We start from the raw sequence: 1,143,098 nt of genomic DNA, 5'->3' as shown, positions 1-1,143,098 counted from the left end.
CATCTCTGGGATTCCTCATGTACAGTGAGTCCTGGCACATCTAGGGATGAGACACCAGGCACCGTGGCCCCAGTAGCACACTGGGCAGAAGAAGGGGTACTTGGGGGAGGGTATGTCTCAGTGGTAGAGCACGTGCTTAGCATGTATGAGGCCCTGGGTTCAAGCCCCAGCACCTCCATTAAAAAATAAGTGAATAAATAAACCTAATTACCTGCCCCCTCCATTTTTTTTTTTTAAAGAAGAGGAGGCTTGTGGATGCTGGACTAGGCTGGTCAGCAGGGTCTACCTGGTGGGAAGGGCATACAGTCAAATATTTGATCTGGACTGTCATTAGTAGCAGAATGCCCCAGTGAAGGTTGCAGGGTTCTGGTCCAGTCAGGGAATCTGGGAATGAGGAATCTTCGGTGAGGCTGTCTGCTGGGGCCCCACCACCACACAGATGGTCCTGCTGGATGATGGCTGGGATTCAGAAGCAGAGCCCGGTGCCTGAGGAGAGACTCCTGTGCACTGGAATATGATGCTGACTTCTTCGTCCGTATAGCTTAGTTTCACATTACCAACTTCAGTGTGGCAGACTTGATTCTAGGCAGGTATTTTCAAACATTGAGTGTGAACAGGCATCACAGGGGGAGCTTATGGAAACGCACATATTCCAAGGGTTTGCTCTCACTGTGATCAGAGATTTTGGGGTGAGCCCTGGGAACATGCAGGGTAGAAAGTTTCCCAGATGATACAACGCATGGTTCCCCAGACCACTAGGCATGTGACTGCATGCTGACCATTTTATTACAAGACCAACGCAGGCTTCATCTTGCCTTTTGTGTGTTTCTCCCTCCAAGTGTTATGTAATTAAAGCCGAGCCCGTGGGTGAGCAATTCAGGAGGGGCTGGGGGACCAAGGCTGCAATTAGATTTTTCTGCAGCAGCGTGACAACGGATTATTTAAGACTGCCGAGAGGCAGGTGGGGACCAATTGTAACAACGTGCAAAATGGTCTGTGAGTCACCCTCCCGTCTTGCTGAATGTTTGCCCACATGGAAGATTTTTTCCATCACTCAGTAATGATGCTAAGAAATTGTGCTTCCTCCTTGGAACTGCCCACTGAGTAATTTATAGGACCTGGAGGATGAGGAGAGTAATTAGGTTTTGTGTTTTGTTATTGCTGGGTGATTCAAATGCCGCTGTTCCCTTGTCAGTCCTGATTTCTGAGAAGCCACATTCACATGTAGAAGCTGGAGGAGGTTGACGGTTTCCCTGCAAAACAATGTCTTCGGAGCTGGTTTCCTTTCTGCACACTGCCTGCTTAAAAATAGAAACCCTGGGTCCCAGAGGGAGGTGGGAGCAGAGTCTCTGGGTGCTGAACAGCTTTGGTAGCTTAGGGAAAACATTCCTTGTTTTCGGTACAGGAGACACTGCTTCCAACAGGTGGAAGCTGGGTGGGCGGGGTGGGGGGAAGCTGTTGTAATTATGTTTCTTACTGGTACAAATTACTCCTAGGACACTCTTTGACTGGATGAGGTGAACACCAAATTTGCACACGAAGAAGATGCTCTCAAGGAGATGCTAATGTGGTTTGTGTCGTGTTTTTCAACAAGGAGAGCTTCGAGATGGCCTAGAATGTGTTTTTCTTTCCCTTGGAGATAACAATACTCCTGTGAGCTACAGCCTCAAGAACAGAACAAAGCAGACCAGCCTGGTGTGGGACTGGAATTACGCATTTGGCTGCCTGAGCGCTGTGGCGAGGTGGCCTCATTCATTCCGTGTGCATTTACAAGGAGCTCCATGCCAGCTACTCTCTCAGCACCGGGCACGCACCGGGGACGGAACAGCCCACACTCTGCGGCTTACATTCGGATGAGGGGAGAGGATGACTCCCTGGCCCTTACCCTGCTGGTTTAGGCAGGACTTCGGACAAGCTGATGAAACTCTCTGACTGTGACTTTCCTAACTGTCAAGTGACTTCCCTGTGCTGACTGCACGTCCCCAGTCTTCCCGGGTATCCGAGTCACAGGAATGACTGACAAGCACGAGCCCCTCCCCGTGGACTCTGATTCAGCATTTCTGGGCCAGCCTTGGGCAGCAGAATGCGCCTGAGCCACTCGGGGAATTTCAAACGCTCTAGCAGCCACATTGAAAAAAAAGGCATAAAGAAAGAAGTCAGATTCTAATCTTTTATTTGATCCCGTATATTCAAAATTATGTCATTTCAAGATGTAATCAATGTAAAATAGTAATGAGGTGCTTTGCATTCTTTCTTGGTGCGAAGTCTGCAAAATCCGGTGTGTATTTCACTCTGACACCGCCTCTCAATTCGGAATCGCCACGTTTCCAAGTGCTCAGTAGCCACCTGTGGCTGGTGGCCACCGTCGGGGACAGCCGAGGCCCACCCCGAGCTTCGGAATCTGGACCTTTGATAAGCGGTTCCGATGGTTCTTACGGCGGAGCAAGTGTGGACAGACTAGAGCAGACGCCCTCCAAGGGCGCTCCCAAGCCTCGTATTCTGTTAGGATGTCAGCGGAGGGGAGGGGGTGACATCGGAGCATCTGCCACGCAACTGTCGCTGTTTCATGTTTTCAGAACATCAGTTTCGTAACTTATTTAGTCTCCTCTGCCTTCCCCTCCCCTCCTCTGTGTGGTTCAGCTGCGAGTCAGGGCCTCTTGGGAATGACACAAGGATGCCAGAGACGCTCCGAAGAGGAAAGCTTGAGATGATCAAGGGGATGAGGAGGCTGACTTGGGAGGACAAACTAAGAAGAACAAAACTCTTCAAGCTAGAAAAAGACAGCTGAAAAGTCAGGGAGATCAAAGTCTGTAAAGTCACGAAGTAAGAGCAAGACTGAATTGGTGCGTCCTGAAATCCCCGACCAGCAGAACAAAGGGGCCGACTGGGCAGCCTGAAATCGTGACCCTTAAGACAAATAATGAGGAAAAAGTACTTCTTTAGGCAGCAGATTATAGAATTGAGAGAACTCATGCCCTGTCTCCTTGGTAAGTAGTTAGGTTTGGTTTTAAGCTTTTTGCAGGGGAGGAGAGATGGGTAACTAAGTTTATTTATTTCTTTAATGGGGGTACTGGGGCTTGAACCCAGGACCTCATGCAGCTAAGCACACGCTCTACCACTGAGCTATTACCCGCCCTCACAGGTTTGGTTTTATTTAGAACACTTTCCTTCTGTCTATCCATCCACCCACGCATACATCTGTTCGTTACACTTTGTAAGGATCTATTCTGTGAAATGGGTTTTGTTAGAGGTTTTAATATGTAGAAGTTCATTGAACATACATAGCAATCCTGCAAGGAAGATACTGCTGTATCTGTTTCACAGATAGCATAGCAGGCTCAGAAAGGTTACGTGACTTGTCCAAATCCATTTGGCTGACAAGTCGTGTTAGTTCTTGGGTTAAAACTCCAAGCATTTTAGCAAAGTCCAGTGGTCTTTGCAAAGGACAGGAGGTGGGGCCAGATGTCTACGACTAACTCAGAGCGCTCTCATGAGCAGACTGGGAATGGCCTCCCCTCTCAGAGGGTCTGTCACCAAGGCTGAGTTCAGCACACCTGCCAGGACCTCACAAGACACAGCCAGCACCCCTGTGCCCCACCCTGCACAGGGTTGTGGACCCCCCTTCTGAGTTGCTATCACATGGTTGTAGATGTGTTCCATCAGTTTGGTTTGTTGAGCTTTCTTGGGGTAACACAGTATGACAAACTTTAGGAGATAGAAACTTTTAGCATCACAATAGTACATAGTATGGCAACCAGCAAAAACCATTAAGAGCTTCTTCTCCAACCTCCTGCTCACAGTACTGGCCCAGCTGCTGTGCGTTAGCGGCCTTGGCCAGGGCTGGGATTCGAACCGACATGCGTACTCCCCATCCAGAGCTCCTTCCGGGCTGGTGAGCTCTGTAAACCAGGCCCTTTCACTGCTCTCCAGCTTGCAGAGTGACTCGGAATTTGACACTGCTTTTCTTAACATTTGATGGAGATGCATGAAGTATGTCATATTGGAGTGAAAATCATTAGGACTAATACCATGGAAGAATGATTTACAGCTGGTAATTGAAGAGTTCGTGTCGGTGAAAGTTATTCCGGGGGCTTCAGAGCAGAGGCTGAAAGGTCTTCCCCGGGCCTTGCTGTCCCTGGTTACAGCGCCTTGCATGCACTGTTTTCTCCAACATCCGGAACGCCCTCCTCACTTGCCTCCCTGTTTGGGCCGCGTTCCGGACACCTGTTCACAGGACGCAGCAGGAAGGCAGGTGAGAATCTCGGGACTGGAGATGCACGGGCCGGCAGCCAGTGATCCACAGTCACGCGGTTTACTGGGGCCACTCAGAACACCACACGGGCTTGTCAAAGTCGGGCAGAGGCGGGTGACGATCACTGCAAGGAGATCCCTGGGCGGGAGGCGTCTCAGGCTCAGTAGCAGGTCTGCTGACCTGCGTGAGTGGGAAGTCGCCGTCTGCTCCCACACAGCCTCCGTCTGCCCGCGCCTCTCTGGAGCTGGCTCACCCAGCAAAGAGCCCTCAAGCCGCCCGGCTCCGTGGTCTCTGCTGAAGGCGGAACGTTACCCCAGGGGAGGGGTCTTGGCTCTGTCTGTAGGTCCTTTTGTTCTAGCAACGTACATGACCCACCACACGTCTTACCTAAAGTAGGTTTCTCAGTTTCCCTCTGCAGGACGCCTGCGGTCCTGCGTGGGCATTTGAAAACCCCTAGCGTGGAAGTTCCCACTGGCCACCTTGACTCCATTCTGAACTACTTAACACAGCGTAAAGTGTCACACAAGGTGAGGGGGCTCATAACACAAATAAGTCACACCCTAACAACACCCAGTGCACGTAAGTGTTGTCACAAATGGACCCCGAATCTCAAGCCTTTGATTTGCAGAGACCCTGCTCCTCAGTCAAGGTGCCGTCTGGTGTGGTTGCTGAGTGGCTCTCCTGAGTGGCCCTCCTGAATGGCTCTCCTGCAGGTGCCTCCTGCACAGGGAGCTCCCTCGCAAGGCTCCCCTGCATCGCTCTGCTTGTGTCTCTCTTACTGACGTGGGTCCTCTCATTGGCAGTGACTCTGGGATGGAAACCGTTCCCAGGTGGCAGCTACGCTACGAGTCCCTTCCTTCTAGGCACACAGAGAGACGGAGTGGGCGGAATCTTAAAATTACACCTCAGCAAGGTTGTAACCAGGAAAACAAACGCTTTTAGCTCCTAAGGACCTTTCTAGGATATCCTCCAGAGATCACACTCATTAGCTCTGGCAGCTGATTGATCTGGAGGAAGGACTGTGACTCAAAGGCAGGCGGCCTTGGGCTCATTACCAAAGCCAGGGAGGTGGTGGTGAGAAGGGTGACGCTGACCGTCAGCTGGGCCCCGGGGCAAGGAGGGGGCGTCTCTGTGAGTGGAGGAGTCACACTGGCCTCCTTCTCTCATTCAGGAAAGGCTTTCACTCTATCCTGAAGAGCATTCACCCCGAGACACTCACGGAGGGGACACCATGGGCCAGGATGCGTTCTGGGCTCCCCCACTGCTTCATGAGAAAGGCTTGCCCAGTGGTGTGAGGTCTGATGAGGGGGCTCCACAGTGTGGATCCCAGCAAACCACGAGGCTGGCGCGGATGGAGTAACTGGCCTCAAGGGCAGAAGAAGAGAATTCCATAAACACGGTCGCCATCATCGGGAAAAAAGCACAGGAAAACTCACAGAGAATGAGCCTCATGAACAGGATTCCAGCTGCTTAGATGTACTGGGGAAAGCCCAGCCTTGTCCCCTCAGGCCTTAGGGGACAGGGATGGCCGACAGATGAAGGAAAGTCTTAGTCTCCAGCAGGCGTGTCACAGAGGAGCTGGCAGAAGCGGGTGCTCTGCGGGGCCTGCGCTCCACGGATAGGACAGAGCGTCGGCGGAGAAGGTATCTGATCGGCACGGAGATGCTGCCCACCTGACTGAAGCCCCTAAGCTGCGGTCCAGGACACCTGTGTTTCCCCCTCCAAGGACAGGACTGGACCCAGAGCCTGAGGCTGGCGGTTCAACGCCTTCAGCTGCAAAGATGAATCAGCTGGTGGGGCAGGGAGCCAAGAGCTGCCACAGAGAAAGTTCGTGGTCATTAAGTGATGCCCCCGGGAACTGGTGGGAAGGAGGCACCGCCAGGAAGAGTATCATTGATGTGGGCGGGGCGGTTCCCGGGGCCCTCCTGGCCAAGACCTCCCTGCCTTTGGGATTACAAACCAGCTGCAAAATCCAGGAGGCAGCCTTGCCTCGCGGGCCCCCTCACGCCCCCTTTGCAGCCTAGTCAATGAGCCCATGGTCATAACTGGGACACGGGGGCCCAGGTGCAGCCTCCAGCTGGCCAGCACTCCGCCCCGTGACAGGTTTAGGGATGCCAGGGGACTCTCTTCTCCTCCGGTCTGCCGCTGCCTGCCCGCCTGCCCCGCTGCCTTCACGCCCCCACCAGAAAGACGGCTCAGGACCAAGGGTGACACCTAAGAGTAGTAGCTCGTTCACTCTTCACTACCACCCTCGACATTTCTTATCCCCAGATAAGACCATGCAACCAAGGGGTTCGTGACGGGCTGGGGGTCGACAGCCTGGGAAAGGCAGAGCCAGGATGCCAGCCTCAGTAGATTCCAGAATGCGTGCTGTCCAGCCTCACCTCGCTAGGGAAGGCAGACAGTGTGCTGGGGTTAACGATGGCGCACGCAAATACCTTACCTGGGACTCGTAATTCAACACCTCCCACCTGTAGTCAGGGATTTTACGCGGCCTAGCAAGAAAGCACGTGTGCACTGGCTTACATCTCTCAGTGTGGGGCATCCGCGCCCGCTCCACGCTGAGCATTGCACATATTGTATCGCTGTTTCATAGCTTTGCAACGTAGTTATTATGAAAGTGGGAACTGAAGCACTGAGGATTCACATAACCTGCCTGATTTGCACAGCTGGGGCGAGCCTGGATGGAGGTACGTATACCTCCCAGCTCCCGACATCTGTTTGACCTGGCTGTCCCTGTCACCTTACCAGCCCTCTGTGTCATATTCCCAGCCCTCCAGGAAGTCATCAATTTGCTAAAAATAGTTTCTGTGGCTGATGGGTTTTTAATGTAGCGGCTGCCTCTGGCCCCTCCCTAGAAGTCTAGGACGTCCAAGAGGGGCTGGGGGTGGCGCTAATCTTAGCAGCCTCCAGGGCTGAGGCTGTGTCTTATTTTTAACGAGGTCAAGGGCAGCCCCTGGGGAAAGGGAGGGGCTGTCTCTCCGGGCGGTGTCTGGGCGCCTGGAGCTCTCTGCTAATCACCCGTTTCCTTTGCTTCTCACACAGTCTGGGTCAGAGGCAGAGACATCACTCCCCCAGGTAATTCTTTGGGGTCACGTCTTTCTGACCTGGCTGCCCCCAAATGGGTGGAGGGAGAGAAGAACCTGTGTATCTCTCAGACACCACCTGCCCTTCGAAGCCCTTCCTTGCACGTCCAACAGGCAGCTTCCTCCCTGAGCTCCGGCTGCCGGGCTCCTCATGGGCAGAACCAGCAAACTCGACCCTGGGAAGACAGACACCAGCGGCCAGAGGCTGTTTCTGTATCTCAGGCTGCGTGAAAAGCTGGTTCCAGGGGCAGCCCGAGTTTGGACTGACCCCGAGAGAGGGGGTGGGCGGGGCCGCCCCCACGGAGCACGGGATGGTCTGGTGGAGCGGACACCAGCTTAGAGCCTGGTTCAGGCACGAACTCGCTCCTGCGAGAAGTGCTTCGCCTCTGAGGGCCTCGGTGTTCCCGTCTGTGGTGTGGGGCTATCCCCCGTCTCATCCCCGACGTGGGCAGAAAGTCAGCGCGTGGAACTTGGCTCGTGAAGACACAGTTCAGAGCACTCTTCTCCATCCTCCGCACGGTCGGTCTGCTCAGCCCGGCTCCCGGGCTCCCCCAGCCGCACCTGCACCCTTTCTTCAGCCGCCTCTGTCCGCACCGCGCGGGCTGCTGGCTCAGCTCTGCGCTTCCCGGTCCACACCGGCGGGCTCGCTGCCTCGGCCACAACTTCTGCAAACCCCCCCATAGGGCACTCGTGCCACCGCTCACCTCTGAAGACGGGGAAGGCGGAGGGCAAAGGTTTTGCACACTTCTGCTCCGTAATCCTTTGATTAATGTCAAATGTGTGACTTCGCTGTTAGTTGTCTACATGTTACTAATTTTTATGGATTCCTGCGTATTGACCCTTTTTATTATTACGAACTGTCCCTCTTTGGCTCTAGCAAAACTTCCCCTCTCTGAATCTAGTTTATATGATATTAATACTGTCACTCTAGGTCTTTCACAGTGGCTGGCTGCAGAGAGCAGCTTTTTTCAAACTTCCTTGCTCAAGCTGTGTGTGTCCTTGAATCTGAAGCGCTCCTCCCGTTGACAACACATACTTGCTTCTTGCTCTTTCACCACGCTCGAGAACCTGCGTCCTTCGATCAGCCTGTGGAGAACACTCACATCCAATGCAGGTGTCAGCGTGGCTGCTTTTGGTCTCATTCTGCTGTTTGTTTTCTGCAGGTCTTATTTATTCTTTGTTCCTCTGCTTTTTCTTTGTGTTCGATTTTTTAGTGTGTGATTTTTCTTCTTCTGTTCATTTTTAGGTATATCTTAAACAGTTTTATTGAAGTAAAATTGGTATCTAATAAACTGTGAATGTTAAGGTGTATAACTTGATGAGTTTTGACATGAACACATCCGCAAAAGCACCACTGTACCCCTGTGTCTCCCCACCCCTCCCCGCCCATCAACACAAAATCATTGGCCTTATTTCTGTCCACATGCATCAGTTTGTATAACTTGGAATTTTACATGAATGGAAACCTACAGTGTATTCATTTTATCTAAATTTACCTGGCACGATTCTTTTAAAAAAATGATAGGTAAATAAAAACAAGAAGAAACATGGTTGTTTGATGATTCATCCAGGTCGCAGTGTCTCGATAGTTTATTACATTAAATGACTAAGTACTAGCCCGTGATGGACAGAGAGATGCGGCTACAGATTTATAAATATACACTACATTTTGCTTATCTGTTCACCTGCTGATGGGCGTTTGGGTATTTCGTTTTAGGCTGTTGTAGATAATGCTGCTGCAAATATTCACGGCCACGGTTTTGTGTAGATGCTTATTTTTATTTCTTTTGGACATAAAGCTAGTAGGGAAACTGCTGGATTGCACGGTAAGTATATTTTTCTAAGATCTGGGATTTGACAATATTTTGCCCCAGTCTGAGGCTTGTTTTTTGTTTTCTTTATGATGCCTTTTGAAGAGCAAAAGTTTTCCATTTTGATGGAATCCAATTAAGCCAATCTTTCTCTTTTATTTATTCACTCATCTTTTAGTCATTGTGTGCTATATCTTTTTCCATTCCTTTATTTTAAATTCTTTGATGGTCTCAGCTTTAGTTCTCTGCGTTGTCACAGAGTCCTTTCATCAGTCTGTGGTTTCGCATTCTGTTTTGATCCACTGTGACAGTGTGCTGTCCTCCACCCTCACGCCTGGCAGTGGTCGGGGCCATCTGCGGAGACTTCGTGTTGAATTCCTCGCGGTGCCTCAGCCGCACCAAGCATGCGGAAAGGCCCGAGGCACAGCGGCTGCGTTAGTTGCTGTGTTGCTCATAGGTGCTGTCTGCGACAGGATTAAGCTTTAGGAGTCCCATTCTTCCTTCAGAAAGACAGGTGGTGACATCTGAAATATAGACCCTCTGCAGTATAACTCGAAGGCTCAGTGCCTTTGAGTCAGCCAGACTCAGCCTTGACGTCCGTCCATCCCTCCAAATTCAGAAGAACCCGCAGACGTGCGCTTGTCGAGAACTTACACACGCTTTTGCTCTATGACCCTTAGATTAGCGTTAGACGTGGCCGCAAACACACGCCCCTCCCCCCTGGAATAACAAGAGGTTACTCCTTGTGAGCAAATGCTCTGCTCGGGCCATCCTGCGTGGGGGAAAGGCCTTCTCGTGCCATCGCATGGGGACTGTGTTCTCACCCAGTCCAGGAGAATGTGCCTGGTCCCACCAAACCACCCAGGTGCCAAAGCAGCGGGTGAACAGCGGCGACCTTGAGACGGCCTTCCCCCACGGGTGTCCTGAGCAGCCCTGCCAGCCCACATCTGTGCTAACAGGTGTCGCAGGTCACATGTCTCACGTTTCCTCCTCGGAGCATCAAGGTGAAGGCCGCCTGAGCAAAGGGCTAAGGTACGTGCAAATGCCCCTGCCGGTGGGTGCACGGTGTGGGGTGCTCTGTTATTCTTGGCATGCTTGAAACAATCTGAGCTTTAAAAAATATAAAGCGTGCATTTCCAGTCACTCTGAAGGGGCAGGAAGAGGACAGTTTCTAGGAGCGTCTGCTGTGCGTGTCTTGGGAGCCACCTGTCAACCTTCTGTCCCTTTCCAACCACCTGTTTCTACTGCTCCTCTGCCTCACCTCTGCGTTCCCACCACTAATCTAAGCATCAGTCAGCGAGAAGCAGCTTCACCAACACCAGGAACAGGCGTAGAAACGCAGAAAGCCGCGGTGGGGCCCCCTCTGATGTATTTGGGGTTAGATGCGGCCCTTTCCCTGGGAGTGGTGCTGCAGGACGTGCTGGAAGGCAGAGGAAGGAAGAGGGCTCAGGGCAGAAGCCCCGGCGGCAAAAACCACCACGCTTTGTCCATCTGACACTCCGGTCCTTGGCTAATCATGACCCTGGGCTTTTAGACAATTTTTGATAATGAATATCAAAGGGGAGTAAAGATACTCACTTCTGAAAATCACCCCTGCCCTTGGTTTGCTAGAACTGAGAGGAAATTCACGTGTCTGGGGCCACACTGATCAGCTTTCGGGGCAGGTGATGGGCTGCTGACCTCGGTGGGCAGAGGAGCTGTTGAAAGGCGCCAGTGGGGCCGCCAGGCTTCCGCGACAACCCAGATGACACCCTCATAGGGACGTGAGGTGCTCACTTGCGTGATGTCCTCCCAGGAGCAACCATGCTCTGTTGTCTTGGTCCAGGTGTTGGGCCCCCTGGCAACCAATCGTTTGGATTCAGAGCTGTTTGCTGTGGGTCTCCTGTGCCTTCACAGGCGAGGAAAGGCAGCCATCACTGGGGCTGGTGGGTGTTTAGGCTGGCAAGACTGATCATGAGTGGGACCGATGGGGTCCCTCCTCCTGTGGACAAGCGAGTGACCCTGAAGATGGCTGTGTCTCGGGGATTAGGCTGAGGGCTGCAGCACTCTACAGGGGCCGAGAAAAGGAGCAACGAGTGATGGCTCCACCAGACACAACTCCTGAACGTTGCCCTGTAGCTGGACCCAGGAGGAGGCATCGAGCAGATCTTTTGTGTATTCAGCTTCTTCATTTGGGAAGAGGGCGTGGGTCAGCGAAGTGGGGGCAGGGGCTGGCATGCTAGGAATATGTTCTAACTTTACTGGGTTTTAAGTGAGTCAAAGGAGGCGGCATATGCTGTTTAAGAAGCCAGATGCTTCCAAAGCAAGTTCATCTAAGTCAATTGTCATTGCTTCTCCTCAGAAAGCAGAGACTTTCCTGGGAAATCATTATCAAGTTTAAACGTACCGATCTTACACTCTGCAAAAGGTAATCTTTGCGTGATATGAACCAAAAGAAAAAGATGCAAATGAACTTATGTACAAAACAGAAACAGACACACAGACATAGAAAACAAACTTATGGTGACCAGGAGGGTAGAGGGTGGGAAAGGATAAACTGGGAGATCGAGATTTGCAGAGACTAGCTACTACATATAAAATAGATACACAACAAGTTTCCGCTGTGTAGCACAGGGCACTACATTCAATATCTTGTAGTGACCTATAATGAAAAAGAGTATGAAAAGGAATGTATGTACATGGATGACTGAAACATCGTGCTGTACACCAGAAATTGACACAACATTGTAAACTGACTTTACTTCAGTTAAAAAAAAGGTAAAATTTGAAAAAAAAAAAAAGTGATCTCCAAATTGAACTCCATTATATGGTCTAAGGTTTTTTCTTATTAATTTTTCAATTGAATCATTGAGGTTTTAAAAAAATAAAAGCAAATTTGAGTATTATCTGTCAGGTATGCCTCCAAGTGTTTCAAGCTGTTACCATAAAAATGCTATTTAAGTCATGAAAATCGTATTTTTTTGCATCAGAAATGCATATTTACCATATCCCATGAAAGTTTAATCAGTTAAATATTGTGAGCTTTTCATTCAACTATTGTGCAAATGAATCACGTATAGGGAAGTAGCTGGTGCTTATTTCTGTATCTACATTAATGGGAAGATCTACATGCAGATGGCGTGGCTGGTGGAGCAGGAGGGCAGAGGCCAGCTGCACTCAACAGAAGGGACCACTGGAAGCCTGAGCTGGAATAACGGAAAAGTTTCAGAAATACGATGAGACTTGAGCACTCTGGTTCCTGACAAACGATACTGGACACTAATAACACGTCTAATTCCAGATAATCACATTGCTACAAAGCATTGCTTGTCTCAGTGCGGAACTCAGCTTAGAAACCAGTCTCTCCAGCCAGCCCGTGGTCGCCAGCATCTTGATGTCACAAATGAGACCAAGATGTACAGTCCCTGGCTTAGGGTCCCAGAGCCTCGTGCAGGTTCCCAGGTCCCTTGTCGCTGCGCCCTCTCACCTGGCATCAACGTGTGGTTAACTCCCCCCACAACCCGGTCCATCTGAAACCTGGCCTCTGGGATCCCTCCCGACCACAGCCTGGAGCAGAGTGTCACGGGATCCTGACCCCCGGCGTTTCCCAGCTGAACTTTGAGTCAGACCTCAAAGTCAGGCCAGGGTCTTCTCTCTGGGGTCCTAATGCTGGATTCTCACCTTGTGTCCGGCTGTGACCCCAGTTCCCAGATGTCAGCCTCAGACACCTGCTCCTCCAAGTCCCCCGGGAGCCCGTGGTTCGGGGGGATGGGGCTGGATCACCTGTTCTGCTCCTGCCAGATTCGAGGCTGCGCTGGCCTCTGCTCTGCCTGATGTGCCTCCCCCTGCCCCCCCCCTCCCCGTACGCTCTTTATTGCACTGACTCCCTGGTTTCAGTTCCTGGAAACCTAACTTCACATCCTTGATCCAAAGCCGATGGTCTGGTGTTACTTACTAATGGTCACCGTGCCTCCTGCTGACTAGCCAGCCGTGTTCACGGTTCTGAATCCCCCCGGGGTCTCCTGCCAGCAGGTTGATCCCGCCTCGCGAGCTGGACCCTGTTTGCAGGGAAGGCAGCTGCTGGCTTTCATTCTCACCTAAGCTTGGCTCCTCCGCAGCTCCATCGGGGTGTCCAGACTCTCCTCTACCCACAGCCTGCAGTGTTCCACTCTGCTCCCAACATGCAAGTCCGTCTATGGCTCTGACCACCACGCTCCCTTTGCTTTCTGTCCTTTTAGACACCGCGGCTCATCCACGGGGCTCACCTGCCGCAAGACCTAAGAGGGGAGTCACGCCGCAGCCGATGGGATAAAGAAAGGGGAGCCTTCCCTCTCCGCCCCGCCATCCTTAGCACCCTCCCCTCACAAGACAACAGTCTAACGGGGACCATCCAGAGAGCGCTCCCTGCTCTCACCTAACCCAGCCGGTCCAGGCACTCCCTGTTTGCTCATCCTTCCTGTCCTCCAGTTTGTAGGGCCCTGTGCTCTGAAACCCAGACCTGGGGCTTTTTTGTCAACTGGTCTCCGTCTTTTTTTTTTTTAATTGAAGTCTAGTCAGTTTACAATGTTGTGTCCATTTCTGGTGGACTGGCTAACTGGTCTCCGTCTTGATTCGGCCAGCGGGAGACTCGTGCGGGGCCCACCCCCGTTTCCCTGCTTCACGCAGTGTCTAGGGAAGTGCTGTTCTCCCAGCAGGTTTCCGTCCCTGCCAGACAGCGCCTCGGTCTGTAAACCCAGCTCCGGTCCTCGGCTCCCCCTGAGACGACACCTCCTGAGGAACCGCACAGCTGGGAAACGGGGTCGGGGGGCTCGCTACGACCACCTCCTCCCTTTGCGCCTCAGCCGAGGGCGGTGCTGGCTCCGCGGCGTCTGGTCTCTGGGCGGCCGCACGCTGCCCTCGCCGCCCGGGCTGACGTCGCGACTGCCCGCTGCACCATCGGGCGTGCAGCAGCCTTCGGGGTGAGTGACGGCACACTCCACTACGCACCTAAACTTTAAAATGGTGCAGCCTGTACTGCATACATCAACTTTAATTCGGCAGTTTCAGGAATATTAAAAATGCAAACAATGGTGTCTTTTAGAACAGCATCTCCAGTATGACGATGATTTCCTTTTGTGAAGATCGAATATGATCTGTCAATACTTGCGGGAACCCTCAGAACATTTCACGTGTTTAGTGCTATTCCTATTTTGCTTCTGAAAAATTTCCCACTCCTCAAACTTACCAGAGCATAGCTACCTTTTTTACACTGCGTCTATTAACAGCCAGTGGAAAGATGCTTCCTGTAGTGCACACTGAGAAATATTAAGTCAACGTACGAAAAACACGGTTCATAGCAGACCTCACATATCCCCCGTTTCTTTCCTTCTTTCTTTTCCTTCCTGCCAGACTGAGGCTGAGTTTTAAACCTTCAGTGGAGACCTGCTTCATCTCTGCTTTCAATGAATGAGAATTCCATTTTTATTTTTTCATGGAACTATGGACCACCAGGCCTGCGGGGAACAGCGGTAGGGAGAGGTCTGAGGCTGCCCCTGGGGTACACACGCCGTCTCCCACTGACCGAAGCTCTAATCTACGTGTTGTTTTGAAGGGACTTTGCAGATGTAATTAAGATCCCAGGTGGCCTGCAGGGACTGGAGCATCCCCCACTGACACCCAGCAAGGACATGGGACCTCAGTGCTGTGACCGCCAGGAACTGAGTCTGGTCACAACCGTCTGGGCTCCAGACGAGGGTGCAGACCCCTGAGCGGAGAACCTGACCGTGGTCGGCCTGGGCTGTGACCTGCAGGGCTGTGAGCTGATGCAGGATGTAAGGGATCCAGATGCTAAATGCCAGGTCCTTCATCCAGGGTGGCTGTTACCATTTAACCTGCGTTGTTTGGAGCTGCTAACTGTGTGGTGACTAGTTACGTCACAACAGGAAAGTAACGCAGGGACCACGTTTCCCTTTTTGTAGATGGGGAAGCTGAGGCCACGGGAAGCAACGTGGCGGCTCCTGGTTTCTCAGTTAACACCCGCGGCACAGGCCAGTCCCCAGACGTGGGGCCAGGTGCCCACACGGGGCTCTCTTATAAGGGACATTTTTTTCTAAAGAAGAGGAAACACCTGGTTTCCCAGCAGATGAGTGGGATAAACTTGCTCACCTCCAGTGCAAACCCCCTGAGGTGCGGAGTGGGGGCGCTCAGCGGAACCGGGAGCAGGGCCAGCCCTTCATGCTTCATTTATTTCATTCCCAACCTAAAAATCAGTGCAGCTGATGCGACTGCTTGCGCACTGTCCTTGGCCCCAGCCAGGATGTGGCCACCATTTGCCCACAATCCTGTTGCAAGGGCATCCAAGGCGTGGTGCTCCCGGCGGGGCGCCCCTTGTGGCTCTGGGACACATGGCTCTGCACCAGCGAGGACACTCCTTCCCGGCTGCTGCAGCTCCAGCTGCTCGTCCTTCCAAACTCCCCCTTCCTAATCCGGCTTCCGACAAAAGGGTGCAGAGAGGATTTGGGCTCTGGGGGTAAACACCTTCTTCTCCTATTTCACTGTTTCCTGGTACCCTGGCTCCAAGGTTGGCCTCAGTAACTGGGCAGAAGAAGTTAATAACATCATGTGTCAATTCACATGCACAGTCTGACTCTTTATGTGTAGGTCTGCCTACAGACAACTGGTCAACCTGGTATACATCCAGAAAATCACATTGTGAGGTTTAGAGTTTAAAACCACTAACTCTGACTTGGGCTAAGCCAAATATACAGTTCTTCCTATAGGAAATGTTGCACTCCCATCATTGGGACAATGAGCTTTTCTAAGCATCTATTACTATGCTATCTCGTCTTTGCTAGGTCCTTTAGAAGATGCCAGAGCAGAAAAATAAGGCATAAATCATCAGAGAAGTGCAAATCAAGCCACAACAGATATCCCCTTACACCTGTTACACTGGCTGTTATTTAAAAAACAAAACAAAACAAAAGATAAATGTTGGCAAGGATGTGGAGAGAAGTGAGACATTGTCGAGAAGTGGTCCGCTGTCCATGGGAATGCAAATTGGTAAGGCCATTCTGGAAAACAGTATGGAGAAGTCTCAAAAAATTAAAAGCAGAACTACCATACGATCCAGCAATCCCACTTCTAGGTATTTATCCAAAAGAAACAAAAACAGGATCTCAAAGACTCATCTGCATTCCTGTTTTACTGCAGCATTACTCACAACGGGTAAGACATGAGAACAACATAAATGTCCGTCAGTGGATGAATGGATAAAGAAGACGTGGTACACACACACAGGAGAACATTGTCTAGCCTTAACAAGAGGGAAATCCTACCATTTGCAATAAGATAGGTGGACCTGGAGGACATTATGCTACGTGAAATAAGCCAGACACAGAAAGACAAAGGCTGAATCGTCTCATTGTATGTGGAATCTAAAAGAGTCAAACTCAGAGAAGCAGTGAGTAGAATGGTGGTTGCCAGGGGCTGGGGGAGAGTTTTTTGAGGAGGTATTGATCAAGGGGTGTACAGTTTCAGTTGTGCAAGAAGAAATTCTGGAGATCTAACGTACAGCATGGGGACCCTCGGTAACAATACTGTACTGTATACTTGACATTTGCAAAGAGGGGAGCTCCTAAGTGTTCTCTGCACACACACACACACACACACAAACACACACACAAGTAACTATGCAGGGTGATGGATGTATGAATTAGCTTGATTGTGTTAAGTCTTTCATAATGTATACAGTTGCATACCTTAAATATATACAATTAAAAAAGAAAAATAAGATATAATTTCTATTTTTAAATATTCTATAAAGAATATGATCCAGTAATCCCACTCTTGGGCATATATCTGGAGGAAATGCTAATTCAAATAGATACATTCACCCCGATGTTCACAGCAGCACTATTTATACAAGCCAAGACATGGAAACAACCTTCTATAAACAGATGACCAGATAAAGAAGCTGTGGTATATTTATACAATGGAATACTACTCAGCCATTAAAAAGAGAATGAAATAATGCCATTTGCAGCAACATGGATGGATCTGAAGATTGTCATTCTAAGTGAAGTAAGCCAGAAAGAGAAAGAAAAATACCATATGATACCACTCATATGTGGAATCTAAAAAAAAAAAAGGGAAAAGAAGAAAGAAGACACTAATGAACTTATCTACAAAATAGAAACAGACTCACAGACATAGTAAACAAATCTATAGTTAACCAGTGGAAAGCGGTGGGAAGGAATAAATTGGGTGTTCAAGAACTGCAAATATTAACTACTATAAATAAAATAGATAAAAAACCAAATTTCTTCTGTATAACACAGGGAACTATATTCAGTATCTTGTAGTAATCTATAGTGGAAAAAATATGAAAATGAATATTTGTATATATATGGATGACTGAAACGTTATGCTGTACACCAGAAATTGACACATTATAACTGAATATACTTCAATAAAAAAGAATAAAATACAGACTAAAGTTAAGTAACATAATTTGAAACATAGATAAAATCTACTACACAATGTCCCAAGCCGGAAGAATCATTGTCCGTTAAATTTGGGTGTTTTTGTTTTGAAGAATTAATATTCAATTCCAAAAGCCTATCTTTATTTAAGGTAGACATGTAGATAAATATATCCATTGGAGAAAATTTGAAAAGAACAGAAAAGTTTTGAGAAGGGAAAATTTCCCCTAACCCTTCCAGCCTTAGACACCAAAATGTAGCAACCAGAACAAGCTTGCAAAACTTTTCTTTTTGCCCATCACCCTAGTTTATTTCTTGTATCTGGACTACAATTTATACTCCATCTGGTACTAAAACAGTTTTGAGACGTCTTAAAAATTAAGCCCAGCATGGAATACAAAACATGTTAAAATTATAATTCTCTTATTGTCCAGTAAAACTTTTTGGCTTGCTGTTAATTGATTTTATTATTCTTAGCTTTCTTGTTACAAAGGCAAAAGCGAAAAGCATTGATTTATATTTCTGCTACTTTCTGACGGCAAGCTTTCTGATTTATTTATCAGGCCTTTTCCTGTCACTGCATTCAGATAGGAGTGAGTTACAGAATACTGGGTAACAGGATAGACAATACATTTAAACACAGCTTTTGAAAACGCGCACACATCTTGTACAAATGCAAGACGGCACACCACGAAACTATCTTAGCTGCCTGCAAAATCGGTTTTACTAGGTTATGATACGGTCTGTGCTCATTGCAATCTAACGTTCTGGCTTCATCTAGCAAAAACACACAAAAAACCTATTAGGCTGTTAGCGAACGTGAGTATTAGATAACCTTTCTCAGATATCAGACGTCTCACGTGGGCCTTCGGCTGGCATGGACTTCCATCTACTCAGATCTGAATTTTTTAGCAGGAGCCTGCAGCACAGAAATTCACTGGGGGCTCATTAACATAAGGGAGTCTTCGGTTTCCCACACCAGCCACATATCTCAAAGGGCTGTCACTCTGATGTGTGGAATTAAAACCAGGTAGAGATCCAGTGGGCTGCAGGGGTACCTGCAGGACTGCAAAGTTACAGACTCTCCACTTTTTAGATGAAAACACTTTCTTACGCGATGGGCATCAGAAATCTGACCTTCACACATGTGGGGAGGATGTCTGCGGGAAAGCGCTAATCAGCTTCTCCTTGTTAACTTATTGACCGATTTTACTGATGCAGTTTGAACAAACTTGCTCCTTGGTAGGTCGCAAGAATGGGGAATTTACAAAACCCTTCACCCAGCAGTCTAATAAATTGGCCTGGGAGTGTGACTATTGATCATCGCCCACTTCAGTGTTACAGCACATACAGCTCTAACGGTTTAATTTTCATGTATTTGAGGCTGAGCAGCTCAGTTTACCTGAGTTGGCTTTGAATTTTAAGATATTAGGCATTGTTCCCAGTATATTGCTCTGAAGGGGAGAGCAGAGCTGTGGCTTCTATGAAAGCGGCCTTACCCCTCTCCTCACTCTGGAACGCAAGGAACAGAGACGGGCCTGGAGAGTCTCAGCTCTTGGGAGAAGCTGGGGCCCTTTTTGGAGCTAACTCCCCGGCAGTAATGCTGATGGGGGGTGCCCCTCCTCAGTAAGCTGCGCGGTGTTGCTCTGTGGGGCTGAACTTTACCTCGGAGAAAGCAGAAAGGCCTGTTAACAGAGCGACCCTGGAATGGAGAAAAGGGAGCCCTCCTACACTGCTGGTGGGAATGTAAATTGGTGAAGCCATTATGGAAAACAGCAGAGAGGTTTCTCAAAAACTAAAAATAGAGCTACCATAATACCCAACAATTCCACTCCTGGGCATATATCTGAAAAAAACAAAAACACTAATTGAAAAGATACATGCACCCCAATGTTCACAGCAGTATTATGTACAATAGCCAAGCTATGGAAGCAACCTGTGTCCATCGACATATGGATGGATCAAGAAGATCACACACACAATGGAATACTACTCAGCCATTAAAAAGAAGAACATTTTGCTCATTACAACAACATGGATGGACTTAGAGGACATTATGCAAAGTGAAATAATTTAGAGACAAATACTGTATGATATCACTTGCATGTAGAATGTAAAAGACCCCAACAAACTCATGAATATAACAAAAAAAGATGCAGACTCACAGATACAGAGAACAAAGTACTGGTTACCAGTGGGGAGAGAGAAGGGGCAAGGGGCAGCACAGGGGTGGGGCGTGGCACAAACTATTAGGTATAAAATAAGCTACAAGGATATGTTGTGCAAATGGGGAATATAGCCAACATTTTATACTAACTCTAAATAGAGTATACCCTTTAAAATTGTGAATCACTGTATTGTACAACTGTGACTTATATAATATTGTACAGCAACTATACTTTGATTTTAAAAAGTGTTTGAATAATTGACTTTACTGTATAGGTAGATACATAAATTAGCTAAATTCCAAAAGCATTTTCAAAAATAAAATAATTTTCAAAATTTAAAATGATATATTAATATCATTGAAGCTAAATAAAATTCTTTATATTATTTTAATAAATACTAAAAACTAACAATGGCAGAATTAGTTGGCTTGGAACACAGACATTTCTTCTTTAGGGGCTGCAGCCCCAGTGATCACAGAACAAACCCTGTGAAATGGAGGATATTCTCGGTTCTATTTCTTTTATTTTAAAATAAGCAAAAATATCAAACCAGATATTTTCACCGGTGCTTTTCATTGCCTCTACTTTTACTAAATTACTAAATTACTACCATTTTTGATTTTCTCAAAAAATAATTTTTACAAGAAAAACCATATATAATTATTTGGAATATTGTCAAATTTGGATGCTAAAAATCATTGCCCTCCATTTTGTTCTATTCATTTAGCTATTCATTTTGTTCTATTCATTTATCTATTCATTTATCAATCAAAAATGTTGAGATATTCCAAAATGCAATGACAAAGTTTCGATTAAATTTTTCACACTACTGGAGATTTTTTCACTTAATGTATCCGGCCCCTTGCTTTTGAAGGGGTACGTTTCAGTGCCTCCTTCCTGAATGCTTTGTTTTCAAGAATTACGATTCACTAAAAGGTGTAAAATCTAAAGTTATTCTTGTCTTATCTGGTGTTGAAAATTTTTGAATAAAAAGGAGTCCACCTGACTTTGAAAAACATGCAGTCAAAATTCAGAGGATTCCTTTAGTCCTAGAACATGAGTTTAATACCATTACTTAGCTTGATTATATTCAGGTACATCAAAGGCTCACACAATTCTGCAATAGGACTGATGGCAGCTTCAAAAAAAAAAAAAACACGCTGCTACGCTAAAGTATTTTAATTATATCCAATGTCAGATTTTTCTCAAAATTTTTTGTAGTTCAGTTCCCTGACCCCTGACACCCACACACCCAAATAAGTTGCAGTGTTTTACCAGTCAAAATAGAAGCTGTCCAAACTTTATTAATTTATTAAGTTAGCAAAATTACTTTTATGATGTCGCTCTGCTCCACCAAAATTTATACTACCACCGCAAAGCCAAATAATCTTATGTTTAGTGTTTACCTTCAAGTTGAATTTGGAATCGCATTCAAAACAGCACCAGCCATTTCCACTCGGACAGGATGAACGCCCCACAGTTTGTCTTTCATTCCCGAATTGGAGGAGAAAAGTTGACCTACGATTGCAAGTGATGAAGCTGTTTCCTTTTGGACGGGGCTAATGACATTAGGACACAACGATTGTCGCCCCACTATCTGAAGAGTTCTTGCGCTGCTTAATGGAGTCCCAACATTGATAGTCATGACCTGCGTTCTTACGCACACGGGAAACTTGGATGGGAAAATGGATGTGGCTCACTTAGAAGAACCGTCCTCTGATGAAGTGAAACTGCTTGGCAGAGTGAAAGGAAAATGCACCTTCTGTCCCCGTGAAGCCGCCACCTGGGGCCTCAGTCCTCTTAGGATACCTGCCAGGTGCGAGGTAGGTGCTGATTCCGCTTTGGGAGATTTGCCTGTTCTGGTTCCCCTGGCCAGGGATCTCATTCCGACCCCGAGACTGGGGCTGGACGTTGCCTCTGAACCCAAATCCAGTCCCAGATCTCTGGCACGGACCATTGGTTTGCCAGTTGGAATTCACCCAGATGACTGCTCTCCACTCCTGGCTGGAACGTCCCCTCTGTCTGGATTTCCCCCCACTTTTCGCCTTCCTAAACCACCCCACCTCCGGGGCTCTTCTCTGGGATCTCCCTGTAACTCCCTCCGGGCACCATCCGCTCACCACTCATGGGCTTGTGGATGCTCTGGCCTCCCTCCTTCCCTCAGCCATCGATCGCCACCTAGATTTTGCCTTTTCCCCCTGATCAGCCTCAGTCACTGCAGTAAACCTCTGATTCCTGCTCACTTAGTGTGTGAAGAGAAGCTAGTTCAATCTGAGGAAATGGTTGGTAGACAAATAGGTTAATAATTAATTTGAAGGGTTTGAGGTTTTTTTTTTTTTGGACAATGACAGGCCACTTTTAAAATCTGCTGTTCACAAATGCTGACTACTAAGTTCCAACAAAATCCTGCTTTCAGTGACCCTGAGATGTGCTGCAGGGGCCTGGCGATGGCTGTCCCAAATAAGATGGGGATCCAGTGAACAGAACTTGGGTTGAAGAGTATTTCAGTTTACAGAGCACGTTCATAAATGTGCAGAAGCACATTCATTAGAAGCAGTAAGTAGGTCAAACTGGGAGCCATGCTGGCCAGACCCTGGGCTCTTAGTCCAAGGCTGATGGATGATCGTCTTGCAGACTTGGGGCTGGTGGGAGAACGGCTTGTTGAGATTACCAGAAAGGAAGGCCACCCCTGAAGCAATCCACATCCCCTCGATCCTCCTCTACCAAGTGAAAAAGTGGAGAGGGCTCTCAGTGAGGCTGAACAAATGGAAAGTCTGGACTCGGAGCAGAGAAAGGGCCGAGCGAGGAGGACGGGGTGACCAAGACCAAGAAAACCCTGAACTGCCTGCAGGGCTTCAGCAAAGCATATTTAGAGTCCAGGTGAGGGGGGACAGGTCACAGGGTGCGTGATCAGCTCGTCAATCCTTTGATTGGCTGATGCTGAGGGAACAGGGCGGTCAGCACCATCAACCCCGAGGTGCCAGAAGGGCTGGGGGCCACATGTTCTCTGTCATCAAGTAGTTAATTTCTTCCCTTTGGTGGTGGTTTTAAGCATCTGAAAAATTCAGGAAATATGCTTGAGATGCGATGTATGATCTGGGTCAGAGAGGGGCTGCAGCAGAGGATACGGGGAAGGGAAGGTCCCACGGAGTCCTGCTCAGTTACAGTTCTAGCCTGGGATTTATTGTGGCGGACCAGCCAAAGCCAGGTCGCAGAAGGGAGAAGCTTTTCTCTTAAGGGCTGGAACCTCCCCACACCCAGACCCCAAGCCCCATACCTGTTATGTTTAGCAGGAAGACTCTGGAGACCCGAGGGGAGACATCTCTGCAGGAACCCGGGGGAGGAGCAAGGGGAGAGGGGAGGAAGGAGGAGGAAGATGTCCTCCAAGCAGTTATTTTGGAGAGTGAGGATGCTGTTTGGGTTCATCTTGGTGGGAGGGATGGGGCACTCCATGTGCGTAGAAGAGGATGCCGGATGTGAGTTCACAAAGAAATATCAGAATCCTTGGGTATCCTTCATACAATAGAAGACGCGCACCTCCTAAAGGAAGCGATTCAAGGGAAAACGGCATTCTAAGATTTTAAGTAATTCTCCAAACTGGAAGGTTCATATTGTACTCAGTAGGCCACAAGACTCAGGAGAAGGAACTGCAGATGGAAGACCTCAGAGAGACAGACGGAGCAACACTCAGACCCCGATTTAGACAGAAAAGAGGTTCCTGCGCCAGGCCCGTGCTAATCACTGCGGTGAGAAAGCCGGGCACCGGCGCTGCCCCGTTACAAACTAGGAAAGGCTGATGAGTGAGTACATTCACGAGCCGAGTAAACCTCCGTGCCAACGCCTTCAAGCAGGTAACGAGGTTCCCGTTTTCATCTCCTTCCCACCGTCTCCTGTCCCGTGCGGGTGTGACTAAGCTCCAACTAGTATTGGCCTTCTCAGGGAGTGAGCCCAGTGGCCTAGAGCTGGTGCTCAAGACGGAGACTGAGCGTTTTCAAATACCAGTTCCTCCACTTACCTCCTGGGTGACCTGACTACCTGGGTCTCCTCATCTATAAAATGGGTACAAGATCCCTCCAGATTGCTAGATGTAGTAGCGAAAAGTACAGGCTGCCCTGTTACATTTGTGTTTCGGATAAGCTGGGAATCCTTTTTCAGCACAGCTATGTCTCGAATACTGCCTGGGACATAATTAAATGAAGTATTTATTAGTTGCTAATCTGATATTTAACTGGGTGTCCTGCATTTCAGCTGGCAATCCTAACAAGGTCACATTTATTATCTATATAGTTCTCATAAAATACTAGCATATTGTGTGCACGGTGCAAGCATTAAAATATTAATTACCACAATTTTTATTCCATAAAGATTATCTAGTGCAACCCACTTACATAGCGTATTAGGAAGCTGAAGCTTGGCAAGTTTACGCCGTGTACCCAGGAACATATACACAATTTTTTATTTCCCTGGAGACAAAACTCATATCTCCAGATGCCCCACGGCTGAGTTTTCTCCATCTCACTGGTTACAGCAGCTCCAGGGAGACTGCCCCAGAGTGAGTGTAAAAATCCACTCATAGTTGCCCTTCATTCCTTCTCTGATCTGAATGTGGGTCTTTGCTCTGCAAAGTGTGGTCAGAGGATGGACAGCATCAGCATCCCCTGGGAGCCTGTTAGAAACACAGAGTCCAAGTCTCCTCCTTCATCAGAATCTGCATCTTCAACAAACTCCCCAAGCGCTCTGTTTGCACATTAACATCTCAGAGAGTCTTTCCCAGCTCAGTCCCCTGCAGGCCACGTTTAACCCCCAGAGCCCTGGTTCTCGTTGCTGGCAGGAACTGAGTCACTGGAACAGGTTTTAGGACCCACTGAACTCCGAGCCCTGCTCAGAGGTTTTGACTTCACCAGCCTGGGGCAGGACTTGGGAACTGGTGGTCCTCCTGCGCAGTCTTGGCTGAAAACGACTGATTTAAGCAGTGTTTTCTCACCCAAGGCAAAAGATGCTGGAGGAAATCAATGCCTCCAATGACAGCTCTTTTCCTTGAACACTGGGAGGTTGAATACACCCACGGGCAAGGCCAAGACCATCTATAAAATTAGAACTCCCACCTAGATCTCCAGCGGGCAGCCCAGGAGTCCAAGCCTGTTTTCCTAGGAAGCCAGCCTACTGCCCATGCGTCAGACTTGCAGGAGGGCAGAACCCTCTCTCTAGCGACCAGGAAGCCCAATGGTCACCCCTACGACGATTGGCCCCAAGTGGCCAGGACTTGATTAGTAACTGCCAGCTTCTCTAAACCAAACAGAGCCACACATACACCCCATTAATCACACAGGGGCCCCACCTCTAGCAGGCCCACCGCCAGCTCCCCACGCCCACTGCCTCCATGAGAGCACACCCGGCCCCCCCCCCCACCGTGAAGCTGTCCTGGTCCTCTGCCTGCCTTTGCATCTCTGCTGAGCACAAGTGATGGTGCCCGACGCCTGTGCTAAAGCAGCCTCTGAACAGAGAGCCCTTGCTGACGCACTTGGTTGGTCTTCGTTTATGTTCCCAGCGGCTGCTGGAGATGCGGTGGACATGGGATAAGCAGAAGGGACAGAGAGAACCGACTTTGAGCACACTGGGAAGGTGTGCCCCTCCCAAACCTGTCTCACCAACAGCAGGATCAGAATTAGACAGACTGGGTCATGCAATACCTTGAGTTCCAAAGTCCTGCCCCTCATTTCTCCTCTGATCTCTGACCCTCCCCCTTCTGGTCCCTGCTGCTGAGAGTCACTGAGATGCAGGACGGTGCCCGAGCTCCGCTACAGAGTAACTGTGTGATAATTAGTCGTTCTGTGCCTGGGCTCCTGGTCCCGTCTCCTGGGGCTGTGGGGAGAATTAACCAAGCCGACAGAGGCAGGGGACTCAGCTCGGGACCCGGGATGCGTGCAGCCCACGGTCACCAGTATTCTGCAGGAAGCTACTCTTTCCCTCACTTTGCCACTCAAGCAAAGACACAAACTCTGTCCCTCACTGAGTCAAGCCATTCATTGAATCCAGGGTTCCCATAAAATACCATGAACTGGATGGCTTAAGCAACAGAAATTGATTTTCTCACGGTTCTGGAAGCTAGAAGTCCAAGATCAAGGTTCTGGCTGGTTTAATTCCTGGCGAGACCCCTCTTTTGAGCTTGCAGGCAGCCTATCCTTGCTGTCCTCATGTGGCCTTTCCCTCAGTGTGTGCACAGGGGGTGGGGGAGAGCATGCTAGTGTCCCTTCTTATAAGGACACTGATCTCATCAGACCAGAGCCCCACCCCATGACGTCATTTAATCTTAATTACTTCCCTACTCCAAATACAGCCACACTTGGGAGAGCTGTAGCCCGTGACTGTGGTGGAGACACATACATTCAGTCTAGAGCAGAGGCGAGTTCCAAACAGAGAGCAGAACAACTTAAAAAAAGTTCACATCATGCAGAAAATAAACTTACGGTTTCCGGGGGAAAGAGGTGGGAAGGGATAAGTTGGGAGTTCGAGATTTGCAGGTACACACTACTATATATAGAAGAGATAAACAACAAGGTCCTGCTGTGTGTACAGCACAGGAACTACATTCAGTATCGTGTAGTAACTTATGGTGAAGAAGAATATGAAAAGGAATATATGTCTTTACATGTATGACTGAAACATGATGCTGTGCATCAGAAACTGACACAACATTGTAAACTGACTAACTCCAATTAAAATAAACTAGTTTATTAGTCAAGGTCCCACCAGGGAAACAGAAACCACCTATCATTCTTAACCAGAAGGAACATAATAGAGGAAACTGTCTACTTTAGTGAAGAAAAAGCTAAGAAACCAAATGCAGGGCAGTGAGGCACCGCGGAGATTAGCAACAGCCAGCTGCTCTGTCTAAATTTCCAGCTCTTAAAATTAAGTTCTTAAATTTAAGAACGTTTGTACTTCGAAGCACGTCATTGATAAAGTGAAAAGATAAGTGACACACTGTAAGAAAATGTTTGCAAACCAGTCCTCTAATAAAGGACTGGTGTGCAGCGTGGGTGAAAAATACTGCGACATCAGTAAACAAAGGACGCTGTGGCCATCATGTCATCAGCCACTACCGCCGCCCCGACAGCGAGTGGAGGGAACTCAGGATGGAGACCAGCAGGCAGCCCGGCCTCTGCAGCTGCCCCCAGTGGTGCCCCCTGGGGGACTCAGGATGTGGAAGAACAGGACGTTGGCCCTAGGCAGCTACGGTGCACACCAAAGGGATGACTTCAACGAGTGCAGACCTTTGCACCTTCCCAGGCATAGAAAAGCGCTGAATTCCTTAACTTGAGATGCTGGTTTTCTTTAATTAACAGCAATCTTTTGATGTTCCAACTACCCTGTCTTTGTTGCAAAAACTCCCACATGCCTCGGCTTCTCCCTTGCCTGGGCAGAGCAGTGTCAGAGCGATCTGAGGGGCTGCCTCCCGGGCTCGAGTCCTCAGAAAGTCCACCAGCCAGAACAGAATTCTCAGCTTCTGGTCTGTGCGTCTCATTGCAGCCCACAGTAGAACACACAACGAACACTCGGACGTCGGTGATAACCACAAAGAACCCACCTAACAAGTGGGCCAAAGACTTGAGCAGACATTTTTCCGGAGAAGAAACACGAATGGCTACAGAGCGCATGAAAACTGTTCGGGAAGTGAAACTAAAGCCACTTCCCAGCCACTGAAATTCCCATAAGACTCCTGGGAATTCACTTGAGAGAAATGAAAACGTACGTCTTCACAAAGACTTCTGGACGTGAATGTTCACAGCGTCCTTCTTCATCACAGCCCCAAGCTGGAAACAACCCAAATGTCCATCAACTGGGGACTTGAGCTTGGCCTAGTAACACAGTGGACTACTGCTCGGCAGTAAAGAGGAACGAACTGCTGGCACATAGCGCAGCGTGGATGGGCCTCAAAACACGCTCGCTGAAAGAAGCCAGGCGTGACTACTCCTTACTGGATGTACATTTATAGGGCCAGAGCGCAGGCTGGTCCTTACCGGGATGAGGGCATGGCTGACTGCCAACAGGCTCCTGGGAAGTTCTTAGGGACCACGGAAATGTTCTCCAACTGAATTGTGGTAACGATGGCTTGTCTCTGCAGATTTACTAAACATCATTGGGTTGCACGCTCGCAGTGGTTAAAGCAGAATTAAACCACACCCCAATAAAACTGTTAGAAACTGCGCATCAGTTCTGTTGCTGCAGTGACTTGGACGCCGCTCCTTCTGTCCGCGTGATCACATCCTCCTCCCCCCTTGTATCTGTTGCTCTGGAAGATTTCCTACCCATTTCTGGACAGCCTTGCTGTTCAATTTCTGGTTCAGTTTGTAAGTATCCAATGCTTCATTAGAACATTATGTTCCTCATTCTGAAACTGCTTTCCTTCAAGTAATTATTAACCACTCTCGTCCGAGCCCATCTCTCGTGCCAGCTGGCTACACGTCTGAGCGCCCTCGGGCCATTCATCACCAAGGCGACACATCTCTTGTTCCCGGGCTGGCTTCACTGCCTTATAAAGTAGGGGTGCCTCAGCGTCCTGTGCCTGCCTCCCAGTGTCTAGCCCTCAGCCCAGGGCTGCTTCCTCAACTCACAGTTGATATAACCCCGACCTTACTCCTCCTTCTGCAATTTGGAACAGCAGAGGGAAAATGGCAGGGTAGAAGCTTTTAATGGTTTTCAACTTTTCGACAGGATTCTGCACACAGGCTGCTGTAGACTGAATGTTCGTGTTCCCTCAACATGCATATGTTGAAAAGCTAATACCCACTGTGATGGTTATCTGAAGGTGGGTCCTTTGGGAAATGATTAGGTTGGGAGAGCAGAGCCTCACAGGGAATCAGGGCCCTTATTAAAGAGCCCAAGAAAGTCCTTTTGCCCCTTCCTCCACGTGAGGATCCCCCGAGAAGGCGCCGTCTGTGAACCAGGAGGTGGACTCTCCCCAGACGCCACATATGCCGGTGCCTTGGACCAGGTCCAGCCTCCAGAGCTGTGAGAAATAACTGTCTGTTGTTCAAAGGTGGGCAGTCTGCAGCATTTTGTTACAGCAGCCCGCAGGGACCAGGGTGCACGGCCCACATGTCATCCAGGAGGAAGGCCAGGGCCAGGGAAGAGTCAAAGGGAAACTGGGCAGATTCTACGTCCAGGCTGCTGCGTGGAAGCAGCTTGCCTTTTCCTTCCCTTTCTTTTCCAGGAGAGGAGGAAGCGGGCTGTCCTCCCCACACCTGAGTCTATCAGGGCGCGTCTGCTGTCTTTGGTTCTCCAGCATTTATTTTTAAATATTTACCCACCAACCCACCAACCAACAAACAAAAAGAAAAGACACTGATTGCTTTTGCCTCCCACCCACACCACCCCCAAGAAGGAAAGTGACCGCTGACCCCTCCCGGAAGTGTGGGGAAGACAGAAATTCCGGCTCTGAGCTGCTGCTCTGTGTCCTAAGACAAAATCCCAAAGATTTTTGAAGGAACCTATTCTCGTCCAGGAATCTTCCGAGGAAACGTGGTGTGTCTTCCTGGTCACACAGGATTGACATGGAACTCGATTGCAATAATAGACCTCATGGTATGACACAGAAAGAAAGGTAATTTTTCAATATTGTGATTAATGTCATAGCCTGCATTCCTTAACCCACTGAAAAGAAGCTGAGTGTTGGTGCTCAAAACGTGCGCAGAATGATTTGTTCGTTTTTATCATGAACTTAGTACCGTGACACTCAGGAGCCTGCGTGGGCTCAAGTCTGTAGGAGGACTTCACTGAGTAATTTATCACCCGGACCAGAATAAGGGGTGAAGGCAGACACCATCAGTCATTGCTCCGGGGCCCCAGGAGCAAGACACAACTGTCTTGGGAAAACAGGGTCCTTTCGTGACCTTAACCTTAAGGAGCATTTCCGAACGGCTTCCTGGCCCTCCCGGAAATCTCTTTGGTCACAGCGGCTTAGAGAATTTCAAGCAGAATTTGATTTGCTTCCCAAGCAAGCAGCCTGGATGTGGGCAGCGGAGGGAGGCGACGGCGTGAGAGCTGGGGCAGAGAAACGGGCACAGAGACCCCGGGGAGACCAGCAGGACCCCTGCCCGGCCCCCTCCCTCTCCGGCTGGAGCCGCCTGGGCCAGGGCCGCAGGGGGAGGCGGCTCCCAGCTCTGAGGCCGACGTCCCAGACCAGGGTCTCAGCAGAGCCTCGCTCCTTGGCTTGCGGACGGCTGCCTTCTAACTGTGTCCTCACCGGGTCGTCCCTCTGTGTGGTCCATGTTCTCATCTCCTCTTAGAAGGACATCAGTCACGTTGGATTAGGGTGCACCCAGAGAGCCTCCTTTCACCTAATTACTGCCTTAGAGGCCCTATTCCGAATGCAGTCACTTTCTGAGGCCCTGGGGCTCAGGGCTCCAGCATACGACTTTTGAAAGACAGGGTTCAGCCCGTTCCACTCCCTTTTCCACTCACCTGGGACTCATGACGTGGTCCCCTGCCATCAGAGATCCCTGATCCCCTCGACTTTGTCCTCCTGGGTTTGTTCCCATCCCAGCACGAGCACAGACTCAGCCACCAGAGGACAGTGGTGACAGCAGGAGGGGGGGGACAGGAGGTGGGCAACTGGCCAGGTTCCGGGTCTCAGTGCGAGACATCAGGAGGGCCCGTGCCTTTCAACTGAGCATCGCTCTCTCCACTGGAAGCCTGTTCCTTGTCCCCCTCCCTCCTGCCCAGGGGGACCCAGGGGATGAGGCCAGTGCAGGTGATGTTATTTCCAGCGACTGTGTTTATGTTCCTGCTCCAGTAGCTGATGGGGCATACGGCTGAGGAGGATTTTGCCTGTGAGGGAGACTGTTTATGCCGGTACCCAGGAAACAGGACAGCCTGCGTGCGACAGTGTCCCTGGGGAGCAAGTAAGGGGCCTGTCAGCTGTGTTTACGGGGCATCTGCTGGGGGGACAGTGGTCACGGAGCCCGATGGAGCCACGAGGGAGGAAGGGCAGGTCCGACCCGGCTCTTGGTGTGTCCGTAGCCCACTGGCAGTCGCACAGGAACATGAGAAGAAAAGGCATGCGAGTGACAGCAAAGCCAGGGAACGTGACGGTGAACAAGAGGACCAAGCCCCCTCGGGTCACTGGGGTCACAGGGAGGGCACCGGGGGGGCTCTTCTTTTGCAGATGGTCCCCCTGGTGCCTTCCCATGGGACCCGCCGCTAATCCGACGGAGCCCCCACTCTGAGGTCAGGTGATGAAACCGCATGAAGGCTGGCCTCGCAGACCTACAGGGACCTGCCATCTCGGGAAGACCACAGACCTCCCTTAGGGCTCCTGCTCCGGGGCGTCCCCCAACCTCAGCTTCTCAGGCAGTTTGCATTTTTGCCCCAGCTGTGCACTGGTGGTGGGGGCGGGTGCTGCCTGCGTGTCTGTCTCCCGGCCCCTCTGGGCAAATCAGCGAGGACACGAGGCCTCTGGTTGTGCGGGGTCCCAGGGCACCAGGCCCTGCGGCTTCAGGACGTGTCCTGGGTAGGACACGGCTTCTGTCCAACGAAGCAGCACAGAACATGATGGAACATGTTGTTTTGAGAATTTGCTGGTCCCTCCATGAGAGCTACAGCGGCACGGAGCCTGGGCAGAAGCACCGGCTTTAGGCTGCAACCGGCAAACTCCTTTTTCTTTGTATCAGTTGTCTCTGCCCACTGTTTGCCTCCTGGGTGCGGATTTCGGGGGGGAAGATGCGATGGGAAGCGGGAGGTACAGTGAGACCTGCCCACTGTGGACACACTTGGAATGTCCGAGTAATCCCTGCTGTTTCACCAGTGGGACACGGAAACCCTCAACCGTGACCGACCCCAGGTCCCGGAAACCCGTGCCTGCCCGTCAGGAGAGCTCACCCCATTCTCCAGAGTCGTTCTTCACCCGCCCGGAGGACTGGACACCATGCAGAGTTGCAGCCCCACTCCCGTGGGCACAGACTGTCAGCAGACGGCGGCAGTGGAGGTCCTGAGTGTGGGTGTCGGTCACACACCGGGTGAGATCCAGCCTTGCAATTACAGTGCTAACTCCGGGGAAGCAGGCAGGTCCTTTAACTGCTCTGATCTTTGGTTTCCTTGTTTGTTAAATCACCTCTAGGATAATGATGGGGATTCAATGAGATGATGTGGATGAACAGTCAGTTTCCATGGTCCCTATGGCAACGACCAGCAAGGAGATGCTACCGGCCATGGACCACTTGAGACTTAGCGCCTTCCCCCAGCATTTCCTATTTGACAGTAGAGGCGAGACAGCGGCTCTGACAGCAGACCCGCAGGCAGGAGCTAAACTGGGGAAGGGAGGGGCCACAGCTGGCATCACAGAAACTCCTAAGTCTTTTGGAGGGAGGTAGGGGACACTTTATGTAAAAGGTGACACCAGGTGTGCCTTGAACACACGTAGGCTTGGGGAAGGGAAGCAGGAAGGTTAAGGACTGCTGCAAGAGGAGCAAGTCCCAGAGATCCCAGAAGCGGATGGCAGGGGGTGGGGCGGGGAGGGTGCCTGCTGGGACAGTGAGACAAGAGTGTGGACGGACACTGTGGGGCCCGGTCGGAGGCTCTGGCTGGGTAAACCTGGCTCGCGGGTTGGAGGCCATCCACGTCCCCATGGCTGCTTTGTTCTGACTGCCCACGTCTCAGCTTGAGGCCTCCTTTTAAGCTTGTTTTGCAAAATGTTGTGCTGATTGCCACCTGTGAGTCCATCTGTGTGCTCACAAAGGCCGGCCGCCCAGACACCCAGTCCCCACGCTTCTCGCCACTCACAGGTGTGTGGCCGTGGCCGTGCCAAGGGCTGGAGCCTGGAGACCTCCACCTGTGAGCTGTGAGCCAGGCTGCTCTGGGGCCGGTTGTCCTGGTACCCCATCACCGTGATGTCCGCTTGCACCTCACCCTCCGGGCGTGCCCCATCAGGCACACACTGTGCATGCACCCTACGCAGGGTCATACATGCTGCACACGTGACACGCAACACACACTACACAGGGCCCTTCATCTTCCTTTGTCAGAATCCGTTGCCTCCGCTTCCAGACTCAGCACACACCGTTCAGACTTTAGCTGGTCGGTGGTTGAAGGTATTTGAGGAAATAAGTCCTTTAAAATTATTTATGTGCAAGTCCCATCCATTTGCATTTCTGTGGAGGCTTTTTTCAATGTTTCAGTCATCCACATACATACATATATTTCTTTTTGTATTTGTTTTCTTTATATGTTATTGCAAGGTATTGAATACAGTTCCCTGTGCTGTACAGTAGGTCCTTGTTGTTTATCTGTTTTATATCTAGTAATGTATACCTGCTAATCCCAAACTCCCAATTTATCCCTTTCCACCCTCTTCCCCTGCTGGTAACCATGTTCCTTTTCTATGTCTGCAAGTCTGTTTCTGTTTTGTAAATAAGTTCACTTCCGTCTTTTTTTTTTAAAGATTCCACATATAAGTGATATCATATGGTATCTTTCTTTCTCTGTCTGACTTACTTCACTTAGAAAGACAATCTCCGGGTCCATCCATGTTGCTGCAAATGGCATGATTTTATTCTTTTTTATGGCAGAGTAGTATTCCACCGTATACATACCACATCTTTATCCAGTCACCTGTCCGTGGACATTTAGGCACTTCCATGTCTTGGCTGTTGTACACAGCGCTGCCATGCACCCTGGGGTGGGGGCTTTCATGCTGTCTCAGTCTCCTGGTTTGTCCTCAGCCTGGCTCCTGGGACACAGACGTTAACCTTCTGGTGGCACAGTGTCACTTGTGACCCTAGTGTCTGTACCACTGGGGAGCTGAGAACAGATATGAAATGCAGCAGGCACAACGCGGGACTCACCAGTCACTCCTGCTGCCCCTGCCCCACCCAGCCTCCCTTCCCTCTGTGAAAACCAGTGTGGGCTTTTCACTCCTGTGGAGGTCATTTCCAGCCACTGTTTGAGGGGAAAATATTAATTCATGAGAGCTCGCCAGCTGCTTGGTAAAGTCATTTGAGTTTATGTTGAAGCATTTTAATTATAATGGAGATAATAATGACTGCTTCTCTGGGAACCCAGCCCTTCCTCAAGTCCTCTCATCTCCGCACACAGGTCCACAGACAGGTCCCCAGCCGAGCTCCCGGGGGTCTGCCTTCCTCCTGTCTTACCCTCAGCATGAGCATCCCACAGTCAGCTGGGTGAATTCTCCTGTGAGCGCTGCTCTGTCACGGAACGTGGAGTAGGTCCTCTTCTCGATGCTCAGACGTCTCACAGGGAGGCGGTGGGTGGGGAGCAGGCACCGGGGAACGGCAGGCCCGGCAGCTGACACCTCTAAGTAGGACAGGCAGCCGGGCGCTGGGCTGGACCGCAGCCCAGCAGTTCTGAACCCCAGGCTCTGCACAGGTGGTGGAGCCAGAGCCTTCTGGAGCCCCAGAAATGTGTTGTTTTCAGAAGATCATTGTGAAAGAATGAACAAAGAGGACAATTAATGCTCAAATGTCACCGTTTCTTTGTTTTCCTAATGAATTTTTAATACATAGAGTTTGAGGGTTTCTCCAGTTTGATACCAATTTTTGTGCAATTGCTGTGAACAAACCACACCTCATGCAGCCCTAGCACGGGGTAGGGATGCAAAGACTGGCTGAAGAATGAATGAAGAATGAATGAATGAATGAGTGGCTGGCTGGCTGGTGTTGAGGAACTTGAATGTCTACATTTGACGACAGCCCTCTTACCAGCTGCTTTAGGAGGGAAATAGCAAGAAACGGTCAGTGTCAGTTTGTTATTCCTTCTCTCAGAACTACAATCCAAACATATCAAAACGCCAAGGGACGCAATAGCTAACAAGGGAGAAATGCACATTGAGAGATGTCATTTAATGCAAGTAAAAACTACAGTGCGGTGCCACCTCACACCGGTCAGAATGGCCATCATTAAAAATTCCACAAATGACGAAAGCTGGAGAGGGTGTGCAGAAAGGGGAACCCTCCTACACTGCTGGTGGGAAGTAGTTTGGTGCAGCCACTGTGGAAAACAGTACGGAGATTCTTTAAAAAACTAAAAATAGACTTACCATATGATCCAACACTCCCACTCCTGGGCATATATCCAGAGAAAACTCAAATTCAAAAAGATACCTGCACCCCAATGTTCACAGCAGCACTATTTACAATAGCCAAGACATGGAAGCAACCTACATGTCCAGCAACAGGTGACTGGATAAAGACGTGGCATATTTATACAATGGAATACTATTCAGCCATAAAAACAACGAAATAATCCTATTTACATCAACGTAGACAGACCTGGAGATTATCATGCTAAGTGAAGTAAGCCAGAAAGAGAAGAAATAATACACATGATATCACTTATATAGGGAATCTAAAAAAAGAAAAAGATACAAATGAACTTATTTACAAAACAGAAACAGACTCACAGACATAGAAAACAGACTTATGGTTGCTAGGGGGGAAGTAGGGGAGGGGTAAATTAGGAGTTTGAGATTAACAGATACACACTACTACATAAAATAGATAAACAACAAGTTTCTACTGTATAGCACAGTGAACTATACTCAGTATCTCACAATAAACCATATCGGAAAAGAATACGAAAAGAATATGTGTATATATGTGTAACTGAATCATTTTGCTGTACATCAGAAACTAACACAATATTGTAAATCAACTATACTTCATTTTAAAAAATCTAGATTTTCAAATTTTACAATCAAGTTACAGACAAAGCCTAGAGGCCTTAATTACGCATCCTAAAGAGAAAGTAACTATGACCGGCCTTGATGATGAATACAAAGATACTGTAGTCAGAAACACACTGATTGTTTTGAGCGCGGGTTCAAAAGATGATGAAGGCTGACACACACACAAAAAAAATAGACTTAAAATGATCTGGAGTCATTGCCTTTTCTGACGCCTTCTGACCACAATACCTAAAGCCCCTTGCTCTGCCTGCGGGGAAGGGCTCTGGGGACAGCTGGGACCCCGTGTGGTGGCAGAACAGCTGAGTTAAGGAGCATTTGCTTGATGCTCCGACCCTCGACCCTCTTCCCCAGCGCTCACCGTCCTCCCTTGAGTCCTGACCCTGGCTCGCTTCTCTTCCATTAATTCTGTGCGCCACGCCTCTCTAACCACGCTCCCCCTGTTATTACCCACCTGTGACTGCTGAGAGGAGGACATTTATCAGGGTCCTCTTTCTGAGTAAATAACAAACTGAGAAATATATCACCCCCAGCTGGTTATGAAGACAGGAGTCATCCATCATCCCTGAACATGTGCAATTTAGGAATCTCCAAGAGACAGTGTTTCAAGAAAAAGAAAAAAAAAGTGGCTTCTTGGGTAGAAACGGTATCATCTATGCTTCCAAGAACAAGAGTGATGTGGTGGCATCCGTCCCGCACGGCGAGGGTAGGGAACCAGGGTCTCCGAGCATCCGTGAGCCTGCAGCCCCCCTGCACCATGTGGAAGTCAGTCGGACCTAGTCACGTGGCCATGTAAGCGCTTCATTCTCTGCAGACTGGGGGTCTCTGCCATGGACCCACAGATGGAGTGAGGGGGACACGAGCTGAGGGAAACCGGGGCGCCCGCTCGCCTCTCCAGAGCTGCCTGGTCCGGGGCGCACCTCCTGGACTCTCCCCGCAGCCTGGGCTCCTCAGCGACCCGGCGTCTATGCCGCGGCCGGGGAGGGGGTGTCTTCCTGGGAGCCTTTGTCTCTGCAGGTGCCCCTTCCTGTTTTGAATTGAGGAGCGAAAACCATCTCTGGGCTGTGCTTTTTCAAGTCTTACTTAGGGAAATCTGGATTCCGCTCAGCAGAACTTGGAGGGGTGTGGAGAGGGTGTGTTCCCCCACCTGCCAGGCTCTGGTGTTTCCAAAGGAGACGAAAGGCAGGAGTGTCTTTGAAGGCGCTCCCTCCACGCACCTTCTACAGGCCCTGCCTCTGTGGACGGGCACTGCCCTCTTTAGTGACCACAGCTCTGAACCAGGGCGTGGGGAGGCCATGGCCCGAGCCAGGAACTCATCCAGAGTCTCCAGGCCACCTCTGTGCTGCAGACCGGTGTCCTTCCAGTCACATGGCAGAGCTCAGACTCAGGTAGCAAGGGCTCACCTTCTGGCCTGCCACCTGCTCCAGGTGCCACCCTATCTAGGTGCCACCCGCTGTAGGTGCCACCTGCTGTAAGTGCCACCCTATCTAGGTGCCACCCGCTCTAAATGCGACCTGCTCTAGGTGCCACCCACTAAGAGACGCCCTCTCTCCACCTTGAATTCCGTACTTATTCCCCAGCTTCTAACGTGGTCCAGCAGAATGAGTTCTGAAGACCGGCTGGCACCAAGGCCTAACACTCACATGTTCTCTTTTCTGGGTGTGTTACCCGTATTGTCCAGACCTTAGGAGCACTTGACGACTAGATCTCAGTAGGCTGTCAAGCTACGCAAGTTTTGTCTTCAAGGTTTGTGCCATTCCAAACAGCGCAGGAAGGTAGCGATCCACGGCGTCTCTTGATACTATTCTGTTACTAAACTTAGTTACTGAGTCAGCAACCTAAAAAGAGCTCCATCTCTGGTTTAAATTGTTTTGTTTGTTTGGGAGGGGAGGTAATTAGGTTTGTTTACTCATTTATTTAATGGGGGGACTGGGGATTGAACCCAGGACCTTGTGCATGCTAGGCATGTGCCCTACCACTGAGCTCTACTCTCCCCCAACTGGCTTAAAGTTGAATGGAATATTTGTGGTGCCAATTTTAATGCCCTCCCTCTGTTTTTAAGCCAACTTCCATTAAAAATAATGCTTTCGTCCATTAATTTCTCTGCTTTGTCCTTAATTAGAAGTTGTGATTTTATGCTGATTCAAGCTGTGATTTTCAAGTGAAGAGCAACAGTGCAGAAAGAATTCTTTATTTCAGAAAAAAGGCAAGTTAACGGAATCCTTCCTGGTTCTGGCTTATGGTTAATAAACTCATCCCTTCACTGAGCATTTATTTACTGGGGGCCACTCTGCCCAAAGCACTAAGCCAGGGGTGAATGAGTAACAAAGATGAATGAAACAAGACCCCACTTCAAAGAGAAAATGTAATTCTTTTAAGGGTGCAGAAAAGGAAGACATCATTTCTAGACAAGGGGCTTGGGAGAGGAGGCGACTGCATTCAGACTCACTTAAATCCCCAGTTGATGTTACCCCAGCCTTAGGGACCCCAGAAGGGTTCGCCTCATTCTACAAGGGAGAAAGGCAGCAAAGAATAACCAGATATTGGAGGACATCCTGTAGCCTGAAAAAGAAAGACTGAGGGAGGTAGACTGACCAGCAGAAACAGAGACCATTTAAGGAAATAAAAGAAATATTTAACATCATCCATAAGAAACTGCAGAAAGACTTAAAAACTTCACAATACAAGACAAAAAACATGGTATGAAAAGGTTCAATGAGAATTAGCTCTTGAAAATTAAAACAGGACCGTATTATGGGAGGGGCGTTAATTATTCAATGTAAGAGTTCAAAGCAAAGTCTGAGAAAACCATCCAGAACTTAGAGAACAAAAATAGAGTGAGAAAATATGTGAAGAAAGATAAGAGGGCCAGCGTTTTAATCCAGACGTTCTAATATTTAATTAATAGGTTTTACAGAGAGACCAAAAGAAGTAGAAGGAGCTAATCATCAAATAAATAACACCAAAAGTTCTCCAGGGCTGAGTGAGGCTTGAATGTTCAGACTGAAAGAGGCCATCAGATACAAAGCAAAACGCATATGCAGAATTGATAAACAAGATTATACTGTATAGCACAGGGAAATATATACAAGATCTTGTGGTGCCTCACAGCGAAAAAAAAATGTGACAATGAATATACGTATGTTCATGTATAACTGAAAAATTGTGCTCTACACTGGAATTTGATACAACATTGTAAAATGACTATAACTCAAAAAAAGTTAAAAAATAAAATAAAATGAATTATCTAAAAAAAAAAAGATATGAAGCAAAAGGAATGAAAAAACAGCCGTATGCAGATGTGCCTTAGGGTGTCTTAGAACGGCAGGCTAAGGCCGAGATCAGAAAAGCTTTGAGAGAACAAATAAAACCGGGAACCTGAAAAGAACAGAGGCTCCAGCTGGCATGAATGTCTCATCACCAAGAACACGTGGTAGAAAGCAAAGGAGAAGGGCCCTCAGAACGTTTCAGGAAAATTGTTCTGAGCTTAGATTCTGTACCAGAAAAACTCTCAGTCGTGTCTAAGAGCAAAATAAAATCACTTTCAGCTAAGAGAGAGGGAAAAAATTACCTTCTGAAGTCTTCCTGAGTAAGTTTCGTGAATTCATATTCCAGCAAAACAAAAACAAATCTTAAAGTGAAGAAAAGGGAGGCGGGGTTGTCAGATACAGAGAAACCAACGCACAAGTTTCCTGAAGGCAAATCCCAGGACGACAGTTTTGTCCCAGGCCTGGCGAGCGAGGCGTTCCGACCAGACCAGGAGGCCTGGGTGGAGGACGGGTTCCACAGCGAGCGTCCGTAAGAGAAGTGGGCTCCAGGGCAAAGGACAAGAAGCAGAACATCGTGAAGACAGTATCAGTCCCCTCCTGGTCCCCCTGAATGAAGTCCGTTTGAAACTCCAGGGAAAAGCTGCGCGAGACCAGCACAGCACAGCACAGCCCAGATGCAGCCCGGGGGCCTCGGTCGTCCCCTGAAATGCAGAGACTGGAGACTCGTCTTTCATGTTGGTCCTGCAGATGTTGGTTTTATGCAACGAGAATCGTGCCATTGGAATTCCAGAAAAGGCAGTGAACACTATTTAGTGTTGATAAGAACATAAATACACTTTTAGTTTTTCAATCCCATTTAAAAGCACATCAAAAGTACCCAGGAACAAATGGAACCCAGGAGGTGAAAGATCTATATGCTGAAAACTATAAAACATTCATAAAGAAAATTGAAGATGATTCAAAGAAGTGGGAAGATATCCCATGCTCTTGGATTGGAAGAATTAATATTGTTAAAATGGCCACACTACCCAGAGCGATCTACAGATTTAATGCACTCTCTATCAAATTATCCATGACATTTTTCACAGAACTAGAACAGGTAATCCTAAAATTTATATGGAATCACAAAGGCAAAGCAATCCGGAGGAAAAAGAACAAAGCTGGAGGAATAACCCTCCCAGACTTCAGACAACACTACAGAGCTACAGTCATCAAAACAGCGTGGCATTGGCACAGAAACGGACAAATGGACCAATGGAACAGAATAGAGAGCCCAGAAATGAACCCACAAACTTTTGGTCAATTCATCTTCGACAAAGGAGACAAGAATACACAATGGAGGAAAGACAGTCTCTTCAGCAAGTGGTGTTGGGAAAACTGGACAGCCGCATGAAAATCCATGAAGTTGGAACACTCCCTCACGTCAGACACAAAAATAAACTCAAATGGTTCAAAGACCTAAATATAAAACTCAACACTTAGAGGGCCTTCAACACTTCTGTTATATGGCTTTTAATATTTGTGCAAGTATGACTTCGATTAAAAAAATCACTCATTGAAATCTGTTCCTCAAGTAAAGAAACTGGAGACGTCTTCACCACATAGGCAAAACCTGTCAGCAGGAAAGCCAACAATAACACGACTGTGTGATCAACATATACTACACGCGTGTGTGTGTGTGACTATACATAAAATATATAATCTACTCCCCCCGGCTCGGTGTCTTCACAGGAGCCCTGGCCTTGGCCTGAGTGACGGTCACTCCAATTCACACGTTATTTATTTAGGTTTAATTCATTTACTAGATTATTTTGTTGTCCTGCCAGGCTGAAGTTATCACGTCTCTTAAAGATTACGCAGCATACTTCTGAGCTGTTACGTTTGGATTTTAACATCCAGAGGGCTTTTCCCCTTATGTCCAAATTTCAACGGTCATTTCCGCTTTCTTCCCAAGGCAGGTCAAGGGATAGTCGGGCTGGGGCTTGGGAGTAGGTAATCGTCAGTGTGATACGGATTGTCCAGCAAGCATAAGTGTGGGTGCGCATGTCTGCATCCACCACGATTGCAGTCGGGGCGGGAGACAGACGTCAGGGGCAGAAATTCAGGGATAAACCGGCAGGAACTGTTTTCCTGGACATTGTGACTTGGAGTGTCTCCGTGCTGTTCCCTATCACCGCGTGCAGGGAATTCCACCACCACCGTCCTGCTTGGGCATGAAAGGCACATGACTAGCCTTGCTATGTGATTTTGAACAAATCACTATCCTGCCTATTAGCCTCAGCTTCCTAATCTGTAAACACGGGGTAACCATCCTCCTCTTGCAGGGCTATTGTGAGGACTGAATGAGAAAGTCAGTGAAAAGCTAATCAGACCCTGAGTCCCAAGTGCCACATCGTGGATGATAATACTGTGATTTCCTCAACTTTAATGTCCAGATGGGATCCATTAGGGTTTCTCTGGAAGCCTAAATAGTCCGCATAATCAAGAGAGCCAAAGGTCTCTTTCACTCAGTGGACGCCAATGCCATCTTCTCACAATGAGCAGCATACCCGACCCCAGCTATTCCCAAGACATACAGTGATTATGAAAAGCTCTCGGGGAGGGGATGCGGGAGGAGAGCGGGCAAGTGCCACCCTTATCTCAGGAGGTCGTATGTTTCAAAAAAGGGTAAGAACGTAACCCTCTGGAGATCTTTATGAAAATATGACTCTGGTCCATGGGTGGATAATTTATTTTCCATTAATGGATATTTATTTTCTATTATCTAACAGATAGATGACACGAATTAGCCACACTGCCTAAAGAAAATAGGTTTTCCACACTCATTCTCTATAGCTATGAAATTGGCTCCTCCGTTTTGACACGTTCACCAAACGGCAATTGTCCGCACTTTTAAAAATGTGATCTGCTTTTTGATGAGAACCTGACATCCTAAAATTCTAAGCTCATGCCATTATTATTGTAAAAATTATGGGTTATCCTTTAGCTATGTCTACCACATCTCAGCGTGTGTGCCCCTGTCCTGATTCCGCTTGCCTGTTACAGTCTAAGTTAGGCAGAGGAAAGGGGGCACTAAATTACTAATCTCCACAAGGAAACTATTTCAGTAGCTAAACAGCATGTTAACCGGGGGACTTCAGATGAATCAGTTAGTAATTAACATTAATTCATAAGTAAGTAGCAATGTGGCTTACACGTTGTGCAGAGTGGTTTTGTGCAAACTTGTATTTGTATATAGGAAAAGGAAGGATACAGAAAATTGGTGACAAGACTGTGGAGCAAGAACCCAGTTCAGGAAAACTCTGGGGACCTGTCCAGCTGCATGCGGGGTCAGCTGAGGGCTCCCCAACAACCACGCCTCAGCTCTGTCGCTCTGTCCCGCTTCACGCACAGGTGTGGTTCCCGCGAGCGCTCCCTACCGACCCCCCGCGCACACCTCCCTCTCCCAGAAAGCGGCAACTCCGGAACAGGCCACACTTGGCACTTGTAGGGCCTCTCATATGGCCATTCAAGGGCATGGGTGCACCTTCCATCAGTGGCTCTTTATCTTTAACATGTGACTTCTGCCCGCCTCCCAGGCTGGGTGGGCCAGGCCCCCAGACGACTCCCCGTTCCTCCCCCAGCAGCTGGCCGCCTGGACTCTCCATGCCGGCTGGATCTGCTCAGGTCCTTGGGCCCCTCCCCTGTGAAAGGATGGGCCCCACTGACAGGTGCCCGGGCTTGTCTGTCCACCCTGCCCCCACTTGCCATATTGTTGAAAAGATGGATTGCTGTCTTTTTTTTTTTTAACATGCTGCTTTTATCTCATCTACTTTTCCTCCTCCTGTCTGTCTCACAGAGGATGTCTCCTTTTTACCAGAGTTTTTATAGAAATAACTCTTGTGCATTGCGATAACCGTCCTGCATAGACTGAGTGGGAAAGATCAAGGGAAACTTCATCGTAGTACCTGTCTGCGGTTTTCCCCCATTGGCGTAAGATACAATAACAAAAGCAAAAGAAGACTTTGTCAAAAAAAAAAAGAAAAGAAGAAGAAGAAGAAGAAGAAGAAGAAGAAGACAAAAGCAAGAAGTCACTGTGGTTTGCTGATATTCCCAACTATATCCTTTAACTGCTATTTTATTCTTCTCTTTTTTGGGCTGTATTACGTCTTTCTACTTACCTTTAACAAAACTTCTTAAGATGATCAATAGCTCATTCACTTGTAATCTTTATTTTGTTTAAATATAAGTTTTAAAGCTGTATGTTTCCTTCCAAGTGCAGTTTGACCCGCACCCCATGCATTTTTAGCACGTGGTATATTGATCATCTGGCAGCACAAACATTACCTTTGATCTCTCACCCAGTAAGTTTACGTGGAGCAATATTTTTTGGAAGGATCAGAAAGATTCTGTTAACTCTCTGTGCTTGTGGATCTGGAATCATTTTTAAAAGTTACTTGCTTTTGAAAAGGTTAAAATAATCATTTTTTTGTTGCTGTGGTTTTCCTACAATTTTTTTTTATTGCAGAAAAAACGATGACTTCTGCTCATGACTGCTCCCTGATGATTCTTCATTTTGCCTTTTCCAAATTCAGACTTAAATTCAGAATTATAAAACTGTTGTGATTTTTTTATGTCTAAAGCTATCACTGTGTTTGCTACAATGTCCAAGAGATAACATAAAGATTTGTTTCTTTATCTTATAAAAATAAGGATAATAAAAAGAGTTGATTTGACACTCAAAGTTTACTTATGATTGAGCTATTGAGATAACTGTTTTTTTCCTTCACCAAATGAAAATGGGGAAAAAAAACTTGACAAATAAGAGAGGATTTTAGCCTCTTGTTTAGCTTTATAGAAATAGGTCAATATTGTATTTCAATATGGTTTTAAATCCCGGTACAATAATGGTCTATGAAGTGATTTTTAGTTGTAGATTTCAAAGCCCTTTCCAAGCGGATGCAGTCCAAGATGATCACAGTACTCTGTGTGTAGGTCTGTCAGTGTTCTCACTGCCCTTAATGTGTTCTTATTCCCATTGTCCACCTGCTCATGAACTAATCATGTGCTTTACCTCCAGAGCGGATTTCACTCTCCCATGCTGAAAACACTGATTAACACAACACATTCATTATCCAGAGCTATTCAGTCTTCGGCGAGGAAATTTCATTCAAATTCTAAGGCTCTTTCTGCCACCTGTCCAACCTGTCAAACTCATTGCCCTGGAAAAACTGTAAAAGTGGACAAAGACAACTAAACTCTCAAGTTACATTTAAATACCTTTTAGTGGATTACATTCTACTGCTTTCCGCCATGAATTCTGACAACATGTTGGCTACTGAATGCCCATTTCTGAGAGGGACAGGTCTTTCTTGGAGAAGCAGCCACTCTGGCAATAGCAAAATGTTTTTCTAGGTTTTGTATTCCTAGTCTGGGGTATTCCAGCTTGCCTCTCCAGTGGGGGGGAAATGTCATTTCTTAGGAACTCTTTTTAAGCAACTTACAATCTCTGCCTTTGACTCAAAAGCTCCTCTGTGCCTTCGCACCACAGTCCTCTGGGAAAACACAGGCTCCCAGTCCCTCAGGCTGTGACCTTATTGGGAAATAGTGTGACTGGAGATGAAATTAGTTAACATGAGATCGTTCTGGAGCAGGGGGGACCCTAAGCCAGGCGGCGTCCTTGTAAGTAGACACACAGACACACAGAGAGGGGCCACGTGACAGCAGACGCAGCGGCTGGGGCAAGGCAACTGCAAGCCAAGGAGCACCGAGGACACGGCCACCCCCAGGGGCTGGAAGAGGCAAGGTCGGATTCTACCCGGAGTCTCAGGGGGAGCCTGGCCCTGCTGACCCCTCGATTTCAGACTTCCAGCTTCCAGAGCTGTGAGGAAACACATTTCTGTTGTTTTAAGCCATCACTTTTGTGGCACTTTGTTATAGCAGCCCTGGGAGACGGATACCTCCTGCTCACTTGAAAATCAAATGGGAAAAAATGAAATAGTGAAGAAAACTGAAATGGCTAAAGTCCCACCATGGAGAAACCGTTGTTCATGTTTTGGTGAACATCCACCCAGGTATCTCTAGGCTTGTATGTGCTTTTGTTAATGTTTGTGCAGAGGCATAAAACTGGGTGAAGGAGATGGCACTAGAAAAGAGAAATCTTTTCATTATCTTAGACAGAACGTGATATGGGTAAGGATTTCACTGAGTCGTTACCAATGGTCATTTCTCTACTTAGACTAGATCACAAGGTAGTTCTGTTTTAATTTTTTTGTGGAACCTCCAAACTGTTTTCCACAGTGGCTCCACCAGTTTTTATTCCCACTTCTCCACATCCTCATCAGCACCTTGTTGTCTCTGTCTTGGTTTCTAGCCATCCTGTGACAGGTGCGAGGTGATACCTAGTGGTTTTGATTTGCATTTCCCTGATGATTAGTGACATTGAGCACCTTTTCTGTGTCTGTTGGCCATGAGTATGTCTTCTTCGCAATAACTGTCCAGAGTTCACTTTGATAGAAGGAGGAGGAGGAGGAGGAAGAGGAGGAGGAAGAGGAGGAGAAGGAGACAGCCTTTAAATCAAGAAAAGAACCAAACTGATAGACACAACTTTGCACCATGCAGGTCACAAAGAAGATACTCAGATGGCCAATAAACATGCCATTTCTGTTACTGAGTCCAAACTTGTCCTGCTCATTGCAAGACAGGACAATAAATGGGGAGACAACGTGTGGGGACAAGGAATAATGACTTTATCTGAAAAGCCGGTAGACCAAGAAGATGGGGGACTAATGTCCTAAAGAAGAACCCTCTTACCCAAGGAACGGATCTAATATGGAGTCAGATTTGTTCTCCTCTATTACATTTCTATGAAGTACAAAGGCAGGCAGAACTCATCTCACTGTCGGAAGTCAGCACCGTGTTACCCAGCGGGCAGCGCGACCGGGAGAGGTCACAAAGGCGGCTCTGTTGGTGATGTTGTTTCCTGATCTGGATGCTGTTTACAAGGATGTGTTAACACACTTACAGTTCATTTACACTTTCTCACATGTACATTATACTTTAATAAAAAGTTTAAAAGAACAGACAGCACTTTGCGCAGCGAAGAGGAGAGGAGACACATTAATTAGAAAGCAGTGGGCTTCCTGCTTATTCTTTATAAGCCCAAGGGCACAGCTTGTAAGTCAGGGACGAAGGTAAGGAGCCAACACCGTTTGTAAGATGTGAAATAGTTGAGCTGCTTTGGAAGATGGGCTCTCTGCACATGGTGAGGCACGGAAATATATTTCTTCTTTGCGGATCTCTGATAATTAACATTTGACCTTGCGGAGGTGTGAGAGTGTGTCTGTGTGTCTGTATGAACCACTGCATGACCACTCAAAACGTTATTAGCTATTGTATATTTTAGAAAGATTATGTTTACGTTCCCAAACAGTGAAGAGATGTGTTCACCCCTGTATCTTCGTCAATGTGGGATTTTGTCTTTTTGTTTTTAGACATTTGCAAATCAAATAGGCCAACTATTGCAATTTTCAGCCTTGCCACTAATAACATGATATGTTTATCCAGCATTTGTAATTCTAGGAAGCATTGCCCATCTGTGCTTTTTGCTCACTTTCTTTGAAAATTCATCTTTTATTTCTTAATTGATTTATATGAAACATAGTACAGTGGATGGGGGGTTAGGGAAGGTAAACTAGGTCGGCATTTGTGTTTAACCTTGCTTATTGTAGTTCCTTCTCGACAGAAAGTTAAAACTTTTTTATGCTCAAATGTATTCATCTTTTTTAGTAGTTTCTGACTTTTTGTTTTGAGAGGCAGCTGGATTATTCAATTCAGACTCAATTATACAATCAAGATTGTACCTATATCATCAGTTCTCACATTCTGGTTCTATTTATTTCGCTTTTTAATATTTGGCCCTCCCTTGCTTCATTTTTGTACAGAACAAGGTAGAAACAGAGATTTATATTTCTTTGTCAATGGCTAGCCAGTTTTTAAGCCTATTTATCAATAATCTGTCTTTTTTCACCCCACTACTCAGAAAACTATCTTTGCCACATGCTAAATACCCTCATAGACCAGGGTCAAGCAGACGTAAGTTCTAGTGGTTCTTAAGAGATGAGTTTTGAGAGGACTGATGTTTACAGTAATGTCCCACCTAGTTAGGCATTTGAGATGCCACCTCCAAATACCCTTAACTCCCAGCGACTTGTAGCAGGAGATGAGCAGCCCTGTCCTGCCGCACGTGGACGGTCCAGCGCCCCCTGTGGCGCTCACTAGGTGCCTGCCACGTGCTCAGCTCTGCCTTCGGACGGTTGGACATGTCAGCGTCTCCAGCAGGCACCATCCCCGGGTGTGCAGTGCTCACCTTCTCTTTAAGTTTCTTCTACATCAGAGTCTCCTCAGGTCCAACAGCATCCACAGATGACCTTGAGTCCTGGTTTAACAGTTCCTAGCTTTCTGGTTTATGTTGCTTTCCTGTTCATGTGGAAATGCTCCTGGGATGTTCCATCAGCTTCAGGGGTTAGATGGGAGAGTCAGCACCTCTTGACCACAGCACTGCCTGGGGGGAATGAAAAAGACGGAACGTCTTCTCACGGAAGAAGACTGAGTATTTCTCTCTTCGGGACACATTGCGGGGCTGGGATGGATTTCCGCCACTTGGATGCCTTAGTCACATTTTCTGAAAATTCTTTTGAGGTTTTTCTTTTTTTTTTAAATTTTCTTTTTATTTTTATTGAAGTACAGTCAGCTACAATGTGTCAATTTCTGGTGCACAGCAGTGTCCCAGTCATGCGTATACATACAGATATTCGTTTTCATTTTAGTTATTACAAGATATTGAATATAGTTCCCTGTGCTGTACAGAAGAAATTTTTTTTTGAGGTTTTTCTTAAAAAAAAAAAAGTCAGGGCTCTCCTCTGGGTGGTTTCTATCCTATCTTCACTGCGTGTCTGCTTGGAGATTTTGTTGAACTGCGAACTCCTGTGAAGCTTTTAGTAGTTTTACCTGCGAGGGCATTATGCAGATGGCGAGCGATAAATAATGGATTAAAAGTCCTCTCCATTAATATTTATTAACCGAGGCACGCTGAGTATATGTGTTCTTGCCAGACCTAAGCAAGTGGAACTGGACAGCCGTCCCAGGCCGCTGGCTGTCACCGGGCTCCTCATTACTAATAACGTAATTACTGGCCAAGTTTTCCCCAAAAGAAAACTTAGCTGCTGGGATGGTCCATGTGAGTAGAAAGTGAGCAACTTCTCGGTAAGAAAACAAGCTGACTTGTTCCATTTACTTGTCTCCACCTCCTCCGGGCTCACCACTACACCCAGCTTATCACACAATTATCTACTGCCTTGCTTGATCCATCGGCTGTGTGTCAACGCTCCTTCAGGGACAGTTCAGCCTTGCTTTTCGGGCTTTTCACCATTGCCAAAATGCCCCTGAACAACAAGTCCAGCTCTGGAGTGACAGAGGGCCTCAATAATTAGGTGGAAGTGTGTATCAGTATGTATTAGGGACATAAGTCAGCAGGCCAGCTCAGACTCAAGGGATGGGAAAGTGAATGTCCCTGCCTGATCAATGCATCAGAGGGTGTGGCCACAAAGTGGTTGCTTCCGTTTTGTAATCTACGACATGGTGCGGGTATATTTTTGTCAATGAATTAAGATCTATGAATTATATAGTCATCTAAAAGTCATCCCAGTGACCACCTTTGATATAAGAAATGTTGATAGCAGAAGCGGAGATGGGGGAGGGTCTAGGTCAGTGATAGGGTGCAGGCTTAGCATGCCATGAGGTCATGGGTTTGATCCCTAGTGCCTCTGTTCAATAAAAAATAATAACCATAAACAAATAAACCTAATTACTCCCCCTCCAAAAAAAACCAAAGTGGAGACAACATGGCTCTCCCAGGGGTGCATCTGATAAAAGCAGGCCCTTTCCTGCCTTTTTCTACATTTTTTTTAACATTTTTTATTGATTTATAATCATTTTACAATGTTGTGTCAAATTCCAGTGTTCAGCACATTTTTTCAGTCATTCATGGACATATACACACTCATTGTCACATTTTTTTCTCTGTGAGTTATCATAACATTTTGTGTGTATTTCCCTGCGCTATACAGTGTAATCTTGTTTATCTATTCTACAATTTTGAAATCCCAGTCTATCCCTTCCCACCCTCCACCCCCCTGGCAACCACAAGTCTGTATTCTCTGTCTGTGAGTCTATTTCTGTCCTGTATTTACACTTTGTTTTTGTTTGTTTGTTTTTGTTTTTGTTTTTTAGATTCCACATATGAGCGATCTCATATGGTATTTTTCTTTCTCTTTCTGGCTTACTTCACTTAGAATGACATTCTCCAGGAACATCCATGTTGCTGCAAATGGCATTATGTTGTCGGTTTTTATGGCTGAGTAGTATTCCATTGTATAAATATACCACATCTTCTTTATCCAGTCACCTGTTGATGGACATTTAGGCTGTTTCCATGTTTTGGCTATTGTAAATAGTGCTGCTATGAACACTGGGGTGCAGGTGTCATCCTGAAGTAGATTTCCTTCTGGATACAAGCCCAGGAGTGGGATTCCTGGGTCATATGGTAAGTCTATTCCTAGTCTTCTGAGGAATCTCCACACTGTTTTCCATAGTGGCTGCACCAAACTGCATTCCCACCAGCAGTGTGGGAGGGTTCCCCTTTCTCCACAGCCTCTCCAGCATTTGTCATTTGTGGATTTTTGAATGACGGCCATTCTGACTGGTGTGAGGTGATACCTCATTGTAGTTTTGATTTGCATTTCTCTGATAATTAGTGATATTGAGCATTTTTTCATGTGCTTTTTGATCATTTGTATGTCTTCCTTGGAGAATTGCTTGTTTAGGTCTTCTACATTTTCAAGTAAAGAACTCGTGGAAACAATGCCATCCTCTTAGAAGAATGATTTTTCCAGTCCTAGGAGGGCTTGGACCTGGGCAATTCTTACTTCAATCCTAGAGACTGAGCAGGGACGCCTGTGCAGCCAAGGATCTACAAAAGCGAGCACCAGTGACTCCCTGTAAGCAGATGGAAACTTGCCTGAGCTGTTTCCATGCCTTCAAACATCATAAAATGTATTTATTCTTAGAGGTTAGTGATATTGTAGGGGGAAAAAATTAAGGGTTTCAGAACCGGCAGAATGAGATTTGAACCCTTGAACAGTTGACCGATTCTGAGCTAGCTAATGAATTTCTCCCAGCCTCAGTTTTCTTATATGTAAAATGTGGGGATGACACTGGCGTTATTTTGAAGACGAAATATACAACATGAACTATACCACTGGCACATATGAGGCATCAGTAAATGCCTAGTAACAGCAAATGTTCAAAACAGAAACAGATTCACAGACGTAGTAAACAAACTTACGGTTACTGGAGAGAAAGAGGGTGGGGAGGGATAAATTGGGAGTTCGAGATTTGCAAATACTAACAACTATATATAAAATAGATAAAAAACAAATTTCTTCTGTATAGCCCAGGGAATTATATTCAATATCTTGCAGTAACCTATAATGAAAAAGAATATGAAAATGAATATATGTATGTATATGTATGACAGAAACATTATTCTGTGCACCAGAAATTGACACATTGTAACTGACTATACTTGAGTTAAAAAACACAGTAAATGTTCATTTTCAATCTTTTCTTTATTGACTTGAATTGTATTGTCTTTATCATGATTGTGAAGGTTTCACTTTTAATTTATCTTAGTGTTCAGGGGCAGGACTAGTGTTCCTTCATTCAACCTTTGAGGCAGGAGGGACCTCAAGGAGTCTCTGTAGCTCTGAACTAGTTCACTTTGGAGTCAGGTTGTCAATCATTCTGAAATACTCTACAGGTTGTCCTGAGCTGGTTTCTCCCCAAGCCTGGTATTTATCATTTGAGAACATCTCAACGTCATTTCTGGAACAGCTAGTTTTTACTAAGGATTTTTCATAGAAACCAGGCATAATCTCACTTTTTTTGTTGTAAAATAGAGAAATACTCCCAGATCTGGGTTATCTGGAGCTTTAATCAGTGGACACTGCAGGGCAGATGGTAATGTTGGTCTCTTTTGGGGTCAGGTATAAGCACAGGAGGAGGAAAAGTGACCTTCACAGTGACCTTCACATTATGATTTAAACATTTCCTGAAAAGCCTCATTTTGTCCCAATCCCTCCCTGACTGCCAGTTACTCAACTCAAAAGCACAAGTTGCAGCCTTTATACCTGATTTCTCATACCCAAGAGCGAATCCCCACGTCTGTAGTCTCTACCCCCCACCCTCATTCTCCAGGTACCAGTGTGTGCGCACCTGACACACACCCACTGTGGGGTCAGCTCTTCAAAAACCAGTCTCCCCACCTGCACTGCACCCCACGTCTCGAGAGGGCCGGCTTTGAGCTCCTTCTTGTTGGACTCTTAGCCCCTGACTCCTGCAGTCCAGTGCCTAGTTCAAAGCAGCTGCTCGAATTGTGTCCATAGAAGAAAATGATTGCTTGCAGGTCTTTTCATTAAAACACAAATACGTTCATTGATTGAGGAGGGAGTGTTCTAAATCCGTAGGTATTAACAAATCATTCCCATTCCACCTCCTTCAAGGTATTTCTTATTTCAACTATATGGAATTGAGATAACAGATAGAAAGTTTTCTCTGATACATGAATAATAATCGTGGCTACAAATGATCTTCACATGGTGCTTATAAATTAACAGATGTCCACAACATTTTTCACTTTCACTGCTTTTGTGCGTTAGGACAGCTTACCAGTCAGTTTCTAATATCCACTGGGGCAAGACAAGTTTGCCCACTGTGGGACCAGTTTTGGTCTTGGGGGTAGCTCCTGCCCAAATCTGCCAGGAGAGAAGGGACCCGAAGAAAGGTCAGCTTAATTCCACTTGTAGCTAAATGAGGGCTGAGGCATTTGGATTATAATTTGTATCTTCTCAATTATTTGCTTTCATGTCAGAAATTATTGAGGAACAGGTCGAACTTTTCGAAAGTTAAGTAAACTCTTACCAACACACACACACACACACACACACACACACAATAACTGTCTGCCCCACTATCTGTTTGCTTAGCACTCGTTTATACGATCCACAGGGGCACTAGAAACATGTGATATTAACGAGAAGGCTCCGAGCATAAAGTCAGCTTGTTTGGAGTCTGGTCCTGGCCCTGTGGTCCTTTAACTGTGTCATCTTTGGAAAGCCACGGGCTCTCGGCTTGCCCCTCTCTAACTTGCTGGAGCTGTGATGACCAAGGACTCTGGCTCTCCTTGTGTTTTACATTTCTGCATTCTTAGGAGATGATATTAGGGAATAGTTTCAGATGAGCCAGCACCAGGGTTAGAGGCATAAAAAGAGCTTCCTCATGGAGTGTGGAGAAAAGGGGCCCCTCCTACACTGTTGCTGGCAACGTAGTTTTGTGCAGCTACTATGGAGAAAGATATGGAGATTCCTTAAAAAACTAAGAACAGACTTACCATATGATCCAGCAAACTCACTCCTGGGCGTATATCCAGAGAAAACTCTAATACAAAAAGATACATGCACCCCAATGTTCACAGCAACACTATTTACAATAGCCAAGACATGGAAGCAACCTAAATGTCCACTAACAGATGACTGGATAAAGAAGTTGTGGCATATATACACAATGGAATACTACTCAGCCATAAGAAAGAACGAAATGTCATTTGCAGCAATGTGGATGGACCTAGAGATTATTATGCTAAATGAAGTAAGTCAGACAGAGAAAGACAAATACCATATGATATCATTTACATGTTAAATCTTTAAAAAAGGATACAAATGAACTTATTTACAACACAGAAACAGACTCACAGACATAGAAAATAAACTTCTGGTTACCAAAGAAGGAAGAGAGGAAGGGTTAAATTAGGAGTCTGGGATTAGCAGATACACACCACTATACACAAAATAGATGGACAACAAGGTCCTCCTGTAGAGCAATAGCTTATAATAACCTATAATGAAAAAGAATATATCTATATATAGTATAACTGAATCACTTTGTGGTACACTGGAAACTACCACAGCATTGTAAATCAACTATACTTCAATCAAAAAAAAACCCAACTTCCTCTTAAAGATGCTAGGCTTAATCGGGATTGTTCACATAATTGTGGAGAAATAAAGCTTCCCCAGGTTTCTCAGGGCTCCTGTAAAACCTTCATCTCTTGAAACTCTTGAGTCTCCCTGTGAGTCTAACTCCCCAGTGAGTGAGATTTGTAGCCATTTGTGTAGTTAATTACTCTGATCCTAAAGGTAACAGAACTTCCCTTTTCTCTCCAGGAGAACCAAATGGTTACAGCCCAAATAGGTCCTGGGGTTAAACCCCACATGCCAGGAGTCTGAGGTGTCTACCTCTTAGGTATTTAATCTCACAAGGCACAAAACCCAGACAACTGCAAGTTGGATATTTACACACCAAAGGGTTGGAATAAGGGCCACATTTCCAAGGAGGGGCCACACTGCAGGAGGGGAGACAGCTGCTTCTGCCCCTGCATCTGTGTAGAAAAATAACATTTGCTCGTGCTTCATCTATTGGGGTCTGACCATTCACGCAGGAAGGATTCCCAGCAGTTCTCACCGAGCAGCCCAGGGCAGGACAGGGCACAGTGGGGGCCGACACAGTTGTTACTTACTGCAAAGTGTTTCATAAGAAATCTGAGTTCAGAGCGCCTCGTTTGTGCATTCAGGATAAAATTAATATAAATGAAAGTTAAAAACCAAGCCAGAAGCAAAGGAACCAGCCTGCCAGCCAGAAGGCAGCCAGAGCCGTGCTGGCCGCACTTGGAGCCTTGTCAATATCACTTCCCTCCATCCCTTTCTGTTTCACCTGTCACAGCACTTGGCACACAGCGGCTATGCTCATGCTCTGGGCTTGTCCTTCAGGCCCAGGCCACCTAAGAGTGAGTATCTGAACGACCAGAGGGGCCACAGGCAGAGTCAACACCTCCAGCGGCACCGCTTCCCGCCTGTAAAATGTCATGTATGGTTCTGATTCATACAACTGCACATATTCTACATGCGGACAGGTATCCTGAGCATCACTGGTTGCATCATGGGGTTGGTTCCTAGGGATCCTGAAGATCACAGTGTAGCACACATTTATCATCTTCCAGATTATTTCCAGACGACCTCCTTTGCTGAGTGCACCCCTCCAAACACGTGCTTAGCCCATGGAAGTTGTGGTGGCACCACCTGCAGCAGCACATGAGACACCAAACTTTTCCTGGAACTCATGGAACCCATTCCCTTCTGAGCAGGGGGTCAGAGTGGACCTCTCACGGATGATGCCCACACAGGCATGGAGAAGTGTCTGTCCGCACCAGTCAGGAAGCTCCCGGAAGATGGGGGTGGCTCACTGCAATCTAAATCATACCGCAATTTAAACCATACTAATCGGCTCTAAACACAGGAATGAACAGGATTTCTATTCTTTTACCAGTGCCCCAGCCTCTGCTTCCAGGTAAAGATGCCTTCACATCACTTTCCTTAGGGAATTTCCCTCCTTAAAATCCTCTATAGGCTCTTTGCTTTTATGGTGTCAGGTATTCAGTCCTCTTCTTGACTTTGATGCTCCTCCAATTGCCTCCAGCATCCTCCCTGCTCCTCCTGCCCCAGGGAGGGCTCTCCCTGGTCCTTCTCCACTTCCTCGGCAAGTCTCACTTGTCCAGCATGACCCGGCTCAAGTACCACATCTGCCCTTCCCTCACCAGTCCTCTTCAAAACCTCTATGCCTTTCTAACCTGCACTGCAGAATTTAGTATTTAATTATATTGTGATTTAAATTATGTATTGTTGTTACATGCTATTAGTGGCAAGCCAAATCTGATACCACTGTGACCTCCTTATGCCCCCTCTTCCATGATGCTTTACCCGCACTAAGCATTTAATTAATGCATGTCGAGTGGATGGTCAATTGATTGATAGTAAACACTTAACAAATCCTTGACCTGATATTTCACAAGCCTTAATAGCGTGCATTTTATTTAGACCACTGTCAGTGCAGTGAGTGGGGCACTGGCTACATTGCCTTTGGAAAGATTGATAAAAACCATGCTTTTCTTGATACCATTTTTTTTCTCTCCTACATTTTATGGATGCCAACATCTATTTTGAAAATTTCAAAGGGATTTTTTATTATGTTTGTGAGCCTTCTATCAATTCAGGGCATTGCACCTAAAACTGGTACCTTCATAAAACGTCAAAGGAAGAATAATTTCAAACCACATGAGATCTTATAAGCTGGGTAAATTGCATATCATTATGACACTTGGAGATTTAGATCATTTATTTATAGTTTGTCTAATTTATCTTGAGAACAATTCCTTAGCATATAGTTTCAAATGTTTTTTTGTTGTTGTTATTCTTTTAACAGCCACTCTTCAATTCCATTTATTTCAAATCAGAAAATATTTCTAGGAGTTAGGCACAGAAATCGGAGTGGTCCCCAGACGTTCACAGTAACAGGGGAGAAACGTCCCTGAGCTTGCACAGCGCACGCTGCAGTGCTCTAACAGGGCAGGAGCAAGGTGCCGGGGCAGGGGGGACACCTGCTCTGGCAGACGAATCGGCGCTTAGCGGTGCCTTCTCTGTAGGACCCAGGCTTTGCGGCTGGTAGGGCTCTATCCCCAGTTAACTGGCTGTTAAACAGCATTTTTGGAAAAAGCACGACAGGTAGAGAGCAAGGTGCTTTCTTTTCAAGTGTGGGTTCCTGATTAAAATTTGACATTGGTAGTGAGACAGGAGGGAACGGGGCAGGGCATGACCTTTGAAAGAGTGACACAGCCATTAGCACCAAGATGGCGGAAGAGTCAACTCCCAGTGGACCTTGAACTTCATTATACGCTCATTGTAACACGGTATCTGCTAAATGGCGCTCCCACAGGGGCCAGGACAGTTTCAAGGTTGGCCATCAAAGGTCAGAGGGTGGGTGGTGGCCCAGTTCCTGGGAATCCCGGCCCCTTCCCCAAAGTAGCTGGAAAAATCCTCCCACTTGTTAGCACAGGAAGTTACCGGGCCCATAAAAACTAGCGACCTCGTGGCCTCTCCCCCTTCTGAGTCAGACAGCCCGCACTCTGTCTATGGAGAGTGTCTCTGAGTAAATCTACCTCCACTCTACTATGGCTCACTCTTGAACTCTTCCCTACGTGAAGACAAGGACCCTCACTTGATGGGGTGTGTCCCAGGGATTCGTCCGGGACCTGGGACACAGCCATCCTCTCCCTCCCCATTTTCCTGTATCAGGTGGGAAATGCCTTAAGTAAAAAACACAGGCTTGTCACTGCACCAGAAAAGGACTTAAAATCTCCTAGGGTCTGTCACACTGTGGGCACAATACCTGGGAGGCCATCACACTGGTGCAACACCCACGTAGGCCGGGAACTCTTCAGCTAGACGTGCGCCGGAGCTGTGCAGGGACGCGCAGCACAAGGGCACCGCGGGGAGGCCTCCTGCCCGTGCGCGCCCAGCACCCACCTGGTACCGCCCAGCTGTGTGCTTGGGCAGGTCGTAGGGTCACAGTTTGAAAACAGGGAGAGCTACACGGCATGGGAGCCTGTGAGGCCACAGGGGAGGGGCAGGCACAGCTGTGGCAACCATCCCTGGTCTCCATCACCTCCTCCAGTCTCTCCGAGTGGAACAGCCAAGCAAAGCAGCTCCCTCTGTGACTCTGTGCCCTGCCCTCCAGTCTACCTTGTCAGCAGGAAAGGATGTGATGGAATCGCTTTAAAGTGAGGCCTGCGGGATCCTCCCAAGGTCAACATGTAACAGGGAAGAACAAAGCTGACTCCATAGTGGATGTATTTCTTTTGTATTCTATTACTTTTGCTACAAGTTAAGAGTTTTGCCCAGAGCCTGAAATATACAGGAGAGCCTGTTCTCAAGCCTCTGACCTTTAAGTGTGTAACGCTTTTCCATTCATACAGAGGTAACAAGTTGCAGGACAGAGAATAACATTTATCTTGGAGGTTTATAGGAACACCATGACCTGACCTACTTGGACAGCTGCAAGAATAAAGGATTCCAACACCAAAATGTTTGCAACAACCAACAACACTCCCTCTCTTTTTAGTATAAAAGAAGCCTGAATTCTAACTCAGGGAAGATGGTTCTTTGGGACACTAGTCCACCATCTGCTCAGTCCGCTGGCTTCATGAATAAAGTCACTATTCCTCACTCCAACAACTCATCTCTCAATTTATTAGCCTGTTGCATGGCTGGCAGTATGAGCTTGCACTGGGTAACATAGTTCATTTATAAGAGTGAAATAATATTCGCAGGGCATGTGGCAGTCGAGAAATCATTTAACACCTCTTATGTTTTGTTCACCTTCCTCAACACTGAGAACTAGGAGTATCAGTGCAGACATGACCTTCTCCATTACACAGAGGGGGGCAGTGGGATGAGATTCTGAGTCACGGACTGCCAGTCACCCCGCTGGGAATGTTCTCACTGTATTGGCTCTGCTCCCATAGCCCATCGAGACCCTAATGTTGGCATCAGCCCGTGGCGGGAGGCACGAAGGAAAGGGACAGGGTCGCCTGAACTCAGGACCTTCAGTTCACACCTTGGAGGCAGACGGGCTGAGTGGTGGCTCCAAGAGGCCTGTTCTCTGACCTAACAGAGGCCAGTGTCCATCGCATTTCCTGTGTGTAGTTCATAATTTGACCATTTGCTGTGCTTCCAGACAAGCAAACAAAGTAACACAACAAAGGAGAACAAGGCAAGGACCAGCCTGCTCCGTGGCGCTGGGCCCCCTCCGAGAAGCCTCCTCCCCTCCCCGCCCAGGGACGCGCCCTCGTGCAGACAGGCGGCCTCTACTCGTCAGACACAGGAACCAGGAGATCAGTCCCCGGCTTCCTCCCCAGTGATCGTACCTGCGAGTGAACGATTTCGCACTGACCGAGATTCTCTCAGAAACGACATCTACTCGGCGTTCCTGAGAAGCACTTAGCTCTCGTTTTCTTGTTTCTCTTAAATTGCATCATGGATCATAATATTCCTACAAAACTTAGCAAGCAAAATGATCTCTTTAATAACCTTGGCCCGTTCTATTTAATAAGCAGTATTTCTTTTGTTGACGAGTTTGTGAAAGGAATAGTACCAGGCATTTCTTTCAGGGCTTTTACTTAAGGGGAAGTATTTGGACCAAGAGAAGAACATGACTCTGGGAAGCCCCAGTGTGGCTTCAGGCCCGTTTGACCCAGCACACGAGCTGAAGGCCCACTGGACGTAAGCGCCGATGGGGGCACAGGAGGAAGTGAGGGTAAAACGAGTCAGAGTAATCTGGGGTAAACACAAGCTGTTCGTGTGGGCTGGGAGCCAACCCCTCCTGCCACAGAGAAGGACCTGCATCCAGTGTCAGGCACTGCAGTGAACATTCCTCTCTTCACAGAAATTCTACCACCAAAGGTTCCTTGTTCATTTAAGACAGAAAATACATTCCTTTTAGGCTGAAACACACACACACACACACACACACCTTATTACTAGGAGCAAGACTCTCTTACATTCCAAGGGTCCTCCCCGTGAGACCCAGTTTCCTCCCACAGAACTCGCTTCCTAAGGTTGTGTCCTGCTGGGGGGCTAAGTCTACACCGGATGTGCAGATACCGCAGGGATGTGGGCCTCCTGGAGGCAAGGCTGCTAGGGGATCAGGGCTCAGTTTCCCAGGTTAGCTTACCTCTCCCCTGATCTTCTCGTGTGGATCAGCTCAAGGTCAGAAACGGTGAACAGAAACCAGTCACAAAGACATGTAGCCAATGCACAAGTATTCAGCTGACCGCATCATCAAGCCAGAGGCTTTGTCTCCCTAAAACTGAGTTCTGTTTTTGGAGTAGAAGCGCTTCATAAAGCGATGACTAGCAGGTGCTGAGATAAAGCCGGTAAACCAGCGTCCCTAGATGCCAGGCCACGTCCTGGGCTCAGCCTTCCTGCAGCACAGTCTCACCTTCCTCAGCCACCGCTGATTCTGGGCAAGAGGGGACTCATTTAGGGCAGAGTCCAGTGGTCTGAAGGTCCCTGGATTCAGGCTTTGATGTAGTGACACAGAACAGTGAATTCTGACTCTGTTGACAAAAACCTTTCTCCAAAGACTGAATCAACCCAAATGCTCACTTAACCAGAAGGTCCACCTACTCAAGCCCCCTGTTTTTACTCAGAGCTGATGCCTTCAGTTCTGAACAATAGGACCATAGCATCTCCAATAACGTCTTGCTGCTAACTGGAAATTATCGTGTCTTGCAGGATAAAGCAATAAAGGAAAAAATGGCATTTTATGTTGACATAATTATTGTGGTTTATTCTCAGAGACATAAATTGTAATGATTCAACTGACTAAATTTAACACCACTTAACATCACACGTAGTCACTTGAGACAGTAGTGTAAGCAAGAATTGTCAGAGAAAATGCAACTCTGTCGTGCTTTCAAACTTTTTTCGAATTTTTTCTTTTCTTTTTCCCTTTTTTTAAGTACTAGAAGCATTGCTCAAAATAAATCGTATGTGGAACTTCGCTATTGAAACGCAAAAGAAAGCTGTTTCCAGTGTGCTGCTTCCGAAAGCCTCAGCTGTCTGTGGCCGTGAACCCACTGCTGGCCCCTGTGCTCTCCGGGGGTCTGGGGGCACCGGCCCCACGGCACAGTTGAGCCCAGTGGTCTGGCTTTGGGAGGCAGCAGAAACCTTCACTGTGAGGCTGCCTTTGTTCATATCTGGTTCTACCACTTGGTTGTGGGACCTCATCCAAATTACCTCCTCTCTCTGTGCCCTCTTGATAGAAAACAAAATTAACTCATGGGGCTACGTGAGCAGTTCATGCAAAGGGCTAGGGCGGTCCCTGTCACGAGGTGGGTGCTCAGCACGTTCAGTTCTCACTGAAAGCAACTCTCCACTGATGCAAAAGCTCCCGACAGCATGGGTCACTGGGTCAAAACTCTACACGAGACAGAGTAAGAACACAATTCGCTAGAGAGTCAGTCCTCTCTGGCAACTGCTAAGTTTAAAAATCTCTAGGTTCGACATTATTTAAAATAGGAAATTATTACACATTAGTGATAGGTAATCTTTAAATTAATTTTCTTAAAAATTTCACGTGTACATTTTAAGGTGACAAAAGATCATCTAGCTGGATGGTTTTCACTCCTCATGAGGTCACTGAGCTAAAGGAAATAGACATGCCTAAGTGAGACGTACAACTAAGGTGACAATTCGGAAGCTTATTTCAAGGAGCCCTTCTGTTTCAGAAGCACTTAGCGAACTGAGTCTTCAGCCCTTCTGCATTGGGTGTGCTTTCTTTTTGAGTTGGTTTTTCTTTTTCCTTTTGCATTTTTTTTTTATTGAAGTATAGTCAGTTTACAATGTTGTGTCAATTTCTGATGAGTTTGTTTTTCCTTAAGTGCTTTTGTAGGAGAGCATAACCTAGTAGCCACTGACTCGGAGTGAAACCTCAGAGCAGCCCACTGATGTTCCAAAATGTTAATAAAAAGTAACACCAAGATTGAGATGCAAGAGCCCTTCCTTCCTTCCTTCCTTCCTTCCTTCCTTCCTTCCTTCCTTCCTTCCTTCCTTCCTTCCTTCCTTCCTTCCTTCCTTTTTCCAGTTGTATTTCTATTCTACAACAAAAACAAAAACAATGATGTGATAATGTTCACAGCTGTAAGGAGCTGATGGGGAGAAGACCAACCACAGGACTCCATTCCTCTTCCATCAGGAACCAGCTTGGTGAACTTGGACATTCTGTTGACCGATTAACCCAAGATTCATGTTTCAGCGGCGTCACATGCCTCTGGGGAAATTTCTCAAGCGCCTGTGAGTCTGGCTTTTCTTCCTGACACCTCCTTCCTGTACAGGAAGGCAGCCTCCCTCGTAAGCCTCCTGCCCAGAGCCCGGGACAGGTGGGCCTGTGTGTTGGTCTCGCGCTGGGCCTTCCCAGCGAAATTCTTTGAGTATCAGAAGTCACCCCAACCCCGCTGTATTTCCACCATTTGTACCGTTCTCTGTCCCCCTTTTCTGCTCTGTTTTTCTTGACAGCCACGTCACCATCTGCTATTACATTCTAACATTTGTACATACATTTGCAGTCTTCCCGGAATCGGGGGTTTGCTGTGTTTGAACGCCTAGGATGCCCGTAGGTAACACACACAGTGAGCGGTTCTCAGGTGTTCTTTCTGCTTTTCATTCAAAGCCTGATTATAAGCCATTCATATTCAAAGAGGTCTCCTTTTTTCATTTGTCTGTTTGTTTTTGCTGAAATTGTAGGAAGTGGCCTTGGATGAGCAAAGAGGGTAGGTAGCCTGAGGGCTTAGGGGTTAAACCAGCGATGAAAAGTGGTGTTTTCTCCCACTCATAGTTTCCTCGGTGGAGAGGAGTTTTTGATTCCCAGGGCCACTCGGATGGGAAGTGCCCCTCTGCCCCAGCGGCCTGGTGGATGGCTGCAGCTGGGGTCGGAGCAGAGATCGAAGCCTCGGCCAAATGCTTGCAAAACAAGAAATTAATTGTTGAATTCTAGGGACATTTTTTCCTTTGTGAGAACTGCAGCTGCTACACATTTTAATCTGCATTTGAATGCACTGTTTTTTAAAAAATCCATTATAAAATCCATTACCCTTTTTTATAGTATGTGTGTAAACAGCCATTTATCAAAACTCCCATTAAAGAGAATGGAATTCAAAATGAACATACTCACCAAACCCTAAACTGGCTATTCAAATGGGTAAATACGCCACGACTGTCAAATTCCGGGTTTGTTTACAGCCATATGGAAAGGTGTAGTGTCAATGCCTGGGAGTGTTATCCGGGGTCCCCCCGGGGCTCCTCTGAAGCCTTCCCGCCCATCCCCTCACTCCTCTCCGCCTCCCTTTCTGTAAGTCTGTCTCCCGGAATGTCTTCTGGCAGTTCCTGATGGTGACTGCTGCCTTGAGGGAAGGATTTCTTCCTCTCAAACAAGAGCCAGAGTCACCCATCACCTCACGTTGGTCAACCGTCTCTCACCTCTGACAGTGCAGACCCCCTCACTGCCGCAAGGCCTGAAGTCAAACCATATTTCCATGATATTGTTGTCATTGGAGACGTAAAATAGGGTCCTGAAGAGATGGAGGAACAAGGAGACAGACACCGATTGAGGAGGAAGGTCAAGTCCATGGGTCAGCGACATGGGTCCCCGTGTGTGTGATGGAGACGCAGAAATTCTTCACGATGGCGGGGTGAGATGAAGGCCTGCAGGAGGCCTGTGAACAGAGGAGATGGACCGCCCAACAAGTGGAAGGCCACCACGGACTTCGCTTCACTAGAAGCAATACGAAGGCTACTGGGATCTGAGTGTCTGGGGCTATTCGGCTATGCTCGAAGTAATGGAACAAAATTCTGCCTTCTGTTCGAGTTACCATAGAAATGGTGTGAATAAATCGTTGTTCTGGGTCTGTTGCTAATTAGCTTCACAGCACTGAGGAAGCTGCCGAGCCACTCAAGTACCCGGTTTGCTCGTCTGTCATAGAAGGGCATTTACATGCCACATTTTAATTTTATTTTATTATTTTATGGGAGTATAGTTGATTGACAATATTGTGTTAGTGTCAGGTGTACAGCAAGTGATTCAGTTACATATATATATGTTTAGATTAGTTTCCACTATAGTTTATTACAAAATATTGAACATTGTTCCTTTGCTAGACAGTAAATCCTTGTTACTTATCTATTCAGTTTAAATGTGTCATGTGTATCTGTTAATGCCTTAATCAGAATTTATACTATCTTTCTCCCTTTCCACTTTGGTAAACTGTAAGTTTGTGTTCTATGTCTGTGAGTCTGTTTCTGTTTTGTACATGGATTCATTCATAACATTTTTTAGATTCCACAGATAAGTGATGTCATATGATATTTGTCTTTCTCTGTCTGACTTACTTCACTTAGTATGATCATCTCTAGGTCCATAAACATTGCTGCAAATACTATTTCATTCTTTTTTATGGCTGAGTAGTATTCCGTTGTGTATATATACACCACATCTTCTTAAACTAGTCATCTGTTGACAGACACTTAGGTTGCTTCCAGGCCTTGACTATTACAAACAGTGCTGCTATGAATATTGGGGTGCACATATTTTTCTGAGTTAGAGTTTTCATCTTTCCTGGATATAAGCCCAGGAGTGGGATTGCTGGATCACATGATACCTCTAGTATTAGTTTTTTAAGGAACCTCCATACTGCTTTCCATAGTAGCTGCACCAGATTACATTCCCACCAACAATGTAGAGGAGTTCCCCTTTCTCCACATTCTCTCCAGCATTCGTTTTTTGTAGACTTTCTGATGACAGCCATTCTGACTGGTGTGAGCTGACACCTTGTGGTTTGGATTTGCGTTTCCCTGATGATTAGCGATGTTGAGCATCATTTCCTGTGCCTGTTGGCCATCTGTATGTCTTCTTTGCGGAAATGCCTATTTAGGTCTTTGTTCATTTTTGGATTGGGTTGTTTGTTGCTGTCTTTTTGATATGAGTTTTATGGCCTGTTTGTATATTTTGGAAATTAAGCCCTTGTTGGTTGCATTGTTTGCAAACATTTTCTCCCATTCTTAAACTAATCATCTGTTGATAGACACTTAAGTTGCTTCCAGGCCTTGGCTGTCTTTTTGTTTTGTTGATGGTTTCCTTTGCTGTGCAAAAGCTTTTAAGTTTAATTAGGTCCCATATGTTATTTTTGCTCCTTTTTCTTTTGCCTTGGGAAACTGATCTAAGAAAATATTGCTACAATTTATGCCCAAGAATGTCTTGCCTATGTTCTCTTCCAGGAGTTTTATGGTGTCATGTCTTAAATTTAAGTCTTAAGCCATTTTGAGTTCATTTTTGTGTATGGAGTGAAGGAGCGTTCTAACTTCATTTATCTACATACACCTGTCCAGCTTTCCCAACACCATTTGCTGAAGACACTATCTTTTCTCCATTGCATATTCTTGCCTTCTCTGTCAAAAATGAATTGAGCATAGGTGTGTGGGTTTATTTCTGGGCTCTCTATTCTGTTCCATAGATCCATACATCTGTGTCTGTGCCAATACCATGCTGTTTTGATGACTGTAGCTCTGTACTGTTGTCTGAACTCTGGGAGGGTAATGCCTCTAGCTTTGTTCTCTTTCCTCAGAAGTGCTTTGGTAATTCTGAGTCTTTTGTGGTTCCATATAAATTTAAGGATTATTTTTTTCTAGTTCTGTGAAAAATGTTCTGGGTAACTTGATACACCCATTTCAACAATATTAATTCTTCCAATCCAAGAGCATGGGATATCTTTCCACTTTTTTTGAATCATTTTCAATTTCCTTTATCAATGTTTTATAATTCTCAGCATATAGGTCTTTTACCTCCATGGTTCAGTTTATTCCTAGGTAGTTTATTTTTTTCATGCAATTTCAGCAGAATTGGGTTTTTTTTAAATTTTCTATTTCTGATATTTCATTGTTAGTGTAAATAAATTCATGATATTAATCTCGTCTTCTGCTACCTTGCTGAATTCATTTATTAGTTCTAATAGTTTTTGTGTGTAGTCTTTTGGGTTTTCTATCTAGAGTATACATGACACATTTTAGAGAAATCTCCAATTTTCAAACTTCACAGTAGATCGCATGACCTCAGTTCTTCCCTTCCTTGTCCAATGTCTTTGTAGCTCTTCCCACCAAGAAGGTGAGTTTATCACACCACTCTTGTAAAGGAGCTGACCTTGTGGCTTGCTTTGACCAGAAGAATGTGGAGAAAGTGACAATGTGCTAGGTCCAAACCTAGACCTCAAGAGAAATTGCATGCTTTTGTTTTTTCTCTTGGCAATCTATCCAGCGTTCATGTAGGTCAGCCTGCTGGAGTATGAAAGACACGACTACATCATATCATTTCAGCCACGGCCATTCTAAGGCAATCAGCTGATCCATTCAATTCACCAGCTAATCACAGATGCATGAGAAACCCTGGCTAGCTCAGAACACTCCTCCACCCCAGGTGGCCCCCTAGCCCTTGAGAAATAATGCACAATGTTCCTTAAGTCATTAAGTTTTAGAGCTGATTGTGTAAGAGTACCTAACTGATACAGATGGTGGCCTGAGATGCATTGGAATGTATTTTGGATACATTTTCATTCCACAGAGGGACTTTTTTAAGCTGTTGTTTTCACTGTATGTAATTGATATTGATCTTTTCCAGATTGGTATATGTCTCAACTCTATTTGTCAAAAGGAAAGCTCGATATATTTTTTATTCTTCTAATAAGCTATTAGGTAGTTTCTAACCTTAGTTTGAGCATTTTAAGAAATTGGAATAATGGATGTTTGACTTGTAAATCCCATATTCTAGACATTTAGCTCAGGTATTAGCCTAAATATCCCAGAAAGTTTCTGGGCATGCAGAGCAATTTTTGGAGAATTGCTTGCAATGCTGCCTATTATTATGAGTACTAGGTGAATTTCTTTAACTCTGAATGAATTTGGGTGAATTTACTTCTTGGATGGGAATTGAGCAAAGATTCACATACTCATGGTGACATCAAAGATTCTGGTGCCAACATTATTATTTGAATGATGACTTTATTGCATTTATAAAAATGATGCATGTTCACTATAAAACATTCAAGTAATTCAGATAAGTATAAAGAAGCAATAAATCATCTCGAATCCTCAAAAACACTAGAGTTGTCATTTTGTGAATATCATTTCAGATATTTCTCCACTCAGGTATATAAACAGAAGGATGAGGCAGAAGATACAGAGGTTTTTAAGTATAGTTTCAGACTGTACATATTATTTTAATTTTAAAGTTATTACATTTAATAATCCTTGATTTTATCTAGAAAAAATAGCTAATGAAGAGTTCAAATTCAGATAAATATTAATTCATTCCTTAGGAACTAGCTCCTCAAAGTTTATTCAAGACCTAAAAAAGATTAGAGAATCAGATGCCTTTCATGCACCACTCAGATCTTTCTGGCTTCACCTCCCTCCTGTTGCAACTCTGCATGGACAAGGATCAATTTTATAACAATTAATATGACAGCATCACTATTTATCATGCTGTGCATTTCAGCTCTGTCTGGGAGTTCCCTGTGAATGCCACCATAGGATCCTACTCAGCATATACGTGACCCCAAAGGGCAGTGGTGTTGACGCCCAGGGGAAGAAATTGTTCCTCTTTCTCCATGATCCCTATACAGGGGAGGGTCTTGAGATGCAGTTTATATACTTCTCGGGGCCACATTCCTATGAGTCAAGCAGTCATACACACTTAGCAAGCGCCCGCCTGATCACACACTGGTCTGTACCCTCCTCCTGTCTTGACTGCCTCACTTGTCATCTCCATTACCCTAGCTCTCTGGAACTGTACTTCTTCAAATAGTCATAGCAGGGTTTTTTTTTAGTGTTGAATTTACTCTAAGATGCGTTACCAGATGTGGTTCTAGGTCATTAGGAAAGCAGATCTTCAAGACAGTGTTTTGGTATTTTTGAGCACGTTGATAGCAATCAGGATCCCCATGCTGGTGGCGAGTGGAGTGGTACCCATAGCCCCAGGCTTGCAGGGAACTCACCTGTAGTCATGGGGATAAGGAACAGGTGGACGATGAGGCACTGGGCTGTGTGGGGACTGTACCACACAGTACTAGGGAAATCATTTTATAAGGATTGGGATGTGGTTCAGCTTCATTAATGACACAGGAAGCATCTTAAATAGTAATTAAAATAGGCTCAGGGTGTCAAAATGCTAACTTAAGACACTCCCTGAAAGCCAGAGGACTTTGTAGCATCAGACTGGGAAGCTGTCACCTGCTACAGTCCTATGAGGGTCTGTTCGAAAATGAGGTCCAGAAGCCCGTTATAAAGAAATCAAATGCACAGCCTTGACAAGTCAGGAAAAGACCCGAAATAGACCTGAAGCCTAGGATGGGGCCATTTGGATGGATGAGCCTGGGAACCTTTAAGCCCCCAATTTACTTAAATGTTCAGGATGCAAAAGCAGAATCTTCCCTATTGGCAGAGAAGGGCGGCTTCTCCTTGCCTGAGGAGTAAAGCATGGCTTCACCTGAAGCAAGGTGACACTTGTTTTCATGACATGCCGTTGCCCGTCTTCCTACATTCCAGAGACATATTTGTCCTTCTCGACTTGGGTCATGCTGAGGACTAAATGCAATTATTGGCCTGGAGGTAAACAGATTATATGCTAAAACGGATGACAGGAACCGGCTAGTTTTCCCAGCAGAGACTGAGAAATGTGTGTGGGGGTGGACCTTCAGGACGCTGGACCACGGGAGGCAGGATACAGTCTGACTGGAGAGGAAGTGATTGACATGGGGACACTTGCGACATCCATGAGCCATGGCTCATCTGTAGGTCATCTTGTATCTGCTGGGATGGATCCGTGAAGTTTGAATGTGATAATATCCTACAGTAAATGAGGTGGAGATGTTAGATTTTCCTTGACTTGATGTTGAAGAAAGAGTTAGAATGTAACAGGAAATAGGAACGCAGAATGGATTTGCATGTAGGATCTGAGAACCCACTGCCAAGGACGCTCCCTAAGCGTGTCTTCACTAAGGGAGAAAGGAATGCATTTCCAGGAGGGCACTCGGATCTTTTAGAAGCTCTTTCACATGGTTGCTGTCCTTAAGCCAAAGCTGACGCTGGGCAGTGCGGTCAGGCAGCTGGGCTCCGTGGAATGAATGAGGGTGACCCCAGAATCGCAGAGACCTAATGGAAGGACTTGCTGTCAGAGGCCCAGGGGATACAGGTGTCATAATAAGTAAGAAGAGTGTCTTGACCTTCCAAGATCTGTTAGGATGGTAATGGATTCAAATGCCAAGGCAGCATACTATTAGACTGAAATTTTAGATCTTAAATTTCATTAGGGGACCTAGAAGGAAGAGGGCTGGAAGTTAGGGGAAAGTTAAGTCTGGCGTATATGCATGGACCTGCGGAGCAGACCCAAAGCGTGTGGATCCCTGTGTCTCAAATTAACGCTCACCAGAGAGCACCCTCTGCAAAGAAGGTGCTCAACAAGGCCCCCACCCCTGCTCTGTGTGTGAGTGTCTGCCTTTCATTTCTTTTGGCCACAGTAACTCTAATGATAATGTTTGCTTTCATTTGTTTGCATACTTAATATGAGTCTTCTGTCCAAAACTTTTCTGGGCTCTGACATGGTGGGCACGGAAACCCCCTGACAATTTCTATCTTAAACTAAACCAGCTCCTCTCCCCCTCATAGATCAAAGGCTGACTATGGCTTTCCAGAAACTCTTCTGCAGCCTGAAGGCTCCAGTGCCGGGGCAGCAGCAGCCCTTGAAAGGGGAACTTAGTCGTTCTCTTTCTCAGTCTCTCTCTCCCTGAGACTGACGACGAATCTCTCTTGGAGCAAAGTTCAGACAGACTCCTCTGAGCCCTCTGTTTGGCTAGGACTCACCGTTGGGCCCTGTCTGCAGCCCGTGTGGCTCAGTGTAGCAAGAACCCTGCCGGATCAGCTCAGTGAGAGCCCCCAGTGCTGACACCTGATGACCCGTGGTACCCGACCGAGGTCGTCAGCCCCATCTGCGTGCGATGTCTAAGCCCTTGACCGGCCTTCAGCAAGAATCTTGTTAAGCCAGTTTAGCAAGAAACCCCCTACTTGTGGTGTCTCCTTTTAGTCATTTTCCGCCACCAGCTGCCATCCTGCCCCAGATTATAAATCTCCACTTGTCCTTGCTGAGCTCAGAACTGAGCCCCATCACCTTCCCTACTGCAATAGTCTTGACTAGCATCCTAACGATTTAGTGTCAGAGTAATTCTTTCTTTATTGAGATCCATGACACGGACACAGTATTCTGTCATTTATTAGTTTGTGCCTACGCCTCCCACTAGAACGTAAGACCCACGGAGGAAGGGGATTTACTGTATGCTTCTGGGACCCAGAATGGTACCTGAGGCCCAGCAGGCACTCACTTAACAGTCACCGGATTCACATACGAACGAGTGGACAGGAGGCCCCAGGTTCCTTTATCTGCCTGAGCCCGTGGTACACCTCACTCCTTCCGAACTGAGAAACAGTGGACGCTCCACGTGAGTAACTTGGAGTGGTGCTTACAGTCGGCCTTTAATAAAGGTTCAACATACAAATAATAGTGGTCAACAGCCTCGCTCTGCCAACTCAAGACAGGGCTCTGTGTGTAAAGTGACTTCCCGGAGGCCTCTCTCTTCCCTTGTAGCTGCCCCCATGGCAGCCAGACGCTTCCATTTCCCTCTGAGTTTTTAAAGGGCTGCTCCAAATTGTAAGCAACTGGGAGAATGTTTAGGATTTTATTGACTTTAACCTTTTCTCGTTTTCACGCTTGGAGGGAGGATGGGGCAAGACGTGGGGCTATACTGAGCCCCAACATAATCAGCCTGTTTCTTTTTCTTTTGCTGGCCCCTTCCTGAGGGAGCTTATTCATAGTTTACACATTGCACGTTGTGTTGGAGCTCTTTCCTTGTCTGCTTGTCGCTGTTGAATTTCCATCTGGGTCTTTATTTACCAGGGACGTTTGGGAGGGAGATGACGCGATCTGGCCTCATTCTGCCATCTTCCCCTTGTCTTGTGAGGATCCTCCTTACATGCAAGTTATTATTACTCAGTTGTCTCCCAGGGACTCACTGCTTTGCAGTAACTCCACGTTGTAGCCGACGGGGTATATACTGACCACTCATCCTGCCCCACACACGGGGCAGACAATAGACGTACGTAGGAGCGTGCGGTACCCTGAGTCAGTCTATCCTGAGAGTCACACAAGGTCAGTGAGCTGGACACTGGGCCCAGAGTCAACATCGGGGCAAAGTCTGCTAAAGGCAGCTGGGAGGGAACAGATGAGGCTGCTGTTTGTCCCTGACGCCAAGCTGCTAGACAGTAAGGCGAGGGCTTGGGTTCCTAGAAGAATCTGTGTGTTTAACCTCATGTTGTTACAATGGCTTGTCTGCTAAGATTGAACGCAATCGGCTTAGAGACAAGGACTCAGAAGAGTACAGTCTTAAGTCTTCCTCTCTGTGTGACACAGAGGAGTTCTTCGTCAAAACAGATAATAATTCCTCTTAAAAATCTCAACAACAGTGAGTTAGAAGCGTGATACTACCCAGCGCCGTCAGGACAGGGGAAAGGGACTTTGTGTTTATGCTGCTGGTAGGGATATAAATTATTCCAATGGTTTTGGAAAATAACTTGGCAGGACCTATTAAAGCAAAAATACACTTGCATTTTGACACAGAAAAGCACCTTTTGGGAATCCATCTTACTGAAAATACCATCAGCTTACAAGAATATGTGAACAAAGATATTTACTGAAGCATTATTTATATTGATGACAAAACGGAGAAGCCGGAATCTCAATTATCAGCGCATGAACACTTGATACATCTTGGTGCTTCCTTCTATAGGACGTTTTGCATCTGTTAAGGAAGACGTATGAGATACGTTAATTGAAAAAAGGCAATTGGCTGAGTGATATGAATTGAAGAGAAGTCTTTCTATTTTGAGTGAGGGTGTGTATGTATGTGTTCTTTGTGTTTCTGTTTGCTGTGTGGCCGTGTGCATTTGTGTGAGTATGGATGTAAAGTTTCCACTTTGATTATTTTGGGACAGGAACTAGGTAGGGGGAGGGGAGATGGGTAAATAGTTGACTTTGACTTCGTGATTCCCTGTGGTGAATCATTGATTTAATCTGTTGCAACAAGAAGCAGGCATTACTTTTGTAGTTTTAATAAAAAGACATTAATAAAAATTAAAAATCAAATAAAATGGTGATCGTCTGTGGCTTAGGGGACAAGGATGGAAGAATCAGGGCACAGGAATCTCTCTACCCGTCTACCTAACTTCCAGTCACAGATCCAGCCCTTGCTCATTCCAGGGTACCAATGGTGTGACGTGTCCAGGGTACCAATGGTGTGACAGCTACTGTGTCCCACGGGAAGAGAGATCTGTCGGCCAGAGTTCTTACACCATTCACCCAGTGGGGGAGACACATTGCTGTTATCTGCATGTGCATGTTACCTGAGAGTCATTCCGCCTCCTGTGAACCCATCATCCCTCTGTGTCAGCATAACTGTGTGCATCGGAGAAGCTGAGGACGGCGGGTGGGGCACCAGAGGTGGGGGGAAGATGAGCAGTTTCATCACAACAAGTCTTCATGACTGCCGTCACTCATTTGGCTTGAATGCAGGGCTGCACAAAACCCAGCAAACAATTTCCATTTCTAAAGCACGTGAGTGTGACTCTGTGTGATCCTGGACCACATCTGTCCAGAAGAAGGTGTGTTTGCCCAACAAGTACAAGGCATCAAGTAACGAGTGATATACAATGTTGTCAGTCAGCTGTACTTCAGTAAAAAAAAGACAGGTAATTCTCCTCCCTGTTTAAAAGGCTTGTACCAGCAAAAAAAAAAAAAAAAAAAAAAAAGAAAGAAAAGAAAAAAGGAAAAAGTAGATTCTTACAGCAACTCAATTCAACACAATCAATATGATCGATATGTATGGAGAACTTGCTATGGAAAAAAAAATCTAGTGCTGTACTAATCAATGTAGAGGAGAATTAAGAAATGAGGGCAAATTGCTTCATTCTCCTTTTTTATAGGACTTGCCCTTGACAAGTGCTGTGTCTAAGCTCATTGCCAAATGACTGAATAACCATAGCAAATTTTTTCACTAAAAAACCAAAAAGAATGCACGTCTAAATAATTTACTATAAACACTAAATAATTATATAAACACTCTTTGAAAATATAAACACCAGGCATAATTGGTGGCTGACTCCGAGGCTTCAAGCTAGACCTGGGAATACAGTGTTGGTGAAGGAAGTGGGAACCAGTATGAATTCTGGACTATTCTGTACACAAGTCTTGATGCTATTTCATTCTACAAGAACCTTTAAAGATCCCTGAGAAAAAATTCTAAGAATCTCCCACAAAACTCCAGGTTTATGGTTTCTGTTTCGCACCGGGAAGAATTACAAGGCAAGTGAAGTATCTCCTTCAGGGGTCTCTCAGTTTATGTCATGGTCCGCCCACCACTTTAAAAAAATATTTTTTTTGCTCATACGTAGTAGAAGGGAAGTAATACAGGTGATGACGTGCTTAAAAAAGGAGAAGCCCTGCCTCTCACCTCCTAATGTAATACACACTTTTGAACAAAGCATAATTTTTTTCTTAAATCTTGATTTATAAAATGACTGTAACAAAGGCATCACTTAAATTGGACATAAAAAAGCTAGGTCTATTTTTTTTAAGATAATTGATTTAAATGTCTTCAGGAAAAACTATGGTGAGCTTATTAAAGCCATAAAAAAGAATAAAATAATGCCATTTGCAGCAACATGGATGGAACTAGAGATCATCATACTAAGTGAACTAAGCCAGAAACAGAAAGAAAAATGCTATATGAGATCACTTACTTATGGAATCTAAAAAAAAAGACACAAATGAACTTATTTACAAAACAGAGATAGACTCACAGACATAGAAGACAAACTTATGGTTGCTGGGGGGAAGGGGGTAGGGAGGGTTAAATTGGCTAAACTCATAGACACTAATTATTATATATAAAATAGATAAACAACAAGGTCCTACTGTACAGCACAGGGAACTCTATTCAATACCTTGTAATGGCCTATAGTGCAAAAGAATATGAAAAAGAATGTATGTATGTGTGACTTAATCACCACGCTGCATGCCAGAAACTAGCACAACGGTGTAAATCACTAGACTTCAATTTTAAGAAAAAGACTTCTTGTTAAAAATGAGTAAGTAAGTAAGGAAATATGCCCAGAACGACCTAGTCCTTCCCAAGGACCACAGCTCAGGCCACCCCCTCCAGTTTGGACCTGTACAGGACTGACTCTTTGTCCCACACAATTAAGCATTTAATGAAATACTTTTTTCAAACTTTTCAGACAGTTTCCTGTGTGCGGGTTACGTGGGATGTCACTGGCCTGTGCTTTTGGAATCACGGTACCTCAAGGCTCTCAGGACGTGTTGCAGCGGGTACGCAGTTGCCAGGTCCTTGAAACGACACCTAAATAGCAAGACTGGGGCCCCAGTCAGGGTCACCTCAGGGTTCCAACCATCGAGCTGTCCCTCCCAGCAGCAAGGCCGGGAAAAGCCTCCAGGAGGGTCTCAGGCTCGATTAGTTCTTGAAATGTGTGTAGGGCTCAGAAGTGCGGAGTTCTTAGTGATCAGAGCAGCTTCAGCAAAGGGCCAGGAGCTGGCTGTCCCCCTGCAGACTGACTTCCTGTAACACTTTGGACTGCGAGAGAGAGAACAACTGGATCCGCCCAGTGAGAAAAGCAAAATGAAGGCACAACAGCCCGTCTGGGCGACGTGATATCTCAGGGACACGTCACCACCGTAATGGCCTGGAAGGGCTGATGCTGGCAATTCAGGCTTGCTGTTGGCAGTCCTGAATCTGGGGTCAGACTTTATGATCAGGGTTGTTGTCGGCGAAGGTGTAGGAAGAATGAAAAGTCCACGGTCTCATGACCTCTTCTGCTGTCTTGAATTTAAATCTCCTCATCTTGAGTCAGGAAGATTTGTTTCCGAAGCGGAATGAAAAAGACACTGGATTGCTGAGCCAAGAGCAAATTGTGTTCCTGGCTCTGACTGGCAAGGCAAACCCTCTCTGTCTGTCTCCTTTCCTCCCAAGTGGGGAGAAAGCCTCCCCTTGACACCGTACGGAGTGGATATGAGGACAGAATGAGATAATAGATGCAAAACAGCACCTTGAGGGAAATTACAAGGGCCCCAGGTATGAGGTTGTTACAATGCTCTCTTTGCTGTGGAAACTGGGCCTTTCCCAGAGTGAAAATTGTGGATGTTCAATCTCATGGGGGATTCAGACTTCACTGGAAAGCATACCATGACGTTACATTCTGGAAACTTCCCTGGAAAATCTGCCAAAGGATCAGTGACTATGCCCGGAGGCTATTGGGCAGGACCTGGGCTCCCTGGGGCGACGGTGACATTTCCCTGAGATACCGCATCACCCAGAGTGTCTGCACTTTGCTTTTCTCACTGGGCAGATGTAATTTTTCTCTCTGTTGCAGTCAAGGTGTTAAAGCAAATCAGGTGGACTCTGTAAGCCAGAAAAACTCAAATATAACATCAAGTCAAGTCCCAAAAGCCAACCGGTTTTCTTCAGTTCAAGATGGAGTTAAGCCAATGCAGAGTCTCAAGAAGGTGACAGATCTCAGGAGGAGTTAGCTGGGGGGCTCGGTGTCTCCCAGAAACCTCTCTGACACTGAATCACACTGTCCTTCCTGGCAGCCATAGGTGAGGGGGACATGAGACTGCCAAGCGAATAGCTAGTTAATAGATTTGCCCAATGGGTGTAATTATATTTGTCACAAAGTGTTGGCCTTTATCTGAAGCGACGTGTAAGAAGATGATTTTGTGCTTTTATGCGTATGGAGCTGAGAAAACAGCCCACGTTTTCTATCCCTCTGACTCAGCACTTACTTCACCCCGCAGGGCCGACCTCAGGGTCCCGGGCCGCCTTTGCGCACGTCAGTTTCCCTCTCTGTGTGGAGAAGGTCACCGGCCAGTCTGGGGCATTCTTCTGTGGAAAGGCTCTGTCAGTAACGCTCTCCTCCCTCCTTCTTCTGCAGTGAAAACAACTGCTTTTGTCTCCACATATCACACCCCCGGGAGAGTGGAATCATGCCTGAAGCTCCCCTTTGCTCTTTTGAACTCCAGCAAGGCCTCTGGGTCTCCCGGGCCTCAGAGCAAGAGGAAAGCCGCGGCAGGGCCACGGCATCCACAGGGATCCGCCGCCTGGTCTCCGGGCGGAACGTTCCCAGCCCCACCTTAACGTTTTTGTTCATCTACAAGAGTGTGCGCGTGTTGGTGGGAGGGGGGGTTAGCAGAGCTCTCAAGGACGCTGTGCGTTTTTCCCTTGGGTGACGTTTACTGCTAATATGGAAAAGCGAGCTCGATTTTAAAGGAGGAAGAAAGCTAGTGTTGAGTGCCCAGCCTCGTCCCCCGGGGCGCACTGTGCGCGGGGAGCTGGGCAGCCCGGAGCAGATGCACCCCTGCTGCGCTGTCCCCGCGGTCGCCGCCCTGACGCGCGTCCCCGCGCCACCCCGGACGGGGCCTTATTTCGTCTTCCCTCCGCATCATTCACCTGTTCCAGATCCTTGTGGAGCCCGGGGACCCTGCCCGCACCTCTCCGGGTGGGTGTAGACGCAGCCCCCTCGGCCCACCGCGCAGGGTTTCCAGGGATTCTTGGGGGCCGCGTGACCTCCGCGCACCGGCTTCATCGGGCGCCCGCGCCGGCGAGGCTCAGGGCACCAGCGGCTTCCCGTGGGCGGTACCACCCGCTGATAAGCTCAGACACAGCCTGGCCGCCAGCTTGTTATCTGCTGTCAGAGTGTCCCACGTCCCCTCCTCCTCCGTGGTCACAGCTCCCTGGGAGTGGTGGCCGCATCGTCCCCCTGCTTGACCTGGGGCTGCCGTCACCCGGCCTCTGACTTATGCCCGCGCCTGACCGAGGTCCCCCGGGGCCCTACTTGGCTCACTTTTCAGGCTGCCGTCCCTCGGACACCCGAGGCCTCCAAAGGTGGGAGGAAAAGAAGCAGAAGGAAGCCAGAAGCTGGAAAGGAGGCGGGTCTCACACTCTGCAAAGGCAGGGAAACGAATGGACTCTCCCTGGGAGGGCGCGGGGACCCCGGCCCTTCCTCAGTTTATCTTAGGTTTCACTGCAGGGGGAAGGGGGCTCAATGAATATTTGTGGAAAGAAGAAAGGCCAGCAAGCAGGCAGCGGGCCCATGTCCAAACAAGAAACACTATCGACACCTACTAAGAACCTAGCCAGGCGCCCAGAATCCTGCAGGCTACAAAGCCCTTCGGGGTTTACAGTTGTCCCCAGCCTGCAAACCCAGTGTCTTCAACACAACAGGAAACCCACCCGGAATATCATGGAAGCACAGGCTAAATTACGCCTCGCAGGAATTCACAAAAGAGCGCAGCCTGTGTGACAAGGAGCAGGGGAAACACTGTGAGAAAGGAGAGGTTTTGGGTGGAACACTGAGGGACCATCAAAGCTGGATTGATGGACAAACTCTGCTGGGAGCCAGAAGTAGGAGCAGAATGGGGGGGGGAAGAAGGAGGCGTCTTTCTCTCTCTCTCTCCTCTATCCTGTGTCAGCTCTGCGAGTTTCTGTTCACAGTGCAAGTTTGGAGCCCTGAGAAGTCCTCCCACTGATGAAGTTTAATTCTATCAGTTAGAGTCTTCTTATCACTGCCAAGTGGGAAGCTTTCAGCAACAAAAATTAAACCAAAATCTGATTTTCCTGCGAGCTCTCCCTTTGCCAGAATTCATGAAGAAGGGCAGGTAAAACTGAGGATTCGATGCAGGGTCAGCTGGGGTTTGTGAACACATCCCTGTGTGTGTTTCCCCATCCTCCAGGTCAGTCCGCCATAGAAAATAAGTCTAGCTGTCATTTTTAAGACACTTTGTTTCTTTCCGGATATTTTCAAAGACTTATTTCCTTTGTCCCTAACAACTCAGTTGTTAATCATAATAGCACATCTACTAAGCTGCGTGATATCCAACAGGTGTTTTACAAGTATGCGTTGACTAGACTGGCCCCACTACTGAGACAGGAAAGCCTCCACTGCAGGGCGTTTTCATGTGAATGTACAACATTTTGGATCTTTGGCCTCGTCACCTTAGTAATGGAACGTGCTTTGTCTTCTTTCACTTCGGCAATGATTGGAATTAAATGTCCTCTCCATCCTTCCTTTATCCCCCAAACCCTAAGTATTAAATGAGATTAATATATATTAATGTAATATATGGTAGACACTTAATGTGTATTTAATGTGAGTCATGAATAAAAAATACTTGGTCCAGGCCAGTGGCATCAGAACTGTAATTGTCTTCCTCCAGCGGAGACCCATCCTTCCTGTCTCCGGTGTGGGGGGTGGAAGGAATTTCTGAGACCGCGTGTGAAGTGGGTGGAGGGTAGGTGGGACCTGCTTCTGATGACAACAGGGTTGGGGGGCTCGCTTGGCTCTTCCTGTAAAGTCTACCACGGGTCACATTTGAAACGGAGGCGCTGCATCAGAGGTGCCCTGGACTGGCATCAGCAGTGGACCGTTGTCCGAAGCAGGAGGAGCCAAGTGTGTTCAGAGAGCTTCAGCGCAGACCTGAGGGAGTCAGAGGCTGCACTGCTGAGAACGGGGCTGCGTCCCTAGAAAAAAGGAGGGGGTTTATTTTCCCTTATGGGCCTAGAGATGAAGAAGGTTTAAATTGTGAATGGTTTGCCCGAAAGAGCCTTTTGGACACTTACGGCATGGGACAGCCCTCTCCGTGGGGTAACGGTCGGCCCACAGCTGATGACGTTGCTCCCGGTCTTTCTCCATCACTCTGGAACCTGAGGGAGAGTGGCGGGCGCTCCCCTGGCTCTGCTCCACGTGCCTGGGATCGCAGGAGGTAGTGGCGGCGGTACTGGAGGGGGATACACGTCCGGGAAGAAGACCCCTTCGCAGCAGGCATCTCGTCTCCCCCCGGCAGTCATCGCGCCCAGGAACTCGGCTGCAGATGGCTCAGAACGGGGGGCGTGCGGCAGGGCGAGCCCTACTTCCTGCTGGCCTAGCCCTACTTCCTGCTGGCCTGGGTTGTTTGTAAGCACCCTTTGCTTTTCTTATTCTCTGATCTTCCCAAGCCAATCTGCATTTGGGGGTGGACAGAATCAGGCATCCTAGACTCCTCCAGAGACCAGATTCTCAAAGCAGGAGGGTTATTCCAGGCCTTCTGGGGAGGCTTTGAAAAACTGAATTCTGACGAGCCTGCTGTGTATGTATTTTCAACCACACCCTACCCATGTTGGACAACTCTGAGCTGAGTTAAGGCAAAAAAAAAAAGTTTGAATACATTTTCAGGATTCAAATGAACAGCCCAGATAATTCACTCTTTCATCTGTCTTACAGAAGTGGAATCTGAATATCAAAACCAATTGCTTACTCCAGCTTTTGTACCAGAATTCAGAAAATTCTTTTGACTTTCTGTCCATGGTTCTGTCTACATCATCTTGGCTGAACCTGATATCAGCCTCCCTCCTGATAAGAGTGATGAATTACGGTGATGAGGACAGTCTTCCTGTCCCCTCAGCCTGACTAAACTCTCCTGGGCTCTTCCCAACTCCTGGCCCCTGCCCTCCCTTTCCTGAGGGCATTTTCTCTAGAAAACTTGTAAGTTCCTTTTGTCTCTTTGAGATGTCAATCCTTTTAGGGGCCTCCTGCCAGTTTCATAACCCAGGGTAGTCTTTCTCCAGCCCTCCCTTAAAGTGCAATTGTCAGGGGAGATTTCTGGTCCCTGGGGGCAGGAGCCTAACTTTGGTGGATATCTTGCTCCAAGCTTTAAAGCTACCTCCAGGTACAAAGACAGAAGAAAGCATGTATTTCCTCTGGGAAAAGCCAATCTGCAGACGCAGATGTCCTGTGTTCCCTTCCCCCAGACCAGCTCCTAAAAACTCTCCCACCCTTGGTCAGCAGAGCTGAGTTCATGCCGTTCTGGTCTCCCCATCCTGTGGCAGTAGCCTTGAATAAAGTCTTCCTTGCCTGATGAACTGTGGGCAGTTTTGCTTTGACAATGGTGTAATCAAAAGAAACTAATGTAACACTGTAGGTCAACTACACTTCAATTAAAAATGACAACAGCTGTAACACTGGAGGCTTGTCTCTGTGTTTTCTCCAGATCCCAGTGCCCCATATGTTCCGAGATGAATGAAGTGGCCTAGGATTCTGGAAGCTTTTGAGCACAGCACCCTATATTTTTTATGGGGCTTCTCATTGTAAACCACAGTGTTGTGGCAGTTTCTGAGTTGTCTTCAATATTTCAACAAATGCCAGACTTCATGGTGCTTGTATCTTGCAGCTGCCTAAGCCGAAGGGAAGTTTTAAGGCTAAGAAACTACATAATAAATACAACTGTAAGAAGGAATGAAAACAAGAATGACAGCTCTGGATTGCCTGCAGCTCCCAACACTTTCATGCCCCTTTTGGGGAAGCTGACCCTTGGACTGGGTGCAGATAAACGATCCCCAAGAACTGGATGAACGTTTCCTCTCCCCAACCCCTGCACAGGTTTCCTGAGACGCAGGTTTCCTTCAGCAACAGGATGGAGGAAGGACTTGGTGGGTAACACCCACCTCCCGCAGCTTCTCCTCCAGCTGGTGTCCTGCTGACATCACACAAGCTTGCTTGGCTGTTTCACTCCACCCTCTCATGCTTCCCTCGCTCCCTTTTCCCAAAAGGATGCCTTCAATAAATCACACGGAGAAGAACCCTTGTCTCCAGCCTTGCTCTAGGGAGCCCTTTAGAAAAATTCAACTTGGCCTCGATCCTAGAGAATGAACAGACTCACTAAGGGAAAAAACAAAACAAAAAATGATGGTCATATTCACTGCAGGAGGGAGGACTTGAGGTGGGGAGGTATGGGCTCAGTAGGTGGGAATCTCAATCAAAATTGTATTTATTCCTGTTATTTCCTCCCGCTAGAATGTTCACTTGCCCCTGTAAGCTTGTTTCCACATTAGAATCCAGGAGATGAAGGCATAGAGCTCAATGTGAAACCCCTTTAAAAAGGTATGAACTGTCACAATGAGCAAATGATAGATCTCTGGTTACTTGTGGATTAATTGGAAACAGCAATAAAAACATTTTTATTTTTATAAAAGTGTAATTTTTTATAAAAACTACGTTATCATATGGCAAGAACACCAGTGTATTATCTAGGTAACACCTTCTGGTCTGCTTTTGCTTTGAATGAGCCATTTTGTAAAAGCTGCTTAAAATTAAAGAAATTTAGCCAGGGGAGTCTACATTTTCAATCATAGTGACACTTGTCTTCAAGTTTTTTGCTATTTTCCCTCCTTAATGTAGTTCACCCAACCTCACGTTTCTGGATCTGTCAGAGTCCTGTCTCAGCCCTGACGCAAACTCTCCAGTGGGGTCTGGATAACGTACTGCCATTTAACCTCTGGAAAATGACTCGATCTCAGACACTAGGACATGGAGTTCAAGGGTGTGTATTTATCCTTTTGCTTCATCTGAAATGCCTGGTTCTGTTCCACAGGACAAATGCCATTCTTATTAAAACAAACAGAAGGAAGAAGAGTGCTTCATTTTAAGAGAGTTTTATAAGGGGACCTTCTTTAAAATATATGACTTTAAAACAGAAAGATTCAAGTCCTGAAATAGATCTAACGTGTCGGGTTTAATCCCCCACTGTTTTTGGGATCAAAAGCAGTGAACTATCATCATACAAACAAATGAGGCGGTGCACATTTGCTGCTTCTAAAAGGAACACATTCTTTTGGTGGAGAATTCTTCAAATACACAAAATATGTAAGAGAAAAGAAAAGGTAGGTATCACCTACAATTCTTTCCCCAGGAAATAACCACTCGGTATGTAGTTGATTTTCTTACAATCTTTGTTTCCCTACATAGCATCTGTACAGCATAGGGAGCCATATTAAATATCTTGTAATAACCTTTAATGAAAAAGAGTATGACAATGAATATATGCGTGTATATGCATGAGTGGGATGTGACATTGTATACCAGAAATCGACACATTGTAACTGACTGTACTTCAATAACAAACACGTTCTAACAGTGAAAAAAAAAAGAATTGCAATTAAAAAGTTTATATAAGGGGGAAGGATATAGCTCAGTGGTAGAGCACATGCTTAGCATACACAGGGTCCTGGGTTCAATCCCCAGTACCCCCTCTAAAAATAAATAAATAAGTAAATCTAATGACCTCCCCCCAAAAATTAAAAAATAAGTAAACAAAAAGTGTATATAGCTTTACATTAATTTTTAACATGTTATTGTTTAATCAACATTTTAAAAAAGTTTATTTCCTTTCATCCCATAGTGCCACCTTTAAGAGTCTTTCCTTCGAGTTTACTGAGATGCAATTGACCTGTATAACTTGAGGGTGGGCAGCATAATGACTTGACTTACATACATCAGAAATGATTCCCACGATACATTTAGTGATGTGAACGAAAAACACTGCAAACCATATCAATAAACAAATGTTGAAGCCATCAAGTCATCAGCGGCTGCCGCCACCCCCCAGTGAAGACAAGCCTGCCGCCCGGCCTCTGCAGCCACTCACAGCGGTGCCCTCTGAGGGGACTCAGAAACAGAAAGGACAGAACACTGGCCCTAGACAGCGAGGTGCTTGTCAAAGGAATGAATTCACTGAGCCCAAATATTTGCTTCCTCCCATACACAGAGAAGCACTAAATCCTTTAGCTAGAGATGCCTGGTTTTCTTTAGATAACAAGTAATCTTCTATTGTTCCAACGACCTGGCCTTTGTTGTAAAGCTCCTGTATGTCCTAGCTCCTCCCCTGCCTCTTCAGAGCCGTCCCTCTGAGCCATCTGAGAGGCTGTCAGCACGGCTCAAGTCCTCCTGGCAAATAAACCAGAACTCTCAACTTCTGGGCTAAGCATTTGTTTCAGTTGGCAGTGAACATTCATCATCTCATGTAGATAAAAAAGAAAAGAAAAACACTTTTTCTTGCGATGAGCACTCTCAGATTTACTCGGTTAACGCATTTCACACGAAACAAACAGCGGTGTTGGTGCTGCGTGTCATGCTGCACATTAAGTACCTGGTACTTACTTCCCTTCTAATGGGAGTTTGCACCTGTTGACCGTCTTCATCCAGTTCCTCCTCCCTGTACCCTGCCTCCGGTAACCACAAACCTGATCTCTTTTTCCATGAGTTTGCGTGTTTGTCTTTGAAGTCTAATGCACCTGCAACAGCATGTTAGTTCCTGGTGCACACATAGTGATTCGCTGTTTCTAAACAATTCAAAATGATCACTGTGATAAATCTAGTATCTGTCTCCACATAAACATATCACATTATCACTGAGTATGTTCCCCACACTGTACCTTTCATACCTGTGACCCATTTATTTGTACCTCTGCACCTCCCTCACCTATCTCTCTTACCCCGGCACCCATCCTCCACACCTGGCAACCACCACCTCTGTCTGTCCTGACCCTAGGGGATGCTGTGTTCTGGGAACCACGTCCACAGCCCTTTTGGTATCGGGGCCCTGACTGTTACTCTTGAGACAGGCTGGAAGGGGGCAGGGCACAGCCATGCAAGGAAGGCCACAGCAATCAACATCAAAATGGTGAAAGGTTCAACCCCCAGGAGGCCTTGAGGCTCAGGATGATGAGAGATTTAACTTCTAGTAGATCTTGAGCTTCATTATACGCTCATTGTAATATGTTAACATGGTGAGTAACACACCGCGGGCACCATGGCAGTCCCGAGGCTGGCCACAGAAGGTCAAAGGGTGGGAAATGGCCAACTTCCTGAGAATCCCAGCCCCTTCCCCAGGCTGCTTAGACTGGTCCTTCCACTTATTGGTTTATGAAGCCGCCAAGCCCATAAAAACCAGCAACAGCAGCCTCCCCCTCTCCCTTTTTGGAGACGGCCCGCACCCTGTCTGTGGAGTGTGTACCTGCTTTTAAGCTGAACACCCAACCACCACACCTTGTGGCCTTTCTCTTGCCTTCCATTGTGTCTCTCTGAATAAATCTACCTGTACTCAACTGTGGCTCGCTTTTGAATTCTTTCCTGTGCAAAGACAAGGACCCACACTTGGCGGGGCACGTCCCAGGGGCTCAGCCGAAGCCTGGGACACGGCCCTCCTCACGCCCACATCTGTTTTCCTGCATCACTCGGACCTTGCTACTCATTAGATCATTGTCCCACTTTGCTCCTGATGGCTAAGCACGGTCACCCTGTTCCTATTATTTAGGAATCCTATCATTAAAAATCCCACTAGTGGTGAGTCTAGTTCTATCAAAGCATCTCCCGCCAGCAGCTGTGGCTGTCAGGGGACGACCACTACGGGGCGTCTCGGCAGTGCTGGTGTCACCACTGCGCGCCTCACCACTTGGCCCTTCATGGCACATATCCGCTCTAAAACAGCAGCTCCTCTGAGTCTCTGATCCTTTCTCCCATCCTCTGCCGGGGAAGTCCTGGCACTGGTACTTCGTGTGGGCCACCACTTTATCAAGCTTCCAAGAGCTCTTATTAATACATTAGCACCCACTCTTTGAGGTGCTACCAGGATGCTAAACGGTGCATCATGGTAGAATCCTGCCTCGTAAATAAACCCCCACCGTCTAGGACTACGTTCTGGGCTTTGAGTCGGCACTCTCAGGATCCCGCTGGCACCTGCCAGCACCTGCTGACTGATCTCTACAGCTCATTCAGAATATAGTGCCTTTTTCCCTATGCAGATCCAGAACTTCTCACAGGAGGGTACAGCTCAGTGGTAAAGCACATGCGCAGCATGCAAGAGGTCCTGGGTTCAATCCCCGGTACCTCCATTAAAATAAACGTAAATAAATAGACCTAATTACCTTCCCCCACAAAACAAAAACAAAGAGTAAAATAAATAAAATTTAAAAAAAATCCAAAACTTCTCCATCCGGGTGATGTTTTGATCTATGCCTCGTTGTTGGTCTAGGGGCCAGGAGGTGAAGTGTGCGTCAACCCAGGAGTGGAGGCGGAGTGGTGGACGGGACACAGAGAGCTCATGCATTTTCACAAGGCAAATCCTTTAAGCAAATAAAGAACATTAGTCTTAACTGGGAGGATTTGACTCCATCTACAGACCCAGTGGGTGTAGAATTCAAGCTTCTCCATTGAACTCCCCCAGATTTCCCTATCCCAAGTCTCAGGGCCCCACACGTCTCAATCGTGGCCTTGACCTTGGCCATGCATTCCTGCTGGAGCTGAGAATTCACCTTCTCTGGAGCTCCACTTATAACTAAGTTCTGGGCCTGATACACAGATTCATTTTCTATCCTTTGGCTGCAGAAGATGAGAGCCTTTTACTACCAAAGAAGCCCTCTGGTTTTCACACTGAGCCTCCAATGGATGATTAATAACCCTCAGCTGTTTATTGCTTTTCTCCCACACGTCCATCATCTGATTTGATGGTCCCTGTAACCGCTCTCCTTCCCCATCCTCTCCCACAACCGAGAAGCTGCACACAGCACCAGCCAGTGCTCTTCCTTCCTCTGGTGTCTCACCCCGTTTCATCAGCCATCAAAGTCCTAGCCATCGCGTGGCTGCTGCAGAGCATGGCTCCCCGTCCTTCACCCAGCATCAGTGCGATGCTTCTGGCCAGCCCGCCAGCAGGTGAGCAGCTCCCAAGCTTCATTTTAGAGTCTGCTTCCTCAGACCACTCCTGGCATTAAATGTCACAGATCGGGTTATCCTGATCTATGAGACAGACTGTGAGACAGAGGTTGTTATGAAAGAAATTCATTGGGTTGTGCCCCTGAGATCAGCACTCATGGGGGAGTGGCAGATGTAGGAGTGGCAGAGGCCTCATTGTCCTTGGATGTGGCTTGTCCCCAGAAAGAGGTGTGACCTCAGGTGAGGAGAAAACCTTCATCTGAGAGACGTTTCCAGAGAGAGAGAGCTGGGTGAGAGCTGTCATCAGCCAATAGCTTCAGAGTCAGGGTAAGTTAATTCTTCAGTCCCAACGGGGAGAGGACCTGGGGATTACACCTCCGAATCCAGTGTGGAATTTTAGGGGAAAGGCTTTCAAAGAAGACCAGTGGGTTATAACCAGGTTCTTAACAAGTGGAAGAAGTAAAGGGGCAGAGATTCTAAGGGCTGATTGATTTCAAGTTGGGGAGCACGCTAGGCTCTGGTTTAAACATTGTGACTCTGACATGGGAGCACGTATGAGATTGGGTAGTGCTTCTGCCTCCTGCAGAATAAAAAGTGTTAAAGGAAGTTCTTCAGATGGAAGCAAACTGATGTCAGGTGGAGTAGCGGATCTATAAAGAAATGAAGAACACCAGATGCTGTAAATATGCTAGTAAATGACAAAATTTTTTAAACTCTTTTTCTTTTTAAAAGACTTTTTGAAAGATAACTGAGTATTTCAAGAAAAATAATAGTGTTTTGTGCAGTTTACACAGAAATAAAATGTATAAAAAAGTACAAAAGATGGGTGGGAGGAAATTAAAGAATTCTGTTATAAGGTATTTATACTACATGTGAAATGATATATTATTATTTTAAGGTGCACTACGATGAGTGAAAAATGCCTGTTCTAAACTCTAGGCCAACTACTAAAAAAAGAAGTACGGCGAGTGGCAATAAAACAGACTTTTAAAACACACGTAATCCAAGATTAGACAAGAAAAAGAGGAGCACTGGGAAAATGAACACACAGGTGGCAGCTTCAAATCTAACATCATTTGCATTGCATATGCTTGGCCTCAACACTCCATTTAAAAGGCAAAAGGCAGAGAAGTTAGGTTAATAAAGAAGCATGACCAATGGTAGGTCTTCTACAAGGTATGCTTTCAATACAAAGATACAGATAAGTTAGAAGTCAAAAAAGGTGGAAAATATACCGTGCAAACACTAATTATAAGGCAGACGGAGTGGTAATAATTATATCACAGAAAGAAGCCTTCAGAACGAGGGCTGTCACCACGGGTGAAGAGCATTTCATAGTGACATATGGGCAATCTTTAAGAAGACATAACAATCCCCAATACATACGAACATAACAGAGCTTCAAAATACACAAAGCGAGAACTGAGAGACGTGAAAACAGAAACAGACAAACCTACCCCCGTGGCTGGACATTCCATTACCTGCCTCTCAGTAAGTGACAGAACAAACACACAGAAGGTTCCAAAGAGTACAGAACACATGCACAACACGGTCACCAAGCTGATCGAACTGACGTTTGTGTTAGGTCGATACGCCCATCCAACAGAGGCAAAATGCAAGTCATTTCAACTGTACCGGAAATACTCGCCAGAAAAGACCCCACTCTAGGGCATAAAACACTTCTCGGTAACCTTTAAATAGATTAAATCAAACAAAAATATAACCTCTGAATCAAATGGTTTTAAAATAGACTAAGACTATATTTGGCAAATTCCTCCAAGTTCAGAAATTAAACAAGATACTTTAAAATGACACAAGAAAATGGTCGAGAATGCAACATAGGAAAACGTGGGAATGCAGGTAAAGCAGTATTCATGAAAAAATTTATAATGCATAAGTCGAAAGGTCTAAAAATAAATGGCTGAACATTTCAACTTATAAAAGGTTAAAAAAAAGAAAGAAAGGCAGAAGAGAAGTTTAAGCAAAGGCAAGTGCAACTAAGGAACCAGTAAATGATGCCTGGGCAGCTGAAGACAAGGACAACAGTCTAGGTCCTCAGTCTCCCCGTCCTCAGTGTTTCTCCAGGTCTAGTGGGCACATCGAGGGAGGGGAAAAGTATACAAATACCGCACTCCCAGCAGAACAGAAAATGCCCAGAGTTCAAAAAAGCTACGTGAGAAGCGGGAGGATGCTGTGATCTGGGTTCAGCCTCTCACGGCCCTTTCGCACACACTCTGCTGCAGGCTTTGGGAGGAGCAAACAGACCAGCGACACGGGCGGGGCGAGAAAAGAAGGCAGCGGGCCCTGGACCAAGACTGGCCCACCACCGCCGCCAGAGAGCCTTGCCCCCCGGACTGGGGACTCCTGAGAAGTGTCTGGGTGACCGGAAGGGACCAAGTGCACACACCAAAGGGGAAATCTTCAAAACGAATAACCCCTAGGGGAGGGAAGAAAATGCAAAAAAGAGGTGAGATGTGCATTGGCGATGTAGTGGTGGAGGGGAAATTCTAAGATCCTGCAAGACAAAACCTCCACAAAATCAGAAGAAACACAACCCTTCTTCCCTGCTACACACACTCACACCAAAAAATAAACTAAATCAAATTTAAAAATCCACTGGAGCGCCCGAACTTTGCTTTACCGACAGAAGAAGGCACTGTTACACTAGAACTTCGTAACCATTCCAATCCCACAAAAACAAACAATGAAAGTTCAACATACACACATTCATTATCGCCAAAAAACTCACTAAAATTAAAGTCAACATTTATCCCCCACCCTGGCAAATAATCACGAAGGAGAAAACTAAGACAGCTCTCCAAGTGGCGTCACATACACCCAAGCAAGCATTTGCACATGCAAAAAAGAACCTTGATGAGAAATCCCCAAACTGAATAGAAATGAACAAACAAACAAAAATCGCCAGCAAGGAACAAAAAGAGAGTTTACCGAGCTTAGGAAAGAAACAAAAGAAAAGACAAAATTATCTCAGATGTTAATAATAAATTCCATGATGTAGACTCAAATGAAAATTAAGTAAGAATCACTGAAGGAAGGCAAATAACCAAAATAAATTTAAAATGAGGTTAAAAAAAATAAAAGAATCAGAAAAAAGTAGTGGAAATGGAAGACAAGCGAAGTAGGAAAAGCATTTGTAGTTTTGGGGTCCCCAAGGAAGAAAACAGAACAGTAGAACTAAGTTTTAAAACGATAAACCCAAGAAAATCTTCCAGAAAAAAAGACTCCTTTAACCTGTACCTTGGTAGGACTTACGAGGTGTCTGGGAGCATGAACTCGGAATAATCAACTCCGAGGCACAACCTAGGAAAACTTGTAGATTTCAAAGATGAAAAAAGAATTTCTCAAAGCCTCAAGCCAAGATCAAATAATTTAGAAAGATAAAAGAAATTAGGCTGCCGACGGCTTCTTCAAAAGGGAGCATAAAGGAAGATAAAAATAAAGCAGCATTTTAAAAAAGCTTCAAGACCATTGGAAAACAGTTGTCAACATAGAAGAGGTAAGGGAATTCTGTACCTTTTCAAGGCCTTTTGAAGAATTTATTACAGAATGAGCTCCAATATCATAGCAACCAAATCTGAAAAAATTTGAGGATGAAAGTAAATAATGATAGTAAAGGGCAAAAAGCTACAGACTGAAACAGGTATCTGTGTTAATATAAATGCAGAGAAAGGGCCGGCTTTTTCTTATGCTGGAATTCTAATTAATACACGGAGAATGATGGGAAAGACAGTCACCAGCAGACAAACACCACAGCAGAAATTGTTACAGTCAAGAGGGGCGGGTAGATGTCAAAATGAGTACACGAAAGTGCGAGAAGAAACTGCAGAGATTTACAGTGGCTACCAGGGGGAAGGGGGTGGGAAGGGACATATCTGAGAGTTTGAGATTTGCAAATGGTAACCACTGTATATAAAAACAGATAAAACAAATGTCTTGTGTACAGCACAGGGAACCATATTCAGTATCTTGTGATAACCTTTAATGAAAAAGAACAGGAAAATGAATATACGTATGTGCACGCATGACGGGGATGTTGTGCTGTGCACCAGAAGTTGACACATTGTACCTGACTGCACTTCAATTAAAAAAAAAAGAAGTTGTATGCCTTAAATATGCATAACTTTTCATATGTCAGTTACACCTCCAGAAAGTGATATTTTTAAGGTCAAAAGATTTACACAAACACTTCACAAAAGAAGACATATACAGTATTAAATATCATCTGTTATGTATCATATTTTATATGCACGTGGCCAGTGAGCACATCCATAGAAGGGGACGCTGGACGTTACTAGACTTCAGAATAAGGAACATTAAAACCACTAGGATAATCAAAATGTAAAAGGCTGACAGCACCGAGTGGTGACAGAGATGTGGAGCATGTGAGAACAGAGACATGCGGCAACCGGAGGAGACGGGAATGGTAGATCCACCTTGGAAAACACTTCAGCAGTTTCCTTGACAGCTTCTCTACACTGAAGTATATGCTGCGTCACCCGGGAATTCCACCCCTGGGCACTTACCCACATAAATAAAAACGTATCTCCACTCGAAGACTTGAGCCATTGCTCTATTCACAGCAACTGAAAATGAGCCACCACCAAACGTCCACAACGTGGGAGACAGTGGACAGACCAGGTTACACCTGCTCAATGGAATATGGAATTCCTGCTCAGCAACAAAAAGAAACGAACTTCTAATGAGTGTATATGACAAAATGAAGGTCCTCAAATCAAAACTACGATGAAGTATCACCTCACACCAGTCAGAATGGCCATCATTCAGAAGTCCACAAACAGTAAATGCTGGAGAGGCTGTGGAGAAAAGGGACCCCTCCTACACTGCTGGTGGGAATGCAGTTTGGTGCAGCCACTGTGGAAAACAGAACGGAGATTCTTCAAAAGACTAAAAATAGACTTACCATATGATCCAGCAATCCCACTCCTGGACATATACCCAGAGGGAACCTTAATTCAAAAAGATACATGCACCCCAATGTTTACAGCAGCACTATTTACAATAGCCAAGACATGGAAACAATCTAAATGTCCACTGACAGATGACAGCATAAATAAGCAGTGGTATTTACACAATGGAATACTACTCAGCCATAAAACGAATGAAATAATGCCATTTGCAGCAACATGGATGGACCTGGAGATCGTCATTCTAAGTGAAGTAAGCCAGAAAGAGAAATACCATATAATATCACTCATATGTGGAATGTGAAAAAAAAAGGCAAACAAACTTATTTGCAAAACAGAAACAGACTCTCAGACACAGAGAACAAACTTGTGATTACTGGGGAGGGGATAAATTGTGAGTTAGAGATTTTCAGATACCAACTGATATATATATATATATATAGAATATGTAAACAACAAGTTTCTACTGTACAGCACAGGGAACTGTATTCAATACCCTGTAATAACCTCTAATGAAAAAGAATATGAAAAGGAATATATGTATGTTCATGTATGACTGAAGCATTATGCTGAACACCAGAAATTGACACATTGTAAACTGACTATACTTCAATAAAAAAATATATAATCAAAGAAAAAAAAAACCCATGATGCTGAGAAGAGGGGCTAACACAGAAAAGGACATTGTGCATGATTTAATTTCTTTGAACTTCTAGAAGAGGTGACACTAACCTGTCGTGACAGGAAGCTCATTGGCTTTTGCCCACTCTGAGACGTGTCGGGGAGTGACCGTGAAGGGGTCTCAGGGGAGCTGGGGATGATAAAAATGTCCCGGGTCTTGGCGGTGGTGATGGTGACAGGGGTGTATACCTTTGTCAAGACTCGTCGAGCCGTATACAGAAAAAGAGTGTATTTGTCAGTCCGTAAGTGTACCTCAATAAAATCGATTTTAAAAATCACTCCTGAGACGGGCTTGAAGCACAGCACGGACTCTCATCGATAGAATTTGGCTGCGTGAGAATAAGAACGTCTTGAAAACTTCCGCCGGTCCGGCTGACCTTTCTATTGTTACGTCACCTCAACACTCCAAAGGGCGATGGAACCGCTTTGAAGGTTTTCAGACGTGCTGGTGCTCGGCAGCCTTCCTAGAGCCCCAATGCAGCCAGTGGAGGTCGCCAGAGAGACCGCTTCCTCCGTGGCACAGAGGAGCCTCGGACGTGACACCAGGGCCAGGTGTCCGATGCTGAGAGAGGAGAGAATGATTCCGTCCCCAGGGTCACGGCTGAGAAAATCTGCCCCAGCAACAAAAGGCGCCCTCCGTGATGTACCCGGGGCACTGATCTGAGAGCTGGGCGCAGGATCTGAGCCGACCTGACTCCAGAGATGGCCAGCTTCCCCCTGCCTGAGCCCCCAGTGCTGCTGACGCCCCTTTACCAAGACCTCCGAGGCTGGGTGGGGCGGGCGCTGGCTCAGAGGCCACAGGAACCAGGCGGGGCTGCCGGCATTGCCGTAGGGACCCCAGTAATCAGCGCCTCCCCCGTGCCTCCCCACAGCAGCGGGCGAGGACGAGGGGATGGTTACAGGGCACTGTCCGCCCGCCAGCTCTGCTCACTCCCGGACAGCGGCCTCTCAGGTCACTGGTTTGTCACCTCCAACCCGCGTCTATGGCTTTTCTTGTGTCTTGCTGCCCCTTCCTTAAATCGTCACAAAATTGGGTTCTTAGATGATTTGCCAGGCACTTCTGAGTCCAAATTTTCATTTTCAGAAAGTTGCACATATGTATGTATGCAGGTGAGTTAATACATTCTTAACAGAGTTATAAAGTCCAGACAGGTGAAAAGGAGGAGATAGGAATTGCTTTTAACACGCCGCCCTGAAGTGATCACTGTTCACATTTTTACGAATTTCCTTCGAGGACGGACTGCATTGCTTTCTCGCTTCCTTCAGGGAGGATTCAAGGTGGGTCGCAACGGACATTCCTAGAAAACAAGGGGCTTGTCAGTCTTGACTTCCTTTGTATCCACTGTGCCTACTACAAACCCGGGCCTGGGGTTTTCTGAACGGGCAGGCGAATGACAGTCGTTACAAGACCGAGACTTCCCTTCCGACCTGCTGGTCTTTCTCCAGAACCACGCTGACGCTTTGGCTGCTGGGCTGCAGCCCAGAGGTGGGCTTTGCTCGGAAGATGGCGAGTGCGCTGAGTGGCGGATGTCCCGCTGGGCCGGGGGGTCCTGCGATGTGATGCTGCGGGAGAGCTTCATTGTCCACACTGTCCCTGACCTCACGGTCTAATAACCAAATTTACACTGTGCCAAACATGTACATTGACTTGTTTCTTAGAATCACTCCATGAAATGGGAGCAGTTACTGGCTCTCATTTATAAATGAGGAAGCTGAAGATCAGAGAGGTTAAGTAACCAGCAGAGCCAAATCTGAACCCAGGCAGTCTGGTTCCAGGATCTGAACTCTCATCCATGGCACCCGATGCATGGTCACCATAAGCTACACAGGACTAATGCACTAGACAGAGGTCATGACGGCACAGTCCGCAAGCCTACACTCTGAAGTGAAGGGTGTCTGGAGGTCCACTGGTCCCCTCTGCCTCACCAGACACAGATAAGATGGTGGGAGTGGCCAGCCTTGGCAGGAAAACGTGTAGGCAGGCTGGCCTTGTACCGCGAGCGGTTGAGTTTGTTGCCCTGTGGCTTACCTGAGACACACACTCTCCTAACTGACCACTGGTGGCCATTCAAGCTTCTTAAGATATGGTTCTCAGTGATTCCAGGTCACTTCATTTCAGAAAGGACACCCTGTTTTACTGAACCCTCCTTTGATTCTTAAATGTGTTGAAATGTGATGACCCTGGATTTCCCCTCATCGTGTACACGGTGAGGGTAAAAGAGGTCACCAAAATGTCTGGCTTCTCTTCTCCATTCAACTCCCGACAAAGTGCCCAGTCTAACCCTGAGACTGTGGGTGGGGGGCAGAGAACAGGTGAATGTAGATTTCATGGCCTCAGACGATACCCTCTAAACCAGGAGACGCATAGGGCATTCAAACAGACGCGAGGCAAACACTTCCATCCAGCTCAAGATCCATCCACTAAACACACCTCGGGAGAATCTCATAGACTAACTTAGGGCAAAGGTCCATCCATAAGGCCCATGACATGGCAGATCCTGACTCCCACATGCCAGTCCTGTACCATCCATAACCCAGTGGCAGGTACATATTTATTTTCATGTCCTGTAGGATTTGCAGAAGGCCCGGGGGTGCTGCTGGGATATTAAAGAATTTACATGAGTGACCATGACCATACATCACACGGCATCTACAAACTCTTTACTATGTGCTGGGTACCGCAGTTAGAGCTCAGGTGCACCCCCTCAGAGGGAAAGGGATTAAGTTCAAGGTTACTAAGCTATTAAGCTGCACAGGTGAAGCTGGTTCTAGCTGTGCCCTTAGCATAATCACAGTGGTGTTACAGGAGGGACGTGTGGAGCCTGGCCCTGGAGAGACCACAGTGGCCTGTCCCTCGTGGCTGTGCACTCTCTCTGCTCTTCTCGGAGCAGGGTGCTTATTATCAGGCCACCAGGTGATGTGTGTGTCATCTTGGTGGATGACAACTGGCATGGTGAACGCCCCTTCACACCACTCCTGTCTTGAGACCCGGCCCCTTATCCTATGTCCCAGGGGATCGCTCAGTTATTCTGAGAAACGTGAGTCAAAGACAAATGTCCCCAGTGCTCGCTGGTGAGGACTGAGTATGTCTACTGGCACTGAATCACTAAACCCTAGCAGCCTGTGCCCCCCAAACACAACTTAAAGCACAGAGAAGCATGTTCCTGCCTCGACCACACGCCGGATTCGAGATTGCCCTTACCAAACCACGCAACCAAGCAAAATAACGCGGATGAAAGGTGCTCGTGCAGAGCGCGAGGCCCACTGCGGGCGGAAGCTTGCGCCATGGTTTTGCTCACACGGTTCCGCAGCATTTCCTCTCGTATCCCTCTGTGTATTGCACAGGTGAGCCTGTGGTCGCTTTGGGTCTTACTAGGTGCGATGTTCTTCCTCCTTGGACACATTTAGGGCATTCCTTTTCATACAGAGCTCATACAGAGTGGTTATTTTTGTGCAGACGATGGTACAGAGCTTGCTCCAGCTCGTCATTTAGCGATCAAGACAATGTTGCCATTTTCCTTGCCACTGTTGTCGGCGCCAACATACCCCTACCATGACCAGCTCGTCACACACGTGCGGACGGCCTGAGAGAGCCACCGGTTACCTCTGACACACTGGTGAGTAATGACAATCATTAAGGAGCCATGCTTGTGCTCGGCGAGAGCTTTGATTGATTGGCTGAAACAAGGAGTTTCTTGCTGAAGAATAAAAATAAATACTACAAATGGCTTTACCATGTAAGATTCCACAAGAGCCCGAGACGTACACAGGAAGTTGATCAGTATCCAGAGCTCCTTGTTTCAGCCGTGATCGCGTGGAAGCGTCAGTGAACCACAGACCATCCACCCGGGAAGCTCTCACGGACAGCAGACTGGCTCCATTAAAATTTGCACTTTCTTCCCTCAGAAGTTTGCAAGAGCATTCTGTGTTCTCAACATTTTAGAACAGGATGGCTTTTCGATGACTTTATACCTTCTATACTGAATAGTTCTGCGTTTCTTAGCCACAGCCAACATCGCTAAGGTACCGTTTTGCTTCCGACGGCCCGAGGGCTGCACTGACCGATTGCCTAGGCAACATGTGAGCAGCAGAAAATTAACCGTCAAGAGTGAAACGAAAGATTAACTTCATTACTCACCAGAGGTGACACAGCATCAGCATTTTCTTGATTTAATGTATTTGTCTGGGTCTTCTGCCTACAAATTAAAAAAAATGAACATACAGTAACATATTACTTGGCATCATGAAATGAGTTGTTATTAGCAATAATACATTATTTTTTCCTAATTACGAAAATAACCTATAATCATTTTTTAAAAGTGGAAAATGCAAAAAAGAACAAATTTGAAAATAAAAATCATCCATAATACTGTACTATCTATAATTCTAGCTACTGAGGCGACAGTTTTTAACCACCCTAATATAAATTGTTTCAGTCTTTTGTTCCCACGCGGGCTACATATATGCACATCTGTGCATACAATTTACACAAGTGAAGAGTTACTCTGCATTCTGTTTTACAAGATACTCTGTCATTTAATAAAACCATAATAATTTTTCTATGTCATTCAATTTTTTCCCTACCTGAAACCTTTTAAGGAATGCATACAATTCTCATCTCTGGAGCTATCCTAACTTATTTAATCAATAACAAATTGTTAAATATTCAGGTTGTTTTCAATTTTAGATTATTTTTAATCATACAATTAAATCTACACGCTGAGCAGTATCCTGGCATATTTGTACACATGTATCTGATTATTTCTTTAGATAAATTTTTCAAGTAGAATTGCTGTGTTAAAGAGCAAGTGTATTTTAAGTGCTTTAATACTTCTGCAGAATTTCTTTCCAAAAGACTGTACTGATTGACACTCACACTAACAGTGTCATTTCCTCAAGCCCCCCCAGAGTGCGTTACCTGGCTTACCATGCCTTTCCTGACAAATCATAACATATCTTTGTGTCTTAATATTAGTTTAATTTCTATTTTTGTTACTAGTGATATTAATTCTGTCTATAATGCGTATTCCCTTTGCTTTTAGACCTTTTTGGAGGGAGCCTTCCTAAAAAGTATTGTCTATGTGTTTTTACGTATTTTTGCATAATAAATGACCACAAGCTCAATGGCTTAAAATGCCAGGCATTCTTAAACTCAGAGTTTCTGTGGGTCAGGGATTGTGTATGGCTTAGCCAGGTCCTCCACTTCAGAGTGTCTCAAGGATTGCAGTAAAGGTGTGAGCCAGGGCTGAGGTCTCATTTGGTGGCTCAGCTGGGAAAGGATCAGCTTCCAACCCATTCACATGGGTTTTGACAGGATCCAGTTCCTTTCAGGCTGCTGGACTAGAGGCCTCAGTTTCTAGCTGACTGTTACCCAGAGCCCACCCTCAGGTGGCTTTCTCCACATGACAGCTTGCTTTGCCGGAGTCAGTAAAGGGCAGAGTCTACTAGCAAGATGGATTCCACTGATCACAGGGCGATATCCCTGCAACGTGGACTTACCCTACTGGTTGGAAGAAAGTTATTCTGGGGGAAGAGGTTGCTTAAGGCCATGACTATCAGAGGCCATCTGGGACCATCATAGAAGTTACCTTCCACAACACACTCCTGTTTTTTTGGAGGTCTATATAAAAACATGTGACCTTTATTTGATGACTCATACCTCTATGTCTCAGCTTTCTAATAAGCAAAATAAGGATAAGATATTAATCAACTCGTGGAGTTGTTGTGAAGATTAAATGAAATATTTTTTAAATGCTTAGAATAATCTCTGGTACATAGCAAGTACCACATCAGTATCTGTAGTTATCTTCATCTTCTCCATCATCATCATTAAATTATCATCATCACATTATCATCATCACCAAAACCATCACATCATCTCATCATCATTAGAACCATCATCATCATCATCATCACCATCATCATCACATCATCTCATCATCATCATCATTACTGTCATCACCACATCATCTCATCATCATCATCACATCATCATCATCACCATCATTATCACATCATCTCATCATCATTAGAACCACCACCATCACCATCATCACATCATATATCATCATCATCATTACTGTCATCATCACATCACCTCATCATTATCATCACATCATCATCACCATCATTCTGTCATCTCCATTGTGTTATAATGCCCTCAAGAACAAAATCTTTTGTAGGGTTGTGAACTTCCTCAGAAATGTGTTGGATGTATGAAATAATGAGTGAAGTGGATAAAAACAAACGTCACTGTCATTTGGGATTATCTGGTCAGTCCAATGTTTGTATTTTCTAGTTGTTCAAGATCTTTTCTGCCTTCTGGTCATTTGTCCACCAATGGTAATCTCCTGGTAGTCAGTCTTCTTTCCCCTGCTAGTGATTTCCCTTTCCTCTCTGGGAGACCATCACCTGACTAACTGAGAGGCAAACTACCAAAACTTGGTTATGCAATAATTACAAGGAATTAATTACTTACTTAATTTGGAAGGTTTTCTGAACAAGCAATTAAATTTTGTCTCATTTCCTGCTGCTAGTCTCCTCAGAAAATAACCAAGAGTAACTGTTTTCCTTTCTCTTCCTTCTGCTCTCGAGGATACCTATGCCTCTATTCTCAAGGTCTAAACTGTCCTTGTCTCTTAGGAGAAGTTGATGTGTGTGTGTGTGTGTCTGTGTGTTAGTACTTTATAAAAGAAGTTGCCAAGAGTCTTCACAAACAATATTTAAGGGGCCTTTTAGTAGCAACTTCATAATACATATACAAGAGCAGCTTAAGGGATGAGTAAATCTTGTTGAAAAAGGGAATAAGAGTTTGTCTTACTTCCTGTCTGCAGCTGGCTTTATCTAGGAAGTGCATTATATAGACTGTATATTTACCTGCACTGGCCTTGTTGAGAAGGCTGATGGAAATTATGTGGAGGATAAAGGCTCCTGCAGTCTATGCCTTGGTATCTCCATTTTACAGGTACAAACTTGCAGTCAAAAGGATAAATGACATAACCAAGATCACACCACAGGGTTGTGGCCTTGAGGTTTGAAGCAGACCTTCTGCTGTTAAACTCAGGCTGCTTTCCAGGGAATAATATCTGAATGCCACTGGACTAGCTACTGGGAGAGCAGAAAGAGGAGATTCGTCATCTCTGAGTTTATGCTAACAATATCCAATAAGGATTTTTACATTCAAGAATTCTCAATTTTCCTGTCATAGAAAGGATTGCTATTTAAGAACCCTCAGGTTTAGTTTTGCCATTAATTGGTTCTGTGGGAAAAAAATTAATTCCTTGCCTAATATCAAATTTTTCTTCATTTTTATTAACAAAACTCTCCTGTTTAGTGACTCTTTCTGGGTTGTTTGTTTTGTTGTGTACGTGTGGGGAAGTATGTGCGTGCACACATGTGTGTGTTTACAGCACCAAATGCATTCAGCTAAAAGATGACATTTCTCAGCCCAGGTTGAACTATGAATGGTCATACGGCTGTTGTGACCAGTGAGATGTTCTCAGCTGGGAATTTGAGAAGGGCTCCTTTGAGACGGGACAGAATTGTCTGAATGCCCTTTTGCTTTTCCATCTTTCAGGTTTTTGCTGCCTGGCAGGTGGATGAGATGCTGCAGTCCCTGCCTGGGGCTCATGGGAGAACCCAGAAAACAGAAGCTGCAAAGAGCCTAGATTATTTTATTGACGTATAGTCGGCTTACAATGTTGTGTTAATTTCTGGTGTACAGCTTAGTTGTTTATTATATACACATATTCCTTTTCATATCCTTTTTATTATAGCCCATTACAAGGTATTGAGTAGAGTTCCCTGTGCTGTACAGTAGGACCTTGCTGTTTATCCAGTTTCACAATGATTTTCTGTGTAGTCCCACTTGTATGAGATCTTCTGCCAGAACTCAGTGGGTGCTCTGTGAGAAATACTCCACACGCTGACGTGTTTTTGTGTTTGTGGGAGAGGGTGAGCTCTGCATCCTTCTGTTACACCACCTTGAAGACCGAGCCTATATTTTTAAGGAGCATGGGACCATAGCACCAGCCCAGACCGCCCACCTTGAATTTATTTTATGTGGGAGAATATATGTCCTTACATGTCTAAGCCACTGTTAATTAGAGTTTCGCCTTACATGCAGCCAAATCTTAACTAATAAATTGTGTGATCTTGAGAGTAAATTCACATTTCTGTGTCTAAGTTTTCATATCTGCAGAATGGGCTCCTGTGAGAGGTGGGGAGTGGAACTTGGCTTTATGATTAGGTGGTTTTAAGGGTTCCTCTAGCCCATTATTGAATGGTTCTTTTTAGGTTTCAGGTATCCTACTATTCTATAGTCTCAGAATGTCGATTCCAAGCCTTTCATTAACTCCCTAAAATTCCAAGTTTTAGTATGAGTCACAACACTGAAAAAAAATGAGATGAGAGATGTTCTGCTCCTTCAAAGAATTATTTTGTTAGGTGTCTGTTCATGGATGTGTATGTCGGTGTTTGTGTATATGCGTATGTGTGTGTGTCCTTTTACAATTTATCTTTCTGAGCCAATTTAATTCTCAGCATAATAAAGGCTCATTCAATTAGATTCTACTGGTTAAATTGTGTGATAATTTGGTAGGAGGCTGGATCAAAGATTACTTCAATTTTTTTGTGAGAAAAAAAGACTCCCCAAATAAATGCACACTGTAAATAAGGCAATTTATCTCTGTTTAGGAGAACAAACTGTTTTCACTTACTACAGAAAAAAAATCTATTTACATAAAGATTAATTAATGTACTAAGTAGAAGTCATTCTTACCCAGCTAATTAAATTTTGCTCACTGGCAAAATTTTGCTAGAGCTTCTCCATTTACTGTTGGAACGGAGCTGAAAGCAGTTCGACTTCCTGACTTTGAAGTGTTGGGGGATTCAAACCTATTGCCCAATTTGTCTAAATCAATGATGTCTGCTGTTGGTTCATTTTTACCTCTCCCTGATACAGATGCAGAAAGATTAAATGCCATTCCTTTTTCCTAAATTATTACTATTTCAACGTCTTTATTTTCCACAGGTTAAGACACTCTAAGGGTCTCCTGCAAGATGGTTTGGGGATAAGAAACCAATAGTTATACTAAAAAGAGGCCTTGGCTTTTTAAGAGAAATGATTTTCTTTCCCAGTTTCCGTTGCAGCCAGGAGGATGTAAAAATTGATGGGAAACTGACATGCCAAAGGGCTCATGAGCAACACAAGTCTCTTCTCAGACATGGGAGTCCACCTGGGACAAGAAACACCCAAGATTTCTCTGTTGCTCACGACCAGTCCCTGGGGTATGCATGGCGCCGAGCATCTCCCCAAGAGTGGAAACAAGTTTCCAATTTACCTGAAAAGCACCACACAAATGTGGGTTATCTTTTGCAGTCAGCTCTATAAACTGAATACGTAACATTCAGTAGAAGCTGGTGGGGTGATGGTGGGGCAGTTCGGTGGATCCCTTGGTCCATCTGCGTGTTCTCTAGAGCACACACCCACTCTGGCCCTGGGCACCCCCACGGGTGCTGCTGCAGAAGTTCTGCCATGAGAGGTTCCCAGGGGCACGGAAACCAGAGCCAGGAATGCCCCCTCCCGCCTCAGCTGTGTTCTCGGTCTTTGGGGGAGTAAAGCTTAAAGCCATGTCTCAATTTCTCTCTGTTTCTATTCGCCCACGTACTCTAGCTCCCTGCCCCAGCCCATCCTTACCCTCCTAAGACTTTACGTGATTGGTGACTCCATCCTTGAAGGTCACATGTAGGTTAACCCTTCTCATCGCCTTTCCTCTCAACAACGCCTTCATCCCTTTGGTGATTGGTGCCTTTTCCCCCATCACAATTCCCAGTTAGGTCCATCTACCCATCTACGAGGTTGGCATCTTCCACCCCTTACCCAAATTGTCCAGTTCTGTGTCCCACCTATGGAGACAAATGTAACAAATTCTTACTATGATGTGAATGGCAGACAAGGCTCTATCTACTTTTCTCAGACAACCCATGAGTATTTTAACGAGACCCTCCAGTGCTGCAGGGGAATGACTGGTTAGGAAATTGTGGGCAGATGGGACAGATGTGTTTCCATGTGAGAGAGGATGGGGACGCCTCTTTGCTTCTCGGCCCTCAGCTGTCAGATGACTGTCTGCACTTTGTCTGATATTTCCCAGTGCTGATGATAGAGCAAAACTGCCAGCATGAGTTCAGGGCCAATGGGTGTTGGGGTGAACGGTGCCTTTGAGATCATTTCATCCCACGTTCTCATCCTTGAAGTGAGGCTTGGGGAGGGGTGGGGTGGAGAGGGCTACTGGTCACTGTGAGCGACGGCCCCGTGAGGACAGCAGCGCCCTGTTCCTTCAGCTCCCTACTCTTGCCCGTCTTGTGAAATTCCTGCCCCACAGAGAAGGCACTGGGGTCGCTCTGTTTTAATTTTTTTTTTTGCTGCACTGGAAAAAAAATCTATAAACCCAAGGTGGGCCTTGAATATTCAGAAATCTACATACAACCCGTTGTTTCAGGCCTAGTTTTCTGTCTCTCTGCCTCCTAAGCACACTCCCTAATTACTCCAGGCTTCAGTGAACTTCATCTCTCTGGAGCATCTTTGAAATGCATACCATCACCTCCACATACAAAACAACATAAGAATATAAAGTGCTCAACTAGCCGTTAGTCTGGTCTCGTCAGTCAGATGCTAACCCTCCTGAGGGCAGGCCCTCCCGGCTGCGGCTGTGCTGAGCTTGGGCTGCCAAGCGGGCCTCCAGGCGGCACCAGCTGCTGCTCTTCCAGGAGGGAGCCATGCTAAGTACTGCATTCTCAGAATACGGCTGTCCGGAGTTCTCATCCTTTGACTGGTTATTGGAGTTACTTAGCAGAGAAACAAGGATGCTTTAGGAGCTGCTACAGAAGTTGTGGTATTTTTATACAGTGGAATACTACCCAGTCATAAAAAAGAATAAAATAATGCCATTTGCAGCAACATGGATGGACCTGGAGACTGTCATTCTAAGTGAAGCCAGAAAGAGAAAGAAAAATACCGTATGATACCACTCGTATGTGGAATCCAAAAAAAAAAAAAAGGAAGAAAAGAAAAAAGAGGACACTAATGAACTCATCTACAAAACAGAAACAGACTCACAGACATAGTAAACAATCTTATGGCTACTGGGGGAAAGGGGGTGGGAAGGGATAAATTTGGGAGTTTGAGATTTACAGATGTTAACACTATATATAAAAATAGATAAAAAGTCAAAAATTTTTGAATAGCACAGGGAACTATATTCAGTATCTTGTAATAACCTTTAATGAAAAAGAATATGAAAATGAATATGTGTATATATATGCATGACTGGGACGTGCTGTACACCAGAAATTGACACACTGTAACTGACTGTACTTCAATTAAGAAAGAAACAAACATGTGGCAGAGGAAGGACCCAAGCGGCCTCTGGAGGTGGGGAAGGAGGAAGCCAATGAGCTCCTTCCTCAAGCTCAGCCTTGAGGGCGTGGAGAAGCATTGTGAGCTAGGGCAATTCCAGGGAGTGGGCTGAATAAGTGAAGTGAATCACTGACCATCTGAAACAATTTAAACCACTGGTTCTTAATCTCTATGGAACACTGGGCCCCTTTGAGAATTTGATGGAAGTGACAGACCCTATCTTGAAATAAACACATAGATGCACACACTTTTGCAAATAAATCCAGGACTTTCAATGGCCCACTGAGTGAACACCCACAGGCGCCAGGCATCAGAAAGTGGCTCATTTTCACCCTTGACAGCATTCCCAGCAGCAGATTTAGAATTAAGCCTCTCAAACCAATGGGCAGAGCTAATGCGTGAATAGACGCATTAACGCAAAGCCTCACGGGCATTTTCTCATGTGGGAATGTCCGTGGTCTTTAATGGAGAGGGCGGTCGGGGATGTAGCTGGAAATTTCCAGGCTCTGAAGGCCCACAGGGTGGTCTGAATAGGGCACTCCTTTCTCTCAAGGGCTCCAGTAAGTCAAATAAAATAAATTTAAGCCAATTTGGAGCCCATTTTTGTGTGTTCATGCCTGGACAGGCTTTACTCCCCGAGAGAATCCACAAAATCCCACATCACCCTCTCCCCTGCATATCTCTGGTTTCTAGCTAACAAAGGAATGAGAGTCTATTTTCTCACCATGGGGAATGAAAAGAGCCCAGAAAACAAGCTCAAGGACATCCCAGGCTTGAGGACTGGGAGAGAGACAGGGACATCCTTCGTGTGGAGTAAATGATCTTCCGACTCCATGGAAGCCTTTAGGGGGAAATGAGGGGGATTCCACTTCAGGACCTAGGACAGCGGATGCTACAGCAAGAACTGCCCTCCCACCAGGGCCAGGAAAACCCCTTCTCATCTCTAAAGGCTCTCCCCGAAGGTATTCGGTTGCCAGTGGACCTTGGATGGGAGCGGTTCTTTAACAAGTGCGTTGTGTAAACTCAGCAGTGCTGAAAGTTCCCTGTATGACAATGTACCTTGATCGGAAGCCCTAACTCTTAAAAAGATGTATTATTGCTGAAATTTAGGAGGCTGTGGATTACCACGGTGAAGGACTGACACTAAACTCTGTCACCAGAGTCCTAGAGATGTGCCTTGTGTCCCCGTGTGAAGCGCAGTTAAAGATGGCTCACGATTTGATGCTGGCTCTCGAAGGTGCTGGGTGTAGCCTCACTGCTCCTCATGCAGCGAGGGCTGGGGTGAATGAAGTTCACGGGGTGTGAACATTAGAGGGTGGATGTTACTAGCAGCAGAGGAAAAGGAAACGGAAAGGCAACTGGGTGCTGAGGTCACGTTCCGTGCGCTTCGTTACTGACAGGCTGCCTTTCAGCTCATCCATCCATTTATCCACTGAAAAATATCAGTCACCTGTTTTGTCCAAGTCACATTAATTTGTACCGGAATTGCCGTCTTGAACAAGAGCGATTTCCTGTTTTATAGACACCACATTCTAGCAGGGGAGAAAGATATTAAGCAATCAATTGCATAGTTACTCTTATCCCGCAGAGATTCTGAATTCTCTCCTCCATAAAAGCACTGAGGAAACTGGCACAAAGTGTCAGAATCAACTTGTAGAAACTAACCAGAGGCTTGCGGCAAGCCCGGGAGCATTTATTAAGAAAAACAGCCCAACCTCAGTAAAATCAGCAGGCTTTGTGGCATCTTAATACACTCTGTTCCAACTTCCCTGCCTGCAGTTCTGTGGGAGCCTGGGGCACTGCTGGCTGTCACCACGGAGGGAGCTGGCAGGGGGCACCTCGGCCGCACGGGGGGCAGGACGGCGCTGCAGTGCGCTCACAGCCTCACGCCCGGAGAACCTTCATTATTTGACGCACTGGCTGGTTTTTTGGAAGACACCACTAGGGTGGCTGCTTTTATTTTACCTCATTCAGCGCCTGCCCTGAGCTCAAAGCCTTTCCCAGGGGCGCTTGTCAAAAATATTTAGAGGCCATTGTCCAGCTCCGCGGCTGACTGATGCTGGACAGGCAAATAAATCATCAGTGGGTAGCAGTCGGGCAAACAGTAGGCTACCAAAAACTCCAAAGGGAAAGCTGGAGAAGGAGGTGTCCAGATTTTTATTCTTAACGTCTTTATTGTGGTACGGTTCCTACACAGTAAACTACACACATTTCAGATGTACAATTTGATGAATTTTGATAGGTGTAGACACCCATGAAACCAGCACCACAATCAAGGCAGCTAGCAGAAAGCTTCCTCAGATTCCCCAGGGATCGTGTTGCTGTTCATGGTTGCTTTCTTTTTATTAATTAATTTATTTTTAAACCTTGTTTTGTTGTTTTTTGGGGGGGTAGGTAATTAGGTTTATTTATTTAATGGAGGCACTGGGGACTGAACCCAGAACCTCCTGCATGCTAAGCGCACGCTACCACTGAGCTGTACCCTTCCCCCATAGTTGCTTTGTTGTTTGCTCAGCGACTTTTCCCCAAAGTCTGTGTTTTTTGTTTTTCTTTTCAAAATTTATTTATTTATTTATTATTTTTTAACGGAGGTGCTGAGGATTGAAGCCAGGACCTCATGCATGCTAAGCACACACCCTGCCACTGAGCTATCCCTCCCCCCACAGCTGTGTTCTTTTTCGTGGGCAGGCGCTGGAGTGTCTGCTCGGCCATCTAAGGACTGCACAGAGATTTCCTCAAGACTCCAGGCTCTGCGGAGGGTCTCCGTGCGGGTGCTGCGGCAGCCGACAACTCTGCCTTACTCTTCTCTTCCTGCTGAGAGAGGCCGGCACAAAGACCACGTGTCGCGTGCATCCCCTTACCTGCGCGGCCCACAGCAGGCAAGTCCCTAGAGACGGGAAGCAGGTCCGCGCGGGCGGCACTGTGGGGACGGCTGCTAGCAGGCACGGGGATTCTTTTCATGCTGATGAAAAGGTTCTGGAATTAATAATGGTAACAGGGAATATACTAAACATACCCGTGAATGTGCTGAAAACCCCTGAATTGTACTTCGTTAACGGTGAATTTGATGGCTTGTAAAGTTAAATGTCAGCTGTATAAAGGCTTCATGGGGTAACTGGACTTGGTCAATGAGACACCTGCGAGCGGCCAAGATGGTTGAACAGAGACTGGACTTACCCTCCCGACTGGGAGACTCACAAAAGCCCAGGAGACAGTGGCTCTGGGGCTTGGGCATCAGGCAGTGGGGGACAGAGACCCCTGAGGCGTGGGAAGGGGACAGGGGCCTGTCGCCCCCGGAGCCCCGCCTGAGGGAGTGGGCTGCGGCAAACGGCGACCTCCCGGGCTGGGCGGACGCAGCCGGGAGTTTGGGGGGACGACGGTGCTTACCGTTCGCAAGCAGATTACCAGAGACGGCGGAGCTGACAGAGGGAAACCCAGAGACCTGACGGGACCCCCCAGATACTCAGCAAAGACTTAATCAGCACGTGAGGGAGCCACCAGACCCGGGACGAGAAACCCCACGAAATGACGGGCAGTAACCACGCCCAGTGCTCACACGGGACCCGGCCTCGTGCCCGTTGCCACCAACCAGGCTGGAAGGCTTCAAAATGTACAGGGTATCGGGTACAGCTCTCAGACGGGTGTCCCCAGGAGTGTGGAGTAACTAGCCCTACATCGCGCCTCACAAATTCTCAGAACGAGACCTAAAAAAGATCAGACTGATTCCAAGAAACTTAGCTGTATTCCAGCAAGGAGGGAAGGAAGCTCAAAACATTTATAAGAGGGGTGGGGGTACAGCTCAATAGTGGAGTGCGTGCTTGGTGTGCACGAGGTCCTGGTTCAATCCCCAGCACCTCTGTTAAGGGGGGGATATATATATATATTTATAAGAATATATAAGAAAATATATATGTATATATATTTATAAGAATACAAAAATATTCACAGTCTGGCATCCAGTCAGAGATTACTAATCATAAAAAGAAGCAGAAAATCACAGCCCATAATAGGGATAACAATTGACACTAACAGAGAAAAAACATTAAAGTTAGAATTAGTAGAAATATTAAAATCATTTTTACAATTGTATTCCATGCATTCAAAAAGCTGAACACAGGCATGGAAGTTATATAAGAACACTGAAAACAAATTTCCAGAGTTGAAAACTACAATGTCTAAAATGAAAAATATATGTAATGGCAGATGAGGCACTGCAGAAAAGGATTCAAGAAAATGAGAACACAGCACCTCCACTCACCCAAAATGAACCTTAGAGAAAGAAAAAACTCGAAAGAGAGAAGTCAACAAGGCTTCAGTGAGCAGGGGGGCACTTTTATGTTGTGTAATATCATGAAATCAGAGTGCCTGGGAGAAGGTGAGGGACGATAGAAAAGTACATGAAGAAACCCAGACAGACAGTTTCATGGTGGTCAAGGAGTCAGTCGGCGTAGTCAGCCCGGGGCCGGGCAAGTCCGGGCGCTCGGGGTTTCCCCAGGAGGGGAGCTCAGACTCAACCAGCTTCTGTGCAGAGGCTCCCTTCCCGGGACAGCAGTGGTTCTCTCATCTCTCAGTTGCTGGCTCACAGGGGCTCTGCCCAGCTGCCCCCAGCACCCACCAGCCTCCTGCAGTTTAGCAGTAAAGCACTGAGAGTTTTCCACATTTGCTTTCTTTCTGGGGATGCTTGTCCTTGTGCTGAGTTCTCGGCTTCTGTTCCCTCAGCCTGGTCTGCCCTCGCAAAGGGGCCCCACTCCGCCGTGTTCCAGACCCGCTCCAGACGGCAGACACACCGTCTCCACAGCACTTACTTCCTCCCCCCTCTCCCTCCTCCTTCCGCCGGGCCCTGGGTTGACGGCCTAGTTTTAAGAGAGGTTGCACCTTCCACCCTCCAGCCGCCTTCTCTGCCTCCTCTGGGTCTTACAGCAGGTGCCAGCCAGGTTTCCCCCAGTACCATCCAGCTACACACTGCTCAGGGGATGGATCCTCCAGGGGCTTCCTCAGCCTGAGCCCCTCCCCAGTTCCCTCCCCACCACTCTTTATCCTCACGGATTTGTTCCTGCCAACTGGCTCTCCAGCCTTGGCTTCCATGGGGTGATAGTGAAACAGCACATGAAGCACTGATCACCGCTTTTGCTTCCTTAAAATAGGTTGCTGATTAATCAGACGTGGAGTTAGTTTACAGACACAGCACTGTGCACACGCAAGATGAGAACCCGCATGCCCAGGATGACCCAGAACTGAGAGTCTTCAGCCTACTGTACTCAAAAAATAAAATTGTTGCCACCAGAGCCCTCTATGTAGCGAGAAGTCCTTCAATAAGGAAAATCTGGCTTCCAGCAGCAAGAGGGGCATATATGGACTGTTTTGAGACTAGTCAATCAGCTTTGACATTTGAAATTCCCCTAACCTCTTACATTTCCACTGAACCCTGGGTCTGGGAGACAGATATGAGGCCTGCCTCCTGTCTCCTTGCTGGTTAACCTTGCAATAAATCTCTTTTCTCAAAACCTGGTTCCATGGAATTGGCTTCTGTGTGCATCAGTCAGTGGGCCCTTGCTTGGTAACAACTACAGGATAGGACTCACAACATGCCAGCTCCCACTTTGATTGCCATTCCCTCTGCTTGGGAACATGGCAGCTCCTCTCCTGAGCACTTGATTAATAGTAGGAATAGATTATCAATAAGTAATCACTCAAGCACAGTTCTGATCTGTGAGAAGGACAGGGTGCAGACAGAGCTTGTAACAGAGAGATCTGATCTCTCCTGAGGGATCACAAAGGTTTCCCTGGGGGTGATATTGATGATAAAACATTCAGGATTATTGGAATAAGGCAATGAAAGGGGGCATTAGGAAAGGGAAAATTTTAGACAGAGGGACTCAAAGAGTGAGACGCTTGGCTTTCCTGAGGGACTGAAGGAGGCTTGCGTGGCTGGAGGGGAAAGTTTAGGGGGGTGATAATGAGAGGTGCAGGCCCCCTACGGGGCAGACCAGAAGGCTTGGATTGTGTCCTAGATTGGTGAGCTGAACCTTTGAAAAGTTTTAATCAGGGGCACAAAATGGAAAAAAAAAAAAGAGGACAAATTTTGAAGCTAATTAGGGTGCCATCAACAAGGCAGCCCCACGCGTTCTTTCACCCTCGTGAGCGGGACTTTAATTCCACGGGCAAGGACGGAGGACGACCAATGAGATGGGGGAGGCGTGCGAGCACAAGGACCGGGGTTTTGAAGATGAAACCATTTCCAGATTTTCCGTCTGTTTGGAATCACTAACAAACAGACCACGAGTTCCAGAGCCTTCGCTGCTGGCTGTGAGGAGGCTTCCTGGAAGCCCTGAAGTTGGCCTTGAGGGAGGGACGCGTTTAGGTAATCCTAGGGAAGTAAGCCCACAGGATTCAGCATTTTATAGGACTACTGCCTTCATCCAGCCCCAGGAAATCAGTAGAGACAGACGAGTTTCTCATTAAAACAAACATAATGTCTTACGCATGAAGCGTGATTCGACTCTGGAGGTGGGTGAAACCGGAGCCTAATGAAGCTGCAAGTGTTCAAAATCTCAGAAAACAACCACTTCCTCTTTCCTCTTCTTGGGTTCGCTCACCAGGTGGACGCGTGATGACCAGGCTCCAGTCAGGGTCCAGAAGTCACAGTAAGTAGGTCTGCACCCCTCCTGCCCCCGGGGCTTTGGTGTGGGAATCCGGGAGTCCTTTCCAGAGGTATGATAGTTTTTCTCACTTAAGCATCAAACAATAACAATAATTACTTTTCCTTTCTTACCCCCGTGTAAAATCTATACATAGAGCTGGAGAATGGGAAATTAAATTCTCACTCTAAGGGGTCCACTCACCTAACTCTATTTTAGAATATATGGTCAGTACCCATAACCCCAAAACATCTGTGATGGTTAATTTCATGTCAACTTGACTGGGCCCTGGGGTGCCCCGACATTTGGTCAGATATTAATCTGAGTGTGTCTGAGAGGGTGTTTTTGCATGAGATTAACATTTGAGTTGGTGGACTGGGTACAGCTGATTGCTCTCCTAATGTGGGTGGGCCTTGCCCAATCAGTTGTGAGGCCTGAATAGAACAAAAAGGCTGACATCTTTTCATCCCCTCTGTGCTGTCAAGTAAGAGAGAATTCCTCCTGCCTGACTGCCTTTGAATGGGGACTCGAGCTTTTTCCTGCCTTTAGACAACAAACTGAAACATCTACTCTCCCTGCACCTTGAGTCTATCAGCCTCTGGATCGAAGCTGATAGCAGTCTTGGTCTCCAGCTTGCAGACTTGCCCTGAAGATCTTGAGACTTGTCAGCCTCCATAATCCTTTAAGCTAATTCCTTAAAATATCTATTTCTCTGTCTGTCTGTCTATCTATCTATCTATCTATCCATCCATCCATCCATCCATCCATCATTCATCTATCTATCCATCCATTATCTATCTACCTACCTATCTGTCCATCCGTCCGTCCATCCATCCATCCATCCTATTAGTTCTCTTTCTCTGGAAAACCCTAACTAATTCAGCATCCTATCTTTGTCTTCTAAGGATTGCACCGACTAGCTTTTGAAAAGCCAGAAATAGCATTTCCAGCTTTTCTCTCCATTCTATTGTTCTTAAGGGAAATGTCTTACTTGATAGTTGGACCCTCGGTAAACCCTCCACATCTGCCTTCTCTTCTTATCTTAGTACATGGCCCCCCTCCCACCTTCCAGACTCCCTACACTGCCTCTTGGTGACTTCAAACCCACCAAGAAAACCAAAGCCAACTTTATCTTCCCTCAGCTGACGTTCCCTAGTGATGACCCTGGAATGTATAAGGATGCATTTTCCTCTCCATCTGTTTGTATTACATGTTTTTATTTTTAGAATACTTTTAATTTGTCCTCAAATCACAAAGCCAAGGCAGCTTTCTTCTGGCCCCAGAGTGAGAATAGTCCTGCCTTTAATGAAATAGCCTGATGGAGGGCATAGTCAAGACCACATACCGTCTACAGCTCAGCACAAGAAACAGAACCCGGGTTGGGGTTCCTCTACTTTAATTGCTCTTTTGCATCTGTCCTTATTTCATTCCTCCCCTGGAGAGAGTTTTTGGAGCGGGTGTAGCCTGTGTCCTCTGAGAAACAAGGATTTTATTAAGGGAAGCATGTATAAAAGAAAATGGGGGACTCGTGCTCATGGCTGCCAGACAGCTACTGAAAAGTTACATTCATGAAGACGATTGGATGGACCCAGTACTGAGCTGAAATTGAAAGCATCCAGAGAAATTTGCACACCTGCCTGTTGCACCTCGCTCTTCCTTTCCTCATCCTTCCTTGAAGATGCTGTGCTCTTTCTCATGACCGCCTTCTTTCATGCTGAAGGTTCCACTGGGAATTCACTTCTTTCTCTGTTTGTTCCACGTTGACTACCTCCGCATCTTAGTTGGCCACATGTATGCTGGTCTCGTGTTCTGTTTCATTGACCTGTGTGCTTGCCTTTCTCCACCAGGTCTTGACAGCAGATCTCCCTAGTGAGCTGACACATCAGGCAGTGTTCCCCAACTTTCTTGTTTTTCTTCAAAATTATTTTAGCTATTCTGGGTCCTTTTATTTCAAAGTAAATTTTAGAAAGAGCTTGCCCATTTCTACAAATAAGCCTGCTGGGATTTGGAGTGGAATTGCATTGTAGCTATAGATCAGTCTGGGTAGAATCGACATCTTAACAATGTTGAGTCTTTCAATTCATGAATAGTCTATTTCTCTTCATTAATTCAGGTCTTCTTGAATATTTCTCAGCAGGGTTTTGTAATTCAGATGTACAGATTTTGCACTTCCTTTGTTACATTTATCTCCAGTTATTTCATGTTTTTAATGCTATTGTAAGTAGCATTTATGTCATCCAATTGTTTGTTATTATAAAAATACCATTGATTTTTGAATATTGACATTGTACTCTACAATCTTAAATAAATGCATCTGTTTGTAAATCCCTGAGCTGCAAAGAATGACAATTTTACTTCTTTGTATCCAGCCTGTATGACTTATTTCTTCAGCTGCCCTTAAAAAAAAATCATGTAAATGAAAGACTCGTCATTCAGAACTTAAACTTAGAAATATTAGTGGAACTGCTCGGAGTTAGGCTACTGGTTGACCTGGCCAGGCCCAATCTCAGATCACGTTTACTTTGGATGCTGCAGGTACCAGGAACAGGGCAGCAATGCAGCTGCATCCTGACCTCACTGCACACATGCCAGGTGGCTGAGATGCGTCTTCATAAATCAGCCCTTATTTTTGCTGCAGTGAGGACATTGTTAACTTTTATAAAGTGGGTAGGGGCAGCTTAGCAATGTGATTGGTCAGTAATATCATTCAGCCTGCCGTGTGAATCTCTATGCGCGCACAGGCAGAAAGTCAGTCGCTTTACGCTCCTTCATACCGCTTCCCATAAAACAGACAGAAAAGGCACTTGGGGAAAAGCTTGAACGCTATTCCTCGAACCTTTTTTCCTCTCCTTTAACTCAATATAAATATACCACAGGCGGTCAGATGCCTATTGGAAAAAGAGTTTTAACAGCAAGTGCAACTTCAGGAAAAATGAAGGGCTGTATTTTAGACTTTAATGTCACCATCTCTTTGAAGACAAAATTAGGAAAGGAATTGGTGTTAGACCAAGCTGAAACCTTTAGCTGCAAGAATGGTTCAGAAATAAACAAAAGTTTATTAAGAAGTTAATCTCTTTAAGCAAAAATATCTTTTATGTACATAAAGTGATATGGAATTAGCATTGCATTGACTGCCGGGGAGAGGGGTGAATAGAGTTACTGCTAAAAAACAGAAGAAGGAGCAGTCTTCCTTAGAAGCTCCCATTCTCTTCAAAGCTCTAATTCTCTCCTGGAAACATTACAGAAACAATGTAAGAGAATAAATGCACAGTTGGTTGTCAGCTGCGGTGTTGTATACCATATAGTAAACAAAACTGAGAGAATTGAGAGATGATTGAAAACCCATCTGAACAAAACTAACCTGGCAGAACTGAGTTTCAGATTAGAGTTTATTTATAAAACAGTAGAATTTAGATAGATACGGGGGGAAAGAAGCCTGGGATTTACGAGGCAGGTAAAGAGAAAAGTTAGAAACAAAACTCTGTCGCTCACGAGCTGAGTACCAAGGGGGAAATTACTTCAGCATTCTAAGTCTCAGTCTCCTCATCTGTAAAATAAATGGACGTAGGAATATGACGTAGTGATGGAGGGCATTACTTAGGATAGGCAAGAATGCTGCAGAGAAAACCTGAAATTCTCATTGGGTTAAAATGTAGCTTTATTCTTCATTCATGCTGTACCCCTGTTGTGGGTCAGGTGGGGAGACTGCTCATCGTAGTCACTCAGGGACCCGCGGGGACGGAGCAGCCACCATCTTGAACACTTTCGTCTCTGGACCACGAGGACAAGAGAGTCTTGGAGGAGAATTAGCAATTAAATGGTTCAGCCTGTACTCAAACGTTTCAGTACTGCACCCAGAAGTCACTGAGCGGGACATGTCACACCTGCAGCAATGGGGTCAGAATAGGATCCTACCATAGGGCTGGAATTTGGGAAAACAAAAACCATCTTAAGAACACTCGTGTTCACCGCAGAGAGGTTCTGCGAGGACTGAGGGAAACAATGCGCATCGCGGGCTGAGCAGGAGGCCTGAGCCACCCCAGGTCCTCGGTGAGTATCAGCTTTGTTTAGGAGCGAAGCCCAGGACTTTTTCTGGCAAATACTAGATTAGATGTCTTCTAACAGCTGTTCCACCGCGCTGCTCCTAATCCCTGTGGCTCTTAATTGTGTTATCACCATATTACAAGTGAGGACCCAGACTGATGGCTCAGGCAACTTTCTTCCTACCATGTGGCTGTTAACTGACTCAATGTGGACTGGTACCCGGGTAAGTCAGACTCCAAACGCTCCTTTCATGATGCAACACTGTGTTTATTAAAGAGCCTTCTCAGTACTATGGTTTGTATGAAATGCAAGTGTGAGAGTTTGGCAAACTCCCTTCGTGGAGAAATGCATACTCACTAAGTACCTGCTCTGCGCTGCGAGGCGTCCTGAGGGGTTCTGCGGATTCAGAGACAAGAGATCTCTGCCCGCACGTTACCCAGATATCAATGGAGAAGATAACAAAGTCAGGTGACAGTCACGGGACTATATGAAAGGTACTAGGCTCTATCGGGAGATGTTATCCGATGCAACAGAAGCACAGAGGAGGAACAATCAGCCTGGAACGAAGCTGTGTCGGGGAAAGCTTCCTAGGCTACACGGGCTGCGTCTGCAGAGTCTAGGAGAAGGTAGCTGTGCTGGAGGCTTATGTTTCAGGGTCAGGAAGCCATGTGTACCAAGGCACAGTGATTCAGAAATCATGGTACCAACCAGGACTGTGCACGGTTGCCTACGGCGGTAGTATAGAGGTGGGGGTTGGTGGGGGAAAGACATGATTTAAATCTACGTAGACAGACACTGGCTACATCTTGCAGGGCGTTCTATGCTGTGCTGAGAATTGTTGGATTCTATTCTTAAGGCAGAGGGGAACCATTAAATGATTCCAAACAGAAAGGTGACCTGATTAGACATGCATTTTAGAAAAGATCGTTTCAGCAAAAGAGATGAATCTGGATTAGAAGGGGCTGGACCTTGATACAACGAGATGAGCTAGAAGGCTTTTTAGATTAATCTCCGCGAGAGCTGACTGAGGGTTGAACTGAAGCAGCAGAAGCACAGATGGAAGAGAAGGTCTGTGTGTGTGTGTGTGTGTGTATGTGTGTGTGTATCTATATATATGACGGGTGAGCCGTAGAGATGAGATGCCTGTTAAGAGATGTCCCGGATAAAGGCAAGCTAGCCAGGTCTTGTACCCCTACTTGGACCAGTCACTGGGTGTGGGCTGCCCTCCTGCAGGTACAGTCCCCCAGGGGAGGCAGCTTCCTTCAGTCGAGGGCAGTTGCTGAGAGGTTCTAGTTCCTTCAGTTTGCAAGCAGTCCTCCTGGCAGCTGAAGGGATGGGGTGGAGGGACTAGGCTCTGAGGCGCACAACGCAGCCACCATCACAGCCACGGAATGATCTAGATCTTGCTTCATATGCATTACATGCAGTGATTCATTTAGTCCTTACAACAGTTCTACAACAGTACTGTGGTTATTCTTACAGATGAAGAAACTGAAGCATCGGGAGTTGGCATTACTCGCTCGAAGTTACGGAAGTAGGATGCATAAGAACCAGTACCCCAAGCAGGTAACTGGGCTCCAAAGCCTACATTCTTCCCTCTGTTCTGTCCTGAGACCAAGGATGCAACTCTGTCACGCAACAGTTCATGCAGTAAAGACATTATCCGTGTGACAATTTTGAAGCAAGTCTCCCAGATCTTACTATGAATTCTGCTCCTCTTGGGTATCATGCCCCACTTCTAGGTTTTGTATTTAATTCTTCATGGCAGTTCTTACGGCATTTTCAAAAGGTCTAGTTAATCATGAGTTTGTCGTTATAAAACCTTTTCTTCTGAAGAAAACAATTGGGTAATAAAATAACTTAAAATGAAACAATAAAAATTTGAAATTATGGGCACATGTGGAAATGTGGACTTTCTAGACACTGTATTAGTCTGGTAATTGATTCCAGGCACTTTAGAAGGTAAAGGACACACCCACCAGAGTGGCTAAAATAAAAAATCTGACAATACTAAGTGCTGATGAGACTATGGAGCACCTGGAATTCCTAACTACGGTTGGTGAGAACAAAAATGGTACAATCACTTTGAAAAAGTCTGACAGTTTCTCATATATTTAAACATATACCTATCCTAAACACAGAAATCCCTAGGCACTTCCTGAAAAGAGATGAACCTTTTATTTACTAAAAGACTTGTGAAACAATCTTCACAGCATCTTTATTCATATTATCCAGAGCCTGGAAACAGCCCAGCTGTCCATCAGTAGGAGAATAGACAGCAGCCTGAGTGGCAGTCGCATGACGGACCACTGCTGACAAATCAAGGGGGACAGACAGCTGAAACACCAGCCCGATGGAGGAACCCCAGGAACACTGTGCTGAGTGGAAAGAGCTACACACACATAAGAACACACCGTATGACCTCATGTATGTGAAGTCCTGTAACAGAGAAAACTAATACGTGGTGGGAAAAAACTCAGAACAGTGGTTGCCTCAGATGGAAGGGGCAGACATGACTGGGAGGGACACGAAGGAAATTTATGGGGTGACGGTAATCTGTCATAGTGTATGTGCTTTTGGAAACAGGGCACCGTTAATATGTGTACATGTTAGTGTATGTACACTTGTCTTAACGGCAATACGGAATCCTAGTTAGTAATACGCATGCTAAAGTATTCGGGGGAAGTTACTGATGTCTGCACTTTATTTTGAATGCATCAGTAAAATAAGATGAATTGATGGACAGATACAGGTGAGATTGGATAGATGTGTGGCAAGATGAGGAAAACAATACCTTAGTGGCAGAATCTAGGTTATGGGTAAGTGGGTGTTAATGCAGAATTCCTTGAACTTTATTCTAAGTTTAATATTTTAATAAGAAAACATTACCATTTGCACCAACATGGATGGACCTAGAGATGCTCATACTGAGTGAAGTAAGTCAGAGAAAGATAAATGTCATATGCTATCACTTATATGTGGAATCTAAAAAATGATATAAATGAACTCATTCACAAAACAGAAACAGACTCACAGACATAGAAAACACACTTATGGTTACCAAAGGGAAGGGAGGGATAAATTAGGAGTTTGGGATTAGCAGATACACACTACTATGTATATAACAGATGAACAGCAAGGACCTACTGTACAGCACAGGGAACTATATTCAATATCTTGTAATAATCTATAATGGGGAATAATCTGAAAAAGTATATATATATATATATATATACATATATATGTGTGTGTGTGTGTGTGTGTATACACACACATAAGTGAATCACTATGCTGCACACCCAAAACTAACACAATATTGTAAATCAACTATACTTCAATACAAAAATAAAAAGAAAATATTTCAGAACAGGCATGAAGACACCAATGGCTTAGGTACCTGACAGGCAATTTTATAACTTTTTCTGGGTAAAATGTTGTCCCGGGAAAGCCCCCAGCACTACTTGTTAATAATCTGGGTGTGAAAAGAACACAAGCATCCGCCGCATGCCTTCCAGGTGCTGGGTCTTCAGTCTTGAGTGCAGAACCGAAAATTATGGCCCAAATGGGGCAGGAGTGCCGGCCGTGAGGGGCTTCCTGGCAGGCAGGTCAATGGTGACAAGGAGGGGTCACCGTTTCTGGAAGGGAGACATGGACAGGGCGCTCCAGTGACAAAGAGGACAGCACTGTAACCAAACCCACACATTGTACTTTAGGGCTGAGGCTGGAAGAATAAAGGAAAATTAAACTGGAAGGGGGAGGAGGCAGGAGGTGATCAGGGAGGAAAAGGCACCCCAGAGGAACAGCAAGCGGGGAGGCACGAATGCAGTCAAAACTGGAAGATCTGGGACAAGTGCTGAGAGATGGGGGTTGGACGGGAGGGAATGGCCACACACAGACAGGCACGTTGTTTCATTTCAGGAGGCTGCAGCCTGATCAATGCCAGGAAAGGTCACGTACAAACGCCCTTTAGCTTGAAGGTTGGCACTTACTCGGTGGGGCAAGGTAGACGAGCTCTCTCTTCGATAAACAGCTCAGAAAATTCTTATATTTTGGAAGAGAAAAGTTTTTAAAAGTGAAAAAAAATGCCTCCCACACGTGAAATTTATTGTCAAGAATTTCAAAAGAGTGAGTTGCTTGCACCCCAGGCACAAGGCATCATTCTGAGGCGCGTGTGATGATTCACTGATAGAGCGTCATTGCTTCAAAGATGAAAAATAATAATGAATTGAGCTGTGTTTCTGAAGTCTCACAGATCCAAACCTCCCGTTTGAAAAACAAGAGGTATTTGTTGCATTACGTCCGGGTCAGATTTGCAGAACTGAGTGACTGGACGTTTTCTTTGAATAAACGTTCTGATACAGCACACATGACCAAGCTTGAATAAATCAGAGACAAAGAGAAAACACTTGATACTAAGATTATAGGCACATTCTTTCCTCGATGCATTCTACTTACGAACATCAAGGTCCGTAACGAGACAAGCGATGAACTCATGTTTTATTTTCCTTTTGTTTCTGTTGTGGTTGGTGCGACAGAGGCACTAAACGACCAGTAAACAGGCTTCCACTTGATAGAACGCCCCGTAAACTGGAGTTCATTGTATTCTGAAAATATGAATAAAAATCACTACCAATGAGTTTTATGCTGGAGAATTTAAATATCTTTTTAACGTTGCTGAGGGAGAGCGAGGTGATGTTAGACGCATCTGCCCTGCCAAGACGCTCTCACTTCTCTGATGCGGGGACAGAAAACATTCTGAAAAATATATGAGCCGATACGGTTTTCTGCATATTTAAGAGGAAACTGCTCAATCCACCACGGCCTTCTCCCCGGGAGAGTCTCCTGGCAGGCCCCGCCCGTGTCTCCTGCTCTTGCCTTTTGAGAAGCCAGCCTGGAACTGTAAATGGACGCTGACTTTGTGAGCCGTCTCTGCAGAAGGGAGCTTTGATCACTCCTCTTCGGGGACGTCCGGTGGCTTGACCTGCCGCCCTGTGCTCTTTCCTCCGCTCATCCGCTCATCTCGAAATGTAACCTCACCAGGGCAAAAAGGTTTGCTTGGTGTCCTTCCCCAATCACCCTTCCCTCCTCTTCCATGACGCTGTCACGTCGGCATCACTGCCGCTTCAGCAGTGAAACTCTACCGTGAAAGTGACCGCAAGGTGACCCCTGGTGACCTACCTCCCACCAGCCACCCCGTCCAGAGAGGCACCAACTTCCATTCTGAAGGGAAGCCTTGAAAGAAGATACCAGAAGGCTCAAGTGTGGCACATTTCCATACCTTTCATACCATTCTGTTTGTCACCATCTGAAAATCTCAAAAGAACGCCAAATTCCTCCTACCATGCGGAATTGAGAACCGGAACGCCAGTGTCCATGTGAGATATCAACGTTAAAATGTCTGCTAAAAGGTACAGGAGACGCCTGACTGCCTGTCAAGCCGGAAGGCAAGAGAGCGGAAAGACGCAAAAGGAGCGGTGCCTGCCTGAAGGACCCACAAAGGGCTCCTGAGGTCAAAGCGGAAACAATGTGAGAAACAAAATAAACACTGACAGCATTTGATTATCACGGAAAGTATAGAATGAACGTTGGTGAGTCCATGCTGACACCGGTAAGTGACCGACAAACACATGAAGGAGAATGAATGACCGAGTGAATAAACGAGGAAGGAAGGAGAGCTCTTCCCCACGGCAGAATTCCAACTGACCCGGCAGGAAGGAGGGACGCAGAAAACCGTCACTGGAGCAGCAGCATAATGATTACTGCAAGCAAGTCCCCCGACGGATGCTAAAATGAGTGAGCAGGGTGTCTGCACAGTTTTAAAGTAGCTTCCCCCCAAATAATTATTAATTATGAAGGGAAAAATACTGCCTCTCCAGTGGAGTAACATGGAGTCACACGTCACCACGTGCTCACCTTAGTCACTTACTTAGTAATAAGACTTAGCGACATCATGCAGCCCTAATGGGATGCACGCATTAAGCAGGTCACAATAATGACACTTCACCCTCGTGACATATCGCCCAAAACCTAGAGCCTCAATCTAATCACGAAGCAAATCTGACAAACCCCAATTCAGGGACGTTCCATAAATAACGGGCCGCTATTCTTTCGAAGCGTCAGGTGCAATGAAAGACAAGACAAGGCTGAGAACTACCGCAGATTGGAGGGGATTACGGAGACAGGACAACTAAAGGCAAAGTGAAATCCTGCATTAGAATAAAAACAGTGGAAAAGCTGATTAAACAGAACCAAGTCCCTAGTTTGGTCAATAATACACCAAAGTTAATTTCTTAGTTTTGACAGTTGTACCACGACCATGGCAGATGCTGAACAGAGGAGCTGGGTGAAGGGTACATGGGAACGCAGCACTGTCACTGAAACTTTTCTGTAAATTTAGAATTATTTCAAAATAAAAAGTTAAAAAAAATTTAAAGCTCTGCCTAAGATTAGGGTTCTGTTTTTAAGATCCATGTTACATGGGTGGGTCATACTGAGCTTAAAATTAGCCACATCCCCAGGTGCTTCTCAGATGAACTAAGACCCAGTTCTAGATGCATGCAATCGATTTTTTTTAACTTAAGGTGAAAAGCTTTTATTAATTCTTGATTTGCAAAAGATCGCTATTGGTTTAGCCCACTATTTCACGAAATGAGCTGTTTTAAAATTCTAACTCTCTCCTCTGATATATTTATTATTGCTACTAGGATATAAAACAATGGAGATTTCAAATTTCACAACTGAATTTTTATATTATAAACATCATAAATGAATGGATATTATTTGTAATAATATGTTATTTATATTATAAATATATTGTATTATAAGCGTCACATTCAGAACTTAAACTTGGTGCTTTGGGTTGCTTTTAGAACACAGCACGAAGGGTTACCTTGTAGCCACCAGGAAGAACCTTGCCATTTGCAGCGTTTTCACACGCCCTGTCATCTGGGATTCACAAGTGCAAGCACACTGCGGAGTCACACATCTCAACACAGAACTACGATGGTGCAAGAGAAGCAGGAAGAAATCCGGGCTGGGGGGTGATTCACATGATGACGCTGACCTGATGCTGTGACAGGGAAGCGTGCACCCCCCTCCACCTCCCTGCATGGCCCCACCTGGTCCAGACGTCCCTGCCTTTACACCCAGGAATGCCCAAGACGCCACGCAGCCACCAGGGAATGTCCTGCCTGTGATTTGTAGACACCAGACTACAAACTGGGGGTTGGGGAGGGGCATTAAAGTGGGATTCAAATTTCCAGTCAAGAAAAAATAAAAAGAATCCCTTGCACCGCGTTGCTGGTGGGCAGTCACTTCCATCAGAGCATCTCCCCTCAGGGACCGCGCTCTGCTCCAGGAGGGAGTCCGGCCATTGTCGACCTGTCCAGCCACTGACCCAAAATGTGCCTTCCTATCGATATTGCCCAGCAGGTTTAGTTCCCTGCTGGAGCATGCAGTGTGTTACGTTCCTCCTCTGTGTTCAGCCTTTAAAGAGATGAAGACAGCGAAAGACACAGGTTGCAAAGTGAAAGGCGTCCTGTGGAGTGGGAGGAAGTATGTGCAAACTGTCCACCTGATACGGGGTTAAAATTCAAAATACCCAAGGCTCTCCTGCAACCCAGTGGTCAATAAATGGGCAAAGGAGTTGGATGGCTGTTTCTCCAAAGAAGACATGCAAGTGGCTACCAGGCACACGAAAAGGTGTCAGCATCACGGATCACCAGGGAAATGCAGAGCAGAACCACAGTGGGAAACCGTTACCTCCTGTCTGTTACATTGGGCAATACAAAAATAAATAAATAAATAAATAAATAAATAAATAAATAAATAAATAAATAAATAAATAACAAGTATTGGTGAGGATGTGGAGAAATTGGAACACATACACCATTGGTGGGTGTGCAGAATGGTGCAGTCTATACTGTTTAGAGTTTCCTCAAAAAATTAAAAATGGAACTACCCTATGATCCAGCGATCTCCCGTCTGGGTACATATTCCAAAAGAATTGAAATCAGGATGTCAAAGAGATCTTTGCACTCCCTTGTTCACTGCAGCACTATTCACAACAGCCAAGACACGGAAACCACCTAAGTGTCCATCATCAGATGACTGGATAAAGAAGATGTATGCATACATACAATGGAATAGCATGCAGCCTTAAAAAAGAAAGAAATCCTGTCATTACAACAGCATGAATGAACCCAGAGGCGTTATGCTCAGTGAAATAAGCCAGTCACAGAGGACAAATACTGCGTGATTCCACTTCCAGGAGAAACCTCACATAATCAGAGCAGCAGACAGCAGAACGCTGCTTTCCAGGGGCTGGAGAGAGGCGGGAGTGGGGGGTGGTTTGCAACAGCTATGAAGAGTCCATTATGCAAGATAAATACATTCTAGAGATCTGCTGGGTGACACAGCTCCTCTGGTTAACAACACAGTGCTGAGCACTTTAAAATATGATGAGGCTAGATCTCATGTTAAGTGTCCTTACCTCCCTTGAAAAAGCAAAAAAGCAAGCAAGCAAGCAATCCACAAAGAACTCAAGGAAACGTTCGGAGGTGATGGGTACGTGCAGCGGTCATGGTAGTGTGTGCTCATATGTCTAGATTAATCAATATGCATGTGCTAAATGTGTGCATATTTTTGTATATCAATTATACTTTTAGCTCAAAAATACCCCCAAACACATTTGATTAAAGGGACATCATGTAAAAATTCACTCAAAAACCACTTTTGTTAAATGTTGCAAAAATACCAAGGCAGATGTGGACCAAGTACAAAGTGTAGAAACACGTTTCAGGTGAGTTTCATTCAGGCTGATCCTGATCTGTATTGACTCGAGATTCTCAATTTTCTATCAATGCTTTATTCACATTTATATCGTTAGGCGCTTTTCTCTATATCATAACGTATTTGAATTTTAACAATAGTTTGAGAGAACATGGGCTTAACTAAAAATCCCAGGTGTGCTATGTGAAATTTTATTTTATGTTGTCTTCAGCAATGACTTCACTGCATCTTGAGTGTGTCTGTCTGTATAATGGAGGCAGTGACAGTTATTCTACCTAAATATATGTCACCTAATTTTTTCATAAATCCTGTGAAGTAACTTGCACAGTTCCTGGCCCAGAACACACAAATGTCCTTCTCCACAGGCCGTTCCTTTGAGATAGCGGGTCTTCACGTTTCTGGGGTCTTGGATTCCTTTCAGAATTTCACTGAAGGTGCTGGACTTACTACCGAAAAATGCATGTATGCACATGCAAAATATTGCGTTATTTTAGAGAGCTCATGAGCCAAGGTAAATCTGTGCTAGGAAACCCAGTGTGTGTGTGTGTGTGTGTGTGTGTGTGTGTGTGTGTGTGTGTGTGTGTGTGTGTGTGTGTGTGTGTGTGTGTGTATTACAGTATAATGAGCAGGACCCTATGGGCCTTCCCAGGACAGACCACCTCCCCATACCCCCTGCTGCAGACCCTCTCTGAAGGACCCAGATCATAGTATCTCATGCCTATTTCCTGAGTTTTTTAGATGCTAAAACCACCACCAAAGGGAAGAAGTTAACTACTTGATAATCATGAGCACATGGCCCCGAGAACTTCCGGTGCCTAAGGATTGATCACCATCAACCAATCAGAATTGTGCACAGCTGGTCACAGACCCAGGCCTTTAAAAATGCTCAGCTGAAACCCGTTGGGGAGTTCTGGGGTTTTAGGGGTGATGCGGCAGGTTGTTTGTCTGACTCCAATGATTCAAACTTTTTTAAGAAAACCAGGCTCTTTCCCACTGGCACCTCATTTGTGTTTGATCTCTAACTGTTCACTCTACCATTTCAGCTGGAAACCTTAACACAGATGGAAAAGCCACCCGAGAACTGAGAAATTCTGTGTGGATGTCATTCGTCAACATCACAGGACGTCAGGCACATTTCTTTTCTTTGAATTCCAAGCGTTGCCAAGTTGCCCCCCGTGTTGCCCGCACTGTGTTCACACATCTCACTCGGCGCAGGTCCAGGGCTGGGGAGGGGTGGGTGGGGCCGAGGGGGCGCAGGGTGGGGTGAAGTGGGTAGAACAGTGAGCGCAGGATCGGGGTTGGCTGCCCCCTCACATTGCAGTTCTTGTGACCCTTTGATAGTCCTTGGGTTCCATCTTGTAGCTATGTGATCTCATTGGAAAAACACTCAAAAAAGGAGACTGTTAATACCAAAAAACCCTTACTATTTAGCTTTATACACAGAGTCAGTCTCCCAGAGCCAGTAGCCCATGATGACAAGCAATGCCTCATAGGCGGTGAGCCCCCCTTTTCCTGGCTTTCAGATCTGAATCCCCCCCACCGAGATAACTTGTCAGCATCCCAGAGTGTTCACATGCATTTATTCAGCTAGTGGGGCCCCCACTGCCCGCCTTACACTCCTGCCTTTCACCCCCATCCCGGTCTTCTCTGTCTCAGAAGCTTGAGTGACTCACCATGGACCCGCTGAGCTGCCCACTCTATTGAATAGAGCTCCTTGGGCTACACAGGAGGACCTTGTTGTTTACCTATTTTATATATAGTAGTGTGTGTCTGCAAATCTCAGATTCCTAATTTATTCCTCCAACCCCTCCTTTCCCTCCTGGTAACTATAAGTTTCTTTTCTATGTCTGTCTGTTTCTGTTTTGTAAATAAGTTCATTTTTGTCTTTTTTTAAGATTCTACATATAAGTGATATCTTAAGGTATTTGTCTTTCTCTTTCTGGTTGACTTCGCTTAGTGTGACAACCTCCAGGTCCACCCGTAAGCAAGCTATACGTTGAAAAGGCACTGATCGTGTAGGGGATTATTTCTAAGAATGTCCTGAAAACAGTTCTGAGATCGTATGAAGTTTTCACAGATGAAAACTATGAAACTGCAAATTTCGGCAGATGTAAACCAGCAGGTGGTTCCCTCTGAGACCTTGCGCCTTGCCCCATAGATGGTCTTCTCCCTGTGTCTTCACATGGTCGTCCTTCTGTGTGTGTCTGTGTCTGAACGTCCTCTTACAGGGACAACAGTCGGATTAGATTAGGGCCCACCCTAAAGAGGTCGTTTACCTTAATTTCCTCTCTAAACTCCCATCTCCAAAGAGTCACATTCTGAGGTCCTAGGGGTCAGGACTTCAGCCAATGAATTTGGTGGGGGGACATAATTCAGTCCATCACTTATGTAGTTGATTTGTTTGCCTTTGGGTTTTAGGAAACACCAAGGCAATGTATTTGTTTTGTTTTGTAAGTATATAGCAGAATTAATTTTTTAAAACTTTACAACATGTGTTATGGTGTCAGGATAAAATAGACCCAGTATTTCAGACATTCACGGCTTCATCTAAGGATTTTGTAATTCATCAGAACCTAGGAAACAATGAGGGCAGCATGTCATAGGGAAGAACAAATCTGACTCCACATGAGATCTGTTCCTTTAGCTCCAACCCTGTGCTCTGTGTCCTGTGCTGAGTCCTGCTGGTTCTGCGCCTTTTGTGAAAGACTGTTGCCCAGAGCCTGAAACAGCCAGGACAGCCCATTCTCCAGGCTCTGACCTTTACGGGTAGAACACTTTTCCATTCATATGGACGTAAGAAGTTACAGAAGAGGGAATAACATTTGTCTAGTTGGAGGTTTACAGGACAGCATGACCTGACCTACGTGGACGGCTGCAAGGACAAAGGACTCCGACACCAGGAAGCTTACAACAAACAACCACCCCCCCTTTTTAGTATAAGGGGAGCCTGAATTCTGACTTGGCGAAGACGGTTCCCTAGTCCCCCATCTTCTCGCCTGCCGGCATTCTGGATACAGTCGCTATTCCTAGCCCCAAGGCCTCATCTCCCGATTTAGTGGTCTGTTGTGCGGCGAGCAGAATGAGCTTGGACTCGGTAACAGTATTCTTGAGGTCAGTTTTCGTGAGCAGCAGTGACGCGAGCTGCCGACCCTCTCCAAAGTGGAGAGTCTGGTGCTAGATCTTGGATGAAGGAGCAGCTCCTTGAGAAAAGGCCACGTAAGGAGAGGGGAAGTGTTGGGACAGACCGCTTTCAGCACGCCCCCTGACGCTGGCAGACTTCTCCTGTACACGCTCTGGCAGTTTCTGGGCCATTTTCTTCAATGCTATAAGCAGTGCCCACCACCCTTGCTCCCACCCTCCCTGCCTACAAAATTTTTGAGGGCATTAGTTAAGTTATTAAATCCAAAAGCAAACTAAAAAATTACGTGTTTTCAACAACAGAAGCCAGTGTTTTCAAGAAATCGGGCACACATCAGAGCATTCCATCCATCTGTGGAGCTCAGTCCTCAGAGAATCATTCCACCCTAGACCACAGTAGCAGGTGGTGCTACAACCAAGGGAGGGAAGCCAGGCTGCGGTGGAGTTGAAGCCGACTTTCCAAGGACAACTAGGAAACTGGCCCAGGCATCTGAGAGGAAGCCAGCTGCCTGCCCTGGCGCCCAGCATCTGCTGACAGGAGTTGTTCCTCATCACGGGGGCTGGCGATTAGGAGGCATAAAAACAACACAGCTGCAAGGATTCCAAAGGCAACCGGTCATACGGTGTTTCACCCACCAGTGACTGCGATCCACCCACCAGTGACTGCGATCCACCCGCCAGTGACTACAATCTACCCACCAGTGCTATGACCCACCTGCCAATGACTGTGATTAAAGCTCAAAACTGTAGCCATTTTTTTCCTCAATGGCAAATCCAATTTTCAAAAGCAGCACTCCGATGGCTGTTTGAAGGGATTTCCACCATATGCTCACTCTGTACAAGTTCAAATGTCATTAGCTATTCATCCAGCCCTTGACTGGGCATAAGGCCGTGAACTCCATGGAAAATTCACATAATTTCTGAATCTGACACAACAAACGATGTTAAAAAGTTACGGTTCTATGTATCACAAACTGATGTTATTTCATATGTTTAAGATGTAAATTCAGCACTGAGGGAATTAATTTCCTCCCATATATATATTTAGCCATTCGGACGGGGTTGCAGACATATGATCACATATGTTATATATATATATATGTATGTATATGTATATGTATAATATTATAAATATATTTGTTACATATTTAAATGAAGGGATCAACATGTTTAATAAACACTAGTTAGATGGAGAGAGATTACGAATGACCACCAATCGAATAATCAGTAGCTGTGTATTTGGAATCTGCTATGTATTTGCCAGAACACTGTAGATATAATAAGAATGTATAAAATTCTTGATCAAGAAAATGTAAAAACCTCGTTCAGGTGGACACACACACACAAACACAGATGCACAGAGATACAGAAACACACACACGTAGACGTACACACAGACACACACACAGAGAGAGGCACATATTGAGGCAAACATACGCAGAAATAACACATACACACACAGACACACATGCAGACACACATGCACAGAGACACAAAGAGATACACAGAGACATAAGCAGTCACACACCAAACGGGACACACACAGACACACATCCATTTTTTCTATAATATCCATTTCTAAAGCATCAGCCAATTAATCAACGAGGTGAATTCTTTAGGGGTTTCAGAAGATATGGGCTATAGCCAGGTGACCCTAAAAGAGAAACTGTCTGGATGATGGGACGGGATTCTCTGGGATGCAATTTCAGCCAGAATGATTTTCTGTAGGGACGGTTTTAATGCGCAGCACTAAAGTGTGGAATTTCTCAAGGAGGAACTGGTTCCCGGCTCTGGGCGTGCTGGCTGGTCTTGACCTCTTCCTTTAACTCTGTCAGGACAGCCCATTGTTAGACGCAAGAAGTTATTACCTACTGATGGTTTTAAGGAGAAAGTCCTTCAGGAAAGAAATGGAAACCGTTTTCATTATGCTTTGGCCAGAGCCTGAATAGAGTAGTTGGTGTCTGTGGTTAAGAAAGAAAGTGGAGAGAGGATTACGCTGGGGAGGAGAGGAAGGAAGGGGGAAGAAGGGGAGGTGGTGGAAGAGGAGGAGGAGAAGAGGAGAAAGGGTGGAGGACTCTCCTTAAAAAGCCACAACGTGGCTCCAGTTTTCTAAACTCCAGTGACCACCTTGTACAGCTTCCAAAATTAGACCCCAGTGCAGCCTGCGGCTGGATTCCTTATTCTTCAGTCTACACAGGTCGTAACGGTTAAGCAGGTTTAGGTAAATTAATGAATATCATAGAAGACAATAAAGCGTCCCAGGGGCCCGCCCCTTGAGACCAGAACCCCAGAGTTTGTCTCCATCTCTGATCAGAGGACTAAGAACTAACGAAGACAGAGGCGACCATCATTCCTGTGTCTAGACGCATCGACACCACCTTTCTTCTCATTCATGCAGAGACCTCTCCAGGCCATGGTGTCAGGCTGTGGGAGACCCTTGATGCCGTCACGCCATTGCTACGGCTCCTGCTTCCCGGAGTACTCGTGTTCTGCCCTGAACATCCGGGAGCCTCCCTGCAGGATAGCACCCAAACCCATCTCTCTGGCCCGATCCATTTTTAGGTATCTGCTCCTCCCCCAGCCCCCTGCCACATTACATCTCTGAGAAGCCCCAAACACACCATTGTCTAGATGCCAAAATGAGGAACTGCATCAAATTAAGTCTTGGGGGACAGAAAGTAAAATTAATATAGTCATTAGAAATTAGAACATTGAATCACAACAGCAATAGCTGGCTTATTATAAAGTATTTACTAATCTCTTTTCATATATTCGATTATTTAACATTCAGGAAAGGCTGCTTGATGTAGGTGCCATTTTCATTTGCTTCAGACATGAGGCAACTGAGACATAATTAAGTACTGAAGTGAATATTCTCAATCATGTGCTTCAAACACATTTCCCCGGGGTCAGAGCTCCTCATTAAAGAGATCTGAAGTCAAGAGTTAAACGTAGAAATTGATGCATCTTCCTAGAAGGGAATCCTCCTCCTTGTCCCAGTCAGGAGTTCCCGGCTAGAAAACTGACCCAGCTGTGAAGGAAGTCACATGAAGACTGCAATGGATCATGTAAAGTTCAAGTGCAGTGGTTGTCTGTGAAAAGAATGTTGACATAGAGACCACAAGTTACTGTTTCAACATTGAACGACTGATGTGAATTTGAGGGCTTGGACAGACCTAATTTTTAGCAATTTCCATACACTTCTGAATCACACCCCAAACCTCTGCTCACACAGCAACAGCTCTGAAAGCCGGGGTCTGTGACGCCACAGAACTCAGAGGGGACGACAGGCACAACTGAATTTGCTTCCAAAGCCTGACACACGAACCCCGTTCCCTCTCTCACCCACCCATGGAGGGGAGCTTTCCAGACATTCCTGCTGGAATAATATTACTCTCCCCTTTCATTAGAATTGAGAAAGTAGAGCCCACATTGCAAAGAGATGCCAGCCATCTGCTGCAGAGGCGTAATTTAGGTTTCAAAATAACAATACAACTTTAAGGAGGTCTTGGAAGGAGGCTTTGGCGCTGGTGCGGGCAGTCTGATGACTGGTCAGCTCCCTCAAAGGATATCAATCTCATAATTTGCTTAACTGCAGCATAATTAAATTAAATGACAAAAAAAAAAAAAAAAACAAATGCCAGTGGGCTGCGGCAATAGCCAGGAAAGCTACGTAAGAGTTAGCAGGAATGCATGCTTGTGCACTTAGTGAGAAAACTGGATACACGTGTTCCTGTACGTGAAAGAGGTTACAACCGAGACGGAGCAGGACCGCCTGGGCTCGAGTCCTGCTTCTGCCCCGTACTCGTCATAGACCTGGGTAGTTCCTTAGCCCAGGTGAGCCTGAGTTGCATCATCTATAAAATGAGAGTGATAATAATAATGACGCTAATCATCGATGTGAGAATTAAATGAGTACGTAAGAGTAGTACATAGTATATAAATGACTTTGAGCAGTGGCTGGTGCAGAATAACTTCTACAGAATTTGAGCAATTATCACAACTTTATTCTATGTAATTATATAACACAGTTACAATTAAGAATGGGTTTGTAACAGTTATAATAATTGCTTTACATACAATGAATTTTAATATATTAATTAATATATCATATATCAATATTTTTACAATAATTGTTAAAATTCCATCCCACTTCTTCTATGCCAGGCACTGCACAGAATATATATAATACACTTAAATATATAATATATATTTAAATATGTGTTAAATATACTTTCTGCCCCCAAGACTTAAATAAATATTTTAAAATAATATATATATTTTTTATTTATACATATATTTAAATACACATGAAAGCAGAGATTTTTAAAGGATGGATTAAACCTAAATAGAAGTGTAACCTCTATGGTTTTTTTCCAGCACCCCAATGGGTCACTTGTGTGCTCTTTAGCAGGTGCCCACTCTAGTCTGGAAACCATGTCTGTCTCAGGGACCTGGAGGTGTTTTCCGGAAAGGGCAGGACGGTCACATCTAGGCTTTCCAGGCCACACGGTCTCTGGAGCAAATGCTCCCCCCGCCCTTGCAGCACAAGACCCGCCACATGCAGTTTGTAAATGAGCGGACTCAGATGTGTGCCAACAACACTTCATTTACAAAAACAGGTTCTGGGCCAAGTTTGGCCCTAGGGCCATGGTTAGCCCATCTCTATCCAGGGAAAAGCAGTAGGACGAATATACAAAAATTTCAGGGGCTCAGTTTTCAGCTCATCAAGAACAAGTCTGTCCCAGCGTCGTCAGCCCTCTTGTCAGGCACCTTCCCGGCACTGAAATTCCTTAAACAGAAGCTGGAGTCATACCTGCCACAGATGACTTTGGAGGGCCTCTAAGTTCTGTAGGTAAAGTTAGACACACAAACTTCTGCAGACCTTTCTAAATCTAGGATTAATCACACTTATTCCAAATAATGGTTGCCTTTTCATAAACCAATGGGACAGAACAGAGAGCCCAGAAATAAATCCAAGCATATACGGCAGAATTGTTTTCCACCAGGACACCAAGAATACACAAGGAGGGGAAAGATGGTGTCTTCTCAGCGGTGTTGAGAAGACTGGATATGCCGAGGCAAAGGAATCAAATTGGACCCTGACCTTTAATGCACCATAGAAAGTCAACACAGAATAGATCCAAGGATTTAAATGTGAGACCTGACACTGTAAAACTCTTAGAAGAACGCACATCGGGCAAGAGCTCCCGGCCGGGGGCCTTGGCAGTGATTTCTTTCGTTAAGGCTTCAAAAGCTCGGGCGACAGGAGCAGGCAGACGGGAGGGACCACGTCAAACGCGAAGGCTTCCGCGCAGCCGCGGGCGTGGGCAGCCGAGGCTCGTGCGCGTGCGCCTCGTCTCCGCGCTTTCCTCGGTGGGCATCTACTGAGGATGCACGTTCCCATCTGCCTCCCGATCTGTGCTTTTTCTAGGAGGAAAAAGCTGCCGCATTCCGTCGGGGCGTCAGACACAGCCCTTCCTCTCCCCGCGCCGCCGAGGCGGGCGCAGGCGCTCTGGCGCGGTGCCCACGTTTGCTCTCCGGCCTGTGCCTCTTCTCTCTCCTTTCCACTCTCGGGGCAGGAAGCGGTTCGGCCTCCAAGGATGTAGCCATGGCAATAAGACTGCGGGCTTGGCGGCTCGTACCTCGCGAAGCCCTCTCTAATCCCCTGTCTTGCGCTCTGGGGGCCGTTCAGCCTGGTCTGAGGACGTCTGGAGCCGAGTCCACGGCGGCTGGCGACGTCCCGCGTGATGGAGTGGGGTTTTTCGCCGCTGTCGGCGCCAGGTGCCTTTCAGGCTACTTCTGTCTCCTCTCCCCAAACCTCCATCTCAGATACAGCTATCGACAAAGACCGCGTTCATTTCCCTCGCAGCCTCTAACTGAATGCCTGTGCTGCGAACGTTCAGTTGGCAAACTGTTCCCCTTCTGACAGGGTAATTTTCGTATTATCGCGGCAAAGTAAACTGACAACACAGATGTCCTTTGGTACATATTCGCCACCAAAATTCCATTCTCCTCCCACTGAAAACATTATTTGCAATTTATTAACTGCCAAGTGTCTGCCAGACATTCACTGGTTTTTTTTTCTGCCCAATAATATATTTTTTCAAATGGAGGTACTGGGGTTCGGAACCAGGACCTCACACATGATAAGCATGTGCTCTACCACTGAGCTATTCCCACCCCTCTGATAGTATTTCAAAGAATGTTTGAATCCCTGATTTCCTGACGAGGAAACTGAGGTTTAGGAGATTAAGGTTCCATGGCTGGTAAAGGGAAGAGCTGCACTTTTTACCATCATGCCTAAAAGCTGTCTTAGTAAATTTTCAATTCAGAGGGAAGGAAGAAACACAAAATAGGAAGATGGAAAGCAGGTGGGCAAACGAAATCCATTATCTGTGATGTAGGGGTAAAGGCGTGGTGTTCGGTGTGAGAAATTCTTTTCCTCCTTTATGTCGAGGGCTGGGCGTGTGGCCTTAGACATGTGACATACAGCATCTACCCTCTGATTTAAATGACAATTATAGTCCCAATTGTACCGCTAAGAAAATGGGTTTTTAAAGAGATTAATCCAAATTCACAATACTTGTAAATCACAGAGCAGGATTAGAAACTGATGCTATACACCTAGGTGAGCTCAGTGGGTTTCAACTTGCTTCAATGGTAATAATTCTTCAAAAGACTATGAGTTTAGAGGCCCTGAGCCCTGAAAAGATCGTGACATGCCATCTCCCATCTGTATTAATTAAAAATAAAAATGCTGCTAAAATATAGAAAGACCAGTTAAGTTCTGATCTGACATTCATTTTCTTGAAACATCAGATATAAATTATTTTTGATCCTTTTTTCTCTGTTTTACTGATTCCTTCAGTTTTTGCATAACCAGTCTCTTCAGAAATTCACTGTATCCCTGAAGTCCTGAAGCAACAGAGCCCATCTCGCCCAGCCTCTCGCTCCTACAGCAGGATGGTCTCGTGGGTGTTTGTACCTGGCGTCCCTCTTTCTGCCTTTGGGAACCCTGGCACGCTTTTCAGTCCCTGTAGGTCCCATGTCTGCCTCTTCAAACAAACCTACCAGCCCCTCACACCCCTCTTCCCCATCCTCTCTTCGTGAGAAAAGAAAATCGAATATGTTAATACAGCAACTTGGATTTAGTTTCCAGAATAAACCTCTGGCCAGCTCCTTTGTTACCCCTTCCAGGAACTACAACGCCTGAATCCGTCTCACGGGCGAAACACCAGGCAGCGCGGCCGGGCTGTGAGGGTGTGCCCCTCGGCAGAGAAGCCCCCCAGTCACAGCGTCTAACTGGCTTCACCCTTGACGCTTCCTCACGAAGAGTCACCAACCGTGCGCACAGAACACACCGTCAGCATCTGGCAACGGCCACCATGCCACGTGCACAGACACCCCCAAACCCCTGCCGCGTGGGCAGCCTCCCTCTAACTGGAACCGGAAAGAGAAGAGCAGCGTGGCAACACAGAGCCCTCTGTTCTCCGCGTCCCTCCCTCCGCGATCACACCAGCACGTTAGGAAGCCCGGTTCGTAAATACATGGTCTACGAGACGTTAGGGCGGCCAGTGGCAGGACTCTGGCGAAAGACTAATTTGCTCTTTATTCAGACCGTTTTAGGGAAAACCGTGTCTTTGATGTGGAGAGAGGACAGAGGTGAGGGCGGTGGTGCCAGGCTATTTTCTTAGCCTTTACATTAAAATAGAGAGGTTTTGATACCAGTTACTAATCAGTCTTTGGAGAAAAGACAATGAATTCTGGAAGCCTCATTTCAACAATCTGTGATTTCGTGAAGAAAGGGTTGTGCTTCACCAGCTTGTTAAGAATTCTTTGAATTTGACTGTCACTTAATCAAAGCAGCAGCGATGAGGGTGCAGACCACATGCAGTGGGGCAGCCAGGCTCTTTGCAACGAAGTTTCTCTGTGTCCAATTAAACTTCAGTCAAAGGATGGAAGCAGGCTGAGTTTGCCAACTGGGGGAAATTTGAATAATGTTGCAAACAGCATGGAATCATAGAAACTAGAAGCAAATCTTCCCGAATTCGTAATTTGTGAAAGATCTTCAGGACAGCATCCCCAGGCCCCTAACTCGATAGTAAAAAAAAAAATCTAGAAAGTTTGCTTCGAATTCTTAGGACACACAGCCAGGACTAGACAAGGCGCCTAACCCCAAGGGCTCTCCCTACTGCCGAGGTGTGCTGTCCCTGTTCTAAATAAGAGCCGGTTTCCCCACGGGTCTGCTGGAAGCTTGGGACAGAAGGTCACCCCGATATTGTTTATGTTAATAAGGAGTATAAAACTGAAAGCAAGATGTAGGTTGGTAAATTACACTGAATAGTGTAAACTCAGCAAAGAACGAGAAGGGAAGGGACCCAGAAGCCGTCGCTTCAAGGCAGTAGAAGTCATGCAGCAAAGTGATGTTGGGGACAGTTTGCTACCGAACAAAGAAGAAAAATAAAATGCAAAACATGGAAGTGACTTGCAGGATACCCAGAAAAAACACCACCACTGAGAGCCAGCGCATTTCAGATTCGTTCTTTCTGCAGCACGGAGCTGCTCTGAAAATGGGCAATTCTGACAGCTCGTAGGATTTATATATTTATATACATTCAGCAAAGCAATGGACGGTATTTTCACCGAGAGTTCTCTGTTAGCATGAGACGTCATTTCAAATCCTTTCTGCCTCAAATGTTCAATCACATTTTCTTTCCATTGCAAATCATGGTAAGGACTATGTGATCAAAACCCCTTGTTTTACAGATGACACCTGGGGCCTTGCTGGCTGTGACTCACCCAAGGTCTCATGGATGTTACCAGGTGTGGCTGAGCAGGTCACACATTTAGATTTGACAGGGACATGAATAAACAGATACAGGACAGACATTTTTGAAAAAGCGCCAGCTTCTCAGGGGCTGGTTTTGATCACTAGGCCCATAAATCTGTCATCCCCCAGTTGACCAGTCTTTGTCCAGCCTCAAGTTTGGTGGGTTTTTTTTTTTTTGCATATCAGAAATGCATTTTTATTTGGAAACAACTTAAAATTTTAGACACATGATTTTAGTATATAAATTTGATTTTGTTTTTGTACAGAATATAAAGGTTTCCCTCAGTGGTCTTCCATGTGAAGGGAGACACTTTCCGCACACAAGTGTGTACCTTACACGTAGGTTCGGGAAGCCAGTGTGTGGTGCTCCCACACCTAAATCAGGCCCAGTGCACCGACTGCTTAAACAACACATGCCAACAGGGTTACTCCTGCTGTCAGGTCAGGCCAGCCCCCTCCAGAAAGAGGGGCAGGATATTATTTTTCTGAAACCCAGCCCGGTGGTCTCCCTACCAGGACAAGCTCTCTGAGACCCGGCACCTCCCAATGCCTGCACGGCTTCCCAGGGCTGCCATGACAACAAGCCACAAATGGGGCAGCTTAAACCAACATCAATGCCTTGTCTCTGAAATTGAGGTATCATCTGGCCCCCCCCACCCCGAAGCCCAGAAGGGAGGATGCGTCCTGCCTGCTCTAACTTTGGTGTTTGCCAGCCACCCCCTGGCTTTCCTGGATCTGAGATGCATCCCCTCATCCCTGCCTGCCTCCTCCCGTCTCACGAGTCTCCCCGTTTTAGAAGCACACGGACTGTAAGGGCTGAAGCCCCGCCCTGACCCAGTATGACCCCATCTTAGCCTAGCTGACGACACGTGCAAGACCCTGTTTCCAAATTAAGCCCCACACCGAGGCATCGGAGGTGAGCTCTTCAGCACGTCTCTGGCTGGCGGGACCCCGTTCAACCCATGACAACGCCACACCTCTCCGGGAAGCCCTTCACCCTTGGCTGGGTCTGTCCTCCCGGAACTACTCCACCCCCACGCGTCCCTGTCTCCTAAAGATATTCCGTTTTCCAGCTCCTCTAACAGCCTTTTTTGTTATTCCTTAGCAGCCCTTCGCCTTGAAAAATTGGTATATTCTGGAAGTATCACCTCAAGAGGGCAGCACAGAGGAGGGTCCAGGCAGTTTCCTAAACACAAACATGTGCAAATCTGCAACATATCAAACGGTTGCTCTTTGAAGAAATATGTGTATGACTGAAAGGATGCTCTGCAACAGAAACTGACACACTGTAAACTGACTATACTTCAATTTGAAAAATTTAAAAAAAAAGAAATATGATCAAGTCTGCTAAAGTCACATGAGAGAGGGGACAGAGCCATACTTCCTCTGCAGCTGTGGCTGGCCCTGCCCCTCAGTTTCTCCCCACAGTGCAGGGCACGTGCCCAGTGACCCCTTCACTTCAGCCAAGCATCACTCAGCTTACACTATGGGCCCTGGGACTGTGCCAGGGAGGGGACGTGGAAAGAGAGATTTGACTCAGGGGGTCAGTATCCAGCATCCTTAGGGAGGTCACGGTCTGGAAGAGCAGTTACAGAACCTTACGTGATGTGATATATTTACACATTACCTGTAGTACAGTGTTTATAAATGTGACCCAGACTGTCAAAAGACTAATTCTGCATTCAGGGATAAGGAAGAAAAATAGAGAAATGCCATTGCATCTGGATCCTAAAGGCAGGAGTCCACAGAGGAACGTCCAGTTCTGGCCATGATGGAGAAGCCAGGGTCTGACTGGACAAAATGTGTAAAAGAGCTCTTCTCAGGACCTGGTTAAAACCCGGTGAAGGGCTACAGCTCCTGGAAGTGTCGGCTGAAAAAAATGTACAACCTAACAGTTGAGAGTTGTTTTACTTGGTGGACTTTCTGAGGACTTAAGCCTGGGATGACAGCTCTCAGATGGCTCTGGGCGGCTGCTCTGAAGAGGTAGGGGAGGAGCCAGGATATATAGGAGGTTCTGAAACAAAGACCAGGTAGTCAGAACAGTAAAAGGTAACTGTTATTTAAAGATAACCAGATCTCCCAAGTTGAGGAGTTTAGTGCTTCACTACGTACAGGAAGATGCAGAGGTCTGGGCTCAGCGAAATCATTCCTTTGATCTGCGTCTTAGCTGTCTAGGGCCAGCACCCTGGGCTTTCCCAGCCTGAGTCCCCTCAGGGGGCACCGCCACCGAAGGCGGCTGCAGAGGCTGGGCTGCCCGCTCGTCTGCACCCTGAGTTCCCTCTGCTCACTGTCGGGGCGGTAGCGGCTGATGACTTGATGGCCACAGCGTCCTTTGTTTACTGATATGGCTGCAGTATTTTTCATGCACGAAAGGAAGCACATGAGTTGATTCCACATTCACTCCAGCTCCCTGGTGTCGGGGAGGAGGGCCTGAGATGGAAAGAACGGTTTCCTTGGGTGGAGGAGGCATCAGGGTTTGAGGCTGCAAAGAGGGCTGGACTAGGCGGAAAGGGCAGCGGCCAGGAGGGAATACTGCAGAGAGGGGACCCCAGGCAGCTGCAGACGCGTTCCCTGAGAGCCTTGGTGGTGCTTACGCACAGGGCGACCTACAGGAAGAACAGCAAGGAACGGCCACATGGAGCTTAAGTGCGGAGCAGAAGGTAGAGGCCACACAACGTGGGGAAGCTGGAACTTGGGCCTGTCCGGAGAGCACAGCCCTTGGTGAATCACACAACCGTGCCTCTACAAAGGCCACTCCGCAGTCAGAAGGGGGAAACTGAATTAAACACGCCTCAACTGAGCCTAAAACTCAACCCTAATGATGGAAAACTGAGCCACTTTTAAGTAATGTAACAGCCTGCCAGAGTCAACTTCAACACTCTTCAGAGGAAGATAACTTCATACAGACACTCTGCAATGCACTCCCGCAGATCTCCAGCTGACAGTAAAAAGTTGATGGAAATGATAATAAGCAAGGATAGCGACTGATTATCAAAATCTGAGTTACTAGCAACAGGCCAAGATTTGACAGCTTACACAATTTTTGTCAACATGCCTTTGATTTGCTGACTTTTCTTCTGCTATTAAACCCATCCAATAATTCGTCATTTCAGATATTTTGCAATTTAATTCTAGGTTTTTACATTTGGTGTAGCAACTCCCTTTTCTTTTTCTTTCTTCCTTTCCTTCTTCCTTTCTTTTTCCTTGTGGAAATATACCATCCTTTTGGCTAATTTGATCATTCTTTCACTGAGTTCTTTAACATTGTTAAATTAGGTATTATAAGTCCTTGTCTGCTAACTCCAGAATCTGGGTCATTTTTGACTCTGCTTCTATTGTGAAGTTTATTCTTTTGATTGTGTCACATTTTTCTGCTTCTTCATATCAAATAATTATTTTTCATTGTATGCTGGATATTGTGCAAAAAAGATCAGTAGAAAGTGACATGGAGAGTATTTTGCCCCAGTAAAGGCTCCCTGTTTGCTCCGTCAGGCAACTAGGGTGATAAGGCGCTGACGAGGGTTGGGGCTGGGCAGTCTCTAATGATTGCCGTTCACCTCCTGTGTCTTGAGAGTGAGGGCAGACATCAGGTGACTCCTTCCATCAGCACTTTTGCATTTGTTGTACATGACGTGGTCGTGAACTCTTTCTCTCTGTTCCAATCCAGCCCCCAGCTCCCTGCATCATGATTTGTTCAGTAAAAACCGCATGTTGTAGCATGATCAAGTCATCATGCTGCTTCCGTGTTGTGACGCCTTCTCATACAGGCCCACTAAGATACAGCCCTAGACGATATTATACTCAGTGAAATAAGTCAGACAGGGAAAGACAAATGCTGTATGATGTCACATGTGGAATCTAAAAGACAATGCCAATAAATATACATGCAAAACAGAAGCAGACTTGCAGGCATAGAAAATAAACTTGCGGTTACCAAAAGGGAGAGGGGCGGTGGGAGGGACAAATTAGGGGGATGGGATTAACAGGCAGAAACTACTTTATTGAAAACAGGCAAGCGGCAAGGATATACTGCATAGCACAGGGAATTATATCCACTGCTTGCAATGACCTATAATAGAATATAATCTGCAAAAATACTGAATCACTATGCTGTACACCTGAAACTAGCACAATGTTGTAAGTCAACTATACTTTTATTTAAAAATTCAGCTACTTTTTCTTTGACCTGCAATATTCCAGTGCCTCCTCAAAGCTCCTCTGTTACTGAGTCCAAGCTCTTACTCCTCACTGGATGATGGGCCAATAAATTGAGAGACAAGTTGCTGAGACAAAGAATAGTGACTTTATTCAGAAAGCCAGCAGACTGAGAAGATGGAGGACTAGTGTCCCAAGGTGTCCCATGTTGCCTGAGTTAGAATTCAGGCTTCTTGTATACTAAAAGGGGAGGGAGGAGAGTCAAACATTTCCCCTCTCTGGTCAACCTCTGGAAAGGATGTGTTAATTCCTTCCTGCAGCCACTCACAGGTGGGCCTGGTCACGATGCTTCCTGTGAGCTAAACAAAGGTGTTTAGCTTCATGCTCATAATCTGGGAGGCAGGGTTCCCAGAGATGAGCCATTATGTGTAATTTAAGCTTAAAGGCAGCATCCCTTTAGCGATTAACTTGTAGCAAGAGCAACAGAATAGGAAGGTTAATGTAAAAGGAACAGACCCACTACGGAGTCATGTTTGTTCTTTCCCATTGCACCTCTCGGCCTGTGGAAGGACAATGAGGTGGAGTAGCTACTTGTCTCTGCTCACTGAGCAAAGTAAGACTTTGGTCCTCCCTGGAAGTCAGTGTATTCTGTCTCTGTGCATCCAACACTCATTTATATAAAGTTTGACAGCTTAACCTATGTTTTCTCAATGTTACAACAAGACCTGTGATCTTTCATGGCTTCTTACACCTTCACTGGTTGCCATACTCATCTGGTCATGTCTTAACTCAAAAATATTCAAGATCATAAAATTTCCTGCAATTTTTAGCAGACACAATGTATCACCTATGGAAAATTAGCTAAAATTGTATTTTCTGAAATGCTCTCCCTTTGTCCTCATTATATGATTAGCAGATTCGGGATTGAATGACTGAAATATATCAGATTTTCTGTTTCTCCCACCCCTGGGACCCCTGCCGCTTGCTTTACCAGTTAACTTGGAGCCACTGTTGCATCACAGAACATGAGCAAATGAAAATCCTCTCCACCCACCGTCTTCTGGTGACTGCGCCCAGGGCGGGCTAGGTGACCAGGAAGACAGCTTTCTGCCATTGCCAGCAGCTCTTTACGGGCCCAGAGAGTTCTGCTCTGTGAGGCTGACCCACAGTATGCCCGAAGGTCCGGAACAGGGATATGGAATTCTTCAGTGCTGCTGAAATGGTGAGGTTAAGCCATAAGCTCCCATTTAGGAGACTTTCAGGCAACCACAGGGAGCAAGTAGTTATGCACATTCTCACATCTTCTTACGGACTCTTCCAAAGCCTGGTTTTCCATGCTCCTTTGACAGACGTGCCAGACTTCTGCGTGAGTCCATCCGCAAAATCACTGGCACGGCCCTGCCAGGAGCAGAGGTGAGCATGTCAGTGTCCCACCTACGCGGGTCTCCACCTTTTCTTCCTCACCTCCCCTCTCTTCGATTACTTCTTCAGAAGAAAACTTTTCCAGCTATTTTCCCCTGCAGCTCTGGTTTCTGAGAAGCTGGGTTAAAACAATCTGAATTACACATCTTAAAATCACGCAACAGGAGAGAAGGGAGTAAAAACCAATTGCATTGCTCCGGGTATTGGTGGCAAATGTCTCGTCAAATGAGTGAGGTACAGTTTACCTGCCAAGTGTTGTTTCAGCCCGTTCACAGATAGAGAGCGCCTCCCATCTCCAGGAGCATACGCAAACCTTCCATTGCCCGACGTCACATTGGCAAGCTTCAGAATCGTAACAGTGTGTGAACATCCAAACATTATACTCCGTCAGAGACTAGCACTGGTTTCTCTTACTTTGATTTTTTTTTTCTGATCCACTGACTTTCTGGATTTCTAGCTTCATCCATCTACAAATTAGCAAAAAGAACCAGAGCAACATCCTAACAGCTGGCTCCGGAAGAAACGCTCTGAAGCGTGAAATGGCCGTTGAGTAGCTGTCTTACTGCATGACTTGCATGACCTTCTGAGCCTCAATTTCCTCACCAGGTGAAATAAAGATCACATGAGATGAGCATGTGAACACCCCTCCTTGCCCAGTGCACCTCCTGCCAACAGCACAGGCAGTCAGCCACGGCGCCCTAATCAGAATCTCTGTGTTTATTTCAAACAAATTGCTTTGCTTTATGTTGCTTTTAGAAGTGTGTCCTCTTGCACCTCTGGACGCGAGCTGCCTTTTCAGATCCCAGGTCTCATTAAGAAGCTCTGTGCATCATCTCGAGCACCCGTGGTAATTGGGCGCTCAGTCATTGTTATATTCGCTATCCTGACAACGTTTATTAAAATGAAGCAATTAACTATTGTCTGAGATGGAGTTTAGAGGTAAGGCTCATTAGATGGAGGCTCATTACAATTAACGTAAGTGATAAATGCAGAATTATTTTACCCCCGCTCTGCCCTGAAGATTGGTTCAACTGTATCCCTGTAGAGCTGGCGTTCCTTCCTCACAGAGGAGCAAAACTGGTGAAACTCAATATTCATTAATATGGTACTGTTTTAAAAAATGTAAAGCCCTGAATTGGCTCACATGGGGTCCTGTCCTGTTAACATCTGAACCCTGCTGTACCTGACTTCCCTGGAGCCACATCATTGGACTCCAGCCTCCCTTAAGTGGAGGTACAGAAGCAGACAGACCAGCTGGCAGTGGCTCAGCCACGTCTCTGCATTCAGCTGCACAGCAGGTGAGTTTCCTTTACACATGGCAGTAAGAACGACAGTGCAGAAGAGAGATCCCTCCGCCCATGAGTTTGCTTCGGGGAACTCAGGGCTCTCAGTGCTAAGTGTTCTCTACTGGGTTAACCAGTCATTGTAGAAAATCGCACCTCCCCTGGCTCTCTTGCCAGACTCCAGACACTAGGCAGACTCTTGAGACAATTTCATTCTTTTTGAACAGTCTCGTGAAAAGGGAATAGAAAGAAAGAGGAATCCCATCAGGCTGCATCCAAACTGTCTTCCCCATCCCAAGGCAGCGGATGCATAATTTCTGGAAAGACATCGTTTCAAAGTGGCAACGCGTGGCCTTTACGGGCAGACAGGGCTGTTTTCACTCCTGGCTATACCGATGGTTCCCAGGGTGAGCTTCCACACATTCATAGTGTCACAGAATCTCACCTTGTGCTCTGAAAGCAGAAATGATGTTTAATGTTTCCAACTGTGGGGATAGGTGAGTTAATGAGCGGAAACCCTTGACACATACAAAGTATGTGTTAATCAGCTGTTTATGTTATTGGTAAGGCTTCCAGCCAATAGCAGGCTATTAGTAATCGCCCTACTGTTAATTAGTAAGTTTTAAGGGAATGAACAGTTGTATGTGGATTTTTGGCTGCATGGGGGCTTGGCGCCCCGACCCCCACACTGTTCGAGGGTCAGGTGCGTGTTGTCACATGGTGCTGTCCTCCATGTGCCTGCCTCCATCTCTAGCAGTGTTCGTTCTCCTTCTGGCTGTTCCTGATGTGGTTTCCTTTCACTTAATAATGGTCTATTGCTTTCTCTAATTTCTTCAGCACATAACACACACTGGATAAATGTTTCTTCTGGCCTTGGCTTCTATGGGCTGTGCCAACCACTTGTTATGGTCTGAAAGATACAATATAGAGGGTGAAACCCTGCTCTAGAGTGCCTGGCATACGTGAATAGTGTTTACAGGTTTCACACTTGCCTTTCTCATTTGGATGGCCATGTGCTCCAGCTTTAGATTCAAACAATAAGGCCTCCTCAGCGTGGTCTCTGAAACCTCTCTAATAATCAGATGGCAAAGTAAAGCATGTAATAGGACAGTCCTCTCAGTGGCCACGATCTGATTGTGACCTCAGGGAAAGAACCAAGACAAAAGGAGAAACAACGAAAGAAGTTTTGCTTTCTGACAACAAAGCTGAACACGAAGCGTGCTGGAGAGACATTTGGGAAGTGGGGGGAGAATGTGTCAAGTAACAGAAAACCAGCTAGAAAGTGGCTTGGGGGTAAAGGGAACATTCAGGGATATGTCAGGTACAAAGCCGTAGGCTTGAAGGACTGCGAGTGTGCTGTGACTCAACAGAGAAACAAAGAATTAAATGCCTAAAGCAAGTACCATTAGACCATGGATCTGAAACCTTCATCAACATTCAGCTGAGGGTTGCCATGAAAGAGAGCCACTAGCTGAAAGTGGAGGAACAACGTTCTCAGAAAGTGAGGCCGGAAGAAGGAAGTACATCCAGAAGCTGGAGGAAGGACCTCTGAAAATCCGTTCCTCCATAAAAGGAGCAAGAACACTGGCAAAAATTGTCAAACCCTGATGGTTGCCTTGCAACAATACAAGCGTTACTCAAGAAAAATGGTGGCATCTCAGTAAGAACAGTGGTGTTTTAACTTGCACTGTCCCATCTCCCCCCACCAGCCCACAATCACAGAAACTGGAAACTAGCAGCTCCTCAAGACGCCAGTTTCTCAAGAATTGTCATTACCTGACCTGACTGGCAGCTCCCTGAATATGCCTGAATAGTGGACTTGTCTTGATTTGACCTGATTCAGAGTTCGCTCAGTACAAAGAGTGTTTTCTCTGGGGACATTCGTTGAAAACAATTACCAGCAAATGTTTTAATATCACAGATGCCAAGGCAGTGATAAGAGTTAGAACACACAAGAGGCTGACCAAAAACGGAAAGAAAGCTTCGGACTGAGATGTCCCTGGCAGGCTTTGAAAAGCTCCAATATACCCTGGGGATCTAGAAGGCCACATGCATGCCCCAGAAAGGTCTGAGGGACTCTGACCTCTCGCTGTTGGCTGACTTTGAGTGTGTGTGCAAGCAGGAAGCAAAGGCAAAGGCAGAGCTACAAGGGCCTGAGTGCTGTGGGTGTTGAGGTAAAGGTGGACAGACATATGGGTTCAATATGGTCAAGGACATGTTGGTATTTAGGGAATCCTCTGCCAATCATTAGCTGACCACCACGTTAACAGCAGAGACATCAGTGACCACACAGGACAAAGGATGCAGATTCTATGGAATTAGTTCAAGAAAGTCACTAAACAAACAAATGGTGGCAGCAGCAGCAACAATGAACAAGGACCGTGCACCCCTGGATGAGGGAAATATGATTTCCAGAGTCACTATATTACAATGCTTAAATTGGTCAGCATTCAATGAGCAATTATGAGAAAGGGGGAAAAATACAAGAAAGTATGGTCCTTACCTGGGGAAAGAAGCAGACAATAGAAACTGTCCCCGAGGAAGCTCAGACATTGGGCTTCTGGGACAAAAACTTCAACGACCTATTTAAAATTTTCTCAAAGGACTAAAGGAAACCATATCTAAAGAACTAAAGAAAAATATGGCAACAATAACCCACCAGATAATGACATATAGAGATGTATTTCCAAATAGAAATTCTAGAGTAGAAAAGCACAATAACCATAATGAAAAAGCAACCACAGGGGCTTAGCAGTACACACTGCTGGTGACAATGGAAAACAGCGCAGTTGCTTTTGAAAACAGTCTGGTAGTTCCTCAAAATGTTGAGTTACCACATGACCCGGAAATTCCGCTACTAGGTCTACACTTGTTTTGGCCACTGTAACAAACCACCACACACCTAATGGCACAGAACAGTCCCAATGTGTTATCCCTCAGCACGTAAGTTAGAAGCTCAGTACAGGTCTCAGTGGGCTGCGATCCAGGAGGCATCGGGGCTCTGCTCTCTGGAGGGTCTGGTGGAGGGTCCACTTCTTCACCTTTTCCACCCGCATTCTTGGGCTCTTGGCACATTTCCTTCATCTTCAATGTCAGTCGCAGCCGGTCTGACCTCCTGTTTCCTCCCTCTTCCACTTTTAGAGATTCTTGTGATTTCATTGCACCTGCACGGTAATCCACAAGAATTCCACCATCTCATGATCAGCTGCTTGCCAACATTAAATCCCCTTTGCCGTGTATCAAAACATCTTCCTAGGTTCTGGAGATGTGAGTCTGGATGTTTTTGCTGGGGTGCGTTGTTCTGTCTGCCATAGCACTCAAGAGACTTGGACATATATATTCACACAAAAATCTGTACAAGAACATTCATAGCAGAATTAACCATAATAGCTGAAAATTGGAAACAACCCAAATGTCCATCAACTAAACAAAATGTGGAATATTAGTCAGATATAGAAAGGAATTCAGTACTTACCGGTACTACAGCATGATTCTATCTTGAAAACTAAGAAGCCAGTCACAAAAGGCCACATATTGTATAATTCAAATTATAAGAATTGCTCGGAAAAGACAAACCCTTTGAAAGAGGAAGTGTAGTCGTGGTCGTCAGGTATTGACGAGAAGGCAGCGCTGGGGAGTGACTGTTCATGAATACAGGGTTTCTTTCAGGCTGATGAAAATGTTCTGAAATGAGGCAGTGGTGACAGTTCACCACTCAGTGAATACACTAAAAGGTCCTGAATTGTACTTGTTAAAAGAGTCAGTTTCTACCATACATTAATTGTATCTCAATAAAGCTATTATTTAAAAATATGAAATCTTTGTGAGAACTCACAGACTAGATTAAATTCTGACTGAGTTCCCCAGACAGATTTTTGCAGATTAACTGAAAATCCTCATTAAGCATTTGCTTTGCACACGTCCACTGCAATTTGTCGTTTGTGGCTTGCTTCTTACACTCGAGGCCACACTGCATAGAGTTCAAGAGCATAATGTTTTTTTAAGTCAAACAAGCCTTGGTTGAAAACCTAGCTCAGCTATCACCGACTCTGTAACTCCAGCAAGTTATTTCACTTTCATATTTTTCCCTCATTGTGAAATCTAAATCACTGCAAAACCTCCTCCACAAAGCTGCTGTGTGGATTACGTAAAAGGGCGTGTTTAGAACATACGTTCTCCATGGAGGTGACATTGCCCCCAGGAGTGAAAACTGGTTCTTGGAAGGACAACAAGCATCTCGGATATTACAGTGGTTTTTGCTCCTCTGAGACTCAGCGCCCCCTGGCAAACTTTAACCCCTTAGTAATGTCAGGAGGTTGGAAAGGGCAATTCAGGGGGAAGATGTCTAAAAATGCCCCCTTGGTGGATGATTTTTTTAAAGGTTAAAAACAGCTTTAGGGCCTTTATCTCATTATCGGATTGGCTCAATAGAAACTCTCAAAATCCACAAGTATTTTCCCGCAGAGTGGAGTCTTCTCCTGCCGCATTCTTGGGTCGAAACAGATCCCTGTGTCCTAAGTTACAGTTTGCCGAGCCATCTGGAGAATAAAGAGGTTTCTGCCAGCAGGCCAAATCCTCTGCTTCCAAGGAAGCACCATTTGGCTTGAAATATAGAAAAAGAAACCAAGGAAGCAGATCTGTCCAATGTGTCTGACTCTCCCAGATTTCCCCCAGTCAGTGAGCCTGCAGTGGCCTCTGCTGAATGTGCTGCTTGTGAAACCTAGACCCACTGCCTGACCCGAGCAAGACTAGAGGAGTGGCTGCAGACGGAACACGGCTCCACTTCATCATAGCCGGAGGCTGGACGTGAGGTGGAGGTGAGCTGGTTGGTGCCCCGATTCCCCCTCCACGCCTTCAGGAGACCCCCTCCTGCTGCCTCGGGCCACTCTCGTCTCTGTCCAAGGTCCTGAGGTCCTGCCACTCTCTCACCATCCCACTCAGCTCCCACTCCCAACTCAGCAAAGTTTGTTCTAAAGGATGTGACCCCTAAAGATGGAAGTATGTACCAAACATAAAGTTAACTATTTTACATTGGATAAAGATACACACACACACACACACACACACACACACACACAATGGAGTATTACTCAGTCATAGAAAAGAATGAAATAATGCTGTTTGCAGCAGCATGGATGGACCTGGTGATGATCATACTAAGTGAAGTAAGTCAGATAGAGAATCTAAAAAAAAGATGCAAATGAGCTTATTTACAAAACAGGAAGAGGCTCACAGACATAGAAAATAAGCTTATGGTTACCAAAGGGGAAAGCGGGGGTTGCTGGTGGGGCGAGGTAAATTAGGAGTTTGGGATTAACAGATACAAACTACTATATACAAATAGATAAACACCAAGGGCCTACTGTAGAGCGTGGGGAATTATATTCAATAGTTTGTAATAACCTATAATGAAAAAGAATATATATATAATTGAATCACAATGTTGTACACCAGAAACTAACACAACATTGTAAATCAACTATACTTCAATTGAAACAAAGATAAAGTTAACTATTTTAACAGGAATTGGTTTGTGCCTCGTAGGCAGTCACATGTACAAAGCTCAATCTACGGATGTTTATAGAGTCAAAATCTTTACTATCCATTGATTATTTCACTTCTTTAACAACTTACCTCCAAGAATCCTAGAGATTTGTTTAAAAAAAATTGAGTGCAGTAAAAGATGCATGCTTTAATAATGTTGTGTTTTATTCAACAAACGTTTATCGAGCCCTAGCTGTGTCCTAGGCACTAGGGTTACAGAGATTACAGGCTTAATGGGACTTACATTCCAGCATGTGTGTGTGGAGGGGAAGGGAGGTCATACGGATGAATAAACAAGTATCACTGTATCACAGGGTCGTGACAGAGACTGTGAAGAAAAATAAAACAAGTTAAGGAGACAGAGAATTACCCTGGGCTCTGTTTATCTATAATATTCATAGAAGGTATCTCTGAAAAGGTAACATTTGAGCAGGGACCTAAAAGCAGCAAGGGGAATACTGAAGGAAGTGGTGTTCCAAGAAGAGAGAAGTAGGTGTAAAACGCCCCTGGGAGGGGCCATAATGTGCCTGGTGCGCCGGCAGAACTTCACGGAGGCCAGTGTGTGGCTACAGCTCAACATGTATGCAGATCACACACATACACACACACACACACACACACACACCCACCCACACCCACCCACATCACATAATTTCAGCTGATGTGAAATTAAGTGTTGTATTGCACTGAATGGAGTCTATCACTTGGAGTCTTTTAAACCTTTCCTTCCTTTTTGTGTCTCACATAGGGATTCTCCCAGACCACTGCAAGAACTCCTTATTCATACATTGGAGATGACATGCAAATTTAATGCCAGGTGATAATGCCAGGTACACATGGAATTTCCATCTATCCACTTAGAACATACATACCCACCCACTTTTTAAAATCCTGTATTTGTTTTGGAAAATCTCTTTCCCTTCTTTCAATTACTTAGTTACAGAATTTATGATTCTTTCCATTAACTTCCTGGTTCCCCATCTCATTAAAGGTAATCTGATGTGTGATCATAAATACTTATGTGTGAGTACACATATATACCTTAGTTATTCATGTCCCTTCTGGAAAGAGACAGAATATTTTCTGAGATGATAGCAACCCATTATTTTAAATCTGTTATTTTATTAATTAGGATAATAATTCAAATCCTAGGCATATAGTTTTATTATTTATTATTATTACTTTAATGTTTATATATTTTATTATTTACATTACAGTCACCAAAATATTAACTAACTCACCAAAGTTAAGGACCAAGTAGGTGGCAGAACAGACTGTGAATATCCTCATCTGTTTCCAGTGCACTCTCTGAACTTCCAAAGCATGACGCCTTCACGAGATATTAAGAAACGAAATGAGGGAAGACAAGCTTCAGATCCACCACCAGGCCCACAGCCTCCTCCCACGCCATCGACAGCGGGGGTCTACTTATCTCAGGCATTTTCTCAACAGCTGAGAAAGAGCAAGATTTTCCCAGAGAGATGAACGTAGAGGTTGTGCCTGCTGGACCCCAGAAAGGCCAGATGCTCCACGGTGCACACTGTCTGCTTGAACAGCTACGCAAACACATTTTCTTTGACGTTAATTGCGCCTGACAGGCAGGAAAAAATACACTTGCTTTTGCTTTCAACAATACTTCAGTGGTATGTGGAGCATGTCTGAACATGGTAGCTTGTTTTGTTTTGTTTTGTTAAATGACTCTTTGTCTCATTGCTCTGAAAAGGAAGCTGTTCTCTCTTCTCTCTCTATATATCTATCTATATATCTCCTCTCATCATCTCTAAGAGGAGTCGCTTTTTATTATTTTTATTGTGGTGCAATTGAAATACAACAGATACTAGTTAAGTTCAAGAGTTCCACGTGCTTTGCATGTGGCTGTGTAATCCCCGTCAAAACAAGATGTGAAACACTCCATCACCCCAGGGAGTTCCTTCATCACCCTTTACAGTCAATCTTCCTCTACTCCAGGAGCAACTGCTTTCTGATTTCTCTCATCATAAATGGTTTTACTGGTTCTTAGGACTCAGGATCAATAGAATCACAATATTTTGGGTCTGGCTTCCTTGGCTCAGTACAATGTTTCCGAGATTCACCTCTAGTCAACTTTGTTCCTTTTACTTGTTGTGATGTATTTTATTGTATAAAGATTTAACACTTTTTATCCATTTTCCTGTTAATGAGCATTTGACTTGTGTTTTTTTGTTTTGTTTTGAGCTCTTGTGACTAAAACTACTATGAGCATTTTTATACAAGTGACATATGAGGATGTATGTTCTTAACAGCTTTACTGAGAAATAATTGACATATAATGAAATGCAGTATTTAAGGTATATAATTAGATTGGTTTTGGACAAAGGAAACCATCACTGTTGCAATCAAAATAATGAACACACTCATCCCCTCAAAAATTCCCTGTTGTCCTTTTTAATTCCAGCTCCTTCTTTTGCTCCATTTACAGGCAACCATTGAATGATTTTCTGCCAATCCTTCTATAGATTAGTTTGAACTTTATAAAAATATAAAGAGAATATACAAGGGGAATTATAGACTGTTCTTTTATCAGCTTTCTTTGGGCAGAATTATGCTAAAATTGTATTTATAACCTTGTATTCCTTTTTATCATGAAGTACTATTCCATTTTGGGGATCTAATGAAAATTGTGCATGTTGATGCACATTTCAGTGTAACCCATTTTTGGCTATTAGAAGTAGAACTTCAATCAATGTTCATGTATAAGTCTCTGAATGGACATACACTTTAGTGGGGATTAGTTTTGCACTTTTTTTGGACATATACTTTTACTTCTTAGGGTAAATACCTAGGGGCCTGTGATTGGATCATATGATAGGTTGTTTAACATTATTTTCAAAAACTTATTTGTTTATTTTGTTTTTGGGGGGTGGGGGGGTAATTAAGTTTATTTATTAACATTATTTTTTAACAGAGGTACTGGGGATTGAACCCACGACTTGGTGTATGCTAAGCATGTGTTCTACTACTAAGCCATACCCTTTTCCCCTTGTTTAACATTTTTAAAAACTTCTGAATTGTTTTCTAAAGAAGTTGTACCATTTTCCATTTCCACCAGCATTGTATGAAAGCTTTCCAGTTGCCCCATATCCTTATCAACACTTGGTGTGTTGGTCAGTCTTTACTTTGGGGCATTAATAGGTGTGTAGTGGAGTTTTATTGCAGCTCCAGATCGAATCTCCCTAGTGGCCAATGACGTTGCACACTTCTCCTATGCTCAGCAGATACCTCCTTGCTCACAGTGTATCATCTGTGTACCTCTTTTGTTGAGATGCCTGTTCAAATCTTTTGACTTTTTAAAACAAGTCATTTATTTTCTTGTCATTGACCTTTGCGAGTACCTTATATATTGTGGAAACAAGTGCTTTATCAGATATGTCATTCCCAAATACTTTGCCCAGTCTCAGGCTTGCCTTTTTATTTTCTTAATACTATCTTTCAAAAAGAAGATTTAAAAAAAATTTTTAATGCGGTCCTATTTATTTGTTATTTTATGGGTTGTGCTTTTGGTGCTGTATTTAAGAAAACTTTGTCTAACCCACGATCACAAAGATGTCACCTATGTTTACTTCTAAGTGTTTTATAGATTTATGCTTCATTTAGAACTACAATACACTTTGAGTTACTTTTGCACGTGGTGAAGGTATGGATTGAAGTCCTTCTCTTTTTGTATTTGGGTATTTTGTATTTGGTCCTTTTCATTCCAACCATTGTTTCCCAACCATTTACTGAGAACATGGTATCTACCGAATTGCCTTTGTATCTTCATCAAAAATCAGTTGATTGTATGTTAGTCTAGTTTTTTTACTCTATTTTGTTCCCTTTTTTTCTATTTATCTTTACAATAGTTTCAAAATGTCTTGACTAGAGTAGCTTTATAATAAATCAAGAAACCAGCTAGTCTTAGTCCAAAAACTGCTCTTCTTCAAAGATGCTTTGGATATATTAGGCCATTTTTCATTTCATATTAATTTTGGAAACAGCTTGTTAATTTCTACAAGCAAAGTTGCACCAGAGTCTTAATTTAGATCACACAAAAAAAATCTGTAGAACAATTTAGGGGGGAATTGACATCTAAACAATACTAAATTTTTAATCCACAAACATGGTGTAACTAATTTAGGTCTTTAACTTCTCTCAGTAAAGATTTGTATTTGTCAATGCAGTATTTTGTAGCTTCCAGAGAACTTGAAGCAGTTCATTTTTTTTTCTGGCATTTTAAATGGTATTTTTAAAATAAAATTTTTATATCTTAGAATGGCTTTAAATTTACAAAAGATTGAGAAGTTAGTATATAGAGGGTTCCCATCCACTCCAGCTACCATTATTATTTGCATCTTACATCAGTATGGTGTATTAATGCGCCAGTGTGAAGATATTATTATTAAATAAAGTCCATATTTCACTTAGATTTTCTATTTTTACCTAATGTCCTTTTTCTTTCCAGGATTCCATCCAGGATAAGACATTACATTTAGTCTTCATGTCTCTTTGGGCTTCTCTTAGCTGTGACAGTTTCTCAGCCTTCCCTTGATTTTTGATAACTTTGACAGTATTAAGGAATACTGGTTAGGACCATTGTGGATGGTCCTTCAGCTGGGATCTGTCTGATATTTTTCTCAGTTTAGAGGAAGATAAAGTGTCATTCTCATCTCAGCACATCAAGGATACACGCTTATCCACATGATGTCTCATTGTTGATGGAAGCCTTGACCACCTGGCTTGAGACAGTGTTTGTCAGGTTTCCCCATGGCCATCCTTTCCCCCTCTTTCCACATCTGCAATCTTGGCAAGGAAGTCACTATGTGCAATTCACATAACAGGGGTAGGAGTCACGTGCCATCTCCTTGTGGATGGTGTGGCCACAAAACTTACTTAGAACTCTGGTGCATGGTAGATTTTTCTCTTCTTCTTTATTTATTTATTTATCCAATAATGCAGTCACATCCGTGTGGACTCATGGATACTTACTGTACTTGGGGTGATAATCCAATATTACTGTATGTTATTGTTCAAATTGTTCCAGCTCTGGCCATTGGGAGCTCTTTAAGTTTGTTCCTGTGTCCCTTTGACATGGTCCTGGCACTGTGGAATTACTGTGTTTTCCATTTCCTTACTTCCTGGCACTAAAAGATGCTTCAGTTTCATGTTTATTTCCTCCTCATCTCTCCAAGGGGCCTGCTTTCTCATATTGGAAAATGATATTAGAAACCCAAATCTGGCTGTTCGATGTACTTGCTTGTTGCTACTGGGGAGCAGGGGCTCAGCTAACAGAGCAAGGATTCATTTGTATATATATATGTGTGCGTATATACGCACACATCTATGAATACTGCTCTATGTTAAACTAAACGTGAAATCACACTGACGTTTCCAGCTCTAATCAACTGCCACGTGGATAATCCCAACTTGGGGAGAGGGCTTTTAAAATGGAACAGCCAGGTTAGCGCTCTCAGGGGCCCAGAGAAATTATTTTCTCATGGTTATAGGGCCTGATCAGTCTGCAACACAAATCTCTCAACAGCCAGCATGATATACTTTATCTAAGTTATACCAGTCTGTCTTGGTTGGGACAGGCTAGGTTTACTGTGTAAAAAAAAAAAAATCTAAAAATCTCAATGGCTTCATACATCAAACATTCATCACTCTTGCCACACGCCCAGTGAGGGCCGGGGGAGGGGTCTCTGCAGGGAGGAGACTGCATCTTGACATTTGTTTCCACAATCAGGGGAAAACATGGCTGTTAGAGCGCTGGGACCTAGGGTTTACACCTAGTGTATCACTAGTGGGTAAGCTGTCACTTCCACTGAGAGATCACTGGCCAAAGCAAAACAAGTCAATGGTCTTGACTAAGTTCAAGGAGAGTTGTGAAGTACAGTCCCTCCACGATGCCCAGAAACAGCAAAACCAGAATCTCTGTAAACTGCCTGAATAATTACCAATAAGGGTTAAGGCTCTATCTTTTTTAAAGCCCCACATCTGATTATTCCAAAGTAGTTACCTTCTCAACCAGCCTAAGAGACTGGACTTCTGTGAATGCCCTGCACATGGGTTAACTGAATCTAGACACGGAGATGTTCAACCTTCTGCTGCTGATTTGTCTCAGTAGTAAGAGAAGAGAACGAAGGTTTGCTCTTGCTCTCTTGGTACTTCCTGGCCAAACCTTAAAAATGCAAAATGAAATTGCTAGAGTCAGATTACTCCCCTACATATCACTTACCAAATGGATTTTAGAATGAATGAGACAACAGGAGGCATTCATCTGCTGGCAATTGTTTGAAAATGCTTCCTCTCTCCTCACTCCATCCTCTCCCTAGTCCATGGCATTTGTAGCTTGAGGGGAGCCTCCAACTTTCCCACTGCACAGCCTCACTGTGGTCACTCCACCGATGCTTCTCAGGGAGCACGCGGTGTCTTGACACAGCAGTTGGTGAGCAGGGCATGGAGAAGGGAGCGCAGTGCAGGAGGGAGTCATCCTGGAGATGCCCACCTCTGCCTCTATTAAGATTCCACTCTTCAGCTCCCTCCCCACGGGGCTCAAGGCTCCTCCAACTCACCTGTCAACCAGCCCCTGGTAATCAGTGGTTATCTACTAATGGTCTAGTTCCTACAAGTTTTTGCACATTGAAAGGGAGCATCAGGAGAACTGAAACAAAGCAGAATGCCTCTCTACTGACTTAGTTTCAGCCTTCACAAGGAGGGGCGTACACAGTGCAGGGGCAGTACCTGCCACAGCAGCAGAAACACAGAGAGGCGACCTCAGGGTCCCACAGGGCGGAGTATGGGAGTAAGATGAGAACGCAGTGGTAAGACTGTGGTCCTGGAGATTTTATGACCCCAAATTAAATTTGATAAAATACCCAGAGATCATGGAATTGCAGGTGACTGACCAACACTATGCAAATTCAAAGATGTAGAAAACTCAGAATAATACTTATGAGGTTATAACGTCTCCAGCAGGCTGGGAGTTCCAGTTTCACAGATCAGGGCGTTGTTCCTTATAGGCAAATCGACATGGAGGACCAACGCGTAACACACCCAGGAGGAACAAAGAGAAACGTGAGTGGCTGACGTCCTCACGGATATAATAGGGAGGAACCAGTCTGACTCCATGTTAGATCTGTGTCTTTGGCTCCAACCCTGTGCTCTGGTTCCTGTTCTGAGTCATGCTGGTTCTGCACCTTTTGTAAAAGAATGTTGCCTACAGCCTGAAACAGACAGTCAGGGCTCTGACCCTTAAGGGTACAACACCTTCCCATTCATACAGAGATAAAAAGTTGCAGAATACAAAGCAACACTTGGCTTGTTGGAGGTTTACAGGGATGCCATGCACTGACCCTCTGGACAGCTGCAAGAACAAAGGGTTCTGACACCAAGAAGCCTGCAGCGACAAACCACACCCTTTTTAGAATAAAGGGAGTCTAAATTCTGACTTGGGGAAGATAGTTCTCTAGGATATCAGCCCCCATCTTCTCAGTCTGCTGGCTTTCCAAACAAAGTTGTTAACCTTGCCCCGACACCTCATCTCCCGATTTACTAGCTCGTCATGCAGTGAGCAGGGGTGTTTGGACTCGGTAACACTGAAGGCTATGCACTATGGTCAGAACTGCTCTTCTGACCTGTGTGCATCAACTGGGGCACGGTCTGCCTTGGTCAGTGTCCAGCTAGACCCTTGAACGGCTGTCCTAGGACACTTTCGTATTTGTGTAGATGATTCCTACATGAGTATAGTTGTTTCTCAAGAAAAAATGTATTGGTTAAAATAATAATGGTAGGAAATAAGAGGCTGTATTTATAAAACATTTATGATATCAGATATTATTCTAAGTGCTTTACGTATATTGACTCATATAATTTTCATAATAACCTTTTGAGGAAACACCTGCACAGAGAACAGAGAACAGAGTGTGACACTCACTACATATCCATCAGACTGTAGTTTGAATCTGGGCCTCGAAGCCTTTGACGGTAACGTTGCACGAATCTGGGCCTCGAAGTCTTTGACGGTAACGTTGCACTTTTCTAATTGATTGTAAATTGATTTCCTGGCTCCCAGGAGTGATCCTCAGCTTCACGGGAGGTATTTATAGTTGCCATCATATATTCCCAGACCCTGAATGTGGTTTCCATACTAAAAGAGACTAATTCTAAATTGATTCTGACTTTATTATATAGCAGGTTTTTTAGCTTCTAGTCATTTTCTCTCTTTCCTTTTAGCTTTTAGTCTTGATTCTACTTAACCACTGAGGACTTAGCCACTCCTAAATTTCCTCTGCCTGGAAAGAGATCCCAGGAACATTTAACAAAGGGTCTGAGGCATAGCTGGAGTAATAAAACTGGCTTCCCATAGGACCGAGGAGCAGGGGCTTACTCGAGAGTCAAGTCCATAAAAATGTCTCCAAGAAGGATGACCAATTTCCAGGGAAATAAAAGTTCATGCTTCTTTGAGGATGGTTTATAAGGCCCTGTACCACTGCTTAAAGGAGTTTGGAAACTTCCCTTCTGAAAAACTGTGCAAGAGGCCATGCTTATCCTTGTAGGCTGGAAAGTAACTGGGAAAAGACTTGATTCATGCTGAACTTCCCAGGGTCCATGTGGCAGGGCCATCATGCAGTCGACAGCTGGAGGACAGTGTCTGTCCCAAGGAAAAGTGTCTGCCACGTTGGTCCTGCTGCTTTGTGTGCAGTGTTCGCATTGAGAGAGGTGTTTTTTTTTAAACCGTTTCAGGATGATGGATCCCCTGAGAATTTGGTGAAAGTTACAGCCTGTACCTTATAAAATGCTCATGTGCACAGACCTAAAGTCACACGTGCACATGGCTCTGCATACAAATCCAGGAGCTGGAACCCCAAGTCATGCTCCGTCTCTTCCTTTTTTTTTTTTAACCAAGTGCTATTACACATGGTCCTTTTATTCTCTGCAGCAAAAATGATTCCTCCCTCAGAACCAGGTGGGGATATTTTCCTTAGGTTAAGCTCTTACTGTTTCCAGAAACAGGCTTCTAAAACATAACCCCTGCAATGAGTAATACACAACAGAATTTATATGCACGCCTTTATCAGTGATCAGCAAACCAGGCATTGCTTGATTCTAATGGAGGGAGGGTCACTTTTGTGGGGGGAAAAGGCCTTCAAGAAAGAAGAAGAGATCACAGGAAAGGAGATGTCAGCCCCACGATGGTCTTTGGTGCGGGGAGAGATCGTGGCAGATGGTCTTGGGCCGTCAGAGAAGGAGCATCTAAACCACATCCTCTCACTTCACTGTCTACTGTCTTTCCTACTAACCTTTGAATTCACCGAAGGCAGAAGCTGTGTTTCTGCAGTTCCTAAAACCAGAGTTTGATTCTGTGCCCTAAACACTGATAATCCTTACAACATTTCTGGGAGATATCATTCCCCTTTTACAGGTCAATAAACTGAGGCCCAAAGTTTAAGCGGCTTGTCCAAAGTCACCTAACTAGTAAACTGGGAAGCTGCCATCCAGTCTTGGTCCTTCTTATAACCAACCTCAGGTGTGCTCTGCAGATCTTCAAGACTCAAGAACTGTTAACATTAGCAAAACCGCCATAACATAACTGAGTGTAACACACATGCTACGGAATATACAGACTTAAAGTGGTGACTTTCAGACTGTGATCTCTGACTTCCTGATATGCCTTGAAAAAACCTCAAAACTACGTAAATATTATCTTGAATTACCAGTAAAACATATGCAACTCCGGACACTTTCATTTTCACATAATGACTAAAAGCTTTTTGTGTATCACCTTATAAGTGAATTGTTAAGGGTTATTGAAATTAACATCCATAAATGAAAATGAGAAAGGGGCAGAGTTCCTGATATTCCTACCCAGTATTCCGTGAAGAACTCTGGTTGCCATGAAAGGTCTAGCAATGTTGGCAAAGCTTCTAGAAAACAGGTTCACCAACAGGTAGCGACTTTTTCTTTTCATTGAAGTTTAGTTGCTTTACAACATTGCGTTAGTTTCCGGTATGTAGCACAGTGATTCAGTTATACATGTATAAAAAGAATATATATGTTCTTTTTCAGATTCTTTTCCATTATAGATTATTACAAGATATTAAATATAGTTCCCTGTGCTGTACAGTAGGACCTTGCTGTTTATCTAATATATATATAGTAGTTTGTGTCTGTTAATCTCAAACTTCTAATTTATCCCTCCCTCTCTTTCCCTTTTGGTAACCATAAGTTTATTTTCTATGTCTGTGAGTCTCTTTCTGTTTTGTAAATAAGTTCACTTGTGTCATATTTTTAGATTCAACATATCTGTCTTTCTCTGTCTGACTTACTTCACTTAGTGTCATTATCTCCAGGTCCATTCATGTTGCTGCAAATGGCATTTCATTCTTTTTTATGGCTGAGTAGTATTCCATTGTATATGTATATCACATCTTCTTTTAGATAGTTACATTTTCTCTACTTCTAGGAAGGATTCTGTAACCATCATAACATCCATGTTGAGTTAATCATGGCATTCCACTGCCATTATTTTTACATTTGAATTACAAATTTCAACTAGTTTATATTTATGATCAGTTCAGTTGTTTAGGAGTGTTTGATTAACATAAAATGAGTCAAGATAAATATCTGCATTAGTAATATATGTGCTTAGGATTTTACCATAAATAGACCTTAAGTGTGTCCACATTATAACTCAAATATTATTCACCATCCCCATATTACCAAAAGTAAAGAATCCACTGAAAAATCAGGTTCAGTGGCTTGTCGTTAAGTTTATAATTTGCCTACTTGAAGTTGAGTCTGGACTGGTTAGTCAACTGTAAGTTCCTCTTTGCCCCCACTTTACTGCAATTGGACCATAAGTAAAATGTATTTGATAACTATTGCACTACAAAATATAAGACAATGTATGTACGTGTATTACATGTTAGACTAAATGTCTTTGTGGTGATGAGATCAACGTGGACCAGATTTGTCTGAGATAGTTTCACTGAGGCAGGAAAATTCAAATTTTACTCTAAATTTGTAAACGGGCTATTGGATTGACAGACTGATGATTGGTTAACTGGCTTGGACTGGACTTTGCTAGAGGGTTAGATATGACCCAAGTTCAGTGGAGACAAAGCCCCTTCCGCTGAGGCAGTGGCAGGTGCAACGGCTTTGGGTGGAAATGTGAACTGTCTACAGAACGGTGAGAAGATGAGCCCACAGGGGACAGAATGGGGAATGGAGAACGTGCAGGTAAGATCAGTTGAGCAGACGCCATGATGCAAAGTGTTTCGAAGGCTAGAAAGAGCAACCTGAAAGAGCGTGGTCACAACCAGACTCCACTTTAAACAGCACTTTGTGTCGTTCCTGGTTCCCTCTCTGGTCCATCAGAGCCCCTCCTGGGCCTGCGTTTATGGAAGGAGCTGCTATCAGCACACTCCGTGTCTCCAGGTACCACGGGTTTGCTCGGGAAGAAGATGATTCTGGATGAAGTGAGCAGGCACATCACAGCTAATCTAAGAACTCAGCAGAAGCTCAGCAGACTTCCCGGGTGAGAGCTGACGCTCCAGCCGTCAGTCTGCCATGGTTCTCTTTTCCGGTGTGGAACTCAGTCAGAAAAGAGCCACTCTCCTGGGGAAACTACAGAATTTTCCATTTTCACTGGAATCGGGTTTTGGAAATTACTTTCTCTGTGGATTCCAAATTCTAGTGTGGATTTAATTGTGTCATGTTTAATTAATTGGAATGAACAAATTGCTAATAAGGCTGAGAACCATTTATTTTTATGAGTTACTTTTGAACTTTTTTGGAGGGGAGGAGGTAACTAGGTTTATTTATTTTTTATGGAGGTGCTGGGGATCAAACCCAGAACCTCATGCATGCTAGGCATGCACTCTACCACTGAGCTCTACCCTCCCCCCATGAACTTTTATAATGTAAAGAATATAAGATATAAAAGGTAAAAAGCTCATGCATAAACTATTGAGCTGAAGAAATGGCCTGTTATTCACAAAACCATGGAACAACCATCTGAGCCTCTCCTCAACTGGCACTCTTTCTCCTTCAAAATTAAGCATTAATAATAATTATTATTATAAGTTTCATAGTTATTTTTTCCTTGTTTTTCTTTGTAGTTTTACTAAATATGTATGTCTCCCCAAAATGCATCAATTAGCTTTGTTTGTTTTGGAGCTTTCAAAATGACTTCATACTATATGATGAAATCATGTTACCTGCTTTTATTCTAAAAAGAATTAATATGCAGGAGAATCACACATGTTGGTACAGATCACTCAAGTGTATTTGTTGTCACTGTTTCACATCGCCCTTCCACATGACTATGACTATAATATGGCATAGTTATTCATTTTATTGTTGATGGACATCTGGGTTTTTCCAGTTTGGGGGTCTGTGTGTGCGTATGTGTTGAAGTTGCCATTACAGCCCCTGCTGCTTGTCTCCTGGGCAATGGGAGAGTCTTTCTAGGGTAATAACTAAGAATCTCCCTGCTCAGGAGAGACCCTGTCGATTTTGTCCTCTTCTGCCAAGAACAATCTCTTAGGTCTCAATGTGAATGAGGGAAACCATCTGTCTGACTTACTTCACTTAGTGTCATTATCTCCAGGTCCATTCATGTTGCTGCAAATGGCATTTCATTCTTGTGCAGTGCTCACCCCGCTCAGATGCGAGGGGATCCTCCCAGGAGGACAGGAGCCCCTCGCATCTGAGCGGGGTGAGCACTGCACAAGAGACGCCAGGCCAGCGGGAGGAGTTCTGTATCTCAGGAAGGGAGGGAGGGGACAGGAAACAGAAACACGGGGAAAAGGCTTCAGGGTGAAACGCACTGCAGCTAGACTTTAAATAATTAGTAGGAGTTCATCATACGAGATGATTATCATGGGCGGATAGAACCTCACCAGCCAAGACGCAGACACACACAAATATTTGAAGCTAGACTGCACGCTGTCAGGAGAGACGCCAATTTTTCAACAATTGCAATGCCTGTGAGTCTGGAACATGAGACTACGGGCCCCCCAACTTTTAGTGGGGATGGGAATCACACGTACAAGGAAGAGAAAGAATAGGTTTAGAGTGTTGAGGGACGGGGACTGAGAGGAGGGACAAGAAAGGCTGTGATTTACGTCACAACTGAGATGATATTTTTCACTGTGCAAATGGAAACAATGTCAGATTATTGTACATTCTATGGTAGGGTTTCCTGATTTCTGAATAAGAATTACAGATTTAAAAATCTGAATAAGAATTATAGATTTAAAAATTCCTGATTCCTACATGTTCTGAGTAACACCTATACGTTGAAGGAAAATGATTCTAAACTTAAGATCTCCAGTTTTCCATGGATGATTCCTTCTCAGCCTTGAGGTCCACCGTGAATGTCTCCTCCTCCTCAAGGTCTCCTCCTCCCACCGCCCAGCCACACTCACTCCCACTCATCCCATCACCCAGCAGACTTCCGCCACAGAACTGCAAACGGAATATAATTATCCTGTGAAGTTACTATGTCTCTGCACCTTGTCTCTTTCTGCCTTTGCCTGTTCTCCAGTTGTAAGAACTTTTACTCTGTTGCCGTCTGCTCCATCATGAACACCATCCCCACGTTATGTACTCGGTAAATATGTGTTGAATAAATGAATAAATTTTTAAATTCTGGCTGTAAGAAGACTCACAGATAAGAGACCTCTATTCCCAAATAATTATTATACTATGTCCTCGGGCAGGAGACCATATCTACTGTATCCCAACTGACCACTGTGGTTTACCCAAAACACGGAAATCAGATTGCTGAAAAGGGGCGGAAAGTGGGGTTGCTCTCGTTTTCCAGGAAACTGTGGATAGTGATATAACATGTTACTCTTGTGTTGTAATTGGTATTATTTTTAGCCTCAACTTTTATAACATGCAGATAAAGTTGACATTGTAGAAGTGAAGAGAATTTTGTTTTCTTCCAATTCCTCAGGAAGGATTTAGATACTAATGGGGACAAAAGCTGCAAGTAGGTGCCCAAGGTCCACTGCCAAGTGAGGCTCCTCCTAAGGCCATCGGCAGCGTCATTAAGGGAACTGCTGAAATATTGATGCGGTTTCTTATTCTTAACAGGCAAAAAGAATCCACAGTCACCAAGACCATTTCTCTTTTTCGATGTGGATAGATTTGTGGGCTTCTGTATCAGAGTAACATAGAATCACCCTTCTCTGATTGTCTTGTTCGTGTAAGGCTCATGTGTATCCATATTTGCCCAGCTTCTAGAAATGACTCTATCGTGTGTGTCTTCGGAACAGCTTGGTGTGTGGAGACTCTGCCTGGCTCTGACGGGGCCCAGGGACGGATTCTCCCTCGGGCCAGTCTTAGGCGTGAACCATGGGGTGACCGCCTCGTGGTCCTAAACAGCGATGTCCCAGATATCATCCCACCAGACAAGCCTCTTTCTTGAGATCTTTGTAGTTTCCACCCTGTGATGCAGGATGATAAAATAATTCCATATACCCATTACAGGTCAATGAATGTAATGTTTAAGGGATGAAAAGGAGATGGAACTAGAGAGGTGGGTTCGGGCAATATTTTGAAGAATTTTAGAAGCTGAACTCCAGAGTTCACATTTCCTCCCTGAGCCACAGTTTCATGGGGACAAAAATGGTCCTGCCACGTGAGAGAAGAGCCCAGAATTTAGCCCATCCGTGGAATCACCAAAATCAGGCTAACAGAGAATGAGAAGAATAAAAAAAAAATCAGCCTTTCACAACTAGTTGTCTTCCCCAAAGCACTGCTTTCAGTAGCGCAGTGGAAGTTTCTGACCTCCAGCTCTCCGAGAATAAATTTGGATAAATGATTTGTCTTTTAGCATCTTTCCTCTGTGTTTTCTTCAGAAGAGTTTGATGGGTGAGAATGTGTTGTGCTTCTTGTTTTTAACGTGTCAAAGCAAAATGAGTTATTTTTCATCTGATTCACTTGTCTTTGGCTCAAAATTATGCTCATTCAATGTCGAAAAAGAAACATTGAAATGAAGAGCAACTCGGTGATATTTGTATGCGCCATTCTGTGTTATTATTTCTCACTCTCACTAATTCTATATAAGGGATCCTCTGTTTGGCATCAAATCTCAAGCAGCCAAAAACTGACATTAATTTCTCTTTGTAACCTTTCTCCAGTTACTCCGTTTTCGGGAGAGAGTGAGGTTTTGTGAGATAACGTGCAAGAGCATTAGCAACTTCATGATGATGATGTTGTTCCATAAAAACTTGAGGCCGAGGTGCCACACCGGAAGGAGTGGGCTTTATTCAACGGCCAGCGAAAGCGCCTGGAGATAAAAGCTTGCGTTGCAGAGTCTGTCCACCGTCTGGTTGGCCAAGTATTCACTCAAAGTGGCGGAACGTCCTTTTGGGAGCCAGAGCAGGGAGGCGGGCTTCTGGCGGGAAGTGCTCTCACATGAGTTTTTAGCAGGCACCCCAGGAAGACCACAATGGTAAATATACACCAGAACGCTATCTTTCATACTCAGGTAGACACATCCTCACACAAGGAGCCAAATAACTATTAAATACTCTGCAAATTGTTGAGCAAATAAAGGAAGGAAAACACAAAGTCTTACCCCCAAATGTCCATAACAGCATTATTGATAACAGACAAAAAGTGGAAACAACCCAAATGTCCATCCGCTGATGAACGGATAAAAAAATGGACTATTCACACCACGGAATATTATCTAGTCATAAAAACGAATCAAGCCCTGATATACCACAGCATGAATGAGCACCGAAAATGCTACAGTAAGTCTCAAAAAGGCACATATGGTAAGACTCCATTTATATGCAATGTCCAGAACAGGCAAGTCCATAAAGTCAAAAATAAATTTGTGGTTGTCGAGGCCTAGGGGGAGGAGGGACTGGGAGACGACTGCTGATGGGTGCAGGATTTCCTCGTGCGCAGGTGGAAATGTTCCAGAGTTAGACAGTGGTGATGGCCGCACAACTCTGTGGATACACCAAATACCACTGAACTGCACACTTGACAAAGATGAATTTGTCCTATGCGCATTATATACTGGTGAAAGGGTTATCACCTGGCCCCACGTTAGGCACTTCGTTGCTTAGTGACTGGCTCCTGTGCTGAGGACCTGCGCCTGCTAATCCCAACCTGCAACCCCAGCGCCTGGCAAAGCGCCTGCCACACACACACACACACACACACACACACACAAGCCCTCGGTACGTGTTTGTCAAATGAAGATGAGATTGTTGAAGGTTTAACCTCCTCCAAGAATGCTGCGAGGGGAGCAGGGAGGAAGACCCAGGACTTGGGTCTGATACAGTAAACTAAGTTGGGTCCAATAAATTGAGCAACATCCTTAGGCAAACTATCCCTGCAGCTGAGCCAGGCTGTTCTATTTCTCCCACCTCCACTCCTCCTAAACTTACATCTGGAGGAGCTGGGGATGTGCTGGTTATTCCATGACTCCCCCACTCAAATCCATTCTCCACCCTTTCCTTTGGGCCTGGGCCCGGGGAGGGGCTGACTCCGCACACCCTGCGCCTGGGCTGCCCTGCGCTCTGGCTTCCGGTTGGGCTTGGCCGGTGGAGGTCACTGGCAGGGGACAGGGGGCCGGGAGAAGTGATAAGTCTGGGTATTTTGCTCCCATTTTCTCCTTGTTCCCCTGCGTGGATCTTCTGACAGCAGCTGTGTCTACCTCTTCACCTCTCTGGGGGCAGCCCCTCTCCTACGGGGCGCCCATGACACGGTGTCGTCCCCTTCCCCCTTCCGGCCTGGGCTTGGGAACCAGTTCCTGCTCTTGCTGCTCTGAGGGTGACTCAGTGTGTGTGGTCGAGCCCCTTCGTGCGGCTCCTCCCTCTGAAAGAGCCACAGCTGGAGATTCTCTTCAAGTTCCGAGCTTCCTGCACCTTGTTTCGTCCCGGGCCCCAGAGTGGGGCAAGGAGCCCCCGCGTCTTCACGGCACGAGGGAGTGTGTGTGCCTGGCCCACCTCGTCTCTGAGCATCAGTGTCGACAGAGCAGCCCCAGGATGCGCCACTGAACCTCTCCGTCCCCGGCTGTCAGCACGGGCCTCCTCCCTGCTGCTCAGCCTCACTTGGCACTGCCACCGAGTCATGGCTCCGTCTCCCATCCAACCCCACGCTGGATGCGGAGCCATCAACCTAGCCCCTCTTGAAGGTTCACAAAATCTCTGAGGACTCCCCATCTGCCACCATACAAAATCATATTTTCTTTAACATTTACTTTTTTATTTTTTAATCTTAATACTTTTTTTGGTTTGTGGGATTTGGGGGGGCGTAATTAAGTTTATCCATCTATCTATCTATTTATTTTAATGGAGGTACTGGGAATTGAACCCAGGACCTTGTGCATGCTAAGCACACACCTGACCACTGAGCTATACCCTCCCCACCCCAGATTTTGTTTTGCTCTGCCCTCTCCCCACCCCTGAATCCTGTGAGTCTGTCTCCTCTCGGGTTCTCAGATGGACAGCTGAGCAAAGGCTCTTCACAGCTGCAGATACTTTTCAATCCTCTGAGAACAGTGTACGTTTCCAAGTCTTCTGCTGGGTCAGCGAGATCTTGCTTGCTTTCCTGACTTCCTTGTCCTCTGGGGCAGAAAATAAAGGATGTATCCTTCCCGTGCCTACCTGGGCAGGATGGCTCTGGGCCTTACACCTTACTCTGCTTTCCTGAAGCTCCAATCCCACCAGCCTCCTTCCTTTAAGAAATCTTCTCACACAACTGTGTGAGTTGGCACATCCAGCATCTCTAGGGCAGGCTGGAAACTCAGGCCAAGCTTCTTTACTGAAGTCTTGAGAATTTCTTCCTCGGGAAAACTTAGTGTTTGCTTGGAAGGCCGTCTACTGATTGGATGAGGCCCACCCACCTCATGGAGGGTAACCTGCTTTACTCAAAGTCTGCTGACGTTAGTTCAGCTAAGCAGAGAAGCAGACACCAAGATGACACTGGGTTTGCAGGGGGCGGAGGGTGCAGGAGTCGGCGGAGAGCTGGTCTGACACCTGGTAAGGGGAGGGGGAGGAGGACGTCTGGACCCTACGAGCAAAGCTCCAAGGACTGCTTGGCTAGGCTGACGTTGTGTCCTCCAGCCAGAGGCCCCTAAGGAGAATCCCATTTTTTTGCCCAAACCGGCCTGCCTTTTAACCCCCACCGTGCTCAGTATCGGGTGGGAGTGGGTGCGGGAAGTGCGCCTTCAGAGCCGGGGTGGGGGGGGGGGCCAAGAGGGGCACCGCGCGCCTTCAGTCAGTTACGCTCCCCACCGCAGGGGGCGCTGCGCTCTAGGGCGGCCTCTCCTCGCGTTAACACCGCTCCCTCCGCGAGGCTGCAGTCACGGCCGCGCACCCTCCGCGATACACGCGTTGGAGGAATTCCCCACCCAGAGATCGGTCAAGCTTAAGTGGAACCAGAAAATGCCGACCACGAGGAGGCTCCACAAAGACTTTTTCAGTTAAGATTTTTTTCTCAGTTGAAAGTCAAAGAGAAAGTCACTTTCGAATCGATGCTTGTAGCTGTATGTCTGAGGACATCCCAGCTGTGAAGAAAGACCAAAAGGCAAAAGATTTCACACTGTTGGTGTTCTTTTTTATTGGTTAAATCTGTGTGTGAGATACAGAAAGGAGGTGAATATTTTCTTACTCATTTTTTGGAGACGGGTGTTACTTAAGTACACAGATGAAATGAGGAGGAGTTTATTGTCATGGAAGAGGGAGGTGTGTATTTAGATCTAACTCCTGGCCGTGATTTTTCCTCGTCATTGTCTGATCAGCGTAACAAAGTTGTGCAGCTGGGTAATGAGAAGAAATGGACTTGTCAGAAAGTATATTGGGTTTATGCAAATAACAAGTAAATACTCCCTTAGAACTCAAGAGATCTTAGTCTGGGAAGCAGTTATGTAATGGGTTCTAGGCTGCATACATTCATTTGTGTATACTTTCTGGAGCATTTATACAGGTCACAAAATGGTCTAGGATTTTACTGTGATCACTCTTCTGATGAGCATTAGAAACTAAAGCATACAACCTGGAGAGAACATTCAAAATGCCCATATCCTGCCAATATCACAGACATGTCTTCTGGGGTCAGTTGCACTTTGATTTCCTGACCGCCCTTGAGGGGGAAGATGGGTTTGATTGGGACGTATAAAAGCACTCAGCGACGATTGGAGGCCAAGACATCCGTCAAGCCCGATGTGCGTGTGAACTCATGTGTACGCATATGTGTGATGGCGGGGACAAGGGACAGATGGGAGGGGGAGGGCTGGGTATCAGCTCCCCACGGTCTTCGTCAATCAGCCCCTCATTCTTTCACGTAGACAGTTGACATGCTCTTGGCCTTATGTGAAGTCCCAACAGTACTGACACATCTAAACCCGGGATGTCTTAGGGTCACTTGAGAAGAGGTTTCTCAAACAGATAGACTAAGGTGCCCTTGAGATTGTGCTGATGTGATCACTAAACTCAATTTTCCAATCTTCAGGTCCCTGAACCCAGTTACTCGGCGGTACCCAAGATGTCTAGACAATGCTGACATGAGAACCTCGAAAATATATAATCACTGGGAAGTCCAAGCCACGTTTCAGTTGCAAACAACAACTGCAACAACAAAGGGGAAACATGTTCTACCCAGATCATGCGAGAAATGAATGACCTCAAGGAACGCACCCCACTTCTCATCAACTCGCTTTGCCATTTCCACTGGGAAAACTCCCCAGGTGGTTAAATGCCAGCCACCGATGAGAGAGCCTAGGGTCCCCTTGCTGTACTTAGATGCACTTTCCCTTTGTGTAGGTTAAAATGTGGATTTCACACAAAACAGAAAAACAGGGAGGATATTCAATTGTGTGTGCTCTGTAATTATGACCAAGATCACTGTGAAACTGCTCATGGTGCCTGCATGACCATTCTTGCGATGACTGTGGGACCTTTTGCTGAACAGATACACCACTCTCACTCAGTTTGGTTACTGGAGAAAATCTACACTGATTTTTAAGGACGTCAGCTGACATCGTAAATTTTCTATATTAAATACATAGTCATTAGCATCCATTTATGCTGCGTGTGAAGCCTGTCTGTCGTGGTGCCCCATCTCCCTACACGAGTACTAATAAGTTCTCATTAATACTAAAGTTAGAAGGAATTTAACAAACAGTAAGCGTAAAGAACTTGCTTTTCCATATCGTCTACACCAACTCACGTCTATATTTCTCTGTACTTCTGCAGTCATTACGGCTCTTCCGAGAAACACTGAAATAAGTCACATGACTTCAAGACGACTCTTTTTTTAACCTCTTAAATTCATTTTCACCCCCCAGCCCCCACACACGTGCTCTTCCGAGGCTCCCAGAATCCATTTGGCCCCATTTGTCCTCATTGATGAAAACTATGCTGTCTCTCCCAACAGCCTCCTGTGTTTCAAAAGAATCTAAGCAACAGATACTAAGCTTATTATTACTGTACTGAAAGACGGTTATTACTGGAAGAGACCACACTCACCCCGCAGACGCTGAGAAGAACAAACACAGAGGATGCGCGGTTTTCTCTCTCGGCCTGTTGGGCGGTTGACGGCACAGGATCCAACACGGGACCCCAAGGCCTCGGAGCCAGGGCGTCACAAGAGCGAGGAGGAGCGTCTCGCTCTCCCACGTTGAGTCACCCCAAGAAGGAACGTCTACACTGGAGTTTACGTGAACGGAAGACGCACGGTTACCACACTGAGCCACTGACACTTCAGATGGTCGGTCACAGCAGCCATCCTACCCTAATACGTACATTTAAGCCAGGAGGTGGGTTTTGCAGAAAGCAAGCAAGGGAGGAAAGGACAACATCAGAATCTAAAACAACAACTTCACAGTGGGCGCCTGGAGGAAAAGGACTGATGCAGGACACGCTACGCTGGGACGAACGTTTTATTAAAATCGTTGCACACAGTATCCTCGGAAGCCAGCCGCCACGGGGTCGTCGGTTGGGAAGGACGAGAGCCTGATGCGTGGGGTTATTACTGGGTACATTTATCAGGGTGTTACCAGGGAAGTTTAATTTAGATAATTCTCGGTACAGTTACCTGTTCAAAGAACTGAGTGGAGCAAACAGATCTGGAGTCTAAGTGTGATTGAACCGCAGTGTAAAAGAGACTGAACAGTGAAGGGTTTTGACAGTTAAGCCAGAAAACACACAGCTGCTTCCCCAACTTTGCCGGAGCAGAAAGCAGGGCGAGAAATTACTCAGCATCCTACAAGGTCGTAAGCACTCCTCCCCAGGACGTCAGGCGTGGCCAAGGTGGACAAGGGAGAGGAAAGACCTCTCCGGAGGATAGACAGGAAGCCTGGAGGACGCCGGACAAGGGCTGCTCGGGGAGAGCTGGACCAAGGTCTAATCCTGGGGGACTCCCGCCCTCGGGACAGGTAGCCCCCACAGCGCTGCCCTCAGTATCCCCGCATCCCTGGACCAGTGTCTGCCTCGTCCATCCACCCCCACTAAAGCCATAACAATGCCTGAAGACGGCGATATTAAACTCAAAATAAAGAATCATGAAATTTCAGACTCCCTGTGACCCGTGCAAAGGCATCACGTCCCACATGCTGCACTTACCGATGACCAAATGCTCGCGCCAGGCGGGTCTGCACAGCAGCTCTGCTGCATGCTCGTCTCCAAACAAGAGCATCGGATTTGGAAAACGTCTCATCAGAGTCCTGAGAAATTCCCCGAGGAAGGACACTGTGGGGCTGAGGACCTGGAAGAGTAAAGCACAAGTTGTTTGAACGATGAAGGAGAGTCAACACCAGGAGTGTCAAAAAGAAGGGGTAAGATAAAGGGTTTAGGCGTCGGTATTTTCAGAAGCAATTCTCAGTTCGGTCTGACTCCACCCCTGCCCAGGCCACGCCCGTCCCCCAGGGGAGAACGTGGCCCTCGGCGCAGCCTGTTTCTCTCCTGCTTGGGTGTAGATGACTGTGTGTCTGATGCTGTCCCTAGGCATTCGAGATAGGGTTTTAGATTTCTGTGTTGTAGTTTGGTTTAAAACATTTCAATATCGACGTATTTGTGGGTACACGTTAGTTCTGACTTACTCCTAGGAGAGCTTCCAGGGCACCTGAAGTCTCTTCATCGGGAACCACCTCTCTGCAGTGCTTTCTCCCGGGGCCTGCGGCTGCCTTTGGTCTGGAGTAACGGTGATGGTCACGTTGTCAGGCAGAGGCCCTTGGTATGAAAAAACAGAGCTTTGCAACTCTGAATTATTTGTTTCTCTCTCCACAAAAGCTGGCTTTGAAAACTGTTTTCTCACTATGAACAAAACAAGTCAGCCCAGAGACTCTAAAATCCCATTCTGAATGTCAAAAGCTGAACACTGTTTCTTTTTCTCTCTCTCTGCATCTGAAATTTCTTTGAGGCAAATGTATTCCCCTGGCCCAGCAGAGGAGGTTTACAAACCGGATGCAGAAGACAAAGTGCACAGATTTCTTCCAACACGCGCTCCCCCTGGTGCACAGCTGCCGGCCGAGCTTTCCTGTCCTCCGCTGCTTCCGGAGTTAAGCTTCTCGAGTTGGTTTTTCTAATTTCTTGACTTCCAGTTCTGTCTTCATCATGAAATGGCTACCACCAAATGCCACCAGAGGTGACACTGCTCATGGCTAAATCCAGCGTGCACTGTGTCAGCCAGAGTGTGCCCACTTCTGTACAGACAATCCTCAGATCCCAGTGGCTTAAGGCAACGGAAGACCTTTTCGTTTCCTTACAACACAGTCCAGTGGGGGGCAGGGGCTCTGCTCCACCTGCTCAGGGACCCAGGCCCCTTCCGTCTCATGAAGCCACCATCTTCCCTGCTTGCCCTCCAAGGTGTCAACTGAAAAAAAATGCTCAGCATTAAAGTTGAGAATAATGTTTTATTTGTAAGATTTTCTGAGGACTTCAAGCCCAGGAGGCAGGCTCTCAGACAGCTCTGAGGGACTGCCCCGAAGAGGTAAAGGACAAGCCAGGACATACAGGAGTCTTTGCAGCAAAGATGAGGTAGTCAGAACATCAAAAGATGACTGTTAATTTAAGAAAGCCAGACATCTCAGGTTAAGGAATTTTGCACTTTTCTGTGGGCTCATTGAAATCCTTCCTTTGATCTGCACCTAGCTGTCTAGGGCCATGTCCTGTGCTTTCCATCCTGAGTCCCCGCAGGGGGCACCGCTGGGGGTGGCGGCAGCGGCTGAGGGCTGGGCAGCAGGCAGCCTGCTGGTCTCCCTCCGGAGTGCCCTCTGCTCGCTGTCAGGAGGTGAGGGGCAGCTGGTGGCTGCTGGCCGCAGCTTCCCCTGTCTGCTGATACGGCTGCAGTAGTTTTCATTAACAAAGGTCGTCCCAGGTTGGGAAGCAGAGAGTGGAAGGTGACTCCTGGGAGAACGGTGCGGGGCCAGGGGTCTCAGAGGGGCGCGTCGCCCAGAGAGCCAGATGGCTCCTGTCTAATGCAGCGGGCTGACCCTGCAGCCACAGGGATGGGCCTGGAGGACCGTCCTGCCACATGAAGTGAGCCAGACAGAGAAAGACACACACCTCATGACATCACTTATATGAGGAATCTAAAAAAATAATGAGACAAATGAACTTATTTACAAAACAGAAATAGACTCACAGACACAGAAAACAAAATCGTGGTTACCCGGAGGGAAAGGTGGGGATGGAGGGACAAACGGGAGCTTGGTATTTGCAGATACTGACTACTGTGTATAAAATAGATGAACAACAAGGACCTTCCACTGTGCAGCACAGGGAGCTGTATTCACTGCCTTGTAATCACCTACAATGAAAAAGAGTATGAAAAAGAATGTATCTGTATCTATATAACTGAATCACTACGCTGTGCACCAGAAATTAGCACAACATTGTAAACTGACTAGACTTCAATTAAAAATGTTTTAAAAACAAGTGCAGCGGGCTGAGAACGCAGTCTGGCGAGCCCGGGAGGAAGAGCAGACGGAGCGCAGGTGCTGGGAGCAGCCGCCGCCAGCCCCTCGACCTCGCGCAGTCCCGTCCTCTCACTGGGCTGACCCGGCCGCCGCTCTCTTCTCTTGGATTCAAAGGCTCCGACACTCTTGGCTTCCCCGCCTCCCCTCCAGCCCGTTTCTGAGGTTCTTCCTCGTGGTCCAGTACCTGATTGATGCCAGTTCTCCTGTGTTCTCACTCGGTCTCCCTGGGCAACCAGGCCCACTCACAGGGCATCAGTGATCTACAAGGAGTCCTGAATACGATCCCATCTCGGCTCAGGCCCCTTTCAGCGCCCTGGTGGGCATTTCCTCTTCGAGATCCTAAGAGCACCTCCAAGCTGCCTCCCCCACACTTACACCCCTCACCGCCTTGTTGCTTTTTCTGCCTCGGGGACTGGCCTCGTGGTCTGTGCCACCCCCAGTCATCTTCGATTCCTTTTGCCTTCTCTGTTCTGCTTCTGATTGCTAAGTCCTGACGATTCCGCCATCTTTCTGTTTCTCTGATTCGTGTTTTTAAGCCCCATCCTCCAGCATCCTGACTCCTCTGCCTTGGTGTTTCAATTCCTCACAGGGGATCTTGGCTTCAGTCTCCTCCTCCAGTCACTCTTCCCCAACGCAGACAGGTCCCTCCTGTGCTTTGTATTTTAACACAAAAGCAGCCCTTCCCTCAACCCCCGCCTGTTGTTCTCAGGCTAAAATCCCGCACTCTAATCGGGTCTCTGGTATGACTCCGCTTCCGTCTCTGACCTCTGCAGGATTCTCCTGGTGATCTCCGTGCAGCTGAGTGGGACTACGCGCGGGCCAGGATATTCCTTCTTTGCCAGATCTTGGCTGTGCTTGAGGCCACAGTGCCCACTGGCCCTCATCCTTGCTCTCAAAGCCACTGCTTGATTCCTGTTCGTACTTCCTGGAGCGCTCCTGACCTTCCAGTGACACAGGAGGGAAGGGGGCAGGACACAGCCACTAAAAGAGTGACACAGCATTAGCACCAAGATGGCAGAAGAGTCAGCTCCCAGCGGACCTTGAGCTTCATTATACGCTCGTTGTAACACAGTGTCTGCTAAACGGCGCTCCCACAGGGGCCAGGAGAGTTTCAAGACTGACCATCAAAGGACAGAGGGTGGGTGGTGGCCCAGGTCCTGGGAATCCCAGCTCCTTCCCCAAAGTAGTTGGAATAATCCTCCCCATTGTTAGCACAGGAAGTTACTGAGCCCCAAAATCTAGCAACCTCGCACCTCGGGCTGCGCCCTCCTGAGTGAGATGCCCACACTCCGTCTCTGGAGTGTGTCTCTACTTTTCTTTAAACTCAGCACACAATCCCCACACCTCGTGGCCTTTCCCGGCCTGCTGAGACAGCCCGCACTCTGTCTTTGGAGTGTGTATCTCTCTGAATAAATCTGCCTTCACTCAGCTGCGGCTCACTCTTGAATTCTTTCTGGCGCAAAGCCAAGAACTCACACTTCAGCAGAGGCCTGGGACAGGGTCTCCCTTCCCCTGTATCACCAGACCTGGGCTCCTTGCCTCCTCTCCCTCCCTGAGGGGCTCACGGAGCTTTGTAATTCTCCTTGCACCTCTCAGAACACTGTCCTGAGGTTACAGGGTCCTCCAGTTACGGCGGGTCCACCGCAGTGCTCACTAACATTCACCTGAATGAACGAACAAATCAGAGCAAGCCAGGAAGGAAGGAAGGGATTCAGGTATTTAATAACCTGGGATGCATCCTGGGAGAGCAGAGCCTGCTGATTCTAAAACTCAGCACAGTGCTGAACTGCAAATCCTCCAGTGGGTAAACTTACACATAAATTACGTGTAATTAGCATTTAAGAGCCTTGTCAAATAGTCATGGGAATGTTCTTAAAGTGCATCTGAGCTCTAAATTCATTATTTCTGGATTATCTTTAAACAAAGAGACCCTCTAAAACCCGGTAACAAAGCCCCATAATAGTGGCCGCCCCAGACCGGAGCTGAGCTCTTCCACTGCAAGCTGCTTTCCTGACACACGATTATCTGCCCCATTAGCATTTCAACAGCTTCCTTATTTTGTTATCATCGTGGTGGCGCCAGTAAACAAATGTTAGTTTTTTAATCCTAAGAAATGATCTAGAATAAAAACAAATTTAAAGACTCATTTTCTTTTTTCCTTCAAATGAGCTCAGTGGTAACAGCCTGGCTCTGCTGTCGGAACTGACGCAGTTCGGTACGCCTGCGTCGCTAGAGAAAGGCCAGCAGCACGGGCTGCATGTCCGTCACCAAATGCGTCAGAATCGGCAATCATAGGTTTGAGACTGCTAGATTTTTCTTTCATGCGTGGTCAGTGGGCACCTGGGACTGTTTCTGGTGAGTGAGACAGTGTCACCTTTACCGTCATCATCGGATCTCACCTACGGTACAGGTAACGATGGGGCCGAACCCAAGGGGTGGCTGATACTCAGGGTGGGAAGAGCAGCGGTCACACAGGGAGCCGTTCAGGACGGGAGGGGGATGCCTGCTGCCCGGGACCCGAGGCACACACAGAGCCGGGAGAGGAGACGCCAAGAGACAGGGCAAGTGAGGTGAATACAGAGTCTGGAGTCATGGTATAAAGGAGTAACAGCATACAAGTGTATGTGTGCGCATGTGTGTGTGTGAGAGAGAGAGACAGAGACAGAGACAGAGACAGAGAGAAACAGGACGCCTGTGCTCCTCGTCCTGGAAATCACCCTGCCTGGCTCTGCGACGTGCCCTCTGAAGGCTCTGCCCAAGGTGTGCGTTTGTGTCATACATCACGGGTGCGAGGCTTAGCCTCTTGTAGAATTAACTTGATGCGTTAGCCCTGTGAGTTAGAGGAGTGATTGTTAGCCCATTTTACAGATGAGAAAATTAAGAACTAGGAACAATAAAAGTGAGTTATTTACTTGATGAGGCTCACAGTCAAGACTAGAGCCCAGAGATTTGGGCATTTTGCCTGGGGCCTTGCCCTGTTTCCCCTCTAGCACTCCCCTGTGTACAAAGGCGGGGGCTTCAGCACAGACAGACCCAAGGGTCGTCTCTGGGGTGCAGGGGGACGGAGTGGAGGAAAGACCCCATCACCCCCCCAGTAACACCTCCAGCAGCTGAGAACTGTCTTATCAAGTCAAACGAGGACTTCCGACAGTCACCCCTTTCCAGATTTGAGGATGAAGAGGACAGAAGCACAAGATGCTCCTTTATCTTCCTCCTCCTTCCCCAGATGAGTGGCATCATAACAGGGTAGCCCCTGTGCATGGATATATACGCCTGGATGCTACCATTAGATACATGACAATATGGATGGATGGACAGACGGATGGATGGACAGATAGACGGATAGGTAGCTGCTGGTGAGGATGTAGCTGGTGCTGCCGGTAGAGTGGGTCCTGGACCGCTGTGCGTAGCTAACCCGAAGGCCAAAGGCATAACTGACTAAGAAGTGGTTGGGCATCTGAGAGGCCAAGGGCCACGTGAGACACTAGCACTGGGAGCAGCGAAGAGAAGCTAAGTGGGTACTGAAACGATTTTATCATATTTACATAGAGCTACCCGTGTGCTCTTAAAGAGGCTGATCTATGTCCGGGGTTCTTTTTCTCCAGGTGTCTTCCTTCAAACAAGATTTCGGAGTGGCTGGGATGTCACTGTCATTCCGCGTGTCGGCAGGTGCCGATGAGTTCATCTGTGTTTTGCTGCAGTGGTATCTGTGAAGCTCTATTAGGCTGCAGCGAAAAGCCATCTTTCTTATTGTTTGTTCCTTCCCTTCATATAATTGACATATTGTATTTTGTTCTGTATTATCTTTCGGTGCTTTATGGCAAAGTGTCCACATTCCTCATTTAGCTCTCCCAAAGTATTTCTTGTGAGCCAAAGACAAAGATAATGAATGATCCTCTTATGAAAGGAGAAAAAGTTTCCCCAAGTCTTTCCAAATCTGCCTTCATTACATTATGCCTGGATCACTTGACAGAAGGGGACTTCAAAGTTGATTGTGATGATGATTTACAAAACTAAGCTGGGGGGACTGGGAACAAATCTTTTCTTACAAAGTTAATAATGGATCTTACCTGGTAGGGTTGCTGAAGTGCACTATTTTCACAGAGACTGAAATACCGTGTAACTCAGCAGATTGGGGTTGAAGAAAGAGCTATAGAATTAAATGATTTCAAAATCAATTTTAAAATTCGCCTTTTTGAAATTCAGATCTCTTGTCATAAAATCATTGAATTTCCAAGCTACAAGAATCCAAGAAATGTGATCTCATTCGTTTTGCTCTCTCCCTCAATACAGCAGTGAATCAGTCAGCCAGCACCTTTCCCTGTGGCTGATGTAAGGGAAGTGTTAAACACAAGTCCTGTCCTGAAACTTGAACCCACAACGGAAGCTTATGGAAGTAGGACGGGAGACCATAACAGAGTGTGTGCACATGTTGAGGGCTGTGAATGCTGGCTCAACTCAGCAAAGGGAGAGCTCTGTTTGAGCCGGAGGGCTACACGGAAAAAGGGGAATTTGGCTTTGGCTGTGAAAATTGCATAACATTTGAAAACATAGAAAGAATGTGGGTAAGGATTTAAGACCCTGGGGTCTTCCTGAGTGAGCCACGGAGGCAGGAGTAAGTGCAGCTGATGGTCAGAGGGGAATACACGGCAGCCACGCAAAGGTGGTCCTCACTCTTGACTTCAGATTATCTGGTACATGATCATAATAAACATTACTAAACAGCCAAGTATTGGCAAAAGGCTTGATTAAAGAAGGAATCTAAGGGAAGGAAAAATTGCCTCTAAGAATTACTCATAAAACATGAGGGACACTCGAGTGACCATGAGTGGCTCCCTGATTTCAAGGAGTTGGTCATACTTGGATTCCCTCTTCTTCCTTCTTTCTATCCTGATGGCTGGAACTCTGGGTGTGCTTCCCTCAGCAAGTTCACGCATACACGCAAATGTGTTGATGGCTGATAACTTCTTGATCCATAACCATTCCCAGTAGCAGCTGGCGTTTAATTTGGGAGAGCACCTTAGACATTCAGACAGGAGCACGGCGGTGCAGGTCAGGAAGTTTGGAGGCATGAAAGCTACCTCCCCGGCTCTACGGGACATTCACCTGAGATGGCCATGCTCTAAGGTGAAGCCCTAGGATGACAGGAAAGAGGCTTTCATTTCTGCACTTCAAACTCTTTATTCTTTTCTGAACAGGGGAGAACAGCTGCTCCCTTTTTCTCCCCTTATGCTTCCTTTCCTGAGAAGACTCTCTGCATTTGGTTTATACCCACGACCGACATGCAAGCACATGAGCTGGTGTCCTTGGTCCATTACCAGTTGCGAGCATAGCTTGGTTTTATGATGGATTTGTCATTAATTTCTATTGTTTTGAAATTTTATATCTGTATATATTTATTTTTATATATTTTGAAGTTATAGAATTAGGTAGATACACTTTTAAAACTGCTGAATCTTCTTCGTGAAGCAAACCATGAACATATAATTAATATCTTTATTTTTAAGATGTTTTCCACCCTCTTAGCGTATATATTTCTCTGATGTCAATGTACTTTTACCTGTTGTATATATTATTATTTTATTAGCTTTTTCTAAATAGAAGTAAATCAGTGTTTGGTACAACTTTTCCCCTCCTTTGGCTTCAAGTTTTCTGCATTCTTATGTTTACAGCTTTAACTAGACAGTTTGGGTCAATACTGAGATCACTGAAAGTTTGAATTCATTTTTTCCAAATTGTTTTTTTCTTTTTATTTGTCTTGCTTTTTTTCTGCATTTCTCAATTTTCTCCTGTTTTACTTAATTTGGAGTGATTGAGATCTGTTTTCTGTTGTCTGTATTTCTTCATTCAGTTTTCTCTTCTAGTAGTCTGGATGTTATTTTTTCTATATCTTTCTGTAGCGCTAAGACTTTTAACACGTGTACTTACCTTGAAAAGCCTTAAAGGGCAACCAACATAGTTAGACATCAAGCCAATTATAATGCTTTTGGTCTGATTGCCCATTTGTGACTATTGTCCTGTCAAGTTCCTAACTTCAAAGATCAGTTTCTTTTTGGAAATATACTTATTGTTCTTTTTAGATTTGGTTATTTGTCTGCCTTTTTTTCCTGATGATTACTTTTACTTGGTGAACTTTTTTAGATGTTTTTTCTTTTTTCCTGGAGTACATCCTTTGAACACCATCGTTCAACATGTGGTGCACGTGTCAGCACTGGCCTGGAAACAGTTAGTTCACAACCTGACAAGGAGCTTGATCCAGAATGCAAATCGGCTTCATCACCAAGAACCCCATGCAGGACAACCAGTGCGTTTACCCCAGCAAGATTCCCAGAGGAAGATGCAGTCTGTTGACTTACATCCTGGAGAAAACTCCTTATCTTATCCCAGACCCACCTGTATTTTAGGAACCCCGTTCGTAAGTTTCTCTTAGTGTAAGTTTTTTGTTGGTTAGTGAGTGTTTTTATTTTGTCCTCATTCTGGAAAAATAGTTCTGTTGTACAAAGAGTTATCAACTGAGAAATTCTCTCTATTTGCTGGTTAAGCTGTTGACAAGCCAGCTGTCAGCCTACTTACTTTTCTTTTGTAGAAAATCTATTTTCTCTCTGCAAGGTGGACTTCTGGTCCACATCGCTCCGCATGCTCGCTATGGCGTACCGAGTTGTACGTTCCTTCTGCTTATTTCTCCTGCTCAAGGTTTCTCAGGCTTCCTGTTCCTGGAGATTGGCCTTCAGTGGTTACAGAGAATTCCCCTCTCTTCCATGATCTCTCCAAATACTGTCTCTTTTCCATGTTCCTCATTGTCTCTTTCCAATGCTTCGATGGGGTGAATTTTAGGCCTCTCTGTACCTTACCCTGGCTGACATTTTGACGCAGCTCTCACAGAACCACGGGGCACTTTCTCTAGATCCAGCTTCAGGGTCAGTAATTCTCTGTTAACATGACTTAGCACCGTGCAGTTGTTAAATTCGCAGATGAACGGATGGGGGCAAGGGAAAGGGAGACTGATTGATTGATTAGTTGATTGGTTGATTCTGAGAGGAAGCAGGTCTCTGGTTGGGAGAACAGTGTTTGTTGTGCACAGAGCCCCTTAACTCAGTTCCCCGTGGTGTAATATGACGGGAGACAGATGGGAGGGGTGCCTTCCAGTTCACTGTAACTCCTTCAGGTACCATATGCGCTAGGAAGCCTTCTGTAAACTTCCTCTTTGCTGCTTTAGCCCTCTGTGCTTCTCTCTCTCAAAGAACTCAACACACAGTCTTCCAACATACAGATTACTGTTTGCCTAGCTCACTGCGCTCTGATCTCACTGGGGGCAGGAGATGACTTCTCCACCTTTGCATCTCTAATGCCTGTTGAAAGCCTGGCACATAGTAATTCCCAGGGTTTCTACTGCTCTCAGCGATCATTGCAATCCAACCTTCTATTTTCCATTATTATTCTGTAAGATTGTATTAGAATCCTATAATGTTAGATGTGAAGGCTACCCGTGCTGCGTTACATGAATGTGTCATACTCAGGGTTCATTTGGCTTTGGCTTTACGGACTGATATTGGTCAGGATACTCTCAGCCCCCCATCCTCTTCACATCAAGGACCAGCACAAGTTTAAGTGCCTACAATCTCATGTTTTGGGAGGAAGGAAAGGTATCTGCCAGGCAGAAAGAGAAGGGAGGAAAATGGTCACCGGGTAAGTGAAACACAGGGTTTGTAAATTTATTAGTAATTATGCTTTCCCAGAAATGGCTCAGTCTGGAGAAGGAAAATATTATAGACATTTCTTTCTATTTTAAATATTTTCCTTAATGTCCATTCCTGAGTTCCACGAGCTGTGTCTAAACTGAAAGAGCAGCAGCAGTCGCTCATCTTGTCAAGCGTCCTGCGATCTGCACAGCTGCGTAACCCGTTAGCATCTCCTCGCTGCTCATTCTGAGCTCGCGCTCTCCTGCTGATTTTTCACTGCAGAGGTGGGAAAGCACTAAATGGCAATTTGTTCCTTTAATTTGCCTGTGCAAACAAAGTCAGGGGACAAAGAAAGATGCATAGTGACTGCAAAAGATCATTATTATTTTATCAACAATAACAATACGATGCTCCATTAGAACAACTCCTTAGTAATAAGTGCACCTAAAAGCAAGAGACTGAGGCAATGCAGAAGACAAATGCCCATGATGCTACACGAATTATTTTGCAAAGGGGCGACTGTAGTCTGCCACTGCCTGACACAGTCACTGCAAATTTTACAATTCTGTATCTGTCTCACCAGCTTTCAGAATGTGTGCTAGCTATGGGCAAATTGACTAATGCAAATCCAGGCGACTTGCGGGCATAAAGGGACTCTCCAGCACACACTGCTAAGATTTCAGGGGCTGCCACAGAAATTTCTTTAAAAAGAACATAAAACCTCCCTTATGATTGAGAGATACAATTTAAATGGTACCTCTCTTTGGGTGATAAGCTGTGTGGGTTTAAACTCACCCTAAGCTTAAATCAGGTATACTTTCTAAGGGAAAGAGCAGCCCTGAGAATGCCCAGGAAGCTTCACTGGTGTGGAAAAGGGGGGCCTGTGAAATAATCTGGGGGTCAAATTGCATCTTTATTTCCTCCACCACTAACTGAAATTTAGCATCTCCTTCAGTTGTGAATGCAGACGACAGCCCTGCTGCAGAAGCAGCACTGTGACGTCACCACCCTTAGAAGTCCCCGATTGTTGACCGTCACTCTGTGGAACACTGACCCCAACGTCCTGGAATATTATTTACTCTTAGCATGACTTTGAACGTATTATCCGCAACTTCGTGATTTAAAAATCATGTTACTGTATCAACATTTCTTTTCTTGAAGTTTTGATAACTGCACCTTCGACACAGTAACTCCTTTCCTTTGGAACCTCGTGGTTTCCTTCTTCTTTTTGCATTTAAGGACGTCATTCTTAGGAGGGTCTAGAGGCTCTACCAGTGTGTCCAAGGGTCCCAATCTCAGCAAGGGGGTAAGAGCCCTGCCTTAAAGATCAAAGAAGAAAGGGGAAAAGCAGGGACTCTGTTGATAAAGTTCTCCAACTTCACAATTTTGCCTTTGGCCAAAAAAAGCAGATGCTCCCTGCTGAATAGACTAATGCACAATTTAAAAATCGATTTCGGGGTAATGATGGAGAGCGAAGTCCAAACAGCAAGTCCTCATCCAGATTCCAAATCTTAGCAGAGGTGGGGGGCCTGAACCCCGGTACAGGGAAATCCACCTTGTACAGAGCAATGAAAGAACCCCATTTTCTAAGTAGGGAGAATTCTTTTGATTGGCATTGAGACTTGAAAACGAGCACGAAAATGAAGTGGGCAACAGAAGGAGGCAGGGACCCCGCCCTCTTCCCCGTCTCTTCCCTTTCCTTCCAAGAAAAGCATGCAGGTGAAGACACCTAGGACTCTGCTTGCAACCCCAGCAAACGGCTCACCGTCCTTGTGCCTGAATGTTTTACTCTGCAAACTACCAGGGATCTGGTTCTCTGGTCTGGCCACACTCACTTCCAATCAAGCCAAATATAAAAAGCACCCCTGGGAGCACCAATTTTGTGCTAGGCACCCTGTTGCACACCCGAGTGACTGTTTACTGAGCGGATACTACCTGCCAGGTACTTTTGTGTGCCAAGGGCCAGCCAAGTTTTCTCTAAAGGGCGAGACAGGATATTTTAGGTTTTGCCAGTCCTGGGACGGTCTCTGTAGCAGCCGAATACAGCACAAAACGCCACGGACAACATGTGAGCAAACGGGTGGCCGCGCTCCAAAAAGCCGGACTCACAAAACCAGACATGGGGCCGTATGGAGCCTACGGGCTGTCGTGGGCTGACTTCTGTTCTCCGTATGAACAAGGGGCGCACAGTCCCCATGGCTTACATTCTAGCAGAGGGAGGCGCACATGAAGCCACTGTTAGGATCACCCAGGTTCGTCCATGTACTCTGAGCATCACCCGCTGAGACAGGATGAAACAGGTAAGAGATGCATTAGGGGAAATGCCCAGGAGAGAAAATGTGGAGGGAGTGAGAAGAGGGTGGGAGGCTCTCGGAGGGGACCCCCTCTCCCTGCCCCTCCTCCAGGGAAAGAGACAGGAGAAAGGAAGGTGAGAGTGTCTTAGGTTGCGGTGAAGTCCTAAGGAGAGTTTGGTGAGGCCAGTGGGGAGCCCTCCAGCCAAAGTCGTCCATCAGAGGGGTCCCACGTCTCCAGGAAGGGGCCCGTCTCAGTGTCCCTGCCGTGCTCGCAGGGGCAGCACTGGACGTCCCCCCAGCAGAGGGGGTCCTGGGGCACTGAAGGGTCCTCAGTCAGAGACCCCAGAGGAGTGCTCTCCTGGCTGCCTTACGCCTCCTCAGCCCCGCCCTCCCCAGGCATCCGGATGCCTCAGAGTTGCCCCGTATCTGAGCCATTGATTTTTTGTTGATTTATAGTTATTTTACAATGTTGTGTAAATTCCAGGGTAGAGGACAGTTTTTCAGTCATACATGAACATATATATATATATTCATTGTCACATTTTTTTCTCTGTGAGCTACCATAAGATCTTGTGTATATTTCCCTGTGCTATACCATATAATCTTGTTTATCTATTCTACAATTTTGAAATCCCATCTATCCCTTCCCATCCTCCGCTCCCTTGACAACCACAAGTTTGTATTCTATGTCTGTGAGTCTATTTCTGTTCTGTATTTATGCTTTGTTTTTTTGTTTTTGTTTTTGTTTTTCTTTTTAGATTCCACATATGAGTGATCTCATATGGTATTTTTCTTTCTCTTTCTGGCTTACTTCACTTAGAATGACATTCTCCAGGAGCACCCATGTTGCTGCAAATGGCGTTATGTTGTTTTTTATGGCTGAGCAGTATTCCATTGTATAAAGATACACATCTTTTCTATCCAGTCACCTGTTGATGGACATTTAGGCTGTCTCCACGTCTTGGCTGTTATAAATAGTGCTACTATGAACATTGGGGTGCAGGTGTCATTTTGGAGTAGGGTTCCTTCTGGATATATGCCCAGGAGCGGAATTTTTGGGTTACATGGTAAGTCTATTTTTAGTCTTTTGAAGAATCTCCATACTGTTTTCCACAGTGGCTGCACCAAACTGCATTCCCACCAGCAGTGTGGGAGGGATCTCCAGAATATATAAGCAGCTCATATGACTTAACAAGAAACAACCAAACAACTCAAACCAAAAATGAGCTGTTGCTCTTAACCGTGCTGATCGACTTCAGCTGCACCCGTGGACCTCGTTTATCCCCCCAAGGAGCAGCCCGGATGCTGTTCTTTGTGAATCTGGTTCTTTTCCTGGGCAGGGATCTTTGTTCCTTTGTCGGAGTGGGTGATGGGGATCTGTTTCATGCTCTGTCACTACTGATTCCACCGTTTCTATGTTTATCTGCCCTAGAATATTGGTAATTTCTTTTTTTTTAAATTTACTGAGGTATAACTTATATGCAAAAGTTGCATACATTTAATCTATACAATTTGGTGACTTTGGACATATGCATATCCCTGTGCTATTATCATTATTACTTACCACTGTGCTAAATATTTCTATCACCTCCCCCAATTTCCTTGTGTTCTTGACTCTGTGTGTGTGTGTGTTTGTGTGTGTGTATGTGTGTGTGTTTTGTGGTGAGAGCCCTAATATGAGAAGTATCCTCTTAACATCTTATTTCTGATGTCTGAACATATGCTCCCACTTCCAAAGGCACATATCTCCGCACATTTCCACCCACAGTGGGACCATGTGTGGCAAGATTATATCTTGATGTGGTTGAATTTTTTACGCACTACCTTTCTTTCTTTCTCTTATAGGAGCCTCCAGGGCAAATTCTTTTTTTTACCCCACTCCCACCTCCCCTCACTCCGAAACAGAAACAAGGATGCAGAAAACTAGGTCCAGTGAAACTCTGACTCTAGTGTCACAAGACGAGCAGCAGTGACCTCTTCCCCATAGTGAGAAGACTGGTCTAGGCGAGGATGGGAGATGCAGGGGAGGTTCCAGGGGACACCAGAGTGAGGCAGGGATGAAGGACTCCCGTCAGAAACCCGGAAAGGGACTCGGGGGAGGACCCGGTCGGGGAGAACGTCTGCGGGGATCAAGCACCGAGAGGCTCGGCCCCCAAGAAGGGGGACTGAACACAACCTGCTGTCTCTTCTCTGGAGCAGTAGAAACCACTGACCCTTCTGTTTCAAAGCATGTGATACCTTTTTGGGTGAGTTCCTACAGTAATTCATTTCCTGGTCAAATAAACTTCGTAAAAGCCCAAGATGTACACGTTTTAGAGAACTTGTAACAATTTTGATCAATAAGTAAACTTGAGGTTTACACACACACGCACAAATGCACACACACACACACACACACACACATGCCCTTAGTAAGACTGGAGGTTTTGGGGTCCTGGGTAAGTCACACTACAGAGTTGAGACTGCTCTTCTCCTGGGCTGGTCAGCAGTCGCCTCCGACATCCACGCCTGCAGGCGGCTTCCCTTGCTTGCCCTGAACCGCCCACCCATGCAGTCATCTCCTCACTGTCCACCTCTGGGGAGACAAGGGCCCCCACCCCGGGCTCCCTGCTCTGTCGGGGAGCAGGTGTGCGACCAAGGCTGACAGTCACCGTTCAGCTGACCAGGTGGGGGTACTGAGCCCAGGTGTTCACAGTGGCCCCCACAGAGGGTCCCTAAGTCTAGACTCAGAGAAGGAAGGTGGGAATTCTGCCGTGTTCAGGTCAAAGTCCGACTCAGCCTCGAGAAATGGCGTAGGTCAGGTGTGGCTGGGCGGCTGTCTGGTTAGTCACGGGCTGAGACCTTTCTGCTGCTTCACGCGCCCGGGGGAGGGGTGGGGAAGGCAAAAGCAGCCAATGCCCACACAACTCTGGGCAGGTCTCCAGCTGCCCTAGGAAACCTTCACCCAGCAAGGCGCATCCTCTCCCATTAAACACGCCATCTCCGGGCAGTTAGGGTGTGTTTCGGGGCTACGACCTCTACGGGACTTTTCCTTTTTTCTAGTTGTTCGAAATTTCCCTGAGAGACGAAGTGAAACCCAGGTGCACCACGTATTCTCTAATCATGAGATTTCGTTCAGAGAGTCCTGCGGGCAGCTCGGCTTAGACGTTCCCCTAGGCGTCACTGAAGTCAGTCAAGCCGCAGAGCCCCTTTCCAGCTCGATGCCCTGTTACAGAAAGGCAGGGAGGCTCCTGGAAGAAACCTACATCCTCTGGGAAACGGTCTCATCTCCAAGGACCACAAACATCGCAATGAGTTCCTTACAATGGACGGTGGAATTTATCATCACGTGGGACAGTTTCAATGTTGGACGAGACTAGAGATGCCACCCCAACCCACCCCCCCCCCGGTTCTGACAGTCATTCCCAAGGACGTTTCTCTCCTCATGACGGGGTGTCCCTGAGGAAGAGTGACTCCTCTCTCTCCCAGGCCCCACACCCCGCCTGTGTGCTCAAGTCTGGGGGAGGGGACGGCTGACTCTTCATCATGAACGTGCTGGCTCCCTGTAGCTTAGCTGGGATGTTCCTGGTGTGAACCGCAGAGCGGGGACACCAGTGGGGAATATTCAAGCGTGCACTGGCGTGAACTTCAAGCCTGCAAGCTCAGACTTCTGTGGTCCCTACTGACTCCAGATCTAGAGACAAAGATGCTGAGAGAGAAGCTCTGTGCCTGGTGGCGCGGCGGCAGCAAGTCAGGGAACGTCGGGCGGTAACTTCCACCCGGCAGGCGCCTGCTTCAGTACACCTGGAGAGGCCCAGGCAACTGCAGGGCGTGTTGTTTCAACTATGATTAATAGCCGATCCTGATGGACCATTTGCCTCTAAAAAGTATCAACATATAATTCAGAAAAACAGCACAGCCTTTACGTAAAACTTTATACTATTTATTACTGCCCCCAAGTTACTGATTTCCACTTTTGGAGATTTATGCTTGCTCTTTGGTACCTTCAAGTTACTTGGTACCAAGGACGAAATCGTGCCCTGACCCCCATTCATTTTTTTTTTAATTGAAGTGTAGTTGATTTACAGTGTTAGTGTCAGGTGTACAGCAAAGCGATTCAGTTATACATGTGCATACATGTATATCTTCTTTTCCGATTCTTTTCCATTATAGGTTATGACAAGAAACTGAATACAGTTCCCTGTGCTCTGCAGTAGGTCCTTGTTGTCTCTCTCTTTTATGCACAGCAGTGTGTATCTGTCTGACCCCCACGGCAATGGTATTTGCAGACAGGGCCCTTGAGAGGTAATTCAGGTTAGATGAACTAATGAGGAGAGAGCCCCAGGGACGGGATTAGTGCTCTTATAAGAAGAGACACCAGAGAGCTTCTTCCTCTTCCTCTCCCAGGTGAGGACACAGCGAGAAAGCGGGCACCTGAAAGACAGGAGGGCAGCTCCCACCAGGCAGCTGCATCGGTCGGCACCTAGATCTTGGACTTGCAGCCCCTGGAAATGCGAGAAGTCTGTTTTTCTGCTGTTTAAGCCACCCGGTCCGTGGCATTTCGTTACGGCAACAAACACACTTGGAATAAAAATGCCCTCTGAGAGTTAAACTATAAAATCCGTCTAGAAAGGACCCCAGATGCATTATGCAAAGTCCTGTGGGGAGAAAGGAGACCTCGGGTTACAGCAGGACTTGACTGCAATTGGATTCAAGGAATTGATGCAGTAAAAGAAGCCAGAGGCCCTGAGCTCTGCCTGGACCAGAGGAAAACAGCGGAATAAAGTACGAAAGATGCTTCAGCGGGAGGCCAGTCTCGCCTCTGAGTCTAAAAATCTCTGCCAACTTAGAAAGGAAACTTGAAATTTGATCTTAGAGCTCAAGGAAGTAGAAAACAGCTCGCTGCATTCCTGCAGAAGTGCAGGGTTTGCACATGTCAGACCAGCCAGAGGCGAGCAGCCCGCCCACCCTGCGCAGAGCCAGGGGCCGGGCGGTCGGTCCAACGCCGCCTCCACACCGCGTGGCCAGTTTGCACACCCGCTATCCCCCGGCTGCCGCCGGCACACGCGGGTCTGCTGGGGGACGTTCTGTAAGCAGCACTTGCCTCCACAACAGAAGGGCTCCCTGCCCCCCAGGATCCACAGAATTTAATTTTTTTAATAAGTTTGCTCTTCTATAAACATCACTGCAATCGAGACAGCTGCTCCATCCAGCTATTGCATGATGTGTCCTATTAATAAAAACGATAGACACACAGGCATTGTCTTACCTAAACACAACTCAGAACCCCTTCAGCTCCAGGGCTCACCTTGCTCCTAGGGCTTTATTTTAAAGATACTATTCAATGTCCAGAGCAGTTATAATAGAGAGGTATTTCCGCCGAACTATTACCTTTGGAGATTTCAGATACTGTTTTATGTAAAGCTCTTAAATCACAATAAAATGGATATGAAATGGCAATAACGTAGCAGACTTTTCCCATCAGCTTTAAATCGCATCGTATTACTCTAAAATATTTCTTATACTAGTGTAAGTCCACTCTCTCCTTACTTCCTTTCTGTAGGGTTTCCGGCACACCTGTTACGTGTTCTTCCTGAAATAAACTGCCTCCTTCTGCACCTGTCCAAACCCCGGCCGTCTTCAGCCTCCACATCCTCCAGGCATCCTCTTTGTTTGACCCTGTTGGTCCTCAAAGCAGGGACAGGCCAGTAAATTTCTGTAGCCCTTCCCAGCTCTATTTCTAATATGCTATTCCTTGGAGTTCTGTGTGCATTTGTGCTGTGTTAGAATGCAATTTTCGGAGCCAGGGTGATAAAGACTTCCCATACCCACATGCTCCAAAGGACTTAAGAAAATGTTGAGGCAAAGGAAGAGCTTGAGAAACATGTGTCGATTAAATAGCCCCTGGCAATCTGGGAGAAGAGTACAGCTCTTTTCTGGAAACACTCACACACGCACATACACACACGAAGGGAACCAGCTCCTCATGCCAATCTGAAATGCAGATTTTAAACCACTCTAAGAGGTACAGTTAATTCTTATTATTTGTAACAGTTATATTCCATAATGTCTCCATGAACTCTGAATTAGCGAATGCGGAACCATTTTTCCAATGGAAAATACAGGCTAGGTTCCTGTGGGCCTCTGGTCACATTTTTTGCCTGCTATCAATACGTGACCATATTTTATGCGTGTTTCTGTTTGAAGGAACCTAATTAATATATATTTTGGATGCATGACCACTGAACTCGTGGCCAACAGCACCATGAGCCAGCCTGAACGAAGCTCACCCAACACAGGCAGGTGTTTTCTCCGTAAGGCACGTCGCTGCCGCCTTGTGCCTAGCAGCAGAAGAAACCACCTCATCACTACAGTTAGGGCCCACTTTTAACAACAGAGCCACCAACAAAAAGCACAAAAGGCGGAAACCATGTCACTAAATAGACCGTGAGAAGGATGCCTGTTTACAGCGTGAGGGGCGGACACCAGAGGCAGAGGGTCTCCCTGCTCTATCTCAGTGAGGAACTACACCTCCAGCAACTCAGGTTTCTGGGGCTTTGTGTGTGTCTGCAAACGTCCGCAAAGGCGCTGGGAGCATTGATTTGGTTATAAGCAAATTCTAGCAAGCAGGTGATATCGCATGTATGGAATCAGCAAATAAGGGAGACTGACTCTGCGAACCTCCCTGTTGGAGGCGGCACGTGGGAGTCAAGGGGGCTCCCCCTGCTGCAACGCTTCCCTAAAAACCATCTACACCCTCCGAAGCACACGCAAGGGAAAGACGTGGACTTCAAGCCATGCGACTTCCCTTCCAGCCCAAGCTCCACCAGCGATGCCTCATCTCAGACGGACGGCAACAGGCACATGAAAAGATGCTCAATATCGCTGATTATCAGGGCAACGCACAGCACAGCTGCAGGGAGGTGTCCCCTCACGCCGGTCAGAATGGCCGTCCTTCAGAAGTCCACAAAGGATACATGCTGGAGAGGGTGTGGAGAGAAGGCAGCCCTCCTACACTGCTGGGGGGAACGTAGTTTGATGCGGCCATTGTGGAGAGTAGGGAGATTTCCCTCCTGCCTGCATCGCAGAAGCCAGGCTCTGTGCTCAGAAACCCGAAAGCCTCTGGGGCAGCTGCAGACCATGCCCTCTACACGGCCTTCCCTCGGTCCTTCCCAGGCCTGTCCCATGGCAGGTCATGATGGTGAGATGGGCCAGCTCAGCTGGCAGGTGCTCTCGCACAGATTTTCCCGTGAATACTTGACACCTGTATTTTTCAACTTGGGGAGCTGGTCTGAAATACCCAAGCAGTCATCTTTCATAAAAATCATGTGATAGACGAAGCTCTGGAATCATTTCTTTTCCTGGGAGTAACTTTCTATCTCCCTAGGAGCCCCATTTCCACCCACTGTTGGGAAACCAGCTACCCACATTTTTTCCTGGCCCTTAACGTGTTTATATATTTTCTATTTGAGTGAAACAGTCAGTGATGTCACGAGATGTGCACACATCGTGATAAGGTGATACCCTTCCTGGAGAATTTTCCTTTAGGCTTGGTCACCTTCCAGACTGCAAAGGAAACATCTCGAATGCAGACGCGTCAGGCAGGGGGGGATCCATCCAGGAGCAGGGAGCTCCAGGCCTTCACATTTGACCTTCAAGGAAAGTTCTAGCACTATCTGCTCGTAAGGCTCCCCGCTCACTTCACTTCGGCCACACAGAACTTCCTCCTTCCCACAGACCCCGGGGATGATGCCCACAGGACACGCCTCCACAGCAAAGCCCACTGCCCTGGTGTCCCTTGCCAGAGAGGAACCAATTCACACACCGACGGGTCCACCTAAGTGTCTACACTCTCCAAGGCAAGCGAAGTGGCAGAGTGGGGTTAGAGGAAAAATCTCCCATCGTTATAGGTTCCTCCCCCACCACCCAAAAAAAGACAATGGGAAAGAGTGAAAGTCCCAGAACCACTCGGGGACGTGGGGGTAGAGACGTGAAGAGGATGCTTCTCACTTAGACGGAGGAAAGCCAAACGAGGCTGAGAAGCCAGTTTTATGCGCTGGTATTTTAGTGACATCGAGCACACGGTAACTCACCTGTGGGAGAAAAGTGTTCCTCTGCGTCAGTGCTGAGAACACGATTCAGTTGGATTTAAGATAATCCTAAATCTAGCTGAACGTATATTTAAGAAAATACACATTATATTATGAATTTGTTCCTCAAACCTACTATTCCTTTTTTATTATAAAATTTTTCAGACACAAACCACAATGAATCTTTATGACTTTTCCAGGCTTTTAAACGTCTGACATAGCACGTAATCTCTGGTGATGTAGAGAAAATCAGCAACAATCAGATTTTTAAAGGGCTGAATATTGTAATGATTCAATGAAATGGGTAAATAGCATTATTATTAATTTAAAACATTCTTACTCTCCCTTTAAAAAATTCGATTCATCAAGAAAATTATTTCATGCCCTCATGAAATAGAAATAGAAATATAAAATTTTAAATAGAAAAATAAAAATAGAATAAAATAAATAGAAAAATAAAAAAGCAGTTAAATTTAGTTTTAAAAGCATCGTGAAGAGTAAGACAAAATTTGTTTAAAAATAACAACTTGGCCAAGCTGCCATGGAATAAAGAAATTAGGATAGAAATGTAAAATACATTCGTGTTTATGGTGATTAAATAATGAGAACTAAATTTGGGGGGAGAGTGAAGGACAGTAGCAGAACTTTGGGCTAGAAATTAGGATAATTTCTTTTTTTTTTTTTTAAGTTTTTTTTTATTGGTGTATAGTCCGTTTACAGCATTGTGTTAATTTCTGGTGTAGAGCAGAGCGTTCAGCTTTATATCTATATCGATGTATATTCCTTTTCATATTCTTTTTCATTATAGGCCATTGAAAGTAGTTTGCTGTCTATACAGGAGGACCTTGTTGTTTATCTGCTTCATATACAGTAGTCAGTATCCGCAAAGGATATTTCAGTTCTTGAACAACGACCAGGTCGCGGTGGACGAGTCCTGTAAATCACTGCCCAGCCAGGCACTGTTACTGAGCACCTACTCCATGCCAGGGGATGTGAGCAGACCTGGGGTGCAGCTGTGCTCACATTCCAGCTGCCCCTCCCCGGTTTACACTTCCCGGCTCCATGCGTGAGGCTGAGGCTCGCTCCCTAGGTCGTGTCCAGTCTCGCAGCTCCAAGCAGCACCCACGTGAGTGACTGTCTCCAGTATGTTATCTCCAAGTCTGTCACTCTCCCCTGAAGTGTGCACTTACACATCCCACTGCTTGTTTGTTTAATAGGCATCTCAAACCTGGCCAGACTTTAGATCTGCCAGCCCCAGCCTGCTCCTCCCACAAGAACCTGGGAGTCATCCTTGATTCCTCTGCCCAGCCCCAGCCTCAGGGTTTCTGGCAGAAAGTCCTTCAGTTCTGAGTTTAAAAGGCTGTGCCTTCAGAATCCACTGATTTCTCCCCACCCCCACCCCTGGGACCCCAAGGGCTTTGCCTGAGTTCTGCAACAGCCTCCTTATAGGTCATAAGGAGACTGAACTCAAACCCCTACACTTAAATCTCAGCACAGTAGCCAAACGAATTTTTTAAAATGTAAGTAAGATTGAATTACTCTCTGCCCAAAACCTCTGATAACACAGCATCTCATTCAGAGAAAAACCTACTAACTTTGCAGAGGCCTCCATGGCCATATCTAACCCACCCAGTCACCTCTCTACCCCACCACTCTCTGCACACCCTCTGTACCAGCTCCACCATCCCCCTCGCTCCTCTAGGACATGCAGTGCACAGTGCTGCCTCACGGCCTTTGCACGTGCTGCTGCCACCGCCATGTGCAGTGCTCTGCCCACAGATGGTCATGTGGCTCACTCTCCTCTCTCATCCTTCAGGTCTTTGCTCAACTAGCATTTTCTCGTGAGGCTTCCCCTACCCAACCCCCTTCACACTCCATACGCCTTCTCTGCAAATTTTTTTTTTTTTGTCTCAGCATTTATCATGATCTAATATACAATATATTAGACTTATTTTATTCTCTCTTTCTCTACTAACATAAAACTATATGAAAACAGAGACTTTTTGTCTGTTTTTTCACTGCTGTATCTCTAATGCCTGACACATCATAAACTCAGTAATTATTTATTGAATTAGCAGGTGACAATGAATGCCTGGAAAAACAATTGGTGTAATTACATATTATCTTCACGTACTGTGAGTCTCTGTGTACCAGACAGAGAGAAATAAAAAGAGAGAGAGGAGGGCTCCGACTTCTGTGCTTTCAAATCACTAAACAGCCAACGTGCATTACTGAAATACTTGCTTTGTGTAAGAAAATTTTAGATACTGTGATGATAGAAGCAGTTAATAACCAAACAGGAGAGAAAACTGAACAGATCTGTGGTACTGGGTCAGGTGTGGCCTTTCCTAGGAAGCTGGGATGAGTGTGGCCTAGTGTGTCTTCCACGGCTTCGTGGAGGTGAGAATTCACCTTTTTTGGAAGCAAGTATAAAGTTCAGAGACATGCATGAAGGCAGGCTAGGCAGGGGGACTAAAGGTGCACTGCTGTCTTTAGTCTTATCCTTTATTGGTGTGTGGTTGATTCACAATGTTGGTTTCAGGTGTACAGTGAAGCAGTTCAGTTATACACAAGCGTACACATTTTTCATATCCTTTTCCATTATGGCCCCTTGCAAGACATTGAACAGACTTCCCTGTGCTCTGCACGGGGTCCTTGTTGTTGATCTGTTTGACAGAGAGTAGTGTGTATCTGTTAACCCCAAACTCCTAATTTATGCCTCCCCCTTTCTCAGAGGTGCAGTGTTTTAACCACAGGTCCTCTCGACACGGAATCATCCACCTGTCAGGGAAGCAGAGTGACTTCGGGAAACAGGGGACAACTGGTCAGGTCATTTGGGCCACTCTGTGGAAGACTCTGAAAGCCAAACTAGGTTGTTTGAAAACTGCTGGGCAACTGGGTACCATCTGAATTCTCCAGTCAGGAAAACCTCTTGTTAAAACACGTTATGAGGCCTCCATCTGCAGAACAGCGACCCGACCGGCCGTGGCTCTGAGGCCTCATGGAAGCCAGGCTCTTCAGACCAGCTTTGCAAACTGCTGCTGCAGGGGACTGGCCTTTCTGTCCCTCCACGTGCAGGTGACACGTGTCTGCGGTCGTCTGGAAATCTGGTTAATGCCACGGAGCCGCAGCTGGCCCTGCCTGCACAGCTCTCCCGCGCTGGCAACCAGGAGATAACCTGTTGCCTGACCCTGGGCCTGGCGTGGCCACCGTAAGCGTTCTTCATCCCATCACCCATTCGACAAACACGCCTGGAGCTCCGTGCGCCAGGTGTCGTCGCAGGCAGTCTGCACAGCACAGCACCCAGAGAGGAGGTGACAGAGTTAGCTGCTGCCAAGGAGGCAACGGAGCAGCGTGCCGGAGCTTAACTGGGTTCCTGAGGTTGGCCAGAGGAGGCTCTCTGAGCACATAGCGCTTAATTGGAGATGCTAAGGTGAGGAAGGGCCGGTGAGTGGGAGACGATCCCAGATGGAGGCTACACAAAGTCCTCATGGAGTGTCACATACGTGCAAGGAACTGAGAGACGGGCCCTGCGCTTGACCAGGGGAGGACTTTGCTATTAAACGTGGCAAAGACTGCAAGATGCTGGCATGTCCCAGATGCTTCTGCTTTGCACGTCTGCTATATTCACACGCACACCTGCAGCTGCATCTACACACACACACACACACACACACACAGGCTACTTCCAGAGGTATGAGGCTGGAGCTATTTTTGCCAAATACAGTCTCATACTTCATGGTTTACAGACTCTGTTTCTGTGAATTCACCTGCTTGCTAAAATCCATTTGTAGCCCCCAAATCAATACTCACACCACCTCTGCAGTCCTTCACAAACGTGCGCACGAGGTAGTGACAATTCTGAGTTGCTGTCACGCACATTGCCAGCTGAGGTCAGACGGGCCAGGCTCTGCCTCCTTGCTTCAGACCGTAAACCAGAGTCCCTTTCACTGTTATTCAGTGCCACGTTTTCACATTTTGTGCTTTTTTCTTGGTGCTTTCACTGCTGAAAAAGGCCCCCGGGCAGAGTGCAGAAGGGCTGCCCAGGGTTCCTGAGCGCAGCAAGGCGGGGCTGGGCCTCGCGGACAGACCACGTGTGTTGGGTGAGCTTTGTTCAGGCGCGAGCTGCCCGGCTGCTGGCCACGAGTTCAATGTGGCTGAATCCACAATACGTATTCAATAAGGCGTCTTTACACAGAAACACACATCAAAGGCTTGTATCGGTCGGGTAACAAAAATGTGGTGACCAGAGGCTTGCAGAAACCAGCCCTGTATTTCCTCCCAGAGCAGTGGTTCCATGTTGGCCAATTCAGTGTTCACGAGACTTTACAGAACGTACCACCGTGAAGGACAAGAGCTGGGTTGGGGGAGAATCGGCCTTGCTGTGAAGAGTGGTGTGCAGCTGGTCAGAGAGAAACAGGCAAGCAGGAAGGGGAGGGGCCTATTCACGTCACTGATTTTCAGATTTCTGTGCCATTTTTCATACTTTCCCAAGATTCGGAAGTAGTCCCTAGATCTGTAGCTAAGGCAGAGCTAGGTTCAGTCTCCCTTCAGTGAGCTGACCAGTGACGGTGGTTCTCCACACACCTGTCCACCCTGCTGGTCCACCAGGAAGCTGGACTGTGACGATCGCTGCCATGAAGTTAATTAAAAGACCAGAAAATGAACTACGAACTGTCCTTAGACTTAAGAACAACTCTCTGTGGGACTGATTGGAAGCAATTTGAGTAATACCATTTTGAACAAACTATCCCTTAAGTTTAAATTTTTCTGTGCAGTTGCTTAAAAATACGATTTCTCATTAAAGACTACCTACTCCGCCGAAGCCATATTACCGCCTTGCTCGTTCAACTACATTTACATAAATCAAAACAGCTGATCTAGGGCTGTGTGATTTAATCATGGCTTTCTTTTATAACTCTACTTAATTGTAAATTATTTCAAACAAATGGAGGGGTTTGGATGACACTGGGCAGCCTACCCGATATTTATCCAGTGTTAACATTTTGTCATGTTTGCTTCAGTCCTTTTCAGAAGACACTGTTGTACAGACGAACCTGAACGCCACCTTCTCCGACTGCTCTGACCCGCCTGCCTCCTCGCCCAGGCTCCCAGGTGCACGTCCTCAGGGCGGTGTCCACCTCGCCCCTCTTGCTCTGTACCTTTACTACTTCCATACGGAATCATGAAGAACAGAAAAGTTCTGCAGGGAAAAAGGAGCTTTGAGGTCACCTAAATGATCATTATTTTACTCTTTCCTTTAGGACTAGCCGAGGTGGCGATAATAAAAATTGCTTGCTCTTTGAGGACTTAACGATGAGCCTATTAGGTTACTAACAATGTCAGTGTGAAAGAGCAAAAATTTATGGTGTCCTCATCCAAGCAACATGCTTTAATTTAACGTCTTCCCATTTCTAGGAGCTCTATTTTCATTCCCATCCTGAGTAAACACAGGATAACTCAACAATGATTCTTGGTATTCTGTTAACTTACTTGCGTTCACAAAGCATGCATTTTGTGTTGAAAGATGAAGCTCCTTCAAAAATATTGTATTCAGTGAATGCTCAATTTTATTCTATATATTTTCATGGGCAGCGTAAGTGGAGCTGATAGCCCACCGTTACAAATCAAAGTGGCGGCGGCAAATCTTCCACGCCACACAGAAAGAGCCTGGGCAGGTCGGGCGACAGGCGTCGCCAAGCCCTATCCTATTAATAATGTTTTATCTCCCTGCCGGGGCCTTCAGCTCCGCCACCATTCACAGACACTGTGCTGGGCTCTCCTCCTTAACAGAGCACCGCAGAATTCACTGGGCGCTGAGTCTTGGAAAACTCAAGACGGTAACACACAGCCGCTACCTCCTGAGTGACTGCTGAACATAAGAAATGGTGTTGAAGCCGAATCTGCAGATACAAGTGGAGAGTGAAATTGGTTCTGTTGAATCCCAGCAGCACACTCGTCCTTCCTGCTAGGAACGCGGGCCTAGCCAGCCACTTCCTGCCTGTTGGCCGTGAGACCAAGTCCAAGCGCAGGAGTCCAGCTTTCAAAGCTCCAACCTGCTTTTTCTCTACAGAACCATTTTGCTGGAATTAGACTGACCTGCCTGGTTTACCAAGACTGACTGTGGAAATTCCTCCTTCCCACCTTTACTTAAATGATGCCCACGGCTCGGGATGACCTGAACCCGTATCTTCTGAAATCCTCCTGCGTCCTCAAGGCGAAAGCCACGCGCTCTTCCTGCACGCAGCCTTCCCTGCGCCCTCCGCAGGGCCACTCCCGTTCACCTGCACGGACAGCTCCGAAGGGCCACACCACCTACAGTACAGTGAACGGACGCGCTGACATCTAACCCAAACGTGCCATCGTCCAGCAGGAGTCTGGACTAAAGACCCCTGCTGCGGGAGCTGTTGCTCACACGCATGGTCGCCTGCCGGCTTCCTGCCTGAGCACACAAAGAATGTGGTTCCCGACTCTCACGCGGGCAGTTAGCACCACGGGGCTGACTCCAGCCGGCGGTCTCGGAACAGAGATGAACGTTCCTCTACAAGGAAGCAAAGAGCCAGGGTGCAGCTGTGTTCCCGGCCGTGGGGCCTGCTCGCCGCACTCTGAGAGGACAGCGCAGCACGGTGACAACCGCTGAATGTGAGTCACCGCCCGGCCCGCGGGAGACTTCGAGGGGATCAACATAAAAACCTTGGTTGTGCCGCACCGCTCCTTTGGCAATAATCTGCAGCCGTCGCAAAGCTTCAGGATCTGATCCCGCCCCAGCCGGGAGCTGGGGGCAGCGTGGGCGGGTGACCTCTGCAGCCTCCGCCTGGGAACGAGTGTCTGACGACCCCGCAGAGGTCCGGCGTCGGTGTACCCACCGAGCAGCGTCTCCAGGGCACCCACACTCTTCCCCTGTTCGCTCTCCTAACAGAGGCCACCGAGCGGGCTCCCGGCCCCCGCCACCGCTAACAGCGCTGCAGTGAGCACGCGAGCAGGTTTCCAGGACGGTCTTTACAGCGGGAGTGGGGTTTCCACTTGGGGTGATGAAACAGTTCTGGAACTAGATGGTAGCAATGTTTGCACACCGTCGCGAGAGCACTTAATGCCAATGAATTGCATGTTTTAAAAGGGTTAAGACAGCAAATTTTATGTTTTGTGTATTTTCCCACAATAATAAAGGAAACTGATACGGTAAGTTGCTTGAAACATTTGTTTCTCCTAAGGAGCTTGGTTTCCTTTGCGCTATCGATTTGCCTAGTGAACCTCCTCATCACAGAGAACACAGGAGTAAATCAGCCCAGGCTGTTGCCAAATTAGCAAGGCTCCAACTAGTGAAGCTGTAGACGCAATTCAAAAATCATGAACTGGACGGGGAGCCCAGCCAGATCCACCAATATCAACAGAAAGGGCCTCGACGGCTATTTTTTTCAAAATGGAATAATTCATTTATTTCTCTAAAAAGTATGCATCACCTAGAGCAATTTTTTATGCCTCTGCTCTGAAATATTTCAGTTCTTCCAGTGGGTATCGTGACAACTGTTTGAAGAGATGCAAATTTAAGGTCATCTTTGAGCTGTACATGTATCTATGTGTCTCTGTGCATATCTATACACACACACACACATTAATATCATAATTTGATGTAAATTCCTGGGGAATTAATGTATTGGAGTCAATAGAACCGATGGTCCTAAGTGTGCAGGCCCCACTGAGGAACTGAGCATGTGTCCGAGTTTTATGGAAGAGGGGACAGAGAGTGAAACACCGCGACTCAGGAAAGCGAAGGTGTGTGGGGCGGTCAGGAAGAACACAGGAGTCGGCAGATCTAAGGGCCTGAGAAGGATGGTGGATGATGAAAAACCACTACAGAAAAACAAGGTGGCAACCCTCCATGTCCGTCTGCCAAATTCAACTGGCTTGATGACAGCATCTAATTAAAATAGTAAGACCTAGAGAATGGGCTTTGTCATACGAATATTTTACAGAAGTTCATAGGTAATAATTTGGTACACTGAACTCACTACCCCCAATCAATTCATAAGGCACCCATTTATTTTCAGTAGTGCCTCCGAATCAGCCAATACAAGTGAATTATGATTTGGGATTTATTCATCAGGGAAAGAGGCAGAAGGAGGCAGTTCGCTTAGTCACAACTGCATGGTGTATTTGGGGCAAGGAAGTGGAAGAGATCATTGTTCCACAAATTTTCCTAACAGTACGTCACCTCAGCAAATGTAAAAACTGTTCACATGACCTTACTGGCTAGCAGGTGAACCAGTGGCAGGTACTGACTGAGAAGTAACACTGACTCCTTCAACAACATTAGTCACACCAGCTTCCACAGACATTTAGAGGACCGTTGTGTACAGGTGAGTGAACAGCTTTCCCCACCCAGGCTCCAGGCTCTGACCTCACGTTGTAAGGAATCCACCAATCCTTGGCTCTCTGTGCCCTGGGGTTGCCAGTATTGGTACTGGTGTAGGAGAGCTGCCAATTCAACGTATTTTGTATCAGTCGTGTGGGATGATTCCTCCAGTAACACAGAACGCCTGTCTGTAACACTCAAGTTCACGATAATTATCTGCAGCATCTTCTTGCTATTCCTGCCTCTGCCTCGCTGGAGGGGAACGGGTTCCTCTCCTTCATGTGAAACACAGGTGTTCTGGGCTACATCCCTGCTGAAACCTCTTCTGGTTCTAACAATTACATGATTTTATAATAAAACTAAACTAAGGCTATGGTTGGGAGGTTGTACTTCCTAATGTGTCTTAGTTTGGGGCCCCCTAGAAATAGACTCTAAATCAAGGCTTATCATGCACAAGTAGTTAAATTGGAAGGTGATTCCAGAAACACCACTAGGAGAGTGGGGACTTGGGGTGTATTGGCCCCATTCATCAAGAAACAGACTCCACGTTGGTAGTAAACATGAAAAACCTTCATTAGGGAAAAGACCTAAGTGAAGGAAAGTGGAGAGGGTGCCCTGGGAGCGACCAGACCACAGCGTGAGTCTGACCCAGTGAGGAGTGAGGGAGAGAAGCCTGGGTGCTTTTTAGGGTCTAAGGATGTTATTGGGGAGCTTTTGAATGAAAGCTACCCATCAGCGAGGTCCCCCATCTTCCAAGAGATGTGACTACCCCGCCACACCCTGTCACTGGCTAGGAGAGGGGGGCTTGACATCACCAAATGCCCCGATGGGTTCCTCAGCTCCCGGGCGCTGGAGATCGGCCAGGGCTTTCTCGAGGCTCCCACCGCTGTAGGCAGGACGCCACAGGGCTTCGACATGGGCACTGGGAACTTCGGGAGATGGACTTATCTCATCCTAGCTTGAGGGCTGGGGCATTCACCTGCCACGCCCCACTGCTGAGTGAGTTACGATTGCCGGCAGGGGCACCGTCCAGCCCACCACACACCAAGCAGAGTGCCAAGAAAGCCCTTGGACAATCAATACAGGCACTGACAATTGGAAGTCGAGCTGTGAGGGACAGAAATGGCCAAGAGGCTACGGGCAGGATGCCCACCAAACCCGTGTCACTGCTGGGGGAGATCCAGCAGCCCCACCCTGGAGCCCTCCCTCCAGCATCTGGCCACTGCGGAGGACCTTCTAAAGATGGAACAGTCAGCACCTGCTATGTGTGGAAGTTTTAGCAAAGCAAAGATACCATGGACTTCACCTCCCCCTCGGCGCTGCTGACTTGTGCAACGAGATCCAGAAATCCTGGGACAGGTGACTTTATTTGCAGCCAAGGAGTGTCTTTAGTCCCATCACCACTCACCACGAGATTTTAATAGCTCTCCTTCTTTCTTTATGAAATACACTGAGAGGACTATTTAAAAGTTAAATAACCAGGCTGTCAGGTGGGAAGACCCAAGAGATCTGAAGCAAGGAAACAAGGTGCAGGACAGTTAAGTGTCGAACAAGAACAGAGCCAGCACTGCAATAAGCCCCAGCGAGCCAGCGGAGCCAGAGCCAGCGTGTGACCCACACTAGGGACGGGTAACAGGTATTATGATGTGAGCCTCTCCCTGAAGAACAGACCCTGGAGAAGAGGGCGTTTACCGTAGACTTCTAACCGGTGGTCACTGTTTGCAAAAAGCAAACTTGGACTAACCCCCAGTTGGCTGGGTTATACAATTGACTGGTTTTTAACAATGGCTGAAAATGGCAAAGCAATCAAGATGACAAGTTCTCCTGGATTGTTGCTTAAGGAGTCTGCGATGTATATGCAAACATGAACATCCTTCCCAGCTCCTAGGAGGAGAGAGCTTTCACGCTACATGCCTAGGGCTGCTGGAAATGTTCTCAGTGGATGACAGAAACTAGGAGCATTCCAGAAGCATCCCAGATGCCCAAGTGACAGCTATGTGCTTGGTGTGAGCGTGCTGCAGAGACAGCAGCTCCACAGAGCGCCCACTGAACGCTCGGTAGGTGTCCAGTAACCACTGATGAACATTGATGCTAAACTAATTGCGGGGGCAGTAGGTGTTCGCTATAGGAAAACTTCCTCTACCCTGAGTGTGTTGTTCTCAGCCTGCTCCTAGACTGGTGAGAAAGAATGACTCCCAGTAAATCAATTCTCTGTTCTCTCAGACCCAGCGCTGATGGTAAGACAGCCAGCATGGAGTCACCATGAGAACTGTCCCTGATCTTTGCCTCTGCTTGCCTCTGCTGGGAAGGCTGGATGCCAGTTCGCATCGCAGGTGGCTGACCTAAAACTACCCCACTTCTCTGAAAGAGATTATGATGGATAGAGATTTCAATCAATAAAAATGCAAAGCACCAAGTGCAGCTTCAGTTTTGGTTGCTGTTCTGCAGGCTGCTGGCTTAGCACGGCGTGGAGCGTGAACACAGGAAGACGGGTCGGTAAACTCCAGCAGTCTCACCGTCAGAAACATGGAGTGGCCACCAAAATTCGATTTAAAACCTCACAGGGTGGTGGGCTATCTGAGACATTACAGCTGCTCCCCAGGAGCAAGTCAGCAGAAAGCCACCTTCCAGGCTCTGGTTATCGCTCTCACCTCAGATACTGGACATCAGCGCTTGTCTGTTTTTACATGTCTAATTAGTTAAATTAAAAAGCAAAGCGCATCATCGTTAAGCAAGGGAACAGTGGCTGAAGGAGGCCAGCGACGCGAGGCTGTGTTTACCTTTGTAAAGTCTATGTCCTATCTTACTTATTCTATGTACTGACTCCTTAATTCCTGGTAGGAAGGCCTTCGGGAAACGGAGATGAATGGTCCGGATTTTACCTTTGAGAACGCCTCTATGGGTCGTTGGTGTTTGCTCCAACTCGAGGCCACGGAGAAGACGCCTGGGGGGTCTTGGGAGGCGGTAAGCACACAGCAGAGTAGCGGGTACCAGCTCCCGGGGTCCGGGAAGGAAGCAGCGGTGGGGGCGGGGCTGGGAAGTGGGTGGCGGCGGGGGAAAGGGAGGCAGTAGGAGACTTCTGCTCAGGCCCCTTCTGGGCTTTCTCAAGCCTGACACCGTGTAACTCCTCTGTGGGGCTGTGCTTATGCAGGACTGGACAAGGGGCCGCTAACGAGCACTACCAGCTCTGTAAGCTCTGCATCTCCCCCTCAGAAAAGGGGACTTACTAGTAAAGCTGGCCACATACAGCGACTCTTCCAGCCTTCATACGAATCATTAGGAAATAGTGATTGCGTTCTGGAAGGCTGCTGGGAGACAGCTCCCAGGGACCCCGCTGGAGGCACAGTGCCTGTCATGAAAGGGCAGGATGCCCGGCAGTAGAGCCGTCTGCACGCATGCTGGGAACAGAAGAGGGTTTCTGGTATTCCCTAATGAGCTTGGTTATTTAGCTAAAGGGATTTCTGACTGCTGTGAGAGTTACCACCGGGGTGTTTCTTGCTGCTCATAGTATCACAGAAGAGAAGACACATAAATTGAGGTGAGAATTATTAAGCAAAATGAAAACAGGAGACCCCAAAACTAAAAAGATATAGTCATTGCAGCCCCAACATACAGAGCTCAGAAGCCATCACTCTCACCCTTACAACAAGAAAAACCTGCAAAACTGAACACTGAGGATGTTTCTCGCACCCAGAGGAGAATGGAGGTGGCAGGGCACCGGGCTTCCCGGCCTCTGCAGAGATGAGTGAATCCAGGGAGTCAGGGCTGAGATCTGCTTCCCGGAGACACAAGGCCGGTGGACACTGCAGTGGGAATTTTGATGAATTGCTGGCAGCTGAGAGTGGAGCCGTGTGGGGTGAGAAAGTTCATGTGGACACACTCAGGGCGCCACCCACTTGTGGATTTTACCTCCAGAAAAGAGTGGACTTGAGCACCAGCGTAAGTTAGCGTGAAGGGCTCGCAGTCGCTCCAGGCAGTCGGTAACAACGACTCGCCACTCGAAGCACGTCTGCTGCTGTGTTAAGCACCTTCCACACCTCAGTATCTCTCACAGCCAGTTTCTTTGCCTGGAATACAGCACGATGACACCTGCTTCCAAGCCATAAACTAAATGAGAGGAATAATTTGCCCAAAGACGTACACTGGGAAGAGCAAAGCCAAGACTCTAACCGACACCCGCCTTTCCAGCCACACTGTCCACTGCGTGACTCCGGTGCCCAAAACGCGCCCCCCCACTTGCACAACAGACATGTCACGGGTCGCTTTTGAACTCTGTCAGTGGGCAAAAGCAGCCACATATGATTAACTTATTTGACAAGATGGAGACTCTTCCTGTTTGATTTTGGGACTGTTAACGCGATGACAACGGACAACAGCAGACACCTGAGAAGATCTTCTCACTCTTCACGGGGCACCGCACGCAACGTGCTCTGTCGGCAGCCCGGTGGGCAGCGCGGCTTGTCACAGGTGAAGCCAGTTCCTTCCTCCACTTTCTAGATGAAGAAACTGAGGATGTGGAGGGACTGGGAAATAGAAACCAAATTGTGTGGCTTGATTTTTCATTCAGAATATTCAGACTCAACCGTCACTACCTGGATAAATCTAGACCAACCTTAACAACTGGCTCAATAATATGGCTGTGTCCTAAGGGGGCTGCTGGTCCACTGCTCAGACTTGTGATTCTAAAATGTTGCAATGCAGTCTGCATGGAGCGGTTGCTCTGCCTTGATTTGTTTTTCTTAGTTCTCAATTTTTCACCTCTATCCGAATGCGGCCTAATTAGATCACGACTTCACAGGCACCAAAAGAAAAAAGGCAGAGAAGAAAAGGAAAAGAAAAAAAAGCCTTGGGGGCCTGCCAATACTTCCACTGCAAAAAGTAGAGGCACTCTGCTGCCCTCCCCCAAATACGCCCCGGTCACTCACGCAGACTGGACCCCGCAGGCCGCCCCCCGCCCCCGCAGCGCCGGCCCTGGGAGCAGGGTGCCTACATCCTCAGCTGTAGCCGGTGGGGGCGCTGCCAAGAGCCCGGGGACCGGCCCAGCTCCTCCTCCGCCCCCTCCACTTCCTCGCCTTCCCTGTGCAGCGGCGCCTGGCAGAGCCTCGCGTGCCACCTCCCGACCATCCCGGGAAGATTTGGCGACGGGAGCCCGGGCCGGAGCAGCAGGGAGAGCGGGCGCCCGCCCCCCCGAGTTGCCCTTCTCAGTTCACCCCCGCAGGGCGGGCGGGGCGCCTGGTCCGCCGGCGCTGGAGGGTGGGGAGAGGTCGGCGCACGAGCGGAACGCGAGCCCGCGCGCCCCGCAGCCGCGGCTCTGCCCGGGGGGCGGGAGGGCGCCGGTTCCCGAGCTGCCGCGGGTTTCCCCACCCCCTGCTCCGGGAAAAGCCTAGCCCTGCAGCCCCCGCCCTCGCCGCACGCGTACCTCCTCGCCCCTCCTCGGAGCTCCTTTTGGATCTGCTCGCGCTTCTGGTCTGGAGAGTCCTGGACTGTTTCCCAGGAAGGCAGCCCTGGGCAGAGCGCCCTCGGAGCCGCCGGCGCCGGCCCGGCTCCCTCTGGGGTCCCAGCAGCTGCTTCTCCTTCCTCGGCTGGGCTGCAGGGCTTAGCGTCCCTGGACGAGGAGCCGCACGGACACCTGCCGCTCGGAGACGTCGCCCGGACTTGGCCGGGGAGGGAGCACCCACCTCGCCTCCGGGAGACTCCCACTTCGCCACCCTCCACGCGCTAAGGAAGTTTTGAAGGTAGAAAACCGAGCCCCCCAACTTCCTCTGGACATGAATCAAACAGCAGGAGCCTCCAATAACGTCAGGTGTCCCCCAGGGAAAAGCCACAAGGTAAGGGACCCGCGACGGAGAGGCTGGTGCGGGACCTGGCGAGCAGGCGGAGGCGGCAGTTTGCGGGCAAGTGGACCTTGCTGGTTTGTGGATTCCGAGACGCCGGCCCCTCCACGGCGGGTGGAGGGGGTCCTTGAGTCCAGACGGCTAGTGGGGCGCTGGGGTTTGTGAGAATAGGTGGTGTTCAGTCGCCGGAGAGCCAGCGGCAGGCTCTGCAGTGCACTCGCTCTGGGCCACTCGGGGCTCGGCAGGCTCGCGGGCAGGTGCGGCTGTTCCCCGGATTGCTGAGCTTGCGGGGAGGGGGAGAGGTCCGCGGTGGGAGGCAGGGCCCCTTGGAATCAGAACGCGACCCCTGGGTCAAAGCGTGCAGAAGGGGCTTCCCGGGAAGCATTCTAGGCTGTGCCCGGGCGCACGCTCTTGTCAGTGTCGTGGACACGTGCTTAATTAACTTTAATGGGCCCCATGCGTGCCTGGGATGATTTCCAGGAAATTACTGTGGTGTTCGGAGAAAAGAGTGGGGACAGCGGCCTGAGGAGCCGGCCCAGAACCTCTCTAGTGGCCCAGAGTGAGAGGGGCGAGCCTAGGGGAGCGTCTTTTCCCGCGCGCTGAGCTGCGGACTCCACGGAGGTCTGGGTTCCCCGGCGGTCACCTGCGCGCACAGCCGTGCTTGGCCCTGGCCAGTCCCCTTCTGTGCCCGCGGGTCTGTGCTCGCCTTAGGCTGTGTTTTGTTTACAAGGAATTTCCTTACCTGGGTTACACAGGGAAGCTGTACAGCCATGTACGCATCAGTGTACTTTAAAAATATTTCAGAGTATTTTAATTTTTTTAACTGAAAGAAGGCAGGGATTTTTCGGTCTTAGCTTTGATGTGTATCCTGAATCTGTGCTCTAAGCTTTTGCGTTGTGCTTGCTAAACTTATTTTTGCCTCTACGTTTTTATTCGCAGAGGCATGTGTGTTGATGAGTATGTTATTAGAAGGCTGTTGCCTCTAATATCTATTTGCTGGGGGTTGGACACGTGTGGAGCTGGAGTTAATAATGATATTGAGTTCATTTGGTGGGTCAAGCAACTCCTGGTCTGTTGAGTTATGTAAGATCAGGATTTAGGATGGAATATTTTTATTTCGATTAAATGATATACAGCATTATCTGCTTCAGTCAGATCGGGTGAGATAGTTCAATCAGCAAATCATATCTTGGTCTCTGTTCTCATTAACTATGATTCGAGCAGTTACACTTTTCACATATACTTTATTTAATATCCATAGGAAATGTCTAGTATGTAGTACCTGAGTTATAAGACTTTAAATTAAAAATAAGAAAGTTTCTCTCACCAGTGAGTATATAGTGGAGGCAGACGTTCAGAAGACCATTCAGTAATTTCTTTTAAAAAATGCCTTCGGTTCCAATGGTAAAGTGGCTTCTTGGCAATACTGCAGCGTATTGATACCAATAAAACTTTCCGGGAAGACTTCAAACGCACAGCAACCACTTAGAAGGTCCTAGAAAACCTTTGGTCGTGAGTTAGGGATCACTCTGTGCAGGTAGCAGGTGTCCAACTCATGCTTAGTCCACTGAATCGTAATAATCCAATAAACCGTCATCACCAAGCATGCATATCAATCAGAGCAAACATTGTGAACTCCTAAGTTCCAAGAACCCAAATGCAAGTTTAGAGGTTGCCTTCACTCTCTGGAACACAGCTCTAGTCACACCTGCCCTTCATGCTTTAAAATCCTGGATAGTCCCCGTGGCCTAACATGAGATTATGATTAGCCATCTGCTGGAAGAAAAAATAAAAATCCAATCCGTTTCCTCAAGGAAGAACCCAGGCACATTGTAGTGCGTCCTTGGGGTCTGTAGACTGTCTTCAGTGGTTTGCCGTGGCGGTGGCTGCGGCGAGGTGGCAGTGCCGGCAGGGAGTCTCAGTGGATGTTATGGAGAGAACGAGGGGCAGGTCAGTCTGCCCTGGAAAGCTCTGGACAGACCACATGATACCTAGGTTTCCATAGTCTTAATGAAACATGAACTCAGTAACATCAGTTTATTTTACTAGAAGTTTGAAAAAGGTGTGTTTCTGTTTTGCATGATGTTCTAAGGGTTCATCTCGGGGGATTTCTGGAAAATGCTTCAGTTGGACCTACTATTGTGTTACCTCGTTCACTCCCTGGTTACTGTTAGAGATTTCTGTTGGCAGCTTACCGTGGTTTGTTCTCATGCAGACCTTCCTTGGGAAACACTGATTGTTTTTCTCATTTTGGGGGCTACTCAGTGGTTGAGTTCAGCCATCTTTAGATGTGTTCTTTACCCCTGCATCATTCTCAAACATGGAACCCCAGAATTAGGAAAGAAAGCTCCTTTTTGTAGCTCTCTTGCTCCTGACTGTGGAGGTAACTGACCATCTGCTAACAGCTACCAAGGACTACAGAGGGTACCAGCCCCACGGTCATCCCCGACACTGGGCAGGAGCCACTGTTCTGAGAGGATCACTCCAGGAGGGACAGTCCCCTGGGACTGGGAGGGTGAAATGTCCCCCTGGGACCATGCAGCCTTACCTGCCCCGTGTTGGTCTGGCGCTGGGCACAGTGAATGGGACTCGTCAGGTGCTGGTCAAGCACTAGTCGACAGCCAGGGCTGTTCTGCCATAGTTGTGGGAGGTCTGACTGGCAGTTGGGTGCAGCCTGCCTGGGGCAGCCCCACTGGGGTGGGCTCTGCGTCCACGGGGCTCGCCGACCTCTGCCAGCTCTGGGATGATACCCTCTAGAAACTCATTAAGCATCTTTTCTTTCTTTTTTAAAAAGATACAAAATGCTACACACTTTATGATACCAATTTCATAGAAATAGACATGTGAAGACAAAAGATAGTCAGAAAATACACCAAACTGTTACCTCTGCTGAGCTCAGAATCAGGAGACAGGTGTCTACATTTTCACTGTGTTTTCCACTTAAGTCTTCCATAGTTGTAATGGGTCGTGGGTTTTTTCGTTTTGAATGCTTAATGAATATATTTGGCAAGGATATTACTAAAAAATATAAACGTTTAAAATTTTGGTTTTGAAACTTACATACCATTGTACAAGGACTTTTTCAAAATCCAATATAACCTTTATGGAAAGATGAGCCAGCAGTTTTATTATTTACACAAAATGTGTGCATTTCTTTGTCATCCTCTAAAAGATACACAAGTCTTCCGGGGTGAAAGGTGTGGGTTACTGATGCATCTCAGTATTGCAAAAGAGATGACTTAAACTTCAATATGCAGTCATTCAAATGTATTTCAAAATTATTCTTTAATGTATTGTCTTTAAATTTTTTTTTTGCTTAAATTTTTTTCCATAGTTGTCAGTTTCTTACTTCACCAGCACTAATTCCTAATCCTTGTCTTCACTGCTTTTTTAAACCTGAGAGTCATTGTACATGGAAGTGACTGCCACTGATGTGGGACGAGCATCTTCAGGTCTGCGGGACAGGCTCACATTCTGTTTTTGACCTTCTGGCTGGAGAATTAAATTTCCAATGTCATGCATATTTAGAGCAAAATAACCTTTCTATCTAAAATATTTTATTTACCGAGAAACTAGATGCAATATGGTATTTCAAGCTCATTTTGATTGTTTTCTCAATCAGTTTCCACCTGATTGTTTGATCAACATTTCAAGTGGCTTCTGTGCTGTGTGCTGTGCTAAGTGGTTTGTCTATTTAATTTAGGCCTGAATTGGTGAATGGAGATAAAATCATTTCATAAGGAAGGCAGTTGGCTCAGACAAATTGGACCAGTGCTTTTCAAACTTCAGCGTGGACATGAATCTCCCATAGATGTTAAAATGCGGATCTGAATCTGTCGGTCTGAAGCGGAGCTTCAGATACGGCTTCAAATCAAACGCTGGGCATTTTTATCGTTGGTGGAGGTCATCAAGAGGACGTGACAGCTGGTTGACCTGTGAGCTGGACCCAGACAATCGGCAGCTCTTCCCCACCCCGAGTCCTTGGGAGGTACATCTGCCCACGATGGGAGCCATTCCAAGCGCAAAGCCTTGGGAGAGGAGGGTGCTGTTGAGACCCTCTGGACTGAATAGGCAACTGAACCCAGTTAGGTCTTCTCTATGAACTTAAAGATGCTCAGGCAGGTGCGAAGATGTAAGTTCCCCTGCCTGTTAAAACTGCTGCCTGCCGATCTGGGTGGATCTGCCTCTTTCTTTGGTCTCTCCTGTCCCTGCGTATATGGGGACAGGTCCTGAACCAACAGTAACCCACGTGTTATGAGTTCTTTCCAGATGAACTTAGCCTCTTACTTCCTGCTCATTTCTACTTTCTGTTTCTCCCGCTTATGTCACAAGAACAGAGATGGCAAAGACATGCCTGTGTGTTCAGTTAGGCGAGGTCTCTGTCGTTTTCCTTTTAAAGCATTGGGAAAAAAAAAAAAAAAGACTGTGTCAACTGAAACCATTTGAGTTAATTGGGAATGCATTTTGCAAAACAGTGTTGGCTAGACCCACCTGCATTTTCACTCTGCCTTTATTCTTAGAGGCATTTTTTCCTTTAATGGAATTCCCGGTTGACAAGATGGTTTCTCTTTCAGCATTCCACTGAATTCTGGTCTCCATTTTTCCCACTGAGACACGAAGAGTCTTTTGACTCATTGGTCCCTGTGTGCTAGGTGCCATTTCTCTCTGTCTGATCTCAAGCTTTCCTCTTTGTCTTTGGTTTTCAGTATCTGAGAGTTACCAGCCTGGGTGTGGACCCCTTCCTGTGTGTCTGCTGGGGCTTCGTAGAACATCTTCACTGCTTTGGGGAATTTTGCGGCCATTATCTCTTCCAGTTTTTTTTTTTTCCTGTCCCATTCTTAATTTGTTGAGATGACAGTTATTCATATGCTGGGCACTTTATACCCCTGCAGGTCTCTGACTGTTCACTTTTTCTCTCCCTCCTTCAGATGCCGTCCTTGCTGTCACTCAGTTTTTGCGTTCCATTCTCCCCTCCCTCGCTGTCCCCATGTTCCTGTCTGCACGTCAGCGGTTTACTTCCGATGCTGCTCCTTAGTTCTGGAATTCCCTCGTTGTCCTGTTTTCCCTGCTCAGGCCGTAGGCAGCTGTCCTTCCGTTCGCCGTGGGAGTCCCGTTTTCCTGTCATCGTTGTCACAGCCATGTGGACCCTCCCCTCCTGACGCCGGGGTCGTCTGGGACTGGCCCATGTTGCTCGTGCTCCTTTTCTGAGGATGGGTCGCATTTTCCTGTTGCGCTGTTTGCTGACTAATTTTGAATTTTATCCTTGGCCTTGTGAACGTTGAGTGAGGACCCTGGCTTCTGTTAAGGCTGTCACTAAAGTGGGCAAGTAAGTGGTGGGGCAGCTGACGTACAGCTGTGCTCTTCCACCCTTACCTAGACTGCCTCGATCCTCGTCCGTGTGTGCGCGGCTCAAGGAGCCCTCAGGGCCTTGGGAAGCCTTTATACACAGACTTTGAAGCCCCCCTACTGGTTTCCTTCTAGAATTCCCTTGCACTTTCTAGCTGTGGCAGTTGCCTCGAACTCTGTCCTCTGCAAAGTCCGCTAGCTTTGGGCTGCTTTCCAGCACCCTCACACTGTCTGTTCTGTGTTTTGCAGGGAGATGGCTGTGTGTGTGGAGCTGGCTTGTGGTGACCCTCACTCAGCCCTTGTTGGGACTGGGACGCTCCCTGTCTTTCTCACCAATAAATTCAATGCCCAGACTCGAGAATCAGGGGTTTGGGGGAACCTCCCCTACGGGGGCCCTCAAATCAGTGACGTCACGTTTCTATGGTAACTCAGTAGCTCCCTAGACTTACTCCAACTTTATTTTTCTAAATCTTCAGTACGAAACGTAACGTTCCTTTGCACTTTGGGGTCAAAGCATGGCTAGCCGATGTCATTCCTCCCAGCACGACTTTACTCTCCCGTCTTCTCCTCACCAAGACTGTTTAATTCTTTGGGAGCCTTTCTTCTTGTTGCTTCTCAACCTTTTCCATCTCCTCTCCTGTTAGTTTTTCCTCGCCTCTCTTATTTTCCCAATGTGTTTTGTTCTCCAAAATTCACATTTTGATAAATTACAGCTGCTGAATCGAAAGGCTCTCATGGGTTCCTTTTCTTCCCTTTCATAAGAGGCAAAGCGCGATGTCACGACCGCCCCCTGCAGGAGAGCTCCTCTTTCCCCACACTTTCCCGCCCTCTCCCGTTGAGGTCTGCGGAGCCTCCCCCTCCGTTCACCCGCTCTCCAAGCTGCCCCCCGTCTCCACTTCTTTGGGCTTGAGCAGCCTCTCCTCCTCTTCACGGGCAAAGGGTTGTCCCTCCTGGATCTGGGGACACAGCAGCACCGCCGGCTTCCTCTGTAGGCAGCCGTAACGAGGACCAGGGCGGCCGTGGCTCGCAGGCCGCCACGGGTGGAGCGGGGCCTGAGAGGCTTGTGAATTGGGTTTACCGCTGTCAGCACAAGCTCCACGTCCTGCCCGGCTCCTTCCGCACGTCTTCGCTTCACGGCCGGCCGGCATCGCTGCGGCGGGCGTGAGCACAGCGCGGGCCGGAGTGCAGCTGCGAGGGTGCCCGGCGTAGCTCCGGCTGCAGGCCTCTCTCCAGCTTGCCTTTGGCTTGAACTTCCGACCTTTCTGCCTGTCCTGATCCCCGTGCCTACCGGTCTTCAGCCTCTGCCTCTGCCAGAGCCCGGACCTCCCTGCTCCAGACCGCTGACCTCTGTCCTCTTTGTGGCTCGTGCCTGGGTCCTCCTCGCATAGAGAATCCTCTGCTCCGAATCTGGAGTGTTTTAAAAGCCAGTATTTTGTAATCACGTAAATGGAGTGTAACCTTTAAAAACTATATCAAAAAATTAAAGAAACAGGATCAAGTTTCACAGATAATTATGCTCAATCCCTTCACTTCATAAAAACTGAAGTGCAGCAAAATACAAGTAGTTAATGAGGGAGCCAGACCCAAGCTCTCACTGCCAGGTTCCCAGGACTCGGCACGTGCCACTGTTTCTCATATATTGTCCGTGTGAGCACAGAGTCGGGGGTCACGTGCTATGCACGTCTGCATCATGCAGGTTAGTGCATTCGCCTAAGGACGCTGCATCCCCAAGGGCATGTCCTGGTCAGGGCTTGTCCAGCCTCTCATAGCCTTCCATGCTAAACGAGAGGCTTCCTTCTGTGGCTGGTAATTTTAGAACAAAGTAGGAAAGGAAACCCATACAAATTAAAACAAAAGAAAAAAATTCTTTTTACTACCCAGAATCTAAATCATCCTGGAGAATTTTAGAAAGTTTAATGTAATGCATAAAACATAAATTGCTTTAATGACTTCCAGGAGATCAGTGAAAATCTATTTGTGTAATTTTGGTTTTACATTTTATTGATTTTTAAACTTTTAATTGTCATCGTCTTCTCAGTAAAATGCATAAACCAAACATAAGCTCATGCATAAGTTGAATTTCCAGGAATAGAAGGCGGTAAATGAGCAGTAATTGTTTTCCTGGTTTCACATGTTGGATTGTTGCATGTAAGTCGAAAGCTGTACCTCAAGTGCAGTATTTTATTTTTTTAAATTTTTAAATTTTTTCATTGAAGTACAGTTGATTAATATTGGGTTAGTTTTAGGTGTATAGCAAAGACTAGAGTTTTATAGACCCCAAACCTGACATTATTTTCCACAGAGGGCCTGGAAATCTGAGTTTAGTCACAGAGGTGGAGGCAAGTTATCTGATTCCTCCCTCATCCTCTCCCCATATTTTTAGGGCCTTAGAAAATTTGCCTTATTTTCATGCAGCAAGGTTACAATGCTCTTTGAGTCTCTGTCTTCCTTTTTTTAAATGAAATTTTCAAATGCAATATTCAGAGGTCAGGAGAAATTTAGACATGGTGAGATAATTAAAAAAATATATCTGGCAAAATGTGGACCCAACAGAACAGGTTCATAATTTTTTATTTTATTTTTCATAAAATAAGAGAGGAAGATACCCTGGGCCTTGTTAAAGTAATCTTACATGTGCGAGTTCAGGGATGGAAAAACTCATTCAGTGGAGGATTACTGACAGAGGAAAAGTGGACAAAAGGGGAAAGGAGGCAGGAGGCTAGGTCTCAGAGTGAACTGAGCTGTGCCTTCTGTTTGGACTGAGTCTCAGGGAGGTGGCTGCCATCCTCTGGAATTTTTTTTCTTTTCTTTTCATTATTTGAAAACCGAGGAAATCAGCTAGGCTTCAGAACGTCTTCAAGCTCTTGCTTGCTGATATTCCAACCCTAGAAAGAGCCATAGGGAGGTGATTACCATTATTAAGCCATCTCTGGGCACAGGTAACAAAGGCAAGTCTGTAGTAAAGTATACTCAATGGAAACTCTGAGCCAGCAGGAGTCCTTCACACTTTAGTATAAAAACAAACACAGACTTCGCATATCTGACATCAACTTGAGGCCTGAAGATGGGAAATTCCTGAATGAAATGAAGATATGAGGAGCAGTTTGAGATGCCTTTTTCCATCCTCCACTTTGCATAACTTTGTCTTGAATGTTCTCTTACTTCATCTGCATAATAGTCACTAAGGTAGATACTGAAGTTTTTATTTCTCCTTTTATTTTTTACCCGAGGAAACTGAGTGCCATGATTATATGCAAGTCAGCATGGTCACAGGGCTAGTAAAATCAGTTTTCAAGCTGAAAATGTAGAAAGAGGGGATAGTATTGAATTTTTTATTCCGTCATCTTCAACCCATGCTTCTTTCAACTGATAATGCTGCCAAGCCCAAGCTCAGACTGCTCGCCACATGACAGGCCAATAAATAAGAAGCTGTTGGGACGAGAAATAGCAACTTTACTCAGAAAGCCAGCAGACTGAGAAGGTGGAGGACTAGTGTCCCAAAGAACCACCTTCCCTGAGTTAGAATTCTGGCTTCTTGTATACTAAAAGGAGAGGGAGGAGAGTCAAACACTTCCTGGCTCCGGTCGGCCTCTGGAGGGCATGTGTTCATTCCTTCTGGTCGTTCACGGGGAGGGGGGGAGCTGGTCAGGATGCTTCCTGTGAGCTGAACAAAGGTGCTTTAGCTTAACACTCATTACCCGGGAGGCAGGGCTCCCAGAGAGACGGGCCGTTCTGTATGATTTAAGCTGATAGGCAGCATCCCTTTAGGGGTAACTTGTAGCAAAGCAGTAGAATAGAAACACTGAAGTAAGAGAAGCAGACCCAGAAGGGAGTCAGGTTCGCTCTTCCCGATGGCAGTAAGTCCGTCTGTTAAGCTCCTCGGTGCTGGCGAGGGTGATGAATCCCACAGGCATGGGGCTGCTTGCTTACTGTTCTTTCAAAAAAGAAAAAGAAGCTGCTACTTTCATTAGTGAGCCAGGATCGTTCCAGATGAGACAGGAAACGATAGAATGAAATACCCAGGTGTGTTAAGAAGGAACACAGCCCACGCGCAGGTTGCAGCTGGCCAGGGGAAAGGGTGGTCAGTCGAGTTTAGCTGGGGAAGGGCTCACCAAGCGTCCTGCGGTCGTAGGGAGAGCACGCAGACTGAAGGCTTGGTGTAACGAGCTTTTCCTGCTTCCCCACTTGGTGACGGCCATCTTTGGCAAGTGAGGGGCCCACAGAGTGTTAACAGGCAGTCATTATGTAGCTTGTCTTTTCTGTATTTGCTTCTGGCGCTTCTTATTTGTGCCCCCCAGGAATAGCTTCTCACCCCTTCCAGCGGAGGAACCCTGCAGGTTAGTTTCCTCTGTGTGACAGTCAGAAGCCTGAGAAGTCACGACGAGGGATGTGGCATGAAAAAAGACAAACAATAAAGCAATGTGTGCCACCTCCCCCACCGTATCGGCAGTGGGGCCACGTTTCTTTCTTAATTCACCCATCAGCTGCCAGCTGGGCATCTGGGTAACAGACTTGCTATTCATTGCCTGGTGGGCGCTTGTCTTCCGTTGAGAGTAGAAGCCTGCTCGGGGTTCTCAAGGATGCAAGACTCGGCCTCTTCCTGGATGCAGCTGGTTAGACCAGGGCTGGCCACATGCTCCCAGGGGCGTAAATCCACAGGGTGAGCTGAGCCGATCCAACACTGTTGGAAATTGGAGCTCAGAGATCCAGAGATGCCCATCGGAGGACAGAGGGCTCTATGCGTAAGATCCTGGAGACTCTGACAGCCGTGTACGGCCCTGGGAGGCTGAGAATGACTGCTGGGGGAAGGGGAAGCCGAGGTGACGGTGACAGAAATGTGGCCCCAGAGACTCAGAGGATGTGGCCTCCCTTTCAGAGCTTCTGGTTGTGGTTCACATGAAGCCTGCCTCTACTCCGCCATCTTTCCTTTCAGACTCCTTCTGGATTCTGAGATGTACCGCGATGTAAAATGGACAGGAACTAAAGAAAAAGCTCTGATGAGTAGCGAGGTTTCCTATGTGCACTCGCTCTCCCCACTGTTACCAAACAGAACTGTTTGTGTTGAACAAACCTTTGGGTAGGCTTCCTAGCGCACTGGCTGTGAGTCTCAAGAGGCACAAGGGAGGGCGAAGAAGAAGTCGCTGCCTGGCTTTCTAAGCAGGAGTGGGAGTGATGGCTACGCTCCAGGTTCTTACCGGACAGAGCTCGCCAGAGCTGAATTTATCAGAAAAATAGAGGGCATCCGTGAGGCTTTGTGGCAGGAGATAAAAGGGAAGAAGACAAAAAGTGATGGCGTTGCTGGCGGCCAGGAGATGTGCTCTGGGGAACAGAATAGAAACGTGTGTTGTATCTCGCTCTTCAGAGAAGTGTCAATAAAACCTTGGGGCTCGCTGATGTGCTATTTGGCGAGACGTGGGTTTTCTGCGGCAAATGGGGTTGGGTTGTTGGACATAACATGGAATCTAGGTTCAAGATGGGGGTGGGACAAAGTCCAGACTGTCCAAAGGGGCCCAGAAAGATCTGGATTACGTCCACAATACATTTGTTTGTTACTGGGTTTTTTTTTTTTTTGAGCTACTTTTTTTGGATTTCCTTTTTTTTTGCAATCAAATGGGCTCTAATAAAAGTATGTGTAAAGCACCCGGAGGCTTCGATAAGCATTAGTCACGACCTCCTTCTTCAGTGAGTTCCCAGTGTAGACTCATGGGGCCATCATGAAACAGCCTTATTTTTTTTTCCAGCTGTGCCTTTGAGATCTTTTGCTAGCTTGTACCCAGATTTGTGAAGCTCGTTTACTTTTTCTAGTCCTTTTTCCTGACAAATAGTGTGATTCCAGGAGTGAAAAATGCCCTGTCCAGTCCAATATGAGAAGATTAGCTCCAAAATTCATGCAAAATTCTGGCTTCTCTCTCCCAGCTGGGTCCTGCTGCAGGTCTGGAAGCCTGCATCAGTGGGGAAGGCAGGGGGCTTCTCCTGGCACATTTTTTTTTAATTGAAAAAAAATTTTTGGAGGGCGGAGGGAATTAGGTTATTTAATTACTTTTTTGATGGAGGTACTGGGGATTGAACCCAGGACCTGGTGCGTGCTAAGCACGCACTCTGCCACTGGGCTCTGCCTCCCCAGCCCCTGGCACATTTCTTACTCCACCTCTGCACCCGCCAGTCTCCATTTCTCAATTCTCCAATGCTGGGTTCAAGCAGAGAAGAAATGAGGGGAAAGGTGGAGAGAATAGGTCACTTTGGATGCGGCAAATGCATAAAATAGACCTTTTTCTCCTGGGGAGCTTTCAGGGAGTTTCTGTAGATGCCCTCGCATGGGGGGTTGACCGCTGACTGCAGCATCTTCCCAGCGGTGATGCCGTCCCTCGCCTTCAAGCTGCCTGGTGTCACCCTCTGCTCGGTACTCTGCCCTGCTGGGTGGGGCTCCTGGCTTCCTTCTCCCCCGTAGTCCGTTTCTGGTTTTCATGTCTTTTCCATTATAGGTTATTACAAGAATTGAATATTCTTTCCTGTGCTGTACAGTAGGTCCTTGTTGTTTACACAGAGTAATAGGTATCTGCTAATCCTCAACTCCCAATTTATCCCTCCCCTACTTTCCCCCTGGTAACCGTAAGTTTGTTTTCTATGTCTGTGAGTCTGTTTCCATTTTGTATGTGAGTTCATTTGTATCACTTTTTTTAGATTCCACATATAAGTGATATTAACAGTATTTTTCTTTGTCTTTCTGGCTTATTTCACTTAGAATGACAATCTCCAGGTCTATCCATGTTTTTGCAAATGGCATCATTTCTTTCTTTTTTATGGCTGAGTAGTGTTCCATTATATATATACAAACATACACACACACCCCACATCTTCTTTATCCAGTCATCTGTCAATGAACATTTAGATTGCTTCCATGTCTTGGCTATTATAAATAATGCTTTTATGAGCATTGGGGGGCACATTTCTTTTCAAATTGGAGTTTTCTCGGGATGGGATTGCTGGATCATATGATAAGTCTGTTTTTACTTTTTTAAGGAATCTCCATACTGTCCTCCATAGTGGCTGCACCAGATTACATTCCCACGAGCAGTGCAGGAGGGTTCCCTTTTCTCCACACCCTCTCCAGCATTTATTGTTTGTGGACTTTTTCATGATGCATTCTGAACAGTGTGAGGTGATACCTCATTGTAGTTTTGATTTGCATTTCTCTAATAATATCAGCTTCTCTATTTAAAATTTTCCCTGATGGGGTCTAGATGCCACCACATGTTTCCAGGGTCCCCATTTCAGGGAGCACTGTGACCTCCCCCACCTCGCTTGGTCCATGCTGAGGAGCCCCCTGCATCTTTCTCTTCCTCGTCTGGTTGTCCTTCCTCCTCCACTGGGAAGATGGAGCTTCCAGAGAATTCTACCACCTCTCTGTGTTGGAAGCGCCCTCGTAGGTGGGTGACCACTGTTGCGTGCCACTGATTTCAAACCCTTGTGTCAACTCCCTTTTCGCACTCTAGCAGACCCTGGGCTGTGGGGACGGCGGTGGCCGTCCTTACGGCCCGTAACTCCTGGTGCCTTGGTTTTCCCTCTAGGTGGTGACCGTACGCCTTTAAGAACAGTGGGCAGCTGGTGACTTGTGTGAATAGTGAGCACCATCTAGCTCGGTGTGTGTACTGGGAGAATGGGTCTTAGCTTACGTGGGTTGAAAAGGATTTATGGAAGTGCTGGGATTCTGCTGGCAGTAGAGGACACAGCACTTTCCTTGAGACGGTGCCTGACTGAAAGCACACAGGCAGCCCCGCCCAGGTGGGAAGTCTCCGTTGTCGGGCACATTATGTGTCACGTGTCCCAGGGAAAGTGGGAGCTCTTGGCTGACTCCCTCGGCCTCCACGCTGAAATCCCCTGTGTCTTCTCAACCTTGGCTGTGCACACCAGTCACCCAGGAGTTCTTGTTAGAACATGTTCTGATTGAGTAGTTCTGGGGTAGAGCCCAGAATTCTAGGGGCTCCTTTCTATTAATGGAGGTGCTGGAGGCTGAACCCAGGACCTCGTGCATGCTGAGCACGTGCTCTACCACTGAGCTGTGCCCGCCCCCAAGATTCTGCATTTCTTAAACATCTCCCTGTGTTGCTACTGCTGCTTGTCCTCGGAGCACACTTTGAGCAGCAAGGCCCATTGCTTTCCTGAGTAACAGAGAGCGGAGCACACGATGCATTTTGTTATATGATTGACAAATCACTGGACGCCTTTCATTTGTGGAAAATGGTCTTAGCTGTCGTTTGCACATAATGGTCCTCGTTCCTTTGATCTGTGATTAGACGTTTTGGTGCCACTCACTTGGAAAGGAGGAGTGAAATGGGAGAGAAGAGACTGGGCTTCCCGTTGTCAGCTGTGCCGTCCACCGGCTTTGTGGCCATTTCCAAGGGGTCCGCATCTCCGGAGTGTAGCCATATTTATTCGAGTTGATTGTGTTGGGTGTTCTCCAGGGGTCTAGCAAATCCTAATACTGTATTTCCATAGGTATTTCATGCTTATCTACTCAACTGCATTGTTTAAAAAAAACTTTGTAGCCAACTGTGTAATTTGACGTGTATTTTTGTTCCTGGAGCAGGAGCTGGAACCGTGCTCTTGGTTCATCCTCACTAGATATTTGTGAATGATGTTGATGTAGGTGCGGGAGAACTTGGGTGGTTTGAGAGTGGATCCAAGTCGTGAGGAATCCACCGGCATTTCCAAAGTGTCTTTAGCAAGTCTTGATTGCTGAGCAGTGTTGACTTCCTGAAGTGAAAATACTAAATTCAGTTGCGTCCATATGCAGAGCCTCTCATCTGACTTGGACCAGAGGCAACCATCCCAGAATCAGTAGGATCAGTAGAGCAAAAGAGTTATAACCTTCTTCGCTATAAAAACAATAAATCTTTTTGAAGAAACAGGCAGAGAAATGCAGGCAAAGAAGACGTGTGCTCCCTTGCTCCCGCATTTCAGCGGTCTACGTCCACGAAGCTTTCTGTTCATGGCTTTCTGTTACGGTTCACAGGGATGCTATCAAAGGTGCTGGATCTCTCCAGATAGTTCCTGCCGTTTAACTTCTGAAAGTGTCTGCTTAATTCTATCCACAGCGGATGCCACTTAATAAAACCTGCAGAGTCCTTGGACGGGCTCTGAGGGTCACTTCACGTGCCCTCCTCGGCTGTAGAGGCTTAAATTGAAGAGAGTCAGGAAGCAGGTGGATGGAAAAGGCAAACTGACCCAGTCGCTGTCTTTGAATGATGTGTCATTACAAACGGGGAAATGCCACTCTGACACTTCCCAGCCGGAAGAGAGGAAGGGGGCGGGGAGGAGGAGTTGTAAGCAGGCTTCTGACGTCCAGAAACCCCTCCTGGATCCACCGAGGGCTGCGGTGAGCGAGGCAAACGCTTCCGTTTAGAGGAGAGCAGGGAAATACCCAGTTGGCACCTGCCCGGTGAATTACGGCTTTTATCTTAAGGGGTAGGTTGAGTAAATGGCTGCACTGAGGGTAACTTAGAGGCTGAAACATTCCAATGTAAAAAGTTTGTCTCCCTCAGCTTTCAAAAAAGTGAGAAAAGCTCTACGTGAAGGTGTCAGGTACCACGGGGGGCTGCGAAGGCGTGTGCTGGGCGGCTCGGCCAGCCGCGACGGGGGCTCACGTTGCACCCCTCCGGCCGGAGTCCCGCTGCCGCGCTGCCGTGTGTGCGGCTCTCCGTGTGTCCACTTCTGTTGTGTTTTTTGTGAAATGGGTACTGGAAGCAGATGTGGCTCAGAGGGATGGAAAGGCAGCTCCTGGGGGGTCAAGAGTGTGGGGTGGGTAAAAATTGAGGCAGCATGAGTCCTTTTAACATCATCTAAATATTTTTTCAATATCTGAAGCAGAAGATTCAAAGTTAGAAAATTGGCGGAGAAGGTGTGTCTCAGTGGTGCAGCACGTGCTTAACATGTACGAGGTCCTGGGTTCAATCCCCAGTGCCGCCATTAAAAAAATTAAAATAAATGAACCTAATTACCTTCCCCTCCCAAAACTAAACAAAATACTAAAAAAAGAAAAGAAAAGAAAAAGAAAATTGGCAATGGAATTAGGGTTGCAGGAGAAAAACAATTATTTGGATCTGGGTATGTTCTTAGGGGAAATCAACTAGAAAGTTAATACAGGGTCAGCAAGGCAGGATCTAGACCGCAGTGAACATCAGTTTGAGATAAATGATGTCCACTTATTGTGGAACGGGAATTTTTAACTTCCTTCAGTAAAGCGCAGCTGTCTGGAAGAGGAGGAAGTGTTCCTTGTGATTAGGCAGTGACCAGGGCAGAGAAGGAAGATGGTTTCTCTGTGGATTAAAGGAGTAAAGGTCTGTGTGCCAGGAGCCTTTTCCTTGCACTTACCCCCATGGTGGTCCCCCGAGTTCCTCTTGTAAAGAGGACTCAGAGATGTTATGTAACTTGCCTGTGGTCCCATGTGCATTAATTAAGATGCAGCTCTGGGCTTCAGACCTAGACTTGGAATCTCACTGCTTAATTCTAAACCCCGTCCTGGACAGTCCATGGTGGAAAGGAGGTAAACTTACCAAAGTCGTCATTTAGCAATTTGGTCATTAGTCAAATTGGACGTCAAATACATAAGGTGCTTTTACATTAGAAGAACATCACCATTCAGCAGCAGCGCCCTGAGACTGTGGACACGATGGGCTCTACTTTATCTGCTGAATTTATCAGGTTATTTTCACAACCTGATCTTGTATCCATTAATCTCACAACTCTCTCATTAGTTCTGATGATGAGTTTTTGTTGATTCTGTATATTTGATCATACTTTCCGCAAATAATGGCATCTGTATCTCTTCCTTTCCATCCCTTATTGTCCCTATTTATTTACCTTTTCTAAGGTTCTTGGTCGGGACCTCTGTTCCTGTTAAACGGTATTGTTTCTATTGAGAATTGCTCAATATTCTAGCACAACTGGGGTGTGTAATGGTGTAATGTACAGAGATGGGGAAGAATGAGAGAGAAACAGTTTGGAGGCAAATAAAATTCTCCCTGTGGCATATCCAAGTCTCCATTCATGTCTCTTGCTTTGGAAAGAGGTGATTTTAGGAGAGTTAGAGTTGAGTATCATCAGCTCACAGGTATTAATTTAAACTGTGAGGTGACTTTCTGTCTTCCGCTCAGGGATGTTAAGAGCTGGAGAGAGCATGACGCCACCGTTACAACAAGACAACAGCCAGCCAGTGTGTAGGGTCATCCCTCAGAGAGATGAGAGTTCAGGACAGGCAACCAACCCAGCTCTAGGGAGGGATGGGGGCTGGGGACAAGGCAGGCTGTGAGCACTCGCTCACTTGATTTATACACCTCAACCAGTGGGAAGGACTCAGCTGGAAGAGCTGGTGCCTTGGTGGAGTTTAGGTGGGAGCAGGTGGGAGCAGGCGTGAGCAGGTGGGGGCAGGTGGGAGCAGGCGTGAGCAGGTGGGGGCAGGTGGGAGCAGGCGTGAGCAGGTGTAAGCAGGTGCGGGCAGGTGGGGGCAGGTACGGGCAGGTGGGAGCAGGTGGGGGCAGGTGTGAGCAGGCGCGGGCAGGCGTGAGCAGGCACAGGCAGGTGGGAGCAGGCGCGGGCAGGTGTGAGCAGATGCGGGCAGGTGCGGGCAGGTGGGAGCGATGAAGCTCCTGGGGGCTGCTTATTGGGGGAGGGGGTGGTTCACACTCCTGAACAGCAGGAAGTTATCTCATGAGTGGTAACTAACACAACTTGGGGTCCAACATTGGCTCCTGGAACGGAAGGAGGCCCTTCAGGGAAGAGCTGGGGAAATCCAGTGCTTTTTAGTTTCGTGAAGAGTCACTTCCCGACTTTGCTGTGTGGCCTGGTGTTGGACAGATGACCCTGGGGGATGCAGGTCTTCTATGCAGCTTTTTAAACAAGACTAAAACGATTTAAAAGTGAAGTTTTAAAGACAGGACAAGAAGGATTACAGGGAGGGGGTATGCAGAAAGGTGTGAAACTGGGCTGGTGGATCTTCCTGAAACTAACAGCATACAAGCGCACAATTATGAGTTTGAGAAAGGCTTCACTACACAACTCTCTTAATTAAAAAACAAATTCAGTGTTTCCCCAAATTCTGTAGCTGTTAGGATGTTTTTATTTGCCAATAGCCCTTTGATACCAACTTCATGAAGTCAGGAATGAGGTCCACTTGGGGCCAGTTATACAAACACAATTCACAGCACATAATGGCATTTATTCATTAAAGGAGTATTTATCACACACCCGCTAACATCCCTTAGATCTTGGGTTCTGAGGACTCCACTTGGGCAAAGCTCAAAAGGACACAAGAGTGACCAGAAGGTAATGGCCTTGGGGCAAGTGAGAGCGAGATTGTGGGGGCACAGAGATAGGGACAGCTCTCTCCCAACCTGCTGCTAGGAGGGCTGAGGTGAGAATCTGGCTTGGAGGCAAAGCCAGGATAGGATCTTCAGGCTGATTAATTCTGCCTGCTGGTCCTCGGGGTTTCCATTTGGATTTTGATGCAAAGAGGTGGACTTTGAACAGAGATGTTTCCCCAGGGGACGGATCATGCCCCGATGTCTCCTCATGCTCTGGGATTTGGAGGAAAGGAGATAAATACAGTTCCTAAGGCCAGAGGAGGATCGCACAGAGCAGAATGAGCAGCGATCACCAGGATAAACCTCCCTGTCGTTTTATCTCCGTTCTCTCTGGAGACACGTGGGAGGGAGTCACTGTGAGGCCTGGACTGTTTTCTGCACTTAGGTGCACTCTCTGCATTGTGTCAGGAGAGGGCGTTTTCAGTGCAGATGAATGCATTCCCTGTGCAGGTGAGGACAGTGACGCACTGTGACCATTCAGGCCCATTTCTCAGCTGTCTGTGCATACGCGTCTTCCCCAGGCTCTTGAGCGCCCGTTGCTGGAGAGTCCCGAGGCTTCAGTCCAGGACGAGAAAGAGCCCAGCAACCGGCCTGAGTCCCTTGTGAACCCCGGGTCCCAGGCCCCCAGGGCTGCGGGTGGGCTGCTCAGGCAAAGCAGAGGCACACACGGGCGGTAGGTGGTCTGATCGGGGCTCAGGGCTTGCCCGCTGCCAGCTGACCGCTGGGGATGGGAGGGAGGGCACGGTCCCTGCGCGCGGCTCCCAGCACTGCCCCTCCTTCTAGTCCGACCACTGGAGGAAGTCAGGCCCTGCAGCCTCTCCTGCCTCCCTGGGCATCTCAGGGAAGGAGGGAGAAGGCAGGTCCTGCCGGGCTTCATGGGAGAGTCGCCCTTGGGTCAGTGTGGGAGGGGATTTGAGGCCCCAGGTAAGGCCGTGCAGGTGTAGGTCCCTCCCCCTGAGATCTGCCTCTGCGAAGACAGAGATGACATTCGTTGAAGATACCTGAGCTAACTCGGTTGTCTTAGGGCTGTTTGAGTTTTAGCCTAACATACGAGACGTTATTGGTGTTTCTTTTTCATGTATCAAGGCACCTAACTGGGTGATAAGGCAGTAATCCTTAACTATCTTAGGGCCGCAAGCTACTCTAATAGTCTGAGGAAAGCGACCTACCCTCGCCCCGGAGACGCGCATGTGTACGTTTCACACACATCTCACATCAAGCGCCGGCTCTGCAGTCGAGGAGGAACCTTCAGGACCACTGTGGCCAACGCCAGTTTTCTCCCCAGTGTCTGTGCCACCCTTCCTTTTTCCTGGACACTGTGCTGTTTGGGGGGGTTCAGTCCATCCCCACTTAATGCGTGGACCAGGATCCATCTAAACCAGCAAGAATAACCCCCAGTCACCCCAGAGTGACCGGCTCCTGCGACTCGGGCACAGCCACCCAGCCCGTGACACTCCCCGCCCGAGGATGGTGGCCGTGGCCCAGCCGTCCCAGCTGGAAGGACTTCAGGGGAGTCTGACACAGCGCCGCGGTCTGCTGGGCAGGGCAGGCGGGGAGCCTGGAATAACTGAACCCACGTTGTTACCACAAAGGAAGGCGCCAGGCGCCAGGGGATAAGGCGCCAGCCCCAGGCAGGAGAAGAGCGTCGCAGGGAGACAGAACGGCAGCCTTGAGCAAAACGTGGAGAAGCTCACCACTCGGGGGATTCCAGCCGCTGGCTATGAGGGCGCACGCTCCCTTTAGTATTTACCCACCCCCCTTTTTTGGTATATATATTTTTATCGCAGTACAGTCAGTTTACAGTGCTGTGTCAGTTTCTGGTGTGCAGCATAGTGCTTCATTCACTCATAAACATACATACATTCACTTTTCAGTCACTACAAGATACTGAATGTAGTTCCCTGTGCCCTACAGTATGAACTTGTTGCTTATCTATTTTATATATATTAGTATCTGCAAATCTCAAACTCCCGATTTATCTGTTCCCACACCCTTCCCCCTGGTAACCGTAAGTTTGTTCTCTGTCTGGGAGTCTGTTTCTGCTTTTAGTTGTGTGTACTGTTATTGGCAAAATGAGTTCTAAATGATGCAGTCATCCAGTGCTGGTCTTCAAGTTCAAGAGTGCTAGAGAGGGAGGGTGGGTGGGGAAGCCAGGATGGCTCAGGAAGGAGAGGGTTCTTGTATCTTTCTAGCACAACACCCTCCTTGTGCGAAGGCGGAGCCGTTCACCTGTGCCGCTGGTGTGTGAGTGCAGGCAGAGTCCTCGCTGGCCATGTGCGTTTCTCTGCCCAGTCTGTCTCTAACCTTGGTCCATGGTCCTTGCCATCAGGTCAAGGTCCTAAGACACAGAAGAGAGAAATAACACCTGGAGGAGGGGACTGAGCCTGGCATCTTCAACACCATGTAGACGCCTGTGTAGACAGCCCCACCGAAACAAAAATATGCAGTTCTATATTTAGCATTAATTTAATTGTAGAAGACGGTGGTTCTGAATTTGAAATGACATGATCATAGAAATGATAAAGATTTTTTTTTTAATTCTGAGGATTGAGTCTACCTTGTTGATTGATATTTAGCTAGCATTCATCCTGTAATCTTCTATATCATTGAGAAAAACCAAATTGTTTGAAAGGTAGATATTTGATAATCCTGAATGTTTTAGTTCTTCTTGCTTTTGAAGAGAATGAATTTGAGGATGATATATTGTGATAAGAATGACTTAATTTCAGGTGAAGATATGCCTTATGACTTCCAGTTAAATCTTGAACACCCACAGAGTTAAACTGCAGTGAAGCTCATAAAAATCCCTGACAAAAATTGATGGGACCTTGGCGTGCTAATGATGTGCTTCGGGAATCTGAGAGGAACCGGCAGTCCATTATTAATTAGGGCCCCCCAAAACGTCTGTGCTTTTAGCCCTGAAATTCTGAATTTCACAGGGAATAGGCAGATGCAGAACAGCGGGAAGGTGTTACACATTTCACTTATATTTTTAGTAGATTTGAATAAAATAATTGAAAATTAACCCCTAAAATACCAGACCAAAATTGAAGGCTGAATAAGCATCCTTAATTACTGAAAGATAGTCTTTTGCAGCATTTGGCTAATTCTCAGTCACCCAGCGGACTGGGAGGAGAATGCAGTTATCACTGCCTCTAATTCAGATACTCCAGAGAGCTAAGTAATGAACCCCCACAGTAGTCAAAAGTAGAATTTAGGGCTTGCTCGTCACCTCCTGACACCACTGTTGCTCTTGTTTTTTGTTTTGTTTGCTTGTGTTTTTTGACCTGTGGGAAATGCGCAGCTGGGAATTGGAATGAGTTTAGATCCCCAGGAGGGGGGAGAGGGAGGCTTGGTGAAGAGGAAGGAGCTGGTTTTCATGGGTTATCGCAGCCCCGCTTCTCTCTGTCGGGGTCTGTCTGTACCTTCTCAGCTCCTTCACGTGTCTGATCTAACACCGTTAGCACACGGCGTGGTCGGCTGCTAGACTGTACGCTCCGTGAGGGCGGCGCTCTGATCACTGCTCCATCCTGATTGCCTAGAGCAGGGTCTGGCTTATGGGGATTCAGTGTATCCTTGTTGACTGAATTAATTTTACACAATTTTAGTACTTTGTAGGGACAGTTTCACCCCCTATTTCCCATCTTTTCTATTTATTAATCTTTCCCAATCATTCACCAGGTGTCTTTCCACTTTCTTCATTTTCCCCAAATTTACTATGCTATATTTAAAAAATGTTTTGAAAAAAAATTTTTTTTTCACGTTATGGTGGTTGTGCCCTGCCGATTGATCTGTAATTCCAATGCATTTCTGATTTTGAGTTTTCTCATTGAGAAATGGGTGCTGTATCTCTTCCATTTTCAAAGTGCTTTTTCAATCTTTAGTAGAATTTGGTTGTTCTCTTCATGGAGGAATAAAAAATAAATACGTAGGATTAAGTGTCTAATTATTTATTATTTATCATGTAAACTTGTATCCATTTCACGTTCTAACTGAATGTATCTGGTAAGACCACACTGACTTCTGTACATGTATTTTGTTATCCGCCATCTCCTGGACCTTGACTTGTAGGTTTCCAGTTGGTCCACTTGAATGTTCTGGCTGGACATTTATGATTTGTACTTCTTCTTTTGCAAAATTCATACTTCTGTCTTTTTATATTAACTCCTTCTTTAGTAGTATTCATGGCATGTGACTAGAAATACCAGTTGGAAGTATTCATCTAAGTGTATGAGCAATTACACATCAGTGCAAATGTGAACACAGTGAAAACATGTGAATAATGTTACCAGTTCACAAAATAACATTTCAGGTAACAAAAACACCTCAGAGACCTCCGCATCTCTGGTAAGTAAAATATATGTAAATTGAAATGAGACTGCTGTTTTGGCCTATGGGCTTGAGAAGATCATCCTTTTAAATCCACACCAGTGTTCTTTTCAGCCAAGGAATAGAGTCTCACCACTGCTTGGGGAAGTAAAAATGGGCATTAACACACTTGAAATGAATTTGGCACTATATGTTAAAAAAAATCGGGGGTGTGTGTGTTCCTTTTAGAAGTGTGTCTTGAAAGAATAATGAGAGAAAAACACAAAAATATTTGTAAAGAGATGTTCATTATAATAGGAAAAAACCCAAACAGTATAATATCCAAACCCGCTCAGCCCCCCTCCAGAGACGGCCCCCCTTTGTACAGGAAGCCTAGTCAGTTGAGAAAAGTGTTCATTTCTGTTTTCAAAACACTTTGCATTAATTTGTACAAATTTCATCAGGAAAAGGTCTGTTCACTGTGGTTGTATTTAGACACTGAGGTTGGGAGTGGTTTACACTTTTTGTTTTCCTACGTGCTTCTCAGTTTTGTCTCATTTCCTGTGAGGACGATGTGAGTTGTAAAGGTGTTCCTTCCGGGAACCTGCAGCCCACATCTCAGAGGCAGAGCAGGGAGAAAAGAAAAATACTGACAGTTGGTGGCTCAGGGCTGGTCCTCCGCACGCTAGCTGGACTCAAGTAGCAGCCAAGTCTCCCTTCATCAGATTGTCTTTCGTGGCAGGAAGAAGAAATGCTAAATTCTTTAAGGCTTAATTTCACTAAATCAACTTCACAGGCACTAAATCTGAAAACCACGGAGCTGTGTTACAATGTTAAAGCCCAAGAGTGTGGTTCGGCGGGGGTGTTTCCCTTCTGCAGTGTGGCTCCGTGAGCCTCTTGGCAGCGTTACGGGAGCTCTGTTCTGCAGCTGCTGACGAACGGCCTGTCCAGAACCAGGACTGGGTAGCCTTTTCGCCCAGCGTGGTGGTCTGCGGGCTTTCCTGCGCCAGTGACTTGTAAGGGCAACGGAGAGAGAGCTGAGTGAGGTGGACCCCCAGCTGGGCGATTCTGCAAGCTGCCTGCCCCCAGGCCCGCGTCCTGCCCTTGCCCGCCGCCTCCCAGCTCAACGTCCCTGCGGTCACGTGTCCCTTGCAGCCACGGCATCTCACAGCCAGCGTGGCCCGGGTGGTGAGTCGTCGCTGCCTGCACGCGTGTGCACCTGGCCAGGGGCGTTCAGGCTCCGTGCCTTTGTGTCCTGTGGGTTGTCGCAGCTACCTGCCTTGGGTTCGGTTCACATCAGAAGTTCCTTCCTGTCACTCCCTGAAAACCTTCGCCACAGGCGCTGAGAAGAAAGTCGAGCTCGCAGTATGGAGAACCCTTTCGCGCAACACCGCATCATTAATGCTCGGGGGCTGTGGGAGACGCCGGACTGTCTAAAACCGCCGGTGATGATGAGGCGTTGTGTCACCGTGCAGCCTGCACGGTGTTCCAGTTACTGTGCTAACAAGAAATGATGTAGCGTCTCACAGACACTGGTGTCTGAGTCAGTCCAACACGGAGCATATTTTGTGATGCCCCCCTTACAAGCCTGAAATAGAATTTATAGACATAAAGCTACCTACATACATAATTTTCAAAAATCAGTAGAATCACCCATCTCCAAGGTGACAGACCAATAAAAGAACATTAACAGGTATTCTCTAAGAGAACGATTTTGCACAGCCGTCCCCGAGTACGTGATGGAGGAGCTGGGTGTCTGTATCTACCTGGGATGGACAACTCTGGATCTGAGGGAAATGAGATAATCAGGAGCTATTCTTTGCAAGAAGCACTTGAAAATAAGATGCCCGGGTACAGATGAACACTGGAGTGAAAAGTGATGCCACAGCACACAGAACAAGTGAGAGTTATTTGTACTGAGGAGACAAAGAAGAGAATAACCTTAACTGAGGTGGGGACAATGCATCTTAGAAAATTACAAACCGCTGACGTGGGAATAACGAGGATGTGTTTTCACAGAAGAGCTGGGACTTACACGCGTAACGTCAGCATAATTGCCTTTGCTGTGACATGGAGGGGACAGTGACAACCATCACTGAAAATATATTTACTGGTAAGAAACTCCTCTAAAAGTCCAGGTGTGCATTCAGTGGTCTGGCACTTAACAAGGCTGGGAGACGATACACAGAATTCTTCAGAGGTCAACCGGGAAAAATTATGATACAGGCGCCTGCAGGGAATGTGTGTGCAAATCTCTGGGGATGTTATCTGAGGAGGGAGAAAATGACAGCTCATCCCAAAGCAAATACATATTTTCGCTGGGTGGTTTTCATAAAATAAGTTTATATCCTTGTGCTGTATAATCTTAAGATGTGTAAGTTGGCAATAAAATGAAATATTTTCAAAAATCACATTTGTTAATTCAGTGAGATTCCTGCCTTCCATGTGACTTCATCGATGTCATTGTATTTGATTTCAAGTCTCCCAGAAAGAGTGCCAGCTCTCCTCTATTCCATCATTACAACTGGATCCATATGCTTTTATATAGCATTTGAAATTACACTCTTCTCCTAAATATGACATTGAAGATTTTACAATACATAGAGTAGAGGTATGGATGAATAAGTTATCCCATTGCTCCAGACAGTATCTTTAATCCATTTAAGCATCACTCGCCACTAATATTCTCTCAAATGTTTGTACTTTTATGTAACTTCTTGTAAAACATCTCCATATTAACTGTGCACTCATTTCAGTGTATTCAGGCTGCTATAGCCAGAGTGCCACAGGCTGGGTGTATTTAAGCAACAGAAATTTATTTCTCACAGTCTGGAAGCCGGGAAGCACGAGATAAGACCACAGGAGGTTAGGCGTCTGGTGAGGACCGCTTCCTGGCTCATAGAAGCCTGCTTAGCACTGTGTCCTCGCATGGGGGGAAGGGAAGGGGACGCTCTCTGGAGTCTCCTTTGTAAGGGCACGAATCCCACCCATGAGGGCTCCACCCTCCTGATCTGACCACCTCTCAGAGGCTCTACTTCCAAATACCATCACCCTGGGGGTTGGGTTTCAACATGTGAATTTGGTGGGGACACAAACATTCGGTCCACAGTGGTACTAAGGTATTGGCAGGATACTACCCACCATAGATTTTATCAACTGGGGCATTTGCATTTGAAGTTCATAAGGGATGTGGGACAACTTTGTTTTGTAGGAATGACCTGTGTATGGAAGAATAGTTAGCATAATTCTCCCCTGTTTATTCAAAGCCAGTAGCATCCCTAATCAAAAACACTCACAGGTTTTCAGAACACTCCAGCTGAGGGGAGGTTATGGCTCCCTGCAGCCACTAACTCGGGGAGCACAGAGCAGGAGGTGGGAACCCAGGACTCTGCTCCCCAGTCCACATGTGCTACCACCTGGGGTACTGCTGGGTGTTACTTGAGCGTATTTCAATGGGGGAGGAGATGGTGACCCAGGTTGGACCTTTTGATTATTTAAGTAGTGAAGCTTAGTAGATTGGAAACCAAAACAAACCTTGAACCCAGGACCTCCCTCGCTATAAATTAGGACCTGCAGCTTTGTCAGAGACTCAAGTCGGTCCCAAATGGCGTGCTGCTCTTCCTGGGAAATCTGGATAAAATGTGAAGGGACACACCGCACAGCCTTCTCGCTGCACCTGGGGACTGTCCCTCGGGATCAGCAGGTGGAAGTGGCTTCTCATTATTTTGAAACTTCAGCATTTTAATCAGACCCGGACTGCACAGCCGAGTTTCTGTGATTTGTTTTGGATGGAAACACAGTCAAGTGCCTGCTAATCCCAACAGGCAGAATGGAGGACTGGTCCCAGGCATAGCCAATGTTTCCTTAGAACAAGGACTCATGGAAACACACACACACAATGGACACAATGCATGAGGGTCTCCTGTAACCTGCCCGAAAGAATGTGAGTCAAATACAAACAGGTGGGAAACAGACACAGAGGGAAGGTTCTAGAAGTCTCACTTTTAGCCTTATCAGAACTAACACAAAAATGATTCATTGCCAAAGTCAAACCAAGAGCACTGTGTTAAAGCTCTTTTTTAAAATGGAAATAAATTTGAAAAACTAACATTATTAGGAAAAACTTATAATACAAATATACATGGTTAAATTTATCTAATTTAGCTACTGTTAGATTTAGGCATGCTTCATTTGCTTTACAGAGAAAGCAAGCATTATTCAGTAAGTGATGTTGGAACAGTTAGCTTTCTGGAAGAAAATCAATTTAAAAGCTGTGTAGCAAACACATATAGTATTAACTTCCAGATATATTAGGAAAAAAAGTCATGCAAAATTATAATGAAAATAGTGGATGGGAAATGTATCCAAGGCTTGAGAGGAAAGAAAAATATCTCAAAGAACACTGAAAGCTTTGACTTTATGTATTTTTTTAATTCATGAGAATGGAAGATGAAGTGTGAAAACTACTTAGAGAAAATACAACGAATTTCACCAAACTAATAACTAAAGAAATGAAATTTTAATTGATACCAGTTTAACAAATATTTTTGAAATTATATCCGTCATTTGGCAGCACTGTGCGCACATATATAATATATATATTGAGTACACATATACACTGAGTATACATATATATGTGTGTGTGTCTCATATATACATATGGCAAAATCTTAAATGAGAGTATATTAAATGAACAAAAGACCGACATAGTGTATATTGTGATATATGTAGTGTATATATATTTCACATACATGTGACAAAATTGTGAATAATCTCCTCCACGTCCATTTTCATTCTTCTTAAGGCATCAGACGCACATGGTAACGTCGGCACCTCAGTCGGTGAGTGGCGGTCTCCTCCAGAGAATTCTAGCATGAGCAAGATAGGTGGGAATATTCTGCAAAGCCCTTGGGGATCACTGCGTTCTTCAGGATGCCTGTGAAGGCTTTCTCCTCTGCATGTACCTATTCATGGTGACGAGAACATGACAAGAGCTCAGAAATACTTGTAATTATCTATGTATTTCTCAACTTTACTTGATGTATTCGCAGTATTGGTGCTTAATCTAATCTTACTCGAGATCTTACTTTAGCTTGATACTTTGGACCCGGTTTTCACATTTTCTTTCCTTGTGCTTTCCTCAAAGCGAAGAGCAGCGGTGGCCATCTAGTTACAATGTGTCCATTTATCATGGCTTTTGGAAGACGACCTTCCTCATTGTCACACTGGGAAACCGTTCTGGGCTGGCAGCGGGGTGTTCTGCCACACTCTGTTGCGTTTCTCACTTCCTCCGAAGCTGAGACCTGTGATCTAAATCCGTGTTCTCACACTAGCGGGACAGTGAAATGTGGTGCTGTTAGGTTTTTTCTTCATAAACATCCTGGAGACCCTCAGGAAACCTCAGGGCAACCAACGTTTATGCTCACCGTTGGCTGTTTCTGTGGTGAGATATCGCAGCAGGGGACTTCCCTCAGGCTTTCCCAGAGCTTTCTACTCTTGGGGAGAAAAGACATCCATGAATCAGTGGGAGAAACATTCAACAGAATGTCCAGTCAGTGAGCAGGAGAGGATGGAAAACATGTTCTGTTGTGTAAATTTTTATAAAAGGCAGGTCCATGAACAGAAAAATGTGTAGTAAATTCAGAGAACCCTGGAGTCAGCTTCTGTCCTCGGGCTGGCCATGAAGGTTATCCAACTTTTTTTCCCAAGACTTTTTTTTTCTTACTTTCTAAGGTTTTCACATATCTAGCATGTTGCTTTATTTAAAAAAAAAATCTGGTAGGGAGGAAGGGCAGATATTGATCTCATCTCTAAAACAGAGGGAGAAATGCGTGGAAAATTTCAGCGACTTGCCTAAGGTCAAACAGATTTGAGGCAGCAACACCAAGATGTTGAGTTACTCACTGAGCTGGAGTTCCAGAAGCTTCCGTCTGCAGCAGGCGACTTGGTGGCCCCAGAGTCCAGGGTCGGAATTGGGGAGTCCTGAGTCCAAATGCACTTCTGCTCAAACCCAGCCCAGCAGCACCTCACCTGTGGCCAGTGGGGTGGTGGGGAGAACCCCCAGCACAGAGGCCCCAGCCAGCGTTCAGGGAGGTCAAAGTTACAACGGAAACTCCAGGCCCACGTTCAGGGTCCCCTGTGCCTCCTGCTGGACAATTAATTCTTCATGGAATGAGTCACCTTGGGCTTCATTTAGGGGTTCCATTGTCGAAATGCCAACATGGTACCGACGCTCTGATACAGTTAATGTTTCCACAGAAGAATTCTGTCAAATTTGACAGATGCTGAGAAAGAAAAGGCAGACAAACAAAAATATTGACTTCTGGCCGATCTGTGAAATCAGCTCCTACACTGGCCTAAAGCGTGACCCCTGGTTAGGCCTCTTTCAGCACAAGTGACCACCTTCCTTCACTCAATTATTGATGCTTTGAAACACACTACAATTTTCTCTCTGTGATGGTGCTGCCTGTAATTCCCTGCCTGCTCAGAAAATGCATAGGGAAAGGAAATTTTAATTCTTATTTCTGAAGATGAAATTAGATTCTTTTTTAAGTTTAGTCAGTTTACATGCTGTGTTAATTTCTGGTGTACAGCATAATGTTTCAGTTGTACATATATATTCCTTTCCATACTCTTTTTCATTACAGGCTATTTCTAGGTACTGAACACAATGGGACCTTGTTGTTTATCTGGTTTTGTGAAGATTTTCCTTGTTGCCCCAATTGTACAACATCTTCTGCTGAAGTTCAGTAGGTGTCCTGCGAGGATGTCCACGTGTATTCTTGATGTGGTTGTGGGAGAGGCTGAACTTTGCATCCTTCTGTTCTGCCATCTTGAAGCCCCTCCCCCTGAAATCAGGTTTCAAAGTTTGAAAACTGCCAATCATTGAGTAAGAAGCCCCACCATTTTTATTCTGTATAACTGGAAAGAAGTATTTCAGTGGGTTGGGAAATCCTACTGGCTGTACGTTCAAAATGCGTCCAGAATGGGACCCCTTCTCATCACCACAGCTGCCGTCGTCCAGCTCTGGGCCAGCACCGCTCACCCCATCACTGCAGCACCTTGTCACTGGCCTGCTTCTCTCTCTGTCCCTCCAACACACTCAGCACAGCAGGCAGAGCAGTCCTGGAAAGACGTAAGTTGGATCCTATCACTGCTTGGCTCCAAATCCTACAAGGACAAGGGACAGGGTCTCAGTAAAGCCAATCCCAACCACAGCGCCTGAGCCCTCCTGGCCACCTCGGCCTTCATCTCTCCTCACTGGCTTGTCCGTTCCAGATACATTGGCCTGTGATGCTCCTCCCCCGCCCAGGGCCTCGTCCTGGGGTATCTGTCCCCTGGTTCCTGCCACAGGCAAACTCTTCATTGAGAAGTCTGCATGCCTTCCTCCCCAGCAAGTTCAAGTCTTTGCTCAGATGTTAGCTTCCCGAGGAAGCCTCCCTTCTCCTCTCGACTGAAAACGCCCTCCGCTCCCTCCCTCCCTGGTCGCTTTTACCTGGCCCTGTGTGTTCTGGTTCCCAGGGTACCATAGTTCAGCACGTCTGGTGCGGGGATCACACCCCACGGTGTGATAGCTCCAAAGCTGGTGTGCGTCTTCACCATTTCCAGTGTCAGGCAAAGGCGGTGACGCTGTGGCCATTTCTTACCCACGTACAGCAAAACTTAGAGCACAGGTGTCACAGGCTTTTAAGAAAGTCCCGTCAAGGGCAGTGAGACACTAAAAATGGCCCAGAGGATGGTATGGTTCAGGGGAAAACGGTATCAACTTGATTTGCATTGAAAAGTGATTCAGAACAGTAAATCCTGAATGTGAAGACGTTTTAGAAATGTGTTAACCAATTTAGTTCATTTTGTTTTTACTGAAGTATATTTGATTTACAATGTTGTGCTAATTTCAGGTGTACAGCACAGTGATTCAGTTATAACATATGTATATTCTTTTTCTAATTCTTTTCCACTATAAGTTATTATAAGGTAATGAACGTAGTTCCCTGTCCTATACAGTAGGTCCTTGTTGTTTATCTATTTTATATGTAGTAGTGTGTGTCTGTTATACCCTACTCCTAATTTATCCCTCCCCCTCCCTTCCCCTTTGGTAACCATAAATTTGTTTTCTATGTCTCTGAGTCTATTTCTGTTTTGTAAATAAGTTCATTTGTATCATATTTTTTAGATTCCACATATACGGTATCATACGATATTTGGCTTTCTCTGTCTGACTTACTTAACTTAGTATGATCATCTCGAGGTCCATCCACGTTGCTGTAGATGGCAAGATTCCATTCTTTTTTATGGCTGAGTAGTATTCCATTGTATAAATATATCACATCTTCTTTATCCCATCATCTGTTGATGGACATTTAGGTTGCTTCTATGTCTTGGCTATTGTAAATAGTGCCGCTGTCCACATAAGGGTGCATGCATCTTTTCAAATTAGAGTTTTAATCTTTTCCAGATATATGCCTAGGAGAGGGACTTCTGGATCATATGGTAACTCTATTTTTAGTCTTTTAAAGGACCCTCCATACTGTTCTCCATAGTGGCTGCATTCCCACTAACAGTGCAGGAGGGTTCCCTTTTCTCTACACCATCTCCAACATGTATTATTTGTAGACTTTTTGATGATGGCCATTTTGACCAGTGTGAAGTGATACCTTATTCTTGTTTTGATTTACATTTCTCTAATAATTAGCAATGTTGAGCATCTTTCCATGTGCCTGTTGGCCATCTGTATGTCTTCTTTGGAAAAACGTCTGTTAGGTTATTTCATTCTTAATTATTGGCAAGAATGATATATGATAAATAATAATACCTAAATAAATCGACAGTATTTTAATGAAGACAAATGAAAATTAGTGTTTCAGATTTTACATCTCAAAATGGTGTTTCTCAGTGGTATATAAAGTAATGGTCTGTCTTATAATCGATGACATTTTTGACTTGATAAAGTATAGTATATTTTATTATATTATATTCTTGTTTATAATCTATCACCTTTATTCATTTTTAGGTTTTAGTTTGGGAGTCTCTTGTATCATTACGTATTTTTTCATTGAGAAGTAGACATATAACATTGTATTAGTTTTGGATGGGCAACATAATGATTCATTGTAGACATTGCAAAATGATCACCACAGTAAGTTTAGTCACTATCCATCACCGCACATAGTTACAAGTTTTTTTTTTTCATGAGATGAGAATGTTTAAGACCTCCTCTCTTAGTAACTTCCCAGTATACACTGCAGTATCATTAACTGTAGTTGCCATGGTGTGTGTCACATCCCCGGGGCTTATTTACCTCATAACTGGAAGTTTGCATCTTTTGACCCCGTCACTCACTTTGCTCCCCGCCCCACACCCCCGCCTGCCTCTGGCGGCAACAACCTATCTGTTCTATGTATATATGAACTTTTTTTCTTTTAAATCTTCTTTTCCTTATAAAATATGCTTTCTAGTTCTGGTCTTTTTTTGTACTGCTCTGGGTTTTACTCTTTTAGTAAATGGGTCCTTTAAGAATGACCATTTCTCTTTGTTATAGCAGTGTTCTGTGGGCAGGAACTGACCTAGTCTCAGGGTGAAGATGGGAGAAGCGAGGAAGAGAATAAACAGAAATGGGAGATGGTTTTCTTTGAATATAATAAATACTACAATGGAAGTTTCAAAATGTGCTAGAAATGAGACTTACGATTATTAAATATGATTTAACTGATGGCCCCTACACAGCCTTTTTATTTCCATCTTTTATACTAGAAATCTCTGTAAAATCACAGAATCCTTTTTCTCCTGTCTCAGTAAGCAAGAATTGATATGTCACAGGTTACATTTAGAAAATTCTTTTAGAAGTTAGAATGTACCAACATCTCTCACCTTAAGAGACAATGGAAGTAGAGTTTAAAGGTGTAGGAGATTAGATGTCCACTCTAGGAATATGCACTGATGGATGTAGGTACAGCAGAAAGACAGTGCCTGATTTAAGTCCTAAAACCAGCTTGCTTTCTGGAGATTTGCCACTTTTTCCTGAAAGTCTACCACCGAGGAAACGTTACTGATTTGCGGTTTTAGCTGTGTTTAGGTGGAAAGCATGTGATGAATTATTCCTTAAATGCTCTGAGCCTGAGCTGGCCTGCTAATCTGGATGCCACAGGCTCAGCAGCAGGAGGAAAGGGAAATTCACACGCCGACTGCTAGCTGAGCACCTCAGCGCCCGGCCGCTCCGCATTTCCAAATACCTGCATCGATTCCTTCCAGGACTCAGATCAGTCCTGCTGCTGGAAGGCTGCCTCTGCCTGGGAGCTGTGGGGGAAGGACAAAGCGTGAGAGAAAAATATGTTCCCTGGGACAGCAGGCAGGTGGCCTGAAACAGGAGAAACACACCCCCACGTTAGGACGCCAGTTCCAGCAGGCAGCTGCACAGGGAGCAAGTGTGTTCTGAGCAGCAGCCACTTGCCCCCTCTTCCCTTTGGCGGGACCTCTCTGCTTTCTAAGGGCTCCAAGGCTGGGTCCCCACCCCACCACGTGTGAGCGTTCACTTGGATCTCTGTCATGTCCATGTACCCCTGTCACCTTGTGGACAGCCCAGCATGGAGCAGAGGTTCAGAGAGTGGTGATGAACCGGTGGGTAGATGAGTGTGACCTGATGCTGGTACCTCCTCTGGTCCACAGTCCTGTGGCCTCTCGGTGGTCGCCCTCCCCTCCCCGCCCCTCTTCCATTGGCTCCTGCTTGGAGCGTCTGAGTTGAAAGGATCCTCCAGTCCCTCACTGGACGAGGGGACGGCAGGGAGCCTTCCTGCTCGGGGGATTGTAGTTCCTGGTGACGGCGTGATAACTAACCTATGATGAAATGAGCAGGGACAACCCCAGAGGACCTCCATGCTGGTCTCGGATCCATTACCTGCGGGGCATGCGTTCTTTGCCGAGTAGGGTCGCCTCTCTGAGCTGCATTGTCTCCTCTTCTGCGGGTGGCTGCTGGTCTCCCCTCTGTCCTCTCTCACTGTCCTTGTAGGAGTCAGTTGAGTTCGTTGATGCGAGAGCTTTCAGGTACAGCCCTCAGGCTCTGTCCACATGTTCGCAATTAGAATTACTCGGGTCTTCTCTCCCTGGGAACATGTTCTCATCCTAGTAGACCTGCAGGGCCTTCCAGGAGTCGCTGATAGAAGGAATCCCACTGACTGATGAGGGAAATGCCTGGGTGTCCCAGGGGGTCTCAGGTCACCTCTTCGGCCACCTCATGCTGAAGTTTTAGGCAAAGTTCACTGACTTGAGGCCCTAAAAGCAGTTCTGCATCATGTCAGCTAGACACGTGCCGCACTTGACACCTCACGGCTGCGAAGCCATGTCCGCACTGTATTTTTATTTCAGCGAACACTTGAAACCTCACTGTTGTTCGCAGCGGCCTGCTTCTGGTGTGACAGGCGACTCAGGATTTCAGAGCTGGAAGAGGAATCCGAGATGGAAAGACTATGGGGAGGGGAGTAGGACTAACCAGTTAGTAGGACTAACCACCAGTGGGCCGGGCAGTTTTAATAAAGCAGGTACAATTCTAGATGGAATAAATGCATTTTTGTATACTTATTTTGTTTCAGCAGTAACAATGATTCTGCTACACAGCAGAGAAAAAGGGCCATAATGATGCCATTGGAGCAAGAGGTGAGAAGAGCAAAGAGCAGGAAGTACACACAGTTACTCCCTGTGCTGTCGGAGGAGGGTAGAGCCATTTTTCTAACTAATGCTCATCCCAGAAACATTCAGTAGACATTTGAGTGGAATTATCTGCCTTTGTCTCAGAAACCTTTTTCTTCTACCTATTTTGCTCCACAATAATCCATATGTCTGCCCTTCCCTCTTTGCAAGCCTGGGGACACCTCTCCTACAGCACATTCTTGGTCTTCTGACTTAGATATTAAGTCCCAAGTCCCAGCAACTCTCATCTTTATTCCACTGAGAGTTTAAAAAACAATTAAGTGATAATGATAGCATGGGTGGGGAGGAGGAACTGGCCTGATGGTCCAGGACAGATTGCACAATGCAGACGGGCCGAGGGTGTTGGATGAGGTCCCCACCCCAATCCCAGCCTGCCTGGGGAGGCTTTCCCACACCGGCAGTGGCTTCTCGGATGCCAGCGGGTGTCTGAGAGTTCAGCTCAATTCTGACTCTGTCTACCCGGAGATGGACTCAGACTCCACAGGTGAAGGGCTCAGTCCCACGAGACCACCCTCTGCTTCAGAGGCCCAGGTCGTCACCTGTGCTTCTGACTAGCCGGTCCCATGACCACCTCCTCGAGTTTGATGAATTTGCTGAATGGTTCGCAGAACTCGGGAAAACCTGTTTGCACACGAGATCACCAATTGATTTTATAAGGATGTTAAAGAGTGCAAATCAATGGCCAGATGGAGAGATACTTAGGGCAGGGTGTGGCAGAGGGGTGCAGAACTTCCATGCTCTCTCTGAATTTCCTCCACCTGTTCACTGCCCCCGAAGCTCTCTGAGCCCTGTCCTTTTGGGAGTTCGTGGAGACTTCATCACACAGGCAAACTGGTCAACTCGTTGGCCGTTGGTAGTGGAGTCAACCCCCAGGCCCTCCCCCACCCCAGGTCAGAGGGCAGGATTGAAAGTTCCAACCCTCTAGTCCTGTGTTTGGGTCTCCTGGCCATCAGCCCCGACCCTTGAGTGGAATCCAAAAGTCACCTTCCCTGAAGCATTTTCAGGGTCTACACCAAGAGACCAAATATTATTCCATCACTCTTACTGCTCAGGAAATTCTAAGGTTTGAGGAGCTGTGAGCCAAAAACTGGAAGAGGACCAAATGTATGTTTTTCCTATAAATCACAATATTGCAAAAATCCGAGATGCTCTTCTTTTGATGACCTGTTCTGTTAGAACATGATTTAAACACACAGCCAATCTGCACCTTACCCAGCAGGGGACTGTAACATGCGGCTCCAAATATGAGTCTTATTTACCCTGGTAGCAGGGAGACAGGAATCCAGAGTAAAAAGGTCCCCAAGCACAAACAGCTGCTGCTGACGAGTCAGGATGCTGGGCAGTGAAACGTCTCGAACAGTGAACAGTTACCACGAGAACGAAGCAGGTTGCCGGTACCCGACCTGACCCACCTGAAAGGCTTGGGTTAAAAGATGCGCAACCATCTCCTCAGAAAGTGACATTTCACTCTGAACAGTGACATCTTACCAGGTTGAGCTTGGCCCTCTCAAATGCCCTGTTTAAAATACAAAAATATACGTGGGGTACCACATGTGAAGTGGCTTACGTGGGCAGAGGCTTCTTTCTCGAGTCGGAGAGCCCAGACGCCCCAGGAGTCAGGTGTCTGGGAGAACGCAGCGTGGGAGTGGGGAGCAGAGAGAGCGGGCAGGCACAGCCGGCGGCTGGGCACCTGCTTCATGCTTTTCCACGTGGGTTTCCGGGTCATTCCTTTCCGGCCCCCGCGCTGCCGGGAGGCAGCGTGTCCATCCTTTGGGGAAGGCTGTCTGCTGAGCGATGGAAGGAAATGGGACCACAGAGGCATGGATGTTTGAAGTCGGAGGAACCTTTGAGACAATTTGAGTCCCTCAGTTCACAGGTGCAGATGTGAGAGCTCTTCCTTTAAAACCACAAACCTGTTTTGTAAATTTCATCATGTCTATTGACAAATGTAAAAGGACATTTTGATGCCAGCGTAACTGCTGTGTGTTTGCTGGGCCGTCTTCCCAGTTCCAGCCTCAGACTGTTCACGTGCATGCTTGAATTTCCTGAGTGAGGACAGACTGCAGCATCCGTTGGGGCTGGGTTCTCTTTGGTTTGTGTCTGTCGTCGTCTTGGGTGAGTGTGCTCACTGCGGGGAGTACGTGACCTCCAGAAGCAGTCAAGGGCAGAGGGAGACTGAACGCACAGCCACGTGGATGCAACCCTGCCTTGGTGGGGTCTCTCCTGCCCCCGGATGCACAGCCGCACCCCAGTGCGTTGACGTCATTCGTCCCGCCTCATTGTCCCTGGACTCTCCACCGACACCATCTCCTCTCCCTGTACAGCTCCTCCTCCTACCGAGCAAAACGCTGGTAAAAGAGCAACGCCTGTATTGATTCTCTTTGTCTCCCGGAAGGAACTGTCTGGTTAGTCCCAATTCTCTTCGATTTTCCAGCCAGGTCGATTCGTCCCAGGGCTGGGTTCACCTTGTAGATCTGCAGGTTCAAACTACGTATATAAAACAGGTAAACAGCAAGGTCCTGCTGTGCAGCGCAGGGAACTCTATTCAGTGCCTTGTAGTGACCTGTAATGGAGAGAAGGTGAAACAAATGTACGTTATGTCCATGTATGACTGAAGCATTATGCTGTCCACCAGAAATTGACACAACATTGTAAACTGACTATATTTCAATTTAAAAAAAAGAAATTAGGCCAAGGAGGGAAGAGGATCCTAAAATACTCTACCCCGTCCCCCGTCTGAGGAAGTTAGACAGGTTTTTGTAGGTTTGGTTAGTGCTGCTTCCGTCCCAGCCGCTCAGCCAGCCAACTCACTAACCCTGGGCTCCAGCCGGGCGGTGGGCACATGTCTGGCACCTGCAGACGGTCCTCTGTGGACACTGGCCGTGGCTGAGCTGCTAACCCCAGAAGCAGTCTGGGACAGAGGAGTCCCCAGAGCGCTGATTTAGGGAACGCGTAAGCCCCAAGCTCTGAAACAAGCCAGGAAAACCCCTGGAAAAACTGTTTTTCAGAACGAACGAGCCGCAGCGCTGTTATTCTTTTCTGGAAACCAAACCAAGAAGCCCAACTCCACAGAGGAAGTGACGGGTCAAGACTGGGAGGACTGGTGTGGAATCGGGACGCGTGGCATCAGGTGGCCTCGCTTTCAGGGAGCTGACGCACTGCAGAAACCCCTTGGATTCTGTGACTCCTCCTGGACCAACAAAGCACCCTACGTCATCAGCCGGCAGCGAGCTCCAGGAAAGCCTTGTGCACATGGAAACACTTAGTGCACTGCAACAAAGACCAAGATTCAAAAAAAAAAAAAAAAAAAAAGAAAAAAGCAGGGAAGATATCTTCACTGGCATCACTGAATGTTAATGGTGATGAAGACGAGTCATCGGAGGTTATAGGATACAGAACCCTAAGTCAGAACGCCTAGTGAAGATGTGTTTTAAATCAAAATTACTGCTGTCACTTCCAAGGGTGGCTGTGCTACCATAAGAATCGCACAGCATCCTAGTGACATGGCACTTCGGCAGAAGAGGTTGCCAGAATTCCTGGTAAGTTAATCTTCAGTCAAAACAAGGGAAAGGTGAGGTTACGTGGCGAGCTTTCCTAGGGCAAAATAGGCCAGTCAGAACTCGTGTTTAAACTTGCAAATCTGTCATCTCTCTGGATTTCATGTGTAACTAGAGTTCATCTTCACAAACAGGCATTCTAAATTATTACTTGTTATTCTACATGTTTTATTAACAAATATTTATGGAAAGAAATTAATATTCATTAAGAGAACATCACAAATTTAGTGGAGTAAGGGATGGCCCATTTTTTCAAGAACCTAGCGAACTTCCTCAATGTCATTTATTATATAAAGCAGTATTCTCACCACATATCATCCCCCAGACTTAATTCCAGCTAGGTGTAAGTAGCTAAATATAAAAACAGAAAGAAGGATAATATTGCACCATAAAAACTAAGAAAAATGGGGATAATGACTTACTACCTCAATAAAGAACAGCGTTCTCAGAATAAAAGCAATAGAGTGATCACAAGGAGAAAATAATCTTAGATTTTAATTATCTAATAAACAAGTTATATGTACAAATATTATACATTTAAAGTATACAGCAGAAATAAGAGGAAACCCAACATCTGGTAAGATATTTACAGCAAGTTTCATATGTAATATATTTAATACAGTAAGAGCTCAAATACATTCATTAGAAAAATTGTGCAAAATACATGGTCAAGATGTTCCGGAAAATGGAAGAAAGTTCGAACTCATTAGTAATGATTGCTGTGTCGTTTATAATCCTGGAAAATTGGGAATAAGCATTTCTCCCATGAAGAAACAGTGGTGACAGCACCAAATTATGACACAGTCACATAATATTTAAGGTTCTGTTTCAAGAGGGTGGACTCAGCTTGTATAATTAAGTGCCCTCTCTTCCCTCAAAGCTTGATGTTAAGAGGAAAGAAATGCAAAAGGGACGATGGTGATAAGACACTGAAAAGGCCAGAGGGAAGCAGATTAGGATCTTGAGAGATTCCTGTGAGACAGAAGGAAGGTGGGACCCTGATACATCCTGGTAGGGGAAGTCATGGTCGGAGCACCTGCAGGGAAGCCCCTGAGACCCGATTATTAGGGATGCTCTAGTCCCTCGCATCCTGGTGGTGGAGCAGCTGCAGAGAGAAAGAGCAAATGGATGCAGTGACCGATTTGTGGAAGGGACACAAGGCAATTGTTATCAAGCCCGCTCTCCTGTCTCCCACCTGTAGAGCTGAGGATGTGGCCTCCGTCTGAGACAGTGGCCCTGCAGACCACGGGAGAGAAGGAACCAGTGTGGATACTGAGATCAAAAAATGGACAGAAGACCTAAACAGACATTTCTCCAGTGAAGACATACAGATGGCCACTAGGCATATGAAAAATGCTCAATATTGCTAATTTTCAGAGAAATGCAAATCAAAACTACAATGAGGTATCACCTCACACCAGTCAGAATGGCCATCATTCAAAAGTCCACAAATGACAAATGCTGGAGAGGCTGTGGAGAAAAGGGAACCCTCCCACACTGCTGGTGGGTGTGTAAATTGGTGCAGCCACTACGGAAAACAGTATGGAGATTCCTTAAAAAAACTGAAGGTAGACTTATCTTGTGATCCTGCAATCCCACTCCTGGGCATATGTGTCATGAAACAACCTAAATGTCCATTGACAGATGGATAAAGGAGATGTAGTATATTTATACAAGGGAATACTTCTCAGCCATAAAAAGAATTAAGTAACGCCATTTGCAGCAACATGGATGCACCTGGGGATCATCATTCTAAGTGAGGTAAGCCAGAAAGAGAAAGAGAAATACCACATTATAACTTATATCTGGAATCTAAAAAAAAAAAAAAAAAAGAAGACACCAATGAATTCATTTACAAAACAGAAAAAGACTCACAGACACAGAAGATGAACTTACGGTTACCAAAGGGGATGAGGGGTAAATTAGGAGCAGTGTGTAACAGAGACTAACTATTATATATAAAACAGGTAAGCACCAGGTTTCTGCTGCACAGCGCAGGGGACTACATGCAATATCTTGCAGTAACCTATAACGAAAAAGAACATAAAAATGAATACCTGTATGTACATGAATGACGGAAACATTATGCTGTGCACTAGAAACTGCACAACATTGTAAACTGACTATACATCAATTAAAAAGGAGATACATACACCCAAGGTCCTAGGTTTTTATCCCAGATGCATTGCTCACGAAGTACATGGCCCTGTGTCGGTCACCTTACCAGTGCCTCAGGTTCTCATTTGCCACATGATGCGTGTGTTTTCAGTGCCTACAACCTGAACATTCCCGTGCAGCCACACTTGTGCTGCCGGTGGATGTAAAGCATCCTGTCCACCTTTGGGGATGAGGTGCCTGCAGGATGAGGAAAGCCTTTCTGTAACTCAGCTAGACGCTGTTCCCTGTGACTTTCGCCAGTTGGCCTTGTTTACGTAGCTGGAGGGTCTGCAGAGCCGCCTCGACGGGGGAGCACCCTGCTCTCCTCTGACTAGTCCCAATTCACTGTCCCCGCGCCTTTCTGCTGCTTCCTCTTTCCAGGCTGGTTTATGACCCACCTTGTGCACTTACAATATTCCATGTCATTTGTCCTCAAACGCTCATCTTCTGCTCAGTTATTTGGCTAGGTAAACGTTTGTAGGGCGAAATGAGAGAAAAAGAATCTTGTTTCTTTCGTTGCAAAGAAACCTCAGGTGTGATACAGCACCCCTGCGAAGGGCCGGATGTTTATGTTTATTTGCTGGCATCCTGGCCTCCACACGATGACCTCAGGGCGTGAGCCTTTGGGGGTTAATTGGGTCTCAGAGGTACAGTCCTCATGATGGGAATCTTGCCCTTACAAAAGGGACACTTGGGAGCTCGCTCCCCCTTTCCCTGCCACTTGGGGACACAGTGGGAAGTCCGCAGTCTGCAGCCTCCCCAGAACCCAGCTGTGTGGTCACCCTGACTGCCGAGCCCCAGCCTCCCAGGACTGAGACATACGTCTGTGTCGTGGATAAGCCGCCCAGTCTGCGGTACTGGGTTTTCGAGCCCAGACCAAGACAGCTCCTTCCCACACCCCTGAACACACTTCAGTTCCCCATTTTTATGTCAAAGTGGGTGGCGCCTTGCCTATTTCTAAATATTTATCAGCTAATATGTAGAAAGCATTCTGGAAATAAAATCAGTATGTGAATACTCAGTGTCATGAGGACAATTAAACGATGCTCGTTTAATGGTTCCTTGTTTGGGTGCACTTAGCTGATCTGACAAAATATGTTTGGAAGATCCCAGCCAGAAATATTTCTAGTAATGAATATAAATCCTTTCTGGATTACCTCCTTTTCCCCCTTTCCTTAACATTCCAAAAAAAATTACCTGTTACGTATAACTTAAATAATAGCAGACTTTCTAAGAAGCTTACCACACTCTTAGCAGTGTGAGTGAGTGAGAATATATGCTTGACTTCAATTTTTTTCTGGTCTTTAGGAAAGCTTCACCCAAGTGCTTCTTCAAAGGCTTTTGAAAATGAAACATTCTGAGAGGGCCTCATGCATTGCTGCTGAATTTAGTAATTCTGAGCAATCGCACTGAAATCCATCCTCTTTGGAGTCCACCTCCTTTCCCGCACATCTATCTTGTAACGACCCTCTTCCTCAAAGCCTGCTCATCACCTTTGTGAAAATGGCAACTCGGATTTCAGTGAGGGTGCGTAGACTTAATTTGCAGACCCTGTGGTCTCTGCCGTGCTCCGTGGAGTTCTTGGTGGAGGTGAGAAACCAAGTTGGTAGCCTTCAGAAGTCCTGCCTGATGACTAAGGTGGTTTATGTCTCCCCCTGTAACTTGCCCAGGCTCCACCCCGCCCCCATCCCTCCACAGTGGCCTTAGAGTTGCACCAGCTTCCGGCTGAGTTAGGCCAGTGAAAGTCACTGACGGGAGCCAGAGGGAAGGAATGAGGGAGGTGGGGGTCCCCAGGTAGGGAATGTCGACGGTCCTGTGCCTGATGCGCCCATCAGGCCGGGCTGTCCTGCAGCTGCAGGGTAATTTACACACAGCAGAACCCCCGCCACGGTCCTGGCAACCACGGATTTATTTCTTCTTTAACAGTTTGTCTCTTCCAGAATGTCCTGCAGTGGGGTCACAGAGAACATACCCATCAGTGGGGTCGGAAGAGGGCTGGCTGCAGAGGAGCATGAGGGAAATTTGAGGAGTGACATCTTTTTTGTTTGTTTTTTTATTGAAGTATAGTTGACTTACAATGTGCTAGTTTCAGGTGTACAGCACAGAGATTCAGTTGTGTGTGTATATACATATATATATGTATATTAAAACTCTTTGAACTGTGCCCTTTGAAGGGTGAATCTTATTGAATGTAAATGATGCGTCAAAAAGCCAACTTTAAAAGGTGAGGAATGACGTAAGTCATAGTGATGTCTGTTGTCACCGCAAGAAATTCCCCTCCTACTACAGAGGGACTTGCAGAAGATGCTCCCATACCGCTACCATATCGTGCAGTTTTGTGACAGCTGTTCATATTCATAGGCCGAATAACTTAGCCCTTCTTTATTTTGACTAGTCAGGGAGATATGCGCACAAAATGTGCTCAGGGAGAAACACGCCCACGTTTTCCGTGACGTCGTCCAGTCTCGGCGGTTCTTCCTCCCCGAGGTTCCTCTTCGGTCACGTCTGAGGCAGGGGCTGGGGTTTGTCTCCTCCTTTGGTGCTGGAGAGCTTTCAGGACCACATTCCTGCTCATTCTTTGTTCTGAGGCTCAAGAAGTCAAAGGCTTGCAACTTCCTTGTCAACAGAATTCCTCAGAACTGCGGCAGACGTCTGCTCTGTGGGTTTGCTGTCAGACAGACCCAGGTCTGTCTCCATGTTCTCCAGCCCCCTTCATTTCATTCCTTGGTCACCCGCTTGTATTCTCCCCATCGATGGCAGTGGGGTTGAGGTGCTTTAGAACGAGAAGTGGGGAGACGGCCCCTCACATCGACCTTTGGCTTAAGTGCTGGTGTTCACTGAGCAGCCTCTGGGCCTTTGCAGTGTGAGGCCTTTAAAGACCCCGCCTCTTCCTGTTGGGCTCCGGACCTCAGGGCCCCCGGTTTCTTAATACTCTTTTCTTCTTTGCACGTTGCTTGCATGCTGTTCGGCTCTTTCCTGCACTTGTCTGTGTCTTGTGTTAATTTACACTGCTTTGTGTTGGAAAAATGAGCCCGCATTTTCGCATTAAGGGGACCCTTTTAAGGACACTATTCATGACTTATGTCAAAAGGCTCCACCTTAGACACAAAGGCTGCCGCCTCCTCCATCCGGCTCACGTCCTCTGCCGTGTCCCCTCTGGTCCCTCCCACGTGCTCAGGAAGCGCAGCGGGTGAGCTCATTAATGCAGAATCTGCACACAAATCACCGCGTTTGACAAAATCGGCTTTCCTCCCTCGATTCGGCCAGACAACACCCCTTGGGAATCCACATGTTTATCCTGTTCTATCCCCTTGTGTCTAATTTACTGTCAGGACCACAGCAGGCGCCCAGGCAATGTCCGTTGAATGATATTGTCTTCATTTTTTTAAAAAAAGACTTTGCCGACGTGTGTGAGTTGTTAGGCGTGCGCGCCTAGCGCTGTGAGCAAGCGCCGCGCGGCCTCGCCAGTCTTGCCGCGAAGCCGTGCGCCTGCGAAGGCAGCCCGTGGAAGACGGGGCACCTGCAGGGCTGCGGCGTGCGCGGCGGACCGCGCACCTGGAGGTGGGGAAGTGGAACCGCGAGGGCATCTTCAGCAAGGGGCAAAGCCTCAGGACGTGTACGGGACGTGAGGAGATGGGGATTTGGATGCACAGTGCTTCCCGCTGAAGTTAACACCAGAGAGAAGCCAGCTTTGGGAATGAGTCTGGCAGGCTGGGGTGACACGGCAAACTGCCCAGCCGGAGTGGACGTGCACTTGCCATGGGATTGAGTTACTGAATGGCTCTGGGGTTTTCTAGGACAGAAAACATGGCTCTCTCTTCTGCACGGCCCCCGATTCCAGCTGAAACTACGCCCGTGGACGCATGATCTCTCTCTCTGATCGTGGGCTTCTCCTGTTTGCTCAGTTTGGTCTCAGACTTCTTATGGCCTGCATCGAGGTTCTGGAAAACTGCACTGCTGTCAGTGATTTAGATATAAGAGATTTCCACTCATATACTTTACCTGCTATGAAATTAATTTGTTTTTGACATTTTTCTGGAAAGGGTCTAAGTATTATGACCTTCATTAAAAATTCATCTAAAATCTCCTGTGTGTCTATTCTGCATATAAAAGTATCAATTTGGCTTCTGTATGCCGCATAAAATGGGAGGGAAAAACAGATTAAGAAATCCAGTATGTTAATTATAGGCATGCAATTTATGATCTCTGTTGATCTGTGTTTAAAAATTACACTTAGCATATATAAGTATATAATATCTATATGCATACACATAGTAACAGAAAATGTGAACTTTGACATCTATGTATGTTAAAATGAGAATGTAATTCATCAGTTGTTCAAATATGTAAATCATAGGTATTTGAAGAAATAAATAGAATACTAAAAACAGAATTAAAATCACCAACTTTTACGATGTTTACCAGGAAATTTATGACCACCAAGTGCTGAAGACCAAGTCTGAACATAAAAAAAACAGGAGGAATAAATGGAAAAGTTAAAATCATTAACAGGTAAAATACTATGAGGAAATTTCCAAGATACAGTGACAGGATCTAAGCGTGGCAACTTTCTTATCTCTTAGGAAAAAAACTCAGAAGTTATGTCGATTTGTAACTTAACAGTTTTCAGAAGAACATTCAACTGTCTATGAAAATATCCAAGGTTCCAGAGAGAAACATACACACACAACGAAAAGAATTTAAAACTGTGTTTCGTACTTTGGACCTCTGCTCCGGGAAGGATGGAGTAGACGTATTTTTCTGTATTCCTCCACTAAGTCCAGCTAAAACCCTGGACGTTTATGTGAAATGAACGCAAGGAGACTGAAGTGAGGAGAGAAGGCAGCAGACCCGCCAGGGGCCTCGAGACCCGGGAACAACCCAGTGTGAGTTCCCTGGTTTTCTTTTTCCTCCCGTCTCCAAGACCAGGTCATGGAGAGGCTGGCCACCTGGAGACAAACCAAAATTGTCCCATGGAAAGCCTGCTCTCTCTAGCAGGGCAAAGAAAGGGGCGGCCTGGCCGGGCAGAACCCTTCTAGACGGGGACCACGCTCCTCCAACACCACTCCCGCTCCCAGCTCCACAAGTGAAGCCAGAGGAGCGAGTGAAGGAGAGCCATGCCAAGCTGTCCCACGCCCTCTGTGGCGCTGCCAGAGGAGCCCGTGGGGAGCCAGGCCCCTCCAGCTACCCGGGCAGTAAGGGGCTCCCCTGCCATGGTGCCCATGGAGACCACCTGGAGGTCTGGACGTCCACTTTCACCTGCTGTAGCGAGGTGTCCTCTCGCTCCCCACCGGAGGGCCAGGACTCTCGCCAGTGCCCAGCGAGAAGGTGGACACCACCCCAGAGTGTCAGGCCGCATGGGGAGCAGTAGGGAGCTGCCCCCCCCCCCCACCCAGGGTGTCGTGGTGGAGACGCGGTGGAGAGCCTGGATTCCCACATCTGCCCTGGTGTCCGCGGAGGCCCAGTGCAGAGCCTGGACTCCCACGCCCACCAGGCAGAGCCCTTGCGTCCTCTGCCCGCAGAACACAACATCAAATAAGACCCAGAGTCTTGGAACCTAATTCCCAGGGGTTAGGGATGGTCGGGGGGAGGGTCTGACTACACAGGTGCAGCAGGAGGCAGGCAGAGGTGTCTGTATCTTGATCACAGTGCTGGTTACAGAAATCCACCCATGGGCTAAAAGGGCGTAGAAGTGTGCACACACCTTGCCCAGGTGACAAGTTCCAGGTTTGGACAGTGTGCTGTAGTTATTTAAGAGCTGTTATTGGGAGGAACTGAGTGAAGGGCATGTGGGACTTCTCTGGGCTACATTATGATCTCCTGTAACTCTAGTTGTTTTAAAACAAAAATTTTTAAAAAATTTAAGGCATATGCCATATATAAATAAATAAATAGAAAATGCAACCAGAGATAGCATATTATCTTTACCTCTTTTATGTCACTTAATGTGACCAGGATAAAGATTTCCAGTTAGGAAAGGAATTCCTGTGTTTCCACTTTGAGAATATAGTCACGTGCAGGATGATTATAGGAGTACATGTTTGTGTATGTGTGGAGAATTCTGGAAGGATACGCAGAAACTCTGGGTGGTGGGGCTGACGGCTGGGGAAAAGGCTGGGAATTTGCTTTTCATCCCTGCCTTTCTGTTTGCAGATTTTACTGTGTGAACTTATCACTTTCATAACGGTATCACCTAAAGGCTATAAAGAAAGAAAGGATTCTGCAAACATAGAATATTTAAAAGACCTGGTTGGAAATCATATTAATAAAGTCAAATTGAATTAAGACCATAGAAATCTGCATTCGGGGGCAATTCTGATGCAAGTTCTCTGGAACACTTAAATACAGGTATTCCAAAATGTACAGTTTCTTGGGCTTCTTCCGTGTCGCCCCCAGTGTGCGGTGCAGTTGTGTGGACTTGTTGTGACTGTCCATTTGTCTTCTTGTTATCTCCATGACGACGTGATTAGTTCGGCAAAAATGCAGGACTGTGAGCAATAATATGAATAATGTTTTGCAACTCGGGAGCCAGGAGAACCTCAAGCAAAGTGTTGTAATGACTCAAAGCCACATTCCGAGACTTTGCTCAATGTAATAGCTTCTCCTCTTTGTTTATTGCCTTCTCTTCCCAATGTCCTCCTTCCTTCCTTTGAAATTTGATATGTCCACACTTCTGTCCCCGTTCATTCTACTACACATGCGTCCCACCAAGCATTTAAGGACTGTCCACCCGTGACAGGTAGTGTTCTGGGCATTGAGAACACCACTTTGGGGTAACCAGCGTCACCACTGGGGGGGTGCACTCACCTGTGCTGCAAACTGGGCTTTGTGGGTGCCCCTTCCCGTGTCACCAGACCTCGTTGTCATGGACTCAGCATGGTGTGGAAGAAGGGAGCAGGAATTGGGCAAATCAAACACGATGACTAATTGCTCAGGGCTGTCTTTACGTGCAGCCTTAAATATGGACAGTGGAAACCCCTTCTTACAGTTTCCAGGAGCACATGCTCCTTGTCCAGTGTGGACACCCGCTACTCAGCCATCCTGTGTGCTCTGCCATCAGGCGTCCACAGGCAGGGAAGCAAGTGCTTCATCTTGGAAGGGAATTTGGACCAGATTTGTATCTTGGAACCTGCACTCCATTTCATTATGTGTTTATAGGAAGCTGAAATAGAACAAGGGAAAGTAGATCTGGGCTCAGTGATAATCCACTTGTCTTCTGGTTACGGCTGTAATCGTCTATTAAATTGTAGACGTCCTTTCCAATTGTATTAATGTCACTCACCATCCATGGCAATGGGTTGATGTCAGAAACCAGCTGTCAGCCAGGAGCCCCCAGTGCAGTCAACAAGTTAGAAAGAAATATCTAACCCTTCTCTGAGGTGAGCTTGGAAGGATTTCAAAGCTTCAGTTGGATTTTTGCTTCTAACCAGAGCCACACCTGCTAAAAACAATCTCATGTTTTTCTCTCTCCTAAAATTAATCTGCGTGCACAACATTTAAAAAAAAAGAAAGAAAAAAACAGTGATTGGCTTGCACTGACACTGGACTGTGATCAATGTTCTTGAGAATTTCGCAAGTTTTCTTGAATTTCCAAGAGCAGTTAGACCCCTAAAAGCCGGCCTTTGGGAGACTGTTTGCCCTGGCAAATCTTCCATCAGAAGTCAGGAAGAAGGCAGCTGAGAGGAAGAATAAGCTCAGAAGTGCAGGACCAAGGGTGGGGGCAGCATCTCCTCTCTCCGAGTTGATTTCCAAGTTGGCCACCACCCGGTTGTGCTGTGCGTATCTTGGGGACAATGGTTTGGAGGATCTGGAATGTGTTGTATTAAACGTGTGCATCAGAGGTAGCTTTTCATCTCATTCTGAATTTAATATCCTTATGACTTAGGAAATAGTTCTGCATGAGGAAAGAACAATAGCTCAGGATACAGTTCACATATTTTGGCCAAAGAGAAAATACGTCATTTTATTAAATACGGACTGTTTTACCTCCATGAAATAAAGGGTTGATTCGTGTCTTTGAAGCAAGCTGTTCCGCATTTATTTGATTCACTTAGTGTCCATAAATACAACAGAATTAGATTTAACATTCTTCCTACATTTTTGCAGACCTCGTTAGAGAAAAAGGAAATTGTCATGGAATGAATTAACTTAAACTAAAAATCAGCTCAACATAGAAACATTACCATGGACAGGGCCCAGGGACACAGAAGGCAGTCGTGAATGAGTAACTGTGAGTGAAATATTAAATCTGACCGATGGGGATACCCAAGAAATGTCTGGCCAGGTGTTGCAGTGTCCCAGACTGAGCATGATTGACTGTTTTCTGTAAACACACTGTTTTTAGAATGGCAACATACACTTCTAAGCATAAATGACTTTATTTCAATTTACAGCCTTTTTGAATAACTTTTACTCTTCCATTTCCAAGAGACACGTTGTATTGGGAGAGGGGGACAGTTACAATCCCAAAGCTCGTCCAGCTCACGGCAGATGTGCGATGAAATTAGGGGAGAAATTTGCTCCCAATGTGGCACGGCCAGGGAGTGTTTAACTTTCCCTCGCCTTGTATGGAAAGCTGAGAGCTCTTCGTCAACGCTTGGACAGAGATTCGGGCTAGAGGGTTTCCCTGGCGAAAGCCTGGTGGCTCTCAAGGCCACATTGGAAGTGGGATTAACGATCTCCTAAAGCGCTCATCTCTCACAGACGCTCTAGTGGACGTGCATCCATGTTGCCGAAGGGATTCCCCAGAAATCAGCAGAGTGGCTGATGGAAATCGCCTCTTCACTGGAGCCCTGTCTCCAGTCCTTCGTCAGCCGACGTCAGTTACACACGGTCTAGACTTGAGCTTCCTTCTGTACAGGCTTGAGCGCAACTTACCCGTGCTCAAGATGTTGGCTGGAATGCATCTGATGGGGAGAGGGGGGTGAGACTCACTGGTCTGGCTTTGGAATCTCTCTGTGTCTCATGCTTGGGTTCACTCTGCCTTATACACAGTGGTCCTTCGTTATAAGAAGATGGAAATACTCCACTCCGAAAGTCCCACTCACTTTAGAACATGCCTGCGCCTTCCCGTCCCATGTCTTGCTCGAGTGTTTCCCGCCCATCGGACCACAGGACGTAGCCCTCTTTCCTCTCTGCCTCCGTGAGTCCCCGTGGACCCCTTCCGACCTCAGCGGTTTCTAAGCCACACCTTGTCTTAGGACACTAGTGCACTTGGTCTTGTATCTTAAACTCAGTTTGTTGCTTAAGAATGTGGGTATGTCCCATCTCCTGGGGCGGAGAGAAAGGGCATGGAGGAAGGGTCGGTCAGTTAACTCCTCTCCAAGGTGACAGCACTAACAGCGCCGCAGGTCTTCAGCCGCATGCTAATCCTTCCGGGCTGCCGTTCCGGAGCAAACAGTCCCCGAGTCACGGTTTCTTTGTATGTAATAACTTTACCTGGTTATTCTAAAGATTAAATCATAAAATAAAGAGCCTGCAGCCTGTCTTGCCTAAGGACGGACTGTGGTCGCCCATCTGCTTCCGGTTCACAGAGCATTTTACCAATGTTATCTCGTCAGAGTCTTGAGACGGTATTATGGGATGGCTGGAACAGGCATTTTTATCTCCACTTGTCAGCTGAGTAAACTGAAGTGGAGGGTGATTTTTAGACTGACCTGTTAGCAAGCTGGATCTGCTGACACTTTGGAATTTTCACCACGCTTTGGTTCCTTGGCCTATTGAATAATTGTTGAGTAAGTAAACAGCGGGAGGCGAGAGGGAGGAGTGTGTCTTTTCATGCAGAGGTGACGTGGTAAACAAGTGGACATCACTCCAGTTAGGTTCAGTAGCTACATTTTAATACGGAATTTCAGTTTTGGTTGTTTAGGTGAGTGAAGGCAGAACATTTGTATTTGCATCCTGCAGTGTCATTAGCACGTGCTCAACAAAATAGCTCAGCAACCCAGCACAGCGCTACGCCCGGCACGCGCCCCGCCGGCAAGGACGTTCGGATCGAGAGACGCTGATAGAGCAAGAACTTGCTCCTCTTGGCCAAAGGGACTTGAAGGTACCGCCCATTCTTATTCTATATGCGGAAAATAGACTGAATAGGTGTGATGTTAACGCATCCAGAGCGGAACTAATGGAAGAAAACTGAGTTTATTTCTGTCTAACGTATTGTTCCTTGTCAGTTTCCTTCCTTTGTAATATAATTTTTAGCGGAATGCCTGACAAGTAATTTAGTGACGGGTGTGATTGATGCTGCTGTGGCTTCTGAGGTGTGCGAGCAGTTACAGGAAGCACTGTTTTGGGCATGAGCTGTCTTCCTGGTGGAGTACGGAGACCTAGAAAACTGAAAGACTAAGCTTGCCCTCTGCTGGAATTCAGAATTACACCACTGGCAGTTCTGTGAGCACGGGGAAGGAACGAGCTCTTTATTTAGCTTCGCCCGTTTAAAATGCCAGCCTCCTTTTACCAAAATGGTTAATCCACGTTAGTGTCTGCTCTAAACATAGATCCAATTACATGAACCGAATGCTCTCAAGGTGGAACTTCCCAGTTCCCGTGGGAGACGGCTTCGGACAGCAAGCGACCAGGCGGTCTGCAAAGCGAACACAGCGGTGCTTCCTGTTCTCTTACTCATTTCGCAACATAGGAGCAACCAACTAACAGGCAGCGGGGAGGCCTGCTTGGTGTGCCGTGGTGTTGGGTACTCAACATAAGCCCAGGAATAAAGTCATGCCAGAGTCTAAAATGCCATCAATCAAGTGCAGACCTGGGAGCTGAGGGAAAGGTGGTGTGAGAGGCAGGGTGCCGGCCACTGGCCGTTGGGAGAAACTGTTCTCCCAGCTCACTGGCTCTGAGCATCACCAGGACGGTTGTCCAGGTCGTGATGTTATCGCAGCACCTGCTGCTGGACCGCTCCATGACGTGAGGGCTGCAGCCTGGGAGACCTGGGGTGGATGCAGGTGAAGGTAGAACATATGGCTCAGCTGGGAGGTAAGACGCTGACCGCTGACTTGAGGCACGGGAAAGTGCAGTCCTGATCTGTCCTCTCCTTCCAGCTAAACGTGGTTTCGTCCTCTTCCTGACGTGACCTCCAGCATCCGCCAGCTCCTGCCTGTCTTGTGCTGTAATGTGAACATTTATATCTGCACACTCAGTAGTGCGCAGACTTCAGAATCCGGAAAACAGGAAGTTTTCCAGGCCAAAAGCTAATGCAAATCAACAAATCAAATCGCTGCCTGGGTCTTCGGGCTCAAGTCTTTCTCAGCTTTTATTGCATTTGGCCAAAGGTTCAGCAAGAAAATAGTGTCATGTTATGTATCAGAGCTAGAAGAGTAAGCATCCGAGGGACGAACACAGAACAGCACCTCCCAGACCTGCACCTCACCTTGCTTTTTAGGCCTTAGTGTCTGAAATAGCAGTTTGCTCTGATTCCAGAGGAGCCAGGGTGAAGTGGGTCTGAAGGTTCCGTTCGCCACCATGGAGGACATTATGCAACGTGACTTTCCCGGTTTTAAGAGCAGAAACCGGCCCCTGTTCTCCAGACCACGGCGTTCTACTACAAAGACGGGATAATGGCACGTCCCCCGTTGACAGAAAATAGTCAGAGGATTACAGGTTGTAGATTTTTCCAGTCTTTCTCTCAATACTTTTCATAAAACTTCAGTGCCTCCCGGGACTCACCTGCGCCGGAAGGGAACCTGTTGGTCTGGATGAGGCATGATGCATGTTTAGATGGAGATATTTTTAAGTTTAATGCATCTTGGTGTTTCGTAGCCAGGTCGTGAAGTCCTGAGCCCTTCCGGGGGGACAAATCTCAGATTCACTCTGAATGCCAGTTAAAATTATTCTCAAGGTTCAGATAGATTGTGAAAATAAAAGATGTCTGGGTTGCGCTCTTTCTGGGTGCCCCTAAGACAGAGGCTTCAGGGTAGCCTCGGGTCCACCCAGAGGTCCAGCAGCTTCTGTTCTGGCCACGGCCACACCTGCACACCCGGCAGAGACACGGTGTGGCTGTTGCGTGGTAACTCCGGACCTCCAGGGGTCTGCTGATGATCAGTGAGGTCACTGGGCAAGAGTCCACAGGGCTTCTCTTGGAGCATCATCACTTCTCAGCACCGGGAGGTTACACGGGATTCTGGCTCAAGGAAAATGGGAATGTGTGAGTAATTTTCTTTTCCCGAATATGGAAGCTGTCGGTTCTAATAGAATGTTGTGCAATTTTAAATCTACCAAAAAGGAGGGTGGTTGTTCTTCATCTGGTGTTCACAGGAACAGCTGTGAGTTGCCGGCTGTCAGCCCCGTGCCCCTCGTGTTTCAGAGGGTGACTAAGTATTGCAGCAAACCTGCACAGCAGATACTACTACCTCGAGGGTTACTTTTAAAGACGATGGAGGCTCGGCCAACTTAAAGTGTGTCACCCAATTTGCCCGGCTGGAAAATAGCCGAGGCAGGGCTGGGACTCGGGTTTGTCTGGGACTGAAGCTCACGTTGTGCCCCGTCACCCCTCCAGGAAGCATGCTAATTAAAAAACCCTTTATCTTCGCAGAATAAATGCATTTCAGCACCAACACAGAACCAGTTTTCTACCGTCTGACTGAATATATAAAGAGCCAGTGATCGCCTTTCCAGAGACCGTGCACTTTTACAGCTCTTTGTCAGAGGCCACTACGTGCATCGCAGGGGAGTATGAAGGAAGGGAGCTTTGGGGGCAGCTACGTAGGAGGGGGAAGCAAGAGTAATCCTGGGTGAAATAAGTGGGACCAGCATGCACGTTCCCAAGCAGCAGGAGACGTGCGCCTTCACGTTACGCTGCAGTCCTCACACGGTCATCCTAGAGACAAAAGGGGGACTTCGGGCAGAACGGGACCAGGCATCTCACCGGGCACGGGGTTCTCCGGACACCGCGGTCCAGGCCCCAGACTGACTGCTGAGTCAGCGTCCCGGAGACGGGAGCCTGCACTCCCTCACCCGGCGCAGAACTCCGCCTGCGGGCGGGGCGGCCTTCTCTCAGCTCTGTGCCGGCCTCGGCTCTGCGTTTCAGTGACTCCGGGCCTCAGATGTTGGTGGAAGTTACCAAGCACTGACAAAGCTGGGGGTTAACTCTGCCCCGACTGAGTCAGGTAGAAAGACGTGAGGATTGTGTTATTAGATCACTGCTGCTGAAAGGAGAGAGAGAGAAAATAAAGAGAAACAGAGATGAAGGGGAGGACAGGATGGGGTGCTGAGCAATCAGGAACGCTGGGGAGTTGCTGAGAGGATGCGCTGACTGAAATGACGGAGACCAAGCTCAGGGCCAAAGAACTCACATCGAGTGCCACATGCCACCTGTCGCAGCTCCATTTCTTGGTGTAGGAAGTGGGAGACTTTCCTCACACTTGAACAAGAAAGCAGCCAGTGTGACCTCAAACACGGGAGTACCTTTTGCCTGAAGCTGATGTAGCTGGAAGATGGCGTTTGCTTTCGCTTAAACTAAAATAATGCAATAATATCTCTCTGATGGTTTGAGTTGTAAATGAAATTCTTCCCCATTAAAAACTGAGAAGTTAGGAGCACCGTAGCTTTCGGGTAACATTCAGTGCTCAAAACCAGTGGTCCTCAAACTTGCCACCGGAATCACCCGCAGGGCTTGTTCAACCAGGTTGTCGGCGCCTCCCCCAGAGTTTCTGACTCCAGGGATCGGTGCAAAGTCCAGGAATTCGTGTTTCTAACAAGTTCCCAGGTGGTGGTGGTGCTGCTGGTCCGAGGTCCACACTGGGGAACCCCGCTCCACGGCGATGCCTTGAAAGCCGTGATGAGCTTGCTTTGCAACATACTCTTCTGTTTTTAGTCCCTTTGGAGAAGATGATCTAAGAGGAAGAGCTATACTTCAATTAAAAAAAAAAAAGCTATGAATTCTTATACTGGTCCCACTGAATAGAAGAAAACAAAGGGTAATCTGCCAATCATATTTCATCTGGCAGGTTAAACCCAACATAAATACACAGGCAGCGGGACACGACTCACCTCTCTGGGCTTCTCAGGTGTACATGTTGTCTCTTTGCTGAGGCCTCGAGGGCGTGACTCCCGGGCAGAGATTTCGCAGTGGGACGACGAGGAGGAAGGACACGCAGGTGAGTCTGGGGGCCTGGAGACCTGCACCTTGGGAGGCGACTTTGCCCACGCTGAGCTCTGCGGCCCCTCCTGGGCAGGTTCGCCCCATCGCAGAAGATCACAGCAGAGGGACGCTTCCACCGGGACAGGCCTTTTCTCCTCTTTCAGGTCACGGCTGCGTATGCAGAGATCCCTCCTTCACTTACCCCCGGGGGGGAGACACATTTTCACAGTGGACACAAGTGAAATCTTCCCGGGTGACTGCATGCAGATGCCTGCTAGTGAGGGGAGGATGGAGCCGTGGTCCTCAAACCCGAAGCACCAAGATTACCTGGGGGCTGACTCATTAGCGAGCAGGTTGCTGGGACCCCGCCCCGAGCTTCTGACTCAAGTCAGGGCCTGGTGCTGGGGCTCTGAGATCTGAGCTTCTGATTTCTGAGTGAGGGGGTTGCCACTGGTCTGCACTTTGAGAACCAGGGTCTGGATCAAACACACGTGGAAAAATTCGACACTGACCAAGTGGAGGTGATTATTCAGAGCAGCACAGACACGTGCCTTGTATCATCCAGCAGTGACAGCTTCCATCACCGTCAGGTCCCCACGTCTGTGCGAGAAAGAAATAATTTTACCGTATGTTTCAGTTTGCTACTTTGACGTTGTACAAGGGCAAAATTTAAATAAGATGCTGGTTTTGACGAAGACCACCTCTCACATTTAGAATAGTACGCCATTCCAGCTTGATTCGTCCAATTTGTTGCAAACACAGGGGATTGTCGAAATTTTGGTTACTGCTCTGAGTTGCGAAGTGCGTAAGAATCTCAGAGAAAAAGGACACACTGCCCAGAAGTTCCCAGTTTAGGAAAGGGTGCGTGCATGTGAAGACTCTTCATGTGGCTTCCAGTGTTAGATCACAGACATTGCAGTACTGAGTTTAAATTTATTTAATCCTCTAGTAACAGTTCTTACCCTTTTCTTAAAGCGACTCATGCATTTTACCCTGTAATTTGATTGTATTACTTGCGTTAATTTGATATTATGTAGGAAATTTCCTGGGGACAGGATAAAAGTTAAAAAAAATTCTCCTGATATTTAGGTATTTAGCCAGAGCCTCACACATAATGGGTAGTTAACACTTAACTCATTAAATCAAAGTTTTAGCCCCAGTCTCTTAGAATGGGAAAGTGACTTGGAAATGAACAACCAGAGCTGGAAATGAGAGGCTCTGTGAGATGCAGTGCAAAGGAGACTGAGGGGAGAGGACATCGAGCAGGGTCTGCTGGAAAAGCATCTCACGTCCCAGACAGAAGGGATTCCGATGGAGACTGCATCTTTGTGCCCAAACAGTTCATGGGCAAAGACAGCAGATGTTTCTGCCTGGGATTCAGTAAGTGGCATCACGGGCCCTTGATGGGGGTGGTGTTTCCTCCAGCAGTAAAGCCCTTGCCCCCGCGTCCTCACTTCATGGACTGAGGCGTTCAAGAGAACTTTTCTTACTGAGCTGAGCCGATGAACCGAGAGGCAGAGGTGTGTCCGAGAAACAGAGAACTCTGAGGAGCCCTGATCCATCCCGGAAGTGACGCCCAGTGAGAAATCAGGTGGAAAACTCTTCCTCTCGTAAGAGAGACAAGTAAAGACTAGAAGGAGAGCAGCAGCCCGCCCACAGCACCTCCTCCGCAGGCCGCCATCTGCACCGCAAAGAGGACAGAAGACCCCTGCAATACAGTGAAATTAACACCAGCCGAACTCACAAGCAGATCACTGATAACCCAAATGTCTTCATCAATACTGCAGAATGATGGAGGCCACTTAAGCAGGGTGGGACATATTTTGGAGAAAATGAATTCCCAGTCTTGAAACACTTTTGATTTCATTGCTTATAGACAGAGATGCTCCTGTTACTCTGAAAGTCAGACTATCACTTATTTTATCACCTGCTTCCATGAGTAACCTCCAGCACATGTCACAGTGGAAGCCTCAGTTCATGTAGGACGAGTGGTGGGAAGACTGGAGCCACCTTGTCTTGTTTACTTCCCACTCCGCACTCCCCCTGCCCCATTTCAAGTGCAAGTTCAGCCTGCTCCAGCTCATTCTTCTTGTGCTGAATGAGGCATCGCGTTAAATTTTCTAAATACAAATTAAAGAGGATCTCTGTATTACCAGGAAGATTTGTGTCTTGTTAAACAATATAGTGGTTTGAGTCCAGTGAGTCTGCAAGAACTGCTCCAACCAAATTGGTTGTGCCTATATTTTAAAATCCTTTTGCATTTTGCTTGTACATTCTACACAAATGCATAAATCTTAAAGCAACTAGAGTCAGCTGAAAAAAGAAATGAGCTAAGCATTTAGCATGAATAAAAGATATCTGAGGAAACAGGCCGAGGAGCATTGGGAAGAGACTCAGATGAGTAGCAGTAACTGATGAGCTGATTTAACATTTCAAGAAAAGAGAAGTTTGGGATTAACAGATACACACTACTGTATATAAAATAGATGAACAACAAGGACCTACTGTACAGCACAGGGAACTATATTCAATACCTTGTAATAACATAATGGAAAGAGTCTGAAAAAAGTATGTATCTGTATAACTGAATTGCTTGGCTGTACACCTGAAACTAACGTCATAAATCAACTGTACTTCAATAAAAAACAAATTTTAAAAAGTAAAAGTACTGGAAAAAAGAAACGAGGAGTCTGGCAGCCACTGCACATCGTGTGTTTCCTTTCTGTGTAAAATATTTATCTTCCCAAAGAAACTTCCAAATGCAAAGGAACTGTCAGTGTGTGTTTTTAAGCGTTACATGCTCCTGTACGATTCACTAATTGAATGTGAGTCCATGTTCTTGGCTTCTCCTTGACGGCCAAGTGAAAATGAAGACCAAATGATTCTGAGGCGGAGGGAGTTACCGTGAAACATAAATAGATGAAAACAAGAGCTTTTGGTACAAACAGGTGTTTCCCGTAACTGAACGTCAAGTACGCATATGTAAGTCTTTCGATTAATACTGCGAACCTGCCCTCCAGAAAGGTCACACAAGTTTGCAGTCCGAGGAGCAGCAGACAGAGGTGCTACCAAACTTGCCCCACATGAAGCCAGTTTAGGGTTACATGGAGAAATAGCTCAGCATTGGCTTAACTTGCGTTATTTTCATTGTATGCTGTCAGTTGTGTTTCTTCTTTCTAATTTACTGTTCTCAGTCTTTGCCAATCATTTTGACTAAGATAGTTGATCAATAATTAATATATCAGCTCCTCTAAATCAATATTCTTGTGGTTAATATTTTTATTATTTGCCTTTTAGTTTTTCTCCCTTTTTTTGAAATATTTTATTTTTGTGTTTTGCATTCCACTTTCTCCTCTATGGTTTCTGCCTATTTATTCATGTTTAGAACTGCTTCTCTCTTCCAATATTGTATAAATTTTTATCTTAATTTTCTTGTAGTCCCTTTATGAAGGGGAGTTATTCTCTTATTTACAGGCACTGTAATTTGAATTGTGTGTAATTTTCACAAAAATATGAATTTCCACAAAAAAGAATATACTCTTCATCTTCTGTTTTTTTCCCCAACAATTCAAAGGCATAAACGACAATCTTATCTCACATGCTGTACTTGGAGCTCTGAAGCTTGCTCTGTAGCGCAGTCCTCTCTCAGGATGCCAGGCAGGGCAGTGAGCGCAGCCCCCAGGCAGCCCCGTGATCACGAGGGGAAACCACGATGCTCTGACCACCGTTCTGGACCCAGACAGACGTGCCACTTTCCACTGTCAGTACAGCCTCCAGTAAATTCCACGAGATGCTCAACTCTTACTATAGAATAGGCTTTGTGCTAGAGGGTTTTGCCCACCTGTAGGCTAATGGGAGAGTTCTGAGCACGGGTAAGGCGGGCTGGGCTAAGCTGTGATGTGCGGTGGGGGAGGTGTAGTAAATGCATTTTTCACTTAGGATATTTTCAGTTCAACAGTGGGCTTATGGGGAAGTAACTCCATTGTAAGTCAGGAGAGATCTGTGCTTCGATTGTTTAAATTATTATCATTCATTTATTTACTCTTTTCTTTCTCTTGAATAAGTACATATGAGTGGAATCCTTCCTCACAGGACGGGGGCATGTTTCACTCTATAACACCCCACCTAGAGCCTTTCCAAATTCATTGCCTGTAGTTTCTCCCCCCAGTCCAGTGACGGAGGAGCCTTTCAGGGGCTTCACATCCACCTCAGCACTTGGTCAGTTTTATTTCAGCCATTCTAATTCATTTTTAATTTTTTCCCCTGATAATGTAAAATATGAACAACTTCTTTTTTCCCTGTGCTTATAGGCTTCTTAAATTAATTCTCTTTTTGTTCAGATCCTTTTACACCTTGCTACTGGTGGTTTATCTTTCTGCTGTTGATTTGTAGGAACTCTATATATTCTGGATACAAGACCTTTGTCAGATGTATGCATGCAAGTGTATTCTCCTAGTCTGCCTTTCATTCTCCTAATGGTGTCTTTTGATGAGTAAAAGCTGTCAGTATTGATGAAGTCCAGTTTATCTGTGCATGTGAGTGTGTGTGTGTGTGTTAACTTCTTTATGTGTCTTTTCTGAGAAATGTATTTAGACCCGTTTTAGGGTCCAGCATGTGCGCTTCTTCAGTGGAAGTTCACGTGTCTCAACCATCTCTCCTCTCCTTCCGGAGCTCCAGTTATACATGTGTTTGATCACGTGATGTCTCGGACTTCAACCAGCCTCTGTTCTCTTTGTTTGATCTTTTCTTTTCTCCTCTCTGTTCTTCAGACTGGATAAAAACTGTTGATCTATCCTCAAGTCCACAGACTATTTCTCCAGCCATCTCCAATCAGGTGCTAAGAACGTCCAGTGATTTTTTTAAATTTCAGATATTTTTTCAGTTCTCCGATCCCCACTTATTTTTTATACTGCACATTTCTCTGCTAGGACCACCCATCTCTTCACTCCTAAGGATGATTTTTCCCTTTAAGCCCTTGAACTTATTTATAATAGCTGTGCTTGGTTTAGTGTCTGAGCATCCCAAGATGGTGATGCTCTCGGGGTCTGATCCTTGGACTCCGTCCTCTTGAGGATGCCCAGTGCTGGCTATCCCTGTGCACATCTAGCCTTCCAGCCGCTGCTTTCTCCGGGCTACTTGGTGTCTTCTGGATGCATCTGCGCATAACATCACAAGTCAGTTAACATTTGTGGGACTTTTATAGGCAGACCTTGGCCCTCTCCCACTGTGGCTCCTTCATTTCTGAGATTTCCCACCTCTGTGTCCAGCCGCCCTGGCTGCCTCAAGCTCTCTCCTCTCCACCTGCAGCCCATAAGCCTGGGGCTTCCTGCTTTCTTTCTAATTATGCTGCACCCACAACCTGGAGAGGCTCGTTAGGGGAAGGATGGATCTAACTTAGCGAAGTTCTCCCCTTTCAAGGGCTCAGCTTATCCCTGCTTTTAGGAAATCTCTAGAAGTTGTGTTACTGTAAAAATTTTCCCCCAGAGTTTACAAGGTTAGTCTGAGACACACTACTTAACCACGGCTGAAGTCACAACTGTTCACATCCGTGTTTTAGCCCATGAGCACCTTCTCTCGGGCTGTGTGTTAGGGTGCTGTTCACCTGTCCTTTAACAGTCTTTGTGTTTGTACTTTTATTTCTGTACGTTCTCTGAATATTTTTCTAATTCAGCCTGTTACTTTTGAGTCTCTTGTTCGGTTGTTGAGCTTCCGTGGCTTCTTTAAACACACTAAGCCTATGCATTTTATTTGCTGGCTTCTGTATCTTGGGGCCTGACATAGAGGGAGAGGCTTTTTCCTTTTCATTTTGATTTATGATGGCTTATTTTTTCACATTTATTTGAGCTGATTTTTCTTGTAAGCTTTTCCCCCTTTGGAACTTCCGCTGGAGGAGTTCTTTGAGCGTGGACATGAAAGTGCATTCCTGCAGAGGAGAATTTGTTGTCTTTTCTTCAATCAAAATGTGGAGGACATTTCCAAAATTGGATTGCCTGAAACTCGTGTTTTGGCTTGATGTTTTCTGGGCCGTATAACTCATGTGAATCTGGAAGTGGTCAGGAATAATTGTTTTTCTTTTTTTGAATGTTCCATGGAGTATTAAGGCTGCACCAGGTGATTTTCCCTCAGGACCCCTGCAGAGGTATGCTTTCTCTGTCACCACCAGTGTCACCCTGAGACACTGTAACTCAGGCTCCAGCCTTCCACCCCGTTCCCGGGCTGCTTGGGACCAGAACTTGTCTCCTTTCCTGATGCCCCATAAAAACCATAAATATTCTCCCACTTTGACTCCTATTAAACCACACATTTAAAAAAAAAAAAAACGAAAGAACAATTTAACATTTTAGTCATCATTTCTTTTGGAATGCCTTGAAAGCCGTCTTTTCCAAAGGTCTACTTAGCAATTTTGCTGGAAATGGAAGTTCTCCTATCAGCTTTTGCTTCACGTATTTCAAAGCTGCACCTTTAATACATAAAGGCTTCTGACTGGTTTTGATGTTGTTGGAGAATTTTCTCCAAGAACCGCCCCTCCTTGCACGACCCACTGACACTGCCTTTGTGTTCTGTTTTGTCTCATGCAGGCATCACCACACCTCTCTTTGTCAGCATTTGCTTGGTATTTTCTTTATAAATCTTTATTTTTTTCCTCGTTTTTCTTTAGTGCCTTATATTGAGTGAAAAAGCAAAATTAACTTGCAGTCTGTTTACAAGAACACCCCTGCTATTTAATAGGTAAGTGTGGTCTCACTGGTAATTACTGGGCGTGTGAATATTTTGGGTCATATTCCTGCTGGATTACTCGGCGCCTTCTTTTAATGCTCTCCAGCCTCTTCTCTTTCCCCTGTGTGTATTATTATCTATCACTGTATACAAGTGTCACCAAACTCAACAGCTTAAACAACACACATTTACTGCCTCAGTGCCCCTGGCTCAGGCGTTGGGACACAGCCTACTGGCTCCTCTGCTCACGTCTCACAAGCATGCAGCCCAGGGGTCCACTGTGGCCGCAGTCTCATCTGAGGCTTCCCAGGAGAAGGGCCCACTTCCGATCCACGTGGGCAGGGGCCGCATTCAGCTCCTGGGGGGTGGCTGGAGGGAGGGGCTGCGTTGCTTGCTGGCTGCCGGCAGGACGCCACCGTCCTCGCCATGCGGAACTCACAACAGGGCAGCCGGCGGCGTCTTCAAAGCCAGCAGGGGGCGGACCTGCCCGGAGGGCGAGCCCAAACGCGCCACCGCCTTGGCCGCGTCCCCCGTCAGCCGGCCTCCACGCCCAAGGGGGGCGGCCCCGAGGGGTCTGTTCACCGCGCCGCGCAGGCTCGTTCTGCGTTGGGGGCGTTTTCTTCGTTGCTTTTTTTAATGCTTTGGATTATTTATATTTTAACCTTCCTGCACAGCCACACGTCCTCAACTGCGTCTCGAGTTGATCAGAGTATATATTCTTCACCAAATTTTTAATTCATCATACTATGTATTAAAAATATTAGTGCAAATTGGACATGATCGCTAGGAGAGTGAACCCTAAGCATAATTACGATTTAGGAGGAATTCCTCACTCTGGACACCTGCGCGATGCTACGCTCGGGCCGTGTATGGTGCTTTTGCCACTCACCTCTGAGCCCAGGTGTAAACACGCCTGCCCTGGGTCTCATTTTCAAGGGACCTCTGTTTGCCAGCTTATTAGAATAATGACTGTAGCTTCAAGTGTTAATCGCTAATAATGTCCTTTTATGTAATCATCCAAATCTCATTTTCAAGATAACCAAGGCTTCTGTGCCTTAATCCAAGGGAGCGGGCAGCGTGGGGACCGTGGCCTCTGGGAGAGGATCAGTCACACGCGCGCGCTCTGGCAGGACGGTCAGCCCGGACAAGTCAAGGGCACGCGTGGGGTCAGAATGTCCTTCTGCGTCAGTGTGAACCTCTGGCATTTGAAAATGCCAGAACGCAACTCTATTTAAAACACCCAAATAGTGTTAGACTTCCTGTCACCTAATTCACTTACTCTCTTTACTTTGCAAGTAGAGGAAATATTGATGGAAATTAAAATACGTGCTCCAAGTTAATTCCTTTTCTGTTATGGAGAAGATTTTAAAAATAGAAGTAATGTGTTTCCTTACAAGACCACATTTTAGGTCACAAAGTAGATTAAAGCATTCATCTCAAATTTTTTTATCATTTCCCTTTTTTTTTTCACATATTAGGGGCAAAATCCTTAATAGCCATTTAGAAAAGATTGGACTTCGGTCCAATGTATGCTTATTAGTATGTGCGTCCTTAGGACTCAGAAATTCTGTGTGTGTGTGTATAAAATTACTGGCGTGAGTTGCTGTAGTCAGTATTTAAAGTGCTAAGCTCAACAAAAATCTAAAATTCTATCAGAAAGGAGCTATTTCTACTGCTTGAAAAATGTCCTCTCTCCCCAGCCCCTGCTCGCAGCTTTCTGGCTGTGACTTTGGAACAAAGCCATGATTCTGCCCCCGGAGAATGTTTGGGGATAGACTTTGAATATTAAGTCATTTGGGATGATGTTTTTTCATTTGATGCTAGCATCCACTGCTCATGCAGCGTTAAGACATCAGTTGAACTATAGAGAATGCAGAATTGATCTTGCGCTTAGACCGGTTACGATGCTTAGCATACACGCCCGCGTCCGGAGTGCCGTCTGACCCCGGCATGGCCGTGGGGGCTTTGGTGATGTTCGGTTTGCCTGGTAGGACTCAGATCACTTCTGCAGAATCCTAAAGCCTCACTGAGACAACGCCACGTGGTTGAAATCTGTGATAATTTGGATGTGGTCAAGGTCGGCTGTCCTTTGTATCAGTGAGGAACAAATTCACAAAGTAAATTAAATTGTATAAAAATATTATAAGCTGCGTTCTCGGTTGACTCCATGTTTCTCTCTGGCTCTAAACTGGGGGTGGTGTGACTGTCCTCAAGCCCCATCTACACACCGATGTGTGGCTCCCTCTCATTCTAATTAGTCATTAACATACGTCCACCCCTAAGGATGGTGTGGGGCGCTCCCTCCCTCAGCCTGGTTCGAGTTGTGGGTTCTTCAACTTTTCGTTGTTTCTTCTTCCCCTTCTGCTTCTTGCTTGAAATCAAGGTAATCTTCTACGCGATCAGTTGGAAGAGGGACTCACTGGAATCAGTGAACGGACACCCGGTAGATGCGTTGTTACAATAATTGTGAGAAGGACACGGTGGTGAATGTAGGCACCAGGAACAAGGTTCTTCTTCCGGGGTTTGGGACAGTCACCCCAGGATTGGTCCTGCTGCAGCGAGGTGATGGCAACAGTTCTCAGTGTCGAGGGAGGCAGGGGTGCTGGTAGGACCATAAGCACGGTTTTCTCCAGGGAAGGTCTGGCCTGGCCAGGGCCCGATGCTTGCTCTCTGTCCCCCTCCCTCCATATATTCCTCTATGACGCCGCCTCCCACCCCTGCCTCCCCCATCACAGAAAAGGCTCCAGGTAATTGCGTAATTCACGTGTCAGTATTTCTGAGAATCGTTTACTTCCTTTGAAAGCTTGTCAGCTGCCACGTGTCCAGCTTGCTGTGTGGAGTTAAACCCACTGCTCTGGTCCCCAGTCTCTCCCCACGCAGCTTCGGGGACATTCTTCGTTCCCTTCAGCTTTACACAGCAATGTTTCATGAAGATGAGCGTTTCATTTCCGTTTCCACGTGCAGGAGTTGCTGAATGGGAGGGGGAAGGCCCATGGCTGGGTTTGGCGGAGTTAAGGGAGACTGTAGGTGATTATTTTTATCTGGAACGACTGAGGCAGCACCAGGCTGCGCGGTGACAGTGTATTGTGGTGTGTGGTGTGTGATGACGCGACAAAGTGAGGTCTATACCCTCTCGCCACCTGCTCTGCCATTCAGACACTCCCGACTATCCCAGTGCGACCTGCGGGTTGAGCACGTGTCCTGTGCGTTTCCTTGGTGGGCTGGATCTTTAAACTGGGAACACAGCCCACAGATGAGAATAAATGCATAGAACTGATCACAAAATAACAAGCTGTGCTACTACAAGCAGTACCCCTGCGCCATGGGACCATTAGAGCCTCTCGGTACAGGGTCTGAGGCTGTTGTGGGAGGTGGGTCAGACACACTGAGGCCGGGCCAGGAAGAGATGAGATGACCGTCTCCAGGTCCATCCATGTTGCTGCAAGTGGCATGATTTCATTCTTTGTATGGCTGAGTAGTATTCCACTGTGTGTGTGTGTGTGTGTGTGTGTGTGTGTGTGTGTACACATCTTCTTTATCCAGTCACCTATGATGCACGTGTAGGTTGTTTCCAGGTCTCGGCTATTGTAAACAGTGCTGCTGTGAACATTGGGGTGCACGTATGTTTTCGAATTAGAGTTTCCTCTGGATATATGCCCTAGATCTTAAAAAGTGGACCACTATTTCAGCCTCAAGGAATGACTCACAGAGAATTAAGTTTCAAGTTCTCTGGCACCTGGGGGGATCTCCACCGTGTTAGGGGACGAGGCTCTACAAGGCACCTCCGACCCTCCAGGTGCCCCATCACCCTTCTCCACCTTCTCAGTGCCCCGGGGACCGCATCCTTGCTCCATGGCTTCTGATTGGGTTGGGCCAGAGGGAGGCACTGGCAGGAGGCTCAGTGCAGGCCAAAGGGAGCAAATTAGACATTTCTTCCCCAACTCTCTCCCCACTGATTCCCAGCCTCTGCACATACCTACTCTTCCTGGGGTCTAGCCCCCACCTCCTGCCTCTAGTCCCTTCAAGCCTAGGATTGGGGGTGGCTCCCAGTTCCTAGCTCCAGGTACCACACTACCTGGGGTTGGCTTCCCCCAATCTTGCCGACTGCTTAAAATAGCCCTTTGTCACACCGCCCTCGGTTCCCGGTGTGAGTGTGCCCTGTGCCTCCTGCCGTGGGCACGCCTGCTGCCCTTTAAACCACAGCCTTCCCATGTTTCCATGGCTTCTGAGCCATTTAGAGAACGTTCCCCCGCATTTCCTTTTATCATCACTTGAAACAGCTGACATTTTGACCTTTGGCCTAGAGATGCTCACAGGCCCGTCTGATGTGCCAGCAAAGCTGGGAAGAGGTAAATGAGCGCTCCTCGCCTGCATATTCCTGTTTTAATTATGGAGAATATGGTAATTCTTAAAAGCCTTACCGAGATGCTTAGCAAAGTAGCAGGTGTTACAGAATTGCATTTTTATTATCCTTCCCCGTATCAGATGTGGAAATCATGGTGTCTCCAGCTATTTTACCACTTGCTAAATGTTCCTAGTCAGTTATCACAGATAATGCTTCTTTTTACATCATATGTAGGCAATTAGAGGCTTTCAGGTTAATTAATTTTCTATATTGGAAGACAAGACTTTATAGAAATTTAAGACAGCAGGATTAATAACAATAATAGTGATCATAAACTGTGAATTTGTTACAATTTATGCGTATGAAAATGGAGTCCCTGCTGGAAAAATATTTAAAATTGTAGCTAAAATGTAGATTCTCAAAATGTAAACTCTCTGTGTAGCTGTGCTTTCTAAGTAGGACGTACCTGGCCAAGGACTTAACGTGAAGCAGTGGTCGTTGATTGTCCCACACGTACCATTTTCTCTAATGCATCTTTCTATCCAGAAGGTGCAAATCATCCCCAGAGTGGCACTGCCAAATGAGACGAGGAAGGCAGTTGGGGTGAAGGGTAAACCGGAGGTGGAAAACTAAGAAGCCAGGAGTTGGGTCTGAAGATAAAGCATGTGCCCTGGAACTTCTACCATGAGCTGTGCACCCACCCCAACGGAGAGAAAAGCCATGAGCTGTGTGCCACACACACTGTCCCCAGGACACACCACCCGGTCAGGTGGGGCTAATCGTGTTCTAGCATCACGAAGAAGAGAAGTTTACTCATTGAAAGGGACATTGTGGCAGCGGAAGGGCAGTTCTCATGTTGACATCACTGGACTGGTTTCACGGGACTACTTCTCAATGAATTCTTCGCTCTAGACAGATAACATAGCCCAAGGGACAACTTGGTGGTAGCAGTTCTTCAGGGTAAAAGCCCTAAAAGGAAATACCGTTTTCCTTCTCTGTGCACAGAGCATTTCTGATGCCACATGTGCGGGAGTTTTCCCACACCAGCCACTCCTCCAAGTCTCCAGACGCCAACCGCACGGCGCCTTCTCTCTGGGCTTAGCACACACCCCACGGGTTAAGGACTCAGTCCACAAGACTGCTGCCAATTCAGATGCCAATCACAGGTAGTGGGTCCCCAGATTACCCACCTTCTGTCCAACTTGATTACAAATTAGGGGTCCGTGAACCCCTTTTCGGATTCAATAATTTGATATAACGTCTCACCAAACTCAGAGAACCACACTGCTTACATTCACTTGTTTCCTATGATGGATGTGATGAAGGAGACGGACGGATCACCAGATGAAGAGGTTCTTAGGGCAAGGTCTGGGGAAGGGGCTCAGAGCTTCCATGCCTTCCCCGGGCTTGCCTTCTCCCCGGACCTCCCTGTGTTCATCAGCCCAGAAGCTCTCTGAACCCTTTTGCGTAGAGATTTTTGTGGAGACTTCACTATGCAGGCATGATTGATTTCGACCTTGTCCCCTCTACTCTCCCCAGAGGGTGGGCAGATGGAGCTGAAAGTTCTCATCCGATTTGGGCTTTCTGGTGACCAGCCCCCATCTCAAGCTACCCGGGAATCCACCCAGAGTCACCGTTAGAACAAAAGACACCGCTGTCGCCCAGGACATCCTCAGGGATTTAGAAGCCCTGAGTCAGGAACGGGGGTCAAAGAACAAATACTGGAGCAAAAGATGCTCCTAGTACCCCATTCACTTAGGAAACTACAAGGGTTTAGGAGCCCAGTGTCAAGAGCTGGGGGCAGAGGCCCAATATCTGCTTCTTATTACTCCAAAGACCCAGAATGGCGCATTGAGGAAGAACCATCTGATGATGGCTTCATCACAGCTGTCAGTTCATTCATCTTCGCAAAGTTCCTCTCTGGTATCAGAGATCTCCTAGGAGAGTCACAGGGACAAAAACAACAAGCAGCTGGCGGGCATTTACAAGTGAAACAGGTGAGGGGAGAAGTGCGGAGCTGCTTCCATGCGGGACTTGCTTCACCTCCATCCCCCCAGACCCTGTCACCAAGCTGGAGTGAGGCTTCAGCAACCAGCCACCCAGTCTGGACTCGAGAAAGACAGAGGAAGGGAAAGATGAGAAGAGGCAGAACAAGTGTAAAATACCAGGATGGAGTTATAGACGCAGTTGGGAGTGAAGAAGTTGAGATTTGAAAAAGAAAGAGAACGAAGGAGGGAAAGAAACGAAAAGCAGGTAGGCACCCGCACCGGCGGTGACTGAGGTACAGGGCACGGCCTGCAAGCTGAGAGCGGCGGCTTTACTGTGGGGGGCATTTCCGAGGACATAAGACTGACGCCTGGGGGGACCTGCTCAGGCAGCTCTGAGGGGCTGCGCTGAAGGGCAGGGGAGGGGCCAGGATACGGCACGTAGGAGTTTTCACAACCAAGACCAGGGAGTAGGAACCTTACCAGATGACTGTTAATTAAAGAAAACCAGGCATCTCAAGTTAAGGAATTTAGTGTTCTTCTATGCTGGGGAAGGGGCAAAGGTCTGGGCTCGCTGGAATCACCCCTCTGATAAACACCTTAGCTCTCTAGGGCCAGTGTCCTGCTCTTCCCCACCCTGAGCCCCCCCAGGGGGCACCGCTGGGGTGGCTGCAGAGGCCAGGCCGCCTGCTGGTCTGCACCCTGAGTTCCCCCAGTCACTGTGGGTGGGATGGGGACGGGGAGGAGGGTGGGCGGTTGCGGCTGATGACTTGATGGCCACAGCACCTTTACTTACTGCTATGGCTGCAGTGTTTTTCGTTTACGCCTGTAATGACTCCTGCTGAGGCCCCAGAGCTATGCCAACGCCAAGGGCGCGATCCTTTGCTCCCAGACCTTGGCCTCTCAGCGTCAGAGTCAGACCCGATCCGGGTCCCACTTCAGCATCTCACATCTACGTTTTGAATTAAGTGCCTTTCAGCTTTGACAGCACTACTGCCAAGTAAACTGGCCCCTTCAGTTGACTCTGAGTGGGCTGATCTCACAAAGCAGCCCCAACTAATTCCCAGCTTTAACTCCGGGGTTTTGTTCTGTTTTCAGAAGTGGTACCTAAAGAGTGTCTGAAACAGTTTCTCCTAGCAGACAGGTTTTGTTTTTTTTTTTCCCTAAGTGAAATTACAGCGGCCAAGGGGAAACGAGCTGGATTTCGGGGCATCAGTTCCATTTTTTTATATTTTAGGTTCCTCCAAACATCTTAACAATCTTAATGCATTCAAAACATTTGAAATGTATTTACAAAAATTATACACTTAAGGAGGTTTAGAGCTGAACAACAAATGGGTAGCATGTTACTTAAAATACATATCATGAAAGGTCAATTTTCTTAATGCAAAAAAAGTCATGCAGGTCAACTTGAGGAAAAATAAATAGCCCAACAGGGAAAAATAGGCAAATATAATTAAACAATTTATAGGGAAAAAAAAATATAAGGAGATGGGTTTATCTTAAATAGTATTTTAAATTGTATTATCTTAAATAATATTAAACAGTAAGTGAGGTTTTATCTGAAATGTTTTATTTCTTCTTAAAGAAATACACCTGTTAACCAATTTCTTGACATGCTTGGCATTTCACGTTTTCTTTATTAATTAACTATACCTGTGATGCATTGCCTTTTATTTCCAATTTTAGTTTCTTTAAAATTTAAAAATCTTCTAAGCGCAGAATCCTTCTAGGGTTTTCCTTTTTCCCTCTCACAGTCTTTTTAAAAAGCTTTATGGAGATAAAATTTTCATACAGAAAATTTCACCCATTCGGAGTGTACTTCAAGTAACTTTCAGTATGTTCACAGAGTTGCGCAGCCATCAACTTCATCTAATTTTAGACTAAAAAGAATCCTTATACCCATTTGCCATCTTTCCTGGTCTACACTCATCACAAACTCCGATCCTTCCATCCCAGCCCTCTCCCCTGTGTCCAGCTGTAGGCAACCACAGCCATCTGTCTCTGCAGACTTCCCTCTTCTGGACACTTCATGCAGATGGAACCAGACAATACGTAGTCTTCCGTGACCGGTTTCTTTCACGCAACATGAAATGTTTATGAGGTCCCTCTATGTTGCAACATAAACCAGCGCCTCCTTCCTTTTATGGCTGAATAATATTCCATTGTGAGTGTACATCCCACTTCATTTAGCCATTCGTCAGTTGTGGACATTTGGGTTATTTCCCCCTCTTGCCTATTACAAATCCGGCTGCTATAAACTTTGGTATACAGATTTTTGGTGGGCATATGTTTTCAGTCCTCTTGAGTATGTACCCAGGATTGTAACTGCTGGGTCAAATGGTAACTTTACACCAGACATTTTGAGGAACTGCCAGAGAGTTTTTTTTGTTAATTTTGTTTTTTTATAGATGTGTAGTTGATTTACAGTGTTAGTTTCAGGTGCACAGCAAAGTGATTCAGTTATACATATACATACACATATTTTTCAGATTCTTTTCCATTATATGTTATTACAAGACATTGAACATAGTTCCCTGTGCTCTACAGTAGGACCTTGTTGTTTATCTATTTTATAGACAGTAATGTGTATCTGTTATCCCCAAACTCCTAATTTATCCCTCCGCTGCGCTTTCCCCTTCGGTAACCACAGTTTGTTTTCTATGTCTGTGCGGCCAGACTGCTTTATAGCAGCTGCACCATTTTACACTCCCACCAGCAACATACAACGGTTCCAGTTTCTCGGCACCATCGCCAACAGGTGTTATCATCCGACTCCTTTGTTACAGCAGTTTTAGTGGCTGTGAAATGATGACCTGTTGTGCCTTTGAGTTTATATTACTTTTATAGAGAAAGAGAAGAGTCAAAGTTTTATTTTTAAAAATGTGTGCCCGTGACCTTTTGAGCGGGCAGGAAACAACGTGGCGTGTGTGTGAGCTTCAGCCATAGACCTGGGGTGGGCAGAAGCCCCAGGGCTGATTCTCCTTGATCGCTGAGACAGATGACAGTGTCCTGACAACTGTTCGGGTTTTCCTTCCTTTCTGGACGTTTAGAATCTCAGGCTCAGAGAAAAGAACTCTGGCAAAAGTCAAGAGATCTGCATGTTCCCTGCTCGCTGCCCAAACTGAATGCATAATCTTAGAAGCAAATTAAAATCCCTCTTTTTACCTCCAGACATTTTCTGTGTCCATCACGCTCAGTCTGTAAGTGTTGGGCTATTTCTCTTCTATAGAAGATTCCACGGGAACCCTCAAATGTGTATTCTGCTCTCCTGGCTCTGTTAAATAGATGTTATCTACAGGAATTTTACATCGCCTGATGAGAATAGGATTCTCCTACCTTCAACAGCTTAGATTTTCCAATAATTTGCTGATTTACAAAGCTTCTTTATACAGCAATCCTTAATGTATAAAGAGCTGTCAATAGGTAATGCTCCTTATGATTCATTAAGAAGGTGTTTAATACCAACAAAATTCTGCAGGGGTCAGGAGATCTTCGTTGGGGTAAGGAGGCAGAGTTAGCTGAGGGGTGGAAATAGCCGTGGATTTAGCCTGGAATGTTACAGAAGTGTGGTGTGGCCAGAGGTACGGGACCCAGGCTCCTCGCCCTTCTTTCGTCCACTTGTGACCTGGGTGATGGAGTGGAATACACTCATCATGGTTCAGAGACACATGTGAGGAGGGAAGAGACACCCTGACCCACAGGGTTAGGGTCCACAGAAGGCCGTTACCTGAAATGGAAGACCACCTCTGCCGACCTAATGTGGAGGACTGGGTCAGCATCACCTCGTTCCTGAGAACCTCATGATTTCAGTGGATCAAGAAAAATAAACCTGTTAAACTGAACGAGGCCAGAGGCAGAGATTAACTTAAACAGTTTCATTGACTCTCGGTCTGCTTTCACACAGGAAAACACGGCCCAAGATAAAGTTCTTCTGATTACATCTGGGAGGTCCTTTACGTATACCCTTGGGGTTTCCCTGACACATTTTCATCAGTCCAGCAATGTAGGTTTAAAAAGAGATTTATCAAAAAACTATGATGTCAATTCTTGCTTGAGCGGCACAAATGTCCCTTCACCCATTGTTTCTTCTGTTCGGGAAACTCATATTGAACACCAGCTGTTTATCAGTCACAGTTTGAGAGCTCGAGGACCCGAAGAGAAGCAGGATGGCACACGCCACCCGTCTGGTACAGAGGAGCCCACGTGTGAATAAATACGTGTGATCAGTTCTGACGAGGGCTCTTCCAACAGAAGAAAGATGAGTGCTTAAGTGACCAACACAGCACTTTTAATGTTACATTATCACCGAGGTGACGCTACGTTTAATCTCCACCTCTTGATACTGTGCGGATGCGTGGCTGTGAAGGAGCAGTTGAGAAATGTGTCAGCTGTGAGCAGAGGTGACATTGGTCTTACGTGTTTTACATCACTGATTCATAAATGACTCTCGTCCAACCTCCCTGCCACCATGTCTGTGTCGTGGGTGTTCCTGCTCAGAATTCGTGCAGGGGCTTCCCCATGGCCTGGCCTATCTGCCTTTGGAGAGCAGCTTAGGAGAAGGCATTCATTTTTAAAACACGAATCTGAGTGTGTCATTCTCTCCTTGGGGACCACGGGCCACCCTCACTCCATTTCCTATAAGAGACGGCTCACAGGGCTGTCACTGCGGACCTCAGTGTGTCCTTCTGCCCTCATCTCCATCACCCACCCCTGCGTCTGTATGTTAGCGGTCTGGACCAGTCATGAAATTCCTCTGCTGGCCCTCCCTTCCCCCAGCTCCATGATTCCCTAGTTGCTAAATTTATGTTGATCCTTTGAGATGTGTTTCAGCTGTCACCAGCTTTCTCTGATATTGGCCCGAACTCTTGACAAGCCTTATTTATTTTTCCACATCATGTTTGTTTTCTTAATATTGTTGTTGTCAGTACTGTCCATTTTGATGTCTCCCCCCAGACCCTGTGAAATCCTTGAAGATAAAGACTCTTTCCCAGAAAAAGATCCCTGTGTTGGGTGTATCAGTAGTGTTGCTACATACTTTAATTTGTTTAATTCCTAAAGGTTTTCTCTAAACCATTGTTATCATACCTGTGCCAATTTTAAAATAAATACTGACAGATTACATTTTTTTTCTCAGAAGATATCTTCCTGAAAATTTATGGGTAAATCAAATTACATAGGATGAATGATGTTGTCAGTGCAAGAAGAAAGCTCACATTTTAAAGAATGTCAATAATGAACTGATCTGTGAGTACAAGAATAGTTGGTGATGAGAAAAATCACTCTCTTTTCCCATGCACTGTGATGGTTAGTTTTATGAGTCAAGTTGAGTGGGCCACAGGATGCCCAGATACATGCTCACACACTTTTCTGGGTGCTTCTGTGAGGGTGTTTTTTTGGCTGAGATGAACATTTGAATCAGTAGACTGAGTAAAGCAGATGGTCCTCCTTAGTGTGGTGGGCCTCGTCTAATCAGTTGAAGGCATGCATAGCACAAAAAAAAAACTGAGTACGGGGGAACCCCTTCCTGACTGCTTTGAGCTGAGAAACATCAGTTTTTCCTGCCTTCAGACTGAAACTGAAATGTTTTAATTTTTCTTGGGTCTTGAGTCTGTTAACTTTTGGACTGAAACTTACAGACTGGCTCTCCCCTGGGTCTATATATATATATGTTTCCTTCTGTTTCCTGGAGAACCCTAATAAAGCCACTTTGACTTCCACTTTCATAAGTTAGGAATCTCACGTGTTGCATTTCCTTAGACAGTGGCGTTCACCTAGGTGAAGTTAAACTTTTCGTAATAAGTAACAAGAAAAGAATGCTGATGAAATGACATGATGAATCTATTCTTCTGTTGTAAACATTCCCTGAGGTCAAATGTGAAACTGAACATACTGCCAAAAGTCTTAACTTAAATCAAAGTCACTTGAGTCAAAGCAGTCGCTAATGCCGACGACACAGAAATTAAGGATGGAGCAGAAGGAGGGACAAAACCATGTCTCTGTTACAGCAGGTTTGGAGAGAGCCCATCGGAGTTGAAGAACGTCCATGAGGCCACACTGAGCAAAGGCAGGTGGGACAGAGGTGCCTCAAAGCACGGCAGGTCCTATCTGCTCAAACCTCACAGAAATGCGATGATGAAAACCATGGGATAAGCATGCTCTTCTTGTAGGGAAAAAAGAAAGCTGGACATACAAGTAGAGAGATGAGCCAACACTTATTGCTAAATATAGGACCACATTTGCATCCCATGTTCATAAATGCAGCACAGGCAAAAAAAAAAAAAGCATTTTGAGCATGGGAGTGAGGAGAGGGGATCTGATGTCTGTGCCGTCTTACAATATTTCCTAATCTAATTTTCTCATAAAATGTAATATTCAAAAATAATATGGCACGTGAGTCTTCATATTTTAAGCATTTCCTCCCAGACTCTGGGCATCTTTCTTTCCCGTGGACCCTTCTTTTTCTGTCCCCATTCTTTTTCTCCCCACAATGCCCCAAGTCAATGGCTGAACGCAGATAAGGTGCGAAGACTGAAAGGTCAGGACTGGATATTCAGGGTTACTTTGCTCTTTTTTTTTCCAAGCACTGTTCCCACTTTATGCCAGCTTTTAGCCTTATCTTTCCTGTAGGCCTTTTTGCCAGAGGCCAGGCAGGAATAGGTCCCAGGAGTGCCAGGCAGTTTTGGCTGATAGCTGTCCTGTAAGTGTTGGGAAAAACATTGTCTCCTGAGAATTATTTACTTATTAATGTAAAGTTTAATCCGTAGCATTCTGCTTTTCATTTCTAGAGATAATTAAAAGGAAACTATCAAAATGACAGGTTAAAAAAATTTTGTCCTATATCTAGGAATACATTTAACCCAGGAGGTGAAACACTTATACACTGAAAACTATAAGACATTAATAAAAGAAATTGAAGACACAAGTAGATGGAAAGATATTCCATGTCCAAGGGTTAGAAGAATTCATACTGTTAAAATGTCCATACGACCCAAAGCAAGCTACAGGTCTGGTGCAATCACTGTCAAAATTCCAATGACATTTTTTACTGAAATGGAGCCATCTTAAAATTTGTATGGAACCAAAAAAGGCCCTGAATAGCCGAAACAATCATGAGAAAGAAGAACAAAGCTGGAGGCTTCATAGCCTCTGATTTCAAACTATATTACCAAGTTATAGTAATTAAAACAGTATAGTATTGGATTCAAAACAGACACCTAGATCAATGGAACAGAATGGCCAGCACAGTCTCTTCAATAAATCATGTTGGGAAGACTGGACAGCCACACACAAAAGAATGAAAGTGGACCACTATCTTATACCATATGTAACAACTCAAAATGGATTAAAGACTTGAATGTAAAACCTGAAACCATAAAACTCCTACAAGAAAACACAGAGGGTCAGCTCTTTGGCATTGGTCTTGACAATGGTTTTTTGGATTTAACACCAAAAACAAAGGCAACAAAAATAAAAATAAACAAGTGGGATTACATCAGACTAAAAAGCTTCTGCACAGCAAGGGAAACAATCAACAAAATGAAAAGGCAGCCTACCTAATGGGGAGAAATATTTCCAAATCATATATCTGATAAAGGATTAATATCCAAAGTATGTAAAGAACTCATACAACTCAATAGCAAAAAAAAACCAAAAACAAAAACAAAAACACACACCAAAAAACAACAGTCTGATTTAATATGGGCAGAGAATCTAGATATTTTCCTGAAGAATACATACAGATGGCCAACAGGTACATGGAAGGATGCTCAACATTACTGATCATCAGGAAAATGCAAATCAAAACCACAATGTGGGAGGGGAGGGCAGGGTATAGTTCAGTGGTAGAACACATACTTAGCATGAATGAGGTCCTGGGTTCAATCCCCAGTACCTCCACTAAAAATAAACAAACCTAATTACCCCCCCCCTCAAAAGAACCTCACAATGAGCCATCACTTCACCTGTTAGAATGGCTATTGTGGAAAAGATAAGGAAAAACAAATATTGGTATGGATGTGGAGAAAAGGGAACCTTGTGCACTGTTGATGGGAATGGAAATTGGTGTGGCAACTATGGAAAACAGTATGGAGGTTTCTCAAAAAATTAACAATAGAACTACCATATGATCCAGCAATTTCACTTCTGGGTATTTGTTCAAAGAAAATGAAAATACTAACTTGAAAAGATATATGCACCCTCATGTTCATTGCAGCATTATTTACAATAGTCAAGATATGGAAACAACATAAGTGTTGGTTGATGGATCGATATACACAGAATGGAATATTATTCAACCATAAAAAGAATGAAATCTTGCTATTTTTGATGACATAGACGGACCTTGAGGGCATTATACTAACTGAAATAAGTCAGACAGAAAAACAAATACCATGTGCACTCACTTATAGGTGGAATTTAAACAAAACAAAAACCAAGCTCATAGACACAGAAAACAGATTGATTGCAGGGGCAGAGGTGCAGGGAGAAATGGGTTGAAGGTGGTCAAAAAGTACAAACTTCCAATTATAAGATAAATAAGTCATGGGAATGTAATATATAGTATGGTGACAGTGGTAAATAATACTGTATTGCATATTTGAAAGTTGCTAAGAGAGTAGACTTAAAAGTTCTCATCACAAGAAAAAAATTTTTAATTATATATGGTGACAGATGCTAACTAGACTTACTGTGATGGTGATCATTTCTCAATGTTTACAAATACGGAATCATGTTGTACACCTGAAACTAACATAATGTTATATGTCAACTACACCTCCATTAAAAATATTTTTGTCATGTTTTCTCAGTTTTTCCTCATTACTCCATCATGTGGGATGAGTGAAGCCAGGTTTGTGAGAGAGCAGTTCCAACTGGCCCATTTTGGTGGGAAAGAGGGAAGAGCCCCAATGAATTAATGCCACTTCAGATAAAGAAGAGAAAGAATTACCTTAATGCTGCTTAAAAACAGGATTTAGATTGGCAATCTTTTTTGGTCCACATCAAGCTGGGTTTAGTGTAGAGGCAACAGTACACGGATGATCTGTGCCTGTGCTCATGTCTAGAGAAAAGCTGTCATTAAAACTCCTCACATAGGAAAGTGCTTCTTAAACCTAAAGGAACAAACAGTGTTACACCTACCACTTTCTGGGCAAACCCTAATCCATATTCCTTGAAAGGCTGCTTTTCTTTTTTTTTAAATTGAAGTACAGTCAATTACAATGTGTTCGTTTCTGGTGTACAGCACAACGTCCCAGTCATGCGCTATATATACATGCATATATTCGTTTTCATATTAAAAACTGCTTTTCAATTCAGCTTTGGTTCACCTGTTTCTTCCACTTACCTCTTAAACCAAATCACTAGTTACAAGTATTTTTCACCTGTAACCCAAATGCTTGCATGAGCTTATATATACATATTATATATGCACGTGTAATGCTTATATACAGTGTTTAATATATGCGGGCATTGTGGGTAATTTACATAGAATTGTAATTGCTCAGAATTTTCTGCTTGAGTGTGGCTGGAATCTGGCCTCTTACTCATTCTTACAGGCGATTTTTTGTGAATGTAAAAAAACAAATCCCTCCCAGCCTCATTCCCGCCACTGCCCCACAGGCGAGAAGGTACACACACACACACACACACACACACACACACACACACACACACACACACACACACACACACACACACACACACCACACACACACACACACACACACACACACACGACAGTGAGTTCCACCCTGTGATGTCGATTTAGGTCGGTTGAAATAGCTCCAGTCCCGATTGTGCCGCGGCCTGGTCCTTGGTGGAGGAAAGCCGCGGCGTGGGGAGACAGCCTCCCGGCGCTCTTCCCAGCGGCTCGGGCTGGGCAGCATTTGAATTTGACCACCCTCTGCGTGCGCGCTCTCGGGTGCGCAAGTCCGTGTGTGGCCGGGGGAGCTACCTCGTGCGTGTGAAAGATTCATCCGCCCAAGAGCGCCCGGGCGTCGTGATGACCGAACCCAGTGCGCCGTCAATGGGCAGCCTGCCCCTGGGGGTGGCGGTTGGGTGGAGGAGCGGAGCTGGGGTTTGGGCCCCGGGGCCAGACAGACCCCTTGGCGCGGGGCTGGGCAGTAGGAAGCAGGAGGGATCAGGTCCAAAGAAACAAAGACGCCGGAGGGGCCATGGCTGGGGCGGAGGCTGGAGGGGGGAAGCGGCGCCTGGGGAGCCGGCGCCGAGAGCTGCCGCTGCCCAGCTAGGTGCCCCGCGCCGTGGACCGGCCGCGGCGGCAGATTCGGCTGCAGACCCGGAGTGCAACCATGGAGACGCAACGTGTGTCCCATGGTAACCCGAAACAACATTATTTATGAGCCCTCTGCTTCGCCACACTTGCAGCCGGCGTGCAAGGCGGCGCCCGCTCTGCCCGGCCTCTCCCTCCCCTCCCGGGGGCACAGCCAGGAGGTAGCCGCAGCCGAGCCAGGGTTAACGCCGGGCGGGAGGCGGCGGCTCCACCCGCGGAAATCGCGGTAGTGCCTGTTTGTAAAAACCACGCGTGCGTGCGCCGCACGCACACCCGGCCGGCGGGGAGGGAGGGGGCGTCTACCCCAGGAGGGGATGCTTGGAGGGGCTCCCAGTTCTACCCAGACAGTTCGGCTCGCTTAACCTTGGTGCAGCCCAAGACTCCCTGGTCCAGTGGGGTTCAGGGAGAGCAGCCGGTGTGTGTACGCGCGCGCGCGCGTACACACACAGATACACACATTCTCACACACACATACACACACAGGCCCGCCCGCTCCTGTCGTCGCCGCCACCCTGCCGGGGTCCCTGCCTTTGGGGACAAGTGGGGCGCCGGCGGCACCCCACACTGCCTGCCGAGCAGCCCCCGAGCCGGCCGCGCCGCCCGGTGTCCCCGCGTGCGCCCCGCGCGTCGGCGCCGCTGTCGCTGGCAGAGCGCTGCCCGCCCGCCCGCCGGACACGCACGCTGTCGGAGCTGGCCCCGCGGCTCGCAGCCTCTTCCCCGCGCCCCTGCTCCCTGCTCTCAGCTTTTGTTTAAAGCAGCGGCAACCCCACGCCGTCCTCTCCGGCTTATTTTTCTTTCTCCGCGGCGGCCAGAAAAGAGTTGATTGTCATTGTGACCCGCCGGAGACAGGAGAGTGACAGGGGTGGCAGAGGGAGAAACCGAAGAGCCGACAGAATTTTTTTTTTCTTCAAAAGCCAACTCCACCCAGTCTTAGGTCGGTCCAATCTCTACTTTCATCATCACAAGACAATGGATTAAGTTACTCTTCTCTGGGCCAGAAGTCGGGTTCAGACTTGGGCAACATGAAGGAAAAGGCGATGATTAAGACCGCTAAAATGCAAGGGAACGTGATGGTGAGTGCTGGCGGGCGAGGCGCGCACGGGGGCCGGGGAATCTGCAGTGAGGAGCGGCGATAGGGGCAGAGTCCCGACCCCCCCTCCCCGGGAATGACCGCGACCCCCGGGCCGAGCGCAGCGGCGCCTCCATCACTTGGCACTTGACACCCTACCCCCCACCCCCAGCCAACCAGCGGCTGCCGCCGGTGTGCGGCGGGTCAGAGGTGTATTTGCAAATTGCAACTTTGCGGCTCAGCGGCCCCTCTCCTTTGGGTGGGTGGCTTGGTGTCTTGGGCTAGGGGTGGGTTGCGCGAGGTGAGGAAGGGGCCGCGGACCAGCCCCCGCCGGCCGCGCCTCTGTACGAGTTTGCAGCGGCCCCCCGAGCGGCGGTACCGGGGGGCCCGCGCAGAGCGAGGTTGCCGAGGCCAAGGGAGGGCCGCTGGGCCCGATGCCCGCGCCGGCCTCGGGGCTGCGAGTCCCGGCGCTCGAGACCTGTTGGTGTCCGCCGAGCCTGCGGTTCACTTGGAGCGGACACCAGGCGCTCTGCTCCGGCTGCTGCCACCGCGGCCGCCAGCCAGGCGGGGCCCTGCTCTCGGGTGTGACCACGATGACTCCCCGGAAAGGGTGACTGTGCCAGCGAGCGTAATCATGGCACATGGTCCCCCGAGGAGGACCGTGCGCCGGGGACACCTCCGATCGGTGGGAGCTCCGGGGCTGCAGGCCAGGGGAGCAGCTTTCCCTCGATAACTTTGCTAACTCGAGGACCCCGGCGTCCGCCTCCCGCGCCGACCCTCGCCTGCTGCCGGGACCGCGCCGCCCTCTGCGCCGCTGCTGTCGGCTTACTGGAGCACGGGCAGGGGGCCGAGGGGTCAGGGCGCTGGCACCTCCCGGGGAGGACGAGGAGGTTGCCATCTTGTTCTCTGGAAACGGTGCGCCTATGAGTGTTTATTTGGCTGATGTTTTAACCCTTTAGGGGTTGGTGTGAGACGCTTGGGAAGAGGGGCTCTGCTCTCACACTACTCGCCCTCCCCCGTACTTGGTTATGGGGGAGGGACAGCGAGGTGGGGAATGCCCTGTTACTTTGAAGGGACAGATGGAAATGCAGGAATTCCTTCAGGTGCAAGGTCTAGAGTCGCTTACGAGGTGGGGGCGGGGTGGGGGAGCGGAGGTGTGTTTGAAAGAACCCAGTCAATGGTCCATTTTGAGGTCTTACTTTCAACAAAAAGAAACAAGAAATGAAAAAATGTATTAAAATTGGACAAATACCCAGCAGGCTTAACCACATCCACAGCAGGACACCTGTTGCCTGGTGGAGGAGGGAGCATCAGCTTCTTGGCACTTGACTCCTGGCCCGAGATGTGCATGGGCCCTTAAGAGCGCAGTGTCTGTATCCAAGGGGCTGTTTTGTAGAACCACCCCCCTCCACCCCCCACCCCCGCTGGCGACAGGCCCCTCATTCAGGGGCCTTCATAGTCTGGATTTTCTGGCTTGCTGACCTAATCGTTTGTGAAAATACATGTGTCCCTAATTTCCCCACACCCTTTTTAGCCATTGTGTTGTTCAGCATCATTTCTTGTATAAACAGGGCAGAAACGTGCGTGGTCTCATGTTTTCCCATTAAGTTCCCACCCACATCTATAATTCCTCTTTTATATTCTGCTCCAGTGCACTAGCAAAACCTGTCTAGTTAGGACTGAGGCAAAGAGAGGCTTCACTTTAGTTCTATGGATAATAATGATGATGCTTTATTGATTCCTCACCTAAATCTGTTGTCCAAGGAGTGTTTCTCCTCATCATGTGGATGGTAATAGTGACATAGCGACATCTTTCTATTACATCCTTGTTAAAAACTTCTAAGGTCTTCCCTCCCACTCCCTGCTCTCTGCAGTGACTTTGGACGATAAAGACTGCGAGGAATACTAATCTCATTGTCGCTCCAGCTCTGAGTCAGACAGTTCCAGGGGTGCACACTCAGGCCGCTCATAAGTACAGTCAGGGCAGGCTGAACTGCTCCTCGGAAAGTCCACAGCAGCAGCCATGTCTTTAGGACCATCCGTTTGTCCGCCTCAGAGAAAAATGAGACACAGGTCGCACTCAACTTTTAAAGGTTCTGTCAGTCCTTAAATTGATCATTCTGACTCTGCAGTCTGCTTTGTCCCTCTTTTGAAATGTCAAGTTCCAAACTAAATCCATGCAGCTTTAAGCGAGTGATCACGCCGCCCCCAAGTCATCGCTCTGAGACTTAGTGATCCCCAATTTTCCATCAGTTGTTTTGGAAGACTGGCTAATCACAGCCTCCCCCCTTCGATTAGATGACTGGCAGATTCTGCGCGCTCGCAGCTTGATTGGAACTGAGGTGGTATTTTGCATCCCCGATGAGGATGGGGTGATTTACTGCCATTGCTGACAGCCGCCTTGCTGCACATCTGAGCGCTGTGAAAGCGGCAGAGGCTGCCACATTGTGCAGTGCTGGTGCGTGGACATGCACCCGGAGGTGCAGGCACAGACTGCGTCTCCGCGCAGGGCACTCAGGGCTGACAGAGCTGTCTGGACCACGCCTGAGGTTTGGTAAGTTAAAGGGAAGCACTTGATGCCGCCAGAGCCATCAGAGAGGGCCATGTCCCCGCACAGCCGGCGATGGAAATGCTCCTGATCCCGGTGTCTTCTCATGCCCGTTCCCACATGCAGCCGTCCTGGACCCGTGGTCTGTGGTCCCCAAGAACTGCCATGCCATCGTCCTTAATAGAAAGTCTGTTTTTTATATAAAATCTTAGTGAACGTTTTATTCCTCACACGTTGGTGTAGAAGTTTAGCACAGGTGACAGACGATTAAGAGAAAGCAAACTTCCTAGCATAGTATCTCATCTCGCTTTGGGTGAATAAATGAGTAAAAGAAATAACATGGGCGGAACCACTCACAACTCCTATTTTAATTCCTGAGAGGAGTCTCTTTCACAAGACTTATTTCTAACGTTGCGAGAAGGGAGCCTGCCACGTGCCATCTGCAATTTAATACACCCAGAAAGGGACTGAGGTTTTTCCACTTTCTCCAAGCAAAAATTATTTTTTAAATTAACTGTGTTTTCATAAAATGCACATTTGAGAATTCATGGGGGGGAGGTGACTGGCGTCTTTTCTCGGCCCTCTTTCCTCGATGTCCTGCTCGCTGAGCTGCTGTTGCGTTGAGTGGCCATTCGTGACAGGCGCATCCTCTAGCAGGAGGCTCTAGGGTCAAGGGAAAACTTTATTATGCAGAGGATGTTACTTCATGCTGAATTCCCTTACTCTGCCTGTAACAGCTTTTCCCAGATGTCGAATTGCTTACTGGAGACTGAATAAAGGTTGGTTCGAACATGAAAGTCCCCAGGACTGCCCTCTGCCCTTTGGGGACAGTCTCCCCCTTCCTAGGTGTTTGTTGTTGACTCTGCAAGTAGATGGCGGGCGAGTGAGGTTGGGCAGGCCCGTGGTGACCAGAGGAGGTTCAGAAAAAGACGGTAAGGGTCAAAGGCCTGCAAGCCACAGGGCTGCCTGAGAGTGTCATGGGTGCTTGGTGCTGGTTTTCAGCGAAAGTTGCAGTTCGAGAATGAAGTTCTTGTGTCGGGAAAGCTGACGTTTGTCCGAGGGCCGCTGGAGCTGGTGGCGGGGCTCTGGTCCCTGAGCGGATGCGTCTGTGGTATCACGAGCCTGGGGTCTTCCCAGGTCCTGTCTTCCCATCCTCTGTTGGACAGAAGCCCCCAGCCCAACCGCCCTCTGTGAGAGCTGCTGCCTTCCAGGCCGTTTGGGTGCTGCACTGATTCAGTTCCATGAAACAGGATGACCTTCTGCGTTGATGCCCGGTGAGCAGAGGAATGGCTTTGAGGTTTATCGATGAGTTACGGGAAGACATAGACGCCCACTGTCAGCCCTACACGGGACCAGTGACACTTGTGGGATGGCTTCTAGGGGCGCCGCCCTCAGAGGTGCGGTAGTCCCCCGTCTGAGGCACCACTCCTGCTCCCCCGCGTAGGGGTGGGCACGCTGGCGACATAAAAGGCGTGGGGCTGGTTCTAACTGTGAGCTTGGTAGCTTGTATACTGGGCAGAATTTGCCTTCTTGAAATGGGTCCCCAAATTACTTCAGAGGTCCCCCACTTTTGAGAGTTTATCCCTAGGCATCCCAGTGGTACGATATCTACCTAGATATTCCTGGTTGTTCAGTGTCTGTTCATGGAATCGTCATCCTCATAACCGGACTCCTCCCAAAATATTGATTAATCCCACCTGTGCAGAAAAAAGGAAGCACGAAGCGGGTGTCATTTCACACGCCTCTCTGAGAGGGTTTGCAGGGCTGGGGAGACTTCCAACACTAACTTCCAACAACAGATGCACAGAGGTGCTGAGATCTCCGGGAAGAAGTTCCTGTTCTAGGGATGGTCAGTTCAGGGTGCTTGATAAACGTCTTGAGTAGAACCGTCATCCGTAGGTCGGGCTGTCCTGCTTTTACAGAGCCCCACGCAGGTCCTTCCTTCGTGGGTCGCTGAGCATTCACGTTGGGATGTAAAGTGCCCCTTCCCTCTGCCGCAGTTACTGCCCTCCTTTTTCTGATGTGTCCTGGCTGCTGATTGTATTACTCCAGACATGTTCATCACTTGGACTTTGAACTCCCTGTGTTGTTGCTAAGATGTGTGGTGTGTTTCCAGAACATCAGCATCTGTGTTCACCTGTGGTCAGGTGCCATGCAGGGGTTCCCCAAGTGGATGTGTGAAGGGACAGGTGTTGATTTCCACACTCAGCGTAAATGGCTTTGGTGGGAAAGGTTCATGGTTCCACTCATATTTTTCTTTCTTTTATTTAAAGAACTTCTTCAAATCCTAAAGCGTCAGATCACAGGAGAGATTAATCTGACACCTGGTGTATGTTCCACTTACAGCTACAATGAACTTGAAACTTATGCTCACTTTAGGGGTCACCATGTGTGTTTTTTTTCTAGCACCACCAGGCAATTCTTCAGCACCAGCTGGATGTCCTGTAATTCAGCTCCGTTCCAACCCGGTCCGTCTGGAGACAGCGCCAGATCCCACAGGTTAGGGGCTCAGTCGCCAAAGACTGTCCCCACTGTAGACGCCACGCTCAGTCCAGGTGCTTCTGACAGAAGGGCTGGAGGTCACAGGTCCTCGGGACCCCTCCTCAGCTTCCATTAACGCTAGAATGACTCACCGAACTCAGGAAGCCAGTTTACTTACTAGATTGCTGGTTTATGACGAAGGATATTAAAACACAAATGAGCAGCCATGTGAAGAGATTCAGAGGGTCTTGGAGGGTCGCAAACACAGGAGCTTCTGTCCCTGGGGAGTTTGGGGTGCCGTGTCACCTTTGATGGTTCTGACTCACCAACCTGGAAGCTCTCCAAACCCCATCGTTTTGGGGGTTTTTTGGAGGCTCCATTACACAGGCAGCATTGATCAAATCCCTGGCCACTGACCATTGATTCAACCTCTAGCTTCTGTCCGCTCCGTGGTGGTCAGAGGGCGGGACGGAGGGTGCCAGCGCTCTAATCATGGTTGGTTCTCCTGGAAGCCAGCCCCCATCCTTCGGGGATTCCCTGCGGTCACCTCATTAACCAAAACTCTGTTCTTGTTGAAAGGGGCTTATCGTGAATAACGAGACACTCATTTCACTTTAAGGCTCTGAAGCAGTTTCAGGGACTGAGACAAAAGACCAAACGTGATGACGGGAGACGTCCCCACGGCTTTTAATGCTCCGGAGAGTCAAAGGCTCTGGAAGCTGGGAATGTGGCTGCAGACCAAACTGTGCAACATCACAGCTCAATAACTGCTCCCTCAGGATACCCCTTTTTGTGGGGAGGGAAATCAGGCTACCCCAGACCACCGCTTTCTTTTCCCTTCATTAATTCAAAAATAGATTCAACGAGGAGTGTTCTGTGAGCTCTTTTGTTCCCGGGAGCCAGCTCTGTCTGGCTAGCGGGGCCACACTGCAGACATCAGGAAGGGGCGCGTCCCGGACCGTGGAGGACACACGCCCTGGCTGAGCCAAGAGTCGGGAGCTGGGCAGACCCGGGCAGAACTCCCCTTCGTCCTGTGCTTCCTGCGAGGTGGGAACAGGTTCCGTTCAAGACGTGGAGGGTCTGCAGGTCCATCCCGGGCAGTGAGGCTCAGCAGTGGCTGGATGCCACCGTCATCAGGGAGGTTTTGGAGAGTCCGGAGGCTTCCGGTGACCCTGTGAGCAGGCGGAGGTGAGAATGCTTGGTTGAGGACAGAGGTTCCCAGCCTTGCTGCCTGTTAAAATCACCAGAGGAACTTTCCTGAGGGTCACTTCAGGCTAGCCACACCACACCCCCAACACTCACACACACATGCACACACAACACACACAGCCAACATACACCCTGCAACACACACACACATACACGCATGCATGCACACACATGCACATCCCCAATAACCACACGTACATGCCCCTCAACACACATGCACATCCAACACACACTCCTCCACATGCACATACACATATATACACACATGCGTACACACACCCAACACACACATGCTGCACACGTGCACTCTCCCATACCCACACACACATGCACATCAACACACACACGCATCCACACACACCAAACATACACACACACAGTCACCATCACACGTGTACACAGCACCCCCCACACACATGCGCACACAGTCAACATACACACCTCTAACACACACATATACAGGCATACACACACCCAGCACACACATGCCACACGTACTCCACGATACCCACGCATACACGCCCCTCAACACACACATGCACATCCAACACACACTCAACATGCACACACACAGCCCCCATCACACACATGCACCCGCACACACACGCACACAGGAGCGCGCAGCGCTCTACCGTGGCTCCGCATTGCAGCCAGGGCGTTAGCATGCCTAGTAGTGCTTCTGTTGGTAGCCGAGATGGAGAACCCCTGGCTTAGAGGTGACTTCTTAAACAAACATCATCATCAGAGCCTCCAGAAATCACACTGTCGTTTATCAGAAGCCCCCTTGGTTGGTGGAAATCGCAGTCAAGACTGGTTTCCTGGGTGGCGGAGGAAGCAAATGTCCAGAAAGCTGGGAAGAGATCCCAGGAGAGAGAAGAGGAGTCCTGGGGAGAGCTGAGCGCTGTGCCTCTGGTGCAAGGCGCTCGTCTTGGTCCTGGGCTGGGGAGGGGACACCGGCATATGGGCAGTCCGCTACCCTCTTCTTCTTCTTCACGCCCAGAGGTGAGCGATCCTTCTGACTGCAGGACACTCTAGTACTTGTCTGTGACCCACTTGAAAATTTATTTCAAACCAGTGGGGCAAGCGGAACAGGGCGGGTCAAGCAGAGACTGTAACTTCTGGAGCAGCAGGAGAGATTCTGGAAGTTGCCGTCGGCTCTCGGAGTGGCCTCTGAAGGCAGCCGCCAGGACCGCTGCTTCCTCCTGGGTGCCATCAGGGAGTTCAAAAGCGGATTCCTCCCCAAGGTTCTTTCAGCTCTACCCCCCCACCCACCCCTGGCCACGGTAGCCTTGTCTCCTCGGTGCTGACCTCGGGACACGCTGGAGAAGCGACCTTTGTGCAGAACGAATATTCTGAGGGCATGATGATTCCCTGTGCGCTGACTTATGCTGGGCGCCGTCGCTTTGGTCGCTTGGCTTTCTTAGCTCTTAAGGGAAAGCAACCAGGCTGCACTAGCGGCGCTGCCGAGGGTGCTCCGGTGTCCAGTCTGGCGTTCCTCCCCTGAGACAACAGAAAGGAGCTGCTGGCCAGCCAGTCCGGCCGCCAGACCTGGCTGTCAGCGCACCAGCTGTGGGTGGGCGGGGGCTGGGGCTGGCCAGGGGAAGAAGCCGAGGGCTGGCCCCTTTTCTCCATGATAAAGGTGTTTGAAGAATGAGGTCTTCCTGTTTTTCCCAGCCTGCCAGACCAACGCCCCTCTTCGGCAACATTTAGCTTTGCTTCAAATAATTCTCCTTGTGTGATTTTGGTTATGTATACGCGAGTAGGAAATCCTTTCCTAGTAGGAGCCCAGCTATGAGCTTCAACTTCGCATGCCTTCTAATTCTCCAGTTTTTGCAAAATGAGACTTAACTATCTTCAAGCCAAAATTCTCTCTTTCTTACAAAAGGATTCCATCAGGGACTAGCCTCTCTATGCTCAGGCCAAAAACGAATTCACACATTTGATGGAAACTATAATTATTTGTAACAGAAAACCGAGGATTTCCTGGTTAAATACTAGTTTCCCAGAAATATCTGTTTATTAGACCAAACCAAACCCTGGTCAACTTCCCAAAATAGAAATCTGGGGGCTGCTCTTCGTCCTGTGACTCTGTAAGTCGTGCACGTACTTTTAAGATCCCCCACTCCTTCACTTCAAACCGAGTTACACTAGTAACTTCCTGTTCGCACAGCACCTGTAGAGATTATGAAGCAACGTTGCATCCACGCCCGTGTGATGTGAGAACAACCCGTTGTGGTGACGGGGCAAGAACCATTTCTTTTCTATGGTTGAAAGAGCTGAGACCTGGGCAGGCGTTGTTCAGCAGGAGGGTCGAGCTCAGCTGCCACACTCCGGGGCCAGGGTCTTTGCAGCCCACGAAATACTCTTTCAGAAATCCCCCTCTTTCCAGCCACGACTGGAATGAAGCAGAGTCCGAGCGTGGGAAGGGAGTCTCAGGTCACCTGGACCAAGGTCTCGCCTGATCCTCGCCCTCGTCGGACTTCTGGCCTTCCCTGCAGCCGGTGCCGGGGCTGGGAACTCCGCCGCTGGTGGCAAGTTCTCTCCCGTTCGCATGAACCCTGCCTGCAGTGAACTTCCCGCGGTCCCAGCTCCAAGCCTCTGAACCGCGGAAAGTTAGTCTCATCCCTGCTGTAAGTGGCAGTCTGACCTGTCGTGGACGGCTGTCACGTGTCGTCTTCGCGGTCTCTTTCCCAGGAGAGGCGTCTCTGTGTCCTGCAGTCGCTGTACATTTGATGGGAGTGACGGTGCGTTCAACCACGAGGGGCACCTCCCTCCCATCCAGCCGTTGCCCTTCAGCGTCTCCGCTTCCCCAAGTTTCTTCCATTTTATTGTTGTTATTGTTGGTTTTTCGCCTGTTTAAAACCAACTTCCAGAGCCAGGACTCAGTGCGGGTGGACACAGCGCAGGTCATATTTTAGGAAAGGGCCTCGTCTTTTAGGAAGCTCTCCGCAGAGGGTGAGGCTGAGACGTGGGGACGGAGAGTCACGACGTGCACAGCTGGCTGAGGTTTGCTTACAGAAGTGGTAGAAGTGGCCCCGCCAAACCTTCAGCCACGAGGCGTCTTCTGCAAAGCAGGGCAACTTCAGCCTGGCTGACCGAAGGTGACTCCGCCTCACGTCTATCTTGCTGTTTGGTGTGTGTGAAGCAGTTCAGCCTCACCTGCAAACGGGACACTCCAGTAATTTAAAATGAACCTTCCTGTCCCCTTGGAAGATACACAGCTCCTGCCGGGAGTTCTCTGCCCTCCTAGTGAGGTGGGGAGGGCCCCGGATGCATCAGCGCAACCTCAGGAGGGGGCAGGCACGGGCGCTGGACAATGCCGCCCGCAGACACACCCGGCTGCCCCAGGAACCTGCAGTTCAGCCCTCACCCGACACCGCCGGTGTCAGCTCTCCATCTGTGGGCGACGCTTCTCTTTAAGTGCCCCCAGCACCTCAACTGCATGAGTGTAACCAGGGCGAGGCTGTGAGAATCACAGCGAGAAGACACCCGGCGAAAAGTCGAATTTCCCCCCAAGATTTGTAACACTAGGTTTTGGCAAAGATGTGGAACCATGAGAACCCTAATCACAGGTCGAAGGCACAGCTGAAACTTTGCAAAGGGTTTCACATTACTGCTCACGTTGGTGATGTGCACGGCCCCGTGCCTCCCTGTCTCACTCCTGGGCTTGTACCCGAAAGAAGCTCCTACAGGTACAGGTGTGCACCAGGGGCAGGTACGAGAATGCTTATGGCAGAAGTGCTTGTAATAGCCTCAAACTGGAAGCCAGTCACATCCTTGTCTCCAGTGGGATGCATGACTCTGTTAGTGTGTGATGCAGTGGAGTCCCAGATGGCGCATCCGCAGAGCACCGGGGGGGCATCCACGGGGTACCAGGCGGGGCGTCAGTGGAGTACCAGGCGGGGCATTGACTGAGTACCAGCCAGGGTGTGAGTGAGGAGCGCGTGCTCAGAAACACGGGCTTTCTCACCCCCAAGTGCTGAGCAAAAGAAGTCGAGTCTGAAGGAATACGTGTTGTGTGGTTACGTTTATATAAAGGTCACAACAGGTGAAGCTAAATGCCCTGTTAAGCGACGCTGACGTGGAATCCCTGACAGATGTGATAACAGTTTTAGAAAAATCAGGGGAATTCTTTTTCTTTTTAAATTTTTTTATGATTACAGCTTTTTTATGTCTTATTTGCCTTTTTTTTAAACATTTTTGTATTGAGTTACAGTCCGTTCACAATGTTGTGCTAATTTCTGGTGCACAGCATCATGTTTCGGTCACACAGGTGCACATATATATTCGTCTTCGTATTTTTTAGCGTAGGTCACGACAAGTAATTGAATGGAGTCCCCTGCGCTACACAGTAGGACCTTGTTGTTTACCTGTTTTATGTAGAGTAGTTAGTATCTGCAGCCGTCCAACTCCCTAAAATCAGGGGAATCCTGACCGTGCAAATCACAGAACTGCTGCCTGTGGCGGGGGTGACGGTGGCTCGGAGGATCCAGGGGACTGTTACTGACGTGTTGGCGGGGTGCTGAGGCTTGAGCAGGGCTCACGCAGACTGCTGCGTACTAACTCCCGTCGGTGCAGTGACGTTGGGTGCACTTTTCTCTGCCTGTGCTGCGTTTCACGATGTGAAGAGACAGATCTTAAAATGTGTTTGGCATCCCCTGGGTGCCAAACTGCCCCTGGGCAGTCCCACGTGGGGGACATAGACCCCCTTTTCCTGCGGATGAAAACCGTAGTCCTTAGAGGTCGAAGCAGCTGTGGGGTTCAGCGTCCCTTCGTCTGGGAGGCATGGTGAGGCCCAGAGGCCGAGGGAGGTCTCAGTGCTGCTCTGTGGGGGGCCCCAGTTGGGGATAGAAGCCAGCCCCGTGGAGGGAGATGGGAATGGTCTCCAGACCCTGGGTGGACCAGGGACAATGGGAAGGAAGAAGCCAGGGTAACCCCTGGAGGGGAAGACATCAGGACCAGCAGATAGAAGGATCTATCAGGAGAGTTGAGATGGGCTGGAAGATACTGAGAGACCTCGGGGCTGCTTACCTCTGACCCTGGGAAGTGTCCCCGGTTGTGGGGATTGGAGGTTTTCCAACAAGAGCAGTGTGGATGGGCAGACGGGGGGAAACACAAATGGTGAACACCACCCATGTCCACTGGAACCCAGGGCCTTGCCTGCCGTCTGAGTCCGCGCGGCCCCTCGGACGCTGACCAGACCTCGGGCTGGCTGACTCGTGTGAGCACTGTACTCTGCTGTGCTCACTCCAGCTGCGTTCTGAGCAGTGGGCTCTGTGCAGTCTTGCTGATGATCCCCTCCTGGAGAAGAAAGGAGGCAGAAACAAGGCAGGGCTTCCATTTCACTTACAGCCGCGCGGGCGATCGGAGGCAAAGGGGCGGAAGCGCCCTCTCTCTCTGCCGCCGCTGCTTTCAGCACTTCCCTGGACCAAACTTACACCCTCCCCTGAGGTTGTGACGCACCATCTCGTTTCTCCCGTGGGACGTGCACGCCTAGCTCCTAGGCTGGGATGGTTCCCCCAGCCCCACCAGTCTGCCGTGATCTCAGCCTAAAAGAAAGAATTCCTTGACACTGAAGACAGTCAGGTTGGCTGACCAAGGAATGGGGAGAGTCTTTTCTCTCATCCCCTTTTGCTTCCGTGTTTGTTTGTTCTGTTTTCTCCTGAATTATGTTTCCCTCTGAAAGTACAAGTCTGGGTTAACAAGCCTGCTGAAGAAGGGGTGACCAGGGACTTACTGGTTTCTGGAAGGAAGAGGAGGCTGAGTTGGTCAGTTTGCCCAGACCAGGTGGCAAATGCTGTTTGTTTGTTTGTTTTTTAATGTAGACTCACTTGAAAAATTGATCCACTTTCGTCTTGGGTTTTGACTATCATTTAAGTTCTCCAGGAAACTACAAGTAGCTACTCTGCAAAACACGGCAGTTTAACATCATTTGATCTCTCAGCTGCTGCCCTGCTCCTGAGAAGGGTCTTAATGTCAGAGCGCACAAGCAGCCATGCAAACCCAGGGCACTGAAATAATCAGCACACACTGATTCTGCACACTGAGTTGTGTGCATGTAGGTGTGAGAGTGTGTGCACGGGCAGGTGCCTGTGTGCTCACACATATACAAACACAGGAAGCTGAACTTTGCATCCTTCTCATGATGATACTTTAAGACCGCCCATTATAACCTAACATGAATGAGGGAATTAACCCAATGTAGACGCCATGTTGGCTTCTGTAGGTGAACCAGTCGTCCCCACTCTTGACTTGAGGGAAAACACTCAACATGGGAGGTGTGAGTTTAAGTCTTATTCAGGAACTCACTGAGGACAGTGGTGGGGAGACAGCCTCTCAGTAGCTCTGAGGAAACTGTTCCAAAGTGAAACAGGAACCAGTTGATGGATGACTTTTGGCTAGGAACTACATGCAGTCAAGCACACATCTTATAAAAGATTCATCACAAAGAACAGACAGCTCAAGTGAACGATGTGAGTGCTTTTCTATGTGTGGGAAGGTGCAGGAATCTGGGGTTGTTGAAATTCTTCCTGAGTTTCGTCTCTCACTCTCCGAGGACCTGCGTGTCCGCAGCACGTGGTGCCTCGTCCGGTTCTCGCCTGAATTCCTCCCCGGTGCCTGTTGGTCAGCACGTAGTGGGTGAGCACTTAACCCTTTAGAGTTGGGTGCTAAGCACTACACTTTGTTCTTTGTTCACACTGTTTGGAAGTACGTTCTGGGGAGCGGTTCTTAAAGTGTGGGGCCTGGACCAGCATTACCTGGGAACTCTTGAAATGCAAATTCTCGTGCTCACCCAGATCAACCCAAAGGGAAGCTCAGAGGGTGGACACCTCATCAGTACTTTAACCAGTTATGCTGGTGCACACTAAAATTTAGTTCTGAAGTTACTAGTTCTCAAACATTCTGCAGTGAAGGGCCCTTGACTTTCTTTCTTTTTTTCTTTTTTAATTTCCATTCCATCATGGAGCAGTACTTTTATAAACACAGTAAAAATGAAAAAAAATTAAATAAATGATATGTAAAGTACAAACCCAAAGTTGGTTTTACTATATCTGAAGACGTAAACTTGCTGTCAAATCACTCTGAACTTTTCTGAAAGGCCGGCTATCAATTTCTGTACTTACTCCTTAGAGAACCACAGACAAGGGTTGCCCTCGGGCCCTGGCCTGCAGACCACACTCAGCGTGGCCATTGCCGGTGGGGCTTGCAAAGCCTTCCTCCCCGATTGGTAGCCTGGCCTGTTACATGTCCAGGCCCCTGGTGGGAAATGCGATTAAAAACAAAATCTCCTCCAACACAGAAAATGTCTCCACAAAGTCAGAAGAGAAAGAAGCCAGTCTCACTGTCACATAAGGATTGACCAGTGCTGCAAAGGCAGGCAGAAACCTCGCCTTCCTCGAGCCAAGGGGGTCTCAGCAGTTACGTCAGGCGGTTTTGCAACGTGGGGTCTGGAGACAAGTCCGGCCCATCGCTCCCCATGAACCTGGGGGGTGAGGCTTTCTCCGCTGTGGTGATTGCTTTGCACAGATGGCTCCTGGGTCCTTGAGAAAACAATTCTGAGTCATGAAACCGGCCAGAGGTTTAGTTAACTATTGAAAAGATTTCCATACAAACAAGATGTGAAAAGAACAGAGGAAGAGGTTATTGAAAAAAAGTGGGGAAGGGCCAGTGTGTCTTCCCTGATTTGCAACAGGGAGAATTAAGCCACTTATTAAATTTATATTTATATTTACCCTTATATCCCCAAATTCTGAGGGTGTCATATCTTTTTTTTTGTTCACTTTCAGCCTTATCAGTGGCACGTGCTTTGGTAGCAAGCAGGACTGTGAGTTATGAACCCCAAACTACCTTCTTAGTGTAACCATTTCATTTTGAGACTCATTTGTGGTGTGGGGTTGGCATGGGACAAGCAGGGTTGGAAAGATGGCTTTCATTTTTTAAGTTTTGTTCTCAAGGAGGAATTGGGTTTTTCCTACTTGTCTCTAGAGTTTATTTTTGGCTGTGATTATTTTAATTGATTCATTTTTTTAGACATCTAGGAAATGTTAATTACTGCGGGTAAGACTCTATTCTGAAGCGTACCATGAAGGCTTTTTTTCCTTCTTCTTCAATACATTGAATGGGGAGCCTTTGAAAATGCTCTTATGCAAATTTGAAAATTCCCTGTTACATTAACAATGCTAATGACAGCTAATGCGTTCCCGAAGCTTCTGTGTGGTCCACAGCACTCAGAGTGCTTAGAAATGCTCCGGGACACCCAGCAAGTGTTGGGGAACTGGAATTTTTCATGGAGATCATTTCCTTGAAAAATGGATTCAGTGCGAATTTCAAGGGCTGAGAAGAGTTGCAAGGCCAGTCTCCGCGGACCGTCTTTTCCCAGATCACGATGGCTGCTTGGCTGACGAATCTGGGAGGAAGGGTCACTGCAGGAGAGTGAGAAGGGAGGGTGCCCTTCATGCGGCAAAGCAGAGGAAGACAAGGAAAGGGCTGTCACGGGTGCGAGGAAAGGACGAAACCAAACGGAGATCAAGTGCTAACAAAGAACTCTCCTCTGGAGAACAACATCACATCCCGTTTCTGCTGGGAGCAAGTGGAGTGATGACAGCAAGGACGTTGTTCGTTTGGGTTGTGCCTTCAGCCCCAGTAAGGGAAGACAGGCCCCTGTCGTGTCTCTGCTGACCCGGGGAGTTCTCCCTGCAGTGGTGGAGAGAGGAGAGATTCAGACTCTTTGCCCATTGCTCTCCTTAGGTTGACTCTGGTTGCCGCAGGGTCGTGGCATAAATGAGTCTTATTCTAGAAGATTTTCTCACTGCCTCAACCCATTCGCCTTCCCTCCTTTCTTCGCAAGACTCCTTAGTATTAACCACAAGTGAGGAGAGGTGGTTAGAACTTGCACCACAGCGAAGTAGCAGGAGCCCCGTTCGGGTGCCTCCTGGAAGCTCCCAGGTGGAATCCTGCGAGGAGAGCCTTTTGGGGAAATATCATTGAAAACAAAGTCTCCCAACCTAGAAATCCTCTCCACCAGGTAGGAGAGAAAGAAAACACTCTTAGTCTTTAAGCAAGCGTTCAGCCAAACGCGATGCACAGCGCAAGCGATCCACCAAGGGAAAATGCAAACCAGAAGGGAGCTCACCCCTTAGATGGCCAAGCAGGTGAGGCCCCTTCCATACTTTTTCTTTTTATTGAAGTAGAGTCGATATACAATGTTGTGGTAATTTCTGGTGTACAGCAAGTGATTTAGTTTTATATGTGTGTGTGTGTGTAGAGATACATATATCTCTACACACACACACACATATATTCCTTTTCATATTCTTTTCATTATAGGCTATTACAAGGTATTGAATACAGTTCCCTGTGTTCTACAGTAGGTCCTTGTTGTTTGTCTATTTTATATGGAGTAGCATCTACAAATCCCAAAGTCCCAGTTTATCCCTCCCCTCCCCCTTTGCCCCCTGGTAACCATAAGTTTGTTTCCAATGTCTGTAAGTCTGGACCTGGAGATCATCATTCTAAGTGAAGTAAACCAGAAAGAGAAAGAGAAATACCATATGATGTCACTTATGTGTGGAATCTAAAGAAGGATACAAATGAATTTATTTACAAAACACGCACAGGCACCATACGTGTTTTTCTGCTAAGCAGTGACTAGTCCTCAGGTAAAAGGCCTTGCGGCACCACTGGTGGACGTAGCTCACCCCAGTGTCACCTGGGTATCGGGCGACCATCCGTGTCAGCTTAGTGGCTGCATCCGGAGGGCAAGCAAACTCGTGTCTTTATGACGGGAGGGAGCTTTGCATATCGGACGGAGCAAGGGGTCCACCAGTTAATGTTCAGGTCCCGCCCCTTCGGGAACTGGGAGGTGGGGGCGCCCCCCCCCCATGCTGGCATTTTACAGAGATGGCTCCCAGGTCCTGGGAAAGGCGTCCTGGGAAGAAGCTGACAAAAGGCCTCTCTAGTCTTCAAAAGGGTACATTTCAAAGAGAAGAGAAAGTGCTTACAGTGACGAGTTCTCTAAGATAAACGCTTTAAGAAAAAGGAGAGGAGGGACTTTTCCCCCCCTTATTTTTAACCAGGAGAATCAGCCTCTCATTTGTCACTTGTATTTGTCTTTGGAGTCAGAACATTCCAGTGAGAAACCTGGACAGCAGCCAGCAAAGCCCCAGACCCCACCGGCAGTGAGCGGACGGGGGCTGAGCGCCGGAGATGTCAGTGCAATTTTAGGCAAAAGTGGGGCTCCGGTGACTGCCAGGGAGCCCAGTGCCTGATGGAACCATCCCCTCTTCCAAGAATTTAGGAGCAAGAAACACACGCAGCCGCGGACCTGCAGCAGGGTCCTGCCTGCCGTGGGCTGGCAGCGGCAGGGTCTTGGTGCCGTGGGTGGGGGTGCAAGGCTGTCTGGGGTTCAGGCAAGGGAGGCTGCCGAGGTGCACCAGCCTTACTTCTGAAAGTGCTTGTTTTTTCAGTGCTTGGCACGTGGTCAGCAGTGAGGTAGGCACCTTGCAGGCGACATGCCACCAAACTCTCCAAACGGCCCTCCATTTATCAAATGAGCCTCCGAGATATTCACTCGGAAATTTGCCTGCGGTCCCCTGGGTAGAAGGGAGAAATCCAGGCTCATCCAACTGAGAGTGTGGGGCTCACTCTGGAGTCTTCAGAGAAGGGATCAAGCTTTCCCAGGCAAAGAGGAAACTCAGCAACACAAAATACTAATTAATTAATATAAAATGAATTTAAAAATTCACTCAGTGAGGCCACATGAAGGGCATTTGGAAGTTTATCCAGCAATTCAGTTTGTTGGCTCCAACAAGACCTTGACTCTTCACTTTATCTTCTTACTTTCATTACATCATCATTTGCTGATTTACTTGTTCAGTTTAGGTTCCACGATGAAGGGTGTGTGTGACTGTGAATTACGCCCGGTACGTGATGCTCTTCCTGGATCACGGGAGTTCGCCCGCTGTGCCCTGCCTGCTGCTTAGGCCGGGGAGAGCTTTGGTTAGCGGGGCTTCCTGCTGCTTTTAGAAGTTGTCCTTCACCGGATCCGTGACAAGCGAAGGGTTCCCGGTGTACAAAGGCAGGTGGGCAGAAATCTTGCTAAGCAGGGAACGAAAATGCTGTTGCTCCTGGACCTTGTTTCTCATCTACCTTCTTTCAGTTCCTTACCCCTGGGGTCGTCTGCCTATTCCCAGCATCCTCCTCAGTGTAGAGTAGGGCAGGGGAGGGGGTAAAATTGACCTCCTCTGATGCTAATGAGCTCATCAGCAGGCTGGCGGTGCAGCAGCGGGACGTGGTGGCGGCGGTGTGCCTGCGGATCTCACTGACCCTGATCACCTCTCACGTGCTTGGTGGGTGACGGGCACATGCTCACATCTAGCGAGTGTCTCCTAGGCAGGCGTCATGCGAGTTACCAAGGGGATCCTTCAGTGAAAAATACAGTCCTGCCTTTCCCTCTTAGGGCTTCCGTTCTAGTGGCCGAAGTAACATGTAACTGAGTACACAGCTAATGATCTAATTACAAGTCTGATGCATTCTGCCAAAAATGTAGATTGACGTTCCTTTCTTTCCCATATATGTAAAAAACTCAATCACTATGCTGTACACCAGAAACTAACACAACATTGTAAACCAGCTACACTTCAGTTAGAAAAAAAAAAGGAAAAAAAAAAGTAAATTGAGATTCTTAATGTTCCAGCATAGGCATTGCAGCCCAGGTTTGGATGATTTTACAAATAAGAAAGGGGTTTTGAAGCTGGTATCTGTGTGAGAGGCACGCTAGATGAGAAAGATGGTTCTCCCAAATTGCCAATCCAAGGCAAAATTAAAATGTTGTAATTACAAATATTTCCTAAAGGGGATTAAATGACTGTTTCATGGCAATTTGCTGTTACAGCAAGGAGCTTAGAAAGAGAAGAAGTTGGGCGCCTGTATTTGTGAGTGTAGTGAGCGAACTCTAAGATACGCAGCTGAGGAGAGGCGTGGAGACTCATTTGACGCAGCGCACAGATGGGCTTCTAAGCTGTCAGGAAACAGGGAAGTACCTGCAAGGAGTGACACGTGAGCAGAACCAGTTTGGAGAAGCGGAGATTGAATTGCAATGTGATCCTGGAACCAAATGCCAGAGCACTCAGAGCGGATAATAGTGAATCTGTGGAAAGAAAAGCTGTAGTGAGGCTTGGGTGGGGACCTCACCATTCACAAAGCTGAGACAAAAAATAAACGGAGAAGTTGAATAGAAGGGTTATACACGTATTTTTGTTTATAAATGGGATATGTCTTAAGAGCATTAAAGGACCCTCAAACCCAACTTTTATGAAGAAATATGCATCCAAGTAGAAGAAAAAGACTGCCTGCTTCTCTTAAATGAGTATCAAATCTCATGAGCTAATGTTTATGAGCTAAGCATTCTGATGCCTTCTGTGCTGATTGAATCACAGCTGGATTTTTCAGTTTGGAGTACTTAAATAAAGATGAACAAAGTGCACACATCCAGAAGAGACCCATCACGATCATGACAGGTGAGACGTCATGTTGGCAAAAGAAAGTTGAAGTGAATGGTGTTTAACCTGGACGTGATGATTAATTTTATGTGCCAACTTGACTGAGCCACTGTGCCCAGTATTTGGGCAGACATTATTCTGGATGTTTCTGTGAGGGTGATTTTGGATGAAATCAATATTTAAGTTAGTGGACTTTGAGGAGGGCAGACTGCCCTCCATAGTGCAGGTGAGCCTTACACAATCAGTTGAAGGCCTTGACAGAACAGAAGGCGCACCTGCCCTGAGCAGGAGGAATTTTGCAGCAGACGGCCATTAGACTTGAACCCCAACATGGGCCCCTTCCTGGGTCTCCCTCCTTCTGACCCACCCTGGAGATCTTTTTGGACCTGCCAGCCTCCATAATTGAGTGACCAATTAAAAAAATCTCTTTCTATATATGTGCACATCTGTCAGGTCTGTTTTTTTCCAGAATGCTGACTGATGCCTAGGAGAGCAGAGATGCGGGGTGGGGGGCATGACAGCTGCTCATACATTTCTGGGGGTCTTTCGGGGAAATAGGCTCAGATTTATTTTGTGTGATTTTTGAGATTCAGACCCTAGGGTTGAAATTAGAGGCTGGCAATGTTTCACTTAATAGAAGGAAGACAACAAAAATTGACACATTGATCTAAAATTTTGTTTGAATATGCATTGACATGTCAGATGGCATCATTCAGAACATTCCGCTGTTTATAAAGTTAGGGGATAACCAGCTGCACGAGGTATTGTAGAAAGGACTGAGTGTCCATTAGGAGTTGGAATTGTAAAGGATGCTGAAGTTGCCAGTCCAACAGTCTGCATTTCTGGTAACACACATTGGGAGGTGCTGAGAAACATTTGTTGGCTTCAGAAAGGATGACACGGCGGAGTAGGGTGGGGGAAGGGTATAGCTCAGTGGTAAAGGGCATGCTTAGCATGCATGAGATCCTGGGTTCAGTCCCCAGTACTTCCATTAAAAGATAAAATACATAAAATAAAAAACCTAATTACCTACCCCCTACTCCCCCAAAAAAAGGAAAAAAAAAAGAAAATAGGTCAAAGAAATTTTTTAAGGGATGAAACAATAGACACTAAAAAGCTGAAGTGTATAGTTATGGATTTTAAATGGAAAATTCAGACCACTATATTGTATGAAATTGTTAAGCACAGCTAGGGAAGAGCAAAATGCTGGAAATAGTGACAGATTCAGGTTCCAGTTATTTTAACACTACTGAGTATAGATATGGATAGAAAAATGCGGATAGCACAGTGTCAGTAAAGGTCTGTTTCCTTTACAGGGAGTGGGAATCAGACACGATTTTTGTGTGACTGCAGTCACACAGTGAGGGAGCGGAGCTTGCTACTGAGAGACTCCATTTGATACAGCTCTTTTTCTAAGAGCGTTGTGTGTATTTTTTAAAGCAATTCAGTACATTTCAAATGAACTGAAAAGCAGCCCATCTTCAAGGATTTCAGTGTAGGATTCCATCTGCCCACTGTCTTAAACTAAATGGTTAAGTTGTTCACTTTTTTTTTTTATTTTGCCCATGAAAATAGGAATGGTCACACATTGAATTTACTCTAAAAGGATTATATATGTGCTGGTGAAAAGCATAAAGAAATGCATTGTTTTCATTCACTGGGGACTGGCATTTGGTCGGAGTGTTGCTTTACTTTTCTTCCCGAGTGGTTTATGGACACATCTTAGATGGTCACAGGTCTTGAAAGGACCTGGTGAGGTTCTGCCTCTGGGTAGGAGAACAGGTGCTCAGTCACCTCTGAGAGCTCCTGCAGGAAGTCAGGTCCGTGGTCGTGCGGGGATAGCCTCTGTGCCAAGGAGGGGGTCCCTGTGGTCATGACGGGGTGCCGCTCCCCATCCACCCATCCTCTCTGCTGAATTGTTCCCATCAGGGGGACAAACGTGCTCTTGTATTTTTCTGTCTTAAAAGACCAAAACAGCTTGAAACCATGGACCCCTCCAGCGATCAGTCCTTCCCTGGCAGGACTTAGTAATGATGCCCAAAAGTGGCTATTTCCACTCCTCTCACTCCCTCTCAGAACCTTCTCTGGTCAGGCTTCGGTCCTTGTTGCTCCAGGGAAGTCTTGCCCGTCAGCATCACGAGTGACCTTCCTGCAGCCAGACCCAAATGTCAGGTCCCACTCAGGTTCGCCCTGGGCAGCTCCCTACCCCCCAGGATGGGGTCCTCCTTTTTTTTTTTTGACATATTATATGTATTCTTTTTCATTATGGGTTATTGCAAGATACTGAATGTAGTTCCCTGGGCTGTACAGTAGGACCTTGTTGTTTATCTATTTTACATATAGTAGTGTGTATCTGTTAATCCCAAACTCCTAATTTATGCCTCCCTCTCTCCCCCTTTCCCCTTTGGATGCAGCAAAAGCCATCCTAAGAGGAGAATTCATGGTGCCTCCTTTTTGACCCTTTTCTTATCTTGGCTTCTGGGTCGCGGCTCCCTCCATCTCAGACCTGCTCATGTTCATCTCCTGGCCTGACCATGCCCCCCTCCACCCCCGAGCTCAGGTGTCTGTCTTCTGCCCTTTCTAGGTGACCTCATCCAGGTCATGTGGATTTATGTTCTGAAGGTTCCCAGATTTACGTCTCAGCCTCCGAGCTCCGTTCTCTGTAGCGGACTCCTTCTCCCGTACCTAGTGGGCTTATGAAAACCAGCATAGCCAAAACAGAGCTCCTGACTCTCTCCTTCCAAACCTCCCTTTCCCTTAGGCTCCGTGAGCCTGACGGGATGATGGAAGCATCACTCACTCAGAGGTTCCAGCTCGAACACTCGGAATCACCCTTGGTTCCCCACTGCCTTCACGCGTCACAGCCAGTCACTCCATCAGCCCGCCGCTCGGGCTTCGGATGCCTCCTGAATCTGACAGCTTCTATTCTCAAGGACTCTCTCCTCAAGCACCGCCACCATCCTCTCTTCCCTGGACCAGAAGTAGCATCCTGCCTGGCCTCCGCTTTGGTTCAGGCACAGACCATTTTCTTCATAGCCTCCAGAGTGACCTTTTTAGACACAGGTCAGGTTGCTTCCCTTAATAGCTTCTCACTCAGCTGGGATAAACCCATCTTCTCACCCCGGCACTGCCTGTTCGCTTCCGATCCCTGCTGCCTGCCCCTCCTTGACACCGCTCTAACCAGCTGGCCTCACTGGGGCCCCTGCAGCACGTCAGCCTTCTTCAGCCTCAGTTCCCTTCACATGCTCTCCCTCTGCTTGGGGTCTCTGCCCGAGATGTTGGCTCCCTCTTTCTGGGATGTCTCTTCCTCTAGGCCTTCACTCTAAAATCATTCTCCACTCTCCATCCCCGGCCCGATGTGATGACTCCTGCGTAGTCCGGCACTAGCCAGGACCGGTGCTTTTCTTGAAACCATGTTGTCTAGGTACTGGCTGGATCGACTGCGGTGTTGTCACCACTGGGCTGGAGGCTCCTCGAGGAGGGTCTTGCCTTGTTCACGTTCTGCATCCCCAGAGCCTGGCATGTAGCTGAATGGGAGGCATTCATGTTTAGACCAAACATGATCATTTGAAAAAGCGTTTGGGTCTCTTTCTCTCTAGAGTTTGCAATTGAAAGGAGTTCAAGGCAAAAAAAAAAAAAAAAGGACAAACTGGTAATGAATTTGAACTGAGCGAGGGGAGAGCAGGCAGCAGGGTTGTTGGAAAGTCCTGTGGGGATTGTCATGGTGTAAACAAAATGATTCCTGTGTCAGTCCCTGCTCGCAGTGGCAACACTGTAACACGCAGAGGCATAAACTGAGGTCAAAAGAAGTTTCTTCTGCATGCGCGGGGCACAGAGAGAGACATGCACGTCCTGCCACACTCCCGTCACCAGTGCAGGGTCGATGCTGCCGTAGCTGGCGCTGAGCAGTCTTCCGGCCGTGGCTCCTCTTCGGCTCGAGCACCACCGAGCACACTCCGCGCGTCTGTTAGGCACTTACTGGGGCGACAGCGCCCGCTCAGGGCTGGGCAGCCGGTACTGGGGCGAGTCCACAACCACCGGTCTGAGAGCCTGGGGTTCAGTCAGGATTCAGAACTTCCCAGAGTTTAAGAAACCAACCCAGCGCTTTTATTTTATATTAGGTGACACCCTCAGTGGTATCTGGGGCACCACCCTGTAAATTAAACGATGACAATTTCTGCAAAAAAAAAAAAATATATATATATATATATATCTCCACACTAAGTGGGACAAATACAATGATCAATTACTTCATAGTGGTCTCGTAAATTTTGCCAGTGAATGGGTTCAAGTCAGATAAGATTTTGGGGCCATTTGGTTTTAGAGAGTTTGATGGATTTTGAAATTGTGGCCTGTGTGGGCAGAAATCATTGCAAAGTCGAGATACACACACACTCAAGTGACATGAATAGTGTCAGGGCGTCGGACGCAGGTGGGAGGTGGCTGGTGCCACTTGGAGGGGGGCCGTGAGGACCCAGAGAGCGAGGGCTTCAGGAGGGAGGTGTCCCTGCAGCTGCTCCCGGGCCCAGGGCTCCCACAAACAGCCGGGTCCTCCCGGCCGGGGCCCACACTCCCTTTCCGGTCTCATTTCGGCTGCCAAAGTAGCTCTTTGACTTTGGTGCTTAGAAGGATTTAGAGCTGCTAAAAATGGCAGCATTTCCTACAGAGCTATTTGTAAGAAGAAAGCAATGGAGGTAGAGAAGTGGGTTGTTGAAAAGATTAGGGTGAACTTGAAAAAAATGAGGATTAAAATGAGGGCGAGCTTCTTCATATTGAAATTTCTCAAACTCTGTATTCACCACGCTGTTTTTCTTTCATTTTTCTTAAGGGGTAGAAAATTAACTTAAAATTATATGTATATAAACACACATATATATAAATATACTTACATATAATATATAAATACATGTTAACTTATTTAATATAAATGCACTTATATAATATATAAATACATTTTATATACTATACAAAATACATTTATATAGAACGTATACAACTACATGTATATATAATTATATGTTATATGTATATTATATATATGTAAATTTTACAGGAAAGGGCAGTTGAGCTTTTGAACTGTTGGCATTGTGTCCTCCATGTCACCTCTGTGGCTTCTGCATTAAGACCCTAGTCAGGTCCTTTACACTTATTCTACCTTGAGAAAAACAGTAAACCTGCGGTGTAACCCGAAAAAAGGCGAGTGTAAACATCCCCAGCCTAGCTTTTGAACATCATGGTGTCTGTTGAAACCCAGCTGTTCGGTTCCCTGGGAACCAGGGACTGGGGTCTCCTTCCCAGCAGTAACTTGGTTCATAAACATTTTCTGTGCGGAACTCTGGGAGTCGTAGTCCAATTTCTCATCTGCAAATAGGGTTCCATTTAAACCCTAAGGTTCTTCCCAGTTCTTAACATATCGGTTCTTTGATTTGATCTGGAATATATCAAAGTAACTCTCAGATCAGAGCCATTGTTTCTTCACGTCTCTGTAAGCTGCCTTTCAGCGTCACAGCCTCAAAACTGAGATGCCTGCCAGGCAGAGGGTATCTGATGTTGCTTCCCCGGACTATGAAAATACTTCTGTTGACCTTAATTTCTTTCTTTCTTTCTTTTTTTGTTTATGGAGTTTGAGATTTGCAAATGTTGACCTCAGTTTCTACCTGCCTGTAACTTCCAAGTCACTGGGCGGAGAGCTGTGGTTTGGACCCGCACCGCGTGGTCTTAGCCGTGCTCATTCGGTGCATATTCAGTACCTGGGGATCCTATCGCGTCTCCCTTCTGCATCCTTTTTGCGAAGTACAGGCTGTGCAATGGGATCCTGGGGGCCACTGTTACGTTTTCTAGACCTTGGAAACACTTGAAACCTTTGCAGGGGAGCCCTTTATTATCGCCTGCCCGGGCATTAGTGCTCCAAACTGCAGAACACAGGGAGTGGTCCGGGTGGGGCCCTGTCTGAGGAACGAAGGGAAGGGCGTTCGGCCGGTTCTGGAGGCTCCTTGTTTGCAATGCGTGACCACAAAGTTCACATTTGAGAGGCATATACTAGAAGTATGGGGTTTGTCATGAATGCCAAGGATCTGACTGCATATCTTATTTTCTGGACTAGCCAGAGGGAAAGCCTGCTTTCAGCGGTCACTGACAACGGACCGACTTACTAGCTAAGCCAGCCCCTGAGCCCAGGTACCCCCATGCCCTTCCCCTCACCTGCCAGCTGGATGGGTGTTAGGGTTGTTCCAGCAGGACGGAGCCCTCTCAAGTTTCAGGAGTACCTTCGACCCCAGGAAAAATTTTTCTGAACAGCTCTGTTGAGTTATAATTTGCACAGCATATTTCATTGTCCAAGTCAGTGAATTTAGTCCATGTGCAGACTTACCCTGCCATCCTCAAATCGAATTTACAATGTTTTCTTGACTCTAAAGGAAGCCTCATCTCATTTCACAGGCTTGTTGTGTGGATCTCGGCAAAGCCACCCATTCCTGCTCAGTGCAGATGAAGACGTGGAGGCTCGGGAGCCACCTTTGTTCTGAGGGCACAGGCTCAGCAGGGGCGGCATTTGGGAAGGCTCTGCCGGTTCGCTGTCGGGCAGAAAGCAGCGTGCGACTGCGGAGTTATCATTTGGTTACTCTCTCCGTGCTTGGCCCTCTCGCTTCTCCCCCCGGCTCGTCAGTGATGGGGCCTGAACTCTTGCTTTTTCATTTATAAGTGAAAGTTTCACATTGTTTCTGATAGTGTCTAGGTAAAATTGCTAACACTCCTTTTTCGTTTTCTTTCCCCTAGAGTTTATGTGACTTTGACTATATACTCCTATGTTATCTCCTTTTTAAAAACTTATTTTTTAATTGAAGGACAGTGGGTTTACAGTGTGGTGTTAATTTCTAGGGTACAGCATAGTGATTCAGATAGATAGATACATATTCCTTTTCCTATTCTTTTTCATTACAGGCTGTTACAAGGTATTCAGTATGGTTCCCTGTGCTGTGCAGCAGGACCCTGTTGTTTATCTATTTTTATATAGTATTTAGTATCTTCAAATCCCAAACTCCCAATTTATGCCTCTCCCAGACTGGTGACCATAAGTTTGTTTTCTGTGCCTGTGAGTCTGTTTCCGTTTCATAAATAAGTTCATTTGTCTCATTTTTTTAGATTCTATCTATAAGTGAAATCATATGGTGTGTGCAGCAACATGGATGGACCTGGAGGTTGTCACACTAAATGCAGTAAGCCAGGCAGAGGAAGGAAAATAACTTTCAGTTTTAGTTAGTCAAGTGGTTGACCTGTCCAACAGCAGAGCCTCTTCTGTTTTACATACGTGCCCTCTTGGAGGGGTGGCATTTGTCCTTTAGCCTTACGGTAAATGTGTTGAGGGAAAGCACAAAAATCGGGCTCAAAGCTTAAGTCGAGACCCCAGAATTCCGGTTCCACAGAATGCAGGAACCCACCCTCCCAGGTGTAACAGGAACCTGCCACGCGTACTCCAAGTGTGTCCAGATAACTCCGTCGTGTAAGAGGTTGGAGAAAGTCAAGTTTGTGGCTGATTTTCTGGCATCCTTAGGGATGTCCAGGAACAGAGCCCCCCATGTGATGCCCCATCCCCCTTCCTGGCACTGAATGACTCTCCCACCTGTCTCACCTGTTGGACGTCAGCACGGCTGGACTCTCCTGGCAACTGTTCGATTACGTGGCATCCTACTCTTCTTTGATTGGCCAAGAGTTTTAGCAGGTTTTTTTTTTTTAAAGAAATCCACTTCTTTCTGACACCAAAGTTAGGTACATGGAAACTGTGGGAAGGGATAAATTGGAAGTTGAGGTTTGCAGATACTAATCACTATCTATAAGATAGATGAACAGCAAGGTCCTACTGTAGAGCATAGGGAGCTATGTTCAATGTCTTGTAGTGACCCGTAATGAGAAAGAACATGGAAAAGAACATGTGTCTGTATGTGTGTGACTGAAACATTGTTCTGTACACCAGAAATTGACACATAGTAACTGACTATACTTTCATAATAATAATAAAAGAAGAATCAATCTTGAAGGTAGAGACCCAGTCTGTCTGGAGCACTTGGAAGAGGGTCAGTCCACGAGGGTAAAACCTAGGCGTGGGCTGAACACAGCTGAGCAAGGTCCCTGGGCACCGGTGCCAGGGACACAGCTGCGGGGTGTAGAGAACTGCTTCCAGCCGCCCGGAGCTGCTGATTGCTGTGCTGCGTGGTGTGTGGGGTCCCTGTGCTGCTTTCTGTGTTTTTGGTAAGAAGACAGTAAATAACAGTGTTTACAATGACAAGACAATAATATCCTGAGACGTGTCTTTAAAGGATTAATGCATCAGAATTTGAAAAAGCAGAATTAGTAAACATGAGTCGGCCTCTTCCCTGGGCTGGGAGCTGTCGCTCTCAGACAAATGGTTCCTCTGTTTATGGCTCAAAATAAACATGTTCTTGGAGCAAGTGGGGCCCGAGCCGCCTGCCACGTTCTCTTGCCTTGCACCTCTTCTCCGGTATTTTCAGATACCCATCAGGGTTAGGAGGCAGCCTTCCGCTCACACTGGCTCTTGCTTTCAAGGCAGTACAAAGGAACCAATGCATCTGCCTTTCACTCCATCAACATTATCACCACGTGACACGCATGTGTGTGAGTGTGTATGTTCGTGTGTGAAAGGCAAATTTCTGGGGACGTTACACCCTTTGCGGTCTCCAGTGACGTGTTGTGCCATGACTCTTGTCTCTAAAGGAATGCACGGACGTGGCATCGCTGACTCTGCCCCAGCTGAGCCAGTGGTGCTGTTTTCAAACCGGAATATGCATCTGGATCATCTGAAGATCCCGCCAAAATGTGGATTCTGTTCAGTTGGCCTGGCGTGGGGCCTGGGTGTCTGCATTTCTCACAAACCCCAGAGCAAGGCTGTGGCGGCGTCTTTGAGCTGCGCTGGGAGTCGGGAGGTCTCCTAGGGTGGGGGCGGGGGCGGTGAGCCAGCAGGACCAGTGAAAGAATGCAAGTCTCCCCCGAACTTGTGCACCTCGGAGCCCGCAGATCAGGGCACCTGCCCGTCGGCGCTGGGTCAGGGGGAGTACACTCTGGGAGGAAGGAGCTGCTTGGATAAAAGATGCTCTCATCCCGTGGTTACCGATGTTTAGGTCTATTTAGTGTGTGATTGCACGTATGCTGAGGCGTCTCTGCAGGACGTGTAAAGCCCTGGGTGTCTTACAGATCGGGGGTTGCTGGGCAGTGCTTTTCCGCCCGCAGTTCCCGGGCACTGACAGTTGCTGGACTCCAGAGGCGTGGGCGCCGTCAGGAAGTGGCTGCCACGTCTCCCTCCCACATACCCGGGCTCCCTCCAGGTGCCTAAAGGCGCTGAGGAAGTAGGAATTAAGCACAGCCATTCAAAAAAAAAAAAAGCTTATGAAACCTTCTTGCAGACTCAGCACCCTCTTGTGGCTTATATATGGCTGTTCCGGGCCAGTGTGCTAAGAGCCGGCTGAGCCTCCCATTTAAAACCAGGACTTTTATTTTCACCTCTACTGTTTCCATCATTTCAAGTTGCATCAGGCTCAGGTCTCAGGGAGCACAGCCATTGCTTTAATTGTCTCCTGATGGGAAAATAAAATACACATTTCCAAGACCTTCCGTGATGACTCGTGCTCCTCGACTGCAGCGCCCTTCGTCCCACTACTCAGAAGACGGCACGTTTCTCTGTGAACAGCTTAGCTGATCGTGCGTGGTGTTTTCCGTCGTCCTGGGAGAGCTGCTGAAGGCTGCAGGGTGTGCGTCTGATGTACTGGTCGCTAGTTTTGAGCCACTGAGAACTCGCTGTCTCTGGCCCCCTGGACCTTGTAAACTGACCCGTTGCATCAGATACCGCGTTGTGTTTATTCCCCATGTGGCTGTGGCTGATACCGTTTCCTGGAAGTAGCGTGATCATGAATTATAGGGACTTGCTGGTCTCCACAGCCTGATCCCAGGGCACTCCGACTGCTGTGGAGACCGACACCTAGAGTGAAATGTAACTTTAAATTGCTTGTTTTAAGATTTCTTCATTATTCCTTGTGATAAAACTGGGAAGATAATCTATCAGCAAAGACCCCTTTCAGCTGCATTTTCTCTTGCTGCCTTAAAACTGATCACATTAGTGATCATATCACATTAGTGGGTCATTTCCACCAAGGCAGAAGGAAGAGGTGACTTTTTAAACACTGTGCAGTGATGTCATCTCTCTAACCAAGCCAAGCGCTACAGGTCATTATCTTCTCCAAGAAGTTTTGAGGGATGAAGTCAGGATGTGTGTGTGTCCCTGGGGACGGGCTCATGCTGTCCCCACCGTGGGACAGCTGCAGAATTCATGGACGGACAGTACGTTCTGGACCACGGGTGGGTTTCCTTGGCCTTAAGCCACGAGCTGTGTGTAATCGTGAGGAGCTGTGAGCCTGATGTCGGGGAAGTTGCCGCACCGTCCGTGGGCCGCGTGATCTGGTCTCGTGTCTCTCTTCCATCCGTGGAGGGTTGGGCCATGCGTTTCCCCAGCAGCTCCTCACGCGGTCTCTAGGGGAACCCTGGGCAACCGTTTGCAGGATGCCGGGCTGGGATGAAGAGACGAAAGAGCGTTCGCGCCGGCCGGCCCCAGGAGGAGCCCCAGACGCGTTCCTGGCCGCCACGCGGATTCTTAACTGCCCTTTTCTGTGCGTTCAGTTCCATGTAAACACTTGCCTCCTCTTAAGCTGTGCGGTCTCTCTTTTGATGAAAAAACATGTGTCTAATGTAAGGTTTTCTGATTTAGCAAGTTATGAGTGATAATTGTCAGAGGATTGGAACGGTGAAGTCTACTTTAATGAAGGAAATACAAACTCAGGTGGATGGGTTGTAAAAGCCACCAGCCCAACTCCTTTCACTTCCGGGAGGGAACTTCGGTTCCCGGTGCACGAGTCAGGGCTCTGCAGAGCAGCAGGACCGGGAGGGCGTATGGGGAGACGCGCGGCAGCAGCAGGGGATTCATGAGCCGCTGTTGCGCGTGTTTCAGGTCAGGGGAGTCACACGGGGCATCGACGCTGCAGCTGTCTTTACTTGTGGGTCACTTCTTTGTGCAGGTGACTATAAAGCTGGCCAGAAAAGGGACAGGCTTTCTAAGCTCTGGATACATCGGTGCAGAAGATAATCTGGCTGGCAGAGGAGACGGTCCCTCATAGTAACAGTATCTGGAGGGAACACGGTCTTATGCATGGTTGTTGACTGTTGTCTGAGGCAGAACTGCCCACAAAATGCCTCACGGAAGTAATGACTCAGATGGATCTCGCGGGGAGTCGGGTGAGGTCACACGAGGAAGAGAAATCTGCAGTCTTTGCTGCCGTGGGCGGAGCCCCGTTCCCCACCAGGTGTACAGCCAGTAAGCCGTTCTGTTATGGCCGATAATGAGCTTCTCCGAAGGAGGCTGAGGAGGATGAGGGACTGCAGACACATCACTGGGCTGACAGTTTCTGTTGTCATTGTTGCTGTTGCTTTTAAACCTCCTTTGAAACAAAGTTCTTTCACACGTGGGGCCTTCACACTGCTGGCTGAGGGAGCGGGGATGCAGTAATGCACTTGCTCTTCTGAGAGCTGAGGGAGGTCCAGTGCCGCTTGGGAATAATCCTGTCGTCGTCCAGTTCCTAGCAGAACTGATTTAAAAGGAAGAAAGGAGGGAAAGATGGAGGAAGAGCAAGAAGAAAAGGAGGAGAGAGAAGGGAAGAGATCAGGGAGGGAGGAGGAGGGAGGGGAGGGGGAGGGTGTGTTCTGGGCAGCGGGCTGTGCTTCCCAGGTCCTGACTCGCTGAGGGCAGGCTCTCCTCAGCCCGCATTCACGTCATCAGGCCTTCTTAGCCGTTACTAATAGAGCGACAAGTGGTATCACCAATTTCATGACTAAATGAAATGGACTAAGAAAAGTCTCATCATAGATTGAAAAATTGAGGTTTCAGAGGCTTAAATAAAGGTGCTTACTCCCGGGATCTTGAAGGAGCAGTGGTAGCTGCCTTTATCCTGTACACTGACTCGGTTCTTTGCTCTGTGGATTTGGCAACGCGGCTTATATCAGCCAAGGAAACATAGGAGAAGGCGGTGGCTTCACTTCCCATGAGGCGTGTTCAGAGCCTGCCCCGGTCCCTGTGTCTCTCTTCTCCCAGGAGACCAGCCTGTGCTTGGGGTGGGGGCTGTGCGGCCAGCCTGGGTCCCGGGATAGACATAACATGGAGCAGAGTCACTGCTGGCCTGTGGTGGGCATGTAGCAGGAGTGAGAAGCAGAGCTCGTCCCGTGAGCCTCTGGGGGCTGGAGCTGTTTGTTACTGCAGCATAACCCAGCTGATCCTGACTGATACCAGACACCTTATGCACTAACATTATGGGATCTTGACTTTATGTAAACATGTATGGTGTCCCATTGTTCCAAAAATTAAATGCAGCTTAAAAAACATACCCAACCCAATGGAATTAAAATGCATCAATCACTTAACACACACATTTATTTGGGTAAAAGAAATGAGGGCAGAGAAGTAAATTAAGGGCGAGCGTGACCCCATTTGACGGAACGTGAACGTTGAGGCGTCTACCCAAGGTGAACGGCGTGCGGCTTGCCTCCTTCTGGGAGTCACTGTGGAGAAGGAGCTTCAGGACACCAGTTGCTTTCGTCTCAGGTGAGCTGTGCACGCCATGAACCATGGCAGAGTGGGGATTAAGGTGTGTCACTTTGTTAATAGCTGAGCAGATGCAGCCGGTGACATCGAGTGCTGGCTTCCGGCACGTCACACAGGTCTGCGCGCTCGGGAGACCCTCCTGGCTCCCTCTGGTCCTTCCCGGCTCCCAACTCTCAGTCTTGATGCCAGCAGTGCCGGCATACCTGCCTGGGGCGAAGGACACGTGAGGATCAGGCTTGGCCACGCTTGCACGCCCAGCTGTGTCCCCAGGGAGTGGACATGAAAAAGCAAAGTCGTGTCAGGACCTGCCAAGGGCTCTGCTCACCCAGGAGGCTGGGAGGTGGTGCCGGTGGCTCTGCCTTCTGGTCCAGCCATGCGGGAACCATTAATCTGGGGCAATTAATATCCTGGTTTCTGGCAGGAATCCAGAGGTGGGAGCGCGAAGCATAAGGTCATTACTTATCCTGATGAGTAAGGCGCTTCCGACCCCCACGCAAACTGCAGACCCAGGTGGGCTGACGTCTCTTGGTTGAAAATAAAAGCAGCCGTCCCAGCCACCTGTCACTGATTTCACACCGTAGCTCTTCAAGTCTAAGATGCAAATTATTAACCTGTTTTTATATCTTTAATATCTTTTATATCTTTAATGGCGTGTCTCAGAATAATGATGTGTCCTATTTTAATTGGGAGTAATTTTTCTTTCTAAGTGATCCAAAAAATGACATCCACATGACAAAACACATTCAACCAGTGATCTCTGAGATTGGATGAAATGTGTCAAAAGGACATTTGTCATAGCAGAAATATCACGTCGCGTCAGAGAAGAAAGGATTCTGCAGGGTTTGAGCAGTGGGTGGGCTTCACATGGCCAGACGCTCCTGGTGCCAGGTGTCCTGCCTTTGGAGGACAGCCAGGAGCAGGAGGTCCACAGCCGGTGCCCTGCAAATGAGGCCCAGAATTCCACAGTCCTGACTTCAGTGATTCCAAAGGGTTTGGGACTAGAAGGCTGCCCCTCAGAATGGCCAAAGCCACTTACTTGTAGGAGCAGTTGCTACAAATGGTCCTTGAATGCTCCCCAGCAAGCAAGGAAGGAATGAAGGATGAATTCGGATGCTGCCAACCAGGCAGGGAAGTCAGGGCATCCCCAGTGGCAAGGGGCCATAAATGGACTTGAGATTACCAGGTGCAGGGTGCCCTAGGGGACCAGTGCTCAGAAGCCCGAGACTTCTCTCTCGTTTTTTTGTATTTCTTTTGTGTGTGTGTGTGTGTGTGTGTGTGTATGTTTTATTGAAGTACAATTTACAATGTTGTGTCAATTTCTGGTGTACAGCACAATACTTCAGTCATACGTGAACATACATATCTTTGTTTTCATATACTTTTGCACCATAAGTTCCTACAAGATATGGAATATAGTTCCCTGTGTTATACAGTATGAACTTGTTATTGATCTATTTTATATACATTAGTTAGTATCTGCAAATCTTGAACTCCCAATTTATCCTTTCCCACCTGCTTCCCCTCCAGGATCCCAAGATCTCTTGATGGTGAAAATCATTGCCTGTTAGAAAGACTTGCCTCCTAAGACAAAGGGCCAGGGGAAGTAACACCCTAAAACCTCAGAATGGCAAATGCCACTTCCGTTATGGGTGCCTGGGTGTATGTTTGATCTTGCATGCTGAGCATTTGAAATATAACTTGGAGACAACCGCATGAGGCTGAGGGTTAACGCTTTGCTAGGAAGTGCAGAAGCCTCAGGGTGGGCACGTGCACGAGCAGAAGTCTCCTTCACCTCCACCAGCGGGGAGGGAGCTGAGCAACTAACCAGTGTGTCTCCCTCTTCCGATGCCCATAGAATCATCTGCGACTCTAAGATCTCCAGAGCGGAAGGCGTGGGGTGCAGAAGGGTAGAGCTTGAACAGAAGCACTAAGCTGATCATCCATGGTTTAAAGATCACCAGACTCGTTAGGCCTGTGAATAGGGTTGTACGCAGTTATTTGCTAGCTGGACGACCTGGGCTAGTTAGTTAATTTCTCTGTGCTTTAGTTTCCTCATGTGTAACATGCAGTATTAATTGTATCACCATTTAGGTTTTTGAGGAGGTTTTAATGAATATTTTATGTGTAATATGTGTGTGTGTATTCACTGGTGCAGATTAAAGTTGTTCTAAGTCTAAAAGCATATTAAGCTATCTCTCTCCCTGTAGCCAACTTTTCCTCCTCCTTGGAGACCTTATTTAAACTCTCAGCTCTCTGGGCCCTTTTTTTAAAATTTTATTTTATTTTATTTTGGTTTATTTATTTATTTTACTTTTTACTTGAGGTATAGTCAGTTTACAATGTTGTATTAATTTCTGGTGTACAGCTTGGTGATTCATTTATGCATATATATGTATATTCCTTTCCATATTTTTTTTCATTATAGGCTATTACAAGCTATTGAATATAGCTCCCTGTGCTATACAGTAGGACCTTGTTGTTTATCTATTTTATATATAGTAGTGTGTGTCTGCTAATCCCAAACTCCCAGGTTATCCGTCCACCCACCTTTACCACCTGGTAACCATAAATTTGTTTTCTATATCTGTGAGTCTGACTCTGTTTTATAAATTAGCTCATTAGTGTCATCTTTTTCTTTTAGATTCCAGATATAAGTGATATCCTATGGTATTTTTCCTTCTCTTTCTGACTTACTTCACTTAGTACAACAATCTTCAGGTTCATCCATGTTGCTGTAAATGGCATGATTCCATTCTTTTTTATGGCTGAGTAGTATTCCATTGTATAAATATACCACAGCTTCTTTATCCATCCATCTGTTGATGGACATTTAGGTTGTTTCCATGTCTTGGCTGTTGTAAATACTGCTGCTGTGGACTTTGGGTGCATGTGTCTTGTCGAATTGGTCTCTGGGCCCTTTTTAGGGCTTTCCTCCTCTTTAGAGTTCAGTGCATCAGGCACGTGGTCCTGATTCTGAATTTGTGCTTGGAGAAGTGGGAGAACTACTGTTGCCATGACTACTTGGTCACTGAGACTGATGCGCAGGGCACCGCCCGCCTGGCTGTTGGTCTAAGCTGTCGAGGGCTGGATGCAGGGAGCCCAGGGCCCTGTGGCGGGTGTTCCAGGGAACTCTGTGCACCTACGAGCAGGCTGCACGCAAAGACAGAACTGCAGAGTGTGCCGAGTGTCCTCTGTCTGCTGAGGGAGCACCGAGGGATCCTTTGGGAGCTCAGGATCCTGGCGGGATGGTTTCCACAAGCTTGTGGCAAGGCAGTCAAGAAAGATTTAGGGCTTGAAGACATGACCGTAATTTTCACCTGCTTAGCTCCACTTGGTCTGATATTTGACGCTGCACTTCCAGGGCTGTGGGTCTTCCAGGGGTTGCACGGAGCCTGCTGGCCGGTCTGCAGGTGGATGGTGGAACCTGCAGGGCAGGTCTGGAGTGCGGAGTGGAGCCCGTCAGCTCAGAGAGAGCTTGGAGCCCCTGACCCAGCTGGCCCAAGACCCACTGGATTAAGGCCTAGGTTCTCATTAAGGGAGGCTGTCCAGCGTGGTGAAGACGTGTGACCTGGCAGTGTGACCTAAGGCAGGTTCCTTAACCCTTCTGAGCTCTGTTCCTCCAAACTCTAAAATGTCTCCTTGTGAGGATTAACTGAATAGTTACATCTGCTCCATGGTGTAAGTGTCTGGTATATTTCCCGGTACATCATAGATGTTCCCAGTGTGACGTGAGGGAGGGTGACAGTGATGGAATTCCTGAACAGCCCACTGCTGACCGCAGCAGGTACCTGAAATCACTGTGACGTCTCAGGGGTAAACGCCAGACACCCATGCCAACCATTCACTACTGAATCCACCTCCTTGTAGTCTCTCTGGTTGAACTCGGTAATTCGTTCACTCAACAAAAAAGTTATCCAGCCCCTGGGAGGCACCAGCCACACTTGCAAGGTGTTTGGCATCCACAGTCCTGATTCAGAGCTGCTCTGTCCCTGCGTGATCTGTCCCTGATCACGTTCACGTCTTTATCCGTGAGCCTCTTCTGCTCATGTGTACAAATAAATCACAGCGGAGCAAGAATCACCATTTTGTGAGATCCTATTACAAATTACTCGAAATCACATTTGTATCCAAATAGGAAAGGAAGAGAGAGAGAGAAAAACGCCTGGTGCTCGATTTCTATGTGGGAAAATTGGTGTATTAAGAGGGGAAGTGTGCTACGAATTCAGCAGGAGGAGAATGCGGGTCCTACCTGCCTTTATCCCCCGAGGGCTGGGTTTTTCTCCGTCATGTCAGTGGACAGTGTTTTTGGAAGATGGGTGTGTTTTATTTAGGTGGTTCAGATGTCTGAAGTGGGGAGGTTTGATGAAAGTTGACAAGTTATTGTTACTGGATCAAAGGCAAACAAAGTGTAAAAAGATAGCTCCACAGTTTCCTCCTCTGTCTGTTCCTTTCCTGTGATGCAGAGAACCCGAGAGTCTGTCTTTGTCACAGGAATTGGTGGTTCAGCTGGACAGGGATTGGAGAAATGATTTGCTGTTTAGAATTTCTCCTTATATAGCATTCAACCGAAATAAAAAGATAGTGTTCCCAGGCTACTGGAAAAATACAGACTAAAAATAAAATATTTGTTATAAAAATGTTTCCTGGCTATGCGTTTTTATTTTATAAGAAAAATGCGTGTTTTTTACCTACAGCTCTTATTGCAAACAATGAATACTTTCCTGTGCTCATTGTAGGAGATTCCAAAGTAAAAATTTACCCAGAATTCTGTCTTGCTGATGGACACCACATTTACTATTTCGGTGGCCAACTTCATCTCTGTTACACATACACGTAATTAGTGTGGAATTCTGCTTATCATGAATGAGATTGTGAATTCTTTAATTGTATCCTTTATAACATCTGCTGAGAATCTCGGGTGCCCAAAGGGCACAGTTGAGAGCCAGGCCAGCCTAGTGGGCGAGTCCACGCAGGGGGACCCTGTGCAGGAAGGCGCCTGTTGGATTGAAGGTCAGCGAGGGGAGAGGTGGGGATTCTGGAGATGCCGGGAGGGGAGGTCAGAGAAAGTCTGAAGGGCCGGATCACTAGGGCCCGGCACCCTGTAAAGACCGGCTTTTCCTCTCATGAGCTGGGGTGGTGGGAAGGCTTTCAGCAGAAAAGTGAGGTGATCTGACACCTTGTGCAGGATCACACTGTCTGCTGTTTTGGGAAGAGACTGCGGGGGTGAGAATGGAAACAGGGGACGTCTCAGGAGGCTGCTTCTGTAATTCAGAACTGAATGGTGGCAGAAATGATGGTGGCCCAGAGTAGGGGGATTCTTAGGTATGGAAAACAGGATTTGGGGTCACATGTGATAAGGGGCATGAGATACCAAGAGGGCCCAAGGATGACACTGAGATTGGGGCTGGAATGATTAACAGGAGCCAAGACATGGAAGCAACCCACGCCCATCGGCAGGCGAATGGATAAGAAGACGCAATATGTACACATGGTAGAATACTACTCAGCCACAAAAAGAATGAAGTCTTGCGATTTGTGACATGAATGGACCTTGAGGGTATCATGCTAAGTAAAGTAAGTCAGACACAGAAAGACCAATACAAAGATTTCATCCATATAAGAAACATAAAAAACAAAAGAAAAATAAATGAGCAAATCCAACAAAAGCAAACACATACACACCCCTCAGGAGCCATCAGCCCATGGACGATGATACAGCCTCGAGCTGGATGAGCCGATGGAAGGACTGGGTGCGAGTAAAGAAGAGAAAGGCCGTAGAGAAAAGAGGAAGACTTGTCAGGTTATTGGTGATGTTTGTAAGTGGTTTTCAGGAACCAAGGTGCTTGCCTGCCAGCAGCAGGTGGGGCTGATCACCTCACAACATCCTGGTCTGGTCTCTCTGTGACTGATTTTTCAATCCTGACCAATCTGAAAGACCCTTTTTTTTCTTGCTGAATTACTGCTTGTATTGTAATGTATTGGACGGTCAGATGGGGTGAATTTCCACAGATGTATGAGTCACTTCCATTGCTTATTCTGAAGTGAATTATCTGTTCATTTCCCATCATGCTACGTCAAGGAGACTGTGTCTTATTCTGTCACCGTGGAAACCACTGAACCTGGGTACGAGCACAGCAGGCTGAGGGCGGCTCTTTGGGAGCGTTCACAGGGCAGTGCCTGTCCCGGCACCTTCCCGGATACCTCACCGCTGAGTGATTCAGAGTCCAGAGCTTCAGCGTTTCTGAGAAGTTTGGAGAACCTGCTTTTGGAGAACTGCGCCGGCTGTGAGTGAGTCCGCTGACTGTCAGTGGGACGAAGCCCGACAGCTCTCGTGGGCCCCACAGTGGGCCAGCCGCTTGGGGTCACCTGTCGGCCCTGAAGTCCAGGCATGAGGGCGGGAGAGAGAGCCCCCGGCTCCCTGCGAGCCTGGTTCTGGGAGCCGGCCCCCCTCTCAGCCCCCTGCCGTCCCTCCGGCCGTGGCGCAGCAGGGAGAGCGGCTCCGTTCGCCTGCGGCCGGCGCAGCGGGCAGTCAGGGCAGCGCCCTGGGGCTCGTTGCTCTGCGGTCCCGGCGGACTTCAGAAGCCTGAAGCGGGGTGGGCCTCCCTGCCGCCTCTCGCTGAACCCGCTGATGCGATCGGCTCAGAAGCCGTGCGGCGGGCGGCCCGTGGCGGGGCGGGAGCTTCCGCTCGTGGGATCGTCTTTAGAGCCGGGGCTACGTTCTGGGGGTGCGTTCTGCTGAAGGTCTCGATTCTGCAGAAAACAAACAACCTGAGGCTCATTCAGGAGTGGCCGCTGGGGCGAGTCTGACTCGGGGAAAGGTTCACTACTCTTGGCTTCGAAGAAGCAGCAGGGGCTCCTGGCTTCCCAGGCGCAGCTGGCTTTAGAACGGCGTGACTAGCTTTCCGAAAGGAATTCCAAAACTACTGTGAACAGAGGCGGTGTTTCGAGGAGGAGCTGTGCTGCACCCCAAGGTGGCTCTTCCCCGGGAGATCATGCTCACTCACGTGCGCGGGCCTTGGTTGGCCTCCAAAACCAGCCTCGTGAGGTTGTAGGTCACACTTGGGGGCCTAGGGCATCCCTAGTGAGTTGGCAACACCGACAACTTACCCGGAACTGCGTTTGAAACCACCGTGGTAAGAGTGCCCGTGAACTCCAGGCTTGTGTTAACCACTTTCTAAGCGAAGGTGGAATTCAGCACTTAAGATCACAAGGGAGGTGGCTGGGAGATTTTCCATTTTAAGGGAGAAAGCCTCCCTTTCATCGAAGCACGCGGCAGGAAGAGGCAGTAGCATTAACCCAGCTCAGCACCTGCAGAAGTTCCCACAGTCTTTCTATGATGCTGAAGGAGGCATGTTTGGCCATCATTTCAGGCTGGTGGCAATAACTGTAGCTTTTCTTTCTTGGGGTAAATGTCCTAGGAAGAAAAATATTGTTCTTTGCTGAACAAACTAGTTAAAGGGTTTCATGGGGAAGACAAAAATAAAAAACAATTTGAATCTGTTACTCTGTCAGCTTTGGCTGAGGTCCTCTGAGGCCGTCAGTATCAACCTTTTCTCCTAGCCCTGATTTCTCTCACACCCTGAGTACACAAGTTCTTTTCACAAATGACTTTTCCTCAGACGACAGTTGAATTTTAATACATTAACCTTGAACTTGCTTTATGGCTCGTGGCCTTGGCATCGTATTTTAGCAACATTCCAGATGGACGTGGGAAATCAAGGGGCCACCTATCCCGTGATTTTTCAGCCTTTTGTGCCTCAATTTGCGTCACCCATCGGCTGGTCTTCTGCCGAAAGCAGCCTTCCTGTGCTGGGTGATTTATGGCGCACTGGAGTTGCTGATCTCCCCGGAGGTATAGGAGAGCCGTCCCTTCTCCTTTGTTTTCCGCACAGAACCGCAGAAGGAAGCCTGGGGGTCATTCACAGATGGCAAGGCTGGGGGCTGGAAGAGGCGAGAGGACGTCTTCTGTTCCTTCTGTTTTCCTTTCCTTTTGTGCCGTTTGCCTTTGATTGATCATTTTGTTCATAAAAATCATAGGCCACCAGCATCCACAAAGTGGACACATGTCCCGATAGAGACAGCTTTCTTCCCTTCCTCAAAAGACCACTCAGAGAGAAGGACCTCAGGCTGCGCGGTGTCCCCAACTCTCCTGCAGGATGAGGACAAGTGAGATGGAATCTGGCTGCAGGGAAAAGCATCGCTCATAGTCTTTCTCCAAAAGTGGGGAGAGGTGATCCACCCCATCATTCTGCGCAGGCACGAGATTGCTGTGGTTGGAGGAACGTTGGGCAGGACCCCAGGAGCCTGGTTTCCATCCGAGGTTGCCATCGCTGTCCTTGTCTTCTGACGATGGTCCACCTGTGGAAGCCCCTGTTTCCTCACCTGGAAATGAAAACACATGTTTCTGACCCGGTGACCTGCACAACCCCACCTAGATGTAGTGTTCCTCTTCAACTCCATGACTGTCGCTGCTTCTCAGTTTGCCTTGCAGTGTGTTCAGCATCTCGCCCTGATTCTGCCTGGAGCCAGGGGCGCCCCCTCCCCGGTGCTGCTGAGAAGGGGAGCCTGCCTGGCTCCCGCCCTGGCTGATTCAGATAAACCTTTGTCTGGGCTGAAAAGATAATTACCTTTCTCCTAGCGAGGAGAAAAGCAATGCACGGATCTGTGCTGTGTTTATCGACACCAGGGACACTTCTACCTTCTTACGTAAGTTAATTTCTTCCGATGCTTCACTGAGTCCCTGGCTTGGCACCAGCCGCACGGTGGCAGGTTAATAGGCAAAGAGGAAATGAGGATATGATTCCTCTGATTATGCAGACGAGTCTTTGTCTCCACCCTGTTCTTTCCCTTTTGTTGGGGTGTTTCTGTTACCCCACATTCTCTGTCTCGCTGTCTCTGTCTCTCTCATGTGTGCACGCACACACATACACACACACACTTAGTCTCACAGACCCTGGTTTGCTGCAAACCTCTCTCTTAATAAGGAAGCCAGCACATCCCAGGTGCTTTAGGGAGCCAGGGAGGCAGGGTGGACACTGGTTAGCAGGCCAGGTGGCCGGTGCTTGGTGACAGCTCCCGGGTACCTGGAGGAAGATGAGAACAGGCCCAGGAAGTTCTGCTGTCCTGGCCAAGGTGTGTGGCTGAGAGGAGGCAGCTGGGCCATCCCGGGAGCAGCGAGGACGGTGGGTGTACGGCCCTGCCGCCCCCGAGGCAGCCCTGCAGGTTGGAGCCCCTGCCTTAAAAAAGATCTTGTCTCAAATTCTAGAGCCACTGTTAGGACAGACGGAGGAGTCTAGAAGGTCCCCAGGCTCTTGGCTACCCCCCAGTGAGGGGATGGGGGATGAGGGCCTCTTGCCGACACAGCTGCCTGAACGATGACACTGACCACAGAGAAGCGGCCCAGCCCCGCCTGGTGGTCCCTGGGCCTGAGGGGTGGCGCCGCCCGCTTCTCCAGGGCGCCTCCTTTCTCCAGTGCGCTCTTTTGTGTCTTCTTCTTCCTTCAGTGTCCCCCTGGATGCTCGTTTTGGCTCGATCCATCCTGATGTAGGAGGAGCTGGGGGCGGGGGGCGTTCCTGGGGAAGAGGCCTGAGCTGCGCTTGGAGCAGCAACGCGCACCCTTTCCTTAAGACGCATGAGGCTGCACAAGCTGAGCCCATGCCACTTAGGAAAGCAGGCGTGCGTTCAAAAGGCTGTGCCAGGGCGGCAAGGGCCGTCCCGGTTCTCGTGTCTGGAATGAGAGCTTGCGCATTCCACCCGGGCTGCCCGCCTCTCTGAAGAGGGTGGTGGGGCGGCCTTTCCCCGATTCTCACCTCCCTGGCTGGGGGCGTGTGTGGACCCTGAGCGTCTGGCGCCTGCGAGCGCACCCTCCCCCGCCTTCTCTGATCTTCCTTCTGCTCGCATGTTGGCCTCAGACGGGCAGGGGAGCTTCCCAGATCCGGGGCCCAGGGACTGGCCATCTCGTGCTGCAGCCTGTGTCTGGGTCGGCGTGAGGAGGCAGGCAGACTGACCACCCGGGAGTCAGAGCAGGCGTTCAGACCCTTTTAGGAAAACTGAGGGTTCCTGGGGTAGAGAACCGAGCCTCTACGTCTCAAGAGGGCAAAGCAAGGAGAAGGACGTGCGATCTTTCAGAAAACCGTAAAGTGGCGCTGCTTGCGGGTGCCTGGGTGCTGGGAAGAGTCTGACGGATGAGCTGAGAGGAGACAGCCCGAGTCCGCATCGTCCACCGCAGGGCAGCACGCAGCTGTGGTCGTCCCACGCGCGCCGCGCACGCTCTGCTTTCTGAGGGTGCTGACGTTCAGCCCAGTGAGCCCAGCGCTGTCCCCGCGGAGGGCGACCCCCCACACCTCCCCCTCCTTCACTGCGACTTCACTCTTTTGTTTTCAATTCTTCAAGTCCTATCGCTCGGAGTAGGAAAGCAAAGAATGGCGGAGAAAAGTCTGTAAACCCCAAGACGACGGTTTTTAAGCACAGGGAGCTCTGCTGGGTCGTCTGACTTGTCACACTGCCGCGCGCACGGGGTGCCTCACTGAGCCCCATCCGTGTGATGCTGCTCGGTTAGAGATGCTCGGTTTGCCCAACCAGGTCCTTTAATTAAAACCTCGCAGGCTGTGGACCCCAAAGCACTTTTCAGCGCACATCAGTGCCAGCGCGGAACGATGCTTTAATCCATAGGTGTGCTCTTATAATAGAAAAGCTTCCCCGCCTTTTCCTAAGTAAAATGCTTTTTTTCCCTAGGCCAGGACTGTAATTCTCTCCCATCAGAATAAAAATACCCAGCAAGAGGTAGAATGATGTCATTTTTGATAATATTTTTATTTTTCAATACCCAGAAAAGGGTACAGGAGGACCATCAGCCACTGAATTAGAAGTGGTGCTCTTACTCACACACTTTATATATAGTACAAACGCATCACTGTGGGTTAATACTGACTCAGCGCTAGGCGTGCCAGGTTCCACTCAGAGCGTACGGGACAGCGTTATGTCGTAGCAGTGCGCGCTTCTCCTCTGACGGCCAAGACTTGGTCTCTTATTTATTCAACAAATATTTGTTAAGTGCCTGCTCAGTGCCACAGCTGAGAGCCAGACAGATACAGGACTTGGAGAGCGTGCAAGTTTGCAGTCCAGCGAGGAAGACAGATATTCCACAGTCATTACACTTACAACAGCCAAGACATGGAAACACCCTAAATGTCCATTGACAGATGACTGGATAAAGAAGCTGTGGTACGTTTATGCAATGGAATACCATTCAACCATAAAAAAGAGTAAAATAATGCCATTTGCAGCAACATGGATGGACCTGGAGATCATCATTCTAAGTGAAGTAAGCCAGAAAGAGAAAGAAAAAGACCATATGATAGCACGCATATGTGGAATCTAAAAAAAAAGACAAATGAACTTACTTACAAAACAAAAACAGACTCGCAGACATAGGAAACAAACTTGCGGTTACCGGCGGGGAGGGGTGGGGAGGGGTAAACTGGGAGTTTAAGATTTGCAGATGCACACTACTAATAAAAAATAGAGAAACAGGTTTATACTGTAGAGCACGGGGAACCATATTCAATATCATGTAGTGACCTTTAATAAAAAAGCATATGAAGATGAATATATGTGTGTATATGTATGACTGAAGCACTGTGCTGCACACCAGAAATTGACACGACATTGTAAACTGACTTGACTTCAATAAAAAAATGAACAAAGTCATCGAAGTCTTGATATAATAGTTGTGACGGGATCTCAAAGAGGAGTGTCGGTGCGGAAGAGACAGTGATGAGGGGCTGAGCTCAGGCTGTGGTTAGGAATCTAATCCAAGGACCGGTTTCTTTGAACGACTTCATTCTTTCCTTGGCATTTATGTGCCTGCGATAAGCCTTGTACTAGATTCAGGGAGAGAAAAAGATGAAAAAGGAGAAATTAACTCTTATTCTCAGGGAGCTCCACACCCCAGGAAGGAGGACAGACTTCTGTGTCGCCACTTGACCAGGCTGTTCCGAAAGGCGATTCCGGCGCTCCCCTCCGGGAAGCGGCACCGAGTGACAGCTGACAGAGGGTGAGGGAAAGCGGTGGGTCTCGGAGGGCGAGCGGGCGGTGCGGTGGGGCAGCATGAAGCCTTCGCTCACAAAGATACAGGAAGATTCCTGATCCTCCTGAAACGAGGGGCGTCAGCGAAGCAGCGGAAGGTGGAGAAGGCTGATCAGGGCCAGCCCCTGCTGGCGGCATGGAGAGGACGAGACATGGAATGTCTCCCCGCCAAGGAAACCATGCTTCCAGGGAGTAACGGCCCCCCGCTTCTTCCTGCTTCTGTTGACTCGGTTTCCGGGGAAGAGGTGTTACCAGCTCCCGCAGGGAGAAAGCAGAAAGCATGCAGAACAGGGAAAACCCATTCAGGGTCACCGCTGAAAAGCTGACACCAACCTGTCCCCCACACCGGAGTCAGACTATTGGCAGAGGACCGAGGACGTGAAATCCCTCATCAGACCCCTTTCTTGTGGCTTCGGTAGGACTGAAACAAACTTCATGGACAGGAACTCAAGCATCCAGGACTAGCAGCCGATGAATTGAGTCGTTTTGCACTAAAATCGCCTTTATGAGATTATACAAGAAGACCCAGTTTACAGCTGGGGACACTAGGGTCCCAGAGAGGCGAAGTGGCTTATTCCACATTTAATTTGTCAGAAGAGGGATGATGGCCCCGGTCCACTCACTCCCACTGCAGCATCTGCTGTACTGCACCCCCTTCCTCCGACACCCCCCAAAACGGCTCTGCTGATTAGTGTTGAGACATCTGTGAGTGCCCTGGGTGACCCCAACCCTCATGAGAGGAGACAGCCCGTGTGGCACGAGTGGGTCGCCACCCCATTGCCGCTGGGGACCGGCTGCATCTCTGTCCCAGCACCCCCAGTCCATGGACTATCTCAGGAAAAGCCAGGTCTCTTCTACACATGCTGCTTCAGGACAAGTCATCTCGCCTCTTCTTTCAGCCAGATCACTGCCCCTAAATCTGCCCCCACAGAGAAACCCTGGAACTTCCGTAGTCATTGCCGGGCAGGAGTTCTGCACGTGGGAGGGACGTCCGGAGGGCCCTGAGCAGTATCGTCTGTTTCCACGAGTGACCAAGATGCCTCGAGAGCCTTCCCGTGGCGGCCCAGGAGATTAACCGCGGGCGGAGTAGCTGTCCTGCGCGGATTCCATCCAGGGAGGCCTTGCGCAGGCTCAGAAGTGCGCCCCGTGCAACAGGTGTCTCATGAAGGAGAAATGAGCTAGTGCGTGTTAGGCGTGAAACAGTGGCGACCCGGAATAAGCCCGTGAGGCGTGAGAGCACGTGACCATCGTGGACCAGCTGCTCTCGGTGCCAGGTGGGGTCAGCTGCCGAAGTACCCGTGACCTGTGGGTGCAGGTGAACACATCCAGACGGCAGAGCTGTTTTCTTTAAAGCAGGTGCACCCGCCCATCAGCTCCTGGACCTTCCACATCTGGGTGGGGGGAAGGGATGGCAGGCCAGAGATTTCCAGGCTCCTCTGAGGCGGGGGGTTGAGTATCTCTCTCCATCACCGAGGTCACAGACGTGGAATGAGCCCCGGGCTAGACACAGCTGGACAGAGCCCCAACCAGCTCTGTCACTTGGGTGACTTTTTGCATAAAATAAAAGAAAGGAGGCAATTGTGAATCTGCCACCTTCATCTGCAGCGGTCTGAGTGTATCTCCCAGCGTCTGTTGTCCACGCTGGCAGTGCTGCGTCTTTTCCAGAAACGTGGATTCAAAGGATAAGGTTTACACATATCACTGGCCGTGGTGCTAAAGAAGCATCGAAGGCAAGACGAGAAACACAGTCCTGTTCAGAAAGGATGCACTTTTGTCCCTGAAGCTTCTGAATGAAACATCAGAGGAGTTTCCAGAATGCGCTAAATAAGAATCTGTCTCTGTCTCTTTTTCTGTTTCTCTCCTCACCTCCAACTCTTTTGGAGGAAAGTTCAATTTCCGCAAGAACTTGGAGCTGAGTATGTCACACTCGGCCGAGGAAGAAGGGGAGTGTGGGAAGCCCAGAACCTCTCAAGAAGGTCCTGGTGGGAAGACATCAGGCAGAGGGGACACTGTGTTAGTGGTTTCAGTGTCAAATGATGCCTGAGGGGCTGGCCATCCCCCAGCCTCCATCCAATTTGGTGCCACCAAGGTGCACGTTTCTGTTGAGAAGAGGACTGGACGGCTGCCCTCTGATCCATCCCCGGACACCCCTTTATTACTTGTCTTCGAGGAGCTGGGTCTGGCCCCATCTTCTGACCTCCTTAAACCTCAGTCCCTCCAGGTTGTATTTTGCATTTTCTGGCTCTAGAACTTTCAGAAATTCTCTCTGGACCCCAGGGCTGCTGATGCTTCACTGAGAGCTGCGTGATTTAGGAGTGAGCATAAAGGGACACAGCTGCCCAGGGCGAGAGGGGGATGCTGGGGCCCCCGGAGTCGGTGTGCCAATGCCACCTGTGTGACAGGAGGTGGGCCTGCTCTAAAGCCCTCAGGCGGGCAGCCTGCTGGACTCGGGGACCCCTCCTCATGGGGCACCCGCAGGAGGGGTCCCTGGGCGTCCCTGTACCTCGGGGGCCCAGCTCTGGTCACCAACCCCTGCACGTCCTCCCTCCCAGCACACAGAGCTGCACCTTCTGCCTGCTCGTTTAGGCTCCATGTCTGGTCATCACAGAGAACAGGGTGGACGAGCTCCGTGTGGCTGTCGAAAGGCCACCTCACTCAGAGCTGAGCTTTCTAAGCAGCCGGCAAGGACTCTGCTCAGAGGCAGGGCTGCTCTGATGCTGACTGTGAACCAGCCTGCGTGAGACTGTGGCCCTGCTTCACCCCTGCTTTCTCATATTTGCCGCCCTGGACCCTTACCGATGATTCTGATTTCTTAAGAGCCTTGTCCGTTGTTCGGTATCCCCAATAAAGTTTTATTCAAAAGGGCCCAAAGGTAATTGCTTTGTTAATTAGGGCACTCCTAAATACTGAAATCTAAAGATCCAAAGGAATGAATCTCTAATGGCCAACACCTGTCAACTCAGGACATAAGTTGAGGCAAAGAGACCATCCTTTGTCTCTCAAATTCTGTACATACACGTCTGCTGATTTTGTGAGTATGATCTGTTCAAAAGAATGACAAACCATGGGCATTTCAGACATTGGGTTTAGACCCATGTCAGGGACCTTGAGGGGCTATCAACCCAGCCCCCTCCATCCTGCCCAGCCCCCTCCTTTCTGCAGCCCTGGATGGAGCTGGGGGGCCGGACTGGAGCATCCTCGAGGTTCCTGGGGGCGCACGAGCTCTGGTTCCAGATCTTCATTTGCTTTCTAATGACTTGCTCTGTTTTCATTCCCTTCCTGGTGTCGATCTCAACGGCAAACACCCCCAGGAAGCCGCGCACTCGCTCCATTCAGCTCCCGCCGTGGTGTGAATGAACAAGGAGCCCAGGGGAGTTTTTCATAGATTGTCGCCAGCAAAAAAATGTCTGCCAGCTTCCGTGTTTATAGAACGCAAGTCTGCTTCCCCCAAAGCCAGCAGTGTTTATTAAACATGTAATAGAGAATTTATACTTAATACTGAGCACCTCTCTACCTCTCATCTGACTGAGGCTCTGCTGCATTTGCTGAGAACGAGAATTTGGGAGAATAATGGGCCCCAGCACCAGCCTGAAACAGCGGCCGGTCCAGCGGGGGCTGCAGCTCTCGCTCCTCCCCCTCCCTCCTCCCCTCCCCTCCCCCTTCTCCCTCCTCCCCTCCCTCCTCCCTCTGACATTGGCTCCCACTTAGGCAAATGAGCATCTGCTGTGTATGTAGAAGATGGTCCAAGGGAAATAAGGAGGGTGCTGCTCCTGGCATGTGAAATAATCCCTCGAATTATCAACTGAAATGATATCACATTAGAAGCCCTGGCTACTGCATTGATTCCCCAGCACCCAGGCTCTGATCTGTCTGGCCGTTCACCTGGCAGTGAGCCCTGCTCCTGCCCGCCGGTGAATGTGCGTGCGTGTGCGGGCGTGCGTGCTCGCGTGCCTGTGCTCTCTCACCACTGGAGTGAGACCTTTTCCAGCCACTGGTTTGAGCCTAGACACGCGTCTGGATCTGTCGGCAGAGGGATGTTGAAGTTGACACGGCCCCTGCCAAGCTCCTGCGATGTGGAGGCTGAGTGACAAGCAGAGAGGTGGAGGGGGGCTGTTCCGGGCAGAGAGGGAAGAGCATGTGTGGTTGGGGGAGGGGGTCGCTGTCCTCAGAAGGCCTGTGGGCATCTCGGAGGAGCAGAGGGGAGGCTGGTGCAGACGTGGGCAGAAGTCAGCAGCAGCGCAGAGCTGTGGGTCTTGAAAACCGTAACCACTTGCTCAGGAATGACTTTCAGTCTCTCGTTTCTGGAAGATGACATCCCGTGAGGCTGCAGACCCAGGTCCTGAACAAACCAAGGTGTTTCCCGCCTCAGGTCCCTTGTGCTGGCTCTGCCTGCCGCCCGGAGCAAGACCCTCACCCTGCTCTGCCCGGGACCGGTCCTGACTTCCAGGTGTCAGCCTCAGGGCTTCTCCCACAGTCGCCAAGGGGCATCCCACTACGTTCACAGGATGGCTCGTCCCCGCCCGTGACAGCGGAGCATCGCTCTCTGCCGGGCTCCTTTCAGAATCCCGCGAAGCTGCCGTCACTGCCTTCCTCCATCCGCTTGTACGTCGCGGGCCCGTCTCTTTCCCTATTCTGCCCCTTCTGCGCGAGGACAGGCGTCTTCCTAGTCGTCCCCTCCCTCCGTACCCGGCCTGGCACAGAACGTCCATCAATAGACGTAGGTATCTTTTGTAGTTCTTATTTTTTATTGAAGTGTAGTCGATTTACAATGTTAGTTTCAGGTGTACAGCAAAGCAATTCAGTTGGACATATACATACGTACATGTTTTATTGAGTTATAGTCTGTTTACAATGTGCCAATTTCTGGTGTACAGCACAGTTTTTCATTCATACGTGAATGCACATGTATTCGTTTTCATATTCTTTTTCACTGTGAGCTACTACAAGATCTTGAATGTACATATATATTTTTCAGTCTCTGTTCCATTATGGCTCATTACAAGAAACTAAATACAGTTCCCTGTGCTGTACAGTAGGTCCTTGTTGTTTATCTATTTTATGTATACTAATGTGTATCTGTTAATCCCAAACTCCTCATCTATCCCTCCCCCCCTTCTCTCTTGGTAACCATAAGTTTGTTTTCTATATTCGTGAATCTATTTCTGGTTTGTAAATAAGATACGTATCCTTTTTTCATAGATTCCACATATAAGCGACATCATATGGTGTTTGTCTTTCTCTGACTTACTTCACTTAGTATGATCATCTCTAGGCCCATCCCTATTGCTGCAGATACACTATTTCATTCTTTTTCGTGGCTGAGTAATACACACACACACACACACACACACACACACACACACACACACATCCTCTTCATCCAGTCATCTGTCGATGAACAGTTAGGTTGTAGGCATGCTGAATGAACGATGTGAGCCAGAGCTGGGAGTCTGACTGGAAGGCACTCGAGTGTCACAGGTGCATGGCAGTGGCTCAGGCTACAGCAGAGGTGGTGGAAGTGGGGTGAGAATGGACCTGTTCTGAGGGAAAAGAGGTGGTGCTGGCGATGCAGTGTTTGTGTCCCCAACATTCACCTGTTGAGGTCCACACCCCTCGTGTGACAGTGTTGGGAGAGGGGGCCTTTGGGAGATGCCCAGGTCATGAGGGTGGAGCCTCAGGGATGTAAAGAGACCCAGGAGAGCCCCCTCGCCCCTTCCGCCAAGTGAGGGCTGCAGGAAGGTGGGCCCACCCTCACCCGACCCGGACCACGTGGCACCTGATCACGGACGTCCAGCCTCTGCAACTGTAAGAAATAAAGGTCTGCAGTTTAAGCCGCCCAGGACTTTGTTACAGCAGCTCAAACGGACTCAAATGCCTTGTGAAATAGGGACTTAGAAACATAGAGTGATGGAGGAAGGGATCTTGAGATCTCCTTGTCTGATACAAGAGGTGCTGGGCTCGGGGCGCAGAAACCCGTGGGGGTGCCAGCCAGACTCCCTTTCTGCTTTTTTCTTGTTCGTTGTAACCCTCCTCTGAGGATGCGTTTGAGGGTATCAGTCCTGCTGCTGAAATCGCCAAACCAAAGTGGCTTCTGAGAGCGGCTTTAGCGTCCCTAAGCGGGAAGGAAACAGCCCGAGTACCCGGCGGGGAGGCTGGAGAGTCTGCCGCTGGGAAGGTAGTCTGTCCTGTGCTCCTCCCACCTGCGCATCCTGTGGGCCAAGCATTGCATTTTTCTCGAATCCTTGTTTTTATTGAAGTGTAAAAGTATTGATTTTTAATCAGCTCACCAAATTCCCCAGTGGAGCACAGGTGGGTGTACACGGTCGACTTCTGAGGGCTCATGAGAGAGATTTCCACGTTCAAGACCAGGTTTTTGCCTCCAGAGAGCCAGTGGCCTCATGCGAGGGGACACGGATGTGGGTGAGTAGCTCGGAGCTGCGGCCGGCGTGTGAGCAGAGTGCAGTGACTTATCGTAGGAGTGAGCACGCGTGGGAGGTGATTGATAAGGGAGCACCCGTGCGGGGAAGCTTCTGGAAGGAGCCAGTAACTCAGGGTGGTTAAGACTTGGCAACCCCAAGGAGTGAGGGGGAATTTTAGGCAGAGAAGTGAGCAATTTGGGTGGTCTGGAGGGGACCTCGGAGGAAAATGCCAGGTTCCAAACACAGGACCAGTGAAAAGCAAAGCCAGCCAGGCCGGTTCCGCCCTGAGCGTGTTTCGGGCCGTCCCTGCTGGAGGCGGGGTCTCTCTCCGCGCTGGGGTAGCTCACATGACACGCGGTGATTCTCTTTCCCAGAAGCTGCTTTAAAATCTAATCTCTCTCTAGCTTCCTTTTAGCCGAAGGAAGCCTCGGGAGTCCCTGACTGAGTCGACTCGACTCGACGTAGAAATGTGTCGTTGGTAGGTTGTGCCTTCCAGACCCAGATCCCTCACTGTGCTCATCTCTCACGAGGGCCCCCTCACAGCGCACCCCAGGCCGGGCGGCGTGAACAACGTAACGCCTCACAGGTCCAGAGGCCAGAAGTCTGGATGGAAGGCAGCGGCGGGGATCCCCAGGGCGGGAGGGAGGGACCCGGGCCAGCCTGTGTCCTGGGCCCGTGAGGGCTGCCTTCATGCTCACACGGCGTCCTCCGTCCACGCACGTCTCTGGGTCCAGATCTGCCTTCTGGATCAGGACACCAGTTACAGTGCAGACCGCAACACCTCTCTCAAGACCCTGCCTCCGCATTCTGAGGTTCTGGTGTTCAGAGCGCACCGTGTGAACTGGGGAGACACAGTTTAGCCCATAAAACTCACCGCGATTTTTTTTCAAATAAGCTACTATTTAACACGAGAACAGACCAGCCCCCACCCAGCGACTCTGCTGTTTCCTGTCCCCAGCAGGAGCGCCTCTGTAGTCTGCAGGTGACAAAGGAGGAGGATTAAGGGCAGGATGTGGTTTCTTCTTGTTTTATTTGGAAACTGAGGTAGTATGTTGGTGCCTGTTTGAGAGAGGGCAGGAAAGAGTGCGTGTGTGTGTGTGTGGAAGGGGACTAGAGTTTGGCAGTAAGCATGACAGGGCGTGATGATGCATGAATATTTTTGCCATGAATTTTGGACATATTACAAGAAAACCAGCAGACCTAGAGCAGTTGTTGCTTGTAAATCAGAAATCCCTTTGGGGGCTGAGCTTGGCCTGATCAATAACTCGCTTCATGGCTTTAAAAAGCCACTTTGAAACTCAGAGAACTAACTATATCCAATAGCTTGTAATAAACTATAATGAAAAAGAATATATATGTATATATAACTGAATCAGAATGCTGTACACTAGAAACCAACACAGCATTGTAAATCAGCTTTCCTTCAGTTATATAAATAAATAAATATGTGCCGCTTTTAATATATTCCAAAAAAGCCACTTTGAAATATGAAGATTAAAATTGTGGTGGATAAATGTGGCCTAGAGAGATTTTTCTATTCTGCCTTCCTTACTGGGCTTTTTAAGGGTAAAATAAGGTAAAATATGCAAACTTATTAAAGAATACATAAAGTGTAATGCGAGTTAAAAGACTGTCCCCTGTGGTGTGGGGCCACCCCCACCCCCGCCACAAGCCCTCCCCGAGAGCAGTGACTGGCCTCACCTGGGAGCGCGCGGCTTCTCACTCAAGCAGGAGTCCAGACTGTCCCATGTGAGACGTTAAACAGGGTTCAATAAAGACAGCTGAAGAAGTTAAATTTGATTCCCATCTAGGACATGTCCTTACGTCGGGAGAGGCTATGAAAGAGGAAGCACGTGTGGTCCCTGCTCTCAGAAAGCTCACTGTTAATTCTGCCGTGGTTTTAAAGACACATTGAAAATGCATAACATGGACTAACGTGTGACTGGGTGTGTTCCGGAAGCAGCAGCCGAGGCTCCGTGGCGCCCTGACGCGGTCCCGGGAGGCTGGTGCTCAGCTTCAGGGGTGCTGTTCTAATGCTCGGTCCCCAGGCGCCTGGCGCCGTCTGAGCCCCGCGTGCTTGCACGAGGAGCGCCCGGCAGGGACGGGCTCAGACGCCCTGCCTTCCTTGTGCACGTTGATGGGAAATGTAGCTGTGAAGTGTCCCTGCAGAGGTTTAATACATCCGACCCCACTTGTCCGGGGGAGATGCATTCCAAGACCCCCCATAGACGCCTGAAACCACAGATAGTTCCGAACACTATATTCTGTTTTTTCCTATGTATGTATGTACCTGTGATAAAGTTTAATGTATAAATTAGGCACAGTAAGGGATTAACGACAATAACTAAGTATAAAATAGAACAATTGTTACAATGTACTGTAATAAAAGGGACGTAAATGCGGTCTCTCTTCTCAGAATACCTCACTGGATGCATTTCATGCCTTTTGCATCTTAACTAAGCCCTTATCACCAGCTGTGGCTGTAAATGTTGCAGTTTGAGGAAGCAAAAATGGTCCAGGTTTCTTTTTTCTTCTTCGCAGTGTCACAGACAGAAGATCCGTTCTTACCTCAGACCTTAGCAGCCTCAGCTTGGTTTTTTTGCCTTTCCTTGTTAAGTCAGCAGCTTTGACCTTCTCACTTGAAGGAAGTACCTTTCCTTGGCAGATCTGAACTGCCAGCATCTCTTGTCTTGCACTGTGGGGCCACTATTAAGGAAAGTAAGGGTCACTTGCACCCAGGCTCTGCGGTCCCCGGTACCCCACAGTCGGTCTGATCATCCAGGGAGCTGCTGAGTGATGAAGGGGCACGGCATGGTGGCCAAAGGAGTGCGTCACATCCTGGAAGATGGAGCCTTATGGCGAGAGATTTCATCACGTTACTCAGAACAGCACAGATTTAAAAGTTATGAATTGTTTATTTCTGGAATTTTCCATTTAGCATTTTCAGACCGAGATTGACCGTGGGGAACTGACACCTTGGATAAGGGGCCGGGGGCGGGCTGCTGTGCAACAGCCCGGGACCCTGTACCCTGAGGGAGGGGCGGGGCAATGGTGCCTCCAGGCACGGATCCTGTACCCTGTTTCCCGGAGCTGCTGCTGCCACAGACCCGGGAACGCTGTTCTCACGGCTCCGCCAAGGGCTCGCGTGATGCCAGCTCTCCTTCCACACGGTCTCGAGAGAGGTGCTGCCGAGACCCCTGGGCTAGCGTCCCGTCCCTCGCGTGAGAGAACGCGCCTCAGTGAGGACGCCTGCAGGCTGTGAACGTGGGGGAGGGGGACTCTGCCGAGGGAGTCGTGAAACGGGCCCGTGTCTTTTCTACACAAAGGGCGAGTTGATCCCCACTCACCTGCTGGGGAGAGAGTTCTCCTTTTGTAAGTTAAGCTCTGGACTTTAACACCCCAAACTCTGTATGAGGCCTTACAAACCTTATTCTCTTCTAATCATTTGGGAGAAGAACTCAGCTCCTCCTGTGTAATCCTAGGAGGGAACAGACACACTTGTGTGGAGGGTGGCCCCCTCCTCCTGCACGAAGCTGACGCTGTCTGAACACAGGGGCCGCTGGGGAGAGGAAACTGAGCGTGACTTGACAGGCTCCCACGGGGTCTGGAGGACGAGTAGCAGGAACGCCAGCCCTGGGAGAGGCTAACCTGAGACCGTCCAGCGAGTAAGTCCTCTGTGTCCCCTCCCTTGGCCGGCGCTGGGGAACCTCTCGTTACCAGGAGTGAAAGGGGGCTTGGAGTCCTGAGGGGACACAGACAGGGAAGCGGTGATCAGTCTAAAATTCACCATAAAGAGTGATAATTAGGCTGAGGCTCAGGGTGGGACAGGTGCCTGCAGAAAGAGCATCTGACTTTACCTGGAGTAGGGCACGTGAGGTTTGATGGCTGAGAGAGAATTTAAGAGGTTGAAATTAAGAAATTGCGAGGGAGGGTATAGCTCAGTGGTAGAGTGTGTGCTCAGCATGCATGAGGTCCTGGGTCCAATTCCCAGTCTCTCCATTAAATAAATAAATAAATAAAACAAATTACCCCCCTCCCGCCAAAAAAAGCAAAAAAAAAAAAAAAAAGAAGAAGAAAAAGAAATTAAGCAAAAGATGAGGCTGAAAGCTGCTAGGAGCAGTTGGGGAGACATGCTGGGGACGAGTTTAAGGCAGAGGTGACAGCCTGCACGGAGACAGGAAGCCCACGGGGGCCACCTAGGCTTCACTGGCTGGACGTAAACGTGTCGGCCAGCGGGCAGCTCGAGGCTGACCTGGAGTCAGACACCTGGTGATGAAGACCCTCCGCATCACACAGAGGGACTGCATAGGTGGTGGGGAGCTGTGAATTGGCCCAAGGGAACAGGTACCACGATCGCACCTGCTTGTCGGGATGGTGCTGAGGATGGAGAGAAGGAAGCTGGGGAAAGAGGCTGCTGGAGGCCAGGAAAGCACGTCTGGGGTGGAAATGGATGAGGGGACAGAACAGCACTTTCGTGGTAGAATTAGACCTAATAGGACTTTATAATCCCTACAGACAGAGGGATCTTGGGGGATATGTCTTTTGGGTACTTTGACAGTGGCCTGGGCACTGGCCTCATTCACCGAGAACGGTGATGGAGAAGAGGCAGGGGACCTAGAAGGGAAATTCACAGATGAGACTGAAAGGAACACGTTCATGGTGTAGCATCCACAGAGTGCCCCGTTAGGTGGCAGGTCTGGAACCTGCACAGAGGCTGGACCTGCGGGTCAAGTTGGGGTTACTGACGTGTCTGTGATGACGAGGCTGCGGGCACACTGGTGACTTCGCCTGGACAGTGGGGAGGACTTTGTGAGGGGACCCAGGACACAGCCAGCCTTCGGGAGGTGAGCGGATGAACGGGCTCCACTCAAACCCCTGGCAGGAGGCAGCAGGGAAGGAAACGGGAAGATAGGAAAATTCAAGGAGGAGGGAAAGATCAAAAATGCCAAAGGTCGAGGAGAGAGCAAAGAAGACGCCCGTTGTCTGTCTGGAGCCGTTCTGAGGACCAGTGAGGATGGACAGACAGAGGACCTTGGGTTACGGAGTGAACAGGAGGCCAGAAAAGGCTGAGATCCTGAATGTAGATGACTTCACCTATAAAGACAGCTACTGATTTCAGCTCCAACACACTGTAAATATATAAAGTATATTTATATATTACATATATAAGTATATACATATATAACAATATATAAAGCAAGGTGGAGAATGGGAGTTGTTTTTTCTTCGTAATCAAGAGGGATCTGAAAATACTCCTATTTGAAGACACGATGCTAATGAACTAGAAGAGCTTTGAGAGGAATGCGGTGGGCGAGGCAGAGATGCGGGACACGGCGAGGTGGGGCCGTGGGTCTCAGGAGAACTGCTTCTCTCACCTACGCAACGTGGCTCGTCTCAAGGTTCCCTGATGGGCCGCCCCCCCCGCCCCTGCATCTCGACTGGCTGACCCAGGCTGCAGGCAATTGCTTTGCTCCGTCCAGATCCCTTCACTTGTCGACCATCACTCAAGATGTGATGTTGTTAAAAGAATGTACAGATAATTGCCACTGAGGCACTGACAGTCAGGTGGATGAGACTTACTTTACTTTATCTGGGGGAGACATTCTCCTCCCTCTTCGAGCACCAAACATAAGAAATGTGCACTTGTGTGTTTTCCCCTGGAAAACAATGCGATCAAAAAAACCTTCCCAAATTCCTCTCATGCCCAGGTGAGCCGTCCTGTGCTTGTTGGGGGGTCTGTGGATGGACTGTGGTGGCGTCGTGCATCCGAAATGCAAGCCCTGTCACTGCCTGTTCTTTGTATTGAGACGGATGCTCTGATGATTCACACAGTATGTTACGTGCCCCATTCACGGGAAATGAACTTTTCTACCATTGGCACTATTTCATTGTAGCTACCATTCATGAGTAACTGGCAACCACGTTGTGAAAGAGACCTTATCATCCGCACCTTTCTGGGGATTACACTGGGGCCCAGAAAGATTAAGCAACGGTTTCCATGTAATGTGGGCCGTTGGTGTATCATTGGGTGAATCTGGTTGAGATTCAAATCCAGATTCTAATCCTCTAAAGTCTATGGAATTCAAATAAGTTGTTTAATTCATTGTTTTTCCTTAAGAGGATTCCATCTAGAAGGGCAGTTTGGTTTTGCCAGGTACGGACTATGCCGTGCTCTGAGTTTATTACAGAGGTGCCACCCTCCGAAGGGCTGAGATGTGGGGAACCAGGGTTTGTGTCCATCTGAGGATGGGTGCATCTTGATTCTTCCTGGGGAAGAAAGCACGTCTTGAAAGGCATATTTATTTCTTTGCTATACTCCGTACTTATTTTATTAATAGTTTATGAGTCTCAGCTAAATCCCCAGGGCATGATAAATGACACTCTTCACCAGGAGAACTTGAGAGGAAAACAGGCACTCAGTTATAACAATTTATGGCAAATGCTTAAAATTAGTAGACCCCACCATCTTTCAAGGTCTTGTCAAGTGCAGAAGTCTGTTGGATACAATTTAAAAGGGCTTACCATAGAAAGCTCTAAATCTTTGCACTGTCTGTCCAGTGTATCTTAATACCGGAGAAAATTATTTTTGTAAATCTTTCTCTAGAAGAAATTTCACGTCCTCTTCTATAATCTCATGCGGTGGCGAGGTGAGGGAAAGACAGAAGCCTGTGTTTATCTCCAGCCTGCAGCAGGGAAATGAAATCGTCCAGAAAGTATTCCTTGAAAGAGCACTGAGAATAAATATGAATATGACCGTTATCTTTTCTTTTTTATTTGGTAGTCTCACCCACTTCTCCAAACATCTTTTGTCTTCCTTTAAATGTCCAGAGTGCCCTCAAGTCTGTATTTCATTTTCTCCTCAAACCCACAAAAATTAAATCCGGGTTTGTGTTATCACTGTCACTTTACAGATAAGGAGACTGGAGATGAGGAATTGGGGATAATCTCCGAAGGTCACACAGCTGGTTAGAGACAGAACCAGAGCCATGATCCAGATCGTCCCCCATTTTTCTTCTAAGTAAAAAAATGCCTATGTCTTCTATACTTACCCTCAAAATACTGTGTGTTTTCACTGAAGCTTTCAGGGGACACTGTGGTTCAGGAGACAGATGATGTCTGGGAGGCGAGTCACGAGCGACCTCACCCTCCACCTCCGCTCACTCACTGCATCTTTCGGGCAAGTCTTTGCCTTTCCAGTGTCCCGGTTTCCTCCTCTGTGAAATGACGGAGCTGGGAAAGGAGTGGCTGCCTGATCTCCTGGACTAGACTCTGGGATTTGAGGGGTTTTGTTATGTTGTTCTATCAACATGACCAACAGGATGCCTGTGTGTACACATCCAGAAAAGAAATTTAACTTTTGTTAGTTTTACAATTCGATTTTCAAGAAAGGAAATTCTTTCTTGAGAAGAAAGATTTATTTCAAGGAGCTGGCTCACACCGCTGTGGGACCAGGAGGTCTGAAATCTGTAGGTCAAGCTGGTAGGCTGGGCCCTCAGGAGTGACTTCAGTGTTACAGTCTTGAGACGGAATTTCTTCTTCCGCTGGAAACACGCGTTTTTGCCCTTGAGGCCTTCGGCTAACTGGATGAGGCGCGTTCACACCACAGAGAGTGATCTCCTTTACCTGAAAGTCAGTTGATTGTAGATGTTAATCTTGTCTCTGCCTTCTAAACCTGTAGGCTCTCTCGGATACAGCCATTAAATCTGAGGACAACGTAAAGAAGGAAGAAGTCGCAAAAATAAAAATTAAAAAATGTTTAAAAAAGAAGGACAGAGTCGTGATTGTGTGGATGACAGATTCCATCCTTCACTGCATCCTGCCTGGATTCCTGGCGCTTGTGGTCCTCAGGGTGGCCGTGAGGCCAGCAGGTGCCCCGTCCTCCCGGGAACTCAGGTCACAGTGGCAGACGTGCAGCGTGAGACGGATGCCGACCGAGAGCGTTGCTCCCAAGCCAGGGTCGACCCAGCGGGACCTGGGCCAGGAGCCCAGGGAGTGAAGGCGCGGCCTCCTTGTCCGGGAGCCAGGCGGCCTGGGCGGGGGCTCCCTCGTCTCCCTGCTGCTCAGACCCCCGCTGCGGGGGTCAGTACAGAATACAGGTCAGGGGCGGGGGGACCTGGACTGCTCAAGAGAAGGGCTTCAGGGAGGGTGGAGGGGAAGCCTTGTGAAAACAGCCATGTCAGTCTCCTTCCCTCCCGACCACATATCTGGGAGATGGAGAGCTGGGCGGACTTCCTCCTTCACAGGAGGCAGACCCCGGTTTGCAGGGGAAGAGGGAGGCCTGAGTCAGGGCGATGCCCTGGTCCCTCCCCTGCTGTGAAGGTCCCTCGTCAGCTCTAATCCGGTGGGTCTCCTCCGACTCCCTGTGTTTTCTGGTGTTTGGCAATAAAAAATTCTGACCCACCTTCTTCTGTGCCTGTTTCATCTGGCGAAGGGGGTTAATTTCCTTCCTCACCAAGGTCATGTGCTCCTGGGTGAATGACTGAGGACTGGCTCTAGGACGCTCTGTGGTTAAGGCAGGCAAACTGCAGTAGCAAAACAACAAAACAAAACAAACAAAACACACACACACAAAGCAAAACAAAAGCAGAAAACAAAAAACCCAAAAAAACCCAGAATAAATAAAGGCTTGAGCACAGGCAGCGTCTGTTTTGTGCCGTGTAATAAGCTAGTGGGGCGGGAGCAGGGCGCTGAGTGGGCTCAGCCCTCCCCACTGTTTCGTCCGAGGTGGGGGGCAGGGAGGGCCCCACGTGGAGGCACTGACGGTCCCCACGGGCACCCCATGCTGCTGGGCCGACGTCAGTGAGGTGACCAGGCCCAGCTGCAGGGCAGGCTGGGAAGTGCAGGCGAGGTGGGTGAGCAGAGAAGGAAGGGGCGGCCTGACTTGCCACAGACACACCTGCAGTCGGGCCGGGAGCCCAGGTTTCGCATCGTGCTGGGTCTTTCTTTTGAGTCTGACTATTTTAAACCACAGGATTGTCGGAGGGGACTTGCATCCTCGGCCTGGTCCGCTTTCTCTCTCCCGGGTGCACAGGGCTCCTCCCCTCCCCGGCCTCGGCCCCATCTCTGGGGTGGGAGTGGGCAGGGGGAGGAGCAGGCGCAGATAACAGCTGAAATCAGCTCTCGGGGCTCTGCCCCCGCAAAAGCCCGTGGCCAGTTCTGCCTGCACATCTGGCTCCCATCCTGCCGTGTGGAGGGAGAGGCCCTCTGTTCCTTCAGGGCCTCCGCCCAGCACCTGGAAACACAGACAAACTGCAAAAATAAAACCCCAAACCGCCTTCCAAGCTCTCGGGCGCCAAGCTGCTCCGTCCGCACCTGCCCCTCCCTCGGCCTGGGGTCCTGCTTCCCTGCCTGGCGGAGAAGACACTGAGGGTCGCAGGGGTCCGCCTCCTGCGATGAATTCAGGGATTCTCCAGTGAAAGGCATTTGGTGGCAGAAATTAGTGATGGCATATTTCAAAGGCAAGCCAAGAACCTGGCCTCCACTCCGCTCTGCTTGGGGGCAGTGCTGGTCACTCAGGGTAGAGAGGGGCATTCGCAATAAGCCGTGGCTTTTTTCCCTGGAGTATGAATAGCACGTGTCTGACCTCGGCTGCACGGTCCCCTGCGGCCAGGGCCACCCGGGACCCAGCTGTCCTGGTGCTCGGCACGTGTGGATGTGGAGTCAGATTCAGGGGGACTCAACTTTTTGTTTTCACTGCCACCTCCTGAGGGAAAGGGTGCAGTTCGTTGAGACGGTGAAAACACACACTTACCTGCAGGCACTTGAGGTGGAAAGCCAGATTGTTCACTTTTTTCCCTAATTACTTCCCACTCTGAAAGAATTACCTGGAGTTCATTTTCAGCTCTGTTTTGGTGTCAGGAGAGCCGATTGCAGTGAGATTTATGCCAACTCCTGTGACACGTCACACTTCTGGGCGTAATTACTATGCGCAGGGGCTTGTTCCTCTACTGTCTTCTTTCCCCTTGCCATCCTCTATTTTACTTCCCTCCCCCACCTCCTCTCCCGGAAGGTGTTTGTGGTCTCACATTCCTGTGTGGCTCAGTCACCCGCTGGCTCCGCTGGTGTTTGATGAGTCACAGGAGTGCCTGATGAGAAGGCTGTGGGGGCCCAGATCACACGGGAACAGACTGGACCCCCTTTGGGGTGGCTTGTGTCCCTGAGTCCTCTGTGCTGGACTCCGGGTGTGTCTGTGTGTGCAGGAGGCTGGATATGTGCACAGTGGACAGATGTAAGTTCTGTATACTTTAAATTTAAATTCAAAATGACAAATCATATTTCAAGTTTTAAAATATAATCGCTCCCTGATGTTTAGACTCACTGTATTTGGCCACGGTGTCTCAGCGCCTCCTGCAGGGATGGGCGTCAAACGTGCGACACACGGCCACTCTTGGTACAGTCTTATTTCTAGCTCCTCACAGGTGCCGTGACTTGAGTTTAAGTGTACAAGACACATACTCATGCATTGTCCTGATAACATGTTAGCAAATCACACGTAAATCTCACGTCCGTTCTCGTCATCCCCACAGCCTTTGCCCCGAGAATTCCCCGGAGGAGTTGCTGTCATTACTTTGATACGGAAACGTCTCATCTTTATGTACAATGATTATGTAATATTAATATAACATTGGAATACACATTAATGTTAAGTAATACCAATATATTTAAATAAGTTTTTATATACAAAGTATAAAATGTGTATCTGTATGTCCATAAATATTCATACACATACACACACATATATATGTAGGCACATTGGGATACTTGAATATATAAATATAATTTTTTTTTACATAAATAACATTACATTGAGGTTTTTTTCCCTCACCTTATGCATCAACATCCGTTTATCTACTTAGACATTTTTTTAATGGTTTTTTTAGGGGGCGTAGGTAATTAGGTTTATTTATTTATTTATTTTTAGAGGAGGTTCTGGGGGTTGAACCCACGACCTCGGGCATGCTAAGCATGTGCTCTACCGCTAAGCTACAGCCTCCCTCCCTTATCTGTTTAGATTTGAACATACTCACACGCACCTCATTCACACAAGCCTCTGTAGGGAAGGCTGTGCTGTGGGGACACCGCAGCCTCTAAAACTGTGCCCCTATTAAGCGTTACAAACTATTATGTACGAAATAAACCACAAGGATGTACTCTACAACACAGGGAATGCAACCAATATTTTATTATGACTAAGTGGAGCATAACCTTTAAAAATTGTGAATCACTACACTGCACACCTGTAACTTATATTTACAGCAACTATACTTCGGTTAAAAAAAACCTCTTCCCCTGCTGCAGGCGTGCAGTGCTTTCCGCGTTTTTGCGGAGCAGTGAGCGCACAGTGCCCGGCCCACTGTACTCCTGCGCAGACGCGTTGGCGCCCCTCCCGCGGACGTACTGAGAAACACAGCAGCTGGGGTGTAAGTTACATATATTTAAATTTGAGTTGAAAATGACGATCAGATTCCCAAGTGGCAGCACCAGCTTATAGTTCCGACATCAGTGTATGAAAATGCGTTATTTTCCCCTGCCTTTTCTGATAGAATAAAATTGCATAGGTTCTTTTTTTAGTTTAATTTTTTAATGGAGGTAGTGGGGATTGAACCCAGGACCTCAAGCTTGCTGAGCACACGCTGAGCACCACTGAACTCTATCCACCTCCCCCCAGCCCCCCCCCGACAGAATAACATTTTGAAGCACAAAATGTGTTCAGGTGGAATCCGGGAAGACGCGTCCGCATTTGTGCTTTTTCCGGTTTTCTCTGTTTTTGAGTCCATATACGCTCCTCTGTAACGTCACAGAGGTGAGACGACATAGTGATGACACGGACTTGCGTCTGTCAAGTTTACCGTAAATGGCGGTCCGCATGCGCACTGCTCCCTGGACGAGCGGCGCCGTGCGGTCACTGTGTGTGCACACTGGCACATCTTCTCTGGGGTTCTTTGACAAACTCTCTTGAATCTCTTCAGCAGCTGGGGGCTGGGGGCAGCAGCGGACCCCTGGAGGACAGTTGTTAGGTTTTGAACACAGGCAAAGCCATCTGGAGCCACGTCTGGCGAATGAGTTTTGTGATGCAGACCTAGTGGTTTGTGCAAAGCCAGGCTGGCTTCCCGGGCAGACATAGTCCTGTCACATGAATAATTTTAGTTTGTCAGAACCAATGGCCGCTTGCTTTATAGCCACATGCCATCTGGGTCAGGAAGAGTCCTTGTGGGGAGAAGCTGTGGCATGTGCTCTTTATGTTATTGTGAACGATCCGTGGTAGCTGACGTAAGGGGAAGTGGAAACGGACGCGTGTGAGCAAATACCGAATTTCATTTGGTCACAGGGAAAAAATGAGAGTTTTCTTCACTGATCTTGCTGATCATTTGCTGGTACTTGAAGCGAATGCCACACAGCCCAGCCTGCTCAGCACTTCGAGTTTCATCTCTAGGGAAGGGACGTGCCCTCTCTCCTGGTGCCAGGCTGCCAGGTGGGGGTCCCCAGGCCGATTACCTACCTCCAGTGTGTCACTGGGTGATCTGAGGGCGCATCCTTGCCTGAGGACCCTTCGGGGAAAAGGCCAGCCTTTGATGAGTACTTACTTTCCAGGAGCGATCTGTTCCAAAGCTTCCCGCCAGGTCGGTGTGTCGGGAGCCTTCCTTCGCCTCCCCCCCACCCCCAGCATGTTAATGAGGTCGCTGGAAAATCCTGCTGCGCTTTGAGTTTCCACAGATGTGATTATTTTGAACATTCCTTTAATGACGATCAGTCTTTGAAAATTGTTCCGAGCTATTTTTAAGGCAGCACAGAATAAAAAGCTTCTCCAGGAAAGTGAGAGAAGCAGGCGCCCCACGGCTGCTGAGAACGATGATCTCTGGTATTTATCCAGGCCCCTCTGTCCTCCGAGTTTGGGCATCCAGTCAGCGAACTGGGCTGAATCTGCATAATCTGCATCAGGAATCCGAAAGCTGAGTTTAAACCTCATCTCATTGGCTTAGCTTCTCAGGAGAGTCCGTAGATGGCGAACTCCCCTTCTCCTCGCCATTTGCCCTCCAGGGCACCAGGGCTGGTTTACCGAGAGCCCCACTGGCTGCCGCACAACCAGCGTGGCTCCAGGATGAAGGGGACTGTTCCTTCCGGAGGGGGTGATGCTCACGGTTGTCTGAGTCCATCCCCCACCTGCCCAGAGCACCCGGCGGCCGCCCTGCCGCCTACCTCGGGCTGGTCAGCGTTCCGCAGCAGCGCCAATTATACGGAAGAGATGCGCGCAGCTAGGGAGAGAAAAGTAGATGCCGTGCTCTGTCTCCGGGAAAGCCTTCTGTCCTGGCAGCTGGACTCCAAAGGCAGCTCAGCTGGGCCTTCAGTTAAGAGCCCGGGTGGATGACTGTTTCGGAAGGGGCAGTGGGTGCCCTGAGAACAAACATGTTTTCCGCATGATGGTGGTGGATGCAGTGGAGAGCCCTGTGCAAGTGTTGTTGTTTTTTTTTAATCCAATGGTTTACTTTAAATCCTTATCCTATCTGGTTTTTTCCTACAGAATTGGATACCAGTGACCTTGTGCGTCTCTGAAGTGTGGTTGTCCCTTTGTTCCCTTGATGACATGCCCTCTGGCCTTTTCTGAGAATGGTTACAGTTCTCTTTTTTGTGCCCCTCTGTGTTCCTGAACTTTAAACACTGGTGCTCCTGGCCTTCCTGTCCTCAGTCCTATTAACTGTATAATGCCATACAGTCCCCGGGACTCAATCTGCTCCTTAGGTCACAGGTGCCATGGTCATGCCGTGCATTCAGCCCCGGCCCCTTCTGTGAGCTCGGTTTTCACTTGGGAACTTCCTAACAAACATTTCTAAATGGAGCCCCACGGATCCCTCGTGCTCCACACGTCACAAGGGAAACTCATCATCTGCCCTTTGACACCTTCTCTCCTTCCTGTAATTTCCTATCTTGGTGAATGAACAATCTAGAAACCTAAGAATCATCTTCACACACCACCTTCTCAACCCACAAATACTCTGCATTTAAGCAACTTGAGACTACCCGCCGTGTCTTGAGTTTAACATGACGTTTCTCATCCCCATGCCTTTGTGCAGGTGCTTTCTTCTTGGGATGCTCTTCCTTCATTCCTGTATTTCACAGACTCCTACTCATCCTTCAAGACCCCATTCCAACATGCTTTCACTTTTGGAGACTTTAGGCCCTCCTACCCACAGTGAATGACACTTTTCTTTCATTCATGTTCTCTGAAGGGTTTGCACTATTTCTTGAAGGTTCCCAGGGGCTGTCATTATTTTAAGGAATACACCATACTGAAAAATGGAGAGTGAGAGGAAAAGGGGTGTGAGGCTAAGAAAGAAGTGAGAAGGGCTGGGTAAAAAGAAAGAACACAGTGAGTTTGTAGACGAGCGAGGAAGCACTGGCGTGGAGGGCGGGGAGCAGCCTGGTTCACGCGTGGGGCTCAGGGTCTGAGCTGGAGGATGCTCCAGAAGGCCACTTCCTGGGACACAGGCCCCCTTGCTCCTTCATCAGTGCTCTCTGAAAGCGCAGAAGGGGCACAGCCCTCGCTGAGCCCACGCAGCGCAGCCGCTGACGGGAGGTTACTACTTGTGAACCTGAGCTAATTGTCAGATTTCCCAACAGAAGATCCATGTGGTCTGGAGGTGCTGAAATGTGATGAAGTTGTTCTGCAAAGTGTCCGCTGCGCTCCTCCATTACTGGCATTTCTGAAACATGGCAGGAGGCACAGGAGAGAACCCGGCCCAGGGTCACCGAGCAGCCCGGCTCCCCACCCGGCACGCGAGGCTCTGGGAACTGCGTGCCCTGGACGCTGGTGATTCCACCGGGACCTGGGAGGCCGGGTCCCAGAACCCGAGCCTGGACCCGCTCCCTCCAGACTTTGGGGGCCCCCGTTCTCACGTATGGGGACCAGGTGGGCTTCCAGCTCCAACATTTGGTGGCTTCTTCCTCCTTCAAGGACGTCATTTCCGTGAGGTGCCTGGCCAGGCGGGCTGTGTGAGGGCTGCCTTTGCTCTGAAAACGCCTCCTCATTCTTCTTTTCTCTGTGTTTATTTTTTTCGGACGGAGTTAGCATTTGGGTTAATCGTGCCCAGCGTGTTAACAGCTCCTGTTCCGTTTGCTTCCTGGTACGACAGGGCTCTGCGTGTCGGCCAGGGCTGTCTTAGCCCGCAACCACGGGCCTGATCCAGTGCATCTCATAGTTTTCTTTTCTAAAATAATCTGGGGCATGCGCTCGGCGACGCTTTCGTCAGCTTGCACTTTAGGACTCGCTGCCAGTTTTTAATCTTGGCAATGGTATGGTGTCTCCGTGTCTACACCTCGCAGCTGTCTAACGTTTGGTTATTTCTCTGGTTCTCCCCCTTAGCTTTTGCTGACCCGGTTCAGTCCACACCACACAGCCGCTCAGACGGAAGCCCTGGTTCCTGTGGGAACGTCCTCTGTGGGCAAAGGTGGAAATAGCTTACTTTCATCGGTCTGTGCAAAACCAAGCCAGTGCCCCGCTTCTGTGTTACTGTTATAGAGCCTTCAGCTGCGGTTTCACCTGGGTACACGCTTGTTTTTGCACAAAGGGGTCGCCCGCTTTCCTATTGAGCTGGTGTTAATTTGATTTTTCCTGTGCTGCAGACTTGACGAGCGTTCAGTTTCCCATGGAGCAACATCAGACCAGGGAGATGTATGAATGTCCATCCCCTGGGGCTCGGATGGGCCTGTAAAGACGAGGTGGACGTGCGAGAGGCTTTGTGAAAGGAGCCTCCCGGCGTGGTGCCGGGCGAGGTGACAGGAACGAAAGCAGAATCAAAGGAGCATCACGAAAGCCTCCTCTCTGGGGCTGGCGGAAAGCTGCTCGGGTTTTGGAAAAAATCTGTGTTGTGAGGTGATGAGATGGAAAATACACACGTATGCAGGTCTCTGGCATAAACTGCATTCAGGTTTATGCACAGTCGGTTCCCGTATGTGTGTGAAGGGGTCTGGTGATTATGATGCGGTCAGTTTTCCTGCGAGATTCTGTAGAGAAAACGCCTCCAGCCGCCCTCCCCGGCCCCCGCGGCCTCCATCCTCCCCTCTCGCCTCGGCCCCGTCGCCCCGCCCGTGGCCCCTCATTCGTCTCCCCCTCTGGCCTCCGCATCTTAGCGCCCTCCTGTTCCGGGGAAGGACAGTCGTGAAGCGGATGGTTCGGAATGGACGTCTTAGGGATGTGGGGCTTCCGTGAAGTCCAGCTGCTCGTAGCAGAGGCACCAGACAGCACGAGGCAAACCTCCTTCATCTCAAAGCAGGCGACGCCTGGGTCAGGAGCGGACTTGAGGGAGGTCCCGTCCTCCCAGGTGAGGGGCGGAGTCAGCCACCCGCGTGTCCCGGCGCGTCCCGCGCTGGCTGAGGATGCTCCTGGCTTAGGGTTGAGCGTTCCAGACCCCACGCACTTCTCCTTCCCCGAGAAACACAGCACGTGATGTGCTTTAGCCCTCAGTGTCCCTTAGGGAGGTTTCCTGGCATTTTGAATCGGGACGTTACTAGGAACCCACAAGGGGCCTGAGCGCTGACGAGGAGCGTGTGATCTCGGCTGGACCGGCCCACAGCCACAGCGCAGTGGTCATCGCGAGCTCCTGGGGGCCTCCTGGAGTTCCTTGCAGCAGTGGGCCAGTGCGTGGGGGGGGGGGAGGACAGAGGGAGGAGGGCAGGGGCGGGGCAACCGGGGGTGAGGTGGGTGCCCCCTGCACACCTCCACAGCGGGAACGTTTCTGGGCGGGTTGAATGCAGCGCTGTCCTTCCGCGGAGCATCAGCCACATGCACCCTGGCCCCCACCTCCCTCCTGGATGGATTTCCCACCGCAAAGCCGGGGGCGCCTCCGTGGTACTTTTTGGGGTTGTCAGTGTGTGGAGAGAGTTTTAATTCTCTAACAAACTACCCATGGACACAACTCCAGGGTTGCTGAAGCTCGGGAAGGGGAATCAGAGGAGGAATAGTTAACTGAGTTACAGAAATAGAGGATGGAGGATAAATGGCCATGTTAGTGAGTCCACCCACGGTCGGGGGCCCCTGTCATTGAGGGGAGATTGGCCCCTTGAAGCCAAGTGCCTGGTCCTCAGAGAGAACAGCAGTGAGTTTTGTTCGGGCTCTGATGATTGATGATCGATGATCGATGATCTCCAGGAATCTTGTGGGGTCCCAGCCAGGGGGACTGGCCTGGTGGTACAGTCTGCCCCGGGTCCCACAGCTCCGGGCGCCCCGGCGCCTCCAAACGTGTGTTCACGGCCTGAACCTAAACCTGCCCGGGGGAGCTCACATGAAAGCAAGTCTTCATGTTATGTTTTTCATTTTAAACACCTAGTGCAGAACTCTGACTTCATTCTGATCAAGAATCAAGGTGTGGGCAAGGCCCCCTTCGCCCCCCCGTCCCAGTCTCCTTTTCCCCCAAAGCGTTCTTTCTGTTGTTTTTTGCTGTGTGTCCTTTTCCTTAAATAGGTTATTATAAGAATATATTCCATCGAACTTACGAGGATACTTATTTTAATGATGAGGTTTTTATTGATCTGTAATTCACAAACCATAAAATTGACACCTTTAAAGTGTCCTATTAAACTGGTTTTTAGTATATTCTGAGTTACGCAACCCACACCATGATCTAAGTTTAGAACATTTTCTCGTCTGGAGGAAGAAACCTGGTACCTGCTGGTTAGAAGTCATTCATCACCCCCCGCCGTGCCCAGCCCCTGGCCACCATGAGTCTTTCGGTTTCCAACAATTTGCTTATTCTGGACATTTCCTGTAAATGGAATCATACAGTGCATGGTCTTTTGTGACCAGCTCCTCTCATCGGGTGTCACGCTCCCTGGGTTCATCCGGGCTGCATTTTGGATCAGAGCCACGTGCTTTTTCATGAGTGAATAGCACCCCAGTGGGTGGACATGCCACATCTGAGTATCCATGCACTGGTCGTGGACTTTGGGGTTCTCTCCACTTCGTGGCTCTTACAAATAACTGTCTGTGTGCAGGCTTCGCATGGGTATGTGTCTTCCTTTCTCTGGAGTATGTAGCTAGGAGTAGGGTAGCTGGGCGATCTGGTACCTATGTAGACCCTGCCCGCCCGGAGGGCGTATGGTCACAGGACAAGTTACGATGACACAACACCCTCTGTCCTTACAGATTCAACCATTTTCCTTGAATGAACAGGAGTTGTTTAGTTTAATTGTTGGTTAATTTCCAGAGCTCTGACGAAGCGGGTTTTGACAATTTTTCCTGTTCCCCTTGATTTGGGGGAAGAGCAGCTCCTTTCCACCAGGCCCACCAGGTCAGGATGATGGGGATGAAGCTCAGTGAGTTAGGCACTGTGCCAGAGCTCTGCTCCTGGTCCTTATTTTTCCTTCATTTCTTTGCTTTTGAGCTCCACTAGTGTCACTTCTTGAATTTTGCATCCAACTGATGCATAACGTTCCAGAGATGAACTCGTTAAATTCCGTGGTGCTCCCCAGCTCTGACAGAAGGACGCCCTCGCCAGGGCACTGCAGTGAAGAGAGGTTCCCACTCAAGCGCTCTCCCTTTGCTGTGCAGTCAGCTCACACTCCACTCCTTTTTTGTTTTCTTTCATTCACTTTTTTTGGGCCGTCTTTATTGAGGCAAAATCTGCATTTGTTGAACTTTCCCAGTTTTAGAATATGATTTGGTGGCTTTTGAAAAATGTATCAAATCAGGTAAGCATCATCACAGTCACAAAAAGCAGCTCCCAGCGGTGGAGGGCATAGCTCAGGGGTAGAGCATGTGCTCAGCATGCACGAGGTCCTAGGTTCAATCCCCAGTGCCTCCGTCAAATAAATAAATAAATAAATACACATAAATAAACCTAGTTACCTCCCTCCAAGCCAACCAGCCAAAAAAGCCAAAGCAGCTCCCTTTTGCTCCTTCACAGCCATGGCGTTCCTTTCCCTACCCTGGACCTTGAAATCACCAGTCTGCTCTCTGTCACAACTGGTGGGTCTTTTCTAGAATTTCATGGGAACGGAGCCATGGTTATATGTCCTTTCGTGTCTGGGCGCTTTCTCTCAGGAAAAAGATTCTGAGATCCAGCAGTGCTGTTGAATGTGTCAGTAGTTCCTTCCTTTTTTTCCTTATGTGGAACTCTGCTGTGTGGGCAGAGCTCTGTTTATATTTCCTGCTCGGGGCTACTTTGAATACAGCTGTAGATACTTGCGTACAGGTAAATTTGTGAACATAAGTTTTCACTTCTTTGGGGAAAAGGCCTAGTAATAGAACTGCTGGTCGTTCCACAAGTGCATGTTTGACTTTATGAGAATCTGGCACGTGGTGATGAGTGATTTTGTGAATTTGTCTGCCATCTGTAACTTCCTTGGCAAAGGGACTGTGCAGATCCTTTGCTAATTTGTTATTAGGCTGTTTGCTTTCATGTTATTGAATTGTAAGATTTTTAAATATGTATTTTAAATAAACATTTCGCAGAATGTTTCTTCCAGCACGTGGCCTGGTTTAATTTCCTTAACAGCCTTAGTGCTGTCTTTTGAAGAGCAAAGTCTTTTAATTTTGGTGATGTCTAATTTGTCAACTTTTTAGAACTGAATTTGCTTGACATGCCCTATGTAGGAAACTTTTGTCTCCTTCAAGATCAGTAAGTTTATTTCTTATATATCTGTTTCTGGAAATTTTTAGTTTTCTTAAATGTCTTCCATCCTGTAATCCAGTTCATGTTGAATTTTATAAATGGTGTGAAGTTCTAGGATTTTTTTTTTTTTTGGTGTATGGATATCCAGTTGTTTTAACACAATATATTGAAGTGATGATCGTTTCCCCATCAAGTTGCCTTTACTTGCACGTTTGTTGAAAAGCAATAGGCTCTACGTATGCAGGTCTATATTTAGACTCTATTCTGTTCTGTTGATCTATTTGACAACCTTCACACCATTATTGCAATCTTAATTACTGTAGCTTTTGTAAAAAGTCTTGAAATCAGGTAGTTGAAGCCCTCGGAGGATTCTCCTCCAGTTCTTTCCTAGAATTGTTTCGGCTATTCTAGGTTCTTTGCATTTCAATGTGCATTTTAGAATGAGCTTTTCAATTTGTATAGAAAATCCATCTGGATATTGATTGAGATTTCACTGACTCTGCTGGTCAGTTTTGGGAGAATCGTCATGATAGTAATGGCGAGTCTATTAATGCACATGCACGTACATCTCTCCCCTAATTTTGGCCTTTTAAATTCCTCTCTACCGTGTTTTATAGCTTTCAGTTTAAAAGCATTACACATTTTTAAAGTTTATTCCTTTATTTATATTTTTAACAATATTGAATTTGTTTTAATTTTTAAAATTAAATTTCAATTCCAATTGTTCACCATTATTATATAGAAATATAATTTATTTTTGTACATTGACCTTTTATCAAACAACTTTGCTAAAGTGACTCACTAATTTTAGTAGCTTTTCCATATTTTTTTGTTTTGTTTTGTTTTTTTAGGATTTTTCTGCATAGATGGCCATGTCATCTACAGATAAAGCCTCTTTGACTCCGACTTTCCAGTTTGTATGGCTTTTGTTTCTTTTTCCTGCCTTATTACAGTGGCTAGCATTGCCAGTGAAATGGTGAATAAAAATGTGAGACATGAAATCCTTGCTTGGTTCTTGATCGTAGGGGGAACAGTGTTCAGTCTTTAACTATTAAGTGTAAGGTTACCTGTGGACTTTTCATAGTTGCTTTTTATCAGGTTATGGAAATTCCCAGATTATGGGAGATGCCATAAGTCTCCTCTTAGCACTCCTTTACCTGCGCTCCCTATATCTTGATATGTGATATGTGTTCAGTTCCTGCTCACACCTGGAAGCAGATAAACATTGAGCTACCAGCTCCGGGGGACACAGCTGCAGGCCTCCAGGGTCTCATCTCACTCCTCCCTCTGTAGCCTTCTGCTCCCAAAGTCTCAGTTCCACGCACCTCCTGGAGCTCCAGACTCTGTGTCCTCAGCTCATGAAACGGCCAGGTTTTACGTCAGCCTTCCTTCTTATGTGGAGGCCTGGGAGCTTTTCCCAGGCAGAGATCTGGGGCGTTTTAAGTTCATCTGTTTGTTCCCCGTCTTTCAGGGCTGGTCTCTTCTACTGCCTATTGTCTGAAGTCTAAAAACACATGATTTCTTGTGCTTCTCCAATTTTATAGCTGTAGGATGGACAGTGGGTCCAGCCCTTATTTCTCCATTATGGTCAGAAGCCGTCGTCTGTAAGCTTGCTCGTGACACCTCCGAAGTCTGGGTTTGATCCTGAGTCTGTGATTTCAAGCAGGAAGCCTGAATGAGACAGAAACGTGCAGAGGAAGACTTTCTCTAAAAGATGTAGAGATCAGAAATGGCAGGCCTGTTTGTGGTGTTCACTTTGTCGCTGTGGTCCTGGACCAAACCCGCAACGCCTCTGAGGTCTGCCTGTAAGGTGGGCAGCATGATATGGAAATGCGTGACCCTTAATATCTTCTGGTTGTTGCAATGACTCCCCAGAGCTGAGGGGCAGTAGGGACTGACCTCAGCCTGCAATGCAGATGCTCACTCTGGAGCATCCCTGAGTATGTGCTGGATGTGGTCAGGATCGTGGACCAGTGCCCCGCGATCTCACCCTGGATAATGAAGGCACTCAGCTGCTACTTTGTAAACGGCGACTGGCCTCTTGTATGAATTTGATCAGGACGTTTAACATCTCTGATCCTCAGTACTGTTGCAATATTTCCATGTATAAAATGATCTACTTTTGTTATCCATCAAGATTTAATGAAGCTCAGATAAAATAAATGCCCCAGATCTCTGCCTCAAGTGAAAGCATTTAGGAATTGAGTTTTTGCAAAAAGGGAGAAAACTACAAATCTATTTAATATGTTATATATTTTTAATAAAGGATTATAATTTATTGCAAAAGGGGAGAGATGTCATGGTGCCTTCAGAAATTAGGCCTTGCACAAATTTCAAAGACAATTTTACTGAAAAAGCTGTAAAGAAAAACAGTGGACAGTAAGATGGGTAGGCTTTTCTGCTTTACAGTTATATGCGTTTCATTCCTTCAGTCCTTTCTGTGGGGCTGAATCTCCTTGGCTTTTCCCCTTCAATCAGATAAATAGCAATATTAGTCACATGCAGACCGACGTTCTGCAGTGGGATTCTGTCGTGTGGCCGGAGATATTTATAGCTCACGGAGAGCTGAGAAAGATTAAGCCATTGCTCTGACCTGCATCAAGCAATCCTTTTTAGACATTCAATAAAATGTGGCCAAGGAGACGTCATCTGCCGTGAACTGCGTGAGTCCCATGGGCATGACTGGGAGGAAACGCGCACGCAGTCCCTGTCATTTTCAGTTTCTTGTTATATTACAGGGAAGTTACCGGCTGCGAGGAGCAATAGATCCTGACGGTCCATCCCTAGTCATGGACTGGGCCGCAGACCTGCAAGTCCCAGAGGAAGTAGAGCACTTGTCATACTGTCACCAAGATGGCTCCAGGGGGAGGGCGAGGCGGGCCTCAGGCCCTGACGGGTCACCCAGACAAGTCCCAGGGATGGCAGCTGTGCTGTGGTTGTGTGTGTGCGTGTTTGCATTGTACACGTGTGTCGATGTGTGTGCGCACGTGCACAGCGGCAGGATGGTCTGATCCCTCCTCTTAGTGTCCAGATGGAGTGACAGTGCTCATCCGCGTTCTCTGAGACTCTGTCCTGGTGGATCACGTCAGCACACAGGCTGTGAAGCATTTATTGTCTCCGTGAAAAATTGCGGCTTGAACTCGGGGCCATGTTCGTTTGTTACTCGTGAGCTTTACGGCTGGTCTTGCTCTGCATTTAGTTCTGGAGGACAGGGCTTGCCGGGCAGAAGCTGGTGTGTCTTCATTTCGGTAACTGTGACAGCTTCATCCTCTGGGCCCCTTCCCACCCAGGCAGCCCTGCCCGAGGCCCATCAGGTGAGGGTCCCAGGCACAAAGTCCTCGGAGGGCAGGCTTGCCTGTGCTGGTCCAACAGTCTGGAAAGGATGAGGCTCACCTCAGCTTGATCTGCCTGGGGAATCTTCCCACCACAGTCGGCCTGCCTTCCAGCAATGCCACGGGCTTTTCTCTTCAGGGCCAAGGGCCAGGCCCTGGCTGGACCGTCAGCCACAGCTTCACCTGGGTGTCCCAGGTGAGTCACCGCACCTTTCATAATAGGCGTCCTCGTGAGAGCGGTTAATTCAAGGTGGAAGCTGACAGCAGGAGTGTTCACATCGCACTGCGGCGGCTCCCCGGTTTGCTCATGCGCACGCAGGAGCGTAGGGCTGAGTGCTTTCAGTGATTCAGTTTCTAGCAGAGGAAGTAAATTAACCTGCCTGTTTCCTCCTTGGTGACCCCCCACACCCCAAAATAAAAGAGAAGGATCAGATGGCTTCTGAGACCCCCTCCAGCTTTCAGAGTTGACAAAACATTTCCTGGTTCAGAACCCTAAGTGCGTGGGAGTGTGGAAATGTGTAAGAGGAAGAGAGGCCCAGAACACACACACACACACACACACACACACACACACACATGCACGCACGCACACGATTATTCCACTGTGTGAAAGCAAGAAAGTACTCCTCCCTGCCTCCTCTCTCGTCTTTCTTCCTGTCTCCAGGGCTCACTAACCCAGGCCTCTGCCCTGAGGGTTGGTTGCAAAGAGCCTGAACATCCTGTTCTTTGTTTTACATCTGGTCTCATTTAGTGGCTGTTTGTTGACACTTGAAGGCAAGGCCCGGGTGGTCAGAGAGTCTGTGGTCTGAAGCGCAGGCTGTTCACCTGGGGCGCCTCCATGGCCCCCCGTTCAGCAGAGAGAGCGGCGTGCTCGGAGCCGCAGCGCGGCCCGGAGCCCTCGGCAGGGCTCGCCAGGCATCCCTCTCAGGGTCTGTATTGCTGAGGTGAGCTAACCCTTCCTGAGGCCCTGGCCCCATCAGCCACGTCCACTGTGGGCGCACACTTGGATTAATACATCTGAATCGTATTTCAGGGAATTTAATTCAATTAATTCAATGCTCCTTTTGATTTAGCAAATGCCTACTGTATGCCAGACACAGAGGAGGCACGGGGTGACCCGGGGCGCCGCCCCCAGGTCCTCAGCGAGAAGAGTAAACACGCCAGGACTGGGGAATTCGGTGCAAGTCCAAGTGAAGAACGCGGAGCAGAAGAAACAGCAAATGTGGAAAACCAAGGATTCTTAGATTTACATAAGAATTATTTCACTTATGAGAGGAGTCACCTGTGAGACCACCCTTAGGCACAAATTTGGAGGACAGATCATTGGAAATAGGACCCGAAAAAGCCCCACAAAGCGCCTGGGGACTTCAGCCGGTGGAGAAGTTGTAAACCCTCTGTTAGAGAAATTTCACCAATAGGTTGTCTTTCAGGAAAATCGGGCTCATTTTACCCAGAGGGCTCGCAAGTTTCAGAGCAAAGTCTCCTTGTTACAGGTCTGCAGGGAATTAAGGCAGCTTGAACTAAAGGAGGAAATATGGTACATTTGCTAAAAAATGCCATGATGACAGTTCTATTTCTTTACTTGGCAAAGTAAGTCATACTTAAAATTTCCCTCTGAGGCCTCGGTTACAATAAGAGTTTGTTTTTTTTTATAACTTTGTCTCAACATCAAAATGGTGAAAACAAGACACAGAAGCGAAGGTAATAGTATTCTTTAAATCTTCATCGTGTATCCTTTTAAGGTGATGTAAGCAGTACAGGCATAGAAATGAATAAGAATAGAAATGAAGTCAGAATTCCCAAAGTCAAGTAATGGCTCTGCCACTCACTTAGCTGTCTGATCTGGGGCAATTAACCCAGCCTCTCTTAGCCTCAGTTTTCTCATCTATAAAATGGGGACATAGTAGAATCTACTTCAATAAGATGTATGAGAATTAAGTGAGTTAATATTTGAAAAGCTCTGAGTGCCCAGTGCATAGAAGATTTTCAGTAAATCTCCATGACTGCTATTCTTGATTTTATTATTGTTACGATAACCTACAACATGCAGGTTGTTGGGAGGTGCTTGGACGTGGAGTGGAGCCCTGGGGGCAGGTGTGCTACAGACGTGAACAAACCAAGACCCAGAGTCAATCTTCACCAAGGACAGAGAAGTCCAGATCCTGAGGTTGAGGAGAAGCGTGTAGGAGAGGAAGGATGCTCAGGGCTGCAGGTTCTCAAGTCCTAGATATTAAGGTACTTGAACCAGCCATATTCATCTTCTAAAAGACAATAATGAGGAAATCTAATCTCACCAACAGCAACATCAAAAATTTCCTTCCACTTTGCTGACAGCCAACCATGGTTTAAACGAGGTCTCCTGTGTTGTTCAAGTCTCATCATCCCCTCTGGGATTCAGGAAGAATCATGAAGACCCTTCGGTAAAAGTGCACCAATACATTTCAACACTAATAGTGGGAAATATAATTCATTAGAAACAGCAAGAACTTCAAGTTCTTCAGGATATATCTTAGAAATCATTTCATAGTGAAAGTAGAAGATCTGATGTTTACCCAGGTTGGGAGGGCAAGAAACGATTTTCATAGAAAACAAAAAAACAGAAACAAAAACAAAAACATTGTTACCATTTTCAAAAGCTCAGTTGCCTGGAAAGAAAACATGATGATGCACGAGGAGCATCGTCCGCCGCATCGTGCGCCGGGGAGAAGTGTTCTACAGCCGGAGGGTGTCCGCGGCAGCTCTGCTGCTACCGCACCGAGAGGGGGAGTGTCAGGTGAGATGTGCTCGCAGCATCACAAGGAGATGGAAGGGGCCTCCAAGCCTTTTGCCTCCCCTGCATTCCTGCCCAGCCTGGGTGGCTTCTGGTTCTTTTTCATGTCACCAGTGTGCCTTCAGTACAGAAATCTTCCAGCTTCCTTTGTTTGTCCTCGCTGCCCCCTGTCCTGCTCAAGCCCGAAGCCTAAGTGGTAGCACCACATGCTCCCCAGGCAGCCCCCCCCCCCGCTGTCGGCCAGGCTGGGCCACGGGCACGCCTGCGTGCAGGGGCCGCTGGAAAACGTAGTCCTGTGCTGGGAAGGAGCAGACTCTGTAGGGACGAGGAGACTGTCACCTGAGGTTGACAGCCAGCCATCTCTGCCACGATGGGGCGTCCTGTCCTCTGACCTGTATTGTAACAGCTCCTGTGTGCGTCCATCTCTAGGTTATCAGCTCCTTGAGATACGTCTGTTGCTTGTTTATCTTTGCTCTTCCAGCATCGTTTCTTGCACATGTCTTTTACACACACACACACACACACACACACGGAGTTTACAGATGAAATTTTGGGCAAGACATTCAATCCCTCTGAGCATCATTTTGCACAGCAGGTTTATGGCTGTGCCGGGATTAAAACCTGGGTCTCCTCATTCTTGGGTCAGAGCCATTTCTTCTTCTGTCTGGGGTTACTATCTGATCTATACAGTCATTTAAGAGTTCAAGAAATTATATAGTGATTTAAGAATTCAAGAAATCTTTATAACAAACTGCTTCTTCTACATTTTCAAAGGAGAGCTTAGGGAAAAGTCTACAACCACATTCTAGGTAGCTGCAGCAGAAGTCAAACCGAAAAGGCAAGGCAGGAGGGAGGTGGCCCTGAGCTCCGTGGTGCTGCCCCTGCAAGCCCCGAGCCCCTGAGAAGCGGTCTGCACTCGGGGCGCCGGCGGCCTCTGGGCCGGGCAGCTGCGGGGGAACCGTCCTCCTCTTCTTTCTGCTGCAGCGAAGTGAACATTCTGGAAATACAGACTCCGGTTCCACTGACGTCCGCACTTGCATCCCGAATCAGGAAAGGCTCCGACGGGCAGGAGTGCAGCGTGCCGACGCGTCCACTCTATCTGTCTTGTTCTTTCTTCCACGAGTCTCCCCGTGAGGACTTCAAAAGACGTTCAGGCTTTCTTAACATAAACTTGTTAGCTGTGTCTGTGAGTTCTGACCTTATTTTTGGCTTCTGTGACACTCTACCCTGAAGAGCAAAGTTGTGATGGGTGGTGAGGGAGTCTGAGTGGTTACTGATACAAATGAACTTCTGTACAAAACAGAAAGAGACTCACAGACAGAGAAAACAAACCTACTGTTCTCACAGGGGAAACGGGGGAGGGGAGGGAAGGATAAATTAGGAGATTGGGATTAACAGATACACAGCACTATGTGTAAAATGATAAACAAGGACCTACTGTACAGCACAGGGAACTGTATTCAATATCTCGTGGTGAACTTTGATGGAAAAGAATCTGAAAAAGAATACATATATGTAGAACCAAATCACTGTGCTGTATACCAGAGACCTACACAACATCGTAAATCAACTAGACTTCAGTTTAAAAAGAAGTTTGAGCGGTACGTCTCCGAGACTCCTTTCTGCCATCGATTCTGGCAGCTGCGAGGAATGATCACTTGAACTGCGCACTCGGAGCGATGGGAAGATTTTCATCAGTTTAAAGTGATTTCTGGTCCATGTTCATTCTGAGGACCTTTACGGAACACCCACTTCCTGCCACTCACGTATCATGTGTGGGAGGACTCAGGGACCCCTCCACAGCCGTGGCTGGAGTGCTCTCGGCGCCCCTTCCCTCCAGGAGGGTGGAAGCCCCACATTCAGAGCCCAAGATACCTTCCCCGGGGGACCTCGCACTCGGGCTGGAGCCTTGAAGGGAACAACGTGGACCCAAGGAGGGAGCGGGACTGTGAGGGGCCGGCCCAGGTGTGAGTGTGGTGGCCTCCCCACCTCGGTCTCCGGCTCCCACTCCCGGGGAAGCAGGAGCCAGCAGCCTCAGCTTCTCCCTTTTCAGCTTTACACCTGGTGTGGCTAGTCTGTCCCACTGGGTGGAAAGGGACTAAAGCTACTGCTCCCCCCAGGGCCCAGGGTGTCCCTGAACTGAACACATGACTGATGGCTGTGGCAACATTTGTGTTCACAACTGTCCAGCCCCACTGCTCCAGCCACAGAGAGAGTGACATTGCTTTTATCCTGGGCTGGAGCTGGGCTGAGGACAAGAGTTGCTGGGGTCGCAGCACACTGGTTTTTTATTTACTTCTTACACTCAGGAAATGATTCTGGGTCCCAAAAGCCAGTGAGAGAACTGAATGTTCCAGATTCCAGTAGAGATGGAATAATTGAGCAGAACAGCAGAGAAGAAAAGAAAAGAGACAGTATAACTTTTCAGAGAATAAATTAAATTTCATCGAGGTGGCTTTTGACAATTTGGGGTGGATGGAAAAAGAAACTTTCCATATTGCTCTGATGTGGGTGAGACTGGGATTCTGGAACAATATATATCACTGCAAGTATTTGAGTATGAAAATTTTTTATTTCAAGTCAATAACTGTTTTTTGAGGAAAAATCTTTGGGGAAGGAAAGAAAAAAAAAGACCTTGGTGCAGCCATTATGGGCAACAGTATGGAGATTCCTCAGAAAACTAAAAGTAGACTTACCCTATTGTCCAGCAATCCCACTCCTGGGCATATATCCCAAGGGGACTCTAATTTGAAAATATACCTGCACCCCAATGTTCACAGCAGCACTATATACAATAGCCAAGACATGAAACAAGCTAAGTGTCCATTGACAGATGACTGGATAAAGAAGTGGTATATTTTACAATGGAATACTACTCAGCCATAAAAAAGAATAAAATAGTGCCATTTGCAACAACATGGATGGACCTGGAGATAATCATTCTAAGTGAAGCAAGCCAGAAAGAGAAAAAAAAATAACATATGCTATCACTCATATGTGGAATCTAAAAAAAGAGAGACAAATGAACTTGCAAAACAGAAACAGACTCACAGACATAGAAAACAGATTTATGGTTATTGCGGGGGAAACAGGGTGGGAAGGGATAAATGGAGGGTTTGAGATTTGCAGACACTGACTACTATATATAAAATAGATGAACAACAAGTTTATACTGTACAGCACAGGGAACTTTATTCAATATCTTGTAGTAGCCTGTAATGAAAAAGAACATGAAAATGAATATATGAATGTATATGCGTGACTGAAACTTCATGCTGCGCACCAGAAGTTGACACAGCATTGGAAACTGACTATACTCCAGTTGAAAAAAAAAAAAAAGGACTTTAACAACAACCTAATCTAACTTTCTCTTACTTCTAGGCATCTGATTAAGCACAAAGGTGAAACTAACTTCTCTTTCAAAACAAAGAGCACATTGTTTAGAAACTCTCCAGACAGAGAGAAGGAGGGAGAAAGATTCCCGGCCCCACTAGAGGCCCGTTCTGGTGTCTGACAGCGGCCTATCTGCTGAAACTCAAATCGAGCTCTTTTCTTTCTCAGTCGCTATTGGAAACGGGAAATGCATAGCCATTTGCCACTCTTTAAAGATGTCTTCATGCAGAAATACTGCTTTTAAACTGATTCCATGCAATCGTGTCTTCCTCGGGAATTCTCGGTGCCTTTGGTCTATTTGTCTAAGTAGAGAAATGAGTAATCTTACTGATTTCTTATGGCTTCCTCTGAACTTCCAAGATCTGTTCATCTTACTTCTGCCGGCCCCAAGCTGGACATGACATTTTTAATTAAGATGTGATCCAGCCAGGCATTTACTTAGATCTTGCAGATCTGAAAAAGTGCCCTTAAGAAAAGACTGGGCAGAAAGAAAGAATTTAACCCCGTGGTCTTGGTCCACACTTGAAAGGACTCATTAGATGGACAGCCAGAGCCAGGAGTGGAGAAACATAGAAATCACACCAGAATTGACTGTCATCTTTGTCCAGGTGAATTCAGCTTTCAGCAAGAATCACTGGTGAGCTGTCCTGTAAATCCTGCAAGTTCTTGATTTTTCAGGCATAGATAAATTTATACTAAAAACGTCATGGATGATTTAAATTTCGGCAAGAAACACCATTGATGTCTTACAAGGAAAACTGGTCGGGTGGTTTGTTAAGTTTTGGGGACACGTGGCATTCATGGCTCATTTTTCTCTTTAGGCTATAAAACACGTGGCACAGGGATGGGCTCCTAAAAGTGGGTGTTCAAAAAGTTTAAGCCGAATCATTTAATTTGGCTAAAACTTTAGAAAAAAGAAGGAAAGAAAAAAGACTTATACGTTTGTAGTAAAGTCACATTGTCCCCAGAGTAAGGTTGGTTTGGGTTGGTTTGGTTTGGTTAATATTTAGGCAGGCAAGTTTATTGAAAAATAAGCACATTTTTAGAGTTGCTTAGATGTCATTTATTGGTGAACACTGTGATGCACCAAGATGTGAGATTTCATACCTTGGAGTCTCTGGCATCTTCCCTGCCAATTCATTCGTGACCGAAAACTCTCAGAGACGAGCAGCCAATTGTAATAATCGTTGTTGTTTTCAAAAGCTTTCCATTAATGCATTGCTCAACCCAAGAAGACTCCTGGTCTAGACACTGTGGCTTAACGGCCTTTTCCTGATGTTGAATCGCTAGCTACTGGTCTCCCTTTGTGAACTGAGCAGATTTAAAAAAATCATCTCAAACTCGGTGTGTTAGAACAAACTCCTCTTGGAAGTGTACTCCACCTGGGGGAGGAGACGAGGAAGGAGTCCTGGTCCAGAATGCAGAGAAGTATCTTCTTGGTAATTGCCACGTATAATTAACGGACATGAGAAGGAATGAAGTCAGACCATCTTTTTTTTTTTTTTTTAACCCTTGGAAAACTAAACTAGATGTCTGTCACATTCCACCTCCGTTGGACCTCACAGCGTAACCTCTGACGCCAGGACAGTGCAGCTGGTCCAGCAGCACCGGCTCAGTGGAGTGGTGGCGGGTTCTGAGCACTGACCTTCCTTCCAGGGGTGAGTTGTCGTCCCAGCGCTGGCGCTGAGTCCTGAAGCTCTGTGCCTGGGGAGGGCAGGCAGGGCTTCCTTCATCTGCCTCCCCTCCGTACTATTGATTTTTTGTCTGGTTTAAATATAGAGTTCAATATGCAGGTGTGTAAGTGCAGCGTAAATAAAGCAGCATCCTGCTCCAGAGCCAAGGGGCTTCCGTCTGGGGAGCTGGTATGATTTATGAGGACAGAGGCAGCGGCGTGTACATGTGGGGAGCTTTGTCACTGGCCAGTAGGGAATTCTCAGAGGGATGAGCTTCGAAGGGAATAGAGGGAGGGAGGAGATCGGATGCCAGACAGAACTAACCTGGGGGCACGGGGATATGAACCCTGGAAGCCAATCTCAAAACACATGGAGAGACGCCCCACAACTTCTCCCTAACGACCCCTTGTCCCAGAAGAACCCCATACAGCGTGGGTGGGATTTTCTTAGTGAACGTCATCTTAGGTGGGTGTTTTTCTTCCCCCTTCTTGTCCCTTAATGGAGGCAGGAGGGAGGCATGGAAGGGTGATGTATCAAGCCAGGGGTGACAAGAAGCTGGCGGCTTTGCTCCACTCAGCGGCCAGGAGGCTGACAGTGCTGGATGCTGGATGGGGCTCATAGGGGCAGCTCCTGGGGTTGTGATGCTGGCAAGGTGAGCGGATGGGCATGGTCACCATGTCCCTTCTGATCGCAACCCATCAGAAAGTGGATACCACTGTGTCCTCCAGGCTCCCCGGCATGCCGGTAAGGGAAGGGGTGTGTCTGTGGCTGTGTGTGCATGAGTGTTTGTGTGTGAGGAGAAGAGATGGGCAGTTTTACCTTTGCTCAGTTGGAATGAGGATTGAGGTTTACACTTTTTGCTGTCTTCCAAATTCCGATCTCAGCCACCCTTTTTCCAAACTCAAATTTTGTCACCTAGACTGCTGAGAAAGCGGAGCGGGAGAGCAGTCAGGCACGGAGATCTTTCCCCCTGCCCTGCAAGGCGGGCGCAGGGATGCCCCCGGCCAGGAAGCCCGGGGTGGCCGGGGAGGCGGGGGAGCTGGGAGCGCGTGGCCTGATCACCTGCTGGTAGGGACACGCAGGCGCGGAGGCGTGAAGTGCCTCTCAACGCGGAAACGAGGAATTATGGAGATTCCAGCAGTAAGTCGGAGGAATAAAGGAATCCCGGAAATGCAGTTTCTGTGAACTCAAAATTACTATGGAGATTGCATTGCTTTCCCGAGACATAAACACGAGGAGTCAGCGGAAGGTGTGGAGAGTGTGCGGTGTGGAGGCAGAGCGGGTGGGCTGCGGGCGGCGTGGCGGGGATGGGTTACTCAATCCATTAAGCAGGGGTTTCTTTGCGCAGAAAACCGAAATCAGCGCTTTAAGCTGGTGAGGGAATTGATGTGTGTTCCCGAGGTGACCCCGCTTCCCTTGCGCAGACAGCGCCCCCTGCAGGGTTACCGCGGCCCAGGGGCGGGAAGCGGCGCCGAGCTGCGGGGCGAGCACGGGGTGCTCCGGGGCCCAGCGCTGTGTGAGCGGGGGCGGGGGGGGCGTGAGAGTGTGTTTGTAAGTGTGCGGGGGGGTGGTGAGAGCACACGCTAGAGAAGTGTGAGCAAGTGTGCATGTGGGAGAGTGAGAGTGTGAGTTTGTGTGAGAGTAAGTGTGAGAGCTCGTGTGGGTGTATGTGTGTGCGTGCAGGGCCGGGTGGGCATTTGAGGCGGTGGGACGCAGAACCCCCGGCCTCGCCCCTCTCCGCAGGAAGGAGCAGGGTCGGGTCAGCATGGTCTTCGCCTGGCCCAGGGTGCGGGAGGAGGGGCGGGGCGAGGACCAGCAGGCAAGGGGGCTCACAGCTAGGGCCCCTCCCATTGCCCCCACAGCCCCGCCCATAGAGGTCCCGCCCACCTGCACCTCCCTCCCTGTCATCCCTGCCCGCTGTCCCCTCCCTCCCTATCAGCCCCGCCCATCGCCCGGCCAGCCGCACCAGCCCACCTTGCCCCCGACTGCATGGGTGACCCCTCCACCCCCGAGGAGGTATCCTTCCCAAAGGAGTCACGAGAGCTAAGAGAAGAGGAACGATTTAAACTCTGAAAAGGACGTTTCCTTTTTCTTTTTCCTTTGCCCAGAGAATTGCAGTCACTTCCAATATGCAGTTGAAAAAGCGGGAGGCATTTGGTGTGGGGAAGTGTGTGGGAGCAGAGGGCTCAGACTGGCGTGGTATTCTTTTGTTTTTAGTACCACTTCTTACTGCTTAGGAAACGTGGGGTGACTTTCAGGAACAGGCCGCATTCTCCACCTGGCTTTGCGCGGCCTCTCCGGGAGCAGAGCCGCCCACCAGCTCAAAGACAGGAAAATTCCCGCTGTCTTAAATCACGGTGTCCTTGGCGCGGGGTCGCAGGTGGGGGCCTCTCCCTCCAGTGACTGGCTCTGGTGGGTGCCTTTGAGTCACAGCACTGGAGCCTCAGAGGGGAGTGGGCAACATTTAACACAGACGTTATTCTATTTATTTTCGAGGGGAAATCTTCTGTTTTCTTTTTTCCAGCTTTATTGAGATGCAGTTGACAACACTGCGTAAGTTTAAGGTGTACAGTGTGATGATTAGACATGCTTGTTTAGTGCCGAATGACTGCCACGGGAGGGTTGATTAAGACCCCCATCACAGCACATAATTACCATTTCTTGTTCCCCACATAATTTAAAGCTCACCGAGGCAAAGAGGAAGGAGTGGCTTCCAAGTGTATTAAGCTCTGGAAAGATAGCGTCTGGGTCCCACTTTAGGGCTTTCCATTGTTTGCTGAAAGTAAATTCAAACTTTATGTCCCCTCTAGGTTGTTAAATGTTGAGAATGTCTAGGGGCCAACATATCAGGCTGCAAAGCCCGCGGAGAATATGTGACAGTCCTTACCGGGACAGGAAAACGTGTTCCCTGGGACCCTGGAGAAGGAGGCAGGAAGGGAAGCTTAAAAGCAGGGCGACTGTGCTCAGCACCAGCGGGAGTGGACGGCGGGAGGGAAGAAAGTGCACACGTGGATTCCAGGGAAGGATGCAGCCCACCGCTTTTTGAGGAGGACATTGTGGTAGCTCGTATCTGTCTCTTCCATCGGGGAGTCAAATATTTTAAAATAGCTGTGTCGATTTGGGGATGGTCTTTTTGGTGTTGTTTTAGTCCTTAAAAGGGAATCTAGGGAGGGAACCTTCATGTTCCTACTTGTGTTCTCCTGAATTCGATAGCTTGCATTTTTAAAGGAAAATAAACATTCAGGGAAAGCTACCAAAAATTCCTCTGTAAGTTTTTAGTAGCCATTCTGATAAAAAAAAAATAATTTATTTGCAGTTAAAATGAATGTCAAATGCTTTTCTTTTCTTTTCTTTTTTTTTTTTTTTTTTTAAAGATTTGGTTTTCTGCAGCAGTGATATTTAGAGCCTTCTTTCCTGGTCGAAGCTAATGTACATTTAGAGCCTTTGAGCTCAGGCTGCACCTGCCTTTGCATCATTATTTCACCCAAGCCTGTAAGTGCTCATTCAGTGCCCAAGGGACCTGTTTTGAGGGCACAGCCCCACTGAGTCATCCATTGCCCATCAGATAGCAGTCTGTGCAGGACACGCTGACTCCACCATCTCCTGCTGCAGGTGCTACACCTCCCAGTCTGAGAGCGCCAGCATTCTGCCCTCAGACCATCTCCTTCCAGCTCACTCTCCCTCTTTCATTTCATGCATGTATATGTGGGAAGGGTTTCAAATGTGTTGATTCAATGGATGGATGAATCAATGTTCGCTGAAAGGAGGGATGTAGTGCCAGGGTTGCACCTGTCATCTTCCAGACACACCTTTAGGCTGTCTTTCTTTGACTTCTTCAAGGCTGACACCAATATTTATTTAAATTTTATGTCACCCGAATAGAAAATACTGTCTGGGTGTGATCTGCACAGAGCCCAGTGCACCTTAGAAAACTCTGTCTGGAAGATTCTTAGGCTTCTGTTCCTGATTAATGTATCTTTTGTGATGTAGCATCTTGGCGGCACATCACAGCCAAGCACAGCTGGTAACTGTGTAGCCCCACACTTGTAACTCCGAAGAGTGTGTGCACATGCTCCTCTTCTCCCTGCCCCCCATACCCTTCACTTAGTTCTAGTGCGTTTGGAGGTGGCAGGACAAGTGAGGCTGGAAAAAAATTGTGTGTGTGAGAGTTCAGGCCCGAGAGTCACATCACCTCAAAGATCGCATTCATCCGTTGCGTTCTTCTCCCCTTGCTTGAGTAGGACTGGTCTTTTTTTTTTTTTTTAAGTTTTAAGTTTTAAGTTTTTCCTCTTGTTGGGGGAGGTAATTAGGTTTACTTACTTTTTAATGGAGACACTGGGGATTGAACCCAGGGCCTTGCACATACTAAGCACATGCTCTACCACTGAGCTACTATTTCCCCATGGTTGACCTTTTTCTTTTTCTTTTTTAACTTCCCCAGGATCCCTTTGGGGCAGGTCCTAAACCACACTGAAAAATAGACAGCAGTCAGTACCCCAGCTTTCTCAGTCACCCAGGGCATCTCCTGCCTGGGCTCAGGGAAGCACCTCTAGGTCCCAGTTCCAGCCAGTCTTTGCTGAGGGACTAACTGCAGCCATCAGCAGCTAGTGGGTGGGTGCGACGCCCAGGTCCTTTTAGGGGATTCTTGAAGAAACTTCTGCCAGAGCTGGTGGCTCAGTGATCTAACATTCTAGATTTCCACTCTACCAGTTAGATCTGGAAAGAGATCTTTCTTCTTACAGGTGAAGGGAGACGCCCACTTTTGGTTGAGTGATATGAATTGTAATCCAGACAGTGTCACTCCCCCAGGTCAGCGTGCGTCACTACCCCGTGCCACCTCTTCCCTAAAAGACTCACAGGAGCAAAGTTATAAGGAGGGAATAAAAAGCATGGCGGCTGTTTTGGGGGAGCTAGTCCTTCTCTCAGATCAGACCATGTAATAGCGACTTCTCCGTCTAGCCATGGCGCCAGCCCCATCGATTTTCAGTAAAACTTCAGTGGTAATAGTCAGGGGAAATGGGTTGTGTGAGTGCACTGGGCGGCTACTTCAGGGCTCATTTTTAAGTCACTTTTGTTCCCACAGTAAATTTTCAGTTAGCTGTTCTGGGCGTCTATAAGATAGCTTCTGTACCCTGTTGACTGGCGTCTAGAGTGAACCATTCATCTGGTCAAGAATGTCCATAAATTTAGACTTGGAAACGCAGAGTTTGGGCGATGTGACTGCACCTTTAGTGATTCCCAAACATCTGGTGGAAGTCACCCATAAACGCATTTTTCTGGGCTTATGTTCCTTTTCATTTAAAGCTCTCTCTGAAAATTCCAATTTCATGTGAGGAAGTAGTTTTTTTTCCTAATTGAAATACAAGTCAAAAGAAGTACTAACTTCAGGTATGAATTAAATTTCACTTCCTGTCGTGCCCATGACAAAATACAGTTGTCTTGTTCGCAAAATGTGCCTGCAGAGAAGTTCCAGTTGACCGTTTTTAGAAGACGCTTAGAGGCGTTTAATTTGTCCTAAGCAGGTACCTGGTGTCCCTCAGGGAGGTGCAAGCCGGCATCAGATCTCTCTGTTTACTTGGAATCTGCCTTTTCTCTATGAGATTTTCAGAAGCTTCAAAAAGACAGCTTCCTTTAAATTAGCAAGTAAATAATGGCAAGAATGCACTGAAGGGAGCGTAGGACTCAGAAGCCAGCGGTCTGTTTCAGAGCAGTTGCCGGACGTGAGGCGCGGCTGGAACCTCGGCTTTCTCACCGCGTCCACAGGGAGGGAAGCAGGGAGGCTGCGTCCACAGAACTCCCCCATGGGAGCAAACCGGCCGCCCGCCAGGCATTTCCTGCTCGTGAAACCCAAGGGTGAGGTCTCTCCAGGCTTCTCTTCAGAAGGGATGAAGGCAGATGGTGTGTGGCACAGCGATTTAGTGGACGACGTGGTTGGTAACATCCCTCAAAAAGAAATTTCATACAGAGGTCCTAGAACATGCCGTCAGCATGTATTGGCTCACGGCAGTTCAGTGTAACTGAGAAAAGGCCGTTCTAAGAGGAAACTATAGAAGGTGTGGTCCTGCTCACCTTCAAGATCCAGGTAAAGCATCATTTCTTCCAAGAAGCCCTCCTTGAGGGACTCAGGCCGCCGCAACCGCTGTTCTTCCAAGCCTCCGTGGCGTTCGTTAGAGGTGCCCTTCCCTTGACAGCGAGAAGGAGCTTTGACCAGAGCCTCCAGGGCGGTGTGTCTGTGAGGCACTCTTCCCTAGGGCTGGGGGTCTGTCACATGCTGTTGTGAAGCCAACATCGGTGCGTGTCCGGGCACACAGTAGGCCCTCTGTTTTGCTGCCGTTGGTAACACACCCTCCAGGCCCAGGGCGGCTTTGGGGGCGAGTGTCAGGGCTCAGGAGACACCCTGGCTGTGACTACGTGGCATGAAGACAGGGGAAACTGAGGCCGATTGCAAAGTAGCAAGTGTCTGTTTTCATCCTGTTTAGTATTGGTTTGAAGAGATAAGTTATTTAAGATAAAAATAGTTTTCTGTGATTAAATATTTTTTAATTACTATTTTAAAATATTTTCGTTAGCTAAACAATTCCTCCTGTCTTAAAAAGAGAAGGAGAGAAAACGTGAAAGTTCATTCTTACCCTTCAAGGCTCCCCCTTACAGCCTTTTTTTCGAGAAAACCTCCGGCCGTCCCGGTGCAGACATGGCTCCCCCGGTCCCCCACATTTGGCCTCAGCCACTTAGGATTAAGTGAAATAAGCCATCATCTTGTGTATCAATGTTTACAGCTACAATGTACTGTGAACTGTTTGTGGGGCAATGAAACAGAACAGAAGACATACCAGAATGTGTCCTTTCCTTCAAACGCGTTACTTCGTGTAGCTGTCCTGGGAATTTTCCTTCCAAGCTTTTTGAATAACTTTTAGGTTTTCAATTTTCTGAAATCTTCCCCAATGGATAATTTTTGCAAACAATAAAAAATAAAAACCCAATCCGATGCCAAGAATAATAAATAAAACAGATACTCATAATGGATGACAGGTTTGGTTTCCCAAAAAAATAGTTGTCCTAAAATTATGGGAACTGATCGCATCTGTGTATGTTTCAGAAACGTCGAGTCCCTCTTGGAATTACCTACATCCTTCAGCCGTGGCGGAGTCACTGGAGTAAAAGAAAAGGCAATTTGGGGGGACACAATACTCCCTTTGAATTAAAGATACATATATGTGCCCGTCTCTCTCTCATGCCTGTAATCACACCAGGTTCTCCTTTCAGCTGCGCTGATGACCCCTTCAGGGTGCCCGGCTGGCACACTTCGGTATACGTTACATTGCAACCCGCAGGGCAGTGCAGTCCAGCAGCCCTTGTAGCGGACATCATGGCTTGGTCCTCCGCGGCTGAGCTGGAGGGAAGCCTTGCGCTGGGTGCAGCAGCTGCAGGGAGGGTGGGACCGCCCACTCTGGAGAGTCACCTTCCCCTTGGGGTGCTCCCTAAGCGCCCCTCTCCCACCTGGCTGGTTTGGGATTGCCGCCCCCTCTCTGACTTTCCTGCCCAGGTGTTAATCCCAGATGTGCTGACCTGAGCGCCTCAGGACTGAGACCAAGCTGGGAACCTTGCTGCTCTTCCGTATTTAAACACTCGTTTCTCACGCTCTCTCTTAATCTGGTGCGTGAGTGCGTAATATGTCATTTGTAAGTCAGTTTCCTTCAACATGCGTTTACTGCATGCACTATTGCTCTAAGCTGGGCATTCACAGGGCCGTCACTGAAGGCTTGTTTCCAGGCTCCCCGCGTGCTTACCTAAGGTGGAGGCCGTCTTCTGCACACACGCACGCCCGCACTCACACGCCCCAGTTTTATATTCAAATGAGCTGACCATGCTCATTTAAATACAACATTTCCCTCACTTTGATGCAATCAGAATTTAGCTAGCTGACAATCAGGTCAGGCAAATGCATTTACCAAACATTCAGCAGGTGCTCACGGGGCGTCCACAGCACACAGCGCTGTTCGGGCGTGGGGAGGTGCCCGTGTACCAAAGACACGACTGCATTGAGGCCACTGGCATTTTAATGAGAGAAAACAGAGGAAAGAAACACTTGTCAAGTAGTGGCGGGTGCTAAGCAGAAAAATAAAGGGACAGGGAGTGTTGGGGAAGGTCTGTTTCAGAAAGAGAGGTCATGGAAGGCGAGAGAGAACTGGGCTGGCGGAGGGTATCCCCGGGAACACAGCAGCCTCCCGTGTCCGGCTCCCGCAGGCTTCTCCCCTGCCCTGGGGTCACAGCAGGTGAGAGTTGGCGGGACCGTCAGTGTTGTCCACTCCAGCATCCTTCATCTTACAGTTTAGCAAAGTGAGACCAAGAAAAGGTTACAGTTCCAAGTTGAGCCTCACAAAGACATACTGCTCGTTAGGAGGGGGCAAAAGAGAGAAAGAAAATGTCAAACGTTGACAATGCAGAGACTCTGCCAAAACATGTAACACAAGGTGCAAGGAACCAGCCGAAGGTCAGCTCCTGAACGTTCGAGCAGACATTTTCGTTTGGGTTCTTCCCTGTTACGAGTTGTCTTCATTCATGAAACAAAGGTAGTAATACTTTACTCATAAGGCTGTTGTGAAAAGCAGACAGCAAATGAGTGTAATAAAATACCTGGTTCAATAAATAATAGTGAGATTCTCTGTACATATAATTTCAACAATAATTTTGTTTCATGACCTAATGAAATGTTTTACATGCAAAAAACCCCACAAATATTCTATATTTGATTTCGTACTATAAGAATGCAGTGGTATGGTAAATATTTGCTCTGAGTTCTCAGCAACCATAGTCATTATTTTATAAAGTTAGATAATGTGTTGGTCCATATCCTATCCTTAGGCTGTAAAAAAAAAAAAGTCACTGGAAATAGCATCCCAAACCCTTCAATGCAATTAGCACCCTGATACTAAGACTCAGAAATTGTTGGATGTCTGGTTCTACCACCTATTCTAGACCTTAGTGTCCTGGGAGGCTGTCAGAGGAGTTGTGGTCGTGGGTCTGAGAGAGCGTCACAGAAAACCAGCGAACTAGCTGCTTGCAGCAGGACAGGAGGTGACCACGTAAACCTCCTTAGGAGAACTTGTGGTATTGAAGACCCTCTCGAGCTCATTTCCCGACTGGTTAAATGTTCCCACTGACTTCCATCTTCCTGTCAAACCTTTCAGAACATTTGGTGTTTGTAGAATTGTCCGCCTGTCTCTGAGACTCTTAGCTCCGTGAAGACTGCAGTCAGGACAGAAACGTGACAGGCAGGACACTGCTGACTCCTCCAGGAAGCGTGTTTCTAGTCCCTTGTTCATTCGTTCTGCCTTCTCCCACCAAATCCACAAAGCCTGGCTTCACCTCACGGGCGCTCACTGACTCCCTGCTTCTCTGAATCCATTTAGCATTTACTGTTCAAACCTTGAAATTGATTCTTTTTTTTAAATTAAAATATAGTTGATTTACAATGTGTTAACTTCTGGTGTGCAGCACAGTGATTCAGTTACACATACATACATTTCTTTTCATATTCTTTTTCACTACAGGCTATTACAAGGCATTGAATACAGTTCCCTGTGCTGTACAGTAGGACCTTGTTGTTTATCTGTTTTATATGTGGTAGTTTGTATCTGCAAATCCTGAGCTCCCAATTTATCCCTCCCCACATGTCCTGTGTGTGTCCTGTGTTCCATGTAATGGAAATAGAGTCACCATCAAGGGCAGTCAGCTCCTTGAAATGGCCATTTTTAATAGTCAGTTTCTGTGCTACATAATATCATTCTGTAATTTCAGTTTGGCTGCAGAAACACAATTAAATTACATTCTTCAAGAGACTCCTCAAAGGTGAAAAATTTATATTCAAAGATTTGGGAAAGTAAGTCTAAGGAACTTTGCCGTGTAATGTTTACAGCGCATTGTGTGTTCAGCGTTGGTACCTCACAGTGATGGGACGTGAATGGGTTCCAGGCGTCATGCTGCTTCCGTTGGCTTCCCAGAGCCAATGGGGAGGATCACTAAAGCACCAAAACATTGTTTCACCGGAGCAAAATATTTTGACATTTTCACTTCAAATCAAGAGGCTGGAATACGACTCCCCTGAAGACCATGAAACGTGGTGCAGGCACCAGCAAGTAGATGGAATTCCGATTCCTCATTAGCTTCCTGCTGACTGTGGGCATCGAGAGAGGCCGTGCTTGCCTCTCTGCTGGTGGAAGGAGAAGTCAGTGGCCCTGCGCCCCAGACTTGGCTTTGCTCATGCAGAGATGTCTGGCTGACAGCCCCACCCGGGGCCCCCTGTGCTCCGAAGCAGGAAAAGGACGCCCTTCCTGTGTGCCCAGGGCCTGGGACCTGGCCTCTGGCTTTGCACCAGGAAGGCTTGGCGCCAAGGTTCTGGCCTTTCCATCAGAAGAGCTGAGTTTCCTGACCTTGGGAAGCTGTTTTGGCATCAATATTTTCATCTTTAAAAAGAAAGGTTTGGAATAAGAGAAAAAAAACAAACATCAACAGCAGTTAACATTGCCTGGGTACTTAGAGTCTTCTGCGTGTTTTAGTTCATTCAGTGCAAACAGCTCTGTGACCAGGTACATTACTGCCACCTCCCTTCCCTAGAGGGGAGCCCGGGTGACTCATCACAGGTCACACAGCTGGGGGCCCAGGTGCTGACCTCTCCAGCCCTACTGTGCTCATGCTGTCTGTGACCTCTGGCCCAGCCCTGTGGATGAGGAGACGCAGAGAAAGGAGAGGACAGGCAGGTTACAGGGAGGAGACAGCATTCCCGAAGACACCTCTGTTGGCCTGCCTCCTCCTTCATCTCTGCCTTCTTTTCCCTCACTCATCCCTCAGAGACCAGCCCCGCCCTGAGACACAGCCTAGCATTGGGTGTCCTGCCAACAAATCATCAGGGAAGCTCTGAAGCATTGCACACTGCATCTCAGAGGCCCCCGCCCGTCAAGACGGTGAGGAGGTGCCAAGCCCCTGCTTGGAGATGTTTCTCAATACAACATGGATCTCAGGGCCTCTGTTAATCAGAAAGCCATCAATTACAGTCATCACTGCCCCTTGCTGAGATTCTGTGGGGACGGTAGGACTCGATGATGTTCCACTGCTAAGCTCTTCCTTCCAACAGAGCCATTAAGGCCGCATGGCATAGAGAACGATCCTGGTGAGCCGGCGGTGGCTGGTGGAGGTACAGACGGATTCTGAAGCTACGTCCCCGCTCTGCCTCGCCAGCTCCAGGCACCTCTGTGGTGCCCAAGGGCTCCCTGGATGGCAGAACTTACAGAGTGTTTCACAGTCACTGGGCTACATGACCTCCAAGGCTTTGCCACCTCTGAACCCTGCTTTACTCTCTTCTTCCTGCTGATGAAGAGACAGTCAGACATTCCTGCAGGGGAGGCTTCACCATGAAATGTTATTATTATAGAGCATTAATATGCAAAATGCTGTGTTTAAAATTTCAAGATGAAAAGAGGGAAGGCAAAAAAATGAAAAATAGACTTACCATATGATCTAGCAATTCCACTCCTGGGCATATATACAGAGGGAACTGTAATTCAAATAGATACACACACCCCAATGTTTGTAGCAGCACTGTTTTCTATAGCCAAGACATAGCAACAACCTAAATGTCCATCAACAGATGACTGGATAAAGAAGCTGTGGTATATTTATACAATGGAATACTACTCAGCCATAAAAAGAATGGAATAATGCATTTGCTGCAATGTGGGTGGACCTGGAGATCGTCATTCTAAGTGGAGTAAGCCAGAAAGAGAAAGACAAGTACCATATATGACTTCTATGTAGAATCTTTTTAAAAAAGGACACAAATGAACTCATTTATGAAACAGAGACAGACTCACAGACATATAAAATAAGCTTAAGGTTACCAGGGGAGAAAGGGGCTGGGAAGAGATAAATTGGGAGTTTGAGGTTTGCAGATACTAACTAATATATATAAAACAGATAAACAACAAAGTCCTGTACAGCACAGGGAACTGTATTCAATAACTTGTAATGGCTTATAGTGAAAAAGAATATGAAAAGGAATATATACATATATAAATGAAGAAAATGTGCAGTGAGAGAAGGGAATCTGTCTGATTTCCTTTCACCCCTCCCGGGGAGTAAAGACACTGAGACACCGGGAGGCTGCACTTCCCAGGGAGTGGCAGGGACAGCTTGGTGTGCACGGCGGGGACAGCCCGGTGCCCGCCGGGCTTTGCAGGCGTTGCCACCGGAGCCCTGGGTTTTCCCGACTCCTGCAGGTTTTGTCGTCTGTGCTGCTCTTTGTGTTGTATTGTTTCCCAGGTGTATGATTTCAACATTGCAGCTTTACCAACTTCTTCATATATTTAAAAGTTAAAAAAAAAAACACTTTAACATACACCGTACTATACATAAAATAGATAAACAACAAGGTCCTACTGTGCAGCACAGGGAACTATGTTCAATATCTTGTAATAACCTCTAATGAAAAAGAATAGAAAAAGGAATATATATGTGTATGTGTAACTGAATCACTGTGCTGTACACCAGAAACTAACATAGCATTGTAAACTGACTAGACTTCAACAGAAAAAAACACTTTAAGCTAAAAAGGGCAGTTTAGATACAAAGTTTAGCTGTGCTACAGGGCAGAAGCAGGTAAATGGGTCCCACGGGACTTGGGTGACCAGCCAGCCCGCCCAGGTCGTGGCTGTTTGTATATTCTGGGAAGAATGAGTCTTGGCTGACTTTTCATACCTCTGACCACCTCACTCCCAGTAGTCGGTGCCTGCCATTGTAATAGGATTTGTGGACTAATAAAAGCAAGACTTGCCCCAAGTATTCCTTTTATAGACCCGCAACAGTGCCAGAAAGGTCTGCATGGCTCGGCCTGACGCCTCACGGCTAAAGGCTTCCTAAAACACAGGAAGACTTGGCTGTGTCTCATTCATCACTGTACGGCTAGTTCCACATTTCTGGGGGATATAGTATGTGTCCTGAAGCTACTGGATAACCTCTAATCGTTCAGTGTGCTCACACGGGAGTGGGGGTGTGGATGGATCTGGATGAATAGAGTTGGCTCGTGTAATGATGGGAACTGTGTTGAGAAGGATTCTGAGGATGCATCCATTGGCTCCAGAGGAAGGTCTGTCGTGGGTGAGTGAGGGAGGAACGGCGTCACGTGTGTCTCAAGCCCTCGTCTTGGCTTTAGAAATTACAACAGGCAGCAGAAGGCGGCCTGAGCCCAGAGCAGAGAACCAGAGGTGGGTCTGACTGAGAGATCTGGTGGCAACTGGGCCAGTGCTGCCTCAGTCCGCCCCTGTCTTTCTGTTCTACAAATGTCAGGATGGCTACTGTCATGGCATTTCAGAGCTGTGAGTTTGGAGTAAAACAGGACATTTCGAGGGGAAGGAATAAAGGAAATGGGGGGGAAAAAGAATAAAGAATGACTTAAGGAAAAGAGAAAACGGCTTTGGCTCATTTCTGAGGCGTCCAGAAGGTTCGGTCGTAACCACAGGGAGAAGGGCAGTTGCTGCTGATTTTACAGGATCTGTTAGGCTGTGTCGGACGCCGAGAGCAGACGTCTTCTGGGGTGTGGAGGAACTACAGAAGCCCTCACGAAGCCGTCCGATGGCTGTGGGGTAGCCCCCGAAATGCGCCACTCGGAGCTTACCATCCTGTGCTCGTGCGTCCCAGGGAACAAGATTGAAAGGAAAAAATTAAACCTTTGTGGTGCTTGGGGGATATGAGTGTTGAACAATGACAAGTGCTTTCAGAGACAAGTCAGCCCTCCACTGGCTCAGTCTTGCCCCAAATCCACAGCCACTCCGTAAGAGCTGAGTGTGCCGGATGCTGTCCTGACACAGGACTTTCTGGTTCTGGTGGGCAGGGGTGCCTTTATGGGGTGTATCAGCAAGCTGCTGCTGTTGAAGCACCCCAAACTCAGCGGGCTTAACACATCAGTCACTGAGTTGCTAGCATCAGGTGTCGGGCTTGGATGACCTTGGCTGACCTTGGCTGTGCTCTGTTGTCTGCTGCTTGGCCGGCTGTTTCATGCTGACGCTGCGTCCTCATCTCCAGCCCCAGCCTGTGGGGTGTCCTGGCCAGGCAGCCCTGCTGCAGGGGTCTCTCCTCCTCCTCCTCCTGCACGAGGGGGCATGGTCTCCGCATGGCCGCAGCAGAAATGCAAGAAAGCCAAGTGGACACAGGCAAGATCTCTGGAGGCAGAGGCTCAGAGCAGGTGCCCTGTCGTGGCCCTCTCATTCTATTGCTCCAGACAAGTCCACGGCCAAGGGACAGGGAAGCACATCCCACCCCTTTTGCAGAAGGCACTGCAGGGTACGTGGACTCGGCCCAGAAAGGGCGGAGGATGAGGCCGTTAGTGCAGCTGACCACCTGAGAGCCCGCTGATGCACTAACAACCACTCCATGCAGTTTGGGGCAGTCACTGTGGAAAACAGTGTGGAGATTCCTTTAAAAAACTAAAAACAGACTTGCCCTATGATCCAACAGTCCCACCCCTGGGCATATATGCAGAGAAAACTAATTCAAAAAGATACATGCACCCCAATGTTCACAGCAGCACTATTTACAATGGCCAAGACATGGAAACAACCTAAATGTCCATTGACGGATGACTGGATAAAGAAGCTGTGGTATATTTATACAACGGAATACTACTCAGCCATAAAAAGGATGAAATAATGCCATTTGCAGCAACATGGATGGACCTGGAGATTGTCATTCTAAGTGAAGTAAGCCAGAAAGAGAAAGAAAAATCGCATACATGATACCACTTCTATGTGAAATCTTTAGAAAGAAAAGACACAAATGAACTTATTTACAAAACAGAGTCAGACTCACAGACATAGAAGACAAACGTATGGTTACCAAAGGGGAAATAGTGGGGTGGAGGGATAAATGGGGAGCTCTGGATTTGCAGATACTAACTGCTAAATATAGAATAGGTAAACAACAAGGTCCTACTGTACAGCACAGGGAACTATATTCAATACCTTGTAATGGCCTATAGTGAAGAAGAATATGAAAAAGAATATATATGTGTGTTTATATGACTGAATCACTATGCTATACACCAGAAACTAACACAACGTTGGAAATCGACCATACTTCAATTTAAAAAATGACCGTTCCAGACCCTGAACGTGTCCAGGCAGCCCTGGGGAGTCCGTGGGAAGCACATGGGTGGGTGGTCATGACTGACACTCACCCTTGGGTTCCATATTGCTTTTTGTGGACATGCTGAGTTTTAGATCCCTGAACTGGTATAGAAGTTTGGTTCTCGGATTTCTTTTCCTTCATCAGCTCATGAATCAACCGCATTTACCAGGTAGCTGCTAGATGAGATGTCTCTGCTAAGTCCCGGTTCATGGAGCCAGAGGGGGAGAAGGGCTAACGTTTACTGGGTAACCACCTCACATCAGGAGCTGCGGTACAAACTGTGTCATCTCCAGATTAAGTGGGACACGCGTTTCGGTGGGGGGACGCTACGGGCTTTCCTCTGTTCAGGCATGTTTCCGAGGTCGAGCACTCTTGGAGACCTTGCTGCTGAGTTTCCAGGGTTTGAGCTCGAATGCAGAAAATAAAAATCTGTAAGGGAAGGTTTCCTGTGGCTTTGGAGATGGCTGTATTTGTGATACCTAGGAAACAGTGATAAACAGAAGCCCTCCCAACTCTGAACTGATGTTTAAAGGATATCTGTGGGCACAGTTTGAAGCCACAAAGATTCCCCTCAGAGCAGGAGCGAACATTTCCTCTGCGTCGCTAAAGATTTTCTGGAATTTTGCCAGCAGCTTCGCAGGGCTTATGCTGTTTATATGGAGAATTGTGTACAACTTTTGACTTGTTCGAGATATTATAGTTTTGCTTCTTATTGGATATGCATCTATAACTACTGCCTCAATACAGTGCCTTGCCCTTCCTGTGGGCTCTCTGCACATTTGCCTTCTGTTATGGTTGTCAGGTTTTAAAGACGGTCATTACGGTCGGTTAGGTCAGAAGATATCATTTCCTTCTGCTCTTTTCTGTGTTTTCATCTTTTTCAAAATAGGAGTCCAATCAGACCTGAAAAAATAACTTTATTTGATGATCTACCAAAAGCCCTGTTAGGCATGATACGAATTCTTATTCTCCAAGAGTCTGTGTTGGCAAACAATGCGAAGGAGTTGAGATTGTAAGAAAAGGACTGCTTTTCAGATTGCAGTTGGAGGTCTTTAATCCTAATTCTTTGTTTTAATTGAAGTCTAGTCGAATTACAATGTTGTGTTAGTTTCTAGTGTGCAGCATAGTGATTCAGTTATATATAAATATATAGTCTTTTTCAGATTCTTTTTCATCATAGGTTATTACAAACTATCGACTACAGTTCCCTGTGCCGTGCAGTGGGACCTTGTTGTTTATCTTTCCTGTGTATAGTAGTTTGTATCTGCTAATCCCAAACTCTTCATTCATGCCTCCTCCTCCTTCCCCCTTTGGTAACCATATGTTTGTTTTCTGTGTCTGAGTCTGACTCTGTTTTATAAATAAGTTCACTTGTGTCATTTTTTTAAGATTCCATGTATAAGTGATACTTATTTGACTTTCTCTGTCTGACTTCACTTAGTATGATCATCTCCAGGTCCATCCATGTTGCTGCAAATGGCTTGATTTCATTTCTTTTTACGGCTGAGTAGAGTTCCACTGTATGTATACGCCATGTCTCCTCTACCCAGTCATCTGCTGATGGACGTTTAGATCACTTCCAGGTCTTGGCTGTTGTAAATAGTGCTGCTGTGAACAGTGGGGTGCAGGTATGTTTTCCCAGTCGTTTTCTCATATGCCCAGGAGTGGGACTGCTGGATCATATAGTAACTGCATTTTTAGTTCTTAAGGACCCTCCATACTGTTTTTAATCACAGTTCTTACCCCTAGAAGACCCCCAGTCTGACTAGACTCTGGCAGAGCTCTGCTCTGCCCTGTGGGATCATCTGAAGCAGCCCCCGGGCCATCAGGGCAGCAGGCCTCTCTGCCCGGGGCCCCGGCCCCGCCTGGGTCTGCACGGGCGGGGATGGGGCTCGCTCTGGCTGGCTCTGCTTGTTCCCACGGGTGCACAGCAGCTGAGAGGCAGCAGGGTTGGTGGTTGGTCTCGTGGTCGGGGCCTGGGAGCCGACCTTCGATTCTTTTCATGCGAAGTTAATTTTCTGGGAAGGAAGTATATGACGCCATTAATATTACTAAGTAGAATCCGGCTTAGGGGCTGGGAGATGCTGGAAACAGGCCTGAAGACTGGGACTCAGGAGAGAAGCTCGGGGGGCCGCAGGGGGCGGGGTGGTGGGGGAGTCCCGCTGGGGCAGCTGTCACCCAGGAGGCCGGGCCTGCAGCGGGGCTCATTTCGGGCAAGGTGTGGCCTGCTGCTTCCCCGGAGGGGAGGACGAGAGGGGACAAGGGGGAAGATTTCCTTCCACTCCCACTTGACCTTCATGTTGAACAGCAGTGCGGTGTGTTTTCCAAGAGGGGCGGAGTGTGTGCCACCTTGACAATGTGGCTGGTGTGTGCATTTGTCCAGCATTGCATGGGTACCTGGCTCGAGGGAGACTGTATCTCAGCGAAGTGGGCAGGCCTCGAGGCTCCGGGGCCCGGGGCAGGGCTGGTCCTGGGGGGATGTGAGCAGCTGCAGGGCTGGGGGAAGCCAGACCTCAGCGACCCGTCCAAGGAGTTAGTGCCAAGGGGTCCAGCCAGTGGGTGAGGTTCAATGATGGGGACACGGCTCGCAGGAGGGCGGAGGGTCTGTACTGTCCTTGTTCTGTAATAACACACACATTGTTGAGGACAAACCATCAGCAGCAGTGGGCTTACACCTCAGGTGTTTCCCCTCTATGCCGGGTAGCCCCCGGGATGCTGGAGGCTCAAGGTTGCTCATTCTGTCTGGTCAGAGTCAGAATCTGTCCTGTCTGCAGCCCTCAGGATGGCCTTTGTTGTAGCAAGAGATGGCATTAGAGGGCCAGAGGCAGAAATAGGTTTTCTTCCAGGTTCTGTTATCTGCGCCTCTGGTTTCTTGCTGAATGTCCACAGGTGTGCGCAAGTGCTAAATTCAGCTGCCTTTGAAGTCACAAGAAAGGCGCCTCCAGTGGTGCCCGCTCCCGCCAGCCAAGCCGAGGATTGTGTAAGTCAGCCCTGCAGCCTCGAGGCCTGAGCGGGACGTCCAGTTCCACCACGACCCGCTGGCGGGACGTTGCCCGAGTTAATTGCCTCTCTGTGCTTCAGTCCCTCACCGGAATTAGTGACATCGAGCATCTTTTCATGTACCTACTGGCCGTCTGCATGTCTTCATTGGAGAAATGTCTGTTCAGGTCTTCTGCCCATTTTCTGATTGGGTTGTGTTGTTTGTTGTTGTGGTTATTGAGTTGTACGACTCATCCATTAAAAAAAAAATGAAATCATGCCATTTGCAGCAACATGATGGACCTGGAGATTATCACACTAAGTGAAGTAAGCCAGAAAAAGGAAGAAAAATACCATATGAGATCATTTGTCTGTGGAATCTAAAAAAAAAAAAAATGACACAAGTGAACTTATTTACCAAACAGAAACACTTACAGACATAGAAAACAAACATGGTTACCAGGAAGGAAAGGGGAGAGGGAAGGGATAAACTGGGAGTTTGGGATTTACTATATATAAAATAGATAAACAACAGGGTCCTGATGAAGTAGCACAGGGAACTGTGTTCAATATGTTGTAACAACCTATAATGAAAGAGAATATGAAAAGGAATATACATATGTGAATCACTGTGCTGTACGCCAAAAACTTACATAACATTGTAAACCGACTATACTTTGAAAAAGCCCCACAAATAACAAATACTGGCAAGGACGTGGAGAAACAGGCACCCTCCCACACTGTCGGTGGGAATGTAAATTGGTGCAGCCACTGTGGAAAATAGTATGGAAGTTTCTCAAAAAACTAAAAATAGAACTACCATATGATCAAGCAGTTCCACACCTGGTTATGTATCTGAAAAAAAAATGAAAGCAGTTCCTCAAAAATATACATATACCCAAATGTTCACAGCAGCGTTATTTACAACTGCCAAGACATAGAAGCAACGTAAGTGTCCATCAACAGATGATTGGATAAGGAAGATGTGGGCACATATACACATATGGAATATACACACATATACACACATATACACTTATGTGTATATAGATACACACATATACACAATGGAATACTACTCAGCCATAAAAAAGAATGCTATTGTGCCATTTGCAGCAACATGAATGGGCTTGGAGGGTATTAGGCTAAGTGAAATAAGTCAGAGAAAGACAAATACTGTATGATATCACTTATATATGGAATCTAAAAAAATACAACAAACTAGTGAATATAACAGAAAAGAAACAGACTCACAGATACAGGGAACAAACTAGTGGTGACGAGTGGGGAGAGGGAAGCAGGGGGGCAAGTAAAGTGGCAGAGGGTTAGGAGGTACAAACTACTACGTATAAAATAAATACACTGCAAGGATATTTGTACAGCACAGGGAAATTAGCCAATATTTTATAATAACTATAAATGGAATATAATCTCTAAAAACGGTGAATTTCGGCTTTGTACACCTGAAACTTACATCATATTGCACATCAGCTATACCTCCATTTAAAAGCTCCCCAGATGAGCAGTCAGGGGTAATAGCTTCTGACTGATTCTCTTGCTTTCACCCTCATGACAGCCCTGAGAGAACTGGACAGGGGTCATTGTGCCTGTTCTATAGATGAGGAAGGCAGCACCCGGAGGGTAAGATGTGTGTGAGGTCCCATGACGAGTCGGTGTGTTGCTCAGGATAATCACAGCTCAGTTCATTAGGGAGTGCTGCCTAGATCTCAGCGGCTTAGCCCAGGGAACAGGCATTACCTACAGCACTGGTAACCGCCAGTGGGTGGCTCCCTGGGTCGCCCTCTGATGAGGGTCTGGGGTCTTCCCCTCCTTCCATCCAAGCCCGTTTCCTCCCCTCTGCAGTCGCCCATCTCAGGGCCCTTCACTCCCAGGTGTGTGGGCGGAAGGTAGAGCTTGGTGATGCTCACGGCCAGCCTGGCGCTGACGACCAAGCCCTCAGCCCGTGTTGCACTGGCCGCAACGCAGACGTGCGGCCCCCCCGGATGCAGGGCGAGGTGGAGTCTCCCTGTGCGTTTAGGAGGAACAGTCCAGTCTGGGGCGCGTGGAGTAGTTTCCACCATGGCTAACGACCTGAAGGAGATGAAATCTAATAGCGGGGTCTTCTTTGAGTCTGTGTTCCCACCGACGTTTTCTTTCATCAGCACGACAATCCAAAGAGGTCGTTATCATCTCCCCCCGTCTGAAGGATGAGAAACAGATTCAAGAAACCTCAGCGACTTGGAGAAGGCCTCGCTCAAGGAAGCGGGGAGTCAGGCGGCTCGCGGTCACCACCGCCTCCAAGTCCAGGGCGGCTCTGACTGCGGGCTCGGGCTGACACAAGTCTGCACTGACTGGCGGGGAAACAAAGACAACGTAAGTAAACATTTCTGGAGTGTTTCCCTGTTTCCAAGAGGAAATGTGGAATTTTTCTACCTCCTTATACCTGTTCCTACCTCTCCTGGGGGCCTTCTCTCTGAAAGCCTCCCGGAAGATACCGTCTTCCCTGGGTCAGCAGCTGCAGGACGTGCAGTAATTAGGAGTGTTATTTGTAACGCCCAGAGGACTTCTGCACATTATAAACCATCATCAGCACGTCAGCTGCCTTCCAGCGGAAACACCCTCCACGGCTGGTTTCTGCTGCACAGACACCAGGTCTGTTTCCAAACAAGAAGTCTCTCGAAAGCCAGTGGCCTGAGAAGAGTTGGTCTACATTGCCTTTCTCCTCACTTTAGCTGCCTCTCCCCAGTGGCCATGTTTGCTGGGGTCCAGCTGAAGCCAGTTCCTCAGGGAGCCCAGAGCCCCCAGCCAGCTCAGGGAGCCGCCACCTGTCCGCAGCATATGGTCTGAGGGCGTCTCAGCGCCAGCCTGCCCAGCCGGCCCAGGGCTTCCGACTGTGAGCTCATCCTCTTTGGAAGACAGATCGGGCTTGGCCAGCGCCGGGCCCGGTGACCTTCGAGCACTAAGGCTCTGGGAGAACTCAGCAGGCTTCCAGGCCCCTGTGAGTCACCCCTGACCCTTGGCCCTGGCTCCATGGGAGGGACCCAGAGCCCCTCCTGGCTGGCTCCTGCTGAGACGGAGAGCAGGCGTCATGACCACCCCGCATCCATCACAAGGGTCTCCTCTCTCCTCCCAGCCTCAGTTCACGGTCAGGGGTTCCAGGCCAACACACTCATACACCTTCTGTGCTGTCCGATGGGCAGGGACCCTGCGGGTCTTTCCTGCTCTGCTGGCCCTGAGCCCTCGCGGCATCAAGTGCCCCTCCTGCCTCACCCCAGAGGTGGCTGCCACTGTCTCGCCCCAGAATTAACTCCTCAGCCATGAAAAGATTTAAGGATGCAGCTGGATTGCACAGTGCGAGCACGAAGACCCCTCAGCCATGTTCTCAGGCATTTGTAAAAAACCAGATCTTAGTCCTTAGGCCCTGCATCCAGCTCACCTGTCTGACAGCAGGAAAGTGACATCTCAAGTGCCGAAGGTCACGAGGTAATTAAAGACAGACGTCCTGGGACCAGAGGAATCTCCACTGCTGTCACTCCCAGCGAGGAGGGCGTCGTGGCAGAGGGACGAAGGTCATCTCCTTTCCTTCCAAGGTGGTTCAGCGTGTGGCTCTTCCTGTCCCGGGACTGCCGGCCGCTGACGTCAGTGCACCTTGGCTGCATCCAACCAGCGCTGGACTTTTGCCTTCAGCCACACGCCTCTCAGCAAAGAATATAAATCAGCTTCATGCCTTCTCCGTGTTGCTGCATCCACCATTCAGAAAAAGAGCACAGCAAATCCGCCTCAGCAAACTCGCACGCGCCACTGTCATCTGCGCCATTGGGAGGGCCATTTATAGACAGTTACAACGGGCGCTCAAAGGGCCTGGCGGGTGCAACCTCGGGGTCCCAGAGAACTCACATCAGACAGTCCACAGTGGAGACCACTCCTCAGGGGTCCCAGGATGATGGAAGTCAGAGCCGAGCTCATCAATTAAACCAGAGCCACTTATTTATCATAGTCTCTGCCGCCTGCTGCCGGATGATTTCTCAGGAATTAATGAGCCTCTGTACTTGCGTATCAATATCTTGTTTGATTTCAAACCAGAAAATGAAACGCAGGCCTGGGTTTTGTTCTCGGTGTCTATTTTTTTATGTTATCGATCCAGATGGAACCACAGAATGGATTCTCTCTTCAATTCATTTTTTTAAAAGGGCTTTGATTTTCATCTGTGATGAATGAAGGGGAGTTGGCCTTCCGGAGGTGCAGCTTGAAGTCGCTGAAGTGGTCCAGAGTTTGGAAATTCTATGAAACCTGACTGTGCAATTGGATTGACGTTGTGCTGAGACCGAGCCCTCGTGCCAGACTCGTGCCCAAGTCCATTTGGTCCCTGGCACGCAGCCCTGGAGGGATGGTGTTTGGTCTTGTTGCCTTGGCATTTCAAATGCTGCTGCATCTGGCTCCCATCCGGATCAGAGGGAGTCGGGACTGGACGTGGGCGGCACTTCAGCAAAGCGGAGTCGTAGGAGGGGCAGCGTGTAGAGCGTTCCCCGCTGTGCATCAGGGATGAGGCTGAGCGCCAGGTGACCCCGCCCGCAGCCCGTCTGTGTCCCCTCACATCGCCTGGTCGGCCGACACGATCCCCTTCCGCAGGGCCACAGATTGCCCCTCCAGCCCCCAGAGAGGAAAGGGTGGACCCTTCCTTGATTCAACACAAGTCCCCAGGGCTTGCAAACTGCATCACGGAACTTCCACGTGGGAGGCGGAGTCGTGGTGGGTATGACGCCCGCCCTACTTTCAAGCAATGGGAAATGGACGCACGGAGCCTCACGTCCTGATGGGAACGAGAACTCGCCTCTCCAGCTGGTGTTTCCGTCAGGAGACCCCACTGCTTGATTTGTGGTGTTTGGGACTCACACTCTGGGTTCTGTCTTTGGATCATTCCGCAGCTCAGCAGGCAGCTGAACTCTAAGCTAATCTCAATAGGGAGGCAAAAAAAAAAAAAAAAGAATTGTTTGTTTTTACATGGGCTGCGAGACTTACAAAGTAAGCTTAGTTCATGAAAAAGAAATGAGAAAGATTGTATTTGTCTTCTCTCTATGAAAATAATGTCCAAGGCAAGAGATACTGCTGCTCCGTGTTGTTATTTCTACCCAGAGCATTCTTTCTCCCCTAAGGCAACTGTTTCTTTGAAAGCACTAGTTGGTGCCGGTCGCCAAGCCCATCAAACAAAAAAGCAGTTTTTCTAACAAAATGTAATTCCCTGAGGGTGCTTTTAAAGAATTTGCCAAATGCGTCCTTGAGATCAGTAACAGGAAGTTTCGTGCTGGGAAGGACCTGAGTGATGACCTTGCTCACCTTCCGATGAGGAAACTGAGGTTCAGAGAGGCAAACACTATGTCACAAATCTAGGAAATTGGAAAGCTCGTCTTCAGACCCATGAACAGCGATTGTCACGTGAACGTCCTTGTGATGAAACTACAGCATGAGGGGAAGGGGGATAATGGTGGCCAGACCAGCTACAGACCAGGTAGGTGCCATCATCTCTGTTCTCCAGATGGTAAAACTCAAAGACGTTAAATGACCCACCTGGGGTCACAAAGAGAAGAATGTCAGACCTGGATTTAGCACCTGGGCTGGACTAACCAGAGAGCTAATTCCTTTGTTTATTTTCTTCCCATTATAGGAGAGTGATTTTTGGTTATCTTTTTTTTAGGCAGAAAAGTTCCTTCCAAAGAAACTAACTATCAAAGACGTATGTGTAAAAGAGCTAAAACTATTAAACTCTTAGAAGAAAATATAGGCACCATCTATTGTAAAATAAAACCAAATAGAAATTCTAGAACTGAAAACTACAGTGTCTGGAAAGGAAAAAAAAATCATTAAATGTGACCTTGGATTAAGCTATGGTTTCTAAGATGTGACACCAAAAGCATAAACAACAACAACAAAAATAAATGAATTGGAATTGATCAAATTAAACATTTTTGTGCATCCATGAAGACTGTCAAGGACGTGGGCAGACAGTTCACAGGAGAGGAGACGAGTTTTGCACATCCTGCATCTGACGAGAGGTTTGTATCTAGAGCATATAAAGACTATAGTTCAATAGTAAAAAGGCAAATGACCCAGTGACAAAGGCGCACACATCACGCTTCCCTTTTTCAGTCATCGAGCAGGTGACGACAGCGGCTGCAAAGGTCCTGCGCCGTCCTTCCGTCCCTCGGCCCTTAGTCCATTCCTACGGGGCTCTTTCCTCTGGTTACGGGCCAGCTTCCTGGTCCTCTGCGGGTCCGGTAACTTTTCACTGAGTGCAGTGCAAGGTGGGTTCTATGCAGTGGAGGGCCTGCATCTTTTGAAGTTTCTCTGAAGAGTTTGAGTTTTGCTCCTGGAGGCGGTTGGTTTCCGGGCTGGTCAGAGCAGGTCTAGTCAGAGGTCTGGCCACAGCCCCCACATGCCAGCTGCTTCAGCAGACTCGGTCCCCGTCCCTGCCTCCTCCCCCAGTGCGACCACTGCCCCCCAGGGTGCCCGCTTCTCTGTGCGGAAGGGTGGCCCTGACGCTCAGCGCCCGCCTGTGCTTGCCCCCTCGCGGGCGCCGCCCTGGCGCTGCCTGCTCGCCAGCGCCCAAAAGCGTTTGCTTTACATGTTGTGTCCAGTTTTGTAATTGCTTAGAGTGGGAGGGTGAGTCCGATCACTCATGCCTCTGTCACAACCTGGCCCACCGGTCCCTCCTACCTGATTGTTAATCATTCTGTTGTAGATACATTTAAGTGGTTTGCCATGTTGAAAGTCTCTTAGGTGGAGAAGTTCAAGATAAATAATGAAATCAACAGAACTTTCAGTGCACTGTGTATTCCTTAGAGAAATCTCAGGTTTCGTGAAACAGTCTTTACATTTTTTTAGATGTTAAAAATTAAGTAAAACCACATGCGTTCAATGAGGGATATCTATTCTGAGTTCACCTCACACCAGTCTACTAAATCAGATGGTAATGTTCAGAAAAATACTGTAAAAATACTGTAAACATTTGGAGGCAGCCCCCACGGGTGACAGGGTCGCACAGGGACACGGTTCAGAGCACATCGTACCGTCTTGATTTCTCACCACTGCACGCACTAGTCTGTATGGTGGTGTCAGTTTCCCGCCCTGATTGGCTTGTAATTTGCCTGCTTCCTCATACCTCCGTTCTTCTAGAAAATTTCCTGGGACCATAAGAGGGACAGGGTATAAGCTCTTTTCAAGTCCCTTGCAAGTAACTGCACCATCCTTTGGCTTTAAGCAAGGGAAGTCTTCGTCTGGTCCTAGTCAAACTGGGAGGGAAAAGGGATTTAGGGCCGCCTGCTCACATCCTTTTCTGAGCTCCCTTTGCCATCAATCTCTCACCATCATTATTCTCAGGTTCACTCTGGCCTGCGCATCGCCACTCAGGTTCTAGAACGAATCAGCTCACTCCAGGAAGGCGTTAATGACTGAAGTTAATCATCTCACTGCCTCGTTGTTCTTGTCAAAGAACTAGCTGTTCTGCTTCCATTGTCCAATTCCCCACATCCTCTTCCTGTCCACCCCTCAATAAACTAAAAATGAACCCTCCCTTCAGATGTCCCATGCGTCTCCGAAGGAAAATGAAGCAGGGAAAGTACCAGGATGCAGTGCCTGGGTGGGGTCACTAAGGATGCCATCGAAGGTCAAACCCCCCAGTTCATAATCTCATGACACCTGCATGATAACGATGGGTATTTATTACACTCATTCTGTAGGGGGCTCAGAATATGCTTTTGGAATGACCCAGTTTTTCATTTACTAAATGAAATTTTGGAGAAACGACTTCCCTGTTGCTTACTTGCCTCAGTGGAGTGAGAAATGGAGTGGTCATTCTTCTCAAACCCAGCACGTTCCAGGGTTCAGGTGATCCGCAGGCTTCTCTGCCCTCGGCATCTTTTCTGCCTTCGTTTCATTCTTCTTCCAGCAACGTCTGACCTCCGTCTTGAAACCCTCTCCTGCGATTCCCACTTTTACGGCGCTGGCCACTCCTTTCCGATTTCCTTGGCTGGTTTCTCTCCTCTGCTTAATGTAGACAGACCCTGGAGCCCACGTGTGGTCTGTCTTCTCTTTTCTGATGTGTCTTACTCCTGGATGAGCTCAGCCAAGTCTGTGGTCTTAGACACTGTACCATCGCTTCCCATCTCAGCGAGGGGGCCCAGCAACCACCCAGTTGCTCAGATCAAATCCCTTAGAGCTAAAGTTCATTCTTCTTCTTGCTCCTGACCATTCAACAACTCCTACCAACCCCAGCTTCAAAATATATCCCCAATCAATTCATTCTGCCATGGTCACCGTTCCATCCTAGGCACCATCAGCTCTGCCTGCATCACTGAGGCCACTTCCGGAAGGTCCTCCGCTCCCTCCTCTAACTCAGTCTCTGTAAGGAAGCCAGAGTGATCCTGTTAACATGAAAATCAGACCAGATCACTCTCCTGCACATGTTAACACGAATCTCCTCACCAGGTCCCAGGGGTGCACACTTCCTACTTGCCTGGCCCTGCAGGACCCCCGTCTCTGCATCTCCATGCTCCAGCCATGCTGGCCCACTTCCTCATCCTCAGACAGCCACGTTCTTTGTGCACTAGAGCCTTTGTCTCTGCTGTATGCTCCACCTGCAGTGTTCTGTCACAGACGGCCACGTGGCCGCCTCCTCGCCATTCAAGTCAACCCAATGCCACCTCAGAGAGGCTTTCACCTACCCCTCCACCTAAAACCTTTCCCCCACCCCTCAGTCACACTGTTTCCAAATTCTGTTTTCTTTTCTCCTAGGCATGTATCACTACTGAGACATTAAGCAGGGAAATAATTACAGATGATCCTTTTAGTTTCCCTGTTAAACTAGGGAAGGACCTTGTCTGTTCCCTTTTTTGCTCTATTTCCCATGTGCTCAATAGATATTTGTTTTTGTGTGTAAGTGTTTTTAATTTTTTTAACATTTTTAAAATTTAACGTTTAAATTTTATTTTTATTTTTTTATTTTGGGGGGAGGTAATTCGGTTTTTACTTATTTATTTTAATGGAGGTGCTGAGGGCTGACCCCAGGACCTCCTGCATGCTCAGCACGCGCCCTGCCACTGAGCTGTGCCCTCCCCACTACTCAATAAATATTTGTGAAGTCAACACGTATAAATTATAAATTTGAAACATTCGGCTTTAAAAGTGGGTTTGTTTTTCTCACTGATGCCACGGAACTGGTGTGCATAGTGATACAACATCTGAATTCAGAACCAGGGGCCTTGGAAGCCAGCCCAAGCGTTGACGTTCCCTGGGGTGACCCTGAGCTCGTCTGCTCGGTTCTCCAGGACCTGCCCCGTCTTCTCCAAAGGGAAGTGCGAAGACGGGATGAAACAGGGCATCGGCAAACACCAGCACGGAGAGAATCACAAAGCGCCACGGAAGTGTCAGGTGCTGGTCTGTGTCACGAAGCAGCTGCACGGTGCCCTCTGGCCTCCTGTGGAGCAGGGAGGGATTCGCACGAGCAGGCTGCGGTCGGGACACACCAGGCCCCTCGGCCTCACCCCCGCGGCCTCACCCCCGCGGGCCGGCGGGCGCCCGGCTGCAGGTGGCGGCCAGAGCGCGGTGATTCGCCGGCGCCGCTCCTGCGCCATCCAGACGCCACCCCGAGGCGCTCCCTCCCCTGTCGGCCCCGTCCCACCAGAGGCGGCGGCCTTGTGCGCTGCCCGTGGCGCCTGCTCAGGCTGCTCAGGCTGGGGGCTCAGCGGGGGCAGCTCCCCGAGGCAGGGGCGGTGGTGCTGGGGCAGGAAACGGCAGGGGGCGCCGACGGGACCGAGGGCCGCCACCCGAGGCCTTTCCGCCCAGTGGGCAGTGCTTCCTTCGCTCCGCGACTGGTCTCAAGGGTCCAGTTTGACTTCCCTGCAGGTGAGCGGAAGCCGGCGCTCCGCGGACCCGGGAACAGGCGCCTGTCCCTGTGCTGGGGGGGGGGGCGGCTCCCCGCGTTCCCAGCTCCCGGTGGGCTTGTCTGGGCTTTTCCGTGGGGCGGTCGCCGGGACGTTCCGTAGCTCGGGCGCTTCCCACGCCGAGGGCACAAGGTGACGGCGGAGTGGAATCAAGTCCCTGTTGCTCTGCGTCCGCAGAGGGCAGCAGGTGAAGCCACGCCCACTAAACGCAGGCGGAGCCCCTTTGCACCAGCAGAAGGCGAGTCACCTGCGGCTTCTCACCTGCAGGACAGGCAGAGCCCCTCCGCCGCCTGCTTGTTCCTCCTGAAAGCGGAACCTTTGAGGACCAAAAAAGGGGTCACCGTGGCATTTCTGCCACCATTTTGCAGCCTCTCCGGTGTCCTCAGGTGACGCACCTTCCCCGTCTCCCCAGAGCTTCACCCACAGCCTTCAAGCAACTTTGAAGGGAGGAGTTGGGCGAAATGCAAAGCAAATGCTGTCAACAGAGAAAACAATTTTAAAAGATTCCAACAGATGAATAATGCAAACCTCCATCATGTTTGTTATGGAAACAAGCATGCAATATTAATCATTTGCAAAGAAAGTGGCCGTCACCAGTGGGGAACAACTCTAGTGTCTTCTGGCTAGAAACCTAACCTGCCCCATCTTATTACGAGTTTCTTATCTTTCTTAAAAATTTAATTCTGTGAATAATGTAATGTTTATCAGAGGAAAACAAATATCCTGTCTCAAGCCAGACTTTCTTCATCCCCTCCCACCGCAGCAAATATCTATCTGCATCTGACATTTTCTCTTCTTTTTTTTTTTAACTTAATTTTCTACACGAGGCTACATATTTAATATACACAGTGTAACTCACTTCAGTAGCTGACCGTTCGCCCCCCAGAGATGTTTATTACAAGACAAGGAGCATGCAAAGCTGGGGCACTGTTTTGCAAATTCCCTCTTCAGTGAACATGGTCATGAAAGAATTGTATCAAGAAGAAACACTCGTATCATGTGGCTGTCGCCACGTTCTGCGGATGGTGTTCGTACTGACTTGGTAGCTGACAAATAATGACCCTTCAGAGCTTTGGGTTACCCCTTTTACCACTGCCAAGCATAGCAGGTGATGCTCTATTCCATTCAGCTTTCTTCTGGGTCCCAGGGGGCTTCCACAAGAGTCCAGGGATGCTTTGGTTCCTGCAGGAATCACTTTCATTGTGGACTTTGGGTCATCACGGGCCATCCCACCCCAGTCCGTCCATAGAATGCGTAAATTGTCTGTCTTTGTGTCTCTTGTTGACCTGGTCACACAGTGGAACTGACACCCCCAGGTTCCAAATAAGGCTTCGTGACCTTTTATACATGCACACACATGCAGACACACACACAAATCTGTGCACACACACACTGTACTCTCTCATGCACCAGCTCTGCTGCCTCAGATGTCAACGTGCAGGGTCTGCTTTCTTTATATTCTGAATTCTGTGTCCATGTATGTTTGTTTGGAGGAGAGGTAATTAGGTTATTTAATTACTTTTTTAATGGACCTATGGGGATTGAACCCAGGACCTCGTGCATGCTAAACACGCGCCCTACCACTGAGCTACACCCTCCCCGCCTTGTGTCCGTTTGTTTTGAATTGTTTCCTTCAGACAAAAATACAGCGAAGCTTCTCCGCAAACAGTGTGAGAACCCGCACTGCTGACCGTGGCTCAGGGCGAGGGGCCGGGCCGGGAGGAGGAACGTGCGGGGGAGGGCGCAGGAAGGCCGGAGCGGAGAAACAGGTGGGGACACTCACCGGGGGCGGAGGCAGCCCAGCGCATCACGAGGTCTGCGCCTCCCGTTTGGATCGGAGTCTCGGGATCATGAAGTAATACGCCTCGAGTTGTTCTGGTAGACGGTCAGAGTTGGGGCAGGTCTTGTCAGTTCTTATTTTTTTTACATATATGAAAATTTTTTTCAGATTCTTTTCCGTTACAGCTCATTACAAGAACTTGCTGTTTGGTTCAACAGAATTGGGACATTTGAAGCGCCGCCTTAGTGGTTCTTAAATAACAGGGTGTGGTACCACCCGAAACAGCTCCGCTTCTCCAGAAATACTTCAGAGGGCTTTGTTAAAGTATTCGGAAGCCGAGAAAATGATTATCAAAGATTCGTCTGCCCCTGTTAAAATTACATCCAAATGGTCATTAGAAGTGAGGGCTGTCAAAACATCCCACCTCTAGGAACTTGCAGTGGAGTTTCTGTTACTTTCCAGTGCTTCCCTGTGACCTTTGATGCTCTGATTGTTCTGGGACCCGTGGTGCTTGTATTCACTCAATCTGCCAAGAGAGGAAAGTTATACTACCAGGCTGCATAATTTCCTTCTCAGCTGTAAAATATTTCTTTTAAAAAAGTGTGGAGGAGAAGGAATTATGGGAGCAAATATAGTATTTATCATTGGAATTAAAAGATGAGACCAGGCAAATAGTCCAGCCATCCATCCTCAAATAGTGTCTGCTGTTAGGGGCCCAATTCAGAGAATCTGATTAGCTGATGTATTTATATGGGAGCATCACAGGCACCAACACCACTTTCACGTGTATTATTTTTCTTGTCATCCACAAATCATGTTGTGGAGAGATTGATGGTAATTGAATAAATTGCCGTGTGTAGTTAAAGACCGGGCTTGTTGGAGACGGAGCAGATTTATTCGATGATCAGTTTCACTTTTTCTCTGATGCCGGTGCTCATCGGAGCACGTCTCTCCAAGCATGGGGAACTAGCACAGACAGACGGAGCTCCTCACACTTACACTTACGTGGGCGTGAACTGGGGTCTCCAGGGTCAAATCGCCACCTAGGAGCTCTTTGTGGGGATTTTGAGGAACCTTTAAACCACATTGTCTAAAACTATCACCCACAGGCTACCAGATTCCAAAGGTGATGATCTGGGGGGAAAGGGGGCAGACATTAAAACAGCATTACTCCTAGGACACCTCCGTTAAATATTAACACCCCCAACTTTTTTTTAATTAAAAAGATATGAATACCCAAGAGCAGTAACTATTGACGTATGGTCTTTAAGTTTGTGCTAATTGGGTCTTCTGAGTATTTGCTCCTTGAGAACGGATATGAGAAGTGAAAATCTTGAGGCATGGACCGCATTTACACGGTTTAGCCACATCTCTCATCCTGCGGCGCCATTTCATTTATGCAGCAACCTTCCCGTCAGCTGTCACAGCTCACGGTCTCCAGTCCCACCTGGTGTGAACGTGGTTGCCTTTTCTTAAAATAACGGCTTTGGGCTCCTTAGCACGTCGGCGTTTTCAGCTCCCTTGCACATTTTTTTTTTCAAATGTAAGTTACAATACATTAGGAGGTCGTGAAATAATTTAGTGGGTCGTGATCAGCTTAGAAAGATAAATGCAATTAAAACAAACAATACCCAGTGCATCGTAGGTAGGAGAGTGAACTATTGTGGAATTTTCTGTTATGGATGGATTTAGTACATGTTTACTGTGTTGCAATACACAGATCTCATAATAGACGTTAGTCACAAAAGTTTGAAAAGCTCAGAACCCTTTTTTTTAAACAGCAGACATTTATTTCTGTTAGTTCCGGAAGCTGGGAAGTCCAAGATCGAGGTGCCTGGTGAGATTCTGTGTGTCCTTGTGGGGAAGGGGGAGAGAATGAGTGAGTGAGCAAGCTCTGGTCTTCCTTCCTCTTACAAGGACATTAATTCCATCACCGAGGTGCTCCCTCAGGTCTTCATCTAAATCTAATTACCTCGCAAAGGCCCCATCTTGGAGGTTAGGGGAACCCTTTTTTTTGGACCATGGAAAAGAAGAGGGATGCTGAGCAGAAGGGTTAACCTACGTCGACGTAAGTAAAACGCACGACCTGAAAGCTAAGAGTTATGTTGTATTTGGAAGACTCTCTGAGGACTCGGACCCGGGAGGTGGCTTCTCAGATCGCTCAAAGAGACTATTGCACCGAGGCCAAGGAGGGGCCAGGGTATATAGGGGATTTTGCAACAAAGACCGCATAGTTGAAACATCAAAAGAGGACTGTCAATTAAAGAAAGCAAGATCTCTCAGGTTAAGGGATTTAGTGCTTCCTCCGTCTGGAAAGGTGTAGAGGTCTGGGCTCGTTGAAATCATTCCTCTGATCGGCACCGTGGCTGTCTAGGGCCAGGGTCATGTGCTTCCACGTCCTGAGTCCCTCAGGGGGCATCACTGGGGGCGGCTGCAGAAGCCGGGCTGCCTGCCTGTCTCCATCCTGGGTCCCCTCTGCTCACTGTCTGGGGTGGTGGTAGCAGCTGAAGACTTAGTGGCCGCAGCATCCTCTGTTTACTGATATGGCCGCAGTATTTTTCATTCACACCTGGGACTGAGCAAACACTGCGCATTCCCTAGAAAGGCCTGTCTTCAGGCCCGGCCCTTGGCTGTTCCGGGGAAGGTAGTTCCCAGTCCCCACAACATTCTGCCCCCACCCGTGAGAGAGCAGCTGTAGGCCTGAGGCCTGGGCCACGTGGTGCCAGTTGGACCAGATAGTTTGTCCTGACAGTGTGATCATGGTGAAGCCTGACTCGGCCCTGAGGCAGGCTGAGTGGCTGAAGCCAGTTATGTGGGTGGTACTTAGTTGCCTACGTGACCAACCCTTAAAAAAGCCCTGGCACCAAGCCTGGGGCGCTTCCTTGGTTAGTAACACAGTTCTGGGGGAATTAAGTCTGTCCGTGGGATTCCACTCGCAAAGGGCATCGTGAACTTGCACTGGGCTCCTCCTGGATTCAGCCTCAGGTACCTTTTAAAAAATTTTTTTTATTGAAGTGTAGTTGATTTACAATGTTAGTTTCAGGTGTACAGCAAAGTGATTCAGTTTTACGTATACATACATATATAGTTTTTCTTTTCAGATTCTTTTCCATTATATATTGTTATAAGAAATTGAATACAGTTCCCTGTGCTGTACAGTAGGTCCTTGTTGTTTATCTATTTTATATACAGTAATGTGTGTCTGTTAATCCCCAGCCCCTAATTTATCCCTCCCCACCCTTTCCGCTTTGGTAACCATAGTTTGTTTTCTGTGTCTGTGAGTCTGTTTTTGGTTTGTAAATAGAATTTGTATCATTTTTTAAAGATTCCACATATAAGTGATATCATATGATATTTGTCTTTCTCTGTCTGATTTACTTCACTCAATATGATCATCTCTAGGTCTATCCATGTTGCTGCATTAGTTGGCATTAGTTCATTCTTTTTTGTGGCTGTGTAATATTCCATTATATATATACGTGTGTGTGTGTTGTGTGTCTGTATCTACCACATCAGGTACCTTTTCCTCTTTTTGATTTTAATCTGTGTCCTTTTGCTGTAATAAATTATAGCTGAATAGGCCAGTTATTCTGAGTCCTGTGAATCCTAGTGAATCATTGAGCTTTGGGCTGGTCTGGGAGCCCCTGACCCAGAGGCAGGCATCAGACTACTGAGACTTGGAGGAGTTGAGGAATCTGTCTGTAAACACCAAGTCTGAGCCTGGACTATGGCTAGACTGAGGGCTTTCAGACTCCAGCAGAGGGCCACAGTAAATGACTCCTTTTGTGGTGAGGTGGTGGGAAGGCCATTTGTGACAACAGTGGTTCCTGGACACTCCTTGTTCAAGTGTTGCTGGGTGGGTTTCCTTACTGAGAGCAATAGGGAATACAGACCAGGAACACTTTACCCCTGTCTCCGTGGAGGGCGTGACCTGGTACAGACACCGGGGCTCATCTCCAGCTTATTGCCAAAGGTAGCTCCAGCTTTTCTGAGATCTGCCCTCTGGATCTATTCTGCCGTTTAAGTAATGACCTCAATTATGTTTAATTACAGTATATTGCAAGCCAATGAGCTATCTCTGCCGAGTCCACATGAATTAAAATCAGTATAAAATTCGAACCCAAGGCTCCAAGAGGAAGTTAGCAACAGCAGCTCCGTTCTCCAATTCTCAGTCGGGCTTACTCTTGTGTTGCCCTTTTGTGTCAGAGAAAATAACACGAAGAGATTAGTAGTAAAATCTTTGAGATCTAATTATGATCAGGGAGTTCCAAAGGAAATTAAACATAGCATGATTACTTTTTTAAAATATAAATGTAATAGAGCATCTGAGCAAATAATCCTTCCCATACGGCTAGCTCATTTCCCATCAGGAGGTAGAAAAGAATTTTTGAGAACTCTTATTAATGAATAATAGTGTCTGAATTTTTATGACACTTTTTCTAAACATTTTCTTGCATCGTTAACTTGCTTGATGCTCCCAGGTTTCACTAGTCATGGCAGTCATTTTCAAACAGAGCATAATTTAAACCACTGTGCACCCTGATCTTCTGCATCCTGAGAGCCCTGGGTTTTTGGTGAAGGGTTCTGGCTGAGATGGCTCTGAGGGGAGGAAGACAGGAGAGACATCAGATGGTCAAGGCTGTGTTCCCCTCCCTCCTGCAATGACCCAGAGTAGCCAGGAGATCCCATAGCATGAATGCAGGAGATCATGGCTGGGGGAGAGGGAGGGCCCAGATGGACATTGCTGGGCCTCAGTTCTCCAAGGGACACTCTTGCTCCCAGAAAACCTCTCCTGCTCGCAGACGGCTTTGGCGTTTCTCCTTCTCACTGGACTTTTCACTGTTTTCCATGCCAATGGGATGTTCTTGTCTTCTGCACGCCATGCTAAATTCCTTGGCCTTTGATTGATTTGTTTTGGCTCTTACCACAGCACAATCAGAGAAGACAGCGCCTCCCTCTGGGTGTCCTCATGCTCTGGTCTTTCTTGGCTATAACTCTTGTTAACTCCGCTCGCCCACTTCCCTCCTCTAAACCGACATTCCACGCAGCTTACTTTCCGACTGGAATGAGTGCATCTCCATCCTGCATTCTTATGGGCTGAAATCTCAGTATTTGGTCTCCATAGGTCACTTTTTATCCATTCTCCACCCCTCATTAAATTTCTTCCCCAGCTCACCCTTCCTGTTGGAATGCTCTATGCCTTTTTTTACATTGAAGTATGGTTGATTTACAGTATTTCAGGCATACAGCACAGTGATTCAGTGATACATATATATGCTCTTTTCCATTATAGGTTCTGGCAAGATATTGAATATAGTTCCCTGTGCTATACAGCAGGACCTTGTTGTTTATCTCTTTTATACACAGCAGTGTGTATCTGCTCATCCCAAACTCCTAATACATCCCTCCCCTCCATTTCCCCTTTGGTAACCATAAGCTTCTTTCCCATGTCTGGGAGTCTGTTTCTGAAAGCTGTTTACTTTTAAATGATCGCGTCATCACTTGTTCAGGGTACAAAGGATTTTCTACATGCGATCTTTCACCCTCCCAACCAGATACCTTTCAATCTGAGGACAAAACGCTTGTGTATTTCACTTGTTCAACACAAATCCCTTCCGTGTTGACCCTACCTTCCTGTCCTAAGTGTCCTGACCTGCTGCTCAGCACGCTTCCTCTTTCCTGTCCGACTCTGCCTCCAGTTCGGAGATCACATCAGGTCTCTGGTCTCCCCAGAGTCCGTGGGTGATAGTATTTCGTAGCTCCCTGCCTTCTGTGCCGCTTACACCCGCGCTTCTGGTTCAGCCGGGCTCCGCTTTCTGGCGGCGTTGTTTAACCCTCTGAGGACTCCCACCTTCCCATTTTGTCTTCCTGTCCTCTCCTTTCCTGCTCAGAGGCCCTCGCTTCTCTCTGCTGCCCTCCCTCCTCCGCCTCGGGTTGCATCCGTCTACTGGTCTCTTACTTTCTCTCCCCTCTGGTTCTCCCGGGCCTGGGAGGTGGCTTCCCTCTGCTTTCTTTAAATCACAATTCTCAGTTCCACTCCATCCCCCTCCTCCGGAAGCTCCCGCTCTCAGCTTCCTGCTCCCTCTAGCTCTAGGACATCGGGCTGCATTTTTTGGACAGATGATGCTGCCCAAGCCTTCTTCCCACACCCTTGGACCCCAGAGCAGGGGGAGCCGCTGTCTCAGGTGTCCCGCTGTCATGACGATGCATGGCCTTCGATTCTGCCAAGTGGGGCAGACCGTGTGTGTTGTCATCGTGCCTCCTCGCCCACACCCAGGGCTCCCTGTGCTGTGCCATGTGCCCTTGCATCCACTCCTCCCCAGGTCAGCCAGGAGACTTGTTTGTTTGTAATACATTGAATGAGAAGCTCCCAATACATCACATTCACCTCCTTCCTTGCAGTAGAATTCAGCTGCGTCACAGTTCACCCCTAAACCTTGACATGTTTGCCTCCTTCACTGAAACTCTCAGTTTACTACTTTTGGTGTCTCGGCAAGGTCCCACTCCATTCCACTGGCCATTTGACTCCAGAGTGTATGGGACTGGCTCCTCCTGGCCCTCCTGGGGCTCCCAGCCCTCTTGCAAGTGATGCTCTTTCTCCAGAGTAACTCCAGTGTTTCTGCTCTGTGAGGTGCACATCCAGCCCCTCATTTCCTGGGCTGGGAATATGCAGCTGTACCCCCCCCCACACACACATATGGACGCTCGTCCATTACACCTTTCCCCTGCGCCCCCCTCCTGCAGTTCACCATCCGGGGTGCCACCACGTGTGCTCATCTGCAGCGGACCCTCAGGACAGACCTCCCCTCCTCTCACCCCTGCATTTCCTCTGACTCTCTCTTGAGGAAGGAGATGGGGAAGCAGGTACAGGTTCCCGAGTCTCTGCCCCTCCTGAGCGCATCTTCCACTCCGTCCCCCCAACCCCACACACATACATGCAGACAATCAGCACATGCACACACATGTGGGCACACACACTTACCACACATGCACACACACTGCCTCCATCCCCCAGTCCCACCCGGCCTGAAGCCCAGTGTGTGTCTGGGGGAGGGTCTGGCTCAGGGCGTGCACGGCGGTGCCCATGCTAACCTCAGAGCTTATCTCTAAAATACCCCAAGTATCGTTTTCCACCACATTTTCTAAGTAAAATTTAACTGAGAAGCATGACCATTTTTATTTGACTTCATGTCCGTCTCTTCCTTGGGGACAATGCACTGGTGAATTAGAAACTGTCTCCATCAAAAAAATAGCAATTTGGGCCCCCGGCTATTTCTCTGCTCCACAACCAGTTCCTCTGAAATGTTACTGACACCTTCCCAACCAAATCAACCAAAATGTCAGAAATCTCTCATTTTGTGTCCTTCATCACACAGAGCCCTGACGGACAGCGGGACCGGGCCTTTGTGGGGGGAGGGGCTGCGGGAGCGCCAGCGAGTCGGGGGCTGACCAGAGCCTGGTCCTGGCGGCCCCGTCACAATGCTGATGCCGAGGGGTCCCCCTGGAGGCAGTGCAGGCTGACACACTTGGGGACACGCCCCAGGAAGGCCTGGGCGGAGCCAAGATTTCGAAAGCTGTTTCCATCGTGCAGAGGTTCTGTCACCTGCCGCCTCTGGACTCAAGCGGGTTGGGGGTCTCGGTCCCTGCACTGCCCTGCACACCGTGTGCAGGTCTTTGCGGTGTTCAGGCTCCTTCTCAGGGTCCCTCTGGGTCTGGCTCTCCCTCCCCAGGACGCAGCCTCGCCTGAATGCCTGGGAGACTGTCTGCATCAGCGTTCCCCGCTGCTCCTCTCCCGGGAAGCTGACCTCCAGGGCCCCCCGTGACCGTCCACCCACCGCCTCCTCTGTTCACGTTTCTTCTCTGATGGCAGTTGTCACTGTTTCCAGCTTGCCCCCTTGGAGATGTTTCAGAGGGTCTCAGTGTCCCCAAGCTGTTTATACACAAGCAGCTGAACTCAAGCCCCCTCCCCGCTGGCCTCCCCAGGAGGCTCCGACTGTCCACTAGGAGCCCCCCTGGACTCAGCCCGCCGCCACCTCCCAGCCTTGGCGGCAATCTTGCTGAGAGCAAATCTTTTATTTTTCTAGGGCAACCACTAAAAAAATGTTTTTTTAATAAATACAACTGATATCCTAAGGGAGGAGAGAAAATGGAATCATGTAAAATGTTCAGTTAAAACCAAAAAGGGCAGAAAAAGTGGAACACAAAGAGTCAAAGAACAAAGGGAATGAATAGGGAAGAGTTACAAATATGGTAGAAATTAATCCAACTGTAAAAGTAACCTCTATAAATGTGAACAGTCTTGATACAAGCCTTTTGTTAAGTGTAAAATCATGTCAAGGCTCATCATTTTATATATATACATATATAAATCTTCCACATATATATGGGAGATTCTCTGTTCACCCCCAAGGCACCACCAGCTCAAGGACAATGTGTGCACTAGGTTTTACCAACTGAAATTTTAAAGAAAAATTTTTGGCAGAAAAATCGTAACTTGAGTCCCGGGCTTCTATGTTGCAGAGTTTCTGGGTCTCCCTCATCCCGGAAAAGCCTTCTCTCAAACCTTAGACCCAGACCTCTCCTCATCTCAGACTCTAAAACACGATTTCTTAGCCTTGGGTTTCAGGGGTGCATGAACTTGGATGAAAGAAGAAACGGTCATAATTACTTTTACCAACGTCTGCCTGAAACAAAGCTTCCCTTTAATCTGTCTGTTTTCAAAAAACCACAGTAGTTTTGACAGTATCTGTGATCAGTAGAAACCACAGCATTTTCATATCATGACAGTTGAAGGTATCTCAAAATATATAGTCTACTTTCGCCATTAGTTGAAAATCGGAGTTACTTCAGCCCTGCCCCCACGTCCTAGGCTCTGGGACCGCAGGCAGGTTCTCCGGGGGTAGCTCTGGGCAGGCGCGGAGACAGCTGGGGCAGCCGTCTTGCCGCTGCGGAACCTCCAGCCACCTGCTCTCACGACTGGCATTTAATTCAGGAGCCTTTGGAGAACCTAGTGCTTCTGGAGACCAGAATATCTTTTCCTTATAAAGCAAGTTATGAAAAGTTTCATTCTATTTATGATCGTATCTCTTGGCAAAAAAAAATATATAAGTTCCATTCCTGTGATGATCAAAACGAGTAAGAACAGCGTCTCCAACTTGATGGGGATGTTTCCTTGTCAAAGACGTCCCACGGTTAAGTGCTATTAATGTATCTCAGCCAAAACAGCTGTTACGCTAATTTAGTGGATCGTTAAAAACAAAAATTTACTTTAACTTGCCTGTTTTAGCTGTATTATACTGTGAATCGTCAATAAATCAGTGTAAATATATTTTACTTTTTTATATTTTTAAAACAGTATCTCAAAATAATGGGTTTTCTTTGTCATTTTATATATTCTGTTTTATGTATTTAAATACAAGATTCTGAGAAAAGAAACACAGGCTCCATGAGATTGCCCCAGGGGCTCAGTTTTTGGTCTCATTTATGTTTCAAGAGACAAAAAGATCTAGAATCTCTGTGCAGAAGAGGCAATTTCCTTATTTTCTCTCTTAACTAAATGTTAGGGCTTCAATCCCTTTTGTCTTCAAAATTTACGCCCACCCTCTTCCCTGAAGGTTACTTTGTTACGTAGGACAATTCACTCTTCTTTGCCTCGTGGGCTCCTGTGTCTCTGAGGCTGTCCCAGGTGAACCAGTAACACTGCTCATCACTGCTCACTTGGCAAGGGGCCTGTGTGGGAAGTGACTTGCCTTTACTACCTCATGAAGTCGTGAAATCATTTGCCCAAGACCCTGCAAGTGAGGGAGACAGAATCTGGATCTTGGGCTTCTGCCCTAGGACTCGGGGGAGTTTGAGTCTGACCACTGTATTATGTGCAGCGGACTCGTTAAAATACCTTTCAGAGTAGACACACCTAGCATACTTGTCTTCCTTCTGCTTTGTCCCTGGGGTATACACACACCTGCAGTTAAGAAAGAAGAAAGTGTTTGTTCTCTCTTTGTCTCTGTCTCTCTTTTCTCTTTCTTGTTTTTGTTATTTTTATTTTTATTTCTTTGGTCCCTTTGGTCCCTGTGCGATGAGATTTGACTCTGCAGAGGTCTCTCATTCAGAGGCCACTTCCTGGGCTCCAAACGAAGAAGGTCCAACTGAGTCCTCCCCAAAGCGTCTCCCAGCATCAACATTCCTATTTAAGTTCAGAGTGAGAGAGAACCCCGGAGAGTGGGGGCCTCACAGGCTGGCTGAGGACGCTCATTCTTTATATCGACCACAGGGCCAGGGTGTCCTGCAAGGCCCCCAGCCCCTCCCAGGAGGAGGTGACCTTGTGTCTGCGGTCCCTTCATTTCCATGTGGCTTTGGTGCAGTTGCATGTGTCACCTCGAGTGACTCCAGAAGCTGAACCAGCAGTTACCTGTATTTCTTGGTTGATTAATTTTCTAGGGGGAAAAAAAGAGCCCATTGAATATCATGCTTCATTTCGGAAAACAACAGGGTAGCGTGTATCCTGCACTGTGTTCCAAACGCCTCTTCTTACATGGCGCCCATTCCCGCACAAACAAGAGCAAGCAATATTTATCACAAATGGCTGCTTTTTCAATTTCCTCTAGTATGACATTGTTTCTAGACCCCTTTGCCATGTAGCTTATTAATCAGAGCTCATTGATAGGCATCAGACATCGCATGTTTATAGACACACAGTGGACTATTTCTGCCCCGGCGATGTTGGTAGAAAGGTCACTGAGATGATTACTGCGAAGGATGTGAACGCTGCAATTCTCGTGGTAGTGTTTACAGTTGTACCGAATTATGACTTAGGAAGTGTGGGGCCAACTAAGTCCACCACTTTTTTCCATAGAGTTGTTGGCAAGCTACATTTGCTCCTTCCCAGAAACAATGCAAACTATTTTGTGTAAAAACAGAGATGCACCTGGTCAGATCCTTTCAAAGTAAAAATAGATAAAACAGATGAACAACAAGGACCTACTGTATAACAGAGGGAACTATATTCAATGTCTGGTAATAAGCTGTAAAGAAAAAGAATGTATATGTATATCCGAATCACTTTGCTGTGCACCTGAAATATAGTAAATCAACTATACTTCAATTAAGAAAAGAAAGGAGTTTCTGTTGCTGGATAGTGTGGTCTGTAAAGCTTACAGCAGGAAAGAACCTCAGGCAGGCCCTTGTTCCAACCCTTTGAATTAATAGTCGAGGCAGCTGAGATTCAGGGAGACGGGAGACTTGTCTGAGGTCATGCTGAGGAGTGACATGCGTCACTCAGCTGTCCAGCGCTTCCCTTCCCGTTTTGTTAGGGCGGACTATCCATCCATTCTCCCACCGACCGTCAGGACACAGGGAGCTCTCTTCAGACGGTCGATGGCGTGAAAGCAGCCCAGGACGGATAAGTCGTCCTTGCAGGTGTCTGGGCGTCGCTCGCATCTCCCTTCACGCCTCTGAGCACGCGGGATTCATCTCAGTTCCACTCTCGTTTTTATTCTCCTTTTCCTTCTGTCATTGACTTACCTGAAGGCTGCTTTTGTCTCATAAAGACTCAACCAGTGGAAAACTGAGGTTACTCCATCAGTTTCTTTGATCAGTCCTAGTCACTGGCTGAATTCAGAGCCCCACGCCCATCCAATCCAAACTGAGAGAACCGACCTTTTCTGAAGCTAAGAGAGCCCAAAGCTTCATCTTGACCTGTTCCTATGTCTTGGTTTCTCGCTGGGGCATCCTTCCCACCCAATCCTGCATCCCCGGGACCAGCAAACTCTTTGTGCTATAAGATTCTCAGCCTTAAGGGTCCTTCCTGGGGTTTACATTTGGGGGCACAGTCTGTACCCTTTCTTTGTGGAAAACCGCTCAGTAGTTGGTTGTCAGGCTTCAATGGACAAAATACTTTCTACACCATCTCTGAATGACAAAATGAAAAGGCCCCAGGAGAGAAGATTTATGGTCAAGTAATGGACTTACTTTAAGATTTGAAAATAAGCAAGTAAAGTGAATAAGTTACACTCTAGGACTCATCGCCTTTCACACATAAGTGATGATACAATAATACAATAATCACGTGTTAAATTATGTGACTCATTTCATTTATTACAGGTAACGAACCAGAAACGCAAGTCTGACTGTCTCCCTTACACTACTAATTTATTTCCTTTCTGCCCCTCATCAGAGTACCAAAAAAAAAGCCACCCATTTTATTTTCCTTGCAGGAATGACTTGGGATGGTGGCAGTAGTACTCGGGCATTGAGACATCCAGCTTCTGATGTACAGATTCCGTCTGTACGTTCTGATATTGCAGCATTATGCTTCTATCCAGAGAGCCGTTTGTCAACTTAAACACACCTAGGAAGACTATATGGAAGATGTAAAAGCATCAAGAAGCTTAAAATTATAGCAGAGGCACAGACTGAGTGTTTTTTCATCTTGTCTCCTCCACAGATATCCGCAAAGATTATTCCCACAGATCATTTTGGCACCATTTGCCCTTTTTTATGTGTTTGGCACAATGTGTTTATTAACTATATTGATGAAAATGGGAGAGCAACTGTCCTTGCTGTTGGAGACCTTGACAAAAATAAAGTCTTTAAAAAGTGAACAGACTGTCTTATAAATGTGAACCCACTGGCTGAACCACCCAGTGAAAAGCTAGAATGGTGTAGAGCCAGGAAGACTTCATCATGAAAAGCCTACAGATGTGTTTGTGTGTGTGTGTGTGTGTGTGTGTGTGTGTGCTAAAATCAATGTTGTATAACAAATTTATTTAATCTGTTTAACAATCCTTCGAAAGAGCGTTAATCTCCACTTTCTCCAGGGAGACACCTGCAGGAACTGAGTTTCGTTATTCAAAACTATAATATGGTCTTGCTGCATCTTGCTTAGTCTCCCGGTTCAAGGCTGCTGCAGACCTTGATGCAGACATTTGGAAGTCCCTGGGCTCACTGGGAAATCATGTTAATTGCAGTGTCAGGGCATCCTGGGTACAAGCACTTTGAGCTCGGTAGGAAGACGGATTTCACAGACACCAGAGAAGAGAAGGGTAGCTGACTGTGATCAACTTTGACCCTGGCAGGTACCTCGGAGGAAGGATTTCAGTCTGTTTATATTCTGTGAATTCATTTTCCCTGCTAGTGTTCTGAGTGTTCACTAAGACAGAATCATTGTTTGAAACCAACAGTACAAGTCTCCCAGGGCCACACAGCAGGCTTGTGGCTCTGGCCTGGCGCCATATGTATTTTTCCAAGGTTCACAGGTAGCCCTTGTAGCAAATGTTTATAGAGGTGTTTTTTTTTTTTAAAGAATCACTGTTGCTATAATTAACAACACTGACTCAGTAGATGAATAAATATGTGAAAAACTAATTTAAGTATTTGACACAACTAGTATATGTAAGAAATCAATTTCATAACATGGAACTATTACATTGGCTTCTTCTCAATGGCATTAATTTCATTTTGGATAGATAAGTCACACTGGGGGGTTTAATATCTATTCTACATGGCATTGTGCAATAGTAGGTTCTCTGGGGTGCACTTTTATTAGCTTCTTGGAGATAAACGGCCATGTCACTAAAACAAAATAAAAATCTCAACTGAAAGCCCTTTCCGTTTTCACCCAGTTAAGCCTCCTCTGGATGGAAGACCTGCTCTTTCCTGAGGGCCACTGGGAGGTGAACTGGGGCTCAGAGGCCACCCAGCCCCTGGAGCACCGAGTGCATTTCCTCTGTGAATTGTGACAAAACCCGTCTTGATAACGCCTGTACCCAGAAGTTTTGCTTGCATACCATAAAACTGTTTGTCTTTCTATACTTGGCTTGGGAGTCTAGGATGTTAGAGGGCAATAAATCCTGCCCCCCCATGCATATTGGTAAACTCGGGGAAAGAGTTTCTAAACTTGCATCAGTGGGTCTCTGAGATGATACGCAACCAAGACGCACCTACCGTGATTTTCTTGTTGTTGTTGTTTCAGCCTCATTTATTCACTTGACAAATATTTCTTGCTCACGTCCAAGGTCCCAGGCACTGTGACAGACATGGGTATGAACAGTGGAAGAGATGGAAGCAGTCCCGCCTCTCAGGGAGCTTGCACTATAGGGGAGGAGACCCAAGGGAGGCGTACAGCGCTGGGAGGAGCCCCGTGTGCGTGTAGGAGGAATACACACACAGCGCAGCAGGGTCTTCAAATTCTTCTTTCAAATCATACACTAATTTCATCACTAACATGGTTGACCAATGGGTTATGGCCCTTAGTTTCTGAAAGACACTCTTGTGAACGACATGGCATCTTCACCATTAGAGCTCCTCCCGACAGACGCCAACATGGTAGCTTGGAGCAGTCCGCCTCTGCGAAGACTGTGTGTAGATAAGTGGGGCTTAAATGAACTTTCCTCTAACTCAAGCACCTTCTCTGTATACCCCAGAGTTCCTCGCATGAGCCTTAGTCAGACGTGTGTTTTCTTCTTAAGGAACATCTGATGGGGGAGCTAAGACAGGAACGGCCATATTAACGCCCAGTCATGAGCGTTGCATGAGTACACGTACGAACAGCACAGGACAGAGAATGGTGTGTTTTATGAGGCAGGTACTTAGGGACATTTTGAGGATTCAGCAAGACAATTACTGACTTCTAAAAAAGTCGTGGAAGACCTCTCAGATGGAGTGGCTTGTGAGCTGGGCTTTGAAGTAAGACTAGAATTGTGCCATCTGGAAATTCAGTTTCACGACTTCCTGAGATGTGCTCTAGTGCATGACTCATCAAAATGACACAAGTAAGTGGACAAAAGTCTAGCAGGATCTTCTTAGATAACGTGGCACTGGGACAGACCGGGGTTAAAATCCAGCTCTGTGATACCTACACCACAGGGCTTCTGACACTGCTAAATACGGCGATGTGTGTAACACATATCTGTGAAGCCCCCTTCAGTGGAATCTATTAGTGTTCATCAACAAAACCCTTCATGGGCTGAAAGTTGGCAAATAAATTCAAAGCTCATTGGCAGGTGTCAGCGGACTTACTGACACCCTAGCTTCAGAGATCCCTTGTGAGTTTGTATGAAAACATGCATGTTTTAAAATCTGACTGAAAATAGATTGTAAAGCTATGTTTTCCAAATTAACAAGTAACTTTTCACAGATCCTACAATTCACATTATCCCAGAAGACTTGTGCAGACATGACCCTTGTAAGTTCTCCAAGGTCCTCAATCTATTTCTTTCCTTTTTTGGTGGGGGGAAAGAGTGTCAGCTATCATTGCATAGACTCTTCTCTATGGATCTCTTTTTATCTGGAAGAAGGAAGGGGGAGGAGAAGGGGGGAGGAGAGAAGGAGCAGGAAGAGGAGGGGAGAGAAGAAAGTGGTAGGTGGAATGAGCCAGTCTAGTTCAAACAGCGCCTGGTTATAATTCAGCCCATCACCCCCTCTCAATAGCTCCCTGGCTGCCCTCCCACGCCATTAATACCAATTCTGTATCCCATACACTGAGGGCCCAGTGGATAAAAAAGACCAAAGATGATCCAGGATCCCTTGTGAACCATGAAATCCTTGGCACACAATCCCATCTAGGTCACATGCCTGTCCTCCATGATAGATGGGAATTTAGCTCATTATTGTGCACCCCTCACCCCCACTCCAGAATATCTGAATCTTCAACAAATGAGAAAACAGAGTTATGGGTCATTTTGACTTTAGTTTTCTGGGAGCGTCTTTCAAACATTGAAAGCACGAGCATAAGACAGCAGTCTTCCTTTTCATAGCAAACAAAAGTCTTCCAAAAGCCTGCCTCACTTCCCATGCGATCAGTCGAATGCAGAAATGGTGTGATCAGAATGAAGAGCTGCCCTTTGTCGCGGGGCTGAGCCAAGCTGGCACTTCCGCACTCCCACAGCACCCCCAAGTGGCCGCGCCGCGCTCCGAGCTGCTCTCCGCGTGCCCAAAACCAGCACGTTCACAGGACTGTTGGTTTTGTCTCGTGTTGTCTTTTCTATTGCTTGTTGTGTTGCCTTCGTTTGGCAGGTAATTGAATTCACCCAAGGGTTGTCCAAATAAAAAGCTGTACGCAAATAGGATCTGCCACATTGTTGTGGGATGGTGGGGTGCCAACACAAGGGCGCCGCTGGTGCAGAATGACGGGGACAGAGAAGCAGTAGGGAGAAGTGAGCATAAAGGAGCCCCGAGACCCTAAGGAATGCATGTCTCTGTTTTCCTCGTGTTCTTTCCTTCCCCTGAATCAAGACAAAGAACCAAAAGCACACGAGGACCGGACAAGCAAAGCAAGCTGCAAGACAAAGGGACGCACTATGAGCCTGTTCTTCTTGCTTGCTTCTCTCAACTCCAAGTTCTGTAAAAATAATAAAATAAAATAAAATAAGATAAGATAAGATAAAATAATCTGCCTTTGCCTTTGATAAACAGGAGGCTCGTAAACATGGAGCAAAATTCATATTCAACCAACGTTCAGGGAGCACCCCCCCCCACCGCCTGGATTCATAAGGCGCAGAGGGGACGCCCCTCCGGTTCCAAAGGGCAGCTCCGGAGCTCAGTGCTGCAGGGACACACACGTAAAGGCGTGCTGATAGCAAGGTTCTTCCCAGGTCTTCTTTTTTTTTTTTCACTTGTTAATGCACATTTGAGGTTTTGGTTTTTGTTTTTTCAGTTCTGTGCTATGACAAACAAAGCTGCTGGGAGCGTCTGTGTGCTGGAGAGGACGTGGCGGGCGTCCCCCTGGAGAACGCAGATGACGGGGGAGGTGGGCGCGTACTGGTCCTGCGCTCTTCCCAGGTGCTCTGAGCGCACAGTTCGATGAGTTCATCGGAGCTGGGATACACTGATGTCCACTTGCCATCCTTACTCTGATCCTGGTGCTCTGGACACGTGCCCAGCCCGCGGCTACACAGCCTGCCCTGCTCCGCCTGGGGGCTGGAGGATTTCAAGCCTGTCACCCCGCAGCTCAGAGCAGCCCTGGTTGAGTGGGTTCCAAACTGGCTCTTCCGACACCAAATCAAGGTGTATCTTCTTCGGAGCCTCCTTGAGGCAGTGAGATGGCGTATTTGACAACACTTTGTGTATAAAGTGCTGGGTGACGTAAGAGTTTCGGTATTATTATTTAACTTGGTGAAGCCCTGACTCCCCCTTCCCTCTACCCCTCCCTGTTTTGGACCCACACTGCTTCCCTGCGGCTTTATCAGCCCTGGAGAGAGACTAGCTCACAGAGCATATGTTCACGTCACATGTATAATGAGATGATGAGACTTTCCAGAGTTGACATACATTGTCCTCCAAATACTCCAGTTGGAAGAATGTGTCGAAATCAACAAGAAGTCCAAATGCAGAATCGGAGACAAGGACAAGGAAGAATCAGGTGGAAAACTTAGTGGTGCGTTTTGTAGCACATTAGCTGGAGGCAGCCCCAGTTCTCCCCAAGGTTAGGTCTATACACGAATTTTGGTTTCCCTGTAATAACGACACACTGGAAGCTCTCAGGAGCCCTGTGTTGTAGGTAAAGCTGATGGGAAAGGCCTCTCTTGACATCTTCGTGTTGTAGATGAGAAAACTGATGCTTCGTGACTTCTCCCCGTGCAAAGAGCTCACTGAGGAAGAGCCAGGGGTCATGCTGTGTCTGTTGGGAGCACTTTGGGCTACGTAACTATTCCTAACTGAAAGGGGCTAAAACAGAGGTTCCTACCTGAGAGGATGCTCTGAGTTTAGTTACTGGCTCCGAGCTGTCGGGGTTCTGGGGTTACATCAGTGCAAGTGTTTGCCCCTTCTTCTTGTGGTCACAGAAAGGCTGCAGTGGCTCCGTGCTCTCGTGTCCTCATGCAACTTTGCTCAGAGATAGAAGATCAGAGGGGAAACGCTGGGAAAGAGAGAAGAGGTCCCTCCTCTTACTACTGCCTTGTATCCGGGAGGAGAAACTCTTTCCAATGGCAGCCAGAAGTCTTTCTACATTTCTCTAGCCAAGCAGACATCTTTAACTTGAGGGCAGAAATTCTATATTGATGAGCAGAAATTAAGACGGAATAGGTGCATAATTTTTGGTAACCAAGGAGCAATCAGTCACATGGGTGATTTCTCGCCACTGAGGATAAAGAACGTGTGTGTTGGAAGATGCCTACAGAAAAATTTCACGTAATTTCCTCTGGAAAACAAACCAAAAAAACCTTTGGCTTTCTCCAAAGCACTAATTCAATGCCTAATACCCAGCTTTTCCCAGTGTGAAGTGTAGTACAAATCTAGGGTTTTTAAGTCAGTGAACAATAGTGAACAGTATCTTTGTAGAAGTCTTCCATCATGTCCTGAGCAGTTAAATCTGACCAACACCGTACAGGGAGATGAGAAGATGTGGTCCAGGAGCTAAAAGTCACAGAATCGGGGAATACGTGAGGGTTTCTCCAACCTCCTTCCCAAAGAGGATTTTTGAAAAACCCAGAATTGTTTTCATCTTGATGACAATGGTTTTCTTCTCAGAGATCACGGGCATCGAGGGGAGATGGAAGGGCCTGCGGATCACTTGCTTGCCGGGCACTTCCTGTAGCTTTGCGGGCTGGTCCAGGAAACCCCCCTTATCCCGCATGATCCAGAGTCGAGACCAAGGGCTGGGGGGCTTAACCGCTGAGATGGTCTGTGTCTGAGATGCCATCACTTCAAGGGGAAGTTTTCCATTGGGTGGATAAATCCAAGAGACAGCCGGCTTTGCCCAGGAACCAGTGGCAATCTTAGCTCAGGTCCTGAAGTTCAGGTTATTTGATTGGAAGACAGTGAAACACAGATGTTGCCAGTGGGTGTGACGTTAGACTAGTACCTATTCCAAGGTTTTCCGTGACAGTCCCCGTCGTGGTGCAGGGATTCCACTGAGGGTCTGGGGTCCGCAGCAGCTTCTGTGAAGTCGTATGCTCTACCTTAGCACAGTCATGAATTTTGTATTCTAATCCATGGTAGATTTGGGTTTAATCATTGTAAATTATTTTTCTTTGAGTAAATTAGGTACTCAGGAAAGATATTTATCTAACGACTTTGAATATCTCAATTTGGAAACTCAGCATTCATTTCAATCACAGCCAGCCATTTACATCTCATTTGCAGTTGAGCTGAGGTTGTGTGCAATCCGGGAGCTCAGAGAGAAAGAAAGGAAGGGACCCCCGAAACCCAGATGGAAACAGAGCCCTCTGCTGCTGCTGCTTTTATCATAGGTGCCTAGGAAATCCTTCCACGTCCTTTGAAAGTGTTAATTTATCCATTCTTCCTCATGAAGACTGGAAAGGTCCCGGGTACATGATGTAATCTGGGGGTTGTTGGGTTGGAAAGAAAATAACAGTGGTGATTACAGGCCGTCAGAGATGAGGTGAGGGGACCCGTCAGGGGCTCCGAGCACGATCTGAGGAGCGAATGGGCCCCACCTCATCCTATTATAGCAGCGAGCCAATTTTGTTTTTGCTGTGAGTGAGGAAAAACTCTGTTCAAATTGCAGGCTTATGTGACTAATGGATTTCTTTACCCAATGGGCAATTTCTGTTTACCTGTCAAGCAAAATATAAATATAAGCAATTGTTTGGAGAATTACTCTTTTGAGTTTCAGATTACAGCGATTGGAAATGCAGTTAGGAGGATACACAAACCTGTTTTTTCCCCTTTATGAGAAGGAAATGGTTCAGAGACGGGTCCAGGGGAGCTGATGGAGTTACAGTGCACAGTGAATTGAATTACCCGCGTGAAGCAAATGAGAAGCTTCGTTTCCGTTTTATTGCCCCTAATATAATCTGTTTTCATTAACGAGAACACTCTGCATCTCGTATCTGACATACCCATCCACGCGTGGACCAGGGTTTTGTATTGACGTCTGTTGTACTTGCTCAAGGCAGTGTGAAGGAACAGACTCAGGCTTGCAGTTCATTTTCTTTCTCAGGGCCATGTCTTGTACTTGACGGTCAGGATCTATTGTGTGTATGTATACACTGGTAGTTGTCCATAACTATTAACCCCGTGCATGTGGTTCAGAGAATGTGTTAAATTCAAGAAAACCACTGAGCCACTTAAAGTATCAGCGGCCCATTTTTAAATTCACAGGTCTTTTCCCATGGAGGTCTGGAGGAGATCTGAAGTGATTGTGCAAAAAAAAAAAAAAGGATTTTATCTGAAACATTTTAAGGTGACTTAAAGAAGTAGATTCAGGAAAATTAAGTCCATAAAAGTTGGTTTTCAGCTCGAATATGTTTATTAACTTCATTGATTTTTAATTCATGACAAGATTTTTTTATTGCATTAAAAAAGCAATGAGTCTAAACCAGAGGCACTGGGGGTTTTAAAGAAATCAATTTCTGAAAGTAAGATTTATTTTTCTTGCAGTTCTCCAGGGCTCATCTGCCAAGTTGCATCTGTTCTGGCAAGATGGGAGAGGCTCTCTGCTAAGGTGCAAAATCAAAGATTTTCTGAGATAAGCCCCAGCAGGAGTGGTCCCTTAGCTTTGACAGTATCTTTGATGTCTGCTTTGTTAATTCCTTGTGGCCACTACCCTCCTGCTGAGATGAGCCTTAAACATTTCAGTTTAAGGGTGAAACAGCATTCTGAAAGTGCCCCCCAAAAGACCACCTGGCCTCCATTCTATTTTGACTTTGAGTGAACTGCTAAGGTAACCCCCATTTAAATGAGGCAGACTGGCCTTTGCACATTCTGGAAAAATCCCTACACTCTGGACAGTCCTTGTTAACTATGCTAAACAGGTAAGCCGTTTCCCGGGAATGCGCTAACGTTCTGGGAGTCTTCCAGCTGCCTTGGTGCCATTCAGAAGTACGCTCTAGTGGTTATTCTGGTGCAGCATTTGCTCCTTAAACTTGAGTGTCCATCAGACTCACCGGATGCCGGGCCCGTCCCCGAGTTTCTGACTCAGTAGGTTTGGGTTGGGGCCCAGAATCTTCATTCTAACAAATTCCTAGGTGACCCTTACGCTCCTGGTCCAGAGACAACCCTTGGAGAGCCACTGTGCTTTCGGGTTGAAAAGGCTGTTTTGTGCTCCTGTAATAAACAACCAGGACGTTATTCTGAACGTGTTTGTGATCTAGTGGTTTCTAACGGTCCCTTTCTAATAGAACTAGCAGGGCTGGCTGGGATGTACCCAATGAGTAAGAAATTGAGAAAACCACATCTATTCCTAAAAGGAAGGCCTTATCAGTTTATAGCACCAGTCCTGAGCCACTGAGAGGAGGCTTGACTGCAGTCTGTATGGAAGCAAGGACTGTGCTCATTTCAGTTACCTGTCTCGTCCCTCGAACGCAGCTAGAACAGAACGATGACTGGCACAGTATTTACTGAATAAACAAGCGAAATGCTTCAGTTTGATTTCGTGTGTAGATTTCATGCATACAATTAGATTTATTGTCTAAAAATCTGTTTTCCTAGATTCTAGGCATATATTTGATTTTAGTTTTAGCGAGCTAGATCCTGATTCATAGTATGATGCAAGCGTGCTGTGTAACGAATCGTCCCAAGTGCAATGGCTTTAACTCAGGATTCACGTTGCTACTGGTCTAATGTGACACAGCTGGTCTGCATGGGCTCAGTTGGGTGCTTGTGCTTTGTGTCCCCTGATCTCTGGGTTAAATCAAAGTTATGGGTTGGGTTCAGGTGTCCCCGAGTGTGTTCTCATACGAGAGCCGTGTTCCGAGGCCATGCTCACACAGGATGTGTTGCCTGAGTGCAGGAGGCCTGCCAGGCTCTGCTGGTACCTGGAGGGCCTCTGCCTGCGTCACGTCCGTTCACACTCCGTTGGTCAGAGTGAGCCGTTTGGTCCTGCTGGAAGTTGAGCTAAAAGGCCAATGGGCGAGTGCAGATTGGCTGAACAACACTCCAGCCCATCACAGTTTTGAATATGGAAATAATGACTCACCTCAAAGGTGAACTAGAAGCCCCTGGTGTGGACTGCGTTGTGCTCTTGGAAGAGGAGGCAGGGACCCAGACTGCCCCTCCCCCAGGGAGGGTGGCTTGTCCCTGTGGTACTCGTGCCATTGAGGGTGGCTGTTTGCTTTTCTTCTCGCTCGGGCCTTGGCTGTTTGCTGTTTTTTACTGGCGCTATTTCAGACAGTGCCTTAACTCGAAGGAATGGTCTTGGTTCTGGCAACGGTTGACACTGGGTGAGATAGGGTGGGAAATGGCATTTTAAGAGACTTTTCCGAATTCCACCCAGGAGCAGTCCAGGAAGCAGGTGGCCCTTCTCCCTGCCTGGCCTGCCTCAGGGTGGCGTCTGGCCCTGCCTGTCTAAGGCATCTTGTCCTCAGCTGGATTCAGCAATGCACCCTGCACGGGCATCCCGGCACGGGACTCGCGGTGCCTGGCCCCGGGGGCCAGTTCGCTGGGCTTAGCTCATCTCCGTGTGCTATTTCTGGCTGCTGATGAAATCAGCCTCGCACCTGGCCTTCCCTGAATGTCAGTCCTGCCGGACATCACGCCCTCCGCCCTTCTGTACGACTGGACTGGTTTCTAGTGGAGCTGGGTTCTTCACTTTCTGTGGCGATTTCCCTTGGCCTGCAGTGGAGCAGAATTTACATGGAGGAGCCAATGAACCAGCGCTAGCTCTGTTTCCTACTGTCTAAAGAAGACCCTGCATTCGAGTGACCCCGATTCTGTCTGTCCTGTTCTGTTTCATTGCTCCTTTCCAGTGAACGCCTAGGAACCCCTCTGGGTGACGTGATTGAAAAAAAAACCCAGTCTGAGGCCTCCGCCGTGGAGCCTGCTTCCCGTTAAGTGTCACAGCCAGCCAGACTCGGCCCTTCAAATGCCCACCGTCCGTCACAGGAGAGAGAGGATAAGAGCTTTCTCTTCTTCCAGAACGCAGCCACCGCCTCTGCTGGTTAGAAAAGTGAAGCACGGAATTGCAGAGGCTCATTAATGTCACGGCAACATTAAAGGGAAGCAGATTCAACTTAATTCACTGGACTCGGGAAGCGCGTGGTTTGAAAGGCAAGGAGCTCTGGGGGCCTTTCGGAGCGGAAGTCGCTCCCCTTTTAATCTAATAATGCGTGATGTATGAATTAAGACATCTTGGGCGACAACTTGGTTGTGCTCAAACGATCACCAGGGACAGACAGAAACAACAGACTCTCTTCTGTATCTCACGCTCTAGAAATCTTAGGAGCCTTGGAAAGCACTGTGGAAGCTGTCACTGAATAATCGGAACACGTGAAAAGACAGAGGTCGATGCCTCCTCTAGGAGGTAAAATGACTATTTAGATAATTTCTGAGGCCATGATGGTAGTGAAAGGCGAGGCTTTGTAAGTATTCAGAGAGCAGCAAGACATTTTTAGAGGAAAAAATTAGGTAATTGACTGCTATTGCTCCAGAGCAAGGGGGGATGGAAGACAAGAAAGAGGAAGGAGAGGAAGGAGGGTGCCAAGTGGGAGCAGAGAGGAAGCAAGTCATGGTCCAGTGTCCACGGGCAGAGGTAACGTGTGTTCGGGGCCCCTCGGGGAAGGAAGGGTGGGTTACCGCCACCCACCGGGCTGAGAACAAGAGTATGTGCCCTGTGCTTGATTGAATCCATGGTTGCTTTACTCACTCGGCCATCAGCTTTACCACGTGCGTTGATAACCACGTCTGCGCGCACAGGTGCTGCTGGGACAGGCAGTTGTACGCATGTTTCAAACTGTGTGTGAGAGCCAGGCAGAGGCACGGTGTCGCGACTAACAGGCAGGGAAGTGCTGGGGAATAAACATCGAACTGTCTTAATTCTAGCAGAAGCCTTTTTGCTGGGTTAAAATCAATGTTCTTCTTTAAAACATGTTGATCTTTCAAGTATGAATTTGAAAAGCTCAAAGTTAACTTAGTTGCTACTTTCACCTTGTGTTAAAGCCAGGATTTAGCAATTCCTTTTTCTTGTGCTGGATGTTTCCTATTTGTAAAGGTTTTAAAGATGTCATACCAGCCAGACCCACATTGGTAGTCATCTTGCAAAAAAACATTCTAAAGAAAGAGAGGAGAGGAGTTGGTGCCTACTATTTATGTACTTACACTGTATTCTCTCAAGCTACTGAAATACCTGTTTATTTCTCCCCATTTATACGAGTACTGTGTAATGATTTTTTAAAACACTGATGCCCAGTTTTTTAGGGAAGTCTTCTGTCAAAGTATGCCCTTTCATTGCTCCAAATATCAGTGTTGGAAAAGAATAAAAGTCTTAAACAGGGATCTGCCCTCTTCCTTCTCCTCAAAGAGAAAGGGGAAGAGAACTACAGGATATAATTCTCTCCTAGAAATAAGAAAACCTCTTAAGGTAATAAAAAATCATGCTTAGGCTGCTGATCTCAGTATAGTTTCGGGATTTTTACAATGCTTAGCTTGTATGTAGACCAAAAAGTTCCCTTACTGTCATTAAAAAATGACTATCCACTATATTTTGCAACAGCCGCCTAATTCCAATGACTTATCATATTTATTTTGCAAATTGGTACCAGGAAGAATGAACACACACTCACTTTTATGTAATAAAGAAGGAAGAAATAATCACATGAAACTAGACAGAAAAATGGGTCTGTGAACAGGATTTTAAGCAATATTGAGGAATTAAAATCTTGACATGAAAAAATTCACCAAGTATTTTCAAAAGTGGTTTCCCAGGCTTAGCCGATAAGCAGGATTGGAAACCTACTTCAGCAGAGCGCATCTGAGGTGTTCGGGTATTCAGGGCTGAGTGGAGGCAGTGACTGACAAGCTTCCTGTGGAAACGCTCCACCTCAATTTTCATGCCCACTGGGAGGTTCTGCTATTCTTCATAATCTTTCTCCTTGTTTAGAGGATAGAGTTGGGAAAGGATTACTGAAGGCAATAAGTGAATTAATTATGCACCACAAAGTGCCACAGCTTCCTGGTCTCTGCGATTGCATCACTTCATTCGTCGTAAAATATTAGCAGTTTCCTCTTTGCATGTGGGACTTCCGAGTCCTGACAATATATCCTAAGAGACACTGCAATATATGTATCAGTGTTCAAGGCAAATTTGGATGCGTGAGTGCACATATGCTCACAAACATGCACGCACAGACTCAACGCTCCAAGTCTAGATCATTCTTTAAAATGAGTTGTGTTCCATGTGCAAGGGGAGAAAAGCAGCCAAATCCTTCTTAAGTTAGTTGATGAGCCCTGGGTCTAGGTGGCACCTGAGAAACTGCACCATGTGCAGGTCATGCGTTTACTAGTGTTCTGCCTCCTTCCGCCAACACTGGCCCCTGCGGGGCTCCTGACCACTCCCCCCACACATTTATATACTGTTTACTTTTCAGACATGCCTCTCTTAACAGTTTTGTGCCTCAGCTCTGCCCCCAATTGTTTATGAGCTTCATAGCTTTTTTCATTTTACAGATAATTTTAAATCAAACCTGCTTATCCTATTGTCTGAATCAGTTAGGATTTTTAACTTTGACCAAATTGTAATTTGAAGCCCTACCAGCTCACTTGGGGGTATGATTTTAAAAGTGAGGGACCTGTGTGCCTTCCTCATCTCCCTGTCAATCTCTTCTTGTTGACTGGCACCCGTCTATGAAGTATGGTGTATGGGATCTAAACTGTGTCCATGTAAGTACTGTATTTGGTATGTATTGTTTTAGGACAGGAAATATTTGTCATGCTTCTTGTTACGATTTCAAGTTTCATATATATGTGTGTATGTATATTACATAAGTAAGACCCTCACAGCGTCTGTATTTAGTGAAATGTCAGCTCCATATGCTGCAGGGAGCAGTGGGGAGCGTTCCTTTTAAGTCGGTTTGGAAAGGCAGCTTCAAGGATCTAAAGCACAGCTGGGCGGGGGAGGGGGATGAGAGCAAGGTTTCCTAGTTATCTAAATGTGATGACTTTTAAAGTTTAGCTTTATGGCTCTGGTAATTGTTGCCTCTGTCTTCAAAGTCAAGTGGGGCAGAAATACTCCGGCACCCCCAGATCTGTGGGCAGGACATCTGCCCCTGCAACATCCTTTTGGTGGTACAGGGAGCCTCCCAGCTACCTGGGATACTGGTTTTACTTGCTTTTGTAGTTTCTGTAAAGAGAATGTGTTTTCCAACTACCTTAAGATTGCACTTTTCTTTTTAGTGGAGGGAAACCACAGTGGATGCATGTGTTACAAATTTTAATTAAAATAAGACTACCTGCTAGGTTGAGAGCTTGAGAAGAAGGGAAGAAGGATGGGAAGGGGCCCTCTCCCAGGAGACTTATTCACCTGCATTCGGCTCCCCCACCCACCCACCCAAGTTAAAGACACAGAGGGAGGAGGCAATTTCAGGACCAGGAACCAGGGTCTGTCTTTCCCTCTGGGATTTCTGGACTTGAGCCGCGGTGCCAGGAGATGGCCTTGGACACAGATCCGACAAAGGCTGGCGAGCCTGCAGGAGGGCCTGCTGAGTGGCCGAGGCCTCACCTGTTTTTCTGAAAACCTAAGTGGAGATGTTCATGGAAACCATAGGGGAGCAGGCAGCACCGCCGGAAGGTGAAGGTGAAGCTGCCGCTGCCCTCTTGGACCTGGAATGGAAGGAGCAGCAAAGTGTCTGCGCAGGTGCGAGCTCTCCACCTGCCCCCTCCCTCCGGAGCCTGGGGTCCTGGTGCGCTCAGGGTGGGACAGATCATCCTAGCTGGAAGGGCCGCAAACAAGAGGAAGAGGGTTGCTCAAGGAGGGCTGTTCCAGGCCTGAAGGAAGAGCGTCTAGACCCTCCAGGAAGACGATGGAGCGGATTCCAGCAGGAGAGAGAGGATCCCGGAGGCCAGGAAGGAGGAATCCACCCCGGGAAAGGGAGGGGGAGAAACCAGACAGCCTGCGATCTGGAGTCGGAGCCCAGCACCGAAGCACAGTTTGTGTCTTTCCACACAGGGGCGCTGGAGCACGTTTTAATGCAGCAAGAGTTACTGCGCACCCTGACCCTGGCACCCTCTTTGGGGTCGTTTTTCCCCTCCCACTTCCTCTCAGTGGGGGGTTGGGGGGCGCCGCAAGCTTTGGAAAAGTTACCGGCATCACAGATGCTTCAGCCTCCGCTTGTGTTTATTGAAATCGAAAATGGAGTTCGCGAAACGCACAAATAAGTGGGGTGTGCGGGGAGGAACGTTTAACCGAGTTGCTCTGAAGGCTTCCAGCGGGCACCCCTCGCTTGCCTCCCGTGACCTTTTCCTTTCCTTTCTTTTCTGAAACCCGATGAAGGAAAAGGGATCTGGATTTGAAGAGCTTGGCTTGGTTAGGAAAGTGACTCGAGACAGCGTCTCCTCCCAGCCCCGCAGTTCGCTCTTCCACACACCCGCATTCGCACCCCCAGGCCCGGGGGTCTCTGCTGGTGTTGTTTCAAGTTAGGCAAGAAAAGCTGGGAGGAAAACACGAGGGGGAGCGCCTTGTTGGGCGCCGGGGCTGCAGCTGCGAGCGATGCGAGCGCGTGGACGCGGAGCGCAGCCCCGCGCCGAGCCGAGGACGGGCGTCTCGGGGTGCCGCCCCCTCCCTCCGTGCCCCCGACGCCCCCTCCCCAGCGCCCGCCTCTTCTCCCGCGCGCTCTCCCTGCGAACCTCCCGGGGGCGCGGAGCCCCAGAGCCCCCCGCGCGACCCCGCCTCTCGCCCCCGCACCCATGACCTACGCGCCCCCTGCCGCCTCCTGGCTGCCAGCCCCCGGCCACCCGGCGCCATCAACGGCGGGTGGAGGGCCGCGTGGGGAGGGCGAGGGGAGGAGGAGCCGCGCGGGGGGCCTGGGGCGGGGGAGCGCGGAGATTCGCTCTGGATGCTCGCCCGTCTCTAGGTGGTGCCAAATTCCGGGGCCTAGGCATTTTCCCTCCCTTTATGTGTTTTTTTTTTCTTCTTCTTCTTCAATGGCTTTGATTAGGCCGTACGTGGCCGTGGCAAGGAGTTAAAAAAAAACAGAAAAGAGAAAGAGAACACACCCCCAGACCCCCGCTTCGCCGAGCCGCCGGGGGAGGGAGCGGAGGAGGCTGAGCCAGGCGGTCGCCCAGCGGCGACTTGAGAGTGGAGCGCGGGAGGAGCGGCCGCGCTGCCGCCGTCCTTTCTTCTTCTCCTTCTTCTTCCCCTTTTCCCCCTGGAGGGGGTGGGGAGCGGGAGCCCGAGAGGGAGAAAGCCGAGATAAAAACACCCCGAAGACAGCCAGCCAGGGCGCGCAGAGACCGATGGCTTCGCTGTACCAGAGGTTCACGGGCAAGATCAACACCTCGCGGTCCTTCCCGGCGCCCCCGGAGGCGAGCCACCTCCTGGGCGGCCAGGGGCCGGAGGAAGACGGCACGGGGCCCAAGCCCCTCGGAGCCCAGGCGCCGGCGGCGGCGCCCCGGGAGCGCGGCGGCGGCGGCGCGGGCGGCCGGCCCCGGTTCCAGTACCAGGCGCGGAGCGACTGTGACGACGAGGACGTAAGAGCATTTTGGTGGGTGGGGGGCGGCGCGGGGCTCGGGCCGAGAGCAGGGGACACGCGTCCACGCCGCGTCTGCGATGGTCTTGGGGCGCCCTCATCCCTCCCCTCCCCCACCTCTCCCGGGAGCGCCCGCAAATACACTCCTTGCGCGGATCTCGGTCACCGTCGTCCTGGAGCCGGTCCCTGTCTGCAGCGGCGGCCAGGAGTTGGTGGCTTTGAGGGAACAGCGGTGGCCGAGCTGCGCTGCTGGGATGTGGAATCGGCTGGAAGTCTGTGTGGATATCTGTTGTTAATTGCATGGTGCTATGGATCTTAAGGAAAGAATTCGATCTGTCTGTGTTTACAAGTTGGTTTCTCTTTGCTTTTTCTTTTTCTTTCTGTTTCCTTTCGGTCTCCTTTAAGACTCGGGGAAGATACTGTTCCAGGCTCTTTTTCTCCCCCTCCTACCTGTCCCTGGAATCTACATTGTGGCCGCCTGAGGGGTCCCTTCGCTCACGTGCCTCCACTCCTCACTTCTCCAGCGCTCCCCACCAGCGCTGGGAGTGGTGGTGGTGGTGATTTACTTTTCAGAAAAATAAAATAAAATAAACGCACTAGCATCAAGGCCCAATCCCCTGTCCCAGGGCCCAGCACAGTTTTTGCTGATGGGGGTCAGGCCCTGTTTCCCCCACACCTAGCCTTGGACTGGCAACAACGTTAGACAGCGTTGGCTGAAAACTTCTCCTGGAGCATGTTTCCTACTCTTCTCAGGGCTGGAAGCCTGGGTTTCAAAGGTTGGCTTTGCATATCACCTTAGTAACCGATGACTCAAACAGGAGGGGGGCGGGCTTCGAGGATGGATGAGGTCAGCCACCTGTGTTGATCCCTTTCAGCTATTCAGAGGGCCAGGGAGGACCAGGAGGAGAGGAAACTGATGTGACTGAAACCTTCTCTTCCCAGAAAAAAAGAGAAAAATCCCAGACAGGCTTTCAGACAGGCAGGCAGGGCCTGCCCCTGGAGTTATGTTGGTTGTGTTGGGTTGTAGAGCTCACGGCATGTACCTTTGAGAGTCCCACCTGGGGACACCTGGGCACAGGTATTTACACAGCCTCTCAGATAGTCTACCTTGATGTACTTAAGGCTGTTCATGTCCCTGCACCGAACAGAAGGTCGTGGTTATTCAACATGTCCTGCATGTACTGCACCAAGCAGAAAGTCATGGTTATTCAGCATGTCCTGCCTTGGGGTTTGTTTTGTTGTGTTGATGGAGGGTGTGGAGACTGTGACAAAGATGACAAAAGTTTGTGAGAGATGTAGTTTGTGTGTGCGTGTGTGTGTGTGTGTGAGCGCACGCGCGTGCGCGCACACACACACACACACACACACCCTGTTAATCAGATCTTGTGTGAGATTTTCTTCTTTTGGATTATTTCCAGACTCCTCTGGTTACACGGAGAGATATCAGAGAGATGTCCCTCACTGCAGTGGGTCAGGTCCTGAGGGAAAGGCATGAATTCTCAGGCTCGAGAAATTAGAATCTTTGAGGAGGGGTTTCATTGGGACTGTTGAAAAATTCTGGAGAATTGAAACTACTGAGAATCTCAGGGAGGACAACTGAGCTGCAATGCAGACAGAAATGATGCACTTTTTGCCTTAAATCTGACTTAAAACCGTTGGATTGTGTTATGCTTGGAGAGAGAACAATGAGCAGTTTCTTCTTAACAGGCTCTAGGTGTCGCTAGGAGAAAGGAAAGGAAAGGCGAGAGTTCCTGAATTTTGTTTCAGATGATCTCCACCCATCTTTTCTGTTTTTATTTTTTTCATCTTAAGCTTAAAGCATATTTTCCTTCTTTTCAGTTTGACATACATCTAGAACTGTTTCTCAGATAAGCAAAAGGATTGTACTGAGAAACGAATTGTGAATTTAACATTTGCAAATGATTTCTGTTGAAATGACTCTGAACAGTTTATCTGTCTTAAATTCATAAACTCTTGACATCAATTTTTTTTCCCGGAAAATACAGAAAATGTGTGTGTGTAGGTATAAATATAGTGTATATGTCCATAGTACCCTTATGAAATATATATATATATATATATATATATATTTAAAATGTATGATTAAACCAATGAGACAGGGCTAAATACAGCATCAGTTTCTTGAAAACTTTTATTTGCTTCTCTCAGAAAAAATATTCAAAATGGAAAAAGTTATAACCAAAAATTTACTGAAAGATAGATGTATGTATTAAACAGATTACTTTTCCTCCCAGAGCAAGGGCTACAATTTGCTTAAGATAGGAGTTTAGTACTAGCTAAAGAAAGTAGATATGAAAACTGCTTTTCTGATACCAGTCCTTGTCAAGATTAAAGAATTCTGCTACCCAAATTTAAACCCGAAGATATACAACTAATTAGAACACACTGCATATTATTCTAATTGCATATTATTCTGTGTACCTTGGTGCATCCAGGTAAGCACTTACTTAAGCAGTTGGACGTCCCCGCGGCACAGCGGGAGCTGTCCGAGGTTCTGAAGTGTCTTCTGCAGTAGCGCACAGGAAATCTCCAGCACTTCTTTCTAGAGTTCCAGCACTAAGGTTGGTGGTGTTATGGCTCTTCTGTGGCTTGTCGGTCGGGGAAAGCTGCTCCATGGAACAGAAGCAGCTTTCCCACCTTAGTCACTGAGATGATGGTGAGGAGCATACCTTTCAAATCCAGTGAGCTTTGTGCCTCGTCCTTCCGCCTGGAAAGGGGGAAGTAAAATGTTGTTCTTGACCGCTGTGTGTGTGTACACACACATGCCTGAATGTGACTGAGAATGGGTAGTTCTTCACAAAGCAAAACTGAAAGTAGTCACCAGGTCTAGAAGAGATGAGTCAAATGCCGAGGTTGCGTGGCGGGTGACCGGGAATACATTGCCTGTCTGCACCAAAGACACGTGCAAGGACCTCTCTGCTGTGTAGTACCACAGAAAAGCCTGTTTTGGGGTGGGTCAATTTTAAGATGTGAAGTTTAACTTTGAAATAGAAACAAAGCCAGAGTGCTTTTTCTATTGAAATTTTCTCATCAATCTTAGATTTATTAAAATATAAAGTCGATGACTTGGAAAGCCCCTCTGAGGAATCAATAGCCATTCTGATTTAAAATTCACTGTGTAGGTTTAAAAATAAGTTGACTCTTAAAGAAAGCTTTGCTGGGAGTGACTTTTAATGGAATTTAGTAACTTCCAATAGGAATTAACTTCCACTAATTTTAAAACATTGAACTTCGTCATGCCCCTGCTAGAGCATTTCCTTTTGATTTCTTGAAGGACTTTGGAGGCCTTGGATAACTGTCAGGGCAGTCGTCTTGTTGGGGCCATGTCAGCATGTTCCTATATTCTTCACTTTTGGTGACACATGATTTCCTAACAATGCAAATGTGATGACAGCAGGATTTTGAAACAGCAAAATTAACCAAAACAGGGTTAGAGCCAAAAAAGCACTGCCTGTGATGTCTGTCAGCTTATGAAGTATCTCATCTTCCTGTAGGTCTGCAGCAACCAGCATTTCTACTTTCTCTCCACCTTGATATTTCACTGGTATGATGTCAGCATTCTGTTAATTCCTCCTGGAAATTTACCAACTTTAATCTTTTTTTAAGTAACTTGGCTCCGCAAAATTGTTCATATACCCTGTTACTTTCTTCTGCTCCAATTTTAAATGCTTTTTAAAGTATTTAATATCACTTTCTCTTCCTAATATAGGAGAAAATCTACAACTTTCAACTGTCATCTTGATGCCATTGCTCTCAGGACTAATTTGACGCTGGTCAGTGTAACTCACCTACAGAGAAGCTATGGGATGTCACGGGGTCGTTCAGAGCTTTCAGCTTCTCAATCAAGTCGTCTAAAACTGATTCCACTAACTTGTTACAACGAACCTCTTTTCCTTATTTAGCTTGGTGGCAAATGTGCATTCCTACTGTCTTCACTGCAGAAACTGCACACACAGTGTCATCAGTGTCCTCTTAATTACTCAGTATAAAGTGCCTGGTTCCTCTTTAGTCTTTGTTGTCTTAGCTTTCGCTCTTGATGGCTACTGCCCTGCCCGTCACACCTTGGTATCGTGTGTCTTTCATGCTGCCACGTGAATTCGCACCCTGTCTCTCTCTGACCTTGGCCTTTGAATCCTTTGGTAACATCACTTTTCCTTCCCCCTTTCAATGCAGGAGGCTGGGAGAACCTACACTCCCAAGGTTTGGTCTCTACTGTTCTCCTCTTTCCCTTTCATGGTCTCCTCCTAAGATAAATTAGAGATTGGATACATTAGAATGAAGATAAAGGAGGCTGGGTGTATTTTGCAGCGTCTGTATTTGAAGATGGCTAATGTAGCTTTATTACTCTGATATACATCTCCCAGCATTGCTTCTGAAGATCGTTTGCTTTTCTATTTTATAGAATTAGAAAGTTGTAGAACTGGAAGGACCCTGGCGATCACCTCCGTGATCTTTCTTCCCAGCTCTTGTTCCACATGCCAAGCAGCTAGGCACTAGATCATTGTTGGGGTGGTGACAAGATATTCACATGGAATATATCCGTAACTTTCCCCTTCTCTTCACATCTGCTTATTCTAGATAACTTTCTGCCAAATCTCCTTGTATCTACTTCTAGGATTGCTGTTTCTTCCATCTCCTAGCACTGCATACAGTATGTAAGCACGTACTGTTACATTTTCTCAGTATCGTGTAACGTTTCACTAGATAAGCTTTGAGGTATCCTTATGGGTGTACTGCCCTATAAGACTGTATCAGGGTTCCCTGCTGGGTACAATGTCTTCCTCCTGAAAGTTTATTTTCTGCACTTCAGAACATGTGTTAAACACATAAGAACTGTTTACCATCTAAAACGGTCACTCTGTCAGTGTTTTCGTAAAGTATTGTTAACAAAATGATACAAAATGTTGCTTACTGTCTCAGCACAGAGCATGGAGTCATCATTGGGAAGCTGTCTATATGTCACGAGGAAGTAAGGCTGGTGACATAAACAAAGATTCAGTGCTAGCTGACTGATGGGTGGAGCCAAGTACAGCACCAGAAAGATCTTGTCTGTGCTTTGCACCTGTATCTTTTTAAAGCACCGCTATATGTATCCCATGTCACCTTCTTGGTGACCTTGGCTAGGGAGGAAATCCATAACAAAGAGCTAATCTGTTGGCTTGAAAAATTAATAAGGGGAAGCCTAATTTTTTTCATTTGGATGGGTCAGCTGTCAACTGTGAATCATAGCAAACAAATGTCAATGTGTTAACAAGCCTCCATTCTCTAGAGTCAGCCCCAAAAGGACATGTTTGCTTAAAGCCAAATTTGTTTGTGGAAGGTGACTATTATGCCTGCTCAGTGGATTTGCATTCTGGGTGGCCGTAAGACAGTTTGAAGTGGGAATGACAGCCTACTTTATATGGCATGCTTTTTTTTATTCCTGCCAGTGTACACTTCTAAATAATTTACTTGTATATGTTACCTGTAGATTTAAGGAGGTCTGAAGCATGAGGATAACATAGTATCCATTTATATTTTTGACAATGGAATCAACTTGTTTTCCCACATGAGATTAATATTCTAGTATCACTAGGTCTACAGGAATTTCTCTAGATGTTGGCTTTGGACATTTTTTCTTCATAAAATAGAGCTTTTTATATCATACCCCAGGCTTTTTCTCCTTTAGAGTCAGAATGATTAATGAGTTTAATTTTTGCAAGCAACTGGCAGGAGTTGCTGAGTAAGATGTACATGCTGATTGTGTATAACCCTGATCCTTTTAATTACTCTGATGATAACAATGCATTTATCAAGTGCATATGGAATGCTTCTGTGCAATATACCGTATTGATCTCTTTCCTAGAGCATTGCCTATAAAGATAATGTGTACAGTAATCCTTTTCAAATTAAATTCTGTCTAATAAATTTAGTGTTAAGGGCATTGAGTGCCCATGTGCCATCTTATGATTTGCTTCCATTTTAAGCACATTGGTTTGATTTTATGTACATGTTAGGAAAAAAACACTCAGCCTTTCTGGTTAATGACTTTGGAACATTTATCTTCAGAATGATCTAGCACTGTGAAATGATCTGAAATAGAACATTTAAAAATTTGATAGCATCTAATTTTACAAATGAGAAGGCTACAAGTCATTACGTGAATAATATTCAGCAAATCACCGGTGTTCTCTGGACCTCAGAGAAACCCAGCCTTCTCTTCTGTCCTGTGTTCTTCTCAGTATTCACTGTGGTACAGTTATTAACTGGAGGAATTAATTATATCACAGAACTTTTAAAGTATGAACATTATGAAGTAAAACAGTCTAAATGATTTTGGGTTCTAAATGGCTTTGCTAATTGCCAAGGGGAAGGACAGACGATTCTGCCCTGCGTTGGTTTCCCTGATGGTTTTACTTCTTTTTCTTCTGTGTATGTATTTTTTTCTGTGTTTTCCACCGGCATTCAGATCCATGAGAAGCACAGGAAATGTTCAGTTTTGTCCCATGATTGAGGAACAGATATGGCTAATTTTGCAGAAAGCCTGGAAGCCAGTAAGGCCCACAAGGTCCAGATGGTAGAATTCCAGGTGGTGAACGCCCTGCTTCTTAGACCCTGCTTCGTACTCCATTCCTGCTCCCCTTCTTCTCGCCTGCTCACCCTGCTTCGGTTGACAGCAGTAGGCATGGGGGATGGGCGCTGTAGATGAGCCCCTGGTGGGGACTGGGATCTGGTAGCGATGCAGGGAAGAGGGAGACCTGTGGCTACAAAGAGAATGGTTCTCTTCTTTATCCAGTCATCTGTCAGTGGACATTCGGGTTGTTTCCATGTCTTGGCCGTTGTAAACAATGCTGCTGTGAACCTTGGGGTGCTTGTATCTTTTAATTAGAGTTCTCTCTGGGTATATGCCCAGGAGTGGGACTGCTGGATCACATGGTAACTCTTTTTTAGTTTTTTCAAGGAATCTCCATCCTGTTTTCCACAATGGCTGCACCAAACTGCATTCCCACCAGCAGTGTAGAAGGGTCCCCTTTGCTCCACACCCTCTCCACCATTTATTATGTGCAGACTTTTCGATGATGTGCAGTTCACGTGGGTGAGTCACTGTTCATTGTCTCGGGACCTCAATTGCATCATCATCTCTGGGCAAAGTCAGCACTTTCTAAACGACTGTGGAAGTTTCATTCTGGAGCCTCTTCTCTGGTTCTCAAAAAGGCTGACCCAGAAATTCCCCTGGGAGGGCAACAGATGTTGGAGCACGTGAGCCTTATCAGTTCCATCTCTCCTGTCTTTGGGGAGCATGTGTGTTGGGTGACTGGAAAGGTTAAGATGGGACCCACTTCCCGAAAGACAAGTGCGTGCTCATGGTGGGGGCGGGGGGAGGGAGGGGCTGGGCAGTAGGAGGAGTGGACAGATGGATAGTAAGGACGGAATGATGGAAGCCAGCGTGGCGGCCTTCAGAGCGTTAAGGGTCAGCCTTAGAGACGGGCTTTCTGGGCTTTTGACTGGAGGCCTTACAAGTCAGAAAAGTAGAGCGTCAGAGTGTCGCACGGGGGCAAAGCTCAGGTCCTGAGTCTGTGTCCTGAGTGTACACCCTGCCCTTGTTTCACGTGGATGCAGGACCCCCTTCCGCGTGGAATCTGCCTGCACCGGGGTGTGGGACTGAAGAGTCCGTGTCCCCGTCCAAATCACAGTGACGGTCGGGAGCACCCGCTGTGGCCCGGAACTCTCTCCCTCCGGCAGCGTCCGGCCCACAACCGGCTCATCTCCGCTGCGTATGCGGAAGGGTGTCTTGGGTCTTCTCTTCTTTTTTCCTGGATTTTTACTTGCTCTGCATGGATGGAAAATCCAGTCTGCGTGGCTGGTTGTCCGTTCCGGGAGGGGGCGCCACTGTTTCTGCAGGAACCGGAGCCGACCGTGCCGGGAGGGGCGTCTGGTCCCGGGTCAGGCGCCGCCTCGGGGCGCGCCTTCATCCGTCGCTTCCTCCTGCGGCTCCGCCGAGGTCCTGTCGTCGGAGGCTCTCCTCTCCGCAGGTGCAGGGGGCGGGCTGGGGCGGAAGCCTAGAGCCCTGCGTGGCCTCCGTGATCTGCAGACCTGCTGCCTCCGCGCCAGCGGGCCCTTCCTTTCATCGCAACGGCAGGGAACGCTCCGTCTCGCCTTCTCCGCTCTCGGGGTCGATCGCAGCGTCTCTGACGCAGAGGAGGACTTGGGTGGCCCTTTCTGGCCGCTGGCGCCTACCACGTCCTCGTACAGACACCTGAGACGCGTTCTCCTGCTCTGACAGGCACCCGGGAACAGTTGCCGCCCTTGTCCTCTTGCCCCGTCCAATCCGTCCTGCTGTAAGGCCAGTCCACGTCCTTGTGTTCTGACCTCACTACTGCCAGTGGCTCTCCAAGGTGTCCCTGCCCCAGGTCAGGGCCCCCTGGGCTACTCCTACGCAGGGAACCGAGCGAGGGCCCCTCTCTTCCCTTGGCAAACGCCGAGGTTCCTGTAATGACCTGAAGGCCCTGCATGAGCTGCATTTGCATTGGCTGTTCCCTCTGCCCAAACACCCTTCCCTCATGCCCTTCGGGTCTTTGCACTTTCTCAGTGGTCCACACTGCCCACCCTGTTCAGAGTTGCAGTTTGCCCCGCCCATCATCCCGATGTTCCCTGCCCTGCTCTGCTCTCTCTCTTACCACGACCTTCATCGCTTCCAGTATATTGTACAGTTTTCTGATTATGCTTGTTTTATATATGTCCCTCCCTTAGCATATCCCCTGACTCGTGTCAGGATCTTTGGGTGATTGCGCTGACATACGCAGGTGCCCAGTACAGTGCCTGAAGCAGCCAAGGTGCTTAATAAGGACTTGTTGAAGGAAAGGGCGAAAGATTGGTGTCCCCCCCCAAAAAGTCTCTGCTCACCTCTATCTGAACAATCACAGTGCCCTTAACTCAGCTCTCCGGACTTGCTTTTTTAGAATGGAAAGAGCTCTGAAATCAGAACTCTGAAACTTGCAAGTGTCTGTGTTAGATTCTCTTCTTTTCAGGATTTCATTTATTGTTTGATTCTGAGCAGGCCCTTCCTGATGGTCTAACGTGAGTCCACAGCTGAGAAGAAAAGCTAGTTGTTAGGGAAACAGCGGGATTTACTTTTGCAGGACCTGCTTCAAATGTGGACTATTTAGCATTTAAAATATTTTATCTGAGTTCGAACATAAATCTGACTTAAATTGAATTTTCTGTGTACAACTGTTTCCGCCGACTCTGTGTGTGTGTGTGTTTATCGGCGAAAGCAATCCCATTAGGGAAAATACAAATGTGTGAGAAGAAGCGGTTTCTGTAAACACAGCAATGGGTTTAAGTTGTGTGAGATTAGTTGCATTACCTGATTCTCAATTTAAGTGGAAGGAGAAGGTCACAGCTTCGTTCTCCGCGGTACTGCGGCCATCATATTATCTGCCAGGTAGAAAGTCCAGTCAGAATGTTCTTGATCATTAGAGGAAAACTAAAGTTCTCAGACCAAAGTGCACAGACTCCGATGGGGATAAAAGGGTCCTGGACTCTGTAATCCACCTGAAGCTGCCCGCGGCCCCAGAGCTCCCTCCGGCAGACATTTTTCTGCTGCCACAGTCAGAGCTGTCTGGTGCTGAGGATGGAGCTGGCCCGGGAGGCGGCACCTCTGGGCGGGATCCTGACGTACCTGTCTCTGCGTGTCTGCGACACGGCCCGGCCACGCTCCCCACCGGAGGCTGTCTCAAGGCTGGAATAAGGCTTTGATTCGAGACTCCTTAAATAAATTATGCAAAATAAAGACTTGCCGTTCCGTCCTCTGTGGCCAGCCGGAGTTGGAGTGCAGACGTGTGTTGTGGGCCCTCTTACACCCGCACCAGACCTGTTTGACAAGGCTGGAGGAGACGCGCCAGACCCTCCCTTTTGGATGTGGTCCGTGTCACGGGCAGCACTTGGAACGGGTCATCAGGGACCCGCAGCAGGCTCCATCCTTCATCTGAAGGCTTGCTAATGAGCATGTGTAGTTCCAGATCTGTCGAATGATGCCAGAGTGCATGCAATTAGATAAAGATAATGCGACAGATAATAAGGAGGTGCATAGCCCTGGACTGTCCGCTCTCTGACCACTGGATTGAAAGAGCGAAGTGCCTCGGAACCCATAAGGCCTGGAGACTCACAAAAGCCTATTTTCTGCTGTCATTACATTTAGAGTATCAATGTATTAGTGTTGCAGAGTTTCAAAGCTCAGCACCCTGGTTCAAGTCCAGGGGGGGCGAGGTGGATGGTGCACCATGCAAACCGGCTCACACATACCGCACCTGGCTCCCAGCGCTGGAGGGGACCCAGTGAGCCCCGGACCCCTGCAGAGCTGCCCGCAGAGCAGCCTGGGCCCCGTTGCATCCGCCGCCCTCCCTTTCTGTCTCTGAGCATCAGGCCGTGTGACTGCAGGGCCCAGGGATGGCCCCAGAGCCATCACATCAGCCTCTCCCCATCGGGGCACGGTCACATGCTGATGGTCCAGGACACACAGGCGGCCCGAGGAGGAGGAAGGAGGCCATGGGGTATGTGGGCAGGGGTCCAGAGGGCGGAACCTCAGAGAGGACAGCAGAGCTCAGCCCAGCATGCAGAAACGGGTTCTGGGAGCTTGCGGTGAATGGGATCCAGCCAGGAAGGTCAGACATCTCCGTCGGAGAGCATGACTTCAGTCCCCTGTCAGCCGGAGCGTCCATTTAACTGGCTCCTGGGAACCAGGCCCCAGGCCTTAGGTGGAATTTGTTGTGATTTTCAAACTCTGCTTCTCTGAGTTGTGTGTTCCTGATCGGGGCCACCAAGGGTGGGGGTGGGGATGGGGTGGAGCCACAGAACTGGGGTCCCCTCCTTAAAGCAACTGTGCCTTTAGAATATTTCACTTGTATGTACAACTTCATGTGAAAAAGGGATGTTGGTGTAACTGAGCTCTTGGGTAACGGCCTAATTATTCAATTAACTCAAGCAGGATTTCGTAATGACTGGCGTCCACCCAGCACCATTGTCACAGGACGCAGGCCTGGACCTTTGTTTGACGGTCCCGCTGTGGGCAGGGCGTCACGGTGGGCGGTGTGCCGGCCACGGGCTCAGACCACCCGAGCTCGAAAACTGACTCTGCTTATTACCGTTCACTCCTCGTCTGGCCTTGAAAAGTTACTCAGCTCTTTTTTGGGCCTCAGTTTCCTTGTTTATAAAATTAGGGGGGAACTTACAATGTTGCTCTCATTGGTTTATTGGGAAGATGGAGTTAACACCGTGCAGCACTTAGACAGGGCCCCACACGCCCTGAAGTGGTGCAGTCTTGTCATAAAGTCCTTGTTACAAGATCTCACTGTTCTTGGAAGGAAGGGGGACTCCCGTGGACCCTTAGGCAAAGCGTCTTGGGGCTGGAACTGGGGAAGGGGAGGTGGTAAACCCACCGCGATCACGTAGCCACTGACATTCAGTCATAATCCCACGTGCTGGTAACTTAACGGCCATCCCGACCCACAGGTTAGATTGAGTACTCGGTGATGAGCCCGCTGCACGGACGGGGTCCCCGGCTTTAGGAGGTCCCCGGAGTTAATCCAGATCCCTCGGGAGGGCCTTGTGCCCCGTCAGCCCCTGCTCCGGCTTTCCTGCAGCGAACATGGAGGCTTGGCGCAGTCGGTTCTGGGCCACGGTCCCCTCCTGAGAGGAAGACAAACGAGGACGTGCAGTCTGATCCAAGATGAATTCCTGGGACCCTGTCATCGCGACAAGAGCAGACACCCACCACGGTGGCTCGGGGACACCCCGGGACTTGACGCCTTAATGTGAAACTAGAAAACAGTGGTTGAAAAACTACTTCTCTTGGAGTCCGTTTTATGGCTGAGAACTTGAAATGTGACGCACGGTAAGGGCTCCGTAAATAACGTCTCCCCGCCAGTGGGCAGAGCAGGTCCGACTGGAAGCCTGTGGAGGTGATCCTGGGGAGCTGGCTGCTAGGGAGGGGACAGAGACACAGGGGCGCTGACTTGAGGATTATTCATGAAGGGACACACGAGCGAGCGCTGCCGTGTGAAACTCGGAGTGGGATCGGTGGAACCGTTTAGGACAATGTGGGAAATTGACCAGACACGGATTTGACTGCGGTCATTAAGATCAAGCCTTCTCACTGTAAACAGAAGGGTGGACCCCGCTTCTCATGCTTCTCGTACAGGTTCACTGTAAAGCCCCGGACTTCTCATTACTTACCTATTAGCAATTATGTCGGCAAATTTTCTTCTCACTGAAAACGTTCCAGAAGCCTCTTCAGGCGGGCTCAGGGACAGGTGGATGGGGACCGGGGTGTATGATGGCATTAAGGCAGGTGCGCCTTTGGAGTTTCTGTAGCTTTATGAGGTGGGAGAAGTCTCTCCATCACCCCCAGCAAGGGAGGGAGTCGTGAGGGTCCGCAGTGAGAAGGGTGTTTCACGATTCGGGGGCTCTGTGGTGACGCTGCTTCTCGCAGAACGAGCCAAGGAAGCCAGTGTATTTCTGCTTCTTCCGCTCACTGGGCTCATCTAGTCGGTTTCAGGTTGCCCGTCTCCCTCCCTCCCTCTCACACACACACTCACAGACACACACTCACAGACACAGCAAGCACACGGGCAGGCATATCCAGCCCAACAACTAGCCCAAAGCAACAGGTGCCCCCCCCCCGAACCCAGGGCCTGTCAAGGCCTTCCTCTGAGATGGTCTTCTCGGAGGCAGGAAGGCTGTTCAGGCTCCCGGACTCTGGCTGGTCCCTGCTGTAGCCTAGCGCTCACCATGCCTGCAGGATTTTCCAGGACCCAACCTGTGATGTGAAGGCGGGGCATGGGCTGAACGTCAGGGCGCTGAACCTCCCTCTGACGTGGGCAGCCGTCCCCTGAGCGCGCTCCATGATCTCAGCTCGCCAGGTCACACGCCAGAGTCTGCAACGCCAGCCTGGACAGAGAGAGAGGGAGAGGATGTGTAAGCTTTCCCAAAATGAAACAGAGCCAGCGTTGTATTCAAGGAGTCCTCGGAGAGTTTTCAACAAACCCAAGACCCTTCAGGATCAAAATACTCCAGATTACACTCGTGAGCCAGCGAGAGCCGTGGAAAGTATCCTGTATCCTGAAGCACCCAGTGGTCCACCATGTTGCCTCAAACATCTTGAGGTTGGCTTGTGGGCATCAGTGGTTCCAAGTCTGCCTGCTGACCACTCACCTCCCCGGGGTCCACACGCAGGAGGTGTAACTTAGTGCGTCAGGAAGACCCCGTCACATCTCTGGGCCCCTGACCTGCTGTCTGAGTCAGTGTCACTCAGAGCTCAGTGCCTTCCACGCACTGGTGTTTACAAAGCAGGGCCTTCGAAGGAGGCAGACATCAAAATACTTCGCACCTAGGGAAATGCTGCAGGAAGATCTCCGGCGGACCCAGCGCAGCTGAGAGGCCAGAGGTAAATCTCAGCGAAGCCAGGCCAAGTGAGGAGGGGAAAGCTGTGTGCGATTTTGGAGAAGCTCCCAGGAGCTTTGAAAGCCGTGCTCTTCACAGTGAGCTTACCCCACATGTCCTTTTATGGCCTGATTCTAGTTCAGCATTGAAAAGTTGGAGCACGTCTGAGTGTTCAGAATAATCAGCAGCTCCTGGCATTTTTCCTGGTCTTTATGGCTCCAGGACTGGCCTGGTCTCACGTTCATCAAGTTCAAATGACATCTGTTGACCAGTAAGATGTAAAATTTCACTTAAAAATGCAATGATGAAGAATCTAATTTAACCTAATTCTTTTAACATCGGTAAATGTGTATATATTTAACTGTCAGCTTTGCAGTTCCTTTGAAATAAGATTGGATTCCTGTTAACAGAGGTGAAGGGGAAGCCATGCAGGAGCTTTTTTCCAAGCGGTCTTTTTTTAAATGTCTCCTTGTGCAGGAAAGAGTTCTTGGTCAAAATGTTTGGGAAACATTGAATTCTTTTTTTTTTAAATTAAAGTCTAGTTGATTTACAATATTGTGTTAGTTTCTGGTGTACAGCATAGTGATTCAGGTATACATATATATTTATCTTCTTTTTCAGATTCTTTTCCATTATGGGTTATTATAAGATACTGAATATAGTGCTATACAGTAGAATCTTATTGTATATTTTATATATGATAGTGTTAATCCCACACTCCTAATTTATCAGCCCCTGCCCTGGCTTTCCCCTTTGGTAACCATAGTTTGTTTTCTATGTCTTTGAGTCTGTTTCTGTTTTGTAAATAATTTCACTTGTATCATTTTTTTAGATTCCGCAGATAAGTGATGTCATGTAATATTTATCTTTCTCTTTCTGACTTACTTCACTTAGTATGACAATCTCCAGGTTCATCCATGTTGTTGCAAATGGCATTATTTCATTCTTTTTTATGACTGAGTAGTATTCCATTGTATAAATAGACCACAACTTCTTTATCCAGTCATCTGTTGATGGACATGTCTTGGCTGTTGTAAATAGTGCTGCTATGAACATTGGGGAGCATGTATCTTTTCAAATTATAGTTTCCTCCAGGTATATGCCCAGGAGTGGGATTGCTGGATCATGTGGTAACTCTATTTTCAGTTCTTTAAGGAACCTCCATGCTGTTTTCCATAGTGGCTGCACCAAATTACATTCCTACCAACAGTGTGGGTTCCCTTTTCTCCACACCCTCTCTGGCCATTATTTGTAGACTTTTTGATGACGGCCATTCTGACCGGCGTGAGGTGATACCTCATTGTAGTTTTGATGTGCATTTCTCTGATGATTAGTGATGTTGAGCATCTTTTTGTGTGCCTGTTGGCCATCTGTAAAACACTGAATTCTTAAAGGTCGTCTTAGTCTTATTTGCTATAAATAAGGGCTTCACAATGAATGTGAGCTCAGTAAGTAGACGTATTTATGAAGATTCCTCCTTGTTTCTGTCAGTTGGTGGAATTGCAGGATTCTGGGGGCAGACCATGTGTCTCCCTCCCTCTTCAGCAGCAGGAGGAACCTCTTCTGGTTACTTTACATCACATCCAGGTTGCAAGGTCAACTTTTCTCTGACTCTGTTCCTTTTCCCTGGGCCACCACAAACCACCAGGTGGCTTAGACCAGCAGAGACTTATTGAATCAATCTGGAGGCCTGAAGTCTAAGATCAAGGTGTCAGTAGGGGCTCCCTCCTCTGAAACCTGTAGGGGAGGATCCTTCCTCGCCTCTTCCAGCTTCTGGGGGCCCCGGGCGACCTGGCTTGTGGCTGCACCTCTTTAATCTCTGCGTCCTTGTCACATGACTGTCTTCTCTCTGTGTCCCTTTCTTTCTTCTTAGGACGTCAGTCATATTGGATCTAGGGCCACTCCACCCCAGCACAGCTTCGTCTTGACTGATCACATCTGTGACAAACCTAGTTTTAAATGGGGCCACAGTGTGAAATCCTGGCCGTTAGGACAGTGTGTTTTTTTGTGGGGAAAAACCAATTCAATTCCTAACACTGACTCACGTGATATTTTCCTCAAAGCCGGTATCTTTTTGGTTATTTTAAGCTATTTGGGGGGTTACTGCCTGTCTTGTTGGATTTTAAGGAACAGTGTATTTGTCACTCAGTTTGACTCGTCTGCTCTGGGTCATGGATCCACTGTTCGATCATTATTGCCGGTTTATTGGTGCTTACTGCTTGGGGTGACTCTTCCTTTTGGGGAAGCAGTTGAGGGAGGAAGAGAGGAAGCTGACGTTGATGTGAATAGTCTGGGAAGCTGAAGTGATAAGACGCTGAAGGGTCGTGCAGTGTGCTTTGGGGGATGTATGGTCAAGCAGGGTCACACGACAGCTGGATGCATTACATGGGAAAGCGGTTCATCTCGGGCTGGTTAGTGCCACCGGACTCCAGAGAATGGCGGCAGGACAGTCCAAACCCAGAGGTGCCTAAACTTTTCTCTTTTCTGCGGATGACGGCTCACTTCACTCCGCAAATCCACAAGGATTTATTTCCCTTTGTAGTGTAGTACAGTTGATTCACAGCGCCGTGTTAGTTTCTGGGGTGCAGCACAGTGATGCAGTTATATAAAGACTTCTGATCGGGCCTGCCCTAGGGTGCTGCATGCCCTCTTGGTCTGGGAGCCAAGGCGTGGCTACTTCTGTGATTGTGAAACCCCAGGACATACACACCTGTGCCTGTCATCCTGTTCCAAGAGCCGGCCAGCGAGCCTCGGGCAGGGTCGCTGCTGGCAGAAGACGCTTGGCTTTATTTGTAGTCCTAATTTCTTTCTTCCTGCCCAAAATAGATTGCAAACATGAGTAGCGGGGAAAGTAGACAATAAAAGGTGAGAGTCAGCAGACTGCAAGTAGAAAACCCTGTGTGTTCTGTGCCGTCAGAACACGGTGTCTGGAGCCGGATGCTCTGAGGCGTCCTGAGACCTCATGGATGCTGAGAACCAGGGGTGACGTCCTTGGGGACCATGTTGTTGGCCTCGTGACTTCTCCTCCTGCACCTCAAGCCTGGGGCACGGGCTCCCGGGAGGCAGAGGAGGGCAGGGCAGGTGGGTGCTGACCACTCATGTGAGCGGTGGAGGTCCCTAGGAAGCCATTCCTAACCTACCTGGTCCAAACTTGCATTCGGAGGAGTGGCGGGTGATGTCAGACGCTACCCCTGGTTTAGCCCGGATGCAGCGCTGAAGCAGGGGGGACTCCGGTGAGGACCACCATGAGAGGAGGCTCTCGGAGCTGCAGGGAGATGCTGTGTCTGCTCCCACCGGCCCGCGCATGCCCCCCCATGGCCCTGCCCCTGTGTCACTGCCGTCCTGTGCCAGCGATGGCAGTGTCCCCGTCGGCGTTCTCAGCGTGGCAGATACGCGGTTGCAGGGAGCTTTGCTGAACTACACTTCGCTCTCTTTCCTTGCGTCCTGGGTGGCAGCTCAGACTGCACTTTCGGCAGAATCTTTAGGGAAGGGAACCTCATTGTATGGCCTCTCTCCTTCAAAGCCGCCCTAATCCCCACCTGGGGTTAGCGTCACGGTGACAGGCTCCCGGAAGGCACAGCTGTGGGAGCCCTTATCACACCCCAGGGGAAAGTGCCAGTTTTTCTCTCTTTTCTGTGGGAATCCAAGCTTCTGGAGGTCAGGGGCCCAGCCTCGAGCTCCAGGCCTCTTCGGGGTCCAGCCCTGCGCCGGTGATGTGGTCGTGACTCAAGATTCGTGTTCCCTGCCCTGCCTGTCATGCTGTGTATCGATTAGCGCACCAGCAAGGAGTCCGGGATGGGCAAGGAGGACCTAAAGGGCGGATTCCCGAGGCCGGACGTGAGGAAGAGGCAGGAAGCCCTCCAGCAGCCTCGTCCACGGGCGCCCTGCCGCGGAGATTCCTCCATTATTTATAATTTCCTTCCCAGTACCCCCAGCATGCTGTGCCCACTTGAAAAGAAATGGTTATTTTTCAGATGTGTCCTTTGCAGAAGCAGCAGCCTCACCTCCCTCGGGGTTTCCGTTTCCTTCCCGGGCGGCGGGTAGGATCCCTGTTTGAGACGGATGATCCCAGGGGAGGGTTCAGCTGGGAAGGAAGGAAACTCAAATGTCACAAGCCGCTCAGAGCGGTGCTGCCTCTGCAATCCGTCAAGCGACTTAGTGCCCACTCAAGGGACGTTTCGCTGCCACAGGCCTGCTTTCCAAGACAACTTATTCCTGCCCTTGGTGGCACCTCGAGTTGCATCTCTGTGCCCTGGCTCAGAGTTGGCACCCTTCCCGGGCAGCCCCCTGCCCGACACCTCCTTCTCTGGGCTCTGCATGTCTCCTGCCTGACCCCTGACCCTTCCTCCCACAACCCGTGCTCTGTCCTGTCTCCATGCCTCGGTACTCAGGCTCATGCACTGTCCCTCTGCTCCTTCCAGTTTCTGAAAGATGCCAGGTCATCCTCTGAGGTCATCTTAAGTGTCACACTCTGTGGAGGTGGGGGTAGGACCATCTGAGGTTCCCTCCTCTCTGCTTCAAGGACACCGCTCCACGCAAAAGCACAGAACAGCAAGTGTCCTCACCTGGGTGATTTCTTCACACATCCAGCACTGCTACTAGGTCAGAGCACTCTTTCTTTTTTATGGCTGAGTAGTATTCCATCACATATATATATACCACAACTTCTTTGTCCAGTCATCTGTTGGTGGACATTTAGGTTGCTTCCATATCTTGGCTGTTGTAAACAGTGCTGCTGTGAACACTGCGGTGCATGTATCTTTTTCAATTAGAGCTTCCTCTGGGTTTATGGCCAAGACTGGGATTGCTGGAGCATAGAGTAAGTCTTTTTTTAGTTTTTTTTAAGGAACCTCCATACTGTTTTCCATAGTGGTTGCACCAAATTACACTGGGACTGGCAAACCTTTTATAGAAGGAGCCAGATGATACTTCTGGCTTTATGGGCCATTCGGTCTCTACCACAACTGCTCAGCTCTACACAGTGGGAAAGCAGCCACAGACAATATGTAGACAGACAGACATGACTGTGTGCCAGTAAAACTTTATGGACCAAAAACAGTCAAGGGCCAGGGTTTATCCCTTGGAAGTAGTTTGCAGACTCCTCACTTAGAGGAATGAGAACTGTGAAATGGGGGACCAACACAGAAGTGGGGGGACATCTGTCTATAGACCAAAGATGAGTTTTGGGGTGGCTCCCGGGTCAGACTGGTGACCCGGACAGTAAAGAAGCTCACAGGGATGGATGTGTAATAGCCGGAGGCTGGTCGGCCCGGACGCTGCTTTGCCGGGGGCTGCGGGAGGGGCGGTGTCCCTTTCGTGTCACGTGAGCAGGAGGCCAGCGTGAAGCTGTAACACAGAACTTGCTGGGAGCAGCTGCGTCAGGGGGCAAAAGCAGCCTGTCCAGGGGAGACCCCGGCTCGGATCCCAGAGCAGAGTGTCCAGGAGGAAAGAGAAGGACCTAGAGGAAGCAGAAGGCCCGGGGAGAGGGGCTCTGTTTCAGGAAAAACTCCGAACTTTGCCATGACCAGCCGCTCGTCGGAGCCTGGGCTGGAGCTGACGAGGTGGCCCCGGCGGAATAAACAGACTGTGCTCTGTGCGCTGGAGCTCAGTCTTAGGGAAATCAGAGTTTTGTTTTATTTCTGTCGCTCGTGTGTGGCATCAGCTTTAAGAGACGGGGGAGGGGGAGATGCGCCACTGAGGGCGTTGCTTTTCCAGGGGCGGTTAATCCAGTGCCAGTAAGGCGACTGTCACGCCTGTTTCAGTAACGAGCCAGGAGTGTTCCCCGGGCTATGTTCAAAAGCTCTGTGAGGACAGACACGCAGAGGCGTGGCCGGGCGTCCCGGGCTTGCCGGGCCACGCCGCCAGGTTGAGGACCAGACGCGTTTTCCATCATCTCCGCTTTAAAGTCTCCCTGGCCTGTCACAGGCCAGCTTGTGTCTTCCTCCCTCTGGGGCCTCCTGAGTTTCACCTGGCCTTCTGTTGTGACAAGGACGTTTGAAGGCTGTGGTGCACCGAGCTCTTAGTTTTCACGTGGCTGGGTTCCACCTTCCCTGGCTCTGCGTGGTTAGCGCCTGCATCTCAAATCCTGTCGACCTCTCTGTGCCTGGACCAGGGCGGGGCCCCTCGCTAACGCTCTGGGGTGCACCTGTGGAGCTGGGTGACGGTGGAGCTGAGGGAGCACTGTCTTTGGGGGCCGGTGATCCAGTCTGGCCCCCTGGGTGACTGCTGCTGCCACCCGCCCCGTTCAGAGGCCCCGTGTGCCCCTCTCGTGGTGGGGGGCTCCTAGCCCGGCCACGCGCGTCTCCCGCAGCCATCTCCCCTACCCGCTGCATGTTCTCATCGCAGCACTCCTGTTTCACCTCTGGTGACCCCTTAGCAAGCTGGGCCGCATGAAGGCCCCCAAACCCACTCCGTCTCTTCCTGCCTCTATCATGCGCTCTTTCGTTCATCGCCCTGTGGGCTCACTCCCGTTCAGTTGTGAGGGGCAGACGCAGCCCAGAGTGACGCACACCAAGCAGCAACAAGCTGTGCGGCAGGCCACCAGCACCGCTGCCGCGCAGGCAGCCTGTCACTGCTTCAGGGCCCAGGACCAGGGGAGTCAGGACCCCGGCCACAGCTGGAGCCAGGGGTTCCCAGGGCTCGATCTCCCAGCTCACAGGCCTGCTCCCCCCTGTGTCAGCGTTCACCCGGGGCTGACGGCGGAGGTTTAGTTCATAATAGGAGAGGCGGTCAGAGGCGCGCTCTCTCCTGGTGACTACCTGTGAGGTCCCTGCACGGGGTCTGGTGGACGGAGCCCTGGTCACGGGCCCCAGGAGCTGGGACTGGGTCACGCTGTAGACAGCAGGGGGCCTGGCCGGGGTGGACCTCCTTCAGGACAAACAGTTCTCCAGAACGTCTCGCCTCCATGGATGCCGTCTCATTACAATGTCTTGCTCTCAAAATCCCCCATCCTCTCAGGTCCTGCTCTAGAGCTGTCGGCTCCACGTAGATGATCCACTGGCCTGTCTTGAGTCCCGAATGTGTGATGGTTCCTGTGTCTGGGTCCCCCCAGCTCCGTGAGGACCGGGTCACACTCACTCTCCTACCGTTTTGCCTCCAGCCACAGCTCCTGTGTGAGGTGTCAGCTGTGAGGGCGGTCACCACTGCCACTTAACAACCAACGCCAGCTAAGGCGGCCATGAATTAGAATAAAGAAGGGGAGAAAGGCTGAGAGGGCACTGGGGGGGGTGGCTCATGTCCCCGTCATAGTACAGAATGAAAGCAAAATACAGAGTTCCCAGAGACCCATCCCCGTGACATTCCCTGAGTGAGGAGAAGCCACTCGCGAGCCCTCCACGGTCCTCGCTGCCGCGGGAAGCCCAGGGCGGGCCCCGCTGTGCACCAGGAATCAGACGGCCGCGCTCCGGCCCCAGCACCCTCTCCAGACTCAGCTCCGCAAGCGTGTCAGCGCTGGAGGCGGGAGGAGAAAGGGTGTGAATTAGGACCAGGTCAACGGGGCAAAGAGAGTAAACCTGCCTGCCACCCTCAGCCCCTGCCCTGCTGCCCGGGACGTCAGGTGGGGCGGAGTCCCAGGTGGGGCCGGTCCCGCTCAGGGCGCGGCAGGAGCCGGGCGCCGAGGCCCTCTCCTGAGCCGCTTCCCGTGACGCCTGTGCAGGTGCTTCGGAGCCAGGGTGTGCGTCCTCCGGCGCATCCCCTCCGTGTCCCGCGGGAACGCTGAGGCCCTCATCCTCTTCTGAACCTCATCTTAGTGTTTCCCTAGTTACTGAGACGTGTGTCAGCCATAAGGGGGCCCCCGTGTCCTGGCCTCGGCCTCGGAGCAGAGCCCTCTGCTGGTCTGTTCTGGGGCCAGGGTGCACGTTCGTGTCCGATGCCCTGATGGGCGCTGACCTGGCCCAGGAGAGCTGGACTCTCAGCTGGAAAGAGGCGGGGGCAGCTCAGGAGACGGGGTGGGGGTCCTTGAGCGAGTCCCTGGAGGATGTTAGAGCTGGCCTCCACAGAGGCAAGGGTGGGAGCAAAGAAAGTGAGCGTCGTGTGCCCAGGGTGTGGAAACCTGCCCGAGCTGGGCAGGTAATAAATGCACAGCAGAAATTGTGCGGGAGAGAGTCCATCTATTCATGTAACGGACTTTCACTGAATACGGCTGCAGCTCAGCGCGGCGCTGATGCCCTGGGATGCACACGTGCGTGGGCGCCTCCTTCTGGTGGACCTGCTGGCGGGACACGCACGTGAGCGGTCGGGCATCCCCCCGGGCAGCCTCAAGCAGCACCTTCCCGTGGCGCGTGCTGTGTTGGTGGAAGTCGTGTACACCTGTGCTGCCCAGGCCAGGAGCTGGTGGCCCCTGGCCGTGAGCTCGTGCCCCTGGATTTTACATTTTACGTAATTGTTAATGCTTTTAAGTTTTAATAGCACAGTGGCTGGTGGCCACCCTGTTTGGCAGCACAGGTCTGTGGGGTCAGGACCGAGAAATTTGCATTCAGGTGAACAACAGGGAGATGTGCTGGTGTATTCACTTGCTTGAAAACCCCCATGTTTATCTCTCTACAAGTAGAAGGAACTCAGAACGTGGCACTCTCGCAGGAAGACGGTCCTTGCCGTCAAGCTGAACACGTCACCTTACCTTGTAATTATCTGATGGAGTATGCGAAGACCCTACGGGGGCAAGAGGAGAGACACTTAACTCCCTCTCAAGGGTCTCGGGGAGAGTTTCCTGGGAGACACGAGTGCTTATGATGGTTCTTGATGGATTAATAAGAGATCACCCCAGGGAGAAGGAGGAAGATATTTCAGGCTGAGGGAACACCCCCTTCAAAAGCCCGGCGACACGCAGGGAGCTCCCAGCATTCAAGTGCTTAGGGGAGCCTGTAGCGTCGTGTCTGTGGGACAAAGACCAGCGCAGAGATGGGTGGGGTGTCGTGCGGTCCTGCCTGGAGCTCAGAGCTTAGATGATCTTTTTCAAGGTGATGGGAAGTCATGGGAAATTTTGCAGTAGACACATGGCCAAGTCCTCTTCAGGTTTTTTTGTTCGTTTTAATTATTCTTAGTTCAGCCTGGAGAATGGACCAAGCATGTTTGGTTGAGGGAGAGAGGACGTTTGGGGAGAAACAGCCACGAGATCTGGCCAAGGCGGCTGCAGCTGCCTCCTGCAGAGGTGACAGAGCCGAGCAGCGGGGGGGGGGGGGGGGGGGAGACACATGCAGGTTGCCTCTGGTTGTGACATTGCATGGGTTTCTATTTTTCCATTTCCATTTCAGTATTTTCCGAATAGCAGAAGGGACACTGGAAAGATGGGGAAAAGTGTAAGAGATTTTTAAGAGATGAAGTGCAACTGCCAGGACTTGGTGATGGATCAGGTGTGAAAGGTGAGGTTGGTCAGCGTTATGGACTGAATGCTTGGGTCCCCCCCCAGATTTATGGGTTGGAGCCCTACCCCCTCCCATGTGCTGGCATTTGGAGATGGGCCGTCGGGGGCAGTCAGGGTTCGATGAGGCCATGAGGGTGGGGCCCTCATGACAAGATTGGTGCCCTGATAGGAAGAGACACCAGAGAGCAGTGGTTGTGCCCTCTGCCTCTCAAGGGCACTGGAAGGAGGAGGCGGTCTGCAAGCCAGGAGGAGGCTTCCCACCAGACCCCAACCCTGCTGGTACCCAGATCTTGGACTTCCAGCCTCCAGAACTGTGAGGAAGTTCTGTTCAAGCCGCTCGGTCTGTGCCATTTTGTGACAGCAGTGTCAGTGCACTGATACCGTCAGGAAAAGGGAGATGGTAGGGTGGCTTCCAGGGTGTGGCCTCTGTGTGCTGAAACGGGTTGTGTGGGCAGAGCCAGTGGAAGAGACGAGGGTAGCTGGCTTGGGGTATAAAGAGCCCGAGGTGCTGAAAGACCTCGGCTGGAGAGGTCTGATGGTGGAGTCATTAGTCCGTTGGTGACATCTGAAGCTTTGGGGACTGAGGAGATGGCCCAGGAGAATGGGTGGGGAAGACAGCTGGTGAGCAAACTCAGATGCTGGAAGGGTTCAGAGGCGCCAGGCTGGGCGGAAGCAGCCTGGGGAGGAGGGAAGGAAGGAGAATGTTGTCACGGAACCCACGTGGAAGATAGCCTCTTAAATCAGCAGGCAGCTCCATCCAAACAGGAAATGCCCAGTGAATTCTGCACGTGGGCATCATTGGTGTCCACAGCCAGACTGGTTTTAGGAGCACAGGTGTGGGGATGTCACCATGAGTCAAACAAGGAGGCGACATCACTACCTGGAAAATGAAGGCGTTAATAAAACCCCGAGGCATAGGGGGGAGCCGAACTGGGGAGACAGGAGCGCGCTCTGGAGTTTCTTGGGACATCCTGGGAGGGACAAGGAGCGGCTCCTGTGCGAGCCTGCGGATGCAGGGAGTGAGGAGACCGGAAGGGGGAGACGCCTTTAATAAAGGGATGTGTTCAAATCCGGGGCACAGACGAGTCGTCCAAGGGGGCACTCTGGGTCCAGACTGTTGACTATTGGCAATTTAGTAAACTAGTCCACCGGGGACTGAATTCATTGCTTTATAGCCTCTTAGCTGGAAATTAACCAGTGAGAATTGTGAAGTCCTAGAGAATCTGGGGCTCCGCTGCACTTACACAAATGTGCACCGTGCGCGTGTGTGTGCGCACAGCCCTCTTTTAAGGGATGGAGCAAAAGTGAACCAGAGAAAACACGCAGACCCTAAGTATCGCGTCCTCTAAGTAGGGCCCTGTGCCGCCGTCCACGTGCTGGGGAGGATGGAGAATTAGACCGCAGGCTGATGAAGGTAGGGGCTGCGTGTAAGAGACGGTTACCTCACGTCGGATTCCAGAGCGTTTCCGTAGTCTGCCCTGCAAACATGCCTGGTTCACTTTTGACATCTCTTGAAATAGAAGGAAAGCTATAAAAACAGAGAACTCAGTGAAGGTGGCTAACTTGCTTGGGTTTTCCTGTCTTACGACACTTTTTTAAGGGTTAGTATCTAAACCCCAGGGTCTGAGTAAAAAAGCACAATTTTTGGAAATATTCCGGTGATATTTGTGAAAGTACCTGGCCCATTATTTATATTTTAATAGTTGCTGGGAACTCAGGGTAACATTTTGTTTTTAAAAAATGTAAACCAGGTTAACAGCTGGATTGTCACAGACCACTGGTTGTTTTCTTTTAATAATACTTGATTTAGTAATAAACAGATGTTCCTGGGTTCAATGGCGTCAGATGAATTAATCACATCAGCATTGGCTTTATTCCTCCTTAAAGAGGACTTTAAAAAAATAGAAATGTAGCTTTGCCAAATGCCCAATAATTTGGAGGACTTAAAAAAAATCTGGCTTTCTCACATGTAATGCATCTGTAGATTCTGATAATACTTCAGCTAAGCTGATATCAGGAATTTAGGTGAAGTGGCAAAAAAAAAGTCCCCAGCATCCGTTGCCAAGGGAACAGAGGACGATTACCTGCCTGTGATTCATTGTGCTTCTCCGCAGGTCAGCAGGGGAGGCGGGAAAAGAGCTGCTCAGACAGTTCCAGTCCCAGGTTCAGATCCCGGCTCTACCACAGACTTATTATAGGGAAGAAAATCTTTCAGCCTCACTTCACTTCTCTTGTTGTAAAATGAGACCGATTACTACGTGTATTCCTCAGAGGAAAGTTGGGATCTATCTATTAACTTATGAAATTTCTATTAACTTATGAAAAGGTCCTGGAAAACTTCCGGTTGTTTCACGAGTGATCGTCTGTATGCCATGCCCGTGAGTAGATGTCTTAGCTCTAACGCACGTGCCCGCAGCTTCCCCTTCAACGTTTGCACTTGCTTTTCTAAGACTGGTTTTTCCTGAGTGGCATATTTAATCATGGAGGCCCTGCAAAATTCTTCAAGAAAATAACCAAGACAGTTTTCTACATTAAAATCCATCTTGAACAAGAATGGCTCCCTGCTTAACAGAAAATGAAACCTGGAAGCACCGAGCATCCTTCAGATAGTTTGGTTAATTGACATTACGGGAAACCGTGTTCGTAACGTTCGCTCAAACCGTATCCGTGGACCAATCTCTGAAAATTGGCGAATGAAGTGCAGTTTATTAAGGTAATGTCATGGTATTAATCAGTGGCCGTTATCCCTTCATCCTACCTTGAAACCGTCCTCTCTGAGATAACGGAGGCTGGAGATAAATGCATGGTATCAAATAAGTGTGCTTTAATGTAAAGCTAATCAAGAACAGCGCGGTATAAAGCAGCAGCTCGTCTTCTCCACGCGTGTGTGTGCACGCTTGTCGCTTTTTGCTGACATAGGTTCAGCGATCATATGATGAGCTGCAACTTGAGAGGCTGTAAAAGAGGGAACTATCCCAATCAGGGTTCACAAGGGTGACCCCTAACGAGTGAGTTATGTATACAGATTGTATTTATAGGCCACTGAGATTTCCGGGGGGGGGGGCGGTGCTGGCAGGAGAAAGGAGAGACCTGTCATTTGCCTACTGTGTGCCCGCATTCTATTTTTAATTTTTAACTTTTTAAAATCAAAGTATAGTCAGTTACCATGTGTCAATTTATGGTGCACAACACAATGTCCCAGTCATGCATATGCATACATATAGTCCTCTTCATATTCTTTTTCATTAAAGGTTATTGCAAGATACTGAACGTAGGTCCCTGTGCTATACAGAAGAAATTTGGTTTTTTATCTATTTATATATATATATATATAAAACCCCCAAATTTACCCCTTCCCACCCTGTTTCCCCCAGTAACCATAGATTGTTTATTATGTCTGTGAGTCTGTTTCTGTTTTGTAGATGAGTTCATTAATGTCCTCTTTTTTCTTTTTTCCTTTTTTTTTTGATTCCATATATGAGTGATATCATATGGTATTTTTCTTTCTCTTTCTGGCTTACTTCACTTAGAATGGTGATCTCCAGGGACATTTATGTTGCTGCAAATGGCATTATTTCATTCTTTTTTATAGCTGAGTAGTATTCCACTGTATAAATATACCACTAAGCTATACCCTCCCCCTGCCCACATCCTAATACATTCTCTTCCTCTAGCCTCATCATAAACCTGTGGAAACTGAGTCTTAGACTGTGACCTGCCCAAGGCCTCCCGGTTAGCTCAAGGCAGAAGCACAGTGAGAACGCAGAGCTTTCTGACATCAAAACCCGTGCTTCTCCCCCTCCCCTGGTTCCCCTGTCAGGACGCTGTGTTTCTGTCCTTCAGTTCCAGCTGCTCAGTCTTCATCAAAGTAGGATGCAGACACTAAATTTATGGAAACTTACAAACCTAGGTAAAGCAGAGGGATTTACACAATAAACTCGTCACATCATTGTCCAGCTGTATGTGGTTATCAGCACTTGGTCAGTCTCCCTTCAAACATTTCACTATCACTGGTATCTTGAGACAAATCCAAGATATCATGTAGTTTCCACTAAAAATATTTCATGACTCGATGTCCCTGGTCCCATATGTGTCCCGTTTTATGCTAGTAGGTTCTAGAACATCTTCACGCGAGAGTGTAAAACAGTCCCTCCCTCTTGTTAATGAAAAACAGATTATTGGGGAAAAGGGTGGGGAGGTTCTTCTTTCTTCAACTTCCCTAGGTTTTGCAAGGAAAAACCCAGCCAAGGAAATTAGCCGGGAAGTCTCAATCCCTCAAAAACAGAAAAATCAGCAGTTTTAAGGAGACCCATATCATTCTCTTGGAAGGTTAAAGTTTGCATCCACACGACCAATAGAGATGCGTGCTAATTTTAGAGGGGAAAAAAGGGGATTATGTACTTTTGAAGTGTGGACAGCAGAGGGCAGAGTTTACCGATTGGATTCTGTTTTCCGGCAACGAGGCTTGGGGAAGAAAAGCTGCCGTGCACATGAAATTCTTGCTCAGGCCAATCGAGAGAAATGATTACGTAAAGGAAAACGGGCGAGGTGGCCGGGCCCGCATCAGGTTCCAGTGCTGCTGGTTCCCATAAATTCTGTGCATCGTTTCAGGATTTTCCTGGGAGGGGCTCTGCTTTGGAGAATCCAGTGCTTCTCACTGATGTTTGTTTATTTCGTGATAAATAAAAGCCCGTCCAGGGGCCTGGCCCCCACGACCCCCACAGCATCCGTGGAGCAGGCGGGATGCTCCACTGAGCTGAGCGAAATATTCTGGGAAGCCTCCTGGGCTTCACCGCAAACCTGCAGAGCGGTCACAAACAACGGGCCGTGAGAGAGCTCCCTGGCTGTGCATTTGCAGTGTGCGGGTCTGCCCTGGCTCCGGGCTTCCGGCGCAGAATTGGGTCATTGCTGCCAACACCCTTCCTGCAGCACAGCGGGAAGAGGGCAGGTAGGTGCCCGCCTCCCTGTTACTGGTTCTCACAGGCTCTTGCTGCAAGTGTAGTTCTCCCCACTGTCCTCCAGGGGTTAGGCGGTCCTGAGTCCGAGGTGGGGAAGAACAGCCTGGAGCCGCACTCTCTCACCTGGGGACTCGTCCAGCGCCAGGCTCATGAGCTCAGGAGCGTGGGTTTGATGCACAGGTGGGCTGACCAGTGTGGCATGGACGGACACGTCCGCCAGAAGCTGGATGAGCCCTGACTCTGGTCATGTGACCCTAGGCTTGGAGGGGACAGACCTGGACCCCCAACCTCTGCCCATACAGGCCCCGTGCCCGTCAGAGCTGGTGATCGCGAGGAGCACGTGAGGTGTCCATCACCCTTCCTGACCATCCTCCCGCCTCCCACTTGTCACCATCTCTGGCCCATGTCTGCTGACCCTGGGACCATGGTGTGGCCGCCCCTCGGCTTCCTCCTGTCTGCCACGTCCCTCGGTTCCAGAGAAGGGAGAGCTCGGACCTGCACGTGCTGAGTACGGCCAGCTGGTCCTTCCCGGCCCGGGCGCTCAGCACCCCCTGGCTCATGCCTCTGTTCTGGTACCTTCCACGGCCCCCTGTCCCTCTGCCTATGGCCTCTTCCCTCTGCCCGGATGTCCTCCCTTTGGGGAGCTCCTGCTGGTCCGCCTCCTCCTTCCCTAAGTCTGGGTCCCATGGGAGGAATTATCAGAGCCTCCGCTTCTCCTGTTGCCCCACGGTCTCTGGGTTATTTCCTGATGACCTGTGTTGTTTGTGTGGAGAGTGATTTTCTTAAATATCAGTCATGCCCACCAGCCCTTGAGAATCTCAAGGAGTAAGACTGTCTCACATTTGTAGCTGCACAAAAGCTTGTGAAGAATAGCTGAGAGGACGCAGTGAGAGCCCTAACACGTGGAGGGCAGTGCGAGGAAGAAGGCCTTTAGTTCTCGGCTTCAGATTCCCCGGCGTCCGTTAGCTCTGAGCCCTGGGCACTAGACGAGGATTCTAAGGAGACACCCGTATTCCTGGATGGGAGAATTTGTCAGTATTTAATTCATTAAGAACATGTTATTATTTTTAAAATAATGCCCGTTCTATACCCATTGGATCAAGTCAAATTTCCTCCATAAAAATTTCAGTTGGTATTTTTTCTCTCATGAAACTTATGCTGATTCTAAATCCAGGTAGCAAGTCCCAGAAAAAAAAATTATATGAGTAAACAAAAAAGGCACATGTGTGCCTGTATTTTGGGAAAAAATGCATATAAATAGACCTGGGGCAAATGTGCCCGACGGCAACCAGTGGTAGGTGGTCTTCGGGGAAACAGAATGGGAAGGAGGAAGACAGCATTTGTTACAATCCGTGCTGTGTGAGTTGTGACTTTTTGCGCATTAATGATGAAACCCAGCGAGCGCCAACACTGTGGAAGCACCGGAGACCCAGACTGACCACAGGCAGGAGCACGCTTCCGTCTGACTAGGAGCCGGCGCCTTGGTGGTTGTGACTACGGGGCCCAGGGTGCGGGGCGGGCGGCGCGGGCCGCGGGCAGCGACGGCTCGTTCTTGCTGCGGGCTGGGCTCGTTTCAGACAGTTTTCAAACATAAATTCACCGAACCCTTACAGCCACCCTTGAATGCTTTAGGAGAACTAGGGAAAGAAAGGTTAAAAGGCCAACGTGCATGTGAGTAACAGGCCTAGAAGAGTAGTTGTCACAATCGGTGGGAACGCATTATTATTTAGTAAATATAAATTGTTTACCAATATAGAAAAATATGTAATTTGTTTTCTTCTTCCTTCTATGCTAAAAAATAATCCATAGGAATTAAAGAGTATTTTTTTTTAATTTTTAGGAGAAAGTACGGAACATCTTTATAGAAATTGGGGCATGGAATGATTTCTCAGACAACACACAAAAGTGCAAGTGATAAAGGAAAAAAATGAATATTTTTCTGTATGACAGAAGACAGGAGATTGACAAAAAACCACAGACCAGATGAACATACAACTGCACATATAACTGATCCAGAATTAGCATCCATCACGTATAAATTAGGAATCAGTAATTAATAGATAAACAACCGAATCGGGATGCTCTCAATGGGCACAGATTTGGAAACCAGAGTGGCTAATAGACTTCTCAAAAGAGCCCCAGTCTCACTGGCAGTCAGAAAAGTGCAAATAAAAATAATGAGGCACAGACTAGATTTCAAAGATGTAAAACATCTAAAATTTTGATGATATGGGGGAAAATGAATTCATACATGTTGCCGGCAGTAGGAGAAGCTGGCACAACTACTCCTGAAGGCAGTTCCGAGTTCTCGCTGACGGGAGCTCTGTCTAATGAGGAGTGGGGTTGTTCACGTGCCACACCCAGCGCTTCTCCCTCCAGGCAGATTCCTGGAGTAAACGGAAGTATTTATTCGTAATCACAGAAGACAAAACAATTCAACGTTTGTAAATAGGGAATTCGTAAATCAGAATATTCACAAAATGGAATACCATACAACGATCAAGTGCATGCACTAGATGTTTTGGTTCCCCAAGGATAAATCTCAGAAACAACCCTTTGCAGCATGATAAAGATGACGTACATGATATGACACCATCTAGGTCAAGACTGAGTCACACGAAGCCGTTACTGTTCATTGTTGCCGACATACGAAGGTGAATAAGCACAGGATGCGATGATGTGCTCCACCTGCAGGCCACGGGGTATTTGGGGAGGGAGAGGGGATGAGCGTAGCGACCTGCAGTGGGCTTCAGCTGTTTCGAAGAGTCTTTTTTAAACAGTATTATTGCAAATACAACCAGGTGGCAGCATCTTAACCCGTGAGTGTGAGTCGTATTGCTCTGCATAGGAAATACAATTTCCTATTTCACAAGTTTAAAAGAGTGAGGGCGAGTTTTAAAAGAAATGCAGTAACGTCATGTCAGATACCACTGGTTTCAGTGAGGAGAGGGAAGGTCCCGCCCCCAGAGCGGTGCGTGCAGAGGGCCGGGCGGGGCGTGCGGGGGTGCCTCGGCCAGAAAGGGCCCCCCGAAGCAGCCTTGGTACTGGAGACACTGACCAGACACTCCCGGCTCCGTCAGCCTGCCAGGACATCATTTCCACCTTCAGGTTACTGGGGACCACCTTGCTGTGAGTATCGGGGCCTATGCCGTGGCTCCTCCAAGGGCCTGATGCTGAAAAGAAACCAGCCAAGCAGGAGGGGAGGGTCGAGAACTCAGGACTGGGGCTGGCTCCCCCTCCTCCTATAATTAGAGGGTTGCTCTGAGTAAATAGATCTATTTTCTTGAAAAGAAATACAAGCCGGGAGAGATGCATGTGTTGGAGTGGGCAGCCCTGTCTGAGCCTACACTCCCCTTGCTGTGGCAGATGATTTTAATGCCCCTTTCCTAACTTAGGTCCACAGAGAGTAAAATTGTGTCCATATACCATTTTTTCAAATATTCAATATAACTGAAATAAAATAAAAATGTTATAATAGCCCGTGCTTCGGCATCTAAACGTTCAGGCCCCAAGTGCCGGCGGTGCCCTGCTGCAGCGCAACAGCTGTGCTGGGGAGTCAGGGCTCGTTCCTGCGTGTGAAGAATACACCTGGGGGAAGAGAAAGAGGGAGACTGGAAATCATGAGAAATTGGGAAAAGGAAAAACCAGATAATACAGATGAACCCTGGGGTAAAAAGGTGTCAGGGTAAGTGAGGATAGACTTGTTTTATTTGTGTGCAAAAGGGAAAAGATGCGGTGAGGGCTGCACCCCCAGACAGGGTGCAGGTCGGCAGGTGGAGAAAGCGGGGGCGGGGAGACTCTGGCTGACAAGTCAGGTCCTGTTTTCCAGTGTGACATCAAACCAGTGTCTTCTGTGCCTGTGACATGGCTGGGTGAGGAGCCGCCTCCCGGGGATCCCACCACCTGTCAAGGCGGACGTCCTGTGTCTGCACTTAATAAGGCCTTGGAGATGGCATCCTGGGTGCGCAGTGCGGGAAAGAACCAGAAATAACAGAGAAGCTGTGTGGTAGGCCCCAAGGACCCTGTCAGGGAAAGACTGAGAAGCGAGACGACCCGCCCGCCCCAAGAATTAATTTCAGTGCGTAATTGTTACAACGTAGATTCACCATTGTGCTGCAGTTTTTAGATACGTAGGAAACACTACGAAATACTTTTGAACAACCTTCCTGACAAAATTTGTGGACACCTCTACGTTTCGTGTGCTTCCGTTGAAAATAATATTTGGTTCTAAGGATGCTCACGTGCAACCAAGGTGATTTAAAATCCCTTTGGGCTGTCTCGCTGTGTGGTAACTGGGCCTCTGAGCCGAAAGCCCCCACTTTGTAGTTGAAACTGCCACGAAGCCCTCACTAGACAGAACGTATAGGAAGAAACCAGTTCCGTCTCTGTAACTAGCTTGTTCCGTCCCTGGGCCCTTCGTTTGTTACCTTGTAAGACCCCTCGGGGTCATCATACACCGCAGGACCCCCGGCGGGCCTTCTGCGGGCCCACCCGGCCTGCCGGACTCCGCGCCGCGGCCACGCGGCCTCCCCCCGTGCGGGATGGGGCCTCGGCCTCTCCTCGGCGCCCCGGCGGACTCCTGCCCTCCTTGTGATGACTTTGCTCTTCATTCCAAAAATGCCTTTTCGTTTGCTGAGCACTTCCTAAGTTTCTCCCAAGAGCTGCTTTTATTCATCACCTGGGCAGTAACCACATGAGAGCGAAGGCCGTGTGATGTATTTCCTTTAAAAGCACCTGGTGAACAGGTAGCAGGTGCGCAGAAAACATTTGCTGCGGAGGTGGGCTGCCCCCACCGCGAGCCCCGAATCGACCACAGCTCTCGTCCTCCTGTTCTTCCACGGCCCGGCAGTGACCGCGTCCTCCCTCAGTCCTCTCTGCTCCTCCTGCGACGTCTGTACCCATGGGCCCCTGACCTTGCTGTGTAGCTCATCTCTCTGTGTTGCAAACATATGTTTTGATTCACTTTTCCCAGCCGGATATTAACTGTGCCAAAGACACGAGATGATGTCACCTGCTTCTCCTGAATCCTTTAGAGATTCTAGCATCGCTCTGAGAATAGGATGAATGCTCTGAAAAACAGTATGTAAATAGAATGATTGAAAATGAAGTCTTTCTTCCTTAATTTATGTTGCAGTTCTCTGAAAAATGAAGTGGATATGTGGACACACACACACACGCTCTCTCTCTCTCTCTCTCTCCACACCTTTTAGGCTTCATTAAACCTACATACATCTTCCACCCTAAGGACGGAGCAAGACTCTAAAATATAAGAAAGATTTAAAATTCTCTTAGATGATGAGAAATACGGAGGAAAAGTCAAGCTGCTGAATTATTCCCCAAAGCACAGTTAGTGACAAAGCTGTGGGTTGGTTAGGCTTGTTAAAGCTGCGGCCAAGTGCTTAGTTGAGGAACTGTAAAAATTAGAAACCGGTGTGGGGTATAAATTAAGACTATCTGGAGGCTAGAAAGATTTGGGTGTGTGTGTGTGTGTGTGGTTAACATGTCTAGCCAAGTCCTGAAAAATAATGAGTGGTTGCCATGGCAACCGTGCTTTCACATGACACACGGAAGAACATGAAAAGGGCTGGAATCAAAGGCAGCCACCTGGTTTTAGACTTTAATTTTGGAGAAAGAAATTCACCCCAAATGATTTCTAAAACAAATTCAATTTTGTTTTCCTTTCAGAATTCTTATAGGTGGGAAAAATGATTTTCTTTCTCTTTTAAAATTCAAAACACTGGCTGGAATTCCGAAGGAAATGAAAACAATTTCTCTCCATGTCAAAGGGCCCTGCTCTCCCTCCGCACCCTCATTTGCATCCCCATGCAGCGGCTCTGGAAGCCGTCTTGAGGGTAGCTGTCCTTAAATGGCCACTGATAGATTTTCACTGAGCGCCTGTTCGCTCTTCAGCGGTTCCTTTTAAAGGAGATGCAGCACGTGACCTTGCTCTCAGGGGTTACTGTCCAGTTGGCTGAACAGCTCTTAGGAGCCCTTGGACAAAATGTAAAGGCACCAGATGGAGAGAGCAGGAGCTGCTGAAGGAGAAAGAACACGGCTCAGAAAAGGAGGCTCAAGATGAGCGGACGGGTGGCGCCTGGGTTCCCCACCGACAGGAGCCTGGAGAAGGACAAGTGGGCGATTCCGGGATGGGGATGGGGATGGGGCTGCCCAGTGAAATACACAAGCATGGTCCGTGCGAGGTGGGCTGGGAGCCCTGCACGGCGGGGGTGCAGAGTGAGGACTGGGAAATGTGGGCAAGAGACAGAAGGGAAGGTCAGGGGCAGGAGTGACTTCAGGGTCCGGGGACTGGCACGGATCAGTGACAGCGGCAGCTTCTCGGAGGATGGGGTCCAGAGCCCCCTTGCCCCTCCGAGCTGCCTCCTGTTGCCCCGACTGGTCCCTCAGTGCTGCCCCAACCCCTGTGCCCCCACTGCACCCCTCTCTGGACCGCACGGCCGCATCCAACACCGCTCAGTGCAGTTTGGTTGCTGGGAGTTAACCGAGCCGGAACACTTCTCCGCCTTTCTTAGGTTTCACGAACTTTACATTTTTGAGTTGTTCTGTACGGTGCCTGTCGACACGATTTGTCTGGTGTTTCTTCATAATTAGAATTTCGGCCAGGTAGTCCAAGGCATGCTGGGAAGATGGGGACTGAGGTCCTCTCTGGGGTGTGTGTTCTGCACGGGTCCCCCTCCGTGTGCAGCTCCTGCCGTCTCCTCCTGTCTTCTCATCACTCAGCTTCTGCTGAAACCAGACGCTTAGCAGGTTGGCTGGAGGGTCTGCAGACAGCGGTGGCTTGTTCTGTCTTTTTTTTAAAAATATTTTATTTATTTATTATTGTATTGTTTAATTATTTTGGTGGAGGGCGGAGCCATTAGGTTTCTTTATTTTTAGAGGAGGCCCTGGGGAGTGAACCCAGGACCTCGCTCACGCTGAGCACGCGCTCTGCCACTTGGGCAACACCCTCCCCTGTTTGTTCGGTCTTGATGCTACTGTGGATCCTGCTTCTTAGCTTCACAAAAGCTCAGCTTCGCCCTCCGCTCCTGGCAGCTCTCCCCGAAGCACACGTGGGGCTTCCCGCTTGATTTCACAGGAGCCGCTCTTCTCTTTCTGTCCCTTCCAAGTACCTGTAGTGTCTTCAGGCTCCACGCTCAGGACCAGCCAACAGGGCGGCTGTTCTTTTGCTGAGGACACCCCCAGAGGCTAATTCTGGACAGCCTTCCTGTTTCTGGTGCTCCAGAGCCCACCTGACGCCCCCTGTTCTCTCTCTCTCTCTCCCCTTGGGCCCCTTGGATTGGCAGCAGAGTGTGAATGCGTTCAGAGAGATTGTTCCCCATTCTGGTCCTGCTGTGGGGGGCCCCCAGGCCAGGCGGTTGCTGGAGATGCAAAGGAGAGGGGATGTGTGCAACAGGAGAGGGGGTTGCCCTTGCAACGTCGCCGCAGACTGAGGTTTCTCTTAGGACGCAGGTGATACCTCCTGTCTGCATTTCACAAGGACCCCGGCAGAGCTGCTCTCATCATCATCACCACCACCACCAACTTCATGAGGTTCACAGCTTGCTCACCTAAAGTGAACAGACTGCCAGTTACTTCTCCAGCAAAGACGGGTCTGTTTGGGATCGGCAGAGTTGCAACTCAGGGTCTGCAACCGTGGCGAGTCACACGCTCGTCCCCACAGGTCCAGGGCAGGGGGATGCTTTTATAAAGGGGAAGCGGAAGTGGGGAGGGCGCAGGAAACAAAGTCCGTGGCTTTTCACTGGCTGAGCCCTACCTGGAGAGAAGAGGCTGCGCTACCTTCGCGGGTGTGAGAGCTCCCCCTGCTGGCCGCCAGCTCCATTTCCTTCAGGTTTCGGTGGACTAGTCCCCCCCCCCCCCGAGTGTTTCAAGGATTGTTCTGTCATAGACTTTAATGACAATCCTATGAATTAGCTACAACTCTCTCCATTTTACAGATGGGGAAACTGAGGTGCAGACTGACATTTAATCTCCTTTATTTTAGAGACAAGGAAATTTAGCTCAGGTTGTTTATGTCAGTTGCCAAAGTTCGCACAGCTGGGTAGTGTGAGACCCTGCCAGCCTAGCTCAGTTTTTCCCATCTCATTGTGTTTCATATCAAAGTGCCCTTCGTGCTTTGGCAAAGGTCATTCCTTTCATCCCTCTTGGTGTGAAAGAATGAGTATCTCCCAAGCGATTTCTAAGTCTGGAAAGCGTGATTCTGGGGGTGAGGATGTAGAAAAGACAGAATAATTATATACATGCATATATATAGTATCTGCATATTGTGCCATGTAAGTGTGTGTGCTTTAGGTATCTGCATCTAGTCCCCTCAGAGGGGTCTCCGTGAGGACTGAGCCAACTGTATTATAACAGATGCAGGATCATTCTCATGCCTGTTAGTGGGCAGCTTCCTGAGATGCTCTGAATGCAAATCCATAAATGTTGATTAAAGACGGGGGCGTCCCTAACAACACGCAGCCCCGCCAGACGGCCGCCACACAGGCAGGTGACTCCCGCGGCGGAGGTGTCGCCCAGCTGAGTTTTCTGCTCGGACGGGACTTCTCCGGACTTACTGTGTGTTGCAGTCAGTGGGGCTCAGTTCAGTTCTCCGAAAACCTGAGTGTTTCTGCTCACGCTCTCTGGAAAGAGGATTTGGGCTCCATGTCGTGAGTGATTTATGTAAGGATGTCAGGGATGTGGATGAGGTGGGAGGCGGAAAGGACTTGGCAGAGCTGGGCCGGGTGTGGGATTCTGCTGCCGTCCCTCCTCCTCAGGGGAGCAGACAAACTGTGGTGGGTCTCTGTCCAGGTCATCTTCTGGGGTCGGCAGTGTCCCTGTGTGTCCGCAGGTGAGAGAGCCATGGCCTTCTTGTGAGGGGCTCCTGGTTGAGAGTGAGATGGTGGCAGGACCCATGACTGATGCTCCCACGACCTCACCCACAGGGACCTTCTCTGTTCCATGGGGTGGCCTTTCCCCCTCACGCCTCACTCGTCACTTCTCTCGACCTGTCTGAATCTGCCCGGACTTCAGGGTCAGCTCCCTTCCAAATCCGCTCTGATGGAAGCTCGGCTCCAGGGAGACGGAGCTGGCACAGGACCCCACTGGACTCTGTCCGTCATCACCATGTGTGGGGAACTGATCTGGCGTGTCAGGTGTCAGGCGTGGCACAAAGTGATTTAGACACTCATTCATGTCTCCAAGGCTATGAGACCACTCCCAGGATCCAAATCTCGGGGTGAGGAAACCAAGACACGCAATGCTTAAATCGAACCTCCAAGACCAGGGTGAGGAAGGGGGCTTCCGGGTCTAAAGTCCACCCCTTCCCAAGGTATGGGAAACGCCTTAGTTACCTGAGCGTACGGCAAAATGTAGGCTGCACCATCCACGAGAAGCCTTTCTGATAACATCTTGCCGGGAGTGAGGGTGCAGCCCAGACTGAAACGTGTCCTGAGTGAGGGAGGCTGGCCAGTCTTTTTAGTTTGGACTCTCCACTTGGAGACTCAAAACAGAGAACAACCTCTTTGTCCTTAAGTGGTATTTTTCCCTAAGTGTTAGGCGATGCTTATTAAATAATAGAGTAGAAAAGCGGTAGGAAGGGGACCCTGGGCACCCGGATGGTCACCTGTCCTCCGAAGAAGCCCCCAGCTTGACAAGAGCCAAAGCAAGAGACACTATTTTGAGGGGAAATTTAGAGTTGCTCACAGTCTTCGCCTGGAAGGCAGCCCTCGCGTGTCCCCAAGCCTCTCTGACGAGGCACAGCTCTGATGCTGTGTTTGGTGCCATCCAGTTGAGGGTGGTCTGTGTTCAGCAGCAGAGAAGAGTTGGTTGGAGAGCAGCACGTGGAAGCAGACTTACCGGGAGGATGGAGCATCAGTGAGTGATTCACCCCAGGTGCGTGCAGGCAGGTGGAAGCCCAGACCAAGGATGCTGCGTGTAGCTGCCCTTCCTGGCTACGGCTGGAGTTGTCCTGAAGTCAGAGGTGGCAGTTAAGCCTCTTCAAAGACCTTTAATGACTGTGGATTCATCAGAACAAGGAGGCAGGGATGTGGTGGAAAGAGGAGGGGATTTGAGTCAAGTCCTTTCTGTACCATTTTACGTGCACAGAAATGTATACACCATGATATCAATTCAGTGTATGTATTTGAGTGAAAAGTTATAATTTCATACCCCCTTTTACAGAAAGGGAAAATCCCCAGAGACCTGAATGACTTGATAAAGTTCTCTAATTATCGACCCAGTACTTGCGGTTCTAGAAAATAAGACTTGAATACCAACACTGGGTGTTTATGTAGAATATCTGTGTGTCAGCGAAGCAAGTTGACAAAATGAAATCACTGATGTGGGTGAGATACTGGGAGGCTGTCTTTGTGCTTGTTGGATTTCAAAGTAAAATATTGTAACTCTTGGTATTTGCACTGTGTCGAAATAATAAAATATTATGTCATCTTTAGAATCATATTCTGGAAGAATTTTTCACTATAGAAGAAGATCTCTCTATTACAACAGTAAGCGAAAACCGTGGGAAAATAAAACCTGAGATAGATTCAGAGTGCAAATATTGTAAAACTGCTGGGAAAAAAATAACACAGTAGGTCTATGACGCTGGCTCTCTCTGAGGATGAGACGGTGATTAAATAGCTTCTGTTTCATTCTGTGCTCGTCCAGATATTTTATAATTAGCATCAATTACACCTAGAACCCCACCCCCCCAAAAAACACACAACGTCCCTAATTTTTAAAAAAGAACAAACAAGTATTTAGTACTTGTGGTTACATGGCAAGACTGGCTTGGGAAGCAGGTCAGCTCAGAGAGGAGAGAGTGACAGGGGAGTGAGGGTTTTACCGTGTGCTGCTCTCGTTAGGCGGAAATGATGGGATGGGCTCAGATTGTTTTTTGGTTCTTTTACGGGCATTTATTTTATTTTCTTTTTCATTTTTTTAGTTGTTGCTAGCGGTGACATTGATGCTAAGCTTCCCTCTAGCAACTGTGCTCTTTTCTCTTTTAATAGATGTGTAGTTGATTTACCATGTTGCGTTAATTTCTGCTGTGCAGCATGGTGGCTCAGTTATACTACATGTGTATTCCTTTTCATCTTCATTTTCATTAGAGACCCTCCCAAGGTATCGAATGCAGCTGCCTGTGCCGTACAGCAGTTTATGGTACTGCCGCAGCTGCCGGCCTCTGTGCCCGTGGCTCGCTCTGGGGAACACCAGGCCTGCCCCTTAGGCTCTTAGGAGTCTTGTCGGTCTCCACTCCCTCAGCGGCTCCAGGCCTGCTCGCCGCACTTCCCGCCTGCTGGGGCCCGGGTACGCCTGGACCCGCCAGCCACTGCCCACTTCCTCACAGCTGCTCAGGCTCCTCGCAGGCCTCCTGCTGTCTCCTCCTGCCGCTCAGACACCTGCGGAGGCGGTGCACTCTGCTGTCCCGCGGGAGAAGAGGCAGTGTCTGACGACAGCAAGAGGAGAGCAGCAGCAGCTGAGCCACTTGTCCAGAAGCCCCTGTGAGTGAGGCCCGTCTCCAGCCTCCCACTCTGTTGTAAGCGCTGTGAGGACAGGACCACAGGCAAGTCAGCCCTGTAGGTCCTGGGTGCCTAGCACGATGCTTCCGACGCAGGCTGCACTCAGTAAACTTTGAAATATAAACCTTCATCTGTTGCAGCCAGTTCCTCCGTAAACTGGATGATTGTGCTTAGCAGAATCATTGTGTCTTTAAAACATGGCATTATCCCTATTTGAAGATTGAGTTGGGCATTTATGGATGTGGAACCAATGGCCCCAGTACTTAGTTACTTAAAGGAGCAAGCATTCATTGTTTCACAGTACCTGGAGAGCAGGAATTTGAAAGTGTTTGGCTGGGAGGTCTGGCTCAGGCGTCTCGGGACTGAACAGCCTGGACGCTGGGTGGGCTGCGGGATCTGAAGGCCCGACTGGGGCGCCAGGACCCGCTTGTAAGCGCACCCACATGGCCGTTGTCAGGGGCCTCGTTTGGGGTCACGTGAGCCCTGCCTCGAGGCGTGGCGTCTGGCTTCTCCCAGAAGAGAGAAAGAGGAGGGGGAGGGGAGAGGCTGGCCAAGCTGGAGGTGTGGTGCCTCTTTGCGATCTCGTCCCCAAAGCTGCACTCGGCCACTTCTCTTTGCTTGTTAAAAGCAAGTCACAAAGTCCAGCCCACACACGTCACCACCTCTTTTTTTTTTTCATTTGAGAAAATATTAGAGTTTTATTTAAGTCACTTACTCTCTCTGGGTCTTGGCTCCTTCTTTCGTAGAATGCCAAGGGTGGCTGGACCGAATGACCTTGAAGTCCCCTTCAGCTATTAAAATTATGCCATTCTGGGAGAATCTAAAGTTGAACAAAGACAAATACAAATTAGTCTGGGGTTGTACATGTACCATCTTCCTGTGTTCACACATATGATCAAGAGTTGACACTATAGATTTTCTTTTTAATGACATATTAGATCACTGCTGTGATTCCAAAATTCAAAATTGTTTTGCTGCCCTAGAATTTTGATGCATAGATAAATGCATGCAGATTTAGACATGACGCAAGCTGATGTCTGGTCTCTCTGTGTTGAATTAATAAGGGAAGTATTCTGAGCAGAGTAAGTAAAAGGACTTCTCTTGAAGGGAGAGGTCTCAGAGAGTTTGTGGTCAGACCTTTAAAATCACCAGAAAGTTTCAGGAGGTTCAGTTAAGCGGGACTGAAGTTCGGGTGGGTCATCAGGGGTGCCGGCGTCCGGGGGGGGGGCTCTGAGGGGTAGCAGAGATGTGGCCGTGCTGCTGTGCTGCGTTCTGCAGGCAGACCCCTGGGGGCCCTCCTGCCTCTTGCCCAGGGCGCTCAGCTCCAGAGCGGGTGGCTCAGCTTGCCGCAGGAGGGCAGCGGGTGTCTGGGTTCACCTGCATCTCACCACCCAGCTCGAGAAGGTCACCCCTGTCACGGGGACCACCCTTATTGCTGCTCATCGGGCGGAGATACTTAGCTTCTCAGCCTTTCCTTGCAGGGAACTGGTAACAGCGCTTGGACCCGTAAACTCCCGCTTCTGAACACATGTGTCAACAAGCCTCTAAACTCTGTTAACGCTGAACTCTAACATTCGTGTCCTCTGAAAGTGAGCCCTGCCGGGCTGGCTCTGCACACGGGAACTGCGCGCAGCCCTTCGGTGTGCTTTGCGAACAGTCGCGTCAGCACTTGTTCTGAGGGACGGATGCGAGCGAAAGGTTTGCAATCATTAGGGAGAACAGCAAAGCAGAAGCACGTGGTTTGCACGGAGTAAAACTGAATCCGGCGAAATACAGTGTAAGTGTGCTGCAGTTCAGGGAGGGGCTCATGTGCCTCAGAGGCGAGTGGAAGGTATCTAGCCCGTCCCCTGCCTCTCTGTGAATTACAGCAACACCAGCTTATTTAAGAATAAAATAAGCCGTTCATTCATCAGTAAATACTGGGCACCAAATATGCACCAGGGTCCAGACACTGCGGTAACCACTTTGGGTCCAGCAGTGACCACAAAAATCCTTGTCTTCACTGGGTTTACATTCTAACAGGTAGAAACCAGAAACACAAACAAAAGAGAATCAGTAAAAATTATCGCATATTATCTGGTGATGAAGTCTAAGGAAAAAAATAAGGAAAGAACGTAGAGAGTTTGGGGGAATGGCTTACCAGGATAAAAAGTGCGGCCAAGGAAGTCACACTGAGACGTTGACGTTTGCTCAAATAGCTGAATAAAGTCAGGGAGGGAACCGTGGGCTGTCTGAGGAAAGATCATTGCAAGAACAGAGCGGAGCAAGTGCAAAGGTCCTGGGGCAGGTGGTGCCCATTGCACTACGGGGACATCAAGGCCACTGTGGTGTGAAGAAGGTCCCGGACACAAAGAGGACTGATCGGGTCATGCCTTGTTAGCTGTTATTTAAGGAATTTGACTTTAACCAGAGTGGATTGGGCAGCTGCTGGCGGGCAGGAGGAAAGAGGCATCTAACCTGACAAGTGTTCACTAGGCTCCCTCTGGTACCCCGGGAGAAGAGTGATGGTTAGGAACCCAGGCAAGACTTGGTGGTGACGTTGCCAGGATTTTGGCACTGGACATGTTGAGGATACATTGTGTAACTTGCCAAGACCTGATGCCAGATCCCACACGGGATACAAGGGAAGACAGACGTCAAGTTTCTGGCGGGGGCCCTGGAAGGAGGGAGCTGCCGCTTTTTAAACGGGCACCGGAGGACCAGGCGTGGGGTTAGGTTTTGGATCGTAACGTTTGAGATACTACTGAGTATTCACGTGAGCGGATGAGTCTGCATTTCAAGAGAACCTTGAACTAAATTAGACTGGCCTTTCAGTGGTTCCTCCTTGGGGACGGATGGCCTTCACGTGCCCTAGAGTGGCTTAGTGGCCCTTCTCTCTGCTCCCAGCGTCCCTTCACAGCCTCACCACCCACCACCCCCGCAGTTAACCGGTGAGCGCTCAGTGGGATTCCAAGGCAGCGTAGACAAGACCAGCCTTTGTTTCTCTGCTAATGACCATCTGCCTTCTCTGACGTGGACTTTCCCTCCGTCTCCACTCACTGGTTGACAGAAAGCCTGCTGGGTCTTCAAGACACATCGCCTCTGTTCTGTGAAGCCCACCGCAGATGGCCCTGATTACCGTCCCGCCTCGTGCCCGACCCCCATCAGGACCACGGCGAGTCCACCCGTGTGTGGTTGTGCAGCCTGGTGGCCATCCTTGTGGCGGCGTGCCTGGCTGTGTTGTGGCTGGTTGTCTGCTCACCTCTCTGCCCTGCTCACCTTCAGCTGTCTCTTGTTGCTGGGTCTCTGTGTCCTCTGACTGCTTGGCTGAACCCCCCCACCCTTCCCCCAGCATTGGCACCCCCTGCCCATCCCCCAACCCTTCCCCCAGCACTGGTACCCCCTGCCCATCCCCCCACCTTCCCCCAGCACTGGCACCCCCTGCCCATCATTCAGGTCTTAGCCTGAATGCCCTTTTCTGAAAACCTTCCTCCGGCGCCTCAGATTCAGACTAGTTCTTCATTCCGAAGTGCTCCAGTAGCACCTGTGCTGGTTTCCATGGCAGCACATCAGTCTGTATCCAGACTTGTCTGCACAGTGTTCTGTGTGGTCCAGAAGGATCAAAAGAGAATGGTCTGCCTCACTGACGTTTTTGTGTCTAGCTGGATCTCAGTAAGAATTTGTGATTCCATTCTCTCTCCTTCTCTCCCTTTCTCCGTTCCTTCCTTCTTTCCTTTTCCTTGCTTTGGACACGCACGTGTTTGATCCCAAAGGTGGAAGGAGAGGAGGATGTCTAGAAGGGAGGACGTGAGAGCAAGGGCAGGCGAGCGGAGCAGGTGAGACAGGGCTCAGCGATGCTTCCCGCGCAGCGACGGCCGAAGTGCGTGGTCAGAGCATGCCGCTAGATTTTGTAATTAGGACACGGCCTGGGAGCTTGTGTAAGGAATGTTTTTTCAATTGGAGCGTAGTCGGTTTACAGTGCTGTGTGAACTTCTGGTGCACAGCGTGGCGACTCAGTTACACACATGCATATTCCTTCCCATGTTCTTCATCAGAGGCTGTTACGAGGTATCGGATGTAGTTCCCCGTGCTGCACAGCAGGCCCTTGCTGTTTAGCTGTTTTATGTGTAGTGGTTGTGTCTGCAAATCTCAAACTGCCAGTTTATCCCTCCACCCCCACTTCCTCCAGAAACCACAACTTTGTTCACTATGTCTGTGAGTTTATGGATAAGTCCGTGCGCCTCATCTGTTTTAGGATCCGCATGTAAGTGACATCACTTGCTGTTGCCACCCTACACCTCCCCGTTCATCCATTCCTTCACTCATACGCTCGGTGGACGCCTGCACGAGGGCCCGGCTGACCAGGTGAGGGAGAGTGGCTGTGGTCCCCGGGGTCTGGGCGCCTTCCCCTCTGACTTTCAGAGGGTTGGGTGCCCTGCCTCCGGGCCCTCCGGTTTGCACCCCCCATTGGCACCCACACAACCACGTGACCTTGGGGATCGCTTAGGGCCTTGCCTTCCTCAGTCACCTCCTCTTCGTGCTGGGTGCGCCCTCGGCCTGGAGATGCCCCCGTGGCAGCTGATGGGTGACCGTTAGGAAAGGCACCCGGCTGGAAGGGCAGGGGCTGGTGCTTCCTTGGTGTTTTTTTTGGCTAGACCTTGAGAAATGTTGCTTCCTGGACAATTTCGTCATATTTTATGAAGATCATTTGTCAGTGGCTAGAAAACTGGGCACGCATGTTGTGCGGCTGGGCAGGACTAATGAGCTCTTCCTGCTTCACTCTGTCAAAGTCAGGCGCGGTGCCCAGAGTGGAACACGCTTTGGTGACATTAGCGAGGGTGTCCTGATGACCAGGAAGGCACACGTTCCTGCTCCAAAGCTCCCGTGACTTCGGAAAACAGGCCGCGGCCTTGGATTGATTTGGTGGCGTGGACGTGAGACACATTTGGGATGTTCCTCAGGGATCTTTTGGCCTTCCCATGCCTCTGGGTCCCTGCTCCTACGTGTGGTAGCTCTTAGCAGGTGAATAATTCATTCCAAACATAACCTGGAATAGGGAGAAACACTCAAAGTGAGAGTGAATTCCCGTCCACCTGCTTCTGCGACAGATGCTCCAAGGAGGCAGGAGTGCTTGCGGCAGAGAAGGCAGGCGGGAGGGGCCAGGCCCGCGGTGGCTTCTGGCTGCCCGTGTTTGATGGGTAACATGGAGAGAGTTGGCTGCTGGAAAATCCAAAGTGAGAAGCGGTCAATCCAAGAGCTGGTCACAGGAGCACCTGGCCCTGAGCTTCCGGGCCGGCCAGTCCCTGGGTTCCTCTCCCCCTGATTCTGTGTGACAGAGGTGTGGCCACGACCAGCGCCCAGCCCTTCTTCCTAACAACCCGACGAGCGCCGTGTCCACGTTTGAGGTCTTCTGAGCTCATAGCCCCTGGCTCTTCAGGGTCCGTCCTCCTTGCTTATCACACCTCAGTGGCTCCTCCCTCTTTCCAGTCCTCCCTCCACTCCTTTCCCACGTGGATCTTAAGATCCAGCTGCAACCCATCAGTTGCAGAAGCCCCCGAACCTCCCGTGCTCCCGCAGGTCTGGGCCTTTGCACGGCCTGTTCCTGCTGCCCCGTGAGGCAGGAGAAGAGAGTGTCTTACCCCGTGGCTGCCCATCCTCGGGGCTCACTCACAGGTCACTTCAGAAAACATCGTGGGCTCCCCAGGCTCAGTGGGTCCCCTGCTTCTTTGCTCCCAGAGCATCGCCCTTTAAAGACTGTCTATTGTAAAAGCCAGGTTTTTGTGTAGGTCTGTTTTCCCTGCTGGGGGCTTGGTCCCTTCAGAATAGGAACGGGAAGACGGAGTCGGCCCTCTGTCTCCAGCCGCTCCCAAACACCATTAAACATACGTTCAAAATTGTAGTAATTTTAACCAAGGGAAAGACGAAAACCCAGAATCGTGAACACGTGCTCTGGCTGCCCCATCGCACCGGTCACGAGGGTCACGCCAGTCGTGAGGGTCACGCCGGTCACGAGGGTCACACCGGTCACGAGGGTCATGCCCTGAGCGACGTCTTCGTCCTCTGCCGAGCCCTCTTCTTGGAGCTCTTACACGGTGGGCAGGCAGGGACGGGTCCCCTGTGCGCCCTATCCCGGGCTGGGTGCTGACGACTCCATAGCCATCCCTGCAGTTTGTGTTCTGGGGCGGGAAGAGGCGACGGGTACGTGAGAAGCAGGTAACAGCCAAGTGATGGTGACTTCAGGGGGTGCGTGAGGGGTGTTGGGTCGGGGAGCCCAGAGAGTCTGTGAGCAGCACGCAGACTGAACACGGAAGCAGAGGAGCCCTGGAACTGGACCTGCAATACGAGTGGGGGTGGGGCTGGGGGCAGTGATCTTTACAGTGCGTGTGAGGGAGTGGGGGCTGTGGCTCTCTCGGGGACATTCGGCCTGGGGGCGGGCAGCCTGACCTCGTGCCGGGCCGTGGTTCGGAGACGCGCTGGGTCTGGGTCTCAGAGACACTGATGCCGACCAGGGTCGTCCATGCCTGGCGACATCCAGGTTCGTCCCCAGAAGCCCCACTGTAAGGTCCTTCACAAAAGCAGCCCACGTGTCTGTCCCTGGAGCTCCGAGGGATCATTAGATTTCATTTGAACTTCAGCAGTTTTCATTGTCTTTGAAATCTCATTCCGTTGAATCTAATAACAAATAAATAATGCATGAGGGCTGGGGAATGAAAGGAAAAGGGAAATAAAGAGACGTACTCAGCCAGACGTTCAAGGGGCACCTTGCGCCCCAGCCCCACCTCTGGGCTCCGCTGAGCCGCTTGCTTCAGGGCAGATTCACGAGACCACAGGGAGGTGCCTGCACCCTTTCAGGGCACCGGGGCCGCTCAGGGCAGACCTCACAGGACTCCCCTGGGCCCGGGACGGAGCCGGGTGGGCCAGGTCCCCCCAGCACCGGCGCCGCAGCCTGCCCCCTGCCTTTCCTGCTCTCCTCCCCCAGTTCTCCAGGTCATCCAGTAATCCCCGCTGAGCCCGGGTTTCCTCGCACGTAAAATGCAGGCACCTTTACTGAAACAGCTGATTTAGACAAATGTCCCTTCTGGATGTAAAAGCGATTAGATCAGGGCATTTACGTGGAGCTAAAGCATCACCCCAGGAGTCACATGCTGGTTGCAAGGGGAGAAAGGTGCCTTTATACTGGAGGGGGCTGGAGGCCACCACCTTACCCCGGTCATCAGTCCCCACGTTCCCAGCAGCAGGACTACACGTTCCGTGGTGCAGTGCGAAGCGGCCAGCGCCACGTGCAGAGACGTGGCAGAGGTTAAGCTGAAGGCAGTCAGGCCGCCAGGCCTCACTTTCAGTTCCTGGGAGCAAGAGCGCATCTGGGCACACCGGGAGGGGACAGCCAGGAAAGTCCGCAGGTGCAATGAGACACCGGCCCACTGTATTCAACAGGCCCCTGATGTGCGGGGGGGAGGATGGGTGCTGCTTGGGCAGGCATCTCCGAAATTAAAACACCACCAAGAGCAACATGTGAGCCTTGGTTAAGTCCTTATCGATACGGACCACCCACAAGCCATTCTTGAACAGTTAGGGGAGGTCTTGGACGAGAGTTAGACGATGCTCAGAAACTATGTTCTTTTTTTCCAAGTGTGAGATGTTTTGTATTCGTTCTATAGGAAAATACCCAGGGCTTGGGGTCTTCATTCTTAACATTCTTAAGAGTTGCCCAACACAGACTTCTTTTTTTTTTTTTTAGGATGAGTACTAAATTGTTTACAGGCAAGATGTCTTAATGTTTGTATTCACTTGAAATAATTGTTTATAAAGTAGGTAAAGAAGAGTGAGTGTGGAAGATGCGTAGCAATTGTCAGGATCTGGGTGAAGGCAATGGGGCAGTGATTCTGTTCATCAACACTGGCTGCTTTTCTAAATGTTTTTAACTAACATAATTCTTTTAAAGTTGCCTGCAAAGATCTATTGTGGTATGTGCATTTTATCTCTGGTAGAACATTGTTCTTCGCAGAGGGTAAACATGGCAGGAATTAATTGATTTGATTAATGATCCGTTACCCACCCACCATCACCGTCAGGACAGTGGACCCCTGGAGGAGCAGGGCCCTGTTGGGGGTGTTTTGATGGCAGAACCAGGAGCGGGGACCCTTCAGAGCTGAGGGTCATCATGGGGGTGGCACATCTGTAAGACCAGTAACCCAGATCCCTGGAGGGTCTACACCAAGGGAAGATCAGAAAGTGAGTTGAAACTGAGATAGGGAGGAGAAGGGGGCCTGGAAAATTAAACACAGCACTTAATACTGACTATGTACTGGTTGCTACTTTAAAAAAAATGACCAGAGGGTTTCACACGGCTCTGAAGAGAAGCGTGGGTCATCAGGTAAGTCCAAGCGGGGGGAGGCTGTGCTTTGCTGGCTTCCTGACGCGGCGTGCTCAGCAAGCGTGGCTTTCGGGCTACAGCGGGGTGGGGAGTTGTGTGTGGGAGGGGTCCAGGCTCGCCTCCTCTTGCTCGCCCATTGGCGTTGCTCTTCCACTGGGGTTTCCGATGCAGAGACATTCATTTCAGTGAGTTTGTTCAGTTCAGTCCAACTCAAGTGTTTGTGATGTTGGACACCAACTCAGCTCATCTCGTGGGGCTGTGGGAAGCGTGGAGGCGTGGTGCCCGCGTCGCGTGTCGCTGAGGGGCCGAGTCACGTGGAGCAGACAGCTCCGTGGGTGAGTCTCTCCGCTCTGATTGGGCGTCAGGGAAGGACCTGCTGGCCCTTGAATCTGGCTCTTACTCCAAAGTGGATGTGCCGTGATAGCCAGACACTGGCAAGTGGACGAGGACAGAAAGGGGAGGGAAAACCACAGAGCGGGGTCAGGCCCTCGTGGCAAACGTGCACGACCTGATGGAAGAGACGCCGTCCACGTCCATCGTATCCAAGAGGGCCAAGGGTGGCGGGGACTGCCACCGGGACAGCCGGCCGTGACCTGCGGGGAAAGGGTTCTTAGAGGGTTCAGCCGAAAATCCCATCCCACCGAGAGGGGACAGGCAGGGATGGCTCCACGGTCTGAAGACTGTAGAGCAGACAGACCTTGACCCCAGGATCTGGACACTGCTGTTCTGTTCAGAGTGGGAAAACCTTTCAGGGCCTGGGGAACCCGGCAGCCGGGACAGATCGGTGTGGGCTGGAGGGCTGGGCGTGAGCTGTCTGGGGATAAAGGAGAGATGAGTGAGGAGGGGCGGGAAGGGGGGGCCGTTCGAGGGAGCTGTTGTCTGGGGACAGAAGGAGGTCCAGCCCGTTCGGAACGGGGGTTCCAAGTTCACGTATAGAAACAGAACTGGGATGGGCAGAGAAGAAGGGACGGCAAGCACCGTGCACGAGGTGTGGCTGGAGGGGCAGGCGCTTCCATCTGCTGTGATTTGTGATTACTTTCAGCTCCATCACCGCTGGAGTGGGGCATGATTTTGAGGGCAGGGCTCTCCCATCAGACGGGCGGGGTCCGGGGAGCGGAGAGCCGACCCCCAGCAGCACAGCTGAGCTGAGTTGCTAGGAGAACTCACTGCGTCACCCTGCTGTGTCTCCGCGCCCGCACCCGTGCCTCAGGGCCCCAGGTGCGTCTGCCTTGTAAGGACGTGGTGAGCCTCACACGGGGACACCTGTGCCAAGCGCTCCTAACCGTGCCTGGCGCACAATAGGCACTCAGTACACACTAGCCAGTATTGTTATCACCAGTGCTTCTACCACTGGGGCCCCTGTCAGAGTGAATCATGATTCATGCCAGCAGCTAACGGGAAAATACTGATTTCAGTTATTTTCTTGTCTGGGTAGTGCCAGAGGGGACAATAAAAATGAAAACAAGCAGGTATTTTTTTTTCTTTGTTTGCAAGCATGGTTTAGTTGATGAAATTAGATGTCTCTTCTGATCTATTCTTTGTCTTACACTGGACCATAAAATCTCCTTGAAACATAACTAAAGAAAGCCTCTGTGCCGCGTCGCCGTGGGAGCACGTGGCTCGCCCCAGACTGACACTGTGCTGCCGGGAGGCAGGTTGGATCATTAAGGGTAGTTTTCTCGCACCATTAAAATACTTTTAGGCATGAGTCAGGGCCCTTTTCATTAGCAAAAAAAAAAAAAAAAAAAGGTGGAACATACATATTTCTAAAATTTTTTAAAGATCTAAATTTTATTTAGGCCAAAATAGGCAGGTACTGGGTGAAAGAATCATGTTTTCCAATCTACCCGCCTCTGCTCCCAAGTCTCCTTGCGTGTCGGTCGTCATGCATCATGGATGCTGGGAAGGCTGCTCAAAGACGGAGTCATTAGACATGACCAGCATCCTGGAACTCGGGTGCACTCGGGTCGGGTGATGTGACGGTACATCTCCGTCAAGTGTGATGGTGAAACTGCCGCCAACCTTTAGTCGCAGTTCCCCTCAGACGCCAGGGAACGTGCCATCAAAGAGAGACCACCCAGCTGGTGAATTTAGATCAAGGATTACACTGTCAACAAAAGAGGAATGAAGAAATCCATGAAGCTTTCCAGCAAGGGGTGCGCTGACAATAAATAAAAGGAATCCTTTACTAAGGGTTGGGGGAAGTTGCCACGAACGTCCTGATCTCCACAGAATACTTCGCAAGAGTATCTTGCAAGACGTGCGCTCCTGGAAGGGGAGCTCATATCATTTCTCTCTGGCCGGTAACAAGGTTCTCCTACCAGCCCTGGGCTCACTGCCACGTCTCAGCAAATGCCAGACCATTTCCAGCTCCATGGCAAAGTCTCAGCCCTGGCAGAACCACCCCTTTCAGATGCTCGTGACCCTGTCCAGTACTTGCTGAGTTAACCTGAGTGAGTTACTTAAGCTTTCAGAGTCTCAGTTTTGTCATCTGCACAATGGGGCTAATGACGCCTATGCCCCAGGCGTACTTGGAAGATCAAATGCGATCGTGGGCCTGACACATGATGATAAAAGTTACCTTTTATTCAGTTACTGAGGAAGAGGAAGGAGGAGAAAGAGGAGGGCCACAGCACAGCGGTTATTTCCCAGTGGGCGTCACAAGTTCCCCACGAGTTTCATCTTCCTAAGAAGGAGGCCCTGAAGTGCACTGCCTCACACCCTCTGCAGTGGCTCCAGCTCCACATCAGACTCCCAGGCGCCCACAGCAGATCGGGGAGTCCAGTCAGGGACACAGCGCTTTCCGTGTTGATGATGCAATTCATCTCTCATCTCGGTGCACCCGTCCGTGGCATTTCCCCTTTCTAAACATCCCCATCTGTGCCCAGGAGGCTGCTGCTGTCTTCCCCGCTGCCGGAGTGTCTGCTCTGATGTCCTCAAACTTTCTGGGACACCGGGTGTTGAAGTTTGTGCTGAACGCTAGGCCACAGCCTCAGGTCTGATTCTGACACGGGCTTGCCTGGAAATACAAGGGCTGAGGCGGGAGTGGTTGGCGGGGAGAGAAGTTAAGAAATGACCCACCGGTCCCGGTCCTCCTCTGCTGGCTGCCTCCACCCCGCTCACTGGCATGCTGGAGTCACGAGCATGCGGTGCAAGCCAGGATTCGGGTCCTCCAGGCAAAGGTTACCTTACTGGAGAGTTCAAATTCTAATCGGAAGAAAAGGGTCTCCCTCCAGTTGCTAACGACTTAGTTAGAAAGTCAAATATAAAGCTGGACGTGTGTTCATGTGACAAATAGTCAAATTCTTACCCTTTACAAAACACTCAGTGGTCATAATTCCTTTGCATGCCCACTCTACGGGCGTGTGCTGTGCACGCTAGCTGAGACTGACACACTTTAGGTAGTTACTCAAGTAGATCATGAACTTTTAAAATCTGGGACTGTCTTTTGCTTCATTTAAATTTTCTCCTCCGGAAAAGGGAAGCCTCCCACACCGTCGGTAGGAATATAAACTGGTGAAGCCATTGTGGAAAACAGTATGGAAGTTCCTTAAGAAGCAAAAAATAGAGTTGCCTTATGATCCAGCAATCCCACTCCTGGGCATATGTCCAGAAAAGACAGAAACACTACTTGGAAAAGACACTTGCACCCCAGTGTTCACAGCAGCACTATTTACAACAGCCTACACATGGAAGTGACCTACATGTCCATCAACAACAGATGAGTGGATTTAAAGAAGATGTGATACACACACACACACACACACATACATATATACACACAATGGAATATTACTCAGCCATAAAAAGAATGGAATAATGTCATTTTCTGCAACATGGATGGACCTAAAGATGGTCCTACTAACTGAAGTAAGTCAGACAGAGAAAGACAAATATTATAGGATATCACTTATATGTGGAATCTAAAAAAATAATATAAATCAATTTATTTGCAGAACAGAAACAGACTCATAGACATAGAAAACAAATTTGTGGTTACTGAAGGGGAAAGAGGAGGGGGAGGGGTAAATTAGGAATTTGAGATTAACAGGTACATACTGCTATACATAAAACAGATTAAAAAACAAGGATTCACTATCTAGCATGAGGAACTATATTCAGTATCTTGTAATAACCTATCATGGAAAAGAATCTGAAGCTGTACTTTGAAACTAATGCATCATTTTAATCAATTATAGTTAAATTTAAAATTTTCTCCTCCAAATAACTCAGTAAATAATGGTTGAATGAATGGATGCATGGATGTATGGATGGCTGGCTGGATGGATATTTGCTCTCTTGAATACAACCTTTATATTCAACTTTGTTTTTCAAAAGGGCACATGAAAAACTTGATTCAAACTACTTATTTCTGATTGGCCTTTAGAAATCAGGGTCTCTCCTGAATATTCTGCTTTTGAGGGGACAGGACACATCCAGTTTCTGGCCTCTACTGCTCCACCGAGGCCTCCCAGTAAATTAATTTATGGTTAGATTTGCTAATTCTCCCAGAAGTCACTGAGAAGCATTAAATTGTACTTTTCCCGATAAAACAAAAAGTAGGCATTTTTTTCTTCAGCAGATGTCTGGGAATCATCTTCTCAGTGTCTGAGATTCAAGCGTTCCTTCATCTCAATCCCCCTTGAGCTGTGTGATCAATCCACAATTTATAAAGCAGTGGTTTCTTCTTGCATCGTTTCTGATCCACCTCTCTTGACTTTTTCTTTATGGACTTATTAATCCTGTCAAACTTTGGTTTAACCAGACATCACCATTATTCAAGACTTTTTTTTTCTTAGAAGGTGAACTTGGAGAACAATGCTATGAAAATAAGATAATCTGATTTTAAAAAAGAAAAAAATAACCAAATTCCAAGCTCTGAGCCCAGAGCAAATTCAGTTCTCAGATTTCTTCAGCTCCATCCAAGATGGCGCAGTGGCTGCCTTAGAATGGGGACCTCAAGGCTCCCCAAGATCCTCAAGCATCAAAAAGACCTCTCTTGAAATGCAAATCAAAACTACAATGAGGTATCACCTCACATCAGTCAGAATGGCCATCATTAAAAAGTCCACAAACAATAAGTGCTGGAGAGAGTGTGGAGAAAAGGGAGCCCTCCTACACTGCTGGTGGGAATGCAGTTTGGTGCAGCCACTGTGGAAAACAGTATGGAGATTCCTCAAAAAACCAAAAATAAGTTTACCATATGATCCAGTAAGCCCACTCCTGGGCATATACCTAGAGGGAACTCTAATTTGAAAAGACACCTGCACCACAATGTTCATAGGAGTACTATCTACAATAGCCAAGACATGGAAACAGCCTACACGTCCATCAACAGATGGCTGGATAAAGAAGCTGTGGTATATTTATACAACGGAGTACTACTCAGCCATAAAAAAAGAATAAAATAATGCCATTTGCAGCAATGGATGGACCTAGAGATCCTCATTCCAAGTGAAGTAAGCCAGAAAGAGAAAGAAGGGTGCCATGTGATATCACTTTTATGTGGAATTTGGAGAAGGAAAAAAAAAGAGGACACTAACGTACTCATCTACAGAACAGAAACAGACTCCGAAGACATAATTAACGATCTTTTGGTTGCCAGGGGAAGAGGGTGGGAAGGGATGAATTGGGGAGTTCAAGATTTGCAAATGTTAGCCACTATGTATTAAAATACAAAGTTTCTTCTGTACAGCACGGAGAACCATATTTAATAACTTGTAATTGCCTTTAATGAAAACGAACATGAAAATGAATATTTGTATGTATATGCATGACTGGGGCATTATGCTGTACACCAGAGATGGACACACTGTAGCTGACTGTACTTCAATTAAAAAAAAAAAGAAATCTCTTCATAAGCTTTTGCTTTCCAGGGTGGCAAGGTGAACTCATGGGAGTGAATGCGTGTTCAACCAAAAATATACATTAAAGGGACTGCTTGATTAGACAATCAGAAACTCACTTTATTCCACTCATCTCTCAAGCATTTCATTTACTAGATCTATTAAGACATGCTGCTACTGCATTGAAGATAACAAATTCATAAATATTGCAGTTTCACATGAGAGTCACAAAGTGGTAGCTCAGAATAATTAATTGAAGGGAATCTGCATACAAGACACTCTGCTTTTTACCTTTGAGGCAGATATGTTACCTTCAAGGAATCGTCTTTTCCCATCTTTTTAATCCCTCCTCTTTTAAGGACTAAGAACCGCAGCCCCAGCCTTTCCTCCCGTGTGTTGCGCTGGCGCACTCGGCACACTGATGCCGTTACCTCGCCTGTAGGGAGGAGGGAGTCTAGGTTTTGGACTAAAGGGCAAGAGCTATCCTCACCTCGATGCTGGTTTCTCTAAAGGATGTTCGTGAACACGAGATGCAGATTCCTTGGTCTCTCTCCGACAGCTTCTCTTGCAAACCTTTATTTCTTTGTTGTTGAGCATGACTTGGAACCTGCCAGTTCACGCTTACGAAGTATAATGACTTTTGCAAAATGAACATCAGACGCCTTGAGCTTAGGAGAGAGTCATACTAGAGACTTACTTAATGAGCTTCAATTAACCAAGCTTCTGCTAAATCTGATCTGCCCAGGAGGGCGGATGGGAGGATGCTGGATAAGATGGAGGAGGTACAGGTGGGCAGACAAGTAGCAGCATCTCCGAGTGAGGAAGATGGCGTGGCCCAGAGGCTACCCTGCTGGCAGGGTTTGTCCGTCCTGGTAAAGCTCAGTGCTGGGTTCTAGGACTGAGACTCGGCGGTGACATCCGTATCTCTGGCGGTCTGCTGGAGCGGCTAAGCCTGCGTGATCATCCATCCGGAGGGAAATCCCAGTCTAGAGGAGACTGAGCTTGCCACAGACAATGGGACTGAACAGGAGATGCTCGCATCTAGATGTTGGGGGTGTTGTATCGGCTGAGAGTCAGGAGGAGAAGAAGACCCGTGAGTGACTAGAAGGTGAGTGAGTCTGGTGTCACCTGTGTCGCATTCACACAGCTCTTCTTAGAGGCTTGGCAAGTTCAGAATAAGCAACAAGAAAACACAAGTAGTTTGTTCAGGCAGCTGTAAATCTCGCCCTTCCTCACCTGTGATACAGCGTATCCATGAAATGTCTTCAACTTCACATCTGAGATGGCAGGAAGACGACAAGTCATTGATTTCTGGCAGAAAATGGAAAGTCTCAGCCAAGAGACGCTGTGAAATCTGGGTGTCTTGTTTCTGGGGGTTCACTGGCAGTTTTATAAAACATGAAGACCTTCCGGAAGGTTAGTGGTCCACAGGTAATAGGGAGGGGCCTGTGGAGGTTGTGAACTTTTCTTAGAGGGGGTCACGTGCCTTTTGACAATTTCATAGGCACGTGGACACAGTGCTGCATACAGTGGGGGCCCCAGTAACACCTGCCCTGGTTGAAGGCAGGTACCTCCGTCACGGGGCGTCACGGCCAGTAGTGGCCAGCCAGCCGAGGCTTGGTCCCCTCCGATGATGGTCATGCAGACCAGACCAAACGTATGAGTCACTGATGGGGACTGGCGGAAGTGCGGTGGGTGGGGCTTCCATAGGCTAGCGAGGAAGACAAAACCCTTGTAAGGTGTGTTCCACACGTGCTTCGCAGAGAAACCCCACATCAGGCGGGAAGCCTTCATGGCGCCCTCCGAGGGAAGCAAGGTCTGCTCCAGCTCCTCGTCTGATCCTGGAACACACCCAGCGGAACGTGCACACTGGTTCTGATCTAGCTTCTCTAGGATAAATACCGACAATAAGCACTTACAGTTTGATAGCATCTCGTGCGACACCGCAAAGGTATGAGGGGGTGGTATCAGTCACCCTCTGCACAGGGGGGGAGCTCAGAAAGACCAGGCAGTCCCCCTGCGCTAACTGCGCCAGTGGCAGCCTGTGACGTGGAGGCGCCCCGCTCCCCCTCCCGGCACACGTGGGTCTGGCTCAGAGTTGGCGGGAAGTGGAGCTGGAAGAGCGTTGGGAGGCAGAGTGAAGCAGCGGTTAGAGGCGGGGGGCAGACGCGGAGCTTCCAGGCGGCTCCAGTCTGTCTGCTCTGCGCGGCCCCAAGCCCGGTTCTCTTTTTAAACCACCAGCCCCGCTGACCAACACTGACCGCTGCACCCCCACCAGGTGCTTGTACACCCCCATCTACACAGACCCTGACCTCCCCCCCACCCGCTTCCACAGTGTGGATGGTCCAATTCCTATGGTGGTGTTGCTCCAGGTACTCAGAGCTCTGCTCCCAGACGTGAGCTCCGACACGTTTCCCAGGGCCAGCCAGGTGACAGGTGCCGCTTCTCTGCTCCATACGCTTTTGACCTGTACCTTCTGTTGCTGCATTCTACTGTGTTAAGACCTCTCCTTTCTTCAGCGTCCTCCCTACATTATACGTATTCATCTATAAAGGAGTTTCCCTAAGACTTAGTGCCTTGAACTCATCATGGACGAGCTTGCAATGGTGGAAATGCAGCATCTATAGAAAGCCGTGGGCTTCATAGGAATGACAGATATGGTTCCTTATCAGATAACTTTCTAAAGACTAGTGTACCGTTGATTACAATCAGTACGCGTGAGAAACACTGACTTGATGGGGACCTGCAGGGAGTCGTCCTGGAATTAAAAATTCAGCCTGAATAACTCATAGGGAACAGTCCAGCTAAAGGTCTGTCAACTTTGGATTTTCAGAGAATTGCCTTTTGATTGCGTGAAGTTATGGTTCTGCTCTTCTCTGTCTCACTTATTCTCTGTTCTTCACGCGCTCCCTTCCGACCGCGTGGGGCTTACTTTGCTCCTCCTCGGGGAGCTTCTCAAGGCGGCTTGCTCGGTTGTTGGTTTGAGATGCTTTTTCTTACTGGAGGTTACAGCTGTGGTTTTCCTTCTAAGCACTGCGCTCACTGCATCCCACGGGTTTTGGTAAGCTGCGTTTTCATTTTCGCTCAGCTTGAGGTGTTTCTTACTCTCCCTTGTGGCTTCTCCTTTCATCCGTTGGTCGTTTACAAGCGTGCTGCTTAATTCCCACATTTTGTGGGAATTTTCCAGTCTTCCATCTGTCGTTGAATTCTAGGCTCCTTCCATTGTGATCAGAAAAGATGCTTTGTCTGCTTTTAATCTTTTGGATTTTATTTTAAGACTTGTTTTGTGGCCTAACGTGTGGTCTGTCCTGGATAACGTTCCACGGGCCCTTGAGGGGAATGTGTCGTCTGTCGCTGTGGGGAGGAGGCTGTGCAGAAGTTCGTCGTAATTCATAGAGGGCCTCAGTTTCTACCACAGGCATTCCAGCCCAGACATGCCCGTGCCGTGTCAGCCCAACTCAGCATGCACGCACACATGCACACACACACGCGCACACACACAGATGCACACGCGCACACACACACATGCACACACACACATGCACAAACACAATTCAAAATTCAGTTCTTCTTTTTCTGTCTCTAAAGCCACACTGTAGATTCCAAATTCAAATATAAACATGCATTATTTTGCCTGTCTGCTACTTCAAATGGCCTGTCATCCCAGAGACCATTCAACTGACTGTGTTCCTCACAATTCTAATAATTCCTGAAAATGACCGCATGTGACTGTTCTCAACTGAAATAGCATTTTATCTTCTTTTCCATTTAACTCACTTTCCAACTTGGCACATAGAGCTAAGGATGGATGCAGCCTCAGAACGCCAGGCCCACTTCTCTCAGGGCATCAGAAGCGCTCGCCGTCTGGGAGCCTGGAGGCGCAGCGCCATGGCTAGGACGGTGGCTCTCGCCACAGAGCCCGTCGCCGCCCCCCACAGCGGCCCTCGGGTGCTGGCGGCCGGTCACACACGCGTTTGCCCGCTGCCCTGAGGCGGCGTGGCGGGGAGGACAGAGCGCGACGCGGGAACAGCGTTCCACGAACTTCGGACCCAGAGCCTCTCTGAGTGCAAACTGCGGTGGAAACCACGTAACACCACAGCCAACAAATCAGGAGGCGGCCGACACACTTACCCCGCGATCCCGAAATAGCCCCTCTTACCACACATGCCTGCCGCGTCCTGCAGCTTATTGGGAGGGGATGTGGGATTAAATCGCCGATCACTTTATGTCTCCTACACTCTACCCACCTTCGTGTCTTCGTGCGTGCGCGGGGCTGATGGTAACGCCCGCCTCAGCCGTTTGCTGCAGTCATGGCAGCAGTGTCTTAAAGCATGCTTATCGTGCTGGCATCGGATGCTCTAGCACAGAGCGGGATCGTCACCACTGTTAAACATTTGTCTTTTAGGTTGCCGTACTTATGAACTTTGGGCCCCAACTCTCAGACCCTCCTCCCTCTGCCTGTCACACCCTCCGCCCTCTGCCCGTCACACCCTCCTCCCTCTGCCCGTGACACCCTCCTCCCTCTGCCCGTCACACCCTCCGCCCTCTGCCCGTCACACCCTCCGCCCTCTGCCCGTCACACCCTCCGCCCTCCGCCCGTCACACCCTCCTTGCTCCGCCGACTGCCCCCAGCAGCTATCGAGTGGGTCTAAATAAGTAAGCAGCCCACTGCACTCAGGGACGGATCCTTGGGTGCTGCTTTTCTGTCTAATCAGCACTGCATCCGAGTGCTTGAATCCTGAGCTGGCAAGACACGTGGGTTACTGCTAACGAGGAAAAGGGATTCTCACGGGAAACCAACTGTAACAAAGAACAGGAGGTCCCGCTGACCGCCCTGCCTTCCGCCAGCCCCGGCGCCACCTGCGTGTGCCCACGTCAAGTAGCGGCGTGAGCAGTAGCTGTCTGCCCCTGGTGCTTCTCCCCCCCCCCCCACGGCCAGACTGCCTTCTTCCTTCAAAGTGAATTTCGGGGCTTTCTTTGAGGCAGTCCTGTGCATCTGTCATATTTAGCCTCAATTCAACTGAAGCTCGATCCGACAGCTCTTCCTTATGCATTTAATCCACATTTATACGGAGGCATTCGCTCTCAGGTTCGTTAGGGACAGAGCTGATTCTTCCCCAGCAAGAACGGCTGGCGTTTTACACCACAGGGGGGCGGTCCGTCCCCCCTCCTCTCTGAGAGTTGCCTTGTTTCAGACCCGACGCTCTGCTTCCCTTATGGCCCACGGCCCCAGGCAGCGCTGGGCGCGTCGGGGTCGGAGTGCAGAGTGACCCTTCGCCAGCAGACGCTGCTGGGCGCCGCCTGCGTGCTGGGCCTGGAGCTCGGGGCCGGGCCTCGCCGGCGCACCCTCTCACTCGCTGGCTAGTTGCTGTTTGTCTGAGGATATGTAACTGGAGGGATGAGCTGGGAGAGAGGCTCTCTCGCAGGGTCAGTGGGGAAGACGCCTCTTGGGCTGGTGCTTCCACTGAGGTTTCAGGAATGGGAAGGAACTGCCCTTGTGAGGAGCGGGGCACAGGACAGGGGAGAGAGTGACAGATGAGACGGAGGCTGAGCCTCCAGGAGAGAGGCATCGCCAAGGGGCCTGAGGAGGCTGGTTAGGGGACACCTGAGAGGGACAGCGTGGCTGCAATAGAAGGAGTGATGGACGGCGACACATCGTCCCTGGAAGGCCAGGCAGGTCCAAAGCAGGGCAAGGAGTTGGCATTTGATCCTGACTGGGAAGCTGTGTTTGAAGCAGGATGCTGGCAGTGCGGGCAGAAAGAGTAAATGGTTCCAAAACATGCTCGCAACCAGCAAAAATAAATTCAGAATTCGCTGATGGATTTGATTCGCAGGCAGGGTGGTAGGAAAAAAATGTATGGTGATGCCTGTGCTTTCTGCCTCTTGAGCCATCAGTTCAATATAGACATTGGACTACGCTGGAGAAAGAGCTATTTTGTAATATAGATAAATACTTGGTGTCCGGGTCATTGAACTTGAAGGTGAGTCATTGAGTCTGTCAGTTAGAACTTTGCAACATCTCTGAAATTCTCTTTGGCTCCAGTAAAGGTAGCAAATCTGAAAACCGCCCATTTACAGACACGCACATAAACAGAATTTGCATTTTAGTTGACTGTGCAACAGGGAAGTAGAGTTAAGCTGAATTGGTGTAAGGGGAAACTGACCTACAGGTCAGGTGACCACACCGCTAATCATCCAAATGGGGTGGCTCAGAGAGGAGGAAGGGGAGCTCCGAGCATTCACGTCAAGACAGCCGACATCCACTTGGTCGGCGCTGGATGTATTGTCGCCCTGCAGAGGGTTCTCATTTTCCGGGAACGTTCTGGTCGTAGACGTCCCTGACGTGAAAGAGGAGAGACCAGGAGACGGTCCACTTGGTAGCCCAGCTGAACGTGCTCTTGGAGTTTTGTCCCCCAGGCCGTCACCCGTGCAGCTTTCAGGAGCTTGCTTTGCAGCTTCATGCACAAATTTTAAGAAGTCTTGCTGTTTTTTTCCACCACTCCTGTTGCTGCATGCTCCAGCATCTGCCTGACGTTATACCTGGAAACGTGGCTGAAATAAAGTGGTTCAGAGCTATACTTCAAAGCTGGCTAAAAAAAAATTGAAGATATGTTTTTAAAAAAGAGTTTATATGCCCTAGCTTGTGAGCCACTTCCACTTTGCCTTCTAAACACACGGATTTTGCTATCGCTGAAGACTTTCCTCATCTGATCTTTTAAAAATCCCTATTTTGATTCTCTACTCATACTCATTTTCTTCACGTTGAAACCCCACGCTGCTTTGCTCTTCCCACCCTTCCGCCAGCTCCCGGGGGGATTCCAAGACCAAGATCACGGACTTAGATTTACAATGACTTCCCCTCGTCGGTTGTGGCCCTTTCCTATTTCCCCTTGCAATCTCACTACGTTTTAAAAGAAAAATGCTTTCTATGTTGCTGGAAAATCACAGATAATTTTTACATCAGGTCAGCTATAATTGATATGATTTGGGCATTTGGTACGAACTGAGTTTGTTGTTTTAAAGCAACTCAGTTAATATCTCAAAGCCAAAACCAGAAGCTAATTCCAGTGATCACTGTGGACATTTTAGGAAAACCCTCACTGAGAGAAAAGATCTCAAATACAGCAATTTTTTCCCTAGGTCAGAAATGCATTACATTTATTTCAGGCACAGATCAAAAAAAAAAAAAAAAAGAATTACAGTCTTTGACGAGGAAACGGCACCCTGAAAAGGGGCTTTTACTCTCACGGAGGAGCCCCAGCGCATCGCTGCGCGCCAGGGCGGGGACCGGCGACCCCTGGCGGCCAAGCTGTGTCCCGGGCCGGCTGCTCGCCGCGGCCGCCAGCCGCAATGATGGCGGGGGCGCGGGCGGTGGAGGAGAGCGGGCGGATGGGGCAGCGTCCCAAGGAGCAGCTGTTGCTGAGAATAGGATGACGTCGTTCCTTCCATTGGCACGGTCGCCCACCGAGGGCCAGACTGGGATCTACTTGTCCAAGAGCAGAGATGGACATTCCCTTCTGAGGCTGTTCTCCATTGAACCCTCACTCTCCAAGGGGCTCTTGCTCTGGCCTCTGGACATCCCAGCAGTGTCTTGTGGCCGGGCCCCAGCTCAGTTCTACTTTATAGGAAGAGGCTGAAGACTTTGTTCGTATTAACACAAAGATAACGGCTCAGAAGTGCGCATGATGGAGTGAGGAGTGGAGAGAGGTGGGGAGAGAGGAGGGCAGCCGAGATGGTGGAGGAAGGGGGCCAGAGAGCTGATCCTGAGAGGCACACGGGCAGTGGGTGAGCAGAACCACTGGGGCACCTTGCATTGTGTTTGTCTTCACTGCCCCTGGTCCCCAGGCCAGCTGACATACTCCGTGCCTGATTCACTGCATCCCTGAAATTTGTCCAAGTGGTGAGCTTTGCCTCCTGGAAGAGGCTCTGCAGCTGTGTCCTCAGTGACCTGCCACCCATGTGTCCTGTAGGCTGTGGCTGCTGGAGGGAACTGGAACTCTAATACAAAAAGACACAGGCACCCAGTGTTCACAGCAGCACTATTTACAATAGCTGAGACATGGAAGCATCCTAAATGTCCATCGACAGATGACTGGATAAAGAAGTTGTAGTATATTTATACAGTGGAATACTACTCAGCCAGAAAAAAAGAGTAAAATACTGCCATGTGCAGCAACATGGATGGACCTGGAGATTGTCCTACTAAGTGAAGTAGGTCAGACAGAGAAAGACAAATACGATATCATTTATATGTGCTATCTAAAAAAATGATACTAATAAACTTATTTACAAAACAGAGACAGACTCACAGACATAGAAACAAACTGATGGTTCCAGGGTGGGGGAAGGGAGTGGGACGGATAAGTTGGGAGTTCGGGATTTGCAGATACACACTGCTATATATAAAACAGATAAACAACAAGGACCTATTGCACAGCACGGGGAACTGTATTCAAAACCTTGTAATGGCCTATAATGAAAAAGAAGATGAAAGGGAGTACGTATATATTTACATATATATACATATAGCTAACTGAATCACTTATGTCGTACAGCAGAAAGGAACACAGCATTGTAAAGCAACTATACTGCAATTTAAAAAAGAAAGCAAAAATGAGAAAAAGAAAACAAAATAAAGTGAGTTGGTACATCTGACAGCAGTCGTGCCTCCAGGCATTTAGCCAAAGGCAACCCTAGCGGGGGCCCAGATCAGGTTTTCACCACCTGGTCTCCCTGAGCCTGGGACGCGTACCTGCGGAATTGTTCGTGCCTTGCTCAGCGGTTTGCCAGATGATAACCTCCTAGCGCGCCGGCTTTAGCTGAGGGACCCAGGACGCAGCATATTCCTTTCAGGGGGTGGTGAGCACGGCAGTTGAGTTCTGCTGCTTCCTCGCCTTGTTGAGAACACCGTGTCTTCATCACAGGTCTTTAAACCTCCCCCCGTTACCCCCATCCCCCCACAGCCCAGAGAGTGCCTCCTCCCAACGTGCTGTCTTTAGACACTCGGGCTTGGTGAGTGGTGGTCATCTCACTGGGACACACTAGAGACAAGAAAGAGCGTAGAAGCTTGAGGGCTCTGAGCCAGCATTTCCTCCATTCTGTTCACTGGAGGTTCAGTAACTAAGATGCTCCACGGGATGGTGACGTCAACAGGAAGACATCCCTGGCCAGCCAGAGCCAGGTCCGCGTGTCACCCGAGAGCTGTTCCTGGTCCTGCTTAGCTGTTCTCGAGGGTTCCTCCCATATAACCCAGGATGGTTACTGTCCAGGTTCTGGACTAGACTTCTGGTGCGTTGTGTTGTTTGTTTGCTTTGAGGCTGAAACCAGGATCTAGAGTTCTTTTCTGAAGACAGGGCTGCCAGACCGAAAGTGACAGATGGCCAAACCTCGGCCCTCCCAGCCTCGCTCCTTCTCCCTCTCCGCTGCCCTGAAATCAGAGCAGTGTTCAAGGACGGCGTTGTCTGGACGCCCACGGGAGGCACAGGCAGACCGCGTTCCATCACACTGTGCTTAGCTGAGCTTTGCAGACGCCGTTTCTTTCAGCTGAAGGTCTGTGGCGACCCTGCCTCGAGCAAGTCTGCTGGCGCCTTTCGTCCAGTGGCAGTTGCTCGCTTCATGCCTCTGTGTCACGTTTCGTTAATCCTCACGGCCGCTCCCCTTTTTCATTACTGTCCTAGTTTCGATGGTCTGTGATCGGTGATCGTTGACGTTACTGCTACCACTTGCTGAGGGTGTAGGTGACAGTTGTAAGTATTTTTTAAGTAAAGCGTGTGCCTTGTTTTCTTAGACAATGCTGTTGCACACTTGCTAGGTGCATAAGTTTCATCTGCCCTGGGAAACCAGAATATTCGCCTGACTTGCTTTGTGGCAGTGTTCACTTTATTGCGGTGGTCTGGAACGGAACCCACGGTACCGCCGAGGCATTCCTGTAGGAGTACAAATACGACCTCGCAGTACAGATGAGGTGGGGCAAGAGTTGTCTCCAGAGAGTGGCAGAGACAGCCACCGTGAGAGGCGCCCGGGACAGAGGTTCTCGAGTCTTCCTGGAGCCCTCTGCCAGTGGGGGAGCGGTGCGTCTCATCGAGTGTGGCGCTGGTCAGCGTGACCGTAAATGAGGCCGCGTGTTTTTAATAGATAGACGAGCGAGCTGGGAGGCGGCGGGTAGCAGGTTCAGAATCGGGAGCCAGAGCCGTGACTGAGGGAACGTGGGCCAACACCTGACTCCCTGGGTCTTGGCTGTAAGCTGGGAGGGTGCTGGTGGATTAGATCTCAATTTACTGTCTGACCAAAGGATGGGAAACAGTTTTATGAGGGGAACAGATGATCAAGTAAGTTTGAGGAATGTATTTATCCCTGGTAAGACTTAGGCCCTACTTTAAGCCGACATGAAGCACAAAGCTTCCAGGAGGAAGAGCAGTGAGCAACAGGTGAACTTACGTGGCCACGGCACCTTTTCCTCAAGGAGGACCCATCGTGACCCACGGTCTGCTGGACCCAGTGGGGACACTGAGCAGGTGATCTGAAAGGCTCTTCCCCTCTGCTGCTCCCTGGCATGGCCTCGCGGAGGAGGCGAACGTGACGGGGTGGTGTCAGAGGTCCTGAGCGCCCCCTCGAGGAGCAGCTCCGGGAGGTTGGTGGAGCCCACGTGGAAACTGGTGGCCTCCTTCCGCTGCCGCCTGCCCCGCCCTGCAGTACAGTGCACGCCGGGGGCGACCACAGCCCTATTCGGGGAATACTGGGTTGGCGGGTGTTTGATTAAATCAGTCGCTGGGAGGGGAAGGGACTTGCCCCACACTAATTCCGTCTAGAACTAAGGCCGTCTGTGGGGGTAAAATGTGAAGCTTGGTCCTTAAGTAAATGAAGCTAACTTAAGGGAAAAAAAATTTTTGAAAATGTAGATGTCCTTCGGATTCTGGCTTAGATATGTCTGATGTGGGGGTGCTCAAGGAGAAGGAATAAATAGTCTCTTGAAACTTTTTGTAAGTTCTAATTGTAATAGATACGAGTTCACTTCATAAATTGTGTACTCCTTCGGAAAAAAAAGTTAAATATTAACCTGGAAATGGAAAAATAAATTGGATCTTTCATTCCTACGTACACACACCTTTTTTTTTTTTTTTGCTTCCAATAAATAAAACATGCTATCCTTGAAGGGAAAAGACGGGGCAAGCTCGAAGTGCTTTGCGGATTGCTCACTTCTTCCCACATTTAAGCTGGATGGGAGGCATCTTTGCAGTTTGCCTACGGTGAACTCAGTCTCGGCGGCCTGCTGGTCACAGTGCGCGTTGAGACAGAGACCACTGCCCTCAAGCCTCCGGCAGCCGCGTTGTCAGATGTGGGCTGAGCAGCTGATGGAATTGCTGGTCCTCCTGCTGCTCGTCGCTGATCTGGCTAAGTGCTCCCCTCGGCTGGCTGAGTAGATTCCGTCCACATCAAGCCAGGTTTTTGGTGTCTTAAAAGGAAATGAGACTGCGGATGCTGCCAGAGAGCCAGTGCTCAACTCGGCTTCACCCACTGACGAGACACGGAGGCCACCACCCTCCCCACACCTCAAGCCACCCGCTGCCCGTGCACTTCTCACCCCACCCCCGGCCCCCATCCCAGGGCTCCGCCGGCCTCTCACCCCACCCCTCCTGGTTCCCCCAGCCCGCCCGGCCTGCCCGCCTCTGTGGCCGCGCTCCCGCCGCAGCCCTCGCTTCCTTTCGGGCGTCTCGTAAGAGGTCTCTCCCCACTCCTTCTGCCAGTGAGGTTTGTATTTTGTAGCCAAAAAGGGTTTCCATGTCTTCAGTGGATTTCCATTGCCTTAATGAAAAAGACTGCACTCCTCGGTCAAGAGCAGGGGTTCGTCGCTTCCCCCTGCACCCCCGTGCCACCTGTGCCCACGACGCACGAACTCCACGTGACACTGCTCGCCACTCCGGGCACTCACTGTGCGGCTGCGCGTCTGTGCCCTCCGCTCCACGTTGTCCTCCTTCCCCACAGTGATTCTCCCACACTTCTCTGCCAGCACCGTTCACATCCAGCCCACCTTCGCTCCTCCAGATGCTGCCCTGCTCCGCGTGCAGCGATTGTCCCGTCTTCCACGACCCATGCCCTACTGTGTGCAGCACTAGGCACTGGACCCCGGCATCTTCTGTCTTTCCCTGGTTTATGGACCCTGGGGAGAGAGACAGACAGAGACAGAGAATGATCATTAATCATACTGAGTTTCCTATCACTGATATAAATATACCAAAAAAAAAAAAAAAAAAACGGTAACTCTAGGCCAGAACTGTATCGGGTGCCTTAAAAATTTCATGTTTAAAATATGTCCCTGGGGGAGGGTGCAGATCAGTGGTAGGGCGCGTGCCTAGCATGCATGAGGTCCTGGGTTCAGTCCCCAGTCCCTCCACTGAAATCAATAAATAAATAACCTAGTCCCCACCCCCCCAAAAAAAGAGGTCTGCCCATTTAGGGGGGAGGGTATAGCTCAGTGGAAGATGTGTGCTTGGCACACATGAGGTCCTGGGTTCAAGCCCTAGTACCTCCATAAAAGAAGTAAATGAACAAATGAAACCTAATTACCCCCCCCAAAAAAGTATTAAAAAATAAAATATGTCATTTTATCACACCTCGCAGATAAGGAAGTGGATTCAGGGAGGGGAACTTTGCCCGGGCTCACATGGGGTCGCACGAGCTCCTGGCCCCCCTCCTCGGGGTCGCTCCTTCCCCGGGGCGCCCTGCACTGGCCCGTGCGTCCTCCCAGGCACTGGCCCGCGCGCTTCGTGGCTCCAAAAGTGTTTCTGAGGAGAACTGAGGAGCTTCCTGCTGGGAGAAGAGTCTGTCAGGAGGTGAAGGACGCTCCCGGGAGGGAGACGAGGGGATGCTGGAAATCTTGACTTGTAATTCCTCAAAGGTAAAGTGCAGTAAAATGTTGTTACTGGAACCCTGGAACCTTATGCAAAGAAGATGGTAATTTAGGCAGACCCCTGAAAACCAGTGATCCACTAATACGCCCAATAGCAGGAGATCTGCAGAAATGACAGCAAACATAACGTTGTTCCAGCTGGGGAGCGTGGCCCATAGAAATCTCTCCCTAGCAATTAGACCACAGTCCAACTGCAGACCTGTGATCACCGAAAACGCAGTTTGCCTGTGGACAGAGGTGGCGAGCTGCCCTGCCTTGGCCGAGTCCCTCCACTCAAGGCACTGCAGGGACCCCCGGAGGCAAGCTGCGGAACCCCAGGTGTCTCCTTACGCCCTCCTGAGGAGAGTCCTCCAAGTTGTCTCTGTCCCCTTGAGCACTGCTTCCTTAGCCTTCTTTCCTGGGGACCCTTTGAACTCAGATGCACCTGCCTCTGGCCTGTCCAGTCTGGGGGCTCCCTCATCCCGCCTCCCTGAGTAACCCCTCGATGAGTGAGGTCCCTGCAGGAAATCAGCCCCTTCCCGCTGCCACCCAGCTCTCCCTCTCCCAGCCTGTGCGGTCTTCCTCTTTGCCATCCGCGCCTCCGGCTCTCAGGCTCTCTGTCACACGAAAGCAGAGCCGCAGAAGGAAGGCTGTGATCTTGGAATTTGGAGGGGTCTTAGTGATGTGTCAGTCCAGTCAATGCCTCCTCCCCAAACTCCATTCCAGTGATGAAGTATGGTATTTCTGCAGACGACTGAAATCTCTGAAGGACGAGGTTACAGTGAGAAATTCATCCATCACAGAGCAGGGAAGAGCCAGTGTCGGACTTGTTGCCAAGGGTCCGTGGTGCCTTGACGCGGGGGAACGGTGTGGAGGGAGGGGACGCAGCAGGGGCGGTCCGTGGGTGGAGCGTGATCATCCGTGCTGGAAAGGGCCCAGGCCCCTGGACTAGCACGTCCCTTCCCCGTTGAATGGGGTGCTCAGGGGTGATCATGGCCACTGGCGGTGTGACCTCCATTTCTCCTTTCACGGGGCACTGAGCCAACACACACCACGTGCAATGTGGTCAGTGATTTAAATTGAAAGTGACTGTGGTCTGCAGGGGTGATCAAGGTAGCTTCCTTTTCCAAAAGTACTGGCCCTTTTTTGCCTCCTTGCCTCAACTTAGAAGGCACTGTGGTTCTGATGTAATTCTGGGATCTGAGGTTAGTCTATCCAAGCTTAGGGCCCTCTGAAGAAGAGCAATAGACCGATTTTCATAAGTCCCCAAGCTGGCTTCTGCTCCCTGTCCGTTCCCTTTGAATCCGTACCTCTCCTTTGCAAACGCGGTGTTTTATGCACAGAAAACACGTGGACTTGACAGCTTCACCTTCTCCCTCAGAAGTTCCTTAAAAGCTCGCATACCCACCGATCAAGGCTTTTTTATGAGACACAACCGAGATGTTTCATGTGTATGGTGCCAATAAACACACTTCTCCAGAAGGAACCAGTCCTGTTTATGTAAAGACATTTCATTTGAGTGAATGGAAATAGCAGATTAGGGAACATGCGATGGGGCACTGAAGGTGCTTCTTGGAATGAAGATACCATTTGGAAAACCTCAAGGTGCTCATGGCTTGAGGAAAGCCTGCGTCTGGCAGGCAGCTCCCTGTAACAGGCACGGACGGAGGCCCTCGTTCTGTGCCACACGGCTCACCTGGAGTGCAGATCCGCAGGAGGGAGGCCAAGCCCATCCCTTTAACCTGTTGACCGTGGACCGTGACTGTTTAGCTGGGCTCTTCCGTCGTGGGGTCGTTGCCGATCCTCCACCGGCACCAGCTCATCGGACCAGCCACGAAGCCAGTGTTGGCGCAGCCGGGACCCGTGACTGCAGAGGAGAAATAACAAAGGCTGGAAAGAGACAAATGTCACCATGAGTTTGGTTGGGAGGACGGGGTATCTGCTGCCAAGCAATGTGTGTGAGCAAGGATTTTTCTAAACTGATTTTTTTTTTTTTTACTATTAATTGAACAAGGCCACCATGGATGTGAACCCAGTTCAACACGAAGAGCATCAGGCCTGTTGAGAAAATGAAGCAAATGGACAGCATCACTTAGCAAATAAATGCTGTATCGGCTTGGGCCTGACAAGGAAACACCTGGACCCGAACGCCTCCTGTCACAGCCGTGGCAGCCAGATTACGGTGACCCCATCTCGGGGCGCCCTCCTCGTGTAACAGAAGGAGCCTCTCCATCCCCCTAAGAGCAGAGGACGCGGGCCTGGCCAGGCTCAAATGAGAGTCTCGGGCTGTGGGACCACGTGGGAGGGAGCACCCCGTGCTTCCATGGGTCCCGCGTATCCGGAGGAGTCCAGGGAGAGGCAGCGGGCCCGTCGACTGTCCGTCTGCCTGCTGTTTGCCCGTTTTATGTCTGTCGTTCCATCTGTAGTTTCATCTGGACCACAGCCACTAAGAAGTCTGCTTTTCATCCCCTTCTTCCCTCCAACAATACATCACCATCCGTGCAGGTCCCACGGCCAGTTGGCTTGAGGGACAGAGAGATAGCAGCATTGCGTGTGGGCAAAAAGGAGACAGAGGGGGAGGCGCCTTGGCTCACACACGTGACCTCCCAGCCACAGTCCCTGTCTCAGCCTGCAGACCAAGGGCACTCGGTATGTCTACACCAGTCCCCAGTCCTGCTTCTGGCCCCAGTCGTCCCTGAGTTCTGGGAGTGCGCAGTGACACAGAGCCCTACGAAGTGCAGGGAGCAAGAGGGCCGTGGGAAGAGACCGTCGGGTTCCCCCGACACATGCAGGGGCTCCGATGGGAGTGGCCCGGCGCTGGCCGCCACGTCTGGCTTCTTACCCTCGACAGCCCTCTCCTCTGATCTTCAGTGCGCCCCCGAGCAGCCCACGCCGAGGCTGAGGCCTGTGCGTCCCCCTTCTCTACCCAACTAGAGATCTCTTTGTCGATACTCCAATTTTTAAGAGAAGGGCCAGCTTAATTCTGTTAGCACACGTGAACCCACATGTCGCAAAAGAGAGGCCAGCCAGCCCACGGTAATTAATTTTATTCACCCCACGTCTGCGCTGCAGGATTACATAGGGTAATCTCATAACTGCTACGCAGTGCAGTCTCTCAGGCTCCGCGCCCCGTGCAAACGCAGGGAGCTGATCTTAGGAATCCTGTGAAATACCGGGAGGGTTCAGCTTCTTAGTGGCTTTCAGAATGCCGGCCTGGACACAGCAACCTGAATTACTGACCTCGCGCTTTCTAAAACCGTGGAATTTTAGAAACGTAATTTAAAAGGAAAGGCTCACTTCTAATAATAACACAGCGATTGACCACAGCGCTTGGGGAATCGCCTCGAAACCTTTTTGGAAGAGCGTGTAAATCAGCTAGTACACAAATAAGACGCCCGGAGCGTGGGGACCTCGCGGCCCCGGGTTTCTGTACGTCAGACGAGAGACTGAGCGCTGAGTTCACTCTAAGGCCCCTTGGATGCAGAAGTGATGAATTTTCCGTGAGCTCCAGGTTCAGCTGGAGGCCATTTGGCTTTTGCCTTTGGTGATAGTCTTTGGTAAAAGTGGAGCCCGCTTTCCCGCCAAGTTCATGCCCCAGCCTCGGAGGGCTCTGGGGTCATCTGCAGACAAGCCCTCAGATCTGGGGGGTGGGGAGGTGGGGGCTCAGCAGCTGCGCCCTGAGACCGCGACGCTCAATTTTAGAAGAACCATAATGAATCCTTTATTTTCTTCCTCTACTGAAGAGGTGAGCTTGGTGCCTCCTGGCAAATTGGAATTTCAGGAAATGTGTCTGTGCAGGAAGTGTAGCCCGTCGTAAAAGCGCCAAATGCGCTTCATGACCCTTCCTTCCTCCCGAGCCCCCATGGCGAGCCCCTCGTTCTGCAGATGGAGACACTGAGGGTCCTGCCCTGCTGACCTGGGTTCCTGGAAACATCAGGGAATTATGACCTTGCACTGTGCCTTGGCACGCGGTAGCTACTCAGCAGATAGTCTTTAAATGAATGAACGAGCCAATGAACAAACAAACGGGGTGCCTGTTCCGAAACCGCTCTGGGCCCCGTCTGTGTTTCACAGCACTTGCGCTGCTTCCGTTCCAGGAGCCTTTATAACCTGAGGGCCAAGGCCGCCTGCACGGCACTGCCAAGTGAGAAGCACTTGCGTCTGCACCAAATTAGCCTTTCTGCCCAGGCTCATGTAAAGAAGGCAGCTTATCCCTCATGTCATGGAAAGAAATCCTCATTATATTTCTCAGTGGTCCTAGAATAAACAGTAAATGGAATGCCCCACATCCGTGGCGGTCGGGAAAAGGGAGAAGCCGGAGATGAGGAGGGATGGGGACTTAGTGACCGTGGACTTAACATCTCAGTGGGCTCGTGCTGGACACGGACGTGGACGTCAGGGGCTGCCCTGCAGGCGATGCCAACTGCTTGCTTGCATCGGAGCAAATCAAAATGCTTCACCTGATGCAGCGAGAGATGTCAGCTGAAGTCTACGCCATTAATTCAGTATCAGCTACTCAGAATACTCTTTTTTTAAATTGAAATACAGTCAGTTACAATGTGTCACTGTCTGCTGTAGAGAGTCATGTCCCAGTCATGCATATACATACTAAATATATTCATTTTCATACTCTTTTTCATTAAAGGTTATTACAAGATACTGACTATAGTTCCCTGTGCTCTACAGAAGAAATTTGGTTTTTATCTATTTTTATATATAGTGGTTAACATTTGTGGCTTAGAATTGAAAGATACTGTACTCCCAAGAAATGTGCAAAGATGACAAGATAAACTGGTAACGACCTCTTCCATAGTTCATTCTCCACGTACTCAGTTAAGTGGTTTAAACACGTGACGGAGGCTGTCATTTACAGGTGTGTCAGGAGAGGAATATTTGAATTAAAGTGAGATTAACACAACGTGCTGAACGACGGGAAAGAAACTGCTGTTGGGTTGGCATGAGATAATTCACTTGGTTTCCGATGTGGGTTTCTCAACTGAGTATGGACGTAAATGGGCAGAGAAAACAGTGAACGCAAATGCAAAGACAGCCGTCTGTTTATTGTTTATAACGTTCCCCCAAATATGTACAAAAGTGGGATGTGAAAACAGTAAATAGTAAGTTTCTATGTTATGAGATTAGGGGGTGGTTCTGAAAGCTACAGAGTATTTAAAAACTCCTTCATTCCATCTCATCTTCAAGGTGAAATATTCATCAGTTTTGTAGTATTGTACTGTAGTGCTGTAAATCGTAGTGTTGTAGTATTGTAGAATGTATTGTAATATTTACATGTTATTTAGTTTTGTTCTTTTCCTCCTCAAATGAGCATACAGTCAACTAAATTTGGTTGGACCTCCTTTGTGATCCACCACTTGAGCAATATTCATATAATAGAGAAAACTATGCAAACTCAGTTAATGTGATCTATGGCTTCTAATTATTGGAATCATTTCTGCATTTTCCTAGTCCTTTTTTTTTTTTAAAAAAAGAGCGAAATGTGAAAATAAAACTCACACACTTACGTGGGGCCGGGGAAGGAACCCAGAGACGTTGCTAAAACGGACCTGCTGTCAGGCACACAGCATCGCAGCAAATGCTCACTTGTCAGCAGTGGACACGGTTCCGAGTGTGACCCTTAGACCCTTAGACTCCTCAACGAGCAGACTGTTCCGAGGTCGAATGAACCCTGCAGAATGGATTCTTTTGCTGAATAGCAGTCATGGGACAGCAGAAGGTGTAAGAAGGCTGTGGAAAGTGGCCCAGGACTGTGGCCCCTGTCGGCGGTTAGGATCACAGGGCATTCTGACGCCGGCTCCCTGTGTGGGGAGCTCCGTGTGCAGGGGCCTGGGGCGAGAAGAGGCAGACTCTGCTGCATCCAGAAGTAAACAGGCGGCCGGAGCAGAACGGGTTGTGGGAGTCGGGTGCCTCTCCCCCACTGACTGATCACAGTTCCTTGTTTTAAAATTTTAAGTCTGGTCGATTTACAGTGCTGTGTCAGTTTCTGGTGGGCAGCACAGTGATCCAGTTACACACACGTGTGTATTCCTTTTCATAATCTTTCTCACCATAGGCTATTACAAGGTATTGAACATAGTTCCCTGGGCTGTGCAGTAGGACCTTGTGGTTTCTGGTCACAGTTCTTGGAAGTTCTAAATCGAGACTCCTCGGTATCGAGTCTCTGAGGCGACGGAACACATGCAACCAGTCACGAGTGGCGGTGCTGTCGGTGGTTTCAGAGTCCGAGCGACGGGACCAGGGACTGCAAGTTTAGCTCTCCGATAAGCTTCAAGTCAGATCACGCTTTGTTTTTGAATAAGCAGTCGATGTTTCAGGAAGACAAATTGAAAAGCAGATAATCAAGTAAATGAAAGACAAGCAGAGAGAGAAATGCAGAAGTGGCCCCGTAGTCTCATCAGTCAAAGGGAATCACCGTGAACAGTTCGGCAGACGCTGCTCCCGTGGCTTCCTGGGCGTCTGTGGTTCTGTTTAGATCCATGTCTGTCTGTACTACATCTGTGTATGCGTGTAAGTGCGTTTACGTGGCAAAAATGGTGTCCCTTTGTTCTGTGACCTGTCTTCTTGCATAGAAACTAGTAAGGGGCATGTTTCATGCCACTGGCCACTCCTCTGTCCTTTCAGTGGCCACCTGCCATCCCTTTCCTGGGCTGCCCCTTGGACAACGTAAGCACCTGGTAGGGCTCGGCTCGCTGCTGCTGCTGCACGGCCAGCCTTCCGGTAACACACCTCTGCGCGTTTGTTAAATCGTTCCCTTGGGAAGAGATTTTCAGGAATAGAATTGCCAGGTCAAAGCTATGTTTTTCATACATTTGATACGCGGTGGAAGTTTTTCTTCTAGAAAAGTTCTGTTGATTTATATTCTCACAGCTGCATGGAGAGGAGCCTTTCTAATCAGGCGCTTCTCAGCACGAGGTGTTACCATTCTTTTTCATTGCTGCCAGCCTGATAGGTGGCGGCTGTTAATTGGCGTTTTGTTGACTAATAAGTAAGGCTGAGTTTTTTCATGTTTATTGTGTTTGTCGGCCATTGTCTTTCCGCGCCCGGTCACGTGCACTGTTCCTCCGCTCAGCGTGGTTTCCCGTCGCCCCTGCAGGTGGCTTCCTGTTTGTAAGCTTGCTCATCTGCTTGGCGCATCACTTTTTTACAGATGTTGTTGTCACATCCCACCCTGCCTTCAGTTTATTATATGTCTTCTACTTTGATTTATATTTTGTCATGTACAGAAACCTAATTTTTATGTAGCCAAATTTACTGAGCTTTTCCATCATGATTATAGTTGGGGGCATCGTGTTAGAATTCCACTCGCCGCAATTGGAAACTGCATCGTTGTGTGGAACTCAGCTTCGCCTTTCCTTCTCAAATAATTCAATTCTGCAAATCAAAAGACCATCCCCATATTTCACAGGCTCTCGCTGCAAATGACATCGTCATGGCTTCAGGAGGGGTGAGGTCTAACCCACTGCTGTAACTGAGCTCGAGTATCCTGGTTAGCCCAGTGAACTCACAGATTTCCAAATATTTAATGGAGATCTGGTGTCTGGTGAGAGTCTCTGCGGGGTTTGCAGAAGGTCCTTCTGCCCCTCTGTGTCCTCGCTCGGCAGAGAGAGGCTGCGCTAGTCTCTCCCTCTTCTTGTAAGGTCGCCAATCCTGCAGTGGGGGCCCCACCCTCATGGCCTCATCTTAACCTGATCATCCCCCAAAGGCCCGTCTCCAGATACTTTCCCTTTAGGGGTTAGGGCTCCAATGTATGTATCTTATGGGGACACAAGCATTCAGTCACAACAGGCTGCCTGCTGGGGCTGTCCCACCTCTGGCCACCAGCAGTGACCTACGAACTAACACTGGACCAAGTGACTCAGTTCTGACTCACTGTTGACCTCTGCTGACCAGTGCTCCCAGCCGGTGTCCTGGGCTGGGGGTGGGGGTGGGGCTGTCCTTGGGGGAATGTACGTGAGGGAACAGTGACCTGGTTGTGAGCACGGGGTTCTGGACCAGGCTCTGCTCCTTACTGGACACGTGATTTGTCCTCAGTCTTGTCTCAGCTGGAAAATGCAGTCATATTAGCAACCACAGGAGGTCTGAGAATCCAACGAGTTAAGACAATAAGAGCTCCCACGTGCCGGCTCCCACAACAAGTGCTGTGCAGCCTCACTGTATCAGTCACTGATGATGCGAAGTGCTTGTTCATTACTGTGATAGCTTTAATTTTTTGAAGCAATGATATTTAATTTCTTTTGAAATTTCAAATGTCATTAAAGGAGACATGCTATTTTTAGGGCGTGCATTTAAAATGCCTCCAAAACACCTCACCCCCTCCTCCTCACTGAGACCACGTGGTTCCGATGACTTTCCAAAGCTCCACGGCGGGACATGCCCTGGGACACGATCAGGAAGTCAGTCATAACTCTGTGATGCCTGGGCATGCCCCGTTATCCCAGCCTCTGTGTGTGCGCACGTGGACATCCTATGGCTGTGAGGAAACAGAAGCCGGCCACAAGATGGAGGATTTAGCTAGAAAGAAAGAGGCATTGTGGAGTGAGTTTGGAAAGTGAGTTACAGAAGAAATGGTGCAGCTTCTTCTGTGGAATTCCAGCCGGCAGGAATGCCACAGGGCTGTCCAACGGCAGGTCAGTGGCCTGGTGGCTCTCCCTGTGTCCTACTGGCCTCCGGCCCCTCCCATGGCCAATGCCTTCAGCCTCTACACCCCCAGGGCAGCAGCACTGCATCAGTGGAACATCCGTTGTGCCTTTTGCAATAAGGCAACATTAATCCTGCTGTCAGCTCTGTCTAGAACCCTGCACGTCCCAGCTCAGCCGGCAGCTCCCCGACGCCCCTGGCCCAGGGCAGTGAGGAGTTCCAAGGGCTCCTGGAAAACCCAGCAGAGGCCTGCCAGGCAGCTTGGCTCTCTGCCCGGCCTTTCGAGCCTCGCCTGCCTCCTGGCTGCTGGATGGGGAATTGCAGTGAGATTCTTGCCTGCAAAGTTCTGTCTGCTGAAACATCTGGAGCTGGTCCTCCAGCACCGGGGCCACATGGTGGAGTGACTGATGACGGTGGCATCCAGGAGGGCTGACCCGTTTGCAAGCAAACGGCGGGTCATCAACGCTCCAGCAATTCCCAGCTGCTCCTCCCCAAAGCCCCACAGAGAGCATTTCAGCCCCACGCGGAGCTGGGTTATAAGAAAAGCTTATTTAAGTCTTGATCATGCCTCAGGCATTTGGAAAGAAATATAGGGGGAGCAGAAACAGGAAAGATTATAGAGAAATGGAAAACTGTTTCTTTTTTAGCTGCTGGGCCGGTTATCCCAAGTGTTATGGGGAAGAGAGGACAGACCGCGAGTCCCACTGAGCCAGTGATGTAGGGGACACCAGGGGAGGTGGCATTCCGGGTCCCTGAACTTCCAGGCAGGCAGATACCCCTGCTCTCCCCAAGAACAAGTTGGGGAGCTTTGATTTGTATTGTTACAATTATTAACAAAGGAAAACTAGTAAACATTTGGGGAAAAAATGCTGCCATTTACACCAACGCGGATGGACCTGGAGAATGTCGTTCTAAGTGAAGTAAGCCAGAAAGAGAAAGAAAAATGCCCTATGAGATCACTCATATGTGGAATCTAAAAAAAAAAAAAAAAAAGAGAGAGAGAACACAAATGAACTTATTTACAAAACAGAGACAGACTCACAGACGTAGAAAACAAACTTATGGTTACCAGGATGGAAGGAGGCAGGGAGGGAAAAACTGGGAGTTCAGGATTTGAGATATTAACTGCTATATATAAAACAGATGAAGAGCGAGGTCCTACTGTACAGCGCTGGGAACTATATTCAGTGCCTTGCAATGGCCTATAATGAAAAAGAATATGGAAAAGAATATACATGTGTAACCGAGTCACTGTGCTGTGCGCCAGCAATTAACACAACACGCAAACCAACTAGACTTCAATACAACAAAACACAGCAGCGTGCTGCATTGCGGGGTGGCGGAGCTCTGTTTGGGAGCTGATCTTTATGTGGCTCCGCGTTGTTTTTACAGGTGGCAGAGAACAAGTCAGCTTTGTAATTTTGGGAGAAGAATTTAATTTGAGGTATACTTTCATTGGGGTAATTAAGTCTTGATATGTGTGGTTCTTTCTCTTTCTCAGGTAGAAGAAGATCTATTTTAGGCGTTCACATTTTGGTTATTCTGAACGTTTTTACTTAATAACACACAGAGTTGCAAGACTTCAGGTCATACGTAGCTTTGCATATGTATGGAATAGCCTCATCTGAATTTTCTGAGCCAGAAGACCAGAAGGGTTCGGGTAATGCCACCTCAGCGGTTTGCTCCGTCAGTCTCCCCGCCCGGCTTGTGTGGGAAAGCGTGGCGGAATTTAAAGCCAGTCGCCCTGCGCGGAGTCCCAGCTCCTCGCCCAGCTCCCGCTTCTACAAAGCCTGAGGGAGCCTGCAAACCTCCGAGAAGGGACGCTCTCCCAGTGGGGAGTGATTCTCTGATTGCCTTCTGCTTTGTGTTTGTTTTGCTTTGACAACCAGTCTTCGCTTTTCTCTTTTTCTAAGTAATGTACGCATGGAGTTGGCACAACTCTGTAGTTCCTCAAGGCTCATGTTGACTGAAAGAAGAGTTCTGCCCCCACCCGCCCTCACCCCAAGTCTTGTCCCCAAAGACTAACATTTTCAGTTCTTTTTGCTATTTTTTCCTATCTACTTTACTGTTTCTCAGTAATGTACTTAAATTTCTTTTATTCATCTAGACACTATCTAGGACTCCTCTGTGCTGATAGATGAAGATGAACCCTTCTGTATTACTTTACCCAATTTCGCCTTCCTCCACACTCCCATTTAGATATTTCATTATTGTGCTTAAACCATATGTGACGGTTGCTTTGTTGCTAAATAAGAGGTGTCATATTTCTATGTTTCCTTTTTTTAAAGTTTTTATTTATTTTTTATTGAAGTACAGTCAGCTACAATGTGTCAACCTCTGGTGTACAGCACAATGTCCTAATGTTGCACATACATACATATATTTGTTTTCATATCTTTTTCCATTAAAGATTATTACAAGATATTGAGCATCGTTCCCTGTGCTCTACAAAAGAGACTTTTTTTACATCCATTTTTATATACAGTGGTTGACATACATCTCCTTTTTACATAACTCCCCTCCCCACACGAGCGGTCTTCCGGCGGCTCGGCTCTCCTCCTGCAGACGAGCCCCCTGCAGCCTCCGTCCCCAGCTCCAGGCGGACCGGCGCCCTGTGAGCAGGAGGACAGCTCTGGCTGGGGATCACCGGGCCGTCGCCTCTCTCCCGTGCCAGAAACAAAACCCAGAACGTTGACGTGGCCGGCTTTCATCCGTTCTGCCTTTTCAGATCAAATGAGTAAGATGACTTAAAAGGCAATATTTGTGAAATACTGAGACCTACCCTCCCCCGAAAACTAATAGAATAAAATCTCTCCTCCTTTCCCTACTCAGTCTCCTTGACAAACATGAACTTGGTCACAAAGAAGCCAGGGAGAGACGGTGCGCATCACAACCTCCTAAACAGCTCTACCTGATCTCAAGAACGGGTGAAGTCCACGAATAGTGGGCTCCCTGTACACACGGTTTGTGCTGATTGTCACAGTCCTGGCCTCGGTCGGTCGTATCGCGTGGTGGACGGCACATGGAGCGGTTCAGCGGCCCTGCGGTCCGGAGGTCTACGTAGCACAGAAAGACTTGAACCCGGGTTCCTCACTCCGTGTTCAGTGTTCTTTACTCGGTCTTGAGCCACGAGTCAACTGACCACCCGTGAATGATGCCACGCCCCTCAGAGACACATTAACTTCTTTGAGACTGTTCTGTGTTATTTGGTGCCTTATTTTGCTTGGAAAGGTAGCCTGTTTCTGCAACCCCTTCCCCATCTTAGACTCAGTGAAGAGTCATGGATTTTTCTCTGACAAACTCTCTTTAAAGGAGTGGAAGTTCCTACCTGGTCTGAGCTATGTGAGCTGTCATGGAAAGATCACTGTACCAGATGCCTTGGTTTATCTGGGGTATAAATAGTCAAGGTAGAACTTAGTAAAGGCCTCCTGGGCACTGCATCCATCCCCTGGCTGGCCGTCACTGACGGATGGTGGTAGAGAATAGGGGTGCATTTACGGAGGCCGTTCCCCAGATCCAGTGGGCACCACACCTGGGTGTAGATCCAGGCACTGACATTTCTGACATGAATGAGTTAGACTCATTCCCAGGAGGGAGAGAGAGAGATGATTTGGAAAATAGCTTAAAGGTAGACAGTGAATTAATCCTAAACCCACCTCTTTATCATCTTGGCAATGAAACGACTCTTCTAATGCAGTCCAGCCGAGGACTGGCTAATGCTTAGCCCGGCAAGTGGCGGCGGGGGAATGCCGAACGTGGGAGTCATCTGGCCTCAGGAAGTTCCTGTTCTTTTGCAAATGATCGTAAATAGTTAAGTGCCTGCAGTTCCCCAAATTAAAAAATTCCTTGCTCTAAAACCAGTGGAGGTCGGTCTGCTGGGGACCAGTCAAGAGTCATCTAAAAACGCCTCTGCTCCGCCTGCCCCACGTCTTTCAGTGGACCATTGTTCCCTGCTGATTCTTCTGTGTGGCCTTCTTGAGATCAGAGCTGCCATGATGATCCTTTAACTCTAGTTGTCCTTTCTGTCCAGGCCTTGGTGCCCTTGCTCTTTACGAAATATGCGACCTTCTTTTTCTAGAAGATGCCTTTGTTCCTGTGCGAGACCCTGGAACCCAGGGCACCCCCTTTCCCGGTCCCAGGCCGTCCTGCGTGCACGGTGATCTGTGAGTACCTGGGGGAGGAGACCAACTGGGGGTTTACTGAGTCTCCACGCCCGCCTTTCCTCCTCCGGCTCAGTTAGGAGCCAAGGATAAGTCACAGAGGATGTGTCCTCAGGAGGTGGAGCCTAGACCAGGTGCTAATGTCCCCAGCGCGGAGGGAGGCCACGCCACTGTGTCCCGCAGCACAGCTTACCCAGGGGCAGCTGTGGCTCTGGTGTGGGCGCCTGTGCGGGGCCGGTCTTGGCCTCAGGGCCTTACGTCAACCAGCAGGGTTCCTTGGCCCCACCTCCTTCACCTCCCTTCTGAAAGCAGATGAAATGATCTAACTGCCCGCAGCGTGGTTTCCTGGGAACACCGAAGGGCATGTTTTTATTCACCAAAAAACAGGGCATATTTGATGGCTCTTCTGGAACAAACGCTGCACAGCAAACGCAGAGCTGTCTTCCCTGAGTGGGAATCGGGCGCCATTGCAATCACCTGTGAGTGGGTCTGTGGTGACGGTGACGTGTGATTGTGAGCGCAGGACGAGGCAGATGACACCTTGCCCCAGCCGAAATCCCTGCCTTCTTGAGTTTCCTCTGAAAGAATTTTTTTTTTATTATTACAAGAGACATACTCTAAACATTCAGAGAAGACGAACAAAAGCAGTAGCTAAAGCCACATCCCTGCTGGGTTTATTCCGTTGCTTTAGTGTTGGGCGAAGATTACCGCTGCTATAAGAACACAATGTGCTTGTGGAGCAGGTGCGCCCAGCCCGCGAGCGCACCCCCGGCCCGGCCCTGAGGGTTTGGAGAGGGGCCCCTCCTCCCCTACAGGACACCGAGGAAGTGGAGGCTTAGAGGCTCCAGGCACACATTTTGCTCCTGGGAGAGGGAAATTAGGTGCAACATCTTTAGGCTTCAGACTTCTTTTTTTTTTTTTTCAAGAGAGGGACATTTTACTTGATGCTCTAGGCCAAAGGCCAGAGCCAGAGTTGATGTAAACTTCCCAGAGAAGTCATCTGGTGTGGAAGTTGTCTGTCCTCTTGGTCCCCTCTGAAAAGCTCAGGAAGAGAGTGTTAGAGAGTATGGACTGGTCCATGTGAAGAAAGAGAACTGAGCAGATCCATTTAAATCTCAGTTGAGTTAATCTGCTCAAGGGACAAAATAATCTGAAAACTAAAAGTGTACGATTTTCTCTCTAAACGTTTATCCTGAGCATTAGCAAACATACTCTGGTTTAAAACATATTCTAAAGAAGGTTTCATTTCATATTAACGAATTATAAAAAATATAATTTTTTCTCTATCTCTTCAAAAAATACACAGAGGTTAACCTCAAAACTCAGAGCCAGTGTAGTCATGGCAAAGAAGGTGAGAGACCTGGGTGGGGGTTCGGTCTTGCTGGTGTAAAGTGAAGTTTTGCTCAAGATCTGAGATTCACCGGATCCAGTCCTCCATCTGCTTGTGGACTGTGGGTGACCTGGCGGTGGGAGACTCACCCAAAGACGGGGTCCCGCCCTGCGGTTCTTATGGAATAAATGACCTATAATTCCATAGGGGTTTATTTCTGTATACACTTGAGGGTTACAAAGTGAGTTATTAGAGGCAATTGAACTCGTGAACACGCGGGCTAACGTGAGCGTGCCGCTGCTGCATGCAAGGGCTCGCCACCGCATCTCCCCCTGAGTGGGCTCCCGGGGCTGCCAGCCTTTTGAGTTGGTCATGGCTTTTTTGTTGCAGTTATTTTTGGTTTTAATCTTTGTTTCCTTTCAGTTTAAAATCACCCTTTCTTTCTTTGGCTTCACCAAATCATCCTCAACGATGTATTTGAGATACAGATCTGTTCCAAAAACTACTTTGCATCTCAAGTCTTCCCTAAACTACTTAGTTGGAATTTGTGTGCACTGTCCTTCAGATGTAAATCTTGAATGTTTCCTTTGGTAAAGCAGACGTATTCCTGAAATCTCCAAATGTTGTAGCACCATGAGCCTTTCTGGTCTTAGTGATTTTTTTTTTTTTTTTTTTGTCTGATGGGATTGGTTGCTAGGTTATTTGTCCTGTGAGAGCATCAGTGTCCGCTGTGGGCAGAGGGGTCACCGGAAGGGATCGTGGATTTCAAACAGCTCCATGGAGCTGCAGGAAGTGCAGGCGGGAGGCGCCTGGTCCACAGAAGTGCAGAGAGGAGGGCAGTGCGCTGGCTCCCTCCTGCTTTCGCCAGCGCTGGCTTCTCCCTCCTGCACCAGGGTCCACCTCTTGCCAGCTGTCCTCAGAGACAGGTGTCTCCCCTAGGCTTCAGCCTGGGGCTGGGAGGTGACCCTTACACCTGGACTTCCAGGTGGGAGGACTTCCTAGTGAGAGTAGCCCCAGGGTGCCTCATCACGTCCCCGATCCACCTGCCGGCCTGGCTCCCACCTCTGAGCATCCTGTTCTGTCTGGCTGAACCAAACCCCTTCCCGGCACCCGTGGTCTGGTCTCTGTCACCACCCAGACTGACAGGCTGACCGATCCTGGACCATCCACGGAGTTCCCTTTCCGATGCAGGTTATAGGTACCTGGGTTTTCCTGACCGTCTTCTAATATAAGGCCTTGAAGAGTTTCTGTCTCTCCCTCCCCCTTTCTCTTTTCCTCCAGGAATTAAAACCCTGAACGTTTTATCTCACATCCATGACTTTTCTCTGCCAGGAAACTAACAAATCACCATGTAGCTCCCTCCGCAGCCCTGTTTACAGCATTGCCTTTGCGTCTGTCGCAGTCTGGCGCTTCGAACTGACCGTTACACTTGTTTCATGGCTTCACTGAGGTATAACTGGTGTGCCGTAAAACCCACCCTTTTAGAGAGAACAATTCAGTGGGTTTTAGTGTGTGCACAGGATTGTGCAACAGTCGCCTTAATCTAATTTTAGTGGAACTTCATCACCCACAAAACAACCCCTGTGTCCATTAGCAGTCATGTCTCATTCATCCCTGACCCAGCTTCCAGCAACTCTAATTTTTTTTTTTGGGTCTCTATTTGCCTGTTCCGGTCATGTCATATCAGTGGAATTATGTAACATGTGCCCTGATGTAAATGGCCTCTTTCACTTAAGATGATGTTTTATAAAGATTTATCCACGTTTAGCACGTATCAGAACTTCATTGTTCTTTATGGTGTGGACTTAACACTGCATCTTGTTTATCCATGCGTCATTTGGTGAATGTCTGTGTGATTCCTGTGTGTTACCTGTTATGAATAAGGCTGCCATGATCAGGCGTGGACAAGTCTTTACGAGGACATGACCATCACATTTTATAATGGGAGGTCTGGAGACCCAGAGTCAAGAAGTCTTGGCGAGAGAGTTAAGCACGTAGCTTACACTTACAGGAGTGTTCTCTCTACTAAAGAGGCTGTGAAACATCCTGTTTCTTCAGTGTCTTCTTTCTCCCTGTCCAATTCCTCCACTTATTTACTCAGCCGGTAAACAGTGGGCACTATTTTCCAGGCACTCTGCTGGGTCCCAGTGATCTTTGACTAAACTTTTGAAATTATTAAAGTAAATTGTTTGGGAGTTTGAGATTTGCAGATATTAGCCACTATATATAATAGATGAAAAGAAAACAAATTTCTTCTATATAGCACAGGGAGCTGTATTTGGTAGCTTGTAAAAAACTTTAATGAAAAAGAATCTGAAAATGAATATATGTATGTATATTCATGATGGGGACACTGTGCTGTGCACCAGAGATCAACACATTGTAACTGACTATATTTCAGTTTTTTTAGAAAGTATATTGTGTTTGAAAATATTGGAGCCTCCTCCTCCAGGCATCAAACACTCAATTAAAAAAAGCAGTTTCAAAGGGGGAGGGTACAGCTCAGTGGTAGAGCGAGTGCTTAGCACATACGAGGTTCTGGGTCCAACCCCACGTCCCTCCATTAAACAAACAGACAGACAGACAGACAAACCTAATTATTTCTGTTCCCCCCCAAATAAAATAAAAAATGGACTTTGATCCATACACCACATCAAAAAAAAAAAAGGAAAGAAAAGAAGTTTTTTAAAAAGCAATTTCAAGAGTTTTGGTTTTTCTCTAACCGATGCCTTTCCTCTAGGTTTTTTCTTTTTTCTTTTTCTTTTTTGGTCAGTTTATTTTTTTGTGTCTTAAAATTTCTCCTGCCCTTGGCGTCCCCAGAGCAATGTATTCTGAGATATTTTAAAGCTTTGTTTCCTAGCTGGGGTTTGGCCCCTTCTTCCCGCATTGATCGCAGTTTAAGCCCACAGCCGTGTTACACTCTTCCAGCCGGAGATTCCTTCGTTCTCGATTTTGGATTGTCGGCCGAGGAGCTCTCCTAAGCAGCGGCCCTGTGCTGGGGGCTGGGGGAAACGCAAAGCCGGGTGCGAATCACTGCATCGCAGCTCACATCCTCCCCGGGAGCTGCGTGTGCTTGGGGAGGGAGGCGGTGCGTGAGGTCCCCTTGGAGGGGCTGCCCCTGGATCTCATCATAGGGGGGTCAGCGGAGCAGGGGCGAAGCGAGTGGAGTGGAAGTACAGGAGCTAGATGGGAACATTCAGGCATCCTCGGGGGAAAGAGAAGCAGTTCCACGGGGCAGGTGGCCGGGAGTTCTGGTATCCGAGGAGTGGCCTGTAGCACCAGGCGTCGCCCGAAGCACTTTTGAGAGTGCAGCCCCAGGACCCCTTCCCTGACCTGCCGAGTCCACAGCCCCCGGGGTGGGTCACGGGATGTGTGTTTGTAAGAAGCGTCACGGGTTGCCAGGCTTGGTTGGGGGCGTCGTTTCTTGAGCGTGGGAATTGTTCAGGATTGTGAGTCTGAGGGGTAAGCGCCTACCATTTACAAAAGCCCTGGACACCCGTCCCCACCCGAGCCCCCAGCTCGACGTCAGAAGTGAGGCTCTGTGTGAGAAAGGAGAGTGCTTCGGCAGTGAGCAGCCGCCCCACATTGCACGCAGCCTCGCTGGCGGGGAAGAGCGTAAACCAGTTAGAGACACAAGGCTCTGCGTGGGGAGAGTCAAAGGACAGGGGGACATTCAGTTCTGCAGGTGGCTGTAGGAAGGAGAGGGCTGTCTGGAGATCCAGCCGTCAGGAAGGCTTGGTGTGGGAGGCTGGCTCTGAGCTTGCTCTTAAAGGATCGCTCTCTGTAATGAAGATTCTGGGCACCATCCTCTTTCTTCTCCGTTTTCCTCTTCCATGTCCTGCTCATTCATTCATTCACTCAGCAAGTCAGCATCCATGGACCACTGCCTGTGTGCCAGGCCCTGGGCTCGGTCCCAGCGGTCCGTGATCCCTTCAGGGCTCCCACAGCCTGATGGGGGGGGCAGGAATGGGTGTCCTGTTCCTTGTTTACTTGGCTGTCACAGACGTCACCACAAGGAGCTGTGTGTGCCTGAAGGAAGGGTCATCTGCCGGCTTCTCCAGGGAAGGTTTATATTTTCAGTGTGAATTTGAACAACGGGCGAAGGCTTTCCGGACCACCAGGGGCCTTGCCTTTCCGATTTTTCTCTTTATTCCCTTCTCCACTGCATGCTCTGCTTTGAGGCTCGCTTCCTGGTCCCGTCTAGTTCTTTCCATTTGTCAGCTTGTATCCGTCCTGTATGTCTCTCCTCTTCTCTTCCGTGTTTGTCAGTGTAACTTGGAGTGGGACTAGCCAGGAATGATTTCAAAAGAACAGATGTAAGCATGGAGTGATCTGTGGGTTATTACACTTGGAGAGAGGGAAAACCGGAAGGCGCTCCGCGGACAAACATGTGACTCTGGCCCCTGTGAAGACAGTGAAGTGGTCTCCAGCGTCTTTCCTTCTCTGCCTCACTTCTTCCCCTGCCAAGAGCCAGTGACACCTGAGATTCTCTCTCATGAAGTATTTTTTAGGGGGGAGATAATTAGGTTTATTTATTTACTAAATGGAGGTACTGACGGTTGAACCCAGGACCTCGTGCCTGCTAAGCACGTGCTCCAGCGCTGAGCTACAGCCTCCCCTCTGGAGGTTCCATCTCAGACACCAGGAGCATCAGCAGGTTATTTGGCCGTAGACTCTAACACATTGGCCTTACGGGGAAGAACACTGGGGTCCTGGAAGAATTATAGTCCCTTGGAGGTTCTAGGATTTTTCTCAGGATTCACTCCCACAGGATCAGCTGGGCAGCGCACACATGCAGGTGCAAACACGTGAAAAATGTTTTCTCCTTTCAAGTCCCCAGTTTGCATTACATAAAATAAATGTTTCTTTATTTCCCAACTGAAGGTAATTACTCACCCATCTGTCTTTGAAGGCAGCCTTGCCTGTTCCTACACTCATCAGCAAGGGTCTGTTATCTGTTCAGAGTCCAGCCCTATTCTGGTTGTTTGGGGCATGGAAGCAAAGAGGGAGGTATTTTCCACCCAAGAGTGAAGAGGTAAATTGCAAGCCTGTGTGTGCCATGTGCACATTTTTGTGGGGGTCATCTCTCCAGCGCACCCCTGTGTCTGTCCACACGGTGGGCGTGGTCTTCGGTAAAACCACGGACTAGGAGACCACCCTTTGCCCACAGCTGGTACTGGCGTCCGCCCTGCCTTCACCTCGGGTGGTGAGCAACCAGAAGCCACCACTGTCCTTCTGAGGGTCAGGAATGGCATGCAAGGCGTTGAGGGGAGAGCGAGCAGATGAATAAAAAGTAAGCACCGTAAAGCAAATCACCCCCAGACTTCAGAGCCTAGTGCGTGGCGCTTTCTAGGGAGCCCCGCAAATTAGTACCAAGCTCCCACGGGAAGGCCGGGGCTGCAGATGCCCGGTGAGTTCTGAGCAAAGCTCCGTTCAGGCTGTTTTCAGCTGATGTTTCCATTTCTCAGCAAGGGCTTACTTGCTGAGGTCATGCATTTTGCCTAAGGCAAGTGATCACTTGGAAATGCTTTCATATTTTAAGCCACATCTTGAGATTTGAGGCGCTAAACTCTTTGCATAAGCATTTTGCAGCTTCCGAAAGTAACTGTGGTCCAGAGAGGTCTCACCGGCTGCTGGCGCCTGGTGCCTCTGCGGACAGCCTTTTTACTGGGGGGAGGTCCCGGTAAACGCAGACCCTTTCTGGGGCTGTGCCCCGAGGAGCACTTGGTAGCTGTGTTCAAGGGGCATTTGAGCTCCACACTCAGGCCCTACAGCATTAGCTCTGTGCTGACTTAGCAAGAATCCAGATTTTTGTCCATTCGGTGCCTCGTCACGTTTCTTGGCGCCCCTCGTGTGTAAACTGCTCAGCGCACAGCGCTTCCTTTTCTCTCTACAAAATGCCCACAAGGCAGTTATTATTAGCCCTGTTTGTCAGGAGAGTAAACTGAGGCTCAGGTGGGATGAGCTGTGCGCTGGAAGCCGGAGAGCCCGCAACGCGGAGCGCAGGCTTCGTGCCGCTGCCGCCTTGCCTTTCCGAAGCTGCCGGCCTCGGGGCTGGAGGCGCAGGGTCTGCTTGGAGCGGCTGCTGCTGCGGTTCGCGGGGCAGGCTGGCCCGTCTCACACCTGTCAGGCGGCTCTCCTCTCGATGCCTGCCTTCTGTTTCTGGGCCCCCGTCCAAGCTCATTTGGAACCTTTATCCGTGAGCGAATCTGTTTCTTCCTATTAGATTCAACTGAGACAGAGGCAGACACTGGAGACAGATGGATGGCTGCGGATAACACCAGGGAAGGCAGCCTCCGAGGAGGGGTCAGAGTCACTGCAGTGAAAACTTGCGCTCTCCCTGGAGGTTGTGGAGTCAACAGAAAATCAGCCCAGGGTCCCGAGACTCCAGGACTGACAGCCCAGACAGAGGGGAGGCGGGAGCAGCCCAGGAGGCCCTGTTATCTCTGCTCCAGGTGGAGACCCAGGATCGATAAAATAAATGAGCTGTTTCATCCAGGCCAGCCTTTCTGATCCAGGGACCCAGAGACAGACACATAAACACGTTTGAGCAATTACTGCAGTAAAACCTGCTGGTCGACCCTCCGTGGCAAATGCGGGCAGTAGAGAGCACGCTGCGTGTAGTTGCAGGCCATCCTTCCCCGCCTTCCTCCGAGGAAGGGCCGTGTGCACTGTGATCCGACCTTCAAAACAAAGGCAGAGACAGTGACTGGAACCAAGGCTGGCGTGTCACCAGCAAACGGTGGTCTCCAGGCAAGGCTGTGCCTTCGTCGGCCAACAGAGATGCCGACGCGGGCCTGCGTGCAGGCCGTGAGAGTCCATAGTCTCTCTTTTTTTTTATCGAAGTGTAGCTGATTGACAGTGTTGTGTTAGCGTCTGGTGTACGCACAGGGATTCAGTGTTGAATGTGTATTCTTTCTCGTGATAGGTTATTCCAAGACATCGAACGTAGCTCCCTGTGCTCTGCAGCAGGTCCTTGTTATTCATCTCTCTTATACATAGTAGTGTGTATTTGCAAATTCCAAACTCACAGTTTATCCCTCCCCCCTTTCCCCTTTGGTAGCCATAAGCTTGTTTTCTGTGTGAGTCGTCTCTGTTTTGCGAATAAGTTCATTTGTGTCTTTTTTCAGATTCCACGTGTAAGTGACCCTCTATGGTGTTTGTCTTTCTCTTTCTGGTTCACTCAGTGTGATCATCTCTAGGTCCAACTATGTTGATGCAAATGGCATGATTTCATTCTTTTTTTTTTATGGCTGCGTTTAGAGTCAGTAGTCTCTTAATCATTGAATCTGACTTTTCGCCTGTCCCCCCGACACCAGGACTGGTCAGATGTTAGGGGTTCATGATGACAGGGAGAGGGACGTGAGTGTATTTCTCTAATAATACAGACAGTAGTGGTGGGAAGCCTCACTGAGCCCACACCACGGACCAGGAACCACCAAGCACTCTCTACACATTAGCTATTAAAACCTCACCCCTACCCAATGATGTCAGCATTACTGTCCCCATGTTTAGGTGAGGAAATTAACATTTAGATGCGGGAGTGGAGGTGTGTTTCTGTAGCCAGTGATGACTCACCACTGGAGGAAAGGCAAACGCTGTGGACTGGAGAGGGGGCAGGCTGGACGGGGTGGCTGGTCAGGGACTCAGGTGCAGCCAAGACCCCCCCGTACTCACTCTCCCGCTCCTTCCGCTGGCTGCTCCCTTAGGGAGTGAGAGGAGATGACCACCTGCTATTCTGGAATCACTTCCGCAGGTCTCTTTGTAAAGAGGGAAGGAGGCTTCTCTTCTCTGCTCCAATTTGGAGAATCTCAGGCAAGAATCCTGCTGGCCTGGCATCCCCCGCCCACCCCTTGAAACAGCCCTGTGGTAGGTAGGTATGTGAGGTCCTCCGATGAGTCCAGGTGGCAGACCGCCCTCTGGCAGGGGTGCGACGGGGTGGATCCTTCACCAGGAGAGAGAAGGCCGGACACGTGAGCACCGAGGGAGCTGGTAGGGGTCACGCGGTCACTCGGGTCTCCACTTCTGCAGCAGACAGAACCGGGGAGCTGCTAAGCCTGATCCGGGGCACTGAGTTCCACTCCCAGCACCAATGCCCATTAGCTATTTGACTGTAGAAAGATGGCATTTTTCTCTCTGTGCCCCAATCTCCTTAACTTTAAGATGGTGATGGCGCCTACCACATGGGATCATTGGGTGGATTAATGAATGCGTGCGCTGGAGCAGTGCCGAGCACGAAGAAGATCTTCATTAATGTCAGCTAACACCATCGCCATCGGCACTGGCGCTGTGACGAGCCAGATGCCTTGCCCACGGCCCCTCCGACAGCTAACGAGGAAACGTTAGAGCCGGGATTTTTATCCGAGTTAAGAGGGGCACGCTGTCCCGTGGTCTCCTCCTCCTCAGAATGCCCTCGCCCTTAATTCCCACAGCCCTCCACTTCGTAGGGGGCACTCACAGGCTCAGTGCAGCCACACTCAGCGGCTGTCATCGGAGGCTCTGCTCAAAGCTGTGTTTGTCCCAGCTGAGCCGCTCCGCCCAGGCCACGGCAGGGCCGGAGCCCAGTCCGAAAGCATCCATCTCTGTGAGCCGTTGCCCGACTCCCAAGTCTTGTCTGTTGTCCTTTACCCCGGGCTCTTCATCCTGGCTTCCCCCTCTGCCCGCGCCCTGGGCAGGGTGCTTAGGCTGGCCCTGGCTTCTGGAGCGCAGCTCTTCTATGCTTCCATCGTGTTCTGTGTGTGAAGATTTTGTCCATTAACTTGATCAGGCTCTTGCTCATCGCAGGGGTCGGACGTGGCCTTTGTCCCCAGGGAGAGGTCCTCATTGATTGGAATTTATTACCCCAGGCCTCTTCCAAGGTGTTTGACGAGACCCGGATGCCCATGACCGGCCTTTGCCTAAAACCTCTCCATTTCCATGATGGCCGACACCAACAAAGTGACCTTGGTCAGGGGAAGGGAACGTGCAAATGAGCGAGCCACAGGTCTAGAGCCCACCGAAGCGTGTCCTCCTCAGCTGGACTCTGGTGCTGGCTGAGCACCTTTCTTTCCCAGCGACTGGATTCCCACGGCCAAAAGCCTCTTTCTACTTGGAGAACTGACTTAGCAATGTGGCAGCACTGTAACAGTCTGCCAGTGGTGGTTTTAGGCCCAGTGGGAATGGTAGCACCTTTGGAGTCCAGTGCGGCCCTCCCGGCACCTCCTTCTCTCCCTGCTGCTGGCTGGTGTGTGTGCAGAAAAGCAGCTCGGTGTGTTTACCGGCCTGAAGCGAGAGCCGCCTGCCCTGAGTTCGCTGGTGAGTTTCTAACTGAGCCTTTGTCCTTGTGACCTGGGTTCTGTGACCTGGGTTCTGTGACCTGGGGCTCGTTGCCTGGAACCTTTGGGCTTCTGATTCTCTATGGTCAAATAAAGGGTTGGACTAGATGGTCTTTCACGGCACAAGCATCCAATATGCTCTGAGACAACTCTGCTGCCAAATGCACATCCCAACACAGCTCAGCACTTCGCATGGTTTCCTGTCTTTGGAGACTCTGAGAGCAGGGCCAGTCCTCCCTTGGGCACCGCTGCACCTCCGTTGTCCATCCCAGCAACTGGCACATGGTGGCGCGTGGCGGTATTTAATACACATACATTGGATGACCATAAAGCCATGACCCTCCACGCCCTGAGCCAACAGAGTAAGCTACCTACAGTCAGAGCTCAGGAAACACCCAGAGAGAACCCGCTTTTGTGCTCTGCGTATCTCAGGGCTGCTTCTTCCATGAGACCCTGCTCGGTGTGGAAGGGGCTAACTGAGTTTGAGGTTCCACAACTCATCTACGTATCAGTTTCAAGAACTCACATACAAATCAGGCCTCTGGCTGAAGCCCATGACCATCTTCCCAGGGCTAAGAGGCACATAAGATACCAGCAGAGCAAAGGCAGGCCTTAGCTGAGAACTGTGTGATGGTCCAGATCCAAGGGGAGGGGGCGCTGGAATATTCTCCAGCCTCTCTGTTCACCTTTATAATCCCCCAAAGAGCCCACGAGTCCCCACCAAACCCTGTGACAGCCCCCACACTCCCTGTTCCCCTCGCCTGCCCCGGCTACGTGTGTGTGGTGGAGACAGAGGATGTCCCCGCCGGCTTAAAACGCAGCGCCTCTAGGATGCTGACTTTCCTCTTGCACTGGTGAATTATTTTCTATTTTCCTCACTAATATAATGAATGAAACAGGGCCAGCTCTCTTACTCTTATCTGACAGAGGCACACAGTGTAATTCAGAGAGGTTTTATGACCCAAGGAGAGCCCAAGGTCAGGTCTCCTTTGGCTTTTGTCTCCCATTAAAAAGGATGTGCCTCCCTCCAAATGAGCCATGTTCCAGTATTTTGTGCAGACATCCGCCTTCCTTGCCTCCTTCCCTCCCTCCTCTTCTTCATTTGTTTATGCCACCGATATTTAATGAGCACCAACTATGTGCCAGGGACTGTGGAGGATTTTGGAAGTGATGCGAGGAAAGAGCAAATAAACAAATATGTAAATAAGAAAATACCAAGGAATGCTAGGAATTCCAATTTTTAAAAAATGTAAATGATGCTGTTGCAAATGACCTCATGAGCGAGAGGTGAAGAAAGTAGGTGTGATTTGAGCGGCTCACTGTGTGAAAAAACAGGTACAGAACATTCCAGGGAGAGGAACTGTGCTGTTTGAGTCTTTGCATGTCATTACCAGCTTCACAGATCTGCACATGAGGATGTCTAACTGTACTTTCACTCTTGACCTCCTTGCCTTGGATAGAGGGTGTCTCTGAGTCTTGGACCGCAGCCTAGGATATCAGCATAGGCCCCTGTGATTGGCTCCGCCGAAGTCTGAGACTGTTGTGGTCAGAGGCTTTAACAGAAGACGTTATTTGCAAGTGTGTCTTCATCAAGAAATCTGTTTCGTTTGTTAAAAATCCATACTGGGAGAGGAACTGTAGCAAAGAACGGGCTATTTTTACATTAAAACCAGTGTCTGGAGTAAATAGATTTCCTGGTGGGTGATGTGAGAATGAATCTCTGATCCTAACTACTTCAGCTGCTTTCAGAGGGATTTTGGCAAATAGAGTTTGCTTCTTGGCCTAATTGACGTCCTGGTTAATTTACCCCAGCAGCGATGGCATTACCAGTATTTGTAGAACAAAAATTGCTTCTGACTGTGCCCGCATGGATGAAAAAGTCATCATAATTTGTTTGAAGGAATGGAGATTTAGAAGAATGAGTAAAAAATGCTAAATGAAGTATGCACACAGGACTTTCGTTCTTAGTTCCTGAGCTTCACTTACGTCTACGTGATTGAGGGAACAGAAACGGAATTCACATTTTAGTGAATAGAGGCTCACCCTTCCTTCGGCTCCCTGAGGACCACCCCCCAGGTCGAGGGGGCTGCTTCAGAGTGGCTGGGAAAAGCTGCTCTATCTTGTGCAGATCTAAATTTTAAACCTCAGGTGTACATCCGTTGCGATGAAGACCTCTTACTCTTTCTTTCTAGAGACAGGGGTTTGTTGCCTAAAACGCTGTTTCCTACACGTGTGGATTACTTTTTAAATACACTTTTATATTCCTTTCTCATTTAATTTTTTTCTGAGTGGGAGAAGAGTAAAGTGGTTACAGCCAAGGGCCTTGAACCCCACTATGTTGGGTTTTTTTGTTTATTTGTTTTATTGAAGTATAGTCAGTGTCAACTTCCGGTGTACAGCATAATGTCCCAGTCATGCATATATACACATACATGTATTTGTTTTCATATTCTTTTTCATTTAAGGTTATTATAAGGCACTGAACACAGTTCCCTGTGCTGTACAGAAGAAATTTGGTTTTTATCTATTTTTTAGACACAGTGGTTAACATTTGTAAATCTCAAACTCCCAAATTTATCCCTTCCCACCCCATTGCCCCTGATAACCTTACGTTTGTTTACTGTGTCTGCGAGTCTGTTTCTGTTTTGTAGGTGAGTTCATTAGTGTCCTCTGTCTTCCTTTTTCTCTATTTTTAGGTTCCACATATGAGTGATCTCATATGACATTTTTCTTTCTCTTTCTGGCTTACTTCACCTAGAATGACGTTCTCCGGGTCCATCCATGTTGCTGCAAATGGCATTAATTTATTCTTTTTTTTTTAATCACTGAATAGTATCCCCCTTTATAAACATACCACAGCTTCTTTTTGTTTTGAGTGCCAGCTCCACCACCCACAGGCTGCATGAGTTTGGACAAGTCTCTTACTTTCTCTAAGTTTTAGTATCCCCACTGGAAAAAAAGGAAATAATGAGACTGATTACCAGCCTTACACAGCTGGGGAGAATTAGATGAGTGAATCCGCTTGTAGTGAATGGTACTTTGTTTTAAATTGTGGTAAAATAAACACGACATAAAATTAACCATCTTAAGCATTCATTGTACGTGTACTGTCTGGTGGTGTTGAGTATATTCACACTGCTGTGAAACAGATCTCCAGTGTGTGGCACATTTTTCTAGTGGGAAGACCTATGTTAGAAATTCATCTTTGGTACTGAAACATGTTGAGGAACAGTCTCATCACTACCTGTGAAACTGAGACCAAAAGACTTGTTAGCATCTAAGAGTGAGCCTGCTCATGTTCACAGACCTCCCTGGAAATGTTTCGTTTTGCTTAGAATTTTTTTTTTTTATCATATCTCCACTGCTATAAACCTGGCTCTTTGCAGATGAATCAGTATCTCCAAGGTCAGGTAACTTATTTTTGTATGTTTCACTGGAGACTTTGGTCTCTGTGATGAGTACAAGTTGTTAATTTGCAGCTTCCCAAGACCTGTCTTCCGCTTCCCTCCCTTCCCTGCCTCTCTCACCGCTCCCCTCTCCTCTCCTCCCATCTTCGTTATCTCATCGTAACTTCTTCCCTTGACTTCTTTTGTGTAGTTTTTCTTCTCTCTCCTCCGTTCTCCTCTCACTTCTTCTAGCATCCCTTCTTCAACCCCCTGCTCCACGTTTAATTCAATGAGGCTGAAACTGATAGTGGTTTGGCCAGTCGGACATGCCCAGGGGGATGCTCAGTCGTGGGAGCTGAGAAGCAAAGGAAGCTGCCAGTCGTGGCCCAGGCATGCCTTTGTCTACACAGCTACATCTCTGAGCTTCCTTTTGCCAAAATCAACTGCAGAAATAAATTATTCAAGAAAGTTTCAGAGGATTCTCGCTGGCTCCCAACCTCTGAAACTATAACCAAACAGTATGTTTGAGTCATTTATTTGCCATTTATTTGAACATCTGGATGACTTGATGTTCAATAGAGCAAAACCTTATCAATTTAATTTTTATTTATTTTGAATATTGCATAGCCTGGAGTCATTTTCTGGTTAAAATTTCCTATGCTTTAATTATTCCCCCTTAATATTTAATACTGCCTTCCATACAACGGATGATGCTACTGACCCACTGTCGCAGGCAGAACCTTGGCCCCCATCATCTCTGTCCCCTGGTGTCAATGCCTATGGTTGTGTTACCTGCAGTGCATGCCAAGAGGGACCTCGCGGATGGAGTTGTTCACTAACCAGAGGACCTTAAGACATGGAGGTGATCACGGATTCTCTGGGTGGGCACAGTGCAATCAGACGAGCCCTTAAAGGCAAAGCAGGACCCTGCCAGCAGAGTGAGCTTGGAAGCGCACTTTTCCCCAGAGCCTCCAAAAGAAATGTCCTGCCGATATTTTAATTTCCAACTTGTCAAACCGTAAACAGAGGACCCAGCCACACTGCTGGACTCCTGCCCTGCGGAGCCATGTGGTGATAGATGAGTGTTGCTTTAAGCCACTAAGTTTGTGCCAGCTTGTTACAGCAGCAGCAGAAGACTGATACACGCAGCGTTCCCTGGCAGGTCGCCAGCTCTCCCTTGTGCCCGTTTTCCGTCGTGGAGGGTGGCTTGTGCTGACCTCACCACAGCTCTCAGCCTCAGCCTCTCTCTGACCAACACCATCCACGGACAGGGCCCCAGTCCAGGTGAATGTGTGTTCTGCTTCCATGGAACAGGATGAAGTGAACTGACACTTCAGAAATATGTGACACTGTGCCTCCTTAGAATTATGCTCTGACCAGAGAACTGAGTGGAAGTGGAGGTTCTGCTAGCTACTGTGCATAAAATGGATGAACAACAAGTTCGCCCTGGGCAGCACAGGGGAACTATATTCACTGCCTTGTAGTAACTTCAGTGAAAAAGAACATGAAAAGAAATATATGTGTGTCCACGTGCGACTGCGGCATTGTGCTGCACACCAGGAACTGACACACTGTAAGCTGAGTATGATTCAATTATGTGTGTATGTATATATATATGTGCATATGTGTATATATATATATATGACTGTGCAGGCTCTGATTCAGTACTTACACCAAAGGACGACCTGGAAGCCAATTGCATTCCCTGCGAAGGAAGGTCAAAGTGCAGAATTTGGTGGATCATCTCACATTTCCTGACTCAGAATCTCCCGAGGCTTGGGCAGGGAAGGTGCAGGTTGGTGGGGGGGCTTTTTTGGTGCTCTGGTGGATTTTCAGGGGAATGGGCAGTTTTGAAGAGCACTCTGGCAATTCTTCTGTTACCAACAGCTGAAAGCCAGAGCTGTGCTCTGTGATCTGAGTAGCTGGCTGAGACTCCACGGGTCATGAGATCAGTGTAGTGCGACCGCGTTTTTCAAAAATAGACATGAACGGAAAAGAAAAGACGGCGTCAGAATGCCTTGCAGAGTGTTAAGTATGTTCGGTGAAACCTTTGTTTCTGTGCGTGTGTTTCTGTATGTGTGTGAGCATGTGTCCGTGTGCACACGTGTGTGTACAGGGTCACCGTGAAAAAGGGTCGCCAAGATGACAAATATTTGAGAAACGCTGCTCTAATCGGATCCTGTGAACCCGAGACCTTTGTCTGGTCCTCTCGCGTTGACTGGGACTCCTCACTGATACCCAGTGCCTGCTCGCCTGGCCTGCCGGTTCCAGGCTGTTCTGTGAAGAACACCGCAGGCAGGCCTGGAAGGGACTTTCTCAGCCGCAGTAGAGGCCCTCGGGGACACACTTCTTTCCATTCGGGGACCTGCTGAACATGTCAGTGGGAAAACTTCCTGTGTTCAGTGGAGAGTTAGGGTTCTTTGAGCACTTCCCAGAGATGCAGCCACATGAAGCGTAGGCAGCCGGCTGGCTGTGGACCCGCAGAAGCGGGGCCCCCGCGCGGGGCATGCTGAGGGGGGCGGCTTCGTCAGCGGAGGCGACGTGCGCTGCTACCGCACGTACAGGTTTCAGAGAAAGACGGTCATAGAAGCCAACACACCTGCGTAGTTCTTGAGAAAATGGAAGGAGTGATAAAGTGATAGAATGGATGAAAGGATGCTAAGGAAAGGCGCAGAGGGGTCGAGCTGAAGGCCTTTCGCAGGCGCACCTAAGCCCCTCCCCGGGGCCCTGCGCCCTGGCGAGCACACTGGAATCACTGGGATACATGTGCTAACGACTGTCCCCGGAAAATGGGACATTTGTTTATTTATACTTTTTAAAAAAACTCTTCTCTGGTAGGAATAATTTAGATTGATTCTGAAGTGAGGAGCCTCACCTTGCCCAGCTTGGTCTGCAGTACCAGCCATGGTGGGAGTAACAGTGGTACTCAGGTACTGGGGAGGGTACTTAGAGTGCCCAGCATAACCCACGGACAATACGGAACATGTTACCTTTGCCGTTTGGCCGTGGAGGAGAGTGAGGCTCGGAGAGGTCAGGGTAGCACACCATAACATTGCCCGTCAGAGCTGAGGCAGGAACATGGAAGCCCTGACTCCCAGGCTGCCTGTGTCCAAGCACCCCACGCCTCTGGCCAACCCTGGCACTCTGCAGAGCACTGAGGGGTAAACACAGCCCCGGTCCCGATCCTGAGAGTCAATTTTAAGTCTTGGTGATGCTTAATCCCTGCAGAAGGTGGAATTTGCTCATTTGTGTTCAATGAGCTTTGAAGAACGAAAGGTCATTGCTAATTTGAAGATAAAACCTTTACAGAGACAATATCCTGCCATTACTACGGAGAGGTTAGCCTCCACCACGTGGTCAGGAAGCAAAGAAGCCATTGTTGAGCAAACTCTGAAATATCCGAGGCCTCAAGGATCCCCACGCCTCTTTTAAAGTGCTTTCATGCTGACCAGCAGTATTATTTTTTTCTTTGGCTCACAGCTTCAGTCCCTGACCACAAAGCCAAAAGCCACAGGAAGGCAGAAAAGTACAATAAATGTGCTTTCTCTACCTGTCCCTAGCAGACATATCGTAGTTTTAATAAGTCATGGGCACTTGCAGAAAGGAACAGTAACTCCAGGTGAAGGCTCTGCCTCGGTGGAGGCACGGCGAGGAAGTGGTGCCTTGCTGGGTGCAGGACCTCAAGGGCAGACCTCTGTAGGCTTGAAGGAAGCCACCAGCTATGGCTCTATCCGGAAATACACAGCTAACGTTCATGTAGATTTCCGCAGTTTGAAAAGAGCCCTGTCTTATTCTGTGACAGCCCTTTTCAGTTTGTGTCCAGGGTTCCAGATTGGGAGGGGAGGTTGGAGAGCCTTTGGAAGCAATAAGGGAAGAAGTCGCCCCAGACCAGCAAGATGGTGGCATGACCGCCTGGAGCAGGTCTTTGCTGCTTCAAGATGGAACCCGAGAGAAGAGGCAGGACCCCAAGGGAGGGCTTCATGGAGGCTGTGTCCTGGGAAACTTGGCTCCCAGCCCCTCCAAAGGGTCTTGTGTCCCAAGGCAGCACCAAAGTGGTGGGACTGCCACACCTGGAGGAACAATGCAGAATGAAATTAGCGTCCCGTCACCAGTGACGAGTGGTCACGCGGCCCCTCCCCGGCTTTGGCGCTGCACAAACCCGCAGACCTGGACCAGCCCCGGGGGATGCCCCGCTGGTGGCCGACACTGAGCTGCCTGACATCCTGCCAGACAGAACGCTGGACATTATAAAAGCACTGAGGAAATGCGATCTTCTCGCGGACCTGCATTTGTAGATTACATACAGAACAAAGAGGACAAAACCAGAGTCCAAGATGGTAGTTCGGTGTGTTTACATAAAGTCTTGGCAAAGAGTGTCTCAGTGGCCACTGGAGTCAGATTCGAAACTGTGAGTCTTGAAATGGTTAACTTACGTGAGAAGCCACTGGGCCGGGTGTTGATATTCCGGAGCTGAATTCTTGACCACCTGAAGTTCAGCTCTTATAAACGTGTGGTTGTTACTTCATGGATGCCGTCCCTGGAAGTCAAATAATAAATTTTCTGTAGTTACCTGCAGCTCGGGGGACTACAGAGCCTTTAACCGTGACCTGCCGCCTGCCTCCCACCAAACCAGCACCAGCAGTGGCTGTTGCTTCCCCTCCCGTTAATCGGAGCCTGGTTTCGCTGTAAGGCGCTGCGTCTTGTTCGTGCTGGGAGCCCCTAACTCGGCTGGGAAGCTGGCCCGACTTGATGTCACTTCCATCTCTTTGAAGTACAAAGCTGCACTCGTGGTTGTCAATTCTCTATGTGTACTTTCATCCCGTGCCGTTTCGTCGCACTTTGTGGTCACGTTCAGGATATTTACTTTATACCATTTTAATAAGGCAAAAATTTAAGTGAAGGCAGACATTTACTTTAAAAAACCAATAAATCATTAATGCTATGTTTGACAAGATTTATGCTAAAAGTGACATTGAAATTCCTGGTTTGCCACCCATGTCATAAGGATTTGGAATCTCACAGGATTGTGATTTGGAACATTGAAAAAACCTTTTCATATAGAAATGTAAGGGAGTGCAAGGTATAATTAGAAATAGGGCTTATTAACAAAATACTTGAGTTCATGTCAGCTTTTTAAAAACCTCAACTGTCCCTTTTACTCCAAATCCTGAGGTCCATGAATACCTTTTTATAAAAGTGACATGGATAACAAAGTTACAAGTGACTTGAAAAAAATGCGATAAACATGACAGGCTCTAATTTTTTGATGCTTTGCGTAGTGAAGATGTGTTGGAACCCTACGTTTTCTTACCCATAGTTTTCAGGGATTAAACGTTTTTCTGATGCTAAGGTTCTCCACGGTCTGTTTCCAGAGTTAGCAAATCCATCATACCTACCTTTCCAACATCATATACATTCAAGTTCACATTATTTTATCAGCCATGAATTAAATATTGATAAGCTTTTCTTGGTCCTTAGTCCACAGATCTTACTTAAAAGACTCTTTAAAGGGGAAACATGAGAAGTCCCACCAGGTCAGCTCCCCTGGCTTGGGATAATTTTGCCAGCAGCACTGATCCCTGTAGCTAAATGTGATGCTCAATTTATGGCTTCTTTTGAGTGGGAAGTCGAAGAGCCCTCAGAGTGTGAACTTGCTCCGTTTCCGTGTTGACGTGATCTGTAGACAAACAGACCTCCTGCACTTCAGTTCCCAGATAGAGGCAGAAAGCCCTTGAAAATGGCTCGTGAGAGGTTCTGAATTCTGGTAAACCTTTAAGCTCACAAGGTTATGACCATGTCTTTGCCTTGGTTTTCCATTCGAATAAAGTAACATACTGCTGCCTTTCAGATCGGGAGGGACCGCCGCCGTCCAGACGGCGGTGACTTGGCACAATTTGAGAGGCACTGGAAGTCCCCCCACCCCACCCCAGCCCTCCGGTAACTCTTGGCGCTCGCCCACTGTGGTGCCGGGAACTTCCCAGTGTGGGTGCTGAGCGAGGGGCATCACCGTTCATATGTGAACGGTCTGGATGGTGAGAGCCCACCGGCAGCAGCCGACACTGCACAGCGTGTCTGTGGCTCTGTTTGGCATGTAAGGTGCTGGAGTGCTAGTTTAGAAGCACTCATTTGGACCCCTTGCATCCGTATGTGGACTTAAATCACGCCTTTTGCCGTTTTAAGAACACTGAAGTGTGGGGAATTCATGAACATGTACTTTCTGAGGGTCTCTGGACTCAGCCACGTGGCTGTCAGTCTAGCTGTTGATGTGTGACCCTGCCTGGCTTCAGGAGGATGAACAAGCCCATCTTCTCACTTCAAGCACTGTGAAACACCATCCCCCACTTAACCCTTAAAAGTTCGTTTTGGGGTGGTTACTGATTGCTTCGGGACAAGACAAACTAAGGAAATAACGTACAAGTTGTAACGGACAGGAGAGGCTAAGTTCTGCTCCAGTAACACACACAGCTGAGAGCTCCGAGGCTCCAAGGAGCAAGCGCTCTTTCTCACTCACGCCACGTGTCCATCGCTGGCCCCGCCTCCTCACGCCCTCGCCATGCTGGCGTGCGGGAGAGCCCTGGGGAGCTCTGCAGGGGCAGTTGGAGGTGCTGATGCCAAAGTGCCACGTTGCTTCTTTCCAGAACTCCTTGAACAGAGCTGTCACATGGTTCCTTCCAATCCCAAGGGAGCAGGGATGAGCACAGAATGTGTGCCCAGAGGCACCAGCACCACCCCCACACAATGGACATCACATCATTTCGTTGGAAAAACAAGCCTTCTGCCACCTTCCAGAAGCGAGGCCTCCGGGTCGTGCACTGTAATGACAGGGAGGTTTCACACTGTGTCTCTCAGAGCCCCTGGCCCAGTGGATTTCCCTGGCTATCAGCAAAATCCTGCCTCCCCATGAAGAGAAAACGCACAGCCAGGTGCTTCGGGACAAAGAGGGAGAACCCAGACGGAGGAAGCGCTGGCTTTCTCCTGCCCTCGCAGCCTGGCCCCTGGGTTCCCTCAGAACCAGACTCCGCATTCTCATTTGTCTTTCTCCAGAGTCTTCCTTCCTCACTTCTCTTTCTTTCTTTCTTCTTTATTGAAGTCTAGTTGATTTACAATAGTGTGTTAGTTTCTGGTGTACAGCATACTGATTCATCGTACACATATATGTGTTTTCTTTTTCATATTCTCTTTCATTGTAGGTTCTTATAAGGTATTGAATAGAGTTCCCTGCGCTGTACAGGAGGACCTTGTGTATCTATTTTATATATAATAGTGTGTGTCTGCTAATCTTGAACTCCCAGTTTATCCCTCCCCACTCCCCCGGTAGCCGTAAGTTTGTTTCCTATGACTGTGAATCTGTTTGTGTTTTGTGAACAAGTTCATTTGTGCCGTTTTTTTAGATTCCACATATAGGTGATGTCATGTGATATTTGTCTTTCTCTGTCTGACTTACTTCACTCAGTATGATCGTCTTAGGTCCGTCCATGTTGCTGCAAATGGCATGATTCCATTCTTCCTGTGGCTGCGTAGTGTGCCCTTGTATTAACAGACCACAGCTTCTTCATCCAGTCGTCTGTCGATGGACATGTAGGTTGCTTCCATGTCTTCCCTACCGTAAACAGTGCTGCTGTGAACATTGGGGCGCGTGTATCTTTTTTTTTTAATTAGAGTTTTCTCCAGATATGTGCCCAGGAGTGGGACAGCTGGATCATATGGTAACTGCAGTTTTAGTTTTTTAAGGAACCTCCACGCTGTTTTCCTTAGTGGCTTAAAGCCTTAGACATAAGCCAGGACGACGCAAGCCTCCCAGAGGGGAACACAGGCAAGGCGTTCTCCGACGCACACCGCAGCCATGTTCCCCTAGGACCGTCTCCCGGGCGGTAGAAATGAAAGCAAAAATAAACAAATGGGACCTAATTAAACTTAGAAGCTTTTGCACAGCAAAGGAAACCATCAACAAAATGAAAAGACAACCTGCTGAATGGGAGAAGATATTTGCAGACAAGGTGCCTGACGAGGTAAACAGCTCATACAGCTGAGTAACAAAAATACAAACAAGCTAATTTAAAACTGGGCCGAAGACCTACGCAGACGTTTCCCAGCTGCCTTCCTTGAGTTCAGAGGTGGTGTTCCTCCTGGTGACTGCTTCTGGCGGTGGAGACGAGGCTGGCTAAAAGGCGAGCGCCACCAGTGACTGAGTTCCCTCCCAGGCACGTGCCTGACAGTTGTGTCCGTATTCTTCCCTTCGCCCGCTTTCTCCTCCTCCTCCCTTTCTTGCTCTTACTTGTTTCTTTAGGCTGATTTTCTCAGGCTCTTTGGTTCGTTCCTTCTACCCCTGCCTCCAAACCACCTCTCGAGTGCATTACGTCCACGATGCTAAAACAGCCTGTAACAAGAAAGTCCCCGAAGCTGGGTGTTCGTCCCCTGCTTCTGTGTGACGATCACGTCCCCTCAGTGCTGACCTGCCTTCGTCCTCGTCTACGTAAAGCGAGGTATGTAGGGGATCGAAGGAGCTGTCTACAGGCAGCTCCTCATCTCATCAGTGTCTGAGTGTGAATCACCTCAATGTGTTCAGTCCTTCCGGCTGCATTTCTGTAAAAGTCACCTGGGAGGAGTCTCTCTGCCAGGTGGGTGATGGGAGCACCTGAGTGCAGCCTCACGGTTCAGCGATGTACGTCTCCTCCCTCCCCAGCGCCCTCCCCTCCTCACTCCCCAGAGGCTGCGAGGTCCGCATGCGGTGCCGGGCACCAGGACGGGTACTAAGGGCCTGCTGACCAGCCTCTGCCCTCGAGAAGCTCCTGGTCTCGGTGGTGAGGTGGTCTGTTCAGGGGAGAGGTCACCACCGCTCGGGGCCGTGAGCATCACACGCACGCGCTTTCAGACCCAGGACCTGCACACAGAAGGGGTCAGAACACACGCCGTGAGTGAGTCTTTTCCAGGACCGCGGTGGCAGTGAGGACGATGAGCCCGGGGTCTGTCCATCTGCACATTGCTTTCCTCCGACAGGGGCACTGAGATGTCTGGGGAGGCATCTGTGGATGTAATTAATCCTCAGGGTCCTGAACATTGCTTAATGCCACTCAGCACAAGATTAAGTGGATAATGGCCAAGTCTGTTTCTCTGAGATGCAGCCAAGCTTACCAGTCGTCATGTGCCCTTTATTGGGAATCGCGGGTGCAAAGCCCTGTCCCCCGGTGTTCCACACGCCTGCCCGTGGTCAGAACCCAAAACAGGAAGGGGGACCAGCCAGGCACAGTGGGGACCCTCAGCCTTAGGCAGGCTGATCATTGTGAGCCGAGACAAACAGGAGTGTCTGTCTTTCTCAGAGCAGAATAACATCTTTGATGGAGCCCCTGTGAAGTAGGAAGAGGCAAACAGGCTCCTTTGGAAAACACCTCGGTTTTCAGCAGGGAAGCTGCTTTGGGGGCACCTGTCTTGCCTCTGCACCCCCCCCCCCGCCGTCAGTGGTTTGCTGTGGGGCCTCTCGGCTCCCCTCGGCTCCCCAGAGGCTGAGAATGTCGTGTGTGGCTATTGGTTGCTTTGTGCTGCGCGGCGAACTCTGTGGTTGTTGGAAAGAAGCGTTAAAAGCCAGGGAGTGCCTCTGATCGCAAGAGGCCCCAGGCATCAGCCTTTGCTCTCCTTCCGATCAGCCCGTGGGGGTCCCACCGACTTCCTGGCACCTGCAAAGGGTCCGCTTGCAACCTGCGACTGGCAGGGATGAACGCTTCCAGACTGCCCGGAGTGAGCAGATTAAAACAGTTCTGGAGGGTGAGTAAAAAGACACAAATCAGAAAAGTTTAATTTCTGGGGGGAGGAGAAAAGCTAACCCTCTGTGGGGGATGTGCTGTGAGGGACTTGCGTTGTCCTACAAAACTCACGCTGCGAGATTCAGCTGTGCCTGTGTGATGTCTTGCCAGAGGTTTAGAATTTAATTTTAACTACTCTGCAGCAGATAGAATCAGAGCCCGTTCGGCCGTGGGGATTCACTCACAGCAGAAGTTTTCTAGAAAAGGCAGCCTAGCGTCTGAGCCGCGGTGCGGGGGTTGATGCGTTCACTGCCACCTGTGTGTCAACCAGCATCTTCTGATCTTCGCCTCTGGGAACAGCGTTGCGTGTGATGGTGGACAGACGAAAGCCTGGAAACAGGGTCTCTGTGCGTTTCCCTTTGGACTGCAGAGCCTGTCGGAAGCCCTGGGTGACTAGACAGAGAAAAGCTGAGACAGTTTCAAGCTCTGCATTGTGCTGTTAAACCATGAGAAAGCAAAAGGCAGCTGTAGTCACAAATCAGTCAAACGTGTGATGCGCACTGTGCACGGCGACCGGAAGCCCCCCTGTGATGAGGAGGTCGGTGCCAAGCCGCCGTCACAGCAGGCGGCTTCTGGAATGTCCAGTTTTGCCTCTCCTCCCAGAATGATAAAACACCTATGGAAATCATTGCCTTTTTTTTCAGTTGTCAGAATCTGGATTCAGAACAGCAAGTAAAGAATTCTGTCCTGAATGTTACGTGGGATTCAGGGAGATGGGAAATGTTCACGGCTCAGGTCCATCCGTCAAAACTCTTGAGTGTTTAGCACCTAGGAAGGAACAAATGACCCGGATGGTGATTTTCAGCGACCCCTTAATACAGAAGGCAGAGCTGGAGTGAAATTGTAAGTTTCCATCTTACTCCAGCGTTATTTGATTCTGTGATTTATGTGTGTATGTGCTGGTACCAGCGCCCTGCTCATCAGCAGTCGCATCCTTAGACGAGTAAATGACAGGTAATTAGTGCATCGAATGCGTCTCTGACTGGTGAAGTGCGCTTTGTTCTGTGGATGCTCTGAGTCATTTAGGAAGGGCCTGGGGTTATGGATGTGCTTGGTCCGTTAGACTCACGGTACCTCTTTATTTGAACTTGTAAAATGATCAGATAACGTGAGTTGCCGGTCATCGTGAGATGACTTCTTAAGCAAGGATCTATATTCACCTGGGCGGAACCGAAACAATGACCTCCCACGTGGAATCCTGTGTGTTGTATGTATCTATGTGTGTATTTGATCTGAGTAAACAAGAGCATGTTAAACACTTTTAAATGATGAAACCACAGAAGCACCGTGTGCAGCTGGCAGCGCCCTGGGTTGAAGGTCCAATGACCAACTTGTCTTTTCTGAGATTAGTCTCTTGATCTTGGACAAAACTGCTTAAGGCCTTTCAAGGTCTGTCTGCAGACAGAGGGGTTCCTCCAGCTCTGGGATTTAATCTGAGCACGTGGAAAACAGATTAGTCTGTGCTCCGGATTCCCCAAGTATCTGTCTCGATTGTGTCTGAGAGAGTCTGATTGGATCTGCTGAGTATCATTTACTCTTTCACAGACTAGAAACAGACACATACAAGCACCCCAAAGCTCCAGATGTGCCCCTCGACGAGCGGCGTCTGGAAAGGGGACTGCCTGGCCCCTCGGCATCCTCTGTATGAAGCACACAGACTCCGAAACTAACAGCACAACACTGGCCTTCATCCTTGGAAGGGGGCTCAGATCAGTATAAAGAGCCACCAGAGTGTCACTAACCGACAGCCCAGTCCGCACAGGGAAGCACATTCTAAATAATCTAAGGACTTCCTTCATTATTCAGGGATGGGAGTGTAAGTGCGTGTTGTCATTACTCTGTAGTCTCAATTCTGAATTATTCATTCCCTTTTTCATGGTGGTTTTATGCCAATAACTCCAGACTCTTGTCAATAAAATTTTTAAAGATCAGAGGTAGACAACAGTTTCAGAGAAAGGATTTAGAAGCCCCTTTGTGGAGGAGGGACTTTGCAACATCCCGTGCAAACAGCAAAGCCAGCTGGCCAGTGTCTTCCCCACGTCTGCCTGACTCTCTTCACGAGTCGGCTCCCTCTCAGGCCACCAGCTGGATGGAGCCCCGAGTCCTGTCACCTGCTCCAGTGAAAACTCCTGCAGGCGATCAGGGCGGCTTTGAAGGAGGTGCGCCTGCGTGGCCTGCCGGCAGTGGCAGTGGCCATCTTCCCATGATTGTGGTCGCTTCTGATGTTTGTGCTTTGTTACTGGCAGCAAGTGGAAATAAGAGACCGGTTGTGCCTGTGGTCGTCGGCAGCAGAGAGTTTTGGAATCACTGCTTTAAATGGCCTGCTGTCTGGACTGCATGCGTATAACAGTCACAGGACTATTTGGTTTCGCCAGAAAAATCTGTAAATCCAGTTATTGGGTGCTGAGTGAAGTCACTGCGTTCAGCAGAAGTTTGATGTTAGAAATCTTTGTTCCAGAAAGGCTGGTCCAAGTGTCCTAGAGGAGGGTGCTTGTCTTTCCCCCAGTGGCCTTTGTCCTGCTGACCACAGTGACATGCAGCCCCCCGAATGTGACACTGCGGAGTAGCCGATGCGGGAAGGGCAGTGTGACGTCGTGGAGGAACGAGCAGCGCGCAGGAGGCCCCGCTGCAGCTCCGGGCTCCCCGCGGTGCTGACCCGCGGGGTCGCTTTCTCCCTGTGTGTTGGTTTCTCTCCTGTGAAACGGGAGGCGGCTGTGGATCCAGTTGTGTGGCTCTGTATCCAGGCAGCGTAATAAAACCCCCCAGGAAGCTTTTTTTTTTAACTGTCTGTACCCAGGCTCTGCCCCACCCCAGGTAAGTCAGTCACACTGGGTGGGGTCCCTGATGTTAACATATTTCTTTTAAAGCTCCCAGGTCATTCTAATGGGCAGCCAGAATCCAGACCAGTTAGACCATCTAAAGGCCCTCCCAGCACTCACGTTCTACTTACTTGGATTCTAATGGTTTTTGTCAAGGTGAGAGCACTGCACCGTGGTTGTGGTGGTATTATATTCCTTAATATTCTGGTCATTTCGAGAGATGAGGCATTGAAGCGCAGAGCAAAGGAGCCAAAGGACTTCGCTCCCCCAAAGTGGCTTTTCGGGCTCAAGGCTTTGAACATCCTTGGTGTGGACAGAGCATCTAATGGCCACCTGAATTTTTAATTCCCTAATGGGACATTCTGGGTCCTAAGAGCAGAGAATTCTAGTTTCAAGGAAATAAAAACAGAGAAAATCATATTTTCCCCCAAGTAGAAGCTTGTCTTTGTTGTCACCGAGGTCTAATCAGGTGTTAGGTATGCAGAGGGGAAGAAGACAGCCCTTGCTTAAATTAATTTATGATCCAGTGGAGATGAGAGAACAAGAAATAGTGCCGTGTGGTTTGGAGGCATCTAACCCTGACGTTGTTTGGCTGCGTGATCTCCCGGTCTCGAAACCTTTACGAAGGCGTTCAGAGCTAGAAGGAAGACCCCCCACCCCTATCATTTGCCTGTTTAAAGGTAGTTGAGTTTGAGGGTAAACATAGTTTTCATTTTGTTTCTCTGGGACACAAAGATACACATGCCCAGATACTTGAAAGCACAAAGTATTTATACTGATGTTCAACAAACATATTTATGCATTAAAATACACAAACCTAGGTGGGGACAGTATAGCTCAGTGGTAGAGTGCAAGCTTAGCTTGCATGAGGTCCTGGGTTCAATCCCCAGCACCTTCATTAAAAAAATAAATAAGAAAAAAGACTCACAGACATAGTAAACAAACATATGGTTACCCGGGGGAAGTGGGTGGGAAGGGATAAACTGAGAGTTTGAGATTTGCAAATATTAACTACTATATATAAAATAGATAAGTTTCTTCTGTCCAGCACAGGGAACTACATTCAATACCTTGTAGTGACCTATAATGAAAAAGAACATGAAAACGAATATACGTATGTACGTGTGTGACTGAAACGTTATGCTGTGCACCAGAAACTGACACATGGTAACTGACTAGACTTCAAATAAATAAATAAATAAATACCTAATTATCTCCTGCCGCCCCCCAAAAAATTAAAATACAATTTTTCAAGAAAGCAGTTCATAACTCTTAAAATACGCAAACCTACATTTATGCATTTCAGTAGAAGAAGAAAATGCAGTGGGGCATTTCGTGAGTGATGACACAAGGAGGAAAAGCAATGGAAAACGCCTGCTAACATTTAGGTTGTTTCCCTGAACAGTTCGAGGCAGCTCCCGTGTCCTGATCGTGCCTGCCTGCCCAGGGCTGACTCGGTGACTGCTCCCAGTCGGGCTTTCCCCAGGCCTCAGAGAGGCGTCTGCGTACGTGGGGTCCAGCCGCCGCTCTGTGCCCAGGAGCTGGTGAAGCAGGAGAAGCCACTTGCTCTCTGCGGACCTCCGTGTCTTACCGGCGCTGGGACAGGTTGGACGGGACTCCGTGGGTCTTTCCCTGATGTCCTGTGGTTCTTCCTCAACCATTTTCTTCAGGTTGTCAGGAAGTGGGAAAGACTATTTTGAAGCTGTTAATCCAGAGAGTAAGACGGGATAGAGATTCCTTCTGAAGGGACGGCCCACCCCACCGACCTCCCAGTGTGATTTAGTGGAAAAGGCATCAGCACTGCAGACAGATCAGAATCTGAGTTTGGATTCTTCCACAACCCATCAGGTTTCCACCTATCAGAGCCCAGGTTTCCTCCTCTGGAAGATGGAGCTGGTGATACTGGTAGCATGCCCTTAGCGGGTGGAGATCTGTCCAGCATCTGTGGAGACACTGGCGCATCGTGGGTGCTCAGTGTGGGACGTCCCAGGCACGGCTCACTGACTGGCAAGGGAGGCTGGGTGCACGCATCTCACTCGGCAGGATGCCTATTCCTCCGACTCGGAGTCTGCTTGGTGGCTCCGTGATGTGGGAGAGGCCCTAGGGCTGCAGGGGTGCCTTTGGGGAAGGAAAACACTACAGCCTGGCAAGACAGCGGAGTAAATGACATGGTTACATAGGTTTCCATCAGCCAGCCCCCCCTCCGCCTCCTCCCGCCCCTCCCTGGGCTGAGACCAGTGAGGCTGCCCTTGTGTTTGAATTTCTCTATGTGGTCTTGCCACACAGACCAGATCAACTGCTTTCAGCTCTTGGAGGAAAACAAAATAGAACACATTTGAACAATTCTGTGTCTCAGTCTCTCTGGTTCAAATAATCAATGCCGTCTCGCAGCCAGGCGTCTTGGTGTCAGGTGGACCCAGGCATGGCTTTGGCCTTGAATACTGTCCCTTTGGAGAAAGTCCTTAGTTTCTTTTTAACCAACACTCAAAAATTATTAATTTGGCTCTTTACTCATGAACATTAAAAGCTGAAAGTTAATAAACATTTTACGATCCCAGAGCTAAAATGCGTACCTGATTGATATTGAGGAGCAAAGAATTGAGGGCAGGGGAAAGGCCTTCTCTTTCCAGAATTGCAAAATCGATGTAAAGCGGGCTTTCGCTCACCTACCGAGTGTGCAACGAACATTGGCCGGAGCAGGAGGGCTCTGGCGGGACGGGCTGCCTGGAAATCCTGGCCTCTCCCCTGGGTGGTCTCCAGTTAGTTAGACCATCACACCTCTTCCTGCTTTTCTGGGTGAAATTGGCTGGAATTCCCAGGGGAGGAAAGTAGAGTTGACAGTAACACCATCAGTTCATCGAATAATGTCAAGACTTTCAAAGAAATACAGAGCAGCGCTTCCTTCTCAAAATGTGATGGGTTCCTGGGCTCAAATGTATTTTTGAAAATCAGGTGTCAATCTTGAAATAATGAGCAGGCACTTCTTTCTGTCTGGTGGTCGTTGCCAGTATGAAAAGGGCTTAAGTATACGCTTAGCTCATACTGTGTAATTTTTTCTGCAAATACGTTCAGGAACTCAGCCGCAGTGTTGGTTTTCTTTTAAAGATTTTTCTCCCTCCCCTAGTGAACCGGAACAGATTATTCGTGCTTGCTATCGATTAAACAGATGGAGGCACCTTTCTGATGAGCTAGAAGAACGGAACTGGGATAAATAGGGCCAGTTTTTCCCAAAGGTCTAAAAAGCACGTGAATTCACCTTGTGTGCTGGCAGGAGCTGTTACTTCTTAAAGAAGCAAAGAGGACCCAATAGGGTTTTCAAGGGATGGTCTTTCAAAGAACTGTTCCTGAGCGATGTAATCTTTAAGAAGTCTGCACTGCCGTGTGCTCATGTAGGAACCGAGAAAATCTTTATTATCAGGTATTTTGAAAGAAGATATGCTGAATATTTATAAGGAGGAGAATTCCTACATGAAATGTGAACTGTCAGATAATTTGCTTGATAGCTAATAACCAAAAAGCAACTAATTCGGTGGCAAAGAAACCCAGTGAACAAACTTGGGGACTGGGGAGTCTGCTGTTTTTTTCATTATTAGGGAGGAATTTACTAACTGGAGATTCTCTGCCTTGATCGTTGGTGCCATTTTCTGTAAACGTTGCTTGAGTCAAGTCACTGATTAGAAAGACAAGTATGTTAAAGACAAACATACTTGCAAGACTGTAAAGTGTTACCATTTGAACCTGGTTACTAGCATCTTCAGGAAGGAAAGCCTGAGAATTATCCTTGACAATGAGTATGCACAGAGCCCACTTCTGTAGGCAGATGGGCTTACTAGGGTCGATTGAGTGGTTCTTTAATCACCTCATCTCAGTCGTCGTATCTGTGAATTAGGGATAAGTTACTTATCCTGGAAGAGTTTGTGAGAAATGAAAGCGATCACAAACGTAAATGGGCAAGTATCAGGCCTGTCCCTCATCAACGGGTGCCCTCTCCTCCCGTGGGCAAGAGCCCCTGTTTCACCCATAGCTGCAGCTTGTAGGCTGAGGGTGTGTGTACCACTACGCCTTGAATGGAGGGATGGATGGAGGGAGGGATGGATGTATGGATGGATGGGTGGAGGGAGGAAGCCAGCTCACATCCACTTTACGTCTACATCAAAATTTATGATTGACTGTGAACCACTTAGTAATTCACCAAGCCTATTCTTAATCAGTTTGCATGAACTTCAGCCTCACTGCTGATAGTAACATTGCCATGTTATCTGAAAACATCAGAAAAGATTCCTTTCCTCTGTTGTTCTTCTTGTAGCCTGGCCCTCTGGGAATCTTGACATTAGTAGGTGATTTGGCTGTTAGCCCTTATGTGTAGACAATATCCATGCATTGTTTAACGTTCACCTTTGAATCTGAGATAGCCTTTGGTTTAGGAAGTAGAGTTTTTCTACTCTACATTTATCAGTTAGGAAAAGATGTCAGAAAAAAAAATCCAGCTGTTTAACCTAAGCCTTTTTAGGGGCAAATGTTGATGGATTTCTGTCTCTTGATGCTTGAGTATCTTATTCTGTCTTAAGCTTCAGGGATGCGGAGAGTGAGGTAAAGACAGACTTAAAGGGGCCGCCTTCCAGCTCATGATACCTTGTCTTTGCAAAGATTTTAAAAACAAAATCTCCAGCGGAGTAGACAGAGATCATTGAGTTTCTTTCTTTTTTTTTTTTCCTCCTTTCCGTTGAGCTGGTCGGCAGCATCATCTGTTCTTTTACTAAAACTCTTGGTTCTTATTTGATGTCCCTGCCTACGAACACACTTCTCTGACCTCTAAAACAGCCAACTTCGATTCCTGCAAAAGTTAGCTAACATCGAGTTACCCATTAATTGGATAGACATTTCCAGTCCCAGACTGTGTCTAGGTAGCCGGCACCGTACAGGCCTGTGGGGCAGATTCGGGCAGGGGCGGGAATGAGGGCAGGGGAATTTAGCGTAAGGATGCATAGCACAGGGTGTGACGTGCCATAGACACCAGGAGGAAGGGCCCTTGAAGTGCCCAAACAGGGCAATTCATTTTGTCTAGAAGGCGGGGGCTTGGAGGAAGACCCCCAAGAGAAGACATTTCAATTAGATGTTTAAAAATAGGTAAACAAGTATGACTGAAACATGATGCTGTGTGCCGGAAACTGACACGGCTTTGTAAACTGACTGTACTTCAATTTAAAAAAATAAATAAAGATGGAAAACAAAGAAAAAAGAACTGAACAAGGAAACAAATTTTAAAAAAGTAATAGTAAAAGCTGTCTTCGGATTGGAACCAAAAAAAAAAATTAGTATGTGACAGTGAATGTATGTATGTTCATGTATAACTGAAAAATTGTGCTCTACGCTGGAATTTGACACAACATTGTAAAATGACTATAACTCAATAAAAAAAAGTTTAAAAAAATTAGTAAAGAAAAATTCTCACATGGACTAACAAGTCCAAGCAGAGAAGACAGTGTGATCGAAGGCATCAAAACACGGACTTTTCTAGAAACACACACAAATGAAACTGTTCTGCTCCAGCTGGTGAGGTGGGTGTCCTGGGCGGGAGCTGGACCTGGGGGTCGAGGGGTGGCCAAGATGACCTGAGGCCAGCTGGCCACACATCCGTATCTGGGAGCTGGAGGAAGTCCGGAGTCACTGACCTGAGGCACAGGAATTATCTCCAGTAGTAAAGCTAGAAGTGCATGGCTTTTCTGTTCAGGGTGTTCAGGAAATACCACCTGGAGAGGATTTTTCCTCTATTTACATATATTTAGGTGAGCAAACTAGAGATTCTTGGGCATTTTTACCTTTCGTTGCCGTGGAAAGCCTAACCAACTACGCGGATGGCTTGCAGAAGTTGTCCTTTGTGGCTATTTGCATGCAGATTTCAACACCAGATTGAAAATGTTGGAATGCTCTTGCTATAAATAAAAAGCCCACTAGACTTTTAGATTCCCCTCAGGCCTGCTACTGAGCACTACCTGTGTGTGCAGACATGTGCTGGAGACCTTGAGGGTGAGGGAAGAAATGGGAAGAAGCAGCATTCCCACGTGCGATGAGCAGACTCCCATTTTGCGTACCGTTTTTTATGTATTTGCCATTTGATATTATGCTCTTTTGTATTTTTTTCACAAAGAGGCAAGAGTCGGATATATGTTGGAGCCCAATTTGGGTAAAATTTAAATAGAGGGGCTAAGTTTTGATTGAAGCCCTGAATGATGGGTAACATTTTTTAACACCTTTATTGTGGTTTGATTCCTACACAGTAAACTACACACATTTCAGATGTACTGTTTGATGAATTTTGATAGATGTAGACACCCATGAAACCACCACCACAATCAGGATGGCTAACATTTCCATCCCTCCCCAGGAGGTGCATATTTCAAACTCCTGATTTAATAAACAGGGGAATTGGGTTGAGGGGATGTGAGGACCAGATGGGAATGCGTAGCTCTGGGAATGAGCAGCAGAAGCAGAGGCTGGAGGTTACATTTCAGTAAAAAGGGGCAACACATTTGAAATGGACTGAGACATGAGTATGGAGGTCAGGAAATCCTTTCTTCCTCTCAGCAGGGCTCTTGCGTATTTGATGTCTCCCTTTCCGTGGGAGGTGAGCCTCCATCACTGGCGATAACTAGGCTCTGGGAAAGAAGGGGGTGAGAAATACTTGACTGCAGTCACATTCTCAAGTCCAGGCAGAAATATTCAAATAGGAGGAGAGGAAAGTGATTCTTCCCCCTGCCGGGCAGGTGATGAGAAATCCAGCACCCCAACATACACCGCCGTGTGCGGATGAACCACAGGGGTACGGACCGACCTCAGGGCAACAGCCAAAGCGGGAGCCTTCTAGCCTCTGAAGTGTGAGTGTTGTAAATACGCACACTCACAGCTTTTCTCTGGAGGAAGACTGTGCCTGATTTGAGCTGGCGGTGATGAGGTCTAAAGATTCCTCATCAGAGAGGCTGCTTCACTTCAGAGAAAAGCTGTCTGTATCCCCAGTTTTTCTGTTTACCTTTGTGGAGGAAGAATGTTGCCTGCAGTACCAGTCAGCAAAGGACGTTGCAGCCGCAGCCACTGCCGGCACCTCTCAGCAGCGCCCCCCAGGGGACTCAGGATGGCAAAGCCCAGGACACCGGCCCTGGATGGCCAGGTGCCTGTCAGAGAGGAAGGGTCTCACTGAGCCCAGACTCTTGCATCTTTCTGTACACAGAAAAGCTCTAAATTCCTTAACTTGAGATGTCTGGTTTTCTTTAATTAATAGTAATCTTTTTTCTAAGCTGAAGTGTAGTCAGTGACAGTGTGTCAGTTTCTGGTGTACAGAATGAAACAGTAATCTTTTGATGTTCCGACTACCTGGTCTTTGTTGCAAAGACACCTGCATGTCCCGGCCCCTCCCTTACCTCTTCGGAGCAGTCCCGCAGAGCAGTCTGAGATCAGGCTATCTCCCAGGCTTGAAGTCCTCAGAAAATCCACTAAATAAAACATAATTCTCAACTTTTAGGTTGTGCTTTTTTTTTTTTCAGAAAACACCCTGCTGAAATTCTTTTTTTTCTTCCTTAAATGTTTTTCATTATGAAACTAAGAAATGCATCCTATTTCCAGGTGGTATCGCTACTGGTGCTGTTTGAAAAATCAATGTCATGTTCTATGATAAAAGCAGCTTATGTATTTTTGTAGGTACAAGGTGAGTGACAGGGAAACCGAGATGACAGTAGAATACAATGAGAGGGTGAAATAGAAGGGAATTATCATAAAAGTCAAGATGAAAGGTAGGGATTGTATCCACATAATTCCGATGATCTTTTTGAACAGCTTTATTGACGTAAAGGAGATTCAACACGCTTCACACATCTCAAGTGTATAATTTGATAAGCTTTGGCCTGGGTGTACAGCCTGGAACCAACCCTACAATCAAAATAGGCAGTGACTAGGTCGTCATCCCAAGGGAAGCCTTGTGTTCCTCATTCTTGTTCCTTTAACGGAGCAGTAAATGAAGTTGGCCAATTTTTGTGTTATTCATACTCATCTGAATTTCTTGGAATGCCTTTGTTTCTCTGCTGAATGTTGATTTTTATGAAGATAATTACCTTTCAGTGGTGGAGAGTTTCACCCTGTCTGCTTTCAGGGAGCACCTGGGCCCTGTGGCCAAGAGCCAGACCCCCCAAAGGCCTCTGACTTAGATTAACCTGAAGACGTTGCTTTCAGGACACCTCTGCCCCGCAGAAAGCTTCAGGGTACCTCGCTCCGGCGGGGTCCAGGCCCACGTCCCCGCAGGCTCTGGAAGTCCCCCTAACCAGGGGTCTCCTGCCCCATTCCCACTGAGTCTGCTCCTCTCTGTGGGTTGCAGCACCTCACTGAGATCCAGCTGCTCCCCAGATGACTCTGTACATGCCCCCTCCATGACTTGAGGGTGATTATTTATTCGAAGAAATAACAGAATCCCCAGGGAGTAACCAGATCACAGCCTCCTTTCGGACAGGAAGCCTTCATGCACCTTTGTGTGCGGCCTCTTCCGCCCCAAGCCCCCGCCCCGGCCCGACTCAGTCTTAAATGCCCCCAGCGGGTGCAGTGGAAATGGCTGCAGAAAAGCCTTCCTCCTCATTGGTATGCTGGTGGAAGCCTTCCCTCCAAATTCTCCATCATCAGAGGACAGTCCTGCTCTGTGCTTTTGCAAGCAGGAGGTAGCCCAGATGGGAAAGGAAATGAAGCATTCCCTGAAATCTGCCCCTTTTCCTCCACGTTTGACTCTGTGTTGTCTTATCAAAAAGGCGGTGCCCCCTGACCCTACTCCATCAGCTGTATCCGTGGACGCCGAGGTGCTATAATGCAGCCTTCTGACATATCAGGACGCCCGGGCCAAGGTGCCCGTTTGTTCTGAATAAGAATCGGTAATGTTCAACTAACAGAGACTGTGTCACCAAGCAGTTCATTTAGAATGTCATTGCTCTGCACTTCGTATCCTGACCTAACTGAGCCTAATTACGTCCGCATAGAGGACCGCACCACTAGGACACAAGAGGGCAGAGGACCTAGCCTTTCCTCCTCCCAGACCTAGAATTTTATTCCAGCAGGAGGGGCATGCCCACCGTGTGGCCTCCCTCCCCCCGGCAGAAGAGAGATGAACCCCTCTCCCTGAGGACATCACTGGCACCCCGGGCAGGGGCAGAGCCACTTGGAGTTTTACGGCTGGCATCAGCGCTCACACCGTGGGCTTCTAACACGGGCCAGGCAGCTATAGGCGTTCGACATTAGGAGCATCCAGAGCGTGAGTCCCGGTGTGAGGTGCGGTGCGTCGTGTCTCCGTGGTGCACTGTCGGTCTTTCTGAGTGCCTTCCTTTTCTTTACATACAGACAGGGTGTTTCTGTGGTCTAATGTCATTGCCTGTTCTCTCTTACTCATGAAGAAGGCGGGAGAGTGGGCAGAGGGGTTCTTTGTGTAATTTCCACTGCTTTATTTTAAAATTAATTATGAAGTATTTTTAAATTACTCCAGCATTTATACAAGTTTGATTATATAACAGAGATAATTCTGCATCCAAATGGTTACAGATCTTAAGGCATCATTCGTGGTTATGCAGATGTCAGAGGCCTGCCTGTATTAGGGTTCTCCAGAGGGAAGGAACCAACAGGACACATATTTATACATATTCATTATAAGGAGTTGGCCCACATGTTTATGGAGATGGGTAGGTCCCAGGTAGGTTGGCAGGCTGCAGACTCTGGAGAGCTGAGAGGTAGCTCCAGTCTGAATTTCAATCTGTAGGCCTGAGAACCAGGAGCAGTGGTATAAGTTCTCATCCAAAGGCCCAAAAAGACTGATGTCCCAGCTGAAAGCAGTCAGGCAGGAGGGGTCTCCTCTTACCTGTGGGACAGTCAGCTTTTTTGTTCTACCCAGGCCTTCAACTGATTGGATGAGGCCCACCCACATTAGGAAGGGCAATCTGCTGTACTCAGAGTACCAACTCCAGTGCTAACCTCATCCAGAAACACCTTCACAGACACACCCAAAATAATGTTTGTTTGCTTGTTTGTTTGTTTTTACTGAAGTATAGTTGATTGACAATGTTGTATGGGTTTCAGGTATACAGCACAGTGATTCAGTTATACATAGATATTTCTTTTCATATTCTTTTCTGTTATAGGTTATTACAAAATATTGAATACAGTTCCCTGTGCTCTGCAGTGGGACCTTGTAATAATAAACAAAGAAGATTTTAAAACAAGTAGAACCTAGTGGTTTCTGTCTCCTGTAAGAACTCTTAAGAGAAACTTAATAGCTCTCCTGGGTTAGGTTGCAAGAAGTATCATTTATTTTTTCACTTGAGTTTTCTTTGGAAGAATGATGAGAGATTAAAAGAAAGACAAAATAGTGCTATTATTATTTAGTATCTGGAAAATGCAAGGTTTCAAAATGTTTATCACTTGGAACATTAGTCCCACCTTATCACAAGCCGTGAAGCTCTGTGTTAACTGAACAAACGCTGTCCAACGTACAAACTGTCCTTATCTCCTTTGGACCATCCTGATATAGGACATTTGCAGGATCTTCTTAGAATTGGCTTCTATTGTAAATTTTATGACTTTCCCTTCCCCCAACAGAGGGCAGCCCTTTGAGATTCCCAAGGATGCTCAGACAGGGCCCCACAGTTCCAGCTGCATCTTCTGATGTATTCAGATTTCCTAATCAGCAGTAGAAAGAAAAGCTTGAGTCATAGTTGCAGGTGGTGGGGAGAGGACTTCAGTTTTAAGAACGCGTGTTTCCAGGCACTCGAAGTCTGTCGAATGTGGGTCTAGGCTGATGCCTACCTAGAACGTCCACTGAGACCAGGGCCCCATCCACATTAGATTCTGAAAACTCTTGGGATACTTTTGTGGGACCCTCATATAATTAGGAAGGCACTGGGGCAGCAGGTCACAAGAGGGAACTTTGAGGCTGGCTCCATGCAGCAATTATTAATGATTTCTGTCCTCTCCAGACTCCATGCAAGACACGGCTGTAGGTGAGTCCACTGCTTGTGGTGGCTCCAGAAACGGCACTTAGCAAATTCATGCGTCACGGTTCTAGTGAAGAGTTGAAACAACGTGTAAGTGAAAGGACACACAATGGAAAAGAGCTTTTTTTAAAAATTTTTTTCACTTTTTTATTGAAGTATAACTGAGTTGCAGTGTTTCAGGTGTACAGCAAAGTGATTCAGACATAGATATAGATACATGATCTTTTTTAGATTCTTTTCCATAGATTACAAGGTGTTACAAGGTACTGAATATAGCTCCATGGGCTGTGCAGTAGGTCCCTGTTGTTTATCTGTTGTATGTACAGTAGTGCGTATCCGTCAATCCCAAACTCCTAAATTATCCCTCCCGGCCTTTCCCCTTTGTTTTCTATGTCTGTGAGTCTGTTTCTGTTTTGTAAATAAGTTCATTTGTGTCACTTTTTAAGATTCCACAGATAAGTGATATCATGTGATACTTGTCATTCTCTGTCTGACTTACTTCCCTTGGTCTGATCATCTCTAGGTGCGTCTGTGTTGCTGCAAACGCCATTATGAAAAGAGCTTTTAAAATGAGAAAAAACTCATGTCCTAAAGCCATCACTTAACTTTGAGATCTTAATCTAGTTACTTACACTTTCGGGGTCTATGTTTTTCTTTAAGTAGTTATAATAATACTTCCCTCACAGAGCTGCTGTCAAAATTATATAGCAACCCATAGCAAACACGTGGTAAATATCAGGTTCTTAAAAATCAGAGCGTTTTCCCTTTGCTGTAGCTGCTATTATGTGAAAGGGGGGGGTTAGACTAGTTCTCTTGGAGCGAGTTTGGAAGATTTAAGTAAGTTAATGGTTTGATAGAAGCTTGGATGTTCTAAAGCACCCTATACAATGTTCACGCATCCCTCAGATGGTCAGGGGGTGAGTGCTATGCCCCAGCCCACTGAGGTCTCCCGGGAATGGGCAGGGCACTGCTCCCAACCTCAGAGAGTGTGCATTCAGCTGAGGACAGCAGAGTCAGAAATGGATTGATTGAAACAGAGAACGCTGCAGTCCAAGCACAAAGAACGTGATGTCACACTGTGTTGTGTGCTTGGGAGCCGCGGGAGAGGAGGTCTTCAGTGATCTCAGACGTACGCACAGTGGTGCCTGTCGGAGGTGACACTGTGTCGACTGATCTCGTGAAATCACCTCGCCGTCTATACGTGTACCAGATCATCACACACACCTTAACCTTGCACAGTGTCATAGGTCAATTATATCTCAATAGCCTTAGAAAAAATATTAAATCAAGTGATGATGCAGGATGTAGAAGAAAACAACCGCCTGTGAGCCTCATGGGAACAGTGAGCGTTGACACGTTCGCATATTTCCGTGTGTTTGTTTGGCAAGCGTTTAAATTTCGTTATGCTCACTGACAATGCTGCCCTTCCCCCACTTCCTGCCACCCTGCACTCAAACCTCACCCCACATCTATGCCCTCTCATTGCCCTGTTCTGGACACCTTTTGTGCTGGTCCCTCCAGGATGCCCTGACCTCTGTTCCATCTCCGCATGGACTCCCACGTTGCCCCCACGCCCCTCCCTCTGTTCCCGGGAATCTCCCGCCATCAGAGACCCCTCCCGCAGAAGGGCTCGGCTGTTTGTTTGTTTTTTGTTTTCCTTTCCCCCTTCCAGGTGAAAGATCTGATTTTATCTCTGGGTCTCTGAACTTAGAACCTATAACAAGTTTTCTGTCTGTTCGCCAATACCGGCTAGTACACAGACACACAGACACACACACCAGTTTCTTTCTTTCTTGCTCTGGACACAGGGCAGGGTTTTAACTTTAGCAGCAGACCATGAAGACTGGGAATAGGACACTAAAGTCAGATAAACCTGGGTTGAGGTTCCGATGTTACCATTTACTCGCTGACAAACTTGACTAAATTGCTAAAATGTAGGTATGTTTCCTTCTTGAAAATAGAAATTATAATAGTGTGTTCACAGTAGAGTTACTGAGAGCATTAAATATAGAAATGAGGTAAAATTAGCTCATGCTGAGTGTGTGAAATTTGCAGTTAGCATTTAGAGTATATGTTTTTGCTGCTGTGCGGGTCCTGGATTTGCCCAAACACGAGTAGACAGTGGAACCTGGAGATGGTTATTGCGATAACGGAGCGCATGTCCCCTCACACTTTCCTCTGCGCACCACGGGCAGGACCGCTGCCCAAAGCTGAGGCTGTTTTCAGGTGGCGTGGTGTGGCCTGGCCATTTCCTGACCCCAGGTCAGAAGTACACGTGTCCTGGGCTCTGTGTGGCCGTCACAACACCATCCCTGTCCGCAGGGATTTGCAGGTGTCCCAGCAGGGACGCGGCGTGAGGAGGACAGGGGCATCTGGGTGAGTGATGGACGAGAAAATCCACGTCGGCAGGTGCCGGGGTGCCGGGCGCAGAGGGGACCAGGAGGAAGGACCTAAGAAGTAGTGAGGTGACGATGATCTGATCTGTGAGGCCCCTTCCCGGAGGCAGGTCCAGTGGCCTGTGCGCCGAGCTCGCGCGCAGAGTCCGGCAGGAAAGCAGAGGCGGCGCAGCCCGCTCAGCGCGCCCTGACGAGAGCAACGCGGGACCCGCGAAAGGCCTGTTGTTGCCGCGGAACCGGCCTCTGCACCCGAAGGCCAGACCGAGACTCGGGGGCGGAGTTTTTGGAGAATTCTGAAAAGAACAGCTTTGTTGCTTCGCCAGGCAGAGGGGAGTCACCGCGGGCTAATGCCTCAGAGACTCTGAATCTGTCTCGGGGTTGGGGTCTTGAGGTTTTATAGGAAAACTGGGTGGAACAGAAAAGGTGAAACAATCAGGGCGTTTTACAGGGTGTTACGTTCCTCCTAACCTCGGTGAGTTTTCCTGGCCGCAGGGGGGAGCTGCAGAGGGTCTGTCCATTCCTCTGAGATTATCAGCCCTCACCTCCTTCCTGGAGCACGGCCTCTGGGTGAAGCTGTTGACCGTCAGGGGAACGTCTGGGGTGTTTAGCACAAAAGCAGTAAGGGAGAGTGCAAATCACAGGACTTCTTAGTGAAAAGAATCAGCGACAATTTTAGCATCGGGGGAGCCGGTTCGCTTCCTGCCCCTTCACTGTCAGCTAGAAGTGCTGCGTAAGAAGTTGCTCTGATTTTGAGTTAGCTGCTGTTGGAGGAGCAGTTAATATGCCCGAGGAACGTGGTCCTTTTTAGAGCCTGGATCCCCAAAATGAGCCCTGAAACGATGCTCATTTGCTCAATGAGCCTCTCGCCTCCCCAGCTGCAGAGCTGTGGGCCCTCGCGTGCTATTACCTGTCTGACGGCCCCGTGGGGCCCTGCCACCTGGGCCTGCAGAGCCCTTCCATAGCCCCACCCACGGAGATCGCTGTAAATGGGCCAGCCAGGCGCTACCCAGGAACTACGCGGCCTCGACAGGGCACAGCCCTCCGTGGTGGGACCTACGGGAGGGGTCCTGGGAGCTTTTACCCTGTTTCTCACGCAAGAGCCTGGCTTCTCTGTCCAGCCTGTAACAGTGGGGAGCCTCTCGTCCTGCCCAGAATGAGGCTGAGGGCTGATTACTCACTGACCTCCAGGGGCTGTTAATGTAAGGAGAGCTGATTATCGCCATTAGCGTCCCCTCCCCGATGTGAACGTGAGACAAACCCTGATGAGTCTTATTTGAAAGGATGCTGTTCACACGTGCCGCCCCTGATTTCCTTGGACAGACAGAAGTCACGTGGTTGTCAGCACCCTTGGGGCAGGTCATCGTCAGGGTTAAGTTGGGGAAGGTGCGTCTCTCGTCTGCGGCGTCACTGACCGTGTAGGAGAGCTTCGTCCGGAAGCAGCGGTAACCCAGGGCTGTGCCTTTCCTTTCTACCTTCTAACTGAAGCATAGTCGACTTACCATGTTGGCTTCTGCTCCGTTTCTGTTAGTAACAGGCTTAGTGGCCTTGTGCACGTGCGTGTGTGGAGGTGCGTCTGTGCAGGTTTGATATGTACGCGTTCATTCCCTGGAGTTCTTTATGTACATATAAAGAATGCATATATATATAAAATATATAAAGGGCATGTGTATTTAAACAATTTAATCACAAGTTGCATTTGAGCAAGTCTCTCCGGTGCTGAGCTCCACATTCCCTGTCACAGGCGTTCAGTGCTGGCTCGGATCAGGTGCCTGTTCTAGTACTCATTTTAATGAGCACACTTCTGCAGTGCCGCCTTGAGACAGCACACGGTCCTCCACTAATCATTACTGACACTTTTTTCTCCAAGAGTTTGCCCTTCCTTTATTAATAACAATCTTGAGGTTTTTGTCCCTTTGCTTTAATTAAGCTTTTTATTTTGAGATAATTGTAGATTCTCATGCACATGTACAAAATAGTGAGAAAGCTCTCCAGTACCATTTGGCCGGTCCCCCAGGGGTGCCATCCTGCAGAACCAGAGCACGTCACAACCAGGACGTTGATGCTGATGAGACACGATACAGGGCTTTCCACCCCCACAAGGGCCACTCAGGGCGCCCGTTCATGGCCACTCCCACGCCCTCCCGCCCCGCCCCTCCCTAACCCTGGCGTCCACTTATCTGCTCTCCAGCTCTGTGATTTTTTTTTCATTTCCAGAATGTTATGTAAATGAAATCACACTGTACCTAACCTTTGGGATTGGCTTTTTCCACTCAGCATATTTCTCTGAAGATTATTTATGTGCACTCATGTGGTTTCATCTTGAAAGCCTCTCGAGTCTCTGAAATCCTAGAGTCAGAATCTGAGGACATGCCCCTCCCTGGGTGACAGAAGCTCAGAGAGAGGTCTTCTGACTTGGATGGACTGCTTACAGCTGAGCACAAACCTATAATTTTGCCGAAGCTAGAATTGTAAGAAGAGGCATACAGATTCCCTGTTACTGCCCCCCCCCGAGGATTCCAGGCCACCCCACTTTCCAGGTCACCAGCACGGGTGTGCCTCTGTTGCACAACCTGCAGGAGCGGGTGCTGGCGTCACCTGGGCTGTCCTCGGCCTCCTCTCCCTTGCTGGATGATTGCAGCCAAAAGAAATGCATGTCCCCTATTGCTTTGTCAAGTTTGATTTGTAAACATTTTGGAACGAAGGTCCTTAAAGAGGCAGAAAAGGGCACGACATTCCACAGGAAGTAAACTGTCGTCCTTGCCTGTTCTCCGGCTAAAGCCTAGTCCGCCCCCAGCGGGGGGGGGGGGGTATTCTCTTCTTTCCTCTCTGAGAGCTCCCTCCCCGCAGGGCTCCCATGCCTCTGTTCCTTGACCCTTCCAGACCAAGACCACGAAGGACCTCTCTCCACCCCACCTCTCTCTCCACTCCGTTCTCTGAGTGCCCTAGGGCTTTCCGCAGCCCTCCTGGAGCTCCTCGGCCTCCTTGCCCCCCGCCCCCTGTCTGGTAGCACAGAGCGGCGCAGAGGGGAGCTCTGCCAGGCCGTGAGGAGGGGAGAAGCCCGAAATACGGATCCTTGCCTATACTCTTGTCCCAGACGCGTTGCTAATCTGGGGTCTTGGCAGCTTACAGAGCTGCCCTTTAATATATATTAGAAACTTCCCACACGTGTTTGAACCAACAGGACCCAGTCAGCCGACCTCTGTCCTGACTGAGCTCCTCACGCACCCCACGGCCCCAGCAATCCATCCGGACACGACGGGGAGACTCTACACAGCTCACCGTCACTCCAGTTCATTCTGTGCTCATCCATGTATCAGGAACCACTGGGATGTCCTAGGAAAATGTATGTGATAAGGGTTTTATTTTAGCGTGACGGACATACTTCACAAAATGGGGTGGTGGTGGGCAACGTTGTGCACGTGCTAAACGCCACTGAGTCGTTTACTCTAAAATGGTTAATTTCACGTTACGTGGCTTCCACTTGAGTAAATTATTCTTCTAAATGTGTCGGATGTCACTTCAAAGGTGAAGCACCCAGTCTTCTCTCAGTAGACAGTCCTGTTATCTGCCGGGGCGTAGATAGAGCGTCCTTGAATATATTCAGGCAAAAACCTGGGGGAGCCACAGAGTGAGAAAGGAGAAAGGGACCAAAGATGCTCTTCTTCTCCTTAAGGCGTATCAGCTCCTTCAAATGGCATATCATTAAAGACTCAAAGATGGGGGCTTTGTAGATTCAGATTGGAAGAAGTTTGTGGAGGAAGTATCAAGATGAAAATGTGAAATACATTGTTGGCAAAGCAACATTACCACACCCACGTGGTACATATGTAACAGTTGCCAAGGACTAGCTCATGCTTTAAAATCCAGGCCTTAATACCAGCAACTCCAGTTAATCATTGTAACTGTGAAAACCTAATCACAGGCATTTCCTGACGTTTTGAATTTGCAAGTGTAATGTCATTTGTTTCTATGTAGGAAAACAGTTGCAGAGTTTAGAAGGATGTACATTTTACTTTTAGATTTTATATGGCGTATTTATCAATTTGCTTGATTTTGAAAAGACAATATAAAACATTAGCACCAAATGTATACAAATGTTGTATTTATGTCAATGTGGCTAAATCAGACAGTTTCCCTGCCCCCTTCCCCACAGCCTGTTCATAGTTAAATCCAGACAATAACTTTTTATCCAGAGGATAAAAAGCCATCTCCAAGGAACAGAGCCCTGAAACTCTGGATCACAGTGATTTGCAATTTGCAGGTAATCGGATTTGCCTGCAGTAAGATGACTTTCAGTCTAACTACAAAACAAGTTTGCTTTTAAACAAACCTGGAGCCATGTGCAAAGTAAGACCAGAGTAGACCCTCTCTCATTTGATAAATGACGAAACAGAACCCAGAGAATCTCTTTTTTTTTTTTGAGTAGGAATTTTGAAAACAAGATACTTTTTTAAAGTAGCATCTATTTTTAGAGCATTTGTAAGCCGATTTTTACACGTAACTGAATTCTCCTAATCACACATCACTGTTTTGTTTTGCCAGTGGTCTGACACAGAGAACCAGCATTGGTTAATAGCTCCTCATTATTTGAAAATGAGGAGAAAATAAATCATAAGCTTCTCTAAGTGGTTCCTAACATGTCCAACATAGCCTCCATTTCTGGTGGTTACGTAGGGAGAAAAGAGGACTCAGAATAGCAAAAACTCGCACTAGGGGAGCTCCCCACGGTGTTTGCAGGGACCCAGAAATGGAGGCTGAAAAACTGACGAGGAGGTAAGAATTGGCTGGAGAAAGTGAAGCATTGCCTTGGACAAAAATAGAGCTGAACTCTGCTTATTACAGTCAGCAGCATCTCACTGCATATTTATGTCCCCTCAGTATTTGAAGAGCCCCGGATAATCACAGATACCCTGCACTTTGCAGAATCCACACAGCCCCGGCTGATTCATCCCATCTGGAACGTGTGACGTGCTGTTTATCACTACTCTAGTCATATTCCACTCTGCCCAGCATAATAAATATCAAGCAAGTGCTGTGTCCTTATATAATTTGGAGGATTGATCGGCTGACTTAAAAGCTTGATTCCCTAACAAAAGAAAATGGAGTGCTTTGTGCAAAGGTTAAATGCACAGTTTAATTGGCAATTGTGCATTAGAAACCTATTGTAAAACGATTACGGTTTGAGGGGACAGTCCAGACAGCACAGTCAGGGAAATAAGTTTTCGTTTTTGGCCATTAAAACATCAGGTTCTGGAACTGAAGTGAAAAAAAAAATAAATGGGACAGCCTCAGTCTGGATAACTGCCTCACCAGAATGTCGTTTTCTTCCTCCTCCACTCTGCCTCCTGACTCACAATTTAGAACATGTTCAGTATGCAGATTGTAAAGGTTCTTTCTTTGCCTAAATAATTTATTCAAGTCTAGCAAATTTTTAATTTCAGAGAAAAACACACATCTCTCTCTCTCTCTCTCTCTCACACACACACACACACACACACACACAATCTTGGTTATGTTGGGTATCTACCATGTAACTTGAAGGAAATTTGGAAATCTAGAAGAGTCCTCTGAAACTAATTTGGAGTAAGAGTATTTTACAGCAGTGATTTCCCAAAAATATTAAAAGAATGCTTAGCTGGAAGTTAAGTCTGTCACAGCCCCTCCAATGGACAGAGGGTGAAGTGCCCTGCCCGTGCTCCAGTTGAGACAGCAGGGAAGGGGTAAAAGAATGACACAGCCATTGAGGGTAGGTTAACTGTTTAGAACCAACTAAGTCCAAGATGGCAGCAGATTCAACTTCCAGTGGACTTTGAGCCTCGTTCTAGGCTCATGGCCGTACATTAGCTGCTGAATGACACACCCACAGGCGCCATGAAGGCTCCCACACTGACCATCAAAGGCCTAAAGTGGGTGCAGCTTGGGTCCTGGGAATCCCTCCCCCTCCCCCCAAACACTTGGGATAATGCTTTTACTTGCTAGCGGCTAAAACTACCCAGCGCATAGAAACCAGCCACCCTACACCCTGGGGCCACCTCCCTCGCCCTCTGAGATGACCCGCACTCTGTCTGTGGAGTGTGCATCTCCCGGAAGAAACCTAGCTTCACTCTGCTCTGGCTCACTCTTCACTTGAGACCAAAACCTGTTCTCCAGCAACGCAGTGAGGACGTGCATGGTGAGCTCCGGGCGGTGGGTGGGAGTCACAGAGAAATCTGGCTCCCAAAGAGCTCCGTCAGGTTTCAGCGGCGCACCGCCAGGGCACCGCCCACTGGAGTGTTTACCCTCCTTACCTTTCCGTCAGGCACCTGTCTTTACAGAAGGCTGCCCAAGGGCCTAAGACACTTCTCATCTGCGGGCGTCAGCCTCAGGGGGTGTGTCTTTCTGAGGCTTTCCTTTCTGCCTCTGACCATCACCAGCCAGTTACAGAAGGAGTAGTGGTGCCTGGTGGGACATTCAGATCCCCCAGTAATTCCCAGGTATTGTGAGCACATGCAAGTTGAAACCAAAAAACCCTTCTCCAGATCTGATTGAAAAGGATCCAGGGGTCCAAACTGTACCGAGTTTTCTATTCACGTGAAACAGTGTTATAAACATAGAGCAGCCACCGGGCTTATGACCGTTGCTTCTAACTGTGAGTTCAGAAAGAGCCCTTTGCTTCTTGTCTGCCGTGCAGGCCCGCTCAGGACTCCGCACTGTGCCCCAGGCGTCATCGTGATGGCGCTGGGATGGGGACGTTCAGATTGGACTTCTCACTTCTTTCTTGTCAGAGGGAGGAGCTGGACAGTCAGACGGCAGGACCTTTGGCCGTTGACTGACAGTGTTAAAAGGATGTGCGTTTCGACCTCAGGGCACAGACCTCTGATGCAGCCAGACTCCAGGAGGCTGGGGAGCACTGCCCGGGAAACCGCCACGGCTTCAGGCTTGAGCTCTGGTTTAACTGAGAAAACCTCACAGCAAGGAACCAGATGATGGTGAAGGGGAATTGAAGAGATCGATAATCACATTCAATTAGCTCTCTCTTTCCCTGTAAACTTCCATCTCCCCAGTTGGTGTAACAGAGGCCATCATACCACGGCAACAGACTTGGAGGCTCTATGACAACGAACACCTCGTTGGTCCGCCTGGTGCTCGGCTGCTCAGAAGTCTGTCCTCCCTTCAGTCTTGCATGTCTGCACTGTCATCAGGACGGAGCCTGCAGGGGACTGCAGGGGACATTGCGTCCGGGGTCTTCTCTGAGCAAATCCACCTGCTGGTGGCCTGCTGTGGTGCCTGAAGGCCTGTAGCCCTCACCACGCTGGTGAGCAACCTGAGCCCTGGGCGAGGCTGCAGAGCTGTCTTATGATTTTACTTATTCTTTCGAATTGTATTTCTTTTTTTATTATTATTATTGAAGCATAGTGGATTTATGTGTTGCGTTAATTTCTGCTGTACTGGCTTTACCTCTTAGTCGCCCAGTGAGTGATTTAGAGGAAAATGTAAAATGACCATGATGGTACCCACCTGTGCAGCGTGGGGAGGATGGCAGGAGTTCAATGCCCGCAAAGAGCGCCGAGTAGCGGCTAGCATGTTCCAAGCACACAGTGAAGTCAGTTACTTCTATGACGTGACCTCAGTGCTGTCTGACATCGGGAAGACTCGGAAAAACAAAAACATAACAACAAAAAAAACCAGCTCACAGGAGCTAGTTACTTATGCTTCCTTCAGACACCTGGACTGTGGGTGTGGGGAGAGGCATTTTGGGAGAAGAGGTAAGAGAGGCCTGAAGGCTGTCGACAACAACAACAAAAATCAGGTGATCTAGGAAAGAAATGGAAAGTTTTTACTCGAGCCAAACTTGAGGATGATAACCAGAGGAAGAGCACCTCAGAAACCTCTGGAGCCGTTCTGCCTGTTAGAAGTCAAGGCACAGCTTTATAGGGATTTGAGCCAGAGGGCCGGACATCCAATGACGTGTCACGGACAGTTCACGTCACCCGGATCTAAGTGTCATCCTGGGGCGCCGTGTGACCCCTTGCGAGGTCAAGGAAGGATGGTGTCTTTTAAGGAGCTGTCTTGTTGATGCTTAGACAGTGTTGCTCTTTGTGGTGGAGCAGGTGTTCCTGCCGGTGGGGGAGGCTTGGTCGATGCAGGACGCAGGTACACAGTGCCCAGTGTGGGGAGAGAGGAGGCAGAAGGGCCCCCCAGCGCCTAGAAAGAGCAGGACCGGCGGTGAGGGAGAAGGGGGCTGTTGCTGACGTGATTGTGTGGAAGAGGGGCCATAAGGCTTAGGTGCCTCAGCTCTAACCTCAAACACTCCATGAGGGGGATCCTAATACGCTCCCTTGACAGGTAAAGAATCAGGCCGAGAGTGTGTCACTGCCTGACAGTGATGGCTCTGGGATCTGAACCAGGGTACTGCCCAAGCCTGGATTCACTCACATTTCCACTGAGTCCCCCCGAGGGGCAGTGGGGGCGCAGAACCCTGGGCCCCCCGGACGCTCCAGCTAGTGCCTCTTCTCCTGGGAACCCAGGTTGTCCCAGGGAAGCAGGTCCCAGGGAAGCCAGCTCCCCTCTCCTGGTGCGGAACCAGCATTAGTCTCACTGGGAGGGGCAGTCGGCACGTGCGGAGGTGGCCGGGGTGGGATGGCGGGGGAGCAGGTGTGTGAAGAGAAAGGCTGCCCCCCGGCTTTCCCGCCTGAGTCAGGGAAGCATCGGACTTCTGATGGGAGGGTCCTCACAGCCACCTCTGAGCCTCTCTTCTGACCCCTGCTCGGGAGGTGAGGACAGGGAAGGGTCACCCCTGGTGGAGTTTGTTCAGTTCCAGGGTCAGCCAGAGTGAAAACCCAGGTCTTGGGGAAAGGGGGTGGGAAGAGAGGGGCTGGGAGTTTGAGATTTGCAGATGCACACAGATATGTAAAACAATAAACAGCAGCTTTCTTCTGTATAGCACAGGGGACTTTATTCAGTACCTTGTAATGTTTACGTGACTGGATAAAGAAGCTGTGGTATAGTTATACACTGGAATACTACTCAGCCATAAAAAATAAAATAATGCCATTTGCAGCAACATGGATGGACCTGGAGATTGTCATTCTAAGTGAAGTAAGCCAGATAAATACCATATGGTATCACTTATATGAGGAATCTAAAAAAAACACACAAAGGAACTTATTTTTTGCAAAGCAGGAACAGACTCACAGACACAGAGAACAAACCTGTGGTTACCACAAGGAGGTGGGAAGGTATAAACCTGGAGTCCAAGATTGGCAGATCCTAACTACTAGATATAAAATAGATACACAAGGTCCTACTGTACAGCACAGGGAACTCTGTTCAGTACCTTGCAGTGACCTGTAATGAAAAATGTGGAGATGAATGTGTGTATGTGTGTGTGACCGAAGTGTGATGCTGTGCACCAGAAACGGACACAACATTGTGAACTGACTATACTTCAGTATAAGGGAAAAAATGTAAAAACAAAAGCAAACAAACAAAAGGCCCGCTGTGAGCTGTGCGGCTTTTGCTGACCTCTTCCCCCGCGGGGAGGAAAAGCAGGTGCATGGTCTCCTTTCAGGCTCTCAGCTGGATCGTCCCAGGGCCCGACTTTGTCCTCTCCCGCCTCCGGAAGCAGGAGGGCTTGGTGGCTGTCACCTTTATCCGAGGGCCTGGGACTCTCTGTGATGACCATGGTCACCAAGGCCCTTCCAAAGCTGTAGCTGCCCTCCATCTCCTCTGTGTTCTGAAACCTTCCTCAGGCGCCGCTCTGGGGGCCGAGGCGGCCTTGTACGAGGCCCCCCATCTATGAACTTGCGTGGGGTTAACGGGAAGGAGCAGTATTTGTGGAGCCCCTCCCGGGGGCTCCGCACAGCACTCTGCCCAGGTGGGGAGGTCCTTCTTCATCTTACACGTGGAGAAGCAGGTGCAGACAGTCACGTGGCCTGCACGTGGCGGGCCTCCTAGGCTCCAACTGCCACTAATCCTTTTCTTCACGGAGAGAACTTCAATTTAAGAAAACTTTAATGAGACTTGCATTCCCACAGACACGTATTTCAGAGGACACTGGTTTCCAATTTCAGGACAGTTTCCCCAGGCTTTTCGTTTATATTTTGTAATATTAGTTTGTAAGACTTCAGAAGAAATGCCGAGGGCAGTCCCAGCACCACTGCAGCATCCCCAAGAAAGCCATAACATCTAACTCGTGGGGATGCTGGGGCACAGCCGCGGTCTCAGGCCCGGGGCGTCAGTCACCCAGCAGGTGTTTCTCGAGCACCTACAGTGTGAAGAGGTGTTCGATTCATTCATTCACTGGGAGGATTATTTGTCGAGGACGTGCCCTGTGCCATCCTGAGTCATCACATAGGATAAAATCCTGGTCCTTGGAAATCACAGCCAACTGGGAGAAGGCCCGTGAGAGTGGCCGTCACATGCAAGGGCGGGTGCAGAGATGGGGGAGGAGGGAAGGTGCGCAGAGCACGAGGGGAGGGGTGCTCCCGTGGGCCGTTGGTGGGGCGCCAGAGGACGTCCTCCAGGAGGGCTCCCTGAGCCAGCTTCCCAGGGACACACCAGCCCCGGGACACGAAGGAGATTTGAGAAGGCATTCTACAAACATGCAGAGTGAACAGAAGGACTGGAGCGCGTCACCTTGGAAGGCAAGCTAGCCTCCTTCCTTAGAAGGAGCCCCACAACTCTCCAGGAGGGGGCCCTCCCTCACAGGTGAGGGGCTGGACCACTCTCTGACCATCACAGTGTGGCTCCAGGCACAGAGCTTTGCTTCCTCCGGGCTCCCATCTGAAGCTGCATATTATTTTGCAACCCAGACCAGCAGGTGTGAGAGAGACCCAATTCTCTCTCTGTTAGAGGCAGAGAATCCAATTCTCATATTCCAGAGTGACCAAGTGGAAATGGTTCAACATGCAGATAAACTTACGTCACAGACTCGCCGTAGGTGTGTCAGGTCATGATGGCTGCAGAGTGTTGCTTCTCTGCCCTGGACCCAAGGCGGGTGTTTCCCTGACCACACTCATCCTTTCATTTTCTACCACCACAGTGTGTGATCAGCGAGGCATTTCTGCAGGAAGGGGCGAGCCAAGCGCACTGGGGATTTGAGAGAACCCAGCAATTCCGCCCCCCCGTCCCGGGCAGTGTGCAGGCAAGCTCCCCACACACAGGGCGGAAAGGGACCCTCACGGTCTGGCTGCCAGAGTACACACGCCCCATGCCACATGCCTGAGGTCAGGACCCCTTTCCCACTCGTGAGATGCTCCTATCTCTCCATCAGGACTGAGAGCAGAGGGGAATAAGGACACTGCCACCAGCCTCCAGTCACAGGGACAGCTGCCAAGACTTCACGAAGGCCGGCTGTGGCTCTCCGGCTGCCCTGCCCAGCAGAAGCCGGGTGTTCTGTGAGTCTGCCTCGCTGTGTGTTCCGTGTGGCCCTGTCAGAAGTTAGGAACGGAACATCTCCGCCTGGCTGATACCCGTGCCTCCCCGCTAGTCCCATGAACCTGTGAAGTCACTGGCGTGGCTGCCAGCGCCCCTTCAGGCCCTCTGAGGACGCTGATGCTGTCAGTGCTGGACGAGGCCATGAGCACGGGCCGGGGGGGGAGGCCCTTGGGAAAAGCAGAGAGACAGACAGAGGCCTCAGCTTCCCAGCGAGCGGGCTGCATTTCCGGGCGGAAGCGGACCTTCCCCCTCACAGGTCGAACACCGGGAGTGGGCACAGTGGCGGATGGTCGTGAGGGTGGCTGACACCCTCATTTTCCTGGAACTGAATTGTGCCTCAAAGTGGCAGTTAGTGGCACACTGAAGCCCCCAAGCACAGGCTACGGCAAACACTCAAAGCTTTGCGGGCACGGGCAGCTAATGAGGAACCAAGTCTCTATTTATTTGAAACGGTGTCACGGCCCCCGGAAGCTATCGGCACACTTAACACATTTCAAATATGTGTTTAGGTTCTAAATGACAGGGATTTCAAGACCAAAGGCTTTCGGAAAACTTCCAGCACCCAATTTATCCAGCAAAGCATTAAGCCAGCATCTATTTTACATCAGACTGTTTGAAATGGAGATTTGAGAAATGTGCTCTCGGCGCAGGGCCCCCGAGAAGGACTTCACCTGCTCGCTGAGTCTCACGATCTCTGAGGCCTCTTCTGTAGAGTATTAACCCGCCCCCACACGGTGCCTGGGACGTCGGGGCACTCAGCAGGCATGTGAATGGGAAATAATGAGTAATGGAATGAACGAATGGCCACTTGAGTGCTTGAATGCGCAGAGGAAAGAGGGCAGGCTTTTGAGTCGGATTCTTGGGTGCCAAGTCTTCCTCCGACTTTGCTAGCAAATTCCCTACAGGCTGAGCCTGTCTCCTTGTCTGGGAGCTGGGGCGACGCCTGTACCTTGCGGTGCTGTTGAAGGCTCCAGGGAGCTATTTCCGGGTATACAGAGCAGGTCAGTCAACGTTAGCCCCAGCGGTGGCCTTGACATTTGAAGGGGGCCGAGGAGACGTGGGTGATTTCGGGGAGACCCGCAGAAATGAGAGCGTGTGGTGCATGGACGCGCCTCGAGGTGAAAGGAAGCAAGAAGTGGTAGCTGGAACCCCTTTCCTGAAGCCAGTCGAGGCCTGTCTCCCCTAGGAGGCTGTCAGGGCTGGAGGGCAGGGGCCCTGCCTGCTTCGCCATCAGCCTTGGTCCTCACAGGTGAGGTCTGTGGACCAGCGTCTCAGCGCCGCCCGAGAGCCTTCTAGAAGCGAGCAGCGCGCCCCGAGCCCGGGCAGGCTGAGCGGGAATCTGCGCTTAACGAGACCCCAGGTGACTCACGTGCACTTAGAAAGGGGCCGCCGGCCGGTGCTCCGGGACGGATTCCGCCTCTGCAGCTGAGGGATGCGGGGGCCGGGCACCTGCGGAAGTTTTCCTGCCTATTAGACTGAATTGCTCAACCTGCCAGTAAAATAGCGGGACCGATGCATCTCCTACTCGTGTCCCTGCTGTCCCGGGTCCTGGAGACGATGCGTTTTCTGGGTCCCTTTGTTCCTCCTCCTGCTACCAAACTCCAGTCCAGCTGCTTGCCGCTCAGAAAATCAATACTCAAGAGAGGCAACTGTTGGCAGAAAGGAAAGTTGCTTTTAATCAAAATGCCACCAATCTGGGGAGAAGGAGGACTCGTGTCCCCAGAAATCAACTCCGAAGATTCTGCTCGGCCATGAAAGTTTTAAAGGGAACAGGGAAGGTCACCTCAGTTAATCCTTCAGATGGGGTCAGCGTGTGGCCACCCCCACTGTATGCGGGCTTGTCGGCGTCTCGTGATCGTTTCTTTGCATCCTGTCTTGTTCACATGGTTTGTTCGCAAGGTTACTGAAGGATTACACTGCGGAAGCAATCTGGTCATCTGTCACTTACTCTTCGTTCCTACCTCTTTGATGTATGGAAAGAACCGACAGGTTAGGCAAGGTAGTGTGTGATCACAGATCTGAAGGGTGTGCTTGGATAGGGGACGTGCGTGGGGGCACCTGGTTTAAGGCTAGTGATGAGACTGAACCGTCCTGTGGAGGCCCCTCCCCTGCCCGACGCTGCTTACCCCCTTCTGGAAATGACCGCAGTGTTGCGGTCCTGTAAGGACACGCCCACTGGCAGCCCGTTCATCTCCGAGCATCTGGTCAGCAGAACGTGACGTTACTTGGCCCCAGGGGTGCAGCTAATTGCGTGAGGAGGGGCACGGAAATGTGGAAGCTCTGGGGCGTAAGGGAGAGGGCGAGCCCGCAGGACTCCTTCCCCACACATGCCACCCGACCCTCTCTGCCCACAGCTCTTGGCAGCCGCACGTCCTCCTGTAGAGTTCCCCCAAACCCCTTTCCAGAAAAGCAATGGACGGTGACGCTTCTACGAGAAAGTGGAGGAGTCAAGCTTGTTGCATGTGAAGGTCATGAGACTGGGTTTGGGAAGGTCTGAGGTATTCAGAAGGGCCAGTTTCCAAGGACAAAGGTCACGCACAGGACAAAGGACAAAGGGAAGGGGCTGCAGACGCACCTGGCTTTGGGGAGGGTTGAAGGGGAGAAGGTGTGTCAACGCCCAGAGATTCTTACAAATCCGTTTTCATCCAGAGGAGGGAGGAAGGGTTTGTGGTGACCTTTCTAAGAAGGTAGGTGCTTTTCCAGAACAGCTGGGAGTGGTTTCTTCTCTTATGACCAGTGAAGCAGCGCCAGGCCCCCACGGGCGCGGCTCCCGGAGCGAGACGTGTCCGCGTTCTCGTGAAGCTGCCCTCGGGCCGCGCTGTCCTGTCCCTGGCAGCGTGGCTGGGACGACGTTTCAGCGCAGGTCACGTTTTTGTGGGACTGTCCTTTTCGGCACGTGATAGGCGTCACCCGTGTTAAGGCTTCGCACTGCAGCTCAGCTCAGTCTGACTTAGCGGTTTAACCACGGAAGCGAAGCCCTGTTAGGAAGGGAGACAGGACAGAGGCCCGAGGAGGCGTCTGCGCGCAGAGGAGCCCCGCACGGTGCCGGTCCGGGTCCCGTGTTTGGCAGGTCGTCTTCCCACAAACGGGAATAAAAACGCTCATCTGGTAAAGATGTAACCCCAGCCCCGCCGTAAGGCAAGTGAATTAAAACAAGCTCTCAAACTGCCTTTTGGTAAAAACTCCAGCTTTTTTATTTTCCCTCTTGGCCAAAGCACAATGTAAACAGCTAGAGGAGGGTGCGGTGGTCCCCAGGCCTACCAGGTGGCTGGGGGTGAGTGCCTGTTCCCATCGGCCTGTCTCCCCAGTTACTTCATCCAGCAAACACTTCGTCAGCACCCTTAGGTGAGACTGGTCCTGGGAGCTCCCGCATGTCCCGGACTTTCAAGGGGCCTGGGTTCCCACCTGGTCCCTCCCGTCCTCGGACCAGGTGTCGGTGAAACCCTGCATCGTCTCCCGCCCAGGAGAGACGCTTAGAAGCACCGATGTGACCACAGAGGAAGGGGAAGGGGCGGGGCACAGGCCGCCCACAGGCTGTCCGCTGGGAAGCCCGGCTCGGAGCTGGGGGCTGGCGAACCGCAGACCCTGGGCTGCAAGGGCGTCTGGAGAGGCCGGGCGGGAGGGGGCCGGTTGCGCTTCATTACACGTTCACGCCCTGCTGCAGCTTCCTGGGTGCTACAGTTGATTTCTCTGAGCGCTCGGAATGTAATTTATAGGAAAAAAGCAGAAGCAGCAAAATAAGTCAAGGCATGAGGAAGCCCTTCACATTTAAAATCCATCTGGCGTTGGTTTTTCCTGCTGTATCAACAGAAAACTACCCCGGGCCGCACGGAGATGGAGTTACACTTCTGCTGCCTTTGGGTGGAAGGCCCGCTGGTTCCCCGGCAGGCCAGCCACTTGCTCTTATCAAAGGGAGCAGGAGAGATGCAGGTGAGTTAGGGAACTGGGGCCCCTAGGTGATCCCTTTATCATGGGGCCCTAGTCCCCTAACTCACACCCTCCCCGCCCACCCACCCAAGTCAAACAGCCTTACAGCAATGTCAGTCGCCCTGAGCTGCCCAGGCTTACAGATTCCCTTCAAAGAGAGATGAGGGCAACTTTATCTTCCAAGGTAACTAAAATAGCATGTTAATATCAAATCAAGACATTTCAGCTAACTCATTCATTTCTTTCCGAGTTGAGGCCACTGCGTGGTATCCACCTTTCGGTGGCCTGCGTGCACGGCAACGTGGATTACTCCTGGGTTTTCTCTAGGTTACAGGAAGCTTAGCCTTCGTGTCCAGATGTGCCTGGCAGGCTGTTTGTGTACGATCGCGTTACTTGGGCAAGGCTGGGAGTAAATTTTAAATGATATAGTCTGCAGTTTTGCACTAAGAGATCGTGGAAGATGATTCATCATTCCCCTTGTCTTCCTGTTTACATGCGGGCATATAATTCACGCTCAGAAGCCATCTTTCAACTCATCTGGAAGCGCTCCACTGCGCCACACGGAGTCTGTCTCTGCCATCCGGCGTTATAAATCACTTTTCTATTAAACAGCAGGGCCAAGAAATGCAAACATACATACTTTAAATGTATGTGGCCATCTCTAATTCCCAGCAGGTGAGCCAGAATTAAAGGGTTGTCCAAAAAGAGAAAGTGCTAGGACTGAATGAGTGAATTCTTTGACTTTAGGGCGTCAGAAATTGGCATCTCCGTTCACACAGCGAAGAGATGGCTGTGTACAGATTCCCCAGATGGGTCTGTACGTGGGGACCGGATCTGCAGGATTCTTGGTGTACTCAGTCTTTATTGTTCTGAAATTTTACTTCATAGGGTTTTTTGCTGTTGGAAGACAGTTGACAGGCAGGAAGATAAAAGATCCGCTTAAACTCTGAGCTCAGGGTGCTGTGCAGCCAGCTGTTCCCCACACCCCCAGACCAGGAAGGTGAAGCCGTCAGATGATGGCCCCATATATATATTTTTCATATATATATATTTTTTATTGAAGTACAGTCAGTTTACAACGTTGCGTCAGTCTCTGGTGTGCAGCACACTGCTTCAGTCATACACAAACATATATATGTTTTCAAATTCTTTTTCACCATACGTTACTCCAAGATATTGAATATATTTCCCTGCGCTCTACAGTACGAACTTGCTGTTTATCTATTTTATATATGTTAGTATCTGCAAGTCTCGAACTCCCATTTTATCCCTTCCCACCCCCTTTCACCACCCCCTGTAACCGTAAGTTTGTTTTCTATGTCTGTGAGTCTGTTTCTGTTTTGTAAATAAATTCACTTGTGTCACTTTTTCAAGATTCCATGTATAAGTGATACATTATTTCTCTTTCTCTGTCTGACTTCACTTAGTAGGACCATCTCCAGGTCCATCCATGTTGCTGCAAATGGCATTATTTTATTCTCTTTTTATGGCCGAGTAGTATTCTATTGTATAAACACACCACATCTTCTTTATCCAGTGCTCTGTTGGTGGCCATTTAGGCTGTTCCCACGTCTTGGCCCCCTGGTTGTCACCTGCTCTCGCTGAGGCCGTGGACAACACGCAGACTTGCTCATACGCACACACGGACACTCCCTTCATCTGGCGTTCCCCGGGAGGGGAGGCGTCCCAGTTCACAGGTGCTCACCCACTTACGGGTTTTTTGTTCCTGTTGTTCAGCATCACCACTGTTTTACTGAAATCTTTTGAGACTACATTGTTTGCTTGCCTGTTTTCTTAAGCAAAGGGCACCCAACACAGTGCAGTCTCATTCCTTAGTTCTGCTGGGAACTGTTACAACTGCGTGGGTCTCACGGTAGACCGTCAGGTGCCTGCCTCAAAGCTTGTATGTGGGTCTTGCATGGGATATGTTCCAAGAACTGGTTTGCCCGGCTTGTTTTATAGATTAAGAGCTGGTGAGTCCTGAGGCGATGCCTGAGTCCCTTCCTGCAGAGTCAAGGGTGAGGGCTTCCATGAATAAGTCTTGCCTTGGCTCCTTGAGAGCGGAGGCTTCTTTCTTGGGTTGAGTAGGTGCCTCCGTCCTTAATCATGGTTGGTCTTGAATTCATGATCTCCAGGTCGGGAGGGTCTTAGCTTATGTGTGGACAGCACGTGCAGGTCTCAGCTGAGACGTGACGTTGCAGCACATGGACCAGATGCCCAGCACGGACATGAGGGTCCCTGATAACTCCCAGGCTCCCGCCCCAGCCCAGCCAGCCGCCCTCTCCTTCTTCCTTTATTTCTCTTGTTAAACAGCCTGTTCTCTGACCTTTCCAAGCCTCTGACTCAGTGGCTTAGTTTTTTTTTTAACAATAGATCACCAAAAGGTGGCTTAACTATTGAAAATTTTATTAAAATCGTTATCATAATGACTTCATTACTCTCTGAGATTTCCACATCTTCTGTTCATTCCAGGGAAGCCGGCCATGCGAAGGCATCTGTGAATTGCTATTAACCTCTGCTGAATTAAAAATAGAGGTGGATGAACAATCTTGGAGGCAGGCCAAGCCCTTTTCAGATATAATGGTTGTATTATAGCATCCCCAGTTTAAATGTAACTCTTTTGCATTATTAAGAAAGGCATGTGAATTCACAGTAAACTGAGAATTTAATTTAATTTTCCCTAAATCAGTTAGAAGAAAATGAAGAATCTTTACTAGGCTTAATTCGGTGACCACAGGGACAGAAAATCTTTGCAGGAAAGTCTCTGCGACAAGTCACATGGCCCCCTCACCCTCCCTAGATGCCCAGATCTGTTTTCTCCGTCTTCTCGGTGAATCCATCCACGCTGCTCAGCCTTTTCTCCGACCCGCCTTCATTCTCTACACATTTTCCTCTAAGGCTTTGCCCCCGATCTGTCACCGTTGACCCTCCACTTCCTCCCACAGACCAAACTGGGCACATTTCCAGAGCCCAGCTCAAACCCTACCTTCTCCGTGTTCCTCCAGCTCAACGGGCCACCACCCAGCTTGCTTCCCAGGGGTCTCTGGCTCTTCACAGCCGAGTTGGGGATGGAAGGGCCGAGAGCCCTCAAATACAATAAAACCACGAACCCTGCAACAGAGGGGAGTCCTTCAATAGAGTTCCCGCACTCAGGAAGACCACTTCCTGCCTTTTTTTAATCTGCCTCGTACTCACCTGCCTCACTTACTCTGGGACTCTGTGGCCCAGCTCCAGGCTGAAGTCACGGGCACGAGGGTCGGGCTGGGGGCCTGCGACGCTCGGCTGGCGGGAGCTCCGCCGCTCCGCCCTTGCAGGTCTCAGGAAGGCTTTTGTTTGCTGTTGGTCACCACCTCGGGTTTTATGCCCCTTCCATAAATACTGTATTATGTAATTATTCATCAAACGGTAATCCTTGAGAAAACTGGAGGCAACCCAGCGAGGCCGTGGAGCCCGAGGGGAAAGCTGTGGGGCTCGGGCTGAGTGCTCATGAGAACCGTCTTCACTTCTACTCGGATAGGCTGTGCATGCATTTGCATAATCCAAGCCCCCTCCTCCCATGACAGACCCCTGACCTCCAGCTAACGATGCTTAAAGCGATGCTTCTCTTGGTCAACGAGAGGGGATGACCAAAGACAGGCACAGCACGCACTGACCTTCTCCACTCGCAGAAGATGCTTCATCACGGCTCCCTGGGGTGTAGATGGCAAACAGGTGTGCTTTCTACCCCTTCCTTCAGCCAGGCCTACATTTTACAAATACTTCTTGAGCATCCACTTGGGCTGAGAACCGGGGTTCGGTGATGAGCACACACAGAGCTAATGAGGTAGAGTCAGAGAGACAGAGAGTCAAACGTACCTGCGTCGACAAATGTGAAACTGCATCTGTGACCGGTGTCCCGAGAGTGACGAGATGCTGGGAAGCCGGTCACAGACTTCACCTGACTTTCCCGAGGAGCCCAGCTGAAACTGACATCTGAGGGGCGAGTGACAGAGGAGTGGAAAGGGTGAGAAGAACGTTCCAGGCAGAAGGAAGGGGCGGAGCCCTATGCAGGGTGGGATCCGGTTGAGTGTTGCCGGGGGAGAGAAGATGGGAGGGGCTGGGAGGGGCCCCGGGAGCCACGTTACAGACCCTGACATTATCCTAAGAGGAGTGGAGACCCGTGACAAGAGCTTCGGAGGTCAGAGTAGGGTAGGGATGATGTCACTTCTGCAAATAGAAAAAAATAACACCCTTTCTCTTGGGAGTGGAGAATAGTTGGGAGGGAAGCCTGCATGGAGGCGATGGAACCGCTCAGAGGTCACTTCAGTACCCAGGCCAGGAACCCAGACAGCCTGGACCACAAAGGGGATGGAGAGAAACAGACAGGGCTAGCAGATGCTGATTGTAAAATTCATGGGAGGAGGTGTTGGGGGTTAGAAAAAGGAAGGTTTCCAGGATGACTGTGCCCCAAGGTAGCAATATAACCAAACTCTGATGAAACTGTACACTTGAAATGGTTTTGAATTGGTCCCCAGGCAACTCCGATTGCCTGCAGACCTTCACCTTTCATAAAACATGACATGAAATTAAGACCTAACTAACTTTTAAAATTTGCCTTCTACGTTGAACAATGTAGTAAGTAATCTGAAAATGAACATTTTCAGATTTCTTGTTTAACTATGACAACCAACTTCAATAGTTTTCTTTTTCAAAATGGAAATCACATCTCTCCCCGATGTACGGGGTTGATTTCCCAATTTACCGAAATTAATCAACTACAAAAAAGATTCCTAGGAGCAGCCAGAGGAAATGAACATGAGCAGCACAATTTGATGACATAAGAGGCCTTTTGCAGTGTCTGATCAGTTCCGTACTTATTAGCATTTTTTAAAGATTTTAATTTCAAAATATGTGTATCATGAGCAAGAAATGACTCAAAACTTTCATCCTCTTTTTGGTGTTTAGAAAAATGTGTTCATATGTGCAGTGTTCTGAAAACAGTCTGCAAAGAAATGAAGAAAATCAGCGTTTCTTTCCAGAGAATATCTACATTATACATATATTAATGTTTCTTTCATATATATGCATATATACTAGGTACACGATTTTGAGCAAATCACATTACTTTTCTAGACCTCACTTGCTTTTGTAATGGAGTACTTGGATTGTATGTTATCTAAGTTTTCTTCAGCTTTCCAGATTTTTAAAAATTTTATTTTTTATTAAAGTGTAGTTGATTTATAATGTTAGTTTCAGGTGTACAGCAAAGCAATTCAGTTGTACGTATACAAACATATATATTTTTTCTTTTCAGATTTTTTAATTCTGCTGTTTTAGCATTGCCACTTCTACCCAGCAATAAGATAAGTGACCTGTTTTTGTGTTTATCTTTTTTTATTGAAGTACAGTCAGCTACAGTGTGTTAATTTCTGGTGTACAGCATCACGCCCCAGTCATGCATATATACCTATGTTTATTTTCATTAAAAGTTATTACAAGACACTGAGTTTAGTTCCCTGTGCTATATGGAAGAAATCTGTTTTTTATCTATTTTTATATATAGTAGTTAATATTTGCAAATCTCAAATTCCCAAATTTATCCCTTCCCACATTTCTTCCCCCCGGTAACCGTAATACTGTTTATTATGTCTGCCAGTCTGTTTCTATTTTATAAATGAGTTCACTAGTGTCTTCTTTTTTCTTTTTTTAGATTCCATATATGAGCGATATCATACTGTATTTTTCTTTCTCTTTCTGGCTTACTTCACTTAGAATGATGATCTCCAGGTCCATCCATATTGCTGCAAATGGCGTTATTTTATCATTTTTTTGGCTGAGTAGTATTCCACTGTATAAATATACCACAACTTCTTTATCCAGCATCTGTTGATGGACATTAAGGTTGTTTCCGTATCTTGGCTATTGTAAATATTGCTGCTATGAACATTGAGGTGCATGTATCTTTTCAAATTAGAGTTCCCTCTGGATATGTGCCCAGGAGTGGGATTGCTGGATCATATGGTAAATCTATTTTTAGTTTTTTGAGGACTCTCCAGACTGTTCTCCATAATGGCTGCACCAAACTGCATTCCCACCAGCAGTGTAGGAGGGTCCCCCTTTCTCCACAGCCTCTCCAGCATTTGTCATGTATGGACTTCTGAATGATGGCCATTCTGACTGGTGTGAGGTGATACCTCATTGTAGTTTTGATTTGCATTTCTCTGATAGTTAGTGATACTGGGCATTTTTTTCATGTGCCTATTGGCTATTTGTAAGTCTTCAGTGGAGAATTGCTTGCTTAGGTCTTCTGCCCATTTTTGGATTGGGTTTGTTTCTTGTTATTAAGTTGTATGAGCTATTTATATATTCTGGAAATTAAACATTTGTTAGTTGCATCATTTGCAAATATTTTCTCCCATTCCATAGGTTGTCTTTTTGTCTTGCTTATGGTTTCCTTTGCTGTGCAAAAGCTTGTAAGTTTAATTAGGTCCAATTTATTTATTTTTGCTTAAAGTAAAAGAATATTGATTGATGTTTTTATTTATAAGCAATATTAGGGAGAAAAAGAAAAATCTTTTTGGTTTGAGAATCACTCTGTGACAGACTGCATGTGTGTGTCTGTGTATAAAATCTCATTAGCAATCACAGCACCAAGAGCATCTCTGTATGGAAGGTTTCATTTTGCCCAGTCTGTGAATAAAGAAACTGATAGTGAAGAAACAAAGATATTTATACTCTAATGTTACTGGAGGCAGAATTAAAACCTAGGATTGTCTGGCTTCAAAGACAGACTCTCTCCCCAGGCCACGAGCACCCCTCATTTCCCAGGAGCCCCCCACACCAGTGGAGACGGGAACACTTCAACTTTGACTGGCAAGTAGTGTTTTAAAGCAACCTCACAAGTTTGGCCCCAGTAAACCTAGAAGACAGTGGTTATCACCCACTTCTCATGAATGAGCAAATGCGATGATCCCATAGCAGCTGCTGAGGGACAGACACAGCAGGAGTCTTGTCTTGTGTCCCAGCTGCACAGTAGACACCTGAGACCCTCAGGAGATGGTCCCCAGGGGTGGCAAGATGGGGACCTGGGGAGGAGAGACGGGCGCCAGAGACTGACAGAATCTGGGGCTGGAGAGAGGCGAGAGGGAAGACAAGAGCCTTTCACCAAACTGCGTTATGTGTCGCAAGATACTCTTCAAGGAGCTCTCAGAAGACCCGAAGAAGCTATCTTGCCAGTGAAACTGGAAATCACTTGAAATATTGAATCTGGGGAAATTCCGTCTTGCGTAGAACATGAGTTGATGAATATAAAATGACAATTCAAGGATTAAACATCATGGTCGCAGACACAGAAGAACAGGGAGAGGGGAGGAGCGTGTCAGTTCACAGACAAAGACACAGCAGGGGAGGGGCACCGGTGCTCACCCCTGCCAGTGACCTGATCAGAGACACAGTGATTCGGCTGGAAGGCCTTTCTTATGTCTTCACATTTGTGGAAAATTTAGATAAAAACCAAATTCCTTCTGTATAGCACAGGGAACTATATTCAGTATCTTGTAATAACCTTTAATGAAAAAGAATATGAAAACGAAGGTATGTATGTATATACGCACAGCTGAGACATTGTGCTGCGCACCAGAAATGGATACGCTATAACTGACTATACTTCAATTTAAAAAAAGAAAGAAAATTTAAGCATCTCTTTTTGGACCTCACTCTCATTGGCATAGGAACTTGGCCAAGTTCCTATCTGACAGGAAATACAGGTTCCTATTTTAAATTACGGCAGGATTGGCCCCACATGGACCTCCTCATTAGTCTCTGCTACCAAACATCCATAATTAATGTTGTCTTGACGTACATCAAGGTGCATGTAGCAACTCGTTGAGAGGAATTACAGTTGGACTCCTTTTGTTTATTCTTGGTGGTGTGTGATCTCCAGGGCCAAAGAATGGTAAGTCCTGGGTTTAGTTGTCATCTGTCCATAATCTGCCCTTGACTTTCAGAAGGTCACTTAATCTCCCTGAATCTCTCTTTTGCACCCAAAGGATGGGATATCAAAGCCCCTCAACTGATTTTAGGGAACCAGTAAGATAACAGATGAAAAAGCAAACACTTGGGCACCTGTTGGTGAAAATGTACGTTTTCATTTGCAGCTGCAATGGAAACCAATATAGAGGTTCCTTAAAAAAATAAAAAATAGAACTACCATATGACTCACCAATTCTACTTGTCTGAGTATTTATCCAAAAGAATTAAAAACAGGATTGCAAAGAGATATTTACCCACTCATGCTCACAGCAGCCTTATTCACAATGACCAAGAGGTGGAAGCGATCCAGGTGTCCCTTGATGGGTGATGGATAAAGAAAATATGGTCCATCCGTGCAGTGGAATGTGATTCAGCCTTAAAAAGGAAGGAAATTCTGACACCTGCTATAATACGGATGAACCAGGAGGACATTATGCTCAGCGAAATAACCCGATCACAGGACAAGCTTTTGTGACTGTCCATTTATATGAGAAATCTCAGAGTCAAATTCATAGAATCAGAAAATATTCTGGTCGTTGCCAGGGGCTGGAGGCGGGGAAAATGAGGCGTGGCCCTTTAGTGGGTATAAGGTTTCAGTTAGGTGAGATGAGTAACTTTTAGGGATCGGTTGTCCGCCACTGTGCATGTAGCCCACAGTTCTGTACCGAACACTTGGAATTTTGTTGAAGGGGTAGATCTGTTATCTGATTTTACCACAATAAAAATTAAAGTTTAAGGCGCCATTCCCGATGCGTTCCAGATGTCCCTGAGAGGTGTCCTTCCTCCCCAGTGTTACTCAGCATCCTCCAGAACTCTTCATCAGGCGGGCGGGGCTGTGTGGCTGAGGGTGGGTGGGGCTGTCATTCAGAACCGCATCAGGAGGACGTGCCAGGCACTGTCATCCTTGTGATCAGGTGGCGGAAACCTCTGTCATTTACTGAACCGACCATCAGACAAAACGAGGAAGTTCTGAGTATTGTTTGACATCTGTCTCTTATCATGTTCTCTACCATCTCTCCTTCACAATAGCTACAGTTTATTTAACCTGCTGAGAAGTTTCAAGGAGGAAACTAAGTGGATGAGACATCAGTGAAAATGAACGCTCTCCATTTGGAAATAGCATTATTTTCCCTTATCCCGCGAGTAACAGCAAGGGTAAAAGGGTGGTGTCACTATCAACTCCAGAGCCCAAGCTTGATAGAAGTAATAATCAAATGGGGTCTTCAGATCAATAATTCTCAGACTGTTTTGTGTAGCCCAATAATTCCCATTGAATACTTCAGACTGAATCTGACAGTGTTATTTTAAAAACAAGTTGGAGTGACTTTTATTCCCATGGAAGATGCCAAATTGGTAGTGTAAAAAATTGATAGCTTCAACCCAACCCTGAAGAGGCAGTGTGTACTCAGTCAGATGGTTGGTTCTTTTTCTGCATTTCACGGGGGTCCTAGGCTCATCAGACCACTTTGAAGTACTTATTTAATTTCCACTACAGCGGAGACCTGAAAAAAGCTGCTGTGGCTTTCATTCTAAGTTGGGAATAAAAGTAGTAGACACAACTTTTGTTTCAAGTAAGTCATTATTTTGTTTTGATGTTTAAACCAAGGAAGCATCTAAATAGAATCAGAAGGTAGACAGTTTGGCAGGCTGAGAAAAAATAAGAGAAAAATGGAAATTGCAAAAGAACCTATTTCCCTTAATTCTAAGTAAGACCCTCAAGATACGGTCCTAGGTTCATAAGGGAGAGAAGAATTTGAATCAGCTTTAAAAATGACTTTTTAAAATAACGTATATTGCTTTGGAAGAGTGCTTTATATTTTTTAAAAGATGTTTTAGCATTATAAAGAGATTGGAGAAAAGAGATTTCTGGTTTGGGGAACTGAAGGACATAAAGAAAGGTTTAAGAGTTACAAGATCTGAATGGAAACCCGAGAAGCCTTTCAACTGTGAGCATCCCCTGCCTCCCCACCTCTCCCTTCTCCTCCCCGTCCCGCACGTGCTCGCGCGTGTGCATAAACACACACACACGCACATTAAGCTGGCATCACGCACTAAACACATGCAAGGGGGATGAGAGACACGGTCCCCACCTTAGTAAGTTATCGCAGGTGAAGGTTAACTTGTGAAGAATGTCAATCAACAAAGCATGTCCCACATTTACAAAGACAGAGCAGGGAACAAGGGCCTTGATTAGATTCGAACAGTGGACACTGGAGATGGTTTTCTCTTACCACTTTTCTCCCCACGGCCGTGACCTCTTCTTCCTTGACGGGGTTCAGGCAGCTCTTTCCCACCTGGGTTCTGTTCCTTCAGATCCTAGTGGCAAGTTCTTCCCGAGCTGTGCTTGGGAAAAATGTCTATTCAAGCCCCTTGCCCACGTTTAAATCTGGTTATTAGCTTGCTTCTTGTCTTGTTTTGTTTCCTGTTGAGTTGTTGGAGCAGCTCGTGGACTTTGGAGGTGAAGCCCCTGTTAGAATCACGGGCTCCCATTCTGTCGGCTGTCCCTTCACTCTTGACTGTTTCCTTAACTTGCGTTCCTGGAATAAACCTCTCCCGGTCATGATGTGTTACCCTTCTCATATGGCATGGGGTTCAACCTGCAAATCATTTATTTACAATTTCTGCATGTTCTTGAAAGTTAATAGCTTTTATTTTTCTTTCCTTGTAGCTGTTTTGTCAGGTTTTGGTGTGAGGATAAATCTGACCTCATAACACAATCTGCAAAAACTGGGGCCTGCAGCGCAGTAACAGGCCTTGAATGTCTTCGGCCCAACCACCTCATGGTACAGCTGAGGCATCTGAGGCTCCAGCTGATACAGGGACTTGCCCGGCCTCCATCTCGGAGTTAGATGCACAGACTGGGAACATCCCAGAAATGCCTCTCAGTCGTCTCTCTCTCGGTTCCTAGTGCTCCTCTGTCTCCTCCCCAGAACACGAAGACCATGGGCTGTGGTTTTCCAAAGACTCGGCGCGAGGTCCTGGTAGACGTCTGGTTTGTACCACCTTTGCCACGCCATAACACGTATGGAGTGAGTGCTGAGTGCCCACACCATGCTGGTCTCTAGAACTGAGCCTCAGAGGTTGAGCTCCAGGCAGATCGTCCACGCAGGGACTCAGGTCCAGGAGGACGAAGGGAGGCAGAGGCAGGCTGAGCAGCAGCGCTGATGCAAGGACGTGGCCAGACGTGGACCGGCACCCCGGGTCCTCTCTGACCTGCTCAGGGGTGCGCCTAGAGACGGGGCTGCACTCGGAGGCCAGGGGCCTCAGCGCAGGGGAGAGCAGGCCGCAGAGGCTGGAGCAAGCAGGGCTCGCCCCCGATGATACCCCAGGCTTGTGGAGACCTTGAAACGAGACTGTGCCTGTGGAGATAATCTGTAAAATTCTTCCTTTGCGGAAGTCGCTGTTACTGTGGCATTGTAGGGTCCCGCGAGTTTCCCAAACTGGATATGTCCGTGGCTCGCTGAAGAGCGCAAAGGGCAGGACGGAGGTCACTCGTGGGTTCGATTGACACCAAGTACCATGCGTCCAGGGGTCTGCCTCACACCAGCAGGTTACACAGGTTAGCCTTGCGGTGACAGAGGGTCTCCTTCGGGGCTCTCTCTGTGATGGGGCCGTGCTGTTCTGTGGGGGATGGGGAGGCCGGGAGGGCATCCAGCTCGTCCTGGGTCACCCAGATTAGCTTGGCCACCTCCGGCCACCTCAGCAGCACCAAACTACCAGCACCCCAGGTGGCCCAGAACTTGTCTGTAACAAGCGCTCACTGGGTGCTTTCTGTGCACGATTCTCTTCAAGCCTCACAGTAGCACCTGGAGGATGCCCATCTGACAGATGAGGAAGCTGAGGCTCAGGGAAATCACCAAGGTCCGAACACTAAGAGGTGAGGGATGCAGAGACCTCCCGGGTCCGCTCCCACTGGTCCACTGGTCCTCCCCGAGCTCCTGCCTCTTCCCTCCCCCGGCTCCTCCCACTCCATCCCTTCTGTCCCACGAAGCCGCCTCACCTCCCACCCACCCGCAGGCCCCTTTCCACGTGAAGCCTCCCCCAGGGCAGGGGCCTTGCTCTCGGTGTTCCAGGGGTATGTCGTTGCCCTGGTGCACATGCAGCCTGATTAAAAGTTCATGTTGTGCCTCACGTTTACAGACAATAACGTGATGTGACTGTTCCCCTGAATATCGCACGCACTGATGGCTTGGCCTTGGCTTCTCTGATTTGTGAACTTACGGTGCACAGAAGAGTCTACATGAGCCACTCGTGACCTTGAAAGAGGTGACTTCCGCCTCCATGCAAGGAGGACCCAGCCTGAGGGAGGCTGGCGGTCTGAGATCGGCTGGGGGAGGGGCGGGGAGCTGGACAGACTCCGTGAGCGCGAGCATCCTTACAGCAGGTGCGGGGCGGGGCCGGGGCGGATGCCAACATGCGCTGAGTGATGCTGGTGGCTCTGTCACTCTGGTTGCCTCCTTGCCTCCTGTCCCTGACGTGACAAGCCTCTGCTCCCGACCCCAGTGAGACTTCTTGGTCCTCCCTCGTCTCGCTCCGGCCCCGGGACCCTTCAGTGCCTCTCCGTTCCCCTCTCTCCGTTACTTTTGCCAGACCACCTGGTCTCCTTTCGTCTAGATCATTTTCCAGCCCCTGACTGGAGACAGTGTTTCAGTGACTAACCACAACCCAAAAGGCACCGACAGTCACCCTCACTGAGGGCTGTCCACGTGTCTGCCCCTGAGAGGCCGTCCATAGCTAGTTTACAAGCTTGGAATATTTGAGCACATTCATGGTCTCCGAGGTCAGTGACATCCTTGAAGGTGGCCGTCCTCCGGTTCCGCCCGCCAGCGAGCGGAGCACAGCATTGCCCCAGCGTCACAGTTTCCGTTTTTCTTACAGAGACAGATGAAGCTACAGGTTTGCTGTGGGATAAGAATGACCTAAACAGTGTGGTCTTTCAGTGGGGTCTTTTCACCCCAGGGGCAGACGCCTATCTCAGGACCAGTGGAAGGAGATCAGGACCTGCGCGGGTAGGACAGGACGGTGGGGTGGGCAGGGTCAGGTGAGGTGGGGAGGGCCAGGTACCAAAATAAACTCTCTAACAAGCGTGCTCTTCAGTGGGTCGGATGATACCCAGTCAGGTGCAGGCAAAGAACCAGCAGTCAGTGGTCACTGGCAGCAGATGCCAGAGCCCAGAAACGGGACCTGAGGCCAGACACACCCGGGCATTCAGGCAGGTAGTCTCCTGATGTGGAACCCGGTGACAGCAAAACCCCAGACACCCAGCAGGGGTCAGGGCCCCAGGCCCCGGGAAGAAGGTGAGCACGTCAGATCTAGAACGTTATGTCCAGACTGGGCCAGTGCTGAGTGACTGGATGATGGTCCCTGCTTTGTGTCTTTCATCTTTAGTAAAATCCCTTTGTGCGGTCACGTAGCGGTCTTCACACGGCATCCCTGCACAGCTCAGAGCAGGGTATTTATGTCCGTTTCTCCAGCTATGTCTGTGTTTGTATCTCGGTGCTGCCAAGCGGCGGGGAGGCAGGCAGAAGCCTGGCGTCAGCAGGAAACAGCTGAGATGCACTACCCAGAACGCGGGAGGAGGGCGGATGGAGAGAGACGGCTTACGCGTTTGAGAAGCAAGGCCCCGCGATGTGCTAAAATTTGCTGGGGGCTCCCAGACTCATCTCACGATTTATGTTGCCGACTAAGATGTTTCCTGTTGGTGTCACAAATAAGTAACTGCTGGTTTGCGTGTTCTGGAGTTGAGTGAATGCTAATTTATTCATCACTGCAGTGACAGGAAATATTTTTAAATCTTTCTAATAGGGGGAGGTAATTTTAGGCTTATTTATTTGTTTTTTTTTTTAAAACAGAGGTACTGGGGATTGAACCCAGGACCTTGTGCATGCTAGGCATGCACTCTACCACTGAGCTACACCCTCCTCCTGATAAAAAATATTTAGATAACACAGCACCTGTGGTGAAGGAACTCCTCTGACCCTAATGACATGCCAAGCAAACTTGTTATGGTGGAGCTGCGTCCGCCCCAGATCCACGTGTTGAAGTCTTAACCGCTACATCTCAGAGTGTGGCCTTGTTGGGAAAGAGGGTCATTAGCGGATGTAACTAGTTAAGACGGGGTCACGCCGGCGCAGGTGGGCCTTTAATCCGACATGACTGGTGTCCTTGTAAAAAGGGGACATTTGAGCCCAGGCCCCTGGGGGCAGCGGCACGTGAAGGCGAGGGCAGAGGGCAGGCTGGTGTGTGACAAGCGCAGCTTCATCGGAGGTTTCCAGGAAACCACCGGAAGCCTGGAGAGAGGCCGGGACGGCTTCTCTCTCGCAGCCTCAGAGGGACCCAACCCTGTTGCCACTTTGATTTGAGACTTTTGGTCTCCAGAATGAAGAAAATGACTTTCTGTTGTCTAAAGTGCCCAGTTTGTTACAGCAACTCCAAAAAGATAATATAGTATTTGAGAAAAACTGAAGAAGCAAGGCAGAGTAGAACTTGTGTATTGAACGAATATTAGGATATTCATAAATATAAGGAGTAAGAAAGGCTAGGGGTTGGCATGACTCTGGAAAAGCCTCAGAGAACAACTGAGCAGAATTTGTAAGGGAGGATGGGGTGGGTCTGGGAAGGTAATGGCGAGACACAGAGAATCAGTTCTCTTAGGACTTACTCCGGGTGGCGGGGGTGCTACACGCCCTCCCAGGTGACGGGACCGCGATCCAATTTTGCACAACACAGAAATGTAGCCTTTCGCCAGGAGGGGTTTGAGGATTTGGAAACGAGCCCCCTCTGAAGGGGTTTCCAGGGAGGAGGTCACCTGGCTGCTCCGGCCAGCGGTTCGATAGGGTCTCTTGGCAGCCAGCTCCCCGCGGTATTTCTCGTCTGGGGTGTGGGAGGGGGTCAGATCTCTGTGACTGTAAAACTGCCATCATGTGAAAACAAAGCCAGCCCTGAGCCGACTGCTCGGCAGAGAACCCCACCCACACCTGCTCACCTGGGGCAGCTTCCGTGCCTTTAACCTCCCGAGCTCGCGCCCCAGCACAGCCGGGACCGCGTTTCCTCCGCGCCCAGCGGCCGGGCTTTCTCTCCGGAGATGCCCCCCGAGCCTCTGTCCTGCGTCCTGACCCACCCCCGGGCGTGCTCCAGAGGGGCTTACGTGTTATGACTTAGACGGACAAGCCATCCAGTTCCACCCCGGGTCCCACGAGTGAAAAGAGCCAGTTCCCTGGAGACTTACCTTCCCAGGGGGCGTCGCCTCGACTCCTTGATTTCCTATAGGATGAAATTATAAACAATTTATTGAAAGGATCATTTCAGAAGCCCGATAGAGTCAGGCAAAATGACACATTTAAGCCTAGAGAGCCAGTAATTTGGAACCACACAGCACTTCTGATAATACCTAATTAGTCACTGAGCTGCCCTGGGTCAGGGGGGCCCCACGGGTCAGCTGAGCTGCCTGGGGTCAGGAAGGGGTGTGTGGAAGGAGTGGATCACAGGGAACAGATCACTTTTTAAATTAGACAAACCTGGGCTGGGTTCCTGTTTCCTAAACTAACTGATTGGAAAAAAAAAATCTAACTTTTAAAAATTTCAATTTCCTCATTTATGAAATGAGACTGCTGAGAGCTGCCATGAGATTCAAACGCTGTGTCCACACGGGCTGTGAGTGACTGTCCTCCAGGCCTGTCCCCGGGCCCCCTGGTCTCTGCCCTCCCACCCCACCACCTTGCTGCACCAGGAGCAGGCCTGGCCCGCGGAAGCCCAGGTGTCCCAGGGCCTCTGTCACCTCCTGCGCCGGAACCTCGACGAGACGGGGGAAGGGTGGCTCGGCGTTGTTTTGTTTCTGCTTTGTTCTGGTAACACCTTTATTGAAATATAGTTTACATATCAGACAACTCAACCTATAAAAAAAAAAAGAGCTCAGATTTAGGTCCAGACAACCTGGTTCACATCCTGGCCTTGCTACTTCATTGCATCATTTGGGGCAAATGACTTACCCTCAGCTCGCTTTCTTCACTCCGCCTCGGTTTCCTCGGCCATAAACGGGCACCATCCTGTGGTACCTACCTTGTGGGGTGGTTGTGAGGACGACAGGAGATCGTTCAGGTAAAAGGCTTAGGGAACTATTTGCAGATACAGCTGTTCTCCATTGTGATTGTGAAGGATGTTAATTGCAGATGATGGACGACTCTGGCCAAGAAGTTTACCAAACAGGCGGTGGTGGGGTTCCCAGAAAGAGAGGAGCCAAGTGTGTAACGCGGTGTCCTTTAGCACATGCAGAGTGTGCAGCCACTACCACCATCCGCTTTAGAGCACCTTCATCACCCCCAAAACCTCTGCCCATTAATAGCCACTCCCCAGCCCCTGGCAACCACTCGCCTCCTCTCTGTCTCTGCGGACTTGCCAGTTCCGGGCCCCTCATGTAAACTGAGTCATACAGCATGGCCTCCGTGTCCGCTCCTCTCGCTCAGCGCGACCTTTCCAGGGCTCACCCACGTCCCAGCCCGCACGGTGCTTCCTTCCTCGCCGCTGCTGAGGGACAACACAAGGTTTTAAACTCCCCTTTCCACGCGGTTACTTCCCCCAGTGTGCTTTGCCCTGGTTGCTGGGCCAAGAGCTAGAAAATTCTTTTCCTGCTTTTTTTTTCTTTGCTCCATATGGAGACCAACCCTAAGTGGGGACTGTGGAGCCAGGCTGCCTGGGTTTGCATTTGCTGCTTACAGGGCGCACGACTGGGTGACCGCTGTCTCCTCCTCTCAGTCTTCTTATCTTTAAAATGGGCTTAGGGGGTTGGGTAGTAGCTCCTTTTAAGGGGTGAGAGGGACCTGGAGGGAGAGATGGCCTTTCTTCTCGCTGAGCCATCGCGCTGGCCGGCGGGGTGGTGCACAGTCAGCCTGCGTGTTCTCCGCGCCCATCCTTCCTGTGGGTTCAGGAGGGACTCTGCGTGTCCCTGGAGGAGGGAGACGTGTGGCCGTCGGTGTCTCCCTGACGTCCGTGCTGGTGGATGGTACTGGTGTGGTTGGCATCGCTGATTTCCACAAAGGCCTCGCAGCCGAGAAGATGGAAGGAGCTCGGGCCTTCAAGAGAGGAAGCCAGCACAGGGCCACGCTCCTCCAGGACGGAGAACTCCTCAGCCCCGCCCCGGCCCAGAGTGGGGTCCCCGCTGCTCAGCCCCCAGTGCTCCCGATACCTGCCCGGCCTCATACATTTACAGACCTCCAGACTCGTTCCCACTGAGGTTCAGATGACTGGCGATGACTTAAAATATTACAGCTGGGCGGGAGGGAGGGGCGGCAGGGCTGTCCCTGACACAAAGCTACGTGTGACACTGGAGCAGAATTTCAGGTGGCAGCTGGGAGTTGGGAGGGGTCTGGCTTGGCAGCAGGTTTCTCCCTGCAGCCCTTGTCACCTGCCCTTAACACAGTTGGCTTTTAGAGTGCACACCTGTGTTGACTGGAAAAAAAAAGCACAACCTGGAAGTTGAGAATTGTGCTTTATCTGGCAGGTTTCCTGAGGACTTAGGCCTGGGAGGCAGTGTCTCAGGTCGCTCTGAGGGACTGCTCCGAAGACGCACGGGAGGAGCCAGGATATATAGGCACTTTTGCAACAAAGACCAGGTAGTCAAAACGTCAAAAGATGACTGTTAACTAACGAAAACCAGACATCTCAGGTTAAGGAATTTAGCGCTTTCCTGTGTACGGGGAGATGCCAAATTCTGGGCTCATTGAAATCACTCCTTTGATCTGCAGCTAGCTGTCTAGGGCCATGTCCTGTGCTTTCCCACCCTGAGTCCCCTTCGGGGGCACCACTGGGTGGCTGCAGTGGCTGAGGGCTGGGCAATGGCAGCCCGTTTGTCTGCGTCCTGAGTTCCCTCTGGCTCACCGTCGGGGGCGGCTGCAGTGGGATGACTTGATGGTTGCAACATCCTTTGTTTACTGATAGGACAGGCAGTGTTTTTCATTCACACCTGGGAGTTGTCAGGACATCTTGAACGCTTCCCTCTCCGTGTCTTAGTTCACGTGGTGGAACACAGACAGGTTCATCGGGAGTAGAATGAAGGGGAAAATTAACCAAACCACCTCAAGGTAACATCGTTGACAGTTTTCAGTGGCCAGTTCAACTCTTGATAGAAAAAGCCCTTGACACGAAATCCCAGATATGGGGAAGGAGGGTGTGCCTTCACCCTTTGTGTCTGTCTCCTTGGAATCGGATTTGTGCTGCAAGTGGTCCATCCTGGCTCTGCTGGGCTTGGAAAGGGGCCGTGTTAGTGACGGCACATCTACAGCCAGGCACCCAGTCCCTTTCTGACCTGAACTTGGACCCAATTTACTGCCCTGTCTGGACTCAGCCTCTCCTGCTCCATCATCACCCAGGAGTCAGACAGGTCATAGTTCTCCTAAAACCCCCATCTTCATTCTTCTTTTCTCTGTTCTCTCTTCTCCTTGTGGCCAAGTGGCTGTGGTCAAACTTCACATCATACAATAGGGGTCAGTGTGGTCCTGGCCCAGCAGACACCTCAGGGCTCCGTCCTCCCACGAGGGAATCACAAGAGAAATAAAAGCCCTGGGTTGAGGGGAAAGGGGAAAGTGGAGGGATAAAGTAGGAGTTTGGGATTTGTAGACACACACTACTGTATATAAAAGAGATAAAGAACACGGTCCTACTGTGCAGCCCAGGGAACTCTATTCAATACCTTGAAATGACCTATAATGAAAAAGAATATGAAAAGGAATATATATATATATATAGATATAGATATTTACATATATGTATGCACAGCCTGAAAGTTGAGAATGATTTTATATATATAATTTTATATAAATCACTGTGCTGTGCACCAGAAATTAACACAACATTGTAAATCAACTATACTTCAGGTGAAGCAAAGGCTTTGGGTTGGTGGCAGAGGACCCTCACTATGCACTGAAATGGTGCCTTGTAGCAAAGCAGCCGGATCCATGTTTAGGAAGCCCCAGGGAGCCCACAGGCTCAGTGAAGGGCAGGGAGGCTGGTCAGAGATGTAACTGTTAAAACAAAGGGGACGGGGCTTGTCTGAGGGGTCTTCTAGTGCAGGGTGGATGGTGAGCAGCCACCACCCTAGGAAGCTCCTGTCTGAAAATCCCAGGGACACTCTCGATGGCCTTTCCCCTCTAAGTGGGAGCTAAACCTTCACGCGGACACGAACGCTGTCTGCAAGATCCATTTTCTCACCAAGAGGTGTGACTTGGTGATTTTAATAGCACCATCTGTCAGGGAGGGAGAGTGCAAAGTTACCATATTGATCTTGGCACTTTGAGGAACAGTTTGATATTTGGGATTGTAAATGGCATTTTTCGTTTGCTCTGTTAGTGCATTCAGGTTGTGCATGATGGCTCAGCCCCAGAACATCATTTCATATCAAGTATGAAGATGTGTGCTTTTCCTGAGGTCTGAGTCCTGAATTCTGAAATACTATTGACACATATTAAAGAGTATGACTTACTCTGAAACCATAACAATTCAAAGGAGGTGTAAAAATGGTCTCTTTCTGAATGAAGCAGAGGGAAGTAGGAGGTGACAGTAGCAGAACTGGGTGACATTTATGAAGCCCTACCTTTATGTCAGGTTGCAGCGTCTGATTTAAGCCTCATGGCAGCCCAGTAAGGAAGTACCACCATTGTCACTTGAACACACCAAAGCAAAGCAAGGAGCCTGCTGCCCTGCGACTGCTGAAGGCAGAGCTGGGGCTTGAACCCAGGCACACTGGCTCGAGAACCCATACTGGGAGCCACTGCTCCCTGTTTACACCTAACATGCATATGGACATTATCATGCTTTCAGTATCTTCAGTATTTCATTTCACTATATGCTTTTTTTCCCCATCTCCCGTGATTTTTACAAAAATCCTTTGAAAAGCACAGGGTAAATATTATCCTCATCTTCCAAGTTGAAAACCTGCAGCCCAGAGATGGCAAAGGAGATAGTAAAGGATTTTTCCAATGCCATATTGTAGTTAACGGCAGGCTGGGATGCCAATGTAGATTGCGTCACTCGAATTCATGTATCTCTTTGGTCTGAGCAATGCAAGATTGTTACCATTATTGCCCTTCCTGGAAGCCATGAGGGTTGCATTTCAAAGATAAGTTGTGCGTTTCTCTGGATGATGGGGCTGCTGGGGGAAATAAGTGCGGGAGGTCCTTGCTCACAAGCTCTGGATGAGCGTGTTAATTGAGCTCCTTTTGGGGGGCACGGGGAGGGGGTGGGGGCAGGGTAACTGAAGCCTCTTCACCTGCCTCTTCCCAAGCATGATGCTCAGACTCACCACCTCGTGGGACTGAGCCTGCGGTCTGTTCCCTGGACCAACTGTTTTCCCCTGGGGAGTATCTCGTTCCACACGTGGAATCGAGGCTCCGTGTTTTCAAGAGAAACCACAAAGCTGCCCCACACACTTGCCTTTCTGGTGTCATGGTGCCTCATCTCTTCTTCATATATGCATTTTTGTTGTGGTGCCAAATATTCCAAAACTCCATTTAGTGTTCATTTATCTCATAGATTTTAAAAGAGGACAGATCAGCGCTGGTATTTTCATCCCTATGTTTAGCTGAGTTTATGTCCAATGATGTAATTCTAGTAATATTTTAAGACCTGCCCTGCAAAGATGCTCGTTGTCATCACTGAATGCCACTCTTTAGAAGGCGTTTGTTCCGTACATCAAGCAGCGAGGATGAAATAATCTGCGCTTCCTTTAGCTGGGCAAGCCTGCTAGCTGTGCACGCTGGTTTCATCTTGTCGACTGAAATAAAATGCAAAGCCTAAAAGTTGAGGGTTATGTTTTATCAGCGGACATTTCTGAGGACTCGAGCCCGGGAGGAGAGCCTCGCAGATCACTCTGAGGGACGGCGCCAAAGAGGTAGGGGAGGAGCCAGGACATAGAGGAGTTTCTACAACAAAAACCAGGTAGTCAGAACATCAAAAGATGACTGTCAGTGAAAGAAAACCAGATAGCTCAAGCTAAGGAATTCAGAGCTTTCCTATATTTGGGAAGGTGCAAAGGTCTGGGCTCATTGAAGTCATTCCTTTGATGTGCACCTTAACTCTCCAGGGCCAGTGTCCTGTTCTCTCCCATCCTGAGTCCCATCAGGGGGCACCACTGGGGTGGCAGCAGAGGCTAGGCTGCCTGCTTGTCTCCATCCTGAGGCCACCACTGCTCACTGTCGGGAGCAGTAGCGGCTGATGACTTACTGGCCGCAGCATCCTTTGTTTACTGATACGGCTGCAGTAGTTTCCGTTCACAAACTGAATATAATCCACAGGCATTTACAGGTAGTGAATTTTCCTTCTGCATTAAGAACAGGAACAGAAAACGACCAATAAGATCTCCAGCTTCCAACCTGTGCTTCCCCCAAGGCAAGATGGCATAGAGTGAAATATTTGCTAGAATATTAGAAAATTCTGTCTCCTGTAAAATCATTCAGTGTTGAAGTGTAAGCTAGAGGTGTTCACATCCTGTGTCCCTCGTGTTGACTGTGGATACTGTTTGGTATGAGCGTTCCCTCTGTGTCCTGAGACTCAGGTGACAGCCGCGTGGGGTAAGGATCCGACCTGATATTCATGTTCAATTTTCCACCTGATTTCTTTAGGGACTAATTCTGTTTCCTCAAGTGCTGCTAATTTGTGTAATGATTATTCCAATATTTTCTCACTAGCAAATCAACAATGACAGTTGTTTAATTGCTGTCAGTGGATTTTATGCATGATGGACAGTGAGTTCCAACCATTCAATTAATTTGAAATGGGCAATATTTCCATCTTGAAAAGATGTCACATATTTGGTATTTCCACATTGTACTGGGCCTTGACCAATATATCTTTGGGTAAAAGGCTGTGACTTGAACAAATTCCGCCCAAGAGCCACAGGCCAGCTCGTTCTCAGGTCATTACTGAATTTGTTGGTAGTGTACTGGGAAGTTTCATTGATACAGATGTGAGTTAAAATTTCCTTTTTTATAGTTTAAGCACATACTGCTTTGCACCACTGGTGGGACACAAAGAGAACATATTACAACAGGACAGGTAATTCAATGAGCTTATTTATATATACAAGTTGTCTTTTTGTCCATTGGAGAAAACATTCATATTCATAATTCTATTTTCTTTTAAAATATGATTAATACATGTGCCTCCCTGCCTTCCCCTATTTCATCACAAACATCTGTGTTTTTAAGTATCCCAAAAAAAGCCTTCCTCATTCATCTTTATCCATTAATTCATTCCTCCTCAATATTCTATTACTTTTAACTCAATATTACATTCCTGGCAGGTGATTATCACATATTCTACTTTATTTTTCTCAAGAGGAAACATTATGTTTAACCTGCTTGTAATGCTAGGTTTCAAGTTAAAAAAAAAATCTGATGACTGAAAACGTCTGTCTCAAAACTAAAGAAAGGAGCCCTTTGTCCCATTTCTCTACAACATAACATTGGACCCTCCCTGTATTCCTGCCACACACACATTCGACACCATTTATCTTCCAGAATTTGCAGAGAACGGAGTTTCTGATAGATATTCATTAAATTCTTTTTGCTTGATTTCTTGTTTTTTTAACCTTGAAAAGGGGAAGACAGTCAACTGAACAAAGGAAGCCGCTCTTCAGAGGTTCAGAAGTCTCTCTTGACTCTTCAGTCTTTGTGTTTCATCCCTTAGAATCTGCTACCTTTTCCCTCTTTGAGAAGTTCTCTGAATCAACGAAGGGGCGCATTATTTCGGCATCCCCTCCAGACTGAAACCTTTGAAATATGATCCAGACCTGTCACCTGCTCTGTCTGACTTGGATGACAGGGCCATGTAAGCACCCTGGAGCATGCGTCTTGACTTCACTCAGGTTTTGTGAAGTTCCCAGTACATCCATAGAGCTCCATGAATAACAAATAGTGTGACACAGAGACCGAGCTGAATGCTGACTTTAGCATCTAGTCTCTGGTGACACTAGCTTTAAGAAGCATATGTGCATATGCCTGTTCACTTGGGCTAGTGCATAAAAGCAGCCAGTGATCCTTCCTTCTAGCTGCGATAGGGCAACTTACATCTAACACTCTTTGCTGGCATAAATGACTGTAAAACCAGTAAAATGTGTAAGGCAGCTGTTCTAAGGAACTGAACCACAGGCAGCACAGAGCCAAAACCCTTGAGAGAAAGGAAGCATAAGGGGTGAGACTCACGGCTGCCCTAGCTCGCTGCCCGGAGCACCTTCCTGCAGAGGCACAGGAAGGTGGGCCTCCAGCAGAACTGTGGCCTCACTGACCTGAGAAGGAGAAGGAGATTGGACTTCTTGCCTGAGAAGCAGCTGGAATTTGTGGAGCAGGGTACCAGAGAGGAGGAAGCTGTGCAGAGGGGTTGCCAGAAGTCTTGGTGAGGACTCACCACAGCCTCTTGGCTGAAGGCTGGGATGCCTGTACCCGTGGCCTGGCCGTGATTACCTGCTGCAAGTTTGGGAACGAGTGAAGGTATGAGAGGTCATGATTGCTGGGGACATTTGACCTCCAGCCCAGCCAGAATGAGGAGACCTCACTGAGCATCACAGGCTTTGGTGGAAAGCTCAGAAAGTCCACACCTGAAAAGTAAAAATCATAGCTTAGAATAAGGGCCTCACCATGGACTACGTTCTTGTCTAACAAAGAAAATATGAAACCTGCCAGGACCAAAATAACCCACTGGTAGTTCTCCTGCTGCCTGCACAAAGCTCAACACACTTGTAAGTTAAGATGACGCGACTTAGAGTCCCTGAGACGTTTCATCCATAGTATCCAGCATAGAAATTTTAGAATGATTAGCAAGTTGTAAAGAAGTACAGATAGCTGACTCATGAGCAAGGAAAATAGCTGTCAATAGAAACAAACCCTGAGATGACCTTGATGTTGGAATTTTCAGACAAGGACTTTAAAATAGGTGTTATAAATATACTCAAGAAGTTAAAGGAAAACATGGTCATAATGGGTGACAAATCTTCAAAGCATCGTTCTATGTAGAGACATAATGATCCAATTAACAGTTAATTTCTTTTCAGAAGATGATATAATAACATTTGAGAGTGCTGAAAGGAAAAAAACAAACAAAACCCTTCTTAACCCTAAATCCTATCTCAAGCAAAAATATCCTTCGACATTGAGTGTAAAATAGAAATGAAAACTGAGAGAATTGGGAGCCAGCAGACTCACCCTACCTGGTATATCACAGGAAGTTTTCAGGTTCATGGAAAATGAGGCCAGAAAACTATTTGCAGGATGAAATGAAGACATCAAACTAGTAAATATGTGAGAAAATATAGAACACAATATGTGGCTTGTCTCTTGATTTCCTCAAAAGGTAACTGACTATAAAATGTATGGCAATTATAGCATAAAGGATATGGAATTAAACGGAGTTAAATTGTTAAAAAATTATAATGTGAATTGGTGTAATATTGACTTTATACAGACTGGTAAAATGAGGATGCACATTGTAATCCATGAAGGAACAAACAAAAAAATAATACAAAGAGGTATGCCCATAAAGCCAATAGGGCATTAGAAGTGGAATACCAGAAACATTTGATCAACGCCAAAGAAAGCAGAAAAGAAGAAACAGAGAAACAAATACTGAACAGAACACAGGAATATATCTAGATGGTAAACGTACAACTAAACTTACCAATAATTACATTAAACGCAGATGGATTAAACACCCCGATTGAAAGATAGATATTATCATACTGGATTTTTAAAAAAATCAAGACCTAACAATATACTATCAACAAGGGATTCACTTTGAACAGGAGAGAATGGTAGAAAATACACCTTGAAAACAGTAAACATAAAACAGTGGCTGTGTCTATATTAATATCAGACAAGGTAGAGTTCAGGACAGAGAATATTACTGAAGACCAAGACAGATATTTGATAATAATAAAACTGTTAGCTTAACAGGAAGGCATAAGAATAATAAACGTGCATGTATCAAGCAACAAAGTTTTAAAGTACATGAAGTCAAAAGCTGATAGAATTAAAAGGATCAGTGGATAAATCCACAAATTGTTGGAGATTTTAACATCCCTTGTTCAGTAGTGGATAGAATAATTAGGCATAATTTCAGGTACATTATTAGTTATCTAGCTCTAACTGCCATTTATAGAACATAGCCCAACCACCACAGAATAAACATTCTTTTAAAGTACAAGTAGAATTCACATTGTGTGGAGCCATCACATGTCTTTAAAGAAATCAAAAGATTAAATCTTATAGAGCATATTCTTTGACCACAGACAATTAAATTAGAAATCAAAACCAATAAGATATTTCTTAAAAGTGCAAAATGTTTAGAAAATAAATAATACTCCCTTTAAATTTTATTTAAATTTATTAAATATTTTAAGCTAAATGACAATAAAAACATATATATCAAAGCTTTAGGTATGTAGCTAAAGTAGTGCTTGGTGGGAAATTTATAGCTTTAAAGGTTTATATTAGAAAAAAAGTTGATAAAATCAATAATCTAAATCTCCTTCAGGAAATCAGAAAAAGTGCAAATGAACCTCAAGTTAAGTAGAAAGATGGAAATAATACATTAAAAATAATAAAATAGAAAACTGACAAATAATAGAGACAACTTTACATAAATGAGAAGAATCAATAATGCTAAAATGTCTGTTATCCCAGACTGATTTATGGATTTAACAAAAGCTCAATGAAAATTTCAACCAGAGAGTAGAAGCTGACAAGTGTAGGAATTCCAAGGACCTAGAATAGCTGAGACAACTGGGAAAAAGAAGTACATATTTTAAAAATTCCTATTAGCTGTTTTCAAGATTAGCATAGAGTTACAGCAATAGAGTGTGGTGTTAGCACAAAGAAAGTGGAACTTATTTGTGGAGAATCCAAAATTAGATACATGCGTGTACAACCAATTATGGCCAAAGGTGGCTTTAACCCCTACCTCTCAGCATAAACAGTAATCAGTTTTAGGTGTGTCATATGCCTAACCATGAAAGTTAAAATGATGATGCATATAGAATCATGGGAAACACCATAACTTTGGAGTTACTAAAGCCTTCAGAGGTAGGAATAAAAAAAAAACCCATAAAAATCAATCAATTGGATTTCATCAAAATAAAAATTTCTGCTCAGCAAAGACATTGTTAAGAAAGTGAGCAGTCCAGTAACAGACTGGGAAAGTGGTGTTCAGTTCCGTATATCTAACAAAGGACGTGCATCTGCAGTACATAAAAATGCCTACAAATCAATCATTAAAAGTGGATAGGAGATTTGAATAGGCACTTTACAAAAGAAGAGACATAAATGGTTAATAAGCACATGGAATGATGTTCATTATCATTAGTTATTAAGAAGTGGCTGTTAAAACCATGTTGAGATACCATTTCACTACCCACTGGAGTTCCCATAATCATGAGTGACAACAGCAGAAGTTAGCAGTATGTGAAGTGACGCAGACTCCTGTGCATTGTTGGTGGAAGTATACAAATGGTGTGGCTTCTTGGGGAACAGATTGCGAGTTTCTTATAAAGCAAAGTGTGTGGCTCCCACCTGCAGTCTGTGGCACTCCTAGGTGTTGACCCAATAGCACTGAAAACATAGGTCCTTCAAAAGACTTGAATGGGAATGTCTAGAGCAGTCTTATTCATAGTACCCTCAAACTGGAAAGAACTCACATATCTTTCCAGAAGACAGTGGAAGCATAAGTTGTGCTGTATTCATACAATGAACTATTTGTGAACAATATTCAAGACTGCGCATCCAGTGCATACTGCAGTGAGGATGAGTGTCAGAAATGAACCTCATGTCTGACATGCATGAAGCCAGACAAAAAGGTATATGCTCCTAATTCAGTGTCTGTGAAGGTCAAGAACAGTGAGAGACAGCCTAAATGTCCATTGACAGATGACTGGATAAAGAAGATGTGGTGTATTTATACAGTGAAATATTACTCAGCCATTAAAAAGAGAATGAAATCATGCCATTTGCAGCAACATGGATGGACCTAGAGATGATCATGCTAAGTGAAGTCAGATAGAGAAAGACAAATATATGATATCACTTATATGTGGAATTTAAAAAAGTGATACAAATGAACTTATTTACAAAACAGAAACAGACTCACTCACAGACATAGAAAACAAACTTGGTTACCAAAGGGGAAAGGGGGCAGGAAGGGATAAATTGGGAGTTGGGGATTAACAGATACACACTACTATACATAAAATAGATAAACAACAAGGCCCTATTGTACAGCACAAGGAGCTATATTCAGTATCTTGTAATAACCTATAAGGAAAAAGTATATAACCGAGTAACTGAATCACTGTGTACAGCTGAATCACTCTGGTATATACCAGAAATGAACACAACATTGTAAGAGAGTTAGCGTGGAACTGACTTGGCAGGAGAAACAAAAGAAATTTGGGCGATGATGAAAGTGTCCTACGTTTTGATTTGATTGTATACTTTGGACTATATATACCCAAATAAGTTATACATTTGTCAAAACTCAATGACACGTGTACTTAAGAGCTGTGCGTTTTGTTGTATCTAACTTTCATCTCAGTGGAAAACAGGGGGCATGTCCTGATTTGAGCCTTCACTCTGTGAGCACATTAATGACAAAGCTGGGTCACTCTGATGCTAGAGTAGAACCACGCAGGTACCTTTGTTGAAGAATCCATTCAGATCTTTCACCTGTCTTGCGATTGGGTTGTCTGCAATTGGGTCGTTTCTTTTTGTTTGTGTTTGAGTCCAGGAAAATTCAACACCTACCACACTGACTTCATTTTTTGCTTTGAAATGTGTCCCCTCCATCTTTCCTTGTCATCAAAGACACTCTGATTCAACGATGGGCATCTGGGGTCCCCAAGGGTGTTGAAAACCCGTGGTGAAGCCCGTAAGGATGGTAAGCTGTGGTCTGTTACTCTCTCAGATTATAATGTTCATCCAGAACAGAGCGTGAGCTCAGAAACGAGACTTTCTTTCCTCAGCCGTGTCAGAAGGGGCCATTTTCTGGTTTGGGGCATCAAAGACAAGCACACTGTTCATTTTTGGAAACCAAAGCAAACTTTTCTGTAGGAAAGCAGCCTAGAGACTGGAAAACAGCAATTAACCTATTAATCAGCCCAGAGAGACTGTTAGCCAGGGAGATCATCAGGTTGCTCTTTCAGAGATTACCCGACAACGGAGAAGCTGCACAAGTAACTGCTTCTGCCAGCATCCGGGGCGCCTCCCTCCCTCTGAGGCAGTTGAGGAAATTTAAGTGTCAGAGAATCCTGATTCCTTGCTGAGTATCTTCTTCAGCTTCTATGAGATCCTGTGTCTGTGGTCCCAGGGTTTGTTTGTGTCTGCCTTAGCAGAGGAGGAGGGGCTTCCGTGTGACCCAGCCTGGGTCCATTCTTCCAGACCCATGGGAGGTGCGTCACAGCTACTGGAGAATCTTGGGAACGCCAGGCGCTGTCCACAGATGCGTTCTGAGCACACGCGCACTCACAGAAGTCTGCGTGTGGTTTCAGAAAGTTTGTGGACCCCCAGAGTTTTACCTGGTGTCCTCCAGGGGGCAGTCTGGAGTAAGAGCCCTAGCTCTCGTGTCTCGGGCGATCGCCTCTAAAGAAACCGAGCCAGCTGCTGTGTTGACGGCTGGAGCCTGGGTCGCGATGGGGAGGCCGTGGGCTGTGCTTGCTGGCTCAGGGCAGGCTAACGGGGTTGCCCGGAGAGTGTATATCACAGGCTTTTGACAAGGGCTCTGTTGGCTTCCTTCTCTGCCTGTGAATTCAGGTTGGAGACAAATGGATCTCTTCCCTCTTTCCGATCCTGTGCGGGAGCTCCAGAAAAACGGCAGTTTCTCCCCAGTTAGAAAGAAATGCCTTTCCCGAAGATGAACTCAGACAGCTTTATTTAATGGAAAACACGTCTGTCTCTAAGTGCAGTCTTCCCTGGTGGCTTCCACCCTGCAGAAAGGAAAAATGAGTCTCTTGACTGGAAGAGGTCTTTGCCAAGACGAAGGAAGGGACAGGAGGTGAAGGAGGGGAAAGGCAGGGAGAGGCAGCGTGAAAGAGGGTGAGGGCGGCGGCGGGCGGTGAGCGCCTGAGGTCCGCCAGCCAGCACATGCGTCCTGCAGGTCTGAAGCCTGGACGCTGGAAGAACTGCTCCAGGAGCCTCTGTGACCCAGCAGGACCCCAGGGGGCCTCCCGGGACAGCCCCCCCACATCCTCTGCTGCAGCTCCTCTCTGAGGGACCCAGCTCATAGTATCTCGTGTTTATTTCCTTGGTGTTTCAGATGCTGAAAACCACCAGTAAAGGGAAAAAATTAACTACTTTATGATCCCAGAGCACGTGGTCCCAGACCTTCTGGCGCCTCAGGGTTGATGGTGTCGGCCACCCTGTTCCCTCAACATCAACCAACCAGAGGTTGCGCACGAGTTGATCACGTACCTGACACCCCCTCCCTTACCTGGCCTCTAAATCCGCTTTGCGGAAGCCCCTCGGGGTTTTCTTGGGCAAGAGCCGTCCTGTCCTCCTTGCTTGGCCCCACAGTAAACCTTCCTCTGCTCCAAACTCTGACGTCTCCGTTCCTTTGGCCTCACGCTGTGTCAGTCACACAAACTTGCCCTGACAGCACATGGAGAGGCAGCTTTGGGGGTGCTCAGACTCCGACCAGGCTCACAGAGTGGGTGGACTGAAGGACGTGCATTACCAGTCTGAGCCTCTGTTTGTTGGTGGGCATAATTACACAAGGTGTTTTTCGGAGTAAGTTAGAGTAACTTGTGAGAACCTGCCTTTCTGCAGGAAGGCTGCAACTTCTTGTCTGTCCCTCTTCCCTTCGTCTAAAGTTGAGCTGCAGGAAGCCTGCCGGCAGCAAAGGAGGAAGACCTAGAGAGCGGGAGAGGTTTCTGCCCAGATTATCAGGCAGATGTTTCACAAGAGCTGTTTATTTCATAGGGAAACCTACAGATGGTTCAGGAGGTGGTGCTCTGGGGGTGATGGAGGAAGGGGCGGGCGAGGGAAGAGCCAGGCTCCAGGAGGTTCCGAGATGACCGCTGATCAGGCTGGGAGCTCGGTAGGGCTCCCGGAGACAGGAGGTGGAGATCGTGTGGTTCCAGTAAGAACGAGAATGCTTGTGATGTAAAATATACATAAGCCGCTGCTTCCAGTGTCCAGCCTGGCATTGGCCCATCGCTCCAGGGGGGCTTATTCCTGGGTAAAAGTGGAAATGGCAGCTAACAGGTTTTATTGGATTTGGTCCTTATCAGGGTGAGCAGATTTATCTACCCCAGTTAAATTGAAAGTCAAGGCCCTTGTATTTCACAGTCGTGTGTGTGTGTGTGTGTGTGTGTGTGTGTGTGTGTGTGTTGGGAATGGAGTAAGGATGTCCAAGATGAAGTTAAGCTTTGGTAAAATTCCTTCCATTTGGTGGTGAAGCAGGTCTGGGGACAGAGGGGAGCAGCCTGCCCAGACAGAGAGGGGCGCTTGACCCCTCCTGTTGCTTAGAATTGCTGGTCTGTGGTCTGTGCAAGTCCCAGCAACCCTTCGTCGGATCTATTATGCTTGAACTTCTCTATAGACAACGTCCGCTCCTATTTCCCACACCCAGAGAGTCCTCTTCCCACAAACCCCATTCTGCCGACAACCCCCCAACACACACACACCCCGCCGTCCTGTCCGTGGCGTGTGAACAGAGTTCACTGAAACCACTCCTGGCCCTTTGTTGCCATCTCGTCAAAGCAGGAGACTTCTTCTTCTTTTTAGCATTGAGGGGTTATAACAGATTTTTTTTAAAAACTGCATGAAAGTAAGACTTAGATGCATGCCCTGAGACTATCCAAGCCAGTTGGAGAGGTAAGGGTCCCCCACCTGGAACCAATCCCACTTGCCAAGCCAGCTCCGCGTCCAGCTGGGCAGAGGCACTGCAGCCCCCGTCAGAGCTGCTCTTGAAGCCCACATGTCCGCAGACATGATTATAAAAGCCTCAGCTCCCGGGGAAAGGCCACCTGAAAGCTCATTGAAAACCCTTTCCCTTTTGGGCAGGTTTTAATCTGCCAGAATCAAAATAACCTGGCAATAGGATAAAACTTTAGCAAATCTCTAGCAGGAAGGAAGCCAGATTGAAAGCTGATGCGGGAGTAACTGGAAGAGGATGGGGTGAGGGGGCTTTCGGGAGAAACTGGTGAGATAGCCTCAAACATTCTGTGCAGAGTGAGCCCATGCATGTGCCATAAGCTCCAGGGATGGTGGGACTGACGAGGCAGGACCAGTGGGTTTCCAGAGCAACCATTTTCTGCCAAGAAAAAAAAGTAATAGTTGCATTTTTCTTTGCAGATGAGTTAGTTGACTGTGAAAAGAAAGGGAAGCGGTTTTTCAGGGCTTCCTGGGAGAGACTGCTCTGAGGGCGGGATGTCACTGATGTAACGCTTCATGCTTCCACTCTGATGAATAACTGGATGGGAGGAAACACACACACAGGCGAGGGGAGACGGTATGGCGCAGCCGCCCAGCACCTCCCCCCCACCCTCGCCACCTGCAGGGGAGGGCAAGTAAGGAAGTCCCACAAGCAGGAAGGGGATGCAAACTAACCAGGTGAGACTCCATGCCGGCTACCAACACACTAGCCTAAAACGGCGATACTGCTTTAAACCTCGCCTTGGCACACTCTTCTAGAGTTAGAAATGATTTGATGTTTATCATTATTTGAAAAAATTTGTGCCCTTTGCTAGAAATGTATATGACTCGAATACCCATTTGTAAGCCACGTTGATAATAAAAATCGATGACGTTGATGGTACAATGACAACAGTGATGACGTGCCTGCTGCACAGAGAACAACGCTCCAGGTGTGTTCGTCTCTCATCGCCGTCATTCCTTACAACAGCCCTTCCCAGCAGCTCTCACGATCCCCATTCCACGGGGAGAAACAGGGTTGGGAGGTTGAGGAAACTGGCCAGGTGACAGAGCTTTGCCTGTGGCTAAGTCATCTCAGCATCGCGCCGCGGAGGCTGTATCTGTGCCCTGACCTCACCTGAGGCTGAGGAGTCCTTTTAAGTTTTGGTTTGCTTTTTTCATTTTTGCTGTCACAAGGCCAAATCGAAAGAGTCTCACCGACGCTGCAGGCGTGGCAGGTGTGGTGAGAGGTGGGTTTAATCAGAGGCTTAGCTTGTCCTTTGAAACCTGCAAAGTGATGGCAAGTGTCCCCGCCTGTCCTGAATGGAGCCAACAGTGGCTGCACCCGGGTCTAAGAAAAATCAAAGAGGGGAAAATGACGTGGAACCAACTGCATAAGATGCTGCCTTTGGCTGTGTGGTCAGGGATAGGGTAGATTCTTCGTTTAACGAGCGGGTCCGAGGACGGACGCAGGGCTTGCCGGATGTGTGTGTGTTAGTGCCGAGGGCCCGCTTAGGAGACCTGAGAGCAGGGAGCAGAGGGGAAATGGTCACATTTCACTGGAGTAGGAGTTAAAACAAACAACAAAAAGCTTCAAGGAGTGAGGGAACATAACTCGCACATTTCATCGAGTGTGGGCTGGAGTGCGTCTGAGGCCAGGCTCTGCAGAAAGATTCAAAGGCAGGAGAGTGGGGATGCTGGGAGCTAAAGGGAGCGGGGTGCGCGGGGGAGGAATGCATCATTAAGGAAGAGGGAACAGGTCCCTGCAAATCTATAGACAAGGAGAATGATTCAGAGAACGATGTGGACCGAAAAACGGTGGATGCGTGACAATTCCTGACGGTGCCAGCACAGGAAGGAAGATCTGTACTCGCGGTTCGCTCCCGACAACGCGTCCGTGCCGGTGGCGGAGGGAGAGGCGCGTGGGGTGCCAGGCGCAGGAGGGGCTGCCGGATGGACCAGGTGGCGCCGCTGGTGCCTGAGTGACCTCCCACCTCCGTGTCACAAAGGAGGAGCTGGGGTCAGATTCTGGAAGCTGAAGTCCATCTTCCCGGGGCCGTGTGAAATGCGCTGAGGTCTTATGATTACACCAGAGAAGAGAGTCAGACAGTTAGAACTATACGAAGGTTGACTTAGATGAAATACCCCAAGGTGGGGAAAGAGCGAGCCAGTGAAATGTGAGTTTCGGGAGGTGGAGCCACTCCCCAGACCTGCAGGAAGCAGGGAGAGGACAGGGCGGCTGTCTGAGCGCTGCACAGGCCTGCATCCCGCATCCGCTGGGGCTGGGGACACCTCATCTCCCACCTCCCACGTCCTCTGGGAAGAAAGCCGACCCCTCAGCCTTTCCTTTCTTTTTATCTTCCCCCTGCCCTCCCTGACTAGAGCGTGCCTGTTCCATCCCGCCACAGAGCAAAAACCAGATGTTTCCAGAATTTGCACAGCACGGTACTTGAACATTCTGTCTCCTGATGCTTTCACTTAAGAGACAACATGATAGGGTTTTTTTTACACTTACAATAATACCCCAAAAAATAGATCGTCACATGAATCAGAACACCTGGTTTCTCTCCCTGACAAAAGCTTGCGGGATGATGCTACTCCTCTTAACTTCTCCGTGTTTGCTTCACCACCTGCAAAATCGGGATGGTCTTATCAGCTCTCTTTACCAGTTTCCCTGAGGAGCACGTGACATAAATACATGAAAACATATTGTGGAAAGCACCAAATGCTTTATGACCTACCGTGTTATCTTGTAAGGCTTCAGCAAACCTGTCATTGTGTCTGAGATCTAAGAATTGATAAAGGGAAGACATATTCTGCCCTGGACTCCAACATAGTGTAATTAAAGTCTGACTACAGGAAGAGAAATCACTTCCTGATGAATTACGAGGCCCAATTTATGGAGTAAATGATTGGACTAGTTTTTAAAAAGTCCAAGAGTGGTAATAATTTATCTTGATTAGCAGGAAGGTTTCATTACCTTCCTGTATGTATGTAAAACATCGATCCTCTCCGTAAGGGCGCCGGGCCACGCGCTGGCACGAGCCGTGGCTCAGCGGAGGGTGGCTCCGCGCTGGGTGTGTTACATTGCGGCCGTGGGGCGGGCGGGCACTGGGCGCTGTGACGGGAGATGACCAGTCTGCCTGCCTGGTGCAGGGGTGGCGACCTGGAGGACGCGTTTCCTCCCAAGACCTTGGGTCTTGAACCCGGGCTCACCCACGTGTCTTCATGCCGAATTCCGAGGAGTCCGTGCAGAGTTGGGGTTTGGCCCTGTGGCTTTGCCTCCCCTTCGCTCCTGCATTTACTTTTTCTATCAGCTCAGATGGCAGACATGTAAAGAAACAGAATGACAGAAAGAAAGAGTGAGGCTGTGGCTTCGTGGTAAACCCCGTCAGAGTCATCGTGGTGGAGAGAAGAGAAAGTAGAATCTGGATTCTCGGTGGTTTTCCCCTAACGAGTACTTGCTAACCCCCAGTCAGTCACTCCGTGTAGCAAGGTTTTGTGAGGTTCTGGTGGGACGTTAGGGTGCGTTCCAGCCCAGAATTGCCACCATATTTCCTCCCCGGCCTCACTTGAGGGAGGTCAGGTGTGTTTAGAAAACGCCAGGCTTCACAGTGAGGCATGAAATGTTCCTATGTTCCTCTTATTTCTTTAACAGAATATACCTGAAGATATTCTCACACCTGCTAATGAGTCTTCTCTATTGGCACCTGGCCAGGCCCCAGCCACGCCCCTCCCCGGCCACGCCCCTCCCTCCGGTCACACCCCTCCCCTCCAGCATCATGTCCTCTGCCCAAGGTGGCATGCACTCACCCTGTCTGTCCTCACAAAGCACATCTCCCGTTCGGAACACTCACAGTCAACGCCTAGCTCAAATGGGGAAGGCGGCGAGTCAGGTACGAGGTGGTAATTCCCGCCACACGAGTAAGGAAGCCAAGCATGGCTGGATGGCTCTTGTAGTTCAGCAGTGTAAATGGCAAAGCGGTAGTGACCTTGTTTGGTTGCCCTTGGTTTGCAGAGATCCTCAACATCAACCCGATCCATTTGTTTTCTTGAGTCTTAGCTTTTTCTCTCCTTTGTTCCCAAGAACAAATATTAAATGGCAAACCCCTTGACAACATGTCTCATTGCGGCTGGCTTTATTCCTTTGATAACTACATAAGTTTAAAAAGCTAAAACTCCAAACTGTTCTTAGAAACAATGAATGGTACATGTATGTAATTTTTTTAATGCACAGTATATTGCATATAGGTATTTATTATTTATTATATGTATGTGTTATTCCTAATGCAGCTGTTTTAAAGGCTGAGAAGTCAAGGCATCGCTGGAAATTACACATGTGACTGGGCAAAAGTGGAACTTAGAACAATAGGGGGTTGGAAAGGGGTTAAGGGCAGAGACAGACCATGGTCGGGGACAGCCCCACTTTTGTCATCTATCCAGGCGACTCCTCCAGCTTCCACGTAAACGCAGATCATGTTGCAGGGAAACGCAGTGAAATGATAAATTCGATGCTCAATTGCTTTAATATAAATCTTGTTTCATTTTCCTAACGATGCAGTCTCTGTCTTTAACATACCCGTTCGAGAAAGGAGAGAACAGAGACTGAGCAAGAGGTAGGCCACCCACCCAAATCGCAAAGCTGAGTCATCACAGAACTTGAATGTAACCGAGGTCCAGCAGCGAGAGGGCAGGTCAGGGGACAGGCTTGGATGCAGGGAGATGGGCGTGTTACCTATTATTTCAAAGATTTTTTGTATCATGCATTACAAGAAATAGCAAAGGCCACAGATGCGTGGTACAGGACAGTGTGAGTGAACAGAATCACCTCCGAGTGTTTTTGACCTAAATTAGTAAGTGTTCAGTCACAAGTGTCTGATGATGCTCTTTCCCTCAAAGCACATGGGACGCGAGCATGTGGTCAAGAAATGCGCAGACGTTGCACAGTAACAAATAATGCGCATCCCTAAATGTCAGCGCATTATGCAAAACCCACAATAATAGCCCCAGGGTTTATGGGGCAAATGGGGTTGTGGACAGAGTGCTCAAATACCCTGCCGGTGACACGTAAGGAAAGGACAGGAGCCTGGTGAAGGTGGCAGCACAGGTGACGCATGTGCTGTGGTGAAGGACTACCGACACACTGGGATCCACGGTACTGCGCCCTGGGAAGGACCTGGAGCTGGTTTGGGGACGTGGGCGCTGGAAGGGTGGTAGTTTGTGCGTCATGGTGGAGGCGTGGAAAGGGCATTACCTGAAGTCAGAGGGACAGCTGGACACAAGTTACGGGTGGGAGGGCCTCCCGGCCCATGACCGGCGGCAGACGGGGTGGCGGCGCCATTCGAGGGTGGGTGTGGGTGTGTTGTGTGCCCTGCAGCCTCGATTCAGCCGCGTGCTGTCCTCGCCACTCACCCATGCTGCTCACAGACGAGTCACACGTAAGCAGATGTGAAATCAGCATTAGGGTCCGATGGTTCCCTGACACATCAATTACACGGAAACAAAGTCATGTTTTCCAAACAAGCATCTTAACAGAATTGATCACACGTGGGTCCTCCGTCTGAGGAGTTTACAGTCTCCTTCAGAATGAAATATGGGTAAAGAAGAAATCCTGAATTACCGAGCATCAAACTGAATGTGTGTGTGCTCACCGGGGTGGGGATCAGGGAGGTCAGTCCGGGAAGTTTTCTTGCAGGAGGCGGTTCTTGAAGAAATGCTGTAAGCAAAGTGACAGGAGTGGTGGGCCGTGCGGTGGGGAAGAGGAGGAGGGACGGAAGAGGGATCCTCCCTGGGGACAAATAGGAAATGAGGTCGAACAGGTCGATTTGAGCAGAGCTGGAGTGCCCACTGGTAGCACTGAGGGGTGTCACTGTAGAGGAGTGTGTTCAGAAGTGTGAGCATCTGTGGAGTCTGCACCCCAGGGGTGCGTATTTCCAGACTTCATGCCATCACGCTGTCTCTTCCAGCCCATCCTGTCCATGTCCCATTGAACAGGATTTATTGAGTTCCTGCTGAGTGCCAGACACTGTCCACAGCTGAGGATGTGGCCGTGAACATGGAGGGCAAAGTACCCACCCTGAGGAGTTGATATCTTGGCAGAGGAAACAAACAACCACAAAACAAGGAAATAAACCACATAACTTCAAGTCGGAATACGGGCGCGTCAACAGGAAAGAGGAAGCAGAGTGAGCGGGGAAGGAAGCGTGGCTGGTGGGGGAAGGGGCTCTTTCAGAGCTGGCGGCCGGGGACCCTTCTCTATGGAACCAACATTCGAATGTGATGTGGCCCGCGTGGAGTGGGGAACAGGTCTGGGAACTGGTCCAGGCCGAGGAAGCATCAAATGTGAAGATTCTGGGATGTCTGGAGACAGCCCAAAGGTCTGTGAAGCGGGGTGGAGCAGAGGAGGGGAGACTGTGTGAGGGGACGTGGACGGGCGGGGGCCACACCTCGCGGGGCCCCGGAGTTCATGGTGAGGGTCAGGGTTTTAGTCTAAGTGCCACTGGGTCATTTTGAGCCAGGGTTTGTCATGATCTGATTCATGTTTTTAAAAAGGCCGTTTTGTTTGTATGTGGGGAACAGTCTATAGGCGGTGACCAGGGAGGGGCGCGGTGATGGGGGCTTGGACCACATGGTAGATGTGAGCGAAGTTAAAGGGGGCATGGAGCGAAGGAAGGAGAGAGAGCCAGACTCAGGACATATTTTGACATAGGAGGCTGCAGAATGTACTCACAGGTTGGGTGTGAAATGTGAAGAGAGTGTAAATCCAGGGTCGCTAGGCTCCCCCTGCAGCCAGCAGCTAAGTGGATGGAGGGCCAGTTTTCCTCCATGTGGGTGGCTGTGAGAGAAATGGTGGTGTGGGCTCAATTGTGTCCCTCAGCCTGTGGCTGTAATCTGAGATAGGGGCTGTAAAGGGGGGACTACGTTCAAATCAGGCCATTAAGGTGGGCCATGATTCAATGGGGATGATGTCCTTACAGAAGAAGAAATTAGACAGCCAGCGGGAGGCTGGCAGAGCTAGGACCACGTGAGGACACAGCGTGAAGGTGGCCGCCTGCAAGCCAGGGAGGGGGCCCTCGGGGGGACACAGGCCTGCTGACGCCTGGACCTTGGGCTCCAGCGCCCAGAGCTGTGAGAAGGTAAACTTCCGCCCCGCCTGTGGTACGTTGTTATGTACAGCAGCTCCTGCAAACTGATATGACTAGTTTGGGGCCATGAAGAGGGAAAGCCAATGCTCTGTTTAAAATATGTTAAAAAGATAACAAGTGAAGCTCAAGAAAACAACAACAACAAAAACCCTACAGGTTAAGCTGACACAGGGCCCAGTCAGAGAAGTCGCTTTCCTGGGGTCCAACATCACGGTTGCAGGTGGTGATGCCATCTTTCTGATTTTGGACTAAATATCTTCAGTTGCTTTCCTGGAGCCCTGCTTATGGTCTCAGCATGTCCTTGTGGTTTAACACGGCTAAGGTCTGGGGAGCAACGGGGAAATAGTGGTTTACGAGAGTTTCTGTTTGGCTCGGTTACAACAGTGGGAAACCCCCCCTGACTCGCCGGGCCCAGCAGCCTGCTCGCGCGGCGGGAGGCACCGCCAGGAGCCCCGCGGCATGGCCCGCAGCACGGCCATTCCGGAAGCTCCTTCCAGCCGGGGAAGGAGTCAGGCAAACACAGGAAGCCGCTTACGGAAAGGTGTCCTGATGCTGGTGAGAAACAGACGGCCTAGAAGCAGCAACCGGCCCCTGCGCCTTCCTAGCAGCTGCTGTCTGTTGCAGGAGGAAGGCGACTGGAAGGGCAAGGGTGCCTGGAACAGAGGCTGTCACGTGACAGAGCGGGTCGACTCGAGGGGAAGGGGTCGATCCGCTCGTAAGTAAAGCAGCGTGTTTTCCTCTTACCAGGACAACGTCCTCACCTTCAAGGTCATGAGGAAGAAGCCGATCAGAGCGGATTTAATTCTTTTTATATACAAGCAATTTCTCCTTCCATAGCTGTTTGGGGGTGAAAAATCTGAGTAATCATCCCCTCAAAGACAGAAGCTGGATCATCCTCCCACGAGCTTGTGGCTTTGGAAGATCGGATGGTAGGAAACAGTGAGACGTGAGCCCACGTGGCAGCGGGACTGGTCGGTTTCCAGTGTACGTGGGTGTGTCGTTAATTCCTGACGGCTCGTCTATTTCTGCACCCCTCCCACAGCCCCGCCCCGTGCCAGCTGCAGGCCTGGTGCTTGTGGCTCTCCACACAGGCCGTGACGCTCTGATTTTGGAGGTCTGTGGGGACTGTTAGGAAGGCGTGTGCTATAAGATTTAATAAAGAATAAAGAAAACAACTTGCATGACCAGCTAGAGGCCCTGCTCTTTGACATAATTAAGGCTTATTAAAGTTATGTTGTGCTGAAAACTGGTTTTTTCGAGGAGGTTGAGCTGTGTTATTAACAGGCAGACCTCAAGAGATACTATGGCTTCAGTTTCACCTCAATAAAAAGTCAGCACAAAAACTAGTCACACCAACTCCATGGCTCCTCAGTGCACACAGAAGTGATGTTTGCCCTAGACTGTCACCTGCTGAGCTTCAACAGCATTGTGTCTAAAAAATACTTACTTTAATTTAAGATACTTTATTGCTAAAAAACACTAACCATCACCTGAGCCTTCAGTGAGTCATGGTCATCACATCAGAGGTCACTGATTACAGGTCACTGTAACACATCTAATAATAATGAAAAAGTTAGAAATATTACAAGAATTACCAAAATGTGACACAGAGACATGAAATGAATGAATGCTGTTGGAAAAATGGCTCCAACAGACGTGCTCGATGCAAGATTGCTACAAACTTTTCATTTGTTAAAAATGCAACATCTGTGAAGTGCAAGAAAGCAAACCAAGGTCTGTCTGTGGGTGTATCTGCACTGAGTTCAAGCATCCCCAAGTCTCATTATATATGATGCATTTACTAATGAAGAAACCCAAACATGCCCTGCATAAAAGCCAGTTTTCAAACTCTAGAGTCTTACTTTGTGCTAGGGCAGAGAAGCACCCTTTAAGCCAGAACTCTGTTCTCTGGTGTCACATGGTGGTTAAGAACATAAGCTTCAAAGTCACAAAGATCTGGGTTTAATCCTTATTCAACCTCTAATTAGCTGTTACTTTGGGCAAGTTAACAACCTCTTTAAGCCTATTTCCATTTGAAAATCAGAAAAAACAAAATTTGTCTAGTAGGGTTATTGTGAAGATGCAAATTGTATTATCCAAAGATAGCATGCTGCCCGGCATAGAGTGAAGAGGGCCCGAGTTGCTTTCTGTGATGGTGGTGGTGATGATGGTGATCATGATGAAGATGACAGTGGTAATGGTGGTGATGATGGTGATCATGATGAAGATGACAATGGTGATGGTGGTGATGATGGTGATCATGATGAAGATGACAATGGTGATGGTGGTGATGATGGTGATCATGATGAAGATGACAATGGTGATGGTGGTGATGATGGTGATCATGATGAAGATGACAGTGGTGATGGTGGTGATGATGGTGATCATGATGAAGATGACAATGGTGATGGTGATGATGGTGATCATGATGAAGATGGCAGTGGTGATGGTGGTGATGATGGTGATCATGATGAAGATGGCAGTGGTGATGGTGTTGATGATGGTGATCATGATGAAGATGACAATGGTGATGGTGGTGATGATGGTGAAGATGGTGAAGATGATGGGGGTGATGATGAAAATAATGTGATGGTGGTGCTGTGATGTTGACTGTGCTGATATGATGATGGCAGTGGTGGGGATAACTGGTTATGATGATGATGTGATGGTGGTGATAAGGGTGATGTCTAACTGAACAGACCTTCTCTGAAATGAAACTGCTCTAATAGATACTTTGTATGACTTATTGATATAATTCTCAAAAACACCCTCTAAGGTAACACTGTGATCCTCGTTCTACAAATAGGGAAAGTGAAGATAAGAGAATTAAATAATGTCTAAAACCACACAATCAGTGAGTGGTGGGGACAGCATTTCAAGCCAAGCTGTCTGATGCTAAAGCTTGTGATTTTTTTTCCCTACACTGCAGTCATTTCAATGAGCACCTTTTAGAGTTCCTGGGATAACTGAATAAAGCAAAGCTTGCCAAGTGCCCAGTACAACACTGGGCACATGGTAGGTGTTCATCGGTCTTAGTTCCCCTTGCCTTGCCTGCCTCCCGGGTCTCACCACTTTGTAGAATCACATTGTGTCATCTGAGTAGGTTTAGCCACGTAGAACTCAAGAAAACAATTCGTCACCTTGGTTCCTACTGCCTAGTAATGTTTATGCACATTCACTGATTAATTTGCAGTTATGGTGTTGCTTTTAACCATCCTGTGGCCGGGGCAGCTTCCTCAATTTCTCTGGGCTTTGATTTTCTTTTCTGTAAAAGTATGCATTTGGACAAATTTACCTTAAGATCTATACAGACCTGTACAATCTATCTAAATCTCTATGGTGCTATTGCTCAATTTTTAAAAAATAAATACATAGTAGTTCCCAGAAATAATAGACTTTTAGTATTTGAATGCAGTCCCCAAATCCCAGTGGTGAAACCTGGAGACTTGCGCTGCAGTTAGGGAAATGGGTGTGATTCATGCAGTGAGAGCTCTGTGGTCTTTCACAGTCCCCAGGCATCTGATAAAAACATTTGATGCTGTAAAAATGACTTTCTTCTTCCAGTGTCAAACCCTGAACAGTGAGAAATAATCCAAAGGAAGTACGTTTCCAGTTAGTCAGGAGAGGAATGACTGTTCTCAGCCGTTACTCGGGGATGTTTTAAACTGTGAGGTCACCACAAAGGGTTTCACTTCATGCATCTTTTCATGATAATCTAATTCTCATTTTTCCTTCAAATTAAAGAGGAAAGATTAAATTCCACATGTTGAAAGAGGAAGACGGTTTTGGTCTGACATTATTAGCTTCCCACGTTCACTGTGTTACGTAACCATTCCGTGTATTTAATCGAGTTGTTACTGGGCTAACGGCAGAGTGTTATCGTCCAGTTTTGCAGCCTGAGCTATTGACGTGAGTCTGATCATGCCAGGTTGCCGTGCAGGAACGATACGGTACATCAGCTTAGAAAGTCTGATCATTACTGTTTACAAACTGGTAATTCAGGAAAAACCATTGTGAATGGATGGAAGGGAAAAAAATCACTTTCTTAAAAAAAAAAAAAAGCGAAATACACTAAGTGTAGGCTGTGGAGTAAGAACTCAGAAGCCTGGACTCTAGAAGCTGGTGAGGCCTGAGAACCGTCCTCCACAGGTCTTCCAAGTACCAGGAGGCCGACAGCTTGTCCAGTCGCCCAGCCCCCGGAGCTGCTCGCGCTAGACTGAAACGTCCAGTATGTTCAGGGCCGAAGGCACACGAGGCTTTTGCCAGAGAGAGAAAGAAGCTGAGACCAGCCTGGATGTAGGGAAGTTTGCACTAAAACACAAAAAGGGAAGTCAGGCCAAGGCATGGGGATGCAGCCCAGGAGACGGTTTTGCGGCGTGTAAACAAGGATGCTGGTGTCGCCACTCCAAGTGCGCCCGTCAAGGAATCCCGCCCGGGCTTCGGAGCCCAGCCCAGCCCCAAGGCGCAGCCCGGGAGAAGGGGGCTCTGCACCCTTCAGCGCGTGGGTCTCCTTTGCCCTCAACACCACCCTGGGGCCGTGTGGCATGTGGCCCAGCTCTCCTTTACTGGGAACCTCCATTTCCAAAACAAAGGGGGGTTATTAAATTAAGTGGACAGGATGCACTGCAGTGATCATGAGCTGTGATTAAGGACTGGGTTCAAGTTCTGCCTTACAAGCCCTTCCGTGGGAAGTTTCCAGGGTCCCAGGATGTCTGTTTTTGTTACCCCAGCTTGGAAGGAGCGTCTTCGCTGATCAGAGGGAAGACAGACAGCTTAAAGCTTTGAGCCCCAGTCTATGTAAATTGCCTGTTGTCAGTTTATTTCGGGTCTGTTGAGTTTAAGGATTTAACACCACCCCTCTTACTTGTCAGTCCAGTGGGACAGGTGCTGGGGCAGCCTCTCTCTGGGGTGGCAAATGGGAGGGGGAAAAGTGGTACCCCAGTCGTGGTAGGCAGGAAACGTGTTGAAACTGGGCTGGGCTGGGGTTGTTGGATGGGGTTCCCTTTAGTCAGGATACAGAACAAGGTAGGAGGGCGAGAAGCAGGGCACATGGGGCCAGCGGTGGTCAGGAGGCCTCGAGAGGAGGACAGGGGACAGGGGACCCGGGACCCTCATGGTTTCAACTGCCCAGCTCCCACCACTTACCCTGGGTGCTGGAGACCAGTCAGGGAGGCCAACTGCCCCTGTTCAGCAGGGCCCCATGTTCTGCGGCCACCACTGTGACAGGACATCCCCCTTCCTGAGGGTCTCAGTAGTCGGCACAGGACGTCAGGCTCAGTTCCCTTAAAATGACACAAAACCATCTCGAACGTTGGATCTGAAAGTCAGGTCGGCATCCCCGAAGAAGAAGAACCACATGAAGGAGTGACCCAGTGACACCTGGTCACCGACACAGACCTGCCTTCCGGAAAGGCTGGCTCATTAACGCGATGCTTTGGGTGAAGTCTGGACCAAAACCCGCAGGGACATCAAAGGACCACTGCAGAAGCCCCGGTCCGGCATCTTGATGTGTCTTCTCATCTGTCTCCCTGGACAGATGCTTCCTGAGAATGAGCAGCCGGGTTCATTCAGCTGCGAACCCCCAGCCGCCAGCACAGCGCCTTGAACTGGACGGCACGACAGCACAAGTGTCCTATATCTTCCGCTAAAACAGGCCTGCATGCACCATCATTTTGACATCATTTGACAGTAAACATCTCCTAATGTTTACTTGTAATTAAATGAGGTGTTCATCAAAGTGGAAGAGCACGCTTCGCTTAGCACATTACCTCGGATGGCAGAGAGCCCACCCCTCTTGCTTCCTGTGGCCCCTTTGGGACTGTGGGGGTCTCGCTTCACAGGCTTCATCAGTATCACTGAAATGGGCACCAACCCAAAGCGAAGCGCTTTGTCCACTGCCTGGGCCAAATTACATGAAGGCGTCTTAGCAGCAGTGCGCTGGCTGCTTAAACTTCACCCCAAGGTTCATTCACAGCTACGCACGCAGCCAGATTCCCCTTTTCTTGTTTAGAATTGGATTTTGGGAATTTGGGGATCTCCAGAATTTCACTGACGGTTATTTCAAGACTGTCACTGTGGGCGAGCAGTGCGGGGGGCGGGACGTGTCACAGAAGGGAAACATACGCGGCGTTCACAGGGCTCGGGGTGGGGAGGGTGGGGAAGCGGCCGCGGAGGAGAGGCGGCCACGCCAGTGCCCGCCCCTGGGCCCACGTCCGTGACGGGGCGGGGAGCTGGCGGGCGTCCGCATAGGGGCCCCTGCTGCCCCCACGCCCGGCCCTGGAGCCCCCCGCGCTCATGAGCCTCTGATGTGCAAGACCCTCTCTCCAAACCGGAAGCTCAGTCACGTTTCACTCTGTTGCCCCCAGGGGTTCTCCTACCTTCTTCCCCACGAAGGACTACAGGTACATTTAACCTCACTTATCCCCCACTTCCTGTGTCCCTGGGGTCTTTTTCTTTTCCTTTTCTTTTCTTTTTTTTCAAGGGGGAGATAATTAGGTTTATGTATTTATTTTTAATGGAGGGTCTGGGGATTAAACCCAGGACCTCAAGCATGCTAAGCATGTGCTCTGCCCCTGAGCTGTACCCACCCCTTGTCCCTAGAGTCTTTTGATCTGTATCATTCTGAGTCCAATCGACTTGAAATTCCCGGGTCTGGAGGGTCCCCCCCCACTTTGTTCAGCTCGGCCTCTCTGCCGTGAGCAGGGCGATGTGTAACAACACAGTGAGGGAAGCAGAACGGAGAAAGGGGGGCTCCTCCAGACATGCGGGGGAGGGCTAGGGGGAGGACCAGAGCAGAGGCGCCCCCCCTCCTCGAGACAGCAGAAGATAATGACAAGGCGCGGCTCGTGTCCCAGCCAGCTCTGCCAGGGAGCGTCCAGGCTGTGCAGCGAGGCAGGTGTTTCTCTCGCCTTTGCAATGGCCGTTAGCGTCACAAGTGTCACGTGGCCACCACCCATACTTGGGACAGTGCACTTTCTATACTGAAGCAGAACACTGTCTTATGGAGGGTAACTGTCTGTGTAACAGCGCACCTCATCCTGTAAGATTACAAAAGGAGAGAGGACAAATGTCCTCACGTTCTGTGGGCTCTTAGATTGCATCCACTTTACTAACAAGCAGCATATCTTAGACTACAGCCTGAAAGCACTGTGTGAACTCTGGGCTTTTCTATGTGGATGAGATCGGGGAGTGGGGATGGCTTGTTCTGCAGTGATTTCTCTGAAGACGTAGACAGGATGGCACAGTGCAGTTGTCGCCAGTAGAAAGATGCAGTCACAGCAGCACCGACAACGGGGAGAAAACTGCACCCCCCGTGGAGCAGCGCTGGGTGTTTCTCTGTAAATGTCCATCCCTGCCTTTGCTGCCCCTTTCAGAGTCCGGGCAGTGAAGCAGCAAGAGAGTCTGGCTCGCTGGTGTCGGAAGCCCTGAGAACTCGAGGTCCTCGGCAGGAAACGTACAGCTGGTGTTGACTCCGCTCCCAGGACCTTTCGGGCTGTGGGATCCTGTGGTCCTGGCTCAGTCCCTTCCCTCCATCCACAGCTCCTCATTGTTGCATGGAAACCTTAATGCCAGGTTCCTAAGTTCCGGTCAGCATTTCAATGGGATTCCACAGTTCCTGGGTCACAACACTCTTCCCAGGTCCTGGTGACACCAGTAAGATTGACTGACATGCACAGTCCCGGCAGCTGGTTCCCCCCAGCAGGGGTGTGGGAGCTGGTCCGTGTGCGGGAGGTCTACTCACCCCCTGGCCGTCCGCATGGCCGCTGACAACCCCAGCCTGCTGACGAGGGGCCGCTTGGTCCCGGGGCACCTGAGCATATGCTGAACTGGGGTTCTCCCGTACCCGGGAGGGGAGGGTCTAATTCTTCAGTAAGTTAAATGCGAGTGGAGGGGGCAGGTAGAGTTCAGTGGTAGAGTGTGTGCTTAGCGTGCACGAGGCCCTGGGTTCAATCCCCAGTCTCTCCATTAAAAAAAACCAATAATAACTTAAATGCAGACACAAGGACTAAAATTTTGTTTTCACATTCTCAGGCACTAGTTACCAAAATCTGCCAATTGGTCTTGATTTTTAACTTAACATCATTGTCCAAGAATCTCAGTGCCTATGTGTGCATTGGACTCTGAACTTAGCTTGGGGAAATCATGACTGTCATTTTAACTGTAATGAGTTCTGAAGTCATACATGAAGATACATATATTCATTTTCATGTTCTTTTTCACCATAAGTTACTACAAGATATCGAATACATTTTCCTGTGCTGTACAGTATAAACTTGGTTCTCTATTTTATATTTACCAGTCAGTATCTGCAAATCTTGAACTCCCAGTTTATCCCTTCCCACCCCTTCCCCTCTGGGAACCATCAGTTTGTTTTCTATGTCTATGAGTCTGTTTCTGTTTAATGTATAAGTTCATTTTTTTATTAAGATTCCACATATGAGTCACATGGTATTTTTTTTCTCTTTCTGGCTTACTTCACTTAGAATGACATTCTCCAGGGACATCCATGTTGGTGCAAATGACATTATTTTATTCTTTTTTGTGGCTGAGTAGTATTCAATTGTATAAATATACCACAGCTTCCTTATCCAGTCTTCTGTCAATGGACATCACCTCACACCAGTCAGAATGGCCATCATTCAAAACTCCACAAACGATAAATGCTGGAGAGGCTGTGGAGAAAAGGGAACCCTCCTACACTGCTGGTAAGAATGTAGTTTAATGCAGCCATTATGGAAAACAGTGTGGAAATTCCTCAAAAGACTAAAAATAGACTTACCATATGATCCAGCAATCCCACTCCTGGGTATATATGCAGAGGGAACCTCAATTCAAAAAGACACCTGCACCCCAATGTTCATAGCAGCACTATTTACAATAGCCAAGACATGGAAACAGCTTAAATGTCCATCAAAACTCCTTTAGTTTTAAATACACAACTCTTCGTCTCCATCGCTGTGACCATGCTCTAGATAATTCCAGATGCTGAGCCACGTTTCTGGCAGGCGTGGGTATCCGAGGGTTGTGGGAGGCGGACATCGACCACGCTCTCCCCCCGGGCCTCCGGTTCCCTTGACGGCCGCTCGGTACACCTGCCCCAGGTGCGCGTTCACACAAGGGCCAGCAGTTGTGTCTCCAGAAATGAGACCTCAGAGGACACAGTCTGCTGTGGTTCCCACATAGATAAATCTCCTGAATTTTTTTTTTGTAGAAAGTGTGTTGATTTGGACCTTTCTGCCCTGAGACACGTGTTTGGAAATCGTTGCATCGTAACTAAATTAATTGCTCATTCACAGTCAGTGATAAAATTTTAAGAAGTCTCAGACCAGGGAGGCTGCGCCCGCCCTCCTCGGCGTGACTTGGGCTGGGGTCCTGGTCCTTCCCCCTTCCCGTCTCACCGCCCCAGTCTGCCCGCTCCAGGCCTGGTGGCTCTGAATTCAGAACACAGGTGGAAATCCGCGTCTTCTCCTGTCGCTCTCACACCTGGCTCTGCATGCCCTCGCTGGTGTCCGGGAGGTCTCACCCAGAAGGGGGGTCAGCACGGAGATGTGGGAGGAGCTCCCCCAGGACGACCTGTTGTTGGTAACTTTTCCCCCAACTTGGGGATGTTTTCCTAGAAATACAGACCGAAATCCCCAGGGCCGTTTGTTGTGATTCCCTTTTTATTTTTATTTTTATTTCATGGAATTTTATTGTATTTTATTTTTAACACCTTTTTTGTGGTATGATCCCTGTTCAGTACACTACACATATTTTGGAGGTAAAATTTGATGAGTTTTGATAGATACAGACAACAGTAAAGCCGCCGCCACGGCCAAGGTGGTGAGCGTTTCCGTGTGGCACCCATTTTAGAAACGAGGCGGCTTTGAGTCCGAATTGCAACTGATTGTTCCCAGGGTCACCCAGATAATTCAAATTTGGGTCTCCCTGAGGGTAATGTCCCCTGGCGTGCCGTCCCCGTTCTCAGTAATGACGTGTCGCGGTGGGGACGGGCAGGTGAGGGGGAGGAAAGGAGGGTCCCTCTGCACAGCCGGACGAGTGCTGGTCAGGCGGTGGCGCTGACGAGGTCCGTAATTAACCCGGACACGCGGTGCGGCCCTGGCCTCCGGGGCGGAGAGCGCGGCGTGCCGCGGGGCCTCACGCAGCTCTGGGTGCGCAGGGGCAGAGCCACAGGGCGGTGACCGAGGCCTGGGGACAGTCTTCTCCTGCAGCGAGCGGTGCTTCTCCACAGCCGTCAAGAACGTGGAACCCTTGTCGTAGTGGAAGCAGGCCTAGGTTCCTGTGACCCTTGGGTCACAACATCTTCATCAGCTGAACAGCACGTAACCTTCCCTATGTGTGTTTCTGTGTGAAGACACCTGACTGCACGTCCCTTGTTCGCTGGGTGACGTTGACCTCACTCGGGCCAGCGGCACCGTGACGCGCGCCTGAGTGACGCGCAGCGGACACAGGGCGCTCTGGTCCTTGCTCTCGGCAGCACCCGGAGCTCTTCAGGGTGACGTTCAGGGCCCATTTTAAGCAGTGAAGTCATCCCCCAAAGCGCACAAAGGCGGGGGGCGGGGCCGTCGTTTCCGCAGGAGCCGGCGCAGAAGGCAGCGTGCGGTCCTGCCGGACCTCGCTGGGAACGCGCGCATCGGGCAGCAGACTTGCTTCCACCCGTGCCTGTCCGCCCGTGACTGCAAGGTGCCGCGGCTGTGACTGCGGTCACAAATGGATGTCAGGGCCGGCGGACTGCCGGTAAGCAGGCTGAGTGATGAGGGTCAACCGGTTACATCAGCACGGTGTCCATCCTGCGGACCCTCAGAACCCGGAACCATAAAGAAATCAGACTATAAAAAAAACAACCTCTAACTCGGGATACTTTGAGAAACAGTTCTCACACTCCAGAAAATTCTGAATGGCTTTCGTTTGCTGGTGGACGGGGTGCCCTCCTTGAGGAATTCGCTTACCGCCTTGTTTCCACAAGCAGCGCGGGGGGAGCTCAGGCAGGACAGCGGGGTGGAACTGCCGCCGCCGCCTGCGTCTGCACTGACGTGAGCGTGCGGTCGGGCGTGGTCCTGTCGGGAAGGGAGCACGTTCGCCTGCTTCCTCGCGTGAAACGTAAGGAAGAGGAGACGCTGGGCTGGGAGGCGACGGGACCTCGGAGCAGTCGCTGTGGCACTTACTCCAGCGGGTAAGTGCTTCCGCCTTCAGACGGCCTGCGAGCTGAGGCCCCGCGAGCTGAGGGCCCGCGAGCTGAGGCCCCGGGAGCTGAGGCCCCGCGAGCTGAGGGCCCCGGGAGCTGAGGGCCCTGGTGCGCGAACGCATTTGCGTCTGGACATCTTTCTCGCGTCTTCTGAAAATGTTTAACGATACTAAATCACAGTCCTTTAAGGAAAGAAATGTGTGCCTCTTTGTGTATATGTGTATGTGTGATAGTGTGTGTTTATGGTGTCTGTGTGTATGTGTGTGGTGAGTGTGTATTATGGTGTGTGTGTGTATATTGTGTGTGTATGTGTATATAGTGTGTGTGATGTGTATATTGTGTGTGTTTATGGTGTATGTATATGCGTGTGTATAGTGTGTGTGTGTTTATGGTGTCTGTGTGTGTGTGTGTGGTATGTGTGTGTGATGTGTATATTCTGTGTTCATGGTGTGTGTGTGTTTGTGGAGATCTAATCACTGCAAGGCAGGCATGGAGAATACCATGGTTGATCAATCTAGATAGTTTTGTCTAAGTTTAAAAAATGATTTTAAAATGTTGTGATTGATTTTCATTTGTGGTCCCCAAACTGATCCTGGTCAGGATGTCCCTAGGTTGCTCTCAGCAGAGGATCGTAGGGGTGAGACTCTGGCTGTCGGAGGTGGCAGCGTTGTCCCTTATTGGGACACAGATAGGTAAATACAGCTAGATTTAGAGTCGTGCACCATGCGTGTATGTGGGTTTAAAATTGTGTCTTTTTTTTATTATAGTCTGTTTACAGTGTTGTGTTACTTTCTGGTGTACAGCACAGTGATTCAGCTATGCACACATATATATTCCTTTTCATATTCTTTTTCACTACAGGCTATTACAAGATAGTGAATACAGTTCCCTGTGCTGTACACTAGGACCTTCTTGTTTATCTATTTTATAGTAGTTTGTATCTGCTAATCCCAAACTCCAAATTTATCCCACCACCATTCTCCTTTAGTAACCATAAGTTTGTTTCCTATGTCTGTGAGTCTGTTTCTGTTTTGTAAATACGTTCATTTGTGTCCCCTTTTAAAGATTCCACAGGTAAGTGATATCACATGATTTTTCCTTTCTCTGTCTCACTTACTTCACTCAGTGTGATCATCTCCAGGTCCATCCATGTTGCCGCAAACGGCATTATTTCATTCTTTTTTATGGCTGAGTAGTGTTCCGTTGTGTGTGTGTGTGTGTGTGTGTGTGTTTACACCACATCTTTATCCAGTCGTCTAAAATACAGCCATGTTAAGCCTTTCTCACTGTGGTGCGGGTGATAATTGTGCTCAGACCGCAGGGTCTCATTAGATTTTTGAATTCAGATACACTCCTAGAAAATGATATCAGTGCGTCCCTGGGCGGTGAGAAAGTGCTGAATGATCTTGAATCGTGCTGGGGGTGGGACACGTCATGTATTTAAGGGTCTTCCTGTTCAGGGTCATGTTGGCAAGTCCAAGGTTTGCTCTGGTTCTTACACCATTTGTCTTCAGAAGGATTTAGCTTTAAATAAAAAACCCACTTGCAGTAACTGCACAGGGGAGGATCCTTTGGAAAAACAGTTCTAAAAAGCTCTGGAAAGGATCCTGTTTCTTTCTTTGGGGGTAATAAGCAGATTAGGCCTTGTTTTGAATAATGATGCTTATGTCCTATTCAAAGCCTAGAACATTTTTATGACTTTAAATAGATGTTAAGAATAGTCAGCAGGATATTTTGAAATAAAAGCTCCATTTAGCATAGATAAAACTAAAATAATTGTTTATCTCTGGAGCTGCATGTGGATGGGCCAACAGCGGGAGAAATCACTCTGCAATCCAGGGGTGCGCAGCCGGCCTGTCATTCCTGTAAGCGACCCAGTGCTCGCCCTTCCTCTACTCTTAGTATTAGTGGGGTTTTTAAAGTTTCCGTCACAGAGCACTTGAGGTTTAGGCTGAAAGCTGATGCAAACTGTGAATTTATCCCTTGGAGCCTCACAAGCGTGAGCTGAGGACCCAAGAAGTTAATCTTTCAGGGAAGCATCTCTTAAAACTCACCCCACGCCTGAGGCTGGAGTACAGGCTCGTGGGCAGGGTGAGCGCAGGTCACCCCCGGCTGTAGGGACAGCGGGCCCTGGGCTGGAGCTGCCCTCCACTTGCTGTCCCTGTCCTGAGACATGTCACGTCCCCGCTGAGCCTCGGTCCCTTTGTGCGGACACCGTGCCAGCACCTGGGCAGGGCTGCGTGGGGACTGGAGGCGGCGCACCCCACGCCGGGCGCCGTCTCCTATAGCTGCTCGGTGCACAACGGCTGCAATACGCCTACTGATAATTGGCTACTCATTCATTTGCGTTGGGATTTGATTAATAACGCTGATGAGTAGGTTCCTTACCACTCCAAAAACAACGTACCTGCAGGCCGGGAATCATTCCTGGGAACATCTCAGTGTGGACACTGTTCTGTTTGCTTGTATCTCCCTGTTCTGGTCGCGCAGTGTGAGGCCGGCAGGAGTTGGTAACTCGCTCGTGTCAAGCCCTGTGTTAAGCCCTTTCTGTGTATTAATGTGCGTCCTCCCAGTCACCCCATGAGGTTAGGACGGTTACCGTCTCGCCTTTGCAGGTGGGGAGACTGAGGCGGTTCAGACACTCGACCGAGGCACACGGCTCAGAAGCGGTGCCTGTGTAACTGATATGTGATGAGCATAGTTTTAAACGCCAGGATTTATGCTGGAAACGAGATGACGAGGGCTGGCACAGGATCAGGCACCGGGCAGCCTCCCCCTCCGCGGGCCCTTCTGCCCTGGGAACCGGGTTCAAGATCGTCTGTGAGTTGCCCTTGAATCTCTTGTCCTCCTCTACGTAACTGGGTGACAGACCCCGAGAGAATTATGCAACGTAACACAAGCGTTGTCCGTTGTCAAGATGCATAACTCGTGCTAACTTGTTAAAAGTCAAAGTAGCCACAAGTCCAAAGATGAGCCACCGTGTGTCCTTAGGAGAATGTTCTAGGAGATGTCAGGATACCGTGCTGTGTGGGGTTTCAGATGCGTCTTGTGTCTGGGTGTAAGGTCTCTGGAATAAGTGTGCTGTTTGGACAGGGCCCGCTTGAAATTGGCACACAGGTGGATTTTAGCGCCACAACGTGTTTCTGTCAGTGGCCCCTCTTTTATAGTCATACCATGTATTGGGGAACTTGAACTTTCTCTGATGCTGTGGCCTTGGTCTCCATCCTGCCACCTGAGAAAAATGTGAACCACCCTCATCCTGCCTAAAAGAGCATCCCCAGGTCCTCGGGGCCGGGCGCCACAAAGACGGAGAGATACAGGGTTTGGAGTCAAAAACCGGTTTGAGACGTGGGTCTCTGTGACTTTGTCTCAATGACATAAACTTTCTACAACTTGGTTTCCTCATTGTCAGAGGAGCAGTCATCCCACCCAAGAGAGGACTCGTCGAGGACACTGTGTAGCTGGAGTGTCGGCGCGGGCTTGGACGAGGTCTGGTGGATTCCAAGCAGGCCGATGACTACCTTGTCCCTCCGTGTCCCACTCTGCCTGTGGCCCCATCAGCCGGGCGCGGGTACGTAGCACGCATTTGATGGTGGTGCTTCGCCAGGTGATCTTGCGCGTCCACTGCAGCTGACCTTAGGGTTCTCCCACCTATGCAGGTATCCGCAGCGGTGCCCACGTCTTCAAACAGCATGTGGGCAACAAGGTAGAGGCTGCCACCCCTCAGGTAAAGGTTGGCTTCCCCCGTGGGTAATTTTTATGCCATCTCCTGCTCCTGGGCCTTCCCTCCTCTCTGTTCCCCACACCCCTCGGGAGGGGAAGGTGCAGGCTGTGAAGAGTGCGCCCCTCCCCGGGGGAACAGCTGTGGCTTCAGACTCAAGACTGGAACGGGGGAGCAGCCGTGTGCTGCGGAGGAAGGCTGCGCCTGGCCTTCCCTGAGGTGCGGCTTCCTTGGAGTTGTTACCAAGTTGAATGCTCCCTGGGAAGATCTCGTACGCGATGGCTTGTTTATAGTCACTAGACGTGCAGACACTTCTCCCGCCTTTCACGAGAAAACAGAACCAAACAAACAGAAGACTCTACAGTGTGCTTGGGCAGGTGACTGTGGGTGGTTTCTACGGGGGTTGGAAGCTATCATAATTGATCCGTGTAGAACAGGAGGTTAAATGGTGACTCTGAAGCCACGCCCGAAGGCCAGAGCATCCCCAGACATCTGCCCACCTGACACCTTGCTCCGGTCCCAGGGGCAATACCCGTCCACATCTGAAGGGTCAGCACGCACAGCCTGTCTCCAGTTCCCACCCCGTCAGGATGCAGGCGGTGGGGTCCACCGTAAGCCCTCTTTGAGCTGGGACTGGACTCACCTCCGCCCACCCCGGGGGCCCCACCAGCGTGACCTGCTTGGCTGCTGAGTCCTAGAACCCCTCCCACGCCGCCCGAGACCTCTCACCTGAGAGGAGACTAGCGAAGACATTCCAGCTGGCTCGGAATCCTGGACTTGACAACGGTTGTGTCATCTGGAGCAAGTGGTGTCAACTCTCTCTGCCTAGGCTTACCCGGCTGTGAGATGAGGATGGAAATTGCCTACATTGTGGGGTTCAAGAATAATTGAGCTCAATGGAATACCACTCAGCCATAAAAATAATAAAATAATGCCATTTGCAGCAACATGGATGCTCCCAGAGATGGTCATTCTAAGTGAAGTAAGCCAGAAAGAGAAAGAAAAATACCATATGAGATCGCTCATATGTGGAATCTAAAAGAAAAAAAAAAGACACAAATGAACTTATTTACAACACAGAAACAGACTCATAGACATAGGAAACAAACCTATGGTTACCAGTGGGGAAAGGGGATGGGAAGGGATAAATTGAGAGTTTGAGATTTGCAGATACAAACTACTGTATATAAAATCGATAAACAACAAGTTTCTACTGAATAGCACAGGGAGCTATATTCAATATCTTGTAGTGACGTATAATGAAAAACAATCTGTATGTATATGTATGACTGAACTGTCATGCTGTACACCAGAAACTGACACAACATTGTAAACTGATTATACTTAAAAATTTTTTAAAAAGGATTAAAATTTTTTTTAAATTAAAAAAAGAATTGAGTTAATACACAGGAACTGTACGTATGCTTGGAACTTGGTGTTTGTTAGTAAACATCAGCCCTGATCACCTTCATCATCATCTTCGTCATCGCCAGCAGGACCGTAGTGAGCATTTATAAAGGCGAAGCAGCACGCGGGGCTCCCTGGAGCACACACCGCGGGCGAGGTGTTCTTCAAGGAAGTTACTCTCCATTCGAGGCAAACAACAATAACAATAACAATAACAGCAAGCACAAACAGTCGTTCTGTGAAGCTCACGTAGCACAGGTCACTGTGGAATGCCAAGCACAAAGAGGATGCCTGGGGCAGGCCTGTGTAGACAGACCTTGAGCATCCTTGACGATCCTGGGATCTTCCCAGACAGAAGCTCGGAGGGTCAAGCAGGACTCCGAGTGCGCCCCATGCAACCCCAGGCATAAGAGCGCACGGTGAGCAGACATCAGCCTGCCACCCACGCAGAGTGCACCGGACAGTGTGCTGTCCCGGGGATGTTGGTGGCTGGCTTGTTCTTCTGACACCACGAGGTCAAGGGAACAGGTGCTTCTGGACCCAGATCACTCCAGTCATCTTTGCAGATGCACGAAAACAGCTGTTTCCAAATTTGAAAGTAATACGTTGTGCTAACATAGAGCTTTTTTGCCTTTCAACGTTTTCCCAAACGTTGGCTCATTTGATCCTCCTGACTTTCATATAAGATACGAAAGGCAGGTAGTATCTGCTCTGTTTGACAACTGAGGAAGCAGAGTCACCAGAAGACACCTGATCATGCTCATCAGAGAGTCGGGGAGTGAGTCCCGGATCCCCCTCTGGTCAGCTTGTGGACTGAGAGGTGCCTGTTGTAGCTGACTTATAGACCAATGGAGTCATTGTTACCAGATTCTGCCAGGACTTTGAGACGATTTGCAGAACGTAAGAAATGGGGAAGTCATGCAAATTTCAACCAACTGATTGTACTTCTGAAATACAAACAGGCAAAGTGCCCACAGCACTGAACACAGGGGCTTGGACACTGAGGACTCAGTGCCCTGGCAATGAGGAGGCAGCATTTGTTCAGCCTTATTCACAACAGCCAAAAGGCAGAAACAACCCAAGTGTCCATCAGCTGCTGAATAGATACATCAAGTGGGTGGTCTGTACGTGCCATGGAGTGTCACACAGACAAAAAAGAGTGAAGGTCTGATGTGTCCTACAGCATGGATAAGCTTGAAAAAATTATACTCAGTGAACAGACAGTAAGGACAGACATTGTGTGATCCCACTTACATGAAATATCTGGAATAGGCAAATCCATCGAGGGAGAGAGTTGTCAGAGGTCACCACGGGCTGAGGAGAGCAAAGGGGACTTACTGCTTCGTGGTTACGGAGTCTCACTTTGAAGTGATGGAAACCTTCTGGCTGTAGATAGTAGTGGGGTTGCACAACCTTGTGAGTATATTTAACTGCCACTGAATTATAGACTTAAAGCTGGTTAACTGGCAAATTTCATTATATATAGCACACCTCATTTTATTGCACTTTGCTTTATTGTACTTCACAGACATTGCCTTTTTTTTTTTTTTAACAAACTGAAGGCTTGTGGCAACCCTGCATCGAGCAAGTCTATTGGCACCATTTTTCCAACAGCATTTGCTCACTTAGTGTCTCTGTGTCACATTTTGGTAAATGTGTCAGACCCTCTACTAGCAAAAAGATTTCAACTCATTGAAGGCTCAGTTGATGGTTAATCCAAATCCATAAAATCAGAAATGAAAAAGAAGTGACAACTGACACCAGAGAAATACAAAGGATCATAAGAGACTACTATGAACAACTACGTGCCAACAAAATGGACATCCTAGAAGAAATGGACAAATTCTTAGAATGGTACAATCTCCCAAGACTGAACGAGGAAGAAACAGAAAATGTGAACCGAACAATTACTGGTCATGAAACTGAATCAGTAATTTAAAAACTCCCCACAAACAAAAGGCCAGGACCAGATGACTTCACAGGTGAATTCTATCAAACATGTAGAGAAGAGTTAACATCTATCCTTCTCAAACTACCCCAAAAATTTTCAGAGGAAAGAACACTTCTAAACTCACTCTATGAGGCCAGCATCAGCCTGATACCCAAACCAGACAAAGATATCACAGTAAAAGAAAATTAAGGGCCCGTATCACTGACGAACATAGATGCAAAAACCCTCAACAAAACATTAGCAAACTGAATCCAACAACACATTAGAAAGATCATACACCATGATCAAGTGGGATTTATCCCAGGGGTGCAGAAATTTTTCAATATCCACAAATCTGTGATACATCACATTGACAATCTGAAGAATAAAAACTATATGATCATCTCAATAGATGCAGAAAAAACTTATGACATTCAACATCCATTTATGATAAAAACTCTCCAGAAAGTGGGCATAGAGGGAACATAACTCAACATGACAAAGGCCATTTATGACAAACCCACAGCTAACATCACACGCAATGGTGAAAAGCTGAAAGCATTTTCTCCAAGATCAGGAACAAGACAAGGATGCCCACTCTCACTGTTTTTATTGAACATAATATGGGAAGTCCTAGCCACAGCAATCAGACAAGAAAAGGAAATAAAAGGAATCCAAATGGGAAAGGAAGAAGTAAAACTGTCACTGTTTGCAGATGATGTGATACTGCACATAGAAAATCCTCAAGCTGCCACCAGAAAAGTACCAATAAAGTATTTTTAAGTTAAGGTATGTATCTTGTTGTTTTTAGACATAACACTATTGTACGCTTAATAGACAACAGTAGGGTGTAAACATAACTTTTCCATGCACTGGAAAACCAAAGGTTGCGTGTGATTTGCTTTATTGCAATGTTGTCTTTATTGTAGTGGTCTGAAACTAAACCCACAGTGTCTCAAAGGTATGCTTCTGTGTGTGTGTGTGTGTGTGTATGTGTGTGTGTTTAAAAACACAGCTATACTAAGTTTCTGTGAGAAAGTATTTTTAAAAAGTGAAGAGATGGTGACATAATGAATATTATAATTTTTGAGAAGCGTGGTAGGTTCTTATATTTCCCATGAGAAAAAGCATTACTGTCCCAATGCAGAGGTGATCTCCATTTCACTTGAGGACGGATGGTCACTGCTGTGCATTTTATGAAATATATGCCGAGCACTGTGTGTTTAGGAAATAGAAAAGGCAAAGTCTGTAAAGAGATAACAGTTTAACTTTTTGCAAGAAAACTTGGGCGTGTTTTTCATTCTGACAAACGGACAACAAGCAAGACAAGGGTCTACTTTGTAAACCTGTTTCACCTTACATTCTCAAGAACCATTTGTCGTCTGTCTTCCCCAATCGTACTGAAATATACCTCCAAGAAAATACAGCTAATTCCTCAATACTGTTTTTTTTTAATATGTGTGCTCTGGATGTGTGTGCTAAATATTTCAGAGTTTGTATGCCCTATGTGGGAAAAGAATCAATTCAGTTTTTCAAAACCGCAGAACTGAGAAGAGCACCTACGTTTTACAGAAAGGGCAGGAGGAGTCGCTGAGGCGGGAGATGGTTTTGTCCAATGACGGGGATAAGAAGACGTGGTCCCCCACCCAGGCCCTGAGTCAGCCTCCATCTCCACCGACAGCCCTGGGCAATTTCATCCTCCTTTTCTTTTCAGTTGAAGCATAGCTGATCTGCAGTGTTGCGTTAGCTTCCAGGGGAGGAAGACAGAGATCATACGTGTCACTTACATGTGAAATCTGCAACAGGGCGGTTCATCATCTTCGCGCACCCGAAGCAGCAGGAGTGACTGTGACGCTTAACCTCCAGCTGTGTGTTCGGGGCAGACACTGAGCCTCTGGGTCCTTGGGGCCATGCAGGTCACAGGTGCCTCGGGCCATCGTGGGAAGTGGACCAGACAGGGCAGTGGTGCTCCCTTAGATAAAGGCAGCAGGGCCGTGTGTCCATCTGATGGCCTGGCAAGGAGACAGCTTCACCTGTGGAGTGACTGTGAGGAGCACGTTCTCCACCAGGCAAGGGGATTATTGACAAGATTTTCATTTTGAGGCACAGCTCCTCGAATGTCCAGAGTCAGTGGCCAGCTGGCCTTCAAGCGCAGACCTCACACGGCCCTGTCCCTGTCCTGAGCCGTCTGTGTCTTCCCGGTGGAGCTTCTCTGTGGCCTTGGGGACCATCTCCGTGGTGCCGAGGAAACAGCTCTCCTGCCCTGACGCTCCCTGGCCCCTGAGGCCGCTGCCTCGTCGTCCACACCCCCGACCAGCTCCGCTCCTGGGATGTCCATGCTTCAGGGAGGCTTGTCTTCTGAGGGCGCTGGAGGCTTACGAGGGGAGGGAGGACAGAAATCCACCTTCCCGGACACTTGGGGGTGTTCGGTTTCAGCGCGGCTGATCTTGCGTCTGTAAATGCAGAGGGGGGTCCCTCCTCCTGGTGGGGTTGGCTGTCTCAGGTTTGGACAAATCCTACTTGGTGCAAAAAAACAACCTCCCAAGTTAGTGTTGGCTGTCATCTGGTTTAGGTAAGTGTCATGCCGTCATGCAGCTGGACAAACCTCACGTGGACGTACCTTCTGCATTGCCATCATTTCCCAAGAACCCTGTCCTCAAGAGAAGAAGAGAGAATTAACAGCAGAGCTGCCGTGTAGACGGGAGCTGGGAGCAGCAGAGGGACAGGGCGCACGGCCGGCCTCCCGCCAGGCCCATCTGTGTGGCGGGCCGACACCGGCAGCTCAGTCATGCTTCTGGAGCCAGACTCCCCGCAGGGCCGGCAGAAGGGGCTCTTGTCACTTTCCACCTTCCCTCATTAAACAGCAGCGTCTGGTAGAGCAGGAGGTGGCGGTGGGGGGGCTGCCCAGAGATGGTCCTGCTATTTTTGTCCCCGAATCACTGAGGGTATAACAGGTGAGGGGGCAGCGTCCATCTTGAAGGTGACTGCGTCATTTTAGAGGATTTGGCCATCACCCCTGGAGAGAACTTCTACAGAAAATGAGGCTGATAAAAATGGGCTGAGGCCACTGCCACCCAGGGGAGTGTGAGGGCTTCCCCCAATGCCCTGGCCCCCGGGCATCTCAAATCTGGCCCCCCGATGCCCCGGCCACACCCCTCCCTGAGCTCGGGATCTCTGGAGTCATGAGAGCCTTCCTCTGACTTCTGGAGTCTGCTTGTCTGAGACTTACCGAGGGGTGTGATGGTGGCAGGTGGCGGGGGGGGGGCTCGCTCATTGTTGATGTGACACAATGCAGTCCCGCAGTGGAGCCCGGGGAGCTCTGCTGGGCGAACCTCCTGCCCAGAGATGGGGGAGGGGTGTGAGGCGAGGGGGTGGCAGGGAGGGGGTGAGACCTTGGAAGTCACGACACACAAGGCAGGACTGATCGGTGAAGGACTGGAACTGGACGTGGGACCGGGGAGCCACGGTGCCCATGTGGCAGAGTGAAGCCACCACTGACCCCATATCACCCCTCCACACATGAGGAGGACTTGTGAGCGCAGGACAGGGTCCCCCGGATGCTCCCCTTACCGGTTTCCTATTGTAGGGCCGGCAGCCACGTCCAGGGGACTCGGGATGAGAGGACTGGGCCGCCTGCACTCTGCGGCCGACTCGCTGAGGGACCCCAGACCGGTAGCACACCTGCCATCTGCAACAACTACTCCTCTCGAGAGGGGAGACGATGTATGCCTTGCCCGCTTTTTAAGGCAGGCTTGAATAATATGACATCATATGTAAGGGCGCAGGTTATCCTCCCTGTGGAAGCCATGACTCACATAAAGCAGTTTCATCCCCGAGATGACTCCCTCTGAGCTTTGCTCCTTGCAAGTGGCAGAGGAAGAAGCCGGTGTGACCGTGAATGCTTCAGCTATTATCTATCGAGCACCTGCTCCACGCCGGGCGCTGGTTTAAGGCCTTATAATGTGCTGATGAATAAAGCAGATTGTAAATTTCTGCCCCGGGACTTGGTATCCTCATGGACACTTGAAGAAACCTGATTCTACTTAAAGTGAATGCACAGGGGAAGTTATATGCAGAACGTGACAATCATGGGCGACACAAAAATAAATTTCAGGAGAGATTGATTTTGAAATTAGTGTAGTGCTCACAGGCTCTGCCACTCCGAGACTGACAGCCTGTCACCTGTCTGTCTGTACTTGTGAAGTGCAATGAGTAATGTGTGTCAGGAGTGTGGACCGGGTTGAACAAAGAGGAAGGCTTGCAGAGTGGCATAAAAAGGCAGTTCCAGGCAGAAGAGGATGCTGATGAAAGAAGAGAAAAGCTGGCCGTGAGAGTTAGTGGAGTCTCAAAGGATAGCAGAGGAGAAACGGGTGGCAGGAGGCACATCCAGGTGAGAAACAAGAAGCCACCCTCAGCCGAGGCAGAGAAGCATTTGAGACTCAGTAAATGACCCAGACGCCACTCCCCACTCAGCGGCAGGACCAAGCTCTCCGTGTGGCACAGCAAATGCAGGCCAATGGCCACCAAGCCCACGACCGAGAGTCCTTCCCATCTGAGTCCCATCGCTGGACCAGTGGCTTGCGGGGCACTGGTGGTACCTGATTCAGAGTCAGAGACACCGGCACTGTGCCCCTTTGGGCTGGTTCAATCTTCTCATTTCCACAATGGACATCCTCACTTAGGGAGCACCTGCTGTGTGCAAAGCACGAGGTGGGCGGGGCACAAGCGAGCAAGGCTGGCAGGCACCTGCCCCTGCAGGACCCCGGCTGGGTAACAAAACCAGAGGGGGTGGTGACCTCTCCGAGTCACACAGCCCGTGTGAGTGGCAGACCCTGCGCTGACACCAGGGAGCACACCTTCCTCCTCCAGGGGGCAGGACTGACATCGCATTTGTGTGGACTTTTGCTCAGCGAGCCCCCTCCAGAGTCCAGGGAACAAACACCATGTGAACTGGGAGCCGGATGTGGACAGCGTGCAGGGTGTCAGTCTGCTGGGGAGTCTACAACAAAATGCTGTAGCCGGGGGCAGGGGGGTGCTCATAAGTAACTGACACTTATTTCTCATTGTTCTGGAAGCTGGAAGCCCAAGATCAAGGCGCCGGCAGGTTCAGTGGCTGGTGGGGTCGTTCTTGGTTCGTATCTTCTCACCGTGTCCTCACGTGGCGGGAGGCGCGAGGCAGCCCTCAGGGCCTCCTTCCCCAGGACACCGATCCCACTCGTGAGGCTCTGTCCGCAGGACCTGGTCACCCCCTAGTCGTCCCATCTCCAAATGCCATCACACTGGAGTTTGGTTTTAACATATGAATTTGGGATGGGGTGGGGGGGCAGACGCGAATATTTATTCTAAAGTCAGCACTGAAGCTAAACGTCCTGAACCCGGAGTTACTCTTGCCCCATGAGCCACACGGACCAGATTAATCAAAATAAGGAACCCAGGAGCCCTCGGGTTGAAATACAATAGTTGGAGGGACCAGAACGCTTGGCAGAACAGTCGATGGAGAGGCTGTTGAAAAAGAAATGGGGCGTAACCAGTACGGTGTATCCCCACCGTCACAGAATTGCTGCGCAGTGAGTTCCACGTGGGCCCAGCGAGCGCCAGGGAAAGAGGACGAGTGAAAGGCGGAAGTGAGGGACGCGTCTCTGATGTTGGCGGTCCCTCGCTCCGGGCTTTCCAGGGGGTTATCTGTGTACTGTAGCTAAATTTAGCCAAAGAAAATGGATCCACTCTTAATTGGTCAACAGGTTCTTTGAGGTCAGCCTCGATATACACTTTTAATTTTTCTTTTTTATCCATCCGCACTGTTTCACTGCGGGCGCTTCCTATTTCTTGCTTGGACGACTCCAGAAACTTTCTAAGCTGGTATCCCTGTCCTGGTTCATTCTCCACACGCTGAAAAGAGACCTTCCTAAATGGCAGATCTGCTCATGACAGTTCATTGCCTACATCATTTCATCCATTGTCTGCCGGGTAGAGTTTGTTCCGTTAACAAACAGGACGCCTCATAATCTGAACTTGGCCAGCTCCACACCTCCCAGCCCACTGTGCGCCCCAGCACCCGAGATGCCCTGCAGCCCCTCAAAGGGCCTTCCTGGCCATTGCCACCCTTCCTCTGTACCCGATGTCCCACGGCCCAGTCCTCTCTCCACTAGTCACCCCGGCCCCTGTGACTCCACTGGGACTTCTTACAAAAGCCGTCGAGAACCACGGGTCCGTTGATCTTGCTCAGCACACACTTGCCTTCGCGTTCATCTGGAGATACTGTCTGTCTGTCCGCCTTCCCACGAGACTGGGAGCCCTTCAAAGCCAAGGCTGATTTCTTTAAATAGAATTCTTTTTTTTTTTTGGTGGGGAGGGGTGGTTAGATTTATTTATTTGTTTACTTATTTATTTTTTTTAATTAAAGTATAGTCAGCTTATAATGCTGTGTCAGTTTCTGGTGTGCAGACTAACTTCAGTCGTACGTGTATATACGTTCCTTTTCATGCTCTTTTTCATTAGAGGTCACTGCAAGATACTGAGAAGAGCGCCCTGTGCCCTAGAGAAGAAACCTGTTGTTTGTCTGTTCTGTGTCTAGCGGCGTGTGTCTGCGCATCTCGACCTCCCTGTGAATTGACCACACGGACCGCGCTCTTTCCCGCCTGGCATCATGCTCAGGACGGGCTTTGAGAACGTGTCAGTCATCCTGGTTTCCATCTTGCTTCCTTCGGAGGCGCAGCTCCAGCGCGGCTGCCGTCCTGGGGCGCTGCGCTCAGCACAGGCCAGTCTTTCCGTCCCAGCGCGGCCGGGCGTCTTGGTGAGCGACGCGGTCGGTCACGAGCCCTCATCCGCTTCAGGTGCGCTCTCCCCGCCGCGCCGGGGCCCTCGGCCTGGCACGGTGGCCTGCGGGTGTGTTGGAAAGGGGGCCTTACTGGGTGCTGGAGGCTGAGGCTCCCGCATCAGCGTCTGAAAGCGTCCAGGAGCAGCTGCGGGGCCAGGGCACCCTCAGAAAGGGCGGGAAAGGCCTGGAATGAACGGGAGCCCTAGGCCCACAGGCAGGCGCAGCGTCCCCCCCAGAACCTGGAGCAGAGCTTTCTCGTCTGTCACACGTGACCCCACTTCCCCAAAGCTTCGCAAAACCACACCCTTGCTGAGAGCTGTGTCCGCTTCTGTTTTCTGTTTTATTCTACTTTCTCTCCTTTAACGCTGGTTGGCATGCTAAATGGCAGAATCAACTTCATGACATGAACCTTGTTTTCCTTAATTTTCCTGAGAGGGTCGTTGTCTTCCGTGGTTGTCCCTGAGCTCTGCCCCCCGGGGGACCCGGGGGGCCTCCCACTCAACACTCAAGCGCAGACACACGCTCTCTTTTTGTTGTGATTGGATAGGCCGGGCTCTGGTTCTTAAGGATTTTAACCTAGTTCTCATTTCAGCCAAAGATGCACTGAGGGGCTCGGAACCTTCCACGCTTGTCTGACGAGGTGAAGACCCGTCCCTTCCTCGAGCGGGTGTCATCTCTGATTTCTGAAGTGTTCGAAGTGTTCCCCCTCAGTGGGCATCGTTCATCCTTTCATCCTTCTTCCTTCGAGAGGCCGTCTTGGGTGGGGAGCCGGGTGGACCCGAAGAGGGCAGATGCTGAGGCACGGGTGGGGTGGGTGGACGGGGTCCCAAGTTCCAGGCAAGCCCCGTCTCCCACCCTTGTCCTCTTGGCGGTGTGAGGGACAGTCCCTGCAGCACGGTTTGAAAGCATCTGGCTGGGCCAGTCCAGCCTTCGTCCTCTGGACGCTGTCCCGCCCTCCCAGGGCGACCTACATGCTGGCTTCCACCTCGCAGGCCCCGTGACCACCCTGCGCTCCGCAGCTCCGCGCGGGACGTCGCGCGTTGTGAGTCTGTCTGGATTTATTTTCTGGTGCTGAGTTGCCTGCAGTGAACAGTCTGGTGTTGCCTCTCCTGGAGCATCGTGAGGAGGGAGGCGCCTTCCTCTTGATTTCTGTCGAGGCAACACTCAGGTTTTCTGAAAGTTCTCTCCCGAACACATCCACTTTTCTGTTGGTTTCTGTGTACTAAGCACAGGAGATACAAAGAGGAAGACGTGGCCTTAAGGTGACGTCAGCCCCGCAGTGGGAAGCACCACTGAGCGGCCCCGGATCACCCAGTGGGTCTGATTTCGCTCTGACGACATGCTGCGAGCCGTCTGCTGCTGTGGGTGTTTAGCAGCGGAAGCCTGGACGTGGGGCTTACACGTGGCCAGCACGTGAACGGACCTGGGGTGTGCAAATAAGAAATCAGTAAAACTCATTCCTTTGACTGACAGGCAACGCATCATTTTATGTGGGCCTTGCCCTGGAGAAACCCACAGTGGGGCTAGGAAGCCAGGCAGGGAAGTGGGCCACGATGCTGTGATGTGACAAGGACTTCACATAAGTATGGGACATAAAAAGTGTGATGGGAGAACAATGAGGCAAGGGATGAAGTCTAGGGGCCGGAGGAGGTGGTATTTGAACTGGGCATTGAAGGATGAATAGGAGCTTCTGAGCGAGGAGGGGCTGGGGCGAAGCCAGTGCTAGTGCTTTGATGTTTTCTTTGACTCTCCTTTGCCAGTGCCCTTGCTTTGTTGTTACCGCCCAAGAGAAAACACCAGGTGTCTTAGATTGCCACTGTTTATATGTGTCTCCAATATAAGGGGACCGTTTACTCTGTCATTTACACTCATCCCCAAAGCCAAATCAGATGTGTTTTGCAAAGTTGGATGAGAGCGACTTCATTAGCTGCTCCTTCTCTGGGAATGTCCTGCACGAAGCTGCTTATTTACTGATTCGGTGTTGAAAACGAAGCAGGAGAACTTAAAGGCTTGGTGGGACCTGTTACGTAAGACGTGTTCCCACGGGGGTGTGAAAACTCTTCCGGACCCCGATCTGCTTGCTACACAGCCCCGCCCCGACAAGAAGGCAGGAGGTGAGCAGAGGTTCTGGGAAACCAGACAGGATGCAAAACACAAGCCAGGAGGGTGACCCGGGGGCTCCTTTGAGGACATCTGCCCTGAAACAACCATTGATGACAGTGTGACAGCAGGAGTGTCTGAGTCCCCCGCTGCGCCGAGAGTTACCCAAATAACAGGGGAGCTTGTGCACAGCTGGCCTCGTGAACAGCCCCAGAAACTTCAGCTGGGGCCGCTGGAGACCATAAACAAGGCATCTGCCGAGCGGCTGTTGCCAAGGTCACCCTGGCGGTGTGAGGCGCCCATGGGGGAGCGGGCATTGCCAGCCGTGACCCATGAGTGGCCAGCTCGGGTGGCCCCCTGCCTGGGTGCCAGGGTGCCCTTGCTCTTTGCCTGAGTTTAAAGGTACGAGATGGGTCAGGGGGAGAGGGCAAAGGCAAAGCGATTTGAATGGAATCAAGCTGCTTCGGATGAAACATGAAACATTTGCAACAAGGTTTTCAAAACGTCACACGGTTAGCCTTGCGTCTGGTCCCCCTGCCAGCTGAACAGGGGCTGCCATCTAACAGCCAGGGCATGAACAGAGCTGGGAGATGGTTTAAGAGGTTTTTGCATAATGGCAGTTTTGAGAAATTTGATTATCACCCTTGGAACGTCTACCTGGACTCAAAAACAGACCTTTCCAGCTGGAAGGCATTTGGGGAACGTGCCGCTTCTGCGCAGAGAGCGGAGAGCTGGCCTTAGCTGTGGATTCACGCCAGGCCCGTCAATCAGAGCACCCTCCGTGTGACCTTGGGCAAATGATCCGGTCTCTCGAAGCCTCCGTTGTCTTATCTGTGAATTAAGAATCAAACAGCTATTTCCGGCACTGTTGTGAAGATTGAATAAGATGATACAAGTGACATGCAGGGCTCCTGTACGTTTTATTTTGACTCTCTCCACCGTTACTGACAGAGGTGCAGTTTGCATCACGCTGGCACCAGAGGTCCAAGCAACGCCCACGCCTGCCTTCCTCCCCCTCCTTTGTCCTGGGCGCCCTCCCTACCTGTCTTCCTCCCTCCCCCTGTCCTTCTCCTTACTCAGCTCATAATCTATTTCCTTTTCATCAGCACTTGTTATGTTTGGTGGGTAGCTTTGTGTTTGCATGTGTTTTCGCAAAACACATATTTTCTGTGAATGCATCTTTGTTTGTTAAATAGTTTGGGTTTATGTATACATGCATATATGTGATTTATGTAAATATATATTTACATATATATACATAGGTGTATACATGTGTCAACGTGTCTATATTTCTCTTTTTTTGCCCTAAGCACTGTGTTTATAATCTGTCTATGCTGCTCTGTGTACACATTACCTTGCTTTTTGTCACTGCTTAGCTCTGCGTGGTATGTATCCAGAGCATTCTGCACATCCCTGCTCAAGGATGGGTACCCAGGTTGATTCCAAAGCCCCTCCCCACCGCCACCATCACATCTTTCTCCTTGGACTTCCTAAGGCATTTACGTGTTACAAGCTTCCCTCTCCTGTTAGACTGTGGCTGTGGGAGCACATTTTCTGACTTCTGTACAGAGCACATAATAGTTTCTCAGTAAACATGGGGCCGTTGGCTTCTTGGGCAGCTGGCACACTGGCTTACAAGCCTCCTGTGGCCTCTTCGCCAGGAAGAGTGGTTAGTACCACCTTACCTTGTAAAAGTTTCTTATCAGCAACGGAAACATCTTTTAGAAAAAGATGAAAATCATTCAAATGTGACTTGTAATTGAATTCCTCTGAATAAACCACATTATTCATTTCTCCAAACAAAGAATTATGAACACTTACTCTAAGTGATGGAGGCATGGATTCTGCAAACCATTTGAATGCTCTCAGGATTCCCAAATCCACGGGAGGTTCCTGCTTCCCGGGCACTGAACCCCATTCCATGGAACCGGTGTGGCACTGGGAGAGGATGCGCAGTGGAGGGTGTGTGGAGGCTCCGGGGTCGAGCCCCAGGCTCCCGACAGGGAGTGAGACACTGACAGCAGTGGGGGTGGGGGGACCGCCGCCAGGAGAGGAGGCAGTTGCGTTCCTGTGGATGTGCCTTCTCGGCTGATGGTAGGAAGCGCTAGGCCTTCTCCCTGTGGTCTTCCCTTCTGCAGGGTGGGAGACATGGTCGGCCCTGAAACAAGGTTTGTTTTTCTGTTGAATGCGTGACTCTGAGCGAGCCGATGTAACTTTGATGGCTGTGTAACCAGGTCACTCTCGACCTGGGGTCTGCAAACCTTCCCTGCAAAGGACCAGAGGGAAAGCATTTTACACTTCACAGGTCACGTGGTCTTTGCTTCAGTGTAAACTCTGTCCTCGTAGCACAGGAACTGCCCCTGGACCACACGTGAATGGACGGGCTCAGCCGTGTCCCCGCAAAACTGCGTTTCAAATAACAAGCAGTGGGCTGGCTCTGGCCCGGGGCCCAGTGCGTGCAACCCAAGCTGGAAGCTCACACGTTTGCTGCATCTAGAGATCCACACACGTTTAGCAGGTCTCCTTAGACAGACCAGCTCCCGCGTCTTCCTGACTTGATTGGCTATAGTTTCAGGGGGACAGTTTTTTTAATTGAAGTATAGTCGATTGACGATGTTGCGTTAATGGCTGGTGTGCAGCATAGTGCTTCCTTTATACACACATATATATTCCTTTTCAGGTTCTTTTTCATCATAGGCCATTACAAGGTATTGAGTAGCGGTCCCTGTGCTGTCCAGCAGGACCTTGCTGTTTATCCGTTTGTATATAGTGGTGGTGTGTATCCGCTAGTCCCAAACTCCTCATTTATCCCTCCCCACCCACTTCCCCCTTCGGTAACCGTAAGTTTGTTCTCTATGACCGTGAGTCTGTTTTGTAAATAAGTTCTTTTGTGTCTTTTTGTTTTAGATTCCACATATGCGTGATGTCTTACGATATTTTTCTCTCTCTCTCTGGCTTACTTCACTTAATATGATGATTTCTGTGTCCATCCACGTTGCTGCAAATGGCTTATTCTTTTTTTATGGCTGAGTAGTATGGATATTTATATACACCACAGCTTCTTTATCTAGTCATCTGTCACTGGACATGTAGGTTGCTTCCATGTCTTAGCTGTTCTAAACAGTGCTGCTGTGAACATTGGGGTGCCTGTATCTTTTCTAATTAGAGTTCCCTCCAGATACATGCCCAGGAGTGGGATTACTGGATCACATGGTAAGTCTATTTTTAGTTTTTTGAGGAATCGCCATACTGTTTTCCGTAACGGCTGCACCAATTTACTTTCCCCACAGCAGTGTAGGAGGGTTCCCTTTTCTCTCCACACCCTCTCCAGCATTTATTGTTTGTGGGCTTTTTAAAGATGGCCATTCTGACTGGTGTGAGGTGATACCTCATTGTAGTTGTGATTTGCATTTCTCTGATAATTAGCAATACTGAGCCTCTCTCATGTGCCTGTTGGCCATTTGTATGTCTTCAATGGAGAAATGTTTGTTTAGGTCTTCTGCCCATTCTTGGACTGGGTTTTTTGTTTTTCTGTTACTGTATTGAGCTGTTTGTATATTCTGGAAACTAAGCCCTGGTCAGTTGCATCATCTGCAAATACTCTCTCCCATTCTGTAGGTTGTCTTTTCATTTTATTTATGGTTTCCTTTGCTGTGCAAAAGCTTCTAAGTTTAATTAGGGTCCACTTGTTTACTTTTGCTTTTATTTCGACCGCCTGGGTAGACTGCCCTAGGAGAGCACTGCTGAGATTTATGTTAGGGAACGTTTTGCCTGTGTTTTCTTCTAGGAGGTTCATGGTGTCTTGTCTTATGTTTAAGTCTTTAAGCCACTTTGAGTTGGTTTTTGTGTGTGGTGTGAGGGAGTGTTCTAACTTCTTTGATTTACAGGCATGGGGGGGTAGAACATTCAACAACACTGTTAGCAGTAATATGAAGAGAAGACAGAGAGGAACTTGTACTGTATTAATTTGAGCCCAGGTAAGAGAGAAGTTTCTTTCTCTCTTTTGTGTATGAAATTTGGAGTTTAGCAGCCCAAGAATGTGACAGCTACTTCTTCTCACAAGACCCTTCTGTTTTCTCCCATGAATGGTCTTGATTTCATGGTTTAAGATGGTAGCAAGCATTCGAGGTAGAAAGATGGGAAAAGGTAGGGGTGGTGGGGGAGGGGCAGTGGAGAAGAAGAGTAAGTTAAGAACATTCACCCTGACAGATGCATTACTAGTCATTTCTACTTATCACCTGTCATAGCTGTTTTTATGTGTCAGCGTGGTCAAACGAGATGTTGCTGTGGAGGATTTGGGCTTTTTAATGTGATTAACTTTAAATTAGTAGACTTTTCAGTAAAGCAGATTACTCTCCGCGATGTGGTGGGCTTTGCCCAATCAGTTGAAGGATTTAAGAGGAAAGAGACTGATCACGCCAAGAAAGAGGAAATTCTGCTACCAGATAGTCTTTTCCCTGGGTTTCCAGCCTTCTGGTCTACCCTACCCTGTAGATTTCAGATTTGCAAGCATGCACAATGGAGTGAGCCAATTCCTTGAATTCTTTAAACTAAACCAATCTCCCTCTCTCTCTCTCTCTCTCTCTGTTCTGTTTCCCTAGAGAAACCCAGTCTTCAGGAAACATCCATGTTCTCCTCCCCCCTGGTCATTTTCAGTATGTGTATATATATAAACTCTTTTTTTTTTAAATTTGCTTCTTTGGATCCTGGCCTGACTCTCCAGGGAATCTTACCTAGCTACCCATATTTGCTTTTGTTTTCAGGAAACTGTAAGCTAGAAGAGGCTTCCCTTGCAGATGGTTCATGCTTAAAAAAAAAAAAACTTCCAGTATCTCACTCTAAGGGCCTTCTGATCTCAACCTTACAGCAGCAAGGCAGCCAGCATAGGTGGTTTCTTGTAGGTGGCTTCGCTGTCTGCACCTAGTAGCTGCTTGATGAAGACTCGCTGATGGAGAGATTCTTGCAGCAAAGCTGTTTAGCTGATTGGATATTCAGGGCCAGGTGAGTGGAAATCAGAGGGGTGAGAAATTGTGTGGAGCTGCAGAGGGATCCAGGTCTGCCTGTCCCCAAATAAACCTAATGAGCTGAACCTGTGCCAGCTGCCCTTGTCAGACATGCCTTGGGGGAGAGACAGGATGGAGGCCGGCTCATGGCCACGGGACGAGCCCCTGTCCAGGTGCCCCTGCCCCAGACTGCTGTGCCTCGGGTCCACGCAAGGGAGCTGATGGCCGGATCTGAGAGGTTTCTAGTAGAGCTGGGCAACAGTGCCAGCTGCGATGGGAGGTGAGTAACGTGGCAAGACAGGCAGCTGGTGGCGTCTTCCTTGGCAGGCGGGCTGCCGCGCTCTGCCAGGCTCAGCTGCCCATGTCCGGCAAGTGCAGGGAAGAGTGGGCGGGGCCGAGAAGCAGGCTTCAGTGGAGAGCCCGCTCGGTGCTCCAGGAAGGTGCTCAGCTGCAGGATGAAGCTACTTGGCTTGCAATGGCTTCTCTCCCACCCCCTTGGCACAGGGAGCCACTCACCAGGGAAGGGCTGAGTCCCTCCTGCGCTCCTTCAAATGCGCTCCTTCCTAGGTCCGCACAGGGACTTGCCCAGAGGGAGGACTTGGCAGGACACTTTAAGCTGCCTGCCACCTTGCAGGAGCTGAGGAGTCGGGACCCGAACTGTCCTTTGGAGAATCCAGGGAACGGGTTCCTGCCCGGGCGCTTGCCAGGGTCTAAAGAGATGCAGGGAGCCTGCATGTGCGCCTGTCAGGTAGCAAGGGTTCTGACGGAGCAGAACAGGACCTAAATGCTGGCTCTGCCATTTCCTACTGACTGTGACTTTGGAGGAGCTACTTAATCATTTTAAGCCTCAATTTTCTCATTAGTAAAGTGAGGCTACCATGTGTTAGGGGCTGAATTGTGCCCCCCACCATTTATTTATATATTTATTTTGAAGTATAGTCAGTTTACTATGTTTTTCAATTTCTGGTGGACAGCGTAATGCCTCAGTCACACGTGTACATACATGTGCTCCTTTTCATATTCTTTTTCATTGTAGGCCATTACAAGGTGTTCAGTATAGTTCCCTGTGCTGCACAGTAGGCCCTTGTTGTTTATCTATGTTATGTATAGCAGTGTGTGTGTGCAATTCCAAGCTCCCAGTTTATCCCTCCCCACCCCGTTTCCCCACTCCTGGTGACCGTAAGTTTGTTTTCTACGTATGTGAGTCTGTTTCTGTTTTATAAATAAGTTCATTTGTGTCTTTTTTTTTTTTGGTTCCACCTATGAGTGATATCATATGGTATTTTTCTCTCTTTCTGGCTTACTTCACTTAGAATGACCATCTCCAGGTCCATCTATGTTGCTGCAAATGGCATTATTTTATTCTTTTTTATGTCTGAGTAGCATTCCATTGTATAAATATACCACACCTTCTTTATCCAGCTGTCTGTCGGTGGACATTTAGATTACTTCCATGTCTTGGCTATTGTATATAGTGCTACTGTGAACATTGGGGTGCATGCATTTTTTCAAATTAGACTTCCCTCCAGATATACGCCCAAGAGTGGGATTGCTGGATCACGTGGTAACTCTATTTTCAGTTTTTTGAGGAATCTCCATACTGTTTTCCATAATGGCTGCACCAAACTACATTCCCACCAACAGGGTAGGAGGGTTCTGTTCATTTATTTCTGCTTGTTTGTTATACTCCACATATGACTGAAATCATATTTGTTTTCCTGTCTGACTTATTTCACATAACAGATTTATAAATGTCCAGTGCAGTGTTGTTAACTAGAGAGCTGTGTTTGAAGCAAAGCTCTAGAACTTTCTCATCTGGCATAACAGAAATTTTATACACGTAGAACAGCCAGCCACTCCCCATGCCCCCTTCCCCCTCTGCCAGCCCCTGGCAGAGCCATTCTATTCTCTGCTTCCTTCCGCGAGTGTGACTGTTTTAGATTCGTCATGTAAGTGGAATCACGCAGTATTTGTCCTGTGACTGGCTTACTTCACTCCCTGTGATGTCCTCTGGGTTCATCCTTGTCTGAGTTGGCAGGAAGTCCTACCCTTTCTCTTTGAAAAGCAGTCAAAGTCAAAATATGCAGTAAAGTTGGCTACTGGGTACCTGGTGCCAGAAAGACCCACAGAAAGGTTCCGAGTGGCACAACCTGGCCTCCATCAACCCACCATTCGAGAGCCTTTCCACCAGATATAGTTGAAGGAGGGGTGTGAGACCTGGGAGGGGCTGGCCAGGCAAGCGCCCAAGGGACCTGCAGATCTGAAGCCAGCAGGAGACTCCTTTGAAGTATCAGGATAATCTTGCAAATGTGCATAAACTTTGCATTCTACCCATATTCATTTTCGATGTAGAGTAACACTTAAGGCCTTTACTGAGAAGTCAAATAGAAGTGCCCGAAGGGTTTCAGATCACTCCCCACCGGACACAGCTGAGCACCCTGGGGGCCCCCGCCGACTTGGTTGGACCCAGGGAGCCAGCTGAGCAGGCGAGTCCTGTTTCCCTTTGCTTCTCTCCCTTTCCTGCTGGTGTCTCCGCCCTTGGGTATCAGTCCTGGGCGGTGCTCATGGACCCCGTGAGTTAGCAGTGGGTCCTTCCGCAGACGTTAACAGATGTTAAAATGGGTTTTAATTGAAGAGGGAACTCTGGAGGACAGACCAGTTCTAGGTGCTCAGGAATGAAACATTTTGCTGCAGGGGCTGCTGGTCTCACCCATCACCAAGGTCCCCGGGGGCTGCAGTGGCCCAGCCGTTCCAGGGGAGGGGTGCTGCTCATCTCACTGCCCAGGTCTCCTTTCTGAGTCTTTGCTGCGGGGCCTCGATGGCAGCTTTGCTTGGGGACCTCGCGCTGCACTGGCTGCATCTTTCCCTCAGGAGCATCACTGCACAGCGACTCCCTTGGGGGTCTGTGTGGCCTGGCGCACTCAGTCCAGCCCACCCGGGTGGTAACCCTTGCTTTAAACTCTCTGGTAGCAGGCCACAGACGTAGGGAGCCACCCCGGAAACTCCCCACCCTGCGGGGAAGTCTGAATACCAGGCGGACGCAGCAGGAGCCACAGCCTGAGCCGGTGGCAGGGATGTCGCACATTTTTTTTGTTTTTTTTGTTTTTTTTTTTTGCACTCTCGGCCAAGCCAGGCAGGCTCCCAGATGCCCGTACTGAACTTTGGGAATCTGCGCCAGATAGATACTTAGAATTTGGTTCAGGCTGCCGTCAAGGTGACCAGGCAATGCTGTCTGGACTCAACTGTCAATGCCAGAAAGGGACACGATGCCTGGGCTTTTGCTGGTGTGTGTTTGTTCTTGTAAGATGACGGGGGTCGGGGGGCCCTGGGAAGGAGCGGAACAAAGGGAAGTCTCCTGTTAAACACCTGGTAACTGGAAGTCTATCTGCTCTGCCTCCTCTCCACGAGGAAGTGCGCTGGCAACGCAGAGGGGCCGCAGAAGGCCTCTGCGCCCGGAGCGGCCCGGGTTCTGGAAGGCACAGGTGTTCCCACCTGCAAGCTACCAGCTGGTCAAGCCGGACGCAGTCTCCACACTGCGTTTCTCCTCCGCCTGTAACTCGTGTCCAGCCAGGGGCAGCGGCAGGGCGGGAGCAGTGTTGCTCGGGGACATCCAGCAGGGAGGGCAGGAGGCCACCTCTGTCCCTGCGTTCTCCTTGTGCCCAGGACTCGGCGGGAGCCCTTGAGTTCCTGTAAGGTCAGTCCATGGGCTTCTCTCTCTCTTTCTCTTTTTTTCTCTTAACCAACAGACACCCTTGAGGTCCTGGTTGATTTTCAAAAAGAAAAAGAAGCTTCTTTGAGTGAAAGGATGGAACATAATAAGTTCTCTCAATTTATTTAAAATAAAGGCCAAGGTTTCGATGGCTAGCGTTCCTGCAAACCCCGCACCCCGGGCAACAGAAGGGAAGCCATTCTTTGGTGCGCATGGAACACCTTCCTCCTCAAACGCCGCCGGGCACTTGGCAGAGGAGAGGAACAAAGCCCCTCGCCCTGTGGCCCCCGTAGCGGCCCCCTGCCCGGGAGCGACCTGCCGGCAGCACTGCTGCGGGGGCGCAGCTCCGGCCCCCTGAGCAGGTTGGCGGCCAGTTCCCGGGGCTGTAGCCACGCCCCGCCCGCGTCCCCTCCGCTCCCGGCGCCCCCTCCCCAGTCCCCTCCCCTGCCCGCCGGCCGAGCATGCGCCGTGCGCCGCGGGAGGCGGGCGGGAGCGGCGCGCATCGCTCGGGTCCCCTTCCTGCACCGCGCCGCCACTTGCCGGTTGCTAAGCAGTTATCATTGTTTCTGTGGCGATTGCAGAGGCCGTTGCTAATTGGAGAAGCCCCGCTGAGCCGCAGCATCTCCCCTCTTCGGATCCGCGCTCCGCTCTTTGCATTGAAAGAGAAAACTAGGCTGGCCTCCCCCGCGCCCTCCCCCACCCGACCCCAGTAGCCGTGTGATTTCGGAAGTATGGACTAAATCCTAGTCCTCCCGCCGACTAGACCCTGGTGGCCCCAAACTCCCCGGCAGATCGCACCGGCCCCCGGGCCGCTGCGCACCCCGGACAGGAGATCATGACTACAGCCAAGGAGCCAAATGCTTCAGGGAAATCCGTGCAGCAGCAGGAACAGGTAATGCTGCTTTCGGGAGTGTGCCCGGGTCTCGGTGTGCGTGTGTGTGCGTGCGCGCCCGCGGGTGTGTGTGTGTGTGTGTGTGTGTGTGTGTGTGTGTGTGTGTGTACTGAATGATTTTGTATTCGCATGACTGTGGCCACCTGAGCCACGGAGCTGGCCCGAGAAATGAAGTGCTGAGTGTGTGCTGGGGTCTGCCTTTGTCCTCTCCCCCACTTCTATTTTTGAAAGACCCTTGGTCCATCAGTAATGCACAGCCACAGGGAGCATCTGCCGAGGTGAACTTGAAGTAAAGGGACCTCCGGACAATGGCCTCTCTCAGAGCTGCAGAATTCAGCCCGTCTGCTGTGGAGGTTTCAACTACTTTGTAATTTGGGGGAGGGGGATGGAGGAGGTGGCTAAACTCCACCCCCCAAAATGTTCCATTTAATATTCCATTTATTTTGACTTTCCAGCAGGACTTTGCTCTGGTCTTAACACAAGTCGAAAGAAGACCTATGAGCTGTGCTGAAAGGACTTTTTTTGGATACCTGTGTCCCTTTTCCTCCTTTTAAAACTATTTCTGAAGGTATTACCAGGTCGCTGCTGTTCATCCTGGCATTTGGAGAGTACACTCTCCCAGCTAGAAAAGGCAGAGGAGGCACCGTGGGGACCCAGTGGGGCTCCAGCTGTGCAGTAGCAGGCCTTGGAGGGCTTGCAAGGATGGCAAGGACTGCATTGGTGTCCCCATATGACAGCAGGTGGCCTGAACGGCCCAGTGTCTGCAGACTCAGGAGTCGAGGGAAACCAGCAGGCTGTTATATTGTAATTCCCTTCTCAGAAGATCTTGAGGGTTCTTATCTTTTTTAATCGCTGCTTAGTTCTCCTCGGGCAGATCATTAAAATAGACCCTGGGAGACACCAGTGGATTCACAGAGCAGCTTCCTCAGGCCTTGTGAATCAGCAGTGGGGGCTGACCTTCCCTGCTTATTTTAGGGGTGTTGTGAGCAGTCACTTGCTGGGATTGGAGCAAAGAAAGGGGACCCCTCTAGAGTTCAGGAAGGCAGAGAGCCTCTCTGGGGACATTGCGTGACATCCCATCCTCAACTATTCAGAGACCTTATGAAGACAACTTTGGATCTGTTTTTCTTGCAAGCTGCCTTTTTGGGGTCATTTCCTTTAAGTCCATTTTCCCATTAAAAAAATGAGACCATCTTATTAGCTGAATCATCATCATTTAAAGAACTTAGATACAGTTTCACGTCTTCTGGGAAGAAGATTCTGTAAATGTGGAAATGCAGGGGTTCTTCTGTGCAGTGGGCAGGCTCGTGTGAGGGCCCATGCTCTGGGCAGCATGAACACGGGGGTTCTCGGTGGGCAAGGCAAGCCCTCCTCCTTTAAAATATTCTACAGGATATTTGTTCACTAAAGCAAAGTGTCCACGCTGAGTTAGCATCCTGTAACTGCCTGGGCTTCCTTGTAATACAGATCTCCTCCTCACTAGCTAGGAAATAGACCTGCCCTGGGCTTCCAGGCTCCGGCGAGGACTCAGGTGGCAGTTCCGACCATGGGACAGGAGCAGTGATTGGGGAGAGAGCACAGTGCTAAGCCCAAGGGCGGGCATGCAGAAGCCGGGTCTGTGTTACGTGGAAGGAGGTCCGTGGCTCTGCTCAGCTTGCTCTCGTTTTGCCTGATGCCGTCACCTGCCAGGAGAGTGGAAATGGTTAACCAGGGTGTGGGTTTGGGAGGACATATACAGGCTCTCGTTTGATTTTATACCTTTTGATCATGGGAAGCGCCTTACGCTTGAACCTGCTGAAATCGTGGAAGACTTCAGCTGGCCTGACACTGAAGACCAGGGGTGCGTGGTCTCAGGGAGCAGGTGGGATGTCCAGAAGCCGCTGTCCCGTCCCGTGCAGCTGTCCCCTTTCCCCTGCTCCCAGAGGGACGTGAGAATTGTAGTCCCTGGCAGAGGGCCTCAGAGCCCGCCCTGTGACGTCCAGCAAAGAGGAGGCCAGCAGCAGGGCAGGGAGCGGAGGCAGAGCGGGACGGAGGTCGGAGACCGCACATCTAAAGCCAACATGCCTGTAGGGGGCGCTGGCCGTGGTTTTAGCAAACTGCTCCAAGCACAGAGCGGCGGGTAACACAGCTCATGTAGACTGCTTCTTCCTCCTCCCTTATCGGTCAGTTTTCAAGAGACACAAAGTCTCTCTGTGCGTAGGCTGCTGAGCTCTGAACACGTCCTCCAATTCTACACATATTGCTCCCTTGTTTCTAATGAAGCTTTGGGGATGGCCCCTTTCCTAGGCTGGTAGCAATATGCTTCCCTTTTTTTTATTTTACGAGAGAGAAAGAGACACATGCTGGTTTGTGGTTTGCTTTGGTTTTTAAGTTGGGGATCATTTGATTGTGCTAATAACTTCGTGGCTGCCGCCAACTCACCAAGCCTTGTTCCTTGGTTGAAACTCTTAGCATTACCGAGAATTTCCATTTAATGTAGCCTGAAACTTGTTTTGAACAGTCTTTAAAATTCTTTGGTTCCTGCAGCAGACTACGCCGTAGTTCTTAGCAAGCTAACATGGGCGTAGTACAGTTTCTTACCTGCCTTGGTGGTTGGGAACCAGGCACGTGGGTGGCGGCTGGAAATGACTTTTACATGCTGAGGATTACTGCAGATTAATGAAAAAAAAATCAAAGGATTTTTACCTATGAATTAGAGATTGCCAAGTTTTTCCAATTTGTTTTCTAAAATATGTACTAAAAATAGATGACTCTGTAGAAAGAGTTTTATTAAATGATACTGTATGAACACTGAAATAAAATGGAGAAGAGACATCTAAAGGCCTTACTGCCTCTCTTTGGAGATGCTAAGAATTATTTTTAAATGAAATATGAAAACTCAAAGATGTTTGGACACAGTATCTCTTTTAAGCGGAATGAATTAAATCCCTCCTTTGGCTCTGAGGCCCATCAGATGTTACAGAGGCTTGTCGGTCGTGGAGTCCACACTGGCCTTCCCCTAGCTTCGGCATGTGCCCAGAGGTCAGCCTGTGAGGTGAAGCTGAAAAGGCTGAGGCCAATTTGGTTTAAATTTAGTGTATTCTCACAAGCAAACTAGATCTTTCCTTAGAGAAACAAAGGAAGGGATTTTTTTCCCCCTGAAAATACATTAAAGCATAAATTTATTTTAAAATATACTGTCCTCGTTTCAAATGCCAAAGTTGAGAAGTGGTGATCAGGGATGCCGTGGGGAGTAAGAGGAGACAGAAAGCATTCTCCGTGCTTCCGTCAGCCGTGACCATTTTTTTTCTCAAATATTGGGCAGCGAGGAGTTTTTAGTGGCAGATTCTATATCTGTATGTGTTGGTGGGGGGTTTGTTCACACACACACAGACACACACACAGAGGCAGACCCCGTGCATCACAAAATCATGGTTGGAAAAGACTTCGTAAGTGCATCACGTGACCTACTCCACCCTCTTTGGCTGGGGGATCTCACAGTTAAATAAGAATATGCCTTTTCTTAAAAGGTCTTCAAAAAAGCCTCTTCCCATTCAGAAATATTCTGTGTTCTGTGGGCCGACTTGGATCTTCTGCGGAATGTCAAGTTCGCCACTTCTGTGACTTCCCTAGGTCTGAACGCCAGTGGGTCTGACGGTCCTTCTATATGTAACAGTTACTGTTTGTTGCTTCTCTGTTTTCCCCAAGCTACGCAAGTCCTAACACATAAGGACTTAAGATTGCCCCAGTGTGTCCATTCTCCTGTTAAATTATGGGCCCCAGGACCTGCTGTTGACTGGTAGGTTGGATTATTTACCTGGGCCTTTGTAATAACCATGCCGTTGCAGAAGAGTTTTCTGAAGTGAATAACATTTTATCAATTACTATGAAGTGAACACTGAAACACATGGAGCTTAGAATTTGGAACGACGGTAGGATATAAAGATGGTGACTGCTGACTTTCCCAGTCCAGTCCTCTTTGTGTTAGATCGTGTTGCTTCTTTCAGTGGTAAAATTACATATGGAGGCAGAGGATCTGGCTTTGATCATCATGGGAGTTAAATTTTTTATGTAACCGCGTCAAGGGAAAAGGCAATGAGAGGTACCTGCAGTGGAGGCAGAGGTGGTGTTAAAAGTAGAAGGGGGGCTGAGAGGAAGAGGAAGGGGAAGAAGAAGAACCAGAAAACAAATTCAGTGTTAGGAAGCGCAAACATGACGTCTTCATGAGCCTTCCAGCAGGAGCGGTGGTCCTTTCATGACTCAGAAAGTCTCACGATGTGCTACGTTAGTTCCCACGATGGATGCAGAAATTGTCCGAGTGCAAATTAAATCATGTTCTGCCCACGGGCTGACTTAGCCAAGACTCTCTGGATAAAAAGGAGACTTGAAGGAACTGGGCGAAGAAGAGGGATGACAGCTTCTTAAGATTGGCTTGAAATACGTCTTGGACTCCTTGACTCCCTGACAGAGCAGGGAGAGGGAGAGAAGCTCCTTGCCTGTGGAAGGGGTTGGTGTGCGAAGGGTCTGAGGGGAGATCTGTCCTGCAGAGGGAGCAGGTTCAGAGCCAGAGCTCAGTGCCTGGAGCTGCCGGGTGGAGCCGGCAGCTGAGGGGCGCGGGGGAGAGCTGTGCGACGTCTTTGAGGAGAGGAAGGAGGGGGCTGGCGTGATGCTTTTCTTGGATGAGGCTGTGTAGCCTCGTCACCAGAGAGAACAGCACAGCCATGAAGCAGACACTGACCTGAAGCCATCAGCTGTGTGCTCGGGTGTCCACAGGTAGTTCCCAGTCTTCTGGGATACAAGTCACGGGATGTATTAAAAGCAGTCAGTTAGCCAAATGTCACCTGACGAAACAAAAACCCAGACAACCCCAGACTGGCTGTATACACAGCCCAAATTCGAAACAAGTGGAAAGCAGCTGAGTTTTCTTCCTAACAGATGCCTTCTCTGTGCATGGAACACGTTTTGTTGTGTTGCATCAACGTTCCACTGAATTTCGTCCTGCCCTTCACTTCTAGGACTTGGAGTCACCGTAGAGGGTTTAGCCAGGACCTTCAAATGCTCCGCAGAGGAAACCTGGGGGACCTAGAGGGTTGGAGAATGCTTTCTGTTAACCGTCACCAAAACGTCTTAAGCTCCAGCGTGTCTGTGGGGGAGGCTCAGATGCTGAGCACTTGCAGGGATGAGCAGTCCCCATGTTCCTGCCTCGTCGGCAGTTGTAGCTTTGTTATCTTTTATGGAAATGAGCCATGCAGGCGTTTGGCATTAACTGATTTGGTTTTGCCGTAGACATCTTTCACCCTCTCTTGTTGAGAGAGAGAGAAGACAGAATGAGTCTGTCGATCGAGTTCTAAAAATCGAGGAAAAGAGTATAACTTGGGGAAGAAGCGATTCTCTGTAAGCTTTTAGAGATCAGTGCTGGGTGGAGGTCCTTGCTTTGAAAATACCAGATGAGTGGAGGTTGTGCGTTCTTGATTCCAACATCGTTTGGAAAGACAGGATGAGCTAAAAGGTTTTTATTTCACATGTGGGTTTGGTTACTTTGTGGCCTTAAAGCGTGGGAGTGGATAACCATGTAATTGAGTGGAATTTCAGCCTAAATCCTGTTTCTTGTAATTCTTCATGAGAGACATTCCCGGGTCCTTCTTGGCTTGGGCATTCTGTGTTCCTTGAAGTGGGGAAATGAATGAAAGAGGGGAGGGGTGGAAAGGAATTTTTAAAATAGCCCAGGTAAAGTGATCAGTCCAGAAAGTTTGTTCTCAGTCCTTCCCCCATCTGCCGTTTACTCTCCAGAACTCTTTACCGCCATGTCCCTAATGGGCCTTTTTTAAAAAATTCAGAATATGGGGTCATTTATCCTTTTTTAAAATTAAAAAAAATTTTCCCTTTTTCTTATTGAAATATAATCAATTTACAATGTTGTGTCAATTTCTAGTGTACGGCATAATAGTTCAGTCATATGTATATATATGTATATTCATTTTCATAGTCTTTTTCATTATAGGTTACTACAAGATATGAAATATATACCCTGAGCTATACACTATAAACTTGTTTATCTATTCTATATGTAGTAGTTTGTATCTGCAAATCTCAAACTCCCAGTTTATCCCTTCCCAGCCCATTTCCCCCCGGTAACCATAAGTTTGTTTTCTATGTCTGTGACTCTGTTTCTGTTTTGTAAATAAGTTCATTTGTATCTTTTTTTTTAAGATTCCACATATAAATGATATCATATGGTATTTTTCTTTCTCTTTCTGGCTTACTTCACTTAGAATGACGATCTCCAGGTGCATCCATGTTGTAGCAAATGGCCTTCTTTTATTTTTGTTTTATGGCTGAGTAGTGTTCTATGGCATAAACATACCACAGCTCCTTTATCCAGTCATCTGTCAATCCCGATTGGCCTTTAGTTGTCACTGGTACCTATAAAGTACCAATATTTGTCCATAGTTGACTTTTTATCAAATCTTCTCAATGTGATTCCAACTGGCCTTGCTCGATGACTGAGTCAAATCCAATCACTGAAAAATATATAAGGTCAGTGTAATGCATCACTTTCCTTGAGAGCATCTGTAATTGTAACAACAGCAGTTGGTGATGAGACCCCGTGGAATTACTAATGGTTGAAACTTCTGGCACAAAGTTCTGACAGAGTTGATGAAAGAAAACACAGTGTGGTGTTTAGTCACAGTCATGAATGGGAACGTAAGGAGCGGTCACAGTGAGCACAGTCATGGCACCCCTTAAACCACTGCTGGTTCGTGGTATCTGGTCAGCTCTGTGAATTCTGCATTTACGTGGAGCAGGTCCTGCGTCTGGCGAGGACCAGAGAGCAGCTGCTGTTCTGTGTTCAGCTTCCAGTGCCAGGAGGATTTAGTGGTGATGGAATTGAAGCTTGCAGCAGTCCCTTCCTAGGAAGCGTTGCCTCGGCACAGATGTTGAGCCAGTGCCGTGGGCCCTCGTCCACAGTGCTGCCTGTCTATTTTTAGCAGCGGTGGCTGGGATGCCCTTGGATTTGGGATGCAGTCCTCCGCTAGCGACTTTACGAAACACCTTAGTGATATAATGAAGTCTTGATAAGAGAATTTTCGGTGTCAGCTTTTGTGTTATTCCCTTACTAGGATCTGGTCAATTGTTAGAGAGATTTAGTTTTTCCTGCCAGAACTAGAAACTGCTTTCCCATCAGAAAGCACGTGAGACTTGGAGCGTCATCTCAGGCTGTTCCATTGTTAATCTGGAACACAGGCTTCTGGAAAATGTCAGCGTGCACACCTGTGTGTGGAGGTGGGAGACAGGGGACCACAAGGCCCCTGCACGGTCTGCTGATTGAAATGGGAAACCATGGTGTGGGGGGCTCTTTCAGAATGTTTTCAAAGTTCAGAGTCTGTCTTCTGACCTACTCCCGTGGTTCCTCTTGACAATGATGGGAGTCTGTGTCCTTGGAAGGTTAGACTCAACCCAGACTGACATGAGCATCAGACCAAAGAATTTGAAATCTATCCCCTTTGTTTTCTTTTCCTTTTTTTGTATATGTATATTTTTATTGCATTACAATCAGTTTACAATGTTGTGTCAATTCCTGGTGTACAGCACATTGCTTCAGTCATACATGAACATACATATATTCATTTTCATATTCTTTTTCACTATAAGTTACTGTAAGGTATTGAATTTAGTTCCCTGTGCTATACAGTGGGACCTTGTCATTCACCTATCTTATGTATATTAGTTAGTATCTGCAAATATCAAATTCCCAATTTATCCCTTCCCACCCTTTTCCCCCCTTGGTAGCCATAAGTTTGTTTTCTATGTCTGTGAGTCTGCTTCTGCTTTGTAAATAAGTTCATTTGTCTTTTTTTTTTCAGATTCCACATATACATGATATCATATGGCATTTTTCTTTCTCTTTCTGGCTTACTTCACTTAAAATGATGGTCTCCAGGTCCATCCATGTTCCTGCAAATGGCATTATTTCATTCTTTTTTATGACCGAGTAGTATTCCATTGTATAAATCTACCACAGCTTCTTTATCCAGTCATCTGTCGATGCACATTTAGGTTGTTTCCATGTCTTGGCTATTGTAAATAGTGCTGCCATGAGCATTGCAGTGCATGTATCTTTTTGAATTAGGGTTCCTTCTGGATATGTGCCCAGGAGTGGGATTGCTGGAATGTAAGTCTATTTTTAGTCTTTTGAGGTATCTCCATACTGTTTTCTATAACAGCTACACCAAAGTACATTCCCACTAACAGTGCAGGAGGGCTGCCTTTTCTCCACACCCCTTCCAGCATTTATCGTTTGTGGACTTTTGAATAATGGCCATCCATTGCTTTTCTCTTGTAGAAATAGACAACAGAGATGTCCTTGAATGATGGTGATGCCTGTTTTAAAATTAATGAGAGAAATTTTACTTCTCTGCTTTTGAAGAGGCGATTTTTATTCTTCTGGTTAGAATATTCGAGGTTGTTACTGTGTTCACTCGGGGAACTCTTAGAATTATAGCACGTACTTTGTATCTTAAATTGGATCCCTCGGTGGGAGAGGCAAGTAAACATATTTTTACATTTTAATAGCTACCTAATACCCCCTGCGCTTTGTGGACAGGTGCTGGCTCAGAGGAAGGTTTCTCTTTGATGAGCAGGCACACTGTCAGGGGAGAGGCATCGCCAGCGAGGAGGGCTGGGTGGAGCAGCTGGAGGTGGGGAGCAGAGACCTTCCCAGCTGTGCCGTCCAGACCCGCGGGTCGGCTGAGCGCTCTGTGCTGGGAGGCGGCTTGGGGAAACCGGGCGTGCTGACATGGTGGTGTGGGAAGGGTTGCAGGGGGAAGCAGAGCAGGGTCAGGCCAATTCTCGAAGAAAGGGAGGAAAACAGAACTTCACAGAATGGAATCCTGCTCAGTAGAAGGGGGTTTGGGGAGGAATGTGTGCAACTGGGAGAATGACTTGGACATCAGGATAACACTTTGTGGGGGGCGGGATTCTGTCATCCAGGCGTGTCTGATGGGCTGGAAAGGGCGCTGCGAGCTTCTGGATTGCAGAGAGCTAAAGTGGTTTGTGATGTCCCCAGTAAAGTTCAAGTTTACTTAGAAGCAACAAGATGTTTTAGGGCTTAATGGTTACACTCACACACACACACACACACACACACACACACACACACACACAAATATGTGTGTACATAGATAGATAGATAGATAGATAGATAGATAGATAGATAGATAGATAGATGTAGAGATACGTACATGCACTATTTCTTGAAATAGCCTGAGATATCTTTAAGACTCAGGACAATTGGAATTTTTGGCTGTGATTTTGAAAAGCAGAATAAACACTGGCTTCCACCAGTACCAGGTCACATGGTACGCAGGTAGAGAATGAGATTAACCAGTAAGAGAACTTCGGCAGGTAAGTGCAGTTTTATTATTAAAAATCCTAGCGCCTTAATGCCTCAGAGCTCCCTTAATGCATTCCATTAATTTGACCTGCTCGTTACAAAGGCGGGATGGGGGCAAGGGGTGGGGTATTCTGCCTTGACCTCGCCAGTCGCTCTTTCCCGGGAGTTGGAAGAGCACACGTGGGCGTGGGCATGGATGCCTCTGACTTCTGATCCCAGGTCCCCCTCCTAGCTGAGGGACCTTGGGACAGTCTGGTCTGTGTCCACATCTGGAAAGAATGCCCATTACACTGTATTTGTGAAGCACAGAACACTGTTCTTAGCGTGGAGATTTCAACTGCTGTCAAGTGAGCACTTCCTTTGTGTGCTGGCATGGTGTTGATATGTGAATGGCTCTTGTTGCTTTCAGCATTTGGGGGAGGCTGTGTGTCCATTCTAACAGTGGCTGTTTTATGAAATCGTAGAATGTTGGACTTTTAAGGCGTTTTATAGACCATCCTGCCCAGTGATTTTTGGACTTTTGTTTTCTTAACAGAAACCTATTCCCCAAATTAAATAAGCCAAACCCAGCATGTGAAGGAGGTGACAGCACTTCCTTAGGGAGACCCTGGGACATCCCAGCAGAGCCCCAGAGCAGCTGGGAGCACGGCTTTCAAACCAGACATCTAATTCAGCAGTAGAATGTTACACATGAGGCAGTAAGGCTCAGAGAGGTTAAGTAAATTACCAAAATCACACAGCAGGCAAATTGCAGATTCAGGACGCAAAACCCCCACCTTTTTTTTTTTTTTTTTTGCTCCAAAGCAAGCAATCCCAGGTGAGATGTGGTAAAAGTTATATACTAAAGAGATTAACACAAAAACTGACATTAACTGGAAATTGCACAGGAAATAAAAGAAATAAGTATTATATATGCACTGAAAAACCCTTGTCTGCAGATCAGCTGACAAAGGTACAGGCTTGGGGCAGCGAGGGCTTGACCGCCGTTCTCTGTCTCCACATCGTGGAGGAGATGTAGCTCTTTCTTCGTTTGGTTTCACCATCCCAGGAGGCATTTGGTTTTTCATAGCAACTTTTCTTATTTAATTAGTTATTTAATGAGTTGCTTTGGAAACAAGGGGAAAAAATGAAGATATAATAAATGTTTTTCTCCACCATTTTTTCCAAGTAAGCAACAATGAATAAATTCTGCTTGTGCTGGAAGTGTGCAGTGGGTAATTTCCATCTCCTATTACCCTTGAGTAGCTTTAAAGGTGGTAGTTACACAACAGGTGAGGGGAGATGAGTGTGAAAGAGGAGGAGCCCCAGCCTAACGCCTGTGTGCGGGGGGACTCGGCCCCGCAGGGGTTCAGACGTTGAAACATTTGGAAATTTCATTAGTTCACGAGCTTAAAGTGAACCGACAGTGTCGATCACTACCCTTGGATTTCAGATCCGTCTTTTTTTCTGTGATTTTTTTTTTTAATTGAAGTATAGTCGATTTACAGTGTTGTGTTAGCTTCTGGTGTACAACGTAATGATTCAGTTATGTATGTGTGTGTATACATATATATATATGTGTGTTCTCTTTCCAGTTCTTTCCCATTATAGGTTATCACAAGATATTGAATGTAGTTCCCTGTGCTGTATGGTAAATCCTTGTTGTTTATCTGTTTTATATATAGCAATATTAATCTGCAAATCCTGAACTTCTGATTTATCCCTTACCCCCTTTCCCTCTCTGGTAACCATAGTTTGTTTTCTATGTCTGTGAGTCTCTTTCTGGCTTATAATAAGTTCATTCATATCATTTTTTAGATTCCACATATAAGTGATATCATGATACTTGTCTCTGTCTGACTTACTTCACTTAGCATGATAATCTCCAGGTCCATCCCTGTTACAGCCAATGGCATTATTTCATTCTTTTTTACAGCCGACTAGTATTCCGTTGCATATAGGTACCACAAGTTCTTCATCCAGTCGCACAGACCCCTTTTGAGGGTCTGATGAAAGCCGTAGAGCTGGTCACCAGGAAAAGTCCGACCGTCTCTTGATCACGTGCGGCTCACAGAAGCCCCCGGGTATGCAAGTAGACTGCAGGTTGCGTGTCTGTCCCTTTAATGGGGTCTTGCAGAAACCAGCAGGGTCTGAAGATCTTTGGCAGATACGTGCTCACTGCTCAGTCCTTGTGCAGATACTGAGTAGCCGTCCGGTCTGGGTGCAGTCAAGGCGGTCACTGCATAGGGGAGGGGCAGGGGTGGGGCTGGGCGTGGAGGGTCAGGGAAAAATGGGTCTGGTACCCCAGAAGTGGTGGCTGAAGGGTCTGTGAGCCATGTCGGGTGAGGGAAGTTGAAAGGGAAGTTGAAGGAAGCGTGTCTTTCATTTGAGGAACTGTCAGATATTAGAAGTGGTAGGATTTTGGTCTTTTCACTTTCTGGGCTACTCTAAAAGGCAAAACTAGGGGGTGTGGACCGAGGTCCCTCGACAGCAGCTCTAGCTGAGAGCCAGCCGCACGCCTCGGGGCAGGGGTCGCTTCTCGCCCCCAGAGCTGCCCCGGGACCAGCGGGATGACCCCGGGCCTGTGCTCGTCCCCCAGTGGGGCAGGCTCGACTCGGGCTCCTTCCACGCGAGGATCTCGGGACGTCAACGTGGAGCCTTTGGGAGTTTCCCTGACACGCAGAGCGGGCCTGCGCCTTGCGTGTCTCCCGCACCGAGCGCGGCGCCCGCGGGAGCCTGTGCGCGGAGTGAGGCGGTGGAGGAAGGGCGCGCGCCCTCCCCGCCGCCTCCTCCAGGGAGCGCGCCCCAGCGTCGGGGGCCGTGGTTTCATTCACTCAGCAAGTGCATTTCCTGGAGGACAGTAAACCCCAGTCCCCTGGACGAACACCCCACCCTCCTTCGCCTGACGCCCCGAGTCTCGTTACTGCTCTTCCTTTCCCCGGATTCCGCCCCACCTGACCTGCCTGGAACCCTTTCTCAGCCTCAGCAGCGGCGTCCCTGCCGCGGCTGCGGGGCACGCGCGGACGGCCTGTCGTGCCGTGACTCACCCGCGCAGTGAGTGAGCAGCCTCCATTTACCAGCTGGGTAGGGAAACAGGAAGGCCAGCTGATGAGAGAAGGGGGCCGGCTGGAGGGGGGCCTGTGCGCAGCACGCGGGCCTTTTCCTTTGAATCAGAAGCACCGAGCCTCTTTCATCCACAGAAGCAACTTGCTGTGGTGAAAAGACGGTAAGATCCAAATTGCAACCCCTTCCCCCCGATGCAGGGGAAGTGGACTCGGCCCTTTGAGCTGCAGCTCTGAGACTCAGGTGGGAGAAGTGCTTTCAGGAAACAAGGAAGAAAGTGGATCAACCAATCGCAAAGTGGGCGGAAGATGTGAGGAGACGTTTCTCCAAAGAAGACATCCAGACGGGCGGCGGCAGGCACCTGGAGAGATGCTCAGTGTTGCTAATTACAAGGGAAATGCAAATTAAAGCCGCAGTGAGGCATCACCTCACACCGGTCAAAATAGCCATCATTAAAATGTCCATAAACAGTAAATGCTGCAGAGGGTGTGGAGAAAAGGGGACCCTCCTACACTCTTGGTGGGAATGTAATTTGGTGCAGCCGTTATGGAAAACAGTGTGGAGATTCCTTAGAAAACTGAAAATAGAGTTACTGTATGATCCAGCAACCCTACTCCTGTGCACATATCTGAGTGAAGTAAGTCAGAGAAAGACACATACCATATGACATCACTCACTGTTGGAATCTAAAAACAATGACACAAATGAAATTATTTACAAAACAGACTCAGGCATAGATAACAAACTTACAGTCATCAAAGAGGGAAGGAGGGGAGGGGTGAACTAGGAGTTCGGGATTAGCAGCTGCAAACTGCTATATACAAAATGGATAAACAACAAGGTCCTCCCGTACAGCACAGGGAACTGCATTCAGTACCTTGTGACAACCTACAATGGACAGGAATATACGGGTGTAACTGAATCGCTGAGGCTAACACAGTATTGTGTGTAGATAAACCACACTTCAGTAAGAAAAGGGCCCGCGCATCAGGGTCCGCAGGCCGGGAGGCCTGGGCGGCGCGCGCACCTGCCACCCTCGTTGCCCTTGGGGCCGCGCAGGGTCGAGGGTGATTCCCAGTGCGGGGACAGGATGCAGCACCTCTGAAGAAAACACGATGAAGCCGTGAACCTTTGGTTTATGGAGCCAAGGAGGTTGTGGGGAGGCGGTTTAGGAGAAGGAGCCTTGGATTCCTGTAGGCCTGAGTTTAAAGTGCAGCCCTGGCGCTCACCCGCTGGCGGCTTGGACCCTTTGGGTGACCTCAGTTCCCGCACCGCCCAAGTGTCTGACAGACAACAGGTGTGAATATTGTCGGTGTGTGGTTGTGGTACGTGCCACGTCGAGGGGTGGAAACATGATGCAGTCATGAGAGTTGGTCCACGTTTTCACGGTCTCCGCGGCCCTGGAACAGGCTGGCTGGAGGGGAGAAGCCGCCGAATGGATGCAGAGGTTTACGTCCTGTGAGGTGTGTTTGCTCCGTTGAATGAAGTGCTTTACTTTTCCTTAACTGCTGCTGTGCTTGAAGTTGCATAGCTAATAAGATGCTTTGGAAGCAGTTAGTCTGCAGTTTCTGACTCTGTTAAATTCACGCGGGCGTGTGGCTTGAATAGTTACATTAAGGTGCTTGGCGCCAAGTTGTGGTTTGTTAGTTGTCAGAAATGTGCTTGCAGCTCGGATGCTTATCCAGCTTAGTTCCCTGGCGACACTGCCATGAACGTGGGCATGTTAGCAACTCAGGTGTGCAATTTTGCCTGCAAAGTAGACTCTGTGCTTCAAAGTTACGAAAATCTTGCAGTGTCGCCAGGTTTTAAGATGACTGAACTTGGTTTCTGAAGAATTACGGTCCTTGTAATGAGTGGATATGTGATTTGAATTTTTTTATCAGTTTACTTCTGTGCTGAAATATCCCCGTTGAAACTTTTAGATTTGTGTAATTGTGTTGTCGTTGCTTGAACGAGGAGGAAATTATACTTAAAGTAACAGACAGTAATTGAATTTAAGAAAAACACTGCAGAAAATAAAGATCACTGCACGAAAGGCTGGCCTGTGCTTTCTCTGCAGGCTGCAGGAGATGTTCTCATCAAAGGAGTACCAAGGAAAGGAAACACTAAACTTGCGTGTGTTTTTCACTGAGATCTTAATGTCGTGAAAGAAACTTGCAGTTCTTTTTTTTTCAAATTGAAGTCTCGCTGGTTTACAGTGTTGTGTTAATTTCTCGTGCACAGAATAGTGATTCAGTTACATGTATATCCCCTCTCGTGTTCTTTGGGTGGAGGGACACGTTGGAAGTTTGGGACTTAGCAATACTTTTTAATTCTGGAGGAGTTTCCGAGCTAATCCAGTGTCTTGAATTTTAGGAGAGAAGTTGTATGAGTTTTCCTTTGTTTGAGAGCCCTTACTTCTAGCCGCAAATCACCCGTTAACTGGATTTGAAAACATTCCCAGACTGATTACGTAGTTTTCTTTAGAAACATGTGAAGAGTTTTTAATGATGTGGGACTCAGTATTTATCCTTGTTTTGCACGCCCTTTCCATGTTTAGGAATGTCAATTGATTTTCTTTTATTACCCTATAAAAAGGTGCAGTGAATTTAAAGATAATGAGAGAGATTTGGGGGAAAATTATTAAGCTGCAAATCAATTAGATCCTTTGTAACCACACTCTTTCCTGGACTCCTTACGTCTCCCTGCCCCCCTAGGCCTCCTGGCCACCAGGCCAGAAAGCTAGGGGTCACGTTCCTGGAGGCCCGGGACTTACTGGAAGAATAAATCCCTTGACTGATTTTTGTTGAGTGGGTGGAAGCACCCCAGTTAAGACTGATTGCAGCAGAACTGGAAATCACTCACAGACGGTAAGTTATAACCTGCAAGCTGGGGGAGGAGAGATGTGGTTCTGGCCCCTAGTTCATCAGGGGCTATTATTTCCTTTCTTTGGGGGCTGATTAACAATCCGCTATCACTTTTTCCTAGCCAGACGCATGGGCTTGTATGTTGGAGAAAAGAGAGAAGGCTTGCATGCAGTGGACCGTCTCAGAGACGTGGTGTCTGTTCTCTGTTGACAGCTGCAGTCACTGCTGTGGGAGACGCGAGCATATGCATGCACGTCTGTCCTGCCACCCCCCAGCTGCCCCCGCCGCCCCCACCCCTTTGGTTGGGATGGATGCCGGTTGGTGCTGTGGGCTGATCTGTGCTTGGTTCCTAAGCCTTGCAGCCAGGCAGGGAGGCTGTCGTGTCAGAGGAAAGTAATCAAGTATAAACAGCCCAGAATCGCCCGGGTGCAGTCTCTCTGGAGCACTTGTCATCATGAATTCCCTCAACAAGCTCCCTGATTCCTTTTTAAAAACAAAAATTATAGCTGATGATTGTTTCATGTAAAAAGACAAAGCCTATTTTGAGGTAAGGATTAAATAAAGCACTTTTTTGCCCTCAAATTGTTTTTGCTCTCAATCAGGTGAAATTTTTTTTTTCCAAAGACAAACATAAAACTCCTACTTTCCCTCTGTATGTTGTAATGTCTGGAATAGAGTAATAATTCTCCTGTGTATTTGTGCAACAGTCAAACACCAATGCTAATAAGGAGGCAGCGCAAGCCATGTATACAACTTAAAAAAAATTTAGTAGCCACATACGATTACAAGAAATAGATGGAATTAATTTTATAGTATGTTTTATTTAACCCAGCATTTTATTATTCCAACATGAAACCAACAGAAAAAATTATTAACGAAAAATCTTTTACATTTCTTTGTTCACACCAACTCTTTGAAGTTGGGTGTGTGTTTTACACCGACAGCACATGTCAGTTCGGACTGGCCACGTTTAAGTGCCAAAGCTCCACCTGTGGCTCGTGTCTGGCGTTTGGGCAGCAGCTCTGTACTGCACTTGCTTTCTATAAATTGCCCCATACCCTCTAATATCTTTAATTCTACAGTAAAATGAAAGGATTCACCCCCAAGTAACAAACTGTATCTAAGGTCCACATCGTGAAGAGAAACATGGGCTCATTGTGTTTGGGTTTTGCACTTACATTGGCAGATGTGGTCATTTTCTAAAGCTTCAGGAAAAGTAATGTTCTTCCTGTATCAGCATTTATGGAGAACTAGCAGAAAAGAAGTAGTGCTCACCCAGCGTGTGCATTTGCTGGGCGTCTGCTAGGTGTCAGGCACACTTCGGACACAACGGATCAAGAGGAAGTATAAGAACATTGAATTTAGCAAGTTCTGATTGTGTGCTAGGCATTGTTCTCTGCGTTGGGAGAATTTGTAACTTGCAGCCTGAATTAACCTTCACCAAAGAAGCAGCATTACGATTGCACAGAACCCTGCTTTCCTCGTGTCCCTTTCTACCCTCCTTAAGATGAACCCTGGCCCCGGGGTAGGGCGCAGCCTCAGTCAGCTGAGGAGGGGTTGAGAGAGGGACTTGGGCAGGTGAAGGTCTTGTTTTGTTTTGTTTTTCTGTTGCTTCATTATTGCTGCTCACCAGGCACTGCTGAAGGTTGCAAGTGGGAGATGTCCATGTGCGGGGGGGCTAGTCGTTCTTGCCTCCTCTGCAGACGGCAGCCTGTGGACCTTGTTTGCTTTAAGCAGAAGTGAAGCTTGTTGGAAAGCTCCCAGGGTTGATGATACGGGGACGCACAGGGTGAGGAATCAGTAGCTGCTCTTCTGTAGACCCTCTTGCCCCTCATCTGCCAACAGTTTCCGCCACCGCACCTCCTGGCTCAGCCCGTAGGAGAGAGCTGTCCCCTCCCCATCGTCCCCAGCCGGGGAGGTGCATGGAAGGTCTCTGCCTGGCCTGGCCAACGCCACATGTCCATCTGCAGACCTGTCCCCTTGTCTTGGGACAGAGGCGCTGGGGTCCCACACCCTGAACTGTGACACAGAACTGTCAGCACGTGGACGTCAGACGCTCCCGTACATCAGGGTGCAGCGCGTCTGTGTGTCAATTGAAGGACAGGCATTTGAGGTGCGGAGAAGCCGAACAGCTGGTCCCCTCCTCCTGCCAGTTCTTCTTTGGGCAGAATAAGCACGATCTGATAAATCTTTATTTCTGTCCCCACCCTCTCCCTGTTCTGACACGTTAACAAGAACCTACAAAGCAGAAGGGCCCGCAACAGAAGGAAAGCAATTTTCATTTGTTCTGAAACTTTGTACCTGTGATGTTCTGTGTCTTGAAGAGAATCACGTTTAATAATTCATTTTCCAGCTGTGACAGGCGACGTGGCAGAGTCCAAACCGTGGGAAGCCTAGGCCCCGCCTGCAGGGAGGGTAGCAGTTTTCCGCCACAGGGGAATCCAAGTAGATTCACGAAGCCACAGCAGCACAGGGTGGAACAGAAACTTCCTAGTCCGGGGGCACCCAGGGCGGGGGCGGCGTTCACTGGGTATCTGCTGTGAGGAGGGAAGTGCAGAGAGGGGTTTTCATAGGCAATAAACATCACACACACGGTGGCTTAATATGCTTACTTCAAATGCCTGTTCTTAACGTCACACGACTGTGAAGTTAGCAGCCTGGTTTCAGAGCCATGCAAAAATCCAGGCAGGTGACGTGTGGAAACGTTCATTCCACACAAAGCAAGATGGTGTCACTGTGATCAGAGCTCCTGGTGTGTAGCGCACCGTGGAAGCCAGCCTGCCTGCGGGGAAGAATGAGGCCGTTAGCCCTGTTTGGGGGAAATAAATGGAATAATGAAGAAGATGCCATTCCAGACACATCTTGAAAAAGCTGATGAAGTAGCTTAAGCGTGGAGCTTGCTGCGAGCGTGCGAACGTCTCTCTTGGAGTGTTGTGGACTGTTCTTTAAACTGGCACAGTTAGCCTAAAGCTGAAACTCCGTAGTTTGTATTAAAAAGGAAGGAAGGGAAGGACGCTGTTTTGCACGAAAGGCTGTAGAAATGAGGGCTTGGTAAAAAGAGTGTTCGGCTGGATGATGGCGTGTGGCGGGTCCAGCTGCCACCGGGCTTTTGACCCGTGTCTGTGGCGCGCTCCGAGCTTGGTGACGGATGCTTTTGTCAAGCTCTACACAAAAGGTGCATGTCCGTTTTCATCATCATCTGATTTCTGCCAAGCCCTCGCTGCCTTTGGTCGCCCAGCCGCGCAGTCCTGCTGGCCCGTTTGCCGTCCCTCGTGGAGGTGGGCGGCTCCTCTCTCGGGGTGGAGGGCGCCCGGAGTGATGCGACGCGTGTCCCCGAGCTCCTGCGCCCGCGTGCTCACAGGGGTGAGCATCCGCGCCGTCGTCTGTGAGCCGTGGGCCGCTGGGAGGAGGGCGAGGCCTGCTGTCTCTAGTGCTGCTGCTGTTTCCGTGGCAGTTCTGAGTTTCCTTCCCAGCTGGCACCTGCGGGCGGGTGATGTCTGGGGGATCTGAGCGCGGTGAAGTTGGGAACAGATAAAGCCAGTTTGATTCCACTGTGTCGGAGGCTTGACGGGTTTGCTGCGGGTGAAGGCTGTTGAGAGGTACGAGCGAGGTACTCACAGGTTAAAACTTTACACAAACCGTGTATAACAAATGCACAGAAGCTGTATACACACGTCCTCGTATTTTCTGCTTCAGTTAAGAGGCCAGTGAGGGCAGGAGGACAGGATAAATGCACTATGTCATTTCTTCAGTCAGTTCAGAGCCTTGAACGGAGGGTTAGGTGGGCCGGGCTCCATGACAGAAATGGGACATGTTCTCTCCCATTTGGAAACGTCCTAGGGGTTGGTTAAGGCAGGCTCTACTGCAACACATCCTGCGTCCCTTCTCGTTCACAGGCACCTTCCGCCTACGTAGCAGGTGACTTGGGGATCTGTCTGTCCCTACGCTAGACGTTGCAATCACTCTTTGCTTGGTTAACTACGTGTCAAATATGTTATAAAAATTGTGTTTGCTATTATGTGTATGTGTGTACTATTGTGTGCGTGTGTGCACACAGACACACACACATAATACATACCACCTCTTTACCCAGTCATCAGTTGACAGACGCTCAGGTTGCTTCCATATCTTGGCTATTGTGAATAATGCTGCTGTGAACACTGGGGCGCATGTGTCTTTCCACATTTGTGTTTTTGCTTTCTTCAGATACACACCCAGGAGTGGCATTGTTGGCTCAGACAGTGGTTCTATTTTTAGTTTTTTGAGGAGCTTCCATACAGTTTTCCAAAGTGGTTGTACCAAATTGCATCCCTGCCGACAGTGTGCAAGGGCTCTTTTCCACGCATCCTCGCCAACACTGGCTATTTGTGATCTTTTTGCTGATAGCCGCTCTGACAGGTGTGCGTGGCACCTCATGTTGGATTTGATGTGCGTTTCTCTGATGATTAGTGATGTTGAGCATCTTTTCCTGTGTCTGTTGACCCTCTGTGTGTCTTCTTTGGAGAAAGTGTCTATTCAGATCTTCTGCGCATTTTTTTAATAAGGGGTTTTTTTATATTAGCTTGTAGGAGCTGCTAACATATTTTAGATATTAACCCCTATATGGGTCTCATCATTTGCAAACATTTTCTCTCATTCAGTAGGTTGTCTTTTCATTTTGTTGATGGTTTCCTTTGCCTTGGAAAAGTTTTTAAGTTTAATTAGTTTCCATTTGTTTATTTTTACTTTTGTTTCCTTTGCCTTAGGAGACAGATCCAAAAAAATACTGCTACAATTTGTGTCAAAGTGTTCTGCCTGTGTTTTCTGCTGGGAGTTTTATGATTTCTGGTCTTACATTTAGGTCTTTAATCAGTTTGGAGTTTATTTTTGTACATGGTGTGAGAAAATAGTCTATTTTCGTGGAATACTACTCAGCCATAAAAGGAATGAAATTCTGCCATTTGCAACAACATGGATAAAACTGGAGGGTATTAGACTCAGTGAAATAAGTCAGACAGAGAAAGATAAATACCATATGTTACCACTTATATGTAGAATCTAAAAAATAAATGAATGAACATAACAAAACAGAAACAGAGTCACAAATGTAGAGAACAAACTAGTGGTGACCAGTGGGGAGAGGGAAGGTGGGGGCAAGACAGGGATAGAGGATTAAGAGGTACGAACTACTGTGTATAAAATAAGTAAACTACAAGGATATATTGTGCAGAATCGAGAATATAGTCAACATTTTATAATAACTTTAAATGAAGTATAATCTAAAAATTTTGAGTGACTATGTTGTACACCTGAAGCTAACATGACACTGTGCATCGGCAGTCCCTCAGTTAGAAAAACTGATGTTTGCCCATGAGTTCTTCTCCCCTTCTGCCCCTTCAGTGCAGGCTCGGCTTAATGCTGGCGTACTTCCATGTGCCTTTTTCCTTTGCTTTTCACTGTCTCTGTCGGAACTAAGCGGCAGCTTTGTCGTCCCCTCTGACCACGGGTATCGCAGGGTGTGCCCTTCCCTTCCAGGTTCTTCCGAATAGAACCCATCTGTCTCCCATCTGTCCCTGCGTCATGGTCGTTACCCCAGGCTCCGGACTCTGTAGCAGCCGTGTGAGTGTTTTCTGGCCCAGCAGGCCCTTTTCTCAGCCAGGCAGGAGGTTGTGTCTTTGATGAATGTTCTGAGTTTTAACAGATGTGGACACCATGCTGCTAAGTGACGTTGTGGGGAACCTTGGGGGTCACTCAGCCTCTCACAGGCGGCTGGTCCTCCCAGGCTCCTGGGATGGCATCTACTGTCTCCCATTTTCCACGAGAAGAAATGCAAGCGCAGTGAGGGAATGTGCCTGAGACCACGCGGCTGGCGGGCGGGGGAGGCGGGGCTGCGGCCCGGCCCCCTCAGTCCACGTCCATCCCACGGAGGAGGGACTTAGGGTCTATCTAGCAGATGACATCTTCCAGGGAACCTCTTTGCAGCAAAAAAGAAACCCATGCCTGGCCTTGGTGACCGTGAGCCCCCAAGCTCAGTGTTGCGCCTGGGACTCACTGTTCAGCTTTATTTCAGATACAAACTGCGTTCTCATTGCTCACAGTTGATGTCTGCACGTGGGCCTGGGGGTCACTTTTAAAATCAACGTAAGTCTAGCTGGAGTCTCTCTTCTGTGATGGAAATTCCCTTCCCAAAGAGAGAGAGCAGTGCTTCTTAATTAGGTATTTACTCTAATGACTTGAAAGAGGGTCAGTTGGTCCTGCTTGCTTTGTTTTCATTATAAACTGAAGAGTTGGATGATGCTTTTGTGATTTATTCAGAACTGCACCAAGATGGTTGGTATTCAGTAAATGTTATTAACACTCAGAGGAGAGACACTTACATTTCTGTCATACACACATCTCTAAATGTTTAGGCCAGGGGCACGTTTTTAATGGATTCAAATAACAAATATAAATTGGGCCTGAATATCTGTTACCTGGACATCCTACCTGTTTGGAGGCTCCGTTGCCAGGAACTGCCAAATTACTTGCATGCATCATTTTAATTGAACCTTCAACCTGACACTTTTATTGAAAAAAAAAATGGATTCCAAGTTATTTTTCATACATAAAGGCTGCTGAACCCATGCTTCATTGGTGAAGTCTCTGTCAGATCTGGATGACCGCACCACCACGTCTCAAGGGAAAAAATGAAACCTCACTATCTCATGTGCTTGAGATTTGGTAAAAAGTGATCATTTAACTCTGCAAAGATCTGTAATTAAAGGACTGCAGGGAATGAAACAAACTGAATTATGTTCAGTTCAGCTCATGAAAATGTCATCTTCGGGCCAGAGACGTCTCTGGCATTTAAGCTTTGGGCTCTGTTCGTGGTGACGGTGCAACCCTTGTGTGGCTCTCTCTGCTCCCTGTCCAGAAACATGCTGTGGTCGTGCCTTCGATGGTTCCCAATTCAGGGGAGACTACTGTTTCCTATTCTCAAGTCATCCCTGGAGAATACAAGTCAGAGTTCAAAATCTGTATTTCAGTCAAACAACAGTGCATATGTAATTGTGATAAAATTGACCCCGTGACCCTAGAAACCTGAATTAAAAGGTGTGAAAACTCTACCTGACACCAGTGAATGCACTGGTATTCCCTTGTCGTCATAACAGACTTGGTCCAGATCTGGAGAGGCTCCTGTGTGCTCCGTGTCCCGTGTTTATCCAGAGGGCATAGCTCTGGCATTCTCTTGTCTTGCTGGCTTCAGCCTGTGAGGTGGACATGCTGTGCAGTGGGTGCAGGCTGCTGCGACCTTCATCCTGTCATTAGTGCGCTTGCTGCATGGAAATAATACCACTTTGTTTTCCCGCCATGATCTTCTCCAGAGAGCCAGTTGTGTAGCGCTGGTTCGTATCTCTTCCTGCGGTGGATGGCGAATGAAATAGTCCGACTTCCCACGAGGACGGAGTGAGGACAGGGAGGTACTTGGTGCCCCTGGTCTGCAGATAGAATCCAGGGGTCCTGGGAGGGCAGGCACAGCTAAGGGTCCAGATGAACCGTCATGATGGAGTTGCTGCTCCAAGTTCACAGTATTTTTAGAGAGATAAGAAGTACACAGCTTTGGTTTGATCTTAACATTTTGTTCGAGGTTGGGTTACTGCACATCACTGTTGGGGTCTGTATGGAGACGGATGCTTCTGGAAAAAAAATTTAGGTTTCTAGGCAAAGCTGAGAATTAAAAGCAGAAACTTGGAATGGGTATCAGGAGAAAATGGAAGAATCCATACTTACGAGCATTACGGGGATAAAAAGCCGTTCATAGGTTTTTAAAAAGCGCTCTGTAGGTAGGGTGACCAGATACCCAATTTGCTTAGGCCAGCCCTGGTTTATGCCAATGTCCTGGCTTGCACTTTAATACCACCCCCTTTTACTCCCAGTGGTGTCCTGGTTTGGGCCATAAGTGTGTGGTCAACACAGGCATTGGTGAGGAATTAGCATCTGGAAAAAGCAGCAGGTTGGAAGGGAAGACATTGGTGAAATTAATTTTGCGGCCCCCTTTCACTGAGCCGCTGTTTGATATTTGTGTCCCCTTCTATTTTATTTTATTTCATTTTAAAAAAATTATTTGTTTATTTTACTGTTTTTTTAATATGTATATGTTATATATGCATTTTTTTAATTTGAAGAGTAGTGTTGACTTCATTGCTTAGAAGAAAAGTGAAGGTAAAAAAAATTAACAGAACTTTGCTCAAGCTGTTGTGAAGTTCTCTTTCCATGGTGGAACTGGAATCTGGAACTCAGAGACTTCATTGCCTGCACTAATTTCCACCCTCTGCGGTGGAGGAAATGGAAAAGAGCAAGGAAATAATAGGGTGTGAAATGTATGCACTGCCCCCCTCTGTTATGAGTGTGCCGCTCCACTACCACTGTCTGTGCTGGTCGCGTGACTTGGTTTGCCAGGACAGAGAAGACAAAACACAGATGTCGTAAGACCTGTGATAATTTGCAAAAGAAATCTCATTTGTCTGGGCTGTTACGTTTCTTTTCCGCCTTCAGTGGAAATGTGCATTACGGTGAGTAACGCCCGACACGAGCTCCTTTAAAGCAGGAGAGCCGTCTGGGTTTGTTCCCTGGGACTCCGCTGAGGGAGTGGTGATTACGCACACTTGCTGGAACAGTCTTGGTGAGGTCCAGTGGCGCAGGGAGGTCACGGTCTCAGACCCACAGGGCGCCGGCCGTCAGAGACTGGAAGAAAAGGGAACGATGATCAGGTCTCAGATCTCCACGTGCCCCTGCCCTCATGCAGGCTTCACGTGGCCAGGGTCAGGGAGCGGTCTGCCGGAGCGGGTGTGGCCTTCGGGGGTGAGAGCTGATGGGGCCACAGGAGGTGAGAAGAGGCAGGACCAAAACAGTGACAGGCACAGGAAGAGCTGGGACCTGGAGTCATCATGAAGTTACCCGCCAAGGCGGAAGGAAGCTCTCACTGCAGCAAAGGGCACGGGAGGGATCCCCATTCACTTGGCGAAATGGTCGCTGAAGTGTTTGCCTGAGGATGGGTTTCACTGATGATGTCGGATGAAGGGAGAAGCAGGGATAGGAAGCAATTTGATACGAATGTGGCCCTGAAAATGCCTTTTGCTGACCCACCTGGAACGGTCTACACTAGCAGGGGAAGCCTTGGGGATCCTTCCCGTTTAGCACCGGGAAACCACAGACTGTGAAAGCAGAAGGAAGCCTAGGAGATCATTGCGTTTGTTCTGAAATGAGAGGAAGTCAAGCCCAGAGCAGTAAAGGGTTTACGTAGCTCCCAAGATTATATGCTGATTAGTGGCGGGACCCAGGTTTACAGCACACCCATGCCCTGCCCGACGTCAGCCCCCACTTTTCCAGAGAGCAGAAGGGGACCCTGTGGTCCCACAGTGACGGAGACGCAGCGTGGGCAAGGCCAGACCCGAAGCCCTGGAAGGAGGCTCACAGACACAGGTGCCAAGTCTGCGAGCATCCGTTACACTGTTTCCCTAGTTCTCATCCGCGAGGTTTTCCACTCTGTGGCAGCACAGCCGCGGTTGCTTAGAAGCTCGGAGAGTAAGTATTTCCAAATGTGGGCAGCCCTGAGAGCATGGTCTTGCATCTTTCTAACGCCTGTTACAGTTTTTTCTAGTAACAATTTCGAATGAGAAGTTGAAGCCACTGGCTCTAAGCTTCGGCATTTCTAGGAGAAGCAGGGACGGTAGGACACAGCTTTGTTTCTGAATTTACTCGGATGCCCCCCACTAACGCTTTGCTGTGCACTTTTTTGTTCTGCATTTCAACACATCTTCACTGTGCACCAGACACAGTCTTTTCCAGAGCAGTGTAGCTCAGTGGCACTTAGAGTGATGACAGAGCTGTTCTGTGTCCGCCTCGTCCAGTGTGGTGGCCACTAGGGCACGTTGCTGTTGAGTCCTTGAAGTGCGGACAGTGTGACTGAGAAACGGAAGTTTTAATTTCAGTTAGTCCTACTTTTGTGGAATTGAAATAACCCTGAGGCTGGGGCTATCGTATTGTGTAGCACAGGTCTGGACACTGGGATCCTAGTTCTAGACAAGGCGACGGCGGAGGGGACGGAGGGGTAAGCGAACGCTCTTTCCTGGAGAGAGATCGGTGTCCTGCACGTGCCGGAATGAGGTCCTGTGGGAGCACAGCAGAGAGAGCAGTGCTCTTCCCTGGGGCGGGGAGCACTGGGGCTATTTCGACAAGGAGTGGATATTTGAATCTGGATGGATAACCTGGGTCTGTCTGTTCCGTCCATCCGACATGAATGAGAGAGGAAGGAAGTGTCCACAGTGGGGGAAATGTGTCCAAACTCACAGTGGCGTGAGGAGCGGAGGGACCCGGAGCGAAGCTGAGAATTCTGGGCCCCTGTCTTCTCACGCCCCTCTGAATTGTGCGTGCTTTCCCCATTGTTGCAGATTCCTTCTCAACATATAAATGCAGAGGTGCAGCAGCAGGTGGCTCAGAGAGAAGGCAGCCTGCAGTGTTCTGCACGGTTTAGCCCTGTGACCGCAGACAGATCAATCTGCCACCTGGCCCTGAGACTCCTCTTCTGGAAGCAAGGAGCTCCCACTCCAAGCCCGAGTCGGAGCCGGGGATGCAGTAGTTTGGTGACCCCTTCCCACTTTGCAGCAATGATTAGCTTCAGGGTAACTGGCTGTAAGTGGCTCCTCATCCACAGGCTCCTGCGACGGCCTCCCCTCGAGACCACAGAAACCCCCTGTGTCGTCTCTGACACTGGGTGGTGTTCCCGGAGGACCCCGGAGATGCCCGAGAGGTGCACACTCTGGCCCCGTTGTTGGTGCTGACCTCTTCCAGCGAACGTAACAGTTTCATGCTTTGAATGCATGTCTTGTGGCTGCGTTTTTCCTCCCATTTCAGGTGCTGGATCCCACAGACAAATGCTTTCTCTGCAGCTTAGTGTGACGAACGGGTGGCCTTTGGAACTGGCAGGCAGGGGGGTGACTCGGGGAAGCGTTCGTCTGTCATCACCTCAGTGGCTGTACTCAGCACGCCGTGGCTGCCTGCGTGGCCTTTTTTCTGAGATGCATAGATTTATTTTTTTCCACGACTTACCTGCTGGCAAGGTACAAAAGGCCTCTGCCAAGCCCTGAGCAGTCTCACTTGAGCCACAGTGCAGGCGGACGGCTGACTGGTGGGCCCACAGAGCCTCCACGAGTAGAAAGGACTCACTTTTGTAAATGAACCTCTCGGGCTTCTGATTTCAAGGCCCTTGAATTCTCTCTTCATCCACGAGGGTCCCGCTCACCTGCAGGGAAGCCAGTATTACAACAAATGGAACAGGAGGGCGTTGCTGTGGGTTGGGGAGGACCCAGCTTTGGAAGATATCCGCGGGGGAGAGGACCCACCCGTCTGCCGTTCTCGTGGGCTCACCCCATCGGCGCACACCCAGAGCGCTCCGAACCTGTATCCCACCAGGTGGGCAGAGTGTCCCACGTGATGGACCCTTAACTCAGCAGGTGCGGGTGAAATATAGAGATCTCGTGTGAAACGAATAGCCTCCTGAGAACAGGGCTCCTTTCTCAGGGTCCATAAAGGCACACTCTGAATTTCCCCAAATAGAGTTACTACACATGTGCCTGGAAAGTCCGGGGTTTTGTTTTTATTATGGCGTGTGCATCTGCGCTCACACTTACACATGTGTTTATTTGGGGATGGGCTAAACATATCATACCTTTCTGAGTTTCACCTGTTTGTGTGTGATGGGGTCTGTGGCCAAGAATCACAGAAAGTGCCCAGTGCAGGGATCCAAACTGTGCCCTCCACTACGTCTTAACCCAGTGTGCTTCAAGCTTTCACGGCAAGCAGATCACCTGGAGAGTTTGTCTAAATGCAGATTGTGATTCAGTGGGTTTGGCACAGGTCCTGAGATGCTGTGTTTCTGACAAACTCACCTGTGCTGAGCCTGCTTCTGGCCCATGGCTAAGCCTTTGGGTCTCTGTGTGTGTGTCCACTGTGAAGAGATTGAATCTAGATGGGAGCCCCTTCGAGTCTGAAGCTCTAGGACCCATGGAATCTGAGAAATAAGATCCGGGTGTTTTTTAATTGAAGTGCAGTCAGTCACAATGTGTCAGTTTCTGGTGCACAGCACAGTGTCCCCGTCATGCATATACACACATACATTCGTTTTCATGTTCTTTCCCATTATAGGTTATTACAAGATATTGAACATAGTTCCCTGCTATACAGAAGAAATTTGTTCTTTATCTATTTTTATATATAGTGGTTAACATTTGCAAATCTGAAACTCTCAGATTTATCCCTTCTCACCCCATTTCCGCTGGTAACCATAAAATCGTTTACTATCTCTGCGTCTGTTTCTGTTTTGTAGATGAGTTCATTAGTGTCCTCTTTTTTCTTTTTTTCTTTATTTTTATTTAGATTCCGCATATGAGTGACATCATATGGAATTTTTCTTTCTCTTTCTGGCTTACTTCACTTAGAATGACACAGATCCAGGTTTTGAGAGCGTGCACACATTTTGCGATTCTGAGGTTTTCCCCAAAGGGAAGCAAAATGAAGCCTTCTGTGATCAAGTTCTGTAAATAATTCGTTTATCTCAAATGCATTTTTGAGGATGCATTTGGCCCTTTCGCACTGAAGTTGCCTTCCTGATGTCCCTGTCAACGCAGTGGCCACACCATCATTGGAAATAGTGGAAAACTCTGGCCTTGGAGGTGAGATGCTTGTCTGGGTCTGGGGGGCTGGAGAGCTGCCGGAGCGGCTGGAGGCTGGCCGTGCGTCCCAGGAACAGCTGCTGTGTTTCCGCAGGAGGAAATGCCGCCATCACGAAGCTCATGATGGACGCTGTTACCCCACCCGCTGTCTCCTTAGAGCGGAGAGCTTTATGCCTTCACGTAACAATCACAAACGTTCGCTTTTGGCTGTTTTAATAGTTCTGCTTCCAGCGTATTTGTTTTTCCTTATTTCCTAGTGTCTTTGGGGAAACTCTTAATTCTGTATAACCCAGTTTGGAAGAGAGGTGACATGCTGGACTCTGTAAGCAAATATACGTATTTCTCAGTTTTTTTTTTTAATTGAGACGTTGATGTTTGACTTCTAGGCAGTCTTTAGTGTGAAAGACAAACACACTTATTTTCTATCATTCCTGGAAAACATTCCCAGTTTGAAAACTTCCAGAACGTCCTTGTCTGCAGCACCGTGGCAGGTGCTCCTACGTATTTCTAGGGCTTAGCTCCGCCAGTCTTACAGAGTAATGCTTTGTGGACAGTGCCCAGGCTGAGCTCCTGTGCCCACTGACGTGGGTTAAAGCATCGACTTCTCTCTGACAATTCATGGTGTTGGATGCCCCAAGTGGGGGAAGGTTTGTTGATCCCTACGGCACATAAATACTGGTGATGCTCATAGTTTTCCTCTATTATAAGATTCACCATGGATATGAAGAGTGCTTTAAATCATTGTGAACATTGCAATCAGAAAAAAACAAACTTCCTCATGATACTCAAGAATTTCGGGTCCAAAACAACATTCAGTTTGATATTTGGCCACCCAATCAACATGTGACTTTATATAATTTTAGTTAGTGAGGTCTGTCATTAGATTTAGATTATATTTTATGATTTCTATCAAGTTTTTTAAAAAATGTTTAATCTTGTGGATAAACTTATAGAATGGAGGAGGAAGTAAGAATTCAAATTCCTTAACACCATTCTTTGTAGTTAGAAGGGAGGTTTTAGTAGACTGCATCCATAATACGTCCCCAGGTCACTTCTGTAACTTACTAAGGTAGGTGCGAGCTGACTGCAGCGGGCGGCGTGGCGGCGGCTTGCCGTCGTGCTAGTGCTGCTTCACGCTGCTCTGGTCCCAGGCGTGGTATCCACATGTCCCCTTCAGAGGGAGTTGTGCAGATGCACTGACCGAATTTGTGTGGAGTTTGTGTTTTGTTCCTTATTTTAAAAAGGGAGATGGAGGAGGGGAAAACCCTTCTCAAAGACTCTCTTATGAGGGCCAGCTCTTCCCGAGCCTTGGTCCCTGATTCCTCTTGCGGGGTGTGTCCCTCACACCGTGCCCTCTAGGACGGAAAGTTTGGGAGGGAAGAAGTGGGTGCAAAGGTGAGAGGAAATGTGATGTCAGCGCCCAGAATGGCTGACACTGTTCCTGTCACTGTGATGCAGGGACGAGCACACCTCGTACCAGACGCTGCCACTTCTGGAAGTCTCCAGGGCCACCCTCCCTGCTGCATCACCTGCGGGATCAGGGATCCCCTCGGGCTCCATAATTCAGTAGAAGGACTCACAGGTCTCAGAAGGCCTTACACCCACGGCTGTGGTGTATTACAGCGAGACGACGTAGAGTCAAATCGGCCAAGAAAGAGACACGTGGACAGAGTCCAGGAGGGTTCTTGGCGTGGGGCTGCCAGCTGCCTCGTCCCAGTGGGGTGGTGGGCAGTGCCAGCTGCTCCCGGCAACAAACACGGAGAGAGTGTTGCCAGCGGGGGAAGCTCGCCGGAGACTTGGTGTCAGAGTTTTTATTGGGCGTGGTCGTGTAGACCTGGTTGACCACCTGCCTGCCGACCTTGGTCTCTGGACCCTCCAGAGGGCAAACTGATACCACGTGACCTGAAGGCCCACCCTCGATGGCGTTGTTAACGTAGACAGTCTGGCAGCCCAGCATCGCCAGATAAACAACGATGTTCTTACCAGGCGGGACATCCCGGGGGCTTGAAGACTATCCCGGGAGCCGAGGCAGACACCAGACTTCTCTTTGGGCAGGTGGCAGATGAGATGGGGGCATGATTGGGAAGCCTGAGAAACAGGACCTGTCAGAGCTGAGAGCAGGTTCCCTCGTCACAGACGTGAGGAAGGTGACGCCCCCCAGTGAGGGGCCCATGACGCAGGCACCTCCTTAGAGGCAGCCCTGCAGTCAGGCCGAGTGGAAGATTTACAAATAATCCAGAGTATTATCAAAATAACCCCACATTCAGGTGCAGATGCCAGGTTATTTAACAAGAGCAGCAAAGATCGTGTCTTTGCTCTTGCACGCACCCTTCTCACCTGTAAACTGGAAGTCACAGAAATGTTTGATGATTGTTTGGTCTTTGATAAAGGCTTTGATTCAAGCTTTATTTTCAGGGACTCTGTAATTTAAAGTCTGTAATTGCTAACTAGCTAACAAATGATTTTCAGCCCATCTTCTTAAGCCTGGAGTAAAATATTACAAAACTGGGGAGTCTTCTCTAAATCTTCCTCATAGCTGTTCTTCCGTAATGGTGATGGTGGGCCTTGCTGAGGGACTCTGTATCTGCAAAAATAAGTCGATCCAGAACCTAGCTGTGCACAGTGGACTTCTCATCCACCATGCTAACATTAAGATTCCACTGGACAGCAATTCCATTTCTAGTTATCTAAGCTTTGGAAGTAATCACATGTGTGCCACATGTTATACACAAGCAGGCATGTTCATCACAGCATCATTTATATGTACAAAGACCCTATAGAAAGGGCAGCATTCTACCTGTGTTTGAGAAACATGAACATCCCTGGTGGACGTTACATTTATGTTTAAGAATTAGACACGATTAAGCTAATCATGTGCCGCTGTGAAAAATTATGTCCAAAAAAGTACTTAGGGAAGTATGCAAATGCTGCTTCTATATTTAGGAAATATTACAACCCAAGTGTAGACAGCTTTGTGCAAATTGTGTGTGTATGTGTGGGTACGTCATGGGCTGAAAATAATATTAGAAATTAAACTCTTGTTCCGACGTCTGCTGGGGTTAGGTTTGTAGAGTGGAGCAGAGAAGGGAATACAGGGGCTTCATTCTTCCTGGTTCTCAGTTTTTCTGTGGGGTGGGAGCTGCTGAGCTGGTGCCCCTGTGCTGCTTAAGGGTAAGCCCCAAAGCGTGGAAACGCAAGGTGGGCTGCGAGCCGAGGAGGTTCGGGAGCTACGTTTCTTTTGACAATAAGGTGAAGTGAGTTGAGTTTCCTGGAGCCTCCAAAAGGAGGGGTCCGAAGATGAGAGGGGCAGTGACTAGATGCTGAGTGCATGAGGGGCCAGAGAATGAAGACGAGGAGTGGGAAAGACAGTCCAGGGAAAGCTCTGCTGAGCAGACAGCCAAGGACGTTGCTTCTTTATTGTGGTTGATACACAGTGTCGTGTTAGCGTCCGGTACAGAGCAAAGTGATTCAGTGACACACACACACACACACACATTCTTTTTTATTTTCTTTTTCATTATAGAGTATTGCAAGATACTGGGTATAGTTCCCGGTACTCTACAGTAGGACCTTGTTGTTTACTTTATTTATAGCAGTTAGTACCTGCTAGTCCCAAACTCCTGATTTATCCCTCCCGCTGCCCACTTTCCCCTTTGGTAACTATAGTTTGTTTTCTACATCTATCAGTTTCTTTCTGTTTTGTAAATAAGTTTGTATGTATCATTTTTTTAGATTCCACATATAAGTGATATCATATGGTATTTGTTTTTCTCTTTCTGGCTTACTTTACTTACTATGATAATCTCTAGGTCCATCCATGTTCCTGCAAATGGCCTTATTTCATTCTTTTTTATGGTTGAGTAGTATTCCATTGTATAAATAAATATACCACATCTTCCTTATCCAGTCATCTGTCAATGGATATTTGGGTTGTTTCCATGTCTTGGCTATTGTTAATAGTGCTGCTGTGAACACTGAGGCGCATGTATCTTTTCGAATTAGACTGTTAAGTGGAGGCCGACTAACGTTAAATTTTAAGTTTGTGTCTTCAGGATAAATTTTTCTAAGGACTCAGCCTTCGATGACACGTGCTCTCTCCCCATTAGCCTTGTTGAGAAATTTCGGGGGCATCAAGGAGAGAGCAGCATTCTGCCTTATGTTTGAGGGAAGTGACCATCCATGGTCAATGAGTTGTGGGGACACGGGCACTGAGCCAGAAGGGGCCACGAAAAACTGGGAATTTGGCTGTAAGCGTGTCAGACTTCCTGCGGAGTTGGGCCAGGTGGCAAACTCCTGCTTTACATCTCAGAAGGGAGGGTGGCTTCACCTAGTATGTAGGTAATACAATTAACGTAACACCTACACACAGCACCTCTGAAAAAGACTCGAGAGATATATCCATTTTTGTCAGTGTCTGTCTCTCAGTGTTAAAAGAAGCAGTGTTTAATTGTTTTCCTGTGACTTTTCCTTCCTTTTGAAATTGGGGGGCGGGCACGACAGGGCTTTTTCTCCAGGTGGTGGAGGTTTTTCACTGAATCCTTCCTTGTGTTATGCAGACGACGTCTGTTCCTGGCTTTATAGACTTGGATAGAGCATTTGCAGATCCAGGATCTTACAAATTTGCAACAGCTCAGTTCCCCTTTGCTGACACACACTGTGCACACAGCATCCTCTCTCACAATTCAGTGGAAAGTAGGGACAGTGAACGCAGGAAAGAGGGGCGGAGGCTGTGTTCAATGCTGCTCTGGTGTGGTTCTGGAAATCTCATCGGAGCTTGGGTGGGGGGCGCATGCTACTGTTGATAACTTCACTCAGATGAAACTGGAATCACTCGTGGCAGTTCGGGGACAGAAGAGAATAACTCCAGTGTCACTCAGCAAACTTCAAGCCAAAGCAGACAGTTTCCTTACCTTAGAGACTGGAGATGTGAGGAAGTAGGTGACATCTTGGAGGGAAAAAGAACGAGCCTGGTCGGTGTCTAGGTAGGAGAAACCGTCTGTCAGAATGGGCCACAAACAGCTGCCCAGCGTGTGTCCAAACACGGTGCTGGGGGGCCATCTAGACGGCATTATTCCTGCCTCCTCGTGTGGCCGCGGGCTCTGCTCTCAACGTCCCCGGGCTTCCTGCATCCGCACACGCATCCCTGTCTGCTCTCGTCGCCTGTCTGCTCTGCGCCCTTCCTGCTGGACCAGAAGTGATGTCGGGGTGGAGGGCACCTGCCCGCCCGTAATCCATAGCACGTCTCACAGTAGGGTTCACAGAAGAGCGCCAGCCAGTGCGCCTGCGAGGAGGAATGGCTGAAGCCACGTACATTAAGTAGCCAAGTGAAGAATGTTTTGTTTTCACATATCATGGGGCGAGGGAGAGCGGAGCCCAGTGGAGACAGAAGCCGTAGCTAATTCTCCACCTCTTTGACTTGGGAAATATTTGGGGGAGGCGAGATTTACGAGCTTATGCTGAGGTCTGGAGGATAGCGGAGTTACCTTTTCTGTAGCTGTTTGGAGGATGGATGTTTTCATCAGAGATACTAATTCAGGCCCCTTGGTCCCAGATGGAAACCTTGTGTCTGTCGTTTGAAATATAGTCTCATCAAATATACTCTCATGTATATACACTTCTCATGAAATGCACTCTCATCAAAGTGAATAATGGAAAGCCCCTAGACCTAGATTCTGACCATGATTCAGCCCCCAGCTTGGATGCTCACCGGCTGAGGGAGGAGCTGAGATGTCTGGAGCGCAGTAGCTGCTCAGGAAATGCCCGTAGAAATAGCTCGCACCATGCGGGGACATTGTGCAGAATCGCAGTTATGTGTGGTCCTTACGTTCACTCCAAGCCTATTTCTGCCCCTAAGTGTTTCTTTAAACTTGTGTTTGTTACTTCAGGTTTCCCATGCTAGGAAATCCTATTCTTGAAGTTGAATGATTATTTCATCTTTTTTTCAATACTTAAACATAGAAAATATGCAGGAATCTGTGACACAGAAAGGAGGTGTGAGAACTGCACGAGGGGACAGTGGTGGCACCAGGGATGACGCCACGCGTGGGCTGTGGAGCACGGCCACGCTCACCGCCTGGGGGAGATGCTCTAGGTGTTGGTTGGGACACTTCTGTTCCGGCGTCTCCCCGCAGAGGCGGGTGCAAGACACGTGCTCCTCCCACCAGTGCGGGGAGATCCTACACTGCGGCTCAGCGTATCAAATGAGAGTGTCCCTTAGGGAAAAAATCTCCCAGCGCCACCCACCTGAGCTGTGACTGGTTATCATTTCACCCAGCAGACAGCGATACTTTGCCACTTATGGGGTGTATAAATGACCACTGAGATGGTTTGTGGGACACAGCACATGTCGTTAACCTGTCAACAGTGTGTGGATACAGGGTGTGAACCATGACACTCAGAATCCACGCAGCACCCGTGGTGGGAAATGCTCCACATCTTAGATAAACAATTACTGTAGTCGATTAAGGATCCAAAGTCAATCCAGGAGGCTGCGGAGCTGGAATTAGGTCTCGTAATCCAAGCACAGCGTGTTGACACTTGCAGCGGTCTGGGCGCTCCGGCCACACTGCAGCTTGAAGGTTGCAGGCTACCCTGAAAGCGGTCCATGTTTTGTATTCTGATTGGCAATTTTGTAAGTATTTATGGAAAAGGACCAATCGGCCTGTTAATGAGATGCATGCAGCTTATGGTGCTGATGGCTCTTAGTGAGGTGCTGTGTGGGGTGTAATAAAACATAATGTGGGACTTTTTTCCCTCAGATGGCTTGGACAGAGAGCTCATACATGTGTGTCCATGTAAGGGAGCCAGTGGTACAAAACGGCAGTAGTGTCGGGCCTCGGAGTCCCCTCCGGCCCAGCCCCGTCAGTGATAGGAGTCATAGTGGCACCTGGCAGATGAGAAGTGTCTTGAGATGACAGAGCAGCAGAGCTGGGCTGGGAGCCTTTCTGGTTCTGCCCTTGTAGCTTTGGCGTCAAGCGTGGGGAGAGGGAAGAGCACCAGACCCACCACTGCCCGGGGCAGGAGCGCCGCTGAGGGCGCTGGCTGTCTGGGCTCCTTGGCGCAGCGTGGGGTCCCCTGCCCAGAAACACAGGCTCGTGGGGGCGACAGGGATCTCCAAGGGCTGCTGAGCGCAGCGCCCACCCCACCCTTTGGAGTACAGTTCAACTTGCATGTGAGTCGAAGTGGATGCCACACTCGTTAGAGGGCTGGAAAACACAGGAGAGTCAGGGACTGTGGCCCCGGAGAGCCCGGAGAGGATTCTGAGAGGGGGAAAGGAGGTGGGAGGCTGGTGACTGAAGGTGCGGTGCTGTCGGAGGCGGAAGGCGGGAACACCCCGCAGAGCGCCAGGCGCGCTCTGCCCACTGGGTCTGACCTCCTTTAGGGAAGTCGCAGCTGGAAGGGGTATCGGAAGGCGGGGAGTGCCCGGTGGGCACCCGGCGATGTTTACTGGGGAGTCAGGACCGGAGGAACCAGGGTAGAGGAGCAGCAGCACTGAAGTGTGAGTGCCTCAAATGTCTTTTCCCAACGTCCTAGGTGTAAACAGATCGATCACTCCTGGTCCCTGGTTCCTCAACTGTCCTTGTTTCAAAGTCGAACCTGAGCGACCTCTCGCAGGGGCAGAGGAGGGGCAATTGGCCGTCAGTGATGTCAGACTGTGCAGCCGAGTCCCTGATTCTAGCCTCCCATCAATGGGATCCTGGTTCATGCAGATCAGACTCACACAGGTCTGCACATCCTTCCTCCGTCCTCTCCCAAAGCATTCCTGCTCTTTTTGCAAACATAAGGTAAACTCAGACATTTTCATGTCAAACCATTGAGGTGTTTTCAGTATTGTAAGAAGAGGAAAAACAAGTGTGAATTCTTTAATGATGATGGCATGTGTCCCAAATCTGAGCTTTTAGAAAGAATCATCTGGAATCTAGACTTGTTGCTGGGGTGCTGGCCACACAGCAGCCCAGTCTCAGAGGCTTATGATGACATAGATCGGGATCTGGCTCTGCCTGGGGCTGGGGGTGCCCTCTCTGTACCTCCTACCCACGAAAACACCCAGGACGCACCAGATTTCTTCCCAGGCAGGGCTCATCAAAACCTGCGCTCAGGAAGGGATCCAATGAAACCATCCCCCAAAAGCTAAAAGATGGAGGAAGCCCCCTTTCAGCAGCGCTAGCATTTCCGCATTTCCGTGGGGACAGAGGCAATGCCCGGGGAGGAAGGAGGTGCATGCAGTGTTAAGCACCAGAGGCAAGGTGGCTCTCTGGGAGCCCCGGGAGGATCTGCTGTCTGGGGACTCTCGTCTGGAACCCCTGAGATGGTGCCACAATGGACCCAGACCCCTCGCTCTGGACCGGGCGTCGGGCTGGCCGCGGTGGCGGAGTCTGGGCGGCTCTTCACTGACAAATTTCTAAGTGCATGTTTGTCTTGCTTTCTGCAAGATATTTTCCAAGTGGCATTTTGCTGCTTTTTAGCCTGGACTCAAATTATCTTCTTCAGCAGATGAGATTGTTTGCCAAGATGTCACAGAGAGAGGCGGATGACAAGCTAGAAGTCACTCACGTTTTCTCAAAGGGCTCTGGAAGCGCCGTTCATTCAGACAGAACTAGCACCCGAAACCTGGCTCCCCAGCAGGCGGGAGAAGCTGGTTTCTGGGAACCCTGACGTCCCCGCGCCCCTCTGATGCGTTACCTGACCCTGGCCTGTCTCAAACATGCGGAGGATGCCGTGGTCTGAGAGGCGGCTTCTCGTTACGAAGGCGAATCTGTGGGACAAAGAAAACTCTGCAAAGCACCAGGGAAGACGTGGACTCAGAACAGCCTAGGTGGGACTCATGCTTCTGAGAAATGAACTTGTGGACGCACACAGTGCACTGAAAGTGGCAACCCCCTACAGCAGCCCCGGGCGAGAGAGACAAGGCGTGAGGGACCGGACTGAGTGGAAGAGGCGGGGGCCCGCGGGGCCAGGGCGGCGCCGTGCCGGTGCGAGGGCGCGTCTGGAGCGCGTGCGCCCGGACCCGCCGCGCGGTTTCGCCGTCGGCGTCAGACCGGCGCCCGCGGGGCCCCTGCAGCCGCCCCTGCGCCCCCCGCCCCCCGGCGCCCGAGCCCTTCGGGAGCCGCCGCGCCCCGCCCCCGTCCCCTTCCACGCCCTTCGTCCTGCCTCGCACCTGCCTTTTTCCCCCTTTTTTCTTCTGGACGTGCTCTGAAGGCAGACGCTCGGGCCTGTCCGGCCGCAGCCCGCCCGTGCTGGCCGCTTCCTCCCCGAGCGCCGCCGCGCCGCCCCGGCTCGCGCGGGTCACCGGGCGTCAGAGCGGCGTTTCAGCCCCGGTCCCTACCCTTGCCCCGGCGGGGTCGGCGCTCGGCGGCCCCTGCCCACGGGCTGAACACGCAGGGCCTGGGTGGGAAAACGCGATTCGGTCACACAGGCTGCCGCCTTTTCTCCCTCGAGACGTGCCCAGCGGCACGCGTTGCGCACTGAAGATGCTCTGAGTTCAGGATTTACAGGGAAAGAAGGGAGGGTCGGGCGACACAGGTGACAGGGAGCTGGGGCAGTAGGGCAGGGGTGCCGGCTGATTTATTTTAATACGGTGGTTTGGTTGGTGGGAACGCGGAGTGGGGAAGGGTGATGGCTGACCGCCTGTCCCGTGGGGCGGGGGCTTTGCAGCGCTGCGTGGAACTCATGTTTACTGAGTGGCTTCTCACAGAGCTCCCACAGGCTAGAAAAGCCTCACTTCCCAAGTTCCCAAGAAGCTTCTTGCCGTCAGTGGGCATGTTCTGCATAACAGTCCGTTTGAGTTCAGCAAGTTTGTCAAGCAATTAATACGAATAGATCATTGAAAACTCAGTCCCCGTCCAATGAATGGTTGCTTTGACACACCTTTCTTTGGGTGTATTTTTCACCGCAGTAGATTAGGACCTTTGCATCTGGTGAGTGACAGTGGAAGCAGCCGATCTTGTACAAAGGAGGGGTGCTTTAGTTCCTTGGGATGCACCTGGTCCAACTGCCCGGCTCCGATGTGGTCAGCGACTCAATGTGGTTGACTGTGGTTGGGAAGCACCACGTCAGAGTTAATTTAGAACACAACCTTGTGGCTGCCAAGGGGTGGGGGGTGGGAAGGGACAGACTGGGAATTCAAAATGTGTAGTGCTCTACACTGGAATCTGACACAACATTGTAAAATGACTATAACCCAATAAAAAAAAGATTGATATGCAGAGATCCCATGCTAGGTCTGGCATTTTTAAAAGGACGTACTATAGATTTTAATTCATTGGTTTTAGATAGAGAGTTGCAAAAGGAAAGCCTTAAAGCCTTGATGAGACAGCACTGATACTCCGTAATCAATAACGTTATTTGTATACTGTGAACGATTGCAGTGAGCAGTTGAACAAGGAAATGAATCAGGAACCCCCAACACTTCCCAGCCAGCTCCACCTGCAGATGCCTGCTTGGCCACTTCAGTTCTCTCCTTCTCTGGCTCCTGACGTGCTGTCACAGAGCCAGCTTGCAGAGATGTCCTCAGTTCTCTCAACCTTCCTCCAGGTCTCCTGGCTGTGATGAAAAATTTGTCCCTCTGACTTTAATGCAGTTTATTTTCTGGTATTTTAAACATTGGAGATCCAAACTGCTGATCGTGGAATCTCTTTGTTTAAAACTGTGTTTAAAAAATATTTCCTTTGATTGTCCTGGTGTATCACATAGCAGACACCGGCTAGTTCACAAAGTGTTCTACCTGCATTATCTCAGTGAATCCCACGACCGTCTTCATCACTGTGATCACACGCACTTCACCGTGGAGAATAGTGGTGCTTAAGCAGTTCACGTTTCTTGCTCGGGGTGGCAGACGTGGTCCCGAAACCTCCCCTGCAGAGGTGGTTCTGCTCTGCGTAGCTGAGGGCACGTGGATAACTTTTTGAAGAACACTTCCCTTAAGGCTTCCTCTCCTTCTGATGTTCGGACTCCTCTCAACGTCTTCTTACATGAACATGCAGGTCTCATTCTCTGATGAACTAATCTATGGCTGTCAGCCTAGACACTCATGTTTTAAGCAATGTTATTACTCATAATAAATGACACTAAAATATCATTCAATCCAATGCTAGTAAATTACTCCATCTTCCTTTTGGTATTTAGAAGACACACAAAAAACATGTTTATGAAATACATTCAAGTCTTTAAGCCATTTTGAGTTTGTTTTTGTGTCTGGTGTGAGGGAGTGTTCCGACCTCATTGATTTACACGCACCTGTCCAGCTTTCCCAACACCACACGCTGAAGAGACTGTCTTTTCTCCACTGTATATTCTTGCCTCCTCTGTTGAAGATTAATTGACTGTAAGGCTCTCTATTCTGTTCCATTGAATCATGTCTGTTTTTGTGCCAATACCTCACTGTTTTGATGACTGTAGCTCTGTAGTGTTGTCTGAAGTCTGGGAGGGTTATTCCTCCAGCTTCATTCTTTTTCTTCAGTAATGCTTTGGCAATTCTGAGTCTTTTGTGATTCCATCTAAATTTTGGGTTTATTTGTTCTAGTTCTGTGAGAAATGTCCCGGGTAATTTGATAGGGATCACACTGAATCTGTAGATTGCTCTGGGTGGTGTGGCCATTTTAACAGTATTAATTCTTCCAATCCAGGAACATGGGATATCTTTCCATTTCTTTGAATCACCTTTAATTTCCTTAATCAGTGTTTTATAGTTCTCTGCAGGTAAGTCTTTCCCCTCCTTGATCGGGTTTATTCCTGAGTTTTTTTTTTTTTTTGATGTGATTTTAAAAGATGCTTTTTTACTTTCCTCTTCTGATATTTCAGTATTAGTGTAACGAAATGCAACAGATTTCTGTCTGTTTGTCTTGTATCCAGCTACCTTGCCGAATTTATCAGGTCTCATAGTTTTTATGTGGAGTCTGCAGGGTTTTCTATATGTAGTCATCTGCATATTTGTCATATAGAGGTTTTAAATGATGGGCTAACACAGTGAAGGTGTTCTAGAGTCTTTACCTAGCTTTGGTTGGAGGCCGGACGCCCCCATCAGTTCAGATGATGGTCTCTGGCTCTGTCCAGAGACCTTGTGGGTGGCTGCGGTCCAGACAGGGGAGGGAGTGATCTAGGATGCAGGAGAATGAACCATTGTGAGCTTCCATTTCTTTAGGTTTTAGAAATGAAACCCATAATTGAAAGTGCCTTGCTGACACTCTCTTTCAAAGATCTGATGGGAAAAGCCAGAGGCGGGTAGACTAGAAAGAGGCCATTCATCCCGGGGCCAGGGTCCACTTCTTGCCTTCTGCCAAAAAAAGAAAGAAAGAAAGAAAGAAAGAAAGAAAGGACTGATGTGAGTTCTCTGTTCTTTCCCGGAAGCAGTGTTGTCCCTTTGAAGTAGCAAAAAGTCCTACGTCTTATTCCATTTCTTTTACCTTATGTTTAGTCTTGAAGCGTGTATGTTTGCCTTTTCCCCTCGATGACACGTAATTGCATTCATTTCCATCTTCCAGGCGTGGCTGCTCCTCGGTTGCCTTCTCCTACAGTCTAAATGTATGAGAACAGTTTTGAATTAAAAAGGCAATGACTTTAGAACCAATTACAGAAAACATTTCAGGACAACGGGGTGCACTTACTCGAGTCCCTGGGGGCAGAGGTTGTTGCGTGGGAAATGGGGGGTGGGGGTTGCTCACCTACATTGGGGGTGTGCCTTGGGTCCTTTGGGGTTGGAGTCGTACCAGAACCTGAATCCTCTGCATTCTTGTTAGCATCTAGAAACACAGAGTTAAGAATTGGTTCATCCTTAGAACTGATGAAGAAAGACATTACAGCCGGGATGGGCGGAGGCAGGTTCTTCATGTGGCGAATGGCCTGGGTCCGGCATCAGGACCAGGTGGCTGGTCGGCAGAGCCTGAGAGGCAGCTTGGTCGGCAACCCCAGAAGATCCAAAGGACCTGGATGGTATCAAGAGAAGGTGTGGAGAGGGAGGCCCCTGAGTCCACACCCGCGCGAGCCTGTGATTAGGAGGAGGAGGGCGGGCCCCAGGGTTGCTTCAGGGCTGGGGTGGGGCCGGATGGAGAGGCAGCACTGAGGTCCTCAGGCTTCCAGAGGATCTAGGAGGGAGGGCATGATGTCGGCGGATTCTCCCAGCCTGCCTGTCTCAGGGCAGAGCAGCTGGTTTGCAAAAGCAGCTTCAGAAGGTCCTCCTGAGACTTGGCCTTGTCTGCCCCGAGGTGGCTCTGACCCTTGGAGGATTCCCCCACCACAGACACAGGAAGGGCTTTAGGAACAGCCGAAAGATTCCTCACTTTAAGGACTGTTTTCCTGGAGGCAACTCAGTCGATCTGGAGTTGACAGATCTGTCGATGTTTCTTAGAGAAATTGATGTGGATGCCCGACGGCTTCTGTTCCTTTCAGTCGAGGGCCACATGCTGAGCGCTTTAACTGGAGGGGACATACAGGAGTGAGTTCGCTTCTTTCCTTCCAAACGTGAGACCAAGAGGACAGCAGAGCCACCATCCACTTCTTAAAAGTTGAAGGCAGTAGACTTCAGTGTTGTTACTGGTGTAGAAACGGCAACCCGGTCATTGCTGGAGGCTTAGGCAAGCTGGGCACTGGCATGGTCACTGTGCTGATAATAGGGTAGCAGTGATTCACTGGTAATGGGGCAGAGGGCGCTGAGCAGCAGCGCAGGAGGGGCTTTACTTGGGGTGTTCAGAACTCCCGTTGCTGCTGAGACACACTGGATGGCGGGGCTTTGCTGAAAGTGACTTAAGGTATGTTTGCATCAGGGTGAAGGGAATGTCAGTTGTTACAGTGAAACAGGTGGGATGCCCTGGCGAGAGGAAGTACTGCCTGAGCGCGAGGCCTCGTGTCCCGGCTCCGTTAGGGCATCACCACCCGCGTGCTTGCAGCACAGACAGCGCGTGCAGATTCCCCGAGGGCTCCGAGCCAATCTCCCGGCACAGGCATCTTCAGGGGCGTCTTCCGTCCACGGTCCTGAAACTGACAGCCGATCGTGCGTTGCTTTTGAGACAATGCGAGTCTCAGCCAGCTCTGTCACTCAGTGTCAAGTCTGAGTCACACCAACGTACGTGTGAGGTTGTCTCCCGTGCCGGCGGACCTGACCCCGCTGGGAAGGGTTGATAAATGAGTCACCCGGTTTCACTTTTCTAACGTCTTTAAAGGCATCATGATGTGGGAGGAGACGAGACTGATGGCAGGCAGGTGGGAGGGACACTGCTCTGTCAGTGGCCCCATCGGCCCTTCTTCCTTAAGGCCAGTTACACGAAGGCGCCTTCCCGTGCAAACTAGGCTTCTCCAGCCACGGCCCTGCGTCAGTTTTCTGACGTCCACCTTTGATGTGCTTTGTCTCAACAACACACGGAGTTCGTAAATGCCTCAGGTTCATCTCCTGGGAGTGAAAGGTTTTGAGAGGAGCGCTGCTACCGGCTAGACTGTGTGGAATACGGGTCAAGGAGTCTTGAGAGAATCATCTGCGGTCACACCCAGCTTGGGGACCGAGTGTCTGCATGCCTCTGCCTGATTATCGGCACCTCTGTATCACTTTTTCCTCTTTTGTAAAAGATGAGTAATAACCCCAAAGGGCTCTTGTAGGGATTCAAGGAGAGAATGTGGTTCAAGTGCTTAGTAATCATCTTGGCCCCTCCAGAAACGTGCGGGAGAAATCCTGTAGGGAGCCACTGGGCGGATGGTGCGTTTCGGATTTCGCCACTTCAGTGGCGCCTGGGGGAGGCTCCCCGTCGTCCTGGGAACTGTCGCCATTTCCCCAGCCTGCTCGGGCTTTGCTGTTCCTCATTCCCCGTGGAGGTGCTTTCTTGTCGCTTCTGTCCCGTGTGGACTCCACAGTGTGCAGGCACAGAAGCTCATCCGTGACCCCTCAGTCGGGGGTTCAGAGTGTCCTGCCCCGGCTTCCTTTCCCGCCGTTTCTTTCTTCTCTTTTTTTAATTGAAGTACAGTCAGTTACAGTGTGTCGATTTCTGGTGCACAGCACCATGTCCCAGCCATGCATGTACATACGTATATTCTTTTTCATTAAAGGTTATAACAAGATATTGAACATAGTTCCCTGTGCTGTACAGAAGAAATTTGTTCATCTGTTTTTATATACAGTAGCTAACATTTGCAAATCTCAAACTCCCAAATTTATCCCTTCCCATCCGCTTGCCCCCAGTAACCATGATTGTTCACTATGTCCGCAAGTCTGTTTCTGTTTTTTAGAATGAGTGCATTAGTGTCCTCATTTTCCTTTCCTTTTCTTTTTTGAATCTACATATGAGTGGTGTCATATGGTATTTTTCTTTTTCTTTCTGGCTGACTTAGAATGATGATCTCCAGGTCCATCCACGTTGCTGCAGTAGTATTTTATGGCTGAGTAGGACTCCATTGTATAAGTACACCACAACTTCTTTATCCAGTCGTCTGTTGATGGACATTTAGGTTGCTTCCATGTCTTGGCTATTGTATGTAGTTCTGCTATGAACATCGGGGTGCATGTATCTTTTCAAATTAGAGTTCCCTCTGGATATGTGCCCAGGAGCGGGTTTGCTGGCCATGTGGTGAGTCCATTTTCATGCTGTTTCTGACTGCTGAAGGAGGAGGATGCTCTGGTCCTCTGGTCGCCATAATAAGTCCTACCCCCTGCCCCTCTGTACGTCATTTCTTTGTGTGCAAAGTACCTTCTCAACATCATGAGAAACTTCTTTAAGCTGAAACAGTCGTACTCTTTGATGGGGATAGAAGTACTCTGACCAGGAGCAGGCAGGACCCCTTTCCACTGTCTGCCGCCAGGCAGACCTTCGCAGCTGAAGGCACCCCCCCACCGGCTTTCCTGCGCGTTGGAAAGCGCGCTGCACTTGAGAATCAGGATTCCAGTCATTTCCTACTTAACAGCCGCTGTGAGTTTCCTAAGGGTGGAATTATTTGCATGTAGAGCCTACCTCCTCCCCAGATAGGGGCTCAGATGGCCAGGATGAAGGAAGGACCACTTGACACCTTCATACGCTGGGTGGAGACCAAACAAAGGACTTTTCTAGCATCTCAAAGCCACTCTGCGTGTGTTCTGCTCACTCATTTCTAACTGGAACCCCCCCGTGTCCCGCGGGACCCCGAGTGGCATTAGAGCTGAGGTGCTTTGTCATGAATCACATCACTTGCAGCATTGAGTTCACACTCAGGTTTACAGAAAGTCACTGTTAAGGCTTGGAATGCACCACTGTGCCTCGTGGTCATTTTTTAAAATGCAAAACAGCGCGTATCTCGGGACTACATTAAAGCAGCGGCGTGTTCCGTGTTGACTCTGGAGTTTCCAGTAACTGAAAATCCAGGCATGTCAGTGAACTTTCACCTGCAGTAAAATGTTTTCCATTCCTTCCCCTCCCCTGGAGCTCTTCTCTTGAGACTGATACAAAAGAGATAAAGCAAGAAGCACCCTTCACTCAAGCAAAGCCACGTAAGGCACAATGCGCATCATTTATACACTCAGGAACCCTTGCAGCATGACCTTTGGTCAATTTGTTGCCTTTGACCAAACCCAGTGGATTTGAATGATTGCTCCAGTTCAAGTTATAGCAAACAGAAGCCTTACTTTGTGAGGTTAACATTATCCTTCCAGACTTAACTTGGGTTGAGGACACATTCACGGAGACTGTAAACTCTTGATCTGGGGTTTTCAAAATCTGCATGGTTGTGTATTAAATGAAAAAGATCCGAAAGATAGTTCTAGCCTTGGATAAAACTGTTTGTTTAAAGAGTGAAGTTTTAGGCAGAAATTAGTTTTCGGAACATTAAAAGATTCCAGTGATAATATTTGCAAATCCTTTCATTTGCATGAAAAATGAGCAACTAAATCTGGCCATTAAAAGCATAATCTTTATTTGACCAAAGCATGATAGACAAATGGAATAAACTGTAATTTATCTTGGCTGACAGCTAATTACCTGGAAGTCTGATTAAAGAGAAAACTAAATTGACTTAATTAGTGTTTTGGTGTTTAGTCTGTATACATATAAATATGCCCAGCTCCTCTTCCACAGGAGCATTGCTAGAAATAAATTACCATTTGTATTCTGTCCCATTCAAATGCTGCCAAACCGAGAACAACACAGGAAGAGTGGGTGTTTTATGACAATGGTGACAGGTGTTCGTAGACTAGGAGCCTAACAGGGGAATGACTGCCTGTTAGCAGGAGAAAGGGTGCTGACGACGAAGTCGTTTCTTTCTGTTCTCAGTGGCTTGTCCTTCAGTTGTCAGCCGGAGGACGGCCAATTCGTGGGGGAGCCACCGCAGCCAATAAATCCTGGTCCAGGGTGGAGATGGCTGCATATGGCGCAGCCCCTGCAGTAGACGGGCTCCCTCAGCCTCTGAGGTTCCTTTGGGACCCTCAGAATCACGTGCTCATTGTTAGGCATGTATTTGGGGGTGTTGCCTTTTTGGGGTTTGAGGAACCGTGCGGTAAGTACAGCCAGAGACAGAGAAAGTGTGTCTCAGTTCTCACCCATGTGTTCCGATGCCACCAAGTTCCCCCGCCAGGTGCAATTCAGACAGGAGGCATAAGTAACACACTGAAGGCAGTCATGAGACCGTCTTCCTCTGTGAGCTGCTGGAAGTGAAAGGAGTTGGTAGTAATTTTTGAAAGCAATCAGTAAGCCATGCAATGCTCTTCATGAACCAGAGAGGTTTTCCTTATTTAAAGGGAAGACCTACCAATAGTTCAGTTATAGGCATATAAATCACTGTGCCAAAAGGTTATTCTAAAAAAGCATTGCGGGTTTTAATCAAAAGCCCTAAAGAAATGAAGGTCTTAATTAAATCGGAAAACTCTGCTTCCCAGGCCTCCGGTTGCTAATGCTGTTTTTCGTCCTCGCTGAACATCCTCTACGATTACCGTGGACTCTGAGTGGTGAGCCGGCCGGTTAGGGAAAGGGTAGCATCACTGAAACAAACCCAAAGAAAATGAGAACTCACTTTTGACTCCTGGCCCCTAGAAGATGAAAGAGCCTCCACTTCCCAAAGACCTGGGCGCCACCATCCCCTCCTTTCGTTACCCTCGGCCTTCTCCTTTGCAGAATCCTCTGGCATAATTGGATGTGCCACCAAATAACTACTTCTGACAATGTTTCTAAAAATTGCCAAGTGGAGCTTTAAAAAGAAAAAAATGCTCTGACTGGTCTGCTGGAGACTGCGATGGCGGCTCCTGGAGGCACGCCCTCTGCCCGCTGCTCCGCTGTCTCCCTCTGCTCTCTGGCAGTTGACACGGTCACCCTCTGGAACCCTCTGTCTTGATTATTTCACCATGGACTGCAGAGCCCTAAGGTCACTCAGAGGAAAGGAGCTGCTTTAAAGTTCGCAAATGCAACTTACGATGCCACGGGCAGCACAGGTTACCTGGTCTCTGCCAGATCGTTCCAGGGTTTTAGGAAAATGTCATTGTCCAGCGGATGTTAGGGATGGTGGTGAGAGTGTTAGTGGTTTCGATCAGGTATTCAGTACAAGGGGAGCTACCTCGTGGATGCCATCCTCTAAGGCAGCAGGGGATGGGAGAACCGAGGGGCTAAGAGAAGTTGGTGGAAGTATCTGGAAACCTGCTGTGAAACCCAGGCCACAGGGGAGGAGATGACTTGTGGTTTCTATGTGTGTAACTTTTTTTTTAACTGAAGTACAGTCAGTTACAGCGTGTTGATTTCTGATGCACAGCACAACGTCTCAGCCATGTATATACATACATATATTCATTTCATATTCTTTTTCATTCAAGGTTATTACAAGATACTGAACATAGTTCCCTGTGCTGTACAGATGTTTATTTTTTGTCTATTTGTATATACAGTGGTTAACATTTTCAAATCTCAAACTCCCAAATTTTCCCTTCCCATCCCCTTTCACCCGGTAACCATAAGATTGTTTACTGTGTCTGAGTCTGTTTGTTTTGTAGATGAGTTCATTAGTGTCCTCTTTTTTCTTTTTCTTCCTTTCTTTCTTTCTCTCTTTCTTCCTTTCTTTTTCTTTCTCTTTCATTCTTTCGTTCTTTCTTTTTCTTTCTTTCTTTCTTTCTTCCTCCCTCCCTTCCTTTTTTTCCTTTGCAACTTTTTTGATGTCAGGTAAAAAGAGGCTGAAGTTTTCAGGTAAACCCGCGCCGCGAACTGTTGATTCATGGATGCCCTTGTCTCAACAGGGCTCCGTATCCTCAGCTGTGAGTTGTCAGTGCCGTGGTAAAAATGGAATCATGTTTACTGATTGTCTCCAGGAGACTGTCATGAAAGATACGGTTTGTAGGAAATGATAAACTTCTCATAAGATGTCCAACATGTGTGACAGCAGCTGTGTTGGGGACAGTCACTGCGCCCGTTCGTGGAAGTGGTACCTTCTGTGGCTTTACCGCTTCAGAGGCCTCTGCAGAGTTTCCTTCCTCTCTCAGTGCAAGTGCTGGAAAGACATGTGTATTAGGAAAGGTCAGAATTACCATTTCAGCCATTTATTCTGAAGCAGAGTAGAGCGAAATGTTTGAAGGCTGCTTTATGGGTTTTTCACAGCCCTTTGAGTCAGGGAGCTGGCGAGAGCTGCACTGGTTCCTCTTGCCATGCAGGTGTTGAGTACTTGCCGTAAGTAAGATGCTGTTGCAAGGATGCCGGGGTCAGCAGGACATCACCTCTGCCGTTGGCAGGTGTACAGGCAGACCTGCAGGGTGAGTGGTGGGTAAAATGCGAAGCAGACAGACGAACCCTGTGACACAGCTGACCAGCAGGGCTGCAGGGTACAGGCGAGACCCCCAGCTTGGGACTTCCCACAGAGAGCGTGGAGCAGGCTTCCCCAAGTAGGAGTGGCAGGGGTCCCTGCTCTGCAGTCCAAGGGGCCAGGCCTGAGCAGGTGCAGCCCGGCAGAGAGCAGGCTTTGACCTTACACCCTCTTCCTGGACCTGCGTCTCCACGCCTCCTCCCACCCCAGGGCCCTCCCTGGGGAGGTCTGCTCCAGGGGCCGGCCCTGCCTTTAGAAGGGGCTACTGAAGTCATTAGCAGCTCTTCTCAAGAAGAATTGGGGCTCACTGGCAGACCCCTCTTCTTGGGGGGGCGTCGCCTCCAGTTCAGTGCCTTGGAGAAGCACCCTGTTTATTAGCACCTGGGGGTGAATTTTCATCCACAGACCCGGGCCAATAGCAGGAAACCAGAGGCTCATTATAATTTGTAACAATTATTAATATCAATATAGTTTATATAATATTAAGCAATACATTTTATATAATAATTCATATATTACTGTATTGCATTATATAATTATATATTTATTAATACATTGTATTATATAAATTATACATTCATTAATGTAATTATATTATTATATTTATTATTTAATTATATTATAAACACAATATAAATGGTATATTTATCCATATAATTTATATAATAATATATGATACTATGAGTTGATAATAATATTAATAACAGAATTGATCATAACCAGCCTGCCCCACCCTGTCCAGGCCAGTCCCGTCCCGCACCCAGGACAGTGGCAGCGTGCGGGCAGGCGAGCCCTGGGCCTGTGCTGTCCGCGCTCAGCCGGCCTGTGAGACGACCGCGTTATCTGGGCCGCCGCAAGGCTGGGAGAGCTCAGTAAGGAGGCCGCTTTCGCCCCCACGGGTGCTGAAGTGGCAGCGTTGGGGTTGGAACCCACTGGGGCTGCAGCGCCTGCTGTAGCCCCGGGCGCACCGTCTTTGCTCAAGCTGAGCACGGCTGTCCGAGCAGGGAGGGTGCCGGGAGCCTGGCAGGGTGCCCCGGTCCCCAGAGGCCTGGGCCACACCTGCTGGCGAGGCGGGCGGTGATGCCTCGGCGCATGCGCACCCGCCGACCACCTGCTTCCCGCTCCCCCCCCACCCCCCCGCGCGGATCCCGCAGGGCTGCTCTGGGGGCCTGACCGTGTCCGACCGCAGGAGGAGGAAAAATAAGCATTTATAGAGCAGCTGCTGCGAGCTGCCTTCATTTGGCCTTAAAAATGTGGACGTTTATGGGCTGATGTAGGGGGTTAACTATCGGCAGTGCTTTTGTTTGTGTTTCAAGAACCAGAGGACTGAACAGCCTCCTTCTGTCTCCATGAGAATTTCCTCTTCAAAATTAGAAACTGCAAGCATGCGTCAGCGGCACGAGGCCCGGAAGACGCGCTCAGACTTGTGCCCCCAGCCCTGGTCCCCGGACCAGGAGCAGCAAGCCCGGCTAGGCCTCGGAACTTCAGGCCTGGGAGCCTCCGCTCCTCCCCCACGCCCACCTAGTGAGTCAGAATCTGCATCTCACAGGGTCCCACACATTAGGTTTGGAGACACATTAAGTCTGAGGAGCACTGTTTAAAGAAAACAGGAGCGGATTTGCCTAATAGTCTATTTGGTGGAACTTCTAGTATAATTTCTTTCTGGGTGAATGGTGTTTATATTCTTGTAACAAGAGTTTGGACTAGACTTATTCTGAATTTTTAAATTGCTGTAGAAAGGAAGATACACCTGCATTCGGGTGGGTGTACCAGTGTTTCAGGAGCAGGGCAATGCCGCTCTGGGAAACGGAAGGGCATTTTGAGGCTGTGTACACGCTGAGTTCAGCTCCCACATCAGGGAGGCGGCAGCCAGGTCTCCTAGTCTGATTCAGGAATTCCTCGTGACAATTGAGTGATGGAGGAATTTTAGATTTTTCCTGTGTGTTTCTTCTGGCAGGTGGACAGGCCTTTTGATGAACCCTAGATCTGATTACAAGGTCTTTAATGTAAAAGACAAAACCGTCCCAGACATCTAACCTATTAGAATTGAGCTCTAGTCAAATAAGAGATGATTCTCTCCTGCAGCAAATTCAGTGCACCTGCGACCGGAAGACATCTCTGACATTCACACTGATTTAGGGGCAGGAAGCCTGCAATTAAAATTAAGCTGGAGGACTGCTGGCTTTACATGAAAATGACAGGCAAATCCCTGTGGTTCATGGAACAAACGTAATGCAGTCCCGTCGCAAGGCCCTTCCAAAGGAAAAACTCTCTGGAAAATAAATTCCATTGCCAGGTTTTCTTCCCCGTTCTGTTATGCCCATTGGTGTCCACGGGGAACTTCCACCAAAGTCCATGACGATGGGGGTTATTTTACTCATCATATATTTGTTAAGTCTTACCAGAAATTGACATATTGTAAACTGACTATACGTCAATTAAAAAAAAAATGTCTTAGGCATGTGTCCAGCACTGTGGGAGGCAGAGGGCATTAGAAGCAGGAAGTGAGTCACCGTCATGCGTCTCTGTTCACCAGCCCTGGCTCAGTGAGGTCAACAGAGCAGGAGCAACTCCCCTGGACCAAGTTCCCGCCTGTCGAAGTTTCATCCCCTCCGTATCCTGCAGGCAGCGCCCCAGCCATCTTCCGCATCCAGTCTCTCTGAACGTCCACTTTTCCATCAAAACCTCTTCCCTGGTTGCTCTTCCCATTTCATTTCCGTAGTTCCCAGTCTAATAACCATTGTAACAGCTGACACTTCTTGACGATGTCATGGGACAGGTGCTGTAGGTGTTTCATGTGTATTTTGCCGTTTAATCCCACATCCCTGGGATGTTTAATCCGCAGTGCAGTCCTCGCTCCCATCCAGACGCTCCTCATCCTGGGCCACTGCAATGGCTTGAGAACTTCCCCTCCTAGTCTCAAGGTGCCCCGTCCAGTGCACCCTGCAGACCGCCTCTCTGGGAGTATCCCTAAGTCATGATTTCACTGGTGTCTCCTCTTCTCCCAAAGACAAACGCCATTCTGACATCTTTCACGATCCATGTGTTTTGCTTGCTTTTGATGTTTCTATGAACGAGACTGTGCAGCGCATATTCTTTTGTGTCAGATTTAATTTGCTCATAATCATGGCCGAGAGGATCCTCTGGCGCATGGCAGAAGGCCCCTCTTGCATTTCTGTAAAGCATCCCATTGTATGAACACAGCACCATCTCTTCTTCTGTGGATGGGCACTCGTGTTGTTCCCCGACTTGGTGCTTTTGCCGGTGCTGACAATGTCATTGTGTTTTCAGTGCATAAATGAAATCGAGGATTGTAAGCTGTGGATATGATCCTGCCAGAGCTGTCCAAAGTGGACGTGCTATCTTATACTCCCATCAGCAGCATAGAGACCACCTTCTCTCCTCACCAGCTCTCAGAGTGGCTCAGGTTGTGGTTGTGGCAGTGACTGTTTTTGACATGTTGGTGAGTGTGTAATGGGATCTCATTGCCCTTTTAATCTCCATTTCTCTGATGGCTAATGAGCTGGAGCACCTGTTCAGGTGCTTATTGTCCATTTTGGATAGCTTTCCTCTAGTGCCTATTCAAGATTTTTGTCTTTTTTTTTAATTACATTGGGTTGCCTGACTCCCCCCCTCCCACTTGTTGATCTGTAAAAGCTTTTTATATATTCTGGATATGACACCATATTATAGATATCTTCTCTCTATTCATAGCTTGCCTTCTCACACAGTGGCTTTCACAGTAGTGCCTTCTGAAGAATGCGATTTTAAATTTTTGGTGAAGCCTAATATGTTCACTTCTGCTTTTTGTTTCCCCCTTTTTAAAAATCATGTAACGAAATGTTTGCCCTGTTCAAGGACGTGAAATGTTTTCCTGTGTTACTGTCTGGAAGCTTTATTATTTTATCTTCAGCGTTTAAGTCTTATGATTGATCCAGGATGGGTTTTTTGAATATGGTGTGAGGTAGGGATCATAATTCATTATTTCCATATGGGTATTGAATTACTTCATCATGATGTTTTAAAAACATCATCCTTCACCTGCACTCCAATGTTCATAGCAGCACTATTTACAATAGCCAAAACATGGAAACAGCCTAAATGTCCATCAATAGGTGACTGGATAAAGAAGATGTGGTATATTTATACAATGGAATACTACTCAGCCATAAAAACCGACAACATAGCGCCATTTGCAGCAACATGGATGCTCCTAGAGAATGTCATTCTAAGTGAAGTAAGCCAGAAAGAGAAAGAAAAATACCATATGAGATCGCTCATATGTGGAATCTAAAGACTCATGGACAGAGAATACAGACTTATGGTTACCAGGGGGGTAGAGGGTGGGAAGGGATAGACTGGGATTTCAAAATTGTAGAATAGATAAACAAGATTACACTGTATAGCATGGGGAAATATACACAAAATGTTATGATAAATCACAGAGAAAAAAATGTGACAATGAGTGTGTATATGTCCATGAATGACTGAAAAATTGTGCTGAACACTGGAATTTGACACAACATTGTAAAATGATTATAAATCAATAAAAAATGTTAAAAAAATCATCCTTTCTCCACAGTAGAGCTGTGTCACCTTTATTAAAAAGTAGATGACATGTGGATCTATTCCTGGATGGCTTATGTTCCACTGGTTTATTTATCCTTACATTGAAATCACATTGTTTAAATTCCTGTACCTTTAAGTAAGTCTTGTTAGCTGGTGGTTTAAGTGCTTCAGATATCAAGATCGTCTTTACAATTCTCTACCCTGTACATTTTCATAAAACTTTCATAATCAGCTTGTCAAATTACACACATGGACATGTGCGCATGGGCACACACACAGCACCTGGGATTTTTGATTGAGATTGCTTTCTGTCTCCAGAAGATGAAATTGATGAGAATTTATGTATTTACAATATGAAATTTTCCAATCCATGAATGTGGTATACCCCTCCATTTATTTAGATCTCAAATTTCTCTTAATAACATCCTAAAGTTTTCTGTGTAGAGATCTTGCACATTTTTATGAGAATGATCCCTAAGTATTTGGGGGTTGTTGATGCTAATATAAATCCTTTTATTTCCTTATTCTTTTCTATTTTTTCTGTTTCATTTCTATTCTGCTCACTGCTTATAAGTCTATCTTAGTAAAATGGAAATACAGTTAAGACTGATATTATATTGACCCTGCACTTCTTGGTCCTAATTTAAAACAATGTTTTGCTTTATATGGTTTTGTAATTTTACTTTTCACTGGGGTAAGAGAACTCTTCGGATTTTTTTAGTCCTTATTCTCACAGTACTTAGCTGAATATTGAGCAAATAAATGCTTCACTCCTTGTTGACTTGTCAATTGATGATTTGTGAAGGAACTTTGGTATTTTCTTGTTACTCTAAGAGTGATAACTCATTGGACCAGGTCTTCAATGGTCAGACTATTGTGGCTAAATCTAAGAAGTTAAATGTAACTAAATTCCACAGGCATTTCAGTCATCTTGTAAATCACAATTTTTAAAACAAATCACCTCCTCCAAAGTTCAGATGTGCACATGCTCCTGCAGGTGCGGTTGTACTGTATCTCGTCTCACTAAAGGTCATTTTGGTTGAATTAATGTAAAATTGAGAGTGCATAAAATAAAGAATAAAAAGAAAAAAATAATGAAAAATATAAAGAATACAAAATTGCAAGATGATTAACAAATTTTGTTGAAATTTGATGCTACCACATAAGCAATGCAAATTTCATGAAACAAGTTTACCATCTAGACAGTATTACCTTGTATTTGAAGAGTTAAAAAGGAAAAGCTTATTGGACAAAAGTTTCATTGAAAACTATCATTTAATGGAAAAGTCATTGTTAAAATGAAAGAATTCTAAATACTGCATTTTACCATCCTCATGATATGTTTTAAATGAACAATGAACAATGAACATCTGACCTTAGTATGTGAAGCAAGAGATTCAAGTAAAAAGAAATTCATCTAAAATGAAACTTAAAAAGCCACACAATTTTCTCTGATCGTATACCAAACAAGCACAGTGCCTCTTTCATTAATGCATTATCTTTAGCAAATAGTCAGGTTTGTCGGAATTGAAATAAGATTCATTTAATCAGCTCTCGCAGCTCATCGGTTAAATTACAGCACTTTGCTCTCCATTTGTAAAATAATCTTCAGACTAATGAAGTAAGGTCAATTGCATACAGTTTTATTCTAGCCAAATTGCTATTAATTGCATCAAAGGCTTCCATAAGGTCAGTAAATGTTGCCTTTTTATATCCTCTCTTGAAAATGGCAGAAAATCAACTCCTTTTCTCTGTGATGCATTCAGGCTTTGGGGGAGCTCACGGCAGGTGGACTCTTACCTGATCAGGACTCTCAGTACCTGACTGAAAAGTGTTCCATTTCCATTTGGAGTTACCAGAGCAGCTTTAGAAAGGACACTTTCGTCACAAGTTCTCCGTGTTATTTTGTAATGACAGTGGTGCCTCTCAAATAGACAGGCTTCTCTTGAACACCTTAATACAGATTATGGACTTTGACTTCTTTTAATGAGTTAGTCTGGACCATGGCACCCCTTTTCGCTTAACTTCCCTTGCAACAAACAGTAAATGTTGGCAACTACTCCACCGCCTTCACAGTGTGCGGTGTGCAAGCTGGCTAGCTCAGTGAGCCCGGCAGCCTGAGCCACGTGATCAAAGGAAAGGGACCTGGACCCCACGGGGAAGCAGGGTTCCCCTGGTCTCATTGGTTCTGAAGACCTGCTGTAAAGTGCTTAGGGACTTGAATAAAACTTTAGTAAGCGTTAGCCCTCAAAGTGTGTATTTTTCTAGCTGGCTCATTGGTAAATCAGCACTGGGTGGGTATTGGTGTGTCTGAAACAGTGGAGACACGTGATGTGAGGCACATGGCAGGGAAAGTCAGAAAACGACAAGGATGGCAAGTCAAAGATGCAGTGGAAGGGGGCTCAATAGTGGTGTTACCCAGTCCAAGCTTGTTCTGCTCACCACACCACAAGCCAGTAAATCAGGAGACGAGGTGTTGGGGCAAGGAGTGATGACTTTTTTGGGAAAGCCTGCAGACCGAGGAGATGGGGGACTCATGTCCTGGAGAACCATCTTCCTCAAGTCAGAATTCAGGCTCCTTTTATACTAAAAGGAGAAAGGATGTGGTTGGTTGTTGCAAGCTTCCTGGTGTCGGAATCCTTTGTTCTTGCAACTGTCCTCATAGGTCAGATCATGGTGTCTCTGTAAACCTCCAGCAAAATTAATGTTACTCTCTGTTCTGCAACTTATTATCTTTATATTAATCAGAAAGTGTTATACCCTTAAAGGTCAGAGCCTTGAGAATGGGCCACCCTGTCTGTTTCAGGCTGTAGGCAACATCCTTTTATAAAAGGTGCAGAACCAGCATGACTCAGCACAGGAATCAGAGCACTGGGCTGGAGCCAAAGACACAGATCTGATATGGAGTCAGATATGTTCTTTCCCATGACAGCAGGGGTGGGAGGGTGTGACACGGGACGTGCCCGGCACTTGCCTGGGGCTCCTTGACGAATGGCACTTTCTCTTCTGTGCCTCCACTTGAGGCCACAATTACTATTAGTCTATGTTTGACATACTGGTGACTAACATTGATGCTACTCTGGTTCAAGAAGCTGAGCAGGAAGACCTTCGGTAGCCAGCTGAACTCACAAATGTGCTGCACATCCTGGTAGATGTGACCAGAAAAACCGTGGACCACGCGGGAGGCAGGCAGTGGGGGAGGGGCAGGAGGGAGAGTCAGTGCTTTCCTGGAGGAGCCTTGGAGCAGCGCTGGGCGCTGTAGGTGTCTGTCTCCATGTGTGACATAAACAGTGTCAACCCCTAAACAAGGCGTTCATCCTTAACGCATCCTGTGTGCTGAGCCCGTGGGCCCTGCACTCGGTGCTGGTGACATGGAGAGAGGCCACCGTTGGCGCCCGAGGGCTCACAGCCTAGTGAGGGTGGCGGGCGAGGGGAAGCCGCAGGTGGCGAGCGCTCACCCCTTCGGGACTTGCTCGCGTGTTTCTTCCCCAGGAGCCCCGCCTGACCTCCACTTCCTGCTGTTTGTACGGGAGGCAATTTCATGTACCCGCTGCACCGTGAGGCCAGACCAACCAGAATGCTGGCGTTCGGAGCAGAGGAAGGTGCGTTGCAGGGCCAAGCAAGGAGGACGGGGTGACTCATGCCCAAGAAAACCCCAGCAAAGCAGTTAAAGTCCAGGTGAGGCGGGGCGTTGCAGGGTTCATGATCAGCTCGTGCACAGTCCCTTGACTGGCTGATGATGAGGGACAAGGTGGTCAACACCATCAACCTCGAGGTGCCAGAAAGTCTGGGGGTCACACACTCTCGAATCAGCAAGTAGTTAATTTCTTCCCTTTGGTGGTGGTTTTAGCATCTGAAACGCTCAGGAGATAGGCATGAGCTCCTACGGTCTGGTCCTTCAGAGAGGGGCTGCAGCAGTGGGTGTGGGAGAGGCCTGTCCTGGGAAGGCCCCCAGGGTCCTGCTGGGCTACTAGGTGTCCTTCCTTCCTCCTCCTCCCCCCCACCCCTCACTGCCTCTAACTTACGTGTGAGGGTGGCGTGCACAGTCTGTCTCCCTCTCTAACCCACAGGCTCCTAAGAGCAGGGAGTTTTGTCTTTTCCTGTCACCTGTTTCCAAGGAAGTATTTCAGGAACCTAGAACAGCACCTGGATACTAAGCCCTCCAAAGTGTCTGCTGAGGGGATGAGCAAACCCATGCAAACACGCACGTGAGGTCCTGAAAGTGTAGGTGCAGACAGAGCTCTGTGGGAGGCATTCCCCAAAACACGGGGTTGCAGAGGGGCAAGCTGGGGTACATTCAAAGAAAGTTTCCCAAACATGGTAATGCCGGATAATCGTGCATGCGTGGGTGAGTAAACGTGGTGCAGACAGTGCCTCTGCAGGCATTGATTAATCGGCAGGGACACGTGCACGTCCTGCACGTTTGCATCCCACGTTCTTAAAATGATGGACTGTTTGTTGAAATCAACAGAAGATTTTTTTGCAAACATAGATTCTACTTTGGTTATTGGTCATCATAATGGCGGGTAACATTTAGAAAGCACTTATTTTTAGGAACCGTTTTACAGAGTATCGATCGGTACCTAGTAAGTGGTAGAGCCTGGACTTGACCCTGGGAAATCTGGTGTCGGAGCCGGCATCCCCACCTTGACAAACGAATCCACCCAAATGTAACCCAAATAAATAAATAGGCCCTACAGCGCCTGTGGGAGCCAAGTGTTCCGGTTAATCAGGGAGGCCTTCCTGGAGGACGTGCACATTGGCCCTAAACCTGGGAAGTCTGGAAAGCTGCAGGGAGGTACAGGGTGGGAGTGCTTCCTGTGAGCAGGTGGAAATGACATAGTGGCCGATTTAGGACTGAGCACAGAGGAAGATGGTTTTTTTCTAAATGGCACTTGGCGTTGATATGTAAGATTTCGATGCTGGACGCTCCTGGCTCATTTTACCGTGCCAATGATGATCTTCTTTTTCTTATTTCATTAAGAAATGAAGCTGGCATGAGTCTCCTTTCGGGCTGCCATTTGGTGGTTGAAACTTGAAATATTATCTGAGTGCCCTGGATGCCAGCCTGAACAGGCAGCTTTCAGGGGCTGCTGTCCATGGGAGTCTTAGGGCAATTGGCCACCTCCAGACCCCTGGCTCCACGCCCCCTTTGTCTCTAAGTGTCCACACTTTGATCCAAAATCCTAAGTGACTTCCCTTAGTTTCTTCTTGTTGCAGCGCCAGGGTCAGGCCCAGGATTTCTCTCTTTCTGCGATCCACGGCCCCAAACCAGTATAAGATGACCTTTCAAAGACAGACTCATAAGACCTGAAAACTAACCTAGGACGGACCTAACTGTGCGCTCAACACGTGAAGACCTCTGCAAGCGCCTGGGTTCGGCGCTTCGCAGCGGAAGTCTTCACGTGGCCTGTCACTCAGTTCGGCTATAAAAAGAAGCTGAAAGCACAGTGGAAAACGATTGCCTCATTTAGAGTTAGCTCGGCATAAGCCTGGCAGCTGGTGAGCTGTCTCTGGGTGGCCAGCCTGCGTGATGGTGACTGTATTCCAGAAAAATCAAGTGATGTGACATCAGTAAGTAGGGAGTCAGTATGGGGCTTCAGGACACCAGGAAGCAGGCCAGTTATTGTCCTGCCCGCCCGTGCGGGCTCAGCACGGATGGCCTGCGCGTGTTCTGCCTTCTGTTTGGGTGGGATGTATTGAGCTGGTGGCTCACTGAGGCCCTTGGACAGTGCGTCTGGTACGGAGTTATCTGATGGGCTCCGCGTTGCCACGGAGGAGCTGATGTTTACTGTTAATAACGATAACCTGCTAACGGTGCACTGCCGTTCCTGCGCTTCAAGGCACCACGTGAAGTGTCTTCATTCCTCACTGTTTCCGGAGGGGCTCTGCCTGAAGGTCACGGTGAGAGGAAGGGCTTTTCAGGTTTCATCCCGCCTCTGTTTGTGAGGACGCGATGAGACTAGGTTGCTCAGCTTGTATAATAACGTGCATGTGGGGTGGAGATCAGAATCAGCAGGGTAAAACCTAGCAGGGATAAAGATCATCTTCCAGGTAGGTTTAAAAAGAAAGCAATTTGGACACTGCCGGAGCAGAGAGCCGTCGAGGGTGCATGCTAGCGGAACAGCACAGGACGCCTGGAGTCTGACTTGGCTTCCTGCCTCTTGTGGGCCCATCTGGAGATGTTGCTGCAGAAGCTGCCATAAATAAGTATTTTACTTAGCTGCCTGAAATTAATGAATATTAATTAATATTTGCTCAACTAGCTAATATTAAATCATGGCTAATTGAGCACCTGCGTGGCGGGCCCTGGATGTGTGCGTCCAGCGCTGATTCAGTGACTCCACACACAGTCCTGTGAAGCAGCTGCTCTTGGGACGCACCTGCCTCGCGGATGAGAAAACAGCGCAAGGCATCAGGTGGCGCGCTCCGTCCTGCAATGTGGGACTTTGAACCGAGTTCGCCTCCGGGGTCCCCCGCCTTGCTGTCCTCTGCAGTGACTGCCCCACATCTGGAACGTGGGTCCCGCCTTGGCAGCCACTTTGTTCATGGGGAGCACTGGCCGCCTGGAACCCACTGGGTCCACCCCGGCTCTGACACCCAGGGTCGAAGAGCAGAGTCACAGAGGCCGCCGGGTGGCCTTCCAAAAGCACAGAAACAGACTCAACGGCGTCCTTCCTCGCTTCCGTGGCGAGAACTCACGGAATGGCTGGTCCTGAGCAGAGTGATCTCAACTGGAGAAACGTGGGCTGCGAGACCTCGAAACAGCACCTGAGGCTTAGCTCAGGGAGAAGCCAGGCCACACCGGCAGGAGCCCTGGGGCGGGGGGCTCCGTGCGGGACATGCCCTCCCTGGACCTCCCTCCCTCCCTCCCTCCCTGCTCCCTCCCCCGAGCGCGGTCACGGCAGGCCAGCTGCAGTTCCCCGCTTCTGGAGGGACGGGCGGACGAGGCAGCACCACAGGCCTTCTTCTATCACGTTCCCCCGAGCGTGGCGTCCTCACTCCGGGGCCGTGTGCTGGGACTGCCTGTGCCGTCCGCTCACGAGGATGGAGACAGGGATGTTCTGACCGTGAGTGTGTGACACCAAACCGCGGTGTTCCTGAACAAGTGAACGTCTGGCCCAGTGTCGGCCTGAGGCAGGGCAACTGGGCTCACCGTTCCTGCAGGAAACAGATTCACCAGGACTTAATGAGGCCCCAGAGCCCTGTCGAACCACGTGGATTAAAGGCTGTGCCAGCCCCGAGCATTACTGGGTTTTGCCAGCTGGAGAGCCAGGTGCTCCCAGAAACGAAAACAGGAACAAGACAGAAAGGAACTTTGTGGGGCCAGAACCGATGTGAAGGAGCGGAATCATGGCTGAGGTTTGGCAGAGAATGTGAAATCCTCGGGGCAAAGTGAGCCGCAGCGTTTGATCGAAGCTAAGAGTCAGAGAGCCCCGAGGCCTCCCCTCCTGTGGCCTGTTTTCTGGGGAGACAAACCCCCTTTGCCTGGACCTGGGTCCGAGGCAAGGGGGACGTGCAGCTGTGAGGCTCACATCGAGGGGAGCGGAGCCTGGCCCTCTCACCCTCCGCGTCTCTGACTGGATCGGAGTTCACAGCACAGACCCCCCCATTGCCGTGCCCAGCCCCACTGTTCATGTCACTGCCCCCCGAGGTGGGAGCGGGGCCGCTTCTCTGCCTTCGGGGAGGCCTGTCCCCCTGGGCGCCCGGCGGCTGTTGTAGACTCCTGTCCCGGCACCCGGGGCGGCCGTCCTGCCTCAGGACCTGGCTCTGAGCGGCGCTGCTGAGACTGGAGGAGAGTGGTGCGCTGCGCAGGCCGGGAGTGTGTCCTCGCCGAGGGGACCTCGGAGCAGGAAGAGAAGGGAAGAGAGCTGGTGGTGCGAGGGGTCTTGATCAGCTAGTGGCCCGTCTGTGCAAGTGAACAGGATCTGGGGACGCCAGAAAGGTCTCTGCACCTCTGGCCACACACCTCTCCCACCACCTCCCCGCTCGAGAACTCTTTCTACAGCTGGAGGCTGACGCGGTGCCTTAGCTTTTCTGCTAGAGTCTCTTACATCGGGGGCGGGGGTGGGGGTGGCTGCATCAGGGACAGTGCAAAAGGTTGTTGACTTTGCATGCACAGCAAAGCCCTGGAAAGAGCTTTTGAAATGCAGGCTCCCATCGTAAAGATTCGTATCCAGTTGGTCTGGGGCAGGATGCGTACACTGGTCGTTTAAACACTCCACCAGGTGGTTCTACTGTGCAGCCAGCGTGGGGGCCAGTCTTAGGGTGAGTGACCGCATCAGAAGTTTTTAAACCAACAGGTTTCATGAGTGTGAGATTGAGGAGCTGGGTGGGGGAGAATGCACTAAGAATAATGAAAAGGGTAAAAAAAAATCAAAATTGAAAGAACTAAGGCAGGTATTTCTTCCTAATCATCAAAATACCCAGTTTGTCCAAGTCTTAAATGTAATTTACTCCCTGTGAAGCCTGAAAAATGCCTCAGAACTGTCTTTAGTAACAGAGTTGTCTGATGAGATTGTCAGATTAATTGACAAGGAGTGAGGGCACGCGTGGGCAACTTTCTGATTCTGTTATTTTTGCCTTTGAGACACGTTTCTGTGTAATGTGAGGACACGTGATACCAATACTGTCCTGTTCCAAGGGCGGACGCTTCCTGTCCTGGGGAGGACACGGGGGAGGAGCCGAGAGGGAGCGGTTTCCCGAGGTCCATGGGAGTAACTGACGGAGTCAACGACCATTTCACATCCAGGAGCCCATCAGCGGCTCCCCAGGGTTCCTGCCAAGGGGACGGACAGTGGCAGCGGTGGACGGGGACCTGGACAGCTCCTCACTGGTTGGGAGGGGCGCACACATCTCGTGACCCCAGCGTCAGCCACGGCTCCACGGTGGCTCAGTCTTTATTGCCCCAGTGTTGAACCACATCATGCTGAAAAGAGAAAGCACACTGTGTCGGTGCTTAGTGTCACGTGGGAGACCGTAACATACTCAGTTGGAAAAACCCTCCTTTCTTATTTCAAGTCTACCAGTCAGTCTTTCTCAAGTGGCTCTGACAAATTGTCTCTGCATTCTCACATTCCTGGCATTTCTAATTTGACTGCCTCCGACAACTTGAAAAGCCATGAACTTGTAGAAAGCAGGACCAGCCGCTGTTGCGTACTCACATGCTTCTGAAACATTAACTTCCTGTTGGGCCTGAGCCACAGGTGTGTTATTTTTACAATATAGTTTTGTCTTCTTGACTTTTTCCCAAAATTATTGCCAGCATCCCAAGTAAATGAAAGTCAAAGAGGACCGTGTCTGACATTTCCTTTTAATGAAATTGAGTAGAAGAGGAAGCAATTAGAAAATAGCAGAGCACAGAGCAGGAGTGAGGGTGAACATTGTCTCCTGAAACCTTTGTTTCTTCTGTTTTCTTCCATCTTTTAAATTGAAGTACAGTCAGCTTACAGTGTTGTGTCAATTTTCAACGTGGAGCATGAAAAAAAATTGGATTGAAAAGCTACTGGGTGATGGTATTAGCTGCAGTAATCTCCCTCCCCAGACCACAGACAGCAGGTCAGTAGACGCTCTCCTATCTTCTGGTAAACACGGGTGTCCCGTCTGACTCCGTGTTGAGGGGCTGGACCACTGGTTCTCAAAGTGCGGTCCCCGGACCAGAAGCATCAGCGTCACTGGCAACTTGTTGGAGAAGCCAGATCTCAGGGGGCCCGTCCTGTGTCTGCTGCATCGGAAGCTCCGGGTGTGGGGCGCAGCAGACTTTTGTAACACGCGATGCAGGTGATGGTCTTCTGATGAGCGGCTGCGCTGGGAACATCTGGCCAGCCAGGTGCGCGTTTGGCCCCTCGAGCCCTGACAGAGGACCCGTGTCTACACATCACTCAGCTCCGTAGGCATCTGAGTCTATGAAGTAATCTATTGATGGAGTGTTTTTTTTTTTTCCTTTTTTGTAGCTAACATTTGTCATTGCTTTTTGTCCTCACCGTTCCTTGAGTCGGCCCTTGACAACGTTGGAACATTCTGAGCGGCCGATGGTGCCCCTGTCCTCCCACTGGCCGGTAGGCCTCTGCTCTCAGCCCAGCACTGAGCCTCCAGAGGGGGCCCTCTGCCTCTTGTAGACTCTTCACTCTGCCTGACTTTCCTGGCCTAATTTCAGGAGCCATATCTCCTGGCTCCCCTGACTCCCCCGGACGATGTGCAGCAGGCGCTCACCCAGGTGCTGAACTGCTGTGGTCCAGTACGCACACCCCCGGCAGGGCTTTAGTGAGGAGGCAGGTGCCTGCGGTCTCGGGGTCTTTCATGCCGGAAGGCACACGCCAGCAACGTCACACACACGGGCAGGCGACCAGGAGGTCCCCGGCTTCCTCGTAGGGGTGGGGAGCTGAAGTGGGGTGCGAGATGGTCCCGCCAGTGCATTCGTGGAAGTGGCCAATGTTTCCTTTATGGAGAAAAGCCCAAAGGGTATGAATTTGCACTTGACCGCAGAGTCACGTGGGGCCGCTTTCTCGCTCGTTCGGCGCCGTGGGGCCTCTGGCAGCGTCAGGCGCTTCGCTGGACGCGTGCAGGGCAGGGCTGCCGGCTGCGGACTAGAGCAGATGGTGGTCATTACTGGTGCCAACGTGCGGCCACGCCTAATTGCACTGCAAGGCCGCCGGCTGTTGATAGCTGTTCTGTATTTAGGCGCTACTTAGAAAATACTTTTAGCAGAAAATGATTAAATATACAAAACAGCACTAACCTATGCAGTGTTGGACGGTCAATAAATGCCATTTCACCACCCCCGTATTTTAACAACCATTTCTGGTACTTAGAAATACATAATCTCCCATTAGTCATCAGGCCGTTAAAAATGAAATGGGTCATCCTTCTCGGTGGATAAACACGCAACATTCTGAGACTTAAAATTTTGCAACTCTGCTAAAACTGCATGGAGCCAGGCCCGTGAACACGTAAGGCACGTGAGAAATACTTTGCATCCTGTAGGAGAGGCCTCAGTCAGCTCTGTGCGCATGCGCTGAGCCCTTGGGGTCAGCTGGCTCACAGCAGGTGCTTTCAGGGACGCAGGCCGTCCGGCTCCAGCCTCGTGGCTCTCACTGGAGCTGGTCTGTCTGCCCGCCAGCCCGAAAAGCTAGTCTCTGTGGTTAATAACTTGCAGCGTGGACCTCATTAATTCAAGGACTCATGCTCTAATCCTCTGTATTTGGATGTTGTAATTCGGCCCATAACCAGGGGATTTTCTTCCCTTACTGTGTGGCGCACTTGGAACAGCGTCGCTTTTCTGCATTGTGCTTTTTGAGAAAGTCAGTGATTCAGGGTGCGTGTTCCTCACCTCGGGGCGGAGGGCTCCCCCAGTTGTTCTGGCGAGTCTTACTGTGTCTTCTACCAAACCTTTCTTTTTAACAAAGAGGTCCAGTTAATAAGGATACTCATAATCATCATTGCAACAACAGCTAACAGTAGCTGAACACGTATTATGTAGCAAGGACATTTTTAAGCAGACTTACTGCATTAACTCACAGTTCTCCTAACCAGCCTATGGGACAGGTGTCCTTACCCACTTTTTGCATTTGAAGAACTGAGGTCCTGAGTCATTAAGTTTCATTCAAACAGTGAGTGACTGAGCTGAGACAAAAGCCCAGGCATTCTGACTGAGAGTCCAGACTCTTAACCACTCTGTGGTGTAACTTCTAGAACATACGTTTGAGTGAGTTACTTGTATCGCTAACCATCCGAGCCACTTGGGCACCTGCACTGGATTTCCAGGTGAGCCAGAGAAGCTGTGAAAGTCTGGCGCAGATACAGCCCTGCCGTTGGGTGGTGTGAAAGGGGAACTTCATCTTAACTTTAGGTCGAGATCTTAGAGGCGTATCTTCTGGACATAAAAGAAGTGCCCCTTAATAATTTTAAGTAAATTATTAGTGTGTAGGAATAGGTTGTGATAAGGTCTTTCTGAGGGTAGAAACTGTGTCTGTGTTTTTTTCCTTCCTGGGACGCAGCAAAATGATGAGGCCACTCAAGTATTTTTGAGTGAATGTTAGCCATCGTTTCTAAGCCACAGGATTTTATACGTCTTTTCCCACCTATCACCACACGTTTCTCTCCATATATTTTATTCAGCCTGCAAAGGCAGCAAAGTAGAATTGCCTGCTGTATCATCTCAGAGGGAGAAGTAAGGAAATTGGAGGTTGTTATGCAAAAATGGATGGGCTATCAAATTACTATCAAAAAGTAAGAGACGGATTTAAGGCTCTAGTGAAAACCATGCTGGTGTGACAGCCTGGCTCCAAGCCGCGCCCAGTCAGCGGCTCTGCAGACCAGCAGAGCAGAGAGCTCCCTGGATGGCAACCAGGAATTTTTAGGTCTAAAATTTTGCTTTAAGGGTTTACCTTAAAAGTGTGGGTATTGTAAAGAGAATGAAAAGCTCTCTCTCTCAGAAGAATGTTCTCTAATAAATAGAGAAAACATTAAGGATTTAGACAATTAGGATTTTGTAGTTCCCAGTATCATAATTGATCCAGGCAGAAGTCGTGAATGAATGTTGACATCATTAAGTGACGTGTTGTTGGGGAATAAGGTAGCCACAAAACCTTCGAGTATCAACCCGCAGATCCTTGCTCACTAAAAATGGAAAAATGAAACTCCCTTTCTGATGGAGAGATCTGATGAACACCAGTTAACCACATGGTCAAACTCAGTCTTGCCAACGTTGGAACAAAATATGTGCTTCTTAATGTGATGCGACCAGCAGCTCACAGCTTTCCTTAGGAATATTCCTGCCAAAAATTTTCCCGTGAACCTGATCATGAGAAAATAATCAGATGAATCCAGATTGCAGGACTTTCGAGGAGACGACTAGCCAGGATCCATGAAAACAAAACAAAGCAAAACAAAAAACAATGTCACCATGAAAAAACAAAACAAACAAGCTGAAAAGCAGTGAGACAGACGGGGAGGATGTATTAAATTAAAAGAGATAAAATTGAAATAACAACAAATGCAAAACATTAACCTTGACTGGTTCCTTGATAAAAAGAAATAGATATAAAAGTTGTTTTGGAAAAATTAGGGAATCTGATTAGGGCTCTATATTTTTTCTGCCTTTTTAAATTGAAGTATAGTTGACTTACAGTGTGGTGTTAGTTTCTGGCGCACAGCATAGTGATTCAGTTACACACATATATATTCCTTCTCATATTCTTTTTCACTGTAGGCCATTAGAAGGTACTGAATATAGCTCCCTGTGCCAGACCTTGTTTATCTGCTTTGTGTATAGTAGCTAGTATCTGCAAAACCTGAACCTCCCGATTTATGCCTTCACCCCCTTTCCCCCCGGTTACCATAAGTTTGTTTTCTGTCTGTGAGTCTGTCTCTGTTTTGTAAATAAGTTCATTTAAGTCTCCTTTTTTTTAGATTCCACATATATGTGATATCACATGGTATTTGTCTTTCTCTCTCTGACTTACCTCACTTAGTGTGACAGGCTCCATCTGTGTTGCTGCAGATGACATTATTTCGTTCTTTTTTATGACTTGAGTTGTACTCCATTGTGTGTATACATAGGCATCTACGCCACGTCTTCTTTATCCAGTCAGCTATCCATAGACATTTAGGTTGCTTCTCTGTCTGAGCTATCGTGTACAGTGCTGCTATGAACATTGAGGTGCATGTATCTTTTCAAATTATGGTTTCCTCCAGGTATATGCCCAGGAGTGGGATTGCTGGGTCATAAGGTTTATTTTTAGTTTTTTAAGGAACCGCCATCCTGTTTTCCACAGTGGCTGCACCAAACTGCATTCCCCCCAGTAGTGTGGGAGGGCTCCCTTTTCTCCACAGCCTCTCCAGCATTTATCGTTCATGGACTTTTGAACGATGGCCATTCTGACTGGTGTGAGGTGATACCTCACTGTAGTTTTGATTCCCGTTTCTCTGATAATTAGTGATATTCAGCACCTTTCCATGGCCATCTGTATGTCTTCATTGGAGAAATGTTTATGTAGGTCTTCTGCCGTTTTTCGACTGGGTTGTTTGGTTTTTTGTTACTGAGTTACATGAGCTGCTTGAATATTCTGGAAATTACGCCCTTGTCGGTCACATTGTTTGTAAGTATCTTCTCCCCTTCCCTAGGTCGTCTGTTCATTTTACTTATGGTTTCCTTTGCTGTGAAAAACCCTCTAAGTTTCATAGGTCCCATTTGTTTACTGTTGCTTTTATTTCTGGTGCCTCGGCGTACTGTAGGGTCTGTATTGTTGTTAAAAATGTAGGTGTATGACGTAGGGATGTCGGTGTGGGTTGTGGTAGTGTGGGGTGACGCCCTCGATAGGAATTCATGCTGAAATACAGTGGTGTTGTTAGTAAGTGACTTTCGAATGGTTTAGCAGGGGGAGTTGGTGTGTGGGTATGTACCCATGCATGTATACAGATGTGTGTGTGTGTATGTGTGTGTGTGTGTGTGTGGAGAGAGAGCAGGGGCATACACGCAGACACATGGCAACGGGTGGTGATGTCTCTGTGAGGATATCCTAGGTTCACTGCACCATTTGCTCACCTTTCCCCTAGCTTTGTGATTCTTTAAAATAAGAAGGGTCTGGCAGGTGGGAGGAGATGACGTCTGTGCACAGCAGGTGAGGCCGACTGAGGCGAGGCTGGGTCCTGGTAAGATCACCTGTCTCCTCTAAAACACCCTTTAATCTTCAGTGATGGATGTATTTTGTTGCTTTTTCGGGGGTGCCAAGGGAGCATTTGTTTGTGATTTTTCTTTTCTCTGAACCATAGGTCTCCAGTTGGCACAGGAGAGGTTTCCTCTTGTGTCCTGCGTGGGGCGCGTGCCTGGGGCCGTTGCCCCGGGTCAGTCCTGCCCGGTGCCAGCGTCTCTAACCGCCGGGCACACCTGGCCCTGGGTTTTCTCAGAAAGCCCGTTTTATCTTCGCCTCCTCCCTGGGTGAGTGGGCGGGGTAGGTATGGCGGCCGCACATTTCAGAGGTGGACGTGGGTGGAGAGGGTGAAGGCGCCCAGAAATCACACCGCCGTTCAGGGTCTGCAGCAGAGGGCTCTCCACCCGCTCATCTCGGCGTCCAGCCCCCCATCGCAGTGGTGGAGCCACTGTGCCTGTGAGGGACACCGGAGAGGAGCACTGCGGGTGTGTCACAGGTGATGTGTTCAAGGTGGGTGCGACCACAAACATGAGTGTTCGTGGAGGCATTTGCACCTTACATCTTAAGTTCCGATACAGTGTTTCCACTCTCTTGGTTTTAAATGCCGCTCAGCAAACCTGAGAACCCTTCTTCCCCAGCAGCATCCGGCACCCTGTCTGCCGCCCACCTCTTCTCCCGGTGCCTCCCTGCCTGTGAAGGAGGCAAGGAGCTAATGGTTAGTGTTGTTGGTGTCTCGGAAGTTTGACAGTGACCCGCATCACAGATGTGTTCTTGTCTAACAACCGTGTGTGTGTGTGGGTTTGTGTGTGTGTGCATGTGTCTGTGTGCAAGGGCCGTAGCTGTGTGTGTATAAGTGCGTGTGTGTCCCTACATGTAAAGCATGTGACACAAAAGCTTCATCAGACAAGCCTTGCCCTTATTCTTTGATGCTCATTAATCTGAACCATTCTTCAGAGAGATGTGGCTGGTTGAAGTCTCATCGATTTCACAACCTACAGTTTGAAAAATGGATTCAGTAACAGGGATAACACAAAAACCTAACAAACAGTGGAACGGGTGTCTGAAGGCAATCCTGCCTGCACAATGTGTGTGTGTCCCTCTATGGGTGCACTCACAGTCTTTGCACGTGTTCACGCGCATGTGTACACGCAGGCTCGGGTGGGTGCGTCCATGGGCACTCGCAGTGAATGCAGAGCAGCCGCTGGCCCCCGCCCTTGCGACCTGTCTCTCCTCCTCTGGGGTGAAGCCCTGCAGAAGCTGTGGGTGAACTCGTCCTCGGGGCCTGGGCTGCTGTTTGCTCCCTAATGTGACTTCCCGGAGCGGCCTGTGCTTCACCCTAGACGGGCGGCTGTGCGCTGAGCCGGGAAGGGGACCTGGAGGGCACCCGCGTCCCAGAGAAATGACAAGGAACCAGGTTTTATACCCGCCTGAGGGCTCTTTCCGTGGGGAAGCCCCCTTGGCCAGGCCCTGATGTTTGCTGAATCAGCAGCACTGGGTGCATGTTTAAAGTGCGCCCGGACCGCAGATCGCTCACAGGTGGGCCCCTCTGCAGAGCGTGGGGCGGGCTGCGGCCAGCGCCCGGGGCTCGGGAGATGCGCTCCGGGTCTGCGTCTGCGTCTGCGTCTGGGCCTGGTGCTGCACTGCGTCCTCGGGCTAAAGGATGGCCGACTTGTGTTTCGTTTCTTACTTTTGAGCTGAGGGTAAGTGCCTGGTGATGTGGGAAGTTCAGAGTGCCACGCTCTAGGTGTCGGCGGAACTTTGAGTAGCTGTGGAGGCCGCGCAGCAGACACGCCCGCTTTGGGAGGAATTTTCATCCCCCAAGTGCATGGTGTCCTTCCCGTCAGCAGGATGACAGTAGCCACGGTGCTAACAGCCGACGGGCTCCTGCTGTGAGCCCAGCTCGTGTGCTGGGTGTGCGTTTCCCCCCTGCTCGGTGGTGGAGAGTAAACCCCGCAGCCACTTGCTTTCTATCATCTTCCCTTCCTTTTCCACATGAGGTTGGTGGCGGGTGTTTCAATACTCCTCTTGAAAACCTCCAGCCTGCCAAACCACCGAGGGGGGAGAACGATTAGCTCATTGGGTTCGGTGTATCAAAGTGAACTGGGTGACAAATGGAACATAGCTCACAGACTACGGCGGTTATTAACGTGTGACGGCTTCTGGCAAAGCCCGGAGTGAACAGTCGGGAACCCGTTAATCTGTCCTCGGGCTGAAGCTGGAAAGGTAAATGAGCAAACACTTGGAATCCGCGTGCTGCTTCTCCGCACCGTCCCCTCGCCTGTCTGAACTCACAGACTCACAGACTCATAAAATACCCTCATTTCCCACCTTTCACTTTGCAGCCTCATTTTTTTTTTGTTTCTCCGATTAATAGAAACATTCACGTTTTTGTTTGTGTCTACTTTTAAAGCATTATTAGATACGAAAGTATGTCCTTGGGATTGGTAATCAGGACATGCTGATTTATCTCCATGTGCAAAACAGAGTGACTGCTAAGCAGCGTTTATATATGGAAGTTACGTGCACTGTTGATAATTACTTAAAAAATACAGTGGAGCGTTTTGCCTCCAGCTGGTTTGTGACTCGACAGTTTAAAAACCTCAGTGAATTATTTAAAATAATGCCCATCTCTTAGATCAGCAAGAGGATTCTTAACCCTCCGTGGTGAGGGCCTAGGCGCCCCCAGCATCCCTGGTCCGCGGACCTCTGGCCAGTCTCAGCCCACACGTGTTGAGCGGATGTTTCACAGACACATTCAGCTTGGGGCTTGTGTATGTAAGTCATTTAACCCTCACGGTGTCGTAATTGTCTCAAATGTTGCCGTTTCGGCCAGAGAACTGAACAAGGGCGTGTGTCACGGGGGCTCAAGTCCAGTCCCTGTGGAGGCAAGGCCTGTGCCTTCTGGTGGCGGAGAGGTGGCACCCCCTGCTCTTCTGAGAGATTCTCGGTTATGGCAGGGAACGAGGCATGAAGACGCGAGCAGGAGAGGCAATTTGAGGCATTCTAATATTAAACCGCACACACCTGCCGTGTGTGACCCTCGGTGGAGAAGGAGGAGGTCCCTGGGATCTGCAAGCATTCAAAACAGACCTGCAGAGAAACCTGAACTTGGGCAGACACCTGAAGGCCGGGAAGGATCGGGGAGAGCTGGGGTCCTGGATGTGGAGGTGAGGGAGGGAGCGGTGGTGCCCAGAGGAGGACACCTGCTCACAGGGCCAGTGAGAACAAGATGCAGAATCTTCTCAGGCTCCGGTTGGCCCTTGAACAACGCGGCTTTGAACTGTGTGGGTCCATTTATATTTGGTTGTTTTTCGATGGAAGAGATCACAGCAGTACATGGTCGGTAGTTGGTTAAATTCGAGGATTTGGAGGAAAGACAGATACAGGGGGTTGACTCTAAATTATACTTGGATTAACCCCCCCAGCTTTTTCAAGGGTCAGCTGTGTATCACTCTCTTGCTCTAAATTGCCATCCACTTTTAGGGAAAACTGGAATCAGGTGAGCATGTTAATTGAATTTTATTTCCAAGAAATAAGGTTTATACTTTTTTTTAATTGACGTATAATCCGTTTACATTTTGTCAATTTTTGTTGCACAACGTTTCAGTCATACACATAAATACAAATATTCCTTTTCATATTGCTTTTCATTACGGGTCACTACAAGACATGGAACATAGCTCCCTGTGCTCTGCAGTAGGACCTTGTTGTTTATCTGTTTTATATACAGTATTCAGTATTTGCAAATCTCGAACTCCCAATTTATCCCTTCTCACCCTTTTCCCCCCTGGTAGCCATGAGGGTCATTACTTTTTTAACCAGGCATTTTCCATCAAACCCTGAACTCCATGCCTTCTGCGGTGAAGACCCCACCCCACACATGCGTGTTCTGCCCCCCCATGTCCCCAGCTCCCGCAGGGAGAGGAGGCCACGTGCACAGGAGTGGGACTCAAGTTCCAGATGGGATTTGACCACCCGTTGTTGCCTGTTTGAGAAAGTCATTTAATCTCTGAGACAGAATTCCCTCCTCTGTCAGATGAGATGCTAAGTATGACGTCACGGGTTGGTGTGCAGTTTGGACGAGACGCTGGCTGGCTCAGGCCGAGACGCGCCCAGAATTGTAACTCTTCCCAGCTGGGATTAATCAGCAGTGGTTCCCTCCCCACCAATGGCACTGCTGTACAGATGGATTCTTCGGGAACAACAACAGAATCTTACTTATACATTGGTGTCGGAGCATCCCCAGAGGAAGCTGAAAGGATGGTGTGTGGGGCGGGCCCTGGTGGGGAGGCTGGCAGAGGGGTCCCTGGACCATGTGCTGCTGTGTTTATATTCTCAGGATAGCTCTTCGGAGACTTATTTTAATCTTATTTTTTATTGAAGTGTAATTGGTTTACAGTGTCAGTTTCAGGTGCACAGCAAAGCGATTCAGTTATACATATACATACATGTATTTTTTTTCAGATTCTTTTCCATTATATGTTATTACAAGGAATTGAATGTAGTTCCCTGTGCTCTACAGTAGGTCCTTGTTGTTTATCTGTTTTATATACAGTAATGTGTATTTTTAAAGACAATGGTAATCTTCAGAGGCAATTGTTTCCAAATTGAGATGATCATCCGATTCCTGGGAGCACTTAAACGTGTCTGGACCTCCCCCAAGACGCCTGAAGTTACTACTTCTGGAGGTGGGACCCAGGGTGGGTTATTTTTTTCCCCTTAACAGAGGCACTGGGGATCGAACCTAGGACCTCGTGCTCGCCAAGCGCGTGCTCCACCACAGAGCTATTCCCTCCCACCCTCAGGGGGTTTTATTTTTGATTCAGATGCCAATCCAGGCTTGGGAACCCAGATCGAGTCTACCTTCCCATTTTACAAGTGAGAGAGTAGGTCAGGAGGCAGAAGACACGTCTGCCCTCCCTGCCAGGTTCTGTCTGAGGAGACCTCCCCCACAGCAGCCCAGTCACCCCTCTGCAAACTGGTCCAAGTCTAACACGAGCCTGGAGTGCGCAGTCGCCCTGATAGGTGACTTGGGGTGGAGTCCTGAGTAGGCTCTTGAGGGAAATGCAGGCTCGTGACTAGTGACGGTAGCAGGAGGTTGACTCCAGGGGAAGAAGGCGCGCATGTGGTGCTGTTTAAGCCGAGCTGGGGTCACAGGACCACGATCTACTGTAGGTTTCCACTTGTCGAGGGCGTACGTCTCACTTCTTGGTGGTGCGATTCCTCCTCAAACGTGCCTCCTGCTGCGCTGACGTCCTCAGAGCCCGTTTTGGCCCCGGGGAGCTTGACCCCCCAGGCAGTGAGCCCGCTGTCCTCTGAGTGGTGCGAAAAACCGCCGTTTCGGTGGATGGGTTTTCATCCCTGTTGTGAGCACGCAGCCCCCAGAGTCCACAGCACCCTCACCCAAAGTACCTCATTTATGCAGAAACGGCGATGCCTTACTCAGGAGGGCGTTCTTACCGACTTGGGCAATTCCAGAGCGGCTGGGGGAGAACAGGGGAGGCCTTTGAAAGTCGTGGGCGATGCTGGCTACTCACCCGTTACCCGGGACCTCACACAGCGGTCAGACAGGGAGGTTAGGTGGGTGAGTCACCTGCTCACATGGTGGTCATGCCGTGGAATTTAGCTGTTTCACTGTAAACAGTAGGCTAGAAATTAATAAAACTGAGATGATTTCATCTACTCAAGATGGGCTTATGATTTCAAGAAACTTTAAATTCTCTTCCACTGAGGAGGTCAGTGTTCTAAGAATTTAATGAAGTAGCTTTAATTTCCCTGTGCCTTTGCAGTGGACAGTTAGCCTTCTGTGTCCTGGAATTAGTGTCAAGCAGCAATATATTTTACAGTGCTTGTAGGATGGTTTATTTCAGTGCCTGTTTAGAAAACTAAATCAGAAAATGAGGGGGGGTTTATTTTCAATGTTTTGAGCTAGATAATATCTTGAAGATGCATGACATAATGTATTGATTTTTCCTTGCATTCTCACGTCCCCCAAAATATAACAGGCAGGTTTATTCTTAGATGAAATCCATTTCATCAAAATTCTCATGGTAGCTTTCATATGTGGCAAATGAACTTTTTCTGAAAGGATTAAATATCTAAGCTTTTGAAGCCGGAAGGGTGATTATTACAAAAGCTAGATTAATGCAGTTTGACCTAATTTCAAGACAGTGACATTGTAAGTAGCCTTATAAGAATGGCTTGTATTGCATGTGTTTAAATGCATGATTCTGAAATAGTTTTTTTTTAATTTTTTTTACTGTATGTTGGAAGATATATTCAGATAAATGCATACCCTCTGTGAGAACTTTTATCTTTAGTCAAATGATGTCATCGTGGAAAGAAGTTGGAGTCTTTGACTCCTTTTTTCATGTATTTATTAATTCAGATAATTTGATGAGCACCTGCTGGGCACCAGTTACCCTGTAGGTGCTTCGGTCCAATGTGGGTTCTTAAAAACAGTGAGGGTGGAGCTGGGTGCTGCGGAAGGCAGGCTGGTGCCTGAATTTGGGGGTTCTCTGAATGAAATCTGCATTTAATGTCACCCCCCAGCAGAGGCCGCCTTGGTATGACCGGGGTCTTAGTGGCCAGTGTTCGAAGAGGAGCCAGCAGTGTCTCCCCCTTGTGGCCGCGGGCCTCCTGGTATGGTTGTATTCACAGGAGAAGGAAGACTGGGTTTCTGTTAAAGCAGTTGAGATGCTGTCTCAAAAAAAAAATGTACTTTTTTAATAGATATTCAGCTAAGAAGTAGACCTGTGTGAGTAATTTAACTGAGCAGAAACCTCCATTGATTAACTTCTTCTTTCCTTTTATTAACTTCACTTCTAAGAAGCAGCGAGGGGACAGTAAGCCGCCCTGCGAGCTATTTTGCGCGGCCGGGGGTGGCTCCGGGGCTCGCCCTCACGCCTGCTCCGGCTCGGCGCCATGTGGTCTTAGGCTCCGGGGAGGCGGAGCCATCCAAGATGGGTTTTTATTTGACTTCGCTAAGGTCAAGGTTGGGCTAATATTCCACAGGGGAGCGTTCAACGGAGAGTTGAAATTAAATAGTGTTTCTTGTCAGGCCTCAGTTAGTTAGGAAATTCAATTTACCCTCATTCCCAGCGCTGTCTGGGGAACTGATGTTTTCCTGTGTTGGGGTTAGAGACCCCGAGGCGCAGGGGTTATAACTGTGGAGAATCCGAGAACGGACAGCAGCAGGAACTGCAGATGGCTTGCAGAATCCCCAGTCTGTGACACAGGGGTTGCTCTGTGAGGATCTGGGGCCGAGCCTGAGTCCTCAGGGGACTCCAGCTGGGGATCAGGAGCCATCTGAAGAAGTCAGGAGGTGAGAGTGAGGTGAGAAAAGAAGTCTACACTGCGAACCCTAAATTAGAGTCACTTCCACGCTTTAAATTTGCATGTAAAATTTAACATTTGTATTCCCTCAGATGTCTGTCATTTCCTTTAGCCTCCCCGTATATGGACTAGACTTATTTAGAAACAAAAGCAAAGGGCAGTGTAGACTCTTGAGGGGCCAGAAATCTAAGTAGCTGAGGGATTCGGTGGGACATTTTCGGTCTTAAGATAAAGTTTCAACTGTCCCAACGGGAGAACTTTCCCAGGAAACAGACTGCAGTCTGGGTAGTTCTGGCTGACGCTTCAAGCCGTCAGTGGGAACAGCTAGAGTTTGTGTCCTGGCCCCGCCTTGGAAGGCTCTGGTTCCAGCTGTGGCTGGTGCGTGGACTGGGCCCTGCTGATGGCCCAGTAAAACCACGTGCCGGCTTCTGATTGTCATCCAGCCTCTCATATCCTCGCCTGTGGGACTTGGGCCCGGGGAGGGAGCAGGGCCATGGGGACGTGGCCGGCACCCAAGAAACTCTTGCATTTTTGTTTCTCCTTTTGACCCCAATCACTTTAGGTTTTACACTGATGGCTTTTTAAAAGGTTCTCATAACTTTTAGGTGAGAATATACTTTGCTGATTTTTTAACTGACCGATTAACTCACCAGGCACTGAAATAACCACACACAGTGATAATGGCTGTGGTCGTGCGCGCTGGCTGTGCGCCCGGCGCTCTGCTGGACCATCGTTTGCATCAGATTCCCGGTAGTGAGAGTGCCTTCTGGGTGGGAGTTATCACCACCCCCGCTACCCTCAGACGCTCAGGTCCGGTAACATGCTCGAGGCGGCACCCAGCAAGGGCAGGTGGGATTGAAAGTCTGTCCTTCTAACCTCCAGCCCGCGCGTGACTGCCGGGCTAGGGCTGTGGGGGAGACCCTGATCCAGACGCTCCAGGGTGGTTCTGCGCCGTGGGGCTGGGGACGGGGTGGGGGGCGGGGAGGAAAGAATGAGAACAGGCGATGCCGTCACTGTGTCGGCTCGCTGTGCGCGCTGGTGTCGCCCTCTTCCCCCGTGACGTCGGGGAGAAAGCGGGCCAGCCCGCGCCTCCCTGGGCACAAAGGGTGCTTGTCTGACGCTCGCATTAGAACAGGGACAACAGTGCAGCCCTTGACGGATGGTAGTGACGATTAACCGACAACATGTGCACCGAAGAGCCTGGAGCCTAAACAACCCTGATTTCCCGGATGTTCACAACACAGCTTCCGCTTGGCAGTAGGGGCAGGACATTATAATAAATGACTAAATGCGCAGGAAATAGAGGTGAAATGGGACCTGCTTTTAGAATCATCTAATCATTTCAGAACAAAATGAAGGTGCTTCTGTTGATTTTTTTCCACGACTGTCTAGCAATGAGCGTCAACTGAACAGTGGTCCAGTGGCCCCCAGAGTGACGAACAATGCACATGCTGGATGGGTGTAGCCTGCATCTTATGAAGATGGTAACGGAGAAGACAGTTTGCTGAGGAAGGAATAAAAGAAGCATATTTTAATTCCTCATTTGTAACCTTCATTAGAGAAGGAGAGAGGATTCTAGAATCAGCAAACTAACGAAAAACGATGTTTTCTCCCCCCCAAAAGTGACATCTTTGTCATGAAGCTGCACCTGCATTATTGAGTAAAATATCGCCCGTGTTGTATGCGGTGTGATTTCAGTGGGAGAAATTATAAGCGGATGACCCCTGATAAATCATACGCCGCGGCTGCAGGCTGCGCACACCGAGACTAATTGTCTTCTGCGGGGGAGGCTGCGCGCTGTGTGATGGAAGTGTGCAACAGCTGGGTTGGGGATGAGTTCTAATATATGTGTTTACTTTTAAACACTCCTGAGCTGCATGTGGAAAAGCTGACCAGCAGGTGCACAGTATGTGCATTCGTTTTGTGCTGTCTTTTGTTGGGAGGAGGGTGGTGAAGGCATCTTTGCTAGTGAACTATCTGCTTTCTCTGTCTGGGTCCCTAAATATTTCTGGGTCTTGGTGCCCTGGGGCTTTAGAGCCAGTCTTTGAAAGAGAACCGTTCGTGGAGGGTGGAGGGTGGAGGGTGGGTGGGCATCCATTTCGACTTATTTTTACCCTGAATGTGCACTTTCTAGATTTGTACCCAACAGCCGTGATGCTACAGACATCTGGTGATCCTGGCGCGGCAGAATTGCTGGTAATGGTCAGCGCCCTCTCTGCGGGTGTGCGTAGCGTGTAAGGGCGAGAGTTGAGGGTGACGATGACCGTGTATTGAGATGCTGTGCTGAACGCCTGTGTGCACTTCACACGTGTAACTTACTCATCTTCCCAGTACCTCCATGAAGTATTCGTTACTAACCCCAATTTACAAGCTGAGGAAACTGAGGTGCACACCATTTACATAGTTTGCCTAAGATCGTTTGACTCGTTAGTAACGGAACCTGGATTCCGCCCCAGGAGAGCTTAACTCGCATTTAGCACACTGCGCCATCACCCCTCCAAACTTCGCTTGTAGATGCGTTTGTAAGTTGATACAGTGATGGGGTCGCCTGTTTTCCTTTGCCCTCGTGACCCATCCAAACACCCTTGTTTGTCGGCACCAAAGTGGTCATAGGAAAAAAGTATCTCAGGTCATCCTGTTTCTTTTTCCACCGTATGATCATAATTTTCTCCCGTCCCGAGTGGGCAACCTTCGCTTCTCTCATTCTTTTGCATCCATTTTGCAAAGTGAAACGCCCACAGGAGGTGGAGAATCAGGTGCATCTGTGCGTCCACGTCACTCATCCACCAGGAGATCAGACAGAGGCGTCATTTCCTTGGGGGGAAAACTGCATCTTGCAGACCTTACTCATTTCTCACTTCTGTGTAGAAGTTCCCTTCCTAAAAACAGGAAGTCTCGGGCATACGAAGGTCATTTTTACATGGCCCACTGATTGCTTAGGAAAACAAAATTTAAAAGCACTCTCTTAAGAAGGAAAGATACTGTTTCTCCAGGGTAAGGATTTTCAACAAGATTCTGGGGAGATCTTGTCTCTAAACAACCCTGGGCTGATGTGGGCTGTGCAGCGTGGCTTTGTTAATTGGATTGTAGCTGCTTGGATAATTAACAGGGGACAGAATATTTGAACTGCAACCCAACGAGGTCCTCTCAGGTTTGCACCAGGTGGGCGAGGGCCACGGTGATGGGGATAATGAACCTTTGGGTTCTGGAAATTCAAGAGAAGCCGTACCATGTTATCTTTCTTTTTTGTTAAAAGAGGAGGAGGAATCCTCTCTCCTAAGGAAAGTTGACTTGTCAGGCACTCGTGCCCGCTGTGACTGCTTCACGTGGATTTGGCTTAAACCCGGCACTCATTTCAGACACAGCCGTGCGGCCAAACGTTCCAGGATCCGACACCTCGGTTCCTGCTGTAATGCTTCCCTTGTTTCTATAGTTACGCTGAACGATTCATGGAGGTTTTCAAGGCTCCGTGATCATTTCTGTAAAATGGGGATAATCAGATCTTCCCCGCTAACTTCCCAGAACTGTCAGAAAGATGAAACAAAGCGGTACCCATATCGGAACGTGGAACCCCCAGACTCAGTCCCGGGTGTCAGTCTGTTTATACTTTGGCTGCAGTCGAAATACTGAGTGAGTGTTTTGAGCATTTCTATTGAGGGCTTCCTCTGGGCAAACAGCTATGTTCATCTGGTCATAGAAAATGAGTCTGTCTTTGCACACAAACAGCCTGGTAGGATGTGACAGGTGCTGGCGGGGGTGAGGGGGCTGACACTCTGGGAGGCTCAGGGGATGCAGGAAGGAGGCCATCAGGTGCCAAGCTTCGGGTGTGCACTTACGTAAAGAAGAGAATGACTTCTATCCCAGTGGAGGGTGGGAGAGCTTCACAGAAGAGACTGAATTTTAACTCAGCCTTGGGTGAGAGATGCTATTTAATGTTACGGCATGTGCACCATATGGTATATAATGTTTGTGTGCTATAACATGTAATTAATATGCTAAGATATAATGTGTATGACATCTGGTCATCATGTGATAAGATTGCATACAACACATGACTGTGCAGGGAGTGGTCCGCCCATGCTACACTTCTGGAAAAACCAAAGCCCAGCGTCCTCACCGGGGGAAACGCCGTCTGGTTCTCCCTGGCTCTCCCCCGTCGAGGCAGAGAGGAAGGTTTGATGAAGAGAAGTATCAGAGACACAGCTCTGATGTCTGGAACTCTTTCTGGAGGTGACAGAGAAGTGTCTTGAGAGAGGGCATGGCTCCGAGCATAAGCAAGGCAGCCACTTCGAAGGGATGCTGGGGGGAAAACTCAGGCTTTGGGAGTGTGTTTGGGATGAACTTGGAGTGTGTCTGGGCCGGAGAGTCTTGTTAATGTAATTGCTGCAGTGATGGGCCTGAATGAGATCACACAGGAAAAGAATTTGAAAGAGAAGAAGGGCTGAAAACAGACGGTCAGAGCCAGCAAAGGAAGGGGGGAAGGTCCAGCCAACCCACTCCCAGGCAGGTGAGAGTTTCAGCCGCGCGGTGGGCAAGGGGAGTGAGGAGGGGAAAGCTGCCCAGGTTTCACGTAGGCGCCGTGGGCTTCCGTCGATGGAGATGCATTTGCACCGATCTTAGTGCAGTTTTGATCCCTCCGTTTCATCGAACTTGATTTCTCTCCTTCTGAGCATATCTTCATTGCAAAAAGCTCCCTGACCTCTTGGCTCCTACATGCTGATAGAACTCTGCTGGAGAGAGGTGCCCTCAGGCTGCGGACGCGGAGGTGGATGGAACGGGGGTGGGAGGGCCCCTGCTGATGCCGCGGCTGCTGGCCCTCGGAGGGTGTGCTCCCCGCGGGCCCCGGCAGGCGCGGGGCCAGGGAGCCGAGACCAGCGCTGGGTAAGTGGTAGAAGAAAGGGGCTCTTTACTTTGTGTTTATTGATTGATCTGAGTGGGCAAATAAATATTCATTTTGCCTCCTGTTGACTATGCTTTACAAAATCAGAGTAGAAAAGAGAGGCTTCCCGAAAGGCGCACACTCCGCGCGGGCCTGTCTGTGAGTCTTCCGGGGGCACGTCCCTGAGAGAATGTCTTCCCATCACCACGTTCCACAGGAAGACGGGGTTGCCTTAATCACCAGTATCTGCAGAAAGCAGGTCTCATCGACTCGCAGGCTGTTGGAACGGGGGAGGGTTTTCCACGTCGTCTGGCACGTTTGTTCGGTTTAAAGATCGGGAAGCAGGCTCAGAGAGGGGCGGGGGCTGCCAGCCCTGCCTCTCCCGTCACCTGGGGACACGTGTGCTGAAGGGAGGATGCAGTGCCCCCCGGGGAAGGAGGGGACGGGATGGAAGCCTCAGGTGCCTGAGACACACAGCTCCCAGCACCGCCTGAGAGTCGTCCTTTATGTTCCATAATAATTACCTGCCCACCCCCAAGGACACCGCATAAGCAGCCTGGTAATTACTGTGCCTGGTTAGCATTCGCGCCGAGGAGGCGGATTAAACTGGACCGCTGAAGAAACGCACCGCTAACTCCCAACGCTAACCACTTGCGGAAACAACCGCCAGCCAACACACGAAATTCAAATCTTTATGAGATTAAAAATGAGTGCTGGGCAATTCATGTCGGCACGTGGGGGGACTTTGTCATGACTGAACTTTGCCAATTTGTTTGATTAAAGTAGCCAGTCGTGTCTGAGGGTCTTCACGAGGCACTTCGTCCCTAATTGCCCTTGACTGATGACTTCTAATCTAAAACATACTGTTTTCCCAGAGAAGACACTTCTAAACTGGAAATCTCTGCTTGGTCAGGTTCTGGAAACATTAGCCCCCGTGTGTTTGTTATCCATTACTGCCTAACGGGTTACCCTGAAGCTCAGCAACTTGGAAGGACAGACGTGCGCCTCCCACCCATGAGGGTCACGTGTTCAGGCTCATTCATAAGGTTGGCTTCCCTCAGAGTGAATGTCCACCTAGAACAGAAGCCGCAGCGTCTTTTGTCATTTAATCTTGAGGTTGGTGTACCGTCTTGTGTTGTGTTGGTCACACAAGCCAGTGTCACAGGTACCCTACGGGGGGAGCACTGCAGGTGCGAATGCCAGTGGGGGGTGGAGGGGACTGGAAACATCTTCAAAGCTGCTCGCCACACCCCTTGTCTGACTACATTGCTCTTTTCCTTGGAGCCGTCCAAAGAACCATTGTATCCAATTTAAGTCTTCCATTAGTACGTATCATGGGTTTTATTTAGAATAAAAAACCGTCAGCCAGATGGACGAGCAGGGAATCACACACACTACACAAAGTACATCTTCAGAGAGACATGTATGGGTGCAGATAATTGTTTTGAAGTAAAAACTTTCTGTCTATTTTGTGCATTTTTAATTTTTAATAGTATGACGTTTTAGGTAGGAAAGAACCGTGAATTTCACTTGCTGTTGATTCAGCCCTTTTCCTAAACTTGCCATTATTATTCTAGTTAAAAATATTCATTAAGCATTGAATATTGTGTGAAATGTTTTGCAAAGTGAGTTCCAAGGTGGTGCCGGTCGCCCCCTTAAAAACAGTAGACTAAATTATACTATGTATGATTCTAAGGGGAGGAAATTCAAGAATGTCTTCAAGAAGAAAAGGAAATATTTAAAATAATTACAGTTTGAGGGGAGGGTGTAGCTCAGTGGTAGAGCACGTGCTTAGCATGCACGAGGTCCTGGGTTCAATCCCCAGTGCCTCCATTAATAAACAAATAAATAAATAAAAATTTCAAAAATAATGAAAATGAAATAAAATAATTGCAGCTTTGGAAACTAATGTCCAGGGTTGCGCTGCTTAGCCCCGTTCCCTGCACGCCAGCATTATGGCTGATGAGTCTTTTCCATCTTGAGAAGCTCCAGACACAGCGTCCTTGCCCCGTTTTGCCCATCCTGGAGGCAGGGGTCCTGTCTGTTGAATCAGTACTTGTCCTTTAAAATCTGGGATTAAAAAGACAGAATCCAAGGTACCGTCACTGGGAAGGGAACAGACTGGATGGAAGGAAAGAGCCTTCAGGAGAAGCAGGTGAGATTTCCATGTGACCCAAGTGAAAAGGGTAGAAACTTCGAGGCACGTACGGCTTGTTCAGATGACAGCTCTGGTTCTGCTGCTGCAGAGGTCGCGGCGTCGCCCGCGGCTGCAGAGTTCCTGAGTTTTCTTGTGTCTGAAGCAGTGATGCTGACGGTTACCCCTCAGGGCGTATGGGGTTGAGTCAGACGCCCTCCTGATGTGCCGTATGCTGTCCGTGCACAGAGCAAGAGCACCCTGAAAGTGGCCTTCCCTGTCCTCACCGTCACAGCAGTGCTGGCTCTGCGTGACTCGGGTCACCTGTCCTGCTTTTCCAGATGAACACGGAAATGTTTTCCCTTTACCCACTGGAGAAATTCTGGAAAGTAAAGTGAAGGTTGTGTTTGGTGGCTGGACTCATCTTCGTGGATGCAGAGGAACTCAGTGGATGAAGGAAGCCGTTGGTGAAGACTGCAACACAGAAGGAAGAAACCTTTGAAATATGATGCATGATGTGAAGTTAACTTAGCTACTGGTACATTGAGTTTTCTAAGAAATGGGTGCAAGTAAATCTTACATTAATAGTGACTAGCGGGAAACCAGGAGGCGGGCTGTGGAGTCTGTGCAACACACACAGATGCCCTCGGAGATGTTTGCTGAACGTCGCACGTTGTTAGTCTGGGCGTCCTCACTCTTCTGAGAAAGGAAACCAGAAGCTCTCCAGTCAGCCTTCACATTTACATTTTGAAAAGACAAGTCCACAGTGGAATTTCCACATCGTCCGAAAGGCAGAGAAACATTTTCTTTTATTAAACACACTTCACAGTTTTGTTTGTGGCCAATCTTTTCTTCAATTACTTCAGTTTCACAACTCTGAGAACTGGCTCTCAGGACACTGGTGGGGAAGATGAAGAGTAGATGGACAGTGGAGACACACACAGAGACACACACAGACATAAACACACACATAGGCACAGACACACACACACGCGCGTGCGCACACACACACACACACTCTCTCTCTTTGTCTTGACATTGAGCACTAGCTCTTAAACCAGGCAGTCCCACCCATGGGGTCACGCGTCAGCAGCAGACCTCCAGGCCAGTGGTTCCCGAAGTGTGGGCTTCAGACCAGCACCATCAGCGTCACTTGGGACCTTGTTCGGAAGGTGGCCTCTCAGGTCCCATCCCAGATCTGCTGGGTCAGCATAGGTGACTGTCATCCCTGAGTCTCTTTGAGCTCCCAGCAGTCAGAGAAAGAGTAAGATGGACTTCAGGATCGAGTGACTATGAACGAGTATTGGGCAATTCGTGTCGGCATATAGTGAGACTCGATCATACTGACTGAGTGTCTAGAACAACTGAGACGGCTTCTTCAGGCCAGGAGAGTGTGTCTGTTCCTGGGAAAAAGAAGGGATTGTGCAAACATAGTGCATCCATGCACACCTAGTTAGTGTCATGTGATCACCCACTAATAGCTCAGGTAATTAGGTTTATTATTCTTTTTGATGGAGGGACTGGGGATTGAACCCAGGACCTCATGCACGCTAAGCACGTGCTCTACCGCTGAGCTCTGTCCTACCCCCGCCCTGAGTCTTTCTCTCGAATCATATGTCCCACTAACCTCCACGCGCTCACCCAGGCAGGTGGCAGACTCTGTAGGGCAGACACCATTTTAGGCCTCTGATATTAACGGTTCTGCTGCCAACTTTTCCTCCAACCAGAATTCCTACCCACAGCTAAATTTCCAATGTAAGTTAAGATCCTTTGAGATTTCTCCAAGGGTTCCCATTTCCAAATGGCATATAACTCTTTTCTATGGCATTTCTTTGGTCCCTCACTTGTCATTTTAAAAAACTCACTCTGTGCACATTATATCGTGACTGCCTCAGTCCGACTGAAGAAAGTTCGGAGAGGAAGACTCACATCTGACATTTCTTTGTATCATTTCAGCCCAAGCAGGTCCCTACAGGCTGCTTGGTTAGATGCCCCTTAGTAAATAGAGCGTTCCCTACCATGGACGTGCCTGGGTGTGCTTAGGGACACTCACTCTTGGTCCCTCTCCACCGTCTGCGTTTCCGTGACGGTGCCGCTCTCACCAGCGGCCGCAGGTGGGTGGTGGCTCATGGAGGGTGTTTTGGTTTGGTTGTCCTGCGTGGTTGGCTTTTGAACCTCAATTTAAAACTCGGGAAACTTCATGTACGCAGTAAAACTCATGGCTTCCTCTGAGATAAAAGGAGACGTAGAGCCTGCATCCGCATTCCCACAGGAGGTGATGCGGGGTCATGCCCCTTGAGGAGGGTGTGAATTCCAGGGCACCACCGTGCCTAGCACCCCCTCCTGAGCTGGGTCCAGTTCACCACCACGTGATGTGAAACCTCAGGCATGTTAGTCGTCCCAGTGCCGTGACTGTCTCCGGTTGGAGACAGTCCTCTGCGGGAACGCCTGGTTTCGGCTGTTGGCTCTGCCACTTACCAGCTGTATCTAAGCGCTCTTGCGTGAGATATTTGCCCTGTGTCTCTCTTTGCCTTCTGTTAACAGGGCATAGTGATGGCACTAACTCGAAGGTCGTGAGAGTTGAGTGAGGTAATGTCTGCGCAGAGCTCAGAACGAAACCGGCACACACCGAGCGCTCGGGCAGTGTCTGCTCTCACTGTTCTCAGGCCCAGCAGTCGAACAGCATTTACCACTGTTTCTCTTCTAAGCAGAAAAGCAAAAGTTGGGCTGAGAAAGTCATGTTCTTTGTCCCACCTTTCCGTAAAAATCGGACAAAGCACATTTCTTTTTAAAAGCAAAGGATCTTCCTGAACAGTCAACGTGAGCTATAGTGTTTTGGTGTAAAGGGGGCTCTAGACCAATTTCACCAATTACCTGCTTGGGCCTTTGTTAGATTAAGGTCCGAAAGCAGGTTGGTTTTGTATTTTCCCAAGTCAGATTCTAGTACTGGGTTTGTGTGGTTTGGCGTTCGTTTGAGCTTTTAATGCAATCTTTTTGGGGACGATTCTAGGTTTTCAGAAAAGTTGTGGAGTTAGCACGGAGAGTTCTTGTATGCCCCTCCCCCAACATCCACGCTGTTAGCATTGCTTTTCCATACACACTAGTCAGCACCAAGGAACTGAGACTGGTGAATTACTATTAATTAAACTCCAGATTTTACTTGGGTTTCACCAGCTTTCCCACTGATGGCCTCTTTCTGTTCCAGGTCTGGTCCTGAACCACATTGCATTAATTTGGTTGTGATGTCTCCCCAGTGTTCTCTGATCTGCGACAGTTTCTCAGTCTTCCCTTGTTTTTCCTGACCTTGAGTCATTTATTTATACTAGGAATGTTAGAGGCTGAGTTGTGCCTCCCCAGGTTAATAGGTTGGGATCCTAAACTCATGTACCTCAGAATGTGACTGTATTTGGAGACAGAGTCCTTACAGAGGTAATTAAGTTAAAATGAGCTCTCTCAGGTTGGTTCCTGTGTCCCTTTGGTACGTCCCATACATCTGGTATTTGAATTTTCCTTACCCTGGCCCTAGAATTGGCCATTTCTCCAAAGAATGCAGATCCCTTTTATTTGAAAATGGCACTTAGAAACCAAGGTCTATGGTACCAGGTTTTGGTTCTTGACCCGTGGCACCAGCCAGTTCTGTAACCGTATCGTCTAACAGCCCTACTCCTGCCTGTGAAACCGTTTCTCCCTGTTGGAAGCCTGTCGCTGTCCACGGTACTGATGGTGAAAGGCTTTTCTTATGCTGGGAAGAGAGAAAAATACATGAGAATATCACATTTCAACACGCAGTTACAGTCATTCTCTGCTCACATTTGTGATGCTAATAAAGGGAGAAAGCTATATCACTTGGCTGAAATAAATTCAAAATTTTAGAATTTAATGAGAATACCTGTCTCTTTGTGAATTCATCCCTTGAAGAAGACAAGAGAGCCTCTTTAAAGAGAAAACATAAGACACTGTCCAAAATGGTATGTGTGAACAAAGATCACACAGTTTTAGATGTGCCTAACACCATGTCTTAGTGATGACAGTTCAAGTGGACACGTGCTTAAGCTGTGGCTTGAAAGGTTCAGTTTAGATGTGTGCATTTCCTGACAGGTAAGATTAGTGGATTTTGGAGAAAGCAGTAAGGAGGTTTACAGAATTTTCTTCTAACTCTGCTAATAAACAGGTGCAGACTGGCTTCAATGTCTACTTGGTTTAAAATGTTTCAGATTCAATATTTCATTGGATATAAATGATCCCCCCTGCCAACCATGATTGAAGCATACGAAATCCTGAGGTTCTTCCTGTTCTGTGCACATGTGTTGGAGCATACATGTCTTTGGGTAAACAGACTTGTGACATACTATACTTTTTTTCTTACGTCTTCCTAATATGTTGATCTCCGGAGATAGAGGTTAAGAGGTAGTGCTTGTTATAATTAAATAACCAAGCATTACTTTTCACTTAAGGATCTTTAATCAATGGGTGTTAAGTGCAAATATATTCTGCATTATTACTGCAGTGGATTTTTTATTTTACTGCTAATAAGCATTAAAGTCCCAGAGTGTGAGATACTTTGTCTCTTTCCTTTTAAAAATTTACATTTGGTGTTTTCTCTTAGAGCTTGATTTTTAAAAGCATTTAAAAACATTGTTTAACACATGGGAAAACACACTGCCACAATTCTTTCTTTATATGAAGAAATAAGTGCACATTTGGTTCCCTGAGAAAATAAGAACTTTTAGAGTTAACTGTTAGGAATTAAAACATGTGTCTACAAGATTTGCCTGAAGTAGTTTAGACCTGAGGCTGTCTTCTGCCTCAGCCCTGTGAAAGAGTCCCACCAAGTCAGATACTTCTAGGACTAGGAGTAGGTCCTTGAACGGTCAGAGAAGACACCCCTCTCTACCTTTGGTGGAAACCAGCCCTGGATAACCTTTATAAAGAGGACACTCGCTGATATTCAGCAGAAATGTCACAGAGACAGACTGCAATGCCATCCTTAAAGTCCCTGTTTTTAAAGACAGTCACACTGGGAGTTAGGGCTTCAACATGAATTTTGGGGGACACAATTCAGCCATATTCATGGATTTTGAGTCATTTGCGTAAAAGCTTTATCTGTCAATTTCCAGCAGCTCCAGAGAAAGAGGAGCAACATTTTTTTAACCTAAGAAATCTTCTGAAAGCTCTGCATTTCTGTGCTCCACTTTCTCAGTGCTGCCTAATCGGAATGACTTCATTTCTCCACCTGGTGGCTTTACCTAGCTCTTCCCTAGTTCCTGCGCTGCCCAGGGCACTGGTCTGAGCAGGTGCTGCCTCCCACGTGCTCTCGGGTGTAGCTGCTCAGTGTTCCTGCTCTGCTTTCTGCCCTGAAACCCTACAGAACTTGATCCCGAACTTGGCCTCACAGATCCCCCTCATTATAAACACCTTCTGAGTAACCAGGTTGGAACATTCAGAGTGGGTGTAAGAAGCATCGGTATCACCTGGGAGCTTGTTAGAACTACAGGCTCTCCAGCCCCACCCAGGTCTCCTGAATATTGACATTCCTCGTGAATATTAGAGTTTGAGAAGCACTGCTCTAGGTGTAGGTCAGAAGCAGCCGCCACCCCATCCTCCAGCCACTGAGCTGTCATCCAGTTCCCCTTGGGTCTCTACGTGTTTAAGTAAACCTAGTCGCACCAGCTTCTCCTCAGGGGACTCATTTTCCTAAACAACGCGTCGGTGCCTACTAGCTTTTTATTCAGTTACTCAGAGATCACAGATCCTTTTCTGTGCAGCCTGTTATGTATTGCAGGACTCCTTTTGATAGTAAGGTGATCATGAGGTGGATACAGATACATATATATACATATATATACCATTTTGATTTTCTAGAGAAAAAAAATAGGGGATATTATTTGAATCCATTTACCCAAAGCCAATTGTAAGTATTTTTAGTTCTACACATTTATTTTGTATTATATACACAAAAGGCTTTCTAAATAAGGGATTCAAATAGTAATCCCTTTTCTATTTAAATTTTTTCGTTGTTTAGCACTGGACTTTAGATGTATGAATAAGGTTAAGTGAGTCAAATGCTTTCCTTGCAACTGCTTGAAAAATTCAATAACCAATTATTTTAAATAATTGAAAATTCAGTGAAAATCAACATGAGTATAAAGCAAGATTTCTTTTTTCACCACTAGTGATTCTTGCTAGTGAGCCAAATAAAAATCACCTGCTTTCTCATGAAAAGTAATGACCTAACAATCACAAGTGCTTTGCAGAAAGTGTCCTTTCAGCATGACTATAGTATAGATTTTTTTTAAAAAGAGGCCAATGAGAATAAATGAAACATATAATTGTAAATTGCCTAGGTTTTTAAGCCATTGTGTCCGTTATTTTCATCGAGAGGAAAAGGTTCTGATATTTCTGCTCGACATCTTCAAACTCTGTAGTGTTACAGCATCTCACAACTTGCCAAAGAACCACTTTAAAGCTTTGCCCTTTGATCTTCCACCATTAATAGTGGCTTCCATTTTTTAAAGTGGATAATTCAGGCTAATGTGAACTTAGCTCAGGAATGTTACTACTCAGACTGATGAAACTCAGTTATACCTGAAAAAAATAGAAGGAAGAGCTTTTCTATCAGAAAGAAATTATTTTCAACCTTTGAATTTCCTCTGCCATGTTGGTTGTGCGGTATAACTTAATTAAAAATAAAAAGGAAACGTTTCCTTGTAAGGTATGTCGTTTGGATCAGTCTTCTCAAAGCCTTCCCTGAATTAATCACCGTTATAAACCCTTTAATGGTTCTCAGTTTCCTGTGAGGTGAAACAGAAATGTCCTGTCTTGATTTTCAAGGCACTTCAGCTGAATTTCATTTCCCCTACATTTCTTTCCACCATTTCTCTCTGCAAATAACTCTGTTCCTACATAACCTACGTGGTCTATACCAAGCCCTACTCTGTCGTTCCTCGGAGCCTGCTTTAGTTAGTTATCTGTTGCTGTAGGACAGATCACCCCTAAACTCGGTGGCTTAAAACAGTATTAGTCCTGGGGGGACGAGGTGTAGCCTAGGGGTGAAGTGTGTGCCTAGCATGCACGAGGTCCTGGGTTCAGTCCCCAGACCTCCATTTAAATACATACATACATACATACATACATACCTAATTACCCCCAAAATAACAATAACAATAATAATAAAAAAATTAGTCCTTTATTATCTCTCGTATTTTCTGTGGGTTCAAAAATGGGGAATAGCTTGGCAACTTGGTCTGACTTGCCCTCTGTCTCTGAGGTTGCAGGCAGATATTGGCTGGGGCTGCAGTCGCATCTGAGGGCTGGGCTGGGGCTGGAGGCTCCACCCTCAGCTCCTTCACGTGACTGGCAAGTGAGCACTGGCTGCTTGGGGGTCCTTCCACTGAAGTTATGATGCATCCAAATCACTGGAAACTTATCTAAGTGACCTGTTCTATGGGTGTCTTCAGAATGGAGGCCAAGGGTGTGGTGGAGCAAGGCCACGGTTTCCAGACTCTTGGACTTCAGGATGATCTCAGAGAGCCCCTCCCCCCCAGTCATCTTCCAGACTGGCTCAGTGACACCTGAAATTCCTGAAGTAGAATTTTTTTCTGCCTTTGTGGTTCTTTTCCTTTTACAACTTTTGTCTGCTTATCCCTCAACTGGAGATCTTAAAATGTAGATTCTGTTTCCGTAGATCTGGGGTGAAGGCTCCAGATCCTGCTTGTCCAGACCAGAAGTGGAGGCATCAGAGTGACTCAACCTCTCGGAAGATAACACCTGACCTGCTGCTGATTGAAAATCGTATCTGCAGCACAGGCCGCTGCCACAGGCTGCTCGCAGGGGACTGCCCCAGGCGTCTGGAGTCTGAGGTGCTCCCACCTGAATTGACGATTTCCTTCTCTGGTTGGCTCCCCTCCACAAAAAAAAAAGAAGAAAGGAAAAGGTGTGTTCCTCCTTCTTTGTTCCGGTTTCCCCTTCTTTGCTCCGGTTTCCCCTTCTTTGCTCCCTGTCCTGGGCAGCAGCCCCTCCCATGTGAGAGAATGCACCGTTCCACTCACCTCCTCTCCTGCCCGTGCCCGCGGCCCTGTGACGACAGCTGCTGGGTGTCCCCCCCGCGTCTCCTCCTTCCTTCTTCAAGTGCACTCCGGGCACCCTCCTCACCTCTTGCCTAAGCTCTTTAAACCAGAACAAAAGCCATCTGTTTGGTTTTCTCCTTCACGCTTCACCCTCCGCCTAGGGTGTTACTAATGCGTCCATGGAACAGTATCACTTAGACGCCTTCAGCGGTCCCCACGGCCCACAGCCGGGCTCACGAGGTCCCTGTGATGACCGGTGACCACCGCCATCCCAGTCTGTGCTCCCACTATGCCGGGACACGTGCTCTCCAGTAAACGGGGTACTTCCCAGCCAGTAACGATCCTCCCCTGCAGCGTGGCGTGGCGGAGCCTGCAGAAACCTGCTCACCTTCCAAGGCTCGGGTGACGTCCCCACTTTCTGCAGGGAGCCCTCCCCAAGCCCGCCACCCGTGGAGGTGGAGGTGCAGGTCAGAAGAGCCCGCCCTGCCCCGCCCACCCTGACGTCCGGCTTCTGCAGCGTCTTCTGCTTCTGTTAGTGTCGTTCTTCTGGCTCTTCTTACTGGGTCGTGAGTTTCAGATGACAAAGGCTGGGGTTTGTTCATCTTTTCGTCTCTTAGAGCAGCCAGCACAGAAGCCTGTTTACAATAGGAGTTTAATGGATGTTTAGTCCCTTGATCAATTCAATGAATGTGTTTCTTGGACTCTTCTCCTGAAAAGAGATTTCATGGAAGGAGAGAGAAGAGACAGGACACCATGTACCGAGAGAATGAGTGGTTGGAGAGAGGGAGGGAGGGAGGCGTGATGTCAAACGTGCCTGAAGCCCAGTCTCATCCGGAGCGCTGAGGGCGTTAGGGAATGACCCCGCCCCCGAGGGGAGGCTGCGCCCCTCCCTGCTCCTTCCTTCTCATGCTCTGCCTCCGGCTTATTTCTCTTCTGCCTCTCTTGGGAAATTGTATATTCAGTGTTATTTTATATTCAATTTTTGTTGTTTTGGGGGGGGAAGTTATTCGGTTTATTTATTTTTTATTTAAGGGAGGTACTGGGGATTGAACCCACAACCTCGGGCATGCTAAGCATGCGCTCTACCACTGAGGTGTCCCCTCCCCCCTATTTTTCTGTGATTTTTGGTCACCTTTATACCTGAGAGACGACTCCCATAGGAACGTGAGGTTGAGAATCTGTGATACAAGCAGCTGGGCCATCAGTGTATTAATAAGCAAGCCCTAGAAACGTGAGGGGCTAATGTTTGCGGCCAGGGGTGTGCAGACGCCTCCAGCCAGGAAGGTGAGTCGTGGCGGAACCTGTGGGTCTCCCGCCCCGGGGTCTGCTGTGTCCAAGCGTCAGCTGGGTTTCAGGCTCCCTGTGGATTCATGGACACAGTGTCAGGGACCGCAGGCGACCACCAGCATGTCATCTGTAGCGCGGCTGCAGCAGTGGCGGCTAGAATGGAATGTAAGGACTAAAGTTTCAAAGAATAATAGCCTTCAGGAAAGTATGGCTCTATCCACAGACTTTCATCATGATTGTTTCAAAGAAAAACAGTTGAGATGCAATACTGTGTCCTTGCATGGACGCTGGGCTTTTGGACATCCACAGACGGGAAGGTGAGATGCCGGCTCACCGTGTGTGAGAATGGCCATGCGCTGGGAGTAAACAAAGAGCCCAGGCTTGTGTTTCCGACACAGTGTGTGTCCTCTGCTTACAGACAGGTCATCCCGCCAGGAGTTACACTCACGCTTGAGTCACGTTAAAAAGTGCGTGTGGCTCCTAGGTTAGTTCTGATGTGTTTGCATTACTTTCCACACCTCTCTTGGCTTCTTGGTAGCCAGGTGGCCTTGGGGGAGACCAAGTCCTGGAGAAGACGTTCTTGCTGCTCTCGGAGCTGCGTGAAGGGCCTCAGGTGTGTGTGGGGGGGGTGCTGCTGCTGGGCGCCCCTCCCACAGCCCTGGCTGCACTCTGCGCTCATCTGCCTTTTCTCTTCTTCTCTCGGACGGGGTGGAACCAGAGCTAAGAGGAAGCTATGGTCTGGAAAACGGGCACATGTTGCCCTGGCATTGAGGGAAGAGGCGAAAACCAGGCTCTGAAGAACGATCCTACTGGTGACTTAGTGTGTGACATCCGGCACCTTACTTAGCGACTCTCATCCTCAGTTTCCACAGTGAAGTGGGCATAACAGTGTCTCGTTTCCAGCCTGGTTGTAGGAATTGCAGGCGCTCCATTTAAATCTGTACCCTCTTCTGGAACCTGTGGCAAAGATAAACAGAAGCAGACACTAGATGAAGAGGTAAGGGCAGGTTTGAATCAGCAATAGCTGTTGCAGCAGGAAGAGGGACCGGTGTGAGCTGGACTCCGCTCCCATGTGTGCAGGTGTGACTGGGCGTTTCAGAGGGAGGGGGAGTGGGGAGGAGGAGCCGGGACGATGTGGGGGGCGAGGCCTTAGAAGACTCAGGGAAGTGAGAAACTACAAGGGAGGGTCAGTGCCAATGCCTTGAGGCCAGCTGTGTCTGCAGCTGGCGACTGTAGCAGTTGGGCGCTGGGCACAAACAGTACATTCTTTGTGGCAGCCTCGAGTTTCCTTAGCGGACACCTTGGCGGTGGGGGGGCTGGGGTCAGCCGAAAGATGCAGCCGTGAGCTGTCAGAAGCTCTGGTTGGGTGGGTCCCAGCGCTGATACACTGAGGATGAGGATTACTGGGGGAGGGGCTCGGAGCCCCCGCGGGGGATGGGTGGGGGAGCGGTCCTTGTCTCCGGCGCTGCTAGCCTGGGAAGCACTTGGCCATCTCTGAGCTCCTGAGTAGGGAGTGTGGAAAAATGAGCACAACAAAACTGTGTTGTCAGTGGACGATTTTATTGGCAAACGCATCTCAGTGATGATTGATGAAATGGAAAATTGTGAGCTGCCTCGGTTAGTCACTCTCGCAAGTTAGTTGCATTTCGCACCACAGCGAGACTGCTGATTACATTGTCTAACGCCAAGAATGGAGAGAACTATTGAGTGTGGGTTTATTTGCTCCTCAAAACTCCAGGCGGCAAATTAGGCAGGTTATTCAGAAGTGCTGATGAAAGCTGCCGAACTTCACACACATACCTTCAGTGATAGAAAAAAAAAAAAGAGCTGTGTTTTGACAGAGCGAAGAAATGTAGAGAGTGATCTCCGCCAGCTGCCGGAGACTCTTCACGGACTTGGTTCTGTGGTCTTTTGTTTTCAGTTTTCTTTTTATGGAGAGAAGACAGTGGCCACACTTCCCAGCGATGTGGGCACATGTATGAATATCTTCAGACTTCTCTCGACCAGCCTGTAAAGATGCTGATGTCCTCCACCGTGACCTCCCGACATTGCACACCCGTGGGGAGACGTGCCAGCGTCCCAGGGGCCTAGAGAGCCCTCCACCCTAGAGCTGGGGGTTTATCTCGGCTCACGCACGCAGGTGCCGTCCCCAGGGCAGACCTGTGGTCCATTCAAAGAGGAAATTGTCCAAAGAAAACATGACATGATACATCAGCTTCCTATGGCTCCTCTGACAAGTTACCACAAATTTAGTGGCTTAAAATAACACAGATTTATGATCTTACACCCTGAAGCTCAGAAGTCTGGAGTGGGTTTTGTTTGGCTCAAATCGTGGCGTGGGCAGGGAGGGCAGAGTTCCCTCCAGAGGCTCCAGGGAGCATCCATTTCCTTGCCTTCTTCAGCTTTGAGAGGCCACATTCCTCGGCTCCTGGCCCCTTCCGCCTTCACAGCAACGGCCAAGGGGGAGGCTTTCTAACATCACATCACTCGACACCAGCTCTTCCCCCGCCCTCTTCCGCACTGAAGGACCCCTGTGATCACACTGGGCCCCCATGAATAATACAGGATAATCGCACGGTTTCAGGTCAGTTGACTGGGAACATTAATTCCGTCTGCTGCCCTAACTCCCCTTGGTTGTGTAACCTATTCACAGGTCCTGGACATTAAGAGGTAGACGTCTTTGGGAAGCCAGCGTTCTGCCTCCTAAAGGGGAAAACGTCGATTACAGTGAAGTACGTTTCAGCCAGTGCAGTTCCGCGCTGGCCGAGGGAGGCACGCATCTCCCACGGTGCCCTGCTCTGCCATCGTGACACGTGATAGCAAGTGCTTCTCAGCGACCACAGAACTGGATGAGGGGTCAGGGTGGGTTCCAGGTCCATCAGTTGCCACTTGACAGCTGTGCGCCCTCAGGGAAATCTGGCTCTTCAGCAGACGTGTCGGCCGTTGGTCTTCTCGCCTGGGAAATGAAGGGTCTGTTAGGCTCTCCATAGTCTCCTCCAGAGCCCCCCAGGTGTGGAGGAACCCTCCTGGTCTGAGGTGAAGGTCGTGAGCACTCGTTTGCTTTCAAGTGGTTGTTGTGTTCTTGATTTATTTTTATCTCAGATGCTCCTAAAGTGTTATGCACATTTAAAGATAATGATTTCCTCGTGGTGCAGTTGAGGTAGATGAATCCAGCTTAACGTGTCGGATGGATAGTTTATTCCTTCCTTAGGAAGATGAACGGACTAATTCAGTAGTTTTATGTATCGTTCCAGCCCTTCCCTTCTCGGTGACCAAGTTCCCTTTCTTGGTCCCTCTGGAAACCAGTCAGAGTTTTCTCAGCGTTGACTCATGGTCTTACCAGAGCATCAGGTGTGAGCTTTAAAGGACTGCAGTGAGACACTCTGGGTGCCTTCCAGAAACAGACTGAAAACAGTTCTTCTTTTTCATGTTGTAAACCCCTTGGAGACAACACTGAATAGAAACTCGTCAGTGGATTTCAACTGGTAAAAATAGCTGGGAGGGTCAAGACGTAACCATTTCAGGCTTCGTGTCTTCTGTGTGTGGGCAGGTGGTGTGGCCCTGCCTTATGTCCCTTGTGAGACTCAGCCTCACAAGGTGACACTGCCCCGGTCTGGATCAGACAAGAGACGGGTTGAAGAAACATTAGCTTTGTCCCGACGTGGTTTTCCTAGTCACCTGCAGGAGTGTGGTGGCCTCGGCATGGCTGGAACCTCTTTCTCCCCTTTATTTCCAGGTTTGCTTGGAAACGGTGGTGTGTATTTTTAGGCACTGATTGACAGTAAGTTTGGATGTTACAGAGCTAAGACACCAGATGAGATGTTACTACAAGCAAATTCAGATGTTGTTTTAGAATTAGATTCAATCTCCTTGCCACGGAAGAACAGTGGGGGCTGGATTCTCAGGCGAGACTGGGTTTTTCGAGTCATTGTTCTAAGATGGTCATGAGCATTGTCTTGTTACTTCAGCTCTTTGTCCAGAATCAAGTTCACCAGGAGAAGACTATTCAAGCCAGAGTCTTGGCCAATAAAGCCTATGTAAGAATTGCACATACTGTGTGTTTTATTGTAGTTTTGAGCAGGAGATGGAAAATTGGCCAGCTGTAGGACTACTGGCGTCTACATTCAAAAGAAGATGTTGCAGCACAAACTTAGTTCTGTGTTTGGTGGCGAGCCTACTCGATGCACGTGATTTTGTGGGAATTGGGTGAGTTACGGCGATGACATGACGTGACCTCGGAGGAGTTCACAGTTCTGTGGTGGAGACGGACATGTGTTCAAAGCCCTGTGAGTCTGAGTCCATGTTGGCCGTGGTGCTTTTGATGGGCGCATACCTCAGCCCTTCGGGAGATGATGATGAGGACGTGTGGTTGGAGGGTTTCGGCAAGGTAGGGTCCCTAGACAGCCTTCACTCTCCTGGTCGAGAGGCACACAGAGGAAGCGTGTCATGGGATTAAGGACTTGCTGCTCTGGCTTCTTGGTCACTGAGAGGAGAGGTGTCGGAATGACCTGTAAAACCACTGACAGATGATGACTTTGGAAGGACATTAGCCAAGTGGGTTATTTGATATTTTTTGGAAAAGCAGAGCCATAAATACTCCAGAAATGTTTGTACAGCTAGATCATTGAACACAAAATTCCAAGAGAATCATTTGTTTCCTACATGAGGAGCTGAATATGTTTGTGAAGAGGAACAGGTGGGATTTTCTGACCCAAAAATCGTCGCTTCCTCTGGGAGTGCTGTCTATTCATGGCTCAACAGGAGGTGGTTTATTTTCATCAGAAACTATTCTGGTAAAGGTCTCTATGCCCATAAAAATAGCAACCAATATCACGACTATTTTAATGGTGAAAGCAGTTTTATTTTATAATCCCATTTTCATCATTCTTTTTCTCTCCCCACCTCCCCTAAGTGGATTGTGTAGAGAGAGGCGTTATTGCCTTTGCTATTAAAGTCCTAAAATTAGGGATAAGTGCATTCTTGTCTTGTTTTGTATTCATGAAGTTGTTTTGAAAAAACTTGAGATTAAGTGAAAATCACATGGTTTTGACTGTAGTTTTGGGGGGATCGCTTGGTTTGTGTGTAGTTGACATTCACGTATGTATTCATGTATGTATCCTTGTATTCTTTATTGCTCACCAGTCCAGTGATTGGAAAACTAACCTTGGTGGAAACACGCTGACATGTTAACATGACATTGCACGTTAATCTTAGCCGAAGCGTTGTAAACGTCTAAATATTTTTGTTTGGGACTTAGACATTGTTTTCCACCAGTGACAGAAGAGACACAAAGTCGGCTCTTCCTCTTTATCTCACATTGACGTCAGGGCTGGATTTACCTCTTGTGTCTTCTGGGGGGTTCTGCGTATATATGTCTTGTGTCTTCAACTGCCTAAGCTGTTCCAGGAAGGAAGCCACCTGTCTGTTGCTTCCGTAGCCACTGCAGGACGTTACACAGCAACCTGCAGGCCTCCAGGCGTTCATTCAGCATTGAATAAATGGGACACCCAGGGGCAGCTCATTCTTTTAGTTCAAATATTAGTTTCAGGTACAACATAGTCAATATCATTCCACATCATGCACATGGAAAGTTCTTACGATCATATCGACTCTGTTCCCAAAGCTGTTCATCGCGTCCTTGTGACTTACTAATTTTATAATTGGAAGTCTGTGCCTCTTAATCTCCTTCACCTACTTGCCCATCCCCTCACCCCCTGCCCCTCCAGCAACCACTAGTTTGTCTCCTGTATCCGTGAGTCTGTTTCTGTTTATTTGTTCGTTTTGAAGTTAACTCCTAAAAAGTTGACTTTGTTGCCGTGCCCAAGGTCAAACCAGGAGAATATTTGTTTATAAAACAAGCCATCGGTGTGAGTGGTCTGGAAGCTGTAGATCAGGAGCTGTGCCTTTTAATCTAAATCATCAGCATTTTGTAGTTCATATTAATACTGCAGCCAAGTGACTTCATTTCAAAGAAATGTGTAGCTCGATAAACGTATAGCTCTGTGCTTCAGAGTTTAAATAAGGTGAGAATGATGTGGTAGATGAAAGAGGTGGTTGAGAATTTGGCATAACCTCGGTAGAGCGGTTTTGGTTGAAAATCAGGAGTTATGGGTTCTTCAGAGATTTTGTAAAAAACTTCAGTATTGTAAAGAAACTCTGAAGAGTTGAAAATCAGCTGCAACTAGTGGAGAAAGAAAAATTGGCCTAAATTTTTATTTTTTCTGAATGTTTGGTTTTAGCACAGCACTCCTAAAACAAATGAGACATTTCACTAATGCAGAGTATTCAGAGGACAAATGCATTTTAAAGCTGGAAAGAATTCTCTTGGGTGTCCAGCTTATGTGCCTGGGTGATGTAGTCAAATCACGTCTAATTTAGAATCTGAAGACCTGGCTTCGGGGCCTGTTCTGCTACTTCACATCTGTGTGGCCTCGCCAGCTGGGGCCCACCCCTGGCTCCCGCAAGTGGAGCATGTGGCAGGGCGCCCGCTCTTTGGAGAAGCTCTGTGTTTCTCTCTGGTGAGGCAGGCAGCCCGCGGGTCAGGACCTGCTGTGAACAGTTCAGCCGGTGTTGCGCATGCGACCGCAGACCTGGCCTGTATGTCTGTCCCCGTCAGCACAGAAGGGACTCTGGGGCGCTGCTGTCAGGCTGGTTCCTGGAATACAGGCCGTCCGTCCTGACACTTCTGAAGCGGAGGGTCTGCAGGCCTGCCGCACATCACCGGAGCCAGAGACATGTTTCCAGCCACCTTCCCAGTAGTCCGGGGTCTGAAAGTTTCTTCTCTTTTCCTGGGGCTGCTGCCTTCCCTCTCCCCCAGGCTGGCCCCTCCGAGGGCCCGAGACCCTCACACAGGCTGCTGCCTCTCGTCTTGGGAGTGACGCGTTTCTCGTGAGCGGCCAGCACCCTGGCCTGGGCTGGCCTCACACTGCAGGTCACCCAGGAAGCCCCAGGGCTGTGGCAGTGCCATTTGGATGTTCAGTCTGACCTCCAGGACGGTACCACGGCAGGGCGGGTGTATGATTTTCACGGGGTAACGAATACCAACAGGCACTGCCCGTTGCGCCTGCTCTGTGCCAAGTTTCTTCTGGATTCTTGACACATACCTGTCACCTTCACTTCGGTGTCTCAAGGTCTGTGATGTCCCCAAACTCAGAAGAAAACACTCAGCACACTTCAGTGCGTGGTCACTGGCAGGGCTGGATGTTTGGAGTGCTGAAACCTCACCCCCATGGTGACGGCATCGGAGGTGGGGCCTCTAGGCGGAATGTGCCTTCGTGAGGAGAGGCCAGGGTGCTGGCTGGCTCCCTTCCCGCTGCGTGAGGACACAGCCGCCTGTGCTGTCTGCGAGCAGGAGGAGGGCCTTGACCTAGGACCCGACCACGTGGCCCCCTGCTCTGGGACTCCCAGCCACCAACTGTGAGACGTACATGTCTGTTGCTGAAGTGGGTATTTTGTTACAGCAGCTCAAACAGACAAAGACAGTCCTTTAGGAAGCAGAGCGGGAGGGAAGGCCAGCTGAGTCTGGGCGTCCCAGGCGCTGGGGCCTTTGACTGCGTCCTTCCCCACGTGGAGTTAACTCTTTACCATTGAGCAAACCAGCCTTGAGCATCAGTCATCAGCGTTCCTAGGCCCCGATCCTCTGATGATGGGTTGCGATGAGGTCCTGCCCCCAAGGTGCTCACTGCCAGGAGGGCTCCGTGGAAACAAGACGGCAACCACGTGGGAGATGAACCAAAGATGAGGTGCTGATGGAGTCCTTCAAGAGACGAGAGGCGAGAAGGACGGCGTCAGTCCAGGGATGGGGATGGGTGGGCTGGGGAGGGCCAGGGAGGTCTGGACCGCGCTGGGGAGAGTCAGTGGGACTTGGCCCCGTGGAGATGCGCAAGAGGTTTGGAGGAGGCCGGGGGCAAAGATCGGTGCTGAGAAGAGCGTGGGGCTCTGAGAAGAGCGTCCGGGAGGTATGCGAGGCGACACGGGCAGTCAGGCGGGAGATGCTCTGAAGATGCACCGGTGCCCCCCGCACAGATGGTGCGGGGATGAGAGGGGGCCCGAGGTTTTGCTGAGGTCTGCTGCATGAGCCTGAGCCCCCAGCTGCCCTCCTCCCTCTTCAAGGGCCCCCAGGCGGCAGCCCTGTCCTGCCCCCCAAGGCCACCAGCTCCAGCCTTCTCTGTCTCTAGGCAGCGCGTGATGCCAGGCTCTGTTTTCTTCTCCTTTTTTAGACCCGACTCCTTAGAACTGATGTTTAGGTCTTTCCGCTTCTCCCAGAGCCTGCCCAGTGGTCCAGGGCAGCCCCAGCACCCCTCAGCCCTGCCCTGAAGGTGCAGGCTGGGCCCCCCACCTCCATGGCCTGGTCTCAGTCAGGGCTGGAGATCGGATCTCATCTGGTCCAGACCCTTGGCCTGGCCACCCCTCCACCTCTCTGGGCAGGAAAACAGAGGTGGTGATGGGAGGTGCTCTTCATGAGGTAGTTTCAGAGATGCGAATGGCTGAAATGACATTCAAGTCGGAAGTCGTTCACCTTCCCTCAGCTGATCTGTAATCGTGTGAAGTAAGGCTGCTTTAGTAGTCAGGTGCTAATGAACCCCATGCACCAGGCTGACCTGGTTTTGTGGTAGGCACTATTTTCATGATTCTCTTGAAAATTGGGGTGTAGTCATGGCAGGAAGCCACCCCCGGCGGGCAACCTGGGCAGATCAGGGAGAGCTCAGGTAGTCAGTCCCTGGACCTCTCTCCTCCGGCCTGGACGTCCCCCACCGGTCCTTCCTGTTGACCAGTCTGCAGCCACCAGCGAAGATGTGCAGAGGCTGCAGCTCATAGGGTCAGAGGCCAGCCTCCGGGGACACACGGCAGGGTGGAGAAGGGGCAGGATGAAGTTGGGAAGGACCCCTAGCACAGGCGCCTTTGGAGGACAAGAAGGATAAAGTGTCCCCCTTCCGGTGGGATTGGGGGTTGGGGACCCCGTGTGGAACATTCAGCTCTAGTCCCTGCCTCATGGCAGCCGCAGTCTTGCTCTGTCGGCCCCAACATTCCATTCTTAAACCTGTTTTGAAGGAATTTGCTAAACCGATTTACCTGGGCACAGGTGAGAGAGCCGATTTACCTGGGCACAGGTATACGTTGAGAGGTCCCTGTGGATTGCGGGCCCCATGCTTTCTTCATTATGAACATCACCTGCGGGGATTGTGAAATATGAACAGTCTCTGCTCCAACCCCCAGAGGCTTTGGTTCAGGGCAGTTTCAGAGCAGGGGGCCCAGGAATCTGCATTTAACATCGCACCCAGGGGTGCTGAGCTATTCTGTAGCAGCATTTTGAGAAATACACTTAAGTTATTTCAAATACTCTTCCTCGCCATGTCAGTTTCTCTCCTAGGGACAAGATGATTATGATTTCTTTTGTCCAAAAATCGTTGGATGGCTATATTTGGAGACAGCAAGTTCTGGTCTGGGCCATTTTTCTTCAGATAAGTAGACTAATTGCATTGACATTTCCTTGTAGATCCAATTATCCAACAAAATGTTCACAATTTGCTTTCCTTTGGGCTCCCTGCAAGTTATGTTTGTTACATAATATCCAAAGTGAAACAAATGCTTCTGTTTTTCCTTTCATGCTGTACATGTGACGGTTAGACCCACGCCTCCCATCCCCTGAATACATCAGAAACTGGTTATTTTTTTTACAGATCAGTTTTACCCACAATGACAGTAATGATGTCTTTAAGTTTAACCACAATATTTAAAAACGCTGCATCATAAAATAGAGGCTTAAACTGGACTGACAACACTGAGGTGAAAACTTATCAGCCTGAACTCAGTTGGGAACTCACCTGGCCTGTTCCTGGCAGGTGTCACTTGCAGCTGTCTGAAATCTTGCCACTTGAAGAGCAGAATTTGTTTTAATAGTTTCAGGTAGAAATTACAAATGTGCCACATAAGCTGCTGCTATAAAAACAACAACAACAAAAAACACCGTAGCCTGCATTTTCCCGTTCTTACTAATGCAGAGGCATAATTCTGCACGCAGACACAGCAGGACCTGCAGGTCCGTGGATGTGCTGGCTCTTTGCACCCCACCCCCGAAGATCCGGACTGGGGCCCCTCCAGCCTGGTTCTCCCCGTCTTTGGTGTCAGCAGGTGCTTCTCGCCCTCCCGTGTCTGATGTTCTCTTCCGTTTTCCCCTTAGTGCACTTCGAATTCTTTTCTTCGTATTTCTTGTCTCCTTTTGTTCTGAGCTGCCCCCTGTGCCATGCTGGGTGTTATTTAGATCATTAGCACTTTCTCACCAGGTGCTGTAGCTTCTTCTTTTTTTAACTGATGTACAGTCAGTTACAACGTGCCAGTCTCTGGTGCTCAGCCTCATGTCCCCGTCATGCGTATACATACATATATTCCTTTCCATGTGCTTTTTCATTAAAGGCTATGACAAGATACTGAATATCGTTCCCAGTGCTGTGCGGAAGGAATCTGCTTTTTGTCTGTTTCTATACGTCGTGGGTAACCTTTGCGAATCTCGCAGTCGGCGGGGGGGGGGTGCGTGAGAATGCGTCACCTTCTGGTCTGCAGGACGGACTGAGCTCCTCCCTGACTGTTTACGTCTCTTCAGTGCGTTTGATCTGTGCTTCTCAGACTCTGAAACTTTTGTCGTTGTTGCTTTTGTGTTCATGGCTCTTCCAGAGGGGACGGGGTTTCACTGAAATCCCAGATTCGGGGGCACTGACTGTGTGTGCGCGGGAGTGGCAGAGGGGCCCGGAGGCAGAGAGGAGGGGTCCTGCCAGTCCTGTGAGCGGTCCTGTGACTCACCCCCGCCCGCTGTGCCGGGCGGCCCCGTTCCACTAGCGTCTCTGGTGGGGGATGGCCTCATGGGGGCCCCGTTGCCATCCCCATGACGTGGGGACCATGCAGTCGTGCTTTCTGTTTTGGTCCACTCAGGTTCCTTGGACAATTACTGACCAATTACTATCTTTGTTGTGCGTTTAGCCCCTTTATGAAAGATAACAGCCACCGGTAACAAAGAATAAATAATTGAGCCAGCGAAACAGAACTGGGGCTGTGCATCCAACAGGCCGACGCGATGGATGGATGGACACGTGTCCGGGGCTAAATGATATTTAAAACCTGTTCTTGTCATCTCAGAGGCACGTGTTGTCCTTCTGAACAGGGAAATGCGATGATCAGGAAGCCGCCTTGCCGGCCTGAGGTCCGCGCGCCGTTGGTTTTGTAATTTGTTGCTACTTCTACTTACAGTCAATGGTCCGTGACACATAAAAGAAATTCATGTCAGTGCTTTTCATGGCGAATAAATATTAGAAAGGAAATATTTTTAGACAATAGACCGGGGCCATGGAACGCGAGATCCTGTGGTCAAGTTTGCGTGGTTTATTTTCTCTCAATAATTTTAATAGTTGCTGTGTGAATATTTCACCTTGCAGGTGTTTGATTCCACCTTGGCCTGATATTTGGCGCACTTTAAGGTTCAGTAGGAGAGGTAACCAGTCCTGGTCCTTCTCTGTGTGCTTTTTCTGCTGTTGGTAAACAAACTGACTGGTTAATTAATGCCCACCTTCTTCTAGACGTTATTACAAGCGGCTTGCAGCATCCTTCACTGGCTTCCCGTTGCATTTTGGGTTAAACACAAAATATGTGGCATTGTCTACAAAACTGGCCTGGTTTTATCCATGCCCTCCCTCCGGCTCCATCCTGCAAGGCTGTGCACTGGGTCAGGGCGCCACACTGAGCACCGGGCCCTGTGCTTGAGTCCTCTACGGGAACATCCCAGCTGATCACGTGACTGGTTCCTGCACATCCGTCAACTTTCAAATTAGATTTCACTGCCTCAGAGAGCCCTGCCTGCCCCCGAGCACTCCCCCATCCTCAGACACCCTCATCGCGCCTTGCCGCTCTGTCCATCACACTTTCCTCGTGGTGTCACTTCCTCGGCTTGATGTTTCATCCCACCAGGTGTGAGCGCAGCGAAGCATCTCCTCACTCGTGGCCAGTGCTTCTGTCCCAGAGCCGTTACACACCACACACGCTTACCCTTTGCACTGTGAGATATGCCAGCTGAACAGATCGGTGTGGCCTGAAACAGCCCTAAACCTCCATCCGGGTCAGGAAGGGGTCCTGCCACCACCCCCAGACCTCCCCCACCTTGTCTACCCTCCTCCAGCTGCAAGTGCTCTCTCCCCGCTAAGTTACACAACATTCTGAATTTTATGGAAGTTCCTTTCTTGCCTGTCTTTGCAGACTTACGTGTGAGCCCTGTGCTCGTGGAGGTTTGCCCAGGGTTGAACTTCGTGCGCGTGGAATTATTTAGCGCGTGTTCTGTCACATCTGACCCATTTCCCTTAGAACTGGGTCTGTGGCCTTCACCCGTGCCGGGCGTGTCATAGGCTGGTTCTTTCTGTTGATGTGTAACGTTTCGTTCCGTGGACTCCACCACCGTGGCTGGCAAGACAAGGACCTCACCCCACCCCAAAGATGTCCACATCCCAGACTCAACGAGCCCGTGAACACGTTCGGTCGCGCAGCAAAGGGGATGAGGTTGCCAGTGGAGTTAAGGTGTCCGTCAGTTGCGTCCCCGTGGCTGGTAGTTTCTCTGACGCCGTACGTCTTTCTATTAGACTGAGCTGTATGCAAACGCGGCTAGTAGACCATTGATTGTAGAATAGCTGTTCAGTGTGGCCCTACTGAGCAGAGCCGCTCCCAGCACCTGGGGCGCAGGGACGCTAGAGCTTCCTCGGAGTGGCTGGGGTCTAACTGTGACCGCCTCCGGAACATCCCACCCTCGCAAGGCCCTCGTGGGCGCTTTGTGGTGCCAGCGGTCTTGGCTGGCGTTTGCTCTAGCTTGAATCAGCCCTGTCCTGTGCCAGAGGGGGCTATACTCCAGCTTAAAAATAAAATACTCAAATTAAATAGTATGATTTAATTTGCTGGCTGCTGAATCCTGAATCCTCTTAAGTTAAAAAAAAAGTTATCATTAACTGTGAATGTTAATGAATTTTACCCTTCCAGAAAGCATGAATCCGTAGAAAAATAACGATACCTACTTATGGAAAAACTCTTCCTTTCAATGAAAATTATCCATCAAATTAGCAAATTAATTACTTTGGAATTATAAACCAAGCACATCGTTAAACTTTTCAGCTTGTTGTCAAGTGTAGATTTGGGCGTAATAGGCCACAAACAGTGGAGCGTGTAACGTCATTATTGGACACAGGGTGCCTCCTGGAAGTGGGGTGCCCGTGGGGTACCGGGCTACTGGGCTGGGTGTCCTTAAGTGGCATGTGTTCTGCTTCTTTGTTCTCAAGTTTCAGAAATCAGCTCACACTAGTTTGAGTAAAATGGGAAATAACGTATTTCATGAAGAAAGAGGAGTGTGCTGTTACATCTGAGGGAAAAATTTATTCAGGCCTCAGGAGAAAAGTTAGGTCACAAAATGGAAAGCCAGCAGGAATGCTTTTCTCTCTCTGCTTCTTGTCTCTCTGGGTCTCCGTCTAATTCGTTCCTCATATTCCGGAAGCCTGCTCTGCTTCCTTCTGAATCCGTGTGCCGTAGGAAGGGGATACTCCCCGCCACCTGCCTGCTTCCTTCTCGTGTTCATGGCAGTAGGCGAGAATACCCTGGAATATTTTAACCGCACACCTAAAACCCTGGAGCCGACGTCTGCCCCAGGCTGAGCCAGTTGCCCGAGGCAGCGGTGGGGGGCGGTTGGGCACCGCGGCTGAGGGGAGCGCACTTGGGACCGTTTGTCAAGAGGTGTCTGTGTTCCTTGACACAAGAGTGTATCAGGGTGGCAAGCCCTTTTGGAAAACTGAGCTGCATAATTTTAGTCTCTGTCCTTAAATGGCTGGTGATTCTTGCCTTTGAGACTTGTCTGTTTGTTACCTAATATTTATTGAGCACCTGCGGGGGGTTTTGACATCGGGAAGTGACGCGATGAGCTTGCTAAACGGCTGCCCAGTAAACTGGTCTCAGAATTGCCTGTGGGTTTCCGTGAGGCAAGGCGAAGTTGGCCGTTATCTAAAGATGCTTTTAAGATGTCATTATCCTGCACAGCAATGTGAGAACAAATGCTCAACTTAAAATTCTGCAACTCACTTTCATAGCCATATTGTTACTGAAAGGGATTTCTCTTGGGCATGGTATATTGTGAAATTTCTCCTGACCATGGTCAGGTCACAGCGCCTTTGCTTTTGTGATTTATGGAAACACATGATACCTTCAAACCATCACATCAAAATAGATCCAAGTTTATGCGTGACTGGGACATTGTGCTGTATGCCAGAAGTTGATACATTGTAACTGTTAAAAAATAAATTGGAAAAAAAACTAAGATCAAACAAACACAAAAATAGATCCATGTTAGACAGAGCTGCGAAGGTAAGAATAACTTACGTTCTGAATTAATTTCATAAAGAAGCTATCAGACACGGTCAGTTACACTGAAGCACCTAACGGTTTCAGTGCTGGCGTTGAGCTTGCAGGTAAACAATAATGAAGAAGACATTTTAGAAGATGGAAAATTGCAGTCAATATTTTGCCCCTTTGGTTTTTTTTCTTCTTTTCCTAGAAGAGCTGACAGAGCAGGAGCTCACTTTCGGCAGTTTTGTGACCTGCAGGCAGAGGGCGGCTGTTGCCGTAGTCATGGCGGCAGGAGTGGTTTCAGTGCTGGACGCTCAGGCGGTAACAGGAAGTCCTGTATGTAACAGTCAGCTTCAGAAGTTTCCAGATGCATAGCAGGAAAGGAGAGTGGATCCCAGATCAGTCCATAAGGCACTAGAACGGGTGGTGGAGGGCCCAGGACAAGCTGAGGAGTGGGACATCTTGCAAACCCGGAGGAACGTGGTGGGAAGTGCCCGGGGAAGAGGGGTCCCCTGAGCCTGGCTCTGCTAGCACGGGGCGTCTCTGCACCTGTCTGTCACCGAGACAGGCCTGTCAACCGACGTTAATTTCTTTTTGTTCTGTTTTGTTTTTGCTTTTATCTTTTGTTTTTTAACATTTTTTACTGAGTTATAGTCACTTTACAATGTTGTGTCAAATTCCACTGTAGAGCACAGTTTTTCAGTTATCCATGAACATACGTATATTCATTGTCACATTTTTTTCACTGTGAGCTACCACAACATCTTGTATATATTTCCCTGTGCTACACAGTATAATCTTGTTTATCTATTCTGCATACACCTGTCAGTATCTACAAATTTCAAACTCCCAGTCTGGCCCTTCCCACCCCCCCTGCCCCTTTGGCAACCACAAGTTTGTATTCTGTGTCTATGAGTCTATTTCTGTTTTGTATTTATTTTTTTTAATTCCACATATGAGTGGTCTTGTATGGTATTTTTCTTTCTCTTTCTGGCTTACTTCACTTTGAATGACATTCTCCAGGAACATCCATGTTGCTGCAAATGGTGTTATGTTGTTGGTTTTAATGGCTGAATAGTATTCCATTGTATAAATATACCACATCTTCTTTATCCAGTCATCTGTTGGGCATTTAGGCTGTTTCCATGTCTTGGCTGTTGTAAATAGTGCTGCTATGGACACTGGGGTGCCAGTGTCATTTTGAAGTAGGGTTCCTTCTGAATATATGCCCAGGAGCGGGATTCCTGGGTCATATGGTAAGTCTATTCCTAGTCTTTTGAGGAATCTCCATACTGTTTTCCACAGTGGCTGCACCAACCTGCATTCCCACCAGCAGTGCAGGAGGGTTCCCTTTTCTCCACAGCCTCTCCAGCATTTGTCATTTGTGGACTTTTGAATGATGGCCATTCTGACTGGTGTGAGGTGATACCTCGTTGTAGTTTTGACTTGCATTTCTCTGATAATTAGTGATACTGAGCATTTTTTCACGTGCCTGTTGGTCATTTGTATGTCTTCCTTGGAGAATGGCTTGTTTAGGTCTTCTGCCCGTTTTTGGATTGGGTTGCTTGTGATTAGTGAAGTCAGCAGAAGCTTTCAAAGGGTAAGACTTCACCCTCCAGCCCCAGCATCGGTTGCTTCCGTCCCTCAGGGGTGCTGCCTGGCCCAGCCCAGCCCTGCAGTCAGTTACAGAGTCCTTGACACGGAGTCAGCATGAGTGAGTGTCCTGTGGCCACGGCTCTCGTCTGTCCCTCACACTCACAACCGGCAAAAGCACCCCCAGCACTTAGAGGACACAGAACAGCAGCCGCGGGAGAGCCTCAGGGGGCCTCCTGCTTTCTCTTGGACGGCAGTGAGGCAAGTTCCGTCCTCTCAGGGGCACTGGCTCCTGTCTACACTTCCAGCCTAAACTGCGAAGCTGTGGGTTCACAGTTACCCCTGCAAATATTTTAAACTCTCAGTGACCTAAACTTGGCTCCAATTATATCTCTGAGAAGGCCTCTCTCAATTTTGAGAGCCAGAAATAGTCTGCTGGTCTTAATATCCTTCCAAACGCTGCCTGAGAGAGGAGGAGACTGATTGGCTCAAAGAAGGATTATTGTGAGAACAATAATTGAATTCACTTCCTCCTTCCCTAGTGAGTGGGCCATCTGGTTGACCCCTCTGCCTTCAGCGAAGGGAAATAAAATGCGAAATTGCCAGCTGTCCCCATCACGACTGGCAGGGCCTGGACCTTGGCCGTCAGGGCAGGCCCCCGCCCCTCCCACCACCCACCTTCCTCCTGCACACGCAGCTCCCCGGGCTCCCATCCCCTAGGACGGGCAGCTTCGTAGGGGAGGCCTTAGTGCACTGCAAAGATCGTCCTCCATCCTCGCTTCTGCTGCCTGCTGGCCCCCTAGCGATGTGAGGCTGTGCGTGCAGTGCGCTGAGCCAGCAGGCCCGTGATGCGCGCCGGGAACACTCAAGGCCGCTGTTCGCTATCTGACGATGCACCGCTTTATCGTGGAGTCTCCCAGCGGCAACTTGCGTCACCCGACTTTGAGGACCCAACAAGAGTTAAAATCTGATTTCCCCTCGTTACAGCTTAGGGTGCAATGCAAGTGGACAAAAGGAGTGCGATCTCTGTATTCTTTCCTTTCTCTGTCAAGGACAGGAAGTTTAATGTGCTCTTGGGGTTTCCCCTTACGGTATGTCAGGTGGCGCTGAGACGTGGCTTGCCGGTGATAGCAGTGAGCAGGAAAGCGTTGTTTATTTAGACTTCTAAAATGTACAAGTTATCGTGGGCTTTCACACACATCCGCGTTTATCCAACGACACCCACGCTGTGGACTCCTCTTGCCTCCCAGCCTCTTTCCTCCACCTTTGCAGCCTCAGTTTCTCTAATTTATAAAGTAAGTGACCCCAGATTTTCATTTAAATCTCCACTCTACATTGCAAGGCACAAGGCGGGATCAAGTTAGCAGGGAAGGCCTGTGGAGAGCTGAAGCCCAGGTCGTGACAAGATGCGTCAGGCTTTTGCACAGAGAGGAGAGGGCCTGGGTGCGGGGCTGAAGTAAGTGCAGGGGTGGCGCTTGCGGGAAGGCCACGCGCAAGGAAGTCGTGCTGCTGCTTTTTTTTAATGGAGGGACCGGGGGTGGAACCCAGGACCTCGTGCATGCTGAGCACGCGCTCTACCGCCGAGCTCCTTCCCTCTCCCCCAACTCGGGAGTCATTCTGGAATCAGTTCACAGGACATCATGGGGTCTGTAATTACTGTTCTAATCTGTATTCCTTCCCTTTCAGCCGTAAAATTGACACAAAAAGTATCAAGTTCTAATCACAGGTGGCTAAGATGGTAGCGGTTTAAAAAAGTTAATTTTGCATTTAAAACCAGCAAACAACCTAGGAAAGGGTTCAGTTTGGCTTTAGTTCCTTGTTTGTTTTCTTTCTGCCTGAGCTAAAAATAAGTATGCGCAACAATTACGTCACCCGGACGAGGGGCTTGCCAGCTACAGATGTCAGTTTGCATTATGTCTTTTAGGACCGATTGCGATTCATGGCGCAGTTAATGCAGTTGGGCTCGTATTAACGCTTTACTTTCTGCATCAGTCAACAATTGCTTCACAGACAGATGTGCCAGCACGTAACAAAGTTGCTTCTTATAACAGCATCCATAGATTCATCCGCCCATTCAGCACACAGCCCCTGGACGCTGTGGGGTCCCAGGCTTCGTGTTAGGCGCTGGGAACAGGAACGTATGGAGGCAACTGCCTTAAGTAGCTTGACACAAGCACTAGATACATAATTTAACAGTGCAGTGCTGTCACAGAAAAGCATTTACAAAGTGTTACAATTGCGTCCAGGTGGAAGAATAATGAATTCTGCCTGTGCAACCAGGCAAGGCTTCGCAAAGTGTCAGAAATGGTGTTTTAGCTGACAGCTAAAGAATGGGAAGGGATTTGCCCGTTGAAATGAAGCCGGAGAGAACTGCCAGGAAACAGAAGTGATATATGCAAAGTTGTGGGGGCGTGGGGACATGGGAGGGAAGAGCTTCCTCCAGGAGCAGTAAGTTGTGGGCAGGGATTGGGGAGAACTTAGGATTGGCTCAGAGGTAGACAGAAGAGGGTAGACTGGCTTTGTAGTGATGTGCAAAGCGCTTTTTTTTTCTTTTCTTTTTTGTAAAAGCAATTTGGTTGTTTATGATTACAAAAATAATGCAGATGTATTATGTAAAATTTATTTTTTATTGAAGTTTAGTTGATTTACAATGTTGTGTTAGTTTCTGGTGTACAGCATAATGTTTAAGTTATATGTGTATATATATATGTATATTCTTTTTCAGATTCTTTTCCATCATAGGTTATTACAAGCTATGGAATGTAGTTCCCTGTGCTCTACAGTATCACCTTATCACTTATTTTATATATACTAGTGTGTATCTGCTAATCCCAAACTCCTAATTTATCCCTCTCCTTGCTTCCCCCTTTGGTGTAACCATAAGTTTGTTTTCTATGTTTGTGAATCTTTCTATTTTGTAAATGAGTTCATTTGTATCACTTTTCATGTTCCACATATAAGTAACATCACATGATATTTGTCTTTATCTGTCTGACTTTCTAGTATGATGATCTCTAGGTCCATTCATGTGGCTGCAAATGACATTTCATTCTTTTTTATGGCTGAGTAATATTCTATCATAAATATATACCACAGCTTCTTTACCCCGTCATCTGTCAGTGGACATGTGGGTTGCTCCCGTGTCTTGGCTGTTGTAAATAGTGCTGCTGTGAACACTGGGTGCATGTATCTTCTCAAATTATAGTTTTCTCTGGATATATGCCCAGGAGTGGGGTTGCTGGATCATAGGGTAAGTTTATTTTCCATTTTTTAAGGAACCTCCATACTGTTTTCCATCATGGCTGCACCAAACTGCATTCCCACCAGCAGTGTAGGAGGGTTCCCTTTTCTCCACAGCCTCTCCAGCATTTGTCATTTGTGGACTTTTGAATGATGGCCGTTCTAAGTGGTGTGAGGTGATACCTCATTGTAGTTTTGATTTGCTTTTCTCTGATAATTAGCAATGCTGAGCATTTTTCCATGTGCCTGTTGGTGATCTGTATGTCTTCTTTGGAGAACTGTCTCTTTGGTCTCCTGCCCATCTATGGATTGGGACGTTTGTTTTCCTGTTACTAAAAATTAAGCCCTTGTCAGTCACATCATTTGTAAATATTTTCTCCCATTTGCTAGGTTGTCTCTTCATTTTGTTTATGGTTTCCTTCACTGTGCAGAAGCTTATGTTTCATTAGGTCCTATTTGTTTATTTTTGCTTTTATTTCTGTTACCTCGGGAGACTGTCCTAGGAGAGCATCGCTGAGATTTATGTCACAGAATGTTTTGCCTGTGTTTTCTTCTAGAAGGTTGGTGTCTAGATGGTGTCTTGTCTTATATTTAATTCTTCAAGCCATTTTGAGTTTATTTTTGTGTATGGAGGGAGGGAGTGTTCCAACTTCATTGATTTACATGCACCTGTCCAGCTTTCCCAGCACCACTTGCTGAAGAGACTGTCTTTTCTCTATTGAATATTCTTGACTCCTTTGCTGAAGATTAATTGGCTGTAGGTGTATGGGTTCATTTCTGGGCTCTCTGTTCTGTTCTGTTGACCCATGTTTTTGTGCCAACACCACGCTGTTTTGATGACTGTAGCAAAGTGCTTTTTCCTTGAGAACGGAGCCAAGAGCCTCAGAGAGGGCTGTAAGTGAGAGAGGGCTGTAATTGAGAAAGGGATGCCTGAACGTGTCCTGACCCCGAGGTGTGCACGCTCTGCTCTGAATAGCACTGGTGACTGACGTCTTCTGTCACATGCCCAGAACCCACCACTTCTCACCACCTCCACTGCTACCACCTGGCACAGAGCTCCGTCCCTCTGGCCTCCTAGTGGGTCCCTCCAGTTCCCACCTTTGCTTCCCTATTTTTCACTCTCATTTTAGAAGCTCCCCTGATGGTCTTTCTAAATGGGAATCTGGCCCATGCACGGTGGTGCTCACACACCTTGCACTCAGAGGAAAAGCCACAACCGGCACTATGACCTCCAGGCCCTGCTCTCCCGAGTCCCCCACTCCCACCCTCCTTGCTCAGCGTGGTCGCCTCACTCACACCCCTGGGGCCACGCTGGCCCCTGTCCCTCTGCTGTCCTCCACACCTGAGCACACGCCATCTCACAGCATCCCTGCCTCTCCCTCCCCCTGGACTGTTTGCCCTCAGACACTGGCTGGTGCCCTGCTCAGCCTGGGGCTTCTGTAACAGCACCACGGGCTAGATGTCATCATCTCACACTTACTTCTCACAGTTCTGGACACTGCAGGTCCAAGATGGAGGTGCCGCTGTGCTGTCTGGCGAGGGCTGTCTTCTTGGGCGCACATGGCCGCCTTCTCTGTCCTTACGCCGCGTTTCCTCCACGTGTGCAGATGGCGAGGGAGTGGGCAGGCAAGCTTTCTGGGGTCTCGTCTTGTAAGGGCACTAACCCAATTGCAAGGGCCCCACCCTCGAGACCTCATCTAATCCCAGTTACCTCCCATGGCCCCACCTTCATAAACCACCACTGTGAGGGCCAGGGTGCCAGCATGTGCACCTGGGGGGGCCCAGGCCCATCCCAGCAGCCTGGTGTGCTCCTTCCCAGCTGTACTTCTTGCAGTTTCTGTTCAAATGCCACCTTATTAGGAAATCTCTCTGGTCTCATTATGTAAACCTCCTTGTCCCGCTTGTTTCTTCTCCTCTCAGTGTCATGTGTCCTCTGTCCCTGCACTAGAACACGAGGAAGGTATATGCAAAAAATGAAAGCCACTGGACTTACCGGGTTGATAACAGGATCATTGCTTTTTTCACAGCTGTACCCGGGGTTCTCACAGCAGGGCCTGGCAGAGTAAGCCCTGGATGAATATCTGATGGACGGGTGGATGGTGGATGGATGGATGGTGGGTGGATGGTGGATGGATGGTAGATGGATAGATGGTGGGTGGATGGATGGATGGTGGGTGGATGGTGGATGGTGGGTGGATGGTGGATGGTGGGTAGATGGTGGGTGGATGGATGGATGGATAAATAGATGGGAGAGTTGTCACTTTCTTAACCCAGCGTTTAATTGTCAACATGCTTTTCCATTTTACTGGATCTCCAAGGTATTCATGTGGCACCAAACAGAACAGAGATTATCTTACAGCCTTGTTCTCATCATTCTAGGTAAAAATATATAATTCTATTGAGAAATGCACTGTGGAAGCTCAACATTTCAGGGATAATTTATTAACTCCTCTTGGCCTTCAAAGGAAGCAGAAACAGGTCTACTCAAGTATTTGGTAATTCAAGTCCTGCAAGATAAGATGAGGAAGCCTGAATCTGGGATGCCAAATGAGATGTTCAAGTTAGATGTTCCCTGATAACCTGCATTCTAACTCAAAACCCTTACCTCTGTTCTGGTTACACCTGTGTAGAAATTAAATATGCCTGTAGACCAGGGCGGGAGAGGAAGACGGAAAAATGAAAGCTTCTGTTTTCTTGGGTTAGCAAGATTGTTCATGGTTTTTTTCTTTTTTCTCTTTGTTTCCTACTATTATTGTAACAATATTGTGTAGTTAAAAAAATTACCTGCACTCTGAAAATGAAATTTGACAAATGAAAATGGATTTAATAAAGACTGCCTGCTTTTCTGTGGGTGAAATTACCTTGCTTTTTACGTGTGCGCCGTTGCCCGGAAGACAGCCTGGCGCGCCTGTGCTTAGGAAGTGGCGTCAGTGATCCGAGGTCACCTCGCTTAAGTGGGCTCTGCTGTCAGCACCTGCTTAGTTATCTTATTGTGCATTCTGCCACCAGTAGTATATACTGAATTGGTTTTCTAGGCAAAATCTTTTCTTAGGCCAGCGAGCAGGAGGAAGCAGTCTTTGTCACCTTTCTGAACTGCCCTGGCTTCCTGCTCTCCCCACCTTCCGTGGCAGTGTCACAGCCCTGCATCTTTCTTTCCACGCCCTGTATGTCTGTGGAACATACCCTGTGTTAGGCACCACTGAGATCCCTGACTTCCACCTTCCTCCTCAGCGAGAGCTGATCACTTCCTGTCATTAGCCAGTGATTTCCCTGCACAGAAAGCCTTTCCCATAGGAAACGAGGTTGACTCAGTGCAACTTTTTGTCATGATTTCATGCTTATGTTTAGTCTTATTTTTAAGTGCTGAAAAGCCACTTTTAATAGACAAATTAAGTCCTGGATGGCACGTAAGAATACTGGTAGAAATTTCTAAAAACTGTAGACCCCCTTCCTGCTAAGGCTATAATGGTCCTCAGAATTTTTCTTAATTTGATAACCAATTAACCAACTAGATAGCCAGTGTTAACTGTTTAGAGCCAAGTTTTCCTTATTTGTGTAACCCAGATGGCCAGTGTGAACTGTCTGCATGTCAGATGGTAATGACTTGCCATCCCGTGACTGAGCATTGCCTTACTTTGCAGCAATCTGATATATCCTCACGAGCCTGCAGCCTTGGGTACACATGCGTTTGTGTGTTGCGTTACCTGCTTTTGGAGGCTGACTCCATTCTGTTGCATTTTGACTTGGAGTTAATATGAGTTGCAGTTGTGGGCACGATAAGAACATTTTGTGATCTGTGTATGGGCAGAAGGGACGGTAGGTCATTTGCGGTGTGACCATACGCTTTTATTTTCCCTGGAGAGTCCCAGTTGCTCGTGTACAATTAATAATCATTAATAGCAGTATATATAACCATTATATTTATGACTTAATTATTCATATTATCCCCTTTGTCTCTCAAAAGATCCTAGTTTAGACTGTAAATTATATAATCATTCCTAATTTGAAAGGAACTGAAAGTTTGGTCTCAGCCTGATTAATTTTCTAGATTTATTCAAACTTTAGCATTCTTTAGTGATGTCTCCAGGCCACCCCCCCAACACCTGCTGTAATGCAAATACGGTTCCCGGAGGGGACTGAAACCTAGAACCGCGATAGGTGTGTTCACAGTGAAGAGAGATCTGGGAAGCCTTGAAGCTTTGTGCGAGCAGCTATGGAAGGAAGAAGAGGCACCAGGTGCTGGGAAGTGGGCAGACGTTGATTGAAATTGGCACATAGTATGTGCTAAACAAAAATTGAATTTAATAGCCTGCAATAGAAATTAATGGTGTGGATGTCAAAGAAGAGGAAGATGAAAGAGTTCTTGGGGCTGGAAAAATTCATCATCCTTGAGTTTGATTTGATGAGACTTAATAGGTTGGCTGTAATGAGAAACTCCACCATCACCTATGCTGTAGAACCAGGTTTATTGTGTGGAGAAGCACTAAGTTACAGAAAAGCTGTAAATGTATTATATTATCAGCTTCTTTCCTGAGATAAGGCCTTGCCGTGGGGCAGAGAGGAGAGCCTGGGGCTCTTGGACACCGAGGCAGAGGGCAGAGAAAGGAGTTCCTCGCAGCTTCCGGGATGGGACGACGCCTGGGCTCTTGATTTAAATGAAGTGTGTCTACTCGGCTTATTTTAGTTCCTTATTTTGCTCACGGAGTTTTTCTCTTCTGCTGTTGTTTTAGGAGCTGGTGGGGAGTAACCCTCCACAAAGAAACTGGAAGGGAATAGCGATCGCACTGCTGGTCATTCTGGTCATCTGCTCCTTGATTGTCACCTCGGTGATCCTGCTGACTCCAGGTACTTGCATTTATTCTGGAAAAGCAAGTCACTGTAAGGGAGGAAGAGCACACTTTCACCTGCCAGGTTTTTCTAAGTAACTGCCTGTTGTGTGATTTATTTTTCCCAGGTTCTGATTCTCATGGTGCCATATGGTAAAATGATGTAATACACTTTCAGTGAAAAAGATCCATTTTATATGCTTTGAATTTATTTAGACCATTGTTGACTGGGTGGAAATGCTTGGCATATGTTAAAATTCACAGGTACTTCCTTATGCGTGATGAGCTTAAAGGTGGTGTTGTTATAAATATAATAATTTTATACATCTCATGGCATTCCTGGGTGTTATATCAAGGGTGAATTAAGGAAATTATTAAAGCAACATGTATTGATTATGAACTAGGGATAAAGTCTTATGAGATACTACTGATGAAGTAAAAATATAAAATAAATCTCTCAGAGAAGAAAACATACACAAACATTGTCATTTATAGGTGTGGACTATTGAATGTTTTAAAAATAAATTCTTTAGAAGCTTAGAGGAGAGCGAGGGAGTGACCCTTTATGAGAAAGTTCGTGGAGAAGGCAGCATGTGAAGTGGGCTTTCGTGGAGCGGTAAGGATTTAGTTGCCAGAGAGTGATGAGACTGGGGAGGAAAGAAAGCCTTTGTCTGTAGTAGATGTCAATTTTGTTTGGACATACACACAAAAAAAGAATTCCTAGCCTCAATAAATGGACTACATGGATATTAATTAGACCTTAAGATGGAAAAAATGCATTGTAAAAATTTTTTGTTAGGTACAAAAAGTGCAGGCAGATTTTGAGGTCTATTTAAACTAAAATCACAAAATTTAAAAGAAAAAAGGGCGATCTGGACCATGAAACCAAAAGCCAATAAGATATCACAAGAAAAAAAAACTACACACCAACGTTTCCTATGAATATAGAGGCAGAAATCTCAACAAAAACCCAGCAAACTGAACCAAACACCAGCAACGTGTAAGAAGGACTGTGCGCCGCGACCAGGCGGGACTCGTCCCAGGATGGAAAACTGGATTTAACTTAGAAAAATCAGTGTAACACATCCGCGTTAATAGACTAGAGGGGGGATGATCATCTCAATAGACACAGAATAAGCATTTGACAAAAGTCAGAACAGTTGGATTTAAATTTAAATGAGTAGATTAGATTCGAGAGGGTTGGAGCAGGGAATTGGTAAAGACCAGTGCCCTTCTGTCTTACCGTTTTGCTCATGTTTTTATTAATTTAAAATTAACTAATAAGCGCTGGGGACTTTGGCAACCACATGTTTTTAGTGAGTGGAAGGGAAAGCAGGTGCCCCCGGGACGTGGGGAGCACGCGCTGCTACCGTGGCTTTGCTCTGAGCAGCGCCGTGCTCTGTGTGAGAGGTGGTTGGAGATATGCCACGCGGTTGTCCAGCACCCACGCTGGGACCTAGGGAGCAAGGGTGTTTGGGGTAGTTTGCAGTCGCCCCCCCACAAGGTACGTGAGCGTTGATGTCACCAGAACCGAGGGCTCCTGCAGTCAGCACTTCAGGGGGTAGAATGGCTGCCCAGGCTCCTCCCAGCGAAGTGCGGGGCAGCACGCCAGGTGGGAGATGTCTGGGCCGAGTGGCTTGAGGCTAAGAACCAGTCTGGGACCTTTCCTTCCACGTGCGCAGCACGGCGCTGGGCAGCGCGCCGTCCCGGCTCTTCGCGGCTGGGCAGCGAAACCTGTCAACCCCGTCCTCTCAAATGCAGCCGCCGGTCCTGAGTGTTTGACATTCGGTTCCTGCGCAGCGGGGCGGCCACGGCAGCATCCCTGCTGCAACAAGCAGAGAGCACCGTCACCGCAAACCGCTGTGTCACCGGATGCTGCTGGCCGGTTGTCAGGGGCGACTGCGAGGAGGCTGAGGCTCCCGTGAACCTCTCGGTTCCAGAAAAGGCTTTGAAGAGCGGAATTTCTTCTATTCTTCTGTTAAAATAAACATGTGGGTGCACCTGCCTGTCTCCCTGGCTCTGTCGGGCTTCCGTCACCGGTGCTCCTTCCTCCGGGTCGTGCTGCTCCGCTCTGGGGCTGTGTGTCCCGGGTTTAGGATGGCCGGACAAGCCGGTTCAGCGCTGAATGCCTCCCATCACAGGCTTTCTGCATCCACTCTCCTGGGACACAGCAGTGGCTTCTGTTCCAGATTCAAAAATCTGCCAGACAGAAGAGGATGTCGAATCATTCAGAGCTTTCTCGAATTCACCAACACACAGCGCATCCTCACACCAACCACTGGTGCATCTGCACTCATCAAACATTAATGATCCCTGTGGGCAGGGGACTGAGGGCCTTGAACTGCGTCCTGGGTAAGATGTCAGAAAAGAAGATGCACGTGTTCTCCACGAGAGCTTAGAGCCCATCTAGAAACAGAACGTGTGCAGGGGGCACCTCACAGCAGGGTCACCACGAAGCAGAAGTAAAACAGGTCACAGCGGAGCTCGGCTCAGCGCCTGCTGAATAGCGCAGAGCTGCCTTGCTGACGTGACATGCGGTGACCACAGGCCAGAGTGGCATCCGCTGCACAAGGGAGGAGGGCTAGTCTTGAAGAGCAGAGGGTCCTGGGAGCAACAGCGCCCTGTACAGAGGTGCACCGTCCTGGCTGCATCCCCGCCAGCCTTGCTTCCGTTTGACAGACTGACTTTGAACTCAAAGCGTGTGCTTTTTAAAAAACGATCTTTTCAAGTGCTACCTGTTTCCAGTCTTGTATTCTGGTTGGTGGAAACTCAGATTGCAGTATCTGCTTTCCGCTTACCCCCAAACCCCATTCTGAGCTCACTGGATTCAGTCGTTGGGTGAAAATGCTTCCGAGTACGTGTGGGCCCCTTTCCAGCCTGGGAGGGAGATCTGTGATGGGTGTCCTCTTGATGCCCCAGGATCTCCAAGGGCCCCCTGGTAACCCTTCTGAGCGACACGTTCCTTTATTCGTAGTGCAACCTAATTATCACCAGTTACGCACAATTTATGTTTTGGAAATCACATTAAAAGCGTTTAAGGCAATCTTCGTTCCAAAGGGATTAGCCCAGTGAGAATGTGTCCTTTTCGATTTTGTCATTCATTTCTCCCTTGCTGGTCTGTGCTCTTTTCTAAATTTCTCCTTGGAATAACAGACTCAAAGTTACCTTTCTATTTTCAGATATTAACTGTGTGGCTGAGTAGGTCCCACGCAGCGCGCGCCTCTCTGTGGGGCAGCTGCAGTCTGACGTCCTCCGGTGCCACAGCTATTGATGGGGGCTGACACGTCCAGTAGCGTCACATTTGCATTAAAACATCTGTGACATTTGACTCTTACGGATTTTCACTTCAGAGAAGCGGGACAGTGGTTTGGGATGGAAAACTCTAGGACACGTTCAGGTGGTACATGAACGAAAAGCCCTGGGCATTTCAAAGTCACACTGAAGATTGTAGACTTTGGGTTAAATCAAGCAGAGCTTATCAGAATTCAACTCATTAATGTCTCGGGAGGGAACACAACACAGAGATTACCCTTACGGAACTGGAATCCCCTAACTGTTGGGTTAGGGTCTCATGTCTGTACCTGCATGGCCGGTACTCAGCTCATCTTCTTCCTGTTGGACTCAACAGGCTTTGATGAAATCCAGCGAATTGACAGTTACAGCTCATAAGTCGGATTCTCTTATAGGAGAGGGCAAGCGCATGCAAGTCAGAAAGTCAGGTGTTCTGAATTTACACCAGAGTCGAAATAAAATGAAAGGGGCTTACGTGGGGAGAAGCTATATACTGAAACTACAGTTGAGAGAATCCTTCCACTTAAAAGTTGTTACAAAGGAAGCTCTGTAGTAAGATTTCCGTGGAGATTTTAATAGAGTTGACTTTTTTAGAGCAACAACATTGAGAGGAAGGTCAGTTTCCCCAGTACCCCCGCTGGAAATGCATGGCATCCGCGTCATTTCCATCCCTCACCGGATGCTACTTTGTGACAGTTCATGAACCTAGGTTGATACGTCATTATCGCTCGAAAGCCCGTAGTTCACATTAGGGTTCACTCTGGGTCTCGTACAGTCTGTGGACTTGGACAAATTTATAATGGCCCGTATCCCTACCTTTACAGAATCTTACGGAGTCGTCTCGCTGTCCTGAAAATCCTCTGTGCCCATAACGTGTGGCAAACAACGATTCTTCTTTTATTGTCGCCATTGTTTGACGTTTCCCCGAATGTCACCTGCAGCCTTTTCAGACTGGCTTCTTTCACTTACCAACAGGCAGTGAGGGCGCCTCTTTGTCTTTTCATGGTTTGGTAGTTTATTTCTTTTTGACACTAAATAAAATGCCATTGTCTGGACGTACCACAGTTTATTTATCCGTTTACCTACTAAAGAACATCTTGGTTGCTTCCAAGTTTTAGAAGTTATGAGTAAAGCTGCTGTAAACATTCATGGAAAGGTTTTTGTAAGAAATAAAGTCTCAACTCCTTTGGTAAATGCCGAGGAGCATGATTGCTGCATTGTAGCATAAGAGTATGTTTAGTTTTTAAGAAACCACCAAACTGTCTGCAGAAGTGGTTGCAGCATTTTTCGCTCCCCTGTGTCCCCAGCAGTGAATGAGAGTTCCTGTTGCTCCACGTCCTCACCAGCATTTGGGGGTGTTGGTGTCCCCGATGTTTTCACTGATCGTGCTAATAGGTGTGTCATGGTATCGTAGTATTTTCAGCTTATCTTTTAAAAATTCTGGAACAAACAATTTTTAAAACATTGTATATAAATATATATATAGACATTTTATATAAATATATATAGGCATTATATAAGTGAAAGAAGCCAGTCTGAAAGGCTACATATATATATAATATTATATTGTTTGATTAATTTTCAAACTGAACAAACTACGTAGTCTGTACCCAGATCAAAAAACAAACAAACAAACAAAAACCCAGAATGCAGCCAGGACCCCAAAACCACCCCCCATGCCCTTTTTCATTTTTAATCTCCCCAAGGGCAACCTAATATGTAACATCATAGATTTTTAAAAGGGCACCTGTGCATTCATGAGAATTTGGATGTTTCAAGAAGCTCACGGACCCGGTCAGCCTACCTGTTGACCATCTTAGGGATCAGCTTGAGCATTTATCCAAGCCCAGATGTGACAATGTATCTATTTAACTAAAATACTATTTAACTAAAATAATTCCACCCATAGCTCTAGACCCAGCCAGTCCCAGGATGATTCAGTGGCTTGAGGACCATCTTTCTCTGCCACCATCATCATCGTGCTGGCAAAGTGGCTGCAGGGGCTTCACACATCTCATCTCACACCCTCCCAGGAAGGCAGGGAAAATCAGAACTCGCCTCATGTATTTCTGTCTTTCCCTGAAACCAGCCAGGAGTTGGTTTATTTGCTGTAACTCTGTTGCATGGTCACCCTTCCCTGTGAGGGCTGAGAAGCAAGTACTTCTGCTGAGCTGGAAGTGTGCGAGGCCCTTGGGGAGGCAGTGTGGTGCCTGCCACAGTAAGTGAGACCCCCTGAGTTATGAAATCCTTGAGGGACGAGGTCTACATCCCTTGAACTTCAGTGGCGAGTTCGCACCATTCTGTAAATTGAAACAAACCTGGAAGAGGAAGTTCTGACAGATTCTCATAAAAGGAAGAATGAATTGACACTGCTCCTAACCTCGGAGTTAGTCGCAGACTTCCAGGTACTGAGAAGTGGGTCCCTGGGAGAAGCTTAACAGCCTTTCTGTAGACGTTTCATCATCAGCCCTAGAAGAGGTGTTTGGCGCATCCTGCGTATTTATTGAATCCTCCCGCTAAAGAGCCGTTTTATCTAAAGGATGGCGGTGGCTCATTATTCATGCTTGCATTAAGGCGCTAAGTTACGGCAAATGTGCCTGCTTATTTATCCATAAAGAAGCCCTTTTCAAAGCATTGTTACATTATGCATCCTATTTTAAAGGCAGAGGTTTATATAAACCATGAAAAGGAGTACTTCTAAGCCCATCCCTCTGGTTTTCTCTGGAGTCTATTGCCTGGTTTAGAAGCGAGCCTGTTGGTAAACGTCAGGTGGGGTTGGGGAGCCTTTGGGAGCGTAAGTTACAAGCAGCCGGCTGACCCGGGGGTTGCTATTTTCGGGAAGACTCAAGCCAGTTGGGACCCACAGGCAGTCATTCAGAAGTCTGAGCTGAGTTACCAGGACAAGGTCACAAAGACAGCACTGGGTGGTACAATAAGATCAGAGAACTAGAGAGAAATTGTCCAGTGAACTTGACAGGTCAGGGGGCTGAAATGGATCAAGGTCCAGGCTTACGCCACCTGCCTTCTCTCGGAGGCAGAACTCTCTCCTGAAACACTGGCTGAACAACCGTTTATCACTTCAGCAGAAACAACATGGTTTCACTTTCTCAGATTGTTATTTCATATTCCTGAAATCCCACCTCACTGCACAGTTAACTCTGTGCTTTTCTGTGAGGCACTTGAATCACCAGAAATTAAGTTAGGTGATAACGGAACCCAGATTTAATCAGTCTTTCTTCCTCCTAGCTCTTCCCTTATCTAGATTCTTTCTTAAAAAATGTCTCTTTAAAAAAAAGGGCAGTAAGTGTATGATTATTGCATTTTCAGAGGATGCCTTCTGAAGTGTCTGGGAGCTTGGAAATGGGAGGAAAGGCTTTGAGGGATGTGGTAGGCAAAAAAGGGGTTCCTCCAAAGATGTGCGTGTCCCAGTCCCTGGAACCTGTCATTCTAGCTGTGGGATCTTGAGATGGAGGGGCTGCCTGCATTGTCCAGTGGGTCCTAAATGCAAATCACATGCACCTCTATCAAAGGAGGCAGAGGGCGATGTGCAGAGACAGGAGGGAAGGCAACGTGAGCAGGGAGGCAGAGATGGGAGCAATGCAGTCACAAGCCAAGGAGCGCCCAGAGCACCAGAAGAGGAAAGAGGCAAAGAAGAGATTCTCCCGTGGGGCAGCCAAGGAGCCCGGCTGACACCTGGACTTCGGTCCATTGAAACTGACCTCGACTTCTGGCTTCCAGAACCATGAGAGAGTACATTTCTGCTTTAAGCGACCACATTTGTGTCAGTTTGTTACAGCATCCCCCAGGAAACTGGTGCTTCGTGAAGACACACGCTCACTTGACACTAGATTCAGGTGTGACTATGTGCTTACGCTCAGAACGTGACTTTAGTAATAATTTACTGCCCGAGTAATATGTAAAAAGAGAAAAAATAGTGAAGATATTAAATGAACAACCAAAATCTAAATAGTAATAATACTTTTCTCATATTATCCATTCTGCAACCTGTCCCTACATACCATTACTTTGGACCATTTCTTTTTAACTTTTATTTATGTATTTATTTTCCAATATCATGTTTTTAAAATTGAAGTACAGTTGATGTACAATGTTACATGTTACAGGTGTGTAGGATAGTGATTCACAGTTTCGAGGGTTATACTCCGTTTATAGCTGCTATAAAGCACTGGCCACGTTCCCCCTGCTGCGCAGCACGTCCGTGCAGCTTATTTTACCCTGAGACTTTGCACCTCTTACTCCCCCCACCGCCTTGCCCCTCCCCCTCCCCCTCCCCACTGGTACCACGAGTTCCTTCTCTGCCTCTGTGAGCCGGTTTCTTTTCTGCTATATTCGCTAGTTCGTTGTATTTTTCAGATTCCACACGTAAGTGGTATCTTACAGTATCTGTCTTTCTCTGTCTGCCTTACTTCACTCGGCATGATGCCCTCCGAGTCCATCCATGCTGCACCCCAGAAACTAACACAACATTTTATATCAACTGTGCTTCAATTAAAAGCAAACAAACAAACAACCCATTTAAAATATGGGCAGAAGAACTGAACAGACATTTTCAAAAGAGGAAATGCAGATGCCAAAAGGAGCATGAAAAGTTGCTCAGCGTCACCAATATCAGGGAAATGCAGATCAAAACCACAGTGGGACACCATCTCACATCTGTCAGAACGGCCAGCATCAAAAAGAACAAAACAACAAGTCTTGGCAAGGATGTGGAGAAAAGGGAACCCCGTGCACTGCTGGTGGGGCTGCCAACCTGTGCAGCCACCGTGGAAAACAGCATGGAGGTGGACCATCTCTGATTTTAGTTCTTCCGTTATTTATTCCTGTAATTCTTAATGTTATGCTCACGTGTCAATATTTACAGACCACCTCCCATCAAAGTACAACATCTAGCTCATTTACGTTTCTTCTCACTTCTCTTCCTTAATTCTGGGTTATAGAAACTGTCGAATTATTTTTAATTCCTCTGTAGATCTTTTATAAATTCATATGAAAATGTCTTTATTATACATTTCTTGTTCCACTGATCTTAAATGATGTGTCCTGGCTTCTCACTGGAGAAGAGGGAGAAGCTGGCATGTCTGGCCTCAGTCCCAACACGGTACCTGCAGCTCTTCCTTGCAGCTTTGGGTAGCATCTGCAGCCACTGACTTAATACAATCCCCCACTCAGTAAAAACAGGATGATTTTAAAGTGGAAAATTCATTTAAAACATTCACAATTTTTTGCTTAGACATATATATCTCCTGCAAAGTCTGACAGTGTGGACACGGCCACAGAGAGAGAGCGATTGTAGTCCTATGGCACTGAGCAATTTGTCTGGAGGCACTCAGGTCAAGTAGATTCGTTTCCTAAAATCCATCAGTAGCCGCAACTAGTTTATTGTTATCTGGACCTTGACTTTTCTTTTTAATTCTTCCTGAAGTGTGGTTGATTTGCAATGTTGTTTTCAGGGGTACAGCACAATGATTCAGTTATGCATACAGATACATACGTATTTTTCCTTTTCAGATTCTTTTCCATTATGTTATTACAAGAAATTGAATAGTTCCCTGTGCGGACCTTGACTTTCTTAAACCAGTTTTCTTATCAACTCTGATGGATTGTTTCTATTTAAAATGAAAAAAGGGGAGCTGTCCTGACTGCAGACAAGATGAACACATCGGTAGGCTTAGAAAGGTCACAGAATGCGAGGTCTAGATCCAGTATTCACGGTGTTTGTAAGGACTAGCGGCAGACATTTGGAAATTGGAAACTTGAAACTACCAGTTGTGTTCTTCTGCTTGGGCTGGCCCCGCAAAACCACACACAGGCTGACACAGCAGCGGCTTGTTTGGTCACAGCTCTCGAGTCTTCAAGCGCAAGATCAAGTGACAGCAGGCTTGGTGCCTAGTGGGACCTCTCTTCCTGGCTTGCAGGCGGCACCTTCGCACCACGTCTCCCATTAATTTTTCTCTATTCCTCTCTTTCTACAAGAGCCCTAATCCAGTCCACTTCTGGGGCCTGATTTAACTGTCCTCTGTAAGGTTCTGTCTCCAAATATTTTCATGTTGGGGACTTAAGTCTTCAACGTCTGAATTGAGGAGGGAGGAGACAGGACCTGCGAACATCTTTGGTGGGCGTTACTGTGCCTGCGCAGTCTGACCTCTGGCCCCCAGAGATTTACACCCATCCCGCATAAGAAGGACATCCGCCCCACCCGAAGGCCCCCAGAAGTCTCAGGCTATCACAGCATCAGTTCAAAGTACAAAACCTCATCAGCTCAGACGTCTCAGGTACATCATCTAAACCATCTGAGTGAGTTAGGGATAAGACTCCGGGCGTGCCCCATCCTGGGGCACAGTTCATCCTGGGTGAACTGGGCCTGCGATGCTGAAGAGACAAGTGTCCCTCCAGAATGCAGTGGTGAGACAGGCATAGGAGAACCCATGCAGACGTTTCTGTTCAAAGGAGGAAAAATTTGAAGGAAAAAAGGAATCTCCAATTGCAAACAACTTCTAAAGCCAACTGGGCAAACTCCTTAAGGGTGAAGCCTGGGAGCAGTTCCCTGTGGCTTTCCTCTCTGCCCTCTGGGGCCACCTGCTTGTTCATGAAGGGACGCACGAGCTTGCGGATGAGTGGTCTTATCAGCATGTTTCCTGTCTGGGATTTTGGAAATCCGACAGCCTCCTCTTATTTCATCTTCTCTTTGTCCTTTTTGGCCCAAGCTGGCAGTGCTCCTGCAGATGTAGAAGTCTTAAGACCCTGTGGGTCTCCTGTGTGTGTCACGGGGACTCATTCCATGAGACAAGAGGCTTCTCCACAGGATGCGCCTAGAAGCTCCCATCTCTGTGCTCGGCTTCTGTCGAGACGGCGGAGGAGATCGAGGTTACACACTTGGGTCTTCCAGGAGCCTTTTGTGCGACTGCATCCTCTGCGCTTTGCATCTTTCAGACGCTTTGGCAAGTTTGTTGAGTTGCATCTCTGACTTTTTCTCTCCTGAGAGTGGATTTCTGAATTGTAGCAGGCTGGGTGAGGGGAGACACTTCTCCAAAGAAGATAGAGAAATAGCCAACAAGCATCTGAAAAGACACTCAACACCATTAGCTCTGGGATCTCATTCATCCGTAAAAAGCGATGAAGTACTGACACGCAGTATTACATACTGTCACTGAACGGACCTTGAAAACGTTTTGCGGAGTGAAATATGCCAGCCACAAAAACCAAGATATTGTATGATTCTCTATGAAATACCCAGCTAATCAAATGAGTACAGACAGAAAATGCATTTTTCATTGCTTAGGACTGGGAAGAGACGGGTGGGAATGGGAGTGACCACTATGGTTGTGGAGTTTTGGGAGGGGATAATGAAAACGTTCTAAACTTGGATCATGGCGATAACTGCACAGCTCTGCTGACATGTTATAACCATTGAGCTGTGTACTTTCCATGGGTGAGTTTTATGGTAGGTGCATTTTATTTGAATAAAAATGTCCAAAAGAAGGAGAAAATTAGGAAGATAAACATATCAACCTGCGTGCATATTATTATGTGAGGTCACAGGTGCCCAATGGTTATCGCTCACTAAAGGAAACAGGCGGATAAATAGCTTTTAAGGTTTCCAATTTATTTCCTAGATCTAAAAAAATAGGATAGGGGCATAAAGAAGAGATGGATACCTTTGATACTTTTTACTGATTCATCAATAAGATGAATCAATATCCGTGGGACTCTTTGTAGGCTTAAATTTGGGTTATAATCATAAATAATACATTTCAATAATGAAAAGATTTTATTACAAAAAAATGAGCAAGAAGTTAAAGCAAAGATGTAGATTTTTTAAATGCTCGTTCAACAGAAATAGGTTGAACGTGAATGTGTGGCAGCCTCCTTCCAGAGCTGAAGTCACAATTCCCATCTTAAAAAGAAAAAGGGAAAAGCTAATGTGGAAAACAGACTTGAAACAAATCATCAATTCTGTGCTGACTTCTGGTAGCAGGAAGGGAAGCGTGACCAGTTTTGTTTGGACGAGTCAGAAAGAAGCAGATCCTGTGTGGCCTGCAGCCCTGACTGTAGAGGGAGTGAGGGAGGGAGAAAGGACTGAGAAGGAAGGGAGAAAGAGAGGGAGGGAGGGAGGAGGAAAGGAAAAAAGGAATCTAGGCAGAGGTGGAGCTCAGGGGTAGAGCACAGGCTTGGCATGCATGATGTCCTGGGTTCAGTCCCTAATACCTCCTCTAAAAATAAATAAACCTAATTACCTCTGCTCCCCACCAAAATAAAATAGTTAAATAAGTAAAGTATTAAAAAGTAAGATGTGAAGAAAACAATAAAGGTAACTGGAAGCATTGGACCCAGCCTCTGACGTGCTGGCAGAGTAAAGGGAAGTGCTTCCGGTGTGTTCACTGAGCGCCTTCCTTTTAGCCCTCTGCCTTATGAAAGTCACGAGTGGAACAGGACGCAGCGATCTGCTTTTAAGCAAATGCTGTGTCATTGGAACTTGTGAATTAACGGTGCCGACGCTGAGAAATGAAAAATTGATTTCCATGTGTTCTTCTGAATGCTGGTAGGGAAACAAGCAAATATTATCCCTTTCTCTAGAAATACCATGCGCATGTGCCCCGTGACTTACTAGAGAGAAGAGTCCTTTTACTCGACTCGGAGCCTCAGGTTGGGGACCGGCTCTCTGTGAAGCCGCATCTGACTCACCACCCACGGTCTTCATCAGATTTTGTGTGACTGCGTCTTGAAGGCACCTGGTACTCGTGTGGGCCACGTGGCCCCGCAGGGGGCACCCCTGCCGTGCGCCGGTCCCTGCAGCGTGCGCCCCCGCTGGTCTGGCTTGGAGGCTACATTTTTTCTAATCAAGGAAATGTGTGCGTTAAAAGGTGTTTTTTAACCTTTTCTCTTTTACGGAAAACTTTCTTTACCTGGAGAGCATAGTGTTTTACCAGGATCAACATTAGCATTACCTGCGTTTTGTGACTTTGTTAGCACAAAGGCTGTGGAAGAGGCTGTGAACACGCCGGGTTCCGCGGCTAACGCCAGTATTTCGGTTCTCCTGCGAGGTTGGTGTTAGCTGTGACCTTCCTGCCCGTCTCTGGAGAAGCCACTTACCCTCTTGGGAGCTCAGGTTTAGCTTCCATAAAATGGCTTTCCTTCCTTGTCCTTCCTGTAGGATCAAGAGGTGATTACTGTCAGAGTCTTCCGAAGACCGCAAAGCTTTTTAGAGTTGTCTTCATTCCAGTGTCTAGCAAAGCAGGACTTACGTGGGACTTCTGACTAATCTGGAAGGTGTTCTCTGTTACCAGATTGGGGTTGTCGGTAGCCAACCCTCTCTGGCAGTGACCAAACCCCTCAGAAGGTGATGCTTCAGAAGAACCCATTGTGGGGGCGTGGGATTTATTTCTGATTTTAAAAACCTCTGGAGAAGAGGTTCCAGCGTGTTCTCCAGGAGTTGTGCTATTTAGCAGCACGACTATTTCACAAGCATCAGGAGAGGAGCGGAGTCTTAGCCGCTTGCATTCTACCGTGACCCATACGAAGCATAACGACATCACTGCAGGTTGCAGCACACCTTTGCATCTCATGAACTTAACTAGGATGCCAAGTTCATTACAAGCGCCCACCCAGCTAAAGGGCTGAAGGAAACCTTACTTTTCACTCCTCATCCCCGAATGACCTTCAGGATAAAGTCCAAACTCTAAGAGCCACTGGCCACTTCTTCTGTCTCCATCTGGATGTTGACTTTCAGTTTAAGGTGATAGACTGAGCACAGACAGTTTTCCTTTTGATTCCAAGCACATAGAAAGGAGAGGAAATATATAATAAAAACACAGCTGCATCCAAAAACAAGGACGGGAGCTCTTCTTTGACCTGCCATGGAATGATGTCCTTGAAAGAAGGACCAGGTAAAAATCTACCGCAGCAGGTGAGGCCAAGTCCCTGCCACCCTCAAGGGACCGAGAGCGAAGTCAGACCCAGCAGGAGGGGCTGGGATCTTGCCGTTCATGAGAGAGCAGAGGCTGGACGGGTGACCCCTGCCTTTAAACAGGGTTCTTGTTCAGAGGTTCTTGAGTGATACCACCCATGAAGGGCAAAGAACTCCAGCCCGAATGGCCACATAAGGCCTGGTGAGAGCTATTACCCAGATGGACCTTCAAGCTGCCCTGGACAGTCTCGTGCCCAGACCCCCGGGAGTCACTTAGGACCCAGAGCTCTTGTCTCTCATGACCCAGGACCCTTCAGGAGCAAAGCTTACAACGAGAGTCACAAGGACCCACAGAAACCATCCCCTCAGAGCAGGACACCAGCTTAACACATATAAGAACTTAACTCCAAAGAAACAGAAATCAATTGGAGAAAGCAGAAAATGACACTAGGTTTTTTAAATTTTTTTTAATTATCAATGTAATAAAGGAGCTTGAACTGTAAGAAGAGATGAGCTTGAAAAGGAGCTAGTTGGAAGTATGAGAAATTAAAACATAATTATTTAAAATTGTAAAACTCAGTGGCAGAATGAAAGAGCTGTCTAGACACGCTAAAGGAGAAATGGAGAAGGTGAAAGATTGAGCTGCAGAAATGATGCCAATGCTTCTGAGGACATAAAAACGTGGGAGACATGAGAGAGAAAGCTAATTGTGGGGGTTGGACCCAGAGGCTCCCGTGCGGGTCCAGCTGGCGATCTGGAAGGAGGGCACAGAACAACAGAGAAGCAGTGTTGAATGAGACAGTTACTGCTAAGATTCCTGATTCAGAGAAAGGTAATTCTCTGACTGGAAATATCACTGACTAGTAAGCAGGATGTTTAAGGAAAATCCACAAGTGGACATTTTCTGCTAGAATTTCCGAGCTGCAGATATAATGAGAGAACCCACCTTCATCTCTAGACACTTTCAGCTCACACTTCCCACTGCACCAGCGCCAGCGCCAATGCGCTCACAGGTCCCTGCAGATTCTGCCTTCATGCCCTTGCAGTCCTCTTAGCCTGGGTGTTCTTCTTTTATTTCTTCTGTCTTGGCTAGCAGGTTCTTTCCTCAAGGAATTCTTTCTGGAATTCCTGCTCCTTTTTTTTTATTCTGCAGCCTCCTTAAGTATTAGCACGCTGCCCTCAGTCCTGTCACCGTGGCCATGTGGTTGTCCTTTCGGATTTGGCTCCATTGCTGTGTGAGCTCCTTTGGGTCAGTTGGAAGGTCTTTCAGTTGTGGTTCTTCAGGGCTCAGCACGGCTCCTGAATGCGCGAGTCACTCGTGCTTGTCACCGTCTCCCAAGGATTTCTGGAACGCATCAATCTGTAAGTCAGTAAGTTAGTTAGAGAGCACTTGACCATGTGAGTGAGCCCTCGAGCTTCAGAGAGGCCAGCAGAGCGTGCCTTAAGGAGGCAGAGCTGATTATTGACAGAATCAAATGTCCTGGCTCGAACAGAGAGCACCGCTTATAGTGCAGGTCATGACGCCTCCCCCACAAGCCATCCCTGTTGAAGTCATACACATTTTCAAAAAATGTTTCAAAAACAAAGGAAGTAATAATTTATTTAAAAATGAAGCTGACTTTTGGTTGAAAAGAACAGTCATTTGTGAAAAGAAAAAATTCCCAGAAAGTGAATAAATTGGCTTTTCATATTTTACCCAAAGTTTGTTTAAATAGCAGCCTTTCACTCTTTTTTATTAGATACATGGGTACCAAAATGTGGGTCTACAATCATCCCTGATGAGTGAGGTTTTCTTAGATAAAATTTAAGTTTTAATATGATTATTTTCTGGCCATGTACTTGAGTGTCTCTGAAATTTTTATTCTTTGTTTTTGCATTATTTTATTTATTATATTTTTAATTGAAATATATTTTATATATAACATTGTGCAAGTTTAAGATGTACAACATGTTGATTTGATACATTTATATATTGCAATATGGTTGCCTTTGTAGGGTTAGCTAACACTGCTATAAGGTTACTTAATTATCTTTTTTTGGCAGGAATAATTAAGATCTGTCTCTTAGCAGGTTTGATGTTTATAATATAGTATTGCTGTCTGTAATCACTGTACTGTGCATTAGGTCTCCAGAACTTATTTCTCAACTAGTTGCGAGTATACGTACTTCTTAATTACTAGATCATGATGTAACTTTATTAGACCAATGTCTAGAAATCTTTAAGGTTTTCATTTCTTGTCTGCTTTCCATACTGAAATGCACTGTGTTTGAAGCTGTGGGTCTTGCGGGGGCTACTACAATCGCACACAGAAAGATCCCAGAGGGAAGAACTTAGCTTGGTTTTAACATGTTTTGATCAGCACCTGGGAGAGCTCCACGTACACTCAGGTCTAAAAGCAAGGCCACATTGAGCCTCATTCTGTACATTTCAGCAGACTTTTACACACTTTAATCTTATTTGATATTCAGGAAATCAATCAGTGCACTAAGTTTTTGAGAACTTCAGGAATCTGTAATGTCCAGAGAGGCCAAAAGAAGGAATCCACAGGAGATGTGGCAAAAGCTACACACCGGAATCCTAGAAGAAACCATGCGGGTTTCATTCAGAGATTATTTGTTCTTATTTCATTAAGTAGTATAACAGAAATTCTTCTTGTCTTCCGAACCTGCCACAGATTTTGAAACAGGAAATTAAAAGAGGCAAAGAGTATTGTTGAGGGCAAACACCATGACAGCCCAAGAAGTACAGGCTGATCAACAGTCAGAAACTGAAAAGAGAAACAAACGTAAAAAGTAAGGACACACGGATCTGAAGCCACCGACATATGACGCACACAGACATATGCACCTTAATTAGCGCTGAGGATGCTCCCCACAGCAGCACAGCACAAACCAGACAAAAAGAGGACTGGGATTTTCGGGAAAAGTGCAGCAACGAGTTGGCATCTTCCATTTAAGAGGATGGGGTGGCGAACAAGCATTCTAGATAAGGATGCACTGCAGAAATGGCTCAGACAGAGTTTCCTATTGGTACAACAGAGGTGAGGGTGGTTTGATGTTCTGCCCTGGGTGCTTCATTTGCTTCGGCTCACAGGTCAGAGGCCAGGACAGCCCTTTGTCTTTTCAAAGTAGATGAATGGATTTTTGTGCCTCTAACGGAAGGAGCCTCTGTGGATGCAGATCTAAAACCCCAGAAGCTTCATCCTCAAGAAAGAGGATAAAAGCTGCCAGATTCCTGAAGTCTCCCCGCTGGTGCCATTAACTAAACATCTCCTCTTGGGATGGATGTTAGTTTAGTGCCTTCAAGTCCTATCCCAGGCGCTTACTGTGAAGCGTGGTGAGGTGAGCAGGGCAGAACCTGGGTGTGCACACAGACTGGGGGCATGAGTATCTGCAAGAGCTAATCCCCAACCCGAAGGCAGCCAGGGGCAAGAGAGGCACCTGGAGAATAAATACGTAAAGAATGCATTAGTTGCCTTTGAATTTCTAGCACCCAACACGGTGTCTGCGTTTGGCACAATAAATATTTAATGAATGACTGATAACGTTATATAGCTGAGATCCATTCTGAGCATGTGTTCCTTCCTTTCTGGACTATTCCACCTTATTGCTCACAAGTCACTCTCGAAACTGTCATTTATGTTTATACCTAAGAAATACAATTGTTTATGTTTTGCAGATGGAAGGGGCGTAATGATGCCATTTCACCAAATCGTGACTCCCCATACGGTAGTTTCTGTTAGTTCAATAACAAATGAAAAGCGTGACTGGCTTTTGTCCAGCATTTATTTGTAGACGTCATGTTTACCGTTCATACTGTTTCTGAAAGGCAATCACAGTGTTTAGTGGTCCTCCCTTCTTATCAAAAGATAAAATTTTTGATGCTTTGCCTCTTTCTTTTCCAGCGGAAGATAACAGTTTGTCTCAAAAGAAGAAGGTCACCGTGGAAGATCTCTTCAGTGAAGATTTCAAAATTCATGACCCCGAGGCGAAGTGGATAAGTGGTGAGTCCCGAGTCCTGTGCACTGAGAAGCCGCTTTCCATTCCCTGCTACCTTGAGAGTTTGGGTTTCGTAAGTTTGCCTGTCACATCCTCTCTCTGGCTCTGGGAGCGGCTCCCCAGAGCTCTCGCTGTCATCCTCATCCTCTCACTGTTACAAGAAAGTGTGTGTCTGGGAAAATCAGGCTGCTCCTTCGTGAGAGACGGGTCGTCTGTGTCACCTCCCTGAGCCATTATCTCCCAGACGGAGATGTGAGACGTTGCTAAGCAACGGAACAGCGAGAGACACAGCCGAGCCTTCCTCCCGTGTCCACGTCCCTCGTTCCCTTCGGTGCTTCTCTTGCTTTCATTCCCAGCTGGACCAGGGGCCAAAAGGAACTAAAAGGATTCTTCTAGAATGCTGTGGAATGAAGGAAACAGCCCAGGGCACTGAGCTGATCCGTTAATTTTCCTCGTGAAGTTGGATCTGGATGAACCTTTGTTTTCTTGTTGGGGGCATTTTTGTAAACAACAAAGCAAAATAGAACCGGAGGCAAAAGGCAGTATGTTCACAGTATTTTTTTTTTTTTTGGTTCGGAACGTCATCTGTTTCCTTTCGTTGGGTCAGAAATGATGTTGGAGTGCAGTCGTGGGAGGAAAGATGTGCATGACCACACTCCCATCCTCTGCAGGCTTCACTGCATCCCTCCTGCGTCATCTGGTCCTTGAACCTCTCCTGTGATCTCCACGGATATTGTTTGCATTTAGTCTTAGCCTCAGTGGGATGCACCTGAGACTTAGCCCCCAGGTCAGAGAACCTTACAGTGGAAGGTAGAGGTCTGGTTCCCACCCTGGTTTTTATAATGAGTGGGGCCCAGCGAGGGCAGGTGACTTTCCTTAGGGCACAGGGCTGAGTAGTGGCAGCGGTGGCTGGAAGCCTGCCTCCTGACCTCCCAGTTTGTGCTCTTTCCCCTACTGTTTTGTTGAGTGACGCCGTGTCATCATGTTTTCTTGCCATCAGATCCTCTGAAGTGCTTGTCATGCGTCACAGACTCAAAAATCACCCATGACTCTCCGCGTTCAGTCTCCTGCCAGGGCAACAGCTTCCCCTCCGCCCTCTGCCGTGGCTTCAGTGTTTGTTTCTGATCTTTAGATTAGCTAATTTAAAAATAAGAGAGGTAGCTGGATCTTGGAGGGGATGTATTTTGTCAAGGGAGTTGGGTAGGAATGAGAGCGAGGCAGCGTGAACAGCAGTGGGGCACGCGGAAGCCCACGGCGCAGATAGGGCCCAGGCCTCTGTTGTTTGAGGAAGGAATCTTACCTTTTGTTTTGAGGGGCCTTCGCATTTGCCTCCTGTTGTGTTTACCCACCGCAGAGGGAGGAGGCAAGCGCTGCTCTTGTGCTCTGGGCCTGATCTTGGGAGTATAAATGATTACCGTCTTAAGGAGCACAGAGTCCTTGTTCTGGAGACAAATCAGGGAGTGACGGACGGCGATCATAACAGAGCACATGGAGGAAGTCACGGCCTTCTCCTTCCTCCTGAGAAGGAGTTTCAAAGGCGTGCATAAACTTGGTTTCAAAGGTATAGGGTTCAGAGTAGGTCAGCGGAGGCCCGGCAAAGACTCCATGAGATGCTAAAATAATATAGTGAAATGTTTATATTGGGGCGCCCCTGGTTTCAGACTTGGCCTAAATCAGCATCCCTGTGCAAGAAATTTAAAATGTACAAGCCGAGCTCTGGGGCCCAAGAGCACCTACATGTCTGCAGGAAGCTGTGTTGGTTGCTATTGTAACGTGTTTGTATCACGTGAGCTAACGTGTGCGGCTGATGTATGGACCTGAGATGTGCTGGCTTTCTGGCCAGAGGACAAGAGCCAGAATTTCGTTATATCCACAGAGTTGGGAGTTAATACAAGCAGTTGAGGGGTGGCCTTGCACCCAGCAGAAAGTGCCCAGCCCGCCTGCTCCAGGAGGTCAACTCTATTCAGAAGCACACCTGCAGTTCAAACAAACAGGCTTCGGTGTCCAGGAGTTTCCTTAAGAGGATTTGTCCTCTGTAAATGTACACAGTGTGAAGTTTTGCTGCCAAGTAGGCAGGTGGTCAGGTCTCCCCAAAGACCAGGCACCATCAGGAATGCAGGGAATGGCACGGCTCTCCCCTGCACGCTGCATGGAACGGCACGGCTCCGCCCCGCACGCTGCATAGAACGGCACAGCTCTCCCCCGCCCAGTGCAAGGAGCAGCATGGCTCTCCCCCGAATGCTACACTGAACGGCACGGCTCCGCCCCGCACGCTGCATGGAACGGCACGGCTCTCCCCCGCCCAGTGCAAGGAGCAGCACGGCTCTCCCCCGAATGCTACACTGAACGGCACTGCTCCGCCCCGCACGCTGCAGGGAACGGCACGGCTCTCCCCGCCTGCTGCTTTGAGCTGCCTTCCCACTCTCACTTACTCCTCTGCCTGGCCACCCCCTTCCTCCCGGCTCCCTAAAGACGCACCAGCTTACAGTGAATGAAGTAACTGCAGTGATCAACTGTGCATTTGTAATTGACTTTTATAAATACCATAAAGAATTCATTCATTTTTTACCTTACAAGTCTAAATGTTAAGACCCAGGGAAAGATTATACTCATAGGATTACCACAAGTTGTCAAATGGTGAGATGAGCTTTAGAAATTATCAGAACATTAATTCATTCAGTTAGTGTTTCTTGAGTGTCTACAATGTAGCAGGCAAGCTGCTGGGCCCAGAAAAGGCACACAGTCTTCCCATGGAAGAGTTTCCCTGTGGTAGGCTGGGAGTCACCCCTACCACCATCCACCACGACTGTCACAACCACAGCCCCCTCCTTCCCCTCTTCCTCCTCCTTTCTCCCGCCCGTGCCTCTTCTTATCATCATCATCACCATCATCATCACAACCACCACCAGCCCCATCACCATCATTATCACCATCTCCATCCCCATCATCCCCATCATCATCACATCATCATCATCACCACCATCATCATCATCACATCACCACCGTCACCACCACCACCACCGCCACGTACTGGAGGTCTCCCACATCTTAAGCTCTAGGCCAAGTGCTTTACATTTAATTCTCACAACTATCATCATTCACATTTTACAGATGAGGGAACTGAGCTTGGGGTATTTAAATGACTGGATCAATATCACACAGTTAATAAGTAGCAGAATTCAGACTTGAACCCAGGTCTCTCTGGTTTCTATAAGCTGCTACATTGGATAGAATGTCTCCAGCCCTGGAAAGAATGTGTCACCTGTCTCCAGCCAGTTTCTTTCAGAACCGTTCTGGCTACTCTGTGTATTTTAAACAAGACTACACAGGCTGTGACTATTTCAGAATGACTGCTATTTCTTAAATTCTGTATTCTAGTATCCTCTTTTCCCATGGGGCTATGTTAAACTAACACAATACCCAAGTGATCAGGAAAAATGGGGTAATTCCCCACAGACAAAGAGACTGACTCTTGTAAGTGCACATTAAACACTAAAGTTAACAAATGTATCTTGGGTTTAATATAGGAGTTAATCATCTAGAGCTAATACACTTTATTTATCAGGAGGAAATGGGTTGGTGGGAGTTCAATTTCTCCTCATCCATTTTTATACTAGAGATGACTTTTTAATCTACCCTTAATCTGAAATTGATTGGTAAAACAGTCTTCAAATAGTCAAACAGTCTTCAAATAGACTTCCCGTGTTTGTTGCCGCCGTGGGGGCAAGCCAGACGGGGTGTGCAGAGCAACAGAGTGGACAGCATCTGAACTCACCCTGAGCTCTCTGATAAAGGAGGAGGCACGTGCCTCCTGAAATTGGCCAGGGCATAGTGTCTCCATGCATTTGCTTAGTCAAGTAAATTCTTATGTGATTTATAGAACCCACACTGCACTTTTCAACCTTTTGGGTCCCTTCGTGTGCTGTGCTGGGACTGCATGACAGGAGGTGGCCACTGTGATGAGGTCTTCTGGTTGCTTCAGACATTTAAGTCTGTTTATGTCCATGGACCACTCTTCCTGAGCTTTCCTCGTCTGTTCACTCTTTCCAACTCCTAGATGATGGATAATTACAAACCTTCTCCTCTCTCCTCCACATCTTCTTCCCAGCCTACGTCTCATCTAAACCTACTGGAAGAAAGCTTGAGAATACTCTCGCCCTCACATCTCCTTACCTACCAGCGTCGGCACCCGCCCCGCGCTCTGCCCCTCCCCATGCCTGTAACCACAGATGTCCTGTCTGTGCTCAATCTACCCACATCAGAGGCCAACTTGCCTCACTTACTTGAGCAATAATGGAAGCAAATATCACCTTTCTTCTCTAATTGTTCATTTTTTTGTCTCTGTGGCAGGTGATTCCCATCAGCAAGCAGATACGCTCTTACTTCTCACACCGAAACACACACACACAAAACTTAGCTTGACTCCACGTTCCCCGCCAGGCACTGCCCACTTTCTTGTTCCTCTTCGCAGCTGCAAACAGTTGTCTCTCTGCGACGTCTCCAGTTCCTCTTCTCCTGTTCTCTCTAAACGCACTTCCTGACACTCCTCCTTGTCAAGGTCCCCAGTATCTCCAGGTTGCTAAATTCCACAGGCACATCACAGACCTCATCTGAGTCTACCAATCGGCAGCATTTGGCACAACTGAGTACCCACTCCGCCTGCACAAACTTTCTACTTGACTGTAGGTTCTCCTGGTTTTATTTCTGCCTCATGGGCAGCTCCTTCTGGGGCGCCTTGCTGGTGCTCGCTCTGTTCTCTAACATGTAATGTTGGGGTCCTGGGGCTCAGTCTGTGTGCTCCCCTTTCGATATCTTCACGCACTCCCTTAGTGTTTTCCCCTAGTCTCATGACGTAAAATAGTCCCCACTGCCTGATGATGGCTAACTTACTCTCTGGACCAGACCTCGCTCCTGAAGTCCTGAGATGTCTTACAGACATCACGACCCCAACTTCAGCATCTCCAAATCTGACTTCCTGACCTACACCCTCCCACCCTCCCAAAAAATTTAAAAATCCACCAAAAAACAAAACACCTGCCCCATCCACAGCCTCTCCCAATTCAGTTGATGAGAGGTTCGTTCTTTTGGCAGAACGGGCTGAAGCCCTCGAGGTCGTGCTTTGCTCTGCTCGCTCTTGTACCTCATACCTAATGCCTCAAGCACTTCTGCCAGCTCTGCCTTCAGCGCACTCAGCGCCCAGCTTAGACTCGGGCTGCAGTTCCTGACTGCGGGCACAGCTGCCAGCAGTCCAGCGAAAGGGTGCAGGACTGGAGACTGGGAGCAGGACCAGGAGCAGCGCTCAGGAGGAGGGATCACGATGTGGCCGGAGGGAGCTTTCTGTCTCCAGCCTCTAGGTGGCCGAGGTCCTCAGGCCTCTGGATACTCCCTGTAGAAGGAACCATTCCCTTCACGACTTTCGTCATAGTCTCTGTGCCGCTGAGTTTCAGTTCTGTGTCTGCCGCTCAAGTGCCCTCCTGAGTGCGCTGCGTCCACCTGCACAGTCGCCTGACGCCACAGCACCTGGCAGGACTCCTGGGCCTCACGTGTGTCAGGAAGCTTATTTGCTTTTGCAGATCCCCTCTCAGGAAGGCAGCTGAAACTTGGCAATGGTCTGATGAGTCCCTCACCCTGTGCTCCGAGCAGGCCGGGGCCACCAGCACCCTTCAGGGACCGGCTCTCCCCTCCTGCTATCTTTAGGATGCAGGCGGGCCCGGGGCTGGCGTAGGAGCTGCACAAAGGGCTGGATTAGCTTGTCTGCCAGCTCGAGGCAACGCCTGGCCTCACAGCCTGCTCCCTCCTCAACGGCTGTGGGACGCGGGAGGGACCACTGCGGCTGGCTGGCTCCAGAATCTCTCCACTGTGTTTGTTTACACTCATTCCCATTAATCCAGCCTCTTGTGCGCGGAGCTCTTTCTGTCTCTCAGATGCAACACTAGAGAGAGACTGTAAAATTGGGGAAAATTGCTTCTTTTGACTGCAGGAAAATATCAGCTGGCTGGCTTATCCTGGAAAAGTGTATGTTTTAGGAGATAAAATTGGAGATAGAGCGCAGGGCTCCAGGCAGCTTGATTTCCATATTTGCTGTATCTTTTCTCTATTGTTATTCTGAAAAACCAGATGGATTTTTTTTATGAAGCTCAGGGGGATGGATAGAGGGAGAATTCAAGTTTAAAAGGGTTTGGGTGTTCCTCCTGCTTTTTGAAGGCTGCAGTTTTCAATCAGAGCCATTACGTCTTAGAATTGCAGAGGGTGACGCAGTTCCCTGGGGGTCCGCTCGTGCAGCCTGTACCAACAGGCCAGAGTCACTTCAGGAAAATGCCCAGAAGGACAGGTTTCTAAGACCGAAGATCTTCCTCCGCGGCTCGGTGTGCCGATGGAGATAATAACAGTAATCATTCGAAGTCATTACCTAAAATGCACGTTGAGAAGCATCATTGTGCCTACTAAAGCCCTTGAGAAGCAGATGAGATTACAGTCCACGTTTGGGGAAACCACCAATTTACCTTCTCTTTTGAGGTAGTTCTCGAGACTCCCTCTTTGCTCGGAGAAGAGGCGCCCGGTTGTCTGGCGCTTGGCCGAGCACGCCGCGGACTGCCTCAGCGAGCGGGGCCGGGCCGCCCCCCGCGGCGCTCCCGCGAGCTCAGACCAAGGCCGTGGGGCCAGCCGGCCACCTGTGTGCACTGTTCCAGCTCTTCTTAATGCATCTCCCACATTCCCAGTATCTGAGCTAAAACTACTACCTGCTAACTGTCCCTCCGAAGTTTCCCCTCGGAGTCACCCGCGCGCGGGAAACGTTCAAAGACAGTCGCCCTCGGTGCCGGTGGCAGCGGAAGCGGTAACGGTAGCTGCACGAGACAGCCTGGTGCCCTGGCCTCCGTTCCGTGTGTGAGACGCTTCTGTTCAGCTCTTCTCTGCTTCAGAAACTCACCTTCCTTCTTGAGCCAAAATAAATGATCTCTGGTTTTGCCCGAGCAGAACGAGTGGCTCACTTCCCCAGGTTGCCGTGGAACCCCGCGCAGCCTCCAGCAGGGCACCATCGCAGGGCCCCCAGCCGCGGGGACGCCGTCCGCTCTGCAAGGCGGGACCGGGGCCGCCGCCGCCGGAGGAGGGCCTGGCGCAGAGGCGGCGGCCGCCGCTTCCTCTTTCGAGGGCCCAGAGCTCCCTGCGCCACGCGCGGTGCTGTTTCCCCGCTGGGCTCTTGGGCCCGTGAATGACTGCGGGACCCAGGGCCCTGCTGCTGCTGTTAATCCAAGTGTGAGGGAGCCGCATCTCTGCGGGCGCCGCCAGGCCGCGCTCTCCCCGCGAAGCGAGGCGTCCTGAGTCTAGGTCACTTCACAGGCGGCAAGCGCGCCTCCCTGGGAAATTTAGGTTCAGCCTCTGGGGACCCAAACGCAGGCCTCTGGCGAGAGCGCGGAGTGAGAGCCTGTCTCAGCTGTGTCTGCAGGACAAAGGAGAGGCTTTTGGGGGCGGGGGGATCTCTTCTTGAGAGAAGGGATGTCAAGTGAGACGTACATACTGTGTTCCGTCCTCAGGGAGGCGGCGGGACGTTCTCCGGAGCGCACGTGGCCGCCTCGGGCTTGGGGCTGCCCGGGGCTTTGGCGAGGCCGCCGCCGCCACACCCGGGAGCCGGAGCAGGACGCGTTCCTGCGGCAGGTCCGCCCTCCAGACTAGACGAGGCGCGGGGCAGGGGGTCGCCGACAGTGGGACAGTGGGACGCCGACGAGACTCTCACCCCCACAGGCCACAGACCAGGGCGCACGGGTCTTCCTTTATTTTACCTTCATCCAAATTAAGGGAGACATTAATGTGAAGGTGCAGACATCCCGATTTACTGCAGCCTGGGGGGGAGATTCCTCTGTGTCTAAAACGGCCTTTTTAAAGCAAATCAGGAGGTGCTGTTCATTAGAGACCCGGCAGCCTTGATCGCAGTGACCCTCCTGCCAGCACTGACATTTCCATTTACTGTTTCCTTCAAATCATCCCACCGCGTCCTTAGCCACGGCGGCCTGCTGCAGGCTAATTAATTGTCATCAGCATCTTCTCCAGCATGGATCACCTTCTTAATTAATAAAAAATGAATCACGTGATCTCCATAATTGAGCGTAGTCCCCGACGACCCTTCGGTCCTGTGCCCAGAGCGCGTCTAACTTTGCGCTCAGGTGTTTGTTTACACCTCTGCCGTGCCCTTGACGGCGGGCTCCTTGGGGCTGTGAGTCTGTTGTAGTGACGTTCTAGTTCCCTGATGGGAACAGAGTGTCTGGCATATAATAAAGTTTCTGTAAATATTACTTGGCTGAATGACTCAGCAAACTGAGTGTCATGGAAAAGGACTCTGCGTAAGCGAGTTTCTGGTTGATTGAAAGATAACCAGGTTCTTTACCTGCTGTAAGTCTTGGCATTGTAAAAAAATTATACGTACGTGTGTAAGGGAAAAGATGTATCCGATTCTATTTTCCTGCTTTCATGGGGAGAGCCTACTAGACGGGGGAGCTGGCTCCTGAGAGGAGACCTGCCCCCACTTCCCCGCCCCATGATTATTTCACCTGCCATTGATGGATTCTATGCAAAGTGCAGTGGATGCTGGGCTCCGTCCTCTAATGCAGTTTCCAAGAATCACTCAAAGCCACCCCGGGAGGGACATGGGATGTCATGATCTCCACATGACCCAAGTATCCACAGATGTCTCACTGCCTGGGGTCACCCCTCAGCATAAACATGAACCCAGGTCCCACAGAAAGCCTGGTGGCCTTTTCAATGCTTTACGTTTCCTGAGCTCTTCTCAGACTGAACCCCACCGCCCGCTCTGTCCTGTGCACCAGGGTGGTTCCCGTGCAGACAGTCCTCTCTCCTCTCTGCTTTGTCCCTTGCACCCCTCTCTTCTCCCAAATTCAAGGACACAAAACCACTTAAGTACAGACTTTTACGCAAGGTTAAGAATCAGAGAACACTTACACACCCAGAGATGGAGCGGCTGAGAGATGACTGTCACACGTCCCTCTTCTGACCGCCCCTGGGCACTCCTGCCTCAGAGAACCTTCACTGGCTCTCCCTGCCTCTTGGTTGCTTCCTTAGGCGTCTTCCCCAAGCCGAGGGGCCTCACTTTGCTGCTGCTGCTTCCGTCACAGAACCTCTGACCTTGACCTCACGCCCTGCACCAATGCCGACGGGGACGAGGTCCGGGCAGAGGGATGCGACGTGAACCAGAGTCGCCTGCAAACTTAGCATGAATTTCATGTTCACCTTTTAAATGTTTCAGGGGCCTTCTGGGCGAACCAAATAGCCAGTGCCCTGTGGTCTTTTTGCAAGTAGGAATCTTCCAGAAGGAGGCGTCCTGAGTACCAGGGTGGATCCTTCATAAATGGTCGATATGGAATTCACCTTTTTGTGTGTCTCGCTTCTGTCTTCCTGGAGCAGAAGGAGGGGGAGGCTACAGGCCTAGACATGCTGGTGTCCGAAGATTTTGGATGCTGAGCAGCTCTGGGCTTTTCTGAAGATGCAGATTCCCAACCTAAGGGCCAACCTCACACCTGCTGCTTCTGGATCAGCATCCTCCCGTCCCAGGGGGGGCTGTCTCTCGGGTCACGGTCTTCTCTGCCCCCGACCTTTACTTCTCTGAATATTCTGGGCTCCTACACAATCTCCTGCTCCAGAAGGGGGAAAAAAACAGGAGGCAGCTCATTCAGGCAGCTTCATTATGCAGACGACTAGCTTGGCAGCCCTCCTTCTGAGCCCTTGCCTTGGGTGCCACTCAGCGCTTCTCAACAACCACTAAAAAGCCAAGTTAAGGAGTTTTTCGAACCGACAAGCCACTTCATTTTGTTCACTTCTCCCAGGTCGGATCCTTAGACGGGGTGTCAGCCGAGGGGGCTGAAGAGGGGTTCAAGGAGGTGAGCTGCCCAACCGGAAACACGCGCGGGGGGCCGACCTGGAGCGGAACAGCTTGATTCTAACACAGCAAGATGGCGCGCGGCGCGGCGCACCCGTCCTGCCCGCACATGCGCAGTGTGCGTGTCTTTGTTAGCGGGGCTGGCATACCACCAATGACGCATGCGTACTTCTGCTTTCTTGGTTCTAAGGCTTATATAACTGGCGCATGCGTACACTTACTGTTTACCTCAAATACAGGCGAGTTGTAGTGACCTTTGTCCTGGGTCCCAGTCTACTCGGTCAAGGCCGCCGACACAGGGCTTTCATCCCACCAAAAGCAAGGGGGAAACAGCAAACCTCAGAAACCACAGAGCAGCAGAGTGCTTCCGGGTGACACCGGCTGTGCACACGGGGCACCTAGAATCAGAGAGGCTGAGTTACCTGCCCTGGGCCACCCAGCGAGCAAGTGGAGGAGCGCGCTCATTTTCTAAGGGTTCCATTTGACTTAACACTGAAAGTACCTTCGGAGGGCTCCGAGAACCTGCCCAGGGTTCCCGGCAAGTTTATGCTGACTGAATACGGGGGCATTAACCGAGTTATCGTGAGGTAGGCCCCTCATTGCTGCGGGAGTCTGGACGTGTCTGGGAAGGACAAGACAGCGTCCCCGGGCAGTTTCTTCTCCCCTCGTGGTCTCTCAGGATCACGCAGCTCCTTAGGTGGCCCGTGACCTCGTCCAGTGCACACCACCCCCACCCCTCACCGCTGGTCTCACGTCCTGGCACCCCGGAGGTCATGGCAGAAGTGTGGTCCCACGCGACCCCCGAGGCTCCGCAGGGCAGCCAGGTGAAGTGTGAGCTTTGCTTCCTCCACCGGAAGTTAGTTACTTCTTTTTGCTGTTTGACTCGTGTTTTCTGTTAGCCCCTCACCCCGTCTCCAACACCTCTGGGCACCAAGTACTTCCCTTTACACAGCTGTGATCTGCAAAAACAAATGCCTACGAACTAAAGGGATTGACCTGAAAGGATACTGCTGCCAGATGATTACTTTTAGGACTTCAGTGAGTTTCTTTTCTGTTTGCAGTCTGACACTCTGCTGGCAGATGGGCAGTAAATGCGGACTAGCTCCCAGGGGGGTTGATGCGTCCAACGCAGGAATTCTAACGGGCAGAACAGTATAGACCCTGACTGACGGCTACCGAGTTCTCACCTCCGGTGGCGTGGGTGGTAGATCCACAGCCAGAGAGCGGGGCTGCACCTCGGAAGTCACTTTAGCTCTGTGATACGTGTTCACGTTGCCCCAGAGACCAGACCCAGCATTTTATCATTTGTGGACCTTTTAATGATGGCCATTCTGGCTGATGTGAGGTCACCATGCTGGACACTGGAAATTAACACATTGTAAACCGACTCGACTTCAATTAAAAAAGAAAAGAAATGAGACATATCTTACTATACGTACTATGAACCCCTGCATGCAGTCTGCCTGTGAATGCGCACAAGGAATATGTGAGAGAGAGGACGGATGTGCTGCGGTCAGCGAGGGAGAGGGCACCTTTTGGGCTGAAATCAGAGGGGTAAGTGGCAACATAATGTGATTCCAACCTTTCACGGGATGTTTTCTTTTCCGACATTTTCTCCACGACTCCTCTCATTGAGATAGGTTTCGTACTGAACACAAGATGCTGAGGTTGAGTGTTCACCCGTAAGCTGAATTGCTGGATTTCTCAAACTGAATTTGGGGATCAGCTCTCCAAGGAAGTTGAGTGAAACAAGCAAATGGGTTGCAAATAAGAGTCTGTTAATTACCAGCTGATGGACGTGAGAAACGAGGACCACAGCAGCGCCTCTCTGGGTTCTTCCTGAAGCTGATAAAAGCCTTTCTTCCTGATGCCCACATCCCGTGGACAGGCCTGGCAGAAATCACTGGGTGCCCAAGAGGAGGGGCAGCCTCTTGAAGGCTAGAAAGAACATTCCCGTTTCTCTCTTACTCTCGGGGAAACCTGTGTTCTCCTGCACTCTTCCTGCCTGCCTTTGAGCCTCAGATACGGCAGGCTCCCTCCCTCTGCTTACTTGTGGCCTTAGCACGTCTTCTGCTAATGTGTCTCCATGGCTTCCTTCTGGGTAGTAACTTCATGTCTTGAAGTTACTAGCTCGCACTAGCTCGGGGACGCCATTCCGGCACCAAGCAAGACTGAGTCTCCGGGGATCAAGCTACGTAAACAACGTAAACAAGTCAAGCAGTGTCCTTGGAGCGTCACCGTGAACGGAGTGTCCACCGGATCCGGGAGCGCTGCTCAGGTGGCTGAGTTGGGGTCATCGACAGAAGCCGTGGTTTGTCCCTTGTGTGTAGAACGTAAGGCGTATTGTGCGTGTGAACTCTTAAAGCATCGGTGGCTTCTATTTGCTTGCTCTCCGACAGCTGGTGCAGTGCCCAGGAAGTGTTAGGGAAATGAACGCATAGAGGGAAGTGGCTGAACTCACACCACTTCGTTCCGGAAAGGATTCGGAGGAGGCCAGTGCGCTCATCAGGTAGCAGTGGAGGAGGCCGACGGGAGGGCGATCCTGGGGAGGAAGAGATCGCTGTGTGTCAGCTTCCTAGGAATTTCTAAGGAGTAAGAGGCCTCTGTGGCCTGGGGACCCCCAGGGGGCCTCTCCTTCTTGCCTCCACCTCTGCCCTCATTCTCGTCCTGGCCCTTCTCCTCCCCTGTGCCTGCACCGCGTGTTATATGCACATGAGCTCATTTGATATTCACAGCTGTCCTTTGTGGATGGTGGTGTCTCCACCTTACATGTGAGGACACTGAGGCCTGGAGAGCTATTAATAAATCATCTGGGTCCCAGGGTTAGTGTCACAGCAGAGGAGAGGCCACTTCCAATGGTTTGTCTGCAAACACTACGGTGTGGACCCCATGCCGCACTCCAGGGGGTGGTCCTCTAAGCCGGATGAGGGTCATGTCCCCATTTTTCCTTTTCCTTCTGCATCCGAGGCTTTGTTCACAAGACCAGCTGTAAAACCCCACTTGGGGCCGAGGCTCATTTGAGGCTGTCCCGTAAGATGTGGCCCAGAGTAGGGAAGTGGCCTTTCACCAGTCGGTTAAAATCCATGCAGCGTGCATGTCTGTCCGCTTTAGCCACGGCCCAGTGACCTCAGTTTGCAGGTTAACCTGAGGTTCCTTTAGAAGACGGTGCTTCTTACGTCCCTCGGGTGAGAGGGAGCCGTCAGTGCCGTTTAACGTGGGTCTTTCAGAGAAGTCGTCCTACGTGCGGACGATGACCCCAGGACTGTGGCGGGGGCCAGCTCTGAGCTAGAACCAGGTCCTTCTGAGGCTCAGCTTGAATAGCTTTCTCAAGCCTTCATGGTGCTTTTCGGTCAAGTGCGACTTCAGTGAGTGAACTACGGTTGGGTGAGGTCATTGTACAGGGGGACAAAATGATGACATCCGTCTAGTTCTCAGTCTTGTGCCATCTGTAAGCCCAGATGTGGGACTTCCCACACCTCGGGGACCTGGGCCCCCGGGGCAGGCCCACCCACCTAGGGTCTCTGCAGAAATTTTATTCAACTTGGCATGAAACAGCTGAGGCCTGGTGCCCACAGTTTCACTTAAAGATGTAGAAGACAGGACTGAAATACTTGAATTTTGCAGAAGCTGTCTGCAGTGGAGTCGCTTTATCTTTTGAATGCCGAGAGAGATTAAGATAGTTATAATAAGATGGCAGTCATCCTACAGAAATGAGAATACTGTTAATGATATGGAATCTTACAAGTTGTGAGAAACAAAAGGCCTGGTAGTTCACTGACACTATTGGCTTTCTTGAGCTGGGTGATGGTTTTCAATGTTTAGGAGAATTCAGGACATGAAGTCCTGTTTCTGGAACTGCACATGGGTCAGACGGTGATGGCCGAGGCCTCTGCGTAGATGCAGGCAAGGAGCTGCTCTGTGTGCGGGCAGGACACCTCCTGGGTCTGTGAAAACCATCCCTCACTTTGTAGGTCCCTGCCAATGTGGACCTGTTAGTCTTCGCCAAGAAACTGTAGGCTCTGAGACGAGGGAAGAACCAGGAGCACCGTCTGACAGGGCGCCTACATCCTGAAATGGGAAGAGCGGGGCCCTCGGAGGCCAGGTAACTTACCCAAGCTTGTGCACCTGGCCTCCTGGGTCCCGTCCGCTGTCTTTCCATCGTTTCACCTCCGCCAAGTCAGGCGGTTTTACTCCATCTGTTCCTTCATTTGGTCAGTAACTGAAAAAGTGGTATAAAGAGAAATGAGATGGAGTCCTTGCCCTCAGGCAGGTTGGGGGAAATTGAGATGGACAGTTAAATGACACAGGTGCCTCCCAGGGCGTAGACAGTGGAGTGAGGGGTGTAGAAAGTGCAGGGGGGGGACATCGGGGCTTCTTGTCGCGGGGGCTCAGAGTCCCCCAGGGGTGACACTTGGACCAAAGGGACATTTGAACATACCTGGGACCTTGTCAAGGAAGAATGCTTGGTAGTAGAAAAGGGGAGGAGGGAGTTTTGTTAACATCACAAAGGATGGAAGGATGAGACTGGTACGTGGGGAACTGATCTGGGAACACCGGGGAGGCTGGTGGGCGCTGAGGCGTAAGCGGGGGTTGGGGTCAGACCGTGGGGGCCTCTCCACTCCTGATCCTCTGAGCAGAGGGACCCATGCTGGTCTCTGAGTGGTGACACCTGCCCCGTCTCAGAGCATGGATGCAGGCTAAGAAAGGACGTGTATGTGTGTTTCTGTGAATCACTGTCCTCATTCAGAGTCCTGGATGATGGAGGAGGATGGCCTAATCACAGCCACCCCCTTTAATAAGCTCAGAATCCGGCGGCGATGGCGGGTCACATACGGAAGCAGCTGTGCGCGCACCTGGATGCAGGAAGAGGAGGACGAGATAGGAGTCCCTGGGCGCTGGGCCGATGGTATATTTAGTGAGGATCACGGAAGCTGCGTCCTGCAGGCCCTCGTTCGTGACCAGAGGACCAGTTTCTGCTGGAGCAAAGCACCCCTTGCCCGCCGCGGCTCAGCAGTAGGGAATACCCCGTCCCGAGTGCGTGTCTGCAACAGACAACGTGCCAGGCAAAGGCGTAACTTTTCATAAGGGCGAGTTTCTTAAGATTTGTGGATTTCACACATACTGTGTATCTTGATTTTTAATGCTATGCCCGTGATGTGTTTAAAAATTTTTTTTCTCTCCAGAACAAACACTGTAAAACAATTTATTTCAGGAGAAATACAAATGTAAGTGGACCTCTTGAATGCATTAAAGAGAATCCTTTTTTCTCAGAGTCTGAGCCGGCAAATTTCCTGTCTAGAAGGAATGAATTAATTTCTGAAAAGCAGCATGAAGATGTTATGAACATTAAAGCTATGAGAATTCACTTAATATAATTAACTTCACCCAAAAGGGGAATACGGGAGCTCAGAGATTCAAGGTTTTTACTAGATGAGAATATCTCATTACCAGGTGCCATCTATTTATCCCATGATTTTCAGCATCTTTACCGGCAAATGTCAAAGCCCCTGAGCCCCAAGAAGGAAACGCACACGCGGAGAGGCCGGGAGAGCCGGGCTCCCTGTGTCCTCGGCAGGAGCGGAGCTTTGACTCTGCTCTCCGCCTTGTGAGGGGGCCTCTCTCACAGAAAGGGGGGACGGTTAGACCTGCGTCCAGCAGGGCCACTGAGCCGGCGGGGCCTCCCTCCTGCTCTTACGGGAACTTGGAGGGCACGCTGGGAAGGGGCTAGACGTCCGCCTCGGTGGCCCTTCAAACACTAGGAGTGTACACCTGACACCTTGTTTTCTTTTTTTGGTTTTAAGTTGAAGTCTGGTCAGTTTACAACATTGGATCAATCTCTGGTGCACAGCATCATGTTTTAGTCACCCATGTACACGCGTATATTCCTTTTCATATTCTTTAAAAAATCTTTTAAAAATTTTTTTAATTTACCTAATTTTCTTTCAATGCCCAAGGTAGGGCATCCCTCCACGATTGTAAAAAAAAGTCTGGATTTGCTTTCGCTGTTAAGTCTGTGTTATTTTTAAAGAAAGCGCATCCCCGTCTTCAAGGCAGCTGCCTTCTGGTTCATTCGGTCGTTGATCACTCGACCCGCACCGTGTGGAGGACATACGGCGTGTCAGGCACGACGCTGCGCGCCAGAGGGGACGGTGAAGCCAGCTGCCCCGCCGCGGCCTTATTACCTGGCAGGCCCGCGCCGTGGCGCCTCTCAGCGCTCCAGGCCTCGGGCATCTCGTGGTCCAGCCTGTGCTCTCACAGATTAAGCAGCGGGAGGCGCCGGGCTGGCCCCGCCCCGTCAGCGCGCCTTCCGCCTCGAGCGGTCCCTCCCGGGGACTTTCCGAACCCGGAGCTGAGGCCGAGGGCCCGCCAGCCCTGCCGAGCGGGGAGGGGCGGGAGCCGCCCAGATCAGGCCCCACCGCGGAGAGACGGCCCCCACGCGGCGCTGAACGAGGAAAGCGGAAACTGGCATAAAACGGGCCCTTCTTCCTTAAACGGGATGTGCATTTTCTGCGCGTACTTCGCGGAGCAGCTCTGGAGGAGCGCGCAGCACAGCGCGGCGGCGCCCCCTCCGGCCTCGGGCTCGTGCGCGCCCCCCTCCTGCTGCCTCCGCGGGTCGTCCCGGCCGCCGGGCCCCCCCGTCCTGCCCCCCGCTCGCTCGGATGGCCAGCCCGCCCCACGGGGCCGCAGCAGGCCTTCCCGCGCGCTGGAGGGGAGGAGCGGGGGCTGTGGCGCCCTCGTGGTGACGATAAGGAGACAGGCAGCGCTCTGGAAGGAGCTCTGAGGCCAGGGAACGGTGTGACTGGAGCGTGGAAGAGAACAGCGGCACAGGGAACCACTCTCAATCCGCCCCCGTCTTCCGACTCGGCGCTGCCCAGCCTTTCCCTCCGGGCTTTGAACGGCAGAGGCCCTGCTGGGATTGATAGAGGAACGCGAGTCAATTAGGGAGCCAGAACCGATGGGTCTGAAAGCCCCGGGCGACCGGGGAGGACCCAGAGCTTGAGCGGGCAGGACACCAGTCGCACACGGGCATGAACATGCCGCAGTGACCACAGGCGAGGAGGCCCCGCGCTTCTCTCCTAGGGACGTGGGAACCCGTCTCTGATGGTAGATCGTTAGCCCGACGTCCTAGAAAATCCCCCCCTTTCCTAACTGCGTACCCTTAGACAGGGTATCGGACTTTGCTGTGCCTCAGTGTTCCCATCCGAGAAAAGATGGGGACATGCCTGACACCCGGGGAGCGCCCAAGGCCATCCGAGCACGGCTGAGGACCAGGACTTTGCAGCAGGAAAGGGAACGGGGCAAACGCAGATGGAGGCGCGGGCTCGCGTAGCATTGTCATTAACATCTTTGGAGTTTGCAGGGCGCTGAGGCTTCAGGGCTCGTAACTGGAAACCTGGACTTATTTCCTGAGGTTTCTGTCTGGTCAACCGCACAGTGATGGTCACCATGGGTTACTCCACGCCCAGGGGACTCCAGACTCCTCGAGAACTCCATTCATCCTCTGTTTCCTCTCTACCAGGGAAGATGGAGTCAGGCGGCGGAGCTGCAGGTGCACCTCTCGGTACTGTGCCGTCTGTAATCGCAGCCTTCCCCGGCCAGGCCGGCAGAGCCCCAGGCTTACGCCTGTGGGCGTCTGCCTGGTACGTGTTTATTTGTTCAGCAGACGGTCACCGAGCCTCTTCTGCAGGCCGGGCCGCTCGGTGAGGCGGGAACGGCCGCACCGTGACCTACAAACGTCTGGAGACCGCAGCCCCGGGCTCACACTTGGCTCCCCCGCCGCCCGTCACCGGTTTCCCCGCCTGTTACCGTGCCTGCAGTCATGCTTCTCTCAGGTCTTCTTGTCGTGAACACACGGCCTTGGCCGCCGTTTTCAGCGGTGATAAAGGAACGCGGCTCTTGCGTTGGAGTCTCACGTGACTTGGATTCCAGCTAACTCGGTCAGACCCCACGACAGAAACTTGTCAGTAAGGGAGCGTTTCGAGAACCCGGTGAGGCCAACAGCCACACCGCTGAAGACCAGAGCCACGCACCCTGTGAAGATATTCCAGACGTGTTACGAAGCTTCCACAAACGTCTGGTCTGGGAGAAGGACACTGAGGCTCACAGATTTCTGAGACTTGCTGAGCGTTCGTATCTGTCCCCGGGTGGGCAGGGACTAAAGCCCATGCTCCTGACAAATGTGGACAAAATAATACGAACAATAACGTATTCGTTTTTTCTGAATTATCCCTGTTTACCAACGTTGACGGATCCAGAAATAATGTCTTCTTTCCACCTATATTCAGTTAGTTTTAATTAGTTCTAAAAGCCAAACCGTGCTTAGCGCGGTTTATGAAACAGTGCCCCCCGGTGGCTGAGGACACACATGACAGTCATAATGACGCCGCTATTTTTAGCCTCGCTAGAGCACTGCCTGCAAGGCTGGCATTTAAGGAGATTTATGATCTCGCTGCAGATGTGTGTGCTGCAGATGTGTAGCAAACAAGCATGAAGACAGATGCTCTCTGGCTTGTTAACTGGGTGTATGGTTTCTTGATGACTGACCTATTAATTCTCTTATTAATATATAATGTTACCTTGAGTGTAAATTTAGCTGCCTGTCATTTATAATAACATTAGCGATGTGACAGATGATCATTTGAGCGAGAGCACTGCTTTCTGCCAAAGCCAAGAGCCTCAATAATTATTTTCTTAAATGTAGTTAGGTGTGATTTGGAAGAGCTCTGAGTCCAGGAATACGTTAAGTCATGGATCAGCATTCGGGACTTAATTTTTGTGAAATATTACCCTTGTCTCATCTTTCTTTCTCTGCCCAATAGATCCTTACAACCCAAAGGCTCGGTGCCATATTTCTGAGAATGAAAATTAAATACTGCCTCTAAAAATAGCCTTTCTGAACTAAAAATAGCCTTTTAAAACTGAAAATACCCAAGTTTCCGTAGGCAGCTTTCAGTTAGACAAAATAGGAAATGGCAAATATACAGTATCAGTTTCTTTTTTGGGCTGTGGAACTTTATTAAAATCAGATGAAATTTTGCAACTTAGTTTGTGGTTTTAAATCCTCAATCACGCATCACCTGGGACATGGGACGTGCGATTCTGGGACCATGTAGAATTAGCATACTGAAGGGGACTTTGTAGTTTGGGGAACTAAGGGCCAGAAAGAAATGTTTGGTAAATTGAAAATTTGCTCTTTGCTGGGTTAGAACTGGAGGACTTTTTCTGACCAACCGGGAATGTGTTCTTTTCACTGCGTTCTGGTTGTAGCCTCTGAAAAGTCTAAATGTCCAAGTCAAATATTTTAAGGAATATTTGTCAGGCCTCTTGTGTGATGTTTTTAATGACAGTTTTCTGTTTTTTCCATCACTAGACTGGGGGCATAGGGCTTTGAGAGGCAGAGCGCAGGAGTTAAGCACTGTTCTCACCACGCCCCCTCGGGGGGCCGTGCCGTCGGCAGGATACGTGCCCGTCGACGGTCCTCTCCAGCACCTGGCTGAGGCCGTGGCCGTCAGGTGTCTGTAAAGGTCCCCTTTCCCCCGTGCTTTTTGGAAGGGGTCTCTATGCACAGGAATGGAAGGCCACGTTTGCCTTATTGAGAGCGGAGCATCTGTGTGAATTGTTTAGAATTGTTCCACGCGACAGATCTGTCTATTCTCTGCCATTTATTTATTTATTGGATCACTTAATTATATTAATTGCAACTCATAGGTATTTATTTTATCCTTTGTGTTGTAATTCAATGCGGCTTTTTCTCAAGTGGTCCTCGCTTTGACCATTGGATGCTCTTTCCAGTAGACTCACGTGCATCTCACCATCGTGCGCTTTTCTTTCCCTGTCTTTTTCTCCCTCCCTCCCTTCCTTACTTTTTTTCTTTCTTTCTTACTTTGTAATACTACAAGATGCTCCCAACGTACCTCACATTTTCCCTTCCAAGCCCTAGAATTAGCCATTTCTCCAAGGAGCCCTGGTTCCTTCTGCTGAATAATGGTGTTAGAAACCAAGATCTGTGGTCATTGCTTCATGGACGTCATTGCTTCCAGAGTGAGGAAATACATGTGTGCATGCTAACCTGCGTACATCCACAAGTCTCCTGTACTTGTGTATCCATCCATCCGTCATCGCTATCTGTGTCTGTATTAAGCTAAACATAGTTCATACAGATGTCTCTACGTGGAATGTTCTAGCTGTCACTTGTTGCTTCTCTGTCGTTTCCCTCATTCACAGTAAAACACTTGACCTCCGCCACCTGCCATCGGTGAGCCGATCTGTTCAGCCCCTTCAGGCACATGCAGGACTTTCAGAGCGGTCCAGCCGTGCCTGCAGGAGAAATGCATCACCACCCTGAGTACGCTATTCACGTGCAATTTCTTTCTCATTAGCCTTCCCTCTAACTTTCATTTTTTATTTTTAAAAGCTCATATTTTAAAATTCCTCCCCCATGTTTTTGCCCTTTTAAAAGTGAGTTGTTGTTGTTTCCTGTACAAGACGCTTTTGTGTTGTGGTAAGATACACGTAATAGAAGTTCACCATCCTGGCTGCTTTTAACGTTCAGGTCAATGGTATTAAGTATATTCAGAGTGCTGTGTAGCCATCACCCTTTTTTTCAATCACCCCAAACAGAAACTCTGTCCCCAGTAAAATACTAACCCCCGGGTGCCCCTCCCCTAGCCTCTCTGTTTTCTACTCTCTGTTTGTTGACTATTTTAGGCGCCTTATGTAAGTGGAACTGAGCAGTGTCCGTCCTTTTGTGTTTGGCTTGTTTAACTTAACACACTATTCTCAGGATTCGTCCGTGTTGTAGCATGTATCAGAATTTCACTCTTCTTATGGCCAGGTGTTACTCTGTTATGTGTATACTGCATTTTGTTTATCCATCCTCAGTTGATGGATATTTTGATGGCTTCCATGTGTTGGCCATTGTGAATAAAAAATTGCCATAACCATTGGTGTACAAGCCTGTGTTTGAGTAATTAATGTGTTTAAATATATAAATCAGTGGAGTTTAGTATATTCATATCATCTACAACAAGAAGTTCCTCTCCAGTCTGGCTTCCTTTCATTTCTTTTCTTGTCTGCTTGCCCTGGCGAGCACCTCCAGCGCGGTGCTGAGCGGGTGTGAGGGTGCGCACCCCTGCCTTGCTCCGATCCTAGGGCGAAAGCTGCCACCCCCTCAGCATTATTTATGACGCTAGCCACAGGGTTCCCACAGACGCCCCTTCTGAGGCTGAAGAAGTCCCCTCTTGTTCCTGGTGTGTTCAGTGTCACGGTGTCGCGCAGGGGACGGACTTTGTCGGGTGCCATCTGTATGCATATTGAAATGGTCACGCGGCCTTAGTCCTCCTCTCTGTCACTGCATGCGTCACATGGGCTGGTTTCCTATGTGGAGCCAGTTGCGTTTTGGGGATAAATCCCGCTCGGTCGTGCTGTATGATTTCCTTTCGGTTGCTAGGTTTGGTTTGCCGTTTGTGGAAAGGTTTGTGTCTGTGTTCACGAGAGCGGTCTGCAGGTTTCTTGGGGTCTCATTGTTTTTACTGTTTCACGGTATCACTGGCCTCACAGAATGAGCTGAAAAGTGTTCCCTTCTCTTCTATGTTTTTGCCATTATTTCTGAAAATATTACTTCTGCTCCTTTCTCTTTCACATCTCCTTTTATTTTATTTTATTTTGCATTGAGTTATAGTCAGTTTACAAAGTTGTGTCAGTTTCTGGTGTGCAGCACAATTTTTCAGTCGTACATGAATGTACATAGATTCATTTTCATATTCTTTTTCACCATGAGCTACTACAAGGCCTTGTATATATTTCCCTGTGCTGCACAGTGTAAACTTGTGTATCTAGTCTATATCTACCTGTCAGTGTGTACAAATCTCGATTTCCAATCTGTCCCTTCCCACCCCCCTCCCCCCTGGCAACCACAAGTCTGTAGTCTATGTCTGTGAGTCTGTTTCTGTTTTTTATTTAAGTTCATTTGTCTTCTTTTTTTTTTTTTTTTTAGGATTCCACATATCAGTGATGTCATATGGCGTTTTTCTTTATCTCAACACAATCACATCTCCTTTTAGACTCTCATTAAGCATATGATGTCCCACAGGTCTCTGAAACTCTGTTGATTTTTCTTCATTCTTTTTTCTTTTCTGTTCCTCAGACTAGATGATCTCAGTTATCATCAAGTTCACTGCTTCTTTCTTCTGTCAGATCAAATGTTACTTCACACCCTTCTAGTGAATTTTATTATTTCAGTCATTGTACTTGTCAATTCCAGAATTTCTAACTAGTTCATTTTAGATAATTTCTATCTCTTTATTTTTAGTCTCTGTTTGATGAGACATAGTTCTCATCTTTTTCCAGAGTTCCTTAGACACGGTTCCCTTCAGCTCTTTGAACATACTTATAATAGCTAATTAAATAGTTTCTAAGTACGTCTAAAGTCTGGTCCTCTTCAGGGACAGTTTTTATTAGCTGCTGTTCTCCCTGTGTATGTGCCACACTTGCCTGTTTCTCTGTGTCTCGTGATTTTTTGTTGGCATAGTGGACGTATTAAATAATAGAGCGTAGCAACCCTGGAAGGCAAACCGCCCTCCTCCCGGGTCTTACTGATACTTGTGGTTGGTGATGTTTATATGTTTAGTGGCTTTCAGGGAAGCCTGCATTCTTCTCACATGTGGCTGCTGAAGTCTCTGCTGGGTTGACCTGGTGTTCACACGATGACTGGACAGAGATTTCCCTAAACATCTTAAACCAATGTGTCTCCCGGGTTTTACCAGCAAGCTCCGTGTGTGCTGGGGCATCGCTTCCGTACTCAGGCAGGCAGCTTACACCCGCCAGTCTCGGGGCTCAGGGTCGCCAGAAGTGAGAGACTGGGGCACTCTTAGCCATTTCCTGGGCGTGCCTATGGTCCTGCCCGTGGATGTAGCCTTCTAGGTTCCCAGCAGTGTGTTGGAGGTTTTCAAAGCCCTCGTGGACATCTCACCCCTAGCTTTTCCTTTTAGGTTTTTTCGGTCAACTTCCCCTTTACTCCAGCTGGTATCGTGACCTCAGGCAGCTGCCATGCTTAATAGTTGTCACTGAGTGTTTCTGATAAATACCCCAAGAGAAAGGCTTTTGCAGTGAGCAAGTCTGAGTCAGATCAAATAAAGACAAACCCTGTGAGTGCAGGTTTCCAAGAAACAGCTAGGCAGATGAAATAATGACCATCCTCTCGGAATGGGGATTTTGAAGAGCTGTAAGCTGTGCCTCCCCCTCCAGCAGCTTCTAAGCTGATGATTTTAATGGCAACTCTGATCATGAAGCTGTTGGGTTTCAAGACTACCATGCAGACGGGGAGAAGAAGATGGGAACAGAGCAAGTTCAAAGGCCACAAAGATCAGTATTCTGACCAAATTTAAGCCATTTTACTAGAATAAATGCATCTCAGATTGTTGACAGCCACTGGTTAATTGCCAGAGTTTTGGAAAATTGATTTTGACAATGTTTGCAATCTCATTGCTTTTATAAAGAAGCAGCTCTTCTTCAGAGGTCCTTACTCCTCCGTTCTGTAAGTGGCTCCTCCTTCTAAAGGATTTTGCATGTAATCCTTTCTTCTTTGTATTCAGAATGGCCTGATTCATCTCTGACACATGTAACGTATTGGATAATACTCAAAAGGACGCTTGCTCCCTATCAATGCTTTCAAGAGCTTTCAAGAAAGACTTTAAAATATTCACAATTTTCTATGCTATCAGGAGCAGTGTGTTTCTGTGGGGATGAGAGTTGAGTAGATTGAAAGCCGTATTTGTGACATTTTTAGTGTTTAAGAATGAATGTACGTTATAACAATACAATTATCTGAAAAAGATTCCCATTGGCATATTTACTCTGAAGTGCTCAAATAGCTAATGCTTTGAGAGGGAACATCCTTTGAATAATAAAAAATACATACTGTTTTGTTTTCTTATTTAATGCGATACTCAGTATTTAGCTAAACTCTTCCAAATAACGTATTTAAAAGCGATTTTTCTTTCATTCTTCTCTGTATAGAAGGCTAAAAGCATGTAACAGATGATGACCCATAACACCTGAAAGAGATAAATGTTTTTCTTTTCTCTCTTGAAATCAAGATCCGTATTTAGGATAAAAGAAGTTCCCGCCTCACCCGCCTCCCATGCTGCTTGGCGTGGTCGCAGGATTAGCAAGGAGAAGCATTACCAGACACCTCTTTCTGCGCTCTCAGTGAGGAAGAGAATTACTGTGTACTCACACATGTTCCCTTTCTGATAGTAATTGGTTAACAGGGATCAGGACAATTTTCCTAGAAATTGCTCTCACAGCCTGCAAGTTTTATACCACACTTTCCAGGCCTGCCTAGACCACTTTGGGTTTGCCAAAGTCTCCAGCAGATACAGAAATTGGCTTTCAAGTGAATGAAATATATTATCTAATTTCCTAAGGCACTTTTTCCTTTGATGACCATTCAATGTATTAAGTACCAACTGTATGCCCTTTATAATCAAAAGCACTTTTGGCTGTGTTATTAAAGGCCCTTAGTACTTATGGAATTACAGGGAAATTTAAAAACAAAATGAACCTTTGTGCATCTGGGGAATATTTAGAATGTGTAATCAAGTTAAGAGGTTTGGAAGAAAAATACATTTAAGCTCACAGTGAAGATGGCGCGTGCAGAGAAGTGCTCGTCTTCAGAGGCTCTAGAGGAGGTGATTCTTAAGTCAAATCTTAACGGAACGTGGGAGCATGGGATTTAGCAGGGGTCTTCGGGCATTCCGAACCTAGACTCTGCTGTGGGCATCAGTCACCCGTGCAGGAGGCCAGCAGGCAGAAGCAGGACTGGAAGGGGTTTAATTTCATGTCAACAAGCCAGACAGTAAAGAAATCTCTGCAACCCCTGGTCCGCGCTCAGCCAGCCCGGGTGTGAACCTGTCCGCTCAGCGCAGCTCAGTGCTCCTACTGGGGAAGCCAGCGGCGGTTGGCACGTGGCTCTTCAAGGTATTAATCTAAGATTCCTCCCTAGAATTGTCTGTCCGTAGCTCTGATTATTTCTTTTGCAGCAACTCAGACTCCATCTAATTTTTTGACAGTTCTTCAAATCCTGGCATCTGCCCCCGCCCACCCACCACCTATTCGGCTTAATTGAAAGAGCCTCAGATGACCAGTCTGAGGAGACTGCCCTGCCCCGGTTCTGCTATTTGCTAGTTTTGTAAGGAAAGGCCCTGGCTGAGCAGCTGCTCTTTATGCTAAGTGCCCATCTGTCTCTGCTTCCTCCCTGCCCGGAACTCGGGTCTGGGAAGAGCAACTCACTCTCGCACTGCAGCTTGGGGTGTTTCTCCAGGACGCCCACTCTGCCCTCACTCCCATCGCAGGCGTCCGCCTCCGTCTGGTGCCTCCTTGTACCTGAACTGCCCTTCTCTGCCTCGGCACTTGGTAACTTGCATGGTTTTATTTCTTCCTCTCGTTGCAGTTCATGTGGATTGGGCTGGCCCTGAGGTCACGCCATGCGACCTTTCAGGGACCAAGGCTCCTTCCCGTCGTGGCCATGGTGTCTGTAAGAACTCAGATTCCCCCATGGGACACTCTGTGTCTCGGTGACAGACTCAGGAAGACAGTGGGAAGTTTCTCACAGGGCTTTCAGCGGCTGCGCCTGCAAGAGGCCTACGCCGCCCCTCCCTGTAGTTCTCACTGGTCGGGAGTCAGCCACGTGGCCCGTCCAGCTGCCGCAGAGGCTGAGAAGTTCAGTCGGGTTGGGGGACTGGGGAGGAAAAGGCCAGACCTAGGCGCAGTGTGCACCACTGCTGCCTCGACTTGTGCTGGAGGTCGGGCGTGCCGCCCCAGCCCACCTCGCTTCAGACGACTCTGGGAGCTGCAGGCTGACTGAAGGTGCAGGAGGAAAAGGCGGCAATTGTGCTTTCCAAGCCTGTCAACCTCAGAGCGGGCTGATCGCCTCAGTCTTCTGTTACAGAGTAAAACTGCATAACCTCACACCTGTGAAAATGCTTAAACTATGATAAAAAGCAGCATGAAAATGAGAGGTAACGTCTTTTTAACAAATGGCCCTGGGACAAGTAGATGGCACTATACAAAAGAATGATACTGGACCCTTACCTCACACCGTATACAAAAACTGTCTCAAAATGGATCAAAGACCGTTAAATAAACAACAGGGTCCTGCTGTACAGCACAGGGAACCATGTTCAATGCCTTGTAATAACCTATAGTGAAAAAATATGAAAAAGAACAAAGGTATGACTGAATCACTGTGCTGTACACCAGAAACTAACACAGCATTGTAAATCAACTATACTTCAATAAAAAAGAAAAAAATTAAGTTATAAAATGGCCAAAGACCTAAATATAAGAGCTAGAACTATTAAACTCAGGAGAAAACAGGGGTAAATCTTCATGGCACTGGATTTGGCAAAGGATTCTTAAATATGGCACCAAAGTATGAGCAACCAAAGAAAAAAATAGATAAATTAGATTTCATCAAAATTAAAAGCTTTTGTGCTTCAACGGACACCATCAGGAAAGTGAAAAGGCAGCCCACAGAATGAGAGAAAATGTTTGCAAATCATACATTTGATAATGAACTTGTCTGCAGAGTACGTAAGAACTGTTGTAATGGCCAGTGAAGGAGGCAGTGTTGTTATCACCCACTCAGAAAGGCTGAATAACAATAATTATTGAGTATCATACATACAGCCAGGTTCGCAGCCAGTTTAAAAACACGTTTTCTGGTTCTGGAGGCCAAGCAGAAGGGCGTCCATTTGTCTGAGGATTCAGAGGTAAAGGAGCGTCAAGCTTGCATTTCTGATGCTTTGTTCAGTAGTTGAATATGCTTTTCCTAACTCACACTAACCAGCTTGCCAAGGAAATTACAGAATCATGGTCAGTAACCTGCAAGACGGTGTGGGCAAATGAGAGAGGAGCTGAAAGACCGGAGCGGGGTGGGACCCAGAAATGATTGTATTAATTTTCAAAAAAGGTAAAATTTAGCACAATTCTAGAACAGATTGGTAAACATATGGTGTATCCTATACAGTATATTGTATCCTGATGTAATTTGTAGGCCATACAAATATTCCAGTTTCCTAACTTTTATAGTGAATATATTATGCTCCTTTGGTGGTGGTGTTTTAATAGCTTTTATATTTTCAAATAAAGTTGATTTAATCAAACGTTAGTGGTATAATTCTCTTCATGCTGTGAATGTTCTTAACGGAATTTGTTAAAACATTTAAATAGTTATGCAACGCCACCCTTTAGATGTGTGCTAGACCAACACCTGCCATAAACTGTCACATAAACAGTTCTGCAATTTTTCATAGAACTGGGATCCATTTGCACAAAATTCATCCAGTGATTAATGACAAAAGTTAAAAGTCACTGAGGTCATTGACAGAAAGCTGTTTTTTTTTTTTAAATTTAAAATCATGGCACCCATTTCATAAACATTATACATTTTTTCTTTAAATGATGTACACTTTTAAACATAATCGTGTTTTAGCTTTGCCCAGTTAATATGAAAAAGCTTTAAATCTCTGAGACAGATTCTTCATAATCGCATTGTGAGATCGGTATTGGCTTACAGATAATCCTGTCACAGAAGTGACTATTTTTTTCCTCTCTTCCTGGTAACCAACGTGTCCCCATGTATTTCTATCTGGGGACTGTTCTATAAAGTACTTTAAAGGTGTTATGTTATTTTTTTCGTGACAGAACCATTGATAATTCTAATGGTAATTTCTCCTTCAAACTTACCAAGCATGGTGCCATATCACTGAAGCTTTGAATGTTAAAGCGCCTGGCTTTCAGGTGAAGAAAAGAGGATTATGAGCAAAAACGTAACATTTCGTTCTCTTCTCGTTTACATTGCAATGAGTTACTCCCATTTGTGGAAGAGAATCGTCTTTGTGGAGAAGATGATGGGTGTAAGGGTAGCTCTTTCTACAGAAGATGGTCACCATCGAACTTCGGTGCCCAGGCACCCTGCCTTACAGATAAAATCTCTGACTCTGCGTTTCAAAACGGAGATCATGTGTGACGGGACGGGGGTGAGGTCATCTTCCCTGGCAATGACACGTTCTCACTGACAGTGAGTGACTTGCGCTGAGCGCTCCATGCTTGGCCAACTGCTGGCTGAACACCGTCTCATCTGGTGACTGATAAATTTTGTGAGAACAGAAACGATCACAGACCGAGATGCCAGTCACTGGATTTTACACAAGGCGGTGGACTTTAATGGCCGTGTGAGACTCCAGAACATGGGATGAATTCACGACCTGAGGGAGTAGAAACAAGCACTCCCTGCTCGGCAGGCTGGGGTGGGCTGGACCCAAACAGCTAGCACAAAAATACGATGAGTTTTATGAAAAATATCCTAAGGGTGTCCTTCCAGCACCCGAAACGTGCAGACCCCCACGACAGAGCATAAAGAAATGATCGCTCATCATTTGCTTTCTCTTCAGCCTGAACACCCTAAATCCATCCAATTACAGAATTCCTTTAAGTGTCCTCTGGAGCCACATCTGCTGTAAATAGAGTGATTTTCTCTGTGTTCTAGTTATGCTTCTGAACTCTTGTTTCATTCACACTTACGCTCTCTGTTAACAATTCATGCCGAGAGTCGCCTTGGCGCCCCACAGTCAAGTCTACCCCCCGGCAGTGCTGCCCCCAGTCCGGTACCCGGCGGTGAGGCTGTGGGGTTGGGGGACGGGGCTGGAGTGTCTCCTCGTGGTGTCAGGAGACCCCCGCCCTGCACCTGGGGCAAGCCAGCCCCTGCACGCTCTTCACAAGTGGAGTCCGGGCTCCCGCTGCTCTGCCCTGAGTCCCAGTGGTCCTCCAGCCAGCCGAGGGGGCTTGTCTCCCCAGCAGAGGATCCCAGGACTGGGGTGTCCAGTCTGGCTTGAACCACTTGCTCCCCAGAGCAGATCTTCCCCCAGATAAGCTCCCTTTCCCGCCGAGTCTCTTCCCAGGGGCCCAGGGCTCAGCCTGAAAGCTTCTCCTCCCTTCCTGCCCAGTTACCTGTGCGTCTTTCTTACAACCTTGGTTGTACAGGAGTCCTCCTGCCAGTTTCCGGTTCGTTTTCAGTGAGAATTGCTCCACGTGTAGGTGCATCTTTGATGTGTTCGTGGAGGGAGGTGAGCTCCGCCATCTTGGTTGGTCCTCGACAGTTTCCTTTCTGTCTGCCCCTCAGAGTTATCCAGGAACAAGCGACTGGTCCAGGCATGTGGCACCCACCAGTGACTCAGAGCAGCACGCTGGAGAGAGGTGGTGTAGGGGTCAAATAAATGCTTCCCTGACCCACAGATCTTTCTTACATTTGCATAAGTAATTGCATGCTGATTTTTTTTTCAGAACCCATGATTTCCAAAGCCACAAACTTGGAACTGAATGAAAGTAAAAAGAGGTTAATATACAGCTGTATACTTTCTCCGACCCTCTTTCTTTTCCGCATATTCTACATTAAACCCATTTTCCTGTCCCAGCAATTCTTTTTTTTTCAATTGTTGTAAAGTGTATATAATGTAAAATTTACCATTTTAACCATCTTATGCACACAGTTTAGCAGCATTTAGTACTTTTGCTACTGATTCAGGTTCTTGGAATCTGTCACCAGTAGAAATTGATCAGAGGCTAACTGAGAAACTCAGACGAGGCTCTGCTGGGTCTCTTGCTGCAGCAGGATGGAGTGAAACAAGTAATAGGTTCTCTGGCTCACTCCCTGAGGGAGGACGAACTGGTCACTGAAACGGGATAAGAGTAGGGGTGGATCCATGCGTGGGGCCGGAGGGGCGGTGTAGGTGGTCTGCCCGCCCCCTTGGTGGTGCTGTGTGCAGGGAACGTGCACAGGGCTCTGCTTTTGCTCCAGACACCTCAGAAGTGGCAGCTGGGTTTTTGGTCTTTTTGTATCTTGTTCATGACTTGCCCCAGCTGCACATGTGTGCAGTTATTTTCAGTCCCTTCTAGTTTCTTTGTATTCTGTTGCTCAAGGAGACGTTTGTCTAGGTGTGAGCACTGCAGCAAAGGGTCCCAGGTCCCAGCCTGTCTCACATTCACACTGTTGTGCAGCCATCCCTACCGTCCATCTCCAGAACTTTTTCATCCTCCCAACCTGAAACTCCATCCCCATTGAACATTCACTCTCCACCCGCCTCCCCTCAGACTCTGGCACCCACCATCCTACTTTCCTTCTCTATGAATTTGACTACTCTGGGTGCCACATATAAGTGGAACCACACAGTCAATATTTTTCCTTTTGCATCTGGCCTGTTGCACTGAGCATCATGTCCTCAGGGTTAATCCATGTTGTAGCAGGTGTCAGAGTTTCCTTCCCTTTTAAGGCTGGATCGTACTCCAGTGTGTGTGTGTGTGTGTGTGTGTGTGTGTCTGTGTGTGTGTGTCTGTCTGGCCTGCATTTTGGTTAGCCATGCGTCTCGTGATAGAAACTGGGTTGCGCTCACCTTTTGGCTCTTGTGAGTGTACTGAGCGTCCTGCTGTGAATACGAGTGTACAGATGTGTGTGAGCCCTTTCTTTCGCTTCTTTTGTGTATATTCCCAGAAATGGAATTGCTGGAACATGTGGAAATTCTGTTTAGTGCTTTACGGTATTGCCACGTGCACCTCAGTAATTCTTAATGTTTCCAGAAATCACCCAAATAGCAGGCGACCTAAGGACGCGATGCTGTTTTAGTGCCATTTTGACAACCCCGCCCAGGAAATCAGGCCTAAACCAAAAAATACCCTTTATGTACGAATCAACAAATCATGCCCAATTATCCTTCTTCAATTCAACTAGAATGTTTCTCTTTGCCAATCTGTTACTACATTATGTAAAAGTGGCTGGAGAGGTGGTCTGGCTTAGAAAGTCTTTTTAGGCTGGTCCAATATAAAATTTACCTTTTGGAATCTTGTGTGGCACTTTTAAGAGATTGGCTGCTACCCCCCAGAATACCACATGATTGAAGGTTTATGTTCCACTTCTTCATTGAATAATTCCGTCTTGTCCTCCTTTTTCACATTCCACAACCATCAGGCCATAGAAGGAAACTGAGAGGCAAGACGATGCAGAAGCAGAAGGACTACACCCTGTTCCTTAAATAAATAAACTGGACGTGTGGAGATAGCACCACCGTTTCTTCCGGCTCTAACATTCCACAGTGCAGATTTCCCCGCAACACAGTGAATTTCACCAACCTTGGTCCCTGGTACACATTAGACCTACTAGCTTTTTACCATTTTCCTTTCTCTCTTTTCTATAGAAATAGTGACTCTTTCTTGGGTCTGGTGATGCTGCAGTGAACTTTGGACTGCGTCTCAAGAGATTTTTGTCCAAGCTCTCTTGTGTCACCAGCTTTGTTTAATGTATGTCATAAGACTTTTCCAAAAGTACTTCTTCAACACCTGCACAAAGCTCTGGTGGTTGTTGGTTCAGACAGAAACATGAAAGCATCCAAGATGCATGGAATCCAAAAGACTAGAGGTGAAGGCTGTGCTTATCAGTCTGAGAAGGCACTGAGAAAATGGTACCAAACGGAAAACAATGAATTAGAGTTAAGAGCCAGGGAGGGCACTGATGGTCTGGGAGAAATGGACCACGGAAACCGATTCAAGAAAATGACTCACAGTCATGAAGGGTTTGTGTGGTGAATACTATGGCTGATTTCTGTAAGAAGCAGCAGCAACCAGGCGAATCTCTCTGGGGAAGAACAATTATTTATTCACTTGACAAGACCCTGTACTGTTTTTTTAGAGTCGATAAATGTTTATTGAGCACTTGCTGCGATCCGAGTAAGTTCACATATTATTTATCACTCAGAGTAATCCTTTATCACTTATTACAAGAAACTGAATACAGTTCCCTGTGCTGTACAGTAGGTCCTTGTTGTTTATCTATTTTATATACAGTAGTGTGTATCTGCAGATCCCAAACTCCTGATGTACCCCTCTCCGCTCTTTCCCCTTTGGTAACCATAGTTTGTTTTCTATGTCTGTGAGTCTATTTCTGATTTGTAAATACAATTTGTATATATTTTTAGACTCCTCATATAAGTGATAGCATGTGATATTTAAGACCCAATACTTTGATGTGGCACATGGAGTAATGATTAAAACTGGGACTATTATAGGAAATAGAACATGCATGAAATTCAAAACTGAAAATAAAATTGAAGTATTTATTTGCTGATGGTTTAAGTAGATAGCAGAATAGGCTAGAAACATGAGCAGAAATCAAATCGTCAAACTTGCAGAATCTGCTCTCCTATCTGAGCGACAGTTGGTGGCATTGCTAAAAGGGCACAGGGCTCAGCTGCGTCTTTGGTGTAGCTCACTGGAGCACTTTGGTGGGTTTTTGTTATGACAAGAGGTACTCAGTCGTTCCAGAGCACCAAAACGCCATACCTAATTTTCCAGTTTCACTCAGAGGCTTCCAGTCTTTTCTCTACCATGGTTTTTAATTTTGTTTTCTTTTAAAATACCCGTTATGTGTTGACTGTATGAAAACACATCAAAATGTACCAAAACATGGCCTCTCCCTTCAGAGGAGAACGACAAATGAAGCAGCAACAGGGAAGGAGAGACCTGAACCAAACAAGGGGTGGGCAATGGGGGAGAAGGTGCTGAGCTGGGCCAAGGGCGTGCCGCGGCTTCCCTAGCAACGCCCAGCTGAAGGGAGCTACCGCGTGGTCAAGGATTATTTGATGTTCTAAGTTGGAATTAGAGTGTGGTTCCGCTAAAGGGAGAGGAGAACGAATCATGTCCCACGTCTAGCAGACACCCTAGAGTGTCTTCTTGAGTCTGGCGGTGGGGGCGAGCACACAGTAAGAGATTAGCACGTGCGCAGGGTCGAGCACAGAGAGCACCTCTGGAATACTTGGTGGATGAAATGAATTGAAAAAGTCCACCCCGGACAGGATTTGGAAGGCTCGTCCACTGCTCATAAAGTCAGATACATTGGCCCTAGTTGAGTCGATGTGGGGGTGTGTGTGTGTACGTGTGTGTGTGTGTGTGTGCCCACAGGAAAGTTACTGATGTTCATCTAGTTGACCTTATTTCATTCTGTAGAATAAATAAGGTGTAAAATATCGTTTGCGGCAGGAAATTTTGCTTTGTTATTCCGTGCTGTTGATAGTAGAGGGAAGGAAACGTTGCCTTTTCAGTCGTGCCTAGCTGATTGTGGCACCACGCCTGTTATTAATACATGACAGTGCACATGTGTAAATCACAGCCGCTGTACATGCTGAAAACAAAAACAAACAAAAACAGGAAAAATAAAAAAGGAAAGCAATAGAACTTGGGCACTTAAAAAAATCCATTCCCTGATAGAGTAAACAGCTATTCTGCTGCAGGTTACAATTTCACTATCGTTTACCCTGTACCTCCACTGTTTAGAAAGGCAGCTCTAATAAATGAGATGCAGTCATGACCTTTGTCTGCTCTACCAATAGCTATAAATTGAGCCGAACGCTCCCACCGGCTAAGAGGACTGAACTCATTACTGCCCAAAGATTGCAACGTTGTCTTTGACTGCGACGTGTACCATTAAAATGAGTGCTACTTCACCACGCATAAAAACAATGTCTTTGCTGCCGACTTGAAACGCCATTCATTGATTTTGTGGATGACAAGACACTGTAACCGAAAGATTAGCTGAGCCTTATTCTGTGTTTGTTAAATTACAGTGCAGTCAGTTTTTTGAGCAAGTTGTTCTGTTGCTTTTTCAGTTGGAGCCTTTATCGATGGCACACATGGAATATAATTGTCAGATTTATAGTCCTGATAATTCCGGTTTAATTATCCTCTTATTGCAAATGCATCAGAGTGAAACTTATATCCATTAAATTAAGTCAGGATTTTTAATTTTTAAAATTTTGGGTAAGTATAAAAATTTGTTTCTGCCAATGCCAGCTGTAGCTCTGCTGAACTGGGGAATAAACCAGTATTCATACAACTCGGACATCCAGGTCACGTCACTTGCCCTGATGTGATTATTAAAGCACCGCCCGCATGCACTTTCAGCTGTCCTGGTTGAGACGATAGAATACACAGTCCTGCTGGGCACACATGAAGTAGAAGGACTACACAGCAATGCTTGACCCTCAGGTTACAGTCATTTCAGGTCCCACATGGACAGCATTCCTGTGAAGTCCTGTGAACGCCCATAGCACAACTCAGGTGTTGGCTGTCTGCTGCTAACAGCATTCTTAGGACTTAATACTTCCTAGTGCTCAATAGCTGGATGTAGACGTTATCTAATGTCATATAAGAGAGATGTCAGTCATGTCCCCATTGTTTCTCGGATGGGAACACTGAGGCACAGCAAAGTCCGATATCCTGTCTAAGGGTACGCAGTTAGGAAAGGGGGGGATTTTCTAGTACGTCGGGCTAACGATCTACCATCAGAGACGGGTTCCCACGTCCCTAGGAGAGAAGCGCGGGGCCTCCTCGCCTGTGGTCACTGCGGCATGTTCATGCCCGTGTGCGACTGGTGTCCTGCCCGCTCAAGCTCTGGGTCCTCCCCGGTCGCCCGGGGCTTTCAGACCCATCGGTTCTGGCTCCCTAATTGACTCGCGTTCCTCTAGCAATCCCAGCAGGGCCTCTGCCATTCAAAGCCCGGAGGGAAAGACTGGGCAGAGCCGAGTTGGAAGACAGAGACGGATTTAGAATAGTGACGTCATTTGGTAATCTTCCAAAGCCCCTCCCCTGGAGGGGAACCTGGGCAGGTGGGCGTGCTTCGGAGGGCTGCGCCTGCTTTACAGGACCGCCCCCAGACAGACAGGACTGCCCCCCAGACAGACAGGACCACCTCCAGACAGACAGGACCGCCTCCAGGCCTACAGGACCGGCCCCCAGACAGACAGGACTGCCCCCCAGACAGACAGGACCGCCTCCAGACAGACAGGACCTCCCTCAGACAGACAGGACCGCCCCCAGGCAGACAGGACCGCCCCCAGACAGACAGGACCACCCCCCAGATAGACAGGACCGCCCCCCCAGGCAGACAGGACCAGCCCCCAGACAGACAGGACCGCCCCCCAGGCAGACAGGACTGCCTCCAGACAGACAGAACCTCCCCCTAGACCGAGCAATCAGGCTTCACCTTCTACTGAGCAGACAGACCCAGGCAGCCACTCACTGTGGCACTGACGTCTCATATGTGTTACACAAGACAGATCGTCTCCGAAATAAACAGCCCGCCGGTATCCACTATATAATCAGGCACTTGGAGGCTTGACAGTCGCAACTGAGCAGGTCTGCAGGAGTGAATGTTTCCTCCAAAGGGTACCAGCCCATTTTCCCCGGGACAGTGGAAGAACCTCTAATCATCTGTTTTTCTGCTTTTCCACCCCAGTGAATAGACAGGATAACTTCGTGTAATGATTGTCTTCATTCTGTGTGGGACATCAGCCTGCTTCCTCCTTACATTTTGAATTATTTTGTTTGCTTTTAAGTCAGAAGGACGAGAATTGTGCAGAGGCGAGTTTTTTCTCCCCCCAAAGATTCTATCCCAAATTCTTCTGCAACATGGTTCATAATATTTCTTTCCTTTACAAATAAAATAATAGGTGAATGGTTAGTAGAAAGTCATAACTGTTCTCTGCAGAGATCTGAGTGTTGCAGGTGGCGATAGCAGCTTAGATTTATACAAATTGTACTTTCTTTTTTTTTTTTCTTACTTTCAAAATGCCTCCATATGGCTGAACTCACCAGCTGCCTCTTCTGAAAAATAAGGCCTTTTAGTAGTACTGAAAATGAAAGACAGAGAGAGAAGGTAACCTGAGTCAGGAGAACACCACCGTGGGATTAGAACTCATCTTCTGACTCCAAACCCAGAAATTAGATCTGATCTCTTTCTTAGGATTCGATTCATCTCCGAGCAACATAAAAATGAAAACAATACTGGTTTAAACAAGACAGAAATGTATTTGTCAAATTTACTTCTCTCTCACATCAAAGTCAAGAGGTAGGACCAATGTTTTATTTGGCTCTTAGATTCCATTTCCAAGATCACCAAAAGGCCCAAGATGGCTGCTCTAGCTCCAGCCATCATAAAAGCATTCCTGCTGGCAGGTATGAAAAAGGAAAGGAGAATAGCATGCTGTGTCCCTTAAGGACACTGCTTCAAATTTGACTGCATGCTTCTGGTATATCCTGTCTGTGGCAGAGACTGAAATAGAAGCCTGGTTCCCAGACTCCTTTACCAAGCTTTTCCCAACAGGCCGTCTGCTACCCTTGGCACTTTTCATCAGAGTTCTTTTTGAAGGAAAACACTGTCAAATTTCTATCTTTCAGCCCATTTATTAGTCTTTGTCAGCAGAAAGTGGTTTCTTTCACAGAAGCCTGAAGTAAGGTGATTTGACCTCTAGGTATCTGTATTTGCTAATTTGTTCCATAATAATCATTTAGGGTGAACAATACTGACATAAAATTTGAGATAACTTTCTGCAGTAGTCTGCTGCCTTACCATAATGCCTGCTGACAGTGAGGTTATTTTAAGAATATGTCTTCTGCGCTTGTATTGGAAATACCTATTGTCATCAAACCCCTGTTGATGAAAGTATGCAGAGAGGTTAGCATTCATTCAGCTCTTAGCACTGTGATTAAAATGATAGCCCACAAAACCGTGAATGATATTGGAGGGGATGGGGTTTGAGAAGTAATTACTGATGTACTAATAAGTTATGGTGCTGGAATGATGTAAGCAACATTTTTCACTGCCCAGTAAATTTCAGAATCCACTAATGGTTCAGGACATTTGAAGAATAACTGATTTTGATAAAAATTGGTATTCTAAAAAATAGTAGGTTTTATTTGTAAGTTGATTCATTATTAAACAAATTGTTAGCCAAATTTACATTTCAAGTGGTTTAGCGATGTTTTTCATAGCCCATCTGTGAAATTTTGTCCATATCTTGCACATAATGAACTTGTGTTGAAGAATTCTTTGAAGGGAAGAATCACGAGGCTCATGACATTACATTCATATGAAATTAACATATGTCAAAGGTTATGGTTATATTTAGCTCATGAATTAAGGAGAGAACCAGTGAGATCTGAAGAGAAGGGAGAGAAAGCACACACATACGTGGGCAATCAGAAATGCGGAAGTGAATTTGCTGGAAAGTTGGCTTTTTCCATGGTGGTGCTATCGGGCCGAGGGCTCAGTTGCATCTCTACCAGACAAAATCCATCTGCATCTCATCAGCAAGAGTCCTGTGCACCACTGCCAGCTTTCTACAACTTTCAGACTCATAAAATATACCAGGACAAGGACAGGAGTGAACGTCTGAAGAACCAAGGAGCCCAGAAGGGTACAGCGTACAATGGCTCATAGTCTGCAGACAGGCTACCCAGGGGGCTTTTTGGCCCATCTCACAGTCTTTTGAAATTTTTTGACGCCTTCATAATACTTGATTTGTTCTAAGTCAGGTTTACTAAATAATAGAACCATTACGGTATAACCACTTTAAAGTCCCTTCAAGAACTCAGATTTTTATACCAACTAATCATAAGTATTTTTAAAAATACATTATTAACAAAGGACTTTTTCCCTGATCTTTCTTTTTTTCACTCCCCTCAATCTTTTTATTTGAAAGCCTCCTTACCTGTGTATTTTCTTTCATGATCATGTCAGATGAAAAAATAAGTTGAAAAAACAAACCCCAATTCTGCTGGCAAATTGTTTTTCCTTTCTTTAGCCACGTAAGCGTATGTTTGACAGTGTTAAATACAGGAAGAAACGTTTTGTTGCTTTTTGGTGGGGTTTTGGTAGAATAAGCTATTTAGAAATCTAAGCAGGGCTCTGTTGTGGCACATAAAAGTTGTTTCCCATAGGAAGAATGGAAATTTAAAAGATTTTAAAAGCGATTTGGGCAGTCCATTAATCAAAGGTGCAATCGGGCAGTCTCAGATCCCGTGATGAAAACTAAGTGAAATTTAAAGCTGCTCATGTCATCTTTGAAATGTAGCTACTCTCCGAGTGGTTTCCAGGCTGAGGCCATTATTTGTTGGGAAGTACTTGTCAATGTAATTACCCAAGTTGTAAAAGTGGATATTGTGGTGTCATTTTATCATAGTTTGAAGCCCACAGAATTTAATCACCCACTGCCCTCCATCTGTGCGCACGCACTTACGCATCTCAGCCCCAGACCATCCAGCTCTTTGTTGCCAAGAATTTAGATTTTCCCAAAGCAGATCCGTCTTCATTGCCTCAGACTTAAAGAACACAGTAACCCTGGCTGTGTTCTTGAAAGGGGGAAGGGATTGCTTGCCATGTTTGTAACTTATTCTCATTCTCAAGATTCTGCAGGACAGTGAGACACATTTGACGTCCCAGTCAGACTGTCCTGCCACAGACGTAGAGTCACTGGCACAAGTGTGAACCAAGAGTCCGTGAGAGGCCCTCGAGCCAGAGGGAGCGAATGACCCAGACGATGGTGCCTGCGTCTGCTTCTCGCTCGGTGGTGCTGGTGGAGTGAAGCTGGGAACCCCGAGGTCTCAGGATCTCGTCTGGGAATCTTGGTTCCGTGCGGGCTGGTGGGGCCAGGCAGTGACTTAGCACTTAAGGAGTGTAATTAGAAAAGCTTGCTCTTTGAAAGGCATTTTTGAGCCAACATCGCCTCCCTCTGACATTTTTGTGATATCAAAAAGAAAACCCAGAGTACAAAAATTTATTTTTTTTAATATTTTGGAACCCTTTGGCTACTTCATACCTAAACACACACGTTCAACTGCAGCCTTGCTCCAGAGTTGCTGGACATCCGACCCAGAACCCACCAAAGCACCTCCATCTTTCAAAATCAGCACGTGAGGGCTGCACCGCGTGGCCTTCCACACGGGCGTCTCCCTCGCCCTGCCCGCACGCTCAGAGCCACTGCTGGCGTCCCACTTTCTGCCTAAAAGCATCTCAGTTTGTGCTCCATAGGGAAGAGCACTTATGTCCGTCTGACCCTGCAGGTGTTCCTAGCAATCGGGGGCCATGTTGTTTTCTTTTCTGCCTCCTTTTCTGCTGTTTTTATTGAAGCATAGCTGATGCACAGTGCTGCATTATGGGTGCGCAGCACAGGGAGTCAGTTGTAAAGGTTATAATCCGTTCATAGTTGTTGTAAACTACAGGCCCCGCTCCCTGCGCCGTGCAGGGCGCCCTCATAGCTTGTTTCACACGCAGCGGTTTGTACCTCTGAGCCCTCGGCCCCTTCTTAGCCCTTCCCCACCCTCTCCCCACTCGTCTCCACGAGTTTGTTCTCTGTATCTGTGCATCTGATTCTCTTTTTGTTATATTCACTAGTTTGTTTTGGCTTTTTAGATTCCACATGTAAGTGACATCATACAGTATTTTTCTTTCTCTGACTTCTTTCTCTGAGCATAATACCCTCCAAGTCCATCCACGTTGTTGCAAGTGGCCACATTTCCTTCTTTTTGTGGCTGAGTAGTATTCCAGTGTGTACAGGCCGCACCTTCTTTATCCAGTCCTCCCTCTGCTAATGGACACTTACGTTGCTTCCATGTCTGGGCAGTTGTGAGTAACGCTGCTGTGACACGTGGGTGCAGTGTCTTTCCTACTTAGTGTTCAGTTTGGGGGGCGCATGCCCAGGAGTGGGATTGCTGGGTCTTGTGGTCTGCTTCCTTTTTTGTGAAACATTTTTCCCTTAGAGCAGAGTAGACAGACAGTGCTGTGAAAACCCATAAAACCAGTTAATTTCTGCACTTTTATCATTTTAACACTTTTATCACTCTATCATTTTTTTTGCTGAAAATATTTAAACATGAATTGTAACGTCATTTTCTTCCACCCTTGAAGACTGAAGCATGTGTCTCCAAAAGCATGTCCTCCCACAGGCCGGCAACGTTATCAGCTGTAAGAAAAACTGGTAATAAATCCCTGAGATCACCAGATTCCCAGGCCATATTCAGTTTTCCTCATTCCTTCTCAAAATATCTTCTGTGGCTTTCTCCTCCCAGTTGGGATCAAATTAAGGAGGTGTGAGTCTCCTTGATTATGTCTCTAAAGTTCCGTTACTGCGAAGCAAGTCCCCTTTGTTCTCTGAGGTGGTGTCCCCCGTCAGGCCGGCGCACAGTGGAACCTCCCACGTCCTGGGTTTGCCTGATTCTTTCCTCACAGAGCAATTCACGTGTGTGTCTCCACTGCAGTTTGCCCCACTGTTGGGGACCCTGAGGCTGATTCGTGGGAGGGTGGTGGCCACCAAGCCCCTCCACGATGAGTCTGCGTTTTCCCCATTGACACTGGCGTGTTTCCTCTGGGGTAACATTTTGGCACCAGGAGAACCTCCCATCGCCTTTTCTCTGAGTGTGTGTAGCGCCCGCTGAGGGTCCTCACCTGAATCAGGTGTTTCACCAGGGGCTGCGAAGTGGAGATTTTCTAAATTCATCGTTTCTTCTGAAAATGGTGATTTTCTAAGTTCGTCCTTCCTTTTTTACTTAAGAGTGGGTAGTTTTCTGGGAGGAGGCGCTCTCCCTCATGAACGGGCTGTTTGGGTCCCCAAACTACTGAAAAAGCAGGATTCACCCTAGTTGTTGACTTTTAATGACCAGTTTTCAGAGTAAGGAGTTGGTGTAATAGTTACCTCCAGCTGCGGAAAGTAGCATGACGTGAGGAGCATTGCGGACTTGTGAGTTTTTTTCATATATTCAAACCAGAAGTAGACTCACAGACATAGAAAACTGTGGTTGCCGGGGGGAAAGGGAGGGGAGGTGTAAATTAGGAGCATGGGATACACAGATACACATTACTGCACATAAAATAGATGAACAGCAAGGACCTGCTGTAGAGCACAGGGAACTACGTTCAGTTTCTTGCAGTGAGCTGTAATGGGAAAGACACTGAAAAAATACATATGTTTATATCTGTCTGTGTATGGATAGCTGAATCTCCTTGCTGTACACCTGAAACTAACATTGTAAGCCAACTACACTTCAACAAAAAATAAGAATAAAAAAATTTTATATTAGGAAGACTGCGTGGCTAGTGGCCATCGTTCTAGATTATGAATGTGGTCCAACTGAAAGTATTTGCATTTGGCTTATGTTTCCTAAAGTAAGGTAAATCCTAGTACCAGCTTTCTAATTACTGTCGTCTCTTCCTATGACTCTCCACCCAAGCCTTGCTGTTTGGAAGCTGAAGGAGCAGTCGCCCGTGGCCGGAGGCCGTGTGTCTGCGTCAGGGCTGAAGGGCGCCACTGGTTACGGCGCATTCTCCCTGGCCCCTGACCTCGGAGGGAGAGAGTGCAGAACTTTTATTCTATGGCCTAGTGGGCACTGGAGAAACATGATGAAAACACAACCACGAGCTGCCTGCAACCAAAACATCAGATGAGTTTTGTTAAGTACAAATTTCTGCCAACGCCCAAGAAAGGACAAAACGTGAGAATGAGCCAGCGTAGCTTTAGTCTCATGATAGCTGCATGATCGTTTTTAACTACTTGAAGTTCAGAATCAATTTTAACTTTTAATTACAGAGACATTTAAACTTAAACAAAAGGAAAAAGAATAAGTAAACTCCTGTGTGCCCACAGCACGCCTTCGGCCGTATCTCCTGTTGGCCAGGCCCCTCCCCGCTGTGTGCTGCCCTCCTGTCCCCCCACGCCTGTCGGCCAGCAGCAGATCCCCAACGCCGTTTCATTTCATCCTCCACGTCGCACCACGGACAGCTCTCAAAGATACGGACTTGTTACCTTATAGAAGAACATGAACGACCGTGTCACACCAAGAGAAAAAATAAACCCCAACCAAAAGCAATAGTTTCTCATTAGCATTAATTATCCTACTAATTGTGTTAATAACATTAGTAATCTTACTAGCGGTTACATTTCCCATTGTCATATAAGTGTCATTACGATTTGAAGAAACCAGGTCATTTTCCCCATAGTTTCTCAGAGTCTCCTGCTCGTGTCCTCATGGCAGAGGTCAGATGCTCCTCTGTCCCCTGCTTCCTGTGAGCTCCAGTTCAGTCTAGCAGCTTGACTGGATTTGCGGGGTTCTGTTCTGGTTTTGGTAGCGTGTGATCAGCAGTGTCGCCTTCTTCCTTCAGGAGGCGGTGGATGCTCATTGCCCCTCCTTCTGTGGTGCAGCAGCCCTGCTGGTCGGAACCTTAAAGCGCTAGACGCTGCAGAATGGCGATGTTCTAGCGCCATCAGTCTTTCCCACTGGTAACTGGAATATTTCCACAGGGTGGCACTTGCCCTTGTCTGTGACTGGGTTACCCAAAGATACAGTCTGTACGGGAAAGAAGGGACGTCTTGATGCTTTTCTGTTTCTTTACCAGTTTTTAAACAACATGCTAATGTATGAGTGTTCTCTGATGATGGTGAATCGAGCTGGTTGTCTCTCTGTCATCGTTCTAAGTTCTTGAATTTATCCATCGCTCATGAGCTTTAATCCGCTGCAGCTATCCTTTCTGCTGCTTCAAACGTCCAGTCCTTGGCGGGTGGGAGCCTCCTCCAGGTGGCTCCCGAGTCACTGTGACCTGGTCCTAATAGACTTGGGTAGTTTCCTTGGTCTTCCGTGTCGTTCCTGTCCAGACTTGGAATCAACTGTTCACAGAAGGAACCCTAACTTCATTCGAAGGGCAGTGGTATCTCTAGACTGTAGTGTGGGTGTTTGGGGTTTATATTTTATAACCATCATACGGGTGTTGACTGTCTTAGGAAATATATGCTCTTATATTTTTTAGGAAATATATGCTCTGTGTCATCAGAACATATATAAATACAAATAAATTATATCTGAGCAAAGTAAAGTAAGCAGTAAATGGAAAGAACATTGTTTCTACTGGCAGCTATTTAAAATTAAAAGAAGACAGTCAAGGGGAAAATCAAATTTACTCCATTGATGATGTGCACTGTTTGTTTCAGAAATTAAAATCTATTTCTGCACATCGATTCTTTGTAATATTTAGGTAACCAAGGACTAATATGCTCTTCAAAGCCAACCAGCGTATACAGATTATACTTGGCAATGAGAACTAAACCATGTCAATTTTTACAAAATCTTGCAGTGCCATGAAATAGCATGCATTTTTAGAATTTTCACGACGGGTAAGACTTTTGGAAGCTGTCTGAAAAATACATTATTGTTCAGCAAAAATAAGCAAAACGTAAAGTTAGCTGATATGGTCCTCAGAGTAAATGACTGGAATTTTATCTTATTTCTCGGAAGAGTAAGTAAAACAATTTGTTGCATTGCTGTATGTTGTTGTGTCACAACTTGGGGAAACAAAATACAAAGGAAAGAAATCACACCCTTTGTGCGACCAAGGCAACCTTTCTCTCTTCCTGTAACTTTCTGAGCTTTGAAGAATTACTGAAGTACACAGAACAGCTAAGTTAATGATGTATTTTAAATGCAGAGCCCTGGCTACTTGATGTATGAAAAACAACTAGCCAATGGGTGTGCAGGCATTTCTTTGGGCATCTCTTGCTGAGAACCTCACTCTCTCTGTTCCCTAGAATCCCCACTGAGCTCCCTCCCTGGCCTCAGCACTCAGGGGCGCTCCCCTGTGACACCTATGGCAACCCAGTGATGGGGATAAAATAGCTATAACAGAATCTCATACGGAGGCGCAAAAGGTGTACTTTGAGAAAACCACCATGTTCCTCCCGACGTCCTTTCACGTCGCCTCTGATGGGACCCCCTTTGGCAGAACACCCGCTCTTTCCAAGGAGCTCTGCCTGTTGTTTCTCAAGGAGGTGGGATATTTGGTGAATCAGACTCGGGAGAATATGAATTGGTTAATTCATTTTTTAATAGATAATCTTTATTCTAAAAAAAATTGGGGGGTATGTTCATTCATCATACATCATTTTAGCACCTGCGTACATATCAGTCATTTTGCTAAGTGTTAGGAAATCAAAGAGCAGTGGCCTCCTCCCTTGGGAATCGTGACTCTGGTGGGAGAGACAGACAGAGAGTGGTAGTGACAAGTGACCAGCCCGCTGTGGTGGGCATGAAGCAGGATGAATGAACACCCGGCGTCAGCAGAGAGGGGTTGATTCCACCTGGCAGGGGCGTGAAAACCTTCACAGAGGAGAGACCTTTTATGCTGAGCCCAGGAAGATTTCACCTGGCGGGAGTGGGAAGTGGGCATCGCAGGGAAGGGCGGTGGCAGGAGGCTTCAGGGAGGCAGGAGAGGCTGCCATTGTTGGGGTGCTCAGTGGGGGAGGACAGAAGATTAACAGGGGAGAGAAGCCCTGGCCAGAGCGCGTCGGGCCTTGGGTATCAGACTAAGGAGTCGGGCCTGTGTGGTCTCTGCCAAGGAGGCAGAAAAAAATTTGTTTTAAAGGAGTGTGGCTTAGAGGATGGGACAGAGTCCCACTGGGAGGCCCTGGAGCGGTGAGGGCGAGGGTGACGGCCCGAACACTGGACGTGAGCAGTAAGCGGTGGTTCGAGAAGTCTTCCAGAGGAAGGATGAGCAGGCGAGGGTCAGATGCGGGAGATGGGAGACAGAAGGGAGGCGGGGTGAGTCCAGCTCCTCTGCTGGGTGGTGACGGCAGCGCGGCGAGCCCTGGAGCCGGGACGGTTGTGGGCACATCACGTGTCTCAGGAGTATCACCTCCTTGACTCCCCACGTGGGCAAGATGAGGTTGTATATACTATTATTTCACCTGTTCTGCAAAAGACCTGTCCTTTTTTCAAAAGCATTATGAGAGAGAGAAAATGTAGTTAGAAAAGTTGCAAAACTCCAGGGAGAGAGGAAAATTCTACACTTGCTTCCATCTAACGAAACAGTCACGAAATATGTGAAACAAAATGTGGGAGGTCTCCAGGAGAGAGTTACTCAAAACATCATCATCATCCTAGAAATTTTCCATCCAACGGCCTTACTTAAGGAACGGTCGGACACACAAAATAGTAGCTAAGTGAGAGTCAGTGTGAAGCTACAGCTGACCTGGTTACTTCACGTGCCACACGGGGAGCTCAGTTTACAATTAGAGGACACACATTCTCTCAAGAAACCTTTGCAAAAATAGACACCAGTCTATAGGCCGTAAACCAGTCTCGGCAAATCTCAAAGAATTAATACTGCAGACTTCTCTGGCCACACGTAGGCAATCACAAGCCAGTAACAAAATGATAGTAGATGAGAATGTTTCCCACACATTTGCAAACTGGAACTTCTAGATAACTCACAGGTTGAAGAGGAAATTATGAGACACCAAAAATGCACAGAACTAAGCAGTACTGAAAACAACACCCATTAAAACGTATGGACCTAAGTAAAGAGGTCATTAAGAAAATTTGAAGCACCAGCTGTGATTGTATTAGAAAAGAAGAAATGCTGAAATTGATAAGCTAAGTGTCAAACTTAAGGAACGGGGGATGATGAGCTAAGGTAGAACAGGAATTAATAAAATAGAAAAGTGCAGCAGTATCTGACTGACCGTGCACCAAACCTCCGTGATGAGAACCCCAGCAGTTCATCCAGATAAACTATCTGAGCTGAGGGTGCAGACGCTGCCCAGAAAGACAGAGGTGGCCATCCAGGCCTAGCGAAAAAATGGCCTGCTATCGCAAAGCAGTGGAGGATACTAACAAAACCTAGCATGTCCGGAAAGTAACCCGTAACGTCTAGAATATACCATGAAATTACCTTATGTACAAAGAATTCTTTTTTAAGAATGGAACATACTCTCAACATAAAAGAAAATTAATTGAGTCTGACTCTGAAATGAAACAGATTTTGGAACTGACAGACGAGGATTTTAAAAGAACTATTGTAAATATCCTCAGTGGGTTAACACGAGCATGAGTTCCACAGAGGAAACTCTCAGCAGAGAAATCTCAGCAGAAAAATAGAAACGATGGAAAGAACCAAGTGGAAATTCCTAAACAGAAGAATACACATTTGGAAATTTAAGAAAATCACTGTGTATATTTGTTAGTCAAAGAGTCATGACAAAGGAAGGACAAAATGGCTTGGATGGTAGTCAACAGAAATGATTCAGGGTCAAAAGAGAGAAATTTGTTTTTTAATGAACAGAGCCTCAGAGACTTGGATAACGTCAGGCTGCCCAGTCCATGGGAAACGGGGATCCCAGGAAGCAAGGAGACAGATGAAGGAGGAGAAAAGGTATTTGGCAAATTAATGGCTGAAGGTTTGATGAAGACATAAGTCTGCAGATACTAGATGCTCAGCAAACATCAGAGACACGAAGAAGCCCCACCTGAATTGCACTGCAGTCAGACTGCTGCAAACCAAAGACAGCAAGTAACTCTTGGGAGCAGCAAAAGAAAAGTGCACACAAATGACATGCAGGGAAATAATTCAATTAATAGCCAGCTTCTTGTTAGAAGCCATGGTGACCAGACGAGAGTGGAACAGAACCTCAAAATGTTAAGAGGAAAACGAAAACAGATTAACCTAGAAATCTATATTAAGAGAAATAGCCCTCAAGAATGAAGATTAAGTAAGAAGACTTTCAGATAAAACAAAGTTAGAAGAATTGGTTGTCAGCCAATTCATATAATCAGAAACCCTAAAGGAAGTTCTTCAAGGAGGAAAATGCGAGCCCACGGGACACATATTTCTGATAAAGAATAAAAAGCATCAGAAATGGTAAATCGTGGATAATAGTGCAAAAGGCAATTTTTGTCTTGACTTTTTCTTCTTTATTTCTTTGTAAATAATAATAGTGTTATAAAGAATAATTATAGTGTTGTGGAATATATACATGCCGTCACTGTAATGCACAGCACTGCTATCCCTGCATGGGTCTGGGTGTGGACCCGAAAACTTGACAGGTCTCCATATTTCATGAGAAGTGGTACATTAGTAACTCTCTGTGGATGCTGAAAGTATACGGTGAATGTATGTTATAATCCCTGAGACAGCCACTAAAAGGGAGGCAAAGAATACAGCTGAAAATAGGGAAATCAAAATGCTAAAAAACACTCCAACACAACATGGAAGTCAAGAGACAAGAAAGAAGGAAGTAGGAAGTAGAGGAGGCAAGTAAAAACAAACTAAAAATAAAAATAGAAAAAGATGATAAACCAAACGCATCCATATCAATAACGTCACTGAATGTGCGTCCAGAGCTTTACCAGAACAGACCACACTGTGGGCCACAAAATGTCTTAGTGAGTTTTAAAAGACTGAAACCATGTACAGTATATTCTTTAATCTAATGGACTTGAATTGAAAATCAGTAAAAATAAGAGGGCCAGAATAACTTTACGTATTTGGAAATTAAACATGTTTATGAATAATCATTGGGCCAAGCAGACTTTACAAGGAAAATTAGAAATAATTTGAACTGAATAATACCATGATCCAGCCCATCAGAATCTGTGAGACGCAGCCAACACCATCCACAGAGGGACGTTTCTGGCTTTAATAGTTCTAGTAAAAAGATGGGGAATCAAACCAAAGGTCTAAACTTTCACCTTAACAAACTAGAAAGAGAAAATCAAAGCCAAAGCAAATAGAAGAAAGAAAACAGAAACAAACGTAATTCTGTGAAGAAGATTAAAAACAGAAGAGGAGTGTTCTAGCTTCATTGCTTTACGTGCTGCTGTCCAGTTTTCCCAGCACCATTTGCTGAAGAGACTGTCTTTATTCCATTGTATATCCTTGCCTCCTTTGTTGAAGATGAGTTGACCAAAAGTTTGTGGGTTCTTTTCTGGGCTCTCTATTCTGTTCCATTGGTCCATATGTCTGTTTTGATACCAATACCATGCTGTCTTGATGACTGTAGCTCTGTAGTATTGTCTGAAGTCTGGAAGAGTTATTCCTCCAGCCTCTTTCTTTCTCTTCAGTAATGCTTTGGCAGTTCGAGGTCTTTGATGGTTCCATATAATTTTGGTATGATTTGTTCTAGTTCTGTGAAATATGTCCTGGGTAGTTGGATAGGGATTGTATTACATCTGTAGATTGCCTTGGGCAGTGTGACCATTTTAACAACATTGATTCTTCCAATCCAGGAGCATGGGATATCTTTCCATTTTTTAAAGTCTTCTTTAATTTCCTTCATCAGTGATTTATAGTTTTCTGTGTATAATTCTTTCACCTGCTTGGTTAGGTTTATTCCTAGGTACTTTATTACTTTGGGTGCTATTTTAAAGGGGATTGTTTCTTTACTTTCTTTTTCTGTTGATTCATTGTTAGTGTAAAGAAATGCAACTGATTTTTGAACGTTAATCTTGTAACCTGCTACCTTGCTGAATTCTTCAATCAGCTCTAGCAGTTTTTGTGTGGACCTTTTAGGGTTTTCTATATATAGTAACATGTCATCGGCATATAGTGACACATTTACCTCTTCTTTTCGTGCTCTACACTGGAATTTGACACAACATTGTAAAATGATTATAAATCAATAAAAATGTTAAAAAATAAAATAAAGAAGAGGAATGATGATACCATTAGAATCAATCCAGTCTGCACAGTGTTTTTCACCGATTGACTGATTATAGTGAGAAATGCCTTTACCTTCACACTGGCTCAATGTTACCGCCTTCACTCAGAAAGGCAGTATTTTTTCTCCTCCCTATTGTGTGCCCTGCCTCCCCACCTACAGTCCTTTCAGAGCCTTTACCCTTTGGCTTGTAGGAAGTATACACACCACACACATGCACACACACGCAGAGACGTGCCTCCATGCCTGTACACGCATGCCATTCAGTGGAAGCGCTCCGTTAACTTTCCACAGGGATCTTTGACATCTCAGTTGATTAAACAAAGGACCTGTGTCACTGAGGATATGAGGTACAGATTCAAAGACATGCATGACAGCAAAACTGCCAGTTCCTCCGGGATTAGCAAACGACGCTGGGGACAGTGACAACGGTTCTGCACAATGCGGGTGCAGGTTTCTGTGTGTGTCCTTACCCAGAGTTTCAGATACAGCAAATCAGGCCCTTTAGTACCAACCATCTTCTACCCCTGTGGTAGCAGGTTTCTTACTCTGCTCTGTGAGCGCACTCTGTGTGTCCCACTCAAGGACATTCTAGAATGTTCCAAACTTTTATGTGTGTGTGCTTGTGCATGACGTGTTGCTGTGCAGAGGAGGAGAAGAGGTTCAGAGAGAAGCTTCCCATAACGTTAAATTGAAAGGCGCTGAATCTATTTCACCGTATTTAAAGGACCCTTGGATGAAACGCAGGGTATATTTCTGTTGGAACTAGTCGGTTCTTTTCACATAAGTGTCCATCCAAAGCCAGTGAGTTCCTTGATATTTCATGTTTCTCTTTTATTTCCTCTCTTGTAGATAAAGAATTCATCTACAGAGAACAGAAGGGAAATGTGATACTGCGGAATGTTGAAACAAATATTTCTACAGTGTTAATAGAAGGCAAAAAAATTGTAAGTACTCTCTTTAATGACCGGGGTAATTTCATTTTTCCCTCCTGCAAGTCAATAAAGCAGAAAATGACTTTAGGTTTCAACTTTTAGTATAGCCAAGCAGAAGCAATAAACTGGTAATTCTAAAGGCTGAGCGGCTAAAGATAATGTGAAATTGAAGCCCCACTAATTTAATAAGATGAAAGCACAGTTTCTTTGAGTATACGGGAAATTTCTCTGCAGGTGTTGGGAGCAAGTGTTGCATATCATATATAATTGAAAGATGAAGTCCTAAGGCTTTGCACATTTACAGCACAATTGCAGTAATGCAGAGAATACTTCAGGAGGATGTGTTCCATCTCATTAAAAAAAACTTATCTTCTCATGCACAGGGAGTATTAATCTGGGCACCGACTGCACTTACTCTAATGACAGTAAGTGATGTTTATGCTTAGAGCAGGTACCAGTCGATGTGAATGCTACTGCTTTATAACCTGGGAAAACCTGTTTTCCCAAAGATAATGACACTAAGATTTGGAGTTCATGTGCAATTAAAGATCTTTATTAAAGAACTGACTGAATTTACATACCAAAAATCAATTTAAAGAGAATTGACTCTTTTCTCATATGGTCATGCTCATCCTTAGAAGGAATAAACCTTCAGCTTTCCGGAGTCGAACATTTTCTTGTCCAATGCTCTGAGGGAATCAAAGGAGAGCGGTAGGGCCAAGTCTGTGTTACAGGCGAGAATTGAAATGGGCCATAAATTCTAAATCAGATCAGTCAGGATGAGCTTCTGGTGAGAGGCAGAAACACAGGAATCCTAGAATCCTACGCTCTGGGGTTTAGAGGAGACCAGAGGAAACATTAGCTGGCTGGTGTTACAGATACAGACCCTGCGCCGGTCAGTGAGCAAGGGGCTCAGAGTTCCCTGGGTGAGGACTCGGGCAGGCCCCGGGAGCCTCTGTCCCAGGGACAAGAGAGATGTCTCCATCTTTGCCACCCCCTCCCCTGACCTGTGCACATGCCATCCGGTCCCCTCTCGCCTCAGGAACATGTAACCTGCTGTTTAAATTCTCTCCGTTTCTTTCTGGTGTAACGATACCTTTTTCTTTAAAAAATAAACATTTTATTGAGCTTCAGTGTGGAATAGATCCCACCCTTTACAGAGACTGTTTGCTGAGAGGTAAGGGAGGCCGAGCTAGGCTGTAGGATGCTGCGGTTCCCAAAATGACAAGTTTATTGAATTAAATAGTATTCTGCAAAATAGGACCCGATCCGGAAAGAACGGACGCGCCTGCATTTTTGCATTAAAAACCATCTTTGGTAGAATTACTCCCCGAAGAAAATCTGATTCAACCCACTTAAAAATACTGAAGATGCAGAAAGGGTTTTCTAATATTAATCGAGGGGAGAAAATGTGCAGACTGTTGCTGAGGGGAAGTACATTGTAATGTCAGAACCATTGGTATCTCCTGGGAGGATGTCCGTTCAGGGAAAGCGGGTGCTCTGCGTGCGGACGGCTGCACCTCAAGGAAACACAGGGACAGGAGCGGACTTCTTCCCAGACCAGCAGCTCATGACGGATCGTGTATCTCGACTGAAGCCGTTTCAGCCAAGCAGTAAGGCGACGTCAGAAACCACCTTCGGTAAAGAAAAATGCAAGAATTCCTCTTGAAGATCGGAAGGCTTATTCCACACAATGACGTTTCTTCTTAAAATGCCACGTCTTCACTCACAGTACAGACATTTGTTGAGCCTCCAGTGTGCACAGCCTGAGGGATACCGTTCACGGTCGTGCCGGGTTATTCTTGTCTCAAAGCTCCGTGTCAGTGCGCCTTTAAGTAAACAGACCTCGGACGCAGGGAAGAGGAGAAGTCACCGCAGGGCGGCGCCGTCGTTTGGAACACGGAGCCCGGGCTCGCGTCCGCGCGGCCGGTTAAGCTCCCTGGGCTTCGGTGCCGCCGAGGTACAGCTGCTGCCTCCGCCGCCCGCCTGCAGGGCCCCAGCCGCGGGGGCTGCCCCCTCTCTGCGGCTCGTGAGCAGGGGTGAGGAAGGCAGGCCCGACGCCCGGCCGCAGCACCGTGCGTCAGTCATGCACATGCACGTACCCAGGGCCCGCAGCGCCCCTGCTCGGGGAGGGCGCGCGAGCTGGGCAGCGGGCGGCCCGGGCGGGGAGCGGCGCTGGTCCTCAGTCTGTCCTCCGGCCTTTCCAGGGACGGCTCCGCCGCTGTTCTCTTCTTGTTGGAAACCCAGACGCTTTGAGATGATTTAAATGATAGAAGGAAGCTGAGGAAGAGAGCGGGGCGACGTCTGAGCAACTGCGATCTTTAGGTTGATCTTAGAACGATCTGAGACTAGAGGAGAAGCGGACGTGAAGCGGTGAATGCCCACGTCCGCCGGAGTTTAAGGTCCCAACCCACAACCTGATCTCAACCCCGTTCTCCCTCCCGGCCGCCGAGAGGGGCCCTTCACCCGCAAGGCCACGTCAGGGCGTCCCAGCCAGCCTTGCCGTGACCCTCCTCTGGCTCCGTGGCTTCCCTGACCGGCTCTTTCCCTGATGGAAAGGGATGCAAGTGAACGCACACACTAGCCATCGGGCCCTTAAGGTGGTTCATGAATATGCAAATATGCAAATGCGAGCGGGCGCTGTGCTGGGCTCCCTGCAGGTGTCTCACCTGCCCCTGAACAGGTTCCTCTGACCAAAAGGCGTCCCCTCTTGCACCTCCAAATGGTAGAAATCAAATCATGAACTATTTCAAAATACCGCGGACCTTTATATTGTGAGCTCCCCGATACACTTAGCAGTCCATGGTGGTTGTCACCCAGTGCACACTTTTACTTGCATTCTTTTGGAGTTTTTTTCTTATTATTATATTATTGAAGTCTAGCCAGTTTACAGTGCTGTGTCATTTCTGGCGCACAGCATCATGTTTCAGTCATACACGTACGTATATTCCTTTTCACGTTCTTTTTTGTTATAGGTCACTACAAGGTATTAATGCAGTTTCCTCTGCTACACAATGGAAACTTGTTGTTTATCTACTTCATATGTAGTAGTTAGTGTCTGCAGATCTCAGATCTTTTGGTTTTTATATTGATCTTTTTGGTAGTGAGATATATTCTGTGCACCCTGGGCCGCTCCCATGTAAGATGGTGACCTTAATTGATAAATGTTGTGTGTGTTCGGACTGCTTCACCAACCAGCCGCCCCCCCCGTCTCTCTCCCTTCCCATGGGCCTCCCTGGTCCCTGAAACACAACAGAACTAAATTAGGCCGGTGAGCACCCCTACAACGACTTCTGTGTGTTCAAGGGAAAGGAAGCATCACATGTCTCTCAGCTTAAATCGAAAGCTAGAAGTGGTTCTTGTGGAGGCTCACAGAGAAAAAGATGTGACAATGAACATACGTATGTTCATGTATAACTGAGAAATCGTGCTCTACACTGGAAGCTGACACAACGTTGTCGACTGACTACAACTCAATAAAAAAAATGTTAAAACAAAAGCTAGAAGTGATGAAACTGAGTGAGGAAGGTTTGTCAAAAGCTGAGAGAGGCTGAAAGGTAGATCTCCTGTGCCAAACGGTCAGCCAAGTTGTGAGTGCCAAGGAGAAGCTGAAGGAGTCAGAAGCGCTGCTGCAGTGAACATGCAAACGACAAGGAAGAGAAGCGCCTTACGGCTGACACGGGAAGCAGTTGGCGGTCTGGGTGGAAGCTCAGTCCAGCCGCAGCCTTCCCTTCAGCCAGAGCCTCATCCAGAGCAAGGCCCTCACTCTCCTCAGTTCTCCGAGGGCTGAAGAGGCGAGGAAGCCGCAGGAGAAAGGTTCGGAGCAGCAGAAGCTGCTTGATGAGGTTTAAGGGCAAAAGCCGTCTCCGTAACATCCAAGTGCAGGGGAAGCAGCAGGTGATGCGGAAGCTGCGGCGAGTTCTCCAGAAGATCCAGCTCAGATCGTTCACGCAGGTGGCTGCGCTGAACTGCGGATTTTGAATACAGATGAAACAGCCCTCCGTTGGCAGAAGCTGCCGTCTAGGACTTTCATAGCTGGAGAGGAGAAGTCGGTGCCTGGCTTCGGAGCTTCGAAGGACAGGCTGACTCTTGCTTGGGGCTAATGCAGCCAGTGATTTTCAGTTGAAGCCAACGCTGATTTATCTTTCCTAAAATCCTTTAGAATGATGCCAAGTCTTCTCTGCCTGTGCTCTGTAAATGGAACAACAACGCCTGCGTGACAGCATATCTGTTTACAACATGGTTTACTGAATATTTTAAACCCACTGTTGAGACCTATTGCTGAGAGAAAAAGATTCCTTTCAAAATATGGCTGCTCGTTGGCAGTGCACGTGGTCACCCAGGAGCTCTGGTGGAGATGGACAACAGGATTCACATCGTTATCATGCCTAAGAACACAACTATCAGTCTGCAGCCCATGAATCAAGGAGTAATTTTGACTTTCAAGAATTATTATTTAAGAAATACATTTCATAAGGCTGTAGCTACCATAGACTGTGATTCCTTGGATGGATCTGGGAGAAGGAACTGAAAACCTTCTGGAAGGGACTCCCATTCCAGATGCAATTACGAACACTCAAGACTCATGAGAAGAGGGCAAAGCATCAACACTAACAGGGGTCGGGAGAAGAGGACTCTGACCCTCATGGACTTCAGGGGCTTCAAGACCTCGGTGCAGGAAGGAACTGCGGACATGGTGGAAACAGCGGCTGAACTGGGATTAGACGTGGGGCCTGAAGCTGGGGCTGAACTGCTGCAGCCTCACGGTAAACGTCCACGGAAAAGGGTGAGCAGAGCAGGTGGTTTCCTGAGACGGAATCCTCTCCTGGAGAAGGTGCTGTGACGGTGTCCCGATGACAGTGAAGCGTTTAGGGTGTGACAGAACCTCAGCTGACAGGGCAGCAGCAGGGTCCGAGAGGATTGAGTCCAATTCTGAAAAGTTCTACCGTGGCTGAAAGGCTGTCACACAGCACTGCCTGCTACAGAGAAGTTGTTCCCGAAAGGAAGAGTCCATTAATGCGGCAAACTTCACGGTGTCTTATTTTAAGAAACTGCCACAGCCACCCAGCCTTCAGCAACCGCCACCCTGATCAGCCAGCAGCCATCAACACCGAGGCGAGGCTCCCGCCAACACAAAGACACCAGCTTACTGAAGGCTCAGACGATGGTTAGCGTTTTTAGCAATAAAGTATTATTTAATTAAGATATGCACATTGTTTTTTAGACATGGTGATATTGCACACTTAAAATACTACAGTACAGTGTAAACATAACTTTTACCTTTATTTTAAAAATGGTTCGGGGGGAGGGTATAGCTCAGTGGTAGAGCACATGCTTAGCATGCATGAAGTCCTGGGTTCAATCACCAGTACTTCTATTTAAAAAATAAATAAAATGAAAAAAATACTTTAAATATCAAATTTAGTGTATTTTTATGCCCCTCTAAGACTCTTTGTCAACAAGTTAAAAAAATATAAAAAGGCCTTTGTTATATTATGTATCTCATTTTTTCCCTGAAAAACGAGACATGAAATATATCTGATGGCCCAAATGGGATCTTTTGATGTTAGGACGATAGACGTCTGGTTCCTGAAAAATCTCATGGATCTTTTTTCTACTGAGTACACACTGACTTCTTCCTTCCCTATCTCTCTGTCACTCTCTTCAGTAGAAGTGCACTTAAAATGGACTTAATGCATTTTGTTGAGCTTAATGACATAGATTTCCCAGGATCTGTAATCCTTATAGAAACTTAGTGCCGTCTCTCCAATTCCTCTAAAACATCATAGAGCAAAAGTTCTCAGAAGGATGAAGTGTTAGCCTTTGCTTGAGACTTACATATTTAAAGCTGGAGTAGTCTTTGCAGATTACGTCATTCAAACCCTTCTGTTCTTAGAGGAGGAAACCAAGACATCCCGTAAGCAACTGCGGCTTGACCTCCACTTTGTGTGCTTTTGACCCAGAGGGGCCCTCCAGCACACCCCGTCGTGTCACCTGTGACACGCATCCTTTTTACACCCTCTTTACTGATAATACCATCAGTCACCAGGGGTGGTGCAAAGGATACGGTCATTCACTGAATTATTTAAATTGTTCCAGGTGCTTGGGAAACCAACTTGGCAGTACATTCAAGATGAATAAAAATACTTATGCATTTTGACTCATTCCAGGGAATTTTGCATAAGGAAATAATCTAAAAACTTTAAAAAGTAGTGAAAATACCTGAAAGTACAGAAATGAGATAAGTAATAAAAATAAAAATAAAGTATGATGTAGCAGTTAAAATAATAGTTATGAAGGCTGTAGAGTAACATGAAAAATATTTATGATGCTGTGTTAAGGAAGCACAGACGAACACACCACACACTTCAGTTAACAGCTGTCAGCATCATCCACGTGCACTGAGTCAAGGCTGGGAGACCAGCAGGAGGTCCAACAACAGCTCGCCTTGTCGGGTGGGGAAATTCTGTACATCATTTTCCAGTGTGGTGATTTACATAATTGCTGTCTTGATGCCATTTATTCAATAATTTTAATCAGATTTCTAAAAATTCAGCCTCACATTTCAAAGACATTAGACTTCCGCCACTGATGAATATGTAAGAGCTATCGATGGTTCCTGGAAATACTTGGAAGGAAAAACAATGTAAAAACATTTTTTTGTTGTTATGTTTATGTCAGATTTTCTCACTTTTTATGTCTTTACTTGCTTATTAATCTCCTTGTGTTAATTACTTACTTAAATTACAAAATTAACGTTTAAATAAAAAGCCCTTTTGTTTCTCTATTTCCCTTTGATTTTATATAATCGCTAGGATCTGAATTTTCATCTCGCTCTCCAGCAGTTAATGAATTCTGACCCCTCGCAGAGTGGGATGTAATTACAGGTACTATCAGAGCCATTGCAGGATCCGGGGGAGAAACAGCAGGGCAACTCCAGAATGTGGCTGAGATTAGAACGTGAGACGACTTTTTTTTTTTTTTTTCACTTCCTCCACTAAGTTTGACTTCCACGTGGTAAATTTTCACTCCCTCCTATTGCACTTGATTTCCATCAAGCGCTTCACGCCTGCGGGTTCTCAGCCCTGGAGAAGCAGGAAGCCCCCCTCCCGGCTGGGCTCCCCAGAGGCGCATGCGCGATGGCTCCGCACAGCGTTTCCCCCTGCGGGTGCCCCGAACGCGTCTCGCCCACCAGGTGGGAAAGAGCCCAGGCCCCAGCCTGAAAAATAACGGGAAAATACTTACGATTGTATCTCAGGATGCTGTAAGGGCATCTGATAAAGTTTCTCAACCACTTCTAATAAAAATTCCACATAAGAATAAAAACTACTTAACTATGATACACTATTTACCATGAACCAACTAGCAGTGAAAACCATTCTAAATGGCAAACAATAAAGCCATCTGCATTGTAGACAGAACAGTCGACATCGCTGTGAATATTTAATGTGCTCCTGGAGGTAGTGGAAAGTGCAGTGTACAAGCCAGCTGAATGACTGGGAAAGGAAGCAGGGAAAAACTCTCTTTTCCCGATAACGTAATTCTACCTTAGAAAGCCTAAAAGGAGTTAGTTCTAAAACTACTGTAGTAAATAAGAATATTTATTAAAATGGGGAAATAGAAATACATAAATAAGTCAATAGCTTCTCTCTTCATTAACATTAGTGTGTAGAGGTGGAAATGGAGAGAATATTCCATTTACAACAAGAATAAAGACAATAAAAGGACCTAGAGTAAATCTAAGGACGACATAAGAGTTAGAATAAAGCAAACTATAAAATCTTGTTGAAGATCTGAAAAAAAATACAATGTAACCGTAGGCGAGACTATAATACGAAGTGAACAGGGTCTTGTGGGGGAAGACAGTGACCAGCTGCGCTGAGTTGAGAGCTGAGAAATTATCACGACCCTTAGGAGGTGAGTCTCTGGTAACCTGGAGAAGAGTTTTGGTTGAATTGGGGTGAAAACGTGATAGAAGTGAGCTTAAGAAAGAACCGGAGAAAAATCAAGGCAGAGAATGTATATTCAAGAAGATAAGGCTGGACAGTTCTCTAATGATGAAACCCACCCAGTGAGTGGTGCCTGAAACCCACCCAGCTGGGTTCAGATGTACCCATAGGCAGGGAAGTGTGATCAGTGAGGCACTACTTTCTCCCCTCAGAGGGTCAAAATGGAAGAAAATACGGTAACTTATCGCTGCCAAGGAGGGGAAGAAAGGATGCTCTCCTGTATCGGTAGTGGGGTGTCAATTCCAAAAACATTTTTGAAAAGAAATTGGAAGCTATCTTTTTAAATGCTTTAAAAACTTGTAAAGCGTTGATCCTACCCTTAGAAATCTATTCTGTAAAATGCTTAAAACCACCGCACACCCACCAGTAAAGATGCATGGAGGTGGGTCCTTAGCACATTGTGCATAAAAGCCAGAGACTGGAGACATACCACAGTCTACCTGCGTCTTTCACAGCTTCCGAGTCTGCAGATTCGCCTTGTGCTAAAGTTTATTTGTCAACAATATAGATCCCATACAATGTCTTCAGAAAGAAACACACCTGCGACAAGGTTACGTGCTGATTGGTGGACAGTAACGCTGTGACCAGAGGCTCACAGGAACCTAACCCTGAGATTCCCCTAAGAGCAGTGTTTATGGAGACTTCCTGGAACATAAGCACCGTGAATGACAATACTCTCCTGTGAGGACTCAGTGAGTGGGGGCTGACTGAGCAAATTAAGATATATCCACAGCATAGAAGAGTATGGAAGCTTCAAAGATCACCAGTTCAGGCTAAGCCAATTGCTGTAGAGTCCTTTCCTTAAATTATCGTTGCATGAAAAAACCAAGGGAGAGTTGTGTAAGGTGACGTCATTTTTAGCTGTGGTTATACAGCTATATGTTTGCACATGGTTGTACCAACATTTAGAGAGTGATGCCCACCAAGGTGACAACATAGGGCTCTTTTGAGTGGGTCGGAGGGTCTGCACAGCAGTGTGAGTGCATCAGAGAAGACGGGGTAAGCGGAAGGGAAACGTCACATTTTTTTTAATTGAAGTGCGGTCAGTTACAACGTGTCCCTTTCTGGTGTGCAGCACAATGTCCCAGGCATGCGTATACGAAACACAGCATTTTTGATGGTTTCGTTTGTGTAAAATTACCTGTGTACTATGAAGAAATTTGAGAGAAAAAAATGCTAGTTAGCCCTCCGTACACTGACTGACCTGGGAGTCAGTAGCCACCTCCGATGGTGAAAAAGCAAGTTGCAAAAATATGTGCAGAATGTGATTCTATTTTAGGAACAGATCTGCTTAATAAAAGCTTCTACGTATAGGGATGAGCAATGGGAAGTTTATTTAAAGATACAGAGGGTTTGGGAGTCTTGTGGGAAAAGGTTACTTGTTTTTATGTTTATGTATTGATTTGTTTCAGTAAATACTGTATGTTTTGACTTGTTGAAATTTGAGAAAAATACAAATAAATATAAAATAGCATTAATTAGCTGAACATTATTCAGTTAACAGGAAAAGGACATTACTATGTTTAAGAGACTCTAGCAAGTTTGCTACATACGAACTTCATTAGCAGATTTTGAACATTTTCCTTCAAGATGTTGAGTTATATTATGTAATACTTTAAAAACCCTTTGTTCTTTTTTTCCTTTTAGGAATCATTAAGAGCCATCAGATATGAAATATCTCCAGATAAAGAGTATGCTCTTTTTTCATATAATGTGGAACCAGTAAGTATTACTGTTTTCTGTTTATTAAAAAAAAAGTCTCTTTATTCTGATGCCTTATTAAGTATTTTCCCTTGAATCTTCATTCTTCGTGATCTTTGAATCCTGGAGTAGTTGATGGCTCCTGGGATGGTTTCTTTTTATCCCACACTGCCACCTAGGAGAGCGGAAAGGCATGGAAACCTTTTTGGCAGAGAAAAAAAAAATCATCACTACTTTTAGGGCCTATTTCACAGGATTTTGTTGGTGAGATGGTGAGAAGTTGTCTTTTTGTAGAGATTTATTTTTCCTTTCTGTGCCATTATTTTTCCGGCCATTTTCTCAATCACGCCATAAACTTCATCCTAAGAACAAAAAGCAACTGCCAGGTTCTCCCTAAATTAAAACCAGGTGTAAATTCCCTTCCTCCCAGCCGTCCCATATTCTAGAGAAGAGTCAAACTATCGCTTTCATTGTGTGCGTTCCTGTTTTTAGCATTTCAGATATGCGCCTCATAAAATTTCACCAGAATTTTCTATAAAATCTCACCCTGGGCTTTAGTGGCAGCCTTAAAAAAAAAAAAGTGGGTCTTTATTTTTTTGCCTTTAACATCCTCGTGTTGCGGAGCTCATAGTGGCTGTTCAGAGCAGGAAGGTGAGATGTCTTTGTGTAAGTGAAACAGATGTTCAGCTTGTAAGAGATTAGCAACTTTCTAAATGTGCATCAGCGGAACTTTCTTCTCTGGCAAATAAAATACAGAATTCCACTGCCTTTCTAGTTCTTTTGAGACGATTCTAATTAGAGTTTCGTGCGGCTTCTGTGAGAGATAATGGCACGTGCATCATAATTCAGGTCTGAATAGCTTCTTGGCGAGTCTGAGAGGATGTTTCGTGCTGCCAGGCGCACGAGCTGGTGGAGTTACGGCCCCCCAGGGAAGCTGGGCTGTATGTGGAGACGCAACTCCAACTGCAGAATTGTTAGAACTTCTCTTAAAAGTTACGCGATGGCCGTGTGATTTATTGGCGATTCCAGTTTCAACTCACATTTCAGTTGGAGGTTCACTCCTCCAAGTGTAGGTCTTTTTAAGTTCTCTGTCTTCGATTTTCTGTTTACTAGTTGTTTTTTTTCTTTGAATGTCCTTTATATAGACATTTTCATTTTGTCCATCCAAATCCTTGGAACACCTGGTCATGTTTCTCTGTTGGATGGGGGCACATCAGTGAACCTGACATAATGAAAGGTGGCTTTAGCCTTGGGACTCTGCGTGTCCGACACCCGGCCCTGTACGTGCCTCTAAGCTTCCAGCACGTGAGCGCGGTGTCCTTGGTCAGAGCCTTTCAGGTCCTTTCACGACGCTTGGAAACGACCACAAGTGTAACCTCAACACCTGAACAAGGGGAAGTGTCGGCAGGTACTTGAAGGGCTTTCGTAGGACGGGAAATGGGTCACTGCTCGTTGCTCTGGGAGACACGACCAACACCTGAGTGGGGAGAACGTGGAAAGGCAGGTTTCAGGTCATCTTACCAGACAATCTTGGAACAACGGGGGCACCCCAGCGGCGGGAGGGGTTACCTCGTTCAGTAAGAGCTCCCTGCGCCTGGAAGCCTTCCAGACACGGTTTTGTATTTGTCCTTCAGAACCGTTTAGGAGAGATTCTCACATCTGCTCACTGGGGCTCCGTGGCCCCGGGGCTCTGTGCCTGGCAGGCTTAGCCACTGTCCTCCCCTCGCCAGCGCTCCTCGTCAGACAGTGCCTGTCATCCCAGTGCCACTCATGGCCGTTTTGGTAAAGAATATTTTGTTAAATCTGAGCCTTCACCTTGTAAAGCACTGGCTATAAACAGGAACCTTGAACTAACCCTTTCTCCCTCCGCAGCCTCCTGGCCTTTGGAGTAGAACTGTGTTTAGTTTATTTTCTCAACAGAGGGAAAATGTTAAAAAAAAAAAAGAGTAGATTTAGCTAAAAATGATTAAAAGTATTGAAAATGCATGCTTTGTAAACAATCTATAGAAAAGGATACTTTTTTTTTCTCTTGAGAGAGGTAATTTGGTTTGTTTGTTTTTAAATGGAGGCACTGGGGACTGAACCCAGGACCTCGTGCATGCTAAGCATGCTCTCTGCCACTGAACTATGCCCTCCCCTCAGAAATGGGTACTTTTAACTTGAGCCAAAAGAGTAATCCTTCATAGTTTTCAAGTACTGAGCAGTGACTGCACACATGATGGTCCAAGCCAGTAGTCTGTTCCTTTGGAGGAAAGATGAGAGGGGAAGGAGCTTAGGATTCTGCGGGAGAACTTGGAGTGAGACAGACATTAGGAAGAACTTCCTAACTAGAGAAACTAAGATGCAGATATTTTTACAGTGTCCCTCTTCAAGGGAAGAATCTAGGTCTGTAGTTCTAGAAGGAGTGGAATAAAGCAGGACTCCCCAGGCTGTCTTTCGCGTCAGTGCAATTATCCTTGGTACTCTGTGAGAAAAGTTCCATCCTCAAATAAATTTGAGAACTATGGTTAAACAAGTTGAGTAAGCTGCTGTCCTGCAGGGTTTGGTTTTGAAGCCTTTTATATCCTTATGAGGGCTTTTAGGTGTTTCCGAATGGGTTTTGCAGCATGTTATTCTATCTAATTGTAAGGAGACTGGAATTATTTCCTTGGATCCGTGCCTGTCACGTCCTTACCTATAGGTTCCCAAGGCAGCTAGGAGATCTTGTTTATATGAACTAACTCAACTTTTCATAGAAAATACTATCATAAAATGTTTTTATATAAACCAACTGTCCAGTTACTGGGCACCTCTCATTTATTAGAGTAAATGTTCATGTGCAATAAAATTTTAGTGTATCAGGCTACAAATCCAGATAGGCCACGTTGCATCAGGATAATTTCCACCCTCCCAGCCCCTGCCTCTCTGCTGCCCAAAGACAGTGGACTTTGCTGTCAAATGGGGCTCAAGTTCTTACCAGTATCATTGACTTGAGCACGAGCAGTCAGTTGACTTTTCTGAGCCAGGATTCCCGTCTTTAAAAAGAGGTCAGCGTGCGTGAAGCCGTGATTCTGCGAAGACTGAAGGCACACGTAAAGCACTTAGCACAGCACCTGGCAACCCGCAGACGCTCAGTGATCCTGGTCCCTGTCTCTCCCCAGGCTTCCTCTCCAAGACTCACTCCCCAGGAAGATGTCAAGCGTATTCTAGGCCACAGTGATATCTCCGTTTATTCCTTCGTTTGAAAACATTTTTAGGCACTGACTTGTGCCAACGAGATACCTCATCTTACCTCGCGGACTGTACAGTAAATCAAAGAAGTGCGGCTGAGTAGGAGAGCCAAGCGCCTGGAACAGGAGCCTGGCGCAGCTTGGTAAATCCGGGGCTCTGAGGAAGTGAAACAGCATCTGGGACCTGCCAGTCCTTCTGGCAGGAGTGTGCACGGTGCATAGGCTGTAGAGAGAAATTCAGCCTTACAGAGAAGAGGGGGCGCCCATCAGGAGGGGCCTGAGGGGTCTTGAGTTGTTCATGGGTTTGGTTTTGGAATTGCTGAGTTCCAGGCAACTCTGGGACATTCAACAGGAGATTCCAAGTAAGAAGCTGGAAAGGTGGTTGTGACTCTCCCGAGCAATGCCTGGAAAGGAGAAAATCTTAATTGTCTTAAAGTAAAGCTATGGGTGTAGATGAAGTCACCTGCGGGGAGAGTTATACAAATGATTTGAAAAGTGAAGAAGGCATGAGACTGAGTCTTGAGGAAATGTGATGTGTTATAAAGGTGCTAAAGGGAAAATCTTCTAAAGAGTAAGAAAAGGGAGGCTCAGCAGATCAGAGAAAACCCAATAAAGCACCTTATTATGTATAAAAAGGAGAGGAAAGGCTCCTAAGGGAAGGACGCGGCCCCGAGGTTGGAGCGCCCAGGCTCAGCCCTTCAGTCTGTTTTCAATCTCACTTTCTCTCCAGGTCATCTTTATCTTTCTTGTTGCTTGAAATACCATCATATGATGTTGAAGTCCTAGTCTATTTTCCTGTCCGAGGCCCTTCCTCTGAGCTCCAGGGCGGACATGCAGGGTGTGCTGTTGGGCTGGTCACATCACGGCTGGCTTGCTCTGGATGCTTCGTGGACCTGTTGTCGAGGCGTTTACACCCCAGAGCTCTGTGCCCAGCGGCTAAGAGAGGAGCTCTGATGCCTTGGCTTCTGTCCTGAGTTGGTGAAGGTGGCCTCGCCGAGCCCCGTACTTCTAGGTTGCCTCCGTTCGAGCACAGAGTGGCTCCGTGGACGTGCCCGGGGCCAGGTGTAGGGCCCTGTCCAGGCGCCCCGGCATGACGCTGGCTGAAGCCCGCGTGACGTCGCCCACCTCTGTGGTGGCTTGAGAAGCAGTGGTGTTTAGGGCTGTCTGTGCAGAATGGGCGGTGAGAGCATCCGTGGGCAGGGGCAGGTAGGTGAGGACTCTGGGTACGAACAGTAAGGCAACACCTTGAGGACAGCAGGGGTTGAAAGAGAGATCTTTGTGTAATTTCTATAGCATGTATTGGGTATTTCTGCCTCTCGTTTATTCAGGAGGATTGCAGTGTTGCAATATTTCTCAGGTGTTTGACATTAACTGGGTTTATTTGCACATTTTCACATTGTCAGCTGCTCAAAGAGAAGGGAGATCTCTTTATCTCCTGTCCACCCCCACCCCTCGGGACCTAGCCCAGGACCCTCTGTGCATCTTTGATGCTGAAGACATATCTTTGTGGCACTCTTTTCTCTCTGAACTTCGTAGCTTTGGATCAAGATTCAAAGTGACATTATTTGAAAGTCACTCAAATTTGAAATTTTAGCAAATCCACAAAAACATAAAATTATGTCACGGAAGGAGGAGACCCCATTTGTGAAACATCTTGGTAACATTCCGTGTTTATTCGGAAAGTGTGGGTCCGTGCTAATCAGCATACATTTCTCCTGCTAAACTCTTCTAATATTAAGAAACCTGTAACTTAGCTAATGTCCCTGAACATCCTCAGATTATCTCATTTTTATTTGTTCTTTATTAACTTATAGTCAGTTTACAATGTTGTGTCAATTTCTGGCTTACAGCACAATTTTTCATTCATACGTGAATATGTGTGTATTCATCTTCATATTCTTTTTCATCAGGATTAGCTCATTGTAATGGTGTCAGCCCTATGTTTCCTTAATGGTCTCAAAAGTACCCTTTTATAAAAGGGGTAGGAAGGTATCAGTTAGATTTGAGAAAGGAGGAACCCAAGCACAGTTTCCCTTTTTGCGGCCGTCAGTACCTGCACGTCCAGAAGTGTTGTGTCTGGAATTGGAAAATAATAAACACTGTCGTGTTTTATTTGTGTGGTTCCTGTTGTTGTAAAATGTGCTTATTTACACCATCTCATTCCTTGTAAGAGAGCATTCCTGCCCCAGGGAGTGTTCCTGAGTGTTACTTTGTTTGTTCTGTGTGACAAACTTCATAACGTTTCTCCTGTACAGCTTCTGAAGGGCTCTCTTGAATTAAGCCAAACAGCGGGAGGAGATAGTAATTTTTTATTTTTAATTTGGAAACTAGGTTAACTATACTAACTAAACTGTACTAATGGAGGTAAATTTCCTTGAAAATTGTCTAATGAGAGCAGCTATGTTCCTTCATATTGAGTCCTGTTTAGCGAATATGAAAAGTGTCCTGAATTCTTTATAAAGGAGGGAAAAAATGGAAACTGTGATGTCTTAGATCATTTAAAAACATTGATATATTTTGAGACTTTCAAAGAGGAAGGAGAAACTGTGTCTGGAAAATGCTCCTCCTGAGAGATGGTTTTCTGAAAGAACCAGTGTGTGTTTGTGAAGTACCTCATCTCGGAGTTTAGGGGAGTTAATTGGGTGGCTGTTCTTCGAGCCAGGGGACCATTGTTCTGCTCCAGATAAAATCTTGTCCAAGATCTGATGTAAATAAAACCCCAGCCGGTCCCACAGCCGTGGCGTGAGCATGCTGAGTTCATGTATACCCGCTTACCTGCTTTGGTTTTCTGTTGCTGCACAGCAAACTACCCCAAATCATAGCGGCTTACAGCAAGCTGCGCTAGCCGTCTCACGGCTTCTGTGGTCCGGAATCCGGGCTCAGTTAACGGGACCTCTGGAGGCCGGGTCTTTCACAGGCCGGAACCCAGGTGCCACCTGCGCTGCGGTCCCACCTCGAGGCCGGCTGGGGACGAGCCTGCTGCCCTGCTCCCCCGTGCGGTCGCCGACGGGCTCCGTTCCTCGTGGCCGTGGGGTTTCTTCCTGGCTGTTGGCTGGAGCCCGTCCCCAGGCCTTTGTACCCCGGGGCTCGCCGGGGGACTGCACCACACGTGGCAGTTTGATGTCTTCAGAGCGGCGAAGAAGAGCCCAGACAGTGTCAGCAGGGTGGAGGTCTCAGTGTTTGTGCCCTCATGTCCCCTCACTGTCACCAGAGTCCATTGTGAGAAACAGGCCTCTAGGTCTAACTCACATGTAAGGGGAGGGGTGATGGGAGAGTGAGCGCCAGGCGCGGGGGGACAGTCGTTTCAGAGGCTCCCGTGACACCACCAGTGCCGGATGAGAAAGTATGGTTCCTCGGATTTACACGGCCCTTAGCGAGCCTGCAGTCTGCTGAAAGGACAGAGTGTGTCTGCTTCCTCCCTCCCTTCCGTGTTCCCCAGGGTGCCAAGAAGTCAGAGGCCGGGAGGTGTGCTTGGTTATAGCCAGTCCCTAGGGAGGCCTGTGCTGGGGGCAGGAAAGCCACGTTCTCATCAGTCCCCTGTAGGTGACTTGCTGAAGACCCTGGGTGACCCAAACATCTACGGTTCTCCCGTCCGAGAGAGGCAGGTGCTGTGTTGTTCATTAGGGACTTAGGGATACCGTGAAGCCAGTGTGGACGGCCACTTCGCTGTCTGGCACCTGTGTTCGTTGAATTCATGGTATAAGAAGATGCCTAACTCAGATCTTGAGTATAGCGGGTTCTTTTTATGTAATTTCTTGTTGTTATTTTATTTTTCATTATAATATTTTTAAGCTTGGTAAAATAAAGATGCTATATAAATCCAGGGGGCTGCAGTATTGCAACGATTCTCTTAGGAATCCAAGTAGAAACTTACTCTTTTGTTGTTACACTGACTACTAGAACCTCAGATTTAGTGGTAAAATTAGAATACAGTGAGAAAGCATCGGACCACTCAGTGTGGATCTGTTTCTCCTGGTTTACTGGTACATATCTTTAAGGGAAAGTGTACAAAGAAATGTTGCTCTTTGTCTGCTCAGGGTTGCGTAGTAGTAGTGAACAGTAATACCGCTTGCTAGTGGGGAGGTTAAGCGAAGCATTTGCTATTCCAAGTACAGAAGGTGGTTCCTCATGGTGACGTTCAAATCTACATCCAGGTGTCACTGTGAAGTTTTGTGGACCGTGCCTGTGGTCCATGGCTCCCAGGCTCTGGAAATCCGTGTGTGCGGCTTGACCAGACTTGGGCTTTTTTTTAAATTGAAGTGCAGTCAGTTACAGCGGGTCAGTGTCTGGTGCACAGCACAACATCCCAGTCTTGCATTTGCATACGTACATTTATTTTCATATTCTTTTTCATTAAAGATTATTGTAAGATATTGAATCTAGTTCCCTGTGCTCTACAGAAGACTGTTTTAAAACCTGTTTTATATATAGTGGCTAAATCCTGCCTACCGAGGCAGAAGGTGGCGTTTCCCTTGGGTCTCTCGCACTTAAAACGTTTCACCAAGTCACAGACCTACTCTGTCTGTGTTTCTCTCAGAGGCGGAGGGCAGCTGCTGGGCACACAGAAGGGGTGGTCTCCTGCCCCCAGTGGCCGTCTTCCCAGGAAGCTGCGGGGAGCGCGTGGCCCCCGGTGCCGAGCCCCGCCCCGCCCCGCCCCGACACAGCGTCCCGCTCAGACCTGACAGGACGTGACTTGATGCCGCGCTCCTCGTGGCAGGAGTGCAAGCGGGTTTCACATCTGAAAATCTGCCCTCCTTTCCTGCCCTTGTGGTGAGTTGACGCAGCCCATTTTGCCACATGAGGGGCTGTGAACTTTATATAATTCATGCAAAGCTTGAAAAATGGCCAAACACTGGTAAGCCTGGTCAAACTTGTTTGGTCGGTGACCCTCGGCAGAATTCCAGAAACTCCAAGGCAGCTGTCAGACACTTTGCCCCATCGTGTCTAAGGGAAATGAGTTTCTTAATTCTTCAGCTGTTGAACTAGATCTTTCTGCACTGTCTGCTGAGCATCCTGGGCCCGCCTCTGGGAACCTTCCGGTGCCAGTGGTTCTGGCTCTGGCTGGCGGGAACCCTGGCACACCTCCCCGTTGCAGTGCCGACATCAGCGTTGCAGGCGGGTCTCTGTCTCTGTCTGCAACCCCTCAGGTCAGGCTCTGAAGAGCGGGGACTTGGTCACGGGCATTTCCGCAGCTGGTTGCTGCTGTTCCTGAAGCTGTCCTGATGCGAGGAGGCAGGATTCCTGGTCCTCAGCGTGGAAGCCGTCCCAGGACCGCCCGGAAGTGCGCCGCACACGCCGCCCACATTTCTCAGAAGCCCCTTTGCTGTGGTTGAACCCAGCCGTCTTCCCCCCTGCAGCAGGACTTAGAAGAGAAGGTGCTCACGCGGACTCCTCGGCCCCCCCCCCCCCCCGTGTTTCGCTCCTTGACTCGTTAAGGCCCGGATGTCTGTGACTCTTCCTTGATTCGATTGTTGAAAACTGGCGTTTGACTTGGGAAGCGTGAGTTCTCCCAGCGCTCGTGACGTGCCGCCCGTGGCCGCACAAGGCTGTGAGAGGCCGGCACGCGGTCAGGGTTCTGGGACGCTGTGACAGGCGGGCCGGGCGGGGGCGGCGTGGCCCCTGCTCCCAGCGGGCGCTCGGCCCCAGACCGGGGCGGTTTGGGGATGCTGGGGTGGGGGTTCGTTTTTGAAAGTGTCGCTGTCCAGCAGTGTGGGGTTTGGTGTTTGTTGTTGTTGTGTTAACACAAAACTGGTTCGGAACTGCCACGCACAGCACTTTGGTTCTGTGTGTTGCTGTGGTTTGCTTCTATGGGTCTTTTTCTATTCGGGTTTGAGAGAGAAATTCAACAGCACGAAATTGGATGTAGGGAAAATGTGGCCCAAACAACGGTTCTTTTCTCAATGAAATGCAGACTGTTGTTAAAATAATCGTGCGTGTGTGTTATGCTGCTCTGGCAAGAGGAGGGAGCTAGAGAACTGGACTGGCCCGAGCACTGCAGGGATCTGGAAGCGCAGTGATTAGTGTTTGAAGTCCCTTTTCTGCAGGTGTTTGAAATATTTATGTGTGTCCCAGAGCGCTGCCAAGAGAGGCTTCTGGGGCGTACCTGCCGCAGGAGGAGGGTCCTAACGAGGCCGGGCTCGCAGGACTGTGACTGCAGGTTGAGTGTCTGTAACGAGCAATAGCCTGTGTGCTGTGACCTGTGGCCTGCCCTCTGACCTGGCCCGCTTCCCAGGTAGCCTCTCACCTGGCCTCTGCTGCCCCTCTCTCCGCTCCCCAGCTCCCTCCCCAGGGTGGCCAGGCGACCTCACAGACGTGTAGTAAGACCACGTGGGTCTCCTCTCCCCATGGCCTCAGGAACAGACCGGTGGCCTGCAGCTTCTCATGGAGGCCCCGAGCCCCACGCCACACGTGCCCCCACCTGCTCTCCAGCCACGGTCGCCTGCTCTGTGGCTCCATCCTGCCAGGCCCCGTCTGACCTCAGGGCCTTTGCACTCCCCCTGCCTCTCTGGACCGTTCCGCCGCTGGGAAGGGATGCTTCCTCTGGGCGGAGGAAGGAGGAGACACTCTGTCGTAGGCAGAGTGGAGGAAGGACTGTTGAGTTTCTTCTGATGCATTCCTTTACTTTGCCCCACGGCTGATGAGACAGGGCACTTGCTGAGAGTGACGGCAGGGGAGTGGGAGCCTGAAGGAGGAAAGGTAGGAGCCGGCGTCTCAGCCACTGGAAAGGCGGCTCCCCTGTGACCCTGGGCAGCGAGCAGGCTCGCTGGGGTTTGTGCTGAGGAGGGTGCAGGGAAGGCAGCCAGCCAGGTGGTGCTTGTCCCCGGTCCCCAGTCCAGTGTTTGATGGCATCCGGGGCTGGAATTGGGCAGGTGAGTAAAATCAGGAGTTAGGGTCCTTTCAGAGGGCTGATTATTTTGAGGGGCTGTGGCATCTCAGCTGGTCATGGAGGGAAGTGAAGCTGGCGGGGGCCTGTAGGTGGAGCGTGCCCAGAATCTGAGGCCTGGCGTCAGTACAGACAGGAGGTGGAAGGCACAACTCAGGAAGACACCGCAAGCCAGTGGCATGGGTTTTGGAGGAGGTCTGAGAAGTGAGAGGCAGGGAGGGGGCCGCTCGGACAAGCGGATGCTGACCTGTGAAGAGACGACGTGGACCAGGGGATGCCGCAGCCTCTGGGTGGCGATGACGGTGTCACACTGGTAATTCTTAAAGACCACCGGCTTGAAGAGGGTCTTGGAGTAATCGAAATTAGCCAGGGAAGTGGTGTCATTGGCAATGAAAGGGAGAAACGGCAGTGAGAGGAGACACTTGCAGAGTGACATGGCCAGGTCTGAAACAGAGAACACGTAATTGCTTTTGTTATGAATGGTCATCACTGTCATGTAGTGAGTGGGGGGAAACGACTCCAGTTCTCGTGAAAGATCCGTTCCTCAGCTCCAGTGTAGCAGGGTCGGCTGCTGTGGGGAGCTCAAGGGCGCTCACCTGCAGAGACTCACCGCTGCGGAGCACGGACCCTGCTGCCCGGCCTTCTGAACGGCAGTCACGGCGCAGAGACTTCCCGGATCATCGTGTCTGCTGGGCGGTCAGAGCCTCTGTACTAAAAACTCGAAGGAATTAATCATGGCTGTACGTTAGGACCAGTTCCATTTGTGACTTTCCGCTCCGACCGCCGTCGAAGAAAATGATTGAACAAAATGTCATGAAGACACCGTCCAGAGTGGCACCGGAGTCACACGATGCCCCGCTTGGTGCAGCAGTAAAACGAGACACTGCGCTTCTCGGAGCAGCTAGGATGGGCTTCTGCTGCTCTTCTGGGCAACTGGGCTTATTTTTATAATAACAGAGAGACGTTCTTGGATATAATTTTCAAGAGTTTATTGTGTTCCCACTTCTTTTTTCCATGGTGTCTCCCACAATATGTAAGCTGTCTCATTGGGAAAACCCCATGCTGAGCTCCGTGCGTGATCCAGCAAGTACCTTGGAATTGTGTGGTTTTGTTAAACACATGGTGTTAATATTCTACAGCCTTGTTATGGCGTAAGTCTCCGAGGGTCTCGGAGTGATTGAAATGAACCACTGGAACAAGTCTTGTTCCATAACAAGGCTGAAGAATATTAAATAAATATTAACTATAGAAAATTAATTTATACGAATATAGGATATTTGTTGTAACAAAAAGCCTGAAAATGAGGGAGGAAGGCTGCAGGGTTGCTCTGTCGTGTGACAAGGCACAGGGACCTCCAGACTCGGGTTTTACTGGTGCCTCTGCCCCGGCGGGACTTCCAGCCAAGTCAGTAACCACGGTTTTTGAAGCTGCAGAAATTAACGAGCGGGAGTGGTGGGCGGCTGAACGGCTCCCACACTGGGCGCTGCCCTGGGCTCGTCCGTGGCTTGCCCCTCCTGGACAGCGGTGCCAGCTTAACAGACGGAAAATGTCTGCGTTTGCAGGACTGCCGTGTGTGTGCACACGTGTGCGCTTGTGCGTGTGTGCGTGTGAAGGGCAGTAAATAGTTCCTGCTGGAGGTGAGAGAGGAGAGGGGACAGCGCGGCGTTACTCTCCCAACGGCATAGCTGCTGTACAAGGAAGAAGTTACAAACCGGAAAGAGAGCCGTCCTTGAAGCAGAAGGTGTGAGCTAGGCATCCTTGTTCTGTAATCTGATCTCCACGTGACCCCCGCACCCTGAGCTTCCAGAGGTTCCGAGGGTTTTCTTTTTTTGGCTTCCATAAAGCCACCTGAGATGATTAACTATCAAAAGGCGGGAAACCTGTTCATTTGTTAACATTGCGATGAAGAAACGTGAAGCGACTGAGATTCACGAGGCGATTTGGTGCTTAGCTCTGACTGCGTGGTTTCTTGGATGAGGACATAAGAGGGGACTGGTGAAGGCGCCCAGTAGTCTGAGCCACACAATGTCACAGTGATCGTTTTTACTTGATTGCCCGTGGCCTGAATTAACCAGTAGTTTTGACAACCTCAGAGGCCGCAGGGTGTTCCTAAAGGCCAGGTAAGAGGATGCTGCTGGCAAACGTGCCTTCAAGATGTTGTGATTTAAGCACCAGTCACAGGAGCCCAAGGAGGACGAGGCGTGTGGTCCAGCCTGACCAGAGGCCCAGACAGGAGCTGAGAGGAAGGAAGGAGGTGGGTCCTCTGTGCCAGTCCATTTATTCACAAGTATTTAACTGCGCATTCCCTCTGGACCCCTGAGGAAAAAGAGGATCTTGACTGAAAACTCAGAAAAGGTTAGGAAGGCAAGAATGTGAGAACCACTTCTAAACCACAAGTGTCCCTCTGGGCCCAGCGGCGGGAGGAGAGTCATCGCCGTGACCCTGGGGTACCCGGGGACAAGGAGGACGAGCTCCCTGCGTCTCCTGGCACAAAGTTCTCAGGCGAGAGGACGCGTTCCCAGGGGCGAGCCCCGCTGCAGGTGCCAAGGTTCTCCAGCTGGCGGGGCCCTTGATTCTCCCTGTAGGAGGAGGTTCCCGCCTGTGCACTGAAGGGGTGGAGCCGGGCGGTGGGGAGGTCTGTAGGGCCCCAAATCGCGTCTGTGAGTCTGGCAGTCGCTCTGTCTGTCTCTCACACACACTCACACATTCAAGAACTGTTCATTCATTGCACTTAGTGTTATGTATTTGGTATATTTCCTCTCCAGCTTTAACCATTGATAGATTTCTTCCGTCTTAAGCAAAGACTTGGGGCAACCCAGTTGGACAGAGTTCACGGTGGTGCGTCCATGTCTTCGTGAAAGATGAAGAGAGAAATGGAGGCCAGTCACCCACTTGTCAGCAATTCTGAGGGGCAAGTAGTTATGGCCTGAAAGTGTCTCCACCTCCCCCGACGGTTCAGCCGCCCGTCCACGGTGCACTCCTGCCACCTTTTTGCCCTTCGGGTTTTCAGCTAGAGGGTGAGGGTCCGGGGGGCGTGGTCTGCCAAACAAGGCCCATGAGTGACCAGTGTGGGGTCAAACGCCTTCTTCTATTTGACCTGCACTAGGCTTTTAAGTGTCTAGGAGCCAGGCTGGGAGGGAGCGAAGGCACACAAAGATAATGAAGAACAAAACCTGCACAGCTGAGACCCTGAGGGTTGAAGGCAGGGGGTGCGGCAGAAACACGGAGAAGGAGGAGGCCTGGATGGAAACAACGGGGCGGCGGGAAGGAGCGTCAGGAAGGCGTGGCTGGTTCAGTTCTGACGTGGCATTTGGAGAAAGACGGGGGATCGGGGCAGTGAGGAGATGGAACTGCCTAGAAGACGAGGTTGGGAAGCCATGAGGAAGAGGGGACACGCGGGGGCAAAGGGGAACGCCGGGCGGGTCGGTGCCCACCTCGCCCGCCGGGCTCCCCGTCCTGTGTGCCTGCCACCCCAGCGCATCGGCCCTCAGCCCTCGGGTGCCCGGGGACAGGCGAAGGAGGAGCCAGGCTTCACAGGAGGAGCCAGGGAGGGCCCAGGTCGCCAGGGGCCCTCGTGGATCCCCGACCTTCCCCCAGGGCCCGACGCGGAGGGCAGGAGCACGTTGGCTCCGGTGCGCACTTCCGGCAGCTCACCGAGCCTCTCCAGCCCTTTGGAAACGGCGTGTCTCCTCCAGCTGCGAGCTTGTCAAACCAGACAAGTTACGTGTTTCCAAAACACAGCAGTGGGACAGACGTAGGACAGCATTTCCATTCCAGCCGAGAGGAGCCAGGAAGCAGAGAGGGGCCCCAGGCTCCGCCAACACCCAGAACCGGCAAGTTCCTTTGTATCTCAAGGCTCAAGAGCAGTGGCTCCAAGCTCCTCCCCCTGGGCCCAGTGGGGTGGCAGTGTCACCGCCACGGCTCTCAGTAAGGGGGCCCGGCCTCTGAGGGCATCCGGGCCACCCCCACTGGAGAGGTGGGCCCAGCCCTGAAGATCTCAGAATTGCCTTCAGGGTCTTTCTTCCGCTTTCCTGAGGGGTGGAGCGCGTTTGCAGCCGGATGGCTCTGCGGTCCCGTCCTGTAGGGTCTAAGCCTGGCATTCCCTCGCATTCTGGCCCCGTTTTTTCTGTCCCTTTAGTGTTTCTACTGGGTCGGCCCACCTCTGTTTTTACCCACCATTGAAGTGGCTGGTTCATCCGTGGTCCACACCCACACCAGCCTCCTCGTCAGTGGTCCTTCAGAGCAAGCCTGCTCACTTTTCAAAATGTGGACCGGCCGGGAATTTTCCAGATCTTTCCATCTGGCTCCTTTTTGCTCAACCGTTCCTTCTTCAGCTCACCGGTCCTCTCACGTTTTACTAAGGCGTCAGGAGGACCTAGGCCGCACCGTCCACGTTCTGCTTAGAAATCTCCTCAGCAGAATATTCAGGCTCACGGCCCACAAGTTCTGTCTTCCACGAAAGGCCAGCACGACAGCTCAGCCCCAAGTCCTTGCCACTTCGTAGCAAGAGTTGCTTTTCTTCCAGGTTCCAGCAGCGTCTGAGGCCGCATCAAAAGGGCCTTTAAGTCCACGTTTTGACCAACAGCCCCCTCCCTGCCGTCCACGCACCTCAGAACTCCTGCAGCCTCCACCCCTTGCCCAGTCCCAGAGCTGCGTCCACATCTGGGGGGTTGTTACGTGGGCCTGCTTCACGGGACCAAAGTCTGGCCCAGTCAGCCCGGGCTGCGATGACCGAATACCGCAGACTGGTGGCTCAAACATAAGAAGCGTGTTTCCTGTCAGCAGTGGGGGCTGGAGGGTCCGGGCACAGCTGCTCCAGTTTCTGGCGAGGGCTCTTTTCCTGGCGTGAAGGAGGCCACCATCCCGCCCTGTCCTCACGCGCCTGGTGTGAGCGCGGGAGTGAGGGCAGGGACCGAGTGGGGGATCTCAGGTGCCCCTCCCTAGGAGAGCGCCAGGCTGATCAAATCAAGGCCACCCTTACGCCCCCGTTTACCCTTTTTTACGCCCTGGGAGATCCGTCTCTAAGTGCACTCACATTGGGGGTTAGGGCTCCGATGTTTGAACTTGCTGGGGACACACACATTCAGTCTAAAACACCCCTCCTCCGGCCTCGCCTGGCTGGCCCTCTGGGCAAAACTTGACTTTGCTCCCCACGCCCTCTTCCTTCGACTTTCCTAGTCCCAAATCCCCAGAGGCTCTGTGGGTTGCCCCCTCGCCTGCCCAGCAAGTTTGCCCAGTGCCCAGGTATAACTGGTTTTCCTCTGAGTCCCGACCTGGGTGGTCCTTCTTACTCACGCGACTTACTCTCCCTGGGCAACTTCATCCTTGCAATTCCTGTGCGGGCCGTTGCCACCCCCAGAATGTGACCCACTGAGTGGCCCCAGAAGTGTCACCAGGAGGCTTGCCAGACAGCCTGAAGCTCAGGCCGCTGCCCAGACCTTGGTGAACCGGAGCCTCTGAGCAGGTCCGGACGCGGTTGGTGCGTGCGTGGGAGCTTGAGGTGTGCTCTTCTAGGCGACGGTGACCCCCGGGCACATGTGTGGTCCAGACCTCTCACCTGGGCTCCGGGCCGCGGGCTCTCCTGCCTCCTGGGGCCCCTGGGAACTCAGACGCGGCACGTGCAAGCTGAACTCATCACCTTCTCCCCAGGGTGGTCGCACTGTCTGTGTCCCACACGTCAGTGTGTTAAGATAAGGACCACCATCCACCCCCTATTTCCAGGGCCCTGGGCATCTCCCCTCCCGCCACACACACCAGGCATCATCGCCACGCCTTTCGCCCTTGAATGTACCCACCTCACTCTTCTCCCATGGCCACCATCCCGGGGCCGCTCACCTCCTCTTATTTCCTAAGAACCACACTCGCCTCCCAAAGGGGCTCTTTGCCCCGGCCTCCCTCCCCACCGCACACAGCTCTAACCTGTTCCCCCCCTTGCCTTCAGGTGACCTCTCTAATGTGCCAGTCGGGTCATCCCGTTCCCCGGTTCACAACCCTTGGGTTCCTCTCTCATATTCCTGCCAGCATCCTTCGTAGCACCTTCAGGAAGCCGTCCTTTCTGGTTTGACACGTCTCCATCTGTGGTGCCCAGACCTGTGTCAGCCCCATAAACAGACTTCCTCTTGCCTTTGGGCCTTTGCTCCTGGAGTTCTCTCTGCCAGCGGCACTGCCTCTGCTGTCACCTCTGCGCTCTTCCACGCCTTCCAGATCTCTTCCATAGGAACAGCGTGCAAGAGTCGGGCAGTGACCCCTCGCAGACCACAGGGTCCACAGCCCTTTCCAGTTTTCCAGGCCCAGGCTGATCAATCCCCACCCCCACTGGATGGTAAGAGCCTCAGAGACGGCCTTGCGCGCTGGCCATCCCATAGCGGGTCCCCCATTCATACGCAGTTCACAAAGGGAAGGGCCCGCCCCCCACCTCCACGTGGTTGCTCATGACGAGCCTTCTGGGGCTGTGAGCCCTGGTGTGGATGGGCCATCTGCCCACGTCACACCAGTGAGCAATTTCAGCTTCCACGATTTCAGTTTCTTAGATGAAATGCACTGTTGTTAAGCCGAGCATGTACGAGAGGTGTTCTCCTGGAACATCTCTTAAAGCCTTTCCTCCTCAAGAGGATTTAACGTCATGAATATTTAAGGATGCTTTGCGGCCCATCTCTGTAACTGTTCAGCTCAGAGTGCGTGCGGAAATGCCGCCTTCAGTGGGCTCGGGTCATGCTGTTCCTCCACCCATCCTGAGTGTCTCCCCTGATTGCCGTTTATATATAACAGGATGAAAACTTGAATTTTTCCTTCTCTTTATTTCTTGTGTATAGCTTTTGGGGGTGGGGTTGTGCAGCCCTGTGAGGTTTTAAACCTGCGTAGACTTGCGTCACCATCAGCACAAATCAGGACCCTGAACAGCTTCGTCCCCCCCAGACCTCCTGCTGCCACCCCTCTGGGGTCAGGCCCTCCTCCTGCCCTGCCCCCGGCAACCACCGATCTGTTTTCTGTCCCTGTGGTTTGACCTTTTCTAGAATGTCATATAAGTGGCGACAAATGGCATGTAGCCTCTCGAAAGTAGCTTTAAAGAGGAGAGTGTGTTATTTATGTCCAAATGTGGAGAAAGTCTGAGGCTTCTTGGAATATTACTGCTTTCCGCGTCCCAGGTGCGTGGAGTGTTTTTGCTGGAACTTACTTGCTGTTCTGGTGAATCACGTGGCGCCAAGTTACGGAGCATGTGGTAACCGCATCCTTAACTTTGCCTTAAAAAAATTCAACAGACCTTAATAGGCTGCACCGTCTGCTCAGTGGTGGGGCCTCTGCCTGCAGAACGTCTGATGAGAGTGAGAAAAAGAACCAGAGAGAGCAAACAAGACGGGGCCGAGCGCAGAGGACCGTGTCTCTGAGCAGTGATTCTAGGGGTGGAGGGGGCAGTGGGGGTTCTGCCGGGAGCTGAGGCGGGTGGGGCACTGGAGCAGGGGTCTGACTTCAGCTGTTGGGTGCAGAAAGGGGAGGAGGAGGAGGCATTCCAGAGGGGAGGACCCCGTGAGCAGAGGATCAGGGTAGGATGTGCTCAGCGGGCACGGGAGTGAGATTTGTCCCCATCGCCTGCCGGGAGCAGCCAGCGGTGAGGGAGTCTTTGGAGCTGGGTCATTTAAGGCAGCAGGTTACGGCCAGACTGACCTGCCTGGGCCGATCCTTTGTGCTGCCGTGTTGGAGCGAGGACCACCACGTGATCCCTGAGTGGGAGAACCAGGGGAAGTCACGGGAAACTTTGGGAGATGAACCCTTTCCGTGATGTCAGGCACGTGGACAAGCGAAGACCAGGCCCGGGGGAAGATGTCAGAGCAAGTGCAGCGCCGGGGCCCGGACGGCACCGTCCATCCAATGCCTCCGGCCGTGGTCATCCAGGCTCATTATGCCAGAAGAATGAACTGCTTGTCTGAGCCGCTCCCCGCAGGATTCTGTCACTTGCAGTTAAATGAGCCCCATGTGACCACACGTCCTAACCCCCGCTCTGGACCTCCTTCTTGACCTTGTCCCGCTGGTGACGTCTTCCGTGCAGAAACTGAACTTCCTTGTCGGTGCGTCCCCAGTGCCCCGGCATCGCGTGAAACTCAGTGAACAGTTTGAGACACCTGTCTCCCCCAGGGCGTGGACCACGGGCGGGTTCCCTTGGCACCTGGCAGGTAATGAAGGATCAGCAAGTTTGGGTTGATGAAACGGAAGGATGAACAAATGCCCCCGGGTCAAGGAAGGGAGAGATGGGGAACGGACGGTCCTGTGAGCTCTTGCGAAGTCATGGTCCGTGTTCCGTCCTCCACGAAGGCCGGGAGGTTGAGGATCTGACTCCGACAACTGGTGGTGACGCTTGCGTTTATTATCAGGGCAGCACCACTCACCCCCGCAGGGTCAGCGAGCGCACGCCACGTCCTGACTGATGTCCGTTCTGCCTCGTCCGATGGCCTCTCCCTGTGAATCATAGGCCATCGGCTCACATGGTCCTGCCTGACCGGCGGATCATGTGGTCTCTTTGTGCCTGAAACGAACTGAATTGCATGACTGGCCCCGTGACTTGAACCCCTGTTTCTCTCCCTCCATTGCCAGGGCTGTTGCCCTCTCTGGAGCCCTGTTACCTCCGGCCGAGGCCAGTGCCACAACCCCACCGCGTGCACCCGCGCAGGCTGCTGGGGACACTGCCCTACCTGGCTCTAATCACGACCCTCATCCACACGGAATGTCACGCCTGTGCCTAAACGCCCAGGAGGGAGGGGACACTCAGCCATGGGGAGGGCGCTGGTTTTATGTCTCCATCACCAGCCTCCCATCCCCTTGGCCAGACTAGCGTCGTAGAGTCATGGAGCTGAAATGGCTTTTCTGAGACGGGCCGGCCATTCCCCAGGGAGGAGGTTTCGCAGGAGAGGGGAGTGCTGTCTGCACCCCTGAAGCCGCCTCGCCCCGAGTCCTGGGACTCAGTGTGGTGAAGTCAGACCGTGAGCCGTCTTCCCACCCCAGCCATCGTTTCCACTCCGTCTCTGTGTCCCTCCCTCTTCGCTGCTTCGTGTGCGCCCATCTCAGCAGCTGGCAGAGACTGCCCGCTGGCACGTGCACGGGCTGACCTATTTCAGATGCTCCGCGCGAGGGACCGGCCAGAGGCCTGAAGCACAGTCCGAGGGGCAGAACTGCGGGCAGCATCAGCTGCCGCCCACCGGGCAGCGCTCGTCGGCCGTGCTGTGTGTGCAGGAGGGACGCGGCTCTGGTCAGGAATTTTCCCAGCCCCGTCAGCGTCCCCAGATGATGACAGCTGCAGGGGGATCTCAGGCCGCGGAAGCTCAGAGCCAGACCCCCTGCAGCCTCCGCTCCCGCGCTGGCTCCCTCCTTAGACAAGGCTGGAGAGGGGTCGCCCCCGTGGAGCTCAGACACGCAGCTTCTCTTTACCCGACCCCGGTCGTTGTTGTCCCCGGAACTGTCCCACCCAGGAAGGAGGCATCTTTCACTGCTTAAAATAGAAATGTTAGCCACTATATATAAAAACAGATTTTAAAAACTCAAATTTCTTCTGTACAGCACAGAGAACTATATTCAATATCTTGTAATAACCTTTAATGAAAAAGAATATGGAAATGAATACGTATGTGTATATGCATGACTGGGACACTGTGCTGTGCACCAGAAACTGACACATTGTAAATGACGGTACATCGATTGAAAAAAAAAAAAAAGGAATGTAGAAAAGTGGCTTCTCTGAAAGATGCTGGCGGCGGAGCTCCTGTGACTGTTTTCATTCGTAATCAAAGGCCGGTTCTCCGGGATTCCTTCGTGATTCCTCCGAGGGGCAGGGGATGTCAGTTTACCGCGTCTTCCCTCAGAGTATGATGTGCACCTTGGGTCTCCACGGCCCTCAGATGAACTTTTTCCTTCACTGGTGCAGTGAGAAGTCCTTCTCACCCTGGGTTTCTCGTTACTGAGAATTTTCTGGCCTCCTTATTAGCTTGTGACTTGTTCTGGGACGGCAGCCCGACAGGCTCCGCCTAACTGTCTACCTCAGACTCAGACCGTTCAGCTCAATAAAACAGCTAGCTTTTCTGTTGAAACCGAACATTCCGGCACCTCACCGAATTAATAATGCACGTATTCCTAAAACAAAATGGCTTTATAAATTAAATCAAATTGTCATTGTAATTTAAAAATCATAGTTCGGACGGACCCTATCTTTGTGTCTGCAGCTGTCATCGCCCCTGATTTATTGTCCCCTGGACCCTGACACACGCTCAGGTACCTGGTCGCTTGGTGGACAAACGGCTTCTCCGTTCAGGAGCCGGTGGCTTGTTAAACGGTGATGCATTAGTCTCTCCTCTCAGAGCCGTTTATCAACAGAAACAGACCCTGGATGCAAACAGCTGCCGGCAGGTGTCCCTTCCTCCCGCCTTCCTCTGGCGCCACCGGGGCGCTCTTGCTCCTGGGTCGATTGGTTATTGTGGCTGCATTTTCATTCGACGTTCGTTGAGCGGTGGGAGTGGGTGGGATCAAGACAGCAGCTTTGGTCGCTGTTTGGGAACTCGTTTCAGAGTTTTGCCTGGTCCCAGGACGTCTTCTACTTGGATAAGGATGATCAACTGACGCCTATTAAGCAGCCGCCTTCCAACTGTCCCTTCATTGCCTTTCTCAGCATGAATGTGTCCTGCTGCTGTGCTGATTTTAACTATTCTAGGTTTGCAGAATCACAGGATTTTTTAATTGAAGTGTAGTTGATGTACAGTGTTACATAAGCCACGTAAGGTGTGTGCTATAGCAATTCACAATTTTTGAAGTTACACTCCAGTTACAGTTACTATGAAATACTGGCCTCATTCCCTGCGTTGTGCAGCACATCTCTGCGGCTTGTCTTGTGCAGAACAGTCTGTACCTCTTAATCCCCGACCCCTGTCTTGGCCCCCGCACCGGTCACCGCTGGTTTGTTCTCTACGTCTGTGCCTGTTTCTTTTTTTGTTAGACTCACTCGTTCGTTGTATTTTTTTTGATTCTGCATATGAGTGACATTGCACAGTATTTTTCTATCTCTGTCTGACTTATTTCACTGAGCATAGTATCCTCCAAGTCCATCCTCGTTGTTGCAAATGGCAGACTCCCTCTTTCTCACGGCTGGACAGCACGCCATTGCTCATGCGGCGCGTCTTCTGCATCCAGTCAGCCTCTCATAGACACTTAAGCTGCTTCCTTACCTTGGCAACTGTGAGTGATGCTGCTGTGAACACCGGGGCGCAGGGGTCTTTTTGCATTGTTCTGCTTCCTTTGGATAATCCCAGGCGTGGAGTTGCTGGGACAGGTGGCAGTCCTGTCTTCAGTTTTCCGAGGACCCTTCATACCGTTCTCCACAACGGCTGCGCCAGTTTGCACTCCTACCCACAGTGCAGGAGGCCCCCTTCCTCTGTGTCCTCACGTGTTCTTTTGGTGACAGCCATTCTGACAGGTGTGAGGTGGCACCTCGTGCGTTTGGTTTGCATTTCCCGGTTAATTATGATGCTGGACATTCCTTCATGTGCTTGTTGGCCGTCTGCATGGCCTCCTTGGAAAAATGTCTGTTCAGGCCTTCTGCCCGTTTTTTAATTGGGTTGTGAGGAATTTTTTGATACTGAGTTGTATGAGCTGTTTGTATTTTGGAGATCAGTCATATCATTTGCAAATATTTCCTCCCATCCAAGGCTGTCTTTTCATTTTGCTGATGGTTCCCTTTGCTGTGCAAAAGCTTTTAAGTTAATTAGGTCACATTTGTTTGTTTTTGCTTTTGTTTCCTTCGCCTTAGGAGACAGATCCGAAACATACGGCTACCATTCACGTCCCAGAGTGTTCTGCCTGCGGTTCCCTCGAGGAGTCTTACGGTTTTGAGACTGAAGGGACGCTGTCAGGTGTCGGAGTCACTGTCTAGTGTAGACTCTCTGGAAGGGAACTTTCTTATCTCTCACTACTTAGTTCTTTCCTTGTAGGCCCCCCTCTCCTCAGGCTGGACAGTTCTGATTTTTGCAAAGTTGTTTTATAGAGGATTTAAGTCTCCTTTGTAGAATTTCCCATCTGCTGAATCTTGTTCCACCTTTGACACAGCAGTGGCCAGTAGGACTTTCCCCAGTGATGGAAATGAGCTGTATTTGCACTATCCAAGATGGTGGCCGCTGCCCGCACATGGCCGTGGAGCACACGAAATGTGGCTGGTGTGACTGAGGAGCTCAACTGGTGATTTTATTTAACTGTAATTACCAGTTGGCCACATGTACTTAGTTGCTACCATCAGACAGTTCAGTTTCAGAGCAACACTGAATACAGTTTCTTCTCCGTCATCACTAGATGACCCTCAGACATTTGAAGACGGCTCTCAAACATCCTTCAACTTTCCCTTGGCCAGCTGAGTGAGTGTCCAGACTCCTAGCAGCTTAGTGATCCTTGATCCGCCTTACTAAGCATCCAAATTAATGACTGCAGTCACTCACTAAGTGAGTGAGCGACCACATGAGCGAGCTTTCATCCTGGCTTAAGTCTCATCCTACCGGGTCGTCTTGTCTTCTCATGTAAACTGAGGCCCAAGGGTGGGAGGGTGTGCAGAGGAGGAGGACAGGACCGAGGAGGGTCATGCTTCCTGCAGCTTCCCCTGCCCCACGATTCGAATAAACACAGCCTTTTCGGCTCTCAGGTGCCATGGGCTTATGAAAATAAGATGTGCAAAGCAGTGCAGTTGAGTCCCCAGTGACAGCTGGGGCTGCCACTTGTTTGGCAGGACGGTTCACATTGTCCAGTGGTGTCCCAGCAACCAGGCCTCTTCCAAGAAAGCGCATGGGGCAGAGGCGTGGCAAAGCCGACGTGAAGCAGACCGTCCTGCAAGGAGCACGTTCCCTGGGAACAGAATACCAGGTTCCGTTCTGTTTTTATTGATCAAACATTACATCTTTATCATTTCCTAAGGCCGTGTGTGTGTGTGTGTGTGTTTACATCTCATGCAAGCTTGAACATCATTCAAGTTCCTTTTTAGAACCTACGGGTAGCGCAACATTCAAATGTATGGTAAACAAAGGGTATATTTCATGGTATGTTTTCATCTAAAACGGAAAAGCCAAGTTTGGCAAGTAGGCCTTTATTTACTAATGAGGCAGGCACTTTTTTTTTTAACTCAGACCAAAAATTCCGTTCTGTTAATAAGTATTTATCGACTGCCTGCCACGTCCCAGGCCGACACGACAGCCTCCACACGGAGGGTAACCATAGTCAGTGGCACTCGTCACACAACAGTGATGGGTGCAGGACCCAAGAAATGAGCACAAAACAAAGCAAACACAGCCTCGGTAATGCGCACAGCTGCCTCCCCGCCCGTCTTCACCCCACCAACCACCCTGAACACGGTTTCAGGGGCAGGGGCTGCTCCTGGCTTCCCGGTCGGGCCCCCCAGACAGGCTGACGGGCAGGCGCTGAAATAAGAGACGAAAGGCACCCCTCACCTCAGGGGTGTTCTTCAGGCTCCAGCAATGAGAAGAGCGGGGAGGGCGGGCGAGGGCGCTGCGGACGCATTTAGCTTTTCCAGTGCCCTGAGCCGATTGCGTGACACTGTGTCAGCAGGGTGGTGACTGCGGGGCGCCTGACTGCAGAGTAACCCCCGCTCCTCTGCCCGCGGCTGCGTTTCCCTCCGGCGTGAGCGTGGGGTCCCGCGCTCTGTGGGCCTCGCGGGCGGTAGCTCGGTCCGGCTAGGTCCTGCTTTACGTGGCAGAGCAGCGCTCGTCCTGACTGACCAATGGTGCGTTCGGCATTGTCGTCACTCCTGCTGCAGGAAGGCTGCCTTCCTGGGGTCACGGGGCGTATTGTCTTTGCTCCGAACCCCTGAGAAGCCAAACGTATGAGACTTCACTTTAAAAATTAGGTTGTGCGCATTCACTGTGCTGCTAGAATTGTGAATCGACCTCACTTAGATGCTGGATGAGCGACTGTCAGCTTTGGCAAGCTGTTTGTTCAGAATCTTAGGACATGACATTTTAAAAAAAAGTCACACAACCCCTCTTGGACCCTGGTGGCCACAGATATACGTCTAAATGGAAAACAAACAAAAAATGGACCCCTTGCTCGGAAGAAGGGGCTTTTGCCTCCGAGCCCCAGGCTTTGCGCCTGCTCTGGAGTTGGAGGGGTGCTCCCGGCTGCACCTCAGGCGTCGGTCAACCAGAGCTCGAGTGTCCTCCCAATGTGCAGCTCTGTCCTTGGTCCTGGGGGGCCGGGGGCCTCAAGCAGAGGAAGAGCAACCCTCTCACTGTCATTTGATCATGGGCTCAAGCCCCACACACCGTGGCTGAGCCAGCGAGTTAGCGGCACTGTTCACAGTTGTATCATGCTCTGGAATTGTGGTGAGAACAAGCAGTTCAGTGGCTGCTAACACCCTGATTGTACGATGTGTGTGTGAGCTGCACCTTAAAGCAGCCTCCACGCAGGAAGGAGGGCCGTGAGGAGCTCTCAGCAAGGAAACGTGCCCTGTACGAAGTCAGGCACCTCGGGGAAGAGCAGGATGGAGACGGAGCCCCAGCCTTCCAAGGCAAAGGATTCTGATCCTCCGTTTAACCGAAGGATTACTCCAGGAGTCACGTTATTCCCGTGGCTCCCCTAGTCTAGGTGGTCCTTTCGCGTGGGAAGCCCACACATCAGGAAGGACAGCTCGGTGGATTATGGGTGGAGATTTTCCATGCTGTGACAGCATTGGACCAGAGCTCAGCCGTCACGTGTCTCGTGCCCACATACGCATCTGTTCCTAGAGCTGCATGACTGATTACTCATGTGTCTGTGCGTCTGTCCGTCTGTACCCCCTGCTAGACTCAGGCTGAAGGCAGGCAGTGTGTCTTACTCACTGTGTGTCCTTGGTCTCCTGCCCCGCCGTGTCCGCCGTGTCCGCCGTGTAAACACTGAATGAATGGGTGACCGGAAGCCGGTCAGTTCCCTTGAGGCAGCAGCCGTTTCCTGCCCACCCGGGACATCTCTGGCTGATGCTGCTTGTGACGCTGGCTTCCCACAGCGCCTGCTGCCTCTGATTCTTTGACATGTTACTGATACCCACTCTTTTTTTATTTTACTATATCAGAGTATGGATTTATTGCTTGAAAATTCACTGTATAAAACAGTCAACATTCTGATTGTCTTGGCCAGTCCCCCCCGTTCACTTATGGCCGACTTTTTTTATGATCCCCACTCCTGCATTTTATTTGACTTCCTTAATTTGCATATCTGGTTCCTCATTTGAAGTATCCTAAAGGAACAGAATGTATCATCGTGGCTACCCGCCCTGCCCTCACCCCGCAGCACCTACCACAGTACTGAACGTAGCAATGGGGGGTCTCAGACTAAGAAAACGGGGCGAGGTGGCTCTGTGGATTTCACGTGGGATTCCACGTGTGACCTAGACCAGGTCAGCACCCTGCCCGGACGTTAGATCATTCCCCGCTCTCTGAATAGGCGTCGTGGATAGAGGCCCCACGCCCTGTGGGTGCTCAGACTGGGCTCCCAGACCCAGGTCACGGACAGGACATGCTTGTAAGGGAACAGTGTTCGTGCTTTCAACCCCCAGTGGTGTAACTGATGCCTTGTGGCATGGTGTTCAAGCTTTGGCTTGGTGTTGATGACTCGTAAAACAGACGTGTAATCAGGGACGTTGCTCCCACACAGGTGAGCGCAGGGTGCTGGGCGGGGTCGCGCCCTCCTTGGCTCTCTGCTCGTCCCTGCCCGCGCCACCCTCTCGCTCAGCTTCATTTCTTTCCCTGCTGCCTCTTCCTTCCTCCTCCGCGCTCCGCTCTGCCCCGTCTTCTTTTGCTTCCTCCTGGCATCCCCAACCCCAAGTGTGCTATAGGGACAGAGTCCTGGACCTGAAACCCCGTGTCCCCCTTCCAAACACTGTTACTTTTGACTTTGGGAAATTGCTGGAACTCTCCCGCCCTGATCCACCTGTACAGAGAGTGAATTAGATCATTTATTAAAGACCGCCCAGTCTAGGATTCTCAACCATACCCAACTTCTATAAAGTTAATCATAATGATTGTGATGCTGGCTGAAGAGACCCTCTGCCCGCCGCTGCAGCGAGGCGGCGCTCTCCAGGATGGCGCAGAGGAGGCGGGCGGCAGCTCCTCTAACTTGCTGAGCGAGAAAGCTCTCGTCTCCCCCGGGTCCCTCAGCAGAGGAAGCACAAGGCAGGCAGGGGCGAGGACGGCCTGTATTTGCAGAGGAGGCTGCACCTTCATTTACCTCATTCTGTCTAATATGTTCTGACATCCGAGTGGAGTCTGCACTTCGGAGCGTTTCCTTTGTACCTAGAAACCCCCATCTCCCGTTCAGAATGACTGGACTGACTTCTCCCGGGATCAGGATCCACTTTAGCCATGAAAAGGAAAAGGGCATTTGACCCAAATTACAAAAAGCCTTGAAGTAAAAATGCTCCAATTTTTTTAAATGCCGTCAGTGAAAAACACCTCGAGTCTCTCCTCCGCGCTGAGCGCTGCGCGGGCGCTCTGAGGAGCGACGGGGTGGGGGGGCAGTCCTGCGCGCGGAGGGTGTGCATTCCAGCCGGCGGCCTGGGCCCTCCGCGCCTGGCCCCGGCACGACTGGAAATTGTAGCGACGTGCAGGCACCGTGCAGGGACCTCGAAGGAGGCCCAGGCGCCTGTGGCCACTGCGTGTGAAGGTGTTAAGGAAGTGGAAGGCAAGAGAAGGCCTGGCATGGTGTAGATTAGTATGGGAGAAACTTCTAGAAAGACAGTGGATATTGAGGTTGTCCTTGAAAGGAAGAGTTGGGGAGAAACAGGCCAGCGCCCAAGCGGAGAACACTGAGAACACAGCATCAATACTGGGGGTTTGCTGCCTTGTAAGAGAGCCCACGAGCACCCTCCGGTGAGTCTGCACAACAGACAAGGCAGGAGGGGGCAGAGCTCGGGGTGGAGCACGTGCTCAGCATGCACGAGGCCCTGAGCCCAATCCCCGGTGCTGCCGTTACACAGATGAATAAATAAACCTAATCACGCCCTCCTCAAAAAAAAAAATTAAAGAAATAGAAAAAATTTTTTAAAAACCAAATAGACAAGAAGGCAAATCTGGAGAACTTCAGGAACTTAGCAGCATCGAGCTTTATTTAAGATGAAATCCGTTTCTTCAGATTTTTGAAAGCGCAAGAGATTAATGGGTCCATCTCTTTCACTTTAGGATAGCTAAAAATATTAGGTAGGAAAAAGCTATGAATAAAGTTCTTAGCTAGTAATTGGATCGTGTTTCTAGAAGGTACTAATGCAATGCACTTGGTCACTACACTAAATTCTAAAAGAGGTGAAGAAGCAGCTGAGAACTTGGAGTACTACTCAGCCATAAAAAAGAATGAAATAATGCCATCTGCAGCAATACGGATGGACCTGGAGATCGTCAAACTAAGTGAAGTAAGCCAGAAAGAGAAAGACAAATACTATATGCTCTCACTCATACATGGAATCTTTAAAAAAAGAAAAAGAGGACAGAAATGAACTTGTTTACAAAACCGAGACAGACTCACAGATATAAAAAACAAACTTATGGTTACCAGGAGGGGAAAGAGGGTGGGGTGCGATAAATTAGGAGTTAGCAGATACACACTTCTGTATATAAAATAGACAAACAACAAGGTCCTACTGTATAAGATATGGAACTATGCTCAATGTCTTGTAATAACAATACTGGAAGAGAATATGAAAAGGAATATGTATGTGTGTGCGTGTGTAGAACTGAATCGCTCTGCTGTACACCAGAAACTAACACATGTTGTCAACAGACTGGGCCGCGGTAAGTGAACAAGTGAGTAACAGTCGTAAAGAAGCAGCAAGAACTTCGGGGCACTGGCGGCAGAGGGAAGAGGCTGTGCGGAGGCCGGGAGGCAGCGCAGGCCCGCGCTCAGCGGCGAGGCGGGGAGGCAGCAGAGCGGGGGCGCACCTCCCGTGGGCTCTCCTGTGAGAGGCCGGGCCCGGCTGGGGCGTTCGCAGACCTGGGCCGCCGTAACGGAGCACCGCAGCCCGGGGTCCCGGTGGCAGAAACGCACGGCCCGCCCCTGGAGGCTGGAGGTCCCAGGTCACGGGTCGGTAGGGCTGGCTCCCGAGGAGGCCTGTCAGGGAGAGGCTGCTCCAGGCTCTTCCTAGCTCTGGGGCTTTGCTGGCATCTCTGGTGTTCTTTGGCTTCCAGAAGCCTCAGCTAGTCTCTGCCTTCCTCTTCACATGACCTTTCCCCTGTGTCCCAAATCTCTGTGTCCAAGTCCGCCTTTTTTGTAAGGACACCAAGTCATGTTGTATCAGGGTCCGCCCTACCAGCCTCGTTTTAACTCACACTTCTGTGGGGTCCTTGTCTCCAGGTAAAGTCCCGTTCCAAGGTACTGGGGCCAGGACTCTGACGTACAGGTTTTTTTGGCAGGGACACAATTCAACCTGTGGCCCGTGGTAGAGGAAAAACAGCCATATCAGTAATTGTCTTCTGTTTGGAATTCTATTAAAACAGGGGGATGTTTGTTTACCAAAATCAGGACCTAATTACAGGCCAACAGTGTTGCTGGGCAATTTCACAACTTCACTTAAATTTCAAGTCCTGAATTTTATACCAAGAAACACAGCTGAGTCAACGCTTCATAGAGTGAAAACCACTTCATGAGGTGAAAAAGGAAATGCGCTGACTGAGACCGTCTAACGTCAAACTTGTAGCCACGCGCTCTGCGGAGCTCACAGCCCTCGGTCACGACGCACCCTGAGCGCAGCGGCACGGTCACCCGAATCACCGCCCCGTTTCCCACTGGCCACCCGAGTGCGACCGTGTGTTTCTGGTGTCGCTGATTCCAACCGTGAAACACTGGTGCGTGAAATTAACAGCATTATAAAGAGATCATGGCAGCTCTGACAGACGCAAGGCTGAAGTTGTCCCAGGAAACAATCGAACACAACTGCAGTAAAGCCTGGCCAACCCCCCTGTGTAATTCGGGAGAGGAATCCAACAACAGATCGGATGATGCCTGCTCCTGCTTTAATGCTCTGGAACTCAGCTCTGTGCTGTCACTGGCAGGAGGCTGGCAGGATCCGTGTGCGTCTCTAAGTGACAAGGATGCGCGGAGAATTCCAGAGTGCGTCCTTGTGCATCCTAATTTTATAGAGTGCTCTTTAGGATGGCAGTGCTCCGGCGTCGCACCGTGAACCCAGCGCGTGGTACTCGCAACTAGTATCCCCGTGGACCCCGGACGGGAGGCGCTCAGGGGTGTAGACGCCCTGGGGACAGCTCATTCTGCGTGAGAAGAGACCCTGTGGACAGGCTCCCCGAGAGGCAGGGCTGCGACAGCTGCTCCTTACGCAAGGGGCGGTACCGTCCCCGCAAACCTGTGCGGAGCTCATTTTGCTGCTGACGTGTGTTTGTAGCCCTGCGCGCTTGCACAGAGGTGCGAGTGAGATGGCTTATGGGGAACTCAGCTGTCGGCACGCTCTGTGCTGCAGAATCAGGGGAACGAAGCCCCCCCACCGGGTGTACAGAGGGCAGGCCCACAGGTCCCTCTAAGGACTGTCCTTCTGTTTGGAAGTTACAGTGTTTTTGTATTGTTTATCTCTTTTATTTCACAAAAAAACTCACATGAGGTCGACAAGGTTGAAGATATCCTCATTTTATGTGTGAAGAGAGTGGGGGTCCATCTGGACCATGGAATATTTTGGAACCTTAGAAAGAAATGAGCCATTGAGCCATGAGAAGACATGGAGGGAGTTCAGGGGCACATGACTGAGTGGGAGAAGCTGACCTGAAAGGCTCCGTGCTGGGTGCTCCCAGCTGCATGACATCCAGGCAAAGCTGTGGCACCAACAGAAGGATGGTGGTTCCCGGGGCGAGAGGGGAGGGAGGGACGAAGAGGCGGAACACAGGATTTTTAGGGCAGTGAAACTAGTCTGTGTGGTACTGTAATGGTGGACCCATGTCATTATAAATCCATCCAAATCCACAGACTGTAAGAGTGAATCACAAGGTTAGCTGTGGGCTCTGGGTGACAAAATGTGTCAGGGTGGGGTCACCAGTTGTAGCAAATGTGCCAGTGCTGGTGGTGGATGTTGATAAGGGGGGAGGCTGTGCCTGTGGGGAGGGGGCAGCAGGTACATGGGAGATCTCTGTGCTTTCCACTCAATTTTGCTATGAATCTAAGATTGCTCTAAAAAATAAACTCAACTCTAACTCAAAAGACACCCCAATGTTCACAGCAGCACTGCTTACAATAGCCAGGACATGGAAACAACCTAAATGTCCATCAACAGATGACTGGATAAAGAAGATGTGGTATATTTATACAATGGAATACTACTCAGTCATAAAAACTGACAACATAACGCCATTTGCAGCAACATGGATGCTCCTGGAGAATGTCATTCTAAGTGAAGTAAGCCAGAAAGAGATAGAAAAATACCATATGAGACCACTCATATGTGGAATCTAAAAAAAAAAAAAAGCATAAATACAGAAGAGAAATAGACTCATAGACATAGAATACAAACTTGTGGTTGCCAAGGGGGCGGAGGGTGGGAAGGGATAGACAGGATTTCAAAATTGTAGAATAGATAAACAAGATTATACTGTATAGCACAGGGAAATATATATAAGATCTTCTGGTAGCTCACAGAGAAAGGAATGTGACAATAAATATATATATGTTCATGTGTAACTGAAAAATTGTGCTCTACACTGGAATTTGACACAACATTGTAAAATGATTATAAATCAATAAAAAATGTTTTAAAAAAAAAAGAAAGGAAGGAAGAAAGAAAAAGGAAATGTCCTCGGGTGGTTAAGTAAACCCTCGTGCTGAGCTGGGGCAAGAGTCCAGCCGTCCCCTCCCCTCAGCAGGGACCCCCGCTGGATCCCTGCACTTCCACCTCACAGCACATCCATGCAGCATGAAAAGCTTCAATCCGGGCTCAACATGTTCCCTTCCATCCCCAGCTCTGGCAGCATTTCAGTCCTGCCCTTTTCCATTTTCTTTGCAAAATTGTGTCATGGTCCATTAGTGTCCTCTTTTTTTCTTTCTTTCTTTTTTTTAATTCAACATATGAGTGATATCACATGGTATTTTTCTTTCTCTTTCTGGCTTACTTCTTACTTCACTTAGAATGACCGTCTCTAGGTCCATCCATGTTGCTGCAGATGGCGTTATTTTATTGGTTTTTATGGCTGAATAGTATTCCATTGTATAAATACACCACAACTTGTTTATCCAGTCCTCTGTTGGTGGACACTTTGGTTGCTTCCATGTCTTGGCTGTTGTAAATAGTGCTCCTACCAGAAACTGACACATTGTAACCGACTATACTTCAATTAAAAAAAACAAAAAACTGTGTCGTGGGCGGGCTCTTGACCCAACTGAAGCTGTCCTGTGGCTCACGACCGACTCTGATCTGCCAGCTCTCTGGGGAAATGTGAACTTTGGTGACTCATATCCCCTTTTGCTTAATTTTTCATCCTGTCCCAAAGACAATTTCATAAACTAATAATTAGTGCTTTCAAGTGCTTAATGTGTCCCAGGTACTGTGTTAAAACTTTATAGACACGATCATCATTTCATCTTCACAAGAAATCCACGTGGTAGCTCTTACAATTTATCCCCTTTTCGAGATGAGGCAGGCAAGGTAAGAGAAAGTCTGTGAAATGTCCAGGCTCCTCAGCCGGTCACTTGGGAAACCAAGTCACTGACCCAGGTCTCTCCATTTCCAAACCTTGTTTGTTGTCGTTTAATCATGAAACATTTCAAAGGGACGGAAAAGCAGGCAGCGTTGCTGATCAGCACCCACACCCAGAACACTCAGGTTCAGCAGCGATGGGCTGTCATGTTGTTTCCCTGTCTTGTGCTGAGCTCTTGAGAAAGATGTGTTCCATTGCTGTTGGTGGCCTGTGGGAAGTGTGTCTATCTTTATGAAATACCAGACTTTTCACTTGCCGCAGCTTGATGATCAGCCTTTGTACCTGGTGTGGTCAGTCCCTTTTACTAATTCTACTCTTTAAAAATTGCTTTGGCATTATTTGCTTAATACCCTTTTCTGTGATCAGGAATTCATTCAGAACTCTTTCATATGAACCACAGATCAGCTTGGAAATTTCTATCAAAATCCGTACTGGTATTTTTATTGAAATCATACTGAACTGAGATACTAATTCAGAGAGAATGGACAACGTACAATGTTGAATTATATCCCATCCTAACAAGAGGCGTAGAGCAGCATAGGCGGGTCTTCCTTGTGTCTTCCAATACGTGTTTATCATATTCACCAAAAACGCCTTAAAGGTTTTGCAGAATAATTGTGTCTATATAATTTTTAAATTGTGGTAGTAAGTTTTCTTTTTAATCATGCTTTGCCCTGATTGTTACCAATGAACACAAATGTTAATGACTCTTTAATGGGGATCTTACATGTAGTCACGTGACCCGTTTTATTAAGTCCAGTTTGTTGGGTTCCCGTGGATAATTCTGTACAGACGTCTGCAGACAGTGACAGGGCTGTTTCTCTCCTTCCGCGCATTCTTTGTTTGCTGTCTGCCTTGCTGCGTGGGCCACGCCTTCCAGTCCGGTGTTCGTCTAGAAACCATGAGGGCAGACTGCAGTCTTCTTAACTTAGGGTGAATATTTCTGCCTTCTCAAGTGGAAGTGTGATTGCCGTGTGCTTTTGGTAGCTGCCCTGTGGACGATTAACAAACTCTCTTCCATCCCTAGTTTTAATTTCTTTGTTTTTTTTATCAAGAATTAGATGTTGGGTTTTCAAAGGAGTTAAGATTTTATGCATAGAGATGTGACCCCATTTTCTTCTTTTCGTTTAACCTGTCACTAAATATAAAGTTCTCAACGGTAAACTAGCCGGTATCGCCTTCCTGAGATACCTTGTTTGGATATGAAGTATTTTTAGAATATTTACTGCTCGTTATGCTTTGAGGGGCTCTCTCTCTCTCTTTATTTTATTTTTCATCAGTTGTAGAAGCGAGAGGGTGTTTATCGCATCCGGCCTGGTGCTGTTAGGGGTCATTAATTCCTTTGAAACTAGTGCTTCAGTTCCTTTAATGGCTGCTTTTTTCAGGTACGTTTTTTTCCTGACTCGACTCTACTATTTGTTTAGAAAATCACCAGTTACCCCTAAGTTTTCAAGATTACTGTAATAAAGTTGTCCATGTCTTTTCACCTGCTCTTCCTCTGATGCAGCGATGCGTGTGTTTCCTGCCGAGTATTGTTCGTCCCTCTTCTGCTTTGGTCCCGATGGACTGGGACACAATTTTGCATATTTGTGTCGTTCTCAAAGCCTCGTGACTTGGTTTTTATTTTCTCTTTTCAGCTTTGTTTTCTCTCTCATTAATTTCTGCTCCTGCTGCGCTGTTTCTTCCTTTCCTCTACCTTTGCACTTACTCTGTGCTGAAAATTTCTGAGATGGAACCGTGGCCCTGATTTCGGTCTTCCCTCCTTCTGTGGGAGGGCGGGTGTGAGCTTCCCTCTGTTGTTTCGGGGCATCCGCAAGTCCTGACGCGGGATGTTTATTGCCATTCCATTCTAAGTATTTCGCCTTTTACATTGTAACTTCTTTTACTCGTGTGTTATTTAATTTCCGAGTCTGTGCTCGTTTTCGCCCTTGGCTTTTTGCTGCCTGTTCCAAAGTTCCTGCAGCACAGAGTGCACTCTGCTTGAGATGCCTTTCGGGACTAAGCGCTCAAGACTCGTGGGTCTGCTCCTCGATCGAGCTTCCCGACCGTGGAGCGTTTCTGACGGTTGAGACTGGGCTCTAGAATCGTTCCCCCGCTCGGTTACCCTGAGCCTGATAAATGCTGACGGTTCCTGAAACCGTGTGTTTCCCTGCGTGCCGTGCTTTTTCTTTGTTTCCCTCTTGGCCCTTCACTGCGTTGTTTTAGGGTCGCCAGTGCCCTTCACACTGCTTCTCTCCCGTCACCCGCTTCCACGTCACGTTATTGCCACCTCGTGTTCAACCGCACCTGTGTAACCTCCTCCAGGAGCCGGAACCATGACCACCGATTATTTCCACAGCCCGCTCGGCTTGACCTGCGAGCTGCGCGCCTTCTGCTCACCGCCGACGGCAGCGCCCGCCCTCTTTCCCGGGTCAGGCTCCCCGCACCGGCATCGCGGTGAACGTCCGTGGCTGATAACCTGCTTCAGTGGTTTGTCTGACCATCACATAGGTGATAATTTAGCTAAAATTTTAGGTTGGTGTTCTCTTCCATTATTGGAAATGATAATCCGTCTTCTTCCAGCCTCTGTGTTGCTGGTGGTGAATCGGGGTACAACCCACCTGCGTTCTTCTGCAGGAAACCTTTCCCCCCGGTTGCTTGGCCATCCATCCTGCATCCTCGCCGTGATCTGTGTACCTGGGGATTTATTTTTATTTATCCTGCTCCTGACTGGTTGTGTTTCTCCACGCTGAGGAACTGTGCTTTAGGTCTCAACAAACTCTCACCATATTCTTTGTATTCAAAGAAAATGCCTTTCTTGACTCCCTTCTTTCTTTCTAGAATGGCTTCCATGTATATTGGACCTTCTTACTTTATCTTGTCATGTTTCTGGCTGTCTCATTATCTCTCTCTGCTGTATCGTGCACGCTTTGCTTTAATCTATATTCCAGTTCATTAATTTCATCTCAGTTATGTTTAATCTGTTGCCTAATAGGCCCATTAAGGTTTTTTTTTTAATTTCAGTGGATATGTGTTTTGTAATATCTTGAAATACTGCTGGTTCTTTAAAAACTTTTTAGGTGGAGGGTACGGATTCTTTCATTCACTCTGCTCTCCTTCAGGGTGGTATTTTTATGATTTATAATTTTTATTGCAAGCTCTTCTTAAGGGAGAATGTGTGACTGTGTGGTCCTCATTGTCAAGGTGACCCTGTAACATGATGCACCTGTCGCTTTGCTGGTACTACAAGCATTTCAATGTTCTTGGACTGAGTTTATGTTCATTTCTCCCTGGAGATTTCCTGACAACCAGATGGTGCAAATATGGACTGCATCCATGCACAGGGCAAAGGCTTATGGTTTCCGATTCTCATAGGGAAGCCCTCAGCCCTCCCCATCCCATCCCACCCAGAGCCCTGGCTTGACAGAGAACTCTACTGCCCTCTGCAGGGCCAGTAGATAGAATTTTCTAGTCCTGCTTTCAGGGAAGGTTAATCCAGGTGCAGGTACTAGCTTTGTAAAGGGGTCCACAGTTTAGGCTCAGGGCCACATCGAGGCCCACAACCCTCAGACGCCAGCCCTTAGCCTGACACCCCCATCAGCTGAACAGGCCGAAGCTAAACTCGGTGTTCTCATCATGAATTCTATCTTCATTTCTGGCAGCTAGAAATTTCCCTTATTTCAAGCTGTATGTATTTTCAGAAAATTTCCTGCTGTGGATCTCTGTGTACTTATTTAGTGGGAGGCTGTTCCCTGTCTGCGGGATCCACTGCACGGCCGGACCCCAGAGCCATCTTCCTTCTCTGAGCTGTCCCTGTAGCCAGCCCCCGACGTGACTCTCCTGTTCCTGTAGCCAGCCCCCCACGTGGCTCTCCTGTCCCTGCAGCCAGCCCCCCACGTGGCTCTCCTGTCCCTGCAGCCAGCCCCCGATGTGACTCTCCTGTCCCTGCAGCCAGCCCCCGACGTGGCTCTCCTGTCCCTGCAGCCGGCCCCCCACGTGACTCTCCTGTCCCTGCAGCCAGCCCCCGACGTGGCTCTCCTGTCCCTGCAGCCAGCCCCCCACGTGGCTCTCCTGTCCCTGCAGCCAGCCCCCGATTTGACTCTCCTGTCCCTGCAGCCAGCCCCCGACGTGGCTCTCCTGTCCCTGCAGCCAGCCCCCCACGTGGCTCTCCTGTCCCTGCAGCCAGCCCCCCACGTGGCTCTCCTGTCCCTGCAGCCAGCCCCCGATTTGACTCTCCTGTCCCTGCAGCCAGCCCCCGACGTGGCTCTCCTGTCCCTGCAGCCAGCCCCCCACGTGACTCTCCTGTCCCTGCAGCCAGCCCCCCAACTTCAGACAATGAACTTGTCATTTCTTGCAGCAAATGTGTCCCATTTAACTGCAAATCTCTTCTTTGGATCCTGCGAAGGCGTACTGCTTCCGTAGCCAGCACATAGTCTTAGACGTTAAGATCTCACATCAGTGTTGCATTAAGTTTTATGTTGAAACCCAGGTCAAATCTATTCCGATTTATCTGTTTCATATTGTTTGCACGTGTGTTAGTGTGCTGGCGTGCTGTGTGTGCTTCCAGAAAATTTCCCCCCCGAGGTCACTCTCACTCAGTCTCATTCACCGTCTGACACGGCCTTCCTTAGCCTGACGCCCGCAGCTCACACGCACAGAGCTCTTTCTCACTGGTGTAGTTGTCACCTCCCAGCCTCTCGCCTCTGTAAGAAGTTGACGCTGAAGCATCTACTCTTCAGTTCTTTCACGCTCTGAATCCACATGCGATTTTAAACCCTTGCTGGCTGCCGGATAAACCCAGCCCCTGTGCCCCAGCCTATTTGGTAAGTTGCCTGAGGTGAGTTTGCATTCATCCTTACATCGTAGACGGTTTCAGGCAGTTACTTGTGCAGAGGCCTAAGGACAACTGTGGTGGCCAAAACTGTTACTCCCTGACTTCTGACTCACGCGTGTCGGGTAAATGTTGTTACAATGAACGGTTCTTCCTCCACTGTGGCTTGATGAGGTAGCATCTTGATAGAAGACCTGTGTTAGCTCAGATAAATGATGCTGCCTTTTACACACACACACACAAACACACACACACACACGGCTCTTTTCTAACTATGGTCAAACTCTGTCTAGAACCCTCTATTCCTGCCTCGGTGCTTTGTGTTATTCCTATAAAATTAGCTCCAAATTGGTAATAAAATCTACAATTCCTAAAATTGTAAAGACTGAGCAGCCCCCCCCAAACTTTCTGCCATAATCTAATGTCAGTGTGTGCTGAGGCTGAGGCTGTCCATTAGCAGACGGGAGGGAGCAGGAGGCCAGTCACCCCGCATGCAGGCTCCAGGTGCAGGGGCTTTGGTGGGAGACTATTTCTGCTCTTTACACACTCTTCCTTTTAATGCGGACTCTTCAAAGTCACTATCTAGCTGCACATACCCTCTCTGCCTCCCTCTCCATCCTGCTGCCCATCCCTCACTTCTCCATCCCCCTTCCCATCCCCTCTCTGCCTCCCTCCCTCCCTGCCCATCCCCCTTCTGCCTCCCTCCCTGCCCATCCCCCACCTCTGCATCCTCACAGCTTTCCTCCTCTTCTGTTCTCTCTCTGCCTACCACCTCTCCTGTCTGCTGGTTCCCCTTCCTGGTCCACGTGGTCCCTCCATCTTCACGCTCCTGCCTCGTTCCTCCCCCTTCTTTCCTCAGATAAATAGGCTGACCTGAGGTTGGCTTGTACCTCAGGTAGGAGTGAGACACGCTTACACTCAGGACAGGTGACTGTGCCTTGTTCTGAATGTTTTGTTGGGTTTTATAGCTCTGTTTTCTTTCTCTAACGCAGTTGTCCTACCTTCCCTTGAAAACTCTGTTATTCTGAACTATTTGGGGTTCCTTTATTGAGTGTACTTAAGTTAATGTCAGCAGCAAAGCCATCAGCAGAAACCTCGAGTTAAATTCTCCTGGGAGCGAACATAAAATGTTACTGTTTCACTTAACTGAAGTGTCCTGGGGTATCAGCATTAACCGTTGAGAGCACCTTTGTTGGCCAGCAGGCCCAGGAAGCGCAGGCAGGAGAGGGCCCGGAGGACAGTGAGCCATTTCTGTGAGATGTTTACTGGGGACTCGCCCTTGACCAAAAGTCGCAAAATGCGTGGCGCGTCCAGCGTTCTTGCCTCCCAGTTCCCATTTCCATGAGCAAACTTTTGCAAGTCACACCGCTTGGGAGCCGGCGCCCTCCTCTGTGACACGGAGGTGATCACTGACCCCCCTCCGGGGCTGTTGTGCGGCTCACCGGGGCAGGCGCGGGGGCGCCTGCAAGGGCAGGGCTCGGGCACCGTGGCCAGCTGGGGGCCCCGAGTGGACAGGAGGTCGCGGGTCACAGTTGAAAGTGTGCATTTCCCCGGGGCCTTTGGGTCTCCTGTGCAGGAGGGTTTGGAGAGGGACTCTCACCAAGGGCACCAGAGTCACTTCCTCCAAACACAAGACGGTTCTATGATCTAGAAGTAGGCTCACCTACGTAAACAGAGTAAATTCAAATTGGAGGAAATAAGCTGACAGACAGAAGCCAGCCTCTCCCTACCCGAGGAGCAGTCCCTGTTCACCTTGCAGTAACCGTGGTGTCAGAGCACATTCTGGAATGGACACTACACTGAGATCCCATCTGGTTAGACGGAGGCAAACCCACAAATTCTCTAATTTTATCTTCTTAAGAATATTGTTTCATCAAGGTAAAAGACCTGTATCTTTTAGCAAAGAAGACGCCCAGCTGCACGTTGGAGTCCCAGGGCGCTTGGTCTTCCAGACGTACCTTCCAGTGGCTTCTGACGCCAGCCCGTCGGTCCTGACACCAGACGCGTGCTCTCTCTCTGCCGCACATCGGTGCGCCTCTGACAGCACGTGTCTGGTCCGGTTTCTGAGACGCCCTCTGACCTGGCCCCGCCACGAAGCGCGCACTCACCCAGTGGGGGCGGGCTGGGGGGGCACCGAGGACCCAGCCTTTGTACCTGGAACAGACAGCAAAGCCAGTGTGAGGACGGGAGGGGCAGGCGCCGGGCTTTATCACTCCGCGGGGACCTCAGTCCCACGGCGCACGTGGAAGCAGAGGCGTTTCCTTGGGGAACACGCGGGGTCTCGTTGGAAGTTGTTGCCTGTGTGGCCGAGGAGCCTAGAATCCTGTCGTCTGTTCTGACCCTGCAACGTCTCCTTCTGATGAATAGCGAGGAGCCTTAGGGTCACACGATCTTGTTACCCCAAAAGGGGAAGGGAGCAAATCCCAGTTCTTGTCATAAGATTTCAGGCGGGAGACAGAGTGTTGTGTAGTGAAAAATAAAGGATTTATCAGCAAAGGGGAAGTGCTCCTCCAGGAGCGGGAGGCGGGCTGATCCGGGGCGGGGAGCGTGGTCTCTGCCTGCCCCTCCTCTTACCCGCGCTGAGAGGTACTCTCGTGGTTGATGGCGGCTCTTGCCCCTGGAGCGCTCAGTCAGGCTCGTCCGCTTTGCACATGTCCTCACCCATGATGCACACAGAAGACTCCATGGAGATGGGGTGCTAAACCGCAATGCCGATTACATTACAGTGAGCCCTGGGTCGTGTCTGGTTATGTCCTCATTGCTCCCGCTCCGTCGCGGCCATCAGCTTCTAACTGGTTTCTTGCCAGCATCGTTTAGAGGAAGTAGAGTCCCTTTATGCTGGAGGCGGGCATAATGCCATCTTCCGGACCATCCTTCGTCTCCTCCACCTGTCTGCCCCGTGCCCCCGCCTACCTACCTACCTAACAGTCCCACTGTGGAACGTGTTGCATCGGGGGTCAGGGACGGCAGGTGCCCTCAGGTGAGGCCCGCTGATCTGCACTGAACCCCGTCTCCGGGCTCTGTTTTCTCTCCGCCCGTCTGTGCTGGTCGCAGTGGCCTCTGGCACCCCCACACCTCCTGCCTGCCGTATCGCAGACAAATAACTGGGCAAACACGAGGAGTTTGGCTTCTTGTATATTTATGAGCGTGTGGAGAAGTGGGGGCCCTCCCCACAGCCTTCCTCTTGGGAGCCCGTGAGCTGTTCTCAGTCATGAGACCACAGGAGTCCAGAGTCCAGGCTAGTGGGAGACGGCCTGAGGGAGGAGAGAAAGCTTGGGAGTGCTTGAAGACAAGGCGGCCAAAGGCTTTTCCATTTAATCGGCACCTGTCATGCTTTTTAAGCAAACTTGACCTAAGAGGCTTAAGTACGGAAGGGGGAGGGACAGACATCCTGACCGTGGGTCGGGGCTGCAGACCCAGGGCCCAGGGAGCAGGGCTGGTTTCTTTCCGTGTCTGGGCCTGGCGCCAGCTGTGCTCTCAGCTCTTCCCCGCATGTGGCTGGAGGACGGCAGCTGGAAGGTTCCAGGGCTGGATCGTTCTGGACCCGCAGCACAGTCACTTTTCCTGCAGATTCAGAAGGCCAGCACTGCTCATTTGGCCCCGCCAGGCTTTCCCAGGGCTGGTGCCCTTTCCCTGAGGGCGCTCGTCAGAGGTTCTTTGGGATGAGAAGTGGCTTCGTTGAGGGAGGGGCTGAATGCAGACCTTGGGGCCAAGGCCTCAGGGAGACCAGCCCCCTGGCAGGGACCTGCATCCTGCGGACACATAACGTTTCCTTCTCGTGTGTGGTTCTCCCCTTTATGTGGTTGCCCCACCGATACCTTTAGAATTTCAAAGTCACAGTACAGAAAGGGACTTTAGACATCACATTAGTTTGGTTCTCATCATATTTTTATAGAACGTCTTTATTTTGCTGATGTGGAAAACAAAACCCAAAATTTACGTGTGGTCAGAGCCACGCTGTCACTTAAAGGCAAGGCTCCTGCCCAGCCTCCAGGCTCCCCGATGGGGCGATGTCCGCCGCTGACCTTACGTGTGCTGAGAACCCACCCCAGCCCTGCTCCCTAATACGTCTTCCTATCCACTCTCTCATTTTCACTGCACTTCAGGCATGTAAGTGCTGTTGGCATCCCCATTTCATAGATGAGGAAACTGAGGCTCAGAGCATGTTATAACTCCTCCAAGTTTACACAACCATGAGTGACACGGCTGAGCAGCTAACCTTTGTCATCACCCCAGTGTTTCTCACACCCCAGGCGTTGACTCTGTGGTCACGATCCGGAACATATCATCCACCATCTGCTCACTGGCATCTCCAAGTCAGCCTAAGCCTAACACGGTCACCCCGTGCTGCTCTGTCCCACACGGTAGGTTCCGTGAAGTCCAGGTTCCAGGCGCTACGTTTATCCTTTGACAGGGTATTGAGTTAGGGTAATGGGAAGGATGTTTGCTCAGCAGCTCACTTGCCACCAGTGACGCGGGCACTGGAAGCCCTGAGCTACGCTGGCTGGGACAGCAGATGCGTTTCGTGCTTGACGAGGGCTGCGGAGTCCATAGCCTGTGGGTGGAAACTCTTGAAAGAGCCTTGATAACCTTCCGGAGTGAAACTGCCAGCAGCGAGCCCATGTGGACCGAGGCGCACGCTTTGTCGGGGGTGTGTGTTTGGATGTGTAGACGTGTGGCGACGTGGACAGGTGTATGTGGGAGAATGGGCCACTTGAACCTGCCACACCTCCCAGTCCCCTGACAGCAACCTAGTAAGTCACAGTCCCTGCTGCTGGAGCCTGAGCACCAGCACCTCTTCAGAGGCCCAGGCAGCTCTGCGTGGGGCCAGGCTTGCTAACCAGTCACCTTGGACAGAGGCTCTCAGACAGTGCTGTGCCCGCCTGGGACCGCCACTTCAAGTCTCGGTATGGTTTGGTCAGATTCAAAGGCCCACTGACTGATGCAGTGAATCTGGGGTGGACGCAGGAATCTGCACTTTTAGCGAGCACACTGGAGGATTCTGGTGCAAGTAAGTAGTCTGTGGACACAGCTCGCAAAGCCCTGCCCCAGCACCGAGCTCGGAGGACGGCCTTGAGCTGCCATCTGGCAAGTCCTGAACAGCCTGCAAACTAATTAGCATCAGTATTTTTAGCTCAGGGAGCAGCTATACCGAACTCAGCAACCCGGCCCAAATATGGAAGGATTCTTCCTTAGCTGCTCATCAGAGGCCCTTAAGCATACGGCAGACGTCTCATCAGCATCAGCGGGTCACTTTTTGATGTCAGTTTCATCACACTCGTGTGGGGTCTGAACGCTGTGCACCCTTCCTCCTAACCCTGATTTAAAACTCGTATCAAAGGCAAAATATCCTGTGATTCCTCAGATGGTTTTGGAACTGTCAAACCAGGAGATATGTCTAGAGCCCTCTTGTGTGGAATGCAAAACTTCACTAAACACAGAACTGCCGTTTAGGAGGGGCGGTGCAGAATGAGCGTCACGACCCAGGTGGGCTGCAGTTTTTCCCTCCAAACTACCAGGACGCGTTCGCTCCGGATGAGTTTTTCTCCCTGTGACGCTGCCCACAGGATCTTCTACGAGCCATTGTCCTTGGCCTTCAGCACCAGAGAGAGCACTGCCCTCCCTCTCAGTCCCCTGCCCCCTGGGCACAGCTTTGTCCTCACGAGCTGACAGTACTTTCCTGTATCATTTTGGTGGACTTCTCTTCATCCACAGTGACAGACAACTCACACTGAATCAAAGACATGCCGTTTAAGATCACCTGCACTTTTCTTTGGGACGCCTGCCTACACTTTGAAATCTTTTAAGACTGAGAAATATAGGGACATCAGAGGTGGCAATAAAATCTACCCTTAGAACCGAGAATTGAAACCCCAGCCCTCCTATTACCCACACGTTTTCAAGAGATGTTTTTTTCCCAAAGGTAGTCAACTCTGGACTTTTTTTTTTTTTTCGCTGTTTCCATCTGCTTTCCCTCCCAATCTGGGGTGCTGTATATTTGATCTTTTTAGCGTCTCCTAGCAAGCATGGACTGGGGAGCTGCTGAGAATGCGCTGCAATGTGTTGATGGTGTGTATTGACCCTCCAAGGTGGTTAAAACTTGGTGTAACCCTGCGTGTACATAGCCAGGTGATTATAGGGGCTTTTCGACATTGTTTCAATATGCACTTTCTAAACCTTTATTTTTCCTCTTCTGACTCGATGACAAATGGTCCTTCCAGCCTCTTGTCCCCAAGTTTTCTTCTCCTGCCCTGTGTTCACTGTTCATCTCTCAGCACCTTCGGGCTCAGCCCCAGTGCTCTCCCCCCTCCCCTCAAGCTGGACGCGTAACACCTGCCCCCAGACGGTGGCCTCGGCTCTGGCACGCGCGTCCACCTCGAGGCGTGGGAAAGGCGCACGCCCTGTGGGGAAGGAGCGGACCTGCGCACCTTCAGGTGCCCCGTGAGCCCTTCCTGGAGCCCAGCTCAGCACAGCCCCCTCCCTGTGCTCATTTTGTCTGTTTTTAGACCCATTTGCCAGTTCCTTGTTGAATTTCTTTTAATAACTGCCTGCTTCTAGTTAAACTGAGAAAATAATTTCTTATTCTGCCAGCAGTAAGGCCACTCACACAGCAGCAGTGATGAGGAAAACAGTGTATCCTGGTTTGTCTGGAACAGATGGTGTCCAGACGAACAATTTATGCCTGTCTTTCCAGCACAATTAGTGGTCACTCCACTTTCTCTGTGTCTGTTTGGGTGGCCAATTATATCGTTAACAATGGCATTATATTTGGTTACTCCAGCTCAAGAAGACATCAGAGAGGCTGGTTATGGTGATAAGCATGCATGACAGATTTCACTTTTCTGGAGACATAGTGGGGACCCTGGTGGCACCTGATGACCCCTGTTTATGTGTATGGTGTCTGGGTGAATGAGACCCACTGAGTTCTCTGCAGTTACTCCGGGTGTGGGATACAGGTGCCAGCCTGTTGCTCTCCCAGGTCGATTCTTCCAGAAGGAGGGAGCCCGCGGGGATGGAAAGCAAGCTGGAATCGAGAGGCTAGAAGAACTGGCGGAGTTCACGTGAAGGTGGAAGGAAGTGATGTATGAGGGTGTGCAGGACAGACAGCAATGTATTAGGAGGTTCGTGAGAGACAGGGGTCTGTGCTGGATTCAGGGAGGAGAGGGGATGGGAAGAGGAGAGAACGGTGACCCAGTGACCAGTGGTGAGTGATCCGCCCCGGGACCAAGCCTCACGCCTCCACATGACCGAGGAGAGTTCCTGCTGCACAGAAATGGGAAAGTGGGGAGAAGGCAGAGGACAGACAGGTGCCAACCTTAGATGCAGATAAATGGGGCACGTATCCACGTGGGGATGTTGAGCAGGTGATGGAAAATGAAGACTTGGAAATGGAATCTGAAGGTTGGTGGAGTGGAACCAGCCCAGAAACCAACCGGCCAGCTGTTTCACATCATAAAGACACACACAGAAATACGGCGATTGGTTTTAACTCTTACTTTTTATTGAAGTGTAGTCGATTTACAACATCAGTTTCAGAGGCACAGCGGAGTGACTCAGTCATGCATACACATGCATACGTTGTTTTCAGATTCTTCTCCATTGCAGCTCATTACAAGACATTGAACAGAGTTCCCTGTGCTGTATGGTAGGTCTTACCCACGTACAGAGATTCAAAGAATAAAACAGAAGCGGGAGGAGGAGGGAGAAGAAAGAGGAGGAGGGAGGACGGGCTGGCTTCTCATCACTGGCCTTTGGTGGAGACCTGGCCGAGAGCCCCGGGGCCCCTGGAGGCATGTGGGAGCTTCCAGCTTGTGAAGGAGGGTCTTGCGGGTGTTCGTCTTTATGTGATGGTAGTTGTCATCCCCTCCACGCCCGTCTACCAGAGAAGCGGGCCAGAGATTCACACACGTCCTCCTCACCTGTCCTTGGAAGCGAGTCCAGTGCACTTGACCGTCAGTGTCCTGGGAGACCACGGGTCAGGATGAAGTGTGCTCGGAGAGGCTGCAGAGAGGCCGGGAGCTGCCCCGCCTGCCGCTGGTGCAGACGGCTCAGTCCTGGGCTTGCTGAAGGGTGTGCGCACCACCTCCCTGCTGGGCCCCTCCTTCTGGCCTGGGTCCTTCTGTCCCTCCTGTCTCACTCTGCACCCCCAGGACCGCGTGGACCCTGGGCCGTTCTCTGAGGCCGGCAGCCGGTCTCATGCAGTGTGCGAGGTAGCTGTGGTTCCAGTGTTACTCTCCTCAGAGGCACTTTCTTCTTAGCATTGTTCTCTTGAAACGGATCTGTCCTTTCTGGCTGGGAAGGAAAGGGGGGTTTAGGGTGGGAGAAGCTTTCTCACCAGCGAGTTAGGGTGGAAGCAACTTCAAGCCACGCATGCAAAGACATTCTCTTCTCTTCCTTCGGTGCTATGTGACCTTGGAGCGATGGGTTTGCATCTCTGAGCCTCAGTTTCTTAATGTAAAAGACAAAGGGAGAAGAAAGCACTCCAGCCGCAGGAGCAGGTGTTATGAGGGTCAAGTTAAAGGACGGAGAAAAATGGTGTGTGAAGTCTAAAGATGTATACAATGTAAGGAAGGCTTACTTATTTTTGTCTGCATCTCCACAAGGCTGGTCTTATGAGCAGTCCATGCAGTGAGAAAAGACAGTAAACAGAGCAAGAAAAGAGAAGATATGTTCTCCAGCAAAATCAGGAATGTTTCAGCAGAAAGGCTGGCAGGACAACAGAACAGCGGAGGCAGTGAAGGAGGGCTTGGCTTCCAGGGCAAGTGGAAACTGGGCATCACTTCCTAGTGGCCGGACAGGGAGTGACGGAGCCCGGAGGACGTCAGGGTGCGCTGGTGTGTGTCCTCAAAAATCAGTTAGGAAGGAAATCCGCATGGATCGCTTCCTTCGAATTTATTCCTAGCAGCGCTACGACTGATTTCATTTGTTTCCGGGAGATGAGCCTACGACACATGGGCATGCTGCTTGAATTGAAATGTCCAAGTGGAGACTGCAGGAAATGATTTTTAAAAAAAAACACCTTACTCGGCTGTGTCTGGATGTCAGACATGCTCCTGAAATGGATATTTGGAAACATGATCCAAATCACAGCTGGAGAGTTTTACTGTTCGCCTCTGGAATACAGTATTGACTCAGATGCCTCCTTGTTTTTAATCATATTGTTTTTATACCGGGATGTTCTCACAGTCACTGATCACTGGGGAGCTTTATGTGTGAAGGACACAGAGGGGAAAAGAAACTTGCTCTATTAGTAAGTTAGATGAATGGGTCACAAAAGGCTGGATTAGGGTGTATTAGGGGCGAGCCCGGGACGGAGAGCAGAGGTAGACATTTGAAGAGAATGTTCGTTCAGAGGAAGTCACCGTCCCTACTCTCGCAAATTTAGGAAGTTTGGTGGAAGACCGGTTCTTCCGGGAGGAAACGAGGTGAAATACAGATACTAAATCTTAAGGGTTTTTAATTTCTTTTTGAAACTGACAACTGTGTGTCTGCTGTGTTTCACTCATGCTGGGTTCTTACACTGAGCTGTGCATTCCGTATAGCGGGGAAGGGAAGGTGTGTGCAGCCAGGGAAAGCAAAGGACCCTGTGTTTATATGGAGTCGTTCCCTGACATCTGTCTTACATCACTGGGGCAAAACGTCTTTTTTCTTTTTTAACTAAATATTTCCATTTGTTTCTAGTTATTTGGGGGCCTCTAGAAAATTTTTCTTTATAAATCATTACAGCAAGAAGTTTAACTTAATGCAGTGACATAAAATAAATTGGCAGAGTGTGAGGAAATGTGTACCAGATGCAGTCATTAGAACAGAGGGATCATTTCATTCTTTTCTGTGGCTGAAAAGTATTCCATTGTGTATGCGTATATATATATATGTGTGTGTTATATATATATATATATATATATATATATATATATATATATATATATATATATATATATTTTCATATCTCACATTTACTTTATCTAATATCTATTGATGGACCTAGAGATGATCATACTAAGTGAAGTAAGTTAGACAGAGAAAGACAAATATCCCATGATATCACTTAATATGTGGAATCTAAAAAAAATGAGACAAGTGAACTTATTTACAAAACAAAAACTCACAGACATAAAAAACAAACTTATGGTTACCAAAGGGGAGAGGAGGGAGGGGTAAATTAGGAGTTCGGGATCAGCAGACACACACTACTGTGTATGAAAGAGATAAACAACAAGGACCTGCTGTAGAGCACAGGGAGCTACATTCAATGTCTTGTCATAACCTATGACGAAAAATAATATGAAAATGAATATATATGTATGACTAAATCACTGTGTCATACACCAGAAACTAACACAACATTGTAAATCAAGTAAATTTCAATTAAAAAAAAAACACAAGGTGATCATGACCTTCTGCTTGACAGAAGGATGAAAGGAGCAGCTTCTCTGGAAGGACTGATGCCTTCGGGAAACTTTCCATCACCCTCAACTCCAGCATCAGGACTTACAACTCACAGAGACCAGGCAGGAGGTCGGATACGCTGGCACGATGCTGGGTCACAGGGTGTCCAATGAAAGACGTGAACTAAACAGGAGATTAAAAAGCAAATAGAGGGGAGGAGAGTATAGCTCAGTGGTAGTTACCTTAAGAAAAAAGAAAACAAATAGACTGACTTTGCCATAAGATGGGATTTCTGCAGAATTCTGGAAGGGGCGTAAATAAAACTGTCACAGTCAGCAGCTTGTCAGGTGTGACATGCTAAGGGCTTGAACTCATAGATCCAGGCTCCGGCGGGTACTGCCCACAGCGAGACACAGCTAGACTGATGCACCCACCGGAGCAGAGGGAGGGGAGGGCGGGGGAGCTGTCCCTGTTGGGACTTGAGGCTTCTCTGAATGGGGAGGAAGTCTAGGGTCTCCAGGTTCAGTTTCACCGCCCCCTGCATTCCCCCGAGGCCCCAGCAAGCTCAGCTTCCGCACGTTATTGACGGGCTGGGAAGCCTTTGCAGTGCTGGGGAGCTTTAGTGACCAGCGATGAGCAGCACTGGGCGCCTTACTCACCACGCTCCTCAAAGCGTGCAGACAGCCCTCCCTCTCCCCTTCGTCTCCGCTCCTCTAGCGGACCACCTGCTCCGGGTGTCTCTCAGGTGGCTTCCTTCCAGTCTCCAGCCAACCTGGTCGTCTTCTCTAGGCTGTGTTGGCCCCTTGGCTTTACTTCTCGGAAGAAGTGACCCCTCAGCTGGGAGCGTTTCTGCAAACATTAAGGAGAAGAGTTTCTAGACAAGATATTCATCATTTCTTCCCAGAAAGACCTTACGAACTGGCTCGCTCTTGTCGCAGCCCCATATTAAGGGGCTGTGCTCATCTGTTTTAATTATTCAAAGAAGGACCTGGATGGAATAATCGGGGGAGCCTCGCCTGCCCTGAGGACCCGGCAGGTAGTCAGCCATCCCACAGAGCGAACCTCCCTGGGCTTCCCGGGGGCAGGCGGCGGCCGCGCGGGGAGGGGGGCACAGCCGTGGACCATGATGATGGATGGAATCAATTACGGAAACGGGGATGCAAGGGTTTCAGAAGGATGTGTCAGGATTCAGGATTCACCATGTCAGCGCGGCGATTCCAGAGCCGTTTTTGGAGCAACGGAGGGGATGCTTCCTCGCCTCCCTTCTCCCCACAGTGACTGATAGGGGGCACCGGGGCTTCAGGCTTGATTGTTCGACCTTCACCGCCTGCCTGAAAGGCCGTCAGGGAAGCAGGGGACTCTAGGAGGTGATGGGTACGTCTGCCACCTTGTTGGGGGCAATGCCACCACAGGTGTCTGCGTACGTCCAAACTCATCAGATTGTACAAAGTATGTGCAGTTCTTTGACTATCAATTATTCCTCCATAAAGCTTTTTTTGGAAAGATTCTTGGGGAACAAAAGGCGCACTTCCAGCGCATTACTCCCGTGAGGTGTCTGTCGTGGCCCGGGCGCCCGTGTTGGGGTTGGGAGGCAGACTGCTTGCTGCCTCCCGGGGGGCGGGCTGTTGTGTTAATTCGCAGTAGACCTGAGTGTGGCCGCGCCGGCTGGAACCTACCAGAATTTTCTTCTCTTTTGGTAATAAGCCCTTCAAAATTGTGAGGAGATGGACCCTAAGGGTAAATGCTTAATTTTCTCCAGTTTGAAAGCCAAGAAATCTCACATTTTCCAGCTTCTTTTTAGAGTTTTTATTCTTTCCCTTCAGGTTTTTTTTCTTCTGTCACTTACGCAGACGATTTTTCTTCTTTTTTTTTTTTTGCCATCCAGTTTCCAGATGCATTTTCCACCTGCCCAAACTGTCTTTTTCCTGCTACTCTTTCCCTGTAACTCTGTTCACATCACGTAACTGTATCTTATTTCTTTAACCACGTGTTCCATCCATGGTGCCCTGATGCAGCTCTGGAGAATCTTACTGTGAGCTCACCTGTACCCTCTTCTATGTTTAATTTCCTCTGTAAATAGAACATAGGATGAAATAAGAAAGGGGTAGTGATGTCCACCGGAGCAATCTGCTTGGCTGTGCACACACCCATTCTTCAGTACCCCTCACACTGCCCCAGCTCTGCTTGAATTCCACCTATGCAGGGGACCTCACCACTCCATTATTGGAACGCTAATGAATGGAGTAAGTGTGTGCCCAGTCCCCAGGGCAGCCGTCTCCACTGTTTCCTCACCTCTCCCGTCTCGTGAACTAGAACATTGCACTTCTCAGTGGGATTCCCATTTTCTTACAGCTCAAAAGAGAAGAAAAAAAACGAGTGTGGCAGATTCTGTGCAATGCTCGTAGCTAGATCATTTAATTCTCCTTAAACTTTAAGCAAGAGCATTCTTTATTCCTTTCTCGTGGTTTAAATTTCCTACATGAAATACTCACAGCTCTGACCTCTCTGAGGCTCAGAGGCTCAGCCATTTGCCTGATCTCCTTCATCAGGTGATTAGCAGGCTGAGAACTGAGCCTGTGTCTCACTCTAAAGCTGTGTCACAGCGGTCGTGGCTACACAGGGGTGGCTGCGTCCCACTACAAACCTGTTCCAAGCCGTCCCCACCGCCCCGTCCCCAGCCGCGCTGCTCCGGACTGGGGCGTTGGTGAGAAATGAGTTCTCCGGGCAGTGGGAGGGCGGAGGGAGCACGGGGGAAAGCTGGCAGGCCAGCTGGAGGGTCGCTGCAGTTACTCAGGTCTCCCAAACGATGGCAGTGCTCCTGGGGTATGAATGTGGTATAAAGGCGAGGGGCCAGCCAAAGTTACAAAGTCTAGTGAGACTTGAAACCAACTGCACACGGACAGTAAGGAAGTAAGGAAAAGGAACGGCTGAAGCTGATTCCAGTAAATGGAAGAACAGTACGTAGAAGAGGCCTCTTTAGTAGGAAAAGAATTTGTTCGGTTTTCAAAATACTGAATTTGGTGTAAGAGTTTTGGGTAAAAACATCTACGCAGAAAGACCCAATAGGAGCTTAAAAATGAGTCTATAACTCAAGAGACGAGATCAAGCAGAAAAGCATGAATTCAGTAAGAAGCCGCATAGGACAGCAGAAGTGAGTGAACGGGATCTTCCAGACCAAGGGTGTCAGACCAACAAGGGGGAACCCCCAAGGGCGGCAGGCTGGTGCGTCCCTTCCCAGGGTCTGTGGCAGCAGCCAGGAAGGACACGGGCTGGAAGGAGGAAGGAAGGAAGAGGAAGAGGGCAGGGGCCTGTCATGGGACGAGGAAGGGAAAAGGACCGCTACCTGCTGTATCACCGCAGGGGCTGAGCACACTGGAAGTTCAAAGGCGCCATTGTGTGTGGCGGCGGGACAGCCACTTGGAGGCTGCGGCTGGAGAATGCTCGGGGTGTAACGCAGTGGGTTCAAAGTGACAGGAAGTGAAGCATTGTGGACTGTCCTATGCAGTGCTGTCATGGTTCAAGAGAAGGAGAAATGCAGCAGGAATATGACCAGGGATTTTTTTTTTTAACATAGGAGATATGAATTACAGCCTACAAATTTTTGAGAAGGAACAATGGAGAGGGAGTGGTGAAAAAATACAAGACAAGGTATTTCATGGCAGAGGAGTCGATAGAATTCAACAGGCAGCAAAAGGAATGGGGTCAAGATCTCAGAGGTTAGTCTCAGAAAAGAACATGGCAGCTTCCGTCTGTGGGAAAGGAAGGATGGAGGGAGGGAGGTCTGAAGTAAGGCAGTTGCTACGGGGATGAGGAGTGGGTGATGGATTTGGGAAGGGCTTAAGAAGTTAATTCGGAGCAATTGGGGCATAGACTGAATTGAGCCAGACAAGGAAGGAGGCAAAGAATGGAGTCAAGAAGAACCAGGTTTTCAGGTCAGTTTACTGAATGGATGAGGGAGCCACTGGCTGAGATAAGAAGTGTCAAAGGACAGCTAGGTTTTGAGGGCTGTTGAAGAGTTTATTTTGGAGAATATTGAGTTTTTCTGATGCCTGTGAGGCAGAAGATGGAGATGTCTGGGTGGAAATCTGGTACCTTGGTCTACAGTTGAGGAGACAGAGCTGTGAAGTTACCAATATTTAGGTAATGACTGTTTAAATCTACAAGAGTGGGTGATTTCATAGAAGAAGATCTAAAGTGAGTCTGCATCCGTGTGCATGGTGGGGCTACAGCGGGGAAGTCCACAGAGAGCTCAAAAGTTCAGCTTGGCGGGTGATGGAGGGGAGAGGGCGAGAAAGAAAGCCACGGGCAGAGGGATGTTTCAGAAATATAAGAAGCAGACCAAACATGAAATCACGCCAAGACTTGTTGTTAACTGACTGGTTATTTTTTCCCAATTAATGAATGCCACCATCAACTCTTTTGCATGGGCTATTAAAAAATAATACGTGGAAATTGTTTTCCCATCTTGTGAATGGTGTTTTGGGTAACAAGGTTTCATGCATTCATTTGCCGAGAGACATTCGATGGCGTAGAGAGAAACCAAAGTAACATATTCACGGACTCACGGCGCACTCACAGGAAAGTGACTGGAAGCACTCTTACTGACTTCCAGCTCTTTGTACTTTTTCCCGTGATGGGAAGTCTTTGGAATCTGTTTTAAAGAAGGAAACATAAATACAATAAAGAAATAGAGACCACAGGAAAAGAAAAAAAAAACAAAAAGGTTTTCTCTGGAATAGATTCTTTCAGTGAGATACTGTATTTTAACACCTTTGGAGGTAAGGCCTGGTGCAAATGAGAACTCCTGGAGTGTGTGCTCTTTCCGAGTTGTCTGCCTTGTGCCTGTGGTTCTTTGGCTCCGGGCTGAGGGACTGCCTCATGGAAGAGAGTGGCATGTGATCGCTTTATCCTGGAGCAGTGAGAGGACCGCGCCGTCTTTCTCCCGCTCCCCCGTCTTCTGAGAGGAGCACCTGAGTCACATCTGCACCTTCACCTGAGGCCTGCCATTTGCATTCGCCGTTCACCCTGGAACGCTGCTTTCTCTGCTGCCCTCGGCAGATCCAGCGTCTGCGGTCTTCTCGGTCTCCCCTTGACTTTCTCCCCTTTTGTTTGAATCGTTCCAATTAGCGATTCAGTTTTCCAGATACTCTGTTGCAGTTCCCACCTGCACACGCTCTTGCTTTCCTGGTTGCCTGACAGTGCGGACGCAGGGTTGTGCGTGGATGGCTCTTTCATCATCTTCTTCTTACCATCGCCCTTAGAAGGTGATTTTAACTTGGTCCTCCCTTTTCTCATTGGTTCCACTCAGAAGGTGTCCACAGAGCTGCTTCTGAGGGCCATTTACTGGAGTATTTAAAGAGGTGTGCAAAGGTGTAAGTCTCTGTGTCTGTTTGGAATGTCACAGCTCGGAAATGAACCGAAATCACCGCTTCCAGGTGGAGTAAAGACATAAACCTTCAACCGGGAGAGACAGGACGGGTCCTTACTGTGTATATTTATTATATCTGTTGGTATCCTGGGCTTTTCAGGGGACAGCAGTCAACTTGAACTTGTAACTTGAGCATTAAGAGCCGGCCCCTTTGTTGAGGCAATTTCCAATGTGTATTTAGAGAGAAATAGACCTCGGATCAAGTCTTGCTTGGGTTTGACTCACTTTTCCTGTCTTAAAGATGGATTAATAACACCTGTCTCACTGAGATTGAATGAATTCATGCCGGGAGTTCCCAAAATGCTGGCCACTCTCACCCACCCCCCCAGCGCTGTGGACTGTTCTCTGTGGTGATTTCAAAGGCTTCCTCCAAGTATTTTGGTTTCTAATGTCTCTCCCAGCTCCCACCTCTTATGCACTGAAACTCAGTTTTTTTTAATTGAAGCATACTTGCTGTGCAACATTGTATAAGTCACAGATGTACAATATGGCGGTTCACACGTTTAAAGGTTATGCTCCACTTACAGCTGCTACAAAACACTGGCTGTGTGCCCCGTGCTGTACAGCACGTCCGTGTAGCTCATTTTATACCTGAGACGTTGGACCTCTTACTCACCCCCCACTGCGCTGCCCTCCCACCGCACTCTCCCCGCTGGTGACCACTAGTCTGCTCTCTGTATCTGTGAGTCTGCTTCTTTCTTGTTATATTTGTTAGTTTGTTATATTTTTTAGATTCCACATGTAAGTGACATCTTACAGTGTCTGTCTTTCTCTGTCTGACTTACTTCACTTAGTATAATGCCCTCCAAGGCCATCCATGCTGCTCTGGTGGAAAATTTCATTCTTTTTCTGGCTGAATAGTATTCCATTCCACGCCGCCACATCTTATGTGCCCAGTCATCTCTTGATGGACACTCAGGTTGCTTCCACATCTTGGCTCCAGTAAATAATGCTACTGTGAGCATTGGGGTGCGTGTGTCTTGTTGAATTAGTTTTCTCTAGACATGTACTCAGGGGTGGAATTGCTGGGTCATGTGGTGGTTCTGTTTTAGTTTGGGGTTTTTCTGAGAAACCTCCGTACTGTTTTCCATGGTGGCTGCAGCAATTTACATTCCCATCAGCAGTGCAGGGGGGGTCCTTTTTCTCCACATCCTCACCAACATCTGTCATTTGTGTTCTTCTTGGTGATAGCCATTCCGACAGGTGTGAGGTCATGTCTCGTGATGTGTCCTGACAGTCTCTTGATAAGGAATTGTCTGTCTGTTAGTTTTGGAAGTTGCTGCAAGTTTATAGGGAGGGAACCCAGCAACTCATAAATCTACCCACATCTGCCTTAATAATTATCTTTTTTCTTTGGATTTAAACTAGATATATTATTTACCTATTGCCTTGTAAGAAGCTCCCCAATGCTTAGTAACTGTCCCCTGGTTACTGCGGGTCAGGCATTCAGGACCGTCCTGTCCACGTGGCTGTGACCTGCATTCTCTCATGGGGCTGCTGTCAGGTGTCAGCCAGGGCTGCTTCATCTGAAGGCTGACTTGGGGCGAAGAGTCCACTTCCACGCTGCCCAGTTCCTTGCTGGCTCTGGGTGATCTAATGGCCCCTTGCCACATGGACCTGTCCTGTCTGTGGGGCTGCTGGAGCGTCCTCACAACATGGCAGCTGTGCTCCCCCAGAGCCAGTGATCCGGAAGGCAGCAAGAAGGTGACCGCAGGGCCTTTTACAGCCTGGCCTCAGAGCCTGACACCGTCACTGCTGCCACGTTCTACTTGCGTGAGTCACTGAGTCCGCCGATATTGAAGGATACAGAACTAGGCTCCACCCACCCTCTCTCCTCTCCGCCCGCTTCGTGGTGCCCCCTCCCTCCCCCCATCCTCCTCTGCCCTTGCTGGACCTGGTTTTCCCATCTTAACAAGCAGAGGTAGTCTGCCTTCCCGGGGCTCCTGTGAAAATAGAGTGAGGTAAACCCTACAGAAAGGCCCTTCTGGAAGGGGAGTTGGGGGTGCTCCCACCCAGCACCGTGTGCCGCAGCTGGAGAAGTAAGACGGTTCACCCAGCGTCTGTGCTGGCACCCGGGGCAGCGTCCAGCTCCCAGGGGCGCCATCCGATCAGAGCACGGGGTCCTCTGCGGGGCTCTCTCTGAGCGGCCACCTGCGTGGGTCGTGGGAGCTGGACACAGGCCCTTCTGCTCCTGGGGAAGCAGCTGCAGGCCTCACGCGGGGACAGCAGCGAGGCTCCGGTGCTCCTGGGTGGTCACTGTGGCTGCCCTGCCGGGCTCTTCGTTACGATCTTGTTCCTTAGAGGCTGTTTCTGCAAAACCAGAGCAGTGCTCAGACTAATTTCCCAGTCAGACGCCCGTCTAATGTCCCCAGCAGGCCGCCCCAGCCCCACATTTCCAGTGCAGGAGTCTCAGGGTCACTGACAGCAAAAGATCATTGGGCCTGAAGTGCTGTCACTCATTTTCATGTCTGAGTCCTTTTTCTCCCCAAAACTGTGATCCACTGTGATTTCCTAGAAGGTAATCTGGGGGCCCAGGGAGGTGAGGAGTCAGGGGTGTCGGCAGATCCTACACGTTTCCTTCTGCAGGCTCACTTCCGCCATCGGGCCCACGCGCGTCCCGGGTTGCCCAGGCTCTGCGACAGCTCTGCCTTCCTCGGCCTGCGTGCCCCTCCGCTGCCACCTTTACAAAGGTGCTTCTCAAATGCTCGTCACTGGACAGGTGCCCACACAGGGAGCCGACTCGCAGAGGTTCCGCAGGTGGAGGGAAAGGAAGTGAGATGTGGGCTCCCCTCGACCTGCAGGGTGACCCAGCGCCGGGGAGGGTCTCTATCCAGAAGGCTCGAGAGGATGGGGGACATGTTACCCCTTCTTTTGGCGTATCCTTTGCACTCCAGTCATCAAGTTTATATAGTTGGGGAGTAATCTCCTGGCTCAAGAATTTCAGGGGGACATCTGATTCGGGGGTTACAGGAGTTTGGAAATACTGTTTTTGTTGTTACTTTAGTTTTGAAAGCTCCCCTTGCAGCGAGTTCTGAGTTTATTGACCACTCCCTGAAGCTAAAACATGCACATCAAATTGTACAGGGGGACAGGGGTTTGCCCCAGGAAGCCTATTGTGGCGTCAGTGTCGCACCTCACCGAGGATACACACTGGAATCTGCCCTGGTTTACAGGGACCCGCATAGCACGTGGGTCTTACTGCCTCGGGGCCCGCCGGCTGTCTGACAGCCCCTGCGACCAGTGTCCTCGCTGCTCTGTGCTGCATGTAGTTGAGCTGGAAATCTGCGGCCCTGATTTAATCACCAACCAGGTCGCCATAGAGATGACATCAAGCCTCTGGCTGCCAGTAAACCACCCGCAAATGATGAAACTAAAACAAACGACATATGCAAGTTAACGTCCTAAGTAAATAAAAGACTTTGCCTCCAGGTCTCCTGATTAACTGCTTTTGGTCTCGTGATGTTTATTAAGATTCACAGTGATTTGAAAAAATAGCACAATCACAACCTTTGTCTCAATGATTTTTTTTTTTCTCTGTTTCAGATCTATCAGCACTCCTATACTGGATATTACGTCCTGAGCAAAATCCCTCATGGGTAAGAGTCTTCATTCATATTCTTTTCATGAGAAATCTACGGAACAGAACGCAGGGTGGAGCACTGAGTGGTTGCTTAATTCTTAAGGCAGGAAACGGGGCGCCTTCACTTTTGACAGCAAAGTGTCCTGATCTTGTGGGACCTCTGTGATGCCTCCCTAGGTGACCATCCCACGGGTTGAGGGGCCCCTTGAGTCCAGTTATGTGCCCATCTGTGACGCCTCCTTCCTGAACAGCTCCACCACCCCCTGCTCTGGTTCCCGGGCTTACGCTCCAGGTCCTGCAGAGCAAGATGTGTCCCGTGCTTTGTAATCAGCTGTGCCCCATCCAGGGGCCAGTGGATCAGCCCCAGGACACCCCTAAGCTCATCTAGTCTCTCAAAACTGCGTGATTTGGGACCCAGAAGTATGAGTGGGAAGGAAAGACATGAGCGCGAGGGTGATTTTGTGGCGTTTTCCATTCCGCGTGGACCGAGTCCCACACAACACAGGGTGCGTTATTGGGAGCGCATCTTTGGCGTGAGAGATGTTCAGATTCGATTCAAGTTTGGTAGAGCCATGTGTTGAGTCACCACACGGAATACATTTGCGGAGCAAGGAGTGCGAGGCAGGGATGGCATTTTGTTGCTTTCGTGTCTGTTCTTTCTTCTCTGCCCTCATCCTTCTTCCTCCGTCTTCCTCCTCTCCCACTCCCCCCAGCTCTTCTTGTCCCACCTCCTCCTTCTCCTTCATACCCTCTCTGGTTTCTCTCACTTTTTTTTTTTAAAGATGAGCTGTTCGGGAAACGTACAAAGAAATTGGGTTGTGCTGCTGGCGATGTGTGGATTTCTGTGAATATTTAGGGCGAAGCATCCTCATGTTTCCAGGCAAATTTAAACAAACGGTAGGAGCTGCTACAAAACGTGGTTCTGCAGGAGCGCGTTCGTCACAGCGCGGCGTGTACGGCTGCTACTGTCCGTTTGCTGCTCTGTGTATGTAGAATATGGGTGCATCCTTGGAAAACAAACATGGAGAAAATAACTTCATTTGGACTTCAGATAAATGAAAGATGCATGGAAATACGCAGCAAAATGTGATTAATCGTTTCTGTTAGACTATGAGAAAAATCAAGCCCCAAGAAACTGAAGATGACCCACTGTAGTAAAAACGAAGTATCCATAGGCATTGTTCGTTTCAAGCATATTTCAGATAGAAACTCCCCTGTTTTTCACCAAGGAGGAATGACTATTATTTTTCAAGCAGACAATGCATCATCCAAGGTCTCGGCAGGCAGGAGTATAATTATGCCTTGAGGTTTGTCTACCCCTTCTGGGAGCAATGGAATTTTTTGTAGATGATGGATATTTCATTACATCTTATAGAAATTGGTAAAGCATTTTGTGCTTGACACATGGTGTTAATATTTTACTGCACCAGTTAGAATTCGGGAAAAATGGGTTCTGAAAACCTGGCACGAGAGTTTGCCAGACCAGCTGCGAATCTAAGGACGAGGTGGTCTGTGCCGTGGGCTTGGTTTCAGGGCTCATGATGAGGCTGTGCCCCCCACCCACCCCCCTGCAGAGGATGCTGACATCGAGTGAGCTGCGTTCAGTGTTTTTAAAGTAACCATAGTAATAATCATCGCCATTATCTATTGAGTTTCATGCGCATTTACCCCTGCACAACAGCCCTGCAAGGAAAGCGTCCTTCTTCCCCATTCACGGTGAGAACTCCAAGAGGTAAAGGAGCTCTCCATCTTCTCACAGCTGGTGTCCAGAAGAGCTGGAATCCAGCTTGGCCTGGTTCCGTCTCAACCCCATGCCCACAAAACAGCTCCCTTGGGTTACATTGTAACCGTAAATACCAGATTTTCAGTGGGGCTAATTTCTTTCTTTTCCAAGGACTCATACGAATGAAAGGTGTAGCAGGGTACTCATCACATTTACGGGACACAACCTCTGGTGGATGAGGATGTCTGTGGCCCATCTCATCACCATGGAAACTGACAGCCGCTCCAAAAATGGCATCGCTCAACCACCCAAACTCTTCCTCTTTGTCATAAGACCGTTTATGGAAAATAAATGAAGTAGTTAGTTTCAAATATTGTCGAAGTCTTATATGTATTAAGGAGAGGGCAGATTTCCATGCTGGATGGGCCTCTAGGCCTTGAGCCTTTGCACCTTCAACCGCCTGCATTAGGGGCTGGTGGAGCCCTCCGTCAGTTGTGTACGTGTTCCACCAGGTGGCAGGAGGACACAGCCCCGGAGGTGGGTTTGGGGCAGAGAGGGAAGCACAGCTATCTTTTCAAAACAGAAGTGTCTCTATTAAAATATTTAAATTTATGTGACTCAAAGGACCAAAAACCTGAAAGCCTGTCTTGATAATTCTGGAGACATCGAGATCTGTACCTTTCCCTCAAATGCTCACCTCGCCTTTCCTCCCTCGCTCCCACTATTCTTCACTGCAAGCCAGAGGCCATTCAGTCTCTGCAGGATGGGATTTTTGTCCTTTATAACATGGGGTTTTTTTCCCGTTAGCTTCAGGCTTTCCAACAAGTCACAGAGAAGGATTGGATTCATTTTTCAGTGCCCGATGAATTCTGGTTTCCTTCCTTTTTGCCAAGGGAGGAAGAATCTCTTGCGGGGGGGGGGGGGGCCTGCTTTCTGTCTCTTGCACAAGCCAGAAAGAGACCTCCCTGTCCCGTGCTCAGCCTGCTCCTCCTCCAGCTGTGACCTCCCGGCTGGAGCCTGGAAGGACCCCGTGTGCATGTATCGCAGGCCAGCTGAGTTTTCATCTGTTTAAAGATGGAGACGCTGAGGGCAGACCTGCTTGATGGTCGCATACTAAATTTTCAAAAATTGTATTCTTAAAGGACATGTGTCTTTTACACAGATTTGTTTACCAAGCCAAAACTGAAGCTAGTTATTTTTAACATAAAGTGTTCCACTGAATATATCGAATTTCAACAAAATAAGGCAGTCTTTCATAATCGCGATCAGAGCCAGCCGAACGCTCCCTGGCGGGGGTCCGTTCCGTGCTGCGTGTCCGTGGGCGTTTTGGTCGACCTGGCCGGGTCTTGACACCTGCCTGACGTGACTCTTTCTTCTTGGGTTAGTTTTCCTTTTGGCTTGAGTGCTTTTTAAAATATACTTATTTCTGTATAATTATGATTTCCCACGTGTATTAGGGTCATTCTGAAAATCACATGGACAGAGCAAACTCAGTCCTTCCGTAACGGAAATCAACTTTTTAAAACCTGGGCAGAGCCCTCAGGTAGGCAGCGCTGGCATTTTGGGCTCTGGCAGATGGAGCAACGCGGGGCAGAAACGGGGACGTCGTCGACGGTGCTTCTGCTTATGTGTCACACCCTCTTCCGTGGGTGTTGTCGCCCGAGCCTTGCTTGTTTACCTGTGCCCAACAAACAGACGTGTACAAAAGCTGCATTCCTCTGGAATTCCGGTTGGCTTGTGGAGTCACATTCTGTGTCTGTGAGAACAATCCTCTGAGACGTGGTTTCCTTCCCCCCAGGATTCCTCTCTAACTTTACAGACTGAGGCACAGAAGAGCGTTCCGTTTATCTGGAAAATAGGTGTGTAGGTTGAGCGCGTATCACAGTGCCCCGCACCGGCCTAGCATCGTGACGCAGGAGTTAAGAACTGAAGCCCCGCAGGCACACAGGCCTGAATGTGGACCCCAGCCTGCAGCTGACTCTTGGCTGAGTGATCGCGAGAGTTGTGGTGCTTCCGCAGACCTTAGTCTCCATATTTTGAGAAAGATGCTAATAAAAGCTCGAACCTTGCAAGCACATTGTAAGAATTAAAGGGAGTGATACTTGCAAAATGCGCAGCAGAGCATTTTGCTTCTAGTGAGTGCCTGGGAATGCGATTTCTTAACACTGTACTACGTCCCCAGTATGTATTTGTAGTCTCATAATTGAACATTATCAGGCTTTACTTTCTAGCTAACTCAGATCCTTTCTGTTGCAAGGAGAGGAATGACATACCCCGACAGTAGTAAAACTCCCTTTTATAATTTTTCAAAGCTGGGACTTGTTCCATGACACTCAGGTAATTACAGTGCCCACGTGATTTTAATTTCTCTCTTTAAAAAGATGTCTGTGGCCTCGACTATCTACAACTCTCAACGCCCAGTAAGTTCTGCTTTAATCTCATCTCTATTTGACTTACTACGGTTCATCTTTAAGACATTCTTTTTTTCCCTCCAGTGGAAGCAGAAAAGACAATATATGTCAACAAATGTTTATTGAATTGAGCGACAAAAAGCACGGTTGTGATCCTTACAAAGTTCAAAATCTTGTTGAAAAGGAAAGACACAGACTTTTACAACAATATTAAGTGCCTCAAATGGGTATTTTAAAGACTGAACACAGAAGAAGAGAAGGCTGTAGGTATCGGGGATCTCGTAAAGGATCTCATAGGGGAAGTCTGGCTTGAGCTGAGCCTTACAGTTGAGTAAGTTTTGATTTGTTCCATTTAATAGGTGGAGACAGAGAGGAGATATTCCATGTCAGATAAATCATTAAACAGGCTTGACCTTTGCAATGAGCCAGCATCTTCCTGGAATTAGAGGGGTGCCAGGCCAGGCCAGAGGAGGGCTGTTCTCATGGGACTCTGCATGGGGAGAGAGAGGCTCGGGTGGGTTTAGGAGGAGCCTGGAGTGAGGAAGACCTAAACTAAACCCCACCCCAGCGTGATGGGTCTTCACAATAAGAACACACTGAACACCGAGCAGAGGGAGACATGGAGAAGATGGCAGACTTAGATTAGTTTTATGCGTGTTTGTAGAGGGAAGGAAAGGGATGGTTAGGAGCCTGGATTCAATTAGGAGGCCTAGCGGGGGAGCACTGAGGCATGGATGGGGGAGCGCTCAGTGTGAAGACCACACTGATGTGATTAGGGTGTCTGGTGCTCTCTTGGAAAATGAAGACAGATTTCAAGGGTTTATATGCCATGTCCCTCTAATTAAATCTGTGGCTGTTGCGAGTTGAGCCTGGTGCATGAGAAGATTCAAGGCAGCCAGTTCATGAGGGGAGCGGTGAGAATTCCCAGCACAGTGGCAGTGCCTCCACATTTCCTTCCCAGCCGTTTCTTTCCACCTGAACCCCCAGGACCCTGCTGCTGGACCTTTCGCTCAGACCTACTTTGCTCTGCAGATCTGCCGAAAGTTGCAGGAACAGAGCTATTTGCATGCATCGAGGAAGTGCCAACTTGAAGCCAAAATATAGGAGAAAGCGAGTTCTTAGAATGGCACCTTCCATGTCTCTGCCGTGGCATCAGGCAGGGAGAAGCCTACATTACTGGCTTTCACAACATTTCAGGACTATGGACAGCTCTGAGATCTCCTGTAGGATGTGGTCTCAGCGCTGCTTCCCCCTCCTGCTCCCTTCCACTCCAGCCTCTTTCCTTCCCTCCCTCCCCTGAAGTCCAGACTCTTAGCAAGCATTACCAAAAGAACATGAACTTTAAAGTCAAATCGATCTGGGACTGCATCCCCAGTCAGCCTCTCTACTGTGTAATCATGGAAAAGTTAACTTTGCTTCCCTGGGCACAATTACTCCCCATATATATTGGAAATAAAATGCCTGACTCATAGGGTTCATGTAACGGTTTTATGAAATACTGCAGAATAAGGAGATGGTGCATTTAAGTGCCTACTTCGGTGTGCAGAATGCACTACAGGCTCTCTTCATGGTGGAACCAAGAGCTTCCATTATGCAGCCAAATCTATTTCATCACCCTCCCCACAATTTCCCTACATTTGGACGGAAAATAAATTTCGTACTCAGTGCTAGCTCTGATCAATTCTGACAGCTTCCTGCAGCTCTGGGTTTAGAGGCAGTCTAGAGCTATGCCTGGGCCTGTGGGGAAGAATGCCGTGATCGATGGGTCTTGCCTGCAGTTAGAGGGAGAAAGACACACATAGTGCCTCCTGCGTGCTGGACCTGCTTCCATAAAAGACCACATCGGTGATGAGTGCAGTCACCGCTCCCAGAAGAAGGTGCATCCCTCCTCTGCTCACCCCATCCTCCGCCCCACCCCACACACAGACGCCAGGGACTTCCTGCTGTGGTGCATCTTGTGTCCACATCCTTCTGATGCTTCAAGCCCCAACGTCAAAATCCCCTCCAGCTCTGAGCTCCTCGAGTGAGCTTGCTTCTCATTTTACACTGTGATGCATCCTTGCATTAAATGGCTACCTTGTTGTGTAGATAGATGATTTTTTCTGAACAGCAGGTTTAGATCCTATTGCAAGATGAATTTACTGCCTCACACCGTTCTCTCCTGAATTCTAAGGTGTCAGAAGGAGGGGTTTTGCTGGAAGGAGCTTGGCCTGTGTCAGTGGCCCCAGAGGCTGTTGCCCGGGACGGGAGCAGGGCTGCCCAAGAACAGCACAGGGGAGGCTGCACCTCAGGACCTGAGCTACCAGGCTCCCTCAGCCACGTGCGAAGGGCGCCTGTTTCAACCATTCTTTCCCATTGAATCATCTGCTCGCCTGCCACATCTAAAGGTTTTCAAGCAAACAAACCCACTTGGAAATGAGGTGAAAACACGCATGGTGCATCATTTTGTCAGGTGCCTTGTGGACCCGAACGTTCATATCCTCGAATTGTTCCCCACACAGGAGGGAGTCCACAGATGTTGGCTGACAGTTGGAGGAAATGAGTTCATTAATTAAGCAGTATTGTCTAATAAGAAGATACAAGCCCCCACATCCGTTAGACCGGCGACTCGGAGGATGAGCCCTCAGGAGGGTTTCTGCAGTTACTCAGGTGTCTCTGGGTTGGATCTGGGGTCAGCCAGCCTTGCCCCTCTTCACTTGCTGCCGTCACTCAGTGACCCTCCGGGATTATATCTGGAGCTGAGAAATAACGCTTCTGGCTCTGGGAACACGTGACGGACGTTTCCCCTGAAACGTTCATTTCCTTGTCATCTTGACAGATGCAGAGAAGTAGTGGCAGGTCACAGGTGAGCACGTGTTTGATGATACTCAGTAAACGTGCTGTGCACTGAAGTCTGCACCACGGAGGTGAGCTGGGGCCTGCGGTTCTGTCTTCTGAATTCGTCCCCAGAAAGGGGCAGGGATGCATCTGGGCTGGGGCTTGACGGGAGCGCCACCTAGTGGGCTCAGCGGGGAAGTCGCGTCTTTGGATTCGTGCGTTTTGGAGCTGGGCTGCGCGCAGTGTGCACACGGCCTTGGCCTTCTCGAGGAACCTCGGGGCCAGTCCCAAGCCACGCAGAGTTAGAGGCACGTAGGCTGAACCCTTTCAACGGGGCCTGAGAGTCAGTCACCTGAGAAGGATCTGCCCACATCCCTGAGGTCAGCTCTGTTCTTGTTCACAGACCTTTTCCTAAAGAGACGCCGGGTGCCTTTGGCTGACTCCCCAGGGTGGCTGAGCCGGCCAGATGTTTGCAGCATGTGCTGTGCACCTGCTCCTGCTGCGGAATAACCGGGCACCCAGCCTGAGCCGGGACCGTGCTGGCCACGGGGTGGTCAGTGGAAAGGCAGGCTTCTCCCCTGCTGTCTCGTCTGGCCGGCTCTGCTTCTACGTCACCTCCTCTCGTCTCTGCTCCAGACTGTCCCTCCAGGGCGCTGGACGTTGGCGACCCTGGTGCAGATGAGACGTCATGGCAGCCTAGACCAGGAAAGTAGCACTCAGGGGCCGCAGGAGGGGTGGTCATCTGGACCTGAGAGAGACAAGCCTGCCCTGGTCACATCCGTGTGATCACAGCCTCATTGCAGCATAACTTACTTACAATAAAACTCACACTTTTTAAATGATAAGTTTTCATTAGGTTTTGACCAACGGGAGCAATCACAGAAACACCTGCACAACAAGCTAGGGCGCATTCCCATCACCCCCGAAACAGTCCCCCGTGCCCGTCCCCCGCCCCCCGTGGTTGCCCCTGGCATCCATCTCTATAGTGCTGCCTTCTCTAGAGTGTCTTCTATACGGAGCCATACATGGGGTCCTGTGTGCCTGGCCTCTTCGTCAGCATCGTTGGTTCCGGGATTCACCCACGTCATTGCCAGTGTCCGTGGGTCATATGTTCTATTGCCGAGAAGTGGTCCAGTACATGGATAGCCCGTCATTAATCTGTGCCTTCACCATGTGACATTTGAGTAGTTTCCAGCTCAGGGCTATTACGAGTAAAGCTGCTGGGAACGTCTGCATACGGAACATCTTACAGCCTCATGCTTTCACTTTTCTTGGGTAAAACAGCTAGGAGGGAAATCACTGGGTCGTACAGACGTATGTGTCAGCTGGTAAGAAGCTACCACATTGTTATCCAAGGTGGCTGTGCTGTTTTAGACCCCTCTCTTTTTAGATTCACTACCACATAGGGCTGGGGGCTTTGACTCCCAGCCTCTATCTGGTGCCCGAGGGAGGCGCCACCGTGCCTGCCCGGTTTCCCGCCCAGGGCACAGCCTGTGCCCAGCGCCTCTCCTGTCCTGACGCAGGCACTCGGGGATCCCTTCCAACCTGGTCCCCACAGCTGTTCCCTTTGGAGTGCTCTGTAGGTGGCAGGGCCGTGGGGAAGTAGGCATCGGGCAGGACAGGAAGTGAGTGGGGGTGGGGGCAGGTTGGAAACTCCCAAAGAGGCTGTTCACACGCAGCCCCCAGCACAAGCCTCAGGGCCGGTTAAGGGGCTTCTGCCTGAGCATCGCTCACTTTCTGGGCAGATTTTGGGAAAGGGATTTTTCTTTATTTTGAGAACCTCCCCTCTTGGAGGAGAGACCAGATCCAAACAGGTGCACATCCTGGTGACGTGTCCTGACTGTCCTGCGTGTCCTGGGTGTGTCTGCTCCTTGGCAGCTGAAAGGAAGAGGCCCCACACCTGGACCTCCAGCGTCTGTGCAGCCGCATCCTGCCTTCTGCCACGGGGCTGCCCGTCTAGGCGGTCAGAGGGGAGGGCGCGGTGGGCTTTTTTGACTTTGGTCTCCATTCTTGACTGTTGAACCCTGATGACAGCACCATGAAGACACCAGGCAGGCGGTGCTGCCCGCCCCCCCCCCCACCCCGGGGCGATTGGTTTGCAAAGTACAGCCAACCATGCTGTGTGTTGCACTAGTAAGTATTTATGGAGCTGCTAACGATGGACAGAAGAATGTGAGCTGGGGCATTTCCCCGCTGAGGATGCTGCTTCCCAGGCCTGGGAAGCACAGAAATTTAGAGGCGCATTTAGGAGCCAGTTGGATGTAATTTTTAAGCCGCTGTGTCCACCAGCTGAGCATCTACTCAGCTTTCGTCCAGCTGAAGTTCACTCCCAGTCCAACACCGCGTCTCACGACGTCCTTCCATGGCCTAAATTCATCCCCGCCGGGCTGGCTGCTGACGCCGGAGCACAGCTCGCCAGCCGGGGCCGGTCGAGTGCAAAACTCAGGGCGGCACCGCACGGGCCTCAGGGCGCCAGGCGCCGCCGCGACGGCCTGGCCGTGCGCAGGCTGCTGGGCTCCTGTTCAGGGCCGAGCCTTCTCTCCAAAAGCGCAGCGGCACGACCCGTGTCGGCGCGCCGCCCCTCACGGTCAGCAGACGGGCCGCTCGGGGGGCGGCGGAGCAGGCCGAGCGTCTCGGGCCGGGACTGCCTCAGACCCCGAGGAGCCCCGAAGGAGCCCCCGGCTTGGGTCTGCGCCTGCCGGAAGCCCCGGGGGCCGGACGAGCGCCCGAGACGGAAGCCTCTTCCCGGAGCCTCGTCACGCGAAACGCGACTTTGCACAACGAGGTTGTTTCAGGCCCGGTTCCGTGAAGACCCCCCGGGTTACGTGAAAGGTCTGCCATGCTTCGGCCTCGGGAGGGCTGACAGGCAGGCCGCGGCAGGCCTGCGGTCGGCGGGCGCGGGCTCGGGCGGCCCTGGAGCCAGAGCGCGGTTTCTGCAGGCCTCCCGCCCGGGGCCGGGGGCCGGGGGCCGGGGGCCGGGGGGCCGAGGCGCTGGGGCCTGTCGCCCTCGCCTTGCTGTTGGCTGATCGGAATCGTTTCTGCTCCGAAGATAACTTCCCGTCTGTGCTGGTGCGCGCTGTGCGCTCTCTGGTTTATTGCTTTTCATTCCCTGCGGAGCTGTTGGGGGTTTGACGTTGGCTGGCTTCTCGGGGTTGTGCTCTTACGGTTATTATTATTATTACTATTGATTATTATTTCATAATAAATAGAAAATATATTAAATATTTTAAAATTTTAAATATTTTTAAATTTTTTAAATATTTAAAATTTTAAATATTTAAAAATATTTTAAATATTTTGAAATTCAAAATTGAAAAAATATTTTAAATATAAAATAAAATAAAAATATATAAAATATTTTATGTATTTTACTTAAATATATTAAATATAAAAATAAAATAACAAGATATTTTATATATTTTATTAAAAATATATTAAAGATAAAAATATATAAAATATTCATTTTTATTTTTATTTTTATCAACATACACAATTAAATTGGTTTAAAATAATTCCGTGAAGGACGGCACTGAGGATAAACTGGATGGCTCATGTGAGGTCAGCGTTTTGTTCAGCCACACGGCTGATGACTGGCATGTGGGAAAGAGCCACAGGTGCAGGCGAGCCGGCTGGGGCTTCTCTGACTAGTCCAGAGACCACACGCTTCACGATTACTGAGTGAGCTGCTTGAAGAGGCAGATTCCTGGTCTCCACCCCCAGTGTACTAAAGAGAGTGGGCTGTCATGCTTTCCCCTTTTCTGTTCTCCAAAACACCCCTCCTGGGCCCCCAGTAGCTGCCCTTCTCCTGGCACAAGGACTCCGTTCCACAGCCTCCCTTAAAGGTGGGTGAGACCTTGCTCTAAATTCACTGCTAGGAAGTGCCCGATCATGGAGGACATGTGCCCTTCTTCGCTTTGTTGTCTCCTGCTAGCTGAAAATTCTGTGATGGCTGGGCCTGCAGCAGCCACCAAGGGGCGCGAGGTGGAGGCTGCCAGGCTGGGGAAGCAACACAGTGGCCTGGGTGCCTGACTCCGTGGGCACCAGCTGGGCATCCCTCTTCTGTGAACGCACATGGGTGTCTGCGACGTGTCAGGCGCTGTTCTGGGGCCGGGCGTGTACCTTGCATCTTTATGTTACCCGCCGTGCAAGCACGGGGGAGGACTCAGGGAACATGCATCATTCAACATTAAAAACGCAGTTTTTGGCGCCTCTCACCGTGGCGGCTTAAGGAGCCAGAAGAGCAGCTTGGCTGCTCTCCTCCAAGTGCTGTTTTGTGGGGAAGCTTTTTAGTCCCCTGAATTAGCTCAGGAAGATAAATGGGTAAACTCTGCTGCACTGAGTTCCTCGTCAGAATCCCACATGATTTATGCCCTGTTTTGTTTATTGCTCCAATAAGCAAAATCAGAATGGATTGCATGACCATTTTGAGACAGAGTAAGTCCAGATAATTTTATTCTTTTTTCGTCATTTTTTCTTCCCGATCCTTCTCCACCCAGGAGATGATTCATCACAGGGCCTACCGCAGATTCTTTAAAATAAATGAGTGAATAGAAAGAAAGACAGAAAAATGGGGGGAGGGCACAACCCACCCACAAATAAATACATACGTACCTTTATGCATTTTCTCTCTCTCTCTCTCACACGCACACCCTTCAGAGTCATCCGGTCCCTGATGGAGAATCATGTGAAGACAGTGACCCTGGTCTGGGGCCTCGGGCAGACAGCTCTGCATGGTCCTCCGTGGTGACTGGGCATCCAGGCCCTTCTGCTGAAGGACCTTGCTCCCCAGGAAGCAGCACGGAGCGCAGGGAGGGTCAGCAGATGCAGCTCCCCCGGGCTGGCGTCTGGTCTTCTCTCTGACGGCCTTTCTCCTCTGTTCCTCAGTCAGTTGGAGATTTTTTTTTTCTCTTTGACTAAAGCAGGAGATTAATCTTCAAACAAAAGTTAGTCAGCTGTGTGTCCTTGAGCCAGTCACTTGCCCTCGGGGCTTCAGATTATCTCAGTACCAAGGATGTACCAGTTTCCTAATGTTACAGTAGCGATCACCACAAACCAAGTGGCTTCAAACAGCAGAAGTGGGTTCCCTCCTAGTTCTGGACGCCAGAGTCCGAAACTGAGACGCCAGTGGCGTTGTGCTTCCCTGACACCTGTGGGGGCACGCCTTCTCGCCTCGTCCCATTTCTGGGGGATGTGGTCAGTCCTCGGGGCCCCTTGGCTTGTAGTGCAGCCCTCCCACCTCTGTCTCCGTCACCCCTGGGCCTTCTCCTCTGTGTCTGGCCTGTGTGTCCTACCCTCTCTGGCACAGACTCCGGATCCTGGATTCCGATCAGCCTCCCCTCCTTTTCGAGAATGACTTTATTTTAATGTGATGGCATCTGCAAGAGCCTGTTGGCAAATACGGTCCCACTCACAGGTGCCGGGGCTGGGAATCACCGTATCTGCGGGCACAGTCTGACCCACAGCACGTAGCTTCGGCTCCTTGATCTCTAAGACGCCTGCAGCCTGTTCCTAGCTTGCATGACTGGGCGGACTGTGGTGCCGCCACCAGGGTAAAGGGACAGAGAGCTCCGTTGCTCTCATGTCAAGGATGAGGACTCCTGGGATGTCCACGTGGAGATGCCCTGTACGCTGTCCAAAGTCTGGGGAGAGGCCAGGGCTGGGGTGTGGGGTCGGTGCTCCTCGGAGTAGGAACAGAGGTTGACTGTGGCAGTGAAGGAATCCCCTGGGGGGGGGGGGTTCGACGGGAGGACCAAGTGCCGGCGGTGGGAGCCCCAGACGCTCACTTTTAAAGAGAAGGCAGAGGTGGAAGAGCCCACAGAAGGAGAACTTAGTGATTCGCTTGAGCCGTTTCAGCTTCACGTGGGATGGAAGCCACGTTCCATTAGGTTGAGGACGGGTTGGAAGGTCAGACAATGACCTCTGCATGTGACCTACTTACCTAAGTCCAGGTGAGAAGTCAAGTAGGGGTGGGTCATAAAGGGTGGAGATGCTACGTCAGATGAGGTGTGTTTTGTTCATTTCCTTGTTACGCTTGTTTTGTACGTAGATGGGAACGTACCCCCGTGGAAAGGAGTAAGAACCAGGAGAGAGGTTGAAGGTAGAAAGAGCAGACGGGGCAAATCCTAGGCGGGGGGGCTGGAGCTACATGAAGTTACCCAACGCAGATACATGGAGGAACCTGAAACGCACATCGCTGAGTAAAAGAAGCCCGTCTGGGAAGGCTGCACTCTGCGGTTCCAGGTCTGCGACGTTCTGGACAAGGCCTAACTATGGAGACAGTGAAAAGATCAGTGGTTTCCAGGGATTTGGGGGCTGGACGGGTGGCGCACAGGGGATTTGTAGAGCAGTGAAGCTCTTCCATATTGTGGACACATGACACTGCATACGTGTCCAACCCCACAGAGCGGGCAAGGCTAAGTGAACCCTGATGTAAACTGTAGAATTTAGTGAGTAATAATGTATTGATCTTGGTTCGTTGGTTGTCACAAATGTGTCACACCAGTGCAAGAGGTTCATAATTCGGGAAACTGGAGACAGGAGAGACAGGTATTTGGGAGCTCTAGTTTCTGCTCAGGTTTTCTGCCCTGGAAAATAAATATTATTTAATTTTTTAAAATAACTAATAAAGGTTTCCCAGGAATGTGAGTGCAAAGGAAAGGATTTGATGGTTCTAGGCTGGAACGGAGAAGGGGGTGCAAAGAGGGAGCTGGCTTTGACAGGAAAGGGGAGGCCTCGTCCTCTGAGGCTGAGGGGAGGACGGACGGGTACCCATGTGTGTGGGCGGAGGGAGCACACCTGTCGTCTATAGCAGGGAGCCAGGTGCCACCTGAGCCTTCCTGGAAGCAGACTAAACATGCAGGAGGTTTATTGAGAATAATGCCTGTGAAAGACCAGTGGGACAGCAGGCAGGATTGGGAGGGAAAGGCTTCAGGCCACAAGGCCAACGTGGCAGCTGCAAGGCTGGGAACAGGAGAGGAAGCAGGGTTTGGCCTCAAACTCATGCAGATCTTGTTAGGGGACCAAGCTCAGTACGCTCGCCCGCGTGCAGTAAAGCCAGTCTACTGACCCCGGGTGGTGGTGAAGGAAAGTGCAGCGTTTATTGCAGGAGCCAAGCAAGGAGTCCAGGCAGCTGGTGCTTAAGAGACCCGACCTCCCCGAAGGCTTTCAGGGAAAGGTTTTTAAAGACCAGGTTGGGAGCGGGGGGCTGTGGGTGTGTGATCAGCTCGTGGACTTCTGATCGGCTGGTAGTGAGGTCACCGGGAGTCAACATCAGCAACCTTCTGGTTCCAACCTGTCTGGGGTCCACGTGCTGGGGGGCAGCATGCAGTTAACTTCTCCCACCCGGTGAGGGTTTCAGTGTCTGCAGAACAGCTCAAAGGACGCGGCTCAGAATATGCTCTGTAATATGATCTGAGGAGCAGCTAAAGTTCCTTGACGTTGTGTAACGGCTAAGCTATTATTATTTCGTCTTGCTTGACTGTTTTCCCTTCTTTCTGCATTTTCTCACTTCCCTGATTAAATGTACTCTTTGGAACTCAGGGAAGACCTAGGAGACTAAAGGTTTTCTACAGACAAGAGGCAGGAGGAGGACGTGGGGTGGGGGTGGGGTGCTCTGCTCCCAGATGTCCCCATGGGGGCCTGCTCGGTTACCGTGTGACCATCTGGGACAACCCAACGGGGAGCTCAGAGCAAAGATGGCCCATTGAGGACCCCACACTGGGTGGAAACGCCCCAGGTCCCCTGCGGCAACCAGTCACTGCCAGGGGCTGCCCAAGGAGAGCGCGACCTGGCTTGAAAGCTGTCGCCGCCTCTGGTGATGTGAGCAGTGAGGGCCCAGCCCACCTTGCAGGGAGCAGCAAGTCTCCCAGGAAGGTGATCAGAACTGGGCCCCCTCCTGTCTGCCCTGCAGGTGGGCCTCTGCTCTGAATGGGGGCAGCAGGTAAAAGGGGATGTGAAGGTACCAGGGAAGACTGGAGCCATCATCGGGGAGAATGTGAGTTGTGCTGACGGGAAGGGTCAGTCCCCAGCGAGGCTGGGGACCGCAGCTGGCTTGTGCCCTTCTCTGGGGGCGCCAGGGGTCTGGGGGTCTCTGTGAAGGAGACAGGTTGAGCATAAAACCAAGTTGGGTGTCTGCTAGGCTCGTGAGAGGGAAGCCATTCAGCAGGAGATGGAAGCAGAGGATGAATCATTAGAGGGGAAGCTGGAAGAGAGGACGCTGAAGTCCACTTTTAACTCTTTTAAAAGGTCACTTTTGAAGGTCACCAGTCAGGTATTTTGCTTTGAACCTCAATTTGGGTTCAAAGTTTTCTCATGATTGAAGGGTAGGGGGTGCATTTTTGGCAAACCCGAGTTGGTCTGCATAGGGGTCCTCCTGCCAAGGGGGTGAGCTGGGCTCAGAAGCAAAGGAAAGCTTTATTCTTTGATCAGAGCTCAGAGCCGCGGGAGGTCCCGAGCGCGCGCCCCTCCCCCCGCAGGCCGTGGGCGGGGCGGCTGCGCGGGGACTGGTCCGCGGGAGGGGGGGCGGGGCGGGCCGCTGTGCTGCGCCCGCTCCAGGTGGCGGTGCACACGGCCCGCCGCCGCCGGCCGGGACTGAGTGTCGTGTGCAGCACTTCTGCACGCGGCCCGCCCAGTGGAGGCGTCCGTACGGCCACTGCGCACCAGGAACTCTGGTCTGAGGTGCTGGGTGCGAGGCGCCTTGTGGGCCCGCGGAGCTAGACCAAGCACGAAGGAAAAGGAAAGGTTAGACTGTACTTAATTACCCAGACTCCACATTTGTTCCCCGGGAGCTGCAGTGGGCTTCGTGGGCGACGAGAGCAGGTGTAGGGTGTTCTGCTTCCCTCAGTGCCCTTACTGAAGGCTCGGGGTGCTCTGTTTCCTTCTGCCGACGCCGCCCCCTCCCGGCTGCCTTGCTGTCTGCCGGGCCCCTCCGGGGGAAGTCGGTATTCTCCCCTTTGTGGTGGGTCAGTGTCTCGGGGGCATCCTTTGACACGTGCGAATCCTGTTTCTCTACAAACTTTCAGCCCCTCGTTTTAGGACCCGCCAGGGACCTCGTCTGCAACGCTCAGTACTGGTGTTCATTCAGGGCTGGCACTCCTACCTTCTCTCCTTTTACATTTATTAAATGGAATTCTGTTGTGAGAAAGAGCTGGAACCACAAGGGCCTGCTGCAGAGCACGGGGAGCTGTATTCAGTGTCCTGTAATAGCCTACAATGAAAAAGAGCACGGAAAGGAGTGTACGTATGTTCATGTATGGCTGAAGCGTTGTGCTGCACACCAGGAACTGACACATTGTAAACTGACTATACTTCAGTAAAAAATACACAAATAAAGAGCGATTTTCCTCCCCCGTTTATTTATTTGATCGTTTATTTATATCAGTGTAGGTTCATGGATATTTATTTCAGTCTATGGGTTAACCTAGCATTATCATTTGTTATTTTGTTGCTCAAATCATTCCAACTTTGGCCGTGAGAAATTCCTTTAGGTTAGCTTCTGCCTTCTATTAACAAACTCTATCTTTTTCAAGTATTTCCTTACTTTCTGGCCCATAAGATGTTCCAGATTCATCCTGCCTTTTCCCTTTTCCAGCCTGGGTGCAGTTACTTCTCTGGGAAGCCCTGCATTTTTTAAATTGGAAGATGGTGCTTAGAGGCCAAGATCTGGGCTCTGGAGATGCTCATTGTTACCGGGGCTCATTGGATCTGGGTCTCTCCATGAGCAGAGCAAGGACTTATATGCACATGTGCTAACCCGTGGACACACACCGATCTGTATTTCAGAGCTACATATATCACCATTAGTTTCTGCTAATACCTCTGCTTCCAGTCCAACATCACACAGTTTATTTTAGCTTCACCCTTTTCCTTGTAACATTTGTCTCCAACAGTGAGAAGTCTGGTCTTCACTATCTCCATTATGTTTATGTGTTTGCAGAGCAGTTTAATTCTGGTGCCTACATTAAGTGGTTTCAGAGTTGCCGCCCACACCCTGTGAAAAATACGTTTGCTCACCAGGTGACAGCAGTTCTTTGTCTTCAGGTTTATGCCCTCGGGATCCTGCTTCCCAAAGTTACTTATGTGGGTCCTTTGCTTCCCAGCCCCCTCAGTGTAGTTTTGTGCTTCATCCGTAACACGGTGTTGTTCTGTTGTTAGTGTTTCTCTTCCATTTTGGGCTCCCCTGCATCCTGGCTGTTTTTAGTTGTTTTATTTTTGGAGCAGGTGAAGAGATGTGAAACCCTACTGTGGCCCAAGATGGGGCCTGATACCAGAAAATACACCCAGAGGAGTGTCTCTCCTCTCTCGTCCCAGCAACCCGGCCCGGCCCCCTGCCTTCCCGCCCACCCTGTGCATAACCCAGCTCTGGTTTCTGGCTTGTGCTTACTGCATTTCTTTTTTTCACAAACAAGGAGACACCGTGTATTCTCTTAGATCCCTTTCTTGTAGGTGGGTTGCACACTGCAGAAGTTCTGCTGGGCTTTGCCTGAAATAACCCTGTCGTGGAAATCACTCCGTATCGGTCGATAGACGCTGTCCTTCTTTACAGCTGTACCGTGTCCATTGTGTGTATGTGCCTAGTTTATTCAAACACATACTGTTTCCAGCGTCTTGTAATTACAAAGCTGCGATGGATGTTGGCTTCTGCATATGCACTTTTATGTTGGCGGGTTATGCCTTCTAGGGAGTGCTCCAGGGCCAGAGCTAATGGCGCGTGTGTTTTGTTAGGTGTCACCAAGCTTTCCTCTGCAAGGGTTGTGCCTGTTTGCATCCTCACCAGCAAAGTGTGAGAAACCTGTTTCCTCGCCGCCTCACCGGCACAATGTGTCTTGCTTTCCTTTGCTTCTCTTTTTTTTTGGAGGCGGGAGCAGTTTTATAGGTGAGACATGATAACAGTATAGTTTCCATTTGTATTTTTCTAATTTTGCACCTATTTGCATACTTTTTAATACATTTGAGGACCATTTTTCTATATTTTTGTGAATTATCTGTTTGAGTCTTTTTCTCATATTTCTATTTTTTTGGTCTTTTATAACCTTACTAGAGTTCTTTATGTAAAAGAATATTAGTCATTTCTCCATGATACTTAGTAAAATACTTTTTCCCGGTTTCCCAATTATCTTTTGTTTGTGTTTTTTTTTTTTTGGTCATGCAAAATTTTTTAATTTTTATGTAATTTATCCCTGTTTTATTTGATCACTTTTGGATTTTGAGTCACCCTTAGAAGGCCTTTCTACACAAGGTTATAGAGGAAATCACCCGTGTTTGTAGAAATATTTTGAAATATTAGGAACATAGAAATGGTAAGACTTGTTAAAATTCATTAGGAACCTAGACGGTTAAGACCCCACTTTACTCTTCTAACTGCCCGGGCGTCGGGCGCTGGGCATCGGCCTTCCCAGCGGATGCCTGTCGCCTGTGCCGTCCCTTCCTTGGCACGCACTGCCCGTCTTCAGATCCCCCTGCTTTCTCCACACCCACTCCCACGCCACCTAGAGCTGCCCGGGCGCGCTGCAGGCCATCCCGACCTCCCCAGCACTTTTCACTCTGAAATGTCTTCTGTTTGGTCTTGAAGGTTTGTTAAGCGTTGACTTTAGAGTTTTCTACTGATCCAAGCCCTGAGTCAGCACACCCCTCCCTGTTTCACCTCCCTTCCCTTCTTGCCTCATCTCCTTGCTTCAAGCAACTTCTAAAATTCAACACCATTCTTTGCCGAAGACCATATGAATGAGCACATTCATGGCTACGTCTCCTGCCCCGGAAACGGTGCCGCCCGGTGACGGGCTGGCCTGCTCCGCAGAGCATGGGGGTAATTCTCCTGGGGAGCCCCACCATCCGAAAGAAACAGGAAAGCCAGCCTTTTCCACGTGTGTAGACAGTGGTAGCTACAAAACTGACCGAAAGGTTTAATGTCTATAGAGGTGGTAGATGTATTTTTTGGTTATGACTTCCGTTCATTATGATCTTTATTTAAGTGCATAGATGGGGTTTTTTGCATGGTATTTTGCAGATCAATAAGTTAAGAATGAAAAGTGAGGGATGTGTAAAAGCAAAGAAGCCCTTCTCTCAAGCTGCCCCTCCTGCTCTCCTCAGTGTCTCTGTCTTTGTCACTCTCTCGCTTTGTCCCATCATGAACCAAAGGGTGGACTCTGTCCTGAGACCACTGGTTTTGGAAGGTCAGAATGCCCTGGCATTATGCTTAGTTTAAAAAAGAAAAAACCTACCTGCCAGGAAAGCCAAAGATGGGATCTGTTACTATCTGGGTTGGGCACTGGTGGACCTGTTTCAGCTTCGTGTAAGTCATGTGTACATATACACACACCATCATCTGAAGGAATCTAACGGGCGCTGAACGAGATGGATCGTCTGATAACACGAGCGCCTGAAGTTGGTACCGTGGAAGAGAAATGGGTGAGCTACCACTGAAGGGTACTATCGCAGCTTCTCAGATTCTAGTTTCCCACGATTTTCTTTGTTTCTTTTCTCTCAGGGATCCGCAAAGTCTAGATCCACCGGAAGTCAGCAACGCGAAGCTTCAGTACGCGGGGTGGGGCCCGAAGGGTCAACAGCTGGTAAGCACGTTGCGTTCGGTGACCAAGTTTCCCTGTTGACGACGTTTACGTCTTATAGACTGAATCTATCGTGCTATACTGAGAATCTGTGTTGGTGTGACTTAAATTTTGGAGAAATGCGCCAGAACACCTGCCTAGGGAAAATCCCCTTTCCTTTCGTTGGACATTCCCCTTGGAATTGGAATCGTGTGTGCCTTGGTTCTGGTGTCCCACAGCCTTAAAGCCGTCCCCGACTGTAAGTGCATGTTTGGACGGTAGACTTGCCGGGAGTCAGAGCTCATCGAAGGACTGCGTGCGGGAACCATCGGGGCGTGGCATCGTGGCGGTTTCTTGTGTTTTGCTCCCGGACCTCTGGCTGTTTCCTTGGGAGGCTTTTATGCAGAAGGTGGATCGCAGGCCCTCGTGGAGTCGGGCCCCCCGCCCGAGGGTCTGCCTGCAGAGCGCCCCCAGCGAGGGCGCCCTCTCTGTTCACCCCCAATTTCTTCACGGATTCCCACTCAAATTGGCAAAACTAAGATGTTTCGATAAACTGAATGGCCAGGCTGGTGTCTTGAAAGGGGCTCTGAGCTGATGGTTAAAGACAGGGGCTCCAGTCCTGGGTGTTCGTGGACCGGCTGCCAGGCTGCCGTCGGCCGGCCCGCCAGCGAGTGGAAGGTCTGGGCCAGGTGACCTCCAGGGTGGTTCGAGCCCCAGGGTTCCCTCTGTCCAAAACTGGACGAGACCCCTCTAGCAACAGCGCTGGGCGTCAGCTTCTCTGAGAGCGCTGCCCTGACACCCCTGCCCACACTGCGGGGTCCCCGCCCCCGGCGCCATGTCCCGCTGCGCAGGCTCCTGTCACACGCGTCTCCTGTCTGTACGTCTCTCCCCGGCCAGGTGGCATTTAGTGTCAGTATCCAGCATTTGTCACCTGTGTGGTTTTCTTTTAATTTTTAATTGCATATTTCTATTTTTATTTTAATATTCATCTAAGGATGATTAAAAGCCTCTTCGAGTCATCTCAAAGACCATATTACAACCAAGTGCCATCACGTGCTTTCAGTGGCCCTGTTCACTTTGTATCTGTCATCACACTGGGGCCACATTAAACAGCATTGTCACCTGTGTGTTCTGAGTGCCTGGCTCAGCACCTGGCGCTCAGGAAAGATCTGCCGAGGTCAGAAGCGATGCGCGAACGGGCTGATTATCCTCAGTGGTGTGTCCCCATGGTCCTCAGTCCCTGAACATGGAACTACTGGACGGAGGCAAATGGCCAGAACCAATGTAGGTGTTCAGGACGTTGCCGTCTGTGAGTGCAGTTCAGCCTCTTTTCTGCCCCGAGGAAGTGGAGGTTTGGTGGAGCGGTCAGCGCTGACGTTTGGGCTGACTGCCAGGCACACTGAGGTGCTCGTGGAAATTTGGGTTTTAAACTTTTTAACTTCGCTGTTTTGTTCTGCGGTTCCTGTGCGGAGGGCAGTAGGCGGCACAGATCACCGCTGACAAAGCACCCTGTGTGCTGGGGCGGGGTCAGCAGACTCCTCCCGCAGGGGCCCAGGAGTTGTCAGGATCACGTGCCCTCTCGGCCGTCCTCCCCTGGGGACTCCTGAGTCCCGGGGCCAGCAGCCCACCGAGAGGCACCCCCGGCGCACACTGTCTTGGCAAGGAAAATTCAAGCCCACAGGCAGGCCTTGCAAACACTAACAAACCTCTCATTGCCATTTGATTTTAAAAAGTAAATATTGCTCCCCAAAGGAAAGCCACTCTAATTACAATGAGTCAGACTGAAGTGAGTAAGTCTCCTTTGGGAGCAGAGAGCGCAGCTGCACCCCAAGTTCACCTAGCGCTCTCCTGGGCGGCCCCGCAGCGGCCCCTCCTTGTGTGGGGAGGTCGCAGTGATGCACGCGGGCGGGAGCCCCGTCGTCACAGGAAGGCGACACCGGGCACCAGGACGGCCTTAAAGGCACTTTCTCCAAAGCCGCTACGTGGCCCCTGATTAGTAATTGTGTTGGGCCTTCAGATCACTTCGTAGCTGGTGAGTACTGCCCGGTTGGCCCCCGCATTGTTAGAGGAGATGGACAACCTTGACCTTGGGGACGCCGCCATTCTGCTAGAAATTCGTGCCTGAAATGGTGCTCCCAAGATGTGTTCCCCAACCCTTCTCCGTCCTCTCTGTCCGGGTGTGGCGTCCTGTCCGCAGCGGGGGCTGCGGGAGGTGGGTACCTGCCCAGGTCTCTTGGGTCCTTCAGTCTGGATGAAATGGTTCCTCTGGAACAGAGCCCGCCCAGCAGGCAGGCCTCGTGGACCGCTCCCTGCTTGCTCGGCTGTGACCCTCGGCCAGGACCGGAGCCTGGGCCTCCTTGCAGGGATGACCTAGGTCGCCTGCTGGCACTGCGGGCTCCCCAGGCCTGTGCGTCCACCAGGCTTTCCTTCCCGGGTTCCAGCAGCCTTTCCTCCAGGAGACCTTTGCACCTGCATTCTCTGCGGCCCCTGGCGGGCTGCCTGTGCAGAGCCCTGGGCCAGTCTCTGCCCTGGTGGCGGTCACACGTCTTAGGCCTGGGACGTGACCGCCGTGGCTCTGGAGGACTGCATCCATTCTAAGGAAGCTAAGCTATGAAAATCCACTCCGTGTGACGCCTTTGGTCCCGGCGCTGCTTTCTCACCTGCTTCACTCCATTTTGTCAGAGGAGGTTATTCTTCTTGCTAACATCTCAACAGCAACAACAAAGGCGAGGGTCTTAACCACACCCATCCACTAGCGCTGGCTCACGCTACCTCCTCCCCAGACAGCATCTTAACACGTTTCTATGAGTCAGTGAAGGATTCAGAAAAATCTGAGCTGAAGGCGTCTGCACTCACTCTGGGTCACTTCAGAGCCTTTGAGTTAATGCATTAGAGAAAACAAGGTTTTTAAAAATAGCTCATTAACATTGTAAAAATTCACGCTACCAACGTGTCAGTAATTCACCATAAGATGCTAGATGAAGAGGTTGTTCTTGAAAGCCCAGAACACTGTCAGATGGGGTGAGGCGCAGGGCGGTAAAGAGGGAGGCTAGAGAGTGTCTGCTTCGTGCAGCTCCAGGTGTGGACGTCTGCAGAAGGCCTGGCACCGTGGGGAGGACCCTCAGCTCTCGGCGGGACAGACAAGTACAGAGAGAAGGGCCCAGTGGGTGGCGCTCACCTTACAACACTGAGCTCAAAGGCTGGGAGGTGGAGCCAGGACACCTGCCGCCACACCCCGAGCGAGACAGTGGGAACCCAGGAGCCAGCCCAGATGTGAACCCGGGAGCCCCATCTGGCATCCCAACCACCTCATCCGTCTCAGAGTCTGCGGGTCCTCATCTTAAGCCTTCGAAGAAGGAAGCTGTACCTAGTTCGTTCTGGCTGCCAAGGGCCGTTCACAGTAGAAGCTCTGGAGTCAAGGGGGCACACTCTGATCTTGCTTCTGGCACCTCCTGAAGGCGTGATCGTGATTAAGATGACCTCTCAAAGCCTCAGTTTCCGCATGTGTAGACGGGAGGTAACAGCACGTGTCTTGTAGGGGGCTGCTGTGAGGATCAGGTCAGTCTGCTCGCGCCTGGTGAGAAGGAAGCTCTGATGAAGGGCGGCTGCGACTCCACCACGGTGCGGAGAATGAGGAGAGAGTAAGGATTCCATGAAATGAGGGTCTGGGATGTGTGGGAAGGCGAGCGAGGCTGGGCTTGCGGAGCAGGGAGATGCCGGATGTCACCGAGGGGCTGGGTGGCGTACGAGGGCTGCCTCCCCTGCGACCCACAGGGCAGGGAGGCTGCTCGGGAGACGCACCGTCGCCTTCTGAGGCTTTGGCTCCGTGTAAGTTTTCAAGCAGCTGTCTCTCTGGAAAGACCGTCATCAGGTGACAGTTCCCCTGCCCTGACGCTGCCCCAGGTCGTCCCCGGGGCAGAGAGAATGCTCTCCGTGTAAGACGCCTGGGCGCTGGCCCCGGAACTTACCCTGCCCCTGCCTGGGAGCTCCTGCCTGTGACCGGCACCTCCCCGCCCTCCCCCGGCCACCCTGCGGCCCTGGCGACCACCGTCCAGCTCTCGGTTTCGTGAGTTCGGGTTTTTTAGGTTCCACACGTCAGCGAGATCATACAGTGTTTGTTTTCCTGTCTGACTGATGAAATGGTAACTACGTGGCTGGACGGAGGTGTTAGCCGGCGCTGTGATGGCAGGCGTTTTGCAGCAGAGACGTGTAACAGATCAACACTCTCCTCACCTTAAACTTACTCGTTGTGTGTCAGTTACCATCTCAACAAAATGGGAGGCGGGGGCAGACCCTTAAAAGCAAAGGCCGGTAGGACCGCCTGCCTCCTCCTCCCTCCTGTAAGCCGCATCCCTCAGCCCTGGGCCCTCTCGCTGCTCAGCTGCTTTCTCTCCTTTCCGGCAGCCCCCCCCCAACCCCGGGAACTGAGCAGAAGCAGGTGAGCTGCCTCCCCCAGGTCACAGCCCCAAGGGCATTACCGCTCGCCCAGTTCTGAGTAAGAAAGCCAGCAGGGAGCGTTCCGTCGATGCTGACAAGTCCATCGAGGGGAGGAAGATTGATCTTTCCAGCAAGAGGAGATTATTTAATGAAACGTCGTAGGCACGGGAAGGACTGGACCGGAGTGACATCCCATTAATAACTTATAAAAGCTTCTAATCAGTTTGGGTTAATGTGGTATTCATTGTAAAAACATTCATCATGGGCCCTGAAGTCCATGACAGTAGCCAAGAAATTAATTCACCGGGATGGAAATCGCCTCGTGTGTCCTCAAATAATGGATGGGGCAGCTTGGTGAGTGATTTACTAGCCCCACCAAGGGTGCCCTTCGAAGTCAACGCCGTATGTTATCACTTCCGGGCTCCGTGGGACTCAATCACTTTAATACTCACTTGCACTCAAGTAAATAAGCTGAGTTCTCAGCCATTAACCTGAAGGGATGGGGCAGAGCAACGGAGGTACCACTGACCACGGCGGAGCCCTGGGCGAGTAGGAAGTGCTTGCCGGGGCTTCCCCTTTGACCAGAAGGTTCTCTGCAGAGACTGGGATTTCAGAACGCAAAGGCGGCTTCAGAAAAGCAGAAACAAAAGCTTTCATCCGTGTGGGATTAAAGAGGGAGTGACAGAAACTGTGTCATTAGTGAATTGTGATTCGGTGGAGATTTCTGTCTACCTCCTGCCGTGTGAATGTAGGGAGGGGCACAAGGGAAATTCATTCTCAGAACAGCACGAAAGTATGTGGTGAGAGTCGTAAAGACCTTCCAGCACTTCGGCAGAGAAGTTCCTCAGAGAGAAGCCAAAAGCCATGTAAACAAGGACATTTGTAATTCTGTTATCTGTAATGATGGCTTTAAAGCCAAAGTGTTGACAGGAGAGCAGGTTGGTGACGTATGGTACCTTGACGGGATAAGCTGTTACACCGCCATCGAAAGAACATAGGTAGACGGTACGTGAGCGTGGAAAAGACACCAGCTGTTACCTCAGATCAGGACTGACAGTGAGCTGTTTGGCGTGACTTTGCCTGCGGGAAGGGGTGACTGTGTGGCGCTGGCCATATTATGGGCATGCTACTCACTTCTAAAATTTTCTCCGAGAAGAAGCATTTTATATGTATTAAAAATTGAGAAGAAAATGTATCGTCAAATACAAGGTTTAAGAATTCCACTCGACAGACGTGTCCCAGCCGAGGGGAGGCTGCTGGCGTGTGGTGCTTTTCACAGAGGCGCAAACGTGAATAAACTGGTCCCTGGGGTGACGGTGCCTTCGTTCTTGCTGGTTTCAAAGCACCAGGCTTGTGCCCTTTGCCTGATTCTCCTGCAAACCTGCAGGAGAGATTTTCCAGAATTTAGTTGTCAACCAAAGCAATTAAGGAAAAGGTGGATTTGGGGTTGAAAGCTGGGCCTGACCTAGTGGTGCACGTAGGTCTGTGAAGGTAAACCATGTTCTCTTCCTCATCAGAGTTTCCCTAATGCAGTTGTGATGGAAGCAATGCACTATCTTTTATAAAAAATCTAATTTAGAAGGGCGCCCACGTCTGCCTTGGGAATATTAGGTTAGAGAATTTCAGGACCAGGGTTCTGCATTAAGAGAGAGTGCATTCAATGATGGATTCCTTCGATAACGCAACAAGGCGGTCAAAATAAAAGTAACCTTTTTAGACATTAGGATGTGGGGGGTGAGGTCATGGGTACATCTGCAGCCCCGGGCAAACCCGTTTGCTCCCATTACGTGGATGGAGCAGGTTCTGGGCACCTGGGGGTGTTTCCAGGAGCCTCTGGGGCGACCCACACCGTCTGTGCCGCTCGGAATGGGCCTTTACGGGCTGTTCTGGGGGCTTCTCCCATTTGGGTGGAGGGAACGCCTCTCTGTCGTAATTCCTGAAAGGTTTCACAGCTGGGAAAGGTCAGCGTAATGGTCCCGTCTCCTCCTCTCCGTGGAGTGGCCCTGGCTTTCTCCCTCTGAACTGCTGTAATACTGTCATTCCCGCTTACTGTGGCCGCTCATCAGCTCCCTCGTTTTATTATTCAACTATTTCAGGTTTGAGTAACTTCCCTTCCCCGTCCAAATGGAAGCTCTTCAAGGACTAAGAATGTTTTTCTTACGTTTTCATCTCCCCTGCCCCAATGCTCCACTGAGCAGAGTCCGGCTTCTCAGCGAACTCTTGCCTGTTAGATGAACGGTTCCCAGACGGGAAAGCAAAATTTAATGTCAGATTTATGGATACAAGGTTCAACATTCATGGAAATTAGAAAACCTTGATGTTACAAACTAAAAATCTGAGGGTTTAACAACTCGTCTGATGCTTAATTAATGCAGTGGTTCAGACCCTGAGCTACACGTAGAAGGCATTTCTGGATTTTTGAGTCAGACATTTTTTTCTTAAAATGTTTATTATGCTATGAAGGGTCTCAAAACAAGAATGTGAGTTTCCATTATTTAAAACATCAAAAAGAGCAGGCTGGACTGAGTGTTCTGCCCAGAGGGCCCGAACCCCCTGCTTTCCCCAGGAATTTCGGAGTACGAGGCCCCCTCCTTCCCCCGCCAGGACACAGTGGTTTTGCTCCGATGCCGGAGGGTGCAGTCAGACCTCACTGGCGTGTGTCCTCACTCATCCCCCTGGGGCTCCGTCCGGACTGGCAGAGTCCTCGAAGACAGGCGGGGCGCCGGACCCAACATGCGCGGCTCACGTGACGCGAGATGCTTCCACGAAGGTCCGGAGACACGTCAGCAGCGTGCGCAGCGTCTCAGTTGACTGTGTGCAAGTTATTCTTCCTGCCTCTTCTTCAGAGAAGGCTTCCCGGGACCCTCCTTTACAGCACTGTACCAGCCCTTGCGGATTACTGGAGATCAGCTGTAAGTGCTGGAAAGCCATAATGCTTCACTTTGGAGAAGAACCGTTCTGGACACCAGCGTCTTCTTTCTGCCCTTCGACGTGGTTCCTCCCGCAGCCCCTGAGGATTCGTTCCACTTGCCTGACTCCTGGGGACTGCGGGTACCTCCTCACGAGAGAACAGAGACCCAAGTGAGCGTAATGAGTCAGTTTAAAAAAAACAGACCCAGTTTTATTTATTTTACACTGTGTTTCTGTTACGTATATCATGGCTAAAATCTAGTTCAACTCAGCTATTTCCACTTATAAAAACAATTACAAATTTGTGAATTGATTTTCCTCTTTGTGCTTCAATTTGGAAACCTCCATTTGTCTGAACAGTTACAGTTTCTGCCGTAATGACTTGAAGGCCATTAACAGCTCAATTACGTTTTAATTTCCGCAGTTGGGTCTGGTTTAATTAGTGTAAATCATGCGTGTTGGTAAGCCCCGCCCAGGCCAACACTTCTGTTTGACGTTCCCGCCCTGGGTGTGCCCCGATCTCCTGGGTCCGTTCTGAGCTGCACCCAAGCATCTCAGAGGACCCTGACTCAGCCGGAGCTCGCCATTGTTTCTGCCAAGCCTCCTGCAGGGAGGCTCCTCTGGCGGTGCCCGCTCCTCACTGGAGGGGCCACCACCTCCTCCACTGCCCAGGGCAGAAACCTGGCGTCTGTGACTCCCGCCGACCTCACCCCCAGGCTGACCCGTCAGCAAGTCCCGTGAAGTCTGCTTTCTCGGTGCGATTAGAACCCATCCTCTCCTCTCCACTCCACCTCACCTCACGCTGGATTCCTGTGACAGGTGCCGGCTTGGCCCGCCTGCCCAGATCTAGCCTGTTCCAGAATGTTCTCCATTCTGTAACTGAGCGAGCTTGTCTCTCTCCTGCGTAAAATCCTCCCCTGCTGCACTGCCTTTACGGTCAAGCCCAGACTTCTTGACCCCCGAGGTGCTTCCCTGATGCTGGCCTACCCCTCCCAGACCGAGGGCCGGCCATAACGAACGCTGTCCAGCTCCCCAGACGTCCCGGACCCTGTCGCCTCTGCACCCGTGTCGGTCCAGAACACACCCATAATCCCACCCCCCGCCCCAACCCCAACCTCCTTTCCTGGTTAAAGACACCTTCTGCCCCCAGGAAACTCTCCCAGATCCTCACCCACAGCCATGCCTGGGCGAGGGACCCGCCAGTACCGCCATCCCCACGCTTCACTCGGGGGTCCGAGCCGACAGTGAGCTCCTTCAGGGTAGAATAGGTACCTTCTCCTGTGCGCTAACGTCTTCTCAGCCTGAGGAACAGGCTGGCTGTTAGTGAACGCTGACTCAGTGTCCAGAGGCTGAAGGAGGGACTTAATCAATGAAGGCATGTTATTTACCCAACGTGGAAATCAATTATCTTTTCAGATTTAAGCGTAAACCCAACAAGCATTGGTCACATTTCCCTGTATTTTCACCTGCTGCAGCTGGCCTCCATCCGAGGCCGTGACTTACGCCCTGCCTCCCTTAAATCTTAGCCTTTTCAGCCTCCACGTGAGTTGTAACCACCCACGACGTGACGTCAGGCTCAGTGAAGTTCCAGTAAACTTCCAGATTAAAAAAAAATGATAATTGCATGTACATGTGTTTATTTAATTAAACTACTTTTCTCCGTGGCCATGCAAGCTTGTATGTTTTAAGTTAGCCAAGAAGTGTGAATCTTTGATGGAACTTGAGTCACTGAAATGTGCTCTGAAGTCACTGCGCTCTGTTCCCTGTGAACCCGACCACCCCGTGCCAAGGTTCATGCTGGACTTGCTTAGTGAATTCTGTCTTTCAAATTTCCTGTGTCACTGCCCTCCAAGGTTAGCAGACTCCAAAAATCTTCCTGTCAAAAAGGCACAGAATGAATAAACGCATGAGTTAATCAGTTGGCGGGGAAGCAAACGGTCGACTCCAGGCTGACGGAACCTAACGGCACGGCGCTGTCAGCACATCTCTCTGTCCCGTGGCCCCAGCCTCCTCCCCACACCGCTGCTGAGTCGTATCTGAATGGTGAGTCAGTGTCACCACAAAGCCGGCCTGTCAGGCAGCCGGTGGGCCTGCCTTTCCGCTCCTGTGTCACAAGGAGACTTGCCAGCGTTTCTGTAATCTCCCAGCGAGGTGGCAGAGCCTGTAAATCCTGTCTTCCCACAACTCTAAAATTTTATTGGCCAAGGGTCCAACGGCCTGGTGCGCATTCAGTGAAGACAAAGGCTGTGGCGCGAGGCGATTGTTTGGACTGGCGGCTCGTGACCCAGCTACGCTTGGACTTGGCTAAAGCACGTGTCTGGGCCCTGAGCCCAGGATCCCGGTGTGTTTGCTCCAGGCGGGGCGCGGGCACCGCCGCGTGTGAAAGGTCCCAGGAACTTCTCTTGTGCAGTCAGACCTCAGCATCACGGGTTTAGATGCTGGAAGGCAGGGTGGGGACTGCACAGCCTCTTCAATAAACGCTGAAGCCTCACAGACACTGTCCACAACTTCATGAAAAAACAAAAAGTCTGAGATTATGCTTTTAAGCACCAGGCCTATAGCAAAGGGTGCGTTACATATAAAATTCCCAGTGACACTGTCCCTTCGGAAAGGCATCGTACCCCGTTAGGTCAGCAGACCCCTCCGGGCAGATGCTGACTGCACTGCACTTGACTGCAGTCCCGGCCGATTCAAAGTTAAGATCAGGATGTTACAAAATTCCTGTGTTTTCTTTTCCTTCTAACCCTGGGTGAGGAGTCATTGCCCACACTGATAGATGTTTTATACAGTATTAATAATTTCTTGTGATTTTTTCCGATCAAGTCTGTAAGTAAAAAAGCAACTGTGACTAGCAAAAGCTGGACTTCAGACAGCAGGTGGCCACTGCGCGCCTGCTTGGATTGGTTCATAATCTCTGATAACATGGCGACGCTCTGCTCAGGGCGCCCCACACGCTGGGCACAACGCTTCCCCCACGCTTGGGCCTCTCACACATACCGCCTTCTGTGCTTATCGTGTCTCAGGTCAGCAGTGAGGACGGGGAGGGTCAGAAAACGAGAGGCGACTTGTCCAAGAGCACAAACTCACGACGGCGTCAGATGACGTCCCCGCTTCCTTCTCTGCACCGAACGGTGCCTCGGGGCTCAGTGTCTTCATCCAGGGTGACTTATCTCCAGACCGAATGAGTTCATGTCTATGAAGAGTCTTTGAAAAGTCTCGTAAATGCCCTGCAGATGCGAAGTGCTGTTATGACTGTGAACGCTGTATTTGCGTGCAGGGCCGCCCGTAAGAACCGTTTTGTGATATCAGGAAGCTGGCTGCCTCCTGATTCAGCCTCCGGTGTAATTAATCTGACACCCTTATCTTTCTCCCTCCTCACATCCTACGAGGAGATGAAACATGGACCTCACCATGGTATTTCCACCTGAAAATGAGTTGCCAGAGCCCCCGAGCAGACCCCCAGCCCCAGCCGGAATGAAGCGTTCCTCCTGCGAGAGCGGGTTGTTGGTCCCGGGGCAGTGTGCTCACTCCTGGGACACGCAGAACCTTTTTAGAGAATTAAACAGAGGGACCTCTGGGTGTTCCCTCCCTAGGGTGTGGCCTAAACTGTTTTTTTAGTTTTCTACATGTAACTCTTTTTTGTTTCAGACGCATTTTTGTCTGTTAATGAAATACTTTATAAAGACAAAAGAATATGTGTGAAGTGTGAAAAATAATAAAACAGTCACTCACAGACCCTCCACTCAGCATGAAGCGTGGAACTTGTCTCTCCCCTCCCCCACCAGACCACCAGAGTCTGAATTTTCTTTATGCTTCCCCGTGGTTTTTTCAAAAGTTTGACCATGTACTGATGAATCCCTAAACTACATATTGGTTATGGTTTTAACTTTAAGTGACTGTTACCATACCTTGTATATACTTGTATATACTCCTGTTCCTTGATTTCTGCACTCAACACCATGATCATTGTGGATACTGGTACATGTAGCTGTAACTGAACCTTTTTCACTGCTGTATGGTAGTCCATTGTACTAATATGTTCCAGTGAGTATATCTGGTCTCCTGTCCATGGATATGCAGGCTATTTCTAGTTAGCTTAAAATGTTTTTAGTGTCGTTCAGTACATTTTTGCTCATGTTTCCTGGTGTTTATGTGCCAAAGTTTCTGTGGGTTTTAATTTGCATATGCTTGACTGAGGCTGAGCATTTTTCATAGGTATATTTATCATTCATGTTATGTCTTCTGTGAAATGCTGGTTCAGGACTTACCTGTTTTTCTTTTGGGTAGTTTGTCCCTTTCTCGTTGATACGTACAATTTCTTTATATATTCTGAATTCTAATTGTTTGTCCATTTTATTATGGCCAGTATTTTCTTGTGATTTATAGCTTATCCTTTCCCTCTTGTGTTGATATTTTTGGATAGGAAAAGATGTTAATTTCACTGAAATCAAATTTATGCATTTATGGTTTGCATTTATGTCTTTTTAATCTGGGAGCAAAAAGACATTCTCCTAATCTTCTCCCATCTTTGTAATTTTGTCTTTCCCCCATAGGTCTTTACTCCACCTGAAATAGACTTTGGGGTGGGCTGTGGAGCAGACTCACAATTGTTTTTCCACGGGAATGATCATTGTCCCAGAGCCATTTATTGAAAAGCAACTTCCTCTTCTCACTGATCTTCAGGGCTGCCTCTGCCATTTGTCGTCTTCCGTGTGTGCAGGGGTTTGGTTTCAGACTCTGTGCTGACCCGCTGGCCTCTTGTCTGCTGATGGGACAGAACCACACGTCCCGAGTGAGTGTAGCTTCATGGTAGGTGTGGCGCATCCTGTCAGCAGTCGGGGTTGCTGCGTCTGTTGCACCAGGCGCGCATGCTGAGCTCCAGGCACGTCCTGGCCATCATCTTTGGTACTTTGTGTGTGTGTGTGTGTGTTCTCTTAGAATCTCTTTGGGGAGATAAGTTGGAGCTGCGTTACATCTATACACCGGTTGTGGGAGAATTTATAACCTTCAGCTCTTGACCTTTCCAGTACCTGGTATAGCTGCCTATTTACTTTTTCAAAAAATGTCTTTCACTAAAGCCTTTTAATTTTCCCCATAAATTTCTTGTGCGTATTTGACTTTCGTTTATTCCTAGGTATTAGAGTATTTTTGGAACTACTGCATTTATTTCATTTTTTAAAATGAAATTTTTTGAATTTATATTCGCTGGGAATAGAATCGTAGTTGACTTTTTACATGATTTCATACCCATCAGACTTGCTAACCTCATTTAATTCCAATAGTTCATCTGTGGTTTCTCTGGACTGTGGATTTAGGCGATCGTAGCCTCTCCAAACGGGGACACATTGTTTCTTCCTCCCCACCCTGCTCCCTCTGCCCCTCTCTGCCTCGCCGTGCTGTGCTCGACCACCAGCACTACGCGGGGTAGGATGGTGGTGGCAGGAACCCAGTGCCTGTCTTCTGTCTGATCATGAAGGGAACGCTTCCACCGTTCACTGTGAAGCTGCTGCAGGCTTACGTGGTAGACGGCCCTGGACCAGTTCAAGGAGGGTCATTTCTGTTTCTAGTTTGTGCTGAAGTTTTGCTCTTTGTTTTGTTTTTGCCTTTGCCGTTGTGGTTTGTGTTCAGTTATTCATTATCTTGAATGGATTCTGAATTTTGAAGTGTGTTTTCTGTGTCTGTTGAGATGACCCACACGGCTTTTCTTCTTTAATCTCTCTGTGTAATATTTTATTGATCAACAGAAACCCGGCCACGTTACTAGGATAAATCCAACTAGATAAATCCGACTTTCTTAAAGACATACACATTTTGCTGGATTTTTTCAAACTAATACTGTCTTTAGGACTTTTGCATCTATGTTCATGAATAAAATCGATCTACTAATGTGGTGATAAATACACTACTGAAGGAGATTGACGTCACTTTATTAAAATGGTGCTTAAATAGGTGCAAACATAAAACTAGATATAAACCTACATAACTGATGAAGCCAAGTGTAATTTACCAGCTAACTTCGACAAACCTGTAAAACCAACAAACCGAAAAGCTGCAGTCAGCTTCCAGCGCTGGCGCTGCGCGGAGCCCGGCTCGCGGCTGAAGCGTGGTTGTGATGCCGGCCGTTCCGGCGCGACCGTTTCTGCTCCTGGCCTGTCTCACCCTGCGCCGCACTGCGACCCAGGTCCCCGGGCCTTCTCCTCACTCGGCTGCTGAGGGACCGTCTTTGGAATAAAGCAGCATGAAATGATGGTTGCTTTGCTTGGCAGAAATCTACTGCTTACACGCCACTGTCTCGCCGGCCCAGGGCAGCTGAAGTCGTGTTGTTGGCAGTCACGTGCTTGTAAACGTACCTGCGCGGGCAGCTAGGTGATTGGACTTGTTTGCCAGACAGTCGTCCGGGTGGCCTAGAACGTGCCACGTTAATTTTACTAAGATGTTCATCAAAGTGAACAGGTGAAACCTTAGCATCCTTTGAAGGAATGTATGTGCTCAGACGCCTAGGTTACCATCGGTCAGCGGGAGGGCATCTGGAGGACATCCATGCAGAGTTTTGTTTCCTTTCCCAGAAGGAGCCATCAGTAAGGCTCGTGAAGCTGCCTTCAGGGCAGTGTCAGCCTTCCATCGGGAGCGGCACCAATGACAAACATGCAGTAGAACCGTGGGGACGGTGAGCAGGGTTTAGGTGAGTCCTGGAGCTTGGGCAGTGGCGGGGGGCCCATCCAGGACTCGGCATGTGGGCAGCACAGCTTGTCGCACTGTCAGTAACCTGTCCATCACGACGAAGAAGATAAATGAGCTGTGTTCGCGGAACCGCAGTGCCCTCCTGGCCGGTGGAGCTGTCTTCCCCGTGGAGCCATTGCAGCCTAAGGGAGAGGGAGGAATGGTGCCACCAGCTGGGACGGGCAGCCCGCAGCCGGGACCCTCCCCCCTGGCACAAGGCGCCAGAAGAGGGGCTGGCTTCCTCCCCCGCACCCTCTCCGCAGACCTCGCACCCAGGCCCGGGGTCGTTGCCCCCTGCAGCTGCCTTTATTCTCATTTCAGCCTGATTTGCAGTGAGTGGAAGTGTGGAGGACAGGAAGGAAGCCTGGCTCCACTTGCTCTCATCTCTGCCCCCTGGTGACACTGGCCATAATGAACCCGGCTCATTCAGCGGTCTTTGCACACCTTCTGCATACAAGGCAGCCCACTGCCTTAAGGACCTGTGATCACGTGCTCCCCGTGGCTCCACCCTCCTGTTGTACCAGGTGGATAAAGCAAGGCTGGTGAGGCCAGGAACACTTTCCAGGGTTTTGTTTCGTGATGCACCATCCTGGCTGCACAGAAACCACCTGTGAGCAGCAACTTCACGGTGTTTTGATGCTACCCAAACACTTCCTTAGGCCGGTTTCTCTCCACACCCCCCAGATGGGGGCCGTTAATCTTACAGAACAAAGTGAGGAGCACTGGGTGGATGGTCTGGGCGTGAGTTTAGGTTCTGCATGAGGAAGCGTTGAGGAGGGTTGAAGCACACAGTGAGGAAGTCATTCCGTGTTCAGTTCTCTTTCAAACGTCAGCTTTTAGTCCAGGAGAAGGTCCCTGACAGCCCCCAGGGCCCGCTGGTCTCCTTTTAAGCAGAGACGGGGGAGGGGACACAGCTCAGTGGTAGAGCGTGTGCTTGGCCTGCACGAGGCCCTGGGTTCATCCCTGGTACCTCCATCAAAATAAATAAATAAATAAGCCTAACTACCCCCCCGCCCCAACCCCCAAAATCGCAAAGAGCGCTAAGCCTCGGGCCCGGCCCTGCAGGAGGCCTGGGCAGGTTTAGAAAGAGTGTCTTGTTTTGTTGCTGTTTATTTATGCCGACCACCCCTTCTCTGCTGAGAACACTGGTGTTCCCTGTACGCCAGAGACAAAGTGTCCCTTACAAGTGCAACTCGCTTACATTGAAAGAGAGAAATGACTGGGGAAAGTAACGTGCACAGCAGCGCCGGTGGCACTCAGAGCACACCCAGACGCGGGGGTGGGTGGCGCTCAACCAGACCTTGGGACGCGCTCCTGCGGTGAAGAGAACAGGCAAGCTCAGCAGCTGCCGGGCTGGACAGAAGCCCGGCCCTGCTGCTCACGGGGCCGTGTGATTTCAAGGACCCCTCAGAGCCTTGGTCTCCTCCCCTGTAAGGGGTAGAAGGACCCCCGGGGCACTGGGAGGGCTGCCGGAGCCTAGCGTGGCATAGTGAATGTTAGCTTTCTCCCTTGGCCGCTGATGTGGAAGGAGAAACCCGAGAGTGTCTTGAATCTGAGCCAAAGGTAGAATTCTGGCTCAAAGGATGAGAAAATTTCAGAACAGAAGAACATAGACTTCGGAGCCAAGTGACCCTCTTACTTTTCTGACCTTGAACCCTCTGAGTCAGTTTCCTTGTCCGCAAAACGAGGATGATTAAGATGCCTGCTTTGTGTGATTACTGGGAGAACCTGGCGGAGTGTATGCACTCGCACCACACGGTGGTGATCACGCACAGGACGCAGCAGGCGCTTGGAAACGCGGCTCTTCGTTGTGGTCCAGATCGGCAGATGAGTGTGACTTCCCTTCCTCACTTGGTGGCCAGCTTTTTCTTTCGGGTCGTGTCCTCGTGTGCACAGGACACCCTCCGGTGCTGGTAGGGGAATCATTTATAAGAGTCTGGGCTCAAGAAGCACCAGCGTGGCCAGGGGTCGCCCTCCAGGGGTTCTCAGTTGCCACTCCCGTGATGCGGGCGTCACTGCAGGTTCTGAGCAGAGACGCACCCACCGCGTTAGTGAGAGGTTCAGGGCGTGGGACGCACAGCTCCCCGCCCTCCTCCTCCTGCACCACTTCTGTTTGAGAACTGTTACCTCTCCTTACTTTTCCACTGCCGGTTACATGTCACCTTTCAAGAGGCCTTTTCAGGATCAAAGGGTGGTGACTGGGCGCCTCTAACAGGAATTTGTGTGAGGTGACAGCCTCTACACTTAATGTGGATTGCAGCACCGATCTTCCTTGGCTTCCAGTGGGGTTACGGCCCAATAAACCCGTCGTAAACTGAAAAACTCCTAAGTCAAAATGCATTTACTGCCCCTGCCCCACCTCACAGCACAGCTTAGCCCAGCCCACCTTACACGTGCTCAGGACGCTCCCGTTAGCCTACAGGTGGGCAGAACCCTCCAGCACAAAGCCTGCTCTACAGTGAGGGTTGAGCGTCTCGTGTTGTTTACTGGAGGCTGTACTGACACTGGAAAGCGGCACGTCTGTCTGGGTCCGGGATGGAGGTCAGAGCGTCGTGGTTTCCCCTCGTGATCGCGGGGCTGCCTGGGGGCTGCGCTCACTGCCCCGCCCAGCATCCCGAGACGGGATCTGTCCGCAGAGCAAACTTCGGAGCCCCAAGTACAGCTTCTGCTGAATGCGTGTGGCTTTCCCACCACCATAAAACTGAAGTCGTAAGTGGGACCATCGTGCGTGGGGTCCGTCTGTGTCACTGTCATCCCGCAGTGACGACAATGGGCTAGTTCTCAGCAGGGGAGAGAGACCCTGAGGCAGCCCCGAAGGAAGCACCTCACTGATGGAGGTCCCATTAATTCTCCTCCAAGTCACATCTCCATGACCCAAGTGATCTTATGCAGCTTAAATGTCTCCTGAAATTACAAGGAGTCTGAAATTTTGCCTTACTAATTTGCCTTTTCATTTTGCTAAAAATCTGGAGTGCACTGATTTTCCAGAAGTGCTAATTACCAAGCTCACAGCAGAAGATTGGCTGCATATTAAAATATTTCACCACATGCTCTCTGCTGAGCTCAAAGCCGAGCCAGGCGCCCAGGTGGGTGGCGGGGAGGCCCCTGGCAGGGGCGGCCTCTTCTGAAACAGGCAGGCGGGGCTCCTTAGGCGGTGCCTCTAAGGCAGTCACTGCCATGGCTGTCTTTAAGAGAAGTGTGTCCGTCAGTGCAAGGCTGGATGTGTGACATCAGACGACCAGGCCTTCTCTGGCCACCCTCCTCCCCCAGCTCCAGCCATGGTTCCTGTCGTGTGATGTGTCACCGTCCTGTGGCTCCTTGTGAGTCTAGGAGGACCTGGAATGCTCCGGCTAAGCCTGAGCAAAAGCAGCCCTTCTCTGAAGGACCATCCCAGGTGCCGTCACAGCTGGCGCACCTGTGCGGGCATGCGGGCGTGAGCGTCCGCACAAGGAGGTGCGGGAAGTGGGACTTATATCCGTGGTTTTCCTCACTGATCATCCCGGGGGTTTTCCACCCACGACACAAATAGTGAAGATCAGCTGAGCCCTCCCAGCCATTTATGGGTCACCTGAACCCAGGGTGACAGGCTCTCCCAGTTTTTCTGGAATGTCCAGTGCTAACGCCAGGCAGTCCCGGATAGGCGGGGTGCCTGCTCACCTGCTGGCAGCCCCTAAGGAGCACCGATACCACCTTGGGCATTTCAGAGGGCATCTTCTGTTTTGTCATTAACAGGCACCCTGGGCCTGTGGCTGGCGAGTTGAAGAGAGGTGGGGGTGACATGGTGGGAGGTAGGAGCTGGAGGGGCAGGTCCCAGACACCGCCCCCTCTCTCCGTGTGACCCCGAGATGCGGTGTCACGTTGGAGCAGAAGGTGAGGCTGCATGAGGCCCCCAGGAGCTCAGCTGCGGCCGGAGCTGGAAGAGCTGGGGTGGGGGGGGCACCAGGCTGGAGACGAAGAACTCAAGACGGCTCAGGCTGATACATCGGCCCTGTGTTTGCCCCGAGCTGTGTCAGCGCTTGTGCAAGATAAAGGAAGAATCGAGGACGCGACCGTGGCCTAAAGGAGATTACTATTTGGACGAGACATATGGACATGACATAATCTAGGGAAGTTATTACAGAATTGTAGAAACTAGAGTCTTAGCGCCCCTGTGTTTTGAGACGAGGAATTGTGCTTAGTGATTGCTGCAGTTCCGAGATTAAGATTCACTTCATCACATAGTAGTGACCGGTGTCCGTGAGTTAGAGGAAGGTAGTCATGGAAGGCTTCCTGAAGGAGGTGGAACAGACACGGGCTTTGCAGAGCAGGACGGGAAGGCATTGCTATGGACCGAATGTTTGCATCCCCCCAAATTCACATGTGGAAACCTTTATCCCCAGGGTGATGTCTTAGACGGGGAGCCTTGGGGGTGATTAGGTCGTGAGGATGGTGCCCTTATGAGTGGAAGTGGTGCAGAGACACAAGAGAGGTGATTTGTCTCTTCTCCACACAAGGACACAGCAAGAAGGTGCAGTCTGTGAACCAGGAGGAAGGTCCTCACCAGAACTCACCCACGCTGGCACCCTGATCTCAGACTTCCAGCCTGCAGAGTGTGAGCTATAAATGTTTGCTGGTCCATGGTGTTCTGTTTCAGCAGCCCCGGCCAATGAGAGGCATTAATGAGACCTGGAGGCAGGGTGTGAGCGGTGTTGCGCCGAGAGGTGAGTGTCTCCAGGCATTGCGAGGTCGCCGGCCTGACTCTCAGTGACTGGCCAAGATGCATGGCCCTGGAGAATGCATTCCTCCAGACATTTCTTTAGCACTAGTTTCAGAGGGTACCCCTGAGTGTCAGATGGAGCAGCCTGGTCCAGAGGCCAGAGCAGATCCTGGAGCTAAGAGCTTGGGCCGAACCCTAGCTGAGCCGCTGGGCCAATCGCTCCACCTCTCTGCATTCCATTTGCCTTGAACCTGGGGATCAAAGCAGCACGTGCCCAGGGGCTCGTACGAGGCTGTAATTTTAAACACTCGTGAGGCACGTCAGTGTGTGTTTAATGAAAGGCTGTGGCCAGTGCTGTGGTGCGAGCAGCCGTGGCCCCCCCACCAGGCAGATCTCGGAAGAATGACCGGGACCCACCCCAGGGCGGCTCTGCGAGTCACAGTCGTGTTTGTGCATCAGACAGGAGGGAGGCCTGCCATGGGCAGGGGCCATCAGGACGACAGAGCCCTGCCCGAGGGAGTGCAGGGAACAGGACGCTGGGTTCCAGAAGGTTCCTGACTCCTGCTCTGGTCACTGGGCCCCACATTGTGATGCTGGGATACTTAGCAGCTCCTCTCAGGGCTCGGATCCAGGCGCTGAGGAACTGGAGTGGAATGAGTGTGGAGCAGGTGTCCACCCTGCACTGAGATCTGCCCACGTGCTCTGCACTGGTGCACAAGGGCACCTGGCGACCGAGAGAGCTAGTCTCAGGGACGTCTGGCGGGCCACCCCAGGCTGTATCGGGTGGGCAGTGGAGCTGCTCTGAGTCCAGGCTGCCCGCTTTGGGAGATTTAAGTGACCCTGCCTCATGCCCCGAATGCTACCTCATACCCATCAGGAGCCTATGCGTCTCTCCCGGGCCCTCGCTGCACCTTCCCTCTGCTGGGCGCTTCCAGAGTCGTCTGTGCCATCTGACGTCAAACTCTGGACAGGAAGGGCTCCGCTGCTCCCACTGCAGCATGCATGTGAGAGGCAGGGCGGGGCTGCCGGCTCGGCTCCAGGTGGCCCCGTCAGGTCCCTCCCACCCTAGCGCTGGGTGGTGGAGGACTGGCCGCTGCCCCACGGATGCTGTCCTGCCAGCCCAGACGGTGGGAAGATGCTGACGTCTCTTTTGGCAGCAGCAACGCAGGTGCCCAGTTAGGTCTGGTCCTGGGGGAGCAGAGCCCCGGCGCTGCGGGGCTGGAGATGCCCACCGTGTCTTCGCTCGTCTCTGGAATGTCGATTGCAGTTGAGATGAATGATCCGTTGACGCAGGGACCCGTTTGAGACAGAGGCAACAGTGAGAGAAGCAGCGAGCGCTGGAGTGAACGGGGTGGTGTCGGACGTGAAAGCACCACCCCCTGAGGTTCCCCACCCCGGCGGGGCTCCCCACCCCTGTGCTGTCTCTGCTGCCCCACCCTGTGTGCCCCGCAGGGTTTAGGATGGCGGCTGTTCATTATTTTATCCCCCGTTTCCAGTGCTGGTGCCAGGTTCATTTCAGGTAGTTGGTTAATTTTTATTATTTATTGATTTTCCCGTTGTAAAGGTAATCCAGAACAGAAAGTAGAAAACACAGAAAGTAGCGGGGAAATTTTCTTACAGTCGGGACCAGTAGACCCAGGATCCATAGACAGTCACTACTGATATTTTAGTTTATTCCCTTAGTCTTGTTTCCAAGAGCAGACACACTTAGTTATAATAACAACTATAGCTGTAGTAATTATTTTACAGTTACAGTAATTAGTTTTGTATCACAACACTTTGCCCACTGTGATTCAGTTTGCATTTCATACAATTAAATGCTTGTTCTAAACATAATTGTTAAATAGTTACATAATATTTCATTGAATGGATTTACAAAAGTTTAGCCATTTTTCTGTTGGGCGTCTGTACTATTTACAAAATTCAGTTTTACAGTTGATGCAGTGAAATAACTCTGGCCTGAAATATTCGTGACAAGAAATTACCGAGTCAAAAAGTAGGAACACACTTTTTTTTTGCCCATTGATTTCTTTTTTAATTGAAGTATTGAATGCTTTTTTAAGGTAAATAATACATATTTTCAAATTGTTTTGTGTGCTTAATCAGTCACATACTTACTGCATAAGGCAGCAGGCTTTATCATTTAAAATTTTGCTGATTCTGTAATTTTTCAAAACTCTTTGCTGATATAATTCAATTACACAGCTATTTAAATTGGCATGTATTTAATTATATCCCTTAGTTGATTAAATTAATGTGTATTTAATAGTAGGGTGATTATTTTCCATAAATTAATACCCGTGGCATCTTTGTCGTGAATTTTCTGGTTTTATTCTAGGTCCCTTTATCTTTTATTGTCTTGGTGTATGACTAATAGAAAAGATCGCTGATGAGGAGCTCGAAAGGTAGCAGAAATCGTCCTCGAGCGCCTCACAGCGTGGCCCGGAGCCGGTCCCAGCAGAGCCGTGGCAACCGTCTCCCAAGCACAGATGCTGGAGACGGTGAGCTTCTGAGCTGGACTTGCTCTGGCTCCCTCGCGCACGGTCTGGGGAGGTGCTGATGAGCAGTGACCAGCTGAGGGGTGAAGAGCCAGAGGAGACGGGAGCTTCAAAGACCGGGGGTCACCCGCAGACTGGATAATGAGCCCGGAGCGGCTGGAGACAAGGCTGATGGTTTGTCACAGCACCTTGAGAAGAGCAAAGTTCTGAGACCCGTCACCCCGGCAACGTCGGAGGGGATGTCTGAGAGGGAAGAGCTGGTGGCTCTTTAATTTCATCACTTCATCACTTCTGCTTTCAAAATCGCGGGACGGTGTAGTGGGTCCGCGTCCCCTCAGAGCCAGCGCTGCTACACGTTAAATGCCTGGTGCGACACAGGCGGCTCAGCCAGGAAGGCCTGGGTAGCGTTTCCGTGGGCACAGAGCCCCTCGTGTTTGAACTGTACCCAGAAAGGCCCAGAAACTCACCGAGAGGGGAATGGAATTTTCCGTCACCTGCAGAAGATACTGGGAGATTGATTCACTTCTTGAGTCAGAAGACAGTGTTTGGCAACCGATGAGGCTTGAATTTAGGTGCGATATAGAAAGATTGAGAGAGTGCTCAGGCTGCTTCCTCCCGGTCAGCAAATCTGCCCGCTCTCTCCACGCCCTTAGAGAGCTTTTGGTCCTCAGTCTGTGTCTTCACTCAGACCCCCTCCCGTGAAGACCCGGCGGTCCAGCCATTCCCACCCGGACAGGAGCTCGGAAGCGTTTATGATCAGCGGGAGAGCGAGCGGGTCGCAGCGTGCGTCAGTCCCCAGGGGGCTCGCCGGGACCCCGCTGGTCTGGGGACGTCCTGAGAACTAGCCTTTCTGCGGGTTCCCAAGGGCTGCTGCGCCACTGGCCCCAGGCCGTCGTTGGAGAATCCCGGGCTTACGGGCCAAGCAGCTCGTTTCTGATTCTGTCACTTACTAGCACTGTGACCTTGCGTTAAAGCTTAACTTTCCTGAGCCTGAGTCTTGTTTCTATAAAACAGGACTAACGTCTTCCTTTCCAAGGTGTCCAGACAGCGAGAGGCCACAGATCACGGGCTCTGGAGTGCGCTGCCTGGGTCCACACCCTGGCGTCTCCCTCTTGGGCGAGCGTGGCCTTTTTGAGTCCGGTGTCCCTGCCCCTCTAAGAACGTCTCTAGTGCCCGGCACCGCGGTGCGCCCTCAGCACTGGTATGACGCCGCTAACCAACAAATATCCAGCCCCAAGTGCCTTGTGTGCGAGGCTCTGATGTGGGCGTAAGAGCCAACACAGGCTCGGGTCTCCGTTTTCGTGGAGATTATAATTTTGTAGGGAGACAACCTAAAGAGAATTTAGTAACTGGGAGTTTTGATAAGTGCTCCACACACAGCTCAGAAAGCAATGGGGCAGCATCGCTTTGCGGAAGGAGAGCCCGTGCAGTGGAATGACAAGAGAAGGTGTCCGGGCCGTTAGACGCTCCAGCTGAGCCAAGAGTCCTTGAGGCCAAGAGGAGAAAGTGGACGCTCAGGGGCTCCCTGTGGTCCTGAGTGATTGGCCTGGGCTGATGCTGGCTTATTCAGAGGCCAGTTCCAAAATACATTGTCAGTTCTTGCAGTGAAGCCCCCAGGAGACTGTTCTGCGTTAGCATGAAGACGCGCTGCCCCCCAAGTGGGGACTGCCGCTGAGCGCTCAGCCAGCCAGCCAGGCATAAAACAGAAGCACACAGTCTCCTGGGTCGGGTAACCCGGTAAACCCCACCGTCCTTGCGCTGGTGGGACAAGAGTTGCGCAGACCAGCTGTAACTGGTGATCGCAGCACGTCTGATGGCTGCTTTCCGCTCGGCAGAGGAGACAGCCTCCCACCGAGAGGGGTGGGGGGCCCTCTCCAGGAGTTTGCCACGCTGCCTAAAAGCCCCTGATAGAGGCCCCCTGTGTGTCTTTGAAGTGTCCTTTCCACGCTGAATCCTTTAAAGAGAAGCAGTTTGTTCGGTGGTTGATGCTAATACCAGACGGTGAATTATTCCGTGGCATCTCCCGGTGACACGAGATGAGGCACTAGGGCAGGAGGGAGCGGGTGCCTGAGGAACGGCACGGCCCCCGTCCAGGTGCCGCCAGGGACAGCGCCAGGCCTCGGGCGGGGGCTGCGGTGCCAGCTGAAGACAGAAGGGGGAAGGAGCAGGTGGCATGATAACTGGGGCTTTACTGACATGTAGAGAGTCTGTTTCCCCCTTGACTGCAGCACGTTGGGGTCACTGTGAGCACTGAATTTCGCCTTCATGCTAAGTGGGTCTCCTTTCGAATACAAGTGTGGTGATACCTTCACTAGTCAATTTCCTAAGCGTCCTTTCCTGATCTCAGATACCCGTGAGCCTTTGGATTCCAAGTGTGGAGGGAACCTCAGAATCATCCCGTCAGCCTCGTGCTTTGCAGGGAAGGACGTGAGATTGAGCGGGGTGAAGCGACCTGCTCAAAGCTGGACAACTCGTGGGCTCAGCGAAAACTGAGGTTTCTGCTTCAAGCCCAGCGTTGCCTCTGCTTCACCCTCCAGCCGAGCTGAGCTGCTGCCTCTCAGCCAGGTGCTGAGCCGTTCCGTTCAGTTCCCTTTGGACCTTGATTTTCCACAACTAGAGGTTGAGTCGTGCCCAGTGATGGTGGTGCTCCCCTTCCTGGGTGCCGAGATAACTGGCCCCTTCACTGGGTCCATGTGGCTCTGAGCTTTATTGTAAACACCCTGCGAACATGAGGGTGGGCACTTTTACTGTCATCAACTTTGAAAGCGGTTAGGGATATCGAAGGTACAGCACACTTACACACACGCGCATGCACACACAAGCATGCACACACGCACATGCACACACATGCATGCACACACGCACATGCACACACACGCATGCACACGGACACTGACTTCTTCTCGGTGAGTCGCCTGACGCTGTGTTCTAGATTCCCAGAAAAGTCAGGTAAAGCCTCAGCTAGCCAAACCCCACGGACGCCTGTGCTAGACTGGGAGGGGGGGTTGCCCCCTACTGTTTACATGGAAAGAGTAATAACAACACAGCGTCAAGGAGAAGAGCTTCAGGAGCGGAAGAGGTTTAATCCAATCCCTTTTTTGACACCATCATTCTGGGCAATGAGAACATATTTATACCGATGATCTTAGGCTGTATAAAACCCTTAGGCACCGATAATTGCATGTTGTGCACCTTGTCCTATTTAATAAACCAGAAAGTAGAAAACACAGAGATATTTCCCCAATACGGACTGAAACTGAAAGCTCTTCTCCTTAATTAGAAAATTCACCAGGAGAATCTGTTTCACTGAAAGTTCTCCTTCCTCCGGAGAATTCCAGCTAATTGCACTTGAGCGTATGAACCATATGTAGTCAAAAGTGCTCGTTGTGAAGAATCAAACTGATAAAAATGTGATTCATTTTGTAAGAACAGCAAAATACACTTTGCTCCACATTTCCAGTCCACTTGGTTTGAATTACAAGAAATCTCTATTTAGATTCGGGGTGAGGTCCCGCGCGAGGGGCACGCCGGGGCTGCTGGCTGTGGGCGTGGTTCCTGCCATCCAGCGCGAGGACAGCCGAAGCACTGCAGGTGCCTGGAAATGAGGGAGGGCATTGGTCTTGGTGAATCACGATGAAGTCGGGGCAAGTCCTATGAAACTTGGACATCCGACAGCTGGTTGTTTGAAAACCAACACACTTGCTGCTCACGGAGCCCTGCTGTGTACATGGTCCTGTTGAAGATGCGGAGGGGAAAGCAAGGGTTAGGAGACGCATCCCTGCCTGCTTGTTGCCAAAAAATGGCCTCTGTGCCCGCAGCCAAAATAGAAACGGACACAGAGTTTTGGGAGGACAGAAAAGAAACAGCTTCATTGCTCTGCCAGCCAAAGGGAGTCGCAGCAGGCCCACGCCTTAGAGACCGAGCTCCCCTGGGAGGGGCCATCAGGGAGTCGCACAGGAAGAGTCCGGAGACCAGGGCTTCTGATCGGGTCCTGTGTGCGCAGGGGCCATGCTCCTCTCCTCCAGATGGTACCTCGCTGGACTGATGTCCCCGAGTCCGGTGATGGTGCCTTCTGCTCCTAGAGGTGATGAGTGGGGCCCTCCAACATCTTGGTGCCTGGGACGACAGGTGCCCAAGGGGGAGGGCGAGTGCTCTAAGGGGGAGAGAGAAAAAATAACATGCAGTTCAAAATCAGGCTACAGTGTGCTTCCGTGTGAGGGAAGCCAGTCTAGGTCACGGTAATACAGTGACAGATACTGTGCGGTTACACACTCCAGAGGGAGCTGTAGAGAAACACGTGCAGGTGTTGGAGAGGAGGAAACTGCGGCAGCAAAGACTCCACGGAGCACAGAGAAAGTGCTGAGGACGTTTGGGAGTGGCGAGGGCAGGGATGCTGCAGCCACCGGGGGCCCTGAGGAGGAAGGTTTGTCCAGGCTGAGAGGAAGCTGCGGGCTCGTTTGGGAGACAGAAGAGAGCTGAGCCTGGCGAGAGGAAATCTGGAATGGGGAGTGACTTGGAGGGTGGCGATGGCTTTGAATCCTGAGCAGAGGGCTTCGGAGCTTAATCCTGGCTGCTCGGAAAAAGAGGAAAACCTGGGGTGACTTCTGAAAGGAAAGAAGAGTTACTCTTGCTCAGCGGATATGTGTTGAATTTTAACACAGTTCTCTGACAAGAAGGAATGCTGCGCTAGGACAATTTCCCAGCGTTTTCATTGGTGCAGCTGCCAACGTGATGCAGGTGGAGCAGGATGACGATGAAGGACATGAGCTGGGAGACAGCTCTGCGCTCAATAGCCCCTCCAGACGGCCCCCTGCGGCCCGTCACACGTGGAGAGCTTCAGTATGGACGGTGCTGTCAAACGAGACCTCAGAGGGCCCTTCCCATCGTCCCCAGGCTGCCCGCGGCCCTCTGAGGGGGTTCCGACTTCCTCTGCTTTGGGACCTCCTACCTCTTTGCCCTTTAGCCATGTCCAGAAAACTTTTCACCACAACCTCCTCCAAAGTCACTCTTCCTGTGTTTTCTAACGTCTCTGGGCTTACTAGATTCCATCCCTTTGAGCTTTCAAAAATTCCAGAAATTCTGCTTTCCAGGAGTTTCCCTTCTTGGTCGTGCCTTGGGGAGCGTGGCCTCGGGCTTGCTCTCCACACTGAATAAAGCCGCACGGCCGCGTGGGCGGCAGCAGGGGCACTGGCTGCAGCCGGGCCTCCCGCGCCTCCAGGTTGCTGGGTCACGCCTCCGCCTTCTAGAGCCACGGGGCTCCACTGGCATCAGGGGCTGCAGGGTGGCGGTCCGGGCCAGCAAACCAGGACCCCTTCCATCGCCCGTGTTCCGGTGAAGTTGATGGACATTTCTTTCATTGAAAAAGTGAATGTGTCTAGTTCTGCAAAGAGGTGACATGGCCACAGGAGGGGAGGGGGGAGAGGCCAGAAAGCAGAGGACATGGGGTCTCATCAAACTGGAATCTGGTCTCTGAGAAGACAGAATGAACCCCAAGGAGAAACTTGAGGTGCCAGATTCCCTATTTCTGATCAGGTCGTGGGCACGGGGTGGGAAGGTGAATGTCGATAATCCCGTGGGAGGATCTGCCACTGCCAGGGACCGGCTGGTTTGCACACCACGGACCCACACTCACCGCCTGTCTTCCCGGCCCTGGCGGGCGCCGTCTGCACACACCGGGTGTCTTGATAAAGGAGCGAGTCTCCTCCTTCGCGGCTCCCAGAAGGCTCTGAGGGGGCCTCTGCTTGGGCCGGGGCCCGGTGGACGCGGCTTCCTGGCCCCACAGGCCCAGCAGGTGCTGCTGCATCTCTGCCGGCCCCTCGCCTGGGTCCCAGGCTGACTTCTGGGCAGAAAAAGGGAAACGGACTCTCCCGAGTCTGCGCTGATTTTTGTCGCTTCCGGAGAGCCCTCACCTGTGCTCTGAGTGAACTCTGCAGCTTTCCCCTGGAAGGCCCTGCAGGTGGGCGAGGGGCTGGGCCATCAGCACAGATCAGACGGCGCCTGCTGCCCCGGGGAAGGCGAAGCCCCCCCTCCCCCGGAACCAGAGCCTGACATGATGGGTGTGCGCTGAGCCACCGGTGCACGGCAGTGGGCGAGGAGAGGAGGCCCCAGCGCTCACCCAGTGTCTCGTCTTACCGAGACCCAGCACCCTGGGGTTTCCCACCCTCCCCGTGCCCGGCGTGGTGTCACCACGGATGAAACTGAGCGCCTTTCTTACCCTTTACTCCCATATCTTCGCCGGATGTCAGAGGGAAACAGAAAACATCTTCAAAGAAAGCGCACTCTTCCATCCTACGTGTTTCCTTTTGTTCTTCTTCCACTAAAAATAAAGCCAGGGTGAAAAGGGATTAAATATCTCTCATAGCAAATTTTACTTATTCCAGTTATTAGTCGGCTACGGTCTGATTTGACTCAGAAGATTTATCGTAGGCTTCAAATGTGTAAAAGAAGTTAAAATTTAGTCATGCATCTCACCCTTGGGCAAGCCGGTGAGAACGGGTGCTGAAATTAAATTCGGATGTGTGCTTGTGTCCGGAAGCTTCCCAGCCCATTTCTGGCTGAAGCGAATGCTTTGAGAGGCAGGAGGCCTGAGCAGAAAGCTAACACTTAATCCAGCTGCATCCTTCCTTGAGAAAGGTCCGTGGGAACTGCCATTCCTGCATCTCCCACTTAAAATGTCAATATTTACTCTTTTTCCTGTGCTTGCAAAACACCCCCTCACTGCTCTCTTGCATGACACTGACAATTTTTTTTAGAATTTCTTTTTTAAAAAAACTGAAATTCAGTCTTGTTCTTGGTCTTTATAGCTTGGTTTCCATAAACATTGAGTATTTGCATCATGTTCTGAAGCGCTTTGGGGAAGCAGGCAGAGGATTTAGATGCAGAAAACACAGGGCGGAATTAACGGTGCCTTGAGAACAGGCTGGTTTATGCTGTGAGAGCTTCGGGAGGTGATAGATTTTCCCCGGGCCACTGCTTCATAAACATGGTTGCACAGTGGAGTAGCCTAGGGTGTGTCTTTAAAATACTGACCCCAGAACCCCACCCTAGATTCTGGCCACTGGACTGGGCTCTTGGACCTGGTGGGAGGATTTTCAAAAGCTCCTCAGATCAGCCTGATACGCGTCACGATTCCAGCACCAGACCACCCACCTCCCCTCCCCAGAGGCTGACGGTTGACACACGTCTTCCGGGGCACCCAGCACTGCGGACGGGCCACCAGCTGACCCAGAGAACAGCTCGAGAACCGCTTTGCTTCCTCCCGCGTCGCTCTCCCAGGTCAGGGCGTCCTCCCAGCCGTCTCCCAGCTGGTCCACTCCATCCACCTCCGTGGAGGTGACGGGCTGGCTCCTGCTGGTCTTCCTCACCCACACGGCCTCGGGCACCTGGCGAAGACTCGTATTTACCCGTCTGCTCCCTCCTCCCGCCTCCGCCCAGGGCTTCCACTGCCCCTGGGACCCCGCAGCCTGGAGCAGGGACCCTGGGGAGCTGGCACCCGCCGCCCCGGCTTCCTCATCTGCTCCTCCTCCTCCCGCCCGGCAGGACCCGGCACGGGGGCCCTGGACCAGTTCCTCCAACTCCCCAGGCCCACGCTTGCCTCTGGGTTTCTCTCAAGCCGCTTCCTCCGTGTGATGTAACTTCTCAGTCCCCTTTCTTCATCCTGCTCCTCACTCAGGTCTCAACCTAAAAATACTTTCTCAAAATCCTGACACCTGCTACAGCACAGATGGACCAGGAGGACACTCTGCTCGGTGAAGTAAGGCGTCACAGGAGGACAGCGCTGTGCTGTTCTGCCCGCATGAGGTCCCTAGGGGAGTCAGACTCGGAGAGACAGAAAGTTGATTGCTGGGCTCTGGGGACGGAGACAGGAATGGGGAGTCGGGTGTTTAGCGGGGAGGGGTTCTAGTTCTGCGAGATGAGAAGACTTCTGGTGGTGACGGCCGCACAGCGGTGTGGACACACTTCCCGCCACGGAACCACACCCTTAAAAATGGTTAAGGTGGAAAATTTTGTCGTGTATGTTTTATTCCAGTTTAAAAAATTTATTTTCAATCAGTTTTTCAGGGAATCCTCACCTGTCCTTCGGCCTGAGTTAGTACTGCTACATGCTCCCAGAGCTCCACCTGCCCCATCGGGGCATTTCTCTGTCAAAGCTTGTCTTCTTTACCAGATTGTAAGTGGAATAAAAGCACATAATATGATCCAGCCCACCTCACTTCTCGCTGTGCTCTCCCGAGACGGGCCCAGAGCAGGTGCCCACTGAATTATTTTCAATAAATGTCGAGTGAACAAATCTCAGATTTCAGGGTTCCCAGCCCACCCGTCATAGTTGCCAGGAAAAGCACAATTGCTCAGGTGGCCGATGCAGTTTGATGTTAACGTACCCAAGAGTATCAGACAAGCTGTGCGGTCCGGTCGTGGCAGACGGTGACGCTGGGTGAGCCGTGTGGGGTCTGCGTCTCGGGCTGGCCTTAAATGTGGGTGACGCTGGAGGGGGCTGCGCCCCAAGTGATCCTGAGACCACCCTTGTTCTACCAAATAAACGCAGCCGGAAAGCGCAGACCGCAGAGCTGGTTTGGGGCGTTTTCAGAGCACCCTGTTGGTAAGCACCGCCTTGACTAACGCTGTTTCCTTCTCTTTCCAAATCAGATATTTATCTTTGAGAACAACATCTACTACTGCGCGCACGTCGGGAAGCAGGCCATCCGCGTGGTCTCGACGGGGCGGGAAGGCGTCATCTACAATGGCCTCAGCGACTGGCTGTACGAAGGTAGGGCCCGCGGCGCGTCCGGCGGGGTGCTCCCGGGGTCGCTGCTGCCGCCTTGGGGTGGGCGGCGGCCGTGTCTCCTCTGACTCCAGCTGTGAGTTCAGCTCCCGTTTCTGGAGGGTCTGCTAAATGCCGAGGATCCTGCGGAGCCCCGGGAGCAGCAGGCGGCCCACAGGGGCCTGCGTGTGGGCGCACCTGGCGCGGGCGTGGGGCCCTCCTGCAGCCCGGCCCCCCGGAGGGCGGGGGGCGCGGCCGGGCGGGTTCCTTGTGCCCAGGGTGACTCCTGGAGCGGCCCGGGTCGCAGGCACGCGGGTCTGCCGCTCCCCATCTGAGGGGCTGAGGGCCTGGTTCTGGTCCTGCCGGGGGAGGGAGAGCGGGAAAGGAAAGAAGAGGCCAGAGCTTCGGAAGGAGGGCGGCAGAGTGCCTTGCCGCCGAGCGCAGCTGCCGCGGTGGGCGTCTGCTGCCCCTGGCCTTCCTCTGGCGCCGGGGGCCCCGGCGGCTCGCAGGAGGAAACAGCTACGGATCTGCGCGAGCGGCTCTCTTGTCAAACGCTTATAGTCCGTCTCCCTGCTCATGAGAACCTGGCTGCCCCAGTAACTGCCGCGTGTTGACCGCGGGTGGTGCAGGCGCCACGCCAAGCCCTCGGGTGTCTGTTACCTCACGCCTTAGTCCCGGCTGGTACGGCGATCACCACCATCGCACGGCCCGGTCAGCACCGGGTCTCCTGGTCCCGGGGCCTGGGAAGTCCAGGTCAGGGCTCCAGCAGGTCTGGTGTCCGCGAGGGCTCTCCTCCTGGCCTGCAGACAGCCACCTTCCCTCCGTGTCCGTGATGGAGAGAGACAGGGAGACAGAGACGGGGAGGAAGCTCTGGCCTCTCCATCCTCCTAGAAGGAGGCAAACCCCACCTTGGGGGTTTTGGCTTCAAGGTGAATTCCTGTGGGGCCGCAAACATCGGGTCCACAGTGCCCCTGTGGCAGGACCCTGACGTGAGTGCTGTTCTGGACACTTCACAGAGGAGGCATGGTGACGGTGAGTCAGCTTCCCAAGGTCACACAAGGTCAGAGGAGACGAGTGGGGAATGTCGCTGTTCAAGTCCAGGACAGTTCCCTTTCCAGAACTGCAGACGTGAGCCAGGAGGCTGGCACCCCCAGCCCCGGGCTGATAAACAGCATGTCCTTCTCAGCCTTCCCGCCTGAGACCACCTGGTCCCGGCAAGAGCTCTCCGTGCTGGGCTGGGTCAGAGGTCGGGGATACTCGGGACGTGGTGAGCCCAGAAAGTTCTATCTCCCCTCGTGGGGCGCATCCCTCAGGCTGGGGTGCTGCCTGTGTCGTGACACGGGAAGCAGGCAGACGGGTCAGCTCCGTCTCGCTTCTCTTCACAGTCTCACTGAAGTCACCGAGGCACAGAGTTCTGTGACGTGATTTCCTTTGTTTTAATTGAGACGTAAGTTGTATACAGTAAAGTGCGCAGCTGTGGGGCACAGTGTGATGCATCTGACAAACGTACGCACCATGTAGCCCCGTCAAGACGTAGAACATTCTGTCCTCTCAGGAAATTCCCTTTCCAGTCAACTCTCTCCCCAACCCGAGACTCCCTTCCAGAGGCCACCAGCATCCTGAGTCTGTGCAGCTGGTTTTCTAACAGAATGCGGGACCTCAGGACCGACCAGGGCGGTCCTCCTCGGTGTGGTCACCCTGGCCCCCCTGTTTATTCCAACACGGCGTCCACTACTCAGAGCACCCACGACCCCAGGTTCTGAGCTGCCGTCTGGGCCCCGGGGGAGTCGACCTTGAGGTTTGACTGAGCTCACGTGAGGATGTCATGGGAGTGAAATGGACACTGTCCAGCGTCCACTGTGCTCACCAGCTCTGTGCACAAACAGCCCGCTGAGCGGCAGGCCCCCAGTTCCAGAGGTCAGTGCAGTAACAGCCCAACGGCCCCCAAAGAGAGAGGGCCCTGGAGTCCCGCCGGCAGGGCCTTGACCTGCTCAGGGAAAAATCTCCTTAAAACATCCACCAGCAGGACATTTGGAATATCATTTTTAGCATCTTCCTAATAAAATAAGAAGCTCATTGCCTTGCAGTTCAAGGTATTAGCTTTTGCTTTAGCAAATCCACTGAAAGGAAATTTTTCTTCGAGGCATTTACAGGAAATTGCGTCAGCGTGGTAACAAGGCCCCAGATATTTTGTATCAGTCACAGCGGACACGGCGGCTTAATCTGCTCAGTGCTGCCCCCTGGAAGGTTGCAGACCTGGTGCCTGGACTTCTGAAGCTGGGGGCCTGGGAGCCCCGGGGAATCTTGGCTCCTTTTTTCATAATAGGAAGGTAAACTTTGAAGATCGCCTTTTTCTGATCTGTGGCTTAACTGTTTCACTTCCAGATGATCCTTAAAAAAAAAAAAGGGAAAAAGAGTAGGAGGAAAAATACCCTGAAAGCTTTTGCAGGGGCTGGATGTGCCTGGAGATGCTGGTTCTGAGAAGCTAAGCTATGTAAATTCAAAACGCCCCTGCAGTCCGTGTGCTTGTTGGCAGCCAAGGGCCGTATTGATTTGTTTTGTTTTCTGAAAAAGGATCTTAAACGTATTGAACCTTTCCAGAACTTTGAGGGCTGAGAGAGAGAAGAGGTAGGAGACACGGGGGCTGCCAGGAATGTCCGTCCCCCGCTCACAGGTCTACACCGCCACCCTCTCCGGTGGGAAACGCCCCCCCATCACCAGAAGCAACCCCCGCAGGCAGAAGTGCCCCCTGACGGCTCGGGCGTGTGTCTCAGTGACTCTCCAGACGCCCTGCCTCGTGGTGGCTGCAGGCTGGTTCTGTAAGCAAAGTGCGTGTCTCTACATTATACTCCTGGGCCAATGTCCTGCAGTTACACAGAATGTTGATTTTAATGTGAGACTAAAGACGACTTGAAAGTGCCCTGCAGCTGTTTACTGCAGCTGGCTCTCCAGAACTAACGTTAAGATGTTACTAGAGCTCTCTGAGAACTTAAAACGAGGGTTCTGTGAAGAATCTGCACATTCACACAGGCCTTAGCAAGATGTGGCAGAGCTCCCTCCACGCAGGCGTTTGGGCAGCGAGCTGGCTTGCCCGCGGTTTTACGAGAGGCTCCTGGTCGCCGTGTCGGAGCTGACCGTTCTCCAGTCGCTGCCGTTTGTTTCTGTTATTTCCAGTTTCATCATTTCATCCCGCACACGAGGTACAGTGGTACAGCACAAAATTTGGGGCCAAAAGCTTTTCAGTAATGAAACTTAAAGCCATTACACTTTTCCCCTGAACCGTGAGACATCTGCACCCCTATTGCCAAAGCGGCCACGTGCATAACCCGAAAGAAATATCAGTGATCTGTCATTGTTATGAAACGGCTCGTTCCCCTGCAGAAAGCTGGAGTGTGTCGGCTCACTGGAGAGCACCCCCCGCCACGTGTGTACAAATCCTCATCTCCTCAGCTCCTCTGGGGGCCGGTGGAGGAAGGGTGGGGGCGCGAACTTGAGAAGCCTGACATTGTCAGGGGAGCTGAGAAATGCCTGAAGGGTGTTACTCGGTGTCTGGTTTGGTGGATGAAACGCGGGGTGGAATTTTAACCTGAACTAGTCCAGAGCTTGACAGGACCTGGAGACATGGTCAGACGCGGGGACGCTGTGGGTGGGCGGCCTGGCCTGGTGGGTGTCAGCAGGAGTGAAGCTGAGCACGGCCCCCCCACCCTGGCTTGTGCTCTGGTGTCAGCCCGTCCGCTCGGCTTTAGGGCCCACGCGGTCAGGTGGTGCCCAGTTGACAGTGACCAGGGGTAGAAGCGTGAGGCTGGGAAGCGTGTGTCCTTGCCTGCTCCCCTCTGTTCTTTCTCCTTTCTCCCTGCCTCCCCTTTCCCGTAGCCCCGGTGCTGCTGAAGGCCCCCTCCCCCTGGGGGCATGGCCCCCATGATGCTCTGTCCTCTGCGCACCTGCCCGGGAGACCCCCGGGCTCCTCCCCCCGTCCCTGAGCTGGTGCTGGTGTGGAGGGGGTGGGAGACAGTGGGGCCTCTTCCCAGAGCTCTGCAGGGGAGCATGTGTTGTGCATCCTGAGTTGGAGCTTAGAATGCCCTGGAAGCACTGCTCGCTGGAGTCAGCCTGTGCGCTGGAGTCGGCCCGTGCGGACAGCCGCTAGCGCCTTGCTAGGCTGGAGTCGTCAAAGCTGCCCGTCTGACACCCGCGCCCGGTCATGAGGTCCTTACCCTTCACGTTCAAACTTCCGTCCAGAGGCTGCAAAGCCCGGCAAGGCTGGGGCAAGGCTGGGGCGAGCGTGCAATTCTTCACATGGCCTCCTCTGGCGTCTCTCCCAGAGTCAGCAGCTCCTTGTGCAAGGAGGCGGTGCTCTGAGAGGCCTCAGCCAGAGGCCAGGGCCCAGGTGGACAGGCCGAGTCCCTTCCTGAGTGTGTTTTTGGGGTGACCCCACGCCCTATGATCCGGGTTGTCTGAGGAGGCAGAGAGTGGACTGGGGGAGCAGCTTTCATGGGAAACATGATCGCGACCGGAGCCCTGAGGAGATCAGTGGGGCGATCTGGGTCTGTGTGCCCCACAGGAAATGGATCCCCATAAAGAAGAACTCCTCCCTGACGGCCCCCCAGTCTTTCTAAATTCCCTGCAGGCAAAACGAAATCGCTCAGCACTGTCCCCGTGGACCGTGCCCAGTGGCTCTGAGCTAAACCCGCGCTTTATTAAACGTTTGGTGAGCTGTGTGTGCTGTGTCCTGCGTGGACGGTCAGTGTGTCCGGCCCACTCTGCACATGTCATAAGTGGCCTGAGCCGGTTTGGGACCGCCCACAGCCACAGCCTTCTAGCACACAGCCCTCGCCGTGGACTGCTAGACATGGGGGGCACTGCACACCAGATTTTCATCAGTAAGGAAGGGTTTCAATGCCTTTTGCGTTATTTTTAAAACCCCCTGACATATATTTAGATATGATGCTCTGCAGTGCCGACAGAGCCACTCTGGAGTGTAGATTCTTCACTGAGCTCTTCAAGTGCTAACATCTCTGAGGTTCCTGGCTAGGGCACCTCATTGCCAGCGAACCGCATCTGGTGGGGATGAAGGGAACTGACACCCTCGCCATGCAGTGCTCCGGCTGGCCCGCTGGTTCTAGAGTAAGCGGCACGGCCAGGAGCTCACGGACGTGGAATCACTGTCAGTCCCGTACGCTGTTGTTCAAACCGTGGCTTTGTGCTTCTTCCAACTCAGTGTTGGTTACTTCTCTGATGTACATGATGGGAGTCTTGGTCAGACCAGGAAGCCTGTATGTTGCCAGAGGCCTGTGATCGGCTCCACAAAGCCCTGTCCTGCGAGGGCGGCTGAGCTGCGGTCAGGAGCAGGGCTCTGTGGCACCTGTGCCTGCCTCCGAATGTGGCTTCACCCCTTACCAGCCGCGTGGACCTGGATGCGTATGTAACCCTTTGTGTCTCTGTTTTCTCATCTGAAAAACGAGAGTCACAGCGATCTGTTCCCTAAGGTCTGATGGAAATGAAAGGAGCCCACACGGGGACAGTTCTCAGAACAGTGCCCCCCAGTGTCAGTTCTGAAAACTCTTAAAGTCTATTCACTCCTGAGTTACTGGCTGTGATGCGTTTATAGAGCAAGTGTGTGGCTTCCTACTCAACCTGGAGAGGACATCTGTGCGGAATGAACATCTCTCCAAACCTTCTCTCTGCGTTTAGATTCACCAGGCTGCAGTCACATCCCCCGTTTGTCACCAACACCTGACAGGCCTGTTCTCTGTGAGCACCAAAGATCTGATGCCTCGGTCAGAAGGATGCTTCGTGATGGCTTGCAGAAATTAAATACTTAAAAATGATATTCAATTCACCCATGACTTCTGAAGAAGGATAAGAAAGGAAGGTGACAGTGGGAACACCTGCAGGTAATCGGCACCTGGAACGGCCCCCAGACCTGAGAGCCGCTGGCCTGAGCACTGGCTGCACCTGACGGCTGACCTTTCGTGCAGTAACTTAGTGCTTTCGGTCTTCCGTGTAAGTGGTGCGAGCGCTTTTCCTGTGTAGCCCTCGTCTCCAGCTCCAGAACGTGTCAGTGACCTTGACTGGGGCAGCATGTGCATTTCACCTTGTGGAGAAACACAGAAGAGCCTAAGGCTGCTCAGCGGGGCCCCGCTCAGCTCCGGCACAGGAGTGGAGGGGATGGCCTTCGTCTCCCCTTGTTCCGTCTACACTTTCTCTGACCCAGGGATGGACGGCTTCAGGTTTCTAGGTCCCTGTGCGCAAGAACAGTGGTCGAAGGCAGGGACTGAAACCGTCAGGCGCGTGGGGAGGTCGTGGCCAGTCTACACGGCCCAGCTGGCTACCGCGGGTCTCCTCGCCCACCGCACTGGGCCCTCCACTTCCTCTCCTCAGGTCCCATCAGATCACCCCCAGCCCCACTCCTTATTCCTGCAGTAGGTAAACCATGACTCCACTGACCACGTGAGCTGTAGACCATGGTCACCAGAGGTGAACCGCGACCCCCCGCTGCCCACACGTGTCCCAGTCGTGATGGTCCCTCCACATTCTTGCCTGTCCTGAGTGCCGCCTCAGCTCCAAAATTTGGACGCAGAAATCCTAGAAGCCCTCCCAAAGAAGTCACTTGGCCCTTCTTTTCTGTGTCCCCGGCATTCATTTCTGCAAACTTCCTTCAGCAAACGTCACAGCCTGGCTATTGAAAAGCCACGGGAACTGTCGCCCTCACTGTGATTGTGAGCTTCAGGTTTATCCGCAGGGATAAAGGAAGCAGGGGAGGCAGCAGGGACGGCGGCCGTCCCCGTCCGAGGCGCCGACGGGGTGGCGTTGCCGCTGACCGGGCTGCACGCCACCTCCTGATCGTGCAGCTCGCGGTTCACCTGCTGCAGGAACGAGAGCAGGAACCCCCAGCTCTGGCCGAGCCCGTCCCCTGCCGGGCCTGGTGTAGATAAACGTGTCGAACCCTCTGTGGGAAGGGAGCACTGCTGCTCTCCGGCCCCAGCTGTGGAGACTTGGCTCAGCATCATTAAGTGACTTTCCTGTGGTCGCATAGCCAGTAAGTGGTTCCAGACCTGACCTCCTAACCACCTGCCCACTGTGTGCACGAAAGCTGCATTCACTTTCCACAGATCGGCTTGATCGGGGCTCAGGTGTTAGTGGACCGTCCATCACCTTGGCGCGGCCTGCTGGGCACTCAGCCTTCGACACACCCAGCTCCGTGAAACACACCCCTCAGGGCGCAGATTTGAGAGCCCAGCGGCCTGAGTTTGAGTCCTGCACTGCCGCTTAGGGCCCGCGGACCCTGAGAAAGTCACGTACCTTGTCTGACCTCAGGTTCCTCATCTGAAAAGGCAGAGCTCAGGCACCTTCCCGGAGAATCACGGGGGGTGGGGGGTCAGACAAAATCGTAGCCGTGAGAGCGCAGGCGCCAGGAGGCAGCGCCGCGTGAACTTGCCATCCGCGCCATTCCGTGTCAGCGCGTGGAGGTGAGATGTTCTCTGAGGATAAAGCTCCTGCCTGCCCGCCCTGCTGTCGGACGCGGCCGAGTCTCAGGTGGCCGTGTGCCCAGCACAGAGCGAGCGTCTGCCACGAAGTGGGCAGAGGTGTCTTTATGGGAAGGCCGGACCCGGGCACCTGCAAGCATGGCGTCCCCGGAGCGCACCACTGGGTGCAGGCTAAGGGCCATGCGGGTGATCTTGGGTTTCTCCCGAGAGAAACTCGCAGAGACGTCTTGCCTGTAGTCGTCCTCTTCGTGGCTCCTTGTTTCCCGTACTTACCTTCACCGCCTCCTGATGGCCGGTTGCTTTGGTCTTTGGTCAGCGTTCTGTCTCACTGCCTCTGCGCCCTGGGCACACATGGTGAGAGCTGGGTTTCAGCCACACGATAGACGGACTGTTCGGCTGTGGGGACCAGGCGTCATCCTAGTCAGTCTCTGGGTGTCGCTCTGACAGCTCTCGACTGAAGGTGGTGCAGACAAAGCTGGGGTGAGACCACCGAGCAGGCTGAGGGAGGAACGGCGTTCTTCTGTAGAACGCTCGATGGCAGTCGGGGATGTCCAGGAGGGCGGCGGGGGCCCTGCTGATGGAAACAGATACCAGAAATTTGACCTGGAACTTTCCGTCAAGTTCAGAGCTAAGGACCGAGCTTGTGACCTTGCTTTGCAGCCTGGCATCCTCCTCCTTGGGCTGCAATTAGCCTGGTCGGGGAGGCAGGAAGGGCGCGGCGGTCAGGCTGTGAATAACGAACACAAAGCAAATCAGGCACCACGAAGTGCTTCAGCGTGAGGAGAAGCTGCCCCCCGCCAGGGTCTGCTCCCCGGGGCGGCCCAGGGCCTCAGGCAGGGCCAGCCAGCGTGCTGGTGGAGAAGGGGGCGCTCTGTTCTGGGGCACGCTCTCTGGCCTGGAACTGACTGGGCAGGCTCTCCTGCTCACAGCTCGTCCTCCAGAGCTGGTCACCAGGGCCGGGAAGCGCCGCCCCAGCCGCCGTCCGGAGCAGGGGAAGCCGGACCTGCCAGAGAAGCAACACTAAAGACGCCGCATCCAGGCAGCAGACCCCAGCCTGGGGTCTCAGCAGAAGAGGAGTTTGCTGCAGGGGTGGTGGGTCCCTCAGAACCGATGGGAAGCTTGAGGGGCAGCCAGAGAGCGGGGGCCGCGGAGGGAGCTGGGTGTGGGGGCCCAGTGAGGCTTCAGTGCTGCCCCCGCCGCCCGGCGCTGGGAGGGGTGGGGCCCGGCTGAGGGCGCGCCGTCTGCCCGGAGCACACGTGGTGTCGGGAGCTGCTGCAGATAGAAACGCCACGTGCCCGCGCTGGCCCGTCTGAGAAACAGCTGGGGTCCGAAACTTCCTGTCCTTGCAAGCTCACGTTATCTCCTGCTCAGTGGCTGGGAGTGGGGGACTCCCCCCCATCACCGGCTTGTGGGGCTGCTGCTGCCACGGGAAGGCCGGTCGGTGTCACGTGCTCCCTCCTCCTGGGCGTCTCCTCGGAGTCCCTGTGTGAACGGACGTGCTTCCCGGTGAGCAGCCCCCGACTGCAGGGGGGAGACTGCGGGACAGCCAGGCCCACTGCAGCGGCCTCGTGTGACACTGAAACGGTGCACGGCAGGCCCCGGTCCTCAGGGTCCGCAGCAGATTCTGCGTTTGATTCTCCGGTGCGGGGTGGTCAGCGTCTCCGAAAGGGAACCGATGATCTTACTTGTGTGAGGGGAGAGCCTGCCTGGACCTGTGAAATCAGAAATGAGACGTCTGCAGGGAGAACGCTGCCTAAACGCGAGCGGAGAGTTCCCACTGGTCCTGAGGGAGGTTTCTCACGATTAACCACCTAATCCTGAGAGATTCTGATAAATAATACATGATGCTCCGTGGTTATATTGTTAAAGCTTTTAATTATGCATCGATTGTGAGACTAAGACAAACACATCTTCATCTTTTCGTTACAGAGCCTTAATGAACTTTGGGTATTTGAGGCTGACGTCCCAGTGCCCTTGGGAACTTCAGTTCCTTTTAGTCTTTTCTGTCTCCTTAAGTCACGTAAGGATGTGAGACCTTTTGCATCGAGAGCTTTGCTAACACTTCTGCTGAAATGAGGCCGCAAACACTTGGAGGAAAGGTCAGGCTCCGTGCTCACAGGTGCTCGAAGCAGCTCTGCCTGCAGCGCCGAGGCCGGGCCGGCTTCTGCCCTCTCGCCACTGAGCCCGCTTCCTACCCTCTCTGGGCCTGGGTCTCTTCTCCCTGCTCCGAGACACCGTGGGACGGACCAGGCGAGGCTGCTCTCCCCTCCAGCTGTACTTCATGCTTAACGTCTGTGCTGGGCCTGCACCGTGAAGTCTGCATCGCACAGGGGACTTTGCAGTGAAGCACCTCCCTGCCCTCAGATTTGCGGCAGTAAAGCGGGGGTGGGGCACAGCCCAGGGCAGCCCTGTCTCCTCCCTTCTGCTGCTCACACGGGACCCTGCGCGCTGGGGAGAAGTGCACCCCGTGCCTCTGGTACGCCTCCTCCCTGCCCCCAGCCTGCCTCTCTCTTTTACCCCCTCTTCTTTCTTTCGATTAAACTTGCCTTTTTGATATGGCTTTTCTCTTTGCGAAAGGCTGCCCTTGGAAAGGGGCGGGGGTGAAGTGACAGCCCGGCTTCTGTACCTCAGAGCCACCTGGACGACGTGCCCTGGGGAAGGCGTGCTCCTGTCTCTGACTCTGTGAACCGGGGCCGAGGCTGGAAGGGCGGGCCGGGGCGTGGGCTGCAGGTCCGCCTCGCGTCTTAGCCTCCCCGCTGCAGGAGAGGCGGTCCTGAGAAGGCCAAGCAGAGGGGGTCGGGGTCACTGTGTCGTGTTGTCCTGGAGTGACTCCTGCACCGGGCGGAGGTTAGCACGCAAGCCCAGTGTCCCCACCGCACAACTTGTGACTCTAAGCCCCCGAGTCGCAGGGCCCAGCGTCCCCCAGGAGGCAGGGCACCCGCTCCCTCTGGGCACAGGCCCCTGAGTCAGCCCCTCCGTCTACACGGGGCTTTACTCCAAGACCAAGGCTCGTCCGTTCAATGGGAAACGGCCCCTGAGCCTTGGAGCTCCCGGGTGCCAGCCATACCCAAAGAGGAGATGACCTTGCCGCTCTCGGTGGAAAAACATCCATCCAGCACCTTGTTCTTTTTGCAGGAATTTGTGCATCTGGCACTTGCTTTATTAATAGAAAATCAAACAGCTGTGTGGATGCTGAGTCTGGAGCATGTTGGGATTTTAAGCAGATGTTGCTGGGAAGGTGCCTGACCTTCCAGGAGGTTACAGGGTCACTTCTTGAAGGAAGCACGCTCTGCCCAGCCCTCGGGACAAAACTGCCAGACCGCCGGAGGGCGTGGTTCCGCGCCTCTGCTGGGCAGCCTGAGGTCTGCGGCTCCTTTAAGTGTCTGGCTCAGACTGTCTTCATCATCTCCGACGTCCTCACGTCCCCATCGCCCGGTTTCTGCTCACCGTTAATCCTCTCCCGCGACAAATCCCCCGGCCGTGTCTCTACACAGACGTGGGGAGTGTGAGGAACTGCACGTAAAAAAATTCTTGATTCTGGACCACGCGCCCAAGATGGTACATAATACGCTCTAATTATGTAGTACAGATCTTCAACACCATTGAGACACTTTGGCAGGACCATCTACTCTGATGTAAGACTGTAGAAGCATGAAAGTATGAAAACCAACCAGCCACTAATCCATTAATTCAAGAGCTAATTCCTTAAATTTTTTTCCCAAATTTCTTTCTCATGATATGAGCAGCACGGGTTCCCAGTCCTCTTCAGCTTCCGTCTGTCAGTCACTGCACACTTGCAGGTTGAGATCCTGGGGGATGTGACCCAGCAGTGTTAAGCTTGTCCTAATGGGGAGGCTTATGAAATAGCTGGGGAGAAGCTGATAGCTAGAGACTCTGGCTGTCCCGCCACATGATGACACCACTGGGCATGGGGACCGACACAAAGGAGGAGGTCAGGGAATATTCCGGGCCTCCCCTCCTGGTTCTGATGAGCGATGCTGTCCTCCCGTGTGCCGGGCGGGGCCGGCTGCTTCCCCTCAGACAGTCCGCATCCCACCCCGGCCCTCTGCCCGCCTTGTGTTCAGGAGGCTCTGACTCCTGAAGGGTGTTGGGGTCAAGGGAGCCCGGAACTGAGGGACAGAGGCACAGACCTCAGGGCTGGGCGACTCCTCCCCAAACGCCCGAGCCGGAAGCACCCCGTGTTCCTGGCCCAAACGAAGGTTTTTTTGGACTCTTCAGGGAGCGTAATGTACCACGCTCTGATGGCCACGCAGCTTCAGAGAATAAAAGCCAGAGACGAGAAACGGTCGTGCGCAGTTGCGGCTGAGATCTGCGGGGGACGGGCGAGGCCGCGCTCTCGCACCCGCTGGGACTGTTGCGCTGCGCCCCCGGCTCAGGCTGCGCCGTGTCACGTCCGGGACGCTGCGCTGCGGGGCTCTTTCTGTGAGCTGGAGTTTATGCAGTCACTTCAGCAGCACTGAGCTGAGTCTGGGAGAGTCGGCATTAAGGGAACACAGAGCTGAAGGGGGGACTGAAAACTATGTGAAAGAGCCCTTTCAGGCTGTCGGGGAGATGGCCTTCCCGGGGTGACGGGCCTTTGCTGACTTGGACTCAGGTGATGCAGGGACGGGCAAGAGGAACTGAGTTTCTCTGCTCTGAGACCTGCCAAAGCAGATGATGTTAAAACAGATGACACTCAGCCAGAGATGGGAGGGGGTTGGGGGAGGGACACAGTGAGAGACAGAGAGGTGGGAGAGACAGAGACACAGAGACAAAGGCAGAGAGAAGGAGAAAGACAGAGAGGTAGATTCCAGGTAAGCTGTTCAGATACCCACTTTAACAGAAGTGTGAGGACTTTGCTTGCGCTCAGCATCACTGTCTCCTTCTGGCATCACTGGGGCCCTAAAACACTGCCCTTCACACAGGAGAATGACCAGGACTGTGGCCGGGTTGCATTTAAGCGGCAGATGGATTTGCAGTGAGTCATCAAAGGTCTTGGGCGCCCCTGGCAAGAGTAGCTTCTTAATTTTTTTTTTTTTTTGGAAGTAGTCAGTTTACAATGTTGTGTCAGTTTCTGGTGCAGAGCACGATGTTTCAGTCATACGTGTACAGACATACATTCCTTTTCATTTTCTTCTTCATTATAGGTTACTGCAACGTATTGAATAGAGTTCCCTGTGCTGTACAGTAGGACCTTGTTCATCTATTTTATATATAGTAACTACTGTCTGCTCATCCCAGACTCCTAATTTATCCCTCTCTCCACCTTTCCCCCTGGTAACCGTAACTTTGTTTTCTATGTCTGAGTCTGTTTCTATTTGGTAAATAAGCTCATCTGCATAATTGTTTTAGATTCCGCATATGGTATTTTTCTTTCTCTTTCTGGCTTACTTCACTTAGAATGACAATCTCCAGGTCCATCCATGTTGCTGCAAATGGTATTATTTCATTCTTTTTCGTGGCTGAGTAGTATTCCACTGTGTATATACACATCTTCCTTATCTAGTCATCTGTCCATGGACATTTAGGTTGTTTCCATGTCTTGACAATTTCCTGCTTAAGTCTCCAGCCACCAGGAGACGCGTTTGTTGTCTTCTCTCCCCTAGTATGAAAAAGGAGATTGAAGGCAGTCTACCTGAGTGTTTGGAGAAGCTGCAAATTAGCAGCCAGCAAGGTTATAATGAACATCTGAGCGGTCTCTGCCATGGAACAGAAAATCAGACTGACTCATTTCTTCCTCCCTGAGGACGGGGGAGGGATGCTGCCCCCTGGTGGCCAGCCTGGGCACGTCGGACACGGGTCCCTGTGCCGGGTCCTGATGTGCAGACGTTGGCGGGTGGCTGGGAGGGTGCTGGGAAGCTTGTGGTGAGTAATCCGCACATCCCACGCGCAGATGAGCCAGAGAGGCCGCCACCGGCGAGGTAATTTGCCTCTTGGCTTGATGTTCGCTGATTTCTTTTTTAACTCCCCATTTAATTCTGCTCTCGGCACCTCGGATAAAATATTTAGTGGCAGGAAAAAGGCAGCAGAGGCACACAGGAATAAATAAGACTTTCTGTATTTAGAATGAGGCCATTTATTTCTGAGTACAGATCCATCAGGCATCTTATTTATGTCTTCTGCAATTTCCCAGGACCTGGATTTCCCAGGGCGCTTTGACTCCCCCAGTATGTATAGCAGCGGAGGTGTAGGAGACAGGCGCTAATGAACAGTGAGGGCCCACAGGGCCGTTTTGTTTAGGAGTGATCTCATGACTGCATTCTATTTTGACCTGCGTCCTGCCTCATTAAGAGATGACAGTCTGTAATGCTGGCATGACCCAGGCAGATGGCGTCCCCAAATGCTGGCCCGCAGCCTGAGCCACCAGACTGCACAGGGCGAGCACCGGACACGGGCCGGAGGCTCGTCCTCTGGCTGGCCAGGCCTGGCCGCGCTGTGGGAAGCGCAGTAGACCAGGATCTGACACCAAGCCAGCCCTGCCCGCTGCTGACCCGCGATCTGGGTGAACGACCCAGTCCCTCCTCACAGAGGTCTCCAGTCCATCTCCTGGGCGCTGGAGTCCGGTCACGGCTCTGGCACTCCCTTCCAGCGAGCTGCTGGTGTCCCTGTGCGTCCTCCTCTGTGAGAAGCAGCCCCGTGGTCGCTAGGATACTGTGGGGTGGCTGTAGTATCAGGCACAAGGTGGGCATCCGGTCAGCAGTAGGGCGGGGCTGAGAACACCTGCCCTGCCCGTCCCACTGGATTGTGGCGAAGCTCAGGGGACAGCAGGCCCATCAGTGCCAGAGTCAGGGTGTTGGCTCGCTGTGAATTTAGTCCTTCCTGCAGCATTTGTCAGAGAAGCAGCAGCTGGGTTGGGGTGAGCCCAGGCACTCCTGAGCGGGTCTGAGAGCATCCAGAGAGCAGGCTGTAGGCCGGGGTCTGAGCAGGACCAGGGGGCGTGCTGAGCTGGATCCTCTCTTCATGGGAAGGCACCTCCCCTCCAAGTTCCAAAGGCACAACTTTGAAAAATCACCTGGAGGCTCTCCGCTCTATAGGGTTTGGGGTCCCCCAGAAGCTCCAGGGGGAGCACTTCCTGTTGAGAGTGTCTGGAGACCTTCTCTCTTACACGAGGAGCGCCGTGCGGGCAGGGACGGGAGGGAGCACGGTGGAGACATGAGGAGAGGGCTCTGCACTGCACCAGCTCCAACAGCTCAGTTACAAACACCAGCCTGCCCCGTCCAGAGACAGGCAGGAGACCTCAACAGGCGTTTCTCCAGTGAGGACATACAGTGGCCAATGGGCACATGAAAAATGCTCAAAATCACTAATTGTCAGAGAAATGCAAATCAAAGCTACGATGAGGTATCACCTCACACCAGTCAGAATGGCCATCGTTCAAAAGTCCACAAACGATAAATCCTGGAGAGGCTGTGGAGAAAGGGGAACCCTCCCACACTGCTGGGGGGAATGCAAATTGGTGCAGCCACCATGGAAAATAGTATGGAGGTTCTTTGAAAAACTGAAAATAGGCTTACCATATGATCCAGCAATCTCACGCTAGAGCTTATCCATAAAAGGTAAAAACTAATTCAAAAAAATACATACACCCCTGTGTTCAAACAGCACTATTTACAGTAGCCAAGACTGGAAGCAACCTACGTGTCCATCAGCAGACTGGACAGGATAAGAAGATGTGATACAGACACACACACACACACACACACACACACACACTGTGGAATATTGCTCAGCCATTAAAAGGAATGAAATAATGCCATTTGCAGCAACATGGTTGGACCTGGAGATTATCATACTTAGTGAAATATGGTATCACTTATACGTGAAATCTAAAAATATGACGCAGATGAACTTATTTACAAAACAGAAACAGACTCACAGACATAGGAAACAAAGTTATGGTTACCAAAGGGGAAATGTGGGGGTGGGATAAATTAGGAGTTTGGGTTTAGCAGATACAAACTGCTATATATAAAACAGAGAAACAGCAGGGTCCTACTGTACAGCACAGGGAGGCAGAGTCTGGCGGCAGGACCCGTCTGCATCTGGAATCCGCACCGCGAATCCGCGCACTGCAAGAGCCTGGCGTGCGGGGCGGCCAGCCTGGCTCCCCGACTTCTCGCTGCAGGGAGCTGAGACGCTCCCTCGTCTGAGGCCCAGGGTCTCTCTAACCGAAGGCTTTGTCTGGGGGGTTCACGGTTAGGAAATGCTGTCAGGAGTCTGTCAGACCGGGGGCTTCTGGCGGCCCTGCCATGGTTCCCCTCACTCCTGGCCGGCATGCGGGTGGATGGGGGCCTCCCGACAGCGCAGCGGCCGGACGCCAGCGGCACCGGGGCGCGCCAGCCTCTCCGCGGGGCAGGTGCTGGGGTGAGGGCAGTGCGGCCTGGCTCCTGGTGAACCCTGGGTGAACGTGGCCGTTGGGGTACTTTGGAGCTGTCCCGCCGGCACTGGTGATTCTCGCACTTGCTGAGGACTTCCTGTTTGCAGGGCGCTTTTGGAGGCTGGTGTGCTGTGGGGGCTGCTCCAGTCGTGGGCAGTCCGGGGCCTGGAGAGCTGAGGCGTCTGTAGGTCCACGTCAAAGGCAGGGAAAGGCCTGTGGACGGGTGTGGCCCCAGGGGACAGGCCCCCACCTTCGCCCTGGTCACCTCATCCATCGGGTCTCACTGTGCGCCCCGCACCGTGTGGGCGGTTTCCCCTCCAGTCTGGGGGGGAGGTGTTCTCCATGGATGTGAGCAGCTCCGGGGCAGGAGCTAGGAGGCCTCCCCAGAGACGACCTGGCTCACTGCCTCGGTCGGGGCCTCCCCCTCCTCCAGTCCTGCCCAGACTCCAAACCGTACGCTACCTCCGAACGCTGGAGAACTGAAACTCAACTGTTGGGTTTCTAAAGGCCCGAAACAGGAGTCAGTGCGGCCTGTACGGAGCGCGTGTCATTACTCGGTAGCCCGATGTGATGCTGTCCGCGGGTGTCCACAGGGGCCCGGGGCGCCTCTCACTCTGTTACTCACCGGAGCACAGAGGCGGCCCCTGTGCCTCAGTGGCGCCAAGTGGGGGCTGAGACCAGCCGTCGTTTGCGAATTTACCAGGGTTGTCCTCGAGTTAAACCCGTGGAGCTCTCCCCTGGGACAGTCCACACACCACCCCACCCCCCGCGGCTGTTTTTAAAGGAAGGCGTGGGATGGGGAGCTTCTCCACAGAGCCACCACCACCACGTCTCGCTCCTCCCTCATCGTCACGAGCACAGCCTGTGCTGGAGAAGGAGCTGTCCACCCAGGCCCGCAGCCCGGGCTGGGAGCAGAGTAAGGCTCTCGTCCCCTCGTCAGTCCAGTGCCCTGAGTGGGTGTAGCTCGAGGCCGCGGCAGCAGCCCCAGAAAGTTCAGGGGGTGCAGGCGGGTGGGGACACGGGTGCTGGTGGAGTGGCTCAGCCCTGAGCTCAGTCCTTCCGTCCCAGAAGGCAGCCTGGCAGCATCCTCTGACTGTACCCGTGGCAACCACGCCGCCCCAGCCCCTCATCCACACTGAGTTCTCGAGCCGTTTCTCCCTCGTCAGGGAGTATCTGGACAGGTCGAAAGGCAGGCTCTTGTTCTTTGAACAGTAGAACCAAGAATAATTAATAACTTGCTGCAGTTGGGCATAGTAACTGTTCTGAGTGCTGTTTATAATTTACAGTTAATTAACCCTCCTCTTCAAAAAAAAATCCACAGAAACGTGAGACCTAATTTCCTGATACAAATTATTTTTGATATCCATGAGTTTTAAAATACGTTTCCACTGGTATTAAGAAGTCATTATGCAGAACAGCTCAGGCTGATTAAGGTGACTGCTGCTCTGTTAGGGTTTTCCTTGAAAATGTGCAGTATAATGGGCTTTTCTGCAGTGCATCCCAAGAGGAAACATTTTCATCTTATAATTGCAAAGCCAAAGCCAACGTATGAAAGAAATGTTACGTGTAATTTTGGGACTGCAATTTTGCTTTGTGGTGAGGGGTTCTGACTCTCAGGGGAGGACAAGATGGAGTCAGTGCTTTGAGGAAACGCTTCCTAAACACAAACTGTGGCAAATCTCGGCTGGTAGTTCAGTCACCAGCCAATTAAAATTCCAACTTCAGAATCTCAATCATGTTTAACTTTCTTGTGAGTGTTATTAACAGAAGGACCCACTTTGGCAAAATACCAGGAAGAAAAATGTAGCTAAGGACATTAAAAACCATTACAGGGATGATAAAATACGATTTACCTAAGACATTCGACCACTCACGGCTACAGATTCTTCAGTTAATATCGGAGGATTGTGGTGGAAAAGCCTCTTTTTTCTCCACTGACCGCATCTCAGGAGCCGAATTGACAGCCGTTTTGGTCAGTGCCAGGTGCACGTGGGAAGGTCTCTCCCGGGCTGCCGGACGGCCCGGCCGTTGGCTTTGCGGAGAGTAAGGCTGGGCGGGATGATCCGAGGTCTGTGGAAGTCCCCGGCCACCTTCATGTCCGTTCCTCTTCCGTGGCACATGCAGGATCTGAACCACAGCGGGGCAGTGGGCCGGGGGGGCAGAGAGGGAAGGAAGGTGGATGGAGGTGGGCGGGTGCCAGAGATGGTGCCGTGTCCTCCAGGACTCTCCCCGTCCTCGCTGTGGGATTTGAGCACCTCATTGAAACTTTTATCCCTGCAGTTTCCTTGAGGGAAAAGTAAAGGTCATAGTGGCACCTACTTGGAGTGGTGGTTCTGGGGAGTGAATGAAAACTTATTGAAACACACACGCTCACGCCTGTGAACCTTGTGCCCGTAAGTTTTGGTACAAGAAATAAAGAAGAATGATCTGCCCAGACCTGGGGCTGGAGGAGGGGCTGGGAAGTGTTTCCTGTATCAGGGGCCCTGGATCCAGGCAGGCTCTGCCTTCGTCTCCTTGCCTGGACCCGCCCTGCCTTCCTAGCGTCCTGTCCTCCCCAAGGCCTTACTGCTTCTGAAAAAGAGAGCGGGGAGGACTGGGGCGGGGGCTGTTCCGGGGGCCATTTTGGTGCAGGCACAGGACAGGTGTCCCCCTTTGTTCCCAGTGAGGCAGATTCTCGTATCATCTCTGATTTATAGAGGAGACAGCTGAGGCACAGAAATGCTAAGTCACTGGCCTAAGGTCACACAGCCTCTGCGGGCTCTGCCGGGTTGTGAATCTGGGAAGTCTGGCTCCAGGGTCCATCCTCCAGAGCACCGCACACCTGGAGGGCAGGATGCTGGTCACGCTGCCCCCGAAAGCCTTCACTCCCTCCCAGGCCCCTCTCCAGGAGGCCATCCAGGATGGGCGGCATCACCCTCCTGGACCAGCCTCCGCCGGTGGTCAGTACTGGGTGATACTGGACTTAGCACCGCGCTATGCTTTGAACAGTAAAACAGAACGGAGGACATGGAGGTCTGCCGCACGGTCAACACCGTCCTCCCGTCGCCTCCCGTCCATCCGGGGATCAGACGCAGCCTCTCTCCCCCGGCTCCCAGAAAGGGACCGCCCTGCAGGGATCTGTGTCACGTCTGCAGGAGCACCGCCCAGTTCACCCGAGTCCCCTCTTCTCCCCTGCACCCCGCCCTCCCCGCCCAGACAGTGCACAACTGACGTTGGGCTGATACGCCCTTAGTTCTTGGGGTCTTGGGTGAGTTTTAAACTCACGCAAAGTCATTCTGCAGCAAGAGCCCCTTCTCACCTTGGCCACCTGCCCTGAGGATGTCAGAGGCCAGTGTTCAGGTACCATTTTACTTGATTCATGGTGAGATTTTCCCTTTTGTGTGAGATCCTTATCACAAAAGCCAGTCCCCCACTAGTCTGTTCTGCACTCTGAGCATCTGTCCCAGCGCTTGGATGGCTGGTGCTCGGTGTGGTCACCGGGCGGGGGGGATCCTGGGCTGGCGGATGGAAGCACTGACCCTGAACAAGGGCCTGTGACCCCACTCACCAGCACCAGCCTGTCTGGGGCCGTAGAGTTCACTGGAGACCATGTGTCTGTTGAAGGCACCCCCAGGTCGTCCGAGGGCAGGACGGAGTGCTGAGCCGCTGATGCCTCCGAGAGGCCGGGAGCCGTCCCCAAGCGCCCTGCTGCCAGACCTACCCTCGGGCTGGTCTACACCCCAGGTTTTCCAGTAAACGCAGCCTCCTGCCACCTTGGCAAACCTCTGCTCACAGTTGGTGGTTACTGTCAGAGCTCAGGAAGCAGGATGGTGTAGACATTCTAGAATCTGCTCAAAGGAAGCTCCGCCCACATCTCAGTCAGGGCCCCAAGAAGTCAGGATGGGGAGCCAGCCGGGGCCCTCGTCGGGGCGTCTGCGAGTCTGTGCCACACCTGGACATGCGGATGACCTGGTAACCTCTATGTCTCCGCACATTTAAATGTTTGTCCGATACGTGCAGGTGCTCTTGTGATGCACGAAATACAAATTATTCTATAAGGGATGTTCAGTATTTCAAACCGAATTAGAATGTGGTATCTGCAAGTTTTTTCCTGTAAGATGGGGTCCTCCTGTTCAGAAAGCCTGAGTAACAGTGATGTAAGCCAGCCCCCTCTTTTTGCAACTGAGGGAGAGAGGCCCAGAGAGGCGGGATCCGGGCCTGGAGAGCGTGAGGCCTCTGGAAGCAGCAGGTGGCACCGTTAACCTGGGCGGTGCTATTTGGAGATGGATTTTTCGCCGAAAGTCACTTTTTTTCTATGGGACAGACCCCAGCTTTGTGGGGTTCCAAAGCTTGTGTGATCTGGGGGATCTCTTTTAGAAAAAGAGCACCGATAATGAACGTGAGGTTGGGCCTGAGAAGGGCTCTGAGTCTTCAGCCTCTCGGCCACTGGCCTCTGTCCCCACTGGGTTTATCCTCCACGGCGAGTTCCCCAGGCGCAGCCGCTTCTCCCCCAGAAAGCGCGCCTCCCAGCTCAGGGCTCCCTGACCTTCGCGTGTGTTTGATCGTCACTGGATTAGCTTCCTGATGAGGACCCACTTGTGCTCTCAGTGCATCCTTCACGTCAGCACAGTAATTTAGAGTGAGGGGAGGGAGGGGGAGAGGAGATCGGTGAGGCCTTTTCTACTTGCAAATGAGGCAGCTCCAGAGAGGGGGGCCTCCTTCCAGGAGCGGCTGCCCTCCCGCCCAGCACAATGGAGCAGGTGGCGGCGGGCAGGCAGAGGGGGCCAGGGTCTGACCCCAGGGCCGGGCCACGGGAGCAGGACCGTAGACCAGAGACCGGCTGGCCGGCTCCCCCTCTCCCCGAGCCTCAGGAAGTCCAGCTGTAAGCAGTGTCCCCGGCCTCTTCACACTTGTCTGAATCCCAGTCGAGGCCCACGCGGGGACTCTCGCCTTCAAAAATAAAGTTGAATTCAGGCTGCCAGCGCTGTTCTAAAGTGCCACCTCCGAGTGCAAGTGGGCGAGCACCGATCCTCCGAGTCCGTGTGAGACCGTGAGCCGGCTTCGCCGTGTGTCCCTGTTGGCACGGCCTGCCTGTTTGCTCCGGGTGAATGGTGGGTGGATGGCTGAATGGATGTGTGAATCACAAACAGATGAATGAGAAACAAGAGAACATCTCTGACCGCTGTCCCCAGCCTGGGCATGCAGCAGGTGCATAGACCAGCGACGCAAGTTCTGGAAGCTCCCTCGATGCCCGCGATGGAAACGAAGAGGAGAGAGTAGGGGAACCTAGGAAAGAGGGCCAGGCAAGAATAGGAACCCGTCGCGCCAGCTCAGGTCTCCTCTTCCCCTCCCTGTCTTTGTGTTCAAGTCTTTGCCGAGCTCAAGCTGTTCTCAGTGGCCCAGATACGATGGCTTAAAACAGTGGCACCTGTCAGTCGGGCCAAGCTTGGCAAACGGAGCTCTCCTCTGCACCAGCCGGGGAGCCGGGGCAGCCGGGGGGCTGGGCTGGAGCCACCTCCCGGGTCCCGCGGCTGACCCTGGCCGCCCGCTGAGCCCTGAGCCGTGCCGACCGGGACGCCCGACACGTGGCCGGGCCTCCCCATGGCATGGCGAGGGTCTCGGGGGAGCAGCCCAGCGAGAGAGCGCCCCAGGGGCTCACTGCCTTTTGTGACCCAGCCTTAGAGGCTGCAGGCCATCACTTCTGCACGTCCTGTCCATTCAGCTGCTTTAGAGAGACCACTGTGGTTCCAGGGGAGGAGACACAGGCCTCAACTCTTCACAGTGGGAGAGCATCAAGGCCCAGAAACGTCGCCAGGGCCAGGACTCATACTCAGCAAGGTGTCCAGCTCTGTCGAGGAGTTTATACTCAGGTACAGACGACCCCCTGGGGGAATGAAGAACCGTTAATAACCCAGAATAATGTCAAGAGGCTTTTATGGCTTCAGTTTTTGGAAGGTGCTTCTGATGTGTCTGTCTGCTCCAGGCTGCTAGGAGCCCTAAGATCATCCCCAAATTCGTCCACGGGCCAGGTGTGGCCCCGAGACCACAGCCTTACTCTCACTGGAGCTTCAGGAGAAACAATAAAAGGTGATTAACTGGTCACGCTCGTGAGACCTGGGGTTCAGAGCCCGTAGGCACAGACGTCGTCCAGCCAGCCTCTTGCTTTAAGTGACGGTCTGGCCACTCCTGCAGCAGTTACAAATTCGGGAGCATCTTACTTTCTGCTCTTGGAGGCAGTCTATAATTTTGCATTGTGTCTCTAAGAAAACACAAGCTACTCCCTGGATACTGCGTTCCGGACAGAAAACCCAGGCAGCAGGGAGTTCACAGCGTGGCACCAACAATGAGCTGAAGCGTCAGATACAGGGGAGACAACAGAGTGGAAATGGCAGGTGATCGATATAAAATCGGGAGAACGAGGGATCCAAGTCTTGCCAGGCTGGCATCGTGGCGGTCTGTGACCTCTGGCCACTCAGAAGTGCAGGGATGAGGTAGGTTTGTGCCCGCGCCCTCCACGCCCCCGAGCTAGACACAGCGCATGGACATGGGCGTACATGGTAGGGTTCTGGCTCCGCAGGGCACTCGGAAGCTCCCCCCGTCTCACATCTGTGGGTCCCTCACCCACCTTGGGATTTCTTTTCAGCTGAGCCCTGAGCCGTGCCGCGGCCGGCCTGGTGGTGCAGTCAGAGGACAGCAGGCTCGTTCCAGCTCCCAGTACCCGCTGTGACTCCCCACCGCCCTCTCCCCCGCCACCCTCCCAGGTCCACGTGACCCTCTGTCAGACCTGGGGGCCCCTGTTGTCCAACATTTACATCTGGTGCAGAGGCTGCTTCCGGGGGCGCAGGTCAGGCCTGAACTCACATGCAGCAGTGAGAGTCCCTCCTCCCTTCCCAAAATGTATCTTTCTCGTTTGAGCGGAAGATGGTCCCTGGACAGGACAGGGGAGGTGAAGGAAAGATGTGTCTTCCTGCTCAGAAAGGCAAGTCTCTCCTTTTGTTCCAAGGCAAGGCTCACACAGTTCATTTAGTCGCTAAAATAGGTTTTTTCCCTAAAAGCTCTATCCGTAAACTACATTTGGTTCACGGCGTTTAAGCCAACCGCCTCATTAAGCTGGAGAGCCTGAGGAAAATGTTTGCAGAGCAGGGACATCGTAATTAACACAAAAATGTCACGATTTCATCTGCCTGGTCCTTTTCCCCTTAGTTTCTTACACTTAATTATCTCTTTAATGAGCAACTAACTCACAGGAAAAATAAACACGCCAGGGAACAATGTGTTGAAGGGCATTCGGGGAAAAAAACGGAAGCCACCCTCGTGTACCGCCTGGCCGTGCGTGTGGTGGGATTTCTTTTTTATTTGTGGTCCTCTCGCTTTGGGATGGAATTGCAGGAACTAACGCTGAGCAGGTGTCTGCCACCCCGAACTGTATGGTCCCCACCAGCCAGCACATTTGTAGTCCGGAGCTGGGGTCCTCTTTCTTTCTTTCTTTCTTCCTTTCTTTCTTTCTTTCTTTCTTTCTTTCTTTCTTTCTTTCTTTCTTTCTTTCTTTCTTTCTTTCTTTCTTTCTTTCCTTTCTTTCCTTTCTTTCCTTTCTTTCTTTCTTTCTTTCTTTCTTCTTTCTTTCTTTTTCGCGAATGGAACTCGGGGCAAATACTCTGGCATCTGCTGATGGAAGTGACAGAAACAGTGCTTCTCAGCCCAGCATTGGGCCCCACCTTCCCCCATGTTTCCTCCCTCTCGTCCCTGAACGTGCGACCCCCTGCCCTGGACCGAAGCAGCAGTGTTTCCTTCCCATATGAGGACAAGTCTAGAAAGGAGGCGGACACACCGCAGGTGGACGAGGAGGGGGCTGGACTGCCGAGCAGCGAAGGTGGCAGGACCCCCCAGCCTGCTGCCTGGCCGTGCTCCCCCACCCTCCTTCCCAGGAGGTCGTTCAGGGTCAAAGGGAAGCCGCAGATGAGTTGTGTCTGCAGGGCTGTGTTGTCTGCTGGATTCTGTGCAGCGTGCGTTCTAGAAGACTTTGTTGCCACCTCCGTTTTCCTGCTGGGACTTTCCAGGGCTGGCCGTGAACCCATGTGCCCTGAGCACCGCAGCCAGGCTCGCAGGCCAATTTCGGGTGGATGGCGCCTCCTTCCCCCTCTGCCCCCGGAGCCCTGCCTCCCCCGCAGCCTGCAGCACTGAAGTGATTGAGCAGAATCAGCTGCAAATTGCATTGCAAAGGGTGCCTATTCTTTCCAGCAGACCGTCTGCTGGAGTCTATTACTCACCCGACCGCGCGCGCCGGCCAGACAAGCCAGGTGCTTCTGTAGAAAGTCATTCCCGAATCACCTCGTTCCAAACTCGCACCTGAAAGTCACTTTGCCGGCTGCTGACAACGCTGGAAAATTACAAGCCCTGGAGAGTTGGCTTTCTTCCCTTTTTTTCTTTTTTTTTTTTTTTTTCAGTTTTTTTGGGGTTTCGTTTTGTTTTGCCTCAGTAGAACTTTGGGTTCTTATCGGCTCTGGAAAAGCTTCTGAGTCATTTCCCGGGGTGCCACAAGGTCACCGAGCACGGGCAGGAGGACGTGTGAGAGGCGGCCTCGGCACCCCTTGGCTGACGGCTGGGGCTGGAGCGGGACCTCTTCTCTGCTGTAGGTGGCAGAACCGGGGCAGAAGCCAGGGCCCCGGGCGCCTTCAGCACCTCTCCCCGATGAGCTGTGCTGCGGTCCGAGGGGCGGGGTGTCAGGTGCGCGGGGCGTCCTGGTGGTTGGACTCCGCTGTCCGGTGCCGGTCCTGGGCAGGAGTCTGCAGGCTGCTGGCAGGCGGAGGCAAGCGCTCAGAGGGCAGGGAAGACTTAGTTAGAGGGAGGACGGCACTTTTTGGAGGCATAACTCCTAGCATTGCTGCTGCAGGCCCCACGAGACGTCAGGGCTCCTCCCACTAAGAAACCAGGCGGGGGGGAGCCGGTGATGGAGGGACAGACGGCACCACCAGCCGCCTCCCCCGCCGGAGGCCCCCACTCGCAGTCCCTGCACCTGGCTGTGGGATGCCTTCGGAGGCACTGCCGCAGGGCCCTGACCCCCCACCCCTCCACGCCCTGTCGCCATCCTGCAGCCATCGGGCCCCCCCCCACAACGCCAGGCCGGCAAGGCGGGTCCAGCTCCTAGTCCCTCTGTGACCCTCTCTTCCCGCTGCCGCATCCCTTGGCTTTGTCCTGATTCACGTCTTTCTCCTCGAGTTTGACGCACTCGTGCTGTTTCCTCGGGGTGGTCTCGGGTTCTCAGGTGTGACTTCGTCCCCACGGGCTCGCAGAGCCGGTGTCTCGCCTGACGGTGCCGGGGCAGTGGGACTCACGTGTGCGGTTGTAGATGCACTGATCATTACTCTAAAAACTAAGCTGGGGGAATTGCAGTACGTATAGATCAGGCACAAGGAAGGATCCCGCGACCTCGGCGCTGCTGAGCACCAAGATGCTCCTCTGGCCCAGTTCTCTGACGTCTCACACCTGGGAAGTGTCTTGTCTTGGCTTGTTAAAGAAACAGAGCAGAACCATCGTTTCCGGAATAGACGTCAGACCCTGCAGAACTCACTCACAGACAGGGCTCCACGTAGCCTTGCCGGGTCGGGACGGGAAGTAGAAATGGGTGCTTCTGGCGGAAACCTAAGAGAACGGCCGTCTCCATTTCAGTCTCGTTGAGGACGAGGCCATTCTGTGCTTCTGCCACATGGGATGAAACTGCGTCCTTCCTTTACGAGCGAGGAGCAGGCTCGCCTTGACCTTCTTCTTCTGCAGGGCTGTGTGTGAGGGGGTCCACGGGCGGGCACGGACCCCAGGCGTCTCCTGCGAGTTAGTCTGGGATTTTCTAGGATTCACCCTCCAGCAGTTTACCTTCTCACTTTGGTTCTGCCTGGACGTGCCCTGCTTCAGGGTGAACTGACTGTTTTTTGATCGTCTTACAGTAATAACCCACAGCAGAACAATGAGGAGTCAGCTCAAAAAGCACTTGTTAGAAACAAGGTCCCCCGGACAGCACAGGGAACTGTATTCAGTGTCTTGTAAGAGCCGATAATGAAAAAGAACGTGAAAGCGAATACACATGTGTATGACTGAGGCACTGCGCTGTACACCAGGAGCTAACCTGCTGTAGATCAACTGTACTTCAATTTAAAAAAAATGGTTTTAATTTTAAAAGGCACTTTTTGAACTCATATTGCTCAAATTTGTGCCAAAAAGAAAAACCCGTCTTCAGACGAATAGGCCCTGTTCGTTTGGGCTGACTGGCTGGGGCTTACGGCGCTGGGTCTGGAGGTCAGCACCCGGCCTCTCTTGAATGAAGGTGTATCCAGGGCACAGTGAAGCCTCAAAGTTGTAGAGGGACTCGTGACTCCCGGCCAGCAGCCCTCGTGCGGGAGCAGCTCCGGCCCCACCCCACCCCCGTCCGTGCCCGCCCACAGTTCTCTGCTCTGTTTGTTTCCCTTAGAGGAGATTTTGAAGACCCACATCGCCCACTGGTGGTCCCCGGACGGCACGCGGCTGGCCTACGCTGCCATCAACGACTCCCGCGTGCCGGTCATGGAGCTCCCCACCTACACCGGCTCGGCCTACCCCGCCGCCAAGCCCTACCGCTACCCCAAGGTGAGCGCTCCGGGCCTGGAGCGGGGACACTCGGACGTGCGGGGGGCAGTGCAGCAAACACGGGGAGGGCAACTGTTTCACGTTCCATTGCATTGAAGGCCCGTCTTTGGGGAGTCAGATCTGTCCGCGGGTTTACTTTATTTGGAATAACGGGACTGCCATTAACGATTTGTCTAAGCTTCATCAGAACTCAAATACGTGAGCTCCCTTGTGACTGATTCAGTGGCGACAGAAACTCACACTGCCCCCTCCCGGGCACGCTCTCCTCAAACTCCTTTTTTAGAATTTGGCTTCTGGGAGGCCGGAGGGACCCCGTCTGCCCCTGGTCCCCGGAGTCTGGGCTGGGCTGTTTGGGGCTTGGTCACGTTCTGACCCATACATACTGTGTCTAACTGCGTCCCAGGCCGACTTGTTGGCACAAGAAGCCAGCAGAACGGCAAGGCTGCAGGAGGGGGGGTGGGGGCGGTGGACAGACAGACCCGGCTTTGTCAGCGGATCACAGTGTCCTGGCTTGAAGGGAGTCCTGACGCCTCTCCCGCCCACTCCGCTGGGGACAGGCTGGTGTCCAGAGGGTGGACGCAGTCCGCCAGCACCTCCTGGTGACAGTCCTCCCTTGCGCCCGCGGCTACTGGAAGGGCGACTCCAGCCTCTGCCAGTGAGCCCTGAGCCTTGACTTCAAGCCACAGGGGGCCCTGGGATGGCGCCACATGCCCTGCACACCAGATACGGGCCTGCTGGCCGTTTGCAGGAAGAGGGTCCGTCATGTCCAAGCAAGGCCAGTGAGGTTCCCCGAGTCCCGGGCCTGAGAAAGGGAACACCTGGGCTGTCAGGCGCTTGGCTCTAACGAGCACATGCTGTGCGGCTTACACAGCACAGTTACCCCTCACAGTCCTGGAGGCTGGGAGCCAGAGACCACCCAGACACAGAATGGCTTCCCTGGGGGGCCATGTGATGGGAGTTCCTTGGATCAAGGAGTGAAGTGACGAGATCCAGAACAGTACGGCCCTGATCAGACAGTGAGCTCTGGGGCAGATGGCTCAGGATTTGGGCTTCATGTTTCGGTAGAAAGCCAACATACTCTGGCCAGTAGAATTTGGTCCCTGCCCCAGACCCCTCCCCTTCCAAGTCAGAGCCCGTGAGCTGGTGGCCCAGCTGACTCCTGCCCTGAGTGGGGCTGGCTTCCATTGTCACCCCAGCACCTCCCTCTGCAGGGGGAGTGGACGAGGGCAAGGGTGTCAGCCCCAGCAGCCACGGCTCCCCCGCCCCGGTCAGGCTGGCGCCCGGCCGGGAAGAGGCAGCAGAGGTGAGCGGGGAGCAGGGCACGGCAGGGCTCCACCCTCCCCCGCTGGGCCGGCCCGCCCTCCTGGCACCGCATCCAGGACTCTCTGCTCCTGGGCCAGCTTCTTTCCCCTCCTGCACTCAGGCAAGGGGCATGGTGCTCGCTGGGCGTCGTCGACAGACGAGGGTGGGAGGAATGCGGAGGGAGGGGCGCGGTCGCCCAGTCGCCCCGTGTCCTGACGCCTGTGCTGGGAGGAGCTGCCCCTGCCTGCAGGGCTCCAGGCCCTGGGGGCCGGCCTGTGGCTCTCCCAGGGACTCGGCGCCCGGCCCCGCCAGGCCGCTCACGCCTGTGCCCCTTTACTTCCTAGGCTGGATGTGAGAACCCCAGCATCTCCCTGCACGTCATCGGCCTCAACGGACCCACCCACGACCTGGAGATGACGCCGCCTGACGATCCGCGAATGAGGTTTGCGTCCTTCCCCTTGTTGTGGTCAATAATGGTCAGATGGACGCCCGCTGCACGGTCAGGTTTATTCAGCTGCTAATTGAAAAATGCAAGGAGAAGGTACATTTGCTTAGGTTTTCTTGACTGCTTTATGGTTTGGTTTTCTGGGAAAGGAACACCAGTCAACCCGGTGCCACTATTTCCTACCTGATGTCAGGCCCAGATTCTCCTCCCCGGAGGCTGGGTGTCTGGGGGTGTTGGGGGCTGTCTGGTTAACCACACGTGTCCAGCGGGGGCACGCTGCCCGGCGCACAGCCGACATCGAAGGGCATCCGTTGGGGGCACAGTCTCTCCAGGACAATCCACGTGGTCACACCTTCTGTACGAGGCGCCCCATTCTGAGAGCGTTGTTTACAACATCACCACCCTTTGCCAGCTGCAGGGGTGAGTGGTGGGTCCTGTTCCAAGAAGCGGGGCTCCCAGTTGGTAAGGTAACAACCATGTCATTGGTGGGACATGTGGACAGAGGTGACTGTCTTGTTACTAACGACTGATTTAGGTGGATTTCATTTTCTGCTCAAAACCGCTGGGTGAGATCCATCCAAGTGAAGTGGTCTGAGTGTCAGCCTCATTTCATCCCAAAGTTCAGGCAGCCTGGGGGCCGATCCTCCCTCCAGAGCCCACTTTTATCATCATTAAGCCTCTCTCTGCTGAGAAAACTGGCGGGAGTCTCGGAGAAGAGGAGGGAATTGAGATCCTGAGCATCTACAAGTGGGTTAAGGCAGGAACGGTCCGTCCTGAGTCTCAGCAAATACCCAGCCCACGTTTTGCCACAGCTGGAGCCCGAGTCTTCCCCTATTCAGTTACAGAACCCCGCCTGGTTCGTAGCTTCCGGAAGCTCCCAGAAGGGCAGGAGCCTTGGGCTCAGCCAGTCTGGCCCCTCCACGAGCCCAGTGCCGGGACACACACACAGGCACGTGGTCCCACTGGTCTGTGATGGTGCGGTCTTCACCTGTGGTGCTTCTGCTGCCGCCCCGGGTGGGACCCGCCGCCCGCAGCCCGGAAGTCGGGGCCTCCGCAGATGCCAGGAGGGGCTTTCAGCTCTCCCCCCGCCCCCTGGTGACGTGTGAAGTGCTGTAGGGTCCTGAGGGGACAGAGCAGGCCCGGCGCCCACCGGAGAGGCCCCCGTTCACTCGTGTGGCCGGTCCCGAGGCCTGAGTCCCCTGCGGCCCCTCTGTGGGGAGCGGCCCCCAGTCTGTGCTGGTCGAGGGGTCTGCTCAGTTTGGCTGGCGGCGTTTTTCGCTGGGAAAGAAGAAATTTCTGACGCTGGCTTTGTCTGCTCTCCTGAAGACCCACGTGTTTCATTGTTTCCTTCCAGCCCTGTCCCCGCCAAGCCCCCTGGGGCCTAGTCCAGCCAACTCTCTGAATTAATGTGGAAAGTCACCTGGAAAATTTAAGCCATCTGTTTGAGTTAATTGAAAATCTCTGTTTAGTCAATTTGGTGATGCTGTTTCCGCAGGCTTGATTAGCTGCAAGGACAGTGAGAAATCAGCCTCGGTCGGGCCTCGCTGTTCAGACGCGGCCACGGGTTTTCTGCTCGCCCCGGTTTTCTGGGCTAAAGGTGGCGACGCTTTTCCGACACAGTGGAGACCCGCCGTCTGTTCATGTCACGCTTTCTCACCGCCTTCTCCGCCCCGCAGCCTCGAGATCTCTCAGTGCGCGCAGATCTCTCTGAAATCACACACTAAATGTGAGCGTGTGTTTACTGAGCACTTATTTGCATCCATTAGACAGAGAATTTAGCATGAATGAAGCGTGGAGGTTCCAGTGCAGAGGAGGGCTAGACCTTGAGCAGACTGCTATGAACGAGTGAAGGACTGCAGGCGGGAGACGGGTGGCGGGCGTGGGGCGGGGTCTGCAGGTCCCCACGCCCGGCACTACCGACACCTGGGGCCCGTGCTTCCCGCCTAGGGGGCTGCCCTGCGCATTGCAGAGAATGCAGCAGCCTCCCTGCCTCCGCCCAGTGGATGTGGCTGCCAGCGTGACAGGCAGAGGTGCTCCTAGACTGAGAACCACTGGTTTAGAGTGAAGATGCACCTGCCGGCTGCCTGGGTTCAGAGCCTGGGGCCGTGACCTTGGGCAGGTCACTCTTCCCCCGAGTCAGTCAGGTTCCTCGTCTGCAAAAGGAGAGAAACAATAGTGACAAGAAGGTCTGCTCTTGTGGGTGGTCGTGGACATTAAATGAGCTGCTGCGTGTGGCACAGGGCTGCCGGCACTCCCCGTGGCTGACTGCGCTCACCTTTGGAACCCCACCCTGCCCTCGCTCGGAACTTCAGGGCCGTTTCCAACCGCCCACTTTAAGAGAGATGCTGGCACGTCTCTCTTAAAGTGTCAGACTGCGGTTCTTAGGCAAAGTGAATGAGCGTTGTGTCGGGGGCTTTATTCAACTCACTAATTATTAACAAGAGCGCCAGTGCGGTGTGAGACCCAGTCCAAAGGCGCTGGAGGAGCTCGGTGTATGCGGACAGTCCGACGAGGATGTAAGCATAAGTTTGGGGCTTACCGGTCCACCAGGGCCCTAACCTTAACCCTAGGGGGTCTGGCCCACCAGACAAAATCCACGTGAGACACCCACCCCCATGGTCACCCAGGCCTGCACGGGAGGAGTGCCCGGCTGTGCTGATAAAACAAACGCCCTTGTGTGCTGGTTTCCGCGGGCCTTGGCGGAGCTGTGGAGCTGGGAGGGGAGTTAAGATGTGGCAGGTGCCCGGCGGGGTCCTTCTGAGGACGGGTCGTGCTGCACGGGCATGTGTCTTTATTCTCCTCCAAACACCGGGTTAACATGTCGCCCATCCGCGGCCCGGGCGCTCATCCTGACTGTCGGTGGCATCGGGGCACGAGGGGGTTACCGAGCCTGAGGACGGAAGCTGGTGCTGCTGCGTCCCCAGCGCTCCTGGGCCAGGGGACGGCTCTTGCCGCCCACCACCCCTTCCATGACCTGTCAGAGGCCAAAGTCAAACAAGGCCACTTTTCCTTTATTTGACGTCAGTGAGTTCACGTGACTCGCCAGTACCGAGACCCAGGTCTGCCCGGCTCCTGCGCACCATCCTTCCCGGTCAGCACGAGCGTTCTCGTCCATTTGCTCTTTTTTAACCTAATCCCCCAGCTCCCCCGCCCCATCGTAGGCACCTATTTAAGATGTATTTGGGTACCTTTCCCCCGTCAGTGTTTGTAAAACATACTGTTGTGTGTGTGTCCCTACTTCACACACATGGCATTGTGATGCAGATACAGATAACAGTTACATAAAGGTGTGTGCGCATGTGCACGTGCGTGCGGGTGGATCTGTCTCCTCTCCTCCGCTCAGCGCTCTGCTGGGACCTCGCGTGTGTCCGTGTGGCTCACTGCTTCTAGCTGCGCAGCGACTCGGTTTCTGCAAATTCGCAGGAAGCTTTCATTCTCGGGGGCCCTCTGCCTCCAGGCTCCTCCTCCACGTGCACTGCCCGTGACACCCCCCCTTTCTGAACCCGAGAGGAAACCCAGCTTCTCTCTGTCCAGTCTATACAAAGTATGGACTCGCTGGGAGACTGGTATATTGAATCCAGTCAGGGTTTTATTCAGGATTAAGGCCTTTATTCAGGATTAAGGGGAAGACAGAGGTATTCAGAGCGGTGGAAACATCACAGAAAAACAGGGTCCCCGTCCTAGTGCCCCGAGCATCCCCCGTCAAAGTCTCACTATCACCACCTCCACTGCCACCGCCACCACCGCCACTGTCACCATCACCACCTCCACTGCCACCACCTCCACTGCCACCACCTCCACTGTCACCATCACCACCTCCACTGCCACCACCTCCACTGCCACCACCTCTACTGCCACCGCCACCACCTCCACTGTCTGCCACCACCATCCCACCACTGCCACCATCACTGCCACCACCACCTGGCCTGCCCATCATGCACTTTTAATTAGGGATGGAACCAAGACTTGAACACAAGACCCTGACCCCAACCCACCACTCATGTCATTGTCCACGAGCTGTCATGCCTACCGCTTTTCACTCTGTGCTTAAACTTTCAGGTGCACACAATACACCAGAAGGCAGTTTCAATAAATCTCTCCTTCCTGGTTTCCTTCTTTGGGGGTGTGGCCTGGGTTTCGGGGCTTTTTAAGGCTCCCCAGGTGATTCCTAACTGCGGCCAAGGCGCAAAGCCCTTTCCGGCAGCAGTGGTTCACCTGGGAGGGAAGGGCTGTCTCATTTTCAGATTAAGGAACATGCCTGCAGTTCCGGCCCTGAGTCTGCCATCCTGCTGACGTACTTCTAGTCTTTTGTCTTTAGGTTAATGACTGTGGGAAGGTACTTGTTTTATCTGAATGTGACTTCCAAATTTATTTGGATTACTTGGAAATGTTCTGGGTATGAATTGCATAAATCACCTCGAATGCCCTCGGAGCTAGACCTGGCTCTGTGTTACCTCCTGTGTTAAAGTAACGACCTGGTACCAAAATACTCAAATGAAGTAATTTTGGGGAGCAGCTTGAGTGGACTGGCCCAGCCCGACAGCCCTTGTGTTTGCGATATCAGACCAGGCTGTGCTCTTTGTTACCCAAGGCGGCTAGAAGCTCTTAGCGGGCCGCGCAGGAGTGTAGAAGCTCCCGGCTGGAGCAGTGACAGGTCTTTATTCTGTTGATGCATTGGAGAGGGAGTTCTCAATGTCACTATTGATCACAAGAATCAATTTTTAAAAATGTCCAGTGCTTTAGAAGCCTGGAAATCTGAGTCTTGGATGTCCAGATAAATAAATTTCTGGGGAAGAACGCATGTTTTACTTTGCCGTGGTCCGTGTTTGGGATAGAAGCCGGATCGCTCTGAAGACACTGTAGGTCGATTTGCAAGCAGTGATCAGTGTTCATCAGACGTACAGACCAGGAGACGTCAGAAAAGTAAAACGGGACTCTGCCTTCCTGTCTCCGTAAGTAAGACGCCTCTGTTGGCCAACAAGCTCTTTCAGCCAGCAAAAGTGTTGACACTTGAAGAGGTCAGTGGCACACCGGGCAAGGGCTTCCCCGGCCGCATCACAGGCCGGGTGAGCGGGTGACAGCGAACGCAGAGGGCTTAGTGAGAGTTCTCCCTCACGGACGACGGCGAATCCGGAGCATGGACCTGACGGCGTCTGCCGGAGAACGGGACTTGGCAGCCTCTACCGGCCCTCACGTGACGTGCGTCCAGCGTGCAGTACGGCTGGCAAGCGGGCGTCCCAGGTACCACGCGGCAGCTCAGCCTCCCCTGCCTAAGGGCCTCCTGTCTCCGGGCCCCCGTTGCTGGAAGTGCTCTGAAAATTCCTCTTACCTATCTCTCCTGCATTTCCTCCACAACGTACGAGAGGCAGGTGACTTGTTCAGAATCGCGGCTGACTGACTCCGGGCCAGGCTTGGCATCCAGGTGTCCGAGTCTGGCGTCCCGTTCGCTTCTGTGCTGTCGGTTCAAAGCGCCGAGCTCTCGGGGTCTCTGTAGGCAGACCCTTTCCCACCACCCGGCCCTGTGCGCCTGCTTCTCATCATCGGGGCCAGTGTCTGAGAGCCTGCTCTGAGCCGGGCCCCCTCCCCAGAGGCACTGCTGAGGGGATGGACGGCTGTGTCCTACACCCTCGGCAGGTGGGGTTCCTGCGGACCGAGCTCTTCCCGTCCCTCCCGCCGGCGTTCGCACGAGTCTCTTCTCCCCTGTCCCTCGGGTCTGAGTACAAGTCGGAGGAAGCTACGTTCCTGCGTCTTTGGAGCTGAGTCACAAACGCTCTCGGGCCTGTGAGGCTGCCCGTAGGGGCCCTCGCACACAGAAGGCGGCCGTCCCCGGATGTCCTTGGAGGGACAAAGCCCACGTGCTGCCGTAAGTATTGCCAGTTGGGGTTACTCCTCAGGCCTGACGGCCTTTCCCCTGGGAGAGCCCACGCACTGAAGGGTGATTATGTCAGGGAAAAACACCTAGACTTTGACAGGGAGAGACTTCACCTTGAAAGACAGATGATCGCACCGGGGAGGACACACCGCCTCAGAAATCCGTCTCACAGTCTCACTGGAACGGGGCAAAGGAGGTTCAGGGGGTGGGCGGGGTCTGTGGAGGGAGGCCGGGCGGGCGGACGGGGCTGCCCCGTGGTCAGCTGGTTCCGGGAGCAGCTGGGGGGGCAGCTCCCGCTCCGGGGCTGCGCTCGCTCGGGCTGGGCCCGCAGCGGTCAGGGGCCTGCGGGGAGGGGTGGCCTGACTCGCCTGGTCAAGAGAGGGCGGTGGGCGAGCGAGGGCCCTTGGCCGGCTGTGACACAGCACAACTCAAGGGGGATTTGGAGGAGGGGACGGCAGAGGTTTAGCATAAGGTGCCTGTCCCACCACCAGGACGGGGCGAGGGTGGGGGCGCCAGGGGCTGGGGGGGAACCAGGGCCGGAAACTCAGGCTGCTGGGGGGGGGGGGGCGTGCCCGCGGGAGAGAGGGCCCGAGCGGGCCTTGCCGGGGCCGTGGCTGCGGGTCTGGCAGAGCTCGGTGCGGCCGAGACGGTGGGGACGTGTCTGTCAGCACAGCATGTGGCCCTGCTCAGGCCCGTAAGGAAGTGGACCCAGTGCCGGGCAGGGGCAGCCAGGCCCTGCAGAGAGCTGGGTGCTGCTCTGACCTGCCCGAGCCCAGAGGCACCCTTCAGACTACCCCCCTGCCCGAGGCGGGAGCCGGGTCCGTGGGCGTCTCGGGGCCTTCCCGGCTCGGGGTCCGTCAGGTCTCCGAGCGCTACCCTGTCTGGGAGCCTCTGCGGTGGCCTCACCCTCAGGGTCCGGGGAAAGGGCAACTGTGGGCAGGGGCTCTCGTGGCCCCTCTGTGTTCTGTCTGTGTCCTCGTAGGTGACAGAGTGATGCCAATGGTGTTTAGACAAAGCTCCACTCAGAACGGTGGGGAGGAAGCCCACCAGGCTGGTGACACTGGGTCCCTGTCACCGTCCCAGGCCTGAAGGGGCAAGGGGAGGAGCCGCACCAGAGCCGGGGGACAGAGAGCCACGTGGAGCAGGTCACCAGCAGGGCTGGAACCTGAGTCAGCAGCAGGGCTGTGGGGGTACGTGGAAATGGATACCCACCCGCCCTTTCGCCTTCTCCTCCTGGTGCTTCCAGGGGGCAACAACCAGAATCCCCGATGCCCTCTGTCCGGGTGAGCCCACCCTCCCCCAGCACAGGGGCTGGAAAAGACAGGGGGGGCACAGAGGCACATGGAAGACATCCAGCGGGTCCTCACGCAGCACCAGGGGCACAGTGCCATGGAGGCTGGGTTTATATTATGAGTGGACAGGTCAGGTGTGTGGGTGGAGGATGGATGAGGGACGGAGGGACAGATGGACAGACTGATGGACAGAGGGACGGATGGGTGCTGAGTGCGTGACAGTGCAGGGCTAGAGAAGGGGTGGCATGAGATTTGCCCCCACCCGTCCTGATCCCTTACTGTTCAAAGCGTATAGACTGTTGAACGAGGAGGTCCCCAAGGTGATGCCTCCCCACCATTGTAGGCAGCCCCCCAGCCGGGAGGGAGAGGCAGCGGGGTCCGCTCCTGCACTGCAAGTGGCATTATGGAGCCACAGCTAACAGTGGTTTGTCTCACAGAGGCATCACTCTTGTCTTTTGCAAAGTGCAGCCGCCTGCAGATATTCTGGTGCAGTTATGTGGCTGCTCCAGGGCATCTCAGACGGGGAACTGGACGCATCGTCGCACGCAGCGCTTGGCGCTTGGTGTCATTTCAATCTGCTCAACGATGCCTTCTACTAAAGCACATAAGTTTTTTTTAAAAAATTGTCCCTCAAAGTATTTTTTGGCTCCAGCTTAAACCAGGGAGTCAACATCCCTGGGAAACGCGCGTCGATCACGGGCTCTTTGTTTCACCAGCGAGGCAAGCCTTGCATTCCCTGGCCCTCTGCTGCCACACGGCTGTCAGAACCTCGGCCAGAACTCAGAGAACCAAGAAGTGACATGACGCATTAATCCCTGCGAAAGAGACCGTGCTCTATTCATATTTTATGGCAAACAAATGGACTAATAGAAAATTCATATACTGCTCAGCAGGAGGAGTCGCTGTATTTTGATTTGAAGGCACATCTGGCTGCAGATTCACGAGACAGTCGTAGAATTTTCTCAGCCAAGCTGTGCTTTTCAACGAGGGCTGTTCCCTGTGCCCCCGCTTCCTGTGAGGGTGGTCCTCACCCTGGGCCGAGGTTCGTGGTTCCTGTGTCTGGCCCCCCACACACTGTGAGCTCCCCTAAGGCAAGGCTTCGGGCCTTTGCGTCGCCGGCACCTGGACCCTTGACTGCTGCACGCTGAGCCCTGGCTACGTGCTCTTTGGGTGAGCACATGCATCGATGGGCAGGTGAAGGGCTTTATAATAGAAAATTGGTAGCACTTCTTCCAGAAATCTTTGCTTCCTGTTAATGGTTTGGTAGCGTGTTCTTTTTTAAAATGCAGTTTCTACAATTTTCAAAATAAGATGCTTTATTTTCTGTGATCATCAGAATGCTTCTGTGTCTCCCTTCATCTCAACGTTGGATCAACCCTTGTGTCTTTCAAAGCCCGGCTCCACCTCGTCTTAAATTATTCTGCCTCAGACCCCATTTTCTCCTCTCCTTTAACTGCAACCACATGCCTCTTTATTCTAAAGCACTGTATCTGCCTACCGGCATGCTTATTCACTCAGAGCATCGCGCGAGGGCAGGGGTGGGGAGAGACGCATGGCCACGTGGAGCGCTGTGGGCTGCTCACCAGGCACCACCTCGCTTGGTGGTCCTCAAACCAGGGCAGCAGTGGCCTCGCCTGGGCCCTTGTTAAACAGTTCAGCGGGTCTGGGGTGAGGCCCGAGAGCTAGGATGTCCAGCACTTCCCGGGGCTGCTGGTCTGGGGACCCCACAGGGACCACCGGTTGGGTGCAGAGACCGTTTCCCCACCATGCGTGCTTTGGGGGATTTTGCCGCTGACACCCCATGTCGTTTCTGCTCTGATCATTTCTCTTGGGACAGGCCCCGCCCCACCAAGTGCGGTGACAACCGGGGATGCCCTGTTCCTAGACGTACCCAGGCGGTGCCCGGGGCCCGCGGAGATGGCTCCCCCTCCCCCATCTCTGTCCTTGCTTCTTCCAGGCGGGAGTCAGCCCCTCAAGGTCCCCAAAGCAGCTCAGAGCTTGATCGCCGTTGAGAATACGTGTGAAGCCCTCGCCTGTCCCAGGTGTGTCGGGGGAGCCACCTCGGGCAACACTGACGGCAGGTCCCGGCCCCGGCCACACTCCCCTCGTGACCATGTCCCTGGACAAAAAAGAGCAAGACTAATTTAACCGCCAAAGCATCGCGCTCACAGCATCTTCTCCCCCAGCTCGGTCCACGTATCCCCTGGCCGCCCATCCAGCCTGGTCTCACCACCTTTAAATAGATGCGGTTTTCGTTGACTCATCAAATTACTTGGTGGGTGTTAAGTTGTTGTGTGCTGTTGCTCATCCGCCCCCTCCTGCCCCTTGTCTTGTCATGTCAATACACTTCTTGAGGAGCTTGAGGAAAATGTCTTGTTCTTGTGAGCTCAGCCCGGCCAGGAGCACCCAGAGCGGCCCTGTCCCTGTGCGTCCGGAGGGCAGATGCCTCCCCTGCAGCCCCGCGGCGCCCGCCCGGGCTCCGCCTTGTCCGCAGCTCCAATCGTTTATTGTTTGTCAGTTTTTATTTACTTGTAACTTTGTATTTCCTTTTTACCAATGTACTACATATTAATGCTTGAAAGTAAAATCACACAACAGGGGTTACAGGGAAAACAGCAATTCCTTCCTTACCCCCCACCCCAGAACAGAGATGGTGTTTAACTGTTTTCACTCTTTATCCTGGTGACAACCATCATATTGCTAAGTGACCTGCTTGTTTCACTGTTTTTAAATTAATGTATGCATTCTTTTGTCTTTTTCTTATGATAGACAAGAAATTGTCACATTTACCTCAACACCCCTCCCAGCTTCTCCATATATGCATTTTATTCCCTCCATTAGTTACCTTTATAAACTTAAATAATACTCTTGCAAGTTTGTCTCACAGCACATTAACTGCAGACAGGAATTTGTAACTCCCCAGTTTGTAAGATGGACCTAGAAGTCCTGCCCTTTCTGACAGGTTCCTTCCCTGTCCCACCACCTGGAAACTCCGTCATCTTTTTTTTTTCTTCCATTTTTATATCATTGAGGTTGATGGCATTTGGATTCTGTCCTGAAACTGTAACTTAATTTTCCTTATTTATCTATAGGTTGATTCTAAAAGACTAAAATCAACAGCTAGCATTGACTTTATCATAAGTAATTGTCTTTCATGGTAGAGCTAAGCAGTAACCTGTGACTCTGTCTTTTTTTGTTTCAGCCTTTTGTTTTTCCTGGAGTTTTTAATTGTTTTTAGTTTTTACTTGAACCATTTGATTTTTATCATACTTTCACATCTTTTGCCCAGACTTTATTAAGTATTCTGTTCATTGCCTTTTCCCCCAGATCTGTCTCTCCAAGTAGACTCCACTGCCCCACTCCAGTCTGGACTGGTTGTTCTGTATAACATCTGCACTGATGCCATCCTGGGATGTCCCCTCACTGCTCTCCCAGGTTGGAGCCACTGTTTCTTAGATCCATGTCATCTTCTTTCTTGCTTTACTTCCACTTTTGTCTGAAGTATATCCTGCAGATGCTTTCCTAAGAAAGAACTGTGGGAAGTAAACTTTCTGAGGTCTTGAATATTTAAAAATGTCTCTTTTTTCTCACACTCTCTGAAAATGTTATCTGTATGTAGAATGGTAATTTGAAAAGGATTGTCCCTCCAATTTGGGGGTACAGTTTCATCTAGCATTCAGTGTTGCTGATGATAAATCTGATGTTAATGTGACACTCATTCCTCTGTGGGTCATGTGCTTTTTCCCTCCTGGAAGATTTTTGAATGAAATGATATATCTAAATGTGGATGGGGCTTCTTTGTTTTTTTCATTCCTTATTTGTCTCATCTGGAGACTCTCAGATGACAGTGCTGTCCAGCCACATTTCTCAGTCCTGTACTGTATTGCACCTAGACCACCAAGTCCCCAGGATTCTCTCCGGGGGTTAATTCTGTCAGTATTTTAGGCCACTGCTTTTTCAGCCAGACTCACCCTCATTACTCTTTTGTCTGCTTCCTGTCTTCTGGAAATGTGGCGAAACCTTTCCTGCCGTCTTTACTAGTGTGGGTATATATTTATTTTATTCCTTCATTATCATCCAAATTACATTTCTGGAGGGAGAAGACATAAATAAATAAATGTGATAAACCCACCAACTTTAATTGGAAACTCCCAATGTACCCTTAATAACCTTTTTCTTATTTAACAAGTTCATCTCTGCATTGTAGAAATAATCACTTGCCATTCCTCTGCCCTGAGGTAACTATTGTGAGCATTTTGATAGGTTTTCCTTTGAGATTTTTGTTTTGGAGAAGCATACGTGTTCTTTGTTGGCTTGATTTTTTTTTAATACTTAAGTCATTTTCCCAGCACTATTTGTTGTGTTAAGTCTTCCTTTCCCCACTGATTTGGGATAACACTGGTATTAAATATTAAATTCTTATATAAACTATTCTGTTCTGATGTAAACCATTGCGATTTGAAGCTATACATTACTTGTAGACCTCCTGACTGTGATGCAGCAAAAAGTCTGCAGCTACACAATACATGATTTCACTTACAACTCCTGGTATAAATCCACTCTCTCCGTCTTCCCTTTTAAGACCATCTTGGCCATGTTTATCCTTTTCTTCTTATATGTGAACTTTAGAATTGTTTTGTTAGCCGCCCACCCCCCATCCCAGAAAAGAAACTCTTTGGTCTTTTTGTTAGAATTAAATTTTTTCCTTAAAGAAATACTAAGTATTCACCACATGTGGAGCACTATATAAAATACTACAGGAATAGAAGGAAATAAGGTGGTGTGGTCCTGCCCTCATGAAGCTTCAATCTGATCAGTTCGAGTCTCCGCAAGCTGACTGCTATCTGGAAGTTTCTCCTGTTTAGTCTCCTGCCCCAGGCTCTGGCGCGTTCGCGTTCCTGCAGCTTAGATGTAGTCTCTGTTTCTTCACCTGTGACGTGTGCTTCCTTTGTTTTTAATCTTCCTTAAAAGATTTACTATGTGTTTACAATTCTATGAAATACTCACCCAATATTTCTTTTATTTTATTATTTTTATCCCTTAATCATTACTGTTGACATTTGCATTCAAATCTGTTATCAAATTGATGGTAGTTTGGGACCAGCCGTGGGTGAGCTGGCTTTCGAGACCATCTTCTTGCATGTTAAGCTTTTAAGTCTGAGCCTTTAGTTTTGAATTGCCTTTAGTGCAGGGTATGTTCAAGTGGAAGATCTGCTTTAAATAAGAACATATTGGTTTTTAAAAACACATTGAAGGATTAAATATCATTAGACCTAGAACAGTGGAGAAACTTGATTATCAGCCTAAATTGTTACCCTTTCTCAAACCTTGTGTCCTTATTCCTGGGTGGCTGTGGCATTTCTTTTTGGTAGATCTCTAAGATTCTCTCTGAGCGTTTTTAGGTGTTTTACTGATTTTCCTGGAATGTGGAAAACGCTTTAATCTGCGTATCTCCGTCTCTGCTGTGTCTTTGATGATTGCTTCTCTCCCCATCACTCTGGTTCCTCCGCGAGAAGCACCTGCATCCCCAGCGGAGAGCACCATCCACCCTCCTCCGTCTCCCTCAGTGACCCCTGCCTCTGCTGTCCGGGGAAGCTTCCCAGAATTTCCTTGATTCCTCTGAATCCAGTTTCTCTAATTTTCCATTTCAGTTCCTTGCAGGCTCCTCGTCCACTTCTTTCATCTCACCTTGTATTTCTATAGTTAACATCCTCCTTCTGTGTTTTCAGTATGTGTGGTTCTCCTGACCTTCCTAATTCTCTACCCCAGGAAGGAGGGCTCCCCCAATACCGGATACCTGGCAGCGGACAGGATGCGAGGGTCACGTTGGATGCCTCTCCCTGGGCTTTTGGGTGATGGGGGCCCCTGCTCGGGTGATGGGGGCCCCTGCTCGGGTGATGGGGACCCCTGCTCGGGTGATGGGTGACCCCTGTTCAGGTGATGGGGGCCCCTGCTCGGGTGATGGCGGAACCCTGCTCGGGTGATGGGGACGCCTGCTCGGGTGAATTCGGGGAAGTGTGCTCTAACCCGAATCCATCTGGGTGGCTCTGCTGGGCTGAGTTGAGCTTTTCCTCCACCTTCTTTAGAATATTTTTTGACATTCTAAGTCCTTGGGTGTCCATGAAAAATTGTGATCACCGAGGTGGTAGAGGTTTGGGTCCCCAGATCTCGGCCCTGTGGGCCCAGTGCCTGAGGATAAGACAAAGTGGGAAGGAAGTCGCCTCCTTGTGCTCCCCGCTGGCTGGTTCACACGGTGACGTAGACTCAGGCAGCCGAATTTCTCCCGCCTCCATCCGTGTGACAGCCAGAGACTCAACGTCCTTTTTTAGTGAGACGGTGACTCTTCCCCTCGTGTGTGTATTTGTAGGCACGTGGGCACAGAGACGGTAAGGGAAAGGCTGCCTCCAGTCTGCTGAGCAGCCTGGCCGTGTGCTGGACCTCCACGTTCTCCTGGAGTCCACACTCACGTCCACGTGTTTGTGTCCTGTGGGACAGCCAAACAGACCCCCCCAAATGGTCAGCAGCAGCTGGACACAGGCCTGGCCGGGCCCTTGATGCCGGGCTGACAACCAGAGTCTACGCCACTGTCCCGCGTTGAACCACTGGTCTAACAGCCATGAAGTAAGAAAAGCGGGCAACCTCGCAGGTGTTGGAGGAACGGTTCGCGTTCTCGGCAAGGCTTTCTGCTTAGGGACAGCGTCGCTACGTGGGTACACGTTTTATTTTCCTTTCCAGTAACGTGGGGTCTGACTACAAAACCTGGCACAAAGGACGTCATTCTGCCCAAAGCGTCACCTCCTTGGGGAGGTGGCCTCACCGGTCTGCTGCTGGTGCGCCTTCAAGGTCAGCTGCCTGGCGGGAACCCTTCCTCCCTGCGAGCTGACCTGATTTTTTAAAATAAGCAAAACTAATTTAGAACCAAGTCTAGACATTGATGCAAGTCGTGGAATAGGAAACATTGATTCGAAACGAGATGTTACTCTCCGGATGGTGAGACCTGGGCGACTGTGACGTTCTGAGAGTGACTCAGGTGAAAGGTCCCCGAGCCGTGTGGCACAGGGACACGGTGGGACGGCGGGTGCCACTGCCCGAGGTGAGGAGGCACACTTACCTCTGAGAGGTTATTACAGTATCTTTACAGAGTCCTTAATGATTTTGATTGTTTCAAAGGCTTTAAAAAATACTTCTTGTTATATTTCATCACCATAAAATCTCTAAAGGCGCCGCCAGATTTTTTTGGAAAAAAAAAAAAACAGATGAAGGAACTGAGGGTGCAGGTTCTAGATAAATTAGCTGCAGGACCAAAGCTCCCCCAGCCCCGGCCGGATCTGTGCCCTGCCCCTCCCGCAGGTGACGTGCCAAGCCCAGGCCGGGTCCCTGGGGACTAGGCCAGGTGGGCCCACCCTTCACCGTCCTAATTTGCAGTATGATTGTTTCTTTTCCCTTTGTAAAACATGTCTCACATCACAAATTTGGAAAGTTAAAATAAAAGAGAGACTGTAGCACCCGCTCTGCCTGGACACGTGGCCTCCCTCCTCCAAGGCAGCAAACCCTGCAGTCCCGGCCCCGGCTTGCCCGGCGCCTCCGTGCCTCCTGCCGACGACTCCGACGCGAGCGGTAAACTCGCCGGTCGCCCCGGAGCGCCCCTACCCCGCCGCCCCCGCCCGGCCCCCCTCCCCGAGCGCCGCCGCCCCGCTGCCCCCCCTCCTAGGTGACCTCCGGCCACCCGGCCGCCTGCAGCAAGAACCGCGTTCGGTCAGGTTAACCAGAACCCCGCCTCCCTCGCGCTCCCTCGCGGTGATGCTCTGCCCAGACCCCGCCCCGCTCCGCGGCGGTAGCGCCCGTTTTCCTGTGTGGTCTCCCTGCCGCTGCGAACCCCCGCTGCTCGCGCCCCCAGCAGCAGTCCCAACGGCGCTGAACAAAGTCGCCTTAACAAGGTCAGGGTAACTTTTCCTTCATATTTGGCCCAAGTGAAGATTGTGCAAAAGAGCACCATGAAAACCAGGAGGCAGAGAACGAAGGAGTGTTTCCAGCGAACGGAGACAGGCCCCCCGGGCAGCGCGGGGGCCGAGGAGAGGACACTCGTCCCAGGAGGTCTGGCTCTGCCCTCCTCGGTTTCATGTCCTCCCAGGTGGAAATATGTTAAATGCGACGTGTCGCTGTGACCTCTCACACCCCTGGACAGGGACGTCTGCCTCCAACAGGCCCCCGTCCAAAACGGGAGAAGCTCAGGTCCATCCCCCAGACCCTTCAATGTCCGTCCTGCAGGGACCAGACACAACTCATGGCATAATGGCAGATAAGAAGTGTTACGTGTGCAGCAGGGGCTGGGCCCAGACCCGAGTTATTTTTAAGAAGCAAAGCTACGTATGTGTCTCATGACTGCAAACCTCAGGCAGCTGGTCACACCCGTGGTTGTCAGCGTGGCTCCACGCCGCCAGGCGGGGAAACGGCGGCAAGGCGGGAGCCACAGAGAAGCCGCTTAAAGTCACCCCTCAGAGCTGCCTCCACAAGAGGCTGAGGTGGAAAACGGGCTGGAAACACGCCAGCCCAGCGCCCTGGGGCCTGTGCGCCTGCGGAGCAGACGGTGTGAACAGAAACAGCCGCGTTTCAGAAAATCTCAGAAACCGAGAAGGCTGAGAAGCAGTAAAGATGGATCGTGCCCAGGACCCACCACCCGTGTCCTCAATGAGTTCGCGGAGGCCGTGACACCGGGCTCCAGGGCTGCTGTCCCCGCCACGCGGAGCTGATGGCCGGGGTCAGAGGCCTTCCCGCCGTGTGTACCGTGTGCCCTTGACGTCAGTGAAATTAACAAGAACTTTGAGTAGCAAGTAGGTTTGAGAAGTGGGGGACACTGATTTCCTCTCCTGGTTAGTGGGGTTCAGAGCGCCTTGTCACTTAGGCCTCTTGGCTGACGGTGGTTACTCCGTGTCCCGGGTCTCCTTCCAGCCTGCGGGGCTGCCCAGCGGCGGCAGGGGCTCTTGTCAGGCCCCGAGGTCACCGCTCTGAAGGCTGGATCTCATCACAGACAGCGGGCGGGCGGGGCCGCATCCCCGGGCCTCTGGAACGGCCTTGGGAGTCCCCTGAGGGTGCAATTTTTGCGCAGTTATTTTCTTGGCATTTCGTTCTTCCTCTTAAATGTACTTTTTTCCCCCTAAAAATCCCATTTTTGGAGGGCTCTGGGTGGTTGAATTAGTTACCAGAAGCCCCAGTGCTCCCGCGGCTGCATATAGGGTGGCGCAGAACACTGGATTTTCAGGTTTGGGTAACAGCAGGTGTGTGACATCCAGGCTGCCAGACCAAGTCCACCGGACGCCCAGAGCCATGAACCAGGCTTCCTCACTTGCTCGAGATCGTCCCTGAGTTCTTGACTTGACAGAAACGAGAAGGAGCACAGGGGCTTCCTCAGCTTGGCCCAGGGCGGGGTGGGGGTGGTCACAGCGTCTAACCCGCTCTGCGCGCCCTTCATCCAAGCCCGTCCTGGCTCTGGCTCTGCGTGAGACCTCCTCGCTGTTTCCAGTAACGTGGGGTTGTGCGTCTGCCTGGACTGTGGCGTGAGAGCCATGTCAGCAGCCAATGTGGCCCAACATGATGGACAAAAGCCGAGGGCACCACGCGGGGGCAGGCGGGATGGCTGGGTGCTGGCCGGGCGCACCTGCCCACAGCTCCAGGGGCAGCTCCAAGAGAGCCGCCCCCTCGCCAGCTCATCTGAGCACAGGCCAGGTGCTGGCCAGGCACACCTGCCCACAGGCTATGGCCGGGCTGCTCGTGGACTTCACCCCCAGCACACTTTCCTGAGAACCCCGTTTCAGGACACCCCCGCCAGGCGCCAGCGTTGGCCCCGGTGTCCTGGGCTGGGCTGGGCTCTCCTGGTCCCCGTGGGTCCCGCGTCCCCGCTCACTGTGGGTTTCGTGCTTTCAGGGAGTACTACATCACCATGGTGAAGTGGGCCACCAGCACCAAGGTCGCCGTGAACTGGCTGAGCCGGGCGCAGAACGTATCCATCCTCACCCTCTGCGACGCCACCACGGGCGTCTGCACCAAGGTACGGGGAGGGGTGGCAGGAGCATCCGCAGGCACCAAGGTCATCTCTGAGCTGCACACACGCACATACACACACTCATGCTCACACACACTCCCCTCCAGGCTGGTCCAGGCCCAGCCTGCCACCAGGTCTCTGTTTTGGTGCCACCTTGTGGGTGAGTTGGAAACTGCCGCAGACTCAGGGCTCCTGCACTTGCCCCCCCCCCCCAGTTCACAGGTGTGTCACTCCCGTTTCTCCTCGCCTGCCCGCTGCTGTGTCACACAGGAGCCTCTCCTCACTTTCTAGCTGACACTTGGAGAAGGGAAGGGACTGGCCTGAGGCCCCGGACCCGGCACTGCAGCCTGGCCTGCCCGTTCCAGCGGCTCTGCCAGGGCGGTCGGCACCGTGTCTGACAGGCACCGGTGCGGCCGGCACGTCCCCAGGGCTGCGGGCTGACTTACGGGGCAGTCAGAGGACGTGACGGAAAGGGCGAGAAGGGAGAATGAGAAGCTGAAGAGAGGCCTGGCGACCCTGAGAAGCAAGGGAGTGACCCGCCACAGCCTCGGCCCCGCAGCGGGCTGCCCCTCGGCCGGGGGCTGCGTCCTCCACACCCTGAGCCCCAAGGGCAGGTCCCCTCGTGTTGGGTAAAGAAATATCAACTCAGATCAGTGGAAAAAGTCAGGCTGGTCTTTCTGAAGCCCTATTCTGTCCCCAAGTTTTTAGTTTCCCACTGGAGTAGGAAAAAGGCTTACAAAGCAGCCGTGCTGTGGCTGGGAGGGGTGAGTCGAGGCCAGCGCGCTGTCACCGCGGCCCGTGTCCTCACGCGAGCCAGGGAGGTACTTCACCTTCCTGTACAGCTGAGAGCAGGTTCCAGGCTATTCTGCCGGGCTTGCTTGAGGGGAGGGAAGGAGGGGGTGGGCGCTCAGCCAGGCAGCCGGGGTTGCTCGGGACCCACGTCTCCTCGCATCTGTGCCCTGGTCTTGTGAGCGTGAGCAGTGACACCCGTCCTGCCCGTAGTCCGTGGAGAAGAGAACAGACCCGCGCCACAAGCATGGCCACGGCGCCACGGGGGGACATCGTGTGGCCGAGTAGGTGCTCTGCGTGGTCTGGTTTGGTCTTCACTGTGCGTCTTCCCACACTTCCCTGAGGTTTACTTTTCACACACGTTTTAAGTCCTTTTAACGTCTTGGTCCACCAGGATTACTGGTCCACCAGAGCTGTGAACTAGAATTTCACACACACACACACACACACACAGGGTTCCCTAGAACAATGCAGCACCTGAGGTTTGCCTTTAAATGGGCAAGGGCCTGGTCATCGGTGACCATCTAACGGCTGAAGGACACCACCTTCCAGAGGGTTCTCACCCACCGTGGGCTCGTCCTCATTGCCAGGAGAGTCACATTTTTCTAGTCTGGGGACACGTGGGTTCAGCTCCGAGCAGGTCGGCCCCTCCTCGAGCAGCCGGGCACGTCTGTGCCGGCGCAGCCGCCATGCAGGGAATCAGATCTTCCCCGCTGCTCGTCACAGACACAATACGGGGGGAAAATCCTTTCTCTAACGCTCTTCTTTCATTTCAGAAACACGAGGATGAAAGCGAGGCCTGGCTCCACAGACAGGTAACTGTTCTCTGCGCGACTCCCACATTCTCCGCCTGCACCAGCCACCAGGCCTCCTGGTGTTCACAACATGCCCCATGCGACAGGCACCCCCAAGTAGATGCACACCAGGCGTGGCTGTGACAGGTGGCGTGGCCACTCAGCCCCACCTCACCCACACGTCGTGGCCCCTGGAGGAGCCTGGCCTCTGCCAAGTGGGGCTTGAAAATCCCTGCTCTTGGGAACATGCGATGTTTTTTGAGATCTCAGCGCTCAGGTCGGCGAGATCCTTTTGGCGAATTGAAAGGGTGAGTCCAAAGAAGTTGCCTGGATTTAACCTACTTTGGTAAAAGAAAAGGATGAAGTGGCAGACGTTCCTGCTTTTCTCAGCGTGGTTTCATGGTTGTCTCCTTGGAGATGGACTCTGCTGTGGCTCAGCTTGAGTCTTCCAGGGACCTGACTTCAGAGCCTTCCCACCCCCAACTCGGACAAGAGATGCACGCCAAACAGGCTTCAGAAACTGGAGGATGGAGGAGACGGGCACAGGCCTCCAGCAAAAAAATTACCCATCCACCAGAAATAAGACCCTCAGCACTGGTATTTCTGCCGTCAGTCTGTTTTTCTCACTGCACACCCTGAGGGCAGAAAGCACAGGTGGAAACTTTTGGAAGTGCACTTCCTTTGCATCCCACCTAATGGGATGCAGATTGTCTGCAAGTCCTGTGGGAAAACCCTGATCGGATCTGAGTCTCAGAACGACGCTGGGGAGGGTGCAGGCGTCTCCTTTATCGACAGGATAGATTCCACGAATGGCCGAGCTAAGGCTGGGCAGTGCAGCCATCGGCAGCGGCCCCCCGGGAACATTCCAGCAGCTGTGTGCGCTTCAGCTCTCCGTGGAACGAGCAGCTAGCGCAGCCTCGTCGGCTGTGTCGGGGCGGCGGCCTCGTGAACGGACCTACTGCTTCCAAATACACCTTTCCCTGCGCTGCGCCGGCCTGAGACAGGGAGGGACGGCCGCCTGGGGCCACGTGTCTTCCCTCGTCCAAGCGTGGGTGCCAAGCCCATGCTAAGAAATAGCAGGAGTGAGAGGGTGCCTGGCATCTGGAAGCACCGAGCGGGGCCTGTGCCTGAGTCACGCTGAGGAGTTCGTGTCACCCGGGCCCGGGATGGGAACACAGCTGCAGAAGGAACGTCGTGACCTTCCTCTCATCACCAGACAGAACGCCGGAGAGACTGAAACGAAAGAATCAGAAAAAACAGCCATTTTCTCCAGAGGCATCTGTTCAGCTGACACGGTGGATCGTTCCAGGCGCTATGGCTGGTGGATTTCCCAAACACGAACCCACCGCCTCCGCTGAGCACACGTCACAGCGTGTCAGCAGCTTCAAGGCTGAACAGGGCTCCCCAGTGTGGACACGGCGTGTGTTCATCCATGGGTGACCTTGGGTCACTCCTCGCCAGCTCCGCAGACCGGCCGCAGGACACCGCCACGGGCACGTCGCCCACGTGAGAAGCCCGGCCGGGTGCAGGGTGGACAGCCTGCATTTGGGAAGCCAGATCTTTCCAAGCAAAATCAAGTCAGCACTAAAAAGTAGCATAAAGTAAAAGTATAATTCTTACACTTTGAAAATGTAACCTTTAAAGCGCTCACTAGGCAACAGCTGACGTTTTCACAACAGCCGCTGACAGACCTTTCACGCTGCCTCAAGTCCCAGATGTGACGTCTGGAAGAGGAGCCGTGTCCTCGAGGGCGGTGCTTTCCCTGCCCAGGTCCGGCCAGCGATGCCCCCCGCCAGGCGGGCGTGGCCCCAGCCAGAGCCGCGCGGAGCCCACCCCTCTGCGCACCACTCAGCTCGTCTCTGCCTGTCCCTGCAGGGGCCGTGGGCAGTAGGAAATCCAATTTCAAACAGTTCCTCATGACATTCTTTTGAAGAGGCTTTTCATAAAGGGATCTGTGGGCCCTATTTTTCAGTAATAATTGGTATTGTTTCCACCTCCTCCAAGACACCACGAGGTCCTGGAGAGTGAGTTGGGAATTTATTTAAGGCCACTCGCTACCTGGCTCCGGAGAAGCGGCTGACAGCTTCATGAGGCTCGTCCACCAACGAGGGGTCACGGAGGCTCACGCCAGCCGCCCAGGGCAGAGTCGTTGGAGCAGCAGCCTAGAGTGTGGAAAGTTCTGCCACCCTCAGGGAGACCCAATCCGCAAAGACCTTTGGGTCTGCTGACCACTTGTGGGCAGGGGAACAGCGTGGGCGAGGGCAATCCAGGGGCCGTCGTCTGAGCCTCCACCACCCCCATCTTTCCCGAGGCCTCAGTGTGGATCCCCTCAAAAGATTCGCCTTGAGCCAACGTGAAGAGGGTTCCTGCATGTGAAGACCCACCAAGTTCCCTCTCCTCTAGGAACGTTCCGGAGAAATAGGCTCCCCCCCCCCACACACACACCATCACTGCTGTGTGAGCTTCGAAGTCGTCCTGGGCAGACCCGCTAGGAGCCCTGCGGGCCCTTGGCCAGGAGGGGCAGGACCCAGGACCTGCCTTCGTGTTTGAAGAGTCATCCCTCAGGTCAATTTCTGACACTCCTTCTTTGACCAAAATTTTGTTTTTGTGATTTCGAAATTCAGGCAGGGAGACTGGGCAACATGAATGTACCTGAGCTGTGGGAAGAATTGGCAGAAAGGCTACCAATCGCTCACGAAGAATCTCTCACCAATAAAAACGGACTCATTCTTCACAGATCTGCTCTGATGGAGGTGGAAGCCAGGCATCGCGTGTGATAAATTCCCTGGTCCCCAGGAGGTCAGAAATGTTTCCCCTCAAATCCAGGAGAGTCAGAACCAGGATTAAAATCCAGCTTTCTTAGTCAAAAGTCACTGCACTTCTTTGCTAAAAATACACTGACTGCACGAAAAACCAAATCTCAGAGAGGTTCAAAGGCTGGTCCCTCACACCTGCCTTGGGCTGTTCCCAGGATCACTGTAAAGACGGCATTGCAATGCCTGAGGCCTTCTCGGTGTAAAAATAATGCTTCTGGCTAGAATTAATTATTCATTACATTTATTCAGAGTATTTTTCTCTGCCCAAAGCGCAAACATTTCCCCAGAAAACTGAGGCAATACTGTAGTGTCCATCCTGCGGTTAGCAAATAAAAATCCATTTAAAAAGCCAGGTTTACTGCTGGTTTTTCCATTTCCTCTGTTTTTAAATACCACGCTTCCAACTCTAAATAGAGAGATAAATATTTGCAGGTTAAAGGTTCCATTTTCCTGCAAACATTCATGAAGATTAGGTGTCACTTTAGTCACATGTTGGTTTGTTTCTCTGGGCATAGCGCATTTGCGTGTACTCACCCCCTGCAGGGGGATGGGCTCTCCTTGTGCCGCCGGGTTTATTTACCATTTGTTCCCACCCGCATTCGCGTGGAGCTCCTTGAGTCAGAAAATGCAGATCTCAGCCAACTAACTGGTGTTCATGGATGGAAACGTTCAAGCTGAAGCTTCGGAGAGGCTGAGATGCCACCGAAGCAAAATCCCTTTTTTGTCCATCAAGGCGACAGGCAGCCCGCAGGGGGCTGGCTGGGGGCCGAGCAGCGGCTTCTCAGCTTCTGGGGGCCGGGCGAGACGGCAACACGCTCAGGGGCCGACCGTGAACCCAGCCTGGAGTTCTCTCCCCCAGGGAAGACTGGGGGTGCCGGTGTCCTTTCCCGGGGAAACTGACCTTACATCCAAGCCCGCCTGCACCTCGGGTGCCCGTGTGGTAACCCCGCGGTAAGCCCCGCGCGGCCCCAGGAGGGCAGTGAGCTGCCACCCACGTCTCAGAACGTGCGGGGCCCGCCCTTGTCGGCTGGAGCTTTTTTCTTTCCTCTTGTCTCCTCGGTGGGCTGTGAGGTGGATTTTATTAAGTAGAAGAACAAAAGACAGGACTGGAAAAATGGAACTCTTTCTTAGGACGGGTTTGGGGGTGTCCGGCATTCTGTTCTTTATGGGAGAGAACACACGGCCCTGGATTCAAGCGGCCGCGGTGAAGCGGGAGCCCTGCCCCGCCCTGTCCTGTCCGCCTGCCTCTGCTTAGACTGTTGCCTCTGAATTCCTCATTTTCTCGTAGAAAACTGGGTTTGACTCGGGATTCCCAAGGAGAGGGAAGGCCCCATGCAGCGTTCACCCTCTCAGCCACATCTCTCGCTGGAAATGACACAAAGTGTATCTCAGAATGTGTTTTAGCCCGGCCCGACATCCTCAAAACCGAATGAAGCATCTTATAGACTCACTCATTGGCTTTCGTCCACAGAACGAAGAGCCCGTGTTCTCCAAGGACGGCCGGAAGTTCTTCTTCGTCCGAGCCATCCCGCAGGGCGGTCAGGGGAAGTTTTACCACATCACCGTGTCCTCGTCCCAGGTGCGTCCCGCTAGTTCCCAGCTCTGCTCTGCTGCCCTGGTGACGGTCCCCAGTGGCCAGGCACTGGGTGCACTTGCCATCTCTGAGGTCCCCAAAGTGAAGCCGGCACTGAAACTAGGAGTAGGGGCCGTACAGGGCACTCGTGAGACAGCTGTCCTGACCGGGGCTCAAAAACACGAGTGATGCTTCTGATAACTTCGGAGGGGACTCAGGGCCACTGCTGGGTCTGAGCCCCAGGACGGAGGTAGACAACTTTGCCCGTCCTGTCCTGTCGGCCTTTCCTTTGTCCGCTGGGTGCTCGGGGCCCGGCCTGGGGCACTCACGGCTCCTCGTGGTCCGCTCCAGGGCATCCCACCTGCACAGTTAGCCAGCCAGACGCAGCGCCCTGCTCTCTGCTGCAGCCATGGGTGGGCCCTTCTGGCGGGATGAGGGCAGGGAGTGTTGAGCTGTACACCTGGGAATTAGAGAAAGCACACAGCCCGGGGAACGCGCCTCCTGCAGAGCAAGCGCCCCGGGCAGCCTGCGCACCTCCCCGCCGGGTGGTCCCGGGGGCTGTGCCTCCAGGGAGCCCTGCCCTTGGGTGGAAGGTGGAGGGGCCCTGGCCCTCCCGTCAGCACCATCCTCGTCCTCGGTGTGGGTTCCACGTCGAAGCAGTCAAAGGCTATATGGGATCAGGGCATGTGAATACAATTTTATTTTTAAAAAGTTATCAAAAATATTCTGTGAATATTAAGTAGAAGATTCATATTCAAAATATGACCCACAAGACAATTTCAAAAGGAAAATTCCCAGAATGGCCCACATAGAACGGCTTTGATGGAGCAGGAACAGAAACTCGGCCCTGGTTCGGTCAGTGACTGGGGTCACCAGGACACAGAGGCTCAGATGCGGATATTTCAGCTTTCAGTGCACTGAGCCACGTGACTTGGAGAACGTTTGCAGACCGGCTGCCATTGGTCCCCGTTCTGCAGCTGGCACGCTGGCCCCAGATTTCTGTGTTCTCTTATTTGGGATCATGTCAATCAGAATTTAAAATGTTTAGATGTTTTCATTCGGCCCATCTCAGACGCATCCACGTGCCCGGCGTTTGCTGAGTGCCCCTTAGACACCCAGTGGGAAGCAGGCCCCACCCACCTGGGAGGCCCCCCTCCCCAGGAGCCCCTCGGACCCCCACTGCCCTCCAGGATCCCCCATGCACCCAGCTTATCCTGCCTGGTCCCAGTCCGGCTCCCCACAGGCCCTCCCTTCTCCTGAGTCCTCCGATTCTGGGGTCACCCCCCACAGCGTGTGTCTCAGGCCCTTTGCCTGATTGGACACCATCCATCTCGCACCTGCTCCTGGGGCACCTACACTCGGAGCCGCCTCGGAGCCTCCACCCCCTTTCAGATCACACCGCTCCTGCCAAAGACGGTGGGCTTTCCTCCTCCTGTTACGACTTATTGTCGTAGTTGCTCTACTCCGGGAGGCATGTAGGGAGACACAGTGTGTGCAGACGTGCAGCGCTCAGTAAAGTGTTTCCAGACCTCCTTGCGAATAACGGCAGAGTGGCCGAGAGCCCAGGTGTGCACCCAGCCCCCTCCCTCCCCCTTCCTTCCTTCACTCTCTCTATTCCTGTTTCATCCACTCCCCTGCAGTCCTCTCCTCCCTCCCTCCCTGCCCCCTACAGTAACGACCACTGATTAGACTTACAGATTGTAAAGGAGCCATCTCAGCGGTGTGCCAGGCGCTGACTTCTGGGACCCAGGGCTCCAAGTGGGAGTCTCTGGGGGTCGAGGTGCTGGTGGGCCCGGCAGACTCTCTGGGCGCAGAGGAGGGGGCTGCAGCCTGGGGGTGGTCAGATGGAGGCCGGCTCGGAGGACAGGACCAGGCGGGGCGGGGGTGGGGGCAGGTGCCCACCCTCTCCCCCACACTGGATACCGGAGGCCCCGGGGCTGAGCAGCCAGGCTGGGGTCCAGTCCTCCCTCTCCGCGTCCTGTGTGTGTTCCAGCCCAACAGCAGCAATGACAACATCCAGTCCATCACGTCCGGGGACTGGGACGTGACCAGGATTCTGTCCTACGATGAGACGCGGAATAAGATGTGAGTGAGCCCGCCCTGTCCCGGGCGGCCGCTGAGTGGCCCCACCTCCTGTGCTCGCAGGGCAAGCCCAGGGCCTCGCCTTTCCCTCAGCCTAGGTCATGTCGTCCCGGTTCCTCCATGAAAACCTGCGTTAGGTTCCTGCCCGCCAGCCCCACATCCAGAGCCGCAGGTCCTAATGGCCACGTGGGGCCACGCGGACCCCCGGGCCTTTACAGGTCCCCGCGGGAGCTTCGTGGTGAGCACTGCCTCGTTCACAGCGGCTCCCTGATCCAGGGTCATGACTTCCCCACTTCAGAGGCAAATAAGCCAAGACAGACCAACAGTTAAGTGTTCGGTCAGTAACAGGAGGCTCTGGGATTCAACTCAGGCGGTGGGAGTCCAGGCAGGGCGCTGTTCAGCCCCGGTCACGGACCAGAGCCAGGGCTCCGCACACAGGGTCCGGGGTGGGGGTCAGCCCACCCGAGTTGTGGAATCAGGCTGTGTGTCTGGACCTGTAGCAAGAGTTCTCGGGTCCTCACCCGCCAGAAGGTTAATCCTATACAGAAACCCAGGCCTCCAAGCCCAATTGTACACACCCCACCCCACAGCAGGGCCCTGCCAGCGACGCGGGCTCACCTGGGGCCAGGGGAGGTCTGCAGCAGCACGTCCCTCGGCCCGTGAGTGTGTGGCCATCCCCAGCCCGGCCCGCCCACATGGAGCTGGCCCCGGGGAGGGGGCGTTGCTCACTGTGGGCCCGGGAACAGCGCACGTCCCTGGGAAGGTCAGTGTGTAAAATGAAGACCTGCCCTGAAGCCACCTGACTGCCGTGCACCTGCTGGTCTCTGCAGCTACTTCCTCAGCACGGAGGACCTGCCGAGGAGGCGCCAGCTCTACAGGTACGCCCGACGGCCTCCCGCGCAACGGCCTCCCGCGGAGGGCTCGGCGCTGCAGCCGCCCTGCGGCAGTACCGGGGCAGGGGGCGGGGGGCGCAGGGAAAACCCCCACCTCGACGGGTGTCTCCGCGGCCTGGAGGGAGAGACCAGACGTGCTGAGGCCACCGCGTCTAAGGCTGTATTGTATTTTTCCGCTTTTGTCAAATTGAGTTCTCCCCGTCGCTTGCTTTCTTCTCATGGTAGCAGGTGGGGCTCTAACAGGCTTCCACCTTCAGTCAGGCTGACGTGGGGGGTTACGCCCAGCGGGGTTTTTCTCAGAGGGGAGTCGAGTTCGGGCACATGCCGATGGGCTGGGGTGCAGGCCGGCCTGAACCCAGGCTGACGTGATGTGGGACATTGGTCAGATTCCCAAATCTCGAGGTGGCAGAGGGGTGACCTCTGCGTCATGGAGAAGGACTAGGCGCGTCCAGGGTCTGTCCCTCCTCAGCACCAGTGCTGTCGCCTGTCCCGTCTCCCCAGTCGCTCTGCTCGTGAGAGAAGGTTTGGGGTCTGCAGTGCGCTGCTCCCCGGGAGCTTCCTGCTGGTGGGCCGGCTGGACCGGGGGCGGCCTATTACCTCCGATGCCTTCTGGTCTGGAAGGAGGTGGCGGCTGGTTACTGCACACACGCACATGGGCCACCTGAGAGGCCTCCGTTCTGCGTGGGCCTCGCGGTCTGGGCTGGGCCCACGCCTGGTGTCCCCTCCCCCCACTGCTGGGAGGTGGGCGGAGGCCTGTCAGGTGCACAACTGCCCCCCACCCCCCGCTGGTCCCTGTGCTGAGTCAGGAGAAGCCCAGCAAATCCACGTGGTCATAGCTTTGCTTCTCCCTGTGGGCTGTCCGTCACTGCTCGTCCACCAGGATGACCCCATCAGTCCCATCACCACGTTAGTAGGAGACCGAGGCAGACCACGCTGACGCATACTCTGAGGGGGCCAAGCTCTCCCCCCGGAACGTCTTCACTCTTGTGGGCAGTTTTCACGTTAGAATTCTTCCCATGCCAAGTGCTCGGACAAGGGCTGCTTCCAGGTTTGCTGAAAGACGCCTGGGTCTCTCTTAACTTTCAGAAACACACGTTAGGCCTCCTTAACGTGAAGTCGTGGTTGCTCAGAGTGGCCCGGGTGGCAGCTTCAAGTAGGCCCCTCCTGCTCTTGGCCACTGAGTGAGAATCTCCTCTCACCACGACTCTGACTTTGGAAGCTGCCGGAGCCCAGCTCAGCTGGTGTTTTCCTGCCTGTCCTCCCCTGGCAGCCAGCCCTCGGAGAGGGCTCAGAGGCCCAGACACACAGCTACTGTCCCCAGAGTGCTAACTGCTGGCTCAGGTCCTAGAAAGTGCTAGAAGTAATGCCGCACACACTGTCTCCCCCACCAGGCCCAGGCCGGGGCCGGAACACCTCCCGTGAAGCGGGTGCTCGGGGCTCCTGCCCATGGGGGGACTGGGGCTCAGGACGGCTCAGGGGAGGGGACAACAGAGCCAGGCGCTCCCGGTGGTCCGCAGGGAGACGGGGGAGCCCGGGGGAAGGGCGCCCCAGGACAGCTCTGCAGGGGAGCAGCCAGTGGCTGGAAACACGGAGCTGGGAGACACGGGTCTGTCCACGGTGACCGTCCCCCCGTCCCTGCAGTGCCAACACCGTGGGCAACTTCAACCGGCAGTGCCTTTCCTGCGACCTGGTGGACAACTGCACCTACTTCAACGCCGCCTTCAGCCCCGGCGCCGACTTCTTCCTGCTCACGTGCGAAGGTGAGTGCTGGCCGGGCCTCAGCCTCCCCTTGGGCCGCCGCTGCCGGGCCCGACGGCCCGTGCTGCTAGGGAGGTGCTGTCGGGGGAGGGCCGCTGCCGAGGGGCGCTGGCGGGGGCACCCCCACCCAGGGCAGGTGAGGGGTCAGCTCCCGGGAGCCGCGTCTGCTGTGTGGCGCGTTACTGGTACTTTACGTCTTATAAAGGTGTACAGCTTCCTGTGGGCCAGGCCACTTAATCCCGGTGTTTGCCTCCATTTTCCTTTTAAAACAATGCACCTTACACGGTGATGAACTTAGGCCGTCTCTAAAGGTAAGAAAACAATGTCAAGGATCCTTAAGCATATTAAAGAATTGAGATTGTATAAAAGAAGACTCGGGGAAAAATTATTTTCCCATGGCCCCATTCATGGATAATTTATCCCAAACTTCAGAACGTCCTGGACCACGCCATGGGCGTATACCTAACAGTAGGCCACGCCCCGTAATGGACACAAGGAGATGTCGTTGCATCTTGTCATATCTTGAAAAGATAAGGCCGGAACCCTCGGAAAGGTAAAAATAATAAATATGGTTGTAACGAAATATGTCTCAAAGAAGGGCATGATCTACTGAGATCACCTCAAGGAATGAAACCACGCTGCAGGCGGAGACGGACAGACACCAGGAGCAGTTCAGTCCTCCGAGTCTCGGGCGAGGAGCAAGCCCATCGGAGCTGCGTCTCTGGTAACCACTCAGGAGCTCCGGACCCCATCCTGCTCTCACCAGCGATGTCAGCTAGAATCCTGAACAGTGGCAGGACGGGAAGGCACAGCCCGCTCGGCCCCACGCTCAGTCCCGGACACTCCTGTAACGGGTTGGGGGCGGGCATGTGCTGGGGGCCGGCGGCGTCTGACATGCAGCGTTAGCCCCACCCCCTCGGACACAGCTTTTCTTACCAGACTCCTCTTCTGCCGGTGAGACCCGCTGCCCCCCGGGGACCTTCTTGAAGTGACAGCTTGAGAAGATGCAGAGATTTCTGGGGCCCAGAGACCGGGGAAACGTGGCCAGAGACCCGTAGGAGCCCAGAGACCACAGTCTGACAGGAGCTGCGTAATCAGAGGTTTGAAGTCCAACTTCCAGAAGGAGGAAGTGGCTTTAAAACATGCAAGGTCGTGATAAGCAACAGAAGGGAAAATCGAAGAATGGCTGACTAGGAGCACGGACGTGGGCGCCCCTCAGAAGGTCTGTCAAAGAAGGCAGACATCAAGTTCCAGAAGTGGGTTTAAACATGAGGCAGAGAGTGAGCACGGGCTTCGAGGCCACACTGTCAGTGGTCGAGGAGGTGACGACTGAATCTGGCTCTCGGGTTCTCACTGACCCTCACTAGCACTTGCTCCATGTGGCCCTCTGTCACAAATCCAGCATCTTGTCTGTGACAAGCCCCTCCCCCGCCTCCTGAGGTGGCCAGAAGGTCCCTGTGAGTCCAGCCGGGGCTTCTTGCTCCGGATGTGGTCAGAATGGCCTCGTTCTGAGGACGGTGGCCCCCTGTGCCCAGTTTCCACAGAGCTCCGGCCTTGGGCCGACGCTGAAAGGCTGGATTCGGGCAGGGAAGCGCCTGTGTCCCGTGCGCTGGACACAACCATGGCTCCTGCGTTGGGAGGCCACATGGACGGTGTGTCTGGAGATCGCTGCATGGACTTCCCGTCCTGGTGTCAGTCCGTCCTGAGGCAGGAGTGACTTTTTTTTCATGTTTATGCCCCAGCCAGTCCGGGGACGCTTCCTGTCCATAAAGCTGCTTGTGCTGTGGTCTGCGAACACTGCGTGTGCAGAGACCGTCCTCGGTGGTCACGGTGAAGGAGAACGAAGCAAAGAATAGGCACAGACAGTCCGGTCACCTGCACAGCTGAGGACACCGCAATCTCCGCCTCGGGAGGGAGGGACGCCCCCAAGCACGCCTGGCCCCCCCGTAACGGAGCAGACCCACAGAGCTCAGGGTGGGAAGGTCTGAGTCTCCAGCCCCTGCTTCGTCTTATCAAGAAACGTGAGCCTTAACCGATCATGGCGCTGTCGCCTCGGGATTTTCCGAATCGTTCAAAACCTGTTTAGGTATTCAGCCTGCTGCCTCACACGTGAGCACAGACCAGCCCTCCTCCCGGCAGAGCTGCTCTTTGAAAAATCTTTCATTATCACCTGTTTTCTGGCTAATGTAACTTGAATGTCAAAATCCACCTCCTCCCCAAAACCTAATCAAAACCCCGTTTTTAAAAAGGGACCGTCTAAAAAGACATAAACTTACAAAGACAACAAAGTGGATGAAATGAGAGCAGCTGCCCACCTTGACAGCTTCCGGCTTGTCACTTGGACACAGTTCCAGCAATGAGTGCCTTAGTCCCCCCGGAAGTCAGATCCTGATGCCGCAGACCCGCGTTCGCCCCACAGGCACTGGCGGCAGCAGCCATCAGGGATGGCAAAGGGGGTCGAACTGGACTGCTGGCTGCACTTGTCCCCCCAGGGTTGGCGCCCCCCCCCAGCAGCTCTGCGTCCCCGCACTCAGCCCCGCGGACAACCGCAGCAGCGAGGGCAGGAGCCCTTCCTTTTTTGGCCGAGGGAAATGTGAGAGCAGTTTGACAGCGCTCTTTGGTGAGTTAGGGAGAGGAGGTCTGAACGCTCCCACATTTGAGATTGTTCGGCTGTCAGGGCGGGAAGTGGGCGTACTCAGTGTGGGCGGAGCCGGGGTTCCAGTCCAGGGACCCAGTAACCCAGACAAGGTAGACGCCGAGTAGCGGGAATGGCCAACCAGAGCAGACAGGCCATCGCATCACATTAGTACTTACTTTTCCCCCCAAATCTTTGATTTAGTAAAATGATTTAACTTAAAAAAAAACTATTGGCACATAATTCATACATCATCTTAAAATAAGAGGGAGACGTAATCTCAGGATAAGAACGCATCTGAACTTAAACTGAATGCACTTAACCTGATTTTTTTTCAGTTTTATTAGGTACTGTTGTTACAGCTTGCACATATACAATACGTTGCATGTAAATACACAGTATACTGCGTGTATAATTTACATGTATGTTCTGTTCACTGTTTCTAAGAACGTTTAGACCTTTAGCTTTTTAAACTTAGTTATCAATGGAGTAAAGCTAACCACAATATAAGAATTAATTCAAAAAGATACATGCACCCTGCTACCAACAGCAACATTATTTATAATTGCCAAGGTGTGGAAACACCCTAAGCGCGTCACGTTAGTCCTCAAGGGCTGGGATAAGGGCTGGGATCATGGCAGCTGGGAATGGTGACAGCCCCGTCCAAACCTGCTCATCTTCTTGCTTTCTGTGGACCTTCCATTTTGGTGGTTTCTGGTTTGTTTCTCTGATCCAGCCTGTCCCCTTAGCTGACACTGCTGTGCTCGGCGCTGGACCCCTGTCCCAGCTGATGGTGGCACGTCAACTGCATGCAGTCGGTCCTTCTGTTTGATCAGCTCTTTGCCGTATGGTCCTCCTCCTCCTGCCCAGCTGTTCTGCTGCGGTGTGTGTTGTTCGTCTCCACCGCGGGAGAGTGTCATTTAGTCTTAGCACCAGGTCCTTTCTCCTCTAATCCGTCATGAGCATTTCTTCTGCGGTTCCTCAATGTTTGCCACTTCTGCATTTCCCTATAATTCTTAACTTCTTAATTTTGATTATGTACAAAACCACTTGAAGTTACATAAAATTGATTTTGCTGTTCATATGTCAGAGCCTACTCTGAGAGTTACAGAATTTATACACAGGGGTCATTTTTAAGAACTAAAGTTATTTTTGCAAAAAAAAAATAACTTCCGTTGTGATTTTAACAAGTTAAAAACAGCACATGCGCATGGTTAGAAAACGTCGTTGCTAAAGAATGGCCTTTGCTGAGGAGGGTGTGGTGCAGTGGTGAGGCCTGCTCGGCGCGCTCAAGGTCCTGGGTTCCGCGTCCGGTACCTCCATTAAAAAATAAATAATAAACCTCATTACCTACCCCCCCAAAAAAAGAAAAAAAATTTTTTTAAAAAGAATGGTCTTTGCCTCTCCACTGCCGTGTCCCAGTGGAAGCTACTGTTAACTTGTTTAAAAAATACACTTAAAAATACATAAATTATTTTTGCACACTGTTATATTAAAAAAAGACTAAAACAGTATCTAGGTAAGTAAAGACCCAGAGATGTGTGCGCTGCTCATACCACCCCCGTGAAGCTGGGGCCCCTCCCTCCATGTCGGGGTTTGTATCTGGAAGGCGCGGGTTTTGGACGATCACTGGGGACTTGATTGGGGGCACGTGTGAACCGCAGTCAGTAGGACCTCGTGGAAACTCATTTAACACATTTAATGCAGAGGTTTCAGTTCCTTTCCAGATCTCTAGGGGCTGGCAGCGAAGCCAGCTGCCCCCAGAAGACTGCAGTGCGATGCGACCTTTCATAACAAAATCATGTATATCCCAGGATATACCAGGAGGCTTTTGGTTTGCATGCTGCTTCGTTGGTCTTCTCAGCGAGGCCATGAGCGCCTGATGTTTGTCCAGCTTCTTACAGCCTGAAAAGCACATTCCTGTGACGCTGGGTGCCGGAGTCGCACTTCCGACTGCCTGCGCTCCATGCTCCCCACAGGTAGGCCCTCGTGGCGTCCCTGACCTCAGCTGCGCCTCACACGGCCGTGCTGCCGTCTCTGCCTGCCTGACGATCTCCGTACTTCCTCCAAGGTTGCTCCTCAGCCAGGGAATGAGGGTCCCGGCTCCCCCCCCGGGAGGTTGCCCGGGCGGTGTGGACACGGCTGTGGGTCCGCTCGGACCCACGTCTGCGATGGGCACTCGGCCGTCCGGGGTCGCCCACAGCGGACGCCTGCCTCCTCACCCTCGCACCTGTGACCCCACCGGCCAGGCCTGGATACGCCCAATCTCGCCATAAAGAGAGAAGCACTCGCCTTCAGCACGTTTCCTGGGGCCGCCGCGGCAGACGCCCGCAAAGCAGGGGGCCTGGCGCCGCAGAAGTGTGATCTCTGCAGTCCTGGGGGCCGGAGTCCGAAAGCAGGCGGGGCGGGATGCCCACGTGCCGCGTGTCTGTCACACTGGGTGTCGTCCCCTCAAAGAAACTGATGCCTCCCTCGTGATGAGACTGAAATGTCAGGTATCCGGGCTTTGAGACCATCCTGAACTCCCCTCGTCCTGCAGAAGGAAGCAAAGCGGATTTTCTTACAGGGAGCTAACGTGCCAAAGCCTTGTGGTCAGGGGAGATGGAAGGGACAGCGTGTCGTTTCAGAGAACAGAAACGTGCCCTCAGGAAGGAACATTCGTGAGACCCTGTTGCTGGAAGGAGCAGAAACAGCTGCCATCCTGGCACCACCGGACTTCTCCTCGGGGAAGGCTGTTGCCCAGAACTCCTGTTTGAAGGACGGCTCTGTCTGTCCTGAATCTTTTGGACTGGGGGACAGAAAGACGCACGTCCCTCCAGAGTGGCCCGGGGGCGATGCTGTTTCGCCCGGGGGCGATGCTGTTTCACCCAGGCTCCTACGGCGCGCATCTGAGCAGGTGCTCCTGTATCCTGGCCCAGTGTAGGAACTACACATTCTGCTTCTATTCAGTTTATTTCAAATAGCTGATACCCAATGGTAAGTGAGGAGCCCCAAAGACAGAAAAATAATAACAATTATTAATTATGATTATAAAGAATATAATCATTAAATAATATCAGTAATCAGCCATCTACATCACTGAGGAAATCCGTGTGGTGGTACCAGTTCTCAGCAGCAGGGTCTGGAAGGGGAAACACACGGTCTGGTCCTGCAGGCTGCCTAACCCTCCAGACGTCTCTTCATCCAAGTTGCCAAGGCATTAACCCAGGCAGCCATTTTTAATTGTGAGTTTGTCCAGGTGAACGTTTGGAACCAGGCTTGACACTCCTTGGAGCCTCACCTGTGTGTCCGTGAGCAAGAACAGCTGTTCAGCGTCTCGGACATTCGGAGCTGTTCCCTTCACGGTTGCGGGTTCCACAACCGAGGAGAGACCGCGTCACGAGCGTAGCCTTGCAGATGATCTGGAGGTCCTGCGCTCATCGGAAACCGCGGCCAGCTCCCGAGCTGACCCTCCGTAGGAGCCCGTTGCTCCCCAGCAACAGCCAGTCTGCTGGGAAGGCACTTGGCGCTTGCCGGGTTAACACCGCCCCGTCACCAGCAGGTGTCAAGCTGTGCTGGTGCCTGGAACCAGCGTACCCCTCTGCAGAATGAGGGCTCATGTCCTGGCAGTGCGCTCCCTGAAATGCCCGTTAGAAATAAATCACGTTATTCAGTGCCATAAACAGTGCCCCGAACCCCAGCTCCTTTACCGCTGTCGCCCTGACTCCAGGTGATAGGAGCCTTAAGTCCTCCGTCTGCCTTCAGGGCCTCCCTCTGACCAGCTCTCCCTGCTCCTGGCCACCTGACCAATTCCCTAAAGATGTTTCTCTGCCAGATGTCTTCCTGGGCACATGCATTTCTCCCTTTCTAAGTCAAATGGGAGAAGAAGCATAAAAGTAAAAACTAAATGCACCTCTGGGCCACTGAGATGGAGACCATCAACGGAACAGCATGGATAGATTTTTGAAAAGTTCATGTAAGTGGATCACGTTGGCAGTGAAAGCTAGGGGTCTGGGGCCATAACGTGATTGGTGAAAAGCGTGATGACCAAAACAATTCAAATAGCGTCCAAGGCTGCCCCCAGTCTGGCCGCATGGACCCTACCCAGCCCGTAGGGCCCCACCCCCGGGTCAGAGCAGCACGACCAGTTTCCAAGTGAAAGGTTAGAGGAGCTGACACAGAGCAGAGAAAAAACAATGTCTTACTAGCATTGAAAGTTCAAAGCTGTAGCATGTGCTCTTCAGCTCAATCCAAGAAGGCACTGAGGCTGTTTCCATGGATACCAGATGTGCATACTATAGATTGGGGAGCGTAGGTGAAGGTCACAGCCCTTTGTTAATCACCTTCGACATCCATGAACTTCAAACCAGACCTCCAGAACCACCGCTGCCCTTCCATGAGGGCCAGAGCTGGGAGAAACAGCTTCAGCTTTCCACTGTTACTTCAGTGCCTAGAAAGCTCTGTGCTGACCCTCCTAGGCCTGTGAAGTATCTCACACGGCCTCCGAGATCCAGCCTGTGGGCTTTCTCTAATCACACCGTCTCCTTCCTCCTTGGGGCCCTGAGAGCATTTTTTGCCTCTTTTATCTGTTGTACAAGATGCAAAACTTTCCCTTCCAGGCGCTAAGCGCCCCGCAAAGGCAGGACACGTGTGACTGGCTTCTGCACAGCAGCCTGCTAATGCCTGAGTATCTGTCGAGTCGATGCACTAAGAGAAGTAAGTCAGACAGAGAAAGACAAGTATCATACGATACCACTTACACGTGGAATCTAAAGCAGCGGCGCACTGAGCCCCAGCAACGTGAGGGGACAGTGGCAGGTATTCAGGCAGCACGAGACCCAGCCCAGCCCCGAGGGGTCACTGTCGTCACGCGTCAGAGTCTGCTTACGAGATGTCGAAGTGTGAACATTTAACATTTTTAAAACAGAAATGTTGCAAACGAAGAAACCGGATCAAAAGCAATCAAAATAAAGCCATGTGTCATTTTATTTTTGTTTTTTTTTAATTGAAGTATAGTCGGTTTGTGATGTTGTGTTAACCTCTGGTGTACAGCATAGTGACTCAGTTACACGTGTATTTTTTTCATATTCTTCTTCACTATCAGTTGGTACAAGGTACTGAATATAGTTTCCTGTGCGCTGCAGTGGGGCCTTGCTGTTTATCTATGTTACATGTAGCAGTTAGTATCTGAAAGTACTCCCAGTTTGTCCCTCCACCCTGCTCCCCCCGTAACCGTAAGTTTGTTTTCTATGTCTACGAGTCTCTGTTTTGTAAATAGGTTCATTTGTGTCCATCCATGTTGCTGCAGATGGCATTATTTTATTCTTTCTTGGCTGAGTAGTATCCCGCTGTGTAAATATACCACCTCTTCTTTGCCCAGTCATCTGTCGATGGACAGGTAGGTTGCTTCCATGCCTTGGCTATTATAAATAGTGCTGCTATGAACACTGGGGCACGTGTATCTTTTTGAATTAGAGTTTTCTCCATATATATATATGGCCAGGAATGGAATTGCTAGATCATATGGTGAGTCTGTTTTAGTTTTTTGAAGCATCTCATGCTGTTTTCCATTCCCAGCAGCAGAGCAGGAGGGTTCCCTTGTCTCCACACCCTCTCCAGACTCAGTGTTGATTCCATGGATACCTTCAAGCTTTCTCCCGTCGCTGGTTGACATCAGTGCCTTGGGGCTATGGAATAAACCCTCTGTAATCCATGCGCCCATGATTTAGAGTTACTGAGAACTTAGGCAGAGCTGAATAGAAATTTTGAAAGAAAAAAGTTTTTTTTGAAAAAACAGTAAGGAAAGACTGCCATAGGGATGTTGGTTCTGTTAACCAGTAGTGAGACCCCTAATTAGGATGCCCCTCAAAGTGTGGGTCCTCGCCTGCTGCCTGGAAAGAATTCACAGCCGAGGCAGAGGATAGAGCAAAGCTGCTTTTATTTCTCAGAAGAGGAAATGGAAGGAAGTGCTGGAACAGGGAGCTGTCAGGTGAGACGGGAGGGAGGGACGGCTCCTGCCCGTGTCGGGCCACGTGGACTTTTATGGGCGGCTTCTGCCATCTTGTCCTCCTGCCGGGTGTGATGGGGCCACTCAGCCCTTGCACCGGCTTTTCCGTCCTTGTATGGGCTTTTTTGGTGGTTGTCATGGCGATTGTCAGCTGTCATGGTGGGTGGGTCACTTAGCAGCTAATACATTACAATGATCGTATAATGAGGCTCAAGGTCCACTGGAGGTCACATCCTCCACCACCCTGGACTCCGTCAGTTCTAACCAGTTCTTGTTTCTTCTCTGCTGCTGCCTCCGGGACTTAGAGAAGAGTAACTGGTTTCTAGGGAGGGGCAGGGGTATGATCCTGGGGCAAAGCCTTGGTGACAAAAAGGAAAGTCGCTTTTAGCTAGAATGGCTGCAATCTGGTGGGCCCAGCATCCCCCCCAAAAAACCATCTCCAAAGGTTCTGTTCAGCCCTGAAAGTTTGAAAGAGAAAAGGGAGAGTGACCTCAGTTAGTCGCTGAGACAGGTGGTCAGAGCCCTCGCCATCCCCCAGCGCCTGCAGGCTGGTCCTCATCAGCTGCTGGAGCTGCTCTTCTGAGACCCGGGGAGGTTCGGAGACGTCAGCTTTTCTATGAACAAGAGGTGGGGGGTTGGGGGCGCAGGGTCCTGCTCCCTTTCAGTTCCACGTTCGCTTGCCACCATCTCTGGTTTCCGTGCTAATTTCTGTGTGATCTGTAGTCTTAATATAGCAGATAGCAATCGCTTAGAAAGTTGCAAAACATTATTTCTTTTTTAAAAAAACTCTTTAAATCTGATTCCTCACAAACTCAGTTTAGACTTTTCCACTTAGTCTGAGTGGCTGTATTTTTGTTAGTGTTAATCAGTTTTTCTTTTAACAACAAGAAAGGGTGTAGAGAGCTGGGAGCCTCCTGGTCACTACAGCTCCTTTAACTGCATGACCAGACCTACATCTGAGTCCCCGCTCTGGCCGCGGCCTTCGGGGAGCTGGTCTCTGTCTTCTCAGTTCAAGAGCATCGAAGGAGGTGGGTGCAGCTCAGTAGTAGAGCACATGCTTAGCATGCACAGGGTCCTGGGTTCGATCCCCAGTACGGCCATTAAAAAATAAATTAAAAGTTTGGAAAAAAAAAAAAACAGAGCATCAGGGAACTTAGCTGTGTGTGTAAGGTAAGCCGCTAGCAAGAGATGTTGACATTTCTTTACCAAAAATACAAAAGCAGTGTCTTCTTTATCACAAATTTAACAGATGTGAATAACTTATCATGAGGCTTTGCAAAGTAGGATGCAGTCCATCTCACTGAAAAAGTGAAAACCTGCCCGGTTCACCTCGCAGCAGTAACTGCCCCTTCACCCCTGCACTTCCCTGGGGCGGTTTTGACCGACACCCCGCTCGTCCGGTCAGCTCAGCTATGAGCAGCTACTAGGGACGCAGAGTATGAGAGGGCTCCTGCCTGCGGCGGCGTGCTTGCAGGGAGGGCACGTAACAGGCGTGTGGCTTCATGGGGTCAGAGCTGCCCTACGATGTGCGCCGGGGACAGGGAGAAGCCGGGGAGCGCCCCAGCTCTGTGCCCGCCCCTGACCTCGGGGCAGTCACAGACACAGGGGGCTCTCCCTAACAAAACTGCTGCCCTGAAAGTCAGCCCTTCACCCCCTCTCCCCTCCAGCAAAGCCACCACCCACCTTACAGGTGGGAATATTCAGACTCTCCGTTCATCACGTGGCTGGTTAGGGCAGGGCCAGGACTAGAACCAGTGTTTCATCGCTGCGGGTGCCCATGACACCACTTCTGCTCTGGGAAAACAAACTTTTTTGCTGATGGCTCTCCTCAGACACCTGCTCCCCAGACCTGAGCGTCCTGAGCCCCAGTGAGGCCCCAGACACAAGAGGGCACTGTAGCCCCAAGTATCTGCCACCCGTCCTCCAGGCGTGGGGGCTGAGTTACCGGTGGTCTCCCAGTGCCTGGTGCCTCCTCCAATTTGAGAAGTCTGCCTTTGATGCCCACGCGGTGCCAGGTGCGGGGCTGTGTGTGGGTGTGCAAACGTGAGCAGGAGGGAGAGGCCTGCCCGCAGTAGCCCAAAGTCTGCACAATTGACAGCTGGTCAAGGGAGCGGACGAGCACAGGAGGGGAGGGGGTTGCCAAGCGTCTCTGCTGGAGACGGGCTCCCTCACCCACAGGATGGGCACGGACAGGTCAGAGCACGAAGCTACAGGTCCCTGTGCTTCTGGAACTTACGTCAAGGATGTACAACCAACAGAGAGCGACAAAAGGCAGAATGTGGCAAATTGGGAAGCACTGTAAGTGCTGCAGTTGCCCAGAAAGGGGATGGTTGGTAACTGGTAACAAAGGAGGGCCTTCATCAAGAAGGAAGCAAGAGGAGGTGACCTCCTTGTGCCTTGGCTGCCCCATCTGTAAAACTAGGATAATGGTTGATGTTGTTGATGTTGATGAAGGTGGTGTTGTCTTTGCTGTTGGTGGTGGTGGTGGTGGTGGTGATGATGGTGTTGGTGGTGGTGGTGGTGGTGATGATGGTGGTGCTGGTGGTGTGGTTGGTGGTGGTGACGGTGCTGATGATGGAACTGTCTGTTGCAGACAACGTTGATGTCAGTGAGGATGGTGTGATCGGTGGTGCTGATGATGACATTTCTGTTGTTGCTGTTGTTCTCTCAGCTGTGACCTCATACCTCAGAGGTGGGGCCTTCAGTCATTCTCACCTGTTCCCTGTAGTGAGGGGAAATTTCTCCTCTGGTTTCTGATGACTGGCAACATAAATTCATGTAGCAGCCAGTTAATAATGGCTATTAATTTTCCAATCTGTGCAAAAACAGGCTAAAATGACCGAAGTTTATCACTGAATGTATCTGTGGAAAAAGGATTTATTTACTTTCTGGGTACAAGAAACAGTCAATGGTGGCCTCAGGACTAGACGAAGTGGATGTTGAAGGTCTGGGTTGCACGTTTGTAAGTGGGAAGGCTCAGTTTGAGCTTGAGTTTTGCTCTTAACCAACCCTGTCTGCACTGCTGTGGGATCATGATGTCAGGGCTAGGGAGGAAAGCTGAGTGTGTTCGTTGCTGGAATTGTCATCATTCGTGGGCCTGGAAGCTGGACAGCCCCCTCTTCATTCTCTGGTGTGCTTTGGAGACTTGGTCTGCAGTGTGAGCAAGATTCTAAAGGGATGTGTCCTGGACACCCACCGACAGGCACAACCACCCAGGGAGGGTTGATAGGGCCCCACTTCTGGGCTCTATTTCCTTGGCCCAGAGGTATCTTGAAATTTAGCCCCAGTAAGATATATATGGGAGGGTGTCCTTGTGGGGAGGGAGGATGGCAGTGGCTTCCACAAACAGGGTCAGCCTGGATCGTAAGTGGCTTTTCTGACAAACAAAGGTCTGCCTCTAGGTCCCTGTTGTGGATTGAACTGTGTCTCCCCAAATATGTTGAAGTCCTAACTCCTCTGTACTTCAGATTGTAACTTTGGACGTAAGATCGCTGCGTGTAATGTAATGAAATAAGATGAGGTCATTCTGGAGTAAGGCAGGCTCGTAATCCAGCATGACTGGTGTCCTTACAAGAAGAGGAAAAGAGTCACAGACGCACACGAGGCGGCAGACGCCTCGTGACAACAGAGGCAGAGCTTAGGGTGACGCGTCTGCAGACCAGGAGCCCCAAGGGTTGGCGGCCCCCTGGAGGCCGGAGGAGGCGAGGCAGGGCCCTCACCCACGGGCCCTGCCTGTGCCTGGTCCCGGCCTCCAGCCTCCAGGTCTCTGAGACCAGTCTTAGAATCAATGAAAAACAGTGTATATAACGTTTATCCAACATGCCTGTTAATCCTGTCGTGCTACGAAAGCTACAGCTGAAGGGGGAAGTGATTTTAAAGTAGTTTGTGTCCCGGCCGTGGGGAGGGGGTATCACGCCCTGGGACCTTCAGGAATCTCCATCCTTCCCTCCACTTTTAATGCACTGAAGCTGGCGGGGCCTGAGCTCTGGCCGCACCTGGGTTTAACTGCTGTGAGCTTCATTTCTGCGCCTCCAGGGCCTTTCAGAAGGCTGTCCGGCCTTGAAGCGTTACCTCCAAGGTGTGCCCCCCACCCCGGCTCAGAGAGAGGCCCGCCCGAGGGTGATAATGTGTTTGGTTGACTCGTTTCAACTGTCTCCCCAGAGTGGTCCCCCCACCCCGGCTCACCCGGCCCAGCCCACTTGGGCATCTCAGCCTTTGGATGAAAATGGCTCTCGGCCAGGAGGCTGGTGTTGCAGAGGGACGCCCATCCTGTCCCACTTTAACCACATGGCAGCCGAGGCAGGAGAAAGAAAGTTAATTAAGAGCGTCACTCGCATGGCTCCTCAAATTATATTTCTACTCCTTCAAAGGGCGCTCACGTATGTTGTAAAATAGTTCACTGTGGTGTGGATACGTCCTTAATTTTGTTTAAATTATTCTATGTTGCTCAGTGACAGGGTAAAAAAAATGAGGAAATTAGGGGAAGAGATTTTATTTTAACAGGAGGAAATTTTGAAAGGGTGAGTTTTGGGGGGTTTTCTTTGAGTTTTTTTTCTTTTGGTGGTTGTGTTGTGTGAGTTCTTGGTCGCTTTTGGACATGAACCCCTTTTCAGATGCATTGCTTGCAAATATCTTCTCCCTCCCAGTAGGCTGCCTTTTTGTTGGTTTTGTGAGGGGTGGAGGGAAGAGGTTAGGTTTAGTTAGTTAGTTGGTTAGTTAGTTAATGGAGGTCCTGGGGATGGAACCAGGACCACTTACCAAGCATGCGCTCTACCACTGAGCTACCCTCCCCCCTGAAAGGATGAGTTTCAACAAGGAGTCCTGGGCTGGCGTGGGCACGTCAGTGGACCACACACACACACGCACACGCGGCCCCACACAGGAGGTAAACAGGCCCAGCCACAGCGGCCCGCACAGCCGTGCACGAAACTCGCTGTGTTTGTGTTGTCCACAACAGAGTCTTGCCTGTCTCTCCCCACTGCTGAAGTTTCCTAGAACAGTGCCTACCCAGGTTCTAACATTTGTGCTCATTTACTTTTTTTTCACTTCTGTTTCCACCATTTCCATCCCAAAGCAAAGAAAGTCAAACTTCTATATCCATGCACCCACCACGACCCCCAGAAGATGCTACACTGTTTGAATTTGTTCACTTATTTTTTTAAACCAGGGTCCTCCGTTTGCAGGAGACTCTGGGGGCCCACTGGGCCTTGCCGCCCACCCTCGCCCCCAGGTCCTGGGGTGCAGTCGGCTGGGATGACGCGTTTTCGTGAGAGCAACAGCACCAGAAGGAAGCAGAGGGGTGATGGGAGCAGTGGGGCAAGTGCTGAGTAGTTCAGGGAGCTGAGGACTCCCAGCTGGGGGTGTCGGGGCTGCTTTTAGATTCGTGGACTGTTAGGGCACAAGGAAGCTTAAGGATCCTCTGACCCAGACGCTTTCCAGAGTCTTGTCAGTCATGGCGCCTCTTCTCTGAAAGAGGGCGCCCAGTGTGGAGGCGGCAGCCCGCAAGAGGCTCCCCGCTGTCCCTGTGGAAACCTCCCGTCCAATTCCGTCAGCTCATACTGCAGGTTAAAGGAATGGGGGCAGAAAGGTTTAAGTCATAAGGAAAGTCTGCTCCACGGAAATGAAAGCGGTTGTGCCAGGGGCCCCCGTGCAGCCTCAGGGAGTGCAGGTGGCTCGTTCGAGCAGCTGTCCTGGGAAGTTTCTCTGCCAGGTGCGCGCAGCGGTGTCCTGCCTCAGATGCTTGGTGATCCGGGCGCAGGGATGAGACAGAGACCGCAGGCGGGGAACGCAGGACGGCAGCCCTCGGGGGTGCGGGGGGGAAGTGCAGCTCCAGGGAGGGGCCCTCGCGCCGCCCTAAAGGACCAGCAGGTCTGGAGAGAGACGCTCCGGGTGCGTGTGGAGGACAGGGGTGCCTCCTCGTGCCTGGCCCACCTGGCTGGGCTGTGCGGATGTAAACAGCTCACAGAATGTGGAGCCATTCTGAAGACAGTGGCCCTCAGCCCTCAGCCGGGAGCTCTGGGGACGAGGGAACAGGGGTGTCGGGGCTGTGATGGAGCTCAAGTTTGTCATCACGTGTAGGATTCCTGCAGATGAAGCCTCCGGTGGCGCAGGGGCTCTGGGCGGTCATTCCCTAAGCCCTCCCCCACCTTTGCCGTCTGACCATCAGGTGACTGGATGTTAGTAGCCCCTTGACTGTATCATAGTAATAATCTAAAATTAACAACCACAGGCACATGTTTGTACGAGGTACGTGGCGTATGCGAGGCATTGTGTGTGTCAGTCAGTCCTCAGAACTACTCTTCCAGGTGAAAAAACTCAGCAGCAGCTGATGGAGTAACTCGCCAAGGGCGCTTAGCTGGCCAGTGGTGCCGCTGAGGTGAACAGGCAGGGTCACTGCGCTTTATCATGAAGGTGTGTGCGTGCCGGCGACCACACGGGTGGAGTGTGCCTGGAGTCGGTCCCAGCAGTGCCACAGGCAGACCTGTGCCTCGGTTTACTCCTCTGTGAAATGGGGGTGCAGGACCTACTTCCGAGGGTTGCTGTGAAGACGGATGAGTTGTTGTGTGTAGAACACTTAGAACAGTGCGGCCCGTTATGATCAAGGCATAATCATGAACTGCTGTTGCTGTTTTTATTTCTGTTAGTCTTGTCACACATGGTGGTGCGACAAAGGAAGGGACAGTCAGAGAAGGCACCACCGCGGGAAGACGTGAGAACCGAGCCTCGAAGACGACGCAGGGGCTTGGAGAAGCCCAGGAGGGCAGGGCACGAACCTGTGCAGCGGCCCAGCTCCCCTCCGAGGGAACGCGGGGTTCGGGCGGCGTGTGCTGGGAGGCCCGGGGTGAGGTCTGAAAAGTCTTGTTTCATGCCGGGGTCCCGGTGTTATCCTGTGGGCAATGGAGAACGACTCAAGGGTGTGCATCGGAAGAGTGCCCAGGTCAGGACTGGGTGGGAGCCCTGGGCAGAGAGGTGAAGAGGGCAGCACTGAGGACGTTACCATGGCGACGGGACCACGGGGGTCTATCGGGGAGTCGGATGTGGTGCTTCGAGAGAGCAGAGTGTGGAACTACTTCCCTTTGAACAATGTGACCTCCTTGTTCTGTATCCCTGAGTCCCCAGAAGAAAAGCAGGACGCTTTGGATCTTGAGTACTGCCTGCCAAGTGTCGGGAGCTTTAGGGGGTCAGCTCGTAGTCACCCCGTTACCCTGAAGGCAGGTAGCATCATCCCTGCCTCACAGACACTACTGAGAACTGAGGTCCCTGCCGTCGGGACACACACCTGGCATCTGGCGAGTCTCCTGCTTCAATTCAGGGGACCGACAGTGAGGGCGTGAGGGGGAAGGAGGCGGGCAGCCCGGGCAGGGAGGCAGGAGCAGGCAGGCGGACAGGCCTCATGAGGTCCCCACTCGCCAGAGCCCCCAGTCCTGGGTTGAGATACAATCAAGTTCAAAAGGGAGGACGACCTACAATGTAGCCCAGCCTCATTGTGTTCATAAAAAGGAGCCCAACCGTTTTGCAGGCCGTAACGTGTGCATCCAGACAAGCACCGCTCTTCTCAGGTTGCGGAGCAACTTCTTCCAATGAGAGGATGCAGCTCGGAAGGGTTTGGGGTCCCCCTTGTCATGTGATCGTCATGCAACGGGCTCCCGAGGAATCCACGGCTGCTCGCTCTGTAGCAGGCTGATTGTTGACAGTTGCTGTAATCATCAAACTTAAAGTACCTTCATTACAAAATTCAGCTGTAAATGATCTTTTGCACTTTTTAGAAATACAAGCTAACCTGTTAAACAGGTAACGGGCAGCTCTGAGCTTGTTCACGAGAACACGCCACAGCCTCGGGCCTGGCTGCGCCCACCTCACGCTTTCCCAAGGCGTGTGTCCTGTCAACGAAGTCTTTGTCCTTCATTTAAGCAGCAAATATCAGTTGGCCACTTCCTAGGAGTAAGACTCTGTGCCTTTCCCCATGTGGGAGGCAAAGCTGTATGAAGTAGGCTCCCAAGGTCCATGTACAGTTGAAAAGGTGAGACATAATCACACCGCAGCTCAAAGCAGAACTCAGTGGCACTGGCTGAAGTTCATCACGGGACCCCTGGGTCACGATTCAGGCAGATGGTGAGACGTGTTGTCACAAGTCTGAGAGGCGCGTTAGTTCCAGGAGCTGCGGGAAGCAGACTCGGAAGAGCCTGGACCCCGCCCCCCGGTGCAGATCCCAGCTCCGCCACGCAAGGGACAGATGAGACCACCAGTGTATGTTTCATCGTCTCTCCTGTAGTTTGCCTAATCCCACAAAACTAATAAAACCAAGCTCCTTCTTTCATGCTCTGTATTCTGTGAATTCTGCTAAACAGCTGAAAGCTGCACCCAGGCTGACGCATGCGGGGCGCGAAAGTGCTGCTGCTGCTTAACTGCAGCTGGTTCCCACAGCCTAGCGCTTCTGCGAATCAGCCGCCCAAAGACGCTAGCTGACTCCGGCGAGCATGCCGGGGGCCCCTCGCTTTTTTCTGAAGGGGATGGTTTCTCTTGCCAAACATGCCTGCGTGTCACTCGTCATTTCTAGAGCAGTGGGTTTCATGTGACTGTAAAGGGCAAAGTGACACTCTCCCCGTTGTTAGTGAGGGTGCAGAACAGCCCAGCACTCTGTGACCCCCGCCGCGTGATGTCACTCACCCGGGTGCGTAGGAAACACGCTCGCTTTCCAGTCCGCTGGACACACGAATTGGACTGAAGCAAGACTCAGTGCTGTGGGGTGTGGCAGGGGGACCCCCAAATCCCAGGCTTGCTGTCAGCGATGGCAAGGCTTCGAAATCAAGCAGCAGCCAAGTCTGCAGGGCTGACTAGGGAGGCGTGTCTGTGGAGCAGGTATGTTAGTTGTCGGCAGCAGGTGTAGCAGCTCGGCCGGCCCCGCTTGTCGGTGTGACAGCATCGCCCAGCGTGGAAGCCTTGTGCACCAGGCACACATAATTCACGAGCCGGCGGAGAAGGAGATGCAGGTGCCCTGCCCCACAGGGCAGTGGGCAGTGGTCTCCGCTGGCCAGAGCCTCCCTCGCATCCGCCCCACCGGCCGCTGGTCCTTGAAACCACTCGCATCCACCCCACCGGCCGCTGGTCCTTGAAACCATTCATTGGTGCTAAGAGAGATTCGGGGGGCAGGGGGTGGCCAGACCTCCCGTGTCTCCGTGGCTGACCTACCGTGAGTCTCACTTCTGGCGGAAATCGCCTGTCACAGAGACGCCCTCTGAGGACGCAGCGGGAGGAGTGAGGACAGCGCCGTCTCTGCAGGTTTTCTTTTATGCTGGTGCCTGTTTGGCCGTTCCAGTTCCACGTCCTTTTTAAGCACCTCACTTTCATCTTTGGTTGTCACGTGTCTCCATCCAGTCAAGCAGGTGTAAATTAATCTTCTGAAATGAACGGGACTGGAAACCAGAGACACAAAAATAAACATTTTCTGTTTGCAGGTCTGCAACTCAGCGCTTCCCTTTCTGTAACTGGCATTTCTCCCCGCCTGGCAGCAGGGTCTTTGTTGACCAAAACTACCTCGTGTGTTGGTTGTGGATTCGCTTGCTTCAATTTATCTTCCCCCTTGGGAACAATAGAAACTGGGAAGTCAGGCTTTTAACTTGAGCCAAAATAGCCTCTGCCGCTAACTGAGTGCTGTTCTCTTGGCGGTCACCTCTCTGCGAGCAAAGCTCGGCAAGCGTCACTGTTCCGCGTCGGTGAGCGCACGGCTCTGCGCTTCAGGCTGAGCATTAGCTCTCGCGGGTGTGCTCCGGGGCGCCCCAGCCGTGAGGCAGGCTTGCCTACCACGGGCTTAAGAGGTATTAGGGCGGGGCAGAGAGAACCATGATGCACATGCTTCTGTCTGCACACGTGCGTTCACGCGTGCTTGCCCACGTGAATAGAGGAGCGTGTGCATCAGGGTGTCAGTAGGCGTAACAGCGAGAACCAGATATTTACTAGATGATGGGGATGTGCAGAGAAATACAGCTGTGTGCTTTCATAAAGCAGCTCCTCTAGCCTAAGGCTCGCCGAAAACGTGCCTGGAAGGGCGGCCGAGAAGGAGCCAGAATACTGGCCCTGCTTCTCCGTCCACACTTTCCTCCTGTCCGTCCTCGCGCCCACTGCCGGCTGACGCGCCTTCGTCTCGGGGCGGGGGCTCCAAGCGCAGCGTTCTCGTCTCCGGAAGAGCCCGCGTCCGTCCCCCGGGAGCTGGGGAGAGGAGCCGGCGTCTCCCAGCGCCCAGGCGGCGGCTGTTCCCGCTTGCCTCGCAGCCTCTGCCACCCTTGCTCAGAACAGGCCTCAGCAGCCCTGTGTCCTCCAGGTGAGACTCAGGGAAGAAGAGTCGCTGGGCGGGAACCAGCCACCAGAGCGCCGGTGGCAGAGCTGGAGCCAGGACAGGTCTCCTGAGGGCGCCCTTGCTCACGGGGCGTGCAGACTTTCGAGCCATGCACCTGCCTCTGGTGGCTGTCGGCAAAGCGCGGCTGGGTTCCTGTCCGAGGCTCTGAGCTCCTTGGTGGCAAATGCTTGGTCTGCCTCTGCCCATGTCCCCTGCACCTGGCGCTGTGCCTTGCCCGTGGTAGAGTCTCAGTGTCTGTCAGGCTGAATGACACGCAGAGCAGAAGGAAAGCGCGGAGAGGACGTGTGAGAGGAGGGGCAGCCCGGAGCGCGCCACCGCCTCCCGGTGCCCCTGCAGCGACCGCGCCGTGTCCTGGGCTGGGGCCACGACAGCCTGTGCCCAGGCACGGAGGAGGAGGGACTTTGGGGAGCATTGCCACACAACAAGGGCTTCCGCCGCACAGAGCAGCGCGGCCAGGCAGGCAGCTGTTGGCTGGACGCACCTAAGATCACTTGGAAGAAGAAGTAAAGAAACCGCCCTAAACCGTCCGCGGTGAAGCCCCTCCGGTGGCCCGTCAGCACAGCAGGCTTAACGGTTTCAGTGAGTCGGGAGGGCGCTCCTCCGAAGCTCGGGTGCCGCTCCCGTAGTTAGCGTGTTTCCTCTTTCCTCACGGACGCCCTGGAGGAGCAGCATTCGGGTCAGAGCATCACAAAGTCCGAATGTTTTCGTCTGAGTTGGGAATCTGCTGCTGCTGCTTCATTTCTTATAAGGAAGTTTGTTTTAAGTGTTTTCCTCAATTTTCAGGAACCTACGCGCCACAGCAATCTCAAAACAAGGGGGTAACCTTAAAATTCACACGGGGCAGTGGGCCGGGGCCACCCGGGCCAGAGAAGCCCGCGTGATGGCAGTGTGAGGGGGAGAACGCAGCTCCTGGACCGCCAATGGTGTGGAACGGAGGGCACCCCCTCCCAGAGGACGGCCTGACCTTCAGGCGGCGTCTGGCTCGTTGGATGGGGTTAGGTTACAATCAACAGGTTTAAACTACATACAAGGGCTGCTTTGTCACTTTAGTTCTCTGTCCTCTTTAGTTCAATGTAGTTTTTATTCATACTGTTTCTGTTCGGCTATCTTAAAGAATAGTCTATGTTCAAATGACAGTGAGGATGACACGGTTGTGATGTGGCTCTCAAGAAAGAGTGTAATCCAGATCCTGCCAGTGGAGACGGCTGACCCAGGAGCTTAGAGGAACAGGCGGGGGTGCGGCGTGTCTCAGGGCGACAGCAGCCCGAACCGCAGCACAGGGACACGGGGGTGGGCTTGATGGTCCTCCTCGAGCTGCGGTTAAATCTGCTGCCTTGATACGTGACGGCCAAGTACGCGCTTAGGAACCTTCCTCCCTTCACAGCTGATCCGTTCAGCACACGTTTTGTCTGTGGCGCTGGCTCCCGGTTCAGATCAGGCCCCGGGTGACGTGCACCCCCGGCACAGGGATCCCAGCGTGCATGTGTCTGTCTGTCTGTCTGGGGGGGGTGGACGCTTGGTAAGAGCAGTTGTGTCTTTAAAAGTGAACTTTAGTGTGACAGTTGCTGCCAGGGGTACTTCCAGCACTTTTCAGGCGACAAGTTAGAAAGAACACAGGAGAGAAATCTGCGGCAGTAAAGAGGGCGCCCTAAATGGCGTGAGAGCAGGTGACAGTGCGATTTAAGGGGACAAAGCAGGGAGGGGCAGTTTGCAGTCACACACACACACACGCACGCACATGCCAAACACAGAAAGCTGTCCGACTCCACTCAAAATTTGAAGATTGTAAGTTAAAGCAATACCAAGATGTAGTATTTGCCCACTAAAATAGTTAAAAAAAAAACCATACTTTTTTTTTTTAAAGTTGTAACATAGCCCTCCATACACCGTTAGTTGGAGGCTGATGAGACAGTGTTTGTTGGAGTCCTGGGGTCTGTGCCTGGCGCGGTACCTGCCCTCGTCCCCCTGCCCGCCCTCCCGGGACCACCCTCCCTCCCATCGCATTGGCAGAGGCACCGGAGCGGATATGAACTTCGACCCAGGACGTCCCAGGAGCCGCTGTGCCTTTGCAAGCTCCCTTCCCGTGTCCCGTGGCCGCGAGTGATGTCCGCCCCAGATAAAGTCCGCCCTTTCAGAGAATGAGGACATTGCCTGCAGGAGACCAGCCCAGCTTCCGCCGACCTGGTTACCAGGACGCAACGTTGGCAAGGAAGAAGCTTCCCTTGTGTTGAAGCCCTGAGGTTTGGGGGTGTTGTGTCCAAAACCACAGCTTATTCAGTGAAAACTGACCAGGAAAACCTTTCCACTGCGGCAGTTGCAGTGCTAGTAACCGGCTCCCCCAGCACCTTCTCACCTGTGGGCGAAGACGCGTGTTAGAGGGATTTCTGCAGCACTGTTTATGGTAAAGAAGAAACAAGGAAACAGCCCAAACATCCATCCTCAGGGCATGGACCAGAGAATTGCGGTGTATCCGTGTCATGGACCTTGTGCATCTGTTAAAGACGAGGTCTCACGGCTTGCTGGAAGTCTGTACACAACTGTGCATTACAGTGGGTACCATCCTGCAGCTTGACGCTGTCACTTGAAGCACAGTGCTTCTCACGCTTGCCCAGGGCTCGTGTGCTCTGGGGCCCTCCACTGGCTGAAGAGACTGCACCTGGGTCACCCCTCTCCTGCTTACGGCCAGCTGGGCCGCTGCAGCTCAGACACAGTCGCCGTGAAGGACAGTCCACCACGTGGGCCCCTGTGTCCGCATGCAGGGCTCTCTCTGAGCCAGGAGTAAGTGGCCTGGTTAGGTGTCAAGGATCTTTGGGTTTCAGAGCCATCGCTAAATGGTCCTCCACGGTGGCTGTGCCGTTGGCCCCATCAGTCTGGATATTGAGGCAATGCGTGTCACAGCACATGAGATATGCTGTATGTTATACCGTATATTATTGTGAGTACATCCCATGTGGCAAAAGCGTCTTCTAAATATGCCAGGAAATGACAACTACTAACTTCAAGACAGCAGTTACCTCTGGAAACAGAGCTGGCAGGTCAGGGAAGGGCGCACCGGCGACCTCAGATCTGTGGATTATGTTTTATGTTGTTAAAACGGAGGCGGTGCGGCACACCGGAAATTGACGCAACATTGTGCACTGAACTGTACTTCAGTTAAAAAAACAGAAAACCACACACACAAAAGACATCACCTAAAAATGAAAGACAAACGCAGTGACAGGTGACTTCACAATCAACACAACAGACACCAAAAGAAGAAAGCAAGCCTAGGGCGATAGACGTAACCTTAAGACTTGCTGAAGCTGAGATTTACATGAAAGTGTCTTTTCGGTGGTTTATCTGTGCGTTTGAATGTTTGCGTATGTGTGAACACGACCGCATATTTGCAGAGAAACACTTTGGGCCATTTTTAAAAGCCATTTAAGTTACTGCTGGACAGTGACGGTAAGAAGGGTCTTTAACTTGTCACTTACTCTTTCCTTTAGTGTTTGAATTTTTTTTTAGAAACATGTAGCAAGTTCACGAATTTAGAAATGAGAAGGGACTAATGCAGGCGCAGAAACCTCCCTGTTGTGTGGATGAGAGGAGGACACAAAGCTCTCGAAACCTGTGTTTTCTCATCTGAAAAGTGTGGTTTGAAGCGTCTGCTTTGCCGAGCTGCTGTGAGGATTAGAAATTATTCACACTGAACACCCAGCAGAGCGCCTTCTACATAGTAGGCACTAAATAAATAATGGTTGTTTGCGTTATTAATGAGGATGTAGGAGCCACTCTGTTTGCAAATTGACTCGCCCTGAACTGTGCAGAGCCGTCAGGAGCTGATCTGGTCTCCCCCACGTGCTCCCCATGGGGAGGTGGGTCTTGGAGCCAGAAAACTTAGTTTGACTCGATGATTGAAACCCACAGCTGGTGTTTAGGTCTCTTTCGGTGAGTGCTGTCCCTTCAGGTTAAACGCACGGTGTCCCACGTCACTGCTGCCCCCTCCCTGTCCCTCGGTCGAGGGCATCAGAGTTAGCAAATCAAACGTCAGGACGCCCAGTAACATTAGATTTCACGTGAACAACAAATTTTTGTAGTAAGTCCCAGTGCTGCGTGGGACATATTTATACTAAAATATATATACATAGTTTATCTGAAATTCAAATATAGCTGGCTGGCCTGCACTTTTGTAGACAGTGCGAGCTGTGGGAGAGTGGGGAAGGGGCACATGATGGGGGATGGGACCCCTAGACCCTGGATGTGCACTGGATGGTGTCTGGGCCCCAGCCTGGGCAGTGGGCAGGCCACGAGGTCCATGGCTGGTGTGACCCACGGGGCATCTCACCCCTCAGCGGCACCTCAGACCCATTGCTTTCCTGCCACACACTCTCTGGGCCCTGGGCTAGGATGTCCAGCCCGCAGCCCCCTGGCTCTCAGCTCCCTTGTCGCACGGCCCGTGAGGCGGCAGGAAGCCTGATGATGATTCCAGGGAAGCCACTGAGCAGCGCGTCTCCTCCAGCTCAACGCACCACCCCCGTGGGCTCACAGCACCCCGGAGCCCCCGGCCTGAAGCCGAGGAACAGCCCTGGAGCCTGGGTGGCCCCAGGACGGATCTGGCTCGCTCTGCCCACCGGCCTCCCACCTACCTCCTCTCCCCTCTCTCCCCTCGTCCTCCTGAGTCCCCGGGGCCCAAGGGCGGCCCTCCCCCGTCGGGTTTCTGGTCATTCATTCAGCATTCGCTCCTCAAAGGTGTAATCCAGCCCCAGCTGCGTGCCGAACACTGTTCCAGACGCTGGAAAGAACGGCAGTGAACCAGACAGGTTTTCAGAGTTTCTTCCTGCGTGTTCTAGTGCAGCTGAAAGGGGCAGCGCGCAGATAGCCTGCAGATCCACGCCACGGGGGTTTTCTGGGGTCTCGGTCCGCGCGGAGCTCGGGGAAGAGCCGGCCCCGGGTGGAGGCCGGCGGGACGGGCGTGCAGGGGTCCTTTTCCGCTGGGTGGCTGCGGGAAGCCTTGAGCAGAGACCTAATGAAGACGGGGACGAGCCACGTCAGTGTCTGGGGACAGAGACCCAGACAGAGAGACAGTCAGTGGTGCCCTGGTGTCCCCAGGGCCCAGATGCGGTCAGAGACACCACCACGCTTGCCTCTGAATATACATTCAAAGTACAGGAGAAAGGGCTTAGAAAGGCCTCCTCTCCTTTCTGGACTCTCCTTTGCTACAGAGAAGAGCGAGGTCGACCGGTAGACTGGACTCCCGCTGCCCAGCCTGCTGGGCCTGGGCTGTGGTTGCGCGACCCCCTCAGGGCCGTCCGCCTCGGGACGGCCTCGGGGCTGGAAGCTGAAACACAACTGAGTGTTTGCAGCATAATCCTGCTACACTGGAAGGTTCTTACCGCGTGTCACGGGAGCCCAGTGGAGGGGATGGCTTCCTGCAGGAGCAGCCAGCAAAGCGGCTTGGAAGGTGGCTTGGGACCGAGGCTCGAGTGACCGCCCCCTGTTCCTGCCAACGACGGCCACGTGGGGCTGTGTCTGGAGAGTCAAAAGTAGGTTGTTGGGGTCTGGACCAAATGGACTGCCTTGTGCAACGATGCTGTATGTCATTAGAATGATCTAAAAACGCACGCTTCTAACTGGGCGCATTGGAGCACAGTGTTAGGAAGGCGCGCCCTGACCCCAGGGGCCTGGCCCCTGCTGTCCGTCCTTGGTGGCTGTCCCGCGGAGCCACGTGTGCAGGGTCCCCACGAGCAGATGTCACGAAGACTTGGTTCTCTTTTGTTTTCAGCCAAACTAACCTGTTCTTTCTGTTTCTCCTCTGGTCTCTCTTCTCTACCCGACGCAGGTCCTGGGGTCCCCACGGTGACCGTACACAACACCACAGACAAGAAAAGTAAGTGCTTTTTGGTCTTTTCTGAAATCTCGCTGCGACTCGGGAGGAAAGAAGCAGAACTGTGCGAGCTCACCCAGGCACACAGTCTGTTTGGAGACAGGGATGGGCCATGTCCTGGTGGCTCAGAGTCAACCCCGCCACCACCCACGCTGGTTAGCATGATGGAAGTGGAGGTCCCCGACCCCACCGGTGCCAAGGCCTCGTCTACGACGCTGAGCCGGGCACACAGCCCCGTGACCAGAGCGGCCAGTGTGGGCTCCTGAGGCCCGGCCCTGCCCACATCCTCCCTCCTCTGGACCCTCGCACTGGGGCAGGGCCCCTGGGCGCTCTGAGCGCATGTCTCTGTGGGTCTGGGGGCATCGTCGTGGCACTGATGTGAGGCGGGGGCTTCACGTTCATGCAGCTGCTGGAAACTTTCCAGGGGCTCTTGAGGGCCCCACGCACTCTGGGGTAGACGTGTGTACGTGTGTATTTACGCAAAAAAATGGAAATGATGTTGCAGTCCCAGGCAGACCCTCCATCAGGCTGCGAAGTAGAGAGCTTGACCTGGTCCCTTTCTCAGCCTTACTCTGCCCGAGTGCACGAGGAATCCTGAGCCTTTACTTTCCTTGGTCCCCCACTCCTTCCCACAGTGCCACCCCCTTGGGTACCGCCGTCCCTGGCAGGACCCTGCTCAGTGTCCCCCCCTCTGCACAGGGAGTCGGGCCCCAGGGCGGCCTTTGCAGTCCCCGCAGGAAGCCATCTGCCTCTTATCTCTGTGGAGAGTTTCAGGGGTTCCCCGAGGAGAGCCGGTTAGAGGAGAGTCTTGAAAAGGAGAGCTCCAGAAGCATTCAGACACGGGTTAAAAAGTGGTTAAAGTGTCCAAAAGTGGATAAAACAGATTTAAAGAGGTGGTATTTAGAAATATTCCCAGGTAACGCTAATATTCTGCAAAACTGTCAGATCATTGCTGGACGCCCGGAACTAAAGGTAAGCAGTGATACAGTCAAAAGTAAATAAATAATTTAAATGCAAAGAAAAAAAGGCCCACCAAAACGGACGCCAGGATGGATATGAAGGCCGCTCAGAATCCTCGTGTGACACCCATGGGTACACGGATGGGGGGCCGGCAGGGCGCGTCCTTCTAGCATCCTCCCCGGGCTCGGGGGCAAGTTCTCTAGGTCAGGAGAGGCGCCCGGCCTCCGGCCTCTGCTCCAGCACAGCTGGGACCGTCCTGGGGGCAGTGAGATTTGGGGGTCTGGCCATATGTCCGAGAGAGGCAGGGACCCCCAGGGCTGGAGAGCAATGGTCTGTGCTGCTCACCCGTGGGCGGAGGGCGTGGAGAGCCCACGAGGAGGCCGGCCCGCCAGGGCGGGTGGACCCCCAAACAGGGCACAGCCCGGAGGGGCTGCAGACACCCCCCCAGCGCAATAGGCCTCTTTTAAAGTTCTTCATCTTAGCTGTAGTTTTCACTTTAAAAAACAGAAACTTTTCATACACCATCAACTAGGGAAATTTTTTTTCTTTAAAGATGTGTATTATTCATTTTGAATGTCTGTTAAAACTTAAGAGTACATAGATAATTTCCTAATATTTTATGAAGTTTTTTCCTCCTTAAAAACCTGTAGCCTGATGAAAATTGGGTGAGATGTACGGTTCCTGCATTGCACCAACGTCGGTGTCCTGTCTAGATATTGTACTAGAGCGATCACACCTCAGTCATCACACTAGAGTCATCACACTATAGTCATCGCACCTCAGTCATCACACTACAGCCATCACACTAGTCATCACACTACAGTGACTACCCTACAGTCATCACACCATAGCCATCACACTACAGCCATCTCACTACAGTGACTATGCTACAGCCATCACACCACAGTCAGCACACCGCAGTCATCACACTGCAGTGAGCACGCTACAGTCATCACACTACAGCTGTCACAGTACAATCATCGCATCGCAGCCATCACACTACAGCCGTTCCACTACGGTGACTACAGTCATTATCACGCCACAATTATTGTGCCATGGTTGTCACACCGCTGTCACTGCAGTACAGTGATCACACTGCGGTGCTCACACTACAGGCAGCATGTGGGAACAGAGGGAGGGGGTGGAGGCTCGTGGGACATTTTCCTGCTCTTGGGCCTCAGAATCCTTAACCGTGATCACATCCAGGCCTGAATGTGGCTGAAAGGCAAACTGCGTTCTTAAAAGGTAGGCACGGGGTTAACCCCATGACTTGGACAGAGTAACAGGACTCTCCAAAGAAGTGAAAGTATTTAAGTGATGGCTTTCTTAAGTGGGTCACATCTAGTTTTTAAATTGCCAATTCATAGGAAGTTTCCAGAACAGTGCACTGAGCTCTGTGCTACCCCAGCAGTGACCTCCCCCTGTTCCCACACGCTGGATAAAGTCACCGTCATTCTCCTAAGGCCCACCACGTGTGAGTGAAAATGAAAAAGGTGTGTATCTCAGACATGTCTGAACACACCAATACAATATTTCATTTGTTCTATTTATAAGATAAAGAAACACAGGGGGTCCGTGCGGTGCTCTTGAGAGAGCTCAGGAGAGCTTTGCCAGGGCCCTCCAGCAGGGCAGGACTTGCCGCCCCTGAGCCTGAGAAGCTGCCCAGCTCTCCTGGGCAGCCGAGCGTCCACCTCCTCCCACTGTTGGCGGGAGCTGCGGGAGCCAGGCAGCCCAGGCCGTGCCGTGGGCCGTAGTCTGCGGCACCGCTCCCGACAGCGGTGTTTTGAAGAAGCGTCTGTCTGCAGGTGGCCCGCCCTCCCGTGTTGCACTCCCGGCAGCAAAGGGACGGGACCAGGGGGACGGGACCAGGGGGACGGGAGGTGAGCAGCAGTAGCTCCCGGGAGGAGGCTGCCTTGCACGGGGTGTCCCGTTCCTCTCCGTGACATGTCACAGCAGACCTGCAGGGGACACCCTAGTGCTTCCTCTCAGCTGAGCGCTGGCTGACAGGACAGGACAGCACTCACGTCCTGGACAGCGTGTGGCGTTCTCTCCCGTCACCTTTGCTTTCCAAGCCTCCGCGTATGTTAGAGTCGAGCTCCGGAGCCTAGTTCAGCCTCGGGAGGCGCTTCCTCCTGGCTTTGCCTGTTTCTGCGTTTATAGTTCTCAGTGCAGAACAGGACGTCAGAATTGTTTGGACGTTTGACGTAAGCCACCAAAGTAAGTTGGAAGGTGAGTGATGACTGCGGCTGTGCTGGTGTGGTACCCACCGGCCCAGAGAACACGGGTGTTTGTGTTTGGGGTCTGACTGAGCTCAGACGCGGTGGCTTGAGCGGCGCCAGGAAGACGCTCCCCGCCCATCCCCCCCACCCAGCAGGTGCCGGAAATAGCCTCGCAGAGCCTTCCCCACGGGCCGGGACGCACACCTGCGCGAAGGCTTCTTTTAAAATATGGAAATCTCTTACATCCGTTGGGTTTGCATTTGGGCAAGTGTGACAGGAATCTCCAGGTAGCAGCTGTTCAAACTGGGCGGAAGGCATTTCCCTCCATGTGCCGCTCAGGGCTGCAGTGGCCACTTCGTAATTGTCACCCCCCCACCTGCCCCGCCCAGTGCATGTCAGCATGTAGCTGTCACCCTCCAGGGTGCTTCGTAGTGCAGAGTGGCCTCGCACCTGCACTCTAGGCTGGAAGACAGAGAAAGGGTCACACACACGGGTGACTCCGGTGATGGGGGCAGTCCCTCCGCTGTCTTCCTGAGGAGCCGCCGACACTTCTGCTTCCATCTCCCTGGTTATGACTCAGCCGTGCGTCCGGGCCTGGCTGCCAGGAGCGCTGGGTAGTGTCTTTGATCTGGGCTCCCGCCACCTCAAAGTCAGGAGGCCATCACTGAGTGATGACAGCTGCCCTGACCACCACCGCGATCTCAGTGGCTCTGTGTGTGGCTTCTGGGGGCTGCGGGAGCCCACAAGGGGCTTACAACGGCGAAGTGTGCTGTGCCCGGTTCTGAGGTGCGGGTCCCAGCTCACAGGGTCTGCAGGGGTCTTCCTTCTGAGGCTGGTGGGAGAAGCTGTCCTGGCCCTCCCAGCGACTGCGGGCTGGCTGGCCGCCTTTAGCGTCCTTGGCTTAGGAGACATTGCCCGGTCTCTCCGGCTTCGTGTGTGCAGGTCTGTGTCCACATCGACCCGTCTCACGAGGACACCAGTCACATTGGATCAGGGCCCATCCATGGCCTCAGTCTAACTTGACTTGCTCCGCAAAGACCCCATTTCCAGACGAGGTCACCCTCACAGGTCCTGAGGGCCTGGGCTTCAGCGTCTTTTGTGGGGACACAATTCCAGCCAACACACAGCAGAGCACGGGCTCCATTCCACCCGCGCAGAGTGCAGGCGGGTCCTCCTGGCGCTCCGGGGAGGGGGGGGCCGGGACTGCAGGTTCCTTCCAGAGTGTGGCCCCAGGCTCTCCAAGGGCCGGGCTTGTGGCCCTGTGGGTGGGAAGAGGGAAAATGAGAAGACTTTGTGGGATTTTTGTGTCGAGACCTCGAAGTGGCACAGCCCCATCTGCCCGACCTCCCTCACGTGGGCCCCCGACGGCACGAGGGTCCGCGTGCCTGGGAAGGAGGGGAGACTGACGGGGTCCCGGCCACCGTTGCAGGAAAGGGGAAGGAGACCGAATCCAGGAGGCAAGTCCCTGAGAGGAGTGATCTCGTGGGTAATTACTGGCCGTTTTCGTGTTGGTTCCTTTGCTCTGAGCGAGCTTGTGAGAGAGTTCCCGTGTACCGGACCATGAAGGTCCAGGATTAAGACAGGTCCCCAAAAGGGGGACCCCACCAACAAAGATTCTCTGACTGTGGCTGCGAGCACCAGGGCCAGCAGGAGCCAGTAGGAGGGGGGACCACACAGGGGAGAGGGGCTGGTGTAGACGCCTAAGATCTGACACCTGAACCTGCACTTAAAGGGCTTAGAACCACTTAGGACATAAAAGACATGAAGACACAAGACAGAAAGTGCAATGATTCACGCAGACGTCCAGGAGAAGCCATGAAGACTTAACACATTAATTAGTGACGGCTTTGAGTTCTGGGCCCTTGCCAAACCCAGGGACGCGGTCCCAGCCGACCTGCAGGAATAGACCGACCTGGACTTAAGGCTTCAGAGAAGATTGTCAGGGTCCTTCAGATGTGGCAGGGATTTGAGTGCAGGTTACCCTGGGTTTTTTTTTAAATTATTGTCTTCATTTTCCCTGCACTGCTGTGGAAAACAGCTGCTTCTCTGAGACATCTCTGTGGAAAGTATCATATCAGAGAAATGGGTTTCCTGCTGCCCATCGTGGCCCAGCCCCAAACGCAGAAGCACAAGGTTTGCAGCTGGCTGGAGCTAAAGTGATGAGGGACCCACCGCTGTCCCCTCACCCAGCAAGGCTGCAGGGCGCTCCCCCGCCCTCCCCTCACCAGTTTCACACAAACCTCGCCCTCCGTCTGCTTTCCGCTGCCCCTCTGGGGCTGTGTCCCCACACTTCTGCTTCACTGCTCCTTTGTCCCAAGTCTGTCTGCAGCTGCAGACCAGCGCCTGCTGCCCTGACCCTGGCGGATGCGCTCACACCCCTCTGCTGCCCGAGCACCCCGGCGGGTGCGCTCACACCCCTCTGCTGCCCGAGCACCCCTGGCAGGTGTGCTCACACCCCTCTGCTGCCCAAGCGAGCGTCTGGTAATCGAGTGTCTTCCAGACCTGAACAATAAGCAGACACTGTCTAAAGGAAAAGCAACTGAGGCTGACTGTATGTCTGTGGACACCAGTTTAAGAACATGAGCTTAACCCCACATCCTAGTTCCTAAAAAATGTATTTCAATCCCAAACGGGCACAGCAAAAGAGAATCTTTATACTTTTGGTCAGGAGAAGAATTGAACTTTTGCTTATCATTAAAATGACCAAAAAATAATTTGATTCTCAGTAACAGGTGCCCATTTTTGGAACGATGGGCGGATGCCTGCCCAGTGGTGACTTACTAGTTGACGACACTGGGAGTGTGGGACGCTGTGCACCCCGGGGCTCAGGGCAGAAAACGAAGGACCCATTTTGTTCTGGGAATCAGAGGTTTTAGAGTAAATTGATGTCAGGCAACAAATCAAGCCTCTTCGTTTTGAAGTCTGGAAGCCGGCGCCTCCAGGGCTGCGGTCTCTGCTCCACGTCACACAGTTCACGGGGCGAGGCCTGTCCTTTCTCCCAGCTTATTGTCTTCTGCAAGAACTATGTACGTCGGTCCTGCCTGGTTGTCAGCCCTCAGCGGAGCGCCCCCCGGCTCCCCTATCTGGGAATAACCCGAAATCCCCACCCTCTGTGTGTGTGGCAGGTGCCAGACCCCAAGGCCTTGGCACCCCACTTCTGGGGGTTACGATCACCATGGGTACAGTCAGCTGGTGCGTGACGAAGCCCGTCCACCTCCATCCTTGCCCCCCGCCCGTGACCCCGCGAGGAAGCACATGCAGCCTCAGCCCCGCCCCAGGAAAGAAAATCGAGGTTCAAGTGGCGAGAATCCTGACTGCTCAGACTGCTTCTTCTGGAATTCTGACTGTTCAGGAGCAGATAATCTCAACAAGAGGAGAAAGCGGGAAGAAGCAGGAAGAGGGAGGAAGGGAGAGACGGAAAACAGCGAGAAGTCGGTCGCACAGGGGATGCTCCAGTGAGCTCAGGGGTTTAAAAGTCTAACTAGAATGTTCATTCTTCAGTCATTCAGGCTGGCCGTGGGCCTCATGCTGGGCAGGTGCCAGTCACCGGGCTGGGTCTCAAGGAGACTCTGACTTGCAAATAGTGATCTGAGCGGCAGACCCCACCCTGGACCCCAAGCCTGAGCCACCTGGGAAATTAGAGCTGGAAGTTGCAGGTCCTGATAGCAAGTCAAACCCAGAGCTGAGCCAGCCCCTGGGCATCGGCGCTGGGAAGCCTGCGGGGTTTCCTTTGTGTGTTTAACTTCTGACGCATCTGATTTCGGCCCACGGGGCCTTCTGGCCTGTCTCGTCCCCAGCTTCATCCCCCCAGAACAGAATGCCCTCAGGTTTTGGTTTGTCTGTCAGACTGGGTGGGCCCCTCTCGGGTGAGGGGTGCTGTCAGCGCCCAGGGCCTGGGCCTGGCTGAGGTGCGATGGGCCCATCGAAGCCTCCCGGCGCCTCTGCCCGCACTCGGATCAGGGTGCGTCGCCTGCAGGGCCAGATGGCTCTCAGACCAGCCTTCGGGCCTCAGGTGTATGTCACACTGGCTCTGCTCTTCATGGGTGAAAAGTCGCGCTCAGGCCTGGCTGGCCACGGGGCCCCACTGGAAAAATTCCAGGAGTGTCATGTAGGCAGATGGTGTTCGTCCCCACCTGCACGGACTGCCCTGCCTGTGGTCCTGCGAGATCCGGGCCCCGCCAGGCCCACGCCACGGGTGCTGGTCCTACACGGGGATGCATCCTGAATATCTCAGGGAGACAAGACTGGTTTGGGGCCCGGAGGAAGGCTGGAGGCCTGGGAGTGATGGTGGCAGCAGTGGTGAGCGCGGCCACACCGCAGAGCCCTGGTCATGGCTGTGCGGCTGTAGATTCTCCGTGTCTGATCTCATGTCCCCTCGTCACAGCCTGTGAGGCAGGAGCTCGGCCTTGTGCCCAGCCTGGGCAGTGGAGGAGGGACACCAAACTCTGAAACAGTCATTTCAAATTTCAGAGCAGGGCAGAATTCAGCCCCCTGACCCAGAGCCGCCCCCGGAAAACTTGACTTCCTTCCCTTTAGAAAATCTTGTCTACAGCCAGAGCCTGCAGGGGTCATGGACGTGCCTCGGAATCACTTAGAAGCCGCCTCCTCAAGAGCGTAATTGTGGTTGGGACCGAAGCGTTCCGACAGCTCATGTGACGGGTCGAGAAGCAACACACCCACGTCAGTAGTTGCCGGCTTTGAGGCGAGTGTGGAAGGGGCGTGACCTCGGGGTGCGGACACAATTCGGGGGAGGGCTGTGAGCCCCCGACTCCCCCCTCCAGCGCCGCCTGCAGGACAAAGTGGCCGCGGGTTGGGTCAGTGCGGGGGCGTGTGGACGGCGCCCACAGCGCCCGGCAGCTGCTCGTGGGCCGCCCGGCGCGGCTCCTGCCCGGGAACTCCTGCCCAGGCCTCTGTGTGCTACCTCCTTCTGCCGGGGGACCGCCTCCACGGCCGGGTGGAGCCACAGCGGTTCTTTTTTGTGATGATGCCAGGTGCAGGCTGGGTGCACCCGGCCCCTTCTCACACGGCTCTCTGCCTGGGAGCCACCCCTGCCCCTCCCCGTCTTCCTCCGAGTGACACGCCCCCCTGAGGGGCATCACCTGTCCCGTCAGGCTCCTGAGGACAGGTAGGAGGGACGACAGGCCGGGAGATGCCAGGAGGTGTCGGCAGGTGTGTGGCCGGTTCGCCAAGCCCTCAGTGCCCGTGTGTCTGAGGAGTCTCCTGGGTCCTGAGGCCCCGCACACAGGCAGCCCTTCTGAAGGAACTGAGTGGTGATCGGGCTTGCAGACGGCTCATTCTCAGCCAAAACACGGGCAGTTCGGGGCAAGCTGGCGTTTGACTAATGTAGAGTGTGGAGTGAACGAAGCACATGGCACCTTTCGCCCCTCGGGGGCGCCTCCCTCAGCCCCTGCCATCTCCTGGGACTCGGCAGGGCTGCCGGCAGGTCTGCGGCTCAGTGCCCACTGTTGCCCCTTCCTGACGGGGAACAGAGGTGACAGGGCAGGGGCCGCGTCCGTCCATGCTGCACACAGCCCCTCCGCACGACCCCTGCTTGCCTGCCCATACGGCCGATACCACAAAGGACCAGAGTGAATGCACTTACATCACCCTGCCTCCACGCTGCCTAGAATCCACCTGGAGAGAAAGATGGACACAGCGAAAAGAACAGTTATTACCCAAACTGTGTGACTCTGACTCTGACAGTTGGGAGTTCGGAGAAGGGCGGTCTCCAGCTGAGGGAGGCATCTGGAAAGCCTGGATCCAGTCTGAGCCGCGCAGTCCTGGGGTGGTGTCGGGGATGTCACAGTCTCTGAACTGGGAGGACAGGGTCCTGGCACCACGGGGACAGGCGCACAAAAGGAAGCTGTCTGAAGTACAACCAGAGAGGACTGGAGCACGAGAGGCACCGGAAACCCAGGCGGGCGGGCTGACGCAGGCGGCAGGGCAGGGCTGCCCAGCCTGCGTGTCCCTGTGCGGGTTCAGTCCCACCTCCCACGTCCTGCAGAAACGGGAGAAAGGGCGCAGACAGAAGTGCTTTCCTTTGGGTCAGCTGCCTCTTGGCTTCTCGTCACTAATTCCCCAAAATTCAGCCCAGTGGCGATTCCACCGATGACTGGAACCAGCAATGTCTCAGAACAGCCACGCGGCGTCCGCCCACCGGAACACAGCCGGGGAGGCGGCCCCCGTGAGCCTGCAGCCTCACTGTGTCCGGATCTGATAATAGCTAATTCCACCAAATATTAGAGGGGCTCACATTTAATTAAGGAGTGGCCCTTTGTATGCTCCAGCCTGGAGGCCCCCACAGCCCCAAAGTCAAAAGAAGAACCCTAGGGGAGCAAGCCAGGCTTTTCTTATGTCCTCTGCCGAGCTGCTCCCCTCTTGGAATGCAATTATGGGAACAAATAAAATGGCTTAACTCGACTCCCCTGTGGGGCAGCCAGCTCTCTGCTGATAAAACCAGTTGTGTGGGCAATCATTCAATGAGAAATCTAATATTTAACTAAATTTAATAGTCTGCTGCCTTGGTGCTATTCTGCAGAGGGTGGGATGTCAGCGCAGAGGGACTCGCTATTCAGACGCTGTCTGTGGAGGCTGCGTGCGCTTAGGGTGTGATGTGCGCTCCCGCCCAAAGCTGCGGCTCCAAGGTCCGGGAAGTGGCCACGCCGTGTTTGGTGGCAAGTCTGCGTTAACTCCAGGCCCGCCCGGCTCGCAGGGCGCGGCAGAGCACAGCGGCCGCAGCGTGGAGTCTCTCCTGCAGGACCAGCAGGCGAGATCACCGCTGTCAGAAACAGCGAGTCCCAAGGCCACACGGGGAGAGAAGAGCGAGTTGTGGCCAACCTCAAGAGGCTGTTCTGTTCTCTTTCACTGACATGTGGGCGCCGGGCCGGCCCAGCTGGAGCCCTGCCCGGCCCCTGGAAGCAGAGGCCCGGCGCTGCCTCCCCGACGGCACAGGCCCCACCCTCGGCAGTGGAGGCGTTCCTCTGGTGCTTCTGCTGACCCCTCGTCCTTGCAGATTTCCTTTTCTCTAGTCGGACCCATGGCCGTGCACCCTGGGCCCCTTGCCTGTCTCCACCCGGCTTACCTCGTAGGCAGGCAGAGAGGCAGGGCCAGACCGCAGCCTGGGGGTCTGAGGCTTCCTGAAGCCCCGTAAGATCCATCCTCTGGCTCGTGCGATGCACCTGCGTTTCGGTGGCATCAGTGCATTTCCTCGGTTCCCGGAATTAACTGAATCGTAACTTGGTGTCTCATCAGTCCTTCCAGCACTGGAAACTTTTCAGTCAACTTAGTGAATATGTGTTTTGGTTTCATTTTGGTTTGCCTTCTGCGGGAAGCACTGGTTCATAATCAGCCCTCAGTTGCTTCAACTCTTACCCACCAAGAGGTCCGAATGCCAGGACCCTCTGAGAGCCTCAGGCTTCCTGAAACACCCAGGAGGGCCTCTCAGTCTTTTCTAGGTTCTTCTCCATCAGAGACCTTCTTGGGGCTGTGAAGGAGGGGGCGTGTGGAAACAGGAAAGATTGGGTCAAACCCCAACCTCAACCACTGTGAAGATGAGTCATTTCCAAGATATGAATCGGATTTCCACAAACAGACCTATGCATGTTCCTGGAAACTAGCTGTTTTGTCCCCGGGATGGGACTGAATGCTTGTGCCTTGGATGGGCGCTGGAGGGGAGGCAGCTGGGAAAGTGACCAAACCACTTGGAGTTGGTGTTAAGTGTCCCTGGGGAGGGGTACTTGAGATGGGTGGTCAGGTCTTCCTTTTGAGGAGGTGACTTTGACTTGATGGAGGAGAGGGAGCCAGCAACATTCGTAGGACAGCAAGTGCAAAGGCCCTGAGGCAGCGAAGAGCTTGAAAAATGCTATTCTTTTCATCATCTTGTGCAGCTCCCTTCTAGTCTTCCCACCCCATAAATATGAATGGAACATGGAGAATAAACAGCCACCATTTCATAAGCCAACTTCTCTTCACTACTGCGTGTGCCTGGAATGCTGTGTTAGAGGCGGAGGGCGTTTGGACTCAGGGAAGCGCGTGCTGTCTCTGCTTGTTAGGAGTGCCGGCAGCAGAGGGGCGTGCGCACCACCCTGGGGTCGGGCGTCCCCTCCTGACACACATGTGACCGCCAGGCGGAGGGTGCCGTCTCTGAGCTGCGTCTCCTGGTCTCGGAGTTGAGGTCCAGTCTGCTTGGACCTCATGCACATCCCTTGCAGGCGCAGCTGTCCTTTCCAGCGTGGTACAAAGGACACCACTTCTTGTGTGATGTGGGGGGGGGTCCGACTTCAGATTTTTAAAACTCTGCCCACTTGGCTAGTTTCACCGTTTCTCCCCTCACGTGTTCATCAAAGCGATACATCCAAAGCCGTGTCCAACATTGTAAAACATTTTCTGTTTTGTTTATTTGCTTGTCCCAAGCCCTGGGGACTTTCACCTGCCTCTGGTCCTGCTCAGAAGCCATCCCTGGGTCCTTAAGCCATGTTGGTAGAGCAGGTGGCCTGACATAAAACCCTGAGCAGTGACTCACCGGCAGGGCCTCGAGGCGCACACACCTCACAGCGCCCGTTCCTAAAGGCACTTCTCATGGGGGACGGTTGTGAGATTCGTTTATTCTTTAAAATGTTCGGGAATGTTTCAGAGTGACTTGTCCAGCCAAAGGTAGAGCCCCTTGAAGACAGAATTTCCTTTCAAACGAACCACAAGTTGTCCCCACAGGCAGGGTGGTGGTGAGAAAGGAGAAGCCGAAAGGGTCTTGTTCCGTGTTGGACGGTGGAGCAAGGCGGGGAGCCGTCTCCGCAGGAGAGCAGTGGTGTGGGCTGATGTGGGCAGAGGGACGTGGGGGCCTTTGTGCGTTGTTACAGCCTCAGGAGCGAAGAGCTGGTATGTCTAAGGTGCAGATCAGAATGGAGCCGCCTGTCTGACTCGGAGCAATAAGGGCCAGGGCCCCTGCTCTGCAGACGCGGCTCCCGGGGCCCACTGTCAGTTCCAGCGACCGTCCAAACCCAGGTCTCCAAAGCCAGACCACCTTACGATTAGGACAGAGATCTGAATCCGTCCACTTTTCCAGAAGGTGTCCACCAGGTCCCACTCCAGCTTCTGCTGTCCTTTCCATGGTGGTGTTGTGGCCGCTCTGTTTGGAAAGCCCCTTGGTCTGACAGATACGTGAAGCTGGCTTCCCCAAACCAGCAGTCTGGAGATCAGACATGCCCAAACCGACCCGTGTCCGTGGGAAAGGCCATGGGTGGCGAACATCGCTGGGGGCAGGGGCGCCGGCCACCCCCCTGATCTGCACTAGTCTCTCCCCTTGTCCCGTGACCCAGCACGCCATCTCGGCTCTGCCTTCCTTGATTCCTGCAGGGGAAGAAGCAGGTGTCCCCTGCAGGGCTGAGGTGGGCGTGAGTGACAGGCGGCACTTGAGCACTCGGGGCTTCAGTAATGTTGCTGATGCTAAATGTGTCATTTTTTTCTTTCAGAAATTTTTGACCTAGAAACAAATGAACACGTGCAGAAAGCCGTGAACGACCGCCAGATGCCTAGAGTAGAATACAAGAAAATCGAGATTGATGATTACAGTAAGTGCCACGCTCCTCCTCTGAACGGAGAATGGCCCGGCCCTGGCGGCTGTGCTCCAGGGGACCCCGGCCCTGGCGCAGGCTGCGTCCCCGGCAGGGCAGCAAGCGGGGGGCTCGGGGCCGACAGCTCGGCTCTGGGGACCCCAGAGCGCCGGCTGGAATCGGGCTCCCGTCTCCAGAGGGAGGCAGAGCCCTGGAGTCCTCCTCCTCTGCCCCACCAGCCCACCCTGGAGCCTCACCGCCCACCAGACATCGCTCGTGCAAACCCCAAATGCAGAACGCCCCACACCCATCTCCCACCTTCCTCTGTGCTGGGTCTCCCTCCATACTGCCCTTCTGTTTGTTGACTGGTTTCAAATAACTTAGATTTCAAACCGCAAAGTCATCTTTGAGTCATCCGCTCAGGAACCATCTACCCTTCGTCCCTGCGGCTGGTAAACAGGCTTCCGCCTCTGAGCTGAGTCAGCAGGTCCCCAGGGATGGACGGGAGAGCTCTGAGACTGACGAGGGCTTAGTGGCCTGAGCCTGTGTTTGCCGCCCCAGACCATCCCTGGGAGCTCTATGTCTACCCGTCCCTTCAGCCGGACACCGGCTCACCATGCGGGACCGTGGGCCCTGGAGCATTATCCACACCCCTCGTTGGAGAAGACAGCCACCCAACAGACTGTGAATCCTGGGTCAGGAGCCTAGGCTCGCCCCGTGGAACAAAATCAGACCCCGTCCACACAGGAGGTGTATGGCGCAGGAGCGCAGTGGAGAGCGAGAGCGAGAGCGGGAGCGGGGCCTGGGGTCCCGGGGAGGTTCCCCGGGAGGAGGGACCTGGTGGGCTTCCCGGAGTCGCTTTCAGTTGGCATAGGAGCCTCTGGGGAGTCGGTCCGGAGGAGGGAGAGCAGAGCTGGTGCGGGAGGGGCGTGCGTCGTTCGTTGTGGGGTGTCGGGGGGCTGACACTGCTCCAGCCTCGGATTGTCCCCATTCAGCCGGAACTGGGGCCCCACAGTCCAGGACCGTCACCGGGCCCTGAGCTGGGCCGTGTGGAGTCGCTGTGTTGGGCCGCCTCTTAACATCGCTGGGGACGCAGGCAGGGTTATGTGCTCCCCTCCGACAGCCAGAAATGTCAGGAAACAGGATGTGCTGGAAATCCCCCTCCCCCGGCCCCACAGATGCAGGGGCTTTCTCTTAAAATGGTCCACGTGTGGTCACTTGGATGAAGGAAAGCAGGAGTGGAGGCCGTGACGAGAAATGTGGTCACGCCCAGAGGGGCCTCAACCCCACCGTCTCTCCGGGGTTTGGGTTTCTCTCGACTTCCGTGGGATGCACTCAGATCCCACAGGACACACTGGAACCACAGGCAGCGTCAAGTGTCCAGGGAGCAGAACCCCACTCGACCGACTTGCAGCACGTCAATCACGATCAAAAGAGAAGCTATAGATTAAGAAGAGCAAGACAGAAACTGGGACGTCTGCAGACACCCGTCCTCAGGGCCCAGGGGGAACCATGGAACAGAAGGTGAGGGGCAGGAGGGATGTGGGTTCAGGTAGAAAATGAGGGCTCATGGGGCCCTCAGGAGCCCCAGCTCGACGGAATGAGAACGAGAGGGCGACGCCTCCAGGAAGACGTGGCGAGCGGCACCGTCGGAGCCCGCGCCGGGTTTCACTGGGGCAGAAACCAGCAACCCTGAGTCAGCCGGGCCTGAAACCCGCTCCCGCAGGCGGGGAGGGGACGCCTCTGCTGTGGATGATGCTGGCCTCTGATGGATGCAGCTGAACAACAGCTTGTTCACCTCAAGTGCCACCCGCTTCCCTGTGGGGCCGTTTCCTGCAAGGAGAGCTGCTCTGACGGCCCTGGGGGGATCCTGCTACGGAGAGCCCGATTGCTGAGACTCCACGTTCCAAGGAAATAGGTCCAAGCTGGGCTGCCTGCATGTATGGCGTCCGTGAATGGGACAAACTGCCGCACGGAACCTGGAGCCCTGTGACTCAGACAGAGCCAGATGCACGAGAGCCTCAGGTCAACTGGATGCTCGTCTTTGTGCCTTCCATTTACAAGGAAGAGCCGAGAGGCAGGAGAACAAGAAGACTTTGGATGAACAGTGGGTGGAGGGAGGGAAGGAGCGGGGAGGGGTGAACAGGCAAGCAAGCAACTCCCCCGTGCCCCCCCCCCCGCCTTTGTCTCTGTCTGCAGACCTCACGAGGCTCTGTGACATGCAGGGTCCCAGCGGAATGAAAAAGGGGGGCTTAGCACGCGGCAGAGCTTCACGCCCAGCCGGGGCCCTTGCACAGGCCCCGATGCTGCACAGGTCACGCTCTGGGAAGCCAGCGACCTCCCTGGTCAGACGCCCTCTCCCCGCCCTGCCCCACCCCCGCCAGCCCGTCTCTCTGCACCCTCCCTCCTCGTTTTCTTCCACAGCCTTTGAGGCCACCTATGGTTCCTTTACAAGAGCCCTTCCCACCCCCCAGCCCAGGGCCCCTCCTCCAATCCACTCAGCACCCTGGCTCACTCCGTGCAGGTTCCCAAATCCTGAAGCACTACGGGGTGCATGTCTCCCCCCTCCCCCAAAAAACGCAGGAAAGACCTTTAGAAACAAGTGACCCACTCCCCCCCACCCCTCCTGGCCACCAGAGTTTCCTTCCCATCGTGAGGTTTACTTGGCAGGTAGACGGGGCTGGGTCTGCACATCGCACCGCTGTGTCCCCGAGAAGCTGACGGATGTTGCACCACCGACCTGTTTTTGTTTTGTTAGGGGGCTTTGTTTTTCATTTAATGCTACCAGAGGCCCCGGCTTTCCGTGGGGCAGCAGTCCATCTCCAGGAACCTCTCTGTATTCAGCCTGCTGGCGGCCAAGGTCTGCCCGTGTGCTTATCAGTGGCAGAAAGCGGCCCAGACCATGTTTTATGGATATTTCAGTGATAAAGTCTGCTGTCCCTGGGCCATTGATCTAATTTGCAAGCCATTAACATTCATCCAGAATCAGTAATGAGACTCTGGTCAGCGCCGTCTGCTAAGCCATCCCCCAGCCTGGGGTGTATCTGTAGTAATTGCACGGAAAAAAGCCACTAATTCCAATTTAATTGCTAATCTGGGCTGTGGTTAATGTCAATAAACAATTTCTAACTCGGGCCGGAAGGCTTGTTTGGGGAGGCACAGAGGAAGGCGGTGAGGGAAGCGCCCTCCTCCCTACCCGAGGAGGCGCAGGTTGCCAACGGCCAGAGCTGAAGGCCCTGGGGTGCCTGCCCCGCTTCAGCCCACACGCAGTGAGGCCCTCCCGCCCCGGCTCTGCACGGAGGGTCCCCACAGCTCTCAGCCTGTCCCTCTGGGCCACTGTCCCCTCCTCACCCTGCCCCCTGCCCGCAGTCTCTTCCTCTCCCCGTCCCCACAGCCCCCAGCAGCCCTCCCCACTCACTCAGTGTGGCAGCAGTGCCCCCCACACCCCGCCCCCTCGCAGAGAGAGCCGCACGCTGCCCTGGGGGCTGCTTTTCTCCTTGCCTGGAGTGCTGTCCTTAGCAGGTGCCCAGGGCGACCCACGCTTTTGTTTGTCAACGCACGCCTGTTTGCAAGGTTGCTTTTAAGCTGCAGATGGAGAAACGAAGCCTGAAGAGATGAGGTGCTTTGCCCGAGTGCAGAGTGAGCCTGAGTCACTCTGTCTGGAGGGGAGGCCCAGCCGCACCCCCTCCAGAGCGCCTGTCTCCCAGGCCCCGGGCCCTCCCCGGGAAGGGCCCCCCACGGCCAGCGGCCTCCTGCCCGCTCCTTCCTGGCCGACCTACCCTCTTAACGTGCCGCCTGTGTTCTCTCTCCGCCTAGACTTGCCGGTTCAGATCCTCAAGCCAGCGGTCTTCTCCGACACCGCGCACTACCCCTTGCTCCTGGTGGTGTGAGTATCTCAGTGGGAAAGGATCAGACTCGGAAGGTGACGAGCGGGAGTGTGATCTTGTTGCAAACTCAAAACTTAAAACAATCTAGCTTGTCCTTTCCATGACTGCCCGTGACCCCAGACGTTAAAGGAAGGCAGGGCTGTGTCCCCCTCACCCCAGTCGCCTTCAGGGGATTTGCAGCAGTGAAAGCAGGTCTGCAGTCAGATTCTGCGGGTCGTGCTGCGGTGGCCGGCCAGCGGGCCTGGGGACAGGCGTCAGACCTCACCGAGCAGGGCAGATGCCCGCAGAGGCTTGCGGCGTGCCCGGGGCCCCCAGGAAACGGAGTTGGGCGTGGCGGGCGTCTGGCCTGGACATCCATCTGTCACCGACACAATGATCTCAGATCGGCCTCCTGCTGATTAATGGCCTCGGATTTGGATTTCGAGACCCACTTTTAAGAGCTTACTAAGCACCTCTGTCGGTGTCCTGATGAGGGCTTGTGTGAGTGTGTGTGTGAGTGTGCGAGTGTGTGGGCATGTGTGTATATGATTGTGAGTGAGTGTGTGAGTGTGTGTGTGAGTGTGCAAGCATGTGTGTATGTGGTTGTGAGTGACTGAGTGTGTGTGAGCGTGCATGAGTGTGACTGAGTGGCTGTGAGAGAGTGTGTGTGAGCGTGTGCTCTCCCGGGCAGTTCATGCCCGACCCCCACCCTGAGCGCTATGGGAGGTCAGCGGGCACGGCGGGCACGGCGGGCACGGGGAAGCGGGCTCAGCGGTGAGGCCCTGCAGACACGGATGTTTGAGCTCATGGGCCTTCCGTCCGTCTGTCCTTTCAGGGCTGGGGAGGTGGAGCCGGCGCTTGGCCTCTGGGGGCGTATCCCCGTATCTACCTGCAAGGGGGGCAGGAGAGAGCAGAGGCCATACTGGGGTTGCTTCAGGGACGCAGCGACATCACTCACCCGAGTAAATGTCCTGTGTGACCCGCCCGATGCCCGGTGTCCCTCAGGAACAGAGCGCTGAGACCCCGGTCTCCCACCCCCATCCTGTGCCCAACCCTCTGTCCTCACTGCCTGGGGGTCGCTAAGCATTCACTGGCACTACTGGGCCAGGGGGAGGCTTCTGAACGTGCTCCTTTGGTGGGGATGGGACGGCTCTGTTTACAAGGGCCCTGTCCGCAGCGCTGGCCGACTTCCATGTGTGACTGTAGCTGACAGAGTCATGTATGTGCCCAGAGGGCGAGCAGGGAAGACAGGGGACCAACAGAAGCCACTCAGCTGGGAGCTTGGCTGATACTCTGCCTGCGGCGGGGGTAGGGTGGTGCAGGCTGCCTCCTCTTCGAGGAGATGCGACAGAAAGCCAGCCAGATCCGCTATGCGCTCTGCTTCTGAGCTGACCAGAGAGAATTCCTTCAGACCAAGGGCACTGCTAAAAGGAGCAGGACACCTGGTCACTCACGTGATGGAGACCAAGGAGCAGCCAAGCCTAGGAGAACCCAGGAAGGGTGGGAGGAGCCGGGCCATGTGGTTAGGGACACCGAGAGGAGATGTGGGAGCACTTGTTGGAGTGTCTCCCACCGAGAAGATGCCCTTCAGTGACTGTCCCAGTGCCCTTGTGCCCGGCGTGGCCCTCAGAACACTCACTTTCCCCATCACCCCCTGGTGTGTGGGTGATGCTGGTGATGAGATGGGCCGTGGAGGTGGGCGTGGCAGCCCGGGGTCCCGGCACCCTCCAGGAGGCGGGGGCAAGTCCCTCCGGGGGGGGGGGGACTCCTCAGGACCCGGTGTCTGCTGGGCCAGCCGCTGCCCTGCACAGCGTGCCCAGGCCTGGCCTGTCTGTTGCAGGGACGGCACCCCGGGGAGCCAGAGTGTGTCTGAGCGGTTTGAGGTGACCTGGGAGACGGTGATGGTGAGCAATCACGGGGCCGTGGTGGTCAAGTGTGACGGCCGGGGCAGCGGCTTCCAAGGGACCAAGCTCCTGCATGAAGTGCGGCGGAGGCTGGGCGCCCTGGAGGAGAAGGACCAGCTGGAGGCTGTGCGGTGAGGCCCCGCCCGGGGAGGGGGCAGGGGGCAGAGAAGCGAGAGAGGCGGGGCGGGCGTGCTTCCTAAGCAGGGGGCGCCCTGGGCCTCTCGGGGGCGTGTTTCTTGTCCGTGTGCACATTTTGCCTGTGACTTGCTCGGACTTACAGCGTTCTCTGGGCCGCTCCGGAGTGAGCTCTCGCTGGCGCCGCTCCTGCAGAGCTTTCACGCCAGCGTGCACAGAGCCGGGAGGCTTGTCCATTTACTGCCTGAAGTAGGTGCAGAGACCGCGAGGTGGGCCTTTGCGGCTCCTCAGTTGCTTGGACAGACCTTGGCCGGCGTCCGCACATCTTTGCCCGTTGCCCACCGGGTGAGAGGGAGGAGGGAGGGGGGACGGAAGGAAGAACAAGGATGGGAGTGGGGCTGGAGCCCTGCAGGGGTCGCCGTCCCTGAGAAGGGGACCCTCCGCCCTCCCAGGCGGCAGGTGGGGGATGGGCGTGTTTTGACCCCCGGTGTCTTCACAGCCTCATCCCTGAGGCAGCAGGACCAGGAGAGAATCCCCGAGAACAGAAAGTCTTAGTGCAAGGGGCGGATGCTCACAATTAATATTGAATTTCATTGTTGCCCTGGAAAGAAAGACAGAGAACCTGTCTTAGGCCAGGTGGCCCGCGGACACCTTGGTCAATATGCAGTTTTCACAGTGTACAGCACAGGGTTTGTAGGGCCACACACGCCTTCTCCCAGGAGCGCACAGACTCGTTCTTGGAGGGGCAGGTGGGCAGAAGACACGACTGCCATCTTCACCGTGGATAGGGTGCGCGACGCTGGACCCCAGGCCCTGGCGGAGGACACGGCGTCCTCCAGGCAACCTGCAGGCGGCTGGCTGCCCCCCTCTGAGCTGGGGGCCGAGAGGGCGCCAGGCTGTCTCACACTCGCTGTGTTTCTAAAAATAAGGGATTGGCCAGCCATCTGTTCAGAAACAGGGCAGAACCTGTTCCAGAAAAACAGTAAATAATGTCACCTTTCAAGCCACTGAGGCTTCCAGGAGCAAGAGCGCAAGCCGGCAGCGAAGGCCCAGACCTCCTCAGGGGGCCGGGACCCAGATGTCTCGGGCCGTAGGAAACTCTCCTTGATTCAGGATCTGGTGTTACCGCGTGCAAGCTGGTACTGCTAGCTGCACGACAGGCCAGTAAATCAAGAGATGGGGTGTTGGGCAAGGAATAAGGACTTTATTCAGAAAGCCAGCAGACTGGGAAGATGGGGGACTGCCCCGTGTGTGGTTCTCCCGACTCCCCCTCCTGCTCCTTGCCCGGAGCCCACTTCCATCACAGCTGACCCGAGCACAGCCCCTCCCAGGCCCAGCGCCGTGCGAAAGAAGAGACAGTCATGTGAACGGATGGACTGGACACAGGAAATGCTACACTAGCACTTGGAGCACAGGCTGCAGCTGCAAACAGCCCTGCCTGGAGGGCTTCTGGGAGGAGGTGGCTTTTGGCCAAGACCTCGCCACAGAGGATTAACAGGGATTTGCCAGCAGAAAATGAGAGGCGCATGGAAAAAATATTGTGAGCAAAGGCGGAGGTAATGTAAAGACACAGCCTGTGCAAAGCACACCGACAAGGCAGCGGGCATGGGCCATGGAGGGGCAGGGTAGGGCCAGATCAGGATGCATTCCCACACCGTCCGAAGCAGCTGTGCTTGCCCTGTAAGCGGCAGAGTCCCAGCACAGGACTTTTAGCAAGGAGGTGGCAAGGTCACCTTTATTTTCAGAACCGTACTCCTGGTGGCAGTATGGCAAGTTTTGTGGGCCCGGGTCCTGGCAGGAGACATTCACACCGGATGCTTTAGGGAGAGATGGATGACGTGCGTGTCTACAGAGGCGCGGCAGGGCAGGGTCCCCTGGGCGGCGGCAGCCCCGGCTGTGGGAGTCTGAGCGTGAGAGGCAGCACCACGCCCCGGAGGAGGAGTTTCTGCGGCAAAGCCAACAAGGTTTGTGAGTGAGTGAATGCGAGGTTGGACCAGTCGAGCCGGAGGTGTGTTCTGTGACCCTCACGACGCCGTGCCCGCCCACCGCCCGGAGCAGGACAAACTTACCGACCACGTGTCTCCCCCAGCCACTCCTTGCCACATGAAGTCCTCGGCTGTGAGCCTCCCAGCTCTGATGGTACTGAGAGCAGCCGTGTGGTCTGGAACACCTGCGTCAGTGTGGGTCTCCAGGAGTCGGTGCCAAGACGCAGGTACATGTGCAGAAGGCGTGTTTGTGCCGAGTGCGGGGGCCGGAGCACAGCAGGGGCAGAACCATCAGGCTGCAGGGCCATCCGACCTTGGCAGGAGGGCCTCTGACAGCAGCTGGGCTCTGAGCGTCTCTGTCAGGACGACAGAAAGCCCAGAGCCCAGGGGCCAGTGGAGGACCCCATGCCAGTCACTGCCGGGTCAGCTTGAGCCACCCTGGAAGGTGGGAAGGCATGACCACCGGTGCCCATCAGCCAACAGCAGGCCGGGCTCTCCTGAAGGAAGGAAGGAGGGCTCACCCCTGCCCCCTGTCCGAAGGCTCCACGTGGGCCCACGACACCCCCTTCTCCTCCAGGGTCTTCTCCCAGACCCCCACCCACAAGGCTTCTACCATCCTCTCCAGCTCAAGGTCCTGCCACTGATCCCCTCGGGGCTGTGTCCCAGCTCCCTCCCCTGAGCACACATGTCACACCACGTGATCAGCACAGCCGCGTCCAGGTGTCAGCCCACCTGCCCAGGGACTCGGCGCTCGGCCGGGGCCTCCCCAGTCCTCGCTCTGGGCCTCCGCACGCCCCGGCACGGAGCTGCGCTCAGCACAGGCTCCATCCAGGAGGACACCCCGGTTGACTCAGCCCCACCATCTGCTGTGCCTCGGGCCATCAGGCAGGAATCCACTCTCCTTCATCTGGCGGCTGCACTGTTCACTAGGAAGCAGTTGTCACATGGGAACCGCCGGCTGATGAGTGGGAACACAGCAACAGGATGATAAAAATACCTGACGTTGGGGAAACAGCTTTCCCGAGAGGACTCCAGAGCTCTTTACAACGAGGGCCATTGCTGCAACGAACGGGCTGTGGATCAGGAAGTAAGTCACCAGGGGATTAGATGAACGGTCCCCAAGCGCTGGAAGCTGCCTACTGAGAATAAAACCCGTGAAGTGTCCCCAGCGGGGACGGAGCCCGAGACCCGGCCCTGCCCTCTGAGTGCCCGTGGCTCACCCCCCCCCCCGCCGTGTTCTCCGCAGACTGCTGCACGGATCCCAGCTGTTGGGGTCAGGTGGGCCAGCCACCATGGACCACTCCACCAGGCGCCCCCAGATGCACGTCTGCACGTCAGAGATTTGGCCCCTGTGGAGAAACGTGCTCAGTGGTGCCACGTGTGTGCGCAGGCCAACTGTTCTGAGGCCCGGCCTTGTTGGGGGCGGAGGTGGGGTGTGTGTGTGCGTGCACCTCGGACTCCTAAATCCGGCAGACGCGACTGGAAGTCCTCTGGGCTCTCCTGTGATACCTGCCCCGTGTTTTTAAAGAACAGACGTGTTCAAGGTTGTGTTAGTTTCCTTGGGCCAGAACACCAAAGTCAAGGTGCGGGCAGAGCTGCACTCTCTCTGAAACCTGGAGGGAGGCCCCGTCCTGGCCTCCGCCCGCTCCCGGGGGCTGCACCCCCCGGCTTGCGGGCGCGTCCCTCCATCCCGCGTCTTCACATGGCCGTCTACTCCCTTGTCTCCGGTCTCCTCCGCGTGTAGGACACCAGTCCCGCTGGATTAGGGGCCCACGCTCCTCTGCTGTGACCTCACCCAACTTCTGAATTACGTCTGCAGTGGGCCCTCCTGACGAGTACGGGCACACTCTGCGGTTTGGGGGTTAGAGCTTCATTGTATTTTTCAGAATTCAACCCGTGGTAGCTGCGCACGTCAGCGACACAAAGCCCCTCGCCCTGCACCGCCCACCCCCGTCCTGCTTCCCAGACGCAGCCTCTCTCAACCCCGCCGTCTCCTTCATCACGCGTCCGCCGCCCCAATTCCCCGTAGTCAGGACCACGCAGGATCCCTCACCATGGGACTCCTTGTGGGCAGCCGCCTGGCCAGGTGGACAGTCAGGGGCAGCGCCCTCGCCCAGTGCTCCCCGCGGAGCCAGGGGCCGCTCAGCCCCGCTCCTCTCTGAGCTGTCACTGAGCTGCTCCTGCAAGTGCTGTTGGCCTCTCCCCTGGGTCACTCTCCGTGGGCCCGTTGTCATCTTGCCTCTTGGGCCCGTCAGCGCCCTTCCCAGACGCTCAGACGCACCGGCGCTCTGCCCACCTCGGTGCTCCTCTCCGAGCCGTGGCCGCTTCCTTCTGCTCCACCCGGACCCCGTGTCTGGAGCGTCACCTCGAGGCCCTCTCACAACTTTCTAGGCTGGGCCCCGTGCCAGAGAACAGCAGGTGAATGTCGCCCTTTTCATTTACTTTTCCCTTCAGATGTCTAGAAAACTTCTCAAAATGTCTCCATTCCAGCCCCGCAGTTGAGGTTGCTTTTTATCTGGGTGTGAAACCTGCACAGAAAATCATTCCCACCAGAAGGGCCTGCTGTCGCCCCCCGGCCGTTGCTGCTGGTCAGCAAAACCGCGTCACTCTGTCTGCTGACCGGCCCCGGTGCGTGGCCTGCCTCCCTCCCCCGTTGGAAGAGGGCGCTCTTCAGTCCCGGCGTCTGCAGTTTCAGCCCTTGGGCCGGGCCCTTTCCCTCCGGGGGACCGTTGTTCTCTGGCCTTGGAACACTTTGACTAACACGTTGAGGATTTCTCTTTTCTCTGTTCTTTCTTGCTGGAACTTTCATGATACTGGTTCTGGTGCTTCCGGGTTTGTCCTGGACAAAACTTTCCTCTCCTGTTTTCAGCCTCTCTGGTGAACGTTTATTCTCAGGTGTGACAACGCGAGACCCTAGCCTTCTTTCTGCGCTGAGAGCGTACTGTCCTTGGCTTCCTGGCTCAGTGTCTGTCCTTCCAGATGCATTAGTGACGGCTTTGCACCTGTTTCTGGTCGCTGCATTATCTCTGTCCCCTCTGGATTCCTGGGTTTTTCCGTTTTGTTGTTGTTGTTTGAGTTTTGGTCTGGACTCTCATCTGGAAGGTCCCTTACGGTTCGGATGAAGCTCGGCCGCCTCTTCACCTGTAAGGGAGGCCGAGTGCGGGGCCGGGTCTGTGTGCAGAGGGCTGCCTGCTGGCACGTGGGCTTTGCTGTGGAGCAGGGCAGGACCCAGCACTTCCGGGGGAGACGCAGCGCCGGCAGCGCTCTCCCAGGTGCCTGCGTCTGGCAAGGCCGAGGGAGGCGCCGGGAGGATGCAGGTTCCCAGTCAGTTTGCCGGTTGTGATCCCACACCTGACCCCCTGCTGAGCCCTGGCGTCGGAGTGCGTTCCAATTGTCCACAGAACCGAGACCTGGAAAGTTCAAGTGACGAGTCTGAAGGCCCCACGGCCCCTTAGAAGCTGCACGGGGGTGGACACAGGACATGCTGCCCGCCGCGGTGAGAACGGGAGCTGGCGGAGACAGGGCCCGTTCGTCTGTGAGCACTGGTCCCTGAGACGCGCCTGGAGCCTGACAGGGACGCGCACTCCACGGGCTGACGAGGACGGTGACCGAGGGCCCGGAGGGAAGGCAGCAGGCGGGTTGTCTCGTTCCCACTCGGATTCTCAGACGGACTCAGACTTAGGTCAGTCCGCAGAGTTAACACACGTGAGTCGCCAGTTTTCGACAAATGACCTGGGAAGCTGGTTATATTGAAATGAACAGTAAGGCGCAGTTGTCGCTCGGTACCCACGGGGACGGGTTCCGGGACCCACTCGGATTCCCAAATGCTAGGTGCTCGAGCCCCTTCTGCGGAGCAGGCAGTGTTCGCACACAGCCGCCGCCGTCCTCCCGGGAGCTTGCAGACCCGCGTCCCTCCACCCCTGCCACCTCCTAAGTGCCACGTCGGCAGCCGCGAGTGTGGCGTGGGTGCCGTGTGCAGCAATTCAGATGTCGCCTTTTGGAACTTTTTGGTTTTTCCCCGAGTATTTTCAGTCCGTGGTTGGTTGAATCTGTGGATGTAGAACCTGGGGATACAGAGGACCGACTGTAATGGAGGCACAAAAGTCACCTGAATTTTTATCCTCATGAGAAGTCAGGGAAACTGCTGCTCCACGCGGGGCCCTCCCGCTTCCAGGAACAGGCGTCCGTCCACTTCGGACATCGGCAATTAAAGTTCTGTTCTAACCAGGAGGGGCTGGCCAGGTCCCGGGACGTAGGGGTCCTGGAGGAGTTGGCTGGAGTAGGACAGGGCAGTCTCGGGCCCCAGGACGCGGAGGTCTGCGGTCCCCTGGACAGAGAAGGGCAGTTAGAAGTGACAGCTGGCGCCAGCCAGCAGACACCAGAAAGAAATCAGCAGGCAGCACCTAGGGCGGGAGTCACAAGGAGGGCTCGGCGGCGGGGACAGCTGGCAGGTGGGTGCAGACAGCAGCCTGTCATCCGCCAGCAGGTGGCAGGACTTCTGCGGCTGAATGAGAGTTCGAAAAGCAGAAAGATTCCAGTCACTTTGTGGGGAAACCAGGGACCACGGGGGAAAGCTGGTGAGATGCCAGCAGGGATAAGGCAGAGTCTGGACCATGCCAGGCCTCAGCTGGTGACATCCAGGGCGGAGCCCTGGCAGGAATGGTTCTGCCACCAAATAGGTCCAAGGCAGGGACACCCTCCCAGGAGCTGGGGACAGAGGACACTGCAGGTGGAGGGGAGCCCCGTGCCCTGACTCAGAGCCCTGTAGCGCCCGGAGCGCCTGTTCTCCCAGCTGACCCCAGAGGACCCTCCCAGAGCCTGGGGCACTGGGCATCACATGGACCAATCGGGGGTGGACCCTGCAGGCCTGGGAGTCTCCAGAGCGGCCCCTGCTCTCTGTACCAGGGGTTCTCGGCCCGCGAGCTCTGCAGGCCTGGGTGTCCCAGTTACTGCAAGCGCGCTCTGGGTTTTTAACGAGGGCATACGATGCACCAAGTAAGTAAAAGCAGTGAACACTCGTATTAGAATTCCAATAGTTCCTTCGGCTTAAGTCGGGGTTTTCATCCTCGGCACCGCTGGGACGCACGGCCCTAGGCCACGGGGCTGCAGGACGTGAGCGCGGCGTGCCCTAACCCCTCTCCCTGTTGCCCCTGCAGGCTGATGCTGAAGGAGCCGTATGTCGACAAGACGCGGGTGGCCGTGTTCGGGAAGGTAGGCCGTGCTGACCTGCGTCTGAGCGCCCCTGCTCGGGCACTGACCTGCGCCATCGCCAGGGCCTGACCTGATTTACTGGGAGTGTCTCTGACAGCTGCGTGCGAGCAATTATTTTTTAAGGGAGTTTGGGTGTTCCGTGATTCCAGCAAAGGGAGCCTCGGACTAGCTCACATGTCACTGCTGCTTTTCATGTTATCTGGAAGGAAAGACAGAAAAGAGGTCAGGTTCTAATGAGGATGCTCTGTTAGGCTCCTAACTGCTTTCCGGACACAGGCCTGCCGTGGTTCCCGGGCTGGTACCCCAAGAATGAAGGGGAGGCGAGAGATTCTGTGTGTCTTTACGGTAGGAGTCAGGTTAGCTCACCGGGTTCACTCGTGTGGAGGGGAGTCCGGGAGGTTCACACGGAACCAGAGAAGCTCCCATGGTGGGGGCCCGTCTGAAGGCCGTAGGGGGAGTGGTGGCACCGTGGCTGGGAGTCAGGTCTGTGGAGGGCCACGCCCTGCTGCCCTGGCACGCGGCCTCCCGTCGTCAGACCGCCCGGACCTGTGGCCTGTCGATCTCGAGAAGGCAGGAGCACAGATGGCAGACACGGACCCGTCTTCCCTCCGGGGAGCACCTCCCAGCACAGGCCCTCAGAGGGGCCTCGGGGGCCTGGATGCAGGTGGAGGTTGCAACAGGTAACCAGAGCAACACCTCTGCGGCATCACCTCCGAGCCCAGCGACCGGGGGGGCTGGGTGCATCTGGGACGCAGCACCACCCTGCAGGGGTCCCACACCCCAAGGGGAGGCAGGAAAGGGGGGGCCCAGAGGGCAGACCGGAGCCTGGATGCAGAGTCCTGGGGCTCATTCTGTGCTGGCGATGACCCACTGCCTGCCTGTGCAGAGTTGGAGCCAGTGGGATCATTTACGGAGTAACTTTGGGTGTCAACACATCACTTGTCCCCACGGCAAAGGTACTGCCCAGCAGAGCAGCCGCCGGCTCCAGGCGGGGCGCCCAGGCCCAGGTCAGCCTTCGTCCAGGCTTTGCTCTTCCCCGAACTCGCCGTCCCCTCCCAGGAGCGTGGTCTCCCTTCTCAGGCCCCTTTCCAGGGCGGGCGCCTGAACCCCGCCCCACTGCCTAGGGCCTCTCAGAAGTCACTCGGGACACAGGAGTAAGAGTCCCCAGCAGGGAAGAGGCTTTCTCGACAAGTGGCTGGTTCCGCTGCGTGGGCACCGTGTGCTGCGTGGACCAGGGCCCACCTGCCCTTAGAACGCAGCCCTCAGGCACCGAGACAGGCTGCGCCGTGTGTGCAGTGCTGGATGCTGGGCACCGACCCGCAGGGTCCCCCTGCCTCTTTGGCACCTTAGATAGAGGTTTGCGGACTCCGTGACTGCATTTCTCCTGGGAGGGAAGCAGCCATCGGTTCTTTCAGCGTGTGGGTTCGCAGGCTCTCCTCACATCCACCTGGAGGAGTCCGTGTCCGCCCCCAGCACGAAGCACAGGGCCTCCTGGAGCAGCAGGGTGCAGGGAGCTGTCCTGGAGGGGCGAGGGCGAGGCCGGACGCCTCTCACCGAGACCCGAGAAGGCCATGAGGTTCTCTAGGAAAATGTGTTCAACACTTTTTTTTTTAGAACGACCTTATTTGTTGAGAGCAGTTTTAGGTTCCTAGTGGATTTGAGAGAATTTCCCCTCCCCCACAACACGCACAGCCTCCCGGACCTTCAACTTCCGCCCCACCTTTGTTCCCGTGATGGACCTGCACTGACATCCGAATCACCCAGGACCCCCGGGTCCCAGCAGCCTCCACTCTTGGTGTCGTACACGCTGTGGGTTTGGACAGATGTGTGATGACGTGTATTCATCACAGGATCGTACAGAAGGGTCCCACTGCCCTCAGAACCGCCTGTGCCCCCCAGATCACCCCTCCCCCTCCCCCAGCAGCTGCTCGTCTTTTAACTGCCAGTAGTTCTACGTTTCCCAGAACATCACAGAGCTGGAATCACTCAGTGTGCAGCCTTTTCAGACTGCTTCTCTGACTTAGCAACACACATTTAAGGTTGTCCTTTTGTGTCCTTTCATGGCTCGACAGCTTATTGCTTTTTAGTACCGGACAACCCAGGGTCCAGATGTACCCACTGAAAGGCACCTTGGTTACTTCCAAGTTCCGGCAGGTATGCATAAAGCTGCTGTAATCATCCCCGTGGGGGTTTCTGTGTGGCTATAAGCTTCCGGCTTCTTAGGGGAACAGCAAGGAACACGGTCCCTGCTTCGTATGGTGAGGGCGTTCAGTTTAGTAAGGAACCACTAAACCGTCCTCCGTCGCGGCCGTACCCGCTTGCATCCCCCCGTGTGGACGCCTGTCCCGTGCAGGCCCCAGAGCTGAGCCCCACAGCAGACCTCTGGCAGTGACTCCTCGTTGGCCCACCCTCAGAATCACACAAAATGGACTGACTCTGCCGTAGACGGGGAAGGCAGCGAGAAACGCTGCGTGAAGGCGCTGGGTTGGAAGGGTTGACCGTCGCCCTGCACTCACGCAGCGTTTCAGGTCCACGGTCGCCCCCACCCCTCTGCCACATCTCACCCTCGAGTCGTTGGAACACCAGGCCCCAAGGAGGGGGATGCGCACATCACATATTTCATTGGAACAGCATTTGCTTTTCGTCTTTTTTACCTCCCTTAAAAAAATTTTAACGTTAAAACGTTTCTAACGAAAGAACCACAGGGAAATGGTTGCTGGCGTCGCTGGCCTCGTTCGGTCTGAGGCTGTTTTCACGAGGGAATCACTGACTTTTCCTCCCACTCGCCCGCCCCTCTGTCTTCGCTCTTTCCCAGGATTACGGCGGGTACCTGAGCACGCACCTCCTCCCCGCGAAGGGTGAGAGTCAGGGTCAGGTTTTCGCCTGTGGCGCGGCGCTCTCTCCAATAACAGACTTCAGACTCTACGGTAAGGGGCTTGGTAGACACAGCATGGGCCCCACACGCCCCGTCCCCGCCCTCCCTGCAGCCCCCACTCCCGCCGGCCTCCTGCTCAGGCACCCACGGTCGGCTACCCGGCTAACCCGTGGGGGCGAAGCACCGCAGCAGAGCCTGAGGAGAGGAGGGGAGGGCAGAGGGGGTTCCCGGCCACTTGCTCTGAAAGAAGGCGGTTAACCCCCTGAGATGCCCCTGAACCGCATTCCCAACACACAAGACCGGGCGCTGAAACACGACCAGACCAGCGTCTGCGCCTGCGGTGGCAGGAGCTGTGTGGCAAGGGGAGGAGGCGCCCAGCCGTCACCCGTGATCCCCGCCACCCTTCCTCTTTGACCCCGGAGTCGGGCAGGGCCCGGCACTGGGGCTCTGTCCCGGCGTGGGGGTGTTTGTGGGGGGCTGGGAGAGTGGCTGCTGCTGGTCCTGGGTGGCTCCACTCTGCTCCCTGCCCACCCTCCTCCCTGGCAGTGCCCACAGCCCTTCCCAGAATCAGACTCCCAGGGGTGGGAACCGGACCTCTGCCTGCACAATCATGGCTCTGTGGCCCCTGTTTTGGGGTCCAAAGCTCCCTTGTATCTCCTCCCTCTGGTCAGCCAGCCTCTCTTCTCTGCCTGTGAATGGCTTTGTGACATGACCCTGTTTGGAAACATGCAGAGAGGTCTTCCCTGTGGGCTCTGTGAGCTGGCATTCGGGTCAGGATGCAGGGAGGCTCGGCTGGTAGCCCCGACCGCCGCCCTGAGCATCACTGATGGGAAATCCTGAGGGCTCCTGGTTGCTGGTCTGTGGAGCTGCTGGGGCCCCTTGGGTCCAAGGAACAAGCACCTCCCCCATGGCTGCCCCTCCCTGTGTGCCCCATCTCAGCACCCACGGGCCCCACAGAGCGGTCCGGGGACGACAGTGGAGTCAGGCCCCCTGCGGGGTCCTGCAGCTGAAAGGCTCGCAGCTGATGCCCTGATCTGTGCAAAAAGCTATGCCGCCAATTTCAACCTAAAACCGTGCAAGAACTCTCCTGATTCAACACGTCATGGTTTTTCCTGGGGATACGTGTAGCGCAGCCCACGCTCCTCGCAGCCACTGAGACAGCCCCAGTGGTTTTAGTCACGCTGCTTCACGTCTGCCTGACTTGCACGCCCATGAAGGCCACCACCTGTGCCTTGACCTGTCCCCGTGCCCAGGGCGAGGAGGGCCTCCACTCCGTCCCTTTAACCTAACTAAGGGTGTCCCTGCACCCGTGGAAGCAGTTTGGCGCTCTTGCCTCCCTGACTTCCTGCCGGGGTCCCCAGGTCCTCACCCAGGACCCCGACCTGAGCCAGGGAGCGGGTAGAGCAGAGGCCAGCTGAGACTTGTGAGAAATAAGTAAATGCTGTTGGGAATTTGCCCTGTTTGTTCCCTCTCCTGTATGTTGCAGTGGTGTGTGTGTGTGCGGAGGGCAGTTATCCCGTTTACTTAGGGTCCAGATCAGTTTGTTTCTGCTCAGTGGCATTCTCGCGGTACTGCTGTACCCCAGCCACCAACACTAACATGTTTACACGTCACCCGCTGCTGCCTGACTACCCTTGTGAAGACCCGAGAGGTTGAGCTGGTTTTCAAAAGCAAATCGCCACGCAGGTGGCAGCAGGTCCACCCCAGGCCCCCTGCCCGTCCCCCAGGGCGTCCCCCAGAGTCCGACAGGCCCCAGGGCCGAGGGGTAATGCTGTCCCCTCTGCTTCTGTCCAGCGTCTGCCTTTTCCGAGAGGTACCTGGGCCTCCACGGACTTGACAACAGAGCATATGAGGTATGTTTGGGCGCAGTCCCGGCTTGGCACAACTGGGACTCTGATGAAATCGGCCAGCCTCTTCTCTGAATCACTCCCTCCCTCCCCTCCAGCCCCAGCCCTCCCCTTAGCTCCTCTGGGCCTGTGTCCTCTCCTTGCCCACCGTGAGAAACCCTCTGGGCCCTCCCTCCACCACCTGGTGAACCGCCCATCCTGGACATGGAGGGCAAGGAGGAACGCTGGGAAGGCTGAGTGGAGGAGGCTGTCCCGGGTCCCTAGACGTTGGGTGTAGGTGTCCGCTGGCCCCTGTGTCCCCGGGTCCCTAGACGTTGGGTGTAGGTGTCCGCTGGCCCCTGTGTCCCCGGGTCCCTGGACGTTGGTTGTAGGTGTCCGCTGGCCCCTGTGTCCCCGGGTCCCTGGACGTTGGGTGTAGGTGTCCGCTGGCCCCTGTGTCCCCGGGTCCCTGGACGTTGGGTGTAGGTGTCCGCTGGCCCCTGTGTCCCCGGGTCCCTGGACGTTGGGTGTAGGTGTCCGCTGGCCCCTGTGTCCCCGGGTCCCTGGACGTTGGGTGTAGGTGTCCGCTGGCCCCTGTGTCCCCGGGTCCCTGGACGTTGGGTGTAGGTGTCCGCTGGCCCCTGTGTCCCCGGGTCCCTGGACGTTGGGTGTAGGTGTCCGCTGGCCCCTGTGTCCCCGGGTCCCTGGACGTTGGGTGTAGGTGTCCGCTGGCCCCTGTGTCCCCGGGTGCCTAGACGATGGGTGTAGGTGTCTGCTGGCCCCTGTGTCCCCGGCCACTTCTGCTTTGGGAGTATAAGCCCTTGATTGGGAACAGAAAGCCCCTGGACAGCACGTCCTGTCACAGGCGCTCAGTTGGCTCAGTGCGCCACCAGCCCGGCGGGGCCTCCTCTACTGCAGGCAGGGCTGCGGCTTCAGAGCGGAAGTGGGTGCGTGGCCCACCGGACTGTGGGCCAGAGTGTTCCGCCAGTGGCATCAGGTGACATGACGGCCCAGGCTACCTGCAGTGCGAGAAAACTTCTCCCTGCTCCCTTCTCCTCCTCCCCCTTCCTCTTCCTGAAAGGCGTTGAGGTCAGGGAAGGCCGCCCTTGTGAGACCTGCTGGGCGTGGTGCGGCGGGTGGGGAGTGCCCAGGGTCTCCAGGAACTTTGTTTCCATTGGGGCCGGGCCTCTCAGTCGGGTGTCCAGTCCAGCCCTGCCGCCCACCGGGCGGCGCTCACTCTGTGCTCTTGCCCCACGCGCAGATGGCCAAGGTGGCACCCCGGGTGTCGGCGCTGGAGGAGCAGCAGCTCCTGATCATTCACGCGACCGCCGACGGTGAGCAGCATGCGTGGGGCCCCACACTTCCGCCTCCGTGCTGTCACGGGTTTTGACAAACATTTTCCTCTTTTTTTCTTTTCAACAGAAAAAATCCATTTCCAGCACACAGCAGAACTCATCACCCAGCTAATTAAGGGAAAGGCTAATTACAGCTTACAGGTACAGTCTGCGCGCACCTGCTCGGGTCCACACTTGGAGATGCGGTCCTTTCCACGAAGGAGGAGCCGATGGGCACCCAGTGCATCCCATTTCCACTCGCTCTCGGGTGTCCTGATTGTCCGAGATGGGCGCGGCACCACAGATCAGACAAATGGGCAGGGCTTGCTTTTTCTGCTAATTAGGTTAGCTCAGTTCTGCACTCAGGCTGCGTTGAAGCCCCTGTAGGACTCCACCACATCCCCGCCCCCCGTCCAGCCCCCACACCCCCACAGTGTGATGCGGGTGGGGCTCTTGTCCCACGTGGGTGGCGGGTCCTGAGCCTTCTCCCACCAGCCTCCCCTAGGCTGGGTGCTCGGACCGTGTTGGGGCGGCAGCAGTCAGAGAGCACCGCCCTTCCCGAGGACCAGACTCATGGCCTTGACCTCAGTGGCGCTGGTGCTGACCCACCAGCTCCAGCCTGCGTGCTTCCCAGCAATGCATGATGCTGCTTCTGGAAACTTCTTCCATCTCCTTCCTGCCCTCTGGTTGTTGGGTGAAACGGGTATGACCCCAGTGGTCTTTTCAGGTCCAGAGATAAACGAGAAACTTCCTCAGGCGGGCACCCACTCCTCAGAGAGCGGCAGCCCTGGCGCCGGCCACATCCTGCCTCTGTCCCCCCACCTGGCCTTGCCTGTGGGGCCGGTGTGGGCTGTGGGGCCCCATGTCTCGCACGCACCACGGTGGCCCCTGGTGGTGACTTCTCCTGCCTTCCTTGCAGATATACCCGGACGAAAGCCATTACTTTAACAGCGCCTCCCTGAAGCAGCACCTCTACCGCTCCATCATCAACTTCTTCGTGGAGTGCTTCAGGATTCAGGACAAGGTCCTGACGGTCACAGCGAAGGAGGAGGAGGAGGAGGACTGACCACAGGAGCCCGAGGCTCAGCGTGGCTCTTCCTAGAACCGCGGACCCCCGGGAACCCCGCCCCTCCCCGCAGAGTCCTGTGGGGGGCAGGGAGCGTTACCTTCATAGCATGTGTGTCTCGGGTCCTGAAGGCAGTTTTACTTCAGAAACAAGCTCCTTCCCGGGTGGAGATGCGTCATCGCTCACGAGGGCGTCCCCGGAGCCCGGAACCACCACTGCTCCCCCCCCAGAGTGACCAGTGCATCCCGCAACCCCTCCCCAAGGAACAAGGCAAAGGACGAACGGCAGTGAGGAAGCTGGCCCTGGACTCCCCACTCGCAAGCAGAGCTGTGAGACCCAGCCTCCGCCGGGCACCACGGCCCCCCGAGCATCACGTGCTGTCTGACGCCCCCGCGCCGGGAGCACCCAGAGCGCAGCTGCGCGGACAGCGCCTGCTCATAGCTTGGCTTGCTCAGTGCCCTCGCGGGCCGTGCAGAGTGTTCCCGTAGCTGTGCTAATGGTCAGCTTCCGGATTAATTCGTATTTTTCTATGGTTTTTACCTGGCGCTGTCCCTGGTCGCGGGGTGGCTTTGCTGTGCGCTTTTGTTTTGTATTGTTTGGCTTTGTTTTGTTCAGTCAATGTGTAGGCTTTGCACTTGTTTGGAGAAGGAGACGGATCAGAAGTAACTAACCTCTCTCTCCTCGAGGTCATCTTTAGACTCTGTGGAAGCGTTTCAAACGCTGACGGGAACAAGCATCCAATACCATTCACTAAAAATTCATAAATAAAACCTCTCTCCCACCAGGCGCATTAGGATGTGGCTTAGAGTCGCACTGTCCACTTACGTATGTTTTTAACCCCATCCTTTTCCTCCTCGGTAAGTTGTCGAGTCTTCATACGCATTTGGTTAGAGAGACAAAGTGTTGACCCCACCTCCAGGTCCATCTCATGTGCTGGGGTGACAGAGGCCCTCGAGGAAGGCGGGGGCTGGTGTTGGTGTCACCCCCACCCTGGGGGGTGGCCCTGTCCCTCATGCCACATGCCAGCAGCCACATCGATGCTCTGTGCTAGCCTTGTAAGATAGCCTCTGACCACGCGTACGTACGGCCAGCACCCCGTGCACATTTCCTGGTGGTGTGTATAAAGGCAGGATGCTGGTCAGACGTGGCGCCGCGCCCCCTGCCCACTGCCCCGGTTCTCAGCGTGTTTGGCTCGCGTGCCTGCGCTCGGGCCGACCTGGCTCTCGAGAAGTGCTAGTGTGAACAGACCGTGGCCTCGGGAACCCTCGACAACCTGAACGTCGGTTCTGATTTCTCCAGCTTCTGGTCCTGCTGAGGGTCCACAACACCTTGTCGGCAGAGGAGACACGTCCACGTCGCTTTTGGGGGGGGGGTCTTGGTTTCACCTACACACGCTTTGAACGTCAGCTGCGCTTAGCTGCATTAGAAGAGCTCCGTCACGGGTGTTTTCAAGGTGAAGCATCACCGTTTGGGACGAGGATGAATGGGCTGACCACCCTCTGCACACTGTGGCCGTGCTCTGCCACTTCGCGGGCTCGACTACTGCCAGGCCAGTCGGTCCGAAAGGGCGCGCCGGCCCCGGCCACGAGGTCTGGCGGGAGGGCAGCGGGAGCGCGGCGTGGTAGTGTTTGCTCATCTGTGGAATAAAACAGCATTTTCTTTTGCACTTGGAGAACTCCTTTCTTGCTTACCCTCCACCATCTCACCTTCGAAAGTGTGCGGATGCTCAGGAAGACTTTAAGGGGCTCCTTGTGCCCCAACCAAGTCCGATGCGTGTCCTCAAGACCCCGTGTGCAGCAAGTAAAGCCCGCGTCCGCGGTAGCGGCGGCCCCGATGGTAAGAAGGACTGGACCAGCCGAGTACACCGAAGGCTCAAATCCACCTGAGGGGAACTTGCGTTTTGCCGTGAAAGTTTAGGGTGAAGACTCAGATATGCCCCAACACTCAGAGTAACGGTTGCCCTCAGGTGAGGCCATAGAATTGCCTGCCAGAAATTTTTAGAAAAATCTGCATCTTTTGGAAAATTGTTCATTCATTTGTTTTTGTTGTTGTTATTTCAATAAGTCTGGTGTAGCCCGGCCTGAAAGACTGATTTAATAAATCCTTCCAAACCAGTGAGCAGAGGCTCCCTCAGAGAGAAAGGGGATCAGTCCAGTCACCCCTGCTGAATCCTGTCCCCCTTCTTGACCAAGAATCAGGAAGCAGAGGAGAGAAAACAAAAAAGCCAGAAGCAGCAGACATCACGCCAGCCCGGTGTGCCTGCCCTCCCCACCGCAGTCACCGTGGGCATCCTCAGCCTCTCCCAGCTCCACCGGAAGGGGGCTGCTTCCTCACCACCTCCCTCTGCTGAGTCTGCTTCTCCTGGGCCGGCTTGACTTGTGGGTGGGAGTTAAGGGTTTCACGAGATTGCTTATTTCCCCCTCCTGGAAACACTGTCTAAGGGATGACAAGCTAAGACCTTGGCCCCCTCCGTTAGCACACAGGTGTCAGCTCTTGGGATAATCACAAGGGGAAAGAACAGCTGTTACAGACCAGTGTGCAAACTGAGAATGTCCAGTCCATGTATGAAGTCAGAACGCTGCCCCGCAGCCTGCAGCAACTGCCCCCAAACAGCCAGGCCTTGGTCAACATCTGACAGTTTCCCAAATTTCTGCCCCCACTTCCAACTGAGCACCAACTGAGGAGAGCCTAGTACACTCCCCTCTTCTAGTTAGCTGCCCCAGCTGCCCACACCCACAGCCTCCCTCAGGGCACCCCAAGACCCTTCTCCCACTACGAGGCTGCCCCATCCCCTGGCCCACCTTCATGTCTCCACCAAGCACAAGTGATGGCTGACTCCTGGGCTCCAGCCGGCTCTGAGTATGCAGCCTCTGCCTGCTCTCACTTGGGTGTATTAGTCAGCTCTGCTGCATAACAAAACACCAGACTGGGCAGCTTAAACAACAGGAATTTATTTCTCACAGTTCTAGAGGCTGGAAGCCCAGGAACAAGATGCTGGCGAATTTAGTTCTGGGTGAGAACCACTTCCTGGTTCATAGACAGCCTCCTCTCTGGGTCCTCACCCAGCAGAGAGAGAGGGAGGGTGCCGTTCTTACAAGGGTGCTAATCCCACCGTGGGGGCCTCACCCTCACAGCCTCACTAAACCTATTCACCTCCCAAAGGCCCGTCTCCAGAAGCCATCCCGTTAGAGGTTAAAGCGTCAACACGTGAATCTGGAGCAGGAGGGAGACGCACCTTCAGACCGTGACACATGGTCCTTCTCTTCACGCTGCGGAGGGGCAGGTGGGGAGCCTGGCAGGAGGCCGGCGGAGGACTTGGGCTTGGGGACACTGCTCGTGGGTGGGGCTTCTCCAGGGGTCTGGGTGGGCAGGTCTCTGGATGCTGGTTCTGAGAGCCCTGGGCTCCCTTGTGCAGGCCACAGGCTCCAGACAGCCATTCACCGTCCAAATCCCGGGCCCCCCGCACACACGGGATCAGCAGGCGCCAGGTCACACGGGCAGGCAGCCCGACGGCACTTGCCCGTTGGATCGTCTTCCTCCACGAGAAGCTCTGAAGCCCAGGCCTCCCTCCCAGGTCTGGCACCTTCCCCGGGGGCTCTCCCCTCCCTGGCACGGGGCCCCCAGCACAGCCCCAGGCCCACACGGAGCCTCGCTTGGTGGAAACGGGGGGTGTCAAGCTCTGGATTCTGAGCAAATGACAGCTTCACGGGTGCGTCCAACTCCGGCTCAGTGCGGGCCTCCTCCCAGGAAATCTCACTGGTCCGGCTCATCAGTCACCCTGTGACGCGGCTGAAGCTGTGTCCTTGTGGTTTCCCAGACTTGGATCTGAAGTGACTACAAGTAAGGGAGTGACACTGGGAAAAAGATTGGTGGCCCTCAAACTCTGGTGCCCCTCAGAATCCATCTGGCACCTGGTAAGAGAGCCCCCGAGCCCAGGATGGTGGGGGCACACGAGTGTGCACGCGCGTGCACACACACACACGTTTGACAGCAGTGTGCTGAGTGACCTGGCCCCACGGAGCCTGAGCAGGCGTCCCCCTGGCGTAGACTTTGCCCCACAAATACTCAGATTCCTGGAGAAGACTCTGATTGTGGAAAAGGCCCAGAGCAGCCAGCACGTCGGGCCATAATCCTCTGTCCCGCTCAGGCTCTGACGAGCCTCCGGCTGCTCTTTCCACCCCCATCCCTCCTCCCTCCCTTCACTTCCTCCTTCACGTTAGGACGCCCGGTTCTCTCTTTACGGGATGAGAAATGTTGCCAGGACCAACCGTGCCTCAGAGCCTTCTGTCTCCTGTAAGCCAGTGTCCACAGCCCTTGCCTGTGCTCGCTGCGCCTCCAGTGCCCCCATTTCGTCACTGCAAACTCGTCTCCTGTTACTGCCCTGGACACACCGTCCTGCCCGGTGCCCGCGCCCCGGACTCACCTGCCGCCCCTGCACTCGGCGATGCCTGCGCTGACGCAACCGTGCCTCAGCTGCCCTGGCACTTCGGGCCGGGGCCGCCCTGCTGTGGGCTGCCCTGTGCACCAGAGGTGCCAGGGGAGTTGCTGTGCTCTGTTTACCAGACGCCAGCAGCATCCAACCCCCACCCCTGCCGATGTCTCCAGGCATTGTTGCATGTCCCTGAAGTTGAGGATCAGGTCTGACTGCATAGACCATGTTCAAGGGCTCGACCCTGAGAGGGGGCTTCTCCTTGGATCTCCTGCCCCCAGGGCCTTCTCTACAAGGCCTTCCCTGGCTTCTAACTGGAAGGCTGAGAGCATGGTGTGGAGTATTTATTTTGATTCATTAAACACCCAGTTGCTAGATTTGAAACCCTCTGTCTCTACTGGTGACCCTGCCCCAGGCAGCCCCTCCTGTGTGGAAGGAGGCCTGACCTCTGTGACACGGAGTCCAACAGAGGTGACCCTGCACCTTCCCGGGCAAAGCCGTTGGAGGTCCTGCAGCCTGTACCTTGTCTCCTGGACAAGACGCTCATTCCGGGGGGGGCCAGCAGCCCTGCGTGAGGACGCTCGAGCAGCCGAAGGAGAGGCCGACGTGGGGGGATATGAGGCCTCCCACCCGCAGCCATGTGGGGGGCCACCTTGGAAGTGAATCCTCCAGCCGTGTCCGTCCTGCCAAGGCCTGTGGCCAGAGGCGGTCCTGAGGCCACACCCAAACCCCATTCCCTAGAAAGCATGAGAGATAATAAAGGAGTAATTGTGTTCGAGCCACCAAGTTTAGGGGGTCCACTACATAGCATTCGGTGACTGGTCACCACCCCGACTGTCTCCCTTTCTCCAGGTTCCACCGGCACCTGCACGGCTGCCCCTGCATGACACCCCTCCTGTCAGACAGGGAAGAAGTTAGGGACATGTGACCCTCAAGAGTAGAGAGCCTCCTCCCTGGCTGCCTCCCCACCCGGTTCCCAGCCCCAGGCACCAAGTCCCTGCTCGGTCAGGAAAGGTCAACAAGGGGCAAGGAGAGGGATGGGGGAGCGACTCCCGCCAGACGTCCCGGCGTCCACCCACCACCTGGCCCCCTCCTCCTGGGGAGTGGAACGCTGCTGTTGCTGGGCCCGGCCCGCATCACCCAGAAGAAGGGCAGCTCTGAGTCTCCTTTGCAGTTTGAAGGGTCCACAAGACTAAGCTCTGGCCACTTGGCAGCTCACACAAACATTCTTGCGGGGCCCTGTCTGCCTTCTCCCCCCTCCTCTCTGGTCCCTGAAGGTCACAAGATGGGGGCTCCAGGCTGAGGGCGGGCAGAAGGAGGAAGCGCCTGGGCTCCTGGAGTGTGGCTGGCTGCCCGCCCGCCCCGGCGCCCCCGGCTCATCTTGGGCTTGTCCACGCCCTGCAGCCACATGCAGGCCCAGGTCCCGTGTCCCTGAGGCCTGGCGCCCGCAGGCCCACCCCGCAGGAGCACGGTGTGCCGGACCCCCAGGTGCAGTTCTCAGAAGGCAGGCGTCCTAAATTAAGACAGTGGTGGGTTATTTCCACACACAAGACCTCATTTTGACCCAAATTCTGATGGGCCCCATAAGTTCCGGCGGATTTCACTGCCAGGATTCTTTGTGAGTAAGAGGGTATTGTAGAAGACATACATTTGGTGCATTCATATGTACAAACACGGCAGATTCATCACCTGGGGAGGACCTGGGCTCCATGATGCCTCCACATCCTGCTTTTGAGCACCTTGTTCCACAGCGTGACACGTCGTAGCCAGACTGTCGGCCTGTCCGGCTCAGATTGCATCAGCAGATTTCTGGTTTCTAAGCAACCACTTCTACGGAAATCTTAAATCTTTTCTCAGACTCAGGACAGCCATTCACTGAATGAGGTGCTCATGCTTTGAAGGGAAGAAGCCCGCCTGAGCTGGACTCGGAGGACGTCTTGGTGGGGTGTAGACTGTGTCTCTGAAAGCAAGCTCTTACAGCGGTGCCCTCCGCTGCCGCCAGCTTCACACGACCCACCCGACGTCCCTAAGAACAGAGTTGGGGAGTGAGGTGCAAAATTCTGTCTCACAACACTTTTATTTAGAGCTGGTGAGAGTCTGGCGGAGACCATTCACGGGGCTTCACGTGGGAACTCAATGGTTCGGGGCTTCTAGAATGGCTGGGGGAACTAGCTAGCACACGGAGGAGTTCTGGGTGGTTAACAAAACCACACTCTCCATCCTGGCCCTGGGGGATCTTCCCCGAATAGAGCTAGAATTCCACTTCCACCCACTGATGGAGGACGAGCCCCTGGGGCAGGGAAAGCCTGTATTTCTTCTGGATCCTAGTCTCCTCTCCCTCCGCGGGGCCCAGCTGTGAGCAGCAGGATGGGGGTGGGCATCTGAGGAGCCTGCCCGAGTTGTGGGGGGAAGTATTGCTCCAGGAGGCAGGACCACCACTTGCTTTCCCATCCCACGGGCGGACCCCTGCCGCGGGGTGGGGGTGGGGTGGGAGTGGAGGCAGGAGGAGGAGCACTTTGAGGGGCTGGGGTGCCTCTGGAGTTTTACCGAGTTCACTCACTGGCCGCAGGCTGTCTGGGAGCCCGTGCCGAGGCCAAGGCAGTGAGCAGTGGATGGGGTCTCCGGCTCTGGGGTAACAGCCTCATGTGTAATTCACCAGGCTTCAGAAACAGGAGCGCACACAGCTGTGGGTGCTTCGGCCCAAGCCCGGCAAGTGCGCCTTCAGTGACTCATCACTGGGCTCAGGGAACTTGCCAACCGCTTCAAAGTTCTGTTTTTCTAAAGAATCAGTTACAGAAGAGTTCCAGGGCGGAGTTCCTCTGCGTGGAGAAGTAAGATTATCCCTCTACCCCAGGGTGGGGTTGTGGGGAGCTCAGAGGGGGCCAGTGGGCTGGAATGCGGAGGGAGGGGGACGGATGCGGCCTGCAGGAGGGGAGGCAGCTGGTGGAGGCGAGTGGGCAGCGCGGCAGGGGAGCACTGGCCCCCGCGCCCTGGCTGTGGGACCCAGGCCCTTGCTAGTCTTTCTGAACTTCCATCGCATCATTTGCAAACTGAGCCCCGCAGGTCTCCTGGGCGCGGGGGCTGCCGTAACAAAGCGCAGCAGACTGGGCCCCTTAAGCACAGAAATGTCCGCCCTCGCAGTTCTAAACGCCAGAAGTCCGGGATCGAGGTGTCAGCAGGGTGGGACTCCCTCTGAAGGTCTCCTCCCAACGCCTGGTGGTCCCTTGGTTTGGGGCAGCTAAACCCCGTCCTTGCATGCCTGTCTGTGTCCACGCGTCCCCTTTTTATGAGGACACCCCAGACCCTGTATCAGGACCTACCCTAATGACCTCATCGTCATTTGATCATCTGTGATGATGAGGTAAAGACCTCCAAACCAGGCCCCAGTCAGAAGTGAGGGAGTGAGTTAGGACTGCGGTGGGCGGTGCTGTGACCCAATTCAGCACATAAGAGCAGCGGGTTTCCCACCAGGGAAAAACTGGGGTGTGTGGGAGGGAAAGAAATCACAGGGGCTGGAGGGACAGTCACAAAGACAGAGGAGCACCCCCCAGGACTGCAGGAGCCTGTGGTTCTGTGAGTCTGCCCTGCCCCTCCCACCCTGTCCCCCTCCAGGGGGAGCAGCTCCAGGGGCCAGGGTGGCGAGCAGACAAGAGCTGGGCCTTGCTGTGCCCTCTGTGCTCCTGGGAAGGATGCAGCTGCTGCCCCTGCCCCCCGACTCTGCGGGGCTCCGCCCCTCCTGACCGTCCGCCTGGCTACACGCTGGACCCCCAGGGTCAGCCCCAGGCATCTGCAGCACTTGACCCCTGGGCTTATTAACCACACCCCACGGGAGCAATCTGGCTACAGAGAGAAAACAAAAATAATGTCCCCCATTTGGGGTTGTGAGTGGGTGTTTTTTTAAAGTATAGTTGATTTACAATGTTGTGTTAGTTTCTGGTGTACAGCACAGTGATTCAGTTATGCATCTGTATTTTTTCTTTTCCATTATCAGTTATTGCGCACTGTTGAATAATTCCCAGTGCCATACAGTAGGTCCTTGTTGTTCATCTACTTTGTATATAGTAGTTTGTATCTGCTAATCCCAGAAGCCCAATTTATCCCTCCCTGTTCCCCTTTCCCCTTTGGTAACCAGAGTTTGTTTTCTTTGTAAGTATGTCTCTGTTTTACAGATAAATACGTTTGTGTGTCGGTATGTTTTAGACAAAATGTGTTGTAAACTGTAAACTTCTACATTGGATCATGGGGTCCAAAGTTGTGGAGTGAGGAACCCCCGCTCAAGAGCTGGGAACGGGGCCAAAGCAGACTCAGAGCAAGGGAGATGGGGTTGGCAGGTGGAGTGCAGTGGCTCGGGCACGTCCCGGGTCAGAAGCTGTGCCTCCCTCACTGGGACCACCTGCCCACCCACAGCCCACCATGGCACCCGGCGACCATGTCCCTCAGGTCCCAGAAGATCCCAGCTTTCCCCTCTGGGGAAATTCTGCCCTGTTCTGTCCCTGGTCCCGTTCAGGCCATGACCCTGGCTCTCCAAAGTGGCCACCGGCTGATCTGATTTATTTTTGTGCACATGCTCAGGGCCTGAGAGCAGCTGCTGAGCATGCCCACTTTGCATTCCAGCTGTGGAAGGAAGGACAATTCAAAGCGAACAGGTCTATGAAGTTAACGTCCTGTGTCGACTTGCCTGGGCCATAGTCCCCAGATAGTTAGTCAAACACTGTCCTAGATGTTCTGTGAAGGTGTATTTTAGATGAGCTTAAACTTAAACCAGTGGACTTTGAGTAAAACGGATTGCCCTCCAAATGTGGGTGGGCCTCGCCCAATCAGTTGAAGGTCTTAAGAGCAAAGGGCTGTAGTCCCCTGAGGAAGGGTGGTTCTGTCAGAAAACGGCCATCAGTCGCGGGCAGCAGCAGCAGCTTTTCCCTGGATTTCCAGCCCTGCTGACTTCAGAATCCTCAGCCCCATGATCCCATGACCTAATCCTTAAACTCTCTCTTGAGGGCACGGTTCCCTAACACAGGTACAACTGATATTTGGGGGCTGGGTAATACCTCATTGCTGGGCTGTCCCGTGCTCTGTGGGGAGTCAGGACATGTGCAGAAGCGAGGGCAGGGGCGTCGCCTCTACACCCTCACAGCTAGAGATTTGGATGTGGGTTTTCTGTATGGCCACCATCAGAAAAGGCCTGTTGCAGCCGGATGGAGACAGCCCCCAAAGGTGGGAAATGAGAGGCCACCCTCGGCGGAGATGGAGTGAGCGGAGTCCAACTCCTGCCCCCAGGAAGCCCAGTGCGGGAGCAGATGGACAAAAAACAAGGTACATTTGTTTCATTAGAAGACAAGAGGCCCAGAGGGAGAGCAGAATGGGAGAAGTGGGTGGGCACGCCGAAGGGGGGGGGGCATTTTAACAGACGGGTCCAGGAAAGCCCCGTTGTGGGCCACCATTTCCACAGAGGCCTGGAGGAGGGGAGGGACAGGGTGCTCAGGGCAGGACCCCAGGTTCAGGGGCCAGGGGCCACATGAGTGAAACTGGAAGCAGATTCCCCAGCTCTCTGGTGACTGCAGCCTGGCAGGGCTTGACTGCAAATTCACAAGGTTCCCCAGCCAGAGCCAGCCAGCTAAGTGGCAGCCGGTTACCTGAGCCTCGGAAACCAGGTAACTGTTGGAGGTTTTAAGCTGCTAAATGCTGAGGTTACTGGCTGCACAGCAGTGTTACGTACCACAGCCGCAGACACTAGCCGTCTGAGCCCAGACTCACAAGGAAGCCACTGAACGGCCCCCGCTGGTCCTCAGACACGTGGCCTCCGGCTAAGCGCGAACTTCTCCAGCCCAGAGAGCCACGCCCAGAAGCAGGAACGCTGCACGCCTTTGGGAGGCAGGGACTAACCAAGAGGGGATGACGACGGGGCCGTGGGCGGGAGCTCCTGGAGTCCTGCACGGCCTGCAGTAGTCAGTAAACTGAGGCACAGGATTCTTTTTAAACCAAAGAGCTGGAAGGATGCCTGACAATTTGCATTTCAACTTTCTTAAACTACAACCTGAAAAATCTTTGGGAAAACAGGTTTCCAGGCACTGGAAGTGAACCTGCTTCAGTCCGTGGGAACGTGACTTGTGGGCCAAAGCGCCCCAGGGCAGCGGGTGGCCGTGAGGGGCCAGGGTGAGGCCCTCCTGCGCCTGCGCCGTTCGCTCCCGATGCGCCCAGGGCGGCGCAGCACGCGCTCCTGGCGGGGTGGGCGGGCCCTGGCGGAGGCGAAGCGCGGAACCCCGGGGGACGGGCGGGGCTCCGCCAGCCCCGTCGGAGCCCCCGGGAGCCGCGGGCCGCGCTCACGGTGAGGCTGCGCCCGGGCGCTTCCAGACGCCGGAACAGAAGCAGCGCGCGGCCGCAGGTGGCGCAGGGACCTCGGTGTCTCCAGGGCTGCACGCTCGGGCGGCCAGCAGGGGGCGCGCAGGACACGCGGAGCCCGCGTCCGGGAGGAGAGGAGGCCTGGCGCGGGGCGGCTGGGAGCCAGGAGCTGCGGGGCTCAGCCCCGGGACGGGATGGCGGAGCGACCGAGCTGGGTGAGGACGCGGGCCTGGATCAGAGCTGCGGCCGGCCGACGCGCTAGCGAAGGGAGCCAGGGGCGCGGGGGCCTGGCAGGAAGCGCAGGGCACTTCGCTGCCACCCGAGGGCTGCACCCGCCCAGCTTTACGGCTCTGTCCGTCTCGTGCCCCCTCCTCGTGCTCTGGAGCTGAAGCTGCAACCGGAAGCATACCAAAGACAAGGAGCCCCCACTGCAAGGAGCCCCCACCCAGGTCCTGGGTGAGCTGCTCAGGGACCCGGCACGCGCTGGTCAGCCCTTGTTGAGTCCCTATCATAGGCCGGCTTGGGGTGAGGAAGCAGCTGGGGACTAAGGAAAACCCTGGATCACATCAGGGCACATGTCACGATTCCATTTCCCGACCCGCTGGTGAGCCCCTAAGGCCCCAGAGAACCCCTGGGGTACCAGCGGCAGGCCCCGGCCTTGTGTGGAGAGTGATGCCCAGAACACCTGATGACCACACACCCTCCAGCGGAACCCCCGGAAGCTCAGACAGCTGAGGACTGTGAGGCTGTGGGTACTTAGTCAAATCCACGTCATCTGCCTTCACTTCTCAAGATCGTTTTAAGACTCGCACATCCTTCACGCAGCACGTGGCCTAAACAAGATGTTTTCTGGAGTTTTCTAGGAACTTGAAGTCAGCTGCATCTGGTTCCAGCTGAGCTGGTTGAGACTGGATGGGACCACCGATCTTCCAACTGGGCCTGCGCGAGCATCAGCAGGGCCCTTGTGACCGTGGGGAGGCTCGCAGCCCAGTTACGCCTGCGCAGAACAGCGGTTCGGCACCTGTTTCCCATAACCTTTCCTCGCGCTTCGCACGCCGGTCCGCCCCAGCCTGCCCTCCTCCTTGTTGTCTATCTGACACAAACCCCAGCCCCTTGCCCTCCCGGAGGCAGATCTGAGATTCTTCCCCCGTCTTCCTGCTTGGCCGCCTTGTAACAGACGCCCGCGTCTGGGCGCTCGGCTGGCTGTGCTCCAGGCAGAGGGAACCTGCTGGGTAGCAAGCTCCGCACCTCCGCCAGGACGCCGCAGCCCAGGCCCGCGGACGCCCGGCTACGTCCACCGCTTTGCCGTTTTGGAGACATCAGGTAATGTCGGCTTCAGGCAGACTGTCCTTCTTTGGGGTGTCTCTGTGAGTAAAACGTGCATGGCCCGAGTCCTGGGCGCTCCGTCGGGCCCCCACGGCCCTTGGCGGCGGCTGTACCCTCGCCCGGCCTCACTGGTTTCCAGCCGTTCATTGAAGCTGAGAGTCTGTCATCCTGCGGTGTGTCTGGTTCTTTCTGGAATAAGCAGTGTCCGTACAGGGGCTTCTCCTGGGGCCAGGGGTCGGAGGGAGTGCAGGGGGTCGGGGAGGAGAAGAGGGGATTGGGGAGGAGGGGGGAGGGGGGCAAGGGGGGAGGGGGTCTAATGAGGGCTGATAACTGAGCAGCTGATGAGCAACTATGAGTTCGGCTGTAGGTGCTGAAACACGGTGAGTGACAGTCTGTGGGTTAGCGGGTAAGCCCTCTCTTCTCTGCATTTTTTAAAGATGTTTTCCCGCAGGGGCTGCTTTTGTTGCCTGTGATTCACTGGTCCCAAAGCAGCAGTGTTGCTGGTTTTCCTGAGCTGTGAAAGCAGGAGTTTGGGGGCCCTATGAGGCATTGCAGTCTAGCTGTGAATTGCGCTCTGGTAACCAGTTCTTAGGCTCTGATACGATTGTGTCCAAACACAGAAGGTAACTTTGTTCCGTATTATACACAGGCAGGTTTTTAAAAGTTCAAACCTTTCTCTGGGTGAAATAGATGCGTGTGCAAAGGCGGCAGCATGGTGTACTGTCTGCCAGCCCTTCTCTGGATAACCTTCCATGTGCAAAGACATTTTCCTAAGGGAGAGGAGCATGACTGCCCGCAGCCCAAGCCTGGGGTCATCTCCTTTCTGTGTCTGATGGCACCAGGTGATAATGATGACAACAGTCATACCTAATCTCTGTATTAGAAAAAAAACATGCAAATAGGAGTAAGTTGGAAGAAAAAACAACTACTTTACATGAATATGCAAAACAAAGTTTCATGATAAATCCCAACTGAAAATTATCAGGGCAGCTGAGAGTGCTGAAATAGTCCAGGGGAGATGCCCCGTGCCCCGTTCACGTTTCACCTCCGCAGTGTCGGTGCCGCACTGAAGCCCTATCCGGGAAAAACAAGAGAGCCGCTCAGGACAGTCAGCAGAGGGGAGCGCACAGACGGCGCTTGAACACGTTAGCGGCTGCACGTCTGTCAGTACAAGCCGCCGGCATCTCGGCCCGCTGGCAGCGTGTCCCTCTGGCGGCTGTGGTGGGCGGCCCGGTCGGGGTCATGGTTAATCTGAGGTGCAGCTGACGCTGGAGTTTAGGTCCCAAATCCTGGAAGGTCAGGCCATGACCCTGGGCACACCTGTGCTCCCCTGACCTGAGGATGAGGTGCCTGTTTTGTTGTGGTTCTTAAGGTGGATCTGGGAGTCTGGTAAAGACCCCACAAAACGTCAAAGGGGACTGACACTGAGAACTTGTGAAAACCCCACCTGGTCCGCAGATCCCCCCAGCCAGGCAGCCATCAGCCGCGCAGTGGGCGGGGGTCAGAGGTCAGGGTGCTCCTCTTTCCCACTCAGCGGCCAAGGCCGACCCTGTGGAGAGGGGGCAGGAGGCTCTGTGTTGCTGGGTGTTCCCGGGAGACCTGCACCTCCATCCAGGTGAACACCCCGCTGTCATGCAGCACTGTCGTCGCTGTGTAAACGGCTGTGCTGCTGTCACTGAAACCCGCCGATGCAGTGTGACCCCCAGGGTCTCATCGTCTGCCCTCCGGTAGCTTCCGCATGTCCCTGAGGAGAACGGCATGTCCCTCTTGGTCCAGGACGGGAAAGTGGAGCCATGTGATCTTTGCGTGAGGACAGGAGGGAGTCCGGGAGCTGGCGGGATGGTTTCGGGTGGGTGGCAGCCCCTAGGTGCCCACCATATGTCCTGCGGGAATCCACGAGGTCGGTGCCACCCTCGGGGAGGGGTGGTGATGGGTGCTGCGCCGCCAGGCTCGTCGGGCCCGAGGCCATCGCCGACACGTGGCGGGGTGTGCAGCAGCTCGCGCTCGCCTCCGGCCTCCGGCTGCACATCCAGCCGCTCGTCCAGCTGAGCCTCCCCGCAGGGCAGTGTTTGCCGTGCTTTCGCCTCGTGGAGAAAGTGCCACCTCACCTTTCCTTCCTGCACCGCAGAACCCGCTCCGGAGGCTCCGGCTCGTCCCCTCCGCTCTTCCTGGGGCCAGCGGGCCAGTTCCAAACCTCTGGTGCTCCCTCGGAGAGCAAGACGCCCAGCGCGACCCTGGCAGTTACACTCGGGGCTGCGCGAGCCGCGCGCCTCGCCCCTAAGTGCGCCTGTCAGGTGGCGGGGTTCTGGCCCTCCCCTTGGGCGTCTCGGCCTCCCGCACGCCCCCGCTCCCTCCCCGGCGGCGCCGCCTTCCCTCAGCCGGCGACTTGGAGGAGCCGCGGAGGCGGCGGCCACCCGGCCCCCTTCCCTTCCGGCAGCAGGGCCCCAGCGCATCCCCCGCGGCGCCCCAGGCGCCTGAGCCCCGGGCCCCGCGCCGCTGCGCGCACAGGGCCGCCCGGGTTTGCCCGCTGGGGTCTGGGTTCTCGGGGCCTTTTTTACGGAGCCGCAGTCGGAGGTCCTGTCTTTCCCGAAGCGCTTCTCCACCCATTGTTGTCTGTCTGTCACACAATAAATGTGGGCTCTTTCTGGCTCAAAACCCTTTTCAGATGTGATGTAAGCCACAGGAAAATGTGTACACACACGTGCGTGGACACGCTCTGATACGTTTTTTAGAATTTAATTCTACAAGTGAATCTGAGGCTTTGAACCCTTGGTTTTAAGAGAGTTCGGTGACAGCTTTAAAGACAGAAGGTTGATTAATCAATTAAAAAAAAAAAGGTTGAGCTCAGCTTGCTCCCCGCCCCTTAACTGCTCACTGGCTTAACTGTGTTATCCATCTCCTTTTCTTGTTTATTTTTTTAAAATTGTGAAATACACATAAAACTTTCTAGAACAGCCATTCTAAAAAACTGATTCAGTGTTTTTATATATTGTTAGACAGTCATCACGGTAAGTCTAGTTAACATCGATCACCATACGTAGTTACCCGAGATACCTTTTTTTGTATATATATTTTTTTCTTGAAGTACAGTCAGTTTACAATGTTGTGTCAGTTTCTGGTGGACAGCATAATGTTTCAGTCATACATCAACATACATATATTCGTTTTCATATCCTTGTTCATTATAGGTCACTACAAGATACTGAATAGAGTTCCCTGTGCTATACAGTAGGACCTTGCTGTTTATCTATTTTATATACAGTAGTTAGTATCTGCATGTCTCAAACTCCCAATTTATCCCTCCCCATCCCCTTCCCCCATGGTAACCATAAGTTTGTTTTCTGTCTCTGAGTCTTTCTGTTTTGTGAATTTTTTTTTTAAGATTCCACATATAAGTGATATCATATGGTATTTTTTTCTCTTTCTGGCTTACTTCACTTAGAATGACAATCTCCAGGTTCACCCATGTTCCTGCAAATGGCATTATTTTATTCTTTTTTATGACTGAGTAGTATTCCACTGTATAAATATACCACAACTACTTTATCCAGTCATCTTTTGGTGGACATTTAGGTTGCTTCCATGTCTTGGCTATCGTAAATAGTGCTGCTATAAACATTGGGGTGCATATATCTTTTTGAGTTAAGGTTCCCTCCAGATATATGCCCAGGAGTGAGATTGCTGGATAATATGGCAAGTCTATTTTTAGTCTTTTGAGGAATCTCCATACTGTTTTCCATAATGGCTGCACCAAACCACATCTCACCAGCAGTCTAGGAGGGTTCCCTTTTCTCCACACCCTCTCCAGCATTTATCGTTTGTGGACTTTTGAACGATGGCCATTCTTACTGGTGTGAGGTGGTACCTCATTGTGGTTTTGACTTGCATTTCTCTAATAATTAGTGATATTGAGCATTTTTTTTCATGTGCTTATTGGCCATTTGTATGTCTTCATTGGAGAATTGCTTATTTAGATCTGCCCATTTTTGAATTGGGTTTTTTTTTATTATTAATTTGTATGAGCTGTTTATATATTCTGGAAATTAAACCCTTGTCAGTCTCCTCTTTTGCAAATATTTTCTTCCATTCCATAGGTGGTCTTTTTGTTTTACTTATGGTTTCCTTTTCTGTGCAAAAGCTTGTAAGTTTAATTAGGTCCAATTTGTTAATTTCTGCTCTTATTTCTATTGCTCAGGTAGACTGTCCTAGGAGAACATTGCTGAGATTTATGTTGGATAATGTGTTCTTATGTTTTCTTCTAAGAGGCTTATAGTATCTTGTCTTATGTTTAAGTCTTTAAGCCATTTTGAGTTTAGTTTTGTGTCTGGTATGAGGGAGTGTTCTAACTTCATTGATTTACATGCAGCTGTTCAGTTTTCCAAGCCCCATTTGCTGAAGAGACTGTCTTTACTCCATTGTATGTTCTTACATCCTTTGTCAAAGATTAATTGACCAAAAGTTTGTAGGTTTATTTCTGGGCTCTCTATTCTGTTCCATTGATCCATATGTCTTTGTATCAATATCATGCTGTTTTGATTACTGTAGCTCTGTAGTATTGTGTGAAGACTGAGAGGGTTATTCCTCCAGCTTCATTCTTTTTCTTCAGTGATGCTTTGGCAAGTCTGGGTATTTTGTGACTCCATGTAAATTTTAGGATTATTTATTCTAGTTCTGTGAAAAATATCCCGGGTAGTTTGATAGGGATTGCATTAAGTCTGTAGAATGCTTTGGGTGGTGTGGCCATTTTAATAATATAAATTCTTCCAATCCAAGAGCATGGGATATCTTTACATTTCTTTAAGTCATCTTTAATTTCCTTAGTGTTTTATAGTTCTCTGTGTATGTCTCACATCCTTGATCAGGTTTATTCCTAAGTATTCTTTCTTTGATGTGATTTTTAAAGGGCTTTTTTATTTTTTCTTTCCTTCTCTGATATTTCATTGTTAGTGTAAAGAAAGGCCACTGATTTCTGTATGTTGATCTTGTATCCTGCTACTGTGCTGAATTCTTTTATCAGCTCTAATAGCTTTTCTGTGGAGCCTTTAGGGTTTTCTGTATATAGTATCATGTCATCCACATATAGTGACAATTCTACCTCTTCTCTTCCAATTTGGATCTCTTTCATTTCTTTTTCTTGTCTAACTGCTATGGCTAGGACTTCCAAGACTATGCTGAACAGAAGTGGTGAGAGTGGGCATCCTTGTCTTATTCCAGATTTTAGAGGGAAGGTTTTCAGCTTTTCACTGCTGAGTACTATGCTGGCTGTAGGTTTGTCATATATAGCTTTTATTATGTTGAGATATGTTCCCTCTATACCCACTTTGGTGAGAATTTTTGTCATAAATGGGTGATGAATTTTATCAGATGCTTTTTCTGCATCTGTTGAGATGATCATGTGGTTTTTGTCCTTTCTCTTGTTGATGTGATGTATTACGTTGATTGATTTGCGTATATTAAACCACCCTTGTGTTCCTGGGATGAACCCCACTTGGTCATGATGTATAATCTTTTTTATGTGCTGTTGGATTCTATTTGCTAATATTTTGGTGAGGATTTTTGCATCTATGTTCATCAGTGATATTGGCCTGTAATTCTCTTTTTTGGTGGTGTCTTTGGCTTTGGTATCAGGGTGATGATGGCTTCATAGAATGAGTTTGTGAGCATTCCCTCCTCTTCAGTCATTTGGAAGAGTTTGAGAAGGATGATCTGAGCCCGGCTTCGTAGGTTTGACAGAGTTCCCCCAGGGCGGCCTTCTGGCCCTGGACTGTTGTTTGCAGGGAGGTTTTTTGTTGCCGGTTATGTTTCACTTCTCGTGATGGGTCTATTCAGTGGTCTGTTTCTTCTTGATTCAGTTTTGGTGGACTGTATGTTTCTAGAAACTTGTCCATTTCTTCTAAGTTGTCCAATTTATTGCCATAAAGTTGTTCATGGTATTCTCTTATATTTTGCATTTCTGTGGTGGTGGTTATAATCCCTCCGTTTTCCTTTCTTATCTTGTTTGTGTCCTCTCTCTTTGCTTCTTGGTGAGCCTGGCCAGAGGTTTGTGAATTTTATTCACTCTTTCAAAAAAACCAGCTCTTGGTTTGATTGGGTTTTTTTCCTATTGTTTTTTAATCTCTATTTTATTTATTTCCTCTCTGATCTTTATTATTTCTTTCCTTCTGCTGACTTCAGGTTTCGTTTGTTCTTTTTCTGATTCTTTTAGGTAGCAGGTTAGATTGTTTGAGATTGTTTTTGTCTTTTGAGGAAGACCTGTATCACTGTGAACTTCCCTCTTAGGACTGCTTTTGCTGCATCCCATAGATTTTGTGTAGCTGTGTTTTCATTGTCATTTGTCTTAAGGTATTTTTAATTTCTTCTTTGATTTCATCATTGACCCACTGGTTTTTAGTAGCATGTTGTTTAGTCTCCATGCTGTCGTGTTTTCCTCATTTGTTTTTCTATGGTTCATTTCTAGTTTCATGCCATTGTGATCAGAGAATATACATAAAGTGATTTCTATCTTCTTAAATTTGTTGAGACTTATTTTGTGCCTGAATATGTGGTCTATCCTAGAGAATGTTCCATAAGCACTTGAAAAGAATGTATATTCTGTTTTGGGGAGATGTAATGTCCTGAAAATATCGACCAAGTCCAACTGTTCTATTGTGTCATTTAATATCTCCTCATTATTATCATTGACTTACAGACTTTCTGTCTGGAAGACCTGTCCAGTGATGTGCGTGGATGTTAAAGTCTCCTACTATTACTGTCAATTTCTCCTATTACGTCTGTTAGTATTTGTTTTATCTATTGATGTGCACCTGTATTGGATGCCTGTATGTTAAGGAGTGTAATATCCTCATCTTGTATTGCTCCTTAGATCATTATACAGTGTCCTTCTTTATCTTTCTTTACGGCCTTTGTTTTAAAGTCCGTTTTGTCTGATGTGAGTATTGCTACTCCTGCTTTATGGTCATTTCCACTTGCATGAAATATCTTTTCCATCCTGTCACTTTCAATCTGTGTGTGTCCTTCCCTCTAAAGTGGGACTCTTGTAAGCAGCTTATTGTAGGCTTTTGTTTTATTATCAATCTGCCACTCTGTCCTTTGACTGGAACATTTAATCCACTGACTAAATAATTAATCTATAGTAATTAATAACTAATTTATAGTAGTTATTGATAGATGTGTGTTTAGTGCCATTTTGAACTTTGCTTTCCAGTTGATTTGGTATTTCCTGTTTGTTCCTTTCTTTTCCTTTTTGTTTTTCTTTTTGTGGTTTGATAATTTTCTTTTGTATTAGCTTGGTTTCTTTTTGGTTTTTGTGACCTTATTACATGCTTTGGATTTGTGGTTACTCTATTTTTCAAGTGTGTTAACCCCTTACTATATGTTTGCTTTAGATTGGTAATCCTGTAGGCTCAAGCACATCCTAAAGAGAATGAAGAAAAAAACAAAGAAAAAAAAAAAGAGGAAAGAAAATCTGTATTTTCTTGCTCCCCTCTCCCACCTTTTATGATTTTGATATCCCCTTCCTTTTTTTTTTTGTTTGTTTTTACATCTTTATGTTTATTCTCTTGCAACTCATTGTAGTTATCACGTTTCCAGTTGTGGTTTTCTTCTTTCTATAGCTTCCTGCTTCTTTGTTATTTAGAGTAGACCTTTCAATATTTCTTTTAGAATAGGTTTAGTATTGCTGAATTCTTTTAGTTTTTGCTTGTCTGTGGAATTCTTTCTCTCCCCTTCTATTCTAAAGGATAGCCTTGCTGGATAAAGTATTCCAGGTTGCAGCTTTTTCTCATTCGGGACTTTGAATATATCTTGCCAGTCCTTTCTGGCCAGCAGTGTTGGTGTAGATAAATCAGCTGAAAGCCTTACAAAGTTTCCCTTGAAACTAACTCTTTATTTTTCTCTTGCTGCCTTTAGAATCCGTTATCTTTCACCGTGGCCGTCTTAGTTATAATGTGTCCTGGTGTCGGTCTGCCTGGGTTCTTCTTGCTGGGGACCCTCTGTGCTTCTTGTACTTGGATATCTGTTTCCTTCTTTAGATTTGGAAAGTTTTCAGTCATAATTTCTTCAAATACCTTTTCAACCCCCTTTTCTCTTTCCTCTTCTGGGGCCCCTATTAAGTGTAGGTTGGCATGCTTTGCATTATCCCATAGGTCCCTTATATTGCTTTCACTGGTTTTTACTTGCTTTTCTGTCTGCTGTTCTGATAGGATGACTTCTGTTATCCTGTCTTCTAAGTCACTCATTCGCCCCTCTGTATTGCCTACTCTGCTTTTGACTGCCTGTAACTCGGCTCTTGTCTCAGCCATTGAGTCCCCTTTTTATAGTATTCTGCATCTCTATTCATAGTCTCTTTTATTTCCTTCAGTGCTTTTATCACCCCCTTTTTGAAGTCATGATCTAGTAGACTGTCCAGGTCTGTCTCATTGTTCGTTCTCTCAGGGGACTTCTCTTGTTCTTTTAGTTGGGAGTGGTTCCTCTGCTGCTTCATTTTACTTGCATTTCTCTGGCTCCATGGATCTTGGAGCATCAGTTGTCTGCTGTGGCCTTGGAGGGCTGCTTTATTTTGCGTGTCTTTATGTACAGTGGGAGCGCTCCTGTGCAGACCGTGCGTCTAGCAGTTCGGTTGTGGGGCTGTTCTTAGTGTGCGTGGTCAGCACGTCTCCCTTCTGCGCTGGCTGTTGCCCCTTTGATGGGGCTGTGCTTGGTGCTGTGTGATCGGAGCCTGCCCTGAGTGGTGGTGTTGAGCGGGACCTCCTTTTTTGTTCTGTGGTTGTCACAGCCTTGCCAGGGGCCAGGTCTGCTCCCCTGTTGCTGGAACAGAGGCTTCTTGACCCGTTTCTGAGCTGCAGTGTGCGGTAGGTGGGGCTGGAGCACTTCAGCTGGGGAGAAGAGCCGCTGAGTGTTCCTCTGTAGGAGATGCCCCCTGGGCAGTGCCTCTGTGGTGATGTCTGTCACTTGTTGTGCGGGCTTGCAAAGTACTCTATTGACACTGCCTTTGTCCCTGCCTCAGCTGCAGGAAAGTCGGCCACCTGCTCTGGTGTCTCCCAGGTTCCGGGCCCCAGGAACCAACAGTGCAGATCCGCCAACGTCGGGTGCCAGGACCCGCCAGAGCGAGTGTGACTCCGCGGTGCCCCCCGGGGCAGCGCAGCCCCCGGCCCCGCCTCTGCATGCGGCAGGGTGTGCCGGCCTGGGGCAGACACCCACACTCCCCCCGCTGGGAGTCAACTCTGCTCGGAGGCCCGGGGCCACAAAGAGGCCAGAGAGAGTAAACCCGCCCTCAGGCCTGCCTGCGAGGTTGCGGGGTGTGGGTTCAGCCGCCAGCCCCGCTCTGCGCAGCAGTGATGGCTGTGACCCGGCCCCCCCAACTTCTGTGAACACACCAAGGACGGAGCCAAGCAGACAAAGTGGTGTGGCGCAGCTGCGCTGCACACCCCCCCACACCAGCAGTGGTGCTTTTTTATGGGGGTCCCAGGCTGCTCTGCCCCGCACACGCCCTCCATTCCCCTGCGGCTGCCCCTGTGCCGTGGGCCGTGGCCCCTCCCCAGGCTGGCCTCCAGCAGCCAGTCCCGCTTGTCCTTGCCGGCTCACATCTAGGGCCGGGATCGCAGGGACCCTCCTGCCAGTTTATCTTGGTTCTGGTTGTCAAGCAGCTGCCACTTTCTCCTCCAAGCCTTGGAAGCTCCACCTCTGTCCCCACTGACCTCCCAGCGAGAGGGCGTGTCCCAGCGTGAGGGTGCCTTTCTTCCTACACCGCTCCCTCCCTGCAGGACCCGTCCTGCACCAAGGTTTTCTTTTTTTTTTCCCCCTCTTACCATTTTGTGAGGACTCCTCCTGTATTTCGAAGCAAGAGACACTGCCAGAGTTCAGTAGGCACTCTGTGCGATTCAGCGGGTTTGCAGATTTAGTTCTTGGTGTATTTGTGGGAGAGGGCGAGCTGTGAGTCTCTCTACTCCGCCCTCTTGGCACCTCTCCTCCAAAATAGTCATTTTTAAGTGTACAATTAACTGGCATTAGGGACATTCACGTTGTTGTGTGGCCATCACCACCACCCATCTCCAGAACTTTCCATCATCCCAAACTGAAACTCGTCCCATGAAACACTGACTCTCCACTGTCCTCCCCCACCACCTGCTGTCTCTGAATTTGACCACTAGAGGGACCTCGTGTAAGTAGAATCATACGGCATTTGCCCTTCTGTGTCTGGCTTATTTCACTTAGCGTTATGTCCTCAAGTTTCATCCGTGTTGTGGCGTGTGTCAGAATCTCCTTCCTTCCACAGACTGAGTAGCACTCCGGCGTATGTAGGAGCCACACTTCGTTTATCCGTTCATCAGTTGGCGTACACTTAGTTTGCTTCCAACTTTTGGTCGTTGTGAATAATGCTACTGTGGATGCAGGTGTGTAAGTGTCTCACAGAGACCTTGCTTTCAGTCCTTTTGGGTACATCCCCAGAGGCAGAGTTGCTGCATCATGCAGTAATTATATTTAAACAGTTTGAGGAATGGCCACATCGTTTTCCACGTGGCTGCACCATTTTGCATCCCGACCGGCGTGCATACGGCTTCCACCTCCCCACCTCCCCACCAGCACTTACTGTGCCGTTTGTTTTGTTTTCGGAGAGCAGCCTTCCCGCCGAGCGTGAGGTGGGGCCGTGTGCTGCTCGTGCGCCTCCCGACAGGGAGGGAGGCCGAGCGTCTTCACATGCTGGTTGGCCATTCACACGTCTTCTTTGGAGAAATGTCTAGTCAGGTCCTTAACTCATTTTAAAATGAGGTGGCTTTTTGGGTGAAACATGGTCGTTCTTTTTATGCCTCGGGTATTAGCCCCTTGTCAGACGCATGGCTGGCAGCTCTCTCACCCGTTCTGTGTGTTGCATTTCACTCTGCTGTGTCCTTTGTTTGGTGCACTAAAGTTTGTACTTTCTATGTGGTCCAACGGATCAGTCTTCTCTTTTGCTGCTGGTACTTTGTCACAGCAGTGCAGAGAGACGGCTGGGAGTCACCCCGTGCCTCTGAGGCATCACCGTGTGGGAGGGCGAAGGCTGCGCGGACGAAGAAGCGCCCGAGAAAGCCCGGAAGAGTCGGGAGGAGCTCTGCCCGTCGTAGTGAGCAGGGAAGCTGGCCAGGCCGGCATGGGTGTTAGCTCGTGTGAGGAGCAGCAAGTGAACCTGTGTGGCTGATGGGGTGAGCGGGTCATGGGAGATTAAGACAGATTCGAAACGTCACAGTTCGATGTTTCTTTTTAGCCGGGATGTGACAGCCCGGATTCTATTTCAGAAAAAAACTGCTCTTGCCAAAGGATGGCGGACAACTGGGCAGGAAGGAGGCTGAGGCAGGAGGCAACTAGGAGCCCGCTGAGATTCCTGAGGGGGACGGACATGAGCATGGTGGTGACGGGTTGGGGCGATGTGAGTGCTTCTGTGTCAAGGGAGCACAGGCGGGAGGCACCGGGAGGGACGATGACACGGTGACACACTCTGAGCTGCAGCAACCGAGATGCTGGTGGTGGCCCAGCATGGTGGGGACATGCGGGTAAGTGCAGGGCAGGGGATGCACCCCGCCCGGGAGCACTGAGCCCCTGGAAGGGGTGCTGGCGGCAGGACCCCCAGACCTGGGCCTGGATCCGCGCTTAGCTCCGATGCAACGCAGCGAGTGATCCGGGGGACCACAGAGCACTTGGGTTTGGAGCCATCTCATTGGGTGCAGCCGGGTGAGACGGGTGCAGCCGTCTCATTGGCCTCGCTCTTTCCAAGCACCAGTACTTAGATGGCGCCATGCGGCTGCGACTACAGAGCTTTTCTTGAATTACCAGGTACCTGCAGGATTAAGGTGGGTTCAGTATTGCTGGTGAGGCTGTCAGCCTGCAGGGCGAGGACGCTGACTCCTCCCACGCCGCCTCTCACTGCCGTGCCCTCCAGGGAGCGCACCTCCCGCGATCTTCCCGAGGAGGCAGACGTGAGTGATTCTTCCTGGACTTGCTTGGGTGGAGCAGGTGCTGCCTGCATGGCACCCATGCTTCTTCTGTCCTCATTTGGAAAGTCCAACAGGATGCTGAGGGCAGCTTCCGCCCCCCAAACACAACCAGCCCCCCGCGGGTCACTGCGCGCCAGAGATGTGCTGGGGGTGAGCGGGGAATTGACCTGTTCCTCTTATTTATCATTCATTTTAACTTAAAAAGTGACACACTCAGTTGCTGGAGAACACTTAAACTCAGATTAACCTGGGTATGTCAATCTACTTTTTAAACTGTAGGTGGTATGAAATCTTAAGAAAAAAAAAAGGTAAAACTCAGAAAATATTATTTGTAAATAAAACAGTATTTTAGATATATTAAATTTTAGAAACTAAAATCAAAAAGCTTTTTTTTTTTTTACTGTGGCTACTTGAAACTTTAAAATTACTTGTGGTTTGTATTATTTCTATTAACTCTGAGCCAGACAAAAGCAAGATTAAGTAAAAGACTTCCTTTCTTATGAGAAAAATTTTTCTAACTGAATCAACTTTTCTAACCTAATCAGCTTCTCAAAATTGATTTACTTTTTATTTTTAAATGTTTGTATGTAACTTCCTCTGAGCCTCCAAACCAGAGCTTAGCAGCTGTGCCAGCCAGTTGGCTGTCGACAGCTCCTGGAGTCTTTAAGGATTATTTCTTGGCAGCTTTGGAAAAAGCCACAAGTCGAAAGGTTAATCAGATCAGTCATACCTGCATGTTGCTTAAGCACACACCCCGTCTCCACTGAAGACTGAGCCGGTGCACGCAGTCACCCAGAGGGCACTCACTCCACCACCACCTTCACTTTCCTTAGCGGGTGTACAAGTAGGCAGTTTTCTGAACACGGTGCCGTCAAGATTTTGTTCCAACTTATGAAAGTCTTCTGTTTCTGGGATTTTGCAGACTGTAAATTATTCCATAGCAGCAGTAATTCCACTCGTGGTATGTGAGGAGAAAAGGGTGATTCTCCGTTGACCATCTCTGTTTGCTGAGGTACCAAGGTATGAGCGTACGAAGCCCACACGCTGAGATGCCGCTTGTTAACATCGCAGGCAGGCGCCAGCACGTGGGGTGTCTGGAGGACAGTGCTGCTTGGGTGCATTTTGAAGAGCTGGACAGAGGAATGTTTCCAACAGACAGTAAGTGTCACCCAGTCGCGGTGAGGGAGGCTGAAGGCGCGCCTGTGCGGCAACAGGCGGGTCCCCGGAGCTCAGCAAGTTCAGGGCACTCGAGAGGGAACGGGCAGTGCTGTGAAGACAGGAGCCTCACTTTGAAATCGAGTGAGTTTCTTTCCATTTGTAGGAATAACTCCATGTGCTCCTGCATGAGTTGGGACAAACAGCTGAAGTGATGATGTATTGAATGTGTGTGACCAGTGTCAGAGCCTTACAAGAGCACTGAAGTTCCTGTGACGTGGAATTCGCGCCGTTAACATTGTATAACGTGTGCTCCACCTCAACCGTGTTCAAGAGCCACACTGTAGAGACCGTGCAGTTAGAGGGCGCATTGAGAGCAGTCACAGACGTCTCTAGGAGGGCATCTCAGAATCACGAGGAGGCAAACTCCTCGCTTCAGGTTCAGGAACACACCTGATGGGCAGGGACGGGAGGGTGGTGCTGCGCCGGTGACAGCGTCCGTCTTGACACACCAGTAAATGCCAGTGCATTACACCTTCTGTGTTAGGGCTGCTGGTAAGCTGATGGTCTCTTACTATGTTTCTGTTCCTACGGTCCAGCAGGAAGTGTGTCGGAACCAGATTTGGAGTAGGAACAGTGCAGACAGGGTTCCTGCGGAATTAGTGACTCTGACCGGTGGGTGCCTGTGTCGTGGTAATTGCTAGATGTTCTGAATATGCCTCTGCTAAGAGATTTTATTGCCTTGACAGAAAACGGCTGCCTTCCAGAAATATATTGCTTCAGGAGAAAATTTTACTAGAAAATATTTTGCCTTGAAATTACTTAAAATGTGATCCACTTTGATGCAAACGATGAACACAAAAAATGGGTAATAAAGGATCACTCAATTCTACGTAAAGTTCAAAAGTACATTTATTTAAAATGTGGCAAGGTATCAGTATAAAAGAAAAGAGTATAAGAAATAAAAATAAAAGTACAAAACATTTCAGATCTAATATCCATAATTTAGAGTGAGGTCTTTATTTACACCATTTTATTTGTAGCTGAAGTTCCAGTAACAGTGTTGTGAAAACATTTAAAAACCTGGCAAATGAATCATAAAACCTAATGTGGGCCCTTAAAGTCATATAATACAAAACATAATTTATGTTTCCTCAGGATAAAATCGCACACCTTAATAAGATGCAGTATATTATGCTTGTCTTCCTGCTTTAAAACGCTCGGCACGGGGAGAAAGCAGCTGGAAGACAAGGGCGTCTGAGCTCCGGTCAGCAGTGCAGGTGCCTCAGTTAAACTTATACGTGGGCCCGTTGAGGAAAACAGCCTCCAGACAGCAAGAGGGGGACGCCCGGGACCCGCAGGCCTGGTCAGTGAGCGCCCTTCTCTCGGCCGCTTCAGCCGGGCGGTCGGGCTGCTCGCCCAGCCCCAGGGCGGCGAGGCCCAGGCGCGGGCTCGCCCAGCCTGAGCGCGGGGGCCGCGGGGTTGGGGGGGAACCAGGCTCCTGGGCGAGCCGCCCTCCCCGGGTCCTTTCCACCCCCGAGCCCTGCAGAGTGGGAAGGCTGACACCCCTGACCCCCACCATGGAAAGCCGCCCCCTACCTGCGTCTTCTGGGCCCCGGCCAACCCCGGCAACTGTCAGCCACCCACCTGGGGCAAAACACAGGCTACTCTCAGGCCACAGACATGAGAAAAGGCTCCAAGAGTAACGGGAGCACAGGAAGGGTGCGCGCGGGTGAACGTGGCCGGTGGGAAAAGCCGGAGAGGCAGGCACACGGCTTCCAGCGCGCGGCCCGCGGAGCGCGAGGCCGCGCGCCACCACCGCGGGCGGTGGCCTCCGCACGCGGGAGGCCGTGAGCGCGGCGCGCTCTGGCAGCGCAGCGCAGGGCTCTGCCCCGCGCACCCCTCAAAGGATATGATTCGTAGTCCAGCGTCTGCGTCAGCACCCCAGTGAGGACGAACTCGGCGTTGTGGACATCTGAAAGGCACGGGCCGGGCGTCGGGCCGCGCGTTAGGGCGCGCGCGGCCGCGGGGGCGGGCGGGCGGGCGGGCGGGGCGCTACGTACCGATTCCTCGGGCGAAGTACTCTCGACACAAGTGGAGGTCGTTTTCACAGGATATTAAAATTATTTCTGACAAACTCTACGGAAAAGAAAACGAGCCCCCGTGACTAAGCCGTGAATCTCGTCCGTGGCGGAGGCGGGCTCAGCGCCGCGGCTCCCCCGTCACCTTGTTCTGCTTGTGCTCCATGAGCCTCCGGAAGGACGGCTGCCGGGACAGCACCCTGCCCCCCGCGCACTCCACGATCGCCTTCATGGTCGCCAGACTCGGGCAGATGCCGGGTGTGATGTAGAAGTACTTCGCCTGAAAGTACAACGAGCAGGTGAGCGCTGCGCTGTGAACGCTCCTCGGCCTCAGAGCACGCGGCTCCTGCAGGCCTGCACGGCGCTTTCTGACGGAACGTCTCACTTCACGGCGCTGCACAGCGCGCGCCCCTCCCGGTCCGCGCGCGAGACGCGAGTTCAAGCACTTGCACAGGTTAGTGCCGTCTATGACTAAAAGCAACCAGAACTTACTGTGTTCCTAAAAGACAGGAAGTAGGAACACTTTTGTGATAAAAGCAAGAATGACAAGAACATCTTTCACAATTTCTGTAAATTCTACATTGTATTCATGTTTACTTGTCGGAGAGACTGGCAAAGCACCTGTATTCCTTTCTTTATGATTTGGGCTCAAATAGAGCAGGAAATGATGTCAGTGGTTAAGGTAATTTTCTAACACCCTTGCTTGTAACTGTACCAAACAATACTATTTTGTTTTAAATTGCTCATAGGAAAAAAGTTAAAAACTCAGATATTTAGAAAAACCGGACTTTAGGTAGCATGCTCGTAACTTATTTTGCAAATCATTTCTGATTCCTAAGTTGGCTCAAGAGGGTAAAAAACCCTTTTTTAACTTGGCCACTGACACACACACAAATTTCAAACTATTCTATCTTATCTAACGAGTATTTAAATATTTCAGTCTTGAATTATTAGGCACCCATTCAGTTAATATTTTTCCAAGAATGTTATCCACTCTCCAGCTGAATATACGTTTAAAGAGAACAGTACTAAGTAACAAAGCAGAAAATTCAATTTAAATGTCTTACAATTAAGTTTTTCATAAGCACACTCTCCGAGCCCGGGTCTGTAACACATCTCTCTCACAGATCTCTGTTCACCTTTCTCCGCCCGACGAGACGCGGTGGGGAGCAGCACTCGGAGGCCCCGGGCTTCTCCGGTGGGGGCCCCCAGCAGCACAGCCCAGGAGGACCAGCGCGAGAAGGATGCCGGGAGAAGCCCGCGCCTCGGAAGAGCCTGCCGCTGTGCCCCGTCCCCGCAGCCGCGCTGCCTGGAGCGTCTAGGTGGCCCATGACTTCCCTTCCAGCTGTACCTTAAAGAGCGGAGAGACGTGTGCCCTCCTCAAGGACTCTTCCAAACTGAAGGAGAACAGCACCTCAGCCTCGGCGTCTCGGAGGAGGTAGTTCTGCTCATCTGGAAAACAGAGCAGCGCACGCTCGGAAAAGCGGCCGGCGCCCGGGACGCACGTGTGTGGCCTGCTCTGGGGCTCCCGGCCGGCAGGCGTTTCCCTGTGAAACCTTCGAACACGTAAGTCTCACCTATTACATTTCACTTGCTACCCGCCTGAAAACAAGCAGGCCAAGGGAAGACATTCCTCCTCCTAGGTCAGTGTTTCTTAGCTTCTTGGAAAAGATGTACTGAGAGCTGTGGCCCCACCGCCCCGCCCCCGGCCCCCTCACCGTTTTAGGGAGTTTCCACGCTCTCCAAGCCCACAGGCCCCAGGTTAAGACCCCAGTCCCAGAGGGACAAGCTGAAAGCTGTTGTCACACCCAGGGTGTGATGTAAGGACACAGTGACTTAGAGACATTAGACTCAATCATCTGAGAATCAATTAAATTTTATAGATTTACTAAAAACATTCCTTTTTAAGTATGTGAATGTGCAGGGCAGTTTATAAAGGATGGTCTTGCCAAGTTTTGAAGGTTTCTGAATTAGTCAAAAGATCGCAGTGTGTTTTCGTCTTCTCATGAGTATGTCTCAGGTTCCAAAAACAACCAAGAAGTGTAATGCCAAGGGTTCAAGACAGGGGGCGTCTTGGGTGGGGGGCTGGCCAGGTGACACCTGCCGCAGGACTTACAGGCCACATACTGTTTCCGTTACATGGCCTTTAAAAAAAATGCTTTAAAAACGTAAAGACCGTTCTTAGTTCACTTCTGAGCAGAGCGATCATTATCACTAAGGAGACGCTGAAAGGAGACGCTGAGGTCTGTTTCACAACTGCTAGACATACAGGGTCATCCAGCAGGTGAATAAGGCTGCTGCACCGTGTCAGGTGGAGGAAGAATCACCAAGAAGCGATGAATTAGAAAACAAACTGCTGTCACACATGAAATATTTGAAATGTCAGCTTCTTGGGCAAAAGTAAAGGTGGCAGGCCTTCTGAAGAACCGTGAGGATCACCAAGGAGTTAGTACTTGTTCTCTCATCATAAATGACACTGAGTAACAGCAGTAAACCAGTCCTGCCCCAGCTGCAGCTGGCATTCTGCTCTTTGAAAAGGAACAGGTGAGTTACACTGACTTGACGGAGTGGTCCTTTGAGGGCTGTGTCACGACCAGCCAGAACGTCCCCGTTCGTAGGAAACAGGCTCAGGTGTCAGGGGTAACAGTACCGCAATTTGGCAACGTGCTCCTGGTCCAGCAGTCACACTGCTTGGTTCGTAGCCAAAGGAGCTGAAAACTTACATCCACCCACAAGCCGCACACAGGACTCAGCTGCATCTGTGAAACCAGAAGCTCGGGAGCAGCGTGATGCCCTTCAGTCGGGGAGTGCTCAGACTATGGAACAGGACTCGGGGCTAAACAGAAATGAGCTGTGAAGCCAGAGGGACACGGGCGGCGCTTAAATGTGTGTCCCTAAGTGAAAGAAGACAGTCTGAACAGGATGCATCTTATATGATTCCACCTCTAGGACATTCTGGAAAAGGCAATTACTATAAACTAGAAAAGTTCTCTTAAGAAATCCTGAAACTTGAAGGATCAAATATGAAACGTTTGGCTCATTAGCGTTGCATGTGAAATGGTTACAGTATGACTGAACCACCTCATGACCCTCAGATCAACACGACAAGCATTAATGCCATATAGAAATTAAAGTCAACCAAACACCTCTCATCAAATAAGAAATGTTATAAAGCTTATAAGCAGATAAAAAATGTTTTTACAAACTGGTAAGCTTGATAATTAAGCCCCTCGCATTTCATTTAAAGAACAGGCTCTCACTGTGAATGTTATAACTTACACAGGACTGAGCACTGACACCCACACTGACGGGAGCTGTCCCTGCGTCTCCCTTCTGCCTGCCCTGTTCCCAGGGCCCGGGGCCTTCGGGTCACTCGTGGACAGGCGTGGGGCCCCCGCCGGGCGCATGGTCCAGCTCACTGTCCTGCTCGTGGCATGTTTAGCGCCACTCTCTCCACGGTCCTGTGTGTCTGTCGGTGGCCCTGCTGCTCCGTCGGCCCCTGAGCATCGTGCTGTCCAGCCCCGAGGGCCAGAGGCTGTCCGGCCTCGCGGAGCAGTGTGGCCTCGTTCAGGCGGAGTCCAGCATGATGGCCGGGAGTTCAGTGTTAACAAATCGAGGAGATAGGGACCCCTGAATGACACGGGGTCTGGGGTGCCAGCCCGCTGCCTCGTAGTCAAAAATCTGCTTATAACTTTACAGTTGGCCCTCCATGTCCTCGGATTCAACCAACTGTGGGTCGTGAGGTCTGTACACATTAATTGAAAAAAATCTGCATATCAGTGGACCGTGCAGTTCAAATCTGTGTTCAGGGATGAACTGTGTATGCCATGAGGCGTCATAAGCCACACACATGCAACAAGGTTTTACTGACACAGACAAGGTGCTGTACCACCAGCTGAGGACAAGGTGACTGAGGCTCACAGGAACCCCCCCTCAAGAGCCACGGGTCAGCGTGCACTCAGTCCGTCATCACTGTAGCCACTTTAGAGAACACGGCACCATGAGTAACAAGAATCAGCTATTACTGCGGGTGTAGTTTTTGATTTATGTATTTATTTTACAATATATTTTAAAAATTGAAGTACAGTTGATGTACAATGTTACATGTTACAGGTGTGTAGGATAGTGATTCACAGTTTCGAGGGTTATACTCCGTTTATAGTTGCTATAAAGCACTGGCCACGTCCCCCCTGCTGCACAGCACGTCCGTGCAGCTTATTTTACCCTGAGACTTTGCACCTCTTACTCCCCCCTCCGCCTTGCCCCTCCCCCTCCCCTCCCCCTCCCCACTGGTACCACGAGTTCCTTCTCTGCCTCTGTGAGCCGGTTTCTTTTCTGCTATATTCGCTAGTTCGTTGTATTTTTCAGATTCCACACGTAAGTGGTATCTTACAGTATCTGTCTTTCTCTGTCTGCCTTACTTCACTCGGCATGATGCCCTCCGAGTCCATCCATGCTGCACCCCAGAAACTAACACAACATTTTATATCAACTGTACTTCAATTTAAAAGCAAACAACCCATTAAAAACAGGGCAGAAGAACTGAACATTTTTCCGAAAGAGGAAATGCAGATGCCCACAGGAACATGAGAAGTTGCTCAACATCTCCAGTATCACAGAACTGTAAATAAAAACCACGAGGCATCATCCCACAGCTGCCAGAGTGGCCATTGTCAAGAACACAAGTAACAAATGTTGCCAAGGGTCTGGAGAAAAGGGAACCCTAGACACTGCCGGTGGGAATGTAAACTGGTGCAGCCACCATGGAAAACAAAATGGAGGTTTCCCCAAAACCTAAAACTAGAATATGACCCAGCAATTCCACTCCCAGGAACATATCCGAGAAGAGCAAAAACATTAATTCAAAAAGATGCATACACCCTGCTGTTAACAGCAGCACTATTTACAACTGCCAAGACATGGAAGCGTCCCAAGTGCTCATCAACAGACGACTGGATAAAGCTGTCGCTCACATATGCGATGGAACACACCGCACCCACATAAAAGAAGAGTATCTTGCCACTTGTGGCTCTTCACTTTTTTTTGTGCTTCAAAAACCAGAATTTTGTAACTGGCATAAACATTTCCATGGCATCAAAAACAATAAAACACCAGAAATAAACTTAACAGAGGAGGTTACCTATACTCAGAAAACTAAAACATCGATGAAGGAAATTGAAGATACAAAGCAATGGAGAGATACCTTGTGCTCTTGGATGGGAAGAATCCACACTATCAAAACGGCCACACTGCCCAAAGCAACCCACAGATCCAGCGCAACCCGTCAAAATACTCGCAGAACTAGAACAAGCAAATCCAAAATTTATAAGGAACAGCAAAAGACCCCAAACGGCCAAAGCAGTATTTTGTAGGTCTGCTTTTTCTTTCTCCTTTTTGTTCTCTTTTCTTGTGGTTTGATGACTAGAGAAGGTCCTTTAACATTTGTTGTAAAGCTGGTTTGGTGCTGAAATCGTTCAGCTTTTGTTTATCTGTGAAGCTTTTGATTTCTCCCTCAAATCTGAACGAGAGCCTTGCTGGGTAGAGTATTCCTGGTTCTAAGTTTTTCCCTTTTATCACTTTAAATATATCATGGCACTCCCTTCTGGCCTGAAGGGCTTCTGCTGAGAAATCAGCTGATCACCTACGGGAGCTCCCTTGTATGTTTGTTGCTTTCCTCTTGCTGATTTTAATATTTTCTCCTTGTCCTTAATTGTTGTCAGTTTGATGACTGTGTGCCTTGGTGTGCCCCTCTTTGGGTGGATCCTCTGTGATTTTGGGTGGAACTCTCTGCGCTTCCTGGACTTGGGTGACTCTTTCCTTTCCCAAGTTGGGGAATTTTTCAGTGATTCTCTCTCCAAAAATTTTCTCAGGTCCTCTCTCTCTCTCTCCTTTTTCTGGGACCCCCTATGATGCGAATATCAGTGTTGTCCCAGAGTTCTCTTAAACTATCCTCATTTTTTTTTCTTCTGTTCTGCAGTAGTGATTTCCACTCATCTGTCTTCTAGCTCACTGATCTTTTCTGCCTCATTCAGTCTCTTCTTGGTTCCTTCTAGTGTGTTACTCATTTCAGTGATTTTATTCTTCAACTCTGCGTATTCTTTGTATTTTCCAATTCTTTGCTATAACTTCGCTCTGTGCATCTGTACTCCTCTTGAGTTCTCCGAACATCTTCGCCATCGTTACTCAACTCTTTCTTGGGTAAACTGCCTATCTCCTCACCACTGATTTCTTCTTCTGGGATTCTGTCTTGTGCCTTGGCCTGGGAGACTCTCCACTGCTGCCCCACGTCGTCTATCCATGTAGTTTTCGGTAGGTTAGTTACTTTCTCGCCCTTGGCGAGGTGGCCCTCTGTGGGAGATGTCCTGTGTGTCCCAGCAGTGCACTCCTCTTGTCCCCCAAGGGCCAGGGTCCTGTTGGTCCCAGTGTGGAGTCTGGCCTGTGTGTGTGGACTCCTTCCACGGGCTTTGGGATTGCTGTTTTCTCATTTCTGGTACCTGCCCTGGTGGATGAGGCTGGACTAGAGGCTTGTGCAGGCTTCCTGACAGGAGGAGCCAGTATCTGCCCACTGCTGGGTGGAGCTTGGTCCTGGACCTCCGGTGGGTAGGGCCGTGTCTAGAGGCCTCCGTGGCTCAGGAGGTCTGATGGTGGGTGTGGCTGTGTCTGGCCTGAGGCTTCCCCACAGGCTGTTGGGTGGGGCTGGGTCTTGGTGCTAATGATCCAGTCGAGACATCAGCCTCCAGGAAAGCTCAAGTAGATGAACACTCCCTGAATGTCCATCACCAGCTTTTATGTCCCCTGGGTGAGCCGCAGCCGTCCCCCACATCCCCAGGAGACCCGCCAGATCCAGCAGGCAGGCCTGGCCCAGGTTCCTACGAAATCACGGCCTCTGCCCTTGGACCTGGTGCACACGAGATTGTGTGTGCGCTTCCCAAGGGAGTGAAGTCTGTTTGCCCCAGTCCCTGGGGCTCCTGGAGCTGAGCCCTGCTGGCCTTCAAAACCAGATGTCCTGCGGTCTCCTTCTCCCAGTGCCAGGACCCGGGCTGGGGAGCCTGACGTGGGGCTCAGAACTCCCTCCTGTGGGAGGGCCTCTGCGACTTAATTGTTCTTCAGCTCGTGGGCCGCCCCCCTGGGCGGAATGGGCCTGATCATACTGTGGGCACGCCCCTCGTGCTGTCCTGCTGTGGTTCCCTTTCTCATGTCTCCAGCTGAAGATCTTTTTTGCTAGGTTTCTCTTTTTTCCCAATGGCTGCTTAGCATGCAGTTGTGGTTTGGTGGTTGTCATGGGGAGAGGTGAGCTCATGGTCCTACCACTCTGCCATCTTGACTGAAGTCCTCGGATTTAGTTTTTTTCGTATTGATTTTCATATTGATGATTTATTCTTTCCTAGGTTGTACTATCAGGGAATTTTAAATTTGGTTCTAACTTTGCTACAAATAGTAAACTTCAAAATCTTTTTCTAAGTCTTAATTCCTCATTTGTAAGATTAGACTACATGACCTTTGAACTTTAAAATGTGTACTTTTATTAACACTAAAGATACCAAAGGCCAAGAAGACACAGATGTAAAATACGTTAACTCACCCATGCCTTGTCCTCACGAGTAGTGAGGAGTTAGTTCAGTCAGAAGAGCACAGGGCCCATGGGGACAGGGTGTGCCCCTGACGTCTCCGTGGGTCCCCTGACCATGCCGCCTGCCTGTCCTTGGGCAGCTGTGTTCATTCCACTACCTAAAGGGTGGGGTGTGAGAAGGCGCGAGCAGAGCACAGGGCCAAGCACGGCAGCACAGCTGGGGGTGCGCGCCCTGTGCCGTGACGGGGACGGGGGGGGGTGGTGGTGGTTAGGGTTCAGTGCCCTCTGACTGGGGTGTAAATACCCAAAACGAGAAACAACACTGGCACTGAAGTGAAGCTCGTTCCCGGGCCACACGCCGCCTCTGCTCCAGCCAGACGGGGGCTGAGGACGTGGGGTGGGCTTAGGGGTTCTGTCCTGACGGCACCCGCGCCTGCACGTCGAGGAAGCCCCCGCTGCTGCTCGAGCCGACGGGGCTGCAGGTCCGTCCCACTGGAGCGCCTCCACGGGGAGAGACGCCACTGGATTTATACTCTGCGCTGCTTCACTAGCGAGGCTCCGAGAACACTCCATACCAAGTGTCAGTGCCAGCAAAGGGGGTTCACGTCTGGTGCTCTGCGCAGCGGGGGTCACACCCTGTCCCCCCACCTGATGTTCACAGGACACTCCTGGCCTCCCCTCACTTTCCTGTCTGCTGTACTGCAGGTGGAACCTCATTCAACAGCCACGTTTCCAAACCAAGTACAGTGATCAGGACACGACAAAGCAGGGGCCCAGAGCTTACTTTCCTACTGACACCATCCAAACCACCACAGCCTAATACGCAGAGCTACCCAGCCAATGTCTCACTGGGACATGGAATAAACTTACAAATTTAAATGGACAACCGTGAGTTAAGAAACGAGCTAGATGTTTGCTGGGATGAAGGTGGAGATAAACTCGTTGAGGGCCCGCTGCTGCGACTCACCAATGAACTTCTGGCACCGGAAGCACTCCTCCAGCCACTCCGGAGTCACGATGTGCTTCACCACGGACACAGCCGTCAGGAACTTCACCGTGCGTGTCACCTTGCTGGCAATGAGGTGGGTGCACTTCTGCGCAGACTCGGCGACCTCCCCGCCAAGGATGTAGAGCTTCTGGAGGTCATGGACACAGGTGAGAGCTAAGTCTGCAGAGCCACAGGCGTGGCTCTGAGGAAGCTAAGGTTACGGAGCGTTCCTAGCCGTGGAAAGTGGTGCAGCTGGTAAGGCCAGACCAAGCCTCCGCCACCACAGGAGAGAAGCAGAAACTAGAACTTCCAGTGTATGTTTCTATGATTGGCGCCCTGCAACAACTCAAGGTTAAAGGCTGAACTCACTGTTGGACACCACTAAGGCCTTCCTGTGAATAAGTAAAACGCCCCGAGGACGGTGCAGCAGACGTAGGGAACAAACGTGCCCAGACTTAAAGCTGAAGTGAGTGTCAGTGAGGCACATTAAGATAGTCTCTATTTTAAAAAATGACATAAAAATTGACTAAGATGACTATAAAGGATGGTCTTAATAACTACTCAATTTTAAAGGTAAAAAATTGTACTAAATTCATAATGGCGTTTATAATTGTTTTTCTTTAAAAAAAAAGTAAAATGTATGAATCCAACGTGATACAGGTCAATTTATACTCTTAATCAACAACCTCCCCTCCCCAAAATAACAAAACAAAATCCCATAAGCCCTCATACTGTTATTTCAAGAAGTGTATTATCTAAATACACAAATCCAGCTCTCTGGCACTGGCCTGTCCTTCCCAAGAAAACCAACCTCGAGAAGACCGCGGACTCGGAACCTGAAGCCGCGGCTGCTGCGTGCATGTGTTTGAGAATGATGTTGCCGCAGCCTTGCAGACGCTCACACGATTATAAAAATGCTCTTGGTCTACTCACCTGAACCCCTTTTCTACTAAAAGTAAGTGGGAAGTCACTGATTTAATGACTTTAAACACTATTACAAACAGTTTATAAATACACATTATAAACACTGGTATAAGTTATTCCTGATTAAATGTTGGTTTAATAAAACTGCTGGCCGAAAGCAAATGTAAGCAGAAATCATCATGCGAAATAAAGTAAAATGTTACCTTAATATACTGTTGAACTTGAACAGGCTCAAATCCAGTGAAAAGCACAAAAGGGGTCAATTCTGGTGTTAACTTTTTGGTGGGTGGTGGTATATCTTCAATTCTATAAAATAAAAATACACAGAATGGTGATTTCATTGTAACAGTAAAAGTGTTCTTTAGAAAATAGGGACTTAACCAGCTTTAACAGCTTTCAGTGTGTGTGGTTTCTTTCCTTCATGGGCCGTGACTTGCCTGCCCTGCCCTTTCCACCATTTTCCCACCGTCACCCCTGAAGGACTGTGGCGCCTCCAAGGGAAGCAGCCCCTCACCTAATGGTTGAGATGCAGAGTCCCCACTTCCTCGTCGGTCCCCGCCCCAGGCCTCTAGCTCATGGTTCTAACACCAGAGTCCACGTCTTCCTGCTCCCAGCTTGTCTTCCGCCCGCCCCGTCTGCTGCCAGGAGGCACGGACTCAACCACACGTTTTAAATTGAACCTCTCAGTCTTTTTACATTTCCTTAAATTTCAAATCCAAGGATCAAGGATTTCCTTGAATTTCAAATATAAGCTGTCTTAGCTTATATTTGAGACAGTCTATTAAAAAATTTTTGTTTGTGGCACTTTGATGGCAGTCTTTAAAATATATAATCACACAATTAGGCTTTTACTAAAATATCCAGTAATTCATAGGGAAGGAAAAAGGTGAAGACACTGGCAGCTGCAGCAGACGATGCTCCCCAGCACCAGGGCTGCCCGGGCCACGCCCTCCTAAGTAGCCCGCCAGCCTGTCTCTACCAGCTGAGACCGGGACAGTCTGCGCGCCCATGCCCAACCCAGGGGCCTGCGGAGGGGTCTCCACCCCTCCCACCTGGTCCTGCTGTGTCACCCTCCCATCAAGGGTCAGGACACAGACCTCAAGGGCACAATGAAGTTGCAGTCCGAGGGGGCATTCCACACAGCAGCTCGTGTCTTGCACACTAGGGGTGCTGGTGCAGCTTTGGGCAAAGACAACTTTTATTTTGGGGGGGAGATCATTGGGTTTATTGGTTAATTTATTTAATGGAGGTACTGGGAATTGAACCCAGGGCCTCACGCGTGCTAAGCATGCGCTCTACCACTGAGCTATGCCCTCCCCCTCAGGGAAGAAAAACACTACTCCCCATTTATCTCTGGCAACAAAATGAGACGTCACAATAGAGGGCTGATGTGATCAGCAAATCTTTCCAAACCTACTTATGTGAAAATTATAGACACTCTCCCAACTGCTACCATTTTCTAAAACAAATCTGTAAAAGGTCACCAACCACAGAAAAAAGTAAGGTGCTTCTTCATACCTGGCTCTTTTGGAAGAAGGCTGGATGTTAGTTATTTCATTCTGTTTCAGTTTGGGAGGCAGCCTTACGCCCTGTAATTAAGATATTATTTACTTTAATCCATCTCCCAGGTAACACGGTAGCATCAAGAGACAGGCACATGCCAGTATCAACCTCGCGTAAAGCAGCTCTCCACGTCAAAACCAGCGTCTGCCTGGGCAGCCCTCTGGGCGGGAGCCGGGCGCCAAGGCCGCCTTCCACGGCAGCCCTCCAGGCAGTGGTGCCCTCTGCTCTCCCCAGACCCAGCAGTTCTTAAAATTCTTCGACCCCTCCCCCTCTCAGTTCTTGTTACAGATTCTATCCTCAACCCTGAACTTTTCAGAACACTTTTCATTTCAATGATTTTATCTTTTGAGTCCCAAGTTGGAACTTGGAAAACATACTCATTTATATCCCCTAAAGAAAAAAAGGCTATTCCTTAAATGAAATTTCACCTGTGAGGGTTAAGCGCAATCAGGTCATGGCACCACGGAGGGCAGGGCGTTGGGGGCCACTTGGTCCCCCAGATGCGGCGCCCATGTTCCTGGGACCAGCGGGAGCCCCCAGGGCCTCCCTCGGCCAGCCTCTCCGTGCAGCTGCTGCTCCCTGCTCCCCCACATCCTGACCACGGACCGTCCACACACACGACTTTACTTTCTGAAGCAACGCCCTCTCAGCCGGAGAGGGGATTGCATCCTCACCCCCACCCCCTTGAAAGGCAGCCCTGCTCCGGAAGCACCTCTAGCCCTGGAACGTCCAGAAGGGCCCGTCCTGGAAGTGTCGCATCAGAGCCCTCAGCCCACGCGGAGCAGCCGCACCCAGGACGTGAGGCAGCAGCGGGCCGCGCCTCCCTGGGAGGAGATGCAGGTGCAGCCCTCCTGAGGCACCAGCGCCTCCGGCCCTGCCTCTAACCCTGTGATGACAGGTGTCTTATTTTGTTCTCCTCTTCAGTTCTGTCAGCAGTCACAGAGCTCTCTGAAGCAAATAAATAATGTTCCTAATACGTATAAACATGAAGATCTGACAACATCAGTTAAGAGAGAACAAGACACAGGGTATATACAGACACCTCAGTGGGAAGGTAAAGCCTTAATCTGTTATGACGACAAATTACTGGAAGAGCTTCTAAGTCACAAATATAGGTATACTCCTGCTGCACCTTCAGGATGCAGTAACAGCCCAAGTTAAGGTTAACCTGACGTACCATCAGCAGCTCTGGTGACACTTTCAATGGCACTCTCCAAGCATCTAGAGAGAAACAGGATATTTTTCAGACATACTGGGTACACGGAGAAGCCCTGCAACAGAAGCCTTGTCAGGAGCGGGTACCCCCAGATGCGCAGCCGGTGTGGCTGACAGCATCTGATAAGGAGAAAGGTAAGGGCTATCACCGAGTTCAAAGGAGAGCCTGGGCGCACAGGAGGGGAGCGGCGGCCCGGGAGGGCCCGGGCCCAGTGCCCCGGACGAGGCAGAACTGACCCAAGCCGCAGCACGTGGCCCAGCAGAGGCACCGCCCACCCCGCGCGTGCTGTCCCGGTAGCCGGCTCTGGGAGCTCCCAGGGTTACAACGCGGCGGCTGACACAGGGTCGCAGCACGAGGAACAGCTGCGGGGACCAACTCGTCCCCCACGCGGCATCCACGCTGAGTCCTGAAGAGCGTGTGGACGAGGGAAGACAGCAGCCTGCGTGGCGGCTTCAGAGCTGGAGTCAGACCAGCAGACACACCCCAGAGAAGCAAGCAGATTATGGCTCAAGATGAGGTGCTTTCTCAGGATTAAAGCCATTCAAAAGCGGGACTTAACAGGCTTGAAGAGAGCGTGTTAAACCGAGTCTGAAAGACCATTTTCTGGAGTAATGGTCAACTCGGAAAAATGTAGTGAAATGAAGTCCTGTATCATATACACTCAGGGTAGCGCTCCTTGCAGACGCTCAGCGCAGCTGCGAGGGGAGGAGCAGGCCCACACCCAGGGAGGGCAGGCCACACCCACGGGCCACGAGGCAAACGGGAGCTGGCGCCAGAGCAAAACCCAGAAGGCGCAGTGCTCCTTCCACCTCTAGTCCGTTAGAAAAAGCAAACCGATAAACCACAAGGTCCGACTGTGTAGCCCACGGAGCTATATTCAGTAGCTTATAATAACCTATAAAGAACATGAAAAGGAACATACGTACGTATAACTGAATCACTGCTGTACAGCCAGAAACTGACCCAGCATTGTAAACCAACTATGCTTCAATTTTAAAAAAGCAAAAAAAAAAAAAAAAACCCCAGAACAAACCCGCAAACCAACAAGCACTCCCGAGCAGCGGGCGCGGAAGGAGAAACTGGAGAGGACACAGGCAAGGAAACGAGCCCTGAGGGGGAAGCTGAAGCCGAGGTGGTGGCTGGCGCGCGCGAGGCAGCGGCGGGGGCACGGGGCGGGGGTGGGCACGGGCAGGTGCGCGAGCCGACCCGCGGGGAGCCCCCTCACCTAGGAGGTTCAACACCAGGTGCGGCGTCGGGGCAAAGGGGTCCTGCAGGTTGAAGGCCGTGTAGCGGCCGTACTGGATCTGCCGCAGGGCCTCGAAGTTCCCGAGGAGGATGTCTCCCAGCCACTGGGCGTTCACACACGGGATCCTCCACTCTCTGGCTTTCTCATACTTTAAACCGGTGGGTCTTTTGAGGAGGTGGGGTGAGGTGGGGAGGAAACACACTTATTAAATGTTAAAGCTGTCCACATTCAAATTTCTATTTATTTTCAACAAGTCAACCCACATTTTTCTCACACTAGAAATGGCCGGGGTGTTTCTGCAAAGCTGACAGCGCCCCCGGCTGGTCATTAAGTGCGCCTGGAAGGTGCGGGTGGGCTATGAGACCAACGCCTCGTCGCTGTTACTAATTTAACTTAAATTCCATCAGCTCTGTTATCTGTTCATCCCAAACTCCTAATTTATCCCTTCCCCCACTTTCCCCTTTATAACCTTGTTTGTTTTCTATGTCTGTGTCTTTCTGTTTCATGAATAAGTCATTTGTGTCATTTTTCTAGGTTCCACATACGTGGTATCACAGTCTCTGTCTTTGTCTGACTGACTTCAGTCAGTACGATCATCTCTAGGTCTACCTGTGTTGCTGCAAATGGCATGGCTTCTTCATTTTTAACTCTGAGTAGTATTACACTGTACAGGTATACCACAGTTTATTTATCCATTCACTTGCTGACAGATCTTTGTATCATTTTCAGTTTTGGGCAAACAATCTAATTCCTTTCAAATGCTGTACAGGTAATTCTGGCAACATCATCACGAACATCACTGCCATTCTCTCAGCGGACTTTGATTTTGATGCTCAAATTTCCACCACAAAACTGTGATATATGAAGAAATACAGAACTGCCGAAGCAGCCACTACACTGTGTGCACTTAAGATGAAACGTGGTTTCCAACCGTGCTTACTCCTTGCAGATGAGGACCGTGTTGCTGCGACACAGGTAGCCTGTGTACCTGGCGCCGGCTAGGTAGGCCATTAACTTGAGGTCATCCCTGTCACTGTCGACAAACCCAGTTACAGAGATAATCTAAGAGAAAGAGCACAAAGGTCAGAGCACAGCAGTGCAACCCAGTTAACGCAACTCCCTCCTCTCCATTCTGGCGGTTTCGCAGACACGTGCTTTCCCACTCTTCCTCTGGTATCACGAGAGAGATCTGGTCACAGCATTCCTAAGAATGTCAAAGCCAGAGGTTTGTTAACGGTTAAAAATGTTACATACTCAGTGTCAAGGGCGGGGGGACCTTTTTTGTGTTAATATGATACTATTCAGAAAATTTTAAGTCATTTTATTAAGCATGTAAATATTAGTCACGTCTCCCTTCTCTTTGCTGATGCCAGTTTGGTGCTCATCTGGGTGGGAGAACCTGTAACCAAGTGAGAAGGTCTGTCTGGTAGTGGCCACTGCTGGTGTAAGACGCTGATTGATTTTAGGAATCTGAATAGCGTCAAGGACTCTGGAGAATGAATCAAACATCTGCCCTGTGCAGGAAGCTGTGATGCTACAGGGGCCCGAGAGGAGTAGGCGGGGATGTGCCTTACGTGCTGGGAGCAGGGCTTCCCGCCCGGGGGGAAGGCCACCGGGAAATGCAGGGCCCGGTGCGGCGGCACCATCTTCTTCTTCTTGAGGACAGCGTTCAGCCAGTGCGCCGTGACGCACCGCCGCCGCTCCTTCATCGCCTGCGGATGGGACAGGACAGAGCAGGACGGGCTTGTCGCCTGGGGTCTCAGCCGCAGGCTACGCGCGCAAGCGCGAGGCTCACTGGAAGCCCATCGATCGGGGGGTTTCACGGGCTCAGCACCCAGTTTACTGAAGTAACAAACTACCGCAGTGCAGCAGGGGACTTACTGCAGCCCAGGCTGTGACTGCCCACAGGGAGCAGGGCCCTCCCGGCGGACGGCAGAGGGAGGCACCACCTCGGACAGCTACCCTGGAAATGACCTTCGTCACGGAAGGAGATGACGTTTATGGTCATCAAAATCACCACACACACACACACACACACACACACACACACACAATGAAAAACTCTAACCGCCCACCTGAAATCAGCCTCCGGGGAACCTCGTAAGTGTTCCCGCGTTTTTAGTTGGAGGTGGAGCCAGTGAGCCTTTAGGAAGAGCTTCCTAGAGGCCCTTTGTCACACACACACACAAAGTGCCAGTTTGCCCACAGATAAGCACGCTTCTAAGAAATGGGGAGAAATGGACCTGGAGGGATGGGAGGAGGTGACGCTGGGGAGGAAGCTGTAGGCCTGTGAGGCTACGCCCAGCCAGACCTGCGCCAAGTTCCCCGCCAGCCGCGGAGCCCTGCGTCCCCACTGGGCGCTCAGTGTGACCTGGGGTTTGAGGGGAAGGGTGTCCGCCCTCTCCTTCCTGTCCCTGTTCCTCAAAGACAGAGAAGCCTGAGGGCCACAGAGCTACCCATCCCACCAAAGATCCATGGAAACTGGAACCAAGCAACTTGCCTATTTCCAGTGGTGGAAACAAACCCTTTCCAAACATGGCATCACTGGAGTCACCGAGAACCCCACGTGGTCCCTAGAAAGGGACATTCAGACCTGTCCCAGCCCCAGCTGAGCCTCCACTCACCTGTGCGAACAGCCCGCTGACCTGGCTCTCACAGAGGAGGTGTGTGCAGCGGCTGGAGAGCGTGGGGTCCACGGTGCCGCCGTGCGCCCGGATTATCTAGACACACAAGACCCAGATCGTCACAAGTCCGCACCCAGGAGACAAGAACTCACTTCAGGTACGACGGCTATTACAGTGTCTGCTGTGTGTTCACACCGTACACTTCCCCCAAATGTGAAAGGTACGCGTCGGTTCCGTGTGCGGACCTATCACTATAAAACAGAAGTGGACAACACTCGTCTCATCTCCATTTCCAGAGGGAAAGAAGAAGAGTGGAAGGTGTCTTTCCAGAACAGGGTCTCTGGGCCGGCACCACTGACATTTCGGAGCAGCTGGTTCTGAGTGAGGGGCTATCCCGCACACCCCGGGAGGCTGGCCGCGCCCCGACTCCAACCACTCTGTGCGACAGCGCTCCCCCAGCTGTGACAACTAGAGTCGTTCCACACACTGCCGGACATCCCCGGGGGGCACCAAAGTCTCTGCTTTTAAGCATCACTATTCCAAAAGGAAAAAAAGCAAATCTCAATGAAGTCGGTGAGCATCAAAAATTTATTTTAAAAAACATTCAGTTTTTTGGGATGAGGGGACTACTCAGTGCCTCGACTGTTGTGGTTACGTGGTTACATGGCACTAGTGGCACGTGTCAAATTCGTAACACTGCACACCAAAAAGGTGAGAACTTCATCATATGTTTAGAAAGGCCTGCCCCACAGAATGACTCTTCATTCACAACTTTTTAAAATTAATTTTTATGTTTCACACAGTGATTCACAAACACAGTTGGACAAGGCCCAGGACAGAACCAGCAGCCTCCTGTCCCACTCATGTCCTCGCCCTGAAGGCCACCACACTGGCTCGTGACCTGTTTCTTCTGGTCGTCACTAACAGACCCTAACTAGCACGTCATGCTCTTCCTGTTTTCTGGTTTTAGATGTTACCTACCAGCCTCCTACTGTGAAGCCAGGGTCCCCCGAATAACACACACACACATACACATGCGCGCACACGCACACGAGCCTTCCTGACTAGGTTCTATCACGATTCCTGCTTAACTCAGTCTCTGGGATTTAAAGCATGTGGCTCAGCCACCTGCTTTCCTAAGGCATACCAGGACAGGTACCAGCTCCCTTCTGGTACAAACTTTTGCTTTCCCTGGTGCTAATAAATGTCTTATTCCTCTCCTTCTCACCTGTCTTGGTCTTAGTTTTCTAGGCACCTGTCACTGTTTCATTTCCAGACTCTTCAAAGAAACATAACGTGCCGCCTCATAACTGTGTGGACAAGTCCCCTGTCACTCCTCCTCCTGAAGCCAGAGCGGGACTCGGCCTGGAGCATGGGCCGGGCTGACAGACCACGGACAGACCACGGCGAGTGTCTCCAGACTCAGCTGGGAAAGACAATGCTGCGCCCTCCCTGTCACAGGTCAGACACCTGGGGAGCCAGCGCCACACCGAGGGGGCCGAGCCACCACCACCGCTAAGCCACTTCGGGTTTTCCCACCCGGGAAGAAATCACAAGACAGTGAACGTCTGCAGTTTAGGTCCCTAAACTTTGGGAGAAAGTGTCACAGCACTGGACAGCTGAGGCAGCATCGTCTGTGTTATGGCTCGCTGGTCACCTGCCACCTTTCCCACATGCCGTCTCTGCTGGACCCTGGCCCCTCTCCACCTCCAGCCTGCTTCCATGTCCATCTGGATTCCCTTCCCCCTCACTCTGTGAGGCCCTTCCGTCTGGGGGCCAGAGCCCCACCCTGGGTGCCCACACCCGCCTCTGCCCGTGCAGTGGCTTCCTAAGAGCGGGCACGTGGGCAGCACGCGTTTTCATGGTGCAAGTCTGAAAACGGCTTGACCTAGTCTCATTCGACTGGCAGGCTGGCTACGGGAGTCTAGGCTGGAGATTCCTTTCCCTCAGAATCTTGAAGACATAACTCAATTGTCTTCCAGCTGCTGGGCTGTGCCTGAGAAGCCAGACACCCCAGCCCGTGATGGCCACCCCTCGGCTCCTGCGCTCTTCCAGCTGCACTCGGGCTCCCTGCACGCTCCCCGCGGCCCCGCTCCCCCGGGGAAGCGCCCTTTGGTCCCTCGGAAGTAGGTGATTTCCTTTCAACTTCCTTGCCTTCGTCTCCTCTGTCTCCAAACCTGTGTTATTTAATGTTGGGCCTCTTGGACTAACCCTTTACCTTAAGCAAAATCAAAACCCCCACAAACCAAAGGCACACCTTTTCTAATCTTCGAGTTTTGTTCTAGTTTTTTAAGGATGGTTTCTAAACATTACCTCCTACACTTCCACGATTTAAAAAAAAAAATTGCTGCTGTGATTCTCAGACAGGCCTCCCTCCCTGGCCCAGCCACTGTCCCTGTCCAGGTTATCACCGTGTCTCCACCAGCCCACTGTGCGGCCATCCCCCAGTCTTCCTTATTCTACACTCACGATTAAAATGTGCATCTCCCCACTTCCTGTATGCTTTAGAAACCACGGGGATGAACCCCAATTTCCATAACACGGCACGTAGTAAGGTCTGGAACAGGACGGCCCCCCCGCCCCCAGGCCCGCCCACCCCCAGCAGTGTGGGTTTCCTGCCGCCCCGTCCCCCTCTGCAGCCACGTGTCTCTGCCTGTGCCACGCTATCCGGGATGTCTTCCCCTGAACTCTGACTCCGACGTGTCCTTCAAGACTCAGTCCAGGAACCACTCCTCCTGCAGACTCCTCTCGACGAGCACCCTGATGGGCTAATGAGTGTACTTTCTCAGGGCCCCCCGCACCTACCGCACCGTCATCTGCGCGTGTGGCTGCTTCCCCAGCTGGCTTACAGCTCCCCGAGCCTTGTGTGGTCACCAGCGCTCCCAAGCCCTGCAGCGGGTCCGGCACACGGCAGGGCCCAGCGCAGAGAGAGCTGGCTGGGAAGCACATTCAACATGTAGCTGACACGCTCACACTCTTTTCTTTTTTAAACAACATTTTGACTCAATTTTGATGCAGTGGTGGCATTGCAAGAAGTGTTTACTTTTTCTTTTCTTTAAAGGCCACCATGCAAAGTAATTAATTAATTAAACCGATTTTTCAAAATACAGTTCCACACCTGGGCTAGAAGACTGAGGCCCCTTCTAACCTGGAGACCAGGGTTTTTTCCCGCTAGCCTTTGGAGCACAGAAATGACCAAGGCATGTACAAGTCGGTATCCTACTCAAGGTCACTAAAATCAGATCTTCCGGCAGCCCCAGTTACACATGAGTAGTTCATGCCCCTTAGAATGTCAAGACTGAAACGAATTTTAAGAATGAGAAAGTCCAACATTTTCCCCTCACAGCGAAGAAAACTGCAGCCCAGAAAAGTGATCTGCCCAAGGTGACAGAGTGTTAATAAAGTGCCCATAAGCACGCGGAGCACGTGTGTGTCCCGGGAACCTCACCCTTTTCCAGGTGGCCAGCAGCTGTCTGTCAGACATCTGCTCTGGGTAGTCCGCAACTGCAAACACGCAGCCCAGTAAGAAGCCTTCTTCTGGAACTGGAATAGAATTATACCAGAAAAGCAAGTCAAAACCCCAACCCCATGAATGTGCAAAAAATAAAAAAGCTCATTCTGCAGAGTTCCGTATGAATTCACCAAGTTAATTAATGACTCTCGGCCGTAAAGTCCCCACAAGCACTCTGAGCACACTCGGAATACTACCACCAACAGGGCTGCCTGTTTATACGAAATGATTTAAAAAGTGAAACCAACAGAGCGCATGCCTAGGCACTGAAGGCTCTAAGTTGGGCCGGGGCGGCCTGATGTCCTACGGACACACAGGGACTACGGGCGCACTGCCCCAGAGAGGCGAGGAAACCCAGCGGCCCCAGGCTGCAGCCATGTGCCTTGTTAGGCAGCGAGACCTACGCTCCCGCCTGGTGAGAGGTGCTCTGATACGGCCCCCCCGCACCCCACCGGAGTGCTTCTGTACACATAGGACTTTAGGAGAAAAAAGGAAACCCCATCACGGACTGTCCACTGCCGGGTCGTGTCCAAACAGCTGGGGCTGCACGTGCGGGGGCTGTGGCGGGGGCTGCAGGCCCGGGGGCGCCGGGCCCTGCAGGGGCGGCGGCGGCGGCGGCTGGTGCAGGCGCTGGAGTTGCTGCTGGTGCAGCTGGGCCAGCTGGTGCTGCTGCAGCTGGTGCAGCTGCTGCTGCAGGGCCGGCGGCGGCGGCCGGGGCGGCGGCGGCTGCGGGAACAGGTGTGGCGGCGGCGGGGGGTAAGGCTGCGGGGCCGCATGCGGCGGCGGCTGCAGCTGCACGATCTGCTGGGGCGGCAGGTGCAGCACCGGGTGCGGCTGCGGCGGTGGCACATGCGGCTCAGGAGTCGCCTTCACCTGCCCTAACAGCACCGCGCTCGCGTGGCCCTGCTGGCTGTGGTTCACCTGCGGCTCCAAGGTTTTCGTAGGTGCTGAGAGGGACTGTAAAATCTGGAAGACAAAGATCAGGCCAAGTCACCATCAAGAGTCGCTGAAAGGCACTCACGTCCCCTTAGTCCAGAGAGTGACAGCCCAGCCCCCACGGTCCCCACCGCCCACCACGGGGACACTCAGAACCGTGCTCCAGTTCTCAGCTGTGTTTACTGAGCGCTGCCAAGTTCAAGGAAGTAAATAAATTTATATTCTGAGACCACCAACATTTGAAACCGAGTAAGAAAAATGGAATAAGCCCATGAATTAAGATACAAAAACCCCTACAGCTGATGCGTTTTAGGGCTGAGTGACACAGTGGCAAAAAACTGATGCTCCTTTCCAAACACCGACTTCCAGCCCACCCCTGGGGACAACCACTGGTAGTAGTTTCTTGTGGGTCTGCTGGGAATTTTCCATGTCCTGGTTATCAACTGGTATTGAAAAGGGAGGAGTCCTGTTCCTTTGACTTCTTAGGCTTTGGGGCGTCGGAGTCCTACACCGCCTGGCACGCGGAGTCCCTCTCCCGTCCACGCCAAAAGCCTTCTCTGAGCCCAGCGACACTCGGGGAGTGACGAGCCAGGAAGGCCTGACCTTGGCCTCCCCTCCATGGCTGGTGCACTAGAGGAGGCCAGGAAGAACCCTCCAGAGTGAAGGCGTGGGACATGAGCAACCCCCAACGGCAGTCGCCAGGCCCCCATCTGTGGTGGCCCCACCTTGCGTCCCAGCACATACACGAGGGACAGAGGAGACGCCAACGTTCCCCCACCTGAGAGGTCATCAGCACAGCTGGGAAGCTGGCCTTCCTCAGAAGTGACTCGGAGCTCTTTACACAGGACAAAGGGCCTCAGGTTGGAGAAAACCCTGACACCAGCCGCCATCCCCTTTCATGCCCCCTGCTTCCCAGTGACAGGAGTCAGCTGAGAGCAGTACCAGCCGCACAGGGAGCCAGGAGACACCACCAGGCCAGGCAAGCCTCACACGGCAGGTCACCCACCACCTCGCGCAGTGTGAGACAGAACAAAACAAACATGTCATACTGTGAATCTCCCCCATGTTGCTCAAATAACAAAGGCTGGAAGTCAGCGTCTTGTGGTCAGGGAAACCAGTAACCATCTTACTGCACTCAAACAACACAGCTTACCCCTATTAAAGCACCCTTGTCATTTAAATGCAACCCCAGAAACTCAACTTTCACATAAACCAAAGCTACATGAAAATCTCACACATGTTTTTAACATGCATCTTACACTTAAATACTGACTCTAAAACATAAAGGTTATATCATTTGCAGTAGTAACAGACTGGATTTAGTGATGAAACAAATGAGTTTAAAACTGAAATAAGTCCAACTCAAGGGCTCGGGTACATCTGTGCAGTCCTTATCCAGGTAAGGCAGCCTCCTAAGGGGACTTCCGGTACGTCATTCAAAACTCCTCTGCGGAGCTCCAAACAGGAAAAGAAGTCTTTAATTTGTAAAGAACAGGACAACTATTTCTTCTCAATGCAAGTATTAAAGAATATCCAGTAAAGTAGATGGAGAATTAACCCCGCCAGAGTCCTGCCCAAGTGCAGAACAGCATCTGGGATGCTGCCGTTTCCACGAGAAAGCTCGTGGGCGGGGGCACGCCTGCCCGTGTGCCTGCCGGGAGCCCCGGCAGCAGCCAGCGGGCGTCGGGGCGGGGGCTGCGAGGGCCACTTTGGAGCCTTTGGCACCTTCTGAATTTTTAAAATCTTGCACATGTATTACTCTTTCACCCTCCGAAATAAGCAACCTTTATAAATCTGAAAGTTAATCAGGAGGAAATAAACGCCTGTCTGCCACGTGCTGCTCCTGGACCCTGGGTTGGGGGGAAGCTCACGTGAGGAGGGCCGCCCCCCTCAGCCCTCACTTCTCAGACTGGCCAGGCCTGGGCTGGACTTGCCCTCTGTCCAGGTGACCACCATCTGAGGGGCAGAGGCGGCTGGGGGGCTACAGGAGAGCAACTGGAGACCACAGCCCAGCCGGGAACGACGGTGGATGCTGGTCTGGGAAGGCCAGCCCGGCGGGCCTGGCTGGGGAGTGGGCACTGGGATGCCTCTGAGCACACCTTCCTTCCCCTTTCAACCCCGAGGTGCCTCTGGCTGAAAACCTATGTTAATCCTGGAGAATCAAAGGAAAAACTCTTAATTGCTTGAGCACATAATTTGCCATACTGCAAACAGTTTTTAATGAATGTCAAGTATGACTTTTCCCCTCACAGCTGTCAAGTCCTTGTTTAAATTACTTAATACCTAGTGCCACAACACAAAAAGCAGCATGACACCACCACGGGGCTGCTGACCACCCAAATCTGTGACTGAAAGAGGATTCTGATGGTTGCTATGCTTCCTCAACCCCCGACCTAATTTTAATCTAAATCTTTTATTTTTAACATTTCAAAGATTCGTTTTCTTCATCTCTAGCAGCAAAATGTCCTAACGTTCTGACAATGCCGAAAAAGTCGCAGGAAACCTCTACATAGCTGTTCTCACTGGTGATCAACCCTGCTCACTCACTCAAAGTGGACCGAGCGCCCCGGCCGCTCCGCGCACACAGCGCAGTGGGCAAGTTCATCCTCGAAGGATGTCGCACCTGCAGGACACCTTCCAAAGTAGAGATGTGCCCTAGGCCCCCAGGGAGTCATCACTGCCATTTCACACGAGATTATTTTCTCTACTTCCAAACACAAGTTCAGGGAACTTGGGATTTAAACCAAGCACAGAATACAGTAGAGGTGCCCGTAACCGATCTGCAGCGCTCTCTACCTGCAGGTGAATGGAGAGCAGAGCACACTCCGTTGTGTGTGAAACAGCTGGCGCCCGTCCCTAGCTCCTCAGCTGAGGGAAGCTGGAGGGTAACACTTCCCAGCCGCCAGCGGCTTTGCACATCGGCTCAGTAATTCTTGCACCAACGCCGCGGGACAGACCTTCCTGGGGGCGCACGTGCAGGTCTCTGCCAGCCAGCAGGGCCAGTCCCCCCGGGACGGTCAGGTCGTCTCTCCAGACGGGCTGCCCGGCAGCCTCCCCCACCTCTAATGTCTAGTTTCTCCCCCTCTTTGCCTCTGGCCCGGCATCCCTACCCGCCCCTCTGGCCTCCCCGGCCTCCCCAAGGCCCGGCTCGGCTGGGACTCTGCTCCCGGCCTTGCTTTACCCGCCGCCACCCTTGCTGGGGGCCGATGCCCATGGGCCCTGGGCTCCCCCTCTCCCCTGCGCTCCAGTGACCCCATCTGACGAGGCCTGGCCCTGCTGTCCTCTGTCCACCTCATGTCAGGGAGCCCCTCCTCCTTCCCTCAGACACTCGCTGCCAATCACCCTCCAGACTGTAGTCTGCTGCAAACTAAAAGTCACCTCCAGGATCCAGCAGGTAACACCGGTGTGACGGGGCAGAGCTAAGCAGGGACAGGGTGTGGGCAGTGAGCACACGGACGTAGCCTCACTTCAGAGGGCAGCTGCTGCTCAGCCAAAGGACCATTCAGACTCCCAAACCCAGCTCCGCATTACACTGCATGCCCCGCTTCTCGAGACTGGCCAAAGGGCCATCTTCATGGAGAATCTCCCAACTTAGGCAAAGAAGTCAAATTTAAATTATTTGGACAAAACTAAATGCGTTGATCAGAATGTGACCCAACAGTCTCCGTCTCGTCATCCAAGGCCAGTGCATCCCCAAACCCGCTAATCCACACACGCCAAGCTCCTACCACGCTGGCTCCTCCCTCGGGGCTGCCAGCTACCCCCACCACCCCGCCCTGTCACCGTCACTGCGGAGGCAGGCGGCTCTCCTGCGCCGGCCCCCCACCTCCCCTGGCCAGAGTCAAACCCGCTGCACTCACTCCTGCTAACATCCTGAGCGGGGGGGCGCCAGCTCACATGGGCTCCTGACCAGCTCCGGCAACGCTGCCTTCCCAGACGCCACCGGTGTCAACACCTGGAAACCTCACTCCTGAATATCCCTGACCCTCTCTTCCCGCCCTGCTCACATGTCTCCCGTCTTCCTTCTAACGTCTCAAGTGTGTGCTTTCTTCAGCCTTTCTCTGGCTCCACCCACTCCCAGTGCCTCAAGACCAGGTATTATCAATTAGCCATTGCTTAACCCAAGGGAGGGCAGGAAGGAAGAAAAAAAGTTTTTACATATCTTTACTCAATAGAGGCTTTTTACAGCCACCACCACCATCAGACTCAACTGTGGTATTGCGATTTAAAGTAAGAAATACCTATTTGGCTACCCTTCAGACAAGACATGGGGCCTGTGCAACAAGGCCCCTTTTCGGTGTCCCTAATACACCCAACGCACCTCGCCTTCAAGTCTCTCTTTTCTTAGAACACAGCAAACTCACGCCTACTTTTGGGTCTTCACAGCGCTGTTCCCGTCCCCTGGCGCTCCCCAGGGCCTCCTTGAGTTAAGCCGCTCCCTCCATGAGGCCCTCCCCAGCATTCAACTTACAGCAGCCTCCTCCCCCAACTGCTATTATGTGACACCTTGTTACTGTCTTCAAAACACCTGTACCAGTCAGAAGCCCTTTTGTTCAGGTTTATCTGCTTACTGTCTGTCTTTCCCACTTAAAACGAGGTCTTTCTTATTTACCATTTTGTCTCCAAGGCCCACAAAAATGCAAACGGGCCAAAACACCACCTCAACTACCTTCTTTCTGCCTTAAATTGAAAACAATTTACTGAAACTTTTCAAGTCCATGCTGAACCAACAAGCTCCAACCATAAACCTGTGAGCTCGCGTTAAGGCTCCTTCAACGAGTGAGCGAGCTTCTGCTGCGTTACTATCACAAGTGAACAAGGGACAGCCGGGAAACCCCGTGCTTCGCTCTGTCCCCAGCACCAGCTGGGCTGGGTGAGAGTGGAGGTCACGCTCCCAGGGAGAGCACTCGTCCCCGGGGTCCTGACGCCACCTCCGCAGCTGAGGGCTCCCCCTAGGTGGGCGCAGTCAGGCCACCTCTCATGACAGAATTTATGACACTGAAATACGTGTGTACGTGTATGTATATAGAAGGCCATAAACTAACTTCCCATGCACATAAACACTGCTGGTAAGCTGACTGTTCTAAAGAAGCAGGAAACAATAAATGAAACTATATTAAGATTGTAAAATCCAGTACTTAAAGTTCTGTTTTTTTAGAGTGACTTACATGTGCTACGTTGGACGGTCGGTTAATCTGCTGAATGTCAGCATTATTAGTGATATTTCTCAGTGTCCGCACAGCTGGACTCCAAGAAGCCATCATCTCTGATCTTTCAGAACTTTGGAGGTTCTGTCCCGAGGCCATGAGGTTACCGCGCACCTCGGGAGGCAGGATGCTCCCCGGAACGGGCGGCACGTTGGCGCACAAGTTAATCAAGCCGGGCTCCTTGCCAGGAGGCAGCCTGCGCTTCGCTGCCGCTAACTGGGGGACTTCGGCTGGCGTCCAGTTTAAATTTCTCTCCTGTTTTTCAGGTGATGAATCTGATGAATCGTCAAACATCAGTTCCCCTTTGGACTTGTCAGTGTTTGATTTGGGTGAGAACTGTCGGTCCCCGGGAGGAGAGCCTTCCTGGGAACTGGGAGGGCTCGACTTCTCATCTGTGCTGCCCTCGTTCTGAGAATCCTGCTCCTCATTTTCTGCCTCCTCCTCCTCTTCTTCCTCCTCTTCTTCCTCTTCATAAATAATGAGCCGGGGGTGATAAAGTGCTTCGTCCTTTTTGCTCTTCTCAGATATGCAGTCCAGGACCCAGTCAGGGGTCACGATCTTAATACCTGCTCTCTTCAAAGCACATTCGTATTTCTCCTGTGGGGGAAACACAAACACACGGAAACAGAGCTGCAGGTCTGGCCAGACGCCCTGGAGCTGAGCATCACAGACAGCACTTCAGGAGGGACGCAGCACCTGTCACTGCCACTTCACACACAGGAAACGGGTACGCCCTCAGCCAGGGGACACGGGACACAACGGACCACGTATCAGTGGCCACAGGACGTCTGGTGCCCGCCGGCAAGGGTCGTAAAAGAGTTTGTTTCCAAATAGCTTTTATAAAGGACATTTTAGACACAATGCGTAGGGCTCGGAACCCCACAAAAAACTCTCTTTGGGATGAAACGTGACGGCCATCAGCTCTGGCTACCACAGACCGACGCTCAACACAAAGTGTAACTGCGGGCAGAGCATCCTCAGGACTTGGGCACCATCACAGGAGTGTGGGAACTTCCTCAGTCAGGTGTTTATTCTACATAAGACACCTGGAGATGATCACTCTACATGAAGTAAGCCAGAAAAAGAAAAATACTGTATGACATCACTCATATGTGGAATACAAAAAAAAAAAAAGACACAGAGGGGAGGGTATAGTTCAAGTGACAGAACACATGCTTGGCATGCACGAGGGCCTGGGTTCAACCCCAGTATCCTCTCCAAATGTAAATAAATAAATAAACCCATTTATCTCCCCCTAATTAAAAAAAGGACACAAGTGAACTTACCTACAAAACAGAGACAGACTCACAGACATGGAGAACAAACTTCTGGTTACCAAGGGGGAAAGGGGGCAGGAAGGAGTAAGTCAGCAGTTGGAGACCTGCATCTCCTGGGGAGGGACGGCAATGCTAGCTGTCTTGACTGTGGTGCTGGTTTCTATCAAAATTCATCAAACTGTTCATTGGAAATATGTGTAGTTCACTGTACAGGAACCACACCACAGTAAAGGTGTTGAAAGGGAAAAAAAAGACAAAGGACACAAAAGCCCTCTGACCGAGCGAGGCTTCCATCTTACAGCTGGAGAGAAATAAACACGCAGAGAACACAGCAGGGAACAGCGCTAGTCACGTGGGCAGGGACGGGAGTTCCGCGGGTGTGGACCGCAGCCCCAGCATCAGCGGGCAGGAGAGGGCGCGCCGGGCAGGGGCGCCCCACCGGGCAGGGGCAAAAGGGAACACGTGGAGGGGGAGGGAGACAAGCGGCAAAAGTCACCCAAGACCCATGTGACAGAGTGGCTCTAGAGCAGCAAGTCTGGGACGCGGCTCAGCCAGCTGACAGACCCCCAGCCTGCTCTAGCGCCGACAGAACAAACCCACTTCCTGTGGGGGGTGGTCTCTTCCCAGCTCAGCCTTCAGCAGAGGTGGAACACGCACACTCAGAAACCAGCTGCTACCCCCAACACTACTCAGCACACTTTGTTTTTCTGTAGATGCTGTTATTAAATAAATTCCTCCGTTCTTCTCAATTTAAACTTTTTAAAAAATTCAGGAATACAAAAGATAGTTTCATCATGCCATGCTGATTCAGACTGAAGGCAATAAAAGAGGAGGTAATGACTGACATGTGGAAACATTAACTAGTCAAAAAAGACCTTCCTACTATGCATACACTATGCTTCTCAAAGTTATAAGTAACTGCTCACAGGAGGGAAAAAGTTTGATTTACCAAAGGTCGGTGCTCAGCAGAACTCCTGGGGGCGGCCGGGGGGTTGAGGGTCACAGGTTCCTGGGCTCCCCGTCCTGGCAGGTTCTGACTGACGGGGCCTGGAACAGGTAATTCTAACAGGTCCCAGGGGAGGCTGGTGCTACTGACCTGGGGACACCACTTGAAGGACCAAAATCCCTACGGCCCCACCAGTGCTTTCGAGGTGAGAGCCCTGAGCTTAAGGAGATAAACACAATTTAAACGTTTGAGGTTATTAAGAAGGGTGTGTTGAGAACCTCACCAAACGCTCATTTGTAATTATATTCAGCACAAGCTTCTTAAAAACTGTGAAGAGGATTAAAAATACATATTTTCACAAATAAAAATGAAGTTCTATTGGATGTGAAAGCAAACTCCAAAGATTCAAAAAACTGTCCTATTTTCTCCATGAAATAAACCCAGATTTCTTTGTACTTAAACATCACATCTGGCTCAAAATAAAACTTATAAATCATCTCACATCCTTTGTGGAATGAAGTCACATATAAATAATAAAACTCATAATAATCAGCTTCTGTAAATGGAATCAAGTGACTAATTTAAAAGTCAGAAGAAGACGTCTGATTCCCAGAGACACCTGAACGGCACCAGGAGGACATACGTGGGGCGCTTACCCCCTTCGGCTCGGGAACGACCAAGTGTGTGCACTTCCTGTTGAGGTTCAGCTGGCAGCCTCCGCCGTGGAAAGTGAGCATCGCCCACAGCGCGCTTCTGTCTTCAGGTGACACCTGGCGGGACCAGAAATCAAGCTTTCATCACGAGCCTCCATCTCTGCTCACCTACTTGCTCCATGATCAAAATGCACTGTGACATCGTAACACTTTTGCTTTGTCAACTTTCTCCCTTATTAAATGAAATCCACCTGAAATAGGTCACCTTTTAGCTCTTTGCTTGTAATAATAATAATAGAAGCTTTTATTCCTATCCTAACAGTTTTATAAACATCACTTTATTTGCTTTGTCACCAAATAAAAAAACTTATATTCACACTCCAGAGACTGAATGGAGGATTATTTCACTCCATACCACAAATGACAGGGAAGAAAGAAGAGAAAGCCGCTTGTCTTCCCGTCGGGCCACTCGTGGGAATGTGTAAACACAATGGTATCGAAATCATGTTGGAGGAGTCCTTAATAATTAATGGGTAACAAGTAAACACTAAGTATGAAATGGATGAAATAACAAGATAAAGACAGTGGTGTATAAGCTCGGGGGGAAATGTGAATCTCAGACACACAAAAATCAGGCAAGCATAGAAGGGGTCACTCTCATGCTTGCATAAGAGACGAGGCCGACCCCAGGCGCGATGGCTGAGGCTGTGAATCACGCTTTCACGACAAGCCAGGATGGCTACCATTTACTGCCTGCCTCCTATGTGCCAGGACCTGTGCCAGGTGCCTCACACCTACCCACAGTCTGTGTGACCCGGGGCAGGTAGGGATCGTTAGCCCCACCCCATATGAAACTCGCGGAAATTACAGCTAATAATTGGAAAAGCTGGCTTTTAAAACCCAGGTCTGCCTAAACTCAGGCCTAACTCCAAACTGTATTTTACCACTGTTCTATACTACTTCTCTAAGGGCAGTTATGGCCAAAAATAATCTCTAAAAAATAAAATTTTAGAATCTGAAAGACAAAAGAAACATTAAAGAAAAACATAGGTGAGTGTTAATTCTAAGATAATCATTTAAGTTGATTTTTTTCTAGATAACCTTTTATAAATTTAGAATTACAGTTAAGGATCCTGAACTTTGTCTCAAGTTAATTTTTTAAAGCAGTGATAAACAGCATGTTTTTCCTTTTTAACTGCCATTACTCAGCTTGCCAAAAACTAACATTCTACAGCTGCCTTCATCCATCTTACAAAAATTTCTAGAAATTACTTTGCATTCCACACTACTCTGTGAATAATAACAAGAGCATATTAATTTTATGAAATCACCTTAAAATCATTTTGTTTAATCTCTTTAATTTAGTTAGGTCAGCGTCACATGTCAGAAGACTGGATCAGAAGATTGCTGTTTTTATTAGAGACTTTCACAAAAACACTTATGTCCTGCAGCGTTTGGGGAGGTGAGATTTAATTACATGATAATACAGATTACTCCAATGAATCACTGTATAATCTTTATTAAAAATGAAATAGCATACTCTAGATATGCGTTTATTACAAAGATGTGGCCACACGTCGGCTGGGTCTCACTTTTATCTCACGGACTGCAGGGACCCAGTCCCGCGCCCCACCCGCCTGCGTCCGGCGGGGCGCGGTGTCGCTGTGGAAAGCCCACTGGGCAGGGAGGAAGCGAGGCCTGGAACAGCTCCCAGAGGAGCTTCTAGCAACTTGGGAAACTTCCTTGGGTCAGATTCTCGATCGACATACGTTTGGTTAATGACTGAATGCCCACAGCAGCTCATGTAATGAATCTGTATCAGCACATAAAACAAGATTTTCCACACCAAAATGTTAAGTTACCTAGAGGTGACAAGTTTATGGACATTTTTATTTTCATTTTTATACTTTTCTGTATTTTCCAAATTTTCAAGAGCATTAATTTTATAACTGGGGAACACTGCTTTTCTTTTTTAAAAAAGCCACTTTCCCGAACTACAACTCTGGTCTCAGCTAAGAGAGCCTGATGTCCCAACACCTTAAGGCTCAGACTCCAGGCGGTGCCTGAGGCCCTGCTCACCTGTCCCTCGCCGCTTGCTGCTCCCGCTCTGGCAGTGCACCCTCCCAGAGCGGCCCTCCTCCTGCCCCCCAGGCCCTGGCCCTGCATTCCCGAGGCAAGGTGCCTGAATCTGAACGCGGACCACTCCCTGAATGCCCCTGCGCGTCCCTCCCGCACTGCCCTCTGGGGGCTTGGAGCAGAGGGCTGCAACTCCCCCGCACTCCCACCTCCGGACCCCAGGAGCGCCCTCCTCCTCCGGGCCTCCCCCAGTCAGATGCTCCTGGGCTGCAGCTCCCGTAAACTCCTCTCTGTCCAGTCTTGACTACGGACCAGCATCCTGCGTCTTAGAGACTGGAGTCTTCTGAATGAATTACATCTTAACCGTCTTTGGAACCTTTGATAGTACCTAGTACAGTGCAAGGCACATGGGCAGGCAGTCAAGAAATATTTGTTGATTGAGATACAGAATGGAAAGGGCTTCCAGATTTAAATCACGACCCTGGCCAGGCTCTCCATCACTCGGAACCTACCCCAGAAACCTACCCAGCACATTACAACAGAGGCCTCAGCCTGCATCAGTACCGGGTCAGGAGAACGCAGCTGATGTCTGTGCTTCCCAACTTCTGCCGGCACAAGCTCCCTTCCCTCCCTCTCCCTGGGAGAGCTCTGGAAGACTCCAACAAAGAGCTCCAGCTTGTATCAACACCCTGACGGGGAAAAGACAGAAGGTCACTGACAACCACCAAGCAAACAGTCCTCTCGTGATGGTTGGGTCCTGCCCGGCGTGTGCACTTGCAGGCGTCCCAGAGTCCTCTGGGTGCGGAGGGAGCACCGTGACCGCCCCTCCTGGTACTGTTCCCACATCCTGACCCACTTCATCTTTGCAAACGTTACAACAGACTGTATTTGTTCACGTGCTGTCTCCCCTTCTAGAATGTACCTTACCCGAGGGGAAAGATTCATGGTACTTTATCTGCACCCCCGGGCACTGTCCCCATCACAGAGTATCACCACGTATCTGTTGAACCAAAGTCCCTTAGATGCACATCAAACATGTATCTTACAACTGAAGTAACATTTTTTAGCAACCACAAAATATTGGTGTCCCCATGCACTTTTCTTAACCAGGCTTTCTTCATAAGTACTATCCAGGAAAGCTTTCCCCATTTTTATCTAAACACTCTTTACTCAAATAAAGCAAAGCTTCTGTATTATTACACATCAGGGATTTCAATTCACCAGCATGAGTGATGAGCTGTAAATGTAAGCGCAGGACACTGATTCTGGGTTCTAATTTTTACTCCTAATGAATTTGCTTAAGAGGATATAAAGCTTGGGAAAGTTCTTGCTACATTCACTTAAAAAAACTTCACATCTTTATTTTTATTTATTTTTTATTTTAGGGGGGAAGATGATTAAGTTATTTATTTATTTATTTTTAATGGAGGGCCTGGGGATTGAACCCAGGACCCTGTGCATGCTAGGTACACACTCTACCACTGAGCTGTAGCCCCCCCCAGTCACCTTTCTGTCCACCGTGGCTCCAGCCACCCTCCACGATGAGCTCTGCACCTGGATAAATGCCTGCTAAAAATAAAATCCTGCTCCTCCAACGTCATCTCTCTTTATGTTCAACTTTCCTTTTTTTCCAAATCTCCTAAACTATGCCCGTCACTCAAGGCTCTGTTCCCGATTTTCTGCTCTCTCTCCCTCCTCTGCAGAACGAGTCATTCTCAGCCCTTCACACCACATCCCCAAGTCCCGGCATCTGGATAGTTGATCCAAACTCAAGGTGTTCCAATCTAACTTCACTATCTTCCCTCAAAAATCAGGCTCCCCTGTTTCCCATCTGCAGCAATGCTCCTAATCTCAAACGAGGAACTCATCAGACTTGTGCCCTCAGTGTGGAGCACCCACCACAGGGTCTGCATGCAGAGGCCCACTGGGAGTGCTGGCTCGTCCTCCTTTACCCCACAGCATTCCCAAGGCACCAAGAGCCATGATTCCCAGCTGATCCTAGGGTCCGTGTTGTCTTCATTTACACAGTGCTCACCTGAATCCAAATCTTCATCAAGTCTAAAATACGTGACTATCCCTCCCGTCAGCCCCCACTCTCCGCCCTGTGTCATGCTTACAGCTCCCAGACCAGCTTTATCCACAGGACTGCAAATTATTTTAATCTGTTTGCTTTTCTCTCTGTTTTCCAAATGCTCTAATGTAAACACTTGCAATCCAAGGTTACATATATAAGGAAGAAAAGGTGAAGAGGCACCCTGCCGGCTACTTTATCAAGCTCAAACTCATACATCCAGCTTCCATGCTTTTCCGTATTTCCTGCCTCCACCCACCTACTTGTCCTTCTCCTCTGCGCCCAATCACACACCTTGTCAAGGTCCATCTCCTCACACCTGGGCTCCCCACCCCCTCCACCTCGCTTCATTTAGAACGCCCTCTCCCAGCCCCCAGTCCTACCGGCTCCGCCGGTTCTTTGCGACAGCCTCCATCAGGGCTTCCTAACCTGCCGTCCACACTCGCACACTCACACCTGGGCCACGACTGAGCGCATCACACCTGTGCACTGTGCACACTGGGACCTTCCACGCCGAATGTATAAAACCTATGATGTAGATCATGACCTCCGCTGAGTGTAACCAAGACTGAAAGGGTGCTCTAGTGCTAGACTCATAGTCAATACTTAACAATGTCTAATCATCTAACTTAAAACCCTGTACTCATCTCATATTCAGATACTCCTGATTTTCTTACTCATTTCGCCAAGTCAGGTCTCCCAAATACCATATCACTGTGACCCTGACTGCAGGAAATACCCACAGGACTCCACACCCCCGCCTCTTCTCTCGGGATAGCGAGCTCTGACTCTCTGAACCCAGAGATCCAATGAACACAAATTCACATTTTAGCCAAGCACATTGTGTTTATGCATAAGGAGTAATAATAAAATGTTTTCATTCAAAAACCTTTTCCAATGTTTCTTACAAGTTTGGAACATACAGAGAAGTATAAAGACACCAATAAAAATGGCATGTAACCGCCATACACGTCATTCAAAGGTCTCACGTTAGTTACCTGTAAAGATCATCGCGTCAGTACACATTCAGAGCAAAAATGTGACAAACACTGAATACAAATACCAACAGGATTCGTGTTCTTAAGGAAAAAAGCCAATTTTTCAAGGATCTCTATTAAATCAATGTAGCAAAAACAAAAGGAGGATTTTACCATTTAAAGAACTTCCAGAATTTACAGGAGACACAAAAGCGTAATAACCATAATTAATCCTCCTTATTGCGTGGACAGAGAAGGGCTCCAACTCAGACCACGTGCACGAACGGCTGAGTCTGGCCGGGGCTCTGACGGCCCGAACCCACCAGCCGGTTCCACGCCTGTGACAAAGGCGTGAGGAAACAGGCACAACTGTACTCAAACTCCTGTCCGACTGCCCTAGCATCCTGGAGGCGGGCCCTGCTCAAACTGAGACGAGGACTCAGCAGGCCCTCAAAGCAGCCCCGAAGGAGCACCCGGGAGGTCGGGGGAGACAGGCGGCGCACACTCTAAACCGGCCTTTTTCCTGCCCAACGGCTGCTCATTTTAAACAAATTATTCCATGTAACTTAAAGAATGAGTTTAAACACCACCAACCTGATTTGTTGCTATAATGTTTAGTTGTCGGAACCCTTCTTACCAGGAGCTCAGGGGAGAGAAAACAAGGGAAGAACGCTGAACGGTCACTTCTCTCACTACCCAGAACTCCCCACCGTTAGCGCCCTGGGCCTCCTTTGGGTACTTCTCACAGACCTTACTTGCTTCTGTAATACTGCACGTAACTATGTTATATCCTGGGTTTTCTTCCCACATCTTACACTTATTCACAAAACAAAGCCCCAAGCCGGCGCCGGAGCTAGACCGCTGTATAAGGTACAGGTTTCCTAAACATCTCCAAATACTGGACAATCTGACTGTCTCCAACTTTACCCTCTTACAAATGCTGCTGCACTGCACACCTTATGCACCCACCTGCCCTTACTTCTATCAACTTGGGGCAAATCTCTGAACACAGAGAGCTGCAGAGGAAACGAGTATTTTAAGGCTCTGACACGGCTCAGCTTTTCTAGAAAAGCTGCACTCCTGCCGGCAGGGATGGGAAGCTGGTCTGCACTGAATACACTGTTACAAATTTGGTAAGGAGAAATTCTTATCTCAGGGCTACTAAAATGTTTTTGCTTACAAAGTGTATCAAATATTCTGTTATACTTATTTCTAACTCCTCTTTATAAAAAGTTGTAAATTCATTTTTCTGCCTTATCTACAGAGGTCTTCTTTTTTCATATTGATCCAAGAGCCCCTTATTTACTAAAAAAAAATCTAAACTTCTGAATTTCATTGTCATCTTTCCATCTCATTTTTGCTATTTTTTCATATTCAAGTTTTAAATCTATGTAATTTTTTAGATTAGAAAGACCATTTTCACCCATTGAAACTTTAAATCTTAAAACCAAGCATGAAATTTAAATAAGTGTGTCATAAGATCATACTGAATACACAGTTTAGTACACAGCATCTCTAAAACTGGTTTACAAATAGGTCATAAATCCAACCTATCAAAACTCACAACCGTCACACGTAAATAAGACTAATTGTAAACATGCTTACCTGAGAGAGGCAGGCAGTGATTCCAAAAAAAATCTGACACGACTCTGGAGAAAAACCATTTACTCTGTTTTACAGTTATTAAGAGTCCAGTGAAATGAGACGAGTGCCACCTGTATTTCACAGACACATTCTGTTCTACGGGCCCATTTGGACCCTGGCCACCCCTCCTTCCCACTCAACCCACTCAGGAAAAGAGGCAGACTCAAGATGACCCAAGAAATGTGCAGGGCAGGCTGGGAAAAAGAGGGGCTGACAGCACAGAAACTGAGGGGTCTTCTGCAAAATGTATCTTCAAGTCCAGTCTCTCCCCTTACATCATCAAGAGAATGGGTATCATATATTCACGGGGAAAACATTAGACCTCTGAGAGCTAGCCAACTACATACACCTATATAGACACACAGGCACACACACACCATAGCCATTATTTTAAAAGCACACTGGAAGTCCTAAGTCCATTTTTCAGAATGAAACATAAGCACAGGAGAATCCTTCATAAAAGAACTGAGTTCTAGGTTTATTACCATCATAGATCCTTGTGAACTTGGGCAAGGCAACTCTGAGCGTCAGCTTCCCATTTGCCAAAAATAGTTAGCATACACAATTCTCCAGATCTTCCCAGTTCGAAAGCTCTGACTTTTAAAATCCACAGACATACCCACTGAGAGCTTGCAGTGTGCCAGACACCGGGCAGAGGGCCCCTCGAGGTGCCTGCACTTTACAGTCTATTCAAAAGCAAATGTGACAACTTTTTAAAGACTTTGGAGTGTCTAGAATTCAAAATGGGTTCAAGTATTACTTCCTCTCTCCAGGAGAAAAGTACACCTATCAAGAACTAAGGGAGAGATCAGACTGAACATCCCACCGCAGTATGGAAGTCTCCCGCACAGGCCCACCGCGAAACCACGCGGAGACGAAGCCTGCCTGCCACTGCGTTCTGCAGGCCCCAGTGCCGTGCCTTCAGCCCGTTATCCAAGATGTTTCCAACCTCCTACCTCAGTTTGGGGATTTCCTACTTCCAAAGACTTGGGGAAACATGAGAAAAGGCAAATTACGAGCATGTTGTCTAACCAAGTCTGGGAGTTTCCTTTCTGTCCCTTTAATCTTCTCAGGAGCGGCCAGCAGGAGCCCAAACAAGATGACAGCTTCTCAGGGTGTCTTGCGTGGAGAGCACTGGACCCAGTGGAGGAAGGGAATGAGCCTCCTATCTTCAAAAACGTCACCCCTGCTCCCACTCTCCCACCTGTGCTGATAAAGAAGTCAAACCACAGACCTCAAACCCCTAACTAACCAAAGCCAGAAACTAACCAGGAGCCAATTTTCTGCAACTCTTCATACTGTGGAAGAGAAATCATAGAATTTTTGAGACAGAGTTGCTACAAGTTGTGCACATTCTCCAAGAACTGCTTATGAAGGGGTATTTTCTCCATCTGAGGCCCCCGTAAGTATTTAATGTAGGAAGCGTCCCTCTATCTGGCAGACGGTCTATTCAGTAACAAACGCACTCACAGGATCGGCCTGGCACGGCTGCAAAACAAAGCAGAGTGAACGACTCCGTCTCTGCCCAGGTCTACACTGGGGCATCATAACTGTATGGGAGCAGGACTCTCAACAGAAGTGATTTCCAAAATCAGATTACGCTCTCCGATGACGCGCATACTTTAGGGTGCACGCTATAAAGCTAAAAATGTTCTGACATTCTTTTCCCCAATCCATTCTTCAAGTAATACATGATTTGGTTCACACAGACTTAGAATTTTGAAATATTCCATCTAACTAGACAGCACAAAAACTGTTACAAAGACCAGAAAACGGAGGTCCAGACTGCCCAAGACCAGAAAGCCAAGTCGTAGGAGAACCAGAATTTGTCCCTCTGTGCCCAGCCTGGAGCTACCTCCGCACAGCTGGTCCCCTTTCCCGTGGGGAATGACAAGGACAAGGTGCACAGAAGTTGACGCGGGATGAAAAAGAGCAGGGACACAGTGCACACAACACAGTCTGTCCTCACTGACGATCGTTTCAGTAAGTGATGCTCATTTCTGTCTCAAACCCAGAGTCAGCCCTCCCCTCCCCGCTTCCCCAAAAAGGATACGGCAGGAGAGCTCCACATTGAACGGACAAAATCACCCAAGAAGGCTGAAAAAGAAAACATTAAAGCAAATCAAAAACAGTTCTAGTTCATAATCAAAACATAATCAAAACTGGTTTTGCTTCTAGAAATTAAAGGCTCTGTTATAACCAACTATAAAGCACCAGGTGACAACCATAAGTATTCAAGTTGTACAAATCCCAGAGTCCAAGATTAGTTATTGGTGCCCAAGATAAAGAGCCCAATTATAGAATAAAACACTACAGATCTTAAAAAAAATTATGTCTAGACATTTAAATTCCTGGTTTACACACTTATTACTGCTTAAGCTTCTAGGCTGGCTAGAAACTGAACTCAAAGCTGGTGAGACGGGGAGCTGAATGCCCTCCCTGCCCCCGTCCAAGGTACAGACTGCCTGCCCCTCCTAAATTCCCTTCTGGAGTCCTGAGTGCAGTCAAGTCTACATTTACGAGTTTTTTCAGTGAAGCCAAGCAGATACAGTGTTTGTAAATCGTAAGTATTTCTGTCTGGTAATCTTTCTATGCATTACAAAACTCAGATTAATTATAAAAAACTCCTTAATTACTACTTTTTTGGGTAACTTGTATTTTTGAAAAATTATGTTGTACTTCTATATTTACTTTAGAAAAATACATTACTCATTATCCCAATAGCTCTCCTTCAAAAATTACTATAAAAAGTGCTGTAATATCCCACTTAGCCAGGTGACTTCCAGAAACTTCAGCCAACTGAAACATATTCATTTCTCATGCATCATGTACACCTTGAAAGAACTTCAGAAAATAAAGCACCCCCACCATTTCTAAGGTGACATAAGCAATCTTCCAGCATCAGGCCATGTAAGCACAACACCTGCGAGCACTGCAGAAACACCAAACGTTTTACAAGATAAAGATGGGTCCTGCTTGGGATAATTATTTCATGATGATGTGAGAATTTCACCAAATGTTTTAACTAACATTGGACAAAGTGCACCAAGCTAAAAGAAAGCATTCAGTGTTTCTATCCATGCACTTTACCCAGTGAGTCTTCACTTTTGACAGTCCCGGGGAAACTCCAGTTAAACCTGAGGAACTGGCCAGCATCAGTGCCCCGTATCAGCTCTGACTCCTATGTTCAGGTCTTCTTCATGTGAGCCAAGCTTATTCTCAGCAGTAACACCAGAGCCCCTCAGTTCCTTGGCACCTGGTGAAGCACCAGGGCGGCTTTCTACACCAGTGTTCCCGATCACCCCTCTGCGGGGCGTCCGGGAGGAGGTTCAGAGCCAGGTCAGCGCGCTGGAATGTGACTCGGATGGTACAGGCACGACTCTCCCGGGCACACTGAAGAGCGAGCGTGACCTGAGGAGGGACCTCAGGCCGCCTGAGGAAGGGCCGTGTAAGGAGGCCAAGAGTCTGGAAGGCGCCCACACAGCACTCGCCCTGGAAGGTGGTCCCCCGGGGCCTTGGGGAGGATTAGTGCGGGCACCCCAGTTGACTACCGCTGGGTGGGCTGTTACAAAGGCTATGCAGAACAGAATCACCCCGGGGTCCGCTTTCAGGTGAGTCTGGGTGAGACAGCGCAGAGTCAGGAGGTGGGACCCACTGCCGGTAACACAGCAGGAGTGGGCAACTGGGAGAGGACAGCAACGAGGAACTTTTACCCGGACGGCAAGCAAGAGCACACACAGGGTAAGCGCACGGCAGCTCAGCGTAGCTGACACGCAACAGCACATACAGAGGTACACTAAAAAGTTAATTAAAAAGTTTTAGTGCCTAAAGAAGCAAGTTCTAAAATCTATAAAATTCAAATATGTGATAAAATTCAAATATGTGATATGTCCCCAGGCAAAAGGATGCCTTGTTTTTAAAATATATTTGTCATATTTAATATTAAGGTCAAGGCCAAGGAATATGGGCTCAGAGAAGCAGGCCTCTGCCTCGAGCTGGACCCAGACCCCACTGCTGAGAGCAGCCCCAACAGCAAAGGCCAGTTAGGTTCAGACAGGAACCTGAGGGTCTGACAGTCCTCTCTGGGAGTGAGCGCAGTTGGACCGGTTCTGGAAAACTCTGTCATCCCGTCACGTAACACTGTAATCCTGCACAGCACAGGTGCTGGCACAGATTCAAAGTAGGCTGGATGCTGAAGAGGATGGAAGAACAGCATCCCCGGGGCCCCTGGGAAACACTGCAGCCAAGACGGGGAAAGGAGGGTGGGGGGTACTAAGCCAGGCGACAACATGGGGCTGACAGGGAAGCTGGGAAACAGCGGTTTTTATGCAGCATATTAGACGGATTCTTCTGGCAATTCAACTTCTGTTGTTTAGCTCAGAATTTTAGCAAGGGTTGATCACCATTCTGCAAAGTCACCCCGCAGCTGGCGCCTGCAGCTGTGGGACGCTGGTTCTACGCCCAGCGGCCTGGGACTCTTTCACGCCAGCCTGCAGGGGATGGAGTATTTACACTGACATGTGCACTTGTTGTTTGTTTCCCTTTTTTCCTCTCCTTTCCATTTCAGTTTGGGCAATTTATACACAGAGATTTAAGTCTTGTGATGTTACCTTACCTAGGAATTTCATTTCAGGATAATAAAGGGGGTGTTACAAAATATTTGCTACAAAAAGGGCTTGGGGAGGTCACCAGATTTAAGAAGCACTGTTGTAAGTGGTCTGGGAACAATGACCTGGGCACCCAGATCTGTTAACAAGCCACCCTTTTAAGGTTCACTAAGAAATCCCCACAACACCTGTGCCATCACTCGGATGATGAGACAGAAGGCTCCAGGCCCCTGCCTGGGAGGAAGAAAGTCTGCAGACAAGGGACGGGATGAGATACTGTCCCTGCAGCGAAGGAGGAAAGGAAGCACACCACAGACCAGAACAGGGCTCAGGGCGGCTGGGGCCTGAGCCCACTGCCTCTTGTCTGCAGCGGGGCCATCTCTCTGGCCGAGAGGCACCAGGAGCGCCAGGCAGGAAACCCGCTGACACTCAGGCTTCACAAGGGACCGCCCGGGGGAGGCCGAGCTGGCCTCATGGAGACACGCATTCCCGCGCGGAACGTGACCGCTGCATTTCATCGCTGCCAAGTAAACAGTTATTTTGACGTAAACAGCAGGTCTGTGAGGGTTTGGTTTATGAGAACCATCTTGTGAGACAGATCCACTTTCAGGTTTATTTTCAAAAACCAGGTTTCTGAGCTTCCGAGGCAGGGTTTCAGGCCCTGGATGCTGGTGAGGTTTGAGACGCCCCCACCCCACCTCCACCCCGGCAGCAAGCCGGCGTCTCCGCCGCCAGCCTGACTCAACGGCATGCTCTCCCAACTCGAACCTCTTGTGTTTCCAAACCACAGTAACTTCCATCCTGATTTTTCTGAAAGTGACACATGAAACAGCATCAAGAAGGGAGAAAAAAACAGTAGTAGAACAGAACCTTTCTCAAACAAGTACATAATACAGGAGCTGAGAAAAAAAAGCTGAAGGACCAAAAGTACAAAATTAAGATTAAAAAACCACATTTAACAGCAATCCATTCAACTACCAGCCGCAACAGAGCTGCACAATACGTACATCAACAAAATCTGACCTATTCACCCACCAGCTGAGGCTCCATTTTCTAGAATAAACTACCCACGGTCAAGCTGGATAGCAGCACAGACGGCCAGCAGGGGACAGTGGAACAAGCGCTCACTGTGACCCTCGCTGGAGAGCAGTGACATGGCCCAGAGGGCGCAGGGCTCCCTCAACTTGTGCACCTGGAAAGCAGGACCGCTTGCCTTGGTGGGGAGGGAGGGGCCGGGGCTCAGGAGCTGCCCTCGGCAGGGCTTCACCTGCTTTCAGAATCAAACACACTTTCTCAGGAGGCTTCACCTGCTTCAGCACGTCCACCTCCTTCCTTCCTTGGCTCGGGAGCTTCCAGACAGTGACAAAATGGGGTTGCCCATAGCAGGTGCATAAGCAGAAACCTTGCTACAGTGCGGCTTAGCTTACAGAGCTTACGCTGAGGTCCCGAGGTGCCAGAAGGGCTTTACTCGTCCGGCGGCAGCCCACCCGGAGCAACACTTGGCAAACACTTTAGAGAAGAGCCGCAATGAAGTGTCAATGTTCTGCTTTCAAGGCACGTCATGAAATGCTCACAACAGGTTAGACTTACTACTGACCTTTACGACAGGTAAATCGAAGACTTCCCGAGCTTCTCCCACCTCCGGGTTGTCCCCGTCTTCTGAAATTATGTGTGAGGCCAGCGCATTGTATGACACTTCCTTAGCTTTTCCAGCTTTCAGAAGCTGAATAACCTTTAAAAACCCACACAGATTAGAATGGAAAATCCTGCATTTCATTCTCATTTTGTACAAATTATTATAAACAACGAAAATTCTAATAAACACATACCATGTTCTCCACATGGCATTAATAACCCTTACTCTGAGTCATATGCAAGGACACATTTGGGGACACCGACAGGTGAGTGTGGAGGTGCTGTGAATCAGGTACTAGCCAGTGTCTGTCCTGAGGACAGAAGGAATGACAGACAAGTAGAACACGACACCAGCAGTGCTGAGACTGAGCTAGCACACAGCACTCCCGTGTCTCAAACATGAGGGCTTGGGGACAGACAGTTCTGATAAACGGAGAAGTTTCTGGAAGAGGAGCTACATGAGCAGAATCCTTATGAATCTAAAGGAGTTAGCCAGGCAAAACCACACACTTTGTGTGGAGGGAGCAGGGTTCAACACACCAGACAGGTGAATATGAATTAGACCATCAGTGGTCTTTCACATACACTAAGCAAAACATTTGTACTTTATGCTGAAATAAGGTACAGAGTGTCTTCTGGAGAGACGTGGAAGGGTGTTACACAGGAATGTGGCGTGATCAGCTCTTACAGGAAGATCACTGTCAGTGTGAGAGGAACGCACTGGGCTGGCTGCAGGACAGGAGCCAGAACACCTGCTAAGGAACAACTGCAGTAACCCAAGTGGAAGGGCAGGTAACTGAACTAAAGGATGTCACTGGGGTGGGAAGATGACATGAACCAGCAAGACTCGGTGACAGAAAGGGGCGGAGGTGCAAGAGAAGAGAAGCGCTGGGGGGACAGGAGCACCACTCACCAGGGACCAGTACCAGCAGAGGTGGGGGAACAAGGAAGTCTTTTAGTTTAGGGCGCGTCCTTCTCTGCCAGTGTAAGATCTAGCAAGACATCCAGTGCATCTGGGACAAGACCTGGGTCCCCCGAATGGAGTCATCAGCATATTAGAGAGATGGGGCCAAAGCTTGGAGAGCGAATGAGACCCCGAGCAGAGAGCAGGAAATGAATGGAGGCCATGAGCCCGCAGCGGAGACCTGAGGGGCAGGTGGAGGCCAGGCGAGGGTCGGAGGAGCAGGCTGTGCGCTCGGAGCAGGGCGTGCACGCCACATCTGGAGGCGGACTGGATGTTCCACACATGTGAACTCTCTGAATCCACACTTAGAAGATTGACAGAATTGAATATTCTGGCTCTAAACTTTTTAGAAAATAGACTGTTTCAGATCAGAGTGGCTCACCAAGGATAGTTTAAATTTTTAAGCCCTTAGATTTGATTCACAGTTGAGTCAATACAGCTCCAGTTCAGCTTGTTCCAGGTTTTAAGTAACATTTGGTTCAAGTTCCCCTTAAGGGCCAAAATCCTAAAATGAAACGGGAGCAGGAAGGCCAGTGGGGAGAAGACCGGTGGACAGCGAAAAAAAGGAAAACCGACACTGGAAAAAGCCACCACCTTGCGGGCGCTCATTTTCAGCACTCTGGGCTCAGCACCGTTTACCTCTAAATTCAAAGCCTCTTTATCTTACACTTAAAGTAGGCAAAGAATCCACCTTTGGGGTCCTCCAAAAGAGTTTAGGTACAAACATAGCCACACACAAGCCTCTAGAAGGCCAGGACCACTCAGCCTTCCACGTTCCCCGTATGCCAACCAAGACTACTCGTCAGCCTGAGTCCGTCCCCACTCATCCAGCCCAGGCCTGAGTTCCGTCCATCAGGCCCCACAGGCCTCTCCTCCAGGCGCAGCACTCACTGCTAAGGAGACACCAAGGCCATATAACTGAATCCATAAACTTCCAGAAAGAGAAAATTGTGAACATTCATCTGAATATTTAACTAAGGTTCATTCCCACCATGGAAGAATAACATTCTGACATTCAAACAGATGCATTACTCAGAAAAGCTTAGGAAAAGCCACAAAATCCTTTAGCACGAGCCCAAATGGCAAGAAATTAAGTGCTTAGTGTGATGGTGTTACCGGGGTATTTCCCACACTTAACTATATAATTCACTCAATTAGGAAAAGCGAGGAATATGAATTCGCCGGTGAACTCAGGCTGCAGACATGCGACCTCGGGAGGCTGCCACCCGAGGGGCGGCTGACTGTCCCCTCTGCAGCCCGGAACTGGGGTCCCTCACAGCTCCACCTGCTAAGAGTTCCCGCGGCCACCCCGTCACCCCGCCCGGCCTGCAACCGCCGCTGCGGGGGCCCAGGCGGCCGGAGCTGGCAGCAGGAAGGGCGTCCCTGGCTGAATCCCGCTCCAGAAAGGAGCAGAGTGGGAAGCGGACGAGGCTGGCGAGGCTGGCGAGGCGGGCGTGGGGGCTCACGGCCACGCGACAGCACGCCGATCCCCCACCGCGCGGGGACGGCGACAATCGACGCCGGGCAATTGGCGGGGACCCCCACCCATGTGCCCTCCTCCTCTCGGGTCTGGGCATGTCGTCTTCAAGTTCCCTCCCGGCCGTGGGTCCCGCAGTCCCCTCCCGGGGTCCCGCCGACCCTCAGACAAGGGGGCACCCCTCCCCTCCGGGGCCCGCTGCCGGCCTGCTCGGCGCCAGGAGGCCCGGCCTCCGCGCAGCCAGGCCGGCAGGACCCGGCGGCGGGGCCCCGACGTCCGCGGTCGGGCGCGTGCCCGCGGCGGGAGCCGGGGACGCGGACGGGGGGCGGCGTGGTACCTGCGGGTCGATGTCGCCCACCGCGTAGTACTTGACCTCCCTGAACATCTCCTCGGGAACTTTGGGCGCCTGGTCCGACATGGTGGCGGCGGCCCCCGCCCCGCCCGGCCCGCGGGGCCCGCTCCCCAACGGCGCGGCCCGCGCGGCCCCGGCCCGGTCCTGCGAGTCGGGCCCGCTCCCCCGCCCTCCGCGCCCCCGCCCGCGCCGAGCGGCCCAAGCGCGGGAGCCGCGCGCGCCCTGCGGGACGCACCATCCCGCCCGCCGCTGAGGGGGAGGCTGACGAGGGCAGGGCCTCAGCTAGCGCTGCCCAGCGCCTCGCTGCGGCCCGCGGCCCCGGGGACCTGGCCACTGAGCAGTCCGCTCCGGAGACAGGGGCCCGTGGCCGGCGCTGCCCCCGCGGGAAGCTGCCCCGGGGTCGCGGGGAAACCCGCTCCCCCCTTGGTGGAGCCAGAGTGGGCCGGTCCCGGGAAAGAAGGGAACGCGGAGGCCCCTCCCGTCAACACGCGCGGCCGCTCGGGTGGCGCATGCGCGCGGCGGAGGGGGCGGGCCCGCGGGCCGGGCGGCGGCGGCGGCGGCGGCACCGGGAGCGCGTCCTGCGCCCCGGGGCCTGGGGTCGGGGCCTCGGGAGCTGAGGAGCGGAGCGTCGCCAGCTACTGCCTGACGAGACCCGAGGTAACGCCCCAGGCCCAGGAGATCGGATCACGGGCCCGGCTGAAGGGCGGGGGCGCTGGGCCGCGTCGCGGACCGGGCCCCACGGGCTGGCCGAGGCGCCCCGTGGGCCTCCCCTCGATCTCCGACCCCGCTCCTGCGGGGACCTTGGCCGTCGGAACGAGCCCCGTTGCCCTCCCTCCGGGCACCGGTGACGACACCCGGCCGTGACGTGCGGCCGCGCTCTGACGTCATCCGGCGGCGCCGCGGCGCGAGGGGACTCCGCGCTCGGCACGCACCTGCGCGGCTCGCGGGCGCACCTGCGCGGCCCGGCTCCTCGCGGGAGCCGGGCGGCAAGAGGAACGCGAGTCGGGTCGTTTCTTCTCCACGGGGCTGAAGGCATCGCCTACTGTTGCTGCTAAACACAAAGCCACTTTAAGTAAATACACCGAAACTGGTTAAGAGAAACCTTTCAGAATTACCGTGGCACCCTAACGTAGCATTAAGTCACTTCTGAGGCCTTTGTTCCGTCGCTTTCAGTGTTTGATGATCGGTTCTGAAAGTAAAAGTTTGGTTGGTTCATTGATGAGCACTGGCTCTTTGTGGTTAGGTGAATACGGCTTTGTACGCTTGCAGGTATGTAATAAATGATTTTGTACACGCAGAAAGCAAGCACTCATTAAGCCTTTTAAATATACTTACGTTTTCTCTTTCTGATGTTTCCTGCGTTTTGTCTTTTCATTTGTCTTCTGAACAGTCTGGAACAGCCCTATTCTAAAGCTAACCCATTTCTTTACAAAAATAAAAACAATGAGTACTTGCCTAAGTGAATATTCTTCCTTTGAATACCCAAGCATGTATTTGGTATTGACCCTTGTAACATTTTACTTTCCCTGTTAACAAAAATGTCTGAGTGATAAGTTATTTATAAATACCGAACCAAAATTAGCATGCCCCTTATTGACCTGCGTGAGAGAAGAACTTTTTTTTAGCTCTTTTCTTCCCTAAGCAGGAACTAAACATGTGGTTTTATGTTAAAAGTCTTAAAGCATACCTCAACTGGGTGTTTTATTTTGTAAGTTAAAAAAGAACTTGTAACATTGAGCAGGGCAGGTTTACCCTACTGTGACTTGGATAGTCAAGAAGGCGGACGGTGGGACTAAGAAATCTACTTAGAATCCCATCAACCTGTGAGAGGTTGTAAACCATCAGCGTATTGTGCCAGGTCAGTGCTGTACACACGTGTGGGCCTAACAGCACCAGCGTCAGGAAGGCCCTGGTCCAGTGGCCCACAAAACCTTCTGTAGAGTGTATCAAACACTGCTACTTTGCCAGTAATGAAAAACATCTTCAGATGAAATCAAATTTCATGCGGATAAGGGATGTTCTGAAGAAGTATCAGTTCATTTAACAGAAGCTTTGTATTTCTTTAACTTCGCTACATCAATGACATCTAAATACAACCCTTGAGCGTTAATATTTTTACACTTCTCCCAACTGAGTTCAACGCATGCTCATTTTGATGAACTTCAGAGAACAAATAGCCTGTTTAATACTAATTTGATAAATACGGTAATGCATCTTATTTTCTATTTTGCAAAATGAGATAACTCAAGGCTAGGAAAAAAGTGAAATTAGAAAATGGAAAAGGAAAGTTGGAAATACTAACTCAAAGTGTGCCTACTGGTGCGGACTCGAGGCAGTTATTTATTTGCAAATGGCTTTTGAAAAAAACATCTCTGTGTGGGAGACAGCAGTCTCAGTCTTGTTCTCGTGTTCAGTTCAGCTCATCACATACTTCTTAAAGTTAGGTGTTATCAGTGTTTAGTCTGGGTTTATAGACTACAACATGTAACCTTCTCATGAAAGGGAGTACTTAAGTTAGAGGCATAAGCAAGCCAGAGTTTTACCACAGGAGAATCTGGGAGCCAAAAGGCATGTTTCTTCACCAGAGAGATCCTCCTGACCCACAGGACACAGTTGCCACCAGTGGTCATCCAGCTATTCAGTGCACAAAAACTAGAAAACATGAGTAAGGGAAAAATTCAAATTACTTCAAATTCACCCAGAGGCAGCACTGCCTGAACCCTTCCAGACACTCCCATACAAATACATTTTTTCCCTAAAAATAATTATACTCCACACACTCTTCTGCAGCTTAAAAAAACAAACAGAATGTCCTTCCATGTCAGTAGATAATAGATTACATGATTTAATGAATATATAATGTCCCATTTTAAATTGCCTTAATTTAATCAACTCTGTCTTGTTGCACATTTGTTGTTTCCAATTTAACACGGACAATACTGCAATGAAGCAGTTACCTTAGAATAAGCACGCGTGTATAATGTATTACGCGTTATGCTCTAAGGTCAGAAGGTGCCCACACACTGCTCCCCCTTCACTCTGAGCACAGCGACTGGCACCCAGTCAGCCTGTTAGTCAAGAGGACTTAGATCAGTGGTTCTTAAGTATGGGCAGTTTTGCCCCCAAGGGGGCATCTGGCAATTCCTGGAAACATTCTCGGTTGTCAAGACTATGGAGGGGGTACAACTGACATCTAGTGGTCGAGGCCAGGAAGCTGCTAAACACCCCACGATGCACAGGACAGCCTCCACAACAGCTACCCTGTGCAAAATGTCCTTTGCACTGCTGTGGAGAAACCTGGTTTAAGATGATGTAACAAACTAGAGCATTCCATTGGCTGGACCCACGGGCACTCAGGGCTTCAGTTATCATGTGGCTCTGCTCCCTGAGAGCTGCTTGCTTCCAACTCTACAGAAGGGAGAAAGCCAGTAGAATATCCCGCAGAGGGTCCTATGGCCAGCCTACAAAGAGTGGCTTACTCCTTGTCCACCCACTTCCATTGGCCAGAACCTGGTCTTCTGACCTCACCCTAAACTGCAAAGGAGGCTGGGCAATGTAGTCTTGCTGTGTATCCAGGAACAGGAAGTGCGATTGATGGCATTTTGCCAACTTCTGCCATTTTTTTTTAGTTTTCAAAACAAGTCTACAAATTAAGATTACAGAATGCAACACAACATAAAACAAAAAATTCATAATTTTTAAAAAACCACTCATGCACAGTGACCCAATAGATACATGCTGAATTGGGGGTTGTTGGCTTTCTATGGAAAGGGTGAGCAGTGCTCTATTAGAAAGTGATCAGGTGTCTGCTGCAGGCCTCTAATGGACGTGCTGGGTATCCTACGTTCATCCTTCTCCACCCCCAGATCGACGCTCCATCCTCTACCTCGTTCTCAGTCCAGGATGCTGCCCTCACCGGAGTATCTCAATAGGCTCCCGTGTACTCTGGCTCCCAGTTCAGTCAGCTGAGTGACGAACCCCAGCAGAGAGCTGAGAGGCGAGGGGAGGGCGAAGCGTGGGATTACACTATTTCCAGGTTCCTTGTCAGGTGTCCTTGAGCTGGCAAAGTAACCTGTTCGAGACACCTCTCTCCTTCTAGGTTCTGGTCATCCTTCCTTCCTCTTACCCCTCTGGACCTGGGTTACGTCACCATCCACACATCCTGCCTGCACCTCTGTAATACTCCTTTTACTAATAAGCTTTCTCAGACGATGCTAATTTGAGTGTGCTGCCCCAGGTGTGACCCCGATTATACAGTGAACATGAAAACCTGATAGGGACACTGAGAACTTTTTTTCTTTCAAGTAAGATATTATGTTTGTCCTCAAAAAGCTAACAAACACTTGGATACACAAGCCTAACACTAGTGGGACTATTAATAAATGCAGCAGAGATTCAGAGAAGAGCTCCCTGAGTGCCTGGTGCACCCACTGACAGCTGGGGCAACCTTCCTGGATGCAGTGGATACGGAAGGGGTAATTCTTGGAGTGGAGGAAACCACAGATAAGAGGTGTGAGGTCAGAATGTTGGTACTGAATAAAAAGTTGCACATTTTAGATATTAAGTAATTGGTTATTTGATACAAGAAAAAAATGGGAACTAATTCAAAATAAATGCCAAGGATATGCAGATCCTGGGGTCCCAGAGCAAGCTGTTGACTCTGAGGTGCAGAATAGTCCTGCAGCCGTGGTACAGGAGGAAAATGGTTCACTCGCTCCTTAAGGTTATGCACTTTGTGGCAGGCTGGCTATAGGATTGACAGCTGCTTCACTTACGGCCTTCGCAGTGTGTAAAGACACAATCGTCATCGTGAATTGTGCTGACCATTTGATGTCAAGCACCCAGCAGTATTAACATGCCAAGGAATTAGAACACATAGTAATTTAAATCAATGAATTAAGCATTCAAATTTGGGGGGAGAAATTGTGCTCTGTCAGTGGTTTATACAGCCTTGCCCGGACTGGCTGCACTTGACTTCTGTCAGGATGCACAGGCAACAGGTAAGGAAGCACGTACGAAGTACGAGCCTCGGAATCTGGGAGACTGTCTACAAACTGTGGCTACTCACCTTCCTGTAGGTAAGACCAATGTCTGTCAAGGATCCCTTCGGGGTCAAAGTGATCTTTGGTGCTGGCTTTGGGGAATCCATATTAACTTATCACCCAGAGCAGACCCCACCAAAGGGCCTTGACCACAGTGCTCCGTGCCCTTGACAATTGCTAGCAGAGTCCAAAACCTTCTAGCAGGATCCCTGCTTAGATACGTTTAAGTTTAGAAACACCTTTGCCAACGGCACTAAACACCAACTCTAATCTCCATTCTGCTGTTACTCTGCTCTGAGGCTTTTCTTAGAGGCTGGAAATTACATCTAAAGATGATGGTGACAGGCGTCTCTCCAGCAGCCCCGGGAGAGCTGTGCTTCTTTGAAAACGTACCTTCACTCTATACCCACTTTGGCGAGAATTTTTATCATAAATGGGTGTTGATTTTTATCAAATGCTTTTTCTGCATCAAGTGAGATGATCATGTGGTTTTTGTCCTTTCTCTTGTTGATGTGATGTATTACATTGATTGATTTGCATATGTTGAACCACCCTTGTGTCCCTGGGATAAACCCCACTTGGTCATGATGTATAATCTTTTTTATGTGCTGTTGGATTCTGTTTGCTAATATTTTGGTGAGGATTTTGGCGTCTATGTTCATCAGTGATATTGGCCTATAATTCTCTTTTTTTGTAGTGTCTTTGCCTGGTTTTGGTATCAGGGTGATGGTGACTTCATAGAATGAGTTTGGGAGTATTCCCTCCTTTTCAATCGTCTGGAAGAGTTTGAGAAGGATTAGTATGAGTTCTTCTTTGTATGTTTGGTAGAATTCCCCGGTGAAGCCGTCCGATCCTGGACTTTTATTTGTAGGGAGGGTTTTAATTGCTGTTTCTATTTCCTTTCTAGTGATTGGATTGTTCAAGTGGTCAGTTTCTTCTTGATTCAGTCTTTCAAAAATCCACAAATGACAAATGCTGGAGAGGCTGAGGAGAAAGAGGAACCCTCCTACACTGCTGGTGGGAATGCAGTTTGGTGCAGCCACTATGGAAAACAGTGTGGAGATTCCTCAGAAGACTAGGAATAGACTTACCATATGACCCAGGAATCCAACTCCTGGGCTTGTATCCAGAAGGAAATCTACTTCAGGATGACACCTGCACCCCAATGTTCATAGCAGCACTATTCACAATAGCCAAAACATGGAAACAGCCTAAATGTCCATCAACAGGTGACTGGATAAAGAAGATGTGGTATATTTATACAATGGAATACTACTCAGTCGTAAAAACCGACAACATAACGCCATTTGCAGCAACATGGATGTTCCTGGAGAATGTCATTCTAAGTGAAGTAAGCCAGAAAGAGAAAGAAAAATACCATATGAGATTGCTCATATGTGGAATCTAAAAAACAAAAACAAACAAACAAAAACAAAGCGTTAATACAGGACAGAAATAGACTCATAGACAGAGAATACGGACTTGTGGTTGCCAGGGGGGCAGAGGGTGGGAAGGGATAGACTGGGATTTCAAAACTGTAGAATAGATAAACAAGATTATATGGTACAGCACAGGGAAATATACACAAAACGTTATGGTAGCTCACAGAGAAAAAAATGTGACAATGAGTGTGTATATGTCCATGTATGACTGAAAAATTGTGCTGAACACTGGAATTTGACACATTGTAAAATGATTATAAATCAATAAAAAATGTTAAAAAATTAAAAAAAGAAAACATATTTAATTTTATCTCAGATTGTTAAACTAATTACCAAAGATCCTAAGCTGGGACCTGGTTCTGCACTGTAACGCACCGACAAAGATTTTAACCATCTTTTCCAACTCTAGCTGCCTGATCTGTTCCTCCCACTGAGATGTGTTTCCATCTCCAAGACAATGTGAATCGATCTCACTTTTTTTAATACGATACACTGAGGATGAGAAAACTGAGGCTCAGAGAATTTAAGTGACTTGCTCGTGATGACAGTTACTAGCAGGATTTGGGCTAAATTCATCTTTTGGGGCTTCTTCTAATTCATTCTTTAAAAAATTGAACAAGACTTAATTGTATATTAAATAGAAGTAGGAAAAAAGTAAACTTTAAAAATAACATTTGTGGTATGGAAAGTTTAACTACATAGATTGAAAACAGTCCACTGGTTAATATTTTTGTAGCTAACACCTCTTCCTCTTTTGAGCTGGTGGAGGATGAAGAGACGGCTGTTAGGTCTAAGTTCAGAATTTCCCTATTTGAATGTCTTGTGTCAGTTTTAATTTTCTGATTTAATTAGCTTCCTAATTAGAAGGGGTTAAATTAATTAACCTCATTATTTACTATATATTTAATGATTTCTCCTCTACAGGGAGTTACTTAATTTTCAATACATGGAAAGCCATGACAAGGGGGAATATTGCCAAGTTTTACACTTATTGCTTTATGATCAGTGGCCAGAATGGGACAAATTGAAGGGAATTTTAGGTGAGATGTCAGATACAGGCAAAGGCTCCTTCCCACTTGTTCTGAAATGTGGTTCAGGTAAAAACGTGGGTGGGAGTCAACAATCTCTACTGAATTAAAACTCAATGGATGTATCTTTTATGTAAGGTTAAAATATCCTAGAATATAGGATTTTATAAGAAATAACCCTACTTATGACCTTAGTTATAGACAAAATTACAAAGCATTGAATAACGCTGCATAATTCTAATAAAAGGGAGACTCTCTGAAATTATCACCCGGTATATAATGGCATATCAAAATATTCCGTTTCCCCTCAGATTTGTCAACGGGCTAAATGGATAACATCCCAGGAAGTCTCAGTAGAATCATAAGCCTAGTGTCTGTGTGGAAATCAAACGGGCCTTGTTCTTTCACGTTTATATAGGTATAAATATAAATGATTTGTGAATAACTATTTTAATGTAGTGATATACAGAAAATATTAAATAACTACTTTCTAGAGAACAAAAATGAGGCTGTATCTGCAAAATGGCCGGATGCTTCTTTTTGCCACTCCTGAGGTACCTTCGTCGTGGATGGGAGCCATCGGTCCCCTGCAGGGAGAGGCAGGGCACGGACGCTCCGTTACCCCCACTTCTCCATCACCGCTTGTCCAGGCACCACTGCTCCCCAAGAGCAGCTCAGGTCCACTGAGAGCTGCGTGAGGAAGGCTTGGGCAGTGGTACAATTTTAAACACAAACCTAACGTATTTAGTAAAATGAAGTGATCTGATCGTAGGAAATCCACTTCAGTTGAACAAATACCGACTGAGCCCTTAGGTGCACTGCAAATAGGCCTGGCCTAGGAAGCAAGGCTTAGCAAGATGCGCCCACGGAATGACTGAGCTCCATTCTGGGAGCAGTCTGTCAGGTGCCGACGTGAGTGGGACAGGGTGATGGGACAAGCAGGGAGACCCCACGGGGACTGGGGTGGTTAGGGAGGGCCTCTCTGAGGAGGTGAGTCCTAAGAGGGCTCTGAGGGACCACAGGAGAAGGAGAAGGTGGGGGATGGGAGGGGGACCGGGAGGAGGCAGAGAGGAGGAGGAGACCAAGGCCCACTTGGGAGGAGCAGCCTGAGCAGGGAGCTGGGTCTGATGAGCGTGGGGCAGCAGGGCTGGGAAGAGACCCCCGGCCAGAGGACGAGGAGTGGTGGAGCTGTGGCCAACACTACAGAGAAGCAGGTTGAAGCCTTCAGGGAAGGTGTGTGTGTGCAGAAACAGTAACCGCCCCTGTTTCTCACAGAGTAGAACCCATCTGTTATAAATCCCTATCCAAACATTTCTGGGCTGAAACTGAGGCAGTAGAAGCTGGTCTTTTGTTTGGTCCCATTTGGCAAATGTCTGCCCCTGTTCCGCTTAGAGCAGGCAGAGCAGCACCACCAGCCCCCAATACTCAGAAAACTACTAGCCAGACAGGCTCACTGCTCTTGTCCCAGGCTTCCAGGAGCTTCCCACTGCTTGCAGGGCGAAGTGCAATCCAACTGGCCGCCATCCGCGACCTCCACGACCTCCTATTGCTCTCCACCCTCCACCCGACCTGTAACCCCAGAAGCCAAGTGCCCCCTGACCTCCTGCCACTCCCCTGTATTGCGGCCTCTTCCCACCAAACCACGCTACCTGGTTGTCCTCAAACACGTCCAGAACGTCGCAGCCCCGTGGCTTTGTACAGACCATGGGTCCCTCCACCTGAGACAACCCTGCACTGACCCACCCTTCAAACCCTTCTCCTGTGTCCAAGCTCAAGTGGCGCATTTCATCAAGCGCCTCTGGCACCTGGAGACAGAACTTCTCAGTCATTTCTTTGGTCCCTTCTATTTATGGCTATAAATACATTACGGGGCCGGGGGCTCCTGGGCATGGACCGAGGACAGCCTGGCCAACCAGGTGTGGGAGGCTCATCTCACATCGACGGAGCGGCCGGTGTGATGCACTTGTAAACCACCTCAGGGCAAGGAAAACAACCAGGGCAGGGAGCCCAAGACGGGGAGCCTGCCTTCATCCCAGTGCTCACGCTGAAAATGCCAGGGAGGCTTGATTTCAAGACAGCTGGCCGTCCCACATAGCACCCCCACGCCCACGCCGTCCCTCCACCAGTGACTGAAACAGGACTTACTTCTCTTAACAAGTATTCCCCTAACTGTTTAGTTTGGTGCCTGACGTCACGTGGATGGTGGGTAGATATTTAAAGAGTAGATGGATGCATTTTGCATGAAGTAGCATCACTGCCAGGGATTTTTCACCTTGGGCTTAAGGCACCTTCGAAGACTGTCATCACTGTGCGAAGCTGAAACCTACCTCCTCTCATGGACGCAGCTGCGTTGCTGTGGCTGCGCTCCATCTTACAGATGGAGAGGCACGTTCAGAGAGATCAGGTCGGGGCTCAGCAGACTTCTTCTGCAGCGGGCTAGACAAAACATTTCAGACATTACGGTCCATAAAGTCTCGTTCTGACTTAACTCTGCCACTGCGGTGTGAAAAAAGCCAGAGAGGACACGGGCACCGATGAGCAAGGCTGGCTCCAGTGGAACTCTGTTCATGAGAGCAGGCAGCGAGCCAGACTTAGCTGTGGGCCCTGGTTGGCCAGCTCTGGGCTGGGGCATCCAAGGTCACAAACTTGCACAAACTCAGCTGCAAAGACCAACACCCAACAGGTGTGAACTAACTCACAGGCCTCTTGCCCCCAGTTGGCACTTTTTCTACTTTGCTGTAATAACGCGCTGGTCTCCCGAGGGCTGTCTGAATGCTTGACCGTCAGGAGAACAGGGGAATTAGGGCTAATTAATTAGTCCAGACTTTGAAGTCCAGAGAGAAAAGGGCCTCATATTAAGTGCAAACTATCATCCTAAGTAATACATTTGTGGCACTTTCATTAAATTTTCTCTCCAATCTTGAAAAATGTGTATCTCCTGGCTGCCAACATTTTCATCTTTGTATAATTATGAAGCTTCCCCAAATAATCATTTTCCAGTTTGTGATACTCAGTGGGACCCGATGCCAGCTGCTGAGACTTGATGGAGCTGTTTAATTTCAGACTTATTAGCACAGCACAGGTGAAAATGAACAAAGTCTTGGTGAAATTTATTCAGTGTTTCAAACAGAGACGCCTACTGTGCAGTGAAGTTTGTGGAAAAAAAGAACAGTCCTTGTCCAAAAGCATTACAATACTTCAATGTCTGTCAAGATAAACACGGAGATTTTAGGAATATTTCCCCAACATATTAATAAAAAGCCATTTATATTACAAAAAGCAGACATTTCAATATGAGACAACCATTTTTAGGAGCATTTCTTCCCATAAAAAGAAAACGGTCGCAAAACCAGGTATGCGGTTCCTTAAATGAGCGAATAGACTTTTTTTTCTTCTGTCTCCTAAATGAACAAGAATTTTGCACTTATAGAACAGATTTAGGGACTGTGAATTAAAAGATGCTCTCTGTTCATGCACATTCCATTCCCAGGCAATTCTGAGGACAATTTCTTGAGACATTAAAAACCCAGAGACACGGAAGTTCTAACACTGCGCTCTCTCCCCTGACTAGGGTTCACAGAAATTCTTTCCTCCGTTGTAAACTGGTCATTTTCCTCGTTAAAAACATTCTACTGGAGATTTCTGGTCAAGATGACAGCAGTAGGACCATGAGCTCACCTCTCCTCACGACAACAAAACCACAACTGACTGCTAAGCCACCATCGAGTAAAAAGCCTGGAGCCCAGCAGAAAGGTCTGCTCCAGCTGGAAACATGGAGAGGGAACCACAGCAGGGCAGCAGGAGGGGCGTGCCTGTGATATAACTGGGCCCCGTTACCCCCCAGGGGGGCGGCCCACGAGCTGAAGGACAGTTTAGTCGCAGAGGCCCTCCCACAGCGGGTAGCGTGCTGAGCCCCACGTCAGGCTCCCCAGCCCGGGTCCTGGCACTGGGAGGAGGAGGAGACCGCAGGACATCTGGTTTTGAAGGCCAGCAGGGCTCAGCTCCAGGAGCCCCAGGGACTGGGGCAAACAGACTTCACTCCCTTGGGAAGCGCACACACAATCTCGTGTGCACCAGGTCCAAGGGCAGAGGCCGTGATTTCGTAGGAACCTGGGCCAGGCCTGCCTGCTGGATCTGGCGGGTCTCCTGGGGATGTGGGGGACGGCTGCGGCTCACCCAGGGGACATAAAAGCTGGTGATGGACATTCAGGGAGTGTTCATCTACTTGAGCTTTCCTGGAGGCTGATGTCTCGACTGGATCATTAGCACCAAGACCCAGCCCCACCCAACAGCCTGTGGGGAAGCCTCAGGCCAGACACAGCCACACCCACCATCAGACCTCCTGAGCCACGGAGGCCTCTAGACACGGCCCTACCCACCGGAGGTCCAGGACCAAGCTCCACCCAGCAGTGGGCAGATACTGGCTCCTCCTGTCAGGAAGCCTGCACAAGCCTCTAGTCCAGCCTCATCCACCAGGGCAGGCACCAGAAATGAGAAAACAGCAATCCCAAAGCCCGTGGAAGGAGTCCACACACACAGGCCAGACTCCACACTGGGACCAACAGGACCCTGGCCCTTGGGGGACAAGAGGAGTGCACTGCTGGGACACACAGGACATCTCCCACAGAGGGCCACCTCGCCAAGGGCGAGAAAGTAACTAACCTACCGAAAACTACATGGATAGACGACGTGGGGCAGCAGTGGAGAGTCTCCCAGGCCAAGGCACAAGACAGAATCCCAGAAGAAGAAATCAGTGGTGAGGAGATAGGCAGTTTACCCAAGAAAGAGTTGAGTAACGATGGCGAAGATGTTCGGAGAACTCAAGAGGAGTACAGATGCACAGAGCGAAGTTATAGCAAAGAATTGGAAAATACAAAGAATACGCAGAGTTGAAGAATAAAATCACTGAAATGAGTAACACACTAGAAGGAACCAAGAAGAGACTGAATGAGGCAGGAAAGATCAGTGAGCTTGAAGACAGATGAGTGGAAATCACTACTGCAGAACAGAAGAAAAAAAAATGAGGATAGTTTAAGAGAACTCTGGGACAACACTGATAACTCGCATCATAGGGGGTCCCAGAAAGAGGAGAGAGAGAGGACCTGAGAAAATTTTTGGAGAGAGAATCACTGAAAAATTCCCCAACTTGGGAAAGGAAAGAGTCACCCAAGTCCAGGAAGCGCAGAGAGTTCCACCCAAAATCACAGAGGATCCACCCAAAGAGGGGCACACCAAGGCACACAGTCATCAAACTGACAACAATTAAGGACAAGGAGAAAATATTAAAATCAGCAAGAGGAAAGCAACAAACATACAAGGGAGCTCCCGTAGGTGATCAGCTGATTTCTCAGCAGAAGCCCTTCAGGCCAGAAGGCAGTGGCAAGGTGTATTTAAAGTGATGCAAGGGGGAAACTTAGAACCAGGAATACTCTACCCAGCAAGGCTCTCGTTCAGATTTGAGGGAGAAATCAAAAGCTTCACAGATAAACAAAAGCTGAACGATTTCAGTACCAAACCAGCTTTACAACAAATGTTAAAGGACCTTCTCTAGTCATCAAACCACAAGAAGAGAGAACAAAAAGAAGAAAGAGACACATAGAAACAAAAGACCTACAAAAGACTGCTTTGGCAATTCGGTGTCTTTTGTGGTTCCATATAAATTTTGGAATTGTTTGTTCTAAAAACAAACAAACAAACCAACAAAAAATATTCTACTCTTTAGGAATACCTTAGAAAAACAAAGACCACAGTTAGAGGGTCAGTGGCCAGGGAGGAGGAGGATGAGTCAGCAGGAAGTCACAGGAGAGCAGGCGCCAGAGCGCTGTCACTGGGCGTCAGCAACTTTCCGCTATTTCAGTTGTAATATGAGAAAAACGCACAGGCTGAAGGTAAGGGATGTCGGCGTTTCCCTCGCGCCTGTGACCCTCACGTACTGACGTGGAAGAGCCTGCACTGTGCCTGCGCAGAGGGGGGAAAGTGAGACCACAGATAGCAAAGGACCACCTCAGTGAACACAAACACAGTGTATTTTTACGGCTTTTTTGTACAACACTTTGCCTGGGGAGTCACTTTGATGATTAAATGATTTAGTTGAGTTCTGGATAATAATACTATGTTTCGAAGTGGGAGGCTTTTCTCAATCTATTTGCCTGTGTGTGGCAGCAATGAGAACACTCATTAACGTGTTTTGCAAATACACGGGTGGGGTTGCGACCCGAGCTCCTTCCCTGCAGGAAATTTCCAGTGCGTTGGGGGATGTGTACAGAGCAGAACCTTTACATTTTATTTTAGGCTTTGTAGTTTATGTATTTCACCGCATTTACCTACAGTGTGTTCGTTAGAATCAGAGAAAGCAGCTTCATTTATCGCTGGAGAGGGTGTAGAGAAAAGGGAACCCTCCTACACTGTTGGTAGGAATGTAACTGGTGCAGCCACTGTGGAGGACAGTGTGGAGGTTCCTTAAGAAACTAAACTACCATATGATCCAGCAATCCCATTTTACTGGGCATGTATCTGGAGGAAACTCGAATTCAAAAAGATACACCCGCCCCAATGTTCACAGCAGGACTATTTACAATAGCCAAGACATGGAAGCAACCTAAATGTCCATCAACAGATGACTGGATAAAGAAGTTGTGGTGTACACACACGTGTACACACACATACACACACACACACACACACACACACACACACACACACACACACACACAGAGGAATATTACTGAGTCATAAAAAAGAATGAAATAATGCCATCTGAAGCCAACGTGGATGGACCTGGAGATGATCACACTAAGTGAAGTCAGTCAGACAGAGAGAGACACATATATGATACAGCTTATATATGTAATCTTTAAAAAAATGAACAAATAAACTTATTTACAAAACAGAAGGAGACTCACAGACATAGAAAACAAACTTATGGTTACTGGGGTGGGGGAAAGGGGGTGGGAAGGGATAAATTGGGAGTTTGAGACATGCAGATACTAACTACTGTATATAAAATAGATAAACAGCAAGGTCCTACTGCAGAGCACAGGGAGCTATACTCGGTATCTTGCAGTGACTTATACCGAAGAATATGAAAAGGAAGGCGTGTATGTTCATGTATGACTGAAACATGATGCTGCGCACCAGAAATTGACACAACATGGTAAACTGACTGTACTTCAATCAGTTTTTAAAAAGTTAAAAACACAGCAAACACTCACCCCAGATGGGCGTACTAGAAACTCAGCCCACTGCTGTTTGCCACAGTACGTTATTCTAGGCAGCCCTTTCTCGGAACCCGTCCTTGGAGCAGTTGCTTTATTGTGAATCAGATATTTTCAGGCATCAAATGATTAATTCCAGCCTTCCTAATGCTTAATGAAGATACAAAATTGCAGAGAGACAGAGAGAGAGGGAGAGAGAGAGAGTGGGACTGTCAGGACCCCGAGCTGGCCTGTCGGCACTCCCCCTCCCTCCATGCTCCTCCCCAGCCCTTCCGAGGCGCTCTCTCTGACCCTCTCTTGCTTGGCTCGGTATGACTGCTCCTCTTCATGTCTTTAATGCCAAGACGGGAAACCTGGAGAAGGGTGAGTTGTAAAGTAAAACATGCTAAAGGCAGGCTTAAGTGAGGAGAATCGGACGTGGATACACGACTGTTTTCGCCTTGTGTATCGCAATACTCATTTGGCTCAGGATAACTAAACACTTCACATTTGTCGCTTGTCAGTACTGCCACTTGTCAAGTTCCTGCAGGGGCCTCTGTCACCTCTATTAACTGCATCAAGTTCCCAGACCTGTTTTTCCCGTATTCCATCCAATAATAACCTTGGTCCACCTCCCATTGCCTCACGGCCGACTCGCACATCCCTCCTCCTCCGACTGCACATCTCCTTCTGGATGGCAGGGGACCGCTGGTATTGCCACCCCTGTGATGAAACCAGTGGGAAGCCGGACAGCCGACACCCAGCCGAGGTGCTCAGCAAGGGCACAGGGGCGCAGACGGACCAGCAGGAGACAGCAGCAGCCAGCTCCAGCAGTGACCACGAGACGCGCTGCAGAAACAAGCACTGTCACGGGTGCGACTGTTTCTTCCTTATTTTGACATGAAAATGTTCACGTATACGTTAGCTGACCTTTCCCCTTCTCCCTCCCATCCTCCTTCTATTTAACATAAGAGTAGTCAGCCTCACATCTCAGGGTCTAGTTTACAGAATATCCAAGGTGAGATGAGACTCAGAAGAGGAACCACCGTCATCTAAAGTTGAACAAGGGTCTCTGTAACCAGGTCTAGGGGAGGATGGGCGTGTTTTACTGGGGAAAGGATAACTGCGTGCTGTTAAGACGGTGGATGCATGTTTGCTCCTGCTCCTCCTGGAGTCTAGCATGGTTAAAAGCAGTGCCTATCTTTGCCAAGTTGACAAAGGATGGACGGTGGTGGAATCGCATCACGTCACTTCAGCTAAGTGGGAACCATGCCTCCGAGAATTTTCTTCCCTGCGTGGTTGGGGGTTAGCAGAGGCCACAGGAGACTTTGCTCAAGGTTTGGAAGGCAGGGTGGAGCCCGCCTTTTTACGCCCCCACGGCCAGTGCGGGCAGAGGTTCGGTTATGGCAGCTTGTCTGGCGGCTCACTGGGTCCCCCTTTAGCTCCTCTGCCTCCTGAGCCAGGGGTGTGTTTAAGTCCTGCAGCATCTCCTTGAGGCCCCCCACAGCGAGGGAAGACAGAGGCCAGTCCCACTAAGCTGCTCCCTCTGTCCCTGGAATGTCCCCGCCCCCTCCCCTCCCTGACGCCGTCTGGCAGACTGGAACCAACCGCCCCACCTCGACGGGTCGATCGGCACCACCGCGGTGTAGGGTCCCACCGCTGTGATAAATCCCTGGCTTATCGCCTGGTTTCTCTTCTCTGATAAGACTAGACTCAGGGTCTGTGACACACAACTTCACCTGCACGTGCAACTTCCTGTTCTCTCGGTTACAACTGAAAACCGCCTCCTGGATCTCTCCAGCTGCGCACCCTTCCCGTCTGCCGACGTCCTCAAGGGGCTCATGGAGCTCTCCTCCTCCCCCGGAGGTGCAGCCTCTCTTTACTGGGTCCTCCAAAAAGCTCTCCAATAAGCTCATGCATTTAAACACTCCCACTTTACAAGGTCCTGGATCCGGAGTGGCCACGAGAGCAGCTCATAGGAGAAACAGCGTGAGTCAGAAAGAGTCGTGAGCCGTGGAGACGTCAACTGCGGCCGCAGCCAAGTCTGGCCATAAAGCGCAGGGCTGGAGATGCGAGTGCGGGGGTGGGCCGGAACCGAGCCAGCGCTGGCCGCTGGGGAGGATTAACTGAGGACAGTCCGCCGGCGGCCAGCACCCACCCGCTGGGATGGGTGAGACAGCCACTGCTTCCATGATCGCACCTTCCTCCTAAGATCGAGAGTCCCTGGAGAGAGCATCTAACTCACCAGACCTGGGTCGATGCCTGTCCTGTGTGGACCACAGGGGTCAGAGCGTGTGTATGAAAAAGCGAAACTGTCTGCATATATACATACTTGTACATGTGTGTGTGAGTGAAAGCGGCGTAACAAAATGTTTACAATTGGCAAGTCCAGGTTAGACACACACATTCTTATTTTATTATTCTTTCAACTTTGCTGAAGCTGAACATTTTTCAAAACAAATTGTGGGAGAAAGGTAGTCTGTCCAGTTGCAAGCGTGGTATCTCTCATGCCTCTGGGTTTTCCAAGGCTGACATGGGCGGCCCGATTTCTTTGTCCACCACCACACCTGTCTCCCGATGTCCAGCTTCCAGTCTTCCCGGCCCTCATCCATGCGGTGTCTCAGCCTTGGGTCTTCACCCGTCCTCCGGTGCCACCCATGAGCTAAATTCAAGCCGGTGTCCAGCACTTAGCATGTCTTCTCTGGTAGCTGAGTCTCTCCTTACGACTTGCTTGGGAGAGCTGGGCAGAGTGGCATCAAGTTCAGGTTAGTTTCTGTGTATAAACTCCAGGGTGGCCAATAGTCCAATTTTGCCCAGAACTGCCCTGGTTTTAGCACTGAAAGTCCTATATCCAAGGAAACCTCTTAGACCAGAGCAAAATGAGATGCTTGCTTACCCTAAAACTGCCTACTCAGCCTCTGTTAAAGAGAAAGTTATTCTAACACTTGTGGAAATGGCAGGGAAGACTTTATTCAAGACTACTGCGATGGGAGCGAGATGGGGCTCAACTCCAAATACAGCAAAGACGGCTGGGTGTGTGCCAACGAGCAGAATGAGGGGTCAGCGATGGAAATCACTCAGAGGCGGCAGCAAGGATGGGACCCCTGCTACACTGACCTAACGGGACCCTTGCTGAAGGCAGGCTAAGACTCGGACATCAGAAGTGGTGGATGAGACACTGGGTCAGGTGTCAGTGTGGTCAGGTGTCAAGAGTGGGGTGACCCAGCAGGATTCTTGCTAAGTCTGGGCAGCTGGGCGGGCCGGAGACAGGGCAGGTCAGGGGGCTCGGAGAGGCTGGACCACAGCTTGGTGAAGGAGACAGTCTCAGTCGTCTCCACGTCGCTACAAGGGCAGCCAATCAAAGTTCCCAACTGAAGTGGTGGTCTAAGGGCGGTTACTGTCATCCTAAAGTGAGGTCGTCCCTTCAGGGAGGGACAGACGACTCCCGTGCCAGCAAGACCAGGGGCGGAGGGGCTGCCACTGCTGCCGCCTCTAAGCACGGCTCCAGCTGCGCCGGGGGGCAGTTCATTGAAGACTTGCAGCACGGGTGACCACTTTCCTTAAGGCTGGCCATCTGGCCTACTAGGGTTACTGGGCAGATGTCACGGAGGCCCCAAACCATTAATTACTCTTCCAAGTGTCCCTGGCCTCCCAGCAGAGCCTGGAAGAGCACCAAGGCCGGCCTTGCGTGAGAGCCACGTGACCTCACAGTCTGGACAGAGTGCTAGGAAGCGGTTTCCACGAACATGTTAATTAAATGGGCTTCAGACAGACTCCTTGAAAGGAGACATACACATCCAGGGGAGGGCCGTCCACAGAGAGAGGTTTTACGGCGTAACGAAAAATACTTGAAATAAGAATTTTTACTTGTAACGTCATTCTGGGCCTCAAAAAATGCTTTTTACCAGAAGATCCACTTTCTCCTATTTTACCATAAAAGGCTCAGTGGCTATGCTTTCGAAGCTGCCTTTGTGGCAGCCAGCTTGAGGTCAGCGCGGCCGGACACAGAGTGGCCCGGTAGACAGGGCCAGACCCACAGCTGTCGCCGGCGGTAACGAGCGGTGGGAACCACAGCGGACTCAGGCTGGATTTACTGATTGGCTGCAAACTCCCTCAGCAGGTAAAGCTCAGTCCGGTGCTGCAGGGAGGGCTGGGGAGCCCAGACTGACAAAAGCGACAAAGGCAGCCGATGTAATTCCAGCACAACACTGGTTCTTGGTTCCCACACAAAAGACGCCGTAATTGTCTACCGAGCACGGACTCCGGCTGGCTAGAAGCACGTCTGAGACGATGAATCTGCGTTTCCATCTCCAGCTCTCAGGGAAGATGCCACCTGGCTTCTCTGCAGGATGGACACCCTGCCTGTGAAACTCCAAGGCAGTGCTTCTTTGGAGTGGGAGACGGGGCACCGCCTCCTGAAGGAGAGGTCACTCTGCCAGGACCACTGCTGGGACCTTAGGGGTCACACTGTTCAGAGTTCTGGAACGGATCCGTGCTGGGTATAGTAAAAGAAGGATTTATAATATAATGTTAAGTTTTCAAAAAAGCAGGAGAAACTGCGTGATACAGTGGCAATCATTGCAAGCTGGCTCACTTAACTTCATTCCTGACCTGCTCTGCCTTCTCCTTCCTCCACTATACAGAGTGGAGCGTTGATTTAAGAGCTTCCTAGTTACTACATCTCTTAACTTCTTCTGTAGCAAGCATTGGCCATGGAATAAAACTCTTGCCAATGAAATATAAATAGGATAGAAAAAAATATTTTTATATATTATATAGTTATGTATCTTTTATATTATATATTGTTATATATGTATACATTTATTTAATACACAATTAACATAAATATTAGTGTTTATTGGAAATTAACTATTAAATAATACTAACATAAATATAGAATATAAGTATTAATACATAATAAAATATGCAACGAATGTAAATGGAACATAAATAGGAGACTCCCAGAGAGGCACCCTGGGATCCGCATGCTGGGTTTTGGGGAAGGCAGCAGAGCTACGTTGCGTGTGGCCCTCACCACTCTCCCTCCCTTCCCGTGAATGGACGAGGCGTTCAGACGTGCAGAGCTGATGCACAGCGGCGAGCGGCGAGCCAGCCTGCAGAGGTCAGGGCGCAGGGCAGAGAGGGCTGAGTCCCAGAGACGACACAAGTCACAGCTCTGACCCTAGACCAGCGTCACGGGACGCCTGCACCTCGGAATCACTGCTCACCGGGCACCCTGCTGCCTGTGGCCAACCGCATGCCTGGTTCTCCGCCACGGGTTTCAGGTGACTGCAAAATAACACGTGAAGCGGCCGGCGGCTGTCGTAGGCACACGGCATTCTGACTTTTGAACGTTGTCATTATAACCTCCCGACGTGGGGTAACACTTCATGCTGCTCAGGGGAATACAAAATGTGACATTCTCAGTATTTTTAAATAAGTGGTTTCGTAACAGCCATGAGCGCTCCTTTCTGCTGCGGGTCATGGTGCTGGAGGGGGCGTGATTAATCGGAAGATATTCCGAAGAGCAGTAAGAGCTGCTCTTACTGTTGGCGTCTCACTGAAGCACAACATAAAGCATTGTGTGTGTGCGCGTGTGTGTGCGGTAATGTCACAAGCCGAACGTGTGCGGCTCAGAGGATTCCACGAGGTGGACACACCGTGTAAGCTGCAAGGCCTGCACACCCTGCCCCCAAAGCATAGCCAGCTATCCTGATGTCTGACACTTTGCAGCCGTTTTCCCGTGATCAAATTTACGTAAGCGGAATCACCTATTTGGTGTCTGTCTTTTGCTCAGTCAGGTCTGCGGGCTCCATCGGTGGTACTGCCTGCCATTACAGGCCCTTCAGCCACACTGCTGGGCCGTGATCCGCGGAGAACGCGCTGCGGTCTGTGTACCCACGTAACTAGGGTTGGGCATCTAGGCAGTTTCCGCCTCGCGTCGTTACGAACAGGCTACTACAAGCATTTCCACGCGTGCCCCCGGTGCGCAGCTGCGTGCATCTCGGGGCGCACACACACACTGGGGCAGTGGATGCTGGGGCGCAGGGTGTGCGGATGTGCAGCTTGGAGAGATGCTGTCAGTGTCCCAAAACGGCTGGACCATTTCACTCCTGCTGGTTGTGCTGTCCTTTCCATCCTGCCCGTCCTGGTGGGCGAGCAGTGGTGCTATGCTGCAGTTTTCATCTGCATCTCCTTGATCAGTGAGGTTGAGGACTTTGACGTTTATTGGCCGTTTTGGCTGTTTTCACATCTGTTGTATTTTTACTCATGTTTGAAACATTCTCTTTCTCTTTTTGTATCTTCATGGCATTGGGGTGGAGCCTGCCTTTCCTTGTGACTAACCCAGCCGTGTCCCTGGGGGTCCTGTTCCATCCACTGTTGGGAGTATCCGCAGGCTCCGCCATGCTGGGGAATCCCCGCTGGGACCCACCAGTTCTGGAGTGCCCATGTCCATTTTGGGCCTCCGGGATGCGTGGCCTTAATTACTGAGAAGGAAAACACACCAGCAATTGTTTCAGAACTAGTATCCCCAACACACCATTCTGGCTAAAGCTGTTAAAAGTTAGTTTTAGGTGTACCTCTACTGATTTCTAATCAAATGTAATTATGCAAAAAATTACTTTTTATGCAAAGTATTTCCCCCCCTTTACAATTAAGTGCAGTGTAAAACTAGTAAGAAAAACAGAGTGTTTGGAGTTTTAAAATTTGAGACATCATGTTCTAAATAGTTATGCCATCTTTTTTATTTATATAGATTTCATATTCTGGCTGAAGTACATTAAATTCTCCACTATAAAGGAACTATGGAAACCTCATATGTTTTTCCTGTGAAAAGTGATTTTTGAATGCTAAGTGAGAGAAAACTAAATGCTATACACTAGTTTTGTTAACTTCGAATAATCTGAACCTAAACACCTCAAAACTTAATTTCTTAAACATTTTATGAATATTTTCACATGCTATGCATACATGTGAATATATTCAAACATAAACAGAAGAGGGTGGGCAGAGCTCAGTGGTAGAGTGCATGCTTAGCACACAATAGGTCCTGGGTTCAATCCCCAGTACCTCCATTAAAACCTATTTAAAAAGTAAATTTTAAAAAAAAGTTTAAAAATTTGGTAATAATCCTAAAAAAAATTAGAAGAAAAAAAAATACAGCATTTGCTTAGCTACGCCAATAGATTCTCTCCCCAAATGACTGAGCTTAACCTTGGAGAAATCTAATGAAAATCATGGATAGAATAGAAGTCCTTGACCCATTATCATGGTTTTTGCTTTTTTCTACTCATATGAGCGTTAGCCATCAGCCCACGTGCCTCAGAGAACGTGCTCATAGCTCGTTTCTTCCTGGAAGAGCTGGAAAGAAAGAATGCGTGAGGATTGCGGTGGAACTCTTGTTCTGAATCGGAGGACGGGAGACTTAGTGAGACCGTGAGAAGGCGGCAGGAGATTAAAAGAAACAAAATTAAGACCAGAACATTCAACAGAGGCTCAACGTTTTACTTTGGTCCAAGGGGCGGGCACTCACACATCGCTCGTTTGCTGAGGAAGGGGGCAGGTGCTCACGTTCAGAGGAGGATGGGAAACAGACGTGGACATGAGCCTTCACAGTCATCAGAGGAGGGCGTGAGCTACATGCAGTTCCACGCTGAGGAACACCGCCCTGGATGGAAGGCTAGTCAGCCTCTTTCCTGCGTGTGGGCCAAGCCTTGGTGGGAAGAGTTTCAATCACCGCCTGTGGTAGCCGTGACACTGACTGCATTTTCTTGCTGGTTTTAATTAGATTTTCCAGCTAATTAAGAAGAGCAAGGGTCGGCTGGACCTGCATTCGGCAGGTAGCGCAAACATTTGTTTTCAGTGAGGATACTGTCCCCATGGAGATGGTGAGGTCTTCAGTTTTGCAGAGCAGTCCTTCCTAAACTGGTGATGGCTGCCCTAGCTTGCCCCGACACAATCGGATCAGGACTGTGGTTCCCGCCTCTGAGCATGGTAGGGGAATGCTTGGTGCTAACAAGGCCAAGTTAGCGGGCCTGGAGGACTCTGAATCTGGGAGGGACCCAGGAGATTAGCAAAGAAAGAGGTGTTCAGTTGTTTTCAAAGCAATACCTTATATAAAACTCCAATTTGGTTCTTTGAGAAAATTTTATCACAACTTACTTGATGTCTCCTGTAACACAATCCAGAAAACACTCTTACCAAAAATCTGAACCCAAATCTGACCAAGGCTCCAGATCTGATTAATAATTTACAAGAAATACATGCGACAGAGGGACACATTGAATGACACAACTCAAGATGCAATCAGCCAAGCTGAGAACATGGAGGTTTTCAGCCTTGCTACTTACAGTGTGACCAGCAGGGGGAGTGGCAAAGACGGCAGAGGAGGAAGTCCCTGGGCTCACCTCCTCCCAGGCACACCAAAATTACAACTATAGAGCGACTATCAGCTCTGAAGATGAACAGAAAAGACGCACAACCACAGATACACAAGGAGCGCCAGTGAGGTGGGGAGGAGGGGTGGAGTCACGGCACAGGTGATCCCACCCCCCCCCCCCAAGGTGGGTGACCTACAAACCGGAGAGTAATCGCAACTGCAGAGTTTCTCCTCAAGGAGCGTGAAGTCTGAGCCCCACATCGGGCTCCCCAGTCCAGGGGTCCTGCACCGGGAAGATGAGCTCCTAGAATGTTTGATTTTGAAGACCAGTGGGGCTTATTTTGGGAGAGCCATGGCGCTGGAGGAAAGGGACCCCACTCTTAAAGGATGCACGCGTTCCAGGGCCCAGTGAAGAAGCCATGCTTTGAAAGAATCCTGGGTCAGACCCACCGGCTGATCTCAGAGAGACTCCCGCAGGGGGAGGAGGCGAGTGGGACTTACCCTGGTGATGTAGATGCTGGCAGCAGCCGCTTCTGGGAGCTTGTTCTCCATGAGGACACTGATGCTGCAAGCGCCATTTTGGAGTCCCCTTCTAGCTTGTTAGACCAGGACCCAGCCCCCCCACCAGCCAGCCAGCACTAGGGCTAGGACCACCCAGGACGGAAACACAAAAGATCCTGAATAGCCAAAATAATTTTGAGAAAGAAGAACAGAGCTGAAAGTATCATAATCCCTGATTTCAAAGTATACCACAGAGCTACCGTGGTCAAAACAGCAATGGTTCTGGCACACAGACACACAGATCAACGCAACAGAACAGAGAGCCCAGAAGTGAACTCGCACTCATGCGGGCAATTAATCCACAACAGAGGAGGCAAGAATATACAATGGGGAAAAGACAGCCTCTTCAACAAGTGGTATTGGGAGAAAGAAAAGAAAAAGACAAATGAACATAAATACAAAACAGAAGCAGACTCATGGACATAGAAAACAAACTTGTGATTGCCGGGGGGAGGGGGTGGGAAGGGACAGACTGGGAGTTAGAAACTTGTAGATACTGACAGGTATATATAGAATAAACAAGATTATACTGCATAGCACAGGGAAATACATACAAGATCTTGTGGTGGCTCACAGCAAAAAAGAATGTGACAACAAATACATGTATGTTCATGTATAACTGAAAAATTGGAAAAAAATAACTGGAAATTGACACAACATTGTAAACTGACTATAACTCAGTAAAATAAAATTTTAAAAAACAGTGTTGGGAAAACTGGACAGCTAATGCAAAATAATCAAACTGGACTACTCCCTCACCCCATGCACAAAAATAAATTCAAAGTGGATTAAATCCTTAAATGTAAGACCTGCCACCATAAAAGTTCTAGAAGGAAACAGAGGCAGTTTGCTCTGACGTTGGTCTTAGTAGTCTTTTTGGGTATGTCTCCTCAGGCAAGGGAATCAACAGTAAAAGTAAACACGGGAGGCTACATCAAACTAAAAAGCCTGTGCACAGTGACGGAGACTGTCTGCAAAAGGAAAAGGCTGCCTCCTGCGTGGGAGAAGGTATTTGTAAACGATACATCCCATCAAGGTTAATGTGCAAAATATATAAAGAATTCATGAAACTTCACATAAAAAACTCAAACAACCCAATTTTAAAAATTAGAGGATCTGAATATTTTTCCAAAGAATACATACAGGCACATGAAAAGGTGCTCAGCATTGCTAATTATTAGAGAAATGCAAATCAAAACCACAATGAGGTATCACCTCACACGCATCAGAATGGCCATCACCAAAAAGTCTACAAATGGGAAATGCTGGAGAGACTGTGGCGAAAAGGGAACCCTCCTATACTGCTAGTGGGAATGTAAATTGGTACAGCCACTGTGGAGAACAGTATGGAGGTTCCTCAAAAAGTTTAAAATAGAACTACCACAGAATCTAGCAACTGCACTCCTGGGTATTTATCTGAAGAAAATGAAGACACTAATTTGAAACTATATATACTCCCCTATGTTCACTGCAGCATGATTTACCATAGCCAAAATATGGAAGCCCCCATCTCAGCTCTGTTGGGGGAGTGATTCATATAAGAAAGTGTATCTGCACTGATGTGGATCTCTGGGGCCCCCACACACCACCACAGTCCCCCAGCCAGAGTGGGAATGACCGAGGCCAGGATGACAAAACTGTAGCCCAGTCCATCACAGCCTGGGTCCAGTGAGCACGCAGATGCGGTTTCTGAATGCGTCGTTAGGATGGAGACACTTACAAGGTGCAGAGTATCCACACCAACTCCGGGACCCACAAAGTAAAAACCAGGATGGGAAGGGAGGGCTGGGAACCTGCCCCCACCCTCGCCGCCCCTCCCGCGCACGTCCTGGGGGCTTGCAGACACGGGGCCCCTGAGGGCTTGAGGAAGGGGCTCTAACAACTGAAGACAGGTCTGACCTCACTAAACTCCATGGTGGTTGCTACTTTTCCCAAAGCCAAACAGACAAAACGCCCGTTTTTAAAGGCACGTCGTGAAACGGGGCTGTCACCGGGGAAGCAGTCAGTCTCTGCCGCAGGCAGGAGGGCAAGGACTGGGGGCGCTCCAGCCTCTCCCTACGCAGTGCTGCTTCCCCTCACTTTTATTCAGATGCTTGAGGAACACACTGGGGGTGAGAAGGCAAAGTCTGCCGGGCTTCCGCACCTGTCCTAGGAGGTTCGCACACATGCTCGTGTACAGGAGGTGTCACTCACCCGCCCCGTGGAGGCCTCGCAAGGCCGTAGTTTAACTTTCCGAACGTGATGGCGATGTGTGCGCTCATGCTCGGCCCCTTACATCACAGGGGACTTCGAGGCTGGAACAAGGGAGAATTGTTCTATTCTTCTAGCGTTAACTAGTTCAAAATCTCATCACAATCCACAATCCATTAGCTTCAGGCTAGTGAGTAACTTCAGCCAGCAGAAAAAAAAAAAGCATGATTTTTCTTCTCCAGAAAATCGGCGCTCCTGGGTTTATGTTTGTCTGAGCCTTTGCCGCGCCACGCACTGACACAGACGTGAACTGTATTAGGGACCCAGCTGGTGGCGACATCATGTCCTTCCAAGAAGGGATGTGGTGCGGACCGCTGCTCTGAGGTTGTGTTCCCTGGAAGCAGATTTTGAGACAGAGGACTGCAAGTAGGTTTCTTGGGAAGTGCTCTCAGGAGAGACACCCACAAGGGCGAGGGTGAGGAGAGCAGGGCTGGGGGAGGGAAAAGCTGGCCAGTGCGCATGACGGAGGCCTCAGGCAAGCCTGCTGGAGCGCTGGGGAGGGGCTGCTGCTGGAATGTACCGAATTGAGGCAAGGGGCCTGGGACTCCATCCCCCTGCATTGGACAGTCACTGGCTATGGGCCAGCCCCTGGGATGTGATGCAACCTTGGGCAGAGCGCAATTCCCAGCAAGGGGTGTAGCTCCGACCATCAGCCCACATCCCATCCCCTGGGGAAGGCAGCACTGGTGCTGAGGGAGGGAGCTGGAGAAACTCCGTGGTGTCCACCCCAGCCCGCTCCTTATGCCCTCGAACCCACTTGCTTCTTGCCCTAAGTTCTTCCCATCCAAGGTTCTGTTGGTGGGACACACCAGTCCCCCTGTCGCAACTGGTCTCCAGGCTTCACGGTCTTGTTTTCTCTCTCTCTCTCTCTTTCTTAATGGAGGCACTGGGGATTGAACCCAGGGCCTGGTGCATGCTAAGCAGGCACTCTACCATGGAGCTATACCCTCCCCCGCCCCCAGGCTTTATGGGTGCTTATGTCTCCTGCTCCACTACTGTCTGCAGTCCCGAACCTCTGCTAGCTCTGTAGATCTGGATGTCAGAGCTACCCCACCAGACAAGCCCTCGTCCCTGAGGGATCTGATCCACTGGCCACCAGGCTCTTTCCAAGCCACGCCGGCTGCATCTCTCCCTTTACAGTTAAAACCAGAACACATCTAAGTGACGTCATGTGGTATTTGTCTTTCTCTGCCTGGCTTACTTCACTTAGTATGATCATCTCTAGGTCCAACCATGTTGCTGCAAACGGCTAACTGAAGTAAGTCAGGCAGAGGAAGACAAGTATCACATGGTATCACTTTCATGTGGAATCTAAAAAATAAAATGACACAAATGAACTTAGTTACAAAACAGAAACAGACTCACAGACATGGAACACAAACTATGGTTACCAAAGAGGTAAGAGGGGGATAAATTAGGAGTTTGGGACTAGCAGATACAAACTACTACATATAAAATAAACCACAAGGTCCTACTGTACAGCACAGGGAACTACATTCAATATCTTGTAATAACCTATAGTAGAAAAGAATATGAAAAAGAATATATACATATATATGTATAACTGAATCACTGTGCTGTATACAAGAAACTAACACAACTTTGTAAATCAAAACCACTTCAAAAAAAAAAAAAAAGCAGAACACAGCCCAACCACTGCAACTTCCATTAGTGTTCATCACAAAACCTGAGTGGCGTCCTTTCCTATTACAGGTGTATCTAGTACCAGAGGGCTCGCTGAGTCTCCAGGCCCAAGCAGGACTTCTGGTGGGGCCCCTTCCTGCTCCTGGCCCTGACAAAAGTTTCCCTTTTAGTGGCAAGAAGTGCATAATCTTCCTTTATATTGGAAGTGTCCCAGACCACTGAACCCCAGCGTCTTTACTTCACCCCCAGCAGGTGCCTGGCTCTTCAAAGGACTTATTCCCACCCTTCGCAGGACACATATCTACCATGGACTTTAACACTCTGCATCAAAGCAGCAGGTCGACGTGAGGCTCTGACAAATGCTGGGTCTCAGGAACCCCTTACATTCTTCAAAATCATGGAGAGCCCCCGAAGAGCTTTTGTTTACATGGGTTATAGCTATTTGTATTTGCTGGAATATAAATTTAAATGGAGATATTTTAGCATATTAATTCATTAAAAATAAAAGAATAAACCCATTCAATGTTTACATAAATAATGTCTTCACGAGAAACTGGTGCTCTAGTTCATGGACCTTCCCCTGTGCTTTGTTTTTGGTTTAGCAATTCCACTTTCAGAAAATTCTTCTGTAGAAATAATCAGACCACTGATCAAATATGGATTTATGGAGAGGTTTATCATAGCATTGTTAAATTGCAGAAAAACTGGACAGAGGTCAGTGTTCAATGATAGGGGCTTGGGTAAATTCATTATGATAACCCACATAATGGAATTCTATGGAGTAACTGCAAATAAACACACAGGCACATACGCATTCTTTCTGGATGGTGTTAGCAGTACACTGTTAATGAGAAACACAAGTTAAAAGTATTCGTATGTGAAAAAGTCAATGAACACGAATAAGAAAAAGTCTTGAATATGTATGTATATGCTAACAATGTTTATCTTTGTGGTAGGACTAAAGATGATTAAAAATGTTTTTCTGTCATGAATTTCCATAATGTAGGATGCAAGATTAATTAGTGACAGGGAGTATTTTATAGCCATAGAAAGTTTGTATTGTGTTTGTTATGACTCCTGAGACTCTGAAGCAAATATCTTCTGCCATGTAGGATACATCATATATGTATAATCCACTAAAATCTTATTTCCATGAAAAAAAAGTCTTCATGAAAAATAACTATATTTTCCAAAACAAAAAAAAAATTTTGTGAGTGGCATCATTTAATGTTTTTGCAACTCTCTTCAAGGCAGCTGGAATCCCGTATCTGTTTCTGCATTCCATCTGTTGTGGTATGTTATTTTGGTTTAAGTTTATAAAGAAAAATCCAGCCTCACCGAAACAGACAGCTGAAAAATGGAGGAGAATATTAATAATCTTTTCAGACAATTACACATATTTTTCTGTGATGGTATATCAGAACTCTACCAGTGGTAGATTATTACTGCAATGTGGAATCTGAAGCCGTATCATGCACTTCCGTACGCTGTTAGATTAACATCCAATGGTCTGTTTTGCTCTGTGAAATGGGTATTTTATTCTCCTGTGGTTCCGTAGCATCATGAACTGGTCGTGTGGATAACACTGGCTCACTGAGTTACCCAGATCTCCCAGATGTTGTATGATATAAAAAAACCAATTGTTAATATCGCCACCAATCTCATCAGGAAACTTCAAGTGCTGGGAAGCACTCAAGTTCACCATGGTGGATATGAGTTTTCCAAAATTCTAATTTCCACCTGAAAGCTCAAATTTTAGCACAGTCAATAAGTACCATCAGCTGTTCTCCTTGAAGCAAACGCTAACTTTATTCATTTTCAGAAGGTATCTCCCAAATAGCCAAGACTGAGTAATGACAGTTATTGCCTGTTGGTAGTTCTCTCAAGTGAAAAAGGTGTTTCGTTTAAAAAAAAATAGCTGCTAATGCAGCTCAAACTGAGACAACCACACAGGCGCTTTTCCTCAGGAAAACCATCTTTGGGTGTACTGGAAATGCTGTGTGCACACCCTCCAAGCTGTTACCAGAATATTGAAAAGGTGTCTGTTCAAACATCAAGATTTAATACAATTAATAACTTTACCGCTTCCTGAGGACATCCTTAAGTGAAACAGGCAGTTTCTTCCTTCCTTCCTATGAGGGCACGGCAGTGAGGAACGCCAGCGGTACCGCCACAATGTCACACCACCGCCCTGGTCCGTGCTCAGGGGCCCCCAGGCTTCCTCCCCGCTGTGACTACGTCCTCGAGGTCAACACAGTGAATAAAAGCAAATGATATCTTTCTAATACTGTGAAAACAGTCCGGACCTTGCAGCCCCATGGAAAGGGCCCCAGGGTCCCCTTGGGGTTTATGAACCACACTTCACAAACCACTGCCGTAGCTGATCCAGGGTCCTTCAGACCCTCACATGACAGAGGGAGGGAAAGTTCACGTAGCCCTGGAGCCAGAACATAAATGGTTGCTGTTGGCTGTTCCAGGCGAGCTCGGGCTGCTTCGGTTCGCCCGCCTGAAGGAACGGAAGGGAGCTCGGCACCCAGATCAGCAGCTGCGGACCAGGAGCTGAAGGCCGCGTCAATCCGCTCTAGCAAATACGCCAGTTCCCTGGCCCCGCACGGACGGACGGTGCGACTGCTGAGACACGACAGAGCTTGTGAGGGTCACTGTCATCCGCCAGGACCAACCGGTGCGGTGGAGACCAGCTAGCGGCCTGTGTGTGGGTAAGACAGGGAGGCCTTCTCTCTGCCTCTGCCCCTCAGCTGTGTTCACGTGGTTTGCTGTCTTGGCTGCCAGGCTGGGGAGACGTTCTGGAGACTTCCTCCTGGCCTTCCTTATTACAATAGCTTTTACCCTGCAGATCAAGGATTCAATGTGGGGGTTTGCCAACTACCATTAAGTGCATTGCAATTATATACTTAGGAACTGGAGAAATAACTACGGGGAGGGGGGTCCACCAACTCAATGCATCCACTCCGAGCTGGCCCCTGACCAGCATCCATCCACAAGCTGGCCCCCAATAACCACGGCTCTCACAGGGAGACCACAGCGGTACCCTGGATTCCAGAATATCAGTGCAAATTCAGACTCTGTGTGCAGCAGACCTCCAAGGGTCTGGATGCTTGCTTTCCTCCGTGCAGTTACTGTGACATTAGCTGTAGGTTCTCTGGGGGAGGACTGAGGATATTTTTAGTGAGCATGCCTCGTACTGTGTGGCAGGATTGTTGCTCACAGGCACCTGGCCTCTCCTTCAGTCAACGGGTTCTGGGCTGAGAAGTGGTTTAGGTCTAATACTGGGCGGGAGATTGTGGCTTTTTATAAATTAGGCTAACTACCACAAGCCTATAATTTTTTTTAAAATTTTACTCTTTTAGCAAATATTTGTGGTATCTAATACACTTAAGACCCTTTGCTGAGTGTGACTGGAAAATAACAATTAAAAAAGTTTTCTGACTTGAGAAATTAATTATTCAGTCTAATGAACGTGCTGGTGGCTGGGATAATTCGACCACGTTTCAGTCGATGTCCCATAACTTGTTAATGTCTATAAACCCCCACAGAGCATATCGTCTGACTGGGTTACCTGATTGTATGTTTGGCAAGTATCTTTTGTTGGACGGTGTATTCACTTGCTAAAGATGCCATAACCAAATACCACACACTGAGTGGCTTCAGCAGCAGGAACTTGCTGTCTCACAATTCTAGAAGCTGGAAGTCCAAGACCAACATGTCAGCAGGTTTGGTTCTCCTGAGTCCTCTCTCCTTGACTTACAGACAGCTGCCTTTCTGCTGTGTCCTCACACTGTCTTTCTGCTGTGCACAAACATCCCTGGTACCTCTCTGTGTGTCCGATTTCCTCTTCTTGTTAAGAATACCACAAGGATGTCTACTCTCATCACTTTTATTCAGCATAGTGCTGGAAGTCCTAGCCACAGCAATCAGAGAAGGGAAAAAAATAGAAAGAATCCAAATTGGAAAAGTAGTAAAACTCACTGTTTGCAGATGACATGACACTACAGAAAATCCTAAAGAGGCCACCAGAAAACTACTAGAGCTCGTCAATGAATTGGGTTAAGTTGCAAGATACAAAATTAATATACAGCAATCGGTTGTATTTCTATACATTAACAACAAAATAGCAAAAAAATAAATTAAGGAAAAGGAAACAATCCTATTTACCACTGCATGAAAAAGAATGAAATACCTAGGAATAAACTTACTTACGGAGGTAAACGACCTGTACTCCAAAAGCTGTAAGACACTGATGAAAGAAATTGAAAATGACACAAACAGATGGCAAGGTTAACCATGTTCTTGAATTGGAAGACTCAATTTTCTTAAAATGGCCATACTATCCGAGGTAACACACACAGACTCAATGCAATCCCTATCAAATCACCAATGACACTGTTCACAGAACTGGAATAAAAATGCTTAAATTTGTATGGAAATGCAAAAGACCATGAGCAGCCAAAACAATCTTGAGAAAGAAGAACGGAGCTGGAGGAATCACAGTCACTGACTTCCAACTATACTACAAATCTGTAGTAATCAAAACCGTATGGCACTGGCACATAAAGCAGACACACAGATCAATGGGATGGGATAGAAAATCCAGAAACAAATCCATGCACTTATGGTCAATTAATCTATGACAAAGGGGACAAGAACAGTGGAGAAAAGACAGTCTCTTCAATAAGTGGTGCTGAGAAAACTGGACAGCTACATGTAAGAAAAAAAAAAGAAATTAGAACATTCTCTAACACCATATACAAAAATAAACTCAAAGTGGACTACAGACCTAAATGTAAGACTGGATACTATAAACTCCTAGAGGAAAACAGGCAGAACACTCTTTGGCATAAATTTCAGCAGTGTTTTTTTTCGAGCCAGCTCCTAGAGTAATGGAAATAAAAGCAAAAATAAACAAATGGGACCTAATTAAACTTAGAAACTTTTTCACAGCAAAGGAAACCACAAACATCATGAAAAGACAACCTACAGAATGGAAGAAAATATTTGCAAATGACACAATCAACAAGTGACTAGTTTCCAAAATATACAAACAGCTCATATATCTAAATATTAAAACAAACAAACAAAGAACCCAATCAAAAAATGGGCAGAAGACCTAAATAGACATTGCTCCAAAGAAGACATCCAGATGGCCAACAGGCACATGAAAAGATGCTCAATATCACTAATTATTAGAGAAATGAACAAAACTATAATGAGGCATCACCTCCCACCAGTCAGAATGGCCATCATTAAAAAGTCCACAAATGATAAATGGTGGAGAGGATGTGGAGAAGAGGGAGAGCCTACACTGTTGTTGGGAATGTAGTTTGGTGCAGCCACTGTGGCAGACAGTATGGGGGTTCCTTTAAAAAACTAAAAATAGACTTATCCTATGATCCTGCAATCCCATTCCTGGGCATACATCCAGAGAAAAGTATAATTCAAAAAGACACACGCACCCTAATGTTCACAGCAGCACTATTTACAACAGTGAAGACATGAAAACAGCGTAAATGTCCATCAACAGATGACTGGATAAAGAAGATGTGGTATATATTCACAACGGAATATTACTCAGCCATTAAAAAGAATGAAATAATGCCATTTGCAGCAACATGGGTGGACCAAGATTATTGTATTGAATCAAGTAAGTCAGACAGAGAAAGACAAATAACATATGATATCACTTACATGTGGAATCTTAAAAAATGCTACAAATTTTATTTACAAACCAAAAACAGATTCATGGACATAGAAAACAAGCTATGGTTACCAATGGGGAAAGGGCAGCGAGGGATAAATTAAAGGTTAGGGATTAACAGACACACATTACTATATATAAAATAGATAAACAACAAAGACCTACTGTATAGCACAGGGAACTATATTCAGTTCCTTGTAATAACATATAACAGAAAAGAATCTGAAAAGAAAAAAATATGTATGTATGTATACGTATAACTGAATCATTTTTGCTGTACACCTGAAATTAACATTGTAAATCAACTACACTTCAATACAAAATTTAAAAAACCAAAAAGAATACCATTAAGATTCAATGAGGGCCCACTCCAATATCCTCATTTTAACTTAATCATCTCTTTAAAGGCTCTGTTTCCAAATACAGTCATTCTGAGGTGCTGGAGATTAGGACTTCAGCATATGAGTTTTAAGGGAGAGGACATAAATTCAGCACATAGGTGGTAAACAAGAAAATTCAATTTCTCAAAACTGGCATTTCAGAGGTGCTTTATGGCAGACAGGAGTTTTATAGCTGCTTGCATTTTTTTTTCAAGCTAAAATTATGGCCATGCTTTAAGATTTAAGAAAGCTGAAATATTCTGATTTTTCCTTTGCATGTGTATAAAAGATAAACCAGAATTTCTCAACAGGATTTGGTTTTCTGGAAATGCTCCATTGGATCTCTTCTTTGCCAGAGCATTCTCTTCAGTTCAGTTCAGTTTCTGATGCCCCAATTTTCATAAAATGTCCTCAGTTA

At 49.5% G+C, this 1,143,098-nt stretch overlaps 2 protein-coding genes and 6 long non-coding RNA genes across 12 annotated transcripts; 3 read left to right on the top strand and 5 right to left on the bottom strand.

The window, feature by feature from the left end:
• Window positions 1-163,151: 163,151 nt before the first annotated feature.
• LOC140697510 (uncharacterized) lies at window positions 163,152-167,736 on the top strand. The gene is made up of 3 exons (XR_012074647.1): window positions 163,152-163,479; window positions 164,336-166,658; window positions 166,929-167,736. It is a non-coding gene; the product is annotated as an uncharacterized lncRNA (long non-coding RNA).
• Window positions 167,737-200,742: 33,006 nt separating this feature from the next.
• DPP6 (dipeptidyl peptidase like 6) lies at window positions 200,743-1,038,076 on the top strand. 3 transcript variants are annotated; one of them, XM_072964103.1, is made up of 26 exons: window positions 200,743-201,023; window positions 741,719-741,833; window positions 758,936-759,034; window positions 808,125-808,219; window positions 817,864-817,938; window positions 873,863-873,915; window positions 893,335-893,416; window positions 923,300-923,420; window positions 949,714-949,868; window positions 951,515-951,612; window positions 968,701-968,824; window positions 970,384-970,422; window positions 974,689-974,796; window positions 976,784-976,875; window positions 977,703-977,750; window positions 979,407-979,525; window positions 1,004,317-1,004,364; window positions 1,017,008-1,017,106; window positions 1,020,905-1,020,974; window positions 1,022,795-1,022,989; window positions 1,030,135-1,030,189; window positions 1,033,005-1,033,116; window positions 1,034,859-1,034,917; window positions 1,036,152-1,036,224; window positions 1,036,313-1,036,386; window positions 1,037,144-1,038,076. In XM_072964103.1, the coding sequence occupies exons 1-26, from the start codon at window positions 200,964-200,966 to the stop codon at window positions 1,037,288-1,037,290; spliced, it is 2,415 nt and encodes an 804-aa protein (XP_072820204.1). In that variant the 5' UTR covers window positions 200,743-200,963; the 3' UTR covers window positions 1,037,291-1,038,076. The 3 variants fall into 3 exon arrangements, with proteins under 3 accessions (XP_072820204.1, XP_072820206.1, XP_072820205.1); XM_072964105.1 differs by lacking the exon at window positions 200,743-201,023 and adding an exon at window positions 601,076-601,180; XM_072964104.1 differs by lacking the exon at window positions 200,743-201,023 and adding an exon at window positions 626,793-627,207.
• LOC140697509 (uncharacterized) lies at window positions 336,269-338,058 on the bottom strand. Its single transcript, XR_012074646.1, has 3 exons — window positions 337,739-338,058; window positions 337,244-337,364; window positions 336,269-336,545 (listed from the first exon to the last, which is right to left on the bottom strand). It is a non-coding gene; the product is annotated as an uncharacterized lncRNA (long non-coding RNA).
• Window positions 344,953-349,447, top strand: LOC140697508 (uncharacterized). Its single transcript, XR_012074645.1, has 2 exons — window positions 344,953-345,158; window positions 349,298-349,447. It is a non-coding gene; the product is annotated as an uncharacterized lncRNA (long non-coding RNA).
• On the bottom strand, window positions 416,469-417,762 carry LOC140697272 (uncharacterized). The gene is made up of 2 exons (XR_012074130.1): window positions 417,365-417,762; window positions 416,469-416,799 (listed from the first exon to the last, which is right to left on the bottom strand). It is a non-coding gene; the product is annotated as an uncharacterized lncRNA (long non-coding RNA).
• LOC140697507 (uncharacterized) lies at window positions 555,394-567,512 on the bottom strand. Its single transcript, XR_012074644.1, has 3 exons — window positions 567,404-567,512; window positions 555,604-556,223; window positions 555,394-555,519 (listed from the first exon to the last, which is right to left on the bottom strand). It is a non-coding gene; the product is annotated as an uncharacterized lncRNA (long non-coding RNA).
• On the bottom strand, window positions 741,436-766,064 carry LOC140697271 (uncharacterized). 3 transcript variants are annotated; one of them, XR_012074128.1, is made up of 5 exons: window positions 755,977-766,064; window positions 754,757-754,886; window positions 753,732-754,271; window positions 743,820-746,545; window positions 741,436-741,848 (listed from the first exon to the last, which is right to left on the bottom strand). It is a non-coding gene; the product is annotated as an uncharacterized lncRNA (long non-coding RNA). The 3 variants fall into 3 exon arrangements; XR_012074129.1 differs by lacking the exon at window positions 741,436-741,848 and having other exon boundaries at window positions 742,634-744,013; window positions 746,449-746,545; XR_012074127.1 differs by lacking the exon at window positions 741,436-741,848 and having other exon boundaries at window positions 745,659-746,545; window positions 753,732-753,959; window positions 754,072-754,271.
• A 25,320-nt stretch (window positions 1,038,077-1,063,396) lies between the features above and the next one.
• On the bottom strand, window positions 1,063,397-1,109,226 carry PAXIP1 (PAX interacting protein 1). Its single transcript, XM_072964102.1, has 21 exons — window positions 1,109,033-1,109,226; window positions 1,106,217-1,106,351; window positions 1,102,066-1,102,109; window positions 1,099,974-1,100,037; window positions 1,093,248-1,093,361; window positions 1,090,330-1,090,965; window positions 1,084,735-1,085,191; window positions 1,084,163-1,084,257; window positions 1,080,715-1,080,810; window positions 1,079,665-1,079,802; window positions 1,079,031-1,079,152; window positions 1,078,070-1,078,254; window positions 1,076,806-1,076,849; window positions 1,075,584-1,075,654; window positions 1,074,269-1,074,371; window positions 1,073,121-1,073,289; window positions 1,065,935-1,066,035; window positions 1,064,729-1,064,863; window positions 1,064,566-1,064,641; window positions 1,064,418-1,064,477; window positions 1,063,397-1,063,804 (listed from the first exon to the last, which is right to left on the bottom strand). The coding sequence occupies exons 1-21, from the start codon at window positions 1,109,111-1,109,113 to the stop codon at window positions 1,063,788-1,063,790; spliced, it is 2,943 nt and encodes a 980-aa protein (XP_072820203.1). The 5' UTR covers window positions 1,109,114-1,109,226; the 3' UTR covers window positions 1,063,397-1,063,787.
• Window positions 1,109,227-1,143,098: the final 33,872 nt, after the last annotated feature.

Source organism: Vicugna pacos, chromosome 7, assembly GCF_048564905.1.
Source record: "Vicugna pacos chromosome 7, VicPac4, whole genome shotgun sequence".
NCBI lineage: Eukaryota > Metazoa > Chordata > Mammalia > Artiodactyla > Camelidae > Vicugna > Vicugna pacos.
Note: the sequence above shows the minus strand (reverse complement) of the source record. Positions and strands in the feature narration are given on the sequence as shown.

What these genes read in the sequence shown, in the direction of transcription:
- DPP6 (XM_072964103.1), top strand. Translation starts at nt 200,964, where the DNA reads ATGAATCAAACAGCAGGAGCCTCCAATAACGTCAGGTGTCCCCCAGGG. An exon ending in AGCCCTACCGCTACCCCAAG is followed by an intron (nt 949,869 to 951,514) that starts GTGAGCGCTCCG and finishes TTTACTTCCTAG; the next exon opens with GCTGGATGTGAGAACCCCAG. An exon ending in AACAGACTTCAGACTCTACG is followed by an intron (nt 1,033,117 to 1,034,858) that starts GTAAGGGGCTTG and finishes GCTTCTGTCCAG; the next exon opens with CGTCTGCCTTTTCCGAGAGG.
- PAXIP1 (XM_072964102.1), bottom strand. Translation starts at nt 1,109,113, where the DNA reads ATGTCGGACCAGGCGCCCAAAGTTCCCGAGGAGATGTTCAGGGAGGTC. An exon ending in AAGTTCAACAGTATATTAAG is followed by an intron (nt 1,073,290 to 1,074,268) that starts GTAACATTTTAC and finishes CATGACCTCCAG; the next exon opens with AAGCTCTACATCCTTGGCGG. An exon ending in GTACTTCGCCCGAGGAATCG is followed by an intron (nt 1,064,478 to 1,064,565) that starts GTACGTAGCGCC and finishes CGTGCCTTTCAG; the next exon opens with ATGTCCACAACGCCGAGTTC.